The sequence below is a fragment of the Anabrus simplex genome, chromosome 2 (genome assembly GCF_040414725.1).
Source record: "Anabrus simplex isolate iqAnaSimp1 chromosome 2, ASM4041472v1, whole genome shotgun sequence".
NCBI lineage: Eukaryota > Metazoa > Arthropoda > Insecta > Orthoptera > Tettigoniidae > Anabrus > Anabrus simplex.
Genome location: NC_090266.1, coordinates 1,063,760,891 through 1,064,882,990, shown reverse-complemented (window position 1 = coordinate 1,064,882,990; position 1,122,100 = coordinate 1,063,760,891). Strand labels below are relative to the sequence as shown.

General features: G+C 38.8%; 3 protein-coding genes and 2 long non-coding RNA genes across 8 annotated transcripts in view; 2 read left to right on the top strand and 3 right to left on the bottom strand.

Annotated features, from left to right (window-relative positions):
- Positions 1-203,349: 203,349 nt before the first annotated feature.
- LOC136863292 (uncharacterized) lies at positions 203,350-934,759 on the bottom strand. Of its 4 annotated transcripts, none has more exons than XR_011017857.1 (20): positions 934,571-934,759; positions 890,257-890,513; positions 851,405-851,615; positions 799,733-800,049; positions 772,898-773,107; positions 728,721-728,900; positions 683,008-683,122; positions 622,919-623,115; positions 583,418-583,610; positions 563,992-564,097; positions 537,627-537,708; positions 497,993-498,120; positions 487,808-488,026; positions 436,487-436,594; positions 423,326-423,432; positions 364,439-364,518; positions 303,007-303,126; positions 265,183-265,305; positions 241,678-241,826; positions 203,440-203,550 (listed from the first exon to the last, which is right to left on the bottom strand). XR_011017857.1 is itself a non-coding variant. In XM_068226387.1 (19 exons), exons 1-19 carry the CDS (start codon positions 934,622-934,624, stop codon positions 203,472-203,474), a joined length of 2,886 nt encoding a protein of 961 aa, XP_068082488.1. In that variant the 5' UTR covers positions 934,625-934,759; the 3' UTR covers positions 203,350-203,471. The 4 variants fall into 4 exon arrangements, 2 of the variants coding, with proteins under 2 accessions (XP_068082488.1, XP_066995778.2); XR_011017858.1 differs by having other exon boundaries at positions 498,014-498,120; XM_068226387.1 differs by lacking the exon at positions 241,678-241,826 and having other exon boundaries at positions 203,350-203,550.
- An 81,125-nt stretch (positions 934,760-1,015,884) lies between these two features.
- LOC137498416 (uncharacterized) lies at positions 1,015,885-1,018,224 on the top strand. The gene is made up of 2 exons (XR_011017790.1): positions 1,015,885-1,015,983; positions 1,016,280-1,018,224. It is a non-coding gene; the product is annotated as an uncharacterized lncRNA (long non-coding RNA).
- A 46,718-nt stretch (positions 1,018,225-1,064,942) lies between these two features.
- LOC136864697 (malectin-B) overlaps positions 1,064,943-1,122,100 on the bottom strand; it is a 182,104-nt gene continuing 124,946 nt past the window's right edge. Inside the window, exons 2-4 of the mRNA XM_067142016.2 lie at positions 1,122,033-1,122,100; positions 1,065,732-1,065,789; positions 1,064,943-1,065,582 (exon numbers count right to left, since the gene is read on the bottom strand). The exon at positions 1,122,033-1,122,100 is cut by the window's right edge and continues 115 nt beyond it. Coding sequence (XP_066998117.1) covers positions 1,065,374-1,065,582; positions 1,065,732-1,065,789; positions 1,122,033-1,122,100 — 335 coding nt within the window. The 3' untranslated portion in view covers positions 1,064,943-1,065,373. The remainder of the gene's footprint in view (positions 1,065,583-1,065,731; positions 1,065,790-1,122,032) is intronic.
- Positions 1,073,107-1,092,248, top strand: LOC136864699 (uncharacterized). The gene is made up of 3 exons (XR_010859357.2): positions 1,073,107-1,073,167; positions 1,082,844-1,082,928; positions 1,092,067-1,092,248. It is a non-coding gene; the product is annotated as an uncharacterized lncRNA (long non-coding RNA).
- Positions 1,095,557-1,097,814, bottom strand: LOC136864698 (piggyBac transposable element-derived protein 4-like). The gene is made up of 2 exons (XM_068225902.1): positions 1,097,319-1,097,814; positions 1,095,557-1,095,892 (listed from the first exon to the last, which is right to left on the bottom strand). Exons 1-2 carry the CDS (start codon positions 1,097,812-1,097,814, stop codon positions 1,095,669-1,095,671), a joined length of 720 nt encoding a protein of 239 aa, XP_068082003.1. The 3' UTR covers positions 1,095,557-1,095,668.

The following is a 1,122,100-nucleotide window of genomic DNA, read 5'->3' as shown; positions in this document are numbered from 1 at the left end:
GTCTTCCATTCCAGCAAAACTCTCTCCAATTTAATTTCATCTGCCAGCCATTAATCACTGCCCCAGAGGAGTGTGACAGGCTTCGGCAGTCGGCACATTCCATTCCTGACCCGGTAGAATGACTGGAAACAGGCTGAGGATTTTCATTTTCAGTATTATTCAATATTTTTAAGGGAAAGACGAAGACTTAAGAAGAACACTGATCCTTCGATATTTTCATGGAGTGGCACCGGCACCTTGGAAATAAATCCCGAGAGCAAGAAAATTTAGAAGTAGGGAAGCAGCCATAACACCGCGTGCGTTGGTGTACCCAGAATCACAGAGTGACCTAAATTTGACACTGGAGCAACATCAATTCCAGACTGAACACGAAATAATTCATCAATTCCAAATTTAAAATATTTATATCTGTCTTATGATCCGAAACAACGTCCTGAGACTCGTGCGCTCAAGGGAAATTCAATTCAGTAGTACTGAATGTAACCTCTGGTACTGCAGTCATACCAATATCGTGCTTTATGTATACCTCTAACCTAAAATATACCAGGTGGCTCCCGGACGCCGTACTTTCTACTTATAAATGTCCCGCATGCATAAGTGATGTGTGGGGTGTCTACCACCTACTTTTAACAGGGGAACGACTGCCAGCGGGCAGGTTACGTCAGAACATGAAGAGATAAGAAACAGAGTCACACTCGCAGCATGTTACTCAGCGTTCCCGGTCGAATGCACCCCTTGCATTAGTAAACATCGTTTTCGACCGCATACTTCTAGGCTGGTGTATGGTACAGCCGCACTATATTTACTGTCTGCTTATCGACAATGGCTAGTGTGTTCAGCAGCGATGAATACACATACATTACTTTTAACTGGACTGCCAGGTCGGAATGCAACCGAAGCTCCAAACAGACATATGCCGTCTACACAGGTATTTCACCGAACAGTACCGTGTTTGTTTCATACAAGCAACTCTTTTATCGCGTGGAATGTCTACACGTGTATAAATTAACATGTTATTAAATTACCTTTTCTGCATCCTTGGCGAGTTACCGAACAGTTGCGGCGATTAGGGGGTGGGGCGAGAAGGGAACGTCGCCCCCGCCCCTCGCCACTTTGTGGAGTAAACATTACATATTCACTTTAGCCACCTGGAACTAGGAATTATTATTTTTTTGCTAATTGCTTTGCGTCGCACCGACGCAGATAGGACTTATGGCGACGATGGGATAGGAAAGGCCTAGGAGTTGGAAGGAAGCGGCCGTGGCCTAAATTAAGGTACAGCACCAGCATTTGCGTGGTGTGAAAATGGGAAACCACGGAAAACCATCTTTAGGGCTGCCCACAGTGGGATTCGAACCCACGATCTCCCGGATGCAAGCTCACAGCCAATTAGTTTAAAAAGAAACGTTATCTGTACAAGCCTTTGTTTCTTATCTGCTAATTCTTTCCTTTATTTTCTTTAATTTTATTAACATAATATTTGGCGGAAATAAGCACCAAATGCCGTTCGTCGCGGCTAACCGATTTGTATAGCGCTACGGCAAGTAGTGGAGACTTTACATGTGCTGTGGGGAAGGGTAGTAGCGGTATAATGGTTTTGCCAAGGTCGTGGACACTGAGTTATAATTCACCCGTATGACGCTGGCAGTCGTTCCCCTGTTAAAAGTAGGTGGTAGACACCCCACACATCACTTATGCATACGGGACATTTATAAGTAGAAAGTACGGCGTCCGGGAGCCACCTGGTATATATTCCGCATGTTTTCAAAAGGCTACTTGCACTTAAAGAACAAGAAGAAAAAAGGTTGGTACTTTCAGTCCTTCCCTTTCAGTCAACTCCATTCTTTCCGAATAATTTTCCTCCATTTTCCTTCACTTCCGCATTCAAATCCGCAATCGTCATTGCACTTATATAATTTCCTATCTCTTTCAACACATCAGCAGAATATGGTAACTTCATTTTCATGCATTTAAAGTAACAGTTTCGTACCGATTATCATACATTAGAAATACTCCATATAAGTCTCATGTAAAACAATCGAGAAGCGGTAAGCGCATACTGTGTATTACCATTACGCTGCCTAGCGGACAAGTTTTGAGTGATACATTCTTATTTCGGTATCAAAACAAAACAAAAATCACATACTTCGGCTTACACGCCTCGTGAAATAAAAGTGTGAAAATCGAAGTTACTAGAAGAAAATGGCAAAGGGAAAGAGTATGTCGTATTCATAAATGTGAGACATGCATGCCTGTAGCCAAAATCAAATGAATAGGACGTCGTAATGATTGTCAGGTGAACAATGAAATGTTATTTCAATAGTCAAATTCAGTCTTAATACGAAAAATGACAATGGTAATTGAAACATTTTCACTAGTAGTACTAAAAACAACTCCGTCAGATTTATCAATTTACATGAAACATGGATATTCTAAATAATCTCTGTATTTTTCTGGCCAAAAGTTGAGGATATTGCATTATGGAAATTCCAACTCCCCTGTCGATATAGTGGTTATGGGTGGCTTTATGGTAGGGTGACCAAATCATTTTCGGAGACAACTGGGACACAACCAAACGGGCTCAAACGGACAACCCCCACCCCCCACCACAAATGTAACCAGGATTTTTAACTTTTAATTTTCAATATTAATGTTTTGTTAATACATGTTGTTAACCCGATGATAGCTTATTTAATCTGATTTATTTCTACAATATCTGTTTAATTACTGATACTTAATAGGCCTATACATAATAAAAACAAATTTATTATATCTCAGAATACTATAGCTATGGAATGTTTGATAAAGTAAAATAAAGTAAATATTACTGAGCGCTTGTAGATTGGGGTAATTACCCTCGGCGAAAAGGATATTTTTCACTGCATCCAGCCGTTTAGATCATGCCTTTGTTATTTGAGACGTAATGGGGAACATTCTACACAGTAGAGTTTGTAGTTGTACAGGATCTGTAGGATTGCTTCAACAGAGTCCACCTCCATTCTGTTCCATTCATCAGTCCACTGGATATTCTTTCCACTGCCATTAGGGGCTGGTATTGCAAACAAATACCATGTAATTACTACAATCTCAGAGTACTGCTGAAAATGGCCACATATTTAAAAGAAACTCACCCATTTCTCACGACACAGCAATGGTGCTTCGTTCTCATCATTCCACTTGTGAAGATTTTCTTCAACGAAATTTGTCAATATCCCGAATTGATCAACGAGAATGGAGTCATCGATTCCAATTTCTTTCCTCTTCATATAAGCAACTGTCTTTTTAACACTTTCCAATTTTGGTTCTCTTTTCAATAACAACCAATCAAACGCCGAAAGTAATGGTAAATATGAGGTGCTCTACTTGCTCAGATATTGTATATAAGTGTCAAAAAATTGTCAGCTTCTTCCTTATAGTTCTTTTCTGCTAATTGTGTTACTTCTGTTCTTTTAAGGACGCATTTAACATTAAAACAAGTGAACTGCTGTTCTTTTCTTTTAGTATCTGTTTCAAGAGTATTTTTCAGGACATTCTTTTACCTTTATTACACTCTTCGTGCTCCCCTGGCTGTGAATGAACCACGAGTAGGCTTCACTTAAAGTATTGCTGAGAAAATGAACCAATATTTTGGGGCTTAGTCTTCATTAAGAAAAAAAATATTTTGAGGGTTCCTACAGCCTGATGAGTCGTTCAGCTGCTGTAAATAGTGACAACCAGCGGATTTTCGAGTGACACATTACAGTTGTAATGTACTTTACACAATCGCAAAAAGTACCTTAAGCCTCTCTGTTCTAAATGTGTATATAAAAAGTTCACAATAATAGTTTCAACATCACAGTTCAAACTACCAGCAGATGTCTGCATGTAACTGTGTAAATCATGTGTAAGGAACCCTATCCCATCCACGTTTTCATGCAATGCTCTCTTTAATTTGGTAAATGCGTTACATTTGCCTTGTCTTTTTAAACCACCAAAGTTGGTGTTCATATTGCATTCCCGAAATTGCACACATTTATATTTATCAAGATCAAATATTTCAATAGTATTCATGCACAATATTGAAATTTCGTCAGATGTTTCGTTAGATAGGGAACTCAACTTAGAAAGCTTGGAGTGATATCCTTCATTAATATCGAAAACTGAATAACAAACGGAAATATTTCGGGAGCTTTACGATTGCTGGCATCAGTGGATATCCCGTAGGAAGAATACTTTTTGAAGAACTTAAGGCTTTCATTTAAACTCTGGGGATCAATAACGCCTTTTACTATGGCTGATACATTATCTCTTGCCGAACTAAACTTTTTTGCAATGGAAGATTCATCAAACGTAACGCTATTAAGCTAATTAGTACAATCACTAGATCCGAAAGCTTTGGTGATATTTTTCAACGTGGTAAGCTAGTGTAAGCTCAGCTGCTCGAACGTTTGTGTCTTCACTTGACTGAGGTTTTACAAAATAATTTTGTAAAGTTTTACAGATCGGTGCACTAAATCCGTTTCCTTGACTTGATGTGATCAAGCCGTAGCGTTAAGCAATGGAAATACTTAAGTTGTGTGTGAATTTGAATATAATGATGCTGGATTTAGAATGTTAAACTAGTAGTATTTCTTGTAATATTTTCTTTCCGTTGTATTGCTTGTACTCTTGTTGTAGTAGTACTTATTTGTGTTGTTGTTGTTGGCTATATATGTTTTAAATTTACTTTATTATCGCACTACTTTCACTGACCATTACCACTGAGATATTTCCCAATTGCAATGTATTTGTTAATAATAATGGCAATTATGTCACAATACGAATATTATGAGAAACCACCGGCACAATTTGTCTGACATAACATCAACAACTAGGCTATTCTGACAAAGACAGTGGTAAGAGGCGTGACAATCGGACAGCTTTCATAACACTTCTAAAGTTGCAACGCCTGGAATTGTTACAAGAATACAACTACTCTCCAGCCACAGTACCGCTAAAAATAAAATTATTGTTTCAGTGTATCAATATTGATACAGTGATTACTATGGGACTATGGAGGTTAGAGAAATAACCAAGCTAAATTTATTAATTTTTCGTGTCGTATTCCACTTAATCCAGCGAAATATCTAAATTCTAATCGAATTTCATAAACTATATTTTAAAGCTGAATTCCGGGACTTTCGATCGGTCCGAATCAATTTTTCGGGGCACCGTATGTTATAATAATAAACCGGGAAATTCCGGTTTTCCGGGACGTTTGGTTCCCCTACATTAAGAGAAATATATCCATATTACTGCCTTAACGTCAAAAAATCTGCCATTGTCAATAAAAAAAATTCCTAGCAAACATTGGCATAAAAATCTGTTCAATTGTTGTCCACACTGCATCACCAATTGAATCTTTATATTGTAACAATTTTTTGATGATAATAATAATAAATAAATAAAAAAAATATATAAATAAAATCACTCAAAAACTTAATAAAATTAATAAGCATAATTAACCGAAATGTCCGTAGTATGGGCGCCAGAGTTCACCAGAATGGATCCCTCGAATTTAGATAAGAGCATGATAAACTGTATATCCCAGGGCGTGTACATAATGCTGCGTACTGGTACATCTGCTGCAGGCCTTACCTAACCTCCTGAAAACGACTAATTAGGTAGGAACTGCACCTAGGTTCATCAATAACACTGATTCTAAAATAGCTAACTATATTCTTAACAAATTCCGTGCATGAGCACCTCATCAACATACAACATTATACATATAATACACACATAAAATATTGCTGGAAGACTCCATATTTACAACAACAATAATAATGAAAATCGTGGGAAAACGAAAGCGAGAACTAAGCTACCATTTATAGATAGTCCGATGAACAATGTACATGTATGAAGATAAATACCCTTCACTGTCTCTATATCAGTTCGACTTACCGATTCTCATAATCGGCAGTTATCACTCACACAGATACTGTTCCTTGTACTACTGTGTTCACATATTTTAACACTTGTTGTCAAGATATATACACACGTCTGTCGATCCTCAACATAAATTTATGGAAAGTCTGAGATAGCTTTCACCAACATATAATGCTAGGCCGCCACAAGTGCTACAATACATAATGCGGAAGCACTCTCCACAATCAGTCACTTTCCACGAACATAACAAGACTACGCTCCACGAACGTTTGAAGTCCAGTCCATTGCAGCCGTGTCACTCCAGTACCGTGTATCAGCACCACTTCCTTCCCGTCCAGTGCGTCAGTTGTAGTTGTAGTTATCTTCCTTCTCGTTCCTTTACAATCACCTCTACAATCACCCTTACAATGTCTCTGGTTGCCGCCGTATGATCAACCTTTATAGACATCAACATCCCCCTCCTCTCAGATGATACGTCTGGACTGGTGCTTGCCAGCCAATCATGAGTAAACTTCTTCTTTCTCCCAAGTTATAAACAAACACTCGGGAGTTTTACATGAATCATCGAATTTCCCTGGTACAACAACAAGCTCATCTCATCAGGCTGGGATATATATATGACTCATGGAATTACCCGACACAAGTACATCACAACAAACACTGGGGTAGCCATATGACTCATTCAAATTACCAGAGTTATTAAAGCAATGTTTTCCCACTCGTGCAAAATAAATTATTCATACTTACATATGTGGATATCTTCCAGCTTACCAATATAAATGGCAAAATATACAAATGAAATAATAATAATAATAATAATAATAATAATAATAATAATAATAATAATAATAATAATAATAATAATAATAAATCGAATACTGACAATAATATCTATAACTTCTACATATAATTCGGGGGTGTGATATATGTACTATCACAATATATATAAATAGATCTGAAGTTTTAAATACCATACCATACTTTTACGGTTATCGACTTTCATGTTCAGTTTTGACGATTGAATGAAACGAATTCCGAAAATAAGTTCTCAGTGTAAATATTTGTACATTATTTGACCTGAAATATAATATGACGAAGATATAGTCAACCGATCACTCACGCTAATCAGTATTTCTACTAGGCACCTTATTTATTTTCTAGGATTCATAAATGGTCATCCTTTATTACGGTATATCTGTGGTATCAAAAGTGTACAGTATAAGTGTGGCGCCTGTATACTACAGTAGATGCAAAATCATTAGTACATTCCGGGAAAAAAAACGAACACCTTGATGCAAGAGAATAAGGCCTGCTATACTTGCATGAAACAATACGAGAGGCAAGTGCATGCGATAATCAAATGCGCAGCGCTGCGGACACACCAGGAACAACGTTATCAGACATGGGATGTGGCAAGCTGCGCAACATTTGGTCACCGCCAGAGCCAGTGGCAGCCAGTTTGCCGTGGGATACGGAGATCCGTCTGTGTCTGGAACATTGTTAGCATGCCGAGACAACGTGTACGTGAACCATTTGTGCAATTGACGGAGTTTGACCAAAGGCGTATAGTGGGGTTGAGGAAGACCGGGTTGTCGTGCCGCAGAATTGCGCAACACGTGGGGCGTAAGGTCTTCACAGTGCATGGATGTTGTCGCCATTGGTCAGAAGAAGGGCGACATGCCCGTTGGCCTGGGTCTGGATAGCGGCTACGCACAGATGCACGCCAAGACCGTCGCATTTTACGAAGATCCGTATTGGACTGCACCGCGACTTCACAAAAATTTGGGACACTCTTGTTCCGAGCGTATCAGGGAGGACAATTCGCAAACGTCTCCATGAAGCAGGGCTACGATCCTGCGTGCCGTTATGGCGTCTTCCGCATACGCCCTAACATCGTGCAGCCCGCATCCAGTGGTGTCGCGATAGGCGCTTATGGAAGGACGAATGCAGACGTGTCGTCTTCAGTAAAGAGAGTCGCTTATGCCTTGGTGCCAATGATGGTCGTACGTGTGTGAAGCGTCATGCAGGTGGACGCCAATTCTGGATTGTATACGACAGAGGCACACAGGACCAACACCGGGAATCATGGCGCGGGGAGCCATATCATACATACACTGGCCGTACTCCTCTGGTGATCGTCGAGGGAGCACAGAACGGTACATCTAAACTATCATTCAACAGGTCGTGCTTACTTTCATGCTTTTCAAACAGTACAATGCACGTTCACGTGTATCCCGTGCCACCCAACGTGCTCTACAAGGTGCAAGTCAACTACCCTGGCCAGCACAATCCCGTGATCCGTCCCCCATTGAGCATGTTTGGGACCGAATGAAATGTCCTTTGCGTGGTCTGCACGACCGGCAGGAAATGTGGCCCATCTGAGACACCAGGTGGAAATTGCATGGCAGGTTATTCCGTAAGACTTCACTTCTATGATCATCGCCATGGGAGAATTGCAGCCTGCATAGCTGCAAAGGGAAAGTATACACGGTACTAGCGCTGACATTGCGCGGGCTCTGTCGACTGTACTCAGATGTAATATGTATCTGCCGGTGTGATCGTGTCTTGTATATGTCCTCAGGAGTGTGTCAATAAAATTTCCCTCTGCTGTGTCTACGAATTTATGGTGTTCTTTTTATTTTTTCGGAGAGGGTATATGATGCTCGACTGAGAGACTCAGACGGTTAACGCGCTGGCTTTCTGAGTTGGCATGATCCATCCTGACACAGTCCAGTGGTATTAGAAGGTGCTCAGATACGTCAGCATTTTGTCGGTACATTTACTGCACATAAAAACTCATGCCGGACAAAATTTCGGAACCTCAGCGTCTCCGGAAACTTTAATAGGAAGTTGGACGTAAAAACAATATTATTGTCATTGTTATTATTATTTACAGGAGTAGTTCTTGGACCATACCTTGGGGCACCACTACTCTTCTACCATTTCAGTTCAATGTATTTTCTATTTCCTTGAAAATATGTTTTTCCTTTTGCCCACATAAGTAGGATTCAAACAATTTCAAGTTGTTTTCTTCTGTACCAGTATACTCTAAGTTACGTAATGTCTCATGATTCACACAATCAAATGTTTTCGATAAGTAATATTAAGGCTGCTACGGAGTGTCCTTCATCCAGTAGGCTAGAGGATTCGTTTATGTTATTAACTAAAACAGCAAGTGTAGAAAACTAATTTCTAAAGTCATGCAATCATTATTTTATTGTGAAATATCGTATGGCTTTTAGCGCCGGGAGTGTCCGAGGACATGTTCGGCTCGCCGGGTGCAGGCCTTTCGATTTGACTCCCGTAGGCAACCTGCGCGTCGCGATGACGATGAAATGATGATGAAGAAGGCTCGTAAACCCAGCCCCTGTGCCAGAGAAATTAACCAATGGTGGTTAAAATTCCCGACCCTGCCGGGAATCAAACCCGGCACCCCTGTGGAGAAAGGCCATCACGCTAACCATTTAGCCATGGAGCCTAACCTTATTTTGTTGTAATGTCAACAAAAGAAAGAACAAAAAACATAGCAGACGAGAATTCAATATACAACATTTTGGATTAAGATTGAGAAAATCCGTGTTATAGATGTGGGTCGGAAAAAATATTAAATACGGATGGTCCACTCTTTCAAAGAGGATTCACAATCGTATACTCCATTCTCCATGGAAATACTCCTATAGTAATAGCTAGAGGCTCACGAATGTAGTCACTGATGTGTTCTAGTTCAAATCAACAGATTTGTTTCGTTTTAGGAACTAGATAAATTCATTGACTTTCCGCGGAGTTAACGTCAGAGATGAGAAAACAAGGCTTGCGGCTTGGCTCCAAAAACTCATACCTGACTAAACAGGATCCCAAGTTGAGCCAAGCTTTCTTCAGCGGACTAGCGGGATGCTTTGCGGCAGATGTTATTCGTGAGTGATTTCCGACGCAATACGCCTATCGTGACAGTGAAACAAAGAGACAGAGAAAGACTACCTTAAATTACTGAGAATATTTAATTTTATTTAATAAATGTACAACATAAACATTTTTCTTTCCAAATCAAAATGTGAACTTCATGTAAGCTTATCTCACATGTATATATATATCTCTTCTCTTAACCCTACACAACATAGTGCAGCGTTTTTGTACATAATATGCTTCTTGTAGTTCAGAAACATGATAAAAGATGGCAAAACTATGTACATAATATCTTTGACATCTGCACTTCTAGAAATGATGCAACAGGGTATGGGGCAATAATTTTCCCCATCTATGTGCTATTTTATCTTTTAATGAGGTAATTGGACATGTGTCATGGCAGCTGTATGTGTATCATTCAAATATACACTGACTTAGCAAATGTCATGGGATAGTCACCTAATAGCGCGTGGGGCCTCCTCTGGCCCTGTGAACTGCAACGAGACGCCGTGGAAGTGAGTCGACAAGTTCCTGGTAATCCTCTGGACGCAGTCGACCCAAATCGTTTGCAGAGCGGCCGCCAATACTGATCTGTTCGTGGGTGCAGGATCCATGGCACGGAGCCTGCGTTCCAGGACATCCCAGATATGCTCGATAGGTTTCATATCGGGGTTCTTGGGTGGCCATGGCAGTAGTTGGACCTCCACTGCATGTTCCTGGAACCATTCCCGTGCGACGTGGGAGCGATGTGGCGGCGCGTTATCATCTTGAAACACCGCAGATCCGTCTGGGCGCTGGAAGGCAAAAAATGGGTGGAGATGGTTTCCGAGCAGCTCAACATACCGCGTACCGTACAAAGTCTCTTCCAGAACAACTAGGGGGCCCATTCCATACCAGAAAATTACACCCCAGACCATAACAGAGACACCAGCGCCCTGGACCGCATCTTCGAGGCAGGCAGGATCCATCGCTTCATGTAGTCTGCGCCATACACGGTGCCTCCCATCGGCATGGTGCAGTCGAAATCGTGATTCGTCCGACCATATCACGTTACGCCATTGTTCCAGTGTCCATCCCTGGTGACTGGCGACAAATGCGCGTCGTTTTACCTGATGACGTTGGGTTAACAGTGGCACCCGTGTGCGGCGCCGGCTCCCATACCCCATAGAACCCATGTTCCTTCGGATTGTCCATTGGGAGACATGTCTAGCACGGCCTGTGTTGAATTGAGCCGTGATTTGTTGCACGGTTGCCCGTCTGTCACTATTGACAATCCGTCTCAGATATCGCCGGTCACGGTCATCGAATATGGCTGGACGGCCGGTCGTTCGTCTGTTGTGGACCGTGACACCCGCATTCAACCTTTCACGACACACCCTGGACACGGTTGATCGTGTAAAGCCGAATTCCCGCACCACTTCCGAAATAGCACTTCCCATCCGTCGGGCACCGACCACCATACCCAGTTCGAACGGTGTCAGCTCACGACCACGTTCCATGTTACACCTGTCACATGCACAGCCACTGCTCACAAGGTCTCCTATACAACTGCCGCTGGCACAGGGGGCGTGTGGTGAGCAGACAACACACCAGCGCATCAGTGCTCCGCCATCCCATGACATTTGCTTAGTCAGTGTAATTCTAGGTGACTCGCTTATGATTCAAGTTATAACAAAAATACTGCCCTGACCACAATATATTTGTCTTTTAGGATAAATGTCTAATAATATTCAACTTACAATATTTGTTGCAAATGAGTCATGCAATTTGAATGTAGCGTTTTTCCTTCATCATGCAGCGAAGGCATTTCTTTTCAGGCGCATGTTTGTAGGTTATGGGCAGCAATGGCATGAAGTACTTCCTGATAGTGTAATATTTTATGATTATTTCATTAATGCTGCAAGACGCAAATAATAATAATAATAATAATAATAATAATAATAATAATAATAATAATAATAATAATAATAATAATAATAATAATAATAATAATAATCTCTGCAAATAACCTCAGCCTATGTGGGTGAGGTTAACTTCCAGAATTAACCAGGGGAACCCAACCACTACAGAGCGCGTCCCCAGGTGGCGGATAGGGGGCCCCTACAGTCTGTAGGGCTGGTTGAAATACCCAATACAACCCGCGGACCAACGGGTAGCCCAATTCTTGGGGGCTTTAAAATACTGGGACACCCTCTCTCCAGGGGTCATAAATATGAAGGGCCCTTAGCCTGGGTTATAGGTGAAGTCCTCAACGGCATCTGGTCAACGGTCTCGATGGCGGATGAAGAGAAGAATCTCCCAACGGCAGAGAGGGCTGATGAGCTACCTCCAAGAATCGAATCTTGGTTGAAGAATATAAAATTCCCCAGGCGTTTGTTCCCAGATTGGGCGGCCTGAGGTCAGCGTCTGTACCCCAGGTTAGGGGCGGCTAGAAGAAACCTCCAGGGCTCACAACCTTGGTTGTAAACTGGTGACTCAAGTAGTTACCCCAAACTCATGTTTATCGTTCATGGGAAAGTGTAATGTGAAACAAATTACCTCAGGTGCACCGTTGTGCACAAGCAGACATTCGGATTCTGGGGAGTCTGCAGCGTTACACAAAGACGAGAGTCGGAGCGTCTTGAAACCTCAAACAAAATCAAATGCAAATACCCGAATTTCATAGCCACCTTCAATGCTAATTCTCTTCTTAAAACTGGAAAGTTAAAACCCCTTACGGACACTCTCAGAAATCATCGAATTATCATAACGGCACTTCAGGAGACCAGATATATAGATGAAAACAACTTCGACTCTGAAGGGTTCAGGATATACAAGGGAAAAGTTGGTCAAAGAGTCATGAAAAACATGCCACACTTAGGAACTGGCTTCATAATAAACAAGAATGTCCTGGATTACATAGTCCAGTTTGAGTCTCAATCTGAAAGACTATCAACTTTGGTTTTCAAATCTACCAATAGAATATATACTATTGTGAATGCCCATGCCCACATAAATGAGGACAACAGAAAGGACAAGGAGAAAGTGGAACTCTTTTGGGATCAGTTGGACGATGTCATCCAAAGGGTACCTGAAAAACACAACATCATACCAATGGGAGACTTCAACGCCCAGATAGGGAAGGAGAGGAAGTATCGACATGTAGTCGGGAAATACCCAGCGCATAACAGGACCAATCAAAATGGTGTCAGACTTATAGAGTTGTGCCAAGCCCACGGTATGATACTGAAATCCACAGCTTTTAAAAAGCTTCCTAGAAAACAAATAACGTGGATCTCACAAATCCTAACTTGGGTGAATTTCAACTGGACCATGTGGCTATTAGACGAAAGTTCAATAGGGAAATACAAAATGTCAAAGTCTCAGGGGAGCTAATTTAGACTCGGACCATTACATGTCGAAGATAAAGCTCAAAATCATCCCCAGAAGGAGAGACAAGGTCCTTAAACACACAAGCAAACGATATGACCCAGAGAAAATTTTAAATTCAAAAGAATAGCATCTTGCGACAAAGGATATACACAAACAAAATTGGGATCAAATAAAACAGAACTTATTATCAAAAGCCAAAAATTTGCCCCTATAACAAAAGTCAAAAAACATGCTTGGTGGTCGGAAGAATGTGACGATCTATTGAAACAAAGGAAGGAAGCATGGCACAAATGGTAGTCGCAACGAACGGAAAGCAATAGACAAAATTTCTTGAATATCAGGAAGATGGTCAATAAAAAATTCAAAACAATTAAAAAGGCTTACGAAATGCAGATGCTTATTCAAATAGGTGACGACTTTACCAAAAAAAAAGACAAGAAGTTTCTACAAAATCTTTAAACAGAGAACAACGAAGTACAAGCCACCGACTATACAGTTACGGGACAAGAATGGAAATATAGCACATAACAACACTGATAACTGCAGGATACTAACCGACTACTTTTAAAATCTCCTCAACTGTGAAAAGCCAGTAGAAAAAATGACATTTAATGTCCCAACAAATACCAATCCTGACTCACAGCCGCCAACCTTCAAGGAACTAGAAAAGATCATTTCGAGCCTTAAAAACAACAAAGCATCGGGAGAAAACCAGATCACAGCCGAACTTTGGAAGAATGCCAACAAGGAAGCAATAGAATCCCTAAAAAAGGTTTTGAAGAAATCTGGGTCAAAGAAAGAATTCCAGAAGAATGGAAGATGGCCCTCATCCACCCGATCCACAAGAAGGGGGATAAAATGAACCCCAACAACTATAGAGGCATATCACTTTTGGATATTACATATAAGATATTATCAAAGGCCTTACTTAATAGGACAGAACCACAGTTAGATCATCAGTTGGGTGAATCTCAAGCGGGATTCAGAAAGGGGAGATCCTGTTCGGAACAAATCCTGAACCTTAAAAATCTCATGGCATACCAGAAATCTAGGGCAAAAACATACGTCATCACCTTTGTTGACTTCCAAAAGGCGTATGACTCACTAGACCGGGAAAGTCTCCTTTCTGTACTCAAAGAATTCGGTCTAGACAACAAAACAACAAACCTCATTAGGGAAACTCTCACCAATACATTTTCCAAAGTCAAATTTATGGGAGAATTGTCGGCTCCTTTTGAGATCAAAACTGGTGTCCGACAGGGTGACGGACTGTCCCCCATACTGTTCAATTGTGCCTTGGTGAAGGTAGTCAGAGAATGGGATAAGACAACTAGTGGTGGAATTCGATTGGAATCGGTAAACAAGGGTATCAAGATCAAATGTTTAGCTTTCGCAGACGACATGGCCTTACTAGCTGAGACGTGGGAGGAAGCCAAGGAGCAGTCCTTCGAACTGCTGAAGCAAGCAGAGAAGATAGGTTTCAAAATCGCCCTTGGAAAGACCAAAATAATAACCAACATTAAGAATCCACCAAAATATTTGAAAGTGGGGGAACAAAAAATAGAGATCGTCACAGATTTCAAATACCTTGGTGAATGGATCAGTTGGAATGGTCTTGAGAAGAAAGCAATGGAATCTCGGCGAACCAAAATAGAAACAGCCTTCCAGATTACGAAAGACACCTATAACAAAAAATCCCTCTCGTGGAATTCCAAGATCAGACATTATAATACAGTAGTCAAGCCTGAAGCCCTGTATGCTGCAGAAACTCTATCTATAACTATGCATGGTCCAATGGAAAAGTTAGAGATAACGGAAAGGAAAATACTACGAAAAATTCTAGGCCCCAAATTCCATAATAACGAACTTTCACACATCAGCAATGAAACTCTGTATAGGAAATCAGAAAGGATTTCCGACACAATAAGGAAAAGGAGAATTGACTTCTATGGCCACATCCTAAGAATGGATCCGAAAAGGATAACTAAAAGAATCTTCGACTATTTCCGTAATAAGAAAACCAAGCCGAACTGGTTTAAGGAAACTGAGAAGGACCTACGAGAATTCCAAATTACAGAAGAGATGCTTGTAGATGGATCTGCAAAGAAAATAACCATAGATAAAATGAGGTTTCAGGACAGGGTGAAGCCCAAGCGACTATACAGAATTTCTGAAGAAGAGAGGAAGGCAAGATCTGAAAGAATGAAAAAGTACTGGGAGAACAGGAAAACACGACTCACTAACCATTGATAGATCTATCGTACCCAAAAGAGGGTGAAACGGACAATAATAATAATAATAATAATAATAATAATAATAATAATAATAATAATAATAATAATAATAATAATAATAATAATAATAATAATAATAATAATAATAATAGTAATAATATGTATTGTGCTTCCTCAAGATGAATTTGTTTACAATTAGCAAATATATTCATAATTCCTTTTGACATAGGTGTCTTATGGCTGGGGATCATTTGAAAACATGCGTTATGAAAATTAGCTTGACAGAAGCGTAACCCTAGCAACTGTGCAAGCTGTGATATAAGGTATGGATGGATGGCTAGAAAATGTTACCTAGGAACCATGCTGGCTGTGATGTAAGGTATGGATGGATGTTCAGACAATGTTACCTAGTGACCGTGAAGTCTGTGATATAAACTATCGATGGGTGGACAGACAATGTTACCTAGCACCGTGCAGGCAGTGATGTGAAGTATGAATGGATGGCCAAACAATGTAACCTGGACACAGTGCAATCTGTCTTATAGCTGGTGATCATCTGAAATTAGCAGCCGTTGATGGATGGCCATGTCCGAGCAGCACTGTGTTTCAAAAAGATTGCATATTGTTTCAGACGCTATCACATCAGTTGAACTGTGGACACGACCTATCTATTTGAGTAAGCTATATTTTCCAATTCCATTAGTGTCTTGGGTCTCGTTTAATTGTTTAAAAATCAGTTAATTTCTTTTCTATGTTGTTAAGAGTATTTAATATTTAGTATTTATCGAACATAACAGGCGAATTAGCCCCGATACATGTTTTTTTTAAAATCATTTATTTCTCACAAATAACAAGATACAGTGTCAACATACAAAAGAAACACAACAAGCAAAGCACGGAATCTCTTATGACAGTATAAAGTGCACTAGTCACAAGTCCTTCTGTCCTGATTGTTCTAGAGAGTAGTCATTTCAACTGAGAGGAAAGAAAAAAAAGAAAAAAAACCATTGGCACAAAACACATCGCGTGAAAAACACTGCACTATCCACTGCACGACCATTCGACTGTTATAATGAAACACTCTCGAGTTCCTTAACTTGATGTTTCTCTCTCGATGGCACACGTTTCAGTAATGTTCGTTTGGCATCTTTTAGAAGACGAATGAACGTGTTAAGGGAGCACTGTTCGTTTGTCTGGACAAAATAAAGATACCCCATGACAAGCCAGGTTTGCGCAAATTTCAAGTGCTGCGTACCGAAATCGAGCTCTAAGGCTGCTCTGTAAGCTGCATTAGGATTCGTCGATCCTGTCATCTGTCTTAGCACAGAACAAAACCATTTCCAGATAACTTTGACATTTCCACAGGTAGTAAGTTTATGCCTCTGTGTGTCCACCTCCAGACATTTTTTACAGAGTGGGGATTGGGTGATGTTGTGACGGAATTTTTTATCTTCTGTGGGAATAATTTCGTTTATAGCTTTATATGCGGCTACTTTCCAGTCAGTTGGTATAAGAGGATCTTTGAAATTTCTCCAGATTTCATTCCATTTCCGATTTGGGTACTTCTCCGTGATCTGGGGTTGTGTTTCGTTCTTCTGTAATAGATGATTGTATATTACTCGTGTAGGAGGAACGTTGTTTCCTGTCACTCGTACCGTATCTATCGCTTGCAGCGCTCTTCTAAAACATCGAGTCGGCACTAAATACTTCGGGTTTTGCTGATGTGTATTCCAAAAGTAAGTATTATGAGCAGCTCCTACTCCCGTCTTCGCAATCATTATCTCTCGCATTAAAAGCGCTTGGCATTTTTCGCCGACTGCTATGAGACCCAGTCCTCCTTGCGCTACGGATTTTCTCACTTGTGACCTTGCTACACGAAACATATATCCGCGCCACAAATAATAACTAATACAGAGTTCAACTCGCTGGCTTATTTTTACCGGCATGGGTAGAATTTGTGCCACATACCACAATTTAGACAAGGCATACAAGTTTATATGCCACACCTTTTGGATGATGTTCAGGTTTCGACTCAAACTGATTGACAATGTGGCGCGTACCCTTGAAACTATGGTTGACCAGTTTATGTCAATATTTTGGGACATATTAGGGGTAAACACTAATCCCAAAATCTTAATTCTATCTTTAATTGGTATGGACGCAATTGTCATCTCTTGTGACCAGCTACCAAGCGGTAGTATCTCGGATTTTTTATAACTGACTTGGGCATTAGAGGCTTTCTCGTAAGTTGTTATTATACTCTTCAACTGTGGGGTAACGGTGGGTGTCTGCAGTAATATGGTGACGTCGTCAGCATAGGCTGCAACCGTGAACAGGCTCTGGGGGTTGGGAATCGTGCACAGTACAAAGTGGACTGCCCGAATAAAGGGCTCAATACTTAAAGCAAAAAGAGTCATTGAGAGGGGACACCCTTGTCGTACCGATGTCTTAATTGGAATTGGTCTGGAGAAGAGTCCATTAAGAAGGATTCGAGAATGCGCCGAACTATACAGGGTTCGAATAAGATTGCATATTGCGGTTGGGAGACCCAAGCGTTGCAGCACTGCTAACAGGTACCCATGATGCACTCTGTCGAAAGCTTTTCGGAAGTCCAGGTTTAGAATCGCGCCCATTTCAGTTGGTTCTGCTTCAAAGTGTAACATTGCATTCCTTACTGCCTGTAGGATGTGGGTAATTTTCCTTTCGGGTATAGCACATGTTTGCCCTTCTTTGATGATGTTATTAAGGTAGGGACGTATTCTTTTCGCCAGTATTTTCATGAAGATTTTGTAATCAGTGTTGAGGAGTGTTATCGGGCGGAAATCCGATACAGTTCGTGGTGCGGCGACTTTGGGTATAAGGATTATAATGCCTTCATTAACGCCTGTGCAATCTTGTAGATTGGCGAACAATAGTTGCATTAGTGTTAAAAGGGTTGTTTTCAGGATGTTCCAGTACTTTTTGTAGAAAAGGTAAGTCAGACCATCAGGGCCGGGAGCTGATCTCTTACTGGCCGATCGTAGGGCCTCGAATAGTTCACTTTCTTCAATGGGACGGAGGAGCTGTTGCCTATCATCATCATTGAGTTGTTGATCGACGAAAGACAGAATGTTCGTTTGATCTAGCGGGGAATTCTCACAGTCCCGGAACGTTTCGCGGAAGTATTTCTCAGTTTCATTTAGACAGTCTTTAGTAGATAAGAGTCGTCTGTTGTCATCTGTATGAAGAGTAGATATTACTTTGCTCTTCCCGTTCCTTTTTTCATGGGCTACATGATAAAGCTGAGCTTTTTCTTCTGCTAAGGGTGAATTAGAACACGAACGAACTAAGGAACCCTGTAGGATGTTCTCCTGAAAAGCTGTTATTCTTCGTTTAACTGCGGCTATGTGACTGTTTACGTTGTAACCTGCCTGTTGACGCGCCAGAAGGTAGGTTAGTATAGTGTAGTAAGAGTGCAGAGTTTTCCGTCTGTTACGTGCTTTTTCTGCTCCATGTTTCTTAAAGAAGGATTGAATCGCCGGTTTAACCTTATGCAACCACTTGTGTACAGTTAAAGGGCCCTGTTGGGTGAGACGACGGAGCATATTTGACCACATCTGTTGAAAGCTCTCTTTCACTTGCTCGTCATCAAGCAACGCATTATTTAGTTTCCAATATCCCTTCCCGATAACAGGTATTCTCCTATTGGTACGAATCTTCAGTAGGACAGCGTGATGATCACTGAAGGGTAATATTTTAACACTGATGTCATGTATATGCGGTGCTAGGTCTCTGTTAACGTAAAATCTATCAATTCTAGAAGCCGCTGTTCCTCGGAAAAATGTAAATTGTACGAAATTGCCATGTTTACTTTCCCATCCATCACGAAGCTCTAAGGCCTGACATATCCTTTCAAGTGCAGGAGAAGGGTTGAATTCTCCTCTCTGGTCTTTGGCGTGTAAAACACAATTAAAATCCCCACCGAAAATTAAGTCTTTGTAGTTATGTCGTAAATAGAATGGTAAGTGTGTGGTCAGAAATTCCTCTCGCTCGTGACGACGATGTGTTCCAGAGTGCAGGTAGATGTTTATGTACAGTGTGTTATCTTCTGTTAATATCGACGTGATCCTCCCACTAGGGTGTGTTTCACAAAGTTTAATGTGTAATCCAGATCGGTATATAATTGCAGTACCTCTCGAGTCTTCCCCAGGATTGGCAACATACTGGTAATTATTCCCCAGGTAAGGCAAAGTAAAGACGTTAACTTCTTGTAGGAAGAGGATATCGATGTCATAATCTCTAATAAATTCTTGTAAGAGGACCTGTTTGCTGCGACTTCTCAGGCAATTTACATTAAGCGATGCTACGGTATGAAGAAGTAGAATGCTTAAGGAAAAGAACACAGCGCCAATCATAATGATGTGTTTGAAGATGGAGACGAGTGCTTAAGTTATTTATTCGGAACATGTTTGATAATTTTAGTGACTTTCTTTTTACCAGTATCATCTACCGGCCGCTTTAACCTAGGATCCCGTTGGCTAACTGGAGGTAGTTTTGTTTCCGTAATTTCCATTTCTTCCACCGACGGGGGTCCCGCATGTGCGAAGGTCGGTGATATATTATGCTCTTCCCTACTTTGCATATTACTGTCTTTGACGGATGTTGGCGGTGTCAATACATCTCCGCCCTCTGTTTCCATATCCGGAGTTATTGGAGGGGGTAACTGGTTATGATTTGTTTCTTGGGGTAGCTGTGCTGGCCGTACGGCATCTGACTCGAGCGTAGTTAGCCTTTCCGGTTGCGGTATTTGATGACTATTATCAGAATTGTCGTTCTCAGTTATCTGATCCCCCACCTGTTGACCTAATAACTCTGTCTCCCTGTGCGTCACAGAAGTGGCCGGCATAGTGTTCTGGTGATCATGTTGTGTTTCCTGTGTAGCTTCATGTAAGTCACTAGGTGATGAACTGTGTAAGTTGTCTTCAGGAGTCAACTGCGTAGCTTGCAGCGGACTGCGCTGTGTCGGCAGTTTCCCACTGGCCAAGGTCGCCCAGGTGGGACTAGCAGGCTGTTCGCTTAGCTGGACAGGTTGTTTACGTCGTGGGCATTGACCCCGTAAGTGTCCCACTGCATTACAAGACGAGCACGTAGTAGGCTGATTTTCGTAACTGATCAGGGCTTTATGCCCACCAATATCTAAGTAAGACGGTATATGTTGCTTTAACATTAGTCGAATTGCTCGTACACCATTATGAACCTTGTACCGGAAACCAGAGCTCCACGTTTCATCCTGAATCGAAAAAATTGTCCCATATTTACTAATTTGTTCCACAATTATTCTATGAGGTACCTCCATCGGAAGATTAAAGATTCTCACCAACTTTGTACCTAGTCCCGCAGAATCAATAGTCACTTTGCTACGGAACCCATTACTGTGTAAGAAGGAGTGCTCACCTGCATAATCCTGTAGCAGTTTTTCAGTTGTTTCCTGCTTCTGGCATTTTATGTACACTTGCCGCGATATACCATTAAGCTGAATCATTTCGATGTCACTTTCGTCTAGGTGCAAGGTGTCAAAAATCCAGTCATGCACTTCGTATGGGGCTGGTCGGGGCGTGTCTCTGTCGGTGAAGTTGATCACAAGCGTATTCTTCCTTTCCACTATCATGATGATCGTTTAACTATGAACACATAGATATCTCGAACAACCCTATCTGTCACCACTGTCAAGAGTTTATCAGATAGTCACTTATACACAAGTAAAAACAGACTCGTTAGACCGTACACTCAGTTCGAGAGCTCACTAGCTGCCCTGACTTGCACGCACGCTGGTCCAAGCAGAACTGGGTTCACAAGGACAACTAACAACAAAAGGAGAGAAATACAAGATTCCTTGGGCATGCCGTGAGGTCCATTGGATACCCCGGAAACCTGACACTCCCAAGGGAGGGTCACCACAGCAGTCATCCTCAGTCACTACATGCCACGTCCATCGTCTCCACTTAATATTAAGAAACAAAATAAAATGAATAATAAAGAATAATAATATAAAAGCAAGAAATAATATTAATGACAATCTACTGCTACTGTCCGGCCGTGTCATCACCCCGGGTGATAAGAAAGCCGCCCTTGCGATGATGACACGACCGGCCCTATCCGTGGGGCCCTATGGAAGACCCCAACAACCTTACCAGATGACAGTGCGTTTCTCTCACCATTCCATTGCGGCCGGCCACGTGAAGCTGGAGCCGCTCTCCTCCCATATCCCGCCTCTCACATTTCTCCCTTCTTTTACATATTTGGGGTGGGCACGTCCCACCCCGTCCTCTTACGGGTATGTCCTGCTCTCCCTTGCTCATCACTTTTCACCATCTCCTACTATGCGTAAATAGTGAGAAAACAGCACATGCCCAAATGTATACAACTAAGTAACATGCTGCTAGCTTACTACAAATAATAATAAGGTTATAATGCTCGTAAACTACTGAGGCTACGCAACAATCAGTATAAGTGTTAGCGTAAAGTTAGGACAAAAATAATAAAAGAGCCAGATAGTGCAACCATGTAAAACCTACTTCTGCATCCTACCCTGTCAGCATATCTAATGGAATTATTACGACACTCTGACGTTATCCTAACATTTAAAGTGCTGAGTGCCAATCTCCTACTGACCTATTTATGCTGGCTACTCCACTATTTACATTCCAGGTTATTACATCATACACTACCTCGTATTTCTCTCAGACATTGCTTTTTCACTGAGCATACGAACTTATTAAGGCCGCTGTCGTTTCTCCACTGTTTCGCTACCCATACAATAATTTTATTCTCATCTTTTTGTCTACACATTTTTTGTTGCTTAACATTTAGAAATTTTGCCCTTAGTTTCTCTGTTACTATACAATCACAAAGTAGATGTAAATCATCATACTTAGCCTCACATAGTATGCAGTGGGAGCTCTCTTTGCTCCTGATCCATCCTTTATTTCTATGCATCCCATCACCCACCATAGTAACCCACCGTTTACTCTTCCATCCCCAAATCTTATACTTAAGTTGGAGATCTGGTATACCTTATAGAATAAGCTGAGCGAAGGCCTTTCTCTACATTATTCCAAACAATTCTGCATCCGGATGTCCTTAGTTCTCATTGTCAGGGCCCTCTGTATTCTGCTATTATTCCCCTTCCATCCCTTTCGCCAGATATATCCCATACCCAATTCCTCAACATAACTTTTGATTTTTGCTACCCAACACTCATCATACATTCCTTCCAGTTCATATCTATATACTTCCTGCAACAGAATACCGCCGCTACCCCGTCTTAGTCTAGACCAATAATTTAATACCTTTTTAACACAGTCTAGCTCGATAAACTCTCCGCATAAGATTAATGCACATTGGCTGTACATTGCGGTAGCCTAACAATAGCCTTACTGAATTTATATATTATTTGATTCAGGCTGACCCTTTTCTTTTCTAATCCCCACAATTCAACCCATATAAATCTCTGCTCAGGAGCAGAGATTTAGTAATAGCCTGAGTATCTTATAGCTTACTCCTGGGTACTTGGCGACTAGAATTGTTATTGCTGCGAGGGCTGCCATCTCTCACAATTTGCATCTCTTGATGTGGTGGTCCCATCCCTCCTTTTCTATTCAGAATTATTCCTAGATATTCTAATCTATCTACTTCCTCCATTCTTGCCCCCTGTACCCACAATTCCCATACTTTTTTTCCCTCCTTCCCTTACTTACAATCATCACTTTCGATGTATTACAGTTAATTTTCAGCGACCACTTATTTGCGTAATCTACTAATTTATCCAAACTTTTCTTCAATCCACCCCTAGTCAGAGTCATTAGCAGAATATCATCAGCGAAAATCAGGCCTGGGATCTCCATTACAGCCCACCTAGCCCCCCCCCCCCGCTCCGTGTTCGTCCAGTATATCATTTATGAATAGTATAAATATTATGGGCGATAATTTGCATCCTTGTTTGAGTCCCAGCTTACATTCTATCGGTTTGCTTATTACATTGTCCTCTAGATTGACGCTACTATATACTCTCTGATACAGCGCCACTATCGCACGTATCATTTTCCTACAGACTACCAGGCTCCCTAAATTTTTTTCTATTACCGGGCGAGTTGGCCGTGCGCGTAGAGGCGCGCGGCTGTGAGCTTGCATTCGGGGGATAGTAGGTTCGAATCCCACTATCGGCAGCCCTGAAAATGGTTTTCCGTGGTTTCCCCTTTTCACACCAGGCAAATGCTGGGGCTGTACCTTAATTAAGGCCACGTCCGCTTCCTTCCAACTCCTAGGCCTTTCCTATCCCATCGTCGCCATAAGACATATCTGTGTCGGCGCGACGTAAAGCCCCTAGCAAAAAGAAATTTCTATTAACGCCCTTCTGCTCACCGTGTCGAACGCTTTCTCGAAATCGACCGCTGCCAAAAAAGCTGCCCCTTTCCCACACAGTGCATTTCTCCTCTAGTATTTTTACAATCATGATATTATCTATTGTTTGTCTCCCCTCCTGAATCCTCCCTGATATTTAGAGATTATACCGTTATTTTCAGTCCAATCCCTTAGTCTATTAGCTACGACTCCTGTGTAAATTTTGCTTAATGAATCTAAAATAGTTATACCTCGGTAGTTATTAGGTAAATTTCTATTCCCTTTCTTTTTATATATTGGGCATATTCCCATTCGTCAGGTGCCTTCACCCCGTTGGAAATCCTGTTGAACAGATTTACAATTCCTTCTACCATCTGACCGTATTTACTTATTTGTTTCCAGCATACATTACTAATACCATTCCTCTCCCCCCCCCCCCCCCCGCTGATTTCATCTTCAGTTTCCCGATCACGCCCTGCACTACTTCTATCGTGAAATCCCTATCTAGTTCGTTTATACTTACTTCCACGTTAGACCACAAGGCCTGTTTTCTTTCCTTATACTCCCAATCGTCACTTCCTCCTAATAGCCCGCCGAAATATGTCACCCAATTAACATAGTCATTTTCTTCAATCCCCTCCCTACTTTATTGATCATATTTATTCTCTCTCATATTTTTTCCCGTTCGATTCATTCTGCATTCCTTGTTTATTAGCTTTGATTGGTCCTTCAACCATTGCTTCTTCTTCTTCTCCGCAACTTTGCTTCTGTACTCTTTCCTCAGCCTGCAAAATGCTTCACGCTCCTTGCTCCCTCCTTTTGCTCTGTACTCTTTTATTGCTCCTAACGCTGCTTTTCTGCGTGCCTGACATTCCCTGTCATACCATTCCTTTTGCTGTGCTCGACTGCCCGTGTCACTCTCCTTACAGGGTATTCTAATAACTCCAGCCAATTCTAATTAATTGTATCTCTTTATCCATAAATGCATCTAGCGCTTCCTTTGAGTTCTATGTCCATATACATTTAATATAACCACTACCCCATTCTATCGTACTTTTTCTCTCTTCTTCTTTGTTTTCCTCTCTCCTCACCAAACTAACCCATACCGGAGCGTGGTGTGATTTAATCCAGTCCTCCACCACTATGCTTTTAATGTTATCTAGCAGGTCCTGTGAACTCATTACTAAATCAATAACGCCCCCCACTTGTTCAATAATATAGGTCGTTTTACCTTCTCTGTCCCCCTCCCAATAGCCGTTCAGAATGCAGAAATTCCCGACTTCGCATAATTCTAAAAGTTTTCTACCGTAGTTATTGATTACCTAATCATTACTACTTCTTCCTGTTCCTACTATCAACTCTTCGTCCTTACTATACCTCGGACTTCGCTCGCCTATTCTGTTATTTCAGTCTCCAAGTAATAATATTCCGTCCTCCTCATATCTCCCTCTAATCATACTAGTTTCTAATAATAATTCCTCAAAGAACTTATCATTTGCAAATGATTATTCCTTGGGATGACGGTAGGCAAAAGCCAAGCATATATGTTTCTCTCTCCCTGCATCTCTCCCCATGTTAAATCTTATCCATATAATCCCTTCAATGTCACTCTCAATATGCTCTATGCATTCGTTCACCTTTTGTTTGACTAGCACTACTATTCCTCCGGACGCGCGGCCCATTTTTCTCAATCTCTTCCTTGACTTGTGCCTCACCGTGAATCCTCCCCCTGGGCCGATGACCTTCGATGTTAGGCCCCTTAAAACAACAAGCATCATCATCAGCAAGAATCCTCCCCAAATTATCTCCCTGCCTACTTCTAGCTATGTTTCCAAAACCGCTACAATATCAAAGCTTTCTATTAAATTTTTCACTTTCATATTGCCAATTTTACTCAATACACCTTCAATATTAACAAAGCCTATCTTCCAGCCTAGTTACAGCTTTTTTCCCTACCTTCCAAACCACCATCTCTATTCTTACTTCTCGTCACCCTCTCGCTCTCAGCTTCTACCTCCCTTTCATCATTCTTTGACGCTTTATTGTCATCCTTCTTCTCTTTATCTTCTAAACCATTATTTCTTTTCCCCCACAGGTCTTTCAGGCTCCTGCTTCTCCCCTTGGTCATAAGGTCCCTCTCTTTCTTGTCCCCCCAGGTCGGCAATCAATGAATCCTCTTTTTCTTTCGGAACACTATCTGATAACACTTCATGAACCTGCACATTTGATCTCTCACTTACACTATCTTGCACTGCACTGTTTTCTTGTCTCGGCGCTTCATCCATCGTTACCACGTTTCCTCCCTCCTCTTGGGCGTACTCCTGTCTCTCTCTTGGCCGCTTCGATCGTTCTTCTTCCTGTTTCAGCTCTTCCTACATCCCTTTTAGTTTTGTTGCAGTCCAAACACGCCACTAGATACCATTTGTTACCACCAGTCTTTGATCCTTAATAGATGCTTTATGGCTTTGATGTCTAGCTCTGCCTAAATCATTTCGTAAGATTTTCATATTCTCAATCTCTTCCCAAGTCGTTGTTTATCCAGATCCTTTAACCTTGTAAGTTCCTTGCGTTTCTTACCACTATATCCGCCATTATGGTTGACATCAGCTTCACTTTCACTGGTCTCCTACCTTTCACTTTTCCTACTCTTTCGACATCGTCCATATCCACTTCACTGAAGTTAAGTTTCAGCTTATTTTGGACGAGGTCAACCACTTTATATATAAGCTTCACTGTATCTTCGCTCCGCTCTTCCTGTAATCCATAGATATATATACATTTCTTCATCCTTTCTTGGTTGACGAAGCCGAGGTCATTCTTCAGAGACGCCACTTCCTTTTCCAGACATTTTACCTGCTCTTTTATCCCTCCCGTTGCTCTCTCATTCTCTATTCTTTTTTCCGTAGCTCCCCACTGTTCCTTGAACCATGTCGTCATATCTTCAAATCCCATGGCTTGTTCCTTTCTCAATTCCTTCACCAATGCATCTCCAGTATATGTTTTAACAGCGTCTCCTATCAGCTCCCTGATTCTCTCCCAGTCCTCCCAGCTCATGTCAGGGCCTGGATTCATCTCCACTCCCCCTATAATTAATAGCATATTTATCACCGTTGTTGCAAAGATAGCCTCGCCGATCTTCCCCAGTTCTCCCTTGTTCGGGGCATGCCCCGTCGTCTTCATCTGCCTGCCCAGCCAGCCACCGATCGCCGCACGATATTGCTCAATGCCAATCATGCTATACTGCACTCGCCTTACCACACATCCATACTGGTCGGTTGCTCAAGTAGTACTAGTTGTTAGGAGTAATAAACAGTAGTTCTTCTTATATAATGTACTGGGATAACGTTGTACATAAGTAGCCTACAATGCACGCGCTAGCGTTTCTGCACACTCCTGAATTTTTCGCCTTTTCCTCACCAATATGATGAAATACAACTATAGGCTGTTGCCAATATGTTACATATCTAACTTCTGCGTAATAATTTTTTCACGTTAGAGTTGTGGGTGTATATAAATTCATATAGCGTAAGGTTAAATCTTAGTAGGTAATTTTTTATGCAAATTTCAATATATAATTTAAACAACTATCTGGCAGAAAACGTATCTACATTCCTTCTAGTGCGATGATCATCTGATAGAAAATAAATACATAATGAACAAAAAGTCCCATTTTTCTGAAAGAAACTATTCACTTTAAGTATAACTCAATTCATATTATTTGACACATTCCCAAATGCAACGGAATTTCAAACAACTATAACGGAGTTTCGACCTGTCTTATTAAACTGAAATACAAGTTTTTTCAATCTTAATAATTACAAAAGAATATATGACTATGTCTGTGACAATAACTGAATTAACATTGGAACATTAGATATCAACACGGGAACCACACTATTGATTCATAATAACGAGCTAGAAAGAGGACTATAGAGTGGCTATTGCGCCGCCATATTTGAATCCACTTCAAAGCCGCGTCCTCCATATTGTAAGCGATCAAATTAAGTGGGCGTGGTGATAAAGCAAGTACAGAGGCTGCGGGAATAAATGCCGTTTGACAGTTTTCTTAATTAGGAAAGCACAAGAGATGCACAATGTCTGTTTAAAAGGACACTAAAAATACAAGATACAGGCTACATACTGTACTTACATATTGTATAAAGACGCAAAATTAAAGCATTTCCAGTAATTACAAAAGAAATCATAATACATTGCCGTTAAGACAATTTAGACCTACTTACAGAGAATGAAAGTATAGAAGAGAAAACCTTGAACAAAGTAATATAACAACACCGAGAAATAATTCATATAACTTAAATAATAGGCCTAATAATCGAAATAATAATAATAATAATAATAATAATAATAATAATAATAATAATAATAATAATAATAATAATAATAATAATAATAATAATAATAATATAATTCCTGGTATTTTTCCAATTTCCTAGATGTGGCATTTTGTATGGATTCAGCCCAATTTTACAGCCGGATGCCCTTCCTGACACCAACCCTTGGTGAAGTGATGTATTTACGTATACTATTGCGTGTTTCTGTGGTACTGTACTTTGTAGATTGTGCTGTTTTGTGTAGATAAATAAGGTTATCCAGTTCCCGATTCAGAGGAGTTAACTGTCGACTACCCGGTTAAAGTCCTCAACCCGGTCGAATCCGGGGCCCTCTGAACCGAATGCCAGCACGCTAATCATTCAGCCAAGGAGCCGGACACTAAGCAACTTGGCAGGTTCGAACCTGGCTCAGTCCGATTGTATTTGAACGTGCTCAAATCCGTCAGCCTCATGTCTTTAGATTTACTGGCACGTAAAGAACTCTTGCGGGACAACATTCCGGCACCTCAGCGTGTCCGAAAAAGTAGTTAGTAGGACGTAAAAATAATAATAATTTACGAAAAATAAGTATTCTAGAGCAATGGAGTAGAAGGTTTGAAGTGAACAATGGTGTAATAAAATATGCTACATTAATAATAATAAAATTAAAATCAGAACAGGAAGTTGTAGGATAAAAATTTGAAATAATTGTTTAAAACGAGGACATTCCTTCTTGTGTTGATGATCTTAAATCACGTAAGTTAACTTTTCTCAATAATTCACGTTTTTGGACGAAGATTACGGTAATCAGTATTTTTTTATTTGCCTTATGTTGCATCCACTCAGACACGTTTCATCGCTACGATGGGATAGACCAAGGCTGAGACTGCGCAGGAAGTGGCAGTGGCCTTAATTAAGATACAGCAGCCGCCGTATTTGTCTGATGTGAAAGTGGGAACCACGGAAAACCAGCTATCAGAGTTGTCGGCAGTGGGATTAAACTCACTGTAATCCGAACGCAAGTTAAGAGATATATGCCGCGAAATACGTAGCCAACTCGCTCAGTAGTAGTGGTGACGTAGGAATGAAAGTCCTCATATTACTCCGTATCGTTGGAAGAGGGGATGAGGTTACTAAGAAATTCTAAATTTCTAAATATTTTAGGTGTGGTGATGGACAGTAAGCGTCTTGAATCATCGTTGTTCTCTATATATTTATTTTCAAAATGCCAGGGGATTGTGTTCTATATGATACCATTTAATAATAAATAGAGTTATTGCTTTTTCTTCTTACCATCTACTTTGTACGGTTTTCGAAGAAGCTGCCGGGCCGGAGTTTTGTCCCTCCGGATTTCCTTTACGGGCCGGTAAATCTACTGACACAAGGGTGGCGTATTTGAGCACCTTCAAATACCAAATATGCCAACTTGGGCTCAGAAAGTCAGCACTCTACCATCTGAGCCACTCAGCCAGGCAGGATGCCGTTTATCGTGTTTGGCTGTTTGGTCAGTTCCTACAAGAATATAGCAGTAGGCCTTCTGTACACACGCAGTGTAATTCTGCTTATCGCTCAAAACTGTGTACTTTATTTAAAAAAAAACTTATTTGAAAAATGATATATACTTCGCGTTTCCTCTAAAAGTTTATGCAATCACGTGCCGCACACGTAGAGAGCATAGTTTATTCGATCTAATCTGTTGAAAGTAACGCACTATAAGCGGAAGAAATTATATGGACTGCGTTTAATCTATGGTGTCACTGTTTCGCCTTGGCACCACCCAGAGCGCTGTAGCAGCCTTGTTAGCCACTCTATAGTCTTCCTTCTAGCTCGTTGATTCCTAAGGACAGAAAGGCAGCTGTCAAGGAAAACAAAATTATTCACATTATTAGGGTGCAACCTTGAACATCTCTCACTGAGTAAAATTCCTGCTGTACAGGGAGGGCAATACGTAAGTAGTAGAGTAAGTGGGCTTCAAACACAACGGGAGCTGAATCAGGATTTTCCCACCGGTGTTAATTTACAATTGAAGTCAGAGGATGATCCAGGGATAAGGAGGCATCGAAATTAAACCTAACAGCATAGCTTCTTTTCTTTTATTTGCTGAGCTTTGCTTTCTTTCTTCATTAAATGTTCTCCAAATCTGTTATTTAGCTTAGATATTTTGATTTTATAATAGAATAGTATATCTCTTTTTTATATTTATTACCCTGTAATTTACGTGATTAAGTGTAAGAGATGCCTACGAGCACTAACTTCGCCACTGATAAATATATAAGTAAATTCATAAATAAGTCATATAAAATACCGTACGATCACTTCTCCGCGCACCCGTTCATTTCCATTATCTGCAGCAGGCACCACGGCGTCCGGCCGAAACTGTGGCATGGCGGTCGTTAGCTGATTTTTTTTTTTGCTAGGGGCTTTACGTCGCACCGACACAGATAGGTCTTATGGCGACGATGGGATAGGAAAGGCTTAGGAGTTGGAAGGAAGCGGCCGTGGCCTTAATTAAGGTACAGCCCCAGCATTTGCCTGGTGTGAAAATGGGAAACCACGGAAAACCATTTTCAGGGCTGCCGATAGTGGGATTCGAACCTACTATCTCCCGGATGCAAGCTCACAGCCGCGCGCCTCTACGCACACGGCCAACTCGCCCGGTGTTAGCTGATTTAGTTGCTAATGTATTTACTTTGTACTGCGTACGGAAGTTGTTTATTTTTAACTTTTGTGAAACTGTGAATGTCCACGCGACATTACCTTGATTGAAATGAATGATTCAGACCACACAGCATAAAAAGAATGGATGCAATCCGCAGGTCACTGCGTATTGTTTATGCATTTTAAACGGCTGAATACATTACAAATGCCAGCTCACCACTCAAAAGCCTCGAGACGTTGCATTAATACTGGCGAAGAATAAATGTTACCTTTCCAACACTGTGCAGAAAGGCTAGATTTGGCAAGATATCACTCCGTTGACTCAGCACTATGTATCGCGCTTTGGCAACATAATGATTAGGTATTTCGTATAGTTTGCTCTTTCGTCATTAGCCAGCACGGCATTTTAATGCGTTTCTAAATTCTTTGAGTACATTCATATTGCTGTAAAGGAGACATACCTTGTTGTATTGTAACGGGTTTTACGTCGGGTTACAAGGAGCAATAACGAGGCAAGACACTCCCTTATAGGGCCTACCACCCAATGCTACCAAACTTGTGGTGGAGTACTATATAACTTATGAGATGGTTTACTACTATCAAACTTGATATACACTGCTACTAAACTTGATATGGGCCGAGATATAGTATAAATATAGCAAATATTAAAAGGGTCAGCGGCATATAAAAATGTACAGCACGTCAGTAATCAACGCAAGCCGGACGACGAGCAATTAGGCAAATATATAAATTGCGATAACATAGAAACGCAGAGTCCATAAAAAGGAAGTGCGCAGCTAGTAAATAAGAACCACCCATAGGGAGTGAAAAGGGCAAGAGAAAGAAAATAACATATAAACAAGGCAATAAATATATACTGAAACGGGAATGACCTGTCAGCATTCGCCGTCCATGTATTTCTTGTGGAAAATGAGCTAACGCCCGTCTGTGAAGATTTCAAACGAGCACCGAGCGCGCAGGCACCATATGTGACAGCGCAGGCAGGTGATTGCTTGCTGCAGGGTACCAGCCAAGGCCGAGTGACGTCACGATCGAATGTTCCATTACTTTGATGTCATTATATACAGACCGGGATGTCCGATCGTAATCTGAATCACGTCACCTTGTAGGCCTAAATAACAAATATCACTGTATAAAATTTCAAAGAAATCGGCGTAAGGATGGCCGAGTTATGGAAGGTTAAATAATGTCTTATATTCAGCCTGGCCAGCCGACCTGTGGGTATAAAAGGAGCCCACTGGCTCCTCTGCCGAGAAGAGATCCCCGGGAAGAAGACGCCGCCCCCGAACCGGGAGGAAGAAGAAGACGCCGGCCCACCAGGAGAGGGCCGCCCAGCCGCAACACAGGACTGCTCCCAGGACAGCAGCCGATCGAAGAGCCAATCATGAGAGGATCTCAGCGGGTAGTGGCAATCAGGTGAGATCGAAACGTCCCCGCTCAACAGCTCTTGCAGTGTTTTCGCTGTTTGAGGTGGAGCCAGCGGCAGGAGAGGTGTGGTCTCCAAGTGAGGTGCAACCGTTGTGGGGGTGATCACCACTACACGACCTGCGCAACACTTAAGGAGGCGCCGGTGTGCGCCAACTGCGCGAGGGTCCACCCGGCCTCCCATCTCAGTTGCCCTGTTTACCGGGCCATGGCGCGGGCAGAGAGGAAGGAGGTCTGGCGTAATGACCCACTCCCTTCCAGGAGGCTCCCGCCTCGGCGTGCTTGGCCTCATTCTCCGGGATCTTAGACTGGGTACGAGAGACCGCACGGTGGTGGCGTGGTGCGGTGGACCCTAGTGGTACTAGACGCATGGATCCGCAACCGGCAAGGCCCGCGCTAGTCACGGCAGTGCCCAGGCGGACTGATTCCCTGGCAGATGGAATGGCGAGACTATGGTTCATGGCTGGTGCATGATACCTCTTCTCAAACTAACACAACCTCTGGACTTTTCAGCCCACATCCTTGCATGTGTTATAACAAGATGTCAGGTTTTACATGTAGGCTCTTTCTCTTTTCTGCCTATGTGGTTTTTCCCTGACCCTTCAATACCACACATTGACAATACCTTACCAACACAAACTCTTGCCGTGGTAACGAGTCTAACTCGGAAACCGGCATATACTTCTCGTATCACTTCCCACTCTTCCCTGCTATCGCTTTCTTCTTAGAAATTAATAGCATGTCGGAGGCCATGTAGATTGAGTCGATGCTCACGGGGGTGGGGTGGGGGGGGGGAACGGGCTTGGGCCCCCCGAAAAAAACCCGTAGAATTCAGAGTGTGTTTCGTCGTGTCCCAGCTGCTAAGCCGTGCGGGCCAGCTGTGGAATTATAGACTGTTATTCTCTCCGACCGAGGGCCGATGGTAGAAGGTACCCGAGACGGTTCGAGTGTCTAAGTGGCGAACGTATACTCGTGAGAATTTAACTTCGCGTGAAGGAAATAAGTTGCCTCAGAAGACTTGTTCAATAGTAATACAAGTGATAGAATCGGTTTAGCTGATCAATATTTGTTTGACCTGTGAATTTCATCTTACAGAGACTGTACAATTGCTGTCACATGGACCTTTTTGAAAGACTGTGCTTTTATAAAGAGTGTGATGAATAGTGTGCATAAAGACTGCGCCTTAGTGAGAATTAATTTCATTTCATAAAAGGTTATACCTCAAGGTTTAATTTACTTCGTGAATACTGTGCCTACATTTCTTTTCGAGAAACTGTGTTGATTTACTTTGCTTCAGTGGCAAATTAATTTCTTTTGAAAGACTGTATTTAAATTACTTCGTAAAGAATGTGCCTACATTTCTTTTCGAGAGACTGTGTTGATTTACTTTGTAAAGGCTGTGCCTTAGTGGAACTTATTTTTCTTTTCACAAGACTGCGTGTTACAATTCATAAACTGTTCCTCTACGAAAACTTGGTTTCAAGTCACGAGGCTGTACTGTGAGCGATTAAAACTGTCTTCGTAGAAACCTTAATGTATTTCAAATTTTGTGTGTGCTAAAACATTTCATTCGTTTCATCGTATTCATTACGAACATTACGAAAGACTGTGTCCGAGGGACTTGATTTATTTGTTTTCTTTGAACAGTGATTTACTGAAGTTGCACACGGCTGAACCTCGAAGTCACAGAAGGTTCCAGACATTGTGTTACCTATAATTTCAAGTTCGTCAAGGACTATTTCATTTACCAAAAAGTGCTAACTTTCATCATAATCATCACGGGACTGTGATTCTGAATTTTATTTCTTCGAAGTATTTTGCGTCCAACACTATTGACAGTGGAACTCGTGCGTTTAACAAACAGTGTCGTGCCACAGCCTTCAGTGCAGTGCTGAGAGGAGTTCTATGGTGAGGGGAGGAGTCCAGCGACGTGGGACGACGACCGACGCCGAGTGACGGCGCCCTTCTCTACATCTTTCTGGACACTCAAACTCCAACTATTCGTCTGTAAAGGTGATGTGATTAATCTGTTTTTCTTGAATAAACTACAAGTTCCACTTAATAAGAACTTATTGCACTAACCTTCTCTCTCCGACTCTCTGAGCATGGAACGTACACGCCCTGGCGTCAATCCACATTCTCCACTAAGCTAAAGTACTGGCGTGCCTGTTTCAATATATTAACAATCAATAAGTGGAACAATTTAACATCTGTGATAAGATACAAGACACCCAAAGAATATTGCCTAAGAATAGCAAGATAAGCTCGAGAAGCGAGCGAAAATGTGTCACATTTACAATGTTTGAAGAATATATATACTTCAAGAAGAGAATAAGAACCAGAAACATTAAAAGTGAGCCTCCGTGGCTCAGACGGCAGCGCGTCGGCCTCTCACCGCTGGATACCGTAGTTCAAATCCCGGTCACTCCATGCGAGATTTGTACTGGAGAAAGCGGAGGCGGGACAGGTTTTTCTCCGGGTACTCTGGTATTCCCTGTCATCTTTCATTCCAGGAACACTCTCCATTATCATTTCATTGCATCTCTCAGTCATTAATAATCACATTGGGAGTGGCGACCCCATTGTAATACTAGCCTATATGTGTTTCATTCATTACATTCCTGACCCGGTCTAAGACTGGAAAACAGGTTGCAGGTTTTCATTTTCAAACATTAAAAGTAAAATATAGTGAAATCGAAAGAACTCCCGTTTAAGACAAGGATAAAAATAAAAACAGAGGACAGGGAAATGGAAACAAGGATGAACTATGGGAAAGATTCCCTTCGCCGGGGTAGTATGTCGTAAAAGTCTCAGATGCGTGGAATAGTAATTCACTTCAAAAACGCCGTGTGAATATGCAGATAACAGTTCTCATAGTCCTGGGTAAAATTCATATTTAACGGAGAGAAAAGTGGAGTCTGTTAGCATAATGTCAACACTGGTGTAAGCTGGCAAGAATAAAGACAAGTAGAGGCCTGATATCGTAATAAATATGAAGTTGAAGTAATGAGTTCATAGTTCTTCCTTACCAAAGAAACAGCAGGTATTGTGCAGGTGTACGGTGCTCCACCACTCCGATGCGAGAACAGACTCAGTTTGTGAGGGGTGGAGCCCATGAATATAAAGGAGCAAGGAAAAGTCTAGAAGTTTGCAAGAATAAACGCCAGCATATTCGAGAAACGCCACGTCACAATAACGTGTCCACAGAGATGTGTACAGCACGCAATGCAATCGGTGGCGAATGTCGCAACGTCAGAAGGAGATGACGTCACGATCACACTTTGAAGAGAGCCGGAGAGCAGCAGGCGGACGCAGCAGTATAGAGAGACGATGGCGGCGAAGCGGTCGAAGGAAATACGACAGACGAAGGTAGGATAAAGTAGTGGAGATAGTTACACCAAAAATAGAGAGATATTTTTTGAGGTGGATAAATGCTCTTTTCCGGAAGGAGAGAAGTCTCACTGTAAAGTCCTGTGTGTGATGTTTATTTTCATAACAAGTACCGCACATATTTAAGGCTGACAAATTTGTCACTAACGGCAAAGGAACGGAACTCCCAGGACTGAGGTGGATTTCATGAACGGTAGGGATGAGCAGTAGGATAAAATGTAACGACTTGGATGCGTACAGAAAATGAATCCACAATAATATTGCGTATATAATCATCTTATCTGTGCAAGTGTGTGTTGTAGTGTTACTAGAACAGAAGTTCATGCAGTATGTTAATATCACGGAAATTTTCGTCACACTTTCATTGGATTTAATATTTAAATGTAACTTGGACTTTGAGCAACCTGTTAAACCGATTAAAACTCTACGTCAATATTTAGGAGAAAAACGTTTCCTATTTTAAAAGAACTGCTTGCGCTTGTCGACCCGTCACTGCTCGTTGCGGCGACAATAGCATGGACGCAGTATTATTATATAAACTTTTTCAATTTGCTTTACGTGACAACGACATAGAGAAGGTTTGTGGCGAAGATAGGAGAGGAAAGATACAGGAGCAGGGTGGAAACGACCGTCATCTTAATTAAGGTACAGACCCAGCATTTGATTGGCGTGAAAATGGGAAGCCAAAAGCATACCATTTTTAAGGCTGCTGACAGTGTGGTCACTGATTCACTATATCCCGAATGCAAGTTTACAGCAACATGAACCAAACCAAGTAGTTACGCGCTCGATACGCTGTAGGTTCTCTCCGTCCAGAAATGAATTTAACTTCTAGGAATGTGCTTATGTCTGTATATTAAATTGGCAAGGAATTTACCCAGGGTGTTGCATAAGAAAGGCCGCGTATTTGTAATAAATTTGGTTGCAAGCATAACTTCTTTTTCGTAGCATCTTACATTGCAGAGCGCAGTGGCTTAAACAGGTGAAATAAGCAAACTCTCTCTTCTGTACGCTATGCTAACAGCCTTATTTCTGCCTTAAATCCGTACGTCACCAATGTTAGCTAGGGATGAGCACACATCTTTTGAATATTACCTATTTTGTTTATATTTTTAGTGACCTTTGGCCGCATAACCGTTTGGTCATCACAGACAACATAAAAATATACACAGACTAACACAGAAAACTTTACAACACATATCACAGTAGAAACAAAGCTTTACGTACGGTTTATTTCAACTTAAAATAATACGTGACCATATTAAGTCCAAATTGTTCAAATCGAATAGTAACTATTGGACTCATCATAGCAGTGGCCAGTGGACTGACAACAATAGGCAGCATGTCGGCATGTGCAATTTACATGAGTGACCGACCGAGTACAGTGCTTCACAGCAAGTTACGAGGAATTTGCGGTTTGCGGTGCATTAACACCCGCAGTGAATGTGTTCAAAGTGTAGATTTACCTCGCAAGTATTACTGGAATACTAGCTCAATCAATCAATCAATCAATCAATCAATCAATCAATCAATCAATCAATCAATCAATCAATCAATCAATCAATCAATCAATCAATCAATCAATCAATCAATCAATCAATCAATCAATCAATCAATCAATCAATCAATCAATCAATCAATCAATCAATCAATCAATCAATCAATCAATCAATCAATCAATCAATCAATCAATCAATCAATCAATCAATCAATCAATCAATCAATCAATCAATCAATCAATCAATCAATCAATCAATCAATCAATCAATCAATCAATCAATCAATCAATCAATCAATCAATCAATCAATCAATCAATCAATCAATCAATCAATCAATCAATCAATCAATCAATCAATCAATCAATCAATCAATCAATCAATCAATCAATCAATCAATCAATCAATCAATCAATCAATCAATCAATCAATCAATCAATCAATCAATCAATCAATCAATCAATCAATCAATCAATCAATCAATCAATCAATCAATCAATCAATCAATCAATCAATCAATCAATCAATCAATCAATCAATCAATCAATCAATCAATCAATCAATCAATCAATCAATCAATCAATCAATCAATCAATCAATCAATCAATCAATCAATCAATCAATCAATCAATCAATCAATCAATCAATCAATCAATCAATCAATCAATCAATCAATCAATCAATCAATCAATCAATCAATCAATCAATCAATCAATCAATCAATCAATCAATCAATCAATCAATCAATCAATCAATCAATCAATCAATCAATCAATCAATCAATCAATCAATCAATCAATCAATCAATCAATCAATCAATCAATCAATCAATCAATCAATCAATCAATCAATCAATCAATCAATCAATCAATCAATCAATCAATCAATCAATCAATCAATCAATCAATCAATCAATCAATCAATCAATCAATCAATCAATCAATCAATCAATCAATCAATCAATCAATCAATCAATCAATCAATCAATCAATCAATCAATCAATCAATCAATCAATCAATCAATCAATCAATCAATCAATCAATCAATCAATCAATCAATCAATCAATCAATCAATCAATCAATCAATCAATCAATCAATCAATCAATCAATCAATCAATCAATCAATCAATCAATCAATCAATCAATCAATCAATCAATCAATCAATCAATCAATCAATCAATCAATCAATCAATCAATCAATCAATCAATCAATCAATCAATCAATCAATCAATCAATCAATCAATCAATCAACCTTGATCTGTATATAGGGCAGTCGCTCACGTGACAGGTTCCCTATCTGATGTTTTCCTAGCCTTTCCTTAAATGATTGCAAATCATTTAGAAATTTATTGAACATCTCACTTGGTAAATTATTCCAATCCCTAACTAACAATGTCTACTATAGCAACTCTCCATTCATTTGGTATAGCTCCTTCATGCAAACAATAGTGAAATAAGTACTTAAGATATGGTTCTATATTCCAACCCATTGTCTTTAGTATATTCCCAGAAATCTGATCAATTCCAGCCACTTTTCTAGTTTTTAAATTTTGTATCTTATTGCAAATATCATTGCAATCATAGGTAAATTTCAATACTTCGTTAGTATTAGTCACCTCCTCTATCTGGACATTATCTTCATAAATAACAATCTTTATATACTGCTGCCTGAATACTTCTACTTTCTGAAGTTCCTCGCATACTCACGGCCCTTGTTCATTAATGATTACTGGAATGTCCTTCTTGGAACCTGTTTCTGACTCAAAGTATCTATACATACTGTTCCATTTTTCAATAAAATTAGTATGACTGCCAATTATGCTTGCCATCATGTTATGCTTAGTTGAATCCTTTGCTAGATACAATTTCATAGCAAGTTCCTTCAATTTCTCCTTACTTCCACAGCCATTTATTACTCTTTCCTTTCCAATCTGCCTAATCTTAGTATCTTTATACTATTTTATATGCAATGAATAACAAACGTAAATGTTCTAGTGTTTCAATTTTATCATAAAAACAAAAGGCGAAGCTGAAGATAAAACATGTCAAAATTCTGTATTTAAGGCTTCTTCTAGTGGCGTTGACAGAATCAGGGGCGTAAGCAGAAATTATTTCTTTCTTGGGGGGGGGGGGTATTCTTGCTTCCTTATTTATGATCTCACATGGCTTACCCCTAAAATTTTAAACCAAAACTTTAGGAAGCAGTTAACATTTGAGGTCTCTTTTAAAATAATGTTAGATGCATATTGTGAAATCAGAAACACTAAACTAAACCTTTCAAAATAACACATCTATTTAATGAAGTCACATTTTTTATTCATGCTGAATATTACAATAGCAGAAGTCTCCTGTGTTTTTTGGTCAGATCATGGCTTATATTTTCTACTGTCACATGTTCTTCTTTGTGTATATACAAAAGAGCTAACCCATTCAATCCTTCTTGTTCAGTCATATTTCGCTAGTAACTTTTTAAATACTTCAGGGTTGAAAAAGAGCGTTCTGGTGTTGCAGTGGTTAGCGTTAAGACAGCAAACATATTAAAAATGTGATTGTCACAAATATTAAGTGCAGAAATGTAGTACATTGCTTCAGGATAATTGCTTTTTGAAGAAAAATATCTTTTCCACATTTTGAGTTCACTGAAAAATAAAATTTTGCCCCATTGATATCATCTGGCCGTTGAGCAATATTTATTTCATCATCCGATGCCTTGACACTTGATTGAGGGAGAATATTTTCCATGTTTTCAGGATGTATTTGTGTTACAGAAATCGGTCATGTAAATGACAAGAAAAGTAATAAATGAATGGGAAGAAAAATGGTATCCTGTAATACTCCTCTTGATCATTAGTCCCATAGTTAGCTCGATGTATTTGTCGACAAACTTCCCGAGGAACCTGCCAGTTTATCAACTCCAATTTGCTTTGGTATTTCTTCCGAATGCAAGAAAAAAATCGAACTTGGGTTTCATGTCTATCAGTTCTTTTTAAAGTTCTTCACACAAATTGATGCAAGTCTTCATGTGTGTCTGCATTGACTGAAGAGCGGTGGGAAGTCGAAGGGACAAACTGTAAATGTGATTCACAATAAGAATTTATATTATACATTCAGAATGCTGTGTTGTATGTATGTATGTTCAGTCCGTCATCGATTCCGCTGGTAGGATCCTCAACAGCTCTACCATCAGCTGTCATAGATGGCCTAGGCATCACTGAAGAGGCATACTAGGGAAATGAGGAGTGAGGTAGTTTCCCGTTGATTTCCTCACCGAGCCAGAGTTGCTATTACATATCAGTCTGCCAAGCCCACTGAAATGCATACACCAACCGACCCTATGAGCAACATTTTCACACCATTCATGGCAGGGACTGGCTGCATAAGGATTGGCATTACTAGCATCGCTCATACCTCAGTCACTTTCATATTGTCAAAGCCAAGGGTAAGACAGAGACAGATCTATGAAAGTAAGAAAATTGCTCTAACCTATACCAGAAGACATAGTGCACTGTAAACACTAGGTCTTGCCAGCAAAGGCATAATGCTGTGTTAGGTTCACCAATTTAAAAAACGCCCCACTGAAATCATACATTTTTCCTATTTATTCAGAAGTAAATCGGCACTTATACACGTGAGCCATTTTTCATTTTTCAACACAACACACACACACACACACACACACACACACACACACACACACACACACACACACACACACACACACACACACACACACACACACACACACACACACACACACACACACACACACACACACACACACCACTCACTCTAACCCAGACATCTCTCTCTGCTGCCAACCCTGTCATCTCAACACATCATTTATCCACATTACAAGTACATTGTCTCCACATTGTAATTATAATTTATCACCTTCAAGGCATTACAGACGCTATGAAAATTCCTCTCATTGTCACTGTAGACTATTGCTGGCCTTCCACGTCTGCATACAAAGTGTCGTAAAGCTTTGAGGAATGTTGAGGTAGCCAAAGATGTCACAAACTGCAGATGGATCGCACGAAAAACAGCACACGTGGACAAACAGACTCAGACTTTCTCTCCTCCTCTCAAAATCAAGGGTCCTGCAAAGTCTACCACTGATATCCCAAAAACCGAAGCCTCTCTCACACTGTCATCGGGTAGATGAGCCTGCTCCGCTTCAAGATGTTTTCCATGATGCGATTGCACTCTTTACCGTTCTTCTTCCACCGAGTATCCAGTATTTCTGTCGGAGCCCACTGAGTAGAATCTGTGTACCAGCATGACATAATTCTTTGTGTTTTTCCCTAATGAGAGCACGAATTAAAGCATGTTTTGCAGGAAGGATAATAGGACAGCGGAAAGCGTAATCATCCCGACGTGTCGTTGTTTTCAGTATCATCACTCCCTTGTCATCAGTTAAAGCACAGAGTGTGCTAAATCTCTCGTTATTTACATCAACAAAACACTCTTTTTGTATTAACTTCATCACACTTTTCTCCGCTCTTGTCGTCTCCTCAACTGTTAGTTCTGAATATTTTCTAGTCAATTTTTGCTGTCGACAAATGTGCAGAAATCTCAAAAGATCAACGCCAAAAAACTCGAGAAATAGTCGATGTGCCTTTCTTGCGTATACGACTTATTTTCTATTGCGGTCATAGTGTCGACATTTCTTTTTTTTTCTTCGAACACTTATTCATTGTTTCTTGTAACTTCGGAGCAGGGCCATTGCATAAGGGTTTGTTTCAGCCATTTCTGACACTCCCACTCTCTCTGTTCCAGTAAATGCTTTGGATCACGTCCTCTTGATGCCAAGCACTGTTTAATTCTGGATAATCTTCGGATTTTGAACTCCATTTCATACGAAAGTTCCTCAAGTTTCGTCTGATTTTATCCAAGATAACACGGTCGATGGGTCACTCCAATAATGAACAGTAATTTCTTTTGACGTTAATGATGGTAAAACTGATGTGGCAAGTCTAACACCTACAGTAGCTGCTAATAATTCCAGACGTGGTATGGTGATCTTCTTCTTGGGTGCCACTCGTGTTCTTGCTTCTATAGGTCGTAGATCCACGTTATCAATCCTCTATACTCGAAGAATAGAACTGCGGCATATGCGGTTTGACTAGCATCGCAGTATATATGTATAGAGATATCTTCAACCGATGGCAGCCTTCCAATCAGACATCTAGGAATCTTAATCCCAGCCAAGTGAGGTAGTTCTACCAACCATTTCAGAAACCTTTTCTTTGATGATTAATTTACTTCAGCGTCCCAGTCCAGCTCAGAGGCCCAAAGTTCCTGTAGAATTAATTTAGGGTAGAGAGATACAGGACTTGAAAAACCAATAGGATCAAATATTCTATGAGCAGCTCTTAGTATTGTCCTCTTTGTTATTACGTCAGGTATGATATCAATGACATGTGTCAGATTCAACTCAAGAGTATCGCTTTCTTTATTCCAAATGAGTCCTAACACTTGTGACAGGTTTTCAGTTGTTTTGTCGTGAGAATACTCCCACCCTCGCAGATTGAAAGAAGTCTTCTCCATAATTATATTTGCCTCTTTCATGAATGGAGTTCAGTTTCATTGTTAACACTTGTAGTTCAATTATCTACAAAGAAACATTCTCTCAGCCTTTCTATTGTCGGAATCAGGTAGGGATTGTTATCAACTGATTCTCTCTTCATCTCGTTCAAATGGAATTCTTTGTTGCTGACAGCAAGAAAGGAGAACATGAAAGACCGAAAACAACTCTATTATAACGAAACATATTTCATCTTTCCTGTACTTTCCTTATCCCACCAAAGAAATCTTAGAAAGTCACGCTCTCTAGGATGGACGCTTATTTGGTAACATTTCAATAATTCCTTGCCCCATTCAATCTCGTAAGACGCCATCGTATCACTCATAATGTCATTCAGCTTGTAGTTTCTAGGTGACTGTCTCCAATCTGCGCTGAGCTACTTCGCTGTTGTCCGGAAGAGGCGGATGTTGTTCGCTCTGAGGTAGACACACTTCATATCTATTGTCTTCATTCAGCCTCACAGTCTCAAGGAAATTCTTTTTATCTCGTTTATTCTTCTCGATAGTAGATTCCTTTTCTGCAGGATCAGTAATGCAAAGAATTCCTAAGTCCCAGAGATCAGAAATTTTTGTTTGTTTTGAGAACAACGATGTTACCAACAGTGACGCTGTATTCCTTCTAGGTTAATTACTTAGAATTTTCCCCATTAGTGTCCACCCTAGAACAGTCTCAACTAGAACTAGACCACATTTTAGTTGATGTGTCCTCCCGGTAAGCATTTCACCTGTTACATCTTCCCCCAGTAGAATCTGTATGGGTCCTCGGTCTTGTACACATGTTAAACAAATCTTCAGATCCTTTATCTCATCACTCCAAGTACCATTTCTAACATATGGGACATCATAACAAATTATTTATTGGCTCAAACCTTGCAGTTCCTTAGAATAGTTTCCCTCTAATCTCCTTAAACTTATGTTGTAACAATCATGCTTTGCCTCTTGGGAACGTGCTCCACCAAACAAAGAGTGTATTAGAGTTTCCTTTTCGATTGACTGGTACCTCATTTGTTCAGCTAGGCCACGCACAATGTAAGGTTTAGTAGACCCGGTATCGGTGATCGCTCTCACTGTTTTTTGTTTACCATTACCCATAACAGCAACTGCTAGGGTTTGTCTTATCTACATAAGTGGGCATCCTCACTAATCGACTTTCTTTCTCCCTCAAAATTATTTTTGGAAACACTTTCCTTGTCTTTGTTACCAAGTTTATAACACATTAAGACCGCATGTTTCCCACCACAAACAATACATCTTATATTGGATTTACCAGCTTTACTTTAATGACCTCTCTTTAAACACCTACAACAACAGTGCTTCTTACTCAAGGTTTTTCTTTTTTCCTCTACAGTCATTTGTTGAGTTTTAATGCATTCCGAACTCGAATGAGGTTTAAGACAAAAACACACTCCTGTCTCTTAGAAATACCAGTAGACAACAAACCAGAAGCTGTGGGGATATTTGGTTCAGAGGCTTCCCTTGGTTTTTTGCCTCCCTTAATCTTGTGTCCTTGGGATGTATATATATATATATATATATAGATAGATAGATAGATAGATAGATAGATAGATAGATAGATAGATAGGTAGATAGATAAAAGCCTTTATTTTCTGTGGCGAAGTTAGGGCTCTTGGCTTATGTACTAATGTTGAACCCTTTCATTGCTAATGAAATTCTTTCCTCACTAACAACTTAATTTTACAGAAAAGCCATGAGCTGTTTCAAACGATCTTTGGAGACAGAACCACATCTGAAAGAAATTTTCCTTTGCCATACTCTTAGCAAGTATTCTGGCAAGGACGATTCAATTAAAGGGTACAGCATTGCAGTGCACTTTTCTGTAGTAACCCCTAAACTCTCCAGAGACCGGGGATGTTATTCTAATTTATCATATAAGCTACTAAGTGTTGGTTATTCTGTGGAATTCGCTGCATTGGTTAAAACCAGCTTCAGTAGTTCACGAACGTAAACATCTACCTGTAAGTCCTCCCTACCAAATCGAGCTTGAAGACTGTCTATCACTTTACGATAACTGTCGGTAGTCGGGGGAAAATTCTGACTAACTAGTACGCTCTATAACCTTCTATCATAGCTTGAATGAGATACTGTAGTTTATCTTCCTCCCCTATGTCCTCATCTTCGTGTATTTTACGGAACTGACTCCAAAAATATATCCGGTAAATTATTTCCCCCAAAAAATTTTCTTCTTTTCTATTTTTGGAATCCTGTATTATTTTCAGCTATATTTTCATTTATTACACTTTAGGAAGGGGAAACCGCCATAATGGTATTAAAAAATCTTGTTGCTTTAGCACTACAGCTCAAGAATTTACTTCTATATTCATCAGTTGATTCTTCCTCATCTACTATTTGATCCACCTCTCAATTATCATCTATCTTCTGTTGAAATACTAATCCATTTTAATTAGCGATAGTATCATACCTTTCTTGAAGGATTTCTAGTTGTGTCTGAATTTCTTCTGCGTCTGGTTCGTCGTCTTGTAACGATGAGATAACGTCGCTGTATACACGTGTAAATAACCGCCGCTTTACGGTCATTGCTTTCGTGAGGTTTTCCATCTTCTTTCTTCACGACAGTCTTCTCTTATTGATGATGTCCTGTCACGGTCGCCACTAAATGTTAGGTTCACGATTTAAAAACTACAAAACACCCCGCTGGAATTATACAATTTCCCTATTGATTCTGAAGAAAAACAGGCACATAAACACGTCAGTCATTTTTCATTTTTCAACTGAACCCGTACTGAAGTGCTCATTTAATTAATCAGTCATCTATTCGAACGTATAAAGACGATTTTACTTTATTAATTATTAGTAACTAGCAGGAAACATCTACATTCAGCAACAGATGTCGAAATTTCTGCAGGGAGCTTGGAGCTCGAGTTTGCTTGCTCGCCAGCTAAGTTTAGAAGGAGGAATTTCGACATGACGTACACAAAGCAGAACAAGGAAACAATAGAACTCCAACGGCCAGGCCAACGAGCAACATTTCCGAGGCCCGGCGAGAGGCTAGATGAGCTGCAATTATAAGTTTGAAATAAGCGTCGGGTTCGCGATGTGTTGAGCCAATGAAATGATAGAGCCACAGTCAATTTGGCTAGGCGTTGGTCTATGTGAGTGATGGCCCCGATCGAGGATACAACGGCGTCTTAAAGGACGAATTGATAAAAGCGATGTGAGCGTGGGCTAGCTAACCTATTATTAGGCGAGATTCTGTGCAGTAACATCGAGAGAAGTATTATTTACGCGAGTGCGTGTCAAAACTTATGTTTTTTGATCGTGTGGGGACTCATAATTTTGTTAGAAGGCGCTCAGTCTACATTTAATCTATTCACGTTTTTCAAATACTGCGAGAATGGCATTTAGCTTTCGATTTCCAGAGGGAGAGAACAGCTTCTTTTAATTATTTCGAATGTATAGTAGCCTGCCTGTGTAAGTAGTTTCCCGAGGGCATAAAATTTACAATTTCCAGTCTTGTATATACTGTACAAGGGAAATATCTGACCTAGTTACTATGAGATAAGAGGAGTTGTTCCACTAGGCTTAATGAGAACATGTTTGACGATGAGTGGAAATTACCCCGGCCGTAGTGCTATAGTAACCGGCATGTTGCATGTTAATATTGCCCTAGTTTCTACATCGTGAACGAGGGGATGTTTTAGACGACATCCAGAATCAGAAGCAGCGACGGAGACTACGAGATCATAGTTCTACACCAGGATGGAGACCCAAGGACTGATCCAAGTCCTTTTGGAAGGCATCATCTTCGCTATGGCTGGTTAAAACAATGGGGGCCCCGACTGTCCCAAAGGCTGACGGCGATAAGTCAACGAAATAGATGAGTACAGAATTTTCGATGTAATTATGTGTGTGAACGTGTTTTAATGTTGCAAAAGGAGAGAGGTTAGTTTTAATATTTAATTTCAGTAAATTTAGCATTTGTCTGGAAGGACTACGTCTTATTTAAAGTAAAAGTTAGGAAGCTTGTTAATGTAAATATAATTGTGACGTAAATGTAGACGGTTTGCATAAGGTCGCAGCTTGCTTTCTTAGATTTTTTGAATTCAGATGTATTGGCTAAGTGGTTAACACCTTTTACGAGTCAATTTCTTATTTTAGCCTAATTTATTTTTGATTTGTTTTGCTTTGATATAAGAGACGCAGTGTACGTCTTGGGGCTTAAATTTAAATGTAAATAAGGATTTAAATTAAAGACAGGAAGGATTAGATTAAAGTATTGTTAAGGGGAGCTCAAAGCGTACGGAAACATGCCGTCACGTTTTCTGGGATTTATTGCATGATGCGTGAATGAGAGTGTGTGAGACGGTGGAGTTTAGATTCACAAATTTTGATAGCGTTATCTTCACGACTATTTTGAATATCAGATGAGCGTAAATTAGTGTTTGATTCACTAGTTCCTCCAACGCAGTTTCGTATTTCAAGTTCCGAGTAATTAGAATCAATTTTCTGTAAAATTATTATTAATGCGAGTTTCTCGAGTTGTAAGATTGAGATGTTTCGGTAACTTTCCGATGTTGAGACATGATCGATTATCTATGTGGCAATTTCCTAATTTCAAGTTATGATATTTATTATAGTGTTGGCCACTTTTATATTCACGTTTAACTTTACGAGCGTGAGTGCTTTGATTTGTAACCAGAGCGGGCTTGTTTCCTTTCATGCGAGCGAATGTTAGACGACGTCTTTTTAATACTTATTCAGTTTCGGCATATTTGGGAGATGTGATATGGATTAGTGTGATTTTGAGTAAGAGGACGGGTTCCTCATTTGAGGGGCCTGCATTTTTCATGTTTGTGTGACTTGCCTCGGGTAGACTCTTGAGCAGTGTGTGTAAAAGGGTTGGACCCGGTGTTTTTGTTATTTGCTGCTTTATTTTGGGAGACTGATTCTCTGCTTTTGAGTCACTCCGCCGTGCGTTGGCGAGGGTGATATGTGAGTCTACCGAGGAGAGTTTAATTTTAGCGGCCTATACTTCGTGATTTTATTGGTTTCTACCCATGTCACTACGTGCTGCAGTAGACGAGATTTATATAACGCGACGTTTTGTTTGGTTTCTCTTTTGTGATATAACCGCGCTGAGGAACATTTGTGTCATGTGATTTATTTCAGGAACCAATGTTGAATTATGTGCTGAAAGTTAAAGCCTCCTCTGTTCTTTTTTTGTGAATTTTTGTCATGCAATTTATTTCAGGAATTCACTTTGATTTGTGGGTGTCGTTATAAAGTCCACCAGTTGATTGCTTTTGTGTCATGTAATTTATTTCAGGAACCAACGTTGAATAAGATGTGTTGCTTGAAGTGTAAAATTATGTTTCCTTATTTTTTTCATCGAGCATTGAGTGAATTAGAGTTGCGTGAATGCCGCATGCTTTCATCGTCAGCCCTGGAAAATATGACATCATGTTTTTGTTTCTTTGTGTATATTTGCCATTTTTGTGGTTTATTTTTTGTGGTTCCGATCCACATTGTTTGTTGTGCTCATGAGATTGCTCATGATTCAGGGTGTTGTTATGTGTGCGTAGGATGTTTTACCGTTCAGCGTGTTATATTTTGTACAGTTAGATTAGTCTTTGTCCCCTATTCTTGCGCATTAAATCACGTGTTTTCTTAAGGTTAGGGACCGCACTGCAATGTCAAGGGTGCAGGAATGGGGAACGTATTCATCTACAGTTAAAAGTGTTAACAAAAATAAAGCCAGGTGCGTTGTGCGAGCACGCAAGCCAGTACGTTAAAATTAATTAAACTTCAAGATTTGATTTGACATGTTAAGTATGTGTGTCGGCATACATTGTATATTTGTAATATATTTTGCTTCTCAAGATGGACTTTATCAAGCTGAAAGAAATATTCTGAGTCTTGTAAACATTTGGATTATTCGATACTTTTGCTATTTTTTTTCCATATTCTCTTGTTTATCGTAATAAATAGATTTTCCTCCAAAACTGACGTCATGCTTCGCCTTGCTTTATTTATAGCTATTCGTTGACCTCACCATGTCCATGTTTGTTATACGATCCCCATCAAAATCTAGGGTGTATAGAATTTTAGGGAAATTTTTATCATAGTACGAACTGAGCAACACTGGGAGCGGCAGGATATTCTGGGGCAAATTACCTTGATGGTAAAAACGGGGATACGACACACACACACACACACACACACACACACACACACAGACATCTCTTTCTGCTGTCGACCCCGTCATATTAAATTAAATTTCAAATATGTTACAAACCAACATGTTGAATCGCAGCTGCGAATGAAAATGCCTTTCTTGATGCTTTGGAGTCTACGAAGTTCTGAATTTCTTGAAGAGACAATATGAGGCACTGAAAAAGTCGCAATAGCATCCATGAGTTCAACCCAGGGTGTCTCGCAGAATTTGAGTAATATTTTTTGTTTAGCGCTTTCTATGCATTGCCAAGTGTTTTTATTTAAAATAGTTTATCTTTTAGGCGATGCTCTAAAAATGCATTTATACTGTTAATTGTGGCCAAACAATTGCTTATACTAGGTACGCTGCATCCATAAGAAAGTGCTAAATTGAATGAATGGTTTGCACAATGCACATACAGTCCCTTATTTTAGCAACACAGCCATTAAATTGTCCACTCATATTACAGGCTCCATCGAAACCCATACTTCTTAAATTATTCACATTGGACCACGATTATGCTGATTTTCGATAAGAAAATTGGCCAACGAAAAACCATGAGCATCATATACGGGAAGGAATTTAAGGAAATCTTCCCCGAATGACGAAAGACTGTTTCTGCATGTGTACGTAACGAATGCAGAGAGAGAACTTTTCATTATCTGAAACATCTGCAGTTTCATCTGCTAGAACACTAAAATATGAACACTCGTTAATTTTATTGACAATAATGTTGGTAATAAATTATCCACTTATTTCAATAATTTCATTTTGTATCATTGGACTGGTATAAGTTCTGTTAGCATCACAATGTGCAACCTGTTCTTTTAGCTCACTGTCACCGGCGTCAATCCTAAAACGCAACAATGCTCCAACACTGCCGTCATGCAAACCTTGGTTTCCTTCCAAAGAAATGCGACCGTATTTTCTATGGCCACTCAACGCTAAACCTTCCCTCGCAGAAAAAGAGTACAGTTTTGATAATTTGATTTTTCCGGTTTTCCTCTATTTGAGTTTCCCTGCCTCTGTTTATTTGGTCAATTACTCGACCAGATCTGTTCGCTAAAACAGACAGAAAATGTTGAGCAATAATACAGGCCTTTTTATGATGATATTTCTAATTTTCGTGCTTTCTAAACTCTTCTTTGGCATTTTTCCATTTTTAATTGGATTTTTGAGCAGAAAACAAAGCTGAATATTACTGTCTTTCCCTGTTCAAAAGTCAGATGAATATATTAAACAGTACTTAAAAAAGTCTCATGGATTTTTATCTCAAAATGCCAACCATCGAAACTCGCGTAACCAGTTCAATTGGATTTTTAAATTCCAATCTCCTGCTGGGAACTGAAAGTCGTCAGCTAGGAACCAAGTTTCCTTCAAGTATTTATTTTTTATTCGTCAGAAAAACACATAGATTACTAAAAACCTATGTCATAGTGAGAAGTTCAATCAATCTTTAGACGTGTTTCTTCAGGAATAGAAGGCCTATCAGGTATAGAGGCAACACACCACTAGAAGGTCATTCACCTGCATCGCCACTATTTAATTTCTGTTCCTTCAGTAGAAATTAACCGTCTAATTTGCTCATTATGCAGTAAAAACCACGTCAGTATAATCACATACATACACACATCACATCGGCAATAATTATGGTATTTCCCCAGAAACCGATATCCTCAGTTTACTTCACAACGCGTGCTGTCTATTGTCCAACTCTCTCCAGCTGAAGTTATGAACACGTCATATCACAAATATTTTACCTTTTCTTGTCATCCATAGTTCACAAATTCCTGTGCTGTTGGTCATTCAACTTCCCACTTGACTGTATCCTTTATCCTCAGATCCATGCTTACTTTCACTCAACTCTTTAGGGGTAAAGGTATGGGTAAAATCAATTCGCTTAAAATCAAAAGACCGGACACGGGTCTTATAATATACTTTTTATCTTCTGCTAATGACCCTTGGGAATTATCTGTGACATGCTAAGTCTTAAAAGCTGTGGAATGCAACACAGGCTGAATGTTTAATGTCAGGTCAAGTTCAATGTAATATTTATGCATAATACAAGCATCAACACATTATTGGCAAACACGTAGTTCAAATTAAACGAAAACAATGAGTCACATAAAATTTTCATTTCCGTGATTGCCACAATTAATCACAAGTCCGAAATTTCGGGGGGTTGGTGGATTTATCCCCCAGTCCGTCCCTCTGCGTAAGCCCCTGGACATGATTACTACTAAAAAGGAAAAGGATCTGCAGATGATGAAATAAGGAAAAGTCATTCAAGTACTTCTGCGGAAATAGCTAATATATCCACCATATGAAATTATGTTGAAATAATTGTCACATGACAACAGGTAGGCGAAATTAAACAGAAGCTGTGGTTAATTAGCACTAAGATTTAAGTCAGTGATTAGCAGAAATATTCTATAAAATTAACAAAGTTACTCAAGTGTACTGTAAAATTCTGAACGACTCTTATATTAAATTACTCTTATTAATTCAAAATAAATTGCACACATTACCAAAACAGTGGAATAACGTGGTTACTTGCATGAATTTGCATGCTTAGTACATATTCTATGTTGACACTAATCTAGTATATAATAGTACTATAGGACTCATGGGCTTGAAGAATTTTCCTTCATATTATTTATGCACGAAATTTTTAATATTGAATGCTTTATGGAATTTCGATATTCATATAACAATGATAACTCTAAACGCCTTAATGTTCACGAAAATATTTGGAACTATAAAAGTTTGATTTGTTGATGGGGACATGTAGCAACTAAGTATGGTTATCTCATCACAATTTTCTGCAAAATGTAAACTCATGATTTTTGCTTTGTGGAATGATCTGTTTAAAAAGTGAACCACCCATATTTATGGAATTCTGGATCCGCCACGGACCTGCGACGCCATAACCTAAACCAACTACCCTACCCTAACCTAACAGTCCTAACCTAACCTCACAGGCTCCATGGTGGAGCCCATGAAGCCAATCTAACCTAACAGTCCTATAATAACCTCACGGGTTCTATGGGGTTCCCTATGGATCATATTATTATTATTATTATTATTATTATTATTATTATTATTATTATTATTATTATTATTATTATTATTATCTTCTAGTGTTTTGACGTCGCACTAACAAAGCGAAGGCTTTCGACAACCCAAAGATAGGAACTGGAAGGATGCGGACGTGACATTAATTAAGGGTACAGCCTTAGCATTTGCCTGGTGTAAAACTGTTAAACCATAGATGCCGACGGTAGGATTCGAATCCACCATCTCCCGAATGGAGCCTCACAGCTACGCAACTCCAACTGCATGCACAACTCGCTCGTTTAGGTCAGATTAGTGACTGATTTTAGTGGGAGACGGGCTCCACCAAAGACTCTCCCTCGGTCTACCAAAATAAAATTTGGGAAGATGGTCTCCACCTTCGACCATCCCCCGGGCCAGCAACGATTTATTTAGCAGTCCTCATCAGGTTTTATGGCCGTGGGCGGTGGATCGTTGAAGAGACCAGTTGTCGGCGATCCATCTGGAGATGGAATGCGAGGATTTAGTTATTTTTTCGGGGAGGCCCCCGAAGCCCACACTCCTAATGAGGTGGCTAACTCAAGCTACATCGCCTCCGACATGCTCTTATTTCTAAGAAGAGAAAGAGAGCAGGGAAGATTGGACAGAAGTGATAATGTACGAAATATCTGCCTGTCTCCCTTCTCTACACGCTACCAGCCCAGGTGAGATGATGAATTATGATAGTGGTGTAATCGGGTGTAAAGGGGGTAGTAAGGACCAGGAGAAAATCAAAAGGAAGAAATAGAAAGTTGTAAAACGTGACATGTTGTAGATAACACATACAAGTATGTGGGATGGAAAAGTCCAGGAAATATTGTAAGTTAGGAATAGGTATCATGAATAGATCGGTAATCTATTTCAGCCAGTTGAGGTATTCGCGAGATCGACCTTCTAGGCATTGCTGAGTCTAGCACGAACTTTGCCGGTTACCAAGTAATGTCGCGAGAAACCTAAGACCTGCTGTATAGCTAGGTCTCCATGGGGACCTTGGTACCGATTCTTCGAATTTGGAGAATGTGGTCACGCCCACATAGGCTGGGATCTACTGGAGGAGGGAAGCACAAGGCAACGGGGCAAATTCGTCTCTGCCTGAGCTGTTTCTGTATTTACCGGGCAACTGCGATGAGAGTTCATATGGACCCCTGGGCAGTAGGCACATACCGGCTCCTCCTCACGTGCCGGGTAATCGTTATGGTGGTGATAGCCAGAACAGATATTTCAGCGTACCTGGAGCCCGCAGCTAACCAGATGGTGGTCCCACCTCATACAGCGGAAACACTACATATGCAGTGCAGTTGAGGGGACGTTTAGATCTCACCTGTCTACCGTTTCCTTCTGAGGTACTCTCCTTATTCGTTCCTCGTTTGACTGCTTTCCTTGGTGCAGTTGTGCGTTACGGCTGGGAGAATTTCTCCAAGTGGGACAGCGTCATCTTCCACCTGGTTGGTGGAGCGGCGTCGTCTTTCTGATTGCAGTCTCTTCCGGGCACGGGAGGTGGCCTCATCCTTGCAGTGCCCAACGGGGAACCGACTGGCACGGGTCCGTGCCCATCTGCTTTGAATTTACCCCCTGGCAGTCTGCATGTAGGCGGTGGTCGTCATCTTCTCCTTCTGCACAGTCTGGGTGGCTGCTTCTTACCTATTTTTGTCATCTGGGCCCCCTCATACCTGGCAGCCGAACAACCTGAAAATAACGAGAAAGGCGACTCTCATGGAAAAAGATACTGGCTGGTCCCTTGGGGCTGATGTTAATCAACCAGGCTATGACATCCTCAATGACATATGGTGGCTCTCCTGTTCCTAGGCGGCCATTAGCATGATCAGGAATTCGATCATTAGAGCAGGACGTATTGGCGCATGAATACGCAAAACGTTTCGGACGCAGTTTATTTCTAAATTCTTAATTATGTAACTCCAGAGTAAGTAAAAACGCTGGTTGCCACCAAATTTTCTTGTCGGGCTTCACTTGAGCCACCATAAAAAATGGCGGATATCCCACGTCATGTTGGCGCCATTATCTCCTTGATCCCTGGTCCAATCTTTCTGTTCTTTGTTCTTTAAATAAAAGGAAATTAAAAGTACCACGGGAATATTGTTACATTTTTATAATATCTTCTACCCTTTCCAACTTAAAGTGCAAAGTATTATTACATTAAGGGTATACTGAGAAAATAAAACTATTTGCAATTGATTTAACAAATTTTAAATTTATTGCATACATTCCTAGCACTTACATATAATTTTATTCAGTTTAAAGAGTAAATACATTCTTGCAGTCCCCAAAATACACACACATATTAGTATATACTTCATTTGCTTCTTTTTTTACAGCTGCAGCTAAATGTCATGCAGCGAAACATGCAATTGCTCGTGGGTACTATGTAATCACGCACTGGCCTTTTTGTAACATACTTGGATAGAAATACATTGCTATGTTTTTTCGTAATCAAATTCCGTCAAAACTAGTGGCTCGTACAACCGGTTGCAAGCCTTCCTCCATATGTATGTTTGGGATGAAGCAAGCAACGCATGTTGATGTAAAGTATCTGGAGGGCATGGAATTCAGTCTAATGACAAACCAAGTCTCACAGTTCGAGACATGGATATGTAACATGGTTCGTCAGTTGTTAGTCCTGGTTTATTAAATATAGTTGTTGCAAAGCTGTCGAGTGTGAGTGAGTGAGATTTAGTCCATTTACCAGTGGTTGCATGACATTTTGTGCATAGTATTGTATAATTTAATTGTAGGCCTTTTTTTCAAGATATTTTGCTAGTTGTGTCACAACCAGTAAAAGCGTGTAGTGCTGGTAGGGCATTCGTAATACTTTCTCCCAAAGAGTCAGACACAAAGTGGCAACATATGGTTCTTGATTTCTTAGATTTAGCCCCTAACTTTCATTCATAGACAAGATCAGTTATAATGTTTCAGTTTTATCCAGAAATGAAAGGCCGAAACAAAAATGCCAATATCTGAACTATGAATCATTAGTTCCGATCCAGGTTGTACAGCATGAAAAGCATGCAGATACATCCTGCTGTCTGCTTCAGAATTATTAGATCTTAGTTCGAAAGCCTCTGAAGCCACGGCTCCCTAGGGTTTTGAAACATTTAGTTTTGTCATCAAATCCACCAGATATCACCAATTATTGATTTTCATTTACTTTAACGTAGTGATTTGCACTTTTGCATAGGAATCTCACATGTTCTTGTTTATTTGAAGAGCAATATATACAACATTTGAATATTTCGGTATATGAGTGGATGGTCGTAAGATTTTCAGTTTTAAAGGCCTGGAACAATTTTCACGTCGTTTCGTTTCCTTATTTTTCATAGAAACATCATCATATCTATCGAAAACAATTTCAATGCTTAGTACGGTATGTCTGGAATAGAAAGAAGTTATGAACTTGTAGAAATCTTCTGCGATGTCCACAAATGTTGTGTATTCATGCAGTTGAATGATGAACAAAAGAGCCAGCCCCTCAAGTATGTGGATCATACACTGACTTGACGAAAGAACATAGTCTGCATCACAAGCGCAATTAACTTCATTTCCAATAACATTCATAAGAATGTGCTTAAGAGGTTTTTCATGAACCCATGCACATCAGTCAAGGCACGAGGATATTCCGCTAGTTCATACCTAGCATCAGAATTCAGGTCAGATTCACGTTGAATCGATAACATTACAGACTTCTGGACGTCAAAAGTTTATTTTGATTTGTGAAGTTCCTAGTTTAAGCCTTTTTGGCAGTTTCTTCCTTTCTGGCTTAGGTACATGCTTACAAATCCGAAAGCTTGTCCTTTTCATATGGTCGAAGACACTTTTTTTACTTGTTCTAAAGCATATGACAGAGAATACTTCATGAAGAGATTTTTCATGTTCTTCAAGCTTCCATATACCATACGGTCTACATTCTTGTACTAATTTACCACTATACACTGCCAGACAAAGAAGTTAAACACCCAGAAGAAGTGGTTGGAAAGAGAATGAAACTACATGTGATCAAAGGCCATGCGCCTTTATTGAACAGATTACAATATGGGATGAGAGAGATAAGGCCGTTGGCAGTTACAGGTGGAATGTTGGTGCCAGATCAGTTTGGGTTTCGCACTCCCCCCCCCCCCGCCGGCTGAAATGGAAGTGGTTTGAAGTAGTGTCAGACAGTCTTTGGATCCTCTCCTGAGGCAAGCTCGTCTACAGTTGCTGCAGCTGTCCCTCCAAATCCCGCAGGTTGGTACTGGGACGTAGACCCCATCGAATGTCATCCCACACGTGTTTTTTGACGGAGAGGACCGGGGAACTTGTTGCCCACGGGAGGATTTCAACATGCTCTGGGCAGTCCACAGACACACCTGCTGTTTGCGGACGTTCATTAACGTGTTGGAACTCTGTCCCAGTGTGCTGTTTCATAAGGGGTAGGACGTGCGGACTCAGAATGCCTGTGATCTATCGCTATGCCGTGAAAGTCTGCCGAAGCACTATTAGAGGTGACGTGAACGCATATCCTATATCTCCCCACACCATGATGCCATGGATTACGCCTGTGTGTCTTTCCACAATATGGGCAGGATCTGCCCTCTTTCCTCGACGCTGCCAAACCCGCACACTGTGGTCATCGGTGGTTATGGAGAAGTGTGGCCCATCACTGAACATTAGGCGAAGCCAGTCGTCATCTGTCCATGCCTCCCGGGGAAGACACCACTCCAAACACAGGCGTTGATAATCTGGTGTCAATGGCAACCAACGCATGGGGGCGGTAGGAGCCCAGTCCGGCGGATGCGAGTCGTCGAGACACGTGCAGTATCTCACAGTATATTGTAGAATCTCGAGTACGTGTTCGCGAATTGCAGGTGCAAGTTATCGGATCTCGCAATGCTTGGCGCACTATACTTCGATCCTCACTCGGAGTGGTGTTTCTTGGTCGACCCGAACCTGCAGGACGTGACTGGGTGCCTCATGTGCCCATTGAGTCCAACATCGGGCCACTGTGACATCTGAATGACCCACATGGTTGGCAATCGTACGATACGAGTACGACCAACCAGTCTCAAGCTGTCCCACAATGCGGCCTCTGTCAAATCCGGTCAGTTGGTGGATAGGCTGTCTTAAGCATCGGCGAGGCATCATGGGTGCTTCATACTGTGCGTAGTCCTCTCTGCACGTCTTGCTTAACTGTCTGGCTCACAGCAGTTGACTGGTAAGAACTTACCAACAACAGGACGGTGCCATCACAAACGCACTCTGGAGGGCGTTCCACACATTACAGATCCCTGTAAATCTAGTAATTTACTCACACATCAATGGTGTGCTTGTGTGCTTGTATACTGAAACTGGATGATATTGGACCACTTCTTCTGGGTGCCTAAATTTTGTCAGGCAGTATATAAAGTACGTCTGACATGCTCCTAATCAAACTCGTTAAATCAACCTCACCGTTTTATTCTAGAGGGAATTCATTATTTATGCGTAGATGAATTCTCGACTACTGTTTTCCATGTCACAAAAATCCAGAAGTGCATTGTGAATACCGAAATGGGATGATATTGGAACACTTCTTCTGGGTGCTTAACATTTTTTATCAGGCAGTGTACGCAGTAGGTCAGGCATTCTCCTAATACAAAAGTGTCGATTTCCCCAGATGATAAGCTCATTGTTCTAAAACTACACGCTTAGGAATACTGGCACACGTAAGAGAAAAGTATAATTCAAAATACAGATTTAGGACGACGAAGCTTCTTGTCTGTCTGTGATTTCTTGTTGGCAAACAAATTCTTGATGTATAACTCCCACAATGAGGAAGTACAAATTTGTTTAAGGATATTTCGATTGCAGTTTCGTCCTTAACCTATCCTTCACACAGTTGTTTGGAATGTAGAATTACTTTCCTCAGTTTTACTGCCGTATTTTTAATACTCTTCTCTGTATTATGATTTTGTCGGATACGTTCAGCCATTTCTTCCTAAGGAGCCCTACTCATCTTTACCATTGTTTACTTTGACCTATCAGATGATTGTGAAAGCATAAATTTTTCACCAAAGGAATCAATTAAAAGATTCTCAGTAGTTCTGTTTTCAATAGCAATCTTTTCAACACCGCTAATTTAAATGATTCCATTAGTCAAATAAGTTAGTTCAAAAGTTTTATTTTCGAACTCAGTACTTATTTCTATCAACAACTTTTTAAATGCTTCCTGTCGGACTTCTCGAGGTACTGGCTGAGAAGGCCGACTCCTTTTTTCTCGACTTCCTACTAAAGAAGATGTAACCTCTTAGGTACGTCTTGCGATATCTACTTCCAGCGCAAACAAATCGTCAACTGTGTTACACGTGCATATTACAGTAAATACAATATCATTTTTACCTCGAGATATTTGGAAAAAATTCCATTGCCGGACGTTCGCTTAAAAGAAATAGTTATATTTTTCTTGCTTTTTCTTTTTTACAGCAACTAATTCATGTGTATTTGATGTTCATACCTTTAAGATTTCTTCAGCCACACTGTCGAGGATTCATTGATGCAGAAGAGCCACCGTCCTCGTTACGCTGTTCAGAAGTATCAGTCTGCATCCGCTTCTCTGGTGCTTTATCCCTTCTTATAATTTTCTCTACACTAACATAAGTTGCAAGACACATTTTGTTCCACGGAAATGGTTCATTATATTCATATGGACGGAACAAATACAGAAAACGCTTTCGAAACTTCAACTCTACGCCACTCAGCTGTTAAATAGTTTCAACTTTCGGCATAAGTAATAAGTTATTCGGTTCATTGCCAAAAAACACACACACATTTTCCGGGTGTTTCGCTTCACTGGCACCAATACAATATTTATTTGTTTACATAGATAGACAGATATGGTTATTTTTAACAGGCAATATTATGGACACGTGTCCCTGTCTTACAATTAGCCAGTTAATACATAAGTAGCATAAAATAATATTACAATATTGAATAAAAAGAGGTAATCAAATGACTATAAACTACTGTGCTATCTTACTGTACGCAAAATATCTATTATAATATAATAATATAATGAACACCGTTAACCGTCACAACGACATCCGTAGGCACTCACATCTGAATAACACACTGGATGTGAGCAAACTAAGTACACAAATGCCGACAACGACTGGCGCACATCGTGTTGATGTTAAGCGGAGCGCGGAGACCTACATTTATATAGCGCCAGTGCAGTAGCCACCTCAGAAACTTTTCAAGTTAATTAAATCTGTCGCTTAGAAGAAAGTTAGCATTAAGTTCTTAGTAAAGTATTTCAAGCTAATTAAGTAAGTGTTATGAAAATGCACCAGTGTAAAATTATATTACTTTTCATTTTAGTGGAACAGAAAAACGATCGGGGGGTGGGGGGTGGCTAAATATTGTTTGCCCAGGGCGCCAACTATTTGAAATTCATAATTCAACATTCATAACGGAAAATGGTGAAGGGTATCAAGAAAAGTTCAATGCACTTCTTTTAGTATTTTAAATTGCCCTTCATTTTTAAAAATCAAAAGGATTGGACCAGGGATCACGGAGGTAATGACGTCAATATGACGTGTCTAATACGCCATCTTAAATGGTGGTTCAAGAGAAACCTGACAACAAAATTTGGTGGCAACCTGTGCTTCTACATACTCCAAAGTGCCGTAATTAAGAATTAAAAAGGAAACTGCGTTCGAAAGGTTTAGCGTACTCATGTGCAAATACGGCCTCGTGTAACTGTCTCCTTGTGGCTGTGCTGGATCCGACGGTGATACAAAAGAAGCACAGGGAGGGCCTGATCCACGGATCGTTCTTAGTTCGTAGGATTTTAACATACGTCTGCATTGAAGCCTCGTATTCGTAGTCGTCTGGCAAGTTGACGTCTCGCATGTTCCATTGAATAAAAACGTGTAATATTCTTGTGGGTACTAAAAAGTACGCTAATTCCAACAATCCTCTCTTATTTTTACAGCAGGCCTGAGTGGCTCAGACGGTTGACGCTCTGGCCTTATGAACCCAGCTTGGCAGATTGTAGGTGCTCAGATACGCCAACCTCGTGTCGGTAGAAGTACTGACACGTAAAAGAACTCATACAGTACTAAATTCCGGCACCTCGGTGTCACCGGAAACAGTAAACGCAGTTATTGGGACGCAAAGCAAATAACATTGTTTATTATTACTTATTTATAGTTAGAATTACTGCCCCTGTTGTACAATAAGTGCTAGCCCTGGCGAGGAGAGGGACTAAACGGAGGCTCGTACGTCCGTCCGCTAAGCCAGCTTGCTCCTTCGAGGATTACGATTTGTTTTCGGGTGAGGCGAAGCCCCTCTCCCCGCGTGGCAATCGTCACTAACCTACCTTGCCTCCGACATGTTATACATTTTTGAGGAGAAAAGAGATAGCAGGGGGAGTGGGAAGTGATACAAGGAGTGTCTGCCTGTTTCAATGTCCAACATGCTACCAAGGCCAGAGTTTGTGTTAGGTATGTGGTGTTGAGGCGTGGTATTAAAGGTCAGGGAAAGCAACATAGGTGGGAAAAGAAAGAGCCTACATGTAAAACCTGACAAATTTTGATAGCAGATTCAAGGATGTGGTTTCTGGATAGGTCCAGGTGTTTGTATCAGTATAGAAAAGGTATCATGCACCAGCCATGAATCCATATTCTCACCATTCCTGTTACCAAGTGATCAGTCCGTCTGGGCACTGCCGTGACTAGCGCAGGCCTTGCCGTTTGCGGAGATATGCGTCGATAGCCACTAGGGCCCGCCGTACCGCTCTGCCTGCTTGGGGTCCTTCGTACCCAGTCTCCGATCCCTGAGGATGAGGCCAAGCCCACCAAGGATGGGAGTTAGACATGACGCCGGGCCTCCTTTCTCTCTGCCCGCGCAATGGCCCGGTAAACAGGGCAACTGCGATGGGAGGCCGTGTGGTCCCCAGGCAGATGGCGCACACCGGCGCCTCTTCAAGTGGTATGCAGGCCGTATAGTGAGGATCACCCCCACAACGGTTGCACCTTATTAAGAACTCACGCCTAACCTGACGGTGGACCAACTTCAGGCAGCTGTAACACTGCAAGGGCTGCCGATGGGGACGTTTCGGTGTCACGTGAATGCCGCTACCCGCTGAGGTCCTCTACTAATTGGCTCCTGGTCGGCTGCTATCCTGGGAGCACTCCTGGGTTGCGTCTGGGCGGCCCTCTCCTCGTCATTGCGTCTACTTCCTGGCTGGGGTCGTCTCTTCTCGGCTAGGGAATAGGCCTCGTCCTGGTGGCCCTCCTCCTGGCCTGGTGACACTTGGGTAGCGGCTGGCCCCGCTGCAATTTCGGCTTCTCCCTCCTCCTGATTGGTGGCGGCTGCGTCGGTCTTTGCTAACACCTTGCTGCGTTCCCTGTCCTGTGGGGCGCACATCGATGTCTGCATCGTAAACGATGTGCTAGCAGGTCGAGCTTCAGCCTCTGAACGCTCGGGGGCGTCAGTCTCCATGCCGCCTTCCGCCGTCTGGTCTGCGCCTGGGTGGCCCGGCCGGATGGTGGACGTTCCTTGTTGGCGGCCTTGTCGGTCTGTGTGTACGTCGTGAAGTACAGCATATCAACTTGTTCCGCGCCGTCGCGGCTCTCGGTGCGCGTCGTCGGCCCCGGTCCTCGGCTCCGGGGGAGCCAAGAAGCGTAGGTCCGTTCCCAACTTCTTGTCCCTCTGCCTCCTGGCAGTCTGTGTCTAGACGGTGGACGTCCCCTGTGACGTCTCGGTGGCTGCCTCCTGGCTGCCTGCGTCTTCCAACTGCTCTCTGACTCCTGGTAGCCGAACAACCTTGAAATGTTGAGACGCCAGACTCTGGAAGGCGTCGGTGATCCCTCCACCCAGGGATCACCTCGTGGATGAGCTGGGTGATCGTCTCCTCACCGAAGTGCTCAACTACCGCTGTAAGGAGATCGATTATGAAAATCGTCTCCCTGTAGGTGTGCTTCCCCCACCAGTTGTACACCATCGGCCCTGGGAGGCTAAGTTCGGGTGCGGGTTCCGTGGTCAGCCTCACTTGGAGATACTCCATCGCTGCCACGAAGTCGTAGTTGGCCGGTCTCGCTGGGATGGATAGCTGCTCCATCCTTCTCCTCCTGAAAAAAACCTGAAAAGAGCTAGCACTGAGAAGTGCTTCCTGACAATGCTTTAAGTGTGTACTGTAAGTACACATTGTAGACAATGCTCTCTTGGAAGATTTAAAAATAAGTACAATTGCCTGATTAGTACTTGGAAAGTACAGATCGCCTGGCGAGAATAGTGAGTCAACGGCAAGCACGTACGTACTCTCGCTGTGACTGCCAAGCTCGTCCTCACGAGGATCAAGAGGATTTCATGTGCCTTTATGAGCAGTGCGTGATAGGGAGCGGGGGAAATGAAAATTTGGAAGGGAGCAGAGTGCGCCAAAATGGCATAAGATGGTATTACGGGAAGGTGGTGGGGCATAGATGGTGGTGTGTGAAGTCGTAAAATATAGACGGTGCTACAAATCCAAAATTGCCATAGGGAATGCGAGGGGGTGGATAAAGTGACTTTCTGTCATCGGTTCGGCATATCAACAAGGACAGCACTTCGCGCACTTTATCCGTGCATGGCATGAGATAACAATTAAAATTAATAAAATAAGTATTAGGATAATTGGTAATTAGGAATTAAGAAAATATGCTCGTACGTCATCACAAGAGATGGTGGAAATATTCTCCTCCTGCATCCACACATTTCTGCCATCGTCTTACGAAACTCCGATTGGTTGTACGGTTTCAATTTAAACATTTTTGTAGTCCGTTATGCTGAACTCTTCGAAACCCTCGCTTCTTGTCAAATCGTCGTAAGGATTTTATAGGCGGATGTTCTAATCTTTCAGCGATTTCATTTACATTTTGCTAGTTAAATACAAGTTTTTATAACAGTTCGTTTCTCACCGATTAAGGAACCAGTTCCTCTCTCTTTTTTTGGAGTTTCCACATGGTCTTTCTGTGTGGAGTGCGTACACCTGATAATTGTGTTACAAATCGCCTAACGACTGCCAGACTCTGTTTTCATGTAGTTAACGTACATAAACACCCTTTTACAATTGGTTATACGTCACACATACACAGATGGGTCTTACGGCGACCACGGAATAGGGAAGTCCTAGGAGAGGGAAGGAAGTGGCCGTCGCCATAACTAATGTACAGTAGCAGCTTTTGCCTTGTATGAAAATTGGAATCCACGGAAAACCATCTTCAGGACTGCCGACAGTGGGCTTCGAACCCACTAGCTCCCGGATGCAAGCTGAGAGCTGCGCACCCCTAACATCAAGGCCAACTCGCCCGGTAAGTACCCTTTCTTCTACCGTGTACACATGTGGATGCATTATGAGAACTCTATTCCGATGTAACGCCCCACATCTCGAGAACAGTTGGGGTGACAGATCAATACTTAATACACGTTCTTAGCACGGACCTGAACTGAGAAGTTCTATCATTCTCGTGCTGTTGCTGCACAGTGTAACGGGAAGTGATGAGTCTACGGGAGGCAGATAAGCTGGGCGCGCCTGCCGGCCAACCGATGAGAGAGACTCACTGTTGAATAGAATACTACCTATCCCCTAATGCCGGATGGCCTGGAACTGAGCAGAGAATAATCATTTAATGCAATCAAAATTTATCTATAAAATTGTTAAACTTAGTTTATCTACTACTAAATTAAACATTACAAATACGCCTAATCACTATCTACACCCAATTTCTAAATTGTAAGTTTTAACATTTTATATATTTTCGTCCTAGACATTATTAGTGTTATTTAGTCCAGGATAACGTACTCCTAGACATTATTAGTGTTATTTAGTCCAGGATAACATGTACCTTCCACTTATTAAATGAATGCAAATATTTATTTTTGCCACGAGTTTGCACAGATTTAACCTTAGCTTACCATAGTCTTTATGAATTAACTGAATGACTGTATGAATGAATGGATGGATGACTGAATGACTGAATGCCGAATGAGTTGCATGATTGGACTGTACTCATGCATGCATGAATAAATAAACCCTCTACTCTCGCAGTCACGGATAGTCACCAACTGGTAAGAGAACATTCTGTATTGAGTGAGTGATCGAATGAATTGAATGCTCTCGGTCTACATCTATGGAACTCCAGCAGATAAGGTGAGAACACTCCGATGTGGATGAAGGAATGAGTGAATGAATAAATAAATTAGCTGAATTTGAAAAAAAGGTTCTCTCCCAGTCACGGATAACCACCAACTGGGAAGAGGGCCCTTGATATTGAATGAGTGGATGAATCAATGAATAAATGGTCTCATTCTATAGCTACGGAATTCCAGCGGCTGAGGAAGAAACATTTCATTTATTATAACCTAAGCAAATTCACATGCAATTTAACACATAGTTACCTTATGGAAAATAACAATGAAAAAGAAAATACAACCACAATACAAAAAGTTAACTTCGTTGCATGGTCTCTTTCTATTCTTTCAGTTAGAGCTTTTCTTTTTTCATTTCTTTTTGCCACATATTTTTAAACTACAAAAGCAAGTGTTATTCTCCCTAATGTAAATAAGTTTTTAAAAACTGAACACTTGTTTAAACCTCTTTCACTTTTCTATTTTTGATTGAAATTCACCACCCAAATATTTAATACTAAGTGCGTCAGTTCCCCTACATACTCTCGATAGATGAGCCTCGTCCATTTTTCTCCAAAAAATTAACAATTATTTTCGTTCTCTCTCAGACTCTTATGTTTAACATATCCCTATTAGCCACCACACCACATCACTTTGGTCTCAATTTGGAAGTCTTTCTTTCCTCATTGATGTAGTTTGGATAATTCCACAGAATTTCGATAATATTATTTTAGTCTTACAGTCTGCCATAATCATGTGTTTTTGATGTCCTTTATTTTGATCTTTTCATTCTTGCCGATTATCTTCCCTTTATTCTGCATTTCTATCCCAATGGTTTCCCATTCCTATTCTATCTAGCATGAGTTTCACTTTCATCAGCCAATTATTATCATCTAAATGTTTGATCTGGTGTTGGTAAGCTCAATTAACTCTTACTCTCCCATATCCCATCCTTAACCTTAACTAATATTTCACTACTTTCCTAGCTATATCTGCTTGGATGCTGATATATTCACATAGCCTTCTACCTTCACCATTTGCTGTACATTCTAGAAGAAACATTTTTATTTTAGAGAATATATTATTTATTACATCTAGTTCTTTTCTGTCTACTTCGATACCCCATATTTCTGCTCCATAAAGTACTCTTGATATCGCGAGCGCAATTAAAATATTTTGTGTAGCTTGTATATAATATTTTGCATCTTCCTCTCCAGAGACCTTGTGCTTGTTCAAGCGTCCAACTCTTTTATTTTAGCTGTCTTATTTGTTCTTTCCTCATCCCATTCGATGTTATTGTAATTAATATTGTAATTTATTGACAACTTATAGTTCTACGCCTTCTAGTCACTAGCGTCTTTCGATTTTATTTAACTTACTTCCATTTTTACAATCCATATTAAATTTCAAACTCCATTTTCTGCAATGTTTAGCAGTTTCCTTAAGACTGTTTTGCATACCGACTGATGTTACTGAGAGCAGATGGAAGTCGTCTACAAAAACCAACCCAGGAATTCCTTTATTGTTTAAGCATGGGTTTGTCCTATCCTTCTTTCCTTGTCAATCCATTATATCATCGGTAAAAAATTATGAAATATATTGGTGATAATTTACATTCCTGCTGAAGTCCAATATTCGAAGGGACGATTGGGAGTATAAGGAAAGAAAGCAGGCCTTGTGGTCTAACGTGGAAGTAAGTATACACGAACTGGATAGGGATTTCACGATAGAAGAAGTACAGGGGGTGATTGGGAAACTGAAGATGAAATCAGCGGGTGGGAGGAATGGTATTAGTAATGTATGCTGGAAACAAATAAGTAAATACAGTTAGATGGTAGAAGGAATTTAAAGCTATTCACTAGGATTTTCAACGGGGCGTAAGTACCGAAGGAATGGGAATATGGGATAATATGTCCAATATATAAAAAAGGGAATATAAATTTACCTAATAACTACCGAGGTATAAATCTTTTAGATTAATTGAGAAAAATTTACACAGGAGTCTTAGCTAATAGACTAAGGGATTGGGCTGAAAATAACAGTATAATCTCCAGATATCAGGGAAGATTTAGGAAGGGGAGGCAAACAATAAATAATAACATGATTGTGAAATTGCTAGCGGAGATATACATGGTGAGGGAAAGAGGCAGCGTATTTTTGGCAGCGGTCGATTTTGAGAAAGCGTTCCATACGGTAAGTAGAAGAGCGTTAATAGAAAAATTAGGGTGGCTGGGAGTCTCTAGGAAAATGATACGTGCGGTAGAGGCGCTGTATCATAGAGTATAGAGTAGCGTCAAACTAGAGGACAATGTAATAAACAAACCGACAGAATCTAAGCTGGGTCTCAAACAAGGCTGCAAATTATCGCCCATATTATTTGTATCATTTATAAATGATATATTGGATGGGCACGGATGGGCTAGGTGGGCTGTACCGGCGGTGGGTAATATAGAGATCCAAGGCCTGATTTTCGCTGATAATATTCTGTTAATGACGCTGACTAGGGGTGGATTGAAGAAAAGTTTGTATAAATTAGTAGAATACGCGAATAAGTGGTCGCTGGAAATTAACTACAACAAATCGAAGGTGACGATTATAAGTGAGAGACGGAATTCAAAGAGTAAGGGAATGGAGTGTACAGGGAGCAAGAATAGAGGAAGTAGATAGATTAGAATATCTAGGAGTGATACTAAATAGAAAAGGAGGATGGGGTGACCACATCAAGAGATCAAATTGAGAGCGTTTGCAGCCCTCCCAGCAATAAAAATTCTAGTCGCCAAGTACCCAGGGGTAAGCTAAAAAATACTGAGGCTAGTACTGAAAACTCTGGTCCTAAGCAGAGCTTTATATGGGGTTGAATTCTGGGGATTAGAAAAGAAAAGGGCCAGCCTGATTCAAATAATATATAAATGCAGTAAGGCTGTTGTGAGATTTCCGCAATGTACAGCCAATGTGGGGGCATTAATCTTATGCAGAGAGTTTATCGAGTCAGACTGTTTTAAGAGGGTATTAAATTATTGATCTACAATAGGACGGGGTGGCGGCGGTATTCTGCTGCAGGAAATATATAGATATGAATTGGAAGGATTGTATGATGAGTATGGCTAGCAAAAATCAAAAGTTATGTTGAGGATTTGGATATGGCAAATATTAGGCGGGAGGGATGGAAGGGGAATAATAGCAGAATGCAGAGGGCCCTGACAATGAGAATTAAGGGCATCCAGATGCAGAATTGTTTGGAGTAATGTAGAGAAAGACCTTCTCTCAGCCTATTCTATAAGGTCTACCAGATCTCCAACTTAAGTATAAGATACGGGGATGGAGGATTAAAGGGTGGGATACTGTGCTGGTTGATGGGGATGCATAGAAATAAAGGATGGATCAGGAGCAAAGGGAGCTCTCAGTGCATACTATGTGAGGCTAAGTATGATGATCTACATTTACTTTGTGATTGTATAGGGACAGGGAGACTAAGAACAAAGTTTCTAAATGGAAAGCAACAAGAAAGTTGTAGACAAAAAGATGAGCAAAAAGTTACTGTATGCATAGCGAAACAATGGAGAAACGACAGCGGCCTGAATAAGTTCTTATGAACAGTGAAAATGCAATCAGTACGTTTACATGCAAGATTCAGATCGATCTGAGTACACTTCCCGTATTGAAAACGCCATGTAAACGGGGACTCAGTTCGGATTGTGACTCAAGGTCGATACGGTAAAATCTGGGATCGTATCGTACTCGGTTCGAATAGAGTTCCATGTAAACGCGGATCGTACTGAGATCGTATTGAAAACGACTGCGCAGACACTCCATGTTTGTTCTGACGAAATAGTCATCATCAAAGTTCTGTCAAAATAACAAACATAATAAGCCGGTAAATATACAGTATTTACCTGTATAAATGATCAGCAACTGCAATCATGTTATAAGACGGCTAGTTCTTGCGATTAACAAAATCACGATAACCTTCTGTTGGGGGTAAAATTGGAATGTGCGTTCCATCATTTGCACCAATTACATTTGGAATACCACACTACTTTCAAAACTGAAAGTTATCTCCTGGGCTTCTCTGGCATTTAGCGTTTTTAAATTCTAAGAGGTGATATCGATTTTACTACAAATCTGCATCGTTCGTATACGGTACGTCGAAGTTGCCTGGCGGATTCAATACGATACTCAAATAGTCTACTACATGTAAACGGGGATCGTATTCAATACGATAAGTGTATTCAAATCGATCTCAATCCCCATGTAAACGTACTAAATGTCTGAGAGAAGTGCGAGGTAGTATATGATGTAATAACCCGGAACGTAAATAGTGGAGTAGCGAGCATAAATTAGGTCAGTAGGAGATTGGCACTCAGCACTTTAAATGTTAGGATAACGTCAGTGTGTAGTAATAATTCCATTAGACTTGCTGACAGGGTAAGATGCAGAAGTAGGTTTTACATGGTTGCGCCATCTTGCTCTTTCATTATCCTGTGTACTAACTTTACTCTATCACTTATACTGATTGTTACGTAGCCTCAGCAGATTACGGGCATTACAACTTTATTTTTATTTGTAGTAATAAAGCAGCATGGTACCCAGTTGTATATATTTGGACATGTGCTGTTCTCTCACTATTTACGCATAGTAGGAGATGGCAAGGAGTGATGGGCAAGGGAGAGCAGGACATACCCGTAAGAGGACAGGGTAGGACGGCCCTACCCCAAATATGTAAAAGAAGGGAGACATGAAAGAGGCGGGATACGGGAGGAGAGCAGCTTCAGCCTCACGTGGCCGGCCGCAATGGAATGGTGAGAGAACCGCACTCTCATCTGGTAAGGTTGTTGGGGGTCTTCATTTGGGCCCACGGATAGGACCGGTCGTGTCATCATCGGGAGGGCGGCTTTCTTCTCAACAGGGGTGATGACACGGCCGGACAGTAGTAGTAGTAGATTGTTAACTCATCCTTCTTTGATTGTTATCAATATTATTTCTTGCTTTATAATACTATCTTTATTTTTTATTTCTTTTGTTTTTTAAAATTAAGTGGAGATGAAGGACGTGGCATGTAGGAACTGAGGATGACTGCTGTGGTGACGCCCCCAAGGGAGTGTCACGTTTTTGGGGTAACTGACTTACCTCATGGCATGCCCAAGGAGTCTCTTTTTTCTTCTTTTCTTTTGTTGTTAGTTGTCCGTGTATGGAAGGGGCTTTGTGAGCATGTATTGGGGCTAATCTCATGTTATGTTTAATGACTAAATACCAATACTAGTTTCATTTTTCTATCAGTTTTAACATGCAACTTGCGTAGTTTCAGTCTTACCACCTAACGTTCAAGGTCGGGCCGCCAGGAGCGCCAGTGTCAACATGTCCGCAGTTGAGTACGGGAGAATGCGGAAGTGTCCAGTATTGTCTATAGTGTATAGTCATTCGCCGGGCCGCTGATATTCTGCAATTCTGACGCATCAGGTCATTGTTCCATCTCCGTTACTTGTTACCAGTCCATTTTCTTTTCCGCGAATCGCTTACTAGTACAAGTCTCGTAAAACGGATCAATCTTTCAAACCTGAATGACGCAACTGTCATTTATGAAAACGTAATGTTCTCATATATTCCCTTTCTTTTTCATCTAATTATCTTTAACCCACATTTTTGTTCCTTTCAAGTTTTTCGCACTATCCAAACCTTTTCGGGCCTTTAAGCTTGATACCATACATACATTCACTGGTCTTCTTCTTCTATTTCTCTCTATTCGAAGGGCACTATCAATATCGCTATCATTACACCAGGCTATCAGTTTCTCCCTGATAATGAGGCTATTCTTTCTAACATATCATTGAGGTTCTCTATGGCTGATTAACCAGTCCATAGATTATTATGTTCCGCTCCAATTTTCCTTCACTCGCGTCCATTCCTTTTCTTCGAATTTCCTTAGCCTTTCTTCGAAATCCAGGAGTTTATTCCACATTGCATCCAGCTTATTCTTATTCTGTGGCAGGATCTCCTTGATATTATTAACTTATGTTCTGAAGAAGGTCTTCAAATACTTGAATTCCTTGTTTGGTTCATTAACATTTCCTTGGTCTTCTTCACTTGCCATAGATCTTACATGACCTCCTTGAACTTCTCTATACCATCCCAAGACAGTCCAGAACCCTGGTTTAACTCAACCCCACCCCACCAGTAGCAATATCTCCACAACTAATGATAAGTCCAACTGCATAATGTTGAAGCTATTATTGACAGTTTGAATAGTTTTCACTTTCCACCTGCCTACAACACACCTGTGTTGTTCAATGGAACCCCCTATGTTAGAGAACTCGTACACTTACCGCTCGCTCAGCACTCTTCGTCCTTGTACCTCGCTGAATTGCAACTCTACGGGGTATATAGGGTGCACCTTAACCTTACAGCCCTAACATAACCTCACCAACTATATCGCCTCCGACATGCTGGTAATTCTAAGCCGGGGAAAAGACAGTAGGGAGGATTGGGATTAATTGATACTATGGATGTATCGATCGGTCCCATGTCAAACATGCTTCCTGGCAGATTAGGTATTGTGCTGCGTCGTACTGGAGGCTGGTTATATATTTATTCAGCGTATGACTTTACAAATACAATACAATACATACATACATACATACATACATACATACATACATACATACGTATGTACATATATACATACATACCTACATACATACATACACTACCGCTCATTAATTTCAATACACCCAATAATTGACAACTACTTCTCTATAGATAAGGTCTAATACCGTGGGTACGGTTGAGGAAGCAAAGGAATAGTACAACAGTTGTACACAGGTCATGATATAATAGTATCCAACAAACAATGTTGTGTACTGTACCAGTAAAAGAGCCCGACTTTAAGATTTGTTTTTAACGCAAGCATGGAATAGTTCTCAGGGCTAAACTGGATGAATAATAGCTAGGGCTTGTGGCGATCCTTATGATTATTAAGTCGGAAACAAGTAGCTATTCCTACAAAAAAGTAAAGGATGACATACACTAAAGCGTGTTAATAGTGCCACACAACAAGCAGAGCGCAGGAAAGCGTGGTATAAGATATTTGTGGCGTCGAATTATCGAGACCGAACAATCATGAGCAGTAAAGGTAAGATAGCAAGACCTCAACTGAGTAGCGTACAAATAACATTTGGGCCCTATTTTCCTAGAGGATTTCCGTAGTAGGTACATGTAGTATAATGAGAGGGAATGAAAAAATGAGAACTCCCAAAATAACAGGTTTCAATAACAGATATATTGTAACGACAACAAAATGGAAACAAGAAGCATTATACAACAACGAGTAAAAATAGATATCTTTGGCTTACACAGGTACTGAAAATAGTTATATAATGGTTATCCAGTTAAATTTCCGAGAACTAGATTGGGACAGGTTTTTACATAAATTGGAGTCATTCACACTAAAGTACCAAGACTTTGGAAAGGCATACTCAATCTTTCACAAATAGAATGGAACATTCTGGAAATTAATATAAGTGCAAGTAAAAACAATGTCTAATCCCCCAAGGTCAACCAGGCTTGCTTCAAATAAGAAAGTTGACAGAACACTTCAAAGACCAGAGAAAATACACTATTCGATTCGCAGACCACAATTTCACAGTGATTTGTTTTTTAAAAAATCTACATAATAAAAGGTAGCAGGAAAGAAAAGGGGAAAGGACAAGGGAAAACACGAGAAAGAAAAAACATGTTAGGAAGCGAAACAAGGAGGATGAAAATTTAAGTAGGGATCAGGCTACAAGTCCCAGTTGGAAATAATGACGTTGATTACACCACACGCAAAGTTCAAAGTCACTGATAAGGTTGGCAGTCCACCACTCCCTTCTTACACACTCGGAGAAGAAGTCTCAGAATGAAAATTTGTGCACCATAGTTGTATTTGATGTAGAGTCCTGAAGGGACTAGAGTTCAGAATCAAATAGTGGTAAAGCCTCTCAAGGCAAGGAAAAAGCAAGTATTGAAAACATAATGCAAAATACTAGTCTGCTCACCCGGTCTGAAGATGAAGAAGAAGAAGATTAACAGCACACGGTCCAGCCGTGCGGAATGCACGAGCTCCCACTGCCTATTACAAAACACGAAGAACACCTGATCGCTGGTCGAAGGAAAGCGGCGAGTATATATACGCCAGGGAAGGGAAGTCTAGAAAATGCTGGAGAGAGATGACGTCAGGTGATGGCGTGGGGAGAAGCGACAGCGCAAGCAGTAGTGAGGCAGACTAGCAAGCAGGCAGAGCAGTAAAATGTGTAGCAGCACGGAGCGGAGAAGTATGCTTAAGGTAAGAAAAAAATGTAGAGATCGGGAGCTCGTAACAGGCTTGGTACAAGAGGCAGGGTCCTATCTACAAGAAAAGTTTGAATCTGATTTTACAAGAGTTTATTCATGTAATGCATATTAAATTGCACATCACCTCATGGTAGATAGGGGCTGTCTTCCACATTGTCCTTTAAATGGCTCGGGTCTCCAGCTCACGAGGCCGCACCGGCTGGAACACGTTCCAGAAGATGCCCAAGTACTCCGTCAAGATGCGGACGGACCATCCAGGTTGGTTGCATGGAATACGCCTCAAATTCCCGATGCTCGTGATGCTCCGCTGGTTCCTGACGATGTTGCAGGTAATCACATTACCCAAGTACAATGAGGTTGATAGGATCAATGCCCACAAAACTCCGAAAATGTGTTCTTCGTCACTCGCAGAATTTATGAGTCAAAGTTCATGAAAACCTTGAATAATTAGTTTTCACACAATTAGTAAAATCACTAGTCAGTGTTCATAAAGACTTTCAAGAATTCACCTTTTAACACTCATGGAAATGACAAGTCCGTGTTCATGAAGACCTTCAATAATGTTATAGTTCATCAATGGAAAAAATTACATGTCTTTAAGTAATCACTGGCAAAAATCACAAGTCTATGCTCATGGAAACTTCGAATAAATTTAGAGTTCATCACTCGTGAATATTACAAGTCTTTGAATAATCACTGGCGAAAAGTTAGAGTCCATCACTGGTAAATATTACAAGTCTTTGAAAAATCACTTGGAGAAAATTTAGAGTCCATCACTGGTAAATATTACAAGTCCCATTTATAAAGACTTAGAAGAATTCAGAGTTCCTCAACACTCGTAAATATTACAAGTCCCATTTATAAAGACTTAGAAGAATTCGTTCCTCAACACTCGTAAATATTACGTCCCATTTATAAAGAGAAGAATTCAGAGTTCCTCAACACTCGTAAATATTACAAGTCCCATTTATAAAGACTTAGCAGAATTCAGAGTTCCTCACTGAGACTATAACCACACGAAGATAGCTTCCGACGATAATGGCAGCGAGTAGAGCCACGTTGACTACTCGACTGTGACTGACTGACTGAGACTGAGATATCAGGCTATATTGAGCTCTCCTTATATTTGGTTTGGGGACATCTACGTCACATATGCCGTGAAGCTGGTTACCTCCTGATTCCCTCGACGGATTTTCTTGAAATTCAAGCATTGCGACGTTTATGTAATTCCCTTTAAAATGACATGTTGCTCAAGTCGCTACCATAATTATTATGGGAGTTTAAAACTTTTTCTCCGTCGAATGTTCGGGATGGTGTGACGCTTGAATCTAGAACATACGAGTTCAGGCCAGCGGCACGTGGCATGACAGGCGGGTGATCTAACTAGCCCCTGCAGCTACGTCACACATACAGCTGTTCTCAGCTTGCTCGCTCGTCCCGTTGAATGTAAACAAACCAGCCTTGCACGGAGTAATACGCGTGATGATTAAATACAATTAATTCTCAAAAATATGCATGTACAGGTAGTAACTGGTACAGTACATAAACGTTATGTACCTATCGGATATGTTTCTTTACCTATTTGCCGACGGACGGCGCATTTGGTGCACCTGTGTTGTTCCCTGTAGTGATGTGATATCTGCAGCGAACGGAAAGCATTGCCACAATACATAACATGTGGTTCCTGCATGTCATATCCTTCGTGACAGTTGAAGTGTGCATATCGCTAGTATGGCTCCACGAGTGGAGATATCCATAGAAAAACCTGCTGCAATTGTAGCGCTTAGCCAAGCAGGTTTATCTGTTCGCCAAATTGCGAAACAGTGTAGTACATTTTTAGGGGGAGTGCAATACACCCTTCACCGCCAGAAGACAACAGGTAGCAATAAGGATATTCCACGACCAGGACGACCTCGTAAAACAACTAAAAGCGGTGATATATATATCAGAATCACCAGTAAAAGAAATAGATTCAAAACAGTGCCCCAAATTCGTGCACAATTGGTAGAAATGAACACGACAACAATATATGTTGCAACAGTAAAAAGGAGACTGATAGAAGCCGGCTTGAAATGATGTATCACAGCAAGGAAACCCCCTTCTAAGGCCCATGAATAAACAGAAGAGATTTTAATAGGCGAGGTTGGTTGTCCTGCAAACGAATAATGTTCACTATCTGCGGCCTGTTTCCCTTATTGTCCGTTTGAATGGGAGACGCGGTATTACTTCCGGCTTGACCTTGAGTTTCCGTCTCCTGTACTGCACTAGGCGTAGAACAAACAAATCCTGCTCTAAATTGTTGTTCCATGTTTGATTGCCTTTCTATTACGGAAGCAGTTACAACTCGTGTACCATCACTATGCATTCGCAACGTTTGTATTTCCGCTGTCATGTTCGATATTTCGCCTGACATTTCTTTTATTTTATCCTCCATTTGTCCTACTAGTCCACGGGATGCGAGAAGTTCGTGGTCCACCTTGGACACTACTTCTTCGATAGCTTTCTTGTTGTCATTTACAACTGTTTTCAGACCTTCCACTTCGCTGGTAATAGTTTCCTGGCTCATCTGAATTTCCTGCCGGACTCCTTTATCGACCTGAATTATGCTATCGCACATATCTTTAAATCTTTTAGTCCATCTTAGTTGCGCATCGGTCGTGTGTTCTTTGTGTGATTTTACCTGGTTACTAAGTTCGGTAATTTTCGCTTCAACCTCAGTCTTATGTTTAGTCATATTATCTACAATTGATTACTTGAACGTGCCTAGTCTCTCAGTAAACTCTTGCGCTATGCTAGCTACTGAATTTGTAACTGTTCGTTCAATCTCTTGCTTTAGTTTAGCCTGACTGTCTTTAAAATCACGCGACATCACTTTAATTTCCTGGGCTAGTTTAGCTTGATTGTCTTTAAATTCACGTGACACCTGTGCTTGATTCTGTTCAAGTTTTTCGATACTGGCCCTCATAGAGTCAATACTAGCCATAGTTTCAGCCTTTATAGACTCCGCAATAGCCTTGCTTTCCGACCTCATCTGCGATTGACTAATTTCAAGTCTTTCGATACTGGCCTTAGTTTCAGCTTTCACGGAATCAGCACTGGCCCTACATTCAGCTTTCATCGACTCAATGCTGGCTTTAGTTTCCGACCTCATCTCGGATAACATCTTAGCTATAGTGCTCAAATCCATTATAATTCATAAATTGTGCTCGCCAACAAAGATGAACCTGTACATCTTTGCCCCATTCTCTCGGATTTGCATCGGAAATTGCCAAAGAATTTGACAAAACACGCAAAAATATGAAACAATAAGCATGCCTTTCTTACTATAACAAATGCCTATACCAAAGCAATGTCCAACTGCCTTTCTTACTATAACAAATGCCTATACCAAAGCAATGTCCAACTGCATTTTGTCACAACCAACCTTGGTATCTCTATCCATTCAATTGTCACCATTTAACTAAATGCAAATTACCATCTTCTTGCTTTTGCGCCACGATAGTGATCGCCGAAACAATAAGATCGTAAATATTAACGAGAAATGCCCTGGAAATAAGTTACCAAAAAGACCAATGCCTCAGCAATGAAGTTTTTGGTATGGCCCTGAAAGCTGGGCGCCACTGAGGTCGTAATGTCCCCTTCTCCGGGGTCGCTCAGTCGGCGGAGCGAGAGTCCCAAAAGGGTGGACTGTTCGCAGGGCCGATTTGCTATTACGGGACCGACCTACAGAAAATTTCTATTTACAGGGCCATTGGTGACTGGATAGGAGACACAATGTGAAATAAAAATCAGAACAAAATAACCATATCATTTATTAAAATATAAAAACAAAACTCAGTCTGGACAAAGCACCAAAAGAAAATATTTTGTTTTAACATCTCTTCAACATAATCAATTGCTTGATCTTCTCATTTACAAATAACTATAAGTCCTTGACATGCTTTGTCGCTTCATGGGATTCAGTAATATCTCCAATGAACTCCAACAGAAGCAATTATCTGTAACATTGATTGATCATGCAATTAGTGATACCGTCGTACTAATATCAACGAACCAATGTCACATTGAACATGAAAACAACTATTTCTCATTACTGTTTTAATCTTCACAAATTCTCATTAAATAATTTTTACTTTAACACATCTCCGACAAATTTTCTATTTAAATTATATTGGCATACTTCGAGAAAATTCTCTTGAGAAATTACTTTGACATATCTGGAAAATCCTTCCTAACTCATTTTTTTCACACCACTGAGAAATTCTTTACAACTTATTCTCGAGGAATTCTATTCAAATTATTTTTGTGAAATATTTTACAATTTGAGAAATTTTATACAATTTTGAGAGATTCCTTTGAGAAATTCTTTGAAAAATTCTCTGGCGCATTTCTCCCCTTTCGCAGACTTCGCTCGATTGTATTCCTTTACAAATTATGTCAACAGTTTATATCTGACTAGTATTCTATGGATGGATAGAGCATCACGTAACACCACGCGTAATCAACAACAACAACAACAACATCGTTGACCAATAAATCACATAAAAATATGAAAAGAATATGCATTCCTGAAAAGACATGAATAATATTCACGAATAACTCAATCACACCAACTGTTTATAGGCAAATTTATCATACAGCTGAAATTATCATATTTGATTATTATCATCATTTATTATTATATTCTCCTCTCAAATTTTATTGAAGACCCTTATAGCATGAATCGATCATAATAAGAATTCACTAAGACTGTTGTTACAAGACGACATAGGATGACTAAATTGATCTCGAAGAAATAATTATCACCACCATCATCAGAAGGATGCGTCTGTGGGCCCCAGGTTAGGCTAATAATAAGCAAGTCGTACGTTATACAATATCGGTTGTTGAGCGAACGAATGAACTATTATTAGTCCCTAAATATTATCAAATCACTATAAATCACTATCATCACTATAATTCACCATAATCACTATGACTGACATGCACCCTAGTGGTCCCATATTGTCAATTTTATCGTAAAATCTACCATCATAACGCCGTACATTTTTATTCTCAACAACCAGTCAAATACCCGACTTTCATTGTTATTATAATGAATTATTTTTATTCCTCCTATTATGGCTCCTAGAAACGTCTTCTCGATGAGCTGCTTCTAGTACACTTCAATTACCATCCCTTCCGATATCAATTATATCACATAAACTAGTAGTTCATAAAGACTTCGATTTACTGGTATTTACTATTATATTTAATTTCATCCTCCTCGTCGTGATTATTATGACCACATTTTAATCTTATTATTATTATTATTATTATTATTATTATTATTATTATTATTATTATTATTATTAGGTCTTAATCCCCCATAATTCCTTTTGAGGATCTTAATTGTACATGACCTCATGTAACTCATTGACAACTGGGATTACTTATCTTCGAATCAAAAACACGAACATTGTTCTAAGAAAATGCAAAGATAGAAAATGTAGAAACCATAAATTAAAGAATGCATGAGTACTCCACCATCACCATTTAAATACAACATTTCCAAAAGAAACTACACTGCTCTAAGCAAGAATACAATCTACTATTCATCTACTGAAAGAGAAGAAATTTTACAATGGTACTTAAGGTTCCGATGGAAATCCTTAGCGTCGAGATGCAACTCTGGGCGTCGGCGTCCACTTCTTCCTCTACGGAGGCTCATAGATGTACAAGGTCATCGCGCTGGCGTGCACACTTTGGCTTAACCCATGATGACTACGGCTATGAACAGCAGCGTTGTATCACTCCCACAACGTTCCAGAAAATTCCAGGAATTTCCTCTCGTTCGTTGCATGCTGTCGGTTCCTCTTCACAATGATAGCTGAAACTAAAATTTTGTATAAGAAAAGTGGTTCCACACTAGTTGTATTCTATTAAATTATTTACGACACTTAACTGGCACAATGCTGTACGATCAGGTTCAGTTGTACCCCAAGCTTCAAATTCCGAGCACATTCACAAGATTACAGTGAGTGTTGAAGCTGACGGAACATTATTACTAGTATTTCGACGTTCTATAGGCCAGGTTTCCTTTCGAATATTCGCTTTAGATAGCTCAATTCCCTTACAACATCCAAAGTGACACTCCATGAATTTCTACTGCAACACTCGGCTTAAGCGAGCGCACGAACTGTCTGTGGTTTCTCAAGTTCCACCCGGTGAATCGTGCGCCTATAATACTTCGCTCTATACCGAAGTAGGCTGCTGAAAAGTTGAATTAGCACTCAAATTACATAGTGGCTGTGCCATACAAGAAATAGGCAGAAAGTAACCATATCTGCGAACGTTCATCTTCTTGCTAGATGGTTGAAATTGTACGATGTTCTTCCTGAAGACTGTCTTACTTAACTTCTCCTCAGAGACTCTTCCGTTCGATTCTCTCGTAGAAACTATACTGTTCTCTTCAGCTTTCCCTTAGAGACTTCTCCTCGAATTCTTTCTAGAATAATCTCAAGACCTTCCAGCAACCTTCCTCGATGTTCATTGGCTGTTGACCTCCTTGTGACGTAATTCGTCCTTCACACCGGCAAGCAGATTTATCCAGAGTATCCCTCCCCTCTCGGCGGTCGGCTCGCTAAGTGACGTAATGCGTGACGTGGCGACCTTCACGTCCGCCTGCAGTGGCACGGAACGGTAACAGCTGATGTATGCTTGCTTGTAACCCAATGTTCCGTAATAAAAATTACTCCAGCTTCCCCAAATTCAATCAGGCACCATTTAGACGGGTACAGTATATTGTTAAGGATGTGTGGAATCATATAGATTCACGATACCTACAAAAACTGATTGACAGCATGCCTCGAGTTTGTGAGGCAGTCATTAAATCCATTAAAATAACGTTTGATTTGTTGTAAATCTTAAATACCAGGGTGTATTGAAATTAATGAGTGGTAGTATACATACATACATACATACATACATACATACATACATACATACATACATACATACATACATACATACATACATACATACATACATACATACATACATACATACATACATACATACATACATACATACATACATACATACATACATACATACATACATACATACATACATACATACATACATACATACATACATACATACATACATACATACATACATACATACATACATACATACATACATACATACATACATACATACATACATACATACATACATACATACATACATACATACATACATACATACATACATACATACATACATACATACATACATACATACATACATACATACATACATACATACATACATACATACATACATACATACATACATACATACATACATACATACATACATACATACATACATACATACATACATACATACATACATACATACATACATACATACATACATACATACATACATACATACATACATACATACATACATACATACATACATACATACATACATACATACATACATACATACATACATACATACATACATACATACATACATACATACATACATACATACATACATACATACATACATACATACATACATACATACATACATACATACATACATACATACATACATACATACATACATACATACATACATACATACATACATACATACATACATACATACATACATACATACATACATACATACATACATACATACATACATACATACATACATACATACATACATACATACATACATACATACATACATACATACATACATACATACATACATACGTGATTTCGGAAAGCGAACTATATCCTTACGTTCAGGTTGTTTATATAACTAATTGTCCCTGGAAACGCATAAGCAATATCGCTGATGTCTCCACTGTGCTTTCTCTTTGGACAATCGGTGATAATATATTTGAAGGTCTGCTTAGAGGCACCACAGTCGCAGCTAAGTTTAGCAATTCTTTTCCATTTGTAGTGGGAATATGTGCATTTACCGTGGCCCGATCGTATCCTGTTAAGTGTACACCCGGTTTTACGCGGAAGCTCAAATACAGGCGGCAGCGACGAACGAATTTGTGGTAGAGTTGACTCAGGCCTACTATCTTGTCTTCTATGCCATTCTTTAGTTATATTGAAGTTGGCATTCTTCAGTTCTATTGCACTTCTTATTGGCGGATTTCGAGACATTAGACGATTCAAATGGACATCAGCGATATCGCTACGCATTGGTAACTGGGGATTATTCATTACTTTCTTGATCACCCTGAGGAGAGCGTTTTTACGTCCAAGATCTGGTGGGAAGATGTGGCTGAGGATAGGTATACAATACGTGGGTGTAGACCTTCTTGTGCCGGTGATGAACTTGATCGTGTTGTTGAGCTACGTATCCATGATGTTGGTGTGGTTGACACTTAGTATTGATTAAATTTGTTGTATCAATGTAAATTTCAGCTTGCAAAACGCAATCATATTTTTCATGCATTGAATACACATAAATGCTGCTTTGTAAGCAAGTAGGTAGTATGTATTATATTTTTAATGTATATTGAAATTCATGAAACTGAAGCATAAAGCGCCTATTTAGTTTCGACTGTACAGTTGCTTTTGAATTAATATAACCGTACCTTGAATAAAAATTACATGGTTAAACATACATAGATTTGTTACTTACATTATGTGCAGGTTAGATTCACACCTCCGCCTTTTCCCGTTTCCCGTGGAATTTCCGGGTTTTTGAAGTTCTTGAATGATCTCTAGAAGAGTCGTCTCGTGCAATCGACCAACAGTAATCGGCCATCATATTCACATCCCAACGTCCCTGATAGCGTCGTTCTGCATCTTTGAGATGCTGGTGAAACCTTTCACCTTGTTCTTCACTGACAGCTGCGAAATTTAGAGGGAAATAATCCAGATGCGAAGCTAAGAAATGAAGCTTAAGGCTCATATTACAACCGAGTTCCTTAAATTTTACCAACGTTTTCCTTTCAATTTCTTTATATTGAGGGTCCTTAATGTTGCCAAGGAATTTAGTCACTACATCTTTGAATGCGTTCCATGCCTCTTTCTCAAGTTTGGTCATCGTGTCTGTGAAAATTTATTTATTTATTTATATCGTGTCAGAAGCATACATAAATTTAAAATTAAAGATAAGAAAAAACATAAAACATAATATAAATACTCCAATGGCGGAAGAGCCACACTAAACTATGTGAGCCCAAAACCTTGCAAAATCAAGTGCATTTGGCTTCGCTTTAACCAGGTCTTCTGTTGTGCAGCTGAATGGGCATGAACTGCATTGCAGCAAATGGGCTGTGGTCTGCTCTTCTCCACATACACACAAGGTACTGTCCACTTCGAAACCCCATTTTTTCTGGTTTACCCTGCACCGCGTAACACCAGAGCACAGTCTGTTCAGTGCTCTCCAATTCACCCAATCTGATTACGAATCTATGGTCCATCAAATACGCCTTCTTTGATTTTTGCATCTAATAATGAGGGAAATTTAGTGGATAAATATTGGAAGCATAGGCTCCTTTTATCTAATGCCTCGACATACAGTTTCATCAATCGAAATTTGATGTGCAAGGGTGGAAGTAAACTATTTTCACGGTCAATAAGACTTACATTCAAGACATTTTTGGATTCTGGTTGTAGTTGTTTCCTTTCTGTCCAATTCACTGTATCCCAATGTTTATCCCGTGCCCTGCTATCCCATTCGCACAGGAAACAGGGAAATTTTGTATAGCCTTTTTGTTGTCCCAGCAACAATCCAATGATCTTCAAATCACCGCAAATGCTCATGATATTTAATTTTTTCAAGCACCAACTTTAAGGTCTCGTATGTTTCAGGCATTTCTGAGGAGTGTGCAAGTGGACGGATGCCAGAACATTTGTATTATGAAGCAAAACATCCTTTAAACTTCTTTTGGAAAAGTCAATAAAAACACGTCACTTACTAGGATCATACTCTTTCTCTCCCAATCGACGTAGAAGATTTGAAACACCCGTACAAAATACAAGTTCATCTTCTTGAGTATAATACTTTCGGACTGTTATTTTTGTAAGGAAACTGCTTTATCAGTCCATCATAAACGTTGCATAAGGGCTGGGGCTTTTAACACGTCTGATTATTCAAGTGGTCTAAGATGAAAGACAAACTCTCAACTCTCTTATATTCAATCCTACATACCTCGCGGTCTATTGCGTCTCTGGGGGAGTTTGTTATGAATTTACCAGGAAATCCCCAATTACAAAATGAAAATTTAGACAGCAATAAACCTATAATAAAATGCAAACAATAACAAATCAAATCACATAATTGCATTCTAAAAAATGTTGCGCGAGAACATCCCTCAACATTACATCTTACGAATTCATGCAGATACTAAAACACCTAATTGCGTCAAAACTAGACGTGATAGGACAAAATAGCATCATTTTCAGAATCAGGACAGCGATTTCCATAAGAATTACATATTTTCTATTTTACCGCAAAATCATGTTGGCTAGTGTTATTAGCCAACTTGCTGTTTAAAAGGAAACAACATACTTCTGAATTTTTGGCATTAGGTGTAAGTCTCCACAACTTAAAGTACTGTAACAACTCTTTAAGCTCGTCCATTTGGATCATGTCGGATTTCTCGAAAGTTGTATCTCTGGTAGTAATCGCCCAATCATCAGCATAACCACATTTTTCTTGAAAGTGTGGCAGGCATATCTGAGGCATATAAGCTAAATAAGATTGGAGAAAGAGCAGAACAGTAAGGAAGTCCATTATTAAGTGATCTTTTGGTGCTCATAATATTCCCCTTATGTATCTAAAAGCGTCTTTGGCTTAGCATGTTATTCAAGAGCCGGGCAGTCATCTTACATGATATCACATTAGAAACTTGAAGTGTAGGCCATCCTTCCTGATCAAGTAAAGCCACCGATGTCTTAAGTTTTCTCTGATAGCCTGCTTCTATGCAAGTTGTAAGGGACATTATTTGGTCTGAAGTGCTTCTGTGCCGTCTGAATCCTGCCTGCTCCACTGGGATTTTCTTGAGTATCTCGGGGCCAATTCTATTGAGAAATAACCTTCCTAGTAATATTTATGTCACTCTAAGCAGGGCAATAGCGCGATAGCTCTCTGGTTTATCGTTAGCTTCTTCTTTCTTCAACATGACAATGCTATTTGTTTGTTTGAATAACTTTGGTACTTGCCCACTCTGTAGGAGGTTCGTGAAGAACGTGGACAGTCATACTCTAACTCCTTCCTTACAATGAATGATAAATTCTGGGTGAATACCATCCACACCTGGTGCTGCGCCTGGCTTGATATCAGCAATTGTGGTAGTTATCTTATTCGCAATAAAAGGTCTGGAGTATTCCGATATATCTGGGACACGATCTTTCAGAATTTTCAGTTTCTTCTTTATGCATTTCGTGAATACTTTATCCCTGCTACTTTTGGAAGTCATGACTAGATGAGACGCAATTTTGTTTGGGTGAATTTATGACCTCATTCGTGTAATGGGATTACCATCCCCCAGCTTTCTGAGAAAATACCAAGCTTCACGCCTTGATTTTGTCAAATCAAGTGTTTCAACTTTCGATATCCACTTTTGTCTTTGTGCATTATCTAAGCCACATAAAAGCTGACCTACAATTTCCTGATCACACTATCAATGCATTTTTCATAAGGAATATCTGTTTCCTCACCCCATCCAGGGATGTACTCTCTACGGAAGCCCCTAGGGATGTGTTTCTTTGCTGTATAATCACAGCTCACACGAATCTTTATTATCCTGCCCTTGTTGGTGGGGATCCATTGTTGCTTACGTCCGTAGGTTTATACTTTAAGTATCCTGCAGGTGAACTCCGTGTGGTGCTAAGCGAGCAACCACAAACAAGCGACCACGCATATTTCTCTCTTGGTGAACATACAATATTAACGAACCGGAGGCTGGTTGTTAGAGTCGGGCAAATGTTATTATCAGCAAATGCAAAGGCTAAGGTCTGGAAAAGTCCAGGTAATGTTAGTTGGGAACAGATATCATGCACAGTTCATAAGCCAGTTCCATGCCAGTCCTGTTATTCAAGGATCAGACCTTCTAGGCACTGTTGTGACTTGCGCGAGCCTTAGCGGTTACGAAGCCATGCCGTGAGAAATCCTAAGTCCTCCTGCACAGCTTGATCCACTTGAAGTCCCTGGTACCAAGTCTCCGATCCCGGAGAACGAGACCACGCCCACCAATGCTAGATGGTTGTAGTACATAACGCCAGGCCTCCTTCCTCTCCGGCCATGTATAATGGTTAACAGTGATGTGAGGCCGGATGCCCCCCCCCCCCAGGCAGTTCGCAGAAACCGACGCATCCCTAGGTGCCGTAGCAGCGATTGCTGCGTACCTGGAAAGCACAGCTACCCTGTCGGTGGCCCCGCATCATACAGATGAAACACTGCAGGAGCTGTAGTGTGGGATGTTTGGATCTCACCTGAATGCCGCTTCCCATTGAGGTCCTCTCCTGATTAGCTCCTCGTTCGACTGCTTTTCTGGGAGCAGTTCTTTGTCGCGCCGTGGTGGCTCTTCCCCGGTCGGCATTCGCATTCTCCTTCGTGGTGTGGAGGCTTCTGTTGCCTGTCGGTGGACTCTTCTTGCCGGGTAAGGAGACCTCGTCCTGGCGGTGGGTCTCCTCCTAGCCTGGGTACGGTAGGGGGCGGGTGGCCAAGTTGTAGTGCCGGTTTCTACGTCCTGGCAGGCGTTGTCACTACGTGCGGGCTTCTTGGTGTGGTTCCTGACCTGTGAGGCACATTAAGACATCTGCATGGTGAAAGGAGCACTGGAGGCCCGGCCTGCGAGGGAGATTCGGAAAACCATGGGGCGTCCGTCTCCACCTCCGTGCTACCGTCCTTAGTCCTGGGCGTCGCCCTGGATTGTGCCCGAGTGGTGGGCCCATCTTGTGTGACCCGTGAAGGTGGGAGTACGACCTATGTCGCCTCGTCGACCACATCGGTCGTCGCAGGCCTGGGGTCAGCGGGACACAAGAGTCACGGGTCCGTGCTCACCTGCTTGTTTTTCTGCCTCCTGGCAGTCTGGGTGGCTGCTATCCGTCTGTCGGTGTCTGTTGGCTTTCTCTTATGCCTGGTAGCCCAGTATCCTGGAAGAACAGAGAAAGGTTTCTCTCGTAGAAGCAGATGTGTCCTTGGTTCTTGGGGTGAAATATCAGTATCCAGGATAAGACGTCCTAGGTGAGCTCTCGTGGATCCTCTCCTCAAGCTCAGAGTGGATACTTAAGATGCTCAAAGTCCCCTTAATAATTTTGTGGCTCAAACGGTGCTACACCATCAGCGCCGGGAGGACTGGGTTCAAGTGATCTGTCCTGAAGTTCAACACCTGAACGAACCTCGTTACCATGCCTACGTAGTCGAAGTGTTTGATAGTTCGTTACTTATTTCCATAGGTACTCTGTTGATACCTGAAAGATATCAGTTGGAAGAAAGGTAAGTAGTATAAAATGGTGGGGGAGGTAAATGCGGATCAAATTGGGGAGTGACCATTGACTTTTGACCTTGATGATCTTATCTTTCACCTCGACTTTTGACGACCTTGACCTTCGATGAACTTGTTTTCTGGAGCAATTTTTGAAATTTTGCACGGGAAACGGACAGCCATTCAACGAATTTTTTTACTTTATAGGCGTCCTAGTCAAACGCAGGAGAATTTTTGAAATTTTTACGCGGGAAGTGTGTAGCCAATTATACGCAGGTGTGAACGTTTCAATGGCAGAATTTCTTGGTCTTTGCCGTACAATTTGAAATGATTGTCTTCTTTAGGTTTGATCAGAGTAAAAACAGGAAGAATCGACACAGGTAGTTGATATAGGCGTAAAATTTAAAAAGAGGTAAAAACAAAAATATCAGTGTTAAAACATATCGCATTTACAAAAATAGATGCAGTTACAATTAAACCAGATCGGATTGATTAATCCCATAATAATACGTAGATTTAAAGCCTAGTCATATGACATAAAGTTTGTTACCACGTTTTTGTATAACTTTTCCTACGGGGTAATATTCTGGATATTACGTTTATCTCAATTCTTCGATGTAAAATTCTCCTTCTACTGTTTGTCCGTTGAGACTGTTTAGTAATTAGGTAACTAGCTTGGTGTGTTTGAACTTTTTGAATGCGAAATATTTCTGAACTGCAGTTTGGTGTGTAATTGTCGAAAGTAGACCTATGTTTACTGTTGCGTACATAATTGCCTATACAAAAGCGACGACGCTGTGGATGGGGTATTTTAATGGGTAAAAAATTCGATCCAACTATGGATTATTTTTCGTCACCAGCCGTGATTCGTATCAAGAGTTCGAAGTTCGGTGTAATTGTAATGCGCTTTCACGGTTTGCAATAAATCGAGCCAGCGATACGCCCTCTCGCCGCATGTACGAATGTTTTCGTGTTTATTGTAAATCTACTTTCTGACCAACGATTTAGGTGGGTATTTTATGGATCACTGGTTCGTTTTAAGTACTTTAGAGTTTCGTGACAAGGCTACTTACTAAGCAGCAATGAAGCTACTTTTTTCTAGTCTACAGTGTCGCTTTATATACTCCTTCGACTTTATTGCAAAGTGACGTACAAGACAGCGATATAACAACTTTTTCTTTATTTACAGTGTCGTTTTTTGTAATTATTCAAGTTTAATGTGAAGGTACTAACTGAAAAGCGATTTATGTGCTTTTTATGGGTCATAGGTTCATTTTAAGTACTTTAAATTTTATGGCCTAGCTACTTACTGATCAGTATTGAACATGATTTTTTCTGGTCTACACTGTCTTTTTACATATTTTATAAGCTTTATCGCAGAACTTCTTACTGATAAGGGATTTAGACGCTTTTTCCTTAGCTACAGTGTCGTTTTATATACTTGTCAGAATTTATTCCAAAGCTACCTATTGAACAGCGATTTAACCACTGTTTCTGTGTTACAGTTTCGTTTTATCTACTTTTCTTAGAGTTTATTCAAAGCTACTTACTGAACAGCGAATCAACCAGATTTTCTGGGCAATAGACCGGTAGTAAACACATCTTTCCAGTTTTATCGCAAAGCTACCATTTGATTCAGCGATTTAGACAGTTTACCCTTGCCTAGAGCGTCGATTCAAGCACATTTTAGAGTTTAACTGAACAGCGATTTAGCCCAATTTTCAGGGCTACAGATACGTTTTAAAAACTTTTAGAGATTTATCGCAAAGCTACCCATTGATTCGGCGATTTTGATATGTTTTCCGTGCTTATAGCGTCGTTTTAAATACCGGTACATTTTAGAGTTTAACTGAACTGTGATTGAACCACTTTTTATGCTACAGACACATTTTAAGCACTTTTAGATTTTTATCGCAAAGCTGCTTATTGATTCAGTGATTTAGACAATTTTTTCGTCCCTATAGTGTCGTCTCAATCCGTAGTGAGGCGCGCAACGCTAGTGGTCCCATGTCGGTTGTTTCGCCGCCCATGGTACTTGTGTCGAAATTGTTGACTACATCGTATACATGGTTAATAGTGCCCCAATATAACTAGTCAGCAGCCGGAGAACACTGAGACACATCAGAGGTGCTCAGTTCGAAAATAGGACGCACGAATAATATATCCAAGGATGTGGCATGCATAGGGAAATGATCTTAAATTGTGGCATATAATAAAGAAGTACGGAATAAAATTAATATATGGAATGGTTTATTAACAAAAAATAATCTCAGATTGTCATCCTTCAGAACTGTGATAGTGGAAATGATCGCTAATAAAATTAAAAATATAGCTCTTGATGTACAAACGAAATAATCAAATGGGGTGGTACATAGTTTCTCGACCAATCTTGCCCTAACAAATCACAATTACATATTAATTTTAATAATTTTGTTCACCTTTTCAATACAAAAAATGTTATAGTTTATTTATAACATGTATTTGCACTTGGAACTAGTTTCGACGCTGTTTTTGCGTCATCATCAGCCAAAATGTGGGAAATAGGCCAGCATGTAGGCATTTATATTACACAAGGCGTTGTATTAAACAATACACATCTTGCAAGGAGATAAAAACAGGGACGAATATAGAAACAAATGAATCGTTGAGAAAGCAAAAGTTATACATATTAAAAATAACCTTAACCACACATCTTGCAGTGCGAAAGTAATCTTCTTGAATGATTCCTGAATATAAAACACACGCGCACACATTACTGAAGAGCCAGCAGGCAGGACAAAGTAAAGTGAAACCTTAAGAGTTTTTCTGAGAAGAGTTCATAATTTTTTCTATGTTCCGACTAACTAATGAAGTCTCCCTTGAGTTCCTGATAAACATACACAACAGGAAATTGTCTTTCACTCTCAACAATAGCTATAAAGACCAACGGTAAATTTCATTTTAAATATTGTGCGGAGACGTGAAAGCATGAACTTGAACATGATATAACTCCTTCATTTAACCCAATTTTTTACACAAGGTGTTACATTAAATAATGCACATCTTACGAGGAGATAAAAACAGGGACGAATGTAGAAACACATGCATCGTTGAGAAAGCAAAAGTTATACATATTAAAAATAAGCTTAACCACACAACTTGCAGTGCGAAAATATTTGCCTTGAATGATTTCTGAATACAAAACGCACGCGCACAAACTTCTAAAGAGCCAGCAGGCAGGAAAAAGTAAGGTGAAACCTTAAGAGTTCTTCTGAGAAGAGTTCATCATTCTTTCTATGTTCCGACTAACTAATGAAGTCTTCCTTGAGTTCTTATCTTCTTCTTTCAAAGATGGGATGAGCTGGCCAACTGTGTGTTCATCTATGCATATTTCATCCTTAACATCTGTAAAAGGCTCAAATGTGTTCACCTGTGTTTGTCCTGGCTCTGCCAACTCCGATTTGGTTTCTTCTTTCAAATGCATCTCGTCTGATGCAGGTTCATAATTGTTCCTTATCACCGTTATGTTTCTTTATTTCTTTGCGTCTCTTATATGTTTCTTTCATCTGTAAGAGGCCCAAGTCCAGTTCCTAGCAGTTTTCTTTTCACTAGTTTTGACCAAATCCACTGCACTGGGTCTTCATCGTATCCTTAGTGTCAGTTCAATGCTACAGAGCAGAACGCATCCTCTAGTAGTATTAAAATGCTGGAAGTAAAATGATGTACTTGCTGTTTCTTCAAGCCAGACTGGTTCCTCCTTGACCTCTGATTTGTGGTCCATTTCACACAGCAACTGATGTATTTACATGAACTTTAGCAGAATATTGCTTCCAGTTATTTTCTACTGCAGCTCTAACTATCAGGTTTGGATGTAGGACAGTTTACCAAGACGTGCCTGTGCCTCCTCTTCACAGCGCTAGTTGCACGTACAATACGCAGGCAACGAGTAGGCACAGGCACGTCTTGGTAAACTGTCCTACATCCAAACCTGATAGTTAGAGCTGCAGTAGAAAATAACTGGAAGCAATATTCTGCTAAAGTTCATGTAAATACATCAGTTGCTGTGTGAAATGGACCACAAATCAGAGGTCAAGGAGGAACCAGTCTGGCTTGAAGAAACAGCAAGTACATCATTTTACTTCCAGCATTTTAATACTACTAGAGGATGCGTTCTGCTCTGTAGCATTGAACTGACACTAAGGATACGATGAAGACCCAGTGCAGTGGATTTGGTCAAAACTAGTGAAAAGAAAACTGCTAGGAACTGGACTTGGGCCTCTTACAGATGAAAGAAACATATAAGAGACGCAAAGAAATAAAGAAACATAACGGTGATAAGGAACAATTATGAACCTGCATCAGACGAGATGCATTTGAAAGAAGAAACCAAATCGGAGTTGGCAGAGCCAGGACAAACACAGGTGAACACATTTGAGCCTTTTACAGATGTTAAGGATGAAATATGCATAGATGAACACACAGTTGGCCAGCTCATCCCATCTTTGAAAGAAGAAGATAAGAACTCAAGGAAGACTTCATTAGTTAGTCGGAACATAGAAAGAATGATGAACTCTTCTCAGAAGAACTCTTAAGGTTTCACCTTACTTTTTCCTGCCTGCTGGCTCTTTAGAAGTTTGTGCGCGTGCGTTTTGTATTCAGAAATCATTCAAGGCAAATATTTTCGCACTGCAAGTTGTGTGGTTAAGCTTATTTTTAATATGTATAACTTTTGCTTTCTCAACGATGCATGTGTTTCTACATTCGTCCCTGTTTTTATCTCCTCGTAAGATGTGCATTATTTAATGTAACACCTTGTGTAAAAAATTGGGTTAAATGAAGGAGTTATATCATGTTCAAGTTCATGCTTTCACGTCTCCGCACAATATTTAAAATGAAATTTACCGTTGGTCTTTATAGCTATTGTTGAGAGTGAAAGACAATTTCCTGTTGTGTATGTTTATCAGGAACTCAAGGGAGACTTCATTAGTTAGTCGGAACATAGAAAAAATTATGAACTCTTCTCAGAAAAACTCTTAAGGTTTCACTTTACTTTGTCCTGCCTGCTGGCTCTTCAGTAATGTGTGCGCGTGTGTTTTATATTCAGGAATCATTCAAGAAGATTACTTTCGCACTGCAAGATGTGTGGTTAAGGTTATTTTTAATATGTATAACTTTTGCTTTCTCAACGATTCATTTGTTTCTATATTCGTCCCTGTTTTTATCTCCTTGCAAGATGTGTATTGTTTAATACAACGCCTTGTGTAATATAAATGCCTACATGCTGGCCTATTTCCCACATTTTGGCTGATGATGACGCAAAAACAGCGTCGAAACTAGTTCCAAGTGCAAATACATGTTATAAATAAACTATAACATTTTTTGTATTGAAAAGGTGGACCCTTTAAGTTTTCCTACTTCCATTCTCAGTTCAATACGGACAAAAATGAAATTCTTAGGTTTAAATAAAAATAATTTTGTTCATGTTAACAGATTTCTTTTAGTTCACTGCAAGCTCTGGATTCAGATGATCCACTCTGAAATATTAGAAGAAAAAAGTAAAATTAAACTTTGTACTATAATCACATTAAGTTTACAATTATCTACCCAAAGTTTACGTTTTTCATCATTACATAATTTGATGCTATAATTTCTCTTTGAAACTGAATCGACCCAATGAAATAATAATCTCTTCAGTTACCAGTCGCTTATTGGATTAACGAAATTAAATAAATAACTAAAGTCTGGAAATGTCGTAATATACATTTGAAATGGTCTGCCTAACTCAAAATTTAACTTCTGAAATGCCATATCACAAATTCTAGATGCGAATATCGAAAAAATGAACACTGTCCACATCGTATATAACAACATCTGAGACAAAATATAAGAAAGTAAACTAAAAAATACCATAACCATATTATATTACTAAGTCACACTAATATTTACACAATATTTTACACTATCTACACATTTGGCTACTCAAAAGATGATCATAGAAACAGGATGTCATCGAATAATTCTAGGATAGTTGAATGCACCTTAAAGTTTCTAGTATTCAATCAGATGACCTGGAAGAAAGTCCTCGAACATTCGGGAAAAATCTCGAATTCGGGCAAAGTCTTGAATATTGTTCCAGAACCACCGTGAGTTAACATTACTATTATAAATTACAGAAGACTCGAGATAGGCCTAATTAGGCATAACTCATCGAAGACGTATTCAAATTCAAACATACGTAGGGTCATCATCCTAAATCACGCAAATATTCACCATATTACACGACCAAATTATCACGTGCCTCAATAACCATCTCCTATCATCATGGCGTGACTCTATTCTCGAAGAACTAGATCAATTATTCAACACAATTTAATTTCTCTCGGAGACAAATTTTATTACATTAATAATAATGAAACCACTAATAATGACCAATATTATACAACGATACATTTGTGGTCCACCCCGGGATCTCACAAATTCATTCCAGTAACATCACGCAACAAGTCCTACGCGTATATAATTCTCGAAGATTCAATACACCTACCAGTTCTCAAGTCTTGATTTAACTATCTCTGTTCCGCACTTACATCCACGGGTTCTGATTAAAAATGAAGGAATCATTTTTTAAAGACTTAAATTCAAATATCACACAATTATATTCCAACGGATACTATATACGAGTATATATTGCTTCTGTGCGACGACTGTACATCCAGTAAAATCTAATCTGCGCCCACGAATGTTCTAATATCATTCTCCACCAATCATAGCTATAATAAATTTATAAGATGAAGCCATGAGAATTATTACTGCCTGATATATACCTAGCGTAATTCATAAATCATGTACAACATTCAATATCACATTACGCCTACCTAACGGAGATAAATATGTGAGGATCATCTATTGTCACTATCATATGGCAAAGTACTACAACTACACAACTGAAACAGACTGCAAGACCATTTACCAACTACAACTACATAACTATCCACTACTGAACAGATTGTATTATACAGTTGCGTCGACTTAGCTTTACTCTGTCTTCATGATGCTGAACGGCTAGTCGTCCTCAATAATACAATCATAGGTGCCTTTCTCTTAACCCATCGCTGTCAGCTATGGTCACATAGTGTTTGGCCTCCATTTCAGCACCCACACACATAGCGGTATGTGACATCAACATGATGATATTCATAACTATTCTCTTCTTGAATTTACACGCTGAAACTGGTACAATACAGATTAATAAATTTGTTACACAAAACTTCCTGGAAACATTGTTCAAATGCTAAACACTGTAGGCAGCTCAAGTTAACTTGACGTCTGTCGTGTTACGTGTGTTGACAAGCATAATATTCCAAATGATATATTTGTGGGATATCCGACTATGTTAAAACACAGTTCAACTTCCTCAAATCAATCCTCAAGTATAGTCGTCCACTATCGAACCAAGTACTTGTTTAAATGGCGCGTCGAACACGACTCACATACGGCGATTGACACACTGACACAGTAACCTTCTCAGCTGGCAAAATGGAGTCCCTGATGCTCTGCGAACGCACGCTCGGACCGGAAATCTCGTCAAATTAACAACTGTAATAATTTCCCACATTGGTTTTACTCGTGAGATAATGTTCAGAAATATTGTCATTATTATCATTATTATAATCGTTATTATTGGAGTACACATTGCTTTTCTAGCACGCTATTTGATAGTATCACAAGTCGTTCATATAATTGGTTACAACCGGTGTTGGTCTACAGGCTTATCGTTCGCTAGCGAGGCGCGCTCTCTGTCTTTCTTCTTTCTTAGACGGGTTCACTCCTAATCGCTGATACCAGGATAAAGTCTTATAGCTTAAACAATTAATTCGAAGAGTACTGCGTCCACAGGTGCAATCAATGTGAATCCAAAGAGTACTAACTCGAAGATATACCACTCAGTTCATATATTCGAGCCATCCGGCCTGTCGAAACTGTCACATACACCTCTTGCGTCGACAAAATTTTATTCTATGAATAAAATTTTCCCATATAGACGAGATTACACGTGGCAGTTTCCAATCATATCTTCCTATTAGTACAGTTGAGGGAGTTCTCACTTAACCCGATAAACATCATAAGGTCTCTAAATATGATTTGTATGACTTGTTCTTATTCATCTGGCATATGGTATAATTTTAAATTTGCCGAGTTATAGATGAATTCATTCCGTCCGTCCAGACTCTGTATCTTATACGCATTGTTGTTGTAACTTTGCACAACCTTAAATGGACCCACATATAGTTTAGCGAACTTGCCATACATTCGCTCTGCAGGATTAGACATAATTGGTTTGGGGACTAACACGAGTTCAGATACTCTTAGTGGTCGGTGGAATCTTTTCCTTTCTACCCTCTTAAGGCGAATGTTAGCCCGTTTCCTTAAGTGTTCTGCTGTTAGTTCGATACATCTGTTATGTGACGGTCTGGCATCAGGTGGACACGGAAGTATATTACTCCATGGTCGAACTGGGTAGCGATTATGATGAGTAATTGCCGGAATTTGGCCCGTAGATTCATGAATTGTATTATTGCGACATTCCATTAAGATGGGTAAGACATTCATCCAATCCCAATGGCGATCTGCACAATATAGTCTGCAAAACTTGGATATCTCCGCCATAATTCGCTCTGCGGGGTTCCCAGCTGGATAACGAATTGAGTTAAACACATGCTTAAATCAAGTTGTTGCATAGCGTGCCGAAATTCGTCAGATGTGAACTGTGACCCATGATCTGATAAAAGAAATTCAGGTTTGCCCATTTGAGGTATTACATTCCTGGTAATGCGTCTCAAAACAGATTTAGCATTGGGCTTCTGGATAGCGCACAAAGATACAAATTTGGAAAATACATCGACCGTTACTACAACGTGTTTGTTGCTTTTTGCCGACCTGGGCAAAGGTCCGAATAGGTCGATTGAGAATAGTTCGTTAGGCTTACTAGGTAACAATGGTATAGGTTGTTGCTTTAGTAGATGGGTATTTGTTTTTCAACTTTGACGAAGGTCACATGTCTTAAGAGTTGTCCTAACGGATTCTCGCATTTTTGCCCACGTAAATGTTTCCTGTAACGTGGCTACAACCTTGTCAATACCAGCATGTCCTGCAGTTCTATGAGCTAACCAAATAATCCCTTTCCGCAACTTGGCTGGAACTACTATCCTTAATTTACAGTGTTCTATGTCCACAAATTTAAGCAAAATATCGTCTCTGAGCATATAATTATGGGCCAGCTTGTGCACTTCCATATAATCTGGATCGCCAACTGTGATTTTATGGTTGCAATAATTAATCAATTTCTTGGTAAACTCATCTCGTCGCTGAGAGTGACGTAATTATCTAAGCTTACGAAGAACCTCTTTGTCTTCATCAATTAACTCTAATTAACATATTTGAGCCGTATCCTCATTTGGGTTTCGACTTAATACATCTGCAATGATATTGTCTCGACCACAGCAGTACTCAATTTCGATGTCAAACTGTTGGATGAATAATGACCAACGCGTTATCCTCTCACTAGTGAATGAAGTTCTCATCATGAACGTCAAGGCTTGATGGTCTGTTCTCAAAACTATGGGGTGGCCATAGATGATTTTCCGCCAAAGTTGCAGGGCGTTAACTATCGATAACAATTCCAACTCCGTGGTATTATAGTGAGTTTCATGACCTCTCAATTTCCTACTGTACAAAAGCTAAGAAGGTTCTCTTTGTACTGTCATTCGGATCTTCTTGATATAGTACAGCACCTGTCCCCACGATAGAAGCATCAGTCTCAATAATGAATTTCTCCTTAAAGTCTAGGTAGCCTAACTTGACGTAGTTACTGAGCATCTGCTTGGTTTTCTGGAACGCTTCGGAACATTCTTCATTCCAACACCGACGATTATTCTTCTGCAAGAGGTTCTGCAAAGGAGCTACAGTTTGGGTATATCCTGGGCAATGTTCAGAGAAAAACTGACATAAACCAAGAAATTGTCTCACATGTTTGATTCTTCGCGGCCTAAGGAAGTTCTGAAAAGCTTGCAACTTCACAGGGTTCGGTCTAATTGCATTTATATCCACAATATGTCCCAAGAATAAAATTTCCAACTGGCCGAATTTGGATTTCTGAAGATTAATCTTAAATCCAGTATCCCTAACGTTCTTGAGCAGTTTTTCCAGGCAGTCCAAGTTTTCTTCAATAGTTTGACTATGCAGTATAACGTCATCCACATACCTGACAGTCTTACTCTTAAGTTCTTCTGTTACGTTCCTGTCTAACGCCCTGATTAATGCAGAACCTGATGTCTTAATGCCGAAAGGAAGTCTAAAGAAGACAGGTTTGTTGGTCAAATAGGAAACCCGTGAACAGTCTAGATTTTCATCCAATAAGATATGGTGATAGGAAGAAATACCGGAAATACCGATACCGGAGAAATATGACATAACCCTGAACTTCCCAATTAGCTCTTTAACAGGTGCTACCTGGTCATGTTCTGGAATAAGTCTGGCATATAACTGTCTAGCGTCCAAACACAATCGAAGAGACCCATTTGGTTTACGCACGACGGTGATAGAATGTACAAATGATGTAGTTGCTTTTGCGATGATCCCCTGTGCTTCCATGGCTCGTATAATATCTGCGACCTCATGATGGTATTTCTCTGGTATAGCATAAGGTTTAAGACGATACGGGGAGCAATCATTCACCAACAACGTGTATTTAATGTTAGGGATGGTCCCAGGTTTATCATCAAGAACATCTCTGTATTCCATTAATAAAGAAAATAATCTCCTCCGATCCTTATCTACACAGTCGGCCTCTTGAATTTTCTCCCTCACCAGTTTCTCAAACCTTTCTTCTTCGACTTCAGACGGTGTCGTCTCCATAGAAGTAAATATATTTTCTATCTCTTGCAAGTATTCAGCATTGGGATTCCCGTCTTCAAGCGACAATCGTTCCATATCTGACATTGTACGGAAATATATTTCCTTCTCAGGCAGGTTAATGATAATGTTGTGTTCACTAACCATGTCGGCTCCCAGTATAAGATTGTAATTAACTTTAGACATCACCAGAAATGCATGTGAAAATTTAGAATTACCCAGCGTAATATCGAGATAAACCTGCTCTTTACATGTTACGGTCTTGTCCGGGATAACCCCACCCGTCTTTAGATTCGAAACAGGTAAAATAGGAATATCACATCTCCTTTATAATTCTTCAAATAATGGTCTAGAAATAACACTTATAGAAGCTCCTATATCCAAGAAAGAATGCACCTTATATCCACAAACAAGTGTGTCAATTATAGGCAATCTGGTATATTTGTGTGTGGTAGCTGGTTGACAATCCTCAATAAGGTCTTCCGATTTGACGTACCAGGAATTTACTTGAACGATAGTCCATCTCTCGTGTAGCCTAGAATTTTGTCCGGAAATACTCAAACCGTGTTACAAAATCGGCTTTTTTTGCACCTTTATCCTCTCCTGAGGTAGCACTATTGAAACTGTCTGGCGTTTTGCCTTCCATTACAGCTTTCCAATACTTCTGATATTCCAATCCCTCTGCGCCTTCGACTCTATCAGAATTCACATCTTGATTGGTCATTGCTTGCCTCCATTTCTCTTTATCTTCTTTCTCCCTTCGTAGTTCGTCCAAGTATTTCCTACTCCCTTGATGACGGTTTTCCATTTCTACTCTAAAATTCCGCGATCCTTGTCGAAAATATCTGGGTCGATCGTAAAGTCTAGTTCATCGATTTTCCCATCGTTGACTAGGTATTCTGGTATTATTCCTGTGTCTAGTATTTCTACCATCTTCTCTTCCCCTATCTCGAAATCTTCTTCTGCGATCATCTCTCCTATCTTGAAATTGTCTCTGACGATTCCGAACTTCCTGCGGTTGATAATCTCTTTCTTTCCCTGTATCCTGTAAGTCAACGCGTTGTTCACCAGCGGTATACATAACATTAACTTGTGGATTATTAGTTCTAGGTAGTCTGGGTACCTTTTGACTATTATTCGTATTATCCAGCTGCTTAAGAATAGCCTCTGCTTGAACTGCGGTATAAACGTTGGCAGCAATGAAAATACGTTGAACATCTGGGAGAAATTGTTTTGCAAGTGCTTGCTGTAACGCAGTTTCTTCCAACGGTTGATCTAATTCCTACATCCGTCGCAACTGTAAGGAAAATCGTCTGCGTATCTGGTAGGTCCAGAACTTGTATACTTCCTCGAATATAGATCAAGCTATAAGTTCTGTTGAAGTTCAACTCCCTCGTTCCGTTGTAAAAATAAACGTTTTAAGCTATCAAAGTCGTCAAACAGATAACGGAACGCGTAAAACCAGTGAAAAACATCACCCTATAAGAATTTTTCTACCGTTCTTATGTGTCCTTCGGGCGAGATCTTATTATCTTTAATATATTTCTCCAAGTTATGAATAAAAATTTTAGGAGAAATTTCTTGGCGGCCATCGAATTTTCTAGGCTTATCCTCACACATTCGGATAACATTTATAACCTGCTGATTTGCCTGTGCTGACGTATCAGATATGTTTAACGTTTGACCTGTAGTGTTACCTGATTTGGGTTGCTCATGCTGACACTTATTCACAATTACCTCCGAACCGACCATTCCTTCCTGAATAACAACTTCTACATGATTCTGCCTATCCTGAAAGGATTGTACCAAAGCTCGAGTACTGCGATCCTGAAGTTTAATCATGTTAACTTCCTACTCTAGCTTCTTTATAACGTCTGCATTTTCTTTGACCTTCTGATTACTAATTTTAAAGTCTTCACATAAATTAATAATCTGTTCTAAAATATCGGTTTTATCGTTTTCTCCCCTTATTTTAACATCCACAATTAACTAACTTATTTTCTTCCTGCAACTGTGTGGTCAAGTTTTCGACCTTTTCTAGCGTTTTCTAGACACTTTTTATGGACCACAATATTGTTCTAGGTGTTTTAATCGCAATTTTACCGTCAAGAAGGCATAAGGTGAAATGGGTGCGAACCGAATCTCTAGCGGAGATTATGTTATTCCAGGCTAGTGTCCTGTAGGTTTTGTATATTCTGAGAGAGTTGTTCCATGTTTTAACCTCGTCATTTCAATAGCGCCGTTGTCACGACATGTGTAGGGGTATTTGTAATGTGGAAATATTTATTTATGACGACAGTTCAGGAAATCATGTTTCCGTATTTGTGTTAAGTCAGTAGTGATCTACTCTATAAAAACATATTTGCTCTTTTAATATGGTTGAGTAGTATAAGGGGACGGTTCGGGCACCTCCTCTTCCGCAGGCCCTCCGCAGAGTCCTCCTCCTCCCGCGCGAAATTTGAATTTGGCGGGAAATTTGAAATTTGGCGGTAGATGTGAATTATGGCGCGAGATTTTAATTTGTAAATAAATTCACGTGCTTTTTGAAAGCTGTCACCCGCCAATTTAAACATCGACGCATCGCTAACCTCAGTGCTGCCATCTTGACTGGCCTAAACCTCAGTGCTGCAATGTTTACGGCACTAAACTTACTGGAGCGTGATTTGAATTTGTAAACAAATCCAAGTGATTTTTTGACAGCCACGTGCTTTTTGACAGCTGTCAAGCGGCTATCTTCAAACAACAACGCATCGCTAACCTCAGTGCTGCTATCTTGAAGGAGCTAAAGCTCACTGTTGCCACCTTATGCATGTGGTAACGGGCAATTTAAAAAACACGTGCTTTTTGACAGATGTCATCCGTCATCTTGCATCGCTTACCTTCTGTGCTGCTAGCTTTAGCTATTACTTTTGAAATGTGGTGGCGGCGGACAATTTGAAAAATTCTACGTGCTTAACACACCCTAGGTGTTTTTTGAGAAGCTGACAACAGCCATCATTAATCAACATAGCATCGTGATGCCATCTTTAGCTACTACTTTTGAATTGTGGTGGCGGTATTTTGAAAAATTCCTCGTGCTCTTCTTTGGAAACAAACCCACGTGCATTTTTGACAGCTGTCATTCGCCACCTTTAATCAACAGAGCACCGTGCTTCTATCTTTAAGGCAGTGCTGCAATGTTACTTGAACTTCTTTAAGGTCCACTGCCAACTCTTGTTTAACTTCCTGAATTTTCTCGATCATGTCCTTCTTCATAGAATCCATTTCATTCCTCACAGATTCCATAGTAGTTTTAACTATCGCCACATCGCTGTGCAGAGCTGTTACATTGCCTGTAAGTACCTTATTTTCTTCCTACAACTGTGTGGTCAAGTTTCCAACCTTAAGCACGTGGTAGCGGGTAATTTGAAAAATTCCGATTGCTATCATTATTAAACAGTAAAACTTTAGTGCATACGTGAACCTAATCTCTCATCTACCATCTTGAAGGAGACTATCCTTAGTTTACGCCAAGATGCCTTTCCCGACGCTAATTAGCGCTTAGAGGCTAATACACAAGATAGCGGCGGCTGTTATAACCTCCTCCTCCTCCTCATCCTCTGTCAAGACATAGCTTTATGGAGCATGCATCGCCAAGGCATGAGTGTGCAGCGATAACATCATTGTGCATGTTTAGACTTGCGGATTACAAAAGAAATATACCACGACTAGAATCGAACACTGTACTCGATGTCGTTAACTTCAACATGTGATTACAACATCGGTTGATGTATTGAGAACACTAAATAAGTGATCAAGACTTGAATCGAACACGATAAAACATGTGTTTACAACATGCCAAGGGATACCTTTGTTCTAAGAAGATCCGATTACAAAAGAAGTGATTAAGACCAGAATATAACACTGTACTCGTTGTCGTTAACTTCAACCTCTGATTAGAACATTGATTGGTGTGTTCAGATTACTAAATAAGTGATCAAGTCTAGAATGGAACACTGTACACAATACAAAATATGTTTAGAACGTGTCAAGGGATATCTTTGCTCTAAGAAAATCAGATTGAAACTTAACAAGACCAGAATCGAACACAGTACTCGATGTCGTTAACTTTAACATGTGATCAGAACATTGATTGATTGATTGATTGATTGATTGATTGATTGATGTATTGAAACACGATACACGATACAACATGTCAGGGGCTACCTTTGTTCTAAGAAGATCAGATTCCTAATTACGTGATTAAAACATAACAAGACAAGAATCGAACACTGTACTCGATGTCGTTAACTTCAACATGTGATTAGAACTGTGATTGATGTATTCAGATCACTAAATAAGTAATCAAGACTAGAATCGAACACTGTACTCGATACAACATGTGTTTAGAACATGTCAGGGTATATCTTTGTGCTAAGCCCAACCTCATCGGAGGGTCTGCCTTACGAGGGCTTCACCCGGCAAAAAACTGCCACACGAAATTATTATTATTTGTTTAAGAAGATCAGATTACTATAGAATTGATTAAGAATAGTATCGAACACTGTACGCGATACAAAATGTGATCAGAACATTGATTGATGTGTTTAGAACACGATACACGAAACAACATGTCTGGGGTTACCTTTATTCTAAGAATTTCAGATTACTAAATAAGTGATAAAACATAACAAGAAGAGAATCGAACACTGTACTCAATGTCGTTAACTTCAACATGTGTTTAGAACTGTGATTGATGTGTTCAGATCACTAAATAAGTAATCAAGGCTAGAATCGAACACTGTACTCGATACAACATGTGTTTAGAACATGTCAGGGGATTCCTTTGTTTTAAGAATATCAGATTATGAAAGAAGTGATTAAGAATAGAATTGAACACTGTACTCGATACAACATGTGTTTAGAACATGTCAGGGGATACCTTTGTTCTAAGAAGATCAGATTACAAAAGAAGTGATTAAGAATAGAACCGAACACTGTACTCGATACAACATATGCTCAGAACATTGATTGATGTGTTTAGAACACGATACACGATACGACATGTCTTGGGGATACCTTTGTTCTAAGAGAAAAAATAATAAGACTAGAATTCTGAACATCTTACGCAAGATAGCGATTGTTATAACCTCCTTTTCCTCTTCCTGCTCTGTCAAGGCATAGCTTTATCGAACATACAACGCGATCTTATGCATAAGGCAGTACACATCTCACGTAGCCAAGTCGCTTAGTAAACGATATAGCAAAAGTACAAATTCAATGATTTGCCCAGTGCGAAAATTAAAATTATAGAAACACACTGTGCAATACTGCGTAGCTAACTCGCTCAGTAAACGGTATAGCAACACTTCAATATTTCCCTAGTGCGAAAAAAGCTACTAAAATCTTTACCGCGTAACTAACTCGCTCGGTTACACATACCGCACAGCTAACAAGCTCAGTAATTGCAAATGCACGGGTAATCGACTAAAACACTAATACTCGTTATGTAAAAATAAAAAACCATACTGCGTAGCCAACTCGCTCGGTCACACAGCTAACACGCTTAGTAATTGCAAATACATCACAACACGGATAGGACACTGATATACGCATACACGTCACTTTTTTCGAAACACACGGACAAGAATATTGCGAGATACTACACCTATGATACTTATATGTTAAAAAGGGAGGAGGAAAAAATAATAAATTAATTATTTGTGTGCATGTTGTCTCCTCCAAGTTGTAAGACCAATTGGGAGCAGTACTGTGAGTTTCTGCCACGGCTTGTGAAACGTGAACGGAAGTGACATGTTATCTCAGCAAAAAATACACATGAGCTTGTTCCTGCATACACGCAAGTCAGACACTTACAGAAATAAAATGATAGATACCGCGATTGAAATCCTGGTCCTAGCGTCAAGAAGGGCATCCGGCTAGATCCTTATATTTCTTGTAATTACACGTTGTCAGGAAGACTGACGATCGCGCAGGAAAGGGGCTAGGAGCGGTCAGCTATCCCCTAGTATTTGCTATCTTCGGGGCTGCCGAGAGTAGGTATTCGAACCCGCTATATCAATATTAAGGTAGAAGTAACAGACATGATAGAAGTAGCGAGAATAATTACTGGTACAAGATGTTGATGGTGATTTATCTGTCGGATGGGGACGTTAAGCCTTGAACAGGTCCTTTGATGTTATTAGATAGGAGTAGGCTATGTGCCGGCATCGAGTTTTACCCTCTCCGTACAATCATCATAATATTTTATCTCAGGAACTTACACCAGCTGAATGATAAAAAGCAATACTAAGGGAATTACCTACACGGTCAAGAAAATGCCATTGCACTGTTATCGATCGTTGAGTTACAGGTGTGTAAACTGTAACCCGGTGCCGGAACTTATTTAAAACTTAGCGCCAGCACATAGCCTACTCCCAAAGCTTAACGCTCGAACTACACTGTAAATGCTACGAGGCGGCTAGTTGCTTCCTACTCCTAGTCCTAAGAATTTTTTTTACAGCCGGATGGCCTTTTTGACGCAACAACTAAGATTTTAAAAAATCGCAGGAATCTGTTTGACGACTAGTTGCCCTTCCTGACGCAAAACTAGGATTTTAAATACCAAAAATCTGTTTTACAGTCGGATGCCCTTCTTGATGCAACAACTAAGATTTTAAATCGCAAGAATATAATATACGACAGTAGGGAGAGTGTAAAACCCGATGCCGACACATAGCTTAGTCCTATCGAATAACATCAAAGGGCCTGCTCAAGGCTTAACGTCTCCGTCTGACAGATAAATCACCATCAATTTCTTGTACCAGCAATTATTCTCGCTACTTCTATCATGTCTGTTACTTCTAACTTAATATAGAGATAGAGGGTTCGCACCCCTACTCTCGGCAGCCCTGAAGATAGGAAATGCTAGGTGGTAGCTGACCGCTCCTAGCCCTTTACTGCGCGATCTTCAGTCTTCCTGACAACTTGTAATTATAAGAAATATAAGGATCTAGCCGGATGCCCTTCTTGACGCTAGGACCGGGAGGATTTGAATCGCGGTATCTATCATTTTACTTCTGTAAGTGTCTGACTTGCGTGTATGCAGGAACGAACTCATGTGTATTTTTTGCTGAGATAACATGTCACTTCCGTTCACATTTCACAAGCCGTGGCAGAAACTCACAGTACTGCTCCCATTTGGTCTTGCGAATTGTAGGAGACAAGATGCATATAAAAATTTAATTTATTATATTTCCTCCTCCCTTTTTAACATGTAAGTATCATAGGTGTAGTATCTCGCAACAATCTTGTCAGTGTGTTTCGAAAAAGAGTGACGTGTATGCGTATATCAGTGTTCTAGTCGTGTTGTGGTGTATTTGCAATTACTAAGCGTGTTAGCTGTGTGACCGAGCGAGTTGGCTACGCAGTATGGTTTTTATTTTTACATAACGTATATTAGTATTCTAGTCGATTACCCGTGTATTTGCAATTGCTGAGCGCGTTAGCTGCGCGGCATGTGTAACTGAGCGAGATGGCAACGCGGTTAGGTTTTAGTAGTGTTTTGATTTTCGCCCTAGGCAAATCATTGAAGTGTTGTTACATCGTTTACTGAGCGAGTTAGCTAGGCAGTATTGCACAGCGTGTTTCTATAGTTTCTTTCGCACTAGGCACATCACTGAAGTAGTACTTTCGCTATATCTTTTACTGACCGAGTTAGCTACGCGATATGTGCACAGTGTGTTTCTATAGTTTTTTTTAAATTTTCGTACTAGGCAAATCATTGAATTTGTTCTTTTGCTATATCGTTTACTAAGCGACTTGGCTATGTGATATGTGTACTGCCTTATGCATAAGATCGCGTTGTATGTTCGATAAAGCTATGCCTTGACAGAGCAGGAAGAGGAAAAGGAGGTTATAACAATCGCTTCTTCCGCAAGCTGTTCAGAATTCTAGACTTATTACTGTTTCTCTTAGAACAAAGTATCCCCCAGACATGTCGTATCGTGTATCGTGTTCTAAACACATCAATCAATGTTCTGGTCATATGTTGTATCGAGTACAGTGTTCGATTCTATTCTTAATCACTTCTTTTGTAATCTTATCTTCTTAGAACAAAGGTATCCCCTGACATGTTCTAAACACATGTTGTATCGAGTACAGTGTTCGATTCTAATCTTAATCACTTCTTTTGTAATCTGATCTTCTTAGAACAAAGATATCCCCTGACATGCTCTAAACACATGTTGTATCGAGCACAGTGTTCGATTCTAGTCTTGATTACTTATTTAGTGATCTGAACACATCAATCACAGTTCTAATCACATATTGAAGTTAACGACATCGAGTACAGTGTTCGAATCTAGTCTTGTTATGTTTTAATCACTTATTTAGTAATCTGATCTTCTTAGAACAAAGGTACCCGCTGACATGTTGTATCGTGTATCGTGTTTGAATACATCAATCAATCAATCAATCAATCAATCAATCAATCAATCAATCAATCAATCAATGTTCTGATCACATGTTAAAGTTAACGACATCGAGTACTGTGTTCGATTCTAGTCTTGTTATGTTTCAATCTGATCTTCTTAGAGCAAAGGTATCCCTTGACATGTTCTAAACAAATGTTGTATTGAGTACAGTGTTCGATTCTAGTCTTGATCACTTATTTAGTAATCTGAACACATCAATCAATGTTCTAATCCCACGTTGAAGTTAACGACAACGAGTACAGTGTTATATTCTGGTCTTAATCACTTCTTATGTAATCTGATCTTCTTAGAACAAAGGTATCCCTTGACATGTTGTAAACACATGTTGTATCGTGTTCGATTCAAGTCTTGATCACTTATTTAGTGTTTCCAACACAACAAACAACGTTGTAATCACATGTTGAAGTTAACGACATAGAGTACAGTGTTCGATTCTAGTCGTGGTATATTTCTTTTGTAATCCGCAAGTCTAAACATGCACAATGATGTTATCGCTGCACACTCATGCCTTAGTGATGCATGCTCGATAAAGCTATGTCTTGACAGAGGATGAGGAGGAGGCAGAGGAGGAGGAGGAGGAGGTTATAACAGCCGCCGCTATCTTGTGTATTAGCCTCGAAGCGCTAATTAGCGTCGGGAAAGGCATCTTGTCGTAAAGTAAGGATGGTCTCCTTCAAGATGGTAGATGAGAGGTTAGGTTCACGTATGCACTAAAGTTTTACTGTTTAATAATGATAGCTAACGGAATTTTTCAAATTACCCGCTACTACGTGCTTAAGGTAGTAGCCGTAAAGATACCAGCACGGTGCTCTGTTGATTAAAGATGGCGGATGACAGCTGTCAAAAATGCACGTGGGTTTGTTTCCAAAGAAGAGCACGTGGAATTTTTGGAATTACCGCCACCACAGTTCAATGGTAGTAGCTAAAGATGGCAGCACGATGCTCTGTTGATTAAAGATGGCTGCTGTCAGATTGTCAAAAAGCACGTGAGTTTGTTAAGCACGTAGAATTTTTCAAATTGCCCGCCGCCACCACATTTCAAAAGTAGTAGCTAAAGATAGCAGCACAGAAGGTAAGCGATGTAAGATGGCGGATGACAGCTGTTAGAAAAGCACGTGGCTTTGTTTTGCTCTGTTAATGAAAGATGGCGGATAACAGCTGTCACGTGGAAATTGCCACCACCACATTTCAATGGTAGTAGCTAAAAATGGCAGCACGATGTTCTGTTGATTAAAGATGGCTGCTGTAGATTTTCTAAATTACCCACCACCACCACGATAAGGTTTAGTACCATCAAGAGGGCAGCACTGAGGTTTGCGATGCAAGGTGACGAATGACAGCTGTCAAGAAAAGCACGTGGCTGTCAAAAAAGCACGTGGCTTTGTTTAAAATCAACAGCACGTGAATTTTTTCAAATTGCCCGTTACCACATGCATAAGGTGGCAACAGTGAGGTTTAGCCCCGTCAAGAAGGCAGCACTGAGGTTAGCGATGCGTTGTTGTTAAATGATAGCCGCTTGACAGCTGTCAAAAAGCATGTGGCTCTCAAGAAAGCAAGTGGATGTGTTTAAAAATTCAAATCTCGGGCTAGTAAGGTTTAGTGCCGTAAAGATTGCAGCACGGAGGATTAGGCCCGTCAAGATTGCAGCACTGAGGTTAGCGATGCGTTGTTATTTAAAGATGGCGGATGACAGTTGTCAAAAAGCACGTAGCTTTATTTACAAATTCAAAACTAGCGCCAACATTCAAATCTCCCGCCAAAATTCAAATTTCCCGCGGTAGGAGGAGGCCCCTGCGGAGGGCCTGAGGAGGAGGAGGCGCCCGAACCATCCCCTTATACTACTTGGTTAGCGACAGTTAAGAGGCAGACAGTAGAACACGTCCTGCAATGTATTTCATGTTGTTTAGAGAATGAGATTTAGTGACAGTTGTAATTATGTTAGTAATATATTTTTTCTGTTCAGATTTTGGGCGATCGCTTAGCATGTAAAGAAAATGTCCCGTGAAGCGATAGCTCGAGAGCCGGCCACCTGTTCATATTTAGAGAAGGCGAATCTCCGTTCTTTATGCTGGGGAGAGATTTCATTTTCTTAATGTTAGAAACTACTGAAAATCCACAGCCTGTTTCTAGCCATTCGATCGGGTCAGGAATGGAATGAATGAAGCTCGTATCTAGCGGCGAGGATAGGAATTGTTCCGACTGCCGAAGCCTGTTGGACTCCTCTGGGGCAATGATTAATGAATGACAGATGAAATAAAATGATAATGGAGTGTGTTGCTGGAATTAATTATGACAGGGAAAACCTTAGTACCCGGAGAAAAACCTGTTCCGCCTCCGCTTTGTCCAGCACAACTCTCACATGGAGCGACCGGGATTTTAACCACGGAACCCAGCGGTGAGAGGCCGGTGCGCTGCCACCTGAAGCACGGAGGCTATTGTTAGAATCTAGTAATTATATTATGCAAATTTGAACGACATGTTATTCCTTATTAAAGTCTTGTTTTCATATTAGAATCAGTGGCATTAGACCTGTATTGATTTGTGGTTCATAGGACAAGTTTTTCGCTTTTACGATTGTGGTCGTTGCTTTCGCGAGTAGGGAGGTAATGAGTGTGTAGTGATTTCTGAACCAGTCGGAACTTGTGGTGCTCACGCAGGCATATCATCACGGAAGTTGGCTCCTTCGATAATTAAGGTCGTCGGATAATACCTGCAGAAAGGTGACTGGGAGTGTTTCCTCAGGAGATTTGGAAGCCGCTACGGTAGCTGACGGATATTACCGCAAAGTTGTACGGAGTGGGTGATCGATAGAGCTCTGGTTTGTGCACTGTAACCTTGGTTCGATATCTAGTGGGGGTATAATTCGGCGTCAAATTTATCTAGGAATTTATTTATGATTGAAGCGTTAGTATGGTGTCAACATTCTAAATATGAGTAAGGATTTTAGTTAGTATTTTAATAATTCATGGAACAGTTATGATGTTAAGTTAACGTCAGGAGCACATGTATTTATTTCCAGGCACTGCAGATATGTGACGCTAATGTGATACGACATCATTCAAAATAATAAACAGAACACATGCTTTTCATGCTGTGTTTAAATTCTAAGGAAAACATTGTTTTTCTTTTATTTACTTTTGCTTGTCGAGAACATATACGTCATTGAACCTTACTACGCCCTTCCTGCGTCCAGGTGTGTGTCATGTAAATGAAGTCCCGACTAGTCTCTCAGGGTTCATAATATATTTTTACTTGGGATTAAGATAACGCCGATACGCTAACCAACATTTTATCTGTCATTAATCATGATGGATGTCTCCATCCGACGTATCGTTGGGCTGTAAAAGATTGATAATCCAACGCATCGATTCTGATTCACCTTATGTTACTATCGAAATTATAAATAACATCTCATATACATCTTAACTGCTATAATTTATTCAAACAGTATAACAATGTGGATAAAGGAAAATGAAATTATGAAGTTAAAATTCAGAAATCGATTAATTAAAATTTGATCTAGAGGTTTAAATAATCGTTAATGATCACTATTATATTCATCGCATATTATAAAACATCACAATTGAAATTAACTATTATCTAACTTTAATAAAATATTCATAAAAGAAACTGATAAAACAAATGCATATCTGCATGGGAAATTAATGGTTAAATTAAGATATTACAATTATTTATGTACGTCAATTTTTGTCAATATCAATTGTGTTTTAGTTATTCTTTGGACAGGTTCTATACATCTTATTTCGGAATATCACGAGTTAAGCATCTGGAAAACTATAAGTTTCTTTTTCTTTAGCAAACATGTGCTACTATTTATTTGAAATTATACTATTGACCAATATCATGTTATATATTGACTCATTTTTAGCAGAAATCAGTACCGAATATAATCTACAATTTAGATTCTCAAGTGTGTCTAAAAATCAATATGTGACCTCATGTGAATTAATAAAATATGTAGAGAATATCTTTCTCAAATATATTATGTGATATCTATTCATTTATATTATCTATAGAAAGTAGTAATAACTATACATGTAAACCTACCGTATGCCATACTCAATTCTTGAGAGTAAGCGATTTCAGTGATCTCATCCTGTCATAAAGTTTTATAAAAATTGCAATACGTTATCAGTATCCTAGGTTATGGATTCTCGACCAGAAGAAAAAGACAATGTTATTGTATCATAAACATATACGATCCTAGTTTGTGTCAATAATCTCATCCTTCTCTTCAAATATTCCATTACATCCATTATGTCATCGTAACAATATATATTCCTTCAATTCATTTCCACATTACTTTCCTATAACATCATAACATATTCCTTTCCCATTTCATATCATATCTCATATTCTTTCTATTATTCCTCGTATACGACTTGTTTTGACGCATAAATCATTTTATTCTCGACCATTCATGTCATTGGATCAATATCTCCTTAACTAACATTAACATGTTTTCTGTCTACTCTCATCTCCATATCTAACATTATTCTAACTCCTTATGACAACGTATAACCTCCATATATTAACACATCATTCGGCAATTTATAGAAGATATTAAAATACTCCACTCATAACAACTTCACATATGACGTGGCATAACATGTGGGATTCTTTGATTTCACTGAAATATAATTATAATATTATATTGCATTCCCTAACTGGAGTTAGACTTGTTTTCTAGGAAGATTACACATTCCCTCATATCGACACAATAAATAAATCACTCGCGAGAATCTAACACAATTGATGTCATTCTGAAGACAATAACGATATACCACCTAATGTTTAACTACAAATGAGCTGCACTTCTCTCTACCTAGCAACTATAAACGTATATTTATTTTAAGAAAAATATATTTTTCCTTTGCTTCAGGAATGATTTCATCTTTTGTTCAACCCCTGCAGCTCTGGGTGATGGTTATTCTATTCCGCTGGTCATCGAGATGTCATCTGGGGTCTAGGTTCCTCTCTGCCATGTCAGTTCATCTCGGTATCATCCGGATAATCTGCCTCAAGTCTTCTTAGTGACCCATGGCGGTCTTGAATTGATCAATTGAAAAGATAAAGCACATTGATGAAATCAGCTCTAATATACTGACGTTATCAAAGCCTTCTAACATAATTCTACAATGAGATTCAGTTTCACGTTGCTTTGTGTAGACTTAATTGCTATCAGATCTCCAATATATCTGATACTATTTCAGTTTTTACATCGTATAGAATTGTTGTATCAATTATTATGTGTTGATGCTGCGTTATATCAAATTATTTCTCCTCTGGTCAAGACAATGTTCTTGCCGTCTTCAATATTGTTGCTAATCAATCCTTGCTATATTTAAATTATATAACGCGTATATTAAATTAATATTCTTATATTTATGCGTTGTCTTGTTATCTAAACGCTATAAATATTCATTCTTTCGTGAATTTACTTCTTTGTCAATAGCTTTATGAGATATTTATTTAGCTCGGCGATCGTAAGGCATCTGCTTACTTTGAGTGCTCTTTCATTTGTGTGTTTCTAATAGTGTTGGTTTTAACAATTCGAATTCTTATTTTGTCTCTACCACTGTCATTATGATCTTGAATATTTTGACTTCGCGTTATACTGAACTTCCTTGACATTGTATTGAATTTATGCATAGTGTTAAACTTTGTTATCGGTAATCGCTTTCATCCCAACTCGATTGAGTTCTATATCTGGAACAGTGAAATGGTACATTACTGTCAATTGTTAAATTTATTAAACGTAAAGGTGATAGATGTAGATTTAGACCCAAGTGTTGTGTGGCGTAACTTCACGGGAGTTGGCCGCTGCAACATTTAGTGTCATCGGATGATACCCGCAGAAAAGTGACTGGGCGTTTTTCCTCAGGAGGGTTGGAAGTCGCTACGGTAGCTGAGGGATCATCATCACGGGAGTTGGCTCCTGCGATATATTTGTTTTATGAGCTTCACTTAAAAATAATTTAATTTTAATTGTTTTGAGTCTCATTGTCGTCAAGTGCACTTATCACTTATTATTTAATTAATGATTTACTATTTAACCTGTTTATTTTTGCACGACGATTCCGTTAACTTTTTAGGATCTTCAATCCAATATCAGCTGGTTCGACTTATCCTTTGTTTTTCAGCCCTGGTAATTTAAACTTGATGGTTGTGGCAATCAATCCGTAGGGACATCAGAGGTCAATCCGACCCTATTAAGGGCTCAGGTGACTCCCAACGATCCTGTTTGACGTTGAAGTTAGTGAGGAGCCTTAAATATTAAATGAAAGCTTAGAACTCGAATCCAGGAAGCTATACTTTCCAACCACCCACGCTGTCATTAAGATTTGACATATAAGCTTTCAGGTTAATATTTTAGTTGTTTTGAGGAAGTGGGTGTCTCTCACCATGGTTTTCTTATTCTTCGCCCTTTAGGCATTGTTGTAAGGTGATATGGTTGTACGACTTAGAAATACTAACAGAGTAATTAGGATCAATGCGGTCATCAGGACTGGCGACTTGTTTATTTAACTTGTTATTTAACTTCCAATGAGTTATTTTCTTTTAGTTAATTTTTTATCATACCCCTTTTACCAGCTGTTATTTCACAGTAGAATTTGAATCTTAACCGTTCCCGTAGACGCATGTGCAAGTGGCGAAGAACCCTGAAAAGATGAGAGAGCTCAATAACATCTCCGTCTGAGTCTGGCGAATTATGAAAATTTGCAGCTGAGCTTCGCGTTTAAAGGTGTCAATATCTCATTCAAATTAGTCTAATTGTGGTTATAGTCACGATATCACATTTCAAGTAGTCAGCTTGAGGCTATAAGAGTAGTAGGACTATATATGTTTTAAAACAAACAAATAAACGATAGCATTTTGGTGCTGACTCAACACCCGACGTATTTGACCCCTGGCAAGGTCATTGACCCCTTGACGTCACGGCCACGTGCTATTGTTTACAAACAAGACCACGTGCTCTTGTTTCGACAGGAGTTGGGCGCGCAATTTGAATAAGAGAACGGCCCTAACCTTGCAGCTGTCATCTTGACAGGTCCTAACCTCAAACCACGTGCTTTTGAAGGTGTGTGGCGCGGAGTTTGTATAAGAGAACGACCTTAACCCGAAACCTGTCATCTTGGGGGGACTTAAATTCACACCACATCTTTTGACAGCTGTGAACACGACTGCGTACTGAGGCGCGCAAAAATGCAAGGCTAACCTCAAAGGTAGGGGAACCGAGAATTTTTTGCCTTGTTTATTTCGGTGGGAGGGTAGAGGGGTAGTCCTCTCCTCCCAGCCCCTTACCAAAAATAGGGGATGGGGGAGTGAGATATGTGCTTTCTCTCTCACCCTAGAGGTCCACCGCATTGGCGACGAGTCCTCCACCAAAAAATGTTGCTCCGGCCAAGATTTCAGTGCACGTTCACCTCTCTCGAGACGACAGAAGTGTTTCTGCCTTGATCAATCCTATTTATTACATCGTTGAGCGGGTGGGGCGGTACGCAGATCGACGAGCATTAGGGAGGGTAATGCGCGCGCATCGACCGACGATAGTTGCGCTCCCTGGTAGAAGAGAATGTAAACTTATCTCGAAATTTGCAATAGCCGAGCGCGCGCATCGAATGGCGATAGTTGCGCTATCTGGTAGATGAGGATGTAAACTCATCTCGAAATTTACGATACTCGAGCGCGCGCATCGTCTGCCGATAGTTGCACTCTCTGGTAGATGAAATTTTAATCTCATCTCGAAATTTTCGATAGTCGAGCTCGATCATCGACTGCCATGGCGACCGGCGCGTCATGATATCGATTACAACAACGCTGTTACCAGCGCAGTTTGATAAGGGAGTTTGACGTACTTCCCGTTATTTTTTCAGATCAATCTAATGTTTTTCTGTCTACGTGTACATATGTAACATGCTTTTCGGTCTATCAATCCTTTGAGGTGGTTAACTAGTAAGGTGTAGTTTTACGACATTGTGTAGGTGTAAGAAAGAATACTCACACTAACTACTGTACCAGGAAGGCATAGGCTCTGGCACATATAAATTTAAAAATTCATTTTCTAGCATACAATTCAGTTCCAATACGTGAACTGCTGTGTGAGAGACACATAATATCAGCGCGATAAATGCTGCATAAAACGTTTACTGATTGGATATTTTTGCTGTATACGCGTCGCAGAAAAGTTTGGGTGTTTAGCTGTAACCACTTTCGGCGCATACATCATTTATGTTTTCCAAAGTATGTTTTCATCTTTTCATTAAAACGACCGTGTGTTTGTTAATTGAAAAATAGAATAATGTTAGTATTTTCACTTTAGAATGGAAACAATTGACAATCCGGGACGATTCACAGGCACCCCTACAAGAAGGCTAACTGATCTTCCTCTTAATGAACAATTTAGAGTTATTTCTCTTCAGAGAATATCTACAAGATTTGGAGATATAATAATGTGCACCTGTCAAGATTTTAAAATATTTCTACCAAATAGATTTAATACGCTAACCGATTATGATCTTGAAAATATAAATCAACGAACAATTGCCTTGTCATATCACGGATTAGAAAACAACACATGTATTTTTAGTTTTAACATTATTCAATTTGAATATTATATCACGTAAAACAACACCGCACACATTGCATGAACTGTATATGAATTAATTACTTTTTATTTTTATTTTTATTTGTTAATTCCATGGCATCTAATTGGAAAACTATGAATACATGTTTTTCATCACGTATAATAGGTGGTAATATAAAAATTCAATGAATATTTTAGATCCAAATTAGTTTTTAATATCATGCTATAATGTGTTTGAAGATAAAGTACCTTCTTTGCTAACTACACATTCTGAACTTCAGCTAAATGCCTCACTAGCATGTTCATTTATTCTTTTTAAAGATAATGATGAAATTTATGAAACTTTTTATATATAATCCAAAATGACAAAGCTGCTGTGTTCTGATAATATTTCAGAATTGTTTCGTGAACACATTGTAGACGAATTCCTTGCAAAATCTCAAAAGTTTGAAAATGGGGTGAGCAGTAAAGCACTGCAAAGTATTTCTCATCTTCAGCTTAATGTCGGTAACTTTGATCCATTAAATTAAGGAAGACAATATATCCAACTTCCGAAAGCCATTGCTGATAAAAAGCTGTTATCAGTATACAGAATAATGAATACTATTGCTTTTTATGGTGAGTTGCAATGGCCTTAAAACCAGCAACACATAATCATTCAAGATTTTCACAGTATAAAGATGTGCTCATTGAGTTATAACATACGTTCAATTTTAATGATGTTACTTTTCCAGTGGACATAACAAACATTTCGAAATTTGAGTAAAACTATCCTGATTTTTCATTTTCTGTGTACGGTGCAAAGGAAGAGAGAACTGTAGGCCAACTTTATACAGCTTCTTCACCTAAACAACATCATACTCGTCTTTTGTATGTTTGCAGTTAAAACACAAGTCATTTCTTCTTGTAGAAATGTGAATGGGCTGTTTATATCACTCAGTCACAAGTCATTACTGTCCTATACGAGGGAAGATCAGAAAATAAGTTGCACTTCCCACTTATGGCCATTTATTACACCACCTATTCAACAGCAACACAACTATAACGACATACACTGTAACTTCACTTTTCCACATAGTTTCCAAGAGACTCCAAACATTTCTGCGAACGCACAACCAATTTCTCGATGCCGGATGAATAGAAATTTCCTCCAGCGTTCTGCAACCACTCGGAGACAGGGGCCTTCACCTCCTCATCGGTCTGGAAACCTCAACCACCGAGCTCAGTTCTGAGCTTATCAAACAGATGAAAGTCACATGGCGCTAGGTCGGGACTGTAGGGTGGATGTTGCCAGACATCCCACCTGAAACGCTGCAGCAGTTCTCTCGTTTGGCGGGCCTTGTGAGGTGTTGCGTTATCGTGCAACAAAATCACACCGGCGCTCTATTTCCCTCGTCGCTTCTCTTTAATCGCTTTACGCAACTAGTGCAACGTTTGACAATACGATGCCGCGTTGATCGTCGTTCCTTTCGGCATGAATTCCACGTGCAGAAAACCATCCATGTCAAAGAACACTGTCGCCATAACTTTACCGGCTGATGGTTGAACCCTGGCCTTCTTTCGTTGTGGTGATGAGGGGTGCACCCATTCCATTGATGTTCGCTTCGTTTCGGGGGTGAAGTGGTGGACCCACGTTTCGTCCCTGTGACGATTCGCCACAGAAACCCGTTTCCGTCTGCGGCATAGGGTTGCAAATATGCCTGGGATGATTTGAAACGTTGTCCCTTGTGCTCATCGGTGAGAAGAAGTGGGACCCATCTTTGACACAGCTTACGACATCCAACGTCCAAGCGAACAATGGCGAACACACTGCCATACGACATGTTCAGCTGCGTCGCGATTTCTCTCAGTTTAATGCGCCGGTTCTGTCTAATGATCGCATTCACACTGTTGACCTTTGCAGGGTCTTGGACGTTTCGGGCCTGCCTTCGCGATGGTTGTCCGTGATATCCGTGCGTCCGGCTTCGAATTGCTGACACCACTTTACGATACCTTGCCGGGAAATGGCCCGCTCCCCATACACAGCACTAATTTCACGATGAATGTCCGTGCAACTCTTCCTTTTGGCCCATAGGAATCGGATTGTCGCACGCACCTCATATTTGGAGTGATCGTCCAGACGACGCGCCGTTGCATTTGGCCGTTATTCACGCAATACTAGACGAGACACCACAGCAACATGCCTAAGAGATATGTGGGCAGTGTCTGTCCTTTTCTCCGCTGTGCCCACGTTTGCGACACACAGCGCACTGTTGCGGCGCGTTAGTGCAACTAACCTTTTGATCTACCTACGTAACAAACCTTTCACGTTTGTTAAGCTCTCAACTTTCATCGCACACAGAAAAGAAGTTTGTATGTGGCAGGTGGTTGCACTTCTTTTCATCAGAAAGCATGTTAGCTACTCACATAGTTGACTGTACAACACACACAGCTGTAAAGCTCATTGTTCCAAATAGTGAAATTGCATAAAAGAAATTTGAGAATTATTATCAAAAGGAACCTGTTCCGTTTACTGTTTATGCAGATTTGGAATGTTTTACACCATCTTTTCATCGTTGCCAACCAGACATGTGTGTACCATATACTGATTATATACAGAAGCATACACCGTTTTCTGTAGCATACAAAGTTGTTTGTTCATACAGTTCATCATTATCACATTTTAAGATGTATCGCGGAGAAAACTGTACTGAATGGCTATTAAATGATTTACAAGTGTTTGCATATCGTGTTCATTTCCTTATATCACGTCCAATTCCAATTCAAATGACATTTGATGATATGATGTTGCATGATAAAACAGACGAATGCCAGATCTGTAAACAGCCTATTACATTCCCAGAGATTGAGGTTAGAGATCACTGTCACTTTATTGGAAAATATCGTGGACCTGCACATTAATCATGTAACATTTTATACAGTGTTTCTAAATTTATTTCTTGCTTTTTTCATGACTTGTCAGGCTACAACTACCACTTAATCGTTTGTGACTCTAGACGATGAAAATGCACGAAGTTCATTGTAATTGCACAAAATCATGAACGTTTTATCTCATTTACTCGACGTGTAAGCGATATAAGCATTCGATTTTAGACTCATATAAATGTGTTAACTATTCTCTTGATACGCTTGTAAATGGACTTTCAAGCGAGGACTTAAAATACATTCATGAGTGTTTTCCAGATCCTGAGAAACTTAAACTTTGTATAAGGGAAGGTATTCTACCATATGACTATATTCAAAGTTTTCAAACGTTAAAAGAAAAAAACTCACTTCCTCTGTATGCATTTTCAAGTGTATTAAATGAAACAAGTACACCATCACTAAACACATCCTCATATGATAAGCATACAATATCCATTTCATATGAAGACAATTTACATGCATGTAATGTATGGTCAACATTTAATATAAAGTCATTTGGTAAATATGCTGACTTGTATATAAAAGTAGACACAGTTTTACTCTGTGATGTGTTTGAAAAGTGCCGTAAACGAGGAAGTATTTATGGATTAGAACCTTGCTATTCCGACACGTCTCCCGGTTTTTCGTGTGATGCAATGTTTAAGTTTACAGGTGTTAGACTTGATCTTCTTATGGTGTTGAAATGCTTTCGTTTTTGATCGCGGAATTGGCGGTGGACTTGTTTCGTTTGTTAACAGACATGCAATTGCAAATAAACCATAACTCAACAATTATGATGCAGAGATAGATGATTCTTATCTTATGTATTTTGATGTTAATAATCTGTAAGGGTATGCAAAGTCACAGGCTTTACCATATAAAGATTTTGTATTGCTAACAGAAAATGAAATTGAACATTTTGATGTTTATCTGGCTGCTAAAGATCCTAATCGCGGTTTCGTGTTAGAGGTTTCTCTTGCTAACCCTTATAACCTGCACAATTCACATTCTGGCCTTCCTTTTAGTGCTGAAAATAATGATTCCCCTGATAATACATCAAAGCACGTTAAACTGCTAGCTACCCTATTCCCAAAAAAGGGGTATGTTATTCGCATTCAATGTCTTATTTAGTGTGTAGAGTACGGTTTACAATTAGATTGAATACATCGTATTATCGCGTTTAAGCAGGAAGCATGGCTTAAACCTTAGATGGATTTAAATACAGAGCACCGTCAACGTGCTACTTCAACGTTTGAAAGCTCGTTTTTCAAACTCATGAATAACTCAATCTGCTGCACCAAGGATTGGCAGCGATATGGAAGTAAGGAAGGTGCGGGCTTTAAGACCGAAGGCTGAATACCAGTAACGAGCAAGGGAAGCGATAACACAGTCAGCGAAAACCGAGTCGTGTGCAATGTTGAACATTTATTACAGTAGTAAATGCGAACAAGAATAAAGTTCGTATTTATTGGGGGACCTGCCCTCCGACAATTCAAATACTACAATTCTCGATTCTTAGCAATTACAGGGGCCTTAGGCCACATACCGATTCGGGAACAATGTCCTTTAGTGACAACATACTGAATTATTTAAAAACCAAGTTAACACATTAGCCTTTTCAGAAATAAGCCCTCTTACTATTTCCGAGGCCCTTAGCCTCTACTGACAAGAGAACAAATATGTTACATTCTGAATATTAAACAACTCCCTCCCTAAACCTGAAGTTGGTTGACAAGCATTTCTCCTACCTCCACGCTTACGGCTAGGCGACTAAACAGCTTGCTCGCTCCAAGCGAACTGAACCAAGTTCTCTCAGAACTACCCAGCACCGCGCCCTCCCTCTGCAGGGGAGAGGAGGGGCAAGGTGGAGAGACAACTCGACAAGTGCGCAAGGCGGAGGAAGGATTGCCAACATAATATGGAAGGTGCCACCAGAGCGGAAATAATTTTCGCTTTTCCCTGGGGCCATAAGGGGGACGGGACAACATGAGTATTTTATTAAGATACAAGGAGAAAACATACTAACTGCAAATATATGCAGATCAATCTGTATAAATTGAAAATTTAAGAGAATACGGCGAAGGAGAGTTCCTTTCACACAATCTATGGCAGAAGTACGGAAAATGTACGCGAACACTGCGACATTAATTTAATTAATGAATGGGAAGGATAGTATGGTGCACGCAAGTACATCTCCAAACCGAATTTTAAATCTTATCATGTTATTGATCGTGACCTTATTACTGTAGAAATGAAAAACAAAAATAGTTTATGCAAAGCCATTTTATTTTGGAATAGTCGTACTAGATTACTCAAAAAAATGTATGATTTTTATTATGGATTTGCAAAGCAGCAGTTAACAGACCTTTCACTTTTGTATATGGATACAAATAGTTTTTCAAATTCGTGTCATTTGACATCAAGCCACTTATTAAGAAAATCATAGGCCTTATAAAAGATGAATGTAGTATGAATATTATGACTGAGTGTACTAGTTTAACACCAGAAATGTAATCATAGGAGGCAGAAAATAAACAATCTGTGAAAAAGGCAATATGCGTACGTTTAAGATTAGTTAGGCATTTACATGTTCAACACTATCGCAATGTACTAGGTTCTAAAAATGCTGCTTTTTGTAGACAGATAATAATACAATTACGCAGACATCATGTTTTCACTATTTAACTGAATAAATGTTCATTAATTCGATTTGAAAATAAACGACAGTGGAATAGTGATTCTGTTACGAGTTTACCATAGGGGTACAAAAACATATAGCTGTTTGTTATGACACGATGTATTATGTAAATAATATTCATAAAACTTTTATTAATGAAAATACAGTATAATGATTATGTGTAAAAGGGGACAGATTATCTAAAAATATTAAAAATAGAAGCAAATACAAAAATACACTGACTGACAGAGCAAATGCAACACCAAGAAGGAGTGGTCAGAACTTTATGCCAATTGCAGGGTAGACTGACGTCACTGAGGTATGCTCATGATGTGAAATGCGCCGCTGTGCTGCGCACGTAGCGAACGATAAATGGGACACGGCGTTGGCGAATGGCCCACTTCGTACCGTGATTTCTCAGCCGACAGTCATTGTAGAACGTGTTGTCGTGTGCCACAGGACACGTGTATAGCTAAGAATGCCAGGCCGCCGTCAACGGAGGCATTTCCAGCAGACAGACGACTTTACGAGGGGTATGGTGATCGGGCTGAGAAGGGCAGGTTGGTCGCTTCGTCAAATCGCAGCCGATACCCATAGGGATGTGTCCACGGTGCAGCGCCTGTGGCGAAGATGGTTGGCGCAGGGACATGTGGCACGTGCGAGGGGTCCAGGCGCAGCCCGAGTGACGTCAGCACGCGAGGATCGGCGCATCCGCCGCCAAGCGGTGGCAGCCCCGCACGCCACGTCAACCGCAATTCTTCAGCATGTGCAAGACACCCTGGCTGTTCCAATATCGACCAGAACAATTTCCCGTCGATTGGTTGAAGGAGGCCTGCACCCCCGGCGTCCGCTCACAAGACTACCATTGACTCCACAGCATAGACGTGCACGCCTGGCATGGTGCCGGGCTAGAGCGACTTGGATGAGGGAATGGCGGAACGTCGTGTTCTCCGATGAGTCACGCTTCTGTTCTGTCAGTAATAGTCACCGCAGACGAGTGTGGCGTCGGCGTGGAGAAAGGTCAAATCCGGCAGTAACTGTGGAGCGCCCTACCGCTAGACAACGCGGCAACATGGTTTGGGACGCTATTGCGTATGATTCCACGTCACCTCTAGTGCGTATTCAAGGCACGTTAAATGCCCACCGCTACGTGCAGCATGTGCTGCGGCCGGTGGCACTCCCGTACCTTCAGGGGCTGCCCAATGCTCTGTTTCAGCAGGATAATGCCCGCCCACACACTGCTCGCATCTCCCAACAGGCTCTACGAGGTGTACAGATGCTTCCGTGGCCAGCGTACTCTCCGGATCTCTCACCAATCGAACACGTGTGGGATCTCATTGGACGCCGTTTGCAAACTCTGCCCCAGCCTCGTACGGACGACCAACTGTGGCAAATGGTTGACAGAGAATGGAGAACCATCCCTCAGGACACCATCCGCACTCTTATTGACTCTGTACCTCGACGTGTTTCTGCGTGCATCGCCGCTCGCGGTGGTCCTACATCCTACTGAGTCGATGCCGTGCGCGTTGTGTAACCTGCATATCGGTTTGAAATAAACATCAATTATTCGCCCGTGCCGTCTCTGTTTTTCCCCAACTTTCATCCCTTTCGAACCACTCCTTCTTGGTGTTGCATTTGCTCTGTCAGTCAGTGTAAAAAGATTATTACATCAACATTCATTTTTAAGTTATATTTTTATTTTCTATATTTCATGATGTTGTATTATGTAAAATAAACTATTCTCTAGATTTTTTACATTATCTGAATTATTTAAAAATGAAGTTTGATTATGATCATTTCTATATTAATCTCAATATGTTTCCAATATACGAAAATCACCAATAGTGTATTAATTATTTTTAATTTTCTAATTTCATTCACATATTGAATATGTAACATTATGTTTATTTTCTAAATATAATGAGTACGTAAAAACATTTTCAGAAATTTATAACATTTTGATATTTATATAAAATCACAAATAAAAAATATTTGTTTGCAATATTTATAAAAATCAGTTATAACGTTGATGATGATGAACAATACAAAAAAGCTATACTGTTTTATTTTTACTATAACAGATTAACAGCATACATCTACCCCCTTCCTTTTTCCTCCGAATTTTGATTTCTAATGTTATATGGTAAAACCTGTTATTAATGAGCAAAAGAAATAAAAAAGGGTAAAAAATCATATATTCCTTACCGAACCCTGCTCATTCCTCTACTGCTGCGCCCTCTTCTTTTATGTGACGAACAGGGTAAAAAATGTGAGTAAAAATTGTAAAACTTACGCGACACATCTTATCAGGAGGTGAAAACAAGAAGTGGACAACTCTAGACCATGCTTACCAGTTTGATAACATAATAATAGCGTAAGTACCTATATCTGCAGCAAAATGAGTTGATAGGTGTTATTAATGTATAGTTATCATGTAATGTTAATTTATTAAATTACTTTGTCTGATCCTCTCATACGTTATTCTTTGCAAATAGACGGGAATCGATATCAGATAGCTTTTCAGTTGTATTAATAACAAAATTACGTTTTCGTTTGTCAAGTATTTATTTAATTACCCAATAAGAATTGGGGTGTGTCGTACCCTAGCCCAGAGCTCTCCCGAACCTTCCTCTCTGGTTTAAAACCTGGAACATTTTCGACTAGGTCGCATTATTGATCGTTCACGTCGACAGAGTGTGTGGTAACAAAGGAGGCGGTGTGCCTCGCCTATCATCGAATAGTCCATCAGCTCATGGTAATGGCAGTCCTGGTTATATTAAGTAATAGTCTTTGAAAGCTGGCTCCAGGAGAAGGTTTCCGATCTTTAACTATGTAAGTTTACTTTTCTGAAATGTAAATTCCAAGTTCAAAAGTAAATTTCAAACAAGTCGGAAGAACTTAGCTGAAATCAGGGAATAGAGAGTGAGATATACTCTCGCGTCCCCTATCAACTTAATTTTGAGATGACTATGATTTGTGACCGTTTGTAATCTGTGTAACATAAATGTATCCTTCATCTAGTCACCTCAGTAGTATAGGATTATCCTATGTAACTTCGGGCTATAAGCCCAAATAGTGTTTTAAACTTTCATTTCGATGTTCAAGGAGCGCAAGTGTCTGCCGTCTCACCACTATGAGTTTTGGACCAGTAACTTAACCTCTTGTTTTTCACAAAGGCCTGGTAGGATGGGTATTCAATACCCCTGTTTAAACATTTTCATTCCCATAATGTCAAGATGTTAGACTGTTGAGCATCTAAGACAGTAAATAGTGTTTGATTTGCAAAATGAATGTTGCGCCTTTGATAGGCCGGGACATTTTTTGAAAATGGAAATTATATAGAGCAAAGATGCTCTGTTTATTAATGTAAATGTTGAATGGTGCCTTTGGAAGGCTTGGAAGGTTTAGATAGAAGACACCTAGACAAACTTGTAGAGCAAGGAGCTCTTACCTTGATGTAAAAGTAATCGGGAGATCTGTCTCCTTCACTGTTTTTAACGGGAGCAGTTGTACTCATGCAGCATTGGTAATAAGGGAGCTGCAAGCTCACGTTTGTTAATTTGTCATTTGTTGATTGTTCTGATTTTCTAAACGTTGTCACCTAACTTGTAAGCAAATTATGGTACCGAAATTGTAAAGTCTTACTTTGAAATAAAGGAGAAGGAAATATAACTCTAATTTTTTAGTTTCAAATTAATCCTTTGACTGACTAATATCGACCTATTCATTCCCGCACCTACTTTCACCTCTGTTCACCACGATATCTCCGTAACAGATATGATTATAATTTCTGGTAGTTCAGTTTTATAAAATGCTATGATTGTAACCACAAGCAGACCAGTATTATGTGATTAAAATTGCAGACAGAACAGTTTTATGGTTATACTATGATTATAACCTCAAATAAAAGAGTGTTATGATTCAAATTGTAGATAGATCAGTTTTCATTTGATGTCATGGTTATAATCCCAAGTAGATCAGTTTCGTGCAAGATTATGATTTAATTTGAGATAGATCAGCTTCATTTAATGCTATGATATTGTGATTATAACCATGTCATCTTCAACTGCACTTATGTTATATAGGAGAGTTAAAATATACATTCCAAAATACATCGAAATTAACAACCAACTGTCAAGTTTCGTGTGTTTTATAGGGAAGTTAATATATTTTCAGTTCAAAAAAAGCTTAGAAATTAACAACAAATTGTCAAGTTTTGTGTTTTATATAAGATAGTTAATACATCATCAACCGGGCGAGTTGGCCGTGTGCGTGGAGGTGCGCGGCTGTGAGCTTGCATCCGGGAGATAGTGGGTTCGAATCCCACTGTCGGCAGCCCTGAAGATGGTTTTCCGTGGTTTCCCTTTTTCACACCAGGCAAATGCTGGGGCTGTACCTTAATTAAGACCACGGCTGCTTCCTTCCAACTCCTAGGCCTTTCCTATCCCATCGTCGCCATAATACCTATCTGCGTCGGTGCGACGTAAATCCCCTAGCAAAAAAATACATCAGTTAAAAAGTCATATATTTTACACCCAAATATCAAATTTGGCATTTAATTAATCATAATTACAAAGGACTCCTTCCGTCTTATGCAATGTGATGTTATTTAGATCGAAGCTGGGCATAGAGCTAGCTTTTACTTGAAATCATGATTATATCCTCAGGTACTCAAGTTGTACCTAGTATCATGATTATAATGATAAGGAATCCATTCTTATGGGAGACTGTGATCGAAACTGCAGAGAGTTCAGTTTCCATGAAGTATAGTGATTATAATTACAAGCACACCAGCTGTATGTAGAATTGTGATCATAAAAGCATGCAGTCCATTTTTTATTTAACATCGTGATTATGGTTACATGAACACCAGTTTTATGCGATATTGTGAATAAAATTGCAGATAGTTCAGTTTTCATGTAATTTCTTTATTGACAGATTTGCTTTGTGGCAATTCCGTGGTTTAATATGTAAGTTAAACTATTTAAAAAATGCAATTAGGAAGTAGCTTTAGTTTAAGAGACGCAAGAATAAGAAAGAAAAGCGATGAGCAAGGAACTGGAAATTGTCAACAAGTGCGTTTGTATATAGTGTATAAATATTAACTATACGGTATAGTGGAAAGTAGTTAGTAGTTAGCGAATAAGTATTATAAGAGAGATGGATAGAGGCTAGGAAGAGTAAGAAGGGAAGATTGGTGATGCAAGTGGGGAGGGGTATAAGAGACAGACGGGTGGGATGGTACAGTCCCATCCCTAGGTGAAAGAGGAAACATGTCCGCTCACAGAATAACAAGTGAATCAAGATGGTGGCAGTAAGACGACACGATTATAGGCGGAGCAGTAGATAAATGCGTGACGGATCGTATGATGGACCGGAAACCGCCTCTACGATTCGCCACGTAAGATGAGGAGAGAAGTACGAGTTATAGGTGGGGGTAATATCTAACCCGGGAGGAGTGGCTGAAGCGGCCAGGGTGGGATGGCTCTCTCCTCACAGGGAATGCCGCATACAGCCGAGGTTTTTATTTTATTTTTTTATGTATAGTTAGCTGTAGAGAGTAGATAGGGGATGCCCTTACATGCGGAGGAGTTCCTCACATACCAGAGGCATCTCAATAGTTTTAGACAAGTTGGTGCAGTGTTAGGCTGGATTCCGCCAACATTGACACCACTAAATAAGTAGAGTAGATAGTAATTGTATTGTTTGGTTTATATTATTTTGTGCGGTTTTTTTTGGGTTCTTAGTTAATAGTTTTAGTGTAGATAGTTAGAGCTTTATATTATATATAATAGTATGTTAGTTTATATTGTTTTGTTTTGTTTGGTTTATATTGTTTTGTTTGGTTTTTATGGGTTCATGTGTATTTTATGCTCTTTATTGTCTGTAACCGATGGTGCAAACTAGGGTGGCAATAAAGAGTTATCTATCTATCTATCTATGTAATTTCTTTATTATACTCGCAAGTGGACTGGTTTCTATGTGATATCATGATTATAGCCACAAGTAGACTGGTAATACCGTGGTTATAGTTACAAGAAGATCAATTTAATGTGATATCACGATTATTACGGGAGGTACTTCAATTTTTATGTAATATCTATATTATATTCGCAAGTCGACTAGTTTTGTATGGCATCATTATTATAGGCAAAGGTACACTAGTTTCACATAAATATCGTGGTTGTTATAAGAGGTAGTCGAGTTTTAAATGAAATCGTGATTATAGTCGCAATTGGACCGGTTTTTATGTTATGTCATGAGTGTAACCGTAGGTAGTTCAGTTTCGCGTAATTTCACGGTTATTTTCACAAACAGACAGTCATATATGTTATTGCGATTGTAAACAGGATATATAACTGCGTTCACGTGGTATAGGACAAATTTAAAAAATGCTTCCAATTCAAAAGACTTAGCCAACCCACTGTCAAATCTCGCGTGTTTTAAAGCACAGCTAAAAATACCCCTTCAGTTCGAAAGACCGAAAACACTGTCAAAATTCGCCTGTTATATATGACAAACAAACAAATAATACCTTAGTTAAAAAACTTAGAAAAAGTTATCGCTGACCAATTGCCCTCGTTGTACATTATACGCTCCCAAAATTTGTCAATTTAGCCTACCGTAATCTCAACACTTTTTGCCTTATGCCAAATAATTTTAGCGGAAACACTGCGATAAAACTGTAAAAAAAGGGTGAAGCAAACTGATGGCCAGAAGAAAGCGGGCTAAAACGCTGATCAGCAGGTATCTGAGTAAAAACTCGTAAAAGTATTTAAAATGAACCTGTGGCCTATAGAAAGGTAGCTAAAGCTCTGATCATCAGGTAACCTTAGCCTAAAACAGCAAAAATGTCTAAAATGTCGATGTAGACCAGAAAAAGTAAATTCAATAATGATCAGTAAGCACATTTGAAACAAAAGTATACACGATAAACATAATGATCCATACTAAAGTACGTAAATCGCTGTTCTCTACGTAGCTTGACAATAAACTCGGAAAAATATATATAAAACTCACCTGTAGCACATGAAAAGTGACTAAATAGCTGTTCAAACGTAGCTTTCGAATTAGCTCGAAAATATATATAAAACAACGCTATGTATGTTGGGTTGGTTTGATCCTCCACAGCTATGACAACAGCTGTTGTAGATGGCCTAGGCATTACTGGAGAGGAGTACTAGGGAAATGAGGAATGAGATAGTTTCCCGTTTCTTTCATGATCGAGCCAGGAGTTGCTCACATATCAGTCTGCCAAGCCCACTGAAATGCACGCACCAACCTACCCTATGGGTAATATTTCCATGCCATTCATAACAGGGACTGGCTGCATAAGGAATGGTATTATTAGCATCGCTCATACCTCAGTCACTTTCATATTGTCAAAGCCAAGGATGAGACTGAGACAGATCAATGAAAGTAACAAATTTATTCTACCCCATACCAGAAGACATAGTGCACTGTAAACACTATATCTCGCCAGCACATGCATAACAACACTATAAACCATAAAAAGTGGTTGCATCGCTGTTCACTAAGTAGTTTTCCTATGAGCGCGAAAAATTACATTAAACGACACTCTAACACACAAAACGAGCTTAAATCGCTGTTCACTCAGTAGCGTTGAAATAAACTCGAATGGTTCATAACCTAGAAAAGTACATAAAACAATACTGAAACCCACAAAATGTGGTTAAATCGCTGCTCAATAGGTAGCTTTGCAAAAAACTCGAAAATGTACATGAAACGACACTGTAACCCAGAAAAATGGTTATATCGCAGTCCAGTAAGTAACTTTGTTATAAATTCCAAAAAGTGCACATAATGACACTGTAGACCAGAATAAGAGCTGCAATGGTGATCAGTAAGTAGCTCTGCAATAAACTCGAAAAAGTATTGTACCATTACGTTACATTAGCGGCCGTAAATGTCATGGAAACAGTGGACAAATATGGCGCACAATAGCTTCAGGTGCAAGTAAACAGAGTAGAGATCTAGTAAATCGATATCGTCCGGCCGCAAGGAAAAATAATCTCAAGAATTAAATAATGATGGACTAAAAAATTTGAATGAAACCGATTCTTGACTACCTTGAGAAGAAAGAGTTACGAGTTGAAGAAGAGCAGCACGATATAGGAAGGATATAAAAGGATCAACGCAACGTTAAATACTAAAGTATTAATACACAAACAGCAGTGAAGACTACATCTGCAAGAATGTCGGCAGAAAAGGCGTAGATTTGAAGGAAAATATTCGTTACTGTAACACCTAAACTCAGAAACGAAAGGAAACTTGAGCCGAGTTATACATTGCCGAAAGTAGTATTATAACGGCCAATCCTTGCTAAGGAAGGAATAATTTATTGTTTCCAGGAGGGAGACAATATCTGTTTAAGCGAAAGAAATAGCAAGAAGTAGGCCGAATTAGAGAAATTTCCAAATTAAAAAAAATATTTTCGACTAATACGAGATTCTGAAGACAAATATTACATATTGAGTAGCCTACTATTCACCAGTACACTATGAATTCTACTATGTATTTGTTCTTTTATGATTGCATGAGAACTGGTGACAAGATGGACTCAGCTTAAACAGATGGAAATGGTCGCTCAAGACTAAATAGCTCAAGCCAAGATCCCGAGCCGGAGCCGCAGATGACGTAATCTTTGGATCGCAGGGGCTGCCTACTCCAAGATGCCATAGTCCAGGAGAGATCCAGCAGCAAAATCCCGTTACGAGATAAGTATTATGAGTTGCATCGTAATGATTTTGAAATCAATTGATGAAAAATATTTATATGTGTACAGGAGTGCTAGTAGTAAGAGATGTAGTGCCAATGAAAGGATATTAGAATACAAATGCCAATTATTAGCCGATGAAATGTGCCAATTTATGCTATATAACTATGGTGCTAATGTGATAATTTTAAGGTTAATGGAGACTAGATCTGATTGAGCATTTGTGCATGTTTAGTGCCAATCCATACGTGTAGACCGTGAAACGTTTAACCAGATGTGGTTGTAGAAATTGTAGGCGAGATACAAGACGTAACCTAGAACTTCAGGTCAATATGTGTAGCAATCATGGCCAGTACGATAATTGTTTTGTAAGGAAATGTTTGAGATATTACGAAGTTGCAGTGTATGAGAGAATAATCAGGTTATTAAGTATTACTACCGTAACACAGAGGTTATTTAAGTGGAATTGAATGAAGATATTTTAAAATATGGAGGTATATATATAAATATGAAGGAAATGGATTGTTAATGTCGCAAGTTGTAATTAGAGTGAGGAGATATGTTTCTGTTCATTGCTTGAGAGTGGGATAGATAATTGAATTACGAATTCCTGTGTTACATATTATATTTATATTTGGATTAGCACTGCAAGTGAAGGATTTAGGCCATGTTTAGTTGAATGTATGTCTCGAGCCAAGCATAATCTGTCTCGTAGTAACTTTCAGCGGAAGATATTGTCAGGTTACGTGTTTGTTATACATTACGTAATATATATTCAGGAATAGAGTGGAGTCTTGCACATTTTCATATTGGAAGGTCAGCGCGTTAACGCTAATATGAAGTACGGTTTACTTTGACTAAGCGTTGGCACAGCGAAGAGATATTTGAGAATATGTAAATATATTGGCACATGATTAAGAATGCATGGCACGATTTTCGCAGGATAGACTGACGTACTATCATATCTATGGCAATCTGTAGTAAGATTATTTGGTTTATTTTGTACATTTGGTGATGTACTGTTTTAATTTATTCATTTTGGGTTATGATAGGAATATTAATAACTGCATGGGTGTTTTGAACCCAAATTTAAACAAGGTAATGCTTATCTCGTAACGTGGTGAGTCACAAACAAGAATCCAAACAAGAATCCAAACATGTATCCAAGTAAATTCGGTCAAACTGACCGAAAAGAAAGATGAAACCTAAATGATGTCCCAAAGAAAATCCCAAACAATATTAAAAGGTAGATATTCCACTCCTCCTTGGATTAATAAAGTTTTGGTCCCTATTTTTCCCCTTGTATCAATTTAAACATGGAAGATATGGTATATTTTTGAAACTTAACAAAAATGTAAGCAAATAAGATGATAACTTAAAGATTTTTCAAATATGTTTATCTCGGAGGTCAAGCATTTCAGACTGATATTTGTAATTTCACACGAATTTCCTTTCTTTATTGCCGATGGATGCATATTATTCAATGTTATAATTCATTAGCATGCTAATAAAGTAAATATAGTTTTGATTTCGCGTTTCTGTTCCTTAAGTAAATTGTAGTATATAGTAGTATGATAATGTAGGAATCTATTGAATTAATTTATGCTAGATACTAGGTGATGATTAGATAAATTTCCTTCACGTCTGGATACGGAATGACTAGTTGAACGGACGGATACTCTTCAACGGAATCTACGATTTATCTAAAGCATATGGGAATATGATGAAAAGAATTTACCCTGAGAAGCGATTATGCACCGTGTTGTTGTAGTTCATGTTCATAAATTATATCTCAGTTCAGAGTCTAGGTATGATTTACGACCCGATGCTTTGAATTTTGTAGCCGGAGCAATATTTAAACTTGTGTATATTCAGTTAATGCTCCAGCGCGGCGTTATAGTGGAAGTCACCGCGGGAACATTAATAAACGAAAGGTGCAGTATATAAGCTCGAAAAAGTACAGAAAACCACCCTGTAACCCACACAAAGTTGTTAAATCGCTGTTCACTATGTACCTTTGCAATAAACTCAAAACAGTACATAAAACGACACTTTAAACAGGGACAAAGTGTCTAAAATGTTGGTCAGAAAGTATATGTGACATAAAATTGTAAAAACGTCGTAAGCGACGGTGTAAACCAGCAAAAGTTGCTGCAATGCACATCAGTAAGTAGCTTTGCCATGAAAATGTTAAGTGCTTAAAATGGACCTCTGGCCCATAAAATATTATTAATGAATACATGAATACAATATACTTTTACCTAGTCACGGATGAACGTCAACTGGGGAATAAGTATTCATTTGTTGTATTCATGATAATTATAATACATGCACATAGCTTTTTACAATATAGAATATTAAAGAAAACACAAATATGAAAAAGGTTACAAAATTACTTAAATATTCAGTATTTTACATAAATAGTACTTGGACGTAAATTTAATTAACTATTATATAAGATTAGCAATTGAGGTACATCCTTGTCTTTAACTACGTCATAGGATCAAGGATATCTGCACATACAACTAGCTACGTTAATCTTCTTTGTTTTTATCTTCTTCTAATTCTTTTTCCCATGTTCCTCGTATAATATTACATAATGTTGCTGTTCACCCAAGTGCCTTCCCTTCTCTATTTAAGTGTAGAATTCTGGTTTCAGATTTATTTTCGTTTTTACCTATCTCTTCCCCATCTACATATTTTTCTCCGATTGTCCTTGTTTCCTTACAGCTTTATTACCTTTATCATATGAAATACATAGATTTTCGCCTTTCTTATAGCATTATTCTTACATACTCACACCAGCAACCAAATTATCACTCTCATTACTAGTTTTCTTTACACTTCAGTCCTTACTGTCATATTTTATAATAAAAAGTATCTAAATCGCTGTTCAGTAAGTGGATTTGCGATAAAACTATAACGTGTTTAAAACGGACCTGTAGCACATAACATTTCCTAAATCGCTGTTCAGTAGGTAGCTTCACGATAAAGTCGAAAATGTGCTTAATACAGACCTGTGATCCATAACAAAGTACCTTAATCGTTGTCCAGTTCTTGGCTTTGCGATAAAACTGTAAAAAATTCTAAAACAAGAGTGCATACCAGCTTCCTTGCTGAACAGTAAGTAGCTTATCGTTAAAAATATAAAGTGCTTTAAAACGGACCTGTAACCCATAAGAAATGGCTAGAACACTGTTCAGTTACCAGCTCTTCAGTCCACTCTAATAGAATATAAAACGGAACTCTATACCAGACAAAATGGTTTAAATCGCTGGCCAGTAAGTAACTTCGCAATAAACTCGAAAAAGTACATAAAGCGATACTGTAGACCAGACAAAGTAGCTGCAAAGCTGATCAGTAAATAGATTTGCTATGAAACTCTAAAGTGCTTAATACGAAACCGTGGCTCATAACAGTGCACCTAAATAACAGTTCAGTATACAGCGTTGCGATAAAACTATACAGAGTTAAAATTAAACTGTGACACATAAAATAGTATCTAAATCGCTGATCAGTAAGTAGCTTAAAGATAAACTCGAAAAAGTGTCTATAACGTCACTGGAGAACAAAAAAACTCGCTTAATCGCTGGTCAGTAGGTAGCTTTTCAATAAAAGCTTCTAAAACGGCAGTGTAGACCAGAAAAATGTAGCTGGCATGCTGATCAGTAAGTAGCTTTGCCTTAAAATTGTCATATGCTTAAAACGGGTCTGTATCCAAGAAAAAGTGTCTAAAACGAAGATCAGTAGCCATTTTTGTGAAAGTGTCTAAGTCAACAGTTTCAGTGATGATCAACAAGATGCTTTGCGATAAAATAATAAAGTTCTTTGAAACGGCTTGCAGACCATAACAGAGCACCATATCGCTAATCAGTAAGTAGCTCGCGATGAACACTCAAATGTTCATAAAACGGTAAAAGGTGTCTAAATCGCTGTTCAATATGTAGCTTTGTAATACAACTGTACAGTGCTTAAAACGGACCTGTAAAACATAAAAATTTGCCTACATCACCGTTCAGTAAGTAGTTTTGCACAATAAAGTCGATAAAGTATATGAAACGGAAATCTTGCCCAGAAAAAGTGCCTAAAACGCTGTTCAGTAAGTAGTTTTCAAATAAAATCGAGAAGTACATAGAACGGCACTGTAACCCAGAAAATGTGGTCAAATACTGTTGAGTATGTAACTTTGTAATAAAACTCGAGAATGTAGGAGTGTGTTCAACAATGAGACAGTGTACACAATGAGACAAATCCTCTCGACAGTTCCATATTTAAGTTAGCGAGTGTTGCTTTCTTGTGGAAGGTGTACAAACAACTATAACTCTGTTCTGCATAAGTTATAAGGTTGGCTCCACTGGTTATTGAGTATTCTTTGCATGTGTGCGTTTATGGCGCAACCGCTGTGATTTTGTTATGCAGCTGTGGTCTTCGTGTGCAGTAACTTCATTTAATTGTTGTTTTGTTGCTGTTGTGTCTGAAAGTGTATGCTTCTCTCATACTGTGAGTATATTTAGAATATTAGTTTTTCTCAAAATAGTTGTTCTGTAAGAGAAATATTGTAGAGATGTCTGCTGGTACACAATGAGATACAGCTCCATTAATCACATGAGAGGTGTCTCATTGTGTACCATAAACATACGAAAATTTTAGATCATGTATTTTACGCTGTGCGTCGTATAAAATTTATTAAGCTCCATTAATTCTTGAAGAATAATATGATTTGTGTGAGTAGTGTGCGTACCCTTTTTTCAAATAAATACTATATAGATTATGAAATGTTACGGAATGGAACACTTCTATGCGAATTTTCTCCGTTTGCCTTCGTTTGGTTTAGCACTTGTGCTGTTGTCGGTGCACAGATACCCTCCTGCACGCATTTTTGAAAATTTTAGATTCATCATGCCAAGGAAATTTACAAGAAAGGCAAACAGGGGACTATTTAAGGACCAAGACATGCGAGCCGCAGTAAATGCAGTATTAATAGATAATTTAGATTTAATTTTGATAAAACAATCCCAATACCACCGGATTCAAAGCCACCAACAACAGAAGAATAAAGGAAATCTAAAAGAACTTAAAATAGCAAAGCATGTGGAGAAGACAATATCATTGCTGAATTACGGAAATACTCTAGTGACAATATGGTACTGTGTTTAACAGAAATTGAGAAAGAAATTTCGGAAACAAACCATTTACCATCAGAATGGACATCTGCACTAATACATCCACTACATAAGAAAGGGAAGAAAACAGATCCTAACAACTATATGTTAAACTCCCTTCTGCTAGTAACCTACAAGATCCGGTCCAAGGCAATTTTAAAAAGAGCAGAAGAGATACTCGACCTACAACATGGAGTGTATCAATCAGGGTTTAGGAAGGGACGGTCATGTGCCGAACAGATATTAAACTTAAATAACATAATAGAAATGAGGAAAATCGGGAACTTGAAATATGTAGTTACTTTTGTGGATTTTTAGAAAGCCTACGATTCAATTCACAGAAATGCACTAATTGACAATATAAAGGAATTAGAACTCGATGATAAACAACTGAAATGATTAAAGCAACGTTAACAAACACAGCATCGAATGTAAAATTTAGGGGTGAACTCTCGAAACATTTTGAAATATATTCAGGTGTAAGACAGGGAGATTGTTTATCACCTCTGCTTTTCGACTGCGCATTAGAGAAGATAGTTCCAGAATGGACGAAAGCCGTCAATACTAAAGGTGTTCAACTAGGGAGAAATCCAAATAAAATCACCGATTGTCTAGCTTTTACAGATGACATGGTGTCAATTACTGACTCACTGGAAAGTGCTCAAGAACAAATCAGAGAATTACAAAAACAAGCAGCTAAAATAGGACTACAAATGTAATTTGAAGAAACAAAGTTCATGACAAACATCAGTGATGTCCCGCAAAATATGAAAATTCATGACAACACAATATGTAAAAACAGATTGATTTAAATACTTAGGAGAGTAGTTAACGAATGACACAAAAGAAAAAACAGCTATAGAAACTAGAGTGCACAAAATGGGATGGGTATTTCAAATGACAAAATATGTATATAAAAAAAATCCTTATCCTGGAACACAAAATTGAGACTCTACCAAACAATAGTCAGACCTGAACATTTATATGCGGCAAAAACACTTACATTAACAAGAACTGGAGATCTCGAAAAACTAGAGAAGGTTGAAAGAAGAATTTTGAGAAAAATACTGCGAGCTAAACGAAATAATAATGCTGAATACAGGATAAGACCAAACAGAGAGCTATATTTGAAAATGAGGGAAAGAAGGCTACAATTTTTTTGGACACGTTTACAGAATGGTTGACAATAGAGTAACTAAGGGCATCTTCAACCTCCTGAATAGTTACAATTCTAAATCCACTGAAATTGAGAAAGGCATGAAAAATGCTGGAATTAGAACAGATACAATCAAAAACAGAACACTTTTTAGAGAAGCAGTACAAAAGGCAGCGTTTCAGGAGCGGAAGAAACCAACAACTAGAAGAAAGTGGACTCAAGAAGAGAAGGAACGATACTCTCGAAGGATGAAGAAAATTTGGAAGCAAAGGAAATCAAACACAATGAAAAGTAACCAAAGTTGATTCATCGAAACCTCCAAATGCGAAAGAAGGAGTAGAAGATAAACTATCCATGCGTGAAGCTGGCAGACTTCACAAAATTAAGTTTCCAAACATTATATAGATATGTGGCTGCAGAAAGAAAGTATGCAGGTTCATTTGCCCACAGATCTATAACACCGAGTTATGACGTAAGGAAAATTTTCACAACAGAGCAGGAAAAAGTATTAGCTGATTATACTATCATTACCTGTTCAAGGATGTGTTACCGAAAATCTAGTAGAGATTTACTCAGGATAGCATATGAAATGGCACCCACAAACTCAATTACAGTTCCTACAACTTGCACTGAAAGACAGAGAGCTGAAGTGGATTGGTTACGTGGATTCCTAAGAAATCCGAAAGTCAGCATCAGACAGCTCTAGAGTTGCAGTATATCCATAGCCACTGCATTCAATCCGCACAACGTCAACATATTTTTTGACAAATGTGAGGAGGCCCTCAGGCGTTCTACAAATGTTGCTGATGGAAGCAGGATCTACAATTTGGATGAAACGGCCGTTACAACTGTCCATCTGCCGAGAAAGTCATTGCAGAAAATGGATCTAAGCAAGTAGGGAAAATTGTCAGTGGGGAACGTGGAACACTTGTCACTGTATGCTGCACGGTGAATGCAGCAGGAAATTCCATTCTTCCTGTTATTGTGTTTTCCTGGAAGAACTTCAAGCAACATAATGTTAATGGTGGAGGGCCAGGGACCTTAGGTATTGCCACCCCAGCGGGCTGGATGACAGCAGAATTCTTCGCGAGTGTAATGGTGCATTTCGTACAGCATTCCCGTTCTAGTAGGGATTATCCAACCATTCTCATCATGGACAAGCATGAAAGTCACCTTTCTCTCCGAGCCCTTGATATTGAAAAAGATAATGGTGTTACCGTAGTTAAACTCCCGCCTCATTGCAGCCACCGTATGCAGCCGTTAGATGGGTCTGTGTATTATCCTTTCAAAGTACGAATTAATTCAGTGACGGATTCATGGATAATTCACCATCCAGGATGTCCCGCCACCATCTATGAGATAGCCTCCTTTGTCAAATTCGAACACGAAAATACCATTACACCAGCCACCATCCTGTCTGGTTTTCGAAAGACAGGCATATTCCCGTTTAATGTACTTGTTTTCACAGAACAAGATTTTTAAATCAATTCGGCCACGGATCGTCCCTACGCTAACCCTGGAAGTCCTCCTCAAGAGAGAGCTGCATCTTCAACTCCTGAAACTAGTGCTGTGACAGCAGACGGGTCTTTTAATGAAACACCAGCTTCTGAGAAGAAGGGAAATTGATTTTTACTGAGTCCTAGCAATGCCTTAAGTTATCCAAGGGCTAAAGCACGAACAAATCAACGGAAGGGACAAAGAAAATGCAAAAGCATTATTGTGACTGATACCTCGCAGAAATTTGCTCTAGCTGAGAGGTGACAGAGAACAAAGAAAACATGTTGAGGCGTTGAAAGAGAAGAAAACAGAAAACGAAAAGAAAAATTTATTTTGACTCCACAAATGATGAAGATGAGATAAGGCGTTGATACAACTCTTCGTTTATGACACAGATGATGATCTTGATGTTGGCGATCTTCTTTCATTAGATCCTACAGCATTTGAGGAACTTGACCGAGAACCAGCTCTTGGTGATTATGTTCTCGCTGAGTTTCCTAGTAAGAAGACTGTATTTTACATAGGAAAGGTGACTGTACCAAAATATGATGAAGGTGATTATGAGGTGAGCTTCTTGAGGAAATGTCAAAAGGGTGTAGGGACGAAATTTGTGCATCCTCATAACCCTGATGCCGGCCCCGTGGTGTAGGGGTAGCGTGCCTGCCTCTTACCCGGAGGCTCCGAGTTCGATTCCTGGCGAGGTCAGGGACTTTCACCTGGACCTGAGGGCTGGTTCCAGGTCCACTCAGCCTACGTGAGTAGAGTTGAGGAGCTATCTGACGGTGAGATGACGGCCCCGGTCTAGAAAGCCAAGAATAACGGCCGAGAGGATTCGTCGTGCTAACCACACGACACCTCGTAATCTGCAGGTTTTCGGGCTGAGCAGCGGTCACATGGTAGGCCAAGGCCCTTCAAGGACTGTCGTGCCATGGGGTTTGGTTTGGTTCATAACCCTGATGTGGCAGCTGTTTCGTCAAATGACATCAAGATGATTTTGACAAGCCCTTCGTTGCTGGTACTAGAAAGAGGCAGCAAGCATTTATTTCGTTTGAAATACATTTGAGAATCTTGAATATTCAGTGATTAGGCCTATACGTTTTCTTTTTTTTGCATAATTGTAAGAATATAGTGTGGTTCGTTACCACTAAATTATGCTGTTTTCATTATATTTCACAGTTGTAGCGTATTTGTTAAAAAATAAATAAGGAAACACCTATTATTTCAACAATTTATGTCAGGTTTATTTTCCTTATCCTACAACATAAGATATACGCTCTCGTACAACATAACATATTGTAAATATATCACTCTTAGAATTTTATGTAATGAAGATAATACGTAAACATTAAGTACGTGTGAATTATGTTTATATATTTGTCTCATTTTGTACATGCAGGTGTCTTCGCAGTGTACCATACGTGGGGGACAAATGTCATGGTTTAGGAAAAAGGAGGTTGTTCTCATAAGAAAAAGCACAATGTATTTTCAAGGGTTTCTCCTCTAGAATAAACATGGGCTCATGTTTTCCTAGTCTAAAACCATATTTTTTCGCAAAATTTAATTTTTAGAAACTGAAATGTATTTTTTGTCTCATTGTTGACCACCCTCCCCCACGAAACGATACTGTAACCCAGAAAAAGTGGTTTAATCGCTGTTCAGTAAGTAGCCTTTCAGTAAACTCGAAAACAGTCGAACATGCGGCGAGAGGGTCGTCGCGCTGGCTCGAGTTGCTGCAAACTCTACACTTTGCAATCAATTACAGTCACAACAAAAACGAATTCTTTTACTAATAACTCACTGATATAACATAGTATTATGCACATAAATAGCAGAAATATTAAATTACCAGCTGAATAAACTTTGTGTTCTGCTCTTAGGTATCGGAAATGCACTGGGGTTAAATTTTTTACCACAAAAAATGCGGGCGCTTTCCTCTGACGACCGTACTGAAAACTAAGTTTGTGGTTAACATTGGGAACACAAAGCGTTCTATCTGAACACTGATGATGATAAGGTTGAGTTTTGTAGCTAAATACAATATATAGTCAACTTTATCCGGGGTGGATAAATACTTAACCACAACTATAAAGGGTTTTAAGGGTGAGGTGTGTGATAAATAGGAAAATATTTAATGTAAATTGTATAGTACAGTATTTTAGGAAATCATCTTCATTTTTAATATACATTTAGTGTTTGATATTAATGTATTTTTGTCTATCATCTGCCACGGACGTATGCATTTCATTTGAAAATAAAGTGATTTTGATTTGTTTCGTTTTCCTATTTTGAACAGTACACAATCAAATTCTTCATATTCCTACTCACATTCCTGATCAGAATGTCTCCAAGTACAGTAACACGACTGTTCTGCTTAACCTCCCTTGGTTTATTACATTCATTTAGAATCTGCAGTACATTCAATTGCAGTATCTTCTTCGCCTGCTTCCGAATTAGCGACACTTTCAAAATGATTTGCTGTTATAATGGGCGAACTATCCTCTATTCTTATTTCTTCTCTTCTACAATGATTTCTCTTTCCCGAAGAAAACCGATTTCTTTCTGTGCTTTTTCTTATTCTCTTCTTAATGCTTTAATAATTTCCTCCTTACTAGCGAGCTCTGACATGATTTGGTGTACTATAGTAGACACTTCATGGAAGGCCATACGTCCATGGCTGACCTTTCTCCTTTGGCAATAGCTTTTGTCCTTGAATGCAAAGGAATTTTGGTGTAGTGTTGTTCTACGAAGGCTAACAATTTCTATGGTTTCTTGTAGAGAAGTGATTTCTTTAAGAATATTTTCAACAATTTTAATGGATTCATTGATTGGTATGTTGGTGTACATGTTAGTGATGTCAAAGGATATCATACGTGTGCTCTCTGTTATTTTAAGTTTATTTCGTTCTTTATTTCTAGGTTGCTTTGATTGATCTGTCTTCTTTAAGTGAAATTTTCTCGTTTAGAATAAGGTTGATTTGTTTGCTTAAACTGTAACTTGGCGCAGCTTTAAATTTTATTATTGGTCTAATGGGACACGACTGTTTGTGTATTTTGGGGAGGGCTCTTAGTGTGGGAAGTCCATTTTGCTTTTGTTTCTTCGACCGCGTAATAATCCATTATCATCGTTTATCTTGTAACTTCATATATAATATGTCCGACTCGTTGGCTGAACGGTCAGCGTACTGGCCTTCGGTTCAGAGGGTCCCGGGTTCGATTCCCAGCCGGGTCGGGGATTTTAACCTTAATTGGTTAATTCCAATGGCACGGGGGCTGGGTGTATGTGTTGTCTTCATCATCATTTCATCCTCATCACGACGCGCAGGTCGCCTACGGGTGTCAAATAGAAAGACCTGCACCTGGCGAGCCGAACCCGTCCTGGGATATCCCGGCACTAAAAGCCATACGACATTTCATTTCATATATAATATATTTCAAAAAGGAATGAAAGAAGCTATCAAAGAAACTGACTTTATTTTCACAAATAAAAAAGGAAAGCCTCGCCATAAGAAGGGTCGCGTTATAATTCTTGAATACAGTTGTAGTTGATAAATTTCATTGTTTTTTGTATTTGCTCGCCTTTCTTCATTATGACAGTTGTGTTACATTTATCCGATTTCGTAACGATAAGTTTGCCTTTTATAATTTTGTTCTTAACTGTTACTAATGCAGAGTATTAAGTGGCATAATTCGGTTGTTTGGTGGAATTTTCTTGTGCGATTATTTTCGGGGCTTCAATTGGTGGCTACGTTTTTTACTATTTCTCTTTGACAGTTTTATATAGTTTTCGTTATGACGTTCCTGGTAATTGAATTTGAGACATTTTTTGTAGCAGATATATTTCATTCTTTGAAAAGGTAGTGTCTGATCTAAGGTGAAAATTAGCCATTTTGTTGTGGTTATTGTTTTCTACATTTTTCGGTTTAATCATTAGGTTACGTATTTTATTTTCAATGACCTTCTGTTTCCGGATTGATTTTTTTATTGTGATCGTGTAAAAAGTTGGAGTAGGACGTCCATTGTGTGTGGTGCCATAAGTTGCTTAGGTTTAAATGGATACGTAGAATTTTTGTTGATTTTCTGTTTCTTTACGTACGCGAATTTAATTTCGTTTCTGATCCATAATAATTGTGATTGAAATATTGATGTTTTAGCCGAAGTTGTTGTAGGTTTAGCTTTTATGGGTATGTACTTAGGAACGAGCTTTATTTCTACACATTTGTAATTGTAATTGCAGTGTGTTTCATAAATTGAAAGTTTTTATTACATTTAACTAAGCCGACACTGAAAAGTATGGCTTTATTCTCAACAAATATGGCTTCATTCTCAACAAATTATTCGGCCAGTCAGGGAAATTATGAAGCCAAAAACCTCAAATCACTTAAAATCAAAATAATTAACTTGGACAAATCAATTACATTTAATAAGAAATGTCTAAAATTAAAGCTCCTTCCTAAGTACATACCCATAAAGGCTAAACCCACAACAACTTCGGCTAAAATAATGACATCTCAAACACAATTATTAAGGATCAGAAACGAATTAAATTCGCGTACATAAAGAAACAGGAAATCAACAAACAAATTCTTCGCATTCATTTAAACCTAAGCAACTTTTTGCACCACACACAATGGACGTCCCACACCAACTGTCCACACTATTACATTAAAAATGGAATCCGGAAACAGAAGATCATTGAAAATATAATACGAAACCTAATGATTAAACAGAAAAGTCCACATATCAATAACCATAACAAACTCGCTAATTTTCACCCTAGATTAATTAACAGATCAGACACTACCTTTTCAAGGAATGTAATAAATCTCCTACAAAAACGTCTCAAATTCAATTATCAGACCGTCATAACGAAAACAAAATATAACTGCTCAACCCTGACGTAGAAATTGCTTGCGACAAAATGCCCTCCCCACAAAGAGAAATAATAAAAAACGTAGCCACCAACGAAGCCCTAAAAATAATCGCACAAGAAAATACCACCAAACAACCGAATTGTGAAACTCAATACTCGCCATTAAAACAGTGAAGAACAAATTTAAAAACGACAACCTTATCGTCACGAAAACGGATAAAGGTAACACAACAGTCATAATGAAGAAAAACGAGTACATATAAAAAAACAATAGAATTTATCAACAACAACAGTATTCAAGAATTGAAGACCTGAGTGCAAGAACTAGCTAATAACCAAAAGTTAAGTTCTGAGAAAAACATTTAAAACTATGTAAATCCTATAATTCTTTAAACGTTTAAGTTTAATGCGACTGTATATGTGAGTATATGTGAATATACACTACTGTTTCAATTTTTAACCCTCTACTCCATTTAGAAATAAAAAAACGAGGAAATGTGTGATGGAATTATCCATTTCCTGCACTCAGATGTTTTAAGGAATGTAAAAACGGGAATAGAAATTGGAAAAGAATGCCATTGCATGTTTTAATGTTTTAATTATGAAATATTGAGTTTTGAAAGGCCAGTGCATGACATACATAATACGTAGTAAGTAAAATATGGTTGAAAAAACTTTTTAGATCTCGTGGTATGATGCCTCACTTTCAGAGCCATATTCTTCATCCTCGCGTTCACATCTGAGATCGGAATACCATTTCATGTGTACCGGAGGAATATACTTCTGTGCCAGCTTCATCAGATCTCTGTTCTTCTTGTTATTCAAAGGCAATGGAGCTTGGTACAACTTGGCGGGATGTAATATTGAGTACGTTTCGTCTTGAACAGACAAAATTTTGTATGAACAAAAGTGTTTTGACCAACAGAAACAGACATCTCTCTCCCTTCATAAACACATTTATGGTACCTACTTATTCTGAGTGATTCCTTATTATTTTCTTAAAATGTGACACCAAGTGATGCTTAAAATCTAATACCATGTCCTGGTGTACTTTCACCACAGTAAAATTTTGGGAAGTAGCTGAAACAATACCGTACCATTCCTGAGGGACAAACACATAACACGTAACTGATAGAGGGCAGTTATGGCTGCAAATAGAAGTAAAAACTAATTTTCGCTAATTGTGGTCATTATCCAGTTCTTGCACTCATGTCCTCAATTACAACGCAACCCTACAAATATTTCAAAACGAAATAAAACAAGCTATCAAGCAAATAGAGTTTATTTTCACAAAACAAAGAAAAGAAGGCCTCACCATCGAAAATCCCAAACTCCCCATACTAAGAGACCTCCCCAAAATACAAAAACAGACGAGTCCCATTAGACCAATAGTAAAATTTAAAGATGCGTCAAGTTACAATTTAAGCAATCAACTCAACCTTATTCTAAACGAGAAAAATTCACTTGAAAAGACAGGCCAATTAAAACAGTCTAGGAATAAAGAACTAAATAAGCTTAAAATAACAGAGAAACTTCAACTCTTGTTTCTGCGAGTGTCAGGAAGTTTAACTTTTTTAATTATGTAAATAATGTTAGATATAGTGTGGTTATTGATGACAATGTAATCATTCATTGTGGTGCATTGCAAAACTCGATTTCTAAGCTTCAGTGTGGTGAGTGTAGCAGCAAAACGTTGTGTGTGTTTATGGGGGAGAGATTTGGTTTTAGGAGCAATGTGGTGGTTAAATGTGAAAATTGTGGTTTTGTCAATTCAGTGGGGTAGAGTATCCACGTCCTAATGAGAAATCTCATAGGCCTTAGTTTGAAATTAACAAGAGGATGGTTTATGCTTTCATCTGCATTGGGGCTGGCTATGCAGCTATGAATAAATTTTGTTCTGCTGTTGGAATGAAGGGTATGGCTGTAAATGCTGTGGGGAGTTCCATATGGGTTCCTTAAACTGTCAAAAGGTCAAAATGGCAGTTGGTGGCAGACAATTTAGTGAAACCACTTACAAAGTGGGTCATGAACGTGACAGAGACCGGAAGCGGAAAAGTGCCATGAATAGTAAAGAAGACAAAAACTGTTAGGAAGAAGCAGAAGCTGACAAAAGCAGTTGCTCAAGAGAGAAAAAGGGCTAAAGAAGGAGAAAATTATGGTGCTGGAAAGTTCTGATGAAGGTATTATTACTTGACAGTTGTTTATCTATAAAACTAGCTTTTTCTCAGAACTAACAATTTCAGATTTTTAAAACGTTCCTTGCGCAACAGTTCTTGTATGATTACCTGCAAAATTTGTCCACACACTCTGCATTATAAGGTTCATGAAAATTGGTATCCGTTTTAAAACGTAAACGTATTTATAATTTTCAGAGATATTTGGGTGTGAAATCCAAAATGATCATAAGCTTTAACATGGTTATGAGGTGTAGCGAAAAAATGGAAATAGTTGGATAACCAATGGATTGTTTTTGAAATGAATACCAATTAATATTAAAATATGTGTTGTGACGATTGTAAGAAAGTTTCAAGAAAATATTTCAAAACATATTGTGCAAGGGACATTTTGAAAATGATGTACATTTTTCAAAAAATTGTTATAAATTGAAAAACATCCATTCAAATTAATTCAAATTTTATAATTAGCTAAAATTTACTTATCTCAAACTTGGTGAAATTAGGATAAAATTTGTAGAAAAAATAAAACTCAGTAGGTCTCCCCTTAATAAGAAAAGTCTACAATTTTTTGCAAGCTGCTTTACGTCGCATCGACACAGATAGGTCTTATGGCGATGATGGGATAGGAAAGGACTAGGAGTGGGAAGGAAGTGTCCGTGGCCTTAATTAAGGTACAGCACCAGCACTTGCCTGGTGTGAATATGGGAAACCTCGGAAAACCACATTGTGGGCTGGCGACAGTAGGATTCTAACCCACTATCTCCCGAATGCTGGATACTGGCCGCAGTTAAGCGACTGCAGTTATCGAGCTCTGAAAGAAATGTCTAGAAATAAAGCTCGTTCCCAAGTACATACCCACAACAACCTCGGCTAAAATAACAACATCTCAATCACAATTATTATGCACCTGAATCAAAATTAAATTGGCGTACATAAACAAACAGGAAATCTACAACAAATCTATCCATCCATTTAAACCTAAGCAAATTCTTGCACCACACACAATGGACATTCTACTCCAAAGTTTTACATGATTACATTAAAAAGAAGCAATCCGGAAACAGAAGATCATTGGCAATATTATACATAACCTAATGATTAAACCGAAAAGTCCAGAAAGCAGTAACCACGACAAACTTGCTAATTATCACCCTAGATAAATTAACAGATCAGACACTACCTTTTCAAAGAATGAAATAAATTTGCTAGAAAATTTCCCAAATTCAATTGCCAGGAACGTCATAACGAAAACAACATAAAACAGCTCATAACTGATATAGAAATTGCTTGCGACAAAATACCCTATTCACAAAGGGAAATAGTAGCCGCCAACGAAGCCGTAAACAAATCGCACAAGAAAATTCCACCAAACAACCGAATTGTCTCACTCAATACTCGGCATTAAAGCAGTTAAGATCAAAATTAAAAACGACAACCGTATCGTCACGAAAGCGGATAATGGTAATACAACAGCCATAATGAAGAAAGGCGAGTACATAGAAAAACCAATAGAATTTATCATCAACAAGAACGGTATTCAAGAATTATAACGCGAGCCTAGAATTAATTTCAAAACGAAATAAAACAAGCTATCAAGGAAACAGACTTTATTTTCACAAAACCATAAAAATAAAGCCTCAACTTCAACAATTCCAAACTCCCCACATTAGGAGCCCTCCCCATAATATACAAGCAGTTGTCCCAATATTTATTGATATTTATTGAAGAAGAATATTACAGGCTTTCGGCCCAAATACATGTTCCCGTTACAAAGAGGAAAGATATGAACTAAGTCTACCATATGGGCGCAAAATAAAAATAAACTAAGTGTACAATGTGGACGCTCACATGGGCGTAAAACCGGGCTACAAGCTAACGCCACATCAAAACATGAAATAAACTAAATCTACAATATGGAGGCTCACATGGGCGGGAAACCTATCCACATGTGAGTGCCACCCTTATAAATACCTTACTGACCGGCCGTTCCATCGCCACGCTCCTATTGGCCACGAGTCTAACCACCCATACACACAGAAAATAGCAGGACTGAATACAATGATACACAGAGCTATTTCCATACCAATGAGCATAACGGATTTCAATGAAGAGATACAAATAATTAAACAAATCGCGAAAGAAAACAAGCATCCTTCAGGCACAGTAGAAAAAATATTAAGTAAACATAAGAAAATTTCCCGGGAAAACACCACACATGACAAAGAGAAACACGCGGTTCTCAACTACGTTAACAAGAACACATACAAAGTAGCTAATATTTTCAAGGAACAAGCTTTCAAAGTAACCTTAAAACGAACAACACACTACAGAGACACATCAGCAAATGCAACCTAAACAAAAACGACGCTTTCTCAAAGTCAGGAGTATATGAACTGAAGTGCCAAGAACCTAACTGCAATGCCTCATACGAGGTATATAGGACAAACGAAACCTAATTTCCACACAAGATAAAAAGAACACAAAAAAAGATCAGATATAATCGACATTCAGCCTTCGGGGAGCACATATACGACTGTTCATACAATTTCACAGACATCAACACAGATTTAAAATTTTACGCTTGGAAAATAAAAGTAAATCTTTGAATATAAAGGAAGCAATCGAAATTAGATTGCAAAAATGCTAATGTAACTAACCTAAATGACAATACACACTTAAAAAATTCCCCCTCTTCGATCTACTCACATAACATCTGGACAACACTCATTAAATTAGCTTCTTTATAATAATAACACTTTATATTTAGTCTCTATTTCAATTCCTTACTTTATTCACCAAAAATCATTCAACTGCATTTATCCATATTAGGTAAAAGTACATTTTAAAATTAAGTAGGTTTATAACCTTCTCTCCCTTCTCCATTGTTGTTAGAATGTTCCACAGCGCTCCACTCGCACCACCCTACTTCCCGCTCTCCTCTCCACGGTACAGTATATTCGATTTTAACGTCCAATAAGAAAGACCCACAACGCTCCATACGGCCCCTCCCATGCTTCCCCTCCCCCCTCCGCGAGCATTGTGCTTTACCCAAAACTTTCCATGACCACCGTTCTGAAATAGTGTTTGGCGACAACGGCCTTAGCATCGGCCGTCTAGATAAGTAAATACCGGTAAGTTTTTCATTATATTAATACTTGTAAAATTATTATTTTTTTATGATTATTGGCTCATGTTATTACTAAACTCTCTATAGAACGAAACATGTCATTCTTTATATAATAATGTGTATTTTACAGATATTTTTCAAGTGTTATAATTTACATTGTAATTGCAGTGTGTTTGACAGACTGAAAAGTTATTGTTACATTGGATGTTGCTAGGCGGATATTGCAGTTCCGCGGTATTGCAGTTATGTTTTACATTATTAAAAGTACATTTTTCTACTTTTAAAGACAGTTTTTTTGTTTGAACCATGAATTGAAATATTGATGAATGATTATTGGCATAATTCGTTATCCACATTCATGAGACCGTTTGTTGAAGAACATTGTCACACACACAGTTCTCATAAAATGAAACATTTCTATTAGCAACAACACAAAAAATATTGACGGGTTGCTACACATGATAGGTACAATATATTGGCGGTGTGTCGCTGCTTTCAGCATTAGTTTGTGTACAATTGCCACACTCATATTCCAGACTCCCGACGTCCGCGTAGTACAGACGCACGTCACGATCGTTGCATTGTGCTAGCAGCGGTGCCCGACCGAACGTCATCAGTGAACGAATTTTGGTCACATGTTGCACCGGATGTGTTTAAAAAGACCATATTGAACCGTCTGCTTGCAGGAGAATTATGACCACCTGTGCCTCTTGGCAAGGTTACCTCTGACACCACGATACGCCAAGCACGGCTACTCTGGTGTTGTGAAAGAGTCGGCTGGAGAGGGGAATATTCCTCTGTTGTCTTCAGTGACGAGAGTAGTTTCTGATTGTATGCAAGAGATGGACGTACACATGCACAGTATAGAATTAGTGAGTGGCCTATCCCAGAGTGCATTCACCTACGACACCCAGGTCCCACCCCAGGCTTCATGGTGTGGGGAAGCCGCCAATTACACCTCGCGGTCACGGTTGGCATTTCTGCAGGTTAACGTAACCAATGCCTACTACGTTGTACATGTTGTTGTCCCCGTGCTACAGCCATTTCTTCGACAGGAAGGTGATGTGCTTTTCAGCAGGACAATGCACGTACACATACAGCTGCAGCGACACAATGTGCTCAACGTGGTGTACGACAAATACCCTGGCCACGATGATCACCAGATCTCTCGCCAATTGAACACGTATGCGGCACGATGAAGCGGGAACTTAGGCGTTCTCCAGAGCCTGCACGAACCATTGCCGAATTGGATCAAGAGATGAAAGATGCTTGGAACAAACTATCGCATGATGTCATTCGGCACCTTTATAACCGTTTTAATGCTCGAATGCACGCCTGAATTTCTGCCAGATCGGAGTACACTGTGTATTGATGCGACTGTGTGGGCACACTTTACTGTGGCATGTGTGTTTCAATCGGTCTGAATTTGTAATCACATACTCCTGCAACGATCAACTACCTGTCACGTCGCTTGTGAATAAAATGACCTTTCCTTGAAGATATTCCATGTTTTTTCTGGCAGTGTACATTCATAAACGTCCGTCAAAAACCAAATTTTATCACACTCAAAATGTACACAATGATCTGGGATTTATTTTGGCCAGCTTAATTCGATTCTAGTCACGGTGTCTTCAAAAATAACTCCGACACGGTAAACGATCATAAAATCATGATAGTCTTTAGTCAAGACAAATTTTAGCTCCTGCAAGTCACACACAGTAGGTCATAAAAATGAAACATGTTTAATAACTACATCCTTAAAAGTAATACAAAAAGGACATTCATAAAAGTCCATTAGAAACACTTTTTGACACAAAGACTGTCGAATTTATTTTGGCTTCCTTCCTTCGTCTACAGTCACTGTGTCTTTAAGAATTGGTCTCGAAGAGTAATCGATCATAAAAGCCAAATCAGTCTTGAGGCAACATAGACTTGAGTTCGTGCAGTTACTGATATTTTGTTAACGGGAAATTCAGAGGAATGCACACCAACGGCTAGGTTGAATTTCGGCAGGTTGAGAACAGATTCTCTTTGGAAGGGGTTGAACATTCATGGTGTTATACCATTTGCGATCAGTCCCATTTGTGATCACTCTTATACGTGAGATCATAATGACTTATAAACACTCAGGTTACTGTGTGGGACTTCCCAACCGAAGGACTGGTACAGCGAGATGGCCTTCAAATGACCGGCGAAAACTAGGTATTATGCTTCCGATGTCGAAATCCATTAAATTACTTATTTTTACCGTTTGAGTCTGATGCGTTAATATCGGGACAGACAAACACTGAATAAATATGACTAAAATGTACATTTTATTTAGGGTTACCAGATGGTTGAAGGTACAAGGATGGTCAAATGTACACTGACTGACAGAGCAAATGCAACACCAAGAAGGAGTGGTTCGAAAGGGATGAAAGTTGGGGAAAAACAGAGACGGCACGGACGAATAATTGATGTTTATTTCAAACCGATATGCAGGTTACACAATGCGCACGGCATCGACTCAGTAAGATGTAGGACCACCGCGAGCGGCGATGCACGCAGAAACACGTCGAGGTACAGAGTCAATAAGAGTGCGGATGGTGTCCTGAGGGATGGTTCTCCATTCTCTGTCAACCATTTGCCACAGTTGGTCGTCCGTACGAGGCTGGGGCAGAGTTTGCAAACGGCGTCCAATGAGATCCCACACGTGTTCGATTGGTGAGAGATCCGGAGAGTACGCTGGCCACGGAAGCATCTGTACACCTCGTAGAGCCTGTTGGGAGATGCGAGCAGTGTGTGGGCGGGCATTATCCTGCTGAAACAGAGCATTGGGCAGCCCCTGAAGGTACGGGAGTGCCACCGGCCGCAGCACATGCTGCACGTAGCGGTGGGCATTTAACGTGCCTTGAATACGCACTAGAGGTGACGTGGAATCATACGCAATAGCGTCCCAAACCATGTTGCCGCGTTGTCTAGCGGTAGGGCGCTCCACAGTTACTGCCGGATTTGACCTTTCTCCACGCCGACGCCACACTCGTCTGCGGTGACTATCACTGACAGAACAGAAGCGTGACTCATCGGAGAACACGACGTTCCGCCATTCCCTCATCCAAGTCGCTCTAGCCCGGCACCATGCCAGGCGTGCACGTCCATGCTGTGGAGTCAATGGTAGTCTTCTGAGCGGACGCCGGGAGTGCAGGCCTCCTTCAACCAATCGACGGGAAATTGTTCTGGTCGATATTGGAACAGCCAGGGTGTCTTGCACATGCTGAAGAATGGCGGTTGACGTGGCGTGCGGGGCTGCCACCGCTTGGCGGCGGATGCGCCGATCCTCGCGTGCTGACGTCACTCGGGCTGCGCCTGGACCCCTCGCACGTGCCACATGTCCCTGCGCCAACCATCTTCGCAACAGGCACTGCACCGTGGACACATCCCTATGGGTATCGGCTGCGATTTGACGAAGCGACCAACCTGCCCTTCTCAGCCCGATCACCATACCCCTCGTAAAGTCGTCTGTCTGCTGGAAATGCCTCCGTTGACGGCGGCCTGGCATTCTTAGCTATACACGTGTCCTGTGGAACACGACAACACGTTCTACAATGACTGTCGGCTGAGAAATCACGGTACGAAGTGGGCCATTCGCCAACGCCGTGTCCCATTTATCGTTCGCTACGTGTGCAGCACAGCGGCGCATTTCACATCATGAGCATACCTCAGTGACGTCAGTCTACCCTGCAATTGGCATAAAGTTCTGACCACTCCTTCTTGGTGTTGCATTTGCTCTGTCAGTCAGTGTACTTTAAAACGCAGGTCAAAATAGGTCGTATTGAAACTGTTGAATTTTACACTTCTCAAATTCAAAACAATTTTTTTATTGTAGCAGACTGCTTCCTTGACATTGGTACCCTTTTTGAAGCAATTATGGCTCATCTCCAATTTACCAGTAAACTTACACTTTCTTTTCTCTACTGTACAATAGGAGACACTATTAAATTAATGCTAAAATAATGTTAAAATTGTTCAAATATACAAAATTGCACGTTAAGTAAAGAAATGCTCACAATATAATTAGCCTACCTTAATCTATATATAAATTTATACAGCACGTTTCTACGGCCGGATGCCCTTCGTGTTACGAAACTCAGCTGAGGAGCTAATGAATATGAAAATATGTTTGATTCGTGAATGAAGTTGGGTAAGGAGGTGGGACGAATCGGCTGCGGCCAATGGATAGGAACTGTCCCGTCATTTGCCTGAAAGTGAAAACATGAAACCACAGCAAACCAGTCTCTGGACAGCTGACAGTGTGTTCGAACACACAAGTCTCGCGAATACAGAACATGGCTCCATTGCCATAGCGCGTTAAATGGCGCGGCCACTCAGCTTACTTTCGCCTATATAAATAACATGATATTTTTGTGTCTACATTCAGATTAGATGTACAAATTTTCAAAACTTTATCTTAAGAAAATGTTTAGATTAAAATACGTTTACGAAATAATAATTCTATAATGATTGTGTGAAAAGGTCCATTGTTAACGCCAGCCATAGCTCCGTGCCTTCATCGTAAATAGGCACCTCAACCGTTTTGAGGTGAATCTATCTTGTCACCTTGCGCCATCTACAAGCCTGGGGGGTCAAGTGACCCACGGACGCCATGGACCCGCACGAGTAACCGTACTCAATCGCCAATTGAAGACCTTGATGCATTTTTGGCATTAGTCAGGTTTCGGAACGTAAATTATCGTCATAGGAAACTTTCGAACATCAGAAACTTTTTCGTACCTTCCAGTATACGAAGGTACTATACCTTATCATGAACACAGGCAAATGAAATGATGAAGACCTACTAATGCAAATATTCCTATCCACGAGCAAACAGAACAAAACAATATTAGAGCTTGTTTCTTAAATACATTTGTAACTCACCTTATGTACGGAGTATTCCGTAATATTTACAAGTAAACATAAAAATACAATCAGATTCATTAATAAGTACTATAAGGAATGTCTTATGTACGAAGTTATCAAATATAATCACAAGCATAAAACTAGAATTTGATTCATAAATACATTTTCTGAATAAATGTCACTTCCTATATATTGATCTTTTCATGATAAAAATGGTGGAAATCTCTATCGCCAGGTGTATAGCCTGAAGAGCCTTCATTGTGAAATATACTTCTCTGACGAAATGCCCGTTTACTAATCGCATTTCTTGCTATAAAATCACCTGCCATCTTCACCAGATTTAACGCCTTAGCATCCTCCTTGTATAGGCTAATATGCAAAAGGCTCAACGGATTTGATCACTGCTGTCCAGTAGTTGTACGGAAATAAGTGTTATGTCTCTTAAGGCCTGAGAAAATCTTCTAATCAGTTGTGGTTGTCACGGGAATTGTCATCAATATTTTTAAAGCATGAACAGGTCTGATAGCAAATCCTTAAAACGACCTATTTCTTGAAGTGATTTGGTAATGACCTATAAATTTATCAATTATTTTTCCTTCGTTCAACAGCGACTCATCGAACATTCCTCTGTAAAGCAAAGGATGCTCAGGATGTACATCATTTTCATGGAGCTGTAAAATGTTGTCTTTGTGTGATTCACTCTCAAGTACAAAACTTCTCGAATTCAAGTAAGAATTTACAAGATGATCTGTAAAATCGGGGAGCCAAACAATTAACATTGTTATCTATGATTGCAAAGTATAGCCACCTGCAACTTTGTTGAACTGAAGTATACTGTGTCATCGTCGCCATAAGACCTATCTGTGTCGGTGCGACGTAAAGCCCATAGCAAGAAAAAGTATACTGTTCTGCTGAATTTTCTTCGGATTCGTCATACCATTTGGGAAACTATCACCTTCCACTTCAATGGACGTTCACACATCTTGCCACGCACTTTTCTTTTTACACTGTTCGAAATGAATTCTCCCTCGATTGATCATACGACATGGTTCGTGACTGTGGGACACACATAACAGAAAGTTACTGCCATTCATATATACATGGGCTTAAACATACCTTGATCGAATACATCCACTTCTGACGGCATTCTGTTAACTAAAAATTACGAAACGTATATTTTCCTATAGCTCGTAATTTTGCACCTCTTTTGACTGCACATGGATAACATCTTAATTGCTTCTACGGAAACATCAGGGAGTCCAGGTATCTGTCATAGCTGTCAGTCAACTCGAGTCGAACGTCAATTCATCACTCAGCGAACGTTTCAAGGAAAGTACCATTACTCTTTTCCAAAACCTACTAGCGAGAGCTCACCAGACTCTCTGGATATAACCCCATCAGCGAAGCTCAACACATCCCGCAGCAGACCTTAGAGAACCTGACTTAGGACTTTAAAAAAAGAAACTTGTTACACTGCAACTCTGGACTCGGAGATACGAAGACTATCGAACTCCACGCTTTAAGGCGATTTAAAATCTAGGAGGAGAAATTTTGGGGCGAGCAAATTGGCGCTTTGCCCCATATCTTCACCAAGGATCATTTTTGGAAAGGCAGAAATGGTCTTTCCCCCAAATATGTTAACATTGTTCCATCCAGCTTCCATTCAGTATTTGCCTTATCACTCGTACTTAATTCAAATCCTTCCTCAGAATCTTATGGTTAGATTTCTCAGCTTCAGATTTTAAGTACTTGATGAGATCGTTCACTCGGGGGTGGGGTGTTCCAATCCGAATGTTCAGTTTATGATTCAATTATTTACTGAATTGTTCGTCCTATGCTGTCGCTGGTGGAAGTTCCTTCATTAAGATGGAACTTCAGGATTGTGTAGCCATTGATCCAGGAAGTACCGTAATCAAGGAATTCGACGAGATTTTCTTCTTCTGGTGCTTGCCATCCCGTGGGTACGTAGTCATTCTTCTTCAATATTTTTCAGGCTTGAGAAGAGCAAGGCTACCACGCATTCGTACACATTCCGATGTCTTCATTTTCTTTGTATAATGTAGCCATACCAATATGCTGAAACCACCTCCAGAGACATTGCGTAAAGTGAAAAAAGAAAAGAAACAACCCGCGGATATTAACTGAGGGATATAACTCCATTAAACCTGAGATATCCGATGTTCCAAAATCAGGATATACAGTCTCAGGCTGCCAGTCAAGTAATTATCGCAGAAGCAATCGTAGCATTCGTAAATATGTTTATTTATTTCTTTCAGGAAGAAGAGCGAAGGCGACTGGTGCAACATTTGTTTCGTCTGCTGTGCCTCCAAGGTCGAAATGTATGGAATAGATTTGACTAAAGTGACCACTGCAGCTTTTGAATGCTCCATCCAAGAACTATATTTTTCTCAAAATCTCCTTTCCTTTGCCTCTATGGAACTCCATACACCTATCTTTTACACCATCATCAGTCTGGAGAAAATGCTCCCCGTCAGATATATTTAGTATTTCCTCACGAAGAACAATCTCCCGTAACCCTTTGGCTCTTTTTATACTCCTTGAGCATGGCTCTTATTTTCTTACAGTGTCCTCTTTAAATTGTAGAACTGCGGCATCCTTGTAACGAATTCGTAACTCCTGTTTAGTAAGGGCTGAAATTCGTCGTCAAATACCCGAGGAACTGCCGCACTGTTGTACTTGCGTAATCACTTCTTCTCTCAAAACATAACATTCTTTACGTTAGTTCGCATCCTCAGGAACGCACTGATGGTCGATCATTCTCACTACTGTATCATCTTGACTAATAGCCTTCCTTTACACTGGGCCTTTTTCTGATTCAAACATACCCATGACACCAAAAACCTTGAATTTCCCGTAACTTTCAGTAAGGGTACCCATTATACAAAGCACAAGGCTTGCTTCTATTCGTCACAATGAACGACATTTCTTAAGTAAACACGCAGATAACAACAACAGCTAGATCAAGGAGGAATTCTTGAGCTGAAATAAGTATGTTGAAAACTATAGAATAATATTACCTCAAAATAACTCAAGGGAGAGTGGATGTGTAGGGAGAATCCCTGAGCCTAGCCTTGTCACGCGGTTTTCTGGAGTACGCCCTAATTAGCAGCCCCACCTACCTACTGCATATACGTTGGGAAAGATAGGCCTCTGATAATTTTTTAATGATCACGAATGGAACAACAACTAGTCTTATTAGCATTCTTTCTTCCTCTGTAATTGGAGTGATCGCAAATGGGACACCACCGAATTAACCTTGGAACGAAAGTGTGCATTCAATTATACCATTAGGGTTCTATTTAATACTACGTATATCAACCACGATGGGGTAATTATGTAGCCTTGCCGGTCGGATGGATTCGTAGATCTGTATTTCCTTGCTGCTATAATATCTAAAAGTCGTGTGGTCGAGTTCCTTCATTTCGTAGGGAAAAGGCTTCTTGCGGGCTTCTTAAGTCACTGTAGCGTATTGGCTTGGCAGATATATCTGTTTTACAGCTTAGTGTCTATTGCCGAATGGCCGGAATCACAGTGCACCCGCGTATGGTCATTAATCAGGAAATTCTGAATAATTACGACATTATTTGTCATCACTAGCATGAGAAAAGCATTCTTATTCTGAGAGGTAAACCCATCAGAATATAAAATAAATGGACGATGATTATCTCCATTTTATCAATAGTTTGTGTGACGTAATCTTCCACCATCGTCGCAAACACCGAGGCATTAAATTGGCTGCTGTCTCATTGAACGCGTAACAAACTGCACGGAGACTGGCTAAATCATAAGTAGTAAAACTATGCAGTGTGAGTTTTTCTTGCAGTATACAGCACATTCTTTCTGCGAGGGACAAATCTTAACGGCATGAAGATCCATAGCAGCTGTGTACACTCTTCCTTCAATAGATAATTGTTCGTCGTTGTTCCTTTCCTCCCTTGCCCGCGTGATTTTTCCAATTCATATTTCTCCTATTCTTAATTTGAATTATTCCCTACTCTGTAGGAACAGCAGAGGTCACACTCATTCTTTCAATTTTTGTACAAGCCTACATTAATTTCATCGAAAACAGGATCGAATGCCTTGCGAGATAATACCATCCTCCAGTTTCCTCGGCATGATTTCTTTAAATGTTTTACAAATGAAACTTTGAATAACTGGTTCAAAATAACGTTTGGTAGTCGATTTTCGACACTAATTTTATGGAAGCTTTGGTAAAGACTATGTGAAGTCTTTCAAATGCTGTTGTCGGTTAGAGCACATTTTTCTTTTGCAATGTCAAGTTTAATCATGCCATGTTCATCACAATTATCCTTCAAATATCGACTAGTCCATTCTTTTATTCCGAGAAGCATCAAGGGATATCTTGAGACAAACCTTCTTTTTTTCCTTCAGTTTCAAACAGTATGTTTCATTGCAAGCCCTTCTTGACCACTGGTTCGTCTTTTCCGAAAACTGGTGTCCACCATGTCAGTTATTAAATATTTATTCTGTTCCCGCGACATAGTTTTCCAGAATGCTTAAAAATTTTGTACTCCATACTCTTCAGGTATTTCGCTGCACTGCCTCGATTTTGATTGACCACACTACTTAGAATGAATAGTTAGAATTCCTTCTTTTCTAAAACCTAGAATAGACTCACCCTCCTATATGAGCTTTTTATTTCTCTGTCGTTTCCACATGCTCACATCGGCAGTTTCCTTGCACTTCCTATTTTCACAAGGATTGCCGTCAAAATTATTCATACTATGTGAAGCTCTCTGTTCCACATTCTTTACTGATGTTTGCATTATTTCCAGTTGCTGTCGGAAGTGGAGGCGTATTTCCACTGATCTTTTTCCAGATCGCAGTCTGAGAGTACAAGATTCGGTTTTCCAATGAATTCATTACCCATGAAAAGGGCTATGATTTCTTCTTCAGTGTACTGCGATCCCTGAGACTCCCGTAGCTTCGTCGAATATATCTGTATCCATACCTATGATACCAAAAGACTACTTACATTCTACTCAGCAAAATCGGAATTTAAATTCTCTCTGGGTGCAATATGGAGTAATACAAAAAACTCACCCAAACTGCAATCCATACGATGTTTACAATGTACACTGCCATGCAAGCCTACAGTCTTTAGCTGAAGCCAAAAACATAGGTGAACTCTTTCTCACGTATTATTTCACTTTAGGACAGGAAGTTGAGTTATAAGAATGCACTTCACATTTGCGCGGGAAGCGTCATTATTGCTATGCTGCAGGGGTCCAACAGCGCTTTTTTCACATTCAGAAATGTTTACGATCTTGAAATGTATCGCAATCATGGTTATTGAGTCTTTATCGTATTCAGTACGAAACGGACGATGCTATATGCAGAAGCGTACCCTGACCCTGATTATTAGGTGTGCTGCTAATGACATTTAAAAACCCTAGGTTTACAATCAATTTACAATAATTCAATGATTTATTAATTCACCTAATAATTTCACACAGTATATACGATACATTTTTATAAGATTATTCAGTTTAACTAGACAAAAAGCTAAAAGGTGGTATTATTATAAACTGTGTCATACATTACAGCAGTTATTTATATTTACACACCATATTATGGGAGTTAAAGTGTAAATAAAATGTATGTTCAACTTCATTTTGTAAATTAGCTCAAGTCCTCTCTCCTTGAGAACAAAAACTTTTCTATGAACATCTAATAGAAAGAATACTTGTCCTTTAATCCTTGAAGCACGTTTTCTTCAATTGTTATGAGACTTAAATTAAGACAAGGAATCCTTGTAGAGTACGTTGTTTTCCTTGTGATATGGCCCTTCTTGATTCACTCGCACAGAACGTTTAACAAGGAACTTCATCATCCCGGAAAGTGCCCTATAAATTGTATGCGATTGTGTAAGTTGTATGAAAATCTTGAAATGAATCCATTTGCATCTAAAAGCAGTATTTCCATTGTTGACAGGGATTCATAGCATCTTTTTAGCAAAGTATTGTACTGGTAAAAGTCCTGTTCCTGAACGAGCTTGAGAAGGACACGGAGTGTGTGCGTTGCTTGATAGGAGCGGACACAGAGTGGGGCTTCTTCTTCGAGTAGTTAGCATAGAGTAGTTTAAAACTGCTAGCTTTATTCACAATTCGAAAAATAAAATGTCTCCCTTTCCTCGGTCCTGCCAAGTCCAAGGAAACAGCATTTCCCTTAAAGTAACATAAAATAATGTGAACTTTAAGCATTCATTTCTTCAGAAAATATATTTCCTTGATGCAATAAATTCAAAGTATTTTTGTGACATTGAAATTAAATTGTATTGTCTTTCTTGGTGCAAAAATAAATGCAAAATAATACAGTGGCGACTCCTGACTTCTGGTTAAGGGGATGCAACCGAAAATAATTGCGAACATCAAGGCAAACAGACCGTCACTACAAACACATTTTTCTAGAGAAAACAACAAACAAGGCCAACAGAACAGAACATCCACTGATCCGATGGTCTGTTTCATAAATATTTCTGTTGAAATGACGAATACACACTTAAGTTGAGTAGTTACATTCAGAGCTGGACGCTGTTGTTCTTCATTTATAATTCAGCTTTTCTTCTTAATAGAAAGTATACTAAATGCTTCTTTTAATAATCGTTCAATTAAAAATAGTTAGAATTAAATTCGAAATGTGCGGTGGAAACGCCTGGCTCTGGCCTCCTACATCCATGCCTGATGAACTGCTCTCTGATTGGTGTGATGTCATTTCAAAACCGCATCATTCCCGCATCTTCTTTGTTTGATATTTACACTACAAGCACACGAAACTGAATCATTTATATTACAGCAACGCACATTTGTCATACAGTATATCATCATTTATAGCACAAGAAAAGAACTACTCACAAGCAAGAATTCCAGTAGTGATGGGCTGTCTGAGACGAAGTCTCGAGATTTCTCGAGACTAGCGCAGGCACTGTTTCTCGCGAGAAATTTCGAGAGATCTCGAGAGCGTTGACCCTGCATTGTGCGGCGAGCAGCGTGTCGAAGGCCCACAGGTAGTCTGAGCTGAATGTTGTTGGTGCCGAGTATGCGAATAGCCAACCACGGGTCTTCTCAATTTCGTAAATACGTGTCAACAAGCGACTACGGCGTTCATAATGTGACCTTGTGTCTAGTTGTACGCGACAACTCGAAGACGATGTCCGGAACGCAACGTAAGTCGTGGATGTCGGTTATTTTGAGGAGATGTCACAAAGCACAGTCCGCTGTGTTGCTTATTGAAAAGAAGTAAAATACGTCGGCAGAAATATTTCTGGGATGATCCGGCACTTACAAACGCACATCATCAGTGAAGAGGGATAGTCACAGAACACCTCTAGTCCGGTCTGCATCACAAGAAGCTACCCTGTCGACTAGTGATGGGCAGTCTGAGACGAGATCTCGAGATTTCCCGAGACTAGCGCAGACACTATTTCTCGCGAGATAATTCGAAAGATCTCGAGAGCGTTGTCCCTGCATTGTGTGGCGAGCAGCGTGTCGTAGGCCTACAGGTAGCCGGAGCTGAATGTTGTCTTCGCCGAGTATGCGTATAGCAAAACACGCACCTTCTCCATTCTGTGCATACGTGTCAACAAGCGACTAGAGGGTTCATTTCTACCCAGGTCTATTTTGACGCAGTATAACATAATTATAAAGGATACGCATTCGGGCATTGTATGGAGAGGTAAGTACACAAATGAACAGGGTAAGTACAGAAACTTGACTGCTACAGCAGGTACACTTACCTGGATACTACAGGCGTGCATTATTCGAACTAGACACGAAGCAGGATGCACCCTGCTGCATATGCACAACCATTACGCATGAATGGAATGTGTAATCTAAAATGCTTGAGTTTGCTGCAATTCTTTCGACAGGTAGGTGTACACCGTCATCAGACCCCGCATTCAATAACATATTATGACCACTCCTTGTGTTTACCGATATTTTGGTGACGAAGGAAATAAATCCTTACAATGTTATAGAGTATTCGCGTCATAATTAGATACTTCGATATATGACGGTGCAATGTGAAATTGTGTCTAGTTGTACGAGACAATTTGAAGACGATGTCCGAAACGCAACGTAAGTCGTGGATGTCGGTTATTTTGAAGAGATGCCACATAGCACAGCCCGCTTTGTTGCTTATTCAAAGGAAGTAAAATACGTCGGCAGAAATACTTCTGGGATAATCCTACACTTCAAAACACATAATATAAATGAAGAGGAATAGTCACAGAACACCTCCGGCCCAGTCTGAATCACAAGAAGCTATCCTGCCGACAACGATTGTGAGGCATCCAGGTAGGTTTACATCCTAATAACAGTTATTAACAAATTAGACGAGTTATGCAGCTAAGAAGTCCACCTGACATAACCCGTGAACAGTTTAAGATACTGGCATTCTGTCTTCACTTTCGTAATGGTATTAAGGAGCTCATAGTTCAACATGCAGTTCTCTCCTAGGCTTTCGAAAAAAATTATCGTCCTGGTGATAACTATCAAGCTTACACTCTTAGTTACTGGGACGTCGCACAGCTCGCAGCACACGAGAATCGGTCTCGAGAGCGTCGTCCATCACCCCTGCTGAAATAATTGGAGCAAAGTCGGGCATTTTAGATAACACGTTCCACTCATGTATAATGGGGGTTGCATATGTAGCAAATCACATTTTCCCCGTCTCAGGTTCGAATAATGCACGCCTCTAGTATCCAAGTTTGTGTACATCCTATCTACAGTAATTCACAAAATTATGCATGGTTATTCAGCAAGTCGTGAACATTTTAAGATACTGTCATTCTGTTTTCACTTTCGTTAACGGTATTAAGGGGTTCATCGTTAAACACGCAGTACTTTTCCATGCTTTTGTTTTGTTTTTTTGTTTTTTGCTATTGGCTTTACGTCGCACCGACACAGATATGTCTTGTGGCGACGATGGAATAGGAAATGGCTAGGACTGGGAAGGAAGCGGCCGTGGCCTTAATTAAGGTACAGCCCCAGCATTTGCGTGGTGTTAAAATGGGAAAACACGGAAAACCATCTTCAGGGCTGCCGACAGTGGGATTCGAACCTACTATCTCCCGAATACTGGATACTGGCCGCACTTTAGCGAGTGCAGCTATCGAGCTCGGTTTTCCATGCTTTTGACAAAATGTATTGGCTCACACGTTTTCATATGAGAACGTTATTTCACGCAATAACTACCAATGATATATTATCAAATTTTCCGTAGTTATTGGTACGTCGCACAGCTTGCACTACAAGAGGATCGGTCTCGAGATCTGTGACGTCAGTCTTGAGCGAGAGCGTTGTCCATCACTATGCTCGAGTATTTCAAGAAATAGCAAATTAATCCCGGCTACACACGATAACTTATACAGGATTCCACTTTGCACCGCCCTCTTGACGGATGTGGCCGTTCGTTCCGCATTCCAACCCCACGAAAGAGATCAACAAATAACACGGGTCCAATGCTCATGCTGCCATCTATGGAGTGGTTTGGCAATTAAAACAGTCACTAGCCAGCGACGCTCTTTTAATCTATCTCTGAGTATCGATAACTGTGCGTTTGAATTTTATATAAATAACTTCCATTAAAATATGAACAATAAATTTTTATTTGTCGTTCAAAATACAAGGGATATAAAACATCAATCGCAGGTATGGCAAATTCGCCACGGAAAATAAACCATCACCAACTGAAAAGAATATTTTCTGAAAGCAAAGTTACTAATTCGTTATTTCTTCTCTTGAGCAGTTGCACTAGTTTAAGTGTGTTTGTCTCTAGGTCATAAAATTACAGTGACTACTAATCTTCAGTTCCACATGTTCAAAAAAGTTAATTGTGTGGACTTGCGAAAATAATTCACTTCTCTGGCTAGACAGATGACCGGCACTGGCCACTGCGAGTGACAAACTGTGTTGAGCAGCATGGACAATCTCGTTTGTTCAGGCGGGGCCTGAACAGTGTGAAATTATAGCCCTTCTGCCTATTGAGGCCTTGAGAGCTATTTCTTGATATTGTTTTAAGCTAGCGACCGGATCGTTTTATTATTTTGGGTGGTCTATTGTTATAAAGTCAGATCTGGTCAGAGCATGACCTGGTGTGTGTGTTGACTCCCTCTGAACTCTCGTCTTTTATACAAAATGTGGCAATGAGTTCATATCACCTTATTCCAGCCTGGTGCCTCTTTTGAAGACGTTGTCTCTGCCATGTTGACATCACCATAGGCCCCTTGTACCAATATCCATCGCCGACCCTCTGGACCATGGAACCACAGAACCAAGTTCCTGCGATGTTACCACGATCCAGCGACGGAAGTATATTTTCCCCCCACGGCGAAAGTTCGTAAAGGTGTACGCTCACGTTTATAATATGCAAGTGGTTTATTTTAAGAGTGCCAACATTGCCCAGTATTATGTCATGTTTTCACATGATCTGTCAATGGCCGTAGAAATAATTGTGTGAATTTGAGAAAATTCAACATACTTAATGTAACATTCAGTGATCGACACAGTTCATTGTGTGTTGGTAATAAGTTGAAATATTTTAAAATATATGAGAAGTGTAATCTCACTGTCTGTACTAGCATGACGGCGTAAGAAATATCACTGAGTTTCATGAGATGTGAATCGAAGTCCTTTTAAATTGCGACGTAACACTGCTTATGTACTAGCAGAATTAGAACTACACTTGGAAATAATGAAAAAATATTCCTTTGATTAAACACTGTCATCTAATGAAAATAAATACAATACTTTGAATTAAACGACGTAAAGTTTTTCATTGGAAAATAAATTAAGTAGATAACTCACTGTCTACGTACAACGTTATTAACTTTCAGAAATGAACACACGTTCATTCATAAAAGCACAAATCCTAAGAATTATAAATCACCAGTTTATGGGCTCCGCAATGTTGGAGTCAATTCGACACATGGCGTACCGGTACTGTTCATGAAAAAATACGTAAAGTTTGACACACTATGTAATGTAAAGTCTTTCGCCGTGCATACAAAATGTCTAAGTGTTAATATACACTGAAATAAACAAAATTTTTAGCACTTGCTTTTATAAAGTGTTCAAATGCACAGTGTTTGAAAAGATTGGAAATATTTACAGTCCGTTGGAGTTCGAATTCACCATCACATAGAGTACCACACGTCTTTACGACTGACAACTTTCGCAGGCTCGACAGATGACCGGTACTGGCCACTACGAGTGACAAACTGTGTCGAGAAGCAGGGACCGTATCGTTGGTGAGAAATTGTAGCCCATCGACCTATTGAGACCCCGAGTGCTATTTCTTGATAATGATGTAAGCTAGCGACTGGATTGTTTAATTATTTTAGGGGGACTATTGTTATAAAATCAGAGCTGGTCAGAGTATAATGTGGTGTGTGTGTGTGTGTGTGTGTGTGTGTGTGTGTGTGTGTGTGTGTGTTGCCTCCCTCTGAAGTCTGAACTCTTGTCTTTTACACACAATTTGGCCTCGATTGTGCCACATAGTGCTTGAAACTATGTTTTCCCAATACCTCAAAACCATCGTGAATGTACAAGTTATATTCTTGAAATTCCAGAAATTTGGCTATTTTAAATGTGGGCTACAAGATGCCGCACTCCATTTGCCGATATCGCTTTTGGTTGCGGGAAAACACAACAATTCCCAGAATCTTCTACTGTGAGATCTAGCTGTGCGCACGTGATCGGGTTCTGGTGTCACCCCTACAGCCTAGCGAACCTCCGCCTAACATTCTGCTCCCGTGGGGGTTTTCTTACCTGTTCTCCTATTGGGCGCGTCCCAGGTGGCGGATAGGGGGCCATCCGGACTTGTCTGGAGGGTCTGAGGGAAATAAAATACCCTCTGGTGGACCAAAAACAGGTCGGCTAGAAAACGTCTTGAGGCACTGTGATTGTTACTAGCCCAAGTCAAGGCTTGGAAGTGGAGGCCTCACCCACACATGCTAGAGAGGCATCCATGGTTCCTCCCCATGGGTGATACGGTGGTTCGGGTGAAGTGGGGCTGGTGATTGAGGTGAAGTCTCACTGCGGGGTGCTGGAACCAACACATCACTTTGCTATATGTAGCACGGATGAACCGCGGGTTGGGAAAGGGGCGATCCCAACTTAGGGGGAAAGTCATGGCTGTGAACTCAGTCATGGTAATGCCAAGTGGAGACCACGTGAGTAGGCCTAATGAAGGGGAAACAAACCTGACTAGGTTCGGGACAGGGGCGGACCTATGGATGGACGACTGAGGGGCGTGGTCTCTGCTACGGAGAGCCTGAGTTGCGGGATGACAATGTCTGGCTGTATGCCTCAACACGGATGGTGAGAACGACGCTCAGGACCCTAGAAGGGGCAAACCCTACGACTGATTTAAATATGGATGCTTACAACGAACCAATTTCAAAAACATAGACATCAAGGGAAGCCATGGAATCTCCAGTAGAACAGAACCGGGAGCAAGCCCAAGATGAAAAATGGAGACAGAAGTCCCAATTGGACAGGCTGTCGCCGACTCAAGACAAGAAATGGCAACAGAAGCTCCAGTAGAGCAGACTGCTATCACAAGCAAACCAGGAACGTCCGTAGAGATAGAAATGAAAATTTCTGCATGGAAAATCAACAGATTTCATATCGACAGACCACCTCGCAACAGTGCATATTACAAGGAAAGGAAGAGAGCGAGGAAGGAAGCCAAAATAGCTGCTGGAACTTGGACGGAGAAGAAGCCAAAGAACAAGGATCGGCGACAGGCTATCCCTCCGACAATGCTCAAAAGGCAAAGGTCGGGGGTAGTACGCCATCAAGTTTGGCTACAAAACCGCCCGCCAAGAAACAGAAAAAAGAGGTGGTCATGTCCTTTTCGGAAAGACTAACTCTAACTTCAATCAAGGTAGCAATAATACCTAAAACCCTTCCAGACGGGAAACTGAAGGAGGAAGACGTGAAGGAACTTTCATCGACTCTGATAGCGCAAATGAACCGCTGTAGGACGGACGCCTTCTAGGCTTCCTCGAGCCTCCAAGGCTAAAAAGTGGAGCAATGGTACTGATCTGTCCAAATCCAGGAACTTAATGTTGGCTCGAACTGACAGTGGCCAAGTGCAACCCTTGGAAAGGGGAGAATTTGGAAGTGGCAAAAGCCAAGGAGGTGCTGAATACTACAAAGGTCATCACTAAGTTTCCTCCTCCATTTGACAAGATGAAGGTTGATGATGTGCTTGTCAGGATACATCAGCATGACACCAAACTAACGCCAAAGAGTGGAGAGTGCTGAATGCAACAACTACTGATGATACAGGAAAGACAATTGGTTTGGCCCTCAATGAAAGAAATTCTGAAGAGCTCACGAAGAGAGGCTTTAAGACCAAGCTTGAACTTTTTTTGCTGTTTGCTTTACGTCGCACCGACACAGATGTCTTATGGCGACGATGGAACAAAAAGGCCTGGGAATGGGAAGGAAGCAGCTGTTCCCTTAATTAAGGTACAGCCCCAGCATTTGCCTGGTGTGAAAATAGGAAACCACGTAAACCCATCCTCAGGGTTGTCGACAATGTGGTTCGAACCCATTATCTCCCGGATGCGAGCTCATAGCCGCGCGCCTTTAACCCCATGGCCAACTCGTTCGGTCAAGCTTGGATTTGTGCAGATCAAATTTCAAGTAATTAAGGGGGAAAATATAAACCTAGTGTTGGCAAGGATGGTACTGAAACAACTACATGCCAACCTACAACGTAAAAAATCAGCTGTTGTCAATTTCGTCAGGAAGTTCAAGTCCGACTCCGAGGCTAACGATGTGGATCTTATACAAGAACCATGGGTAGTTAAGGGCAGAGGAGCAGGAGACGCGGTATCTGGAGATAAGCTAATGTACGATACTACATCGAATATGCCTAGAACATGTTTACTTGTGATCAGAAAACTAAAATGCCTTCTGTTGCAGGAACATTGTTCAAAGGACTTCGTGGCGGCCAAGATTAAACTTGGAAATTGGGAAGGTCCCAGAGAAATAATTATAGGCTGTGCATACCCCCCGTATGACTCAACTAATCTGCCCCCATCAGAAAAAGTTGAGAACCTAATTTGCAACGCAAAGAGGAAAGGCGAACACCAAATCCATGGAGCAGATGCAAATTCACACAACACGGCATGTGACAGCACGAACTGCAATGCAGGAGGTGAGTCTTTACTAGAGTTTATTATTGGAACTGAGATGACGATACTAAACCTAGGAAACAAGCTTACAATTATAAATAAATATCGTAGGGAGGTAATAGATATTACACTAAGCACTACGCATTTGCAAACTTAATTAAAGACTGGAAGGTGCTGGGGGAACCATCATTGGCAGACAACCAGTGCAGACAATTTCCAATAGACGCGAGACTGTGTTGGATTGTGATCTACAGAGACCCAAAAATAACTAACTGGAATAGATACAGAGAAGTTCTAGGGAAGGCTGTACAAAAAATTCCAACTAACGTGAGAGGACAGAAAGAATTGGATGAGGCAGTGGAATTATAAGAAGAGGCCATTATAGACTCATTCCATGACAACTGTCCTCTCAAAGAAAAGAAAAACACCAAAAAGGTAAGGAGGTGGAACAACAAACTAGCCAAAATGAAAAAGAGTTTAGGATGTTGTATAGAACACCATCTAGAAAAGGTATGTGGGACGTATATCATAGGAAAATCACTGAGTATAACCTAGAGATATGGAAAGCAAAAAGAAAATCTTGGAGACTGTTATGTGAGGAAGTGGAATCACACACTGAAACAGCAAGGTTCCAGAAGGGTTCTGAAAGGAACCCATATAAATCAGGTGGGGACACTGGAGAAACCAGATGGGTCGTTTACTCAGGCGAGGAAGGACACGCTGGAGATGCTACTGGCGTGTCAATTTCCTGAGTGAGGAGATTACAAAAGAAGAAACGGTTAGAACAGAAACCGGAGCTCGAAGAGCAGACTGGAACTGTGCCAACAAAATAATAAAACATAACCATGTAAAATGGGCAATCGAAACGTTTCCCGTCAATGCCCTGACGAACCTCTTTAAAGGTAGTATAGCTTTAGGGTATGTGCCGAGATCATGGTCTGAAGGTAAAGCAGTATTCATACCTAAGCCTGGGAGAGCAAATTATGCCCAAGCCAAAACATACAGCCCATCATATTTAACCTCCTTCATGCTGAAAGCAAAGGAGAAAATTCTCGATAAATATATCAGAAGAACGGTGCAATTGAACTCAATGCTACATGAAAATAAGTTTGCATATAGACCTGGCAGATCCACTGAAGTAGCACTCCGCCAATTGGTTTGTAAACTAGAGGAAAGCCCAGAATATAGAAAAATTGCACTGGTGGCATTTCTAGATATAGGAGGAGCCTTCAGCAATACAACCTATGTCTCTATGATTAAAGCATTGGAAAAGAGTTAGGTGAGTAAAACCGTCGTTAAATGGATTAAATCCATGTTAGATGGAAGGAAGATAAAAGCAACCCTGTTTGAAGAAACGCTGACGGTTAGGGTCACCCGAGGCTGTGCTCAGGGAGGAGTTCTTTATCCTCTACTGTGGAACCTCGTGATGAACAAAATCATCGCTATGCTCAACGAAGAGGGCTTCTATACACAAGGATACGCAGATGACCCAGAGATTGTGGTGCGTGGTAAGGTGATGAGTGTTATACAGGACCTAATGCAAAGATCACTCAACCTTGTAGAGAACTGGTGTCGGGAAGAACAACTATCCGTCAACCCGAACAAGATAACTCTGGTCCCTTTTACAAGGAGGAGAAAATTAGAGGGAAAGAGATCACTGAAGCTCTTTGGGCAACATATTTATACATATATATATATGAAAGAACAGGCACTGCATTTAGGTGCGGTGTTAGGTAAAAATTTAACCTGGAATCCACATATAGAAAGGAATATAACCCGGGCAAAGAACTTGCTATATGCATGTAAAAGAGCCGTCGGGAAGACATGGGGCCTAAGACCATAAGTGGTAATGTGGATATAAACAATGATCATTAGACCGTTGATGGACTATGCTGCAATCATCTGGTGGCAGAAAGTAAGTCATGGAAAAGTCGGCAGTAGATTGGGTAGCCTACAGAGAATGACATCCATAGCCATAACTGGGGCTATGAGAACTACGCCAACAGAAGCCTTGAATACTTCACTAGACCTCCCATCACGATGCAATTTCATAAAAGGACAGGCTAGAATGAGTTCATATAGATTGGCACAATCAGAGTGTTGCAATGCACGAAGAAACCAATCTAGGACACTGTAAAATTAACAGAGTAATAACGGAGTAAGTTCTACACGTGCCTTCTGAGCATATGATACAAAAGTATAACTTTGAAAAACAGTTTGAGACCCAGATAATAAAAAGAAACTGGGATATCAACAAATGGAATACTGAAAAAGAATATATAGTGTGGTGAACTGATGCTCAAAGACTGTGGATGGCACAGGAGGAGGGATTAAGGGGGGAAGACATAAGAGATAAATCCAGATGAGTGTGGTCAGACACACTACAGTCTTTCAAGCTGAAGTGATAGCTATCACAGCATGTCTTGAAGAAAATCTGAAAATTAACTATAGGAAAAGAACATTTTCGTTTTTACGGACAACCAAGCGGCCATTAAGGCACTAGAGGCAGTCCGGATAATATCCAGAATTGTCTGGTATTGCCACTCACTTCTCCTGAAACTCTCAATGTACAACATTGTCAAAATAATATGGGTACCAGGGCATGCAGGTATAGAAGGAAATGAAAAGGCAGATATGCTGACCAGGAAAGGGGCAGAACCGCATTTTGCAGGCCCAGAATCTGTATGTGGGATTTCCCATGGGCAAGCCCGACACTACATAGGAAAATGGGTACAAAGGAAACAAATGAAAACTGGAAAATACTCCAGGCTGCAGGCTTGCACAGGAACTGATAAAAGGACCAAACAAGAAGCATACTAAAGAACTGTTGAAACTCAGCAGAGAAAATATAAGGTGGGTAGTAGGACTGTTGACAGGATACTGCCATCTGAAAAACACCTACATAGAATTGGAGAAATAAGAGACAATATTTGAAGGAAATGCAATGAAGCAGAGGAATCAGCTGAACACATACTTTTCGAATGTGAGGCGCTGGGTAGCGTCAGACTCTCCACTCTCGGACTACCAGGTGAAGAGAGAGAAAAAATCCAAGAAGACCCAATAAGAACAACCTGCGTCATTGTGCAGGGAGCAGGTATATCTCGGTGGGAATGAAGGAAAAACATGGTAGTAAAATATCTTGGAAGTCGACGCTAAATAGGAACTAATATTTAGAGACCCCATGAAGAAATGAAGAAGATGAAGAACAACATTCTGCTCGCATGACGTGGCTTCACGCTCGATTCAAGTATGAACCGGCCGGTGCAGTGTTATGTTGCGCAGCACCTTGCGTTTAATTCAAATATGTACCTCGCCGTATAAGGTTCCCAGTACAGTTTATATACTATCTGTGTTCACTGTGTCCATAGTTACTTAGGTATATCCCTACAGCGTAGTTGTTATATAACTCGAACATTTTATTTCATTTGTATAAAAATGAATTATTATATTAGTGTAAAATGTATAATGCACTGTACAGTATTAAGCCTCTCTCTTAAATGGGAACGGAAATATAGTAATCTGGATTTGTTTTCCATTTTTTCCAGAACAATGGACCTCTAAATCTTGTGGTTTACTTTCTTTAAAACATGCTCCACTGTGGGTGCTCTTCATACCTGTTAAGTTGGGATTATGATTATAGACTTACATGTAAGGGTAGAGTGATGTTCCTTGAATTAATCTGTAATGCGGCACAAATGATAACAGCATTTGAAAAGGCTCAGCTATTTTAGTGAATTTTGGAATTCAATGTAAGAAAGTTTTCCGGTCTGTCACACACACAATTACAATAAAGAATTTAACACCATAACACACCTGTAAAAATACACACTATTATACAAAGAATGGCATGTTTCGTACTACGAGAACATCCTCAGATTCTATCAAATCAGTTAAATTATGAGTGCATAATTTATGTTGCGTAAACTCATCAAAGATATAAGGTTAGGTTACAGTATAATATGAACAAGTTTTAGCAAAAATTATTGTATTAGAATACAATCATCACCGTATTAATTTAATGAAATACATCTGTACTTATCTGGTCTGCCGAAGCGTAGTCCGTTGTCTCCAAACACCGTTTCAGGACATGTGTTGGAATTGTGTTTGATTGACTAGAAAATTTTATGTTACCGGTACATTTAACTAAGTTGACACTGGAAATTTCGGCTTCCTTCGTAACGAACATTGGAATTCAGTCGCTCTCATACCAAGAGATTCATGTATTTAAAGAATGCTTTGCTGGATGTTTTATATATATAAAATAAATGAAGAAAATCCCAAACGTTTTTAAGTATGGTAAGCTGTTACCTGTTAGTTTTAGATTTGAATGAAAGAATCTGTAATTTTTGCACTGTACTCCTTAATATGCTTTTGCTAGTGGCTTTACGTTGCACCGACACAGATAGGTCTTATGGCAACGACGGGATAGGAAAGGCCTAGGAGTTGGAAGGAAGCGGCCATTGCCTAATTAAGGTACAGTCCCAGTATTTGCCTGGTGTGGAAATGGAAAACCACGAAAAACCATCTTCAGGGCTGCCGACAGTGGGATTCAAACCCACTGTCTCCCGGATGCAAGCTCACAGCCACGTGTTCCTGACTGTACGGCCAACTCACCCGATGCCATAATATGAATATTTAATTATTTGATATTAATTAATAATATATGAATATATTTTAGAGTAAAATGATTAGGTCTAGGTCTAGTGCTATACATTTTTTCTTGTTTACTTTGAGGATATTTCTACACAAATGCAGTTTGTGTATAATACATAGAATATAACAACATAATGTACTTATATCTTATTTTATTTTTTCCTTGAATCCTAGAAAATCTCTCTTTATCACATACATAGCTTCCATCTGATCATTTTTCTTACTGTATATGACTTACTTTTTAAATTGTATGTGTATCTGTGTTGATTTCATTAAGTTTCTTGGTGCTTTTATTTTCTGTGCAGGGAAATATCCCGGTACTATCAACTCGGAAGTTGGCTTATAATGTTAAAAGATGACAGTTCCGAGCTGATGTTAATGTGAGGATGAATGTTCACTTCTATTTCTTTCTTCTTTGCTATTGGTTTAACATCACATACACACAGCATCACAAAGAAACAGCTAGGATTGGGAAGGCAGAGATCATAGTAACCCCACCATCTTCCTGATGTGAAAGATTAGGAAAAACGGAAATCTAACCTCAGGGCTGCCAACGGTGGGATTCGAACCCACCATCTCCCGAATGTAAGCTCATAGCTACATGACCCTAACCACATGGACAACTTCCTCGATCACTTCTATTTCCTTATCCTCGTTAATCTGAAGCAGGGGATTGCTGTTCCCACTCGACTTCTGCTCACTGCCTTCCTAGATTCCCTTGCTTCATGGCTTTGATGAATGAGTACCGGTAACTAAGCCTAACTAACTAAAGCACAATCCAACATTCAGACGTATCATTGTTAAGAATGAAGTATTTCAGCAAGAGATAACAGGCAGGAACCGACTAAATGAATCACGTTGTTTATTTATTTATTTATTTATTTATTTATTTATTTATTTATTTATTTATTGGTTATAGAATGTCCCAGTGAGCTAGTGGCTCAAGGAGGGATTGCCCTTACAATCACAGCTTGGCAGCTTTTAGTTTCAGTTAACAGATAAGCCATAGGCCTACATATATAACAAGGAATGTTTTACAAATATTGATTTACATCATAATATCATTATTTTACATGACAAAAAGATATTCAAAATAAACTAAACATAAGTGGAAAGATAGGTACAAAGTGGTTATCGACTTATTCTCCAACATACTGTTCAAGGAAGTACCTGCGTACTGTACAACTTATTGATTTGTTTCAATTTTGGAGGTAGATTGTTAAAGGCTGGGCTTGCTGAATAACAAATGCTCTTAACACCATGTTTGGTAGTGTTTGTGGAATATGCATAAAACTGGTTTGCTGATCGTGTGTTATGGGTATGAATATCTTTGCTGTATCGTAGTCTGTATTAAAATAAATCATATTATTTTTATACCTGAACATAAATAAAGATTGAGAGTATTTAATCTGGCTTTGTACTGGTAATATGTTTGTTTCCCGAAAAACTTCCACAGATGGTTTTAGTAAATCATATCCGTTCATAATTTTTAAAGCTCTCTTTCGGAGTATTTCTAGTTCCTTCACAGCTTCTTGTGTACAATTTACCCATATTATTAGGTGTGAATGTATGAGGGATGTATATATGTTTCTTAAATGTTGGTTGTTTATTCCATAGTCCTTCAATCTTTTTAGTACTCCAATTAGACCAATATTTTTTCTTTACATTTAAGATTTGTTCATTCCAACTTAAGTTACTGTCTAAAGCCAGGCCTAAATATGAAAACTGCTTTACTCTTTCAATGGGCTCATTGCTAATTTTTACTACATTACATGTATTGATAATTTGTGTTGGTTTATGGAATATCATGTATTTTGTTTTTGAGGTGCTTATCACTAGACTATTTTTGTTCAGCCGTGATGTTAGTATGTCTATATCTTTTTGCATATACTTCATAATCTTTTGTTTGCAACTGCTATCGTAAAATATAAATATACCATCTGCAAACAGGAATATCTTACCAGTAAACTCAAGATAACCTATATAATTAATAAATATTAGAAACAGTAATGGTCCTAGCACTGACCATTGTGGGGCAACATGTTTAACATTGTAGATGGGCCCTTTATTTTCATTGATATTATCATATTGCTTCCTATCAGTTAAGCAATTTTTTAAACCACTCAAAGGCTATTCCTCTAATTCCTGCATTTGCTAGTTTATTAAGTAGTAGGATATGGTTAACTTTGTCAAATGCCTTTGTAAGATCTATGAAAATTCCAGCTGCTATTTTATTATTATCCAATGCATTATGTATAAGGGACACACTGTCAAATGTAACTGAAAGTGTACTATGTTAGGGTAGGAAGCCATACTGAAATTTGAAGAAGAAATGTGTTTTTATTAGGAAATTCAAGACTAGTTTTTTTATTAGTACTTCAAGTACTTTTGCTAGTGAAGATACTATGCATGGTGGCCTGTAATTACTGAAGTCAGACTGTGTTTCTTTCTTAAGAACTGGTACCACTCTTGCAATTTTAAATTTATCTGGTATTACTCCTGTTTGCAAAGACAAATTAATCATCTCAGTGAGCAAGGGGACCAGATGATTTACACACCTCTTGAGGAGTATGTTATTTATTCCATCATCTGTGTAGTTATTCTTGTTGGCTAGTGCTTCTATGATTTGTGTAACTTCCTTAACATCTGTTGGCCTAATGTACATAGAGTTGCAGATCGTATGATTAGATATGCTAGCAAAGATGGGTTACATGGACCAAGATCTTTAACCAAGTTTTCAACTACATTAATGAAAAATGTGTTACAAGCTTTGCAAATATCTTGACTAGAAGAGTGTTGAACATATTCATACACAAGTTCTTTAAATTTTGATTTACTATTAGTTCTACCAAGTATCTGGTTTACTGCATTCCACATGTCTTTATTAATATCCCCTTTTGTAATTACACGATTATAATATGACCGTTTTAGCAATCTTTTCATTCTAATTACGTCCTTGAACATCTTGTGTACTCTTCGATTGTTTCAGTTGAAGGGTTTATAGCTTTAGTTTTTTGCATATAGGATATTTTTTCTTTTTACCACTTCAAGGAATTTTTGTGTTACCCATGGCTTATGTGTATCTTTTCGTGGTGATTTTTCCGCAATATTTGAACTAACTACCCTAAGTCCCTCACTAATAAAAGCACACAGCTGGTCATATGCTTCGTTCACGTCAGTAGACAGATTTGTACATGTATTTCTAGTGAAAAAAATCATTTAGCTTAGTGTAATTTTTCATGTTTGTTTGTACATTTATCATTTGTGAGAAGAAAGGAACACAAGTACAGTACAAATATTTCAGGATATATATTTAAAAGTGGAAGGCAGAAAGAATTGGTGAGGGAGCAGTTCCTAGATGCAGTACAATTCAGATCACCCACCTAAGTTTCAGTTGAGACCTGAAACCAATAAGAGGTGCTGACATGCTGCTGCGACAGCATGATGTAATTGCTTGTGCAACCGGTAGTAGTGGGGGCAGCAACCACTGCCTATTGTAATTCAAATTTAACGTTCAGTGCGCCTCTTACGTATACGCTTTGGTTCTATATATATATGTAACTATAATCGGTCAGTTTACAGTCGTTATATCAGATTTTGCAGAGGCTGGATATTCAACCCATTAATGCTGGAATTTATTCATTCTTTAATATTTGGAAATTTAATTTTGTAAGTATTTGCTGTTGCCATATGGCAATACTATGCAATTCGGGTACTTCATCATCATCATTTTAATTTTCCCTTACCCAGCTTCTGCCAGGTCGGGGTGTTGATGGTACTTCTCCACCATTGCCTCTCCTACCACTCCTCTTCGGTAACTGTATTCCAGTCCCGTCTTCTTTTCTTATAATGTTCTTGAAAGTGACTATCCATCTCGCTCTGGGCCTTGCTCTTGTCGTATTTCCCTCTATCTTAGTATCCAACACTTATTTTGGTATCCTTCCCTCCTCCATCCTCATAACATGCCCAAACCATCTCAATTCATTCTTCTGCATCCTATCACTCTGCTTCTTTTACTCCTATTCCTTTTCTGACCAACATGCCTTACTCTGTCTCTCCTTGTCTTCCCTACATTCCTCTTCAGGAACTTCATCTCACTGGCCTGAATTTTACTCCCATCCCCTGCTGTCAATGTCGAAGTCCCTGATGCACACATTCATATAGAGGTACAGTACATCTTGAACTTTCTCTCTTTAAATATCATAGGAACTTACAGCTATTCACACCAAGCTCCTTACAATCTGGTAAAAATTATTTCCCACTTCTGCTCATCTCCTTATCCAACCTTGCATCTTGCATTACTTCGCTTCCAAAATATTTGAAGCCTTCAACCACCATACCATTTTTAAAACGTTCACTTGCTCTTTATATTTTTAACAGTATACTAATCATTTGTACACTACGGTACTCCAGATTTAAATAATGATTTAGGAAAGAAAGACCGGCCATGATCAGTACAAGGTATAATTATTTATTTTCTAGAACAATAAACATGAGTAAGCCTCCGTGGATCAGACAGCAGCGCGTCAACCTCTCACCACTGGATACCGTGGTTCAAATCCCGGTCTCTCCATGTGAGATTTGTGCTTGGACAAAGCAGGGGGGGGGGACAGGTTTTTCTCCGGGTACTCCGGTTTTCCCTGTCATCTTTCATTCCAGCAACACTCTCCATTCTCATTTCATAGCATCTAACAGTCATTAATATATCACTTTGGGAGTGGCGACCCCATCGTACTAATAGCCTATATCTGCTTCATTCATTCCATCCCTGACCCGGTTAATGACTGGAAAACAGGTTGTAGGTTTTCATTTTCAATAAATATGAGTACATAAAATTATTGCACGGCCCATTTGGACATCAAATACAGTACATACTAGTACTACCATGTATGACAAACAAAAAATGAAACTACTACAAAAATGCTTTAGGCTTACTTGTATGAATACGTTACCAAATGTATCACTTTACAAACACTAGCGAGCATGGAATGGAAAGAAACAATCGATAGACAGTCCTACAGTACATTTGGAACACGACGTTCTTACAACTGATTTGCATTCTCTACTAGCACTTCTTCTCTTTTTGTTTACTTCCATGTCTTCCACGAGGTTATCAATCTGATCAAATCTCGGGGATGAAACTGGATTTTTTTCCACTGCCCTAGGAAGGTCTTTGTACCTTTTCAAATATACATTTGCCACTTGTCACTTGAAATCCAAATGATGGATGCTTTGTCTGCTGGTTTTGTTGTACAATATCCTGCTATTCTGCAAGGCTACGTCCAGCATCCAATTAATCAAAAGCCAGTACCACTTCTTCCCTCTGCATTCAGAATCGATAGCAACTCACATTATGATTCATCTTACCAGTACCACCCAGAAGCGAGTTCTACTTCATAACTAATTTAGACCTTGAAATCATGACATGCCACTATTTTTTCTTGGGAATATTTCTTTACTTGACTGGCTTCCTTCGTGCCACATGAAATCATGGTTTCAGCACCATTGTCTACCCGTCTCACATATAGAAGTCGAAGCTATGCAGGTGTAGCGACTGTCGGTGTGAGTGAGCATTAAGGAGTATGAAGGAGGAGTTGGAGAGTTTGAGGGGAATAATTAGGATTCTCACGGAGTGTAACTTGAAAGAGACAGTAGGTGTACAGGATGGATGGGAAGGAAAGGGGAAGTTGTAGAAGACAGGCGGGCTAAGGTTTCAAATGGAAGGAAAGGCCAGAGGGCTCTATCAAGGCCAACTAGATATACAGGCCATAAGGCTCCCCCTCCACTTCGGGCTCTACGTCACACGAGCCGCCAGCCGCTTCACTTCTCGCCAGTGACTTGTAGGCTGATCTGAACCTCGTAGCAGTGAGGCTATCGATGGTGTTGAATGATTTAAACGCGTGTGAACATTGTGAATTAAGGCCACGTCGTATTGTACACCTGGTTGTAGAATCAACTACAGTTCAAAACAGCCTAATATTTCAGTGTTTAAATTTCCTACTGGCTTGTTTCGGAAACAAAAGTGGATCATAGCCATCCGTCGAACAGAATTCATCCCTTCAGCAAGCTCAGTTGTGTGCATAAAACACTTCGACGAAGTTTCGTAATTAGGGACGATTCTATTAAAAGACCTGATGAGTCTCTTTTAACTGTAAAACCTAACCATTTAAAACTCTCAAACGATGCTATTCCCAAGTTTGAAAATGTGCCTGCCTATCTGTTTAAAAATCTTCCAACACCGAGCAAAAATCCTATTCAAAGACAAGAAGAAATTGAAAAACGGGAAGAGGAAGGAAAGAAAGAAAGCTGAGGAAGAATATGACAGGATCAAGGACTTCGATGACGTTCAGGTAATTTCAGTATTAAACGCAAATTAGATTTGGACAAAGTTTCCGTCAACTTTGATGATGATGATGCTTGTTGTTTTAAGGGGCCTATCATCGAAGGTCATCGGCCCCTCCGTCAACTTTAACAGCCAAAGTCTGTATTTTCAAAATGTATATGACTGAGGAAAATATTCCGAAAATTGGCACTTCCTTAACATTAAACGAGGCTCTTGATTTTAAATCCATTAAACATGATATTTTCATGAGTGATAACCCCGATATACGTGCATTAGGTGACGGGGGCAAGATATTAAAATGGTCAAATTAGAAAAGTATTTGTAACTTCCTGTTTAGACCTGCTTGTAACTCAAAAGTGACTGTCCACGACAAAATAGAATCTGTACACAAAATAATCGACGAAATTGAAAGTGAAGTTGATGAGTGTATCATTACTGATAAATTATAATTTTGTAAGGAACAGTTAAATATAGCCTTTGCAAAGAAAGTATTTTACTCCTGTATTCTAATAACATGGTTCACTTCAATATTTTTCGCATTTCCTGGGGCTGGGGCGTAAAAGAAGATAAGACAGTCAACGTTTCTTACAATGCCTCACCCGGTTATTCACGGTATTTTACTGCAAAACTAGGCATGGGAAATTCGGGTATTGATGATTCACATTGGAATTACTTGAAAAAGAAACTAAAATTGTTAAAGGAGCATGAAATATTTTGTAACTTGTTGGATGGAGTCTACATAAAACGTGAGCTGAACTATAAAGGACGAAAGGTTTTATTTTTGTTTTTGCTAGTGGCTTTACGTCGCACCGACACAGATAGGTCTTATGGCGACGATGGGATAGGAGAGGCCTAACAGCTGGAAGGAAGCGGCCGTGGCCTTAATTAAGGTACAGCCCCAGCATTTGCCTGGTGTGAAAATGGGAAACTACGGAAAACCATCTTCAGGGCTGCCGAAGTGGGATTCGAACCCACTATCTCCCGATGCACGTTCACAGCCGCACGCCCCTAACCGCACGGCCAGATCGCCCGTTAGGAGGAAAGGTAGAGGGAGTTGCTTTTAGTAGTAAAAGCGGAGAAAATAACACTACATTAGCTACAACTGCACAAACTTTTATGTTGTCATCCAGTTAAAAAAATAAATAAAGACGTTGTTGATTTGTTTCCATGTAAGAACCTAACGTGACATTTCTTAGAAGAACTAACTTTGCAAGTCTTTAAAGTATTAACAGATAGGCCTATAACTTATAAGGCAGCATGGATAATTTCTAATAATAACAGTGTTAGTAGGAAAATGTTTGAAAAGCTATGCAAAAGCAATTTACAAACCACTTTTCAAAATCCATTTGACGAAACACACACACAAAAAGTTGTTTGATACTGGTCATTTATTTAAAATCTTAATAAATAACTGGCTTAATCAAGCTGACAACTTATCCTGACTTTGACAACTCTGAGTCAGACAAAAAAATGTCTGTCTGAGTCTATTTAGTGCGGCCTTGGTTTGCTCCTGCCCTGGACCAAAAGGTGTTGTACCACACACTTTTAGAGCTACAAAATGTAAACCTGTATACTAATGTTTTTACATGAGGATTCTCAGAGAAAAATTCTGATTTCGCTTGTCAACAATGTTCTGGAAAACGAAAACATGTTTAAACATGCAGTGATTAAATAAATAGTTTTAAACATTTCGTTGACAAATGTATATAGATCTTTTGTAATATATTATTGAATAACAATAGAAAAGTTACCGTAGACAAACTTATGGCTGAGAAGAACAAATCCTCAGGAAAATAAAAATGTATAAACTGAAACCTTAGGAATTGTTAGGTAAGTTTTAAATTGCAGCTTAATTTCTAAGAAAGGTTTCAGACTATTGTTGTGAATTATTATTGCCATCATGCATTTTCCTAGTATGTATTTTCCTAGTATGTATACGTATTATGCGTTCTGATCTTTTACAAGATACCGTGTTGAGTTACAAGTGACAGATGTCAGCATAATTTTACGTAAAGAAATGTACATATACTGCCCTGCCAGTTTTCTCGCCGCATAAAACTCGAGTAGTATACAAGCCTAAGTAAAGCCACAATTGAAGGAGTGTTCAATTTTATCATTAAGGTTGAATAAATGAACAATATCATGGTGAAAGTGAGAGCGGGCCCTACACTGCCATGCTTAACGCCAGCCACTCGCGTGACGTCACGGTCCGAGCCTTGTGGCCTGTCTATCTAGTGCGGCCTTGGCTCTATTCAGGGGCACAATTCAGGACAAGTATTGGTGAGAAATCATTGAGGCACTGCAGGTGAGAACACCAGAGGGAAGATTAGGAACAGCGAACTGCTGCAGAGGAGGGGAGAAGTAGGAGGAAAGGAAATGTTTGGAGTTAGAAAGGAAAATGTAGAGGATAGGTAAAGGGAGATGGAACAGGGTGTCGGAGGGAGGCAGAAGGAAGTAGGTTCTGCAGCCATCAGCAAAAATAGGGGAGACCAGGACGGGAGGGGATGAAATACGTTGGATGAGGTTGAGGTTCTGGTCAAGCAAAACTCCACTGTTAGGCATGTGGGGAAAGTGAATGGAGGAAAGGGAAACATGGCAGATTGTAATCCAGGAATTAGGTTAAGGCAGATTTTGAGAAAAGTAGAAGAGAAGGAAGAGGGTGAGATACCAATGTAAGGCAAGCAGGAATAAGCAGCAACATACATGGGTGTGTGGGATCTGGTTAATGCAGCAAGGCAGAGGTTTAAGGGAACAGAGATACTTTTTCAGTGGAATATTGTGTACGAGGGATTTTGAATGGAAGTTCATCAGGGATTTAAATGAGACTATGGAGTGGGTTTGTGGAAAACTAGGAGTGGAATTTGTAAACCCGCATGATGGATAGGAGATGTCCGACTCGTTGGCTGAATGGTCAGCTTACTGGCCTTCGGTTCATATGGTCCCGGGGTCGATTCCAGGCCGGGTCGGGGATTTTAACCTTAATTGGTTACTTCCAGTGGCTCGGGGGCTGGGTGTGTGTGGCGTATTCAACATTAGAAATCATCCTATGTAGGGCCTCATCTTCACAGACATGCAGGTCGCCTAATAGGCCGTCTACTAGAAAAAGACCTGCACCAGGCCTCTCCGGAAGCCATACGCCATTATTATTATTATTATTATTATTATTATTGTTACGGTGTTTTATGGATGTGCGGAGGTGAAAGAAGGTGCTGGGATGAACAGGTCTCAACTTACGAAATTAAAGTTAATTTAAAATTTAACAAAGGTTATATTTTCTTTTCAAGGTCAAGAAATAACAAGTATAACAGGAACTCATTTGTATATCAACAAGTTAAGAAAGTACAATTACAGTTTATTAATGGATTTTGGGCTTCGAGCCCCAGATTCACAATTCTTGAGCAATTAGCCCAACTTAACTTATACACCAGGTTCAACAAAGGGGCAGAAAACCCTAATCATACCAAGGAGCATTTGCTCCCAATTACCCAGTTAAGCCTACTTGAGGCACACAGAAAATACCATTTAAGAAAGAGCAACCCGCTCTCAAAGTTCAAGCCAATTCAAAGGCCACTCCAAACTCCATTTTCAAGATGCCCTACGGGCACACAAAAACAAGGGTAATGATACCCAGCCTACTGAGGCCTATTCCATAAAGAAACAGGACAATTACATGGTCCCAAAATACCAACATGAGTGGAGGCGTAACTTGCACTCCTAATACACCATTTTAAAAACCTATTTGGCTCTAGGCCGCTTATGCAAGGGCTAATCCCATACTACGGACGTGACACGATTGAAAAATGTTATGACATTACGAGTAGAAGGGAAACTGTTATAAAAACGTAGTCACCTCAAAACAAAATGAATGGGAGCTCGAGAGGGTTAGGCACTCTCTATCCCAATTTGTAGTTAAAGAGACAGAATTTTATACCAAGTGTCGTTTACTTTTTAAAGGAAAGTTACATGATAAAAATTTCGAACCTGCCCCGAGGGTTAAACTGCTGAGCTAGCAAGCAAAGAAGTTATTAAAAGGCCATTACCTGATGGATGAACTGCTGCACGAAGAAAGAGGCGCTTCCCGCCCCCTGCTACATAATCACAATGTGATGTTTGGGACATCACTGAATGTTTTTAATTATTGAACTATGAAATTAATTGATAAGATGTATATATTTAATCACTGATAGGTCATTTTAAAATTAATATGTATACATATATATAGGGTTTTTATCATCCATTTCAATCATTTCATTTCTTTGTATCGCGGCTATAACGTATTCTGAACGGACAAATTATTGGGTAAAGTATTTCAACATCACGCATATTTATAACTTGCAGTAAATTTTCCAATAGCCGTTGTGAGGTGACCAGAGTCAGCAGGCTAATTTCAGCCCAGTTCCAGGAAAAGTACGTCATCGAGGTTACGAGAGATATTACCCTCTCCACCTCATGAAGAGACAGTTGATACATTATTAACACCCACTTTTCAAACTCAGCTTCGGGACGCTTTATTTCAGCGGGAAAGTTCAGCCTATGTGAATGAACGTAATGAAGCAACGTGATGGATGCACAGCTATACATCGGAGAAGGGATGAGACCTCGACTCTTACTGGACCATGTGATATGGATGATGGAAGGAGACTTTTGAACCGATAAATACCACCGACAAGGGCTGGAGAGGACATTCAGATTCGGACTTTCGGACTTTCTCATTTATATTCTTATTCATACTCTTACTACGATTCGACATCTACACATCTGAGAAGATTTTAACTTAGTTCACTTCGCATCTGAGTATATTCTACTCAAAAGTTACTCTCATTGGGACTTGTTATCTCAATGACGAGAGGTAGTCAACGGGAGACCGGCTTTGACTAGTATAGGGCAGGAGAGCTCTTATTATGAATTCAGCTACGCTACTGTTCCGTAATACGGAAGAATACGAATGTATTCTCTCCATGAACATAACCCATGGTGGTTTTGCACTTAAAATTAGGACTCATTACGACTTCATGTAAGGAGTATAGTAGGAAGTGTTAAGGACAGGAAATGTAGAAGTAGGACTGGAATCCAACAACAGAGAAGGCAGCCGGTACGAGATCCACATATCAGCTTCAAGACAACAGAGTCTACATATGGTGAGCTTATGGCATAAGTTACTGCAAGTCTTCGCGCAACAGTTCATTTTAAAAATTAATTTCATTAAATTTTTCTTTTGCTTCCGTAAGTTCAGATGTCGTTAAAACGCCGTTACGTCACGTTTTTCATCTTAATAAATAGCTGTTCTAATTTGTATTTTATGAAATGATTATTAATGATCCTTAAATTCCAAGTTAGTGTACTTAATGATTTGTGTTCCGTTCACCTCACCCATGGGAGTTTTTTGAGTCTCATTACGCATTATTATTATGAATTATCTACTTTTGTTTTCAAGCCATAAGCTTGAAGACTGGCGCCCTTGGGATACTGTTTCTGAAGAAACAATGACATATCATTTATTTATTTTAATATTAAAGTGACCCGCCACGTTATAAATTTGTCATACATCTGTGGGCCAAGAGGGAACTTCACATATTGTCGCCACAACTGAGGGGCTCGTAAATCATTAAGTACTGGTATAGAAGGATAAAATCAGTAGTTTGGGGGTAACTGTTGTGTATCCACAGTATATTTTTCTTGTGTGTTTGATTTTGGGGGTAACATGGCTGAGCAAGAGGAGAAAGACATGACGCTGCGTAGTGGACACGTGCTGAAGGGTAGTACTTTAGGTAATTCTAAGGAAGAGTTAGATAAATGTGTAGAGGAGGAAACTGATATTAGGAGCGAAGATAGCGAAGGGAATAAGAGTAGGAATGACGAAATTACGTTAGATTCAGACGATAGTACGATGGGGGGCGAGGCGGAGGTTAGTCCTAACAGTGAGGGTAATAATAATCAGTTACTTGAAATGATGCAGTTAATGTTAAGTAAGGTAGAGGATAGTTAATCTGAAATAAAATATGAAATGGAACAAAATAAATCTGAAATAAAAAATGAAATGGAACAAAATAAATCTGAAATAAAAATTGAAATGGAACAAAATAAATCTGAAATAAAAAAGGAATTGGAACAAACTAAATCAGAAATTAAAAATGAAGTAGAACAAACCAAACGAGAATTAAGTAAGGCATTGAATGAACACAAGGTCGAAGCTAATAAAAGGATGGACGAACATAGCAAACAGTTCCAAGAATTATTTAAACAAAATGAAAGATTTAACAAGCAGATAGAGGAACAGAAGGAGACAACTAAGCAAAACAAACAAGAGGTAGAAAATAAATTTGTAGAGCAGAGGAGTGAGTTGTTGGGATTAATGGAAAAAGAAAGCAACAACACTAGAAAGGAGTTAGAGACACAGGTGACAAGTATTAATAATAAAGTTGAGATCCAAAAGGAAGACAAAAGAATTTAAAGATCAGGTACAAAACAAGATCGATACCGTTAAGTGTATAATAGAAGACAACACTAGGGAACAAAGAGAAAAGTTTGCGATAGTAGAAGGCAATACAGTGGAAATTAAGACATTGAAAGAAAAACAGAACACTGTAGTGAATGAAATTGAAAGAAGAGATAAAGATGTAGATAACCGGATAGTGATGGCAGAAGCACGCATACGACGAGAAGTAAGAGAAAGGCAAGGTAACACTGAGAGGCAAAGTCATGGAAGGATTTGCAGTAAGGAAATCGAATTACCGAAGTTCAATGGGAAACAAACTAACCCACTAGAATTTCTGAAAATAGTAGAAAAACGGTTTGGGAAACGGATTGAGGAAGGGTTTATGGACTGGGAGGAGGCGATCGACATTATTGATCATGCTTTTGTGGGAGAGACGCGTTCCTGGTTTTCAGTCTATAAAAGTAACATGAAAAGTCTGGAGGAATTTAAGACGAAGTTCACAGACAAATACTGGAACGAAAACGTTCAAAGCCGTGAAAGAGAAAGGGTAGTATTCGGGAAATTCAAACATAATGAATGTGTCTCTATGACTGAGTATTTTTTGTCACATGTTATGATTTGCCAGAATTTAGACGGAATCACGGCTGATTCAGATGTAGTCAGATTACTGTTACGACATTTTCCAGACAGGGTACGCGAAGCAGCGTATGCAAAGTATTAAAACTATTCAGGAAATGGAGCAGTTATTAGGGAGTTTTGACGCACTAGGAAACATTGGGCATAGAACAGGAAACTCACATAATTTTTTTCCTAATAGTGAACCAAGGGACAATAGGAGACAGCCAAACTACGAGAATCGTAATCAGTTTCAGCCAAGGCATAACGGTAGGGGTGGCGCACCTGAAAATAGATCGGGAAATGCCCAACAAGTCAGAGGACAAGTTACTAACGAGCCAAGTGTAGGTACACGATCGCAATCTTTAAACTAAATGCAGGCTGTAATGATGGGTCAGAATTCCAGCCTTACCAGGAAGTAGTTAGGAATTGTGTTATGAAACTATTGCCATATGACCTAGATGTTAAGGAAGACCTTATGTGTGAACCAGATAATAATTATTTAGATTCGGGTGATGAAGTGATTAATCCTGTGGTTCAATTAGAAGTTTGGGGGGCGTATGTTCACGCGTTAATTGATACTGGAAGTCAGAAATCATGTATTAGTTCAGAATTGTATGACTCTTTAGTTAAACAGGGTATTATGATAGAAGAGATGCCTGTTAAGTCTACATTCATTATTACAGCTGTTGGTAAAAAGTCGAAACAAATATGCAAGCAGGTTGCGGTGCCGATTTGTATAGAGGGTTTTATTTCAGTACAGGTATGTTTGGTTATTCCTCACCTTGTATTTGATCTCATCTTGGGATGTGACTGGCTGACTTTAAAATCGGCTCAGCTAGATTACGATGATGCAACGGTAAATCTGAAGTGGGATAATAAGTATGTCAAACTCGAACTGAGAAATGAAATTCAGAGGAAAACGAATGTTTGTTCTATGTGGAGTGTTATTGAGGTTTCTAGATATGAGGAGAAACCCAGTGAGGGGTTTAATTTATGCCAGTTGTGGTTAAAAAAGGATGAGAAGGATGCCTTATTTGAAGCTGCGAGTAACAGTAAATTAGAGGAAGTCCAGAGGGACGAATTGTTGGCAGTGTTATGTGAACACGCTGAGATTTTTCTAAGAAACCCGGTAAAACACATGTTTATGAACATTCCTTTTCAGTGCTGGATGACAGTCCTTTCAGCGGGCCACGGTATGCTATCCCACACAAATATGCCAAGGCAGTTGACGATCAGATACAAGCTATGTTAGCTGATGGGATAATTGAAGTGTCTAATAGCCAGTATGTAAATTCTATAATCGTTGTGCCTAAGAGTGATGGGAGCGTCAGACATTGTATTGATGGGAGGGATATGAATAGACGTATTTGTGCTGACCAGTTAAAATCACAGACTATTGAAGAGTTAATTCAGGGCTTTGAGGGTAAAAAATGGTTTTCATCTGTTGATTTAAGAAGTAGTTTTGGCAGATTCCTTTGAGAGTAGAGGACAGGCCTCTGACAGCATTTAGTCATAAGTACAACTTGTATCAGTTTCAGCGCGTTCCCTACGGGACGAAGACTAGTTCTGCAGACTTAATTAGAGCATTAAATATTGCATTAGGTGATGTGGCAGGGGATTTCGCCACGGTTTTTATTGATGATATGGCTGGAGTTTTATATCAAGGACCTTATCGTATACATAAGAAACTGGGACCTTGTGCTTATCAATTATCTGACGGTGATTGCATTTTATTGGGTTCATTCAACATTCGGAGTTTACGTAAATATATTACGAGTCCGGGGGATTTTCCATAGTGCTGGAATATAGGTCAGTGAGCCAGGCCACGCTTATCTCTTATATAATATACACCTGTCGCAGCGTGGAGTGTCTGCTCTCTGGTAGGTGGAGTTCCCCAAGTTTTGTTTTGCTTGCTACACGATGTGTGTGTATACGATTGACACGAGTTCATTACCAAGATTACGTCTGTTCTCTTTACGTAACGCCATGTATGGGTAATCTAGTATTTGATTTTATATAACGAGGATCATTAATATTGCAGTTTAAAATTTGTAAATTCCCCGTAGACTATAAGAAGTCATCATAAAGACTTGCAATAATTTTACCCTAGGCTAAAACCACGTGAATGTGTTAGCGTGTGTGAAGTGATAGCCATACAGCAAGAACGTATAAACACTTGAAATAGTAATACGATGCATTTTGTTTGTGTAAATTTTGTACAGATCTAAATGGAATTGTCAAGTATTGCATACACTGGATTCATAAAATCAGCAAGAGATGACGAACATTTGAGAAAGTGAGACATCTGAAACTCGCTAAGGTGTAATATTGTGTTTTTATGGAAATTTTGAAGTGTTATATATTATTTGTTATTAAGTTGTAGGTGGAATCATCAAGTTGGAATTTTGTAAAATAGTGTTGTGTTGTATACATTAATGAATGAATGTACAGTGGTTTTGAAAACAAGTGAAACGTAAGTGGCAAAGGTGGGTGTGAGCCCTCAACGAAGTACTACTTGTTTCAGGCTCAGAGGGGCGAATGTGATGTTTGGGACATCACTGAATGTTTTTAATTATTGAACTATGACATTAATTGATAAGATGTATATATTTAATCACTGATAGGTCATTTTAAAATTAATATGTATATATATATATATATATAGGGTTTTTATCATCCATTTCAATCATCATTTCATTTCTTTGTATCGCGGCTATAACGTATTCTGAACGGACAAATTATTGGGTAAAGTATTTCAACAGCAGTAAATTTTCCAATAGCCGTTGTGAGGTGACCAGAGTCAGCAGGCTAATTTCAGCCCAGTTCTAGGAAAAGTACGTCATCGAGGTTACGAGAGATATTACCCTCTCCACCTCATGAAGAGACAGTTGATACATTATTAACACCCACTTTTCAAACTCAGCTTCGGGACGCTTTATTTCAGCGGGAAAGTTCAGCCTATGTGAATGAACGTAATGAAGCAACGTGATGGATGCACAGCTATACATCGGAGAAGGGATGAGACCTCGAATCTTACTGGACCATGTGATATGGATGATGGAAGGAGACTTTTGAACCGATAAATACCACCGACAAGGGCTGGAGAGGACATTCAGATTCGGACTTTCGGACTTTCTCATTTATATTCTTATTCATACTCTTACTACGATTCGACATCTACACATCTGAGAAGATTTTAACTTAGTTCACTTCGCATCTGAGTATATTCTACTCAAAAGTTACTCTCATTGGGACTTGTTATCTCAATGACGAGAGGTAGTCAACGGGAGACCGGCTTTGACTAGTATAGGGCAGGAGAGCTCTTATTATGAATTTAGCTACGCTACTGTTCCGTAATACGGAAGAATACGAATGTATTCTCTCCATGAACATAACCCATGGTGGTTTTGCACTAAAAATTAGGACTCATTACGACTTTATGTAAGGAGTACAGTAGGAAGTGTTAAGGACAGGAAATGTAGAAGTAGGACTGGAATCGAACAACAGAGAAGGCAGCCGGTACGAGATCCACATATCATCAGCTTCAAGACAACAGAGTCTACATATGGTGAGCTTATGGCATAAGTTACTGCAAGTCTTCGCGCAAGTTCATTTTAAAAATTAATTTCATTAAATTTTTCTTTTGCTTCCGTAAGTTCAGATGTCGTTAAAACGCCGTTACGTCACGTTTTTCATCTTAATAAATAGCTGTTCTAATTTGTATTTTATGAAATGATTATTAATGATCCTTAAATTCCAAGTTAGTGTACTTAATGATTTGTGTTCCGTTCACCTCACCCCTGGGAGTTTTTTGAGTCTCATTACGCATTATTATTATTATTAATTATCTACTTTTGTTTTCAAGCCATAAGCTTGAAGACTGGCGCCCTTGGGATACTGTTTCTGAAGAAACAATGACATATCATTTATTTATTTTAATATTAAAGTGACCCGCCACGTTATAAATTTGACATACATCTGTGGGCCAAGAGGGAACGTCACAACAATAGGAAAGATGTTACGGAAGTGGCCCCGAGACAAGAAAATCAGCAGTTTATATATCCTCGCGGAAAATTCGAGACGTTTCAAAAATGAGAAACCACACCCCCTCAACTTTATTGGCTAGGGTCAAGCAACATATCCATATCGGAGAAGACACACATTATTGGTTAAAATTTAATTAAAGAAATTCGGGATTGGCTAAATACAAAACAAGCGGAAAGAGAAGGGTTATACTGCCAACCCAAAAATGACTGAAAGAAATTTAACAAAGAACAAACTTATGAACAAAAAATTTCTCAAAAAACAGTTCCTTCACTTCGCACCAGGGTGCACAATTGTAGTTCAGTAGTGCCATCTAGAAGAGAATGTTCACACTTCTCACTACAGAGAAAACAAAAATATAAATCGAAAAAGACACAGTTCAGAACTCTTCAAAATTTACAATAGCGACATCATCTGAGAAACTTTAGAATTAACATGGTTGTTAAAGTTCAGGCTTCCTCCAGTAGAAGAGTTTTAACTGGCGCAATGTTTGAATTAGCGGAGCGGAGGTGTACCGCCCGGTACAATTATTATGGATAGGAGATAGGGATCTGAGCTCAGAAGGCCTTAATTTATACCGCAGTGGTACCTATTAGTTAGGAGGTATGTTTAGAAGTGTTATAGAGAGGTATATTCAGGGTAACGGGGTGTACTAGGGAGAGGTGATAAGATTACAGGGAGCTGGAAGTCAATTAAGGAAGACATAAAAGTGTTAGTATTAAACTACCAAAATATTATGAAGAAAGGAATACAATTAAGTAATTTAATAGATACATATTTACCAGATGTTATAATAGGAGTTGAATCATTGCTGACAAGTGATATTATGAATGTAGAATTTGTTTCACAGAATTGGGGTGTTTATAGCTGAGACAGGCCAGGGACAGTAGAAGGGCGATTATTCATACTGGTGGAAAAAAGGAATTTGTAAGCTGTGAAATAGTTAAGGATGAGGCAGATGTTATAATAGGAGTTGAATCATGGATGAGAAGTGATATTATGGATGCAGAATTCGTTTCATGGAACTGGGGTATTTATAGCTGAGACAGGACGGGGACAGTAGAAGGACGATTGTTCATACTAGTGGAAGAAAGGAATTTTAGGCTATGAAAGCTATGAAGTTCTAGGTGTAAGGCTCATCTCTTCAAATCAAATCAAATCAAAATCTCTTTATTTGCAAATGAGGTGTCTACCTCGGTGGCAAATGGTACACTAAAATACATTATTGTCAAGCACTAAATTTTAAATTAACAGGAGACGAAGAAAATTTTCCTAGAATACAATATTATACAATTTACGCTAATAATTTTTTCTATTAAACACACACATCATCCTTAATAAATTTATATTGTTTACAAAATTCTACTTATAATATCTTACAAACATAGTCAACTCATATACAGTACGGTATGTGAAATTACTTCTAATAATACTATACAACTGGTATAAGATTAAAATTAACATTCAATTTATTTACATATTTATATTTTACCCATTTTGGAACCTAAGTGTGTGTACAGTGTACAGACCTGGAAACGGTGGCAGTGGCACTGATGTAGAATTATTTTATAAGGTAATCAGCTATGTGGGAAATTAACACTAGCCTGCAAAAAAAGTGTGCGGTAAAAAGGAAAATAGGTGGGTTTTGTGAATTTCTTAACGCAGAATTCAAGAAGAAAATAGTTTAGGCTATCACGCCTAGTTTAGTGGCAATTTTATGAAATGTTATTTTGTTCTTACGCAAAATTGTTGATACTTAGTATTGATTAAATTTGATATATTAATGCAATTTTCAGCTTGCAAAACGTAATCATATTTTGCATGCATTTAATACACATAAATGCTGCTTTGTAAGCAAGTATATGGTTTGTATTATATTTTTAATGTATATTGAAATTCGTGAAACTGAAGCATAGAGCGACTATTTAGTTTCCGCTGTACAGTTGCTTTTAAATTAATATAACCGTCCCTTGAATAAAAATTATATGGTTAAACATACATAGATTTGTTACTTACATTATATGCAGGTTAGATTCACACCTCCGTCTTTTTCGTGGAATTTCCGAGTTTTTGAAGTTCTTGAATGATCTCTAGAAGGGTCGTCTCGTGCAATCAACCAACAGTAATCGGCCATCATTTTCACATCCCAACGTCCCTGATAGCGTCGTTCTGCATCTTCGAGATCCTGATGAAACCTTTCACCTTTTTCTTCACTGACAGTTCCTAAATTTGGAGGGAAATGATCCAGATGCGAAGCTAAGAAATGAAGCTTAAGGCTCATATTACAATCGAGTTCCTTCCTTAAACTTTACCAACATTTTCCTTACAATTTCTTTGTATTGAGGGCCTTAATGATGTCAGGGAATTTAATCACTACATCTTTGAATGCGTTCCATGTCTCTTTCTCAATTTTGGTCATCGTGTCTGTGAAATTTATATCCTTCATCAGTTTACGAATCTGTGGTCCATCAAATACGCCTTATTTGATTTTTGCATCTGATAATGAGGGAAATTTAGTGGATAAATATTGGAAGCATAGGCTACTTTTATCTAATACCCTGACATACTGTTTCATCAATCCTAATTTGATGTGCAAGGGTGGAAGTAGAAATATTTCACGGTCAATAAAACTTACATTCAAGACATTGTTGGATCCTGGTTGTAGTTGTTTCCTTTCTAGCCAATTCACTGTATCCCAAAGTTTATTCCGTGCCCTGCTATCCCATTCGCATAGGAAACAGGGAAATTTTGTATAGCCTTTTTGTTGTCCCAGCACCAATCCAATGATCTTCAAATCACCGCAAATTTGCCACCCATGCTCGTGATATTTAATTTTTTCAAGCACCAATTTTAAGGTCTCGTATGTTTCAGACATTTTTGTGGAGTGTGCAAGTGGTACGGATGCCAGAAAATTTGTATTATAAAGCAAAACAGCCTTTACACTTCTTTTGGAAGAGTCAATAAAAACACGCCAGTTACTAGGATCATACTCTTTCTCTCCCAAGTGACGTAGAAGATTTGAAACATCCGTACAAAATAAAAGTTCATCTTCTTGAGTGTAATACTTTCGTAATTCTTCGTCACGATTTCGGTACCAGGAAAATGTAACACAGTGTGCCAACATGTTCTTTTCGCGCAATCTTGAACGAAGTAATTCACTTTTTTCTTTGGTTAGCTTTAAGTCTCTTATCAGATCATTCAATTCGGATTGCGTGAATTTGTCTGAAGGTGTGTCATATTGATGTGGCTCGAAATATATTTCTTCATCGTCAGATTGCAATGAACTGCTACATTCCTCACTCAGGTGAGTAGGTGGAGTAGGTACAGGTAGATCAGGCCCATGAGGAACTGGTCGAAGAGCTGACTTGAGATTCGGATATTTAATTTTGTTTTTACTTTTCTTATTGTAACTGACAACATGGGTCATACAAAAATAGCAGTCGTCATGATGGTTCTTTTCCTCTCGCCATTACATGGGTATAGCAAACGTCATTGAGTTTTGTTTGCCCTCATACCAGTAACGTAGTCCCTCAACACAGGTATTGCATACAATATGAGGTGCGAAAGATTTGTCTTGATTCCCAACTTTCAATTTGAAGTAAGAAAAATAATGTTTCTTTACAAACGAGTCTACTTAACGCACCTTGGAATCGAACACACAAACTCCACAAATGTAACAAAACTTTTGAGGACTTTGTTTACACTGTCTTTTGTGCACCCCTGAAACACTAGCCATGATGGTGTTAAAACACTGGAACTTCACTTATTAGTGATCAATTTGAAATTAAATTACATTAAATCTCGCGCACACGATAGGCCTACAATTAAATGAATGTGAACTTTAAAAGACGCACTAAACACGTACCGGTACCTCTTGGGGACAGTCTCAAGCAACACTGTTATCTTTGAAAGGAAGTTGCTTTATCAGTCCATTATAAACATTGCACAAGGGCTGGGGCTTTTAACACGTCTGTTTGTTCAAGTGGTCTAAGATGAAAGACAAAAGCTCAACTGTCTTATCTTCAATCCTACATACCTCGCGGTCTATTGCGTATCTGGGGAAGCTTGTTATGAATTTATCAGGAAACCCCCAACTACAAAATGAACATTTAGACAGCAATAAACCTATAATAAAAAGCAAACAATAACAAATCAAATCACAATTGTATTCTAAAAAAATGTTGCTCGAGGACATCTCTCAATATTACATCTTACGAATTCATGCAGATACTAAAACACCGAATTGATGATGATGATTGTTGTTTAAACGGGCCTAACATCGAGGTCATCGGCCCAAAACACCGAATTACGTCAAAACTAGACGTGATATGAAAAAAATTGCACCATTTTCGGAATCAGGGTAGCGATTTCCATAAGAATTACAAATTTTCTATTTTACCGCAAAATCATGTACGCTAGTGTTACATGAAAAGGAAAGTGATTGTAGCAGGACATCTCAATAGACCAAATGTGTATTTGGAAGATAATGAAAATGTCAAGAAGCATGACCAACAAATGACAAATAAGTTAATCTGGGAACGAGGGCTGATTTAGAAAGATGGAACAGTGGCGGTTTCTGGTATAGCGCAAAGGAGCAATGAACCTCCAGCTTATATCAAACTGTACTCAACTACCGGTACTTAATTTTCACAACTCCCTTATCAATCTCCAAGCTCTTGCTAAGCCAATCTATCCGTTATATACTCGCACTGGCTTTCAATTCATGTAAGCTGCGCAAAGTCCGTGGTGCCTGCCATCTGTTGCCCTTACAGGAATTTAACTAGGCAGTAGATAATAGTGCATGTAATTATAGTAGGGCCCACGAGAGTTGAAGTCTGACAGGTGAGCGGCGAAAGCTGTAACTACGAAGTACGCTGCGTTGTCATAGTTACATCCATTTGCGGCCTACCACCCTTTCAGACAGGCTGAGTGTTTAATAAAACATGTAGGCCTAGGCCTAATGCAATTCATTTAGGTTGACCGGTTCCTAAGCTCGTGTTAATAATTCTAGCATTTAAGACAGAACCCGACATTATCGATATATATAAAATATTTCATAATCACTAACAAAATCATCAGTTTCTGACAATAACCTCAACAAATGCACATAGTAATCACAGAATAGAACAACACTACCTACATTAACAGCTTTTTTATTATTTAACTCCGATTGTTAACGGTACCTGTACAATTCAGGAACAAACTACGGTATAATAAACACAATAGGAAGACGATACTTCATCGAGAAAAGAAATCAGTCAGAATATGAATGACAAAAGCGACTGAGAGCAAGCCAACCCACGTGGTGATAGCGTCTTAAAATGTTGCAACTCTGTTATCGTTGCCATAGCAACAGGCCATTTTCGAGCAGCATTAGTCAACTTTTTCTCGCCGGTGGCGCTAAACGTCAGACTTCAACTCTCGTGGGCCCTACTGTAGGGCTAGTGTTGAAAAGCGTCATTACTACCACAAGTAATATTAAACTAGCAAATTCGAATTGATATCTTGTCCCAAATAGATCAATACTTATTAAACATCTATTCTTTTGCCTTCTTTGGAATAATTACGTTTTGGAGAGAAACTTAACTTAAACATTGTTGAGGCAAAAAGTAGCGGGAAGGTAACACCAATGAAAACGCCAATTGCCAAGCCCACACGAGTTCTTAAAATTAAGTTACCAACATTGTGAACAGTGCGAGCATACATCCCTAAATTTTCCTCGTGTTTTTCAAGTGCGATACTAGTGTTTAAAACAGTCTGGAGTAATGATCATAATTCGTAATATTATTGTACGCTGTGCAAGCGTATGAATGTTTTCCTGTACTGTTGTGCCTATGATGATTTAAAAAAAGGCATTATTAAGTCGTTTTTGGGACACAGAGACACAGCATCTCGTGAAAATGCAGTTGTATTCGCGGAAATACAATACATCAGTGAATACATCTAGATACTCAGATTATTGTTTGATGCAATTGAAGAAGATGCAATATCTGGAACCTCCACTACAGGTCCCAGAACTTATTCAAATAATGACGTTTCAATTCCCGTCCCATGTACAGGAAATATTAGTTGCAGCAAACATCCAAACACTTGAACATTTGGATGCTATATTAAGACGACTAGACACGGCTAATACGCGGTCAACTCCAAAGAGTACAAAACTTAAAGGGGTATCCAGTAATTCAGCCGAGGTGAAGACTACGGATCAAGAAACAACACCGAGGGAAAACATTGTAAACAATTCACGTACTCCTCCCAGGTTTAGGAGATAACCGGACCAGCGACAGCCTACGTACAGAACGAAACCACCGTGGAGAAAACCGGAGATAACTGTCGAAGAAGCCAGAAGTGCTCGGAGGGAAGGTGGTAACAAGGGGAACAAGGGGAGTGTGTATGCGAGGATCTTAAAAAGGCAGAAGTATTCAGTCAGCAGTATGTAAAGATTGTTCGTTACAAGGATAATGTCCAGATAGGGGATGTGAATAACACCACGGCCGACTGGATCCCTCGCTACGCTCCTTATACCGGCCTTGACAATAGCTTGTGAAGCCCAGCATAATGCTGTAATTGGAAAGTTTCACCGTAATGCCGCTGGAGCGCTGGCCTACTACCCACTGACAAGAAGCTGTATACCGCAAATTGCCCCATTTCCATGGTTATTTATATGGTTTTGCTGTCGTAAATGTTGGCAATGTGTTCGCAATGAGGTGCTTGTTGGCTTTATATTGAGATCTGATAGTTATGCGCTAGTGAGTTTATTTTTTATTGTGTAGTGTGGTGATTATATTTTTTAAATTGTGTTTACAAATCTTGGAATTTGTGACATTCTTGTGCACCTTTCGTACTTCGAGCAGAAATTTTATGGAAAGAAGAACAAAGTGATTTCTCGCTGTAACTTCGTCCTGAACAAGGATTTTAATTTGTGCGCTAATTCGTTTTTTAATGGTGTGGTGATTTACTTTTCTTTAACTGTGTTAGGAAATATTCGAATATATATTGCTGTGTGCCTTTTTTGTATTCTGAACAGGAAAAAAAGAGCAAAGGGACACTATCATTTCACGAATTCTCTGTAGATCAGGACAAAACTACGGAGTGGCTAAAAGCAGTTAGCACTTTCATCTTAGTTTTCCGTTTCTATTTCGAGCATTTACCATCCCGGCATTTGCTTGGAGAAGTGGGAAACTATGGAAAACCATTTTGAGGATCTCTGAGGTGGGAATCGATACCCCTCCTCTACACAGTTGACCTCTCAAGGCTGCGTGGACTCCGTTCCAGCCTTCGTACCACTTTTGAAATTTCATGGCACGGGCAAAAATCGAACCCGGGCCTCCGGGAGTGGCAGCTAATCACGCCAATCAGGTATTTTTACCCTTGAATTTTCTTTCATAGAACAATCCTTTAGGCGGTGTCGTAAATGCCATATAACAGCAACACAACACATTTTTATCCAAGATAATCTGAACTTTAACATTTAAACATTGACAAGTAAAAATCACTACTGCTATGACGGTAAGGCCAACGTATAAAGTGTTGTTACCTGAGCAATGGGACCGATGACCTAGATGTTTGGCCCCTTTAGACAACAAGCATCATCACCATCGAGCAGATAACAGTTTACAATTTATTTACTCAAAATACTTTTCTCCCACCGAGTTTTTATTTAAATTCTTCTTCTTCACGTTTTTTTGCTATTTGTCTTACGTCGCACCGACACAGATAGGTCTTATGATGACGGTGGAAAGGAAAGGGCTAGCAGAGGGAAGGAACCGGCTGTGGCCTTAATTAAGGTACAGCCTGATATGAAAATGGGAAACCACGGAAAACCATCTCCAGGGCTGCCGACAGTGGTGTTCGAACCCACTATTTCCCGGATGCAAGCTCACAGCTGCACGCCGCGCGGCCAACTTGTTCCACCCTACTGCATTTCAAGTAAAAAATATTGTCTGAATTTGGCACGGCCAACTTGCCCGGTATTTCATATTGTAGTGAAAGGTATGAATGAAATGTAATCTGAAACTATATATATTGACATTAAAATTTAAACATGTTTGAGTCAAAATATTTATGTTATGCATACAACCAATATGGAAAAGGTAAGACTTTTATGTTTTGTCCAGTCCCCTTCCTGAGAGCAGCGCTTGAAGAATTTTAAAACTCTAATTAAACAATGACTCTTAATTTCAATATTAACATCAGAAGACAAAAGTATTGTGGTAAGTTCTGCAATGTATCTAATCGCCATGATAATAAAAACGATTACTATTATTGCTCACAATTAAGGAACGTCAGTTGGACTACTCCATCCTCCGCAGCTTCATTTCACGACGTTATTTTGGCACATATCAATGAAAGTAGTCTTTAGGATTAATCATTTTAACAATATAACATACTATTTTATTCCCTAAATTAAGATACATCGGTAATCAGAGTCAATATCAGAACGTCAGCTGGACTAAGTCATCTCCCCGCAGTTTCATTTCACGATATCATTTTGGCAAATATCAATGAAAGTAACCGTTAAGATTACTCATTTTAACAGTATTAACATATGTAACATTCTCCATAACTCTAAGTTACGATAAATCGGCAATCAAAGTTAATATATTTATATTTATATATTTATATATATTTATACCGCAAATAGGTCGGCCGCCAGCGTCACGTGTCGAGCTGTGAAACTACTCTGATTACAGTATGTGGACCCAATTTTCAAGGCCGGTAAGGAGCTAGCTAGAGCGACGCATCAAGTCGGCCGTGGTAACACTAAAGAAGTATTAAAATGTACTTATGATAACAATGACATATACAGTAAGATACAAAAGTTGAAAACTAGCAAAGCAGCTGGAATTGAGAAAATTTCTGGGGATATAATAAAGGCAATGGGTTGGGATATAGTACCATATCTGAAATAATTATCTGATTATAGTTTGGTTGAAGGAGCTATACCAAATGAATGGAGAGTTGCTATAGTAGCCCCCGTGTATAAAGGAAAGGGTGATAGACATAAAGCTGAAAATTACAGGCCAGTCAGTTTGACATGCATTGTATGTAAGCTATGGGAAAGCATTCTTTCTGATTATATTAGACATGTTTGCAGAATTAATAACTGGTTTGACAGAAGGCAGTTTGGGTTTAGGATATGTTATTCGACTGAAGCTCAGCTTGTAGGATTTCAGCAAGGTATAGCAGATATCCTGGATTCAGGAGGCCAAATGGACTGTATTGCGATTGACCTATCTAAGGCTTTTGATAGGGTAGATCATGGAAGACTATTGGCAAAAATGAGTGCAATTGGACTAGAAAAAAGAGTGACTGAATGGGTAGCTATATTTCTAGAAAATAGAACTCAGAGAATTAGAGTAGGTGAAGCTTTATCTGACCCTGTAATAATTAAGAGGGGAATTCCTCAAGGCAGTATTATTGGACCTTTATGTTTTTTTAATATATAAATGATATGTGTAAAGAAGTGGAATCAGAGATAAGGCTGTTTGCAGATGATGTTATTCTGTACAGAGTAATAAATAAGTTACAAGATTGTGAGCGGCTGCAGGGTGACCTCGATAGTGTTGTGAGATGTACGGTGGACAATGGTATGATGATAAACGGGGTTAAAAGTCAGGTTGTGAATTTCACAAATAGGAAAAGTCCTCTCAGTTTTAATTACTGCGTTGATGGGGTGAAAGTTCCTTTTGGGGATCATTGTAAGTATCTAGGTGTTAATATAAGAAAAGATCTTCATTGGGGTAATCACATAAATATGATTGTTAATAAATTTTTTTTTTTTTTTTTTGCTAGCGGCTTTACGTCGCACCGACACAGATAGGTCTTATGGCGACGATGGGATAGGAAAGGCCTAGGAGTTGGAAGGAAGCGGCCGTGGCCTTAATTAAGGTACAGCCCCAGCATTTGCCTGGTGTGAAAATGGGAAACCACGGAAAACCATCTTCAGGGCTGCCGATAGTGGGATTCGAACCTACTATCTCCCGGATGCAAGCTCACAGCCGCACGCCTCTACGCGCACGGCCAACTCGCCCGGTGATTGTTAATAAAGGGTATAGATCTCTGCACATGGTTATGAGGGTATTTAGGGGTTGTAATAAGGATGTAAAGGAGAGGGCATATAAGTCTCTGGTAAGACCCCAACTAGAGTATGGTTCCAGTGTATGGGACCCTCACCAGGATTACTTGATTCAAGAAGTGAAAAAAATCCAAAGAAAAGCAGCTCGATTTGTTCTGGGTGATTTCCGACAAAGGAGTAGTGTTACAAAAATGTTGCAAAATTTGGGCTGGGAAGACTTGGGAGAAAGGTGACGAGCTGCTCGATTAAATGGTATGTTCCGAGCTGTCAGAGGAGAGATGGCGTGGGAGGACATCAGTAGACGAAAAAGTTTGAGTGGTGTCTTTAAAAGTAGGAAAGATCACAATATGAAGACAAAGTTGGAATTCAAGAGGACAAATTGGGGCAAATATTCGTTTATAGGAAGGGGAGTTAGGGATTGGAATAACTTACCAAGGGAAATGTTCAATAATTTTCTAATTTCTTTGCGATCATTTAAGAAAAAACTAGGAAAACAACAGATAGGGAATCTGCCACCTGGGCGACTGCCCTAAATGCAGATCAGTAGTGATTGATTGATTGATCGATTGATTGATTGATTGATTGATTGAAAGTCATAAGGCTTGTAATATTTCACCAATATTTGAACTTGACAAAATATCTTAATTTTCGTGTGAATAACCGTAACAAACTTGAAGTTAGCACGGCTACTTTAGATTGTAACAGTCTTGGACTGTTCCACCTTTGAATATCATGAGTGTAGGTTGCAACATGCTGACTATTTTGAGTATTATCAGAGCCTAGAACACTTCAATTTATCCCGAAAGACTGTTCGCGTATCGTCATAACAGACTGTATCATTTAAAACAACCCGTGTGAATAGACTGTATAATGAACTTCGTAATTCAGTGATATTGTGAAGTATAGGACTTATACACGAGTACTTAGAGAACTGTGATAGTGAGAAGGAACATTACGAGAGAGAGCTATTTATTTATTTCTTTGCTGTGAAAGTGAGCCTTGATAAACTGTGCTTCGAATGAAAGTTATTTTTGACAATATGAACAGTGTGCAGTAAATGTCAAGATGAACTGTGCAGGGAAGTGTATTTTCTCATTATCGTAATTTACCATAATAGACAGTGCTTCGACGTATTTCTCATCCAGTGAATGGTGATTATTTATGAAACAGTGATAATCAGTTCTAAGAGTGCAAATTCAAATGGTGCACATTTTCAACCTAGTCAGTTTCACTTTCTCGTGTTAAAGCCACTCTTTTAGCAACATGAGAAATCCTGACTCGAGACTACGGAAAACGACGTAGACCGACGGAGATTTGATGCAGATCAACGTGGATTTGGTACTACGAGGGACAGTTCCAGGGACGTGGTACTATGGAACGTTGTGGCGTTTGCTGTTAGCTGAGTTCCAGATTGCTGCTTGCAGAGCAGTATTCAACTGTTCGAGCTCAACAAGAAGGCGTATGTCAGGTGATATCAGTGCTTTCTCCATTCAAAAATATAATTCTGACTTTGAACAGAACTTCTATAAACAGTGTCATATTACTGACAAAGAACATTAAAGGCTCACTTACTTAATATTTTACTTGGAAAATTAACATTTTACAACTCTTAAGTAAAGACAGACTTTTCAAATAACAGTGTGCTCTCGTCATATATTCTCATTTATTGGAACTTTAAAATATCAATTGAGTGCTTCATTCATAGTGGAAGTGTATCATAAACTTTCAGTGTACAATATTTACGTGACGTGTACAATAATTTACAATAAAATAGGACAATACTCAGAACTTCATACCAGAAGATCAGATTTAATTTCAAGTGTTTCATATTTGAGTTTTGTGTGTTTACAAGAAGGAATTACAGATATTACTTTATTTAATTTATGTAGAAAGCATAATCTGAAATCGCAAGTGCCAATAGAAAAGACTTTAGGATTTCTTATTTACTTACAACATGCTTTATTATTAATTTATGCCATGAAAGTTATGATGGACATACCTGATTGAGGAAGGCATTAATCAGTTAAATTTTACTTGATCAACTTGATTTTTCGATATCCTGTTGTTGAAATTGTGATTTATTTTCTAGTAAATATCTTTGATTTGGCAATATAATAGAGTGGCCTCCCAGAGATTGAATAAAGGAAAGGAAGATATTATATCTATTATTTCGCCTTGCGATCCTCCCTCTCTGTACCATTTCGTAAGGACTAGGTACCCCTCAGAAAGACCTCATGCTCTTGAAATCAACTTTTCCTGGTACAATATATATATATTTTTTTTATTTATTTAGATCAACAAAGTAATCAGGATAATAACCTTAATGATATAATTGATAACAGGAACCCTTTATATGAAGGAATATTATCATATTTGGAAGCATTAGGTATAAAAAATAATACAGACTATTAAAGAAATTGTTCAAACCTCCGGACCCACTAAGAAACCATAGTGTTATTTAGTTGTCGCAGTCAATATGGACCGAACAGAGCCAAAAAATAGTAAAATTTCTTAATTTTGATCCTGACATTCTCTATGGGTTGCTACTCACATATTCAGCACTGTTGACATGAAGTTCCTTGTCTCTGGGCATAGCTATTCAGCACTGTTGACATGAAGTTCCTTGCCTCTGGGCATAGCTATCTGCCACGTAACACGGACTTTGGTATTATAAAAGAGAGAAACATGAAGGCAAAGATTCCTTCTGGGGTAGAAAATATCATAGAGTCTGCTTGTGTGAAGAGACCCTTCAAAGTGATACTGATGGAACCTGAGGCCTTCATCAATTTGAAATAAAAAGCCAAGAAATACATTAGTACTTAGGATCTGAACATTAAAACAATTTCATGGTTAAGGGTTACTTCAGCAGATCCTGGCCCAAAGAAATCCTCATAATGAACTGTAAGCATGGGAATACATCAAAGTTGTCAAGAAGAACAAGGAAATGGAAGAACTCCCCTCTACATTTCTAACCAAGCTGGGATGCAGAAATCAGATTATTGATGAAAAGAAGAGAGATTTGTTGGCCACACTAGAGTTCCTGGAGCCAAAATATCAAGACTTTTATAAGTGTTTGTGTGAACAGATCAAAAAACTTGAGTTTTTCAGTAAATGAAGTGCTTAATGTGAAAAGTTATTTTTAAATTTCAAATATTGGATACAGCAATTTTATTTCTTATTTCTTATGTTCTCCTACTATTACTGAAATTTTGTAATTAAATTTCCTACTCAGAACTTCACAATTGTTCAGTGTGAAGAAGAATATATTGATTTCACCACCACAGACATTACTAACCAGGGCACATACATATTTCTGTATTCTTTTTTGTGGGGGACAATGGGGAGTGGCATGGACCCTTTTCAAAGAAACATGTTTTCATTTTTTCATTAATGGTAAAAAAACTGAAGGTAGTTTGTCAACTGTAGGATGCTGGAAGTTATAACATCACTTGTTTTAAAGATTTTAGGAATATATCATGGCTTTTCAGCAGTTCCTTCCAACCAACTTCCCAATCGTAGCACTTTCCCATTCATCAATTGCCGAAAATCTTCTATGTGTTAGTGTGATGTTAAACAAGTAGCCAAAAAAAAAAAAAAAAATATTTTACTCACCTGAAAAATTACCATTTTGGCACATTCACCCTTTTCCATTTTCACACTTCAATGATTACAAGGAATGCAGTTATGGATTCTTATGAAATCCATTTCCAGTAATTTACTAATGTTCTTCTTCTTCCTACCAGCCTTTTTCCCAATTTACCGGGGTCGACGTTTGATATGAATTTGGCCGGGTCTTAAGGCAGGATGCCCTTCCTGACATCAACCCAAAGTGGATGGATGTATTCACTATTGCATGTTTCTGGTAATGTGGTATGTTGTATTAGATGAAGAATAGTGTACACTAGTGTCCAAAAATTAAGCAAACGTTATGAGTAAGCAGGGCAACATGAAATAGACCGCAAATCGCACGAAATATGCACCTACCAACCTCACGTGTTTGCTCTGTATAGGAAAGGAGTGTCCCCTGCTTTGACTAGCGGCATAACCACCACAACGTAAGCATAGCAAGTGCCTGCGCCCCATGTTCCCTCAGTCGTGTTTGCCCTGTTATAGTGTGCGGAGTGTAGCCTCGTGGTGAACGTGACAACATAATGGCACGACACCATTTGGACTCTGCTTTGCAGGGTAGAATACTCGGCCACCTGGAAGCAGGCCAGACACAGATGGAAGTCACCGTATCCTTGAATGTGCCACAAAGTTGTCATTTCCAGGCTTTGGAGACAATTTCGAGACACAGGAGATGTTAGTTGGAGGGCAGTACCAGGTCGACGACGGGTAACCACCCCACAGCAGTACTGATATCTGGCCTTAACCACCCAACGAAATCGGAGTGCACCTGCACGACAATTGTTGGCGGAGCTTGCAGCCATCTCAGGGGTTGCCATTTCCAGGCAAACTGTGTACTGGAGGCTCAGAACAGCAGGGCTGTTTGCCCGACGTCCAGCGGTGTGTGCCCCGCTCACTCCAGCACAGAGACGCGCCCGTTTACTGTGGAGCTGTCAACATCGAAACTGGATCATGAATGAATGGAGGCATGTGCTCTTCACAGATGAATCCCGCTTCAGTTTGCAGAATGATTCCTGTCGTACATTAATCTGGAGAGAACCGGGTAGCCAATACAACCACAGGAACATCGTGGAACGGGACCAGTATGGTGGTGGCGGTGGCGTCATAGTGTGGGGCGGCATCATGTTGAATGGACGTACGGACCTCCACATCTTCATGGGTGGTCCAAGGAACACTTAACGCTTGGAGATACAGAGGTGAGGTACTGAGACCACATGTTCGAGTCTTCAGAGGTGCAGTTGGTCTAGACTTCCTCTGAATGGACGATAATGCCCGACTGCACCGTGCTGCTCTGGTGGATGAATTTCTGACTGGGGAAGACATTCATCACATGGACTGGCCAGCGAGGTCTGCAGATCTGAATCCTATAGAGCATGCCTGGGATGCATACGGGAGGAGAACTGCATCCCGTCAGCCTCCACCAAGACCTCTGCGTTGCCCTAACGGAGGAATGGGATCGACTGCCACAAGAGCTCTTGGGCAATCTGATAGAGAGCATGCCACGTCGCTGCGAAGCATGTGTGGCCATTAGGGGTAACCATACACCCTATTAACAGCATATTTTGTTGTAGAAGACATTGCCAAGTAGTGCTAGTTGTTGTCAAAGGTGTACCTTAGCTATCAGAACCTTTCTGACACTGTTTCTTTGGACAAGTTTTGTGACATATTGTGTGTGATTCAGCTTCCGTTTGTTCAGCAATCCGTCTGACATTCCTGTCAGGCGGTATAGCCTTGTTTAGTGATTATGCTTAACTTTTGGACACTAGTGTATTCAGACAAACATGAACACCCAGTCCCTGAGCCAGAGGAATTAACCACATACAGTTGAACAGGAGGTCAAGTACGCTGACCATTCAGTCAATGAGTCAGGCTCCAATTACGTCTTAATACAGAAATTCTACTTAATTTCTTACTTACAATAGTGTATCTTGATTGCATCTCAGAGTAATAATAATTAATAATGTTATATGCTTTCCGTCCCACTAACTACTTCTACGGTTTTTGGAGACGCCGAGGTGCGGGAATTTAATCCCGCAGGAGTTCTTTTACTTGCCAGTAAATCTACTGACGTGGGACTGACGTATTTAAGTACATTCAAATACCACCGGACTGAGCCAGGATCAAACCTGCCAAGTTGGGGTCAGAAAGTCAGCACCTCAACCGTTTGAGCCACTCAGCCTGGCGCATCTCAGAGTATGCAACTATCTGTCCAACTGCAAATGACAAGCTTTTAAAGACAAACTGCAAATAAAAGGCATTTTATTATCTGGAAGTTTCATAAACACGCACACACATAGGAAACAAAAACAACAACTTAATTACAAAGGAATAAACTATTTTTACAGGGGGCCAAAGCTAAATGGAACATTAAGAAATTAGCCTACTCCTCCACATTGTCCCTCTGAGGCAGTGGTGAAGATTGATGAGCATAAGATGGATTAGCTGAATCTTGGGATGAGCTGAAACAAAAAATAAAGTAAGAAACACCAAAGGAGAAATAACTAATATTCACACACATATAAGTTACACCAGTGTTCACCTTCTGTGTGGTCATAAGACATGAAGTATTTTAAAGCATGCATTATACTTATCTCCAACAAGCATTCAATTGCATAAACCACACTCAAATTTGTGCATGTCACCAGGTCATCAGCAAGCAATATCCATAATTTTCCTCAACTTTACCTTCCTCATAAATTAATAACATGTTAATATCTCCACTTTCAAAAGAGTTTACCATTAGGTCTGGGAGGAACAATTTCACTGACTGAATAAGTTTCTGACTAGGAAATCACAACAGATGCACATTTCCAGAGACGATGTTCATAGTTATATTCAGATCTGTACAACCATATCAAACATTCCACTATAAGTGTTGTAAATCCATGTAAGCTGTAAGTAATTGGTATAATTAAGAGTTTATGGACAAATGGCAATCTATGTTTCTTATAAGAATTATTCTGTTCAAATAAGCCAATCTGAAGGATAAAAGTATGCTAATTATTCTTAAATGAATTTACATTGTGTTAGTGTGTTGCTTGGATATTAGGAAAAGCCTATTTAGTCCTGATCATTCACCTTGTTTTGATTTAATAACAAGATTTTTAAGAATGAGGGTGTGAGTAAGCTACAAAGCATTACTTTGGAGATTGTATTGTATTAAATAATGAAATTATTTAATTTACAACAAATAAAACACATACTGTGCAATTTAGAGTTGCTACCATTTACATCATCTATTATTTCTCATTATTGTTTTGTTCATTTCATTAGGAAAGTGCCTCATATCCACTTCTCTCAGAAACATTACAATAATGCTGCTTGTCGAAGAGATACTCAAATATACCTCAAGGTGGTGAAGAAAATAAGAGGAACTGTCTTCGAGTGTATAATCAGACAAACCATCATCACTGCATTCAAGCTGTGACCATGTTTTCATTCTCCTATAGCCCTGTTAGCAGATATTTTTAAAGTATCAAATATAACATTAGCACTCCTTTACTATATGCAGCCTCAGTACAATTTGATAAGAAGTGTTCAACTGTTGGCATGTTGATCTTAAGATTGTTAGATATAATCTAAAAACATAGTTTTATTGTGGTGTTGAGGGCTGCTATATTATAAAAAATACTCAGTTTTATTTATCCAACTAAGGAACATACTAAAAAATACGTATAAAGTGAGCTCATATGGCAAAAGCATCACATTGTGCATTGTGCGGAAAGTAGTAATAGTCACACCTTCATCTGACAGCTTTAAGTATGCAGGGTGGATCAGAATTAAACACACACAAAAAAAAAAAACAGGGATGCTCTTTGTGTTATGTTCAGAACGCCGGTGCAATTGGATTGACGGAGAAAATGTTTCTTTGTGATAAAATGGGTTACTTTGTTACTTCTGTGTGCGCGATTGAACTTGACAAACTCACTGTATTTGCTATGTCAGAACACAAGCTGCTGCCATGCTTCAGGGAAGAGAAGGGAGGGGGACGTGGGGTGTACAATGCAGACAGAGATAATGCTCTGTGTTTATGCACACGTTTCCTCATTCAGCTCACACAGGATTGTCCTTGTCTCTTAAAGACAATATCCACAGTTCGTTTATTAAGCAGCCGTAACTGCACACACAGTAGAACACACTGTAATTAAGACACACTTGTCAGTCACGGAATGCACCAGATCATTTCTCCTCTTGTCTGTTGGTCGCAGTAACCTCCTTTATTATTTAACATGCTCAACGCTGCTGTCCCAGGACTGTGTATTCCTTCACTCACAACATTGTAAATGGAAAGAAATACTGAACGAAGGAAACAATATGCCAAATGGATTGATTACAGTATATGTTCAATATGCCTCTTCTCTTACTTCAATGCACAGTTCTCAACGGTGTAGTAGTGACCTTTGGACTCTGTTCAGGATGTGTGGTGTGTCATGAATAGAGCCCAGATTTTAAGTGATTACATATTCTGTTCCCATATATGTAGCTACAAGAAAAGCTAAAAGGTGGGCGAATCATGCTAAAAAGACCATTATTCCAGGAGATTCATGTTCCGTGTTTCAAATCCCGGTCACTCCATGTGAGATTTGTGTTGGACAAAGCGGAAGCGGGACAGGTTTTTCTCCGGGTACTCTGTTTTTCCCTGTCATCTTTCATTCCAGCAACACTCTCCAATACCATTTCATTCCATCTGTCATTCATTAATCATTGCCCCAGAGGAGTGCGACAGGCTTCGACAGCTGGCACAATTCCTATCCTCGCTGCTAGATTCATTCATTCCATTCCTGACCTGGTCAAATGACTGGAAACAGGCTGTGGATTTAAAGTTACATATTTTTACATATTTTAATGCATAATAAATATTTTGATAAACATTACATATTTCAAATATATTACGCCTTTGAAAGAAAAGACATTTTTTTTACTAATTTTATATCGATTTAAGATTTTTAAATTAATCACTTGAAAATGAAAAAATAATTTAATAACTTAAAGTGAAATATTCTGTCAAAGAATCACATCCTTTACCTATGTTGATGGTTTGTACATCCCTTAAGAAGTAATGGTACAGTGTGAAGGGTCGATCAATGACATATTACTGCTGCTACGCAGAAAGACACAAAGTGAAGGTTACCCTGTGGCTGGGATGACTGCTAGGCAAAAACAACCCGTGAAATAAAACACTTGCTCGAACTATCTGAGTGACAGTGAATCGCTATGGCACCAGTCGCATCCAAACTAGTGTCAAAGTTAAAAGATTGGATTTCGATTGATGAAGCCTTTACAAGTGATGGTAAAATCGTGCTATGCAGAGTGTGTAACAAATGAATTGGGTGTTCCATGAAGTCACAATTAGAACAGCATTTAAAAACTGACCTTCATATGAGAAATAAAAAACGTGCTTCATCGAAGAAACAAGTTGTTCTTACATAAGGGACGCTGGAACCACCACCCACCACCTCCTCCTTCTTCTTCTACTAGTGAATTTAATAAAGATTTGTGAATGGCAATGGTTACTGCAAACATACCAGGGTATAAACTTGGAGTGCCGAAGTTCCAAGGATTCCTACGCAAATATTGCAACTTCAATATTCTGGATGAATCAATAATCTGGAGAAAACTATTTGAACTCCTGCTACATTGACAAGATGGAAACGATTAGAGCTCAACTTGACAATTCATACATATGGATTGCCATTGACGAGTCGACCGATGCCTTGGGTAGTTTCATTGCAAATCTCCTAGCAAGTAAATTGGGTCCAGGAGGCTCCGTATGAGTCTTATTTAGTTTACTGTAAACCATTTGAACAGACAAATCATGCTACAGTTTCGCGATTCATCAACAACCGACTTAAAAGCTACGGATTAACAAAGAAAACGTGTTGGTGCTCTACGCAGATGCTGCATCTTATATGCTAAAAGCTGCGGTTGCATTTACTGTGTTTTACCCCAATACGGTCCACTTCACATGTTTGGCACATGGATTACATTGAGTAGCTGAGACCATACGAGAAACATTTCCCGAAGTAAATAGTTTAGTATCAGCAACAAGAAAAGTTTTCCGCAAATCTCCCTATCGCATGCAGTGCTACAAGAAATTGTTACCAGATGTGCCTTTACCTCCACAGCCTGTGATCAACAGATGGGGAATGTGGATAAAAGCTGTGAACTTCTTTAATGAACATCTTGAAGCAGTGAAGTCAGTGGTGGAAACATTTCCTCCTGAATGTGCAGCATCTGTGTGTGAGTGTATGAGTGCCTTTCAAGTTTCAAAGGTGGCTCCATCGACTGCATACATCACAAGCCATTATAATTGGATTCCAAACAGCATTACAAAGCTGGAAACTTCTGGACTGCCCCTCCATGAATCTGTCTATAGTGGAAGGTGCAATCAGTAAATTGAGTGTTGTGCGGGAAGCAATCGGTGAGTGTGTTTCAGTAAAATTCAATGATGTATTGAAGGAAAAAAAAAACCCAGGATACATTTTTTCAAATGTATGTCAAATACTTAATGGTGAGTCTGTGTGGCTCCCAGAGAATGAGAACATATCTTCCAGTATCATTCCTCACTTGAAATATGCACCAGTGACTTCATGTGAAGTTGAAAGGTCTTTTTCTATATACAAGAACATTCTAAGAGAAAGAAGGGATTCAACGACCGCAGTAAATTTGGAAAAACATTTAGTTATTAATTGCGCCCCCAAATGAAAATTAGAGGTTGAATAACATCTGCACTTTTAACTTTTTTGATTTTGTTTCCTTTTCTGTGTACAAGAATACATCAAATATAGCTTAAATATTAAGTTACATATTTTTTATTTATTCCAGATTTAACAACATATTTTGTCAATTTCAGCTACATATTTATGTACATACAGTATTTCTCATTTTTATATTACATATAATTCGGGTTCTAGTCATGAACGCTATTTGCTTTACGTCGCACCAACACAGATAGGTCTTATGGCGATGATGGGACAGGAAAGGCCTAGGAATGGGAAGGAAGTGGCCGTGGCCTTATTTAAGGCTATTTTTTTTTTTTGCTAGTGGCTTTACGTCGCACCAACACAGATAGGTCTTATGGCAACGATGGGATAGGAAATGGCTAGGAGTGGGAAGGAAGCGGCTGTGGCCTTAACTAAGGTACAGCCCCAGCATTTGCCTGGTATGAAAATGGGAAACAACGGAAAAACATTTTCAGGGCTGCCGAAGTGGGGTTCGAACCTACTACCTTCCGAATACTGGATACTGGCCGCACTTAAGTGACTGCAGCTATCGAGCTCGGTCCTTAATTAAGGTACAGCCCCAGCATTTGCCTGGTGTGAAAATGGGAAACCATGGAAAACCATTTTCAGGGCTGTCGACAGTGGGGTTCGAACCCACTATCTCATGGATGTGAGCTTACAGCTGCGCGCTCCTAACCCCACGGCTAACTCTCCCGGTAGCCATGAATGACCTGGAAATCTGCCTGTATTCTTGGTACAAGTTCATCTCCTCTTTCTATGGGTTTCGCATAGTAGTCAATTTGTGCAGAACAAACTGTATACTGCCTACTGGGGCTGGGAAGCGACTATGCAAAACCAACAAGAAACTTGTGCATTCACACTGAGTATTAGCTCTGTCTCCCCCTTCACACTTCCCCTCCCTTCCCTTCTCTCCTCTGATGCACAGCAGCAGGCAGCGGCTGGCTCTCTGGCATGGAAACTATGGTGTCAATTTGAATAGCGCGTCCTGAAATAACAAAGTAAACTCATTTTCTCAAAAAGAAAAATTTTCTCTGCCAATCCGATTGTACAATTGTTCTTAACACCAAGAGCATCCCTGAATTTTTTGTTGGTATAATTCCGATACACTGTATATTACGTCTGTGTGAAGTGTTACTTGCTGCCTGGAACATACAAAGTGGAACATAGCCTATGTAGAAAGAATGCCACAGATACCAAAATAAACAAGTCAGAAATTCAGTAGTACTGCAGTGCACTTCATACGGCATACTGAAAAAGTAAACTTAAAAGTTTTCCAGTCTGCCAAACACACTATTTCAATATAAATATTACACTATAAGATACCTTAAAAAAAACATATTATTAAACAATGAATAAAATACACAACATTAAATAAAGAATGACATGTTTTGTTCTTAAAAGAACATCATCAGATTCTATCAAAAAACATTCAATATTTGGAAATATTTACGTTTTCTCTGTCCAAACATCTATGAATTTGAAATTTGGAACATATCTAAATGAAGTCCTGCTTTGTCACCGTTCCAGCATACAATGCGAGGCATTCAAAAAACCATTGCTCTTTAGTTGGCTCGAATCCAAACGGCTGTCAGTCTCCTGTCCATTATGTCACATCCCCCACCCTCGTCAGGTCAAAGACAGGCTGCACTTTCTCTTCAGATGCCTTACCCATAGTATTATCATTGTTGCTGCTATCTTTATTATTAATATTTCTCGTATTTTATTCTTTAAAAACAACATTAGGTTTGTTAACGAGCATTTAATGGTCTGCCTATTATACTGGTAATTTTGTTATTATTACATACATACATTATCATTATAAACTGTTATGACTTTCAGTGTTCAGTCTGCAAGCCTCTGTGAATTTAATAAACGTCGCCATAATCCCCGATTTGCAACTAGTGTTGTGGCCTCATTTAGTTCTATACCTCTTATCTTTAAATTGTTAGAAACTGAGTCTAACCATTGTTGTTTTGGTCTACCTCTACTTCTCTTACCCTCTATAAAAGAGTCCATTATTCTCCTAGGTAACCTATCCTCCTCCATTCGCCTCACATGACCCCACCACCAAAGCCGGTTTATGCATACAGCTTCATCCATCGAGTTCATTACTAAATTAGCCTTTATCTCTTTATTCCGAGTACCCTCCTGCCATTGTTCCCACTTGTTTGTACCAGCAATCATTCTTGTTACTTTCATGTCTGTTACTTCTAACTTATGAATAAGATACCCTGAGTCCACCCAACTTTTGCTCCCATAAAGCAAAGTTGGTCTGAAAACAGACTGATGTAAAGATAGTTTTGTCCGGGAGCTGACTTCCTTCTTACAGAACACTGCTGATTGCAACTGCGAGCTCACTGCATTAGCTTTATGACACCATGATTCAATCTCACTTATTATATCACCATCCTGGGAGAACACACAACCTAAATACTTGAAATTATCAACTTGTTCTAGTTTTGTATCACCAATCTGACATTCAATTCTGTTGAATTTCTTACCTACTGACATCAATTTAGTCTTTGAGAGGCTAATTTTCATACCATACTCCTTGCACCTATTTTCAAGTTGCAAGATGTTAGACAGCAGGCTTTTGGCACAATCTGCCATTAAGACCAAGTCGTCAGCATAGGCCAGGCTGCTTACTACATTTCCACCTAACTAAAACCCTCCCTGCCATTTTACACCTTTCAGCAGATGATCCATGTAAACTCCGAACAGCAAAGGCGAAATATTACAGCCTTGTCTAAGCCCTGTAAGTACCCTGAACCAAGAACTCATTCTACCATCAATTCTCACTGAAGCCCAATTGTCAACATAAATGCCTTTGATTGATTTTAATAATCTACCTTTAATTCCATAGTCCCCCAGTATAGCGAACATCTTTTCCCTCGGTACCCTGTCATATGCTTTCTCTAGATCTACAAAACAAACACAACTGCCTATTCCTCTCGTAGCATTTTTCAATTACCTGGCGCATACTGAAAATCTGATCCTGACAGCCTCTCTGTGGTCTGAAACCACACTGGGTTTCATCCAACTTCCTCTCAACGACTGATCGCACCCTCCCTTCCAAGATGCCATTGAATACTTTGCCTGGTATACTAATCAAAAGATACCTCAATAGTTGTTGCAGTCCTTCCTGTTCCCTTGCTTATAGATAGGTGCAATTACTGCTTTTGTCCAATCTGAAGGTATCTTACCAACACTCCATGCTAATTTTACTACTCTAAGAAGCCACTTCATCCCTGCCTTCCCACTATACTTCACCATTTCAAGTCTAATTTCATCTATTCCTGCTGCTTTATGACAACGGAGTTTATTTACCATCCTTTCCACTTCCTCAAGCATCATTTCACCAACATCATTTTCCTCCTCCCCATGAGCTTGGCTGTTTGCAACACCACCAGGATGATTTCCTTTTATATTGAGAATATGTTCAAAATATTCCCTCCACCTCTCCAGTGATTCCCTGGGATCTATTATGAGTTCACCTGAATTACTCAAAACACTGTTCATTTCCTTTTCCCCTCCCTTCCTAAGATTCTTTATTACTGTCCAGAAAGGCTTCCCCTGTTGCTTGACCTAGCCTTTCCAGGTTATTACCAAAATCTTCCCACGACTTCTTTTTCGATTCAACAACTATTTGTTTCGCTCTGTTTCTTTCATCTACGTACAAACCCCTGTCTGCCTCGGCCCTTGTTTGGAGCCATTTCTGATAAGCCTTCTTTTTACGTTTACAAGCTGCTCTCACTTCATCAGTCCACCAAGATGTTCGCCTTTTCCCATTTTTACACACAGTCGTTCCTAGGCATTCCCTTGCTGTTTCTATTACAGCATCCCTGTATGCCACCCATTCTCTTTCTATATCCTGAGCCTGCTTACTGTCCACTGTTCGAAACTTCTCACTAATCATATCCATGTACTTCTGTCTAATTTCCTCGTCCTGGAGATTTTCTACACTTACTCGTTTGCGGACAGATTTCACTTTCTCTACCCTAGGCCTAGAGATACTTAGTTCACTACAGATCAGATAGTAGTCTGTATCATCGAAAAATCCCCGGAAAACTCGTACATTCCTAACAGATTTCCTGAATTCGAAGTCACTTAAGATATAGTCAATTATGGATCTGGTACCCCTAGCCTCCCATGTGTAGCGGTGAATAGCCTTATGCTTGAAGAATGTATTCGTAACTGCTAAGCCCATACTAGCACAGAAGTCCAGCAAACGCTTCCCATTCCCATTAGCTTCCATATCTTCCCCATATTTACCAATCACCCTTTCGTATCCTTCAGTTCTATTCCCAACTCTCGCATTGAAATCGCCCATTAGCGCTATTCTATCCTTGCTGTTGACCCTGACCACAATGTCACTCAAAGATTCATAAAACTTGTCAACTTCATCCTCATCTGCACCCTCACATGGAGAATACACAGAGACAATTCTGGTCCTAATTCCTCCAACTGACAAATCTACCCACATCATTCACTCATTTACGTGCCTAACAGAAACTATGTTGTGTGCAGTGGTATTCCTGAAAAAGAGCCCTACCCCACACTCTGCCCTTTCCTTTCTAACACCCATCAAGTACACTATATAATCTCCTATCTCTTCCTCGTTATTTCCCCTTACCCATATATCACTTACTCCTAGCGCATCCAGATGCATCCTCTTTGCTGACTCAGCCAGTTCTACTTTCTTTCTTCCATAAGCCCCATTAATATTGATAGCTTCCCCATCGCATTCCATTTCGTTCGCCAAGTTGTTTCCAAGGAGTCCCTCGCCTGTCAAATGGGAGTGGGACTCCGTTACTTCCATAGGTCCGAGGCTTGCTTAAAATGTTCTGAGATTGGTAAATTCATGAAGCAGGATGCTACCCTACTTGCACATAGTCCAAGTGAGGATCTCTCCTCTAATGGGTTATGGACCACCGGTGAATTGCATAGTCCTAGCCACCTGAGCACAAGGTGGGCCACGACTCAGAATATGTCCGAGATGCCCACTCCCATTCTATGGCAACTGGTATCCCGACTCTCAGGACCACTTACTAGGCCACTCAGCCGTTGCCCATGGTTCACGAACTAGGACGTGACTACAGTAACGCACACCACCGGCGAATGATTTAAAATTATCTTATAAAGTTAATTAATCAAAAATTATTATAAGATAACTAATACAAGAAGACGCTGATATGCTGGTTGAAGTCACTGCTGAGACATGTATATCAGCATTTTTTTCCAGCCAATACTTTTTAGCTCCTGTGTTTTTCACAAAAAACCGAATTCAACCACAGCTTTTGCGTATTGTCATACCATTCTTGTCTACTGAAGTCTTGGGTTCGATATCTGACCCCCAAGCGATGCGTATGTTCAAATTTCTTACGAAGAGGATCCATTTCAGTGTCGGACATGTGTTGTTTTTAAAATTAATATGACACAAAATTCTTTCCTTTTTAGACAAACATTTTTAATTGTTTAAGGTGATTTTAGCATGTGTTGTATATGTTATGTCTCAACATCTTTATTTTACAACACCTATTTCACAGTGTCACTTAAGAAATCGCAGTTAATAATAATAATAATAATAATAATAATAATAATAATAATAATAATGTTATTTGTTTTACGTCCCACTAACTACTCTTTTACAGTTTTCAGAGACGCCAAGGTGCCGGAATTTAGTCCCACAAGAGTTCTTTTACGTGCCAGTAAATCTACTGACACGAGGCTGACTTATTTGAGCACCTTCAAATACCACCGGACTGAGCCAGGATCGAACCTGCCAAGTTGGGGTCAGAAGGCCAGCGCCTTAACCGTCTGAGCCACTCAGCCCAGCAATCATAGTTCAATTTTTATAAGTTATAAAGTGATAATGTCCTCTGGCCAATGTTTGTTTTTAAGATTAAATATGATGCCCAATAAAAGAAGGGCAAAACATGTCCCTTTAAATTTAGTAATTTCTATGTTTATTTAACCAAATAATCATAGAATTAATTGTATTGAATAGGTGGGGTAATAACAATACTCCTTTTGTAAACTTACAAGGGGGCATTCCCTACTCGTCACCACCGATTTCGCTCAAATTTATAGAACATGCAGGGCTTGGCCAGAAAGGAAAGTACCTGAAGTGGGAACTCCAGATGGCCAAGCGTATAGAAAAGAAAAAGAAAAATAATAATGTTGACGCGGTTCTCGCACGGTATAAGCCACATACGTCAGCGTACACGCCGAGCAGTAGTTGGTGTAGTGCTAAGAGCTTGGACAAGTAATTCGATGGTCGTGGGTTCAACTCGCCATGTGGAGACTGTTTTTTCTGTCGACTTTTATATTATTCATTTTCCAATTAAGCAAAGCAAAGCAAAGCAAAGCAAAGCAAAGCAAAGCAAAGCAAAGCAAAGCAAAGCAAAGAAAAAGCCAGGAAAAAAATAACCATGAAAAGCTCACTAATTTCCACCCTAAATTAATTAATAAATCAAACACTACCTTCTCAAAGAAAGAAAGAAAGAAAGAAAGAAAGAAAGATATCAGCTAGAGGAGGGACTCAAGTTCAATTGCTGTGACCATCATACTGAAAACAACATAAAATAGCCAATCACTGACGTAGAGATTGCTTGTGATAATGTACCCTTACAATGAAGAGAAATAATAAAAAATGTACAGTAGCCATCAACTAAGCCTTATTAACAGACACACAAGAAAATTCCACCAAACAACCGAATTGTGCAACTCAATACTCAACAATGAAAACAGTTAAGAACAAAATAAAAAATGACAACCTAACTGTCAGAAAAGCAGATGAAAGGAGCACAAGAGTCATAATGAAGAAGGATGAGTACATAGACAAAAAACGATAGAATTCATCAATAGCAACTACAACAACAGAATTCAAAAGTTACAATGCAACCCAACAAATAAATTTCAAAATGAAATACAACAAGCAATCAAGAAAAAAGATTTTATTCTCACTAAACAAGAAAAAGAAAGCCACAAAATCAAAAATCCCAAACTTTCCACACTGAGAGCCCTCCCCCAAATACATGAAAACTCTTGTCCTATTAGACCAATAGTAAATTTCAAAGATGCACCAAGTTACAATTTAAACAAACAACTCAACAAAATTCTAAAATTAAAAAAAAAATTCACTTAAAAAGATATATCAATAAAAAACAGTGTAGAACTAAATAAAGAACTAAATAAACTTAATATAACAGAGAGCACACAAGTGATATCCTTCCACATCACCAACATGTACACCACCGAGTTCGACAGCTGCAATCACTTAAGTACGGCCAGTATCCAGTATTTGGAAGACAGTGGGTTCGAACCCCACTGTCAGCAGCCCTGAAGATGGTTTTCTGTGGTTTCTCATTTTCACACCAGGCAAATGCTGGGGCTGTATCTTAAATAAGGCCATAGCCGCTTTCGTCCCACTTCTAGGCCTTTCCTGTCCCATAGTTGCCACAAGACCCATCTGTGTTGGTGCAAGGTAAAGCAACTTGCAAAAAAAAAAAAAAAAAAACACCACATACACACCAATGTACCAGTAGATGAATCCATTAAATTACAGAAAACCATCTAAAAGAAAACTCTTCGCTACAGGAAACAAAGGAAATAATTAATCTTCGTAGAACAGCATTAAATCAAAATTGCTTTACATTCAACGACAGAATCTATTGTCAAAAAGAAGGGTTGCCATTATTACGTATGATAGCGAACATATTTCTGAATAACTTTGAAAATATTTTCTTAACCAGCCAGCATTCTAAAGGAATCTTACACCGGAGCAGATTTGTAGACGACATATTATGATGTCACAGGTGCGCAACAGTTATTAAATGTACTAAATTCTGTAGACAAGTCAATCAGGTTCACAATCGAGCCAGAAACTAACAAGAAAATAAGCTCTTTAGACATCACAATCAATAGGAATGACAACCTGTCATACAAAATATACAGAAAGCCAGATCAGATGTCACACACTATTGACAATGAATCAAACCACCCTTACACACACAAAATAGCAGGACTGAACACAATGATACACAGAGCTAATTCTATACCAATGAGCACAATGGGTTTCAAGGAAGAGATACAAAAATTAGACAAATTGTGAAAGAACAACCACCCTCCATGTACGGCAGATAAACTATTAAATAAAAAGGAAAACACCCAAAAAACCATACATTAAAGAGAATAATACATTGTTCTCAATTACATTAACAAGAACACATACAAAATAGGTAATATTTTCAAAACATAAGGTCTAAAAATAGCATTTAGAACAAACAACACACTACAAAGACACATCAGCAAATGCAACCTAAACAAAAAAAGACCCCTTCTCCAAGTCAAGAGTCTATGAACTCAAGTGCCAAGAACCTAACTGCAATGCCAAATATATACGTCAAACAAGATGTAATTTCTACACAAGGTACAAAGAATACAAAAACGTGATCAGATACAATTGACATTCAGACTTCGGAGAGCACATATATGACAGCTTATGACAGCTATCACCACTTCACAGACATCAACACAGATCTAAAAATCTTGCACATTGAAATAAATCATTGAATATTAAAAAAGCAATCAAAATTCACATTGCAAAAAACAATATAACGAAACCAACCTGAAAGAACATACATTATTAAAAAATCCCCCTCTCCCTATTTGCCCAACTTAATTAACATCTGGACAGTATTTACACATTTTGAATTAGTGGTTAATGAATCCCACAGGAGGTAATCTCTGACTAAGTTCTGGAATGTGGGTTAGGATATTCTTATATGTAGTAAATTCTCTGAAATGTACGTTCCGTCTTCACCACTCAAGACAAACTTTATATAGATTATCATTTGTCACTAAAATAACATCTAACAAGAATTTTAAAAAATAATACAATTACCAGTATAATAGGCAGGCCATTAAATGCTCATTAAGAACCCTAACATAGATTTTAAAGAATAAAATATGAGAAATAATAATAATAGCAACAATGCAACAACAGCAGCAAGTGCAGCATGCCACTGACCTGACCAGGGTGGGGGACATGATGTAATGGAGGGACAGTGGACTGACAGAAGTCTGGATTCGAGCTAACAAAAGAGCAACAGTTTTTTGAATGCCTGACATTGTATACTGGAAGGGTGACAAAGCAGGGCTTCATTAAGTTTGGTTTCAAATTTCAAATTCCTAGATGTTGGTGGACAGAAATAAACAAATATTTCCAAATACTGATCGTGACTTGATAGGATATGATTTTCTTTTAAAATGAAACATGCCATCCTTTGTTTAATAGTTTACAGTTAAACTGAGTCGATACTGAGAAGTATGGCTTCCTTCTCAACAAAATACTGAAAAAGAGCATCTCACGAATGATGAAACAAATTCTTTCATTGAACAGAACATTTTACTGAAGTCATCATGAATAAAGATTTCATTAGGTCGAAGAGAGGATTTTAATTTTGACATGGCTTTAAATTGATAGACTATGTTTTCAACAAGATGTGAATTTATCTACTGATACATGAAGTAACTTGCAGATATTTATAACTATCATTGTAACTTCTTGTTTTCCTACCTTATGAGTGATTCTATCTTTGCCTTTCCCGTGGGGGTTTTCTTATCTGTTCCCCTATCGGGCGCGTCCCAGGTGGCGGACAAGTCCGGAGGGTCTGAGGGCGATCCCAACCTAGGGGGAAAGTCATGGCTGTAAACTCAGTCATGATAATGCCAAGTAGAGACCACGTGAGCAGGCCTACTGAAGGGGGGAAAAAACCTGGCTAGGTTCGGGAGAGGGGTGGACAGCTGCTTGGACGACTGAGGGGCATGGTCTCTCTTACGGAGAGCCTGAGTAGCAGGAGGACAATGTCTGGCTGTATGTCTCATCACAGATGGTGAGAACGACGCTCATGACCCTAGAAGGGGCAAAAATCCTATGATTGATTGAAATATGGATGCTTGTAAAGAACCAATTTCAAAAACTTCGGCATCAAGGGAAGCCATAGAAGCTCCAATAGAGCAGATCCGGGAGCAAGCCCAAGATGAAAAAATGGAGACAGAAGTCCCAATTGGACAGGCTGTTGCCGACTCAAAACAAGAAATTGCAACAGAAGCTCCAGTAGAGCAGACTGCTATCACAAGCAAACCAGGAACGTCCGTAGAGACAGAACTGAAGATTTCTACATCGAAAATCAACAGATTTCATATCGACAGACCACCTCGCAACAGTGCATATTACAAGGAAAGGAAAAGGGTGAGGAAGGAAGCCAAAATAGCGGCTGGAACTTGGATGGAGAAGAAGCCAAGGAACAGGGACGGGCAAGAGGCTATCCCCCTGACAACGCCCAAAACGCCAAGCTCGGGTGGGGGGTAGTACGCCATCAAGTTCAGCTACAAAACTGCCCACCAAGGAACAGAAAATAGAGACGGTCATGTCCTTTTCAGAAAGACTAACTTCAATCAAGGTAGCAATAATACCCAAAACCTTTCCAGATGGTAAACTGAAGGAGGAAGGCGAGAAGGAACTTTCATCTGCTCTGATAGCACAAATGAAACCACTGTCGGACAGATGCCTTTCAGGCTTCCTCAAGTCTCCAAAGGTAGAAAGTGGAGTAATGGTACTGATCTGTGCAAATCCAGAAACTAAAAGCTGGCTGGAACAGACAGTGGCCAATTGCAATCCTTGGAAAGGGGAGAATTTGGAGGTGGCAGAAGCCAAGAAGGTGCTGAATACTACAAAGGTCATCACCAAGTTTCCTCCTCCAGTTGACAAAATGAAGGTTGATGATGTGCTTGTCAGGATACATCAGCAGGACACCAAACTTCTAACAAAAGAGTGGAGAGTGCTGAATACAACAACTACTGATGACACAGGCCCTTAATGAAAGAGAAATTGAAGAGCTCACGAAGAGATCCCTTAAGGCCAAGCTTGGACTTGGGCAGATCAAATTTCAAGTAATTAAGGGAAAAACAAAACCTAGCGTTGGCAAGGATGGTACTGAAAGTTCTACGGGACAACCTACAACATAAAAAATCAGCTGTGGCCAATTTTGTCAGGATGTTTAAGTCCGAGGCTTACGACATGGCTCTTATACAAGAGCCAAGGGCAGAGTAGCAGGACTGGCAGAATCTGGAGGTAAGTTAATATACGATACAACATCGAATATGCCTAGAACATGTTTACTTGTGAGCAGAAAACTAAAATGCCTTCTGTTGCAGGAACATTGTTCAAAGGATTTTGTGGCGGCCAAGATTAAACTTGGAAATTGGGAAGGTCCAAGAGAAATAACCATAGGCTCTGCATACCTCCCATATGACTCAACTAATCTGCCCCCATCAGAAGAAGTTGAGAACCTAATTTGCAATGCAAAGAGGAAAGGCGAACACCTAGTCCTTGGAGCAGATGCAAATTCACACTACACAGCATGGGGCAGCACGAACTACAATGCAAGAGGAGAGTCTTTACTAGAGTTTATTATTGGAACTGAGTTGATGATACTAAATCTAGGAAACAAGCCTACATTTATAAATAAAAATAGTATGGAGGTAATAGGCATTACACTAAGCACTATGCATATTGCAAACTTTATTAAAGACTGGAAGGTGCTGGAGGAACCATCATTGGCAGACCACCAGAACATCCAATTTCAATAGATGCGAGACTATGTGGGACTGAGATATACAGAGATCCAAAAAGAACTAACTGGGATAGATAGAGAAGTTCTAGGGAAGGCTGTACAAAAAATTCCAACTAAGGTGAGAGGACAGAAAGAATTGGATGAGGCAGTGGAATTATTAGGAGAGGCCATTATAGACTCATTCCATGACAACTGTCCTCTTAAAGAAAAGAAAAACACCAAAAAATTAAGGTGGTAGAACAACAAACTAGCCAAAATGAAAAAAGAGGTTACGATGTTGTATAGAATATCATCTAGAAATGGTATGTGGGATGTATATCTCAGGAAACTCACTGAGTATAACCTAGATACGGAAGGCAAAAAGCAAATCTTGGAGACTGTTCTATGAGAAAGTGGAATCACACACTGAAACAGCAAGGCTCCAGAAGGTTCTTAAAGCAACCCATATAAATCAGATGGGGACACTGGAGAAGCTAATGGTGTGTCACTTTCCTGACGCTGAGGAAATGACAGAAGAAGAAACGGTTGGAACAGAGACCGGAGCTTGAAGAGCAGACTGGAACTGTGCCAACAGAATAATAAAACACAACCATGTAAAATGGGCAATTGACACATTCACACCAGAGGTTGGGCCTTTGAACATATGTGTTCTCTCTCTCTTAGCTCTCCTCAAGGTTAAGCTGTCGGTGCTGTTAACAGAAGAGGGTAACTCTTGCCATTTATGCTGAACTGGCAACAGGCCTACTATTGTCATTTCATTTTGTAATGCCACAACGTGTGAACTGTTGCTAAGTAAATTGTATGTTCATTACAATTCACAGTGATTATTTGCATACTGTATTCTCATATCACACTAGACACTGATACTCTGTTTTATTTTTTTAAATTTCTGTAATTTAACATTTTTTCTATTTTCATCAGATCTTTTAGGATCTGCGCTTGTTCACAGGGAATAGAATCTACTATGGAATAAAGATGTATCCCTGATGGCTAAAGAAATTAAGTACAGTACAAGACATGTTATATAGCTATAACTACATATGTGACTGAGGTCTGACTGGTGACAAGGAAGATAATTGAAGACAGGTAAAAGAAATGATGTTGTTGAAAGGGATTTTACTGAATACAAGCAAGAGGTAGTGAGAAATGAAGACAGGGAAATGTTTGACATTCACTCTAACTGCTACGTGCCAATCTTAATAGCACAGGCAGAGAATACAGATAGGACAGGGGAAGTTTCAAAATATAAAGAAAAACAGATTGAATTTTTGGGGGCATAGCCTATGTAGACAGAATGCCACAGATAGCAATAGTACAAGGCAACAGAACCTGGTCACAGATGCCAAAATAAACAAGTCGGAAGTTCAAGAGTACTGTGGTGAGCTTCATGTGTCATACTGAAAAAGGGCATCTCATGAATGATGAAAGAATCCTTTCCACTGAAAAAGTGGGCCTTTAAGGAAGAAATTCGCTTGGATGAGAAATGTAACTACAACACTCAAAAACAATTTTGCATATTACACTTTCACACAGTATATGTCATGGTACTTCAAACATGTTTACAGTATGCACTGCCAATGTCCAAGACACATGGTGATGCTCAACATGACAATAAACTCGAGTCCTTGTCCTGAGGTGGTGCAACTCTTTTCAGGTACGCCGTCAATGGAGGTGAGGTACATATACAATTTTAACAAAATACCAGCACTCCTGCCATTCTTAAATTTCTGGCAGTACCGGGAATCGAACCCAGGCCCCCTAGGACGGCAGCTAATAGTGCTAACCATTACACTATGGAGGCGGACAAAACCCAGATTATTAATTTCTAGGTTCAATATTTGTCTGATAGGAGCATTTGTCATGTCGGTCAGTTTAACATCAGCTGTAAGGTCTGTGGTGGTGTATACAGAACACGTGTAGGACTGAGGTTTTGCGCTGGGAAGACTTTAGTGTAAGCAGATGAGCTGCTTGACTAAGCGGTATGTACCAAACTGTCAGTGGAGAGATGGCGTGGACTGACATTAGTACATGAATAAGCTTGAGTGGAGCTTTTGAAGATAGGAAAGATCACAATGTTAAGTTGGAATTCAAGAGGACAAATTTGGGCTAATATTAATTTATAGGAGCCTCCATGGCTCAGGCGGCAGCGCATCGGCCTCTCACCGCTGGATGCCATGGTTCAAATCCCATTCACTCCATGCGAGATTTGTGCTGGACAAAGCAGAAGCGGGACAGGTTTGTCTTCGGGTACTCTGGTTTTCCCTGTCATCTTTCATTCCAGCAACACTCTCCATTCCCATTTCATAGCATCTATCAGTCATTAATAAATCACTTTGGGAGTGGTGACCCCACCGTACTAATAGCCTATATATGATTCATTCATTACATCCCTGAACTGGTCAATAACTGGAAAACATGTTGTAGGTTTTCATTTTCATTAATTTATAGGACGAGGAATTGGGGAACAGAATAATTTATCAAGGGAAATGTTTGATAAATTTCCAAGTACTTTGAAATCATCTAAGGAAAGACTAGGTAAACAACTGATACAGAATACTGCATGGGAACAATTTGTTGGATCCATATCGTCATTGAATAATCACTCTTTCAGAGATGCATAACCACCTTTTCAATATCATTTGTATTGAAAACGTGGAATTATACATCTCTGAAAGAGTGATGATACAGAAAATGTCATCTGGGCGAAAGCCCTATATGCACATCAATGACGACTGATTGATGGCAAGCATATCCTTTTCTGCTTCTGACCACATTCAAATTGTGACAATCTTGCAAGAAAGATGGTGCCAAGTAGATGTCATCACTTATGTTGGAGGGAGTCAGAGTGATGTCTCCAGAATTGAGAAACAGTTCAGGGGAGACACAATTTTGCTGATCGACGAGGCACCTACACCAAACAACTCACAGAGAGGATCAGTATTTGTTGCTTTCAGCACACTGTAGGTCCAATATCTACTGCCACCTCGTACTGCCATGATCTTTGGAAGTCCACTGGAGTCAATGTGTTAGATCAGACAGTATAAAATCGGCTGCACAATGGAGAACTGATATCAAGAATGTCTGTGTCAATAGCTCCTCTTCAACCACACAATATGGGAGCTTGTATGAGATGGGCAACAACTCATAGCACATGGCATCATGAACAGTGGAAGCATATGCTCTTTTCTGATGAGGTCACCGTAAACTTGTACTCGTATAACAAGTGTATTAGAGTCCGAATACAATTCAGTGAGAGATAGAATGAGCTCTTCACTTTGGAATGCCATCAGCAGCAAGGGGGTTCCAAGAGATCGTGTTCGGTCAACGTATGCCACTAATTCCCATTGAGAGTAACACGACTGGTATGGTACAACATCCTCCAATCAGAAGTTACAGGATTTTTTACTACTGAGGGTGAGGGCTTTTAACTTGTGGATGATAATGCTTGTGCCCATTGAGTCAGAGCGGTCAGTCAGTTCTTTTAGACACGTGGCATACAGCGAAGGGTATGGCCAGCATAATCTGTGGAAGTGAACTGTGCTGAACATGCATGACATGAACTGAAGAGAACAATTGCCCATTGTCCTAATACTTATGTTAAGATTCAGCAACTGACTGAAGCTGCTACCCAAGAGTGGGATAACATACACCATGCCTCGTCATGTTCAAGCATACCCCAGGGCCCGAATTACATGGTACTGATCTGCCACACACAATGAACGATAATTTTGTGTTCAAAATCCCACATTACATACTTTGTGTTATTGTTGCCTTTCTGTTGCTTTTGCATAAGTGACTGCATGTTGTTTTTCTTTGTATATACAATTTGCAATATGTAATATGCAGACATACAGCAAAATAAAATGGGCATTAAACCAGAATATGCAAAACTTCTTTTGAGCACTGTATATATGTTAGACTGAAAAATAAACACATGATGATGCTGTGTGAGAGAGAGAGAGAGAGAGAGAGAGAGAGAAGGGGGGGGGGTACTTGGAAGTGTTAGACAACGGCACAGATCGGCCAGGTCTGTGCACTCCATCAGGATGTGTACCACGGTAAGATGACCGCCACAAATACACACTGGTGGGAGGGTTCCCTCCAGTAAATAGCAGTGCGTTATTATACCGTGGCCGATTTAAAGACAGCATAATACCACTGCCTGAAGGGAAGTCTTCCGTACCTTCGTAGTTCCTTTTCTTCTTGCTTCCGAATTTGGCCAACTGTGGACCACGTGAAACTTAATGCTTTCTGGCCAGTCTTCTTCTTTTCTCTTCCCAGAACTTCTTCATTCGTTCACTCCTTATTTTTTTCTGCTCCTCAGATATTACAAATTTGGGCCTGTTCTTCCGCTGCTCTTCATAAAATTTGTGGTTATCTACACGAGTTCTGAACTTCTTTCTGTTGAGGATCAATTCAGGTGTTATTTTAATTCCTTCTGCATCCTTCTTAACCTTCTCCACTCATTTCGTTGTTCTCCTCAATCCAATTATATATTTAAATATCCTTTTAGTCAGGTGGTTGTCATTAATTCTGACGAGATGTCCGTAAAATTTCAGTCTTCGTTTTTGCATTGTGTCCGTGATCTTTTCGGAATACTTGTAGAGATCCTCATTTCTCCTTTTCCTCCATGTACCATCCGTTGTTTTCTGAGGTCCAAGAATTTTCCTCAGAATTTTTCTTTCCTTCTCAATTTCTTTAAGTTCCCTTTTTTTATTTAATATAAGGTATCCTGAACCGTACAGCCCCTCTGGTTTTACAATAGCATTGTAGTGTTTAATTTTGGCTTTGTAGGATATTGCCTGTTTATTGTACCTGTTCTGTGTCAGTCTGTAGGCCAGTTCCAATTTTCTAGCTCTTTCCTTGTTTGCCTCCTTGTCTAGTCCATTGGGTTGGATCAGTTCTCCCAAATACTTAAACTTTTTTACTCTTCTAACCTTTCCGCACTTCACTTCCATGCTTTTCTCTCCCTGATGTCGGTACTTCATGTACTTCGTCTTTTCGTAGGAGACTTTGAGACCTGTTTTCTTTGCAATGTCATGAAGAAGCTCCAGCATCCTTTGGGCATCCTCTCTGTTTTGAGCTAAGAGAGCAAGATCATCAGCAAAAGCCAGACATTTAATTTCCAAGTTTTGTCCCTTGCACCCAAGATGAATTCCCTGTATGCCTTCTACTTTCAGAGAGTTTTCCCATGTTCTTATGACTTTCTCCAATACAGTGTTGAACAGGATGGGTGACAATCCATCTCCTTGTCTGACTCCTGTCTTTATTTGGAATGGATCAGAGATTTCTCCAGCAAATTTAATTTTTGAGATGGTGTCTGTCAGGGTTTGTTTTATTATTTCTCTCGTTTTCCTGTCGATTCCAAACTCTTCTAGGACATTAAATAATGTCTGTGTATCAACTGAGTCATATGCTTTTTGGAAATCGACAAAGATTACCACTGCGTTCTGGCCCCTCAATGCTCTAGTCTTTCGAATACCCTTGAGGTTGAATATCTGTTCTGTACATGACCTCCCTTTCCTGAAACCAGTTTGGTATTCTCCAATGAGGGAGTCTATTTGTTCTTCAACCCTGTTCAGTAGCACTTTGGAGAATATTTTGTATGCGACTGAAAGTAAAGAGATACCTCTGTGGTTATTAATATCCATTCGGCTACCTTTCTTGTGGAGTGGGTGGATAAGTGCACATCCTTTTCCAAATCTCTTTTATGAGGTGATGTATTCTTTCTGCAGCCACTTCTTCTCCAATCTTCCACATTTCTGCCATAATGCCATCTTCCCCTGGTGCTTGGTTGTTTTTAAGCTCTCTGATTATACATTTTATCTCATCTAGACTTGGTAGTTTGGAATTTGGATTCTCAATGTATAGTTTCAGGACAGGCAATCTTTCATGCGGTTCTTCACAGTTGAGCAGTGTTTGGAAGTAGTCAGCCAAGAGCTGGCAGTTTTCTTTATCATTTGTTGCTATGCTACCATCTGTTCGTCTGAAGCACAGATTTGGTGGTGTGTATCCCCTTAGGTCTTTGAAGGTTTTGTAGAACTCCCTGGTGTTGTTCCTTTTAAATTCCTCTTCTGTCTTCTCTATCCTATTCCTGTCATATTTTCTCTTCTCTGTTCTTATGATCCTAGCTGTTCTCTTCCTTGTGTCCTTGAAGTCTTCCAAGTTCTCGCTGTTGCTGTTTGAATGCCATCTCTTCCATGCCTTTAGCCTACTTTCTAATGCATCGTCACATTTTTCGTTCCACCATCTACGTTTCCGCTTCCTTGGAGGATTCCCCAAACCTTCAGCAACTTTGTTCATGGAATCTCTGATTTCATCCCAGTTGGTTATCCTTAATTTGGAGAGGTTCTGTTGATATTCCAATTTATTCTGCTCCAGAGACTCTATATTGATCCTCGGCTTCCTTTGCTGTCTCGGTTTAGATCTATTCGGCTGGAATCTTACTTTTATCTCATAGAGAGAGTGATCCGAATCAATGTTCAGGCTTTTCCTTACTTTGACATTTAGGATTTCTTTCTGGTTTCGTGCTGTTATTGCAACATGGTCAATCTGAAATTCACCCAATATTGTATTAGGAGAGACTCAGGTTTTCTTCTTTTTTGGGAGAGCTTTGAAATATGTGGACATGAGTTTCAGGTTGTCTACAGTAGTCAATCAGTCTTTCGCCATTTCTGTTCGTTCTTCTGTGTGCCGGGTAATCTCCCACGACTTTTCTATGTTTCTTTTCTTTGCCTATCTGAGCGTTGAAGTCTCCGACCAAAACCTTTACATGATGTTGTGGAATTTTAGAAGTTATATCTTCAAGAGTTTCCCAAAATTCATCCAGCTTTTCTGGACGTTTCCTGTTATCTTCATTTATAGGGGCATGTGCACTGATGATTGTGTAAACTTTGTTGCCAGATCTAAAGGAGAGAATTGAGAGCCTCTCTGTTGGTGATGTGAAGATTATGACGGACTCAGTAATGCTCCTTTTGACTACAAAAGTCGTTCCTTTTATTGTTCTCAGCTTATTTTGAAGAGGAAATGTACAATAAAACTACTAGTATAATGGGATGAAATTATTCAATAAGGTAACTTCACACCATATCTTAAAAAAAATGGCTAATGTCAAATGGTTTTTGATCACTGTCTGAATGGGATTAAAAAAAAAAATGCTACTGTCAAGGGGTGAAAATGAAAGTCAGCACCTCCCTAACAAGTAGACAATACTGGTAGTTATGATCAACTCCACGGTTACCATTCAATAGACAAATAGCTCAAAGGGTCATGATTAGGTTCTGTTTTACTTTTTAAAGTATATAACCCTTTTGTATGTTTTAATGATGTTTGTGTGTTTTTATATTTTTTTGTAATGTAATTTATGTACTGTACCCAGTGGCGTATCCTGGAATCTCCAATGAGGCATGCAACTAGTAACCATGCAATTAACACAATGTATTAAGTAAATTTCAATTCTACTCACCCTAATTACATGTAGGTGAACTCGAGCCAAACAGTTTTACTGTAAGTTTCTGGATTGAACGTGCGTACACAATTCTTGTTTTCTCTTTTTAAATTTACGAGGGTCCGCCTCTGTGGTGTAGTAGTTAATTAATTAGCTGCCACCCCCGGAGGCCCGGGTTCGCTTCCCGGCTCTGCCACGAAATTTGAAAAGTGGTACGAGGGCTGGAACGGGGTCCATTCAGCCTCCGGAGGTCAACTGAGTAGAGGTGGGTTCGATTCCCACCTCAACCATCCTCGAAGTGGTTTTCCGTGGTTTCCCACTTCTCCTCCAGGCAAATGCCGGGATGGTACCTAACTTCAGACCACGGCCGCTTCCTTCCCTCTTCCTTGTCTATCCCTTCCAATCTTCCCATCCCCCGCAAGGCCCCTGTTCAGCATAGCAGGTGAGGCAGCCTGGGCGAGGTACTGGTCAACCTCCCCAGTTGTATCCCCCGACCCAGAGTCTGAAGCTCCAGGACACTGCCCTTGAGGCGGTAGAGGAGGGATCCCTCGATGAGTCCGAGGGAAAGGCCAACCCTGGAGGGTAAGCAGATTAAGCAGCAGAAGAAGAAGAAATTTACGAGGGAAGGTAGAGGTCTCGCGGCTTTAACTATTTGCATCTTTTCATCAAACGAACAGCCAGTAAATGGCTTTTCAAACTGATTTACTATTATATCCGTTTTAGACTCATCCATCGTTAACACCACATTGCACAAAATATAATAAAACTCCGAAAACGACGAATAGCACAGGAACAGCACACACAGAATGAACTCACTAATCAGCAAAACACACAATGAATTAACTCACTAGTTAGCCACAACTCAAGCACTGGAGATAAGTCACCCCAGTGGCATTGGTCAGTTTCGTCACGTTGGGTTCTCGCTAGGGGGTAATCTGTGTGTCCCGTTCGCTGTAAACATGTCGACTTTCTCTAAGTTGCTAACAGATGGCAGAGGGTAGCACGGGTATGGGGTGACAAATTCTGACCAAGTTTCAACTGCAGCGGCATCGTTCGGAGGGTTTCAGAACTACGTCAGCCACAGAATGCAATTTTAAGATTGAATGCCTTACGTCGTTAACTCCTCCATTTGCTGTCTCTTTCTTCCGAGAGTGGAGTAGACGGCGAGACTACACCAGCACCACACGTAATCAAGCAACGGAACTAGTACAGTTGCGCAGACCTTTTGAACTTCTGAGAGATGAAATCGTTAATATTTGACCTGAAACAACCTAAAATCGTAAATCAGACAGTTCTTTGTGTTATCATAACGCATGCAATGAATGCCTTGCATTCAAGGAGAATACGCCCCTGACTGTACCTGACTGTCTATTGCAACTATATGTTATCTAATGGCAACTATTATTATTATTATTATTATTATTATAGTTATTATTATTATTATATCTGCAGTAATTTGTACTGACTGTAAAGGAGGAACTATGCAACAACAGGAAGGGTACTTTAACACGTTCAGTGCGGATCATGCGCTGGGCGCGTGACGCTACTTTATAAGCACGTGCAGAGCACGTGCCTGGCGCGTTATGGGACGGTTGCTAGGGAATGTGAATCACAGGTTTCCCGCATGGTATGAAAGGCTCTAATTGTCATCCCGCTTATTGTGTAAGTCCAGTCTACAAGCAGATTCATCTGTAGCCATATTTGCGCATGCGTATTCCGTTTCCCGCGTACTTCCTCTCCAGAGTTGTTGTCATACGTAGTCCTTCATTTATGGGATCTTCGGGCAGCAAGACCACTTCAATGCGAGGTAAAACATTGCATTTTCTGTTTATTAATTTTTCAAGAGAATTACAAGCGATTCCGCTTTTGAAATAAATAAATTCCACTACTGCAATATGTTCAGTAAAAGAACTGAACTTGTAATTGTCGTTTATTCTTGCATCATATATGTTAACACAAAAGAACTTCTAATTGTCATTTATTCCCTCACATTTATAAGTAACTTGAAAGAACGTGCAGTAATCATTTTTGACTGCATTGTGATGCTTATGTTATTTTATTTATATTTTTTTCAGATGGCCGACAATGTGGTTCCTTCAACATCACAAGACCCACCCAATTAGCCAAAGTATTTCATTTTTGTTTGTCAAATTCTGTAACAGAGAAGTGTAAATATGAATATATTTATGTCTGTAACATACTTTATGCATTTGTTTGCTATCCGCGGTAAATAATGCACAGTAATCTACCAACACGCGTGGTGCGTGATCCGTCTGGTGACCAGTATTACTTCTCAATTTTAACCACCGTGCGGGTCACGCACCATGCACGTGAGTGGGATAAGTCCATGAGTTTGATAGAACTCGTCCTACCAATGTACAAAACTTTGATAATTACAACTTTTAAAGAGTCCCACACGAATATTTTGCTCAGGTTGGAGGGTATGTCACGCTCTGCTAATACGCAGTGAACGTGTTAAAACTCACTACTATACAATATGTTATACCACCCCAGCAATTAGCATGACAGCCATGACCTTTTAGAACCCACATGGACATAAAGGTATACTGTGAAAGCATTTAAGTCCTTTACTAGACTATTAAAACAAGACTTTCTATCCTTACTTCATAGAAATGCTTTTAGTTATTAAAAGTGTGTCAAAGAATTTGGAAAATCATTTAAGTTTTACTTGTTGTCATCATGAATTTTGATATCTTTCTAGTGACATACATCTAATATTTAAGTCCTTTTGTTTGACCATCCTACAATATGGTGATTACATTTGAAGAAACTGTATCTTAATTAAAGTGTAATAAAGTATAATGTTATTTGTTTTTACGTCCCACTAACTACTTTTTTATGGTTTTTGGAGAGGATGAGGTGCCGGACTTTTGTCCTGCAGAAGCTCTTTTAGGTGCCAGTAAATCTACCAACACAAGGCTGATGTATTTGAGCACCTTCAAATGCTACCAGACTGAGCCAGGATCGAACCTGCCAAGTTGGGGTCAGAGGCCAGCACCTCGACTGTCTGAGCCACTCAGCCCGGCCAACATTAAAGTACTGCCATTCATAAATGTACTCTTATAATTGTAATTATAAATTTCAAGCTAACCATATCCCATGTCGATTAATATTGTAGGTGGAAATTTCTTCAAGTCTTGAAAGCAGCATTTGCAGGAATCCAAAATGGCAAGTATGAGTTTTGAAAGCAACACTAAGTTTCAACCACTAACACTGCCAGAAATAGCAGTAAAAGCATTGAATGTTACTGACAATATGGCTGCAGAAGTAAAGGAAGATGTATGAAAAATTCTATGCGCAGTTCATGAAAAAAAGTTTTTTTCCAGTGTTTCAGTATGTATTGCTTTGAGACTAATCTAGAAAGCCAAGAATAATGGCCGAGAGGATTCGTCATGCTGACCATACGCCACCTCGTAATCTGCAGGTTTTTGGGCTGAGCAACAGTCACTTGATAGGCCAAGGCCCTTCAAGGGCTGTAGTGCCATGGGGCTTGGTTTGGTTTGCTTTGAGACTAAAACCTCTAGGCTATAGCACTGCTCCATGTACACTATCTGTTGAACTAGTTGGGAACACACATAGTCAATATATATATATCACACCTGCCATATATCACAATGGTTCAAAACATTATCCTTTGAACTTCGAAGCTGAATTCTGAAGTGACCAGTGTAAATTTTTCGAAGTATATTCCACTCTGCTAGATCATTTAGTAACTAGCTGATGTACCCATGCTTCGCTATAGGATTCTCAGAAAGATTTTTGCAGTTTTCCTAACTGAAGTCAACATAGGCCATTACAAAAATGTCAGTAGGAATATAGCGATTAAAAGCAATGTTATCAAATAAAATACTCGATCAAATGAACAACCGCACATTTTCTCACTTTGAACAAACAGTACTACGCTGCCGATCTAACAGTCCAAAGTTCCAATGCTGGAATGACCAGGCCACAGACGGCCGTAAACACTCCTCTGCCATTATTCCATTAAATATGCACACTGCTCATTCCAATCAGTGCCTCAGAGTAGGGATTACATAGCTCGAATGCTATGATGAACCAGTTTGTTACGTAGCAGTAGTATCAGAAAATTTATGAACCAGAGGAATGGCATGCTAAAGAAGAAAGTTATCTAACTCCCCAGCTACTTTCTGCCAATATTCAAGCAGGCTGTTATACTCGGTACGACCAGGCGGGTTGGCCATGTGGTTAGAGGCCCGCAGCTGTGAGCTTGCATCAGGGAGGTAGTGGGTTCGAACCCCATTGTCGACAGCCCTCAAGGTGGTTTTGCATGGTTTCCCATTTTCACACCAGGCAAATGCTGGGGCTGTACCTTCATTAAGGACACAGCCGCTTCCTTCCTACTCCTAGCCCTTCCCTGTCCCATCGTCGCCATAAGACCTATCTGTGTCGGTGCGACGTAAAGCAACTAGCAAAAAATGTAATGAGTGCATCAGCTCATACATCGGACAAACACGTAGAAGTTTCATAACTAGGTACACCGAGTATTTCAATGCTCAGAAACACAATAAACACTCAGCAATGAGCAATCACATGAAAGAAACTGGGCACAAATTTACCACAATTGAACAGGACCTTCAAATTTTAAAAAGACTAAAAAAAGGTAGACTCATGACCGAATTCGAAAATTTATACATATTCTTGGATCAAAAATTCAATACTAATAAGAATTTAAATCACCCAATAGACAATAGAAGCCCTTTATATGATCAAATAGTAACATTATTCAGTAAAGTAAACTTTCAGGACAATAATTCTTTTTAATATTTTCAAAACGCTATCAATAAACGCTCCTTCCACGTCAACAAACACATCACACCCCCCTTCTCCTCCCAACTTACGTAATTCCCCTCCACTTACCAATCTTAAGCCATTAACTGCTCCATGCCCCCCCCCACTTCCCCTACTACACACAACTCCCTCCCATTCGCCAATCACAAGCCTACAACCCCGCCCCCTTTAACCCATCCCCCTCCGCCCAGACGACATACATACAACACAAGGAGTTAAAACGTTAGCAATCGCTAGTATCCTGATAACGCTTCACATAACATGTCAAACGGGCCAACAACGCCATAGGTAAGCACCAACATCTTCTCTCCAACAACACTTTGACAAAACATTCCCAAGTTTTTTCTTTTCATTCTCATCAAATTAACTACAGTTTTTTCTTTATTTCAGAACTAACCAATCACAATAATAATTCAACAGCCCCATCAAACTTCCACAATATCTTCAATAATATAAATTTCCACTATCAATGTTTTGAAAACATATATTGTCATCAGATGAAGAAAACAACAGCCATTCAACCATCGCGTCAAAATCATACCAACGTAAAGAATAACAGCTCATCATTATCTCTACAAACTTACTTTGATGTCTTAAAATAAATTTAAGACAACTGCAAACTTCGTGTCAACACAATCCCGCCGATCAAATCTATATACAACCTATGAACTGTTGACCATTAAACCTCATGGGCAAACATATGCTAACATTAAATAATGTTCACCCAGCAAAATTGGAATGATTTTCCTTTTCATTTTATAATCAACAATGTAATTTATTTCATATTTATTCATTATATATTAGCATGTTATTTTACTTATACTTCAAACATTGACTACGGCTTTAAGCCATCAACTGTCACTCATAATTTTATGACACCACCATCATTATGTGTACTACCTAAGTGTCTACTAGTTTTTTAAATATCATTTGAATGTATTGTATATCTTCACTGTAATGTTTTTATACGCTTTCCACTATGTTTTGGATATCTGGTATTGACTAAAGCTTCAAGCCATTTTGTTGCTACTGTACCATCAAATGACGTCCTATTCATCAAGTGAATTACACAGGATTTCATCATTATATTAGATTGTTAGTTATTCATGAACATTTTTACAATAACTGTAAATTTTTTTTTATCTCACCTACAATCATTATCAAACACATTTTATGATAATTTTAACCTGTTGTCTGACAAAAATAAAAGGTTTTGATAGTGACTGAAGATGCCTCACAGTAAGAGGCGAAACATGTCTCACATTTAAAAGAATGTTTTAACTTAAATGCCAACATCTTGTATTGAATAGGTGGAGATAAATATTAAATATTTTCCTATATACATTTTAGCACGCTGTGTGTCGTGATCGTGACCAATGTGGAGCAGGGTACAGTAACTGCTGACACATCCTATAGGAAGGTTGGTGTGGTATCCCGTCGTGTTGTGTGTGCAGAGTGGACTAGGCTTAATGGCGTGTCAACTGGATGTTCACTCCAAATTGGAGGTGCGTGCAACGATCAGATTTCTATGGGCTAAACGGCTCAATTGCACGGACATTCATCGTAGAATCACTGCTGTATATGGTGAGCCTGCAATTTCTTGCTGAGGTATTATAAAGTGGTGTGAGCAATTTGACACTGGAGCATGAATCTTACAAACGAATATCCCGAAGGCAGGCAAGAAATTGCCAGCATGCTGAACATTTCGTATGGCAGTGTGTTCTCCATTGTTCACCAACATCCTGGATTTCGTAAACTGTGTCAAAGATGGGTCCCACGTCTGCCCACCGATGTTCACAAGGGACAGACAACATTTCCAATCGTCACTGGCATTTTTGCATCGGTATTCTGAGGAGGGCAACGAGTTTCTGCAACAAATCAACACCCCCGAAACAAAGAGAACATCGATGGAATGGGTGCACACCACATCACCACCATGAAAGAAGGCTAAGGCCCAACCTTCAGCAGGAAAGGTAATGGCGACAGTGTTCTTTAACGTGGAGGGTGTGATGCACATGGAATTTATGCCGAAAGGCACGACAATCAACTCGGCTTCGTATTGTCAAACGTGAACCGGTTGCGTAAGGCAATTAAAGAGAAGTGGTAGGGAAAATTGAGCGCCGGTGTGATTTTGTTGCGCAATAACGCAACACCTCACATGGCCCGCCAAACTTCCGAACTGCTGCAGTGATTCAAGTGGTAGGTATGGCAACATCCTCAATACGGTCCAAACTTAGCGCCATGCAATTATCATGTGTTCGGTAAGCTGAAAAAGGATCTTGGTGGACGACGATTCCGAAATAATGAGGTGGTGAAAGTAGCTGTCTCCAGGTGGTTACATAGTGCTGGAGGCGATTTCTATGCATCTGGAATTGAAAAGTTGGTTGACCGTTCCGAGAAATATTTACAGTCTCTTGGGGGACTATGTGGAAAAGTGAACTTATATTGTATGTTGTCATAGCCGTGTCGCCTATGTGCAGGTGGTTTCATAAATGGCCATAACTTGGAAGTGTAACTTACTTTTTGATTCGCCCTCGTAAAACAGGGCCTTACCATTTGGTTGCTGTGGACTGCCATACGGGTTTGCGACATCATGCGAAATCGAGTGCTTGCATGCAATTCCATACTAATCCACGCAGTGCTAGCGGACACGATGTGACAGTCAAGCTAAACATTTAAACTCTGATGTAACTGATGCAATTATGCTAACAATAATGAAGATTATAGACACGACTTACGGTTTTTGGGCTTATGCCATGTCCAGAATTTTCTGACAGGCTGTGAAAGCATCAATTGTAACAATAATGAAGATTTATCATTTAAACAGTTTTACAGTGTTTATATTTTCATTTGAAAAAAAAAAAGACTCAAATACTGTATGAATTAATACTAGGTACAGTAACTTGCGCATATCTAGGTTATGTTCGCTGGGCGGTCTGTGAAAATAGCAGGGCGGTGCGCCCATTAAAAAGATCCTGGGGAGAATACTGAATATGTCGTGCCTAGTGACCGGGTGTAGCAAAGTGCAAAATTACTGCTTAAAAGAAGGTTACAGTGATGTGAAGAGTGTATAAAATAGTTAACTGACGGAGTAATGTACTCTATTCTTAATACAAGCACAAATTCACTGTTCCTCTGTAGCGCATGTGGTTAGATGCTAGCCTGGAATCAATGAACCATATCATTGATAGTTCAAATCCTACGTTATTCATTTTTTTGTATCGATATGATGTTTTAATAAGTAGGAACAGGCCAGTGTGTGCCACATGCAAACAGTAGAATGACGCTGTTATTGATAGTGTGTGCTGCACTGCTATACGGCTTGAATGAGACACTTTTGTTATTCGTTACGTTTTCCATGGATGAATACGTGGACATGCTCATTAGCTATGGGGAAGAAAGGAAAAATGCATGCCAGGCAGTATGTCTGTACCAGGAAAGGTATCCAGACAGACGATAACCAACTGCAAAGACTTTCAGCAGTGTTAAAAGATGTGTATGGGCAACAGGCATGATTCAAAGAATACCACCTGTCCGAGAGAAAACTGTAGCATCTCGTGAGGAGGAGGAGGCAGTCCTAGATACAGCTCGCAATAATCCACACACGAGTACACGAACAACTGCACTACAGTTGAACATCAGCCGGTTGTCCGTATGGCGAATACTGCATGCACACGAATATCACCCTTACTATCTACAGCTACACCAAGAGCTCCAAGGATGAGATCTCAAAGCTCGAATGAATTTCTGTCGGTGGTTATTAAGAAATGTGCAACTGACACGGCATTCCTGTCGAAAATCTTGTTCTCCGACGAATCACGATTCCACAATAATGAAATCCTCAACCTCCACAACATGCACTATTGGAGTGCTGACAATCCTTACTGGGTGCGGCAAGCAACCTATCAAGTACGATGGGGAATGAATATATGGTGTGGAATCTTGGGTGATCACTTTATCAGACCGTATTTCTTCAAGGCTCATTTAACAGGCACACGCTACATGCACTTCCTCTGCCATAAACTCTCACTTCTGCTGGAGGACATAAAACGTGGAGATCATTTAACAATGTGGTTTCAGCAGGATTGGAGCTCCACAATATTCGATGTTAGCTGTCCATCGCCATCTAAACGAGACATATCCATGAACATGTCCCGCCAGGTCACCGGATTTAATGCCATTTGACTTCTTCCTGTGGGGGAATTTGAAATAAACAGTTTACAATCAAGCGCCAGGAAATTCTGAGTACTTCCAGCAGCTCATCACCAAAACTTGCAGATCAATAACACCGGCCATGCTTTGGCAAGCTAGAAGATCTATTCAGCAGTGGGCCCAGATGTGCATAAACCAAGCAGGTCATCACTTCCCATTCCATAATCCGGCCCCGATGCCAAATTAGTCACTCATAGGGCCACATACACTGTCATTCAATGAAAATATGCATAAAAGAGGATATTTCACGTTGATTGAGGTAAAAATTACAAAAACAGAAATTCAAAAAACGGTATCCTTGGCCCGGATTCGAACCTCCCACCTCACGCACAAGACCTGTCTGCTCTCCTTGCCCTTAGCAATTATGCTACAGTTAGTGCGACACAATGTGTGCACATTATAGATCGTGTAATCACAATGCCCACTTCATGTTTAGCAGACGTTTCATATAATTTAGAGAGTGCACTTGTGATTGCTATTGTTTAATAATGTTACAGCATAACATCCTCCTTGTCTGGTTAGGTGGTAAATGCAAATATATATTTTTGTTTTTGCTGTGCATACCAGAAAGGCTGATGTTTTCAAGGCATATACAAAACTGCCAGTTAGTTGGTCTGCATAAAACAAAATTAATAATGTAAAACAAAAGCTAAAGGTTTCCACCTATTCAGTACTATTTGTTGTAACCTTAAAGAAGTTACAAATACTTGTTGAAACTAGTTTCGGTCTTAGAGACAATCATCAGTCAAAATCAATAAAAGTTAAGGCAAGACATAAATTATAGATAACATGTATGAAGCAAGCACGTGTTGCTGAAATTCAGAGCAAGACAACTAAAAATTTGAATGTCAAACACTCATCACAATCACATGTCCTGTGAAAGCTTCCAGCCTTCCTCCAATTTGAAGAATGCACCTCACAGAAGACCAGGAGAAACACTTAAACATACCAGCACTTGAGGAATCTTCTAGAACTCAGCTGAAAAAAGTGTGAACAGAATGATGTTGATGGGAAAGTGTTGAGATTTCATTTGTTCCCAATATGAAAAAAAAAAAAAAAAATGCCTAAGGTGGGGCTGAGGGATGTGGAATGGTGGGGGATTGCTAGAGGGAATTTGGAGAATAAAGAAGTGGGTTTAGAGTACTCAATTTCTTTTTATTGAAAATAGGAATTAATAGATAAAATAAAAGGTTTGTTTTTTCAGATATCTCATTAAGGTTGAAATTGGGATTAAAGAATTGATCCAGGTGGATGGAACAATTCTCAAAGATATTGAGCAGAGAGACCTTATTAACCATTTTTAGGATTTTTAGATCTTGATCAATATTCCTGTGCCTGGTCTAGTCACGGATGGGGACTGGTTCTGAACTGGGTAGGAGGGGGGGGGGGGGCCTCAACCCCAATATGGCACGTCCTAATGGCTGATAGGGGAAATTCCTGTAGATATGCACGGCAGGTGCAAATAAGGTTGTACCAAATAAGCAACCATGGATCAACTGAGGCAATCCACTGACTTGTGGATAGGGTTTTGACGCAGAGGCTATGGGAGTAAACCCAGAAATAAAATCAAGCAAGGACAGAGGCTTTAAGGGAGCAGCCCTCTCACTGTCCTAGCTCCATCACAGGGTTAATTTATCCGTATGGAGTGATTCTCAAAACAATTCAGAGGAAGCCAGATAGATCACAAGGTGACGAATTAGCGAGAAACCGAATATGAGAATTGGAACCTGGAATATTACCTCTCTGACAGGTAGAGGAGATGATGAAGTACAAACTCAAAATTCTCGGGATCAGTGAAGTGAAGAAAAAGGGAACAGGGGAGATGGAACTGGAAAACGGATATGTTCTGAGATATTCAGGAGTAGATAAGAGATGTAGAGCTAAAGAAGGAGTCAGAATTATCACAAGTGAACAATTAAATAACAAAGTGGTGATTGGAAGGCAGTAAGCCCAAGGATAATGAGATTAGATCTGGATCTGGAAAATAAACAAAAAGTTGCTATCATAAAAATATATGCTCCTACTGATGACAGTAATGAGATAGAAAAGGAGATATTTTACTCTGCCCTCCAGAGGACATTGGACAAATCTAGAGATACCATAGAATCGGTGATAATAATGGGGGACTGAAATGCTAGAGTTGGGAATAAGATGAGTTCTGGTGAACGAAGCTTGGGAAGGTATGGGGCAGAACAGGAATGGGAAGGAATGGTCAAGTTCTGCATAGATAATGAAATGCGTATAGGGAATTCTTTCTTCCCTCATAAACAGATCCACCGAATTACCTTCGAGGCAATAAACAGAAATGTACGAAGTACAATAGACTACTATATGTACACAAAGAATACCCACTTTGAAGTAATGGATGTGAGGGTATTCCCCAGTGCGGAACTCAACACTGAACATCGTTTATTGGTAATGGAAACCTGGTTCAGATACATACTAGAATCAACAGAAATGAATTATGTCAAAGTGAAAGTATCTGCCTTAGAGGATATCTCCAAGCGATGCGAGTATGAGAATAAGTTGAGCGAAAAACTCATACAGAAGGAGCAAAATCACTGAGGTATGTGGAACGTGGAAGACAAATGGAAGGTGATGTCAGAGACGATTAACCAGCTAGCTACAGAGGTGTGTGGGATTTGCAGAGTGAAAGGAAAGAGGAGACAGACCAGATGGTGGAGCGAAACAGTAAAGGAAGTGGGTGCAGCAAAGAAGAAAGCATGGAAAAGATAATGAAATCCAAAAGTGAGGAAGACAAAGGAACATATACAACTAAGAAATGCAGCAGAGAGAGCAGTCAAAGAAGCTAAAAAGGAATCCTGGGAACAGTTTGGAAGGGAAATAGAAGAAAGTTATAAGGAAAATCAAAGAAAGTTCTGGCATGTGGTGAAAAGCTTGAAGGTTAAAAGGGGAAAGAAAATTATAAACATTAAGGATAAAAATAACAGGCTGAAAATCAACATAAAGGACATCCTGGAAGTGTGGAGCGAATATTATTCAGAAACCTTCAAGGAAAGCAATAGAATGGTGGGGATGACACCAATGGAAGAGGATAACAGTGCAGAGAGCGAAAAGGAAGAAGGTATTAGATTGAAGGAAGTACACGAGGCAATTAAGGCAAACAAGACTGGTAAAGCAGTAGGCTGGAGTAATATTCACCCTGAGTTCATGAAATTCTGAGGAAGAGAACTAGAGAAATGGATCTGGGATCTCTTCAAGTTAGTTTGGGACTCTGAGAAAATACCAGAAGATTGGGAGCAAAACATCATAGTTCCCATTCACAAGAAGGGAAGCTCAACTGACTGTCATATTTACAGTGCGATATGCTTAGCATCAGTTCTCCAGAAATTATATTCAACTATAATAGAGAAGAGACTTAGAGAGCAAGTGGAGGAAGAACTGGAAAAAGAACAGGCTGGATTTAGACCCCATCGGCAAACACAAGATTGGATCTCCTGTTAGAGAAATGCAGTAGAAAAGATCCTAAATAGGGAAGGAGAACTATTTGCAGCATTTATCGATTTGAAGTTGGCATTTGACAGAGTGGCAGAATTCTAGAAATTCTAGAACAGGTTCAGCACTTGGTGAATACTTGTCATTTGACAGAGTACCGAGAGAAGAGCTATGGATGGCTTTATAGAAGGCACATATTACTCCCAAACTGACTAGGGTGATAAAGTATATACCGGAGGGTTATAGATATGGTGAGGATAAATGGTCAAACCTCAAAGGAATTTACAATGGACAGAGGTGTCAACCAAGTTGACGGGCTTAGTCCTCTACTCTTTATAATATTCATGGATCAAGTTATCAAACAATAAAAGAGGTGAACAAGTAAATGTAAAGTTGGAAATTTCAAGATGAGACCAGTGTGGATACAGGCACTAGTATACGCAGATGATGTCACACCTTTGACAATAGATAGAGATTAATTACAGAGGGCAGTGATGTAATGGGGGTGGGCACTCCAAGTCAGGCGGATGGAAGTTAATGTTAGTAAAAGTAAAGTTATGCACCTTACTAGGAGAGAACAAAAAGACCTTATCATCGAGTGGCAGAATGAAATTCTAGAACAGGTTCAGCACTTTGAATACATAGGCAGCATCCTAACAGCAGATGGAAAAGTAGATTCTGAAATAAATCACAGAATCCATAAAGCTAACAATCCATATTATAATATTAATAATACCATCATAGGAAAGGGAAAAGAAATGAGAATATAAAAATAAGTATATTTTCCAGTGCTGACATACAGATCTGAAAGCTGGACACTGTAGAGTAATTTAAAGAGCAGACTCACTGCTACAGAAATGAAATATTTGCATAAAACCAGTTGAAGGACAAGGAGGGATATGGTCAGAAATACTAGGATAAGGGAAGAGTGTCTTAACCAAGAACCAATGATTAGTTTAATTTAAAAGAAGGAACTTGGATTGTTGGGGCACCTGGTGAGGATGGAAGAGGAAAGGAAGCCTAAACAAATATTCCAAGCAAGACCAGAGGGAAAAAAGAGGGAGAGGACAACTGAGACTGGAGTGGGACACCTACGTCTTCAACCTGGCACAAAAGAAAGGAAAGATTCCAGCAGATTGAGAAGATTGGCACTGGACCGGACTTCATATGGGAAGTGGCTGAAGGATCTGATGCCTGTGAGGCCATAAAGGCAAAAGAGAAAGAAGAAGAAGAAGAAGAAGATCAATATTCGTGAATTATTTTTTGAGTCCTTCATATGTTTTCCAATAGCTGAAATTCTAGTTATATGAATTTAAATGTTCTAAGTACCTCGTGTCAAAGTTTCTACTGGTTTGGCCGATATATCATCATCAAAAATCACTACTGATCATCTGCATTTAGGGCAATTGCCCAGGTGGCAGATTCCTTACCTGTTGTTTTCCTAGCCTTTTCTTAAATGATTGCAAAGAAATTGGAAATTTATTGAACATCTCCCTTGGTAAGTTATTCCAATCCCTGACTCCTCTTCCTATAAATGAATATTTGCACCAATTTGTCCTCTAGAATTCCAACTTTATCTTCATATTGTGATCTTTCCTACTTTCAAAGACACCACTCAAACTTATTCACTACTGATGTCATTCCACGCCATCTCTCCACTGACAGATCGGAACATACCACTTATTGCAAGTGACTAATCTCATGTTTTAATTCGTATTGAAATCTGTTATTCACAATAACAAAGTTTTATTACGATCCACCTATTCAATACGTTACAATGTTGTCACATTTAAATTATCTTCATTAATTAAAGTTATATGTGGGACATGTTTCGCTACCTTACAGAGCATCACCAGCCAAATCTGAATCTCGAAGAATGGTTATGTTTGTAAATAATGACTTAAGAAATATTAAACCATTTTTCACAAACTTAAACTTACTGTACTAGAATATCATAAAATACAGAATCTTTGGAGACATGGGCTTAAAGATACATTAAAATTGTGGAAGAATGAGTTGTTCTAAAATATTCAAAACAAGTAGCATGTCTAAAATCTTAGAAAGATGTTAAATTCAATCTTAAGAGCTAAATTTGAAGATCTTCTTTGCAATGAGATCTGGTAAAAAAAAAAAAAAAAAAAATTATCCCTTGAGGATAAGAGTCTATAAAGATTCAAAGATCTCGTCAATTTGGTAATTGAACTTGTGACAAGATGCATGTTGGTCTTCATGAAATTTAAATGCTTGTTGTAATTTTACCTCGGCGAATGCTGTTGAATAAATATGCTCTTGTTGACATCAGTGACTGTACGTTGAAATAATGGATTTAATAAGGCACGATTGAAAGGGACGTAAATCGACGATCGTAGTTAAAAGTTGTAAGTACTGTAGTTGATCTTGTTGTATGTCTGTAACAAGAGAAGGAATCTTGTAAGTAATAGGAAGTTGAGTTGCTAGTTAAGAGAAACTTCACTCACCCCTCCAATTGCTGTTTGTCTGTTTGGTGTTATCGGAGGTTATGTGGTGACTGCCTGTTGTTCCGTGTCTACTCCTTGTGTTGTAAGAATGTGTCGGTGGGAGTTGAGGGGAGGGAGTAGGGGTAGGAGGAGAAATGTTAGTAGGTGTGGTTTTGGAAGGGGAATGTCTAGTAGGGGTGCAGGGAGGGGTTATATTCTTTAATGTTCCATGATTATTAGTTGTTTAGGGAATGAAAACGTTGGCAAAGCTAACTTTTTCTAGATTAAGCGTTTTTTTAAAGTTTAGGTAATTGTTCATGTAAAGGAATTTTTTATTTCAATATCGTGATTTAAATTTTTTTCTTTATTAAAATGCTAGTCTAAATGTATATAGATATTTACTAATTCTGTCGTCAATTTTCGCTTTTCCATCTTCGTGATAATTTTTAGGTCGTTTTCTATAGTTGTAAAATTGTCACCAGACTCTCTCATGTGAACATTCATCACAAAATGTTTGTTGTGTTTTGTAGCATTAAGGTGTTCTAAGTATCTTGTGAGACAGCTGTGGCCAGTTTTGCCAACACATGAACATTTACACTCTACACATGTTAATCTATAGATGCCAGAACTTAGATAAGGGTTATTGTTAGAATTTATACTATCCTTACACACAGTAAATTAAGTAAATGCAAAATAGAAGAATTCGTTAACATATTGAAGTTTGTATTAAACAATAATTATTTCACAGTTAATAAAAAGCTTTACCATTAAACATGCTTGGCAATGGGAGACGCCATGTCGGGTATACTGGCAGACATATATATGGATAATTTGGAGCAAAACAAAATAAATACAAACATAAACGGACTTTGTCTTTGGATCAGGTATGTAGACGACACCTTTGTCATAACAGATAGCCAAAAAAAAAAAAGATAGTGAAAAAATCCTAAATTTCTTAAATAATATTGACCCAAATATAACATTCACGAAAGAAGACGAAACCAACAACTCAATAAACTTCCTGCATATTAATGTAACACAAATTGGAGATTGGTTCGAATTTCAAATATTTATAAAACCATCATACGCCCATCTAACGATACAAAATGATTCACTTCACCCAAAATCACATAAACAAGCTTTATAGATTTATAGAACTTTCAAAATCCCCCTTTCAGATTGTAACTTAAAAAAGGAGCTCAAATTTATAAAAGATCTGGCATCAATTAACGGATACAAAATATGATCAATCGGATCGCTAAGGGCTTTACGTCGCACCGACACAGATAGGTCTTATGCCGACGATGGGATAGGAAAGGCCTAGGAGTTGGAAGGAAGCGGCCGTGGCCTTAATTAAGGTACAGCCCCAGCATTTGCCTGGTGTGAAAATGGGAAACCACGGAAAACCATCTTCAGGGCTGCCGATAGTGGGATTCGAACCTACTATCTCCCGGATGCAAGCTCACAGCCGCGCGCCTCTACGCGCACGGCCAACTCGCCCGGTATCAATCGGATCATCAATAAAGTAATACAAAAGTTAGCAACTAATCTTACTCCTGAAAAAAACTAAGAAGTCCAAATTCGCAACATTTACATTCATTCACCAACCCAGCCAATTTTTCAAATAATTAATCCTATCAAAAAAAAACGAGATGTTAATATAGCATTCAAGACACAAAATACAAACAGAAACATTTTTCAACCACAATAGTATAAATTCTAACAATAACCCTTATCTAAGTTCTGGCATCTATAGATTACTATGTGTAGAGTGTAAATGTTCATATGTTGGCCAATCTGACCGTAGCCTTCTCACAAGATACTTAGAACATGTTAAGGCCACAAAACACAACAAACATTCTGCGATGAGTGTTCTATAAGAGAGTCTGGCCACCATTTTACAACTATAGAGAAAGACCTTAAAATGATCAAGAAAATAGAAAAGGGAAAATTAATGACAGAATTAGAAAATATCTATATCCATATAGACCAGCATTTTAGTAGAGAAAAAAATTTAAATGATGATATGGAAATAAGAAATCCTTTACACGAACAATTACCTAAACTTTTAAAAACACTTAATCTAGAAAAAAGTAGCTTTGCCACAGTTTTCATTCCCAAAACAACTAATAATCACAGAACATTAAAGAACACAACCCCTCCCTGCGCCCCTACTAGACATTCCCCTTCCAAATCCACACCTACTAATATTTCTCCTCCTACCCCTACTCCCTCCCCTCAACTCCCACACAAACACTCTTACAACACAAGGAGTAGACATTACAACAGGCAGTTACTACACAACCTTGGATAACACCAAACAGACAAACAGCAATTGGAGGGGTAAGTGAAGTTTCTAGAAGCACACTCTTAACTAACAACTCAACTTCCAATTACTTACAAGATTCCTTTTCTTGTTACAGACATACAACAAGATAAACTACCTAACAACTTTTAACTACGATCGTCGGTTTACGTCCCTTTCAATCATGCCTTATTAAATCCATTATTTCAACGTACGGTCACTGATGTCAACAAGACGTATTTATTCAACAGCATTCGCAGAGGTCAAATGACAAGCATTTAAATTTCATGAAGACCAACATTCATCCTGTCACAAGTTTAATTACCAAATTGATGAGATCTTCGAATCTTTATATGCCTTTGCTGGCAGGACCTAGTGTTTACAGTGCACTATGTCTTCTGGTATAGGCTAGAGCAATTTTGTTACTTTCATAGATCTGTCTCTGTCTTATCCTTGGCTTTGACAATATGAAAGTGACCGAAGTATGAGCGATGCTAGTAATGCCAATCCTTATGCAGCCAGTCCCTGCTACGAATGGTGTGGAAATGGTGCTCATAGGGTCGGTTGGTTTATGCATTCCAGTGGGCTTGGTAGACTGATGTGTAATAGCAACTCTGGCTCGGTGAGGAAAGCAACAGGAAATTACCTCACTCCTCATTTCCCTAGTACGCCTCTTCAGTGATGCCTAGGCGATCTATGACAGCTGATGGCAGAGCTGTTGAGGATCCCACCAGCGGTTTTGCTGCCGTACTGATCATACATACATACAATGAATCTTTATAGACTCTTATACTCAAGGGATAACATTTTTTTTTTTTTTTTTTACAAGATCTCATTGCAAAGATAATCTTCAAATTTAGCTCTTAAGATTGAATTTCACGTCTTTCTAAGATTTTAGACATACTACTCGTTTTAAATATTCTAGAACAACTCATTCTTCCACAGTTTTAATGTATCACTCCTATTAAGCCCATGTTATTAAGGCATGTCTCCAAAGATTCTGTATTTTATGATATTCTAGTACAGTAAGTTTAAGTTTGTGCAAAATGGTTCAATAGTTCTTAAGTCATTATTTACGAACATAACCAGTCTTTGAGATTCAGATTTGGCTGATGATGCTCTGTAAGGGAGCGAAACATGTCCCACATATAACTTTTCAATTAATGAAGATATTTTAAATGTGACAACATTGTAATGTATTGAATAGGTGGACCGTAATAAAACTTTGTTATTGTGAATAACAGATTTCAATACAGATTAAAAAATGAGATTAGTCACTTGCAATGAAATGGCCAACCAGGCTAATACAAACAAAAAGAATAGATAACTGAATCTCAAACTCAGAAAGATATCCAAAGATATTTGGTTCTTGAAAGAATGTTTAAAATTTAAGTTAGTACCTAGGTTTTTAAAATCTATACTAAGATGATTCAAAAGTAGCTGATATTCAAAACAAAACAAATGAGATCTGGCTGAAAAGTGAAATTAAATCACTCTATAGGAAGAAATCATTTTTGAACTTGCAATTGTACCGAACACACTTGGAAATTTCACAACAGTTATCTCCCTTAGAATGGAGATCTATCCAAATTTATATAACAGAGAAACTTGTTGATGTTTTAGACAAGAAACAAAAACCCTAGATAACAAACTTATACTCTTAAAAGAAAACAAACCAAATCCAAACAAATCTAACAATAGGGCAAATAATCGTCATTCTGACCTAAAAAACATTCCCACCACTATCAATCTATCAAACACAAAATTCACTAATAGCGAAATGAACCTATTTAATAAATGTTCAAAATTTAATTGGCCTAACTCACAAAAAGTAGAAGACGTAATCAATGTAGTAGCAGAAGTCGAATCTAACTTGAATAAATTAACACCAGATATACAAAATTACATCAGGTATGAAGTTAAATGAGGACCCCAACTTTCGTAGGGGAAATAAATGGAAGTTCCAATCCTACTCTCATAAAACAAATAATGACACTAAAAACAAAGTTATACAAAAATAATGTAGTTGTTACCAAAGCAGACGAAGGTGAAACCACAGTCCTTTTAAATAACAATGACTACATTGAAAAAAACAGAAGAATTCTTTTCAGGCAAAACCTACACTGTAGTAAACCAAGATCCCATAAATAAGATTCAACGGAATCTAACAATTATCCTTAAGTATTCTACTTTTTTATTTAATGAACAAGAACACCAAAAAATTCTAAGTATGAATCCAAAGTTACCAACGGCTAGGGCATTACCCAAATTACATAAACCCAATGTACCCATACGTAATACAATTAACAGTAGAAATAGTCCCATGTATAAAACATCCAAATTTATACACTATTTCCTTAAATGACATTACAAGTTTAATAACGAATCGACAATCAAAAATTCAAAAGAATTTTGTAATAAACTAAGTAAATTCAATTTACAACCAACACATAAAATAGTTTCATTCGACGTAACCAACATGTATCCAAATATACCAGTTAAAGAAAATATCAATATCATCAAACACAATCTCCTTACACACAGTAAATTAAGTAAATGCGAAATAGAATTCGTTAACATACTGAAATTTGTATTAAACAATAATTATTTCACAGTTAATAAAAAGATTTACCATCAAACATGCTTGGCAATGGGAGACCCCACGTCGAGCATATTGGCAGACATACATATGGATAATTTGGAGCAAAACAAAATAAATACAAACATAAAAGGACATTGCCTTTGGATCAGGTAAGTAGACGACATCTTCATAATAATAGATAGCCAAAAAAACGATAGTGAAAAAATCCTAAATTTCTTAAATAATATTGACCCAAATGTAACATTCACGAAAGAAGACGAAACCAACAACTCAATAAACTTCCTGGTTATTAATGTAACACGAATGGGAGATAGGTTTGAATTTCAAATATTTAGAAAACCATCATACCCCCCTCTAACCATAAATGATTCACTTCACCCATAATCAGTTTGATTTATACAGCTTTCAAAATCCCCCTTTCAGATAGTAACCTAAAAAAAGGAGCTCAAATTTATAAAAGATCTGGCCTCAATTAATGGATACAAAATAAATATGATCAATCGGATCATCAATAAAGTAAAACATAAGTTAGCAACTAATCTTTCTAAAAAAATAAAAAAACGAAGAAGTCCAATTTGCAATATTTACATTCACCAATCCAGCCACTTTTAAAACTAATCCTGTCAAAAAAACGAGATGTTAATATAGCATTCAAGACACAAAATACAAACAGAAACTTTTTTTCAACTGCAATAGTATAAATTCTAACAATAACCGTTATCTAAGTTCCGGCATCTATAGATTAACATGTGTAGAGTGTAAATGTTCATATGTTGGCCAAAGTGACCGTAGCTTTCTCACAAGATACTTAGAACATGTTAAGGCCACAAAACACAACAAACATTCTGCGATGAGTGTTCTATGAGAGAGTCTGGCCACCTTTTTACAACTATAGAGAAAGACCTAAAAATGATCAAGAATATAGAAAAGGGAAAATTAATGACAGAATTAGAAAATATCTATATCCATTTAGACAAGCATTTTAATAAGGAAAAAAATCGAAATATCGAAATAAGAAATCCTTTACACGAACAATTACCTAAACTTTTAAAAACACTTAATCTAGAAAAATGTAGCTTTGCCAAAGATTTCATTCCCAAAATAACTAACAATCATGGAACAATAAAGAACACAATGCCTCCCTGCGCCTCTACTAGACATTCCCTTCCAAAACCACACCTACAACATTTCTCCTCCTACCCCTACTCCCTCCCCTCAACTCCCACCGACACACTCTTACAACACAAGAGTAGACAAGGAACAACAGGCAGTCACCACACAACCTCCGATAACACGTAACAGATAAACAGCAATTGGAGGGGTAAGTGAAGTTTCTCTTAACTAGCAACTCAACTTCCTATTACTTACAAGATTCCTTTTCTTGTTACAGACATACAACAAGATAAACTACCTAACAACTTTTAACTACGATCGGCAATTTATGTCCCTTTCAATCATGCCTTATTAAATCTATAATTTCAACGTACAGTCACTAAAGTCAACAAGAGCGTATTAATTCAACAGCATTCCGAGGTCAAATGACAACAAAACTTAAATTTCACGATGACAAGCATTAATCCTGTCACAAGTTCACTTACCAAATTGACGAGATCTTTTAATCTTTATAGACTCTTATCCTCAAGGGATAAAAAACTTTTTTTTACCAGATCTCATTGCAAAGGAAATCTTCAAATTTAGCTCTTAAAGAGTGAATTTCACATATTTCTAAGATTTCAGGCATGCTACTATTTTTAAATATTTTAGAACAACTCATTCTTCCACAATTTTAATGTATCTCTCCTATTAAGCCCATGCCATTAAGGCATGTCTCCAAAGATTCTGCATTTTATGATACTCTAGTAGAGTAAGTTTAAGTTTGTAAAAAATGGTTTAATAGTTCTTAAGTCATTATTTACGAACATAACCACTCTTCGAGATGCTGATTTGGCTGATGATGGCTCAAGTTATGAATCTCATTATAAAACAGTTTTGGACTTCAGAATAAGAAGTTATTATATTAATAAAAACCACCTTTCTAATACACAATAGTCCTTTATATTTAGGATTAAACCATTAATAGATATTACATGTAGGACATGTTTCACTCATTCTTTTTTTTTTTTTTTGTTTTGCTATTTGCTTTACGTCACACCGACACAGATATGTCTTATGGCGACGATGGGATAGGAAAGGCCTAGGAAGTGGAAAGAAGCGGCCGTGGCCTTAATTAAGGTACAGCCCCGGCATATGCCTGGTGTGAAAATGGGAAACCATGGAAAACCATCTTCTGGGCTGCCAACAGTGGGGCTCGAACCCACTATCTCCCAATTACTGGATACTGGCCGCACTTAAGCGACTGCAGCTATTGAGTTGGCTCATTCTTAGTGAGCATCATCAGCTACAAATAACTTAATCCATGGTGGGTCAGGGCCCTGATCCCAGTATATATAACGAAGAAACGTCTAATATTACATTGATAAAATACGAATTTTAACAATTTAAAAATAATCAATAAGATTGTATTATGTCTATTAAAACAAATATTGATCATTAAAATTGCTTAAAATTTAAGTGGAATGAATGACATGAAAATGTTAATATAATATGTAGTGATTAATTGTTCGCTTGATGGCATTAGACTGTTTGTGATTAAAAACAGTTATTCACATAAGGGTGAGCTCTTGTAATGAACTATGATGTTCCATAAAATAAACATGTTGAGGAATGCTAAATTCACATATATTGGTTGAAAAACGAACTGCACTGATGGATGAAACGTTGTCTGGATCGGCGTAAATAACCTTATGGGACTTCCTCGTGTTGTGTTTCAAACATTGTGTAGTAGCGTATTAATATTGAGCAACAAATGGAGAACTACTCATCTTGTAGGTGAAAAAACATACATCGGGTGTATCCTGTAAAAAAGAAGAGAAAAGAAGAACAGTATGTGTGTCAGTTGCTGAAATTTAAAGGCTGTTACTGTAACGAAATAATAATAGAAGGTGCCTATCCGTGTGTTAATTGAGGGGAGATTAGTCCCTTGGTTGTTTACGGAGGTTTGATGGTCACTGACTTGCTGCTACGTGTTGTACGAATGCGATCGTAGAGGCAGGGAAGATAGCGGGAAGGGGGAGGAAGGCAGGACATTACGCGAGTAGTCGACCATTGGAGGGGATGCAGTGCTAGGAGGCATTGTAGGTGTAGCTACTGTTGCTGTTGTTACTACAGGAAGATTGAAAGGATGTTTATAATGGAAAATCTTCATGAAATTTTTAGCATTGATTGCAAAGTTAGCAATTAGATTGGGGATTTGCTCAATTATGGGGTTATTAATGTCCGAGATGTCATTTAAATTACTATTTTTATTAAAGTACTGGTCCAAGGAAATGTAAACATTTTCATACCTGGTCATTAGACTGTTTTTATTTACGTATTTGAATATTTGCATATCTTGATCGATAGTGCTGAAATTATGCCCCGTGTCCCTCATATGAATACTCATGGTGGAATGCTTTTTGTGTTTCAAGGCATTATAATGTTCTAAATACCTTATTCTAAAGCTACGGCCAGTTTGCCGTATATAAGAAAAATTGCACTGTGTGCATCTGAGTCTATATATTCCCGAGTTTGAGAATCTGTCGTAAATTGTATTAACGGAGTTGGAGTTGAAAAAAATATCCCAGTTGGTGTTGCGGGTCTGGTATGCAATGTTAATATTGTGCTTTTTTAATGGTTTAGTGATATTGTGAATAGCTGGGTTGGTGAAATTAAAAATAGCGAAATTTGTTTTTTTTGGTTTTTTTTTTTTTGGGAACTAATGTAGTTGTACTCTTTGATCTAATTTTACCTATGATTCTGGTGATCATATCAGGTTTAAAACCATTCATCATGGCTAATTCTTTGATGAAACGTAGTTCTTTTTCTCGATTTGCATTAGAATGAGGAATGTTCATGGCCCTGTGGAACCAAGCTGTAAAATGTAGCCTGCTTATGGGAGTGGGGGTGCGAGGAGTCGCTTTTTATTTTTATAGGAGCGGCAGATGGTTTTCTGTAAATTTGGTAAATGAATTTATCTTTATCTCTAGTCAAAGTTAAGTCTAAAAAGTTTAAGGAGTTGTTGACCTCGTCCTCTTTAGTAAACTGAATATTGTTGTTAAGGAGCCTGAGTACATTTTCGCTATTATTCAGTTGTTTATCTATGATCGTGAACTTGTCATCCACAAATCTTAGCGAGAGTTTTACGCCGTTAATTTTAATAATTATTAATTTGGTTTCCATATCGTCCATAAAGATGTTAGCAAGAATGCCGGAAATTGGGTCGCCCATTGCTAGTCCTTTTCGATGATATATTTTATTATAGAATGTGAAATAGTTATTGTTAAGTATGAATTTCAATAAATTAATAAAATAGTCTATTTTGCATCTGCTTAGATTGTTATGTTTCATAAGGTTGGATTTTACAATGTTAATTGTGTCATTTATGGGTATGTTCGAATACATGTTAGTGATATCATATGATATGATAACATGATTGTCTGTTAGCATGAATGTGGACAATTTGTTGCAGAAGTCGACAGAATTTTTTATGAAGGCTTTATTATTGAATTTATAAATGTTTGTATAGGAAACGATGCAAAAATTTAGAATCGTTATATGTGGGACTATTTTTACAATTTATACTGGGGCGCATTGGTATCCCTTGCTTATTTATTTTTGGTAGAGCTCTGGCTATGGGTAACTTAGGGTTCATTATGGTAAGTTTCTCTTGTTCGTGTTGTTGTAAAAGAAAAGACTTTTTTAACAGGTTCTTAAGGTCTCGTTGGATTTTTAACGTGGGGGTCTTTTTCCACTATATTATAAGTTTCAATGGAAAGAAATCTTCGGTTTTGCTAAAGTATTCTTCTTTATTCATTATTACCGTTGTGGGACCTTTTTCCGCTTTTGTGACTATGATATTGTTATTTTTTATTTTACTCTTTATTCCAGTTATCTGTTTGTTAAAGTTTGATATTGACTTGGATTTCAATTCTTTAACTAAAGAGGGGAGGTTCTTCTTTACTTCATATTTCGTGTCATTTCGATGTTCAATAGGGAGTTCTAAAATACTAGATTCAGCCTCGGCAATACTGGTAATGAGGTCATCAGACTTATTGGGGTTGGGCCAGTTAAATTTCATGCCTTTATTCAAGAGGTCCATTTTGCTGCTAGTGGATTTGGTATCAGATAGATTCACAGTAGTGGGAGTGTTGTTTATTCATTTATTGAAATTTGTACTTAACAATAACTATTTCACATTCTATAATAAAATATATCAAAAAGGACTAGCAATGGGCGACCCAATTTCCGGCATTCTTGCTAACATCTTTATGGACGATATGGAAACCAAATTAATAATTATTAAAATTAACGGCGTAAAACTCTCGCTAAGATTTCAAGGTTGACACGTTCGCGATCATAGATAAACAACTGAATAATAGCGAAAATGTACTCAGGCTCCTTAACAACAATATTCAGTTTACTAAAGAGGACGAGGTCAACAACTCCTTAAAATTTTTAGACTTAACTTTGACTAGAGATAAAGATAAGTTCATTTATCAAATTTACAGAAAACCATCTGCCGCTCCTATAAAAATAAAAAGCGACTCCTCGCACCCCCACTCCCATAAATAGGCTACATTTTACAGCTTGGTTCACAGGGCCATGAACATTCCTCTTTCTAATGCAAATCGAGAAAAAGAACTACGTTTCATCAAAGAGTTAGCCATGATGAATGGTTTTAAAACTGATATGATCACCAGAATCATAGGTAAAATTAGATCAAAGAGTACAACTACATTAGTTCCCGAAAAAAACCAAAAAAACAAATTTCGCTATTTTTAATTTCACCAACCCAGCTATTCACAATATCACTAAACCATTAAAAAAGCACAATATTAACATTGCATACCAGACCCGCAACACCAACTGGGATATTTTTTTCAACTCCAACTCCGTTAATACAATTTACGACAGATTCTCAAACTCGGGAATATATAGACTCAGATGCACACAGTGCAATTTTTCTTATATACGGCAAACTGGCCGTAGCTTTAGAATAAGGTATTTAGAACATTATAATGCCTTGAAACACAAAAAGCATTCCACCATGAGTATTCATATGAGGGACACGGGGCATAATTTCAGCACTATCGATCAAGATATGCAAATATTCAAATACGGAAATAAAAGCAGTCTAATGACCAGGTATGAAAATGTTTACATTTCCTTGGACCAGTACTTTAATAAAAATAGTAATTTAAATGACATCTCGGACATTAATAACCCCATAATTGAGCAAATCCCCAATCTAATTGCTAACTTTGCAATCAATGCTAAAAATTTCATGAAGATTTTCCATTATAAACATGCTTTCACCGAGCTCGATAGCTGCAGTCGCTTAAGTGCGGCCAGTATCCAGTATTTGGGAGATAGTAGGTTCGAACCCCACTGTCGGCAGCCCCGAAAATGTTTTTCCATGGTTTCCCAATTTCACACCAGGCAAATGCTGGGGCTATACCTTAAATAAGGCCACGGCTGCTTCCTTCCCACTCCTCGTCCTTTCCTGTCCCATCGTCGCCGTATGACCTATCTGTGTCGGTGCGAAAAAAAAAAAAGAGAGAGAGAGAAAAAAAAAAAGAAGCTTTCAATCTTCCAGTAGTAACAACAGCAATAGTAGCCACACCTACAACACCTCCTAGTACTGCATCCCCTCCAATGGTCGACAACTCGCGTAACATCCCGCCTTCCTCCCCCTTCCCGCTATCTTCCCCGCCTCTACGATCGCATTCGTACAACACACATAGCAGCAAGTCAGTGACCATCAAACCTCCGTAAACAACCAATGGACTAATCTCCCCTCAATTAACACACGGATAAGTGCCTTCTATTATTATTTCCTTACAGTAGTACAGCCTTTAAATTTCAGCAACTGACACACATACTGTTCTTCTTTTCTCTTCTTTTTTTACAGGATACACCCAATTTCACCTACGAGATGAGTAGTTCTCCATTTGAAGCCCAATATTAATACACTACTACACAAAATAATAATAATGTTTTAAACACAACGCGAGGAAGTCCCATAAGGTTATTTACGCCGATCCAGACAACGTTTCATCCATCAGTGCAGTTCGTTTTTCAACCAATATATGTGATTTTAGCATTCCTCATCATGTTTATTTTATGAAACAACATCACATTAACTTTAAATTATAATTAACTTATTTTTTAAGTAGTTATAATGTTCAGTATATTATGTTTATGCAGGTGCATAATTATATGGTTTGGCATAATAGCAGGCTTCATAGCCTGAGCCCCGCCATGTACAGAAAGACATTAATAAATAAATAAATAAATAAATAAATAAATAAATAAATAAATAAATAAATAAATAAATAAATAAATAAATAAATAAATAAATAAATAAATAAATAAATAAATAAATAAATAAATAGTTCATTACAAGAGCTCACCCTTATGTGAATAACTGTTTTTAATCACAAACAGTCTAATGCCATCAAGCGAACAATTAATCACTACATATTATATTAACATTTTCATGTCATTCATTTCACTTACATTTTAAGCAATTTTAATGATCAATATTTGTTTTAAGAGACATAACATAATCTTACTGATTATTTTTAAATTGTTAAAATTCGTATTTTATCAATGTAATATTAGGACGTTTCTTCGTTATATATACCGGGATCAGGGCCCTGACCCACCATGGATTAAGTTATCTCTAGCTGATGATGCTCACTAAGAACGAGCAAAACATGTCCTACTTGTAATATCTATTAATGGTTTTATCCTATATATAAAAGGACTATTGTGTATTGGAAAAATGGTTTTTATTAATATAATAACTTCTTATTATGATGATGCTCTATAAGGGAGCGAAACATGTCCCACATAACTTTTTAATTAATGAAGATATTTTAAATGTGACAACATTGTAATGTATTGAATAGGTGGATCGTAATAAAACTTTGTTATTGTGGACATACCACTCAGTTGAGAGGCTCATCTCCTTTCTCCCAAGTCTTCCCAGCCCAAACTATGCAACATTTTTGTAACGTTACTGTTTTGTCGGAAATCACCAGAACAAATCGAGCTGCTTTTTCTTTCTTTTTTTTTTTCTTCCAGTTCTTGAATCACATAATCCTGGAGAGGGTCCCATACACTGGAACCATAATCCAGTTGGGGTGTTACTAGAGACTTACATGCCCTCACCTTTACATCCCTACTACAACCCCTAAATAGCCTCATAACCATGTGCAGAGATCTCTACCCTTTATTTACAATCATATTTATGTGACTACCCCAATGATGATCTTTCCTTATTTTAAGACCTAGGTACATACAATGATCCCCAAAAGGAACTTTCGCCCCATCAACGCAGTAATTAAAACTGAGAGGACTTTTCCTATTTGTGAAACTCACAACCTGACTTTTAACCCTATTTATCATCATACCATTGCCTGCTGTTCATCTCACAACATTATCAAGGTCATTTTGCAGTTGCTCACAATCTTGTAACTTATTACTCTGTACAGAATAACATCATCTGCAAAAAGCCTTATATCTGATTCCACTTCTTTACACATATCATTGATATACAAGAAAACATAAAGGCCCAATGATACTGCCTTGAGGTATTTCCCCCTTAATTATTACATGGACAGATAAAGCTTTGCCTACTCTAATTCTCTGAATTCTATTTTTTAGAAACATAGCCACCCATTCAGTCACTCTTTTGTCAAGTCCAATTGCACTTATTTTGCCAGTAGTCTCCCGTGATCTACCCTATGTTTTCCAATAGCTGAAAATCTATTATATTTACATTAATTTACATGTTCTAAGTACCTCGTGTCAAAGTTTCTACTTGTTTGGCCGATATATCATCATCGTCAATAAGAACTGATCTGCATTTAGGGCAATCGCCCTAGATAGGTCAATCGCGATACAGTCCGATTTACTTCCTGAATCCAGGATATCTACTATATCTCGCTGGAATCCTACAAGTTGAGCTTCAGTGGAATAACCTTTCCTAAACCCAAACTGCCTTCTATCAAACCAGTTATTAATTTTTTCAAACATGTCTTAATATAGTCAGAAAGAATGCTTTCCCAAAGCATACATGCAATGCGTGTCAAACTGACTAGCCTGTAATTTTCAGCTTTATGTCTATTACCCTTTCCTTTTTATACAGGGGCTACTATAGCAACTCTCCATTCATTTGATATAGCTCTTTCATACACACTTTAATCAAATAAGTACTTCAGATATGGTACTATATCCCAAACCCATTGTCTTTAGTATATCCCCCGAAACCTTATCAATTTCAGCTGCTTTTCTAGTTTTCAACTTTTGTATCTTACCGTCATTGTTGTTATAGGTAAATTTTCTTACTTCTTTAGTATTAGTCACCTTCTCTATCTGGACATTAGCCTTGTAACCAACAATCCTTGCATACTGCTGACTGAATACTTCTGCCTTTTGTAGATCCTCGCATACACCCTCCCCTTGTTCATTAATTATTCCTGGAATGTCCTTCTTGGAACCTGTTTCTGCCTTAAGGTACCTATATATACCCTACCATTTTTCACTAAAATTGGTATGACTGCCAATTATGCTTGCTATAATGTTAACCTTAGCTGACTTCTTTGCTAGATTCAATTTCTGCTTACTTCCACAGCCATTTCTAACTCTCTTTCTTTCCAACCTACACCTCCTCCTTAGTCTCTCTACTTCTCTGTTATAATATAGTGGATATTTACCATTCCTTACCACCTTTAAAGGTACAAACTTATTTTCACATTCCTCAACAATTGCTTTAAACCCATTCCAGAGTCTGTTTACATTTAAAAAAAGAAGTTTTCCACCGAACATAGTTACTTTTTAGAAACTCCCTCATGCCTGTTTTATCAGCCATATGGTACTGTCGAATAGTCTTAAGTTTTAATATCTTCCTTTCTTTCACATTTATTTTTAACTACCACAAAAACAGCTTCGTGATCACTAATGCCATCTATTACTTCGGTTTCTCTATAGAGCTCATCTGGTTTTACCAGCACCACATGCAGAATGTTCTTCCCTCTAGTTGGTTCCATCAGTTTCTGAATTAGATGCCCTTTCCATATTAACTCATTTGCCATTTGTTGGTCATGCTTCCTGTCGTTCGCATTACCTCCCCAATTGACATTTGCTAAATTGAGATCACCTGCTACAATCACGTTCCTTTCCTTATAGTTTCCCACTTATCAAATAATTCTGAATCAGCATCTGTGCTACCCTTTCCCGGTCTGTACAATCCAAAGACATCAAGCTGCCTATTATCTTTAGAGATGAGCCTTACACCTAGAATTTCACGTTTGTCACCTTTAATTTTTTCGTAGCTTACAAATTCTTCTTTCACCAGAATGAATACTCCCCCTCCTACCATTCCTATCCTATCTCTACGATACACACTCCAGTTCCATGAGAAAGTTTCTGCATCCATTGTATCATTTCTCAGTCATGGTTCAACTCCTATTACAATATCTGGTAAGTATATATCTATTGAATTAATTATATTCCTTTTTTTTTACAATACTTCTACAGTTGAGCACTAACATTTTTATGTCAACCCTACTTGAATTCCTGTTCCTTTATCACTGCTCCCTAGGCCACCCCATTTCCCTGAATGCACCTCCCTATAACCCTTCTAAACAAATTTCCTAACTTATATGTACCACTGTGGTTTAAGTGAAGGCCATCTGAGCGCAGATCCCTATCACCTACCCACCCATTAGGATCTAGAAATGTCACTCCCAGTTTCCCCACATACCCACTCCATAGTCCCATTTAAATTCCCAATCACCTTCCAGTTAGTATCCCTCCTACACAGTATTCCACTGATAACAATCTCTGTTTCCTTAAACTTCACCTGTGCTGCATTTACCAGGTCCCACACATCCACATATAGGTGGATAGACAGCTATGACATTTAAGCATATAAACACCTGATCTATAGAATTTATTATTAGTTGAGTTTATGTTGTGTAATATTGATGCATTATTATTGCCTGTTTTAAAAGACATTTTCATATCATGTTTTTTGAAAATGTTAGAAATCTGATGTATCTGTGGATTATTAAAAGTGAAAGGGGAAAAATAAGGTTTTGTTAGTTTTGTCTTCTTTAGTGAGGGTAGTGGAAACTATGTCTGACTCTATTAATTATTTCCTTCAATTTTATGTTTATTATATCCATTAGCCTTGGCTATGTTTCTGATGATGTTTAATTCATGTATAAGATCTTTTTTTTGGACATTGGGATATTGAATGCACAATGAACCATGCTGTAGTACACAGCACGTTTCCGGACTTGTGGATGTTAAGAGTGGTGTTTATGGTTTGTGTAGGTTTTATATAAATTTTGTAGCTAAGGGAATTGTGATGTCTTGAGATAGTTAAATCTATGATTTTGTGCTCAGTTTCTGATTCTAGAGTGAATTTGATATATGGATAAAGTGTGTTTAAGTTTGAAAGGGTGGTGGTAGCGTCGACTAAGTTCTCATCTATTATAAGTATAGTATCATCAACATATCTGGCCCAAAATTGAATGTTGTTAAAAATATTATTGTAAAAAATCCTGGTATGTTCAAAATTATCAAGATAGATATCAGCTAAGATTCTTGAGGCCAGTGACCCCATCGCTAGGCCATTTTGTTTGTATATAGTGTTGTTAAAACTAAAATAATTGTTATTTAAAACAAATTTTAAAATAGAAGGAAAATCAAGAATTTTAGGTTTATTTAATTTACTGTATTTTCTCAAATTCTGTTGTATAATGAAACAAACTTCAGATATGGTGATGCTAGGATACATTTTAATGATAACGAATGAATGGATGGAGTGGTTAGTTTTAATTTTAAAAAGGTTGATTTTGTCAACGAGTTCTTTACTGTTTCTAATAGATTTGTTGGCTAGAAAATGGTAATTTCTTTTTAAGAATCTCTGAATGAACTGCAATGTTTTATATAAAGGACTGGGTCTGTAATTAATTATCGGTCTAATGGGGATGCTTGCTTTATGGATTTTTGGAAGTGCTCTAGCCATGGGTAGGCCAGGATTCATGTTGATGAGAGAATTACATTGATATTCTGTTAATATATATAAGTTGAATTTTTTAGTATTTATTTGAGTTGACGTTGGAATCTTTCTTGATTGAGGAAAATGAACTATCAGAAAAGAACTGTTCTGTTTTTCTTACATATTCATCTTTCCTGATAATGACAGTAGAATTACCTTTTTCTGCCTTGGTTATGATGAGGTTATGATCAGTAATTTTCTTTCTGAGATTGTGAACTTGCTTATGCGTGAAATTATTATCTTTGTTCATGTAGTTATAATTAAGATTAATGGGAACATCATTATTTAATGGTTTAAGGATTCTAATTTCTTTTTCGCTTCATATCTAACTTAGTCTTTGTTACTGAGTGGTAGTTTATTGATGGCTGATTCAGTCTCTACCGTAGTTATTACGTTGTCAATTATGTTAGGTTTAGGCCAATTTTGTTTTGGACCTCTGCTCAATATAGAAGTTCTTACAAAATTGTACAAAATGATTTTGATATCCTCTTAGTCAATACTATTCATAGATTCATAGTCTGCAATATAGAAGTTTCAATATCGTCAAATACAACATTAGGTAAGTTAGTGATCGGAGGATGGAAATCGGTAAGATTGTTAGTGGTAGATGGATATGCTGTATTAGAGTTAGAAGCGGGTTTGGAGTTTTTTAAAATTGAGTAACTTTTTCCCTAAAACTTGTTGTTTAAGGGATAAAGAAATTTGCAATTTATATTTAATGTGTGATTGAAAAAGATCCCATTGGGATTGAGATAGTAACTTGGTAGATTCAAGGTGAGATTCATAGAGCTTATTATTAAGGAAAGATTTCTTATATAGCAACTTGATTTCTTCTCTGAGTCAAATCTTATTAGTGCAAATTTGGGTTTTTGTTATTTGAAAGGAAGATGTATGTTTCTTAGAATTCACCTTTAAAAAGTTAGGGGTCAAGGTAACTGTTATGCATTGTTTAAGAAAATCAAGGTCTTTGCCTAACTTTGCTATTTTGACTTTCAAGCTTAAGTATAAGTAGGCTGTTTTCTTTGCCTGGTTGGTATTATAATCATACATAATAAATTTCATATTAATCTGTATTGAAGAGAAATATAATGTAAAATAAAAGCTAAAGGTTTCCACCTATTCAATACTACTGTATTTGTTGTAATCATAAAAAACTTACATATATTTGTTGAAACTAGTTTTATAATGTCATAATTCATGTCTTGCTGTACTTTTATTGATTTTGACTGATGATGGTCTCTAGTAAGACCGAAACTAGTTTCAACAAATATACGTAACTTTTTTAAGGTTACAACAAATAGTACTGAATAGGTGAAAACCTTTAGCTTTTGTTTTACATTATATTGCTCTTCAATACTGATTAATGTGAAAGTTATTACCTATAACAAAATTAGTAGTCGCAAGAGAATCACACAGTATGTCCGACTCATTGGCTGAATGGTCACCGTTGAGGCCTTCGGTTCAGAGGATCCCAGGTTCGATTCTTGGCCGGGTCAGGGATTTTAATCGCACTGATTAATTCTTCTGGCCCGGGGACTGGGTGTTTCTTCATATTCAGACAACACACTACACTACCAACCATCACAGAAACACGCAATAGTAATTACATCCTTCCATATATAGTTGGTGTCAGGAAGGGCATCCGGCCGTAAATCATGGCAAAATCCACATGAGCAACACAGTTCGCACTTGCGGTCCCACAGATGTGGGAAAAGCGGAGGAGGAAAAAGGTGAAGAGAATAAGAAGAGAATCACTCAGTATATCATGCCTGCCATCTGCCACAATAGTTGAGAACAGAGCCTCTGTGGCTCAGGCGGCAGCGCACTGGTCTCTCACCGCTGGGTTTCGTTGTTCAAATCCTGGTCACTCCATGTGAGATTTGCCCTGGACAAAACGGAAGTGGGACAGGTTGTTCTCAGGGTACTCCGGTTTTCCCTGTCTTATTTCATTCCAGCAACACACTCCAATACCATTATTTCATTTAAATTGTCATTCATTAACCATTGCCCCAGAGAGTGCGACATGCTTCAGCAGCCGGCACAATTCCCATCCTCGCCGCTAGATGGGGGCTTCATTCATTCCATTCCTGACCTGGTTGAATGACTGGAAAAAGGCTGTGGATTTTCATTTCAATTGCCACAATAGTTGAGAACATTAACCTTAGAACTTCAAAGCTGGATACTGCACTGACCAGTATGGATGGATCTGTAAGTTTTTCAATCTATATTCCACTATGTTGGATCAATTAATTATTCTTTGCTTTACGTCACACCAACACAGATAGGTCTTATGGCCATGATGGGATAGGAAAGGCCTAGGAATTGGAAGGAAGCGACCGTGGCCTTAATTAAGGTACAGCCCCAGCATTTGCCTGGTGTGAAAATGGGAAACCATGGAAAACCATCTTTAGGGCTGCCGACAGTGGGACTCGAACCCACTATCTCCCGGATGCAAGCTCACAGCTGCGCGCTCCTAACCACATGGCCAACTCGCCCGGTGGATCATTTAGTAATTTCTAAAACCATGAAAGGTGTTTCATGATTAGCAATATTTTCATTTCAGTGATGTACAACTTGTATCTGCATTTGGGAGGCAAGTAGATTGAACCCCACCATCAGCTGTCCCATGCATGGTTATCTGTGGTTTCTCATTCTCACTTCCATGCAAATGCCAGGACAGTCCCTATTCATAGGCCTAAGCTGATGCCTCCTCCAATTTACCTCACCACCACACATCTCCTGGCCAAAGAGACTCTGTAGTGGCCCACCTTACCCCTTCAGGGTAAGGAAAAAGTAACAAGATAGGATATATTATAAAAACTCAAAACAGACACAATTAATTATGGTCAAAAATAGTCATATGCATCTTGCCTATAATACACAGTTCAAAAAAATTAGGGGAACATGTTTTTGAATGTATGCCATGGTCCACAAAACAATACCCCACACCCAGGTATATTACCAACTAAACCTTTATTCTTTACCGTTGAAATATACAAAAGAAAGTCAATGGATTCACGTTCATTTTCAGAACACAAACAGAAATGTCCAAATAGGGGCGAAAACAAAGTGACAACAGTCCTCCAGGGTGGATTTTTCTCACAGTTGGAGAGCTTCAGTATGGTGTATGTCCTCCACGAGCATTTATCACAGCTTGGCACCTACCTGGCATGCTCCCTATAAGTCGACGGAGGTCACGTTGCGGTATCAGGTCCCATTCTTCATTGAGAGCCTGTTCAAGGTCTTGGAGAGTATGTGGTGGAACAGGATGCCCATGAACACTTCTGTCAAGGCTATCCCACACCCGCTCAATGGGATTAAGCTTGGGACTCACTGCTGGCCATTCCATCTCTTGAATGTCCAGTTCTCACAAGACAGCTCTGGTGATGCGCGCTACATGAGCCCTGGCATTGTCGTACATGAGTACAAATTCAGGGCCAACATCGCATGCAGCAACCAACACATGCTGTAGCAGTACCTGCTCGATGTACCCCACAGCGGTAAGATTACTATTGACGACGACAAGATCCGTACGGCCATCAATACTGATGCCACCCTACACCATCACAGAACCTTGTCCGAATCGGTCGCCTGCTCACCACAGCGTCTCCATACACAATGACGTCCATCACGCTGTGTCAAGGGAAATCTAGACTCATCTGTGAACAACACAGGTCCCCATTGGCGAAGTTGCCAGTTGACGTGGGTACGGGCACTCTAACAGGACGTCTGGGTCGTAAGGACACTTCTCTTAACCTCTTCCTTACTGTCTGGTCAGACACCGTGACTCCAATGACCCTCCTAAGGTCTTTTTGCAGTTCTCTGGCAGTTACTGAACGATGCCGCAATGCACAGATGGTCAGGTATCAGTCATCCTGTGGGGTTGTCATACGTCCACGATCTTGCCCAATCCTCCTTGTGAACTGGCCTGTCTCAGTGTAGCGATTCCACAAGAGTTGAATAACTGATGGAGAGACATTGAGATCCACAGCAACACAAGGCTGGATCAAAGTGATGGCCCTTACAACTTGAACCTTGTTAAAATCTCTCATGGGATGTGCTGGTTTACGTACAACGTGCTCAAATGACCGCAGTAGTCTGTGTGCCTCACAACGACACACGGAGACACCGCTATTCACTTTGTTTTGAGAGGTCACCTGACAGTTTAATGCATGGGTACACCTACAGATGGAGTATAACTTCGATTTGACATACCTGAGACCTGTCCAGAGTCTCTTTTAAGGAATGTTTACTGCATGATGTGGAATGTTGTTGTAGAATATTTTATTTGTATTCCCTTTACCTACCTAGCCTGTACGGTGTAGAATATTATCGTGGAATATTTTGTTTGTATTCCATTTATCTACTTAAGTAACTATTAGATTGTAAATTATTATTGTTCTGTGATATCCGTAACATTCCGGAAAGGTTGTGACGCAGACTTTTGGAACAGGGTGTGTTGGCCCCTGCCGATTCTAGAAATATGTCCTTACTAATTCTGGAAGATGGAAAGTTCGTGATTTGTGTCTGCCTATGTTCTGGAATATTGTGAAAACATCGCGCCTTGATAAAGAGTTTTGATTGGTGGATCTGGGTGGCGATAGGGAGGCTCCTGTGCTCTGATTGGTCACTCAGTAATCCAGCGGGGCCAGACTTGCCTTTTTAAGTGAGCGAGGCAAGACTTCGTGGTCTTTCATTCTCTCGTCAGTCCAGTGATTAGACGCACATCGGCGAATCCTCGCTCCCGAGATGTCCTAACTTGGGGTAAGCACTGTTGATCTCAGTTCCACTTTAATTTACACTTAATGTTCGCTTGTATTTTCTTCACATAGGAGTTTGCCCTACTTGCCCAGACTTGCCACTCAATTTCTCAGATGTCTTAGAAAGCACGTTAACTTCCATTTAATATTGTATTCTTATCTTGTCTTTCCTCTTACCCTCAAAATTGTATTGTAGAACTTGGATTATGCTAAGGTATATTTAGTTAACCTCTTGACCTAATAGCAAAGCTCTTGGCGAGGTCCATCTAATTTGTATTTTGGAAATGGTGCAACTGGATTGTTTGGATAGATGAATTTTATTCGGAATTTACCTTGTAACGTTTATTTTTGGAAAGTAATATCTTGAATCAAGGGATCACCGTTGATTTTTCTGGAAACCCGCAACTTTCGTATCTCTATGGCCCGAGTAGGATTCCCAGACCTGCTCCAAGTTCCTTTATTATAGTCATCACGTTGCCCAACCTGATATTTATTTGTGTATTGGCGCAGTTCATCTGTTGTTTATTGTGTGTTAAGGTTTTAAGGTGCCGTGTAATTCGATTTATTTTCCTCTTTTCTTAACTCTGTATGGTGTAACTACTGGAAACCGATTGCAATACCCGGAGTAGCTAAGGTCTCAGGGTATGCTGTACGACCATTGGAACCCATCTACCAAATTAACGTTCACATACCAGACATTACAAAACATGCTCCCCTAATATTTTTGAACTGTGTAGTAATTAAGATGCTAGTATGAAAATTATCAAACTAGCTTTTCAATACAGCTGAACATCACAAATTCCAGTTGTGGAAGCAGGCAATATGGCTGAACATGTCATCATGCTGACGACGTGGTACTCCAGTATCTGCAGCCAACTAGCTGGGCAGCAGTCATCTTATCACAGACAAGCTTGTGCAGTTTGTTGAACAGCACTAATTAAAAAGAAGTAATTATGTTACTACATAATTACAAGTCCTGTCAGACTTTATATCTGATGAACTTCTGTCGTATCATTCTTTATTTCTATAACCTTCTTTAAACTGTTTATGAAAGATTAAAAAAAATTGTTTCATGAAGTTTTTTAGTATGTCAAAACTAATACAGGATTTGAATTAAAGTAAACAGATTGTACCTGAAAAAAAATTGTATCTTCTAATTTTATTAATCCTGTATTAGTTTCAACATACTGAAAAAATAGGTATATGAAAGTGTAAACCTGGTTACATTTGCTACAATTCTTCCTTTGTTTTCATATTAATGATGTACAAATGATGTATAGTAAAGGAGTTCTAATGTGTTGTTCTCCTCAAAAAAGTTTCTAATAACTGTGCAATTTTCTACCTTCATATATGCTAATTTTTTAAATATTCCATAAATCAACAACATTTTACTTCACAGGATATTTGAAATTAAAGCAGCAAATGTAGTTTAATAGAGTATATAAATAAACAGGTATTCGCCTTACGCGTTATTCTCATTTGCAGGTACTTCATGAGACCACATAGACTCTTCCTGATTATTTGCACCACCATGTTCTGAATCTTCATCTTCATCATTATCATCATCATTGTCATCATCATCATCATCATCATCTGTGGAGAAAATGTATTTACTGCAGAAATATATTTATTTAACAAAAGCAAGCTTTTGAATATCAAACCACACCTCTAATACACAACTGTTTACAGATTACTATATTTCTATTCAAAGCACTCTTGGCCATATTACACATTGCTTATTGTTGGCTACTACCTAGTTCATTACTTATTTAAAAAGAAATAAGAATGGAAAACACAACAACACTAATGTGTATCAGAAGCAAGGCTATGATTAATTCCCTAAATGGCTCTAAGCTTAATACAAGTGATGGCTTATTTTTTCTAAATGGTTCATTTGAATATATACATTTCTCCCCCCAGGTCTACAGAAGCTGCTTGTTGCATAATATATATTGCAGGGGTAGAGACCAATTAGTAATGAGGATTTTGACCTTTAGGATGCTTGTGAGGAAGTCTATTAAGGAAGAATACATAAATATTTGGCAATACTAAATGTTTGAGTTACTGCTCCTGTCATCTAGATACTTCAGTCACAATGACCAAAGCGAGATATGCAGTGAAGATATAATGAAATTACTGTCAGATGATGTTTCACAAGTTGTGTGTCTAAATAACGTGGATATTTACATAGGTTCTCCTGGCTGGGAAACATGAATGTTGAACTGAGATATGTTGCAATCTTAGTGGGACTAATGCAATATGCTACACCAGATAACTCAAGTAAGGCTTACACTTTCCAGTTCTGTAAACATGTGTGGCAGCTGCAGTAATAACAATGGTATTTTCTTTACATCCCACTAACGACTTTTACAGTTTTCAGAGAAGCTGACATGCTGGAATTTCGTTCCACAGGACCTGTCTTAAATACTGGTAAATCTACTGACACACGGTTGACATATTTGAGCACTTACAAATACCATCCGACTGAGGTGGAATCTATCCGCCACCCTGGGCTCAGAAGGCCAGTGTATCTACTGTCTGAGCCACTTGCAGTAGGTAGCTGGGGTAAAGAAATTTTGTATAATATCTACTACAATCACTCCCTCTCTCTCTCTCTCTAAAAAAAAAAAAAAAGAAGGGAAAAAAAGTAAACTGAGTGGATCAGTTAATGTGGATACCCCACTATTTACTAATCTTCAGTCGAAAAATAAATGTACAGACCTTAAAATTATAACAAGGATATTGAACATATTAAGTATAATAATTCAATGACAATTGTGTCCAGCTAAAATGCGACGTATGAAAAGTCATGTCATAACAATACTTTATACATCACATTTTAGCTGGAAGCAAACGAAAATTCTCGCAGCCCGTCACCTACTGTCGGCTGAGAAACAAGGAGAATTCTCAGAGCTTGTCTCACATGTGGCACATCAGATAATGAATCTGTATATAAATGTTGAAATACTTAGCATCACACAAAGCACGTTGCCATAGTCGCACAAACCGATTGATTCACAACGAATTTCACTATTTCAAGGAGTTACTCCTGAACAATGTACTGAAAGGCCAGGGGTCGCACCATACAGCTGAACATTTCTTGCATTGCCTCAGCTACAATATTCTCTCTGTCCAACTGAAATACTGACTGTTCTCTGGAAATGATCCAAGGTCAAAGGAAGCAAAAACTGCACTTAAATGTAGATCTTTCGCATGTTAGGTCACGCATTATGCAACTAATATGGTGAACACACAGCAGTGAAAGTGTCTTTCATCTTGACATGTGGAGGCGAGTTGATCTGTTACTGCTAAGTCGGCCATTAATCTTCATTGCGAACGATACAGCTCATGGTGAACGTAAAAAAACTGCGACACAAGGCGTCTGTTTGCGAGGCCATACGTCCTTTCGTCCCTCTACAGGGCTGTCCAGGGTAGAATGAAACGCTCTGCCTTTCCCTTTAAATATTGTCAATTGCCGGGCTGAGTGGCTCAGACGGTTGAGACGCTGGCCTTCTGACCCCAACTTGGCAGGTTCGATTCTTGCTCAGTCCAGTGGTATTTGAAGGTGCTCAAATACGTCAGCCTTGTGTCGGTAGATTTACTGGCACATAAAAGAACTCCTGCGGGACAAAATTCCAGCACCTCGGTGTCTCCGAAAATCCCAAAAGGGTAGTTAGTAGGATGTAAAGCAAATAACATTATTATTATTATTATTATTATTATTATTATTATTATTATTGTCAATTGTATCTAGACATGCGTGTAAGATCACTCATGAATATAGGTTGTATTCATGGTTACAATAAACGTAAAAATGGAAAAAAATATCGGTAATAACATCAATGATCTTACTACTCCATGATATGATGGCAAATAGTGCAAAAGCTGAAAACTAAGTCAGTATGCAAAAACATAGGTTTCAAGGGCCCGTACACGGCCGCTCGCCGCAGTAATATGGAGATCTCCAGGGCCGGTCTTCAGTGTGTTAAATAACTCTGACAAAGATGTTGTACATACGACTGTGTTTTGAGTTTTATGATACAGATGAATTTCCACTCATGCAAAATATAAATATATATATATATATATATATATATATATATATATACACACACACTCAAACTTTGAATACTAAAGTGGACTTATTTAAGTTGTGAGTGAAACTGCATATGAAGCTGGATTTATAATGTTAAACTAGTAGTATTTCTTGTAATATTTTCTTTCCAAGGAATTACTTGTTGTTTTTGTTGTTGTTAGGTAATTATGTTTTAACTTTATTATCACACCACTGTAAGTGACCATTGCCACTGGGATATTTCCCAATTGTGATGTATTTGTTAATAATAATAATAATAATAATAATAATAATAATAATAATAATAATAATAATAATAATAATAATAATAATAATAATAAACTTTCATACAAAGGCTTAAATTCATCTACAAGTAGAATACAGTGAAGACTGGGCTTTAGGTAACAAGACAGATAAAGAACGGACACACATTTCTAATCAAGAGGAAAGACATTGTAACAGCACTGTCAGCATTCTTGCACCCTATGTACTGCTTTTGATTTCTGGTGACCTGAGACATTTATAAATTTGAATAACATTTTGAAGTGAGTATGGCAAACCTCACCAAAAAAATTGTGGTTTTAAGGGACTTGTGGGAAAGTTAGCCACCTTATTCAATGCCATGTAGATTTAGCAATGACAGTTTTAGTCCCTGGGAGCAAAAGGATATCTCTATATATAAAAGAACCTGTAGTGACTGACTAGCTATTTTGCTATTTTGCTTTATGTTGCACCGATACAGATAGGTCTTATAGCCACGATGGAACAGGAAAGGCAAGGAATGGGAAGGAAGCGACCTGGTGAAAATGGGAAACCATGGAAAATATTTTTCAGGGCTGCCGACAGTGGGATTCGAATCCACTATCTCCCGGATGCGAGCTAACAGCAGCACGCTCCTAACCGCACGGCAAACTCGCCCAGTGACTGACTGACTGACAGATTCATCATCGCCGAGCCAAAAGTACTGGACATAAAGAAATGAAATTTTGAGGATACATTTATAATACAATGTAGGTGCTCGCTAAGGGAGAATTTTTGAATATTCTGTCACTAAGGAGGTGAAAAGGGGGGTGAATTTTCAAAATTAATGTATCTATATCTCAAAACTTTAAAAGTTTACAGATGTAAGAATTGGTATTTAGAATCTCCTTTAAAAATAAGGAAACACGTATTTTTTTGTTTTCGGAAAATCCCAATAGGAGGGGTGAAAAATGGTGAAAAAGAGGTTGAATGCCTTTAATGAGGATACTTATACGAGGGCTAATTTTTTTTTCAAGGTCCGATTGGTCACAAAATGAAACAGCAGTACAAATTTGACAGTTTTCTATTAGTAACACTTACTGATATATCACAGCTATTTTTCAACATAGTCGCCTCACAGATTGAGACATTTGTCGTAGCGTGGTACCAACTTGTCAATGCCCTCTTGATAGAACGTCGCCGCCTGCGCCTGTAACCATCTTCGTACGCCGGTCTGCAGCGCCTCGTCGGTGTCAAAACGCTGTCCTCTTAGCCAGCGTTTCATGTGAGCAAAGAGGTGAAAATCTGATGGAGCCAGGTCCGGACTGTATGCTGGATGATCGAAAATGTCCCACTGGAAACGCTGCAGGAGGTTCGTAATGGCAGCTGCAGTGTGCGGCCGAGCATTGTCATGGAGGAGGACAATGCCTGATGACAACATCCCTCTCCGCTTATTCTGAATTTCCCGTCGTAGACGTTGAATAGTCGCACAGTATGCGGCTGCAGTGATGGTGGAACCACGTTCCATGAATTCCACCAACAGAACTCCTTTCCGGTCCCAGAACACAGTAGCCATACACTTTCTGTTGGAGAATGTTCGCTTGAATTTCTTTGGCTTACTCGGGGAGTGCGAATGCATCCACTGTTTGGATAGCTCTTTTGTTTCTTCCGTTTCAAAATGAACCCATGTCTCGTCCTCTGTGACAATTTTGTTCAAAAAATCCGGTCCTTCATCATGGTAGCGGTGGAGAAACGCTGAAGCGGTGCCCATTCGCTGTGTTTTGTGATGGTCAGACAGCATCTTCGGAACCCATCTCGCACAAAGTTTGCGGTACTGAAGTGTCTCACTCACAATTGTGTAGAGAGCTGACCTGGAAATTTCAGGAAACGAAGCACTCAACACAGAAATTGTGAACCGACGATTTTCTCGAATTGCCTGATCCACACGTTGAACAAGATCATCGGCTGACACACGCTTCCTTCCCTGGCCGCCTGCATCATGGACGTCTGTACGCCCTGCTGTAAAGTTCCTGCACCATTGTCGTACTTTGCTGTCGCTCATGCACGTTTCACCATACACACGACTTATTTGGTGATGAATTTCGGCTGCATTGCACCCCTCAGCCTGAAGAAATCGAATTACACCGCGCACTTCACACTTGGAGGGCGAAGCGATCGTTGTAGCCATGTTTACAAGCGCGCTGCACGTTCACTACTGACGGGACTGAGGTGAGGCGCATAACGGTCATTTCAGAGACATTGCGCAACACATCTGCACAGCGGTTCATCATATATTCGCGGGCGTTTGACTGTCACGACCGATCGGACCTTGAAAAAAAAAAAAAAAAAAAAAATAGCCCTCGTATTTCAGAAACTGAAGATATTACAGACCTGAAAATTGGTATTTGGGATCTCCTTTAAAAATAAAGAAACACATTTTTGTTTATGTTTTTGGAAAATCCAATTAATGGGGGTTAAACTGGTGTGACAAATTGGGGTGAATTTTAGAAAGACTATATCTACAGTATATCTCAGAAACATACAATGTTACAGATGTAAAAATTGGTATTTGGAATCTCCCGTAAAAGTAAAGAAACATAGGTTATTTGCTTTTGGAAACTCCACTTAAGGGGAACTAAAAAGAGGGTGAAATAAAAATGAGCATTTCTACAGTATATCTCAAAAACTTAACATGTTACAGAAGTGAAAAGTGGTATTTTTATCTGTATTAAAAATATAGAAACATGTATTTTTTGTTTTCGGAAACACCACTTGGGTGGGAGGGGGGTTGAATTTTTTAAATTTGGATACTGATATCTCAAAAACTGAAGATGTTACAGACGTGACATTTGGTATTTGGAATCTCCTTTAAAATAAAGAAATACGTATTTTTTGTTTTAGGAAATCCACTTAAACGGGGGGGGGGGGGGGAGGGGAATTAAAAAAATAGTTGGATTTTTTGTATGAAGATACTATTATCTCAAAAATGGAAGATATATCAGACGTGAAAATTGGTATTTGCAATCTGCTTTAGAAGTAAAGAAATATGTATTCTAGGAAAATCCATTGAGGGGGGGGGGGGGAGGAGTGAAAGAATTGAAAAATTAATTGAATTAATTGTATGAGGATACTTACACCTAATAAAATCTGAAGTTGTTACAGACATGAAAATTGGTATTTGGATCTCTTTTAAAAACAAAGGAAAATGCGTTTATGGGGGGAAATCATCTTGGGGTGCGGGGGTGAAAAGGAGTTGAATTCCTTTTATGAGGACACACATCTCAAAAACTGAAGATGATGGAGTCATGATAATTGGTATTTAGAAGATCCTTTACTATTAAATAAACAAGTATTTTCTGCCGGAAAATTCACTTAAGGGGAGGGGGAGTGTGAAAGGAAGTGAAAAAACTTAATTCTTCTTTTTGGGAATACTTATATCTCAGAACTGAAGGTAACAGACGTGAACATTGGTATTTGGAATTTCCTTTAACATAAAGAAACACCTTTCTTTTCGGGGGGATCAACTTAACGGCGGTGGGATGAAAAAGGAATTGAGACCAATTGATTTTAATGTTCATAATGTACTTGATTCTGATCATAAACTGATCACTTTTAAGCTTTCCTGGGTTCGTTTTCAAGAGCTATCTTTTCCTTTGGAGAACTTAAAGTTAGATTACAGTAGATTCTCCTGGCATATAAATAACAATTTAAAGACATTTGAAATAAACAATAGGAATTATATTGTTCACCTCTATAATAAGGTCAGTAATGCACAGAAGTACATCATTCGATTCGCCAGAAATCCCGCGCACTTGCCTACAGGCGACAATGGTGCTGGTCACATTGTCAGCAATGACAATGGCAGCAGATGTAATTTACCGCCAACTAGCGGTCCTGCATCTTGCTGTGGGGTCCAGAATATCAATAATAATTGTTCCAGGATATCTGTGGAACAGCAGAGGTGAAAGAAGGTGCCGGGATGAATGGGTCTAACTACAGAGTCAAAGTTAATTTAAAATTTAAACCAAGGTTATATTTTCCAGAAAACAATAGAAATTTGATAGCTTTTCACTTTAGGGAAATTACAAAGACATAGCAATCTAAAAACAAAACTTAGAAGGATCCAAGAATTTTAACTCTCTTGGGCTACAAGGCCCTAGTTTTACAATTTCGAGCTCCTAGCTCAACGCACACATTTCTTCAAGGGCAGAAATTCTCTAATAACATGGAGCACTTGCTCCTACCTTACACTGTCAAGCCTCCCAGAGGTCTTCTTACAACACTAGAAAAGAGCTGACACGCTCTCAGTTTTTCAAGCCTATTCAAGGCAATATCAGACTTTACAATAACTTGCCATCAAGGCACAACTTGCACAAATGAAATGGGGGTATCTCGTACCCAACCTACTGGGCCTTAGCAGAAAAAGAACAGGTTAAGTAAATGGCCCAAAACACCAAGTTGAATGGAGGCGCGTACTTGCACTCCTAAAAATGCATTCCTTAAACCTAAAAGGCACTAGGCCGATGAAACAGGGGCTATTCCCAAACTATGGAGGTGACTCGTATAAGAATAATTTAAGACATTACAGAAAGGAAGAAAACCAGTTACAAAACGTAGTCACCTCAAACCAATATGATGGGGAGCTCGAGAGGGTAAATCACTCTCTATCCCCGAATTACAGTTGCAGACCTTATGACGTTTTTACAAAAGCCGGCAGAAAATTACATTTTTAGAAAAGTAGGTTACAAGGTAAAGTTTCGGACCTTTCCCGTGGGTTAAACTGCTGAGCTAGCAAGAAATAAAAATGTTAAACGGCCATTACCTTGCTGAAGAACTGCTGCCTGATGAAAGAGGCACCACCCGCCTCCTGCTTCACATACACACAGTTAGTTAGATGTTGATCAAATGGCTGAGACACATGAAAATCCGCAGTTTATAAACCCTCGGGGAAAGTTCGAGACCTTTCATAAATGATCAAGCCACACCCTCTTACTTTATTGGCGGATACAAGGTTACACACAAAATCGAAGAAGAAACCCGTGATTGGTTAGAAATTAATTACAGAAATTAGGGACTGGCTGAGTTCAAAACTGGCAGAAAGAAGAGATCAATACTGCCAACCCAAAAATGAATGAACATAATTTAGTAAAGAACAAACTTATGAATACAAAATTTCTTCAAAAAAAGTTCCTTCACTTCGCACCAGGGTGCATGATCATAGTTTTTGCAGTGACATCTGTTGCAGAAAGTCCAAACTTCTTGATAAATGGTAAACAAAACGCGTAGAATTTTGTACAGTACCGGACACTTCACAATCACCAAATTAAGGTAGTGGCATCTTGTGAGTAAAAGTTTAAGTAGATCTAATTCCAAGTTCTGTGTTTCTCCTGTAGAGGAGTTCAATAATAATAATAATAATAATAATAATAATCATAATCATAATAATAATAATAATAATAATTTGTTTTACGTTCCACTAACTACTCTTTTACAGTTTTCGGAGACGCCGAGGTGCCGGAATTTAGTCCCACATGAGTTCTTTTACGTGCCAGTAAATCTACCGACACGAGGCTGACGTATCTGAACACCTTCAAATACCACCGGACTGAGCCAGGATCGAACCTGCCAAGTTGGGGTCAGAAGGCCAGCGCCTCAACCGTCTGAGCCACTCAGCCCGGCTAGAGGAGTTCAAATTGACGCAAGATTCAAATGTGTGGCGTAGAGATGTACCGCCCGGTACAATAATAATAATCTGGACTGTCATCAAAATGTGCGGACCGCACTGGAAACGGGTCCTGGCCAGGTAATGACTATGACTGCAGTCCGGCTGCGGTTTCAGTACCGCCAAGGCACCCAAGACGACACCACGCCGGATCTCCTCAGGGATTTGATCCATATTAAAAATGCTTATAGGAAAAGATGGCAAAGATTTAGGGACACAACTAACCAGGTGGAATACCTGGAGCTAGCCCGGGAAGTACGAAATTGATTGCTGGAATGAAAGATTGAAAAATGGGAAGAACTTTGCCGTAATCTCTCAGAAAACGAGTCAGATGGCAAATTTTGGCGGATTCTCTCAGAAAACGAGTCAGATCGTGAATTTCGGCGGATTATATATAAAACGTTAAGCATTCCATTATATATTTCAGTATAATACCGTAGCGAAGCACGGGTATTTTGCTAGTTTTGGTATAAAACAAAAGTAACTTCTAATTCTCATTAGGAAGTGGCAGCTGTGACACTTGGGGATGGCTTTTTGAACAGATTGCTTATTGTTGTAAGGCAAAGAGAATATGTAAGAGTTGACACTGAACGTTATTTTTAACTTCTGTACACAGCGGCTGTCGCAAAGACTGTCGGAAATTGCATGTTAACGCTCGTAGGGAAAACTAAAATTACCGGGCAGGCAATTTAAATCGTTTAGCGCGTCGGGTACCCAGGCTCTCACCCTCCACTCTTAAATATATTCATTTCTTTTCTTTCATATCTTTCTTCTTTCCTTTCTTTCTCTTACCTTTCTTTTGAAATACTTCATTCTGAACAATGATACACGTGAAAGTTGGCCTGTGCATTATTATTATTATTATTATTATTATTATTAATTATTTATTTTTTATTTTTTCCTGCTGGAGAAAAAAAGCTTACCAGCCTGTGCTGCTTATCTTTCTTTTTACTCATTCACAAAGCTATGAAGGAAGGGACTAACTGGACTGGCCTGTGCTGCTTTTTTCTGCTGAGGAAAAAAGAAGCTAACTAGCAAAGGGAGGGAGGGAGGAAGGAAGAAAGGAAGGAAGTGACCAGAAGGTGAGTGGGATTGGCAAACCTTATCTCTGACTATGAACTAGAACAGAAATAGACACTAACATCACCTCGTACCTCGGTCCCCTTTAACACACACTCAGCCAACCTCAATAGTCAATAGTATCAAGATATGCCACTTATGCAGAAAATTAAATATAAATACAATGTAAGAAAGAAAGCCATACACAGGAACCAAAATGATTAAAGGAAACTCATATGCTAAGGAGGGAGTTTGTAGGATTCAAAGGTAAATTGAAATTAAACATAATCTTTTGATTTATGGAGCTATATTCTACCTACTATCCACAGTATTACAGGTATAAAAATTGTGCAGAAATTTCCACAAATTTTTTGTGATCACAGTATATCATAATTTCATTAAGTTACATTCAGTAGTGTTAATCATGAATTAATATTCATCAGCCAGAAAACAATACAATACAACACAAAATCATTAATTTATGAAAGAAAGACTGGAACTGTCAAGTTACAACATAATAAATACTTTTCTCTCTTTTTGCAGTCCAACGTTGCACTGACACGTCAAAAGCTTATGGCAACACCATTTGTATTATCTCAAGAAACTTACTATATGATACATCTTTCAGTCCGTGAAATGAGGCACATAGGGCCACACACTGAGGAATATTGATATTTGCACTTCTTTTGTATCTGCTAGAGGATGGCAAGTCTCTGGCAGAGTAGTGTTTGAAGAAACCAAGGCATGATAGCACGTACTCTGTTCCTACATATTGCATCAAAACACAATATATCATTCAACCAATCATCTGCATTTAGATAATAAGCAATGTCAAGCTACAAAATTGTATGCATTCCATGTATTTACAGTACTTAAAAATGTTCTATTTGATGTGACAGTAAGATATATCTAAATTTCTCCGCTACAAGGAAAAGGATAGTAACACGAATATGTTTATGGGCTTAAAAGACAAGAAAGCGATTACAGATTCTGTGATTGTTCCCCACTTACAACATGCAGGAAGTACAAATAATGCTTCCTTTCAGTCCATCCACAGGGGAGGAGTTCCAATAAATTGAAAAAAAATATGTAGCATCAGGATCTACGTACAATATGGCAGCTGATCCAGCACAGAACAATCCCATGCCACGTCACAAGATAGCTCAACCCATTAAGATCTACATCCAAGGAATTAGTTGCTAATTTATGTACAGTATTATGAACAATATGCTGCTACCTTCCGACATTACCACGTGCAAGGGGCTTTGCTGTGACCTAGATGAAACGCCAGTCAAAGGCAATGGAAACTCACTTCAAATACAGTGCCATTTGTACCTATTGTATATTGAAGGCAGAAATCTGTGTCAGTGGTTGCAGAGTAGGCTAATCCGTGGTCTGACAGCACCGCACTCTGACCGGCCAACCGAATAGAGGAGGGGTGGCCATGGCTCTACACCTCTGCATTTGAGACACAGAAAGAAGCTGTTTCCATACCACTGGCTGTCCTGAGAATGGTTTTCCTTTCGCCTGCAGTAAGGCGAATGATGGGACAGTTCCTAGTATATGTCAAGGCCACCAAACATCTCGCCTTCACCACAAATCTCCTTGCCTGAGATGATGCTTGTTGTTTAAAGGGACCTAACATCTAGGTCATCGGCCCCTAATGGTATGAATTGAGACAAAATATAATAACAATTTAAAAGTCCAAAATTATCTACTGACTAGGGTTCAAAACACAATGACGAAGAATGAATGGATGGATATGAATTTAGAACAATCAGTAGATCTGACCTGTAATGCCCCACATTCCCAGCAACTAGCGTTAAGCAGTAGTATTACTGACCAAGGGACTGCTTCTAAAGCACAATCCTGAATCGATGATGCTTGTAGTCTAAAGGGGTCCAAAAACCAGGTCATCAGCCCCTCATAATGGTACTTATCGCTGGGAAAGTAGAACCACGGCATTTGTCATGTTGCGATACTAATCAAAAGTAGCGTAGACTCGCGGATAGTACTACTCACAGGTAATGTAATGCGCACATGTAACACACACCCATGGCGTTTCTCACATTGCGGTGCCAATTACAGGCAATGCAAACCTATGGTGTTCCTCACCTAGGTGTACTAATCACAGGGACTCGTACTATCCGGGTGTTAAATTTTCGTAATTACTGTCACGAGAAAATGGCTGAACAGAATTAACTGAAAATTGGTATTTTATGTCGGGGAATATGCCACTACAATGTAGGCTATAAATAATTTTATTCACCCTGGATGATTGGCCTATTGAAAAGAACTACATAACAAAAGTTATAAAGAATGCAATTTCCGATCATTTATGTCTTATTCAGTTTTATCGCACCGACTACGATAAGAGTGGTGGTGGTGATTATTATTTCAAGAGGAAGTACAACTAGGCAACAATCCTCTATATATTAGTAATCGGAGAGAAGAAATCGAAGGGAGTCGACACTACAAAAAAATGAAGGTATTGGCCTAAGAAAGACCAGGGCCATGAAGGGCGTGAAAATAAGACTCTCTAGGCTTCCATACATAATACAGTCGGGGTCAGAAAAGAACAGGTGGTGACCGAGGTAGATGGGATTTTGATAGATGAAAGTGAGGAGCCTGGCACAAGTAAGTGGAAGCAATGCCAGGATTCACCTAAGGGCTCCACAGATGCCTACCCAAGCTCGGAGCCCCCATGGGACCCTTTATAGTCGCCTCTTACATCAGGCAGGGGATGCCGTGGGTATTATTCTACTGCCCCCACTCACAGGGGGAGAACTACGGTAAGGAAAGTTTGTACAATTGTTACCATCACATCAAATGAGTTACCAACATCACAAAATTCACAAATACTAATTTAGTTACTTGTACACTGAATACATACCAGTACATATTTCTGTTGAGGAAGATGTGCATACAAATTGCAAATAAAAGAGGAGAGAGATCATAACATATTTCCTGTGTTCTGATGAGAAATTGTTTCCAAAATACAAAATTTTCAGTGAAAATACCTTTGTTAGAAATGGATGCTTAAGCCAAAACTAAGACTTCTTTATAAAATTTGTCCAGACAATATCACATGACACTTCCACTTGAGTATTTGATCATTATCACACAATTCTACAGAAATTATGAGCTCATATAAAGGAACAGACTATGAGGACAGTAAACCACACGTTCGAAACTTTCATTGTTCTGAAAAATAACGCCACAGTTTTTCACTTCCCATTTAGCAGATATGCTTAATGCTCCTTATAATATTAATAATAATATTACTGATAATAGTAATTAAAAATGTCCCATGAAGTTTAAATAAATTGTTCGATTATACTACAACTCTACGACAGGAATTTATAAAAGTCATTATGAATGCAATTCAGACAAATGGAGTCTGAAACATGCAGATGTTTGGCATATTTTGAATTAGAACACAGAACATGAACATGCTTGTTTTCCACCTTTATGAACAATTATAATCATGTTATGGGCTTCATAATGATGTCTCATTTTTTTTGGCTATGAGTTTTATATAACACCGATTCATGGCAACGATGGAATGGGTCTCAGAAGGAAGCAGCTGTGGCCTTAATTAAGGTACGGCCTTAGTATATCTGCCTGCCTATTGCAAAGAAGGGAAACCATCTTCACTGCTGCCGTCAGTGGGACTCGAACACACCACTGCCCAAGTGCAATCTCACAGATATGTGACCACACTGTGTAGCCTACATGCTGGGTGTTTTGAATACAAAATTAAAAACTTTAATTACCCAATCATTACGATTTTGCAAATTGAAATTGTTTAATTTTAAGTCTTCAACAACATTTAACCCATACACAGTGCTCTCCCTAGGACCTTGCACTGACCGCCCGGGTATAATAACCTAGATATCTGCTAGTTATATAATATTTCAGGTTGCTTTACATCGCACTGACACAGATAGATCTTATGGCGATGATGGGATATGAAAGTGCTAGGAGTGGAAAGAAAGCAGCCATGGCCATTAATTATTTTATTTATTTTTTCTTTGCTAGGGGCTTTACGTCGCACCGACACAGATAGGTCTTATGGCGACGATGGGATAGGAAAGGCCTAGGAGTTGGAATGAAGCGGCCGTGGCCTTAATTAAGGTACAGCCCCAGCATTTGCCTGGTGTGAAAATGGGAAACCACGGAAAACCATCTTCAGGGCTGCCGATAGTGGGATTCGAACCTACTATCTTCCGGATGTAAGCTCACAGCCGCGCGCCTCTACGCGCACGGCCAACTCGCCCGGTGGCCATTAATTAAAGGAGAGCCCCAGCATTTACCTGGTGTTAAAATGGGAAAACACGGAAACCATCTTCAGTGCTGCCGACAGTGGTTTTTTTTTTTTTTTGCTAGTTGCTTTACGTCGCACCGTCACAGATAGGTCTTATGGCAACGATGGGATAGGAAAGGCCTAGCAGTTGGAGGGATGCGGCCGTGGCCTTAATCAAGGTACAGCCCCAGCATTTGCCTGGTGTGAAAATGGGAAACCACGGAAAAACATTTTCAGGGCTGCCCACAGTCGGATTCGGGATGCAAGCTTACAGCCACATGCCCCTGACCACATGGCCAACTCGCCCGGTACAGTGGGGTTTGAACCCACTATTTCCCGAAAACAAGCTCACAGCTGCGCGCTCCTAACTCACTTGGTTTAAATAATATTAATACATATTTCAGTCATTGAAAACCTACAAACTACTTTCCAGTCAGTGATCGGGTCAGGTATGGAATGAACCAAACCAAACCCCATGGCACGACAGCCCTGGTGCCGAATTTCTTAAAATCAACTCAAAGGAAAAACATTCCAACACTCAAATCTAAAGACGTCCAAAATAAAGTCAACACCATCTGGCTTAGAAATGAAATTAAACTAATGTATAGAAAAAAATCCCTACTAAACCTGCAGCTTTACCGGGAACATCTGATCACTGCTCAATCATTATCACCTCTCGAATGGAGCTCATACCAAAGACACGTTGCATGTAAATTGCAGAACATATTAGACCAAAAAACCTTAGACCACAAGTTGACATGTCTATTAGAAGAGAAACCTAAATCCATAAACCAAAACTAAAATAGAGAAACTTTCACCCCCTCATGGAAAAACACTCCAACCACCATCAATTTATCTAACACCACATTTTCGGATAATGAAATCAATTTCTTTGACCAAGGCCTAAAATATAATTGGCCTAGTCCAAATAAAGCCGAGGACATAATTACCACAATAGCCGAAGTTGAATCCAACATAAATAAACAAATTCCCTTCGACAGACAAAATGACGCGAGATATGAGATAAAAAAGAAATTACCCACCCTTGTAAAAGAAGTTTCCGACATCAATAATTTCACCGTTCTCAAACAAACCCACGAATTAAGAAAAAAGGTAGACACCAATAATGTTATAGTAACGAAAGCCGACAAAGGCAATGCCGTAGTCCTAATGAATAAACACGACTACATCCAAAAAACGGAGGATTTCTTTTCTGATAATTCTTACTCAATAATTTCAAAAGATCCTATCTTAAAAACTCAGCGTAATTTAAAAACACTCCTAAAAAATTCACCTTTTTTATTTAATGAACACGAACATCAAAAACTCATCAACATGAATCCCAAATTACCCACCGTCAGATCTCTGCCAAAAATACATAAAAATGACGTTCCCATTCGACCCATCATAAATAGCTGAAATAGCCCAACGTACAAAACTTCTCAGTTCCTCCAAAAATTCCTTAAGAAACACTTCACATTTCACAATAAACACCCTATTAAAAACTCAACAGAATTATGCGAAACTTTAAATAAATTTAATTTGCAGCCTAACCACATAATGTGCTCATTTGACATTACCAATATGTTCTCGAACATTCCCGCTAAAAAAACTATCGAAATCATACGAACTAATCTTTCTAAACACAGCACCTTAAGTCAGTTAGAAATAGAAGAATGCTTACAATTACTAACTTTCGTCCTTCATAACAATTATTTTACGTTCAATAATAAGATATACAAACAAGAAGGTCTAGCCATGGGTGATCCCATTTCGGGAATACTCGCCGAAATTTATATGGACAACCTCGAAAATAGTAAAATAACAAACAGCATTAATGGTTTGTGTCTTTGGCTACGCTATGTCGATGACACACTAGCAATAATAGACAAAAGCTGCAACAATACTGAAAGACATACTAACTTACTTAAACAGCCTTGATAATTGCATCAAGTTTACTGAAGAAGATGAGGACAATAATTTCATCAATTTTTTAGACATTACAATCACCAGGACCTTAAACAATTTCGATTTCCAGATTCACAGAAAACCTTCATTCACTCCCACAACCATAAAACAAAATTCTCTTCACCCACAATCGCACAAACAAGCCTCATTTTACAGTTTAGTGTACAGAGCGTTAAAAATTCCCATGTCAACCATCAATTTAAAAAAAGAAATAAGTACCATAAAAGAAATAGCTGTTTTCAATGGATACAATCCCTCAATCATACAGAAAATAATCAATAAAGTGAAATTGAAATTAGCCACAAACCTCTCCCCAATAAAAATTAATAAGCCTAAATATGCATCATTCACCTACATTAACCCCATTATACATCAAATCGCTACCCCTTTAAAAAAACATGATATTAGGGTAGCCTATAAGACCCATAATTCTAATCAAAAGCTATTTTTCAACCACAATAAGATAAACTCGGACAACAATAAATTTTCGGGCTCTGGCATTTATAGACTGAAATGTGCTGAATGTAACAGTTCATATATCGGTCAAACTGGTAGAAGCTTTGCAATTAGATATGCAGAACATTTCAATGCCCAAAAGCACAATAAACACTCAGCCATGAGCATCCATATGAAAGACACCGGACATAACTTTACAACAATCGAACAGGATCTCCAAATTTTAAAAAGACTAGATAAAGGCAGGCTCATGACCGAGTTCGAAAATTTATACATTTTTTTGGACCAAAAATATAATAAGAATAAAAATTTAAATGATCCAATAGACAACCGAAGCCCTCTTTACGAACAATTAATATTTTCGCTCAATAGTTTATGTACCGGGCGGTACACCTCCACGCCGCTAATTCAAACCTTGCGCCAGTTGAAACCCCCCTTCTGGAAGAAGTCTGAACTTTGTCTTATGTATTAATCTTCAAGTTATCCTGAAGATGTCACTACTTGGAAATTTTGAAGTTTCTGAACTGTGTTGTTTTCGACGTATTTTTGTTTTGCTTGTAGTAAGAAGTGTGAACATTCTCTTCTAGAGGACACTACTGAAGAACTACAACGATGCACCCTAGTGCGAAGTGAAAGAACTGTTTTTTTTTTGTGGAGAAAATTTAATTTCAAAAGTTTGTTCTTTGCTAAATTTCTTTCAGTCATTGTTTAAGTTGGCAATATTAACCCTTTCTTTCCCCTTGTTTTGAATTTAGCCAATCCCGAATTTCTTTAATTAATTTTCCACCAATAATGTGTTTCTTCTTCATCTTGTGTAGGGGTTTTCTTTATCCACCAATAAAATGATTGTGGGCGGGTGTTTTCCTTCCTGAAACGCCTCGAACTTTCTGCGAGAGTATATAAACTGCTGATTTTAGTGTCTCTGGGCCACTTCAGTAACATCTTTCAGTGTGTAAAGTACATAGCAGGGGGCGGGAAGCGCCTCTTCCTTCGGGCAGCAGTTCAACAACAAGGTAATGGCCGATTAATAACTTCTTTTCTTGCTAGCTCAGCAGTTTAACTCTCGGGGCGGGTCCGAAGCTTTTCCACCATGTAACTTTCCCTAAAATGTAAAGAATCTTTGTATTTATTCTATCTTTTAAGCTTCATATTGGGATAGAGAGTGCTTAACCCTCTCGAGCTCCCTCTCATATTGCATTGAGGTGAACTTATTTTCACAACCGTTTCTTCCTTAACGTAATGTAAATTGTTTCCTTCTAAAAAGTCACCTCTTTAGTATGGGATTAGCCCTTGCGTTAACGGCCTAGTGCCAAGTAGGTTTTAAACAAAGTGTATTAGGAGCGCAAGTTCGCCTCCTTTCAAATTGGTATTTTAGAGGCCATGTAATTAAATTTTCTCACTTAATAGGCCTCAGTAGGTTGGGCATCTTTACCCCTGTGTTTATGTCCTTAGAGGACAACTTGAAGGTGGAGTTTGGTGTGGTCTTTGATAGACTTAACCTTTGAGAGCAGATCGCTCTTTTGAAGTTTGTTTCTGCGCGCCTCGAGGAGGCTGTATGATGTAATTGGGAGCAAGTGCTCCTGGGCTTGATTGGGGTCTTCTGCCCCGTTGTTGAATTCTGTATATCGTAAAGTTGGGCTAATTGCTCAAGAATTGTGTGTCTGGCTCTCGGAGCCCCAAATCCTGTAATTGTACATTCTCGATTAGTGGTTTTGCTACTCTGTACCTGCCATTATTGTTATTTCTTGTTTTTTGCTAAGAAAATATAACCTTGTTAAATTTTAAATTAACTTTAATTTCGTAGCCTGAGACCCGTTCACCCCCGCACCTTCTTTCACCTCTAACTACCACGGAAAACTCCGTTACAGTTTAAATCTGAAAGACAAAAGACTTGTTAACGTCCTCAAAACAAGCTCTCCAAGCACCCCCCACTAAGCCGCTGAACTCATCACGCCCCTATTCTCCCTCCAATACACACAACTCCTCCCCAAGCGCCAATCACATACCCACAGCCCCGCCTTCCCAAATCCACTCCCCTCCTCTAAGACGTCACACGTACAACACGAGGAGCAGGACATCAGCGACAGCCAGTGCTCCACAAACCTAACAATTAGGTAACAGCTCAACAGCTTTCAAGGTAAGTTTTAACTTTCACATCTTTCATTTCTCAATGATTTCCCCTTTTTTTCTCTTTTTCCGTCATTTTACTCAACTAATTAAGACAAATCCTCCATTTTCAGATTTCCCTCACATGTAGGACAGCTCAAACACCGATTGCACTGCACAACATGTTCGACCGTTGCCCATTCAACCAACAACTGACTTTCCCACACTTCAACAACAAAATATACAAAAACCTTTAGTCAACTAGGAAGAACCTAATGATGTTTTTAACTATCTTCATTTGAAGCCGGTGTTGTTTTAACTCTGTCTTAGCACAGCCTCATTTTATAATCAACAAAAGCTGTTCACTTACACTGTGCACTCCATTCAAATAGAGAGTGACCAACGGAGTTGACTACCTCATGAATCCTAGGGCGAATTATTTTGGTTGGAGCCAAATTACAAATAGACATATTGGAATGTTTTATCTCATCAATTTTAACAATTATAAATAAGTGTACAGTAATTATAAATTGTGTTTTATTTTGCCATCATTTGTATATACTACGTAGAACTACCATCGAACTCAATATCATATAGACTTTGATTACTTTCATTTTTATACTGTGCATATGATGGCCTCATTTTAATATTAAGAAACCACTAGCGTATTTTACTATATGTAACTAGTCTATTGTTACTTCATTTAGGATAGGACTTTGTACGTGTTTTTTAATGTATTCTTTCTTACATATTATGTTCATAATTTCCAACCAGACGTCTGGTTTAATTATGAGGTGCTTTCATATGACTGATGATGCCCCACATGGAGGGCGAAACATGTCTCCATTTTAACGATGTTTAACTAAAAATGTTAACATCCTGTAATGTATTGAATAGGTTGGAGTCCAATAAATTTCTCTTATATTATTATTGAAGCTCTTGAAGGGCCTTGGCCTACCAAGCGACCGCCGCTCAGCCCGAAGGCCTGCAGATTATGAGGTGTCCTGTGGTCAGAATGACGAATCCTCTTGGCCGTTATTCTTGGCTTCCTAGACCGGGGCCGCTATCTCACCGTCAGATAGCTCCTCAATTCTAATCACGCAGGCTGAGTGGACCTCGAACCAGCCCTCAGGTCCAGGTAAAAATACCTGACCTGGCTGGGAATCGAATCTGGGGCCTCCGGATAAGAGGCAGGCACGCTACCCCTACACCACGGGGCTGGCCAGGTATGGAATGAATGAGGCCCAATCTTGCGGCGAGGATAGGAATTGTGCCGGCTGTCAAAGACCGTCGCACTCCTCTGGGGCAATGATTAATGACTGACAGATTAAATTACAGTGGAGAGTGTTGTTGGAATGAAAGATAACAGGGAAAACCAGAGTACCCGGAGAAAAACCTGTCCCGTCTCCGCCTTGTCCAGCACAAATCTAACATGGAGTGGCCAGGATTTGAACCACGGAACCCAGCGGTGAGAGGCCACCACGCTGCCACCTGAGCTACAGAGGCTACACATTTCAGTCATTATGTGTTCCAAATTAAAATATAAACACTGTAAAACTGTTTATTTAAATGAAAAATCATCATCATTGTCAGCATAATTGCACGAGTTACATCGGTAGTGTCGTGCGCGAGCAGTGTCTGGATTAGCGTGGAATAGCTTGCTTTAAGTCACACTGACACAGATAGGGCTTATGGTGACGATGGGGCAGGAGAGGGCTAGGAGTGGGAAGGAAGCGACCCTGGCCTTAATTAAGGTATAGCCCCAGCATTTGCCTGGTGTGAAAATGGGAAACCACGGAAAACCATCTTCAGGGCTGCCGACAGTGGGGTTCGAACATACTATCTCCCGAATACTGGATACTGGCCGCACTTAAGCGACTGCAGCTATCGAGCTCGGTATCGGGATGTAACAAACCTGTCTGGCTCTTCACAGCAACCGAGTGACTATGAAAGAGCAGTAGAACACTAGAACTTCAAACTACTTTGTTACGTCTTCTTCATGATAAAACTAAAATAGTTCATTTTTGCTGTTAATGTTTGCCTGTCTAATAATATTGTTAGTAGCCTGAGGGGAATAAGTTGAAATTTTATCATATTTATTTTTTACATAGTATCCCCTGGCTACCCATTCCTGCTATTTGTGGGACCCTGGCAGCAACACACTTGCCACAATTTCCTAGCCGGTTTTCTGCAAAGCACAAATGACATCCTTTATCAAAACTTTCAAGTTTCTCAGTGGGTACAGTGGCTCTGCATAAAAAGTAAGCAACAGGTTGCTTCCATTTTCTGAGGAGACCTCTAGCCATGAACACCAAGGCATGATCAGCTTTTTGCTAGTTGCTTTACGTTGCACCAACACAGATAGGTCTTATGGCGACGATGGGACAGGAAAGGCCTAGAAATGGGAAGGAAGCGGCCGTGGTCTTAATTAAGGTTCAGCCCCAGCATTTGCCTGGTGTGAAAATGGGAAACAACAGAAAACCATCTTCAGGGCTGCCGACAGTAGGGTTCGAACCCACTATCTCCCAGATGCGAGCTCATAGCTGCGCGCTCCTAACCGCACGGCCAACTCGCCCGGTGGCATGACAGCAAATCTGTTGGTACATCCTAGGTATCCATAGTCTTTGTAACACTGTAATGAAGTCTAGCAGACAAAGAAACTTCATTAAAAAAGAGGGACCAAACTTTTTGATCACTAGCCTACTCACAGTTCTGACTCGAGATTCTAACACTTTGAAGAAAGCCGTGCCAATGCCTGTAGGAAATGAAAAGGAATTAAGCATTTTGGTAAGGGTTCAACAGTATCACTATTGGCTGCAGTAGTAGAAACAGCAATACTACAAGTGATAGTAACAGTGGTAGAAGTAGCAGCAGTACCGGTAACAGAAGGAGTGGAGGCAGTGGGAGCAGCAGCAGCGGAACTCATAGCAGCTGAAGGACCTGACCGACGTCCAGACTTATGTCGAGGCACATCTATATGGGGAAAAAAAAAAAAATTACTAAGATATGAATTTTTTTTCTCCCCTACTACAGTGAATGCAATCATCATTCATTTATAAATATATCTATAGTTATTATTATAGTCTTCCTACAGTTCTTAAGGTAGGAATAACAGGAATAAAATTACATTGAGCATGTTGTCCACCAAAATTCGTTAAGCACTTGACTGTATTGAGGGATATTAAAGGACTGATTTTGCTCTGTTCATGTTTGATTGAAATTAATGAAGAAAACCTTACTGTTATTGCAAATTTGATATTCACTGACTCCAAAAGTAGATCCCTACATGCTGAGAGGAACATAGACAAAAATTTAAAAAGGTACATTCAAATGTTCAGAATTTCAATTTATAAATATATCTATAGTTTAAATTTCAACTTGCTAGGTAAGGCAAGACTACGTACGACGGGCATTACAGTGACTTTCATTATGAGAAGCGAGGTTCAACCTCGTCTGCCACTGTTGAATTTACCATAATTACCTCCAGAGAGCAATTTGAAATGAACAACAGAAAAATTTGATATGTCATAGTACTGTGACCATTAATAATATTAATAATGATAATAATTACTTACTTCTATCTGAGACAGTATCTTCGATAGAGGTCCTGGATAGCTGGAGCAGCGAAAATGTCTCAAACGCATAGTGTGGTTCCTTAGCTGCTTTGAAGAAAGCTGCCGCAACTTTCGGATTCCCACAATGTCCAGCCACTTTTTGCAAATATCACGTCTAGGAATAGGGAAATGTTGAAATAATATAAGATTCCCTCCTGCCGGAACTCTTCGCTATTGGTGTATATCCCACAAATTTGGCACTTTCCATGCATGATCTAAGGAATAAAAAGAAATAGAAGGATATAATTAAGACCACTGTCAACAGTTTATACTTTTACTGCTAAATTCAATACCATCAAAACGACAGTGGCTTATCAGAAATAACATAATAGGCCTACATCAACTGAATTTAATAAATTAAGAATTTATTGCAGCCGAAAGGCCATAACATGACATAAATATGATACACATGTTATTGTTATTAATAACAACCACCACCACGCAAAAATACTTTAAAAAAAGATATTTTTGGGAACAGAAACAGCTATCAACCATCAACTTAATAACTTACATAACCTCCTGTGGCCTAACGTTCTTTTAAGACACTGTTTAAAAATAGAATCAAATATCCCGCAAAAAATATTTTAAACAATAAACTACTTAAATATAACATTGAGTAGACGAAAAAGTTGGTGTTATATTTATTGAAATTTCATTCACATTGGTGTGATATGCATTTCATATTCCGGCCTCAGGAGGATAATAAAACAAAAATAATAAGGAATTCTTACCTCAAATATCTTCTACTTCTTCAAACAAGAAATTCCACTCAGAATTTCACTGAAAAACACCCGCAGAGCATGAAAACGAAAATAAAAAAGATAAACAAAAATGGTCTCACACGTGGTTATCAAAGCAATTTATTTCAGCCCAAAGGCCATAACGTGACATAAATATGTGTTACACATGTTATTGTTATTAATAACATACTCGCATATAGTGCAATTGAAATTAAAAACCGGTTGGCAAGTTCAAAACACATAATTACAAACTACAACAGCGATAAACGGCCCCATCGACCGGGAATTCTCAACTCGAAATCGACCAATAGCAATCGGAAATTTGTTTCTACCAATAGGAGCTCCCGTATTTGTCACGTGAAGTTTGGTGAAGTGACGTGAGGTACAACAGCGGCGCATGGTGGTCGTCGGGAAAAGTTACTCATTCTGAGCTTGGCCCTCGGAAGCGTAGGATCTATGCAACTGTCACCCCCCTGTTGTAAGGGGCCTAACATCGCAGGTCATCGGCCCCTATTTGAACAGATTCTTGAATTATTTAGAAGTAGGAAGTATAGCAGTAATGAACGTTGATCCTTGTCATTTTAGATAGATATCAAACTTAGTGAATAAGAGTAGGTGTTATTGAATGGTTGTAACTAGAATGCACAGAGTTTTCAGTAACTAAAACTAAATGCTCACATCAAAAATTAAAAATTTACATACATGAGCTTGACTAATTCAGAAGTGAAAGAGGACATGAAACTATATGACTGTCCTCTTATTATTGTCAGTACAGCCTCAATAAACTGCTGTGGCCTCAGTTCAATTAGAGAGTTGCAATAAGGAACTAAAACTTGCACATTACATTTTGTATTTTAAGGATAATACCAAGTATACACAAAAGAATATCGGAGTTTTACACAATTGTTACGGCTATGTAACCAACTTTAAGCTGTCTGTTTTCTAGATTGGATGACAGAGCAACTCTGAAAGTTTGTATTATATGCAGCAAATTGTTTTTTTCCACACCCTGTCTCTTGACAGCACCAGATGTAGTGTTCCATTTACAGATGGTGGCTCCCAAGCACAAAGCTTTCTGTGAACTGCAGTTCGTGAAGTGTAATTCGGTAGTTACAGTTCAGCGTGAGTTTTGGTGACAATATGGATACGATCCTTCATTGGACAACACTCGGCAATTCAAAATAATGGGATGCCTGTGAAAAAGTCCAGGATGATCTTGAGCATCAGGTGAGACAGTCAAACATGTTAAGGCAACTTTCGTGTGCAGTCCTAACAAACGTGTATGATGGGCTAGTCATGAACTAGCACTGATGACGGAGTGGAAAGTGTTATGAAAGTGATGAAAAATGTAGCAGTACAGTCTTCAGTCATAAAAGGAACTAAAGCCCGTAGACTGCGAGAAAATGCAGCAGCTAATGGAAGGTGACAATGTGTGATGTTCAACATTTTAGTCAACTGGAACCCTGCAAGTGAAGCGAACGTGAGTGCGGGGGTGGTGTGTGGTAAGTGTAGTGTAGGCGTAATGGGGATAGGCATTGACCTCTACCGAGTGGTTATCAGCTGATGGAATAACTGCGTAACGTATACGTACCAGGTATGTGGGCTAAAACTTGCTACCGTATTAGTAACTTCAAAATGGTGTTAGCAATAGTGATCGCTGTGCTTTTGGTAACTGGAGGAGAGGAGAGCAATCATGGATCCTTGAGTTGGGAAGATACCGAAAAAATTTAAGGAAGTGGTGAAGGAGGTCAGCCAAGCAGACATGACTAGGGAGCTGATCATGGAATAGAACAAGGATATTCAGGACTTGAAAGATAACCTGAGAGGAAATATGGCAGGTATAAGAGAATGCCTAGGTAAATATCAAGAGGAAATGGAAAATTCAAAGGAACATTGCATGGTGTTGGAGCAGCGCACACAAGAGCTGGAAATGCAGGTCCGGAGATCAACACTTGTTCAACGTAGTAGATGCTGGATAATTTATCGAATTAAAGAGAATAGGGGCGAGAGTAAATTGTTATTATTATCTTCTGTGTTGGAGGTGTTCACGGCAGGAGTGAAAGTGAATTGCATGGAATCCAATGATGACGACGTGCAGAGAATAGGAAGGACTCAAGGACCAAGGCCAATTAAGTTGCAAATTTTATCCAGGATGAAAGCCTACCAAATTCTCCGGAGTACCAAGAATTTAAGAGGGATGGAAGTATGGATCAAGAGAGAACTGGGAGATGAAGTGAGAAAGGAGATGGGGAAAAGCCAGAAGAGAGGGTCTTACAGCATTCATAAGGAGCAAGAGACTCATCATCATAGGTAATGGTTGGAGAAAGAATTACTTGTCATCTCAGCTGGAAGTTTTGGCTTGAGAAGAGAGTGCAGTGTCATCGCCACAACGTGGAAGAAGGAATGATGACTTCCAAGAAACAGGAGTGGAGCACGAACCAGTGGGTTTGCTGACAACTACAGAGAATGAGGAAATTATCACCAGTGGCGAACGGCAGCCCATGAGTAAATGCTTAACACCTGATGTTGAATTGGGGCTAGCACCAGTAGAACACCGGTAGCTGTAAAAAGCAGTAGTAAAATAGAGGATCCTATGAAAAAAGAAACAAGGACAGAATCTGAAAAACATTTGGTCTAAGGAGGAGGATCCAATAGAAGTAAAAGGAAATAAATGGGAAGGAAATGTGGTAGGGGGAATTTATAGCTTGCCTCATGGATGCATAGTCCAAATTGATAAGCCAATAAGTACAAGAAGTAAAACAAGAAGTGTGACTAATAACAGAAAAGCAAAATAACTAGAATGGAGGATTGGCTTTGTTATTATAGAAGGCCGGGGAATGCTGAAATGTTAGAACTTGTGGAAAATTTTGAGATTTTTGCCTTTTTAGAAACATGGTTGTCTGAAGGGAGAATCTTATCATGGAAGGGGTATGTTACGAGAAGTGTAATGAAAAGAAAGAGAGTGTTACGAGAAGAAACCCAGGAGGAATATCACTCCTAATAAAGGAGGTTAGTAATCAGATAGAATAATTACCTAACAGTATGGAGGATGTAGTTTGGATGAAAGGTCAAACTGGGTGGTAGAAGACTGAGATATATATGTATAGGCTTCCCATATAATCATCTGTTAGGGTTAACATATACAAACATGAATTTTTTTCTTTTTAGGATTTATTTATTTTAATTTTTTAGCCAACATAGGACTACTTAGGTGTATGGAGGTTTTTTTCTTCTTTTAGTCAGCCCAATTCTGTTTCAACTTTTCTGAACGTAATATTCTTTCTGCTTCTGGAATCATTCTTCCTATTCTCTGGTTTTTGATTTTTGTCTGTAGTCTAGTGTGTTTATCTTTCAATATGTTGAGTGTATTTGTTTTGTATTTTAAATCTTCTATTGTAATATTTAACTCTCTCATGTCTTCTTTAAATTCTGTGATCCATCTAATATTATTCATACTCTTCCATAATTTTTCTATTATTTTTCTACTGATTCTATTTTCTGGTGACCATATACGATGCCCTAAGAATGATATTCGTTTCTTTTTCATTGTGCTAGACACAGGTTCTGTTTCTTTATAAACTGTCTCATAGGAAGCTAGTCTCCAGACTCAGTTTACTTGATAATCTTTATTTAAATAGGTTGTCACTATTCTCCTTTCTAAATTGAGTACTCTATCTATTGCAATTGTGTTTGTTGTTTCACATGCATATGTAATTTGTGGCTGGGTGACTGTTTTGTACTGATTCAATTTGGTTGCTATCGAGAGACACTTTTTATTATGTGTATTCTTGGTAACATGCTGTGCTGTAACCAGTTTATCTATTCTATTTTGCCATGCTAGTTTCTCGTTCAGGTTGTATGTGATTATTTCACCTAAATATTAAAATTTTTCTACATTTTTTATTTCTTGGTCTCCCAGTTTAATTTAGTTTGCAAGCGGAAGTTGAGTTAGCATCATTTGTTTCTTCAAATGAAATTTTCAAACCAATATTTTGAGCTATTTCCTGTAAAGATTTTATTTGTTGTTTTATTTCCTGAATATCAATGGCCAAAAGAGCTACATCATCAGCAAATCCTAGACAGTTCAAATGTATGTTATCCTTCTGGGTCCAAATTTTTATATTTTTTGAGTTGTTCTTGTACCATTCCCTCGTAACGTCCTCTAGTGCACAGTTAAAAAGAAGAGGTGACAATCCGTCACCCTGTCTTAAACCAGTTGTTACCAAGAATGGTTCAGAAAATTCTCCTCAGAACTTAATTTTAGAAACTGTATTAGTTAGAGTAAGTTCAAATGATCAGCTTTGGGTGAAGTCTGAAATGTCTTAAAATTTTTAATAATGATGGTCTGTGGATGGAGTCTTAAGTTTTCTTGAAATCTATAAGCATTATTCTTTTTTAGGATTTAATATAGGATATTAACTTAATGAGAAGTAACTTTGAAGAAGCAGGAATTATTATGTTGCGAGACTGGAATGCTTGAATTGGGGAGTCAATCACAGTCTATAGTAAAGAGGGGATGGAGCCAATGAGAGGAACAGAAGTAGTCAGGATAAGGAACGGAATATATATGTGGATAAACTCCTAGAACTATGTGCTTCAGAAAATCTACATATTCTGAAGGGATGGTGGCAGAGGGATGAAATGGGAAAGCTGACAAATATTACAATACACAGAGGTAGTGTAATTAGATTTGGTTGTGTGTACAGGAGATATTTTAGAAATGGTAAATAGAGATTAGAGAGTGCGCCGAATCACATCATTCCCCTTCATCTATTACGTTACGGGAAGGAGCAGGTTAATGTTGCAAAAACTAAAATTAAAAAAGGATAATAGAACTTTTATTTTTACAAGTTGCTTTACATCGCACCGACACAGAAGGGTCTTATGGCGACGATGGAATAGGAAAGGGCTAGGAGTGGGAAGGAAATGGCCGTGGCCTTAATTAAGGTACAGCCCCAGCATTTGCCTCATATGAAAATGGGAAACCATGGAAAACCATCTTCAGGGTTGCTGACAGTGCGGTTTGAACCCACTATCTCCCGGATGCAAGCTCAGAGCTGTGCGCCCCTAACTGCAGAGCCAACTGGCCCAGTGGATAATAGTTGTTGTTTGAGTCATCAGTCCACAGACTGGTTTGATGCAGCCCTCCATGCCACCCTATCCTGTGCTAACCTTTTCATTTCTACGTAACTATTGCATCCTACATCTGCTCTAATCTGCATGTCATATTCATACCTTGGTCTACCCCTACTGTTCTTACCAACTACACTTCCTTCAAAAACCAACTGAACAAGTCCTGGGTGTCTTAAGATGTGTCCTATCATTCTATCTCTTCTTCTCGTCAAATTTAGCCAAATCGATCTCCTCTCACCAATTCGATTCAGTATCTCTTCATTGGTGATTCGATCTATCCATCTCACCTTCAGCATTCCTCTGTAACACCACATTTCAAAAGCTTCTATTTCTCTTTCTTTCTGAGCTAGTTATCGTCCATGTTTCACTTCCATACAATGCCACGCTCCACACGAAAGTCTTCAAAAACATCTTTCTAATTCCGATATCAATGTTTGAAGTGAGCAAATTTCTTTTCTTAAGGTATGTATTCACGTTCGAAATTGCGATTTAGGTCAAAATAATCAATATTTAGCTTTTGATGACAAATGAAAGCCTGGAATTTCTAGTTTCCAAATATGTAAGTATCATTGGCCTGAGACATATAGAACGGCCGTAAATTGCATTTAAATGGACCACTGCATTCATGATTTATCTGCTCTGGGGGCGTGGTCAGGTGCTAACATTCACTAGCTTTCCATACTCAAGCAGTTTTTTCCACATAATTACATTTCAATACATCGCACTGGTGTTTCCCCATGTAGTACCTTTGTGAACCAAAAGATAGCAGTGGTTGTCACATGATATATCTCTGGAGAAGGAATGTTGAATCTTGCATAAATGCTGTGCAATCCAATTATGAATGCCATGTGCTGTGTTATTTGTGTTTATATCGAGTAACTAACTTCTGCTAAGTGAATAATGGGTAGTAATAGACATAGTGGCTATAAAAGAAAGCGCCGTTGCTATGGAAATAAGTATACAATGAATAAAAAAAATATTACTGAGACAGTAGTCCAAAATGAGAACAATAAAAATCAACTTCCCAATGTCAGTAGTGCTTCCGAGTCAAAAACTTTCTACTTCGCATTATGACAGTAATTGTGGTGATTCTCAAGTATTTTTAACATTACATTTAGTGTGTAATGTGTAGAAAAACTGTTATCTTTGCTGGTATGTCCTGTCTGTATGAAATGTGGATCAATATCGCTGAAAAACTTCTGTAAACAGAGGTTAGGTTGGGCATTTTTTTTTGTTAGTTTGGTGTGTAGTAATAGTGATTTTCAATCTGAACCTCAGTGTACATCAAGGGGAAATTGTCAGATTATGAAATTAATAGAAGACTTGTGTATGGGATGCGCTTCAATGGGTGTGGTGGAAGTGAAGCAAGAAAATTTTCGAATATTTTGAATTTACCTCCACCGCCCGCACCTGCATTATATACTGAACATGTCAAGATTCTGGCTGAAGTTACCACTGAAAGTATCTCAGAGGAAGAAAACGACTCAAAGAGGACAAAATACTACAATAAGAGGGACCTACCTATGCATCAAACCAAACCAAACCCACTGGCACTAGAGCCCTTGAAGGGCCTTGGCCTACCAAGCGACCGCTGCTCAGCCCGATGGCCTGCGGATTTCAAGGTGTCGTGTGGTTAGCATGAGGAATCCTCTCTGGCATTATTCTTGGCTTCCTAGACCGGGACCGCTATCTCACCGTCAGGTAGCTCCTCAATTCTAATCACGTAGGCTGAGTGGACCTCGAACCAGCCCTCAGGTCCAGGTAAAAATCCCTGATCTGGCCGGGAATGGAACCCGGGGCCTCCGGGTAAGAGGTAGACACACTACCCCTACACCACGGGGCCGGCACTTATGTCTCAGGAGGGTTTGAATTAGCCAAAGTAAGCAATTTCAATCCCGAAATAAACTTCCAAGATTCAAGTTCAATTTTCCACACAGTGAATTTCTCCAGATTTTTCATAATTCAAAAAATCATAACGTCTTCAAATTTTAAGTTATAGAATACATTGATATGTCAAATTGAAGCTTATTAAAAGTAGAATGTTCTGAACTAAACATAATAATAAATAAGACTATAATAAAAAGGTACCAAATGAAAAAACAAATCTAAATATTCTAAAATTTTGACTGCCATGAAAAATATATTATAAAAATATGATATCAGTGAATTATTAAATTCTGTTTAGTTCATCACATTATATGCATTATTAGGATGAATTATGCGCAAAAATAATTGGAATTGAACTATTTTCCAGAAAGCTATGATTTTTGGAAATGTATGCAAAATTTCGGAGTTTTTGTCAATTATTTAGGAAACGGTACCTTAAGTGTGAAATTTTTATAGTGTAAATATATTCCGTAAATACGAGTATTTCATTGTAAAAATTTCAAAAACATTGATAAAATAGTATAGATTTTGGTCCGAAACGTGAATACATACCTTAAGAAAGCTCTTCCTTGCTTGTGCTAGTCTGCATTTTATGTCCTCCTTACTTCTGCCATCATTAGTTATTTTACTACTCAAGTAGCAATATTCATCTACTTCCTTTAAGACTTCGTTTCCTAATCTAATATTTCCTACATCGCCTGCCTTCGTTCGACTGCACTCCATTACTTTTGTTTTGGACTTATTCATTTTCATCTTGTACTCCTTACCCAAGACTTCATCTATACCATTCAGCAACTTCTCGAGATCTTCTGCAGTCTCAGATAAAATAACAATATCATAGGCAAATCTCAAGGTTTTGATTTCCTCACCTTGGATTGTGATTCCCTTTCCAAATTTCTCTTTGATTTCCTTTACTGCCTGTTCTATGTAAACATTGAAAAGGAGAGGGGACAAACTGCAGCCTTGCCTCACTCCTTTCTGGATTGCTGCTTCTTTTTCAAAGCCCTCGATTCTTATCACTGCAGACTGATTTTTATACAGATTGTAGATAATTCTTCGTTCTCGGTATCTTATCCCTATCATCTTCAGAATCATAAATAGCTTGGTCCAATCAACATTATCGAATGCCTTTTCTAGATCTACGAATGCCATGTACGTGGGCTTGTCCTTCTTGATTCGATCCTCTAAGATCAGACGTAAAGTCAGGATTGCTTCACGTGTTCCTACATTTCTTCTGAAGCCAAATTGATCTTCTCCCAACTCAGCTTCAACTTGTTTTTCCATTCTTCTGTAAATACGCCCTAATACATGTTAAAATTTTGCAGGCATGAGATACTAAACTAATGGTGCAGTAGTTTTCACACCTGTCAGCATCGGCTCCCTTGGGAATAGGTAAAACATAATTCTTCCGAAAATCGGATGGGACTTCTCCTGTCTCATACATCTTGCACACTAAATGAAATAACCTTGCCATGCTGGTTTCTCTTAAGGCAGTCAGTAATTCAGAGGGAATGTCATCAATTCCAGGTGCCTTGTTCCTATTGAGGTCACTCACAGCTCTGTCAAACTCTGACCTCAAAATTGGGTCTCCCATTTCATCAGCATCAACAGACTCTTCATGTTCCAGAACCAAATTATCTGCATCTTTACCTTGATACAACTGTTGGATATGCTCCTGCCACCTTTCTGCTTTGTCTTCGTTCCCTAGAAGTGGCTTTCCATCTGAGCTCTTAATATTCATGCACCTAGATTTCCTTTCTCCAAAGGTTTCCTTGATTTTCCTGTATGCAGCATCTACCTTTCCCAGGACCATACAGCCTTCAACATCCTTGCACTTCTCCTTCAGCCATTCTTCCTTAGCTACCTTGCACTTTCTATCCACTTCATTCTTTAATCGCCTGTATTCTTTTCTGCCCTCTTCATTTCTAGCATTCTTGTATTTTCGTCGTTCATCAATCAGGTCTAGTATCTCCTGAGTTATCCACTGATTTTTAGTTGATCTTTTCTTCCTTCCTAACATTTCTTCAGCAGCCCTACTGACTTCATTTTTCATGACTCTCCACCCTTCCTCTATAGTGTTTCCTTCAGCCTTTTCGTTTAGTCCTTGTGCAACATGTTCCTTGAAACAATCCCTCACACTCTTTTCTTTCAGCTTGTCTAGATCCCATCTTTTTGCATTCTTTCCTTTCTTCAACTTCTTCAACTTCAGATGGCATTTCATGACCAACAAGTTGTGGTCAGAGTCCACGTCTGCTCCTGGGAAAGTTCTGCAATCCAACACCTGGTTTCTGAATCTCTGCCTAATCATAATGAAGTCTATTTGATACCTTCCAGAGTCTCCAGGTCTCGTCCACGCATACAGCCGTCGTTTGTGGTGTTTGAACCAAGTATTGCCAAGCACTAAATTATGATCAGTGCAGAATTCAACCAGCCGACTTCCTCTTTCGTTCCTTTGTTCCAATCCAAATTCTCCTACTGTACTACCTTCTCTTCCTTGGCCTACCACTGCATTCCAGTCTCCCATCACAATTAGATTCTCGTCACCTTTTACATATTGTATTAAATCTTCGATCTCCTCATATATTCTTTCAATTTCTTCATCATCCGCTGAACTAGTAGGCATATAGAGCTGCACTATTGTGGTGGGCATTGGTTTGGTGTCTATCTTGACGACAATAATTCTTTCACTATGCTGGTCGTAGTAGCTTACCCGCTGCCCTATTTTCTTATTCATTATTAAACCAACTCCTGCATTTCCCCTGTTCGATTTCGTGTTGATAATTCGGTAGTCGCCTGACCAAAAATCCTGTTCTTCCTGCCAACATACTTCACTTATACCAACTACATCTAACTTTAGCCTATCCATCTCCCTTTTCAGATTCTCTAACCTACCACAACGATTCAAACTTCTAACATTCCATGCTCCGACTCGCAGAATGTCAGTATCCATCTTCCTGATGATCACCCCCTCTCGTGTAGTCCCCACGCGGAGATCCGAATGGGGGACTAGTTTACCTCCGGAATATTTTACCCGGGAGGAAGCCATCATCAGTACATCATTCATACAGAGAGAGCTGCATGTCCTCGGGAGTTAGTTACGGCTGTAGTTTCCCATTGCTTTCAGCCGTGTAGCAGTATCAACACAGCTAAGCCATGTTGAGTATTATTACAAGGCCGTATCAGTCAATCATCTAGACTGCCGCCCTTGCAACTACCGAAAGGCTGCTACCCCCCTATCGATGAACCATTCGTTAGTCTGGTCTCTCAACAGATACCCATCCGATATGGTTGCACCTGCGGCTCGGCTATCTGCATCATTGGGACACGCAAGCCTCCCCATCGCGGCAAGGTCACATGGTTCGCAGAGGAGGGTGGATAATAGAATAATGAGTAAATATAAGTGGTGTGGTATCACCTCAAAAAATAGAGACATATTCACGAGAAGAAGAATTTTAAATAACTAAGAGTGGAATAGAGCTAGAGTTATTGAGTAATAATGTGGACCTTGAAAGGGCAGTGAAAGCAATGACTAAAGATAAAGCAAGTGGAAAAGACAAATTCAATGCTGATATGATTAAGGCAGCAGGAAGCATTGGACTACAGTGGCTATACCAAGCCCTCAATGGCATATGGAAGGATGAACGGATACCTGAAGATTGGCAACAAGGAAGCATTGTACCACTGTTCAAAAAAGGAAATTGGAAGAAATGTGAAAATTATAGGGGTATAACCCTATTATCACATGGGCTAAAAATAATGGAGAAAGTCATAGACTAAAGACTGAGGGATATAATAGAAACACAGAGGAAGAACAACATGGCTGTAGACCAAATAGATCAACAATAGACTTGATATTTACAGTGCAAACGATAATGGAAAAACATCTGGAAAGGAACAAGGAAATCATCTTTGTATTTTTGGATTTGGAAAAAGCTTATAATACAGTTAAGAGAAAACATATATGGGAATGCCTATTGAAAAGGAATGTACCAAAATCATTAATTAACAAGATAAAAATGTTGTATCATGAGAGTAAAAGCAGTGTACAAGTGGGGAGTGATGACAAACATTTTATACAAAAAAAAGGTCTCAAGCAAGGAAGTGCACTGTTGCCATTATTGTTTATTATAATGATGGATGAAATCATAAAATGTGTAAAACAGAGTATTAGTAGTGATGTAGTGAATGCTTTGGTATTTGCAGATGACGTGGTGATTTGGGGAAAGGGAGAAAAGGAAGTACAAAGAACACTGGACATTTGGAATAAAAATCTGAAGGAGTTTTGAACGGTAAATAGTAAAAAGGAAACTGTAGTCATGCACTGTGGGAAGGAGAAAAAGAGAAGCCAAGTGAACATAGACAGAGAACAGCTATAGAATGTAGAACAGTTTACATATATGGGTAGCATTATTAATGGAAGTAATGAAATCAATCCTGAAATTAATAACAGACTACGTAAAGGTACAACATTTTATTATCAAGTCAGAGAGCTTTTATGGGACGACAAATTACCCGAGAGAATGAAATTAACTTTATATAAACAGTATTTCATACCAATTGTGACATACGGACTAGAAATGCTGGTGATTAATAAGAGACAAGATAGTAAGATCCAAGCAGTAGAAATGAAATTTTTAAGAACACTGGTTAAAAAGACAAGAAGCGATAGAAATCCAAATATTAAAATCAGAAAGGAGTTAAATATAGAACCGTTAGTACAGAAGATACAGAAAGCAAGACTGAGATGGTTCGGACATGTGAAAAGAATGGGAAAAGAACGGGTAGCAAGAAGGGAATTGGGAAGAGAAGTTAAGGGAAAGAGACCAGTTGGTGGATGTGGCCGAAGTAATGGAGCAGGAAAAGTGGAAGGGCAGAAAGAAGTGGAGGAGGCTTGTTAACCACACCCGGGCGACTGGAGTGGGACACTGATGATGATGATGATGATTACTGGACTCCCTAGGTAAATTATATACAATAATTTTGGCAAACAGACTGATGAAATGGGCGGAAGATTCTCCATCCTCGATATATCACAGTGGTTTCAGGAAAGGTAGAAGAACAGTAGATAACATTATGATTGTAAAAACAATAATAGATTAATATACCAAACGGAAAAGAGTATAACTATATATAACAGCTATCAATTTTGAAAAGGCCTTTGATACGGTCAGCAGGAGTGCACTGGTTGGGAAATTATGCCTGTTAGGGGTGTCTAGAAACATGACAAGTGACTGAGGCCATGTATAGAGGCGTACAATGTAGTATTAAGGTAGGTGATGGGGTAGAATGTGGCCAAATAGAATCTAAATTGGGTTTGAAGCAAGGGTGTAAGCTATCTTCTATGAAGGTTTCTGGTACACCAGTTATCTGTGAGTTACCTACATGCGCTTGTAACTTTAATTGCGCTGTAAACTTTAACAAGTTTCCAGAAACTTAAATCCAGATTTATAAGCCCTGGTAATAAATAGTACAGTTATCGTCATGTTTAGTATCTCTCGTCCTCCAATAGATGTCTCTACACAAATGTTTTTAGGGTTATTTTGGTAATTTCTAGTTACTTTTACTAGCAGAAGTTTTCTATAATGAACTAACAAATATGAACACAGTCATCTCAATCAATCTGATTCAACATGTAATAATCTCTCATAATATAAATATATGTACGATCTAATAATGCAAAGATATATTTCCCCTTCTTTCTTATTCACAGCATGCAGACATTGTCTTAAATTTCACCTTGATTGTTGTTGTCAGTAAAATTATAAAAATACACAGCAATTACCAAACAGATCACTTTTCACTGATCCAGAACACAACAGGCATAAACGAAAATAATCACATGAATGAAAACATGCAGCACACTTTGGAACCTATCATTCCGGCATTGATGATGCGACATCCATTCGTTCTCGCTGCAGCTGTTGCAGATTTTTTTAGTAGATTGCAAACAAACCAAAAACTTCTACTTAAAACACGCATATACTGTTTTTCCTCTTCAAGGATGCTGGACACGTACCGCAAGACTGCTGCTTCTTTAGTTTTTCTTCCGTATCTCGGCGCTGAGTCTTATGCACAAAATGTTGCTTATTCCTGCTCGTATCTCTCAGAAACTCGCTCATTTATCATTCTTCTTTGACATGTAATTTGACCTGATCAGATGCCAAACCCTTTAAAAATTCCAATTCAATTTTTTCCCGGGCTTTCATGGCACAACTTTAACAACACAAAAGCATTACAAAACTGCGATCTCCAACAGCCAAAAGAAAATAGCCAAATCACTACATTTTTCATTAGTAGTTCCCTAATGTACTCTTCGAACTGAGAATTTGTAGTTCTTAATAACTGCAACGGACTAGTAATTTGAGATGTTTTACTTACATCGACCATGCAACATGCATTGACAAAAATACTCTTGTAACTGCTGACGTGAAGACCACTTGAGAATTTCAATCAAATGTAGTGAGCTAACCCTGACTCAGGATGTGAAGTGTGTTGACACAGATAAGAAGGTAACAAACTACAGCTTCCTGCAAGATTTTTAATTAAATAAGTCCAGATGTTTTATGTTTATTGGGAGTCTATGAGACGTCATGTCACCGGTTAAAGGATATAATAACGTTAAAAATCAATTTTATTATTCAGCAGGCTTATATTAAATGCATACTGGTACCTACGATATTTATTATTTAGTACAAATGTAAATATTAATGGTAAATACTCCATAATATCAGATTGGGTTTTCATTAACTGTTGGTAGGACTCATGATTCAAAGCCTGACGAAAGAGATCTTACCATTATATCTACACTGAAAGATCAATTTGAGCCTGATGAAAATTCGTTTCATATGAGTTCTATTTTATTTTACGATTCATTTCCCTTATTGGAAGATACATCCACAGTAGAGGCGTCATGCTCCGAGGAGATTGTAACCTCTAAACAGCTGGGACAGATTACACCATACAAGTGGAATCAATGACTAAAGCCAGTGATAACGTGGAAGTAAACGTATTGACCAAAATATTGTCGACTTCACGTTAAAATTACAATGAATGACTGTAAATATACTATAACCAGTTCATTATCACTTACTAATGTTTACGAAACTAATATAAGACCTTGTACGGAACGGTATGGAGTGGCGCCTCATATCGGTATTTGTTTGAATCAGCTCTAACATAGAGCTAACTACAGCACTAGCTGCAGTTACCAGTCATTGCGGAGATAACTGTGAAGAAGCCGATAACTGTTGTTTCGGAAACTCATTTTTAACGTATCACCATGTTAAGTCACTGATAACTACGCATCTACAGATAACTGTCATCCCAGAAACCGGCCATAATAGTGGCAACACTGCTTTACAGACATCGTGCAACAGAACCTAATAATGTCGCTGATAGCATACGTTATTTACATACCTACCTTAGGGCACAATGGCTCTCCCTTCTCTCATCACGCGTATGCAAACCAGCGAGAGGAACAGAGCCTCATATTAGCTGGCGGTCTTACGTAGTGCTGTCACAATGTTTTTAAGACAGGGACAACGGAGTTGGATAAAGACTGAAAGTGCCAGGGGTTGTACAGCTCGACAGTGTCATCAAGGTCTTTAAGAGGCTTGTGGGGAATCTGCATTGCTTTAGAGAACAGTGGCATGGTAGCATTTCTGCTGTTAGGTCTATTACATCAGACATGCTGAAGAGTGTGGAGAGAGCTTGATTATTGATTTGATGTGTAGCATTTCTGCTGGTAAGTCTATTACATCAGACATGCTGTAGAGTGTGGGGAGAGCTTGATTATTGGTTTGATGCATGTTGCATGGCTGAATGTTCTCACATTGGGCACTTACAGAGCGCGTTATGAAAACTGTACAGCCCATGTTATTGAATTCCAATCCTTATATCTCTGAATTATATTTCTTTGGGTGTGCACCCTGTACTGATTCGATATAAAGAAAACTTCCCAAGTATCACAGATTAGAACTTACCAAGAGGAACAAAAACTGGAGGAGACCATATAAAAGAATTGCTGGAATTTCTACCAGCATTAGGACTTATTAAAGTTGGTTGGTCACTATCTGGGTCGATCCTTGATGCTTCACTTGCATTCCTGTAGAACAGCCAAGAACATAGATCCAGCTTTAGATATTGGAAGATCAGCTTTTAATAATTCTACAAGGTGGGCAAAAGAAAAATATGACCCGGAAAATATTTATAAGACTGACGCAGAATTGACCCTTGTTAATGAACAGGAGAACTGCCTATCACAGGAAATGCTGGAAACCATGATTTTGATGCACCAATTGGTTGCTGTCACACGTCTACGTGTGCACATCTCCCGCATGCTCTGCCCCGAGTATGTTGCCGTGTCATTACATGTGAGTGAGTAACAGAAGTGGACGTGTTTAGTGACCAGCTGAATGCAACACAAAATGGTGCTCATGATAAAACAGCGCATGTTAATTGTCATGTGTTATGTGAAGCACAATTAGTGGAAAACCTGTGCGGAACTGTTTGCACAGGAAGTGTTTTGGCAAAACCTCCAGCAAAGTCTGCAATGCAAAACTTAGTGGCAAAATGACATGAAACTGGCTCTGTAGCAAATAAAAACAGTAACTATCCAAAAAGAGTTCGAACACCAGAAAACATTGCTCGATTGAAGGAAAGCCTGGAACAAAGTACGACAAAATCTCAATGCCGATTATCTATGCAAGTGGGAATTAAGAGATCACCGTGCTGAAACATTGTCAAAAAAGGGCCTGCATCTGTATCCTTACAAATTTACTCCTGTGCATGTGTTAAAGCGCCCAGAAAAACCTTCATGTGTTGAGTTCTGCTGGTGGTTTCTGAGTGAAGTGGAGTCAGGACTTTTGGATCCTCAGTTTTTCATTTCTTCAGATGACGCCATTTCCAGCATCTTCTGTGATGTTCATTAACGAGGGTCAATCCTACATCAGTCCTATTGTTAATATTTCCCCGGCCAGTTTTATTTCGCCCACCCGGTATAATAGAATATGTATTATGCATGTAATTCTCAATGGCATTTATGAGTGTGGCACACTGAAATGTATAAATACAAATTAAACTAAGATAAAGTAACAAGTTTATAGTTTTATGTGACCTTTGATATTGAGATCACAGCCATTGGACCTCCAGTTTTATGTGAAATACAAACTACACAGACATGGCTTTTAATTTCGAAACTCTTGCATGCATTTTTCACAATTCAAACTGTGGCGGCCTTCGTAAGAAGCTTTTATTGATGTCGGCTAACTATCGTGCCCTAAAGAACTTTAAATAATTCTATGTAAAACCCCTATACTTACCATAATACTCCTCTTGAAAACGAATATATTCATAACCTTAGTGCAGAATCCAAACAACATCATTAATAACTGATAGTCTTTACCAAGCTATGAATACCATGTTTGCAGAGTCCTTAGTTCCTGTGTCTAAACTGACTATTTTCAGAATATAATTAAATTGATGAAATATAACTAAACTTTTTACTTACTACTGTATTACAAAACAACAGGAAATATAATGCCATTTAGCACAGTATTACTTATTACTTCAACAACACATTTTTCAAAAGTTCTCTGCCATTTGTCCTACACTCCTCCAGTCGCACAGGTTTCACATTGCTGCTTCGATCATGGTGTTAAGTACAGCCTGTATTGTGATCTTGAGTTTGTTAATGTTCCTAGGTTTGTGAATATACACTTGAGACATAAGGTGGCCCCTGAGAAAGTAGTTGCATACTGACAAGTTTGGGGAATGAGCTGGCCACAGAATGTCTCTTTTTCTAGAAATGAAATCACCTGCAAACTTTTCTTGAAACATCGCTATAGATGGTCAGGCTGTATGGGCTGTTGCTCAATCTCACCAGAACCATATCATATCGAGATCTATTCCACATGCAGTTCTGGAGCAAGGAAGTCCCTTAACTTTGTCAGGTACCGAACAGATGTCACCATGGCAACCTGACCATTCTCTTCTCCATGCCAGACAGTTCCACGACAAGAGTACAGACAATGCATTTGAAGCAGCTGAGAATTTGAATCAGACCAGTAATGAAAATTTTGTTCACTGCACCAAATAAATGGAAATGTGTTTAACCACTTTCTAATAGGACAATGTTATAGTACAACAAGTTAAGGAAGTTCTCATAAAATGCCATATGATATGCTTTGTTAAGCACATTTAGCTGTTGCACTCTGCACTCCTTCCATTTTATATGGATGAACGTACAACTCCTTTACCAGAATTCTTCTACACTGTTAGAGGATTAACATAGTGCAGCAGCATGTTTCCTGGTTGAACGTTCAGGGCTCCTTAGCATTGCCTGATGCACTCTTTCAACATTTGGTGGGGTTCTCATGGTATGCATGGGCACTGGCGTAGCCAAGGCGGAGCCCAGTGGGGCCGGGCCCCCCCCCAAAATATTTCCTGAAACTAGGGCGACGATCAGCCGTTGTTTTACGTATGGTACGAACAACCTAAAAACTTACGCCGAAATGTTAAATTAACGTAGCGACAAAGAATCTACTAGCAAGGCTCAATAGGGCTAATCATAATTCTCCATATTTGTACTGCTTGAATGAAAGGCAAACACTTAGGATTATGATGTGTGGGGATATTTCTTTGTAGAGGCCTCAGTATTGGGAATGTAACCGTGTGTTGACAAATGTCAAGACATGAGGAAAAGGGGGAAAAAAAAATGAAATGAAATGGCGTATGGCTTTTAGTGTCGGAGGGTCCGAGGGCAAGTTCGGCTCTCCAGATGCAGGTCTTTTGATGTGACTCCCGTAGGCAACCTGCGCGTCGTAATGAGGATGAAATGATGGCGAAGACGACACATATACCCAGCTCCCGTGCCAGCGAAATTAACCAATTAAGTTTAAAATTCCCGACCCTGCCGGGAATCGAATCCGGGACCCTTGTGGCCATAGGCCAGCACGCTAAACATTTTGCCATGGAGCCGGACAGGAAAAGGGCAATTACCAAGGTATTACTCAGTTGGGGGCCGGGACGTGACCACCGAGATAACTGGGGCCACAGCCAGAAACAGCTGCAGGCTTACAACATAGCGACAGATTTTGCACATCGGTTCTAGTAAACAACAATATCCTAGGGATCTTCGGGTTGTACCGTGGTTGAGAGATGTGCTGGGTTTAAGTTGCAGCGTTGAGGAGACTGTGACAGGATTTTGAGCTGCACGACAGTTCCCCATTTTGTGCCATATAAGTAAATTTTTTGAAGTGGGCCATTTCGTCACTGAGAAGCGAAAACTATGTACATCCTCGGTGTTATGAAAAAGGTTTTTTAAAAATCCTAACAGTAGAAAGACAATCGCGGGTGAGTGCCAAAGTTCGATATGTAGGCCTATATATTTTGTCAAATGCCCGGAGATTGATTGGAACCTCAAATTGCACCATCAAAATTGCGGGTAAATATTTTGTAATTGGCGGGCGTGATAACTCAGTTCCAATGGTTTTATCTTCTCATCAGGACGGCCCAGGCTTGAATCGCAGTCGATGCACGATACATTTTTTAAATGGGAAGTCACGTTGTATTGATATGGATTCTACTTAAAACACTAGATCCCGTCCCTTACCTTTCTTTCTACTTTTGTGGCATAACCGTGTCATTTATAGTGGTGTATTTTTTTCAGTATCCAACCATTCTTCGGGCTTACCTTGTACCTTAAATGGTGAGTGGATGCAGTGGCGCACCCACGAAATAATTTCAATGGGTGGGGTGTACGTAAGTCGAGACCAGTAGCGTGGACACGACTTTTCCTTGGAAAGGGTTATGAAACGATTTTTTATTTTCAATATTTGCTTTGCCTCGCACCGTAGGTCTTATGGTGACGATGGGAAAGGAAAGGGCTAAGAGTGGGAAGGAAGAGGCCATGGCCTTAAATAAGGTACAGCCCCAGCATTTGCCTGGTGTGAAAATGGGAAACCACGGAAAACTATCTTTAGGGCTGCCGACAGTGGGATTTGAACCCACTATCTCCCGGATGCAAGCACACAGCTGTGCGCCCCTAACAGCACGGCCAACTCGCTCGGTGGATATGAAAAAAGCGGGTCCTACCGTGTGCGGTGACGGATCTTCAGTAGATATTGATGGTTTTGATTGTTACCTTGTACAATCTTAGCTTCTGTACTCTAAACATAAACCGGCTGCTTTAATGAAACTGTTCGTAAAATTGATAATATCGTTCTTCGTTTCTGAGGAAGTAGAATTTTCATTTAATTTGTCTTCTTAAAAAAAAAAAAAAAAAAAAGGAACCAGTTTGGTACTACACACCATGAAGGTGACTACCTTCCAGGTCGTAGATATTTCGATTACGGGAGACTCAAGGCCAACTATACTGCACCCACAAACAAGGTTGTGTCTTCCCCATCCCATGCCTTTCTTAACTGTCAGTGCCGGGAATCGAATGCAGGATGCCTTAAGTCAAATTCTAAAATAAGGAGACCTAAAAGTACCAGCCGGCCCGCGGTGTAGGGGTAGCGTGCCTGCCCCTTACCGGAGACCCCGGGTTCGATTCCCGGGCAGCCAGGGATTTTTACCTGGATCTGAGGGCTGGTTCGAGGTACACTCAGCCCACGTGTTTATAATTGAGGATCTATCTGACGGTGAGATGGCGGCCCCGGTCTAGAAAGCCAAGAATAACGGAGGAGAAGATTCGTCGTGCTGACCACACGACACCTCGTAATCTCCGGGCTGAACAGCGGTCGCTTGGTAGGCGATGGCCCTTCGGGGCTGTCAAACCATGCAGTTTGGTTTGGAAAAGCGAGCAGAGAAGGAAGCGACACACCTGCAAGTCTCTTTAGCTTCCAGCTAGTTCTTCTGTCCTGCCTCGTGCATTTAGAATAGTTGGAAAACGTACGCGGTAATAAATGCTCCTCATAAAACCTCTGTAAAAATACTAACGGCATCTATTTATAACAATAATAACAAATGCCACCTTTTCATGTGGCTCAGTTGGTTGATTCGCTATCCTTCTGAGTCCGAGTTCGCAGGTTCGAATCCCGGCTTGGGTCGGTGGCCGTTAAAACGGTGTTGAAATGGCAACAACTCCGTGTCGTTGGTTATGGCACGTTAATAGAAGTTATACGTACGAATATTAGCGTCACAAAACTGTAACATTTTACTACTATATTCTGTATCCCAGGCTTGCGAGGGAAACTGATTAACAATTCGCTTTACGTCGCACCAACACAGATAGGTCTTATGGCGACGGTGGGATAGGAAAGGCGTAGGAGTTGGAAGGAAGTGGCCGTGGTCTTAATTAAGGTACAGACCCAGCATTTGCTTGGTGTGAAAATGGGAAACCACGGGCAGCCATTTTCAGGGCTGCCAACAGTGGGGTTTGAATCCACTAACTCCCATATGCAAGCTCATAGCTGCGCGGCCCTAAACGCGAGGGAAACTAACAGGACAAGGTAAACCCTACCTAGCATATGTTGTGACGTGAAATTTTTATTTACCAACTAACAAAATATTACCCATACGCTTTACATTCTATATTTATTAATTTATTTATATATTAATGCCTTCTGTACAGTGGCGAAGTTAGGGCTCCAGGCCCTCTCGTATACTTAACCACATACTAATCAGAATATTAAATAAATACCGAGATACTTAAAATAGATAAAACTACATAAATTAATGGAATTGAAAATTAAATAGAATTGAAAATAAATTTGAATACATTACGGACTAAATTAATATTAAAACTAATTAATATTAAAAACTCTTAAAAATGACTAATCCTCAGGCACGCACACATTCATATTCAACCATTAAGTCAGCTGTCCTCAGCAGGTAGTCTCGGCAGGTGACCTTAAATCATGATTTTAAAAAAGCTAGTTTCTCTGACTTGAGCTGGCAGGGAATTCCATACTCTGGCGACAGTCGCCACAAATGATCTATTAACTTTATTTGTGGGGCGGAGTGGAATAGAAAGAATGAATCTAGAACGTGTATTTAAGTTGTGAAATGATGATAAAAAGATGAATTTAGAAGAAATATACAGTGGTTGACTTTCAGTTACCATTCTAAACACCATCATTAAAGTGTGTAGCTGCCGATGTTTATCAGACATCAGCCATAAGACAGCCCGATAGTATGGGGCGATATGAACATCGTACCCAATATTGTAAATAAATCGCAGACAGGAATTCAGTGCTCGTTGAAGTTTGAGTGTTTCTTCTCTCGTCATGTCAACTAAAACGTCATGATAATCAAGAATAGGGAGAATGAGTGTCTGTATAATTTTGGCCTGTAGCTCGAATGGAAATACATCCCTCTGCCCTTTAGAAGGCGAGACACTCCAAAAATCTTTTTACGTATTTCTTTCGTGTAATCAGACCAATCAACTGTTTCATTGATCATTACGCCGAGATTTTTAACCGTTGTACTGTAGGGAATAATGTTACCATTCAGTAGGATAGGCGGGATTGCGACATTGTTTGAGCACCTCAGTAATTTTCTTGATCCAATTATGATTGCCTGAGATTTTGTGCAGTTTAGTATAAGAGAGTTTCGTTGTGCATATATATTGAGTCGTCGGAGGTCATTGTTAATATCTTGTCTTGCAATGTTGATATATTTGAAGATCGTCAGCATAGAGGTGGTGTGTGTTATTTCCTGTCACAGATGGTATGTCAATGATATAAATACAGAAAATTAGATGCCCTGGAATACTGCCCTGTGGGGCAGAACTAAGTTTCATTTTCCATTTAGAGGCCTTGTCGTTTACTGTTACTCGTTGACGGTTACTCAAGAAAGAACTAAAAACCTTAAGCGCAGCCACGTCGATATTTAGCAGTTTCATTTTCTTTATCATAGTCGGAATTACTATAGTGTCAAAGGTGCTACTGAAGTCAAGAAGGATAAGTATAGTGAGCAGTCGTTTGTCCATAGCGTTTCTAATGTCTTCAGTAACCTTCAAAAGTGCTGTCGCGGTACTGTGACCCTTCTTAAATCCAGATTGTAAAGGGTCCAAAAGAGCATTTTGATTTAGGTATTCCAGAACATGCTCGTATACTAAACGTTCAAAGGCTTTAGAAAGCGCAGGGAGTATAGACATAGGATGATAGTCAAAGGGTGATTGTGGGTTTAAACTCTTTGGTACCGGTATAATATTGGCTGTTTTCCAGACAGTAGGGAAATTTTCGTTTAGTAAACAGTAGTTCAGAATGTGCGTCAGTAGTATAGGCAGGACAGCACCCATAATGTTATGTAGACCTATAAAATCATCTACACCTGTAACCTTTGATTTAATGGAATGCAAAGCCTTTTCAACCTGATTCTCTGCGACACTGTGAAATGTGAATGGTGGATTGGCTGGAGGGGAGGGCGGCGAGTCGGTACAGTTAATCGTTCAGTTCGTCAAGTGGAATATCCATGAACCTACTACGCTGGCACAGCATGGGGAGAGAAGATACTCCCACGTGGCGCGTCCCAGGTGGCGGATAGGGGGGTCCTAACCGGCTTGCCAGCGGACTTGAGGGAAATAAAATACCTCTCGCGGACCAAACATACTACCCCTTGCGGGTGGGGGACTCACATGTAGAATACACCCACGGTATCCCCTGCCTGTCGTAAGAGGTGACTAAAAGGGGCGACCACGGGATGCTGGTATTAGAACCATGAAACTACTCGTGATTAGTACCATCACGCAGGGAACACCATGGGTCGCCTTTACTTACGAGTAGTACCACTATATTTGGTACACAATAGGTTTGTGATTAGTAGCAGCAGAGAGTGGTTCCCCTGTGGGTTTCCAGTACCCGTGCTTAGTACCATTGTGAGAAACACCACGGGTCTGGGCGTTGCCTGTGAGTTGTACCACTATATGAGTGACACCGTGGGTCTGCGTTGCCTGTGATTAGTACCCATTATGTGAGGAACCCGTGACTAGTACACCTAGGTGAGGAAACTCATCGGATTGCGTTGGTTCTGAGTGGCGCCATTGTGTGAGAAACACCATAGGTCTGCGTTACCTGTACGAAGTACAATACTTGTGATTAGTACCCCAACATGACAATACCATGGTTCTACTTTACTCGCGACATGTACCATTCTGTGGGGCCTTAGACGTGGATTTTGTACCCCTTTAGACATCAAGCATCCTCGATTCAGGATTCTGCTTTATGAGTGGTCCCTTGGTTAGTAATAAATTATATATGATACCTTTTTTTTTTTTTTGAGAGTTGAGTCCACTAATTTCTTTTGTTTGCTCATTTTTTTGTTATTGTTGTTTTGTTTTTTGCTTCATGTCCATCCATCCATTCCTTCTTCATGACGATTTTTCTTTTGCTTAGTGGATGATTTTGAATTTTTTTTGTCATTTCATTTTGTACCATTAGGGGCCGATGACCTCAATGTTAGGCCCCTTTAAACAACAAGTTTAAGAAAGCGGAGATTGTTATTAGTGGAATACTGTGTAGAAGGGATACTGACTGGAGGGTGATTGGGGATTTAAATGAGACTATGGAGTGGGTATGTGGGAAACTGGGAGTAAAATTTCTAGATCCTAATGGGTGGGTAGGAGATAGGGATCTGCGCTCAGATGGCCTTCATTTAAACCGCAGTGGTACGTATAAGTTAGGAAATTTGTTTGGAAGGGTAATAGGGAGGTACATTCAGGGAAACGGGGTGGCCTAGGGAGCGGTGATAAAGGAACAGGGAACTGGAAATCAAGTAGGGATGACATAAAATTGTTAGTGTTGAACTGTAGAAGTATTGTACGGAAAGGAATAGAATTAAGTAATTTAATAGATATATATTTACCAGATATTGTAATAGGAGTTGAATCATGGCTGAGAAATGATATAATGGATGCAGAAATTTTCTCACGGCACTGGAGTGTGTTATTATTTATAAGTTTCAATATTCCGTATTACACTGGAGTGTGTATCGTAGAGATAGGATAGGAAGGGTGGGAGGGGCAGTGTTCATTCTGGTGAAAGAAGAATTTGTAAGCTACGAAAAAGTTAAAGATGAGACACATGAAATTCTAGGTGTAAGGCTCATTTCTAAAGATAATAGGCAACTTGATATATTTGGAGTGTACAGATCGGGAAAGGGTAGCACTGACGCGGATTCGGAATTATTTCATAGGATAGTCAGCTATGTGGGAAACGACATGGAAAGAAATGTGATTGTAGCGGGAGATCTGAATTTGCCAGATGTCAATTGGGAAGGAAATGCGAACGACAGGAAGCATGACCAACAAATGGCAAATAAGTTAATATGGGAAGGACAGCTGATTCAGAAAGTGATGGAACCAACCAGAGGGAAAAATATCCTGGATGTCGTGCTGATAAAACCAGACGAGCTCTATAGGGAAACTGAAGTAATAGATGGTATTAGTGATCATGAAGCTGTTTTTGTGGTAGTTAAAAATAAATGTGATAGAAAGGAAGGTCTTAAAAGTAGGACTGTTAGGCAGTACCATATGGCTGATAAAGCAGGCATGAGGCAGTTTCTAAAAAGTAATTATGATCGGTGGAAAACGGTAAATAAAAATATAAACAGACTCTGGGATGGGTTTAAAGACATTGTTGAGGAACTAATCTCATTATTAGACCCGTATTGAACTATGCTATGATATACTAACAATTTGTTGGTTATTTTGATCCACCTTTTCAATACAAATTACAGTTTGTGTTGCTAAGTTGTAATGTTACAATTACACAAACTGTAATTTGTATTGAAAAGGTGGATCAAAATAACCAACAAATTGTTAGTATATCATTGTTGAGGAATGCGAAAACAGGTTTGTACCATTAAGGGTGGTAAGGAATGGTAAAGACCCACCTTATTATAATACAGAAATAAAGAGACTAAGAAGGAGGTGCAGACTGGAAAGGAATAGAGTTAGAAATGGCTGTGGAAGTAAGGAGAAATTGAAGGAACTTACTAGAAAATTGAATCTAGCAAAGAAGGCAGCTAAGGATAACATGATGGCAAGCATAATTGGCAGTCATATGAATTTTAGTGAAAAATGGAAGGGTATGTATAGATATTTTAAGTCAGAAACAGGTTCCAAGAAGGACATTCCAGGAATAATTAATGAACAAGGGGAGTGTGTATGTGAGGAACTTCAAAAGGCAGAAGTATTCAGTCAGCAGTATGTAATGATTGTCGGTTACAAGGATAATGTCCAGATAGAGGAGGAGACTAAGGCCAAAGAAGTAATAAAATTTGCATATGATAACAATGACATTTACAATAAGATACAAAAGTTGAAAACTAGAAAAGCGGCTGGAATTGATCAGATTTCTGGGGATATACTAAAGACAATGGGTTGGGATATAGTACCATATCTGAAGTACTTATTTGATTATTGTTTGGTCGGAGGAGCTATACCAGATGAATGGAGAGTTGCTATAGTAGCCCCTGTGTATAAAGGAAAGGGTGATAGACATAAAGCTGAAAATTACAGGCCAGTAAGTTTGACATGCATTGCATGTAAGCTTTGGGAAGGCATTCTTTCTGATTATATTAGATATGTTTGTGAAATTAATAACTGGTTCGATAGAAGGCAATTCGGTTTCAGGAAAGGTTATTCCACTGAAGCTCAACTTGTAGGATTCCAGCAAGATATAGCAGATATCTTGGATTCTGGAGGTCAAATGGACTGTATCGCGATTGACCTGTCTAAAGCATTTGATAGGGTGGATCATGAGATACTGGCAAAAATGAGTGCAATTGGACTAGACAAAACAGTGACTGAATGGGTTGCTATATTTCTAGAAAATAGATCTCAGAGAATTAGAGTAGGTGAAGCTTTATCTGACCCTGTAATAATTAAGAGGGGAATTCCTCAAGGCAGTATTATCGGACCTTTATGTTTTCTTATGCAGTATATATAAATGATATGAGTAAAGGAGTGGAATCGGAGGTAAGGCTTTTTGCAGATGATGTTATTCTCTATAGTGATAAATAAGTTACAAGATTGTGAGCAACTGCAACGTGACCTCGAAAATGTTGTGAGATGGACAGCAGGCAATGGTATGTTGATAAACGGGGTTAAAAGTCAGGTTGCGAGTTTCACAAATAGGAAAAGTCCTCTCAGTTTTAATTACTGCGTTGATGGGGTGAAAGTTCCTTTTGGGGATCATTGTAAGTATCTAGGTGTTAATATAAGGAAAGATCTTCATTGGGGTAATCACATAAATGGGATTGTAAATAAAGGGTACAGATCTCTGCACATGGTTATGAGGGTGTTTAGGGGTTGTGGTAAGGATGTAAAGGAGGGGGCATTATAAGTCTCTGGTAAGACCCCAACTAGAGTATGGTTCCAGTGTATGGGACCCTCACCAGGATTACCTGATTCAAGAACTGGAAAAAATCCAAAGAAAAGCAGCTCGATTTGTTCTGGGTGATTTCCGACAAAAGAGTAGCGTTACAAAAATGTTGCAATGTTTGGGTTGGGAAGAATTGAGAGAAAGAAGAAGAGCTGCTCGACTAAGTGGTATGTTCCGAGCTGTGAGCGGAGAGATGGCGTGGAATGACATTAGTAGACGAATAAGTTTGAATAGAGTTTATAAAAGTAGGAAAGATCACAATATGAAGATAAAGTTGGAATTCAAGAGGACAAACTGGGGCAAATATTCATTTATAGGAAGGGGAGTTAGGGATTGGAATAACTTACCAAGGGAGATGTTCAATAAATTTCCAATTTCTTTGAAATCATTTAGGAAAAGGCTAGGAAAGCAACAGATAGGGAATCTGCCACCTGGGCGACTGCCCTAAATGCAGATCAGTACTGATTGATTGAACAAGCATTATCATCATCAGCAAGTGGAATATCAGAAGTCGTCTGTCTATGTTGATGTTTTCCTATTCCCAGAGCTCTAAGTTGGTCCCATGTGCGATTAGAATTTAAGTTGTTAGCTAAATTCTGGAAATATATACATTTCTTATTTCTGATTAACTTCTTTGTGCGATGTTTTAAGATGCGATAAGATTCGAAGTCTGTGTCATCTAAGATTTGTTTATAATATCGAAATAACGAGTCACGGTGGGCCATCATTCTCTTGGCTTCAACATCTAGCCATGGACAAGAAGGGCGAGAAACCTGCATTCGACGTGTGTGTGTGTGTATTTACTCTAAACCAGAATATTGCATCTTTATTCACACTGTTTATTCTTGCATTCATTTCACTTGTACTCGGAATATATGAAATGCTGCAGTTATGTTGGAATGGGAGTAACAGAGGTAGTCTGTGGGGGGGGGGGGGGGTGTTCGTCGTCCTGGGAGTCCAGACACTCCAGGAGTTTTAACGAATCTACTTTTATTAAGCATTTTTCATATAGGGTTGGCGTCGGGAAGGACATCCGCCGTAAAACAGGACCAAATCCACACATCTGGCACAGTTCGCACCAGCCACCCCACAGATGTGGGAAAAGACGGGGGGGGTGGTGGTGGAAGAAGAAGAAGAAGAATATTACTATTAGCTTCCGGAATACGCACGAATCCACCACTTTTACTTGGATCCAAGGACACTAATTTCCTTTTTAGGTATTCTACACCACCTGAACTCTGGAAGTTTGGACACCTACCAAAATAAAATTCTGGATGAATGCCCCCCCCCCCCAAACTGAAATCCTGGCTACGCTACTGTGCATGGGACCTGGTGGTTTTGTTATCTCTGCAGAAGCAGTTTATCTACAAGTCCTGTACCCACAAATTGATCGTATTCTGGCTAGGAACAGCACCATGATGTGCAATATTGAAATAACAGCTAAATATCCGCTGCATTATCATGGCTGAGACACCATCAGTTTTACATTTTCACAGCTTCATTGTCACAACAAAGACGTCCATTATGCAACTGCACAACGTGTCCACTCCTTGCCTGAATGCCTGCATTGCCAACCTGTTCTACTTTAAAAATTGCCAGGTTGCCGTGGCCCACCCTGCACTACTGCAGTGATTCAGCTGGTGAAAATATGAATAAAACTGGGACTAGGTTGGAAATGACTACAACTTAGAACACCATGGATATGTAGATTAAGATTTGATAAAGGAGATGCATCCAGGAATAATCATTTTTATGTCCCATAACTACTCTTATAGTTGTCAGAGACCTTGAGGTGCCAGAAATTTGTCTTGCAAGGAGTTCCTTTTAGAAGTTAGTAATCTACCGACACAAGACTGGCATATATGAGTACCTTCAAACACCACTGGACTGAACCACGATCAAACTTGCCAACATAAGGTCAGAAGACGAGCACTCTACTGCCCGAGCTCTATTCAGCCCAAGGGCGTAAAATCATGATACTAGTACAGTAAAACTTGCTCTAAGAATCTCAAGGGACCACAATAGTTTTTTCCAAATTAGACAAGTTTCCATATTACACAAAACAATCTTTTCGTCCTAAAACACCAATCATCACCACCGCTACACAAAATGTGATACAGTATACAAAAAAATTTAATATTATTTAGAGCTAACCCATATCTATCTATGCAAGATGCTCGGCTATCCAGATTGATGTATGTAGTAATGTAGTGCACTGATTTGTTACTTATTATTACTGTGCTTTATTATTACATTCAGTGTGATACACAGTACGTATACCATTTTGACAATATCGCAACACTACATTACACTATTTCACAACACTGGATATATGCTTCTTAACACTTATTTCCACTACAATACTATATACAGTACTTCACAACACTAAGGTTTCTTCCACAGATCAAACAAAGAAACTTGTTTCCTATTCTTTCTAATCATGTCTTTCTGAATGCAGTCCTGAGCTGAGTACATTAGTTCAAAAAGAGTGGAAGAGTTAGATGTAATGGCGAATTGCTCTATGGCACAAATAAGCTGTAGAGCTTGTTCATGGATTCAAAACTTGATTTGATCTTCATCTTCTTGCTCGTCTCCTCCTTCCGTCTGTTCCACTTTCACGGCCTTTCTCACTGCTAGAAGGGCTGTAGTTGATTCGAAAATGTGATGTGTCGTAAGTTGTTCATCACTTCAAATAAAGTTCCTTGATTCGCAGGGAAAGTTTCTTGTTTGACAAAGGTTGGATATTGCCGATACGTTTTAAGCGCTTCATTCATTCTATCATCTGTATCACTGTACATGTTTATCTTAGAAGACAGATTACTGGCCTTTACCTCTCGGAAATTTCTGACGTGTCCTAGTGAAGAAATAGAAAGGCAGGTGTTCTGGGGGCAGGGATGGCAGGGGTGACCAAACATGTGCTTCAGTTTGTCCATACAATGACATTGATCATACCACCAGCAGCAATGCATAAATATTGTACGTACAACTACATCAGTTCGTAGTATTTTCCGCATTGTACAAGCAGATTTTTAAAAATGATTTCATTATTTGTTTCCGTTTCTGTGTTAAGGAGATTCCGCATTACACAAAAGTAAAAACGTTATAATGCCAAAAGCTTGACTGGAACCAAGAAAAAGTTCCGTAGTGGACAAGTTTCTGCTTTATTCAGGTTCTGCTTTGAGTAATTTTTACTGTACATGGTAGCTTAGGTTATAGATGATAAGGTAGAACTTCAATAACGGTCCTCGACTAGCACTGGGAAAACGTGTTAAGGCAGGCACGGAGGATGATGCTCTCTTGTTTTCCCCACCTTACTCACTTCCTTAGGTGGGAGAGGACAATGTTCCCAATTGGCGAAAGAAATCCCCATCAAGTGCAGGTGAAGAGGTTCCAAGGGAGGTGAAGATAATTTTCCACAATTGGTTTCTTTACAGCTACTTGGCATAAGGGGTAAGACTTTGTTTAGGTGTGTGTATTAATTTACCACCATTTGTTTATTTTCAGCATGAGGCATAGGGGGATAAACTTTGTGTAGGTGTTTGTATGTATTTTAATTTATCAGTATTGGTATAGGAGATTTTATTGTGTTGTAGTTGGTAATGACATCTAATTAGGTAAGTACCTGTATTGAATTATTGATGTTTTCATATAAAAGTAAAGGTACTGTTTAGGGCAAGTTGGCGGGTCTCCAGCCATGGCACTAAATGCTATTTCTATCACATGAAACACGAGGTAGGATTTATAAGATTCCACTTCTTAAATTGTGTATTTTTTCTACAGGACCGTCAATGAAATTAGACTAATGATGATTATTAATATTAATAGCTGTAATGTGTTCATCTTCATTAGCTCCTCAACTGACGTATGTATCATGGAGGGTATTCATCCATAAAATCATGCCATGTAATTTCATCTCACCTGATCCCCTGACTCCTTATCAGGAAATGGGACTACAGTGTTCTCATTTGATGAGGAAACTTCGTATCATTCTGCCGCTGACTAACTTCCAGCTCTCACAACTGTAGCGTGAAGCCAGGTAACAAAATATCCCAGCAGTTAGTTGCTTCTGAAAAATGTTCTGGAACATGTGTGCAACTGTTGCTCGTATATTATTGTGTATATTGCTTGTGTATTAACTCTTCCAGGAAAGTTTGCAGCAGCCAAAATTATGTTCAGGCCACCCTGCAAGCACAGCTAACAGTAAGGTCTGACAATTCACTAAAAATTGGGAACGAGCTATGCACGCATTCTGGTAGCCACATCGTGTTTCTTCATGTATTAGTTATGAGAGTATTTCAACAGATGGCAGTATTACCTAAGTCAGAGAATTTACAACGAAGAGTGTGCTTTAGTAGATGTCACTCAACGTGCTTCAAAACACGGCTTCTCGTGGCAAACAAGTGCTTGATGAAAGTTATATTTTCAATATTTTTATATAAGTGTAACCCCTCATATCTAGGAAAATAGAAAACTTTACTAATATGTAGATATTCTTATGTATTCACACAAATACGAAATGTGTAGGAACATGCGGTAGGCTGTAAAATGAATTCCAACATAATGAAATGTAATATCTTGTTTGGAATTCATATTCTGATGTCAATAATATTTCCATTTCAGGATAAAATTATAATTACATATCTTCAATATCTTCACTCTGAGAATCTTCGCTAACATTGCCTTCCGAGCCACTATCGTCACATAAATATTTATAAATAAGATTTCATAAGTTCCCACTTTTTGTTATTATTATTATTGATCAATTATTATTTTTATATCATTTTAATTATTATTGTTTTGTAATTGCAATGCACATTTTACATGATCTATCAAGGGTAAATACAATAGTATTTCAGAAAACTGTACTTACTTAATAGACCGTCAGAGTTATTTTTATTAGCAAAACATGGTATAATAAAATCAAGCGCTAGCTGATGTGAAAAAAAAATGTTTCATTACTAGATGCTCAAACAAGCACAAGGTAAAAAGAATCATGCAAATATCTCCTATAGGTACAGAAATATAATTTTTTTAAACCCTTAAAAATGCCCAGTTCAGAATGTTTCTTAGGGATTTTCAGGCCCAGACCAAAATGGGTTAAGTAATTAATTGGAAAATGAAGTATTCGGTTGAGTATTTGGTGGAATATTACATGTAAAAAAAGATAACTGCAGAAAATGCATTCCAAGATTTGCTTATAAAAATCCCGACTAGCATTCCTACAAAATCTTGCATTTCAAAGTTATAAATAAATATTCATGGCGTAGTTAGACGCAAGTCTTAGAATGTCACATAATAGTCTAGCGCAGGAAGTAAACATCTACGAGGTCGGCCCACAAAGAGACCAGAATGCTGAAATTCAGACCATATAAAATGAGATCTGTGCAGGACCTTGACCACACAGATTTCACTGCAAAAATAAGGTTCTGTATGTGGTTTCACGACCTGTAATTGTAGACATTATAATAAGCTTTTGAGCTTTTGCCGTACTAGAAAACATGGTGAAATTCTTTCAGTTTCGCAGAAAACTTTGTTCCGCATCTTCAGAAGAAAATCTCGCCTGTTCACATGCAAGACTTTTCTAATAAGGAAGTTTTGAATTTAAGAATACTTTACCATTGGTTTATAGTAAGTGGTACTTTCATTCGTCACTAGATAGCTCACTGTGCGCTAGCCTTCCGAGCTCAAGCTCCAATTAAGATGTTTCTTGTTCCATCGTATGTGCGTACGAAGTAAACGGCAATGCCATAGGACAATTCAGGGATGAATGTGCTAGAAGAAATCCTAAATAAAACGAAATGAAAAAATAAAATAAAGTTCAATGAAGGACTAACAGGACAGAAGAACAGAATAGACCTAAAGATGGAGTGAGAAGTGTGTGGCAGAAAAACACAAGAAAAATGAGTTTGATAGAGGAGGGACGCAAAAAGGAGGGCATACTACAGCCAGGTTGAAGACACGTGAGTGAAAATAAGAAAGAGGAAAATAATTATAATAATACAGTAACAGGTGTATACAGGGCATAGTGTGAACCACCCATTGATGAGGAGAGTACTAATTTGGAAAACACTGAAACGAAATAACAATAGTGAAAGAAAGGACAGGAAAGACAACAACCTACATAAATCCTTAATGGCTGGCAACTATATATTACATAACTGGTAGCGAGCACCTCTGTAGAAATTATTAGGATTTTTATGCATCGCCACAGCTTCCCGTATAATCCTAGACCTGTAGTGTTTAATGTGGGTAAGAGCTTGAACATTTCAGAACACAACATCATGACCTGTTGATAGGGCATGCTCAGCTATTGCTGACTTGTCTGTCTGGTGGTTGAGATGGATATTTCGATGGTGTTCCTTGATACGATTACCAATGGATCAGCACATTTGGCCAATGTACACCTTGCCACAAGTACAATATAAAAATCGTTTTTGGGACTGTTACAGAAATTGCTCAAAGTGAGGACAAACTGTCCCCAATATTACACCCTGGGGTGTACTAAGTTCCCTGTACTTGGATCCACAGCTAATGTTTATATCACTGGGCGAGTTGGCCTTGCAGTTAGGGGCGCGCGGCTGTGAGCTTGCATCTAGAAGATAGTGGGTTCAAATCCCACTGTCGGCAGCCGTGAAGATGGTTTTCTGTGGTTTCCTATTTTCACACAAGACAAATGCTGGGGCTGTACCTTAATTAAAGCCACAGCTGCTTCCTTCCAACTCCTAGGCCTTTCCTATCCCATCATCACCATAAGACCTATCTGTGTCAGTGCGACGTAAAGCCACTAGCAAAAAACGTTTATAGCTGAGGAGGCATGGTTCTATCTTTTAGATGCCAGACTGAGTGGCTCAGATGGTTGAGGAGCTGGCCTTCTGACCCCAACTTGGCAGGTTCTATCCTGGCTCAGTCCGGTGGTACTTGAAGATACTCAAATACATCAGCCTCATGTCGGTAGATTTACTGGCACGTAAAAGAACTCCTGCGGGACAAAATTCCGACACCTCTGCGTCTCCAAAAACTGTCAAAAAAGTAGTTAGTGGGGCGTAAAAACAATAGCAATAATTATTATCATTTTAGACATGTAAATTCTCAAAATGTGTGATTTTGGAGTGCTGAGAATCCTTATATTATAAAGGAAGCGCTGGGCCTATATTTTTCAATGACCGTGTGAATACAGATGAGTATGCGAGAACAATTTTATTTTGCTCCATTTTTTTAATGAAGTGACATAGGAAGAAAAGGATTACGGATATTTTCAACTGGATGGTGCCACAGCCCATACCACACTTAATTCTCTGAACACTTAACGTCCAATTTTTGATGACCATATAATTAGTACAGTTTTATGGCCCACTAAATCAGCTGACCTAACTTACTGTGGTCATTATCTTTCGGAACCTTAGACGACAAAGTTTACCACAATAATCTTCATAATATAGAAGAACTAAAGGCTGAAATACACATGCTATACAGTCTATTAGTGAAGTGGAATTACAAACATCAGCATATAATTTGTTTAAACAATGCGAGGCATGTCTTACTGCATCAGGAAGTCATTTACAAGAGTATCTGAAATAAATGCTGTGTAATAAACCAGTACACATGAACAGTATTTTTCACAATATTTCATTACGTGTTATGTTATTCTTATTTTATTCTGTAGTTGCTAGTCTTGATTTGCTGGTAGTAATGGAACACACTCCCCACCGTAACTGTGAGCCAGCTTCTGTTGTAATCTAGTTTCCTAATTTTGTCACCTGTCACCTGGCTTCCTACACTACAGTTTAGAGAGCCAGAAGTTGGCAAATGGCAGAATGATCCAAAGTTTCCTTGTAAAATGACAGCATTGTAATTACACAACTCTAATGTGATCCTGCAGCAGACTGCTTCTCCACTTACTATCTATACTTGACTAATGACTGGTTCCTCATCATCATCATCATCATCATCCTAAACCATAGCCAGTTTCCCGGGTGTAGTAACTGGTTCCTACTGTTGTGGAAAAAAGTATAGACACCAGAGTTAATAAGTTAATAAAAACTTCATCCTATGTCCTACATAGAAACAAGCTACACCAAATTTTAACTTATTTTATTCTATGTTTAATTATGTGGAGTAGACATTTTTATCATACCCAGTTAAAATTTTAATGCAGGTTGAACAAAGAAAGTGCCAGTATTTTTTCTATTTCCAACAAAGCCCATATTTTGAAGATTCGTAACTTTAGACAAATTGATCTGATAGTTACCAAACTTTCACACATCCTAAAGTAACTTACTCTTGATCTGTATACCAAGTTTCTATTTCATCTGATATTTGTGAAAAATGTTGTTGTAAATTTTGCAAAACAACATTTTCTCATTACTGGGTGATCATAGCCATAAAAAAATTGGCGTGTTATGAAGCTCATGAGAATGTCATGCTAAAATTAAAACTGCTATTTGCCTGCATGCAATTGTTGATTTTATATTGATTTATATTTAATTGGGTGGTTGTATGAGAAGAAAGCAGCCTGCTGGCTGGTGAGAACAATGCACTTGGCCTTGGAAACCCTAGCAATGATGCCACGTTGAACATCAAATGAGCATTGCCTGCTGTGCAATAAATGGATGTTTATGGTTTTGTCAGTTGTTTAAAACTTTTATTGGACTAGCGCTCGATATATAGATGGAATTACATAGTTACGGCTTATGAGAAGGACCTCTTCGTTTTGTTAGTGATTAATACATCAGTGCACTTTGCATAATTATTTGGAAACTTACTTTCCTTAGAAGTAGAGAAGAAGCCATTGTTTTTTCCAAAATGTCTCATTTCTATGTGAACTTTCGTAAGAGGGTACAGATTATGCTGTCACTGTCAACTCTGTCAGCTGAGCGCATGAAGCACAGTAGCATTACCTCCATAGCGAATTCAAGTAGTGCACGCATAATTCAATATGGTAAAGGTCGAAAACCGTGTTTTCTCTCATTTTTTAAGGAAAAATACCATTTCCCATCACCTTTTCTCATGTCTGTGGACCACCAATGGCAGGTTTAAAAATGGCGTGCCAGCTGAAAATCTGTTGTCATAATTAACAAATGTTATTGTTTTACATCCCACTTTGTACTTTTTGTTGGTTTTTGGAGACGCCTAGATGCCGGAATTTTGTCCCACAGGAGTTCTTTTACGTGCCAGTAAACCTGCCGACATGAGGCTGACGTATTTGATCACCTTTAAATACCACCAGGCAGAGCCAGGATCGAAAAGCTGTTGCCAATGGGCTATAACACAGTATTTACAAGTTTCCAGTGCCTATTTACAGAGTTCAAACTTAAACAATAAATCATGAAATCAAATGTTTGAAAGATTTACAACACTCCTCCTTCAGTCATCAGCATAAACACACTCTGATGAATCAGGTGAACCGTCGTTCAAATTTATTACAACAGGATCAATAGGCATCTTCTGTGAGTATATCTTTCTCCCAATAATGTTTCTCAATTTTATTGGTGTGTCCAATGCATTTTTTTCAACGCTTGGGAGTAACGGACCTCAAGGCTTCTGGGCACAGATCCTACATCACACACATTGACCTTCCTCTCTCCCCCTGGTTAGACATAATCACTTTAGATATTTTATGTTTCACATATGCCCATATCAACTCTACGCGGTTATGCTCACATTGCGATGGGACGATGAACGACCACAAACAATGCCACGCTTGAGTACACTGGATTAACTCTCAACCAGCTGTATTTTAATATTACTACATACAGACATTTCATAGAATTTGGACATAACATGAAAGATTTTCATGTTTGAATTTTTAATGATGTATTGTCATTTTATCCATATTCTGTAAGGACATTAAACATTGTAAATAAGGTCTTTAAATGCATGCAATTTTATCCATAAGCTGAGGAAGAGAATTTAAATTTTCTCGAAACACGCATTTGTGTGTATGTATGTAAATGATAGTTTAGATACATTGAAACGGGAATGCCCTGTCGACATTCGCCGTCAAAGCATTTCTTACGCAACTCACGCTAACACCCGTCTACTAGGGTTTAAAAAGACCGCTGAGCACTCCGGCAGCAGATGTGACAGCGAGGCAGGTGATCGCTCCATGCAGAGAAGGAGCCGAGGCCAAGTGACGTCACGATCGAACATTCCATTGCTTCCATTCCATTATCTCCAGAGGGGAATGTCTGATCAAAATGTTAACCACATCATCATGTAGATCCTTTTAACAGATAATAATGTACCAAAATTTCAAGAAAATCGGCAGAAGAATAGCCGAGTTATTAAAGATTGAAAAATATTGTATTTGGAACCTCGCAGTCCGACCCACACGTATAAAAGGAGCGTGCTAGCTCAGTAATATTCAGAGAGAGTGTTTGTGTGTGTGTGTGTGTGTGTGTGTGTCTGTCTCTCTCTTCGTATTCCAGCTTCCATGTCATACAGGCCAGCTGTGGAAGTTGTACTCGAGATAGTTACTCTGTCCGGCTGAGAGCCGATGACAGGATGCGAGTGATACAGTTATATTTTCTAAGTGTTAGAATTGCAATCTTAGGACTTTAACTTTGTGTGGGATTGAAGGAGGCGAATTATCTCGAGTTATTGATAGCAACGAATTTGTACAAACAGTAATACAAGAGTGATAGAGTCGGTTTCGTAAAGTGTCGAACTGAAAGGGCTTAGATGATTAATATTTCAAATCAAATCAAATCAAATCAAATCAAAATCTCTTTATTTGCAAATGAGGTGTCTACCTCGGTGGCAAATGGTATACTAAAATACATTATTGTCAAGCACTAAATATTAAATTAACAAGAGAAGAAAATTTTTCCTATAATACAATATTATACAATTTACGTTAACAATGTTTTCTATTAAACACACAGCTCATCCTTAATAAATTTATATTGTTTACAAAATTCTAATTATAATATCTCCTGTACTACTTACAAATATAGTCAACTGATATACAGTATGTGGAATTGCTTCAAATGATACTATAAAACTGGTATAACATTAATATTTACATTGCATTTATTTATTTACTTTTTTTTTTTACCCGTTCTGGATCCTAAGTAGCATAACGACCTGCTGCGTCTTAACCAGAGCCCCTTTTGCCACCACTTTTCAGAGTTCCTGAAGGGCCTTCACAGCTACCGTAGCGGTCCCAGGGCCTTTGAAGTCCCCACTGTACTTCACCCCTACAGGCAGTCCCCTACTTTGGCTGTCCAAACTCCTTAGACCAGGGGATGGAATTAATTTATTCACACACATTTTTTTATTTACAATAACCTGCACCGGTCGAATGCCCTCTAACACTTCATTTATTTTCTCTATTGCTGTTTATTCTCTTCTTGAATATCTGTACAGATTTTGGAAAAGGATCAAACACTACCCCTGGTAAACTGTTCCACTCCTTCACACCCTTCCCAATGAATGAAAATTTACCCCAATCGCTTCTGCTAAAATTCCTTCTAATTTTATATTTGTGGTCAGTCCTGCCGATATAATTATTTTCCAACTGAAGCCTCTCACGGATATCTCCCCATGCTTCTTCTCCTGTATAGGCTCTATATAATCCTGTAAGTCTAGTTTTCTCCCTTCTCTTACTTAAAGTTTCCCACCTAAGTTCCTTTAACATTTCTGATACACTACTCTTTCTCCTGAAATCCCCTGTTACAAATCTTGCTGCTTTCCTCTGCACACAATTTCTTTTATTAGGTATTCTTGGTGAGGATCCCAAACACTGTTTGCATATTCCAATAATGGACGAACCATACTCAAGTAACTTTTTTCTTTTAATTCTTTGTTGCATCCTTTAAGTAGCCTCATTATGACATGTAATGATCTGTATGCTTTTCCAACAATGTCATCAATATGACCCTTCCAGTGCAAATTACTTTCAAATCTCACACCTAAGTATTTGCACTTGCTATCTTTTGGGATAACTACCTCATCCAAAGTATATTCAAATTCAGTTTTAAAGCTCCTGTTTGTAAAAGTTGTAACAGTTGATTTGCCTCCATTAACCTTCATATTATTTTCTTCAACCCATTGTTGGATACTTTCAAGGTCCCTTTGTAATTCTGAACAATCCTCAATGTTGTTTATTTCTCTATAAACAATTATGTCATCTGCATACAATCTTATTTTTGATGTTACATTGTTCCCTAAATCATTTGCGTATATTAAGAAAAGTAACGGACCGATTATACTACCCTGTGCAATTCCCTTCCAAACTTTCTCTTCCTGAGATACATTATTTCCTACTTTGACTTTCTGAACCCTTGAATTTAGAAATGCTTTTATCCAACGTGTAACCCTTACGTCCAATCCTATTCCCTCCAATTTCTTTAATAATATTCCATGTTCCACTCTATCAAAGGCTTTGGAAAGATTTATGGCTATGCAATCTAACTGACCTCCTGAATCCAACTGATCTGATATGTCCTGCTGAAATCCCACCAGTTGTGCCTCACAAGAAAATTTCTTTCTAAATCCATACTGGCTCCTCATGAACCAATTTTTATCATCACATATCCCTCTGATGTACTTCGATATTAAACTCTCCAGAATTTTACAAACTATACTGGTCAGGCTGATTGGTCTGTAGTTCTCTGGTTTCCTTTTATCACCCTTTCCTTTATAAATTGGTATTATTATAGATTCCTTCCATTCCTTTGGTATTACACTATTATTTATGACATAGTCAAAGAGAAATTTTAAATAAGGCACTATGTACCACCCCATTGTCTTTAATACCTCCCCAGTAATTTGATCACTTCCTGCAGCTTTTCCTTGCTGAAGCAGTTGGATTTCTCTGAAAATATCTTCGTTTGTGAATGAGAAGCTTCTTGTTTCCCTCTGTCTCTCTCCCTCTCTATCTTCTGTTTCGGTTTCCAACTCTTGACGATCATCTACTGAATCTCTAAATTCCCTACTAAATAGGTTTGCTTTCTCAGTATCTGTTAAATAGTGTTCACCCCCTTCTCCCACCATTGTAGGAATTTGGACTCCTTTTCCTTTTTGATTCCTGATATATGAATACAGCTTTTTCCATTTCCCTTTGTGGCCATTACCCTCTTGAAGTATGCCATTCATATAATTCTCTTTTGCTTCCTTTTTCACTCTATTCAGTTCCCTCATTAGCTGTTTTCTAGTTTCTCTACTCTCCCTACCCTCTTTGATTTTCCTGTTTACTATTCTACATTTTCTTTTTAATATTCTTATTTCCCTTGTGTAATAAACAGGGTCTGAGGTCATTTTACCCTTCTTAACAGGTACAAATCTCTTCTCTCCTTCCCAAATAATTCCTTTAAATTTAGCCCAAAGTGTATCCACGTTACTCCCTTCACTTATCCAACAACTGAATTGTGATTTAAGGTAAGTCCCAAATTCATCAACTTTAGTTTTTCTGTACAATTTCTTGTCTTGTGTAACCCTCTTATTAAGCCTTTTTGGTACGAGTCCTACATCCATTATTACAGCCTTATGGTCTCCTATTCCTTCAATTACCTCAGTTTTATCAACAATTTCCCATGGTTTAACCAAGAATACATCTAGTAAGTTATTGAGACGAGTCGGTTCTTGTACTACTTGTGTAAATCCTCCCTCCCAAATTAACTTATTTGCCAGTTTCTGTTCATGGGCTTCACTTGCAGCTCCTTTCCATTCAACTTCAGGCAAATTTAGATCTCCCCCAATTATTACCATATCATTATCATTGTTTTTATGAGTATAATCTATTACTTTTTCAAAGATTTCCATGTCTCTTTCCTCTCTTCCAGGCCTGTATGTTCCTATAATTCCCACCTCCTTCATATTATCACAAACTAATTTTACCGTATCCCTAATATTTCATCCCTTTCATCGGTAAACCATTCATGTGAACAGTAAGTTTCCTTCACCAGAATAAACACCCCCCCCTCCCTTTTTATCTCCTCGGTCTCTACAATAGACTGTGTACCCTTCTGGAAATACTTCTCTATTACCCACCCCTTCTTTCAACCACGATTCCACTCCTATCACCACATCAGTCTCATAAGATTCCATCAATGTACCGAATTTTAATTGTTTATTTACTACACTTTGACAGTTTACCAAGAGCATTCTCAGACCCCCTTCCTCCCTAAAACTTTACTGTTGCAATTGGTGTAACGGTTCAAATCCCGTTACAAGATGATATCTGTATTTTTATTATTGTATGATTTTATCTGTATATTATTATTATTATTATTATTATTATTATTATTATGTCAGTATTATTATTATGTTATCTGTGATATTGTACTATTATTGTAATTATCCCTTTTATTCAATTTTGCAATTGCCTGTTGCTTGCAAGATTGCACTTAGATGTATACATATATACGTATGTGTAGTATAACACTCAATACCTGTACAGTGAGAATTGTTGTATATATCAGAGATTGGAAGTGACGTTGTTATATTGCGACACCACTGGCGATTCTGCCAAGTCATCGCCACTCCATGGCTACGTCATCGTATTTATTTAGCAATGCGCGCACGAACTCGTCGCCGCGGGGCTATTTCACCACTGTATGTAATATCTGTCGCGTAGGTGGGAGTATGTCATTGTTATTTTTGGAGATTACGTAGCTGTGTCAACCAACGTCTATATAAGGTGGATGCACATTGTAGCGTCAGTCATTACTTATACGGATGCAGTACAGTGAAGTAGTCTACTAGATCAAGAGGCCTTAAGTGGTCAGCCAACCAGTGTGAACGAGAGATGGTGAAGACTCAGTGAGCCATTATTGGTCATTGAGAGAGTGAGACCAAATGGTTGGTCCGTCACTTAGTGGAAGACGCGGACGCAAGGCTTACCAAGGAGTCGGAGAGGGCAACCCTGGACCTACCAAGAGGTCATACCATATTGACTTACAAAGAAGTCAGATGATATGGAGAAGAAGCAGTCTCAAGGATGTATCACCACGTTAGGCGTGACACATCTACAGTAAACACCAGAGCAATGGATTACGTCGTAATTACACTCAAAGTGTTAAAGGTACAGTCAAGTGAATCAGTGAGGGAAATATTTCGTATAAATTGTTAAATGTCCGGTCAAGAAGAATTCAAATTCATGCCTAGTTTCTGTCAGTTGCAATGTCATAATTTCATATTCTCATCTGTTTTATCGCAACAAGACTCACTATTTTTTGATATATTATTTAAAGAATATATATTGTTCTATCAAACGAATTCAGAGTTTCATTTCATTGACAGTAAAATATCTTAACCTCAAAATTAATGGGGAAACCGAACGCCAATCTCCTTTTCCCAGAACTTATATGGTATGTTGTCAAAAGTAAGCTTATTACCCCACACCTTAGAGATAGTCAAGAGTCTCATTCTATTATTGCTGTACTGAGTGACAGCTGGCGCCCTTCAAATAACGTATGTGTAAGTAAGCAGGTAACAAGTAAGTGTGAGTACAAGGTTCAACAAGTGTGTATTTTATTTAATGAATGTTAATTTTCATAATTTCCATTTTAAATGCAGATATTCAGATTTTCAATATAAATTCAGATTTACATATGTTTGTAAAGTTAGTCAACAAGTTGGAAAACTGACATTGGGTAACTTGAAATTCCTTACTATCCTGAGTTTCTTTTTCTAGTTGACTGAGCCAGCTTGAAGTACAGCTGGCTCTTTCTACTAGTTTTCCTGGTCAGTATTATAACTCAAAGGAGTTGCCTGTTTTACAGTACATATCTTAAGATTAATAAAATCTAGAACAATATTTGCTATCTTTCGTTTAGCTGAATTGTTTAGATGGAGGCCATGTTTTGTATAACAGTGTCTCTCAAAACTGCTGCATTCAATAACCTGAGTATTCCGAAAATGTTTACAAATTTTAACAATATCTGTATTGACCTTGTCCACTTCAATGTTCACACACGAGTCTCTACTCAAATCATGCCTGTGGGGCACGTTCACTACAAAAACGTTAGTGTGGGTCAGCTTCCCTAGTGTATGTTTAAGTTGTGACCTTATATTCTTGGCGTCGTCACGAGCTACGTCGTTCGTCCCACCGATGATAAGCACTGCATCGCCGCTCCCGAAGTTCCTAGTTGCTGCTTCTACGTTTTCCACAACACTGCTGATAGAAGCTCCTGGATATATTTCTCCGGTTGCTGCTATATTCTCGTCGTTAATCACTCCCGCAATTCCCCTTCCTTGGCTATCACCAAACACAGCTACCTTCGCTGATTTAGGCCTAACTGGGTCTTGAATCTGAATTCTAGGCCTAAATTTTAAACTCGGCACGGCAACGGATCGCGATGATTTGGTTTCACGCGCGCGATCACTTTCTTCCAGGATTAAATTATTTAGGGCAGAAAACCTATTTCTAATGTTTATTTCCGGAAATTCAGTTGTAAATTTCTTCTTAGCCGGCCATCCACGAACTACTTGACACCACGTGCTCGAGTTTGTTACTTGTACCGGTATATCACTCGAAGAATGGTCAGTCCCAAATTCTAGCGATCGCAGTCTTTCTTGTAATTCTTGATTTTCAGCTTTAAGAGTCTCATTGTCCTTTTTTAGAATGTTTATAATTTCTAATGCACTTTTATATTCCTCATCGACTGTTTTCGGTGCTTCGTCAACGCCGTCCCCAACAACAACATTCCGAACACACTGCTCACAAATCCAGTCAACATTTTCATTAGTTTTTACGTCTCTAGGGCAATTTCCGCACTTATAATGCCACCATCGATCACATGAATCACACAACATTCCGTTTTTCACTAATGTTCGACATTTTCCGCACTTTTCGTCACATTTTACGGTTAATTTACTCGGAGAATAAAACACTACGTCGTCATTACCGGGCGCCATTTTGAAAAAATAATCACAAAGTGACTTGTGAATTTCTTTCAGTTCACAAAGACTGTATTGTAATTTATTTTACGGGACTGTTTCACATGAACTTTTCTCAAAAGACTGTATTTTTCATATGACAGCGCTTAACTCATTTCACGAAGACTGTGCCTCAGTAAACACTTACCTTCTTTTCGAGAGACTGTGCTTGGCTCAATTCATAAAGACTGTGCCTCAGCAAAAAGTTTCTTCTCGAGAGTGTGTGCTCAAATAAGACTGTCTTTGTGAAAGAACGTAATTTTGTTCATAAGATTTTGTGTGCTCTAACTTACATTCCCAGAACTGTACATTCTTTTAATCATGTTCAAGCATTACGTGAGACTGTGTTCTAACGACATAATTTATATCCTTTCGTTGGACTGTGCCCAAGTAATGGTGTTCATTTCATGAGACTGAATCTTAAAGACATAGAAGTTTCCAGATTATTGTGTTATCCCATTAATTTCGAGTTCATCGACGAGTGTATCAGACAATAATTACTTTCATATTCTGAACTGTGCTAATTTTCCTCATCGTCACAAACTGTGATACTGAATTTATTTGAATTTCTTCGAAGTGTTTGCGTCCAACCCTATTAACTGTGGAACTTGTGTATTTTCAAACAGTGTCGTGTCACAATCTTTAGTGCAGTGCCGTAGAGAAGTGTCGTATCAGATTCTATTGACATTCTGTGTGAAGTCCACACATTTCTCTACTCCTTTCATGAGATTTTGCTGGAATAAAAACTAATTAAATATTCCACACTGCACTCAGACATCACCAGACGTCAGACTCCCAGGTTCGAGTCTCATCCGAACTTCGAAGGTCGTCAACCGCCGTGGGATAACGTGGTGCCATGGTGCTGAGAGGAGTTCTATGGTGAGGGAGAAGGAGTTCGACAATGTGGGAAATCACCGACGCTGAGGGACGACGTCTTTCGCTACCTCTACCTGGACATTCAAAATCTCAACTGTTCGTCTGTAAAAGGTGATATAATTTGTTGATTTTTAAATAAACACAAGTTTCAACTTAATAAGAACTTGTGTACGAGAAAGAAATCTTCCTATGACTCTCCAGGATTTGGCTTTAGCTAGATGTGTGAGCAAGACTTAAGGTCTTACGGAACTGTTCGGGTGAAGGATTTCCGGATCTTGCACAGATGTTGATCGACGGTGGAACTACCTACATTAAAGTATCTGCCAAAGATATTATACCTCATCCAACAATCGTATCCCAATACACGGCAGGAAGTACTAAAAGTCTAAGGGATGAAATTATACCAGAAGTACTCTGCTATATGATGAGAGGTGAATACTCAGTGACAATACGTGCACTTGTATCACAAAAATGAACCATTACTTAACATTGGCTGTTTCCAAGTTCTTGACTGGGATCTCAAATCTCGCATCCTGTTCATAAACCAGTTTTCGGATAAACCTCAAATAGGGAAAAATATTAAAACAGAACTGCAGAGATGATGTATATCTCTTAGTGTTCCACAGACCATTTTGAAACAAATGGATGTCGCAACCAACCAAGGTGCTAACAGTACCGTCACTCTGACTATACGAAACTGAATTGTGTCTGTCACATGGTTGATACAATGCTACAAAGTGCATTTAATATTAAATTCGTGTTTCAGATGTTCGTGTTTTTCCAGTAAGAAGCTACATTATCTTCCACTGCACAATTTTGTTTCAAATATCTTTCCAAGTTCTGTTTCATCCTAAACTCAGAGCTCTCTCTTCTAAACCCGGACAATGTCAATTCTCTTCTTTTTTCCCCACAGTAATTCCACCAGAAGTAGTCAATGACAAACGAAGTAAGTAAACTGACTGAAACCCTTCTTCTTTCTCCACAACATGATATATTCTCTTCTTCATTTGTTTTGTTTACTATGAGTAAAGCCTGTTGAAAATGTTTTCTTTGGTGTAAAATTTAGATTGATTGTAGTAGCTACCTAACAAAAGTTCTGTTTGTTTTTGAGATTGTGATTAGTGTGCGGGAAAGATGTTTAGTTTCCACTCCATATCACCACATTTTGGAAAATGTCACTACGAAAATGCAACAGAGAATATAAGGCAAGACAGTGAGATGTCTGCATGAAAGTACTTTCATATGAAGTAAATTTCATAGTATCCATACTGACGATTCCTTAATTCAGCATTTAAATTCCCGGGAGGGGATGTTCTACCTGATCAATACACAATTCAAATTTTGTATTTTACACATTAAAACACTAGTACTCGTTTCAACCCTGGGGTGGGTCATTTCAGCTAGATGCATAAATAATCCTTAAAAACTCTAACAGCACTCTTGAAGGTACCGGTAGTTTGAAAGTATAAAGTACCACAGTTTGTTGCTATCCATAAAATGTCCACAAGGCTCGTAAAATAGAACTTAATCTTGCTATGCATCAGAAAATTATAAAATGTCCTTCACGAAAAAAGAATGTATGCAAGAAATGCAATGTTTATGCAGTGTGTGGAGCTTAGACTTTTAGTTCATCACATTATTGAATGATATAATCTGGACTGTACTGGAATACAATTATTGAAAAGGAGTGGTGGAAGGAGAGGCAACTGTGAAGAAATTCAATCAACACCCCAACATGGCAGGAGCTGGACAAGGGAAATGAAAATGATGATGATTTGATCTGAGGGAAGATCCTTTAGTCGATATGAAGACTGATGGTGAAAATGAGAATTGTTTTAGAATAAGGAATAGTCAATACGCGGTGTATTGAAATGACATTGTTATCAGGGTGTTTAGGGGTTGTAGTATGGATGTAAAAGAGAGAGCATATAAGTCTCTGGTAATACCCCAACTAGAGTTTGGTTCCAGTGTTTGGGACCTTCACCAGGATTACTTGATTCAAGAACTGGAAAAAATCCAAAGGAATACGGCTCGATTTGTTCTGGATGATTTCCGATGAAAGAGTAGCGTTACAAAAATATTGCAAAATTTGGGCTGGGAAAAACTGGGAGAAAGAAGATGAGCTGCTTGACTAAGTGGTATGTTCCAAGCTGTCAGCAGAAAGATGGAGTGGAATGACATTAGTAGACAAATAAGTTTGAGTGGCGTCTTTAAAAGTAGGAAAGATCACAATATGAAGATAAAGTTGGAATTCAAGAGGACAAATTGGGGCAAATATTCGTTTATAGGTAGGGGAGTTATGGATTGGAATAAGTTACCATGGGATTTGTTCAATAAATTTCCAATTTCTTTGAAATCGTTTAAGAAAAAGCTAGGAAGACAACAGATAGGGAATCTGCCACCTAGGCGACTGCTCTAAATGCAGATTAGTATTGATTGATTGAGGGGAAGCAGATAGAGATGTTATTAGCATAATATTGCATTGATTAACAAACTTTTTAGAATAACAATCAGCAATTAACAGGACAGATATAAGTAAAATATATATTTTTTCTACCATCTTGTTCAGATTGTGTTTCGGGTTAGCATTTTGATCCAGATGTATGAAGCATTCCTCGACAACGTTAAGCAAAGTGCCTTTTTGTGTAATCTTTAAGAATTTTGAAATCCTGTTCAATGGAACAGAAATTGTGTTTAAAATTGGCAAATTGTTGTCCCATTGCAGAGAAGCAGTTGTGTTTTAAGGCATTGGTGTGTTCAAGGTAAGGAGTGCTACAACTCCTGCCCGTTTGACCTATGTAACTCGCTGTGAAATTGGAACACTTTAGTCTGTAAATACCTGAATTATTATCTTTATTAGGGTTATTGACCGACTATGAATTATAGAAAATGGAGTTATTAGAAGTTTTGAAGGCTATTTCAAGATTATGTTTTTAAAAAATTAGTGATGTGACGGATACTGTTATTATTGAAAGTAAATGTTGAGAATTTGTTTTAAGATTGAATTTCTTTAGCTAAGTTGGACTTGGGTTTATGTTTGACCTTGAATGTTATTTTATTGTCAAAATATCTTATAACCATTACTCCTAGCTATTGTATGAATAGTGTTTAATTCTTTATTAAGATTTCCATGGGACAGTAGGATATTATTATTTTTTTATACAGTATTTGCTTAACGTCGCACCGACACATGACGAAGATGGGACGGGAAAGGCCTAGGAATGGGAAGGATGCGGCCATGGCCTTAATTAAGGTACAGCCCAAGCATTTCCCTGGTGTGAAAATGGGAAACCACGGAAAACCATCTTCAGGGCTGCCGACAGTGGGGTTCGAACCCACTATCTCCCGGATGCGAGCTCACAGCTGCGCGCCCCTACCGCATGGCCAACTCGCTCGGTAGTAGAATATTAAAAGTTCTATAAATCATGTTATAATATATGCAGCCCTTTTTTGGGAATTATGGTGTGTTGAGCCCAATTTTATGGTATTTATGGTCTGGGTAGGTTTTCTGTAAATGTTACAGGATAAATTATTATCATGTGTAGTTACTGTTAGGTCAAGATAGTTCAATGAATGGTTTTATTCTATTTCCATAGTGAAATTTATATGTGGATCTAACGTGTTCAACTGATTTAATATGGTATTGCTGTTGGTGAAGTTGCTATCTATTATAGCAAAGACATCATCTACATACCTAGTACCCCCTCCAAAAAAAGGTAATTTTGGAATTTTCCAAGTTATCCAAATAAACCTCCGCTACAATCCCATGCCAGCGAACCCATAGGGGACCCATGTTATTGATAAACAATGTAAATAAAACAGAAGTACTTACCGTCAAGAGCAAATTTTCGTATAATTAGAAATTCTATTTCCCTGGTGCTTAACTTACTGCGTTGTAACAAATTTGTTTCTATTAAAGTTATGGTTTCTTGAATACATATTAATGATGTCGTAAAAATTAAAGAATACGTAGGTGCTTTGAAAAGTTCTCTGAATGTACTAGAATTAAGTATTTTACCTCGGTGGAACTGCTTTTATTTTTCAACATAGTCTCCCTGTAGACTAATGCATTTGGTCCAGCGATGTTCCAATGCCTTGATTCCATCTCGAAAATGAGATTCCTCCAGGCCTGAAAAAACCTATCCAATTCGGCTGTCAGTTCTTCCCTTGTAGAAAATCTCCATCTACCGAGGAAAATTTTCAGCTTGGGGAATAGACGAAAGTCTGATGGTGCCAAGTCAGGTGAATAAGGTGGATGTGGCAACAATTCGTATCCCAGTTCATGAAGTTTTGCCATGGCAGTAACACTTGTGTGCAACGGAGTGCTGTCCTGACGAAAGATGACATTTTTCCTTGCCAAACCAGTCCTTGTTTCGCGTATCTTTTCCTGTAGTTGGTCTAGGAGGTTCGCGTAGTATTGCCCCCTAATTGTTTGGCCAGTAGGAAGATAATATATCAGTAGAATGCCTTTTGCATCCCATAAAACTGAGGCCATGACCTTTCCAGCTGAACACACTGCCTTTGCTTTCTTTGGTGGTGGTGAATCAGTATCTTTCCACTGCTCTGACTGCTGTTTTGTCTCTGGGGTATAGTAGTGGACCCAAGTTTCATCTGTAGTCACAAACCGGTGCAAAACATCTTGTTGGTTGCACTGAAAACGGGCCAGACTTTGTTCGGACATTTCCAATCTGGTGCGTTTATTGTCCAATGTCAAGAGCCGTGGCACCCATCTTGCGGATAATTTTTTCATACCCAATTCTTCGGTTAAAATATAATATACCCATTCAGAAGACATCCCTACAGCTTCAGCAATCTCCTGCACTTTCAGTCGACGATCCTCCATGACCATTTTATGCACTTTTGCAATAAATTCTGGGGTCATAACACTTTTTGGCCGTCCACTACGCGGATCATCATCCAAGCTCTCCCGACCGAATTTAAACTCGCTGGTCCACTTGGCAACAGTTGAAAATGAAGGAGCAGAGTCCCCCAGTATGTTCTGAAAGTCGGCATAAATTTCCTTTGCTTTCATACCTTTCTTTACAAAGTATTTAATCACTGCTCGAATCTCAGTTTTTTCCATTGTCACAAATCACTATGCGGGAACAACAACAAAGAGTCATCACTACCACACTCCTGCAGCTAGAGCACTGACGCCCCATGCGTTCACTCACAAAGGATGTGTGATTATTGCGCGGGAACCTCGTTGCTCTAGCACTGACATCTAGCGGCGATTCCGAGAACTTTTCAAATCGTCCTCGTAATGGGGTTGAATTTTTAAGTTTCTAGTGATGTTGCAAAAATCAATGTTTTTTTTTGTGGTTTTGAAAGGAAAAATACATAATGTCTTCTTAAAATTTCTTGAATGAACTGCTTGATTTTATAGATGGGACTGTGTCTGAAATTTATTATAAGTCTCATGGGAACGTCGGCCTTGTGGATATTCAAAAACACCTTGGCCACTGGAAGTCTCTGGTTCATTATAATTAACTTGGATGTTTCCTATTCATTAAGGATGAAGTTAATATTTTTCTGCATTATTTTGAAGTTTCTTTGGATTCTGTTAATAGGATCTTTCTTAATAATAATGTTGAATGTGTCATGTGAAAAAATGCTGAGTTTTATTTATATATATTTATAAATCCATGATAATGGTCATGTTCCCTTTGTCAGCTTTTAAGCTGTTATGAGGCTGTTAGTTTTGATCTTTTTCTTGAGATCTAATAGTTGTTTATTATTGTGGTGGTGCTGTTATGTTTAACATTGACATAATTTTGGAATCTTTTCTTAACCTCATGTCTAATTTAATTTTGGTGTTCAATTGGAAGTTTATTGATGACTATTTTTCAGTTTCAGTGATTGTTGTGGTATGATTATTAAACAAATGTGTCAGTCCACTTATGTTTCGGCCCCTTGCTTAATATGTCAGATTCTGCCTAATTAGAAGTGATGTTGGAAAGGTTCTTAGCTGGAGGGTGAAAATTCATGGTTTTATCAGCAGAAGCAGGATTGGTAGGACTGAGGTTCTTAGAATGGGATTGAGATTGTTTACGATTAGTTAGTTTTCTATTCAATGTATTATTTCCTAGACATTCAAGTTTTTGAAAAGTGTGCCACTGGAAACTATCCCAGTAAGTTTGAGGTAGGTTAGAAGAAGCTTGTAAATTTTGCACAGTTTCATATTCAAAATATTTTTCTCTTTGTATAAAATATTTATTTTGTCTTCAAACCAGATTTTGTTAGTTTTTAATTGTGTAAGACGTGTTTGAACTGAATTCCTATGCCATTTTAATTTTAAAATTTAGATACTGATAGGCTTTACTTTTTGCCTGGTTGGCTTTGATATCATAGGATATGAGTTCTTTATTATCCATATTGATGATTCTTTAACTCAGTATTTTAATTTAAGGGAGAAGATGATGTTCCACCTGATCAATACACAAAGATATCAATCCAAACCTTATATTTTACACCTTAAAAAATTTTGGAAATAGTTTCGACCTTGAGGTGGGTCATCCTCAACTAGACACATAATGCACCCGCTCACCCTCTGAGTTTCAAGCTAGCAATAATCTCAGGGGTCGCCAGTTCGTTAATAAACACCTAATAAAAATCAGTATACCAATATAGGGCACTGGAATCACACAGGGATGAACGCGGCATTCCATGGGCATAATAGACAACCTACAATAAAAATTATAGTAACTGTTTCCTTTTGAAATTACAACAAAGAGCAATTTATTTATCATTTGGCAATGTGAATTATTGACATCCTTTGATACATCACACTTACAAGCCTGAAAAGAAATACACCGTTTCATTCTACGTCACCACACGGATGGTGCGGATGAAATTATTCTGAGGTAGAACAGCCAATCCATGGGCATCGTACCAATATCCGTATGCTTGGATATTAAGACCTGAAATACCATTTGAGAAGACGTGAGCACGATTGTAATCCGAATTACATTTGTCTCCATGTTCCATTTGATGAGTCACCTCCGGGTATCTACAACTCAGATAGCCCAGATACCTATCTTGGAAATGTTATCTTAATTAAACGGGAATAAATTAGATGGACGAAACCTAGCCTACACATCCAGATTCACAAGCCTGCTGGGACTACCTGGTCAAATTAAAGCTTAACTTATTCTTTACCACTGTCAAGGCGACAATAAAAGTATCATTATAAGTTAAAAATATTTTTCCGTATTAACTGAGATTCACAATTGGAATTCAGGAAAAGTTCAACTTATTCAATACAAAGTGTGTTGTATAAGATGTTTACAACATGTTATTTATTAGTTTGAAGTACCGGTTTCGACGCATAGTAGCGTCATCTTCAGCTTAAAGTTACAAGATGAGCAGGATACATTTTTTTGCTATTTGCTTTACGTCGCACCGACACAGATATGTCTTATGGCGACGATGGGACAGGAAAAGCCTAGGAAATGGAAGGAAGCGGCCGTGGCCTTAATTAAGGTACAGCCCCGGCATTTGCCTGGTGTAAAAATGGGCAACCACGGAAAACCATCTTCAGGGCGAGCAGGATACATAACATTTTACTGTATACAATATACATGCAATGCAAAGTACAATGGTTACATTTTACATTTAGGACTAAGTAAACATTGATAAAATGTGATGGAGTGATGTAAAGCATTCCAGGCATTATAGTCTACAGGTAGTATGGTACATTGGTGTTGTATAATAAAAGTTGTTGAGTGAGAGTAAAAATCTTGATGTATATGATGATGAAGTAAAATTAATGTCCACACTTCTATTAATATCAATGAAGATATAAGTCATGGTCCAGTATAACGTATAATTGACAAGGCCATCTGATATTTGTTTTTAGCTGGTACCCCTTAACTTGGGTGGTTGAATGAGGCTGAATTTAAATTAAAGTTGTCTCAGCTCAATATAGACAGTGAAGCCTAAAAAGAAAGAAAAACTTAGTAAAGCGGATTGCTTGAAATAGGGGTGAAGCAAATTCGTGGCTGCATGTGATGGAATATGAGACTTACCTTGTTCAGTGTACTTGTTGTGTGTTGTGAGAAGAAGTATCGACTGAGCGTGGATGGGCGTGAATTGCATGTATATTGTATACAGTAATATGTTATGTATCCTGCCCATCGTGTAACTTTAAGCTGAAGATGATGCTACTATGTGTCGAAACTGGTAATTTAAACTGATAAATAACATGTTGTAAACAACTTATACGACACGCTTTGTATTGAATAGGTTGAACTTTTCCTGAATTCCAATTGTGAATCTCAGTTCAATACAGAAAAATGAAGTTTTTAACTTATAATGAAAAAGCTTACTAGGCAAAATCTAGGGCCCACCAATACATGGGCCTAAAAATAAAGATTGCAAAATTGGGCAAGGACATTCCCTTTTGAAACAATGTTTATCATACAGTTTAACTCCGAATTTCCTTAAAAAAAACTTGGAAAAACAACGTAAATCCCCTTAACACTTGAAAACCCAAATCAAAGTAAACAAAATTTGGCTTAAGAATGAAATAAGATTCCTATACAAGAAATAATCTTTCTTGAACTGTCCCCATATAGCCACCACAATCTGGTGATGCCCCAACTAGCCAGCCACTCAGGCGTGTCCGGTCCTAACCCTCCATTAAAATTCAAACTTTCACCGCTATTACAGATTTTGGGAACATATACTTCAATAAACAGACTGTATGGTGGGGGAAGCTATCTACTGAATAATGGGCAACAGTTGATTTAAAACAGATCCTAATTTATTCAAAATAAGCACACAAATAGTAAGGAAAAATAAATAACAAATTAAACATCCCTGGATTCAATAACTATAAACTCATTGCGTGTATGAACGTCCAAAGTCCTTTATATAATTAACACGAATATTCCCATTTACACTCGTGGATTTAAATTCTTTACTGCCATCCTAACCGGCTGTAAAATCATTACATTCATCTGGTCGCTTGTCTCGCCCCTCTGCTGCAAGGTCGCTCCTACAATAGAGCCGTCCTTGCAAAACCAAACTTGGTTCGACTGCATGTCATTAGTGGCCTCAAACATCCTCATGAAATCTGCCCCCAAGATAATGTCATAACTACATTTTGAGAGTACAATAAAAGTGTGGTCGAATACGTCTTTGCCAATTTTGACTTGTAAATAAGCTTGCTCTTTACAGGCCATAGATTTATCTGGTAAGATACCCTTGAGTTTTAGGTTTGATGTAGGTAAGATAGGGATCCGAACTTCCTTCTTAAGTTGATTAAGTAACGTCTGTGTGACTATGCTCACTGATTCGCCTGTATCAATCAGGCTCGGGACAACTGTCTGATTAATTGCAACCGAGATGACGGGTAATGTACGGCTGATGACCGGTCTCCCGTTCATGCTTTCCTCTATTAAATCTTCTGGAGAAACCACCCATGAGTCAATTTGTGCGATGACCCAGCTGTCATCCCTTGGGTTTATAGGGTGTTCCGAGACTATCTCCTCATTTACGTTGAGTAATTAATTTTTTAGACGGCAGACCATCGTAGCTGGTAGCGACTGGATTTAGATTACTTTACCTTGCTCGCTGTCTTTCCCGCTGACATTCTAAGCTGGTGGCCCCTCTTCCTGATCGCCATTTCGAGGTTCCAAAATTGCCTCTTTCCATTTATCGCTTTCCCTTTGAGCTTTCTCTAGCTCGTTCAAGTAGCGCTCTGATTCGCGGTGTTGCTCCTCTAGGTTATTTCGGAAGTCCTGTTTTTCGTGTCTCCCTCGCCTTCTGTAGTTGGGTCGCTGGTTCTGGTACGGGTGTCCCTGAGCTCCTGGCCCCTTTCCTGGCCTCCATCTCTCTCTATCGTTTCCTCGTCTCGGGTTTCGGTCATTCCAGCGTCTATTCTCTGGTTCCCACGGGCTTCGTTCGTAATATCTGTTCCTGGCTCTTGGTCGCCACGTATTTTCTTCCCTCTCTCGAGTGTCGGTACCTTGATCTCTGGCTCCTGGCGACTATCATTTCCCACAGTCTCAATTGTATTGACGAGGTGTTCAGGTTGCTTATTGCCTCGATGTGGAACGTGGTTTGTCGTTTGGTCGAGATGCCTCAGTTCGACTAGGGTTTTCACGTTCGCCGCTAATATAATTCATTGGACCTCCACAGGTAATTGTTTTTCAATTGCGCTGATGAGCTCCTGTTCTGAAGGGGCATTGTCTAATTCCCTTAGACACTGAAGCTGAATAGTAAAATAATCTGCGTAACGTGTTTGTGAATTAGTCGAGTATTTATGTGAGTAAAGCTCCAATCGTAATAGTTGCTGTGCCTCCACGTTCCAGTACTTATTTAGGAATGCTGATTTAAACTCCTCATAGCTTCCAAATGAATACAAGAATGCTCTAAACCAATTTAAGGCCATTCCGTACAGCGATTTCTCGACCACTTTTAATTGTCTTTCTGATGGGATTCGGTTCTCGCTTATGTAGTCTCAAAGTTCCCTAAGAAAAGCCTTTGGTGTGTAATTTGACTGATCCGTAAATTTCCTAGGCCTGTCATCACTGGTTCTAATAATGTTAATTATCGGAGTAGAAACCTGGGCGTTTCGAGGCTGGTTCATTCCCTCTCCATTACTGTGGATGCTACTTTGGTCTGGGATGGTTTCATCGGCCATGAATCCTGTCTTTGTTGTTTCATTTCTCAGGTCTGGCGCTAAGAAATACGCGTGTTGATTCGCGTTCTTCTGGTATAGTAACGACCGATCTTCTCCTACGCTTAGCTGTGAAAGTTCTCTCTGCAGATTCAAAATCATTCCCACGCGAGTTCCCAAGTCCTTCTTCATTTCCTGAACTTGACTATTAGTGGTTTCTACTCTCATCTCCATCTTCTTATGGCGCTCTTCCCAATTCACAACTTCTGCTAATTCAATTCCATTTTCATGAATGACTTCCTGTCCAGACTCAATCTTTTCTATGATACCCTTTTGTATAGATTCTAGCTCACTCTGGATTTCTGCCTTTCCTATCTTCACTTCTTCCTCTATTTTCCGATGAATTTCATCACGTTCATTCTTTCTTCATCTCGTATCTGGAATTCTTCTCTCGTCTTCTTGGTGCTTTCGTCATTCATAATTTTTACAGCTTCGATCTCCTCCGATAATTCAACCTTAAACGTACTGAAGCGTTCTCCGACATCTTCTGACATTTTTACGAGTGACTCCTGCATTTCTCTCCGAAGGTTATCTACCTTGTTTCGAGTTGAATTAATCTCTTCCCGCACCGTACTTAATTTCCTGCTTATTCACTTTACCTCAGGCCACGTCTCATTTCTTTCGCTTTTCATTTCGTTGCGCACTTGGTCTACCTGCTCCTTGACTTGCGCGACGTGTGTGCTAACGATCAGAGTTATTTGCTCGCTTGTGTCGTGACTGTTTTGCACGATTTGTTCACTCGTGACTTTACTGTGCTGCGCGATTTGTTCACTCGTGACTATTATCCTGCGCGATCTGTTCACTCACGTCCTTCCTACTCTTACTACATTCTCTAATTGAAGACGCATCTCTTCTCGAAACTGTCCCATCAGCTCACGTATCTCCTCTACTGTTGCCATGTTCAACCAACTCGAATAACATTGGGATGTGTCCAACCCTCAGCTCAGCATAACCATTTATATTCGAGCGATAAAACACAAGACTTCCTTCCTTCATTAATTTGTTCTCCGATGTCCAGCTTATTTAAATTTGAAAATTCGTGTGATCGCAACTCACAGCATTTACTTTCAATAAAACCTCTACAAACAGGTTATGCACGAGCTGGCATTTTCAATTTAACACTTAACCAAACCTCCTGTTGCCCTTACTATGAGTAACAACAACAATAATAATAATAATAATAATAATAATAATAATAATAATAATAATAATAATCCTACTCCTTACGTCTGTCTGTTACTTTGGGCGCCAAACCAACTGTTCGTCGTGCCCCAATAGCTAAGCCCAACAATGCTGCTATCGGAATGGACCTCACCTGTCCTTACCTAGAACTAAGGCACTTTCTGATTTCTGACCACCCGATTAGGTGTAATAAGTATATGCATGACATTTGGTCATCCTACTTTTCCCTGACTATCCACGACCATTAACTCTTTCATCTGGCCTAACTGACAACTAAATGTTCGCTCACCCTTCGGTTCACTTCACGTGTATCTCCGATGGGTTACGGGACTCTACCCTTTCTATCACACACAATTAATTACTCCTAGTCTACACAACATAGGTAGGTCATCTTCCGCATGGCGTGGATAATTTCCTATAATTTAACATGCAACAACAACTGAATCGTTTGTTGCAGAAACAGCACTTCTCCACTTTTTGACACTATATGAGTTATTAATACTGCCATGATTAATGCATGAAGGGCTACCATTTTGTGCAGAAAAAACACTTCTACCATACATCTCTGCCTGTCAGTCGCGAATGAAAGTTTCCGTTTTGTGCAGAAAGAACACTTATCCTGGAGAGGTGTTGTTTTTACTTCAAACCAGCCCGCATCACAAAGTACTTGTGTCAGTTCTTTCAGTTGATTCACTAGGAAGAGGTGTGAAAAGAGATGCAAAAGTCGAGTTTCATATAAATCAATTTATGGAGTTTCAGTATGAGGCAAATCATGTCTTAGGAAAAAACTGTATTGATGGACTGTGGGTTCATACTTTCAAGTTGCTTATTTCTGCAACCCGTCTCCCTGTGTTAGCAACTAGACTTGCTTATCCACAAGACTGTGTTCCACTAAATGAAAAGAAATTAGCAGACAAAGATTTTTTTTTGCTAGTTGTTTTACGTCACACTGACACAGATAGGTCTTACGGCGTCGATGGGACAAGAAAGGGCTAGGAGTGGGAAGGAAGCGGCCGTGGAATTAATTAAGGTGCCTGGTGTGAAAATGGGAAACCACGGAAAACCATTATCAGGGCTGCCGACAGTGGGGTTTGAACCTACTACCTCCCGAATACTGGATACTGGCCGCACTTAAGCGACTGCAGCTATCGAGCTCGGTCAGACATAAAGAAACTAGAATCTTACATACCAGAAGAACACCATGAGTTTTATAATGAACTGTTTGCATGGACAACATCAGCGCAATAGAAGTGAGAAGCATTGTTCAAAGATAAGAGACTTACACGTTACCTGTATTATATTGTGTTGTTTTGTTTAATATATATTTTGAACTTTGGAAAGAGACATAAAAGGAGTATTCTTCTGTTTATTTTTCTATACAATGTGGTCTAATCATAACATGTGCAAATAGGTAAGTCTTACAAATAACTATTAAATAATGGGTTTAAACACTGTATTTCCTCAGTACAAATAAAGTTCCTTTTTGAAACTGAAATGACGTTAAAATCAATGTTACACTTCCGTATATTCTCATTAATGGTGTTTGTTGCAGAAACAGCACGTCTCCACCATTTTCAACAAAGTCTGTAAAGGAACGTATTGGACTAATTCATACAAACAACCTATCTGTATTTCAACAGTAGAATAGGCATAATAAATATCGTAAGGATGGAAATGACATTACACACTACAGACAGTTTTTCCTGTTTTCAGAACAATTTGGTACGTTGGAGAAGTGTCGTTTCTGAAACAAACGATTCAATTGTTCCAAAATTCTGTAACTGATTAATCTCCGCGCGTGCACTACTTTTTTTTTAGCTCGTTAGCACCTATATAACTAGACGCCAAACAGTGAACACAATCTCGTCTTATGGTCACCGTGCGCCTTACATTCTCCTGGTTTATCTAATATTGCGGCAATAACTACTAATGACGTGGCTCACTAACACTGTCGAAGTGTATTATACGATCAAACAAAGCGGTAATCCGTCAAAATAAAGCCCCACATTCGGCGCCAATTATATGTCCCCATATAGCCACCACAATCTGGTGATGCCCCAACTAGCCAGCCACTCAGGCGTGTCCGGTCCTAACTCTCCCTTAAAATTCAAACTTTCACCGCTATTACAGATTTTGGGAACATATACTTCAATAAACAGACATTGTATGGTGGGGGAAGCTATCTACTGAATAATGGGCAATAGTTGATTTAAAACAGATCCTAATTTATTCAAAATAAGCACACAAATAGTAAGGAAAAATAAATAACAACAAATTAAACATCCCTGGATTCAATAACTATAAACTCATTGCATGTATGAACGTCCAAAGTCCTTTATATAATTAACACGAATATTCCCATTTACACTCGTGGATTTAAATTCTTTAATGTTGAAGTGAAACCAAAACTGTGCTTGTATTTTATTTCTCAGTGAATGGCGTGAGTAGCTAAATTTCATGCCCACAAAACATTGTGGTGAAATCCTATCCGACCTCTACGTAAATATTTAAGGGATAACTTAACTCGAAGATTCCTATGCCTTCTCGTACCTTCATCCTTACAATCTGATTCCACATGACTATCATGTCATTACAATGAAGACTCTATCCACGTTTAGTTAGACCATTCTATTAATACGATGACCTGTAACTATGACCTCTTCCTACGTCAACAGGAATTATTCCTTAAATTTACATCCGTGTGAGGTCAGCAGAGTTCACTACGAAACAAGGAGACAAGGAGTCTGGCAGGGCTGCAGTCTTAGCCGTCTTCTTTTCATCGTATACCTCGACCATATTATGAAGCTGTGTCATGAGAGAATCAAGAAATTGACGGTCGGAAATTATCTCATGCGACCAGTACGATTTTCTGACCTGGCATTTGCTGATGACCTCATTGTTGTTGCCTCCAGTGAACAAAACCTGCAGCACAACATCAATGTATGGGTGGAAGAGCTTAAGGAAAAAGGTATGGAGGTGAATGTGGACAAGACAAAGACTATGGTTATCAGCAGGAATGAGGAGAGACACTGTATCATGGTCGATAGTAAACCATTAGAGCAAGTCACCAAGTTCAAGTATCTTGGCTCAATCATCAGCTCAGATGGGAAGATGGAGGAGGAAATAACAGAAAGAATAGGAACAGCAGGGTGCTTGTTTAATGCCATCCGAACAAACTTCCTCAACAAGAAGGAGATCTCAAAGGGCACAAAATTAGCAGTTTACAAATCCATCTTTATACCCACATTGACCTATGGCTGCGAATCCTGGGTGCTAACAGAAAGAACCAAGAGCAGAATCCAGGCGGCAGAGATGAGGTACCTCCGGAAAGTAGAGGACAAAACCAGGAGAGACAGGATCAGAAATACAGCCATCCGGAAAGTATTGAATATGAAGCCACTGGAGAAAACCATCCAAGAATATCAATTGAGATGGTTTGGCCATGTCCACCGAATGTCGGCAGACCGCTTCCCGAGGTTAATGAGGGAGGTGAGAGTGGAAGGAAGGAAGGCTCGAGGAAGACCACGGAAGACATGGGAGGAGGGGATTAGAGAAGCACTGCAGGAGAGGGGACTCTCGGTACGAGAGGCCGTTGCCATTACCGGAGATAGGAGTAGATGGAGATCTCTCGTATCCTCGACACCTCATGGTACAAGAGGACCGGATTAAGTAAGTAAGCAAGTAAATTTACATCCGACTACTTGGTTCATTCCTAGATGCTGAATGTTAACACTTCTCAACACACATTTGACGGCCGAACATCTCACCAATTTAATTTAACACTTTGAATTCTCTCGGTGATTCTACTCCTGATAAGGATTGAAGAACTGACAACATACATGTAACAATCACTTTCATTCTCTAGCATACGTAGAAAATCACACATATCTGTGCATGTCCTCATTCATTTCAAAGCGTGCATACTACTGGATTACACTAGGCTTGACATTGTATTTTGAGGATTGTCTGCGCGTTTATTAAGAAAGGAAAAACTATCGCTGAATGAAATGTAATTATCCACATTGATTTGACCCTTATTTATATTTTATTTCCAAATGACATGCATTCTAAGTTCCCACACAAAACAAGATGAAATGAGATGTAATGGGTCGATTCATTTACCAATTCTAGCTTTTACTCTTACGTTACTGGCAATTGCCTCTTAGAAATACAAAATTCCACAAATTAAAACTACGATTTACAAATCCCTCTAAATATCTACGTAAAGTACTACATAATTAAAATGGTATGTTTGCTACTCAGCCTTCAGGTCACTCCTTGCTTTGGATCGGGCGGCCCCATCCCGTTTAAGCCATCACTGTAGTGGGCGTAGGATGTCCAGATATCAGTTCCGTCTTCCCTTTGGTCCAGCTGCTGTTCTCCATTGTCGCGCCCTCGTCCTGGATAGGTTGCTCCTGAGGCTGCATCTCTGGAATATCTCGTGCAATGATGTCTCTTGGATGTTGTCTTTTGGAAATGAGAGACATAGCTCTCATAGTGCATTGGCACTGCTGGTGGCTTCAAGTAGCCTATGCAGTGGCCTCCATGGTATGCACTAGCCTTGCGTCTTGGGTGGTGTGCTAAGTCCCAACTGACGAGCCTAACTTAGCACACGAGGGCGAAACGCGGGCAACCAAGAATGAGTTAGCTGAAAAATTTATAATGTCCAATAACGGACCATTATATTGGTATTATAAATTTACTCATTCAGGACAAATATTTTAGGTTCCCTATGGGAATCAACATCTACATCATTTGATGGCCAGGCAGGCATCAATTTTTGGAAATGACACATAGCTCTCATAGTGCATTGGCACTGCTGGTGGCTTCAAGTAGCCTATGCAGTGGCCTCCACGGTATGCACTAGCCTTGCGTCTTGGGTGGTGTGCTAAGTCCCAACTGACGAGCCTAACTTAGCACACGAGGGCGAAACGCGGGCAACCAAGAATGAGTTAGCTGAAAAATTTATAATGTCCAATAACGGACCATTATATTGGTATTATAAATTTACTCATTCAGGACAAATATTTTAGGTTCCCTATGGAAATCAACATCTACATCAATGATGTCTCGTAGGTAGCCTAGTGACACTATAAAATTATGGTCACCTTATGATTTATATGTAACTGAGCTCCTGAGTTTGTGTGGCTACTACAGCATCCTAGAATTGGTACTGGTACTAAATTTAGGTGCTAACATTGTCTATCTCTCCCTCTGCTCACAGTTCATGGGTCTACCCGTTCGTTCGCGCCGCGGTCGCCCGACAGAACATTTCCCGCACTGCCGATTAACACTGTTCTGTATTTCTGGGACAAGATTTTGACCTCGACGTCGGTCAAGCACACGTTTGTCACTTTATGCTGTGAACAATAGCCTTCCACTGTCGCACATGTTCCGATCGACTCGCCTGTGAAATGATAACTCTGATTAAGAACGACTGTTACTCGGATTATTATTTTATTACAAGTTCAGATGACTGCGTTTCCCGCACGTGAGATTCAGAGTGCCTAAACAACTCTCTGACACGAGGTAAAGAGATATCTAAATATTAACACAATATACCGGCGTCTCAATGAATCTCTCTGTAAATACGAACGTCACCAGTCAATAAGTAGAGTGTACCAGTGAGACGTCCAAAGTGACACGAACTCGCTTGCCGATTCACAAGTACAAGAGTCTGACAATCTGAGAACGAGAAATAAACTGTTCGACGAATGATGCTAAGACCGATAGTACTAAGAATTCTGATGTCGATAAGACTACGAATGCGATTATGATACCACTAAGGATTAAAGAGTGTCTTTCCATGTCCTGCGCAGCTAAATTTATTAACTCTGTTCTCTCCCTCCAGTATATTCTTCATTTTGGTTTCTCTTGGCCTCAACCGTTCCTACAAGGATAATTTACATGAGGCTTTTCCTCATTGGCTGCTCAGTTGTGATTCCTTGCACTTAACTCTATTCTTCCCGTTCCTGTGGGCTCGGGTTAGACTTTCTACTATTGTTCGAGGTTGGCCATATTTTCTGGGCCTCCACTCTGTGTTTTTGACGTTAGTTCAGATCTGTTGTGAATGTATCACGTGGCTCAATTGCGTTCATTTTCAATTGTTTTTATGACACTTCCATCACACTACTTTTAACCGTGAAGCTGGATAGAGTGCATTGTTTCCTCCTGGTCAATTGTTTTTCCTAGTCCCCAACTAGCATGTTGTTCTTCCCGGTCAGTCCTCACGACAATTTATGGCTGGGTTGACATTTTAACTCTTCGTCGAAAACACTTGCACGTCAAACCCGGGCTCTCTCTCCGTTCGCTGTATAAGATTTATTTCCTTGTCCCTCGTTTACAAAATAAATCTAATCGATGCCAAGATACGCTTTCAATGGGCTCGTATTGAAACGGGTGCAGAACAACAAACTACAGTATATGAGACACACCTTTAGATAGTGTACCTACTTTTCAAAGCTCAATGGGACATATTTCACACAAAAGTCGCGGACAAACTATTTAACATACTAGCTCAAAAACAATCAACACACGAGAAGCAGCTCAATAATCTCAAGAACAATGCAAGGTTTAACAGACCAACCACAAAAACTTCTAATAAACTCAGTAACCAAGATTCTTTAACAGAACGATTTCACCCTCCAAGTTAACTTGACAAAAATAAAACCATAAGACAAGGAGATTGAGATCCCTGAAAAAGGTCCAAAACACAATTGGCCAAACTTAAACAATGTTAACATTGTTACCACACAGTCATAGAATCAGAAACAGCCATAAACAAAATGCCTTCAGACTTACAGGACGAGGTCAGATTGGATGTCAAAAGGAAACTAAACAAAATTCAGAATCTAAAAACAAAACAACACCTACTAATAGCAACGTATACAAAGAAATTTTCGCTGAACGAGAACATATCACCAAGTTCAAGAAGAAAGTTAAAGATCATGACCTTATTATTACAAAAGCCGACAAGGGCAATACGACCGTCGTCATGGATAAAACCGATTATATTGAAAGAAAAAAGAAAAAAGTTTCTTCAATAATGGCTCCTTCTGCATAGTTAAAAAAGATCCGACCCAGCAAATTCAATGCCTCTTAAAACAAACTCTAAAAAACACATCATTCCTTTTTACAGAACAAGAAAAAACACGATTACTTAATATGAATCCCGGTGTACCGACCGCCAAAGCTTTCCGCAAAATCCATAAGACAGACGTCCCCAAACGCCCCTTCATTAATTTAAGGGTACACGGGAAAAAGGGGGAATATCAATCTAAAACAAAAAATGAATTAACACTATCCATACATACTTATGGTCATGAGAATAGTTTAAGACAATATCCAACCAAGTAAAGGGAACAGTCACGGAAATATAACAAGTTTCAGAATACATGTACAATTGATGAAAGGGGAATGTCATCACAGAACAAGAAACAAAAGGGGAATGTCAGCTTGGTATGCGGCAGCACTGTTTTACATGACGCCGAGTTGAGTTATGGAGAAGAATCCCAATAGTCCTGTGTCATATGAAACGTACTGGAAAGTATTCTGTAAGAAATGTAATATAAGTTTTGGATATCCTCACAGTACATGCGACACTTATGCAGCTAAGGTTAAAATTAGAATGTCAAAAATAGAATCACTTAACAAAGATTGTGCAGAGCGTACGGAAATTGGAGCTCAATTATATGATTTAGGCGTTCAAAACAAATTGCATCTTAAAAAAGCTGAACAGTTTTATACACATAAACTACTTGCGAGGCTCACTTCCAAGAAAGATTGTGATAGGAAAGCAGTAGCAATGGATTTCCAAAAGAATTTATGCATACCTAATTTATCCACTAACGACGCATATTACCGTAGACAGCTCTCACAGTTCTCCTTCAATATACATGTTTTGTCAAGTGGACACTTGGTATTCTATCCACACCCGGAGACTGTTGCACATAAAGAATCAGATGAAGTGTGTTCTATGTTACATCATTTTGTATTTTGTGAACTTGGTGACGAGATAAAAACAATTCACGATCTTCTGTGATTCTGCATGTGAACAGAACAAGAACTGGAGTGTTTTCAGATTTCTCCACTTTGTAGTACATCATGCCAAACACCTCGATTCTGTGAAAATAGTATTTCCAATTCATGGGCACTCGTACTTAGAGTGCGATAGAAACATTAATCAGAAATTTGCAGCTGAAACGCCAGAAGACTGGATGGATCATTTTAGGAGTGCCAGAAATAAGCCCTTCCTTTTCCATGTAATCAAAGTTGATCAACCAATGATTCGTCAATGGACCACGTTTTTGACTCCCTTGTACAGAAAAGTTTGCCCTTTTAAAACTAGACCTATAAGGGAACATGTCATCTCCATTGAGCCTCCATGATTCGTGGAATACAGAGACAGTTACAATGGCCATTGGGAAAGACCTGTTGTAAATGCACCAAGATCAACTCCACACTTCGTTCTTCCAGAGTCATCTTATGAATGTAAGTACAAGAGTTGGTGTACAAGAAGTTATCTCTACATTTGCAAACATGCTGGGAATATTGAGATTTTAAATTTGTAATTTATTTCTATTTCAGGTTTACATCCCATCTCTGCAGCAAAAGTTTCTGATCTGCACGTCCTTAGATCATTTTGTGGTCCAGAAGGAAGATCCTTCTTTGATACACTTCCTCACTATTAATTGACAGGGTAATTATGTTATTTGTTAGGTTTTGTTAAAAGAGACATTCCTCCTTATTTCCGTGATAATGTGTTCATAAGACTGACATTCCCCTTTATTTTCGTGACAAATGTGTATTTACTTCATTTTCCACTTTTTTAAATTATAAAACTTAATTCTACATTTTCATTATTACCTATGTACAATACCAATACATTAGGCTAACCTTACATAATATAATACTCTATGTACATGTATTATTGTAGACAGTATTAAAGGTTGAAACTTTCAAATTGAATTATCTCAGTTTGTAGAAATTATGACATTCCTCCCTTTTCGCGTGTACCCTTCAATTATAGACCTACCCCATTATATAAATTGGCCCAATTCATTCAGAAATTCCATAGTAAAAATTATAAATTCCAGTCAAATAAATCCGTAAAAAACACTATTGAATTAATAAAAAATTGGACAAATTCAAAATACAACCTTTTCACACCATTCATTCATTTGATATCAACAATATGTATCCCAGCATTAACACTAAAGAACTCTTTCCCTTTATCCATAATAACCTAAATGCACATAGTGGGCTAAGTAAACCTGAGATCCAAGATTTCATGCAGGTCCTAAAATTAGTGGTTAACAACAAGTACCTATTTCACATTTGATAAATGCATATATCAACAAGATGGACCGGCTATGGGGTTGCCGGCCTCGGGGATTGTGGCGGAGATATACATAGATTCCCTAGAGTACACGGCAATTAATAACAATAACATCTTCTCAAAGATATTATTTTGGTCCAGATATGTGACGACACCCTGGTTATTCTGGATGATAGAACAGTAAATGCAGCTACTACCCTTAACAACCTAAACAGCATAGATTCTCAAATAAAATTCACATTGGAGTCTGAATCCAACAACTCAATTTTTTAGACCTCACAATTAAGAGACTATCTTCCTGACTGAAATATAATATCTATAGAAAACCAACACAAACAGCGACAACTATCAGAAGAGAAAAAAAAACACACACAAAAAGTGCGCCACTTACTACAGTATGGTAGACCGAGCACTAAAAATACTGTTATCCGAGGAAAATCTAAAGAAAGAATTGAACACCATAGGTTCCATCGCTAAATATAACGGATATAATTTCTCTTTCATAGAACGTATCATCAACAAATGCAAACACAGACCAAAGTCAACATTATCTGAAGAAAGACCGAACCCCGTCCTATATGCCACCTTCACCTTCAGTGAAAATATACACAGTGTAACCAACATCTTTAAGAAAAATAATATCAAAATTACATACAGAACTAACAATAGAAATATGGAAATAGTGCACAATTCCAGGTCAATAAACAAATCCGACATTTTTACAAAGTCAGGTGTCTATCGTTTCAGATGCAACAATTGTTTCTCCTCATACATCGGACAGACCGGGAGAAGTTTTAAAGTTAGATACCTTGAATGCGTCAATGCCATCAAGTATAATAGCTTTTCGGCAATAGGCCAGCACATCCATGACTCAAAACACAATTTTAGTACCATAGAACAACATCGAGAAATGCTTACGAACATAAACAAAGGCCCCTTGCTCGCCGTTACAGGAAACCGTTTTATTCATTTAGAGCAATTTTTCAATCCCAATCTAAACCTCAACAAAATATCAGAAAAACCTAACATTCTTTTTGACTTCTTAATCAAAGTCTTTAGAGGCATTAAAACCATCATCATCATCTTCCTTCCAAGTATTGGGCCATGTGACCCGTTACGGTCTTGCATTTTACTTTTTGCAAGACTTAAAAGCAATCAAATGTCCTTCCGATCTTTTACGCTTTGCACAACACTCTCCTGCGCTGCACACTGCCGCCGCTCCATCCCCCTGACCCGCTTTAAACCTCACCTTCCCACCACTTCTCCTCCCTTTCTCCCTTCCACCCACCCTTCCCTCTCTCTGCCCCGCCCACCTACCCTCTACCACACACCCAACTCACTCACGCCCATCCACGCTCAGTCCACACTTCTTCTCACAACACACAAGTACGCTGAACAAGGCGAGTCCCATATTCTGTCACATGCAGCCACGAATTTGCTTCACCCCTATTTCAAGCAATCTGCTTTACTAACTTAGTTTTTCTTTCTTTTTAGGCTTCACTATCTATATTGAGCTGAGACAACTTTAATTTAAATTCAACCTCATTCAACCACCCAACTTAAGGGGTACTGGCTAAAAACAAATATCAGATGGCCTTGTCAATTATACATTATGCTGGACCTTGACTTATATCTTCATTGATATTAATAGAAGTGTGGCCAGGCTGAGTGGCTCAGATGGTTAAGGCGCTGACCTTCTGACCCCAACTTGGCAGGTTTGATCCTGGCTCAGTCCGGTGGTATTTGAAGGTGCTCAAATACGTCAGCCTTGCGATGGCACGTAAAAGAACTCCTGCGGGACTAAATTCTGGTACCTTGGCGTCTCCAAAAACCGTAAAAGAGTAGTTAGTGGGACGTAAAGCAAACATTGTTATTATTATTATTATTATTATTATTATTATTATTATTAGAAGTGTGGACATTAATTTTACTTCATCATCATATACATCAAGATTTTTACTCTCAATCACCAACTTTTATTATACAACACCAATGTACCATACTAGACTATAACACCTGGAATGCGTTACATCACTCCATCATATTTCATCAATGTTTATTTAGTCCTAAATGTAAAATTGTAACCATTGTACTTTGCATTGCATGTATATTGTATACAGTAATATGTTATGTATCCTGCCCATCTTGTAACTTTAAGCTGAAGATGACACTACTATGCGTCGAAACTGGTACTCTAAACTAATAAATAATGTGTTGTACACAGCTTATACGACACACATTTTATTGATTAGGTTGAACTTTTCCTGAATTCCAATTGTGAATGAAAGTATCGGAAGGTTTACCACTAATCTCACATAATTATTTATCGCCTGTGGTCCCATTTGCACTTTTATGAATGTAAGCCTCAAAGAGAAATCTAATCTGTGGGTCAGAAACAAGCCGACTCACGGCGACCACATTCATTATTATTATTATTATTATTATTATTATTATTATTATTAGGGTTATGATTTGTTCACGTCCGTAGACGTTTCAATATACTGGTCGTGTTTACTGGTAATCAATTATTATTATTATTATTATTATTATTATTATTATTTTGGTTACTATCATTTGTCAACACAATAACATTACGATTATTATTACCAGTGTTAAATATTTAGCTACTTTTCTCATTAATATGTTCAACATCGTCCCTTCATTAATACGGTCAAATTTATGGGTCTATAATAATAATAATAATAATAATAATAATAATAATAATAATAATAATAATAATAATAATAATTATATAATAATAATTAGAGCCCGGAAGTTAGGCATTTGTTTTTGGTTAAAGGCACTCGAAATACTGAAAATAGGCAGTACTGTAATTAAAATAGGCATTTATTAGGAGTGAAAGCAAAGAGGAATCACACTCATTATTAATGAAAATATGTATTTTAAATACTCATTCATTTCTTCATTATCAATTTACCACATAATTAGCAAACTTACTCTTACATTCTTTGGTTAGAATCAACAACAAGGTGCTTTTTCAAATTATCATCTCTCAAAGACAGATGCTTGTCAGAAAGAATGTTTTTCATCATGGAAAAGGAACTTTCTACTTTCACCGAAGTGATTGGCGCAAATTTGAAACAAGCTATTTTGGAAGGACACATGCCAGTTAAAACAGAATTTCCACCTTTCACAACATCATGAATGTTCTTCATTTTTTTCAATGTCCACATTAGCACTCAGAACACATTTACACTTCTCACTAACACTGCTTCCTTTTTCTCCTGGTCCTTGCAGCAGTTGATTTACTGCATCTTCGAAGATCGCCATAGATTATACCAGTGAATCATTTCCTTTCTCCAACTTCAAGATTGCTTCTGGTATCACACTATAATGTGCTGTTATAAATGCCAGATCATTAATGAGCTCTTCATGGTCCAACAACTTTCTTACCTCGTGAACTGAAGCAACTTCGTCTGCTGATACGGCATGAAGTACCTCACGTATCTTGTCCAAATTGTTGCTGTAATATATGACTGCTGAGATCCAGATTCTCCATCTGGTGAGAACTGTCTGTGGAGGTAAAGGGAACTCTGGTGCCACGTCCTCGTAAACCTGGATTCGGAAGGGTGATTTTAGGAAGATTTTCTTGGTATTTGAAACTAACTTATCCACATGAGGATACAAACTTCTTATCTCTTCATCAATTCTGGCAGTCCATGGGCTAGACATATGAGGTGAGCATTTTAGGAAAGAGAACTTTCAAGGCTGTAGCTGCTTCTTTCATGTAAGGTTCCGCATCTGTGACAAAAAGTAGGACATCATCATGCCGTATTCCATCCGGACAGAGTAACATTAATGAATTTGTGAACAACTGTGCCACTGTGGAACCATTTGCTCCCTCCATCTCTTCTGTCACCAAAAGAAATACTGATGATAGGTCAGTTTGCTTTGCTTCCATAGTTCCAACGATGACGTTGGCCATGTAACGTCCCATTGCATCAGTAGTTTCATCAATGGAGATCCAGATCATCTTTTCTGCAACTCTGCTTTGAATCCTCTGCAGAGTCTCTTCAAAGGAGATATTCAAGTATGTTTTTTCTTAATGTGGATTCTGACAGAACTTCTTCTTTAGTGTACTTCTGCAGAAACTTCCTGAGGGATTGATTTTTCAAGTTTCCAGAACGGAATTCTGGAGTCCAAGAAAGCTTTACATAGATCCAGGGAAAACTGAGATTGCCTGCTGGATGTTGTAACGGCTGCTGATATTAAATTGATCTTAGGGTCAACAATATTTAACCTAGACTTATGTTTTGTTGTTGCAAAATGTTGAATTATAAAGTACTTTTCTTATGATTAATAGATTTTTTTCACAGATTTTGCAAAAGAATATAGCTCTATCAGTAGAAAGTGTATCCGAACCGAATTCGCGAACATAGCCATGTAATTTACCACGCAACGATGAAAATTTCGGCATGATAAATAAGTAAACGCGAACACCCGAGTTGCCTTTAACAAGTTCAACAGTAGTACACCTTTCCAACCATCAACTCTCCTGTCATCGGTACCTATCTACTCATATAACTCTCGTTGGGTGATCATAATATCATGCCTCGGCTGCAAATGACCCAAAACTAAGATATCTACCGGGCGAGTTGGCCGTGCGCGTAGAGGCGCGCGGCTGTGAGCTTGCATTCGGGAGATAGTAGGTTCGAATCCCACTATCAGCAGCCCTGAAGATGGTTTTCCGTGGTTTCCCATTTTCACACCAGGCAAATGATGGGGCTGTACCTTAATTAAGGCCACGGCCGCTTCCTTCCAACTCCTAGGCCTTTCCTATCCCATCGTCGCCATAAGACCTAACTGTGTCGGTGCGACGTAAAGCCCCTAGCAAAAAAAAACAAAAAAAAAATCTAAGATATCTATCATGTAAACGGGGGTCTCTCGCATGAATAAGTACGATGGTCGGAGGTATACATTCGGTTCTCAGGGTAAAACATCTCATTAAACTCTCAAATTATACAAAACAGTTGTAGGTTCCGTTGAAGAGTAGTCATGATTCTAATCAATCATTCAATTCCCCCGCAAGTAGGTAAAAACCCAATATGATGTTCATTATACAGCATATCTAACCTTCAATAGCTCTAATACAATCCTATTATTACGTATTACAAGTTACTTCGAGAAAAGAAACACATATATAAGCCTAGATCTAATTTATTAGCATGCTAATATTTTATAATTGAAATAGGAATTAAATTATCAGCAATAGTGAAAAGAAATTGGATTCATATTATAATATCATTCTTGAACTCGTAATCATCATGGTAAACATAATTGAATTCATCATATTATATTCATTAAACTGAATATCATCCGGTCATATAACCATATTCATTATTTTAATATGTTTCATGGGGTAAGAGAGGGATAATTCTTTATTCATCATGGAGGGAGTGGTATATCTTCCTGTTAGTATTATTTGGGCTAGCTTTGGGACATCCTCTGGATTCTCATTTGAAATTTTGGTTTGGATTTTCATTATAACTTCTTCACGACATGAGATAAGTAATATGTTTCTAAATTATGGTTTCAAAAAAAAATATATATATATATACAGTATATATATCAATGCAACTATAAATGTACCTATCGATACTGATATCAAGCTTATTATAATAATATACTTTCATATGTGCAAGATTAACTCAAGTATTCTTACTATTGAGTGCCACCATTAAGATAATCAATCAGTTGTAGTCACGAAAGTCATGCCAAATGTTTTCATAAATATGTGCCATTGCATATAAAACCAACTCTCAAGTTATTCACCGCTGTGCCAAAATTAGGTTAAAAACCTACTTTACCGATCTACATTCACATATTAAGACGTATATTTAGTTATGCGATGTTCCTTCAATCTGTACGTATATTCAGATTATAATGCATGTAATACTCAAATAACCTAGCGATATGTCTGGCATCAATGCTATTTGTCGACCATACAACGCTTGGACTGTAACATACATTCACATAAACATGACCTAATTACATCTCTTGCATTGTTAACCTCTATATTAAAAACCGTAACCGACACAGAAACTCGCAATAACCTCATCTAGGCTTTGCTTACGCAGAGAACAATACACATTTCCTCAGACTAACAACATTATACAATTCTCATATTTCAATTCTTCCCGATACCTTCATACATAAAAAATACACATTCAACTTCATTTCAATAACCTCTGTGTTACGGCCAAAACAGTCCAATAGCCTGAGTTTCCATTCATAAACTGCAACTCCCTAATATTTAATAAATTCCTTTCAATATATAATCGTACTGGCCATGTCTGCTGATCAAGTGCTCATAAAAACTAGGTTACGTTACGTACATCGCATACATTCCTCTTAACCACAAATAGTTCGATATAAATTGGTCTTCTCAAGTAGATTGGCATTTAAAACATGGATATGCTCATTTTGATCTTGTTTATAACAACCTACAAATATCTCACGAGTACTGCATTTGTATTACTTAAAATAACACATGTCACCGGTTAATTATTTAAATCCAGACCATAGTATTCACTTATTGGCAATTAATATATATATCTGTAGGCACTTCTGCACTCAAATAAATACATCCTAGCAATTAGTTAGAATTTTATAATGCAAAGTTCGAAACCATATTACTTATCTCATGTTGACTTTCCCGTTGCTGGCTCCTTCCTCGACTAGGACATCTCGGAGTAGTCAATCATGTCCCAGGATCACGTCACGGCTGGATTCGGCTGGGCATCTTGGCTTGAGCTGAGTTCATCTTGCGCAATCTTTCTCTATCTATTTAGGCGAGCTTCATTACGTCACCAGGGATCATGCAACGAAAAGACAGCAAATATTTTGTAGAATACATATTTCTCTGATTAATTGCAGGTTTTCCAATACGTGTACTTGAGTTTCTATATTTTATAACTGATAGAAATATTTCTCTTAAATTATATATTTCTTCAATTTTGGTCTGCTTTTCGTCAACTATGTCGCCTAAACAGGTACTGCTTATAACTTGAGATAGTTATTTCTGCGTTTCTTAGTACAGATTGGCCACTTATTTTGCTATTTCGGCCCCTTTTTTACGTCGATATCTGACTCGGCTGCAGTCGCACTTTACTTCAATATCTTGGCGTTTTCCTTTGATTCCTTAAGTATCCTGCAAATATTGGAGGTTTATTCCTTCGATTTATTATATATAAAGTACTTTAGTATTTATAATTTGTTGATTTTCTTTCGCTATCTCGTAAGACGTACAGTTCTTCCTTCACGCAGATTTTCTTCTCAAGGTATTTGAGAATCGAATCAATTCAATTATTTCATGGTCCATAGTTGTTCAATCTTGGAAACTCTTTTCTCTTTTGCTGGTCAATATCGACCTCCGCCTACTGATCAAGATCGACTCGCTGTAAGATTATATTCCGTTCGCATTTACGCCGCCTGAAGCTGCTCCGCGCCATATTTGTCCGCTGTATTTCCATAATAGTTACCGCCTCAAATGTAACGTAATGGTACAGTAGACTAACAGCTTATTTTATGTTTGACAGAAGTGATTTCCTCCCTTCCTCTGCATTATCATCATTTAAAAACCGGGAATACCAGGTAATTACACACTGTCACAGCAAAAGGGTTGTGAGGAAGGAGAAGAGACGTACTTCTGTCATCCTCTCTCTTTCCTGGTATTCATTATGCTTGTGCACTCCTTTCACTAAAGAAGGTTCTGCTATTTAGAGGTTAAATGAATGGGTTGAGAAAATAAGCTTTCGAATGCCTGAAAACAAATAAATGATTTACAGGGAACAATATTCTAAATAGATATTTGTGACGGCAATATGTAATTTAATTTGTGCAACCTATTTTGTCTTCGATGAAGAGATATTCATTATGTGTTTTTTTAAATGTGTAAATCACAGAAAAAAAATTGCATAATGATAAAAAATGGCAAAACATGGCTTTAAATCTTAAAATAGGCAACGGAAGCAAAAATAGGCAAAAAAGGCAAAATAAAAATTGTCTCTACACTTCCTAAATGCATGAAAACATATGTATCTCTATCTGATTCTTCAATATATCCATTCAGATAAAAAAGGCATTTTGCCTAACTTCCGGGCTCTAATAATATCATCATCATCATCATTATTATGGGTTTCATTTATATTTGTATCATCTGTCATGATTTACCATTCCAGCATACGTTAATTTGTGTGGACATCAACCTTTATGATGCTTCAATAACTTAACATGCAGCTGTTATCAATCTCATATGTATTTCAACGGGGTGCGATCTCGGACCCTCCGCAATTCTTCTCTCTCTGCCTGCATCCCACGGGCTGATATTTTCCATTACCCGGATGCTAATTAATTAAATAATTGTATAATTATATTGTGCTAAAATAGTAATCAAATTTTATTTAACACATTATTTGGGACCCAATTAGAAATTAACATTTCATTAATGACTCAATTATCTTATTAATTCATTCATTTAAGGCTTGAATTTTAACACCGTTTTACATTTAAATATTGTATTGCAAGTCCGATAATGTAATCCATAAAAAAAGCAACCGGCAAATTCTCTGCATTTTATTATTATTAAATCACTTAACCTTCCGTACGTAAACAACACATCTAAATACACTGGCACTTTCATGTCTCTGGATTTCTTGTCACAACATGCTTAATTCCTAATAATAAAGTATAATAATCACCGAGGTGATAAAAAAAATTCACTCAAATCAAACTGGGTTAATATCACACACACTAAACAAATTAAACGAATTCAAATCAAATTGTATGTACAACAAGCAAGCAATCAATTAAATGATCTAACCCATATTTACGTTAACCTAAGTTATGTCCATCCCTCTATATTAAATAAGTCATGAATCTGAGAAGCGGTCCATGCGTTACGTTAAGTAACCATCATTAATTTAATTCCCCATCTTAGCGCGATAACATTCCCACATTAAAAAAAATCAAAATTTGGTACTCATCACCGGTAGAATTCCTATGACTTTGGCGAATGAGAGGCCGCAAGGCCCATCTCCGCCTTTAGCCGGTCATCCCGTTGGCCGTCAAGAAATGGGTGCTCACACACAACACATATCTTAACTAATATTTTACTAAGAATTATACATTATTAGATTCAACGGTGCCTAAGACCTCTTACACTTTCACTAATTTTCTTCGTTCCAAGGAACCCGGATACTCACGACGAAGTATCGTCTCATGCGACCCGGTATGACATGTGATTGTCAAATCCGGCACTCCTGAATGTTATTTACACCGACTAGTGTTCGCAGCACTTACTTGGTGTTCGGCACACGAAGAAGTCTCCCGTCTCACCTTCCAATTTGCAATAGCAGGCCAGGCACAATGCCTTATAAAATTGCTATCGGCAACTGCCGATAATTGAAATTATTTACACTGAATTCTCATGATATAAGAATCATTGTCATGTTAACTTGTACTTAAACACTGTTATTATTACGAATGTAACTGTTCGTCTTTGAATTTATAATCACTACTTTAACTGCGGCGCTGACAATATTACACGGAGCAACAAAACTTCGACTTACAGCTCGGTCAACCCGTCGTCTGATCTGGTATGGTTCGATTGGTCTCTCGTCGTTCCAGTCCATCGTATTTATAGATGCTGGGCTCTCCGTTCGGTACATCAGAGTTCAACTTCAAGGGGGTGGGGGTTCGTTTCATGAAATCGGTATTTATAAGCCAACTTGAATGTCCCAAATTATGCCACTGAACGGTCTGATAATAAAAACTCACACATCGTAATATCATCCAAATTTGATCGTAGATTAGGAAGATATTAATGGATTTCTGTCCTCCATTTTTTGCGCGCTGATCGGCGTCCCTGTTGGCATGGTGTAATCCTGACCAATAACAATCCCGCCGGGATCAGTAATTCATCTAACTTCTTATCAATCAATGTGGTGATTACCTCCTAAAATTCCTACATTTGAAATTCCATGGTTTGAATATTTTAATGATAATTAATTTAGAAGATAGGCGGAGTTCAATTTTGCTTCGTCACGCTGGTGTACCTGTGGCTGACCAAGAATTTTGTAATTGGCCAAAATTGAAGCAGTTCTTTTAAATATTTCCAATCACCAACTTGACAACAAATATGCCTGTAGGCTTTGGAAATTTTGTTGCAACATTTCTGAGAACCTGTGTCATATTGTGAATGGCCTTGTTCAGAAATAACAGCCTCTACTTCCTGGTATCAATTAGCTCCTTTGTGGCGATTTTCCCCCTTTCTATTTTCATAACTCGTGGAGTGGATACTTCGTATACATTGTCCCAATAAACCTCTCGACTTGCCAAACCTTGCGACATCGAAATAAACCAGCCATTGTTCCTACATAAGCTCGCTGGCTCCAAGTCGTCCCAAGTATAATGCCAGGTGTCTCGATATTTCCGCCAGACCTAGCTTCTAATATGTATTCCCATATATATCACTATTCTAATCATTTACATATTTTGTATCAAATTATGAGGAGATGGCCCATCCCACATGGGTACAATAAATAATACTTAAAAACTATAATAAATTTTATAATTTTCTGGTGCATAGCAAGATTAAGTCCTATTTTACCAGCCTTGTGAACATTTTATGGATAGTAACAAACTGTGATATTTTATACTTTTAAGCTACCCTGAAGAGTGCTATTATAGTTTTTAAGGATTAGTTATGCATCTAGCCAAGGATGACCCACCTCAGGGTCAAAACTACTACTAGTGTTTTAATGTGTAAAATATAAGACTTGAATTTATATCTTCATGTATTGATCATATGGAACATCCCCTCTCTTGAATTTAAATACTGAATTCGAAGTATTTTGGTGGGCTGAGAAGCGACTACAGTAGGAGAGTAAAGGCAGTGGACAGGCTGGGCTGCTGAAGCGAGTGGGCTGGGAGTGTTGCGTTGTGGGCGACTCTGCACGACTCTGTAGCAGGCAAAGTTCTCTTACAAATGCTTTTGAATGTGCTGTGCTATTAAACTAAAATGGTACAGTTTGTGCTACTCATACCGTTAAAATGCATGAACATACATTATCCTATTGATACTGAATTTTTTGTCACAAATGCTAACCTTAAAGCAACAGCCAATATACTTGTATCATCATTTAACAGGCTGAGTCGGCTGAGGTGATTCTCCACAGCTTGCAAGTCCTGTAAAATAAAAATTAAAAAAAAAAAAATCATAATTTTCAGCACAGTGGTCTCTAAAAATCAGAAAGAAAGAAAATGGTATATGAGAATTCTATGCAAATGCATGTCTTTACTGAGCTGGTATATCTCAGACTAAATGCAGAGGTTTGACAAAACTCGTGGAATTAATAGTGCAGGACAAAAGTTTTTAGTATATTTTTTTAGCATGTTTGGACATTAGTGCATATTTGTGCATATTCTGATAAATTTCCATTCTTCTCATTCTAGATGCACATAAAGCAAGCCAACTCTGGCCAACTCCAAAGGAAAGAAAGGCCAGAGGATATGTGGAGTTCCTAGAAGTCATATTGACAAGCTGAGATTAAGACATACCATAGTTTGTTCCCTGTTAAGTGTCTCCATTCTCCCATTTTCATCCTCTAACAAAGGGAAATGCTCAGTTAAGTATGCATGTATCATTGTCGTTCAGGCTACCTCCTTGTGATACCTGCGAACTCACCACATCAGTCAAGAATTGAACAAAGATGAGAGAAAATGCTCATATCACAGTAGATTTCAGAATGTGTGTGTGTGTGTGTGTGTGTGTGTGTGTGCACGCACGCGCACAAGGAAACTGACCACTTCTTGGTCAACAGTTCACAAAACAACCATGAAAAACCACTGAATGGAGTAAAATGGCGAATTTTCATTTTTGATACCTATGTATTGCTTAGACCGTCATCTACTCACTGCGTGAATTTAAAAGCCCTCCAACAATAATCACTGCTGAAACATGAGGTTTATTTAATACTAAGAAAAGGGACCACTGTTTGCATCATAAGCGAGGGTCCACACACTTACTTGCTCGCGCTCATAGCTGCGCGAGCATAAGATAAGATGACTCTGATATCTTATGATAAATAAACCCTAGCTGGGCACTTTTAATAAGGGTAATAGGTTTCATAAACATCCTCTCTATTCCAAACATTTCCGATACCAATGCAGTCTTCTTAATGAGATACCTCATGTGGAGAGTTATGACAGGAAAGAACAGCAGTTGTAAAATTTAATTTTTGCCAGTAGGACACACGAAATTTCAACCCGATTTGTATTTTGGTTGTTTCAAGAGAGCATTCCGGATAAATGAAAGTGAAGTTATTGAAGATGCAATTAATGTCGCCCGTAAAAGTTGTCAGGTTTCTAGCTCTATCATTCCTGTTGCTGTTGGCACAGAATCTGGAAATGTAACAATTCTTACTTATAACTGGCAAAACAAGTTCTGTGCTGGAATGAAAAACATTCCACAAATAGCCCAGATACATCACTTTGTGTATACGAAAGAGCACCCTGGTGTAGTGTTGACAAAGAAATCCATATCGCTGTCTTATGCTGGCTGTGATTAACAATCATTAAGGTGTGTGATAATTTTTGTTAAGTGCAGTAGTGTTGCAAGTTGTCTTCAGCGACCTTCTGCAAGTCATAAAACCTAAGAGAGTATTGATAGATCTCCATGAAAAAATTAGACCGTAAATAATATATGTTGGTAATTTTTGTTAGAAAAATTCTATGTCAGAATACCGGTGAACATGAAAATGTAAACACCAGCGTAACTCCCAAATATTTTAGTAGTTATTTGTGTCACAAGTAACCAAATTTTTAAACAGCTCTACTGAAAAGTTACAAAATCTTATGTTGTAACATTACGTGCTAATTTAAGGTCTTAATTTCTTTCGGAGGCATTCAATTCAATTATATGATATTAGTTACATATTATGGAACACGACAGTCCCTTTATCTCAATACCTGACGTGGTCCCTTTTCATATGCACGCACACATATATCTGCCTTATAAATAATAGAAGTGTTGTTTTTTGCCAGGTACCTAAATATCAGGTATGTATGCCTACTTACTTCTTTATTAATATTTTGATATTCCTCCACAGTCTTTCATCCATATCGGTTGGTTGGTTGTAAATAAAAGTACTGTTTTTAAACCTAAATCATATCAGCAAAAATTTGGGAGAAAGCAAACATTCTTGGATTAAAAGAATGAACAAGAGCTTACCATTAAATTTTATTTTTTTTAAATTTTTTTTTTTGCTACTTTGCTTTACGTCCAACCGACACAGATAGGTCTTATGGCGACGATGGGACAGGGAAGGGCTAGGAATGGGAAGGAAGCGGCCGTGGCCTTAATTAAGGTACAGCCCCAGCATTTGCCTGGTGTAAAAATTGGAAACCACGGAAAACTATTTTCAGGGCTGCCGACAGTGGGGTTCGAACCTACTATCTCCCAAATACTGGATACTGGCTGCACTTAAGCGACTGCAGCTATCGAGCTCGGTTTACCATTAACGATCTTAATCTCAAGCCTGTAGAATGAACAAGAGCTTACCATTTATGATCTGTTCAGTGATGCAGCACCCTACATGATCAAGACAGGACATATTCTTTCAGTACTTTATCCTAACATGCTTCATGTAACCTGTGTTGCTCATGGGCTAAGTAGAGTGGCAGAATTTATTTGAATATGCTTTTCACAAATAGATGACATTAGTTCTTTAGTAAAGAAGGTATTTCTTAAAACACCTTTGAGCGGAGATATACAAAGAACTTCCTGACATGTCAAGGCCACTCGAGCCAGTAATTACGCGATGGGGAATATGGCCTGATGCTGCGATGTTCTATATAGAGCATTTCCCTGAAATCAAGGAAGTATGTTAAAGTTCCAGTTTATGAACATAAAATCCCTGATACCTCCCCTATCTTCAAACAGGTATATTAAGTCTGAATTCATGAATTTTAGATCCCTCATTTTAGTGCTATATTTTCCTTTTCTTTTTCTTAAGGGACATTTACAATATAACTTAATTATTAAAATTAATGCTGTAATGGTCCACCTTTCAGTACTGTAATATGCAATATTACACATTACATTAATTAGGGACTAGTTTCGGCCGGGGTTGGACATCTTCAGCCTTAATGTAAAACATCTAATAACCAGACAAATGTACACGCACGTAATTGACATAAATCAAATGAAACAAATATATACAAATTGACATTAAAAACTGGGATGAAATTATGAGTAAATTTGAAAATAACTAGGTTCTAAATTCTTGCATCTTGAGTATGCTAATCATCGAGACTCTTCCATGTATTAATATTCACAGAACTGTCAGTTCTAACACTGCTAATCATTACTAATTCAACTGTAAACGGGAACTGGTAAATGTTGATCCAGTAGTCCATCAAGAAATCTATTTGAGTGGTGTTAGCCATATGCGAGTCATTGGACACCACTGTAAATAACCACCAGCTGACGGAGAACTGTTAGATGGCATTTCAACATCAATCAAAGTAATAAAATGAGATGCTCTCGTGGTGTCTGTTAATTATGCTGATATGTTGTTGGACATTGTCAGGACTGCACATGAAGATGCGGTTAAAACAGATACATTGTGTCTGGTATAAAATTTGCAATTCATTACAGTGCCCATGAAGTTAACCAGAATAAATTAGATAAAATCAAATTAATTAATTGAATGAGAGAGTGTGTTAGTTAGAGGCATAGGTTATATGAGACTTACCTCTCAATACGGCATGTGGTGTGTGGCCTATTGTGGTGTGTGTTTCAGAGAGATTCAAATGAAAAGGAGGGGGGGGGAGGCAAGATATAGAAATTCTCAAAATCATCAACAAAGGGCCCCTCCTTAATATTACCGAAAACTGCTTTATACATTTAGATCAATATTTCAACCCAAATCATGATCTTAATGAAATTTCAGAAAAGCCTAATATCCTTTTTGACCTTCTAATTCCCATTTTCAGAAACATCAAACCAACAAGTCATAATTCTTTTTTTCATAATATTCACAGCACCTTTCCTCAGCAGCCATCCTTTTCCCCCACATCCTTCAGCCCCGCCTTAAGTACCCCTCCCTTTTCCCTCCCCCTCCCCACTCCCCTTGCCGCCCCCTCCTTCTTTTCTATTGGAGTCTCACAACAGTTTGTCTGAAGCACACACAACAATAGGCCACACACCACATGCCATATTGAGAGGTAAGTCACATATAACCTATGCCATCTAACTAACACTCTCATTCAATTAATTAATTTAATTTTATCTAATTTATTCTGGTTAACTTCATGGGCACTGCAATGAATTGCAAATTTTATACCAGACACAGTGTATCTGTTTTAATCGCATCTTCATGTGCAGTCCTGACAATGTCCAACAACATATCAGCATAATTAACAGACACCACGAGAGCATCTCATTTTACTACTTTGATTGATGTTGAAACGCCATCTAACAGTTCTCCGTCAGCTGGTGGTTATTTACAGCGGTATCCAATGACTCGCATACGGCTAACATCACTCAAATAGATTTCTTGATGGACTACGGGATTAACATTTACCAGTTCCCGTTTACAATTGAATTAGTAATGATTAGCAGTGTTAGAACTGACAGTTCTGTGAATATTAATACATGAAAGAGTCTCGATGATGAGCATACCCAAGATGCAAGAATTTAGAACCTAGTTATTTTCAAATTTACTCATAATTTCATTCCAGTTTTTAATGTCAATTCGTATATATTTGTTTCATTTGATTTATGTCAATTGTGTGCATGTACATTTGTTTAGTTATTAAATGTTTTACATTAAGGCTGAAGATGGCCAGCCCCGGCCGAAACTAGTCCCTAATTAATGTAATTTAGAACATTGCATATTACAGTACTGAAAGGTGGACCATTACGACATTAATTTAATAATTATATTGTAATTACAATTCAATACGGATCAGAACCATGAAGGGACATTTAACCTAAATTTCAGTTTTAAAATACTTCTTAATAAGGTCCTTCAAGATTTTTAAGAGTATATTTGCATTCATATCTGAAGTGTTTAGTGCATTGCAATTATTGTACCACAATAAGATTGTACATGTCCGAGAATGTGGCACATGTAACATATGGACATGCCAATGAATGGTTTCTACTGTGATTACCACAAAGAGGATGATGGGAATTCCAGAAGTGAGTTAACCGTCGTACAGAAGGGTTCTAACCCACTACAAAAAGTGCTCATACATCAAAATAGCCTTGTTCCAGATGAAATATGCCAGAAAATGCCAATGAGACGCAGTGAAAGCAGTGGGAAATGACACCTTTTTGTTATGGACTATCAAGAGGTGAGCAGCAGCATTATTTCAGCAAGGACATGAAGCAACCAGTGACTTGCAACAGCTATGACAAGTTGTGTGTCCCAACTGATGTGTTGCATGCAGTAATTGACCACTTCATGGAAACTGCCAGAAGATGGGTGCTGCTTGCGTTACAGGGAAAAACCGGCATTGAGGAACACATTTTAAAATTTTATTTGATAGAATTTGCTTTACGTTGCTCCGACACAGATAGGATTTTTTTTTGCTTTATGTCGCACCGACACAGATAGGTCTTATGGCGATGATGGTATGGGAAAAGCCTAGGAGTGGGAAGGAAGTGGCCATGGCCTTAGAGGTACAGCCCCAACATTTGCTTGGTGTGAAAATGGGAAACCACGGAAAACGATCTTCAGCACTGCCAACAGTGGGGTTCGAACCCACTTTCTCCCGAATGCAAGCTCACTGCTGCGCGCCCCTAACCGCACGGCCAACTCACCCTGTTGAGGAACATATCATCCATATAATTTTATGGGAGAATGGGAAAATAAAGTTGCATCAAGGTGGGTGTTATGTCCAATCACTGCAGTTCAAAATCGGACGAAGTGTACAACCTGCTGTGACCACTTGACATGCCAAAAGCAGATGGGAAAAATCCCTAGAGGCAAGAGTCATAACCATCAATCGTGTAAATCATACCAAAGTGTGGAGAAATGCCAAAAGCAATTTCTTGCCTAGAAATCGTTGGTTTAGAATTACAGGAGAGTTTGGAAGTAATGAAATATTAGATTGAAAGAGAGAATGAGCAAGAGGCAATGCAGTAGTTTCTGTAAAGAATAAGCCTTACAAAGTGCTATGTGGAAATGGCAAATACAGCACAGAGTGCAATTTTACAAATGGAGCTTCTTTAGATGAAGACAAGTTACAATGACATGATTGCAATTAAATATGCACCCAACAAATCATCAGGCATTAAAAGGAGCTTCCTCCAGTACAAGGAAGCATAAAGCGACAATCAGAGAGATTTCCTCGTTCAGAATTTGAAGATGTTCATGGTCATACTGTAGAAAACTGATAAAGAAATGGAGATTAAGTAGAAATACTATATTTTAGTTACCGGTATAGTTAAATATTTTCTGACCTACAGTGTCATTCAGATAATGTTAAAATCCATACCTAATATGCTGTTTTTAACAAGTAGAAGAAATATTAGATTGAAAGAGAGAATGAGCAAGAGGCAATGCAGTAGTTTCTGTAAAGAATAAGCCTTACAAAGTGCTATGTGGAAATGGCAAATACAGCACAGAGTGCAATTTTACAAATGGAGCTTCTTTAGATGAAGACAAGTTACAATGACATGATTGCAACTGTGCCACAGTTTTGTGTAGTGCATAAATAGAAAAAAAAAAAAAAAAATATATATATATATATATATATATATTACTCCTTATGAAAGTCTTACAACATTCCATGTCAAATATTTTAAGAAACAAGTGTTTACATTTATTCTTAGTAAAATCAACTATTTAGGTTACATTTTGTCTATCTTCTATTCTTTTTTGGAAAGGGGTGAGTCATATTCATCTAATTTTTAGGGCTTATTTGCTGGGACTGAGACGAAGGACAGATATTAGTCACGCTGAATAGAAATTGAATAATTTTAAGAGTGCATTTGCAAGGTGTGCAGAGAAAACATGTGCCAGAACATTAGGAAATGTAAGAGAAAGGGACTGCATGGTGGAATGACAGAGTTTAAGATATAATAATAATAATGTTATTGATTTTAGGTCCCACAGACTACATTTCTGATGGGTTTTGGAGATGCCAAAGTGCTGGAATTTTGTCCTACAGGAGTTCTCTTACGTACCAGTAAACCTACTGACACAAGGCTGATGTATTTGAGCAATTTGCCAAGTTGGGGTCAGAAAACCAGCACCTCAACTGTCTGAGCCACTCAGCGCAGCAAAAGGTGAAGTAAAGGAAAAAAGGAGAAAACTTTGAAGGACTGGAAACACAACAGAATGAAGAGATTACAGAGAGATGCATAAAAGCAAAAGTTTGCAAACAAGTAGTAGCCAAAGAAAAGAAGAAAGGTTGGGAAACATTCACCCAAGAAGTAAAGGAAGATTTGGACCGTGGGGAAAAAATATTATTTGGAATTATACGAAACTGTAGGAATAAAATGGTGAACACAGGGTTTGTGAAGAATAAAGGAGTAATACTGACAAAACCAGAAGTGATAATGAACAGATGGAAAGAATATTTCAGGGAAATGCTGAATGGCAGAAACCAGATGTGTAGAGAAGGTGTCCAGGCAGCAGAAATAGAAGTAAGACGGAAGGAATCGGACATTACAATGACAAGAGGTGGAATGGGCAGTTAAAAAGATGAAGATGAGAAAAGCTGTGGAAACGGATGAAGTAGCCATAGAAATGATCAAGGCTGAAGGACCAGCATGACTCCAGTGGACTAATATAATACTAAAGTGTGTACAGAGGGAAAAATAAAAGTACTCCAAAGATTGGGAAAAGGGGTTTATAATACCAATATTCAAGAAAGGAGATAAGAAGATGTGTGGTAACTACCGAGGGATCACCATCTCCCACATTGCCAAGATTATGGAAAGGATATTGAAAAGAAGTATTAGAGAAAAGGTGGAAAGTCAGTTACAAGAGGAACAATTTGGATTCAGAAGTGGAAGTGGTCTACAGTAGAACCCATTTTCACTGTGAAACAGATTATGGAAAAGATGGGAAGGATATAGTAATTAATTTTATAGACTTAGGAAAGGATACGACAGCATCCCCAGAACAAAAGTTTCGGAAAACCTGACACAGGGGCATTAGAAAAGAGCTAATAACAATGATAACAGCAATATATGATAACTGTTGCATCTGTGTAAAGACAACAGTGGGTAGATCAGTATGGTTTGGAACTGACAATTGACTAGAACAAGGGAGAGTGCTGTCACCTTTACTCTTCATAATGGTGATGGATGACATCGTAAAGCAGCATGGGAAGATAAGGAGGAGGTAAGCAAACAGCTGAAAGTTTTGCAAAATAGGGATTAAGGATCAACATGGTGAAAAGCAAAACAATGGTGATGAATAGAGGAAGTTAAAAAAAAATAAAAAGGAAAAGTAGCTATCAAAATTGGAGACTAGGAATAGGAAATAGTACGAACACGTCAAATACTTGGGAAGGGAACTGACAGATAATGGAAGACTGGATATGGAAATTAAAAGAACGATACAATTACCATCAGGTACAGAGATTAATATGGAATAAAGATGTACCAATGAAGGCTGAAGAAGTAATTTACAAGGGATGTTACTTACCTACAATGACATAATGCAGCAGAAACCTGGAAAATGACTCAGATGAGAGTCGAGTACATGCAGCTGAAATTACATTCCCGAGTAGTATGGTACAGAAGGCAAGGAGAAAAGTGAAAAATGAAAACATATAAAAAGAGCTAAATGTGCAAAAACTAAATGATAAACTGAGACAGAACTCACTGAGATGGTTCGGACATGTCAAATGGATGAAAGAAGAGAGACTGCCAAGGTAAGCACTAGAAAGACAGATGACAGGAGGAGAGGATGAGGATGACCAAGATTACGATGGATGAGCTCTGTGAGGAACAGCACAGGACAATGGAACCTGCACTGGTACACAGTGTGGTATGAGGAATGGGGGAGAGACAGGATGAAGTGGAGAGGAACCATATTTTCCTTTAGCCAGTGTCAGCAGGAAAAGGGAATATTATGATGATGATGATGATGATGATGATGGTGATGATGATGATGATGATGATGATGATAATAATAATAATAATAATAATAATAATAATAATGGTGCGTGGCCTCCAAAGAGGCCTGGTGCAGGCCTTTCAAGTTGACACCATATAGGCAACCTGCACGTCTATGAGAATGGGGCCCTAACTATGATGAATTCTAATGAAATGGCGTATGGCTTTTAGTGCCGGGAGTGTCCGAGGACAAGTTCGGCTCGCCAGATGCAGGTCTTTTGATTTGACACCCGTAGGTGACCTGCGCGTCGTGATGAGGATGAAATGATGATGAAGACGACACATACACCCAGTCCCCGTGCCAGGGAAATTAACCAATTAAGGTTAAAATTCCCGACCCTGCCGGGAATTGAACCCGGGACCCCTGTGGCCAAAGGCCAGCACGCTAACCATTTAACCATGGAGCCGGACATGAATTCTAATGACAGCGCGCGCACACACACGCACACACACACACACACACACACCCACCCCCGAGCCATCGGAATTAACCAATTAAGTTTAAAATCCCCAACCCGGCCGGGAATCGAACCTGGGACCCTCTGGACCAAAGGCCAGCATGCTAACCATTTAGCCATAGAGCTGGACGATGGATTATGATTACTTGTTGGGATATTTGTAGGTCACAAATAATCCTGAGAATAATATGCAGTAAAAGCACTTCAGATATGCATGTATTATGTGCGCAAAAACTTTAAGCACTTAAGCAGTAAAAACTGAAACTTCCCAGCCATGTTTTTGTCAAACATTACTTGACCAGCATGGTCCTATGGGGCCACATTCGATTTACACCACTTTTCTAGAAATTCCTCAATATGTTGATTTTTAGTTTTGTAGCATGGAATTCCTGCAGTTACGAGAGCTCTGCACAGGTCAAATGAAAATATTGTATTTCTCTCAATGGGTATTGCACTACTCAGGAATAATGTCTTACATGGATAAATTTTAATTTCTCTTATGGAATGCTGTTTCCATGTATTGTATTGCTTGGAACTTTTTTTTCTTCATATTTCACCTGAAATTATTAATGGTAAGCACTAAATCATTCTTTTAAACCAAGGCATTTAATTTCTCTCAAATTTTTTAAAGATATAGTTAAGATCTGATAACATAAACCGACCAAAACAGCATGAACAAAGGACTATGCAGAAACATTCAAATATTAATGAAGAAATAAGTAGGAGTGCATACCAGTTCATTATATACTTGGCAAAAAACAACACTTCCATAATTTGTAAGGCAGGTGTACCCCTAAATCTGTGATATGAGCGTTACCTTAGCACCTTCATCTTTCAGCAACTTCACATCACTTCTTGACTGATGCAGTGAGTTTGCATGTATCGCAAGGAGGTAACCAGAATGACAATGATGCATACTTAGCTGAGGATTTCCCTTATTTTTGTTGGATAATGGAAGGGGAGAATGGGGGGGGGGGGGGGGGCTTAACGAGGAATGTCTTAAGCTCAGCTCGTCAGTATGATTTCTAGGAATTCCACGAATACTTCCAACCTTCCTTTCCTTTGCGAATTTCTAGGGTTGGGCAAAGTTTGCCTGCTTTATGTGCCTCAGGAACACAAAGAATGCAAACAAGACAAAATATGCACAAATATGCACTTAAGTCCTAAACATGCACTAACATCCAAATATGCTGAAATATGCACTATACACATCTCTTCTGTGCCTTTAATTCCACAAGATTCATCAAACCTCAATATACAGTATGGTTGAGACATACCGGCTTCATAACAACATGCATTTGCATACAATTCTCAGGTCTACTCATAAACATCTGAAACCTAGTAATGACTAATTAATACCTTGATAGCATACTCACTGACAACTTGTGTTAGCCAAATTCTTAAGAATACACTAAAATATACATTTGCATCACCATGTGCATCTCTGTTATGTCTTCAGGCCAGAGGCTGGTTGGATCATCAAACAGCATCACCAAAGGTTATGTGGTTATATGTAAACCTCAAAAAGCGACAGCAGTGCAATAATCGAGGTGTACAAGATATGATGAGTGACGTACTTTGTCATTCCTTTCCTCACTGGGCCAGGAAGTGCTAATGCAGCATGATTTACCCTTTAAGTATACCTCACCCAGCATCCAGATGCACTAGCTGTGTTCTGAATGTCATTACCCAGCATCACCTATATTGTCACAGCCATAAATAAGACAGAGACTTTACTTGATATATTTTGCTCTGGCCTGTACCAAGAAACAGACGCAAAAATACTGCATCCATCAAAACCCATCATCACAACCTCACTGAATTTTTACCCCCCACTAACTATATTTATTCTTTTCTGAGATGTAAGAAAAGTTGTCTTGCAGGAGTTCTTTACTGTGCTGTAAACCTCCTAACCCAGAAAATCGGGGCTTTACCGTTTGAATCCCTCAGCCCAATGTCTGGATCACCTTTTTATTCTGTAATAATTGATTATGAATATCACAAATTATTGAGGGTGAAAGAAATTCTATCAACAGCTGCAAATACAAATCTATGAAGGAAAGGAAAATCACATGACAGGCATTGTCTTAACAGTGTTTGAAAATAAAAGATGAGCAAGTACAAAATATGAATGAAGTTAGTTTTTTAAAATAGTGGAGTCATTTCTTTTCAGTTTTGACTCACTTAATTTCATTCTAATTGTTTCTTTTCCAGGTGTAATCTATTATTACATCTTTTCTTTTTCAGGCATTTTCTAAATTTTATTTATTCTTAAATTAGTTGTGATGTATATATTAAATTAAGTCAGTCTAGTAATCAGTGTGGTTTGTAATTACAGATAGGATTTGAGAGAAAGCAGGCATAGCCTACGTTCAGTACAGTATTATCTCTGCATCTGTCTAGAGCTGAAGTGGGAAACCAATTTCTAGGATAGTTTAGGGTTGTATTTTAACTTAATTCTATTCTCAGTTGTATTGCCCAGTATTCCCCCTTTCTAGACCTTCAAGCCAGTTGTAAATTGGTGGTAGAGTCAAGAATCACACCCAGGCAAATCACATGGGAAGTTATGTTATCTGCTATACTATGGCAGAGTAGTGCAATTGGTTATATGCTTGCCTCCTGTGTTCTAGTTTGGGAATTAAATTTTGACACGGTCAGCCGGCATTTTAGAGTTCCTAAATGCAAGAGATCTCTGTTGATTTACCAGCACATTAAAAAACTCCTACTCAGGGCAAAATTATGGCCCTCTGGCATCCCTTAGAGATTAGAGTAGTTACATGAATGTTAAAAATAGAGTACTTATATTAACAAACAATGAATTACATGAATAAAAGTTGACATTTCAAACACCTTGCTTACTATTCTCTCACGTATTTATCCTTAGAAGATGCACATTAAAGCCTTCAGCAAGGATAATCAGGTTATTCAGGATGAGACTTTTGAAGAAAGAATATTCTTGTAAAATGCTACGTATGGTCATTTTGGTCTACTGCTCAGAGTAAATCTAGCTTTGTTTCCCACCTTGAATATTACCTTTTAGTACTGATTCTGGGATCAGAAAACTTCCTTTTAGATCTAAGAACATCCAGCATATAAAAAATGCTTTTATGCTCTCAATGAAATTAATTCTTTATAGGGATGTACTGAAATACTACTGATAGATGTTTCATGAGTAGTAGACGGGAAGTAAGATTCTATTAGAAGTACCTAAAGTAAGGACTTTTTTTCTTTTTTTTTTTAAACAAAAAAACAGGAAGATTCTTCCCGGCCGGGAATCGAACCTGGGACCCTCTGAACCGAAGGCCAGTACGCTGACCATTCAGCCAATTGGTTCCAAATGTTTAACTCGGACAAGACCTGGGTCTTGACCTTAAGATTGACAATAGGCTGAAGATGCCCAAAAACAGGGCAAAACATGTACCTATGTAGTGTAATAAGTCACTTAGAATTTAATCACCACAAATGGTGAATTGTATTGAATAGGTGGCACAATAAATTTTATTCTAATAGAATCTTACTTATTATCTTCAATACGGAACAAACATGAGATTAGTGACTTGTAATAGACGGTATGCACTTGTCGAATGTCATTTGTTCCTCTATGTTTTTAATGGAAGTTGCCTAGTTAAATGATCAAGTTAAAGTTTTAATATATTGTAACAACAACAAAGAAAACAAGAAAACTGTAATGGCTGACTACTGCAGTGTTCCAATGTGCCCTAATCAAGGTCAAACATATTCATACCATCAACTTCCTAAACAGGAGCCCTTCTTTAAAAACTGGTTGCATGTACTTTATAGACAGGACCTAAGAAATAAATGTGCGACTCGTAATACAAAGGTCTGCTCAAAGGATTTTGCAGTTGACAATTTTGTCATTATTGAAACACTTAAGTAATCTAATTATCTCTAATTAAGAAATAATTTTATAAGAAGTTAATGATAATCTGAGTAGTTAATATGATCTATTTCAATAATAATTTCATGTAGCTATTTCTAGCCGAGTGCAGCCCTTGTAAGACAGACCCTCTGATGAGGGTGGGTGGCATCTGCCATGTGTAGGTAACTGCGTGTTATTGTGGTGGAAGATAGTGTTCTGTGTGGTGTGCGAGTTGCAGGGAAGGGCAGTACGCTGACCATTCAGCCAATGAGTCGGACATCTATTTCAATAATTTTAGGTGAAAGGCAAAGACTTAAGGAGAATGCTGTAACTTCGATATTTTCTTGGAGTAGCGCCAGTACCTTGGAAATAACTCAGCGAGCAAAAAATTTAAAAGTAGGGAAGCAGCCATTACACTGTGTGTGGTGATGGAGGCAGGTCCACATGAGGTAGCAGCATTTGAAAAATTTAAAGAGGTGCCCAACACAGAAGAATTATCTTAAACAAGACAGTGTGGTATCGTGCATATTGAAAATAAGACAAATCCAGATGCTGTATTACTACCTACTGGATTTCTGGACCAAAACCATTTTAATTTAGTTTTCTCTATTCTTGGAGATAACCGTTTTTATTTACAGGTCTTTCTACTTGCTCCAGAATACTAATTCCTTATTACAATAATAAAACTGAGAATCAACAAGTCCGACCTTGAACTGGAACTGTCATTTGGTATCTGAAAAACTGTGGTAGGCCAGATTTTCAATGTTTGGATTAATTTCATGGATTGCCATTTAGTGAGCTAAATATTTGGCTAGATAGGGATAATGTATCTGCTAATGGCCCACATTCATTTAAGGAGAAATTTCCCACAACACAGGTAATTATAAATGCAACTGAGGTCACCATAATGAAGATGAAAATTCCAACAGCTCAGCAAGGAATCTTTTCAAACAACAGTAGCAACCATAAGTATTTTGACAAACACATTTTAAACCCTAGAGCGCGCGTTGAGCATGCAACTCGTTGACCTTGTAGCCCCGTTCACACTCTTCAGTCAGATGCAGACACGTGAACAATCGGATGGGAGCTAAGCACAACTGTGGTGAGTACAGAAGGAAACTTTTTTTTTTTTTTTTTTTTTTTTTTTTTTTGGCCATTTGCTTTACGTCGCACCGACACAGATAGGTCTTATGGCAACGATGGGACAGGAAAGGCCTAGGAATAGGAAGGAAGCGGCCGTGGCCTTAATTAAGGTACAGCCCTAGCATTTGCCTGGTGTGAAAATCTGAAACCATGGAAAACCATTTTCAGGGCTGCCGACAGTGGGGTTCGAACCCACTATCTCCCAGATGCGAGCTCACAGCACAGGAAACTCGCCCGGTAGGAAAAATCTTACTTTGGTCTGTCATAAAGTATTTTGACACTGCTTGTCGACCCATACAGTTGGTTTACATTGGGTTTTGTTTATTCAGACAACATGCCAAAAGAAAAGGAATAGTCAGCAGGCCTAAAGAATGCCGTGATAAATGCCCTATACCTGGGCAAATCACAGGCACAAGTGGCAAAAGATTTGGGTCTGTCCAGACAAATAGTAAACATTTGGTGGAAAAAGAAACAAGTCAACAGGGACTACGGACAACGAACAGACAGCGGGAAGATCCAGGAAATTCAGGCTCAGTCAAAAATCTCACTCACAATTATAGATTGAGATTTATCACTTAATCAATACTTAATATCTTCAAATGTATGTATTCATATTAAAAATACCATAATGAAATTAGTAACCCTTGCCTTTGCCACATCACATAAAGACTGGAACAGTCAACAGTTGACTCGTGCTTTGGAGCGACGAGAGTAAATTTAATTTTTCTTCCGATGGAATTCGATATGTGCTCAGACCTGTAAACGAAAGGAACAACATCCGGTACCAAGTACCCACTGTAACGCATGATAGTGGCCACGTGATGGTGTGGGGATGTATTTCCCATTCACCTGTTGGTCCGTTAATACCAATTGAAGATACTATTGGTGCCTTCCATTACTGTGACATCCGTAAAGAAAGCATGTTGCCTCATGCTAGAAAGACAATGGGTCAAAATTGAACAATTCAATACGACAATGACCCTAAAATGAGTCTCGGAAAGAAAAACAAATACCAGACTGATAAACCTTCTCAAACATTTGTAATGTATGATGACCGAAAGGCTGATGATCTTTTACAATGTTATGCGAAGAAATCCCAAATCAAGAAAATCAAACGCAGGATTGGAACAAACATCCTTACATTGAAAAGTAAATGTGAAGAACTGGTGGATTTGATAGGAGGAAACTTTCCATCCTTGGCATAGGCGAGACAAAATGGAAAGGCACTGGATGGGTAACAAAACCAAAGCTAGGAATGGTGTCGGATTTGTATTGAGAGAAGATATAGATGCTGTAAGTGAAGTGATATATACGAATGACAGAATCATCAAACTGGATGTCTCTCTCAATAAGGAGGTGTTAACAGTCATACAGGTATATGTCCCCACAGTCTGGATGTGATGAAGAAGAAAAGGAGCAATTTCCATCTGACCTGAAGGAAGGAACTGAAGGAGTGGAAAATGTATTAGCGACGGGTGATCTGAATGCACAAGTGGGAACAGACAAACTTGGGTATGAAAAGGTGTTGGGCCTGCATGGTTTTGGTACCAGGAACCAGGAAGGTGAACAACTTCTAGATTTTTGTGTGAGAAATGGCTTTAAAATAACACCTGGTTTCAAAAACATTTATCTTACAAAATAACAAGGAATAGCTGGGATGGACAATCCAAATCCTAATACATTACATAATACCTGACAGAAAAGCTGATGTTCAGGTTGTACCAAGTGAGAGCTTAGATAGTGACCCCACACTGCTTCTTGCAATCATCAAAAATGTAAAAATCCACACACGATGGAAAACCAAAAAATAAACCTGGGAACTGAAAAAAGTAGAAAACAAAATGATGTATACAAAAAAGGTGGCCTCCAAAATACTTGCAGACAAAACAAAAGGAGGAAATACAGAGTGCAACAGATTCAAAGAATGTCTTGTTGGAAATGCTGTAGAAATATGTGGCAAAACTAGTAGTAAAAAAAGGAAAGAAAAACAGCCTGGTGGAATGATGAAGTAAAGAGTGCAGTTCAGAAGAAAAATGAAGCAAGAAAGGCTCAAGATAATGAAATTCAGAAAGGAGATGAAAAAAGATGAATTAAAAATGAGTGAATTACAGCAGACATACAGAGATTGTAGACTGCGAGTAAAAAAATATTAGCAGAAGAAAAACAGAAATCTTGGATTGATTTTACAAATTAATTAGAAGAAGATAGTAAAGCCAGTTCCAAATTGCTGTACAGTGTTATTAGAAATACCAGGAGTAATTATGAGCAAATAACAGTTTACAGAAACCAGATGGGAGCATCACTAGGGAAGACACAGAAATAAGAGAAATTATCAAATTATACTTTGAGAATTTATACAATGGTATAAAAAAGGACTCCTGTCCTAATACACAGATTCAGTCAAGCTGCAGTGATAATATATCTGAAGAAACGCCACCAACTTGGAGTGAAGTAGAATCAGCCCTTAAAAGTATGTGCAATGAACAAGCTACTGGCTTTGATGAACTAAGTAGGGATGGGACAAACAGTTACTTTCCAGTATCATGTTCCTGTGTATCCGTTACACTATAGTATTAGGTTGGACTATTAGGATATAAAAGTAATAATAAATAATGTTATTTGTTTTACGTCCCACTAACTACTCTTTTACGGTTTTCGGAGACGCCGAGGTGCCGGAATTTAGTCCCGCAGGAGTTCTTTTACGTGCCAGTAAATCTACCCACACGAGGCTGACGTATTTGAGCACCTTCAAATACCACCGGACTGAGCCAGGATCGAACCTGCCAAGTTGGGGTCAGAAGGCCAGCGCCTTAACCGTCTGAGCCACTCAGCCCGGCAATATAAAAGTAACATAATACAAGTTGCAGGTCAACTTTTGAAAGGAATGTCCCTTATACCTGTTGTCTCTTGTAGTCCCTAATCGCACCTTATAAATAGCAATACTATATCTTCATCTTGCTTCCTTCTCTCCCACTGTCCCTTTCGTCAACTCGTCACTCACATTCTTAACTATTCCTAGAAAAATGTTTGGAAGGACCCATTTACATTCCGAGAAGCAACACTTCGAAACCTTGATTTATGAAAAGCGCCGTGGCTGCTAGGTAGCTATGTGCATTCACAGATGTCCAAGGATCTGTAGTTAAACAGACACTAGGACCAGAGTATAAAATATGCTGATGAACGAGTATCATATACACTTCAGATGCCGCCAGAATGGTTCTTGAGGAAATAGCCCTATCAGGAAAGACGTAAGCAGAGTTTAACCCATTACTTTTTTGTTGTTTTTTTACGTTGCACCGACACAGACTGATCTTACGATGACGATGGAATAGAATAAGACAGGACTAGGACGGAAACAACTGCGGCCTTAACTGAGGAACAGTCCCAGCATTTTCTTGATGTGAAAATGGGAAACCACCGAAAAACATCTTGAGGACTGCCGACAGTGGGGTTCGAATCCACCATCTCCCGAATACAAGCTAACAGCTACGGAACACAAACCATGTAGCCAACTCTCTCTAAAGCCAGTATAAATGGCTCCAAAATTGCCTTTCATCATATACAGAAGGTTGTGGATATGTGGTAAACAACAGTGTAAATGGTTTGTCTAGCATCTTTTTTTTCCTCTGTATATCACTCCTCTTTTGTGAGCTTTTGCTGCACTGTCTCACAGGTTGCAGTCGATGACGAAATTTCAGGATGCACAGATTCACGTGATGGGACTTGCGATAGCTTTTCAGGACCTGATATTAGAGTACCATGTACATTATCAGAACTACTGTATATGAACCAGTAGAATTTTTCAATTATTATTATTATTATTATTATTATTATTATTATTCCTCCATGGCTCAGGCGGCAGCGTGACGGCCTTTCACTGCTGGGTTCCGTGGTTCAAATCCCGGTCACTCCACGTGAGATTTGTGCTGGACAAAGCGGAGGTGGGACAGGTTTTTCTCCGGGTACTCCAGTTTTCCCTGTCATATTTCATTCCAGCAACAGTCTCCAATATGATTTTATTTTATCTGTCATTCATTAATCATTGCCCCAGGCTTCGGCAGCCGGCACAATTCCTATCCTCCCCGCTATATGGGGACTTCATACATTCAATTCCTGACCCGGTCGAATGACTGAAAACAGGCTGTTGATTTATCATCGTCATTATTATTATTAATATTGGGTACCTTACTTCAATGCGTTTCTAGAAACAGTTTTCCTGTAATTTGTCCACATAAATCGTATCCACTCATTGTCCAGAACATGGAGTAAAACTCGAGATCCAAGGTGGGAAGACCATGTGTAACTGTTCCGAGGAACTACGCTATTGTATGTACTACCACCAGTAAGCCTAATACAAAGCAATTCGAATAACTAAAGAATATCTGTAACCAAGAAGCAAGTAACACGATAGGAATACCAGTACTGTCACTAAACTGTTACAAAAGTATCGCTCGTGCCTGCGCAAGAGTGCGCACTTAAAGCAAGCTGCTATGCTTCCTAATATCCATCAGCCAATCAGAAACTCCCTACCCTTCCCTTGGTTTTGCTGAGACAGTTACTTTTGTATTAGGGTCTCTGGAGGAACATACGTAGGTGGCTTGAAAAGTTCTGGGAATGTACTAGAATTAAATATCTTACCTCAGTGGAACTGCTTTTATTTTTCAACATAGTCTCCCTGTAGACTAATGCATTTGGTCCAGCGATGTTCCAATGCCTTGATCCCATCTCAAAAATGAGATTCCTCCAGGCCTGCAAAATACCTCTCCAATTCGGCTGTCAGTTCTTCCCTTGTAGAAAATCTCCGTCCACCGAGGAAAATTTTCAGCTTGGAGAATAGATGAAAGTCTGAAGGTGCCAAATCAGGTGAATAAGGTGGATGTGGCAACAATTCGTACCCCAGTTCATGAAGTTTTGCCATGGCAATAACACTTGTGTGCGGCGGAGTATTGTCCTGATGAAAGGTGACCTTTTTTCCTTGCCAAAACAGGCATTGTTTCACGTATCTTTTCCTGTAGTTGGTCTAGCAGGTTTGCATAGTATTGCCCCGTAATTGTTTGGCCAGTAGGAAGATAATCTATCAGCAGAATGCCTTTTGCATCCCAGAAAACTTAGGTCTTGACCTTTCCGGCCGAACGCACTGCCTTTGCTTTCTTTGGTGGTGGTGAATCAGCATGTTTCCACTGCTTTGACTGCTGTTTTGTCTCTGGGGTATAGTAGTGGACCCAAGTTTCACCTGTAGTCACAAACCAGCACAAAAAATCTTGTTGGTTGCACTGTAAATGGGCCAGACTTTGTTCGGACATTTCCAATCTGGTGCGTTTGTTGTCCAATGTCAAGAGCCGCGGCACCCATCTTGCAGATAATTTTTTCATACCCAATTCTTCAGTTAAAATATAATATACCCATTCAGAAGATATCCCTACAGCTTCAGCAATCTCCTGTACTTTCAGTCGACGATCCTCCATGACTATTTTATGCACTTTTGCGATAAATTCTGGGGTCGTAACACTTTTTGGCCGTCCACTATGCGGATCATCATCCAAGCTCTCCCGACCAAATTTAAACTCGCTGGTCCACTTGGCAACAGTTGAAAATGAAGGAGCAGAGTCCCCCAGTGTGTTCTTAAAGTTGGCATGAATTTCCTTTGCTTGCATACCTTTCTTTACAAAGTATTTAGTCACTGCTCGAATCTCAGTTTTTTCCATTGTCACAAATCACTACGCGGGAACAACAACAAAGAGTCGTCACTACCACACCCCTGCAGCTAGAGCACTGATGCACTACGTGTTCACTCACAAAGGATGTGCGATTATTGCGCGGGAACCTCGTTGCTCTAGCACTGACATCTAGTGGTGATTCCGAGAACTTTTCAAACCGTCCTCGTAATATTTCTGGAACAGCTTACTGTTATGGATTAGGATACTGTATCATGTTATGATATGTAACTCCCATCTCTAGAACTAAGTGCAGACATGATTAAAGCTGCTGGCCCACAAGTAATTCAATGGCTATAGAGGGTGATAAGGGTGATATGGAAGGATAAAATAATACCAGATGACTGGAAAAAAGGAGTTATAGCTCCCCTGTTCAAGAAAGGAAGTCGAAAAAAGTGCAGCAACTATAGAGAGATTACCTTACTGTCCCATGGTTTAAACACATTTGAGAAGATTCTTGAGAAAAGACTAAGGAAAATGATTGAACCCCAACTGCAAGAAGAACAATATGGATTTAGGAAACATAGATCAACTATAGACTCCATTTTCACACTGAAAATTATATTCGAAAAACATTGGGAGAAAGATCGTAACTTGCCATTTGTGTTTCTACACATCGAAAAAGCATTTGATAGTGTCCCTAGAACAACTATATGGGAGTGTCTTAAAAAGAAGAATGTATCTATGGAACTCATTCAGAGAATAAAAACGCTTTATGATGACTGCTACAGCTGTACTCAAGTACGAAATGGATATTCAGATTGGTTCCAGACATCTAGAGGAGTGCAACAAGGCAGAGCCCTTTCACTATTGCTATTTATCACCATCATGGACGAAATCATAAAAGAAGTGAAGCAGAACACCAACATGGATCTTAAAGCATTTGCTTTTGCAGATGATATAGTTATCTGGGGAAATAGCGAGATGGAAGTCCAGGAAAGGCTGAACGTCTGTAATGATCATCTGAAAAAATATGGACTGAAAGTAAGTGTTATAAAAGCTGCTGCTATGTCTGTTAATAGACAGAGAAGTAAAGATAATATAATGCTAGAAGGTCTACAACTGGAAACAGTAAGCCAGTATCAGTACCTTGGATGGATAATATCAAGTGACAACAGAATACAGCTTGAATTAAATAACCGTATTCAGAAATCCAGTCAATTCTATCAGCAAGTTCAATATCTGCTCTAGAATAAACAAGTGCCACAAAGATCAAAACAAACTCTGTTTCAAACATACTTTGTCCCTGTATTGACTTATGGGTTGGAAACATGCACAACTACCAAAAAAGATGACTTCAGACTTCAGAAATGAAGTTTCTAAGAAGCATGCTTCAAAAGACTAGGAAAGACAAAGTAAGAAATGAGAAGATTAGAGAACAAGCTGGAATAAATCAGTCCCTGAAGGAGACCATAACTAGGGCATGTTTGCGATGGTTTGGTCACATCAAACGTATGACAGAAAGAAGAATTGCAAAACAATGGTTGGATACTGAAATTACTGGAAAGAGACCTGTTGGAAGACCTAGGAGGAGATGGCTGGACCAAGTGATCGGAGATGCTCTTTGTGTTATGTAAAGAATGATGGTGCAATGGGATTGGCATAGAAAATTTTTGTTTTGAGAAAATGAAGTTATTTTGTTACTTCCAGGTGTGCGATTCAAACTGATGAACTTGCTTTATTTTCTGTGTCAAGCACAAGCTGCTGCCTGCTGCTATGCTTTTTTTTTCCTATTTGCTTTACGTCGCACTGACACATGTCTTATAGCGACGATGGGATAGGAAAGGCCTAGGAATGGGAAGGAAGTGGCCATGGCCTTAATTAAGGTACAGCCCCAGCATTTGCCTGGTGTGAAAATGGGAAACCACAGAAAACCATCTTCAGGGCTGCCGAGTGGGGTTCGAACCCACTATCTCCTGATTACTGGATACTGGCCACACTTAAGCGACTGCAGCTATCGAGCTTGGTACTGCTATGCTTCAGAGGACGGAAGGGGAGTGGGGTGTATGATAGATGGAGAGAGAGATAATGCTCGGTGCAAATGCACAAGTTTCTTGTTCCTTTCGCACAGTCCTTTCCCAGCCCCAGAAGGTAGCATTCTTTCCTTTTTTTTTTTTCCTGCAGACAATGGCTACAAAGTTTGTGGCAGAAATTGATGAGAATGGCTGAGTTTCAGTACACAAACAATTAAATGGCTGATATGCACCTACCCTATGGCGCAGCAAATGGCAACAGGAGAGAAGCCGCACGGATTTATGGCGTCCAGCACCCTAATCACCTCCAACCTAATCGTTCAACCTTTGTGTCCACTGACAGGCAACTGCGTGCCTCTGATCCTTGACACTGGCAGAGCGCCATCCGTTCAGAGCCCAGAGTTTGAAGAGGCTGCTTTAGAAGAAATAATTGATAATCTATCAACCAGTATGACGTCTACCGCGAGGAATGTTGGCGCTTCTCATATGACTGTGTGTAGGGTATGGAAGGACCGAAAATTGTTGCACCCTTACTGATATCAACCTGTACAAGAACTAACATGGCTGCATTACCCACAATGCCTAACCTTTGCAAGGTGGGTCTTAAGCATCTGCAGAAATATTCCACAGTTCTTTTCAAGGATGAATATACATTTATGAGAGGATGCATGGCAAACTCTAGAAATCAGCATTTTCATGTGGAAGAAAATCCTCATGTGACAGTAGTGAGCACATTTCAGCAGAAGATGGGTTTCCATGGTTTCCCATTTTCACACCAGGCAAATGCTGGGAGCTGTACCTTAATTAAGGCCACGGCCGCTACCTTCCCACCATTGTATAGCCGAAAACCTTTGATATGTTAGTGCTATGTTAAATACTAGAGAGAAAAAAAGAGGAACATCTCATGATTGTTTCAGTGCTTCAGCCAGCATTGTGGGAGACTATTTACTTGGGTCGGATGTTCTTTCTCCTCGGCTGAACTGTGAGGAATACTACTGTTTCTTAGTAAAATCACTCTTGGATTATTAGAAAATGTTCCTCTAGGTCAGGGATTCCCAACTTGGGAGGCGTGGGGCTTTATCAGGGGGGGGGGGGCATGAAGCGATTTCCGAATTAATTTTTTAACTCGAATATTACAATTTTATATAATAAGCATTTGTCGAATCTCTCCAAGTGATTGTCGCGCCAAGTCAATCGTTCAAAAGCACTGGTAGTTGCCAACTATCGGCACAAACCTCTGCGGAGCCGCGAGGTTGGATGTGAAATAAGGAATTTGCTGTGTTGTGAGGAGAAAAATGAAGCATGAGAGCAGGTGCGGGAACAAGACCACTCAACGCACGTTTAATTGCATACTTTGTGGACCTACTTGCGTGAAAGTAAACTATGACCATATGCGACAAGTTTCAACTCATCAACGATGTAGTAGTTGCTTTCATTTTCCAGTATTATTGTTACATACTGTACAAGGTTTTTCTCATAAAACATATTACATGAAGGAGATACTCGTATTAGTGTCGGTATTATATCAAATTGAACTAGTAGCAAGAACAACAGGAGATAAGGCAATAATAGTAGGCTAAATTATAATAAATTTATTTAATACAACATGTTAGGCTTTCAAGGCTAGCGTGAAATTCTATGTAGGCCTACTGGTATTTTGGGCTACAACTAATTAATGTTTAACCACAGCAATTAATGAAACAGTGACATTTTCTCACCAAAGATCTTAACTGGCAATAAGTTACTACAGCCAGGAGTCGACATTAACTCTGAAGAACAAAGAATATCGGAGTTTCAGAAGCAACATATAAAGTGGAAGTTCCTCCTTCCCTCTCACTCTGCAGCATACAGACTCGTTCTGTGGGTAGCTCGTCCTTGAATGCTCTGTTCCCACCTCTACACATTCTTATTCTTCCCTTGCAATCAAATTGGCGGGAGCAACATAGCACAACTGTCCTATCAGAGATAGCGCAGTAATGGCCATGACAAGACATTGCCGATAGATCATAAGTGGCCAGGCCCTTCGACTGCTAATTCTGTGCCTCGTATACTTTCGCAGTGGACGTGTCTGTCAAGTTGTTTATTGTGAGTGTTATGTATGCTTCGCTGTAACAGTGCAACTGTGTGAATTGTGTTATTTAATATTGTGACTTTAAAAAATTGATAACGATGTCCAAGAAGAGACTGTACAATGTTGACTACATTAAATATGGCTTCACAGTCGTTGAACAGAACGGAGTACAACAACCTCAATGCATAATCTGCCACTGTATTCTGAGTAACAATGCGATGAGGCCTGTGCATTTGGAGAGACATTTAAACATGAATCATTCAGGCTTGAAAGACAAACCCATAGAATTTTTCGCAACTAAACTCAACTCACTAAACCGTATGAAATTAGATTCATCGGCTACTTTTAACCAAGAAAATGAGAAAGCAGCGGAAGCATCACATGAACTAGCTCTTCTGATTGCCATAGACAAAAAAGCACACACAATTGGGGAAACATTAGTAAAGCCATGTATGTTATTAGCAGTAAATATAGCTTTGGGTGAAGGGAGTCGGCAGAAATTGTCTAAAATTTCTCTTTCTGATAACACAGTGAAGTACAGACTCCAAGAACTGTCAGAAGACATTAAAATGCAAATTTTGGAAAAGGTGAAAGCATCTCCAGTGTCTTCAATTCAGTGTGATGAAACAACCAATGTGGCCCATTGTTGTCAACTGATTGTATATTGTAGATTTGTCGACAGTGGAATTTTAAGAGAAGAAATGTTATTCTCCCAATGTTTGAAAACAACTTCGAAAGCTTGCGATGTGTTTTCTGCCATCGATAGTTTTTTCTAAGAACATGGACTTTCCTGGGAAAATGTAGTTGGTGTATGTACGGATGATTGGGTCACTTTCTGGGTTTCTGAAATTGGCCGAAGATAAAAATTCCAAACATCATGGGAACCCATTGTATAATTCACAGGCAGGCTTTGGCGGCCAAAACCTTGCCCCAAGATTTTAATAACACTCTACAAGTCGCTATAAGAATTGTGAACTCTGTTAAGACAAGTTCTTTACAGACAAGATTGTTTGAAGCGCTTTGTGTTGACCTTCAAGCCGATCACAAAATTCTCCTTTTCCACACAGATGTTCGCTGGCTATCAAAAGGGAACATGTTCTCTCAGTGTTTGAATTAAAGTCTGAAGTTGAGTTGAATTTTTTCTTCTTGGTGAAGGTATGAACGATCTGTATGAAGTGTTTATTGATGCGAATTTTATTGTCTTATTGGCATATCTTTGTGATTTTTTTTGAAGCTTTGAACAGTTTGAACTTAAAGCTCCAAGACAAAAACTCCAATATTTTGCTTGCTTATGATGCCATCAGAGCTTTCCTAGAAAAGATACAGTTAGGGAAACGCCGGCTTCAGTTGAACAACTTCTCATCCTTTCACCAGCTTAATGAAATTTTGCCGGAAAATGAACGTGATCTAATAAACTTAAGGTGCAATTTCAGTCACATTTGGATTCCCTGGCCCAAGAATTCATTTTCTACTTTCTGATATCTCGTCAGATGAATGGTCTTGGATGTTAACAAGAAATCTGTTTGCCATTGACATTGAAGCACTGCCAGCACAACTTCAAGATTTATTGTACAAGTGTGTTCTTTGTATTGTGCTAAAATGAAGTTAGTACATCATAGATATAAAGTGTGGACTTCATGTTATTTTTTCATAAATAATTGAATAATGGAATATTTCATAATGTAGTGTCTTTAGGTTAGGTCCATATCCTCCACATCAGTTCATCGGAGAGGTTATAGAAGAGACGGGGTAGGTGGGCGCGATGACCACCCGTATCTGAAAAGGGGGGCGTAAGATGGTAAAAGTTGGGAACCACTGCTCTAGGTATTCGGCAGTGAATGTGGCTGTGTCATGATGGCGCTCCAACGCATCTTCCTCGCTGTGTCACGCAGAGCTTACATGATTATACAGGGAGATGAGTAGGCTGTCGTGGGCAAGTTAAATGGCCTCCATGGTCTGCCAACTAAACTCCCATGGATTTTTTCTTGTGGGGTTACGTGAAGACTTTAGGGTACTCGAACCCCGCAGAAAGAAAAGATAAACTTGTACTAAGATCCAAGCAGCTTCTCGGGTCATTCCTGACACACCACACATCCTGAAAGAGTCCAAACGTCACTACTACGCTGTTGTGATGTGTGCATCGAAGTTGAAAGGGGGCATATTGAACATTTATTGCAATCAAACCACTGGGCATATTGTATCCTTCGCTCAATATTTAATTTACAATGTGAGTAAAGGAATGCACTATTGTCGGGCAGCAGCATTGCACCTTCATGCATATTAAATAATAAAGGAAGTTATTCAGACTAACAGATGAGAGGAGAAATGATCGGGTGCATTCCTTGACTGACAAATGTGTCTTAATTACTGTGCGTTCTGGTACTGTGTGTGTGTGTATTATGGCTGCTAAATAAACAAACTGCGGATATTGTCTGTAAGGTACAAGGACAATCCTGCAAGAGTCGAACGAGGAAACTTGTGTATTCGTGTGGAGCATTATTTCTGTCTCCATTTAACATACCCTCCCCTCTCTTCCCTTGCAATCACTGAAGCACAGTGCCGGGCAGCAGCTTACGCTCTGGCACACCAAATACAGCTAGTTCATCAGTTTGAATCAAGCACCCGGAAGTCACGAAGTAACCTAATTTACTTGAAATGAAAAATTTTCTCTGCCTATCCGAACGTGCCATCATTCTTTACATAGGTAACACTAAAGATCATCCCCGATTTTTTCTGTATAATTTAGATACACCCTATATGTATGTATGTATGTATGTATGTATGTATGCAAATTTTCAAAAGGACTGGGGCTGTACCTTAATTAAGGCCACGGCCACTTCCTTCCCACTCCTAGTCCTTCCCTATCCCATCGTCACCATAAGACCTATCTGCGTCGGTGTGACGTAAAGCCAATTGTCATCATCATCATCATCATCATCATCATCTTGAACCAGCTCCAGTTCCCTGGGTGTAGGTAAAGAGCATTCTCCATTTACTTCAGTCCATGTAGATGTCGTCTTCCATTATCTGCTGCAAATTCGGACCTTGTTCAGCTCAATCATTTCTAATCTGATCGATCCATCTCTTACTTGGCTGACCTCTTGATCTACAGCCTTCGAGTTCCATATAGAATGCAAGTATTATAGATTATAGTTCCATATAGAATATCAAATCAAATCAAATCAAATCAAATCAAAATCTCTTTATTTGTAAATGAGGTGTCTACCTCAGTGGCAAATGGTACACTAAAATACATTATTGTCAAGCACTAAATATTAAATTAACATGAAGAAAATTTTCCTATAATACAATATTATACAATTTACGCTAACAATCTTTTTTAATAAACACACAGTTCATCCTTAACAATTTTATATTGTTTACAAAATTCTACTTGTAATATTTCCTGTACTACTTACAAATATAGTCAACTGATATACAGTATGTGGAATTACTTCAAATGATACTATACAACTGGTATAAGATTAAATTTTTTTTTTTTTTTTGCTAGTTGCTTTACGTCGCACCGACATAGATAGGTCTTATGGCGATGATGGGACGGGAAAGGCCTAGGAGTGGGAAGGAAGCGGCCGTGGCCTTAATTAAGGTACAGCTCCAGCATTTCCTGGTGTGAAAATGGGAAACCACGGAAAACCATTTTCAGGGCTGCCGACAGTGGGGTTCGAACCTACTATCTCCCGAATACTGGCGGCACTTAAGCGACTGCAGCTATCGAGCTCGGTGAAGATTAAAATTTACATTGCATTTATTTACTTATTATTATTATTAATATTAATATTATTATTATTATTATTTTTTTTTTTCCCCATTCTGGAACCTAAGTAGGACCTGCTGCGTCTTAACCAGAGCCCCTTTTGCCACCACTTTTCAGAGTTCCTGAAGGGCCTTCACAGCTACCGTAGCAGTCCCAGGGCCCTTGAAGTCCCCACTGTACTTCACCCCTACAGGCGGTCCCCTACTTTGGCTGCCCAAACTCCTTAGACCAGGGGATGGAATTAATTTATTTACACACATTTTTTTATTTACAATAACTGCACTGGTCGAATGCCCTCTAACATTTCATTTATTTTTTCTGTTCCTGTTTATTCTCTTCTTGAATATCTGTACAGATTTTGGAAAAGGATCAAACACTACCCCTGGTAAACTGATCCACTCCTTCACTCCCTTCCTAATGAATGAAAATTTACCCCAATCGCTTCTGCTGAAATTCCTTCTAATTTTATATTTGTGGTATGTCCTGCCGATATAATTATTTTCCAACTGAAGCCTCTCACGGATATCTCCTCGTGCTTCTTCTCCTGTATAGGCTCTATATAATCCTGTAAGTCTAGTTTTCTCCCTTCTCTTACTTAAAGTTTCCCACCCAAGTTCCTTTAATATTTTTGATACACTACTCTTTCTCCTGAAATCCCCTATTACAAATCTTGCTGCTTTCCTCTGCACACAATTTCTTTTATTAGGTATTCTTGGTGAGGATCCCAAACACTGTTTGCATATTCCAATAATGGACGAACCATACTTAAGTAACTTTTCTCTTTTAATTCTTTGTTGCATCCTTTAAGTAGCCTCATTATGACATGTAATGATTTGTATGCTTTCCCAACAATGTCATCAACATGACCCTTCCAGTGCAAATTACTTTCAAATCTCACACCTAAGTATTTGCACTTGCCATCTTTTGGGATAACTACCCCATTCAAAGTATATTCAAATTCAGTTTTAAAGCTCCTGTTTGTAAATGTTGTAACAGTTGATTTGCCTCCATTAACCTTCATATTATTTCCTTCAACCCATTGTTGGGTACTCTCAAGGTCCCTTTGTAATTCTGAACAATCCTCAATGTTATTTATTTCCCTATAAACAATTATGTCATCTGCATACAATCTTATTTTTGATGTTATATTGTTCCCAAAATCATCTGTGCATATTAAGAAAAGTAATGGACCGATTATACTACCCTGTGCAATTCCCTTCCAAACTTTCTCTTCCTGTGATATATTATTTCCTACTTTGGTTTAGAAATGTTTTTATCCAACGTATAACCCTTACGTCCAATCCTATTCCCTCCAATTTCTTTAATAATATTCCATGTTCCACTCTACCAAAGGCTTTGGAAAGATCTATGGCTATGCAAACTAACTGGCCTCCCGTATCCAACTGATCTGATATGTCCTGCTGAAATCCCACCAGTTGTGCCTCACAAGAAAATTTCTTTCTAAATCCATACTGGCTCCTCATGAACCAATTTTTATCATCACATATTCCTCTGATGTACTTCGATATTAAACTCTCCAGTATTTTACAAACTATACTCGTCAGGCTGATTGGTCTGTAGTTCTGTGGTTTCCTTTTATCACTCTTTCCTTTATAAATTGGTATTATTATAGATTCCTTCCATTCCTTTGGTATTACACTATTATTTATGACATAGTCAAAGAGAAATTTTAAATAAGGCACTATGTACCACCCCATTGTCTTTAACACCTCCCCAGTAATGTGATCACTTCCTGCTGCTTTTCCTTGCTGAAGCAGTTGGATTTCTCTGAAAATATCTTCATTTGTGAATGAGAAGCTTCTTGTTTCCCTCTGTGTCTCTCCCTCTCTATCTGCTGTTTTGGTTTCCAACTCCTGACAATCATCTACTGAATCACTGAATTCCCTACTAAATAAGTTTGCTTTTTCAGTATCTGTTAAATAGTGTTCACTCCCTTCTCTCACCATTGTAGGAATTTGGGTTCCTTTTCCTTTTTGATTCCTGATATATGAATACAGCTTTTTCCATTTCCCTTTGTGGTCATTACCCTCTTGAAGTACACCATTCATATAATTCTCTTTTGCTTCCTTTTTCACTCTATTCAATTCCCTCATTAGCTTTTTTCTAGTTTCTCTACTCTCCCTACCCTCTTTGAATTTCCTGTTTACTATTCATTTTCTTTTTCATTTTCTTATTTCCCTTGTATAATAAACAGGGTCTGAGGTCATTTTACCCTTCTTAACGGGTACAAATCTCTTCTCTCCTTCCCAAATGATTCCTTTAAATTTAGTCCAAAGTGTATCCACATTACTCCCTCCACTTATCCAACAACTGAATTGTGATTTAAGGAAAGTCCCAAATTCATCAACGTTAGTTTTTCTGTACAATGTCTTGTCTTGTGTGACCCTCTTATTAAGCCTTTTTTGGTACCAGTCCTACATCCATTATTACAGCCTTATGGTCACCTATTCCTTCAATTACCTCAGTTTTATCAACAATTTCCCGTGGTTTAACCAAGAATACATCTAGTAAATTATTGAGACGAGTCGGTTCTTGTACTACCTGTGTAAATCCTCCCTCCCAAATTAACTTATTTGCCAGTTTCTGTTCATGGGCTTCACTTCCAGCTCCATTACATTCAACTTCAGGCAAGTTTAGATCTCCCCCAATTATTACCATATCATTATTATTGTTTTTATGAGTATAATCTATTATTTTCTCAAATATTTCCATGTCTCTTTCCTCTCTTCCAGGCCTGTAAGTTCCTAAATTCCCACCTCCTTCATATTATGACAAACTAATTTTATCCCTAATATTTCATTCCTTTCATCGGTAAACCATTCATGTGAATTAAAAGTTTCGTTCACCACAATAAACACCCCTCCTCCCTTTTTATTTCCTCGCTCTCTACAACAGACTGTGTACCCTTCTGGAAATACTTCTCTATTACCACCCCTTCTTTCAACCACGATTCCACTCCTATCACCACATCAGTCTCATAAGATTCCATCAATGTACCGAATTTTAATTGTTTATTTACTACACTCTGACAGTTTACCAAGAGCAATCTCAGACCCCCTTCCTCCCTAAAACTTGACTGTTGCAATTGGGTAACTTGAAATTTCTTACTTTTCTGAGTTTCATTTTCTAGTTGACTGAGCCAGCTTGAAGTACCGCTGGCTCTTTCTACTAGTTTTCCTGGTCAGTATTATAATTCCAGGGAGTTGCATTTTTTACAGTACATATCTTAAGATTAATAAAATCTAGAACAATATTTGCTATCTTTTGTTTACCTGAATTGTTTAGATGAAGGCCATGCTTTGTGTAACAGTGTCTCTCGAAACTGCTGCTATCAATTACCTGTGTATTACAAAAATGTTTACAAATTTTAACCATATCTGTATTAACTTTGTCCACTTCAATGTTCACACACGAGTCTCTAATCAAATCATGCCTGTGGGGCACGTTCACTACAAAGATGTTAGTGCGAGTCAGCTTACCTAGTGTACATTTAAGTTGAGAAATTACATTCTTAGCGTCGTTGTGAGCTACGTCGTTCGTCCCGCCAATGATCACTACTTCATCACGACTTCCGAGATTTCTTGCTGCCTGTTCGGTGTTTTGCAATACCTTCTTGATTGGGGCTCCAAGATAGATGATGGCTGATGCTGCAATATTTTCATTGTTCATTTTCTCCGCAATTCCCCTTGCCTTGCTATCACCAAATATAAGAATGTTCGACACTTTCGCTGGTGCACTGTGTGGGATTTTAGGCCTAACTTTGCTGCTTCTCGTAAGGGATTTTGCGCTATACATTTGACTGCTTCCCGTACGGATAAGTCCTTGCATATCGCTTACTTCCCTCAGGGCTGAAAATCTATTTTTGGTGTCAATTACAAAGTTGTCCTTATTTAACTGTACACTTTTCCTCCTAGAATCTGAAGCAACTTGACACCACGTGCTAGAATTCACGGAGCCACCTGTTTACTGGTACCGGTACTTTCGATTTCAGTAAACGTACCTTCTCCTTTAAAATCTCATTCTCCGCTTTTAATGCTTGTAAATCCTGTTGCAATAAAGAAAGAATTACAAGTACATTATCATTACCTCCATCCTCCACAAGGGGTTGTTGTTAAGTTCACCCTGTCAATATTTAATATCCTTCAGTAACTCAATATTCAATTTACATGTATGTTTCAAGAACTAACATTTTCTTCTTCAGTGAATAAACATCACAAGTAAAATTTCTCAAATTCTAGGAAACAAACCAAAAAACAAACCCCATGGAGCAATAGCTCCGAAGGGCCATGGCCTACCAAGTGACCGCTGCTCAGCCTGAAGGCCTGCAAATTGTGAGGAGTCGTGTGATCAGCATTATGGATCCCTTGGCTTTCTATACCGAGGCCGCCATCCCACCATCAGATAGCTCCTCAATTGTAATTACGTAGGATGAGAGGACCCTGAACCAGCCCTCAGGTGCAGGTAAAAATTCCTGACCTGGCTGGGAATCGAATCTGTGACCTCTGGGTAAGAGGCAGGCACGCTACCCCTACACCACGGGGCCGGCATTCTAGGAAACACTTAAACTTAATTACATTAAAACATGAAATCATTACACGACATTAAAAAGTTCTCTTGTCGAGTAAAAGTTGCATTGAAATTGATGTATTGGTTTATATAGCTTATTTATACAATTTGCTTTACATTGCACAGACACAGATAGGTCTTATGGCAACGATGGAATAGGCCTAGGAGTGGGAAGGAAGCGGCCATGGCCATAATTAAGGTACAGCCCCAGCATTTGCTTGGTGTGAAAATGGAAAACCATCTTCAGACTGCCAACAGTGGGGCTCGAACCCACTATCTCCCGGATGCAAGCTCACAGCTGCGTGCCCGTAACAGCATGGCCAACTTGCCCACTGGTTTATATAGCTATACACTGGAAGTTCATATTAAAGCAGCTTCATTATCATAAAACAAAACGTTGACAGATGAAACCTCCAAAATCTTGCCATTATTCAGAATTAAAATGTAGTCCTGCTAGGGTTATCATTTCCTTCATCGCTTACAATTAACCGAGTCTCATGACCCACTGGATTATGCAGCCCATTAATATACCATACTAAGTAGAACCCAAACCAATCAACACTGGCGGAAGTCCAATTAAAAACAGCACGGATTAATAACTCCCACTGCGTCCTGCATATTCTTATTCTAAAAATGAGAAGAAAAACTAATAAAAGATAATGTATATTAATGGAATAAAAACCTAACTCTAGATAATGAATCAAATTTATGCTATGCAGTAAATCAGCACAATAGCTGTAACTCCAGGTTATTCACAGATGAGAAAGGGGCATAAACACAAGTAAAGACTTAATCGTGACCATCCTTTAAGAGAGGGGATGGAGAAAGAGGGGAGGAGGGTCACTGTTCAATGTTATCTTATTTTCCTTTACCTTTTCAAATACTGCCTTGCTAATATAAATAATGGATTTTCTTCCCCCAAATTTTCATTTAAGTTATTGTCAATATCGTGTTTTTGTGCCAAATAGACTTAACTTTTCAAGGACATCTGTATATTTCCTTTTACTTGCAGCATGTATCAGTTTAATGTCTTGTTGGATGTTAGTAAATTAATGATTACTGTTCTACACGGATTAGCACGTGGCTGAGTGTCTCGTGTGCTTTATGGTGTTGACTAACTGCAGATCGATGACCTTAGATGTTAGGGCCCCTTTATACAACAATCATCATCATCATCATCATCATCAACTGTTACACTTATCTCTGATTGTCCTGTATATTGTTTCTTACAGCCCTGACATATTAAGTTCTGCAATGATCTTGTTCTTTATTCTGTCGATATAGTTTCTTGAACACCCATTGCTCTTATAGCTCTGTCATAAATTATGTCCATTTCTTTTCCAAAATCATTTTCCAATAGTGGAGTATTACTTGCTCTGTTAATTAAGCTATAGAAAGCGGCTTACTTATGCTGCCGGGACAGTTTGAATCCTTTCTTACTAATTTTTTTTTTTTTTTTTTATAAATATCAGATATTCGAAATTATTATCCTTTCTTGAAATTGTAACGTCGAGACAATTCAGAGTTTTATTGTTTTCCGATTCCATCATGAATTTAATGTGTTTATACATATTATTTAGGTAATTAAGTAATTCAACCGCTTTTAGTACTAGTTAATTGATGACGACAAAAACACCATCTACATATCTGCCACAAATCCAACCCATGAACTTTATCTAGAACCTTATTAAATTCCAAGCAATCCAAATAAATATTTGCTATAATGCCTGAAGCTGGCAAACCCATTGTTACTTTCTTCTCTTGTTTATAAATTTTATTGTCAAAATAAAAATAATTATTCCCTAAAGTAAATGTTAAGACTCTGATAAATTCTTCCATCTCCACATTGTTTAGACCACTGTATTGAAGTAAAATATCTCTTATAATCGCATTTAAATACTGCTCTACGGCCGTTGTCACCACACTATTATTTAGAAAATCATACAAAATCAACCAGTAAATATTCCTTTCTGAAAATTTGCATGCATGATAAGGAAGTAATAAACTTACCAATGCCGCTATTTTAGTACGTCTGCTGGGTGTGGTACACCTCAAAACATTCTTCTAAGTGAAGAGCTATACCACATTTTTGCACTGCCAGCAACTTTTGCTTCTTTTATAAGGTAATAAAACTAATGAACTAAGGGTTAAAGAAGAAAAGAGGTTAACAATATAATATTATTCATGAGACTAATCCCCATTCGTAGCATAAACAACCAGATGTAATCAGTGTTGCAACATAAATCACAACGGTTTAAGTGAGAGCAAGTTCATACGGAAGGGAGACAAGGTAGGGAGAGGGAGAGGGGAAGTACATGTTTATGCCTAAGGTGGAGCTGGCAGGTGTAACGAGTGGGAGATTTCAGGGAAGGTAAATGGGAATTATGTTGAGGAGGACTACGATTTCTATTTGTTCTGAATTCATCGTATATAGGGATAATAATATCGAGTAATATATTAGATCTCTTGGAGATTTTGTTTAAGTTAGAATTAAAATATTGCTCCAAGTGTATGAAGCAGTTTTATTGATATTTATAAGAGTCCGATTGTCGACTACCTTGATAATCTGCATGTCCTGTTCGGCACATGTAAATTTATGACCAGTTTCCTATATCTGTTGACCTATAGCAGAGAATCTATTACACTTACTGTATTTACTCGTGTATTACATTTCCTTGCATATTAGATATCCCATGGCTTTTCGAGACGAAGAAAATGAAAAAAATCTCTCACATACAAGACCCCCCAATGTAATTCATCAGAGAAGAACCACGATTCCACTTTGAAGCGGGCACAAGCCTTACTGCAGCTCTGAGGACATTGCACAAATTTGTGAATAGTTTCGTCTGTACGACCCATGTAATGAAAACACTTGTCGAAGTCATGTGGTACATCTGTGTTTCATATTTAAGAAATGTCCGCCTCTGTAGCATAGGCCTACTACAGCTCTGCTGGCGTTGCACAGAAAGGTGAATAGTTTTGTGTTCCACCCTCGCATTGCAAGCACGCATCATTAATGTATGTGTGTCTGTGTTTTGTAGTTAAGAATGTCCGCCAGCGTAATGGTTAGCACAATTAGCTGCCGTTCTTGGGAGCCTGAGTTTGATTTCTGGTACTGTATTGCCAGAGATTCTTTTACCCCGGCTGTAGCACACAACACACCTTCTTGTGACTTGATTTCTTCTCAGTAGGGGGAATACGCATGGGAAAGTGGGCCCATGATTTAGCTTGTAATCTGGTTGGGGTGGTGCTCGCTGAAGGTCGATCTCGAACCGAGTACTCCGGCAACTTAACAGTCTCTAGTAGCTGCTGTGCAATGCTAGTTCGGAAGTCCGTGTAGCTTGTCTTTCTGTTAGCAGCGATCTTGTGATACACAGTGAAGGAATTGAAAATACACATATCTAGGAGGTAAAAGAATATTTTCCTGTACCCTTTCACTGTGTGTCGCATGACAGGGAACAGAGTTGTAACCTGATCCTGAAGGTCAACACCACCCATCCCCTTCTGATATTCAAGGCTACACTTGGGCTTTATCACTTCTTCCCTCGGGGTTTGTCCTCTCTTTTGTCTGAGTTTGCCTGTCCCTGTCATGTCAGCTGATTTGTGTTTAGTGGTGAGAAAGCAAACATCCTTGTTATCTTTCCACTTCACACACAACATACTGTTGGCAGCCCACATCTCATACTCTCCACGTTTTAGTTTCGTCTTACTGATATCGCGAGGCATGTCTTTTTGGTTCTGTCTAACAGTTCCAATTACATTCATCTGCTTGTCGTGTAGCCTTTTGAATAAATCTGGGGAAGAATACCAGTTATCTAAAAACAATGTATGTCCTCGGCCTAACAAGGGTTCACACATGTTGAGCACAACGTTTGTTCTTGCTGGCAAACTTGGATCCGTTACATCATCACCTACATAAATTTTGAAAGACAGACAGTAGCCAGAACTTGATTCACAAATTTTGTAAATTTTTATTCCAAACCTAGAACGTTTAGACCTATTATACTAGACATATGAAAGGCGGCCTCTGAATTTCATTAGACTTTCATCTAGAGCAATGTCTTGTGAAGGTAGATATAATTCTGAAAATTTGGAGCAGAAATGTTGTATTACAGGCCTAATCTTTCTTAGTTTGTCACTACTATTGACTTGTTCGTCAACAAAATGTAAAAATCGTGAAATTATAATAAATCTTCCCCTGCTCATGGTTTCTCGAAAAATAGGAGTGTTTATACACCTGTTTTTACTCCAGTATAACTGTATTCTTGAATTTCGCACTTGTGACATTAGTATAACTAACGCAAAATATGCCCTAATTTCGTCGGGTGTAGTCTCAAACCATTTGTCATTGTCTTTCAACTTTTTTCTGTCAGGATTGCTCAACTGTTTTGCTGCATATGAATTTGTCTCGACAGATATTTTGTCAAACAAAGGGTTCATGTATTCACAAAAAACTGAGAGTTCAGATAGTGGCTGCGTTTCAAACTTTTTCAATAAGTTTTCACTAACCCCATTGTATTCACTAAACTTATGTATAACAGGTTTATTGTCACTTTTTGTCCAGTTCCAGTCAGTCAAGTTAGTCTCTGCCGAGGTACGAGCTCGTTTCGAAAGACTCGGCACACCGTCGTTATTTGCATCACTTTCCATGTCATCAGAACTATTATACGCATCGCTAGTACTCGAACTAAGTACTGCAGGGTCTATTTCGTCGTCACAAACATCACTGCCTTCAATATAACTCACTAAAACACTATTAGCTTCCGTATTCCTTCCTCGTCAACACCAGCACATCTGCTTGACGCCATGATGGCACCTGACAAGAGCGAAATTATATGAAAAAGGATTCTCTTATCTCTTGTTCCGGAAGTGTGCGAGAACCTGGTGATAGGGAAAAAAAACCGAAGCCACATGTGTAAACTTCAGCTCAGAATGCATACAAGTGGCCTCTGTGGGTTAGTAACTGAACTACATGGATTGATGTACAGATGTGCATCGCCGCGAGCAGAGCTCGTCATATGATTCATATGCCACGAATAACTATGACGAGCTAGGGTCGTCAAATGATGCGATTGGGTTAAAGAAATCTCTGAGTAAGATGAGATAGTACGTACGACAGACTTGGTCTTAAACTGTATAAATTCATCTCCATAAGACGTATCTGTGTCAGTGCGACATGAAGCAGAAAACTGTACAAACTGTCTCAATTTATTCCGAGATTTCTTTAAAAAATTACCATTATTTAGCCAAAAATCAATAAAAAAAATACCACAGGATTAACAAGTTAGGAGTTCTTAATGGTTGGGTAATTCCACCTTTACAATATCATACAATTCTTAAGCCTTTTTTCTATTTTTGACTTTACCAACTAATCTGTGGTGTTTTTTGACAGTTTTATTAGCTAAAATACGGTAATAAATTTTAAGAAATCTCTAAATAAATTGAGACAATTTGTACGAGTCAGGCAGACAGAAAAAAGGAATAAAAATTGTACGTCATTGTAAAGGTGGAATTACCCAACCATTAAGAACTCCTAACTTGTTAACTTGACAATGCAGACTAATTATGAAATTCATTTCTTGTTCCACAGAATTAATTGATTAAGTCAAAAATATCAAAATTCATAATAACCATTCAGTACATTCATATGATACAATCAACATGTGTCCTAGTATCGCAATACATGAAATGTGTGACATCAGTAGTGATGACTAAGGGGGGGGCAGTCGCCCCCCCCCCCACTTTGTAGAGAAAACGTAACATTTTAATTTCATTTTAGCTGGCTAAAACTAGAAATTATAAGAATTATTTAAAAAGAATTTCTGCAAATTTTTAATTATTAACAAAATTATTATCGAAAATACGCACAAAATGTCGTTAGTAGTAGCTAACCGATTTGTATAGCGCCACAGCAAGTAGTGGAGACTTCGCAAATGCTATGAGGAAGGGTAACAGGGGTATTTTTTTTTTTTCCAAGGTCGTGGACACTGAGGTATGATTTACCTACTTGCCGCATGCATTCGTCAGTCTGGCAGGCTCTTTAATATTGTTTGTTAGTTTCTTACAGTGTAGTCAAATACTAAATGATTTTTTAAATTTTATAATCACGCTGTACTTCTGTTTAATTGTAATACATGTGTAATATTGTTTCTTTGGTGAATGTTTTATTGTAGAGTATTGAATCAAAATCTCAAAAAAACTATTATTGCCGCACTTAAGTTAGTAAACTCTGTCGAAATTTGGTCAAAGAGCATCAAAAACTCACCATTTTGTTGCTTTTTTGTTCAGTTTTGAAGTGTATAACCCTCTCGCCGCCCGCTTTATCCCACAACCCTGCTACTTTCTGTTTGTATATTTTTTTGGCTCCCCCACTTCTAATTCCTAATCGCTGCTACTGTGTGACATCACTACTAATAATTTAAATGAGCATAGCAAGATTAGTCAACAAGGTTAAAACTAGCCTTAGACAACAAAACTATTTCTGTTTTGATAAAATAATATATCAACAAAAGGACTGGCCATGGATTTTTCAGCCTAAAGAATGGCTGAAATCTACCAAGTATTTAGATTATTTGGAACACAGAGAAATTACCAAAAACAAATTAGTAACAAATTTAGTAATATTTGCTTTTGGGTGAGATCTGTACATGATGTTTTCATCATATTGGTTGAAAGCATTAAAAATGTTAATGCTACCCTCGTAAGTTTAAATGCACTCAACCCGCATATCAAATTTACAGTGGCGTCTGCATCCCTGTGATTTCTTAATTATTTGGATCTTATGATTAAGACACACAGAATCTCTTAGCTTTAATATTTACAGAAAACCCAGCCAAACAACCAACACCATACATAACAATTCTAAACACACTCAACCAAAAAACGAGCAGCATATTATAGTGTGGTTTATTGGACTTTTAAAGTTCCTTTGACAGAGATCATGAAAAAGAACTTAATACTATCCGCAACATTGCCAAGAACAATGATTATAACAGACAACTTAGAGAGAAAATAATTCATAAAATCAAATACTGCATCTCAACGACTTGATCTAGATAAAAAATATCCAATGCCTCAAACCTCTGATTTCACCTTCAATAATGAAAATACATATCAGGTCTAAAACAGTTTCAAAAAGTATGGCCAAACAATTGCTTACAGAACTAATAATAATGCTTATAATTTCTACAATACTCATTCTGTAAATCAGAATAAGTTTTCTAAATCCGGTGTATACAAATGAAAATGCAATAATTGCGAATTCACATATGCAGGACAAACAGGCAGGAGTTTTTCAACGAGATATCTTGAGCACGTTAACGCAAATAGGTATAACAGATTCTCAGCTATGTGCCAACACATGTTGGAAACCGGTCATAAATTTACATGTGCCGAACAGGACATGAAGATTATCAAGGTAATCGAAAAAGGGGCTCTCAGAAATATCACTGAAAACTGCTTCATACATTTGGAGCAATATTTGAATTTTAACCAAAACAAAATCTCAGAGATCTAATATATTATTCAATATTATCCCTATGTACGATTAATACAGAACAAATGGAGGTTTTTTTTTTTTTACAATTTCTTTTATGTCGCACCGACACAAACAGGTCTTATGGCGACAATGGGACAGGAAAGGGCTAGGAGTGGAAAGGAAGTGGCCGTGGCCTTAATTAAGGTACAGCCCCAGCATTTGCCTTGTGTGAAAATGGGAAACCATGGAAAACCATCTTCAGGGCTGCCGACAGTCGGGTTCGAACCCACTATCTCCCGGATGCAAGCTCACAGCTGCGCGCCCCTGAACGCATGGCCAACTCACCCAGTGAACAAATAGAAATCATAGCCCTCATCAACATAATTCCCATTTACCCTCCCTGAAACCTCCTGCTCCGTAACACCTGCCAGCACCACCTTACGCATGAACATGTATCTCATGTCTCCCTTCCGTTTGCACTCACTCTCACTTAGACCATTGTGATTTATGTTACAACACCGGTTACAGCTGGTTGTTTGTGCTTCGAATGGGGGTGAGTCTCATGAATACTATTATATTCTTAACCTGTTTTCTTCTGTAAACCATTAACTTGTTAGTTTTATTACCGTATTTTCCTTTAAATTTCTTTCAGACACCTCAGTTGTCCAACCAGATCCATGTTCTCAACAAATTGTCTTTATAATGAACTACAATATGTGAAAATATTTGAACTTGTGAGTTCAAGAATGTCCCAACTCCACTTTTTAACGAAATTCACTTTATGGTATGTATGGATAGCTGAACTTCAGACACATGTTTGTACATGGAGAAAACATCCCAGTTCAAAGTGAAAACTGCTTGTATAGCATCACAAATTTTTTGTATATCTCAAGAACGTCCCAATGTATGGAGTTAGGACAATTTTGAAATATCTGAACAGTTTCCAGTCATATATCTCTGGTGTTATGTTGTTAACATACATGACAAAATGGAGTCCACTGGTGGTCCTGAAATGAATGGTAATGATGATTCTTCTAAAATTCAAGGCAAAAAATGAAAGTAATTGGGATAAGCATATAAAAAAGAAAGCGCGAGCGTCAGGCCAAGCATATGTAAATACTGTGGGGAAACATATTTCTGCCGAGTATACATAGTCTCTGTGACCATTGTGCTGCAGATGTGTCACCCCGTGATGGTCAGGTTACTCACAACACACACCTTCGATAGAAGGCAGAAGAAATCACCCAGAAGATTGACAGACATATTAGACTATTTCTTCACAATTTCTCACTACAAACGAAACCATACTAAACGCAGGTTTTTGTCAAGTGACCTGAATGTCTTAAAAATGTATACCCTTTTCACCAAAGAACATTATCCAGATGCCACTCTTTAACTGAAATCTGGGGGTGACCTACACAAACTTAAGTGTGAGGTTACTTATGCATTTTATCTTGATTACTTTCATACTCACTTTAATTACGGTTTTGGAGTAACAAAAACAGATGTTTGTGGCACATGTGCCTTTCTGAAATGTAAAACTGACCACGAGAAAAATTCTACCATGAGGAGAAGCTGGCTACAGATTTAAGAGTCCATAAATTTAGGGCAAATACTTTTTACAAACAACTTGAGAAAGCTGAGCAAGAATCACAGGCTCAATCCAAAATATAATTTTGACTTTCAACAGAATATTCCTTTTCCCCATTTGGAAGTAGGTGAAGTATTCTAATCTCAGCAGTTGTGGTTACATAATTTTTGCATATACAGTTGCAAAACAAAAAATGTTGTGATGTATATGTCGCCTAAAACAGAGGCATGCTGGGGTGTTAATGACGTTTTGTCATGCTTGTTTCACTATTTCCAAAATTACTTGAACAAAGTTGTAAAAATACTTAAGCTTTTTTTCTTTCTTCAGACGGCTGCAGAATTACACAGATTTTTGTTCACATTGGTACTCACAGGTAAAAATTCACCAATTTTGTATACAATGTACCAATAAGGGGTCACAGCTTCCTTCCATGTGACCAGAAATTTGCCATTATTGAAAAAATGACACAAGAGGTAGAAAGGATGGAGATGTATGAGGGTTGGATGCAACTTGTTGAAACAAAATTTGAGGTTGTCAGAATGAAAGGGGACATGATACTAAATTTCACAGATCACTTAACAGTTGCACTAGTATGAAATAAGTGTCAGTAAAGGCTTGTCTTCTGTTGCACCAACATACATGTTTCCTTTGCTCAAAAACAATATTAAACCAGAAATCCCCTCTCAATCTGTTAAATGTTATGATTAGCTACTACCTATTAAGTCAGAAAAACTAAATGGCTTATAGAAACTCTGTGTTTACTTAGCACCAGATACAGTTACCTTTATCCACAACTTAAAAGAAAATACAGACACATCAATTAATAGTGATTAGGACTGACATAACTTCAATTTTTGTAAACAATAATTTGAAATAAATATGAACAATTTGGTTTATTTTCATATTTTAATATTTTTACCCTATATATTTCAAGAACGACCCAAATCCACTCAATATTTATAATATTTTCAGCAAAGCAATAAGTGAACAGTACCATCTTCTATAATGGATATGTTGAGAAGCCCCTACTTCATCATTTGAATACATATTTTATGTTATTCCTGTAACCATGTTCAAGTATTTAAGTTTTTCTCTCTCCTGAAAAAAGTGTTTTCCTGGAGTTGGGACGTTCTTGAACTCACAAGTTCATTTGGCAATTTTAGATTATGTCGCTGAAGATGACCTACGTTTCAGGTCGAAACTAGTCCCTCAAAGCATGATGTTTACATAGTTACATCAATAAAGTGTACTGATCAGGTGGACTTTGTTTTTCATTCGAATTGTAATTGTTCATCAATAAGGATCAACATGAAGATTATTTCACATGATGCATATCTTTTATGACAAAACCATGGACCATATTATCGTTAATGTAACCTCCTTCATTTTACTGCAGAAATCTATATTCAAAAAATTAGTTTTATTATTAAAACTGACATGTTGCCTTGAAGTTTTTGTATAAATTGTGCTGTTTTGTGTATTGGACTACTCTTGAAATTTACAACTGGTCTAATTGGAATATTTTCTTTGTAGATTTTGGAAGTGTTCTTAAGGTGGGTAACCCTGGGTTCATTGTGGTCAAATGACAGACATCCTTGGCCTCCAATATGAAATTAGTTTCATGTAAAATTATCTTATGTTTCTTTTGTATAATATTAGTAGGATCTTTCTTAATTACTTTAGAAATATAATTACAACTTATAAATGTCATTGTTTAGATTCTGCATTAACGTTAACTGAACTAAGGTTGAAAGAATAATCTCACCTTCTTACTAAGGTGTTGAATGCTAACATCACTACGTTTATTACTGACATTTATATGTTCTATTATTTTGGAAAGTTTTTTGCTTCAAATCCTGCCGCTTTCTGGTCTCCTATCAGAACACTAATCTTTTTGCCTAGTTGGGACATTCATTATTAATACATTTAACCATATTGATTCACAAATTTGTCCGTGTTGACAATCTCATAGAATAACACAAGGGGTGGTTGTTAGGTCCACTCTGTCAATATTTAATACCCTCCAATAATTCAATATTCAATTTTTGTACATGTTTCATGTAATTACTTTAAGTGTTTCCTAGAATATGAGAAATTTTACTTGTGATGTTTATTCGCTGAAGAAGAGAATGGTAGTTCTCAAAACATCTATAAAAATTGAATATTTAATTACTGAAGGATATTAAATAATGAAAAGCTGGACCTAACAACATCCCTCGTGTTGTTATACGAGATTGTCAATACGGACAAATTTGAGAATCAATGTGGTTAAATTCCTTTGAGATGACCATACCATTTCAGCCTGGCTTAGACACAGATCTCACTACATGATTTTTTTTTTTTTTTTTTTTTTCCACTAGGACAAGATTGCATATATCGTCGTTTCATATTTTCTCTCTCATTTTCTAAATCATAGTTCTTAAGAACTTCATTTCCACTGCTTGTAGTTTGCTGATATTTCTGTTGGTTCAGATGCAGGTTTCTAGACTGTATGTGGTAACTGGTACAAAAACCCTCCTGTAGAGTATTAATTTGATCTTTATGGAACTTGCTTATCCCAAAGAATTTTTCTCACAAGATGATAAATCTGCACTCCATTTTGCACTCTACTAGTGATTTCTGCAAATGGTTGGCTATCTGCTGTTACTACACTGCCATGATAATGGAACTGATGTACTTGTTCACCTCCGCTTCCACCTCTTCATCAGTTGCAAACCATTTGCCTCCAAGGTGCAACTAGAGTTGTGGAAAGAAATGGAAATCACATGGGCCAAGATCTGGAAAATTAGGTGGATGGGAGAAAAGGTCCCATTATAAGTTCTACAGCAAATCCTGGGTCCTTTGAGCTGAATGGAGGTGCGTGTTGTCATGAAAGAGCAACACTTTCCGAGACAGAAGATCAGGATAAGAATTAAGTAAAAAAATTTTCCACCTGATCGATACTTTTATTATTTAACCTTAGGCTAAATTTTATGTCATTAAAAATTGCAACACATGTTTCAATTGCTTGGCAATCATCATCAGCTGCTTATCTTAAAGTTAGACAAAAAAGCATAAAACATTTCATAATTAAAATTTGTTGGTAAAGGACACAATGGAGAGGGAGGGGGGCGGGAGGGGGGCGGGGGATGTTAAAATTAGATATACGAATTAAAAAGCTATTTCTAAACCAAAACTTCCTAAAATTCCTTCTATGGCACTACACTAGTTCTTTATTAGGTTCAACTGTGTTTCACTCAATGCTCAGTTCACCTGTCTTGATTATATGTTGTCCTTCATTTTTCTAGATCATTCTTATTGTCCGCTAGAAGAATTTATGTTGACTATGGTCGAATTTGTTCAGTTTTCATTTAGACAGATAGTTTGAAGTACGACCTGTAACCGGCAGGAAAGATATAATTATTAATTTAAAAAAATTTTGTTTGAGATTCTGTTGTCCAAAGAAATTGTACGTATTTGAAAAGAATTGTAAAGGCCGAAACTTACCCCTATTCAATTGTTTGTTGTGTAAATTTATTCTAAATCTTTAGAAGATTGGCACATTTGGTGACCTGAAACCGGCAGAAGAACGTGTTGTTTAATTAAGAGAATCTGGAGACATGTTTCTTGCACTGAGTTATTATATATAATTTGATTAAACACATTGTGTACAAGGTATTAATTAATTAACTTAAATTAGCATCATTTGCATAGTGTGACAAAGTCAATGTCCTGTCTTTGCACTCAATGATATGATACGTGTTGCATGGTCCTCCACATATGGTGCACCGACATCTGTCGGTGGGGCTGTGGTATCCCTTGGTTGAAAATATTCGGTGGGCTGCCACTCTTGTGTATAAATGGCGCAGTTGGTAGTTGGCCTTTCTCCATTCGTTGCTTGTCATCGCTGGGGTGGTGAGGAGTCCGGGATTGATGTCCCTTGCTTTCTGTCGCCTGTCTTCTAGAAATCTGGTGCTTTGTGGTGTTGATATCAGATTATGAGCTTTCATCAGGTCTTCTATAAAGAAGGTTGTGTCTGCCAGGATATACGTTATTCTATTTTGCGTGTATTTTGAGACACAGAGCATTCTTTTCAGGTAGGCTGTTTTAATTCCCTCTAATCGCTTCAGATTTGAGTATGTGAGGTGGTTCCATATAAGCTGTATGCGGCAATGGGAGCAATCTTTATGTCGAATAGTCTCAGGGCTGTTGTGACGGATAGTAGATTCAGTTTCTTTATCTCGAAAGTCGCCTTTATTGCTCTTACAGCTCTGTCTTCAATGTGCTTGGAAAAGGCATGTCCTGTCACTTGCAGTGTGAGTCCTAGGTACTTGTAGCTTTTGACTATTTCTAGTACTTCTTCCCGGCAAGTGAATCTATCAGTGTTTGCCAAATTTCCTCCTTTTCTGAATTTCATTATTTTTGTCTTTTCTCTATTTATGACCAAGTCATTTTCTTGGGACCACTCTTCCAATTTGTTTATGGCTTCTTGTAGGGGCTCTCTTCTTTCTGAGAGCAGGATCATGTCATCAGCGTACAACCACATCCTCACTTCTTCTGTTTGTATCCTTTGTATCACATCATGGGTAAGTACGTTAAACATAATGGGGCTTATAGGATCTCCCTGGAGTACTCTGCACCGAGTTATTATGCCTTAAAGAAACTATTTTAAACTTACCCCTGTCCAATTTGTTCTGGTTACGAAGTTTATTTGTTTGTTTCTGTCTCTGCCGTCTTCGACCTAGTGTAATAGCTGTGTGACGAGTGCGTTTTACTGGCTTGGCTTGGAGGGGGAAGGGGAAGTGAGAGTGTGTTGTTATTTGTTGTCGAGTTAAGGGGATTGGTTTCTATTTGTGACGTAGCTGCTTTGTGATAGGTTCCTACTTTACTGGGCGTATTCAATTGCTTTCTAATACTTCCATGTATCTTAAAATGTGTTCAAATAGGGGGTTTCTTTGTTCGTTTGTTTCATTTAAATTTTTATCCTTATTAAACATTTTGTCCAGAAATATACATATTTTTATCCTTATTAAACATTCTGTCCAGACATATGCATATTTACATATACATATATACACATTTCTGGACAAAATGTTTAATAAGGATAAAAATTTAAATGAAACAAACGAACAAAGAAACCCCTTATTTGAACACATTTTAAGATACATGGAAGTATTAGAAAGCAATCGAATACGCCCAGTAAAGTAGGAACCTATCACAAAGCAGCTACGTCACAAATAGAAACCAATCCCCTTAACTCGACAACAAATAACAACACACTCTCACTTCCCCTTCCCCCTCCAAGCCAAGCCAGTAAAACGCACTCGTCACACAGCTATTACACTAGGTCGAAGACGGCAGAGACAGAAACAAACAAGTAAACTTCGTAACCAGAAAAAATTGGACAGGGGTAAGTTTAAAATAGTTTCTATACGGTATAATAACTGCGTGCAAGAAACATGTCTCCTGATTCTCTTAATTAACCAACACGTTCTTCTGCCGGTTTCAGGTCACACCAAATGTGCCAATCTTCTAAAGATTTAGAATAAATTTACACAATGAACAATTGAATAGGGGTAAGTTTCGGCCTTTACAATTCTTTTCAGATACGTACAATTTCTTTGGATAACAGAATCTCAAACAAAAATCTTTTTAATTAATAATTATATCTTTCCTGCCGGTTACAGGTCGTACTTCAAACTATCAGTCTAAATGAAAACTGAATAAATTCGACCATAGTCAGCATAAATTCTTCTAGCGGACAATAATAAAGATCTAGAAAAATGAAGGACAACATATAATCAAGACAAGTGAACTGAGCATTGAGTGAAACACAGTTGAACCTAATGAAGAACTAGTGTAGTGCCACAGAAGGATTTTAGGAAGTTTTAGTTTAGAAATAGCTTTTTAATTTGTATATCTAATTTTAACATCTCCCTCCCCCCCCCCCCCCTCCCTCACCATTAAGTGTCCTTTATCAACAAATTTTAATTATGAAATGTTTTATGCTATTTTGCCTAAGCTTTAAGATAAGCAGCTGATGATGATTGCCAAGCAATTGAAACATGTACTGCAATTTTTAATGACATAAAATTTAGCCTAAGGTTATATAATAAAAGTATCGATCAGGTGGAAAAAAAAAAAAAAAACTTAATTCTTATCTTGATTGCAATATCGATACGGAATGAAGTGGATAGTATGTAATACAGAAGACCAGGACGTTTCCGTTTGACTGCAGCTCCGAGCTTCGTAAAGACCACACAGTACCTCTCAGCTGTGACTGTAGTGCATCAGGGCAGGTAGTCTATCTACAGTGATGTTAATACGGATGTTCTGTCGACTACGAGGCAACACTGCCATTTTGGATTTGTTTATCTGGAGACCTAATTGCTTAAATTTAACATTCCAGTCATTCAGCTTTTGTTGTACTTCAGACTCACTACCACCCCATATTACATCATCTGCAAAGGCAAGAGCTTTAAACTCAGAGTTGTTGTTGTTGTTGAGTCTCTAAACACTTTTCATTATTTCATCCATTACAACGATGAATGAAAGTGGTGATAGTGCAGTGCCTTGTTGTACACCCTGTCTAGTTTCAAATCACTCCAAATATCCATTCCTATTTGGACAACTCTGGCAATGTTCATACAGTATTTTGGACTTTATTACGAGGGCCATCAAATAAATAATTTTCCCTATTTTACAAAATATACAAGCGGGTTATTTACACTTGTAAAATATTGTATTTTCATTATACAACTCTTGCATCCATTTGCCACCAAGATGCAACTAGAGTTGTGGAAAGAAATGGAAATCACATGGGCAAGATCCGGAAAATAAAATGGATGGCGGAAAAGGTCCAATTTCAAGTTCTGCGGTGAATCCTGAGTCCTTTGAGCTGAATGGGGGTGTGCGTTGTCATGAAAGAGAAACACTTTCTGAGACAGAAGACCAGGACATTTTCGTTTGATTGTAGCTCTGAACTTTGTAAGAACCATACAGTACCTCTCAGCTGTGACTGTAGTGTGTCGGGGCAGGTAGTCAACCAGCAGAACACCATTACAGTCCCAAAAGACAGCAGCCATAACTTTGCCCGCATAGGCCGAGGTCTTGGCCTTGTTTGGTGCATGTTTGCCAGGTTTCTTCCATAACACGCTTTGTCGTTTTGTATCTGGAGTTGAATGATGCACTCAGCTTTCATCTCCAGTGACAATGTGGGAAAACAGTCGATCTCCCTCTCTTTGAAGCATTTGCAGGAAAGCTTGGGCTGCCTCGATCCGTTGATGCTTGTGAGTATCAGTAAGCAAACATGGGACCCATCTTGCACAGACTTTTCAATACTGCAAGATATCTCACATGATTGTCGCAATAGAGGAGCGTCCAATTTCCACACCAGGAGGTAGTCGATTCATTATCTCATCAAAATGATACGTTGATTTTCATCCACCACATTCCAAACTGTAACAGTGGTTGCATTGTCTGTAGCAGTATCAGGCCTGCCGCTGCGCTTGTCATAATGCACATTTTGCGGTCCTTCCAGGAACCATGAACGCCAGCGGCAAACCATTTGGATGCTTGTATATCCTTCAGCATAAACACACTGTAAATGGTGATGAAGCTGTTTCATTTTTCGCCATGAAAAAGCAAATAAGAGAACGGAGTTCACAAGTGGACACACTTTCAAGTGGTAGCTCCATGGCAGCTGACGCCATACTAGCGAATGTGGAGCAAGCACATTCTGTTGAAAATCAAGCACAGCCACCATACCACAAAGGAAGTTCCTGCAGTACCAGCTTTTAAAACATGTTTCTTGCAGAGAAAAAATAGGGAAACTTATTTATTGGATGGCCTTCGTAATTAAAGCACATGGTTTAGACCTATTCTCAATGCATTCCCAGATTTTTATCTCTGTACACTCTTGTAAGCTTTCTTAATATCCAGGGAAATAAAGATGACATCTTTTCCTTTTTCCCAGTGCTTCTCCATGATCATCCGTACAGAAAATTCCAGAGCTGTTGTTTGCCTATTCCTTCTAAAATCATACTGCTTCTCTTCAAGCTGTGGGTCAATGATGGTTCTTAATCTCTGTTCTATGATTCGTTCCATTATTTTGAGTCCATGAGACAGAAGAGTGATGCCCCTGTAGATGCTAGGTTTCCTTCAGTCCCCTTTCTTAAACAGAGGGACGATGATTTCTTTAGTCCAGTTTTCAGGTAGTTTTCCTTTTTTCCAAATGGTGTTTAGAACTCTGAACAACTACTGCAATTCTTGCACTCCAGCAGCCTTTGATCATATCAGTACTTACCTCGATTATAAAATTAAAAAAGTTCTCAAAAGGCTATTTGCACTTAACAAAAATGCTGAAAGAAAAGGTTGCTACATTTCGTCCTTACTTTTTCAATTGACTCTCGTTTCTTTCTGAATATTTTCTGCCCATTTCCTTCAATTTTGCTTTCAAATCTGCAATCATCATTGCACCTATATTTTTTCCTATCTCTTTCAAAACATCACCAGATACTTTAAATGCATGAAAATGGAGTTACACTAACAGTTTCATTTTGATCATAAATTTAGAAATACTCCATATACTCTAAGTAAGTCTCATGTAAACTTATCTAGAAGCAGAAAGCGTATACCACCTATTACCACTATGCTGCCTAAAGGACAAGTTTTGCGTGATATATCCCTATTCAAGAGTTGCTTCTTTCTTTGGATCATCAGCTAAAAAGGTAAAGTTATTACATTACTCTTCTCTCGCATATTGATCCTTAGAAGATGCATTAGCTTAAAGGGTAACGATCATCATATTTAAAATTTAATAAGGGCAGTTCACATTAATGGTAGGATTACACTAATAAAGGAGTTTCTATCTGTGACCCTCTCCAGGAAACCATACCTTAAGTTGCATGGCAACATTTTGTGGTAAGAAGGCAAAATTTATTATTTTCATTATTTACGTGTTGATTCCCAGTTCCAATAGCTTTAACTTTGTTTTGGACACTTCCACCTAATCAACACTTACAAATTGTGGAATAAAACTTTATTCAATCACATTTACAGTAGAACTAGTTTCAGTTGTTTGCTTAGACCATCTTCAGCTACAATGATAAACTTAAGAACTATACATTACAAACTATAAACAATGATAAAAATTCTTTATTATAAAGTTTACATTCCTTTTCTTGGTGATGTCTTCAAGAATTACTAAACACAATTTAAATGTCCATTCTGTAACATTACAAAATCTGTGTTGTTGTCCTGCAAATTTGTGAACACATTTTCCCACTGGTTTTCCAAAAAAATGAACTTTTTGAAAGGAACTCTTCCTTTCTTGTGTTGACCATCTTGCCGGTGTGTTACAAGATGACTGATGAAATGTGGCCTATTTTTCCATTTTCAGCTGGTGCATTTGGTTCATGGAACAACAAGAAATTTCTCGTGGACTTCTACCTTGGACAAAATTCAGCTGTTACCATTTGGAAATTATGTATCCAAATCAAAGTAAGGAAATAGGAGAGATTGTTGCCTCTTACGTATTTCAGATAATTATTTTTACACATTCACACTTATCAATCGGCAACATTATAGTGTAAATCAAGAGGCTACTTTCATTTGAAGATACAATTGAGTAGCACAAAACTTTAATAGTAATTAATAAAATTGGTGTAAAACATCGAGTGAAGATTAAGGTTTTAAATTGTATTTTAATGTGTCCACAAATTTTCAGGACAGCAACAGAGATTTTATAATGTTACAAAATGGACATTTAAATTGTATTTTTTAATTCTTGAAGACATCACCAAGAAAAGGAATGCAAACTTCACAATATAGAATTTTTATTATTGTTTATAGTTTGTAATGTATGGTTCTTAAGTTTATCATTGTAGCTGAAGATTGTCTAAACAACAGACCAAAACTAGTTCTACTGTAAATGAGATAGAATAAAGTTGTATATCACAATTTGTATGTGTTGCTTAAGTGGAAGTGTCCAAAACAAAGCTAAAGCTACTAAAGAAGGAAAAAGGCAGGAAGAGTGAGAAATATTGATTTTTAGATTTTAGCACCATCTGTCAGCCTGATTCTTGAATTATGTGATGAAAGGAATGACAGTGATGTGACCATACAGAAAAGTCTTCAAAATAACCTTGGAAACAAGTTATGTAGTCTTGTAAAACCACACCTTAAGTTGCAATTGGTAACTTAAGGTATGGTTTCTTAAAAGAAGATCCCTCATTCTCTTTCTGAAACAAAATATGAAATAACCAGCTTGTGCATGAAGATAATTTATAGTTACAATATTATAGACATTTACTTGGCTGCATATTGTATAGATTTACATTAGTACTGGTTTTGGCCTTCCATGGCCAACATCAGCTAGTACGTAATTATATTACAGCCATTACACAATATCACAAAAATGTTATTATGTTGGATCATATGGATGTCTAATGGGGATGAAAATATAATCTGCCATAAACAATAACTACTTCAGATTTCATGATACCATATACCAGCAACAAGGCCTACCTATGGGGTCTTCTGCCTCCGGAATATTAGCAGAGATATATATATAGACTACCTAGAACACACGTCAATCAATAAAATAGATAATATATATTTTTGATGCAGATTTGTTGACATCTTTGTAATCATATATAATAGATCCACTGACACAGATACTATACTAGACAAACTTAACACTTTAGACCCCCAAATTAAATTCACTAAAGAAATCGAAAATAACCATACCTTAAATTACTTAGACTTGACAATAACCAGACACGACAACCACTTATCTTACAAGATCTACAGGAAACCCACACACACATTAAATACCATAAAAAATGATTCCATTCATCCTAACACACACAAAAGAGCAGCCTATTATAGCATCATATATAGAGCTTTTAATATCCCAATGACAATAGAAGATCTAAATAATGAATAAAAATAAATCCACGACATAGCCAAACATAACGGATATAAAAAGGAAATGGTCAACAAAATCATTCACAAAATAAAATCCCAACCTAAAACCAAATTAATTAAAACAGCCAAACCCAAGAAAGATTATGCCTTATTCACCTTCAACAACGCCCATATATATACTATAACTAATATTTTCAAGAAGCACAACCTGAAAATAGCATTCAAAACCATACACAATAGTACCAACACCATACACATAACCAAAACAGTCAACAATAACTATAAATATAACCAATCAGGTGTCTACCGTATCAAATGCAAGAACTGTGACGCAAGTTATATTGGAGGCAAAGGCAGAAACTTCGCCATCCGCTACAATGAAGATATAAATGCAGTAAAACACAACCATTTCTCATCAATAGGCCAACATATAGAAGAATCTAAGCATAGTTTCACAGACATCAATAATGATATGACGATATTAAACATAAACTCTAAGGCCCCCCCCCCCCTGCTCAACATAACCAAAGATTTCTATATTTCTCTGGACCAATACGCTAATCTCAATCATAACATTAATGACATTACAGAGAAAACTAGCATCATCTTTGATAAAGCCATTCCTGCATTAAAAAATGACTATCTCAAAATAGTAAACACACGCCCTAATAAACCGACGAATCACAAGCCTAACCCCACCCCTACCTCCACAACAGCCACTCCTCCTACCCCTCCACCTAATCCCTCTCCACAGCTAACATAAGCCCCAGACGCACTCGTAGTAGAACACAGCAAGCTTCCAAACATATCACTACACGACCTCCACAACAACAATAGTAAGTACTCTTTTCATTTTCATACACACACTGGGCATTCCTTCATACGCAATCTATACTTATATTAGTTTATCTTTACAGATAATAACTACAACACGAATACAGACGAGAGAGGTGTCGCCACCAACAGCTTCTAATCAAAATTTAAACTCGAGTCTTGCAGTCTGTCATAAAACTTACTGAAGTACATCAACAGTTGGATTACATAGTACTCAAAAAAATGTTCACGACAAGGGTTTTCACCACAAATCAATATGACATATATCAGCCATAGAATAATCTCGAAGATCACTTCATGCAACTAAATTAACATGATAAAGAAGCACAAGAACCATAAAGAAGATTGAAGAAGGAAATCCACGCAACACGAACTCAAATTTTAACAAGTGTTTTAAATATATACCTTTTTTAATTTATTTTCAAAATCTTCCTCCACTTGGAGGCTGCCAAAGACAAAGAATACACAAACAATTCATTCAAAAATAAAATAAAATGAGTAACTTATGTCTCAACCTGGAGAGTCTCAGTCTGGCGAGTATAGGTGGTTTAACCTATTAAGTGTTTTATACTGTGGCTTATGTATTTTAATATGTTTAATGTACTCATGTCCAATGTATACTCAATATGTTTTATTTTACTGTAGCCTTCATCACCACTTTGATCACAGATATTTTAACCTCACATAGACAAACACTACTACAATATATTTTATTTTCATCCCCATTAGACATCCGGATGATCTAACATAATAACATCTTTGTGATATTGTCTAATGGCTGTAATATAATTATGTACTAGCTGATGATAGCCATGGAAGTCTGAAACCGGTACTAATGTAAATCCATTTACAATAAGTAAGTATTGATAGGTGAACACATTTCTTGTCTGTACAGTGAATCCAATCAATATGGAAAATGAAACTTATAAATAATAATGCATATTTTATAAGTGGTAATTTTAACTAAGGTGGATTGCCTGCATAGGAGCCCGGTCATAATGCTGTGATTTGTTTCTTCATGCTGTTAAGTGCATCACACAAAATAAAAAAAACATTACCACGTGGAGAGTTATGTCAGGTTTACATGAAGAAATAATGATTTCTTTTCTGTCAGTGGGTCATACAAATGATTTTTTTGTGACTGGACTTTTGGTCTCGTGGAAAGCAAGTACCGCATGACAGGTATTGTCTCGGTCATTTAAGAGAGCACCACCGATTCAAAACGTAACAAGGCTGTCAACATCGGAAAATAACCTGGCAAGCTGTTAATAACTATGTATGACTGGCAACATGGTTGGAGAAGAGTTCCATAGGTCACATCCTTCGGTCATTTTACTGTGAAAAGGAATATGCCCGGGGTCATTGCATGTCAACAAAAATGGGACTGTCCAACTGTAATTGTAAAGATTTGCAAGGCAGATAATCTTCCTCAGAACATACCTAAGAATTTGGAAGTAAATGGCATGACTGCAGAGAGGAGAAATATCTGTTCGACAACATTTGAGAGTACTGCACAGCAAAAATGGGGGATTCGTTGTGCCAATGGCCAGGCGACATTAAGGCCAAGTTATGAGACGGATTGTGTTCACAAAAGTACATTCCAAAAAAAAAAAAAAAAGAGCAATAATTCAGTTTTGTTATTGCAGGGTATAAGATAGATTAGTAATATCAATCATTAATCATTAACTGGATATTGACTGTGTGTAGTTCCAGAACGACCCATAAAATATCCATATTATTATTATTATTATTATTATTATTATTATTATTATTAACAATACAACCATCACTATACACGTCACGGAGGCAATAGAAGCATAATTGCTAATAAATGCGTGGAACACACCATGAGACTCCTTCAGCAAGCATATGACGCATCAATGACCAGAATCAAACAACAGAGAGGCAAGCGTCCAGCATATTGGTGGAATGAAGAAATTGCTGAGTTGAGGAAACAATGCCTGCGACTCAGACGAAGGACACAAAGAGCATGACATAACGATGAAGCTCTCTCAGTAGAGTATAAGACTATGAAGAAAAGACTGCGAAATACAATTAAAAAGAATAAAGCCGACAAGTGGTGGGAAATGTCTAAGGAAGTGGATGAAAATCCATGGGGATTAGGGTATAAAATCGTTATGAAGAAATTTGGGATACTGTCAAGCCCTATCATGGATCCACGCACAATGGAAGAAATAGTACACACACTATTCCCTGATCATGCAGAGAGGATTGATGATGAGGCCGAGAAAGAACTAGTTAATGTACCACCTTTTACAACTGAAGAACTGATAACAACAATTAATTCCCTTAAAAATAAGAAAGCCGCTGGACCAGATGGATTCCAGCAGAAGTACTAAAGGTGGCAGTCGAATTATGTCCTCAACTGCAGTTGAGAATGTATAACCATTGTCTGAAAGCGGGAATTTTTAGCTTTCGTTGGAAGATAGCTAGACTGGTTCTGAACAGTAAAGGGAAAACTGGGGGTTACAGACCTCTATGTATGCTGGACACTGCTGGGAAAGGTTTAGAGAAGCTATTACAACCGAGAATACTAGCAGCAGTCCGATTAGCTGGCGACCTATCTGACCAACAACATGGATTTCACAGAGGTCACTCAACCCCAGATGCCGTGAAAGAAGTGGTGAAGACAGCAGAACGAGCTCAAATGGGTAATCATTACTCTAGAAAGCTGACGCTTCTTGTGACTCTAGATGTTAAAAATGCTTTCAACTCGGCAAGAGAGTGATATTTTGGAAGCTCTAAAAGAAACTTTCAAGCTACCAGAATATCTCAGTATATACTGCGAGACTATTTGAAAGACCGTACATTGTTATACGACACGGAAGATGGTCAGAGAAGAAAACGGCTCACAGCTGGTGCAGCACAAGACTCAATTCTCAGACCACACCTTTGGAATATCATGTATGATGGTTTGTTACGGCTGGAGATGCCAGAAGATGTAAAACTTGTGGGCTATGCTGATGATGTGGCTGCTGTGATAGTAACTCGTAACCTAGAGCTGGCTCAATTTAAATTGAATCAGGTGATGCGACGTGTCAAAGAATGGATGATAAATCACAAGTTAGAACTCGCAGATCATAAAACGGAAATTATCCTCCTGACGAGCAAAAGGATTAATACTGTTGTACCAATGCTGATCGGGCAAATAGCCATCGAAACAACTAGAAGCACAAAATATCTTGGTGTAACGCTTGATACTAAGCTTACATATTGGGACCACATCCAACGGGTAACAGATAAGGCAGCAAAAACCTTGACTGCACTTAGTAGACTCATGGGAAATATCAAGGGGCTGAAATCTAGTAAAAGGCGGCTTCTCATGTCGACTGTTCAATTGATACTGCTATACAGTTCGGAAATTTGGGCTGAATCGTTAAAAATTGCGAAATATCGGAAAAGAATTGCTGCTGTACAACGGAGAGCAGCTTTACGAATTGCTTGTGCATTACATAAAATCAGCTTCATGGTCCGTATCGCACTTCAATAGATTCACAATTAAGTATTTATTTTCCACCTAGTCGATACAATGATTGCTTAAGGCAATTTTTAATGGTCAAAAGTGGTACATGTTTCGTATATTATCAACATCTTCAGCCACATAACACTGTTTAGATGAAAAATGTATAAAATTGACAAAGTAATGCTTTAGAGGAAGTGTCTTATGTTAATTTTAAGGACACTTCCTTTAAGCATTACTTTGTCAATTTTATACATTTTTCATCTAAACAGTGTTATGTGGCTGAAGATGTTGATAATATACGAAACATGTACCACTTTTGACCATTAAAAATTGCCTTAAGCAATCATTGTATCGACTAGGTGGAAAATAAATACTTAATTGTGAATTTGCTTGTGCATATCGTACAGTATCAGAACCTGCGATTCTAGTAGTAGCAGCAGTAGCTCCTATTGACTTGTTGGCCTTTGAAAGACAAGAAATTTGGCTCACACAAGAAGAGCTAGGAAGAAAAAGGGCAAAGGCTTTGGCTCTTAGTCGTAGAATGCAACGATGGCAAACAAGATGGGAAGATGATTCTAGAGGGAAATGGACTAAAAGACTGATACCTTCTTTGGGCGTATGGGTTGGCCGAAATCATGGTGAGGTGAACTACTATCTCACACAGTTCTTGACAGGTCATGGATACTTCCGAAAATTCCTTCATAGACTAGGGCTAGCAACTAATCCGGCGTGCATATACTGCGGTGATATCGATGACGTATTACATACTTTCTTTGTGTGTGTTCATTGGCTGCCACAAAGAAGATGCTTAGAAGTTATGCAGGGAGAAATGACGCCAGAAGGGATCGTGTCAGTAATGCTACGAAGTCAAGAATCTTGGGACCAGGTGGCAGTTTATGTAGAAAATATTCTGCGTCAGAAGAAGAAGGACCTGGATGATTACAACAGACAGTAAAGCAGAAGAAGGAAGATGAAGCACAAGATGCATTAAGCATGACATCCGTCCTGAAGCGGTTTCCGGGGCGGAGATAGACGTCGTGGGAAAAGGGAGTGTGGTTTTTAGTGGGTAAGAATCTCCACACACTTGTTGAGTGCGGACCCTCACAAGCGTCTTATGAAAGATTTTCCACACTCCCTCGCAAAAAAAAAAAAAATTAAAAAATAAATAAATTATTGTATCCTTATCTTATTTGTACATCTTAAGACAGAACTACTGAGTATATGAGTGCCGCAAGACTAAAACTTTCTTTTTCAATTTTTTCAAATTTTGAACATGTTTACATCATTTCTGGAGAATAAAACTCCTAAATATTAACAAAAATTATTTTAATGTGCAAAGCTGATATTCCGTTATCCAGAAAAACAGCCCGATTTTCTTAAATCCTTAATATATTATCAGAGAACTCTACCCCATTGTCCAATTGATTTTCTCGAAATTCAATAAATTCTGTCTTACAACTTCAAATTTACATAAAGTAATCAGGTTTTTTTAGCTAGAGACTTCAGGTTTTCATGAAAATGAGTGCAAATGTATCAACTATCAAAGTATAAAAAACAAATAATGTAATTTTCCAACTTAAGGTATGGTTTCCTGGAGAACGTCTCATTTACTGATTTCAATGTTTAAGGGACCTGATTGGAATGAAATAAGTGGATGACTTGAGAGCAAATGTACTGTTCCACTAAAAATCATTTTAAAAAATCATGTTGAAAACTAAAGGTAAACACTATTGTCTGTTGTTAACTTGAGCACTAAGAACACATTTTTACAAGATTTGCAGGAAACAAGCTAGCTAAGCTTGGAACTACATTTAAAACTAGCATATTACGAAAGAAAAGGATAACTACAAACACTTGAATGAACAGAAATATAACAAAACAAGTGCAAGTACGATGGATTTTATTTTATATCTTACCAACCAATTATGTAAACTTCTGTACATTAATTAATCTTACTTCAGTAAGGTTGCGTGGTGGATGTAATGATCCATTCCATTCTGTAGAAGGTTCTGATGGACTTTGTCGTGGTGTTGAACCTCGAGATGGCATACCACACCAGGGTACTGAGATGGAGAAAAAAAAAAAATCCAAAATGAGTGTGTTATACATAATTTGCTATAGGAAGTCCAAGATCAAATCTTATACTGTAATTAAAAGAGTAAGTAGATGATCACAAAAGTGAAAATACCTTTCTATGCACTTTACCAAATTATTTACTCTATTTCTAGTAATTTAGATTTTAAATAAATGCATCAAAACAAATGTATTTTTGTACAATTTACTTTACATAGCACTGACACAGACGGGTCTCATGGTGATGATGGGATAAGTGTACAGGCAGTTGGAAGTCAAGTAAGGATGATATTAAGATATTATAATTTAACAGCAGAAGTATTGTAAAGAAAGGAATAGAATTAAGTAATTTAATAAGCATTAATAGGTAATTTAATAGATATTGTAACAGGAGTTGAATTATTTCTGAAAATTGATATTAAGGATGCAGAAATGTTCTCATGAAACTGGAGTGTTTAACACAGAGACAGGATAGGAATAATATGAGGGAGAGAGTATTTGTACAATTGAAAGAAGAATTTGTAAACTATGAAAAAGTGAAGGATGAAAAACATGTAATTCTACATGTAAGGCTCATCTCTTAAGATAACAGGATAGAAGGGTCATAAAAGTAGGACTATTATGCACTACCATATGGTTGATAAGGCAGGCATATGGCAGTTTTTAAAAAGTAATTATGATCTGTGGAAAATAGTGAATGTAAATGTAAACAGCCCATGGGATAAGTTTAAAGCAATTAAGGAATGTGAAACCAGGTATGTACCTTTAAAGGTGGTAAGGAATGGTAAATACCTGCAATATTATAACCCAGAAATAGAGACTAAAAAGGAGGTGCATACTGGAAAGAAATAGATTTAGAAATGGTTGTAGAAGTAATGAGAAGTTAAAGGAACTTACCAGGAATTTAAATGTAGTGAAGAAGACAGTTAAGGATAACATGATGGCAAGCATAATTGGCAGAGATACAAATTTTAGTGAAAAATGGAAGGGTATGACTAGGTACATTAAGGCAGAAACAGGTTCCAAAATGGACATTCCAGGAATCGTTACTGAACAGGGAGAGTGTATACATAAGGATTTAGAGAAGGCAGAAGTATTCAGTCAGCACTATGTACAGGCTGTTGGTTACAAGGATATGTTGAGGTAGAGGTGGAGACTAATACTAAGGGAGTATAGAAATTTACCTATGATAACTAAGACAATTACAATATGATACAAAAGTTGAAAACTAGGAAAGCAGCTAGAATTGCTAAGACTTTTGGGATATATTAAGGGCAATGCATTGGAATATAGTACCATATCTGATGTACTCATTTGATTACTGTTTGCATGAAGAAGCCATGCCAAATGAATAGAGTTGCTGGAGTAGCCCCTGTGTACAAAAGGTAAGGGTAATAAACATATAGCTGATAATTACAGGCCAGCCAGCTTGACATACTTTGCATTGTAAAGTTTGGGAAAGCATTCTTTCTGATTATATTAGACATGCTTGCAAAATTACTAACTGGTTTGATAGAAGGCAGTTCTAGTTAAGGAAATGTTCTTCCACCGAAGATCAACTTGTAGGGATCCAACAAGATATGTTATTGTTTCTGTGTCCCACTAACTACTTTTTGACAGTTTTTGGAGATACCAAGGTGCTGGAATTTTGTCCCCCACAAGTTCTTTTATGTGTCAGTAAATCTACCAGCACATGGCTGACGTATTTGAGCATCTTCAAATGCCACAGGACTAAGCTGGGATCGAATCTGTCTTATATTTTATTTATATATTTTGTTTATACCAGGCGGCCAGTGAACGTCGTTAAAAACAATTAAAACTCGGTACATTGATGGAATCTTATGAGACTGATGTGGTGATAGGAGTGGAATCATGGTTGAGAGAAGGGATGGATAATAGTTTGCTGTCAGGTCAGGATCACCCTGCTACCGTATGTGACAGTAGACGGTACTACCTGCGACTGTCTGGCCAAGGGTCAGGCAGCCAGTACCAAACCAGGCAAACTAAGGGAGAACCAACGGCTACGGGCGGATGAGCTCTCCCTTAGTAGGTTTGATGAAGCCTTTGTGTAGGAAATGACACATAAATTCATCAAGTTGCCCTTGGGGTGGAAAACTTCCCCTAAAGGCGGATGAACCATAATTTGGTCAACGGCATAGAAAGTCCACAACGGCGGACCAGGCATAAGGACAGCAAGTCCCTCCTCGGCTGGAATGGCGGACGAAGGCTGCAGTGACTAGGAACCCTTCAATCGTCTTACATTGGCTTGCCATTGAAAACAGTTCTTAAGTCATCAAGTACAGTGCGTTTGTTGAAGTGCAGCAACACTTTCACTCTAAAAGAATCTCACGCACAGCAGTCTTCCAACAACAGATTGACTCTTCCAAAAGTCCTGCGGCGATCAGCAAGTTGTGACGGGGGCAGGATTGTGATGTCTGGAGGCCTCTAGTGATAACTTGGCACGTAGGCGGTAGATGTGTGATCGGTCGTCTTGCTTAGGATTGTGGCTGTAGAGCAATTCGGTTGCTGCATCTACGACTGAGCAGTCCTATTCAGGGTGCACTCTGCTCACCTCACATGGGGAAGGGGCTAGAAAAGGTGCCCTAAACATAGTCAGCCACTTCTAGTACCGATTGGATAGCCGCGTCCAATGCGGTCGAACAAGAAAAGAATTATATTTTGCTACATGGAACGTACAAATACTTAATGATAACCCTTCAAATGAGAGACCCAAAAGGAGAACAGCCCTTGTGGGTAGAGAGTTATGAAGATACAATATCGACATAGCAGCACCCCAGAAGGAGGTCAGTTGAATGAAAACGGAGCAGGATACACTTTCTTCTGGAAGGGTAAACCTACCAGCGAACACCGAACACATGGAGTAGGCTTTGCTATCACGAATAAGCTTCTCAGAGACCTGCTGGAGCTTCCAACTGGATGTAATGAATGCATCATGACATTAAGACTTCAATTAAATGGCGACCAGCATGCCACAGTCATTTGTGCATATGCTCCCCCACATTAGACTCTGATGATGACATCAAAGAAACATTCTATTCAGATCTGGATGACATCCTATCAAACATCAATCGCCTAGATAAAATCATCTTGCTTGGTGATTTTAATGCCAGACTGGGAAAGGACCATAAAGGACCATGGTGTCATTGGCAAGGAGGGAGTTCGCAGTGAAAACTCCAATGGTATTAGATTCCTCTCAAAATGTGCTGAGCATGGGTTGATAAATCACTGGGACGGCAGGGACGGGCTAGGAAAAGCGGCGGCCCGAAGGGGCTGGATAAAGGTCGTATTAAGCAAAAGATACCAACTTCAATTAACGAGATCTCGCCAAGCTTCTTTAATTTCAAGTTCGAAAACTTTAACTCCTTTAAGAACATCAAATAACAACAATTTACAATTAAGAAGATAATACCCGTATATACATTCAAAATTATTACAAAATACTAACGAGGGAGCCAGCCCTCTCTATCAGGCACAAGTTCACATGCATACGTGAAGGGTTTTGCATTGCAACTTCCCGAACATAAGCCGGGGAACAATAAGGAATATGAAAGACCTTCAAATTTTATGATAAGATTGAGGATAAATTAAACATGGCCTTCCAGTATTTTAACCAACGCAACGCCCGAAGGCACATAGAAAATCTGTAGTGGATTACAATAACATAGAAAAACAACACCTACTTAACCCCACTATGGAATGTTTCGGCCATGAAAGTACTTTCTTTAAATCGAATAAAATACATCAACTAGAAATCTTAAATGAAGATTAAATGCAAAGCACAAAGTTCCTACCATTACACAGTGACAAATCTCGTGTTTACCTCAGGCACCTTCCCAAATTTCGACATTTTAAGGGGACAGTACAATAGCAAGATCCCTCTCTCTCTCTCTCTTACCTCCGCGCTAGCGTGCTGGGTTCGACGGGCTTCTAGGCAAGCCCGGGAGATAACAGACTGCACTCAGTGCGAACAGGAGAATCACCCGGCCGGCCGAGGAGAACGACCGCGAGCCGCGCAGCGGTCACGTGGACCGAAACTCCCCTCTAGAAGAAGGGGAGTTGCAGAGGGGCGCGAAGCAAGAGAGATAGAGAGAGCTCGGAAGGGAGGGAGGACTCTTCAGGGAGAGAATACTTCTACATTTCCCTGAAGACATGCGGAACGGGCAGAAAGACATTTATTCCATAAGAGGGGCAAGGATAGGAAATAAAATAAATGTAAATACATCAAATTACACAATACATAATACAGCTTGCAAGCACACACAATGTAAAAACGCTGAAGAAAGATAGTCCGGAGGGGGGGGGGGGGGAATCACAGTTTACACGGTTCAATCACCAACACAATCTTTCGCCAGAGAGATCGCTTCAAAACATCATGGCAGCATCCTAGATTGAAACACTGGCACCTCATTGACTATGTAATCGTCCGCAAGCAAGATCTACGCGATGTTCTCATCACCAAAGCAATGACGGGAGCTGATGACTGTTGGACAGATCACCGACTTATTAGATCAGTGATGCATTTGTTACTGTCCACCCAGAGGAGGAAACAACAGAAGAGCTTCAGACATACTTTTTTGACATCGAGAAGTTTGGCAATGCAGAAATTACTTCAAAACACAGAGAGCTCCTTCATCGGACTTTGCCGAAGGAATATTAACCTGATGTAACACAACACTGGGAGAGTCTGAAGACCACTATTCAAGATGCTTGCAAAGAAACACTAGGATATAAGACCAGAAAACATCAGGACTGGTTTGATGAAAATGATGAAGAAATTGAAACATTGATCTCAGAGAAGAGAAAAGCCTTGCAAGCATGGCGAAGGGACATGAATTCCCACTCTAAGAAACAAGCCGTAAGTATTAGCAAAGCAAATGTCCAAAGAAAAACCCATGAGCTCAAGAATGCATGGTGGACAGCAAAGGCAAAAGAGTTGGAATATCTAGCAGATAAGATTCACGACAGTTCTTCCAAGCGACAAAAGCAGTTTATGGTCCCACCACCTTTGGGAGGAATTCTCTTTGGTCCAGCGATAAGAGTACACTTTTAAAAGATCAGTACTCCATCATGAATAGGTGGAAACAGCATTTTGAAGACCTCTTGAACCAGGATTTGATTATTGATGAACAGGTGTATGATATATTAAAACAAGCTTCCATGAATGAAGAACTTGGCTCCCCACCAACACTAGAAGAAGTTAAGCATGCTGTCAATCAAGCAAAGCGTCACAAAGCCTCTGGTCCTGATGGTATACCAGTGGAAGCTCTCAAAGAAGGAGGTGAGGAATTAATAAGAGACATACATGAACTGATTGTCAAAATTTGGAGCACAGAAGAAATGCCTTCTGATTTCAGAGACAGTCTGGTAGTTCCCATATTTAAGAAAGGGGATCGAACAAACTGCAATAACTATCCGGGAATATCCTTACTGTCGTGCCTGGGAAAGCTTACTGCTCGAATCTTGGCAAATCGTATTGTACCCCTGGAGGAGAAAATACTTCCAGAGAGTCAATGTGGCTTCAGGCCTTCTAGAGGAACCACAGATATGATATTCACAGCTCATCAACTCCAGGAAAAATGTAGAGAACGAAACAGACCTTTTTATATTGCCTTTATTGATATTTGACTCTGAACCGAGAAGCTTTGTGGAAAATTTTAGCTCTAAATGGCTTTCCGCAGAAATTTATTGCCATCTTGAAATTGCTCTACACTGATATGATGGCAGCTGTCATTGGCAACGGCTCTATTGGAGAGCCATTCCATATCAATACCGGTTTTAAGCAAGGCTGTGTGATAGCCCCCACTTTGTTTTCCTTGTATGTTGCCGCTGTCATGGAACTTGTCAGAGATGATCTCCCTCCAGGAATTCATGTAACTTACAGGATGGCTGGTAAACTTTTTAATTTGAGCCGTTTAAAGGCAGGAACTCGGACATCATCTGCAGCATTAGTTGAGTTACAGTACGCTGATGATAATGCGGTCGTACTCAGACACAAGATAATCCTGAATGCTCTTTCTGTTTCGTACAACAAGATCAGACTCAAACTGAATACCAGCAAAACACAGATCCTATACCAACCAGCCCCTGGGGAAGGTCAAAGAAATATCAATGTCACAAGTGATGGAGTGAGCCTTCAAGTTGTAAACACCTTCCCATACCTTGGCAGCACCCTCTCATCAAGCGCAAATATAGATTCAGAAATCCAACACAGAATTAACCGTGCAGGAGCATCCTATGCTAAGTTAAGATCTTGAGTTTTTGACAATCATTATGTCAGTATCACAACAAAGATTCTTGTGTACAATTCTTTTGTAGTTCCAACTTTACTCTATGGATCTGAATCCTGGACAGGCTACAGTCGACACCTTAAGAAGCTGGAACAGTATCATTAACGTAGCTTGAGGAGAATACTGCAAATAACTTGGCAAGACAGGCTCACAAATATCAGCGTTCTTGAAGAGGCACACACCACCAATATAGAATTGATGGTTTTAAGATGCCAGCTACGATGGACAGGGTACGTAGTTTGAATGTGTTTTACTCTGAGCTATCAGTAAGTAAACACTGTGTAGGCGGTCAGAGGAAGCGATTTAAACATGTAATCAGGGCTAACTTGAAGAGATGTAACATTGATGTTGATAACTGGGAGAACTTAGCCCTTGACCGTTCATCCTGGATATCACTAGTCCATTACAGCACACTGTCTTTTGAAGAAAACCACCGACGTACAGCGAACGACAAGAGGCAAAGTAGGAAAGAAAAAGATGTGCTGAGGAGACATAGAAATAACATGACTGCTCCACCTGGGACTACCTGTCATCACTGTGGCAAATTGTGTAACTCCCGCATTGAACTGTATAGTCACCTCCGAACGCATAGATGAAGAGGCATCCTGCCTGGAAGACAAACCTACTTGATTATGAGTGTTTGCTATCATCATCATCATCATCATTAATAGAGAAGTATTTCCAGAAGGGTATACAGTCTATCGTAGAGACCGAGGAGATAAAATGGGAGGGGAGGTGTTTATTCTGGTGAAGGAAAGTTATTGTTCACATGAATGGTTTACTGATGAAAGGGACGAAATATTAGGGATAAAATTAGTTTGGGATAATATGAAGGAGGTGAGAATTAAAGGAACATATAGACCTGGAAGAGAGGAAGGAGACATGGAAATATTTGAGAAAATAATAGATTATACCCATAAAAACAATAATAATGATATGGTAATAATTGCCTGAAGTTGAATGGAATGGAGCTGCAAGCGAAGCCCATAAAGAGAAACTGGCAAATAAGTTAATTTGGGAGGGAGGATTTACACAAGTAATACAAGAACCGACTCATCTCAATAACTTGCTAGATGTATTCTTGGTTAAACCATGGGAAATTGTTGATAAAACTGAGGTAATTGAAGGAATAGGTGACCATACGGCTGTAATAATGGATGTAAAACTCATAACAAAAATGCTTAATAAGAGGGTCACACAAGACAAGAAATTATACAGAAAAACTGAAGATGATGAATTTGGTACTTACTTAAATCACAATTCAGTTGCTGGATAGGTGAAGGGAGTAATGTGGATACACTTTGGGCTAAATTTAAAGGAATCATTTGGGAAGGAGAGAAGAGATTTGTACCTGTTAAGAAGGGTAAAAGGACCTCAGACCCTGTTTATTATACAAGGGAAATAAAGAAATTAAAAAGAAAATGTAGAATAGTAAACAGGAAAATCAAAGAGGGTAGGGAGAATAGAGAAACTAGAAAAGAGCTAATGAGGGAACTGAATGGAGTGAAAAAGGAAGCAAAAGCGAATTATATGAATGGCATACTTCAAGAGGGTAATGACCACGAAGGGAAATGGAAAAAGCTGTATTCATAAATTAGGAATCAAAAAGGAAAAGGAATCCAAATTCCTACAATGGTGGGAGAAGGGGGGTAAACACTATTTAACAGACACTGAGAAAGCAAACTTATTTAGTATGGAATTCAGAGATTCAATAGAAGATTGTCAGGAGTTGGAAAGTGTAACAGAAGATAGAGAGGGAGAGACACATACGGAAACAAGAAGCTTCTCATTCACAAAAGAAGATATTTTCAGAGAAATCCAATTGCTTCAGCAAGGAAAAGCAGCAGGAAGTGATCACATTACTGGGGAGGTATTAAAAGACAATGGGGTGGTACATAGTGCCTTATTTAAAATTTCTCTTTGACTATGCCATAAATAATAGTGCAATACCAAAGGAATGGAAGGAATCTATAATAATACCAATTTCTAAAGGAAAGGGTGATAAAAGGAAACCAGAGAACTACAGAGCAATCAGCCTGACTAGTATAGTTTGTAAAATACTGGAGAGTTTAATAGCAAAGTACAACAGAGGGATATGTGATGATAAAAATCGGTTCATGAGGAGCCAGAATGGATTTGGAAAGAAATTTTCTTGTGAGGCACAACTGGTGGGATTTCAGCAGGACATATCAGATCAGTTGGATTCAGGAGGCCAGTTAGATTGCATAGCCACAGATCTTTCCAAAGCCTTTGATAGAGTGGAACATGGAATATTACTAAAGAAACTGGAGGGATTGGACGTAAGGGTTATATGTTGGATAAAAACATTTCTAAATCACAGTAGGAAATAATATATCACAGGAAGAGAAAGTTTGGAAGGAAATCGCACAGGGTAGTATAATCGGTCCATTACTTTTCTTAATATGCACAAATGATTTAGGGAACAATATAACATCAAAAATAAGATTGTATGCATATGACATAACTGTTTATAGGGAAATAAATAACATTGAGGATTGTTCAGAATTACAAAGGGACCTTGAGAGTACCCAACAATGGGTTGAAGGAAATAATATGAAGGTTAATGGAGGCAAATCAACTGTTACAACATTTACAAACAGGAGCTTTAAAACTGAATTTGAATATACTTTGAATGGGGTAGTTATCCCAAAAGATGGCAAGTGCAAATACTTAGGTGTGAGATTTGAAAGTAATTTGCACTGGAAGGGTCATGTGGATGACACTGTTGGGAAAGCATACAGATTGTTACATGTCATAATGAGGCTACTTAAAGGATGCAACAAAGAATTAAAAGAAAAAAGTTACGTAAGTATGGTTCGTCCATTATTGGAATATGCAAACAGTGTTTGGGATCCTTACCAAGAATACCTAATAAAAGAAAGAGATAGTGTGCAGAGGAAAGCAACAAGATTTGTAACAGGGGATTTCAGGAGAAAAAGTAGTGTATCAAAAATGTTATAGGAACTTGGGTGGGAAACTTTAAGTAAGAGAAGGGAGAAAACTAGACTTAAAGGATTATATAGAGCCTATACAGGAGAAGCAGCATGGGGAGAAATCCATGAGAAGCTTCAGTTGGAAAATAATTATATCGGCAGAACTGACCACAAGTATAAAATTAGAAGGAATTTTAGCAGAAGCGATTGGGGTAAATTTTCATTTATTGGGAAGGGCGTGAAGGAGTGGAACAGTTTACCAGGGGTAGTGTTTGATCCTCTTCCAAAATCTGTACAGATATTCAAGAAGAGAATAAACAGGAACAGAGAAAATAAATGAAATGTTAGAGGGCATTCGACCAGTGCAAGTTATTGTAAATAAAAAATGTATGTGAATAAATTAATTCCATCCCCTGGTCTATGGAGTTTGGAGAGCCGAAGTAGGGGACTGCCTGTAGGGGTGAAGTACAGTGGGGACTTCGAGGGCCCTGGGACCACTACGGTAGCTGTGAAGGCCCTTCGGGACCTCTGAAAAGTGGTGGCAAAAGGGGCTCTGATTAAGACGCAGCAGGTCGTTATGCTACTTAGGTTCCAAAATGGGTAAAAAATAAATAAGTAAATAAATGCAATGTAAATTTTAATCTTATACCAGTTGTATAGTATTATTTGAAGTAATTCCACATACTGTATATGAGTTGACTATGTTTGTAAGTACAGGAGATATTATAAGTAGAATTTCGTAAACAATATAAATTTATTAAGGATGAGCTGTGTGTTTAATAGAAAAAATTGTTAGTGTAAATTGTATAATATTGTATTCCAGGAAAATTTTCTTCTTCTCTTGTTAATTTAAAATTTAGTGTTTGACAATAATGTATTTTAGTGTACCATTTGCCACCGAGGTAGACACCTCATTTGCAAATAAAGAGATTTTGATTTGATTTGATGTACCTGTGCTTTGCTATGGGATCCTCAGAAATACTTTTTTTTTTTTTTTTTTTTGCTAGTTGCTTTACGTCGCACCGACACAGATAAGTCTTATGGCGACGATGGGAGAGGGAAGGGCTAGGAGTGGGAAGGAAGCAGCCGTGGCCTTAATTAAGGTACAGCCCCAGCATTTGCCTGGTGTGAAAATGGGGAAACCACGGAAAACCATTTTCAGGGCTGCCGACAGTGGGGTTCGAACCTACTATCTCCCGAATACTGGATACTGGCCACACTTAAGCGACTGTAGCTATCGAGCTCGGTCCTCAGAAAGACTGCCTTTGTGGTTTTCCTAACTGAGGTCAACATAGATCATTACAAAAATGTCAGTAGGAATGTATCAATTTAAAGCAATGCTATTATATGAAATACTTGATCAAATAAAAAACCGCACATTTTCTCGCTTTTAACGAACACTACTATGGTGCCGTTCTAACAGTCCAAAGTTCCAGAGCTGGAGTGACCAGGCTGCAGAGAGCCATGAACACTCCTCTGCCATCATTCCGTTAAACATGCACACTGCTCATTCCAATCAGTGCCTCAGACTAGGGACTGAATAACTTGAATGCTATGATGAACCAGTGTGTATGTACCAATAGTATCAGAAAATTTATGAACGAGAGGAATGAAATGCTAAAGAAGAAATTTATCTAACTCCCCATCTACTTCCTGCCAATAATCAGGCAGGCTGTTACACTCGGTACGACCGGGCAATTTGGCTGTGTAGTTAGGGGCACGTAGCTGTGAGCTTGCACCTGGGAGATAGTGGATTTGAACCCCACTGTCGGCAACCCTGAAGATGGTATTCCATGGTTTCCTATTTTCTCACCAGGCTGTACATTAATTAAGGCCAAGGCCGCTTCCTCCACACTCCTAGCTCTTTCCTATCCCATTATCGCCATAAGACCTATCTGTATTGGTGCGCCGTAAGGCAAATAAAAAATTAAAAACTCGGTACGCAGCAGTAATCCTCTATATCATATATGAGTGGCAACAGAAGACACAAAGCCATCACAACAAACAATGGTCAATGTAATGTTATTGTTGATCAATTTTATGAGCTTTCTATATTGTAGGCCTTCACATTCAGTTTTCTTTCGACCCTGTGATATTAGGGTGTCTTATAAAATTATTTATAGCGTAGACTGTAGTTCCTTATTCTCCGACTTTACATACCAGTTTTCATTAAATTCTGTTTACACATTTTCTCGTGACTTGGCGCTGATATGGACTTAATAACAAAAATCCAAATTCATGAATATCTCTGCGATAAGTGCCGGTACAGTAAAAATGTATAAGACATAAATGATCGGAAATTTAATTCTATATAACTTTAGTTATGTAGTATTTATCGATATGAGTACTAATAATATAACTATGAGAGAATTAAATTTTAAGCCTTCCCTAAACTACCATTTCACTCCGTGTGAATAAAATTATGTATGACCTAGATTGTAGAGACTTATTCCCCGACTTAGTGTACTGGATTGCATTAAGATAGGACCACTAATAAGACAAATATTTGAGAAGTAAATTCTAGGTCTTCTCCTAAACTACCATTTCTCTCAGCGTGAATACAATAATTTATGGCCTAGATTGTAGCGACTCATTTCCCGACTTTGAATATAGATTTTAATTAAATTCTCTTCAGCCATGTTCTTGTGATGCGTGTACATACATACATACATACATACATACATACAGAAATTATGGAAAATTAAAAAGTGCATTTCCTTGTTACTGTGGACACGACTGATACAGAAATACCACCCGTTTTAAATTCTGAGCAATGAACAGACAAAACTCATATATATAGACTGTTCCTATGTTTCCACGTTTGGCTTTTGCTTTCCTACTTTCTACTGTTGCTGTAAGGAACCTTTAGAATGGTAATAAAATATGGAAATATAAATTTCAAATTAGATTGTTGTATCAATTCGAACTGCAGTATTGAAGAATGAACGTTACTTTCTCAGAATCACAATTAAGCATCGGCAGTTACCAACCTACTTAAGTTTGGAAAGAATTTATCAGATAGCAGTGTAGCATTCTGCAATTGTAACCTCTAAAACAGGATATTACTCTTGTTAATAATGCTAACAATTACTCTGAATATTTCATTTCTTGTATCTTGTAAACTTGTAAAGCAGCAGCAGCAGTTATAAAGAACATAATGGACTGGCTCATCTGATTCCACGGTTTCACTTTTTCCTCTCAATCATGTGGTAATCGAATGAACAAATCAAATGAATTAGTCAAATGAATGAATAATTTTGGTGAATCATTTCAAGTGAATTGGTTCTTCTAACTGAATCGGATTCCTCATCTCTACTATGCAGGGATGTATTCACCAAAGCATGTTTCTCTGGTGGTTTGGAATGTGGTGGGTTATGTGTATATGAAGAGGAGTGTACTGGGCCAAACACAAGCATCTAGTCCCTGAGCTAGAGGAATAAACCATACGTAATTAAAATCCAGGGTCTGGGGCAGGGATAGAACCCTAGGCCCTCTGAATCAAAAGACCAGTACACTGATCATTTAGCCAAGACGTCAGACGATTTTAAGTCTTATAACAGAATGGAAATTAACAAGAAAGACCACAAGATTTGGTAAAAAAAGTCACCTTCTTGAAAGACTATTTTTGTGTCATGGTCTCTTGAAATGACTAGTAACAGTTGCAACTGTCAGCACCAAGATGTAACTCATGGTATTAAAGTAACTAGCTAGACAGTTTAGTACCATAACATCCTATAATCTGAGAGATAATAAACAGCATATAGATTACTGTAGTAACTCACCAGGTACATCTGGTTGACGCGTGTGGGTTGTAGTAATATAAACTGCATCACTGACAGAAGGTGATATTGAAGAGGATACTGAAGAGGTATCATCAAGTTCTGCAGCAACTACAACAAAAGAAGCAGCAAATTAATCCCATATGAGATTTTCAGACAAAGGAGGAGCATCACAAAAATGTTGCAAGCTTTGGGCTGGGAAGACTTAGGAGTAAGGAGACAAGATGCTTGACTAAGTGGTATGTACTTAAAATAAATTGGGAAAGATCTTCCACCTAATCATTACCTATATATCTATATGTACAGGGTGAAGTGAAATTTGCGCACTCGGGCATCGCAGTGCAACTCCTCACATGCCAGCAATAAAAAAATTTCTCTCACAAAAGTTCGTCCTTCGAGTATATGCAGTACGAAAAGGACGTTGAAGAGTGGAAATCTAGCAACACTGTAACCATATGTAGGGTAACTACCTCTGTTAGCACATATTATTCGTGCTGTACAGTTGGAGCAGTGGATAGAATTTTGGGTTAGCAAACAGGAGGTCGAGGGGTCGATCCTGGGTTGAAGCGTATGTTTTTTATTTCGTAAATGTAGTCCAGGTGGTATGGTATCCGACATCTTAATCGTCAACAGTGATTGCAGTGGGTCTTCTAGAAACCATTTGCACTTACATACTACGATCCTAGAAATGGTCGAACAATCATTTTCATTGGTCAGCTTTGAAAGACGCCCTTTCCATGTCGTGGGCGTGAATTTATTCGCACCGCTTCATATTACACCCTACCACCCAACATAATCTCACTAAACTGCTTCAAGAATGGGGGTTAATTGCATAAATCACATATGGTGGTGGTAGGCATATGTTCCCGCCAGCTTCTCAGGGTAAAAATATCAACTTCGTCCACAAAAAACTGTTAATATAATCGCAGGTTCCGTTGAAAAGTAAAATATTCGCATATCAATCATTCAACCCCCATATACAAGCAAGTAACCATGTTATTGATCATATCATCTCGTAGATTTTAACTATAATCATCTATACTGAGAGATATTTCACCTTGGATGTTCTTAGAAGCAACAGTCTCGTCATCACGTGACTTGCTATTGTCTTCCTTGTCCATCTTTGGTTCACTATTAATAGTTTGCGATCTCAAATTAATTTCCCTCTTCAAATCCCTTGACATATCCCCGAAATACAAATATATACTGTTATGGGGCTACCCGTGGATCAGCAGAGGTGAAAGAAGGTGCCGGGATGAATGGGTCTAACTACAAAGTCAAAGTTAATTTAAAATTTTAACAAAGGTTATATTTTCTTGAAATAACAAAATTTAAACAACTTAGTGAAATAACAATGACATAGCAATTTAGAAACGAGACTTAGAAAGATCGAAGACTTCAGAATTTTAACACACTTGGGCTATAAGCCCCTAGTTTTACAATTTTGAGCTCCTAACTTAATTTTATAAAAGATTACAATTTTACACAAATACATGGAGCACTTGCTCCCAATTTTCAATATCAAGCCTCCCAGAGGCATTCTTACAATACACGAAAAGAGCTGACGCGCTCTCAGTTCTCAAGCCTATTCCAGGCAACACAGTATGAAAATTCAATAATCACTGGCCTTACAAGACACTTACAAGCAAACTTATTACACAGAGGTACCTAGTACCCAACCTACGGGGCCTTAGTGAAAAAAGAACAGGTTCAATAAACGGCCCGAGCAAACTGGAATGGAGTCAAAGATTTAGCTCCACCAAAAAACTTCAAAAACCTATAGGGCACTTGGCCAATGAAACAGGGGCTAATCCCAAACTACTGAGGTTGCTCGGATGGAGATAACTTTAATACATGGTAGAAACAAATGCGGTACCTCAAACCAAGATGAAGGGGAGCTCGAGAGGGTAATTCACTCTCTATCCCTGATTACAGTTAAAGATTTATAAAATTTTACATGAGCTGAAACGAGATTTACATTTTAGAAGGTTTGTTAGATAGCTAAGGTTTTGAACCTTTCCTCGGGTTAAACTGCACAGCTAGCAAGAAATAAAGATGTTAAACGGCCATTACCTTGCTGAAGAACTGCTGGGTGAAGAAAGAGGCACCTCCCGCCCCCCTGCGTGACACACACACTTTGTTAGATGTTGATTAAATGGCCAAGAGCCGTGAAAACCCGCAGTTTATAAACCCTCGGGGAAGGTTCGAGACCTTTCATGAATAATTAAAACACACCCACAGAATTTTATTGGTTAAATTTAAGTTACACACCAAATCGAAGAAGCAGCCTGTGATAGGCTGAAAATTAATTACAGAAATTAGGGATTGGCTGAATTCAAAACTAGCAGAAAGAAAGATCAATATTGCCAACCCAAAAATGAATGAACAAAATTTAGTTAAGATAAAACTTATGAATACAAGGTTTCTTCAAAAGGTTCCTTCACTTCGCACCAGGGTGCATGATCATAGTTTTTTAGCGGTGACATCTATGAGAGAATGTTCAAACTTCTTGATGAATGGAAAACAAAAACAAGTAGAAATTCACACAGTTCACAATAACAAATTTTAGTGGTGCCATCTTCAGAGAAAAGGTTTAAATAGGTCTAGTTTCAAGTTCAGTGTTTCTCCTGTAGAGGAGTTCTTTTAGGCGCAAGATTTAAAGGTGCGGCGTAGAAGTGTACCTCCCGGTACACATACCACAAAATTACACTCCTGACATTTACCGGTAATAATTCCGTTGGCTTAAATGTGCATACTCTTCCCAAAATGAACCTATAATATGCTGTCATTCAGAACAAGTTCTGAATTTATTCGTGCACCACGTTGCGACGACACATTGAGAGATTGACTGACTGACTTAATTTAACAGTATAAAACTGCATTTATATTGAAAAATTTGAAAATTAATATTCATTAAATAAAACACACAATTGTCGGACCTTGTACTCACACTTACTTCTTACCTGCTTACTTACACATACGTTATTTGATGGGCGCCAGCTACCACTCAGTGCAGCAATAATAGAATGAGAATCTTGACTATCTCTAGGGTGTGGGGTAATAAGCTTACTTTTGACAACATACCATATAAGTTCTGGGAAAAAAGAGATTGGCGTTCGGTTTCTCCATTAAATTTGAGGTTATGTTATTATATTCTGGAAATGAAACACTAAATTAATTTGATCGAACAAAATATATTTCAATAAAATAGTGAGAACTGTTGCATTAAAACAGATGAGAATATGAAATTATGACATTGCAATTGAAAGAAACTAAGCATGAATTTGATTTCTTCTTGACCGGACATTTAACAATTTATACAAAATATATCCCTCACTGGGTCACTTGACTGTACCTTCAACACTTTGAGTGTAATTACGACGTATTCCTTTGATCTGGTGTTTACTGTAGATGTGTCAAGCCTAATTTGGTGATGTATCCATGTGACTGCTTCTTCTGCATCCTGATGACTACTTGGTAAGTCTATCCTTCTATGACTTTGTGGTAAGCCTTCCCGTCCATATCTTCAACTAAGAGACCGACCAACTGTAGCCTCATTCTCACAATGACCAATGAGTAATGAATCACTGAGTCCTCTCCTTCCCGTAGACTCCCGTTGACTTAATGATCGACTGAGGCCTCTCCATCTCGTTCACACTCCGACCAACTGTCGCCACTCCTTCCAATTGAATAATGACTTACGCTACCAGATACAGCCACCTTTTATAGATGTTGGTTGACGCACCTAAGCAACCTCCAGAAATAACTATTATCTACTCCCACCTCGTGACAAATATTACACCCTATGGTGAAACTGCCCACAGCACCCTGGGTATCTCAGAGAAAGTGAGCTCATCGCTAATTAAGCACGATGATGTAGCGATGACATGACAGTATCACCAGCAGTATTGTACAATGTAGCAATGTCACATCCAACATCTAATATATAGCAATTCTTACTGTACATGTTTTTAGTGTTAATCTACACACACGTATATACGTATACATTTAACTACAATCACGCGAGCGACAAGCATTGCAGAATTGAACTGAATAATAATTATAATACAATAATAGTAATCTCACAGATAAAATAATAATAGTACGGACATAATAATAATAATAATAATAATAATAATAATGATGATGATGATGATACAATAATAATAATAATAATAATAATAATAATAATAATAATAATAATAATAATAATAATACTAATAATAATAATAAATACAGATATCACCTTGTAACGGGATGTGAACAATTGCAATACTACCTAATGGCTACATATCATTACCTATTTTCAGAAAGAAAACGCAGAAATAATCCTAACACTAGTTTATTAGCATGGTAATATGGCATTAAATAAGATTAAATTGAATTGTAGGCCGTAGAGAAAAGAAAATGAAAATATGTTACACATTCAACTTAAATGCATAAATTATTTCAATCGACATAGTTGAAATTGGGTTTACTACAACCTTTCATTCATAACTTGTCATTAATACTTCATTGAATTATTTCAGTTCATCATTTTGCATCAATCAATCAATCAATACTGATCTGCATTTAGGGCAGTCGCCCAGGTGGCAGATTCCCTATCTGTTGTTTTCCTAGCCATTTCCTAAATGATTTCAAAGAAATTGGAAATTTATTGAACATCTCCCTTGGTAAGTTATTCCAGTCCCTAACTCCCCTTCCTATAAATGAATATTTGCCCCAGTTTGTTCTCTTGAATTCCAACTTTATCTTCATATTGTGATCTTTCCTACTTTTATAAACGCCATTCAAACTTATTCGTCTACTAATATCATTCCACGCCATCTCTCCGCTGACAGCTCTGAACATACCACTTAGTCGAGCAGCTCTTCTTTTTTCTCTCAATTCTTCCTAACCCAAACATTGCAACATTTTTGTAACGCTACTCTTTTGTCGGAAATCACTCAGAACAAATCGAGCTGCTTTTCTTTGGATTTTTTCCAGTTCTTGAATCAGGTAATCCTGGTGAGGGTCCCATACACTGGAACCATACTCTAGTTGGGGTCTTACCAGAGACTTATATGCACTCTCCTTTACATCCTTACTACAACCCCTAAACACCCTCATAACCATGTGCAGAGATCGGTACCCTTTATTTACAATCCCATTTATGCGATTACCCCAATGAAGATCTTTCCTTATATTAACACCTAGATACTTACAATGAACCCCAAAAGGAACTTTCAGCCCATCAACACAGTAATTAAAACTGAGAGGACTTTTCCTATTTGTGAAACTCACAACGTGACTTTTAACCCCGTTTATCAACATACCATTGCCTGCTGTCCATCTCACAACATTTTCGAGGTCACGTTGCAGTTGCTCACAATCTTGTAACTTATTTATCACTCTATAGAGAATAACATCATCCGCAAAAAGCATTCCACTCCTTGACTCATATCATTTATATATATAAGAAAACATAAAGGTCCAATAACACTGCCCTGAGGAACTCCCCTCTCAACGATTACAGGGTCAGACAAAGCTTCACCTACTCTAACTCTCTTAGATCTTTTTTCTAGAAATATAGCAACACATTCAGTCACTCTCTTGTCTAGTCCAATTGCACTCATTTTTGCCAGTAGTCTCCCATGATCCACCCTATCAAATGCTTTAGACAGGTCAATCGCGATACAGTCCATTTGACCTCCAGAATCCAAGATATCTGCTATATCTCGCTGGAATCCTACAAGTTGAGCTTCAGTGGAATAACCTTTCCTAAAACCGAATTGCCTTCTATCGAACCAGTTATTAATTTCACAAACATGTCTAATATAATCAGAAAGAATGCCTTCCCAAAGCTTACATACAATGCATGTCAAGCTTACTGGCCTGTAATTTTCAGCTTTATGTCTATCACCCTTTCCTTTATACACAGGGGCTACTATAGCAACTCTCCATTCATCTGGTATAGCTCCTCCGACCAAACAATAATCAAATAAGTACTTCAGATATGGTACTATAACCCAACCCATTGTCTTTAGTATATCCCCAGAAATCTGATCAATTCCAGCCGCTTTTCTAGTTTTCAACTTTTGTATCTTACTGTAAATGTCATTGTTATCATATGTAAATTTTATTACTTCTTTGGCCTTAGTCTCCTCCTCTATCTCGACATTATCCTTGTAACCAACAATCTTTACATACTGCTGACTGAATACTTCTGCCTTTTGAAGATCCTCACATACACACTCCCCTTGTTCATTAATTATTCCTGGAATGTCCTTCTTGGAACCTGTTTCTGCCTTAAAATACGTATACATACCCTTCCATTTTTCACTAAAAGTTGTATGACTGCCAATTATGCTTGCCATCATGCTATCCTTAGCTGCCTTCTTTGCATGATTCAATTTTCTACTAAGTTCCTTCAATTTCTCCTTACTTCCACAGCCATTTCTAACTATTTCTTTCCAGTCTGCACCTCCTTCTTAGTCTCTTTATTTCTCTATTATAATAAGGTGGGTCTTTACCATTCCTTACCACCCTTAAAGGTACAAACCTGTTTTCGCATTCCTCAACAATTTCTTTAAACCCATCCCAGAGTCTGTTTACATTTTTATTTACAGTTTTCCACCGATCATAGTTACTTTTTAGAAACTGCCTCATGCCTGCTTTATCAGCCATATGGTACTGCCTAACAGTCCTACTTTTAAGACCTTCCTTTCTATCACATTTATTTTTAACTACCACAAAAACAGCTTCATGATCACTAATACCATCTATTACTTCAGTTTCCCTATAGAGCTCATCTGGTTTTATCAGCACGACATCCAGGATATTTTTCCCTCTGGTTGGTTCCATCACTTTCTGAATCAGCTGTCCTTCCCGTATTAACTTATTTGCCATTTGTTGGTCATGCTTCCTGTCGTTCGCATTTCCTTCCCAATTTACATCTGGCAAATTCAGATCTCCCGCTACAATCACATTTCTTTCCACGTCGTTTCCCACATAGGTGACTATCCTATCAAATAATTCCGAATCCGCGTCAGTGCTACCCTTTCCCGATCTGTACACTCCAAATATATCAAGTTGCCTATTATCTTTAGAAATGAGCCTTACACCTAGAATTTCATGTGTCTCATCTTTAACTTTTTCGTAGCTTACAAATTCTTCTTTCACCAGAATGAACACTCCCCCTCCCACCATTCCTATCCTATCTCTACAATACACACTCCAGTGCGGTGAGAAAATTTCTGCATCCATTATATCATTTCTCAGCCATGATTCAACTCCTATTACAATATCTGGTAAATATATATCTATTAAATTACTTAATTCTATTCCTTTCTTTACAATACTTCTACAGTTCAACACTAACAATTTTATGTCATCCCTACTTGATTTCCAGTTCCCTGTTCCCTTATCACCGCTCCCTAGGCCATCCCGTTTCCCTGAATGTACCTCCCTATTACCCTTCCAAACAAATTTCCTAACTTATATGTACCACTGCGGTTTAAATGAATGCCATCCGAGCGCAAATCCCAATCTCCTACCCACCCATTAGGATCTAGAAATTTCACTCCCAGTTTCCCACATACCCACTCCATAGTCTCATTTAAATCCCCAATCACCCTCCAGTCAGTATCCCTCCTACACAGTATTCCACTAATAACAATCTCCGCTTTCTTAAACTTCACCCGTGCTGCATTTACCAGATCCCACACATCTCCAACTATGTTGGTACTTATATCAGCTTGCCTTACGTTGTTGGTACCAACGTGAAACACTACCACCTTCTCCTTCCCCTCCTCCCTCTCTTCTACTTTCCTCAACATCTGCCTCAACCTAATTCCTGGATAACATTCTACCCTGGTTCCCTTTCCTCCACACACTTTCCCCACGTGTCTAACGATGGAATCCCCCATGACCAGAGCCTCAACCCTACCCACATCATTTGATCCCCTCCCCTCCTGGTCAGCCCTGTCCTTCCTGATAGCTGCAGAAGCTACTTCCTCCTCCCTTTTCTCCTTCCCATGACCCTGTTCCACCTGTCTTTTCCTATCCGCTACTCTACATTTCCCTTTCCTACCTTTTCCCTTCCTCCTACTTCCACGCATCTCAGCAACAGTTCCCTGTCCCTCATCTTCCCTCTGTTGTTCTACCTGGAGTGACTCGTACCGATTACGCACAGACACCTGTCCTGAATTCTGATCCTGAATAGAGCCCTTAGCCTGCAATCTCCTTCCCCTTAGAACATTAGACCACCTGTCTTCTATAACTCCTCCCTTTCCTTCCCCTCCCTCTTGTACACCTACTGTAACCTGTACATTGTTTGACGGAGTCCTATCTTCCTTCCTGTCTTCTGTGAGAATCCTAATTATCTCCCTCAAACTTTCCAACTCCTCCCTCATACCCCTCAATGCCTTACCACACCCACAATACGTACACTCGCGCTCCTTAGCCATTCTTTACGGGGAAATTTTTTTAAATAAAATAACTTATTTGCAAAAAATAAATGAACGGAGGGATATATTGTCTGGGATAGTACACGACAATAAAGTAATTAATATACAACTACACTACAATACTACTTAGTCGTGCTCTATTTCATTTTATCCTACAACCCCTAACAGGATAAAACTGCTGTTAATTACTGAATATCGAAAGTAATACACAAGAACTACACAATTCCAAACTGCAATTAAGCCTATCCTAATTACAACAACAGTATTTTAGTAAGAGTTTCTACAGGTACCTCTACTACACCAGTACTACACAAATATTTTACAATAATAAAATAAGCACACTAAATTCTAATAGGATATTACTCGTACACTACTGTACTGCACACTACAGTAATTTTTAAACTACTTTCAGACGTATCCTAATTACGATACCGGTACCGTACCATATGTCACTACTAAGCACAACAGAAATGAAATTTGCAAGAACTACTGTACTCAAAGATTACCAACGAAGCTAAATGCTTAGACAAATTATTATTAGTATTACGGTCTAATAGATACACACGAAAGATAACACACGAATATAGCAGGCAAGATACGGCACTATCTAAATATACTGAATCTATACTACAATGTATCTACACTACACTACACTGCGTTTGGTTAAATGCTTAAGTTGATACAGATGTTAATTCCCATAGGGAATCTGAAATATTTGTCCTGAATGAGCAAATTTATAATACCAATATAAATGGTCCGTTATTGGACATTATAAATTTTCCAGCTAGCTCATTCTTGGTTGCCAGCGTTTCGCCCTCGTGTGCTAGGGTGGGCTCATCAGTTGGTACCTGGTACCTGGTAGGTGTGCTAGGTACCAACTGATGAGCCCACCCTAGCCCACGAGGGCGAAACGCTGGCAACCAAGAATGAGCTAGCTGGAAAATTTATAATGTCCAATAACGGACCATTTATATTGGTATTATAAATTTGCTCATTCAGGACAAATATTTCAGATTCCCTATGGGAATTAACATCTGTATCATCTGATGGCCAAGCAGGCATCAATTTGTAGTGATGAGACAAAGTCTCTTAGTGCATTGGCACTGCCGGTGGCTCCAGTTAGCCTACGCAGTGGCCTCCACGGTATGCACTAGCCAGCGTATTGGTAGGTGTGCTAGGTACCAACTGATGAGCCCACCCTAGCACACGAGGGCGAAACGCTGGCAACCAAGAATGAGCTAGCTGGAAAATTTATAATGTCCAATAACGGACCATTTATATTGGTATTATAAATGCTTAAGTATCGAAAGGTTTGCCGTACACGAAGAAAAACAAATATAATTGGCAAGATACTATCTAATATATTATACCTTATCTTCACTACAATTCTACTGATATGTGGTTATGTGATTATTACAGCTGGTGGATTACTATTATTTTCCCTACTCCACGGGACGGAGAATAAGTGTGCTTAATTAGGCCTACTGAAACATACGAGGTTGTCTACAATAATTTCTCAAATATTTCTATCAAAACTACTACTACTACTACTCCTCCTCCTCCTCCTCCTCCTCCTCCTCCTCCTCCAGGGACTTGAACTGCAATTACCGGGATATATGAACTTTATTATTATTAGCTAACCGCTCATAAATACTGAAAGATCGAGGGAGCGAAATATAAATTACGGATACTAACTACCTACTCAGAAGTACAAATGAATGGAATACAAGGTCAGCTGATTTTTATTTATATTTACTTGACTACACTACACTCTTTGTTCACGACTGTAGCCAACAATGCAATATTTGAATATGTGCAGCGACAATAATCAATAACAATACAACGACTGTTAACTATTACCATGCAATCTATTTAACTTCTTTTTAAATGGAAGTTTACAGGCGTATCGTGTTTTTTCGATGTAGTAAATGATTACCTTCACGATAGTTTGAACGGATATCTATACGAAATACCGGAGAAGTTGCTGCAGAAGTTACGGTACTATTCCTTATGATAATCTGCCTCTGTAAGTACAACCAACGAACCTACAGATATTTACAAATATTTTTACAGTTCATATTATTACCTAAAGTATTTCCTAAACCTAAATTCGAAACAAGGTACACCTAGCTAGCCTACTTAACCTAGAAAACGTAATTTACTGAAGACCAACTGAATTTACTTGTTACAAAATTTAAATAAATATCACTACTCCCAATTTCTACGAACAAGCACTAAACACCACTATATAAACAGCACTAAATGAATCAGATATACACAAAATTAAGCTATATCAATAGTACATGGGGTTAATTCTTATGAGGTCTGATTATTTCTGGTGGATGTGGGGATTCTTCATATTTAGTTTGGATTTTTGTATTCACTTTTCGAGATACGAGATAATAAGTTTCCTGAATGTGGCATCAAACTGTTACCACACTTTGATATACTATATCAATAGTAATACTAATTAAATATTGGCATATTCATTCGTACATGACAGTGGAAATCAAATATATTATCAATAAGTGCCACTCATAGAATAGCCTATTGGTACAAACTATGAAAATTGTGCCATACGATTATATATATGTGCTACTGTAATTGAAGTAAACTCTTATATCATTACCGCTGTGCCAATATTACGTTATAATTCAATTCACCAATCTACATTCTCATTGGGAAACATTCATGTACTGTAAGGCAATATTCCTTAATATCCCTACATCTACTCCATTAGGTATGTGAGATTCAATTAACCTTGCATAATCTCTCATGTTATACTACCAATCGACATTTAATCACCTGGACTGTATCTCTATATTCATATCAGCATGACCCAACCTCGCAGCCTGTGTCTTATTTATCATAAAATATCCATAACTAACACACAAATCTGTAACATCTTCCTTCATTTACTCACACAACGAAACACACAATATACTCCAATACTCTCAATACTTCATATTTCTCATATATCTCTTCTTATAAATTCATCTGAATACATATATTCTCAATTAATTTCTTACATCTCTGTTACAGTTTTCTAATCATCGACAACATATTCTTCTTATTAACTGTGAATTCCCAATATTTAATCCATTTGTTCTTATAATACAGTCATAATAGCCACGTCTGCCGATTTGATCTCTTCAGTATCCAAGTTACACTCTGCAATTCATAGATTCTCTTCTTGATCTCGCCTAGTTCACAGCTAAATAATCTTTCCGAGTAGATTGGTACATTAAGATCGATATACACACTTCATTGGCACTCGCTCGCGGTTGACTTCTTAAAATCTAGCACTGACATTCACTAATTGGCACATATAATTTATTTGTAGGCAATTCTTCAATCCTACTATTTTATTTCAACAACTACAAATATCTTTGAACAAGTAATTTGGAAACTTATTACTTATCTCGCCTTGATTGGGTCAGCTGCTGGCTCCTGCTTGTATATTATGCCATCTCTGAGTATTCAGCTTCCATCTCCGTATACGTCACAGCTGGGAAACAGTCTCGGCAGCCTTGGTTTGAGTCATAGCATTTCGGGCAGTCCTTCTCCATCAGTTTAAGTGTGTTTCATCATATTGCCGGTGTCCATGCAAGAAGAAAACATTATTTGTGCAGAATATACAGCTAGTTCTTCCATTATAAGCTTTCTAGCAAATATAAATGGTTACTAGTTTTTCCTAACACTTTGAAATCGTGTTCTATATATATATTATTGCTTATTCTCATTAAATATATCATCTCCACAATGTTGACTAATGCTTCTAATTAATATTTCTGCTGTTCTTGACAGTATTCAGCCACTTATTATACTGTAATTCGCCCTTTTCTCCTCAATCTTACGCTGGTCCGTAGCTTCAACTCCAATATTTTAAAACAGAAATGTATGCGTATTTCTCTCGTCTCGGCTTATTTTGCAGCTGTAAACAACTAAATTCTCCGCTAGAATGAATATTATTATTTCTTGGCTTTCTTCTTGTACGTTAATAACACTCTTCTTGGTTCGCAGTAAATTGCACTCTTCTTGGTTCGCAGTAAATTACTATTTTTCAAATGCGATCTTCTTTCAAGGTAGTTAAGAATTAATTGAATTCAATTATTTCTTTTGAAGACCATAGTTGTTCTATCTAAGAAACTCCTTTTTCGCCGGTCTTTATAAGTCTCTGCCTTCTAACTACGATCATCTTGCATCTTGGAAACACTTCATATATGTTTGCGTTGTCTGAAGTTGCTCCGCGCCATTTTATCCGCTATATCTCCATGTTAATGATCGCCTCAACTGTAACATAATAGTACAATATACTAGATGCGAAACCTGTACCCTCCTCCAATGGTCTCATAGATTAGTACCAACTATTATTCTTGCCTCGTTCAGGTCCATTACATTTCGTTAGGGCCTTACGTTACCAGTGGGTCTAGCAAAGTACTTTTGTGTTCAGCGTTACAAAATGTTGTAAATATAGGATACATGTGACCTAAGGTACGGTGTCTTACTGTATTACAGTATGTAATGTCCGATGGAAATTAGCAAATAAAAAAATGCGCCTACACCCAGGATCGAACCCTCGACTTCCTGCATGCCAACCCAAAACTATATCCAATGCACCAACTGTACAGCACGGATAATATTTGCTGACAGAGGTTCTTACTGTACATGTGGTTACAGTGTTGCCAGATTGCCACTCTTCAATGTCCTTTTTCTGCCTGATATACTCGCAGGATGAACTTTTGAGAGAGACAATTTTTTTATTGCTCGCATGTGAGAAGTCGCACTGTGACGCCCGAGTGTGCGAATTTCGCTTCACCCTGTATATATATATATATATATATTAGACTAATTTTGGTTGGTACATATTGTGCCATCCTCAGTAAAAGATATGAGAAATTTAATAAAAACATAAATTAGTACTTAAGAGAAAATTTAAAAATATAAACATCATAAATACACATAAAACACTTATTTTTAAAATTCAATGTATCTATGTTGTGGATGAAACTTTGCCTTGAAATTACAATTAAAATGAATACATGAGACATATTAGAAGTTCAATACGTCCTTGTATTGAATGAAAACGTGAAACTTTGTAGAGACTCAAAAGAATGTAGTTTACATTAATTGACTGTATTACTTTTTTTTTTAACCTTATAGTCTACGAATAGAGAGGAGACCTTCCATACTTTATACGGAATGAAGGAGACATCTTTGTATTTGCATGGGTTGTGTGGCCGTTGTTGAACAGCAATGAACAGAAATCAGTGAAGCAACAGAAGTCCTTGTGATATAAATGTTGGCTTGTTATTTAATTTTGTCTTGTCATCATGTTGGGTAAACAAAAACATTTAAAGAACTGAAGTGTTTATGCAAAGCAAATTATTGTATGTAGTTTTCTTATTTAAAAAATTGTTAAATATTTAGGCCTATGAAGAAATGGACTATGAAGAAGATTTATGTTCTTTTACATTTCCTGATTTAAATTGTATTATTTTGTAAAGTATAGAAAGGGATGTGGAATTGTTATACATGACTTGTGAGGCAGGGTGTGCCACGTGTAAGTGGCCCTTTCCTGTCATTTTGTAATATCCGCTAAGATGTGAATTCAGCAGAAAGGATTATTCTAGATCATTGTCATTAGCCAAAGTACAAGTGTTTTTATTGGCCAGTATATTAGGATTTTTAATTGGTGAATGTGGCAAACTGGAGTGTTGCTATTGGTTATTTTGTAATGACTTGATTTCCTGATTGTGGTTCCTCGCGTGTGCGAGTTAATTTGTTCGCGTCTTTGAATTTGGATCACTACAGTGGGCGGACGCGTTTTGCATCCGTCCCGCAATGGGACTTCAACCGGCAAAGGTAAGCGCTATGTTATTGCCTTACGTTATTTAAATGCATTCTTGTGTTTCGGACCTTTCCCACTTAATGTAACGACAATAATTATGTAGAATTTCATCTTGTGTGCCGAGTTTCCTCTATTTTTCCACTTTTTCCAAAATAGAGCATTTATATGACTTAGTGATTATGCTAGTCTGCAATGTGTTGGTTTCAGAGGCAGACCTTCTTTTCTAAATCTAGTTGTAATTGTAAGTAACTAACACTTTCTTGAATAGTGTAATTAATTTTGTTTCATTTGAGGTTGCCTCCTTTCATTCCGTAAATTTAACTTTAATGTGAACCTCTATGTCAAAGTTGTTCATTCCGTAAATTTAACTTTCATGTGAACCTCTATGTTAAAGTTTTCATTCCGTAAATTTAACTTTACTGTGAATCTCTATGGCAAAGTTTGTTCGTGACTGAAGAGCTTAATTGTCTCCCTTACACATCTTTTGTTTTGTGTCTCAAGTATCAATTAATCTGCAGTTCATTTATTTGTTCATTTATAATTGTATGTTCATTTTCTCAATAATTATTTGTCTGTTGGGTGTATTATTGTAAATCTTTTCTCCCCCATAATGTCATACGTTCCCATGGACCTCATAGTGTTCCAGCACCTTCCACTCTCCTCTCTTAGTTGTCATTTTTAGGCCTGTAAGTGTTCACTTGTATTTGATTTAATTTTGAGTACCGGTATTTATAGTTATCCATCACGTTTCCATGCTCTAATGTGAATTCACCACCACTGCGTCATTGTACTATTTCTTGATTCACATTTTATTATTACTATTTATTATTATTATTTTTGCAATATTATTATTACTATTATTATTTATATGTGTACGTGCTTGAATTCTATGGTTACAGGTTGTTTCACAATGCAATGAAAACTAGGGTAACTGTTGCCTCGTAACACTGAGCAGAAGAACCAAAAACAATAATTCAAAAATTCACTTAAGTCACAACTGCGTGTTGCGACTTGCCCCTTTCATGTCTTAGTGCTGAGCAAACGGACTCGAGAGAGTCTCGAATCCACGACCTCTGAACCTGGAGATAGGGAGTATCAATTTAGAGTTTATATGATCATGTAACAGTGACAAGAAGTTATAGTGCTTCAAATGGTTGAGTGTTAATTTTATTAAGTGAAAAATTCAAAGTATTAAAGGCATAAGGTTTCATATATGTTTTACATGAAGCAAGCTGGTGCAACGCAAAGTTAGTGGATGTGTAATACTGTGAAGTACCTGACAACACGGTGTCAGTGTAAAATAGAAAACGCAGTAGAAAGTTATGAAAGTGTTTCTAGAAGCTGGCAGAAGGAAGTACTGCGTAGATTTTTTGGTGCAGTAAGAAGCAACTTGTTCAAGTAGATTCTATGAAACTCCCCATCAGTTAGTGGAAGGAACACATGAGCCAATCAGACTTAAAAACAGCAGATTTCTGGAGGAATAGAGGGGAAAAGCTTTGAGAATCCTCGAACTGGAAATATAGGGGGAAGTTCTTAGACAGAGGACGGAGAATCTAGCCAGCGTCCGTGCAAGCAGTGTGTGTGTGTGTGTGTGTGTGTGTGTGTGTGTGTGTGTGTGTGTGCGCGCGCGTGTGTGTGGCCTTGAGCCATAGCAGTGCAGAACTTGTGGGTTACGCGTGTGGCAGTAAGCCGCGTCGCAAGTCATATGTGGCTGGCAGCCACAGAGAGAAACAGTTCAGATACTGGAAAGGGTTAGGTGAGGCAGTGAAGGATTCAATGTGTACAGCATAGATAGCAGGTTGCTATGGAAAGACTTAGAGCCACAACGACTAGTCACTTGTCGAAGCTGTGAGCCTAAAGACTGGAACAAACATCGATCTGTTTGATAGGAAGGCCGAGTTATATTAGTGTGCCTTTCCTATGGGAATCTTAACTTTATAACCAGAACTGTCAGGAGACAGGCGAGCCTGATTGACTATGGTGTTTGAGGGTGTCGAGTTCAAGTCCTCGAGTTTGTGACGTATATTTTGATGTGTTTTAAGGTATTTGGGCAATTGACAAATTACCACATTGGATCAAAACTGATTATCATGAATTGTTTTGCTCTGTTGAGCTCGTCGGAATTTTACTGGAATTATTATGTTATCCTGCAAGCTCGTAATAGTACAGATCAGGCACATAAGCGCTAGCATCCAGTGAACCATGCTGTTCGGATGGTACTGCCATCTAGCAGGCAGCGTGTACCTCAAATCTGTTTCGTCTTCTCCAGGCGTGTCGACAAAAGGCGACGAGGTGTTGTTTTCTTTTTTCCTCTGGTTTGGTGTGGGATACAGGACAGAGCTACCTTTGCTATTGCTGTCGGATTTTGACTTACATTTCAATCAGAAGAAGGAGGCGAGATGGTTCTATTTGATCCGGGTGATCACGTCGCCGTGTGGCAATGACCTTAATGCCTTTGTTTCATTTTCTACTTAGTCTTGTGTAAGTAAGCAATTCAGTTCTTGTTCAACCCGGAGATACAAAGAAGCGACAAGCAAATTCGATAACTGAAGGTTACCGAGTGGATTACATATATTTGTCCGGCTTAATTGAACTGGTAAAATCTATATCATCCTACTACCCAAATTATGTAAGTGCACAAGAAATTCTGTTTACAAAAGAGACTGTAATTCAGGTCACTTGTAGTTGTGAATTAACTACCAATATTTTGTGGGGCTTTAATGTAACAATTTATAGAATAATTCTGGTATGAGAATCACTTTGAAAATATTTTATTTAAATGAAATTAAGCTACTGAAAGGTGTAGTAATGATGAATATGTTGCTCTAACCATTGTACCTAAGAAGGTGTGTGTTGATCTTATACGTTTGGGATAACTGAATGTGTTAAACCTTTATTATCTAAATTACCCCATCAGGGAAGTGATGGTATGAGTCAGAAATTGTTTTTTATAGCTAATTCTGCTTTGTATATTACCTTTCTGGGCGAGTAGCCATTTTGCTTTGGTTCGTCACGTGATCTGGTCGCCATGGTTGCACTCCTTACATGTGGGTGGGCATGGTCTCTATTATGTTGTCATTCGACTTCGATGCCTCTGTTATGATGTGATATCTGACGTTCGGTGATTAAGATTGATGGGATTTTGTTTTTGGTGACAGATGTGATTCAGTAAAAGCATTTCCTTATCTCCGTTTTTGATCGGCATTTGAAAACTATTGATGTTTTAATCTGAATTATATTTGCCCTGGTGATTCACTGTGTCTGTTGGTCACATTAATATTTAATTTAATTATCCCATTCCTGATGTTCGTTCTTGTGGAACTTAGGTTCTGTGGATTTTCATACTACTGACCCTGAACTACAGTTGAAGTGGTCATTAAGGAACATTTTTCCACTCTCCAACGGTGTTGTTTGAGTCATCAGTCCATAGACTGGTTTGATGCAGCTTTCCATGCCACCCTATACTGTGCTAACCTTTTCATTTCTACGTAACTATTGCATCCTACATCTACTCTAATCTGCTTGTTATATTCATACCTCGGTCTACCCCTACCGTTCTTACCACCTACACTTCCTTCAAAAACCAACTGAACAAGTCCTGGGTGTCTTAAGATGTGTCCTATCATTCTATCTCTTCTTCTCGTCAAATTTAGCCAAATCTATCTCCTCTCACCAATTTGATTCAGTATCTCTTCATTCGTGATTCGATCCATCCATCCCACCTTCAGCATTCTTCTGTAACACCACATTTCAAAAGCTTCTATTCTCTTTCTTTCTGAGCAAGTTATCGTCCATGTTTCTCTTCCATACAATGCCACGCTCCACACGTAGTCTTCAAAAACATCGTTCTAATTCCGATATCAATGTTTGAAGTGAGCAAATTTCTTTTCTTAAGAAAGCTCTTCCTTGCTTGTGCTAGTCTGCATTTTATGTCCTCCTTACTTCTGCCATCGTTAGTTATTTTACTACCCAAGTAACAATATTCATCTACTTCCTTTAAGACTTCATTTCCTAATCTAATATTTCCTGCATCACCTGCCGTCGTTCGACTGCACTCCATTACTTTTGTTTTGGACTTATTTATTTTTGTCTTGTACTCCTTACCCAAGACTTCGTCCATACCATTCAGCAACTTCGAGATCTTCTGCAGTCTCAGATAAAATAACTATCATCGGCAGTCTCAAGGTTTTGATTTCCTCTCCTTGGACTGTGATTCCCTTTCCAAATTTCTCTTTGATTTCCTTTACTGCCTGTTCTATGTAAACACTGAAAAAGAGGGGGGACAAACTGCAGCCTTGCCTTACACCTTTCTGGATTGCTGCTTCTTTTTCAAAGCCCTCAGTAGATGAATATGTTTGAGTGATGTCTTTAAAAGTAGGAAAGATCACAATATGAAGATCAAGCTGGAATTCAAGAGGACAAATTGGGACACATATTCATTTATAGGCGAGAGAGTTAGGGATTGGAATAACTTACCAAGGAAGATGTTCAATAAATTTCCAATTTCTTTGTGATCATTTAAGAAAAGGCTAGGAAAACAACAGACAGGGAATCTGCCACCTGGGCGACTGCCCTAAATGCAGAGCTGTAGTGATTGAGGTGGACTTAAAATTTCTGATGTGCAGAGTAGGGTTATATGCATAATTAATTTGTGACAAAATAGAAAAGATCATTGGTGTCAGATTGTGAGAGTGTGTATTTGGATTTAGCAACATTTTTGTTACTTATTTGTGATCGCCGGAAGTCTATTACGTGAGGTTCCGCTCTTTTAAGCTGATTGATAATTATTTTTGGGGTTATGTTACAAAGTAAAAAACTGTAAATCGAGAATATCTTCCAGGCTTGGGAAAGGAAAGAGAATACCAGCGTCATTCAGTGGCATTGTACAGTCAGAACAGCAAATAGTGGAGTCGGACACAGTTCCAGAGTCCGGTGGTCAACAGCAGGGTGAGTTGAACAGTTCGTTATGGATGGGTCTACTAGATCAAATAGTCCAGCTCCCAGTAATTTTGAAGCGCATGCTGAGGTAGTGCATGAAGGTCTTTATTTATCTGTAACAGAGGCTCTTAAATTGAAAGGCACAGAATTTGATGGAACGCAACCAGATAGATTATGCGAGTTTTGTGAGAATGTAGAAACTGCTTTAGAGCTGGTTAGGCAAAATAAATATGATTATTCTACAAATTGATTTTAACTAAAATCACTAAGGAAGCCTGTAGTAAATTAGGGTAGGGGTGAAGTGCAGTGGGGACTTCGAGGGCCCTGGGACCGCTACGGTAGCTGTGAAGGCCCTTCAGGAACTCTGAAAAGTGGTGGCAAAAGGGGGCTCTGGTTAAGACGCAGCAGGTCGTTATGCTACTTAGGTTCCAAAATAGGTAAAAAAAAAAAAAGTAAATACATGCAATGTAAATTTTAATCTTATACCAGTTGCATAGTATTATTTGAAGTAATTCCACATACTGTATATGAGTTGACTATGTTTGTAAGTATAGGAGATATTACAAGTAGAATTTTGTAAACAACACAAATTTATTAAGGATGATCTGTTTGTTTAACAGAAAAAAACTGTTAGCATAAATTGTATATTATTGTATTCTAGAAAAAAAAAATTTCTTCTCTTGTTAATTTAAAATTTAGTGCTCGACAATAATGTATTTTAGTGTACCATTTGCCACCGAGGTAGACACCTCATTTGCAAATAAAGAGATTTTGATTTGATTTGATTATGATTGATTGATTATTGTTGTTTAAAGGGGCCTAACATCTAGGTCATCGGCCCCCAATGATACGAAATGAGACGAAATGAAACGACAAATTAAAAACCCAAAATCCTCCACTGACCACAATACAAAACGTGAGGACAAAGAATGAATGGATGGATATGAATTTAAAACGATCAGTGGAACCGACCCACAGTGCCTCACATGCACAGAAGCTGGCGTAGAACAATAGTATTACTGACCAAGGGACTGCCTCTATAGCACGAATCTGAAACGATGATGATTATATTCAAAAGGAGTCCAAAATCCAAGTCATAGGCCCCTCGTAATGGTACTTATCGCTGAAAAAATAGAACCGTGGTATTTGTCATGTTGTGGTACTAGTCAAGAGTAGCGTAGACTCGCGGGTGTTCCTCACATTATGGTACTACTCACAGGTAATGAAATTCACACATGTATTACAGACCTAATGTGTTTCGCACATTGCGGCGCCCTTGACAGGTAACGGAAACCTATGGTGCTCATCACCTAAGTGTACTAACCACAGGGACTCGTACTATCCCGTGGTGTTCCTTGTATAGCGGGTACTAATCATAAGCAAGCCAGCACCATGGGTTCCTTCATCCCATGGTGTCGCTCATATAGTGCAACTAAGCACAGGTACTGTAAAAGCCGTCAAGCCCTCGTTTGCTACTAATCACAAACCTATTTGGTACCCAACATAGTGATACTACGGGCAAGTAAAAGTGACCCACGGTGTTCCCTGCGTGGTGGTACTAATCACAAGTAGTTTCATGGTTCTAATTTGATCATCCCTTGGTTGCCCCTTTTAGTCGCCTCTTACGACAAGCAGAGGATACCGCGAGTGAATTCTTTGACTGCGTCCCCCACCCAAAGGAGGAGTAAATTATTAGTGCGACCTGACGTACATACTTGGGAGGAGATAAAAGACACCTTAGAGGAGTATTATAGTGAGAAAAGGACCGTAGATTTTATGCTTATCAATTGCTTGCCGCTAGGCAAGATGTAGGCAAAATCATAGCCCACTGGGCGCATAGAATAGACCAGCTGGGAACAGTTTTACGAAATACAGTGGTACACGGAAAAACGCCAGTAGCAAAAGAACATCAAGCACGTTTAATCCGAAAGCTCGTGAAAGTCAGTTTCGTATAGGGTTTGCGCGATGAGCGAATTCAAAACTTAATCAAAATGCACAGACCCTTGAGCAGGCTATACATACCGCACGTGAAGAAGAAACAGCTATATTGTCCAGTAAGGCTAAGCAGCAAATAATAGGCCAAACAAGAAGACCGATAAAATTCCGGCCGAAGCCGACCCCAGGTGCCGCAAACAGCGCACAGGCCTAGTAACCAGGAATTTCTTGGAAAGGCTAAATGCGAGTAGTCTGTTATAATTGTGACAGGGAAGGACACAAAGCACGGGACTGTAAGGCTTCGAATAATTTTCACTTGTGCAGAAACTGCAATAGGGCAGACCATATGCAGAAAGTGTGTAGAAAAAAGCACTGAGAAAAGGGAAAAGACGGGTTACATGAAGTTCAAGTTTGTGCTATAATTCGTTGTTATAAGTGCAACAAAATGGGTCACAAACAGTGTCTGAATGCTGGGGACGGCAAAGGTCGACAGGTGAAAGGAAGGTTTTTTATCTGCGGCCATAAGGGCACCCTGCAACGTAGTTGTTGGTTTAAAAAGACAGAAAGTACCTCTCGAAATAGATAGGGTAACTACTCGAAAGATAAAGAGATGTTTTTCCAAACCTCTAAAAGAACGGAAGAGCAGAAAGAGAGAAAAGTTAGTGACGGTGTTAAACGAAAGAGGGACCACCAGGTTAGGCAGAAGAACGAGTCCCAAGAAGTACGAGGCCTGTGGAGGGGTGCAGCTAATGAAGTAAAGAGAAGGTTACATACCCTACCACTGAGTCAGGGCAATGCCTATGAAAGGAAAAATAGTAGTGAAAGTAAGAGTTGTCCCTAGACCACTTGGTAAGTGAGTGATTTGGGGCAATCCCGAAGAGAACATGACCGGACTGGTTCCATCGAGGTCTGTATTGAAGGACAAAAAAGGCCCTATAGTTTTCTTGTGGATACAGGGGCTGATGTGAGCCTCATATGAGAGAGGGCTGTGCGAAAGGAGAAAATAACTACCGTAAACCAACAAGAGAATTGCATGGAGTAAAAGGACGAATCTCTCGTACTAAGGGAAGTGTTACATTGAGAATAGGAGACTCCTCTCCCGAATTGTATGTTGTAGGAGATGAGTTTCGATTGTCTGTCGACGGTCTAATAGGGAAAGACCTATTAGAGGAAAGTGTTATAAATTATCGTGATGGTTATGTGGAGATTTTTGGAAGAAGATTTTCGTTGGGTTGGAGTGTTTGAGAAGTGTGTAGGATAATTGTACTTCATAGTAAAATCCTGAATACTGTAGAAGGCAGAATAGAAATTGGTGTGCTGGGTCAGAAGAATCTACTTCAATTTGTGTTGGATACTGGAAGCGAAGTATCTCTCATAAAACGGCAGTTTGTACAGCCTGAGTCAAAGGTTGTCAGGGAGACTGATCCAGAGTTAACGAGTGTAGATTCAGAAGAGATCAGAATCAGAGGGAGAGCAAGACTTCCAGTGGGAGAGTCGAATGCTGATTTTTACATAGTTGGAGAGGATGTACACCTTAACAGTGATGGGATTATTGGGAGGAATATACTAAAAGATAGTATAATAAACTTTAAGGAAAGCTATGCCATTGTAAAGGGAATCCAATATTACATGACAGAAAATAGAGCTAGCGTGCATATAATCTGTCTCAAACCCAGGACAATCGTTGAAGTAAGAAAAGACAAAGAAGAGGCAGCTGTAATTGATAAGCAAGAAATTCTGCCTGGGGTGTACATATCAAGCTGTGTAACAAAGGCTTGTAATCATAAGGCTTTAGTTAGTATGTTAAATACGAGAGAAACTGAAGTTAATTTTGAGAGCCCATTGTTTATTTAGTATTCAAGAATTCAAACCCGTCGAAACCTCTGTATGGATACAGTTGAAAGAAATAAATCAAGTAATTCAGGTGCAAAATGATAGTGAAAAACCCAGAGAACAGAGCATAATAGAACAATTAACGGTAGAAAATTTAGCACCCAGGGAAAAGGAACAATTGTATGCTATATGTGCGGCATACGATATATTTAATTTAGAGGGCGATAAGTTAATGCACATGGATTTACTGCAGCAGGAAATTTGGATTAGCGAAAATCAATCTCCGATTAACGTAAGACCTTATAGGTTACCTGAAGCTCAGAAGGAGGAAGTTCAAAGGCAAATAGACAAAATGCTGAAAGACAAGATAATTACCCTTAGTACCTCTCCTTGGAGCGAATGGACGCCTCAGGGAAGCAGAAATACCGCGTATGTATGGATTAAAAAGCGCTGAACTCTGTTTCTATAGGTTCTCCTTATCCAATCCTGTCAATTTCAGAGTCGTTAGATGCGTAAAGGAAGGCCCGTTACTTTTCACTGATGGATTTAGCGTCAGGCTACCAACAAGTCATGTTGAGACCCGAAGACCGTGAGAAGACGGCATTCGCTGCCTTAGGTAAGCATTACGAATACCTACGAATGCCGATGGGTTTGAAGGATGCCTCTAATACGTTCGTGAGGTTAATGAATGTAGTAATGTCAGGGTTGATCATTGTAAAATGTGTGATTTATCTTGATATTTTAATTTTTGCTAATTCTATTGAGGAACACAATCGGAGACTTAGAGATGTGTTCCAGAAATTGAGAGAACACCGGCTGAAATTACAGCCAGATAAATGTGAATTTCTTAGAACGGATGTGGCATTTCTAGGTCATATTAATACTGCTAACGGGGTACAGCCAGACGATCGAAAGGTTGAGGCAGTGAGAAACTTTCCCAGACCTACAACTACTAAACAGCTGAAAGGTTTTTTTACGTTTGAGTGGGTATTACCGAAGGTTCATCCCTGGGTATAAGAAGATAGCAAAACCTCTGTATGGACTTCTAAAGAATAATGTCCCTTATGTGTGGACGGATAAACAGGAGACAGCCTTCTGTATCCTGAAAAAGAAGCTAACAGAGAGACCCATTTTACAGTACGCAGGTTGAGAGAGACCATTCATCTTGAAAACAGATAAAAGTGGTAAAGCTCTAGGAGTGGTTCTCTCACAGGGCGAATTAGGCAAGGACTTGCCAATAGCATACGCTAGTAGAACTTTAAATAAAGCAGAAAGAAATTATTCGGTTACTGAAAAGGAATTACTTGCTAATGTCTGGAGCATGAAGTATTTTAGGCCACACCTATTTTGGTCAGCACTTCACGGTGGTCATGGACCACTAACCTTTAAAATGGGTATTCATTGTACAAGACCCACCTTCCAGGTTAATGAAATTTCGAATGAAATTAGCTGAGTATGACTTTACCATAGTATAGAAGACAGGGAAAATGAATGAGTATGCAGATGCGTTAAGTAGAATCCCCACTACGTCTGAGAAGGCAGTGAGGGTGATAGGTTCTGAAGGGCAGCATTTTCACCAAGAGTTAGGTGAGCAAGGAAAGGTTGGTAGACTGAATGATCTCAAGGACATGACAACACAGAGGTCAGGGAATGAGGATTTAGCTCAGGACTCTAACTCCAAAGATGCAGAAGCAGAGGAAGCCGAGTCGGATGAGGAAAAGAGGTTGCCTAATGTTGTAACGAAGGAGCTAACTAAAGAAGAGAAGGTAGCTATCTTACAAGATGTGCATAATTTTCTTGTTAGTGGTCATCAGGGTATTACCAGAACTCTAGTGCGAATCACAGATGTTTACCAGTGGCCGAACACAAAGAAGGACTTAGAAACTTTTGTGCGCTCATGTCCTTCATGTTAAAAGAATAAAATTGTAGGTCCAGAAATGAAGGCGCCAATGGTTATTACTGATACACCTAGTGCAGTATTCGACAAGGTGGCTTTGTTTATAATAATATAAGAAATTTATTTTAACTCAACCTATTCAATACAGTACAAGATGTTAACATATTAGTTAAACATCGTTAAAAATCGTTGAGACATGTTTTACCCCTTCTGTGAGGCATCATCAGTCATATCAAATACCTCAAAGTTCTATCAGATGTCTGGTTGGAAATTATACAAATATGTTGCACTAGTGAATACATTAAAAAACATTTGCAAGATCTTATCATTAATAAAATATCAAATTAATTAAAACATGTTACACTAGTGAACACGCTGGTGAATTTTCACTCAAAACAAGGCCGTTTATAATAATATAAGAAATTTATTTTAACTCAACCTATTCAATACAGTACAAGATGTTAACATATTAGTTAAACATCGTTAAAAATCGTTGAGACATGTTTTACCCCTTCTGTGGGGCATCATCAGTCATATCAAATACCTCAAAGTTCTATCAGACGTTTGGTTGGAAATTATACAAATATGTTGCACTAGTGAATACATTAAAAAACATTTGCAAGATCTTATCATTAATAAAATATCAAATTAATTAAAACATGTTACACTAGTGAACACGCTGGTGAATTTTCACTCAAAAGAAGGCCGTCATATGTGCAGTATTGACAATAATGGTAGTTAAAGTCTTATTTGATGCTAAGTTCGAAGACAGTTTAAAATTTATATACAAATGTTGAGAATGAATGCAGAATACATATAATTACAATTTACTGTATGCGTAATTTTACTTTGTGAAATAATGTGGAAATCCATTCCAAATTTGTATTCATTTCCATGAAAAGAAAGGAAAAATTTTTTTTGGACCTCAATATTACGGTCGAGGTGCAGTCTAATCAGAGATGGCTTCAAGATGTAAAATTTTGTATGTGATTTAGGACCAGCTCATGTAAAAATGTTGCATTACGTCGTAATTCAACTTGGATGTTTATGCTGACTAATTATATTTTAGACGCAAAACAAAATATTTCGTCGAAGTATCCATGGGCTAATCACCTCCATTGGACACTCTCTATGAAGACGGAGTGCCTAGTGCATGTGGACAACAATTTTATATTTGATTCAAAACGAACCATGTTGAAAAAAGTTAAAATGATGGCTTGAATGAGGGCGGTTGAAATGTCTTTAAATCTTCCCAATCGACTACTGTTTTTAAGTTTTCCCATGTGTTTATGTTGTTGAAACATGGGATTTCATGTTTATTGGTTGAATGGGTGACAGTCGAAACACTGTGCGATGTAATTAATGTTGAACTGTCTTACGTACCGGCATGTAAAAATCTGAAAGGAAGGATAAGTCCTTAATTAGTTGAGTGAAATGACGGGAAAAGAGAAAGAATGAATGCATTGGAGAACTGAGACTGTGAAGTTAAAACTTACCTTAAGTGCTGTTGGGCTGTTACCTTATTGCTAAGAGGTTTTTAAACACTGGCTGTTACTAACGCCTGGCTCCTCGTATTGTATGTGTAACGTCTTGGTGGAGGGAAATGGGGCTGAGAAGGCGGGGCTGTGGGCCTGTGATTGGCGCATGGGAAGGAGTTGTGTGTATTGGAGGGAGAACAGGGGCGTGGTAAGTTGAATGGCTTAGGGGGGGTGCTTGAAGAGGTTGTTTTGAGGACATCAACTAATCTTTTGTCTTTCAGATTTAACTTGTTGAACAAAATTATTAATTGTTCATAAAAAGGGCTTCAGTTGTCTATTGGATCATTTAAGTTTTTATTACAGTTGTACTTTTGGTCCAAGAAAATGTACAAATTTTCGAACTCGGTCATGAGTCTGCCTTTATCTAGTCTTTTTAAAATTTGGAGATCTTGTTCGATTGTGGTGAAACTGTGTCTTGTGTCCTTCATATGGATGCTCATTGCTGAGTGTTTATTGTGTTTCTGAGCATTAAAATGTTCAGCATATCTAGTTGTGAAGCTTCTTCCGGTTTGACCGATGTACAAACTATTGCACTCAGCGCGTTTCAGTCTGTAAATGCCAGAACGCGAAAATTTATTGTTATCCGAGTTTATATTGTTGTGGTTGAAGAATAACTTTTGATTTGAATTTTGGGTCTTAAAGGCTATCTTAATATCATGTTTCCTTAAAGGGGTAGCGATTTGATGTATGATGGGATTGGTATAGGTAAAGGTTGCGTGCTTTGATTTGTTTTTTTCCATTGGGGAGAGGTTCGTGGTCAATTTCAATTTCACTTTATTGATTATTTTATGTATGATTGAGGGATTGTATGCATTGAAACTAGCCATTTCTTTTCTGGTATTTCTTTCTTTTTTCAAGTTGGCGGTTGACATGGGAATTTTTAGCACTCTGTACACTAAGCTGTACAATGAGGCTTGTTTATGCGACTGTGGGTGAAGAGAATTTTGTTTTATGGTTGTAGGAGTGAACGAAGGTTTTCTGTAAATTTGGAAATCGAAACTGTTTAAGGTCCTGGTAATTGTAATGTCGAGAAAATTGATTAAATTATTGTCCTCGTCCTCCCTGGCGAACTTGATGCAGTTGTCTAGGCTATTTAAGTAGGTTAGTATCTCTTCAATATTGTTGCAGTTTTTATCTATTATTGCTAATATGTCATCGACATAGCGTAGCCATTACATGATAAGGCCAACCAGGCTAATAAAACCAAAAACAGATATCAAAACCTCAAAGTCAAAATCAGTAAAATTTCAAAATATATTCTAATCTTAAAGGAATGTTTAAGACTAGGTCTGGTACCAAAGGTTTTAAAATCAACCCAAAGGAAAAACATTCCAAAACACAAATCTAAAGACATCCAAAACAAAGTCAACACCATCTGGCTCAGAAATGAAATAAAACTAGTATATAGAAAGAAATCCCTATTAAACCTGCAACTTTACCGGGAACATTTGACCACTGCTCAATCATTGTCACCTCTTGAATGGAATTCATACCAAAGATACATCGCACACAAGTTACAGAACATATTGGACAAAAAGCAAAAAACCTTAAACTACAACCTAACATGCCTAATGGAAGAGAAAGCTGAATCATTAAACCAAAACAGAAACAGAGAAACTCCCATCTCCGCATGGAACAAGACTCCAACCACGATCAACTTATCTAATACCACATTTTTGGACAATGAAATACATTTGTTTGACCAAGGCCTGAAATATAATTGGCCTAGTCCACATAAAGCTGAGGACATAATTACCACAATAGCAGAAGCCGAATCAAACAAACAAACAAACAAACAAACAAATTCCCTTTGACAAACAGAACGACGTGAGACACGAGATAAAATAGAAATTACCCACTATTGTAAAAGAAGTTTCTAATGTCAATAATTTCACCTCACTAAAGCAAACCCATGAATTAAGAAAAGAGGTGGACACCAATAATGTTATAGAAACTGTACCGGGAGGTACACCTCTACGCCGCACATTTAAATCTTGCACCTAAAAGAACTCCTCTTCTGGAGAAATAGTGAACTTGAAACTACACCTACTTCAACCATTACTCAGAAGATGTCACTACAGTAATTGGCTGTAATTTTCTTATTTTGAAGTTTGATGTACTGTATGAAATTCTACGTGTTATGTTTACCAGTCATCAAGAAGTTTGGACTTTCTTCAACAGATGTCTCTGCTAAAAAACTATGATCACGCACTCTGGTGCGAAGTGAAAGAACTTTTTTGAAGAAGTTTTGTATTCATAAGGTTTTTCTTTACTAAATTTCGTTCATTCATTTTAGGGTTGGCAATATTTATCCTTTCTTTCCGCCAGTTTTGAATTTAGCCAATCACGAATTTCTGTAATTAATTTTTTGCCTATCACAGACTTCTTCTTCGATTATGTGTGTAACTTTAAGGTAATCAATAAAGTGAGAGGCTGTGGCTTGATTATTCATGAAAGGTCTCTAACTTTCCCCGAGGGTTTATAAACTTCTGATTTTCACGTCTCTTGGCTAATTGATCGTCATCTAACTTAGCGTGTGTGTCAAGCAGGAGGCGGGAGGTGCCTCTTTCATCAGGCAGTAGTACTCCGACAAGGTATGGCCACTTAACATCTTTATTTCTTGCTATCTCTGCAGTTTAACCCGAGGCAGAGGTCCAAAACCTTAACTATGTAACCTAACTTTCTGAAAATGCAACTTCTGCTGGCTTATGTAACAACTTCATAAATCTTTGACTGTAAATCAGGGATAGAGAGTGAGGTACCCTCTCGAGCTCCCCTTCATATTGGTTTGAGGTGACTACGTTTTGTAACTGGTTTTCTTCCTTTCCGTAATGTCTTAAATTATTTCTTATACGAGTCACCTCCAGAGTTTGGGAATAGCCCCTGTTTCATCGGCCTAGAGCCCATTAGGTTTCAGAATTCATATCTAGGAGTGCAAGTATTCGCCTCCTTTCATTTTGTGTTCGGGCCATTTATTTAACTGTTATTTCTTTTACACGAAGGCCCTATAGGTTGGGTATGAGATATCCCTGTTTTAGTTTGTAAGCTGGGCCATGGTAGGCCAAAAAGGTGTAAGATATTATTTGGTGTTGCCTTGAATTGGGTTGAAAACTGAGAGCCTGCTAGCTCTTTTTGAAAGTAAGATTACTGAATGCCTTTTGAAGGCTTGATATTGTGAGTTGGGAGCCAGCGCTCCATGTATTAGGGGATTTCTGATCTTGTGTAAAATTGTACTCTTTTGTAAAGTTGAGCTGAGAGCTCAGGAAATGTAAAGCGAGGGGCTGAAAGCCCTGATTATCAAACAGTCATTAAAGTTTGGGTTTTCTTGCTTTGTCTAAACTTTGTCATGGTACCTGATATATCATTTGTATCTCACTAAGTGAGAATTTTGTTAACTTGTTGCTTTTTGAAAATATAACCTTCCATTTCAGTTTAAATTCTTTCTTGACATAGTAGTTAGACCCAATCACCCCGGCACCTTCTTTCACCTCTGCTGGTCCACGGATATCCCCGTAACAGTAACAAAAGCCGACAAAGGCAATACGGTAGTCCTAATAAATAAACATGACTACATTAACAAAATGGAGGACTTCTTTCCGACAATTCTTACTCAATAATCTCTAAAGATCCTACCTTAAAAACTCAACGTAGTCTAAAAACACTCCTAAAAACTCACCTTTCTTATTTAACGAACACGAATTTCAAAAACTCATCAACATGAATCCCAAATTACCCACCACCAGATCATTGCCAAAAATACATAAAAAGGACGTTCCCATTCGACCCATCATAAATAGCCGAAATAATCCGACGTACAAAACTTCACAATTCCTCCAGAAATTTCTCAAGAAACATTTTACATTCCACAACAAACACCCTATAAAAATCTCAACAGAACTATGCAAAACCTTAAATAAATTTAATTTACAACCTAACCACATAATGTATTCTATCGACATTACCAACATGTATTCGAACATTCCTGCTAAGGAAACTATAGAAATCATATGAAATAATCTTTTCAAACACAGCACCTTAAGTTTTATAGAAATAGAAGAAAGCTTAAAATTGCTAAATTTTGTTCTTCATAATAATTATTTCACTTTCAACAACAAGATATACAAACAAGAAGGTCTAGCCACGGGGGATCCCATCTCGGGAATACTCGCCAAAATTTACATGGATAATCTCAAAAATAGTAAAATAACAAATAGCATTAATGGATTGTGTCTTTGGCTACGCTATTAGCAATAATAGATAAATGTTGCAACAATAGTGAAGACATACTAACCTACTTAAATAGCCTAGACAACTGCATCAAGTTCGCCAAAGAGGACGAGGACAATAATTTAATCAATTTTCTTGACATTACAATTACCAGGACCTTAAACAAATTCGATTTCCAAATTTACAGAAAAACCTTCGTTCACTCCTACAACCATAAAACAAAATTCTCTTCACCCACAGTCACACAAACAAGCCTCTTTTTACAGCTTAGTGTACAGAGCGCTAAAAATTCACATGTCAACCACCAACTTGAAAAAAGAAATACCATAAAAGAAATAGCTAGTTTGAACGGATACAATCCCTCAATCATACATAAAATAATCAATAAAGTGAAATTGAAATTAACCACGAACCTCTCCCCAATGGAAGAAAACAAATCAAAGCACGCAACCTTTACCTATACTAATCTCATCATACATCAAATCGCTACCCCTTTAAGGAAACATGATATTAAGAAAGCCTTTAAGACCCAAAATTCAAATCAAAAGTTATTCTTCAACCACAACAAGATAAACTCGGACAACAATAAATTTTTGCGTTCTGGCATTTACAGACTGAAATGCGCTGAGTGCAATAGTTCGTACATCGGTCAAACTGGAGGAAGCTTCACAACTAGATATGCTGAACATTTTAATGTCCAGAAACACAAACGCTCAGCAATGAGCATCCATATGAAGGACACAAGACACAGTTTCACCACAATCGAACAAGATCTCCAAATTTTAAAAAGACTAGATAAAGGCAGACTCATGACCGAGTTCGAAAATTTGTACATTTTCTTGGACCAAAAGTACAACTGTAATAAAAACTTAAATGATCCAATAGACAACCAAAGCCCTCTTTATGAACAATTAATAATTTTGTTCATCAAGTTAAATCTAAAAGACAAAAGATTAGTTGACATCCTCAAAACAACCTCTTCAAGCACCCTCACTAAGCTGTCCAACTTATTACGCACCTGTTCTCCCTCCAATACACACAACTCCTTCCCATGCGCCAATCACAGGCCCACAGCCCCGCCTTCTCAGGCCCACTCCCCTCCACCAAGATGTTACACTTACAATACGAGGAGCAAGACGTTAGTAAAAGCCAGTGTTTTAAAAACCTCATAGCAATAAGGTAACAGCCCAACAGCACTTAAGGTAAGTTTTAACTTCACAGTCTCAATTCTCCAACGCATTCATTCTTTCTCTTTTCCCATCATTTCACTTACCTAATTAAGGACTTATCCTTCCTTTCAGATTTTTACATGCTGGTACGTAAGACAGTTCAACATTAATTACATCGCACAATGTTTCGACTGTCACCCATTCAACCAATAAAAATGAAATCCCATATTTCAACAACATAAACACATGGACAAACTTAAAAACAGTAGTCAATTGGGAAGATTTAAAGACATTTCAACCACCCTCATTCAAGCCATCATTTAACTTTTTTTCAACATGGTTCGTTTTGAATCAAATATAAAATTGTTGTCCACATGCACTAGGCACTCCGTCTTCATAGAGAGTGTCCAATGGAGGTGATTAGCCCACGGATACTTCAATTAACTATTTTGTTTTGCGTCTAAAATATAATTAGTCAGCATAAACATCCAAGTTGAATTACGACGTAATGCAACATTTTTACATGAGCTGGTCCTAAATCACATACAAAATTTCACATCTTGAAGCCATCTCTGATTAGACTGCACCTGGACCGTAATACTGAGGTAAAAAAAAAAAAAATTCTTTCTTTTCATGGAAATTAATACAAATTCGGAATGCTTTACCACATTATTTCACAATGTAAAATTACGCGTACAGTAAATTGTAATTATATGTATTCTGCATTCATTCTCAACTTTTGTATATAAATTTTAAACTGTCTTCGAACTTAGCATCAAATAAGACTTTAACTACCATTATTGTCAATACTGCACATATGACGGCCTTGTATTGAGTGAAAATTCAGCATCATGTTCACTAGTGTAACATTTTTTAATTAATTTGATATTTTAGTAATGATAAGATCTTGCAAATGTTTTTTAATGTATTCACTCATGCAACATATTTTTATGATTTCCAACCAGACGTCTGGTAGAATTTTGAGGTATTTGATATGACTGATGATGCCCCAAAGATGGGGCGAAACATGTCTCAACGATTTTTAACGATGTTTAACTAATATGTTAACATCTTGTACTGTATTGAATAGGTTGAGTTAAAATAAATTTCTTATATTATTATAAATTAAGATTCTTTCAATACAGAGAAAATGATTTTCATTACTTGTAATAAGGTGGCTTTGGACGTGATGGGTCCTCTCCTCATGACCGAAAGAAAGCACAGATATATACTTACCTGTCAAGATCAGCAGTCTACATATGAGGCGTATAGTTTCAAACATGGCCAAGTCCGTTGAGGAGTTTTTTTCAGGAGAAGCAAAAAACTCGTTTAGGTTATTAATTCATATATATTAAGACACTTTAATCTTTATCTTGCTTAGCAGAGGCTTCTGATTCATTACCATACAATTATTACAGTCTACATATATTACATGAAGTGAAAAATATATTTAAAATTTGGACTTGACCATGTTTGAAACTAACTGTGGGACTTGGCCGATATTGAAACTTATGTAAGAGGACTTGGCCATCTTTGAAACTTAGATTAGGAAATTTGGCCTAATACCTAAAGAAAAAAGAAATCTAGATTAGGCCTATTTTCCAACTGTGTTCATCTTGACTTTATTTAGAACAAATATGATTAAAAATGATGTAAGATTTAGTGAAACATCTTTAAGGATTATTATTTTAAACATTATGTTTGTGTAAAATTACCCAACATTGTAACCAATGTAGAGGCTAATTAACATTTAAATAGTGTACATTTTGCAAATATATGGATTCATGTAGCTACTTCAATGTATATTCTTCATATTATACCTATTCAATACCATCGCGCCTTCGAAACATATCACCAAGCCTTGATTAAATCACCACTAACAACACGCTGTTGATTGTACTCATCTCAGCTGTTTTTCCCTCATGCGCTTCAAGGTGGAAAGATTACGTTGCCGCTTTCTGGTATGGCGTTTATTAATTTCCTCCATTTTATTGCACAGCAAATATGAATACTATTAAAAACGACCAATTAATTATGTATGTATTTATTATTTATAAAATATTTATTAAAATACACGCAAACAAAACCACCACATGTGACTCGAACAAACATCAGGCCGCCATATTACCGGAAGAAAACACGTGACTGGATAGCGCAGGATTATTGGCCCATGCGGGTAAACAGGGACTTGGCCGACTTTGATATGAAACCTCATTCTTTGCTGCAATTTTAAATGTGATCTGGCCGGATTTGAAACCCACTTTCGTTCCCGTTGTATTTATCTTGTAAAGAGGAATCCATGGAAGTCAAAACATCAGAATGTGAAAAAGATGGACTTGGTCGTGTTTGAAACTATACGCCTCATATGTAATAGCTAGTCCAATTGTTAATCAAGAAGCAGATACCATAGCAAGGACTCTAGTGATGAATGTGATTAATATTTTTGGAATTCCAAGTGTTATTCTGACTGATATGTGTAGTAATTTTATAAGTCAAACTTTTAAAAGACTGTAAAATTTTGAGGATAGAATAAGTTCATACGACAGCTTTTAGGCCACAACCTAATGGAAGCATAGAACACTCGCTGAATACTTGAGACATTGTATATGTAAAGATCAGAATGATTGGGACTAATATTTACCCACAGCCACTTTTGTGTATAATACATCACATCACACTAACACAGGATTTACTCCGTATGAATTAGTATTCGGACGGAAGGCGAACGTACCGGGTATATTGCAGAAAAGACCCGTTTAACCTACGAGTACCAAAATGTGGTAGAAGACTTAACCTGTAGGTTACAAGAGAATCATGAGGTCACACGCAAAACCTCAATCAAAATAAAGAGAAAGAGAAGCAGCGGTATGACAAAACAGAGCATGAAGTGACCTTTCCAGTAAGCGATGAGGTACTGCTTAGAGATGAGACGTTAAGGCGAGGAAGAAGTTCCAAATTTTCCCAACCGTATAGAGGTCTTTAATTTGTAGAGAAAGTTGAAGGGGTGAACTGTCTTTTGAGAATTAATTAAAGGCGGAACGCAATTAAAGTAAATAAAAATAGATTGAAGCTATACATATAAATTGGGCCCAGAAGTTGGGAACAGGTTGACTCCTATTTCGATCGCAGTGGATTCCACACCCCCATCCACTCTTACGATTATTTGGAACTATCGATGGTTGCTGATAGGGTTAGTTAAAATACCCAGTCAAACCACGTAACCAAATTTAAGGGAGAATAGAGATTTTAACCTAGCAAAAGCAGGATATTTAGTACGCAGTGCACATTGCGTGTAGCTATATGTACTCGTCGTCAGAGTGGCTGTGTGATGCGAGGCGACAGTCCAGATGCAGAGATGCCAACTTTCAAGAAGGGCAATTCGTAATGCAGCCGTTAGGTCACGGGGGGGGTGTGTGTTGATTCCCCCCCCCCGAGATTTTGCAAACTTACATATCATTGAAAATCAATTAACATACAATTCAACCAGATGTAACATATTCAAAGACTGGCATATGAAGAGTGTATGATTCTTACATGCTAAAGTAACAGGTGATCTGCAGTACATGTCTGAGTGGAGGTTGGAGGATCATTTCTGTTGTTGAGAGCTGTAGTTGGTTGCTCCCTTAGCAGCTTGTAGTTCCTGTTTGGTAAACGTACACAGGTGACATGCTTTTTCTTTTGATATCATGTGCATCCTCTGCACTAACAGAGCACTTAACAGTTCGGAGTTCATATTAGCACGGAATTCAGTCTTGTTCTTCCTTATCATGCGCATCTGAAAAATCGTAGCTACATACACTACAAAACACGTGTGAAGGAGATTTTGAGGAATACAGTAAAAAGGGCCTATTGAACTATTTTTGGTTTAGTACTAGTGTCACTAGTCAAGGTAACAAAATCGCACGTATCTTCATGCACAAAAAATCGCTTCATTATTTCAGACCTTTCGCATTTCCTAACACACGATTAGCATATATCCTAGAAGAGCAATATATGTAAATCTGGCAACCAAAATCACAATAAATACTTCAACAGTCATGCACACAGTATTCACAATTAAACAGAGTTTGTCACCACTTTGCTGCCAAAACAAAGACAAAAACTTGCATACTTGCATGGAAGTCTGATCATGTGACGAACAAAGACAACTCCGCAAGATACACCATTTCACAGATGCCTATCAGCAAATACAGTAGAGGCAATACACGACACTTTCGGATTTAGCCTTGTTAAAATGGGAGACAATTCGCAAGTGGCGCTCCTAGTGGCGGGACCTGAAAATTCGCGCTAAATTCAGATATCAATGGAAATGTATATACGGAAATGGATAAATAAATTACGTCTAGAAAGAAAGTGTTGCTAAAATAATATCTTCAAAGTTGGTAAAGCCATTCTGGATGCATGAATGAAGAATTATTTAACAGGTTATTATTTAAAGACTGAAATTAGACATATAATCAAGATGTGAAATGGACTGCTGTGAAAGGGCTTGATCTTTCATTAATGCATTACGTTTTTAGCTTTAGCATACCTGCCTGAACTCTCATGGCGAGATGCGTCTTTTTTTCTCATTTAAAAGCATTGTACATCACATTAGAACACTTGTCAATAAAAATATTGGCACATTCCTTACACACGATTCAATGAATTTACATTTAAGAGCTGGACTATTTTCCTTTTAACTTGAAGACTACTAACAAAAAGAAAATCTATAAATTTAGCCACAAAAACATTCAAAATTTCCCTATAAGCAGTACTTGCCATTACATTAGCGTTAAGCAAATTTGCATCATCACGTTTCTTAAATCACCCACATTTTCTTCATTGCATGAGATCGCATTACGGCATTCCCAATGGGATAACTTGGAACACAACCAGCCACACACATATGCATATGCATTTTCCTGAATTAAATCAAAACCCACAGATCACACCTACAACACCACATCGGTATTGAAGGTTAACTACTGCACTAATACAATAAAATAAGGTTATTATATTTTAAGCCAGTTAAAATATGGGTCGTGCAGGTCAGAAGTTTAGGAAGTAGGCCTTCTATAAAAATATCTTTGTAACTGGAAGAATATATATGCAAACACAGCATTTACTTACATTTTCTTGATACGAGGGAAACTGAAGAAAGACCGCGAATCCTTCTGAACTTCATAGTTACTGCAGCCAAACGCAGCACATATCTTTCCACACATACTGACAGGAAATATAAAGGAATGACACACGATACTATTTACTTACGTCAACTTAATGGAAACGCATAAATAACCCCAAAAACTTCACAAACAAATACACGTGCTCTTATGACAGAATCAGTAACTCTCAGGTCACTCCGCTAGACAGAGCTCTAATCGCTGTCCCTCGATATCTCGCAGAGTGCCGCGTATTGTCTCTACTGTATTTGCTATATATTTTCGGTACTGGAAGCACACACTGCATTCGGCACATGAAAACTCAAAATATTCTTAAACGAGGGATAGGAAAGGGGTATAAATGATTACTGAGAAATCCGAAAATAATATTCTGAGAATTCAAGCAGTAAAGCCATTCCTTGTGTATCCTTTTGAACACTTCATACACTTAGATTTAAAAATCAGCAAAAAATCGTAATTTGTGGTGTGTGATTCGTAAGGGCATAAATATGATGGGTAATTCGTAATTATTACAATTGAATCGTAATAGTTGCCATCTCTGCAGATGTAACCTCGCAATGCTGGGAGATCACAGTTCGATCCCCATTTTTCCTGTTTTATATATATATATATATATATATATATATATATATATAGGTATAGGAAATCCACTAGAAGTTAGAGTTATTTCTATAGTTGAAAGCTAGAACTCAAATGTGAAACGTGTCACTAAAGTACATCACTTGCAGATCTTCAAATTATCCAAAGAGGCCATGCCTGTAAATGAAAGAACACATGTTATGAACAAGCAATAGTGAAAGCCTACAGCTGTTTGGTTGGCAGAGAAGTAGGCTAGAGAAAGTGAGAGTGAAAAACGTTCACCCTAGCGAGTTCAGTCCAAACTATGGAACACACCCATTTTAGACGAGGAGTGATTTTAACTGCCCGTGTGGCATCGGGCAGGCACAAACAATACAAAGATACTTGGAGATGTAGAGCGAAAGACAAATACACACGCAGAATAGTGTCACGGCTAGTTCTGTCTCTCGTAGCAGGCAAGAAAAGAATTCTTTCTTTTCCATCTTGTTCTTATGCTGTCTACCTAGGCAGGTACAAGATATCTTCTTCTCACTCTTTTTCATTTCCAGAAGAGCATGGGTAGCTCAACTGATTAGCTGAAGGGAGATACATACCGTTGGTTGCAGTAACCACAATCAACAGCAAACCCTATCTACCGTAAGTCCAAATGAGTGTGTGCTTCACTACCATCCTCTGGTGGGGACCTCACTTCCTAGAGTAGAAGCAGTGACAAAATAGATGACTTGAGGCATATTGTAAGAGAAAGGTCATCTGTAAGTGAACATGACAAACTCTCAGGTGTATTAATTGAATGCACGGATTGATTACCAAGTCCAATCATCTCATATATGGAGAACTTGCATCACTATTGTAGTATTCGTATTTTAGGGTGATATGACTATCATCATAGAGTCTACTGAATGATAAATTAATACACTATTGCAGAAGTCGTAGTTGTTGTACTGATAAGCGATGGGAACGTGAACTCACGGAGTATAGCAGAAATTTCTTTCAATTGCAGGTCATTTCCTTGGAGGTGCGAGATGGAGACTTCGGAAAGTAGTTTGGGTCATAACAGTCATTCAGCTAATGACGTATGGAATTACCATGGGAGAACCATTATATTTTCAAGTGTTATCATATGAGAAAACCCCAGGGATACACTTTAAGGATCAAGGAAATGTGGCTATATCCACGACAGATTGGAAATTAGTTACCTATGTAAATGTAAGTAAATTAGATGATGCATTTTGAGTTGTTAGACGAAACATGCAGAAAACACAAACACTGTGTTATCAATTACCACAAGAATTAAACCACACATGTCAACATGACATATAGTAAGAAAGTAATCATTTACAGAAAAAACAAAAATTAAAAGATGTAATTAAGCAGTTTACTCAGATATACAGAAACGTAAGAAACGTGGGATATTTAACTTCATTGGCAGTGTATCAAAATCAATATTCAGTATTTTAGATCAGGGTGACATTGATTTTTATCAAGGGAAGATATCTGAATTAGAAAAAGAACAGATATCCATGTTAACGATACCTAAGGAACAGATGATAGTGGATAACCTGCATTACAGTCAATGAATAGTACTTTTTATGATGTAACAGCCAATGAACTAGAATCAGAATTTAGAATACATTCAAAATTTTCTCCAGAACGACACAGGGTAGTTAACACAGTCATTCACACTGTTAGATATTGAGATAGCTGTCAATAGGCACTTGATTGAGATAGAGAATCTTATATCACAACTGTATGAACAGTATCAAGTGGTTGCTACTGGTATTATGTATGCTCAAGTAGGAGTAATACATTTGCAAATTTTGAGCCCTGTTGAGATAATAAAAGCATATAGAAAGTCACAAGAACAGTTTCCATTTGGAATGACCCTACCATTTGAGCTGGGTACAACTGAAGCACATTTCAATTATAAGATTGTAGATGCATTTATTGACAAAAATATGCTAGTGTATGTTGTGCTAATGCTGCTCAGTGATAAACACTTTAAGTTGTATGAAATTCTACCTTTCCCTACTACAGTCAGAGATCAAAATGATCAATTTGTAAATGTACGGATGGAAAAAGACTTTGTACTCGTAGATTCTGAACAGCAATTGTATACTTATTTAAGCAGGGACCAAATGAACAATTGTAAACTTGTAACTAAAATGTCTCTGAGTATGTAAATCAGAGCTTACACTGACAAAGGTTCAAGGAGCTAAACAATGTATAATTATGTTGCTAAAAGGTGTTATGCTATTTACATAGTTTACAATATGTACAGTATGTACAATATGTGCATTAACTTTGCCAGAATTTATGAACAATGAATTAACTTATTTTATAATGACTAGACTTCCAATTGTGGATTGGATTAATCACAGCGTGAATTGGGGTTTCTCAAATTGCATTGACTAGAATTTATCACTGCTGAGTAGGGGTTTCTTCAGCTGTTATGGTCGCCTGAGTCGTAAGAATTTTTACAAAACCGGAATCGTGGTTAAAGTCATTAATATTCAATTTATAGTCCACACGTAGCATTCATCGGAGACAACATTTGGACCAAAAATAAATGAACCTTATATAATTGTAAATTTAAGAGGGCTTTCTTTTTGTACGTTTCTTTAATTTAATTTCTTATCCAAATCTCGTTGTTCCGAATTCTATTCGTATTGGTTATACCCTTCCTCTGCATGGGTTTTAGAAATTTTGGTACCAATTTTTGTTCTACCAGAAGTCTAGTCATTATAAAATTATGCAATTTTCTCAGTTTCACATTTTCAGATGTGTAAAATCTACTACACATTACAAATCTGATGCTATTATCTTGTAAATTCTCATACTTGTTTCTTAGTACTTTGTCCACAAATGTGTGCATTACTTTTAGGATTGCAGCTCAGGTTTGCCTGTAAAAAAATTTTAAACCTTAAAATTTCAAGAATTTTACAAAAAATAAAGGTCGACGTGGGAAAAAATTTATATCTTGATAGTGAATAATACAATATCAAAAACGATGCACAGTTTCATTTGTATAATAATAAGGCTGTAGATAATTATTAAAAGAATTGTGGAATCTGGCTCAGTTTGTTATGCTTGACATTTAGAACATTTCAATAATTTGCATATACATATTAGAAAATAATATCTATGAAACTAGTAAAGCTATATTGATCAAATTTGGTACAGATATTTATACTATCACATACTTTGAGCACAAAAAATATTAAGATGCTAACTTCATATTTACAGGAATTAGAAATTTCAGTCCCAGTGTCCCTTAATACTACTTATAGGAAAGACATAATTCCAAATGTGTCTCCTGAATATGATTGCTGAGAATATTTTAATTCTAAAATTAGATTACAAGATTTAAATGTAAAAGAAGATACACTACATAGTCTCTTAACTCATCTATATGATTTTAAATATGCTGATAAAAAGGTAGATGAATTGGAGACCTTAATTAGGGATAAGGAGAAAGTGTTGAAAGCTGATGATGTTTATTAAAGTCTCAATGTATATAAGGTAATTATTTGGACAATAGTAGCTATAGTGGCAATTTTAATCATGTTTACCTGTTTCAAATATTGCCCATGTTTAGCTGGGATAAATCATAAAAAATACTGGGATCATACTACTGGATGTTGCATAAAAATCTGTTTTGAACAGAAGATAGTTAACTAAAGTTATTTTAAGGCAAAATCATCAGAAGATGATTTTGTAGTATATTTTGAGAAACCTCAACCAGTTGAGAATCGAGCCAAGTATTCATGAAATGGAAATATCAGACAATTCCTCAGAGATAGTCACTGGTGGTACAGTGCACACAACCCGTAGTACGAGATCCCATGAGAAAATGAGACTGTAAATCAAAAAGTACTCCACATGGTATATAAGTGTTGCCATAAAATGTATGTAATAACATATTAATGTAAAAACTATTTCTACATCTAGAAGAAGAATGGACAGAAATGTTTGCATCAAATGGACTCAATGATTTTTTCCCTGGCGAGGGAGGTGTCATGACCGCGTGTCGCGACGCACCCCTTTCATGTCTTAGTGCCGAGCGAACGGACTCGAGCGAGTCTCGAATCTGCGACCTCCGAGACTAGAGATAGGAAGTATCAATTTTGAGTTTATATGATCATGTAAGAGTGGCAAGAAGTTACAGTGCTTCGAATTGTTGAGTGATAATTTTATTAAGTGAAAAATTCAAAGTTTTCAAGGCATAAGATTTCACATAAATTTTACATGAAGCAAGCTGGTGCAACGCAAAATTAGTGGATGTGTAATACTGTGAAGTACCCGACAACACGGCGTCAGTGTAAAATAGAAAACGCAGTAGAAAGTTATGAAAGTGTTTCTAGAAGCTGGTAGAAGGAAGTATTGCATAGTCTTTTTGGCACAGTAAGAAGCCACTTGTTCAAGTAGATTCTATGACACTCCCATCAGTTAGCGGGAGGAACACGTGAGCCAAACAGACTTAAAAACAACAGATTTCTGGAGGAGTAGAGGGGAAAAGCTTCGAGAAGCCTCGAACTGGAAATATAGGGGGAAGTTCTTAGACAGAGGACGGAGAATCTAGCCAGTTTCCATGCAAGCGCAGTGTGTGTGTGTGTGTGTGTGTATGTGTGTGTGTGTGTGTGTGTGTGACCTTGAGCTATGGCAGTGCAGAATTTGTGGGTTGTGTGTGTGGGAGTAAGCCACGTAGCAAGTTGTATGTGATATAGATGTTGATTCACATAGGGAACCTGAAATATTTGTCCCGAATGAGTAAATTTATAATACCATTATACAGTGGAACCTCGATTCTCCGTTTTCGCAGGGACTATGGAAAAAAACTAACACGGGAAAACTGAAAATCCGGGAACGAATGAACTATCAACAATTTGGCTAAACATCACAAAAATGAAGTATGTATACTTGTGATCTTACAAACACCCTAAACCGAACCAAACTACAGCCCCAACGGGCCTTCTGCCTACCAAGCGACTGCTGCTCGGTCCGAAGGCCTGCAGATTATGAGCTGACGCACGGTCAATGTGTCGAATTATCTCGGCCATTATTCCTGGCTCTCTAGACCGGGGTTGCCATCTCACCATCAGATAGCTTCTCAATTAAAGGTAATCGTAAAATGGGTGAACCTGGAACCAGCCCTCATATCCAGGTAAAAATGTCTGACCTGGCCGGGAATCGAACTCGGGCCCTCCGGGTGAGAGGCAAGCAAGTTAAACCGCAAGGCTGGCTTTAAACATTAATTACCGGTACACGATTTCAAAATCTCGAAACTTTACATCCTGTTTTACTGGGGAAACTTAGTCAGTTTCCTCTGAAAACTTCTTTCAGTTCAGCAACTTTGATCAGCCAAACTCTTCGAAAAATCTAATACCCGTAACGCCAAGCCAAACAATAATTGATAACAAGTTGTTTTTAATTCTCTAATCTAATGAAATAAAGCAAATGAAATCATTTTTTAAAAATCTTCCATTGTAATTTGGTCACCGGTATAGTGTTCATAGTCAGTTTGTGGAAATCTTGTACCACGTAAATTAGGCCTACATCGACTTTTAAAGGTTATGTTGAACTCGAGAATATGGTTTTGAATGTAAGTATCGATTCTCACATTCTTGAATGCATTATATTCAATTCTGCCCGTCACTAATCACAATCAAATTGGAAAGAGAAAAAATATCATTAACGCTTCCGAAATTACAGTTATTTGCAACCTTGAGCTCAACTGGAAAGCGCGCTCACTGTACAAGTCGGTATGAGTGTGAAATTATACAAAGTTTTTAAATGTAACGTGCGCAATCAAAATGACTGCGGTTTTTATAACATTTTAACACAAAAACGTGAAATTCCGAGTCTTATATTAGGACCAAAACAGCAATAGGCAATCCCAAAACCTCCCATGACTTTATGTACTTAAGGTGCAACATCTGTTCAGGTCTCTATAACAATCGTATATGATAATACTGAAATACTAAATTTGTGTTGCTTAAGAAGTAGCAGTTTCTATTCCTGCCTGAAAGCCCAGTGACCATAGAGTGCCCTGAGGGAAGTGCCGAAAAGCGATACATTAAAAAAAAAGTAAAAAAATAAACATCTAACCCTGGACATAATTTAAACGTATTGCAAGGACGAATATTTGAAGAAACTCGTTCCGTCTTCAAGTAAAGCTGTCTAAATGTGCTCTGTCTTCTTCCAATTGTTGTGGACACTCTCTGCTTTACGATTTCTGAGGATTCTCTAAACAATACCATCCGAATGCGATGCTAAGGTGGTCCCTTATGCAAGTTCATCACCGATCGCTTTTCCAGTACAGTACTTCCTCAAATTACCGCACTGAAGAGACGTTAATACCATGATCTGTAAGTATACCGTAGCTGTCCTTTCGTGAGATACAGTTTCTTGAAAAACACATGATCGAGGATTTAGCGTTGATGGGACTGAAATTTCTGGACGGTTGATCCGGGAAATCGTTCCTTGGAGGAATGGATAATGCGGGATCTTTACAACGTGATTTAATTAGGATGCTCGCAAGACCACATAATATGAACGAATAATACGGGAAAACGTAGTTTCTGGGAATGTATAACTGAGGTTCTATTGTAGTTGGTCCGTTATTGGACATTATAAATTTTCCAGCTAACTCGCTCCTGGTTGCCAGTGTTTTGCCCCAGTGTGCTAAGTTGGGCCCTTCAGTTGGTAAATAGCACAAACTCCAAACTTGGAGTTTGTAGCTGTGAGCCTAAAGACTGGAATGAACATCGATCTGTTTGATAGGAAGGCCGAGTTACGTTAACCCATTCCAGTTTGGGCCTTAATATCCCTAAGAAACGTTCTGGACTGGGCATTTTTAAGGATTTTTAAAACATTATACCTCTGTACCTACAGGAGATATTTGCATGATTCTTTTTTCTTTGTGCTTGTTTGAGCATCTAGTTTTGAAAAACGCTGTTTGTATTATGTCAACTATCATGTGAGATTTTAAAATTGTTTATATATTATACCATGTTTTGCGAATGGAAAAAAATGTCTGCCGAATAACTAAGCAAGTACAGTTTTCTGAAATAGTGTTACATTTACCCTATTTTGATAATATAAAATGTGCACTGCAATTACAAAACAACAACAACAATAATGGGTACGATATAAAAATAATTTTTCAATAATAATACAGTAGAGTCTCTATTATCCGACCTAAACGGGACCTGGAGTACGTCGGATCACCGAAAATGTCGGATAATACAGAATAACTTTGAGAATGAAATGAAACAAACAGGAAGGCTATAATCTAGTACTAAAACAATGACATGTTTTACGGTACTCTATTTATAAAATTATCAATTCAATTGTACAGTACATGCAGTATTGAACGAAAACATTCCAAATGTCTTACGAAAAGAAACTTGTCAACAATGTCTGCTTGCCTGCTGATCCACGTTTACTTGCTGCGAGATCCCACCATCGACGAAAAATCTACACCTCCGTTGCGCTTGCTTCCGTCTGTTGTTCGGCGTAGGTTAAGGCCATTTCCAATGCACTTAATCATTCACTCTGAATCATCGTTTTCTCATTTTGCTCTGCAATGCCTCGTTCTTCTTCTTCATCATCCTCGTTTTCATTAGCTTTCACAAAATCAATAATATCAGAGTCAGTTAGTTCAAACAGCTGATCTTATGCACACCACTTACTCATATCTTCAGTCGTAGCATCCTCATAGCCAAGAATGCAATTCAGTAACGGCACAATATTTTCCATGTCTTCTTGTACCACCTCCTTTCGATGTTCAACCTCACTCAACAATTTGTTCTAAGACTTTGCTAATGTCGTTTCATCTTCTTCCCAATACTGCGCTATCCAGTCGATTCGTTTCAACTTTTGTATCATGTTGCCATTTTCCATTTCATGTATCAGGGATGAAAGGAGTTACCGGCAATATTTCCTCTTCAATGTTCCCAGCACACCTTGGTCCATTGGCTGGCATAAAGACGTCAAGTTAGGAGGGAGGAACATGACTTTGATGTCTCCACTTCTAAGTTGCTCTTCATTTGGGTGTGATGGAGTGTTGTCTAGTAGAAGAAGAGCTTTTCTGGGGAGATTGTTCGAAGCTAGATATTTTTCTACATCTCGGAAAAACTGTGTAAAAATCCACTCTTTAAAGATATCAGCAGTCATCCAGGCAGCCTTCTGATTCGTGTAATCAACTGGAAGAACATTAACAGAAATGTTTTTATAGGCCTTATGCTTCTTTGCTTTACCGATCATAAGCAATTATGCGTTTACATTCCCAGTAACATTACTACAGGAAAGAACAGTAACTATTTCCTTACTGCGCTTGTAGCCAGGTGCAGACGTCTCGGCTTCGGCTGCGAGAGTTTTTGATGGCAGCACCTTGAAATTTAGCCCAGTCTCATGACAATTAAAAATCTGATCACTGGTTAATCCTACAGCAAGAATTATTTCCTGAAATTCCTTTTTAAATTTCACAACCTCATCAGATTTAGCTGACAGTTTTCTCCACAGATATTAAGCTGCCTAATGCCGTACCGTTTTTTCCACCGATCATGCCACCCAGCACTAGCAGTAAAATTGGCATCCCATTCATTAAACTCCTTCTGGAAATACACAGCCTTTTCATGCAGAATGGAGCCAGATATTGGCAGGCACTTTTCCAGTGTTGAGTGAAACAAAGAAATAGTGTTCACCTACTTTTTCGCACTCACATTTTTTCATTGCTTTCTCTGCTCTGGTAGAGCACCACTTTTCAATTTCTTTCCTCTTTTTTTCCAGTCTCCCACTGTAACAAGTCCAGCACCATAATCTGAAGCCACTTTTTAAAGAGTTTACCCTATGTTCAGTCTCTTTAAAGCATTAAAATTGTCTTCCATAGAAACAATCACTTTCTTCCATTTTCTCGCCATACTCACAGAGGATATGAAAACTATAACATCTGCATCCAACCAATACTACAATGAACAATGACTGAAACCTCACTGCACCTGTCCTTGAGGAAAAAAACGGTCCTACCACCAGCGGTCAGGCCAGTGCTTGTCCCACGGCCGCACCTTCCACACCGGGTCTCACTGAATTTAGTCTCCACCAAAAGTTCAAATTAAGTCTACCAGTGTCGGATAACACGGAATGTTGGATAAGCGAAGGTCGGATGAGCGAGACTCTACTATAGTAATAATTACAATAATGAAAATGGGAGCTCTTATGAAATTTTATTTTAATTGATAAATTTTGTCAAATGTTACTCATATGTAAAATTATTGTTCCATTTACCACAAAAGACTTCTGAGCAAGAGAAAATACAGTCTTCTAAACATAATTTGCCTTTGTGTGGTAAATTTTGAAACAATCTGGCATGCAAAGTCCTACATCACACAGTGGGCAATAATACGTTGTCTCCTTCCTGGCCCATTTACCATTTGCTTTCTTCCTTCTGTCCCCACACACTTTGCAGTTTCTACATGGTCTAGCCTTGTCCTCAGTTGGTGGAATTTTTCTCCCAAAATGCCTTGTGGCGAGTTGGTCTATTGTTCCAACGTCCACGGCAACAAATTCTTCCCTTGCTAGCAAAGGCAGTGTCTCACCAACGACACACATGAATTCCTCAAGGGAAGTGTATGGTCGGTTTCTTCCAATTTTCTTGGATAGTATGTAGCTATTCACTACGCCTCGAATGAAGAGATAAAAAAACAGCTTCTTCCACCACTTTGTTTTCCTCTTGAATGGATAGTAGGCTACAAGCTGGTCATTACGGTCCACTCCAGGTTTATTTGCATTAAAGTCCAATATAGCATCTGGCTTCACCATAACCTTTCCTTTACAGCCCTTTGCCCTCACTGTCACTTCAGAAGCTGTACATCCATATTTTGAAGATAGAACAGTGACATCTCATGTGTCTTTCCATTTGCAGACCATTATGTTGCATCTATGACGGAAAGCCAACTCTCCCCTCTTCAACTTAGCAGCAGCTAAACGTTTAGGCATCTCTTTCCTGTTGAGCATTACAGTCCCTATACCTAAGATATTTCAATCCCACAAATATTCCACAACAGTTGGACTAGTGTAAAATCTGTCCATATACACACTATGGCCTTTGCAAAAATAATCAGACAACAACCTTTTGAACAGAGAAACAATCAAATAGTCATTTCCACAACCAGAGTACACTTCAATATTCAAAGCATAACCTGAATTACATTCACACACAAACAACTTTATTCCATACTTCTCTGATTTATTCTTCATGCACATACAAAAGTGTATTCTACCGCGAAAGGCACAAATTCCCTCATCGACGGTCAGATTTTCGGATGGGACAATTCCACCACTAAACTGTTTCACCAGAGAATCGAAATATGGCCTAACTTTGTGGAGAGGATGATGACCTGGTTGATCACAAGGTATGTATCGTTGTTCAAATGCAGCAGAGACATGATCATTTTGAATCTGTCATGTGACAGTAGCTTGCCAGAAAATGTTGTCTGCAAAATAGGGAATGATGACCAATAATCTTTCAGATTACTTTTTACAACTAAGCATATATGCAGGATTATGGCATAAAATTTGTATGGTTCAGATAATGTAACTGGAACCCATCACTGCAACATACTATGTTCTTTCAATTTATTTGCCCGCCTGAGTTTTGTGATTATGTTTGCGGCATACCTGTTGGTTTCTTGCTTTATATTCTTGATCATATCCTTAGTGAAATTATACTGGATGCAGTCGTACTCGCTGGAAAAATTATCCAGTTCAACAGCAACTCTCAGAATCTCTGCATAAATCTTGTTTCTTCTTGGAGGTGAGTCAACTCTTACATCATCCCATCCCAAATCGGTGTCTGTCATTGGTGCTTTACGATGCCTTCTTTTCTTAGATTGTTCCAGTTCTGGTGGTATTTCATAGGGAAGTGCATTTTCTGAAGCATAAAAAGGAGTTATAATAGTGAAGGTTGTCACATTTCATAACATAAACAAAATGAATGGCAAAAATATTGCTGTCACCCGACATATTTAGGTTATGCTTACCTCCATCACTGGCACTGCTGTCATTATTCACAGCGTTGTATTCAAAGTCACTTCCAACATTGTAATCCCTCATATATACAGAAAAAAAACAACTTTACTAATATGTAGACAATCTTACGTATTCACGCAAATATGAAATACGCGGAAACATGCAGTAGGCCGTAAAACGAATTCCAATCATAATGAAATGTAAGAAGTTGTTTCAAAACCATATGTCAATAATATGATCATTTGCACATAAACTTATAATTACATACCTTCATTATCATCTTCACTCTGAGTATTTTCGCTAACATCACCCTCCGTGCCACTATCATCACATAAAATATTGAAAATATCACTTTCGTCACGGACATGTTTGCCGCAAGAAGCCATGTCTTCGAGCTCACTGAGAGACAATATCTACTGATGCATGCTGCTTGAAAATATTGTTAATTCTCTGAGGTAGACATATAATACTGCCAAGTGCTTAAATACTCTCGTAACTAATACATGAAGAAAAACCATGTAACCAGCAGAATGCGTGCATAGCTCGTTCTTGATTTTTAGTGAATTGTCAAACCTTACTACGGGCTATGCCCGCAGCGCGGCCCGAGCGTAATTTCGTCCGCTGAGACCGGAAAGAGTTAATGTGCCTTTCCTATGGGAATCTTAACCTTATAACCAGAACTGTCAGGAGATAGGCGAACCTGATTGACGACAGAGTTTGAGGGTGTCTAGTTCAAGTCCTGGAGTTGCACAACTGCCTTAACTAAACATCGCATCGCACTAGGTGACTACGGCGTTTCGGGCGCAGAGCAGATGTCAAGAAGGAAGGCAGTTACTGATGGAAGGAGAAGCCTTCGGACACAAGCTACGTAAATCCAAAGTTTCGCAGAGTCTAACATTATTGTATTGAAGAGTCTAAGAAAACTGGATAGTCAAGGACTTTTGGACAAATGATCTCTAATCAAGAGTTATAAATGAATTTGTAAAAAAGATTTCAAGATTCTTAATTGTGTATTTGTAATTGTACAGTGTGTGCTTATTTAAGATAATAAAGGTGAAGGGACTTGTGTGTGTTTGGAAAGTTGATCTTGTTATTTCTAAGATTAAGCTCCCCAGTCCCTAGCCTGTCCAATCCTTAGGATCATGACAGCACAAATCCCAGATTAAAGAGACAATTAGTTCATGAGAAGGAAGGCACGTACTTTTGTATGTTTCATCATCCATTACTTTGTCTTGCACACTATCCACTCTATTTCCATATGTTATGCATCAATTCTCACTTTGCTCAGTTCAATCGGGTGTAGTGCTGTCATTGTATGATTTATTCAAACCATCACATTCATTCAAAACTACACCGTGTCATGCTTCCTTGCCATGCAATATTCTATCTCAAAGTGAGAGGGTGCCGAGTAATTATGAGCCATAACAGTTTCAAGCAGCTGATTGCCATGCAATATTGTATCTCAAAGTGAGAGGGAGCCAAGTAATTACAAGCCACAAGAGTTTCAAGCAAATGAAAGAATTACAGGAATTCTAACCAGATCACGTCAACATGCATTTCAGTGGAAAGTGATTTATACTATCAATCTCCATAAGGAAATGCTGTGTAGTGATACATACATCTGCTAGAGTGCAACAGAAATGTAAGTCTATAAGCTCTCAAGCAGAAAGAGATCAGACTACTTCAAACTCTACAGAAAGGGAAAAAAACCCACTGATTTGGGCTAATCTTCAGCTTCAAAGACATACCATTTCCATCTCAACAACTTTAAAACTTTACAAGCTAGATCAGCATCAAGGGGTTAAATATATGATTTAAATTAGGGTGTTACAGTGATAAAAATAAAGCTTCTAAAAAAGACAGTTTGATGATGTTACATCATTATTGAACTTACCTTTGTTTTTCTCTTTCTTAAAGCTTTCACAATGCCTTTCCATGTTGTATATTCTCATCCACTATGCATTACACACTTCACGTCTTTCTATTCATGTACATTTGTTTTGCCTATGGACTTCATTTAAATGATTTACTGCATTACATCAGATAATGAACCAACACAAGCACTGTCCTGACTGATGCTTCATCCTTTTTTCTGTGGAGAACGAAGTTCTGCTGGCTGTAAACCAACCTGAAGTTCAAATGTATGACACAGGATGGCACCACAACAGAGAGGTGTGATGATTTTTACTGAAATTTCACTTTTTATATATTTGTTTGTTACATACTTATCCACAGAGGTCTACATTTAAGCCTGTGCTTTCTTATGACTTTGTACATTTGAACATTCTGGTTTGTAGCTATTCTGCTTTATCCTGTGACATTCCATTCAATGATCTCCCCAGAAGATTTCAACTATGGACTCCTTTATAAGAATTTAGTGATCATATCACTGAACTCTCACAGTCGCTACAGCATATATGGTCATGATTGTTGTATATGGTAAAATGGTAAACGAAACTCACAATTTTTCAGTACCATAAGATGTTTAAAAGTACATCCGTACTCTAATATTACAGGAATACCCATCAAGCTAGATTTGTATTTTAAAATGCAGAGCTTGTATTTAAACTTATACTCTGTGAGTGAACAAAGACAGGGGAAAATTTATGCTTTACTTGTTTTATAAAAACTTATGTGCAACACTTCATCCCCTACTTGTGATGCATTTTTACTTGCTTATTTTTGTAGTGGAAAAACACACACTAACACAGTCATACCTCTTTGGGATATTCCTTGAGGGTTTCTGTTACGTGTAGTAGGCTGGAATCGACTAACCATACCAATAGTTCCAAGAACAGGCGATGTGCCATGATTTACTGCTGATCTTCCTACCATTAACTGCGCCATATCAAGCTGAAGAGTATCGAGAACACTACTAGCTGTTACTAGAGGCTGACGACCAACTCTACTACCACGAATACCCCTGGACCCAGATCCTGAAACATAGCCACAATGACAGCATAAGCTAATAATATAGTATTTGTTATGGTAGGGGGAGGATATAATAGAAAACAAAACAATAACCTCATGAAGTTGGACGGAATATTTTATATGCCTAGTAGTGTAAAAAATAAGGAGCCCCCATGGCTCAGGCGGCAGCACGTCGGCCTCTCACCGCTGGGTTCCGTGGTTCAAATCCCGGTCACTCCATGTGAGATATGTGCTGGACAAAACCGAGGCGGGACAGGTTTTCCTCCGGGTACTATGGTTTTCCCTGTCATCTTTCATTCCAGCAACACTCTCCACTATTATTTCATTTCATCTGTCAGTCATTAATCATTGCTCCAGAGGAGTGCGACAGACCTCGGCAGCCGGCACAATTCCCATCCTCGCTGCGAGGTTGGGGCTTCATTCATTCCCTCCCTGACCCGGTCACTGACTGGAAAACAGGTTGTAGGTTTCCATTTTCAGTAGTAAAAAGAAAGAAAAAAAACTGGTAAAATATATTTAAATTAACTATAGTAATAGAGAGAACTTAGAGAACTTTGATCCACACCAATTAATTAGAAATTATAAATATAGAGAAGTCACACAAAACACAAAACTGACAGATAACTTGGAAGAACTGGTTCCAGTTCTCAGGCAACAAGCTTAAAATTTAGCCCCATTGAACCCATGTAAAAACATGCCTGTTGGACCTCAGAATGTGACAAAATTCATGAAGAAAGACGTCAGGCATGGGTAAAATTTCAAACACACAAAATAGAAGAAAGTGCAACCAACCTCAAAATTATCAGCAAAAAGTTCACACGAATTATCAGGGAAACCAAGAGACCATCACAGAACTAATCGACTCAATAGAAGAAAATTACAAAATGTTTGGAAGACAACTACAAAAATTTGCCCCTCCCACATTAATACTGAAAAGTGAGAATGGAAAAACAACACATAATGATGAGGGAAATGCCAAAATCATGGCAAAAGCATTTATTAAACTTTTGTATTGTGAAGAACCCCAGGAACTTTTAGCAATAATTAATATAAACACGCCAATCAAGACCCCGACTGAACTCGTAACCCCCCCAAACAATCCACGAGCTGGAAACAGCACTCAGAGAGAGTTGAGGAATTACAAGACATGTGGAGAAAACCACGTTTTTGCAGAAATGTGGAAATATGCCAGTGATACAGTTCGAATATCCTTACACATGTCCCTAATCAAAATCTGGATAACAGAAAAGTTCCCTGAACATTGGACCATAGCCATAATACACCCACTTCACAAAAAAAGGAAAATAAAAGCAATTCAGATAATTACAGAGGTAATACAAGATTTTCTCCAGAATCCTATACAGGAAGATCAAAGAGCAACTTGAGGAAGATTTTCTTTTACAATTTGTTTTATGTCGCACCGACACAGATACGTCTTATGGCGAAAATAGTATGGGAGAGGCCTAGGAGTGGGAAGGAAGCGGCCGTGGCCTTACTTAAGGTACAGCCCCAGCATTTGCATGGAGTGAAAATGGGAAACCAAGGAAAACCATCTTCACGGCTGCCGACAGTGGGGCTCGAACCCACTATCTCCCGGATGCAAGCTCACAGCTGCGCGCCCCTAACCGCTCGGCCAATTCACCCGGTAGAGGAAGAATTAGGTGAATACCAAGGAGGGAGAATCTGTGCAGAACAAATCATCACTTTAAACTTAACCATAGCATAAAAAACACACACAAACACACACAAACACACACACACACACACGACCGTATCCACAGGCCTTCAATGTTAAAAATCTTAAGAGATTTCAGGCTCTATCCAAAATTAATCAAATTAATAGAACTCAACCAACACCAAATCAAAAGTCACATTCAGAGGGAAATTCTCTGAGCCATTCGTCATAAAAACAGGTTTAAGACAAGAAGATTACTTATTACCACTGCTGTTCAGCTGCACCCTGGAATATATAATGTGGGAATGGTACAACGTTAAACCAAAGAACATCCGAATTGGAAGACCCAATGACAGCGTACATTTAAATTGCCTAGGATTTGCCGATGACCTTGCTCTCTTGTCCAACAATATTCAGGAAACCAGACAAGTTATAACACTACAGGAAATAGCACAGAAAATTGGTCTTGGAATATCTTTTGAAAAGACAGTAAACATGTTAACTGACCCACCACTCATAAACAAAATTGTCATAGGAAACCAAGAAATCAAAATTGTGGATAAATTTAAATATCTGGGAGAAATCATAACATATAACCTCAACGGAAAGCCAACATGGCAAAACAGAATAAATAAATTGACCAGGGCACAATGTGTCACGAAGAATACCTACAACAAAAAGGGCCTGTAAATAGCAACAAAATTAAAACACTACAAAACAGTCACTCAACCAAAAATAACATATGCAAGTGAAACCATCCTCAAAACAAACAACACTGCACAAATAGACAAAATACTCAAGATAGAAGAATCATTAGAACGCGCATCAATAAATCATACCAAATTATGGACACTGGAGAGTAGCTTCTAATGAAACAGTCTAAAAGGAAATAGGACCAGTAACGAGCACAATCAGGAAGAAACGCATTTTATTGTTTGACTTCTAATGAGGACACCAGAACAGGATCATCAGGAGAATAATAGAAAAATTATGGAATAGTAAGTGCAATATTAAGTGGATTACAGAAATCAAGGAAGATATGGATGAACTACAAATTACAGTGGAAGACTTCAGAAACAAAACCGTCAAAATCAGGAAACTCGCAAACAAATCAGACTGCAAACGAGAATAAACAGACAGACAATAGGAAGGGTGATTGATTGATGAAGTGTAGCTCCACGATAAAGTCAGTTTACGTGCATCTTTAGAAAAGAATGATATATAAAAATGATTTGTATAACTATTTCACTAACAGTGAGCAAGTTTATAGTGAATGAATTTTTGAACTGTTTGGTGCATTAGGTAATCTATATAAGGTATAATCAGTAATCATTTGGTGAGTGAACACAATGCCTTTTTGTTTGGTGCTAGCAAAGAGTTTATTTACATAATACACAAAAAGAGGAAATAAAAGAATCAGTTTCCATGACTGGCAACGGCAAAAACAACGCCCCATGTGGCACATGCGGCAAACAGGTAAAAGATAGTGATGCCAGTGTTTGCTGTATCGATAGTTGTAATAAATGCTTTCAAAAAGATTGTGCCGGTATCAGCGCTGGAGACTATACTACTCTCCAGAAACCTAGCTGCACATTGTTATGGCTTTGTAAACCTTGAAAAGGGAGCTAGAATATCTCAAAAGAATCAGAAGTGAACTCAAAGATATCAGAAAAGAAATAAAAACATTACAGGAAACAATCCTAGCCAGAGTCAGAGAAGAAATGAGGAAATTTGTCGAAAACCACACCTGCAAAGACAATGCAATCAACAAAGAACAGACATCAAAGACATCTCCAAATATAGAAACAAACCAGACTCCACAAACCCCCCCCCCCCAAAAGAACAGAAAACGGACTCCTCTCAAGATCAAACAGCTTCAGATATACCAATCCAAAATAAGAACTCAATGGCTAGACCCGGAAAAAACTCAAAAAAGAACCCACCTAAGGACATCTTGAATGGGCCAGAAGAAAATTCCAAGGAAAAGTGCGTGGACGGAATAACACAAATCCGGAACTATAGATCTTCAGCTTGCTCATACGCTGACTTCGAAGACAAGGAAAAAACGAGTGGTCTAAATGAATCCAGTTTACCAACAGTGACGGAAGACGCCAGATCCGAAGAATAAACACCCTGGAACACAGTGGTGAAAAAACCCAAACAACATCGTAAGACCATCATCGGAACGAAACAAAGCAATGAAGAAATACAGCCGGCAGTCAAAACCACATGGCTATATGTGGGAAAGATAAAAGAAGGAACCATAGAAGATAACATTAAAAACTATTTATTAAGAAATGACATTCTACAGATAAAAGCATGTGAAATGCTTAATAAGGCTGGCCCCATGAAAGCCTGCAAATTGGGAATTCCTTTTGAATTTCTACAAACAACAGGAAAACCAGACTTTTGGCCAACAGGGATTCTAGTTAGATGATTTTCTTTTCAAGGCTAAAGACACAACATTGGAGTGTCCCTCGAATAATAAAAATAATCAAGATTCTTCTCTGGAACATCGAAGGACTAAAAAATGCCTTACTATTCATACCTCCAAAGACAATGGAACAGTTTAATATCATCATAGCTATGGAAACTTTTCTTTTAGAACCAACAGACCTACCAAAATTCTATAGATACCACACATTTGCAACACCAACAGGAGGTAGACTGGCTGGAGGAGTTTCATGCTTCCTCAAACCAACTGTAGGAAGAGTAAATGAAATCCAGAGAAGTGAAAACACAATCATAGTTAAGACCACTGACATAACATTAACAGGAATATATATCGCTCCAGATAATCCAATAGAAGATGTAGTAGATTCAGTACTTAATGCAATAGGGAAAGTAAATAATGAGGAAGAAGTGATAATCGCGGGAGACGTCAACTGCAGGATAGACGAGCCGAACGCTAAATCAGAGATAGTTATCCAAATCCTGAGGGGCGGTTTCACAATGATAAACAAAAAAGTTCTTAAAACGTACTTTGCTCCAAATGGCTCCAGTGCAATCGATCTTGTATTCTACAGAGGAGAAAGATTTATAATAAAGAAGCAGGAAGGTCTATGGTCCTCAGGGTCAACACCAATCAGAAAACATATACCCATCAGCACAGAAATTGAACGCAAAAAGAAATGGAAATCGCTAATCCCCGATGATAACGGCATCACACTTTCAAGAAATATTGATAAAACGAAACTGCAGGACCACCCATACATACAAAAAGCAAGAGCCCTTGTAGCTCTAGGACACCTAGATGAAGCAGTAGAAACCACTACAAATCTGATAAAGGAAGCCGCTTTGCCTGCGAAAGAAAGGAGCGCACAAAAATGATTTGACAGACAGTGCGATACAGCATGAAAAAACACTTTACGTACGTTATATGCAGTCAGAAAAATGGAGACTGCTGATTACTTGGAAGCATACGCCATCGACAGAAGGAATTACAGAAAACTTATAAAAGAAAAGCAAGCTGAATATCTGGAAGCAGAAGCCAAGAAGCTTGTAGTCGAAACAGAAATAGACCCATTCGCTGCTCTCAAGAAAAAGCAAGCGTGCAGAACGAAGGAAATACCAATGGAAACATGGGAAAAACACTTTTCAGTGCTTCTAAACAGACACAGAAGGGAAACATGTGACACCGCAAACCACTCTGTCAATGCAGAACACAAAATTAGATTAATAATAATAATGTTATTTGCTTTACTCTTTCAGGTCTTTGGAGACGCCGAGGTGCCGGAATTTAGTCCCGCAGGAGTTCTTTTACGTGCCAGTAAATCTACCGACACGAGGCTGTCGTATTTGAGCACCTTCAAATACCACCGGACTGAGCCAGGATTGAACCTGCCAAGTTGGGGTTAGAAGGCCAGTGCCTTAACCGTCTGAGCCACTCAGCCCGGCTAAAATTAGATTAACCACGGAGGAAGTACAGATGGCAATTATTAAAGGAAAAAAGGGGAAGACAGCAGGACCAGACAACATATATGGAGAACACTTAAAAAGTACTCAAGACTATTTACTACAGCACTGGACAGAACTATTCAACTAACGTCTAAATTTAGGCAAAATACCAGAAGTTTGGAGAACGGCAAAGTTGAAGATACTCTACAAAAGGAAAGGAGAAACTGACAACCCCGACTCATATAGAGGTATAGTTCTAGAAAGCAATCTATACAAAGCATTTGAGACTAGTGTAGCGAATCACCTGAATAACGAAATAGACCCATTCATACCAGAATGCCAACTAGGCTTCCACAAAGGAAAAAGCACGTTACAAGCCGCAGCATACCTAAAAGAAAAAGTAGAAGAGGCACAGAGGCACCCAAAAGGGAAGTACAATGTCGTCTTTGTTGACTATAAGAAGGCTTTTGATCTTATCAACAGAGATATCCTGATAGGAAAATTAAAACAAATGACTGGTGACACGCTCGTCGCTCGTGAGAATCGTTGAGACCATACTAGACTACAACCTAATCAAAATTGAAGATGGAGCATCCTCATCCGGGAAAGTAATTCAAACAAATGGGGTACCCCAAGGAGACCCTCTAAGTCCGCTACTATTCAACGTAGCAACGGTAGATATTACACAAATAATGACGGACTCTCCTGAGACTACTCTAATAATGTATGCTGATGACATAGCACTGGGATCAAGCTCAAAGGCAGAACTACAGGTGGCAATGATGAAGTTAGAAGCTTGGGCTTCAGACAATTTTGAAATTAACCAGGAAAAGACCGTACAGATGGTGTTCAGGAAAGGTGGCAAGACGGCCAAGGATGACGCTATATCATTAAAACATAAAACACCAGATATACTCAAGAAATTCAAATACGTGGGCATCACATTCCAAACGAGCATGACATCCATCAATAACCGCGTCATAGACAGAATGACAGCAGCAATCGGAGCCGTTCACAATATCAAGAATATATCTATGCTATCTCTTAACACAGCGATTTGCCGGGCTGAGTGGCTCAGATGGTTAAGGCGCTGGCCTTCTAACCCCAACTTGGCAGGTTCGATCCTGGCTCAGTCTGGTGGTATTTGAAGGTGCTCAAATACAACAGCCTCGTGTCGGTAGATTGACTGGCACGTAAAAGAACTCCTGCGGGACTAAATTCCGGCACCTCGGCATCTCCGAAGACCGTAGAAGTAGTTAGTGGGACGTAAAGCAAATAACATTATTATTTATTATTAACACAGCGATTACTTTATTCAAGACTGCAATAACCCCAATTGTCACATACGGAATCGAAATAATATAGGACAAACTGACAATCGGTGACTTGGAGAGGACAGAAAGAGTCAAAGCAAGATTCCTCAAGAACGCCCTAGGAGTAAGAAAAACTTTTTTTTTTTGCTTCATTACATGTGATAAATATCATGTTTGATCCGTATTGATGATATTTGATTGGAATAATAACAATAAGTTAATTTATTAAATTTGACCACCTAATCAATATAATAAGTCTTGTCTTTGTTGATTGACACTGACATGTTAATTAAAATGGTACATGTTTCGCCTTGTATATAGGCATCATCAGCCATTGTCTTAACCTTGAAATAAAATCAGGCACCTGATTTACATATAAATAAAAAATAACTAATTTTTAAAAAGCCTTGGAGAGACTTGAACTAAAATTAACATATAGTAAAAGACTTGTACAATGTTGGTTTTAAAGATATTGCAATGAGTGAGGAGTTTACAATTGGTGAAAGTATTTGCAATATTGACATTAGAAGGCTACTATTATAATTAAAATGAACAAAGCAACAGTCTGTTATAAACAAGAGGTAAAATTGCTATAAAATTATGTTGACCGACCAGCGGTTACAATTAGACAATGACGAAAATGACGATCAAAATTGTATTTATTAAAAAAATAATGTTGAATAAAATAATGTCCAAGGATGGTCAAGTGACCTGTAATTATTAATTTACATGAGATAAAAGTCGAAAGTCAATGGCATATGGTGAAGTTGTGGTTCACTCTGATGAAAAAATAAGAAGTTATAGTTGAAGATTGATGAACGATGTTTAAATTGGACCTCTGTGGACCATCTCATTTTGATGCGATGCTAAAACGTTAAGAATACGGGTTTATTGACATTCTAGTCAAAAGGCAATGTGACAGTTGAATCTGTAAAAGGAAACCAGAAGCGTGGTGTTAATTGTGTGAAAAAATCGTAATAAAATGTTTAAGTGGAAATCGTGTACACTTACCATTTGACTTGTTACGTTTGAGCTAAAAGTTATTGATGACTGTCGACTTCTTACTACGAGTGTTATAGCTGTAGGTTTGTGTTAGAGGGGGATCTGTTTGTGAAGGCGTGACTATGGGCTTGTTTGTAGTACTTGGAGGGGAGCTGCTATTGGTGAGAGAGAAAGAGGAAAGTGTATTGAGGCGCGTATTGTAAGAGCGAGATGCCGTTGGAGGGAGTGATATTAGAGTGGGTGTGGCTATGAGTCTATTGGTTGCAATTGAATTAGAGGTACTGACGGGGAGAGGAAGGGAGGGGAGTGTATTAGTTGTAGAGGAGGTGGGAGTGCTTATTGATTTGAGGTTGAACATTTTAAAGTATATATTGGTGAGAGGAATTGATTCCTGTAATAGAAATAAAATCTGTTCGTACAAGGGGCTTTTTTTTATCAATAATGTCGTTGAAATTCTTATCTTTGTTAAAATGCTGGTCGAGGAAAATGAATAAATTTTTGTATTCTGTCATGAGTTTACTTTTTTCGACTCTTTTGAGGATATGAAGGTCTTGTTCTATTGTAGTGAATTTATGTCCTGTGTCCCTCATGTGGTTGATCATTGCGGAGAATTTATTGTGTCTTTGTGCATTGTAATGCTGGCCGCAGCTTCTCCACCAGATACGCCGAGGCAGGGGATACCGTGGGTGTATTTTTCGTCTGCGTCCCCCACCCACAGGGGGTAAAGAGAGAGGAAAAAAAGAAGGAAGAAGGGATCCGTCACTTCGAAAAATGAACTAACGAACGATGAAAGGCAAGGGCCACGGAGAGCGTGAAAATGAAAGACTCCCTAGGCCTCGAATGCTCTAATAACGTCGGGGTCGGAAAAGGCAAAAGAGTTGACCAAGGGAGGTCGGATAGGATAGACGAAAGTGAGGAGCCTGTCACAAGTAAGTGGAAGCAATGCCAAGACTCAGCTAAGGGCCCCGTGGTCGCCAATCCACACTCCCAAGTTGAGAGCCCGTTGGGCCCCTGTTAGTCGCCTCTTATGACAGGGAGGGGACACTGCGGGTGTATTCTACATATGCGTCCCCCACCCACTGGGGGTTCACTCAGAACTAGACAGTGCTTTATGTTCATAGGAGAAATTGTTCATTTATGTGCAGTTGCTTGAACAGAGAATGCCATTCCTTTCTGCTCTCAATGGAGTCATGGTGGTGGTAAGACAATTAGTGGTACAATGGAACTCACTGGTAGTATATTCAATGTCTGATGATTTTCACAAACCACATTCTTAATACTTGATGATCGCTTTCTGTCATCAAACGTAGCCTACTTGGCTGTAATTTATTGCTAATGTGCCTTGAAATTTCTACTTTACTGTCACAGATCCAAATATGATCTTGGTCAGAATGTAGATTTGTTCCAGGCCCCAAAGACCCACTGTCTGGGACAAGACAATACTATGACAATGCTGGTAATATAGCTGGAAAGTATTCAGGGATCCAGCGAAGGATAAAATATGTTAATAAATCAGCCCATTTTGTTCCTTGTTTTGTGTATTCCTTGAATATTGTCGGCCCTTTTGATGCTGAAAGCCACTGTACCCTGTTTCATTTTTTGGATTCACTGAGCCAGATTACAATTTCTTTTTGGTACCAACCAACCAACCAACCAACCAACCAACCGACCGACCAACCAACCGATGAAAAATGCTCACAGATTCATTTCAGTGTGTTATTTCTAAATAATTGTTGGGTACAAGATTTTCAGCAGGAAGAGATGTGACTAGGGTGCTGAAAGAAACCTATGAAAATATTCCCTCCGTTTTGAAATTTATCACTGCAACAGCAATGAGACTCCAACAGACATGCATGATGATTCAGATAAAACAACATGAGTTAGCAATTTCGATAGAAAGCAAAATATGAAGGAGCAGGAGCTGGAGGAGGCAGTGGCTTATGTCAAGAAGAGGATTTTTCTTGATCTTCAATTGTTCTAAGATAGCTTTGAAAATTTATTTGTTTCCATCAACATTCCTCCCTCACCATTCTGTTCATAAAAGTTAAGAAATGCACAAATGACTGAGCAATTTAAACACTTACCAGGAGACCATGGATACGCACCAGGATAATCATTGTGTTGCATTCCAAGTATATCATACACTGATCCAGATTCATATGCTGTTTGTCTCTGTTCTGTTCTTCTTAAATCAGCTCGATTACGTAAAGACCTAAAAACATAATTTCCTTGAGAAATTATATATACAGCCGAGAGGTTTCAAATACTGTATTTCACTGCATAATCGTTGCACTTTTCATACAAAAATTTTCAAAAAATTGTAGGCTGCAACCATTAGGTGAAGAATTGTTCATAACAATATTTGTATCAGTCACACACAAAAAAAAAACTGATACCTAAATTTAACTAAATTTTATATGATATAAGTGTTACAGCGCACACAATACCCATGTATATACATCAAAATAATGAAAATAGCCCAAAATAAATAAATAAATAAATAAATAAATAAATAAATAAATAAATAAATAAATAAATAAATAAATAAATAAATAAATAAATAAATAAATAAATAAAATTAAAAAAATACATTATACGTACAACCCATGAGTATGGTTCCAGTGTATGGGACCCTCACCAGGATTACTTGATTCGAGAACTGGAAAGAAGTCCAAAGAAAACAGCACCATTTGTTGTTTGATAACGTGGTCGTGGGACAATGTACAATTTATTTACCAGTGATATGAGTTCATTTGAAACATGTAAGGAAATACCAGCATCGCACACACTTGTCTACTAGTACGGCTTTCAAAGCCTTGCAATCAGGGGTACACGGGTATCAGAACGCGTATGCAAACTGTGGCAAAATGAGTCACTGAGAATCTAATTCACGCAGAAAAGTTAATATTTGTTCTTGTCACTAATAACATTGAAATTGATGTGTCCTTTTTTTTTCATTAACACTGTTACATAATCAGGTGCCATGGGCCACATTCTTGTAGTCTGCTATAACAGGCCCTACATAATCCAACTTTCCGGTACTGTATGGGGAAATTTAAGAGTAGGTACACCCCTGCTTGCAACTTTTGTATGATTGCCACACGTTTCGTGTTTATTATGTAGTATCAACTGATCTGTAATGTACTGCATGCGTTTGTTTTTGAGTGACGTGATTACTGTACTGTAGACGTGTGTGTGAGAATTTAAGTTTTATTTTGTTTTTAGGCATGTTCGTAGAAATATTGTGTTTTTTAATACAATAATACTGTACAGTTACCACCAGTAATTTACATAGCAACACATTAATGTGTGAAGCATTTATTTATGAACATGGGTAATTACAGAAACTATTCTGCAGTCTTCAAGCTAACTGTAATTGTCTTCGCTGAACAGTACGGAAACACAACTGAGGGAAGAACATTTTCTGTGAGTGAAAAGGTGGTGCGTAACTGGTGGAAATGAAAAAACAAGCTAAAAGTCACAAACTATTCTACACGCGCTTCTACCAGCTGGAGCGGCAGCTTTGTCTGACAAAGTCACGTTATCACAGCTGATCAATATGGCAGGATCCCAGTCCTCTGAAGTAGTCTCCGCATTGTGAATGGCAATGAATTCTGCGAAAGTTGTACAGACATCTCACAAACATGACTGTGTTGCTAAACTCCCCATATGCCAGGTATTTTAAACTGCGCTTTCATATGCAATTTACATTGCAGTTCCATTTACCTTTTAAGCGATTTGAGGAACAAAATTTGAACATGCGGCAATTATGCAATGAATTTTAACATCCGATTTTTGTATTGAAAATAAAGGATGTGACGATTACATGGTGGCATCGATTATGTCGTGAACCACAGTATTATTTACTACATTAATGCTGCTACCTCTAAATTTCCAAAAATACCTTATAGGCCTACATTAAGAGGATTAGAATATATCATTGAATATACATCACATCTGCAGCTAATACAGATGTTTGAACTACATTTAATTTCTAAGGAAATACCTACTTCTAATAAATATTAAACACAAAACAGAATGTAGGAAATTCACAAAGGTGGATATGATTGAAAGCAAGACAAACTTAATTAGGCAAGTTTAAAAAGTACACAGACATAGAACAGCAAAAAATATTTAACCCTTCAGCGTGGGACGACTTTCACTACCTGGCTACCCTGTGCTGCGGAAGGAGTATAGCACCAAGCATGCAATGAGAGCAGGCTTTTAGTTAATCGGGTGTAAATGACAAGCAGTTCAATGAACTTTACCAAAATGTTTGGTTTGGTTTGTTATTAGTGCATAAACACACAAACAACATACTGTACTTTACTAGAATTACCTAAGGTCAATGAAGTGAAGGAATCTTCTGATGCTTTCAAATAAAACAAGAGATATATGGCTGAACCAAATATAGGAGTAGCTAGTACCTGCCTTTTTTTGAGAAATAAGCTCTTAATACAGGTTTCTATACTATGCTCATTAACATACACAATGGAAAAACCACATATGTTTCCTCCACAATAACCTGTACACATTCATTTACCATCGATCGGAACAGAAATAACGTACCGTGTGACCGCATGTGACGTTGAGCATAAATATCCGCCTATTCTATTATCACCTTTACGAACTCGACAGTAGGAAACAACTGAAATTTTTTCACACAGGATATAAGCAGTTCTATACAGCATTCTGAGACTCATGATCTGCCATAAACCATTTCTCTTTGTCCTCTGTAATTATCTATGTCTTCTCGGACAAACCCACCATCAATAACATTACGGCCGATATTTCCCCATGTATCAAAAGCAACATCAATGTCATGATCACTACTTTCACTCTCAAATTCTATATCCTAGTCCTTGTTTAACTAAACTAAACTTTCCGTATCATCACTTGGTAAAACATCGCTAATTTTTGAATTCACAATCACAAGAAAATGTTTAGCTGCCATGATAACAACAGAACTTGTGGTTTTTCAGATGCGATATATCATATATAATCTATCAAAACTTGATAGATATATGCATCAAATGAAAGAACGATGCTTTGTCTATAGATATATCTTACTACATATTTAATAGTTCAAGAACTATTCACTAGATAGAAGCACAAAGCAGAAATTGTTACGCGCGTGCAATGTATGTCACTCCACGACGACAGCATTGGGGAGTCTGCGTGCAGTGTTCAGCACCCCATGTTGAGTGGTTAATAAATTGTTACAAAATGTTCACGAATTACACAAAAAGTACTAGTCTTGAGTGAGATAATTCTTGTCGTTATGAGTTATTGCCTCAGTGATAGGACTTCCCCATTTGACTTGGTCTTCAGCAGCAGAGTTCACATCTTTATAGCTTTGGAATCCGGTGTTCGTAAGGAATGTCTTCACAAAGGTATTGCATGGTCTTCCTGTGGGGAGGGGGCTTGTCTGGTATTTTGCCTTCAATAGCTAGTTCATCAAACTGCCATGATTAAGCCTATGACATATCAACATAAACTGTCACTGCCTAATCTGACTCAGCAGCTGCTTCCTCTCTTGTTCAGCACTGATCATCTTCCATGTCCAACTTACTTCCTGTACTTAATGTTTCACATCAACACCACATCTCGGAAGCTCTAGCCTCTCAACGTCTTTCTTACCGAGTGTCCAGGTTTCAGCAGAGTACAACGCAATAGACCAAATATATGCCTTCATTATTCATTTATGTAGGCTGAGGAACATTGTACTTTAGCGCAACGAGAATTGATTGTCTCGCTGTAGAGTGGAAAATGGTCTCGAAGGGGGTGGGTATGGCATTGAAAACCGATGCAGTTTTGACCTTTGTTAATAAATGGAAGAGTTGCAAGAAGAGAGTGAGAGAGAGAGGGGGGGTGGGGGGGGGAGGGGGGTTAAGGTTGATGGTACTGGTCGAGTTGGCCATGCAGTTAGGTGCACGCAGCTGTGAGCTTGCACCCGGGATATAGCAGGTTCGAGACCCAATGTCTGCAGCCCTGAAGAGGATTTTCCACGGTTTCCCATTTTCACACCATGCAAATGCTGGGGCTGTACCTTAATTAAGGTCACGGCCGCTTCCTTCCCATTCCTAGGCCTTTCCTATCCCATCGTCGATGTAAGACCTATCTGTGTCTGTGCAACATGAAGCCAATTCTAAAAATTAAAAAAAAAATTAAACGGTTGTGGTGGATCAAAATGTCTGTATATCATCAGTGGTTTCTCTACAAAGAGGTCAAAGTTTGAATTCAATCCAATGAAAGTGGGACTTCAGAATTAAGTCACGATTCTGTGGTTCGGCTTCAAATAAAACAGGAGGTCTAATGGCTATGATGACAATATCAAGAGTCATGAAAAACTACAAACTTGCTTGCAAAATGTGCTTGAGGTTGGAGGGTATGAAGAGATTCTTTTTTTTTTTTTTTTTTTTGCTAGGGGCTTTACGTCGCACCGACACAGATAGGTCTTATGGCGACGATGAGATAGGAGAGGCCTAGGAGTTGGAAGGAAGCGACCGTGGCCTTAATTAAGGTACAGCCCCAGCATTTGCCTGGTGTGAAAATGGGAAACCACGGAAAACCATTTTCAGGGCTGCCGATAGTGGGATTCGAACCTACTATCTCCCGGATGCAAGCTCACAGCCGCGCGCCTCTACGCGCACGGCCAACTCGCCCGGTGAAGAGATTCCTGGACATAGGGAAGATAGAATATAGAACTCCTTATAAAATGGCTGATCTTGTGCAATCTGGGGTGGAATCCAAATGACAAAGGTACATGGGTAGTGGTAGTTGTAGAGTGTGTGTAGTTGACATAGGACAGATGCTGGAGATTTAATATGGACCAAGATTTCAACATTGGGAAGGGAGAGGTCATCATCCAGAAAGATGATACTGATGCTGAACATGCCCACGTGGAGGACACTACTGAAAACAAGTTGGAGCAATCAACGAAGCAAAGAAGATATGCTATATTAGGATATCACACAAGAAAGTACATTGAAAAATCATTTTAATGAACACCCATTTTAAAAATATTTCAATTCAATGGTAAAAATTGTATTCCCCTTCCTTCATCCGTAAGGTTTTACATTCAATTATTTCAACTGTACAAACGAAAAAAATAAATTTCCCTTCATCTAAATACGGCCAATTAAATTCATTACGCGAACTGCAGCCTACTTACTATAATCCATTAAGTTGTTCTTGTTTTCCAGTTTACTGAATGGTGTGCTCACCCCTGACTGCCTAACAGTGTTTACCTGCAATTATTTGCTTGTCTCGTTTTTCACATTAAAAGGTTTCTCTTTTCAAGTGGAACTCCCTCATAGTTGCAGTAAATAAGTACAAATGATCTAGTAAATTATCCAGAAGAATCAACTGTAAAACATTCAGTTCAGAAAAAAATTACACTTCATTTCTCAAAGTGAAAGATGCTACTTAATTTATTACAGCATTTCAGAAAAGGTATGTGTTGTAAACAAGATAAGGTTTACAAGAACACAACTTATTTATTTGCTTCACACAGAATTCTACAGTATGTACAGGAATAAAACATAAAATTGTCTTGAAGCAAAGTAGATGATTAATCTTGAGAGAGTTTCTGTTTCTATACACTATGTACACTCTGAATGTATTTACACTCACTGCTATCTTGAAAAGATAGTTCTTGGGAAAGATATAGTTCGTGACAGTTGAAAACTATCATTTGCACTAGCATAGATTAGCTAAGAGAGTTCCTTCTAACTTGAAGTGTCTGAGTTCATAAGCTTGTACTAAATGAAAGCTATGTTCACAATTAGAGAATCTAATGTGTGTGTCGGAGCTTGAGTGAGCTTGGGGATGTGTGGCATACAACATCGGGGCTCGACATGGATGAAGGAACAGGAAAGTGGAGTAGTGACCTGAGGTGAAACCTCATACTACCAGAATTCCGTCCACCTGGTCGAGACACATTTTTAAGAGGAGTAGCCTCCGTGTTCGACGTTCAGTGTATTCTGGAGCAGGACACTGGGGAGAATCCTCATGAGTGACAGACACGGAGCTCCTTATATACTGCACACGACGTAACAGACACGCGCACTGAAGACTGCGCGTCGAGTCTCGAATGATCCACGCTTGCGTGCGTGCGACTGGCTGGCGCTGAGCGAAGAGAGCAGAGGACATACAACAGTATGTATAGTACCTGGTCTACAAACAGAGTAACAAGGTGACAGTATCTTCTTTTTTTTTTTTTTTTTTTTTTTTTTTTTTACGTTGCACCGACACAGATAGGTCTTATCACGATGATGGGATAGTAAAGGCCTAGGAGTGGGAAGGAAGCGGCCATGGTCTTATTTAAGTTACAGCCCCAGTGTTTGCCTGATGTGAAAATGGGAAACAAAGGAAAACCATCTTCAATGCTAGTGAAAGTGGGGGTTCAAACCCACTGACTCCCAGATGCAATGCGACATTACTATGTAATTGTGTGTGGCTCCAAATATTCTCCAGAAAATGACAATATGCCTTAATCCTTAAATGGGTTACAACATTTTTGTCACTGGATAAGAACATTACCAGGAATACACCACTTTGTTTCCGATGAAAATAGAATATTTCTTGAAGTGATATGGCATTTTTTTTATTGAAGGTGTTAACATAAACCTCGAGACAGAAAATGGTAAAATATCAATTTCGCTTAAATTGAGGGTTACAAAATATTGCTGTTTCATGGACAATATGCTTTTAAAAATTTAAAATAATTAATTACTCTGTTTTAACATATCATTTAGAAATTAATTCTGGTTTTATATGTCCGTTGCCTAAATATAATATTCTTTTTATTAAGTAGATAAGAATGAGCCATTTTCACTCTCTCAAGGTAAAATTATTAAATGACCAATTTCAGTTCAATGAAAATAATTATACCCAGAAAGTCATTAAATAATACTTGACTATGAAGGAACGAGTCAGGAAATCTTTTCCACTTTTTGTTCACAGTACTGAAATCAGAAGTTGGAGAGTTGTATATTATCTGTGATTCCTGTTGTGGTCAGAATAAAAAATTACAGTCTTCAGGTTGTTGCAATACATTGTCTCTGTTACCAGATGTTTAGATTTTGTCAGAATAACCTTCCAAATGCGTGGACACTCATACATGGAACGTAACAAGAGATATGGGTACCATTAACCAGAAGAAAAGAGCAGAATTGCCTCAAGATTGGTATGATGAGATACGGTCAGCTAGGATGAAGCCCTCACCCTTCATGGTCATCGAGGTCAACCAAGAGATGATCAGAAGATGGACCAAATATCTGACACCAATGTTTCGGAAAAAATGTCCGTTTCCTACAAGGCCAGTCAAGGAGTGGGAGGTTACTATCCACCACCCACGCTTCAAGAAGAACGGGGACACATACAATGGGCATTTTAGCTGTAGCTGCTCTACCATGATTCAGGAACGAAGGAAAAGGCAGTCAATGAAGATATCGGAGTACTTCCTACCAGGTAAATTGTAAACAGGTATAACAAGAGCTAAAAAATACAAGCCTTTTAAAAACTGTACAGTAAAACAATGCTATTGACTAATACTAAAACTAATAATAAACACATTAATTCTCTCTTTATTTCAGGCCCATTTTCAATATCACATCAAAAATATAAGGATCTCCATGCATTGAAAGAATTCTGCGGGGATATTGCAAGGAACTTTTTCTCCACACTTCCTCATTCAAGAGAGGAAGATAAAATGACTGATTCACAGAATGCTTGACTACACCCATTCCATACAAGTTGGATTATACCCATTCTTCCATACATATATATGACACCAGAGTCTTTTTAATACATGCATACATCATCATTATAGACTGTTATGCCTTTCAGCATTCAGTCTGCAAGCCTCTGTGAATTTATTAAACGTCCCCACAATCCTCGATTTGCAACTAGTGTTGTGGCCTCATTTAGTTCTATACCTCTTATCCTTAAATCGTTAGAAACTGAGTCTAACCATCGTCGCCTTTGTCTACCTCTACTTCTCTTACCCTCCATAGCAGAGTCCATTATTCTCCCAGGTAACCTATCCTCCTCCATTCGCCTCACATGACCCCACCACCGAAGCCGGTTTATGCGTACAGCTTCATCCATCAATTTCATTCCTAAATTAGCCTTTATCGCCTCATTCCAAGTACCCTCCTGGCATTCTTCCCACCTGTTTGTACCAGCAACCATACTTGCTACTTTCATGTCTGTTACTTCTAACTTATGAATAAGATATCCTGAGTCCACCCAGCTTTCGCTCCCGTAAAGCACAGTTGGTCTAAAAACAGACCGATGTAAAGATAGTTTCATCTGGGAGCTGACTTCCTTCTTACAGAAAACTGTTGATCGCAACTGCGAGCTCACTGCATTAGCTTTACGACACCTTGATTCAGTCTCACTTACTATATTACCATCCTGGGAGAACACACAACCTAAATACTTGAAATTATCGACCTGTTCTAGCTTTGTATCACCAATCTGACATTCAGTTCTGTTGAATTTCTTACCTACTGACATCAATTTAGTCTTCGAGAGGCTAATTTTCATACCATACTCATTGCACCTATTTCCAAGTTCCAAGATATTAGACTGCAGGCTTTCGGCACAGTCTGCCATTAAGACCAAGTCGTCAGCATAGGCCAAACTCCTTACTACATTTCCACCTAAATGAATCCCTCCCTGCCATTTTATACCTTTCAGCAGATGATCCATGTAAACTACGAACAGCAAAGGTGAAAGATTACAGCCTTGTCTAACCCCTGTAAGTACCCTGAACCAAGAACTCATTCTACCATCAATTCTCACTGAAGCCCAATTGTCAACATAAATGCCTTTGATTGATTTTAATAATCTACCTTTAATTCCATAGTCCCCCTGTGTAGCGAACATCTTTTCCCTCGGTACCCTGTCATATGCTTTCTCTAGATCTACGAAGCATAAACACAACTGCCTACTCCTCTCGTAGTATTTTTCAATTATCTGGCGCATACTGAAAATCTGATCCTGACAGCCTCTCTGTGGTCTGAAACCACACTGGTTTTCATCCAACTTCCTCTCAACGACTGATCGCACCCTCCCTTCCAAGATGCCAATGAATACTTTGCCTGGTACACTAATCAATGAGATACCTCGATAGTTGTTGCAATCCTTCCTGTTCCCTTGCTTATAGATAGGTGCAATTACTGCTTTTGTCCAATCTGAAGGTACCTTACCAACACTCTATGCTAATCTTACTACTCTGTGAAGCCATTTCGTCCCTGCCTTCCCACTATACTTCACCATTTCAGGTCTAATTTCATCTATTCCTGCTGCTTTATGAAAATGGAGTTTATTTACCATGCTTTCCACTTCCTCAAGCGTAATTTCACCAACTCATTTTCCTCCTCCTCCTCCTCACGAGTTTGGCTGTTCGCAACACCACCAGGATGATTTCCTTTTACATTGAGAAGATGTTCAAAATATTCCCTCCACCTCTCCAGCGATTCCCTGGGATCTATTATGTATAAATTAATTTCTCTATGTGTTTTATACAGTATTCCTATTTTTTAGTTCAATTATGTGTGTGTAATGTGAAAAAAAATGATAGCATGAATAAAAGTAAGATAGTTTTGCAGGACTCTTGCTCTAAACCTTTAAAATGCACCAGCGAAAAATTAGCTCAAATGGACATTCCTGGTTTTTTCCCTGCAGTCTTCATATGCTAACCATTTGTTCTTGATAGATAGATACTACATCAACCATTTACATATGTTTACGTTGTATTAAGGAAAACAACTCACGGAAAGAAGTTTCACTAGAGCAATGACTACTACATGGAGTACTAATAAATACGACTTTAGCTAAGATTTGTGCAATGCACCACATGGCATATATTAGACTTGATTGTTACATAGTCGTTCACATAGCAAAACAGATCTGATGAATTTATGCAATCTGGGCACCATAACGTCCACTGTCCTTGACAATAAACAGGAAGCAAATTAAAATGTTTGGCGTTGTATGAAAAGTAATGAAAAACAACGAAAACAATTCTCGATGAACGCTGTTCCATGAAAATTGACACTCTGTCAAGATCTTCAAAACTTGAAGTGACAAAGCAAAACTGTTTCAAATTTGCAATCGGCATGAAAAACTGCACTAGAAACAGTGAACACTATGTCACATATCTACCCCTTGTAATTTATTTTCTATGAAGTTATTAAGAAGCAAGTAACATTCAGTTAATGGTTTGTAGGCAGGTACTTTCAAGCATATGTTTCTTAATGTAATATGCTACGTATAATAATCTACCTAAAATTAATCCCCATCAGCTAAGCCTCTGTAGTAAAGCCTAATCAGAGAGATGTAGTTAGCTCTGAGAGTGACTATGAATCAGAGAAGAAGACATGCAATAATTTCAAGGAATCACACACTGTTCTGGGGTAGCAAGAATATTTGGAAGTGTTCTGAAAGATGACAATTATAATGAATTTCGTTGGTTTTGAACTTTCAGTAACGTTATTACGCTGAAATCTGTATGGTATATGTGTGACCACAAGTCACTTCACCCTTGAATATACGTTAATTCCATCTTGGGTCACATGTGGTAATTGTAATCTGTCGATCTGAAAGTAAACATTCAAATTACTGGACCTACATTACCGAAGGAACAGGGCAATGTTATCTAGCTCCATGCACTGGAACTATGCACTAACTTGTGAGAGCACGCTGGTAGTGCCTAGGTGTCTTTGTGAAGCTGTTGTCAGCTAACGCAGCATTTTCACTGCCTGAACCTTGGACTGTATGGATGTGTTTTTGGAGCGCCTGACTATGGATTCAAGATGAAGTGTGGAACACTCATGCTTCACCTGTGTGGAATACGATGAAGTAAAACATTGCATTTACTATATCTCAAAATCTAGGATTGATTTTAGTTTGGGAATGTGTACCATCAACCATGGGTAAGGTCTGGAAATATCTTAAGGGCATGACATTAGTGTATTACTTACGTAGTCCATAAGCTCAAGTTCATGCAGGAAGATTTTTATGTTAATGGCATTTTGATACATATGAATTATTCTTCATCACTTTGAGTGCATTATTCGATGTAAAACAGTATATGAAGACAGTTACAAGAAGAGCAATATGACTTCTGAAATGGAAAATCGACATTAGACTCCATTTTCAGTATGAGGCAGTTAATGGAAAGATATTGGGAATATGGAAGAGATATGGTGATGACAATCCTTGATTAAGAAAAGGCTTATGATAGTGCACCAGAACACAAAAGTATGTAAAGTAATGCAATGGAAAGGATTTGGGAAACAAATTATAGAATAAGTGCAAGTAATAAACAAAAATTGTTGCAATAGTGTCCAGACACACATGGAGAGGACAGAGTTGTTTTGGAATGAAACTGTACTACAGCAAGGAAGTGTGCTGTCACCAATGTTATTTGTAACGGTTACGGATAAAATTATGAAGAGACAAGAGTAAAATATCAGGACAGGGAGTTGCCAGTTGCAGATAATAGTGTGGCGTAGGGAACAAACAGACAGGAAGTACAAGGGAAACTCGACACGAGTGAAATTATTGAAAATTATGGAATGGAAATCTGTGTGGAAAAGAGTAAGGCAATGGCATTGACTAGAAGAGGAAGGGAAGGGAAAGTAATTTTAAAAATAAAGAGACAAAACTTTGAAATTGTGGAGACCTTCAAGTAATTGGGAAGTGAACTGACGCAGGATGCAGGGCTGAACATGGAGATCAGTAAAACGATTCTACCGAAGTGGGAGAAATCTGGTTTGGAGGAAGGAAGTACCAATGAAGTGTAAAGAGGTGGTGTATAAGATGTACTACTGCCCAATACTGAAATATGCAGGAAAGACCTGGACAACGAAAAAAATGTCAGAAGAATAAAATCCAAGCCAGTGAAACGAAATTTTTAAGAAGTACGATAGGAATGACAAGAAGGGACAGAGTAAGATATGAGGACATCAGGAAGGAAATCTGAGTGGAAACGATGATGATGATGATGATGATGATATTTAACCCTTTCCACTCGAGTGTCAACCTGAGGTCGACAGTCGTCAGAGTTATAGCTCGTGTGTCGACCCTAAGTCGACACGATGTTTCGACACTCATTGCTAGGTTACCTGGCATGCCAGGGCTTTTGTACTTCGTTTGGTAAGTGCTGGTCCCTTCCAGAAACTGAAATAACCAAATAGGAGTGTTTTAATGTTTCTCTGCTCAGCAAAATTGCTCTGTCTCCTTGACAAAGGAAAGCAGTCGCGGTGAAGCAACAAGGAGGCGCACAATCTGACCGAAGCTGAGATTCTTGCATCTTTTTTGGCTGATTTTGATGACAGTAACCATGAAAGTGTTGAAAATTTTGAATCTGGCAATGAAAGTGTTATATCCATGAGTGATTCAAGTGACGATATTGGTATCTGCGTCGCAAGAAATCATGGAGGAGGGGATAATATTATGACTCGTCCCAGTCCCAGTCATACAGTGCTGACTTCAAACATACCTTGGAGATCGTGGAGAACGGGTGATGCAGGATTACTCAAATTTCCTTACAGGTTAGTCAGTAACCTCTATTGTCCACGAGACAAACAAGTTTGCTGAAATGAATATACAGCAAAATACTCCACTTCAGAAGCAATCAATCTGGTTTTGCTTTGAAAACTGTGACTTTAGAAGAGCTGAAAGCATTTATTGGTGTAATTATCAACATGCGGATGAACAGTAAGGCGAAATTCAGATTATTTCAGTGAAGACTGGTTGGATAACAACAGGTGTTCTTCAAAGATGTGTTCCTACAGACAGATTTCTACAGATATTCTGGAATCTCCATCTTTCTTCCCGTGATGCTGATAAGGCAGATCCACAATCTAGAGATTCGAAGGTCAGAAATATAGTGTTGTACCTGGACATGAAATTCAGGGAACACTTCATTCCAGGAAAGAATCTGAATGTTGATGAAAGCACTGTAGGCTTGAAGGGTCATGTCGCGTTCCAGTGTTATAATAAACAGAAATGGATTGTGGGGACTCCGTATTTATGTACAATCAGACTCGAGTACTGGATACGTATGTGCAATTGAATCATAATATCTGTTGAGATAGGTCTTCCCCTTTTCCTGTTCTGTGTATTCCGAACATTTCCTACAAGTTGTTTTACCAAGTTTTTCCTGAACTTCAGATGGGTCATTCCATATTGCAGGCACTGTAATGGTAAATAGGAGAGGTCTGCCATTACAAGCGAGAAAGGCCACAACAAAGAGAATGAAACATGACATTATTGCACTCTGAACAGATAACACTTCATGCTTGGTTTGGAAGGACAACCGGATTGTTGTTATGCTGTCCACTTTTTATGACAATTCCACTCAGCCTCTGCAAAGAATAAGACATCAAGGTGCCGAGGAAATTGTAGAGAAATCTACTGCCATATGTGCTTATAATCAATATAAATGTGGGGGGGGGGGGGGAGAGGCATTGATCTTTCTGACCACTATGCTAGCTCACACCCATTCACATGTAAGTCAGTGAAGTGGTGGAGAAAAATGTTCTTCTGGCTTCTGAAGATCATAGTAGTAAATGCCTTCTTACTCTTCAAAGAAGGTAACAATGGAATGACCCATCTGAAGTTCAGGAAAAACTTGGTAAAACAACTTGTAGGAAATGTTCGGAATACACAGAACAGGAAAAGGGGAAGACCTATCTCAACAGATGAAGAAGTGAGGCTGAATGGCAAGCTGCACCTGCTGTACCCCCATCCCGAAGGATAAACTTAGGATTGCAAGGTTTGCAGTGACAGGAAAGTTGTTGGAGGGAGGTGAGAGACTGTCTACTTCTGTAAAACTTGTGAGAAGTAACCAGGGTTCCATCCAGGCATTTGCTTTAAATGCTTCCAAACACTCAAGATATACCAGTAAGAAAGTGAAAAACAGTATTTTGTGTCATATAAATACCATACATTCATTAATTTTGTAGTTCCTTCCTATATATTGTTACAACCAGGTTTTAAAACATGAAGAACGGTGACAGAAATAAATACGAGTTGGTTGAAATCACGACTTACAAATAATTTTAGTGAAAAGGGTTAAAGGGCTAACAGCTAAGTCATTGGCCCCCAATGATATGAGGTGAACAAAATGAAAATTAAAACTTCAAAATGTATTCAGTGATTAGAGTCCAAAACGAATGACAATGAAAAATGTATCGTGAAACAAAAATAATCACTGGATCCTATTCACAATGCCCGAAGTACTGGGAGGATAATTATCTAAAGGGGTCCAAAATCCAGGTCACTGGCCCCTCATAATGGTACCAATCACTGGTAAAGCAGAACCATGGTAATGTAGGCCCATGGTATGTCATACACAATGGCACCACTGACAGGTAATACAAACCTATGGTGTTTCACACATAAGGATAATATTCACAAGCAACGCAAATCCATGGTGTTCCTCACATAGTGGGACTAATCATGGGCACCGGTATTCCCGTGGAGTTCCTCACTTAGTGGAACTAATCACAGGTCAGGTATACTCATGGTGTTGCTTACACAGCAGGACTAATCATAGGCAATGTAGACCCATGGTGCATCCCACATTATGGTAATGCCCACAGGCAACACAAATCCATGGTGTTCCTCACATGATGGTATTATACTCTCAGGCAAGGCAGACCCATGGTTTTCATCACAGCAGTACTTATCACGGGCGCCAGTCAAACCTGTGGTTTTTCTCACAAAGTAGTGACAACCACAGGCAATGTAGACCCATGGTTTCCTTATAAAGTGGTACTAACTCATAGGTATCGCAGACCCATTCTGAACACAGTGGAGCCGACCGGTGGAATGCACATGATGGCACTTATCACACACAAGGCCCAGACCCGTAGTGTTTCTCACATAATGGTACTGCTTCTATGTAACGTAGACCCATGGTTTTCCTCACAAGGTGGTACTAGTCGCAAATAACATTGACCCATGGTGTTCCACACGTAATGGTTCTAATCACAAGTAATCACATGGTTCTAATATCATCTTCTCTTGGTCGCCCCTTTTAGTCGTCTCTTACGATCAGCAGGGGATACTGCGGGTGTATTCTTTGTCTGTGTTCCCCACCCTACAGGGGGTGGAGTGGAAAAGCTTTGTGACAGAATGGAGAGGGAAAACTCTGGATGGTCTGAACATGTTAAGAGGATGAAAGAAGGAAATATGCCAAAGCTAGCAATGGAGACCCAATCAGAAGGAGGGAGGGAAAGAGGGAGAGCCAGACTAAGGTGGTTGAAAATGATCAAGAATAGTATAATCAGATGAAACCTGGATTGGAATACTGTTCAGGAAGAACAGTGGCAGTTGGATAGAGGAAGATGGAAAGGTACCACAAACATCCAAACCTGGCAGGAGGTGAACGATGATGATGAAGAATTTGAAAATAACATCAGAATACATCAATATACACTAATGTCCAAAATTAAAGCAACAAAAAGAAATTATTTCCCCATGTTCCCATTTGACTACATAATATGATCAGGTGATAGAAATCCATCAACAAATGATACTACACCTATATTATGCTCAGCAGATGGCATGCTTGTCTTTGTACAACCACAGAAGCGATGATGTCGGTGCCCCTCTCAACCGATGTACATTGTATATCTGCCGTATTCATCCAACTTCCATGTTCACTATATAAACGTTCAGCTATGGCATAGGGAAGATGCCTGGATGACTCCCTGCTGCCTGCTGTGGGGGGAATTGGACAAATGGAACCTGGAGAGTCAGAAGCTGAAGTGGTCCGATGGTTTAATGCGCATCTGTCTGTTGTTTCTTGGATGTCGCACCAGTTTTTATAATACGAAAGTGTCTCCTGAAGAGCCAGAAGGGCAAAAAAGTGTCTCGTGCAAAAGAGAGAACCATTATTTGGCCAAATGGGCAAGATGGTATAAGTGTAAGACTGCACAGCAGCTGGCATCTGACTTCAGAGCAGCCATTGCAACAGTTGTACTGAGGCAAACGGTGCACAAATGGCTTATGCAGGGTAGTTTTAATGGTTGGCAATAAGCTGTATGGGTACCCCTGACACGTGTGCACAAGAGACGATTCTAGAGTGGAGTCAACACATGTAACCTGGACAGTTGAAATGTTAGGCAAATGTTCTATTTAGGGATGTGTCCTGATTAACTCATCAGAATTATTCACAATAGATTCACATCTGGCGAAAATCTGGAACGTGGTTTTGACCCTAAAACACTGTGGAAAGGAACCAATATCGAGGTGGATCAATAATGGTGTGGGAAATCATTATGATATCCATTTGAACACCTCTCTAGGAAGATGTACTGGTAAACTGCCAAGGTTTGACAGAAGTAGGTATCGTGACAAGATCTTGGCACCTCATGTTTGTTTGTTTCGAGATGTTGTGGGCCCAGATCTCTTACCTATAGATGATAATGGACGCCCACATGGAGCGCAGCTGGTTATATATATATATATATTTATTTTTTTTTGCTATTTTCCTTTTCGTCACATCGACACAGATAGGTCTTAAGGCGACTATAAACGCAGCTGGTTAATGTCTTCCTGAAACTTAAGATATTGATTGCATGGATTGGCTTCCTCTACCCGATAAAGCATATGTGGGATGCACTCTGGAGACGAATTGCTTCACGTCCAACTCCACCAAGCACTCTCAATGATTTAGAGAACTGCTGTACAGGAAGAATGTGTGTAAATACCACAAAATGAGATTGATGACATTATTCACAGTGTGACAAGTCATTGTCGGATCTGTATTACTGCCAGAAGTAATAATGTGTTTCAATGAGAAGAAGTAACTTTTGTACTGGCATTTGTGACAATGGGTAAATTACGCAGCAAAGCAGATAATGATGGTTTGTGAATATTATTTCATCATCAACAAATAATGTTACAGTGTTTACTTTGTTCACACTTCATATTTGACCATACCTGACATTATTTTGGAGAAATATTCACAGGAGGAAAGGATTTCTGTCTGTTGTTCTAATTTTGGACACTAATGTAGTATAACCAGTGCATCATCGCAATCTATACACGAAAAATACATTGCACTGAGGTATATCGATGTAAAAAAAAAATGAAATGGCGTATGGCTTTTAATGCCGGGAGTGTCCGAGGACAAGTTCAGCTCGCCAGGTGCAGGTCTCTTGATTTGACGCCGGTAGGCTACCGGCTCGTCGAGATGAGGATGAAATGATGATGAAGATGATACATACACCTAGCCCCCGTGCCAGCGAAATTAACCAACGATGGTTAAAATTCCCGACCCTGCCGGGAATCGAACCCAGGACCCCTGTGACCAAAGGCCAGCACGCTAACCATTTAGCCATGGATACATTGATGTAATTAGCTCCAATCACGTGAGTAAAGGCAGTTGTTATGAAATGCCTGACAGATGTTTCATTTCGGCAACATGCTGTCATTGAATTCCAAGTTAAATTCCTGCAGCCGAAATTCACAACAGACTTCAGCGTGTATACCGAGATGTGGCGTGGGCACTAGCAGTGTTAGAAGACGGGTAAAACATTTCGAAGACTGGAACACAAGTATCCAAGATCAGCCTTGCCTTCACACTACCTCCACCGAACACAACAGGAAAGAGTTGACATCATCATTCAAGAAGACAGGCGTGTCACAGCGGATAGAACCAGAGTTGGGAAATAACTGAGTAAAAGTAATTTAATTATTTTTTTAGTAATTCTTATTTGTAATCTATACATTTCAAAAATGTAATTTTTACTTGAAATTTACTCCTAAAAATAAAATTGTAATCATTATATTTTAGTAATCATTGCATTCTAATAATCGACAGACATCGCATTGAGAGCATGGCTACTTTAGAGTGTCGCACCAAGGGTACAAACACCAAGGATTACAAGAAATAAATTTCATTATGAAGCCTGAATTGCTGACCTTAACAGTATTATGGTATTTTTGGGAAAAATTCCACCTTTACAATATATTCTCTTTTATTCCTTTTCAGAATAACATTACCTTAATAGAATGGTATAGGTTCGTCCTCATAGGAACATCTTCAGGCATTGTTAAAAGACAAAAATGGAAACAAGTATACATTAATACACAAAGGACATTCGGTAATCCTAATGACTTATTCTGTCTATATCCGGCTTAAAAAAGCATTAAACATTGTCACACTTACTATGCGTGTAATTTTAAGTTAAAATATGTAGAATTGGTCACAAAATAGCATTTCACATACACTAGTGTCCAAAAGTTAAGCATAATCAATAAACGAGGCCGTACCGCCTGATAGGAATGTCAGACGGATTGCTGAACAAACTGAAGCTGAATCACACACCATGTGTCACACAACTTGTCGAAAAAAAAAAAAGAAAAAAAAACCAGTGTCAGAAAGGTTCTGATAGCTAAGGTACACCATTGACAACAATTACCAAAAATTGGCAATATCTTCCACAACAAAATATGCTGTTAATAGGGTATATGGTTACCCCTAATGGCCACACATGCTTCGCAGTGATGTGGCATGCTCTCTATCAAATGGTCCAAGAGCTCTTGTGGCAGTCGATCCCATTCCTCCGAAAGGGCAATGCAAAAGTCTTGAAGGGTCCTTGGTGGAGGCTGACGGGATGCAATTCGCCTGCACAATGCATCCCAGGCATGTTCTATAGGATTCAGGTCTGCAGACCTCACTGGCCAGTCCATCGATGAATGTCTTCCCCAGCCAGAAATTTATTCACCAGAACAGTGCGGTACGGTCGGACATTATCGTCCATTAAGAGGAAGTCTGGACCAACCGCACCTCTGAAAAGTCGAACAAGTGATCTCAATACCTCATTCCTGCATCTCCGAGCATTAACAGTGTTCCTCGGACCGCCCATGAAGATGTGCAGGTCCGTACAGCCATTCAACATGATGCCGCTCCACACCATGACACCACCACATGCTGGTCCCGTTCCACAATGTTCCTGTGGTTGTATCGGCTACCCGGTTCTCTCCAGATTAATGTGCGATGGGAATCGTTCTGCAAACTGAAGCGGGATTCATCTGTGAAGAGCACATGCCTCCATTCATTCATGGTCCAGTTTTGATGTTGATGGCTCCACAGTAAACGAGCCCGTCTTTGTGCTGGAGTGAGCGGGACGCACACCGCTGGATGTTGGGCATTCAGCCCTGCTGTTATGAGCCTCCGGTACACAGCTTGCTGGGAAACGGAAACCCTTGAGACGGCTGCAAGCTCCGCCGACAATTGCCTTGCAGGTGCACTCCGATTTCGTCGGGCGGTTAAGGCCAGATATCGGTCCTGCTGTGGGGTGGTTACCCTTGGTCGACCTGGTACTGGCCCACGACTAACATCTCCTGTGCCTCGAAATCGTCTCCAAAGCCTAGAACTGACACTTTGTGGCACATTCAAGGATACGGTGACTTCAGTCTGTGTCTGGCCTGCTTCCAGGCGGCCGAGTATTCTACCCTGCAAAACGGGGTCCAAATGACATCGTCGTGCCATTATGTCGTCACATTCACCAGGAGGCTACACTCCGCACACTGTAACAGGGCAAACACGACTGAGGGATTGAGGTAAATGAATGATTACATTTGGACACATGACTGCTCATGGCTTAGAACTTATTATATCTCTAGGTACTAATATGCTCATTATGCTGGATATGGAAGCGACGAACAGTTTGGCCTAATAACTGGCCTGGCATTGAGTGCATATCAACTTGTACACTCCGGATATTGAGAATTTATTACGAGGGTTGGGGCAAAAGTCATTGCACCTTTTTTTTTTTTTTTTTTTTTTTTTAAGATACCAGTCCGGTTGGAAAATGTAACATATACAGGCGAAAGGACAAGATGCTAACTACACCTGTAGACAATTAATAGCACTGAAATATCGTAACACACTAATTTATTAATGGTAGTATACAGGGCAATATGGCATTCCCGGTGCAAAAGAACGACAACACAGTACACATACAGTTGACATGACAAACCTGGGCCTAAAGACCCTCAAAGTAGTCCCCTGCTACTGACACCACATGCTGAGAACAATGTGGGAGGTGCTGAATACCATCAGCCTCAGCATTTGTCTCACCATGTGTGAATCGGGTCACCTGTTGGTGCACAGCATTAGGAATGTCCTCTCGTGTTGCAATCCGGGAGAGTACGGTGGGTGCTCCAATTCTTCCCATCCCCGACGTCGCAGTAGCTGCCCTATACACTCTACCTTATGTGGTTTTGCATTGTCATGCAGGATTATTGCACTATCCACAAGATCTGGACGTTTCTCCCGAACGCCATGTCATACCTGTCGCAACAGGAAGTCCCTGTAGTACTGTGCGGTCACTGTACTGCCATGTGGAACGAAGTGGCAAACAATGACACCCCTGACGTCATACGCGACAATCACCATCAATCTGACTGGGGAAGGATTCTGACGGACCTTCTGCCTCCTTGGTGATCCAGCATGTCGCCACTCCGCAGACTGACGTTTCAGTTCTGGTTTGTATGCCTGGCCCTGGCGATTATTCGTGACAAGAATTGATCGCCGTCCTGTTGCCAGCGTGCAAGGTGGTCGGAGCACATTGCATAGCGCACCCACCTTTGAACTTCCGTCAGTGCGTGCGGTACCCCTGCGATGCGATTTTGCGCCGTTGCAGTTCATTACGCAATATCCTCTGGACAGTGTGTTTCTCAATGCCACTTGCCTTCTCTAACTCCAGTAGTGTCCATCGTCTGTCTTCATCCAGGAGCTGCTCGATGACAGCATGCGCCACGTCGGTCCGCACAATGACAGGTCGTCCCGAACATTGCTCTTCACTGGTTGACACGCGTCCTTGCTGAAACTTCCTACCCACCGTGCCACTGTACGGTATGGTAGGGCATCATTCCCAAGGGCTTCCACTAAGTCAACGTGACGTTCCATCGCATTTCTCTCTCGGAGAACGGCTCTTTTGATGCAAGTGCCCTACTCAACAAGGGTTACTTCAATCTCGCACGACACTCACCAACTGACTGATTTCACAGCCCTCGCTGCACTACTACCAGCTATCACAGAGCAACTGTTGTTCTGCATACACACTACGCCTGCAGAATTTCCACACGACACATACACGTTTGTGATCTGTTCACATAGCTACAGAAAAGAAAATAGTTGCCATGACTTTTACCCCAATCCTCGTATTACTACAGTTCATGCTGTGGTGGTCATAAAACAGTTTGATGTTATTGTTAATTGTTTTGAATGTTACGAGCGCAAATCAAAAAGTAAGTTACACTTCCAAGTTATGGCCATTTATGAAATCACATACACATAGTCAACACAGATATGACAACATACAATGTAAGTTCACTTTTCCACATTGTCCCCTAGAGACAGTAAACATTTCTCAGAACGGTCAAACAACTTTTCTTGGATGCTTAGAAATCACCTCCAGTGCTGTGTAACCACCTGGAGACAGCTGCTTTCACCTCCTCAGAGTTTTGGAATCATCGTCCACCAAGATCCTGTTTTTCAGCTTAATGAACACAAGATAATCGCATGGTGCTAAGTCTGGGCAGTATGGAGCATGTTGCCATACCTCCCACTTGAATCGCTGCAGCAATTTCTATGTTCGGTGGGCCGTGTGAGGTGTTGCATTATTGTGCAACAAAATCACACTGGTGTTCAATTTTCCCTGCTGCTTTTCTTTAACTGCCTTATGGAACCGGTTCAACATTTGACAATATGAAGCCGAGTTGATCGTCCTGCCTTTCAGCATAAATTCCACGTGCACCATACCCTCCATGTCAAAGAACACTGTCACCATTACCTTTCCTGTTGAAGGTTGGACCCTGACCTTTCGTGGTGGTGATGTGGTAAGCACCCATTCCATCGATGTTCTCTTTGTTTCGGGGGTGAAGTGGTGGACCCACGTTTCATTCCCTGCGATGATTCACTGCAGAAACGCGTTGCCCTCCACAGAATACCGTTGCAAAAATGCCAGTGACAATTGGAAATTTGTCCCTTGTGAACATCGATGAGCAAACATGGGACCCATCTTTGACACAGTTTATGAAATCCAAGGTGCTGGTGAACAATGGACAACACACTGCCATACGAAACGTTCAGCATGCTGTCAATTTCCTGCAGTGTTATGCACCGATTTTCTCTAATGATCCTATCCACAGGGTTAACATTTGCAACGGTACTCGATGTCGCAGGCCAGCCTTCGCAATATTTGTCCGTCAGATTGCGTGTCCGGCGTCAAGTTGCTTACACCACTATACTGTCCCCATCAAATATGGTCATAATTAGAATATTTGCTACAGGCCTGCATTGGAAAATTTTATTGTTTTGTCAAAAGCTAGATTTTGTCATTCAGTGAGCCATGTTAGTGTGTCAGGCTGGTTTTCACCGCTTCAGAAGGAGCAAGTATTGATCTGTCTTCGATCGAGTGAGGGGAAGATCACGTGATGGACAGGTTCCTCGAGGCTAGAGTGGATGTGCCAACCAGCAATCAAGGCAATCTACTCATTTCTGGAATAGTCGTAGCCAATTAAAAGAGACACTGGTGGACCAATGGTCATCTTGGAAAATGACACATTAAGTGCACATTAAGTTTTTCTCTTACACTTACTGACTTATTCTATTCTGCGCTGTTGATGTTACGTACTTGCTACTTGCCGGACCACGTGAAACTTAATGAAATCCTACGGACGACAATTTTCTACGCTACTTGTGACTGTAGTAATTTAAGTAAAACTTCACTGAGTGGTACTGAAAATTTAGAGGATTCAAGTCTATTTCTCCACGCGATTAGTGAACATTTCGACTGGTGTGTGCATATTTTAATGCCTGTTGTGTCAGTTACAGCTTAATTCAACGTGCATGTGGCAAAGACCCAGCTCAACGGATCATCAACACCTCAAGATGAATCTTCATTCTTCAAGAATCACCACAATTTCATCGTGGGACGTCAACTGCTGTGTCTCCATGAGCGGCTAAATATGTAAGGCGATTCTGGCATGGGGAAGGTGAACGAGAGGGAAATGCCGAAATGAATTGGACTTCAGCCAGGAGTCTAATACGAGCTATCATTTGAGTACCCATTTATTGTATAATATCTTTCTCATCTATGTAATAACTAGGTGATCTTTCTTCCCTAGATAGTAGTTTATTAGTATTTGCTGTAGTTTCATTTATTTCCATTTTTAAAGGTGGCGAGGTATTCGAGTTAGTTGTGTGACAAATTTTTTTACTCTATTAGAGTAGTTTCTGTAGTTGATCTTTGATTGGTTTCTCAAGCGCAGGATTTTTATGAGTAAAAATCATTGACCTCACGTTAAACTTTACCTGATTTACATATGATATTTGTGGCCGTTGTTGAACAGCAGTGAACAGAAATCAGTGAAGCAACAGAAGTCCATGTTATGTAATGTTATTTAAATCATAATGTTGGGTAAACAAAAACATTTAAAGAACTGAAGTGTTTATGCAAAACAAATTATTGTATGTAGCTTTCTTATTTAAAAACTATTACATATTTAGGCCTATGAAGAAATGGACTATGAAGAAGATTTATGTTCAAAGAGATCTGGGTATTTACATTTCCTGTTTTAAACTGAATTATTCTGTAAATTATATAAAGAGATGTAGATGTTTATACATGACTTGTGAGGGAGGGTGTGCCACGTGTAAGTGGCCCTTTCCTGTAGTTTTGTAATATCCGCTAATATGCGAATTCAGCAGAAAGGATTATTCTTGAAGATCATTGTCATTGGCCAAAATACAAGTGTTTTTACTGGCCAGTATATTATGATTTTTAATTGATGAATGTGGCAAACTGGAGTGTTGCTATTGGTTATTTGTAATCACTTGATTTCCTGTTTGTGGCTCCTCGCGTGTGCGAGTTAATTTGTCCGCGTCTTTGAATTTGGCTCACTACAGCGGGCGGAAGCGTTTTGCGTCCGTCCCGCAATGGGTCTTCAGCCGGCCAAGGTAAGTGCTATGTTATTGCCTTATGTTATTTAACACTAGAACCGCCGGAACATATTGTATACCTAGAACCGCCGATGCGGTCATTTTGACCGCTGTATTGGAATTATAATTTTAATTCTGAATACGTATAGTAACTCATTGTCATACTTTCAAATATGTGTTACTAAGTTTATAAAACATTAATTATGGGATCTAAAGCAGAAAAGAAACAAATTATTTCATTGTATTGTAAATGTAATATTTTCGTAATTTATTACAAACACAGATATGTTTCTCTAAAACACACTTATCTAATAAACAAACATTGCTTTTACTTCAAATTCTTTTAGTCTAAACTGTAAAATAGTTATTACACATTAACAGAAAAGAAAATTACTGTAACATTTTATTTAGTGTAATTTATGACCTGAAACATGTTTGCCAAATCCACGTACCACACCATATTTTTGAAACACTGTCTTTCTTTTCCTTTAGTGTATTTGCACACGCTGATGCAATTCTGCGTCTTTAGAAGCAGGAACTACATACCACGACCTTAGTTATATCCTTTGAGCAAGAACCACACACTCGCCGTTTGCACTTTCTGCAGGTAAAGTTTGTCTTATTCCTGCATTTCTTCATTTGGCATTGCCTCCTCTGTACATTTCCTTCCACAGGCTCCCTAAATTCGGGTTCTCTTTCCACATACTTAGATTTCGATTCCATGTACCCCATACGAAGCTCCTCTGCTAGCTTCAGGATGTAATTTCGGCGACTGATCTTCTTCCCGGTCACTTTTTTGAAAATGATCCAGGAATTGATTGCTGCCAAGTCAAGAATATTATGAAATACATGAACAGGCCATCTTCGGGTAGCGGATCGAACAGTATATTTTCTTCCCATTTGATCCACCACGTCCACACCATATTTTGTATTGTTGTAGAAGTCTACTGTTTCGGGAATCCTTTTGGGATTAGCTTGAATTTCAACTTCTGAGTGCAAAGTACTGTATAGAAGGACGTTCTTGTTTCGTTTACCTTGATAAACAGTAAGTGTGTCATTGGAATGTTTCAGGAGAGTTGAGTCGTAAAGACTAGCTTTCATAGCCTTCACAGCTTTAGGTATTTCTCTCCTTGATCGTCTAATGGTTCCAACAATACTCGTACCACTACTTTTCAACTTCTTACCAAGTTTCACTGTTGTAAAAAAGTTGTCTGTAGTCACGTTTCGCCCCTTCTTTTGAAATGGTTCCATCAACTTCATTACTACACTTTCGGGAAGAGTCTCGTCACGTCCTCTGAGATCGTCTTTTCCTAGACAAGGAAACCCATTGCACAGAAACTTTGAGTCAACGTCCACAAGAAGCCAAAACTTAATTCCAAATTTATCTGGTTTGTTCGGCATGTACTGTAAGAATGGACACCTTGTTTTGCTTGGGAAAAGCTGCTCATCAGCCGTCAGATTTTCACCTGGAATATAAGTCAATTGACAATTTTCAATGAATTTGTTCCATACTTTTGATACTAACGCAAATTTATCAGTCTTCAAACGTTCTGATCTTGTAGTTCTGAGGTCGAAACGCAAAAATCTTTGAATTTCTCGAAAACAATTCCTCCCCATTGTTTCACTGAAGAATGGTGGCCCCCACTTTTTAGACCAGAGTTCATCAAGTTCAGTGTTACTGGCTCCAAGAACACCACGAGCATACACTAAGGCAATGAATGCCTCCAGTTTTTCTAAACTTACACTCCACAATTCATCACCTAGAACACGTTTTGCTTCCGTTTCCGTACAGTGTTTGATGTGTTTCAATATAGACTCATCAATAACAAGACGCCATGCACTCGCTACACTGTCGTCAGAAACATACCGCTTTGAATATGGAGTAGGTCCTGGATTTTCTTTCAAGATGTTGTGACAAGCCATCCTGCCAGGTGTAGTCTTCCCAAACTCTCCTACAGTCCACTCCGTGATGCCGTCTGTACCTAGTAACGTATTACTTGTTCCTGGGAGGCTTGTGTTGATTCGTCCCCTCTTATTTCCAGATTTTCGTACTACATTTTCTGCTGCTGTAATAGAACAAATGATAACTTTCAGTTCTCGGCCTATACCAGGCATAATAATTATGCCTGCAATTATTGCAGTCTAAATGTTGAATTTCAGTACCAAAGTTGAAATGTTGACATCAAGATAACGTATATCATTATTGTAACTTACCTGGTTCAACAATTTGGTATTCAGCATCATCTGAATCACTGCTTTCAGAATGGACACTTGGTTGGTAGTAATCTTCGTCCGCAGCTTCTTCTCGTAGGTCCTCTACATCTGGGTCACATTCAACTTCAGACATATCATCTGGAATGTCATGCAGTAGAGTGAGTAATTCTTCATCGGTAAGGGTCGGTGGTCTACGAGCCATGGTCTGTGACAAGCTGACGAAGCTGTGGCTCCAGACTGACGAGAGAGATTAGTGGACAGTTGTCCCAAGGTTGTGATTGCCTCACGGAGAGAGGAGGGGTGAGGGAGGCCTTGAAGGGGATTGTGAGAGCAGAAGAATGTTCGCTACTCTCAGAGGAGAGTGACTAATTAGCCCTCGTAGCCGCCTTTCAATAAATGAATAAAGAGGAAATTGAACAATGGCCGTGCATAGACTATCAGAGTTTCATTGTTGTGCTTACATTATTGCAGGAAGAATAATTATAAACAAATTTTATCTCAACCAGAGGAATAAGCACATGTTCTAACGCATTTTATTATGATAATCAATACAGCGGTCAAAATGACCGCTCCGGCGGTTCTAGGTATACTCGTTACCTACGTCCTATCCAATGACGCAAAATTAATTAAATTTAATACGGATGATTCTGACCGGTAATCAGGAAAAGTCACTGAAGCTCTTTACAATAGGACAAAAAAATGTGGTCAAAATAAGGCTTTGAAAATGTGTAGCGGTCATTTTGACCGCTCCGGCGGTTCTAGTGTTAAATGCATTCTTGTGTTTCGGACTATTCCCACTTAATGTAACTTCAATACCGGTAATTAAGTAGAATTTCATTTTGTGTGTCGGAGTTTCCTCTAGTTTTCCACATTTTCCAAAATAGAGCATTTGTACGACTTAGCTATTATGCTAGTCCGCAACGTGTTGTTTTCGGAGGCAGACCTTCTTTGCCAACTCTAGTTGTAATTGTAAGTAACTGTAACACTCTTTCTTGAATAGCGTAATTAAATTTTTGATTCTTTCGAGGTTGCCCCCATTCATTCCGTAAATTTAACTTTAATGTGAATCTCTATGTCAAAGTTTGTTCATGATCGAAGGGCTTAAATGTTTCCCTTACACATCTTTTGTTTTGTGTCTCAAGTATCAGTTAATCCGCAGTTCATTTATTTGTTCATTTATAATTGTATGTTCATTTTCTCAATAATTATTTATCTGTTGGGTGTATTATTGTAAGTCTTTTCTCCCCCATAACATCATACGTTCCCATGGACCTCATAGGTCCCCCGCATGTTCCACAATCCTATCTTAGTTGTCATTTTTAGGCCTGTAAGTGTTCCCTTGTATATGATTTAATTTTGAGTATTGAAAGTTATCAGTCACGTTTCCATATTCTGATGTGTATTCACCGCCACTGCGTCTGTTTACCATGTTCTTTATTCACATTTTATGTCAATATTATTTTTTGGGTTCAGTATTATTTTTATTAATATTTATTATATTTAGTATTATTATTTTCGCATTATTATTATTATTATTATTTATTTGTGTACACACGTTATCTCAAAACAACGGTTACAATATTTGAAATATCGTGATATGGAATCGTACATAAATTTTGAGAAGTAGTGTTGAATTCAGCGTCATCTATGCTTTACTTGAAATGCTTTAGGATCATGTCATCCATTTTCATGACAATTCAGGACTGATAGACTTAATAATCATCATTGATGATAATAATAATAATAATAATAATAATAATAATAATAATAATAATAATAATAATAATTAAATTTCACGTATGAGACCGTGTTAAATAATTTGATGGTCGTAAGCCATAAACTGAATTAGATATTCTCGAATATGATATTTGATGTGCTCTGTTAATTGCGCCTGGAATATTGGTGATCCTGAGGGATATAATTTGAGTAAGTTGCTGCTTGTGTCGTTGGAACACAGTGAATTGTAATAAACGTTGAGCACATGTTGAATGCATTTCATGTGTGTAGAGATGAATAATAAATTGATTGAGGCTCATAAACTCTGCATTTGCGACTAATAACCCATATAATTAAATAGATTATTTAATTCTATTGGAATCTTCGAAAAATTTTTTTGAATTTAGATGGATCGTCGTCGTTCCTAAATGATTGTTTCTATTGAAGTGATAACTCCAATTCGATCACTGGTCACTTATTAAGTTGATTACGCTAATGGACATTAGTCATCTACCTAATCTTACTGACCTGACCATGTTTAAAAATAATGGAATAACTAATTAAGTCAGGATTCGTATGTAAATAATGTACATAAAATTCGTGTTACCCTTGTGTGAATGAGATGAGTGAATGAAATAGTTATACATATTTTCAAGTGTTCATTTTTATCTTGTGCTCTAATCTGGTCATGCGTTCACCGCGATAACTCAGATTATTCCAGCGTTAGTTTGCCACAGTGTTGAGTTGATTGAAGTGTATATTAAGGAAAAATTTGTTGAGATTAAGTTCAAGTAAGACTAGATTTGAATTTATTTTCTTTTAAAGCTGATTTAGCTGAAAGATCATTTAGTTAAGGATCGGCAAAGGCACATGATTTATAAGTGATTTATTAACAAATTTTCAATTGATTTACACATGCTTGATAAGTAATTTCCAATCTATTTCTAATTTATTTTTAAAGAGTTTAAATGCTGTACAGATAGAAATTAAATGTCTACAGATGACATAGTTAACTTGTAAGCCAGGGAGGTAACAGATGATAATAATAATAATAATAATAATAATAATAATAATAATAATAATAATAATAATAATAATAATAATAATAATAATAATAATAATAATAACATTATTTAATAATAATTAAATAATTAATTTATTTAGCAAGTGAGTCACGATTAAATTGAGAATTTATCAAATGGAATACATCGATTCTGTGAACACGATAGTGTGATTATCAAAGATAAATGTTATCAGAAAATTCAATGTCAATTAATGATAATTAATCACCTGTGATTTTGAAATTGACTCATATTCAATAGTAGGATTTCTACTGATTTCATGAGCGAGTGTTACCTACCTTGAAAGTGATGTAACTGATCATTAGTTAACAATGACCATGTGTTATATCTTTAATGGATAAGTGGAATTTTCAAGTTTAATTTTGATTCTATAATAATACATGAGATAACTGCCAGCTGATTTTGTAAATACTAATGTGAGGTATAAGAGGCTCAATCCATATTTGAATTTGAATTTTTTAAGGGCAGTAAAGGCCTAATCTGAGTATGTTATTTTTCTTTCAAAGCCTAACTGTTGTCTACGTCAATGAAGATAATTCTGATTTATGTAAATTCACTACTAGAAGACAGGATACAATGAAATTATTGTAAAATTTTAAAATCAGCAAGAATATTTTTGTTTCAAAAAGTGTTTATGTGAATAAATGCCAGAAATGTTGTCTTAAAGTTATTATTTAAGCTTGGTCGTCCATCCTTTTCCCTTAAATGCCTCTAGAAAATTGGAAAGCCATGAATGAAAATTCCCCCTTGGGATCTGTTGCTCAGTGGCCGAGTTTAGCCAGGAAATAAAGGGGCAATACAATACCTCAGCAAGAAATTGCACGCTCACCATATACATCAGTGATTTCATGATGAATGTCCATGCAATTGGGCCGCTTAGCCCATAGAAATTTGATAGTTGGACGCACCTTCGATTTGAAGTGAACATCCAGTTGATGTGCCATTGAACCTAGCCCACTCTGTAGACACAACAAGATGGGATACAACACAAATCTTCCTATCGGATGTGTCAACAATTACTGTAGCTTGCTCCGCATTGGCCACGGTTACGACACACAGCGCGCTCTTGCGGCAAGCTAGTGTAACTTACTTTTTTATTCACTCTCATATGCTGATGTTATGCTTTTTAAATATGTTTGTAATTTTGTAGATGTTTTCATTTTTCAAGGGGAATAATGCACAGGTGATTTTTTTTTCGGTTCTCTAAGAACAGTAGATGTTGACTGATTTTTTTATTTTATTAATAATTTTGTCAAGAAAACTTCTTTTAAATCCATTCTTACTCACTATAGAATGAATAGTTTTTAACATGTATTAATGTATCCTTGTTTATATTTTTGTCTTTTACATGTCGCTGAAAATGTCCCTATGAGGATGAAACGTGTACCATTCCATTAAGGTAATGTTAATCTGAAAAGGAATAAAAGAGAAATGTATTGTAAAGGTGGAGTTTTGCCCAAAAAAAGTACCATAATGCTGTTAAGGTCAACAATACGGGCTTAATAATGAAATTTATGTCTTGTAATGATTATGCCAACAAGGCAAAGAAAAGCTAACATCTTTTTGAATTTAAAGAAAAAAAATCTTCAAAATCAGCAAGCATATATTTTTTCTCAAGAATTGTGTTGTTTCAAATTTTCTGAAATTTGCCCAGAAGAAAGGAAAACTATTCCTCTGGCATTATAAAACCCAACTGAGAACTCTGGATTAAAAGTAAATTCAATTTGTTTGTAGGAAGTAGTAATGTTGAACATGCAATTGCATGAGGCTCATGTGAGTGCTGGTCACATTAGAATGGGACTCCTTTCAAAAGTTTGCCAATGAAAAGATTATTAGTACACTTAAAAAAAAAAAAAAAAAAAAAAAAAGAGACTACATTAGACAAAAACCCAATACACAGATTCATAACAAAAATCTTGATGAAGAGTCCTCTTTGAGAGTTAAGCATAATTCTGAAACTCAATCAGAACAAATAAATTTCCATTCACCAGTAACAAATTTGACAAACGTACAACTAAATAACACAGAGCGCAGTATTTTAGAAAAAGGCCTTGTTCATCTAAACTAAAAGACGTAATCACTGTCACATTAGATGCAGAATGTGCTATGTAAATATTACCCTTAGAAAAACAGGATGAGATTAGGTTCGAGGTTCAAAAAAAAAAAAAAAATCTTTCCAATTTTACAGACTAATGAAAAATGAAAATTCCACAGATTCCCAAAAAATACTTTTAACACTTTGAAACAAAAAATTAAAGACAATGATCTGATTGTGACCAAAGCCGACAAAGGCAACATGACAATCATCATGAACAAAAGTTGACATTCAGAATGCTGAAACTTTCTTTTTGGATATTTCGTTCACGAAAGTATAAAAAGATCTGAGCAACAGAATTCAGAGAAATATTAAATACTTGGCTATTTGTTTTACATAGCACCGACACAAATACGTCTTACATATTAAATACTTAAGAATACATCTTTCATTCTTAGTGAGCAGGAAGTGCATAAGCTTATTAATATGAATTGTAGTATCCCCAAAACGAGAGCATTACCAAATGTTCACAAGGAAGGAATACCCTTAAGACCCATTGTTAATTTTAAGATCTACAAATCCTCAAAATTCATTCATAACTTTTAAAAAAGATCATTTTACCAAAGTAGTGCACAGTAAAACCTCTATTATCCGTCCTTCGATTAACCGTTCTGCAGATTACCCATCACCTAAAAAATAATCTTAATTTTTTAATAGCAATATAGAGTCACTCCAAAAATGAATGTGTATACTCTTGATGTTAATACTAATAATAATAATAATAATAATAATAATAATAATAATAATAATAATAATGGTTTTACGTCCTACAAACTACTTTGACTGTTTTTGGGCGTGCCAAGGTGCCAAAATTTTGTCTTGCCAGAGTTCATTTAAGTGCCAATAAATCTACAGACATAGGCTAGCGTATCTGAGCACCTCCAAATAACACTGGACTGAGCAGGATCGAACCTGCTGAAGAGAAATCAGCCCCTGGTCACAAATATAGTAAAGAGCATGTTACCATCTTGTGCTGTGTGAACGCTAGTAGCGAATATAAAATAAAATTAGCTGCTGTTGGTAAAGCAAAAAATCCATGTTCTTTCAAGGGAACAGTGATGAAATATTTTAAAGTAGAACTGCATGAACGGCACACGATATTTTCAGGACTTTGTTTCATAACAAGTCCTTTCCGCGGATTTGCTTTCTTGGCGTCCAAAGGCTTGCCATCAAAAGCTGCCCTTTTTTTTGGTAATGCACCCTCTCATCCTGTTGATAAAGAGTTAAAAACAGAGAGAAACATTTTTGTTTCCTATTTGCCACCTTATGTAACACTAGCAAGATACACGTGCTTCGCGACGGTATTATACTGAAATTTATAATTGAATGCTTATCGTTTGATATATAACCCACCGATATTCGCGATCTCACTCGTTTTCTGAGAGATTCCGCCAAAATTCGCAATCTGACTTGTTTTCTGAGAGATTACGGCAACGTTCCTCCAATTTTTCAATCTTTTATCCAGCAATCGATTTCGTACTTCCCGGGATAGGTCCAGGTATTCCACCCGGTCAGTTGGGTCCCTAAATCTTTGCCATCTTTTCCTATAAGAATTTTTAATGTGGATCAAATCCTTGAGGAGATCTGGCGTGGTGTCTTCTTGGGTGTCATGGCGGTACTGAACCTCTACTTGGCGGTAAATTACATCTGCTGCCGTTATCATTGATGATAGTATGACCAGCACCATTGTCGCCCGTAGGCAAGTGCGCAGGACATTAGGCGATACGAATGACATACTTCCGTGCATTATTGACCTTATTACAAAGGTGAACAATTGCATGGTCAATCATATATCTATCGTTTATTTCAAATATGTTTAAATTTTTGTTTATATGCCAGAAGAATCTACTGTAATCTAAGAAGGTTCTCCAAAGGAAAAGATGGCTCTTGAAAACGAACCCAGGAGAGATTAAAAATGATCGGTTTACGATCAGAATAAGTACATTGAAAATCCACAGCCTGTTTCCAGTCATTCAAACGGGTCAAGAATGGAATGGATAAGCCCTGCCGAAGCATGCCGCACTCCACTGGGGCAATGATTAAATGAATGACAAATGAAATGAAATGATATTGGAGAGTGTTGCTGGAATGAATGATGACGGGGAAAACCGGAGTACCCGGAGAAAAACCTGTCATGCCTCCGCTTTGTCCAGCACAAATCTCACATGGAGTGACCGGAATTTGAACTACGAAACCCAGCGGTTAGAAGCCAGCGCGCAGCCGCCTGAGCCATGGAGGCTCCTTATAAGTACATTAGGAACAGTAAAATCAATTGGTCTCACCTCCGTTTTCAACCCACCGCGGTTAAGTTGATTTACCTCCCCCCACCCCAAAAAAAGAAAACGTGTTCCTTTATGTTTAAAGGAGATTCCAAATACCAATGGTCACGTGTGTTACCTTCAGTTTTGAGATATAAGTATTCCCATAAAATAATTCACTTTTTTCACTTACTTTCAAACTCCCCGCCCCCCTTAAGTGAATTTTCCGGCAAAAAATATTGTTTCTTTAATAGTAAAGGATCTTCTAAATACCGATTATCTTCAGTTTTTGAGATATGTGTCCTCATGAAACAAATTCAACTCCTTTTCACACTCGCCCCCAAAAATGATTCTCCGCCCCCCCCAAAACGCGTCGTTTTATGTTTAAAAAGATCTAAATACCATTTTTCACATCTGTAACAACTTTAGTTTTTATTAGATGTAAGTATCCTCATACAATTAATTCAATAAATTTTTCAAAATTTCACTCTCCCCCTAACCTTCATTGTATTTTTCGAGAATACCTGTTTCTTTACTTTAACAGGAGATTCCAAATACCAATATTTACGTCTGCAACATTTTACGTTTCTGAGATATACTTTAGATATAGTCTTTCTAAAAATTCACCCCAATTTGTGACTCCTGTTTAACCCCCATTAATTAGATTTTCCAAAAACAAAAAACTAAATGTTTCGGTATTCTTAAAGGAGATTCCATATACTAATTGTCTGGTCTGCAATATCTTCAGTTTCTGAGATATAAGTATCCTCATTAAAGACATTCAACCCCTTATTCACACTTTTCACCCCTCCTATTGGGATTTTCCGGAAACAAAAAATACGTGTTCATTTATTTTTAAAGGAGATTCTAAATATCAATTTTTACATCTGCAAACTTTTGAAGTTTTGAGATATAGTTACACTCATTTTTAAAATACACCCCCCTTTCACTCCCCCCCCCCCCCACTATTTGGATTTTCTATAAACAAAAAATACATGTTTCTTCATTTATAAAGGAGATCCCAAATACCGATTTTCAGGTCTGTAACATCTTCAGTTCCTGAGAAATAAGGATCCTTATTAAAAGCATTAAACTATTTTTCACCCCTTTTCACCCCCTCCTATTGGGATTTTCCGAAAACAAAAAAATATGTGTTTCTTTATTTTGAAAGTAGATTCTAAGTACCAAATTTTACATCTGTAAACTTTGAAAGTTTTGAGATATAGATACACTCATTTTAAAAATTCACCCCCCCCTCCTTTCAACCCTTCACTATTTGGATTTTCCAAAAACAAAAAGTACATGTTTCTTTATTTTTAAAGGAGATCCCAAATACCTTTTATCAGGTCTGTAATATCTTCAGTTTCTGAGATATAAGTATCCTCATTAAAGGCATTCAACTCCTTTTCACCCCTCCTATTAGGATTTTCCGAAAACAAAAAATACATGTTTATTTATTTTTAAAGGAGATTCTAAATACCAATTTTTACATCTGTAAACTTTCAAAGTTTTAAGATGTAGACACACTCATTTTAAAAATTAACCCCCCTTTTCACCCCCCATTATTTGGATTTTCAAAAAACGAAGAAATACCTGTTTCTTTATTTTTAAAGGTCCCGAACACCAATTTTCAGGTCTGTAGTATTTTCTTTTTCTGAGATATAAGTATCGTCATTAAAGGTATTTAACCCATTTTTCACCCCTTTTTACCCCTCCTATTGGGATTTTCCAAAAACAAAAAAATACGTGTTTCTTTAATTATAATTAAAATTCTAAATACCAATTTTTACATGTGTAAACTTTCAAAGTTTTGAGATATTGATGCACTCATTTTAATAATTCACCCCCCTTTTTCCCCTCCCATTAATTAGATTTTCCAAAAACAAAGAAATACGTGTTTCTTTATTTTTAAAAGAGATCATGTGTACCAATTTTCAGGTCTGTAATATCTTCAGTTTCTGAGATATAAGTATCGGTATCCTGATTAAAGGCATTCAACCCCTTTTTCACCGTTTTTCACCCCTCCTATTGGAATTTTCTGAAAACAAAAAAATACGTGTTTCCTTATATTTAAAGAACATCCTAAATACCAGTTTTTACATCTGTAAACTTATAAAGTTTAGAGATATAGATACACTCATTTTAAAATTTCAACCCCCTTTGCACCCCCTTTGCGACGGAATATCCAAAAATCCTCTCTTAGCGAGCACCTACATCTTAATATGAATGTATCCACAAAATTTCATTTCTTTATGTACAGTAGTTTTGGCTCGGCGATGATGAATCAGTCAGTCAGTCAGTCAGTCAGTCAGTCAGTCAGTCAGTCAGTCAGTCAGTCAGTCAGTCAGTCCAAGTTATTTTGTATATATAGATTAACTCGGCCGATGGACTAAGTATCATCGCCAACTTTCAGGCACATTATAAACACGAAATTCTAGGCCTCTTACTTTCTGAAGAAATGTCGATGGTTAAGTTCTGGAAAAAACAAAATCTTAAAGAAGCGCTTTATCTTGCCCAGAAACCATGGGATCTAGTAACCACTCAAAACATCACTCGATCGTGGAGAAAATAGTATGTTGATGTCGAAGAGCTCGCCGATGATTTTCATGGGTTCACTAATGAAGATGAAAATGAAGGACAGAAGATAAAAGATATCCTGATGATGATGATGATGATGATGATGCTTGTTTAAAGGGGCCTAACATCAAAGATCATCAGCCCTAGATAACCTGAAGACTACTGAAAATAACATTCATTTTGGAGAAGTGGATGAAAGTAACATTAAGGAGTGGCTTCATACTGTTGGCCGGCCCCGTGGTATAGGGGTAGCGTGCCTGCCTCATACCCGGAGGCCCCGGGTTCGATTCCCGGCCAGGTTGGGGATTTTTACCTGGACTTGAGGGCTGGTTCAAGGTCCACTCAGCCTACGTGATTAGAATTAAGGAGCTATCCGACGGTGAGATGGCGGCCCCGGTCTAGAAAGCCAAGATTGACGGCCGAGAGGACTCCTCGTGCTGACCACACGACACCTCGTAATCTGCAGGCCTTCGGGCTGAGCAGCGGTCGCTTGGTAGGCCAAGGCCCTTCAAGGGCTGTAGTGCCATGGGGTTTTGGGTTTGGTTTCATACTGATGATGTATTGCCTGAGCACATTTTAACTGATGAACGGGAACAGGAACTCTGTAGTCAGCAGCGAAGTGATGAGTTAAAGTGACTGGGATGGGGAAGAAGAGTGCGTTACAATCGTGTACTGTTTCAGACCACACTGAATACAGCTGAAACATTAATGGAATTTTTGGAGCAAGAGGATGATTGGATTTTTCACACATTCTTGTAATTAGAAACCTCAGAACTCAGGACTTAAGAGGAGAAAATAAGTTGCACGAGAGTGCAAAAAAAACCAACAGATTATTATAAAGCAGTTTAAATGACACCAGGTAAATTAATTTATTCATGTTCTGGTGGTAATTTACGCTAATATTTAGTATGTATTGTTGTTGCATTGACTACATTTTGGTTTTAAAAAAGGTTTCATGCACTGCATTTTTAGGTTATATGGAATGTATTTTACGTACTTTGAAGTCCAATAAAATTAGTAATACAGATTATACTTTTTTTTTTTATTAAATGTCCACCCCTTGCTAGATATTGGAATGGATAATTGAGTTTTTACTGTATTTTCCTTGCTAACTTTGGTACCATTCCATTCCCCTCTGAAAAAAAATTCAGTTATTCCCTAAACACTCGTGTTCTGTGAAATAATTGTAATTTTACTGATTACTTGTTGAAGAAAGAGCCTCCGTGGCTCAGACGGCAGCACATCGGCCTCTCACCGCTGGATACCGTGGTTCAAATCCCGGTGACTCCATGTGAGATTTGTGCTGGACAAAGCGGAGGTGGGACAGGTTTTTTTTCCGGGTACTCCAGTTTTCCCTGTCATCTTTCATTCCAGCAACACTCTCCATTATCATTTCATAGCATTTATCACTCATTAATAAATCACCTTGGGAGTGGCGACCCGATTGTAATAACAGCCTATATATGTTCCATTCATTTCATCCCTGACCCGGTCAATGACTGGAAAACAGGTTGTAGGTTTTCATTTTCACTTGTTGAAGAAGTAATTAGTAATTGCAATTGGGTAAAATTTTTCTCAGGTAACTGTAATTGAGCCCAATTACCTTTATTTTGTACTTTTCCCATCACTGGATACAACTGCAGGAAAACTTGCAGTAGGATAGTGTACAATATAGGACATGATTGCAAGATTAGAGTATTGACAAGTCTGCAACCTTAGGGTCCATGGTTCTTAACAGAAAACAACAAAAATTCAGAGAAAAATCATTGCTTAAGAGCTTCTTTAGAGATATTGAAAAGAATGAGATGATAATTTTTTTAATTTCTTTTGCTGAGTATTGTGACAGGTGTTGGCAATCATCAAGAGCATCTGGCAGTAAAACGGGGACAAGACCAATTGTGTGACACAAGTCAGTCTGCGACCCCATCATGGTGTGGGAAAAGAAGAAGAATAAGAATAAGAAGAAGAAGAAGAACCTTGTGACAGGTGATTACATACTGGGAATATGAAGGTCAATCAAATATAAACAGGATTTTTGTTCCTGAACATCAACAGTTGGTAGGACTGGGCCCGCGCTTCTGCTATGCTTAAGCAGGACCGTTAGGAGTGGAGAGAACCTGCTGTTAGATATTTCCCGCCATTTTGTCAGTAACGCTCAAGACGTTGGAGCAAAAGGTGCACCCCTCCACTGTGCAATGCATAATTATAAAATTTCTTGCTTGTGATGGAGTTACAGCAGTGGAAATTTGCCAGAGATTGACTGCACAGTTCAGTGATCAAACATTGTCAAGGACCTGTGTGTGTAAGGAGTGGTGGAGGAAACAGGAGGCAGCACCAGTGAAACCCAAGACTCGACTGTCAGCTGGCAAGGTTCTTGCAACCGGTCTTTTTTCGACCAGCGAAGAATTTTGCTGATTGATTTTTTGCATGAGCGATGCACAATCAATGCTGCTTACTATTGCGAGCTGCTGAACAAGGCAAGGGTTGCATATTGCCGCAAAAGGAGAGACCATCCGATTCGACAATGTGCGGCCCCATACTGCAGCTCTGTCTTCAAGCTACAGGAAATGCACTGGACTACACTTGATCATCCTCGTTACAGACCGGACTTATCGCCCTGCGACTACGATTTGTTCAGACTGCTGAAGGAAGCTCTAGGAGAGCAACGAATTGAAGATGACGAAAGTGTGGAAGACTTCGTGCGCAACTGGCCGGTGACACGACCCTGTTCTTTTTACGATGAGGGCATCAAAAAGCTGCCAATACGCTGGGACAAATGCATTTCCAAAGCAGGAAACAATGTGGAAAAGTAATTTTTTTGCCTTGTGTTTTTCAATAAATGAATTTAAATAAAAAATAAAATCCCGTTTATATTTGATCCCTCCACTCGCTAGATGCCAGAGTGTGGGATGGCACCATCAGAATCTAGTGACAAAAAAAGGAAACAAAGACGGTGTCGTCTGCCAAGAAAGTTATGGAACAACATCTTGTGTGATGCAGAGGAATGCATTCAGGTTGAATTTCTTGAACCTGGAGAAACCATGAATGCTCTTTCTTATGTCCCAACAGTTAACAGCTCTGTCATAAATTGTTCGATTAATGTCCGGGAAAGAAAATCATCCTTCAATACGATAATGCGTGTTCTCATTCTGCTCAGTTTGCCAAGGAGGAAATTGGGAAAATGGGGTGGGAAGTTCTCCTGTACACTGTCTACAGTCATGTCATGGCAACCTTTGATTATCATCTTTCTGGGCTTGTGAAGGGACAGATGCGAGGCCAACACTATGAAACAGCAGAGGACATACAGAAAGTAGTACATTACTGTCTACGGACTGCTGGAATGGAGTTATACCACTAGGGAATCTTTCAAAATTACAGAACAGTGGGAAAAAATGGGTGCACAGAAGGTTATGTTGAAAAGTGTAGAAAAGTTTGTGGATTAAGTGGAGAAGCGATTATTCACCAATAACAAGTTCTCCTTCAAGAAAAATTTAAGCCCGTGCATTAATACAGGTTTATAATTGGGAAATACATTTTGTGAGTAGGAACTCTGTATTATTTCAGGATTTGCTTCAAATAAATGTAGAAAAGTCCTGGAAAAACCACATTCAGAAAGACATAAGGCAGTACTAGCATCTTAAATGGAACCTCTATCATGTCGTCCACTTTGTCTGAGCAACGGCATTATGTGTAACATATCTTATACAAAGTAATGAATAATTCTACAAAAGCCATGACTCTCTCTCTGTAGGACTTATTGGTGGAATGTATATAAAATACTAGACCAACCTCATACCCTGCTTCCTGACAGCATAAGGACGCTGGCCTTGGACAGATCCTTGCGTGCTGCTGGAACGTGCATCACTGCCTCCTATTAAAACAAAGAAACGTACTATCTTTCAATAAACATAGTCAGTAGAGGTGTTGGTTTTGATAAATGCAGTATACCACATGTTGTGCAGAAAGTAGTCCAGAATTGCAAAGATACAAATAAACAAGAACAGAAAGCAGCTATATATATCTATAAAATTTTTTTTGTTGCTAGTGGCTTTACGTCACACCAACACAGATAGGTCTTATGGCAACGATGGGATAGGAAAGGGCTAGTTGGAAGGAAGCGGCCGTGGCCTTATGTAAAGGTACAGCCCCAGCATTTGCCTGGTGTGAAAATGGGAAAACATGGAAAACCATCTTCAGGGCTGCCAACAGTGGGATTCGAACCCTATATCTCCTGGATGCAAGCTCACAGCTGCATGCTCCTAACAACACGGGCAACTCATCCGGTATACATAAAACAACATGTCCTGATTGACTGATTCATCATTGCTGAGCCAAAACTACTAGACATAAAGAAATGAAATTTTGGGGATACATTTATATTACAATGTAGGTGCTCACTACGGAAGTACTTCTGGATATTCTGTTGCTACGGTGGTGAAAGGGGAGGGGGGATTTTTAAAATGAGTATCCATACCTCAAAAACTTAACAGTTTAAAGATGTGAAAATCTGTATTTGGAATCTTCTTTAAAAATAAGGAAACACATATTTTTTGATTTTGGAAAATCTACACGAGGAGAGGTGAAGAGGAGTGACAAAGGGGGTGAATTTTTAAAATGAGTATATCTACAGTTTATCTCATAAACTTAACATACTACAGACATGAAAACTAGTATTTTTAATCTCTTTTAAAAATAAAGTAACATATATTTTCTGGTTTCTGGAAAAAACACTTAAGAGGGGGAGGGTGAAAAGAAATGAAAAAAGTGTTGAATTGTATTTATGAGGATACATATATCAAATAGTGAAAATGTTACAGATGGGAAAACTGGTATTTGGAATGTCCTGTAAAAGTGAAGGAACACGCATAATTTGTTTTCTGAAAATCCACTTAAGGAGAAGTGTTAAAGGGGGTGAATTTTAAAATGAGCATATCTACAATATATCTCGAAAACATAATATATAGCAGACGTATAAATTGATATTTTTAATCTCTTTCAAAAATACAGTAAGACTTATATTGTTTTCAAAAAAACACTTAAGGGGTGTTGTAAAAAGGGCCAAAAAAGGGATTGAATTCTTTTTATGAGGATACTTGTATCATAAAAATTGAAAATTTGTACTTTGAATCTCCTTTAAAAATAAAGAAACACATTTTTGTGTGTGGGGGGAGGGTATCAACTTGGGGGGGGGGGGGGGGGTAAAAGGAGTTTAATTTCTTTTATCCCTTTCCACCCTGAGATATTTTCTTTGAAATTTGAATTTTTTTCTTACTTCAATGTACGTAATTTTGAGCCTAGATATCAGGAAAAAAAGTTTTTAAAATATTTTCTTCGCCGTTCACGTGGAAAACCACCTGCACGATCATGCTAGTTAGCGTTTATTTGAGTACATTTCTTTGCTGAATGACACATGTTGAGAATATGAAATTCTGTAAGTGGATGATTTTATTTACATTGAATCAAGTATATGAAGTAAAATAGGTTATAAAACATCAATATAGGACTTATATAAACAGAATATTCTTTGAAAAGTAGTCTTCGGTTCGATGCCAGTTGGGGACTCGGTGATTGACGTGTAGGTAAATGATTAGAGAATGATTATCAGTAGAATCATTATCTCCTGTGTGTTCTTCCTCTTCATCAATATTGCCACCGTGATGAGAATCATCAGAATCATTGCCTACGTGTGAAGATATAGGTTCAGGTACCCACTCATCATCATCACCATCTTCACCGAGCAAGTCCTCGCAATCAGATGCATAGGTTAACCTCACTATTTCTTCATCTGATATCCCTAAAATTCATATAAATACATGTATTTTGTATTCACATAAGTATACTAATGCTTAATTAGAGAAATCTTCCAGAATACTAATGATCACTTTTGAGGTTAGAAATACACCATTACCTCAAATTAAACCCTAACCCGCAACATCGTGCTAGTTACAGATTGACAGTTTATTACAACCGCTAGGTTCAAAAAGTAGCATTGTTAAGGATATGTATACCTTCTATGATGATTCTAGGATGTTTTAAAAAGATTCACAACGAAATCAATATGTAAAAGATAATAAAAAGGGACAATTTAACTTGAGGCCGAATGGTATGTTTTGTTTACAAAAGTTTAAACATATATGCTGCCTCCTTGTGCCCAACTATCAAAATAAATACAACTGCAATTTCGAAGCGCGGAACCCGCACGATCATTGCAGCCCGGTGTGACGCAGGGAAACAGGCTAGTTTTCTTTTAGCAAAATAAAAACCTAACCCAAACGATCGTCTGGCTCAGGGTGGAAAGGGCTATGAGGATACAAATGAGAAGCGGACTTAAAACGATACACCCCTAAGGGGTTTTGACTGGAGGTGAGAATAACAGAATGTTTGAAACAAATTTAACCCCTCACAGAGTTAAATGTGGGTTAAGATCCAAAAACATATTCATTTTTCCTCCAAAACAGTTTAACGTACGAAGACAAAATTCCAAACAGAGGTATATGTTTTAAATCCTAGGTAAGAGAGAGGAAGTATTTTTAAATGTTCCAGGGTGAAGTGTTAAACGAGATTAGCTCCATGAAAGAAATTATACATCCCTCCAAAATTGTTTGACAAAGTTGTAATTTTATGAGAAGGGTCTTCTTTTAAGTCCTAGGTGTGATATTGTATACTGTACTTCAAAATATTTCTCCCTGAAGGGGTTTAGATGTTGGTTGACACTCAAAAACGTAATATCCATTCTTCCGAAACCGTTTCTGGCAATAACTTATTTTTTAATGAAGAGTGGTCCTCTATATATAAGATGTTAATAAATACTTAAAAACATCCACCCCTTAAAGAAAGAATTCATTCCTCCATTACTCTTCAATGTACAAAAACAAAATTTCACAGGGTAGTTGCTTTTACATCCTAGATGTTAAGTAAGATAGGGTTTAAAACATTCAAATTCTTCCGTATGGGGTTCAAATTAATGTTAGATTAGAAAATAATCATTCCCCCAAACCATTTGACATACGAACTAAGGACATATTTTACAGGCTCAGCTGACATGGGATTCTCCAAAACGTAAAACTTTGAATAATAACTTTCAGTTTAAAACCATAGTGAAGCATGGGTATCTTGCTAGTAACATATAAATGAACTCTTACTCACAAAAGAATCAACTCAAGAAAACCAAATTCAAGGTAATGCAAAATAAGACACCTAAGAAAAGAGAGTTGTGGTTTTCTTGATCAAATTTATTGGTAGCATCACTAGCAAGAGAGCTACATTTCATCCATGCAAATTTTGAGAACTTATTACCCATATATTTAACAGAATGTATCAACAACAAATACAAAAGTTTCTAATTGTGACAGCCTTGTTTAGAGACACTCAAGATTCATTTAATACTGCTCACTAAGATTACCTTCTTACCATTCTTATTTAAATTAAGTGCAGTTGAAACTGGTTAAGAAATCCCCCTCTAGCGCGTTTTCTTGGTTATTACACCATTATTCCGAAGTCCCAGGACGTGTCCTATTAAATACATGCTAAAGAAACCTGGATAGGACATTTATGTCACTCTTTAGTACGTTCGTAACTCCCACCACAACCAATTTAAATTATTGTTCCCGGCTGCGTTGCACGCACGGCACGCCAGCAACAACTGGCCCGGATAATGATCTGATTTTTTTTTTTTAAATTTCACGGCCGCGGAGCGTAATTGCGTGTCTGCCTACAGCTGCAGGGGCATCAGACCCAACCCAGTCTTATTCTCTTTGTGTCTGATGTGTTGGTACTTAATTTTACGTTCGTGAGGCCTCTTTCAGACGGTGCGGGTTCGCCCACAGTTACTTGTTAATGGACATTAATTTTTATGCATGTCGTCATACACAACGGATTGAACATGCTCGCGACATCAGTACAGAACCTGATAGTGTACACATAGGAAAGTAGAAATGGATATAGATGACATACGGTATTTCTCATTTTCAATTTAAAAGTTATACATACATAATCATTATAGACTGTTATGCCTTTCAGCATTCAGTCTGCAAGCCTCTGTGAATTTACTAAATGTCGCCACAATCCTCAATTTGCAACTAGTATTGTGGCCTCATTTAGTTCTATACCTCTTATCTTTAAATCGTTAGAAACCGAGTCTAACCATCGTCGTCTCGGTCTCCCTCTACTTCTCTTACCCTCCATAACGAAGTCCATTATTCTCCTAGGAAACCTGTCCTCCTCCATTCGCCTCACATGTCCCCACCACCTAAGCTGGTTTATGTGTACAGCTTCATCCATCAAGTTCATTCCTAAATTAGCCTTTATCTCCTCATTCCGAGCACCCTCCTGTCATTGTTCCCATCTGTTTGTACCAGCAATCATTCTTGCTACTTTCATGTCTGTTACTAACTTATGAATAAGATATCCCGAGTCCACCCAGCTTTCGCTCTCGTAAAGCAAAGCTGGTCTGAAAACCGACCGATGTAAAGATAGTTTCGCCTGGGAGCTGACTTCCTTCTTACAGAATACTCCTGATCGCAACTGCGAGCTCACTGCATTAGCTTTATGACACCTTGATTCAATCTCACTTACTATATTACCATCCTGGGAGAACACACAACCTAAATACTTGACATTATCGACCTGTTCTAGCTTTGCATCACCAATCTGACATTCAATTCTGTTGAATTTCTTACCTACCAACATCAATTTAGTCTTCGAGAGGCTAATTTTCATACCATACTCATTGCACCTATTTTCAAGTTCCAAGATATTAGACTGCAGGCTTTCGGCACAGTCTGCCATTAAGACCAAGTCGTCAGCATAGGCCAAACTCCTTACTACATTTCCACCTAAATGAATCCCTCCCTGCCATTTTATACCTTTCAGCAGATGATCCATGTAAACTACGAACAGCAAAGGTGAAAGATTACAGCCGTGTCTAACCCCTGTAAGTACCCTGAACCAAGAACTCATTCAACCATCAATTCTCACTGAAGCCCAATTGTCAACATAAATGCCTTTGATTGATTTTAATAATCTACCTTTAATTCCATAGTCCCCCAGTATAGTGAACATCTTTTCTCTCGGTACCCTGTCATATGATTTCTCTAGATCTACGAAACATAAACACAACTGCCTATTCCTCTCATAGCATTTTTCAATTACCTGGCGCATACTGAAAATCTGATCCTGACAGCCTCTCTGTGATCTGAAACCACACTGGTTTTCATCCAACTTCCTCTCAACGACTGATCGCACCCTCGCTTCCAAGATGCCAGTGAATACTTTGCCTGGTATACTAATCAATGTGATACCTCGATAGTTGTTGCAATCCTTCCTGTTCCCTTGCTTATAAATAGGTGCAATAACTGCTTCTGTCCAATCTGAAGGTACCTTACCAACACTCCACGCTAATTTTACTACTCTATGAAGCCATTTCATCCCTGCCTTCCCACTATACTTCACCAATTCAGGTCTAATTTAATCTATTCCTGCTGCCTAATGACAATGGAGTTTATTAACCATTCTTTCCACTTCCTCAAGCTTAATTTCACCAACATCATTTTCCTCCTCCCCATGAGCTTGTCTGTTTGCACCACCACCAAAATGATTTCCTTTTACACTGAGCAGATGTTCAAAATATTCCCTCCACCACTCCAGTGATTCCCTGGGATCTATTATGAGTTCACCTGAATTACTCAAAACACTGTTCATTTCCTTTTTCCCTCCCTTCCTAAGATTCTTTATTACTGTCCAGAAAGGTTTCCCTGCTGCTTGACCTAGTCTTTCCAGGTTATTACCAAAATCTTCCCATGACTTCTTTTTGGATTCAACAACTATTTGCTTCGCTCTGTTTCTTTCATCTACGTATAAATCCCTGTCTGCCTCAGCCCTTGTTTGGAGGCATTTCTGATAAGCCTTCTTTTTACGTTTACAGGCTGCTCTCACTTCATCATTACACCAAGATGTTTGCCTTTTCCCATCTTTACACACAGATGTTCCTAGGCATTCCCTTGCTGTTTCTACTACACCATCCCTGTATGCCACCCATTTACTTTCTATATCCTGAACCTGCTTACTGTCTACTGTTCGAAACTTCTCACTAATTATATCCATGTATTTCTGTCTAATTTCCTCATCCTGGAGATTTTCCACCCTTATTCGTTTGCAGACAGATTTCACTTTCTCTACCCTAGGCCTAGAGATACTTAGTTCACTACAGATCAAATGGTGGTCTGTATCATCGAAAAATCCACGAAAAACTCTTACATTCCTAACAGATTTCCTGAATTCAAAGTCTGTTCAGATATAGTTTATTATGGATCTGGTACCCCTTGCCTCCCATGTGTAGTGGTGAATAGCCTTATGCTTGAAGAATGTACCGTAACAGCTAAACCCATACTAGCACAGAAGTCCAGCAAACGCTTTCCATTCCCATAAGCTTCCATATCTTCCCCACATTTACCAATCACCCTTTCGTATCCTTCAGTTCTATTCCCAACTATCGCATTGAAATCGCCCATTAGCACTATTCTATCCTTGCTGTTGACCCTGACCACGATGTCACTCAATGCTTCATAAAACTTGTCAACTTCATCCTCATCTGCACCCTCACATGGTGAATACACGGACACAATTCTTGTCCTAATTCCTCCAACTGACAAATCTACCCACATCATTCGCTCATTTACGTGCCTAACAGAAACCATGTTGCGTGCAATGGTATTCCTGATAAAGAGCCCTACCCCAGACTCTGCCCTTCCCTTTCTAACACCTGTCAAGTTCACTTTATAATCTCCTATCTCTTCCTCGTTATCTCCCCTAACCTGAATATCACTTACTCCTGGCACATCCAGATGCATTCTCTTTGCTGACTCAGCCAGTTCTACCTTCTTTCTTCCATAAGCCCCATTAATATTGATAGCTCCCCATTGAATTCCATTTCGTTCACCAAGTTGTTTCCAAGGAGTCCCTCGCCTGCCAAATGGGAGTGTTATTCGTATGCCATTTTCTTTTCCTGTGTGATGTACAGCGGTCATTATGGAACCCAAAATAGACATTGAAAACTTAAGAACTTTAATGTGTTAAATACCAGTGGTCTTGTGTTTGGGATAGCGTGATATCATTTAGACCCGTTATTGAGATAGTAACTTCAAAATTGTACTCTTCTTCTCTAATGAAATGTGAAGGACACAACATGCGTGAACTATTTTTGTATTTTCTTAAGTGTAAATGAGGACTATGATGGTCAATATTTATTACCACACTGAAAAGTGTGTTGAAAATAATCCATTTGAAAGTGCAGGAAGTTTTGCATTACTCGACCCGTTGTGTATATAAGAGTCAGTGGAAGCGGGTGCACCCACGCATACACACGGGTGCATTTTACTCCCACACCGTCTGAAAGAGGCCTGAGTGACTTATGTACGTAAATTAGGCCTACTGTACAGCTGACATGTTGGTGCGTACTTTTACGTTCGTAAGTGAATTCTGTAGCAATGTACATAAATTTATTAGGACTACTGTACTTATGCATAGTGGTTTGCAGGATATCAAGTTATGGAGAAGAAGAAAGCTAGACAGTTTATAGATGATGAAAAATTAAAGTTTATTCAGAAAGTGGATGCTAAACCACACATGAAACGTGTACAAATCATCCAATGTTGGACTTTCCAGTGACAACTTTAAAACATAATTGTAAGCAACATGTATAGTTCACGTTCCTAAGAACGTATTTCCTTGAAGTTTTACTATGTTGGTGTTCTTAAAATGTATTATTTCTTTATGTGTTTCATTAATTATAATTGTAAACACTTGTTTCTTTGTTTTTATCAATTATTTTTACGTTCAACCTAATGTTAAACTTAACAGCGAAATTGTTTTTCATTTTTTTTTAGCACGTTCCCTCTTTATAACTTTTTTTGTTCCCCACAAAAACGTTCTAACCAGTTTTGACTGTACATGAACTGAAAATACGAGGCTTATTTTTTAAGTAACGGCCGTTTGAAAATAACTATACAACGAAAGATGATTTTCAAATACATTTATTTGCAGATCCTGCATACTTTACTCTATTTTTGAACATAGCCACCAAGTTTGTTTGAACACTTATCATACCTTACAACTAAGTTTTGAATACCCCTTTCATAGAAACTTGCCGCCTGCTCCGATAACCAAGAGTTGATCTTGCGCTGAGACAGAGTCTGTTTGGCCTTCAACTTTACAGGCAAATGTGTGCCTCTCCATTCCATGCTCTGTTTGTTCGATTAGGGTGTGATATGCGAAGCCCATGTTTCGTCTCCCGTTACGATCTGACTCAACATGTCATCACTTTCTTCGGCATAGTGAGTCAAAAACGTCATCGAACACTCAAATCTTTTTTTTTTTTTTCTGGTCCTCTGTTACGAGTTTAGGGACCCAACGGGAGCACAGTTTCCTAAAGTTTACATTTTCAGGAACAATTCTGTAAAGCAGTGACCTAGACACATCAGGAAAGGCATTTGAGAGAGCTGTTATTTTGAAGCGCCTGTCCTTTATTTAAACCATTTATGTATCACAAATATTTTCTCCAAGACAACTGATTAGCAATTGATCACGATCTGACAAGGTACTTCTTGAATCTTGTGGTGCTGAGTAGAGAGCTGCAAGACAGGGATGCATAAAGATATTGAAGATCGTTTTTTTCTGAACTCCCTTCGTGTGTAATCACTCATGTTCGGATATAGCTTTTACTCATTCAGCATCACCTGGCCAATCGCTCCCCAGAGCAACGAAGCTCTTGCTTTCAGCGTCTATGACAAGTGTAAGCTGTACCACAAATAGTCTTGTTCTGAAATAGTGGTGTGCCATTTATGTACGTGCAGTACAAGCTAACAGAAACAGCTGAGCATAAAATGTATCATTGTATTTATCTCTATTTTCAATTGGTGCTATTATGGGTTATAAAATCAATATGGAAGTTATAATATCGGTATTGCTTGCGAAGTGTCAGAGCGCTTCCCAGCAGTTTTCTTTCATTCAACTGCTGGCACTTTCCTTGTATTTTTATTAATGCCATTTCACAGGTACAGCATAAAATATACTTCTATTAGAAAATTATTTGTGTAATGAACTGTTAGAGTCGAAAATTGTTTTTATGATAATTTTCTGCCTGCAAGTCAGTAGTTACAGCAGCAAGAACTCCTTTTTCTGCCAATTTTAATATTCTGGCATTATTTCCTCCCTAATCACAACAGCTCGGGCCTTACACGCGCAAGATGTTGTATGGTCACATAAAAGTCAATACCATCAACATTTCGTGAATTGTGGTCTATTGAAGGTGTTAAATGGTCTTATATCCACAGCACTCACTTCAATGCAAATATCTTGACAAATTTCTTTCATCTCAGGCGCATAATGAACTTTGTTCATACTAGAACTTGATTGAGACCACAAGTGTCTTGTGAAAATGGAGGGCCAAGTTGTCTTCTTAACAATTCAAATTGTTTTACCAAATCTCTTGTATTTTTAAGTATTATCCCTTACTTCTCCAAATTTAGTGCAAGTGGAGCTTCTCCTTTCTCTCCCCTGATGATTTATTTTTGACATTGTGTCTTGCATTCTCTTACCATCAGCAGAATCAGTGTCTGAGCTCCTACGTGAGACAGACAGTATTGTAGAATAAAATAGAATACTCCCATCCCCTAGTTCTGAATCATCTGAAACTGGAGAGAAAGCCTTTGTTTATTGCAATGAATTGAAATGGCGTATGGCTTTTAGTGCCGGGAGTGTCAGAGGACATGTTTGGCTCGCCAGGTGCAGGTCTTTTGATTTGAATCCTTTAGGCGACCTGCGTGTCATGAGGAGGATGAAATGAGGATGAAATGATGAAGACGATGCATACACCCAGTCCCCGTGCCAGGGAAATTAACCCCAATTGCAAGTAAAATTCCCAGCCCTGCCAGGAATCGAACCCGGGACCCCGGGACCTCCATTTAGCCATGGAGCCGGACACTGCAATTAATTTAATTCAATACATGCATTACACACTCCTCCTTACATTTATTTTACTATTACTACACTGAATATTATTTATTTTGTCCTAGACGTTGACAAGGTTATACAGTGTAGGACGTGTATCTTCCCTTTCCTAAGCTTATTTAGTGCTTACTTATATGACATAAGTCTTACAGAGTTATCCTACAACATACAGTACGACTGAATTCAATGAGTGAATGGATGATTTCATGACTGAATTGTGGCCGTGCGTGATGAATGAATAACACACTTCTCACCTGGTCACAGATAACAACTAACTGGGGAGATAGCATTCATTGATAACTGAGTGATTGATTGAGTCACTGAATGACTTGATGGACTGAACTAAACATTCTATTATAGATGAATGAAATACTGACTGGCTAATCGAATGAATGAATGAATGAATGAATGGATGACCGAGTGCATGAATGAATAGACTTGATTCCAAGTCCTCTCTCCCAGTCACGGATAGCCAACAACTGGGGAGAGTGTTTCATGAATTATGAATTGACGAATAAATGATTCCATGATTGAATAGTGTTCACGCATGAATGAATGAATAAACACTCTTCTCTCCCAGTCATGGATAGCCACCAACTGGGGAGAGGGCATTCATTAATGAATGAGTGCTTCATTGCATGAATGATGAATTGATGAAATGACTTGAACATTGCATTATAGATGAATGAAATACTGATTGCCTAGATGTATGGATGGCTGAGTGCATGAATTAATGGACTTGATTCAAAGTGCTCTCTCCCAGTCACAGATAACCATCAACTGGGGAGAGAGTATAATGAATGAATGAATGAATGAATGAATGAATGAATGAATGAATGAATGAATGAATGAATGAATGAATGAATGAATGTTTTCATTCAAATCACCTGCACTTTAATAATTAAATCAAGGAAAAATGATGAAACAATAATACAACTTATAAATTAGTATATTTAATATCATCTTTAACCTACTAGTAATTATATTAATTTCCCCTGTTATCACCCCTCTATTTTCAACTTGTTCTGGATGTAATACGGTGTTACATATTCTAGGACAAGCATGTCTCCCATATTTATCCTTCATTATTTTTGTTGTCCAGCTCCATGGCTAAATGGTTAGCATGCTGGCCTTTGGTCACAAGTGTCCCGGGTTTGATTCCCGACAGGGTCGGCAACTTTAACCATCACTGGTTTATTTTGCTGGCACAGGGGCTGGGTGTATGTGCCGTCTTCATCATCATTTCATCCTCAACACGACGCGCAGGTCACCCACGGATGTCAAATCAAACGACCTGCACCTAGTGAGCCAAGCCTGTCCCCAGACACTCCTGGCACTAACAGCCATACACAATTTCATTTTCATTATTTTCACTGATGCTCCTTTTTCTCACTTTGGTCACATACTTTTTAAAATACAGTGTTTTACCAACATTAAAATTCATCTTAATGCTTAATTACTAAAGGCCTACTTATTAGAGCTACAGTTTACCTACTACTATGAAAGGAGCATTCAACCAACACCGATCACTCTCCTGTGACCCAAGTGCTCATTACTTATGTTACTTTGTTATTCATCAGAAACACTCAGTAACTCTTGCAATAATCACAATCCATCTTATCAGTATGTTCACAGAGAGAGAACAATATGTTACACTCACTCTGTTGCAGCTCACTGATGTTCAGACTGATCAAGTCTTAAGCAAAGTCAAGTGAGATATATCACATGAAGCAGAAACCTACTCGCATCTAATCCTACAAAAAGCAAGACAATTTAATGCATTTTCATTTATAGACAGAAACCAAATACTGTAATAAGGCAATTTGCCTAAATGCCTAACAATTATTATTATTATTATTATTATTATTATTATTATTATTATTATTATTATACAATCTGCTTTATGTCGCACCGACACAGGTAGGTCGTATGGCAACGATGGGACGGGAAAGGCCTAGGAATGGAAAGGAAGCCGCCGTGGCCTCAATTAAGGTACAGCCCCAGCATTTGCCTGGTGTGAAAATGGGAAACCACAGAAAACCATCTTCAGGGCTGCTGACAGTGGGGTTTGAACCCACTATTTCCCGGATGCAAGCTCACAGCTGCACGCCCCTTACAGATTTTTACATCATAAATCAATATTCCCCATATCTTAAGATCTAACATTATTCAGCTATACACAAGACATCGTCAATATATAACATTAATTTCAACACACACACATAATGAACATTTCTTGATAATGTTTGTTGTAATGAAACACTAAGACATAATGGAACAGTTTATATAGTATATTAAATGAACCTAGTAAATGCGGATCAACCAAGGGACCGAAAATTGTCAAATTTGCCGACAGTGGTGTTTTAGCTTATGTTCGTAAAGTGGCGCCAGATGTTTTTTGGTATACTGCTTTATTCACAGGGAAATATTGGCTACGAAGGCCGTGCCAAGTGATATCAAAAACAGTTTTCAACCAGTAGTCAGAGAGCGAAACTTACTGTAAGCTCGCCCATTAAATTCAAAATATTTTTTACTGCTTTGTGACAAAATTGGTAGTGAACAAAAGCACTGCTTACTTCACACACGTGTGTGCTGACTTTCAAGGGGTAAAGTCCTTGTATGTTTTTTTTTTTTGCTAGTGGCTTCACGTCGCACCGACACAGACAGGTCTTATGGCGAGACAATGGGATAGGAAAGGGCTAGGAGTGGGAAAGAAGCGGCCATGGCCTTAATTAAGGTACAGCCCCAGCATTTGCCTGGTGTGAAAATGGGAAACCACAGGAAACCATCTCCAGGACTGTCGACAATGGGATTCGAACCCACTATCTCCTGGATGTAAGTTCACAGCTGCGCGTCCCTAACCGCAAAGCCAACTTGCCCGTTCCAAACTAAATGAACTCTATTTGTCACTTTAAGTTTCAACCATCACTGTGTTTCAAGCTTATGATGAAATCAACGCATTCTAGGGAACAAAAAAAATCAATCTGCGGCCAGAGTATGTCAAAAGTAATCTTTGTTTTGCCTTCCAGAACTCAGAATATTTTCTAAGCGAGAAAGACCTTTCCTTACCTTCTGCTTTTGGTGATTCTGTAGTGTCCCATCTCTTTGCTCTTAACAATAGGATTGAAAGTTACTTTTGAGAAAATTACAATGAGTTCAACTGGATTTGAGATTTATTACTATATTTTTTTTAAGTTCATACAGGTTGTCAGTAAAACTAATAGAACAATTCTACGAAATAAGCTGTAATTCTGGCATTAAAACTACATTTTTACACTCAGATATAACAATTCTTTAGATATCATTAACCCGGGAAGAGGTGTGATGTGGTCTTTTTAACCGTAGCAGCACTTGTTTGTTCATCAGTTGTTAAGCGATTGTTGTACAGCTCCCTCACACCAATCATATCCTACTAGGAGGTATTGGGTAGCACATACAGCACTGTCGATCTCTCAGTCGTGATTGTGTTAATGCGGTGATTGAAAGTGTATATTAACAGTGCTTTTGACCATGCGTGCCCTGTGTACTGAGTTTCTGACATCTATTTTACTGCTTATTCCTGTATTTTCATTGTTTTGTTCGGTTAACTGACTGTTTCTTTGACTTCACAATGGATCAGAAAGAACTTTTTGACAGCGTTGATAAGGAGGAAACATGGAACGAAGCACTAACAAGAGAACAGGGTGCATTTCGCCAGAGGCTTTTTGAAGATTTTATCAGACAAAATTCCGTGGATGTTTCAGAAGAGAAAGCAGATGGTGTTTTTGAGGCCAGCGATCATAAGGAAACTGAAGTATCAGTTGAATCTGAGGGTGACAATGAAGTGTTGCGACTAGTCAACCCCATTGTAGGCCCTCAATACACTGGAAGAGATGGTCAGGCTAAGTGGGATGTACATAGCACTTCCTCACGTGGTCATACAAGGAAAGACAACATTGTAACTCACTTGCGAGGACCAAAAATTCAAGGACAATGCGTTTCTTTACATTTAGAGTCGTGGCAGCTAGTTTTTCTGGAAAGTACCATACAAAAAGTTGTTCCATACACAAATTTATGGATTCTAGAAAAAAGAGAAAACTACTCTAGATCTCGTGACATTATGGACATGAACAGTGCAGAGATAAAAGCAATGACTGGGCTATGCTACTTAGCAGGTGTGCTGAAAGCATTGCATGTGAATCTAGAAGATCTAGGGTCCACTGATGGAACTTTGATATATTTTTTTTTTTTTTTAGTCACCATGAACCTAAAGAGGTTAAAGTTTCTTCTTCATGCTGTATGATTCCACAATATCCATATAAGGGCAATAAGGAAAGAACTCAATAGACTTGCTCTGATTAGGGAGATTTTTGAATATTTTGTTCAGTGCTGGAAAGATAACTTTTCACAAGGTAAATATGTGAATATTGATGATTTGTTGGAAGCATTTTGCAGGCAGTGTGCATTTAGACAGTACATTGCCAATAAGCTTGGCCAAGTATGGCTTGAAGATACATGCACTAAATATAGAGATATACGCTGGAATCAACCTGAAGGGCCTTTCTGATTAGAGAACAGTGGAAAAAGTGTTGTGGAAAGGCTAGTTCAACCTACATCAGGAACTGGGCAAAATGTTACAGTCGACTACTGATACACTAGTGTTCCTCTGGCTTCCAGGCTTCTTGCAAATCACAGACTTATACTGGTGGGTACCATTAGAAAACACGAAAAAGGAAATCGCAGCATTCTTTGTCGAAACAAAAGAAAGATAAAAATCATTGTTATCCGCATTGAAGATACTGAATGTAGGATGCTAAAAGGTTTGTTTTGTCACCTATTCAATACATATAAATTTTACAATTCAGGAATTTATTATTGATTCCAGTTGAGACATGTTCGCCCTTCATTGAGGGCATCATCAGTCAATTTATCTCCTCAAGGCAAAAATCAGGTACCTGGTTAGTAGTTGACATGCACAAATTAATACATATTATTAATACACATTACAAAAATTACGTATGAGAAACAGTTGTACAATAGTGATGGTTGAACATATAGGTTTATAGAATAAGAAGTCAGCACCAATGCGTAAAATTAAAATAGTAGAGTTCGGCAGTGGAGCTCTGGAGAACAGTTGACGCAATCATAGGAAAATATAAAGTTTTAAAAATATTTACATTATAACAATCAAGGGAGAAAGGGTGTAGTGCTCGGCGTCAATGTTTGTAACCAAAAATTAATGTCAATGGTTGGTAACTATACAGATTTACATTGTCCAAGTGAACAGTTGAGAATTTTACAATTTATATACATATTTACACAAAAGCAGCTTGGTGAGCAAGGATAAAAAAAAAAAAAAAAATCAAGTACCAAGTGCATCCTGTTGTTTTAAAGGTTGGAAGAAGAATGTAGCAATGACATTTCAGAATATGCAGAGTGGTTTATCTTAGTTAAAATCACCGGGGGTAGGGAAATGTTCATAGCCAAATGAGGTTTTATAGGACTCAAGCTGAAAGTTGTCTGGTTGCAGCACAGAGATCGGTACAGAGACTGGTCAGTGTGGATGGAGACTCATGGGTATTCAGTGCGTTTGAATGGCATTCTGGTATTCTAGCGAACATCTACATGGACAACTTAGAACACAATAAAATAATAAATTCCATCAATGGTATTCATCTTTGGCTCCGCTATGTCGACAACACACTAGTTATCATCGATAAACAGTGCAATAGCAGCGACAACATCCTCACATTCCTAAACACTTTAGACAACAACATAAAATTCACAAAAGAAGATGAGGACAACGGCTCTATCAACTTTTTAGACATCAACATCACACGAATGGACAACGCATTTGAGTTTCGAATACACAGAAACCCTCCTTCACCCCATTAACAATAAACAATAATTCTTTACACCCAAACTCTCATAAACAAGCCCCTTACTACAGTTTAATATACAGAGCTTTAAAAATTCCCCTTTCACCTACCAATCTAAAAAAAGAACTTGATTACATAAAAGATATTGCCAAGTTCAACGGCTTCAACACCAACATGATCAACAAGATCATCAGCAAAGTAAAACTAAAATTAACAACAAAACTTTCCCCAATAAAACCCAATAAACACAAATACGCAACTTTCACATACACTAATCCAGTCATCCAACAAATAGCCAACCCCCTAAAAAAGCACGAAGTCAACATTGCTTTCAAAACGCAGAACACGAACCAGAACATATTTTTCAACCAGAACTATGTCAACCCAAGAAGAAATCACTACGTGGGCTCAGGTATTTACAGACTCACCTGTTCACAATGCAACTCCTCGTACATCGGACAAACTGGCCGAAGCTTCCAAACCCGTTATTTAGAACACTACAATGCCCAAAAACATAATAAATTTTCCGCAATGAGCACCCACATGAGGGACACTGGCCACCACTTCACCACAACAGAACAAGACTTAAAAATCCTAAAAAAGTTGAGAAAGGCAAACTAATGACTGAGTTTGAGAACCTATACATCTTTCTAGACCAACACTTCAATAAAGACAAAAACCTCAACGAGATAATAGATATAAAAAAATCCCTTTATGAACAAATTCCCACCTTACTACAAAAAAATGAATTTTCAAGGCAACAACTTGTCTAAAATCTTCAATACCACATTAACTAATTCAGCCAGCACATCGACAATTACCCCCCTACCCCCCACCTCCCCCTTTCCCACCAATTCCCCCACACACAACGACAGCAAGCCCATACATCCTCCCACCCAAGCACCTCCCCCTCCACCACGACCCCACCGATACAATACGAGAAATAAAAACCACTCGACCTTCAAAAACACAAAAACACCCAACACAAGCAAATAACATTCATCGCATTAACAAAAAGACATCAATACTATCCGTGTAACTTTCGAGTCCATATATCCCCCCCTCCCTCTTTTTATAAACCAACACTATATCAACCAGCACTCCCAATACACAACAAGCTCGCCCCTCTACTCTACCTTCCTCCATTCTGACAGCTCACCTCTGCGCATGACTCCACCCATGCCCCTCCCCCCCAAAGCCCTCCACCCCTCCCGCCGCCATTGCCAACCGCATGTGCATATTACCGACTGAGCCTCCTTCATAGTGCACCAATATTCATCAACAATTACCTCTCAGTGACACATCAGGTATGTAACATAACATTTACTCTTCATTATCTACCACAAACCTTTCTTACACACCAACTAATACTATTAACATCTCAATTACAGATAACTTCCACTTCATACAATAAAACTTTCAACAACACGCCAGAACCCAGCGCACATCGGCACGAAAATGGCGTGCCACTACGGCTCCTCTTCGCAGTCAGAATGAGAAGATGCCTCATCCCAGCTACAACGCTCTGACTCTGCAGTTACCGTATACATTCTAATCTCTCCACCGCAGTTAACAACACAAGCAACTCTATTCTATTTCACCAGACCAGCAAAAAAAACAAACAATAACTTCATCCCGAGGTCCGTCATACTTTTCCACGGAATAATATCAATTTAGTCTCACCGGCATCTCACACCGATGTCTTCACATAACATTCGAAGCTACAGAAGTCAACTAAAAGAATAAGCGAAAGATTCAACCCGCAACATATTCCTAATAGCAATTACCTACAAATAACTGTCATCGTGTTGCCATTCAAACGCACTGAATACCCATGAGTCTCCATCCACACTGACCAGTCTCTGTACCGATCTCTGTGCTGCAACCAGACAACTTTCAGCTTGAGTCCTATAAAACCTCATTTGGCTATGAACATTTCCCTACCCCCGGTGATTTTAACTAAGATAAACCACTCTGCATATTCTGAAATGTCAATGCTACATTCTTCTTCCAACCTTTAAAACAATAGGACGCACTTGGTACTTGATTTTTTTTTATATCCTTGCTCACCAAGCTGCTTTTGTGTAAATATGTATATAAATTGTAAAATTCTCAAGTGTTCACTTGGACAATGCAAATCTGTATAGTTACCAACCATTGACATTAATTTTTGGTTACAAACATGGACGCCGAGCACTACACCCTTTCTCCCCTGATTGTTATATTGTAAATATTTTTAAAAACCTTATTCTCAACTGTTCAATTGGACAATGTAAATACTGTATAGTTACCAACCATTGACATTAATTTTTGGTTATAAACATTGACGCCGAACACTACACCCTTTCTCCCTTGATTGTTATAATGTAAATATTTTTAAAACTTTCTATTTTCCTATGATTGCGTCAACTGTTCTCCAGAGCACCACTGCCGAACTCTACTATTTTAATTTTACGCATTGGTGCTGACTTCTTATTCTATAAACCTATATGTTCAACCATCACTATTGTACAACTGTTTCTCATACGTAATTTTTGTAATGTGTATTAATAATATGTATTAATTTGTGCATGTCAACTACTAACCAGGTACCTGATTTTTGCCTTGAGGAGATAATTTGACTGATGATGCCCTCAATGAAGGGTGAAACATGTCTCAAGTGGAATCAATAATAAATTCCTAAATTGTAAAATTTATATGTATTGAATAGGTGACAAAACAAACCTTTTAGCATCCTACAAAAGAAAGACCCGTAAAAAGCAGTGTATTTGGCTTTACGAGAACTCTCACGCTACTGTTGTAAGTTCCAAGAAAGAACAAGATTGTGCTACTACTGTCTACGCCTCACAATGTTGACAGTATTGATGAAAACTCTGGTGATTCAGTGAAGCTAGAAATGGTGACATTTTATAATTTAACCAAAGGGGGTGTAGATGTAGTGGATGAAATATAGGGTACTTGTTTTGTTTCAAGAGTTAGAAACAAATGGTCACTCATCCCATTCTACACACTACTGAATATTGTTGGCGTGAACAGTTACATCATTCTTCAAAGCAAATCAGACTCACCTAAGACCCAAGGAAGTATTCTGAAGGATTTGGGCAGAGAATTGTGCCAGGAGTATATGCATTACTGTGTGACACTCAAAAACATTCCTCAAATGTTGAAGAAACATCTGGAAGAGTATCTTGGAAACCAGCCAGCAATGCTGCCATCAGTACAATATGAAGCCCGAGGAAGGTGTGAGTTCTGTGACAGAACGAGAAACAGGAAGACCAAGACAACATGCGTGAAGTCCTCTCACTTCATCTGCACGCAACACACTGTTTTCCTGTGTTATTTGTGCCACAGGAAATGAGGAAAATAAATGTGAAGAGGAGGAATTACAAAACCATTACAATATATAGTTATGCATCATGAAGAAAATAATATTTTATGAATGATGGTGAATTAAATTGGGTAAGGAGGTAGAAGGAATTGACTGTGGCCTATGAATAGGAAATGTACCAACATTTGCCTGGAAGTGTGAATAGGAGAAACAGGAAGCCATTCTCAGGACAGCTGATGGTGGGGTTCAAACCCATTTGTCTACCAAATGCAGTGCTTGACTGGCTCCATAGCCACAGAGCATTAACATGCGCTGCCATTCTGCTCGGTATTGTAATACTGATTCGATTGTAATTGGTACTGTAACATTAGTAGATGGTAGAAAGGTTTAAAAGGTTGTAACCCTCAAAATAACAAGTTTACAGTATTTGAAAAAAATGCATAACAAAGTTTCACTTAAAATTAGAAAAAAATTAGACAAGTTACTTTTCCAATAGTACAGAAAGTAGTTATTTACTATTAATTATGTGTTATAGCGGCTGAAATATTTTTAAGGCACTGTTTTTGTTCAAATTTATGGCTTACAACACTTGACCAGTCTACTTTCAGATATCATTGAGGGATACAACAATAAAAGCTGTAGGCTTACTTTCCTTAGTTTCTTTTATTTAGATTTGAGATGATGATGAACTAAATGTAAATCATAAAATAAGGTAAAGTTATGGAAATAAGCAAGTCTGAGAATTCAACGATAAGATACACTAATAAAAACAATTCAAAAAACAGTAAAACAGATTTTATCTTCAAGACATTCTTCATCCTCTAGTCGGTCTTCAAATAGCATTATCTGAAGGTAAATTAAGGAATTTGCTGTGGTATAGGGAAGGTATCGTCGTCTTCTTACACAATGCAACCAGGTCTTTCTTTTTGGCTTCACTGACTGCTAACTGTGATGTGTACACCACTTTTACTGAGGAAGTTGTAGTACTAGGTGACATTCTTTTAATATCTTTCACACAAATTTTTTGTGGCGATAAAGAATCGTCGTAAGTATAGAAGAGTGCTATTTTTGTTTCGTTCTTCTGAATAATTGCCTGGCGTACACTTCGCATTTGACGTGCACTGTTTAATGAAATTTCTTGTATTCCTTTCCAGTCTTGGAAGTCCTTGTAAGTTTGAACGTTCACTTCATAAGGTCTTTGATTGATTCTACTGTATTGTTAGTTATAATTGTTAGCCATTCACTTGGTGCCCATATAATTTTCTTCCTGTAGTTTGACTCTATAACTGAATGCGTCGAATCTGCTGGTATGTATGTATGTATGTATGTATGTATGTATGTATGTATGTATGTATGTATGTATGTATGTATGTATGTATGTATGTATGTCCTGGTAACAAACAGGTTAAACTGATTTCTTGTACAGATTTTGATCTTTGTACAAAATGATGCAGCATGAAAAGCATTTTTCTGTTCTTATTTTGTCCAGGGCAACTGTCACAAAATAGTGAAACCACTAGTGAAACCACTTTAACTTCAAGTATTCTAATTTTTAGTTCAGTCAAGTATGCAAACACACTTGAACAAATTTCATTTGCACCCCGTTTTCCATCTGACTCACCCCACAAGTAACAATACCCATTACATGTTCCACTTTCATAGAGAGTAAATTGTACATAGAGTACTTTCGGGTGTAGTAAAGTAACATGTTATCACCGTAGGGAGTGTTTAAAACTTTTTGAAGATCAAAGGAAACGCACAGAAATGCTGGATCTCGTTTGGACCTCGCCTAGTGTACCTTAAACAGTGATTTTTATCATGAATGTGTGCTGCATAACTCTCAGATTCATTCACACATTCTTTAATTCCTTCACAAATAACGCCCTTGTCCTTTTTGGTATATGAATCCCAATATTGTATTGGTTCCGAAAAATGATTCTAAACACCTTCTCTGAGACTGGCGCAATACCTTCCTGTGAGCAAAAAGCAGTCTTATAAATCCTGTACACATGTGCTTTATTTGTGAACTCCTGTGCCACATACAACTTATTTGAATCACTCCTGCAATAATGGGAAGGAACTGCTGGTAATGATTCAATAAATTTCTCCACCTGCTATTCAACCATTCCTGGGTTTTGTTTGGGGAGTCTTTTTGCCTCTCTGGTCTGGTTTAGCAATAAGTAAATCATTTCTGCGATCAAAGGTATATGACAGAATCTTGTGCAACAAATATAAAGTTTTTAAAATGAATTGCTGACAAACTCTTTTTCATCTTGGAATGGCAAACAGTACTGGAAAGTTCTACTACCAATATAAATGGTCCATTATTGGACATTACAAATTTTCCAGCTAACTTATTCCTGGTTGCCAGCGTTTCGCCCCAGTGTGCTAAGTTGGGCTCATCAGTTGGTAAATAGCACACCCACCAAGACGCAAGGTTAGTGCACACCGTGGAGGCCGTTCTACTACGTCGACTTTTTCCTGTAACATACGACCTCATTTTGGGAGTTTCTGTCATGCACGATAAGAGAATGCTTCATTTTCCAGGATTATCAAGCTCCCAATACTGGGTAAAAATACTCTGTCTTCTTTCTTCATTAAATTTTAACCCACAACCGTTCTGGCATTTGTTTTTGCATGGGTTTGGCTGCAATGTATTCTGAGCCATTGCTTTATTGGTCTTACTAACATAAGCTGCCCCTTTTTGTTTCTTTAATTTTCGTAGAACTGCTTTATTCTCCCTAGTCCTTTTCTTCCCTCTCTTGAAGATGTCAACTGGGTCTAATTCAGAATTAGATTCCAAGAAGTTGTTATCCTTAATAGGTTCAACATCTGGATCATCCAGCAACTTCTGATTATGATTATTATCATCCTGAACGATCATAGGCTCATAATTCAGGTTATCCACAATCTCCGGTTTATCCATATCCAGCTCCTTCTCGTTAAAACTATTACCTTCCTGAATAATATCGCAGCAAGTCTCACCCTCCCTGTCCATACATACTACTTCTGCATTAGCAATATCAATGATGTCATGTTCATCTTCAGGAAAATGAAGTATATTGATGCCTGTAACAAAATAAGTCTGTAGATAGTATTTTTTATGATGTGTGAAAAAGCATGCCAACAACAACAGTATAAGTATCTACACAACGGATCTATTATTTTGACACCAATGGGCCTCAAACCATTTCTAAAATGTTCATTCTAACTGATAATTTCGGAAGAGGTGGGGTAGGATTGGAGTTTACTTTTTACTTTGTGAACATTGCAGGTTTTATTTACCTACTGCAAAAATATACTAGTAGGCAATACATAAATAATCAAGTTCCATCCTAAGCATTAATTTATTATATTATGTTATGCGCTCTAAATATTGAAGGAACTGATATATTCATATAAAGGAAGTTTTAGTTAAGGTTAGGTTAGGTAACCGGAGGAACTGTTTATTATAAAATTATAAAAAGATAATAAACCAAAGTAATTACTTCGCTCTACGATTACAGTTAAATTCTCTTCTTGAGCTTGTTGGTAAAATCACATGTATCAAAGAACTTATTTATAATGAACTATGTGTCGACAGATTGCGGACAAGGTAACAATACAACATTATTAAAAGTTCAAACATGAAAATCTTTTATGCTACATCCCAATATTATGAAATGTCTGGTATCAAAGACCTTATTTAAAATGAACTATGTGCCAACAGATTGCAGACAAGATGACAATACAACAATATTAAAAATTCAAACATTAAAATATTTTATGTTATGTCCCAAATCTAGGAAATGTCTGTATGTGATGTATTAAAATACAACTGGTAGACTGTTTGATCCATTTTATTTAAATGTGGCATCATTATTGGTCTTTCATACTCCCACAGTTTGGAGTTGAGACCATCTGCTTATCATTACAATATCTTAACGGAAAGTAAATCTGTTAACACATAGATCAAGCCTGCCAGGTTAAAATGGACTTTTTTTTTGTCTGCAAGAAAAAATATAAGAACTAAAATGTAATGGCATTAAAGGCAAACATGACGGGCTGAGAATCCAACGCTGAAATAGAAAGTAACATGCATAAGATGCAGAGGTTTTGCGGGTGTGTGGGCACTATGAGCTCAATCAGCAGACTGACTAACTGGTGAGTTGGAATGACTGGAGGGGTGGAGGGGTGGAGGGGTGGAGTGGGAGGGTTCTGCAGCATAGGAGGGGAGTTGTTGCCCTTTCCCTTTCTTTCTCTATAAAAGATTTTCATGTTTGAATTTTTTATATTGTTGTATTATTGTATTGTCATCTTGTCCACAATCTGTCGACACATAGTTCATTATAAATAAGGTCTTTGATACATGAGATTTTACCAACAAGCTGAAGAAGAGAATTTAGTTTTCTCAAAACATGTACTTGAGTGTGTATATAAATGTGTTTATAAGTAAATGATAGTTTAAATAATAATACATTCTGAATTGTATTGACAAGGCAGAATCTGGACCAATTAACTGTAATAAGTCAATACGGACCATTTGTAGCCATCACGGTCAAGTTAATAGATATCGCCCTATGATGTCAATACTCTCACGAGTTGGAAGTGATAGTTGTGCATCTGCATTATTGTTCTCTAAATTGCCAATCTCTGGGACAGAACGTGCAATAGAGCTTGCGTTAGACGTCACTGAACATTTTGAAACTGGTCCTACAACGAAATCAATTAGTGAATGCATTGCGTTGTAATTATTATGTTTATAACATTTACAGTTGCAATACTTGCTCAATGCCTAATTACTGAAAGATTTATCTTAGATGATTAAAATAAGTAAATGCTCCATAATTAACCTGGATCTAACGCCAATTTATTCTTGGCGACGTCAGTGGAGGTAGCTGCTGAAGCCGCTTTTAGCATTCTTGCAACTCTTGAACTCGACTATTTCAGGTTTTAATGATGTTATGAATTATACCGAAATGATGATGATGATGCTTGTTATTTAAAGGGGCCTAACATCGAGGTCATCGGCCCCTAATGGTACGAAATGAAATAACAAAAAATTCAAATTCATCCACTAAAATAAAATAAAAAATGTCATGAAGAATGAATGGATGGACATGAACCCTACAAAACAAACAAACAAACAAACAAACAAACAAACAAACAAACAAACAAACAAACAAACAAACAAACACAGTGGATCAGACTCAAAAAGAAGGTAGTTAATTAGAGTATTACTGACCAAAGGACCATTTATAAAGCACAATGATGCTTGATGTCTGAAGGGGTGCTAAATTCACGTCTAAGGCCCCACAGAATGGTACATGTCGCGAGTAAAGTAGAACCATGGTATTTGTCATTTTGGGGTACTGATCAAAAGTAGCGAAGACTCATGGTGGTCCACACAAGATGGTACTACTCACAAGTATTGCTTCTCACACAATGGCGCAAACCGGTAAGGTTCCTCACCTAGGTGTACTAGTCACGGGCGCCGGTATTCCCGTGGTGTTCCTCACATAGTGGGTACCAATCACAGGCAACGCTGACCCACGGTGCCGCTCATATAGCGGTACAACTCACAGGCTACGTCCAGATCCGCGGTGTTGCTCACATGGGTACAATGCACGGGTACTGGAATCCACCAGGCCAGGCTTTTTACTGCAACTAATCACAAACCTATTTTGTACCAATTTAGTGACACTACTCGCAAGTACATGCAACCCATGGTGTTCCCCGCATGATGGTACGAATCAAGAGTAGTTTCATGGTTCTAATTCAATCATCCCTTGGTCGCCCCTTGTAGTCGCCTCTTACGACAGGCAGGGGATACCGCGGGTGTATTCTACATGTGAGTCCCCCACCCGCAGTGGGTAGTGTGTTTGGTCCGCGAGAGGTATTTTATTTCCCTCAAGTCCGCCGGCAAGCTGGTTAGGACCCCCTATCCGCCACCTGGGACGCGCCACATGGGAGTATCACCTCTCCCCCTGCTACGCCTGCGTAGCAGGTTCGTGGATTATACCGAAATAAAAGTAGGCATAAGGCCTAGTGAACTGCATTATACACAGTGTAAACACAGCTTTAGAACACTCTTGTAAGCACTATATGTCCTACCAACTATTGCCAGTAAAAGGTTGTAACTAACTTGCTATGTTTTACCATTCCTATGCAACAGCCAGCGGGGTTACAACAATATAAAAATCAAACAAATATAAGTTCGCCGCCTTATTGAGATTACAACCTTATACCAGTCAAACCAGAAGTCACGTAACATAACATTTATGTTGTAACCCTATTTTTGGAGGAAATGAGGGTTACAACCTTTTACCTTTCCACCGTCAACATAATGACCAGACAGGACTAAATGTAATTCTTGGGGACCAAATGTAAGAAAACTACATCACACTACCACCTCAAAGCTGGACTATCACACAATTTGTTTTTTTTTGCTATTTGCTTTATGTCGCACCGACACAGATAGGTCTTATGGCGACAATGGGACAGGAAAGGCCTAGGAATGGGAAGGAAGCGGCCGTGGCCTTAATTAAGGTACAGCCCCAGCATTTGCTTGGTGAGAAAATGGGAAACCACGGAAAACCATCTTCAGGGCTGCCGACAGTGGGGTTCGAACCCACAATCTCCTGAATAATACTGGATACTGGCTGCACTTAAGCGACTGCAGCTATCGAGCTCGGTATCACACATATTATTTAAAAAGGTGAATTAATACTTTGTCACTTACATCAAACTTTCCCCATCACCTTTACTGCATGAGAGGTTTGGACTGCTGATAGCAGGTTTTAAAAGCTTTGCTACACCCTCAATCCAAAACTGGACTATGTCACATTTTTATAAATTGAGACAAAAAAAGGCAAATTTTTTAAAACATTTTATTAGTCCGCAAGTCTTACATGACTAGGTGTGGTTACAATGGACACAGGAATCTACATTAATACTGTACATAGCCACAAGCATAGTAACTTACCAGGTGTAGTGTTTCCTCCTGCACCAACTTGATCTTGTGTACTCTCATCAGAAGTGGTCAGATTGATTGCGAAATGGCTGTCGCCATCAACTTCACTCTCCTCATGCTACATAATGAAATAAGGGAGGTGTAACATCATTAATAATAATAATAATAATAATAACAATAACAACAAAGTTAATGGTGTTCTGGGACATTAAGGTGCCAAAATTTTGTCCAGCAGGAATTCTTTTATGTTTCAGGAAATCTACCACTACAGGGCTGGTGAATTTGAGCACCTTCACATATCTTCAGCTCTGAAGGTCAGCGCTCTACCATCTGGCATCTTTAACATTAACTATGCCAAGTTTTCATCAAGGTAGGATGTAGGTGAAGCACATCGTAGTTTATACCTAGCGTAGCCTGCTTCCTTCATGCACTGCCAGTGACCAATGGCTCTACTGTCAGATTCAAAATTATGTCGACTGGAATTTAAACCTCTGTATATATTGAAAGAGCGGGCTGATCTCAACTTGGAATACACCAAAATTTATCTCCTTTCATACTATGTTTAGAAGCGGCAGGTAATGATTTTTCATGAGTTTGATGACGATGATGCTTGTTGTTTAAAGGGGCCTAACATCAAAGGTCATCGGCCCCTAATGGAACGAGATGGACGAAATGACATATGACAGTTAAAATTTTAAAACGTAGCCACTGATTAGAGTTTAAAAAAATGGCGATGAAAAATGAGTATGAGATTAAAACAATCAGTGGATCTAATTCGCAATGCCTTAGTTTGGAATAAAATAAGAAAAATTACATGAGACAATGGAATAAGGCATTGCCTGCTAGTACAAATATATATACATACTTTACATTAGACGTTAAAAGAACACATTAAAATACGCAACACAAACTAAAATGAAGTCAATAGGATAACAGCGTAATTGACACAAAGATACAAGCACAAAGGACATCATTACATACGATAAAACAGACCACTATCCCTCATAAAGCGGATGACGAGGTCTGCTGACTGCACGTCATCACGCAGGATAAGGGAGATGGTATTCGGGAGGTTAAGACTACGGCGAAGATCAACCAGGTCCGTACACTCCGTAAGGATGTGTACCACAGTAAGATGGTCACCGGAGGTACACACCGGAGGAGGTTCTCCTTTCAAAAGATGCGAGTGAGTCACGATACCATGGCCGACCCGAAGACGACATAATACCACGGCTTCCCGCCGCGAAGCCCGAAGGGAAGTCTTCCATACCTTCGTTGTTCCTTTTATCGCTCTCAACTTATTGGGAGGTGGAATGGCCTTCCAATCCATCTCCCAATGGGACATAACCAGATGTCTTAGCTGAGAGCGAATATCACTTGCTGGAACCTTGAAAGGCAACGGGGGCAGTGTAACTGCCTCCTTGGCAGCCTGATCTGCTAACTCGTTTCCCTCTACGCCCATGTGGCTTGGGAGCCACAGAAACGTGATTCTGGTGCCGGCATCCCAACACCCGGCCAGCAGGTCCTGGATCCGCTGCACCAGAGGGTGTTGAGGGAAACAGGTATCAATAGACTGAAGCGAACTCAAGGAGTCAGTACACACAAGAAAGTGTCGGCGCTCATTGTATAGTGCGTACCGCAGAGCTCTGCAGATAGCATAGAGCTCTGCCGTGTACACACTACAGGTTTCCGGGAGAGCAAAAAGAAACCGATCATTGTCGACAACGAACGCACAGCCCACCTTCGTATCTGTCCTTGAACCATCCGTGTAGACAACGACTGAACCTGGATAGCGGCCAACAACGGACAGGAAGAGCCTCCGATAAATCGAAGGGTCCGCGTTTTCCTTCGGGCCAGTGTGTAGGTCCAGGATTATTTCAGGATGTCGAACTACCCACGGAGGTGCCCCACTCAGTTGTCTGACAAGGCATGGAACCGAAGGTACGTTAAACAACCTGTAACTGCTCTCCAAGCGTATTCCAACCGGCCGCGTTGCTCGAGGACTAGCAGTGTACAGAAAATGGTTGCCATTGTTGAATACGCAAGAATAGCTGGGATGAAGTGGCATCTGTCGCAAATGAGCAGCATACGAAAGAAGCATTTGCTGGCGTCTCAGGTGTAAAGGCGGCACACCAGACTCAGCGAGCAGGCTAGCGATGGGGCTTGTACGAATAGCTCCCGTCGCCAACCTAACCCCGGCGTGGTGGATGCTGTTCAGCTTCACAAGAACGCTTGGTCTTGCGGAGCCATATGCTGCACTGCCGTAGTCTAACCTAGATAAAACGTGTGCCCTGTAGAATCGTAGGAGCACCGCACGGTCAGCTCCCCAATTAGTGCTGCTAAGAAATTTCAGGAGATTTAGCCTCTTGGTGCATTGCACTTTTAGCTCCCGCACGTGTGGCTCCCACGATAATTTACTGTCGAAAAGGAGCCCAAGAAATCGGTAAGTGTCAACCACAGGAAGAGCGACATTTCCTAGAGAAAGTTCAGGATCTGGATGTAGAGTACGTTGACGGCAAAAGTGGACAACGGAGGTCTTTGCAGTAGAAAACCGAAAACCATGTTCAAAGGTCCACTGCTCCACCTTCCGGATAGCTTGCTGTAATTGTCGCTCTGCGACTGCCATACTGTGCGAGCTACAGTGCAGAGCAAAATCGTCCACATATAGCGACGGTATTACTGCTGGACCAGCAGCAGTAACAATACCGTTTATGGCAATCGCGAACAGAGTGACACTAAGAACCGATCCCTGTGGGACTCCATTTTCTTGAACATGGTATTGCGAATATGTCCTCCCTACTCGGATACGGAATAGACGGAGGGACAAAAAATTCGCAATGAAAACCGGCAAGTAACCTCGGAATTTCCATGGATGCAGGACTGAAAGGATATCATATCGCCATGTGGTGTCGTAGGCCTTTTCTAAGTCAAAGAAAACAGCTACCAAATGCTGTTTGCGGAGAAACGCATCCTGGATAGAGCTCTCCAGGCGTACCAAGTGGTCAGTGGTGGATCGAGCGGCTCGGAAACCACACTGGTACTCGGACAAGAGTCCTTGTTTCTCCAGACACCACACAAGGCGGCGATTTACCATCCTCTCAAACAGCTTACACAGGCAGCTGGTAAGACAAATAGGTCTATAACTTCCTGCATATTTAGGATCTTTGGCAGGCTTGAGGACAGGAATGACGATGCCCTCTCACCACTGAGACGGATAGTCACCCTCCATCCAGATTCAGTTGAACACACAAAGGAGATAGAGAAGACTGTCCTCACTAAGGTGTTTCAACATCTGGTTATGGATAATGTCTGGTCCAGGAGACGTGTCCTTGCAAAGCGCTAATGCGCTATGGAGTTTCCACTCCGTAAAGGGCACGCTATAGTCCTCTGAAGCCTGAGTGGCAAAACTGAGATGACGACGTTCTGCCTCCCGCTTCAGAGGTAGGAAGTCACGATGGTAATTCCCGGAGCCAGACACGTCCGCGAAATGGCGAGCAAGATGGTTAGCAATCGAGAGTGGTTCAGTGACGATATTGCCTGCAATGGAAATTACCGGTACCGAAGATGATCCATGGATACCCGAAATACGCCGAAGTTTAGTCCACACTTGAGATGATGGAGTGTGTGACGTCATAGACGACACATATCTCTCCCATGAAGCCTTCTTACGTTGGCGAATAAGAACCCGCGCCTTAGCGCGAAATTTCTTAAATGTTAACAAGTTGGCCGCAGTAGGCTGTCTACGGTAACGTTTATGAGCACGACGGCGTTCTTTGATAGCTGCTGCTATTTCTTCGTTCCACCAAGGAACGAGTTTTCGGCGAGGAGTCCCCGAGAAGAACGGAATAGACTCCTCAGCAGCAGCAAGAATAACTTGGGTGACATAAGTTATTTCCTCGCCGACGGTCCGCCTGATATCATCGTTAAAGACAGCTAGTGATGTGTACTTTGGCCAATCAGCATGTTTAAGAATCCATCGAGGGGGAGCCTCGACGGATATTTGGTTCATCAAAGTAAGAATGATGGGAAAATGGTCACTGTCACAAAGATCGTCGTGTGTGTTCCACCGAAACAGCGGAACCAACGTTCGGCTGCATAGACTTATGTCTATGCGAGAATATGTGCCGTAACGTACACTGAAGTGTGTTGGTTCCCCTGTGTTCAAAATACATAAATCCAGGTCTGTTACCAATGTTTCCAGCTCTCTTCCCCGGGGGCAAGGCGTCTCAGAGCCCCAGATGGGGTGATGGGCGTTAAAATCTCCCAACAAGAGGAAGGGAGGTGGAAGCTGATCTAGAAGATCAGTGACATCATTAATGTTAAGAGGTAGCCCAGGCGGAAAATAGACATTACACACTGTTGTTATGACAGGCAACGGAACGCGAACAGCTACAGCCTCCAGCGGGGTTCTTAGTGGAACCTCCTCGCTGTAGGTATCAGAACGGACAAGAATGCCAACGCCACCGGAAGCCCGGTGAGCATAATGTCGTTCTGTCGAGTATAGTCGAAAATTTCGCAATACCGTATTTGATCTGGTCGGAAATTTGTTTCCTGAATACAGACTATACTCGCCGAATACTCGCTAATGAGCTGGCGCAACTTAGCAAGATGCCTATCATAACCGTTACAATTCCATTGTAACAGTGCCATATTGTAAGTGTGGACTGCTGAGGATTAGGATAGGAGCAACGGAATACTACCTAACCTAACCTACACTCACATCCCCATCCGAAGATGGAGATTCGTGCTCCATGTGCAGCTCCTCGTCATCAGGCGATGTGATGCAGGCCTTCAACTTCTTCAACGTAGTCCCGGTGCGGGGTTTCTGCCCACGAGGGGAGCGCGCAGGTTTCCCCGAAGGAAGACCTGCTGACGCAGAATCAGGCCCTCCAGGTGGAGGGCGTGACACCCCATTTGTAGGAGATTTGGAAGAGCGCCTATTAAGGGTGCTCTTCTTCCCCGCTGTCGATTCTTGTTTAGACGGGCTGGGAGGGGAGTTCCCAGCCCTGTTTTCATGTGTTTTAACAGGATTGGAAAAGGAACCTTTAAAAAAAAATTTTACCATCTGCAGGCGCACCACTATTTTAAAAGCATGTACAATAAAACCTTGCCATGCAATCATAACTGCATGAAGTGCACCAATTAGTTTTTTATAAAGAACAATTACAAAAAACTTGTATCGATGCACTGATTTTACACAAAATTTTATTCGATAGAGAGAGGGAATACTTGCTGGTCAGTTACACAGCAGTGATCAAAAAGGTTTGTGCTGCCATGTTTGGTTGTGACCAAGGGCTATATTCTGTACTGCTGTCGGCAAAATCACACACATTCTTTAAAAATTTAATTAATACTTTGCCAGTTATACCAAAATTTTCCCATCACCATTTATTCATGAGAGCTTTGGACCTCCGACAGCAGGTTAGCTCTCTTATTGTAAGAGACTGTCATCGATTGTTATTTTGCTTATTTGCACGATATTTGTACATCAGATTTCCCCTTTGTCATTTATATTTTATTTACATTTTTCAAGCAAATCTCCTGTTCACAAAAGAGCTTATGCTGACATAGGTGAGTCTATATCCTTGGATGCATCAGAACTACCCATACTTATTATAAGCAGCTCCACAGAAAGAATTTAAGTTTATACCTGTCCCCATAATGATCAACTTTCTGAACGTGCTGAATACATTTCTTCCACAGCTCAGGAGTTATGGGTCATAAGGTTTGGCAACACAATCTTTCATTGCTTCTGTACCCGGCTCCAGGGATTGAATGGTCAGTGTTGAGGACTTTAGTGCAGCGGGTCCCAGGTTCAATTCCAGGCCAGGTCGAGGGATTAATATTTAACTCCTTTGGCCCAGGGATTGGGTATTTGTACTGTCCCCAGCATTCTTTAAACTGATACACCATAATATCCCTCCTCATTAATATGCAGTTTTCTATACAGAGCAGATGCTGCCCACCCTCCTTGGAGGAGTTGCTTTACACAGTGTGAACCAGGCTAGCAATTGCCACACGGAACCAAAATTATTATTGCTTCCATACTTCTTCCTTTCTCTGCAGCACTAGCCATATTGATTTTTGTAACTCTTCCCTAGATATAAGCCCAGATTAGCTCAATCACATTAATCGTTTTCAGTTCTCAATGAGCAACTGGCAGCCAAACAACAATGATATAAGGTCGAAGTTGTTTTCTCATTATTTCATGTTTCCTTTCTGGTGGTCCAAAATATAGTGTAGCATGATCAGTTAACATGGATTTCGTGAGTTGGTTGTATTGTTCAATATAAGATGGAGGTGAAATACTCCTTGCCATAAGCCAATATGTAACAGCTGATTTTCTCGATTTCCTCAGATTTTCCATGTACTGTTCCATCTTTGTATGGTATGGGCCCAGGTCAATAATGACAAGTGACTTATCCAGTAACAGATACAATATTTTAATAAACTACTCTTCAAAATAAGATGAGTTCATTTTATTATGGTAGTCACTACTTCCCTTCTTCCAAAGAACAACCACAGTTCCACCCCAGGTACTGTAAAAAGCCAACTTTGCTTCCATAATAATATTATGTTGCATTTTCTGGCTCTGGATCATGTTTTGAGGTCGCCTCACCACCCACAGACTTGTAGGTTATGCATCCTATATTAGTCACAGTTGTTGAAGACATTTCTGAGGGCATCTATAATATTTTCCCGCAATTCATAAAACACCGTATAGTTCTGAACACACCAAGTTTCAGTGGCATAAAGGATTGTATCTCCTTGAGAACGAAAGATTCTCAGACTTCTTAGAAAAGCATGTTGAGTGGCGGCAACTTAAAAGATTCCATAATTACAGGCTTCTTGTTGAACTTCTTAAATCTGAATTTTTTTAACTGTTCTTTCAGCATAGATATGGACATTTTTGGGAAATCTCCCATACTTCCTAATAGCCATTATTTAAGAATTTGAATAATAAGGAAAATCATATTTAAATAAACAACATGTATATTTCTTCTAACGACTCGAAGAGTAAACTCGTCTAAGACTATTGTAGGGCACCCCCTCCTTACACAAAGTCTCTTTCCAGGTACAAGCACCTGATTTTCTTCATTTTCCTTAGCTGATGCACTGATCTTCACAGGCCAATATGAGATTCCCAGATATTCCAAAACCTTCTGGTGAACAGGATATCCCTTATGGTTTCCTTTCAGAGCTTCACATTTAAAGAAATAAGAAACTGTGCTCAAAATAATCACTTCTGATAATGGTGGTCTTGTTGGTGTTTTGACTAAGTGCAAACATTTGTGAACACTACATACCAGACCTCCACTCTCAGTGACTTACGAAAAATTCCAGTCATGGGAAAATGCCAGTAGTACATGGCATAGTCCTCTCTCACAACTGAACATGGCAACACAGCCTGTCTGATCATCATTGGGTAAACACTGAGCAACAAGCACTCTCTTTCTACATCAAATAACATTTGATACATACTCAAAACATCGACTGAAGTTTTCTGAAATTTTTCTTTAATTAGAACATCTGTACAAACACTTAGCATGACTTCATCCGAGTTCCTGATACTGTGACAATCTTTCTTCACTAAATTAACAACAATATGTTTTATTAACGATAACAGAATATAATTTCAGAAACATGTTAAGAAAATTCGAGGCTATGTTATGTTAAAATTTGGTTACAATCGAGTGGAACACTTTTATTGTAAATGTTTTTGAAATGGTGGTTTGTTTGCAGACGATCAAATAATATGTTCTTTTTCCAATTCTGTGAAAATATCTGAAGCATTAAAACTACAAAAAAAAATTCTATACCATGTCTAAACATAGAAAGAAAGGAGATAAATGTTGGTGTATTTTAAGTTTAGATCGGACCACTCGTTCAATATTTATAGATGTTTAAACTTGAATGTACATAATTTTGAATCTGACAGGGCAGCTTGGAATGGTATTGATATGGAAATCAGTACCATGCTGCAATGAATCGTTTTGAAAGCTCTCTGTGTTTGACACACCACAATCAGATTGTCAAGTGACAGGATTAAAAAATAATCCTACTGTAAATCAGACTGAAGAGAATTTTTTTCCAAAACACAGAATTATGAATCAATGTTATTAAAACAATAATGTTGTGTTCATTTTTTTTTAACAACTGGCTTCATGTCACACTGATACAGATAGGTCTTATGGCAAAAATGGGATAGAAAAGAGCTAGTGGTGGGAAGGAAGCAGCCATGGCCTAAAGTGAAAGTGGCCTGGTGTGAAAATGGCAAAACATGGGAAACCTATTCAGGGCTGCCGACTGTGGGGTTCAAACCCACGATCTCCCGAATGCAAGTTCACAGCTGCGCGCCACTAACTGTACCGTCAACTCGCTCGGTATGTCTATGTTCCTGCCAGCCTTTAGAATGAAACATCAGTAATCACAGTAACACGATTAAAAAAAAACAATAAAACATCAACAGTAACATTTAAAACATAAACACAAATAGTTATCTTTTCAGACAGTCCACTCTCTCTGTATTTGTTAAGGAATGAAAACATATTTCCTTGTAAAACTGAAGAATTCCCTTGTTAAAAAATTATGGAATGGCACTGACAAAATAGCAAAGCTAATCTTACCAAAAGTGCTGAACTTCATTTTACCAATTACCTTCTTCAGTATTCCAGGCAACATCAGTCGTAGCAGTCTTTGTTATGTTATGAGAGATCACACTGATAAAATATAAATTTTGATTCAAATTTATCTATAAAATTTTGGAATCCAAGGATTAATGGACAAATCTGAAACATAATAATGTTACGAATAAAACACCATATGTTTTATCGCTCTAATTTATTTTAGGATGACCCAATAAATACACCCACATGCAAACACGCACAATATCAATCAATTCTATTCAACCAGGAATGGTCACACTCAATCACTGGCTATTTACAAGTCTCTGTTCTTTTCACCTAGCAGGGAGTCCAGCTCATGGTATTACATGGCAGATGGTAATCCTGACTGACAGGTCTTTCAATCTTGCTTCTCCTCTGGGTCCAATCATCCGACATAGCAACTGCATGCACACAAGGTTTGAACACAGGACTACTGGACACCACAACACACTATGACTGTTCCTTGGTTCAACTCCAGAAAAAGTCTAGTAATTCACACAGTCAAACACAATGAACAACTAAACATCAAACAGTTCAACAGTGTTAAACAGTAGAACAATACTCCCCACAACAAAGACCATTAACACTGTTCTAATTACACTCACGATAGCTGCTCCAATCGCTGACTCTATGATGGTCCTTGCAAGTGAAGTCAAGGGTAAGATTTTTGACACAAACGTTGTACTATAAGAGGACAAACTGTGGAAAATCAGCTTCCAGATGTAACAACAAGTCTCCAAAATCATGTGGCGAATCTCTCATATAGATCAATGGCCAGGCGAGCCATGTTTGTTCGACCTTGCCCCTTGATACTAGCTCTTTTCCGTGCTATCTGAGTCACAGTAGAAATGTTCACCTCCCTCCATCCTTGATTAGCCATACTCTGTTAAGTTTGCCTTGTGTTCCTTTATCTCTCGAAACATTACGCTTTTGCATCAATGGTGGATTCATGACTGGGCACGAAACTGTCAAGAATTAAATTCATATTTTTATAATATGTTTCTACACTGTACTGGGAGAAATTATTAACGGATTTCACATGCTGCTACATGTATTCCTTCTGGCTAGCTTACTTTACTGCTCTATATACAGAAACTAAACACACATTATTAATGCATAAGGCATATATTTCACTACTACCCATACCAAAGACATTGTGTATAAACTGTGCAAATTAATGCCACGGTAACATACAAAATTAAATATAAACCTTAAACTTACCTGGCGAATTCGCCGTGTGGTTAGGGGCGTGCAGCTGTGAGCTTGCACCCGGGAGATAGTGGGTTCGAATCCCACTGTCGGCAGCCCTGAAGATGGTTTTCCGTGGTTTTCCATTTTCATACCAGGCAAATGCTTGGGCTGTACCTTAATTAACATGCGAAAGGTCACATCCGCGGCAATTTGCCGCACTTTTTAAATATTTGTTAATTTTGTTGCTAGCCGCTATAGGGCTTAGGGAGCTCGTTTCATCCTTCCCCTCCCTCTCTCCTGCCTGACTATTATCATCAGTGTATTGCCTGCTGTGTTCCAGAGTAGTTTAAGTTTTCTTTCACTCTCGCATTTGCCGCGGCAAATTGCCTTAGAGTGACCCCTCGCGTAGTATATTCTTACATGCCTGCATCTCCAAGAAAGTTTCTTAAGTACAGTTCATGAGGTTTATGGTAGCTTTCAGTGAAGTGTGGTGCTGTAGTTTTATCTTGAATTGTGACCAAATCATTCGCTGAAATGTACAAATGCAAACGTTAAGGCAATTTGCTCACGCGCGACTTCTCACGTTCTTTAAAAACTCACGTAATTTTACCAGATTTTCCAAAAACATTTTATTAATTTTTTACAATGAGGAAATATTGTTACTGGGTAATTATGTTAGTACTAGTTGAAAGGCAGTTAAACAGGGTACATTTTTATATTTTTATCACAGCATCACTGCAAAAGGAAAATAGCAGCTCATTAGAATACTAAGCTTGAGCAATTTGACTTCGCGCGACCTCTTGCGTTCTAAAACGGGTGCGACCTCTCGCGTGTTAAGGCCATGGCCGCTTCCTTCCCCCTCCTAGCCCTTTCCTATCTCGTCATCGCCATAAGACCTGTCTGTGTTGGTGCGATGGAAAGCCACTAGAAAGAATAAAAACCTCAAAATTAATGGAAAAAGTTCTCTTTGCTCAAGGTTTTATATCCAAGGCTATATGGCTTGTGCAGAAACTAGAGCTCAAAATTGGGAATGAATTGCAAACTAATTATATTGTTATGATTATTATGAATTAATAACAATGTGGGAGGTGGACTTAGCGGTACAAAAGATGAAGATGGGAAAAGCAACAGGAATGGATGAAATCAGTGTGGAAATGATAAAGGCTGCTGGACCTGTTGGTATGCAACAGTTGTACCAACTACTAAAGTGTATGTGGAAACACAAATGTGTACCAGAAGACTGGAAAACAGATGCTGGAGGGAAAGTGCGAGGGAAAAAGAGCAAGAGGAAGACCAAGAACAAGGTGGATTGAATCAGTGAAGAGCACCATAAGAAGAGGAAATTTAGATTGGGATAAGATCGTGGAAGAGGAATGGTGGAAGGAAAGAGGAAGATGGAGAAGTGCCATAAAAATCCCAACCAGGCAGGAGATGGATAAGGGGAAATGATGATGATGATGACAACTTGGTCTGGGTCTAGCTGACACCTACGACTCGTAAAAAGCATTCCAGCTTCACTAAAGTTTCTTTCGCTGCTTGCTGGAATGCACAACGTATGTCTAGCAATTACCGACAGAGTGGGCAAAATAATATCATGCTCCTTCCACCAGTGGAGTAAGTAGTCATCTTCACCAACATTCATATCGCAGTACATCCCTATTTCATTACCAGCAGCTCAGTTGTCACTTATTCACTCATGGATTTGTTCTTTTTCTTTGGAGGCTCTTGTAGACTGGTCTATGCATGCACAGTACGACATGAAGGATTTACAGGGAGAACAAACACCTTGTTTAGTTACTTTATTTCTCATTTTAACCAAACCAGGTGTTTGGTGGATGTTGGGATTCAATTGCTTATGTAACTACACACAGCAGATTATATTTTAATATTCTTTCTATCTTAATCCACTTACGCTTCAGGATTGGTTTTTCCTTTGAACTCAGCGAGGGATCTCACCTCTACCACCGCAAGGGCAGTGTTCTGGAGCATGAGACTTTATGGGCCGATGGGATACAACTTGACAGAAGGACCAGTACCTCGCCCAGGCAGCCTCACCTGACTATGCCGAACAGGGGCCTTGTGAGGCGGAAGGGAAGTTTGGAAGGGATAGACAATGAAGAGAGAAGGAAATTGTTGTGGTCTTAAGTTAGGTACCATCCGGGCATTTGCCTGGAGGGGAAGTGAGAAACCACGAAAAACCACTTCGAAGATGGCTGAGATGGGAGTCGAACCCCTGCTGCTCAGTTGACCTCCTGAGGCTGAGTAGACTTCGTTCAATCTCTCGTGCCACTTTCCAAATTTGGTGGCAGAGCCAGGAAGCGAACTCTGGCCTCCGAGGTGGAAGCTAAACACACTAACCACTACACCAATGAGGCTGACGCAAATTATATTATGAACCTGACATACAGATCTGTTATACAGATACATCTGACTTTGTCCATTATGGATTTCCTTTCATCTTCTTCTAACATTATCTGGTGATGGAATGGAGGCCACAGTAATGTGGCTATTTTCTGTACAGTTGAGACTTTTACCTTTTCACTTAAGAGCTTGAGAACTCTGATCTTACAGATTTCCTGAAAGTAAAATCAAGGATCAAGATAATATTATTGTAATGATTATACACATATTTCTTCAGTGACATAAACTGCAGAAGTCAACCATTAACTAATACCTCACAGTCTGATCCACTGACTGAGCATTGCTGCCACAGTTTATGGAACCACAAGAGCATTGAGTGAATTGCTGGTGTTGTTTTATGTTTTCAGTCATTTGTGAATGGTTTAAAGAAAGCTACCATCTGTTTTGCAACCTCATAACTGAAGCCATCTAACTTTTGGAAGGCATTATGATTTTGCAACAATGCAAGAATTTGATCATACTGCTTAAAAACAGTCTGTAACATCATATAGAGACTATTCCACCTCGAAATTACTTCTTGCTGTATCGTTTTTTGACACTGGGCGGCAAGACTGCCGTTTTGTTCAGATACCTCACCATAGCCTTTGTGGCGTTTTTTTCAGATACTGGAGCATCTTCCACAAGAAATCTCATCTCGTCAAATAAATGTGCATGTGCTTTATTTATGCAGTGAACAGCACAAAGCAGACGTCTATGATTTTCAAAAGCTTTATGTTTGAACCCTAATCTGATACGAAAAAACTTCCTCCACTATACTTTCATTTGTTTTCTTTGTATCTGGAAATTTTGTAGTAAAAAGCAAAATACTGAACAGCTTGTTCTATACACTGCGTAGTTAGTGTCAGATAATGGATCTGGTCACATCAAAAGTAGCCGAGCCAACTTTGCCAAAATTAGCACTGATACTAAGTAGTTCTTGCCATAATTCTTTAAAGCCTTCTCCGGCTACAGTGTTAAATGGTCAGAAATCTTTGACACATATGAAGATACTCGCACTAGTTATGGTTTGCTTTGGATTGCCGGGCAATACTTGGTGAGAAGAGCCGGCATTAAATTTGCAAACTTGTTTCTTTAATGAGTTGTACCGAATTCATATGTTAACAGTGCACTGCGTGATTCACAGGAGACATACTCTGTCTGCTGATTGTCTGCAGTGACCACAAGTAGGAATTTCTTCCAAACAACAGATATGAGCCCGTATCTCGTAATTAGTTTATATTCACTGCTTTGAATTTGAGCCATAATGCTGTCTGTCGATTCACGTGGCATGGTGAACTTCAGCTCAAAACTAATGGTCAACTCAACCATTCCGTCATCCTTTTATACCTCTGAATTCCCGGCCTTTACTATATGTAAACAAGGGCTTACTCATATCTGGATGAATGACATTGCTTGCAATGTCAGTAAAGCAAGCAAGGTCATCCTCGCTAGTCAGCAAACTTCGTTTTGAACATGACCTGTTGAACGAATTGCAGGAAACTCTGGAATTTTAGGTTACATGCTCCACTCATGCGTGGTGGCGGTTGCAAATGCGGCAAGGCACATGTTGCTCTGTCTTTGTTACCCCTCTCAAGTTCAAACAATGCACACCACTAGTCCTTAAAGATACATAAAGGTTTTCACAGTTCTCAACAATTGCTTTAAACCCATCCCATAGGCTTTTTACATGTTTATTTACCATTTTCCACTGATCATAATAGCTTTTTTAAAATTTCCTCGTGACTCTCTCATCAACCATATGGTATTGCCTAATAGTCCTACTTTTACAACATTCCTTTCTATCACATATATTTTTAACTACGACAAAAACACGTTCATGTACACTTACACCATCTATCACTTCACTTTCTCTATAGAGCTAATCTGGTTTTATCAGCGCAACATCTAGAATATTTTCCCCTCTAGTTGTTTCCAACACTTTCTGATTCAGCTGTCCCTCCCATATTAACTTATTCACCATTTGTTGGTCATGCTTTGTCATTCGCATTGATTTATTTATTCACTTATTTATTTTATTGTTTCATAGATCCCATGAGCTAATGCTCATATTGGGACAGTACATTGAAGAGCTGGCACAGTTACAATATCAAAGACAAATTGAATTATTGGTATACAGAGCTGATAAAAGTTTATAATAATTTAAATTTAAAATACCACATTTTTCAAGGATACACTTGTGTGTTTAAAGGTTTATATAAACAGAGCCATATAGCTCGAAATGAAACCTGCTAGTAAGTTCGTCTAAATAGACTAAATCCAAGAGCATTTACGTTTTGTCCATAAATGTTTAATATTTCTTTTGAATATATTGAGTTTCTGGATAGCTTTTAATGAATCTGGAATGGAATTAAATCCTATCATAGCCCTATATAAAACACCATTAGTTCCATACTTCCCTATATTCATTCTAGGGACATGTAAGTTTCCAGATTGCCATGTTGCACGATCATTAACATTTGGCAAGTTCAGATCAATCGCTACAATAAAGTTCCTTTCTGTGTCGTTCCCCACATAGCTAATTATCTTATCAAATAATTTCGCACTAGCTTCAGTGCCAGCCTCACCAGGGCTGTACACCCCACAAGCATCAAGTTGCCTATTATCTTTACAGATAAGTCTCACACCTAGAATTTCATGTTCCTCATCCGTAACTATTTTGTATCTTACACATTCTTCTTTCACCAGTATGATTACTCCCCTTGATATCATTTGTCTCTACAACAAACACTCCAGTTCCATGAAAAAATTTCCACATCCATAATATCACTTCTCAGTCATGATTCAATACCTATTACAATATCTGGTAAATATATATCTTATTACATGTTATAAACCTCATGATTAGTCCATATTGAAAGTTGTTATGACTTAAAAACCAATGGAGGTATTTATTAATCCACCTATTCAATACTTCATGTCCACTTATATGTGGTTACAAATACACTCTGCCCCTTCGGCAGCCTCGACACAGATAGCTCCACCCATCCCCTCCTCCCTTCCACACTCCTCAACCCCCCCCCCCCCCCACTGCGTTCACTACCGCCGCTGCAGCACATATGCAATATGAGAAACAGAGCCAATAGAAGAGTGTTTACTGATACAACAGAAGGTAGTGTGTAACTGTTTATAACAATCACGAAAGTCCTCACTCTAATATAGTCAAAGAGAAGAACTCTCTCTCTTTTTGTTTACGACTTTTTTAAGACTTTCTTTCCTTCCCCTTACAGAGAACGATTAATCCAGTAAAATATTGGAAGATCTTGGCAAAGGTCCCCACCAAAATTATGCCTGCATGATGTTCCACATTTTTCAAAATTGTATACCGAGGCTTCAGTTTCCACAGCATTTATAACTACCCTTCGAGTGTTTTACTACCTTCACGTTAATGACAAAAGCAGCGACCTTGACCACGTCTTCTGCAAGACATATTTTTCTGTGTTTGTGATATCGCCTTTATTTTGTTAGAAAAAAGTACTATTGCATTAGAAGAAATAACAGCAAATTTAATTGAACCATTTTATTAAAACTTCAAAATTTATATAAGAAGAAGTTTTAGTCTTGGACCAAATGATTTTCGAATGACCACAGACAGTGCACCATTGACATTTTATCATGATTTTATCAAATGTATTCCATTTTCACATTAAGTGTACCAATAATTTAAGTAATAAGTCTACAAGGCTAATTTTCTAGCTTCTTTTTTAAGATTATGTGTAATATTTTTTAAAGATTGTATTAAGGCTGAAGATGCCCTATAAAAGAGGGTGAAACATGTCCCAAAAGTGTTAAGTGTTAGTATGCATTTGTAACCACATATAAGTGGACAAAGTATTGAATAGGTAGATTAATAAATACCTTCATTGGTTTTTAAGTCATAAATACATATCTATCAAATTACTTAATTCTATTCCTTTCTTTACAATATTTCTATAGTTTAACACTAAAATTTTTATGTTCGACTTCATGCTTTCTATACTGTCATCACTGCTTTCTAGTCCACCCCATTTTCCTGAATGTACCTCTTTAAAACTATTCTAAACAAACCCCCTAAATTGAAGTTCAAGTGAGGCCATCTGAGCATAGATTCCTCTCTCCTACCCACCCATTAGGATCTACAAACCTCACTCCCAATTTCCCACATACCCATTCCACAGTCTCATTTAAATCTCCAATAACCCTCCAGTCAGCATCACTCCTACTCAGTATCCCAATGATGACAATCTTTGCTCCCTTAAACCTCTTCTGTCTTTCTGTAACCAGATTCCGCACATCCCCAACTTCTTCCGTGCTGCTGTAACCAGATCCTGCACATCCCCAACTATGCTAGTATCTGTTCCTGCTTCCCTTACATTACTGGTACCAACGTGGAAATATCCGTTAGCACACAGGTAGAAAAAGTATAATAACTTGACTAAGTACAGAGAATTTAGTTTTTAGGAGGAACTCGAAGGCAAAAAGAAATCAAGATGTCGGCCACAAAGAGATGGATCAATAGGACTAGAAATGATCTAGCTGGGCGAGACCTGCATTTACTGCAGGTTATGGAAGACTATACCTACGTGGACAGAAATAAGTGGAGAGCCCTCATTCACCATTCCCCGGAAACTGCAGCTGGTTCAAGATGATGATGATCATCATCATCGTCATGATGTCTGCCACCACAGCGTAACGGTCGGTGTTATTAGCTGCTGTCCTCGGAGATCTGGGTTTGATTCCCGGAACTGCCAGAAATTTAATAATTGCAGGAAGGCTGGTATGCGGTTGAAATGGTACAAGTAGCTCACCTACAATGGGGGTGTGCCAGAAAAAAGAAAGAGCTGCACCACCTTGGGATGAGGACACGAGTTTACTATCATCATCATCATCATGTCCGACTCGCTGGCTGAATGGTGAGCGTACTAGCCTTCGGTTCAGTGGGTCCCGGGTTCGATTCCAGGCCGGGTCGGGGATTTTAACCTTAATTGGTTAATTCCAATGGCTCGGGGGCTGGATGTGTGTGGCGTCTTCAACATTAGAAATCATCCTAGGTAGGGCCCTCATCTTCACAGACATGCAGGTCGCCTAATAGGCCGTCTACTAGAAAAAGACTTACACCAGGCCTCTCCGGAGGCCATATGCTATTATCATCATCATCATCATCATATGACTGCTGTAATGAACCAAGCGAGTTGGTCGTGCAGTTATTGGCACCTGTGCACTTGCATCTGGGAGATAGTGGGTTCGAACCCCACTGTCGACAGCCCTGAAGATGGTTTTCTGTGGTTTAACACTTTCACACCGAGCGATGCTGGGGTTGTACCTTAATGAAGGCCACAGCCGCTTCCTTCCTACTCCGAGCCCTTTCCTATCTCATAGTCGTAATAAGACCTATCTGTGTCGGTGCGACGTAAAGCAAATAAAAAATAAAAAATAAAAAAACACCCTGCCAAAAGGGAAGTTAATAAGCACAATGACATGCACCAACAACGTGACATGAAAAACATTCACCACTTTAGCAGGAATAATGTCAAAAAAATCCAAACAAACTAAACGTGAATACAAAATAAAGCAGAATGCAGAACATAGATTTAAATTTTTTTCAATTACTATTTAAAACAGAAATTTACTTCTGTGATTGTTGCTATGCATTCACCTGCAAGAAAAGTGAACAATTCTATGTATTACAGAAGACAACATTTCCAGTTTTGAACAATTAATAATGAATGTTAGACAGGTTTTTCTATTACTATATTATAAATAAGTGAATTAAAATTAACATTTGAATCACAAGTACAAAGAAACTTAATAATACAAGGTTATCATTAGCTGCAATGCACTTAGCACAGATTGTACTTTACAGATGTGTGACAGTTTTTATACTGTAGCATCTACACAAGAGTAAAACTTTCCCAGTAACCACCTAGTATCCAACAAAAGAACCTTTGTCCAACTACAGGTGACTTTACAGTTGTGTCCAAGTACTGTTGACACATATTCTATTCTGCTATGGACCTTTGGAAGTAGTGAGCAGTGTATGTAATCAGTAACAGTGATCCACATTATACTATTTGTTAAGTGTAATCGATAGGAGGGTAAACACTTTTTACAGATTAGCACCTCTACTCCCAAGGCCTGAGTAGTAGTACAGATTGCTATGGTGGAGAACACACTCAGATCTTGGTCCTCTGGAATTCTTCCAAATGCTGCCCAGACTGATGCTCAAATAGACTGCTAAAGATACTACTAACACCACTACTACTGCATTCTTTCTTGCCCTTTTCCCCAATTTATTGGGGTTGTCACTTTATCTGAATTAGGCCAAGTTTTATGGCCTGCTGCCCTTCCTGATGCCAACCCTTTGCAGAGGGGGGGGGGGGGTGTGTGCATGTGTGGGTAGGTGTGTGTGTGTTTGTTTCATATGTAGATGAAGGAAAGTGTATTAAGATGAACACAAACACCAGTCCCCAAGCTAGAAGAATTAACCATACACATATAAAATCCTTAGCATGGCCAGTAACTGAACCCAGGACCCTCTGAAACGAAAGTCTCTGCGCTGAACATTCACCCAAGAAGCAAGATACAATTATAATAATCATTATCTTCCAGATGCTTAACCCAGCGCTCAATACTTTCTGCTGAGAATTGTCTGTCTCTTGCACATCCTATACTCATCTGTTGAGTTACTTTCTTGCTACATCTACGAGCAATAGATTAATAGCATGATTATGCTTAAGAAGTGAATAAAAGAGGACAAAGAGAGAACTTGCACATCAGCAGAAAATAATGCTTAAATTAAAAAAAATATAAAGATCTTTGCCTATCTTAAACCGAGATATAGCAGTGAGTAGATCTTTACGTCCAACAATGCATCCGTTTCCCATGATCTCATTAACAAGATAAATACAAAATATATAGGCTCTGATTAATGCTAGAGATACTCCAAACATATTTTGGTATGTGTGAGGAAACAAAATTTAACTTCTTGGAGGAAATTAGCAGCAAAAGAGAGTAAATTCAAGATTAAATGACTAATAAAACACACATCAATTTCAATTAAATTGTACAATATTGGTATATCAAAGGGTTGGTATGGGATAATTTGAGAGGTCTTCAGAATTTTACAAAAAATACAGGAAGAGGGGAGCTCTACAAAGTAAGAAAAGATCAAAGTTGAGACTTACATCACTCTCACTTGAGCTGGGACTTGTAAGCAGTCCCAATGCATTTCCCACAGCAGAGACATTGCGGGGTGTTGATGTTAATACAGGGCAACAGTTTCTCTCCCTGTTATTCCTGATAGGAGTGATTGGAGACCATGTAAATACTTGATAAGGATGCACAGCCAGAATGTCAAAAGGAGTAGGACGGGGGAACCTGGGAAAAAACAATATAAATCAGAACTATTAACTAGGTAGTATTTCATACCGAGGCATTTGTTAGGGCAGTAAACAAAGAAGTCAAATCTCTGCTAGCAGAACAATTTATCAACAACCATAATCCCCATTGGCAGGCTGAAAAAATAAGCATCATAGGTAATTTGTCACCAAAATTCTATTAGTACATGCTGTACATTAACCATAATTTCATTATACATCCAATGTATCCCTTTCAACGGTTACCGTCCTGAGTGGGCGCGTATCTTGTCTAGCTTAGATTAAAAATTTCATCTTGGGTCCGTATTGAACTGAGAATAACAAAGTTTTGAAGGAACTTATTGGTCCACCTCTTTTTAAAACAAAAGATTTTGTTGCTTAGATTAAATTACAACAATTATTTATTCCATACTAGTTTCGACGCTGTTTGGCGTCACCTTCAGTTAAAACAGCGTCGAAACTAGTATCGAATAAATAATTGTTGTAATTTAATCTAAACAACAAATTGTTTTATATTGAAAAAAGGTGGACCAATAAGTTCCTTCAAAACTTTTGTTATCTTGTCTAGGAAACCAGCGGGTCACTGAAGACTTTTTCTATGCTCTCAATGTACACCTCAGAAAAATGAGTGGATTGAAAAACTGAAAACATGTTCCAACAGACTAAATACGACAACAAGCCATTAACTATTATGATCTGGCAAGAATGAAGATGATCATTTTACTTCATACCGACTTGATAAAGGGCTGCCATATACATATCAGCGGCAGCCAATATTCGTATCAAAGTTTTCGTTTCTCACCTGCAGTTCCGTAATCCTTAGTCCACACGATGAAGGTGGCGTTGATGGCTTATAAGAACAATTCTTGCATAAAACATGCAGCCACACATGTTGCTATGTAGCTTCTTTCTCTGGCGAGTTTCCTCTTCCTGTCTTTGATGTTCCTGCTCAAACTGTGCAACTGCAGCCGAGATGGTAGCACGCCAGCGAGAGCACTCCAATGCAAGAGTACTGTATGCCAAGTATTTGGGTTTATATCTACTCTTTTCATGGTCTGCTTAAGTTGGTCTTTATATCGCTTCAGAGGAGCACCACGAGTCCTCGTGCCAGTGCTGAGTTCACCAGGATTTGCCGAGGGAGTCTGTTGTCAATCATATGATAATATGGCCTGCCCATTTAAGCCGATGACAAACAATGGTGGCCATGATACCGTTTAGCTTTGCTTTCTCGAGAACTGCTATATTAGTTATACAGTCATCCCATTTGATATTCATGATGGATCTAAGTTTTGTTGATGAAAGCATTCTAGTTTCTTGATGTCCCAGCTGTATAGGGTCCAGGTTTCACACTCGTAGAGTAACACAGAAATAACAACAGCTTGGTACACCATAATTTTCACATGCGGATACTTAGATCTTTATTCTGGAATACACAACGTGAAAGACATACAAAGGCCACATGGGCAGGCTGCATTCTGTTTTCCACGTCTACACTACGTTGAGAGAATACTCCCAAGGTACGAGAAGTGCTCCACCCTTTCCAGAGCTGTGCCAGATGTGGTGATATCAAAAATCTGGGGGGGGTGTTCCAGGAGCAGGCTGAGTAAGCACTTTCATCATCTGAATGTTGACAGTCAGGCCAAAACGTTCATAAGATCTATTAAAGCAGATGACAGATTGTTGCAGCTCTTCTGGTGTGTGGGTTGGAGAAGCATTGTCATCTGCATATTGCAATTCAGTGATCCGGCTGGAATAGGTTAATCTTTTGGAGCATAGCCTGGCCTGGTTGAAAAGCCCCCCATCATACCAACATTTAATTTCCACACCTGCGTTGTTTGCAGGCGTTTTCTCATAAAGCACAGCTGCCAGGTACAGGGCAAAGAGTGTAGCTGCAAGTACATATCCTTGCACAAGTCCATTTGTGATTGGAAATTCTTCTGAGAAGTCACAAAACACTAAGAACAGGGGTGTCATTTGTTTTCTGCACTTCTCCTGGAGTTGTCTTGTGCAGAAGATCATATCAATTGTACCACAAGAGGTACGAAACCCACACTGAGATTCAGGTAGTAACCTCTCAGAAATAACGTGAAGTTAATTCAGTAAGATTCTAGCAACTATTTTCCAGCTATGGAGAGCAGGGATATACCATGGTAGTTTCCATAGATACTGCGATCACCTTTCTGGAAGATTGTAACTATTCTGGAGTATTTCATGGCAGCAGGAACATATATAGTTTCCCAGATTAGAAGAATCAGATAGAAAAGCCTGGTTTTTAGAGTTGAGCCTCCACTTTGAATGAGTTCAAGAGGAATGTTGTCTGATCCTGGAGCCTTCCCTGTTTTCATTCTGCTGAGAGCTTTGATAAACTCTAGGAAGGTCGGAGGAGTGTCCATCTGGGGTTGGGAAGTTTGTTGAGGAACATATTGAAGAAAATCTTCAGCAGCAGCAGAACAACAGTTCAGGAGTGAGCTGAGGAGCTCCTTCCATTGTTTCAAGATGTCTTGGCTGTCTGTATGAATGGTGGTATCATCAAGAGCTTTCAGAGTTCCTGATGACGAGCGGACAGGACCATACAGCTCTTTCAGTCCTGTGTAAAAGTTGCGTAAGTCCCTGATATCTGAGAATTTCTGAAATTCCTTGGCCTATAGCTGCCACCAGTTGTTCTTTATTTCCCTGATTTCAGACTGACCCTTCTATTTTAGTTCACGAAAATGCATTTTCTTCTCTCTGGAGGATGGATCTTGAGAAACGGATAGATAGGCATCCCGTTTAGCCTTGATGAGGTTCAAGATTTCTTCATCATTATTATCAAACCAGTCTTGTCTCTTCCTTTCCTCATAACCAATGACTTCCAGTGCAGACTCTGTAATGATATTCCGAAGCTTGTTGATTGGAATGCGAGTTAGTTATTCTAGAACAGAGTTTTGGTATTCTGTGGCAACACTATCAAGTTGAAGCTTAGAGGTGTTGAACTTCTTCCTTGTTGGAATCGTGAAGTGGGTTCGTGGCTTTTTATGGATGGTATTTGTGAATCGACTAATAAGTTCATGATCTGTCCAGCAGTCATCAATATTCTGGGCTGTTTTCATGATTAGGACATCATTCTTGTCGCACTGTCTGGTGATAACAATCTATCATGTGCCAATGTTTAGAGCATGGGTGCATCCACGTGGTTTTGGGGAAAAGTCTAGGATAAACATGGAATTGGAAACTGCAATGCTAATGGTCTGTTACTTCTTGGCCTGTGTGTTGAGCATGAACTCTTTATCACCAATACCCAATTCCAACTGCCAAATCGCTTTGAGAACTGTGGATTGGTGAAATGGTTGAAATGCAATATATTACCCATTTCAAAACCTTAGAAAAATGTGTTCAGGTTGCAAGGAATATTTGTATAGCACTGCATGGTTAGAAATATACTGTGGCTACTATGTACACAGTATGATAATTTGTAAACATTTTAAGCCATTCACTAACTTCAGTTAATAGGGACCAGGGAAGGAAAAAATCCTGAATAAATAAGGTTTTACTGATTTAAACTTGTTTTCTTGTTTAATCAAATATTTAGTTTTGTGGTGACAATCAAGGAATGTAAGAACAAGTAACATCATGTCTGCGTGATGAGGAACAAACAGGTGAAAGGGAAAAATACCCAAAAATAAACACAGGCAAGGACAAACAGAACAGTAAATAATGATTCAAATCCTGGAAAAACAAAATATATAACACCAACATAACCTAGATACTTACCTTGATTACCAGCCAAAGTATATTAATATTAATGTGGAAGTGAAAATTAGGCCAAGAAAAGAAAAATATATTAAGAGGGAGAGTTACATGGTTTTCTACGCTTTAACAAAACTCCTAGATAAGAAGAAAACATTTCAAACAAAATAAAAAACATATAAAAATAATTTAATAAAATAAAATAAAAATATGTTAACACTAGCAGTTACCCGCGGCTTTGCCCACGTCGATTTCGTAATTTGATAAAAGTAATCATTCCTCGGCGCTGTACGAAGACATTTATCTCAAAGTCCCTAAAGTATAAAAACTCACTGAAAAATACATTTCATTTACCCCAGGAACTCTTTGTAAATCACGTTTGAGGTATTTCTTTTTGGGGCTAAGACGACCATGTGACATAAGAAATGTACATGTGAGAAACAGTCTCAAGTCAAAGAAAAACACGTTTTTTATTATTAAAGGAGATTCAAAATACCAATTTCCATGTCTGTAACATTTTCATTTTTTGAGATATGAGTATCCTCATAAAAAATTATTCAACTCACTTTTGAACTTCCTTTCACTCCCGTTAAGTGCCTTTTCCGAAAACAAGAACGTACCTGTTCCTGTATTTTTAAAGGACCTTTCCAACTACCAAGATTCTTGTCTCTAACATGTTAATAACAACATATAATAATTTTAAAAATTCACCCACTTTTTCAATTCATTTCAGCCCCTTAAATGGATTTTCCGAAAGCAAAAACATACGTGTCTCATTATTTTTAAAGGAGATTCCAAATACTAGTTTTCATGTCTGTACGTCTGTAACACACTCAGTTTTTGAAATGTAAGTATTCTCATAAAAGGAATTCACATTCTTCTTCACTTCATTCCACCCCTCTCCCCCTTAAGTGGACCTTCCGAAAACAAAAAGTATGTTTTTCTTTATTTTCAATGGAAATCCAAAATATCAACTATCACGTCTGTTCCAGTTCAGTTTTTAAGATATAAGTATCCTCATGCACGGAATTCAACTCCTCCTCTACTTATTTTCAAACCCTCTTAAGTTGATTTTCCAAAAACAAAAACAAAAAACTGTTTATTTTTAAGGAGATACCAAATACCAATTTTTACGTCTGTAACATCATTAGTTTTGAGATATAAGCATCCTCATACAAAGAAATCAACTAATGTTTCCAATTAATTCACGCCCTCCCCCCCGTAAGTGGTTTTTCCGAAGACAAAGGAATAGGTATTTCAGTACTTTGAAAGAAGATTCCAAATACAAATTTTTATGTCTGTAACATCTTCCCTTTTTGAGATAAAAGTATCCTCACCCTCGTCCGTAAATTTGATCACCATCCCCCACCCCCCACTCAAAAATGCGTGTTTTCTTTATTTTTAAAGGAGATTCCAAATTCTAATTTTCACATTTGTAACATCTTTAGTTTTTGAGATCTAGGTTCCCTCATAATAAGAGTACGATTCATTTTTCACCCCCTCCCCCAAATACGTGTATTTTTAAAGGAGATTCCAAATATAAATTTTCACGTCTGTGACCTTCAGTTTTTGAGATATCACTGTCCTAATAAAAAATTCAATGCCCTTTTCAGCCCTTTTTACCCCGCCCCCCCTATGCGGTTTCTTCCAAAAAACAAAAAGTACAGGTTTCTTTATGTTTAGAAGATCACAAATACCAATTTTCACATCTTTAAGATGTTAAGTTTTTGAGATGTTCTGTAGATATGCCCACTTTAAAAATTAACCCCCCTTTTCAGTTTCCCTTAAGTGGATTTTCCGAAAACAAATCATCTATGTTTCTTTACTTTTACAGGAGATTCTAAGTACCAGTTTTCAACTCTGTAACATGTTAAGTGTCTGAGATATAATGTAGGCCTAGATATAGTTTTTAAAAATTCCACCTCGTTTGTCACTCCCGTTCACGCCCTATTCATTGGATTTTTTTTTTTTTTAATGTGTTTCTTTTTTAAAAGGAGATTCCAAATACATGTCTGCAACATCTTCAGTTTTTGAGATACGAGTATCATCATAAATGGTATTCAACCAACTTTTCCCCTTTTTTCACCCCCCTTAATGGAATTTTGCAAAAAAACAAAAACACACGTATGTTTATTTTTAAAGGAGATTCCAAATACCAATTTTTACATGTATAAACTTTCATGTCTTTGAGATATATATATCCTCATTTAAAAATTTCACCCCCCTTTCCACCCCCTTAGCGAGACGGAATACCCGAAAATCCTTCCTTAGTGTGCACCTACACCCTTGTATAAATGTATCCTCAAAATTTCATTTCTTTATGTCCAGTAGTTTTGGTTCGGCGATGGTGGGTGGGTGGTCAGTCAGTCAGTCAGGACATATTTTATATATATAGATAAACACATCAGCCAATCAAAGATTTTAAAAGAATTAAAATATATGAATAAGGATTAAATAAGAATAGACTATAAATTGAACTCGCTTATTAGAAATCTGGGTTTCAACAAAAATAGAGAAAGTAATAGAGATAATACATTTCAAGAAATTGAAGAAAATAATCGAAGTTGGGCAGAGAAATATATCACAATTAAATACACTTGGAGTCGATAAAACTTAAGACGACGACTCTGTGTGACACAAATCACCATGCCAACATTCATTAAACAGCGAAGAAAGAAGGAAAGAATATGATTTTTATACCACTTCACAATGCATGCAACAAAAATTTCAGCGAGAATAAGTCAAGCTGAAAATGAAGCTTGCAGTAGCAAGAGCCCAAAATAAATTGTTTAAATGAGGCAAGTTTCAATAACATCAAAGCACGAAGTCACAAGGCGAGAATACACGCCCACCAAAACACAACACTGCAGAAAGAACAAAATATTTTTTCCATTACTTGAAGTAATAACTAGGGAAAGGATTTTAAGGTGGAAAGTATGGTCAGAAAAGGTACATAAAAGTACATACAAAAAAGGTACTGATGAAATAACTTCATTAAGATTTAAACCAGTTACATGAACATTCTTTATTCCATTTACTGGGTTCTAATAATTCATAAATTTGTTATATTGGATTATACAAAAGGTGCAAAAGGTTCCAACTCTAGGTCATTGTTGTTGAGTAATTGTTGGACCTGCTGGATGGCTGCTGCATCTGTTCAGTCTAGGTCACATATGAGGCATCTGATTTTATCTAAGTTTTTGCACAAGAAAACTGTGCATCTTATCCAAGTACCCCACCTGCAAATGGCTCCAAAGAGTGTTGTAGGTGTCCACCTACTCGTCATACCTCGTTTCTCTTTAGTCCATATGCAATACATGCCACATGGCTGAGGTTTGAGCACATGGCCTTCAGCTGTAGGAAACGTGAAAGTATGTAGCTTGCTTGATCAGTCGCTGTAAGTCTGACTCTTTCATACTGTACGCAGCCTGGCCACAGGTTCATACATGAGTCATTGAATGATTTCATTATTGTGCAGGTATTTGTCTTCTGAAGTTGAAAATGTTCTGAGCTCAGTAAATCCATGAAGCAGGATGCTACCCTACTTGCAGATAGTCCAAGTGAGTATCTCCCCTCTAACAGGTTAAACGGGTTAGGGACCACCGGTGGATTGTATAGTCCAAGCCCTCTGAGCACAAAGAGAGCCATGACTCAGAATATGTCCGAGATGCCCACTCCCATTCCATAGCAACTGTTGTCCCGACTCTCAGGACCGCTTACTAGGCCACTCAGCCATTGCCCATGGTTCACGAACTAGGACGTGCCTACAGTAACCCACACCATGAACAAGTACGATTTTGTGAGATTGTGTACAGACTGCACTGAATGTGGAAGAGACACATAAGCTTCCAGATTATATATTTCAAGGTTAACATTCAAGAAATGTACCTTCAAACAAGTTAGGTAACATGTTTCCTTTCTTATTATTTGGGTCGACCTAATTTATTTCACACCTAACTGATTAAATACTTGCTGATCATACCTAGTATTAGAGATTATTTACATTATTTATGTGCCTTTTTACTTAGATTAAAAACCAAACCAAACCCCATGGCACTACAGCCCTTGAAGGGCCTCGGCCTACCAAGCGACCGCTGCTCAGCCCGAAGGCCTGCAGATTATGAGGTGTCGTGTGGGCAGCATGACGAATCCTCTTGGCCGTTATTCTTGGCTTTCTAGACCGGGGCCGCTACCTCACCGTCAGATAGCTCCTCAATTCTAATCACGTAGGCTGAGTGGACCTCAAAACAGCCCTCAGGTCGAGGTAAAAATCCCCGACCTGGCCGGGAATCAAACCCAGGGCCTCCGGGTAAGAGGCAGGTAAGCTACTCCTACACCACGGGGCCGGCACTTAGATTATAGGTGTGTTAATTATTCTGTCATATTTTAAGGTACAGTAGAATTCTATTAGTCCGGCATCCAACAGTCCGGAATGCACGATGGTCTGGCACCATTCCAGGAGCTTTTAAATGTTATTATCTCTTATTAATGATCTCTCGTGAACAATTTGATGCATTATTTCTCGAAACCAATCGAAGTGTATTTTTTATTATTTCAAAGTAAATAGTGCAAATGTATCTGATACAATCAATTTGTTATGCATCGACTTACTTAAATACCTCTACAGTATCTCTGGAAATATTCAGCCTAGAAGGCTGTGTGTTACACTGAGTACTGGAAAGCCAACCATATGATAAAAACACTGATTTCAAAAATTGAATGTATGGGCCACGTTCAAAAATGGATGGGAACATGCTTTCAAAAATTGAAGCGGACAGAAGGAAAAGAGAAGTTGTAAATGGAATGACTCTAAATGTTAGGGGAAGACTTCCAGATAAAAACATCTATGAACTCCGGCATCATTATGGAATGGCAATAAGAAACAACACGTTTGAAAAGAGGAGAGTGTTATTAAACTAATGATTCTGCTGATCAACATTTTACGGCAAAACGCCATGTTACAGCTGTTTTCGCTGTGCGCCTTAACCTATATTGTAATAAGATGTACCGCCCGATAGTCCGGCATTTTCGGTAATCCGGCACCGGGCCGGTCCCGAACGTGCCGGACTATCAGACTTCTACTGTAATGATTTTATCCCAGTTTTGTTTATGGAATATTATTTTGTGATTTCATATTATTAGTTTATTGTCCTGAAGTTCTTCATTAATTTAATTTATTTCATTAAATTTAGTGCAATACTAAGTGGTGTTTAATTTCAAGTAGTTTGTGGTGCCTTGCTTCCTGTGTTTGATATGTTATTTTCCCGCACCACTTATCTGCCTGTTGGCAGTGGGTGGAGCCGTCGCACGTTCCACAAATGCATCTGTCGTTATCCTTGCTATTATAGGGGTTTGAAGGATAATTGGAGATCATCCAAAAAAAGGAAGAACAGACACTATCAAAATACAACTTCAATTTCCACAGTCATTTCAATTTATCAATGAACATTTTACCCAGGATAAGCTAAAAATAAATCATAGAAATTAAATTTAAAGTAACATTTATTAAACTGATTAACAGGATGCATTCCTCGGATGTGACACCCATCAGGATCATGAAAGAGAAATGAAATTAATCAGAACAGCATTGAAAAGGAGGTAATGGACAAAGAAACTGGAAAAAATATATTACACAAGAGCAACCAGAGAATAAACCAAGGTTGTGGAGGAGAACCTGACATGACTGGCGAGGAGCACAAGTCCATTATGGCTATTCTGATCAAAATTATATGCAGAACACAAGGAAAATGATACAAGATCATTTATGCAGCAGTGCAACAAGTTTCCCCCACAAATCGACCAGAATCACACCTGCAAGGCAGAAATACCAGAAGAAAAAAGAAAAGAAAAGAAAGAAAGAAAGAAAAAAAGAATAAACAGAAATCAATAACTCCCATGAACCCATATAAAAACACAAGCAGTGAACACCCCCATAACATCATCATCAAGATCAACACCTGGGAACTCGGCCATTAGAAGTGCATGCAGTTTATCTGAACCATTTTGCTGGAAAAAACATTTAGTAAAAACTCAAAATATGGTATTTTACATTTGTTTTGATATAACAATAAACACCAAAGACAACTGAATACATGTAGTTCTTAGAATGATTAAAACTGAAGATTAAATTTCTAACTGTTAATGATATGAGATTCCAATTTCAATGCATTTGTAATTATAAGGTGTTGTCACATGATTTAGCTTCAGGCTGAGTACGAGGAATAGTATGAACACCGTCTAAATTTGAATACTTAACACACCGTTTTCCTTTTCTTTCTTCTTCTTTTTATTTTTTTATTTTTTACAGTTGGCTTTATGTCTCACCGACACAGATAGGTCATATGGCGACGATGGGACAGGAAAGGGCTAAGAGTGGGAAGAAAGCAGTCGTGGCCTTAATTAAGGTACAGCCCCAGCATTTGCCTGGTGTGAAAATGTGGAACCACAGAAAACCATCTTCAGGGCTGCTGACAGTGGGGTTCGAACCCACTATCTCCCAGATGCAAGCTCACAGCTGCGCGCCCCTAACCGCACAGCCAACTCACCCTTTTCTTTTTCCCAAGTCATAGGAAGTTTGTTGAAGTTTGTTGCCAAAATGTTTCTGGGCGATTTAACTGGAGGTCACATGCCATTGAAGAATACATTGTAATCTGCACTATTCCCTGGAATGTTTTAAAACTTGACGACTGAAGAAGTTTTTTTTTTTTTTTTTTTTTGCTTTACGTCGCACCGACACAGATATGTCTTATGGCGACGATGGGATAGGAGAGGCCTGGGAAGTGGAAGGAAGCGGCCGTGGCCTTAATTAAGGTACAGCCCCGGCATTTGCCTGGTGTGAAAATGGGAAACCACGGAAAACCATCTTCAGGGCTGCGACTGAAGAAGTAGAGGATCAATTAATTTGTTTACTTACAGTTGGAGTCTATTACTGCCAGTAGTATAACATACACATGCTCATTAAGACTGCAGATTCCCAGAAGTGTTAATATTTAATTACGTTGTAGCACAATAAAGAAATAATTTCCGCTGGCTGATACTCTTATCCATGGCTGTTTAGATCCTTTAGCCGGTATCCAGGACAATGTTTCCTATGATGAACAAACACAATTTGAATTGCTCACGCATTTTTACTCTGCTCGCTTCGGTTACCCACATCAGACAGGCAAGTGATCGCTAATCTTAACAGGCGATCTTGCCTCGGCATATGTGCAAATAACAGCTAGTCATGAGAGATTATTGCGCTACTTCCAAACAATGCTATGTTCCAACAATGCATATACAGAGTTATTCACCTAACATGTTACACGAAAATAACTTCTAAACCGTTATAGATATCGGCATTCTGTTTTCATATTCATAAATGGTAATCAGGGTCTTGTAAAATAATGTGCTACTTAGTCTCATGGGGTGTTTAATAACCGAGATATTGATACTAACTCCATATTTTTAAATGGAAAGTCACAAATGTATACAGCTGGCCTAAAAGTTCAACTGAGTACAAGTTCAAATAAGTAAGTATTTTCAAAATCGGACAAGTACTTTTTGAGATATAAATAAGAACAGCATGCGCGGTTTCACATGCCGCATTAGACGGCGTGCAGTCGGGCAAGGACATACTGACGCGCAAGCAGTTTCCTGGGAGTGAGTTCAGCCTCAGAACGGATACCAGGCATGTATTGTAAACATATTGTGATGTACCGAAGCTAGGAAAACAACAGATGGGGAATCTGCCACCTCGGCGACTGCCCTAAATGCATATTAGTATTGATTGATTGATTGATTGATTGATTGATACCGTAACATACTCTGGGTGTGCAAAGTTATTGTATGACTGGCAAACACACAACGGGGAAGGGAGATTAATTTTTCTTTGTTGTTTCATTTTGTTTGGTTTCGACATCCATGTGTAATAGGCTGCGCTCAGTTTAGTGTCTTTCCCAATGGACGGGAATGGGAAGGATTTGGAAAGGACGTCAGTCGTGGCCTATCCCACAGGTACCTATCCGGTATTTGCCTGGTGTTGAACATGGAACTCCATGCAAATCACTTTCATGTTGGGCGAGGCAGGACTCGAACCTGCTCTCTCCCGAATGCAGAGCAGTATGTCAAGTTTTTTAATCACGTGTAGAGGCTAGCATTCGTAGCTGTCGCCGGGGTGGTCCGGGTTAAATTCCTGGCTCTGATAAGCCATTTAATTCTGGTTGGAGGGCTAGAATGGGGTACACTCAGCTCCGTGAGGCAAAACGGCGAAGAGGTGGGTTCGGTACCCATCTCACCTATCCTGGTAGTGTTTCTGTGGTTTCCCACCGCTACTCCAGGCAAATATCGGGATGGTTCCTTACTTACAATGGCCGCCTCCGTCCCAATCTCTCTCTCACACGCACGTGCGCGATGTCCAAGCCCCGGAAATGAAATAACAACAACTATTCTCTGTACCCCTTCAAGTGTCTTGATCACATACGTCTGGAGAGGAACACAAACAATAAGATGCATTACTAAAAGTGTGACCGTATAAGCATTACTGTTCTGGAGTAGACTTAGTGTTTGAAAATGTGGATTTTGTCATGCAATCACAGTGTGAATGACACACGTCCTGCAAACAAATGGAAATAGTAAGATAAGGTAGTGTAGCTGCTATTAGAGGGCGTAGGAGGGGTAGGTCTTGTCCGCCCTGTTCTCCTGGAAAACGTACCCCTTAACATACGACAAGATATGTGGTTCCAGTACGACAGTTCTTCTGTCCACTATTCGATTGTGGCCTAACAAGTCTTAAACGAGATATTCCCCGGTCGATGGATCGGACATGGAGGCCCTATCACGTGGCAAGCACGGTCACCTGATTTGACACCGCTGGACTTTTTCCTCAGGGGTACGTGCATGGACATAGTCTACGCGTAAGCTCCAGCAACACCACAGGATCTCAAGCGCCATATCATCGCAACATGTGCTGCAATGTCGAGGGAAACTCTTCGGTCTGTGACATCATCCCTCGCGACACGACTGCAAATGTGCATTGCCGTTGATGGTCAATATTTCGACCACATAATTAAATAGACACAATGTGTATGCGGATCACTGAGATGCAGTCCAGCTCCATGACTAAATGGTTAGCGTGCTGGCCTTTGGTCACAGGGGTCCCGGGATCGATTCCCGGAAGGGTCAGGAATTTTAAGCATAATTGGTTAATTTTGCTGGCACGGGGTCTGGGTTTATAGTCATCTTCATCATCATTTCATCCTCATCACCACATGCAGGTCACCTAGGGAGTCAAAACAAATCAAAAGACCTGCACCTGGCGAGCCAAACTTGTCCTCGGATACTCCCGGCACCAAAAGCCGTACGCCATTTCATTTTTTACTGAGACGTACGTATTCAAACATCACCCACCTCGTATCTTTATTGTTGTGATAATTCAGCCTCCAGCCAATCAACAATTGGCCACGAATAGGTTTGCCATATAAAGTACTGAACTTGTTGCCAACACGGTCTCTACATACAAAATGCCAAAATGCCCGCCTCATAACAAGTACACTGACGAGACGTTATCTTCCCATTCCTACGCCCTTAAGATCATTTCCAATGAAGTCTACCTCGGACATTATACATTTGCTTTTCTGGAAGGAGCTCTTCCGGTGTTTTGTGTTATGCTTATTTCTTAACTGATACAGTAGTATGTACTGTACACTAAAACCAGTAATAATTATAGCTTTCGTTATGTTCCTTTCATGGCAAAGTACTTATATTATTTCTTTTAAACACATCAACCCTCCATGTCCTGTCATGACTTCACTTGTCATACACGCTTTACAAATCCATCACATGTGTACGAGGTGCTTACATGCCTGGTATCCATTCTGTGGTTGAACGCACTCCCAGGAAACTGCTTGCGCGTCAATATGTGCTTGCACGACTTCATGCCGTCTGATGCGGCATGCAAAACCGTGCATGCTGTTCTTATTTATATCTCAAAAAGTACTTGTCCGATTTTGAAAATACTTACATATTTGAACTTGCACGCAGGTGAACGCTTAGTCCAGCTGTATGAATTTGCGCCGTTCCATTTAAAAATATGGAGTTAGTATCAATATCTCGGTTATTAATCACCCCATGACACTAAGTGACACGTTGTTTTACAACTCCGTGGGTAACATTTACGAGTATGAAAACAGAATGTCTATACCTTTAATCATTTAGAAGTTATTTGGTTGTAACATGTTACGTGAATAACCCTGTATAGTTCAACTGATAACATCGGAACACAAAATCTATATGTTAGTTAAGGGTAGGCCATGAAATACGAAATAAAATTTTTAAAAATGACACAAATTTCCATATTCTTCAAGAGTAGAGTCCTCAACAGGGAAATATCTCTGTAATTCACGTCTCAGTTCAAATGAATTTAAACCAGATGAGGCTTCTTCAACTATATGGCATGCTCATTCGTAACTCAAAGGGAACTGTTATACTCTTGGTCAAAATTAAGTTTTCTTACTGGAAAATTAAATGCTGAATTACAAATTATGGTATTGTAGTTTGAGAACTCCATTCACTAAAGTACGGAGTTCATATGGAAATGTTGTTTCATTATTACATTGTTAGTAAACTACACAATATTTAATCCAAACCTCTAACTTTCTTCAGCTTATCCCAGTCATTTTGCTGGAGCTACCCAGGCTCGTTTTTGGTTTTGGCCAGGATATTAAGGCGACACTCTGGAGATAAAAATATATTTTTACCTAATGCATGGATTTTCGTGAAACATTGTGAGAATGTCACCTACATAAAAGTAGAGATATCAAAAACATTTCTTTCATATACAATTAATAGTTTTCCAAAATAATTTTTTTTTTTACATTTTTAATTCCATTTTTCATGAAATTTAATTAACATCTTAATGTAAGTTCGTAATTAGCTAGATAATACCTCTTTTAAAAGCACTACGTATAGATTTTTCTGTACAAACATATATATAAGGAGATACATCGTACTAAAGTTTGTGTAATTTTTACATTCTAAAATTTTGGACTTAGAAATCCCTAATATTAGAAACAATTCTGCAATCAAAAATTCCATATGCAGGTTTCTTAATATAGCTGTGATACATATACCATATAAATTTTGTTACATTTGGCAAAATATTATGCGAGAGAAATAGGATTTAAATGTAAAATTACAATTGGCAGACAGACAGACAGACAGACAGACAGAAGACTCTACATCACTGTGCCCTGCAATATGCGATCTCAATACAGTGTCGCAAATTAGACAGGCATATGGCCTCTCATCACTGTGCGTTACAATATGTGTCTGAGGCAGAGCTCAGCCTAAATGTCCTCTCACAGATGGAACACATGAACAGATGAACACCACTGTACGGACCTGCTTATAAGATGAACGCTAGAATAGTCGTCTCCCAGTATGATCAGCAAACGTACTTAGGCCATCTATCTCTCTCGCCCCTTAAAAGCCACCCCACACGTGAGACATTGGAACAGCCTTCTATCATAACGACTATCAATGTGTCCCTAAGAAAAACGACCGCTTAAATGCACTCCAACAAATAGAACAACCAATGGGCCTACCCCCGCTATGTGTAACGCTACGTGACCCAAGAGAGGATTTAACCTAAAGGAGTTCCAAAGGAATTTTATACGAGGTCCCACAAGCGGAATGGAAGTCGATCCCCACTATGACTGTTAACGAGTACCTGACAATGACTATCTGACTGTGTACATTGTTACCTATGGAATTTAATTACCTATGTAACCTAATCACTGTGTATTATTGTGTGTATGGCCATTGACTGCAATAAATTATTATATATACAATTGGCAAACAAAGCATTATTACAGTAATAAATGGTTTGAATTCAGCAGAATAACTTCATGACGAGAAAAAAGAAACTCAATCCTTTCAATTTCAGTCAAGGAAAATTTCACCAAAATTACCAAAATATAAATTCTTACCACCAGAATATCGCCTTAAGGTCAGATGCCCTTCCTGGTGCCACATCATTTTTGGGAAGAAAATCTCAATAGATGATCAACCAGGATTTTAACATCCAGTTAAGCCACTGAGCTGATCACGCCCCTCAATAAAACTAAACTTCTGAGACCTAGCAAGTTGGGCGCGCAGTTGTGAAGTTGCATTCAGAAGATGGTGGGCTCCAACTGTACTGTTGGCAGCCATGAAGATGGTTTTCAGTGGTTTCCCACTTTCACACCAGGCAACTTTTCTTTCCACTCCTACCCCTCTCCTATCCCATCATCACCATAACACCTGTGTGTGTTGGTGTGACATAAAGCAGACTGTAAAGAGACAAGGAAAAAACCCTCTAAAAGGTTCTAAAGGCATTACAGGGTTATGAATTATGATTTACGACTTAAACATAAAAAATGTAAATAAATACGTGTATGTACTGTACACAGAAGAGCCCCTAGATGGCTAACGGCATAGCATGGGGAAGGGAACAGTAAACCACACCATTAAAGACCTCAATGGGTATCCCAAGCATCGGCTGGTTGTGAACCTTGGGGGGTGAACCCATGTCGAGTAAGTGTACCTGCTAAAACTCACGAAATATTTGGCTGCTATACATTATAACCAGCAAATTCTATTCTAATAAGAGGAGGGCGAGTAGCTGGTGCCTTAAAACTGGGATGACTCGGCTAAGGTATGGCAACCCTGACATAAAAGTCTCTGGCCCTCCAGGTTGGAGGCCGCATGTAGTGTTAACGGCTCTAATGCGTAAAAAAAGATTGTTACGAATATCTCACATTTGCCTCGGATGAATAAGAATGGATATCAAAATATGACGACCCTGCAATGGAAATTGGCTTTACGAACATGAACTTCGAATGTAAGAACCCTGTATAGACCTGGATCCTTCAAAATCCTCAGTCAACAGTTGGAGAAGTATAGAGTGGGAATTGCTGCAATCAAGAGACTAGATTATTAGGTAATGGTACACAGGACATGGAGAAGTATACACTTTTTAAGAGTGGTAAGGAAACTGGACCCTATGAATTTGGTACTGCATTCTGTGTCCAAAATTCACTAGTATCGTCAGTGGTGTCCTTTGAACATGTGAATGAAAGACTATGCTATTTGAGGGTACATTCTAAATGGTTTAACATATCACTGGTAAAATGCCATGCCCCCACAAACGACAAGGATGATCACGTTAAAGATTTCTTTTGTGAGGATTTGTTAGAAATGTGGAATAAATTACTGAAACATGATGTCAAAATGATTTTGGGTGATTTCAATGCAAAATCTGGAAAGGAAGAAATGTTTGTGCCAACAATAGGAAGGGAAAGTCTGCATGACGAAAGCAATGATAATGCCATTAGACTAATCAATTTCGCTACAACCACAAACATGGTAGTCGTGTGACGGTTAGATTGCCACTCAGATAGATCATGTACTAATTGATAACAGGCATAGAAGCTCCATAACTGATATCAGAGCTTCCAGAGGAGCTGAGATAGGATCTGATCACAATATGATAATTGCTTCTTTTAAATTTAAATTGAGAATCTTTTGTAAGTCACAGAGTGAGGAAAGATGCAAAGTTGACACCGAGAAACTGAAGCAGCAGGATCAAAGATTAAAGTATAATGTGGAAATTACAAACAGATTTGAATATTCTAAGAGAAGATCCTATAGACGAAACTGATGAAACAAATGACGAAGTTTGTGTACAAATGTGGAATAACGTGAAACATATGACAACAGTAGCAATGAAAGCCATAACAAAAGGTGTTAGTAGGAAAAAGAAATGGTTCGATGAGGAATGTCAAAATGCAGTTAATGAAGTGGCAATATGGCATAATAAGTGGCTGCAGTCTAGTAAGAATGTAGATATTGAGGAACTATACAGAGAAAATCAGAAAGAATGTAGTAAATTAATTCGTAGAAAGAAAAAAGTCTACCTGAGACAATAAATAGAATCAATCCAAGATGACTACAGAAACAGGAACATCCGCAAGATGTATGGAACTGTCAAAACTATTAGGATTTCAACCAAGATCGAGTATAATGAGAGATAAGTCTGGAAATTTAATTGCTGATCTGGACAAATTATTAAATTACTGTAAGCAATACTTCGATTCCTTGCTGAATTGTGCTGATCCAGAAACCTGTATTGGTAAGCCATCTAGTACCCCATCAGAAGAACAAATACCAGAGCCATCATATCAAGAGGTATTACAAAATATTATACGTTTAAAAAAAACAATAAAGCTTCAGGTAGTGACAACATTTCTGCTGAGCTCATTAAATATGTGGAGAAAGATTACATAAATACATACATAAGATCATTCTAAGGATATGGCACGATGAAGTTATTCCAAAAGAATGGCAGGAATCACTTATTGTCCCAATTTGTAAAGGAGGGGATAAGGAAGAAGTTCAAAATTGTGGTATATCTCTTGTAAACACGGCCTACAAAATTCTGTCTTTTATTCTTTTACAGCGTTTAAAACCATTTGCTGAAAATGTTATTGGGGACTATCATAATGGTTTTCATCGTAACAGATCCACTACAGACAACATATTTGCAATTAAGGGCCGGTTCTACCATCTGCTGGTAAAGTGGCTGGCAGCTGCCCGGGAGGTAAACTACCTGGTGGTGTAAATCGGCTGGTACTTTGGCTTGCGTCCAACCACCTCCGCGCAAGCGCTAGGTAGCTACCAGGAGCTAGACACCAATATACGAAGTTGGCTAGACTGATTTTCAGCGACTTCTCGCTTTCGAGTGTGGTGCTATCTATCGTCAGATGCATGAAACTCATTTCGATTGCCTTATTTCCCTGTGCTTGCGTTTGCTTATTGTCACCAAAAAGCCTAATAAGGGGAGTTTTAAGAGGTATGGACAACGATTTATGTCAAGCTTTCGTGATTTTAATCTATGATCTTCAATATCAATACCTAATCGGGATTAAAATCTTGATATTACATTTTCTTATGCCCGTTATAACCTGTCATGTAAGGCAGCGTTTTGAAAAGTATTCTCGTAGTAGATTGGTCAAGTCGCTCGCTCCATAATAGAAGGTACGCAGGTTTTCATCGTATTTCTAATTTACATTTTTAAATGTATTTTCAATCCCTGCCGTTGTTCTTAACACTCTTTTACGCGCTTCCATATACGTATATACACACACCTTTCTTTCGGACTTATTGCCTTTGAGCATTCTATCTGCAGGCTTCTGTGAATTGATTAAGTATCCCCACGATGCTCTATTTGCAAATAGTTCTGTGACCTCGTTTAGTTCAACCTGCTTCCATTTATTGATAAAGTATTTCATTCTAATGTTTAACTTTATGAAGATAAAGTTGGAAGGTACTGTAAATGTAAAGAACTAATCGGGATAAATATCCATTCATAGGAAGAGGAATTCGGGAATGGAATAGTTTCCAATTTCTTCGAAATAATCTACAAGAAGACTATGTAAACAACTAATAGGGAATCTGCTACCTGGGCGACAGTCCTATGTGCTATTAATCATAACATCACTTTCTATAAGTAGCATGCATATAAAGCAATTTCCTAGTAGACATAATATTGCGATTAAATATTTCAATGAAATATATTATTAACAAAAGAACGTATGAACAGAGGCATACAGATTAACACAACGCTAATAATGGAAATAAAAAGATTCGTCATAATAAAGACTCGAACCTGCATACCTCGTATTACGAAGTGAGCGCGTTGGCCATTACGCTACAAGAACACTCGAATAGTTAGGGTACGGTACATACTATATATTAAGTTATACCTCGTGTCTGAAAACTGAAAAAGTAGAAAACTAAAGCCCATTTGAAATGATTTACAAATAGATTTTGATTTTATATCCTTTTAAAGTTTCTTTACGAAAGTTTGACTTATATAATGTGTTCCCTAAGCTACCGATGCGAGAGGCTGGTGTGACCGTTGCAACACAAGGGAAGCATTAATGTTCAAGATCCTGCAATACAATATCGGCCACTGTTACAGCATCATGCTTTTTTCAGTATACTAAGCTAATTTAAGTTGTATGTCACCAGAAATACAGCTAATAATGTTCAACTCTCAAAACTTGCCCAGCAGGTAAAGTCTTATCGGGCCCTCGAAGTGGCCGATAAATTACGCGCCCGGTAACTACGATTTATGCTGCCGATAGCGCTACCTGGGGGTGGTCGAACGGAAACATCCTTTTACGCGGAGGGCAAATTACGCGCTACTTTACCAGTAGGTGGTAGAATCGGCCCTAAGACTATTAATGAGAAGGTGTGGAAACACAAGGAGTTGGTTCATTATCTCTTTATAGAATTCTTCAGGGCATATGATTCAATCCATAGAGAAGGGATGTGGAACATCATGATGGAGTTTGGCTTTCCCATAAAATTAATTAACATGTACAAACTGTATATGGATGGTAATGTTAGCTGTGTTTTGCTCAAGGGCAGAAATAAAGTTCCTTCCAGAATAAAACTGGTCTGAGACAAGGGGATATACTATCTCCTCTTCTATTCAACTATCGTTCTACGATGCGATTTTATTTGACGTAAATAAATATCACACGAGAACACGTTCACTTCCTTGCATAAATTACTTTACTAACACTGTACGTCACAACACACAATTATACACAGTAGCAAATGACACTATATACAACACTCAATAGCGGAGTACCCTGAAGTCGATTCTGACAAGTACAGATATCAACAACACTGTCACTGGATAATAAAACCTTACAGTAAGTTTTCACAACCCTTCATATATACCAAATTATAGTACAATCAGTCTAACTTACGAACATCATGGAATTTTCTACCGCTTTCGACTATCTAGATTTTGAGGTTAAACAATACGTATTTCAGGTTATACAATTTTATACTGCATATTTACAGAGAAACCATGTACTAGTAATGTTTAACCTTTAATAAAAGAAAATTTAGCATTAAATAAACTATAATTAAAATATATTAAACATACTAATTGAAGGTTTTACACCAATTACGATGTCGTACCTAAGACACAACATTACACTGGACATGATTATCAGGAAATTAGCTCTTGTACGAGGGGGTATCAAATATAAACAGGACTTTATCTTTTTATTTAAATTTGTTTACTGAAAAATGCAAGGCAAATACAATTTAACATTCCACATAGTTCTCTGCTTTGGAAATGCAATTTTTTTTTTTTTTTTTTTTACGTCGCACCGACACAGCTTTTAGATGTCATCATATAAAGAACAGGGTCACATCACCAGCCAGTTGCGCACAAAGTTTTCCACGCTCTCGTCATCTTCAAGTCGTTGCCCTCCTTAGCTTCTGTAAGTTTTCTGAATAAATGGAAATCACAGGGTGATTAAGTACAGGCTATAAGGAGGATGATCAAGTGTAGACCAGTGCATTTCCTGTAGCTTGGGGACAGAACTGCAGTATGGGACCGTGCACTGTCGAATCGGTTAGTCTCGTCTTTTGCAGCAATATGCAACCCTCACCTTGATGAATAGCTCGCAGTAGTAAGCAGCATTGATTGTGCGTCGCTCATGGAGAAAAATGATCGAAAAAAATGGTTGCAAGAACCTTTTTTTTTTTTTTTTTTTTTTTTTGCTAGGGGCTTTACGTCGCACCGACACAGTTAGGTCTTATGGCGACGATGGGATAGGAAAGGCCTAGGAGTTGGAAGGAAGCGGCCATGGCCTTAATTAAGGTACAGCCTGGTGTGAAAATGGGAAACCACGGAAAACCATTTTCAGGGCTGCCGATAGTGGGATTCGAACCTACTATCTCCCGGATGCAAGAACCTTGCCGGCTGACAGTTGAGTCTTGGCTTTCACTGGTGCTGCCTCCCCTCACACACACGCACGCACGCACGCACGCACGCACGCACGCACGCACGCACGCACGCTTGCACGCACACACACACACACGTACGTGTTTGATCACTGAACTGTGCAGTCAAACTCTGGCAAATTTCCACTGCTGAAACTCCTTCACTAGAAAGATATTATATAATTATGCGTTGCGTAGTGGAGGGGTGCAACTGTTGCTCTGATATAGTGCACGTTACTGACGAAACAGCGAGAAATATCTAATAGCACGCACTCCCCACTACTAACTGTCCTGCCTAAGCATAGCAGAAGCACAGAGCCAGTCCTACCAACTGCTGATGTTCAGGAACAAAAATCCCGTTTATATTTGATTGACTTTCGTAACTGCTGGCATCATATTGGGGAGACAACAAAGTCCTTGCATATGCAGATGATATTGTTCTTATTGGCTGCAACAAATTAGAAATTAGGCAGTTATTTGTGGAACTAGCGGAAATGGCAGCAAAAATTGGCTTACGGGTAAATGATAAAGAGACACATTACATGGTTGTACAGAGACCAAATCATGAGGAGGTCGACAGAATGCCTCTGAAAATTGGGAAATATATATTTAAAAGAGTAGAGGAGTTTAAATTCCTTGGTGCATTAATCGATGAGCAAAACCGAAGGCAACAGGAGCACCAAGCTAGAATTAAGAATGCAAATGAGGCATTTTATTCTATGAGCTCTATATGAGGCTCCAAGTTTTTAACAAGGAATGCAAAAATGATTATCTACAATACAATCATTCAACCAGTACTTCTGTATGGTTCCGAGATATGGAGTGTAACCAAGAAAGAGCAGCATCAGTTGCAAGTCTTTGAGAATGAAGTTTATAGAAAAATATTTGGCCCATGGTTTGATCCTATCTCTCAAAGCTGGCAGAAAAGATCTAATTATGAGATTTACACCCTCTCTCAACAACACACTATAATGGGTGTGATAGAATCCAACAGACTGCACTGGGCTGGACATATACTGAGGATGCAGGATAACAGAGCACCAGTAGATCTATACAAGGGATCTCTTAATGGGAAAAGACCTTCAGAAAGACCCCGAAGCACCTGGAAGAAGTAGATCAACAAGGTATACCGGACCCTCAAAATTGATAATTGGGAAGAGTAGGCTCAAGATTGAAAAGGATGGAAGAGGACTGTGAGATCGGCACGGGAACTTCACGTCCCTCAGAAGCCTACGGGGTGAGTGAGTGAGCGAGTGAGTATGTACTGAACAATCTTTCACTTTTCTGTTCAGCGTTTACATTTTTACATTGCTATTAAATACTTGAAACAGAAACCCAAGATACAGGATTTCTTTGCGCCTAATTGATTACATACATCTGAATGCACTAATCCAAAATATGAAAGATTCTTTGAACAACTGCTGAAGAAGCCTTTGCAGTAACTGTTGTAAATAAATTTATCAATGACACTCTGCATGGCACTGGCGTGCATTTCTGCCGCGGAGAACTGCTATTTTAATATACGATCGTTGCTCCTGCTTGTTGACTTTCATTTTGTGACGCTCTCACTCACACAGTGAACTTGGGGGCATGCTTAGACCCACACTGTTGTTTACATACACCATCTAGTGGCATCATAAGCAAGTACACACCGTACATTTCCAAATTCATATCTTAGATTTTCCGTGTTATCTTTTGTTCACGAGAAGAAAAAAAAGTCGCTATGACTTATGACTCGATCTACGTAGTTATTTATATTTACGTCCTTGGTTGTATCAGCAACTTGTTTTCTTTGGGAATGTAATCTTAAAAAACTATATGAATACACATTCACAATTAAATGAGATAAATAGGTTAATGTAACACATTAAAATCTTCTTCCAGTAATGAATTGCAACTTACATGGATACGGTAACATTTTCATCATGGTGTTGACGTATGCTGTATAACCTGCGAGTGGTGGTTGTGTGTTTATAATTATGTTAAGTAGCTAGATATAACACTATCAATGTAGTTACAATGTTCAACTAAGGGACATTCACAATTTGAATGTCGAGTAGGTGGACTTCCGATCGAGTTGGATTGATCAAACAATTCAGTATAGAGTGAATGTCTGGAACAAGAAAGAAAGAAAAATAGAAAAAATTATCCAGTAAACTAAGAAAGATTGGTGTATGGGAAAGTAAAATATAAGATTGTATAAGGCTCGCCCCCTGGTGCTACAGTGTGTGATGTAGACACATGAAGAACAACACTGAAACTGTCACCGGTTGGTGGGACGGAGAACTGAAACTACTGTGTGTTTGGAAATGTAAATTTTAATTTTTTTATTTGTCTGAAGGATTTAATTTTTTTTGCAACTCTGGACTCTACTGGAATTTTGTGTAACTGAAATATGTTTGTAAATTTTTTTTTAATTATGGAAACATCAAGAAACATTGAACTGTATGAACATTTCAACATGCAAAAGTGTTTTGAAGTGATTTTTTAAAATGTACTTTTTATGTAATCTGTTGTAAAATTTGTAAGGTGATTTATTTTGGAGCATCCTGTACCTGTACCACACGTGCGGTTTCCTATGATGAAATTTTGGTGTTGTAATCGTAATGTTCCAGAACTTGTGTAATTGCTAACGATGTTAAAATTACCATATATGGTAACGAGATTTCCTATTGGCAAAAGGTCCAAGAATCTAGGGTAAGTTTGATCTTATTGGTTGATTGTAATCGGGCCATTTCCGGTCTTCTTGCCGGGTTGGGAAAAATGATGCGTGAGCTCGGCGTCTTTTCCATCCGACCGCCCTAGCGAGCGTTCGCGCTCGAGGGCTACCCTCGGGAGCTCCTGCCTTTCCGAGGTATGTGTTATTTCAGTGTTTTTGCAATGTTTTCTGGTTTCGTTTCATTTAGTTTAATTCCTTTTGTGTTTCATTATTTCTTCGCTTAATGTCATTTTAAAGTTTAATTTGATGTGTCCGAGTTTACCCTAGGTTCCAATTGCCGTAGTTTCAAATCTTTTATCCATTAAATACTTTCGTTTTAAACTATACCTTTAATGTAGCATCACCTTCATTGTTAAAACAAGTTTTATGTTAAGTTACTTAGGTATGTCTTGTTTCCGTGTCGTGGAACTGTATTTTGTAAAACTTTCTTGTCATTTTTAATATAGTTGAGCTAGAGGGTGTTTCTTGTAAATTTTTTCTCCCCCATAACGTCATACGTTCCATGTACCTCGATAAGGGCTTCCCGCAGCTTCCACATCCTGTCTTAGTTGTCAGTTTTAGGCCTGTAAGTGTTCCCTGTATTTGGTTTATATGAATTCTCCGCCACTGCGTCATATTTCTACCTCATTATTCATATTATTATGTATTATATTATTTCTATATTATTGTTATTTACTATTTCTATGATTATTTTTATTTATGTACGCGCTCTAAGTTGCGCGGTTACATTTGGTAGCAGAGCGTGGTTATGGAAAGGAGCGAAGGCTTACAATGATCATCCTCGGCTAACTTTTCTAAAATTAATTTTAAATTTTTTAAGTTTGAATATAGGTTGTAAGTTTTCCGTGTGTGTTCTTAATTCCCGCTTTTGTTTTCGTGATTCTTGCGCGAGTTCATCTCACCACGTGTTTTCGTTCCGCGATGTGCAGTCTTGTGTTACGGTACTGTGTTTCTCTTGTAATTAACGGTTGGAGGAAATAGTGCGTCACTATTTGTAACAAGTTTTTGGTTTCGTTAGTTTCAATAAATTTTTCTGTGTGGCAAGATTTCACTTGACCACGTTTTTTTTAGTAAAGTGATATCTTCACATGTCGTGTGCTGTGTTCGCCTTCCGAAAGTCTTCTTTGATAAATTTCAATATTTTTGATTATGTCAAGTTTTTTTTTTCGATTCGTGTGTTTTCATCGTAACACCCGTGGGATTACTTGTGGCTTTAGGCTATGTCATTAAATTATGCTAAGTGCTGTACTTAAGTTATCTCCCAAACAGCTGAGTTGCGTATTGTGTTGAAAACAGATGATTGCTTGACTAACTTCCGAGATTATGAGCGCTCAATTCAATCTTATAAAAGTTTCTCGTGTCGTAATCATCTTCTTTTTCTTCTTCCAGATACGTAAATTGTGGTGTGAATTGTCAGAGTGATCATTGTGTTCTGATTGAATTTTAGCACGGAGTTTCCTTAGTTTTTCTGTAATTTCTCTTTTGGTAAATTTTCGGCAACAATTTTAAGGTTATGTTGTGAATTTTCGTCTATTTCTTCGAGTGTTTTCCTGTTTGTAAATCTCGTGTTTCGGCAAATTATTTTCAAAATTTTGTTTCTTGTCGCCTGGTATGTTATATTTGGCAGTATTCCACGTGTGTGATCTTTTAAAGGTAATTTTTACGTCATGTTGTAGCTCTGTATGTACTTAAATTTCCGGTCATGTTGTGTTGTTTTTGGTCTTTTGCTGGATCTGGGTTCGTTTCCAAGTAGGTATGGGACTATTTTGGTGACTGTTTCCCAATTAGCTGCTAAATTACGAAAGTTTCCTAGTTTGTCTTGTGCTTTTCCATCGTGTAAGTGTCGGTTTCCTTGTCACGTATATTTATTTACCCGTGTATTCCTATATTTGCTAGGGAGGGTTCTATGAGGACTTGGATAGGCTCATAGGGTGACACGTGTTCACCATATTTTTAGACCAGGTAATGCTGAGGCTCATTTTGGACAAATTTGACGGGTTACGGATCTGCACTTGTGCTCGTGACATGTTGGAAATCTAGTGTATCTGGTATGAGATTCCTTGTAATCTTTTTTTTGGTATTAGGTGCCTAGATGGAAAATGATGTCCCTTGTTATTGTAGAATGAATACTAGGAAGATTTTCTGCAAATGTTCATTTTGGTGTCCTTACGCTGAGCTATAAATTAGTTAATTCTTAGTAGGTCTGCAGGTTGTCGAGATTTTATTTCTGTTATTTTAAATTTGTCACTAGCAAAATTTTGAAGGTATCGTGATTTAGCTAAGCCTTTTAGTTAATTTTCCTGATTGTTTTGTCTTGTTCGATTTTATCAATGTTAAAATTTCTTGCATTACGGGTTCGTGTCTTCCAAATTTATGTACTCAATTTGTAGAAGTATGGGATTCTGTAGACTGAGTACGGTTCTAAATTTGTAGCTGTGCTGTATCTGTCCTACGATTTTTGAATATAATTGTGCCTTTGGTAGGCATAGGTGTGTGTGTACTGAGACTTAGGGTTAAGGTGCTGAGAGGCCGTTCCTCTTCTAGGAGTACAATATTGGCCCTAAGAGTCTCATTGTCATGTGATAAGTTCAAGGGTACTTGAGGTCATGTTCTGATGTTCTGTCCTTTTATTTTGTGGGTACTTCTTGATGTGTCATCGCACGGGTGTGTGTGTGTGTGTGTGTGTATGTATGTATGTGTACTGTGTTTGTATGTCATGTGATGAGAGTCAGTATTGAGGTCGTCCGTGCCTTTTACCATTCGTTGGTTATGCTGATTCAGTGATCGTCGCACTTGTTTTGGTGGTTTGATGTTGTCTGTGTGTGTATGTCGAAGAACAGATAAGCTTGGTAGTCTTGTGTGTCGTGCGGTTATCTGGTAATCTCTGGTATGAAGGTTGTACTTGTACCTTTTTATTTCTTATATCAGTGAGTTGGATGTCTGCATGTGCACTCTTGCATCGCTTTTGTTTTTCATTTTTGAGTTCCTGTTGATAAAGTAATATGATTTTCATTTGGTATTCCTGGCTTGATTGCGCCTTAAGTTGACTGGTGTGACACGTAATACGTAATGTGAGTCTATCTATGTAAAAATTTCATGAGTACATGACAGGGTAAATAAATAGTGACTTACTATCCTCAATTCATTGAAAGTGGTTGCAAGCTAACGTAATTAATTATTTCTCGGTTTTGAGTTCCCTTGTAACATTCTAAATTCTTCCTTTCATTTGTTTCGTTCTGTTCCTTCATGTTGGGTGATTAAGAACGCACACGGTAACTTAATTTGGTAGTTATAAGGAATTAGTTGTAAGCAAATTTTAATTAATTGGCGCGCACTATTTTTCGGGTTTTGTAGTTAATATAGTTAAGTTACTTTAGTTGTAATGGGAAGGGTTATGTATAATCATATTAGATATAATTTAATGTAATGTCTGTTGGGGTAAGTTTAGAAGTTTATTGATGATTAGTTAGGGATTTTATAATGTTTTGGCACTGGGGTAAACTCTGGCAAATTTTCTTTTAGTTTTTTAATTTTCCTAAATTTTGAAATTCTGAAATAGCACTTGCCAGGAGGGCTGGGGTTTCCCAGAAACATGAGAGGGAATCTCCCTAAGGAGGCTTGTAATTGTTAATGAAAAAACACAAAAAACCCACCCTCGAAACTCAAGGCTCCTCTTAAAGTCATCAATAGTTCAGGCCAGTGGCCTAAGTTCTTCAGTTCCAAATTTCTGCTGCGTATGTTTATGTTCCAGTTACTGCGATGCCACTGACATTTCAACCTGGGATATCTATTTGGAGTCTGCAACACACCTATTGGCCACTAATGTCTGATGGTGGAATGGAAAGGTGTTTAATGGTGACAGTAGTCTGTGCTGTGCCACCTGCCTTCGCCAGTTATGGACCTGTTCACTAAGTTGGGTAGGCTGTGCTGAGGCTGTATGTGAGCAATGGTTGGACTGCAATTAGGATGGAGACGTTGGCAACGGCCGCGGTCAACGACTTCGTTTGACAGCGATACCAACGCTCTACTGGTTTTTGCCTGTATGGACGTTCCTGAAGAGAACGATGATAAGAAATTGTGGTGTGGTGCAATTTGTGGCGTTGTGAAAATATTCTGATCTCCATTAAGCCTCCCATTTTAAGTTCATTTAGATTTTGTTATTTTTGGTAAATTTTTTTTGTCGAGCAGAGCTTGACTTTGGGAGGAGGAGAATGTCACCGGTTGGTGGGACGGAGAACTGAAACTACTGTGTGTTTGGAAATGTAAATTTTAATTTTTTTATTTGTCTGAAGGATTTAATTTTTTTTGCAACTCTGGACTCTACTGGAATTTTGTGTAACTGAAATATGTTTGTAAATTTTTTTTAAATTATGGAAACATCAAGAAACATTGAACTGTATGAACATTTCAACATGCAAAAGTGTTTTGAAGTGATTTTTTTAAATGTACTTTTTATGTAATCTGTTGTAAAATTTGTAAGGTGATTTATTTTGGAGCATCCTGTACCTGTACCACACGTGCGGTTTCCTACGATGAAATTTTGGTGTTGTAATCGTAATGTTCCAGAACTTGTGTAATTGCTAACGATGTTAAAATTACCATATATGGTAACGAGATTTCCTATTGGCAAAAGGTCCAGGAATCTAGGGTAAGTTTGATCTTATTGGTTGATTGTAATCGGGCCATTTCCGGTCTTCTTGCCGGCTTGGGAAAAATGATGCGTGAGCTCATTTTAAAGTTTAATTTGATGTGTCCGAGTTTACCCTAGGTTCCAATTGCCGTAGTTTCAAATCTTTTATCCATTAAATACTTTCGTTTTAAACTATACCTTTAATGTAGCATCACCTTCATTGTTAAAACAAGTTTTATGTTAAGTTACTTAGGTATGTCTTGTTTCCGTGTCGTGGAACCGTATTTTGTAAAACTTTCTTGTCATTTTTAATATAGTTGAGCTAGAGGGTGTTTCTTGTAAATTTTTTCTCCCCCATAACGTCATACGTTCCATGTACCTCGATAAGGGCTTCCCGCAGCTTCCACATCCTGTCTTAGTTGTCAGTTTTAGGCCTGTAAGTGTTCCCTGTATTTGGTTTATATGAATTCTCCGCCACTGCGTCATATTTCTACCTCATTATTCATATTATTATGTATTATATTATTTCTATATTATTGTTATTTACTATTTCTATGATTATTTTTATTTATGTACGCGCTCTAAGTCGCGCGGTTACAGAAACTGATAGTACAAGAAGACCAGTGATATGGACTAAGATGGTGGGGAGTAGGGGAGGGGAAAATGAGGAGGGGCATGTATGGGTTGGAGGGACGGAGGAGTGGAAGTTGAAAGGTTTGGTTTACTACTTTTAAGTTTACATTTTTTGTAAACAGGGATAATTAAATCAAAGAGAATACTGGATTTATCATCAATGTTAAAACTGAGATTCAAGTATTGGTCAAAATGAATATAGTGGTTTCCTAAGATGATGTGCACTGAGCCTTTTTTCTCAACTTTTATGATACTTAGGTCTTTGTTGACAGATGTAAAGCTATGTTTTGATTCGTGTATCTGCTGTGCTATTGCCAAGAATCTATCATATTTCACAGCATTTATATGTTCCATGTACCTTTTTAGGAAGCTATGGCCCAGCCCTGTCCAACGCGGTGCCCGAGGTGCCCTTTTATGGCGCCCTTCGCAATTAATTTCCAAATTAAATTTTACTTAATATTTGAAAACAATACTTTTGCATTTCAATAAATATTCTTACTTTTTTCTTAAAAATACCATCCTCAAAGTCAGGAAATTTGTTATATCCGTACCTCCAAATACACAAAGAGCTTTGTGTAAGCCATAAATGTGATCTAGGCCTGACTGACTTGTGTCCGCAATTAGTGAAGAGATAGAAGAAAGGTTCAGAAAGAGAGCTATTCGACATGTAAGTAGTTGTGACAAAGGGAAATCCTCCTCAAACCTCTCACTGTGGAGGGGACTAGCGCCAAGTATAAGGCCCTCTCTACTCACTGAGCCAAATATAGCCACATATTTATTCTGCCAAACAGAACCACTTCCTTATGATTCACTTGACTGCAATGCCATAAACTACCTACCACGACAGAGTTTCACCAGGACGACAATGGGACACCCAATTTGCCCAAAAAGTAACTAATCCCAACAAAGCTGTGCCGTAAGCAATGAACAAACGATTTATGAAAGTCTTGAAATTGGAATGTTCCCAGTTCCTAGTTTTCAGGCGAACATTCAGTATTACTTGTGAGCTTATACAGGGCTTATGGAATATGTTTTGAGTGCCTTGTGTTGTGATAAGCTGTACATTCAACATGTTTTATGTGCTTTTTTTCATTACTATGTAAACTTTAAATTATTCAGTTTATAATCAGTTATATTTCATTAAACATAACTCTTCTTAACATGGCTAAAAGGCAAAAATATTATAACTTTAACAGTGAATGGGAGGACCAGTATTGCTTTATTGAAAACAAAGGAAAGTCTGTGTGTTTATTGTGTAATGCTAGTGTGTCTGTTCCTAAAAGAAGTAATGTACAGCGACATTTTTTTGACTAATCACAAAAAATTTGACAGTGAATTTCCTGTTAATTCTGAACTAATAAAACACAAAGTGAAAGACCTAAAATCTAAATTAGCATTGCAACAATGTGTGTTTAAGAAGCCGGTTCAGCAAACACGTAACGTGACAATAGCTTCTTACAAAGTTTGTTACGTCCTAGCTAAAAGGAAAAAAGCTTTCAGTGATGTGGAAGGAGTGAAAGAAGCTATGCTAAATGCTGCTGAATCTCTGTTCGAATCTCACAAAGATAAATCTGAATTGATATCTTCAATCAAAGGACTTAAGTTGTCTCACCAAGCTGTTGCTAGGCAGGTTGAACAGATTTCTAATAATATGGAATCTCAATTACATCAGGATTTGAAATCGTGTGAACATTTTTCACTCCAGTTTGATGAAAGTGCTGATATGTCTGACACTGCTGAGTTGTGTGTATTTGCTAGAATGGTTTTTAATGATTTTACAGTAAAGGAAGAATTTGTCAAGCTATTGCCACTTCATGGACGTACTAGGGAAGAAGACATATTTAATGCTTTTGTTGAATTCACCGAAGGGAGTAACTTGCCACTGTCAAAGCTTGTCGCTATAACAACAGATGAGGCACCGTCTATGACTGGTAGAAATAATGGATTTCTTTCTCTTTGCGCTAAGGATGAATCATTTCCAAAATTTCTTTCTTATCACTGTATTATTCACCAAAAAGCTTTATGCGCAAAGGTTTTAAAGTTCGATCATGTCATGAAAATTGTAACTCATGTCGTGAATTATAAAAGATCGTCATCTACTCATCATCGATTGTACAGAAATATTTTAAGTATGTCAGATTCGGAGTATGGTGACGTCATCCTTCATGCTGACGTAAGGTGGCTTAGTAGGGGGAAAACACTAACGGTTTTGCTGCCTGTTGGATGAGATACGAGAATTTATGAAATCATCTCCAGGGAAATATTATCACGAACTTGACGATATATCTTGGCTAATCGAATTAGCATTCTTGGCAAACATCACCTCAAAATTAAATGAGTTAAATCTCGAATTGCAAGGAAAAGATCATAATATTTCAGGTATGATGATTATTGTCAATGCATTTGAAAAGAAACTTAAGGTATGGATTGTCCATTTAAATAGAAATTCCCTTTCACATTTTCCAAATTTGAAATCTATGGCAGATACAGTAAATGGCGGCAAGCGTGATTTTTCATATCTTGCTAAACATCTTGAAACTCTTGGGTCCAAATTTGGTAGCAGATTAGCCAGTTTTCAATGCTTGAACCAGTGATCATGTTTGTCAATAATCCCTTTGCTTCTGTTGACGTTTGTGAGCTTGGAGGGAGGGTGTGTGAAATATTCGAAAATTATAATCCTGAAGAATTAGAAATGGAAATTTTAAGCCTTCAGTCAGACCTTTCTTTAAAATCCTCCTACGCAACATGTGGCAATTTCTGAACTCTGGTGGATGGTAAAAAATATCCCATTACCTGCAGTGTTGCTCTGAAGATGCAATCTTCTTTTGGTTCAACCTATCTTTGTGAAGTTGTGTTTTCGTCTATGAACATAATAAAAAACAAATACCGATCCTGCCTGACAGACTCACACCTGGATGACGCGTTAAGAGCTGATGATGATGATGATGATGTTTGTTGTTTAAAGAGGCCTAACATAGAGGTCATTGGCCCCTAATGGTACAAAATGAAATAACAAAAAGTTCAAATCCATCCACTGACCAAAATAAAATAAAAAATGTCATGAAGAATGAATGGACGGACATGAACTCAAAAAAAAAAACAGTGGATCAGACTCAAAAAAGATCGTAAATAATATTATTACTGACTAAGAACTTATAAAGCACAATGATGCTTGATGTCTAAAGGGGTGCAAAATCCACATCTAAGGCCTGACAGAATGGTACATGTCGTGAGTAAAGTAGAACCATGGCATTTGTCATGTTGGGGTACTAATCAAAAGTAGCGAAGACTCACGGTGTTCCACAGAAGATGGTACTACTCACAAGGATTGCACATCGTACAGGGAACGCAGGCCTATGATGTTTCTCACACAATGGTGCCACTCAGAGCCAACGCAAACCGATAAGGTTCCCCACCTAGGTGTACTAATCCTGGGCGCCGATATTCCCGTGGTGTTCCTCACATAGTGGGTACCAATCACAGGCAAGATGTACAACTCACAGGCTACGCCCAGACCAGCGGTGTTGCTCACATGGATACGACGCACGGGTACTGGAAAACCCCAGGCCAGCCTCTTTACTGCTACTAATCACAAACCTATTTCGTACCAATTTCGTGGTACTACTCGCAAGTACAGGCAACCCATGGTGTTCCCCGCATGATGGTACAAATCAAGAGTAGTTTCATGGTTCTAATTCTTTTTTTTTTTTTTTTTGCTAGGGGCTTTACGTCGCACCGACACAGATAGGTCTTATGGTGACGATGGGATAGGAAAGGCCTAGGAATTGGAAGGAAGCGGCCGAGGCCTTAATTAAGGTACAGCCCCAGCATTTGCCTGGTGTGAAAATGGGAAACCACGGAAAACCATTTTCAGGGCTGCCGATAGTGGGATTCGAACCTACTATCTCCCGGATGCAAGCTCACAGCCGCGCGCCTCTACACGCACGGCCATCTCGCCCGGTGGTTCTAATTCTATCATGCCTTGGTCGCCCCTTGTAGTCGCCTCTTACGACAGGCAGGGGATACCGCGAGTGTATTCTACATGTGCGTCCCCCACCCGCGGGGGGTACGCGTTAAGAGCAGCCTGTTCCAGTTACACACCAGACTTTCCTCAACTTGCAGCGAGCATGCAGTGCCAGATTTCACATTAATTATGTGAGTAAATATATTTTCATATAATTTTTAATTCTAAATTTATTATTATTATTATTATTATTATTATTATTATTATTATTATTATTATTATATAGTCGTAGTACCAATAACAGTAGTCGAATTAGTGAAATTGTACCTGGCGCCCGCATACCCTTAGTTATCATGTGAATGTGCTCGCGTAGAAATGAACGTTGGACAGCCCTGCTATGGCCTGTTTGACCTACGTAAGTAATATTGTAGTTTTGGCATTTTAATTTGTAGATGCCTGACAGAAAATTTTATTGATTTATAGTCCGTATATTATGAAAAATGGAATAACTATTATTATTCATTTTAAAGGCTATTCTCTGATTATACTTTTTTTAAACATTGGTGATTTTATGTGTGTTGGGGTTGTTGAATGTAAATAAAGAATAAGTTTTATTCATCAGTAAAATAATTAGCACAACTAAAAGACGCCTAATTTCAACCTTAGCCAAGGATAGACGTTGCAATTCATTACTGGAAGAAGATTTTAATGTGTTACATTAACTTATTTATCTCTTTTAAATGTGAATGTGTATTCATATAGTTTTACCTTATGATTACATTTCCTTACTCATACAACCAAGGACATAAGTATAAATAACTATATTTTAACCACTGCATTTCCAAAGAAGACAAGTTACTCATATGACCAAAGACATAAGTATAAACAACTATATTTTAACTGTGACACATAAGAGCTAATGAACACCATTTGTTAATAGGATTCATATACATTTGTCAGTGGAATATTGGTGATTGTGTTTTATAAGATTTTATATGTTTCTCTAACTAGTAATTAAGGCTGAAGATAACTCTGTTTACAGGGTCGAAACTAGTCCCTTATAACTAATACAGATATTTGGTATTTAATCAAATGGTATTGAATAGGTGGACCTCCCTTCCCCTGTTTGTCACTGTTCATTGTCAATACGGAACAAAATGAAGTTTATTACATATGAAGAATAAGAAGGTAAGAGAAGTAGAGGGAGACCAAGACAATGATTGTTAGACTCAGTTTCTGATGATTTAAATGTAAGAAGTATAGAATTAATGAGCCCACAGAGCTAGTTACAAATAGAGGATTGTGGCAGAGTTTTGTAAAATTACATAGGCTTGCAGACTGAACACTGATAGGCATAAAAGTCTATAATGACATATTTATCTATGTATGTAATATAGCAGGTCTTTACCATTCCTTACCACACTTAGTGGTACATACTAGTGATGGGCTGCGAATGGACTCGCGAAGACTCGAGTGTGGGATCGTAAAACTCGAGGTACTCGAGTCCGGACTCGAGGCCGAGGACGCTGGCAGCGTTATCTGCGAGCCGTGTATGGAAACTACACGATGCTTAATATTTTAGGTAGGCCAAGGACAAGTATTGGGTCCGTTTCCAAATAATGCACAGTGATATAACGTACAAATTGATGTACATTATGCCATATTTACGTGAATGTATAGGCCTACACAACAAAACCATATTGTAACGTAAACTAAGGAATGTGTGGACACAGGTGCTTATGAGTTACAGTCCGGCTCTATGGGTAAATGGTTAGCGTGCTGGACTTCGGTCACAGGGGTGGCGGGTTCGATACGCGGCAGGGTGACGAATTTTAACCATCATTGGTTAATTTTGCGGACACGGGAGCTGGGTGTGTGTGTTGTCTTCATCATCATTTCATCCTCATTATGACGACCAGGGCGCCTACCGGTGTCAAATCGAAAGACCTGAATCTGGCGAGCCGAACATGTCATCGGACACTCCCGGCACTAAAAGCCATACGCCATTTCATTTTACCGGCGCACAGTGTGAAATTGTAGAGATCAGGCAGGACAAACGTACATTTTCGACTACTCTATTTATATTATAAAGGGCATTATTGTACGGTCGTGACTATACAAAGAATACCTGACCGCAAAGCTTTTAAAGCTGTGTGTGGTATATCTGATCTCTACAATTGTGTGAACATTGCACCCCTTACCGAACCTTGCATCTCGCACTGTCAATTGTCTGCAGTGTGTTCAGATGAATCTACGTAACTAGTGACTGTGTTATGTTATTTTTAATGTGAAATAGGGATGGTCCGCCTCTGTGGTGTAGTTGTTAGCATGATTAGCTGCCACCCCCGGAGGTCCGAGTTCGATACCCGGCTCTTTTTTTTTTTGCTAGGGGCTTTGCGTCGCACCGACACAGACAGGTATTATGGCGACGATGGGATAGGAAAGGCCTAGGAGTTGGAAGGAAGCGGCCGTGGCCTTAATTAAGGTACAGCCCCAGCATTTGCCTGGTGTGAAAATGGGAAACCACAGAAAACCATCTTCAGGGCTGCCGATAGTGGGATTCGAACCTACTATCTCCCAGATGCAAGCTCACAGCCGAGCGCCTCTACGCGCATGGCCAACTCGCCCGGTGATACCCGGCTCTGCCACGAAATTTGAAAAGTGGTACGAGGGCTGGAACGGGGTCCACTCAGCCTCGGGAGGTCAACTGAGTAGAGGTGGGTTCGATTCCCACCTCAGCCATCCTGGAAGTGGTTTTCCATGGTTTCCCCACTTCTCCTCCAGGGAAATGCCTGGATGGTACCTAACTTAAGGCCACGGCCGATTCCTTCCCTCTTCCTTGCCTATCCCTTCCAATCTTCCCATCCCCCGCCAAGGCCCCTGTTCAGCATAGCAGGTGAGCCGCCTGGGCGAGGTACTAGTCATCCTCCCCAGTTGTATCCCCAGACCCAGAGTCTGAAGCTCCAGGACACTGCCCTTGAGGCGGTAGAGGTGGGATCCCTCGCTGAGTCTGAGGGAAAAACTGAACCTGGAGGTTAAGCAGATTAAGAAGAAGAATAAATAGGGATACAGCTAGATTGCTTTTTTAATCTGCTTACCCTCCAGGGTTGGTTTTTCCCTCGGATTCAGCCAGGGATCCCACCTTTACCGCCTCAAGGGTAGTGTCCTGGAGCGTGAGACAATGGGTCGGGGGATACAACTGGGGAGAATGACCAGTACCTTGCCAAGGCGGCCTCACCTGCTATGCTGAACATGGGCCTTGGTGGGGGATGGGAAGATTGGGAGGGATAGACAAGGAAGAGGGAAGGAAGCCTACAATGAATAGTTAAATCATGTTCCTAATCTTTACTCCGTATCTCAAGTTACCAAAGGCTAACCTACTGGGCGATATAATGCAAATATGCAAACTCACATCCTCATCCCGAGGTGGTGCAGCTCCTTTCGGGAAAACCCCCATTGCAGGTGAGCTGCATGTACCATTTCAATCACATACCAGCCTTCCGGACATTCTAAAATTTCTGGCGGTACCGGGTATCGAACCAAGGCTTCCAAGGATGGGAGTTAGTAACACTACCCGTTACGCTACAGAGGTGCTGTAATGAACGCGCCCAACTAAATATAGACGAAAGAGAAAAGGAAGAACATTGTGTGACAAACTAAACGAATGGCATTTCGAAACGAATAAGTTACGGTCTTACACTCGCGTTTCACGTTATGGTCATCAATTACATAGCTGTTGTAACAGTATATAATGATTGGGGCATTTCTTCCGACTGCTCGGCAACAGGTCGCAGTTATGGATCGTGACGTCACAGTGGAGACTCGAGTACTTCGCACGGGTTACTCGGCGAGGCTTGGACTCGCCAGACTCGATTCTCGCAAGTCCAACCGTCACTCGCGCACATCACTAGTACATACCTGTTTTCACAGTACTCAACAATTTCTTTAAACCTGTATCATAGGCAGTTTACATTCTTATTTACCATTTTCTATTGATCATCATCATCATCATATTTTGGTGCCTTCTTAATTAATGAAGGTTGGCCACAATCTTGGTCAACTCAGCTCGATCCTCTGCCTCCATCAGAAGGGTGTGGGAATTCAGTCAGTCAATCCAATCACACCTCTCTGATCTGCATTTATGTTTGTCCCTCGGGTATACATATACATATACTGTATACATAGCTTTTTCTTAAATGATTTCAAAAACTTGGAAATTTAACATACATTTCCCTCGATAAATTATTTGAATCCATTACTTATCTTCCTATAAATGAATATTTGCCCCTGTCCTCTTGAATTCTAACTTCTGTGTTTTTTGTTTTAATATTATGATCATTCCTACCTTTAAAAGCTCCACTCAAGCTTATTCATCTACTGATTTCATTCCATGTCATCTGTCTATTGACAGCTCAGAACATACTTCTTAGTCTAGCAGCTCATCTTACACCCAAGTCTACCTAATCCAATGTTTTCAACATATTCATGACACTTCTCCTTTGGCAGTAAGTACCCAGAACAAATAGTGGTGCTTTCCTTTGGACCTTTTCAGTTCTCATACCAAGTAATTCTGGTGAGGGCCCCATGCACTGGAACTATACTCAAGTTGAGGTCTTGCCATAGACTTGTATGACCTCTCCTTCACATCCCCACTACAACCCCTAAATACCTTTATAACTATGTGAAGGGTCCGGCTCCATGGCTAAATGGTTACTGTGCTGGCCTTTGGTCGCGGGTTTGATTCCCAGGAGGGTCAGAAATTTTAACCGTCATTGGTTAATTTCGCTGGCACGGAACATCATTTCATCCTAATGATGCGCAGGTTGCCTACGGGAGTCAAATCAAAAGACCTGCACCTGGCGACCCAAACATGTCCCTGGATACTTCTGGTACTAAAAGTCATACGACGTTTCATTTAACATGTGAAGAAATCTGTAACCTTTAACTCATTAATGTTATTACTCCAATTAAGATCTTTCCTTACATGACATGAATTAAAACTTAAGTACTTCCAGTGATCTGAGTGAGGTACTTTCACTCCATCAACACAGTAATTAAAACAGAGTGGAATCTTCCTGTTGGTGAAACTTACAGCCTGACTTTTCATCCCATTTACCATCATACCATTTTCTGCTGTCCATCCCTCTTTTTTTTTTTTTTTTGCGACTATAGCATAGGAAAGAGCTAGGAGCAGGAAAGAAGTGGCTGCAACTGTAATTAAGGTACAGCCCCACCTGACCATCTCACAATACTGTCAAGGTCTTTTTGCAGTCGCTTAAAATCCTCTAACTTATTCACTACTCTGTACAGTATAACATCATCTGCAGGAAGTCTTACCTGTGATTCCATTTCTTTACTTATGCAAGAAAACAAAGATACAATAACACTACCATGCATCACCTCCCCTCCCCCCCCCCTCTCTCTCTCTCTCTTAGTCATTACACTATCAGAAAATGCTACACCTACTCTAATTCCCTCAATTCTATTTTCTAGAAATGTAGCCACCCATTCAACCACTCTTCTGTCTAGTCTAACAAACCTCATTTTCATCAGCTGTCTCCCATCATCTACCCTATCAAAAGCCTTGGATAGGTCAGCTGACCTCCTGAATCTAAAATATCTGCTATATCTTGCTGGAATCCTGTAAGTTGAGCCTGACTGGAATAGCCCTTCTGAAACCTAATCTGTAAGGACACTTAGTGATACTCTGCTAAAAGCAAATTTTTTTCATATTGTCTTTTATACTAACAAAATATACTACACACTGGTCATGAACTGCTGAATCAATAAAGATACGAGGGATCTCACCTCCTTAGCACATCACTGTATGTTGGTGAGTCAACACCTCTGGGGGATGATGGCGGTCTTGAAGTTGATGCCCCTCTAGGAGGACTGGGAAAAGGATCTACTGCACGTGGTTCAGAGGAGTTTGTGAGCTGAGGCTCATTTAAACCAGCCAATCCAGCGGGGTCACTGTTTGCAGTTGGCTGTTCTATACCAAGTCTCTAGAATGAAATATGAAAGACAATACATATAATGAATTTGCAAAACAGGTACTTATATCTGAACACCATAAACACTGAACATCTGAATACTTCTGACCAAACACAGTTTCATTAAAGGTTAGTAGAATAACAGGTTACCTCAGTGGGCATCCCCTACATCAAAAGAGGGATATGTGAATAATTGATGATGCTAATTATTGTTCTTTTTGATGATGATGATGATTATTATTATGATGATGATGATGATAATCATGTTTGTTTACAGGGGCCTAAGAGCCTCTAATGGTACAAAATGAGACGAAATGTAATGACAATTTAAAAATCCAAAATTCATCCACTGACCTCAAAAAGTGATGATGAAGAATGAATAGATGAATATGAATTTAAAATAATCAGCAGATTCAACCCTCAATACCGACAGTTAAAAAAATAAATCAAAATCAATCCACTGTCTAGAACACAAAAAAAATGACTATGAACAATGATTATGAACTTAAAACAGTCAGTGGATCTGACCCACAATGTATGTTGTTTCCCACACAATGGTGCCAATCACAGACAACGCAAACCCATGTTGCTCCCCACATAGGTATACTTATCATGGGCATTGGTATTCCTGTGGTGTTCCTCACATAGTGGGTACTGATCACAGGCAACATATACCTATGGTGTCGCTCATATAGTGGTACTAATCACAGGCAAAGCCCAGACCCATGGTGTTTCTCACATAATGGTACTAATCACAGGCAACGTAACCCTGTGGTGTTCTGCATATAGAGGTACTAATCACAGGTACTGTAAAACCACAGTAAACCATTCTTTGCTGCTACCAATCACAAACCTATTGTTTACCTAACACAGTGGTACCACTCGCAAGTAAAGGCGGCCCATGGTGTTCCCCGCGTGATGGTACTAATCACAAGTAGTTTCATGGTTATAATTCAATCTCTTGGTCGCCCTTTTTAATTGCTTCTTACAACAGGCAGGAGATACCGTGGGTGTATTCTTCGTCTGCATCCCCCACCCACATGGGGATTGTTCTTTTTAATACATCAATACCACGTTTTAAATCACTCTCTCCATGAATCGACTTGAATGGAGGCATTATCTTCTTAAAATCACCCAGCGAGGTTAGTGAACAATAAGTACACTTTTAATGTCCACCTATTCAATATAATACAATAATAATGTTGTTATATAGATGTAATTACAACATACTAATTATACACAGTACTAGTTTTGACACATTTTTGCGTCATCTTCAGCTGTACAAAGAAACGGAAAATAGGCAAATTATATAAAACTCATGACAGACCTTAAATTGTGCGTAATATAAAAAAACCCTATGAAATCTACAATAAAAAGAATGAGACCAGATAAAAACTTACTGAACAAGTAGAAGACTTGCGAGTCAAACATATACTGAACAGTTCTCAAGTTGATTGATGTCCCCGTGGACGTACAGTAGTAAGTTCATTAAATTTGGTGAGCGGTTTACAATAATAAAACATTTTGTGTCCATTCAATTATGGTTCATAAACTGCACAGTCATCTTAAAAATCGTGAATATTACTGGATAAAATTTAGGTATGATGGAATTCTTCTATATCTATATCTAAGGCCTATGAGGTGGAAACATATGAATAGCTCCTTAAGGTGTATGTAAGATCTATGTTTCTCAGTTCAAATGTGGAACCTGTCAAAAATAAATAAAAAACCACTATTAACGATTCGAAGCGGAAAGTGTTGAGGCTCTACTCAATAATATAAATGTATGCAAGACTTACCCCATACAGCCGTAGACAGATCGTAATGCAAGTAACATGCATTAAACAATGAACAGCTCGAGTCAGGTATGCATATCTGGACGGGACAAGGGAGGGGCGATAGGGGTAGGCCAAAGCAGGGCGTGTGAGGCGGGCGTGTGGAGGGGATCTGGTGAGCGTGGACTACGTAACAAATGTTGGGAAAACTTGTTGCGTATAATACGTAAAATTAAATTCTTGTTTGGAATTTGAACATTTTTGAAAAATGCTATAAGGAAATCAAAGAGAACTTTCGGTATCTCAGATATATCATTTAGATTGAGATTTGCATTGAAATACTGATCTAGATGGAAATAACATAATTCAGTAGCATCCAGCAATGGTCCTTTACTTAAAGTCTGTAGTATTTGAATGTCTTGCTCCAAGCTTGTGAAATTATGTTTTAATTCATGGACATGTTGGCCTACTGCAGAGAATCTGTTGTATCTCATAGCATTAAAATGTTCAGCATATCTTATCTTGAAGTTGCCCCCAGTTTGCCCAAGACAGGCGCTATCACAGTCATTGCACTGAAATCTATATAATCCTGATCTGAGATAAGGATTGGATTTATTTATAGTGGCTGCATTATGTAAGACCTCAGTACTCTTGTTAACAGTACAGAAAGATATCTTTACTTTATTCTTTTCAAATATATTAGTGACTTTATAAATGCTGTCATTAAGTGTGAAGTTTGAATAGGAATTGTGACTGGGTTTATCTCTGCTAAGCGTGGTTTGCAGACAATGTCTAATCTTAAGACTATAAAGATTCTTTCATTGAACCTATATTCAGTAAAATTAGACATCATGAGAATGGAATTTATTTACCAAATGTTCCACTTCCTCAAGCGTAATTTCACAGGCATCATTTTCCTCCTCCCCATGAGCTCTGTTGTTCGCAACACTACCAGGAAGATTTTCTTTTACATGAGATTTTCAAAATATTCTCTCCACCTGTCCAGTGATTTCCTGGGATCTATGATGAGTTCACCTGAATTACCCAAAACACTCTTCATTTCCCTTTTCACTCCCTTTCTAAGATTCTTTATTACTGTCCAGAAAGGTTTCCCTGCTGCCTGACCTAGCCTTTCCAGGTTATTACCAAAAGCTTCCCAAGACATCCTTTTGGAATCAACAACTATTTGTTTCGCTCTTTTTCTTTCATCTATGTACTATTCTCTGTCTGCCTCAGCCCTTGTTTGGTGCCATTTCTGATAAGCCTTCATTTATGTTTACAAGCAGCACTCACTTCTTCATTCCACCAAAATGTTAGATTTTTCCCATCTCTACACACAGTCGTTCCTAGGCATTCCCTTGCTGTTTCTACTACACCATCCCAGTATGTCGCCCATTCTCTTTCTATATCATGAACCTGTTTACTGTCTACTGTTCGGAATTTCTCACTCATCACATCCATGTACTTCTGTCTATTTCCTCGTCCTGGAGATTTTCTACCCTTATTCATTTGCAGACAGATTTTGCTTTCTCTCTCCCAGGCCTAGAGATACTTAGTTCACTACAGATCAAATAGTGGTCTGTAACATCGAAAAATCCCTGGAAAACCCATACATTCCTAACAGATTTCCTGAATTCAAATTCGGTTAAGATATAGTTTATTACGGATCTGGTTCCCCTACCCTCCCATGTGTAGTGGTGAATAGCTTTATGCTTGAAGAATGTATTCGTAACTGCTAAACCCATACTAGCACAGAAGTCCAGCAAACGCTTCCCATTCCTATTACCTTCCATATCTTCCTCACATTTACCAAACACCCTTTCGTATCCTTAAGTTCTATTTCCAACTCTTGCAAATGAATCGCCCAATAGTACTATCCTACCCTTGTTGACTGACTACGATGTCACTCAGTGCTTCATAAAACTTGTCAACTTCATCTGCACCCTCGCATGGTAAATACACTGAGAAAATATTCGTCCTAATTCCTCCAACTGCCAAATCTACCCACATCATTAGCTCATTTACATGCCTAACAGAAACTATGTTGCAAGCAATAGTATTCCTGATGAAGAGCCCTACCCCACACTCTGCCCTTCCCTTTTTAACACCCATCAAGTACACTTCATAATCTCTTCCTTGTTATCTCCCCTTATCCAAATATCACTTACCCCTAGCACATCCCGATGCATCCTCTTTGCTGACTTAGCCAGTTCTACTTTCTTTCTTCCATAAGCCCCATTAATATTGATAGATCTCTATCGAATTCCATTTTGTTTGCCAAGTTGTTTCCAAGGAGTCCCTCGCCTGTCAAATGACAGTGGGATTCTATTACTCCCATAGGTCTGAGGCTTGCTTAAAATGTTCTGAGCTTGGTAAATTCATGAAGCAGGATGCTACCCTACTCACACATAGTCCAAGTGAGGATCTCTCCTCTAACAGGTTAGGGACCATGGTGGAATGTATAGTCTTAGCCGCCTGAGCACAAGGAGGGCCATGGCTCAGGATATGTTCGAGATGCTCACTGCCATTGCATATCAACTCGCTTACTTGGGCACTCAGCCATTGCCCATGGTTCATGAACAAGGACGTAACTACAGTAGCCCACACCATGAACCGTGTAGTAGTAAAATAATAATAATAATAATAATAATAATAATAATAATAATAATAATAATGTGGCATGACAGTGTTATGAATGTAGTCTCCGATATAGTAATATTTGCCCTTAAAGTTCTGGGCATATAGCCAAATAACAGTTGCATTTTCTGCAAATGCATTTACTGTACAGAAGGGCATTTCATATATATTTCTGGTTTGCATAGGAATTTTTGTTTCAATAGAATAACAGTTTGTGCTTGAAACAACACGTTGGGCTTAATTAAGTTCTTTACCTACAATGTACTTATCAGAATCAATTGTGCATCTTAACTTGCTTTTTGGCAAATCTAAGGGCTTTTGCCCAAAATTATCATTTTCACTCTATAAGAAACTCATGGGGATCTGCACAAGAAACATGTTCAGGGTTATCAACAGTCAGACATTAACTTACTATCTCCTGAATACAAACCTACAAGTAGATGACCCACACCACATGGCTACTTGCTAGACATAATTGAGAATAGACCTACTAAAGAGAAAGGAAATAAACAATGAACTTGACAAAAATGTGCACAGTATTTAAAATATAATAAATGTAATTTTTGGGACAATACATGTAACAGCTCTTTGAGCAATAAACAGTTCAATAATCTTCTAATATATTTAAATATACATACACATCACTATTCCACTTGTAAGTTTCAATTACTAGGCCTCTTTGGTTTTACTTTAAGCAGCTGAGCCCTATGGTCTATTTCGAAATCTTCAGTTTTAAAGTGAAAGCAGGGCACACTACATGTACAGTACCTGGGTTCTGTGTGTTCTTCCTTTTTAATAGATAACCTATTTTTCTTCTTCTTTTTCTTGTTTCAGTATAACAAAAAACATTATTTTGCTCGACTTTTTTTCATAGAAAATTGCTACTTTTTGCTATTTGCTTTAAATCACACCGACACAGACAGGTCTTATGACGACGATGGGACAGGAAGGGCCTAGGAATGGGAAGGAAGCGGCCGTGGTCTTAATTAAGGTACAGCTCCAGCCCCAGCATTTGCCTGGTGTGAAAATGGAAAACCACGGGAAACCATCTTCAGGGCTGCCGACAGTGGAGTTCGAACCCACTATCTTCCGGATGCAAGCTCACAGTTGCGCGCTCCTAACCGCACGGCCAACTCGCCCATAGAAAATTGAAAAAGTAGCTAATATGGATCTTTTACCAATCCTTCACTGACAGTCACTGACAGGAAATCACAAAACTGAGATGAAAGTGCAGCTACACTTTTAAACTAGCAGTATTACTTTGGCAAATATTTTAAAGTATGGCGCTCTGGGGCAAATGCCTGGCACATATGGAAACCGCTAAAGTCATCATCCAAACCACTGAATCCTTGCCTAAGAACCTGTTATTGAGGCTACTAACTTTAGTTTCATTATGCCACACAACACAAAACCAAACCAGTTGGATATATTTTCTGATATATAGTGGACCTACTCCATACTAATTCAATGATAGAAATACAAAACATCACAATTACATTTATTTATTAGATTTGAAACAACGTGGAATTAAAATAACCTAATTAAGAATATTATAAAGTGATTTGGAAAAATCTTACAATAGTGTACCCAGAGCAAAAGATATGGAAAGTAATGCACCGCAAAGGATTTGAAAAACAAATGATAGAATATGTGCAAGTAATGTAAAAAAACCTGTTGCAGCTATGTTCAGACGTGTGGGGAGAGCAGAGTGATTTTGGAACGACACTGGACTATGACAAGGAAGTGTGCTGTTACCACTGTTATTCATCATGGTTATGGACGAAACTGTGAAGAAGACAAAGGTAAAATACGGGGACAGGGAGCTGAAGGTAAAGCTGCTTGCAGATGATATTGTGGTGTGGAGAGCGTACAAAGGAAGTACATGGGCAACTCGACATACTGAATGAGAATTATTGAAAATTATGAAATGAAAATCAGTGTGGAAGAGAGTAAGGCAATGGTGTTGACTAGAGGAGAAAGAGGAAGGCATTTTAGAGTACAAAACCCTGAAATTGTGGAGAGCTTCAAGTACTTGGGAAGCGAACTGATGATGATGATGATTGTTGTTTAAATGGGCCTAATATCTAGGTCATCGGCCCCTTATGGTACGAAATTAGACTAAATGAAATGACAAATTAAAAGTCCAAAATCCACCAGTGACCAGAATTTAAAACATGAGGACGAAGAATGAATGGATGGATGAATATGAATTTAAAACAATCAGTGGAACCGACCCACAGTGCCTCACATGCACAGAAGTTGGCGTAAAACAATAGTGTTACTGACCAAGGGACTGCTTGTATAGCACAATACTGAATCGATGATGCTTGTAGTCAAAAGGGGTCCAAAATTCAAGTCATCGGCCCCTCATAATGGTACTTATCTCTAGGAAAGTAGAACCAGGGTATTTGTCATGTTGGGGTACTAATCAAAAGTAGCATAGACTCCCGGTATTCCGCACATTATTGTACTACTCACATGTAATGAAATTCGCACATGGAATACAGACCTATGGTGTTTCGCAAATTGCAGTGCCATTTACAGACAACACGAATCTATGGTGTTCATCGCATAAGTGTACTAACCACAGGGACTAGCGCTATCCCATGGTGTTCCTCATATACTGAGTACTAATCATAGGCAAGCCAGAACCATGGTGTCGCTCATCCCATGGTGTCGCTCATATAGTGCTACTAATCACAGGTACTGTAAAAGCCGGCAACGCACTCTTTTGCTACTAATCACAAACCTATTTGGTACCTAACATAATGGTACAACACGCAAGTAAAAGCGACCCATGGTGTTCCCCGCATGGTGATACTAATCACAAGGAGTTTCGTGATTCTAATACAATCATCCCTTGGTTGCCCCTTTTAGTCACCTCTTACAACAGGCAGGGGATACCGTGGGTATATTCTTCGTCTGTGTCCCCCACCCACAGGGGGTTACGGAAGCGAACTGATGCAGGATTGGACATGGAAGTCAGTAAAAGGATTCAACAGGGAAATACATTTTACCAGAGTGTGAGAAACCTGATGGAAGAAGGCATACCAATGAAATGTAAAGAGTTGATACATAAGATGTACCACTGCCCAATACTGACATATGCAGTGGAGACCTGGACACTAACAAGATAGGAGAATAAAATCCAGGCCAGTGAAGTGAAATTTTTAAGAAGTATGATAGGAAAGACAAGAAAGGACAGAGTAAGAAATGAGGATGTCAGGAGGAAAATCAGAGATAAAGCTTTTTGACAAGTTAAAGTGGATGGAAGAGGATGCTGAAGCAGACAATGAAAACTCTGATAGAAGGGGGGATGAGAGGAGGGAGACCCAGACTATGGTGGCTGAAAATGATCAAGAATGGTATAATTAAAAGAAACCTGGATAGGAACACAGTTAACGCTGTGAAACATAGTCATTTTTCCGCAATAGGCCAGCACATCGACGAATATAAACACAGTTTTATGAACATCGCAAATGCCATGAAAGTATTAAATATGAATCCCAGGGACCCCTTGTTCAATATAACAGAAGAGTTTTATATATCTTTAGATCAGTATGCCAATCCCAATTACAATATAAATTAAATCACAGAAAAAACTAATATTATTTTCAATAAAGCCATCCCCGCCCTAAAAAATTACCACCTCAAAAAAAAAATCAATAAACAGAACATAGCATGTGCCATTGAACCAACGAACGACATGCCCACACAACAGCAACTCTCTCTACCCCTCCGTTCACTCCCCTCGCAGCAACAGAAACGAGCCCAAGACGTACGCGAAGCAGTACACGACAAGTTCTCAGATCCTATGCAACCCAGCCATGACAACAACAGTAAGTACACACTCACATCAGCACGTACTTACAGGCATTCCTTCAGCTTATAACTCTCTACTTACACTTTATCTTTCACAGACAACTATAACACCAGCACACAGATACAGACAAGGAAGGAGCCACCACGATAGCTTAACATCAAGAAAAATACACGAATGACAAAGTCCATATCATCTGCTTCCAAACTCAAGGAATAAGACTCCACTCACAGCTGCACATACTTACCTCTGTCTATATAATCAAATTTTGTTAACAACAAAAGCAGTTTATCATATATACACGGGAAGACATCATTTAAGTAAACAATAAGACTTCTTAACTCTTTCCAGTCGAACTGCGAGCATAGCTCGCAGCGGCCAAAATTACGCTCAGGCCGCGCTGCTGGCACAGCCCATAGTAAGGTTTGACTATTCACTAAAAGTCGAGAACGAGTTATGCACGCATTCTGGTGGTTACATCGAGTTTGTTTATGTATTAGTTACGAGAGTATTTAAGCAGATGGCAGTATTATATGTCTAAGTCAGAGAATTTACGATATTTTCGATCAACATGCATCAGTAGATGTTGTCACTCAGTGAGCTCTAAGACATGGCTTCTCATGGCAAACATGTGCTTGACGAAAGTGATATTTTTGATATTTTCTGATATATTATATGTTTATGCACAAATGAACATATTATTGACATATGAATTCGAAACAACTTCTTACATTTCATTATGATTGGAGTTAGTTTTACAGCCTAGCGCATGTTCCCGCGTATTCCAAACTTGCGTGAATACGTTAAGATTGTCTACATATTAGTAAAGTTGTCTGTTTAGAAAACTGTATTTTCTCTTTCTCAGAAGTCTTTTGTGGTAAATGGAACAATATTTTTACATTTGAGTAAATTTGACAAAATTTATCAATTAAAATAAAAGTTCATAAGAGCTCCCATTTCCATTATTGTAATTATTTCTGTTATTATTGAAAAATTATTTTTATATCGTACTCATTATTGTTCTTGTTTTGCAATTGCAAAGCACATTTTATATTAGCAAAATAGGGTAAATATAACAGTATTTCTGAAAACTGTACTTGCTTAGTTATCCGTCAGACCTTTTTTCCATTCGCAAAACATGGTATAATATATAAACAATTTTAAAATCTCAAGAGATAGCTGACATGATACAAACAGCATTTTCCAAAACTAGATGCGCAAACAAGCACTAAGAAAAAAGAATTGTGCAAATATTTCCTACACGTACAGACATATAATGTTTTAAATATCCTTAAAAATGCCCAGTGCAGAACGTTTGTTAAGGACATTAAGGTCCAGATTGGAATGGGTTAAGAGACCCACAACATTACCGATTACATTACCAATGATCGCAAGCACCAGATTATGTACCGCACAACTATGGACGACTCTAAAGACGGGAATGAAGATATACTCTAGACACGCACTATCAAGTCCATGAAATGTTTTATACTCATTATTTTAATGTATTTTAATATGTTCTGTGTATTTTAATGTGTTTATTGTATTTGTGTAGGATAGATTTTACAGTCAAATTTCTAGTCCTGAAGAAGATAGCTTTATACCCATGTACCTGGAAGTCGAATCATAACGCACAACTAACTCACACTCAACATGCCCAATTTGGACACAATCAGATACGGTGTTTCCTTACGGCATCCTCCTTTAGACAGGGTAATATCAATTATTGTTTGATACATATGTAAAGGTATTTATGTTCAGCTGATGATGACCAATCAGGGTTGAAACCGGTACTGTAAGCTAATTCTTACAATAAACAATACTGATAGGGTGGAAATCCTTTCTTATCTCTACATGTGTAATCTGTCAATACAGAAATGAAACTCCTCAATCAAGATGAGCTGCAACTGCGCAAAATCGCATCGCGGTGGGTACCGTATGCACTGACGGAAGTTCAAAGGTGGGTGTGCTATGCAATATGCTCCGACCACCTTGCACGCTGGCAACAGGACAGCGATCAATTCTTGTCACGAATAACTGCCATCGATGAATTTTGGGCCAGGGCATACGAACCAGAACTGAAACGTCAGTCTGCGGAGTGGCGACATGCTGGATCACCAAGGAGGCAAAAGGTCAGTCAGAATCCGTCCCCAGTCAAACTGATGGTGATCGTCGCGTATGACATCAGGGTGTCATTGTTTGCCACTTTGTTCCACATGGCAGAACAGTGACCACACTGTACTACAGGGACTTCCTGGTGCAACAGGTACGACTTGGCATTCGGGAGAAACGTCCGGATCTTTTGGACAGTGCAATAATCCTGCACGACAATGCAAAACACATTAAGCAGAGTGTGTAGGGCAACTACTGCGACGTTGGGGATGGGAAGAATTGGAGCACCCACCGTACTCTCCCAACATTTCGCCCCGTGACTGATCTCATTCGAAAGATTAAGGAACCACTACGGGGTAGGCGGTTTGCAACACGAGAGGACATTGCTAATGCTGTGTGCCAACAGGTGACCCGATTCACACATGGTGCGGCAAATGCTGAGGCAGATGGTATTCAGCACCTCCCTCATCGTTGGCAGCGTGTGGTGTCAGTAGCAGTGGACTACTTTGAGGGTCTTTAGGACCAGATTTGTCATGTCAACTTTATGTGTACTGTGTTGTCATTCTTTTGCACTGGGAAGGCCATATTGCCCTGTATACTACCGTAATAAATTAGTGTGTTACGATATTTCAGTGCTATTCATTGTCTACACATGTAGTTAACACCTTGTCCTTTCGTCTGTATATGTCACATTTTCCAACCGGACTGGTATCTTCAAGAAAAAATAGTTGCCATGACTTGTGCCCCAACCCTTGTATTCTGAATATTTCAAAACCTTCAAGTATTGTGTTTTCATTGGCTGAAAACATTTTGAATCCGGAGTATCTTATTGGCATTGACAATTATTATAGCAGTCCAGAACACTTTGATCTTCTGAACGAATTCAATACAGATGCCATTGATACTGTGCATAGGAATAAAAAGGAACTCTTGAAAGAAGTTATGAAATTTATTATGAAAGTTATGAAGTTTAAGTTTCGTACAGGAAAAAGATGATGCCTCTTAAGCAGAGGTATAAGATGGAAGTCTGTATGCTGAGTAGAATCCACGACAGCAAAATGAAGACATTCTCAGATAGTAAAGTGGGGATGATACAGATGCATTGATTACAATGATGATATGGATGGTGTCAATCTGTACGTTCCATATATTGTTACATATGCCACTACAAGGAAGAGGCTGAAGAAATATTACCAGAAAATATTTAGACATTTACTGGATCTCACTGTGTTCAACTCCTTTATAATACACAAGCAGAATGGAGGAAAGTACTGTACACTAATCTGCAGTTCAGAATTCACCTTCTCAAAGAGATTCTGGAGAATTATACAGGATCAACTCATCAGGTTTCCGTGCGAATCATGCACACACATCCTTCAGATCCAGCTGCGAGATTCACGGATAGACATTTCCCTGAAATGAATCCCCCTTCTAAGTCACGGAAAAAAGCAGCACGAAAGCAAGAGGTGTGTGGTGTGCGCTTCCCAAAAGGAAAGTTGAGACACAAAATTTATGTGCTTCCATGTGAATCATACTAAATAGCTGTAAAAGACATAACTCTGTGAAGACTGTAAATATGATGTGTAGTGCAGTGCAGTGTAATATAGTCCATGCATGTCAGTTATAAACTGTAGGTATATAAACTGAATCCCTCAAAAGCGCTAACCAACATACCAGAAAAATTCCCGAGTATTATAATTTTTTCCATTCTCAATCTTTTAAGTGCATGTAAACTTTGTAAACCTACAATATACTTGTACAAAAAGTTTCTTTCCAGGCAGACATTACTAGTAAACTACTTAAAATATTTAGGTAACTTATAAGTTACTGTATAAACAAAAACCAGACTTTTGCTATTAGGAAACAAGCTCAGTATGACTGTGTGAAAGCACAGTGAAAAATTAAAATAACAGGATATTTCACAATGAAATGCACTAAATTCAAATAAATACTTCTGTTAAGAGTCCTCCTTTTTTATTTTAGCCTAAGATTGTTCTTTTGCAAGTAATTAAATATTTTCTTCAATTGCAGAAATTACTCCCCACCTGGGAGCGAGTTGGAATGTACAGAGCCCCCCCCCCCGCTTAAGAGGTTAACTCTATTCTTTGAAATGAAAAACAACCTTGTTGCCTGCTGTGATGGAAATGGTCTGATAGCATCTTAGAGAATGGAGCATAATCCACAAAACTGGAGACTTTTCATAAGACTCCTCAAAGTTAAGATTCAAAGCGGTTTTGCTTCACAATGGAAATGCACTGCCATCTGTTCCTCTAGGTCATGCAGTACGTATGCAGGAAAGCTACAAACATTTTAAATAGCTTCTTGAAAAAATATGAATTATGAAGTCCACCAATGGCAGATATGTGGCAATCTGAAGGTTATTGCCATCATACTAGGAATGCAGTTAGGATATACCAAGTACTACTGCTTTTTCTATGAGTGGGACAGTTGTGAAGAAACATCACACTACATAAAAAAGATCTGGCCTGGAAGTAAAATAATAATAATAATAATAATAATAATAATAATAATAATAATAATAATAATAATAATAATAATAATAATAATGATGTTATTTGCTTTACGTCCCACTAACTACTTTTATGGTTTTTAGAGACGCCAAGGTGCCGGAAGTTAGTCCCACAGAAGTTCTTTTACATGCCAGTAAATCTACCGACATGAGGCTGACGTACTTGAGCACCTTCAGATACCACTGGACTGAGCCATGATCGAACCTGCCAAGTTGGGTCAGAAGGCCAGCGCCTCAACTGTCTGAGCCACTCAGCCCGGCAAAGAGAAAATGATGGAGCCTGCAGGTGTGAAGGCAATAAATGTTGGTGGCATTATTCTGAGAGAAGAGCTAGTATAATATGTGAAAATGTTTTAACCAATCAGCAACAGAATAATTAAAAACAAACTCGGATACAGGTGTATGCACTGCTGATGGGTGGTGTAGAAGAGATTTAGGAAGAACTCAGAGGCACATAGAAGAAAAGGAAGTGGTAATAATAATAATAATAATAATAATAATAATAATAATAATCTATGGCCTCAACTACCGTGTGCAGACATTTCAATTTGACGCCATCTGGCTGTCTGCTAGTCAATTTCGACGTTCCGTTTTACTCTACGTTCACTAGATGGTAGACCAAGTAAACCGAAACTCTCTTGGGCGTCTATGGCTGAGATTTAATGAATTTTGTCGGGTAAACACCAAATGGGTCACCAGAGATCTTTTACATGCCGACATCGTACGACATGGAGTGTCGAATGGACTTTTTTACGCCCTTCAAAAATCCGACTACCTCTGCCGGGTTTGAACCCGCAATCTTGGGATCCGAGGCCGACACTCTACCGCTGATCCACAGAGGCATCTAAGGAAGTGGTTATAACAGGGGACATGAATGCCTATGTAGGAACAGAGAGATGAGGTAAAGTGAAGTTAATTGGTCCCTTTGAACAAGGAAAGAGTGATGCAGAAGGTTTTCTAAATGACTTTTGTAAGAAGTCCTGACTGTGGGGGAATATATGGATCAGAAAATCAAACAGCCAAAAAATAACTAGATATGGATGCGAAGAAATGCAGGCAGCTGGAGGATGTTACACTGTGCCAAGAGAAGATTTCAAAGGAAATCATAAAGTTGTAGTAACTAAACTAAGACTTTGTAAAAGAGTAAAATTAAGAGTGAAAATTAAAGGTAAGGAAATTAAAGGGAAAGGAAAGAAGAGAAAAATTTCAAGATTTTCTGAGAAAAAATTAATTCACGAAGAAGATTTTATTTTTATAATTTGCTTTACGTCACACTGAGAGAAGATAGGTCTTATGGTGATAATGGGGTAGGAAATAGCTAAGAGTGGGAAAGAAGAGGGCATGGCCTTAAGTACAGCCCTGGCATTTGCCTGGTGTTGAAATGGGAAACCACAGAAAACCATCTTCAGGGCTGCCAACAGTGGAGTTCGAACCTACTATCTCCCAAATGCAAGCTCACAGCTGCGAGCCCCAAACCGCACGGCCAACAAGCTTGGTCAAAGGAGATTTAAGCTGTGTTGAAGAGAAATAGACAAATTCCAAACAAGGATTTGTAAAATAAGCAGAAGATTCCTGCAGTAGAATAGTGGATAAAATGAAAGAAAGAAAAATGGAGACATCCTGGTGGAGTAACAGGGTGAGGGAAGCAGTAAAAGGGAAGCAAATGGCTTGGAAAAAGTGGAAAGGAAGTAGAAATGCAGAGAATAGGTAAAGATATCACAAAAGCCAAGAAAGTGTGCCAAAAGATTGAACAGGAAGAGAAAAGATGCTGGGAAAGTTTCACAGACACCTCGCAAGAGGACATTACAATAAAAACGTGTTGTATCATTTGGTAAAGGATAGAGTAAAAATAAAAGAGAATAAGAAATTTGTGAAGTCACAAACAGGACTGACTCAAAAAAGGATATACTCCACAGATGGGAGGAGCATTTTCCAAAATTACTGAGAATTAGATTCACAGAACTGTCTGTTGAAAGACAGCATGAAGAAACAATGGTGTAAGAAGAACACCTGTAAGGAAGATGAGGTGTGGGAGTTGGAGAAAAATGTGTTGGTATTTATACACATCAAGAAAGCCCTTGACAGTGTATGAAGGCAGTTGATTTGGATGCTCTTCAGGAAAAAAACAAGCAGAAATAGCATAAGTGCAAATGATTAAAGCTTTGTACAAAAAAAAGTGTTGGTAGTATAAAAACCAAAATAGGAGGAACGAAAGAGTTTGATATACAGTATCCTATGACCCAAAAATGAAGTGTGTTTGAGTTTACACAGCAGTTTTGAGTTAGAATACAATCCTTAACACAAATAATCACCACCATCACAAGGTATGTTTTAGATAGGAACCAACCACCTCGAAACAGCTTTCATACCTGTGCTGCAAGGTGGCAAACATTCCTACTATTGAGTCTCGGGAAATAGAATGGATTACATGTCTAATGTTGGTCTCCAGCTGTTCAATATCACAAGGCACTGGATCTCTGTACAATTATTCTTTTAAAATATCCCACAAATATTCATCTAATGGTGTAAGGTCAGGAGAATAAAATGGGAATGGATAATGTGCTCATCAGATAATAATGTTATTTGTTTTACATCCCACTAACTACTCTTTTACGGTTTTCGGAGACCCCGAGGTGCCGGAATTTAGTCCCGCAGGAGTTCTTTTACGTGCCAGTAAATCTACCGACACGAGGCTGACGTATTTGAGCACCTTCAAATACCACCGGACTGAGCCAGGATCGAACCTGCCAAGTTGGGGTCAGAAGGCCAGCGCCTTAACCGTCTGAGCCACTCAGCCCGGCATGTGTTCATCAGAAGGAGATGCAGTTTTGAATACATGAATCTGTATTTCCTAACATAAGAACCTTTTTACTGGCACAGAATGGATCTAGTAACTCTATATTTTTGCACCAGGCATTAGACAGTTCGCTTCATGGGAGGGGGTTTATTGAATTCCTTATTTGTTGTATTGTACTGTGTTAAGATAAGCCGTAAATTACTACAAAAGGTTATCAATAGTCAGACTCAAGTGGTTATTAATAATGTGATGGAATTCATGAAAAAAGTGAGTGAAGCACGCGAGTTTGTGACAGACATGAGAAAGGTGGGAGTAAAGGGTGTCCGCTGTAGTTGGACACACTAAAATGACTTTAACAAGGACAAGTCGTGAGGCCAAGAAGGAAAGAAGTATAGGTGAACCACTGTTCTAAACTCCTTGTAAGAAACGGAAAAGGAAAAGGCTGGCAATGGGCCTGGATGGTTTTGATAAATGCAAGTGATCAATTTTTATCTCACTGAAAAATGTCTGCCAACAATACCAAAAAACACATGCAAGGCTTGTGAAGGATTTAGGGTTTCAAGGAAGCAAAACAAGCCTGAGAACAATTCTCAAAGAGTTACGGTACAAGTCGAAGGAAACTAGGAACAGGCACATTGCCTTTCAATGAAAACTACAAAATTCCAATCAGAAAGGCGGCCTGTGGTGTACATGGATGAAACTTATTATTATTATTTTATTTTTTTTTGCTAGGGGCTTTACGTCCTTATATTCATTATACACAAATTACTTCAAAATAGGTGGTCAGATGAGTCAAGTGAAGGCATGATCACACCCATTTCTAAATGAGGAAGGCATATCGTAACACATGCTGGAGGGGAGATGGGCTTTATTGATAACTCTCTGACAATGTGGTAATCATCACAATCAACAGGGGATTGCCATGAGGAGATAAATTATAACAATTACAGCAAGTGGCTCAGAGATAATTTAATCCCTAATCTTCCTAAAAACAGCATACTTGTGATAGACGACACCCCATATCACTATGTACAATCAAAATGATGTCCCACAAACAGCTCCAGAAAATATCTCCTACAGGAGAGGGGAAGGTCTTGTAAAATCCCATTTGCTGACAGCACACTGAAAGTTGAGTAACTTGAGATAGTAAGGCTAAACACACCACTATATAAAGAATATGTGATAGAGTCTCTGATACAACAACAAAGTTACACGGTTCAGCACCTGCTGCTGTATCACCCGGAACTCAACCCCATTAGTTATTTGAACCGAAGTTAAAAAACCTCCAAACCCCACCAAATTAAAAATAGAGGATGTCGAGCAATGACATCACATAAGATTGATGAAATCTCACAACAGTCTTGGATGAAGAAATGTGAGAAAGCCTAAGCATTAGAAGCCAAATGCCTGAAAGAGCAGCCTCATATAAAGGAGGTACTGGAAAGCTCCATTATTAAATTAGGTGGCGACAGTAGAGAAGAAGAAGAAGAAGAAGTTGGAATTTCAGATGGAGATTTATTGGGAGTGAGGGAAATGCCATTGAACAGACTGTAAAAAAAAAAAAGTTCTGTTGTTTCTTCACCTTATAGTGTTGTGGTAATAATAAGAAATTTTACTACAGGTTTTTTTGCAATTTGTCTCCTATGAAAGGTACAAACATGACTAATATAATAACAATATCATGGAAATGAAAAAGTATTTATGTACATGTGTTTCAAATTAAATAGTGATATTTCCAGTAAATATTTAATTCCCTAAGTGTAATGCGCTTTAACCGTGTCAAGATATTCCATACATAACCTACATCAAATGTGTTCATTAATTCTTATAAAACACCTTTTTTTTTCTCCTTATAGTGCTGTGGTAATAATAAATTATAACGCAAGTGTTTTCGTGATTTGTTTTCTATGAAAGGTACAAATGTAACTAAGAACGTAATAACAATGTAATGGAAATTAATAATTATTTGATCGTTGCCATAAAATTTATCAGTGTCTGTGTAACATAAAGCAAGTTTAAAAAATTATTATTTGTGAACATGTGGTTTAAATTAAATAGTGATACTTCCACTAAATACTTCATTCCCTAATTACAATGCCACTAACAGTGTGTCAAGATATTCTACGTACAGCCTACATAAAATGTGCCCATTAATACTGATGCAATGTGCAAACAAATAATAGTTTACTGCCTGTTACACCTTGTGTGCACATATCTTGTTTTCTACCCTGAGAGAAAAGAACTTTGCGGATGTGAAATAAATGTCATGTCCTCCATGGAGCGAGCAAGGTGGGAGTCACGATGTTGGAAGGTCAACTTGTCAAATAATGTGAACGTAAAGACATAGGCGAGCTGAGTGGAGCAGGCATGGAGCCCCTCCATTGTCTGTGCTCTATCCCCTCTTCTAGCAACTTTCTGATGATGATGATGATGATGATGATGCTTGTTGTTTAAAGGGGCCTAACATCGAGGTCATCAGCCCCTAATGGTACAAAATGAAATAACAAAAAAGTTCAAAATCATCCACTGACCAAAATTTTTAAAAATGTCATGAAGAATGAATGGATGGACATGAACCCCCAAAAAACAAAAACAAGAAACAAGCAAACAAAAAACAGTGGATTCAACTAAAAACGAAGATCATAAATAATAGTATTACTGACTAAGGGACCACTTATAAAGCACAACCCTGAATCGAGGATGCTTGATGTCTAAAGGGGTCCAAAATCCTGGTCTAGGGCCCCCCAGAATGGTACATGTCACAAGTAAAGTAGAACCATGGTATTTGTCATGTTGGGGTACTAATCAAAAGTAGCAAAGACTCACGGTGTTCCACACAAGATGGTACTACTCACAAGTATTGTACTTCGTACAGGTAACGCAGACCTATGGTGTTTCTCACACAATGGCGCCACTCACAGCCAACGCAAACCGACGAGGTTCCTCACCTAGGTGTACTAACCACAGGGACTCGTACTATCTTGTGGTGTTCCTCACATAGTGGGTACTAATCACAGGCAACGCAGACCCACGGTGTCACTCATATGGTGGTACAACTTACAGGCAACGCCCAGACCCGCTTTGTTACTCACATGGGTACGACTCGTGGGTACTGGAAAACCCATACTGATTCACCCCCCTGTTGCTACTAGACACAAACCTATTTCATACGTAATATAATGGTACAACTCGCAATTAAAGGCGACTCATGGTGTTCCCCGCGTGATGGTAAGAATCAAAAGTAGTTTCATGGTTCTAAGAAAATCATCGCTTGGTCGCCTCTTTTAGTCGCCTCTCGCAACAGGCAGGGGATACCGTGGGTATTTTTGGTCTGCGTCCCCCACCCACAGGGGTTATAAAGAGAGAAAAAAGAAGAAGAAAGAAGGGATCCGTCACTTCGAAAAATGAAGTAATGGACGAAGAAAGGCAAGGGCCATGAAGGGCGTGAAAGTGAAAGACTCCCTAGGGCTCGAATGCTCTAATACCGTCGGGGTCGGAAAAGAACAAGAGTTGACCAAGGGAGGTCAGACAGGATAGACGAAAGCGAGGAGCTTGGCACAAGTAAGTCGGAGCAATGCCAAGACTCAGCTAAGGGCCCCATGGTCGCCAATCCACACTCCCAAGTTGATAGCCCCTTGGGCCCCGTTTAGTCGCCTCTTACGACAGGCAGAGGATACCGCGGGTGTACTCTACATGTGCGTCCCCCATCCGCAGGGGGTAGTGTGTTTGGTCTGCGAGAGGTATTTTATTTCCCTCAAGATAGCCGGCAAGCCGGTTAGGACCCCCCTATCCGCCACCTGGGACGCACTACGTGAGAGTATCACCTCTCCACCTGCTACGCCGTTCGTGGTATAGCTACTTTCTAATTTGATCAACCTGTACAGCAAGAGTAACTAACGAAGAAGTCTTGAAATGTATGAACAGAGATCAAGAAGCCTAGTACAGTTAAAAGGAGAAAGACACAACACCTGAAACTTATTTTGGAGAATTCCATGTTGTGCCTCCTATAGTTGATTAGAGAAAGGAAGGTTGAATCCAAAAAGAAGACTGTAAAGAAAAATACTGTGGCTGCGCAACATAAAGCAATGGACAGGGCTATTTACTGTCGACAGTCATTCACACAGCTACCAACTGTACAGAAACTCAAGATGTGGTCACTACAGTAAAATCCACTAATGGATGTATATAAGAAGGAAAAAAATAGAAAATACCATATTAGAAGCCTATACTTTTTCACAATAGGGTACACTTTTTTTTTACAATACATCCGCTTCTTCATGAACCTGTCGTGAGACAGGTTTTGCCACAACGAGTAGTGATGAATAATCAGATTGTTTTCCCCCGAGCAGTAGAGAGAAATTGTTCAATGGGCTTGGGTGATTTGCTACGTGTGAAGAGACGAAGTCCTCTGTTTCCCAAAACCTTCCTTTAATGATGATTATGTATAATTATATACAGTATTTACAATCTCCTTCCCAACTTCAAATATCGCTAACATAGAAGACTTGGCGTGGTTGAAGTACTGAAGTGAATACTCTAAGTTCAAACTCGGACCTTATCATCATCATCATCATCATCATCATCATCGGAGACCTGACTGACAAAGCTTCCGCCCGCACTCCTAGTAGACTTGTTCCAAAAAGCCTCGACCAGGGTGTGTATCCCTGTTTTATACCTTCACTAACTTTCGCCTCCCTTCGAGAAGGCCATCGAAGTTCTCATCCTATGGAGACTGTCCAGACACACAAAAACTGAATTGTGAATTGCCTCTTTCCGTTCACTTTCCACACACCTTTTCTAAAGACATACTACGCACCTTCAGCAGGGTGCAGCATGTGATTCACCCTACTTCGACCAAGCCTTACTTCCAATTGCACAACCTGTTGCTTACAGCTTTTGTGTGCCTTCAAACTCTTAAATCTTATATGATTCTTAATTTACTTATATTCTTCTCCTAACATTATAATTATGATACCTTGGCCTTACTGCCATTACATAGTCATTAATATTAGCTCTTAATTTCCCCATAACATTAATGTATGTCTCAGCGACACCATTCCTCCTACGTTCCTGGTCATGGGTTCGATTCTCGGAAGAGTGAGTCATGAGCTCGAACTGGGGCGGACACGACACCTCCCCCCTTGGGGAAAAATGAATGCAATACCTCTGCATTCATTTTTACTCTTACTCTTACATCCTGTCGGAGTCTCTATGCTCTTGCTTGTGGGTGCGCTGTGCCACGTTATCTCTGATAATTGCTTTGCCCGTAGTAGGGCGCTCATGTAACTCTAATCCCGGTAGCGATCCCGAGTGGCTAGAGGCCCTTCCAGCCAGTCGAGGATGCTGAAAGTGGACAGTAATGTCCTCATCAGAGACCTTAGCTCTGTGGTCATTAGCGATCACATTTTGGAAAATACATAAGTTGGGACAGCGCTCCCTATTGTCTTCTATGCATCTACTGAAGGATCTACACCTTCTACAGCAACCACAACAGTAACAACAACAGCAACAGACTATTATAAGTACTGCAAACAAAATAATACCAGTTACAATTTGATATACACTTGTATACTGTTGGGTCATTTGCATTTTTAATTCATTTTCTTTCTGTATTACCAGTGCTTCTACATCTTCCGTGTTATGGCTGGCTAACCTTAGGTCACTTATATGGTTCAGTAAGCTTCCTACTGTGACCCTATTTAATTCTGGTACATCCTCTAATTTGATCTCACTGTCTAATTGTTCACAACAATCATATATCAACATTACTTCTGGCACTAAGTCCTTCTTCGTGGTAGTATTTACTGAACCTGTACTCTGAATTTTACTAGTGGGACTGAAACTGTACACAAGTCTGTGAATTGTATTATTCCCACACCATTTAAATTATATCACTGGTAATATCCTGACAAACACTGGTGACCTTTGTTTCATGAGGCAATACAAAAATATACATATTATCATCAATAGGTATCCATATGAGTTCATAAACTGACATCACACTTTTCTTGCAGTCTTCCGGAATAAATCTAACACCAGTTAACAACTTGACAATACAACTACCCTTTGACATTACATTATTAATAGGAAAATTTGCTTTGCATAATCTCTGTCCATTTTCAGTCCGCTTGCACTGTTTCACTTGTTCATCATTTAATTCTACATATGTCTGTCTTTCTTGATCAATTAATACATACTGTTTCTCATTAGATATATACACAAAGTGGTTTAGATTACTCTTCATGGGAGAGGGGAAAGGTACACAATGGTACAAATTGTACTTTATTTTGTTAGTGAGAGGGGTGCGTAAAATATACACCAAAGTATCTTGAGTTATATATACACTCACTGATGATATTTTCAAAATCAAGTACCCATAAGTGACTTGCAAATCATATGGCAGATCATAACTCTTAGGAAAATCTCTTTGGGCTCTCTTATATGCCCTTACTAGATCATCGGGGCTTAACACTTGGACACTCACCATGCCTGTCTGAGAACTTACAATACTATCTAATAAGATCTGATAATGCTCATGCAATTGCATCAGAAACCCTTGCAATTCAATTAAGTGTTTATTTAATGATATTTGCATTTCTGACTGTCTAAAAGCCTCATTTATGCCCGTTGTTTCATTCTAAATGAAACTCCTAAGTTGGGCAAAGATATCAAGGATAATTTAATAAAAAACCACCTATTCAATACTTTCCACGTTTAATGTGGTTATTATCTACATGATTTTATGTAGACTTATTTGGTCAGGTACATGTTTCACCCATTATTTTGGGCATCTTCAGCCTGTAAACAACCTTTAGGTCAAGGTTTGGGACCTTATTTAACCAATATAAACATACCAATATATACATTATATACAATATATACAAACATTAATGAACTCTTAAGATGGGTAACATAAGTTAATACAGTTAAGTTTTTTGGTCCTAATCTATCTAATATGAAAAATGTCAAAAACTAAAATGGATCTTCTTTTCGGTAAAGAGGATTACATATCGGGGTTTATGTGACCCCTATATCATATTAAGTTCTTGACATACCGTGTCTGGTGACAGGATGTGTCGTCAACAATAAGTGGAGATTTGAACTGATTGTTGCTTGTAGGTTGGTCAAGATTGAAAATATAAATTTAAATTAAATGTGTTTTAACTTGGCAGTTCTATTCTGGTTAATTTAAAATGTTCAAAAATAAAAATAAAATGAAACGGATCTTCTTTTTTATCATAAGTCTTGAGAAAGGGTGATATTACAACTGGGGCTTATTTGACCCACGATTTTCATTTTCATGTTCTTGACGTAACTAATATTTAAATGTGTTGTCATGCACAAGTGGAGATTTAAAAAGCCGATTGTTGTAAGAATGGTGATAAGACAGGCGCTGCCGGAACAGACAGGTCCATCTAGTATTAATTGAACAAATATTCTTAAGATCCCTCCCAAAGACCAAGCAACACATCAACGGGAACAATTTCTCACACAAGACTGTATCAAGTATCTAGGATGTTCCTTCTCAATTAAGCAGCAGCCTAAAACTATGAAACAGCTTAATACTGTACTCTTGTCAATTCCTTGACGTTACATGAGACCCAAAGTCAAGACGCTAACAGTTTCATTCACAAAGTTCTTGACCACTCTACCTACAACAATCGGCTTTTTAAATCTCCACTTGTGCATGACAACACATTTAAATATTAGTTACGTCAAGAACATGAAAATGAAAATCGTGGGTCAAATAAGCCCCAGTTTTAATATCACCCTTTCTCAAGACTTATGATAAAAAAGAAGATCCGTTTCATTTTATTTTTATTTTTGAACATTTTAAATTAACCAGAATAGAACTGCCAAGTTAAAACACATTTAATTTAAATTTATATTTTCAATCTTGAAAAAACCTACAAGCAACAATCAGTTCAAATCTCCACTTATTGTTGACGACACATCCTGTCACCAGACACGGTATGTCAAGAACTTAATATGATATAGGGGTCACATAAACCCCGATATGTAATCCTCTTTACCGAAAAGAAGATCCATTTTAGTTTTTGACATTTTTCATATTAGATAGATTAGGACCAAAAAACTTAACTGTATTAACTTATGTTACCCATCTTAAGAGTTCATTAATGTTTGTATATATTGTATATAATGTATATATTGTATATATTGGTATGTTTATATTGGTTAAATAAGGTCCCAAACCTTGACTTAAAGGTTGTTTACATGCTGAAGATGCCCAAAATAATGGGTGAAACATGTACCTGACCAAATAAGTCTACATAAAATCATGTAGATAATAACCACATTAAACGTGGAAAGTATTGAATGGGTGGTTTTTTATTAAATTATCCTTGATATCTTTGCCTAACGTCATCTTCAATATGGAACAATAATGAGAGTTGTTGTTACTTGTAACTCTTAAGTTGCTCAAAATTTTCACTTAGTTTGAGTTCATTTGCCGTGAGTCATACAAAGGACTATTGACAGATTGTAAAGTTGACTTTACAACTAACATTTGACTTTTTGCTACTTGTATCATGGACAATTGTTCCTGCTCTAGTTCCTTAATCTTGCCCTCGTAGTAAATTGCGTCGCTTTCATCCATGGTTCCAAATAATGTCTTCGCAATGGTACCTATTGCATTAATTAACCCGCGCTTGCTTCGTTTCCCATTGCCTTCCGGTGTACCGACCCTAGTAATTTTTCTAATTAAGTCCTTAATCCCTTGAATCCTTTGAAATTGTTGTTCTACCAACATTATCTCATGTTCGCACTTAATATGCATTTCCTTTTCTATCTGGATACACAGGGTTTTAGTCTTCTGTAAATTTCTGCGGGCTACATTAAATAGATCTGCCAAACGTGTAAGGTTAACATAAGTGATCAGTTTCCATTCTACAATGTACAGTTGTACTTCTCCTTGATAATCAAAATAGACTCCAGCTGTATTCTCATACTGGTTCATCTTGAAATCCAATTGACTGGTGGGTATGGACAGCCCTAGCAACATAACTGTGACGACCAGCACTCCCCATGTCGTGTGGCCTGTCATCCCTTCCATCCGCCTGGTTCGTTCACCTCCCTGTAAGGTAAACAGCGACCTTCACTTTCTCTTTCACTCTACCTTACACATTATACTGTTAGGTGTTGTGGAACCTACCCTCAACTGTTTGTCTGTACCTGAATACATATTCAATGTGACTCACTGTTTTACTGTAACGTTTGTCTTCTCGTAATTATGCTCTGTACTAGTCTACTAGTATACTCATGAGTAATTTTACTAAAATCTACGAATTCCTTTTCGTAACTGATATCTCTGTGAAACTTCACCTCTGGGCAGCTCTAACAAAATTTTAGAGCTATCATTAGTCTATTAAAAAATTCTCTCTCCCTGTTTGACGTACCTGCGTCACTCCTCCTTATCTTTACGGATAGACGAAAGACATCATTTAAAAAAAATTTTTTTTTTTTTTGCTAGTTGTTTGACGTCGCACCGACACAGATAGGTCTTACGGCGACGATGAGACAGGAAAGGGCTAGGAGTGGGTACGAAGCGGCCGTGGCCTTAATTAAGGTACAGCCCCAGCATTTGCCTGGTGTGAAAAATGGGAAACCACGGAAAACCATTTTCAGGGCTGCCGACAGTGGGGTTCGAACCTACTATCTCCCGAATACTGGATACTGGCCGCACTTAAGCGACTGCAGCTATCGAGCTCGGTGAAAGACATCATTAGTGGTCAGTTCTTTACTTGCCAATCGAAAATACGGCATCTATGCAAATGCTAATATTGAGCCTAGTGAAGTAACCTCATCGCGTTGACCTAATCTTGGAGTTACTTCTAGTGGGATGGTTCTCAACGTGGTGAGAACATTCCCTTCAGTGGATTCTGTTCCCACGAGAATCACACTGTCGTGGAAAATCACCGGCCTAATGGTGATAATTCCCAGGCAGAACCCACCTAACTGAGTTCATGCCTCACTCAGGGCGCAAAAAAGGACTAAATACAAGGCCATTCCCTAAGTGGAACCTTTAGTCGCCTCCTACGACAGACAGGTTCGAATCGTGGTGTTATTCTGGCTGTGTAACTGTATGGGAAGAAAAGTACCGAAGTGTAGAGTGTTGTTTGCGTAAATCCCTGACACCACATGTGGTTATCCTCATGATAACGACCCTTGCCCAGATATCATCTGGATTACGTAAAACGTCTACCTGTGGAATTTCTCTGTACAATGATTGAATTTCATTTCAGTTGAACTAGGCTTGGCATCAAGCCCTTTCTAATTAATTATAATAATTACAAGCAGATCTCATTTACCTTTACATACAATGCTACCTAAATTGGATGCCGTTATGCATCACTAGACCAAGCGCCAAAAGTTGGTTGCGAGATAATCGCGTTTAAATTTGGTTCTATGTGTAAATTCGAGCGAACATAATTTTGCTAAATACGGTATTACTGGTGTTGTAGGATAATAGATTGTACCTTCTCACCAAATTTCAACATTTTTATACTCGCACTACATAGATTTTCTTGAAGAAATGGCGCTTAGTCTACTGATGCAATTTAAGGTTTTTCTCAAGTGCGAATAATGTATCACGATGCTACACCAATAACCCCCAACTGTTGAGTATCTACTGAGTAAAACTTTTAAAAATATAACGTGGCGGCAGCCATGAGGCTGATTAAAAACTGAATCTCCTACTGTCTGAAAAGGCCCGCTAAGTGCTTGATCCACCACGAGCCGCGCCACAACTCCGGTACATTATTCATATTTTAGTTGGAGAAATTCTAGAAGGGAAGCTATTCTCTAAAGTCGTTGCTATAACGACTTACTGATTTGAAGAATTTCAACTTATCTGAGTCAAATACATTGGTAAGACATGAGCCATTGTAGTCTGTACAAATTTTCAATGGACTTTCCTTCACGATAGGCCTATTATATTCCGAGAGTACAGTATTGACGTGATATTTTTAAGCCTTGTTTTGTTCTACTTGAGACAGAAAATGTGATTAAAGGTATTTTCTCCCATAAATTCACATAAATCACTGGACAGGTAATAAGATTGTTGCTCTGAGTTCATTCAATCTCGAAATCAGGATCTCCATTAAACCTATCTATGTCATCCACGATGTCAGAATCTGCTTGAAGATTCTGGTAAAATTGTTTGGCATCTGCAGGTATTAGGTGCATCAGCGAATCAAAGTCTCTTAGTTTGGCTTCAGAGATAATAGGTTTTCCTTTTGGCCAAAAATGTATTAATGCCTGGTGAAAGGGAACTCTACTTTCCCGGGGTCGTCCCTGTCTTGACTTATTTAGATTTACTTCCTGAGATTCACCATCAAATTCTAGAGAATGATTCTCAAACGCAACCTTCTTAGCAAGCTGCATTAGTAGCATTGTCCTTCTCCTTACTTTTGGAAGTATTTGATACTTCGCTGAACTTCGTCACTTGATAAACCGCTCAATGTATCACCACGTAAAAATGTCAGCACTATCGAAAACGCCGGCACCCTCGCTGTCATCCGCGCGCAATGTGAGGAATGTGGCGCTTGATCCAATGATGCAAACTGGAACGTCGCATAGTCTACTGATGCAATACACATTTTTACTGATTCCCGCCTTCTCGCTTAGGTTTTCTCTTTACTAACAACTAACAGCCTCTTTTAATGCAGTGGGGAATTTTTTATAAATAGTTCAAGCCTTCCTCTACAAGATGGCGCTAAAATCTCAATTTTTGTCAAATGACGCTTAGTCTACTGATGCATAACGGCATCCAATTATTCATCTAATTTCTAGTGACAGTAAGTGAAGGCTTCTTCAGAACGTGCACATAGCAAGTGTAGATAATTTTAATCCTCATTATGAACTCTAATTCTCTCTATACTCAGTTCCGAGCACTACGGTTCCCTTTTGACGAGTTGACGTCTGGACATACAGTCTCGTCACCTGTAGTCCCTCTGATGGGTACTTAGGATGTACTCACAATGGTACTCCCATACCAAAATTCCTAGGTTCCTCTCTTACTTAGGTTAAAATTTCTAGTACTTTCCTTATTTCGACGCGACATGAGAGAGTATTTCAACTAACGCTATCAGCGGTACACGATAATCCACAATGCCGTTGGAGTGAGGGAAGTGTAACTCACTGCGACCTAAATAGGAACCATGACTTTACATTTCTTCTCTAATTCATGTACATCTTTAGTCTGTTCTGGTGGACCACGTTTGTTTACCTGTAACGTGCAATTCACTCCCGATACCTTAGTAATTTTACAAGGACCTTGATACGGTGGAGAAAGTTTCCTTGAACGTCCTCTTCATAGGGCATCGTTGCGTAACAACACAAGATCTCCTACTTTGAATGAAGCTTCATTCTTAGCCTTATCATAGTATTCCTTATCTCGTTCTTTGGTTTTGTTTAATGTCTTCCTAGCTATCTCATGGCTCTCTTGCAGTTGTCTGGTTAACTGCTCCAAGATATTCTGGCATTCATTATAATTTGGTTCTGGTTTCCTTTGGAGAACACCAGGAATATTTGCCTTTCGCCCGAATATTAACTCAAATGGCGTATAACCTGTACTAGTGTGCTTGGTCGTGTTATACACAAACATTGCCATAGGAAGATAACTATCCCAGTCATCTTGTGAACTACATACATAATGTCTTAAATATTCTGCTAGCACTCTATGAGAACGCTCCAAACTACCGTTAGATTGCGGTCGAAATGCCGCTGTATGGACCTTCTTGATTCGCAATATTCTGCATAATTTCTTAAAAACAATCTGACATGAAATTTGCACCCTGATCTGTCAGTATGATATTTGGTATACCGAATACACTAATTACTCTATTAATCAGAGTTCGTGCTATAGATTCTGCACTTTGGTCTGGCATAGCACTCACAATTAAATACTTAGACAGCTGATCTTGACAGGTGAGTATGTACCTGTTCCCTGCTTCCGTTACATTTAGAGGGTCCTACCACATCTAGTGCTATTTTTTCAAAGACTGCTTTCAGAGTATCTGTGATTTCCATTTGTGCCCTTACTTCAGGCCCGGTAATCTTATTCTTTTGACACAATGGGCATGAATGTATATACCTTTCTACATCCTTTTGCATCCCTTCCCATTGACAGTGGTCTTTTATCCGGGCATACGTTCTTGATATGCCCTGATGGCCTGATACTAATGACTCGTGACATTCCTTAATAATCTCTAATTTCTCTTGTTCTGTTAACTCCAGGCTAGCGTTCCTAGCCTCTTCGGTTACATCCTCACTATCACTACCTTCTTCGCTTCCACTCTCAGGCTCTGTCACCTCTGCCGTGGCGTCCTCGGATTCAGAGCTGAGTCTCCGTGGTTGCACAATATTATCTGAGCTAACAGGTGCTCCTAAGGGGTTATTAGCTTCATGCTCCTCATTACTAGTCTCTTGGTTAGTATCACCAGATTTAACTACTCGCACTTTTTGATCAGGCTCTTCGGTCCTAACTGGAATTCTACTTAAGGCATCTGCGTTGCAGTTACGTTTGCCTTCCTTGTACACTATCTCAAAGTCGTACTCTGCTAATTTCAATTGGAATTTAATTAATCTAGAGGATGGGTCTTAGACATTAAATACCCATTTCAAAGGCTTATGGTCTGTTACTACCGTAAAATGCCTGCCGAACAGGTACAGCCTAAAATACACTGACTGACAGAGCAAATGCAACACCAAGAAGGAGTGGTTCAAAAGGGATGAAAGTTGGGGAAAAAACAGAGACGGCACAGACGAATAATTGATGTTTATTTCAAACCGATATGCAGGTTACACAATGCGCACGGCATCGACTCAGTAGGATGTAGGACCACCGCGAGCGGCGATGCACGCAGGAACACGTCGAGGTACAGAGTCAATAAGAGTGCGGATGGTGTCCTGAGGGATGGTTCTCTATTCTCTGTCAACCATTTGCCACAGTTGGTCGTCCGTACGAGGCTGGGGCAGAGTTTGCAAACGGCGTCCAATGAGATCCCACACGTGTTCGATTGGTGAGAGATCCGGAGAGTACGCTGGCCACGGAAGCATCTGTACACCTCGTAGAGCCTGTTGGGAGATGCGAGCAGTGTGTGGGCGGGCATTATCCTGCTGAAACAGAGCATTGGGCAGTCCCTGAAGGTACGGGAGTGCCACCGGCCGCAGCACATGCTGCACGTAGCGGTGGGCATTTAACGTGCCTTGAATACGCACTAGAGGTGACGTGGAATCATACGCAATAGCGCCCCAAACTATGATGCCGCGTTGTCTAGCAGTAGGGCGCTCCACAGTTACTGCCGGATTTGACCTTTCTCCACGCCGACGTCACACTCGTCTGCGGTGACTATCACTGACAGAACAGAAGCGTGACTCATCGGAGAACACGACGTTCCGCCATTCCCTCATCCAAGTCGCTCTAGCCCGGCACCATGCCAGGCGTGCACGTCTATGCTGTGGAGTCAATGGTAGTCTTCTGAGCGGACGCCGGGAGTGCAGGCCTCCTTCAACCAATCGACGGGAAATTGTTCTGGTCGATATTGGAACAGCCAGGGTGTCTTGCACATGCTGAAGAATGGCGGTTGACGTGACGTGCGGGGCTGCCACCGCTTGGCGGCGGATGCGCCGATCCTCGCGTGCTGACGTCACTCGGGCTGCGCCTAGACCCCTCGCACGTGCCACATGTCCCTGCGCCAACCATCTTCGCCACAGGCGCTGCACCGTGGACACATCCCTACGGGTATCGGCTGCGATTTGATGAAGCGACCAACCTGCCCTTCTCAGCCCGATCACCATACCCCTCGTAAAGTCGTCTGTCTGCTGGAAATGCCTCCGTTGACGGCGGCCTGGCATTCTTAGCTATACACGTGTCCTGTGGCACACAACAACACGTTCTACAATGACTGTCGGCTGAGAAATCATGGTACGAAGTGGGCCATTCGCCAACGCCGTGTCCCATTTATCGTTCGCTACGTGTGCAGCACAGCGGCGCATTTCACAACATGAGCATACCTCAGTGACGTCAGTCTACCCTGCAATTGGCATAAACTTCTGACCACTCCTTCTTGGTGTTGCATTTGCTCTGTCAGTCAGTGTACTTCACACTCCAAACAATTGCTAGTAATTCTTTCTCCGTCACAGAATAATTCTTCTCGGCCTTATTTAAAGTTCTACTAGCGTAAGCTATCAGCAAATACCTATCTGTCCTTGTGACAGCACTGCTCCTAAGGCCTCATTACTAGCGTCTGTAGTCAATATGAAAGGTTTCTCAAAGTCTGGGTACTGCAATATTGGTTTCTCTGTTAACTTTTTCTTTAAGATCTGGAATGCCTGCTCTTGCCTATCCATCCACTCGTACGGTACTTCCTTCTTAAGCAGCTCGTACAGTGGTTTCGCTATCTTACTGTAGTTCGGAATGAACCTGCGATAATAACCTGACAAGCCTAGAAATCCTTTCAGCTGTTTCGTAGTGGTGGGCTGCGGATATTCTCTTACTGCTTGAACCTTCCGATCATCAGGTTGAACACCGTCCTTGGTAATCATGTGTCCTAAGAAAGCTACCTCTGTTCATAGAAATTCGCACTTATCTGGACCTAATTTAAGATTCACCTCTCTCAATCTCTGAAAAACATCACAATCTCTGATTGTGGTCCTCTACAGAGCTAGCATACACAATCAGATCATCCATATAAGCCAGACATTTAATGCCTTCTAACCCTGTTAGTGCCGTTTTCATCAAGCGCGTGAAAGTTGCTGGCGTGTCTCGAAGCCCCATGGCTAATCTCTTGTATTCATAATGCTTTCCTAAGGCAGAAAATGCTGTCTTTTCTCTGTCCTCAGGCTTCAGTAGTACCTGGTGGTATCCACTGGCCAGATCCGTAGTGGAAAAATACTTTGCTTTTCCTAAGGCATCTAATATCTCAGAAATTAACGGAATAGGGTACGTAGTTCCTATGGTAATATTGTTGAGAAGTCTGAAATCCACAACGACCCTCCATTTTTGCTTACCAGAAGCGTCCATTTTCTTTGGAACCAAAAGAATGGGACTAGACCATGGAGAGGTCGAAGGAGTAATAATATCATCCCGTAACATCTGATTTAACTGGCGACCTATCTCTTCCTTCTGAGCCTCAGGTAACCTGTATGGCCTCACATGAATTGGAAGTTGATCTACATGTGTAGGGATAGCATGTTGAAGTATATTCGTATGCGTCAATTTATCCCCTTCTAGATGAAAGATATCCTGATAAGCCGTACAGATAGCATAAATTTTCTCCCTGTCTTGGGGAGCTAAATGATCTACTCTAAGCAGCTCCCGTATTCGCTGCGTTCGAGATTTACCTTCCTGATTATGATTATTATTATTATTATCATCCCTCTGCGCGATCTGGCTCTTGGCCTGACTATCGCCTTTTACAGCTATGGCTTCTTCAACCTTGTGTACCTCTGCTGTAATTTCGCCTTCTATATCCAATAACTTAACAACTGGGCTTCTCAATCGCCACTCCTTGTCAGTAGTATTCAACATACTAACAAGTGCGACATAAACTTTGGCTTTCATTAAACACTCAGCTAGGTATACACATGGCTTTACTTCCTGCCGTTCTATCAAGCCTTTGGCTGACTGTTTGTCTACCTCTATAGCTATGATTTTCTCCACTCTTGGTTCGAGCACTACCCACATATCCTCTTTCGCCCCTAGTGGGCATCTTTTACCTCTTATCACAGCATAACCTTCCTTATAATTTAAGACGCTGTCTCTTAATATGTCCTTTCCAATTATACCGCCTTGTTTCAAATTAAAGTCATTATCCACTACATGAAAGTCCGGGCATCTACCACCAACGGGGATTCGAACCTTTCCTTTGGTTTGCTACGAACTGTTCGTTATTCCTCTTAATTTCAAAATTTCCTTGCGGTTAACCTAAGCACCGTAAGGAACACTACCTTCCTTAATAAGAGAGACATCACTTCCTGTATCGATTAAAAATCTTAAGGCATCCTTACGCCCGGTTACCGTTATTAGTACAGTACCTTCTTCATGCTGTCCGACCTTACTGGGACTGATGGTCTTCGGGGAGGTCTCTAGCGTCCCTGACTTGTCTCCCTTATCTAGTTTAAAGCCTCTCTCTCAGTTTTAAACCAGCACTCTTTAGCTGAATGCGACCATGTCTTACAAATTCTACACCGCGCCTTTTCGCGTGATTTGTCACAGGATTTATTATTACCGTTACCACTCTGAATATTCCTAGTTCGACTTCTAGGCAAGAACTCTGCTCTGCTTTTGGGCCCACTATCGCATCTGGTGCGACACTGCCACTGTAGGTGTCCAACCTTGCTGCAAGCGTAACAACGCCTGGACTCCGACTTCGAATCTCTACGTGGGCATTCTGCTTTCTTGTGCCCTCTTTCATAGCACTTAAAGCACTTTAATCCCATATTATTCGCACGCTGTTGGTAGCCAGAGGTGCGCACTACTTTATGTTCACCTCGTTACCTGCATCCTTATTCCGGTTCTGATTAGCTAATTTCTTTTTGCACTGCCGTGCTCAATGGCCTGGCTTTCCGCAATAATTACATCTCATCTCTCCCGCGGAGTTTCTTCGAGGGGTAAGGGATTCCTTTGCCCTTGAGCCCTGATTTTTCTGCTTACAATCCTTAGCCATGTGTCCCTCCTTGTTACAATTAAAGCATATTAACAGCACTTTGTTATAATGGGGAGATTTACTTGCCTTGCCACCGACCTCTCGTGTGGTTTACCGGCTGGGTGTGCGCGCCTTCTCTTCTAGAAGCCGTACTATTGCTGAGGAGTGCCCCTCTCTCCTTCTGGGAATTAATCAAGGCTTCTTCCTGTCTAGCAATGGCTACAGCTGCCTCAAACGTCTGAGGACTACGATCCTGTAGCCTACCCTGTATTCGCGCTGTATGGATCCCCTGAATGAAAGCCGCTATCGCGATTTTCACAAGCATTCTGTGCTGTCCTGTTCGATATTCTACCGGTTCATTCTCTAGGATAGCGTTTCGAAACATTAACGCTATTTCTTCAACCCTATGTGCCCATTCGGCCACTGTCTCCTTCGGTCCTTGGCTTTTTTGGAACAATTGACACAAATACAAGTCAAAAGGCCCTGTTTTCCATAATATTCCCAAAGAGCGTCCTTAGCCCTTTCCCAATTGACTATATCACCTCTTGATAACTTATCGCGAGCAGAACCCGTAATCTTTGTCAAAATATATTTAAAGAACAACGGTTGGTCCCTATCCTTAATCATACTCTGTGCGGCATCCACATTAGCAATAAACTCACGTAATTGCTCTGGTTTAGCACCACTAAATTCATGACCTATTAACCGGTATCCCTCAGTAACTGACACGTATGAATGTCCATCTTGCGCGTCCCCCGCACTATCATAATCAGAAACATTATCTGGCACATCATTGGGTACATTGGAATCTGCCATATTTACAACACTTGTGGGTACTTACCACTGCCCGAATATCTGCTGTCTTCTCGCGGCGTCTAGGCGTTGAGCTCCTCCAGGTGCCTCCTGTTGCCCTCCTGTCCTGATGTCCGCTTCCTCCTGCGTCGGCTGGAACGGTAGGCCTCTCGTCTGCTACTCTGGACCGGATCTGCGAATCTTCTTGCTTGAGCTAGCCTCTTCTGTGGGGCTCTTAAAAAATCTGTCTCTTCACTGAGGCGGAAACAAACCCAGTACCCCACAGCTGCACACCAGTTTAGTTTTTCCTGTCGTGACACAGGTTTCGTCACAACGAGTAGTGATGAATAATCAGATTGTTTTCCCCCGAACTGTAGAGAGAAATTGTTCAATGGGCCTGGGTGATTTGCTACGTGTGAAGAGACGAAGTCCTCTGTTTCCCAAAACCTTCCTTTAATAGTAGACTGATGAGTATGTATAATTGTATACAGTATTTACAATCTCCTTCCCAACTTCAAATATCGCTAACATAGAAGACTTGGCGTGGTTGAAGTATTGAAGTGAATACTCTAAGTCCAAACTCGGACCTTATTATTATTATTATTATTATTATTATTATTATTATTATTATTATTATTATTATTATTATTATTATTATTATTATTATTAATATCATCATCATTATCATCATCATCATCGGAGACCTGACTGACAAAGCTTACGCCCGCACTCCTAGTAGACTTGTTCCAAAAAGCCTCGACCAGGGTGTGTATCCGTTTTATACCTTCACTAACTTTCGCCTCCCTTCGAGAAGGCCATCGAAGTTCTCGTCCTATGGAGACTGTCCACAGACACACAAAAACGGAATTGCCTCTTTCCGTTCACTTTCCACCCACCTTTTCTAAAGGCATACTACGCACCTTCAGCAGGGTGCAGCATGTGATTCACCCTAATTTGACCAAGCCTTATTTCCAATTGCACTACCTGTTGCTTACAGCTTTTGTGTGCCTTCAAACTCTTAAATCTTATATGATTCTTAATTTACTTATATTCTTCTCCTAACATTATAATTATGATACCTTGGCCTTACTGCCATTACATAGTCATTAATATTAGCTCTTAATTTCCCCATAACATTAATGTATGTCTCAGCGACACAATTCTTCCTACGTTCCCGGTCATGGGTTTGATTCTCGGAAGAGTGAGTCGTGAGCTCGAACTGGGGCGGACACGACAAACCAACTACGATATTTACCAAGTGACTGCTTTCATTATCAAGCTACAAAACTGCCTTTTTTAATTATTCTAATGTCGGTTAATATAGAGGAAACAATTATTATATTAGGTTTACAAAATGTACTCAGGTAAAAAGATGAATGATGCCTCCTTGAAGAATGCAATTTTCCAGCAACTGTCACAAAAAGTTAGACATTATCTAAACATCAATAAAAAGCTGCCCACATATTTTCACACTCAAACCATCGACAAAACTGTTATTTTTTTTAAACATTTGTTTTATGTTGCACTGACACCAGGCAGATCTTAAGGCGATGATGGGATAGGAAACGGCAACCATAGCCTTACCTAAGGTACTCAAACAGTCCATTAATCTCCAGTTCATGACGCACAGAACTTGTTGATTGATATTTCCCTGTGTGGAAATGGGAAACCATATAATACCATCTTCATGGCTGTCAACAATGTGGTTTGAACCCATTATCTCCCAAATATAGGCTCACAGTTCCTGATCATGACCCAAACCGTGTCGCTAACTCGCGCGGTCTTTTGGTCCATTTCAGCATCATAGTTAACAATTGAAGTGGTTACTCAAAAAAGGGCCCAAGTCACGATATTTTCAAAATTCACTTTGTTCCATCTTTCTTACACTTCTTCAGGAGACACATCTGGTGAGTAGAACAAGAGTCCAGCCATGCTTGTACTGGCTGGAGAAATCACACATTAAAGTACATGGTTGTTAGGAGAGGGGCCCAAGAAAGTATATTTGGGCCCTTATTCTGCCAGCTGGGATGTTTTATACTAATAATACTCTACTACAATAATGCACTCTTTTGAATATTTATATTGTTCGTGTTTGTATTTACTTCCATAGAACCTAGATTGGTTAGACAGTTGGTAATCCATGGCAGGATTGAAAAGCGGGAAACGTTTTACTAGTAATCTTATAAAACCTCTTTCTGTGAATGAGTGCTTTTGGATTGTCGGGCTGTTATTGACTTAATAATGTCTGATTGCGACACTGAATCAAAACCCGGCGTAGTGATCCGTCTACATGAAGTGATAACAAAAGAAACTGAGATCAGAAGGAAAGGAATATGCAAAATAGAAGAAGAAATAATTTAATATTCCTGCCAGGTGCACAGGAACCAAATGCAAGTAAGCATTATTTTGTTCTTCTAATAATATTGAATAGGTGACCTTAAAAAGGAAAAGATTCCACTTTTTAGTCAAATTAAACTGAGATAGCCATTATGTAGCTTATACACAGTCACATCAAAAAGTGGAAAGAATCAACAAATTTGTATGGTGCTATTGGAGGTTGAAGTTCAGAATGAGTTTTGAAAGGAAAACATTGCAGGAATTTTTTCCTTCTTAAACTCAGCTTGTAACTAATTTGCTTTTGTAAAGCTAGGAGGCAAAAACCGATAGCCCCTTTATTGTGTCACACAGTACTAAATGAAGGAATAAAGGAGTAAAAAAAGTGGCCAGATCATTTTAAGTGCAAACATCTGACTTTCAAATTAGAAAAACCACAGTATATTGCAGTGGAATCTTTTCCTTTTTAATCTCACCAATTCAATAATAATTTAGATATCTATCGTTGACTCGCTTGTCTTGATGATGGTGGTGATAACAGCTCTTTTTAAACTATTAATCTGTAGAGAAAGAGATATGATCCTTCGAAGAGTGAGTAGACCTATCGTAAATTCCTAAATTAGATTAATTTTTTGTAGACTCTTCGCATTTCCAAACCCAGTGAGATAAAGAAGGAAAAGATTCCACTGACTTTAAATTGAGTCAGGAGCCAGAATATTAATACCACTTGTAATATATATTACAGTATGGTGACTAATATACATACATACAACTATGTAATAGTATGTTTTTCAATCTTGAGTAATAGTTTTGTAGTAAAACAATTCTTTAAGTGAGGAGTCACACAGCCAACAATAGTTGACTCCTTCTACTAGTCCAGGGGACTTCAACACGCTTCAAGCTGCTTCCATATCACACCTAAGGCCTATCTGAACTCCCCATTCTGCCTTCGTAGAAGATATAAAAGTTTACATAATATAATTACTGCTGAATTTATTATCTTCTTGTGTCTTCGAGATTGCATAACTATTTTCAGCTACTACTGTTGGTCAAGTGTCATTTGACTAGTACAACGTGGATGTGTTATGGTACAGCGTATCATTTCTCTGACACTCGATTTATTATTCCACGAGTGAGAATTTTAACAATTGTAAGTTTAATTAATCCACGCTTCATACGCTTATGTATTTTATAATGTTATAACCATTGTAAAACATTGGTGCTATTTATGACTGGTTTCTCAACCACAAGCCAACGGCCGTAGCCGTGTTGAAACACTGGATCACGTGAGATCTTTGAAGTTCAGCAACAATGGGCGTGGTCAAGATTTGGATGGGTTGCCACGTGCAGTTGGTGGGGGGTAAGGGAATGGAGGAACGGAAAGGAAATGGCCACCCTACCGTCCGTAAACTCCGGCTCAGGCACACCTCTGCAGAGGTTCGGACCTGCCTTCTGGCAGAATGTACCCTTACCGTACCTCTAAACCACAGAATCACTTCTTTGTAATTTTATGATGCTGCAAGCTAAAAAAAAGAATTTTTTTAACCTGCTACACATATTGTAATATTCTTAAAATACCTTTGTGTTTTATTTTACAACTTACTGTAACTACTGATCAATCTTTTATTGTAATATGGTCAACTTTAGATATGAAGAGACTGTCTTAGGTTCAATTCTGGCTCAAGGCCCTGACCGAATATTTTAGTATTAATGGCTGAGGATGCTCGCTATGTCGAGCGAAACATTTCCCATAATTAATATGGTGTAATGATTATACCCTAAATGTTACGAGTATATTGTACTGAATAGGTGGTTACTAATAAAATTGTATACAACTTTTATTATACTAACATCAATACAGTCACATTATGAGATTAATCACATGTGAAGTAATTTACTGATTTATAAATTTATTTAGTGAATATTATTGTATCCTTGTATATTTGTGCTCCACAATGTCCACAATGTCTTATTGGGTTCATGGTTTTTTCCAGATGTAAGCAACATTACCAAGTAAGTTTCAATGACAACATAAAACGCAGAATACTTGACAACTTCAACAGTTTGGGAGATTAGAATGCTCAAGACACATTCTTACAGAACCCAACAAAGGTGATAAACACACACACACACACACACACACACACACACACACACACACACACGCACGCACGCACGCACGCACGCACGCACGCACGCACGCACGCACGCACGCACACACACACACACAAAAAAAAAAAAGCAGCATATGTGCCTCAAAGTGAAAAATTAGCTACACATACGTGGTGATCAGTTTTTTTATAGTGAGATTTGAATACTGTTTTACTTTTCTCATTTTGTGATATATTTATGATCTTAACAAGAGAATTATTCTTTTCAGATCTATACTGGTGAAGTTGTCAACGAAATCTGCAGGGAGGGGTTTGCTAGTCTCCATGTTATTGGTGTAATGTGGGTCAGGAGATTTTCTGATCTCAAGTATGCAGGAAAGTTCCCAAAAGACTAGCGAAGAAAACACAACACAAGGCTAAGAATAGACGTAGTGCAGAAAATTAGGGCTCACACTGAACACGTTCCATTAAAGCATGTCATTATGGCAAATGCGGTAGGAAAGCTAGATATGTTTCACCTGCTATAGATCCAGTATAACTATGACACCTTCCTAGAAAAGCTTTTCCCAGAAGTCTACAGTGAATTAAGGGCAAAGAAGCAAAATCTCAAAACTGCATCATGCGAAATACCTTTTTCAAATTTCTTAAAGTATTATAGGGACAATTACAACCACCCATTCAGCCAGTCTAGAAGTGATGTCTGCTCAATGTGTGAAGATCTGAAAGCAAAAATCCAGCTAGAGGTTAGTGTAATGGTTAAGACATCACTTGAAGAGGATCGTAAGAGCCACAAACATAAAGCTCATGTATTTTATTTTGATATAAAAGAAGCAGAAGCCATTGCTGAGGCAGATGAGGCAGTTGATGTGCTTTGTTTTGATTTTAAATAAAATATCCCACATCCACACCTAGTGACAAGTGATGTGTTCTACAGTCTCCAGTTACAGCTTCATGTAATGTGTGTATTCTGAAAAAACCAAAAGGGAGTGTAGTGTATTGCTGTCCAGAATCAGAGGCAGTGAAAGGGGCTAATGAATTTCTTTCAGTACTAGATCACTACTTTCAGGCATTTTTGAAAGTGATATTAAAAATCTTCTGGTATTCAAAGATGGTTGCCATGGACAGAATATGAAAATTAGACTGATACGATTTTGAAGCAGTCTGGTCATCAATGGCAGATATGAAGAAATTGCATACATCTTTCCAGAACGCAAACACAGTTATCTGCCATGGGACTAGCACTTTGCTGTCAGAGCATATGTAGATAAAACTTGAAAGTATTGAAAGCCCTGACGAGTGAATAAGTGATGTAATATCAACAAAAATCATGACAGTGGCAGTTTTAAGTATTCATGAACAACCTTCTTCAGATATAACATTGTAGCAAAAAATGCTAAAGGCATCAAGTTCATGATCACAAAATACAAACATTTTATTTTCAATCAATACCAGAAGGCACTTAAGGCCAGTGTTTCTATCAATGATTTAAGATTCAGTTTGAAACCTTGCTGAAACTCTCAAAATGTCACAAATAAGCAAGCTTTGAACTTCTACCAGAAGCTGACATCTTGTGATGGCAATGGTGTGCAGAGCGAGGATGATGAAAAGTAAAACTTCCAATAATTTGCCATTCCAGTATAGAAGAAATTAATGTGTTCAATACGTTTAAAACTCATTGTCATTGATGACCACAGGCCTTAAAAGATTATTTTGAAGATTATTGCACGAAAAAAGATTTGATGTCACATTATTAAATTAGAACCATAATTTGTTTTGTATTCCAGTTTTCTTAACATGATGTTCCACAAGTATCATTTTATTAATTTCCTATGTTAGGATTCAATTTGCATAGATTTTTCACTAAGGACTTGACTTACTTGAAACAATGGATTGTAGAAAAAGGGCCCAATTTTGATTTTTCAAAATGTGATAAATTCACTTTTTAAAATGTTAGAAATATCAAAATAGCCTTACATCATCAGGCAAGAGCTATATTTCTTTTCTAACTACAGTTAATTACCTTTTTTATCAGTGTTTGGTAATGCTATACTTTGCTTTTTGTCTCCTGTAAAATGATAAAATATAAACTTGGACACTTCTGCGGGTGACCGCTTCAATTATCTCAGTGTATAAAGAAGTGACTTCTTCAGTGCAGGAGGAACTGTTACACACTGTAACACTGTTAGACAATCATCATGGACATCACATGCAGCGCTCTGAATAAATGAGGAAGTTTGCTTTCTTTACTAATGAACGCTACAGAATATTTGAGACATCTGATGGACAGAAAATCAAACAGTCCATTAATCTCCAGAAAAGAACTCTGAGCTCGATATTGGTCAGAAACACAATGTAGTTGTAAGTTTTTGTAATATTTCTTCACTTCCATACAAATCGAAGTGATTCCTCCTTGCTCTGATATTTTAGTAACTAAAAACTACAGTGATAAAGTGATAATGTCAATGTTTAAATTTGTGATTTTTGTGAATAACACAAAGTATTCAATGATTAGTGAGGAATATTAAAACAAACTTATTTATTTAACATCTTTATTAGTCAAAGCTTAGTAAGAACAAATAAGGATGGATAACTCAACAGTTATACAGTTATGAATCAAATACACATTTTGGGGGAGTATATATACGAAGACTGCAGGGGAAAAGCGGGGTATGTCCATTTTCGCTAAGAGCATTTTAAAGGTTTAGATCAAGAGACCTGCAAAACTATCTTGCTTTCATTCATGATAACTTTTTTTTCACATTACACACACATAATTAAACTTAAAAATAGGAATACTGTATAAAACACACAGAGAAAATATTTTGTACATAATTAAAAACACACTGGTGTTTGATATATATATGGAAGAATGGGTACAGTCCAACTTGTATGTAACGATGGGTGTAGTCCAAGCATTCTATGAATCTGTCATTTCATCTTGCTTTCTTTAGTGAGGAAGTGTGGAGTAAAAGTTCCTTGCAATATCCCTGCAGAATATTTTCAGGCAATGGGCCTAAAATAATGAGAGAATTAATGTGTTTATTATTAGTTTTAGTATTAGTCAATAGCATTGTTTTACTGTACAGTTTTTAAAAGGCTTGTATTTTTTAGCTCTTGTTATACCTGTGTACAATTTATCTGGTAAGGAGAACTCCCACCTCTTCAAGGACAGCCATTTTCTTTGCTCCTGAATCATGGATGGTAGAGCAGCTACCATAGGCTATTCCCAGTGCCCACTGTATGTGTCCCTGTTCTTCATGAAGCATAGGTGGTGGACAGTAACCTCCCACTCCTTGACTGGCCTTGTAGGAAAAAAGCACTTTTTCCCGAAACATTGGTGTCGGGTATTTAGTCCAGCTTCCGAGATCATCTCTTGGTTGACCTCGACGACCAAGAGGGGTGAAGGCTTCAACCTAGCTGACTGTATCTCTTCATACCAATCTTGTGGCAATTCTGCTCTTTCCTCTGGTTAATGATGGCCATATCTCTGTCACATTCCATGTATGACTGTCCAAGCATTGGGAAAGTTATTCTGACAAAATTTGAACATCTGGTAACATAGACAATTTATTGCAAGAACCTGAAGACCGTATAGTTTTTATACTGGCTGCAATAGGAATCATAGAAAATATACAATTCTCTAACTTCTGATTTCAGTACCGTGAACAAAAAGTGAGAAAGCATTGAGCAAAAAACCACCTAGCCAGCTGACAACACTTGGATATTGAATGAGAAGACACTCAGTTGCCTCTTGCAATACACATCATTGGTTGATACATTAGGTACATGCAAATTCCTCTGAAAATCCAATGCAACATCTACATGGGAATTTGTCTGGCATTCTTTCCTTACGTTTCTTTTCCGTGAATAAAATACCTGAGCCTTTGTTTTGTGAACAGTATTAGCAATCTGTAGTTGATGCATGTCTTGTTGTAGTTTCAGTTTCTCCTCTTCCTCAATTGTTGGAATGTGCATCTTGCTATCAGTAATCTTTAATTCAGCTAAATATTGGCCATCAAGTATCTGATCTGGGATATCCGAAAGAAAAATTAAAATGCGTTAAATCCTTACATTCAACTGTTGTACCTCCTCCTTACCACTTTTAAAAGGTACATATCTGTCTTTACACTCCTCAACAATTGCTTTAAACCCATCCCATAGACTTTACATTTTTACCTGCCATTTTCCATTGATCGTAATTGCTTTTTTTAAATGTCCATTCCCCTCTTGTCAGCCATATGGTATTGCCTAACAGTCCTACTTTTACAACACTTCTTTCTAATACATTTTTATTTTTAACTCTGACAAAAACAGCTTCACGATCACTTATACCATTAATCACTTCAGTTTCTCTATAGAGCTCATCTGATTTTATCAGCACCACGTATAGAATATTTTTTCCTCTAGTTGGTTCCATCCCTTCCTGATTAAGATGTCCTTCTCATAATAACTTATCAATCAATCAATCAATCAATCAATCAATCAATCAATCAATCAATCAATCAATCAATCAATCAATCAATCAATCAATCAATCAACATTGAACTGCATTTAAGGCTGTTGCCTAAGTGGCAATTCCCTATCAATTGTTTACCTAGGTTTTTCTTAAATGATTTCCAAGAAATTGAAAATTTATCAAACATACCCTCGATAAATTATTCTAATCCCTAATTCCCATTCCTATAAACAAATATTTACCTCAATTTGTGCTCTTGAATTACAACTTTATCCTCATATTAAGATCCTTCCTACCTTTAAAACCTCCAATCAGGCTTATTAATACTCTACTAATGTCATTTCACACCATAACTCCACTGACAGATCGGAACATGCCGCTTAGTCAAGCAGCTTGTTTCCTTACTCCCAAGTCTTTCTAGTCGTAAGCTTGCAATATTTTTGTAACACTACTCTTTTGTCAGAAATCACCCAAAACAAATCGTGTTGCTTTCCATTGGATCTTTTACAGTTCTCGTGTCAAGTAGGCTTATCTTGGTGTGGGTCCCATATACTGGAACCATATTCTAATTGAGGTCTTACCAGAAAGTTATATGCTCTCTCTTTTACATCTTTACTACAATGCATAAATACCTTCACAATCATATGGAGAAATCTCTAACCCTGATTTACAACCTCATTAATAAGATTACGGTACTGGTACTAGGGCTCGGACTTTCTGGTACTTAGACGTATATATTGAAAACTATTTTTGATGTGCTTAAAATGTCAAAAATTTGTTCCATAGAACCAAAAATATTTTCTTTAATTCACCATTTGTTGGTCGTTCTTTCTGTCATTCGCATTCCCTTTCCAGTTAACATTTGGCAAGTTCAGATCACCCGCTGTAATAACGTTCAGCACTGTATCGTTCCCCACATAGCTGATTATCTTATCAAATAATTCCATATCAGTTTCAGTGCCAGCCTTGCCTGGTCTTTACACGCCAAAATCATCAAGTTGCTTATTGTCTTTAGAGAAGAGTCTTACACCTAGAATTTCATGTTCCTTATCCGTAACTTTTTCGTAGCTTACAAATTCTTCTTTCACCAGTATAAATACACCCCCCTCCTATCGTTCCTAACCTGTCTCTACGATAAACACTCCAGTTCCGTGAGAAAATTTCCGCATCCATAATATCACTTCTCAGACATGATTCAATTCCTATAACAATACCTGGTAAATATGTACATCTATAAATTATTTAATTATATTCCTTTCTTTACAATACTTCTACAGTTTAACTATAACAATTTCATGTCATCCTTACTTGATTTCATGCTTCCTATACTGTCATCATCGCTCCTTGGTCCACCCCGTTTCACTGAATGTACCTCCCTCTAACTCTTCCAAACAAACCTCCTAATTTATATGAACCACTGCAGTTCAAATGAAGGCCATCTGAACGTAGATCCCTATCTCCTACCCACCCATTAAGATCTACAAATCACACTCCCAATTTCCCACATACCCATTCCATAGTCTCATTTAAATCCCCAATTACCCTCCATTCAGTATCCCTACTACACAGTATCCCACCGATAATCTCTGCTTAAACTACTTCCATGTTGCTGTAACCAGATTCCAAACATCTCCAACTATATTAGTACCAATTCCTGCTTATCTTACACTGTTTGGACCAACATGGAAAATTACCACATTCTCCTTACCCTTCTCCTTCCTATTTTCCTCAACACGTGCCTTAACCTGATTCCTGGATAACACCCTACCCTGGTTCTCTTTCCTCCACATACTTTCCCCACATGCCTGACAATTGAGTCACCCATGACGAGAGCCTCAACCCCACCCTCATTAGATCCCCTCCACTCCTGGTCAACCTTTATTTCCCTGACGCCTACAGAACTCTCTCCCTCCGCCCTTTTCTCCCTCTCACTACCCTGTTCCATCTTCCTCTTCCTATCCCGTGCTCTACGTTTCCCTTTCCTATTGGTCTCTTTCCTCTGGCCCCACTCCACCTCTGTAACACTTCCCTGATCTCCATCTTCCCTCTGCTGATCTATCTGCAGTGACTCAAACCGATTCCTCACTGATACCTCTTCTGGGCCTATTTCCTGAGGAAATCCCTTCACCCTTGTTGTCCTTGACCTTAAGACATTAGCCCACCTGTCTTCAACATCATCTTCCCTTCCATCCCTTCCCTTTCCCCTACCTACTCTATTCTGTATATTGATTGAGAGAGACCTATCTTCCTTCCTGTCCTCCATTACAAGTACAATTATCTCCCTCAGTTCGTTATCTTTTCCCCTCATTCTCCTTAGTTCCCACAGTCCCTACACATAACTCTATCAGCCATTATCTCTTCAAAGAAATGTGAAAAAATATGGAATTATCAACAGAAGGAAAATAGCATATTTTATGAATAGAAGTAGGTATATATGTCAGACGAAGGAAATAATGTATACTACACGATGACAATACACTCAGGAAACAAACTGTTAGAATAACTACACTACAATTATACTAGTTATTCGTATCCTGATTATAAAATACTAGGAATAAGAAGTTAACTATAGAAATGTACACAAACTAAATACATATAATTATGGGCAAATTATTATTATTATTATTATTATTATTATTATTACTACTTGCAAACAGAAGAGGCAAGCAAGATACTGTCTAATAAGAATAGTTATGCTACAATTCTAAAATGTAGTGAAGCTTATCCTAATTTCAACAATTGGAATTTCAGTAAGAGCCAAATATCTAAGAGATACATTTCCCCTACTACATACACAAATTTTACGTACTATACAAGTATTTAACTATAATAAAATAAGCATGCTAATTTCTACTACTACAATACACTACAATAATTCTAAACTAAGTTCAAACGCATCCTAATTACAAAAGGTCATTAGGCCTACTGCACGGAAACAGAAATGAAAATTTCCATTAAATGTTGAAATTTGGAAGAACTGCTCAAGGATCACACAACAAAGCTAAATACACACACAATTATAATTACTATTTTATCCTACTATGCTCTAATAAAAATGTAAACTGTCTATAGTTAAATGCTGAAAATCAAAAGGGGTTACCGTACACGAGAATACCATACTAATATAACAGGCAAAATACTGTCTAATAAAAACTATCGGTACCAGTACACTACAAATCTCAATTGCACTTAGGCTTGTCCTAATTGAAACAAGTTAAATGAAACAATATAGCTGGAATTAAAACTCCTGATAGGCCCTACTTATTTGGCTTATTGGTTTAGTAACTACATTCTAACAGAAGAGAGATTTGACCCGACTAGCCAAATATTATGCAATGATACAGAAAGTACGATAAGCACATGTGGTATCATAATTATAACAGTTTAACTGAAACAATACGACTGGGGTTAAAGCTAAATAATTGGTATGGGATACCAATTCTAAACTGCATTTAGATTTATCCTAATTATAGTACAAATTGGATAATTGAGACAACAGAAATGTAGACCAAAGTAAATCCTTTTGTTTTATTTCTACTAGCTAACTGCTTTTAAATACTGAAAGATCAAGGGTGCAAATTATGAATTTCAGAGACTTGAACTACCTACTCAGAACTACAAATGCTTGTAATACAGGAACAGCTGATTTTTATATATACAGTATATTTTCTTGAATACACTATACCCTTTGGTTCACAGCTGTAGCCAACAATGCAATATTTGAATATGAAGAGCGACAATCAATGAGAATACAACGACCGTTAAATATTTTGCCAGTGAAATACTGTATATTTCTATTGAAATTCTTTCTTTAAACAAAATTTACAACAGTATTGCATTATTTAAAGAAATTATTACCTTTGTGATAAGTGGAACAGTTGAACTGTTATTTGAAATACCCTGTCTATTGCCTGCACTAATATAGCTGCTGCAGAAGTTACAAGTACAAATAGAGAGGGAAGCCAGGGATGAAATGGCTTCATAGAGTAATAGATTAGCAGAGAATGTTAAGTATCCTCTGCTTGAATGAAAGCAGCAATAAACTGCCTACATCTATAAGCAAGGGATCAGCTAGGATTGCATCAGCTACTGAGGTATTTCTTTGATCAGAGTTAACAGGCGAGGTTTTCACAGGCATTTTGGAATGAAGGGTAAAAACAATAGTTGACAGAAAATTGGATGAAAACTACAAAAACAAGAGTGGTTTCAAACGGAGGGGCTATCAGGAGTATATTTTCAGTCAAGTAATTGACAAATGCTACAAGAAGAACAAGGAGTTACATTTATCTTATTAAAAAATGTGGAGAAAGCACATGACCGAGTTCCTAGTGAAATTTTCTTTTTGCTAGTTGCTTTACATCACACCGACACAGATAGGTCTTATGGCGACAATGGGACAGGAAAGGGCTAGGAGTGGGAAGGAAGCGGCTGTGGCCTTAATTAAGGTACAGCCGCAGCATTTGCCTGGTGTTAAAATGGGGAACCACGGAAAACCATTTTCAGGGCTGCCGACAGTGGGGTTCGAACCTACTATCTCCCGAACACTGGATACTGGCCGCACTTAAGCGACTGTAGCTATTGAGCTTGGTACTTAGGGAAATAATTCATTGGCCAAGATGAGGGATTATGGGATTTGGAAAGGCTATTGACACTTGACAATTGGGCCACAGTGAGATTTGATGGTAGAATGAGTTTTTGGTGCAAAGTAGTTACAGGAGAAAGTGGCAGCATCCCTAGAACAAAAATTTGAGAAAACCTGAGAGAGAGAGAGAGAGAGAGAGAGAGAGAGAGAGAGAGGCAATGGCAAGGAACTAATAAGAATGATAAAAGCAATATAAGATAACTGTTGCAGCTGTGTGAAGACCACAGTGGGTCGATCAGAATGGTTTGGAATTGACAATGGGCTAAAATACGGGAGTGTGCTGTCACTTACTGTTCATAATGGTGATGGATGACATTATAAAGTCAGCAAAGGAAGATTATAGAGGGGAAAGAATGTAATTATGTTTATGGATGGTTACATGATCTGGGGACAAGATGAGGAGGTACAACAACAGCTGTATGTAAGGATTGAACAATGGGGCTGAGGATCAATGTGAAGAGGAGCAAGACAATGATCCTAAAGGTTCGGTGCCTGGTTGTCTTTCATTTCATTTTAATTACTTCCCTGAGTCGATTTGGCATGCTCTCCACTAATTTCCGGGTGTAATCGGGAGATTTCTTCTGCCATTCTTCTTGAAGTTGGTTTTTCAGCTGTTCTCAAGATGTGATTGTTGTTTTTCTTATTTCTTTATCAAGTTTGTCCCAAAGGTTCTCAATCACATTTAAGTCTAGTGATTAAGGGGGAGTATGAAGCACCTTTGGGCAATTAAACAATAACCACATCCTTACATTCCAGGCCATATGCTTTGGGTCGTTATCTTGATAAAACTTTAAATGCTCACCAAACCCCATATTTTTGGCACTCTTTCATATTGTCCCTCAGTATTCTAAGGTATTGAAAGTGGTCAATTTTACCTTCAATAAAAACCAATTCACCAACTCCATTCGTCAACATGCACCTCCACACTATTACATGCCCACCGCCATCCTTCATACTTGCTCTCAGATTTTTCTCTTGAAGCTCAGTATTAGGACACTGCCAAACTGTTATCCTCTCATCACACTGAAATATGTTAAATGTACTCTCATCAGCAAATATAACATCATTCCACCACTCATTATCCTCTCTAACAAGCTCTTTGGCAAACAGCATTCTCTTTCTGCGATTTATTTGATTTATGATGGGCTTCCTTCTTGCAATGCGGCCGTGAAAGTTACCTCTTCTGAGCACTCTCAGTATTGTTTAGGGATGCACTTTTGTTCCAGTGTCTGCGGTAATGTCCGTAGCGAGTTTTGGAGCACTAAACTTGGGTTCCTTTTTTGTCTTTCTGGTGATATAATTATCTTCTCTCACAGAAAACGTTCTTGGACGTCCCGTATGCGGTAGATGTTCAATTTTATCTTCCTCCCATAATCTTGTGATAATATCAGAGACTGTACTTTTCTTCATTTGTAACATTTCAGCAATTTGTTGACAACTTTTACCTTTGGCGTGGTGGAAAATTTACTAGCTGCCGCTGTTCGATTGTATTCTCTCTTCTTCTGCGGGCCATTTTCTCTTAAGTTGTGCACAGTACTCTAACTCACTGAATATTTACGTTCATACTGTCCGTGGCTCTTCTACACACGACCTCTGCATGGCAACTGACTTGTGTCCGAATAATTTTGTTGAAGCACGTTAACTGAGTTCTGAGATTCCAGGGTCACTGGTTCTCTCCAGTTTACTGAAAGTACAAATTTCAACACCATGTTGAATCTGTCAAACTGGGTTCTGTCAGAAACTAGCTTGCATCTACAATATTTTCTCTTAACCATAAGGCCAGTGTGTAGCAAAGGCTATAATTAACGTATCCGAATAATTATATGAGTCACTGTATGTAACAGAAACCTGGACAATGACTCAGAGAGGTGAGAGTAGAGTACAGGCAGCTGAAATCAAATTCGTGAGGAGTATGGTACAGAAGGCAAGGAGGAACAAAGTGAGAAATGAAAACATACGAAAAGAGCTAAAAGTGCAAAAACTACATGACAAATTGGAGCTGAACAGATTGAGATTGTTTGGACACGTCAAATGGATGAAAGAAGGAAGATTGCAAAGACAAGCACTGGAAAGACAGATGACAGGGAAGAGAGGATGAGGAACTCTGAAAAACAGCATTGAACAACAGAACCCAGACCACAGTATTGAATGAGGAATGGTGGAGAGATAGAACAAAGTGGAGAGGAACCATATTTGCCCTCACTCGGCGTCAGATGGAAAAGGGGTGGTGATGATGATGGTTAGTGCCACCCAAGTTCGTTGTTCCATTAAACTGTGTATCTTGAAGTATGTAATCAGGACTTCTGAGTTTGTTTTTCAGTAAGGCTATAACTTGTATCTCTCTTCGGATCACATAAGGAATAACCTCAGGAAAGAGATTAATACCTATATATTTGGTAATAACGGAGGAAGTCTTCAGCATAAGAATGAGTGCTTGCAAAAAAACCACAGGATAACCATCATTAAATTTGTGTGGCTGGGCAGGGCGGTGAAAATACAGTATGGTTCGTGTAAAAAGTTGTCTCCACAAAAAGCACATGAACAATTTTAACAGATCCAAAGGGCAGGCACGTGAAAAGTACTTACAGGTAAACACAATCACAATGAGAATGAAAGTGTGCAAATCTAACTTCGCAGCTGACAGTGGCCTGTCATCAGACCTCATTTTTCCTGTAAAAAAAGAACTGACGAAGTGAGAACAATTCAAGAAGACCAGAAGGATAGGGAGACTGACATAGAAAACTCCCTTGAACTGTCATAAAAAACTAGATGATACTAATGCTGCTTATTGCTACACAACAAAACGAACTGAGCCAGTGTTTTCAGCAGATTGAAAATCTGGCTGAAGAAAACTTTGTGAGAGAAAGCAAAAATGCCTGGAAGGTTGCGTGAGGGGCTCAAAACAGTACAGGGGGAGGAATTATGCAGAAGCACATGGTATTCCCGATATTTAGAACAAGTGTGTCTTGGATACAGCATAGGAAGTTGAGCAGGCTCTGAACATTCAAGTAACGGAAGAAATAATTCATGCTTGCTGAAAACTTCCGAAGTTACCAAATCAAAACCAGAGGAGAACCATCTTGAAATTTGTGTGGCGAAAGAATGTTTCATTAAATGACAGCACTTGAAAAATCTCCCAACAAAACACATGGGTGTTTCAGTCAACCACAGAAGGTCTATGCAGGGGAAAAAGCTGCTTACCTAGGCAAGACATGCGAAGAGAGAAGAATTACATTTATATATGGGTAAGAAATGGAGTTATTGAAATACATAAAGACCCAGGGTTCAGTAGTAACTGTCCTTAATAGCCGGAATGATTAACATAATTAGTAAGTGTAATGAAATGTACTGGGTTCTCCATTTACTATCAGAAGTTACGTGAACTGGAAAGTAAACTGGATTAAATAAATCAGAACATTTCTAATAGTGATTTTGAAGTTTATATACTTAATGAACCATGGCTGGACTCAAGTGCACATGACAGCATGGTCTACAGTTAATTTAATGACGTGTTGTCTCCAAAGAGGCCTGGTGCAGGTCTTTTGAGTTGATGGCATATAGGCGACCTGTGCGTCTATGACTATGGGCCCTACCTGTGATGAATTCTAATGATTAAGATGGCACACACACCCAGCCCCCGAGCCATCAGAATTAACCAATGAAGGTTAACATCCCCACTCGGCCAGGAATAGAATCTGGGACCCCCTGGACTAAACGCCAGCATGCTAACCATTTAGGCATGGAGCCAGACACAGTCTACAGTGAGTAGTAGAGAGTGCATAGTGCGAATAGGACAGGATGGAACGGGGAGGGGAGGGGAGGGGAGGGGAGGGGAGGGGCGGTGGTGAGCGTTCAAAAGTGGATTATATGCCCCGAAAACTGAGCAAGTAACGAAAGGTTTATTTCGAAAATTTACATCTAAAATTAATTTTTCAAGGAAAGGTTTAGGATGTATGCAGTTTTCACATACTGCATTCTTCAAAAGTAGAGATCTATTTAGAGGTATTTGAACAACTGGAATTTCATGAAATCTGCAACAGTAATATAATTGCAGGATTTTTTTTTTTTTGCTTTGTATTGCACCGACACAGATAGGTCTTATGGTGACTATGGGATAGGAAAGGCCTAGGACCGAGAAGGAAGCGGTCGTGGCCTTAGCCCTAGCATTCACCTGGTGTGAAAATGGGAAACCACGGAAAACCATCTTCGGGGCTGCCGACTGTGGGGTTCAAACCAACTATCTCCCAGATGCAAGCTCACAGCTGCATGCCCCTAACTATGTGGCCAACTTGCCCAGTCGCAGGAATTTTAACATACCATCAATATGCAATAATGAAACAGACCAAGATTTAAACAAAGGAATAACTTAGAAATTTCATGGATTTACACAATTTGGCTTCATATAATTCTGTTTCAAATTCTAATGGGAAAATTTTGGTCCTAATATTACTTAGTTGGTAACAAACATTATGTGTACAAAGAGAGCTGATCCTATACTTCCTAAAGACACTCACAACCTCGCCCTGGAAATAGAACTCCAGGCAAGTTTAGATCGCAGGAAAGTTTGTCGAGTCACCCAAACTAGTTATAATTTGAGGAGAGCTAATTTTGACCATGTGTACACTGAGCTAAGAAATATGAACTGGGAAGCATCATACAAATGCATTGATGTTGATAATGCAGTAGACTGATTTTACACTAACCTCTACTCTACAATAAACAAATCTATCCCTAGAACATGCAAGATAATAAATAAAACAAAATTCTTTTGGTTTATGTAAAAAAGAAGTAATTGTAAGGCATTCAAATACAGCAATGAAGTATTAGATAACGATCAGAATACTGCAGAAGGCCAGTGCCATCAAATATGTTCCTTTAATTTAGTATCTGCTCCAGATACAGCGCAATATGTTCGTCCGAACAATCCTTGTATTAATAAAACCCATTTGCTACCAGCACAATAATGATATAGGAGGGTGAAATGACCATTAAAAAACTTATGCAAGTCTTTAATAGGTACAGGTCACATACCACTGTACGTAATAAAAGGTTGCAAGACCTTTTTTAAGCACCTTCGTATGTACTTCACAAGAGCCTTAATTTTTGAATTGTTCAAATTTCCATCCTCGTGGAAAATATTGAGCATGTGTCCAATATTTAAATCAGGAGACCCAATGCTAATTAACAGTTATCGGCCAGTACCCATACTCTCAGCGGTGACAAAGATATTTGAATTTACCCTGTATCTTAGAATATTGAATAACAAACATTATTGTTTGCTTTCAAAATTATCTACTGTTACAAATTTGGTTAATTTCATACAGACTATATCCACAGAACTAGACAGAGGTGAACAGATTGATCTCATATTCACAAATTTTGAGAAAGCCTCTGACAAAATGAAGCACGGTGTGCCATCAAATAAATTAAATGAGCTGCTTCTTTTTTTTTTTTTCTTCATTGGGCCTCTAAATATTAGTTCCTAATTAGTGACAACCACTAAGATCTTTTGCTACAATTAAATGAGCTAGGGTTCTGTCATTCATTGACAAATCATACAGAGAGGGAGGTACAAGAAAAAGAACACACAACAGGACAAACATAATGGAAGGTCAGTGTGGGAAGAGGGAGCAACAGAAGGAGGAGACAAGGGATGTAGAAGAACGGGGATTAAAGAAGAGAGAACCTCTATTTCAAGACAGCAGTTTATAGAGATGTGGCGAGACTTGTTGTCCTTTTGTGCTTTCACGTTTGCCCTTGTGTTCTCTTTCTATTGTTCCCTCTTCCTGCAGTGACCTGTCAATGTGTTAGTCCCAACATATGTTCCTTTTCTAGTTCCTATCTTTCTACGGTCCAGCTCCTTGGCTGAATGGTCAGCATTGTGGCTTTTGTAGGTAGAAAATTTCATATTAATTCGCACTGAAGAGCATTACAGTGGAACCTTGCACTGCGAGCATAATTCGTTCCGGCAACATGCTTGTAATCCAAAGCGCTCGTATATTAAAGCAAGTTTTCCCATAAGAAACAATTAAATAGCAAATGATTCATCCACAACACAAAAACATTTATTCGCATACCATTTCTAAAACAAAATATACATACATACATTACATTATCATTATAGACTGTTATGCCTTTCAGCGTTCAGTCTGCAAGCCTCTGAGAATTTACTAAACGTCGCCACACTCCTCGAGTTGCGACTAGTGTTGTGACCTCATTTAGTTCTATACCTCTTATCTTTAAATCGTTAGAAACCGAGTCTAACCATCGTCGTCTTGGTCTACCTCTACTTCTCTTACCCTCCATAACAGAGTCCATTATTCTCCTAGGTAACCTATCCTCCTCCATTCGCCTCACATGACCCCACCACCGAAGCCGGTTTATGCGTACAGCTTCATTCATCGAGTTCATTCCTAAATTAGCCTTTATCTCTTCATTCTGAGTTACTCCTGCCATTGTTCCCACCTGTTTGTACCAGCAATCATTCTTGCTACTTTCATGTCTGTTACTTCTAACTTATGAATAAGATATCCTGAGTCCACCCAGCTTTCGCTCCCGTAAAGCAAAGTTGGTCTGAAAACAGACCGATGCAAAGATAGTTTCGTCTGGGAGCTGACTTCCTTCTTACAGAATACTGCTGATCGCAACTGCGAGCTCACTGCATTAGCTTTACTACACCTTGATTCAATCTCACTTACTATATTACCATCCTGGGAAAACACACAACCTAAATACTTGAAATTATCGACCTGTTCCAGCTTTGTATCACCAATCTGACATTCAATTCTGTTGAATTTCTTACCTACTGACATCAATTTAGTCTTCGAGAGGCTAATTTTCATACCATACTCATTGCACGTATTTTCAAGTTACAAGATATTACACTGCAGGCTTTCGGGACAGTGTGCCATTAAGACCAAGTCGTCAGCATAGGCCAAACTGCTTACTACATTTCCACCTAACTGAATCCCTCCCAGCCATAAATGCACTTTTCCGTACAATTAAATCGTTGTTGGTGTGAGGGAGACGAGACAATATGAGAAGAGTTACTGTGTAGCACGAATTTTACAAACGGAATCACTGCTATCTGTTGAGTCACTGGAATTGTTTGACTGTTGCTTTTGACTCATTTGAGGATTTCACGAAAATGTGACATTGCATTGTCACTGAACTGATTCATCACTCACACTGCTACAGCCTTATTTGGGTTGTGTTTTTCTACAAAATTTTGCAGTTTCCCACATTTTGCACTTCTCCCGAATCTCAGTTGAAGTGAGAGATTCCACTGACTTTTCTTCCTCCTCTTCCCCGGACGAGATCTCCATAACCTCCTGTTTGGTTTTTTTTTTTGTTTTTTTTGTTTTTTTTTGCTAGGGGCTTTACGTCGCGCCGACACAGATAGGTCTTATGGCGACGATGGGATAGGAAAGACCTAGGAGTTGGAAGGAAGCGGCCGTGGCCTTAATTAAGGTACAGCCCCAGCATTTGCCTGGTGTGAAAATGGGAAACCACGGAAAACCATTTTCAGGGCTGCCGATAGTGGGATTCGAACCTACTATCTCCCGGATGCAAGCTCACAGCCGCGCGCCTCTACGCGCATGGCCAACTCGCCCGGTTAACCTCCTGTTAGTGATGCAGGTCCATCAGTTCGTTGATGGTCAGTTCCTGGCTATGTTCTTCCACCAGCTCTTGAAAGTCCAAGTCATTCACCTCCAGCCTCATAGTTATCCCTAAGGACACAATTTCATCGACAATCGGCAGCTCATTGTCACTAACAATCCCCTCAAAGTCACGTCGAAGAACACAGTCAGGCCACAGCTTTCCCCAAGCGGAAGTGAGAGTTCTCTCGGTGACTCCATCCCAGGCTTTATCGATGATCTTCAGGCAGTTCATGATGGGGAAATGATTTCTCCCAAACTCTCAGAAGGTTAGGTTTGTTTCTTCGGTCACTTTGAAGCATCGCTGAAATAGTGGTTTGGTGTATAGCTTCTTGAAGATCGAAATGACTTGCTGATCCATAAGGCTGGAGTAGCGGAGTAGTGTTGGGAGGAAGGAACTTAACGAACTTGAATTCCTCCTGTAAGTCAGCCTCAAGGCCTGGAGGACGAGCAAGAGCATTGTCCATAACCAGCAAGACTTTGAGCAGCAGATTATTTTCTGAAAGGTATTTCTTCACTACAGGACCAAAGACCTCGTTCATCCATTCAACAAACAGGGGAGGGGAAAGCGTAGGCACACGTGACGCTCGTATTGTGGAACCTCACTCTCTTATCAAGTTACAAATTATTTTAAATGTTTGCTCATCTTGCAAAACACTCGTACACCAAGTTACTCGCATTCCGAGGTTTCACTGTATAGTGTAAAACAAAACCTAAAGGTTTCCACCAATTCAATAGTGCTTGTTGTAACCTTAAAATAGTTACATATATTTGTTGAAACTAGTTTCGGCTTTACCAGAGACTATCATCAGTCAAAATCGAAGTTAAGGCAAGACGTGAATATAGATAAAATGTATGAAGGAAGCATGGAATTCAATGTAAGACAAGTAAAGATTTGAAAAACACTCATCACAATCACAATCAACCAATTAGTCGATGCTACCATCACCCCTTCAAACTTAAACACATATATCAAATTCACTCCAGAATCAGAAACTGAACATAAAGGCATAAGACTCTTTACATCCACAAGTCCACAAATGTACTGCATACTACATTATGGTTCATCGTGCATTCAATGTCCCGATGTCAAAAAAAAGATCTTATACATGAATTAAACACCATCAGAAACATAGCTAAGACCAACAGATATAATATACATTTCATTGGAGGAATAATAAATAAAGTCAGACATTGACTTTCCACTACTCTCGCTAAAGAAGAAGAAACTAACAAAACCTTATTTTCCACTTTCACTTTTAATAATCCACAGATACACCAGGTTTCCGACATTTTCAAAAAACATGATATAAAAATATCTTATAAAACAGACCATAATAATGCATTAATTCTACACAACACAGACACAATTAATAATAATAATAATAATAATAAATTGTAAAGATCAACTTTATATGCTGAAATGTAGTAGCTGCCCGTCCACCTATATTGACCAAACAGGTAGAAACTTTGACATGAGGTACAAAGAACATGTAAATTCATGTAAATATAGTAGACTTTCAACTATGAGAACACACATGATGGACTCAAAACGATAAATTCACGAATATTGATCAAGATCTAAAAATCTTAAAAATGGTTAATAAGGGCTCCCTGATCAGTATTTTTGAGAATTGTTTCATCCACCTGGATCAGTTCTTTAATCCCAATTTCAACCTTAATGAAATATCAAACACAAACCCTTTATTTAATTTATTAATTCCTATTTTTAATAAAAAGAAATTAAGTACTACTCTAAACCCCATTCTTTCCCTCCAGCAATCACCCACCATTCCACATCCCTCAGCCCCACCTTAGGCAGGCATTTTTTTTTTTTTTTTTCCATGTTTCATGTTTGAAACAAATGAACATCTCAACACTTTCCCATTAACATCATTCTGTTCATACCTGTTTGAGCTGAGTTCTAGAAGATTCCTCAAGTGCTGGTATTTTAGTGCTTCATCTGGTCTTCAGTCTTCAAATCTGAAGAAAGGTGAGAGCTTGCACAGGACATGTGATTGTGATGAGTGTTTTTCAAATCTTTACTTCTCTTACATCGAAATTCATGCTTGCTTCATAAATTTCATGTATATTCATGTCTTGCCTTAACTTTGATTTTGACTGACTGATGATGGTCTCTGGCAAAACCAACACTAGTTTCAACAAATATATGTAACTATTTCAAGGTTACAACTAACAGTATTGAATAGGTGGAAACCTTTAGTTTTTGTTTTACACTATAGTGGCTTTCAGTTCAGAGAGCCCTGAGGTTCAATTCCCAGCCGCGCTGGAAATTTTGTCGCATAGATAACGCAGACCTATGGTGTTTCTCACATAATGGTGCCATTCGTAGGCAACACAAACCCATGATGCACCTAATGTAGATGTACTAATCACAGGGACTTGTACTATCCAGTGGTGTTCCTCACATAGTGGGTACAAATCACAGGCAACGCAAACCAACGGTGTCGTTCATATAGTAGTACTAATCACAGGCAACGCCCAGACCCGTGGCGTTTCTCACATAATGGTAGAAATCACAGGCAACGTAAGCCCGTGATGTTCCGCATATAGTAGTACTAATCACATGTACTGGAAACCTAAAGTGAACCACTCTCTGCTGCTACTAAATACAAACCTATTGTGTACCTAACATAGTGGTACTACTCACAAGTGATGACAACCCATGGTGTTCCCCGTGTGATGGTACTAATCACAAGTAGTTTCATGGTTCTAATGCAATAGTAATCCTTTGGTCGCCCCTTTTAGTCACCTCTTATGACAGGCAGGGAATACCGTGGGTGTATTCTTCGTAGGCGCCCCCCACCCACGGGGGTGGGGGGGTAAACATTCAGCATGCATCTAATTTAATGAAGATTCCATTAAGGGACATCCAATTGCAGATGTCAGGGAAGAGAACCCAGTAACAGCAAGGAAAGAGAAACTAAGTGATCTTATTGATTAAGCAGTTCAGGTCTGGTTCAAAAAGAAAAGAAACCTATGAGACTATAAACTAGATTGTCTGAAAGAGGTAAGCAAATATTAATGTTATTACTTTATTTTATCATTTTAAAAACAGGTCTCGCTAGTAATTCTAGACCGAGCTCGATAGCTGCAGTCGCTTAAGTGCGGCTAGTATCCAGTAATCGGGAGATAGTGGGTTTGAGCCCCACTGTCGGCAGCCCTGAAGATGGTTTTCCGTGGTTCCCCATTTTCACATCAGGCAAATGCCGGGGCTGTACCTTAATTAAGGCCACGGCCCCTTCCTTCCACTTCCTAGACCTTTCCTATCCCATCGTCACCATAAGACATATCTGTGTCAGTGCGACGTAAAGCAAATGGAAAAAAAAAAAGTAATTCTGGCCACTAGAAATTCTGGACAGAGATTTTAATCGATATTTAAGCCATTAAGGTCAGTTTTAAAATGTAGCCTAAAATTACACATCTCATACAATTTACACCCCTTCAGTTATATTTTCCACGCAAAATCTTTTTGCTATTTGCTTTACGTCGCACCGACACAGATAGGTCTTATGGCGACGATGGGATGGGAAATACCTAGGAAGTGGAAGGATGCGGCCGTGGCCTTAATTAAGGTACAGCCCCGGCATTTGCCTGGTGTGAAAATGGGAAACCACGGAAAACCATCTTCAGCACTGCCGACAGTGGGGCTCGAACCCACGATCTCCCGATTACTGGATACTGGTCGCACTTAAGCGACTGCAGCTATCGAGCTCGGTCCACACAAAATCAATGATGGTTAAAATACTTTATATTAACCACACAGAGATCTACTACTATTTTTTATTTTTTTATTTTGCTATTTTGCTTTAAGTTGCACCGACACAAATAGGTCTTATGGCGACGATGGGACAAGAAAGGCCTAGGAATGGGAAGGAAGTGGCCGTGGCCTTCATTAAGTTACAGCCTGGCATTTGCCTGGAGATCCACTTCTAGTGTAAGATACTTATGATATTTGATATTTATGATTTATTGCAAGACCAAATATTAATATGAACTACATAAATTCAGAAATTATTTTTATAGCATACTCAATAATGAATCTAATAAACAAATGCTTTCAAATGGTTATAATCCACGAATCAATTGTTATATTAAAGAGCAGCTTTGAATCTTCCTTTAGTTGGTCTTTGCCCCATCCCACTGTGAAAGAGGAAATCAACTCAGAATTCCTGGGAGGCAGTCAAGAAGAATGAAACCATGATTCATTGCTGAGAAAAATTCATGAATATGTTTATATCAACATAAATAAATAACATTTACAAATACTAAATAATACATCACTTGCATACTGAAAAATATTTCAGAACACCTATATTCCAGGCTATATTCCAGTCAATGACCATACCTTCTCAATATTAAAAAATATAAAAAAAATAAAAAAATAAAATTAAAAAAAAATTAAAAAAAGGAATTATGCTTAGAGTTAAATCTTCTCATTAGCCAAACACCATACACTACACATAAGCACTGGCTGGTCCCAAAATTTAGAATCATTTTTCATTATAATTATCAAGAAGTAGGGGTAAAATATCTGAGAACATACGTACTTCTCTCAATTCATTTATCTGTGCAAGATGTTGAGACTGTGCTGATGTAAGCTGGCTGATATACCACTGTTGGTCACGGCATCGTTGGTAAAATGTAGGAGGACGAACTTGAAATCTGGCCAGAAAAAAGAACGGTATGAATACCTGGCTGCTTATTCTCACCCACGATACATTTATTAAATTTAACGGTACATTTATTAAATTAACAATGTACAATAATTCCTATTACACACAAATATAATGTAACAATAGCTGTAATAACAAAGTCATCTACCATGAACAGTGATCGATTAACTGCAAACTATCCTTGGCAACAACAACAAAAAAACCAAACATTTAATATACAATGATAACCAACACCTAATAGGGATAGATGAAGGCAAGTATCCAATATCCTAAAACTGGACTGCCTCTGCTAAGGTAGGTTAACATGACAGAGGAATCCTTGGTCTAGTTTTGATGATTATCTTTTCTAAAGGGGCCTAACATCTACATCATTGGCCCCTAATGGTACAAGATGAAACAAAATTAAATTAAAAATGCAAAATGAATAGATTTAAAAAATAATAAAAATAATTATGAATTTAAAATAATCAGCAAATTCAATTTGCAATGGCTTATTTTCCTATAAAATTATTTTAAAATACATTAAAATGTAACAAAATTAAATAAGGCATTGCCTTTAAAGTGAAATTGTATATTTCATTCAAAATAAATGTTAAAAGAAGGATAATATTAAAAATACACATGGATAGTTAAAATCATAGTCAATATAATTGAAAGTTAACAAAATATAAACAAATAGAAACTTCAATTTTAAACACAATAAAACAGGCCACTGTCCTTCATAAAGAGGATGACAAGGTCTAATGACTGCTTATCATCTCATAGAACGAGGGAGATGGTACTCAGAAGTTTTAGACGCTGGTGCAGTTTGGCCAGTTCCACGAACTTCGAAAGGATGTGTATTATAGTCAGATGACCACCAAAAGTACACACCAGGAGGAGGGAGCATTCTCCCGTCAGTAAGTAGGAATGCGTTGCTATACCATGGCCGATCTGAGGACAACATAATACCACTGCTTCTTTCCAAGAAACTCGAAGGAAGATCTTCCATACCTTCGCAGTTCGGTTAATCATTCCCAGCTTAATTGAAGGAGGGTTGGCCTGCCACTCAAGCTCCCAATGTTTCAATACCAATTGTTTCAACTGAGAACTAATATCACTGGCTGAAACCTTGTAAAGCAATGGGGGCAATGTAACCACAGCCCTATCAGCTAGTGATGAGCAGTCCGAGACGAGGTCTCGAGATTTTTCGAGACTAGCACAGGCACTATTTCTCGCGAGAAATTTCGAGAGATCGCGAGAGCACAGTTCCCGCATTGTGTGGCAAACAGCGTGTCATAGGCCTACAGGCAGACTAAGCTGAATGTTGTTTGTGCCGAGTATGCAAATACCCAAACACGGGCCTTCTCCATTCCATAAATGTGTGTCAACAAGCGACTAGGGTATTCATTTCTACTGAGGTCCATATTGATACAGTAAAACATAATTATAAAGGATATGCATTCTGGCATTGTATGAAGCAGTAAGTACACGAATGAGTACACTAAGTACAGAAACTAACTGTTACTGTAGGTACACCTACATGGATATTAGAGGCGTGCATTATTCAAACTTGAGACAGAGCAAGCTGCGCGTTTTTGCATATGCAACCATCATCACACATGAATGGAACGTGTAATCTAAACCAGACATCACGTAGTTGCTCTAGGGAGCAGATGTTACTTGCTCTGCTCTGGACGGCTGTCTGTCACGTGACAAGGGAGCAGCAGTCAGGCGGGTTGCATACCGTGGCCGTACTGTACTTCCTGCTCGGAAATGTTAGCATATGAACAACTGCTATAATAATAATAATAATAATAATAATAATAATAATTTGACAAGGGAATGTACACCAATGTGCAATATATCCTGAATAAATACATTTTCACGATTAACTGAAGCTTTGGGACACGTACATTTACCGAAAGAAAATACAATTTGTGCGATTTGTACACATTCTTTGCACTCTAATTAATATACATTTTGATATTTGTATGGCATTTGTGACTATGACAACAAATTAAACACACGAACTAAAACAACACTGGTGTACTCCTTCATGGGACCTTTGGGCTCATTTAGATAGTACTGTATCAATGTATGGCACTATCGTTTGCGTACTGACAAGTCGCAAAGCACATTTCAAGTTTCCATCGGTGAGCCGACTTCTGTGTCTAGATTTAAAAATCTGCATTAATGAAAATATCTTTTGACATAAATAAGTTGATGTGAATGTACTTAAAATATGTGCATTAAATTTGTTCAATCTACGAAAACTCTCCCGCAGAAAACGAACATAAAATTCAGTCAAACTGTTTGTGTTTGCAAACTTATCTTTCATTTGAGTATCACACTGTAAGTCAATCAGCTCTAGCTGCAGTTCTGGTCTAACAGTTTGCATGTCCACTGAGAAGGGCATAGCGAACACCTGCAGATCATTTTCTAATGCCTGAATATCGTGAAACCTACTCTCAAATTCATCACATAGTGACATTAAAACCTCTTTATATTCTTCTAATGTTTTACCAGAATAGTTTGGAGCTAGACACAACTCTGCAGTCAAAGTGGGAAAATGAGTTGTGTTTCTTCACGAACTGACCTTCCCACAGTAGTACTTTTCGCTTAAAAGCTTTAAAACATTCAAAGAGGTGAATAATGATAAGATCGCTATCTTGTAGGGAGGAATTAAGATCATTAAGTTGGCTGGTGAGATCTACGGTACTAGAAATGCCACATCTATCTATTTTCCGTTGTTCAGTTCTCCTAGTGGTTCACTGTGCATTTCCATGAAGAGAGCTATTTCTTTCCTCAGAGCATAGAAGCGATGTAAAACTTTTCCTCTACTTAACCACTGCACGTTCATATAATACGGAATGTCACCTCACATGTGTTCACGCGTATCGTGTCACAATCTAACCAGTCAAGAAAGATGTGCTATACCTTTGCGCCACTGGCCTTCAATACGCATTACGTCATGAACTACCCCTACTTGCTTGCTAAGCTGCTCTTGTTCCTCGAAAGCGGGGAGCAAACTGGCTCGGAAAGAATTTTGCGCTCGATTGACGATGCCTGATCTAAACTGCCAGAGTTTGCTCACATTCTTTCAACAGGTAGGTGTACATCGTTATCAGACCCCACATTCAATATCATATGACCACTGTTTATGTTTACCGATGTTGTAGTGACAAAGGAAATAATACCTTACAATGTTATAGAATATTCGCGTCATAATTAGGAACTCAGGTATATGACTGTGCAATGTGTAATTGTGTCCGATTGTACCACGACAACTTTAAGACTATGTCCGAAATGTAACTAATTCGTGGATGTCTTATTTTGAAGAGATGCCACACAACAAAGACCACTGTGTTGTTTGTTCAACAGAAGTAAAATACGTCAGAAAAAATACTTCTGGGATGATCAGGCACTTAAATAATAATAATAATAATAATAATGTTATTTGTTTTACGTCCCACTAACTACTTTTTGAGGTCTTCGGAGACGCCGAGGTGCCAGAATTTAGTCCCGCAGGAGTTCTTTTACGTGCCAGTAAATCTACCGACACGGGGCTGTCGTATTTGAGCACCTTCAAATACCACCGGACTGAGCCAGGATCGAACCTGCCAAGTTGGGGTTAGAAGGCCAGCGCCTTAACCGTCTGAGCCACTCAGCCCGGCAGGCACTTAAAAAACGCATAGTATCAATGAAGGGGAATCATCACAGAACACCTCCGGCCCAGTCTGGATCACAAGAAGCTACCCTATTGACAACAATTACGAGGTGTATCCACGTAGATGTACATTATATCTACAGTTATTGACAAATTATAATGGTTATTTAGCTGTGTTCACCTGAAATAACTCGCAAACTGTTTAAGATACTGACATTCTGTTCTCACTTTCGTTAATGGTATTAAGGAAGTCATAGTTCAGCGTGCAGTGCTATCCTAGGCTTTTGACAAAATGTATTGGCACACACGTTTCCATATGAGAACTGCTGACGATATACTATCAAGCTTACACTCGTAGTTACTGGTATGTCGCACAGCTCGCAGCACAGGAGAATTGGTCTCGAGAGCGTTGCCTATCACCCCTGCCGAAAGAACTGGAGCAAACTCTGCCATTTTAGATTACACATTCCACTCATATGTAATGGTGGTTGCATATGCAACAGAGCAAATCTTTCCCCGTCTCTAGTTCGAGTAATGCCTGCCTCTAGTATCCAAGCAGTATCCTATCTATAGTTATTCACAAATTATACAGGGTTATTCAGCTACGATGTCCAGCTTAAATAAGTCGTGAACAGTTTAAGATACTGACCTTTTGTTTTCATTTTCGTAAATAGTATTAAGGGGCTCATAATTGAACATTTAGTACTTTTCCAGGCTTTTGACTAAATGTATTGGCTCACATGTTTCCATATAAAAATGTTATTTCAGGCAAGAACTGCTTATGGTATACTATCAAGTTTACACTCATAGTTACTGAAATGACACACAGATCACAATACAGGAGAAACGGTCTCGAGAGTCTCGTGAGAGTCTTGAAATCCATAACATCAGTCTCGAGAGTCTCGAGCGAGACCGTTGCCCATCACTACTATCAGCTAACTCGTTTCATGCTACACCCAGGTGGCTTGGGAGTGACAGAAACACGATTCTAGTTCTAACCCTCCAACACCCGGCCAGAAGGTCCTGGATCCGCTGCATCCTTGCCGCAGGAAACATGTCTCAATAGACTAATGAACCCAAGGAGTCAGCACACAGCAGAAAGTGCCGATGTTCACTGGACAGCGCAAACTGCAGAGCTTCAAAGATAACACAGCTTTGCTGTGTACATGCTACATGCTTCTGGTAGAAGAATAAGAAACCTCTTACTATCAACAATGAACACACAGCCTACTTTTGCTTCTGCCCTTGAACCATCCACGTTAATAACTACTGAATCCCGGATACCAGCTAACAACGGACAGAAAAAGGCTCCAATGAATGGAAGGCTCCATCTTCACTTTTGGGCCGGTGTGCAGATCCAGGATGATTTCAGGTCATTGTATTAACCATGGAGGTACCGTACTTAGTCATCTAACAAGACAAGGGACTGAAGGTACTTCAAACAATATGTAACTGCTATCCAAAAATATACCAATCGGCTGCATTGCTCATGGATAAGCAGCATAGAGCCGATGGTTTCCATAGTGGAATACACAGCGATAGCATGCGCAAAGTGGCATCTGTCGCAAATTAATAGCATAGGATAACAGCATTTGCTGGTGCTTCAGGTGTAAAGGCAGCAAGCCAGATTCAGTAAGCAGGCTCCCTTTGCCAACTTAATTCTGCTGTGGTGGATGCTATTCAGTTTCACAAGAATGCTTTGCATTGCCGATCCATGTACTGCACTGCTGTAGTCTAACCTAGATAAATTACGTGCCCTATAAAAGCGTAGGAGCAACATGCAATCAGCTCCCACGTAGTACCACTAAGAACCTTCAAAGTATTCAGTTTCTTAGTGCGTTTGACTTTTAACCGATGCACGTGCGGCTCCCATGATAATTTACTATAGAAAAGGTACCCATGAAATCGGTATGTGTCAACTACAGGAAGAGAGACTCCCTGAAAGGATGGGAATGAAGGATGGGCTTCCGACAGAAGTGAACAACAGAGGTCTCTGCAGCTAAGAATCAAAAGCCATATTGTAAGATCCACTGTTCCACTCTCCTAATAGCTTGAAGTAATTGTCACTCTGCGACTGCCACATTTTGTGGGCTATATTGTAGAGCAAAATTGTCCATATATAGTGACAGTACTATTGCTGAACCAGCAACAGAGACAACACTATTTATGGCAATCACCGTCAGACTGACACTGAGAACCGACACCTATGGGACTCAATTTTCCTGAACATGTTGTGGATGTGCTCCCTGCCCCCACTCAGATACGGAATAGACACAGGGACAAAAAATTTGCAATAAAAACCAGCAAGTTACCTCACAAGTTCCACTGATCCAGGGTTGAAAGGATGCCGTATCGCCATGTGGTATTCATTTATTTATTTATTTATTGTATGGCTTTGGGTGCCGCGAGTGTCTGAGGACATGTTTGATTTGCCTGGTGCAAGTTTTTCAATTTGACGACCATAAGCGACCTGCGCATCTGGATGTGGGATGATTATGAAAATGAGGTAGGGAGAGGGTGAAACCCAATATCAGCATGTAGCCTACTCCTGTCGAATAACACCAAGGGGTTTACCCAAAGCCTTACGTCCCCATCCAATGGACAAATCACCATCAAGATTGTCATATGACCTCACTCCATATGAGCACTGTGGAGAGGTTTTGGAATTTAATCCATTCTTTTGGCACACAATCTATTGATTAGAAATTGTATACAATCAACTCCCCTACCCTGATGGCTAATATTCAGATGGTGAAAAATCTTTTTGACCAATGGGACTCAAACCAGCTTACCATGGTATCAGACCATATAGACTAACGCCTTAATGATCATGGCCACCAGGCAGGCTATCGCCATGTGGTGTCATAGACCTTTCCCAAATCGGAGAAAACACCCACCAATGCTGTTTTCGGAAAAAGGCAACCTGAATAGAACTCTCCAGGCATGCTACGTGGTCAGTGGTAGAGCGAGAAACTCGAAAGTCCTCTTTTCTCTGAACACCACACAAGTCTTCAATTTGCCTTCCACTCAAATTGTTTACAAAGACAGCTGGTGAGACAAATAGGTCTGTAACTTCCTGCATATTTAGGATCTTTATCAGGCTCACCACTGTGACAAACACCGTCCAGATTCGGTTAAATACCCCCAAGAAGATATAATAGGCTATCCTCGCTAAGATGTTTCAAAATATGGTTACGGACATTATCTGGTCCAGGAGCCATGTACTTGCAAAGCACCCAGGCTCTGTGGAGTTCTCACTCTGTAAAGGGAACATTATAATCCACTGAAGCATGAGTGACGAAGCATTGATAATGGCATTCTGCCTCCTGCTTCAGAGCAAGAAAATCAGGATGGTAATTCCCAGAACTAGACAACTGCAAAATGACTTGTTAGATGATTAGCAACTGTGGGTGGATCAGTGACAATACTGCCTCCAACGGAAATTCCCAGTACTAAAAAAAGTCCTTGTACACCTGAAACGTGTCGAAGTTTAGTCCACACCTGAGATGATTGTGTATGTGATGTCATAGACGACATGTTTCCCATGAAGCTTTCTTACTACTGCATAAGAACTAGTGCCTTAGCGCAGTCTTTTAAATGTTACCAAGTTGACCACAATAGGCTGCCTATGATAGCATTTATGAGCACGACAACATTCTTAAATAGCTGCTGCAATTTCATTGGTCCACCAAGGAATGAGTTTTTGTTGAGCAGTCCCAGAAAAAGAATGAAAGTCACCCAATAAAAGGAAAGGAGCTGCGAGCTGATTTATAATTTCAAATACATCATTAATATTAAGAGGCTGGCCTGATGGTAAATAAACATTACAAACTGCATTACAACAGGCAACAATACACATACTACTACTGCCCCCCCGCTGGATTCTAGGTGGAACCTCTTCGCTGTAGGTGCCAGAATGAGTGAAAATACCAACGCCACTGGAAGCCCAGTTAGCATATTCCTGATAATCTGGCCGGAAATTAGTTTCTTGAATACAGAATATACTCACCCCAAACTGACTGATTAGCTGACGCAGCTCAGTAAGATGCCTATCAAAATCATTACAATTCCACTGTAACTGTGTTATTGTGTGGATTTTATGAAGATTTTAAATTATAAGCAGTGAGATGCTTAATAACCTAAACACTAAAATCTCCATCCTCAGATGGAGATGAACTCTCTGCCTCCATCACTTTGTCACCAGAAGAGGTTACGGGAACGAGTGCCTCTTCGACGCTTTTTAGCTGTGGGGAATAATCCTATGGAGGGAGCACGCAAAGTTTCCAGCAGGTGGATCTGCTGGCACTGATATTTACCATCTGAATGGAGGGCATGCTTTCCCCCTTCAGAGGAGGAGTGGGGGAGCACCTGGTAAGGCCTCCCTTCGTACCCACCTTTTTTCTTGTTTAGACGAGCTGGAAGGAAGATTCACAGCCCCGGTCAACGATGTTGTTTCCGCCAGATTGGGTGTGGCTCTCGCCACCTCTTGGGGGAGGGAGAAGCCTCCCTCCCTAGCTGTGCCAGATTAGGTTTCCTGGCACAGGCTTGTCTGTAGTCGATGGGTGGGTAGTCTACACCTTCGAGTTTTTACTCGGATGCAGCGATTTTCAAAGGTGTTGCTGAAATAAATAACAAACCTGGTAGACACGGTGCCATTACACTTAAGTCTAGTAGCTTGGCAGCTGCATTCAAGGAATTAAACTTATGGCTTGCTTCCTGGTATGATAAACCATCCAGTGTCTTGACCTCCAGGATCTTCTTCTCATTGAGATAGACAGGACAGTTTCTATTTCTAGGAGAATTAAAAGCAGGGCAGTTAGTGCACCTGTTCATAGGTGTGCACTGTTCTGTGCCACGACCTTCTCTTTCACGTGTACCACACACTGACCGATTCAAACAACAAGATACCATATGTCCAAACCTTTGACATTGATAGCACCACATCGGAGGCTGGACATACGGCCTTGCATCTCAACAATAGAGTGTTACTTTGACTTTTTCTGGTAAGACTTGAAGGAGACAAAAAGGCACTGCCAGAGGCAATGTCTTCACCGCTGACTTTGCATGTAATATGCCGGACATATGTCATGCCACGGTTCTTCACATCTTCCATCAACTCATCATCAGTGTTCAAGATTAGGTCACGCTGGAAGGTGACTCTGCGAACCAGGGTCAAGGATTTGTGCTCTTCCACATTGATGGGGCTATCGACATAGTAATCGCACTTGAGCAACTGATCAGCCTGAACTGCAGTGCGCATCTACAACAAACTACCGTTCCACATTTTCTTTAATTCTTCAAGTTCACCGTGGACACCTTCAACATGTCTACTGCACAAAATATAAACTTCACCAGCTTGAAATCTTATCCATCAGTTTTGGTAGCAACCAGGAACTTACGGAAGCTGAATCACATGCTTACATGCTGCGTTTGTTACCAGCGGTGGCAGACCACCCTTGACTGGCTTTTGAAGTTTAATGGCAATGTCCAGAAATATCCACCTCGAATACAATCCACTCTGATTAGGGGCCTCTGTAGCCGAATCAAGCAGCCAAGGCAATATCTACCTGGTCATAGCAGGTAGTGATGGGCAACGTTCTCGCTCGAGACTCTCGAGACTGAGGTCACAGATCTTGAGACTCTCGCGAGAATCCCGAGACCGATCCTCCTGCAGCGCAAGCTGTGCGACGTACCAGTAAGTACGACTGTAAACTTGACAGTATATCATTGGCAGTTATTGCGTGAAATAACGTTCTCTATTTTTTTTTTTGCTATGGGCTTTACGTCGCACCGACACAGATAGGTCTTATGGCGACTATGGGATAGGAAAGGCCTAGGAGTTGGAAGGAAGCGTCCGTGGCCTTAATTAAGGTACAGCCCCAGCATTTACCTGGTGTGAAAATGGGAAACCACGGAAAACCATTTTCAGGGCTGCCGATAGTGGGATTCGAACCTACTATCTCCTGGATGCAAGCTCACAGCCGCGCCCCTCTACACGCACGGCCAACTCGCCCGGTAATAACGTTCTCTTATGAAAACGTGTGAGCCAATACATTTTGTCAAACGCCTGGAAAAGTACTGCATGTTCAACTATGAACCCCTTAATACCATTAACTAAAGTGGAAACAGAATGTCAGTATCTTAAACTGTTCACGACTTATTTGGGGTGGATATCTTAGGTGAATAACAATGCATACTTTGTGAATAACTGTAGATAGGATGTACACCTACTTGGATACTAGAGGCGTGCATTATTAGAACCTGAGACGGGGAAGATGTGGTTTGCTACATATGCAACCCCCATTACACATGAGTGGAACGTGTAACAGGGATGATGGGCAACGCTCTCGAAACAGATTCTTGTGTGCTGCAAGCTGTGCGACGTCCCAGTAACTACGAGCGTAAGCTTGATAGTTATCATCAGCAGTTCTCACGTGGAAACGTCTGTGACGACAAATTTTGTCAAAATCCTATGAAAGCACAGCATGTTGAACTATGAACTCCTTACCATTAACGAAAGTGAATACAGAATGCCAGTATCTTAAACTGTTCACGAGTTATGTCAGGTGGACGTCTTAGCTGAATAACCCCTATAATTTGTTAATAATTGTTATCAGGATGTAATCCTACCTGGATGCCTCACAATCGTTGTCGGCAGGGTAGTTTCTTGTGATTCAGACCAGGCCGGAGGTGTTCTGTGACGAATCCTCTTCATTGATTTCTTTTTTTTGCTAGGGGCTTTACGTCGCACTAACACAGATAGGTTTTATGGCGACGATGGGATAGGAAAGGCCTACGAGTTAGAAGGAAGCGGCCGTGGCCTTAATTAAGGTACAGCCCCAGCATTTGCCTGTTGTGAAAATGGGAAACCACGAAAAACCACCTTCAGGGCTGCCGATAGTGGGATTCGAACCTACTATCTTCCCTGATGCAAGCTCACAGCTGCGCGCCTCTACGCGCACGGCCAACTCGCCCGGTCTTCATTGATATTATGCGTTTGTAAGTGCCGGATCATCCCAGAAGTATTTCTGCCGATGTATTTTACTTCTTTTGAATAAGCAACACAGTGGGCTTGCTATGTGACATCTCTTAAAAATAACCGACATCCACGACTTACGTTGCGTTTCGGACATCGTCTTCAAGTTGTCGCGTACAATTAGACACAGTTCACATTGCACCGTCATATATCGAAGTACCTACCTAATTATGACGCGAATACTCTATAGCAATTTAGATTGCACATTCCACTCATGCATAATGGTGGTTGCATATGCAGCAAGGCGCGCCTTGCCTCGTCTCGAGTTCGAATAATGCACGCCTCTAGTATCCAGTTACGTGTACCTACAGTAGCCATCAGGTTCTGTACTTAAACCACTCATTCGTGTACGTACCAGTGCATACAATGCCCGAATGCGTATCCTTTATAATTATGTTATACTTCGTCAAAATAGACCGCGGTATAAACGAACGCCCTAGTCGCTTGTTGACACGTATTTACGAAAATGAGAAGGCCCGTGGTTGGCTATTCGCATATTCGGAACAAACAACATTCAGCTCCGACTACCTGCAGGCCTACTACACACTGCTTGCCGCACATTGTGGGGACAACGCTCAAGATTTCTCGAAAATTCTCGCAAGAAATAATGCCTGCGATAATCTCGAGAAATCCCGAGAAATCTCGAGACCTCGTCTCAGACTGCTCATCACTAATAGCAGGTATTGCATGGGGTCCAATGTTGAACGATGCCCAATAAGCAGTCAGTAAGCACCAGAGCTCCCTTCCTCAAATCATCCATAATGACATGTATCCCACAGAATATACAGAGAGTGATAACTAAGCAGCGGATTTTGATGTGCTAAAAATGTGAAAAATATTTATTTTTTATGTGCTGAAAAACTTTAAAATATGTGATAAAAAATTGAAATTATTTTCCTTTAAATATCACATAACTAGTCGCGCTCAAGAAGTAAATAAGTATAATGTTTTGTATTAGAATATGGTGCTACCAAACGTGCACCTTAAGGCAAAATGATGTCCGTGTATGGAAACGTGCTGTATGGTATATTAATTTTTGATATGCCAGAGTAGATATTATGAATGGTTATTTTTTTAAAGGTAAGGTTTTGTTTAAATATGGCAAAAGCAACCTATCATCTTTGAAAAAATAGTACCAGTTCGTACTCACCCATCACACGCTGGAATATTAGTTGCTAGAAGTAGTCTCAGAATTGCAGTAAACAACAAAGGTCATCTCCAAATTGTCCATCACAAATGCATGCCGATTATCTCTAAAGAACGCCTTATACTGCGAAAATGATCGCTCCACATCACAGGAAGTCAGACGAGCATTGTTAAAGAGAGGAATGTCACCAACAATAACGCCATCAATTTTGCCAACATGAGCACCCTCTAATACATTAGAAATTTGGCACATTGTTTGAAATCCTCTGTTTTTCCTGAACAAATTTTGATATTTGACCTTTAACAGCCCCTGTACCTGCGAAGCCGGGAGTGAATCTAATTTATTTTCAACAGCGCGCACTTCCTTCACTGTTTCGGACAACAGGTTAGTGGATTTTTCAAGTATGTCTATAGTTTTACACAAGAAGCTTAGATTGGCAAATATAAACGCCAAATCATTTTTCAAAGAGCTGTCTTTTAGTATCTCTTGAAGAATCTCAATTGACGACGCGTCGTTTTTATCTAGCACGTTCACAACGGATGCAAAACTTTCGAAATTGTCTGCGTAGTATACCACAGCGCTAAGCCAGGTACCCCACCGCGTAACAATAGGCAGAGGAGGAAGCGCAAGATCCGGGTTCTTCTCTTTAAAGAGATCGATTCTTGAGGGTGCTTTTACGAAGGCTTTTTTGCCATTAGACACTAATTTATCCACTTGAGGATACTGAGCCCGCACAGTTTCACATAATCTGTGTAGAGCATGAACAACGCAAGTTACGTGTATCATTTTCGGAAAGCTCACAGAAAGGCCTTCGGCTGCCTTTTTCATGTAAGCAAGTAAGGAAAAGCAATACATGGTCGTATTTTATACCTTTTGGCCAAAGTAAGTGCATGCCTTCATTGAATAACCTAGCTACAGTGACATGGTTTGCAGCAAGCAATTCTTTACACGCTAGCAAGTAAGAATGTTCGCAAGCAGTTTTGTCATTCTTCAACACACCAACTACAACATTTCCTACTTTTCTGCCACTTGAATCAGTGGTTTCGTCAATGCTCACCCACAGTTTTTCGCTATCACATACTACCCGAATCCTCTGTAAAGTTTCTTCGTAACGGGAGATAGTTTTTCCTTAATGTGGATTCGTCTGGAGGCTCAAAATTAATGTACTTTGTTAGGAAATTTTTCAATCCCGGATTATTTATTTTACCAAGAGGAATGTCGGCGCAAACAAATGCTCTGCACACATCTAAATAATACTGCGAATATTTAGATGGGCCTGCATTTGAAGTAGCTGGTTCAGCTATTAGTAATTGTCGCGAACGCACACGCGAAGCAGCCACAGTATGCTTATTTGCAGATAAATGCTGGATTACTTGAGAACGTTGATCTTCACGTACTGTTTTACCACACGGTTGGCAAAATAAATACTTTTCCATGCGGCAGTGAAAATGCTTTTAAATTCCACTACATATTGTTGAAGACGCGACCTTGTACTCTACTTCTCTTTTGGCATTATTTTGCAGGTTACGACACACGCATTTACAGTGAATCACTGTTTCAATAAAAAGAATAGCAGCGGACACTGAAGGAAATATTTCTTATAAATTCATACAAAATCACACGACCACGGGAATGATATATGGACCCGAACAGCTAACCTTACTCTTAGGAGTGATGAAATTCCACTACCTAATGGTGGGGCAATATTCTTCCGAGTCTCCCATGTCGTAACGGAATTACATCACCTTATCTCTCCGTGATTGCCTTTCACTGATATTCTATAAACAAAACCCGAGAGGGCTGACTCATAAAGAGTTGGAATGACATCATGCAAAGAAACATCTTGTGCAGCAAATCAAATCGCTGTCTAAATGTAACGACGTAGCCAGTGACCAGCAAGTTTTAGAACCTATGGAGGGAAGTCCATAAATAGCCGAAACATTCAGATACATTATGTTAATAATACACTGTTAAAAACAATACCGTAATCGTAAAATGAAAATATGAGCATTTTAAATTTTATTGATCAACAAATATTGCCGATTTATGTGCTTATTATGGATTTTCTTAAAATATGTATTTACATTTAAAGAAAGTGAAAATATGTGTTTTTATGTGAAATAAGATTCAGTTTTTACACTTGGGGATGCACAATAAGAATAATGAACTTCGTAACTTGCATTAAAACTTATGCAAAAAAATATGTAATTACATAAAAATCCGCTCCCTAGTGATAACAATTAAGAATTTTTTTTACAATTGGCTATACGTCGCACCGACACAGATAGGGAAGGCCTAGGAGTCAATATCAACTGATCTGCATTTAGGGCAGTTGCCCAGGTGGCAGATTCCCTATCTGTTGTTTTCCTTAGCCTTTTCTTAAATGATTAAAAGAAATTGGAAATTTATTGAACATCTCCCTTGGTAAGTTATTCCAATCCCAAACTCCCCTTCCTATAAATGAATATTTGCCCCAATTTGTCCTCTTAAATTCCAACTTTATATGCATATTGTGATCTTTCCTACTTTTAAAGACACCACTCAAACTTATTCATCTACTAATGTCATTCCACGCCATCTCTCCGCTGACAGCTCGGAACATACCACTTAGTCAAGCAGCTCCTCTTCTTTCTCCCAATTCTTCCCAGCCCAAACTTTGCAACATTTTTGTAACGCTACTCTTTTGTCGGAAATCGCCCAGAACAAATCAAGCTGCTTTTCTTTGGATTTTTTCCGGTTCTTGAATCAGGTAATCCTGGTGAGGGTCCCATACACTGGAACAATACTCTAGTTGGGGTCTTACCAGAGACTTCTATGCCCTTTCCTTTACATCCTTACTACAACCCTTAAACACCCTCATAACCATGTGCAGACATCTGTACCCTTTATTTACAATCCCATTTATGTGATTATCCCAATCAAGATGTTTCCTTATATTAACACCTAGATACTTACAATGATCCCCAAAAGGAACTTTCACCCCATCAGTGCAGTAATTAAAACTGAGAGGACTTTTCCTATTTGTGAAACTCACAACCTGACTTTTAACCCCATTTATCAACATACCGTTGCGTGCTGTCCATCTCACAACATTATCAAGGTCACGTTGCAGTTGCTCACAATCTTGTACTTATTTATTACTCTATACAGAATAATATCATCTGCAAAAAGCCTTAGGCCCCATTCACAATGGAAACGTAACTATAAACTTAACGACATAACGTAACTGTAAAATTAACGTAAAATTTGAGGTATTCAAAATGGAGGAACGTAAAAGAGTACACAGCAGCCAATCAAAAAACTGCCATGTTATTTAGCACAGAAGTTTTGGGCTATCTCGCAGTTTTATATTTTAATACCTCGATGGAATCAAACAACATGGTAGTGGAATTCATGTTACTTCAAACACATCTTGCTTTGCTTCTGGGAGCTGTGTACATGAAAAGGCGAACTAAGCAACGGTGCAGAAAATGGGTTCATCCATTGAATCAAAGAAGGTTATCTCAGGGCGATTTCCGTAATCTACTGTAAGAAATGACCCTCATCAGTTCATTTTGTACATGTGAATGAAACCTGAACTGTTTGACACTATCTTACGATTTGATTCCCCTTTTCTAATAAAAAGAAGTGTAAGGTCTCCTGTGCCCCTAGCTATCACATCCCGACGAGATGTTTGTATCTATTTGTTTGGATGATATCATTTTCGTAAACTAGTAGTCCATCATAATGTTAAGAAATATACAGGGACACTGTTTTATCTATGAGAGGGAACGTCTCTCATCCGTACGCCAGCTCTGCGAGCATGGATCCCACCATTTACCATCATATTTCATTGCTATAGGATATTTAGTTCTATGTATTATTTTTCGGTACAGCGTCTTTGTAATTCTTTTTCCTTTTAACATACACACAAAGATTATTTTGAAAGAGAATTACAGGTATTTCATCGAAAGAAATCACTATATCGTGCACAAAATACAATGTTTACATCTGCTCTGATTGGCTGGTTCTTAAAGCTAACTTAAAATTAACCGCAAGAGCTTGGATTTTGCAATCCCTTAATTTTACGGACTCGCTGTTAAGTTTATGTCGGCGCATTGTGAATGGTTCCATTAGATAACATGGCCGCTAACTTCTAAGTTAACGTTAATTTTAAGTTTACATTACATTACGTTTGCATTGTGAATGGGGCTTTACCTCTGATTCCACTTCTTTACTCATATCATTTATATATATAAGAAAACATAAAGGTCCAATAATACTGCCCTGAGGAATTCCCCTTTTAATTATTACAGGGTCAGATAAAGTGGGAAGGAAGCAACCGTGGCCTTAATTAAGATACAGCCCCAGCATTTGACTGGTGTGAAAATGGTAAACCACGGAAAACTTTCTTCAGGGCTGCCGACAGTGGGATTCGAACCCACTATCTCCTGGATGCAAGCTCACAGCTGCGTGTCCCTTACCACATGGCCAACTCGCCCAGTGGCATTCGGCTGTGCAGGGACCTGTGTTGTCAGGTGGATACTACTGCCAAGTACATGGCGCCTCCACCCGACAGGTTGTGGATACCATCTGGACTTTCGAGCATAGCCACACAAAAGCAGCATGCACAAAAATTTTGATCGGTCTACAACTAACCCGAGAGGGAACCGACAGCCAATTGAGCACTTGCTTTCTATGACAGGCAGGGATTATATGTGGATGTATTCAAACCCTCCCATCGACAGGGAACTGATGGTTCCAAAGCCAAAATCCATTTCTGCACCTAGGTCTGCCCCTCTTAGTCACCTCTTATGATAGGCAGGGGATACCGTGGGTGTATTCTTCATCTGCGTCCACCATCCACACGGGAAAGTCTAGGTTAGGGGATTGAGCGACAGGCCAGTAAACAGTCCAGAAAAAATCTTTTCACTGAACAAACTAAAGGAAAGAGCTGGATGGTTCCAGTTGGAGACCCTGACCATGAGCAAAGGAATGTGACATCAGAAAATATGACAATTACTACATGGAACATCAGTGGCATCAAGTATATGCTTTTAGAGATCACTGACGAAATTCAACTGAGAAAAATAGATATGTTGGTTAGATTAGAAACAAAGAAGAAAGACAAGGGCTCACAAGAGATTGGTGCAACATACTTCTTTGTTTTGAAATCAAGAAACAAATCAGCTTTGAGTGTAGACATTATACAGTAAAATACCAGTATAACAAATTTTTGGGGACCTCAAAAATTAATTTGTTACAGTGAAATTTTGTTATACTGAAATAAGTCAATTCTTAAGAACTCGCCTATTGCTAAACGTGCTGAATAATATTTCAACATGAATTTACACATAAGAAACCTCAATACTGTATTTATCAAATAGAGGTCCGACTCCGTGGCTATATGGTTAACGTGCTGGCCTTCAGCCACAGGTGTCCCAGGTTCGGTTCCTGGCAGGGTTGAGAATTTTAACCATAATTGGTTGATTTTGCTGGCACAGGGGCTGGGTGTATGTGCCGTCTTCATCATTATTTCATCCTCATCACAACGTGCGGGTCGCCTACGGGCGTCAATTCGAAAGACCTGCCCCTGGCGAGCCGAACATGTCCTCGGACACTCCTGGCACTAAAAGCCATACGCCATTTCATTAAATAGAGGAAAATTAGGATACCTATATTTACATGAAATAATGATATGAAGTACAGGTACCTGCAAGAAGTTTTCAGCATGTACCAATACATTAGCTCCTAGACTTTATTTTTTGAAAAAGTCTAATTTTCTTCTGAACACTCCCAGACACAAATGAATATTCAAGGTAGTCAGCAACCACTGAACTTGAATTTAACACAGAGTCTGGCACATCACTTCATGACAGAAGGAAATCCTGAAGACAACGTGCCATGTTTATTGTCTGCACAAGAGTCAAACTCTGCTGAACACTTTGAGGCACATCTTCCTGTTCCACCTCATCATCACACGGATTCCTATCACTTATAATATCTGCCACAATCTCTTCTTCAGTTATTTCCTTTTCCACAAACACATCACAGTCCACGTTGACATAATCAGTTAAGATTTACATTTTTTGGCACATTCAACTTTTCTCACAATTGCTTCCGGTGCATCCAACTCTTCACTTTCTGCGATGTTGTCTTCTCCATAATCCACTCCAGCTTTTCTAAAGCAGTTCCTGATTACCTTTTCTTTCAGTGATCTCCATGCAGCACTGAACATCTGCATTGCTTCCAATAAGTTGACATTAATGTCTCTCTCCCTGAAGCATACGCTGGACCACACGAGCTCAATACTGCCATTTCACCACATGAATTATCCCCTGATCTGGTGGCTGCAGAACTTAGCAAATAATCACTTGGACACCACCCATCCATTACACCAACACAAGAATGTCAGCAAATGATGCAGGTTTCGACACTACAATAACAATAATAACAATATAAAAAAATAACGACTTATACTTTTTAAACAGATCACAATTTTAGGACATACCCTTAAATATAGGGCTGTTTTATTTCACAATCAAACATCAACAAGTAACAAGAAAACTTTGTTTTACGAATATTTCAAGACAATAGTATTTAATTATGATAGCAAACACAATTATGAAATTTTAACCAGATTCTTAACTTAGTAAATGATCATACTATGTAACTTATTTTGTTATTTCATATGCAAGTGTTCAAATGTGAATTAAATCTTAATTAGTGGACAACAAGACCAAGTATAAGAACCTGATAATACAGTCAAACAATTTTAATTTAAGAACATTTTAATGTGTTTCCAATAATTGTTTACACTAGTGTTTCAGCACTTATCTTATGTGTTTTTATAATCAAATAAGCAATCTTTAATTATTCAAATAAGAACACTAAATGAAATTGTACCCTTTAATCAACATCTATGATATCTTAGGAATAATGCAGGTCATTAAAACATAATCAAGATCCTGATTATTTATGATTTTGAGGTGTGAGTTATTGGCTGATGATGCCTAATATATAGGACAAAACATGTCCCAATTAGGATGGTAAGAGTAATGAGTAAATCCTAATTATAAGAAATATATTGTATTGATAAGGTGGAACATTTTTTTAAACAACAAAACATTGATATTTTAATATTAAGTGGTATGTTCCGAGCTGCCAGTGGAGAGATGGGGTGGAATGACATTAGCAGACGAATAAGTTTGAGTGGTGTCAAAGTAAGAAGGATCACAAGATAAAGTTAGAATTCAAGAGGACCAATTGGGGCAAATATTCATTTATAGGAAGGGGAGTTATGGATTGGAACAACTTACGAAAGGAAATGTTCAATAAATATTGAATTTCTTTGAAATCATTTAAGAAAAGGCTAAGAAAACAACAGATAGGGAATCTGCCACCTTGCCACCTTAAATGCAAATCAGTATTGATTGATTTATCTTCTGCAAGTTTCTTACACATCCACAATTCAATATAAAACACTTTTGCATTTGCTTTCTTCAACTTTAAAAATCCAACTGAAGCCCATCCATAACACACTAATTCTGAAATTTTATATTTAGTTCTTCAATTTTCCTGCACATATCAAGAAATGCATAACTGATTTGGTCACAAAAATAAGTCAAATATGCTTCATAATTTACAATACTCTGCACTTTGTCAAGAGGAACTTTCCCAGTTACCAATGCAACACAGTTGTCTGAATCACGCTCTTTAAGATATAACTCATACATGGTTGTAACTGATAAGAATACTTGATATGTATCTACAATTTTTAGAACTCTCATGTATAGGAGTTTATAGGGCTGTGAATATAGTAATTTTCCAAGTAGAGTTACACTAATCTTTTTATGTTATTGGATTACATCGCACTAACTACTTTTTACAGTTTTTGGAGATGCTGAGGTGCTGGAATTTTGTCCCACAACAAGTTCCTTTATGTGCCAGTAAATCTACAAACCCGAGGCTGACGTATTTGAGAGTCTTCAAATACTACCGAATTCAGCCAGGATTGAACCTGCCAAATTGGGATCAAAAGGCCAGTGCTCTCACTGTCTGAGCTACTCAGCCCGGCCAGTAGAGTTTAGTAAGAGTTTAAACTTTAATAACAATAATTATGTTATTGATTTTACGTCCCACTAATTACTCTATGGTGTTCAGAGACTTTAAAATTCAAGTCACAGCCGAGTAGAGTTAGAACAACGGGATATAAAACATACCTAGTAGTGAAAAATCTCTGACGCGTTGGTGACTATGAGACCGCCAGCAAGTCGCCAACTCTTAACTTCTGGATGGTGAGACCTACCGGTGGATGTGATGATGCATCGTATTTAATGGAGCCGCACCGCACATCATTCATAGCTTATGCTTTCATACTTTTTGGTTCATCTCTACAGAAGGCAAACTAAACGTGGGACATGTAAGGAGCACATAGACAGGAAAATTAAGAAATTATTCGCTGTGCATATTCCATATCTTAAAGCCTTTCATATGAAAAAAATACGTACAAATGTAGCAATAAGAGCTGTATAATAAATGCTTTGACTAGTAGATATTTTAGGGTACCTAACTAGCCCCATAAAAATAATGGAATCGTCGCCGTAAGACCAATCTGTGTCGGTCTGATGTAAAGCCCCTAGAAAAAAAAAAAAAAATCAATAAAAAAAAAATAAATAAATAAATAAATAAATAAATAAATAAATAATGGGTGCGAAAAAGTTCCACAACTCGGGCTCAGTCACGCCTGTCCATTTATTTTCTTTTGCGTTTCTTCCATTGCAGTTCGTTTCCACCAATATCGAATTAATGATTTCATTACTGAAAAGACTTTCAAGTATTTTCACAACACTACCTTCGATTGAAACAAACAATATTGCATACAGACTGCCAATTTAGTGAGGTCGCTGCCAGTTCATAGGGTGCATGCCGAACCTGTGCATTATTTGTGGACGATGAGACCCACCGGGCAGTCTCGGCACACAATGTACATTTAACGCCTCAGGGTGGTATTTATGATGTATAATAGTATCTAATATATCCAGTAGAGTTCAGGTATCCCTAAATTTTTTACTTTGTTCCTGATGAAAAAAACGCTGAAAACAATGCGCCATCATCAACGTGTTAATACTATTGACATCTTACGAATAAACTTAAGCTGAATGCGACAGTTTTCTTAAGCACTGTTCTACTGAAAGTATTTATAACTGTTAAAAACATTAGCTTAAAAGTTAAGAAAATGCATACGGGGAAACAAAATATCTGAATATTTAAGTAGGCCTAATGCAATGTCCAGATAGGGGAGGAGACTAATGCTAAAGAAGTATTAAAATTTACATATAACAATGACATTTACAATAAGATAGAAAAGTTGAAAACTAGAAAAGCGGCTGGAATTGATAAGATTTCTGGGGATATACTAAAGACAATGGGTTGGGATATAGTATCATATCTGAAGTACTTATTTGATTATTGTTTGATTGAAGGAGCTATACCAAATGAATGGAAAGTTACTACAGTAGGCCCTGTGTATAAAGGAAAGGGTGATAGACATAAAGCTGAAAATTACAGGCCAGTAAGTTTGACATGCATTGCATGTAAGCTTTGGGAAGGCATTCTTTCTGATTATATTAGACATGTTAGCAAAATTAATAACTGTTTTAGGAAAGGTTATTCCACTAAAGCTCAACTTGTAGGATTCCAACAAGATATAGCAGATATCTTGGATTCAGGAAGTCAAATGGACTGTATCGCGATTAACCTGTCTGAAGCATTTGATAGGGTGGATCGTGGGAGACTATTGGCAAAAATGAGTGCAATTGGACTAGACAAAAGAGTGACTGAATGGGCTGCTATATTTCTGGAAAATAGATCAAAGAATTAGAGTAGGCGAAGCTTTATCTGACCCTGTAATAATTAAGAGAGGAATTCCTCAACGCAGTATTATTGGACCTTCATGTTTTCTTATGCATATTGTACCAGGAAAAGTTCTTGGGTAAAGGGCATGAGTAGGACCTCAGGGAGTGGAACTTGGTTTTTGGAGCCGATACAGAGTAGGATAGACTCGCAGAGCAAATAATAGATGGTTATAAAAAAATTTTAAAAAACAATTTATTGCTTCTTCACCCTGCAATATGATTATTGGACTCAAATCTGGCATTGAAATTAAAAGTTTAAACGTAATCTTCTTGATTTCTGTTCATGAAAATTAAATGAATATCACTGATTCCAAAGTCTTTCAGATGTGAGAATATGAGGTATTAGATTTCCACCTAAAGTCTTTCTAAATATGAGCACACACTTGTAATTGCAAATTGACATAGGAATTTAAATTTCTGTTGAAAGTTTTTCAGTTTTTCAGTTTGTAAACCTTGATGTATAGCACACTTGAATAGCCTAAAGTTCTTCTATGAGATATGAAAATTAAATCTGAAAATTAAATTAATCACAAAAGATGAACTTCTGAGAAATTATGAGAACTCTGAAATATTTGTTCACACGCGGCACTGAAGTTCCCACTGTTCAAAATTAATGAAAAATTTTTAGTCAGTTTGTTACTACTCACTTAATGAAAGAAATGTTGCTACAAATGTTGAAGGACGGATGTCTGGAATGTTCCGTGGAGAATCAGGATCGGCAATGTTCCATTAACACACCATGTTGACGTCCCTCGATGAGGTGATGATTGCTGGAACTGGATCGTGTAGAATTGCAGCTTGTTAAGGTGATTTTTTGCACACGGAAAATTCACTTAGTGCGAGTAGTTATCACTGACACTGTCATTTACTGTCGAACACAGTTTATGGCGTAATTGAACTTTAAGACGTTAAATGAATAATCACAGTCCTTTCTGTATGAAATACTATTTAAAGTCGTTACTAAGAACGTCCATAATTACACAGTTCACACTTGAAAAAGGCAAATCACAGTTTTTGAACACGGTCATTAAGTCACTAAGGATTATTTTCTAATTATCTGGTTATTATAACGTCATATTACCTCAGAAAAAGTTCTTAGTATTCACCCAGTTTACTACTGTAAGTCGTATACTAATATGGCACGACTGTGAACGTTAAATATTTGGTATTTGCACTTCAGTAAGTTCACTCGTATTATATTCTCAAATGTCTTTAGAATTAGACCGTAGTTGTGACGCGATATACTAAATACAGTGCGACGTTTTTTCATAATTTTGTCAGTGATATAACTTCGTATTCCGGAAACGCGACAGCAAGTACTTTCACCGTGACTGCGCGGACATACTGTACGAGGGTCAGTCTCCCCTCTGTCTCACTCACACACACATCTGTGTACTCGTCCTTGTACTGCTCTGCTCTGCTCTGCTTGTTAGCCTTGACATATATACCGGCGCTGGAAGGGGTGGTTCTCTTGGTCATGTGAACGTGAGTACATAATCTTCTTAGACTTTAAATTATTATAACTCAACAACCATGGGATAGATTAATTCGAAATTCACAGGGATTAACTTTTATGACGTCCTCTACAATTCAGCGTTTGTCCCGTTGAAATTGGTTAAGGCGTTGAAAAGCTTGCGAAAAGAAAAATTCTTTTCGAGAAATATCTCTAGGGGAGGTGAGCTTCGAGCGACAGGTGACATCACTTGACTTCGCCTAGTGCACTCGTGGAGTCTGGCACATGCTGGAACATTCCTTTGCTCAGTTCGTACGTTGGACAGATATTTTATGCTGGAATAACGTTTCTTTCGATTGATATGGGCCAGGACCTTGGCTTTCATGGTACAATATAAATGATATGAGTAAAGAAGTGGAATCAGGCATTTTGCGGATGATATTCGGTATAGAGTAATAAATCAGTTACAAGATTGTGAGCAAATGCAATGTGAACTCTATAACATTGCGAGATGGACAGCAGGCAATGGTATGTTGATAAACGGGGTTAAAAGTCAGGTTGTGAGTTTCACAAATAGGAAAAGTCCTCTCAATTTTAATTGCTGCATTGATGGGGTGAAAGTTCCTTTTAATAATAATAATAATAATAATAATAATAATAATAATAATAATAATAATAATAATAATAATAATCATATATTTGCTTTACGTCCCACTAACTACTATTTTAAGACGCCGAGGTGCTGGAATTTAGTCCCGCAGGAGTTCTTTTACGTGCCAGTAAATCTACCGACACGGGGCTGTCGTATTTGAGCACCTTCAAATACCACCGGACTGAGCCAGGATCGAACCTGCCAAGTTGGAGTTAGAAGGCCAGCGCCTTAACCGTCTGAGCAGCTCAGCCCGGCTAAAGTTCCCTTCTTTTTTTTTTCTTTTTGCTTGATAGTACCTAGGTGTTAATATAAGGAAAGATCTTGATTGGGGTAATCACATAAATGGAATTGTAAATAAAGGGTACAGATGTCTGCACATGGTTATGAGGGTGCTTAGGGGGTTGTAGTAAGGATGTAAAGGAGAGGACATATAAGTCTCTGGTAAGACCCCAACTAGAGTATTGTTCCAGTGTATGGGACCCTCACCAGGATTACCTGATTCAAGAACTGGAAAAAATCCAAAGAAAAGCAGCTCGATTTTTTCTGGGTGATTTCCGACAAAAGACTAGCATTAAAAGTTACAAAGTTTGGGCTGGGAAGAATTGGGAGAAAGAAGACGAGCTGCTCGACTAAGTGGTATTTAAAAAAACTGTAACTCTCATCTTTGTTCCATATTGAAAACAGCTATTTCGCTAAGAAATCAAATGGAGTATTTTTATTACCCCACCTATTCAATAAATTTAATTCCACGATTATGTGGTTAAATAAACATAGAAATTACTACATTTAATGGGACATGTTTTGCCCTTCTTTTATTGGGCATCATCAGCCTTATTTAATCTTAAAACAAGCCTTGGTCAGAGGACATCATCACTTATAACTTACAAAAATTGAACTGTGATTTCTTAAAAGTAATAACACTGTGGAATAGTTGTTATAAAATAAAGATGTTGAGACATAACATATACTGTACAACACATGCTAAAATCACTTAAACAATTTAAAATGTTTGTCAAAAAAGAAAAGAATTTTGTGTCATATTAATTCTGAAAAAAACACACATCCAACACTGAAGTGGATCCACTTCATAAGAAATTTGAGCATACGTATCGCTTGGGGGTCAGATATCGAACCCAAGACTTCAATAGGTGAGAATAGTATGATAAAAAAAAAAAAAGCTGAGGTTAAATTATGTTTTCTTATGAAACACACAGGAGCTAAGAAATATTGGCCGGAAAAAGGCGAATGATTTAATATTATCTTAGTTAGATGATTAACCAAAAATTATCGTAAGATAACTAATGCAAGAAGACATTGATATGTTGGTTGAAGTCACTGCTGAGACGAGTATATCAGAGTATTGACAGGTTTGTTAGGCAGTCTCATGAAAGTGTAGTACTTCTAGAAGATGTAGAATACCATGGAAAAGAATTTGGTTATACTGTAATGAAACAAAGAACGTGCTTGACGGTATGTGTTTAAATCATACGTGAATCCCTAAGAATTGTCCACTCTGACGAGTCTAGTGTCAGACCTAAGACAAAACGCTGGTTAATAGAGCAAACGCCTGAAAAGCCAACATCTAATTTTTGATCAGATTACTTACTCATTTGCCATAAACTATGTCCATCTTAATGTACTAGCAGCGTTAGTCTGTCTGGAGTTCCTACTCCGTGTGTTGTATCGATGCGGTAGAGGTGGAGGGGAATGCTGAGGGGAAGCGGAGGTAGGCAGAGTTGTGCATTCCGTTGTTAATGAGGGAGGGGAGTTGTTTGGAGGGGTAAATGTAGGCTTAGTGTTTGATCAGATAAGGGGAGTTTTTAATTCAAAGGATTTAAATATTCGTGGAACTTTATTCTGGCTTGGGTTGACCGTTTTTAATAACTTAGGCGTTAAAGTATATAGGGGACTTCTGACTTCCGTATCATCGTTAAGGTTTCGATCTTTATTATATATTTTGTCCAGAAAAATACATATACTCTCCGATTCATTTAAAAATTTACCTTTGCTTGTATTCCTGATTATTGTGAGATCCTTTTCAATTGAAGTAAAACAGTGTTCCACGTACCTTATATAGAAGCTTCGTCCATTCTGTCCAACGTACGAACTTCCACACTGAGAACATGTTCATCTGCAGACTCCTGAACCTGAATATTTATTGTTATTGTTGTTGATTTTATTATATTTGAAGAATATATTTTGGGTTGTGTTGGTTGTTCTAAAGGCTATATTCATATTACATTTATTGAATGTGTTAGCAATTTGATGGACAACTGGACTACTATATGTGAAAGTGGCATATTCAGTTCTTTTAGGTTTGCCGGGTATAAGATTTGTGGATAACTTGTTCATAATCTTATGAATTAAGCGGTTTACCATTTCGACCTTAAAACCATTAATTTCGGCAAGGTTCCATATGTAATTTAATTCGGTTTTTAAGCTAGTAGGGGATAGTGGGATTCTTAACGCTCTATATATTAAACCTGTTTCTGAGAACCGGGGTGTAATGAGGAATTATTTATGGTTACAGACGAATGTATAGGCTTTCTGTCTGTTGGGTCATCAGCCCAGAGGCTGGTTGGATCCTCAAATAGCACCACCAAAAGTTATGCTGTTATAAGGAAACCGCAAAAACCAATGGCAGCACCAAAATGAGGCGTACTCCGGCAAGACGACGAGTGAGGTAGTTTGCTGGGTCAGAAAGTGCTATTGCAGCACGACCGACCCTATGAGCAACACCTTTCATAACGCTCAGATGCACTAGTCGTGCTCTGAATGTCATTACTCAGCACCATCCATACCCCAGCAGCTTCCATATTGTCACAGCAATGGACGAGACTGGGACTTCGGTGAAAGCTACACTTTACTCTGGCCTGTGCCAAGAGATGGATACAAAAGTATTGTATCCATCAAGAAATGGCAGCAGGCAAATAGGCTTTCTATGAATCTGGAAATCAAAGGTGTTAGTGGTTCGGGTAACCTTTATGTCTACAAAATTTCAGGAGCCTTTGTCTTCATCTTCCTTAGTGAAATTTAAGTTAGGGTTGACATTATTTAAGCTTTCTAAGACTTCACTACTATTGGTGACATTCTTATTGATTATTACAAACGTGTCATCCACATATCTCAACCACAAACAAATCCCTTTGATATTAGTTCTTATTTTTGTGTGTTCAATCAAGTCCATGTAAATATCAGCCTAGGATGCCTGATATTGGGTCACCCATCGCTAAACGGTTCCGTTTATAAATTTTTTTATTAGAAGTGAAATAGTTATTGTCTAAAACAAAATTTAATAGTCTCATGAACTCGTCTATCTCCATTCTACTGAGGCCACTATGTTTACTTATGTTATAGATGATGTTGCCTGTGTCTCTGGTCGGAATATTTGGGTACATATTAATGACATCAAAAGAGCATATTGTGTGATTGGGTAGTAGATTGTACTTAGGATCTCACAAAACTCGATAGAATTCTTGTTGTTGTTAAATACGTAATGTTTCTTAAGGAAGCCATGAATATACTTAGAAGCTTTATATTTCGTTATGGCAGTTAATAACGGGACGTATTGCGGTATCATTCTTATATACTTTAGGAAGGGTTCTTGCTACAGGGATGTTAGGATTCATGTTTTTGAGTCATTGTTGATCTTGTTCATTAAAAAGAAATGTAGATTTCTTTAATATTGTCTTTAAATTATACTGTATTTTTACTATTGGGTCCTTATTAACCACTGCGTAACTGTTACTATTAAAAATAGTCTGTTTTTATGGATATATATTTCTTTGTCTAGTAGAACTATTGAACGACCTTTGTTGTCTTTAGTTACTACGATGTTGCCGTTTTCTATACTGGTTTTCAAGTTTTGTATTCACGTGTGTTGACTAGGATCAAATTTAGTATTCACATCTCCTGCTAACCTTGGAAGTTTTTTCTTTAATTCTGTTTTTATGTAGTTTTGCATTTCGTATGGTAGTTTGGAAACGTTTGTTTCTATCTCAGCCACTGTGTTTATGATGTCTACTTTATTCTTGCTAGGCCAATTATACTTAGGACCCTTACTCAAGAGCTCTATCTCTATCTGAAAACTGTGTATCTGTCAGATTTACTACTGTACTAGTGTTGGTACCTAAAGGGTTTACCTTCTATTTTCTGATTAAAAGGTTGTGTTTGTGATGCTCTTAATTGCGTTAGTTTTCTATTAAGTGTCGCCCATTTCTTATCCATTAAGTGCATCAACTTGTTGTCTACGTGTTGTTGGAACGATTTCCATTCTAACGGGACTTGTTTGAAGATTAAGTAAGACTGATGATCCCCAATAAAAGAAGGGCAAAACATGTCCCTTTAAATTTAGTAATTTCCATGTTTATTTAACCACATAATCGTGGAATTAAATGTATTGAATAGGTGGGGTAATAAAAATACTCCATTTGTAATCTTGGTGAAATAAGTGATATGTTCTGAGCTGCCAGCGGAGAGATGGCGTGGAATGACATTAGTGAAAGAATAAAGTTTGAGTGGCGTCTTTAAAAAAAGGAAAGATCACAATATAAAGATAAAGTTGGAACTCAAGAGGACAAATTGGGGGCAAATATTCATTTATAGGAAGGGGAGTTAGGGACTGGAATAACTTACCAAGGGAGATATTCAATAAATTTCCAATTTCCTTAAAATCATTTCAGAAAAGGCTAAGAAAACAACAGATAGGGAATCTGCCACCTGAGTGACTGCTCTAAATGCTGATCAGTACTGACTGACTGATTTAACCATTGTCACCTGAATTGTATATACATTTTATACATTTTTATACATTTCATGAATGCCTTTAAAATGTGGTTTCATGGCTCATGGTGTGGGTTACTGGAGTCACGTCCTTGTATATCAGCTGAGGGTCCACAGCTGAGTGGTCTAGTAAGTGGTCCCGAGAGTCAGGACACCAGTTGCTATGGAATGGGAGTGGGCATCTCGGACATATTCCGAGTCATGGCCCTCCTTGTGCTCAAGCAGCTAGGACTATACAATCCACCGGTGGTCCATAACCTGTTAGGGGAGAGATCCTCACTTGGACTATGTGTAAGTAGGGTAGCCTCCTGCATCATGAATTTACCGAGCTCAGAACATTTTAAGCAAGCCTCGGACCTATGGGAGTAACGAGTCCCACTCCCATTTGACAGACGAGGGACTCCCTGGAAACAACTTGGCGAACGAAACGGAATTTGATGGGGAGCTAGCAATATTAATGGGGCTTATGGAAGAAAGAAAGTAGAACTGGCTAAGTCAGCAAAGAGGATGCATCTGGATGTGCCAGGAGTAAGTGATATTCGGGTTAGGGGAGATAACGAGGAAGAGATAGGAGATTATAAAGTATACTTGACGGGTGGTAGAAAGGGAAGGGCAGAGTATAGGGTAAGGCTGTTTATCAGGAATACCACTGCATGCAACATAGTTTCTCTTAGGCACGTAAATGAGTGAATGATGTGGGTAGATTTGGCAATTGGAGGAATTAGGACGAGAATTGTCTCAGTGTATTCACCATGTGAGGGTGCAGATGAGGATGAAGTTGACAAGTTTTATGAAGCTTTGAGTGACATCGTGGTCAGGGTCAACAGCAAGGATAGAATAGTGCTAATGGGCGATTTCAATGCGAGAGTTGGAAATAGAACTGAAGGATATGAAAGGGTGATTGGTAAATGTGGGGAAGATATGGAAGCTATTGGAAATGGGAAACGTTTGTTGGACTTCTGTGCTAGTATGGGTCTAGCAGTTACAAATACATTCTTCAAGCATAAGGCTATTCACCACTACACATGGGAGGCTAGGGGTACCAGATCCATAACAGACTATATCTGAACTGACTTCGAATTCAGAAAATCTGTTAGGAATGTACAAGTTTTCCGGGGATTTTTCGATGATACAGACCACTATCTGATCTGTAGTGAACTAAGTATCTCTAGGCCAAGGGTAGAGAAGTGAAATCTGTCTGCAAACGAATAAGGGCAGAAAATCTCCAGGACGAGAAAATTAGACGGAAGTACATGGATATGATTAGTGAGAAGTTTCCAACAGTAGACAGTAAGCAGGTTCAGGATATAGAAAGAGAATGGGTGGCATACAGGGATGCTGTAGTAGAAACAGCAAGGGAATGCCTAGGAAGAACTGTTTGTAAAGATTTGAAAAGGCGAACGTCTTGGTGGAATGATAAAGTGAGAGCAGCATGTAAACGTAAAAGAAGGCTTATCAGAAATGGCTCCAAAGAAGGGCCGAGGCAGACAGGGATTTGTACGTAGATTAAAGAAACAGAGTGAAACAAATTGTTGTCGAATCCAAAAAGAAATCGTGGGAAGATTTTGGTAACAACCCGGAAAGGCTAGGTCAAGCAACAGGGAGACCTTTCTGGACAAGTAAAAAAATCTTAGGAAGGGAGGGAAAAAGGAAATGAACAGTGTTTTGAGTAATTCAGATGAACTCATAATGGATCCCAGGGAATCACTGGAGAGGTGGAGGGAATATTTTGAACATCATCTCAACGTAAAAGGAAATCTTCCTGGTGGTGTTGCGAACAGCCAAGCTCATGGGGAGGAGGAAAATTATGTTGGTGAAATTACGCTTGAGGAAGTGGAAAGGATGGTAAATAAACTCCATTGTCATAAAGCAGCAGGAATAGATGAAATTAGACCTGAAATGGTGAAGTATAGTTAGAAGGCAGGGATGAAATGGCTTCATAGATTAGTAAGATTAGCATGGAGTATTGGTAAGCTACCCTCGGATTGGACAAAAGCAGTAAATCAACCTATCTATAAGCAAGGGAACAGGAAGGACTGCAACAACTATTGAGGTATCTCATTGATTAGTATACCAGGCAAAGTATTCACTGGCATCTTGAAAGGGAGGGTGCGATCAGTAGCCGAGAGAAGTTGGATGAAACCAGTGTGGTTTCAGACCACAGAGGAGCTGTCAGGATCAGATTTTCAGTATGCGCCAGGTAATTGAAAAATGCTACGTGAGGAATATGCAGATGTGTTTATGTTTCGTAGATCTAGAGAAAGCATATGACAGGGTACCGAGGGAATAGATGTTCGCCATACTGGAGGACTATGGAAATAAAGGTAGATTATTAAAATCAATCAAAGGCATTTATGTTGACAAGTGGGCTTCAGTGAGAATTGATGGTAGAATGAGTTCTTGGTTCAGGGTACATACAGGGGTTAGACAAGGCTGTAATCTTTCACCTTTGCTGTTCATAGTTTAAATGGATCATCTGCTGAAAGGTGTAAAATGGCAGGGAGGGATTCAGTTAGGTGGAAATTTAGTAAGCAGTCTGGCCTATGCTGACAACTTGGTCTTAATGGCAGATTGTGCCGTAAACCTGCAGAAGTAGAGGGAGACCAAGACGACGGTGGTAAGACTCGGTTTCTAACGATTTAAAGATACGAGGTATAGAACTAAATGAGGCCACAGCACTAGTTGCAAATAGAGGATTGTGGCGACGTTTAGTAAATTCACAGAAGCTTGCAGAATGAATGCTGAAAGGCATAACAGTCTATAATGATAATGTATGTATGTATGTTTAAAATGTTGTTGGTTAGTGAATTTCATATTATCACTGACTAGGAATATGCCCTGTTACTGACAGCTTACCGAAAACACCAACTCGTCGACATGACCTTCTGTTAAACAGCGACAACGTTTTGACACCACATTTCCAGCACTAGAAAATACACGTTCACTTGAAACTTCCAAACATCATAGGACTATCAGCAAGAGTAAGCAGAACTTCTGCTGACTGCTCCTACAAAATTAACAAGGATAGTTTTTCAGATCGACCGTTTCCTCATCCAAATAAGAATACGCTCATTTGTGGCTGGCCGAATCAGAAGGCTATATTTTGAGCGAGAGAGAGCGAGAGAGAGAGAGAGAAAGTGTGTGTGCGTGCATGCATGCATGCATGCATGCATGTGCGTGCGTGCGTGTGTGTAAAGGTTGTAGAAATACCAACTAATATCTTGTAAACGTAAGAAGGAGGCACATCAGAAATGGCTCCAAGCAAGGACTGATGCAGACAGGAAACTGTCCATAGACAAGAGAAATAGAGTGAACGAAATATTTGTTCCAAGAAGTTGTGGGAAGATTTTGGTAATATCCTGGAAAGGCTAGGTAAGCTGCAGGGAAATCTTTCTGGACAGTAATGAAGAATCTTAAAAAGAGAGCAAAAACTGAAATGAATAGTGCTCTGGGTAAAACAGGTGAACTCATAACAGATCCCAGGGAATCACTAGACCGGTGGAAGGAATATTTTCATAATCTCATTGTAAAAGGAAATCCTGCTGACATCACGAACAACCAAGCTTATGGGGAGAAGGAAAAATGATGTTAGTGAAATTTTGCTTGAAGAAGGGGAAAGGATGCTAAAACTCCACTGTCATAAAACAGCAGGAATAGATGAAAATTAGACCTGAAATTGTGAGATATAGTGGGAAGGCAGGGTTGAAATGGCTTCATATAGTAATAAGATTAGCATGGAGTGTTAGTAAGGTACCTTCTGATTGTACAAAAGAAGTAATTGCATTTATCTATAAGCAAGGCAACAGGAAGAATTGCAATAACTGTCGAGGTGGAACAGGAGGGTACTTGGACTGAGGAGATAAAGGCTAAGTTAGGAACAAACTCTATTGATGAAGATGTACGCATAGACTGGGTTCGGTGGTGGGCTCATGTGAGGCGAGTGAAGGAGGGTAGGTTACCGAGGATAATAATGGACTCTGTCATGTAGGGTAAGAGAAGAAGAGGGAGGCTATGATGACTATGGTGAGACTCTGTCTTTAATGATTTAAAGATAAGTGGTATAGAACTGAATGAGGCCATAGAGCTAGTTACAAATAGAGAGCAAATTCACACGTTTGCATACTGAATGTTGAAAGGCATAACAGTCTATGATGAATATGTATGTATGTTCAATATATTAACAAAATACAGTTATGCAACAATGCTGAAAGGTGAAATACTGACCCGCAGCACATGTAGCACTTAGAACGGAAGTCTGTTGATATTGTTCATGCAATACTGAACCATGGATGACAGAACCTTTCTGATTAGAGTTCTAAGCTGAAATATTATCACAGAGTAGTTTCCCTAGGTGCAGCTCTCCACCCCACCATCTATTGCAGCAACCTTTTCAATTCTACGCAACCGGTACATCTTACATCCACACTAATCTGTTTGTCAAAATCATACCTTGTTCTACCCCTGCTGTTTTTACTGCCTACACTTCTCTAAAAAACTACCTGAACAAGTATTGGGGCCCTTAAGATGTGCCGTATCATTATTCTTCTTCTTCTTCTATTAGTCATTCTACCATCCAAATAAGAATATTCATCTACTTTCTTTAAGATTTAATTTCCTAATCTAATATTTCCTCCATCACCTGACTTTGTTTAACTGCACTCCATTACTTTTGTTTTGGATTTGTTTATTTTTCGACTTTTTCTCCTTTTCCAAGACTGTGTCCATACCCCTCACCAATTTCTCCAGATCTTCTGTAGATTCAGATAAAATAACTATCATCGGCAAATCTCGGAGTTTTGATTTCCTCTACTTGGATTATGATTTAGTTTTCAAAATTCTCTTTGATTTCCTTTACTGCCTGTTCTATACAAACACTGAGAAGGACAGGAGCACAAAGTGCAACACTGCCTCACTCCTTTCTGGATTGTTGCTTCTATTTCATAGCCTTTGATTCTTATCACTGCTGACTGATTTTTGTACAGAGTGTAGATAATAGTTCTTTCTCATTATGCAACAAATATCTCACCACAGAAGAGAGCATTTACCTTCCAGTTTAAAAGATATGAAAATTCAAGACACAAGGTGTTTTTTCTGTGCAGCATGAGTGCGTTTATCTCTTCAGCCTGAACTTATAAATAGTGATTGAAAATATATATTATTGTTGTAAATCATTCATCTGCGCATTGTTGTTTTAAAGCCCTTAATATCATTGCAAAAGAAAATATTATATGCCATTATATTCTAGTTCAAGATCATTTTGTATCTCTCTCATAAGAGAATTGGTGTAGTTATTTATTTATTTTATTTTATTTATTGACTTGTGGCGTGGCTCAGGCTATGAAGCCTGCTGTTATGCCAAACCATCTCATATGTACTACATTGTACAAACTACAGAGTATTAGGATTTCTAGTTAAATATAATGAATTATAAAATTAAACTTAAATAATAGTTATAAACAAAAGGAAAATTTCTGAGAGTCACTTTTAAAAAAAAACATTAAATACTAATTGCTTAAGTCTATGTACCATTTATAACATGTTTTTTAAAATACATTTCTACTATGTATGTCTCTAATTACAGCCGGAAGGGAATTCCAAGAGCGTATGGTTGCAGGTATGAATGAGTTGCCGTACCCGGTCGTGCGGTAAATTGGGAAGCTCAGCAGGGAAGAGGTTTCTGACCTTGTAGGTATACTGTTTGGAGATGACAAGTATTTAAGATCCATTCTCAGATAACTTGGTGTGTGTGTACGGAGAATGTTGTGAACAAGCGAAACAGAGTGAAGGTTTCTTCTCTCCGCCAAATATAACCACGACAGCTGTTCAAGACAAGGTGATATATGGCAATACCTGGGCATATTTAATACAAAACGGATGCATGTATTATAAGCCCGCTGAAGTTTAGCGTTAAGGGTGGTGTTGAGGTTGTTGTATATTACGTCACCATAATCGAAGATGGGTAGAATTAAGCTTTGAACAAGTAACTTTCTCGTATTTAGAGGAAGGAGATCCCGTAAACGTTTAAGAGAGTGCAAAGAAAAGAATACTCGTTGGCATATTTTCGTCGTGTGCTCCGTCCAGTTTAAGTACTTATCAAAAATGAGGCCAAGGTTTTTTACTGTTTCGTTTATTTGTATTGGTGTTGCGTGGAATAGGATTGGGGGAATTTTAACACTTTTCAGTTTGGTATGATTACTTTTGGATCCAATTATGATTGCTTGCGATTTGAATGGATTGACTTTAAGAGAATTATTTTTAGTCCAGTCTTTTATATTTTCCAGGTCATCGTTTACTTTGTCAATGTCTAGTTGGATGTCTTTCGGGTTTGTTTGTATATAAAGTTGAATATCGTCTGCGAAGAAATGGTATCTACACGTTTTTATATGTTCTGGTAGGTCATATAAGTACAGTGAAAATAGCAGTGGCGCTAGAACACTGCCCTGAACTACGCCAACTTCAGTTTGTTGCCAGTGTGACACTTTCGTACCTGCTGAAACGCACTGCTGCCGCCCAATTAAATAAGAGTGCAGCCACGTCAGTGCGCTTGAAGAAAATTTTTGTGCTTGTAGCTTAGCTAATAATATTTCTCGGGTATGATGCGCAAAGGTATCACCCAAATATCACTATAAAATTTGTCACAAATGGAACATAATAATTGCTTTTACACATATGAAGTGAAAAATCCCTGGCAAATTAAGAAATACCGTCGTTATTTGAGAAATATGAAAACATACTTAAGGCTTGTAGACAGGACTGGTTTATGTCGTACTACGCTGCTGGTGCCGTCTTTTGTTACTTTCTTTAGGTCCAGGGCTAGCACCGTGGAATGGGAGGGCTATGTCTGTGGATTCTCATTATCTTTGGCCAGTACAAACAGCAAAATGGAGGTCAAAAGAAAAATAGCATGATCCCTGGACCAATAAATATTTTTATTTCTGTTCGAACGAAAGTAGCTCGATCCCTGGACCAATAAATCACTAGTCCACTGAATTTTTCTGATGTACATTGGCCATATCATTTTGTCGCCTATTAAATATTGCATATCGCGATACAATTCATGAAATGATGTCATTGACAAGTGAAGAATGAAACGAAAGCAAGGAACTTCAGCGAACACAGATATCACACACGAAATTGTTCAAAGTGTAAGACAAAAGACATACGTGTGTCACTGTGAGCGCAACACCAAATGTACTTGCAAAGTAGTAAAGTACGTATTAATATTCTCCAAAAAACATATATTTCTTAATTTGCCAGGGATTTTTCACTTGATATGTGTAAAAGTAATTATTATGTTCCATTTGTGACAAATTTTATAGTGATATTTAGGTGATACCAATGCGCACTATACCCATATTTCTCTGTCCACACAGTCAAATGCTTTACTTAGGTCTAAAAGTAGTGATGGGCGAATGATACGGAAGTTCGAGCAGGCTCGAGTCGGCCCGATACACTACGTAGGCTCGATGCCGTATCGAACCTGTTCGAACTGTCAGGCGACACCACACATCGACTAAGCGGAGCGCGGACGGAAAATTCGTCCTATTAGATTACTACTAGGTACACTCAGTATATTTATGTGTGGGGGGTGGTGAACACAACGTTCTCTGTGAACGGAAAGAGCATTTGTTTAAGTCTTTCTGGCAGTACGAAGAACAGATTGGTAATATTTATTTCGTTAATATGTACCTTTGCATTTTACATTTTGTCCGCTCTTCAAAAATACGTTTCTCTATAACTTTGTCGTGTTTTGCAGGCTTAATGTTGTTAATCATTATTTTCAACTACCGATAGTTAACATGTTTTTCGTATACTACGAGCTATTATTTTCTCATTAATAATTAGTAATACATTCTTATTTTATTTGCTATTGGCTTTACGTCGCACCGACACAGATAGGTCTTATGGCGACGATGGGACAGGAAAGGGCTAGGACTGGGAAGGAAGCGGCTGTAGCATTAATTAAGGTACAGCCCCAGCATTTGCCTGGTGTGAAAATGGGAAACCACGGAAAACCATCTTCAGGGCTGCCGATGGTGGGGCTCGAACCCACTATCTCCCAATAATACATTATTATGTCCGCCTCTGTGGTGTAGTGGTTAGTGTGATTAGCTGCCACCCCCGGAGGCCCGGGTTCGATTCCCGGCTCTGCCACGAAATTTGAAAAGTGGCACGAGGGCTGGAACAGGGTCCACTCAGTCTCGGGAGGTCAACTGAGTAGAGGTGGGTTCCATTCCCACCTCAGCCATCCTGGAAGTGGTTTTCCGTGGTTTCCCACTTCTTCTCCAGGCAATTGCCGGGATGGTACCTAACTTAAGGCTACGCAGGTGAGGCCGCCTGGGCGAGGTACTGCTCATCCTCCCCAGTTGTATCCCCCGACCCAGAGTCTGAAGCTCCCGGACACTGCCCTTGAGGCGGTAGAGGTGGGATCCCTAGCTGAGTTCGAGGGAAAAACGGACCCTGGAGGGTATGCAGATGAAGAAAGAAAGAAAATACATTATTATAATAGACGAATTTGTTATTACTTCAGACAGAGCAGACAATGGCCGGTAGAAAAAGGTCATGGACTTGGGACTACTTTGAAGAGCTTCCAGACAAACGAGTAAAATGCACTCGATGTGATAAAATATTAAAACGATAGTAAAAATACATCGACGATGATAAGATACTTAAAAATTCATAATATTCGTCCTTCGTCGAATGACACCATTCCAAATGAGGGGGAGACACCTCCACGTAAACGACGTCGACATATGCAGGTAAAATATTCTTAATAGGTTCCGTTTAGTTTTTCATGAATAGCACAGTGGACGGCCGCTCGCATTTGACTGGCGAAAGGCTCAGAATGTCCGCCTGGACAGGGTCTACATAGTTTACTGTTGAGGTATACAGTTTATACCGATTTTACGTGCGTAAGCATTAGGTTATGAAACCATCAATTTATTAATTGATTGGCAAATAGTCCGCCTCTGTTGTGGAGTGGTTAGTGTGATTAGCTGCCACCCCCGGAGGTCCGGGTTCGATTCCCGGCTCTGCCATGAAATTTGAAAAGTGGTGCGAGGGCTGGAACGGGATCCACGCAGCTTCTGGATGTCAACTGAGTAGAGGTGGGTTGGATTCCCACCTCAGTCATCCTCGAAGTGGTTTTCCGTGGTTGCCCACTTCTCCTCCAGGCTATTGCCTTGATGGTACCTAACTTACGGACACGGCCGCTTCCTTCCCTCTTCCTTGTCTATCCCTTCCAATCTTCCCATCCTCCCGCAAGGCCCCTGTTCAGCATAACAGGAAAGGCCGCGTGGGCAACGTACTGGTCATCCTCCCCAGTTGTATCCCCGACCCAGAGCCTGAAGCTCCAGGATACTGCCCTTGAGGCGGTGGAGGTAGGATCCCTCGCTGAGCCCGAGGGAAAATCCGACCCTGGAGGGTAAGCAGATTAAGACGAAGAAGAAGATGGGCAATTAAAGAAAACGATGCCGAAAACCGAAAAAGTAGCCAGTGGGTCGTAAAGCCAATAACGAACAATGGGGTTCTTTACTTCTATGGTTATGGCCCCAAACAGAAAATAAACACCCCTTACATCCTCGTTTTAGAGCGCTGGGGAAATCAGGCTAGAAAAATATAAGGGCCAAGAAAGAATAATAATTTTATTGGCTTAACGTCCCTCTAACAACTTTTACCGCCTTCGGACACACCAAGGTGCCGGAAGTTAGTTCCGCAGGAGTTCTTTGCGTGCCATTAAATCTACCAACAAGAGGTTGACGTATTTGAGCTCGAACCTCGGCGCGTATCGGGTCGGCTCGATCCCGCTCGAACACGGGTATCGTTTGCCCATCACTAGCTGTAGTCTGAGTTAGACTCCGCTTTCGGTCACGTGACTGCTCGAACTTGCTTCGAACAGGCTTGAACCTCGCCGCGTATCGGGTCGGCTCGATCCTGCTCGAACACGGGTATCGTTCGCCAATCACTAGCTGTAGCCCGAGTCAACTGCGCCTTCGGTCATGTGACTGCTCGAACCTCGGCGCGTATCGGGTCGGCTCGATCCTGCTCAAACACGGGTATCGTTCGCCCATCACTAGCTGTAGCCCGAGTCAACTGCGCCTTCGGTCACGTGATGACTGCTCGAGCTTACTTCGAACAGACTCGAACCTCGTACCGTTTCGAGTCGGCTCGATCCCCCTAGAACACAGTTATCGTTTGCCTATCACTAGCTGTAGCCCGAGTCAGACTCACCCTTCGGTCATGTGACAACTCGAGCTTGCTTCGAACAGGCTCGAACCTCGGCTCGTATCGGGTCGGCTCGATCCCGCTACAACACTGGTATCGTTTGCCTATCACTAGCTGTAGCCCGAGTCAGACTCACCCTTCGGTCATGTGACAGCTCGAGCTTGCTTCGAACAGGCAAGAACCTCGGCTCGTATCGGGTCGGCTCGATCCCGCTACAACACGGGTATCGTTTGCCTATCACTAGCTGTAGCCCGAGTCAGAACCCGCCTTCGGTCATGTGACAGCTCGAGCTTGCTTCGAACAGGCTCGAACCTGGGCGCGTATCGGGTAGGCTAGATCCCGCTAGAACACAGGTTTTGTTTGCTTATCACTAGCTGTAGCCCGAGTCAGAACCCGCCTTCGGTCATGTGACAGCTCGAGCTTGCTTCAAACAGGCTCGAACCTCGGCTCGTATCGGGTCGGCTCGATCCCGCTAGAACACAGGTATCGTTTGTCCATCACTAGCTGTAGCCCGAGTCAGAATCCGCCTTCGGTCTTGTGACAGCTCGAGCTTGCTTCGAACAGGCTCGAACCTCGGCGCGTATCGGGTCGGCTAGTTCCCGCTAGAACACAGGTATCGTTTGTCCATCACTAGCTGTAGCCCGAGTCAGAATCCGCCTTCGATCACGTGACTGCTCGAACTTGCTTCGAACCTTGGCCCGTAACGGGTCGGCTCGATCCCGCTTGAACACGGGTATCGTTTGCTTATCACTAGCTGTAGCCCGAGTCAGTATCCGCCTTCGATCACGTGACTGCTCGAACTTGCTTCGAACCTCGGCCCGTAACGGGTCGGCTCGATCCCGCTTGAACACGGGTATCGTTTGCCCATCACACGCGTAGAGAGCGGGATCGAGCCGACCCGATACGCGCCGAGGTTCGAAGCAAGCTCGAGCAGTCACGTGATCAAAGGCGGAGTCTGTCTCGGGCTACAGATAGAACGTGCAGCTTAGCAAACAGCATATGAAGTGAAGCACCGTTCACACAGGTGTGTGTATAATATTTATAACGAAGGTGCGTGCTTTCACATATTACTGCATTCAGTCATTGACGTATATCTTATGAGGAATAAAGGTTGGCCATAAAATTAGAAGGCTTAGATTATGATAATATGCAATGAAAATGGCGAAACATGTACCCGTAATATTCCCCGCGTATTAACAGAAGTATTTCCTCCCAAGGCAGTACTTGTGTGCCGTGTAACAACTGCACGTTGGACGCAACATTATGAATAAAAAACCAAACCAGACCCCATGGCGCAACAGCCCCGACGGGCCATGGCCTACCAAGCGACCGCTGCTCAGCCCGAAGGTCTGCAGATTACGAGGTGTCGTGTGGTCAGCACGACAGATCCTCTCGTCTGTTAATCTTGGCTTTTTAGACCGTGCAAAATTATGAATACGGTAATATTATTCTTACAATGCGATGCTTTGGGCGGCTAAGACAGCTGGCAGCGCCTCAGGCGAGGTTCTCCTTCTGTCCTCAATGTTGGGGGGTTTGAATCCACTCCTTGGGAGAGTATTACCCTTGTTGCTCGTATAGAAGACTTTGAGTAAGAAAGGATTGACATCTCATCAATCGTATACACAAAAACATGTATAAATATTATGATGCAGCAATGTTACTGTCTGATTGCGTGAAATATAGGCTATATGAAACTCAAACGTGACTCGCGATTTCAAGCTGTATCATTTACAATAATTCTGGTCAATCGGTTCAGTAGTTTTCGAGCCCATCTGGAACAAATAAAACAAGACATCATCTTATGGTTTTAAAAATCCTGATCCTACCGGGTATCGAACCCGGGACCCCTGCAACCAAAGGCCAACACGCTTACCATTGAGCCATGCACCCGAGCGAGAAACGTGTCAACAACAACTGCAGGTAAGATATACATTTTTAGTCTTGTAATCATTTAAATATGTAACTATTACGACACGTGAATGGTTTCCTTTTTCTGTCTTTATACGGCCCGAACAACACATTTTAGTAGAGAATTAGTTTATTCGGATGGAGGCATGTGTAACGAATCATCGCACAAACATTTTGACTGTCTCCAATATATAGGTATGGGTCGAAATTATATTATGTACAAAATACACGGAAGTAACAGTAGAGAGGACGAACCGGTACTGTCCAGCATAAATACTCTTACTTATCCTTCTCAAGTTTGCTGGGTGTTAGTAACAGCAAGGTGCTAGGTTGCGGCGCGCGCAAAAGCTCGAGCAAAGTTCGAACAAGCTCGAGCTCTGACGTCATCTGTTCGAGCAGCCCGAGCCGGGCTCAAGCACATCACTATCTAAAAGTACAAGGATAGTCATTTGTCCGTTGTCCATGCCTGCTTGAATGTCATTTGTAACTTTTAGTAGTGCTGTGGTTGTGCTGTGGTTAGGTCTAAATCCTGACTGGTATTTGTCGAGTAAATTGTGTTTGTTAATGTAATTTGTTATCTGCTTGTGAACGACCTTTTCTAATATTTTACTAAGACAAGGAAGTATGCAAATTGGTCGAAAGTCTTCGGGTTTTGTTGGATTATCGATTTTTCTTATCAGTCGTATTATGGCACTTTTCCATATATTGGGAAAGATTCCTGTCATGAGTGAGGTATTTATTATGTGTGTAATTGTTGGGAGAACAATTTCAGTGAGTCTTTTAATTAATGTCAAATTTATTCCGTCATATCCTGTAGCCTCTGACTTTATTTCATGAATAGCGTCTCTGGCGTCATTAAGAGTTACATGTGAAAAATAAAATTCTTCTCCATCGTGTTTTGTTTTCGTATGTAGTCTGTCGATTGTTTCCCTTTTAGTTCGTTCGTCTGTATGTGAATTTTGTGAGCAGAAAAATTGATTTAATTCGTCTAATGGCAAGTCAGTGTTGTTTTCGTCGGTTTTATTTTTTGTCAAACCAATGTTCCGAAAAATTTTCCAAACATTGCCAGAACTGTTGTTTTTTTAAGATTTCATGTGTGTGGCGTATCTTAGCATTCCTGATGGTCTGAGTTGTGTTACGCAATTTTTTGTACTTTTCGAAATTTTCTGCGGTTGGATTTTTTCTATAATGTTTGTAAGCTGCATTTCTTTCCTCCATTTTTAACCTTATGTCTTGCGTCAGCCAAGGTGATGGTTTTCGTTTCACTCGTGCAGTCCGTATGGGGGCGTGTTTGTCATACAGTCCTAAAAGTAGTTTGTTATCGTTAATGTCTTGTACGAGTTGTATGTTGTGCCACGGTGTTTTGAGTGCGTCCTCAATGAACGCCTCTTCGTTTAGGCTTTTGAAGTCTCGATAGGAAATTAATTTAGGCTCATATTTGGGACATTTCAGTGAGTAAGTTGCGTAAATAAAGTCATGTTGGGAAAGTCCGGGAGCTGGCTGTTGTCCGTAAGTCTGCATTCTATCAGTATTGTTTGTAATAATTAAATCCAGTAGTGTATGGGAAGTAGCTGTGTGGTGTGTAGGATTTAGGGGAAGGATCGTCATATTGAGTGAGGTAAGCATGCTTTTGAGTTGTCTAGATTCAGCAGAGTCACATTTTATCATGTCAGAATTAAAGTCGCCCATTAAAATAGCATGCTCATACCTGGGTAATAGGTCCTGTAGTGCTTCCTCCAGGTCTTCGATATATCTTGTCTTTGGTACACGATACACAACACCCAGTAAACACTTAACACTGCGAATTTGTAATTCAATAAATAGGAACTCTGGCCCGTTGTGAAATTCACTTGGTGTTTTGAGTAATTCTTTGAATTTCATATCATTGCACAGATATATCCCTACGCCTCCCCCACCTTTTCCTACTCTATCGTTTCTTATCAGCGCGTAACCCTCCATATGTACTAGTGAAGACGGGATACTTGGTTTCAACCACGACTCTGATATTAATATGGCATGGAAGTTGTTGTTAGAGAATATGTCGGAGAATTCAGTGAAATGGGAAAAAAGGCTCTGTGTGTTCACATGGCCCACCTGCAGAGAGCTTGGAGGTACAGGAGGAATGTCGCTGGGGCAGCCAGCAGTGGTTTGGGAAGGGGTGGTTGTAGTTTGACCGGTCTGCGTTTGGGGAGGGGAGGTTTGCAGGCTGTAATTAGAGACATTTGTTTCCTTTAACCTAAGAAAAGCCAACTTGACAGTTTCTAAATGCTAAATGAACTAGTTTCCTGGAATTTAGTTAAGCCTAATCTAAGTTATCAATTAAATTTAACATATATTTACAAATCTAGGTATTTTCCTATTCAATTACAGTTATCGCCTAGTTTTAGCTTAGGCTCATGATTAACTAATGTTGTTTAGTTCTTGACGATTTGTGACCCGAATTTTCCTGTCACCTCGTTTCACTATCACTGTCCCTGTTATCACAGGGAGTTGAATTAAATTTCGGTGTGCAAGGTCCAAGCCCATTGGCAACACTGTGAGGGCTATCTCTGTACCTCTAGCTTTATGTATGACAGCCCCTTGCATTAGTCATTCCCACGCTGAATATCACTTGCTGTAAGAGTATAAAAGACCTATAGCAGTGGGCAAAATGAAATTAGAGACCTTTTAAGAAGGGATACTTGCATTCAAAATTATGTTTTCGAGTACAACAATCTTTCACACTTGAGTAGGCCCAAGAGTAATTAATGTGGTACAACACTTTAAGGAAACTAAATAAAATGGTAAACAATTAACGAGATAAGATAAAACACTACAAGAGATTTCACCATCGAGTTGAGTGGTTTTGTGTCAGATGTGCTTAATTTTATTATATTAGCAGACTTGAGAAGTAACTGAATAAAAGTAATCAAATTTCATGTAATCATACCTTTTTTTTGTAATTTTTACATGTACCGGTAATCATTACTTTTCACAAAATGTAATTTTTACTCGTAATTTATTTCATGAAATAAAATTGTAATTGTTACATTCTAGTAATCGATATACATCGCATTGAGTATTTGTCAATTCTGGAGCTCCACCAAGCGCAAGTGTATAAAGCCAAGGACAAAACACACACTCATTCATTTACACGGAGCTTCTTGTGGTTACTGGTTGAGATTTAGATGACCGTGAACAGGAACAGAATAAACATATGATGAATGCTTCAGAGCAACCACTTTGAAAGTTTGTTTAAAAACTTTAAGTGATGATAGCCACCTAATGCCTCTAGTCTAAAACACACAAAATGCAATGTCTTTTACCTTGCAAACTTTAGTGTAATTCCATCCCCATGTAGAAAAAAAAGTCAGCAATTTTGTAATTTTACTGATTACTTGTCAAAAAGGTAATTAGTAGCTGTAACTGAGTAAAATATTTCTCAGTTAACTGTAATTCAGCCCAATTACTTTTATTCCATACCTTTCCCATCACTATATATTAGTAAAATAAAAAAACACTAATTTACATCATGGTTTGTTAGTCTATTTAAAGTATAGAAATAAAGGCTTTACCTATTAAAAAACTCATAGTTCGGGTGTGGAGCTATTAGCTTGCATTCAGGAGATGGTGAGACTGAACCCCACTGTCGACACTAGATAAATTCAATGTTCATACTCAATCTGCAAACTCTCAAATCTCTCCCTAAATAGAGTAGCACAAGATGATGTGTATTATCTCCTGGGAACTCCTCCTCCTTGTTGATTCTCGTCTTGAGAACTTTTCCAAGACAATTTCCCTGAGAACTAAATAGTGAATACTTCTAATGAAAGAAATTGAATATTTCTTTCACTACTCACATTGTATCGAGAACTCTGAAAAATCAAATTCTTTACTTTTCTAACTTCAAATACTCCCATCATTACTTGTGATTTATGGTTGCTTGGCTTGGCGTCATTGTGTTAATGAACTAAGTTTTGGTCACTATTCCAGTCATGGTGGATTGTGTGAAAAGGAAAAGTGTCATCTTCACTTCATTTGAATAAAGGAGAAACGAGAAGTTATGATATAAACTTCAAATTTGCTGGTTTTATGCAAGACAAAAAGATACTAATATTGTACAGCCTATGAAAAAATTTGTGTGCCCTAGACACTCATTCATTTTCACACCATTTTGGCACCTTCTTTTCTCTTTTCTGACTACCTCATTCTTTGCCGAGTCTGACTTCTTCAGTGTTTCTTTGGTGTTTCTGAGTGTAATGTATGACGTAGGTGGAAAGACAAACGCAATTTAAAAATGCCAAGCACATCAAGAAAAAGCATTTTCAGGACCAAAAACAGGAAAATTTATCAAAACTGATAGGTTTGTTACCGAATTTGTGCAGCAGAATCAAAACTAGGAATCCAATAGTCACAAAGTTATTAGAATGAAAGCATTCGGTGTGGCACGCTACTTAAAAGTTATAGTAACTAAATTATTAAGGCAAACCTGGGGTGGTGTAAACAAATGATGCCGTGTTCAGCACTGTTCACAATGCAACACTCCTACTGCACAATGCACACTAGCAAATTAGACCGTTATATTGGTCACTTATCAGTATTATTTAATGAAACTGAGGAAAACCCACAATATTTTACATAAAAATAGAACATTTGTACTTAGATATACTTACAGCTTTTTAAATTATCTTACTTTTAAAAGAGGTTGGTGTGAGAAAAGGAAACCATCTTCAAAGCTGCTGACAGTAGGATTCAACCCACCATTTTCATAATGCATGTTAGAAGCAACAAGACCCAAACTGCCCAGTAAACTCACTGTGAAGAGTAAAATAGGAGGATGGAGATCCATAATATACTATACCTCAGTATCAAACAATCTGTATCTGTATTTAGGTATCCTTCACTGGCCAGAAGATCAAGACGAAAAAATCTATTGTAGCCCCAGCATTCTCCAATATCAAAATCAGATGCAAATTCTCTAACAATATTTTTGGTAGCATCACGTGATCCTTGATGAATCATCTCAACCCTGTACTCATATCTGTAAAAAAAAAAAATTTAAAATAAAAAATTAGAATACAATGACAGAAAAGGGTGCAATAAGGGAAAAATATATACTACATTTAATCACTAGTTTCTCTGATTAACATTGCATTCTTTAGCTTCCAATTCTTTTACACCGGGTGAGTTTGTTGCGTCTGAATTTTTCGGTTGTTAAGGCATACCAACGAACTCCGTTACTGTAATAGTCAATTCTCCTTTCCTGTACACCAAGCTATAGCCCCCTTTAAAACACTTACTGCATCATCACAGCAAGACATTTGCAAAAACATGTATGTGATAGGTATTTACACAATGCACCGAAGTGTCATACGGTTATGTAAAAAGTACTTGCCAATCATAAGCTATCAATCACATATGAAATTAATGCAAAAAGCGACGGCATACTGATAGAAAGCATGCGAGTTTGTAAAATGGAAAGTAGTTTTACACCAAGTATGCTTTCTGATAAGATCAAGGCAGCAGTCACCGTGGTGACATGGACTAAATACAGGCGAACTGACCCATATGCCGTTTGTAAATGTGTTTGAATCCCACAAGGGCTAAATATTTTTATTCACATTTTAAGCTTTGAGGATCAAATACAAGGCCATTCATGCCACATCCGACCAATAGCATGCAGCATGCATGTTCAGTATGCACTGGCCTGACACTTGGTGTAGCCTAGCAGTGCTGGTCATTTCTTCACTATGTAAAAGATTTCCGACAATAAACAAACAAAAAGCACGTATCTTCATTATAGACCATTATGCTCTTCAGCATTCAGTCCGCAAGTCTCTATGAATTCACTAAACAATACTGCCACAATCCTCTATTTGTAACTAATTCTATAGCCTTGTTTACTTCTATACCTCTTAAATCATTACAAACCAAGTCTAACCATCGTCTTTGTCTCCATCTACCTCTCCTACCCACCACGGCAGAGTCCATTATTCTCCTAGGTAACTTATCCTCCTCCATTCATCTCACATGCCCCACAACTGAAACCAGTTTATGCATACAGCTTCATCCATAGAGTTCATTCCTAACTTAGCCATTATCTCCTCATTCCAAGTACCTACTGACATTGTTTCCACCTGTTTGTACAAGCAAACATTCTCGCTACTTTCATGTCTGTTACTTCTAGCTTATGAATAACATATCCTAAGTCCATCCAGCTTTCACTCCCATAAAGTAAAGTTGGTCTGAAAACAGACCTATCAGACCTATGTAAAGGTAGTTTAGTCTGGGAGCCGACTTCCTTCTTACAGAATACTGTTGATCGCAACTGCGAGTTCACTGAGTTAGCTTTACTGCACCTTGATTCAATCTCACTCACTATAATACCATCCTGGGAGAACACACATTCTAAATTCCAGTTTCGTATCCCCAATCTGACATTCAGTTCTCATGGATTTCTTATCTACTGACATTAATTTAGTCTTTTCATACCATATTCATTGCACAGATTTTCAAGTTCGAAGATATTAGACTGCAGGTTTTCGGCACAATCAGCAGTTAATATGAAGTCGTAAGCATAGGCCAAACTGCTTACTACATCACCACCTAACTGAATCCCTCCCTGAAACTTTATACCTTTTATCAAGACGATCCATGTAAATTATGAACAACAAAGGTGAAAGATTACAGTCTTCCCTAACCCCTGTAAGTACCTTGAACCAAGAACTCAAACTACCATCAATTCTCACTGCAGCCCAATTGTCAACATAAATGCCTTTGATTGATTTTAATAATCTACTCTTAATCCCATAGTCCCCCAGTACAGCAAACATATTTTCGGTACCCTCTCATATGCTTTCTCTAGATCTACAAAACAAACATAACTATCTATTCCTCTTGTAGCAATTTTCAATTACCTGGTGCATACTGAAAATCTGATCCTGACAGCCCTTCTGTGGTCTGAAACCACACTGGTTTTCATCCAACTTCCTCTCAACCACAGAAAGCACCCTCCTTTCCAAGATGCCAGTGAACACTTCGCCTGGTATACTGATCAATGAGATACCTCGACAGCTGCTGCAATCCTCCCTGTTCCCTTGCTTATAGACAGGTGCAATTACTGCTTTTGTCCAATCAGAAGCTAATTTTATCACTCAAAGTCATTTCACCCCTGCCTTCCCAATGTATTTCACCATTTCAGGTCTAATTTCATCTATTCCTGCTGCTATATGACAATGGAGTTTATTTACCATCCTTTCCACTTCAAGTGTAATTTCACCTACATCGTTGTCCTCTTCTCCACGAGCTTGGTTGGTCATAATGTCACCAGGAATATTTCCCTTTATGTTGAGTAGATTTTCAAAATATTCCTTCCACCTGTCCAGTGATTCTCTAGTATCTATTGTGAGTTCTTCTGAATGATCCAAGACACTATTCATTTCATATTTCCCTCCCTTTACAAGACTCTCTATTATTGTCCAGAAATGTTTCTCTGCCACTTGACCTCTTTCCCATGACTTCCTTTTGGATTCAACAATTTTTTTGCTGTGTTTCTTTCATCTACGTACAATTCCCTGTCTGCATCAGTCCTTCCTTGGAGCCATTTCTGATTCACCTTATTTTTTCATTTACAAGCTGCTCTCACTTCATCATTCCACCATGATGTTCGATTTTCCCATCCTTACACACAGTTGTTCGTGGGCATTCCCTTGCTGTTTCCACTACAGCACCCCTGTATGCCACCCATTCTCCTTCTATATCTTGAACCAGGTTGCTCCTCACTAATCATATCAATGAACTTTTGTCTAATTTTGCCATCCTGGAGATTTTCTACTCTTATTTGTCTGCAGACAGATTTCATTTTCTCTATCCTAGGCCTAGAGATACTTAGTTCAGTACAGATCAGATAGTGGTCAGTAAAATCGAAAAATCCCCAGAAAACCCGCACATTCCTGATGATGATGATTATTTTTGTTTAAAGGGGCCTAACATCTAGGTCATTGGCCCATAATGGTACAAAATGAGACAAAATGCAATGACAATTTAAAAGTACAAAATTCATCCACGGACCAGAATCTAAAACATGATGATGAAGAATGAATGAATGAATGAATGAATGAATGAATATGAATTTATAACTATCAGTGGATTTGACCTGCAATGCCTCACCTTCCCAGAAACTAGTATTACTGACCCAGGGTCTGCTTCCAAAGCACAATCCTGAATTGATGATGCTTGTTGTCTAAAGGAGTTCAAAAATCAGGTCAACGGTCCCTCATAATGGTACTTATCGCTAGTAATGTGGAACCATGGTATTTCTCAAGGTGCGATACTAATCAAAAGTAGCGTAAATTCACAGTGTTCCAAACATTATGCCACTACTCACAAGTTTTGTATGTCGCACAGGTAACGCAGACCTATGGTGTTTCTCACATAATGCCACCATTCGTACGCAATGCAAACCCATAGTGCACCTCACACAGAACACGGACTCTTACTATCCCGTAATGTTCCTCACATAGTGGGTACAAATCACAGGCAACACAGACCAAGGGTGTCGCTCATATAGTGGTAATAACCACAGTCAAGCCCAGACCCGTGGTGTTTCACATAATGGTACAAATCAAAGGCAATGTAAGCGCATGATGTTCCACATATAGTGGTACTAATCACAAGTACTGGAAACTCACTGTGAATCGCTCTCTCTGCTGCTACTAATCACAAAACTATTGTGTACCTAACAGTGGTACTACTCACAAGTATAAGCGTCCCATAGTGTTCCTCGCATGATGGTACAAATCACAAGTAGTTTCATGTTACTAATTCAATCTTCCCTTGGTTGCCCCTTTAGTCACCTCTTACGACAGGCAGGGGCTACTGCAGGTGTATTCTTCGTCTGTGTCCCCCACCCACAGGGTTGGTTAAGATATAGGGAATTATGGATCTTGTGCCCCTACCCTCCCATGTACAGCAGTGAATAGCCTTATGCTTTAAGAATTTATTCATAACCGCTAAACCCATACCAAAGCAGACGTCCAGCAAACGCTTCCCATTCCTATTAGCTTCCATATCTTCCCCACATTTTACCAACCATCCCCTCGTATCCTTCAGTTCTATTTCCAACTCTCGCATTGAAATCGCCCATTAGCACTATCCTATCCTTGCAGTTGACCCTGACTAGGATGTCACTCAATGATTCATAAAACTTGTCAACTTCATCCTCACCTGCACCCTCACATAGTGAATACACCTGCACAATTCTTGTCCTAATTCCTCCAACTGCCAATTTTCCCACATTCACTCATTTACATACCTTGATGCAAGTGTAATGGACTAGTATAACTTAACAATTCTCTAAACCCATGGGCAAATAGTAGAAATATCTGGCTCACTAAGTAGGTATTATTATTACCATTTTTATGACTTGTGAGGTGTGGCTATAAAGTTGTTCACGTTTATTATTATTATTATTATTATTATTATTATTATTATTATTATTATTATTATTATTATTATTATTATTATTAGTTACGTAGTTATGTACAGATTTTATTTGGCATAAATCGTGGTCGTATTATTTTGGTGCTCTATGACCTGTCTTGTGTAACAAAACATGTGAGGTTATGTCACGATATATCTGCTGTATATATATATTAAGAGTCTATTTAATGTAAGAACATGTAATTAACAGTATATAATTTATTATTACCTGTCAATATGATGTTAAATCCAATGTAATGTCGTGCAACACATGGTAACAGTCCAGAACAACGCATCTTTGTCACTAGAGGTTTATAGAGCTCGTGCGCATCATGTGATTTTAGTTGCTGGCGCTCGTAGCGGTGACTTGTGTAATCTTTCAGGGGGACGGTAGTAGCTTGTGCAACTACAAGCGCAGGGAAGAATTGAATGTTTAGATGTCGACTCTAGATATTTGTGTAGAATTTCGTTAAATTCAGTGGGATGCATCGTATTTCAGAGCTCCTTTAAAGAAGGGTGAAAAAACAACAACAACTGAGACAGTCATCGCATACTACAAACAAGGGAAGCGTTTGGAGAAGAAATAACCTGCTTGTGTTTGAGGGAAACAAACATTCATCAGCCGCCTTATGCTGTTAAAATTAAAGTAAGCATCTGTTTTCTGTTTCTATATAATAACGTAGCACAGTATTTGCATCTATTGCAGTTTTAATTGTTTTTACAGTTAATTTACACAAGATTAATCTTTCTACAGATTGATTGCGGCAGAAAGGTTAAATCAGATGAGTGCGATTGCAAAGCCGGACTTTCACAATGCTGTAAACATATTTCTGCATTGTGTATTTATATCAATACTGAGAGGGATTCTTCCCAGACTTCCTCTCTGCAACAATGGGAGGAACCTTAAAACATTATTGCAGAGTATTTTAAAGAGAAAATGCAGAAGAAATACTAAACGGACCATCAGATAAGCGGCCAATTTATTACGCGTCGGAAAGTGAAAATGTTGAATCCTTAAGTAAAAGTTAAGGTCATAGACTGTGCTTTCTCGAAAATCTTGAAAGCAGAGTGTGAAGGTGAATCTTTCTGTACCTCTACTTGCATAGTTCAAAACATCGTTGGAAGCGTCGTAGAGCTAATGGACTTCTTATTTCAGTGTCTTAACCAGTTGGGCAAACAAACAGTTAATAAACTATTAAGATGCTATCTTGTGAATAATTTGCCTGGAGGTAACCTTCCACAGATGAGTACATGTTGCCAAATAATATATTTAAATTTTGTTGTGAAAATGTTAAAGTAACAAATTGACAGAAGCCTCAAATTGCAGTTGAGACAGGGGAACAATCTTTATGTCCTTCCTGGTTCCAGCAAAGGAAGTTAAGCATTTCGGCCAGCCAGAATGTACACCAGATCAAAACTCTACAGAATGGAGATTACGAAAGGCTGACATTAGCGTTTCTTTAATCTAAGAATTTAAATATTCCTGCAGTGAGATATGGCAGAGCTAACGAACGGAAGGCACTTGAGAAGTACTGCTTATAAAAGAAATGTAACCTGATGGAGTAACGACAACAAGAAATTTGACTGTAAATTATTTCTTATAATGAGAAAACATTAAAATTCTTTGATGAGCACTGTTAGGTCTTTCACATGGCACTTCACTGCAATCTATAATGCACGTGCAATTTTCAAGTGTTTTTCAAGAGCATTAGGCATTGTGCTTTTGATAGTGGATCACTGTGGCCAGAAAATCCACTCCTTTGTTTTCTCAAAAATACGATGGAGAGCGAATTTAAAAATAGCAGATGCTGAAGTCGTATGACAGTTAAAAATTGCGCCTAGAGTGGCGAAACTAATACCGAGTTTACATTTTATTAGCAGTAGAAGCAGCACGTTTTCTTCGGTAAATGTGCAGTTCTGATGAACAGAGGGTAACAAGGATAAGAGAATAAAAAAGCGCTGCAAACTTAACAACCTGCTATATCAAGATGATGTTGTTCCTTGTCTTTCACTGGCCTGTATCCATGAAATATATATTTGGTGTCCACTAAGTCCACGTGAACACCACAATCTCTCTTAAAATAAGTGTCAGTCGTCGTCTGTATATTCACTCGAGGCATTGGAAAATTTGTTTGAACTTCCGCTTCACAATTATTTTTCAGAGCAGAAAATAACACGTTCACACTGGTTTTGTTACCATTGGTGCGCATCACTTCAGTCTGCGTGCTTGAATCACTGTATGATTTTGAAAATCTTCCGTGGTACTAGTTTCAGCATTCTTACATCTCCGTTTTCGCCTCTTGTATCTAGTCGTCACTCGGTGCTCCTCTTCTTGCTGACGTTCAATCGAAACAAACGGTTTTACAAACAATCTCGGTACATAACCAGGACTGTCAGGATCTCTCGAAGGCATTCCATTCACAAAATGCCGACTACAAACACGCGAGTTATTCGTGGGTTCCTATGGTTTACCATCACTAGTCCCTCGTTTCTGTGCCGCAATCCAGGCATTTCTTCTCATTTCATGCTGCTTTTTATTTGGAAACACAAAAAACTTACTGCCAGGAGGACAGTTAATATACGTAAAGTTGCAATCCACCACAGAAATTTTTTTCTACTGTTTCGAGAACAGTACAAACAGTATAAACAAGACCAACACAGGCACAGGCACTCGACTGCGACTCCCCCTGATTGTTTAAGTGACTTGCCGCCAGAGCGTAGCACCCATCAAGCGCACGAGGTCTATAGAATGTTCGATCCATTTGTACATAGGTTACTGGAGACTCAAGAAGATTCGAGAAAAACATGCTGGGTCATACTTTTCTAGAAGCCAGGCCAGGCAATGTATATAAAGAGGCAGTCTTGAGAGACAGTGTAGAGTTGTAAGCAAGGCGTGTTAGTGTAAGTCGTTAGTCGAGTGTGTGAACTCATGTTGTGATTTTGTTGTGTTGGTAATCGGTTGACATGCTAATGTAGCAGTCAAATGTTTGTCAGGATGGTGGTTCATTAATGTGTGTGTGTAACGCGTATATAATTTGTAAATAAAATAGTGTACGCAATTGATAGCATCTTGTGCGTGCATCTTTGTAGTTACAAGAGTGGCGACCGTGTGACAGGACTTGAGAATAATTTTTAGTGAATAAGAGTGCAAGTGGAAATCAAAATAAAATACAAGTGATACTGGAAAATAAGTCTGTAAAATAACTTCGAGGCGAACTCACAAAACGAAATCTTCCGATGAGCGGCGGTAAGAGAATATTGAAGACACAGCTAGAAGAAGACCTCATTCAAAACTGTGAAGATCCTGAAAGGTTTTCCGTCGAGGTGGACGAACATCCGGACTCGTCATCGGAAGAGGAGGTAAATATGCTGACAATGTGTTCCAACTTAATGAGCATAATACATACACTCAATAGTAAGATCTCCAAAGGTAATTCCACCTTAACAGAACAAATTTCAAAAGTTAATTCCTCCTTAACAGCAGATTTCAGACAACACTTTAAAACTAAATGACAAAATTTAAGATGTCAATTCCGCCTTAACAGAACAGCTTTCCAAACAAATTTCGAAGGTAGATGACATGATTTCTCAAGCTAATACAGTTTTAACTAGATAAATATCTCAAGTGTACACGCAGGTTTACAAAGTAGAACAGTGCCTAGAATCAAAAATTTCAACAGTTGATAAAATTTCACCCTAAATTAGCGACGTCACCAACCAATTAACACAGCAGATATCGCACATCAGGTCAAAACTGGGACAGGTTGAGCAGATGGATAGTAGGGTAAGCCAGCTGGAAGGGGACATCTCAAACCTCAAGGTGGAGGTGAAAACCCAGCTTTGCGACATCAAACAACAGGTTGAAGGGAAATTTCTGCCGTCAAGGGAAATTTTGGAAACCATATCTCTCCCGTTGAGGGAAATTTTGGGAGCCGTATTTCTGCCATTGAAGGAAGGTTAGACAACCGGATCTCGACCATCAAGGGCTTAAACTGGACTAATTTCAAGAGGGAATTCCTTGCCAGGTTTAATTCCGAAGGGGTGAAGAGCTCTGTGAAAAGGAAGCTACTGACTGATGCACAACCCACCGGCATGAGAGCTAGCACGTTCAACCTCCAGAAGTACCAGATCTTCAACCGGCTGCATCCTGAAGGAAGCGAGAACGAGATCTTACCAGACAATGTAGAGCTACTCCACGATACGATTAGACCCCTAGTGAAAGTATCGCAACCGAGATCCTTTGATGATCTGCGTAGAATCATCGCCCAGTTGGAAGAAGAACACAAGAGTAAAGCCACGGAAGAGACCAGCTCGGTTAGGAAATGCTACCAGTATGGAAGAACAGGACACCTGAATACAAATGCCCAACTTTGGCATCGAAAAAACTAGCTCCGGCCCATTCTGGATTTAGGGGGGATGGGACCGGGATGAGGAATGCACCTCAAGACCCGACAGACAAGCAGCCCTGGACAAGTAGGAAAGGGATTGGTCAGACTGTGAGCAGATCAGGCCAACCTATCCCAGCTATCATCTTGAGGATAGGCAACGAGAATTTTTCAGCCATACTTGACAGCCAAGCAAGTCACTCATTCGTGAATGGGACTGTTGCTAGATTACTACCGCCTATGAAGTCTCGCCATTTCGGTAAGGTTGTGGGAGCAGCGGACGGGGTAACCTATTCCAGCCAAGGACAGACTAACCTAACCGCTAAGTGCATGGACCTGCCTATTGTAGTTATTGTTGCAGTGATTCAGAACCTAATACCTGACATTATATTAGGTCATGACTTTTTGGTAGAATACAAGGCGATCGTAGACTATGCAGCTCATGAAGTCTTTTGGGGAAAAGACAGTTGTCTGAGGGTCGTCTGGTACAATGAAAAACCTCCAGACTCGCAAGGATGTGGAAGTCGACGTAGAACTGGGAGATATCCAGTTAATGCATCTTCAAGGCAAGTCATCTTCTAGGCACCTGGCGATGAAACCTGAAGCTAGGAGCACCATTGTCGAGAGGGAGTTTCCACAAAAACACCAGAGCAAACCCAATGAACCTGTTCTTCGGACCATCAAGAAGGAACTTGATCTGGGAGTAATCAAGCAATGGCAAGACAAGCCCTGTAGGACCATGACGCAGTGGATTATGAGACAGAACACAGATAGTCGACTCGTCCCGAGGGAATTCAATATGTGCTACAAGAACTTCCTGGTTGACTGAGGACTCAATGTACCGATCTCACCTCTCCGACACTCCTGCAGTAGTGGTGATCCCTAGACAGCAAACGACAGACATCCTCGAGAAGTTCCATGACAGCAGCGAAGCCGGACATCCAGGAGGTGAAGACACGTATCAGTCTATTTGATAAAGATTCCTCTGGATCAACATGCGGAAAGACATCCTCGACTATGTGAAAGGGTGTTACATCTGCGCCTGCACCAAGGCGAGCAACAGGAAGGCAGATTCCAGCCAGTGAGAAAGACGGCCGCAATGCCCTTGGGAGGTCATAGCCCTGGACTTAATATCATACCAAAGAACACCAAGGGGTAAAACAGGACTCCTGGTAATCACTGACCTCTTCACAAGATGGATTGAAGCTTTTCCGATACCAGAAGCCACAACGGGACACGTCACCAGTCTTCTACAGGATGAGTTATTCAGCCGCTACGGTTATCCACGGTGAATTCTGTCAGATAAAGGTTGTCAATTCACGTAGAGGAAGGGGCAGTAAATGACTGAATGGAGTGTGGAACACTGGATCACCCCTATCTACAACCCAAGGGCCAATCCAACGGAACCAGGAGCTAAAAAGGATGCTATGAGTCCACCTAATAGACAAGGAACATCGACTGTGGGTCCGTCAGATACCGCAGTCACTCTTCACCCTGTGACAACGCATCAATCGTGTCGCTAGCTATTCCCCAGCGGAGCTGTTCCTTGGTTGACAGCTATACGGCACCGGGGATTGGGAGATTTGTCCACCACCCACTTCTAATCAAGATGATGCAGCTGTTTACCTAACAGAGAGGCAGCATAAACAGCAGCAGGATATCAAGGAAAAGCAAGCTTTGGCCAAGAAGAGATCCCTTACCCAGGCCAAGGCTCAAGATGTCGAAGAGACCCAGATCTTCCTACCAGGCCAACAAGTACTGCGGCGTAACCACCCAGTCAGTAATAAGACTGAAGGGTTTCACGCTGGTCACGCAACCAAGTGGGTTGGTCCCGTCGAGGTCGAAAAGCAGCTGGGCCATGGAGTCAAGGCCCATGCATCGGAATTGCGGCAAGTCACCCAACCACTCCACATAAAGAGTAAGCCTGGTACTGCCACGGGTCCATCTGGAGGAGAGGCTACTAATGACACGGCACAATCTTCTCATGAGGAGGAGAACGCATCGACTACTACCGAGGAGGAGGCTGTCAGTGAGGCGACACTGACCCCTGACACAGAACGATCTGGTCAAGAGGAGGAGAGAACATCGAGCGACATCTAGGAACAGAGAAGATAAAATCTATGACCAAGGCAAAGTCGACGAGTGTGATAGACTGTTGAAATTGTTTCAAGTAGTAGGGGGGATATTGATGCAAGTGTAATGGACTAGTATAACTTGGAAACAATTCTCTAAACCCATGGGTAAATAGTAGAAATATCAAGCTCGAATAGTAGGTATTATTATTATTATTATTATTATTATTATTATTATTATTATTATTATTATTATTATTATTATTATTATTATTATTATTATCATCATGTTATTGTACCGGGTGGTACACCTCAACTCCACACATTTAAAAGAAGCGCCTTAAGGAACACTATCTCTCCTATTAAACGTGAAACAGCTACTGCATGAAGTTGGGACATTGACCAGAAGATGTCTCCGTTGAATTATTGAGTAATGTGTTATTTTGAAGTTGCCTAAACTGACGGGATTTATTTGTTTTGCGTTTGTTTACTTCAAGAAGTTTAAACTTTTCTCCACAGATGTCATTAAAAAAACTGAAGTAATGCACTCTGGTGCAAGGTAAAAGAATTAGTGATTTAAAGAAGTTTTATGTTCTTATGTTTTCTCAACTAAATTAATGTTCATTTATTTTGTTATTTCAAGGTTTGCAACACCTCTTTCTCATTCCGCCAGTTTTTGAATCTGGCCAATCATGAATTTTCTGTAATTATTTTTCAGCCAATAATAGGTTTCTTGTACCTTTTGAATTCAGCCAATAAAAATGAGAGGGTGTGTCTGGATTTAGTCCAGAACCCCCTTGAACCGTCCCCTCGGGTATATAAGCTGCGGCTTTTTCAGGCTACCTTGTCTTTTGATCACCGAATTTCTGAGAATGTGTGTGTTAATACAGGAGGCTGTCAGTGGGACGACACTGACCCCCGACACAGAACGATCTGGTCAAGAGGAGAGAACATTCGCCTGGCAGTTCAACAGCCAAGGTAATGGCCACCAGTCTTATTTTTCTGTAGCTACCTGCGCAGACTTACACAAGGGGAGTGTTATAATTTCTAACTATGTAACCTCCTGTTTTCTAAAATGTCAACCTTCTTTCGGCTAATGTAAAATTTCGTAATGACTTAAATTTTAAATCGGGGATAGAGAGTGTGTTACCCTCTCGAGCTCCCCTTCAATTTATCTTGAGGTGACTACGATTTTGTAACTGTTTCTCTTTTCTGTAAAGCATTAAATTACCTTCATTCTAGTCACCTCAGTAGCTTGGGATTAGCCTCTGCATCATCGGGCTGCGAGCCCAATTAGGGTTTTATACTTAATTTTCTAGGAGCGCAAGTGTACGCCTCCATTCATTTTGTGTTCGGGCCAGTAATTTAACCTGTTCTTCTTTCCATTAAGGCCCAGTAGTTTGGGTAATAGATACTCCTGTGTAAATATTGTAACTTGTAGGTTGGGCCTAGAGAGGCCGGAAATTGTAAGATTTTTGCGTAAGAAATTGGGAGCCAGTCTCCTTTGTTGGATTCAGAGAGTTTGTAAAATCTTTCTGGTTTTGTGGGATACTATTAGTGCCTGTTGGAAGTCCGTAAGATTGTGACGGTTGGAGCAAAGTGCTCTGGAAATTGGTGTTTAATTAAACGCTACATAGGCGTTATTGTAAACTTGTGAATTTGGGGCTTAAAGCCTGAAAGTGTTAAATTCCCTATTCTTGGGTTTTCCAATTCTTGTATCAAGTTTGTCATTGTACCTGACCTTTCTTTTCTTCACCTAGTGAAGAAGCTTGTTAAGTTTGAAATATGAAAAGAAATATAATCTTATTTTTAAGTTTTAAGTTAATCTTTGATATAGTAGATAGACCCATTCCCACCAGCAACTTCTTTCATCTCTCTGCGATCCACAAAAACACAGTAACTATTATTATTATTATTATTATTATTATTATTATTATTATTATTATTATTATTATTATTATTATTATTATTATTATTATAACATAGTTATGTACGTACTTTATTTGGTATAAATCATAGTTGTATTATTTGTGTGTTGTATGATCTGTCTTCTATAACAAAACATGCGAGGTTATGTCACGATATATCTGCTGTATATATATTAAGAGTTTATTTAATGTAAGAACATGTAATTAATAGTATATAATTTATTATTACCTGTCAATATTATGTTTAAATCCAATGTAGTGTTGTGCAACACAGGTTAATAATCCAGAACAACGCATCTTTGTCACTAGAGGTTTACAGACTGTTCGATCCATTTGTACATAGGTTATTGGAGACTCTAGAAGATTCACGAAAAACATGTTGGGTCATACTTTTCTATAAGCCCGGCTAGGCAATGTATATAAAGAGGCAGTCTTGGGAGATGGTGTAAAGTTGTAAGTGAGGCTTGTTACTGAATGTCGTTAGTTGAGTGTGTAAACTCATGTTGTGACTTTGTTGTGCTGGTAATCGGTTGACATGCTAATGTAGCAGTCAAATGTTTGTCAAGGTGGTGGTTCATTAACATGTGTGTATAATGTGTATATAATCTGTAAATAAAATAGTGTACACAACTGACAGCATCTCGTGTGTGCGTCTTTGTAGTTACAACAGCCTAACAGAAACTATGTTGCGTGCAATAGTATTCCTGATGAACAGCCCTACCCCACACTCTGCCCTTCTCTTTTTAACATCCATCAACTACACTTTATAATCTCCTATCTCTTCCTCGTTATTTCCCCTTACCTGAATATTATTTACTGGTAGCACATCCAGATGCATCCTCTTTGCTGACTGTGCCAGTTCTATTTTCCTTCTTCCATATGCCCCATTAATACCGATAACTCCCCATCAAATTCCATTTTGTTTGCCAAGTGTTTTCCAAGGAGTCCCTTGCCTGTCAAATGGAAGTGGGACTCTGTTAGTCTCATAGGTCCAAGCTTATTTAAAATGTTTTGAGCATGCTCGGTGAAAATTCTGTGAAGCATGATACTACCCTTACTTAAGGGGCCCATAGACGTGCAATATTATTGCGCAAATTGGATTGTACAATATATTGTTAGTTGCCCACAGACATACAATATTATTGCACAACAATTGGGTTTGTGCAATAAATAGAATCGTGTGGAGATAATATTGCTGGTTGTGCAATATACTGTGCAAAAACGGTCATAGACGTACAATATGCGTGGCAATATATAGTGAGTCCATGCCAGTATTTTGTTTGGTGAACACTCTTTTCTGTATCACGATGCCGTTTCACTTCCTTCCGGAAGTTTGTACGCAGAGAACTGATTTAAAAAAAAAATAACTTCTTGCTTGTCGGCGTTCGGGTATTTATTGCGATATTTCTTAACAAACATCTCGTTCTGTTCACTTTTTTTAACGCGATTATGTAATCTTTGCTCTTAATGTCCCATTGAGCCGGAGGGCTTCGATAAACTCCAAAATAAACTTTTTCCCTACCTGTTTGTCTGTCATCATGATACGTACTCCCCCACTTGATACCAACTGGCGGGAGGACGCGATATTGCACAATATTGCCAACACACGACACAGTATTTTGCGATTTGCGCAATATATTTCAAACTCCTTCGATTTCGTACAATATATTGCACAACCCTTCAATATTAAATACACACTATCAATTGTATTGCGCAATAATATTGCACGTCTATGGGCCCCTTTACACAGTCCAAGTGAGTATCCCTCTTCTAACAGGTTACACACCACCACTGGATTGTATAGTCCTAGCCACCTCAGCACAAAGAGAGCCACGACTCAGAATACCTCTGAAATGCCCACTCCCATTCCATAGCAACTGGTATCCGGACTCTCAGGACCACTTACTAGGCCGCTCTCACGAACTAGGACGTGACTACAGTAACCCACACAATAAACAAAGAAACAAATAATCCACAACATGAGCGTATTTGGATACACTGGCTTTGTGATCGATTCTAAAAGTACAAAGTGCGAATAAAAATATCTGGCTCAAGTGGGATTCGAACTCGCCCACCAACCACAGTTGTACTTGTAGCACCCCCACTTAACCCATTCCACTACAATGATCGGTACAACTGTCAAAAGCAGCATTCATTAACAAGCAATTATGGGTACAACTGTCAACCGTGTACTCAATTCGGAAATACATCTGTCTGACCATCGGTTTCTTTCGACTGTGATGATGTACTTTAGAATTACGTTCCTAGATAGTGCTAGCATATTTATATGCCAATGTTGTTATCCGGAGGCCATTTCATCAGTGTATATTTTGCTTCTAAATTTGGTCATCTTGTTCTTGAAGTGAATGCTACTGAACAAGATGTTGTGTTAAAAACTGCGAGGAGGAAGAGGAAAGACTTCTACAATTTCTTCTTGATAGTGGTGATGGGAGACTTCAATGCACAGGTTGGAAATGGTAAAGAAGAAATGATCAGTCCTTTTGGATACGGACAAAGAAACAGTTAGGGGGGATAAATTGATTGATTTCTGTGAGAGAAAAGGAATGATTGTGAGTAACAGTTTAGAAAGTTGAATAGCAGACAAATCGCTAGATATGGCTAGGGTGAAAATAAATCGTAAACAGTTAATGGATGTAACAACACTACCAGGTGAGGCCTGTGATGGAGACCAGACAGTAGTGGTGGCAAAATTGAAAATAGGTAAAATTGTGAGAGTAAAAGAAACGACAGAAGAAAACAAAAGTATGGAAATTAAAAGATAAAAGAACTCGGGAGAAATTTCAGGAGGAATTAGAACAGCACATCACTGTATCAGTTACAGATGTGTAGAAGAAGAATGAACCAAATTTAAAAACATGTTTGTAAGCTGTGCAGAGAAAATTTGTGCCAAAACTTTGGCGAGAGTGAAGGAAAAGGAGACAACTTGGGGGAAGGTAAAGGTGAAGGAGGTTGTTAAACAAAAGAAGAAAGCATGGCAAGAATGGAATAGAGACAAGAACGAAGGAAGATTAAGTATCAGGAACTTAAAAGTGTAAAAATGGGGTAAATGATGGAAATGTAATAACAGACCCAGAGGAGATAAAGAATAGGTGGACAGATTATTTTGATAAGCTCCTGAATGTGAGAAATGATGCAGAAGAGAGTGCAGTGGTAAATGACAATGATCCAGAAATGGAGAGTGATATTGCAATGGCCGAGGTGGAAATGGCTGTTAAATGAAAACAGTAAAAGCAGCAGGGATGGATGAAATATGTGTGGAAATGACAAAGGCAGAAGGACCTATTGGTCTACGTTAGTTATATAGGTTGCTAAGGTGTATATAGAGGAAAAAGCAAGTACCTGATGATTGGTGTAAAGGTATAATAATACCAGTATTTAACCCTTTCTCTACCAATTTTATTTTTTCATAAATTAGGTTATTTCTTTGCATTTACTGGTCAACGAACTTCTAATTAGTACATAATTTCAATATCTAATTAATATCTGATACGTTGTGCCTCTGAAAGGGGTGGGACATATGTGTCCCACTGGTATTTCTGTGTGGGACATATATGTCCCAGTGGTATATTTTGAAAGATGCCAACCCTTATTTATAATACCATTATTTATAAGAATATGAAATACAAAATATGGTACACAGAATACTAAATAGCCAAACTTAAAACGATTATATATAAGATAAAATTATTAGGTTTAGAACACTTCACATGTAGGTTAGATTAGGTGCAACAGATCAAGTGTGGTAAGGTGCAAAGTAGTCCTTGCGCAAAGGGACCTTACACATTGTACAGAGAGTTTTGGTTCTTGTTTCATTCTTCAGCTTTGAGCACCTCCAACATTCAACATCAATTTTGATGCCGAGGTAGGTCGCCCAGATATCCTCTTCCTTTTTACATTTGCTTTGCCAACAGCCATCATTTGTTCTGCAAGGGGAATAATGTACTCCAGCAACGGAATCTTTTATGCTTGGTTTCTTGATACAAAATCCAAGAAGTGACAATGGCCATCATGAGGACCTTGAAGAAAACCTTTCTCCACCACTTTTGAGATTTTCTATCAAAATCGTATGTTCCAACTTTCCGATCTGAGAGATCTACACCTCCCATAACTTCATTGTAGAATGATGTTAATTCTAGGCAGGGAACTACTTCTCTACTTCCATCTTTCTTCTTTCTTAGCACTTCGACTTCGTTTGCCACCCGGCAGTTGCTAAGTACCACCAATTCTTTCGAATCCTGTCATCTTGCAGCAAGCGTTCCAGAAGCATTAGCCAAATACTGACATTGGCTCCTGTCTAACTTTCCCTGCAATTGTCGTTTTTGTCTGCTTCTGAGACAGTACCACCATCCAAACCTACCGAATCATTGTCACTAGGCACGTAATTTACATCCGCAACATTATCAGAGCCGAAGTCCAAATCTGACGCTGAATCTTCTTCATTTGTCCCTAAAAACTCTGCCAGTTGGTTGTCATTCGAAAAGATATCCTCCCAATGCCGTCTTTTTGAAGTCATCTTAGCTACAATAAACAAAATCTATTTCGTAAACCAGGTTATAAAATACCACTGGGACTATATGTCCCAACGAAAACTACCATTGGGTTATATGTGTCCCATTGTAAAGAAATTAGATATAACATTGCACTAACCTGATATAACATTATGTAAGATGCAAGAAAGTGGAATTTATTATCGCTATAAGCACCTGCGTGTGTTACACAATGAACGCAATAATGTAACCTCTGAGAATTGGCGCGAAAACAGTGACCTGTATCGATAATCTCCCGTTCTGTGAATAAAAATTAGAACAAGTGCCATCTGGTGGAAATTTATGGCAATGCTAAAGCTAACAAATCTATAGATAACCATTGGGACATAGTCCTGTGCTATTATAATTGAATTAAATCCCAATAGTATTTCTTGATGCCTTTGCGGGACATATAAGTCCCAGTGGGAGTGAAAGGGTTAAGAAAGGTGACAGGAAGGTATGTGACAGTTATCAAGAAATGACTCTTGTCACAAGAAGCCAAAATGTTGGAGAGAATAATAGAAAGGATGATTAGAGGAAGGGTGGAAATAAATGTATAGGAAGGGGGGGGGCTTTACGTCGCACAAATGTATAGGAAGAGCAGTATGGATTTTGACAGGGCAGGTTAACAATAGACCCTAATTTACCATGAGATTACTGATGGAAAAACATAGGGAATATGGAAAAAATGTCTGATGATGGTATTGGTTGATGTAGATAAGGCATACGATCGTGTTAATGGAGAAAAGATGTGGGAAACCCTGGAAAGAAAAGAATGTGGAAGGCAATCAAGGGAACTAGTGAAAGGAATGTATAAGAATTGTTCCAGTTCTGTCCAGACTCCAGTGGGGAGAACAGATTGGTTTAGAAGCCAAACTGGACTAAGACAGGGAGGTGTATTGTCTCCACTGATATCTATAGTGGTTATGGATGACATTCTAAAAGAAACAAAGGCAAATATGGAGGGGATATTAAAATACTGTTATTTGCAGATGATATAGTGATCCGAGGAATCAGCAATACAGAAGTGCAAATCCAAATAGAGGCTTTAAATGACAATATTGAGGAATGATATGAAAACCAGTGTGGAGAAGAGCAAAACAGTGGTGATGACAAGAGGAGAAAGAGAAGGATAAAGAATCATTAGTATCAGGGGACAAAAAAAAACCTTGAGGTTGTTGAATACTTCAAGTATCTGGGAGGTGAAATGTTTCTTTTCTTTTCTTTTTTTCTTTTACAAGTTGCTTTACGTCACACCGACACAGATAGCTCACATCACATCGATGGGAAAGGAAAGGGCTAGGTGTGGGAAGGAAGCGGCCATGTCCTTAATGTACAGCCCCAGCATTTGCTTGGTGTGAATATGGGAAACCACTGAAAAACCATGTTCAGGGCTGTCGCTAGTGGGGCTCGAACCCTCTATCTCCCGAATACTGACCACACTTAAGTGACTGCAGCTACCAAGCTCAGTGGAAGTGAAATAATGCAAGGTTGGATAAGGAGATCAGAAGAAGGGTACAAGTGGGAAGTACGTTCTACCAGAATGTAAGGAAGCTGGTTTGGAACAGAGAAGTTCCTGTGAAATGTAGAGAGGTAAAGTACAAGATGTACTATACAACTACATTACTGTATGCATCAGAGACTTGGACTTTCACAGCAAGAAATGAAAGTAAAATTCATGCTAATGAGATGGAGTTCCATAGGGATATGTAGCAAAGACAAGGAGAGAGAGAGAGTAAGAAATGTTGAGGTCAGAAAAGAGATAGGGATAGAAAAACTGAGTGATAGGATGGAGAAGAATAAATTGAAATGGTTTGGACATGTTATGAAGATAGAGGAGGAAAGGATACCAAAACAAGTGTTGGAGGCTTAGATAAAAGGAAAGAGGGCAAGAGGATGGCCCACAGCAAGATGGATGGACTCTGTCAAGAACAGTATAAGAAAAAGAAGACTGGACTGGAATACAATCACTGAAGAGGAGTGGTGGAAGGAGAGGCAACAGTGAAGTACCATCAACATCCCAACCTGGCAGGAGATGGACAAAGCAAAATGAAAATGATGAAAATGATGAGCCTGATGTAAATGTGGGCAATATTCATTCACTCAAAGAAAACTGACACGTTATTTTTGCATTACAATCTACGAAGGTACAGGGTTTAAGCGTAGAAGCTATGATTTACAATTGCTTGGATGGGAATGAAAGTTTTTCCAGTCAAAAAAAGTAAAAATCCTGTTATTCATTAAGCAGAAAGTAATATAATTACGTGATCCAACAAATTTACTGCTTGATTTTGCACAGTGTTTTAGTGTTCTGTGACTTTCCCCTCTCAATGAATTTCTGAAAATAGTACTTAAAACTTAACAGCCATCCGATGATAAATGGCGAAGGAGTTCCATCATGAGTGAGGACATTTTTTACTATCCATGATTGGGCACCTCTTAAAATGTAATAGTGAAAATTGTAATTAATTTTGTACATTATAAAAATATTTGGGGTTTTAGGCCTAACTCTTTATTGTATCTGGTCAAAATGAACATGAATAACTTAAATAACGTAAACTGAAAATGACTAATTTCTGCCCTCTTTCTTTCGTATTGCCGCAGTGATCAAGAGTGACTGGGGAAACTTTGCCCTAGCTTCATGGCCTGTGACGTAACCACAACGTCACTGTGGTTGAACAACATACACTTATCGTCTCCCTGCCCGCCCACTTCCAGTGCTGGGCGCCCGCGGGATGGAATGCCAGCATGAGTACCCGTGATCTAGATCAAGGGTGTAAAACCTTGTCTGCCATAAACACAGTGTCCATGCTCTAAATACCTGTGCTTGCAGGTATGCCTCTTCCCCTCTGTTGCCTTGTACTACCCCACATTATTCGGGGCTGTGCATTCTTACTGACAGGCTACAGTTACCTGTTTTAGTCTACTAGTGCTGTTGAAACAAACAGCTACACTGGCTGTGGCATAAGGACTGAAGCAGTAATTTGTTGGTGTATGTTCATGAACTTCTGTATCAACATAGTTGCTGGAAGGGATGCTACTTTTATCGTTGCCTATTTTATTTCAAGTTTATAAAAACACATTTAGCAACAAAAAAAGCAACATAGTTTTTTTTACAAGTTGCTTTAGGTCGCACCATCACAGATAGGTCTTATGGCGACTGTGGGATAGGAAAGGGCTAGCAGTGGGAAGGAAACGGCTGTGGTCTTTATTAAGGTACTGCCCCCAGCATTTGCCTGGTGTGAAAATGGGAAACAACTGAAAACCATCTTGAGGGCCGCTGACAGTGAGGTTCGAACCCACTACCTCCCTATTTTTTAAATATTTTAAAAAAATTTATTTTACATCGCACCAACACAGATAGGTCTTACGGTGACGATGGGATAGGAAAGGCCTAGGAGCGGGAAGGAAGCGGCCATGGCTTTAATTAAGGTACAGCCTCACCATTTGCCTGGTGTGAAAATGGGAAAACCATCTTCGAGGCTACCGACAGTGGTGCTCGAACCTATTATCTCCCGGATGCAAGCTCACAGCCGCACACCCCTAACCGTACGGCCAACTCGCCCGGTATATCTCCCGAATACTGGATAACTGGCCGCATTTAAGAGACTACAGCTATTGAGCTCAGCAAGCAACGTTAGTGGCATAGTATTCTGCATTATTCTGCTCCTATAATGTTCACAGGAGACTTGAGCATGTTAAGCTCCTAAAAAGTGAATGCCTTTTATCTGTACTTCATTGCTTATGCCAACCTTTGAAGTAATTATGTACTCTCAAAGTACAAGCTGATGACAATATACTTTGTTTTGCACATTTTAAGTGAAAGCCGTGTTGAAAACTTTTTTTTTTTTGCTAGTAGCTTTACGTCGCACTGATACAGATAGTTCTTATGGCGACGATGGGAGAGGAAACGGCTAGGAGTTGGAAGCGACCGTGGCTTTAATTAAGGTTTTGCCTGGTGTGAAAACAGGAAACCACGGAAAACTGTCTTCAGGGATGCTGACAATAGGATTCGAACCCACTGTCTCCTGGATGCAAGCTCACAGCTGCGCAGCCCTAACCGCACGGCCAACTCGCCCAGTAAAACAACATTTAATTTTCGTTGTCCTTATATGAAAGAATATGTATGTATTGTACAGTACCGTAGTTATTAACGTGTAATGTACACCCCTCCAGGTTTGAGTTTTCAACTGCCGCTTCTCATGCACGCAGAACTGTCGGTCAGCTTGTGACCTTGACATACCCAATCTAGGTCATTTATACTGATATCTCTTCAATCTAAGCTTAATAACAAGCTACACAAGCCAAAGTAATGAATATATACAGATGCTAGAATGTTATAGCAGGCATATCAGGCAAGTTATTTCAGGACTACATTAGAAATTAGTCAATCTCTTTGCCTGAAGTTGAATTTCTTTAAGAACATCTGCTTTTTAAGTTACTCATAGACAAACTGCATGTTTCTGCAGATCAACAACAAAATAATCATGTTGAATAGAACACATCTGTAATCAAGTAACATATTTTTTGCTAGTGACTTTACGTCGCACCGACACAGATAGGTCTTATGGCGATGATGGGATAGGAAAGGCCTAGGAGTTGGAAGGAAGCAGCCATGGCCTTAATTGAGGTACAGCCCCAGCATTTACCTGGTGTGAAAATGGGAAACCACAGAAAACCATCTTCAGGGCTGCTGACAGTGGGGTTCGAATCCACTATCTCCCGGATGCAAGCTCACAGCCGTGTGCCCCTAACTGCATGGCCAACTCGCCCGATAAAGTAAAATTTAATATTATGTCAACGCAAATTAAACATATTATAGCCATTGTGAATAAAGTAGCGAAATATTTAAGGATATGTACAAAAACATTTTATTAACCAGTCTGCCTATTCAATACATGTTAAAAACAATCTGGTACATATTTCATCCCCTATGGAACATCATCACTATCATCAGAGTAATGTTCTCTTACCTTCCGGCACCAATATTCCATGGCACACGTTTCTAACCTTACATTCTTCCCCGGATCTCTACACTTCTACTTACACTACACGCGTCTTCAACTTCTTCTATATTCTGGAACTTCTCAGTCTTTTTCACCTTTCGCCCCCTACCATAACGTCTGTTGACGTCAAACTCTGCTGACTTTAAATTCTCGGCTGTCATTTCACTCTTTGTCAGTCTGCATCGGATCAGTTTGGGACTGGAACCTATTTTGACTCAGTCTGCATGACAGCTCCTTATTACATTCCACCTGAAGATTCATATATGACCCAGGTATGGGGAGAGACCTTTCAACTTTCCGGGTAAGCTGGTTCTTCCCAGTTCAGTTTTTCTTCTTATGATGTTTTAATCTACAATGTGGGCTTTTCCGAAGTACTAGATGATCCTGGGACCTAATCCATGGACTACTAAAATTTTCTGCTCTCCTTTGACATTATACCCCACCCCATTTAATCTGATTCGAGGCTTTGACCAAAAAAAGCATTGTATAGAACTCTGTACTTGGCCTGTCAAGCCGATGCACGGAACCTAGTGAGCTCCATTCTTCTTTTATTTTTTGAACTGATGAAGATCTGTATTTCGTGTGGTCAAGTTGGCTGGACTGTTGTGTCATGGCTGCTCTTATAAGTCAGTGCAACATTTCTCTCTTTTGAATATGTTCAGATACAGTAATTTTTCCTAATTGTTCATTGTCTATATATTATATTTATACTGTCAATTTTTTTTATATTTGAAGAAGGAAAGCTTACTCCTCTACTTATCGATCTTTCGTATTTTCAGGTACTTAGCCTTGTTATTCTTTTCTTGTTAAAGTTTTAAATTGTATTTTTTTTTTTTTAAAGATGTGCTAGCTTTTTGATCATTACTTGTTATAAGCCATTGTTTGAATACATTTATCCTCCCGGTGAGGTTAATTCCTCCATCATTTATGTATCAGCGTTCTAACTGTTCTTAATGTTATCTTTTTTTTTTTCTTTTTTTTTTTCCGTGTTCCATGTCAAACACACACTAATCATTTTCATTAATTAAATTTAATATTCGTTGAAACATTTGCTTTCATTCTGTACATCCATGGACCCCCCTCTGGTAAAGGTCTAAAATAGTTATATGCTTCAACCCCTCTTTTATGAATCTTCCTGAATTTTAGTATTCCATGGATTAGGTCCCCAGGATCTAGCAGTTCGGAAAAGCCCACAATGTAGATTAAAACATTATTTTAAAAAGCTGAACTGGGAAGAACCAGCTTACCCAGAAAGTTGAAAGGTCTCTCCCCCTACCTAGGTCATACGTGAATCTTCAGGTGGAATGAAGTAAGTAGCAGTCATGCAGACGGAGTCAAAATAGGTTCCAGTCGCGAGCTGATCTGATGCAGACTGAAGACAAGTGAAATGACAGCCGAGAATTTATAGTCGGTAGAGTGTGACGTAAACAGACATAATGGTAGGGGCGAGAGGGGGACGAGAGGGGAATGTTCCAGAATATAGAAGAAGTTGAAGACGTGAGTAGCATAAGTGGAAGTGTAGAGGTCCGGGGAAGAAAGTAAGGTTAGAAACGTGTGCCATGGAATATTGGTGGCGGAAGGTAAGAGAACATTACACTGATGTCCCGTAGGGGATGAAACATGTACCAGATTAATGTATTTAACATGCATTGAATAGGCAGAACAGTAAATAAAATATTTTAGTACATATCCTAAAATATTTCGCTACTTTATTCACAATGACGATATATATTATGTTTAATGTACGTTGACTTAATATTAAATGTTACTTTATTGCAGGTGTGTTCTATTCAACATCATTATTTTGTTGTTGATCTGCAGAAACATGCAGTTTGACTATGAGTAACTTAAAAAGCAGATGATGTGCTAATAAATATACATGATAAATAAAAATCACAATTTAAAATGGTGAGAGACAAGCTAAAAGTCATTAAAATAAGAGATATTTAGGATAGATTACAAAATTTGAACAGTAAAAAATGTTCTAAGTCTGCTTGAGGTCGAATCACGTTGAAATCCATTAAAATTAATCGAAGAGGAAAGTCCATGAGACTCTTGACTACGTCTAAGTTTGTGGAAAAATGTTTAGGTACTAAGTTTGAAGATACTGATAACTGTAGATGGAGGGAGACACTATTGTTAAAATTTTCCTTAAGGTAGACATGTGGAAAACACACATAAATGACTATAAATCTTTTTAGAAACCACTCCATGATGGTTCAATTCAAAAGGCGAGTACACTAGATTCAAAGTCAAAATGGGTTGTAAGGATGGTAAAGCTGGTCGTGTACATTTGATAGATTCTGTAAGACAATTTAAAAAATGAAGTATGAGTCTAGAGAGGTTTTGATTATTAACAAGTGTAAGTTAAGTATGTTAAAGTACTTCCTTTGTGTAGGGTCCGATGCAAAAATGAGGACTCACCAATGCTGAGGTATGGATCTGATTGAGCTTGAACATGTTGTTGGTATGTTGAGAGGAGGGTAGGGAGGGAAGGTGTGAGGGCATGTCACAGGTGGAGGAATGACCCGAGAGTCTCAGAGCGTGTACAGTGCTAAGACTTGGTGTTTCTTATTTAATTTGAGTTTAATTAACTCCTCATATAAGACGTTAATCTTATACGATAAATAATTTATGCTCCCTGCGGGATTATTCCTCTGGTCTAGATATATGAAAATTACTTCATATATATTCAACACACGACTTCCATTTTAAAGTTTTCACGATGTTGAGGTCAGTGTTTATATTTGTGAATGCATGACCACAACCTGTCATGTGGTCACTCATGGCCAAATATCTATTATATTGCCATTGATATTATATTTCTTTTCTCTGGCATGTTCTTGATACCTTGTGGTGAAATTTATTCCAGTCTGACCCATGTAAGTGGTGCTTCAGTCTGTGCATTGCAATTTATATACACCCAAATAATAGAATTTATTATTATTAATATTAATATTTGAGCCCTTACTGGCAAGATGTAGTGTTTACAGTGCGCTATATCTTCTGGTATGGGCTAGAGCAATTTGTTACTTTCATTGACCTGTCTCAATCCTCAGCTTTGACAACTGAAAGTGACCGAGGTATGAGCGATGCTAGTAATACCATTCCTTATGCAGCTAGTCCCTGTTATGATTAGTGTAAAAATATCGCCCATAGGGTCAGTTGGTGCATGCATTTCAGTGGGCTTGGCGGACTGATGTGCAATAGCAACTTCTGGCTCGGTGAGGAAAGCAACGGGAAATTACCTCACTCCTCATTTCCCCAGTATGCCTCTTCAGTGACGCCTAGCCTATCTATGATAACCTTTGGTGGAGCTGTGGAGGATCAGATCAGCCTTCGGGCTGAATACCCAACATACATACATACATACATACATACATACATACAATATTAATATGGGTGTTGTGAAATAATTTAGTGTTTGGGTCATTGGTCCTAAAAGCAATTCTTAAATTACGTCTTTTTAAAAAGCTGGAAATTTTGTACATTTCACTGCTATTGAATGTGAATGTAATGAAATTCTTTTTCTCTTCCTCATTTTGTTCTCTCACTAAAGTGGTAACAAGTTTATTTTATTAATGATCTTGTCTACAAACTCTTAATTACAAACATTATTAAATGTTATGTAGAAAATAATATTGATTTCTTTTTTTTTTAATATTCGAAGCTGAAAGGGGAACATTAATTGCTATAGAGACCATGCTGAAAAAGCAGCTCTTTTGTGAGCTTCAGGGTGGTGGAGTCGTTTTTAATCATGTTAATAGTTTGAGTCTTTTCTGAATATATTAAATGATAGATCCCTATTATTTCTATTAATTTTTAGGTTTCAATAATTTAAACTGTTATCGACTTCTGATTCGAGTATGTATTTGACAAACGGATCAAGGGAATTGAGAAGGTTTAAAAAGTTGGGCCATTAGTCATTCTTGCACCTAGTATTGCGAAAATAGTGTTCACATATCTAGATGATGATGTTGCTTGTTGTTTAAAGGGGCCTTACATCTAGGTCATCAGCACCTAAAGGTACAAAATGAGACTAAATGCAATGACAATTTAAAAGTCCAAAATTAATTCAATGACCAAAATTCAAAGTGTGATGATGAAGAATGAATGGATGAATAGAAATTTAAAGCAATCAGTAGATCTGACCCGGAATACCTCACCCTCCCAGAAATTATATTACTGACCAAGGGACTGCTTCCAAAATACAATCCTGAATCGACGATGCTTGTTATCTAAAGGGGTTCAAAATCCAGGTCAACGGCCTCTCATAATGGTACTTATACGTAGTAAAGTTTAACCATGGTATTTCTCAAGGTGCGGTATTAATCAAAAGTAACGTTCCAAACATTTCGATACTACTCACAAGTATTGCACATCGCACAGACCTAGGGTGTTTCTTACATAATGGTGCCACTGGTAGGCAACGCAAACCTATGGTGCACCTCACATAGGTGTATTAATCACAGGGACTCTTACTATCCCGTGGTGTTCCACACATAGTGGGTACAAATCACAGGCAACACAGACCAACAGTGTTGCTCATATATTGGTACTAATCACAGGCAACGCCCAGACCCGTGGTGTTTCTCATATAATGGTACAAATCACAGGCAACATAAGCCTGTGATGTTCCACATATAGTGGTACTATCACAGCTAACAGAAACCCACAGTGAGCCGCTCTGCTGCTAACCACAAACCAATTGTGTACCTAACATACTGGTACTACTCGCAAGTAAAGCCGACCCATGGTGTTCCCCGCGTGATGGTACTAATCACAAGTAGTTTCATGGTTCTAATTCAATCATTCCTTGGTCGCCCCTTTTAGTCGCCTCTTACGACAGGCAGGGGATACCATGCGTGTACTCCTTGATACATCCCCCACCCACAGGGGGTCATCTACATATCTGATTGATTGATTGATTGATTGATGTCTGTTGTTTAAAGGGGCCTAACATCGAGGTCATCGGCCCCTAATGGTTACAAAATGAGACAAAATGAAATGAAAACTTAAAAGTCCAAAATCCTCCACTGAACATAGAATTCAAAGCGTGAGGACGAAGAATGAATGGATGGACGGATATGAATTTAAAACGATCAGTGGAAATGACCCACAGTGCTTCACGTGCACAGAAGCTGCCACAAAACAATAGTATTACTGACCAAGGGACTGCTTCTATAGCACGATGCTGAATCGATTATGCTTATAGTCGAAACGGGTCCAAAATCCAAGTCATCGGCCCCTCATAATGGTATTTATCGCTAGGAAAGTAGAACCATGCTATGCGGTACTAATCAAAAGTAGCCGAGACTCGCGGTATGCCACACATTATGGTACTATTCACAGGTAGTGTAATGCGCACATGTAATACAGACCTTTGGTGTTTGGCACATTGTGGTGCTATTTACAGGCAATGCAAACCTATGGTGCTCCTCACATAAGTGGACTAACCACAGAGACTCGTACTATCCCGTGGAATTCCTCACACATTGGGAACTGAGCATAGGTCAGGCAGAACCATGGTATCGCTAATCCCATGGTGTCGCTCATATAGGGGTATGAATCACAGGTAGTATAGGACCCACCTCCTGATTCACACAATGTCACTACTAATCACAAACCTATTGCGTGCCTAACATAGTGGTACTACGCACAAGTAAATGCGACCCATGGTGTTCCTTGCGTGATGGTACTAATTACAAGTAGTCTCATGGTTCTAATTGGATCATCCCTTGGTCGCCCCTTTTAGTCGCCTCTTACAACAGGCAGGGGATACCGTGGGTGTATTCTTCCTCTGCGCCCCCCACCCACAAGGGAGTTTTATGTTTGGTCCGCGAGAGGTATTTTATTTCCCTCAAGTCCACCGGCAAGCCGGTTAGGACTCCCCTATCCACCACCTGGGAGTATCACCTCTCCCCGTGCTACGCCAGCATAGTAGGTTCATGGCATCCAGATATCTAGTCCAGTGGTACAATCCATCAAGTCTATCAATAACTGTAGTCTGTTTGAATAGGGTTTATATAAATTTCCACTAAAATGCAGCGCTGGGGCTCCCATTGGAAGAAGTTTTTGTTGATAAATATTATTAAACATGAAATAGTTGTCATTCAGGACAAAGTCTAGAAGAATTACGAATTATTCTATTTCTTGGCGACTCAAATTGCTAAACTATACCAAATGATCTTTCACAATATTAAAGGTCTCTTTTATAGAGATAGATACATATTTTTAATGTCGAAGGAGTGTATTGTATGACGAGAATTTAGTTCTCGATTTTTGGCAGCAATGCAGAAATCGACAGAATTCTTTATAGATTTGTTAATGTCAAATTTGAAATGTGTTTTGAGAAATTTGTGAACGAACGGTGTCACTTTATAAGTCGGACATTAATTTATTATAGGTCTGATGGGTCCAGGATTATGTATTTTTGGCATACTCTGACGGTGGAAGTCTTGGATGCATATTAAAATACATTTTTGTTTCCTGTTCATTTAATATAAATATTTTGTTTTTCAAAATTCGTTTTTGAAGTCCATTTGTAGGATCTTTCTTAACTATTGAAACATTACTTTCTGAAAAAATTGTTGGGTTTTCTCAATATACTGAGTTTTATCCATGACGACTGTGACGTTGCCTTTATCAGTTTTTAAAGCTCATTAATTGCAATATCGTCAATGTGGCTCGAATACCGTTATGTGAGAATGTTATCATTAGAACGTCATTTTGTCCATACTGATGTTCCCTTAATTCAATATATAATCCAAAGGAGGGGATGTTCCACCTGATCAATACAAAGATATAAAATTCAAATCTTATATTTTACATATTATAACTCCAGTATTATTTTTGACCCTTCAGTACGTATAAAAGGACAGTCGGCAATACGTAAATAATTCTTGAAGGCTAAAATAGCACTCTTTAAGATCATACATTAAAGTATTGTATCACAGTTGTTGCTGTCTGTAAAATGCCCACTTGGTAGTTAAAACAGGATATGAACTTGTGCATCAGATAATGTGAATGATCATTTATAGTCTGTTTCCAGTCATTCGACCAAGTCAGGAATGGAATGTAGTAACAATGATAGGAATTGTGCTGGCTGCTGAAGCCTGTCACCCTCCACCAGATAATGTATCTTCACAAAGTATATGAGCATACTGGTTTATGTGACAATATTGTTGGAGAAATAGTGACCCGCAGCGCATGTACCACTTCGAATAAAAATTTGTTGACATACCGGTAATTCATGAAATACTGAACTTAACATTATCGTATTCACAAAGACGCACACACGAGATGCTATCAATTGTGTATATTATTTTGTTTACAAATTATATACACATTATACACACATATTAGTGAACCACCATCTCGAACTTAATCGACTGCACATTAGCATATCAACCAACTACGGAATACTTGTACCACCACAACACAAGCACTTCAACGACAAAACCACAACACGAGTTCACGTGCTTAGCTCGAATAAGGACTGTTGCTAACAACTTAACTACCCAAGACCGTATTTTACATACCTTATCTCGACAGGTTTCCAGAAAAGTATGACACAACATGCTATCTCATATCTTCTCGAGTCTCCAATAACCTATGTACAAATGAATAGAACATTCTGTAAAACTCGAGTGACAAAGGTGTGTCGTTCTAGAATCTTTCCCTGTGTTGCACAACATTACATCGGATTTATACATCATATTTACAGGTAATAATAAATTATATACCATTAATTGCGTGTTCTTACATTAAATAAAGTTATATTAATAAATATATAGCAGAAGTATCGTGACAAAACCTCACATGTTCTGTTATACAAGACGGGTCATACAACACACAATAATAAATGATACGACCACGATTTATACCAAACAAAGTCTGTACTGACAATGTGTCATACGTAACTACGTAGATAATAATAATAATAATAATAATAATAATAATAATAATAATAATTCTTATTTATTAATTTTTTAATTTTTTTAGGCAACATATGACTACTTAGTCAGGTTTAAGGAAGTTTTTCTTCTATATATTTTCACAACTTCGAAGAGTACCTTAGTTGACCATGATATTTTAATAATAATAATAATAATAATAATAATAATAATAATAATAATAATAATAATAATAATTATTATTATTATTATTATACCGGGAGGTACACCTCGACTCCACTCATTCAAAATAAGTGCCTTTATAAACTCCCCTATCGATCAAAAGGTGAAACTGATAATACCTGAACTTTGAACTTTATTCGGAAGATGTCACCACTGAAATATTAAGTAATTTTGTTCTTGTAAAGTTTCCTAAACCGACTGAATTTCTCCTTGTTTTGTTCTGCTATACATCAAGAAGTTTGGACATTTTTCCACAGATGACACTACCAAAAAACTATAATCATGCACTCTGGTGCAAGGTGAAAGAACTTTTAAATTAAAGTTTTGTATTTCTAGGTTGTCCATAACTGACAATGTTCATTTATTTTTGGGTTGGCAACACTTTTTTTCTTTCCGTCAGGTTTGAATCTAGCCAATCATAAATTTTTGTAATTAATTTTCAACCAATCATGCATTTCTTGTTCACTTTGAAATCTTCAATAAAATTTGAGAGGGCGGGTCTGGATTAGTCTTGAATTCTCTCGAACCTTCCCTGAGGGTATATAAATTGGGGGTTTTCGAGTTTCCTTGCCAATTGATCGTCGTCTTTCTGAGTGTGTGTGTGTGAAGGAAGGAGGCGGGGGGGCCTCTTTCTTCGGCCAGCAGAACATCTACAAGGTAATGGCCACATAAATTCTATCTTTCTTGCTGTATCCGCTAATCAATCCGAGGGGAAGGTCTGAACTTTAATTATGTAACAATACTTTTCTAAAATGTAAATCATCTTTCGGCTAATGTAAAGATTTCATAAAGTTTTAACTGTAAATTGGGGATAGAGAGCGAGTTACCCTCTCGAGCTCCCCTTCATCTTGGTTTGAGGTGGCTTCGTTTTCGCTATCTTTTGTTTCTGTAATATATTAAAGTTATTTCCATCCGAGCCACCTCAGTAGTGTGGGAATAGCCCGAGTTTCATCGGCCAAGAGCCCTGTAGGATTTTATATTTCATTATCTGGCGTGCAGGGTACGCCTCCATTCAGTTTGTGTTCGGGACGTTTATTTAACCTGTTCTTTTTTCGCAAAGGCCCTGTAGGTTGGGTACTAGATACCCCTGTATAAAATGATTTCAAATGGTATATTGTGCCTTGAGAGACCAGAGATAGTAAGATTTTTATGTAATGTTGCCTTGGGAAGGCTGGAGGAAACAGAGCCTGTTAGCTCTTTTCAAGGATTTGTAATGATGAAGTGTGCCTCTGGAAGGCTAGTCATTGTACCTGATGTTTCATTGTTATGTTCATTCAGTGAAAAATTGTTAAGTATGAATTTCTAAAAGAAATATAACCTTTTATAATTTTAATTCAATTCTTGACATTATAGTTAGACCCATTCAAGCCCACACCTTCTTTCACCATCTCTGCGTTCCACACATACCCCGGAACAACAACAACAACAACAACAACAACAACAATAATAATAATAATAATAATCACACCACCACCTACTAATCAAGCTCTATATTTTCACTATTTACCCCATGGGTTTAGAGAATTGTTTCCAAGTTATACTAGTTCATTACACACTAGCATCAACATGACAGAGCCTTTCTGGTCAGAGTTCAAAAGATGAAATATATTGAAACCGGAATACCCTGTCAGCATTCGCCTTTCATGTATTTCTTCAAGAGAACGCACTAACACCCGACTGTGTGGATTTAAAACGAGCGCCGAGCGCGCAGGCATCATGGGTGACAGCATGCAAGTGATCGATCGCTGCAGAGAACCAGCCAAGGCCAAGTGACGTCACGACCGAATGTTCCATTCGGTTTGATGCAGTATATCGCAAACGGAATGTCAGATCGTGATTTGAAGAATGTCACCTTGTAGGCCTGGATAACAAATACTACTGCCCAAAATTTCTTGAAAATTGGCGGAAGGATGGCCGAGTTATAAATTTTCAAAGCAGCTCATATTTCCAGTCTGGCTGTCCGATCTTGAGCACTATAAGGAGCTTGCCAGCCCCGTAGTAGACACTGTGTGATTTCGTCGTGTACCAGCTGCCACGCCGTGCGGGCCAGCTGAGATAGTACAGTCCGTTTCTCTGTCCGGTTAAGGACCGGTGATAGAAAATGTGCGATACAAGTGTCGAACATATTCTCATCGGACTAACTTCGCGGGCAAGCAGAAAACATATTCACTTATAATATCGATCTGTCGAGCTGATTAACATTATTTTCGTCTTGTGAATTTTGTATTGCAGAGACTATACTGTAATGGCTAGATATTTCTGAAACTGTGCTTAAAGGACTTGAGGTGTAAAGACTGTGCTTTAGTGAAACATTGTTTCCTCTTCAAGAGACTGTGGTAAGTTATTTCGTGAAACTGTGCCCTAGTAAAAGTACATTTCTTTTCAAAGGACAGTGTTAATTTGTGTCATAAAGGACAGTGCCAACCGTTCTTTTCAAAGACTGTGTCAATTCACTTCGGGAAAAACTATGTCGACATTTCTTTTCATAAGACTGTGCCAACGTTTATTTTCAAAGACTGTGTTAATTCACTTTGTGGAACTGTGCTAACATTTTCTTTCATGAGACTGTGCCGACATTTCTTTTCAAAGACTGTTGATTCGCTTCAGAAATACTGTGCCTTTATTTCATTTCAAGGGACTATGTTAATTCCCCTCGTGAAAGACTGTGTCTACATTTATTGCCGAGAAGTTGTGTTAAGCTACTTGTAAAACTGTGCCTCAGTGGAGAATTTATTTCTGAGAAACTATGTGATTTTTTAAATTAAGACAGTGTCTTAATGGAACTTGGTTCTTTTTCACGAGACTACATGTTAAGAGTCATAAACTGTTTCTTTACTGTCTTCATAGAAACTTTAATATATTTACGCGTGCGTGCGTGTGTGCGCGCGCTAGATCACTGCATTTGCTTCTCTGTACTCATTACAAACAGTACGTAAGACTGTGTCCATAGGACTCAAATTTTTCTTCTTCACACTGAGATTAAGTGAAGTTGTATACAGTTGAATCTCAGAAAGTTCCAGATTGTTTTTAATTGCCTATCACTTCGAGTTCGCCAGTGACTATTTCATGAACAGTGTTAATTTCTATTATTTTCACAGAACTGTGATTTTGAATCCATTTTTTTTTTCCAAAAGTAATGTGCGTCCAACACCATTTACAGTGGAACTTGTTCAGTTAATAAATTGTCTCTCGCCACAACTTGCAGTGCAGTAGAGAAGTGTCGGATCAGATTCTATTGACATTCTGTGCGAACCTCTTACATTTCTCTACTCCCTTCATGGGACTTCAGTGGAATACAAAGCTAATAAACTATTCCACGCCGCTGCACTGTCACCAGACGACCGCCCCACGTTCGAGCCTCCTTTAACATTGAGGGTTAACAACCGTCCTGGGATGACATGGTACGTTGGTGGGAAGTGAGGAGTTCGATGACGTGGGACGACGCTGACGCCGAGGGACGACGCCGACGCCTTCTCCACATCTTTGAGGACATTCAAACCGTTCATCTGTAAAGGTGATATAATTTCTATGTTTTCTTGAATAAACTGCAAGTTCCACTTTAAAAATGAACTCATTGCACTACCCTTCTCTCTTATACTCTCTGGGCATGAACCGTACACGCCCTAGCGTCAATCCATGCTCTCCACTAAGCTAAAGTACGGGCGTTTCTGTTTCAATATCACATACTGGTTTTTCTAGCTGCAACGATGATATACCAACACAGTCAGAATAAAGGAAAAGAAAATGAAATGGCAGCTGCGAGTAATGAACTTCTTTCAGGATATTAGGCTACATTAGCACAGTAAATGGTCTGTTCCTATTTCTTGTGGGATCATATTTTACAGTATTTTTCTCGCTTGGCACAGGCCAGAGCAAAATGTAGCTTCGACAATAGCCTCAATCTCATTACGGCTGGGACAGTATGGAAGCTGTTCAGGTATGTGTGGTACTGAGTAATGTCATTCAGAGCACAATGAGTGCATCTGGATGTTAAGAAAGGTACTACTTATACGGCCAGTAGCGCTGTAATGGTTTCTGGCCCAGTGAGGAAAGAAACTGCACACCACCTCACTCCTTATCGTGCCTTGCCCAGCACATCATGGCACCACAACCAGTAACCCTGTAATCTTTGGTGTTGCTTGTTGAGCCTCAAGGGAGAAGGCTTAGCTGACAGGCACAGTAAAAAGCAATCTAACGGCAGCAGTGACAGACTGCAAACTCCATGGTTTCTTCCACAACATTGATTAAAACTACAGTGACAATACAAACCAATAACACTTGTTCAAAATGTGTGTCAGTGTGTACAGGGGAATCTTATGCTCTGTAGTGTTTTGTGATGAAGGAAGATACAACCTTCATGGAAGTGATTGTCTATGCGAGTAACACAGAACTGAGGAGCAACATGTTGTGTAGTTTGTCAACAACACACAGGCCCAATTCTTTGATTCATGGTATTGGGTGTCGTATGTCTCAATGCTCACTCACGTTTGGTATTTGTAAAAGCAGCACTAAAAAATACCACATACAGTAGATCTTTCTATTCCTCTGCACAACATTCCTCTTAACCCCTTCAGTGGCAAGTTCTGGCAGGAAAGAGAGTTTTTTTCGAAGGAAATTATTTATTTTCAGGAATCAATGAATAAGTAACAATTATTAAGGGAACACATTCATATATTACTCAAGGTTAATAAAAACTTACTTTACACTCTATTTACACGTTTTTTTACAGTAGGCCTGTGATATGGTTCCATAAAATATTGGTGTCTTGAGAATACTGTCCTGTGAGCAATACACTATTATTTCAGGCTTTTGTATTATTCCCAAGAACACTAACGCAACTGGCAAATTTCGTAAGAGTTTGTTTCTTTCCAAAACTGTGCCCTTGCATGCAGAGATTTATTTATTTACTTTTAGCATAGGGCCTACAAATTTTTTTCGTTCACTATCAAATTTACAATTTCATCCGTATAGAAATAGTTGAGAACAGTCAATCGCACTCACCTCTGGTATTAATCCAAACCCTCACACGAGAATTTTCCGTAAATAGAATTATACTAGATAGCACATTATCCGCAGGCTTACACTTTTTCCACACGTATGTATATTCAACATCTCCTACCATCACCTTAGCTTCTGACGTAATATCTTCTTCACTTTCACTATAAATAATAAGAAAGTAATTATCCGAAGAATCATTATCACTACTATCAGAAATACTAATGTCACTTAGAGATTCATCTTTGATGTAATTCCTTATTTGGTCTTCAGACAAACATCTTTTTCGTTTCGCGCTCGCCATTTCTGTTTACCTCGTCAGCTGGCCAGAGATTGTATATGCAAAGTAGAGATGATAAGGCATATTTTAGACCAGAGACATCATGAATACAGCTGGAAACCCTCCCGCCATCTGTTGAGAATGCTGGAAAACATTTTCCAAAGAGATTACAGTACCCGAGAAATTACTGGGCGATCGCGAAATGAACGAAAATTTCTCGAGTGGTGACGTTATGAGCAAGCGTGTGCAACCCGAGAATTTCTCAGGCGTGCCACTGAAGAGGTTAAAATATCACAGTCAACCAATACTGCTCGCAGAAGTTGTGAAACTATATAGAAGCATTGATCTCACTGAACATACACTACAAAAAAGTTGAATTGGCTAGGCCTATTATATACACTAGTATACAGTAGGTGGTTCTTCCTCAAACTCTCTCAAACCGGGCGAGTTGGCTGTGCAGTCAGGGGCATGCGGCTGTGAGCTTGCATCCGGGAGATAGTGGGTTCGAATCCCACTGTCGGCAGCCCTAAAGATTGTTTTCCATGGTTTCCCATTTTCACACCAGGCAAATACTGGGGCTGTACCTTAATTAAGGCCATGGCCGCTTCCTTCCAACTCATAGGCCTTTCTTATCCCATCATCGCCTAAGACCTATATGTATCGGTGCGACGTAAAACAACAAGCAAAAAAAAGAACTCTCTCAAGTTTCTCATCCACTTAATTTGGAGAGTATGGAGAGTAATGCAACAGAAAGGATTTGGAAAACATAATAGAATATGGGCAAGCAAAATAAAAAAATTGTTGCAGCAGTGTCGAGACACATGTGGGAAGGAGAGAGTTGTTTCTGAATGAAACTGGATTACGACAACTGTTATTGGTTTCAGACAAAATTGTGGAAGAGAGAAAGGTAAAATACAGGGACAGAGAACTGAAGGTAATGCAGTCTGCAGATGATACTGTGGTGTTGGAGGGCAAACAAAAGAAAGTACAAGGGCAACGCAACATGTTGAGCAATATTATTATTGAAAATTATGGAATGAAAATCAGCATGGAAAAGAGTAAGACCATGGTGTTGACTTGAGGAAAAAGAGAAGGGAATGGCAACTTTTTTTAAATAAAGGGACAAAACCTTGAAATTGTGGACAGCTTCCAAGTACTTGGGAAGTGAACTAATGCAGTATGCAGGGCTGGACATGGAGATCAGTAGGAGGATTCCACAGAGAAATGCATTCTACCAATGTGTGAGAAATGTGGTGTGGAGGAAGGAAGTACCAATATTGTGTAAAGAGATTATGTGTAAGATGTACCCTCAAGAACTTTAGTATCTCTTGGCCAGAAATATTCATTTCAGTCACACGTAACACATGCACACATCTGAAGAGTGAAGGGGAAGTGGAGAGAGTGAAGTACGAGATATCTAGCATGAACGAAACACGCGGAGGGGAAGGTAATTGCTCCTCGCCTGCCCGTACATCCCCCTTGCTTGACAATGATGAGAGAGGTGAATGAGGGAGGTCCTTGAAGGCAACAGATGTACTGTGTATATCAACTCATTGAGGGTCAAATTCTCCAGTCAAATCCTCAGGGTTGGTCATTCTTGTGTGCGAAGGCTGGGTGAAATGATAGCGGTCTGGACCATGACTTCATTATCATCGCGTTCAACACCACTGTAAGAAAGATTGACCCATATTTTCGTCAATATTGACCTTATTAAAATAACTACTTTAATACTCACCCAGGCACCGTCAAAAGAAGAATTAATATACTTTGCACTAAAATATACACGGATATCAAATTTGAACACAAGAAATTAAGATGAAAGAAGTTTACAGTTTCATATAAAGATTTAGGGCCTACCCTTTTACTGAAATATTATACCATTCGTTTTTCTCAATATAATTATTGGAAATGGGATAGAAATTAAACAGGATAAAATAACTTATACAAATACAAAACAGAAACAGTGCTTAGATTTAAAAGATGTGTAAATGAAGATTATTATTCACAATACAAAAAGTAATAATGGTAGGTAATAACTAAAATAAGATATTCTCATAAAATTGCAGTAAAATATCTTAAAAGAAACAAAGAAGTGCATTTTGTAAGAAAAATGTAAATAAATAAAATGAACACTTCCTGCACACAAAAATAATTGTATTTGTATAATCTTAAACAGTGCACTAGTTTTCCATAAAAATAATTTTCTAGGAATTCAAATGATTGGAAAAAACTAATTAGGGGAAAAACAGAAAGAATGGTTCTTCATTACCTTGTTAACAGCAAGGGTGTTTGGAAAACCATTCGTATGGAGTTATTGTCAGCACTGATAAAAAAATTACCGTATTTCCCGGCATAGTCGTCGCCACCGCGTAATCGTCGCATCCTTTATTTTCAATACAAAAAGTGGACTTTAAACATTTAATCACATAATCGTCGCACGTCCAAATTTTGTTCACGAATCTGGTTAAAAGGTAAATGGAACTGCAATGTAAGTTGCACATGAATGCACAATTTAAATACGTATATGGTTTATGGGCAATTTGGCAACACAGTCACATTTGCGAGATGTTGCACAACGTATAAATAAATAATACCGGTACATGTACGACGCATGGCTTACCGGTAGGCTATCGGCAGTTTCACAACGTGGTCGCGAGACAGTGTACAATTTATTCACCACCTACATATTATGAGTTCTCATTTGAAATACATAAGGCTGTAAGTTATCGCTTATCGGCAACGTCGCCAGGAAATACTGGTACCAACACACACTTGTCTTCTGGTAGACAAGAGGTCTGATAGAATTCTGCGTTATTACAACCACCCGCCCCCCGGCGCAACAGTCGCGAAGGACCTTGGCCTAGCAAGCGACCGGTGCTCAGCCTGAAGGCCTGCAGATTACGAGGTCAGCACGACGAATCCTCACGTTCGTTATTCTTAGCTCTCTAGACTGGGGCCGCCATCTCACAGTCAGATAGCTCCTCAATTGTAACCACGTAGGTTGAGTGGACCTCGAACCAGCCCTCAGATGTAGGTAAAATTCCCTGACCTGGCCGTAAATTGAACCCTGGGCCTCCGTGTGAGAGGCAGACACGCTACCCCTACACCATGGGGCCAGTTCCTGCGTTATTGCGCATGAAGTGAAATCCAAGACGATAACGCAGATTTCCACAGAATTATTCAGCTCACAGTCAGCCGAATTATTTACGATGTCTGAGTTGTCATCGCTAGATTCTTATCTTACTACTACGTCATACGTGTCTGGGCATGGGATGAAAACTTTTACCCAAGCAGTCAAGATAATTATTACCTAATGGTATTAAAGTTTTATTTCATAAACTTGTCAGTAATGTAATGTAAAATCATCAATAACTGGGAAGAAATATTAACCTAATTACCATATGTTCCAAAGAAATTGAAAAAATGAATGTTTGTTACTGATGTCTTGGAACACGGTCAACTACAGTAGATCTACACCGCGCTAGCTAGAGCGATGTATGAAGATGTCCGTGCTCTGGTTTGCGAGCTTTGCGCAAGCGCACTAGTGTGTCGCAACCAACGAGCTCAACTGATAACAAATTGCTGCATGCTTCCTTGCTGCCTAACAGTATTGGCTGCTCTGGAGTGGACAGATCACAGATGCATTTATTTGTTTGTGACTGACGTGATTACTGTAGACATGTGTGCGTGAGAATTTAAGTTTTTAATTTGTGTTTGGGGTGTTTGTAGAAATAATTTGTTTTAATAGTGAACAATTACGGAAAGTCATTTATATTGCAAAACAATGTGTGAAGCATTTATAAGCGATTATGGGTAAATAAGAAACTATTCTGCGGGCTTCAAGCTAAGCGTAATTGCCTTCGCTGAACAGCACGGGAACAGAGCTGCAGAAAGAAAATTTTCAGCGAGTGAAAAGTTGGTGCGTGGCAGGCGGAAATTAAAAAAAAAACAAGCTAAAAGCGCAAACCCTTCTAGATGCACGTTTAGAGGTCCTAAAACAAGGAAGTTTCCTATAATTGATGAAAAAGTGTTTATGTACGTCAATGAAATACGTAGCAATGGCTGCAGTGTATCATATGAAATGTTACAAATTAAGGGACGGGAGGTAGCGTGCAAACACAACATAACTCAGTTTAAGGCGAGCCTTCCAATGGCACACACATGGGATGCTATGGATTAAGGGGTTCATGCGATGATCTGTCAGTGCGAAGGAGAACAACACTAAGCCAAAAGTTGCCTGCTGATTACACGGACAAGATTGTAAATTTTCACCGATTTGTCATACGTTTGCGCAAGGATACTTCGTACTTGCTTCCTCAAATCGGTAATGGCTATCAGACTCCAATCCTTTTTGATTTGCCTCGCAACAGCACTATTGCGCTAAAAGCATTACGGAGTGTATTAATGAAAACCATCGGCAGTGAGAAGTTGTGATGCACGGCAATGCTAGCCATTACAGCTGACGGAAGAAAGTTGCCGCCTTACATCATTTTCAGGAGGAAAACGATGACTAAGAACATACAGTTTCCCCGTGGAATTCATGTACGAGTGCAACCAAAGGGTTGGATGGACGTAGAACTCGTGCTGGACTGGGTTAAAACTGTGTGGGATAGAAGACCCGGTGCACTACTAAAAAAACCAGCTCTGCTTGTTTTAGATAGTTTCCAAGGTCACCTCGTGAACGAAGTGAAGCAACTTCTCAGTAAAAATAAGACACGACAGATAGTCATTCCTGGTGGCCTAACATCTGCTTTGCAGCCACTAGATGCATGTATTAATAAACCCTTTAAAGACCACTTACGTCGATTTTACAACGAGTGGATGATGAGCGGCGATCAGCAATTGGCGCCTGCTGGAAATATCAGGCGTTCACCCTTGGACGTGTTATGCTCGTGGGTGATGATCTTATACCACCTGAACTAGTCTCCAAGAGCTTCAAAAAGACTGGGATTTCGAATGCACTAGACGGATCCGAAGATGACGCAGTGTGGCAGAGAGACGAAGAATCTGATACTGGTATTAACAGCGGCAAGGACGGCACATCAGATAGCGACACAGAAGATTTGGAATAAATTGTGTACCGGTAAGTCCGTATTTCCCAACAAAGTGATAATTTTTTTGCAAGTGTAATATTTTAACTTTAATACTCAAATTCATGACAATTTACTTAATACGTTCATTTTTATTTTCAGGTTGGAAAAATGTTTGCCAAATTGTTGCAAATAATTATGAATTTTGTTTTAGACTATTTTAATTATTTTGATGTATACACGTGAGTATTACATGCATCTTAAATTTGTATCAAATACAATTTCGTTGTAAATAAATTTTTTGAGTAATACAAATACTGGTATAAAAAATTCTTCGTATAATGGTCGCACCTTACTATTTTTTCAAAAATTTTGGTATAAAAAGTGTGATGATTATGCCGGGAAATACGGTAAATGCTACACGTATTGGAGTGGGAATACATCATGCACATTTTTTTTTCACAAGTAAATTACGGTTAATTGTTTTCCTTGATTAGGAGAAGCCAGTATTGCCAGAATATTTATCCACAGAATCATCATAATCAGTTCCCAAGAAAATGGTGTTGGGAGTGACCTCTGAGTGCGTAATGGGACAAGCCACACCTCCTGGATGACAAACACATGTGGCGTTGCCTTGGTTACTTCTCCTTCATCCTCAGTAGGCCAAAATCACCACCCAAACGTTACCCGTTTCCTTTTCCACCAGGAATTCTTGTAATCGCGATTGTACTACTACCTGATACTGACATATGCAGCAGAGACCTGGACAATGACAAAAAGGCATAAGAATAAAATCTAGGTCAGTAAAATTAAATTTTTAAGAAGTATGGTAGGAGAGATGAGAAGGCCAGAGTAAGAAATGAGGAACAAAATCAGAGGGGAAAGGCTTTACGACAGAATGGAGAGGGATAAACTTACATGGTTTGGACATGTTAAGAGGATGGAAGAGGGAAAGATGCTGAAGCAGATGATGGAGACCTAGATAGGAGGAGGGAGGGCAAGAGGGAGACCAACATGAAGCTGGTTGAAAATGATGAATGGTATAATTAGAAGAAACCTAGATTGGAACACAATTAAGGAAGAACAATGGTGGTTGGAAAGACGAATATAGAAAGGTGCCATAAACATTCCAATCCAACGGGAGCTGGGTGACGAAAATGGATGATGATATGCTTGCTGTCATTGCTGCAATAGGAAGCTGATGTACTGCTTCAGAAGAATAACATCCACTCATATGCTCCCTGTACTACTGCTGCAGTATGCTCTGAAACAAGTTTGCTAACTTTCCTCAATTCTCTCTCTCTCTCTCTCTCTCTCTCTCATCCCCCCCCCCAACTCCTTCCAATGGCACACACATGGGATGCTATGGACTGATAGATGACAAGTTCCGCCAGAACACCCAGAAATCTGTCAAAATGAAGTGAACAGGTGCAAGAACCATGAGCCAATGTATGCTGTACACCACTTCTATGATTGTCTGCAGCATGCAAGAGTACAGACAAGTGTTGGTTCCCAAGAAGGATACACAGTATATTGATATGATGTGGGAATACTTTTAGTTTACCATGTATATTGGAACGTTGGTTATTCAAACTAACTGGGACCAGATACAGTTTGGATATTCGACTATTCTGATAACTGAGCCTAGAAGCCAACAAATGCATAAAATTTAAAGGTTTGAAAAATTGCAATTTTTTTCAATTTCACTGAATTTCACTAAATACAATTAAATGAACTATGGATTATCTTAACTCATGACCTTGCACCTGAATGTTTTTTTTATAGTCACTAAGCACTGTTATCACACTAGTACTGTGTGCTTCCACCCCTGGTGAAGACAGAATCCATGCGCTGCAGCATGCTACCCAGAAGGGTCTAAATAATTTCCTGTGTGATGCACATCCACTCCTTCAATAGTGCTGGTTCATTTCATTAACGGTGCCAATTTTTGTGTCTGACATTTTATCCAAGCATATTCTACAAGTGTACAATGGGACTGATGAATGCTATGCGCTGTCCAGGTCAGGATTTGTATCACAACATTGCAGAGAGATTCTGACACACAAGTGATATGGGGGCAAATATCGTCATGCATCAGCATGAAGTTTTTGACAACGAATGGAACAAAGAAGATTACATGCTCTGTTATCACCTCCTCAATGTATCTGTGTGCTTCCAGAGCTTCTCCATCACTGATAAGCTCAGTTTATGCCTCAAACTGGTATCACCCCAAACCATGATGGAACCAACTACAAACGGCATCCTCTCAGAGATATTATAGGGAGAATATCACTCCCCAGTCCATCTCCATATTCTCTCTACCACCAGGAGACCAGTGACATTGTGATTAATCTGTGAAGAGCATCACTGACCAGTGGTCCACACTCGTTTCAGTACAGTATTGATGAGCAAATTAAGCAAGGGAGTAAGCAGCACACCAGTAGCAGATCATCTTTGCCTCAAACTGGCTTCTGGAAGTTTTTGTCCTACACTCCCCCCACCTGCCCACTTATAGTGATGTTTCTTACTGCCTTGAGGCAATTTCCAGCCAGGAATGTGGCAATCTCACAAGACGTGGAAGGACCAGGAACCTGTCATACCTGGCAGTTGTAGACTTCTCATGGCCTGGTTCACGTTTCTGATTGGTATCAAGTTCAAGGAATCATCTCAGTATGCTTGAAACTTCCAAATGATGCATCAATCACATTAGTGGTGAAACAAATGCTTCGTCCAATCTCAATTTAATACAATACCTCTTACTGTGACTTCTCAACTAGGAAGCATCTTACCTCAAAAAATGAGAAGGAAAAACTGAAAAGATTTTGTTCCTTGTGACAAAAATGATACTACATATAGAAAAACCGATAAAAGCTTCTGCTCTTATATTGCAAAAGCTTTTAAAACTTAAAAGTTTTCTTGCCCACAGGTGCAATAAAAATAGCATCTACCACTTAAAGCCAAAAAGCAGCTTGTAGAATGGCATTTATAATTTCTTATCTATAAAATTACAGTTGAATAAAGTTTCTTAACTCACAAAACCTCCCTAAATGGAAGCTGCCTCAATATATTGGTATTTGTTCCAGATTAAGCTTTTAAAGAGATCTTTTTGTCAACCAGTGTAAATAAAAGATAAAGTAAGCAATGCTTGAAATGGTATATCTAAAAAAATTAGCTTACTTAGAAGTTTCTGGAAGACCAGCGCTAAGTTCCAAAAATACAGACAAGTAATTGCCTCTAACTACACCATTTCCATCTGGATACACTTTCAGTCTCCAGCAAAGCCCATTTACATGAAGGGGAGCTGAGTAAACTGGTTCAACTTTGTGCTGAAGTTGAGTAAAATTGAGCATCACAAATGTACTGCTGTCATATCCAGGAACAATTTCACTAAAACAAAAAAAAGACAAACATACAATGAGAAATACACTAACATCATATATTCATTCTGACATGCCGAGAAATATATCTACAACTAAAACAATCAGCAAACAATCTCCCATTAGATATTTTGCCAATCATAATTGAAAACAACCACATGAATTCTACACAGCAGTAGGAATTGACTGGTAGTGAGTAAACTCGTCTGGACAAGAAAATCTTCAAGTTAACAGCAATTAACACAGTAAATTACATCACCTCAGCAAATTGGGATATTTGAAGTTTTTTGAGTTTAAACATCCTGAAAACACACACACACACACACACACCCTACCCCCTCCTTTTATAACAAACAGAGCTGAAAGATTTACTGTTTTTCTGAACAAATCTACAACCTTCTATGGACGAAAACTCTAGTACTCTGTCTTTGAGCAACAACTTATATTTTATGCCTGCACTAGTACTCCTGAAGGCATTACAATAGTGCTGACAACTTTAAGTTCGTAGATACAAGTTTTGTTATTCTTGTATGTTTCACCTCTGGTGTTGTGTTTCATCTTTGGTGTTGTGAGCTCTGGTAAAAATAGCGCGAGTGTTTAGTTTTGTAAAGTACATGCAAATATTCTCTTTCTGTAGTCTTGTATCAAGATACTATTATTATTGAAAGAAAGTGTGCTGTAATAATTGATAGCTTGTATCCGAGGGAATAAATATGGATAAACCTAAATCAACCTTATCTAAGAGACTGAAGGCTAAACTCATGATAAAGAGATTATGATTTATTTACTTAAGTCAGAATGCTGTAAGGCAATGTTACAACATTATAAACTGAAAATTGAAAAATAAAATGTCTCAGATTAGATGATCTTCACCCTGAAATGGGCCATTTTCATAGCACTATCTTGCACAATGCAAGAGAATGGACGCAGTTCACAGGTATGCAAGTTGTAACATTGTCTGTCTCTCCTCACACTCACAGAGATCTTAAATTGTAGGTATCCTTCATTTACGTAAATTCACTCTGCATCTCCCCACACCACTCCGAAGTCAGTTGAGTGATCATCAGATTTCCCAGTTGGTGTCCTGACCTGCAGGAAGGCTTTCGTTGGATTCCATCCACTCTGGTGGTATAGTGAATTGCAATAGCTGCATCCTGGCTACCTCAGGCTTTGCAGTGAACACTGTGGTTGTCTGCAGGAAGCTTTTCCTGGCTCAGATACTCTGCACAACCACATTAGCTCTGTGTTATTCCACTGCTTAGTATGCTAGCCCTGTACGGTATCATTCAGCTCATGCAAAACATGTGGTTATTGCTCTCAATGATTCGTGCAGAATAATTTGCGGCTGCCTGAAATGTACACCTGTCTATAAACTATAGTCCCTGGTAGGCATAGCCCCTCCTGTGGTATGATGTGATGTCGTAGCACAATCTGAACCAACGAAGGCAGTAGAAGATCAACAAAGAGATGGGCATCAGCTATTACCGTACAAGATTCTCTACTGAAGAAATCAGGGACCTAAGTTCACAAAATGTTATTGAAAGCCGATTGTTCTAATCAGGAAAGTGTCGCACAAAGTTCTTCACTTACAACCAACAATCCTCATCACATGACAGAAACTACACCCATGAAACATCGACTCGGGGAAAAGTTGCATTGTGAAAAAGACACAAGTGAATAATTTTCAATGAATTGCAAGTACAGTATATACTGATAAATGAGCAATCATTGAAAAATCTCCTTGTGATGTGTTATGCTCTGAATGTAACAGCAAGTGTGTAGAAATATAAACTAAAGATCACTACAGATTTTTAACTAGAGTTATCATGAAAAGTGTCTTTTGTGGATTTGTTGTGTTTCAGATGCTTTCCGGTTCTAGAGACCAAACTTTAGGCAAATATCATATACATCATTCCACGTAATCAAAAAGATTGTATCAACTTTTGGAAAATTCAGTAGAACATGCAGCCTTGGAGAATTTCAGTCTTGGAATGGGAATTTATGTTATAAGTAAAGCAACATACTATGCTCAACTGGATAGCATTGCATCTGATAAGGAGTCTATTACATAAGTGATTTTAGGGAATGCAAGACATCATGTGAAGCAGGCACACATTGATTAAAATAAAGACCTACCCTTGGAACAACGCGTTGATATTTCTGTAACGTATGACAGCACGTGTCACAAATTAAGATTTATGAGTAACTTCGGTGTTGCATGTGTAACTTAGACAGTATTCTCACTGGTTTAGTTGTAGGTTATGAAGTACTATCTAAGTATTGCCAAAAATGTGCTTCAGCAAGAAAATATTTAGGCACTCAGAGTCCATGTTCAAGTTTTGGTTTGAAGGCCATGCATGCTAGCAAGTGAAGAACTGTGAAGGGTCTTCCCCTGCGATGATGGTACAAGACTCAGACACTCTGGAGGAGGTCTGAACATACTGGGTTCCGATACATGACTGTACTTTCAGACAGACTATAAAACATACCGGCACCATCAGAAGCTGAATGTTTATGGTGATGCTAAACCTATCCTCAAGGAAGAGTGCACAATCACTTGGCTAACAGATTGGGCTCAGGTCTGTGAAATCTGGTAAAAGAGTGGAAAGGCAAGAATGTGACCCCTGGTTAAGGACAATAGGCAGCCTGAAGGACACTATTGTGAAACTGACACAATACTACCAAGCAGTACACCAAGCGAGTTGGCTGTGCAGTTAGGATCGTGTAGCTATGAGCATTCCTGAAGATGGTTTCCCATGGTTTCTCCATTTTCACACCAGTCAAGTGCTGGGGCTGTACTTTAAATAAGCCCTTTCCCATCCTTGCATCGCCAAAAATACACAAGATGTAAACAAAATTAAATCTGCCATGTTTGCTACACTTTACCATTGTACTAGCACCGATAATAACCCACAACATAAGAAGTGTCCACCTGGGGTGTCGTCATGGTGCTTTTATAACAGAGTAACTGCCAAAGAAAAGCTACCTGAAATGCACAAGTCAGCAATTCAAAATCAACTGAATATGGATGTGTTATTGAAACTTGTGCCTGTGTTCAGGAGACTGGCATCAGAATCCTTTTTAGCAAGATTCAGTGCTGCAAAGACAAAATGTTAACAAAAATCTTCAAAGTGTTATATGGTCTATATGCCCAAAAGAAATGTTTGTTTCTAAGAAGAAACATGAAATGGCTGTGTCAAAAGCAATTTCACTGGTCAATCAAGGACAATATAGTACAGAAGTTGCCAAAACTCCACATGAGAGCTCGATGAGCAAAGTGAAGAGACCCCTGAGTAAACAGAGGTATCATTGTCAAGTGCAACAAATTATCCGCTGGTCTTTGGAGAAGGAGAGGAGGCATGCCTCCAGCATTGCCAATATTCGTGCAGAAGATGCTAAGAAAAAAAGGATGGGAAAACATATGGTTCTGGTGACTGAGGTAATGGATCAGGAGGAAAATGTGACCTGTGCGTCATCAAGAGAGGACAGCGGAATTTTATTTTGGGTTCTATGTATCTTTCTTTTGCATTCCGGAAAGCTAATCAATTGTGTGTAATACTTAAAACTGGACTCTGAAGGAGAATATATTGAAAGTTACTGTTTTTAATTATTTTAACTGACAGGTATGAAGAATATTTATATTCAAAGAGATCTGGGTATTTAAATTTCCTGTTTCATATTGTATATTGTTCTGCAAATTTTATTAAGAGATGTTCATTTTGATACATAACTTGTGAGGCAGGGTGTGCCATGTGTAAGTGGCCCTTTCCTGTTGTTTTGTAATATCCGCTAATATGCGGGTTCAGCAGAAAAGATTGTTCTAGAAGCTCCTCGTAATTGGCCAAAATGTCAGTGTTTCTTACTGGCCAAAACATTAGCATTTTTCATTAATGAATGTGGTAATCTAGAGTATTGTTAATGGCTATTTGTAATCACACGATTTCCAGTTTTGGGCTCCTCGTTTGAGCGATACATTTTGTCCGGGTCTTTTCCATCTGACCGACCTAGCGAGCGCATGCGCTCGGGGTCTGTCCTCCTCTGGGGACTCCAGCCTCTTATGGTAAGCGCTATGTTATTGCCTTTTAACGAATTTAAATTCGTTCTTGTGTTTCGGCCTTTTCTCATTTAATGTCACTTTCCGTGGTAATGTAAAATTTTATTTTGTGTATCAGAGTTTTCCTCTAGATTCCCACATTCAGCAAATTTAAATTTTTGAATGACTGTACCTCGACGGACAGCCATATCAGCATCTTAGTTTTCAGAGGCAATTCTCTTTTCAGACTTAGCATTCTGTAATGTAAGGTAAATGTAACTTTTTCTCTTGAATAGCAATATTGTATGTCGTATTAAAATTTTGACTTCATCTGAGATTGCCTCCCGTCATTCAGTGCCAATTCTATGTTGGAGTTAATTTCCTATTGTCTGAAGAGCTTGATTAAATTACGGGTTTTGTTTTGTGTGTTAACTGTCAGCTACTCTGCCATTTATTTGTTTTAAATTGTATCTTTTTATTTGGTTAATAATTAATAGTTTGAGGGTGATTATCGAGAACCTTTTCTTCCCCATAATGTCATACTTTCCCATGGACCTTAATAGGGCTCCTTTCACCTTCCATTTCCTTTCCGTAGTTGTCGTTTGTTAAACCTGTAAGTTATGTTTACCTCATGTATGGTTTGATTTTGCGTATTTGGTAAGTTAACCGTTTCATATCCTAGCCTAGATGTGAAGTCGTTGATTGATACTTTTCTAATTCATTTTATTATTATTATTATTATTATTATTATTATTATTATTATCATCATTATTATTATGTGTAGACGCGCTCTCGAACAAGGTGCTACAGAAAACATCAGAATTCTTTTTTCAATTTTGCCAAAAATTGGAATTTTAAATATTAAATTCTATTTTTTTTCCTCATAATATTCTGCCAAATGCAACAAACATTCTATGGTATATGTATCACAGTTATAAGCTCACCAAACAAAAAATTAGTCACCCTACAGTGCACACACAGATGGATCATTAAGCCTGTACAGGTGGTGCAGCGAACGAGTCCCGTGGTCAACCTCACATGCACTGCCTCTACGTAAGCATAAGGCAGTAGCGATCAGTGAGACAACGATGCTTCAAGCGGACAGTGTACGTCAACCGGGGTAGATGCACGGATGTGACAGAGTGGCAAAAAGGGGCAATTTTTCACGGTGCAGGAAGTTGCTGGATTTGTTGGCGCTTTGCAGCCAACTGTTCAACGTGTCTACAAGCAGTGGTGTACTACACGTGGCGATGAGACACGACAGAATTGTGGACGGAAAAGATCCTGACCGAGAGGGACCAGAGATACGTTTCGCAGCTTGTGAATCAAATCACTTCCAAACATGACAGGAATTGCTGCAGTCAGTGAATGAAGGTCCATCCCAACCTGTTAGCGAGGGAACATTGCGACTGGAACTGAATGCAATGAACACTTGGAGTCTGTCACATCGCAAGAGGCCATTACTAATACAGGCACATAAAGCTACGCGTCTTCAATGGGCTAGTAGCTGACATGAGCTGACTGGCGGAACGTAATGTGGTCTGACGAATCACATTTTTGCCTGTTTTCCAATAACACACAGCGAGTGCACCAAAGGCCAAATGAAGCATTTAGTCTTGAATGTATGCAAGGTCAAGTTCCAGTCGGAGGTGGGTCTGTGATATTTTGGGGGTGTTTTTCATATCATGGATTGGGCCCGCTCACTGATGTGACCACTAACATGAACCAGCACGTTTATTTAAACATTCTGGATGATCAGGTCAAATCTGCATGATGAGTATGCTACTGATACCCCGATTTTTAAAGTTAATCAGGCTGGATGCATATGTGACTGGTTTTATGAACACTCCCTCACCCTATTACATCTCAATTCACCCGCAAAATCACCTGCTTAAAACACCAACATCAGTATCCCCACAATTTGCTGGAACTGCGCAATCAGATCCTCAGCAATTGACTTAACCTGGATGCGACGTACCTGCACAACCTTGTGGACTCGCTTCTTAACAATCCAGGCAGTCATCAAGTCCAGAGGCGGAGTTACACTGTATTAAATGATGCTTGTAATGATATCTCCAGGGGTGACTAATTTTTTGTCCAGTGAGCTTATTAGGGAAGCTGTGTATGGAATTTTTGATTGCAGGGTTTTTCCAGGTAGAAGGGTAAATTCCAAATTTTAGTACAAGAAAATTACACAAATGTTAGTAAAATGTAAATTATGTACACAAAAATTAATACACAGCATTTTTTGAGGAAGTATTATCTCTAATTCCGAATTCTCATTAACATTTCAATTAAACTTACAGAATAGAATTGAATTTTTAATGCCTTTTTTAAACTGTTAATAATATAGCTAATCAATTTTTGGGATTCCTTCTTTTATTTGGGTGGAATTTTCACAATTTTTTGTGAAAATCCATGCATTAGGTAAAAAAGATCTGTTTTTCTCCAGACTGTCGCCTCTATTTCCTGAGATATTTGGAAGTTTGTGAAAAATGTGATCATCGTGAATATGTTGTTGTTGTTGTTGTTGCTGTCACTCATCAGGTAAAAGTATACATAAAACATGAAAGATCGGGAATTATATTTTGTACAATTACCATGATTTATAATTTTTCAATTTATGTATGTATGTATGTATGTATGTATGTTCAGTCCTCAGCCTGAAAGCTGGTTGGATCTTCAACAGCTCGACCATTAGCTGTCATACATGGCCTAAGCATCACTGAAGAAGCGTACTAGGGAAATAAGGAGTGAGGTAGTATCCCCGTTGCTTTCCTCACTGAGCTAGAAGTTGCTATTACATAACCAGCCTGTCAGGCCCACTGAAATGCACGCACCAACTGACCCTATGGGCAAAATTTTCACACCATTCATATCAGGGACTGGCTGTATAAGGAATGGCATTACTAGCTCATACCTCAGTCACTTTCATTTTGTCAAAGCCAAGGATAGGACTGAGACAAACCAATGAAAGTAAAAAAAATTCCTCTAGACCATGCCAGAAGACACAGTGCACTGTAAACTCTAGGTCTCATCACGAAAAGCACAGTTTTTCGATACCGCTGGTATTATCAGAGGAATTAAACATTTCTTGGTTTGATACCCTCAATATTGTTCTGCCACTGTATACTAATAAAATAATTATAATAAAAAGCCTACAGCATTATCCCAATATCCCTGAATTCAAATACTGCATATCAAGAAATTATCTCGACCAGTTTTCCTGTGATGATGCAAAAGTCCAGACAGACAGTCAGGAAGGCAGGCAGGCAGACAAAACTGAAAAACCTATTTTCGACCACTGTATACCTAATCTGAGAATATGAAGTACGAGATCAAAATCTGAAGTGTACAGACGAAATTATAAATTTTTTTACATAAATAAGTAAGTATATACCTACCGAGAACCAAAGTTTAATTCACTCTCTCCCATATCCTTTTCCAGATTTTGCCATTTCTACCTAAGCAATTCTTACATACTTGAGAGTATAAGTCGTGGTGATTGTTATCTCAATGTAAAAGGTAAATTGTTAGTCATTTACCTATTCAAATTATTCAATACTTTTTATCAAATACATGTATTCTGTAAGGTAATTCCTTCAAGTACTTTTTTCACAACTAAATGTAAAAAAAAATTTTTAATTTTTTTTTTTCAAATTGGCTTTATGTCGCACCAATACAGATAGGTCTTACGGCGACGATGTGACAGGGAGGGGTTAGGAGTGGGAAAGAAGCGACCGTGGCCTTAACTAAGGTAAAGCCCCAGCATTTGCCTGGTGAGAAAATGGGAAACCACGGAAAACCATCTTCAGGGCTGCCGACAGTGGGGTTCAAACCCACTATCTCCCGAATACTGGATAATGACCGCACTTAAGCAACTGCAGCTATCGAGCTCGGTAATAAAAGTAAAACAAAAGGTAATATTACATCATTTCTGGCACTGTCACGCTTAAAGATCTACCATTTGACAGTGGTTCAAGGATGCGAGATGTTCCCCTTGATCAAAGGACACAATTCTCCTCATGTTCAACATTAGTTTAAATTATAGAAGAACTGAAAGAAGCAAACGAAATAAATATACGAAGAATAATACGGAGGAAAGCTACCACCTCAGGATTGTTTAAACATCCATTCCTATAGAGATATTGCCGAGATGTAGTATGAATTACAACATATTCATCATCCACACCAATATAGCAGAGTTCAAATGTAGATTATCACACCCTTGGACATTCATTTCATCTCTAACCAAGCAAACTCCATTATTATCCAGTCCCAAGATCAGAATTCTAAAGAAGGAAGGTTGGCTAATTTGGCTATCAGCGCTTAAAAAATACTACAGAATATTGGCAATAAAACTTTATACCAAAAGGTAACAAGAAAATACCAAGCCCAAACAAGGAACATCAGGTTGATCAGCAATGCCTGAGCAGTAAGTTGGCAGCCCCATCACGGCAATAAGAAGCAGCAGACTAATTACCCACTCTTCTTAGATGAACTGATTAAAGAAACTGACAGGGCAAGCCACAGAAAAAAGTTTTTAGAAAATAATTTACTATTTGTAATACTTACTAAATGCCTGATAGAAGGTTAAGAAAATATATACCGGGTGGTCTACCAGCCCCTTGCGATCCAGTTTTATGCATCCCTTCACTTTTACTACAATTCTGAAAGACATCGATCCCTCTCCCTAAACCGGGGGTAATATAATGAGATGTCTCTTTACAGGCTAGAAGACAGCAGGAATAGTGAACGCCACTATTAATTCATTATGGCTACCTTGAATGAACCCGTAAAACGAGTATAGATACGCAGAACACATACTTTAAAACAGGAGGTGGACGTACAGACCAGGAGCACGATACTGTATATGCAACAATACATACGGTCTTTTACAGGATCAGATAAACATATCAGTCCTTGGAAGCTAGCAAGTATGCAATCTTATCACATCCCAGGCAACTGGCTGTTAAAAAAAAAAAAATTCTTACGTGGGATTCGAACCTCCGACCTCGAGCACTGTCCACTGCCACATATTTCCCCGCCTGCTTGCCATGTGAGCTACCGCGACACTTGAGCTACGGCGCCCACTTCCCACCCTATACAGTACTGTGCTCCCGGTCTGTGCATCCACCTCCTGTTTTGAAGTATGTCATCTGCGTATCTGTACTCGTTTTACGGGTTCATTTGAGGTACCCATAATGAATTAATAGTGGCATTCATGATTCCTGCTGTTTTCTAGGACGTAAACACACATCTCGTTATATTACCCCGGTTTAGGGAGAGGAACCGATGTCTTTCTGAATTGTAATAAATGTGAAGGGATGCATAAAACTGTATCGCAAGGGGCTGGGGGTGGACCACCCGGTACATTATGTTTATGCTTGGTAAAAATTCTGTGAAGCAAGATATTACCCTAATTACACACAGTCCCATTAAGAATCTCCCCTTCAACAGGCTGGGGACCACCAGTGTATTGCATAATCTTAGCAGCCTGAGCACACAGAGGGCCACAACTCAGAATATCCCCGAGATGACAACTCCTATTCCACATCAATTAGTATACAGACCCACGGGACCACTCAATAGGCCACTAAGCCGTTGCCCATGGTTCACGAACTAGGACACAACTGCAGTAAACCACACAATGAGCATGCTCAGAACATTTTAAGTATGCCTTGGACCAACAGGAGTAACTGAGTCCCACTTCCATTTGACAGATGAGGGACTCCTTGGAAACAACTTAGCAAACAAAGTGGAATTTGAAGGGGAGCAATCAATATTAATCGAGCTTATGAAAGAAAGAAAATAGAACTGGCTGAGTCAGCCAAGAGGAGGAGTCTGGATGTGTTACGAGCCAATGAGAGAGAGAGAGAGAGAGAGAGAGAGAGAGATTATAAAGTGTTCTTAACAGGTGTTAGAAAGGGACGGGTATGACTGTTCATCAGTTGGAAGAATTAGGACATGAACTGTCTCAGTCTATTCGCCATAAGAGTGTGCTAGATCCAATTTCCTAGTAAGTTCCTTCAATTTCTCCTTACTTCCACAGCCATTTCTAACTCTATTTCTTTCCAACCTGCACCTCCTTCTCAGTCTCTTTGCTTCTCTGTTATAATATAGTGAATCTTTATCATTCCTTACCACCTTTAAAGGTACAAACCTATTTTCACATTCCGCAACACTTGCTTTAAACCCATCCCAGAGTCTGTTTACATTTTTACTTACCGTTTTCCACCAAGCATAGTTACTTATTAAAAACTCCCTCATGCCTGTTTTATCAGCCATATGGTAATGCCTAATAGTCCTAATTTTAAAATCTTCCTTCCTTTCACATTTATTTTTAATTACCACAAAAACAGCTTCGTGATCAATAATACCATCTATTATTTCGGTTTCTCTAGAGCTCATCTGGTTTTACCAGCACCACATCCAGAATATTCTTCCCTCTAGTTGGTTCCATCACTTTCTGAATAAGATGCCCTCACCATATTAACTTATTTGCCATTTGTTGGTCATGCTTCCTGTTGTTCGCATTACCTTCCCAATTGACATTTGGTAAATTGAGATCACCCGCTACAATCACGTTCCTTTCCTTATTGTTTCCCGCATAGCTGATTATCTTATCAAATAATTCTGAATCAGCATCTGCGCTACCTTTTCCTGGTCTGTACACTCCAAAGACATCAAGTTGCCTATCATCTTTAGAGATTAGCCTTACCCCTAGAATTTCGTGTTTGTCACCTTTAACTTTTTCGTAGCTTGCAAATTCTTCTTTCACCAGAATTAATACTCCCCCTCCTACCATTCCTATCCTATCTCTACGATACACCCTCCAGTTACATGTAATAAATATCATTTTTGGTCCGTATTGATGATATTAGATTGAAATAATAACATTAAGTTATTTATTAGACCACCTAATCAATACAAAATCGTCTTGGATGATTTACATAAATTTGTTAGCTAATAGTGGGACATGTTTCGCCTTCTCTGAAGGCATCATCAGCCATAGTCTTAACCTTAAATTAAAAATAAGCGTCTAAATATCATGTGAATTTTAAAAATCTTGAAGAGATTTGAAGTAAAATAACATTAAAAATAACAATGATGGTTTGAAAATACAATGTGATGAGATACAATAGTGGAAGTATTATCAAAATTAACATTAGAAGGCTGCTAAAATAAGTACAATGGATAAAACAACAGATTGTTATACAACAAGTAGTAAGATTACATAAAAGTAAAGTTGATAGTCATGGCGGTTATAATTAGACGATGGCGAAAAATCTTATATAATCAAAGTAAAGAGGAGAGAATAAAAGTCAAAGTTAGTTGAGAGATCCAAAGTTCATCATGATCTTGAAGATAAAAGACGAAAGTCAGATACATATGGTGAAGTTGTAGAATACGTTGAGGATATGAAGTTGGTGAATAGAAGTTGAAGAACAGTTTCAAATAGGATCACTATGGACCATCTCAAAATTTGAAGTGATGTTCAAATGTTGTAAATTGTGAGTTTGTAGATATTCTAGTTGAAAAAGCATATAAAAGTGGAATCTGTAAATGGAAGCAAGAAACGTAGAGATAATTGTGTGAAAAGATATTTGAAAAATATTGAAGTAGAATAGTATGCACTTACCATTTGACGGTGACAAAGATAGCTTGTAATATTATGAGTTAGAAGAATTTGCAACCGTAGACTTCTTGCTACGTGTGTTATAACTGAAGTTTTGTGCTGGAGGGGGATCTGTTTGCGTTGACGTAACTATTGGAGGGGGGCTGCTATTGGTGGGAGGGAAGGAAGAGAGTGTATTACTGCGCATGTTGTAACGGTGTAAGGCTATTGGAGGGAGCGATGTTCCGGTGGGTGTGGCTATGGGTTTATTGGTTGTATTTGAATTAGAGGTTCTAGCGGCGGGGGGAAGGGAGGGGGGTATATTAGCTGTAGGGGAGGTGGGAACTCTAATTGATGTGAGGTTGAAGATTTTTAAGAATTTGTTGGTGAGGGAAGTTGATTCTCGTAATAAAATAAGAATCTGTTCATACAAGGGGCTTTTTTTATCAATAGTGTCATTTAGATTTTTATCTTTATTAAAATGTTGGTCGAGGAAAATAAATAAGTTTTCATATTCTGTCATGAGTTTGCTTTTATTGACTCTTTTTAGGATATGGAGGTCTTGTTCTATTGTGGTGAATTTATGCCCGGTGTCGCTCATATGGTTGGCCATTGCGGAGAATTTGTTGTGTCTTTGGGCATTGTAATGCTCGGCATATCTGGTAGAGAAGCTGCGGCCAGTTTGGCCAACATAAGAAAAATTACATGTAGAGCATTTCAATCTGTATATTCCTGATCCAGAGTAACTATTGTCTGTGATGTTGATAGAGTTGTGATTGAAGAATAAATTACGATTAGTGTTTTTTGTTGTGTAGGCTATTTTTATTTCGTGCTTCATTAATGAATTGGTTATCGGGTAAATGCTATGGTTAGTGAACGTGAATTTAGCGTATTTTGGTTTGACGGGTTTTAATGGGGTTAAATTGGTAGCTAGTTTCAGTTTGGTTTTATTGATGATTTTATCAATCATACTCGTGTTAAATCCATTGAATTTAGCTATTTCCTTGATGAATAGTAATTCTTTCTTTAAATTAGTAGAGGACATAGGGATCTTTAATGCTCTATATATTAAACTGTGATAAGTGGCTTTTTTATGTGAGTTGGGATGTAAAGAATCATTTTTTATGGTTGTTGGAGAAAAGGTGGGTTTTCTGTATATTTGGAAGTCGAATTTGTTCAATGCTCGTGTGATTTTGATATCTAAGAAGTTCAAAGAGTTATTGAACTCATCTTCTTTAGTGAATTTAATATTATTATCTAAGTTGTTGAGGAATGATAGTATGTTATTGCTGTTGTTGATTTGTTTATCAATGATAGCTATGGTATCATCAACATAGCGATGCCAAAGACAGAGTCCGTTGATGTTATTAATAATCTTACTATGTTCGAGATTATCTAAGTATATATCGGCTAGTATTCCAGACAACGGGTCTCCCATCGCTAGACCTTCTTGTTTGTAAATTTTCTTATTGAAGGTAAAATAGTTGTTGTCTAAAACGAAATTAAGTAATTTTAACCATTCATCAATTTCGATTTTACTCAATGTGCTATGTTTCAACAGATTGTTTTTTATGATGTTAATAGTATTGTTGATAGGGATATTAGTATACATGTTGGTGATGTCAAAAGAACATAAAACGTGGTTTGGTTGTAGACTGAAATTATTTAGGGAATTACAAAGTTCGATCGAGTTCTTTATGGGGTTGGAGTTGTGAAATTTAAAGTGTTTTTTTAGGAATTTGTGTAGGAATTGAGAGGTTTTATAGGTAGGACTATTGATACTATTAATTATAGGCCGAATAGGGACATCATTTTTATGAATTTTGGGCAGTGATCTGACTGTAGGTAATTTTGGGTTCATTACAGTTAATTTCTGATAATCTTGATCATTTAAAATGAAGTTAGAATTTTTAAGAAGGTTCTTTAAGTTACGCTGTATTTTGTTTGTTGGATCTTTGTTAATTAAGGTATAGGTATTGTCTGAAAAAAAGGTTTCAGTTTTATTGATGTAATCTTGTTTGTTCATTATTACTATGGTGTTGCCCTTATCTGCTTTTGTAATTACTACGTTGTTGTTATGGATTTTGGATTTCAGGTTTAGAATTTGTTTCGAGACATTGTAGTTATTATTAGATGTTATCTCATTAATCAAAGTTGGGAGTTTCTTTTTTACTTCATATCGTACGTCATTCTGTTTATCAATTTGGATTTGTTTATCGATATTAGTTTCGGTTTCAGCGATGGTAGTGATGATGTCTTCTGCCTTTTTGTGATTAGGCCAATTATGTTTGATGCCTTTATCTAATAGATTTAATTCTTGGTTAGAGAAGGTTGCATCAGATAGGTTGATTGTAGTGGGAATGTTAGTCAAATGGGAAGGGGACACTTTGTTGTTTGTATTTTGGTCAGGAGTTTTACATTTGTTTTCTTGAAGACAAAATAATTTATGGTTTAGGGTTTTCTGTTTCTTGTCTAATACGTAAGATAGTTTGATGTCAGTGTACCTTAAAAATGAGCTCCATTCAAGTGGGGGTAATTTCTGAGAGATGGTCAAATGAGTCCTATATAATTGTAAATTTAGTAAAGATTTCTTCTTGTATAATAGTTTAATTTCATTTTTCAACCATATGTTGTTTACTTTCTTTTGAGTGGCATTAGATTTTGAATAGGGATGACTTTTTCTTTGTAAAGATTTGAGAAATTTAGGTACCAACTCCAATTTCAAGCAATCTTTAAGAAACTTGATATCTCTAGAAATCTTGCCTATTTTAATTTTTAGGTTCAAGTACTTGTTAGGTTTTACTATTGCCTGGTTGGCATTGACATTACATGTAATATTTATTATGTATATGTATTTATTACTACCATCGCTGAAACCGAAACTAATATCGATAAACAAATCCAAATTGATAAACAGAATGACGTACGATATGAAGTAAAAAAGAAACTCCCAACTTTGATTAATGAGATAACATCTAATAATAACTACAATGTCTCGAAACAAATTCTAAACCTGAAATCCAAAATCCATAACAACAACGTAGTAATTACAAAAGCAGATAAGGGCAACACCATAGTAATAATGAACAAACAAGATTACATCAATAAAACTGAAACCTTTTTTTTCAGACAATACCTATACCTTAATTAACAAAGATCCAACAAACAAAATACAGCGTAACTTAAAGAACCTTCTTAAAAATTCTAACTTCATTTTAAATGATCAAGATTATCAGAAATTAACTGTAATGAACCCAAAATTACCTACAGTCAGATCACTGCCCAAAATTCATAAAAATGATGTCCCTATTCGGCCTATAATTAATAGTATCAATAGTCCTACCTATAAAACCTCTCAATTCCTACACAAATTCCTAAAAAAACACTTTAAATTTCACAACTCCAACCCCATAAAGAACTCGATCGAACTTTGTAATTCCCTAAATAATTTCAGTCTACAACCAAACCACGTTTTATGTTCTTTTGACATCACCAACATGTATACTAATATCCCTATCAACAATACTATTAACATCATAAAAAGCAATCTGTTGAAACATAGCACATTGAGTAAAATCGAAATTGATGAATGGTTAAAATTACTTAATTTCGTTTTAGACAACAACTATTTTACCTTCAATAAGAAAATTTACAAACAAGAAGGTCTAGCGATGGGAGACCCGTTGTCTGGAATACTAGCCGATATATACTTAGATAATCTCGAACATAGTAAGATTATTAATAACATCAACGGACTCTGTCTTTGGCATCGCTATGTTGATGATACCATAGCTATCATTGATAAACAAATCAACAACAGCAATAACATACTATCATTCCTCAACAACTTAGATAATAATATTAAATTCACTAAAGAAGATGAGTTCAATAACTCTTTGAACTTCTTAGATATCAAAATCACACGAGCATTGAACAAATTCGACTTCCAAATATACAGAAAACCCACCTTTTCTCCAACAACCATAAAAAATGATTCTTTACATCCCAACTCACATAAAAAAGCCACTTATCACAGTTTAATATATAGAGCATTAAAGATCCCTATGTCCTCTACTAATTTAAAGAAAGAATTACTATTCATCAAGGAAATAGCTAAATTCAATGGATTTAACACGAGTATGATTGATAAAATCATCAATAAAACCAAACTGAAACTAGCTACCAATTTAACCCCATTAAAACCCGTCAAACCAAAATACGCTAAATTCACGTTCACTAACCATAGCATTTACCCGGTAACCAATTCATTAATGAAGCACGAAATAAAAATAGCCTACACAACAAAAAACACTAATCGTAATTTATTCTTCAATCACAACTCTATCAACATCACAGACAATAGTTACTCTGGATCAGGAATATACAGATTGAAATGCTCTACATGTAATTTTTCTTATGTTGGCCAAACTGGCCGCAGCTTCTCTACCAGATATGCCGAGCATTACAATGCCCAAAGACACAACAAATTCTCCGCAATGGCCAACCATATGAGGGACACCGGGCATAAATTCACCACAATAGAACAAGACCTCCATATCCTAAAAAGAGTCAATAAAAGCAAACTCATGACAGAATATGAAAACTTATTTATTTTCCTCGACCAACATTTTAATAAAGATAAAAATCTAAATGACACTATTGATAAAAAAAGCCCCTTGTATGAACAGATTCTTATTTTATTACGAGAATCAACTTCCCTCACCAACAAATTCTTAAAAATCTTCAACCTCACATCAATTAGAGTTCCCACCTCCCCTACAGCTAATATACCCCCCTCCCTTCCCCCCGCCGCTAGTACCTCTAATTCAAATACAACCAATAAACCCATAGCCACACCCACCGGAACATCGCTCCCTCCAATAGCCTTACACCGTTACAACACGCGCAGTAATACACTCTCTTCCTTCCCTCCCACCAATAGCAGCCCCCCTCCAATAGTTACGTCAACGCAAACAGATCCCCCTCCAGCACAAAACTTCAGTTATAACACACGTAGCAAGAAGTCTACGGTTGCAAATTCTTCTAACTCATAATATTACAAGCTATCTTTGTCACCGTCAAATGGTAAGTGCATACTATTCTACTTCAATATTTTTCAAATATCTTTTCACACAATTATCTCTACGTTTCTTGCTTCCATTTACAGATTCCACTTTTATATGCTTTTTCAACTAGAATATCTACAAACTCACAATTTACAACATTTGAACATCACTTCAAATTTTGAGATGGTCCATAGTGATCCTATTTGAAACTGTTCTTCAACTTCTATTCACCAACTTCATATCCTCAACGTATTCTACAACTTCACCATATGTATCTGACTTTCGTCTTTTATCTTCAAGATCATGATGAACTTTGGATCTCTCAACTAACTTTGACTTTTATTCTCTCCTCTTTACTTTGATTATATAAGATTTTTCGCCATCGTCTAATTATAACCGCCATGACTATCAACTTTACTTTTATGTAATCTTACTACTTGTTGTATAACAATCTGTTGTTTTATCCATTGTACTTATTTTAGCAGCCTTCTAATGTTAATTTTGATAATACTTCCACTATTGTATCTCATCACATTGTATTTTCAAACCATCATTGTTATTTTTAATGTTATTTTACTTCAAATCTCTTCAAGATTTTTAAAATTCACATGATATTTAGACGCTTATTTTTAATTTAAGGTTAAGACTATGGCTGATGATGCCTTCAGAGAAGGCGAAACATGTCCCACTATTAGCTAACAAATTTATGTAAATCATCCAAGACGATTTTGTATTGATTAGGTGGTCTAATAAATAACTTAATGTTATTATTTCAACACCCTCCAGTTCCGTGAGAAAATTTCTGCATCCATTACATCATTTCTCAGCCATGATTCAACTCCTATTACAATATCTGGTAAGTATATATCTATTAAATTACTTAATTATTCCTTTCTTTACAATACTTCTACAGTTGAGCACTAACATTTTTATGTCATCCCTACTTGATTTCCAGTTCCCTGTTCCCTTAACACCGCTACCTCTTTTTCTTTTTTCTTTTTTTTGCTACTTGCTTTACGTCGCACCGACACAGATATGTCTTATAGCGACGATGGGATAGGAAAGGCCTACGAAGTGGAAGGAAGCGGCCGTGGCCTTAATTAAGGTACAGCCCCGGCATTTGCCTGGTGTGAAAATGGGAAACCACGGAAAACCATCCTCAGGGCTGCCGACAGTGGGGCTCGAACCCACTATCTCCCGATTACTGGATACTGGCCGCACTTAAGCGACTGCAGCTATCGAGCTCGGTAACACCGCTACCTAGGCCACCCTGTTTCCCTGAATGTATCTCCCTATAACCCTTCTAAACAAATTTCCTAACTTATGTGTACCACTGCGGTTTAAGTGAAGGCCATCTGAGCGCAGATCCCTATCTCCTACCCACCCATTAGGATCTAGAAATCTCACTCCCAGTTTCCCACATACCCACTCCATAGTCTCATTTAAATCCCCAATTACCTTTCAGTCAGTATCCCTCCTACACAGTATTCCACTGATAATCTCTGCTTCCTTAAACTTCAGCCGTGCTGCATTTACCAGATCCCACACATCCCCAACTATGTTGGTACTTATACCTGCTTGTCTTACATTGTTAGTACCAACGTGAAACACTACCACCTTCTCCTTTCCCTCCTCCTTCTCTTCTATCTTCCTCAACATCTGCCTCAACCTAATTCCTGGATAACACTACCCTGGTACCCTTTCCTCCACACACTTTCCCGACATGTCTAACAATGGAATCCCCCATGACCAGAGCCTCAACCCTACAAACCTCATTTGATCCCCTCCCTTCCTGATCAGTCATATCTTTCCTGACAGCTGCAGAAGTTACTTCCTCCTCCCTTTTCTGCATCCCACGACCCTGTTCCACCTGTCTTTTCCTATCCACTACTCCACATTTCCCTTTCCTACCTCTTCCCTTTCTCCCACTTCCATACTTCTCAGCAACAGTTTCCTGTTCCTGATCTTCCCTCGGTTCTACCACCTGCAGTGATTCGTACCGATTTCTCAATGACACCTGTCTTGAATTCTGATCCTGAATGGAGCCCTTAGCCTGCAATCTCCTTCCCCTTAAAACATTAGACCACCTGACCTGTCTTCTAGAATTCCCCCCTTTCCTTCCCATCCCTCTATTACACCTACTGTATCCTGTACATTGTTTGAGGGAGGCCTACTTTCCTTCCTGTCCTCTGAGAGAATCCTAATTATCTCCCTCAAGCTCTCCAACTCCTCCCTCATACTCCTTAAGGCCACACCCACAGTTCCTACACTCGCACTCCTTAGCCATTCTTTACTAAATAATGAAAAGAAAAATAAGACAACTTATTCTGCGCAAAATAAAAGTGAAAGGAAAGAAATATTGTCTAGGTTAGTTCACAAAGATCACACGACAATAAAATAATTAACATAGGCTACTACTACACTACAATACTACTTAATTATACGATTTTTTATTCCTATAACACGCTAACAGGACGAAAATTGCTGTTAATTACTGGAAACAGAGAATAATACACAAGAATTACACAATTCTTAACTCCAGATGAGGGTGAATTTGACAAGTTTTATGAAGCACTGAATGATTATATATAGTTAAGATCAACAGCAAGGACAGGATAGTGCTAATGGGCAATTTCAACATGAAAGCTGGAAATAGAACTGAAGGATATTAAAAAATGGTGTGTGGCTTGCAAAGACACGATACGGGTCTACAGGAGACCTGCGTGTCTGTGAGGAAGTGGCCCTACCTATGATGAATTCTAATGATGAAGACTGCACACACACCCAGCCTCCAAGCCATCAGAATTAACCAATGAAGGTTAAAATCCCTCATCCAGCAGGGAATAAACTCGGGACCCCCTGGACCAAAGGCCAACATGCTAACCATTTAGGCCATGGAGTTTGACACTGAAGGATATGAGAAGATGATAGGTAAATTTGGAAATCTGGAAAAGATATGGAAGCTTATAGAATTAGGAAGTGTTTACTGGACTTCTGTACTAGTATAGGATTAGCAGTTTCAAATACATTCTCCAAGCATAAGGCTATGACCGATACTGAAGGGAGGGTAGGGGCACCAGATCCGTAATAAACCTATAACTGACGAGACAGAGGTGCATTCATTCCCTTTTCTATTCAACATTTACAGTGAGTAGATCATGAGAGAGGTATCTGAAGACTGGAATGGCGGCATTATAGTTGGAAGCAAACAAGTAAGCCATCTTCAATGTGCAGACGACACCTTGATAATGACAGAAAATCAGCACGAGCTAGAGACTATCATGCAGAAGACAGAAGAACGTAGTAGAGTGTATGGACTTAAAACCAACACCATGAAGAATCAAGGTGATGATTATACATTGCCGTAACAATAATTTACTTGACATCATTTTTTGCTAGTGGCTTTACGTCACACCGACACAGATAGGTCTTATGGCGACGATGGGATAGAAAAGGCCTAGGACTTGGAAGGAAGCAGCCGTGGTCTTAAGGTACAGCCCCAGCATTTGCCTGGTGTGAAAATGGGAAACCACGGAAACAATCTTCAGGGCTGCCGACAGTGGGATTCGAACCCACTATCTCCCGGATGTAAACTCACAGCCACGTGTCCCTAACCGCACAGCCAAATTGCCCGGTACCTGACATCATAAGGGTTGCTAACTATGAAGTGGTTAGCTACGCTGACTACCTTGGATCTGTTGCCTCTAACACTAGGTACTGTGAACCTGAGGTCCACAGGCATGTTACTATGGCAAGGAGTTAAACAGCAAAGCTTACACGCATATGAAAAACACCTCATTACTGTGACGATGAAACTTATGCTTTTGGGGACACTCATTTTCCCCCCCATTGCCACCTGTGCAGCAGAAATCTGGATCTTAAAGATGACAGACTGCCGCAAAACTGACTCTTTGGAAATGCTAGAAATTTCATTTTTGTTCCATATTGAAGTGTAATTATAAGAAATAAATTGGCAAAAGGGTCCACCGTTTCAATACAATACGTCAAGTAAATAATATTACATCAGTCTGGGGACTAGTTTCAGCCACTTAGTGGCCATCTTCAGCTAAATAAAAATTAAACAGATCATGTGATAACTAAAACATATGTTTACAAGACAAATACAATATTGTAAGAATAATTATAACATTAAAATACATATACGGTAATACCAAAAATTATGGTTGTGATCTTTTTGTCATAATATGTCTAATGTATACATTGCCTGCTTCCTACAAGTCAGTGCTTGTTCCCTATCCACTCCTTTGTTTACATGGCCTGCCTGCTTCCTCCAGCATGTCAGTGTTTGTTCTACATCAGACATTAGATGATTTATTTCTTATAATTCTCTTTGGAAATGGGTGCTACAGAAGAATATTGAGAACACACCTTGGACGGCACACCAAACAAACAACTCAACACTGAGACAGCTCAGCATCAAAATAACATATCAACATTTATCAAACAACAACAGGTCATGTAATTCGGTCACATTGTCAGGTCCAGTGTACTGGAGAAGATGATCACTGAAGGGCAAGTTGTTGGACAAATGCTCAGAACATGTGCTTCATTGTGATAGGTAGAACTCAAGAGCCTAACAGGAGAGAACCCGGTACAAGCAAATAACCATGCCTAAAACAGAGACTCGTGGGGACAGGTCATCAAGAGGCTTGCTGTACGATGCCACTACACTCTTACAGAGGGTGAGACTAAGATGCACACATGGATACGATTACTGTAAAGTTCCAAACAAAAGATAGAAATCTGGTTCAGGATATAGAAAGAAAATGGATGGCATATACGGATGCTGTAGTAGAAACAGCAAGGGAATACCTAGGAATAAAATTATACGTAGATGAAAGAAATAGAGCAAAACAAATAACTGTTGAATCCAGGAAGTCATGGGAACATTTCAGTAATAACCTGGAAAGGCTAGGTCAAGTGGCAGGGAAACCTTTCTGAACAGTAATAAGGAATCTTAGAAAGGGAGGGAAAAATGAAACAGTGTTTTGTGGCAAATAAGGTGAACTCGTAGTAGATCCCAGGGAATCACTGGACAGGTGGAAGGAATTATTTTGAAAATCTCCACATCGTGAAAGGAAATCTTCCAGTGGACAATACAAACAACTGAGGTCATAGGGAAGCTGACATTTATGTTGGTGACATTACACTTGAGGAAGTGGAAAGAATAGTAAATAAACTCCACCATCATAAAGCAACAGGAACAGATGAAATTACACCTGATATGGTGAAATATAGTGGGAAGGCAGGGATGAAATTGCTTCAAAGAGTAATACTGTAATGTGCCAGCCCCATGGTAGCCCATTTCGGTACTTTCAGGAAGGGGCGAGTGACTCGCACGACCTGGGATCTCCCAGCCAGGTTGTAGGGTGGGGCCAGCCTTTCTGTGCATTGTTCTCGTTTGCCGGCTTACCTGTGAGTTTCTTGGAGATTCAACAGGAATGTTCTGTCTCTAGTCACCTCGCGAAATTACTGGCTCAAATCAGCTGAGCTATAAAAAGGGAAGCTAGCCGCGAACAGTCAGTCAGTGCTGGACTTAGAGCGACAGTTGGGCTCCAAGGTGGAGTCGGTGTGAGACTCTCTGTGTTGGGGTTTGGTGGCTGGGCTGAGGGCAACAGAGGTGTTGACTGTCGCTAGTGTCCCACTGAGATCTGAATCAGGAGCTGCTGTTGTGGTGTCGGAGAGACCAGTGACTAGGTGGAGACGAAAGAACGGAAGACTGTACTGTGTGTTCGTGTATTTCTGTAAACTGAGGCTCAGCGAGGGAAGCCGCTATCGCGAGTGTGAAGGTAAATGGACCTGTGTTAATGTTAGCTGTTGTGAATACCATCTTGCTGCTGAATACTGTTGAGCTGTTTAGTTGTTCACTGCATGTGACTCTGAATTACTGGACTATCTGTGGAGTCGAACCAACGAACAGTCATGTGGTGTGTAGCCAGTGGCACCGTGTTCAAATCCAGTGATCTACACCCAGCTGCTGTACGAGTTGACTGGATTTGGGGAAGTGAAAGTAAGGATTAGCGTCCGCAGGTAGACAAACAGGCTGGGCCTCCTACTGTGCTGTAAGGAAGAGGGACGTGTGAATAGACTTAATTGAGGACCATTTTTGCAAAACTCGCTTGATGCAAATTTCCTGATTTTTTTGTTTTAATATAAAAATACATTCTGATGGTTGCTGTCTACAAGCCTATGCGCAATCGGCTTGAGCAAAACTTGCTATATGCCACAGATATAACAGAGAAAAGAGGCTGTTTTTGCAAAACTCGCCTTATGAACGGACACCAGTTTTTTTTAAAACTCACTTAGTGCTATTCTGTTTTAAAATTCCATATTACTAGTGTGCTCTTATAGTTGTGCTACCTGAAAGTAGTGTTCTATAAGAATTTTAATCTCAGATTTGGTAATCTGCACAGCTACACCTGTTCAAAGTGCAAGGAACTCAAACTAAGAATAAAGATTGCAGAATCTGGAAAACTTCAAGAAGTGTGTAGAACAGAGCTGCGAGTTAATAAAACCATGCAAAGAAGTTCCACACTATTATGAACACTTACTCCGAAAACTGCATAAAAGTTGTTTTTGACATGCAGCCCTCTGTTGGCGAAGTGTTTTACGCACAGCAGGTATGGTTCTATAACCTGACGGTGATGGTACATGAAACAAAACAAACCAATGATAAAATCTTTCACTATACATGGTGCAACACCAAAGCTGGGAGAGATGCAAATGAAATTGCTTCTCCACTGCAACACTTTCTGCTACAATTGGAAGTAAGCACTAGAAACCGTAGTGATAAGGGATTGAAACTTGAGCTGTATTCGGACTCATACACCAGCCAGAACAAAAATTCTATAACGCTGTGCATGCTGGCACATTTCATGGAGCATACCAAAGTATTTGTAGAACTTACTATTTCCCCATTCGTGGACATAGTTTTATGCAACCAGATCGTATCTTTGTCAGGATTGAGAAAGAATACCGGAAGAAAGAGAACATCATATCGCCTTGCAAATATAGGAGTATTATAGAAAAGTTTGGAAAGGTATTAGTGTGGGGAAAAGACTGGTTTTCAATTACTTCAAAAGTATATCTAAGGAACTCATCAAGGCTACCTTACCTTCAAAAATGATGGATGCTTGGGTGATCTCATACAGCCAAAGCAACGGTAAGGTGCAATGCACCATTGAAACCACATACTTTACTGGATCAGAAGTATGTTTTGATGTTTTGAAGAAGAATGTTTCCTCATTCAGAACATTGAAACGGGCTGACATTATTTCCAAGGCAAAGCACGTAAGTGCAGAAAATGAGGATGTTATAAAACTAATTAGTTTCTTTACCATTTCTCTCAAAGCCTCAAGCTTCTACAAGGACACACAACCTGTTCATGGTGCAGGGTATGAAGACCGTTGACAGGTCATGAAGGATTTATGAGGAGACACCAACACTCAAGTTAAAAATAAAATGAAATTGCTGTTTCTGCATCTATTTAATGTGTAAATTTAAATAACTTACTGTTTGCCAAGTTTCAGTGGCAAGAACAAACTGAGGTTTGTAAAATAATGCACATTTCTCTACCTTACTATCGACGACTATCATCAATATTGGAGTTATATGGAAGGACTGTCTTAAAACATGCATAAACATTGTTGTTTGTAAGGAAAAAGTGTTTCAATTTGTGTGTAAACTTACAATAATATTATTTCTGCGATTATTTTTCTTTGACAGAGAGAGTTTTGCAAAAGAAAGCCATTTTTCTGTACCTTGTCAGTAAACTACCATCAATTTGATGTATATTGAAGAAATGTCATTAAGCATGTTTAAACCTACATAAACATTGCTGCTTGTAAAGGAAAAAGTTTTCATTTGTTTGTAAAATAAAAAAGTTACTTCTGAAAAAAATGTTTTTTTTACATAAAGAGAGTTTTTGCAAAAATGGTCCTCAATTAGTAAGTGTGGCCATTCTTAACTGGTTAGATTTGTGTGTATTTAAATATTTGTGTGTGCATTTATTAGGTGATACTCTTAAAATAAATTACAGTAATGAAACAGATGGAGTTTTATTCATAAAAATACGATTAGGATGGAATGTTAGCAAAGAACCTACTGACTGGATGAAGTCAATAATTGTACCTATCTATAAGCAAGGGAACAGGAAGGATTCCAACAATTGACGAGGTATTTCATTGATCAATATATCAGGCAAGGTGTTCACTGACACTTTGGAAAGGAGGGTAATAACAGTGGTTGAGAGTAAGTTGGATGAAAACAGTGTGATTTCAGAATATGAAGGGGCTGTCAGGGATGGATGTTCAGTAAGTGCCAGTAATTGAAAACATGTTACAACAGGATTGGACAGTTAAGTTTCGTAGATCTAGAGAAGGGAAAAGATGTTAGCCATACTAGGGGATTATGGGATTAAGGGCAGATTATTAAAATGAAGCAAAGGCATTTATGTTGATAATTGGGTTGCAGTGAGAATTGATGGTGGAATCAATTTTTGGTTTATGGTACTTACAGGGTTTAGACAAGGCTGCAATCTTTCACCTTTGTTGTTTATATTTTACACAGATCATCTACTGAAAGGTATAAAGTGGTAGAGAGGGATTCACTTCGGTGGAAATGTAGCAAGCAGTTTGGCCTATGCTAATGACTGTCTTAATGGCAGACTGTGCTGAAAGCCTACCATCTAGTACGTTGGAACTTGAAGACAGGAGCAATGAATATTGTATGAAAATGAGCCTTTCCAAGAGTGAAGTGATGTCAGCATGGAAGAAATCTAAGAAAATTGAACATCAGATGGGGAGTAAAAAACTGGAACAAGTAGATAATTCCAGTATTTAGGCTGTTTTTTCTCCCACAATCGTAGTTAGTAACCAAGAGTGAATCAAGGTGCAAAAGCTAATGCAGTGAGCTCTCTATTCTGATCAACAGTATTCTGTAAGAAGGAAGTCAACTCACAGATGGAACTATCTTCACACTGCTCTATTTTCAGACTGACTTTTCTGCACAGGAGTGAAAGCTGGGTTGACATGGGGTATCTTATTCATAAGTTAGAAGTAACAGGCATGAAGGTAGGGAGAATGATCACTGGTACAAGCAGTGGGAAAAATGACAGAAGGGTACCTGGAATGAGGAGATAAAGGCTACGTTAGGAATGAACTCGACTGATGTAGCCGGGCGCATGAACAGACTTCGGTGGCGGGTCATGCGAGGCAAATGGAGGAGGATAGGTTACCCTGGAGAACAATGGACTCTGTCATGGTAGGTAAGAGAAGCTTCTTTTTTTTTAAATTTTTTTTTTTACTAGTGTCTTTACGTCACACCAAGAGAAACCAAGGAGAACCATCTTCAAGGCTGCCAACAATGGTGTTCGAACCCACTATCTCCTGAATACTGGATACTGGCCGCACTTCAGCGACTGCAGCTATCGAGCTCAGTGGTAAGAGTAGAGGGAGACTATGGCAACAATGGTTAGACTCAGTTTCAAATGATGTGAAGATAACAGGTATGGAACTAAATGAGGGGACAGAGCTAGTTACAAATAGAGGGTTGTGGAGGTGTTTAGTAAGTTTGCACAGACTTACTGAATGCTGAAAGGCATAACAGTCCATAATGAAGATGGATGTATGACGTATGTATTATGTTTATGGGTATTCTAGCTATGTGTCAAGAAAGGGATAAATATAGAATTTGAGTGGTCAGCATGTGATCAGTTTTTCCAAGAGTTGACAATTACATCTCATGGAAATCTTTAAATAAACAAGAATATTAAAAAAAATAAAACCATAAGAAATTAATTGACTGGCCTTGAGCTTCACCTTGTTCTATAGTATAGTTCAATAATTATCTGAGAAAGCAGTATTGTGATGGGAAAATATTTATCAAAACTGCATTCACCTCATGAAATCAGCAGGCACAGGAGCAGGAACAAAAGCAGTTACTGGTTTCTTACGTAACTGATGTATCATACGAGTTATTTCAGAACTCTTAGAAATTAGTTCTGAACGACTATAGGTGTTTACCAAATGTTCAATTTCTTGAAGAACATTTTCAAGATGTTCGGTTTCTTGAGTCAGAGAGCTCTCTTGCCCCATGAGAGTGATCAGTTTAGTCTTTAGGTGTGAATCAAGACGTGATATCATCAATTCAACAGCGTTGCGAATTTCTCTAACTCTTTCATCCTTAGCTGCTCGAACAGATTCCATGTTACGCTCCTAGGGAAAAGATGGAAAATAAGTTCTAATTATTAAACATGTTTATGTAGAAAAACACAAGCATAATAATAAATACTAACCAGGTGTAATAATTCACACGACATAAATATACAGCACTGTCGCAACTTAAGATAGGCAGAATACAATGATAAATAATTCTTCAGTTTGGATGAAGAAGTTTAAACCTTTACTGCCACTTAGTTTATATCCATTTTTTTTTTCTTAGCACATTTCTATCTCCATTATAACAATGACAATTTTAAAAAAGAAGGGAAAGGATGCATAAAACGCAAAATTCTCAAAGATGAGTTTTTTCTTTTTTTGCTATTTGCTTTACGTCGCACCAACACATACAGGTCTTATGGCAACGATGGGACAGGAAAGGCCTAGGAGATGGAAGGAAGCGGCGGTGGTCTTAAGGTACCTGGTGCCTGGTGTGAAAATGGGAAACCACGGAAAACCATCTTCAGGGCTGCCGACAGTGGGGTTCGAACCCACTATCTCCCGGATGCAAGCTCACAGCTGCGCGACCCTAACCGCATGGCCAACTCGCCCAGAAAAGAGAAGAAAAAAAGAAGAAGAGTAATTATACAACTACATAGCACTAACTTGGCAAGAACAATATTGGTAACACAGTGACAAAATGAAAAAACCATGACAATAATTCAAATTGGTCTAACCATCATGCAGTCATATTGAAAAACACCGTATTTAAAGCCTCCGTGGCTCAGACGGCAGCCCGCCTCTCACCGCTGGGTTCCGTGGTTCAAATCCCGGTCACTCCATGTGAGATTTGTGCTGGACGAAGCGGAAGCAGGACAGGTTTTTCTCCGGATACTCCGATTTTCCCTGTCATATTTCATTCCAGCAACACTCTCCAATATCATTTCATTTCATCTGTCATTCATTAATCATTGCCCCAGAGAAGTGCGACAGGCTTCGGCAGGCGGCACAATTCCTATCCTTGCCGCTAGATGGGGGCTTCATTCACTCCATTCCCGACCCAGTCGAATGACTAGGAACAGGCGTGGATTTTCATCAATAAATTGATTTTATTTTTTAAATAACTGTTAGCTTCTTCATTTTTTCAAAACTAATTTTGATTAATAAATTTAAAAACTATCTGAAAATGAGAACATATGGAAACAGTATTATACACGAAAAAGAAACAATTAAAATAAAATGACAGGTTTCATTCTTAAAAGAACATAGGCCTACCATAATCAGATTCTAACTAATCACACTCAAATATCTAAAAATGTATAAATACTTAAATATTTAGGAACTTGATATCTGGAACTTATCGTAATGAAGTCCTGCTTTGTCTGCACTCCAGTATGTAGTAAGAGGTGTTTGAAAAACAGTGGCTCTGTCATTGGCACGAGTCCAACTGACTGCCAGTTTGTTGAACTTCCGCCATGTCACACCCCTCACTCTGGCTAGGTCAATGCCATGCTGTATTTTACTTTTAGGTGTTGAATTTTTAGTGCTCTCCTTAGTATTATCATTGTTGTTGTTGTTGTTGTTGTTGTTCTTCTGATAATCATTATTTTCTCGTACTACGATTCGTTTGTAAACTACGTTAGGGTTCTTAACAAGCATCTAATAGCCTGCCTATTATATCGGCAATTTTCGTTATTTCATTTTTGCTTACTTCAAATCATTAGGAGCAGTACTTGCAGTTTTTTTTATTTATTTTTTTAAAATACTCGGCATGGAAATTAAGTTTTGCTTGGCCTAATATATGTGGCATTGCAATGTTCACTCAAATTAAGCTACTACTTTCAATGTTATTACTATTGTCTGGTCCCAAATCCAGAATGGGAAAGGAGGAGGGTTAGCTGGCTTGGCAACCAGATGTAAAAACTGCTAACGGCGAGTGTTGAGAGGCGGTAAATAACTCGACCCCCCATAGGGGCCAGTGGCTATCATGTGTGTTTCTGGCCCAACGGAAAAACGGACGGAGGAATCTTCTTTTTGTGGTTCTCAACAGTCATGGAGATGGATGAGGTAATGCCAGACGGACTGGCTGTGAAGGCGCAACTCAATGGTAATTTGAGTCTGCAGCAGTCCGTTACAGTCATGGAACTAGAACATGCATGACGCATTTCATTTGTGCCGCAGGGTATAGTTCCGAGATCATAGCGTGTGGGTCACTTCCTTGCAAGCTGCGATCCACCTTAAACAAATTCCCGCTTTTGGCACATTTTCCCTGCTGTCATGCCCTTCAATTAAAGTCCAACAGTGATGGGATAAGGATGGTAAAGCAGGTTTTCGGGTGAAACTGGAAGCCTCTAGTTTGGACCTGCATGTTGGCAGCAGATGTGTGATGGTCGTCTTTCTGAGACCCCACGACTACTCAGGTATTCGGTCCTGCATCTGTGTTTGGGCATTCCTATTTAGGATCACCGCTGACCACCCTGAATGGGGAAGGCCCTAAAAAATGTGAGCTAAACATCAGTAGTTACACTCAGCTGGCTGGGAGGCCACACCTAGTGGGTCACCACTTATGCTGTTGAAAAACGAAGATTACCAATACTTTGATTATAGGAACCTGGAATGTTCGAACCCTACTTGATTTGAAAGACAATAACAGACCTGAGAGAAGAACAGCGCTTGTCACCCATGAGCTTGGACGAATGAACATTGATATTGCTCTAGTTACACAGTCTTCTGGAAGGGAAAAGATGAGGGAGAACACCACATTCATGGTGTTGGATTCGCTGTGAAGACCACATTAGTGAATGATAACCAGCTAACTCCAACTGCTGTCAGCGAAAGAATTATGACTCTCTGAATCCCACTCTCTGGAGCTAAATCTATGACACTCATCTCCGAACATGCTCCCATCTCGGATGCTGATGTAGAAGCTAAAGACCAATTCTACAACCTGCTGAGCACTACCATCACTAAAGTACCACCAAAAGACAAGCTCTTACCACTTGGTGATTTCAACACCAGAGTTGGTAAAGATCACCAGTTATGGGGCAATGTGATGGGAAAACATGGACTTGGCAACTGTAATGCCGATGGTCTACTGCTCCTTGGTGTAGTGTATGTGCTGAACATGAACTCTTTATTGCCAATACTCAGTTCCGCCTGCCTAACCGCTACAAGACCACTTGGATGCAACCTCACTCAATGCACTGGCACATCCTTGACTATATCACCAGGCAACGTGATAATAAAGATGTCCTTTACAAGGACCGCAAGAAATGTCGATGACTGCTGGACAGATCATAAGTTTTTTTCCTGGTTGAGAATCTCAATCTCTCTCAAACCAAAAAGTTCCATCCACAACCTGCCCAAAAAGAAATTTGATACTTCTAAACTTCAAATTGAATCCATTGCTATGGATTACAGAAATGCAATCTCAAAGTGGCTAGTCATCCAGCCAGCAGTGATAGTACATTTTTACTTTTTTTATTACATTTGTTTCACGTCGCGCCAACACAGATAGGTCTTATGGCAACGATGGGACAGAAAAGGGCTAGGAGTGGGAAGGAAGTGGCCGTGGCCTTAATTAAGGCACAGCCCCAGCATTTGCCTGGTGTGAAAATGGGAAACCACGGAAAACCATCTTCAGGGCTGCCGACAGTGGAATTCGAACCCACTCTCTCCCGGATGCAAGCTTACAGCTGCGCGCTCCTAACCGCATGGCCAACTCGCCCGGTCAGAGATAGCACAAATCAGGAGTGGGGCATGCTTCAGAAGGTCATCACTAAATCAGCTGAGGAAACAATTGGTTTTGTGAGGAAAAAGAGACAAGACTGGTTTGGTGAAAATAATGAAGAAATTAAGTGTCCGATCAATGCCAAACGGGAAGCCCATCTATCCTATCTTCAAGATCAGTCTTCTTGGAACTTAAAGGAAAATGTCAGGCATAAATTAGGGAAATAAAGACTAACTGGTGGCAACAAAAGGCTGAAGAACTGCAGAGACTATCTGATGCCTGTGACCTGCAAAACTTCTATGCTGGCATAAAGGAGATATATGGTCCAATTCGATTTTCACAGTGGTCATTGAAGACTGCTGAAAACTCCATCATTTTAACCGATAGTGAAGAAATTTTAGAGCACTGGAAGGAACATTTCTCTGCACTTCTAAATCGTGACTTTCTTCGTATCTCCCCCAGTAGCCCCAGAAACCATGGATGGCAGTTCCACCCACATACAGAGACTTCACCAAAGCACTCAATCAACTAAAACAAAAGGCTCCTGGTCCTGATAACATCCCTCTGGAACTGATACAAAATGGAGGTATACCCTTGACGACTAGACTTTTCATACTCATCCTCTTAATTTGGGAAACTCGAGAAGTACCCGACGACTTGAAGAATGACACCATCATCACTACCTTCAAGAAAGGCGATCGTAGTGTATGTGGGAACTACCGTGGTATATCGCTTTTGTCAATTACAGGTAAAATTCTCGCAAGAATTCTATTAAACCGACTCCAATTTATCTCAGAGAGGATTTTGTCTGAGTCTCAATATGGTTTCTGAACTTCCAAAGGCATAAAAGATACGATCTCCTGTGCTAGACAACTCCAAGAAAAATGCAGAGAGCAACAGCAGCCTCTGTGTTTAGTTTTCTATGATCTGGAAAAAAGCCTTTGATTCAGTACCAAGATCTGCTATGTGGAAAGTACTGAGACATTTTGGATGTTGTGAACGTTATGTGGAATTAGTTCAAGCTCTTCATGATAGCATGTCTCGACAGGTTCTTCATGGTAACTCAGTATCAGATTCGTTCCCAACCACTCATGAATTGAAACAAGGCTGTGTGCTTGCTCCTACACTCTTTGCACTGTACATGCTTAGCATGCTGCATGAATAGTCTGCAAACAACTTGGACATGGAGATTAAATTTCTTTCTGATGGAGGCCTTTTATTTTTTTTATTTTTTTTTACTATTGGCTTTACGTCGCACCGACACAGATATGTCTTATGGCGACGATGGGACAGGAAAGGGCTAGGAGTGGGTAGGAAGCGGCCGTGGCCTTAATTAAGGCATAGCCCCAGCATTTGCCTGGTGTGAAAATGGGAAACCACGGAAAACCACCTTCAGGGCTGCCGACAGTGGGATTCGAACATACTATCTCCCGAATACTGGATACTAGCCGCACTTAAGCGACTGCAGCTATCGAGCTCGGTGGAGGCCTTTTCAACCTGGCAAGACTTCGCTCACAAAGACGTAATCTGGTTACCCGGATGACACCGCATCTCCTGCTCTAACACCTGCAGAACTACAACAGTCAGTCAACTACTTTAAAACTGCATGCTTAATGTGAAGAAAAATAAAGGTACTTGCACAAACTGCCACAGGATTAACTCTTCCTGAGTTCAGTATTTCCATCTTAAAGCACAACATTGTAGCAGGTTGATCACTTTTCATATCTTGGAAGCATCTTGTCTAAACTGTGTACCAGCGAACAAGATGCTGATAAAAGAATTGGGACTGCTCGTGCAGCATTCGGATGGTTAATGTACAGAGACTTCATGAATAATGACCTAAAACTGCTTACCAAACTCATGGTGTACAAAGCTGTTGTCATTTCCACGTTACCGCATGGCTGTGAAACTTGGACACTATCACAGTGTTATCAAAAATCTTGAGCGCTTCCACCAAACAAAAATGAGATACTTCTTGAATATCAAGTGGGAGGGCTATATGACCAACACTACAGTTCTCAACAAAGAGCAGCTAAATAGCACTGAGGCAACAATCATTGCTCATCAACTGAGACGGTTAGGCCATGTTCATCGCATGAGTGATACCAGGCTTCCCAGCCAAATTCTTTATGGTGAACTTTGCTCCAGCAGTAGAGCTCATGGAGCCCCTCTTAAGAGTTTTAAGAACCATCTGAAACACATCATGAAGACAACTGCAGACATGCCAACTTTCAAAAGTAAAAAAATCAAGAGAAATTGGGCAGCGAATCGCAACTTATTACAGCACATCACTGATGGCAGAACATGTAGTAATTCACTATAATTCAATACATTAACAACTCCATTTAGCCTACATATATATATTTTTCATTATTTATATATGAATACTAAATACTGGACATAGGCCTACCTGAACTTCAGGAACAAGCGACTTATCATTCAACATGCTGATCACATTACGACTTGTTCAACACACCCGCAGCCGACTTAGCCCTCTTCAGAAACTCTGAACTAAATTTTTGCATTTGCCGTGCTGAACTGATTTTAAGGTTAAAAGTTGCTCCAAAGTTTGTTCAGAACTGAACTGTATTTTTGTCTTTGTGACTTTGCAAAACACCCTTTCACATTCTGCATTGATATGTGGAACTGATAAAATAGGAAGCATCACCTAATTGAGTCTGTCATATTTAAGTACACCATCAGCTGATTTCATTTGACCTACCAATGCCCATTGAACAATTCTTCTTTTTGCCAGGCTTGTTTCTTTGAGCTGAAAGTTAAAGAACTGGGAGTGCAGAATGTGTTTCTTTATCTAAATGTTCAGTTTCACTAGTCAGAATGTTCGGAAACTTGTTCATGAAAAATCTAAGGCTAGAAAATCATGCCTTACTTAAAGCAGAAATATTTGCAACTTCAGCATTAATTCAAACTTCATCTTTGAACAGAAATTTGTGTACCATGTAGTCACATGATGAAGAGAAACATTTTCTAACAGACTTAAAGAATATACACTTTTCCTCAGACTTCAAAGTGTTCACCAAAACAAACGCCGAGTTCCCTATCATCAGATCACAATCATCCTTTTGATTTGCTGGAGTATGATAATCTACATCAAGGAGAGAGGAGGAGCTTTTAATAACGTGTGGTTTCACAAACCTTGCCATCACATTCTTTAATAGTTCCTCCAAAACATACCTCAGTAAGTGGATGTGCAGCATACTTGACTGAGGAGCTACATTTGGATTCTCAAAAGATATCCATGAAACTTGTGAGAAAAAGGCACGGAGATGCATGTATAAATTTGATAAAAGGAGCATGAGCAGTCGTTCTTCACGTGACAAGACATGGCTCTTAGTGTCATCAGTAGTTTAATTTTTTTGAGTGAAACTGATGAGTGGGTTTTCCTTTTAACTGAAAAGTGTGGTGAAATGTTATGACAATGCTTCACCTTTTCAGACAAACAAGACACATCTGCACTTAGACTGTGTTTAGGAGTTATGTAAGTCTTCAAAGGTCCTATCTGAGAATCCTTACTGAACAATTTCACTCCTGAATAAAGTAACAAAAGGGTCCCACCGCAGGAAAATTCTATCTAACCACCTTCTTAGCGATAACCATAGAATAGGCACATGCTTCAGAATTTTCCTGATCTCTGTGTTGTGTGAAGTCTGAAATACTCTGTACTTTTCTTTCCTCTTTGCACTCCTTTCCAGATAATAAAATATATCAATTATATTTGCATTTGTGCTGGACAAAGTGGAGGTGGGACAGGTTTTTCTCTGGGTACTCCACTTTTTATTAAAAGTTAAACAGTTAATTTATTGAAACCACCTATTCAATACTAGTAAAGTCTTTAGGACTATATTACTGTTGTTACATTAAATTTAAGTATGGTACATGTTTCGCCTGTCATTGCAGGCATCATCAGCCATGAATTCCAACTCCAAGTCAGAGCTCTGAGTGGATGCTATACTAGGATTATTCATAAATCATTTTTTATATAACAATTTGCACTGAAGTATAAGAACTTTAAGGTCACCGCTTATCCACTCCAAATATGACCTTAAAGTTCTTATACTTCAGTGCAAATTGTTATATAAAAATAATATTTATGAATAATCCTAGCATAACATCCACTCAATTTCAATAAATATGAAAATAATCACTTGTACTCCAGTTTTCCGTCATCTTTCATTCCGGCAACACTCTCCAATGTCATTTCATCTATCAGTCATTAATCATTGCCCCAGGAGTGCGACAGGCTTCGGCAGCCGGCACAATTCCAATCCTCGCTGCTAGATGGGGGCTTCATTCATTCCATTCCTGACCTGGTCAATCAACTGGAAACAGGCTGTGGATTTTCAATACTGTTATTGATTTTGTTGTTGTTACTGTATCTGAAATTAAGTAGTGCAAATAGAGGTGAATTTACTAAACGTGAATGGTCATTTAAGTTGGTTTGGTTAGCATTTCTTGCGATGTAATTTCGATACCTTCTTTAACATTCAATGATTTGCTTTTATTATCCATGTATAAAATTTTTAGATCTGTTGATATTTGTAAAGTGGTGCGAGTTGTCATATGCGTTTGCTGAATGCAGAGTGTCTGTTGAATCTAACTGCAGGTTTGCATTCTTTGTACCTGGTGTGGAAATTACGTTTCATCTGCCCAATTTAAATGGCACTGCAATTAGGCTCTTGATGTTTGAGTTCATAAATTTCTGATTTTAAAAAGATGTTCTCTTTTTTCAAATTACATTTACCAATTTGTTTCTGTAAAGTTGTTTGTTTTGAGTGCTATTTTAAATCCTTCCCTTCTGAACATGTTAGCTGTTTTGTATACATTTGTATTCACAGAATTAAGAACCACATATTTATATACGAGGCGTTTTCTAAGTAAAGGCCGTTTGAAAATAACTACACAACAAAAGACAATTTTCACACATCATATTTATTTGCAGATTCTACATTACTTTACTATATTTTTCAATATAGATACCAAGTTTGTTTAAACACTTATCATACCTTACAACTAAGTTTTGAATACCCTCTTCATAGAAACTTGCTGCCTGCTCCGATAACGAAGAGTTGATATTGTGCTGAGATAGAGTCTGTTTGGCCTTCATCTTTACAGGCAAATGTGTGTGTCTCCATTCTATGCTCTGCTGCTTTGATTCGGATGTGATATGTGAAACCCATGTTTCATCTTCTGTTACAATCCGACCCAACATGTCGTGACCTCCTTCGGCATAAGTCAAAAACACCACCGAACACTCACACTTTGTTTTTGTGGTCCTCTGTTAAGAGTTTAGGGACCGAACGGAAGCACAGTTTCCTAAAGTTTAGGTTTTTAGAAACAGTTATTTAAAGCACTGACCTAGACACATCAGGAAAGGGGTTTGAGAGAGCTGTTATTGTGAAGCATCTGTCCTCACTAATCTTCGCTTCAAGCGAAGCCACCAAGTCGTTTGTGATCAGAGATGGACGATCGGAGCAGCCTCAACATGGACGTTGTCACGGCCATCTTTGAAGTCTCGTACCACTTTATGCACTTTGCCTTCACTCATAGCATTAGCACCGTACACTTTGCAACTCTGTCTGTGAATGTCTGCAGCAGACAGGTTCCTTTCCGGCAAAAAACGCATCACTGAGTGAAACTTGCACGAGGCGGGCGAGTCTATAATCTTGAACATTTGAGCAAGCACAGAACAGAACCGTACAAGTTAGCAACAGAACTGCAACTGAGCACCGTTGTTCCCGAGGCATGCCAGCACACGACGCACATGCTCGTTGTGACGTGCACGCGAACTACTAGTGTCTACAACAAAAAGGCCCTTACTTAAAAAACACGCCTCTTCTTTTTAATTTAATTAAGCTCTTTCTTTTTTAAGTATAGTACTGTTACCATGTTTTCCTTTTCAAATAGTTTATAAATGTATTAATCAAAATTAGTTTTGTCAGACTGAAGAACACAACAGTTGTAAATTAACTGAGTCAGAATTGAAAAGAGATGGCTTTAGATATTACAACAACAAAATTCACCACCATCAGCTTCCCAGGTACTATTGATAAGCCTCCTCCACTCTCCTCTACTCATAAATGTATTTTTCTTCTAGACGTATAATGTCCTTCCCCAAGCTGCAATGTTAGTCTTGACCTCATCCATACAGAAGATTTTAGGTCAACCAAACAGGCATTTTTCCTTCTACATGAATAATAATAATGCTATTGGTTTTTATGCCCCACAGACTACTTCTACGGTTTTCGGAGACTCCTTTTCCTTCTACCTCTCTTTCCAAGTGCAGTCTGGCTTTTCTCATAGGTTTCGTTCTCATCACATGTCCACACAGCTGTAGTTTGAATGTGGCAGCTCTGTCTATTAGAGATGTCTTAATCCCAGCTTCTTGCCTCACCTTATTTCTTAACTTGTCCATCCTGGTCTTCTGGCGAGCATGTCTCAGAAACCTCGTCTATGATGCCTGCAGTCTTGAAGAGTCCCTTCATGAGAGTGCATGTTTCACCACCAAGATCAGTATGAAGAAGCTGCTGCATGATGCTAGATTTCCTGACTTTGGAACCTAAACATCCCAGGAAAAGTTCCTCATTTGTTGTAGAAAAGGAAACACTCTTGCACCCTGTTGGTGATCCCTCATCTGGCTAAGTTGTCTCTGGAGACTATACTGCCATGGTAGGTAAAACTGTCCAAACACTCCAACTAATGGTCTGCTAGATTGATGCTTGCTGGTCAGCCACCTCTGTTCACTACCATCACCACAGTCATAGTCTCACTGATCTTGGGGTTGAACTACTCAAACTTGGCCTTCTGCATATTGAGAATTGCCCATCATCTGCATTTCTCCAAATCATGGCAATCAGCAAAGGCAAATGCATTGAGCTTCATTACAGTATCCATAACAGTGATAAACAGCAGTGGGGACACTGCCCTGCTGGACTCCACTCTTGGTGAGTACCTACCTCAAACTCACACGCAGCTAGTACAGTCCTAGTTAAACATCTGGACTTTCCTAGCAAGTCCTTCAGGCACCTTCCTCTTTCACAAGCACTGCCAGATCTCCTCTCATGCAACAATGGTATATGGCTTTTCAACATCCAGGAATACCATGAATAACTTTCTCCCAATGCTTTGCTATCAGTGTTCTGGCACTGCAGATACAATATAAAAATCTGACCTGTTACAGAAGTCATACTGCTCCACCTCCAACTGTGGTTCTATAATGTTTTGTAATCTCTGCTCTACTCTGATCTTGAGAATTTTCAGCCTGTATGACTGGAGGGTTATCCCCCTATAGTTGGTGGATTCACACCTATTCCCTTTTCTGAACAGAGAAATAACAACACCCTTGTTCCAGTCTGTTGGTACCTTGTTGTCCTTCACTGCATTAACCACTCTGTGTGGCTATTGCAGAACCTGTACCCCTGCTGCTTCAATTATGTCTGCATTCACTTAAACTACTACTGCTGATTTTCCTTCAGGCATAATTCTTACTGCTGCTTGTTTCTCTCCAGTGTACAGAGGGCTCCTCAAAGCAGGCTTCTACATCTGGCTCAATGTTAATGTTAATCTCCCAAATCTTCATCTTCTCTTCTTGAACTATCCTTTTGATCTTTAGCTCTTCATCTCGGTACATATGTTCAATGTCTTTGGGTTTTACCCTATTCCTAATGAGTTCTGGTTTTATTTTGTCTTGGTCCCTTCCTTTTTGTGACGCATTCTTTTCTCATATGGTTGCGGTCAGTCTTTCATTCCACCATGATGTTTCCTTCTCCCTAACCTTCACACTTGTCTCCTCACAAACTTCAATTGCTCCCCATACCAATTTCTCAGTCTGGTCCATTCATCATCTCTGGTCTTCACTTCATCTATTGGCAACCTCACTTGTCCATACTCTGAAGTTCCCAAACCTTGATATTTGGAATCTTAGGGTCTGTATTTTTGGTACGTGAAAGTCTTTCAAATTAACTACTAATAACTGGTGGAAAGGCTCTCACTACGTATTACTTTGACATCAGTCATTTCTTCATCTATGATGACAATCTATTACAGTCTTATGTTGTCAATCCCAACCATATCTCACAACGCTGTTACTGAATCTTTTCTTGAACCGGCTATTTTTCATCAAGCCATTCCTCATGTGGAAGTCAAGGAGATATTCCCCTCCTGTGTTCCTTACACCAAACCCATGTGGTCCATCACCACCTCATACCAAGTCCTATCGGTCCTGATTTGTGCTTTCAGGTCTCGTATGATGATGGCTCTATCTTCATGCAAGGCCTTTCCTAGACCTTCTGGGAATCAGGTCTTATCAATCTGGTTGCACTCAGTTTGCAGTGTATACACCTGTAACAATGTTAACTTCTCCTGCCCTAAATGCAGTCATGTTTATTATACTTTCATTGACATTCTGGATGTTGTCAATCCCTTCCAGGTCATTTGCCATGATAAATCGAAATCCACTCCCCATCTCTCCATTTCCCTGCTAGCATAAGGTATACTGTTTCCTGAACTACTTCATCCCTTTACCTTTCTACTCAGTCTCACTCACCCCCAAGATTGCTACTGTATATTTCTTCTTTCCAAGAGGTCCACTAGTTCACATTTTTTTTGTAAGGCTGAATATATTGATGATGCACAGCCCTGCCTATTATCAGGTCCTAAGCATCATACCTGGCACAGATCTGCTCATTCTGGTATCTGAGCTGAATAACTTACTTCCAAGGCTCTTATCTCAATTGAAAGTAAATTTACATTAAGTTTGTACCGACTTGCTAGACCTAATATAATCAAGGTTTATTCTGTTGGGGTTAATTCTCTTAGACTTTACAAGTACTTTTACTACACCTAACATGCAGCAGCTTTCTGATAAATTTATGTTGCATTTCCTCCACAAAGGCTTCAACAACCTCCTAAGGGAGAAGTCTTCTACTCTCTGGTTCTCCCTTAGTTTGTCGGTTTTGTACTGGCTGCCCAATCCTCAGCAGACAGTGTCATGTATTATCGTCATCTGTCACATAATGGTAGCAGGATATTCCTATGTACAATTCTACTTCAGAATACATCTAAAATTCATCATACATGTTTCATATCCTGTCATGTTTTCTATAGTAAAAATTAATATTTTGATCAATAAACCAATTATTTTACACAAAACATAAATTCAAACATTTTTTAACATCCAATTAAAACAGAATTAACGACTACTTTATCAAGAACACTGATTAAGGAACGTATGAAATAGTACCTCCCCTGTGAATTATGTAACCCTGCTGTGGTCAGGTGGCTTGTGCATCCCAGTGAAGTACATAGCCGAGCCATAGGTGCAATCATACCGGCTAGGTATCTGTCGAGAGACCACACTAAAGAATGGTTCATGAAAACGGGGGTCGCAGCCTTTCAAAAGGGCGGCAGTCTGGACGATTGACTAATATGGCCTTGTAATAATATTTAACGTGGCTTAGCTATGTTGAAACTGTTACAACGGGAAACTACAGCCATAAATAACTCCCCAAGGACATGCAGCTCTCTCTGTATGGATGATGGCTTCGAGGGGGGGTAAAATATTCCGGAGGTAAAACAGTCCCTCATTCGGAACACCGGTTGGGGACTACACAAGAAGGGACAAGCATCAGGAAGATGGATACTGATATTCTGCGAGTTAGACCATGGAATGTTAGAAGTTTGAATCATTGTGGGAGGTTAGAGAATCTGAAAAAAGGAAATGGATAGAATAAAGTTGGATACAGGTGTATAAGTAAAGTACGTTATCAGAAAGAGCAGGATTTTTGGTCAGGCGACTACAAAATTACCACAAAATCAAAACAGGGGAAATGCACGAGTTGGTTGAATAATGAGCAAGAAAATAAGGCAGCGGGTAAGCTACTACGACCAGTACAGTAAAAGGATCACTGTCAAGAAAGACACCAAGCCAATGCCCACCACAATAGTGCACATCTATATGCCTATGAGTCACTGGATGATGTAGAACAAAAAGGTATATATATATATATGAAGACATAGAAGATTTAATATAATATGTAAAAGGTGGCAAGAATCTAATTATGACTGGAGACTGGAATGCAGTGGTACTCCAAGGAAGAGAAAGTAATGCAGTAGGAGAATTTGTACTGGGACAAAGGAATGAAAGAGGAAGTCGGCTGGTTGAATTCTGCAACGATAATAATTTAGACCTAATACTTGGTTCAAATACCACAAACGACAGCTGTATATGTGGACAGGACCTAGAGACATTGGAAAGTATCAAATCGACTTCATTATGATCAGGTAGAGATTCAGAAGCCAGGTGATGTTTTGCAAGACTTTCCCAGGAGCAGATGTGGACTCTGGTCACAGCTTGTTGGTCATGAAATGCCATCTGAAGTTGAAGAAACTGAAGTAAGGAATGCAAGAAAATGGGATCTAGATAACTTTTAAGAAAAGATTGTGACAGATTGTTTCAAGGAACATATTGCACAAAGACTAAATGAAAAGGCTGAAGGAAACACAATAGATGAAGACTGGACAGTCATCAAGAACAAGATCAGTAGGGCTGCTGAATAAAGGTTAGGAAGGAAATAAACATCAACTAAGAATCAATGGATAACTCAGGAGACTGACGAATGGCAAAAGTGCAAGAATTTAGAAAGAAAAAAAAAAGGATGGCAGAAAAGATTACAGGCGATTAATGAATGAAGTGGATAGAAAGTGCAGGACAGCTAAGGAAGAATGGCTGAAAGAGAAGTGCGAGGATGTTGAAGGTTGTATTGTTGTAGGAAGGATAGATGCTGCATACAGGAAAATTAAGGAAACCTTTCGACATGAAGAATGTAAGGCCAAGTGTGAGGACTCTGCTATTATAGCATGGTAGTTTGTGGGCCCGCTCCTGCAAACGATTATATCCAACATATAGGCCTGGAAGAGAGTAAAGAGACATGGAAATATTTGAGAAAATAATAGATTATACTCATAAAAACAATAATAATGATATAGTAATAATTGGGGGAGATCTAAACTTGCCTGAAGTTGAATGGAATGGAGCTGCAAGTGAAGCCCATGAATAGAAACTGGCAAAGAAGTTAATTTGGGAGGGAGGATTTACACAAGTAGTACAAGAAACGACTCGTCTCAATAACTTGCTAGATGTATTCTTGGTTAAACCATGGGAAATTGTTGATAAAACTGAGGTAAATGAAGGAATAGGTGACCATAAGGCTGTAATAATGGATGTAGGACTTACCAAAAATGCTTAATAAGAGGGTCACACAAGACAAGAAATTATACAGAAAAACTAAAGTTGATGAATTTGGGACTTACCTTAAATCACAATTCAGTTGTTGGAAAGTGAAGGGAGTAATATGGATACACTTTGGGCTAAATTTAGAGGAATCATTCGGGAAGGAGAGAAGAGATTTGTACCTGTTAAGAACGGTAAAATGACCTCGGACCCTGTTTATTATACGAGGGAAATAAGAAAATTAAGAAGAAAATGTAGAATAGTAAACAGGAAAATCAAAGAGGGTAGGGAGAATAAAGAAACTAGAAGACAGCTAATGAGGGAACTGAATAGAGTGAAAAAGGAAGCAAAACAGAAATATATGAATGGCATACTTCAAGAGGGTAATGACCACAAAGGGAAATGGAAAATGCTGTATTCATATATTAGGAATCAAAAAGGAAAAGGAATCCAAATTCCTACAATGGTGGGAGAAGGGGGTGAACACTATTTAACAGATACTGAGAAAGCAAATCTATTTAGTAGGGAATTCAGAGATTCAGTAGAAGATTGTCAGGAGTTGGAAACAATAACAGATGATAGAGAGGGAGAGACACATAGGGAAACAAGAAGCTTCTCATTCACAAATGAAGATATTTTCAGAGAAATCAAACTGCTTCAGCAAGGAAAAGCAGCAGGAAGTGATCAAATTACTGTGGAGGTATTAAAGACAATGGGGTGGTATATAGTGCCTTATTTAAAATTACTCTTTGACTATGTCATCAATAACATTGTAATACCAAAAGAATTGGAAGGAATCTATAATAATACCAATTTATAAAGGAAAGGGTGATAAAAGGAAACCAGAGAACTACAGATCAATCAGCCTGACCAGTATAGTTTGCAAAATACTGGAGAGTTTAATAGCAACGTACATCAGAGGGATATGTGATGATAAAAATTGGTTCATGAGGAGCCAGTATGGATTTAGAAAGAAATTTTCTTGTGAGGCACAACTGGTGGGATTTCAGCAGGACATACCAAATCAGTTGGATTCAGGAGGCCAGTTAGATTGCACAGCCAGAGATCTTTCCAAAGCCTTTGATAGAGTGGAACATGGAATATTATTAAAGAAATTGGAGGGAATAGGATTGGATGTAAGGGTTATACGTTGGATAAGAACATTTCTAAATTCAAGGGTTCAGAAAGTCAAAGTAGGAAATAATATATAACAGGAAGAGAAAGTTTGGAAGGGAATTGCACAGGGTAGTATAATTGGTCCATTACTTTTCTTAATATACACAAATGATTTAGGGAACAATATAACATCAAAAATAAGATTGTATGCAGATGATATAATTGTTTCTTTTTCTTCTTTTATGACCACATAGGATCACTTTAGTCAGTCCGTCGTTCAGGTCTCTTTGAATGGATTGTTTGGGCTTTGCGGTCTTCCCAGTACTACTTCAGACGCTCTGATCTTCGTGCCCTTTCCTGAGTTGAAAATATGCGTGTTGTTGGTTTGTTTTGTGTAAGGGTAAAGCGGAGGTTTGTGTTCTTGAGTTTTGTATTCAATTTTATCTTATTTGTGGTGTCTTCTGTTGTACGGCCTATTTCCTTCAGATCCTCTCTTACTTCCCTGATCCATTCACATCCTGTTGTGGTATTTTTTGAGACAAGATTATGTTGTACTAGTTGTTTCAGAAGTCTTGAATCCTGCATCCTCATGATATGTCCAAAGAATCCCAGTCTCCTCTTACGCATAGTATCTGTAATGGGTTCTAGCTCTTTGTACACGACTTTGTTAGGTATTAACCGCCACTGTCCATCCTTCTGGTATTTTTTCTTGATGCAGGTTCTTCCAATCCTCCTTTCAATTTTCTGAAGTCTGTCAGTCTTTGATTGTTTATTCAGGTGAAAAAGTGTTTCTGCTGCATATGTAGCTTCAGGTTTTATAACTGTGTTGTAGTGTTTTATTTTTGCATTTATTGATAGACATTTCTTTTTGTAGATATCCCATGTTAATTTTTGTGCTTTAGCTAATCTATCTGTTCTTGTTTGGATTGAGATATTTTCATTTAGGTTATGTGTTATTTCTCCAAGATATTTAAATTGAGTTACTATTTTGATTTTACTACCATTTATGGTAACTTCTTTTAGTTGTGTTGGTTTTTGGGGCATAATTTCTGTTTTTTCAAATGATACTTTGAGGCCAATTTTATTTGGCATGTTTTGAAGTTATATCTGGGTTTTTGCTTCTTTTATATCCATTGCTAGTAATGCTAAATCGTCAGCAAAACCCAGGCAATTTGTTTTAATTTTTTGGCCAATCTTTATTTTGGGGGGACATTTCCTAAACCATTCCCTCATTACCATTTCTAGAGCACAATTAAATAATAGTGGTGAGAGCCCATCTCCCTGCCGTAGTCCAGTTTTAATTTCAAATGTCTCTGATGTTTCACCCCTAAACTTCACTTTTGATCTGGTGTTAGTGAGAGTCAATTTTATCATGTAGTCCAAGGTGTCTTAAAATTTTGAACAAAGATTCTCTACAGATGCAATCATAAGCTTTCTTGAAATCTACAAATGTTATCAGCATATCTCTATTTCTTCTCCTGTTATAGTCCATTATCAACTTAAGACTCATGATCTGATCACGACAGCTCCTCCAGAGTCTGAAACCTCCTTGATATTCTCCTAGTTCTTTCTCAAGTTGTAAACTTATCCTATTAAAGATGATTATTGAAAATATTTTGTATGTTATGTCTAGGAGCGAGATTCTCCTGTAGTTATTAGGGTCGGATTTGTCTCCTTTTTTGTGCAGTGGGTGAATGAGGGCTGTTGTCCAGTGTTCTGGTAGGTCTTCTTTAATCCAGATAGAGACAAGTTGTTGATGGAGGGCAACTTTTGCTGATGTTCCTGCATATTTCCAGATTTCCGCAAAGGTCTGATCTTCTCCTGGCGCTTTGTAGTTTTTTAATTTATTCAGAGCTTGGTAGACTTCCTTTGTGGGGGGACTGATGTTCTCTGGTGGTGTTTTTATCGCGGTGTTGGTGTCCAAATGAAGGAGTTCTGTAGGTTACTCACAATTTAAAAGCTTGTTGAAATATTTAGCCAGAATTTCTGCATTGTCTTTATTGTTATGAGCCAGCTTACCATTTTCATCCTTCATCAGTAGGGTCGGGGGTTCATATTTTTGGAGCTGCTTTCTGAAGGTTTTGTAGTAGTCCCTTGATTGAGTTTTATTGAATTGTTCTTCAATTAACTGCAGTGTGTCCTTATGATGATGTCTTTTTATTCTTCTTAAGACTTGGGTAGTTTCTTTTCTCTGTTTTACTAGATTTTGATAGGATATTTCTGTTTTTTTTTGGACTGATGTAATAGCCATGCCTGATGTCTTTTCTCCACTGTTTCATCACATTCACTGTTCCACCATTGGTGTTTTTTACGTAGTTTAATTGGAGCCAGGTCTTCTGCAATTTGTTTAAGCTTGTGTACTAAGTCCTCAAGTTTATCTGTGATTTTTACTTTTTTGGTTGCTTTCTGGAAATTTTTGTTGTTGATTAGCTGGGTAGGATCTATTTTTCTTTTAGTTTTAAGGGCTTGCTTTTGCTGTCACCTCTGGGGAGTGAGTTTAATTTTAATTTTAACTACGTAGTGATCTGAACCTGTGTCTATTCCTCGGAGGACTTTGATGTTATAGATCTCTTTGTGGTGGTATTTGTCCATGCAGATATGATCCAGTTGCCATTCTCCTTTAGTGTAGTCAGGGTGTTTCCCTGTTTTGAGTTTTTGAGGTTTCCTCTTAAAACATGTAGATTGAGATTAAGTTATGGTTTCTACACAGGTCAACTAGTCTCTCTCCATTTTTATTTGTTTTATTGTGTGCTGGCCATTTTCCGATGATTGTCACGGCATTTTCTTTCTCTGCCTAGTTGAGCGTTGAAGTTGCCTATTAATGATTTTATATGGTGTTTGGGGATGTTATCTATGGTCTGGTCCAATAGGTCCCAAAATTCTTCTGTTTTCTCATGGTCTTTTAAGGTGGTGTTTTTATCATTAGTGGGAGCATGGGCATTTATTATAGTATAGATTTTATTAGATGCCTTTAAGGTGAGCATTGAGAGTCGTGGAGAGTGTGATTTGAATTCTTGAACTGAGTTTATTATTTTAAGGCTGACCAAAAATCCTGTTCCAAATTGTGGGACATTCTTCATCACTCTCTTCCCAGGTATACCTTTGTAAAGTCTGTACCCTTGAGATTCCAAGGCATCCTGGTCAGTGTTTCTAATTTCCTGTAATCCCATGATAAGAATTTTGGGTTGGTCCATTATGTTGGTGATCACTTTCAGTTTACCGGTTTGCATGAGTGAGTTTATATTAATGTGTAGAGAAATATGTTATCTGCTTTGGTTTGATTCTTGATTTTGTCTCGTTCGTGTACGAAGTACTGGGTTATTTCCGTGCCTCCGACTTCACGGGATCTTTTAGGTGGCAGCCCACCGTATCCAAATGCTGACTTCTCTGAACTCTTGGTTCAGCCGGTGGAGTATTCCTTAAAAGACCTTCCATGGTTGACTGTCAAGGTGTCACCTGTGTGGGACTAGGTCCCGAATTACAACTCTGGATGTGATCCAGTGAGGTGATAACGAGGCCGCTCCTCTGGAGTACAGACGCCTTGTGCAGCTGCCCCTAACCTGGAGAACAGACGCTGCATAATGGATTCCAGTGGCATTTCCTCCACTGTGGGGACCATCACCCCACCTAAAGGGGCTCATTCGCCTGAAGCCTTTGGCCCCCTTAGGGAGTCAGGTTACTTCCCACCACCTAACACTCGGCGTTGGCAGTTTTACAGCTGGGTGCCAGACCAGCAAACCCTGATATAATTGTTTATAGGGAAATAAATAACATTGAGGATTGTTCAGAAATACAAAGGGACCTTGAGAGTTCAACAATGGGTTGAAGAAACTATGAAGGTTAATAGAGGCAAATCAACTGTTACAACATTTACAAACAGGAGCTTTAAAACTGAATTTGATACTTTGGATGAGGTAGTTATCCCAAAAGATGGCAAGTGCAAATACTTAGGTGTGAGATTTGAAAGTAATTTGCACTGGAAGAGTCATGTTGATGACACTGTTCGGAAAGCATACAGATCGTTACATGTCATAATGAGGCTACTTATACTCCGCACGGCCTTACTTCTAAATTGAAGTTTCGCAAAACAAATGAGCTTCGCCTTCCCTCCGTTGCCAGCGCGCTACGCCTGCGAGAACAGCTGATGCAATATGACCGCGGTAAACAGCCCTTTTAAATTGTAGTACACACTCAGAAAAACGAATGAATATGGATTGAAAACAAATTCACAAGAACTACACTTTCTAACAATATCTGACACTAAAAGAAAATATATTATTAACAATAAAAGATGAGGAAATGATACATCACTAACGGCTAATGGCTGGCACAGAAAGGAGGTTATGGCCTACAAAGGGAACACTCTACTGATCTCAGAGTCACTGGAACCCTCCAACAATATGAAAAACACACTAAATATTGAAGGAAAATGCAAAAGATCGCGAACCGTACCGAATACCACACACGCTGAGCGAGATAGGTTAACCACGTGGCAAATGTAAATATTAGAGTTGGCAACTGGGTTTCGAGATCGTGCTCTGCCGATATAAATCGATATGAATGGCAGCTTGGGATTGGTTGGATGTCTATGCTTCAGCGCATAACCACCAGACAGAGCCAAAATCTGCCAAAACGTCAATTTAGAAGTAGAGCCGTACGGAGTATAAAGGATGCAACAAAGAATTAAAAGAAAAAAGTTACTTAAGTATTGTTCGTCCATTATTGGAATATGCAAACAGTGTTTGGGATCCTCAGCAAGAATACCTAATAAAATAAATAGATAGTGTGCAGAGGAAAGCACCAAGATTTGTAACAGGGCATTTCAGAAGAAATAGTAGTGTACCAGGAATGTTAGAGGAACTTGGGTGGGAAACTTCAAGTAAGAGAAGGGAGAAAACTAGATTTATAGGATTATATAGAGCCTATACAGGAGAAGCGGCATGGGGAGAAATCCGTGAGAGGCTTCAGTTGGAAAATAATTATATCGGCAGAACTGACCACAAGTATAAAATTAGAAGGAATTTTAGCAGAAGCGATTGGGGTAAATTTTCATTCGTTTGGGAAGGGCGTGAAGGAGTGGAACAGTTTACCAGGGGTAGTGTTTGATCCTTTTCCAAAATCTGTACAGATATTCAAGAAGAGAATAAACAGCAACAGGGAAAATAAATGAAATGTTAGAGGGGATTCGACCAGTGCAGGCTATTGTAAATAAAAAAATGTGTGTGAAAAAATTAATTCCATCCCCTGGTCCACGGAGTTTGGACAGCCAAAGTAGGGGACTGCCTGTAGGGGTGAAGTACAGTGGGGACCTCGAGGGCCCTGGGACATCTACGGTAGCTGTGAAGGCCCTTAAGGAACTCTGAACAGTGGTGGCAAAAGGGGCTCTGGTCAAGACGCAGCAAATCGTTATGCTACTTAGGTTCCAAAAGGGGTTAAAAAAAAAAAAAAAAAAAAGTAAATAAATGCAATGTAAATTTTTATCTTATACCAGTTGCATAGTATTATTTGAAGTAATCCCACATACTGTATATGAGTTGACTATGTTTATAAGTATAGGAGATATTGTAAGTAGAATTTTGTAAACAATATAAATTTATTAAGGATGATCTGTTTGTTTAATAGAAAAAATTGTTAGCGTAAATTGTATATTATTGTATTCTAGAAAAATTTTCTTCTTCTTTTGTTAATTTAAAATTTAGTGTTTGACAATAATGTATTTTAGCGTACCATTTGCCACCGAGGTAGACACCTCATTGGCAAATAATGAGATTTTGATTTGATTTGATCTGATTTGATTTGCTCCAGTAGTTCCGGCAAGCCGGTTATAGAAAAGTGCGGGAGACATTAATGTGCGAGACATTTCAGTGAATGAGTTGAATTTTCTTTGCTTTCAGTTCTTAAACTAAGTTCATTATGTGTTGTGTACTACAAGCATGTATTGTATGTGGCTTGATTAATTTAACAGTTCAGCTTGCCGCACTGTTTTGTGCCTGGCTGTAAGTCAGGCTGTGGTAGATGCAATCTTTTCATCATCGAAGGATAGAAATCAATTTGAAAAGTAGGCCAGAGCTATTCCACAGAAGGATACCGAGTTAAAGCATAATAGCAGAATTTGTCACGTTCATTTCTCTGATGATTTGATTGTAACATCAGATAATTTTATAGTGAATGGTGAATTTACAATCTCGAACATCCGTCAAATCTTCACGCAAGTTTTCAAAAGCCCAGCAAACGACAAAATGAGTTAGTAAATAGAGTATTACCTTTAAATAGTTCATGAGTGTTTGTTTTAATATGTTTTAATATAACACAGTTATGTGTTATTTACCTGTATATGTACACTCCCTGCCTTTGCTGGCAGGACCTAGTGTTTACAGTGCACTATGTCTTCTGGTATGGGCTAGAACAACTTTGTTACTTTCATTGATCTGTCTGTCTTATCCTTGGCTTTGACAATATGAAAGTGACTGAGGTATGAGCGATGCTAGTAATGCCATTCCTTCTGCTGCCAGTCCCTCCTATGAATGATATGAAAATGTTGCTCGTAGGGTTGGTTGGTGCACGCATTTCAGTGGGCTTGGCATACTGATATGTAATAGCAACTTCTGGCTCGGTGAGGAAAGCAACAAGAAGCTACCTCGCTCCTCATTTCCCTAGTACGCCTCTTGAGTAATGCCTAGACCTTCTATGACAGCTGATGGCGGAGCTGTTGAGGATCCAACCAGCCTTAGGGCTGAAGAATGAACAAACATACATACATGTACACTCCAGTAACCTGTACTTTCCGCAACATGTGAAGAAGGCCGTATCTCTTATTTCAATGTATGATTGTTTCCACTGTACCCTGCCATCGTATTTTAATTATAATATGTCAATGTTTTTAAAAGACAGAGTATATACTTATCAGTTACGGAGTAATACATTTCCTCTGGCACCAGTCCTACGACCAGCTGATGGATGCTGTGGAGCTTGTCCACTCTAGCGCTGCCTGGCGGGGCCCTCTTGAACTCTAAGAGTCCTCACACTTGTTCTTATACTCGTTATGCTTTCGAGAAAGGAAAACTAGGTATATGAATATTAAGATGTCAGATGGAAAACCACTTCTAGAGAAAGAAGACAATGCAGAAGGATGGCAAGAACACATCCAACAGTTGTATCAAGTGAAAGAAGTAGATAAGGTTCTGGAAAAAGGAGAGGCTGTTGATGCTGATAAAATGGGAGACCCAATTCTGAGGTAAGAATTCGACAGAGATTTAGGAGACCTGAATAGGAACAAGAAACCTGCAATTGATGACACAACCGCAGAATTACTGCCTGCCTTATGAGAAATGCCAACCGATTTTAGAAAGAATGATTTTATACCTATTTCCAAGAAAGCCAGTGCCGACAAGTGTGAAAGCTACCACAGCATTATATAAGTATCTCATGCCTGCAAAATGTTAACACATATTATTTACAGAAGAATGGAAAGACCAGTTGAAGTTGAGTTGGGAGGAGAACCATTTGGCTTCAGAAGTAGTGTAAGAATTCATGAAGCAATCCTGAATTTATGTCTGATCCTTGAGGACCGAATTAAGAAGGATAGCCCACATACATGGCATTCGTACGTCTAGAAAAGGAATTCGATAATATTGACCCTACCATGCTATTTGAGATCCTGAAAGTGATCAGGATCAGATACCAAGAAAAATATTATATACAATCTGTACAAAAATCTGTCTGCAGTGAAAGATAAGAACTGAGCACTTGAAAAAGAAGCAACAATCCAGAAAGGAGTGAGGCAAGGCTGAAATATGTCCCCTCTCCCTTTCAATGTTTATATAGTACATACAAGCTGCAAAGGAAATCAAAGAGGAATTTGGAAGGGGAATCACAGTCCAAAGAAAGCAAATCAGAACTCTGAGATTTGCCGATGATGTTGCCTTACCTGTGCCTAGAGAGGGTCTGGAGAAATTGTTGAATGGTATGGACTGAGTCTGGGAGGAGTAGTACAAGATGAAAATAAACAAGTCCAAAACAAATGTAAAGCAGTGCAGTCAAAGTCAGGTGATACAGGAAATATTTGATTAGGAAATTTAAAAGAAGTAGATGAATATTGTTACTTGGGTAGTCAATTAGCTAAGGATAGCAGAAGTAAGGACGACATAAATTGCAGACTAGCACATGCAAGGAAGCCCTTTTAAAGAAATTTGCTCACTTCGAACATTGACAAGGGAATTAGCAAGATGTTTTTGAAGATTTTGCCTGAAGCGTGGCATTGTATGGAAGTGAAACATGGACAGTACCTAGCTCAGAAAGAGAGAGAATAGAAGCATTTGAAATGTAGTGTTACAGAAGAATGCTTAAGGTGTGATGGGTAGATCAAATCACAAATGAAGAGATACTGAATCAAATTGGTGAGAGGAGATCGATTTGACTAAATTTGACCAGAAGAAGGGATAGAATGATAGGACGTATCTTAAGACACCCAGGACTTTTTCAGTTGGTTTTTGGGAGAAGTGTAGGTAGTAAGAACTGTAGGGTTAGGCCAAGGTATGAATATAACAAGCAGATTAAAGTAGACGTAGGGTGTAGTAATTACGTGGAAACGAAAATGTTCACACAGGATAAGGTGGCTCGGAGATCTGCAGTAAACCAGTGTATGGATTGATGACCAAAACAATAACATGAAATCTTAGGGAAACCTTGTTCGAGTTCAAAAAAATATTAGATCATATAGTGAGCAAGAAATGCCTGGACAGAGAAGATGACACTAAAATACATCCATTAGAAATCTGTTTATGGATATTTATGGATGAAATCATAAAACGTGTAAAACAGCATCTGTAGTGATGAAGTGAATGCTCTGGTGTTTGCAGATGATTTGGTGAATTGGGGAAAGGGAGAAAAGGAAGTACAAAGAACACTGGATGTTTGGAATGAAAATCTGAAGGAGTTTGGAATGGTAATTAGTAAAAAGAAAACTAGTCATTCACTGTGGAAAAGAGAAAAAGAGAAGCCAAGTGAACATAGACTGAGAACGGTTACAGAATGTAGAAGAGTTTACATATCTCGGTAGCATTATTAATGGAAGTAATAAAATGAACCCTGAAATTAATAACAGACTAAGTAGAGGTACAACATTTTATCATCAAGTCAGAGAGCTTTTATGAGATAACAAAGTAACCAAGAGAATGACATTAACATTATATAAACAATATTTCATACCAATTGCAACATATGGACTAGAAACGCTGGCAACTAATAAGAGACAAGATAGTAAGATCCAAGCAGTAGAAATGAAATTTTTAAGAACATCGGTTAAAAAGACAAGAAGAGATAGAATTCAAAATATTAAAATCAGAGAAGAGCTAAATATAGAACCGTTAGTACAGAACATACAGAAAGCAAGACTGAGACGGTTCAGACATGTAAAAAGAATGGGAAAGGAACGGGTTGCAAGAAGGGAATTGGAAAGAGAAGGGAAAGAGACCAGTTGGAAGACCGAGAAGAAGGTGGATGGATAAGATCTGGAAGGGCATTAGAAGCTGGATTGGACGTGGCGGAAGTAATGGAGCAGGAAAAGTGGAAGGACAGAAAGGAGTGGAGGAGGCTTGTTAACCACACCCGGGCAACTGGAATGGGACGACGAGGATGATGATGATGATTAATCTGTTCTCCAGGTTAAGGTTGGCTACAAAGAGCACCTGTCTCCATGAGAGGCCTATGAAATGAAAGGAAATGTCGTATGGCTTTTGCTTGCTTGTTGTTTTAAGGGGCCTAACATCGAAGGTCATCGGCCCCGTATGGCTTTTAGTGCCGGGATATCCCAGGAAGGGTTCGGCTCACCAGGTGCAGGTCTTTCTATTTGACTCCCGTAGGCGACCTGCGCGTCGTGATGAGGATGAACTTATGATGAAGACAACACATACACCCAGCCCACGTGCCATTGGAATTAACCAATTAAGGTTAAAATCCCCGACCCGGCCGGGAATCGAACCCGGGACCCTCTGAACCGAAGGCCAGTACGCTTACCGTTCAGCCAACGAGTCGGACAGAGGCCTATTTGAAACCTGGATATAGGTAAAAAAACATCTTTGCAGATTGTGACTCAATTATAATAACCTAAAATGAGGACTTTAAATATGGTGTCTTCGAGAATGCTAGGTTATCTCCAGTAGGCAATGCACAGTTGTATGCACAATGAGGAAGTTGTGTAATGTGGACAACTAGTATCAAACCTCTCAGATATATAATATTAACATAACTGTCACCATATTTACAATAAAAAGAACTAGTTTAATTCATGAAGTTGAAGGACATACCCATCCATGGCCTAGGTAAGACTAAGTGGACAAGAGGAGAAAGGACACTGAAGCTGTTTTATAAACAAAACTGGAAGCTAGATAGAGAGTAAATATGATCTTTTGGAAGGATATTCAAGAATACCCGAGAGAGGTAAAATATGTAAATAATACGATCATAACATAGTAGAGCCCCAGTTGTTAGAGGTTCGCCAGGCTGAGTAGCTCAGGCGGTAGAGCGTTGGCCTTCTGAGCCTAATTTGGCAGGTTCAATTCTGGCTTAGTCCAGTCACATTTGAAGGTGTTCAAATACGTCACCCTTGTGTCAGTATATTTACTGGCACGTAGAAGAATTCCTTCAAGACAAAATTCTGGCTCCTCAGAGTCCTCAAAAATTATAAAAAAATGTTAGTGGGACATACACTGATGAGCCATTACATTATGACCACCTAACTAATATGGTGTAAAACTATGTTTAGCCTGCAGAACTGCACCCACTTGGCAAGGCATCAATTCAGTGAGGTGGCAAATGGCATTCTGATGTATCTGATACCATAAGCACAACAGCAACAATTAGCGTACACTGCTGGGCGATGGTGATGTAGTAAGAACCCACTTCTCCAAGTCGAACCATCAATGTTCACCTGGGTTCATATCCGGGCTATTTGGGACCACAGTATTAAAGCAAATTTAATGACTTGCTCCTCGAACCAGTTGTCCAGTGTGGCATGGCACATTGTCCTGTTGGAACTGGCCATCACCAGCAAGATACATTGTTGATATGAACAGAAGAACGTGGTTTCCAATAACGTCCAGACAGCAGACAACTGTCAGGAATTTGAGGAACAATAATGAGCTTCAGTGTGTCCCATGGAAAAATATCGCCCAGACCAACAAGACCTGATCCAAGAGCCTGTCTCCGAGCCACCAATGCAACCAGATGCCATAGCCTGGTAATAATCATACACACGCTCAGCCATCGATGTGATTAAACAGAAATCTGGATTCAACCGACCAGGCAAACCATCTCATGTGCTGCTGTCAGTGGAGTGCAGCCATCATTTTGGTGCGACTAGGTCTTTCAACTCCGCAGCTTGATGCGCAGCAGTGTTCGCTGAATCGTAAATAATGAAATACTGACCTAATTACCACTGTTGTACCTCTAATGGACTTCGATTAGGGTTGCCTCGAACAATGCGTGGCAGCCTCCACCGGCCTTTGGCATCAATGAGTGGCGTACAAAACACAACCGGACTACGTGTATTGCTTACCCATTGTTGCACCACTTTTGTTATGTGCTCACAACAGCAACACTAGAGCAGTCAACAAGATGCTGGCACCCAGACACATTACCATCACAATTTGATATCTATCAAACTCTGAGAGATTGACGAATTCTCCCATTCGGATACTGGAGACATGATTAACAGCGAGTCTCTAGACCTACGCTACACATACCATTTGACACCATGTCACATACCACTCCACAGTCCAAACACAATAAATGTTCCCAGGTCTGGGTGGTCATAATGTGTGTATGTTGGGTATTCAGCCCCAAGTCTGATTTGATCCTCTACAGCTCCACCAACAGCTGTCATATATAGCCTAGGCGTCACTGAAGAGGCATACTAGGGAAATGAAGAGTGAAGAAGTTTCCCGTTGCTTTCCTCACTGAGCCAGAAGTTGCTATTACATATCAGTCTGCCAAGCCCACTGAAATGCATGCACCAACCGACCCTATAAGTGATATTTTCACACCATTCATAACAGGGACTGGCTGCATAAGGAACGTTATTACTAGAATCGCTCATACCTCAGTCACTTTCATATTGTCAAAGCCAAGGAAGAGACTGAGACAGGTCAATGAAAGTAACAAATTTATTCTAGCCCATACCAGAAGACATAGTGCACAGTAAAAACTACATCGTGCCAGCAAAGGCATGTCATAATGTAATGGCTCATTGGTATAAAACCACTAACATTATTATCAGTTCCATGTTCTGTGTAATTTGAGCTGTTCTTAAGAAAATTTAACTTTTACAAAATATAGTAATGTATTGTTTCAAAAAGGACATTACAACTTTGACAACTCATAGTCATTACTTTCACTTACAGGCATGATTTTGAGGTCATCTTGACTGACAATAGATTAAGTTTTGACTAGCGTGGTATGCTAGTATAGAATCACGCCACTGCAAGCGCTAGTGGCAGTTGCAGCAAGGATGGCTGCCTTTACCGTTCCCGAGCGCACTCGCTGTGTGTTTTGGTCTGAAGAGTCAAAGTCGACGACAAATGTGCAAAGTAATTTTCGTACAAAGTATGGTAAAGATCCTCCCAGTAGGTCTACTATTTATGAGTGGCATAAGTGTTTTAATGAAACTGGATGTTTGGTAAACCATAAGAAATCCTCAGGTCATCTGATAAAATGATAAAATTAGTATATAAAAGTGTAAGATATTTAATAAATGTAAATTTACGTCTGATGATGATGTAGAGCAAGTGAGACAACGCTTTGAGCACAGTCCTCAAAAATGGACACGGCATGCTTCTCGAGAGCTGGGTGTCCCACATACGACTATCTGGCATGTGTTGAGAAAACGGTTGCATCTCAAACCATACAAGTTCACAACAATGCAGCAACTAAAAGACACAGATAAGATAATAATAATAATAATAATAATAATAATAATAATAATAATAATAATAATAATAATAATAATAATAATAATAAAAAATAATGAAGAAAACCCATTCACACAACAAACACACAATGATTCACACAACTCAGTTTTATGTTCCCAGGAAAAACTTTTGGCAGGCAGATTTGAATTTATGAAAGGAAGTAAGGTGCCAAATGTCCATTGGGAGTGTATTCCAGAGTCTAGATGCAGTAACTAAAAAGGAATGATTGTAGGAATTCGTTCAACTTAGTGGAATTTCAAGTAGGGAACCAGAACGGGTACTAATTTCATGGAATGAAGAAAGGAAACTAAAATTAGAAGACAGGTAAGTAGGAGTGTTCGTCAAGAGCACTTGGTAAACAAGTGTCATTTGGTGAAAATTCCTTCGTTCATTTATACGTAGCCATCCCAATGTTCTGAAATATGGTGTAACATGAGCGTCATGTCGCAGTTGGAAGGCATATCGTATGCATGAGTTTTGTGCTCACTGAAGTTTCAAAAGCTTGTTCAGCATTTAGATTGACTAATACCGTATCACAGTAGTCTAAAATTGGGAATAGTAGTGCTTGGATTAATTTTAATTTAAGTTTTTGAGAAAAGAATTCTTGTGACGTTTCAGGGGATATAAAGCTGCATGAACCTTTCTACATACATTTGTTAGGTGTTCATTCCAAGTCAGATTCTCATTGATGGAGATTCCAAGATTAGTTACGTTTTTAAGGTACGGTACAGCAATGTCATTGATTATGATTGGAGGAGGATTGATAATGCTTATTACATGTAATAATTTAGAGTTTCCTATGATAATGCTTTGTGTTTTACGAGGATTTAGGATTAAGTGGTTGTTTTTAGCATAGGCGGAGGTCTTTCAATATCCGAATGAATATGCTGAACTGTTTCATATAAACTGTTTGTAGTGGTGTGTTTGTATATCTGCAGATCATCAGCATATAAGTGGTAGTTGCAATACTGAAGTGTGGAAGATATGTCAATATGCAAGACGAACAGTAAGGGTCCTAGAACAGACCCTTGAGGGACACCAGATGATTTTACAGCCCATTGGGATCTTTGATTGTTTACCACTATGCACTGGCGACGATTTGTAAGGTATGACTTTAAAAAATTTAGGGCTATCGGGCCGATATGCAGAGAGCGTAGCTTGGATAATAGTATGTCTATATTTACCGTGTCGAACGCACTACTAAAGTCAAGGAGTGTCAGTATCGTCACCTGCCGTTTGTCCATTGCTAGTCTTATGTCATCTGTTACCCAAAGGAGTGCAGTCGTAGTACTCTGTCCCTTTCTGAAGCCAGATTGCAATGGGTCAAAAAGAGAATGGTTAAGAATTCTACTAGCTGCTCGTGTACAACTCATTCAAGAACTTTCGAGAGAGGGGGAAGAATCGAAATACGCCAGTAATCAGATGGCGCATTTGCAGCGGTACCGGTATGCTTTAATACTGGGGTTACTAGAGCATCCTTCCATGCAGTTGGAAACGTCCCTGTGGTGAGACAGTGGTTTACAATGTGGGTAATAATTGGTAGGACCACGCCAATAACGTTTTTTTTATAAAGCCTACTGGGATGTATCTGCTCCTTTAGCTTGTGACTTAACTGAATTCAAAATACGCTTTACATCATCTACACTGACAGGGTGAAAAGAGAAATTATGTTCATTTTCTGTAGGATCACTCATTCTTTTATTTAGATTGATATGATTTTGAGGTTGAGATTCCTTTATTGGGTTAGTTACGAAGTGAGAGTCAAGTGTATCGAGAGATATAGTTGGCACATGTGGCTCTTTGCATTTTCCAACTCCCATAGCTCAAAGTTTGTTCCAGGTTTCACGTGCATTTAAGTTCCTTGTTACATTTTTAATGTGATTAAATTTGCTATTACGAATTAATTGCTTTGTTCTGTTACATAAAAGACGATACTGTTCAAAATCTAGTTCATTATTTGTTTCTTTGTATCGGCGAAACATTGCGTCACGGCGAGCTATTGTTGCTTTTATATCGCTTGTTAACCAAGGTGCAGGCGAGCGAGTGACTCTAGCTTGCCTAACTGGAGCATGCTTGTCATATAGTCCTATGAGTAAGGAGTTAAATCTTCTCACTTTCATGTCTGTGTCATGCAATTGCTTTGTATCTTCCCAAGGTAAAATGTATGCATCGTTCTGGAGTTGTTGTAGATCGATATTTTTCAGATCCCTGTAACTAATGTATTTAGCTTTGTATTTTGGTACACGTAGAGAGTAGCACAGGTAAATTAAGTCATGAGTTGAGATGCCAGGTACAGGAAATTGACCATATTTAAGAACTTCATGCGGGTTATTTGTAATAAGGAGGTCAATTCCAGTATGGTTTGTATGTCTAAGTGTATGAACACGATTAGTTGCATCTAGTGGTAAGATCGTCATGTCGATGGAGGTAAGTAGGTTGCTGATTCATTCTGATTTGCCAGTCGGGGCTAAGATATTTGAGTTAGTCACCAAGAAGTAGTATATGCTCGTAGGTTGGTACTAGTCTGGGAAGGTCAGATTCAAGGTCAGAGATGTTAGTAACATTCGGTGGCTTATAGACAACTCCTATCAATACTTTTTGACGGTTAATTATGGCCTCAGCAAACATATATTCCGTATGTGGAGTGATTCCAGATGATGATTTAATAATTATTCTACATTTAATATCTCTACAATATACTGCTACACCACCACCGCGCCTGGCAGTGCGATCATGCCGATAGGGAGTATATCCTTCTAGATTTACAAGGGTAGAGCTAATTTTATTGGATAACCAGGTTTCAGTAACACACATAATATGCATGTTACAGGTTGATATTATTGAACGAACTTCATCTGTGACTGAGGAGTGAGAGAGAACTGACATGGCAACACAGTAGACTTCGTGAGAACTGAGACAGAGATTGTTTCAATAGCAGTTCAGTAGGCTGAGGGTTGGGCGTGGCTTGTGAAGGTACACGAGGGTTATTTTCGTCTTGGAATACACTCGGATCAATGACATTCAGGAATGCCTCATCTACCGCAACAGTTGTTTCAAGGACACCAGCTGCTGACATGTTTAAAGGGTAGGTGACACATTCCTGGAACAAACACTGACAGCACACACACACACTGACAGACATACGCAGATAATTAAATACACATAGCACATATTTGAACATTTCAATAGACAAATAAGTAATAATAATAATAATAATAATAATAATAATAATAATAATAATAATAATAATAATAATAATAATAATAATAAAAAAATAAGGATACTAATAAAATTACACTAATATACAGTTGAAGAGTTAGTCTAGAGTAGGGTTTTGCTAAGGTGCTGTACTCCCAGGCTTTAAGTGCACCTGCCAGCGAGCATTTCAGAAATAAGTAGAAGAGAAGGAGTTTGTAAGTGTGGGTGGAACTTGTGAATGCTATACGACTATTTTACGAATTTGTTACAAATGAAGAAATCACACTGGAAGAAACAGTTGAGGAACTAGAAAGCTATTTCACAGTAGAATATACAGACACAGGGTGAGATACTACACTATGGTATTGTTCATTTATTTCAGAGAGTTCAGTTCATCTATTGTTTTGTTGTGTCTGGTTTCCCCTCTTTTTACAACAATGCGTCTCTGTATGGTCCAGACATTTCTCCCTCCAAATTTATCTACAGCCGCATTTAATATTAGAGTGCGAGCTGCAGTCCGGTCCTCCCTCGATAGTGATTCCAGTGCCTGCTAACTTGCGCTTGTTACGAAAGACTTCCTCCCTTTTCCCATAGCTTACAAATTTCACTATTAGAGGCCGTTTCACTCCCAACCCTGGCCTGCCAACACGGTGAAACCTATCAATATCCTGCACGGCGATTTCAAGGCCAAGTTTGTCTTTAAACAACCTGACTGAAAGTTCGTCTGTATTCTCATTCGGTGATTCGGGAATTCCGAACACACGCACACTTCCTCTACGTTGATATTGCTCAAGAGCATCAGAGTACTCCTCTTGAGTTCATCCTGCACTGCTTTCAGTTCAATTTCTCTATTTTTAATATCAATTTTAAGTTCATTGATAATCTCAGTCACTTTTAGCAGGGGACGCCCTAACCTTTTCCGAGGCACCATATCTGCTTTGTCCATATAGGCTATTGTTACGATGGGCTCGCCACACCCAAAGGCATTTTATACCTACTGCCAGGTTCAAAATTAGGCCGCCCCTAACATGGAGACAGATGATTTTCGTAGCCGCTCCTCTGGAGTACAGACGCTACGGGTTTGCCCCTTTCACCATCTCCGCCGTACCGAAGTCCACCTTCTCCGCTGTAGATGCCGTTGAGGTCTTCACTCGTAACCCTGAGCTGGGACCCATACCAGATGTTACACACCGGGTCAGTGTGCTCTGGGACTCACATAGGCAGGGGCGCCACTCCCTGCGTAGGGCTTCCTCCGAAAAGGGTCCCTACCTGCTACCTGTGCAAACACAAGTTGGCAGGACAAGTTGGTTCAAAATCACTAGCGGGCTGAGACAGGGAAGTGTTCTATCACCAATCCTGTTTACAGTAGTAATGGATGACATCATGAGAACAGCAAAAGCAGCATATGGAGGAAGAGAAATGAACATGTTATTTGCAGATGATATTGTGATTTGGGGAGAAGACGACAGGAAGGTTCAAGAACAGTTGAATGTGGTGAATGGGAAGATTGAAGAATGTGGATTGAAAATAAGTGTAGAAAAGAGTAAAACTCTTGTTATGACTAGAAGGGAGAAAGAAGGGAAAGGTCAGATTAGACTTGCAAACAAGCCCTTGGAAGTAGTGGAAACGTTTAAATACCTGGGGAGTGAATTAATGGAGAATGCTCGACTGGATGCTGAGATTAGTAAAAGGATTCAAGCTGGAAGTTGTTTCTATCATAGTGTAAGAAATATGTTATGGGACAAAGATGTGCCAATGGAAGCAAAGGATACTATGTACAAGATGTATCACGTACCCATAACAACTTACGGAGCAGAAACTTGGACAATGACAAAGAAGGATGAGAGTCGAATACAGGCAGCCGAAATGAAGTTCTTGAGGAGTATGATACAGAAGAGTAGAAGAGACAAAATAAGGAATGAGAAAATCCGGGAAGAAATTGGAGTGGAAAAAATGAATGATAGAATAGAGAAGAGCCGACTAAGATGGTTTGGGCACATAAAGCGAATGAGCGACGAAAGAATGCCAAAAAAGGTGATGGAAATGCAAATCCAAGGAAGGAGAGGCCGTGGACGACCACGATTGAGATGGAAGGATACCATCCAACGCAGCATTATAGAAAGAAACCTGGACTGGGACACAGTGTTGGAGGAGGAGTGGTGGAAAGACCGAAGAAAGTGGAGAGGAACCATATTTGCCCCTACCCGGCTACAGCTGGTAAAGGGAAATGATGATGATGATGATGATGATGATGATAATCTCAGTGTTGAAGTCCAGGGTGGCCTTGAGTTGTTCAGCCACGGCCTTTGTGACACTTTCAGTTATTGCCTCAACGATAGCCGAGAGAATGTCTTTTGACTGTAGAGCTTCCCTTACCTGCTGAACGATGCTGTCCGCTAGGGTAGCTTCACTACCGCTGCTGGCTGCAGGCCCCGCCTCGGTCCTGGTTCCCTGGCTGGCCGCATTTTTCTTGTCTCTTCCCATAATTAAATTTTGTTTATATTTACAAAAATCCACTGCACAGAACTGAGCGATGTCGTGAAGTAAACAACACACACTTTTAAAGCTGAAATTCACTATTTTCGTAACAAATTACGCCTTTACTACACCTGCTAATGATCTAAAACTGGGAGCACACACACACACACAGCGCTAACAGCGTTCCGCCATCTTGAGTTTTTGAAACACCCCGTACATTTCTCACAAGTACACATTTTGCACTTATATATTACATTTTGAATTAACTTTTGATTTTAAATGTAAAATTGTCCCACTAACGTTTTTCATTTACAATGTACTCCAACAGCAAAAAAATTTGGCAGCTAGCTAAAAATCGAGGAATCCACCACATTACAGACCCACCAATCGGCATAAACCTGTACAGTACTGTCCTTGAAATGGAAACATACATAGTATCTGGCTTGTAGACATCACTGATATCCCATAGCTAGATTGACACACAACACATATAAAACAAACCGTGCAAGAAATTGTTTTTAGTGGGATGTAGCAGCTTGGTAGAGAGTTGGTAGAAGCACTGTATATGGATAGTATGGTATAAATTGCTGCGATTCAAATCCACCGAGTGCTCACTACCTCTTCTTTTTTTATTCTTTTTATTGCTAACTAGAACAACTTTTAAGCACAGTCACTTTTTAAAATAGACCAACAATATTAACAGGGAATGGTTATCGTAATTCCCTTATATCATTTCTCAGTATAGTAGTACATATGATATTTGGTCCATTAATAGCATATGTAAAATGGTAAGAATAGAGAGAAGGCATATTATTTCTTTTTATTTACTAGCATTTAGACATAATATTAATTGTTTAGAGCAAAATAAGAAAAATGTTAGTTCAATGTTACATTAACCCATTAAAGCCTGATTTTTGTTCATTCTTATCCGTTTTTTTTTTTTTTACATTCGTATGACTCCACGTAACTAGAGATGTGTATGAGCCGGTCTTTCAAGGTCTAGTGTACACTGGAGCACTCTCATTGTGGTCTTTAGAGTGACTGGAGTATAGGCAGCAGGTAGCTTCAAAAGCTCGCTTCTACCTGGCCATTAGGCTAGCGAGCTCTGCATAGTAAGCTCATGGTCTAATGTTCTCCAAGTGTGATAGGATAGAGAAGTGACATTGGGAAATATTACACAGCTGTTTAGTCTTTAGCATACTTTGTCATTCATTAGAGATGGAGACCCTAAATAAGGTAATGAAAAAAGTAGATAACAAGCAGTACGGTGTAGAGAAAAAAGGCAAAAAGCAAAGTGTGGGAACAATTTTATATCATCATTAATGACTAGGGTAATAGACTAGCTTTGTGAAGAGCAAACTTGGAGGATGTATTTTAAATAAATCCAGTACTAATACTTTAGATAGACAACTGCTCCCGATCAACAAATCAAAGAAGGGTTCGAATATGGAGAAGGCATTTGAAATTCAAAAGGGCTTTTCTCAAATCCCTTGTGCAGCACACTGTTTGAATAAAGTATTGTGGCATACTTTCAATGAAGAATTCCTACACACCAAAGGACAACAACTACCAGTCGTGCTTAATATAACTCAGAAAATTGTGGAATACTTTAAATTAACTGGTATGGTGACATAACTTTAAAAAAAAAAAAAAAAAAAAAAAAAAAAAAAAAAAAAAAACTATATCAAGACTTGGACACGCGATGGAATTCAAAGAATTCAGGAAATTTTGTGTAGTGCTAATCCCGGAAATATAACTCATTACAGTTACTCAGGTTCATGGATAGGACTGTGCTGGGACAAAGATAAACATTCGATTGCTGAGGTTGATTTAACCCTTTTTTTGTTTAGAAACTGCTTAACGTCGCACCGACACAGATAGATCTTACGTCGACAATGGGATAGGAAAGGCCTAGGAGTGGGAACGAAGCAGCCATGGCCTTAATTAAGGTACATTTTTGTCTGGTGTGAAAAATGGGAAACCACTGAAAACCATCTTCAGGGCTGCTAACAGTGGGGTTCGAACCCACTATCCCCCGAATGTAAGCTCAGAGCTGCGCGCCCCTAACCGCATGGCGAACTCGCTCAGTTTGACTCTTATTAAGAAAGCTGTGTTGCTAAAGTGGACTGCCCATTTTCCCCCAGCCATAGAACTGGCCTGAGTCATCTAAATGAGGCAGATCTGAAATCCTGGTATGCTGCCACAAATGAACAGATATACACCTTGATGTGTTGGATGTAAACTTTTTTGACAAGAATGAACTTTCCTTAGCAAACAATGGGCTGAAAGAGTGACTGAATGGGTGGATACATTTCTAGAAAATAGAACTCACAGAATTAAGAGTAGGCAAAGCTTTATCTGACGCTGTAATAAATAAGAGGGGAACTCCTCAAGACAGTATTACTGGACCTTTATGTTTTATATATATATATATATATATATATATATAGTGTAACAAATAAGTTACACGATTGTGAGCAACTGCAAAATGATCTTGATAATGTAATGAAATGGACATTAGGCAATGGTATGATGAAAGGGGTTAAAAGTCAGGTTGTGAGTTTCAGAAATAGGAAAAGGCCTCTCAGTTTTAATTACTGTGTTGATGGGGTGAAAGTTCCTTATGGGAATCATTGCAAGTACCTAGGTTTTAATATAAGAAAAGAACTTCATTGGGGTAATGATATAAATAAAGGGTACAAATCTCAACACATGGTTATGAGGGTATTTAGGGGATGTAGTGAGGATGTAAAGGAGAGGGCATATAAGTCTCTGGTAAGACCCCAACTAGAGTATAATTCCAGTGTATGAGACCCTCACCAGTATTACTTTATTCAAGAACTGGAAAAATCCAAAGAAAAACAGCTCACTTTGCTCTGGGTGATTTCTGACAAAAAAGTAGCATTACAAAAATGTTGCAAAGTAGGAAGACATCGGAGAAAGGAGACGAGCTGCTCAGCTAAGTGGTATATTGTATTGAATAGGTGGTTACAAATAAAATTGTATGTAACTTTTATTTACTAACTTCAATAGTCACATCATGAGATTAATCACATGTAATTAAGTGGTATGTTCCGAGGAGTCAGAGGAGAGATGGCGTGGAATGACATTAGTGGACGAATAAGTTTGAGTGGTGTCTTTAAAAGTAGGAAAGATCATAATATGAAGATAAAGTTGAAATTCAAGAGGACAAATTGGGACAAATATTGGTTAACTAATTGGCCCTTCTTAGGGCCACAAACACATTCATTCACACACAATTTGCATGAATGCGGGTATTGAACTTACATTGTGTGCGCTACATATTAAACAAATATTTCAAAATTTTGTAATCTTCGCCCCGGACTCGAATCTCCTACCTGACATGCAAGGCCGCTCCACCACGCCTTTACCAACTACACTATGGTTCCGTACGGCATACTGGGTAGCTTATGGCAAGTACACAGTTCAAAAAAAATGGGCGGAACATGTTTTTGAACATACGCTATGCTCCACAAAACCATACCTCACACCCAGGTATATTACCAATTAAACCTTTATTCTTTATCGTTGAAGTATACAAAAGACCATCGATGGATTCACATTCATTTTCAGAACACAAATGGAAATGTCCAAATAGGGGCAAAAACAAAGTGATTACAGTCCTCCAGAGTGGATTTTTATAACAGTTGGAGAGCTTCAGTATGCAGAGATGACAACTTTCAAGAAAGACAATTCGTAATGTAGCCGCTAAAGCACGGGGGGGGGGGGGGCGGTCGTAAATTTTTTCTTTTTTAGAGATCTTACAACAGTTTGGAGTTCATATTAGCACGGGATTCAGTCTTGTTCTTCCTCATCATGCGCATCTGAAAAACTGCTGCTACACACACTACAAAACACGTGTGAATTAGATTTTGAGGAACACAGTAAACAGGGCCATTCTTTCAAGTATTCCTCCCTAAATTTTTGAACTATTTTTGGTTTATTATTAGCGTCACTAGTCACGGTAACGCAATCACACGTATTTTCCTGCACAAGAAATCACTTCATTATCTTTCGTAACACACGATTACCATATATCCCAGAAGAGCAATATATGTAAATTTGGCAACTTAAATAGCAATAAATACTTCAACAGTCACGCACACAGTATTCACAATTAAACAGAGTTTGTCACCACTTTGCCACCAAAACAAAGACAAAAGAACTCGCATACTGGCATGGAAGTCTGATCATGTGAGGAACAAAAACAACCACTCCGCAAAACATACCAGTTCACAGGTGCCTATATTTCAGGTACTGGAAGCACACACTGCGTTCGGTGCGTGAAAACTTGAAATATTCTTAATCGAGGGACAGGAAAGGGGTATAAATGATTTCTGATAAATCCAGAAATAATATTCTGAGAATTCAAGCTGTAATGGCATTCCTTGTGTATCCTTTTCAACACTTCATACACTTAGATTTAAAAATTTGAAAAAAATCTTAATTTATGGTGTGTGATTCGTAAAGGCGTAATTACGATGGGTAATTCGTAATTATTATGATTGAATCGTAATAGCTGGCATCTCTGAGTATGGTGTACGTCCTCCATGAGCATTTATCACAGCTTGGCACCTACGTGGCATTCTCCATATAAGTCAACGGAGGTCATGTTACGGTATCAGGTCCCATTCTTCAATGAGAGCCTGTTCGAGGTATTGGAGAGTCTGTGGTGGAACAGGACACCCACGAACACTTCTGTCAAGCCTATCCCACAGATGCTCGATGGGATTAAGGTCGGAACTCACTGCTGGCCATTCCATCTCTTGAATGTCCAGTTCTCGCAAGACAGCTCTGGTGATGCTTTGTCGTGCACGAGTACAAATTCAGGGCCAACACCGTATGCAGCAACCAACACATGCTGTAGCAGTATCTGCTCGATGTACTACGCAGCGGTAAGATTACCACGGATGACGACAAGATCTGTACGGCCATCAATACTGATGCCACTCCACACCATCAGAGAACCTTGTCCGAATCGGGTGCCTTCCTGGATGAAATTTGGCATGTACTGTTCACCAAGGCGTCTCCATACATGTTCAAGTCTATCGCGCTGTGTCAAGGGAAATCTGGACTCGTCTGTGAACAACACAGGTCTCCATTGGCGAAGTTGCCAGTTGATGTGGGTACGGGTAAACAGAAGGCGAGCTGCAACATGTTGCTGCGTTAGAAGGGCACTCGAACAGGATGTGTGGGTCGTAAGGACACTTCTCTTAACCTGTTCCTTACTGTCTGGTCAGACACCGTGACTCCAGTGACCTCCTGAGGTCTTGTTAAAGTTCTCTGGCAGTTAATGAACAACGCCGCAACACACATATTGTCAGATATCGGTCATCCTGTGGGGTTGTCATGCGCCCATGACCTTGTACAACACTCCTTGTGAACTGGCCTGTCTCACTGTACTGATTCCACAGGCGGTGAATAACTGATTGAGAGATATTGAGATCCACAGCAATACAACGAAAAGTCCATCCTTCCTAGATCAAAGTGACAGCCCTTGCGACTTGAACCTCGTTAATATGTCTCATGGGATGTGCTGGTTGACGTACATCATACTCAAACGACGTAAGTTGTCTGTGTACTTCACAACAACACACGGATGCACCGCTATTCACTTTGTTTTGAGGGGTCACCTGACATTCTAATGCATGGTTACACCTACAGATGGAGTATAACATTGATTTGACATACCCTGAGTAGCTAAGGTCTCAAGTATGCTATATGACAATTGGAACCCTATCTACCAAATTAACGTTCACATACCAGATGTTACAAAACATGTTCCCCTAATATTTTTGAACTGTGTATTAGGTTTACTGCAGTCACAATATCAATTTAGTGTTTCGCCGGCGTGTCAGGTTCAGATGATTAGAAGGCACACACGTCTTCCAGTGTTTAATACGAGTATAACATTACGGCATCCTATCATGGCGAGGCAGTAAATACCAAGATCTCCAGTTGTGTTGTCTGAGAATACCGGCAGGGTAGATGTTTTCAGGATGGAATGAATATTGTGGGTTGCATAACACTGCATTGGAAGGGGTGGCTGAATCATGCTGTATAGTTCTCAACTTTGTGAACAAAACTCTTACAAAATAGCTAACATATTCAAAGAACAAGGTTTTAAAACAGCATTCACAACAAACATCACATCACAAAAACAAATTAGTAAATGAGGGGTGTCTGTTCAAAAAGGGCTATTTCCACTTCAAAATAAAAATTTGTGTTTCTCCCATATGCATCGCAGTAGCTGAATACTATCGAATGTCATGAGCCACCCAGAACAAAAAAAGATGTAATTTCTTAAAATTTGTACCATACCTAATCATGGCACGTTCCATGTGCTCCTTATTCTATGTTTTATGCAGTTTTTACCACAACTTTCCACTGTTAAGGTCATGATCACTGTGTTTGGGACTGTGATGGTGTCATATTCATTGATGTGATGCCAAGAGGCACCACCAGTAATTCTGAGTTATGTGAACACATTAACCAAACTCAAGAAGCACTTCCAGTGACTTGGACAGCAAACAACCCAGGTGACTGTTTGCTTCAACATGATAACACATGCCGTCGCAAAAGTTTGTGGACGTCCGAACACATCACGAAACAGGGTTGGACAATGTTACCCCATCCAAACTATAGCACTGACCTAGCTCCCTCAGACTTTCACCTGTTTGGGCCATTGAAGAATGCCATTCGTGGGAGACATTTTGAGGATGACGAAGAGGTGATTTGCAGTGAAGAAATGGCTTTGTGAACAGAACAAAGAGTGGTACTGTCAGGGAGTACACGTTCTTGTGTCTTGCTGGAGGAAGGCCATAGAACGGGAAGAAGGTTACGTGGAAAAATAGGGAGTGTAGAAGAAACATAATTCTTTCTTGTGTGTAAGTTTCACTGTGTTCAATAAATAATTGTTGCAGGAAAAAATGTGGTGCATTAGTTTCTGGGCTACCCTCATACACGTCTGCTAACAATGTCTCCACATTTGCACTTGCTTCCAATAGTTTAGTAGCCTTTTGGGCTGCAAAGTGAAGTAGGCAACAGATATAGCCTCTTACAACCATTGAAGGATTCTGTTGTCTCAACAATTTTGACAATCCCTGAAATTTACCTACCATTGTATTTGCATTGTCGCAGCCAAATGATAAATAGTTCTCCCATTTCAGCATCTTGATCTTAATTTCTCTATCCAACACCTGAAATATTCCTTCCCCTGTGTTATCACATTCCACCAAATCAAGCAGTAGAGTCGGTAGCATAGCCAGGATCGGCCAATGGGGGAGGGGTCTTTCAGTTACAAAACGATGGTAGAACAGAATGAAAGTGCACGAATGTCTTGTCGTAAGGATATCGAAATACGTGAACCTTTTGAACACTCCTCAAATGCAATGTAAATTTTTAAAAACATTTTTCAAAATTAGGAACACATGAACTCAAATGGCAAGAACCAAATTATAACGCCACATGTATCAGCCAAACAAAATATAATTTCTACACTAGGTACAAAGAACACAAAAACACAATTAGACAACTTCTGTGAACACATGACAACACCCATCACTTCAAGGACATCAGCAGAGAGTTTAAAATATTACACATCAAAAATAATAGAAAATCATTAAATATAAACAAGACAATAAAAGCATGCATCACGAAAAAAAACTGAACCAGAATAACCTCAACAATCGCACACATACTAAGATTCCCCCCTCTTTAATCTGCAAAATGAAATCACATCAGTAGAGCACGACAATTTAAACTCCATTAAACTGATTTATTAATTTGCTAATGCTCATTAAACATCCCCTAAATCATTCCATAACAATTTAAAATACAATAATAATAATAATAATAATAATAATAATAACAATAATAATAATAATAATAATAATAATAATAATAATAATAATAATAATAATAATAATAATAATAATTACAACATCAACAGACTACAAGTACAGTTCCCCGAAAGCTGATGTCACCGAAGATTACGAAACAGAATGACCATCACCTGATGAATTACCACCAAATACAATCAACTTGTTACGAACTGGAGATATAGGCGCTCGATACACCGGAGCACAGCCTCTTCTACGTCTGTAGTATGGCATGATCTCTTCAGAAATGAGCAAGCAGCAACAAGTGAATTACAGGTCTGTTGGTTCTACAATTATGTCTCTGAATGTTTATTTAGTTTATTGTCAGTTTCTGTATATTTTGTGTTTGTAAAAATTCCATGCAGGTGGGGGGTGGGGTGCGGGAAGGGAGTAGAGTAACAATCTCGTCTTTCTCACAAAAATAAGGGAACACTAATCGATACAATCTGCACTCCTTATAATTACAACCAACAGTAGACAATGGGTAAGGTGCATTCTGAAGACCGTTAACTATTTCAGATATTGTTGACTCAGACATGTTTCTCACTATTAGAGTTGTCTTGGTTCTGTTACTTCCATACCTTTTAGATATTTGTGAGTCTGAAAACATGGCCTTGAATAATGGTCTAGCATGCTCTGATGCAAATAAGGGAAGGATATCTTCAACCAAAAAAGCGTGAAGTAGCATTCAGTCCATATAAAACTATTATAGCAACTTTATGTAGGGGAAAAAAGGGACTGCAGCATCTTGCATCACCTTTTGATGCACCCGTACTCATGTTTACTAGATTTCGCATGGCGTCGGCAGTCATTGCATCCTCCATGTTTAACTGAAAAATCACATTTGCATGTTTCACAAAACACATGGTTCGGTGAAAGTTTAAGTGGTCCTAGGCATGGAATCTCTTCCATATACTGCTTTCGGTAATGCTGATTTGCCACAAATCGTTTTTGTTCATCACTCGGCTCTTCATTGCTTTTATGCTTAAGCATCTTTTTTTATGTTTCTACTATGCGACATCAGCATCACTTTGTAACACTGTTTTGTAACAAAAGCAGACAACTCATTACCAAGCCAGAGGTAATAGAACAAGAACTGAACATATATGCAGGGAATGCGTTCGGTAAAGATGTTGCACTCAAGTTCAAAGATTGTAAACAAATGTCGCCATCTCGTAATTTTTTCATGAACTTTTTAATAGCGAGTGTAATATACGACACACCGTACAAAACTAAAGTTTTTCATTTTGATGGATAAAATGGAAAATTTAAAAACAACATATCGAATTACAGTCCTCACCCCCGATAGAGCTACCTACGCGGCACGTCAATGTGACTGAATTTTGTTTTAAAAGTATATTTCCTATTAAGACAAGAGCGCATAATTTCTTTGAGGCAGGCAGTGAACTATATCGCCTACTGCATTAAGGTATTTATATTCAAAACTGCTGGTATTGGATTACCAATGCTTATTTCACTGTTTTAATTGTTCAGGACTGTTTATTGGCACAGAGTTGGTATGCAGCTAGCCATATTGCATTCCTGGAATGGCTGTTCTTCAAAATTTCAGCCAATGGTGTTGAGTCTTTATGTTCATGAAGATGGAAAATGTTGTGCAATTCTTATAAATATATAAACTGGTTTGGACTGGAGGGTCACTGGCTTTATGAGATGGCAACATTTGTTTACAACCTTTGACCGTGAGTGTAACATCTTTGCCAAACGCATTCCCTGCATATGGCTCTTACAAGTTACAGTACATAACTTCACATTTGGATATGAAAACGGGATAGGCCTACGTGAAGTTTTAACCCACTGAATTCATAAAATCCATAATAATCAGTACCGCTTCCGTACTGCCGTATTATATGTGAGATATCCATAGAATCTACAGAAAATCTGTAGTAGTTGGCATCTCTGCAATACAGTTACCAATACAGATGATCTTGCTGAACTCTGTATGATCCACAAACTGAACATCAAGCAAGTACATTAAAATCAAATTCATTACCTAGGAAAGATTTTTCTTTTTCAGTCTGGTTTTAAGCCACACCAACATAGATAGGTCTTATGGCAATGACGGGATAGGAAAGGGCTAGGAGTGGGAAGGTAACAGCCCTAGCCTTAAGGTACAGCCTCAGCATATGCCTGGTGTGAAAATAGGAAACCATGGAAAGCCATCTTCAGGGCTGCCGACAGTGGGGTTCAAACCCACTATCTCACAGATGCAAGCTCACAGCGGTGTGTCCCTTATCGCACGGCCAACTCGCCCGGTGAAAGAATAAATACTATCTGGACAAATGTAAAGGCAAAGTTACACTGAAAAATATCTTCGAAGTTCAGAATCTCATCAATCTCAAACTTTTTTTTTTCTTTCGAAAGGGCATACAGTGACCAAGGATATGTATACTGTGATCATCTTTTCGCTTTAGAGATCCAGTGTGAGGAAAAAGTCAGGAAGAATGGGTACAAAACAGTTACTTCTGTACAATTCTGCATCTGGACATCAGAGGCCTGGGGTAAAAAAAAAAACCTTTTCAAATAAAATATGACCGCTTGGGAGCATCCATCATACCTATTTCTGCCTGAAGTTTTCCTATTTTTGTGGCTAAAAAGTGTTCTAAATGGTCAGTGATTTGAGAGTGCTGATGAATTCGTAGTAAACATGGCAAGAACACAGAAAGATGTATCTCTAAATGATTGCCAGGAATACTTCCTTTCACTTAAATATTGGTGAATATGTGCCCAAGACAAAGGAAACTAAAAGAAAAGTGGAATTGGATATAAGGTTATTTATTTCTGTACAATAAATCAATTTAAGAATTTTTCCATCCTACCTCGTAGAATATGACATGCAAGAAGAGAAAGAGTGTATAGTAGGTTTGACACCTGTCCCGTATTGTATGGGACATCCTGTATTTATGGTGAAAATTTTGCATCCCGTATTACGAGTGTTGTCCCGTAAAAATGAGCGTTCGTCTTTTTCTGTCTCAAGATATTTTAAAATCCGTATTTGATTTGAGCGCCACTGAAGTTCGAAGTAGCTCCATTACTTTCTTCTCTCTGGAGCCTCAGAAGAAGGAAATCTCGTGATGTCTCGCCATTTGCTAGTAATGCTGAGCATGCTGGGTTATTTACCTCGTCTTCCACCTCATACTTCCGTAGGTCTTCCATTCCAATTTCCATGCTGTTTGAGATTAAATTTACGAAAAGTGTGAAGTTATCACAGCTCACTGAAGACATCAGTGTTAAGATGTCAGATTTGGATGAAAATTCAGTGAATACAACTCCCATTAAGAAAGTTAAACGAGCAACGTCATATCAAAATAGCTGGAAATCTTCATACACATTGATGAAACCTGTTATTGGACAATGCCACAAGGCCTGATGTACCTATCTATGCACGCAAATTCTCTATATCTCATGGCGGTGAGTCAGATCTTAAACAACATGCTAGAACTGAAACCCATAAAGCAAATACAAGATCGCAAAATAAAACGAATAACCTCAATTTGTATTTTTCTAATCAAGTGACCTCTCAAACACAGCAAGATAAAGTGACTGCAGCAGAATTAACTCGTGTTTCACACTGTAAAACATAACCTTCGTTATGCCAGCATGGATTGTTCAAATAAACCGATATGTCATATTTATGGGGATTCCAGTGTTTCATGTGGAACAACAATGGGAGGAAGTTGGGTGCAAGATATATTGGCTACAAAGTCTCGAAAGATGTTGTGAGAGAACTTGTTTCCAAAAAACTGTTGCTTTTCATTTGCAACAGATGCCAGCAATAAAGGTAAGTGTAAAATGTTTCCTCTCTGTGTAAGATAATTCACAGCTACATGTGATGTACAAAACAAGTTGCTGGACTTTTATGAAACTGAATGAAATGCAAGTTCAATCCATGAGTTTGACATTAAGGTAGTTAATGAAAATGGCCTGCCTTTAGACAAGATTATTGCCTATACTGCAGACAACACTAATGTCAACTACAGTAAGCACAACTCTCTTTATAAGTTGCTTCATGGTGCACATGGCCGAATTTCGAAGTCAAACTGCTCAGCTCATACTGTCCACAACACGAGGCATGCAACTGATTGCCTGGATATAGACACAGAAAATATGTTATTCTGAAAATACATAGTCATTTTTCCGTGTCTGTGAAGCGCCGCAAAGACCAGAAGAAATACTGGTTGAATAGATGGAGATATAGAGAGACACGTAACAACTCACTGGTTTTCTTTAGAACGTGCAGTAGAAAGATTAATCCACAACTGGCCTCCCAACAAAAGCTACTTCAAATCAATGGGAGAGGACTGTTCCAAAGTCCTGAAGAAATATTTTGATCCAGAAGATGAACTTAAGGATATAGTGTTAGAAATATATTTACTATTCTTCAGCAATGTAGCTAAGATCAAGATCTTAGAAAGGGACACAATTTATATGTTTGAAGTTTATGACGCTATGCAAGTACTGAACAGAAAACTGGAACAAAAGAAATAAGATCGGCTCTTTGGAATTGCAATTAAGAATGCCCTGGAAGCTCTATCTTCTTCAGAAAGAACCAAACTGAAGAGAAGTTTTTAGCAGTTCTATCAAGAAGCCTTAAACTATCTTCAAAAATCTTGACATTTCTCGGAGGAGAATGTTGCAGCAAAGGTAGTTTTTAGTTTAAACAGAAGCATACATTTTTCTTCCCTGGAAGCTGCAGTGAAATCCCTCCAATTAACTGAAGTAATTGATATGGAGGAATTGTATGAAGAGTTTTGTCTTGTTGAGAACATTCCTGTCAGTATTTTGGAGAGTACAGAACATGCCTCAAGCAAGTGGCTGTCAGTGTTTACTAGTCATAAAGGACAACAGAAACTAATAGAATTAGAAAAAGTTGTATCTTTTCTAATGAGTATTCCTGGGTCAAATGCATTTGTTGAACATATTTTCGCCTTAATGTCTAATAAGTGGTCAGACAGTAGAAAGCCAGGCTGAGTGGCTCGAATGGTAAAACGCTGGCCTTCTGACCCCAACTTGGCAGGTTCGATCCAGGCTCAGTCCAGTGGTATTTGAAGGTTCTCAAGTACATCAGCCTTGTGTCGGTAGATTTACTGGCACGTAAGAGAACTCATGCGGGACAAAATTCAGGCACTTTGGCATCTCTGAAAAAGTCAAAAAAGTAGTTTTTGGGACGTAAAGCCAATAACATTATTTATCATAGCCAGTAGAAACAGGTGTTCAGTAGACCTGATTAAAAGTGATCTACTGATTACGGTAAACATGAACATGTCTTGCAGATAGTTCCATGGGATGATACAGTTAGAGAGTGCAATTTTAAAGTCAGCTAAGTCAAATGTGAAATACAGATGGAGAAAATAAGGTAGTTCTAATAATGTTTTTTCTGCATGTTTTGTCATACCTAATGCATTGTACTGTATGTATTGTTAAGAGGATGTAAGTTGATCTCTTTTATGAATTTGAATAATTATCTTACTCTGTTAATGAAACTAATTATAATCTAATATAAATTGGTACCTAGAGTTTGATTTTCACATATTTATGAATTGTCCCTTATTTTGTGAATAATCCCATATTTTTTGGTGAATTTCCCTTATTCCTTATTTCAAAAAGTGGCAACCCTAGATTATAGCTATATTTCATGCACTAAGCAGCAGCAGTAATTCCATGTTTCAACTGGTAAAAATGTTTGGATGTTGGAATTTGGTCTCACAGGAGTTCTCAAGTAAGCCAGAAGCCAACAACATGCAGCAGTTGTTTGTTGTAGTTTGAACATCCCTCGGAACTACTGACCTTAGCCAGAATTGAAAACCTTATTTTAGGAACAGAAGACCAACGATGCCACCGAGGTTGACTCGTGCAGAAAATTAATGAAGGAGATGAATCAAAAACAATCCCTAATTTAATGCAGGAATATGTTAGCATAAGGAAAATGATTCATGGTAGAAGTTAACATAACACATTAAAATATGCAAACATGAACTAAAATAGAATCAATGGGTTCAAAGCGCAGTTAACACAAACACACTAAGACAAAGGACATTATTACACGCGATAAAAAAGACTACTATCCCTCATAAAACAGATGACGAGGTCTGCTGACTGCTCGTCATCTCGCAGGATGAGGGAGATGGTACTCGGGAGTTTAAGCCCACGGCACAGATTGACCAGGTCTAGGCACTAAGGATGTGTACCACGGTAAGATGATCGCCGCACACACTGGAGGGGGTTCCCTTTTCAGTGAACAGGAGCACGTTACTATACCGTGGCCGATCTGAAGATGACAATACCACTGCTTCCCTCCGATAAGTCCCCCATACCTTCGTTTTACCTTTTATCGCTCTCAGTTTATTTGGAAGTGGAGTGGCTTGCTGGAACCTTGTAAGGCAACGGGGGGCAGTGTAACTGCCTCCTTGGCAGCCTTATCTGCCAACTCGTTTTCCTCTACACCCATGTGACTTGGGAGCCACATAAACGTGATTCTGGTGCCAGCATCCAAACACCTGGCCAGCAGGTCCTGGATCCGGTGCACCAGAGGGTGCCACAGTAAACAGGTATCAATAGACTGTAGCAAGGTAAAGGTGTCAGTACACAGAAGAAAGTGTCGGCGCTCATCGGAGAGTGCGTACTGCAGAGCTTCACAGATAGCATAGAGCTCTGCTGTATACACACTACAGGTTTCCAGGAGGGCAAAGAGAAACCTATCATTGTCGACAACGAACGCACAGCCCACTTTCGTTTCTGTCCTCGAACCAACCGTGTAAACGACGACTGGATACCAGCCAACAACAGACAGGAAGATCCTCCGATAAACTGAAGGGTCCGTGTTCTTCAGACCAATGTGCAGATCTAGGATTATTTCAGGTTGTCGTATTATCCAAGGAGGTACCCCACTTGGTTGTCTGACAAGGCAGGGAACTGAAGGTACATCAAACAATCTGACCACTATCCAAGCAAATTCCAGCCGGCAGCATTGCTCGAGGATAAGCAGCATACAGCCGACGGTTTTCATTGTAGAATATGCAAGGATAGCTTGGGTGAAGTGGCATCTGTTGCAAATTTGCAGCATAGGACAGAAGCATTTGCTGGCGCCTCAGGTGTAAAGGCGGCACACCAGATTCAGCGAGCAGTATAGCAATGGGGCTTGTATGAAAAGCTCCCGTCGCTAACCTAACCCCGCTGCGGTGGATGCTATTCAGTTTTACAAGGATGCTTTGCCTTGCTGATCCATATGCTGCACTGCTGTAGTCTAACCTGGATAAAATATGTGCCCTATAAAATCGTAGGAGCACCATGCGGTCAGCCCCCCAATTAGTGCTGCAAAGAAACTTCAAGATATTTAACTTCTTGGTGCATTGCACTTTTAACTGCAGCACATGTAGCTCCCATGATAATTTGCTATCGAAAAGGAGCCCAAGAAATCTGTGTCAACAACGGGAAGAGCGACATTTCCTAAATAAAGCTCAGGATGCAAGTGAAGAGTGCACTACCAGCAAAAGAGGACAACAGAGGTCTTTGTGGTTGAAAACCGAAGACCATGTTCTAAAGACCATTGTTCCACTCTCCTAATAGCTTGCTGTAATTGTCGCTCTGCAACTGCCATATTATGCGAGCTATAATGCAGAGCGAAATCATCCACATACAGCGACGGTATTACTGCCGAACCAGCAACAGCGACAATACCGTTTATGGCAACTGCGAACAGAGTGACACTAAGAACCGATCCCTGTGGGACTCCATTTTCTTTAACATGGTATTGCGAATATGCCCTTCCTACTCGGACACTGAACAGACAGAGGGACAAAAAATTCACAATAAATACCGGTAAGTTACCTCGGAATCTCCTTGATGCAGGACTGAAAGGATACCATATCGCCATGGGGTGTCATAGGCCTTTTCTAAGTCAAAGAAAACAGCCAACAAATGCTGTTTGCGGAGAAATGCGACCTGGATAGAACTCTCCAGGCATGCCAAGTGGTCAGCGGTCGAGCGAGCAGCTCGAAAACCACATTGGTCCTCAGACAAAAGTCATCCTTTCTCCAGACACCACACAAGTCGGCGATTTACCATCCTCTCAAAGCTTACATACAAACAGCAAGACAAATAGGTCTGCAACTTCCTACATACTTAGGATTTTCATCATGCTTGAGGTCAGAAATTACTACGCCCTCTCGCCACTGAAACAGAAACTCACCTTCTATCCAGATTCGGTTGAACACACGAAGGAGATATAATAGACTATCCTCACTAAGGTGTTTCAACATCTGGTTATGGACATTATCTGGCCCACGAGACATGTCCTTGCAAAGCGCCAAGGCGCTGCAGAGTTCCCACTCCATAAAGGGCACCCTAATGAAAGTAAATGATTTATAATGGTCAAGAAAGCGAAATGAAGTGTTGTTAATCAGTGAATATTGTAGAGAAATTAAAAATAGCAAATTCAATTCATTCAGTCATTACAAACAGTGTCAATTAAGAAGTTTGAGATGAATCTCCAACCATGAATGTCCAAAACTTGGAATATTCTAGTTCTGGTGTGACAAGAGATACTGAGAAAACAAAGTTCCGAATCCCATCATGCCAGGAAAAACTCGGCAGAAAATCTAATTCAGGACAATCACAGTCACTGTGGCCAAGGCTTGAGCCACACAATTTACTAGATCTTTCATGAAATACGCTTTAACATTTTAATGAGTAAACATAACAAGAATGTGCCATTTTATACAAATAACATTAAATACTTTAAAGAAATGTAATGACTTACCACTTCCTGTATTAAGCTGAATAGCTCCATCAAGCGTCTACGAAGTTGAGCTGCTTCATCCCTTATCAAGTTTAAGTGTGTCTCATAGACATCTTCCAGTGGCTTAAATGTGTGGCCTGAATGAGTACCACCCCACAGAGCACACTGATGACAAATGCAACAACGGCAAGTCCAACAGTATACGCACAGCTTTTCCTGATGAAATTCGCATCTAGGAATAATAATAATAATAATAATAATAATAATAATAATAATAATAATAATAATAATAATAATAATAATAATAATAAAACAACATACGTGCATACATACATTACATACATGTTTATTACAAACTGTTATGCTTTCAGAATTCAGTCTGCAAGTCTGATTAAATGAAATAGGCACCTCCATTATCCTCTTTTTGCAACAAGTACTGAAGCCTCATTTGCTTCTACAGTTCTTGTCTAGCCTAACCAACATTTCCTTGGTCCCCCTCAGCTTATCTATCGCTCCATGGCCAAGTTCATTTTTCCATCACATTACATATGGATGAACAACAGCATCTTCACGAGCTAGTTCTATTCCAAGACTGTTCCTGCTAGGTATATTTATATTGAAGACTTTACCTATGAAGACTACTCTATTAGAATACACATGTTGTCATTCTTGTCAAGATAATACTTTTTGGAGAGGTCACCTTTTGTGAAGTATTTCATATTATGACTCTGACATACTGGATGGGTCAAGTGTGATTGAAGTTATAAAGTAACATTATGGATTGAAACTCATGAAACAACTTGTGCCACAGAGGGTCACACGGATTTTGTGCAAGTTCTATTATGTTTCCATACTATACTAACTAATGCATCAGAGAGAAAAACATATGATATAGGCCTGTGAAATTAATTTCCTAAGGGGTAGGACTGGAATGATATGATTGAACAGATGGGGAAATGAAAGGGTGGAAATGCAGTGAAAGAGAAACCCATAACAGCTAGAATAAAAAGATTATGATATCAGTGGTACAGGCATATGAGGAGAATGAAAGAGGAAAGATTGCCAAGAAGGATGTTTGATATGAGAATGGAAGGTGGCAGACCTAGAGGAAGGCCAAGGGACTGATGGCTGCAAAGAGTTAAGGAGGGTGTAGAAGTCAATGGACTCGAATGGAGAAAGAAGAAAACAGAATGTGGGCAGACAGAATATGGTGGAGAAGCTAATGTTTCCAAAAGGCCCAGCCAAAGGCTGGACAAGAAGATGAAGATGATGATATTGATTAAATAACTTGTATAAGAATGTTCAAGCAACCTCGGTTTTCTGAATCCTTGAATGTACTCAAGGCAATTCACAACATTTTGAGGACTTGGAACAGCATGAAAAGGATAACCAAAAAAAACTTGTTTGTGGAAATGTATCGTGACCTTTTTGACTAAGTGTGGCCTTTTGAACTTCGATTATCTTCAGGATCATAATGTTTACAGCAGTGTCATTATTACAGCTAGGAATTTCAGCTGTAAAATTTTGGTAAAAAAGATGAAAGAAATTAGTATTAATTTTGTTTTTTTAAGGTAAAAAGGTACACATTTCGAAATTTGATTGATCCACCTTTTTTTCATACACAATATGTTGTGGATCAATCAAATTTCCCTCTATTGTATGTTATCTCCTTTCAATATGGACCAGAGATGAAGTTTTTAGTGTTGAATGCAAATTTCAATGTAATTGTATGTTACAAACAGTACTGACACAAGGAAAGTAAGCCAGGTGTACGGCTCACGGCATTTGAGAACTGAAGTAATAAGCCCCATAAAGGAAAGGGAGTAATCCTGCTTAAGCAACATACACCAGCTAAAAAAAAAATGATTAGGGACCACATGGGCTTGACATGCAGTGAATGGAAAGATTAGGATTGACAATGTAAAAACATGCTGAGGTAAAAAATCCCCTTGTCTGAAACTCGTTTGACATAAAACTTCCTAATTCTTTTTAAAAAGTGAAACAATGTGTTGCGCAGCATAGTGAGACCATCAATAAAGGGAATAATAAGTGTGTATCATCTGTAATGGGAAAGAAAGAAAATGAATGGATGAAACCAAAATCAAAAATATCACATGAAAAGAAAAGTCTCAATCAACTTACTCGTTAAAAGCTGTCGTCTCAAAGGTACCACCTTGTCAGTCTCATGTCACATTGACACTAAGCTTGTGTGTAGCTTACAGCGTGTCAGAGCTGATGTCGTTGGGTGGGGAAGAGGAAGGGGGAAGGGTAAGGTATGGGAGGGGGATATTGAGGGAAGGGAGAGTCTAGTTCTGGAACGTCTGTAGTGAAAACTTTTTTTTCTATTTGATTTACGTCGCACCAACACAGATAGGTCTTATGGCGACGATGGGACAGGAAAGGCCTAGGAATGGGGAGGAAGCAGCAGTGGCCTTAAGGAATAGGCCCAGCTTTTGCCTGGTGTGAAAATGGGAAACCACGGAAAACCATCTTCAGGGCTGCCAACAGCGGGATTCGAACCCACTATCTCCCGGATGCGAGCTCACAGCTGCGCGGCCCTAACCGCATGGCCAACTCGCCCGGTGAAACTCTTTTTTATTAATAAATTGTTGACAGATGAGTGGGACAAAGGTTTCCAATAAAACATTTTTCTTTTGTTGATTTCATTTAGGTTGTGTGAGGAATTGTTGTATTGGTCAATATCAATATAAATATTCTCCAGTATATTGAGTAAGGTACCTATCTGTTCTGTTTTTTTCCAAGCTCATGTCACCAATAGATTCAATAAGGTTTTACTGAAAAAACAAAGCACTCTTGACAAGAAGTAGAATAATCTGATAATAGCTACTCCCCACAATACCTCAAATATGTCGAATAACGTAGAATCGTATGTTTTTCACCCACCGGTAGTGAATCTTAGTCGAGTTGACCTTGAACCTAATGATCTCGATACCGAAGAAGGGACCAAAACAAAACTGGGGCGCTTCCAATTACGACAATTTAATCATTATGTTGGCTGAGCCAGAATTAGCTGTTAATAGATTGCCTACAGACATTCAAGATGAGGTTAGATATGAAGTAAAACAGAAGTTACTTTCTTCTTTCAATCTGAAACATACTAGTAAACCCACTAAGGAACAGGTCACCAATATATGCAATCTCAAGAGGAAAATTAAAGATAATTTAATATTAACCAGGGCAGATAAGGCAACGCCACTGTAGTTATGGAAAAAGTGATAACTTGAACAAAACACACTCCTTTTTACAAACAATTTTAATGTAGTCAAAAAACATCCCATAAACCAAATTCAAAGAGAACTGAAATCTTTAATTAAGAACCTTTTATTTTTGTTTAATGACATTGAGAAACCCAAATAGTTTGTCATGAACCCCAAGTTACTTATGGCGAAAGCGTTACCAAAGATTCACAAGCCTGAAGTCCCCATAAGGACCGTTATTAATTTCAGAAATAGTCCAACGTACAAAATATCTCAGTACATTCATGGTTTTCTCAAAACACATTATTTTTTTCCAGGCTAATACGTCAGTTAAAAATTCCCTAGAACTTTCTAATAGAATTACAGATATTACTTCACCAAAACATTACACCCTTCACTCCGTTGGCATTGTTAATATGTAGGGTCAGTCAAGGTAATTATGAGGCAAAAAAAAAAAAAGAAGAAAAAAATTAGACACTAAATTTTTTCTGCTCTGATTAATAATCTCAACACTTTGCATGAATAATATTATATATTAGTCTTTTATCCATTATGGTAAAATACATTGTAAAGTGTCCAAACTATATATCTAGCAGTACACAAGTTTTTCCTGAGTGGTGTTTTTTCTAACCAAAAAACTTTCATGCATTGCACTTTGTATTTTGTTACTCTGGCTCAACCCATATATCTAGGAAAGTGTTTCTGGTTTTATTTGGTAGTGCAAGGGAAAATCTTTTTCAGCTTGAAAACACAATTTTAAGTTTTTGATTTGAGAAGAAAATTCATTTTTTTTAAAAGGGGGTAAATATGAGACATCATTAGGGTAAAAGTGAGACACTTTTAGGGGGAAAATGAGACAGTTGGTACACTTGTTTCTGTACCTAAATACTTACGTTTGTCATTCCTACAGAATCCTTTCCTGATATACTTCCTGAAAATTCTTTCTAGAATATCCTACTTTCAAAAATCAAACACACTGACAAAACCATGATGAAGCCAAGAAGAGTGGACCCAACAGCAAAGGTGATAACATCTGAAGAGTATTCCCAGCTTGTGAGGGAAAAGCAGAAACCACTTCATAAGGATAGAAAGGGTACAGGTATTCAAAAGGCAACAGTTCCAGTAGTAAAACCTCCATCTAAGACAAGAGCAGAAGTTCATTCACTGAGCTTGATAGCTGCAGTCGCTTAAGTGTGGCCAGTATCCAGTATTTGGGAGATAGTAGGTTCGAACCCCACTGTTGGCAGCCCTGAAAATGGTTTTCCGTGGTTTCCCATTTTCACACCAGGCAAATACTGGGGCTGTACCTTCATTAAGGCCACGGCCGCTTCCTTCCCACTCCTAGCCCTTTCCTGTCCCATCATCGCCATAAGACCAATCTGTGTCGGTGCGACGTAAAGCAACTAGCAAAAAAAAAAAAGTAGTTCATTCTTCTGACTTGGCTACAAGCGAAGATGAAGATTGGCAAGGTAGCGGTGACAGTCTTAAGTTGATCTGCTTGACACAGATGCTGTGGAAATGACCATGGCAGATGAAGTAAATCCAGGTGACTTTGTACTTGTACTTTTTGAAAGTTCTGGAAAGAGGCATTGTTTTCAATATAAATATGTTGCCACTGTTCAGAAAGTTCTGGAAGGTGGAGACATGCAAATCATGTGTCTCAATCGTATGGACAATAACAAAACTGTGTTAAGGCTTAATGAAAATGATGTATCTGTTGTGGAAAAGTCAAACTTACTAGGGAAATTGCCTGTTCCAATAATAACAGGGAAAGGTAGAGGCATTACATTTGCATTCCCAGGAACAGTTGATGTTTTTGAAAAAAAAAAAAAAAAAAACTAGAACTCCTACAATTTCTGTTAAGCCAGTTTAAACCAAGTGATGTCTCATTTTTTCACCATTCTGATTACAATGGGCACTATGTATTTATTTAGTATAATTAAAATGTAACATAAATTCAGGCATAAAGCTCAGGTACCATTTAATTAGATGGTATAATGTCAACAGTCTATACTAAGTCATTTTTGTCAGGAATGAGTATAAAAATGCATCTCAAGCCTAAATTTTGTGGTATCAAAACATGGCCATTTTGTTCCTATAATAAAACTGAGGAAAGTGTTGCAAACTATTACACCCAGATTTTTTCCTGTCTTCCTTTGACCCTAAGCTGTCTCACAATTACCCTATTAACTCTCCAACATGGTTTTACAGTCTGCTACAATACTATCTCACTTTTCCCCTGGGTTGTCTCATAATTCCCCCTTTTGCAGGTTAAAAATGAGACGCACATTTATATTTATTTTTCAAAAGTTAATGAATATATAGTAATCTGTTGTTTCCAGTGTTTTTTGTAACACCAGTCACAACTTATGATTTTTTTGTATAACTGTCACTGTTGTAGTTTGTAATTTATGAACAAAGTTGTAAAAAATGTCTCATTTACTCTGACTGACCCTACGTGAATGTGCCTATTAACAAAACCATTAAATTAGTAAAAACTAAATTTTCCAAATTCATTAAATTGACTGTAAGTGAGATAGACGAGTTTGTTCAGATCCTCAAATTTACATTAAATAATAATTTCTTCACTTTTAATAATACTGTAACCAACAGAAGGGTCTTCCTATGGGGTCACTGGCCTCGGGAATCCTTGCTGACATTTACGTTGATTTTCTTGAACACACTCTTAACATAGGCAAAATTAACGGTATCGAACACTGGACATGCTAAGTTGATGACACTTTTATTATTCTATATTCTCATACTATAGATAGCAATATGATGGTACTTGAATTACTTAATAGCTTTGACCCTCATATGAAGTTCATGACAGAATCCGAAAACAACAACTCTCTTAATTATCTCGATCTAACCATTACTCGCAATCATAATAAAACCCTTTCCTTTGATATTTACAGGAAGCCCACTCACACAATTAACACAATTCACCAGACTTCTCTACACCCAGGGATGCAAAAGAAGGCAGCTTTTAATAGCACGATTTTCAGAGCACTTACTGTTCCTTTATCTCGTAAGAATTTTAGGAAAGAAATCAACACCGTTTATACAACAGCTGAATGGAATGGTTTCAATAAAGCCTTTGTGAACAAAATTCTTAATAAATTTAGAAATAAACCCAAGACCACCTTGGAAAAAGAACCTCCACCTAAAAAGAAGTTTACCACATTTACCTTCAATAATAACATATATCCAATTTCTAATATTTTAAAAAAAAGCATAAGTTAAAAATAGCTTTCAAGACCACTCACACCACTGTTAAAATAGATTTTTATTTCCCATACCATCAATGGCAACAGCAAATTTACGAACTCTGGAGTATACAAATTAAAGTACAAATCTTGTTTTTCAACATACGTAGGACAAACGCTGTACTTTCAATATAAGATTCACCGAACATCTTAATGCCTTGAAGTATAACCTCTACTCGGACATGAGCAAACATTGTAAGGAACAAAATCATAAATACTCAACAATTGACCAGGATTTAAAGATTTTACATTATGAACAGAAAGGTACCTTACTCAATATACTGGAGAATGTTTATATTGATATTGACATTGACTAATACAACAATTCCTCACACAACATAAATGAAATCAACAAAATGAAAAATGTTTTACTGGAAACCTTTACCCCACTCATCTATCAAAAATGTATTAATAAATACTAGTTTCACTACCGACGTTCCAGAACTAGACCAGCCCTTCCCTCAATATCCCCTCCCGTACCTTACCCCTCCTCCTTCCCGATCCAACCACATCAGCTCTGACATGCTGTAAGCTACACACAAGCTTAGTGTCAATGTGACACGAGACCGACAAGGTTGTACCATTTGAGATGACAGCCTTTTTAACGAGCAAGTTGATTGAGCATTTTCTTTTCATGCAATATTTTTAGTTTTGGGTTCATCCATTCATTCTCTTTCTGTCCCATTACAGATGATTAACACTTATTATTCCCTTTATTGATGGTCTCACTATGCTGTGCAACACAGTGTTTCACATTTTAAAAAGAATTAGCAAGTTTTATGTCAATCACACTAGTTTTCAGAGGAGAGGATTTTTTACCTCAACATGTTTTTACTTTGTCTATCATGATCATTGTATTTTAATTCCACACACTTCATTAGTGTTTTGTATTTGTTTGTATAAATGTAATACTGAGCTTCTACTAAGGATGGCCTTTAGATTAGGCTGAAACATGTGTAGATATCATCCCATCTAATATAGATGGTTGTTTTGTATTGAAAGGAGGATCATATAAATACTTTCTATTTGTAAAGTAACATCTAGGTCATTGGCCCCTAATGGTATGAAATAAGACGAAATGTAATGACAATTTAAAAATCCAAAACTCATCCACTGACCAGAATTCAAAACATGATGAAGAATGAATGGGTGAATATGAATTTAAAATAATTATCAGATCCAGCTCACAATATTGAAAGTTAAAAATAATACCAAAATCAATCCACTGACTAGAATTCAAGAAGAGAGGCAATGAACAATGATTATGAACTTAAAACAATCAGTGGATTCGACCCGCAATGCCCTACTTTCCCAGAAACTATCTTAAAACAATAGTATACAGAGTGGCCCACTTGAAATTTTCACCTGAAATATATCTGGAACAACAAGAGATATTGAAAAGTGACTTTCACGGGTATGGAGGCAGGGAAGGGGCTAATTAAAGTAAATACTATGAGCCAGTCAAAAACTTAAGTTAATGTTGAAAATCATATTTTTTTAAGTTTTTTAATGGACACCCTGCATTATTTCTTGCAAAATTGTTAACATGACAAATCTCCATAAGGAATGGCATTTGTTTCTTCGCAATAGGTCAAATAAATCCCAAGGTATTGCAAGGTGAAGTTGGCGCTTGAGATAAACAAAACGCGCAGCAGTTGTACATCCTGAGATTCAAGCATGAAACTCACGTTCCTCTTAATCGTGATGTGATTGACGTTCTAAGATGGGACAAGTGATGTGCTTAATGTTATTTGCACCGTTATCAAGAGGGCTGAAAATATGAATAGGGTTTGCTGCCACAGCAAAGAGATATGTAAATAACGGTTTCTCTCTTGCGTGTTTTATTTACCTACACAGTACAGTACTCTATATTGTACTACTTCAGAATGTACAGAATTCGTACAGCAAAGTTACTGTAATGAAATTTAACGTCACCAGTCAGTGTACATCAACCCATTACACTACCCATTACAACCCTCGCCTCTGATGTCTGTACTCACACAAAGAGTGAGAGAGATTTTCAGAGTTGAAGTTCAGGAACTGTTGTATACAATGATAGATCAAGAAAGAATCTAATAAAATATATGTCCTTGAGAAATTTTCTACTTTTTAAATTAAATATGTTTTCCTTCTACTTATCTATCAATATTTATTGGAACCCTCAGTGAGTTATGTGTATTAGCACCTGATGGGAAAGTAACCTTAACTCCAATTTATCTATCAATATTTATTGGAACCCTCAGTAAGTTATGTGTATTAGCACCTGACGGAAAAGTAACCTTAACTCCAATTTTTATTAATTATTAGGTAATAGCATTATTACAACATCTTAATTTGTACAGTATATTTTATGTGGTAGAACACGTATGGTTTACAAAAGAGTATTTTGAAGTACTGGTAGTAGGTCCTTTCTGTGTGTATGTAGTAAGCAGTTGTACAGCACAGGTGGTCTGAAACCAGACCAGTGTATTTATAGCTCTGTACAAGAGCTGACTTCCTTCTTACAGAATACTGTTGATTGCATATGCAAGCTCATTGCACTAGGTTTGCTGCACCTATATTCAATGTTGCTTACTATACTGCCATACTGGGAGAATACACATCCTAAACAGCTACTTTAAATTCTCTACCTGTTCCAGTTTTGTATTCCCAACCTGACATTCTGTTCTCTTAGGAGTCTTCCCTACAGCCATCACTTTAGTCTTGAAAAGATTAATTTTCATGTCATACTCATTGCATCTTTTTTCAAGTTGGAAGATATTAGATTGCATGGTTTCAGTAGACCAAGGAGCCTCCGTGGCTCAGACGGCAGCGCGTCGGCCTCTCACCGCTGGATACCGTGGTTCAAATCTTGGTCACTGCATGTGAGATTTGTGCTGGACAAAGCGGAGGCGGGACAGGTTTTTCTCCGGGTACTCCGGTTTTCCCTGTCATCTTTCATTCCAGCAACACTCTCCATTCTCATTTCATAGCATCTATCAGTCATTACTAAATCCCTTTCGGAGTGGCAACCCCATCGTACTAATAGCCTATATCCGTTTCATTCATTCCATTCCTGATCCGGTCAATGACTGGAAAGCAGGTTGTATGTTTTCATTTTTTCAGTAGACCAAGTCGTCCGCATAGGACAAACTGCTTACTACAGTTCTAACTGAATCCCTCCCTGCCACTTTATACTTTTGTAACTTAGCCTTTATCTCCTCATTCCAAGTACTCTACTGCCATTGATCATATCTGCTTGCATCAGCAATCATTCTCACTACTTTCATGTCTGTTACTTATAACTAGAGCCCGGATTTCCATGCAAATGCATGTTTTTAAATAAGCTAGCTACACTTCTCAAATTTTGCAAATATTCGTTTTACGGCTTAACAATTCCAAATAACCATTCTTTTTCCGTGCAGGTTTGCATGTTTTGGCATTTTTCGGAGAAAATTCATGCATAATGCATATTTGGAAGATTTTGGACTTAATAGCGCATATTTGGACGTTTAATATTGCATAATATGACTTTTATTCTGACTTTGACGCATATATATATTGTTAACTTGCATCATAGTGCATTTTCTGAATGTTAGGTTGCAGAATTTGGGACAATTTTCACGTTGTAGGCTACAGTATGTCTGTTACTGAGAGATGGAGAGAATGTATTCCTGGCATCCTATGTGACAACCATAGTTAGTAGCCTACATACGGTACAGGTCCTACAGTATAATGCAATTAACCAAACACTTTCTTATCTGTTGCTTGAGCAAACAATGACGTAAGTAGGAAGGCCCCACGTCGAAATCTAATTCTTAGGAATAAGGTGTCCTAATTTTACAGTTGTACATTGCAATAAATTGTGCATTAATCACTGACGGCTCATTTTTCGTCTGTTAGACGAACAAAAAAAACCTTGTATCGCACTTCTGTGGCGCCGCGTTACTGGGATAGCAGCTTACAAATTCTGGTTTTTCATTGAACCATTGAACCGTTGTTATCCTGGAATGTCCTACCCGGAACTCTCAATCGTCACACTTCTGTGTTATCGCAGCAAGCAATCGTTACCACTTATTGAGGACATTCAAATGTGTCTGCAATCATCGCATGGAGAAGCAGCTGCCGCAGATAGAGATAAGTTGAACAAACTAATTCGTCCAAATCCTGATTTTGAATTCGTCAAGCTTATAAAAGACGTATTGTGGTGAAAATGCAAAAGACGTACAATTTGACCTCACTTTGTCCAAATGTCTTCATTGAATTATGCATCTATCACTTCTCGTGACGTAAAAAGACTTTTTGTGCTTAAGTATGTGCTGAATGATAAACGGATGAGCTTAAATCAAGACAATTTGGAGAAATTAGGGTAGTTTTTGTTCATGTTTCAAAAGGAACTGAATTTTGATAGTGCATATTTTCCAGTTTATTGTGCATGTTTTGCCATATGATAGTGCATGAATGCATGCATATTTTGAGATTTGATAGTGCATGGAAATCCGGGCTCTACTTATAACTTATTAATAACATATAGGTCTACTGAGGGCATCAAGGTAGACCCATTCTTTTATTTCTTGTGCTGTAGATCCATATAAACAATGAAAAAAAAAAAGGCGAAAAATTCATTTGTAACTATCTGGCAGGTGTTTCTACAAAAGTTTTGAGATTTTAATCTACAAAAAACACCTGCATTTTATGTGATGTGATATAAGGGGATATGATGGCAGAAAATGTATTTATTAAAAATATATTCATATAACAGTTATATGCTTGTAATAAAAGGTTGAGTAGATTAATTACCCTACAAGTTAATCCAAGAACTTGCAAGAGCCATCCACCCTACTCTGTCAAACATTATTTTATATAATCAGTACCTACAAACAATTTTGACAGGCAATGTAAGATACAGCAAAATGAAATCATTTACCACCTGAGCAACAGCCCTAAATAACATTCTACTGTAGACAGACATAGTATTTAGTTGTTAGAAAGGCATACTCTTCACTTCTAAAAATAGAAGGCAAGGTGCTTGCTATTAGCACCTATTACTGTTTTGCAGTGCTTGGTACTCATTTTTGGTGAAATTGAAGGCAAAGTTTTCCTTTCATTTTCCTTCAGCTGATTCATACGGAAAGTATTTCAGGACAAATAGTAGGCTCGGTAGTGTTCACATCAGTAAAGAAGATAACATATGAACAATATACAGAAAGGCAAAATCAACACTGAAGTAATAGAGTGCTTTGTGGAAAAATTTGTCACTCTGTACCAAGGAGTTTACCAGTAACTTTGGATGTGTGGGATTTAGATTAATAGGTTTATTATTGCCAAGTGAGCAATTAGATCAGCTTGCCAGTGCAAAGTTTGGGGAGACAGTATTTTATGCATAGTGATGAGGGTAATAAGACCTTTTGTGTAATTTACATGCAGTTGTGACAAGTATCGGTCTTATTTACTCATTAGAACAATATTCCAGAAGCTTTTCCTTTAGTTATTAAGCCAGTGTACAGAACACTAGCCTCACCTGAACTCCTCAAGAAATGTACACATATGTGAATATACAGAACCCTAATGAAAATTTAAATTTTCTACTTTGGAAGAGATGTCCATTGACAACATTTCTTCACAGCCATTTGGTAAAATAAGCTGCTTTTGAAGCTGCTGTAGTCTTCAATGATGTAAATTAAGACAGGACTGTCGTTCTTGCAAAATTTGGATTTGGACCTGGATTCTTTGCACAGAAGACAGTACAGAAATTCAGCAACATGCTTGTCATGAGAGCAATATGCTACCATTCTGAACATGGCACAATGATGAAGAGGAGAGGCAACAAGAGATTTGCAGAGGATCATGAGCGAGAGAAAGAATACAGTTATGGGGAATATTAAACAGTGAAAGGAACTCCATTGCTTTTCCTTGTTTTCCTCATTTTCACAATATTCAGAACATATGTGCATTTTTCTTTCTTTCAAAATTGTTTACAGGGTTGTAATAAAACTTGACACCCTATTTCTACATTAGGTAATATAAATTTTGACTGGAAGCATTTCTTGATATGTCTATTATTTTGGTAGGTAGGGTCTCACCAAGTGGTATGGAAGAAAAATAAATCTGTTAACCTCCATCTAATAAACACCTCAATATATCATTTGAAAGGATGGTAATTACATCCCAAGAACCACCATCATTTTAAAAAATATGCATAAATGGTAATAAAGTCTAACAATTGAAGTACAATAAGCCACTGTTGTGAGGCTTTTATTGCAATTTTCACCCAGTCAAGAATTCTGGCTGTAATGCTCTATGAATAGCATCACATATAATAGAAACAAATCCACTGATTGTATTGTGAGCAATCCTAAATCTGTAAGATGCAGACATGTATGAGTCACCGATGTCCAGAAACCTGTAGGCCTAAATAAATATACGAGGGTCAAGTCATAAGTCATGGCAACTATTTTTTTTCTTGCAAACAGGAGATAACATGGAAAATCTAAGATATGCATTTGGAAATATAGGGCATGTACTTATGCATTGTGCCTGAAGACAAATTCTGACTTCAGGAGATTCTCGTAGGAAAGTGACAGAACACAGGCCATTGGTAAACATTGTTTTATTATGGTATAGACAGCAAATACACAAGACTACGTATGAAGGACAGGTCTCCACTGGTTACAGACCTCCAAATAATCACCCAAGGTTTCCACTGTGCGTTGCCAGCCGTGGGGAAGGCGCTGAATACCATTAGCTGCATGTGTATCGCTAACGTGTGACACCTCTCTCCGAAATGCTGTTACGATGACCTCTTGATTAGCAAACCGTTGTCCACGTAATGGCTTCTTGATTTTGGGGATTATATCATAGTCACATGGGCTCAGATCAGGCGAATGAAGCGGGTGTGAAAGAAACTCCCATCCCCATGGACACTGGATGGCCTAGGCGAGGCAAATCGGCAGTTTATACTCTACCCCGTTTGAACGTCTCCACCCATCTTGCCACTTTTCTATAGGGCATGGCATGCATTTCTGCCACGGCGAACTGCTATTTTAATATAAGATTGTTGCTCCTGCTTGTTGACTTCCATTTTGTGATGCTCTCACTCACACACTGAACTTGGGGGCATGTTTAGACCCACACTACTGTTTGCATACACCATCTAGTGGCATCATACGCAAGTACATACCATACGTTTCCAAATGCATATCTTAGATTTTCCGTGTTGTCTCCTGTTCGCGAGAAAAAAAATGGTTGCCATGACTTATGATTCAACCTCCGTATTTTCACTGTTAATTGTAGTACCTTCAAATTATGAATTCAAACAGATGTACATAAATGCATCCATTGTTTCAGTCCTTTTTTTTTGTTAATACTTTATTAGCAAGCTGTAGAAATGCAAAGAAATGTACCTGCCACTAATCTTTTATCTGATATATTTTGCCATGGACATAGTTGTTCCAGAGGTGAACATCACTTTTTTTTTTTTTTTTTTTTTTTTTTTTTTTTTTTTTTTTTTTTTTGCTATGGGCTTTACGTCGCACCGACACAGATAGGTCTTATGGCAACGATGGGATAGGAAAGGCCTAGGAGTTGGAAGGAAGCGGCCGTGGCCTTAATTAAGGTACAGCCCCAGCATTTGCCTGGTGTGAAAATGGGAAACCACGGAAAACCATTTTCAGGGCTGCCGATAGTGGGATTCGAACCTACTATCTCCCGGATGCAAACTTCACAGCCGCGCGCCTCTACCCGCACGGCCAACTTGCCCGGTAAACATCACTTCTAATTTTAAACTTTAAAAAATCATTGTGAATAATGAATTTAATGATACTGTCAGCCTTTCCTCAAAACTTATACTTTTCATGTAATTTGTTTGCTTGATGTCTATTAGTGACTTTATTTTTTCCACTAATTCCTTATAAATATTGATGGACATTCAGTACTAGTTCCTGAATTTTTCTTCGTCATTCCACAACGAAGACATGTTGGTGTAATTCTCCAAGGCTCTCATGTTTAAGGAAAATTTGCCTTGTCCACTGCAATCGTCTGGTTCTTTCCTTTCTTCTAATATATTCATACATTAAAATAATATCTTCACCCAAATTATTGCTTTCACAACTCATTCTTTTCCGCTCCTGAATATGAATACGTCTGTAGCCTGTACAGTAGTGGGTGGGAGTATCAGCTGTTTCCGTGCAGTCGATCCCTCTCGATCGATGACCAGTGTGACAGGGTAAATGAATTTCGTCTGGATCGATGCTCTGTGTGACAGTGGGGTAACGCATGAAGCAGCAGAAGTAGCTGTTCTGGCAGCCATTGAAATAAATCCTCATGCCAGTTCTCGTGAGATGGAAAGAGAAATTGGAATCCCTTAAACAAGTGTGCTGCTCATTCTTCACAGGCATAAATACCACCCATACCACTTGTCACTACATCAAGAGCTTCACGGCAATGACTTTCACATTTGTCTGGAATACTGCCAGTGGGTTCTGCCTGCAGCAAGGCCATGACATGCGCAGGGTGCTGTTTACTGATGAAATGCATTTGCAAACCATGGGAGCGTCAACTTAAACAATATGCATTACTGGGCAACAGAAAACCCACACTGGCTTAGTCAGATAGAACACCGACGTCAGTGGAGCATTAATGTATGGTGTGGTATTGTACGACAACACATCATTGGCCCGTATTTCATTGATTGCACTCTTACCGGGCGAAAGTACAGGCAGTTCTTGAGACGTACCTTACCTGTACTGATGGAAGACCTACCTCTGCGTTTGCGTCAAATAACGTGGTATCAACATGGATGCCGTAAGCGTAATGGCATCGTGGCAAGAAATGCACTATACCAACAATTCCCAAATTGATGGATAGGACGAGGTAGTCCTGTTCAGAGATTTCCAGTGCGATTGCCAGGCCTCACCCCATTACATTTTTTTCTCTGCGGACATGTGAAAAATGTGGTGTATCAGCAGGTTCCAACAACAATGGACAACATGAAAAACCTTATTACTGCTGCATGTACTACAATAACATCAGAAACACTGACAGCAGTGTGTTGATCAGTGTTGGGGGTGTACAGTGGTGTTGCCATGTAAATGGCGATCTCTTCAAACATGCTTTGTAGAGTTTCTGCTGTGAGAAATCTGGCTGCATACCGGCGTCCATATCTGTGTATTTCTGAGAAGTTATTTTGTTTTGTATGTACTACTGTACAAACATACGTTTATGTCATCACTTCACCATGTGCAAAATTTCAATTGTAATGTAGTAATAAAAATGTTCAGTAACATGTCCTGTACATGTCATGTAACATTATGTAATTGACTTACAACTGCGTACAGTAAACCAGCATTTTCCCCCCCTCTGCTAGATCCTTCGTCAGCCACCGATTATGTAGAACTCCGACCAGCGATATTCAATTTCGTTACCATAATGTCCATTCTAGTATTGTACAGTAGTAGAGATCAACAGAACACGAACGAGTAAACCCTTTCTTTATTTTCCATTGTGTGTGACTGGAAATCTGTACTGTTTCAAGCCCTCTTCATAACAGTGCAAATAACATTAAGCAAAGCGCTTGTCACAACGTAGTACGTCTATCACATTGCGATTAAGAGGAACACGAGTTTCGTGCTTGAATCTCGGGATGTGCAACTGCTGCGCATTTCGTTTATCTCAAGCGTCAACTTCACCTTGCAATACCTCGGAATATAACTGACCTATTGCAATGAAACAAACGCCATTCCTTATGTGATTTTTCGTTAACTATTGTGCAAGAAATAATACAGGGTGTCTATTACAAAAGTAAGTTTATGTTGAAAATCATATTTTCTTACTTTTGGACTGGATCATAGTATTTATTTCAATTAGCCCCTTACCTGCCTTCATACTCGTGAAAGTCATCTTTCAGTATCTCTTGTTGTTTCAGATATATTTTCAGTGGAAATTTGAAGTGGGCCACTATGTATACTGACCAAGGGGCTGCTTCCGAAGCACAAACCTGAATCGATGATGCTCGTTTTCTAAAGGGGTCCAAAATGCAGGTCAATGGCCCCTCATAATGGTACTTATCGCTAGGAAAGAAAGAAGCATGGTAGTTCTCATGTAGCAGTACTAATCATGAGTAACGTTGACTTACGGTGTTCCACACACTGCAGTACTACACACAGGTAATGTAATATGCACACGTAATGCAGACCTATGTTTCTCACATTACAGCGCCACTCATAGGCAATGCAAACCCATGGTGTTCCTCACATACATGTACTAATCGCAGGGACTCATACTACCCCATGGTGTTCCTCAAATAGTGGGTACTAATCACAGTTTCTCACAATGGTACTAATCACAGGCAATGTAAGCCCGTGATGTTCCGCATATAGTGGTACTAATCATGGGTACTGTAAAACCCATACTGATTCACCCTTTGTTGCTACTAATCACAAACCTATTGTACATCTAACATAGTGGTAATACTCGTAAGTAAAGGCGTCCCATTGTGTTCCTCACATGATGGTACTAATTATCAGTAGTCTCATGGTTCTAATTCAATAATCCCTTGGTCGGCCCTTTTAGTCTCCTTTTACGACAGGCAGGGGATACTGTGGGTGTATTCTTGATCTGCATCCCCCACTCACAGGGGGTGTGTGCGAGATGTAAGTAACCCATATTGAACAGCGCGCATACATCAAAATAGCCGTTCTCCAGGAGAGAAATGCAAGAAAATGTCACAGTGAAATGGTCGAAACCCTTGGGAATAATGCCCTGCGATACCATACAGTAGCATGGTGGGAGAGAAATTTCAGCAAGGACATGTGGCAACCGGTCATCAGCAATGCATGGGACGACTTGTCAGTGTGCAGAACGACATGGCACATGCTGTCATCAATCAGCTTCTGGAGGAAGACAGACAATGGATGCTACTGGAGTCAGAGAGGGAGAGTGGCATCAAGAAACGCACCATCCACAGAATATAGCGGACAGAGCTGCAATTATGCAAATTCACATTGCAGTGGGTACCGCATGTACCAATGGAAGTTCAATAGTGGATGCGATATGCAACATTCTCTGACCACCTAGCACGCTGGCAACAGGATGGCAACCACTTCCTGTCACAAATAATCACCATCAATGAATTTTGGGCCAGGGTATACAGACCGGAACTTAAACATCAGTCTGCGGAGTGGCAACATGCCCGAAAACCAAGGCGGCAGAAGTTCCATCAGAATCCTTCCCCCGTGAAATTGATGGTGATCGTCGCGTATGACATCAGGGGTGTCATTGTATGCAACTTCGTTCCACATGGCAGAATAGCGAGCGCAGAGTACTACAGGGACTTCCTGGTACTACAGGTACAACGTGGCATTCGGGACAAACATCCAGATCTTGTGCACAGTGCAATCATACTGCACAACAACGCAAAACCACATAAAGCAGAGTGTGTACGGTGGCAACTGGAGAAATTGAGAGATGTAATTGTCCACCTTTTTCAATACAATACAATACAATCAGTGAATATTAGATTGCTAAAACATTAAGCACATTAAAAAGAGTAGTATATGTTTCATCGCATAATTTGGGATATCTTCAGCTACATACAACGTGGGACTAATTGATGATGATGATAATAATAATAATAATAATAATAATAATAATAATAATAATAATAATAATAATAATGTTATTTGCTTTACGTCCCACTAACTACTTTTACGGTTTTCGGAGACGGCGAGGTGCCGGAATTTCGTCCCGCAGGAGTTCTTTCATGTGCCAGTAAATCTACCGACATGAGGCTGACGTATTTGAGCACCTTCAAATACTACCGGACTGAGCCAGGATCGAACATGCCAAGTTGGGGTCAGAAGGCCAGCGCCTCAACCCTCTGAGCCACTCAGCCCGGCAAGGACTAATTGATAAATGATTAAAATTCACCTTAATCTATTAAATGAAGATGGGAATTTTAGTCTCTCAATGTTTTTGACATACAGGTAACAACATGTGTTAATGTTGCTGTTATAAAGTGATATTAATGCACTGTATATTTTGGTGATTTAAAATAGACTGGAAAACATTTTATAAACTACAACTTAAGTACATAATTATAATCAATTCATATTAAAAAGTCTTATAGACTGTGTGATTTAGTGATACTTTGGAGAACTAAAATATTATACAATGCACTGTTATTCTATGTTATGAAAACTTAGTCAAAGTTTCGATTAAATTGCTAGTCCAATGTTCAGTTAATATCAGCTTAAGGAAATCTGTTGATGAACAAGCTTTAGCAAATAAAGATTATTGCAATGTGGGGCCTTGATGACAGGGAACATCTCTTGTAAAATGACAGTGGATGGCTAACAGAAATCTTGAAACTTTTGAATTGTAAAGCCCAGTAACAGTTGGTGTTATTGTTCAAGCCTGAGTGAGAGGTCAAAACAAGAGGAAACTAAATGTTAGAAAATTTTTAAGCCTCAAATGTTAAAATAAGTATATGGCAACGCAAAATTAACTACTTACTCTCCAATGGCCCCATTAGATGGGCTGCGGCTTGATGTGCCTGTGTTTGACTACGCGACAGAACGCAACATAACACTGAAGGCTGGGATGGTAGCCTTGTTGAGGCAGGGCAGAGGGGGTATTGAAGGAGGGACTGGAGTGGGCAGGGCAAGATTGGACTTAGAAGGATGTGTGAAGATTTTTCTTGCATTATGAGAGGCATCTTGTTTCTGTTACATCTGTTTCTTAATGAATTTAAATATTTCGTCAAAAAGGATATTATGTTTTTTTCTCAGATTTCATTTAGGTTTCCTGTTGGATTAAACCTTTATCTATGTGGATAAAAATATTTTCAAAAACGTTTAAGAGGATGCCTTTGTTTTCAATGCGTAGTATGTTACGATCTTGTCATAAAGTAGAAAAACAATTATTAAAATCTGTTATGTGCGCAATCATGGCCAAGAATCTACTTAATTTTTTTAGCATTAAGGTGTTCCTGGTATCTGGTGGTAAAACATATACCAGTCTGGACTACTCAACTGGCTTCGCACAATGAACATTTCAATTTATGCGTTCAGGAATTCTGAAGTTTTTAAGTAATGTTAACTCTATATATATTGTAAACTAATGCAAAATTAGTATTATTAATCCTGAAAGAGCCATTGGTTGTGGCATCATACACAACCATTAACCCAGCTCAAGGGAGATAGGGTCATCTTCCCTACCCTTCACTTGAGTAATTCTTGTCTGGCGCATCCACGTTGCGAGGGTGGATATCCTCCACATCAGCAGGCCGGTGTGAATGAGAGAAAAGTTCAGGCAGGAACCCAGTCTCACAGGGTATAACGTGGAACCCATAACCAGGGTTATGGGTGAAGACCTTAACAGCATCTTAGGCAGAGAAGGAGACCTTCAGAATGGCGACAATGGTGGATGAGGCAACCCATCTTCTCTGGGGAAAATTAGAAGAGGAAACCACTGCCTTGTGGAGAAGAGGGATCTTCAAAGGCTAAGGAAGTAAACACCGAAAGAAAATCCTCAGATGCGTTAGGCTCAGCAGGTTAGCAGATGAGTAAATTTGTACTTGCTTTCAACTACAATACAAGCCTCTGATGGAAGTTTAAAAATGGAAATGGAATTGACAAGTCTCTGACTACAGTCGCACAGTATGATGGTAATCCTGATGTTCATGCAAGTGTTAGATCAGAGAACAAAACCAGATTTGGAACAATAAATATTTTAACAATGAATGGAAAGGAAAATGAATTGATTGACCTAATGGAGAGCCAAAAACTAGACATCCTGGGATTAAGTGAAGTAAAATGGAAAGGGAAAGGAATGAAGAAACTAAGAAAGGGGTACACCTTGTACTGGATGGGTAACAGTAAAGAGAAAAGAAATGGAGTGGGATTTGTGGTGAATCAGAATGTCGAACCAATGAAGAATTATAATAATGCACGTACATGTAAACAAGGAGCTACTTAAGATAATACAGGTGTATGTTCCACAGACAGGATGTAGCATGGAAAAAAAATAAGAGTTCCTCAATGAACTGGAAACACATATTGTTGGAGATGGGATCATGATAATACGAGATCTGAATGCTCATGTGGGAACTGATAGAATGTTGTGGGCCCACATAGGTATGGTGATAGAAATTAAGACGGAGAGAAACTGTAGGACTTTTGTATCACAATTAACCTGATAATAAAGAACACATGGTTTATAAAGAGGAATAGCCATAAGATCAGCCAATATAGTTGGGATGGACAGTATGAAACACTCATCGATTTTATAATGGGCAAGATACGTCATGAATACGAAGATAATCCCCAGTGGAAGTATGGAAGGTGATCACACATTATTGATTGTGAAATGAAAACAAGTAAAAATCCCTAAAATTGTATTGAAGAAGAAATCAAAGATCAGGATTTGGGAATTGCAGGAGGAGGATAAAAGAATGGCATTCCAAGATTGTATAAAACGGAAGATGCCTAACACGGAAATACGAAGTGGAGAAGAAGAGTGGGACAATTTATGACAGACATTTATGGAAGCAGCAATTGAGGTATGCGGGAAAACAAAAGCAAAGGATAAGGGAAAGGAGACACGGTGGTGGACAGACAAAATAAAAACAGAAATAAAAGAAAGGAACAAGGTGAAGAAAGAAATGGATAAGGAAAAGCAAAAAACCTATCAGAGGGATGAGAATAAGATAGAATGGTTACATGTGGAATACAGAAGATTGAAACAAGTAAAGAGGAGTATCAAGGAAGAAAAGGAGAAATGTTGGGGAGAGTTTATCAACACAATTGAGCAAGATAGTTGAGGAAATCAGAAACTATTACACAGAGTAACAAAACTGAAAAGAATAAATTTTTTAAACAATCAGGGCATTAGAGAGGGAAGATGGATCCATAGTACATGATGTAAAGGGTCTTCAGAAGGTGATGGCAAAGTATTTTGAAAAACTTTATAATGAGGATGACTGCTTGGAGGAAAGAGGTAAGAAAATGGAAATAATGGACGGAGAAAAAGATGAAAACCCGATAACATGGTTTGAACTTGAAAGACAGTGAAAGCAATGACCAAAGGTAAAGCAAGTGGAAAAGACAAATTCAATGCTGATATGATTAAGGCAGCAGGAAGCATCGGACTACAGTGGCTATACCAAGTCTTCGATGTCATATGGAAGGATGAAAGGATACCTGAAGATTGGCAACAAGGAAGCATGTGTACCACTGTTCAAAAAAGGAAATAGGAAGAAATGTGAAAATTATAGGAGTATAACCCTATTATCACATGGGCTAAAAATAATGGAGAAAGTCAGACAAAAGACTGAGGGATATAACAGAAACACAGAGGAAGAATAATATGGCTTTAGACCAAAAAGATCAACAATAGACTTTATATTTACAGTGCGAACAATAATGGAAAAACATCTGGAAAGTAACAAGGAAATCATATTCGTATTTTTGGATTTGGAAAAAGCATATAATACAGTTAAGAGAAAACATGCATGGGAATGGCTACTGAAAAGGAATGTACCAAAATCATTAATTAACAAAATAAAAATGTTGTATCATGAGAGTAAAAGCAGTGTACAAGTGGGGAGTGGTGACTCAAACATTTTATACAAAAAAAGTCTCAAGCAAGGCAGCGCGCTGTCGCCATTATTGTTTATTATATTGATGGCTGAAATCATAAAACGTGTAAGACAGAGTATCAGTAGTGATGACGTGAAAGCTTTGGTATTTGCAGATGGTGTGGTGATTTGGGGAAAGGGAGAAAAGTACAAAGGAGGTTGGACATTCGGAATGAAAATCTGAAGGAGTTTGGAATGGTAATCAGTAAAAAGAAAATTGTAGTCATGCACTGTGGAAAAGAGAAAAAGAGAAGCCAAGTGAACATAGACTGAGAACGGTTAGAGAACGTAGAACAGTTTACAAATCTGGGTAGCATTATTAATGGAAGTAATGAAATCAACCCTGAAATTAATAACAGACTAAGTAAAGGTACAACATTTTATCATCAAGTCAGAGAGCTTTTTTTTTTTTTTTTTTTTTTTTTTTTTTTTTTTTGCTATGGGCTTTACGTCGCACCGACACAGATAGGTCTTATGGCGACGATGGGATAGGAAAGGCCTAGGAGTTGGAAGGAAGCGGCTGCCGATAGTGGGATTCGAACCTACTATCTCCCGGATGCAAGCTCACAGCCGCGCGCCTCTACGTGCATGGCTAACTCGCCCGGTAAGAGAGCTTTTATGGGATGACGAGGTACCCAAGAGAATGAAATTAACATTATATAAACAATGTTTCTTACCAATTGTAGCATACGGACTAGAAACGCTGGTAATTAATAAGAGACGAGATAGTAAGATCCAAGCAGTAGAAATGAAATTTTTAAGAACATCGGTTAAAAAGACAAGAAGAGATAGACTTCAAAATATTAAAATCAGAGAAGAGGTAAATATAGAACCGTTAGTACAGAACATACAGAAAGCAAGACTGAGATGGTTCGGCCATGTAAAAAGAATGGGAAAGGAAGAGGTAGCAAGAAGGGAATTGGAAAGAAGAGAAGTTAAGATGAAAGAGACCAGTTCGAAGACCGAGAAGAAGGTGGATGGATCAGATTTGGAAGGACATTAGAGAAGCTGGATTCGATGTGGCGAAAGTAATGGAGCAGGAAAAGCGGAAGAACAGAAAGGAATGGAGGAGGCTTGTTAACCACACCCGGCGACTGGAGTGGGACATTGATGATGATGAGTCCTGAAAGATATACTGATATTTTTCTTTTGTTGAAAAATTAGCAATTTTATAAATTTTATCATTGTTGTATGTGTAGTTATTAAATATTTTCTTTTCATTCTTAGAGTCCCTAATAAGTGTGCAGGAATGTTTTTCTTTTTTAATTTCATGATGATTCTATCCACAAAACATGTTTTGAAATTGTTATTGTCTGCTATTGAATAAACAGTGTTCATTTCTTTTAAAGTTTTTTGGGGGAAAGTGGCACACTGAATGCTCTTTGACTATATGAAACAGTGGAAGTTTTTAATCTAAGTGAACTTGCACCAGTATTGATCGGTTTGGGTTCTATTTAGCATGGTGTAAGGGGCTGCATAATCCAATGAATCTCAGCTGACGGTAAGCAACAAAGGAAACAATAACTGTAGCAGGACTACATTTTAATCTGAATGAGTGGCAAGATTTTGGAAGTTTCATCTGTTGACGTTTTGTTTTATGATAATTAAGATGTTTAAATATGAACTTTCAGTGTATAGCTATATAAACCGACATAACAAAGTGCAAACTTTTGCTTTACAAGAGAACTTTTTAATGTCATATGTGTAATGATTTCATGTTTTAATATCAAAATTCATGTAATTAATTTTAAGAGTTTCCTAGAACATGAGAAATATTACTTGTAATGTTTATTCGCTGACGAAGAGAATGGCAGTTCTCAAAACATGTATGAAAATTAAATATTGAATTAATGAAAGACATTAAGTATTGACAGGGCAGACCTAACAAACAAGGGGAACAACGGGAGTGTGTATGTGAGGATCTTCAAAAGGCAGAAGTATTCAGTCAGCAGTATGTAAAGATTGTTGGTTACAAGGATAATGTCAAGATAGAGGAGGAGACTAAGGCCATAGAAGTAATAAAATTTACATATGATAACAATGACATTTACAATAAGATACAAAAGTTGAAAAATGAAAAATGGCTGGAATTGATCAGATTTCTGGGGATATACTAAAGACAATGAGTTGGGATATAGTACCATATCTGAAGTACTTATTTGATTATTGTTTGGTTGGACGAGCTATACCAGATGAATGGAGAGTTGCTATAGTAGCCCCTGTGTATAAAGGAAAGGGTGATAGACATAAAGCTGAAAATTACAGGCCAGTAAGTTTGACATGCATTGTATGTAAGCTTCGGGAAGGCATTCTTTCTGATTATATTAGACATGTTTGTGAAATTAATAACTGGTTCGATAGAAGGCAATTCGGTTTTAGGAAAGGTTATTCCACTGAAGCTCAACTTGTAGGATTCCAGCAAGATATAGCAGATATCTTGGATTCAGGAGGCCAAATGGACTGTATCGCGATTGACCTGTCTAAAGCATTTGATAGGGTGGATCATGGGAGACTACTGGCAAAAATGAGTGCAATTGGACTAGACAAAAGAGTGACTGAATGGGTTGCTATATTTCTAGAAAATAGATCTCAGGGAATTAGAGTAGGCAAAGCTTTCATCTGACCCTGTAATAATTAAGAGGGGAATTCCTCAAGGCAGTATTATTGGACTTTTACGTTTTCTTATATATATAAATGATATGAGTAAAGGAGTGGAATCGGAGGTAAGGCTTTTTGCGGATGATGTTATTCTCTAGAGAGTGATAAATAAGTTACAAGATTGTGAGCAACTGCAACGTGACCTCGAAAATGTTGTGAGATGGACAGCAGGCAATGGTATGTTGATAAACGGGGTTAAAAGTCAGGTTGTGAGTTTCACAAATAGGAAAAGTCCTCTCAGTTTTAATTACTGCATTGATGGGGTGAAAGTTCCTTTTGGGGATCATTATAAGTATCTAGGTGTTAATATAAGGAAAGATCTTCATTGGGGTAATCACATAAATGGGATTGTAAATAAAGGGTACAAATCTCTGCACATGGTTATGAGGGTGTTTAGGGGTTGTAGTAAGGATGTAAAGGAGAGGGCATATAAGTCTCTGGTAAGACCCCAACCTGAGTATGGTTCCAGTGTATGGGACCCTCACCAGGATTACCTGATTCAAGAACTGGAAAAAATCCAAAGAAAAGCAGCTCGATTTGTTCTGGGTGATTTCCGACAAAGGAGTAGCGTTACAAAAATGTTGCAGTGTTTGGGTTGGGAAGAATTGAGAGAAAGAAGAAGAGCTGCTCGACTAAGTCGTATGTTATACTAACAATTTGTTGGTTATTTTGATCCACCTTTTCAATACAAATTACAGTTTGTGTTGCTAAGTTGTAATGTTACAACACTAATTTACCGGGACATGTTTCGCTTTTATTCACAAGCATCATCAGCCTATACAATTGCCTCAAGGTTTGTCATATTTGGATTGTTGTTACAAATTTCATTACATTGAATGTAAATCTAATTTCAGTGATAACAGTATTTAAAACACAAGAATAATATACACATTAAAAATTATGACAATATGATTTGCAATGTTGAAATGGAGTAACTCTTAATTCTAAAACACATTGACGTCCAAAACACGGTTTTTACAATTTGAAAATTTGGCTAAAAATTGTTTGCATTCTAGATTATCATCATGACTAATCACGCATAATGCAAAATTACAGTCTTTTTAAATAACATTATTTAGAGAGCACAATTCTTAACTAAAATTCTCAATACTGAAATGTTACTGTATTCTAGAAACCAACGCACTTCAGAAACTATGGCTCCTATATATTAACATCCAATATTTATATTTATGACTCAAATTTTAATGCCAAATTATAGTTGAATCAATTTTATTTTCATTGCAAACAATTTTTAGCCAAATTTTCAAATTGTAAAAACTGTGTTTTGGACGTCAATGTGTTTTAGAATTAAGAGTTACTCCATTTTAACATTGCAAATCATATTGTCATAATTTTTAATGTGTATATTATTCTTGTGTTTTAAATACTGTTATCACTGAAATTAGATTTACATTCAATGTAATGAAATTTGTAACAACAATCCAAATATGACAAACCTTGAGGCAATTGTATAGGCTGATGATGCTTGTGAATAAAAGCGAAACATGTCCCGGTGAATTAGTGTTGTAACATTACAACTTAGCAACACAAACTGTAATTTGTATTGAAAAGGTGGATCAAAATAACCAACAAATTGTTAGTATATCATAGCATAGTTCAATACGGGTCTAATAATGAGATTAGTTACATAATAAGTGGTATGTTCCGAGCTGTCAGCGGAGAGATGGCGTGGAATGACATTAGTAGACGAATAAGTTTGAATGGCGTTTATAAAAGTAGGAAAGATCACAATATGAAGATAAAGTTGGAATTCAAGAGGACAAACTGGGGCAAATATTCATTTATAGGAAGGGGAGTTAGGGATTGGAATAACTTACCAAGGGAGATGTTCAATAAATTTCCAATTTCTTTGAAATCATTTAGGAAAAGGCTAGGAAAGCAACAGATAGGGAATCTGCCACCTGGGCAACTGCCCTAAATGCAGATCAGTATTGATTGATTGAACAACCCTTTGACTTATTCTATGAGCTTGTCAATACAGACCAATTGCGAACCAATATAGTTAAATTTGTTGAAATTTGTTGGAAATTTGTAAAAAAAAAAAAAAGTAATAATCACACATATTTTTGTTGTTAGCCTTCCTTCACTAAAAACAAATGAAACATAAAAGATCAGTAATTATATTTTGCACAAACATTATTATGCTGATATTTCCATGGTCAGCCCTCTTAGTATTACTATCCCGCTGTATACTAATCAAGTAATATATAGCCTAACGCACAACCTGGCTATTCCTGAATATAAACACAGAGTTTTGAGAAATTCTGTTAATCACTAAGTTTTACAATATTTAAAATTCTTCCACCGTTTTGATACTTTTTTTGCCTTTTGGCAAATTTTTTATTTGTCAACAGTACATGTTTCGTTCCTTATTCAGGAACATCCTCAGCTGTTATTGTAGCTTAGGTGAAATGCTAAGATTTTAAACACGTTAATTTGCAGGTACATTGATTCACTTAAAAACTATGTCTATTCATTTGAATAGTTGTTAAAAATTTCATTTTGTTACATTAAAATGTCTGTTTGCGGTTAAAAGTTTTAAAAAAATGTTTGACTTCGTAACACTGTTCAAATTATTGAATGTTTTATCTTCTGTTCCTTCCAGGTAAGTTGTTATATATTATGAGTTTGCTTATGGTGCCTTTGATTGAGTCTAATGTGGAACTTTGAAGCTGATTGCTGATCAATTTTTGTGAAGGGAGCTTCGTTTCAATTTCTGAAATGAAATAAAATAAGGAAATGGGAATTTGTTTAAAAAACAAAAACAAACATGTGTCTTTACGTAATAACTAAATGTATAAAAAAGTTCTTTACCTTGTTATTGTTAGACTCCAATTCTACTGTGACCCTGGAGGGATGTTTGTTGCTGCTTTGCGTCTTTTATAGTAATGGTGTGTGCGTTCCGTTGTATGCTCCTCCTTACGGGGAGGCAAGGTTGCGGAGAACGGAGGGGGCATGTCAGTTACTGTCACGGCATCAACTTTAGAAGGGCTAGGGAGAGGGGATGTACAAAATGGCAGAGTTTCGGTCTTATTTATCCTCTTACTATTTGTATTGCGTCTTTTGCCTAAAATTTCAAGACTTGATAGTGTCCCTTCAAATATAGGGTTTCTAATATCAATAGTTTCATTTAGGTTATTGTCCTGATTGCTTTTTTGTTCTAAATAAATGTATAGATTTTCTAATGTATTAAGGAGAGCTCCTTTGTTTATTTCATACAATATAGTTAAATCCTGCTCTATGGTTGTGAACTGATGTCCGGTTGAATTCGTGTTGGCCCATCGCGGAAAATTTTTTATGTCTTTCAGCGTTGACATGCTCCTGGTATCTTACAGTAAAACTGCGCCCTGTTTGTCCGACATAACTTTTTTTACATTGGTGACACTTCAATTTATAAACTCCTGATTCAGAATGTTTGTTTTTTCCTAGGGAATTAACAATATTGTAATTAAATAATTTATGCTTTGTGTTATTGCTGGTTGAATATGCGATCTTATAATTAAATTTTCTAAACAAATTGGTTACTGTGTATAAGTTAGGGTTATTGAACATGAACTTGGCGTATTTGTCTTTCTTTTTTGTTTCGGGTTTTAGGTTAGTTTGTAATTTCTGTGTGAATTTACCGATTATTTTGTTTATTATTTTTGGTTCAAAACCGTTGTATTGGGCTTGTTTGCGAATAAAGAGCAGTTCTTTTTCTCTTTCTGTGTGTGTAATGGGTATATTAAACACTCTATATGTATATGTAACGGTAATAAGCTGACTTTTTTGCGATTCTGGGTACAATGAGTAGTTCTTTATTGTAATGGGAGTAAAAGTGGGTTTTCTGTGTATCTTGAAGACAAACTCTTCCTTTTTCCGTGTTACATTTATGTCTAAAAAGTTAATGGAGCTTTCTTTTTCTTTCTCTAATGTAAACTTTATTCTGGAATCAAGTGTATTTAATTTATTGAGGATATCGTCACTGTTATTCTCTCTTCGATCTATTACGGCAAAAGTGTCGTCCACAAAGCGTATCCATAAATTGAGACCTATTTGTCCTATTATTTTGGTACGTTCGAGGTAATCAAGATAAATATTGGCTAAAATGCCCGAAGCAGGAGCACCCATTGGGAGGTCTTCTTGTCTATATATTTTATTATTGAAAGTGAAGTCATTGTGTTTAGTAACGAATTTAAGTATATTAATGAAATCTTCTACTTCTGGTATGCCGAGTTGTTTATGTTCTATAAAGAAAGTTTCTGTTTTTTTTATGTATTCCTCCTTATCTAAAACTACTGTTTTCCCTCCCTTGTCCGCTTTGGTAATTACTATTTCCTCTTGTTTTATTTTATGTGATAAACATGAAGTAGGTTTATTTCTGTTATGGGAAACTATTAAGCCTTTTACTAGGTTCGGAATTTTCTTTTTTACCTCGTGTCTGACGTCATTCTGAACTTCGTTAGGGAGTTTTTGTATAGCTGTTTCTACTTCTGCAATGGTAGTTATTAGCTCTTTTTCTTTGTTTCTACCTATCCAATTGAAATTAGGGCCTTGACTTAGGGTTTTCATTTCCTCCTCAGCGAGATTAACCTTAGAAATATTCTTAACGGGCAAAGGGTATTCTTCCAATTCATTTTCTGAATTTGAAGAGTAAGCTTTGCCATTTTCATTTTTTATCTTGGCATTTTTTAACGATGTTAATTTGTTATTGAAACGAATCCCACTCTAAGGGTAACAGTAGTGTTGGACTTTGGAGATGTGCCAAATACATTTTACCATTGAGAAATGCTTTCTTTCTATAAAGGTAGTTTATTTCATTTTTTAGCCATATTTGATTGACTCTCTTTTGTGTTTCAAAATGGTGCCTGGAGGGTACATGTTTCTTTTGGGTTTTACTTAGAAATTTAGGAACTAGGTTGTCTTTAAGACATTTCTTTAAGAAATCTATGTCCTTAGTTAACCTAGCTACCTTCACCTTTAGATTAAAATAGATGTTGCCTTGTTTATTTGCCTGGTTGGCCTTAGAATTGCAAGTAATCAACTTCATTTTCCTTATCAAAATTTAATCACTAAGTTTTACAATATTTAAAATTCTTCCACCGTTTTGATACAACATACAACAATACAACTATTCAAATGAATAGACATAGTTTTTAAGCTGACCAACTATGTAATCATCCGTTCTCATATCATGAACACACTAACCCCTACATTGTTTTTAATATCATTTAATTTAATTGGTATTTTTAGCAGTTTTTAAGTGAATCAATGTACCTGCAAATTAACGTGTTTAAAATCTTAGCATTTCACCTAAGCTACAATAACAGCTGAGGATGTTCCTAAATAAAGAATGAAACATGTACTGTTGACAAATAAAAAATTTGCCAAAAGGCAAAAAAAGTATCAAAACGGTGGAAGAATTTTAAATACTGTAAAACTTAGTGATTAAATTTTGATACGGAAAATGAAGTTGATTACTTGCAAATTCTGTTAAACCATTTTTTCTCCGTAATGTCAATACAGAGATACAAAAATTGAAATGAACCTACTTCCTAATTTTGTCAGACTCTGGCGTGATGTGACACTTGTTTGTTCCTTTTCTGTAATTATACTTCCGAATTTTGTATACTTAATCATCAATAAAAGTGAAGTAAGAGTCCAACTCATTGGCTGAATGGTCAGCGTACTGGCCTTCGGTTCAGAGGGTCCCCTGTTCGATTCCCGGTCGGGTTGAGGTTTTTAATCGCTTCTGATTAATTCTTCTGGCTCTGGGACTGGGTGTTTGTGTCCATCCCAACACTCTCTTCTTCATATTCACACAACACACTACACTACCAACCACCACAGAAATACGCAATAGTGATTACATCCCTCCATATAGGGTTGGTGGCAGGAAGGGCATCCTGCCGTGAAACAGGGCCAAATCCACGTGTGACGCAGTTCGCATCCGCAAACCCACACATGTGGGAAAAGCGGTAGGAAAAGAAGAAAAGTGAAGTATGAGGCAAAATCTGGAAATGCACAGAGTTAATGATTTTATTGATAGAGACTAATGTGTGACATCAAATCTTATCTTGCTTGCTCACTCATCCAATTCTACTTACCTGAATATAAACAGAGGCCTGACTCATACAAAATAGTTCAATCACATGTCAGTTCAAGTGATTACAGATGTCCAAAACATATGAAGATGACAATTGTTGTTTTAAGGGGCCTAATAACTCTTAACAACAACAACAACAAGGCATTAAAGGCCTGTAAAACAGAAATGAGACTTCACCACTCCTATAGGTTTTTACTGGAATCATACATTGTTTGACAGCAATTTGAATGAAAATTAATTAGCTAATTTGCTGGTCTCTCACTTTACACCAGCAAGTACTACTTCTTATGGCACAGGCATTAGCCACAAAGTTTAGCAGTCCTAATCAGAGAATGTCAAAAACAGCTGATACACTTACCAGTACCCCATAACTCTGGCAACAGGCGGGGGTCACACACCGGAATGTTGGTCGTGAGTGAGCCACCCACCCAAAAAGGGATGCATTAGAGAAGAGTTTGCTTCAGGCGACAAGAATTTTAAGACTATAAACAATAAATTGTGTATTATTCTTTCCATCTATGTACCGAAGCATATAAAACGAACTTGTGAATTTGTAAACCGAAGAAAATGGAAACAAAGATATTTCAGCACTGTAAATTATTGCTAAAGAGAGGAGAATTAATTGTATTCATTCTGATGTTGATGCTTGTTGTTTTAAGGGGCCTAACATCTAGGTCATCGGCCCCTGATGGTACAAAATGAAATGACAAATTAAAAGTTTTAAATCATCCACTGACCAAAATAAAAAATGGCATGAAGAATGAATGGATGGATATGAATTTAAAACAATCAGTGGATCCTACCCAAAAACTACCATAAAATTAGTATTACTGACCAAGAGACCACTTCTAAAGCACAATCCTGAATCGAGGATGCTTGTTGTCTAAAGGGGTCCAAAATACAGGTCAACGGCCCCGCATAATGGTACTGATCGCTAGTAAAGGAGAACCATGGTATTTGTCTCGTTGGGTACTAATCAAAAGTAGCATAGACTCACGGTGTTCCACACATGATGGTACTACTCAGAAGTATTGGACGTCGTACAGGTAACGCAGACCTATGGTGTTTCTCACATAATGGCGCCACACATAGGCAACGCAAACCGATAGTGTTCCTCACCTAGGAGTACTAATCACAGGCGCCGGTATTCCCATGGTGTTCCTCACATAGTGGGTACTAAGCACAAGCAACGCAGACCCACGGTGCTGCTCATATAGTGGTACTAATCACAGGCAACGCCCAGACTCGTGGTGTTGCTAACAAGGGTACGACCCACGGGTACTGGAAACCCACAGTGACCCACTCTCTGCTGCTACTAATCACAAACCTATTTCGTACCTAATATAGTGGTACTACTCACAAGTACAGGCAACCAATGGTGTTCCCCGCATGATGGTACTAATCAAAAGTAGTTTCATGGTTCTAATACAATCATCCCTTGGTCGCCCCTTTTAGTCGCCTCTCACGAGAGGCACGGGATAGCGTGGGTGTATTCTTCGTCTGCATCCCCCTCCCACATGGGGTAGACATAGAAAAAGGAAGAAATAAGAAGGGATCCGTCACTTTGAAAAATTAAGTAACGGACGAAGAAAGGCAAGGGCCACGAAGGGGGTGAAAATTAAAGGCTCCCTAGGCCTCGAATGCTCTAATACCGTCGGCGTCGGAAAAGAACCTGAGTTGACCAAGGGAGGTCGGACAGGATAGATGAAAGTGAGGAGCCTGGCACAAGTAAGTGGAAGCAATGCCAGATCTCAGCTAAGGGCCCCGAGGTCACCAACCCATGCTCCCAAGTTGAGAGCCCCTTGGGCCCCTTTTAGTCGCCTCTTATGACATGCAGGGGATACCGCGGGTGTATTATTCATCTGCCCCCCCACCCCCCACCCACAGGGGGTTATTCATTCTGAGGAATATACACTAAGCTCAATACGTTACAACTATTGTAAGCAATAATATTATGCAGAGAGATGATGTCACAGTTGAACAATATAGTGGAAGTGGAAAGTGTTTTTGAAGACTTTATTTGTAAAGTATGATATAAGGTTTTATTTGTAATGACCTAACCTGTACTGTGTAATATTTTTAACATATGTATTTGTAAATAGTACATTTCTATTCTGTACTTACTGGAAGTATCTAGAAAATTGTTGAACAGGGTGTGTGCCTTTTGTGGGTTATGTTTTCTAGAAGGAATTTTCCAACTATTCTGGAAATGGAAGATTCGCGAACGTGTGTATTCAAGAATGTTAGTTAAAGTTCGCGACGGAAGTAGGAATTGTGATTGGTGAACCTAGAAGGGAATGGGCGGACTCATGCATTCTGATTGGCTACTCCAAGGCCAGAGTTTTCCTATATATAGTGAGCGAGGCTGCGTTCGCAATAATTCGGTCTTGTCTTGGCCTGATCTGCCTTTAGTCTGTGTTGGTCTGTGTCGTGTGCTACGCCTCGCTTCTGGGATGGGGCACCCTCGGGTAAGCACTCTTACTTTCCGTTCCGGTTAAAATTTCTGTAATGAACGGTTGCTATTTCGTATAGGAGTCTGCCCTAGCCTAACCTAGATTCGCCAAATTAATTATTTACGACGCCTTAGCTTTTCTGCTGGAGTTCCCTGTTTGTTTTTGAGGCATTCCCATTTATTATTTGACTAAATATGTAGATTGAGATTAATACATTTACCTTGGGGTTTGCCTCTTTTAGTTCAGTGTCCCTTGATATACGCTAGAGTTTAGGAGACTACATTCACTTCACTATCAATTGTAATTGTTTTTACGTTGCTTTTAACCTACTAACTTGCATTGTACTACTGGATTTGTAACTAGTTGTATAGTTGCTTTGAAGTTTGAAACTCATAGTGAAGCCCATTATCAAAGAACCTTTAAGATATGTGTATCACGGAGCTTATAGTTCGTAAGTTGTAAGTTGGTGGATTTTGTTCGGAATGTATTTGTAAAATTTCACTTGTAAATAGTATTTGTCAAATTTAAGGATCACGGTGATTTATTTCGGAATCTGCAATCTAAGCCATGTCCATGCCCTCGGTAGGTCCTGCCTGTTTTCACTTTCCTGGTTTATTATCCACTAGTTGGCCCTACTGATATTTCGTTTTATGTTTTGGTTGACTGAGATCCGCGTAGGCCAGCTGATGTTTCTGAGTGTATAGTGTTTTCTGATAGTGTGTAGTTGCTCTTACTTCCCTCCTTTATTGTGTTCATTACTTGTTTGTGTAACCACCATAGTAAAGGTTACAGATATAAAAAAGAAACAAAATGAAATGAAGGTATTAATTATAAATCCTTCTTCAAAGTGAATTTGATGATGATAATGATGCTTGTTGTTTAACACGTTGAGTGCCGAGCCGATTGTAGCACACTATTCCACTGGTGCCAGGCATGTTTTTGAATTGCATTCCGCTGGTGCCAAAGCAATTGTACGCGTTGTAGTCTGTTTATATAATCTTGGGATATATTTATATGATGTACTAAGTAAATTTTATCTCACCATACCATGGTCATGTGTGACGCCATATGGTGTCACATCAATTTTTAGGAAAGATAAAATATAGCGTGACGCCATATGGTGTCACAGAATTTTTTGACATGGAATGTGGAATACGAATTTCAAACACGGGATATTTATTTGCTAATTCAAATTAACGCAATATTTATGAAAACCTAGTAAAATGCAAAACAAGTACTTATATTACATTACATATTGTTGTGAACAGTTTTCTGATAACTCTAAACAATGAAAATATGCGTCTCGGCACGCCCGAGTTCTAGTTACTCGTAATTTTTCAAACCTTATTGGCATCGTTGTTCAAACATCGTCCTTTGTACACTTGTTTCATGTGCTGTTTTCATATTTACGTTTTGCACATCTGATCGGGAAGTTAAGGGGAACGCGCTAACTATGCCTGGTTGGTTCACGTCCGCTGCTCCGCTCCTCCCTACCTCTCGGCCACACCCCGATACTCTAATACACTTCTAATTTTATGACTATTTATTTGTTCAATTTTGGCGTTTAAACTTGCGCTGGGTACATGCAGTTTTTACCTTAGCATTCTACTGCCTCCCACGAATATTCCTACCAAATTTCAACCGAATCCGAGTGTAACACATGTATGTGTTCCCTCGTAAGATTATTACCAATATCTTCCATTTTTTATATTTTTGCACAACTATATAAACTGAGTGATAATACGTACGTAAACGAGGAATAAACAATGCCTGGCGCGCTTTCACCTGTTACAATGACCACTGGCCAGTCAGTGGCTTCGGAAGAATACTGTGGCGCCACATGGTGGCATACAGTAAAAATACATAGCTGGAATAGACCCTGAAGTTTGCCCTTCACGTAGTACCAATTTTACGCGCATAGATGTCACAGCTGATTATCAACGGGGCATCGCCTGAAACTCAACTGTGCCGCCATATGGCGTCATGCCAACTCTGATTTCAAGAACGGTGTGCCGCCATATGGCGTCACGCCATCTCAAATTTGAAGACCACCGTGACGCCATATGGCGGCACGTGGCACCCAACGTGTTAAAGGGGCCTAACATTTACATCATCGGCCCTAATGGTACAAAATGAGATGAAATGGTATGACAATTTAAAAATCCATAATCCTCCACTGACCAGAATTCAAAAACGTGAGGACGAAGAATGAATGGATGGATATGAAGTTAAAACTATCAGTGGATCCGACCCGCAATGCCCCACATTCCCAGAAACTTAGCGTTAAACTACAGTATTACTGAATAAGGCACAGCTTCTAAAGCACAATATTGACTCGATGATGCTTGTAGTCGAAACAGGTCCAAAATCCAGGTCATCGGCCCCTCATAATGGTACTTATTGCTAGGAAAATAGAACCATGCTATGTGTCATGTTGTGGTACTAATCAAAAGTAGCGTAGACTCGCGGTATTCCACACAGTATGGTACTATGCACAGTTAATGAAATTCGCACATGTAACACAGACCTATGGTGTTTCACACACTGCGGCGCTACTTACAGGCAATATAAACCTGTACAGGCAACGCAAACCTATGGCGTTCCTCACATAAGTGGACTAAACACAGAGACCTGCACTATCCCGTGGTGTTCCTCACAGAGTGGGTACTAAGCACAGGCAAGGCAGAACCATGGTATCGCTAATCCCATGGTGTTGCTCATATAGGAGTATGAATCACAGGTTCTGTAGAAGCTGCCAACGTACTATATTGCTACTAATCACAAAACCTATTGTGCACCCAACATAGTGGTACTACGCGCAAGTACTGTATAAACGACCCATGTGTTCCCCGCATGGTGGTACTACTGTAATTACAAGTAGTATCATGGTTCTAATTTTATCATCCCTTGGTCGCCCCTTTTAGTCGCCTCATACGACCGGCAGGGGATACCATGGGTGTATTCTTCGTCAGCGTCCCCTACCCATAGGGGGTTGTGTGTTTGGTCTGCGAGAGGTATTTTATTTCCCTCAAGTCCGCCGGCAAGACGGTTAGGAACCCCCTATCCGCCACCTGGGATGCGCCACATGGGAGTATCACCTCTCCCCCTGCTACGCCAGCGTAGTAGGTTCATGGTGAATTAATTTGGGATAAAAAAAAAAGGAAATTGAATATTATTCTTTGCAGCTTTGCATATAAACATATACCTAGGTAGAAAGACCTAATAAATACATAAACCTGAGGAAAAACATAAAAATAATATTAGCACTAACAGAATTAAAATATATTGCCTACGAGATATAAAATCTGCTTCTGCATTTAGTGCAACTATCATAAGCAATAATACTGAGCTCATAGTTATCAAAACACAAAAAGAAATAGATAGAAACACATTGATTCTAAACTTAAATATTTGCATTATTGTGCACAATAGGTATGGCATCCAATGTTTCTGGAAATAATCTGTCTTGCAAAACAATTTCTGGATTTGGCACAAGTATGTCTAGGTTAAAACAATAAAAGTAAACTTCCACCTGTTTGATACTATATATTTGCTTTAAGCAAATTATTTGTAGAACATGTTTCATTCCTTAGGAACATATTCAGCTACATAATATTGCTTAGGTGAAATTACAGAGAATTTTCTTCTCAAAAACCATCTGAAAACAGTACCGTTGTTATGCTAACTAAACTAATTTAACTAATTTAAAACAGATAAAAATAATTAAAATATGCTCTAACCTAATTTAAAATTATTTCCTATTCTCTTCAATAGATGTTAAAAATTTGTATACAGCACTTTTGTTCGCATGTGTATGTTTTTTCTAGTTATTCCTTTTTAAAATGTTTTTGAAAAGGTCTTTTTCATGTCGATGTTCAGTCTTAATTAAAAAAGTGTTCTCTTCAGCTGCTCTTCTTTCCCAAGGTGAGTATTGTCGTTTGATTTAATTTGGTGAAAATGGGTCTCTTGAATTTATTAAGGGATCCTCTGAAGCTGATTAATTGCCGTCTTACTGACGTTACAAAAAAGCTTCCCCAAAGTCTTGTTTGTCGGCAACCTACTGTGTCCTGGGAGGGGTCTAGCAGAAAGTTGTTTTATGCATAACAAAGGTACTATTTTAAGATAGTTTTTGATACAGAAAAAAATTCTCTGTAATTTCACCTAAGCAATGTTATGTAGTTGAAGATGTTCCCAAGGACTGAAACATTTTCTTTCTTTTTTTTGTTTTTTTTTTTTTTTGTTTTACGTCGCGCCGACACAGATAGGTCTTATGGCGGCAATGGAACAGGAAAGGGCTAGGAGTGGGAAGGAAGCGGCCGTGGCTTTAATTAAGGTACAGCCCCAGCATTTGCCTGCTGTGAAAATGGGAAACCATGGAAAACCATTTTCAGGGCTGCCGACAGTGGGGTTTGAACCTACTATCTGCCGAATACTGGATACTGGCCACACTTAAGCGACTGCAGCTATCGAGCTCAGTGAAACATATTCTACAAATAATTAATTTACTTAAAGCAAATATATAGTATGAAACACGTGGAAGTTTACTTTTATTGATTTAATCTAAATAAGATTTGATATGGGAAACAAAGCTGATTTCTTGCAAACAAATATATCTTCCGAGAGATGAGTGGAACTACGTTTGTATGTTAATATAGCACAATATTGCAGGCATGAACATAATCGATGCACTTGTTTGTCAGAGAATCCACAATCTGAGGAAAATCTGCCCAAAATGAATTCAACTATTGGAAACATTTCGTAAAATATAATTTTATTTAGGTTTGCTTTCACATGTTTGTTGTTTTCCAGTGTCATTTTGATGATCTTGTTGAATTATCTTTGCACAGCTCACTTTTAGAATGAACTATTATCTTATCTCCACTGACAACAGCACAAAGACTGACCTATTGGGAGAGGTACTTCCGAACTCTAGGGGTCCGAGTTCAAAAATACTGGCATATCAGTGTTGCATAACCATTTTGGCACATTCCACAGTGAACCATGAAGCTCTCTCATACACAGGATGAGTTTCTGCTGTGGGTAAAGTCTCCCCAACTGTTGCCAATCTCTACCTCTTAACCATCTGACTTCCAGGACAACAATGAATAAGAATTGTCAATTTGCCCATTCATTTTTCACAGCAACTAGTATTTCAACCTAGGACCACTTATCAGGCAATTTACTTACTTAAGGATATGATAATAAGAACTTGCATCACAAACCATGTTTCTAACCAAATTAAAAATAAATGTTTGTCTGAACAGAAATAAATGTGCTGTCAATACAAGGAGTTACCAAACTACTATTCACGAAAAGGTTAGAAGTCTCAAAAACCATTTATTCTACTAAGCATTCTAGCACCTCGCTACCAATTTACCCGCCAGTGCAGAAGTTTTGATCAGAATACGCAAATTTTCTGTCCTGGCATACAATGGAAATGTGTGAAAGACAGTTGAAAATCACCTTCGACAATCATGGACTGGGAAGGCCGAGAAAATGAAATGTTACTAAAATTACTGACAAAAGCAAAATGAAGTAAAATAGTACTAAATTCACCTGTCAACATCTTCAGCACGGTTACCAAGACGAGCTGCTTGTAAAGTTTCCAACTGCTGTGTAACGTCAGATACCCATCTGCAGTTGACCAGCTCATGAAGATGCAGCGTGGCTCGGCAATGTGGACAGCTTGGCTGGGTCTCAGTCAACCAACGCCTGATGCAGATGTAACAGCACAACTTGGAACAATGTGGGCATAGATGTGCATCTTGTAATTTCTCCATACATATAAAGCAGCGAAATACTTCAGCCAGTGTCTGAAAAAAAAAAAAAAAAAAAATTAAAAGTATACAGTACAAACATATCAACATTTTCTTGATGGAACTATTTTCAATAAATATCACATTTGATGAATAAAATCAAGAGGGATCAACAATACAGCCCACTTAAAGGATAACAGATGAAGAGAGGCATTCCATACTAAAACATCACAGTTATCAACTCGGTCATTGCAGATTTTTTCTCATATTTAATAGGATGAAAGATTGCATAGCCTAAAATAACTTACATGTACATAAAATTTTACGCCTAAGTGATACACTATACTCATGCAATTAGGCTGGCAAATATGATTCACCAAAAATGTGTAATAATTAGCTATTGTACCTGTCTTCGAAAGGTCACCCATGAAGGTGGGGTGCAGGTAAAAGGAGAAAAGCAATCTGATTTGTGGCTGGAGTGAAAGTATGAATATGGCATCTGTCTATAAAAGGACAGACTCCTTTGTGAATGAACTATTGACACTGTGATGAGCCAGTGTGTCAAATACTAGTAGTTATCAGAATATGTATGATCCAGGGGAATAGTAAGATAAAAATTGAAATTATCTAACTCCCCAGCTGCTCCCTGTCAATATTCAGAAAGTGGCTGTTTCACTCAGCAAGATAGCTCTCCTAGACCACACATCATGCAGATGTTCACCTACAGCTTGTTTAGGGACAGACAATACGTGTAAGTATCACGATCAGTGACCTCACTACTACAAGTGTGTGATGCACAGATTATGATGATGATTATGATTGTTTAAAGGAGCCTAACAGCTAGGTCATCAGCACCTAATGGTATGAGGTACAACAAAATGCAAATTAAAACTTCAAAATGTATCCACTGACTAGAATCTAAAACGAATGGTGATGAGAAAATGATCGTGAAACAAAAACAATCAGTGGAACCAATTCACAATGTCTTAATCACAGGTATGATGCTTATTATCTAAGGGGATCCAAACTCCAGGTCAACGGCTCCTCACAATGGTACTAATCACTAGTAAAGAGGAACTATGGTGGTCCTCCTACACTGGTACTAATCACAGGTAACGTAGACTCATGGTGTTTCTCACATGGTGGTACTAATCACAGGAAATATAGACCCATGGTATGTCACACACAGTGGCACCACTCAGAGTTAACACAAACCCATGGCGTTTCGCACATAGGGGCACAACTCACAAGCAACGCAGACCCATGGCGCTCCTCACATAGTGGGACTAATCACAGGCACCGGTATTCCCGTGGTGTTCCCCACTTGGTGGAGCTAATCACAGGCCACGTATACTCACGGCGGCACTAACACAGTGGTACTAATCAGAGACAATGCAGATCCATGGTGTATCACACATAATGGTAACACCCACAGGCAACACAAGCCCATGATGTTCCTCACATAATGGTACTACTCTTAGGCAATGCAGACCAATGGTTTTCCTCATATAGTGGTATTAATCACAGGGGTCAGCCAAACCCGTGGTGTTTCTAACATAGTAGTACAAATCACAGACAACATAAACCCATGGTGTTTCTCATAAAGTGGTACTACACATAGGTAACACAGACCCATTCTGAACACAATGGAACCGACCAGTGGAATACACATGATGACCTCTATCATAAGCAACATTCAGACCCATAGGTTCCTTACATAATGGTACTGCTCCTATACAACGAAGACTCGTAGCTTTCTTCGCATGGTGGTACTTACTAGTCGCAAGTAATGTCGACCCATGGTGTTCCGCACGTAATGGTACTAATCACAATTATTCTCATGATTCTAATTTCACCATCCCTTGGAGCCCCTTTTAAGTCACCTCTTACAACAGGCAGGGAATATCGTGGGTGTACCCCATAGGGGGTAGAGAGAGAGAGAGAGAGAAAGAAGTAATCCGACACTTCAAAAAATGAAGTACAGGACAAAGAAAGACAAGGGCCATGAAGAACGTGAAAAATGAAAGACTCTTAGGCCCCGAATGCTCTAATACCGTTGAGGTCAGAAAAAAATAAGAGTTGACCAAGGGAGGTTGGACAGGATAGATAAAAGTGAGGAGCCTGGCACAAGTGGAAGCAATGCTAGGACTCAGCTAAGGGCACCATGGTCGCCAACTCATGCTCACAAGTTGAGAGACCCTGGGGTCCCTTTCAGTGGCCTCTTACGACAGGCATGGGATACCGTGGGTTTATTCTACATCTGCATCCCCCACCCACAGGGGGTGTGATGCACAGAGGATCAGAATTTACTATTCCTCCTCTCTTCTTTAAAAAGTATTCTTCAGTAATATTAACAACCATGGACACAGGAAAGAAATATAAGTTCACAAATATTTTAATTATTATTCATTGTAGGATCAATTAGTACTATGCAAAAGATTGGAAATTTTATTTTCTAAGGCTGTGGTTATGAAGCATTTATCAAGCAGAGCAGTATTAATGGAGATATTTGAGAATTAATTCTTAGACTGGCTATGTAGCATTTATCAATGGCACCAGTATTAATGGAGATATTTGAAAATTGACTTTTTTTAGACATACCCCTAAACTATTTTACCCAGTATGAATAAAATGATTTATAGCCCAGATTGCAGTGCCTTCTCCCCAACATCAAATAGGCCTACTGATTATCATCTAATTCTGTTCAGCTGTTTTCTCGTGATGCACATACATTTCCTTCTTATTATGGACATGAGGACATAACTAATGCAAAAATGTTAATTTTTAAACATTCTGACCTTATTTAATTTAAATAGATTTGTAACCTTTCATACAATATTTCAGTTTGTAGATTTTCTCTCTCAAGCTATTTGCATCAAGCCAAGTCCAAAAAATTTAGCCTCTATGTATACTAAACCTAGGAAATGGGTAACCAACAGTTCTTATTGTATTTGTTGTGGTATTTGTATTATTGAAGTGAATTTTGTATGTCTTGCTCAGCTGCTCTGTTGGACGCCCTTAACGGTGGGCTGGAGAGACTGTTGAACTTGTCTTGGCAACAATGGTCGATTGTAGATTGAATTTGAGCTACTATGTTTCGCTTATCACGCAGTTAGCAATGATCGCCGCACGCTATTGTGTGTCTGAACTTAAGTATTTGATGTCAATATGGACAATAAATGAGTATTGTCTTTCATATTATGTTTTACAAAATGAGCTACCACAGAGATGATGTTTTACCAACAAACATTTTTTGGTCCTCCGGGCCGGATCTTGTGAATAGTCTACAGCCGTATGTTACGTATACTATTGTGAACTTTCGTGCACGGGTCTTTCCAGTTTGTATGTTAGGCTAATTTACGTACCGTAGCCAGTTCCGTGTTGTGTGCTGTTCGCCGGTCGTTTAAAGCTTAACTGCATGTTATGTCTTGCGGATCTCTGAATGGACTCTTGTTTCATCGCAGCCGTGCTTATCTGCGACGAAGCTCAAAGTGTCAGACTATCGTGCGGGCTCCCGTCCAAATACACCCCGACGTGCTGTTGAAGAATACCACTGGAGAGCTGAGTAACCTACTGAACCTGGCGGCGCGCCCTAGTTCGTCTCCAGGCCAAAGCACATCTACAGGCAGACGTAAGTACCTAGACTGGCAACAACCAACACTACTCGTGCAGTAGCAAAAGCCAGCCTCATGCGTCTCGCAAAATTCGTACAAGAATTTCAAACAGATTCAAGTATTCAGGCCATCGTAGTTCGTTTGAAGGAACTGTCTATTATTCATGACAAATTTGAAACTGCTCAATCTTCAGCTAGAAATATTTCGGGATTTCCAACAGCATGCCGAAGACAAAGATCACTTTGCAACCATGTATTTCGACACAGAAGCAAAAATGAATAGCTTAATCGCATTGACTACTGAAGCTGCTGGCCCCAGTAGCTCTCATTCTAGTGACAGTCGGTCTTGTTTAAGTGAAACTAAGAAGGCAATTAAGCTCCCTACCATAAAACTGCCAACCTTCAATGGTGATGTATCTGGATTTAGAAACTTTTATGATACGTTCAGGAGTCTTATAGTTAACAATAAATCGCTGGACAACATTCAAAGATTTCATTACTTACCGAGTTCTCTAACTGGTGAAGCGCACGTACTAACAGCAAACCTCTCAGTCACTAGCTCCAGCTTTAACGTGGCTTTCGATACGATTTGCAATCGCTACAATAATCCGAGGTTAATTGCATCCACACATCTTAAGAATCTATTGAACTTACCTACAATGAATAAGCCATCAGTGAATGGAACTCTGTGCTCTATTCAATCAAGCTTTGAGTAATTTTAACACTCTCAAGGCCTTAGAGCTAACTGTACCTTTAGATGATCCGATTGTTTCACAGCTAATTCTTGAAAAAAACAGAAGCGTCAATTCGTAGGGAGTACGAAACTACTCTGAGTTCCAAGACATTCCCTACTCTTACAGATACATGCGACTTCTTGGAAACTAAATGAAAGTCCATTGAGATCGTGAGTTCTGGTTTGCCTGTAAAACCAACCCTTTCGAACACCAGAATGTATGATTCATCCAGTCATAAGCAGCTTCAAACCCAGAAGTCATATGCGATGACCACTCCGCAGTGCACATACCGTGACGAAGCTCACACACAAAGTGTCATTACTTTGCACATATTTCTGTCAATGAGCGCAGAGACTTTGTAAGAAACAACAATCTGTGCTTCAACTGTTTACGGGGTGATCACAAGGTACAGGCTTGTAAATCTGGTACCTGCCACACTTGTGGTAAATGGCATCATACTCTAGTACGTGCATACACTACATCTCAGCACTTTACTCAACAACAGGGTCTGTCATGCAACACTGAGAAATCGAGTACTTCAGCACAATCAGAGTCATGTATTAATGGCTATTGTTCACTGAAAGTGGAACCAAGTAATCACATCCTTTTATCCACTGCACGCATCAGAATTAAGGATAGAAATGGAAAGTGGCAGACATGTAGAGCTCTACTAGACTCAGGCTCCTAATCCTGTTTTATGTCAGAGTCCTCTCTGCCCAGCGATTAAAATTGCATAGAGAACCTAACAGAACACCTGTCCAGGGAATAGGTGCTACCATTTCAGAAACCAAGTACAGTGTTTCAGTAGATCTTGGTTCATGCATTAATGACTTTACAATTTCAGCAAATTGTTTTGTGCTTCCTAAGATAACAGATGACTTACCTGGTCACATGATTGATTCTGCAACATGGAACATTCCCCAGCACATTGTTTTACAAGCCCTCTAAGATCGACATCATCTAGGAACGGAGGTCCGTCCATACATTCAGCGCCGGGCAGGCTCACTAAAGATGCTAATCAACCCGTTCTTCAAGAAACCAAACTGGGATAGGTTTTAGCCGGAAGATACACAATTAGCGGAGGTCCTTCAGGCGTCTCACGGCGGCCGGTTCTGTCATGCTTTGCTAAGACAGATCTTGAAGTCCAACAGCAGATTCAAAGATTTTGGGAGATTGAAGAGTTGCATCAGACTCCGCATACGAAAGAAGAGCAATGTGAAGCACACTTCGTGCAACATACCAAGAAGGATCCTATGGGAAGATTTGCTGTTTGTTTATCATTAAGAGAAGATCCACAAAAAATGGGTGACCCATTTCAAATGGCAGCCAGGCGATTCTATCATCTAAAGAGAAGAGTGTGCATACAACCCAATAGGAAGCAAGAATACGTAAAATTCATGAATAAATATGAAGAGTTAGGGCACATGGAATTGACACTCCTTTCTGCGACTCCTGCACACTATTGTACCTCATCACACGATTTTCAAGGAACCCAGTTCTATCACTAAGCTACTCCTAACGCTATCTGCAGAAAGGTGCAAGGTGAGGAGCAATATCGCAATAAAACCTGAAGATAATATTATCAACTGCTTTTCCAAGCTTACCAAACTGCAGCATGTTGTAGCATACCGCAATATTTGCAAGAAATTCAGGGCAACTCATGGGTGCAGGGCAACAGGTCCACTATCCCTTCTAGAGCTCAACAGCGCAATTCTCCACTGCATCCGAATAGCTCAGTTGACATAGTACTCTAAGGAAATACATCAGTTGCAGTCCAAGAAACCTATTCGGAGCAAGAGCAAATTGAAAACTTTAAATCCAGTGTTAGACAGTACCAATATACTGAGAGTGGGAGGAAGACTCGAACAAGCCAACGTACCGTATGAACAAATGCATCAAGCGATACTGCCTGCAAATCACCACCTTGCGAAGTTGATTCTTGAACAAAAGCACAGACGTATGCAGCATGAAAGCGGACAACTTCTACTATTATCGATTAGACAGCGGTATTGGATTGTTAATGGCAAAAATGTCATCTGACGAATTTCGCACCATTGTTTTCTACAAAATTGAAGACAAACACTGCTCAACAGCTGATGGATCAGCTGCCACCCCCATGTTTAGAAGCAGTTAGACCATTTTACAACTGTGGGATAGACTATGCTGGGCCGTTCTATGTGAAGACTGGTTTCAAGCGATCATAATTAAAGCAGAATTGTTATATTGCCTTATGTGTATAACTAGCCACTAAGGCAACTCACCTCGAGGTTGTAACCAACATGTCTACTCAAACCTTCTTAGCGGCATTGCAGAGATTTGTCTCACGTCGTGGCCGATGTCAGTCCATCCACAGCGACGAGACAAACTTCGTTGGAGCAGACTGAACTTTTTGCAGATGACTAGGTCCTGTCAACAGCAAACTGAAGTCAGAAACTTCGTAGAACAAGAAGGAATAACCTGGATCTTCATCCCTCTTGGAGCACCACACTTTGGCGGAATATGGGAGGCTGGCGTGAAGTCCTTCAAGTACCACCTTCGCCGCACCATGGGAACTGTGTGTTTCACTTATTAAGAGATGACCACCCTCACTTGACAAATTCTTTTTGCTATTTACTTTACGTCGCACTGACACAGATAGGTCTTATGGCGACGATGGGACAGGAAAGGCCTAGGTATGGGAAGGAAGCGGCCGTGTCCTTAATTAATATACAGCCTCAGCATTTGCCTGGTGTGAAAATGGGAAACCACGGAAAGCAATCCTCAGGGCTGCCGACAGTGGGGTTCGAACCCACTATCTCCTGGATGCAAGCTCACAGCTGCGCACTCCTAACTGCACGGCCAACTCTCCCGGTCACTTGACAAACAGAAGCCTGCCTGAATTCTGGGCCCCTTATTTCCTTGTCTGACAACCCTGATGACCCTGAAGTCCTCACTCCAGGTCACTACCTGACTGGCACAGCTCTCACTACCATTCCCCAGCCAGATCTAGGTAATACTAAGCTTAGCCTACTGACTAAATGAGAAATACTACAGCTACAAATGCAGAAGTTCTGGCACCGCTGGTCGACCGACTACTCGCATTATCTTCAGCAGCGATCCAAATGGACACACTCCAGTCCAAATGTGCAACCTGGTGCATTGGTGGTGTTAGAGGAGGGTAATCTGCCACCACTAATGTGGAAACTGGCATTGATCACGGACGTTCACCCAGGAGCGGATGAACTAGTGTGTGTGTGGTTACTCTCCGCACCTCTCGTAGGATACTGAAGAGGCCTATGAATAAACTGTGCCCTCTTCCAAATGACAAAGAGTGATTTATGTGTGTTGTAGATATCGAGTGTTGTATTGTGAACTTGTCTCGTGTAATTTGATCTGAATTATTTGTTTTGATTTCAACTTTATTATGTGTACCTTTGCAGTTGTGTATTTTAAGAAATTGACATTCCTTGGCGGCCGGAATGTTGGGACAGTGATTTTCTTATATGTTTATTTGTACAAAGAAGCGATGCACTGAAAAGGGATCTAAACAACATTTTTTCTGAACATGAGGTTTCATCGGAATAAGGCTCTATATGGACGTTCCTGCATAGTGGCATAGCCATGTGGAAGAATTTGGAACTTGTTGCTATGCTAGTGGGTGGAGAACTTCTGTCTCGCGTGGAAAAGGGATCTAACTCCAGTCCAAGATGGCATTTCTTGCAATTAACTCATAATAGAGATTTTGGTGGTTAGAGACCTATTCGGCGCATCGCTTCAATTGTTCTTGTTTGTTGTAGTATTTGTATTATTGAAGTGATTTTTGTGTGTCTCTCTCAGCTGCTCTGTTGGATGCCCTTAACAGTGGACTAGAGAGACTGTTGGACTTGTCTTGGCAACAATGGTCGATTGTAGATTGAACTTGAGCTACTATGTTTCACTTATCGCGCAGTTAGCAATGATCAACTCATGCTAATGTGTGTCAGAACTTCTTAAGTATTTGATGTAAATATGGATAGTAAATTAGTATCAACTGTCTTCCGTATATGTTTTACAAAATGAGCTACCAGAGAGATGATGTTTTACCAGCAAACAAACAGTCAGTATAAAAATTCCAGTAATCCATTTAGACCATCAAAGAAAGAAAGATCAACTATTAGCATGCTCAGTAAAGTGGCAGAAAAAACTTATGAAAATATCAAAACACTTACATTTTAGTATTACATAAAAGACTGAAAATCACTGTGAAAAAAACATGTGAAACCTATAATCTAGGCAATTCTGGAATTTTCACTGAATCGCAAATGACCTGGTATATTTTACGGTTTCCCAGAATTTTGTATCTGAGGCCCCTTCACCATATCGCATGCATATCTAAGGACTCCTTAGCTGCAGAACATGTACTATAAGAAAAAAAGACCAGACTTTTGTAATGTCACCATGGTTTAATTTAATCATATAATATACAACCTCTGTCTGAAAAGTTCTGTGAATGGTCTCATGAAATAAATACAATGCAAGTTACACACAAAACACCTTTACTGGCCTTCAAAGTAATCTCCATTAGCTACAACACACTTTTGACATAAACTGTAAGGCTGCTGGAAGCTGGCAGCAAACGCTTCTTTTGGAATCTCCCAGAGAACCCTTGTCACGCATTGTTGGATACCTGCTACACTACAAGTGATAAGCTTTAACAGCTTCATTTCAAGTAATAATAATCCCATATTGACTATAATCAATCAATGAATATTCAAGATAAACTTAAATATTATAATTAAGTGGTCCGCCTATTCAATATATTATTTATTATACCTAGTACATGTTTCGTCCCCTAAGGGACATCATCAGCTAATAATAAATTAACATTAATATATCAGAAATAAATATTATTAAAATTGGAAAGACAAATTAAAATGTTTTGACATTTAAAGTAAGATCTTCGAAATTGTTAAAATTGCAAGTCATAAGACAGATAAAACAGTTAAATTGTCCATATTTCTCTAGTTGATGTTCTTGGGAAATACCAGTTTTGCTTATAAAATCTTAAAATATCATTTGTTGTAAATAGCACACTTGTGTATCTCTTGGTTGACGATTTGTTGAAACATAATAAGCATTCCTTTATTTCAAATAAAAATGATATCCATTACCATACAGAACTTTACCATCACTGTCCCGATCTGACTTTAAATTATGAAGCTTTTAAATTTTATTATACCGTCTAAGGAATGCTCATTAAGTTTCAACAAATCTACTAAGAGATACACATCAAGTGTGCTATTTACAACAAATGATATTTTAAGATTTTATAAGCAAAACTGGTATTTCCCAAGAACATCAACAAGAGAAATATGGACAATTTAACTATTTTATCTGTCTTATGACTTGCAATTTTAACGAAATTTCGAAGATCTTATTTTAAATGTCAAAACATTTTAATTTGTCTTCCCAATTTTAATAATATTTATTTCTGATATATTAATGTTAATTTATTATTAGCTGATGATGTCCCTTAGGGGACGAAACACGTACTTGATATAATAAATTATATATTGTATTGAATAGGCGGACCACTTAATTATAATATTTAAGTTTATCTTGAATATTCATTCATTTACCTGCTACACTGTCGAACCGGTGGCCTTTCAGGGCTAATTGAAGATGGGGGAACCAAAAAAATCTGCCGGCGCCAAATCCGGAGAATAGGAGGGTGTGGAAGAACAGTCACCTGACGTTCAGCGAGAAACTGGGTCACACGGATCGCGTTGTGCGGATGGGCATTGTCATGGAGGAGCTTGCACTGTCCACTCCGGTACAGTTCAGGCCGAACACGTCTGATGCATTGCAGTAGTCGTTTCAAAACTCCCTCATAGAATTCCGTGTTGACAGGTGTACCCTGGGGTACAAATTCATGATGAATGACACCATTGCTGTCGAAAAAGGCAATCAGCATTGTCTTAATCTTGGACTTTGTGGGCCAACTTTTCTTGGGACGCAGAGAAGACGCTGAACACCACGCAATTGACTGTCTCATGGTCTCCGGATTATACTGGTAGCACCACGACTCATCTCCTGTAATGATGGTTTTCAACACCTCCGGATTTTGGCCACAAATGTCAATGAAATCTCCCGACGTTTCCATCCGAGTTTGCTTCTGCTCGTCTGTCAGGTTGTGCGGTACAAACCGGGCACAAATCTTCTGCTTTTTTCAAATGTTCGTGAACAATGGTCCTTACACTGTCCTTGTCTACACCCACTTCATCTGCTATCATTCATAAGGACAGTCGCCAACCATTCGCAAGCATCTGTTGCACTCGTTTGATGTTGTCTGGAGATGTGCTTGTGGTTGGTCAACCCGAATGCGCGTCGTCCTCAACACCTTCCTTTCTATCTCGAAAGCATTTAAACCAGTCTAAAACATACTTTTTACTCACTGCTTGAGCGTGGTAAACTTGCACCAACATTGCATGTGTTTCCGTTGCAGTTTTGCTTAGGTGGAAGCAAAATTTCATGTTAACGCATTGCTCCGTTTTGTACTCCATTGTGCAATGACATGAGTCCTCACACTGACTCCGTGCAATGTGTTGCAGCGTTCAACTCCATTTAACTGTGTTGATTTGACCAATAGGGGGCACTTGGTGTCATGTCTCGCAATGCGTATGCGCAAGCGCATCGTCCGAACTAGCACAGTGTACAAACTAGGCGACCATTCACCAAACTTTTCAGACATAGGTTGTACGCCTAATATTTATTTTCCTTTAAACTTTAATTTAACTTCATTTACAGTACATAAACATACTTAATAATAATAATAATAATAATAATAATAATAATAATAATGTGATTTGCTTTTCGTCCCACTAACTACTTTTTCTTACGGTTTTGGAGACGCCGAGGTGCCGGAATTTAATACTGCAGGAGTTCTTTTACGTGCCAGTAAGTCTACCGACATGAGGTTGATGTATTTGAGCACCTTCAAATACCACCGGACTGAGCCAGGATCGAACCTGCCAAGTTGGGGTCAGAAGGCCAGCGTCTCAACTGTCTGAGCCACTCAGCCCATAAAACACACTTCCTATTTACATGAATGGCTAATAATGACAATAATCTGAATCTGGAAACTTATTTCAGAACATTCACTTGATACAGTTGTTGGATAAATAGGATGGATAGTGCTGCTTTGCTAAGGCCAAATGTCTTAGGTTTGATTCAAATGTAGTTACCGAGCCGAACAGCAGCCTTTATATTAGCTCTGTTTCTGTATTTCATTTTTATTTGTGTGAGAGCAGAAAGGGTACACTCACACAAGTATTGTGTCATTGTGAAAGCCATTAAAGCAGTAGTGTCTTCCTAGAAATGGGACACCTGTATGCAGAAATCAATTATAGACTTGCAGTTGTGGTACAGGATCTTTAAATAAGTCTTAAATATTTCATTTAGTTGATCTTCCTCAAGGGAGGGCAGTTCATGTTCATTTTCCAAGAATGGATTTCTGATCCATGAGATTTTCCTCGGAGGCAGAAAATATTGTCAGAGTGTGGATCCATCAATTCTTCCGGGTGTTTTACCATTACATCACTTACACAGTTTGGAAGTATTTCTTCATTTACAGACAGGAAAGCATGAACTGCTGGAAGATAATCAAATTTGGTTTTGTGATTTGGCATGCCCATACATTCACTTTCTTTATGTTCTATCTATTTTGTCTTGGACTATGAAGAGTGTGACTTACATTCCTTGTAGTCTTGGATTCAATTCATTCAAGTGACTGCAAGCATCTCCTAAATAAGCAAGTCTCACAAACCACAGGAAATCCCAAGAAGTCTTTGAAATTGCATACATAAATAGGGTAACTTCATCTGTCAGTTCAAACAAGTGAGTAAACATTTTCCCTCTCAACAACCAGTAGCAAATATTCATGGTCACTCCCCATCTCCTTGCATAGCTCCAAAAGTAATCCAGAATTTAGAGGCCTGGCTTTGATTAAATAAATTTCACAGCTTCTTTCATCACTTCATCCAGTTGAGAAGGCATATTGCGAGTTGTTAGTGCTTCACAATTGTTTTGAGTATTTTTCACCAAGTACAGTATTTACCATCAGTTTTGCTGCAAGTATAATAGTAAGTACTATCTTCTCTCCAATGGTATTTGGTTGGCCATGTTTTACAATTAATAGGAATACTTAATATGGTGCTAAAACTACGTTTTTGCATTCGGGAGATAGTGGGTTCGAATCCCACTGTCGGCAGCCCTGAAGGTGCTTTTCCGTGGTTTCCCATGTTTACACCAGGCAAATCTGTGTCGGTGCGACGTAACTCCAATTGTAAAAAAAAAAAATTTAAACTATGTTTCCATTGTCTTCTGTATACTTTCTTCGATACATGAAGTTCAGTGAGTTTATTGAGAAAGTAGTAGTCAGCTTTACTTCCTTTCATGGTTAGATGTTTTAATTCTGCTGGTTTGATACACCCGTTAGATAAAACATCACCATACAAAACACACTGATACGGTCTCTTTGCACTCATTCAACACTTTTCCAGTTGGCAGTTGAGATTTCTGTAACACACACACAGTTGCATCACTGTTTGAATGAGACTCACACTCCAATGAACCTGCCTTCAACCAGCGATCCATATTGTCTGCGAGTACTATTATACTTGCACTTTGTTACTGTTCACTTCTGGATTCTTGAAGTTTGAGTACGCAGAAGAGCAAAGATAGAGTCTCTATATCAATATAAGATGATGGAATTGTTAGCATCAGGCGACATACTTCACTGCGCTGGCACAACTGGCTGTGTACCAAACCACCAATGAAGACATCCCATGTCATCTATCATACATTTTAAGAGTTGCTAATAGTTCGCTGCTAACTTGTACCGTCTATCGCCGAAGTTAGGAGTTACATATATTATACGTAAGTTGCATAGTACAATAGTGAAGACATAGTTCCTAATTTAAAATAATGAAATATGGAGGGAGGGAGTGAGAGAGAGAGAGAGAGAGAGAGAGAGAGTATGTGTGCAATCAAAGTTTGCTCTTTAAGTACTTACAACTTACATTATTATTGCAGACCCCTTGGATTACTGATGCCCCCCCCAGGGGTCCGCAGACCACAGTTTGGGAATGGCTGGTCTATATGACTGTGAGAAAGATTTTGTTACTAGTTCAGGACCACATAAAAGTTTTTAGGAAAGCAATAATGGATCCTACAGCAGCAGAAATTATTGCTAATATTATGAACAGAATATACGATGAGCAACTGAATTAGAGATTTGGAGAAATGGCACTGTACTCAACCTGGTGAATGTAATAGTACAGTGTGGCACACGACTATGATGTCAGACCTTGTATTGGCTATGCGAGTAATATTTATGCACAGGATGAGTAAGTCATAAGATCTCAGCGTATTTGATGGTAGCCAGACTATTGGTTCCAGATGAATGGGTCATTCCATCTCTGAAGTTGTGCACTGGCCACAGTGTCAAGAGAGCACCGTAAATACACGGATTCGGGAAAAACCACCGCTGCCAGGTGTACACGGTGTTGATTTCATGGGTCACCATCGGCTAGCTTGGATAAGAGGAGATAGACGGGTCACAGTGCAGATCACATACAAATTCAATGCTAAATAACAGCAAGGTGTGAGCAGCCATACCATCCAGAACGGTTTCCTCCAATGGGGTACAGAAATCATTGTCCTACTAGGTGACCTCTAGTCACCACACGTCATAAGCCACTAAGACTGACACAGGAAAACGAACACCAGCACTGAACTCCCAAAGCATGGTAAAAGATCACCTGGACAGACGAGTCAAGGTAACAGTTGTAATAGTTGGTACACACTGATGGCAAGGTGAAAGTGTGTCACCAAGCACTTGAGGCAATGGATCTCTCTTGCCAGCAAGGTGCAGTTCTGGCTGGTGATGGTGATATCCTCATGTGGAGACTGTTCACAATATGAAACATGGCCCCTGGTACCATCTGCCAACATCTTTCACTGGTAAGGGATACAAGAAACCTGCTGTCAGATCACATCCACGCATTTGCTCACCTTTAACACCCTGCAGGAGACCTACACCTACAGCAATATATTGCACTCACTTCTTGCATCTGAAATGTGGCCGACTGCTTCGATTAACACTCCATGGACATGAGTATGCAAGCCTTGCCCACAAGGTCATCAGACCTCTATCCTATTATTGAGCATATTTGAGATGCTGTTGCTTTGCACATCCTGGACACTGTTCTAACAAATCTGTGCAAAATGGGAGCATTATGTGCAGTGGTCGTGGATCAGGGTGGCTTCCCAACGCATCCAGTGTTTTGTTAAACCCATACTGCCCTGTATCATTGACGTCATCCTACATAGTACCAGCCATATACCTCTAATAAAATTGCAGATGAGTGTACATAACGGAAGGGAACGAACTAGTGACACATCAAGCCATGTAAAGAAAATCACAAATATAAATAGATATGCATAATCGGACAAACACAATGACAGGTAAGTGTGGGAAGGGGCGAAACAAATAGGAGACTAAGACAAACATGAAAACACAAGAGAGCCTGCTCAATCCCTGATCTATATCCATTTTATCTCACCTCCGGCAAGGTTATTTCTGCTTTCCACCTTTATCTTGAGGGGCCATTTTGGCAGTTCTTCAGTCTTGATGTGGGATGTGTAGGATAACAAGAAAACTGGATGAATAAGGAAAGGAAATAGACAAAGATAAATAAATATGGTAAAAGTTCAGGAAAACAGGAGAAAAGCAGCCCAACAGGTCAATATAAGTAGGTATCTGAAAGGTATGATGTAAAATAGATAAAAATCATATGAACAGAATGCTAGACTTAGGATTTGTACCAGATATACTAAGACAATGGAAAGACCATCCTGATTCAGAAAGGGAAGATGAAAGATACTTAAATAAGTGGATAAAATATATTATTTCTAAAGCCTTCAATTCAGTCATCAGGGGCATTATTGATTTGAATGCCAATCATAGAGGTTTAGCCATGACACCAGGAGAGTTTGCATATGTAGATATTTTTTATAGTATTCTGTGCACAGCTACTGTTAGAAAGAATTTAGCTTGTCTTTATTTTTAGAAATCAGCATGGCTTTGATGGTGTACATCCTACATTACCTGCCTGCCACTCTTGAACTTCCTCATCTATCATTTAAACTTAAATGCTTATTAACCAACTGCCTAAGAAATAAAACGAGGGGGGATCAAATATAAACGGGATATTATTTTTTATTTAAATTCATTTATTGAAAAAAACAGGCAATTACAATTTATTTTTCCACACAGTTTACTGCTTTGGAAATGACTGCTTTGGAAATGCATTTGCCCCAGTGTATGGGCAGCTTTTCAATGGCCTCATCGTCAAAAGAACAGGGTCGTGTCACCAGCCAGGTGCGCACCAAGTCTTCCACACTCCTGTCATCTTCAAATCGTTGCCCTCCTAGAGCTCCTTTAAGCAGTCCGATCAAATGGAAACCACATGGCAATAAGTCCGGGTTGTAAGGAGGATGCTGTAAGCCTCTGACAGACCTCCAAACATCTCAACTTCAGATTTTCGGTCAAAAGGAGAGGGACCCATCTGGAAGATTTACAGAACTATAGATTGTTGTTGATGATTTCTTGACAGCTCCCATAACTGATTCCGACTTGTTCTGCAATAATGTCTTTAACCGCACTAATGTTTTCGTCTGTAATGCTGGTCCAAGGACGGCGATCGTGTTTCTGATTTTCCACATGTTCTCGTCCTATCTTGAACTTTTTATACCAGGCAAACACACGAGTCTTTGACAATGCTTGTTCACTGAACTGTGGAGTCAATCTTTGGCAAATTTCCGTCGCTGTAACTCTTTCACGAGCAAGGAATGTTATAATTATGCGTTGCGCAGTGGAGAGGTGCACCTGTTGCCGCGACATTGTGAATGTTACTGACGAAACGGCGGGAAATATCTAACAGTACACTCTCCCCACTCCAAACAGTCCCACCTAAGCATAACAGAACTGTTTATATTTGATAGACTTTTGTATAATGAAAATTCAAATACGAAATCAACTGACCAAAAACTTTGTAATCAAACACAGCATGACCTAATGATAGCAGGAAAAGATCCAAAAAGGTAAATGGTGTAGAACTATTTTAGCAACTTCAATCTGATTTTGTCAAATGTCAATAAGGGAAGCACGTTGCTAAAACAACAACCTATCTACATTTATATACCGTATTCTATCAAATTTTATGGTCAATTCAGTCTTAACATAAACTATAAGCTTTGTGTATATATCGACAAAATCCCGCACTAAACACCGGACAACTACCCGATTTCAACATAAGTGTTCATATTACCTCAAGAAACTCATACTATTATTCCATGAGTAGACGAACACGGCTGATCATATATCATAGCATAGTCGCATATACAACACGCCGCAAAAATTAACCTGTACTTCAAAATGTTTTATTCATCTAGTCATAAGTTTTAATGTGGAACAGTGGACACTTCACAATCCAAGAATATTGTACATTCAACATATATCACCTGCGCACATAATATTATTGCAAAGTTTTAACTCTCATACTTATTAACGTAGACGAAGATAAGACTGAAAACATTTGCAAATTGATAACGTTTTTATCCATACTATGTGACACTTGTTTAATTTAAGAAAAATGTATTTTAACATACATCATTCATGTATATATAGTAATGTTAAGTTTTAATTATTATATCAGTTAATGTAGACAATTATTTAAATTAGAACATTTGTAATGACAATGTTTTTACCAATATCATGTGACATTCTTATTGTGATGTTTTAATTGTATGTTATGATTGTCAGCTGAAGATGACCTTCACAGGGTTGAAACCGGTCCTGTAGAACAATATATAAATATATGTATTGATCAGGTGGAAGCTTCAATACTTCATATTTGTGAATATAATCAATACGGAAATGAAACTTATAGATTATGATATGTTATTGGTTAGCATACTGGTCAAGATGTCCCATGTTCAATTCCCAGCTGGGTTGGGGATTTTAACCTTTACTGGTTATGTCCCCTGGCTCAAGGACTGGGTGTTCGTGCAGTCTTCAAAATTAGATCTCATCCTAGGTAGTGCCCTATCCTCACAGACATGCAGATTGCTCATGGATGTCAACTCGAAAAATCTGCACCAGGCCTCTCTGGAGACCATGTGCCATTATTATTATTATTATTATTATTATTATTATTATTATTATTATTATTATTATTATTATTATTACAGTGCATTGCTAAAAAATCTCTGATACCCTTTTGCGGTTCACATTAAAATTATAGTAAATATGAAAGTTTTATTTTTAAACTTGAATTTCACGGTCGTCCTGAAGCACATCCACAGACAACCAAGAGGTCCATGGACCCCGAGTTAAGAACCCTCAGTCTAAAATTAGATTCAAAATTAAATATTTATTTATAATGTGTGTATTGGACCAGGTCTTGCTACCAGACATGGCAGAAGGCACTACCTGCCACTGTCTGGCTGTGTGTCAGGCAGCTAGTACTACACCTGGCAGACTAAGGTAGGTGGAGCTCTCCCTGAGATGTGCTGAAGTCTTTGTGAAGGAAATAACACAAATTCATCACCCAACAGAAGATGGTCAATAGATTGGAAAGTCTACCTTTCGTCTCAATGACTGATAAAAAAGAACTTTCCTCACTTAGTCTCTGTGCTTCATTGAAATAGCGGCAAGGTCATCTTTATTTCAAAGGGGCAGCCTCAACGAAGTGGTAACCATGAAGACCTCAACAGTGGACAATAAACTCTAATCAGCAGCTGGGAAGGCAGAAGACAGCAGCAGCAGCATTGAAACTGTTTGGTCATCATGTTCTAGCACGCCAACTGGCAAAGTTTCTATTCTGTCGAGGAACATGAATTTGCTGCTGTGTGCCAGTATATTCACACTAAAAGATATTGTGCACAGGCATCTTCCTAACATCAAACTTGAAGCCTTGGAGTGAACGGGAATTTGCAATGGTGACAGGACAAGAAGTGATGAACCAGCATGTAAGCGGTAGGCGTGACGTATCGTTTCTTTCGAGGATTCACCATGGGTGAGCAGTCCCATTTAGGGTCCGCTCTGCTCACTCCGAACAGGGAGGAGCCTAAAAAGAGTACACTAAATGAAGCCAGCCTCATACACTGTTGATTGGAGAACCGTGTGCAGTGGCTTCACCTTTTGCTGTGACAAATCTCTGAATAAATTACCCGAAAGACATTCCGCTGCAGAGCGAGTTGGCTATGCGGTTAGGGGCGGGCAGCTGTGATCTTGCATTCTTGAGATGGTGGGTCCGAACCTCACTGTTGGCAGCCCTGAAGATGGTTTTCCATGATTTCCCATTTTCACACCAGGCAAATGCAGGGGCTAGGTAGAGGTTAATTAACAGTCAGAGGGAATGTTGGTCTGTGTGCTATTGTATGATTAGGAAAATAAAATAAATGCTGGGGCTGTACCTCAATTAAGGCCATGGCTGTTTCCTTCCTACTCCTAGCCTTCTCTTATCCCAGCGTCGCCATAAGACCTACCTGTGTTGGTGCGAAAATCCTGGGAACCATGCTCTACTTGGGGCCTTACTTAAATGTCCTCTTCCTTTACATCCTTCCTACAACCCTTAAATACACGCACAACCATATGAAAAAATCTGTAACATTTATTTACAATCCTGTTAATGTGAGTATCTTAATGAAGATCTTACATTATATTAACTCCTATTTAACTACAGTGATCCCCATGACAACTTTAATTCCCTCTATTAAAACTGACAAAGGGGAGGCTGTGGCACATGGTAGACGTGTACGGCATGACAAGGAGTATAACAGGTGCAAGTAGTAAGGCGCAATTCTCAGCCGTTTCCAAGAAATGAATTGATGTAAAATCGCAGTGCCCTTATGTACAAGCTATGTTTGCAAAAAAGACGAGCTTATGGTGCAGCAGCAAGAGCTCCTCTTCGTAAGCACGGGATTGCTGGATCAAATCCCACCGATGGAAGATACAGTAGAAGTCCGTTATAGCGAGAATTCATAACAGCGAAAAATTTACTAACTATAACAGATTGTCGTTATATCCGATTTTTGTATAAAAGTCGGAAAACCCTTCATGCACATTAAAATCGGTATGAAACCGCAATCAGTTTGTTCAAAACTTGCGTTTCCGTAGATGATATCCACACTACGGCTTACTTGTTTGTTATTTTCCGTAATCTGATACTATGTGAAAGTGTATGTTTAATTTCATTCTGAAAAAAATATAGTACCGTATATCTCCGAATCCAAGATGAACCCCACTTTTGCATTCAAAAAATTTAAATCAGGCTCAGAAAGAAGTTTGTAAAATCATATCAATGCCTTGTCTTACAGTAGGCCTACGCATTTTTAGACTATTTTTAGAGGCCGAACATTGACTTTCGTCACGCCGTATTTCTTTATTTTTGGCGGCTGCACAGTTATTTATTTCCGCGGGTTTAAGGACCATTAATTCAACATTGGCATCATAATACCGAAGAGAACCCGTTGAAAATTTTCCGGCAATACCTATTCCATGCGTCTCTACAATACAGCGATCCATCAGGAAATTATTCTTGCTGTCTATAAAACTGTAACTTTTACGCAGCGTCAGATATAACCGGCTGCCGCTACACGCACGTCTCGCTTGTCGGGTTCGGCCAAATTCAGCGGCTAGCGATGTATTGGCCTAATCGTGAACGTTGAAAGTCAACGAACGAGTTTATTGCGCCACGGTATGGCCATTCCGCCCTTGAGTTTTTCGTGCACATACCTTACAATTTCATCTTCGACTTCTTTAAAGCGTCCTTGTTGCGGACCACTGAATGCATTTTTTTGTACAGTACGCATTTTTTAGCTCTGTCTTCACGCTAACGCCAAATATTGGCTTTAGTTAGGCCCATGCCGTATTTACTTGCGGCTGCACAATTATTCTATATTATCGTGTGTTTAATAAACATTAACTTATAATTGGCATCATAATATCGACTAGAATCTGTTGAAAATTTCCCGGCAATACCTTTTCCAAGTATCTTTCCAGTACAACTATCCATCACGAAAATATTCCTGCTGTCTATAAAGCTTAATTTTACTAAGCGTCCAGTACAACAGACGCGTTATGACTTTGCCACTGAGTAGCCATGGCTTTTCTAAGAATTCGAAGGGCCGTACGCTTTGATGCCATTCTGCAGATTTGAGAAACACACAGGCTCTGTACAACCGGTTGTCGCGGCTAGCGATGTGTAGTAAAGAGGCGGTCGTTTATTGTCAACGAGTTCTGTGAGCGTGTGAAAAGCAGCAGCGTGGTTACCGCAGTAGTTGCCAGTGGTATCCATTAACTTAGGCCCCATTCACAATGCAAACGTAACCGTAAACTTAACGACGTAACGTAACCGTAAAATTAACGTAAAATTTGTGGTATTCACAATGGAGGAACGCAACATTAACGTAAACAGTACACAGCAGCCAATCAAAACACTGCCATGTTATTTAGTACGGAAGTCAGGTTTTGGGCTATCTCGCAGTTTTATATTTCAATAACTCGATGGAATCAAACAACGTGGTAGCGGAATCCATATTACTTCAAACATCTATTGCTTTGCTCCTGGGAGCTGTGTAGGCCTACGGTACCTGAAAAGGCGATCTAAACAACGGTGCAGAAAATGGGTTCATCCCTTGAATCAAAGAAGGTTATCTCAGGGCGATTTCGGTAAACTACAGTTCGTTTTGGACATGCGGATGAAACCTGAACTGTTTGCCTTTCTTACGATTTGCTTCCCCTTTTGTAATAAAAAGAAATGTAAAAGGTCTCCTTTACCGACATCTATGACCCCATCTATCACACCCCGATGAGATATTTGGATCTATTTGTTTGGATGATATCGTTTTCGTAAACTAGTAGTCCGTCATAATGTTAAGAAATATACAGGGACACTGTTTTATTTATGACAGGGATATTCTCCCGTCCGTTTGCCAGCGCTGCGAGCTTGTCTCCCGCCATTTATTGTCAGATTTCATTACTACAGGATATTAATTTCCACCTATTATTTTTCGGTACAGCGTATTTGTAATTCTTTTTCCTTCTATCATACATAGCCTATACACAAAGATTATTTTGAAAGAGAATTACAACTGTTTCGTCGAAAGAAGTCATTATATCGTGCACAACACACAATGTTTACCTCTGCTCTGATTGGCTGGTTCTTAAAGTTAACGTAAAATTAACCGCAAGAGCTTGGAGTTTGCAATCCCTTAATTTTACGGACTCGCAGTTAAGTTTACGTCGGCGCATTGTGAATGGATCCATTAGATAAGATGGCCGCTAACTTCTAAGTTAACGTTAATTTTAAGTTTACGTTACGTTACGTTTGCATTGTGAATGGGGCTTTACTGTTAGGCCGCGAATGCAACAACCCTTGAGTTTTCGCATGAGATTCTGAGGAAAAAAAAAAAAAAAAAAAATCTTGGATTCGGAGAAATACGGTATCACTCCAGAGACTTCTGTGGCAAACACCTCAGCTTTCTTCTTCAAACAGCGTCACCTAACCTAACCGTATATGTAGTCTATCATGAAAACATTTGAAACGCACGTAGAGAAATAACCTCCTCGCGAAAAATTTACATGTAAATAGCCGTAACTAGACGCGAGAAGATATGAAATATCCTCTAAAATCAGTGATGTACTCTGCCATATCTTGAGGTGTATCACATTCTTACTTAATTTCCGTATATAACATTAAAATTAAGATATCGTTTACTTCAGTCTTTATTTTTAACGAGTTAACAACTGCTATCGGCCACGTTATTTACGCGTTTATTACGAAAACGTGTTTTTCTCTTTCATTTCGAATTTTCTGTAGAGAAGCAGTCAATGGGCATTACTAATAAACTCCAACATCGCCTTTGAGAGAGCTCGCAAATGCACAAAGTGAGAAAACTATACCGTACCGATGATCGATAGCATTTTGTTGCAAACGTTTCGGTTTTCTTATTCAAACAGCGTCACGTATCCTAACTTAACCGCACTATACGTATGATGAAAACACACTTCAAGCGCCAGTAGGGAAATTATACCTTTCTCGCTGTAACTTTTCATAATAGCCTTTCCGTAATTTAACCAGACGCGACAAAATATAAACTAACCTCTGAAATCAATTAAGCATTTTGCCATATCTTAAGGTGTACCCCATTCTTAATTGCAGAATTTAGCCTCAAAATTAAGCGGCGGTTTAGTCAGGCTTATATTTAACGAGTTAACAACCGTTATCGGACATGTTATTTACGCATTTATTACGAAAATATGTTCTCTTTCATTTCGAATTTTCTTTACGGAACAACTGCCGACGGATATTACTAATCGACTCCGACATCGCCTTCCAATGTCGACGAGAGAAATCGCTAGTGCACATAGCGAAGAAACGATGCCGAAGGTAATCGATCGCATGCAATATCATCGCTGGAGTGCATAAATATCGGTAACGGAAAAAATCGCGCGCGCTTAATCGCTCGTAATAACGGATGCGCCAGTGATAGGGTTCTCGCTGTAACCGAAGGACGATACACAGTTTAATATAGGAATTTTGAAGGGACAGAGAAATGTCGTCGCTATAACGGAGTTCTCGTTATATGCCGTACTTGCTATATCAGACTTCTACTGTATATTTCCTTCAAATATTTCACACCTCTCACAAATTAAGGTGTCTTCAATAATGTTCATTTTCAAATCAATTCCAATAAATTGTTTTTTTAGCAGGAAAAGCGTTCTGAAAAAAATTGTACAGGAGTAAATGTTTTCTTTCGATCACATAGATTCTACCTTATCTGCATTGCAAATAAATTATGCAAGTTTGTGCGTATTATATGTATACTTTTATACTTAAAAGGCACTGTTTGTTCCTTTCATCACTTCTCTGAAATATCGGACTTCCTCGTATCCCGCAAGCAGTGACTTATTCTACGGGTATCCGTTTCCATTCGGAATTGCTAGGCGGGCAATAATTCCATTGTGGAGATTTATCTCCCGTATGCAGTTATCAGACTGTGCCTCATATATAGGCTTCTGATAAGCTCACCTGCATATACCCAGCGTCAGTGGGTAGGGTCTGACACATCCCACTCTGACGAGTCTAGTGTCAGACCTAAGACAAAACGCTGGTTAATAGAGCAAATGCCTGAAAAGCCTTACATCTGATATGTTTTTGACATGGTCTATTGGTGAAAAATATCTAATTCCCTCCATGGGAATTTAGAATTTTCCACATTTTGACCTGGCGAGGACAGCTGCACGAGAACAAAAGATTTTGGTTACCAGGCAGGTAAGCGGTGTCCAGGCAACCGTTAGAAGCCGCATTCATTCATTCGTTGGCTCTTGAGGTAGTAGCATCATGATATTTTACATTGCGAGATACCTGATTTTATACGTGACAGTGATGTGCCTGGGCCTTCGAAGGCTGAAGAAAGTGAGCCTGATTCAAACTTGCATCTTAGTGAAGAGTCGAAAACACAATTAAAAACTGCGCTAGTGTATTGTGTGCAGCTCCTTCCGAAAAATAACATGACGGAAACTTCCGCTGTGATTAAAGAAGAACACATGAAAACCGAAGCAAAATTGTACAGCAAAATAATGGAAGCTATAGCAGAAAATATAATTGTTAGAGAATACTATCTCATTAGGTTTGAAGAACCCAACAAAGAAGGCCTTCACAGAGACTTACAATAATTGTAAATTTTCTACCTTTTTAATTTTTTATTTGCTTTTTAGCAAATTATTAATTATAAACAGTACATGTTTTGTTCTCACTTGAGCACATCTTCAACTGTTATTAAGCTTAGGTGAATCGCTAAGTTTCTGAATATATTATTTTCAGGTACATTGTTCCTCTTAAAGACTATCTGAATATAAATTAAATTAAAATGATGTTAAAACAATGTGAGGGTTAATGGGTTGATGAAATGAGACAGGATGAATACACAGTTAGCCTGCATAAAAACTATATCTATTCATTGGAATAGTTGTTAAAAGGTTCAACTCTGTTACACTAAAAATACCTATTTGTCTTACAGTTAAAAGGATTTTTAAAAAACGACTGGCTTCTTGACACTGTTCTAATTATTGCTGAATGTTCATTACTTTCACTCCTTCCAGGTAGGCTGTTATTTATTTTGAGCTTGCTTAATGTGCCCTAAATTGAATCTAATGCAGAATTTTGAAGCTGATTGCAGGTCACTTTTTGAGAAGGGATCTTCGTCTCAATTTCTGAAATGAAATAAGGAAAATAGGAATTTGTTTTGTAATGAAAACGTGTGTCTTTACATAATAACTTAATGTATAAAATGGTTCCCTACCTTACTGTTGTTAGACTCCAGTTCTACCGTGACCCTGGAGGGGGAACGTTTGAAACTGCTTTACGTCTAGTATAATAATGGTGTGTGTGTGTGTTCCGTTGTTTGCTCCTCCTTTCGGGGAGGCAAGGTTGCGGAGAGGGGAGGAGGCGTGTCGCTTACCGTCACGGCTTCGGCTTTAGAAGGAGTGGGGAGAGTGGATGTACAAAATGGCGGAGGCTCGTTCTTATTTATCATTTTATTGTCTGTGTTGTTTCTTTGCCTAAAGTTTCAAGACTTGAAAATATCCCTTTGAGTATAGGGTTTCTATTGTCAATTGTATCATTCAGGTTATTGTCCTGATTACTTTTTTGTTCTAAATAAATATATAGATTTTCCAATGTATTTAGAAGAGCTCCTTTGTTTATTTTTTATAATATAGTTAAATCCTGCTCTGTAGTTGTGAACTGATGTCCGGTTGTACTCGTGTGTTGGCCCATCGCGGAAATTTGTTTATGTCTTTCAGCATTGACATGCTCTAGGTATCTTACGGTAAAACTGCGCCGTTTGCCCAACATAAGTTTTTTCACATTGATGACACTTCAATTTGTAAACTCCTGATTCTATGTGTTTGTTTTTTCCTACGGAATTGACACTATTGTAATAAAAGAATTTTTGCTTTGTATTATTGCTGGTTGAATACGCGATCTTATAGTTATATTTTCTAAACAAATTCGTTACTGTATATAAGTTAGGGTTATTGAACGTGAACTTGGCATATTTATCTTTCTTTTTTATTTCGGGTGTTAGATTAGTTTGTAACTTCTGTTTGAATTTTCCGATTATTTTGTTTACCATTTTTAGTTCAAATCCATTGTAAAATTGTTTTAACATCATTTTAATTTAATTTATATTCAAATAGTCTTTAAGAGGAACAATGTACCTGAAAATAATGTATTCAGAAACTTAGCGATTCACCTAAGCTTAACAACAGCTGAAGATGTTCTCAAGTGAGAACGAAACGTGTACTATTTATAATTAATAATTTGCTAAAAAGCAAATAAAAAGTATCAAAAAGGTGGAAGATTTTCAATTATTGTAAGTCTCTGATTAGAATTTGATACGGAAAATGAAGCTGATTACTTGCAAAAGAAGGCCTTTTCGCAGAAGTTGAAGATACACAATCGGACGACGAGTACCAACCAGATGAAGACAGGTCAAAAATCGATAAGGATAAAATTCTGCTCGATTACAAAAATAAAGGTGGTCAATTTGGCTAAAGAGCACCCAAAATAGACCCTGAAAACTCTGCAAATACAGGGATATCCCTGTCTGAAGAGAATGAATCAGTTAAAGATATGGGAGGAACAAATAAGTGGAACTCGATCCACAACAGATAAACACAATACAATGGATATATGGACTCATGATCGGTTTGTAGAAGCTTGCCAATCCAACCAACAAGTCACGACGAGGAACTTGCACCAACAGGCTCTGGCTGCTGTCAGCCAATTTCCGCAATTGGAATTTAAAGCTTCTGAGGCGTGGGTCAAGGTCTTTAAACAGACACAAAAGAAACAAAATTTGTGTCGGAGAGAGAAACCGTGACAATGGAGGAGACTCTTGCTCCAGCAGAAAAGCTTTGAATGCAAACACGAGCCCTCATCCCACACTACAAGGATTTTGTCATCAACAAACAGGTATCTGGAAAATAAATATTTTTGTTTCATATCAAAGTAAAATATCCTGTAGACAATAAAGTACCGTACTTACATTCGACTCTTTTTTTCAGGGTGCCAAAACCTGTCGACATACAACAGAACCCTTGAACAAGGATTGAAGGTTATGTCTGTTAAGCAGGATATGAATAAGGTCACACATTCATAAATGCGCAATATGCCATGACCCTATCCAGAAAACTACTTCCAACGGTTTTCATCTGTCTGCAAGAGAAGACTGGCAAATTTGGACCAAGGGTGCAAAAATCAGTAAGCGTTTATGCAAAAAATTTATACAAACATCCTCAAAATCTGGGAAGCTGACAACAGCATTGTACAAAGACTTTCAGATCAAGGTGCTGAAGCCATACATAAAGGAAGAAAAATTTATTTTCCTATCCTGACTTATCTTTTATCTGTACATTTCTTTTCCTAAGCAATTCTTGGGGAGGGCAAACAAACCTGGTTTTGTATATTTTCACAGATGAAGATGATATACTAACATGCACCATAAATATGCTATTTATGCAGCTGTGCAACATTTATTTTTATTAGCAAGTTAACTCTATCGTCTGGTTCCATGGCTAAATGGTTAGCATGTTGGCCTTTGGTCACAGGGGTCCCGGGTTCGATTCCCGGCGGGGTCGGGAATTTTAACCATAACTGGTAAATTTCTCTGGCACGGGGGCTGGGGGTATGTGTCGTCTTCATCATCATTTCATCCTCATCATGATGTGCAGGTCGCCTACGGGAGTCAAATCAAAAATACCTGCATCTGGCGAGTCGAACTTGTCCTCGAACACTCCCGGCACTAAAAGCCATATGCCATTTCATTTTTAAGAACTTTATCAAAAGACTCCAGAACTGTGCTTACATTATCGAACACAACAGAGAAATAATTTCCACAACCAGAGAAGATGGTATAAAAATTCAATCTCTGGTACACTATCAGCTGTCGGCACCAATTTTCTGCAGCATATTAAAATATGTGTGGTTTGTGGCCAAACTGTGAGATGACAGGACATCTTTCATGAATGTCAATGAAGTTTGATTTGCGATAGATGTATTGTAAAAACCCTGCAAATGCCAAAATACGGCATTTATCACTTGCACAAGATGCTACAATAATTAATGTTTCCGCTGCTCCTATGACCAATAACATCCTAGTTCGTGCAGTAATTCATCGCACGAACAGCATGATAGTGAATTTAAAAAATAGGGTAGAATAAGTTGGGAACAAAAGTATTAATTTTTTAAACAGCTCCTGTACGATTTTTTCACAAGCATTCTTTCTTTCTTTCTTAATCTGTTTACGCTCCAGGGTTGGTTTTTCCCTCAGCCTCAGTGAGGGATCCCACCTCTACCGCCTCCAGGGCAGTGACCTGGAGTGTGAGACTTTGGGTTGTGGGGATACAACTTGGGAGGAGGACCAGTACCCCACCCAGGTGGCCTCACCTGTGATGCTGAACAGGGGCCTTGTAGGGGATGGTAAGATTGGAAGGGATAGACAAGGAAGAGGGAAAGAAGCGGCTGTGGCCTTAAGTTATGTACCGGTACCATCCCGGCATTTGCTTGGAGGAGAAGTGGTAAACCACGGAAAATCACTTCCAGGATGGATGAGGTGGGAATTGATCTGACCTCTACTCAGTTAACCTCCCAAGGTTGAGTGGATCCAGTTCCAGATCTCGTACCACTTTTCAAATTTCGTGGCAGAGCCAGGAATCAAACCCGGGCCTCTGGCGAGGTGGCAGCTAATCAAACTAATCACTACACAACAGAGGCAGATATTCAGAACCCTTTTCTTGCTAAAAAAATAAATTTATTGGAATGGATTCAAAAATGAACATTATTGAAGACACCTTAATTTGTGAGAGATGCACGATATTTGGAAAAAAAAAATCGTCCATCAGTGGGATTTGATCCAGCGATCCCACGTTTACAAAGCGGGGCTCTTGCTGCTGTGCCACAAACTCGTATTTTTTGCAAACATAGCTTGCACATAAGTGCACTGGAATTTTTCATTAATGAATTTCTCTGAAACAGCTGAGAATCGCGCCTTACTACTTAAACCTGTTATACTCCTGCTCATGCCCTACATGTGTACCAAAGGTGGATCGAACTGGTCACCCGTGCACCATAGCCTCCCTTGTGAGAGGACTTTTCCTCTTGATGAAATTTATAACCAGACTTTTCACATGGATTACCATCTGCTGCCCATCACACATCACTGTGATTATTTGCAGTCGCTCACAATCCTACAACTTATTTATTACTCTATACAGCATAAGAGCATACAGCAGCATATGGCATAAAGCAGATGGAATTTATAAGATTTCAGGGGATATACTAAGTATACTAAGGACAATGGGCTGGGATATAGTACCATATCTGAAGTACTTATTTGATTATTGTTTACATGAAGGAGCTATACCAAATGAATGAAGATTTGCTATAGTAGTCCCTGTGTATAAAGGAAAGGGTGATAGACAAAGCTGCAAATTACAGGCCAGTCAGTTTGACAAGCTTTGGGAAAGCATTCTTTCTGATTATATTAGACATGTTTGCAAAATTAATGTCTGGTTCAATAGAAGGCTGTTGAGGTTTAGAAAAGGTTATTTCACTGAAGCTCAACTTGTAGGATTCCAGCAAGATATAGCAGATATCTTGGATTCAGGAGGTCAAATGGACTGTATCACAACTGACCTATCTAAGGCATTTGACAACATAGATCATAGGTGGGAGTCAAGGCGCAAGCATAGCTTACAGCACTGTAGCTAGCCGAGTATATTATGTTTACGCAATAAAATAGCATAGTATGGTACAGTGTGTTGTGTGATTAAAATACTTATTACTCATTTTGTAGACAGCATCACTACTTTCAAGCAAATGTTGGAGGTTTTGCAGCATCAGATGTTGAAAAGTGAGTTAGCCCATTTTCCCAAATTGTCAATGTGGAAATCTAGTTTAACACAAGATCAACTGCAGACATGTTCAGGTACTCTTCCGAGTCTTTTGAAAGAATTTTCCATCCGATTTAGAGATCTGGACGATTTACCAATTGACCTGATTGATGACATTCCGTGTGATCTACAGTGTGAGTTGCTCACAACTGGATGTGATAGTGAACTGAAGGCTAAATATGAATCACAAACAAGCCTATCACATTTTTATGAACATTTCTCGCAAACAGATTTTCCAAATATGTACAAAATGGCTGCCAAACTTCTATCTATGTTTGGCTCAACGTATCTAGTGAGAAACTGTTCTCTCTAATGAAGATCGAAGACCCACTCTGATGCACATCTCATTAACGTTCTTCGAATTGCAAGTGCAAGATCGAGTGCACCAAATATAACTTGTCTTCTCCAGCATAAAGATACGCACTCCTCCTCATTATCTGCTGAATGAAATTTCAGATATAGGCCTATGTTGTATTTATGGTAAATGATATTTTTTCATGCATTTATTTCTGTACTTAACCTAGAGCTAGTTTTTCGTTCATTGTTCATGCTGTGTTCTAAACAAGTTTTTATACTGGCTTATTGTATTTTCAGGACTATTGAGTAGTCAAAGGAGTATTTAGTTATCAAATGTCAAAGTAATTAATTCTGTTTCCTAACGAAAGGAATATAATTAAACGTATTTACTTAGCTATGGTGCCTCGGAAAAGGTTAGGGCATCCCCTGCTAAAAGCGACGCGCAGCTCTTCAGGTGCTGGGGGAACTGTGAAAAATGGGCAACCAGCAGCAAACTACATCAAAATTGCAACAGTAAGTGTACTGACACTGACAGGAAGGACAGAAGAACTCGTTGACTTCATGATAGAAAAAGATATAGCCATACTTGGACTGTGCGAGACCAAGAAGAAGGGTACAGGGGAGATCCCTCTGAGAGAAGGATACAGGCTGTATTACAGCGGAGGACCTGAAGCAAAAAATGGAGTGGCCATCATACTTAGAAGAGAAATCCAAGAATATGTGGAATATACAAAGTACGTCAGCGATAGGATGATGATGATGATGATGATGAGACTCCAGTTTGAAAATGGCGTGAAAGATCTATTTCAGTTGTATGCCCCACAAACTGGTTGCATAGATGAACATCTAGAGGACTTCTTAGAGGAAGTGGAGAGACAGATAGAAGATAAGTACTACTGATGGGAGATCTAAATGCACAAGTTGGAATGGAAAGACAAGGAAAGGAAGATGTTGTAGGGCCCTTTGGATATGGAAATGTAAATCCAGAAGGCGAGTTGTTGGTGGATTTTTGCATGAGGAATCAAATGATTGTTGGAAACACCTGGTTTAGGAAGAACAGTCAGAAGATTACAAGGTATGGTTGGGGAGACAGACGAACAAAGACCATGATTGATTATATAATCATAGCGAAAGAACACCGGAAGAACCTTGTAGATGTAACAGCCATGCCTGAAGAAGCCTTTGGTGGAGATCATAGAGTTGTGATAGGAAAATTGAAAGTTGGAAAGATTGAAAAACCCCCATTAAGAAGAGAGAAAAGAATTAAAATATGGAAGTTGAAGGAGAAAAGCATACAAGAAGAATTTCAAAGGGAAATAATACCCTTGGTACCCAGGACAGATGTGGGGAATGTTGAAGAGGAATGGAAAAGATTTAAGGAAGCACTGGTTGGATGTGCAGAAAAGGTGTGTGGTAGAACATCAGGAAATGTGAAAGACAAAGAAACACACTGGTGGAATGATAGGGTAAAGATTAAAGTGAAGGAAAAGAAAATGGCATGGAAAGCATGGAAAACATCTAAGACTGAAGAAAGTAGAAGAAAATATGTGGAAGCAAAGAATTTGGCCAAGAAAGTAGTGGAGGAAGAAAAGAGGAAAAGCTGGGCCTTATTCACACAGAAATTGAGAGATACGCAGGGCAGCAAGAAATTACTGTATGGTATCTTAAGAAACAAAAAGAGAGATCAAGTAAACACCAGATTTGTGAATGATGAAGGTGGCATAATTTTAACAAAGCCAGAAGAAATAAGAAATAGATGGAGAGAGTATTTTCAGAAGCTGCTGAACATAAGAACGGATGACAGTCATTCAATGGATGACCAGGAAAGGTAATTAGTTGATGAAGAAATGGATAAAGAAATTACAATGAATGAAATTGAAATGGCAGTAAGAAAGATGAATGGAAAAACTGCTGGAATAGATGAAATTTCAGTGGAGATGATAAAGGCAGCTGGAGCTGTAGGCCTGCAGTACACATATCTGGTTCTCAGGAATGTCTGCGAGAATAAGGAGGTCCCTGAGGATTGGCAAAAAGGAATAATCATCCCAATTTTCAAGAAAGGAGATAAGAAAGTATTGAAGAACTACAGGGGAATTACTCTAATATCCCATGTTGCTAAGATAATGAAAAGGATACTGAAAAGTAGAATAAGGTTGAGGGTTGAGAATCAGATACAGGAAAATCAGTTTGGTTTCAGAAGTGGAAGGTCAACAATAGAGCCCATTTAACTAATGGAAAAGCATTGGGAGTACGGGAATGATATGGTGATGACATTCATTGACATTGAAAAGGCATATGACAGTGTCCCCAGGACGAAAGTTTGGGACAGTCTGGTGCAAAAAGGAATTGGACAGGGATTAATAAAAATGATTATGGCATTGTATAAGGAATGTTGTTGTTGCGTGCAAACAAAACCAGTGGGCTGAGACAGGGAAATGTTCTATCACCAATCCTGTTTACAATAGTAATGGATGACATCATGAGAACAGCAAAAGCAGCATATGGAGGAAGAGAAATGAACATGATGTTATTTGCAGATGATATTGTGATTTGGGGAGAAGACGACAGGAAGGTTCAAGAACAGTTGAATGTGGTGAATGGGAAGATTGAAGAATGTGGATTGAAAATAAGTGTAGAAAAGAGTAAAACTCTTGTTATGACTAGAGGGGAGAAAGAAGGGAAAGGTCAAATTAGACTTGCAGACAAGCCCCTGGAAGTAGTGGAAACGTTTAAATACCTGGGGAGTGAATTAATGGGGAATGCTCGACTGGATGCTGAGATTAGTAAAAGGATTCAAGCTGGAAGTTGTTTCTATCATAGTGGAAGAAACATGTTATGGGACAAAGATGTGCCAACGGAAGCAAAGGATACTATGTACAAGATATATTACGTACCCATAACAACTTACGGAGCAGAAACTTGGACAATGACAAAGAAGGATGAGAGTCGAATACAGGCAGCCGAAATGAAGTTCTTGAGGAGTATGATACAGAAGAGTAGAAGAGACAAAATAAGGAATGAGAAAATCCAGGAAGAAATTGGAGTGGAAAAAATGAATGATAAAATAGAGAAGAGCCGACTAAGATGGTTTGGGCACATAAAGCGAATGAGCGACGAAAGAATGCCAAAATCCAAGGAAGGAGAGGCCGTGGACAACCACGATTGAGATGGAAGGATACCAACCAACGCAGCATTATAGCAAGAAACCTGGACTGGGACACAGTGTTGGAGGAGGAGTGGTGGAAAGACCGAAGAAAGTGGAGAGGAACCATATTTGCCCCTACCCGGCTACAGCTGGATAAAGGGAAATGATGATGATGATGATGATGATGATGATGATGATTTACTTAGCACCATAATCTAATGCACTGAACAGAACGAGGCATTAAACACAATAAAAGTATCAAAAGTTTAAATCTGTTTTGATACACGGCTTGTCCCCAGTAGTAACAGCAAGCTGTGCAAGCAGCTACAAGGCTAACTTCCCAGAGCGCATACTCTGCTCTTTTTCCTGCCTCAGCTGGAGCGCAGCTCATTGAGCCGAATTGTGCCCACTTCTGGGGTAGATCATGGGAGATTACTGGCAAACGTGAATGCAATTGGACTAGGCAAAATAGTAACTGAATGGGTGGCTATATTTAGAGAAAATAGATCTCAGAGAATTAGAGTAGGCAAAGCTCTATCTGACCCTGTAGTAATTAAGAGGGGAATTCCTCAAGGCAGTATTACTGGACATTTATGCTTTCTTATATACACAGGCCTAAATGATATGAGTAAAGAAGAGAAATCAGAGATAAGGCTTTTTGCGGATGATGTTAATCTGTATAGAGTAATAAATAAGTTACAAGATTGTGAGAAACTGCAAAATGACCTCTATAATGTTGTGAGATGGATAGTAGGCAATGGAATGATAAACAGGGTTAAAAGTCAGGTTGTAGGTTTCACAAATAGGAAAAGTCCTCTCAGTTTTAATTACTGCATTCAAGGGGTGAAAGTTCCTTTGGGGGATCATTGTAAGTACCTAGGTGTTAACATGAGGAAAGATCTTCATTGGGGTAATCACATAAATGGGATTGTAAATAAAGGGTACAGATCTCTGCACATGATCATGAGGATATTTAGGGATTGTAATAAGGATGTAAAGGAGAGGGCATATAAGTCTCTGGCAAGACTCCAACTAGAATATGTTTCTAGTGTATGGGACCCTCACCAGGATTACTCGATTCAAAAACTGGAAAAAATCCAAAGGAAAGCAGCTCGATTTGTTCCGGGTGATTTCCGACAAAAGAGTAGTTTCAAAAATGTTGCTAAGTTTGGGCTGGGAAGACCTCAGAGAAAAGAGACGAGCTGCTTGACTAAGTGGTATGTTACATGTAACTAATCTCATGTTGAGACCCGTATTGAAATTTGCTATTATTTGTATACAAATTTGTATTTTTTATTTTTCTGATCCACCTTTTCAATACAATTGCTTTTGAGTTGTTAGAAATTCATACTGCTACAACACAACACAAAAGCGAGCGAAACATGTCCTTTTCAATGTAGTGTTGCAGCAATATGAATTTCTAACAACACAAAATCAATTTTATTGAAAAGGTGGAACAGTAAAATTTTAAAAAATGAAAATTTGTATGAAAATTATACGTGGTATGTTCCGAGCTGTCAGTAAAGAGATGGCGTGGACTGACATTAGTAGACGAATAAGTTTGAGTGGTGTCTTTAAGAGTAGGAAAGATCACACAGACTATGAAGATAAAGTTGGAATTCAAGAGGACAAATTGGGGCAAATATTCATTTGTAGGAAGGGAAGTTAGGGACTGGAATAACTTACCAAAGGAGATGTTCAGTAAATTTCCAATTTCTTTGCAATCATTTAAGAAAAGACTAGGAAAACAACAGATAGGGAATCTGCTACCTGGGCGACTGCCGTAAGTGCAGATCAGCAATGACTGATTGATAACATCATTTGCTAAAAAGCCTCATCTGCAATTCCAGTAATTTGCTCATATTTACCACTGCAAGCAGCACATCTTTTCTTTGTATAAATCATGTTTACAATTTATCTCTTTTCATTAAAGTAAAGTTTTTTATCAGTTCTCCATTCATAACAATATTATCAAGCGGCAGTTTTAACATATAACTGCACATTTCCATACTCAATTTTATGTTATCAGATTTCTGTACACACCCTGTGGGTGCAGGATGCAGACAAAGAATACACCCACAGTATCCCTGCATGTCATAAGAGGCGAATAAAAGGGGTGACCAAGGGATGCTGAATTTTGAACCATGAGATTACCTGCGATTAGTACCATCACACACAGAACACCATGCGTCGACTTTTCTTGCAGTACCACTATGTGAGGAAGACCATGGGTCTGTGGGTGGATCACTATTGGTTTACAGTACCCGGGTATAGTATCTGACTCTGACTGACTGAGGCTCCCCTCTGTCCTGGTTCGGTGGGAACACCCAAGGAAAAAAAAGGCTATCCTCACTGGGGTGTTTCAGCATCTGGTTGTTGACATCATGGGTCTGCGGCGTTTCGAGGAACACCACAGATCTGGGTGTTGCCTGTGATTAGTACCGCTATATGAGCAATGCCATGAGTCTGCGTTACCTGTGATTAGTACCCACTATGTGAGGAACACCATGGGTTTGCATTACCTATGAGAGGTGCCATTATGTGAGAAACACCACAGGTCTGCGTTATCTGTGAGTAGTACCACAGTGTGTGGAACACCGTGAGTCTACGTTACTTGTGATTAGTACCGCTACATGAGAAATAGCATGGTTCTACTTTACTAGCAATAAGTACCATTATGAGGGGCCGCTGACCTGGATTTTGGTCCCTTTTAGACCAGAAGCATCATCGATTCACGATTTTGCTTTGGAATCAGCCCCTTGGTCGTATATACCATTGCTTTAAGTTAGCTTCTGGGAAGGTGGGGCATTGCAGATCGGATCCACTGATTGTTTTAAGTTCATAACCATTGTTCGTCTTTTCGAATTCTAGTCATTGGACCGATTTTGGGATTAGTTTTAACTTTCAATATTGAGAGTTGGATATGCTGATTATTTTAAATTCGTATTCATCCATTCATTCTTCATCATCAAGTTTTGAATTCTGGTCAGTAGATGAAGTTTGGAATTTTAAATTGTCATTACACATTGTCTCATTTCATACCAGTATGGACCGATGGCCTACATGTTAGGCCCCTTTAAAAAATAAACATCATCATCAGATTTCTGTACATTATGCAGATCAATAGTATAAAGAGTAGAAAAACAATGGGCCCAGGTTTGATCCACAAGATAGTACAGATTACACATCAATTTGAAAAGATTTAACTTAGTTATAAGTTAAATACTGCTTGTGGTGTGATAAACACAATTCAATCATCTGTATAAATTGAGAATGGACTCTGAAATTTGTCATGTTTGTCAGTAAAGAAGAATGTGTGTGTGTGTGTGGGGGGGGGGGTAAAATGTCAGAAGTACTTTATGATCAAGTTTGTCAAAAGCTTGAGCAAAACTCTTACATACAACATCAATAAGATGTCCATTAATTGTATCTCTGCAGAGAATTGATCGAATTGGCCGTTATTGATCTTTCTGAATATAACCCATGCTGGTATCCTGAGATTATGGTTTAAAATGGTTGAAAATATGTATGTAAATTTGATTTTCCAATATTTTACTTGTGGCACTTAATAGAGGCCTTGTAATTTTTATTTTTTGTACAGTTGCCTGATTTCAAGATGGGCATACTCTACTTAATTTTTGTAGGTTAGGTAATACTGAACTGAATATAAACCACAAAGGTTTCTTCAACACTTCACTTTGAAACTTTTGGTGATATTCCATCTGGTCCAGTATATTTACTTGGTTTCAAATTCACCATAGCTTTTTTGCACTCTTCACTATTTAATATCAGAAATAAATTTCAGGCTTTTGATATTACAATAACCTTCCACTACAAAATTATTTTCTTTTCTAGTCTATGTTGTACCTTTCAAAATTTCACTTTAGTTCCTTCGTGTGACCAAAATCCCAGGTTACCAGTTGTCTAACAAGGGGGCATTCCCTACTCGTCACCACCGATTTTGCTCAAATTTATAGAACATGCAGGGCTTGGCTAGAAATGAAAGTACTCAAAGTGGGCACTCCAGATGGCCAAGCGTATAGAAAATAAAAATAAAAATGTTGACATGGCTCTCGCACCGTATAAGCCACTTACATTAGTGCGCACGCCGAGAAGTTGTTGGCGTAGCGGTAAGAGCTCGGACTGGTAATTGGATGGTCATGGGTTCAGCTCCCCGCCTGGAGACTGGTTTCATTCTGTCAACTTTTATATTATTCATTTTCCAATCAAGCAAAGAGGTGAATAATTCATTTTATTTATTTTATTTATATGTAAAAGGCATAGAAAAGGTAAAAAATTTGGGATTTAATTGTCAGACTTTTTTTCTACCTGCGCCAAGAATCTATTGTTTGTGCACAGCCGCCAGGAGCAACCTTCACTTGTCAGGTAAAAACGAATCTTACAGCGAAACGACTATTCACGTTTATGGCACATTCCCCAAGGAGGGGAGATAGCCAATAAAGGAGATAAAAAGAAGAATTTCTGTTTGAAGACGTCGGGAAACTTTGCAACTCCGAATTTTCTACAATTGTGCGCTCATTAAAATAATGATGTCCTATATACCTTTTGCATAAAAATTAATGAATATAAAAATTTTTAAAAATATTCTCCACAAGGGGAGACGAACCCACGACCATTGAATTACCAGCCCGAGCACTTACCGCTACACCACTACGGCTCGGCGTGCGCACTAACGTGACTTATACGGTGCGAGAGCCGCGTCAACATTATTATTTTTATTTTCATTTTCTATACGCTTGGCCATCTGGAGTTCCCACTTTAGGTACTATCATTTCTAGCCAAGCCCTGCATGTTCCATAAATTTGAGCGAAATCGGTGGTGACGAGTAGGGAATGCCCCCTTGTAAGACAACATTCTCATCCCTAGCTCTTTCCAATGAGTATAATATCTGTGATACTAAGGCGTAACCTGATATGTCAAAAAAATAGATTTTTTGGTTCTAATGCCAGTATGGTAGATTTTGTGACGATCATGATAGCAGAGAACGGTATGATTCTGGTTCCCCTAGAATATGCTGTTCCCAAAATAAAGATAATGCATTTAGTAGGTACTTGGAAACTAATCAGTGGCAGAACCCTATTATTTGTACATACTGGGCTCTGGCACCCTTTTGCAGCAGCCAAGACATTTCAGGTTCATGAAATGGGTTAAGATGACTTCAGATCATTTTCAAAACTTGTTGAAGAACAACTGATATGAAGGGTCACAGACATGGATGCCAGGATAGTGAGCTGTCCAGAAAATAAATGGATCAGATATAAGAAATCTTCTGGGATAATACTATTAAAAAATTTGCATGGTGATGAGAAATTCCAGCTATTGGACTTGCAGCAATCCTGGCTGGGCAAACTACCGATGCCCATGCTGGAAAAATTTAATGATGGTTCACTGTCCATAAGTCCTCTTAAGAAGGATCTACTAAATAGTCTCCCACTAATTCACACGAAGGCCACTATTTTTACATAAGTCTGGAAATTAGCAGCATAGTACTAGAGAATTCTGGCAATGATACTGAGGTAAAAGAGTTATTTGTTCCCTGAACTTGTTAAATAAGCAAGAATAAAACTTGTTCCTTCTTTCTATTACATTCACAAAATGTATGCCACTTCAAGTCAGAGGTCACTGACATACAATTTGAACTTCAGCGATCTTGTGAACTATTAAATGCACGTCTTGAATATAAGTTCTCTGACATGAGGTTCTGCCTTAGTACAGTAGATATGGTGGAACCCCACTTAACTGACCTTTGCTTATCCAACATTCTGTTTCTTTCCACACATTCATAAAGAAGGAAAAAAATACTGCCAATTTATATACAAGAATTGGCTCAAAATGTACATTCCTTCCCCATGCCACTCATATCTAGCCCAGGCTGTACTCTAGCTTGCCAAATAAAATCTGTTCGTATGAGTCATTGTGCTGTCAATAGGGAACATGCAAGTGACTACTACACCTCAGGGAGAGCTCCACCTACCCTAGTCTGCCAGGTTTAGTACTGGCTGCCTGACCCATAGCCAGACAGTCGCAGGTAGCACCGTAAAGCAACTCTTGTAAAATGAGACATCTGAGAACTGAAAGATGCAGCATTGGTATTGTGTTATTGTAAACTTGGTAAGCAGATGAAGAGCAGCTGAAGGAGCATGGAGGTGGTTACACCTTTTATTCTGGAAAGGTAGCATAGAAATTGAGAAAAGATTATGCAGAGTAGGCTTTGTCATAAAGAACAAGCCAATAGGAAATCGCACACTCCACTAAGTCATTGACACGGTCACAGGTATCACGTTCTATGAGGAACGTGCAAGTCACGAGATTCAGAGCGCTCTAGAAGACTTCCTGGAGTTACCGTGCACGCTAGCGCTGCAAGTTGCTAATGTAAATAGTGAGCAGGGAGCAATCGAAGGATATTTTCAATTATGATGAATTTAATGCCGTGAATTTTATATCCAAAAGTGAATCAAATAATACCACAGAAGAGCACGCTATTTCAAATTATAACATAGGTGTTAACCAACAGAAGGTTTAACTTTTTTTTTTTTTTTTTTTAAGTTGCATTACGTCGCACCATCACAGACAGCCTAGATCTTATGGTGACGATGGGATAAGAAAGAGCTAGGATCATGAAAGAAGTGACCGTGGCCTTAATTAACGTAATTGACTGGTGCAAAAATGGGAAACCATGGAAAACCACCATTTGTATTGCCAACAGTGGGGTTCAAGCCCACTATCTCCGGAATACAAGCTCATAGCTGCGCACGGCCAACCTGCTCGGTCTCAGAAAAATTACGTTATTGAAGTGGCAAAGGAAAGCAGCATGATTTGTTCTGGGTGATTATTCATAAAACACATACAAATACACATACATCTTCATTATAGAATGTTATGCCTTTCAACATTCAGTCTGCAAGCCTCTGTGAATGTACTAACCACAGACATAATCCTCTACATGTAGACAGTTCTGTGGGCTTGTTTAGCTTTTATACATATCTTTAAATTGTTAGAAACTAAGTATAACCATTGCCGTTTTGGTCTCCCTCTACTTCGCTTACCCTCCACAACAGAGTCCATTACACTTCTACGTAACCTACCCTCCTCTATTTGCCTCACATGAACCAACCACCGAAGCTGGTTACTGTGTACAGCTTCATCCATCGAGTTCATTCCTAACTTAGCCTTTATCTCCTAATTATGGGCACCCTCCTGCCATTGTTCCCACCTGTTTGTACCAGCAATTGTTCTAGCTACTTTCATGTCTGTTACTTCTAACTTACAAATAAGATATCCTGAGTCCACCCAGTTTTCTCTCCATTAAAGCAAAGTTGGTCTGATAACAGATCGATATAAAGATAATTTTATCCGGGAACTGACTTCCTTCTTAGAGAATACAGTTGATCGCAACTGCAAGCTTACTGCGTTAGCTTTACTGTATCTTGATTCAATCTCGCTAGTTTTTTACATCGCACCGACACAGATAGGTCTTATGGCGACGATGGGACAGGGAAGGGCTAGGAGTGGGAAGGAAGCGGCCGTGGCCTTAGTTAAGGTACAGCCCCAGCATTTGCCTGGTGTGAAAATGGGAAACCACGGAAAACCATTTTCAGGGCTGCCGACAGTGGGGTTCGAACCTACTATCTCCCGAATACTGGACACTGGCCGCACTTAAACGACTGCAGCTATCTCACTATACTATACAACCATCCTGGGAGAACACACATCCTAATACTTGAAATTATTTACCTGTTCCAGCTTTGTACCTCCTATCTGACATTCAACTCTTTGATTTCTTATCTACTGACATCAATTTAGTCTTGGAAAGGCTAATTTTCATGCCATAGACACTGCACTTACTATCAAGTTCCAAGATATCAGACTGTAGGCTTGTAGCACAATCTGCCATTAAGACCAAGTCGTCAGCATAGGCCAAACTGCTTATTACATTTTCATCTAACTGAATCCCTCCCTACCACTTAAAACCTTTCAGTAGATGATTCATGTAAACTATGAACAACAAAGGTGAAAGATTACAGCCTTGTCTAACCCCTGTAAGTACCTTGAACCAAAAACTCGTTCTACCAACAATATTCTCGTTGCAGCCCAACTGTCAACATAAATGCCTTTAATTGATTTTAATAATCTACCATTAATCCCACAGTGTCCGACTCATTGGCTGAATGGTCAGCATACTGGCCTTCGGTTCAGAGGGTCCCGGGTTCGATTCCCGTCCGGGTCAGGGATTTTAACCTTAATTGGTTAATTCCAGTGGCCCGGGGGTTGGGTGTTTGTACTGTCCCCAACATACCTGCAACTCACACACCACACACAACATTATCCTCCACCACAATAACACACAGTTACCTACACATGGCAGATGCTGCCCACTCTCATTGGAGGGTCTGCCTTACAAGGGCTGCACTTGGCTAGAAATAGCCACACGAAATTATTATTAATCCCACAGTCCCCCAGTATGGCAAACGTCTTTTCCCTCGGTACGCTGTCATATGCTTTATCTAGATCTATGAAACAAACATAATTGTCAATTCCTCTTACAGCATTTTTCAATTAACTGGCGCATACTGAAAATCTGAACCTGACAGCCCCTCTGTGGACTGAAACCACACTAGTTTTCATCAAACTTCCTCTGAACCACTAATCACACCCTCCCAAGATGCCAGTGAATACTCTGCCTGGTATACTAATCGAGATACCTATCATAGGTGTTGCAATCCTTCCTGTTCCCTTGATAACAGATAGGTGCAATTACTGCTTTTGTCCAATCTGAAGGTACCTTACCAACACTCCATGCTAATCTTATTACTCTATGAAGCAATTTCATCCCTGCCTTCCCACAATACTTCACTTTTTCAGGTCTAATTTCATCTATTCCTGCTGCTTTATGACAATGGAGTTTATTTACCATCCTTTCCTCTTCCACAAATGTAATTTCACTGATATTATTGTCCCCTCCCCACGAGCACTGTTGTTTGCTATATCACCCGAAAGATTACCTTTTATGTTGAGAAGATTTTCAAAATATTCCTTCCACCTCTCCAGCAATTCCCTGGAATCGCTTATGAATTCACCTGATTTACTCAAAACACTATTCATTTCATTTTTCCCTCACTTTCTAAGATTCTTTATTAGTGTCCAGAAAGGTTACCCTGCTGCTTGACCAAGCCTTTCCATGTTTTTACAAAAAATCATCCCACAACGCCTTGGATTCAATAACTGTTTTGCATTGTTGCATTCATCTATGTAGAATTTCCTATCTGTGTCGGTCCTTGTTAGGAGCAATTTCTGATAGGCCTTCCTTTTTACAAGCTGCTGGCACTTTTCCATTCCACCAAGATTTTAGTTTATTCCCTTCTTTACACACAGTTCCTACGCATTCCCTTGCTCTTTCTACTACATTGTCCCTGTATGCCATGCATTCTCTTTTTACATATCCTGAACCTGCTTACTGTCCATTGTTTTAACTTTTCACTAAAGATATCCATGCATTTCAGTCTAATTTCGTCCTGGAGATTTTTCTACCCTTATTCATCTGTAGACAGATTTCACTTTCTCTATCCTAGGCCTAGAGATACTTAGTTCACTACAGATCAGGTACTGGTCCGTATCATTGAAAAATCCCTGGAATACCCGCATATTCCTAACAGATTTCTTGAATTCAAAGTTAGTTAAGATATTGTCTATTAACGACCTAGTGCCCCTACCCTCCCATGTGTAGTGGTGAATAGCATTATGCTTGAAAAATGTATTCGTAACTGCTAATCCCATACTAGCGCAGAATTCCAGAAAACTCTTCCCATTCCAATTAGCTTCAATATCTTCCCCATATTTACCAAAAACCCATTCATATCCTTCAGTTCTACATCCAACCCTCGCATTGAGATCGCCCATTAGCACTAGCCTATCATTGATCTTGACCCTGACTATGATATCACTCAATGCTTCATAAAATTTATCAACTTCACCCTCATCTGCACTCTCACATGGTGAATACACAGACAATTCTCATCCCAATTCCTCCAACTGCCAAATCTTTCCACATAATTTTCTCATTTACGTGGCTAACGGAAATTGTGTTGTGTGCAACAGTATTCTTGATGTTAAGTGGGAGCGGAACTCTGTTACTCCCATAGGTCCGGGGCTTCCTTAAAAAGAAAATTCTGTGAAGCAGGATGCTACCCTTACTTACACGTAGTCCCAGTGGGATCTCTCCTCTAATGGATTAGGGACCACCGGTGGATTGTATAGTCCTAGCCGCCTGAGCACATGGAGGGGCACTACTCAGAATATGTCCAAAGTGCCCACTCCCATTTCATAGCAACTTGTATTCACTCTCAGGACCATTTACTGGGCCACTTAGCCACTGCCCACGGTTCACAAACTCGGATGCGACTACAGTAACCCACACCAATGACCACATGATAAAACAGTAGTTATAAATATGTTGCAAAAATTGGGCTGAGAAGAATTAGTCGAGTAAGGAGACTAGTTACTCAATTAACCATTATGTTGAAAGGTCAGCAGAGAGACCGCGTGGAATGACATCAGAGGAATAAGCCTGAATGGAGTTTTAAAAGCAGGAAAGATCATAACATGAAGATAAATTAGTTATTCAACAGGATAAATTGGGACAAATATTTGTTTATATGAAGAAGAAACGGTAACTGGAATCATTTGCCAAGGGAGGCCTTTGATAAATTTCCACGTTTTTGGAAATCTAAGAAATTACTATGTAAACAAGATAGGAAATCTGACACCTGTGTTACAGTGCTAAATCCAGATCAGTGGTGATTAAAAAGCAGAAAAAATTCTGATAATCAATGAAAAGCTAAATATATTGGTTCAATTCCCTTCATTTATAAAGGGTATACGTAAAATAATATTTTAAAAGCTTCGTGATCACCATCTATTACTTCGGTTTCTCTGTAGAGCTCATCTGGTTTTACTAGCACCACGTCCAGAATATTCTTCCCCCTAGTTGGTTCCATCACTTTCTGAATCAGCTGTTCTTCCCATATTAACTCATTCGACATTCGTTGGTCATACTTCTGTCGTTCACATTACCTTCCCAAGTAAAATTTGGTAAATTGAGATCTCTCGCTACAATCAAATTCCTTTCCACTTCGTTTCCCACATAGCTGATTATCTTAACAAATAATACTGAATCAGTGTTCTCAAGTAAGTAATTCTTTTAATACACAATGCATACTCCAGGTCAAAATGATCTAATACATAACCTACAACTTGACTAACCTCCACACTCTGGTCATCAAACCCTTTGTCTGGTCCATCAATTCTTTTCGCCATGGTATTACGACAATCTATACGATCTTTATGAGGAATCAAACAACTGCCTTACAAGATAGTTTCGACAGACACCTTAACTATCATATTACAGGACTACATGACTGAAATGACAGCAAATGGTCCAAATCCAAACAATGCATCACGGAAAACCTATCAAAAAGAAGCAGATACTAAAGATATCCCAGCAAAGACCAAAGAGAATGAGTCACCAGAGTCAGAGACGACTCTCAGCGTTATTTTTCATATATGTAGCCTACACAACGGCTGTGCAATGATCGCCAGGAATTGCACGCTAGCGCCTCAGGCTTCAACAGGTCTGAACTAATATTACCGGGCGGGCGATTTAAATCGTTTAGCGCGGAGGGTCCCCAGGTTCTCGTCCTCCCTCCAATCTTAAATATTATATTAAATATATTTTTTCGATTTTTATTTATTTGTATTCCTTTTATATTTTTCTTTCATTTCCTTCTTTCTGTTACCTTTTTCTGAAATACTGCATTCTGAACAATGATACACCTGGAAGTTGGGCTGTGCTATATTATTATTATTATTATTATTATTATTATTATTATTATTATTATTATTATTATTATTATTATTATTATTATTATTATTATTATTATTATTATTATTATTATTATTATTATTAATTTTTTGCTGGAGAAAGAAGCTTACCAGCATGTACTGCTTATTATAATGTTTTGATTTATGGAGCTAAATTGTATTGTTACTAATTCACGAAGCCATGAAGGATCAGGGGCGGCCGTACCTTATGTGAGGAAGTGCTGCAGCACATTGTTTATTTGAAAAAAATACTTTAATACTATTATCTACAATCAAATACAGTGCAATGAGAAAGACGCCAGCCAAAAAATAACAAATCATTCAGCTCTCCTCACAACCACGTAACTAGTCGTGCGCTTCACGCCGGGTGCTGGCTGTGCAGATCACAGCTCAGCGAGGCTCAGCGAGAATTCCTAAAGCCTTTTGCCACAAAGCGGAAACTCCGCCTTTTGCGCATACGTGCCTAACTTCTTCGATAGGCTGTGGAAAGAACACCCAAGACATCACTTCACAGCGAGTCTTCGTTCGACCACATAGAGGCAGTACTGATCACACCAGCATTTCGACGGAAATGAGAACGTGGCAGGTGACTCAACGGTAGTATTTAAGAGTGGATCGCTCAAAGCAAACGGAAAACAGAATACCGTAGACAAAGCCATCAGCTGCAGGTCTTTTAATGCTCCCAACTTGCCTACTCCATAGCCATATTTGTAAATCGATGAACTATAAAAAATAAGGACATTGTTGTATGTCCTCCGCTCTCTTCGCTCAGCGCCAGCCAGCCGCACGCACGCAAGTGTGGATCATTCGAGACTCGACGCGCAGTCTTCAGTGCGCGTGTCTCTTACGTCGTGTGCAGTATATAAGGAGCTCCCTGTCCATAGAGTTAGTAAATTATACACTAGATGTAGCTTTGGCGCCACCGTCTACGAGAGAATCGCTGTAGCGAGCGGAGCATATTGAAATCGCAGCTGTTTGGCAAAAAGCTCACTCCGCTATACTCACCAATGTAAATAAGGGACTTTTAAAACTGTGTGGATATAGATATGGTTTAAATTTCTTACATGTAAACATTCTCAGATATTACAGTATACTTGTGATGCTTCTCTCCAGTAAAAAAGAAAGCCCTAAAAGCATAAATACAAGAGAAATGCGTGATAAAAGAGGACGGTGTTCAGGTGCAGTTAAGTACCACAAAATCAATATACTGTTCATATTAAGTCTTCTAACAACATAGGTTTAGAAGGAGGGCACGTATATTTCGCTATCTTTCGTGTAAATGACCAGTACGTTGGTACAGTTCTGCCCAACGACCGAAAATGTCCTCTCTCGTACGAAGCGGATGAGCGAGTTTTTAGGACTAAAAGCGTTGGGGAGATTTTGGGATAAAGTAGACAAAATATTTGTTATCGCTGGTTTAGATGCTGGCTTTCTAAGCCCAAGTTGGCATGTTCGAGCCTGGCTCAGCCCGATGATACTTGAAGATGCTCAAATGTGTCAGCCTCTTGAAGATAGATTTACCGGCACATGAAAGAACTCCCGTGGGAAAAAAATCTGACACCTTAGGGTCTCCGAAAACCGTGTAAGTAAGTAGTGGGACGTAAAGCCATTATTTTATAATTATTATTATTATTATTATTATTATTATTATTATTATTATTATTATTATTATTATTATTATTATTATTATTATCATCGATGTTTTCTAAACGTGATTACAAGTGGAAATATGACACTCAGTTGTGGTTTCAGCCTAGTATGAAGATTCTATTTAGCTTTTCCTGAAATGTATAAATTGCTTTAAGATTTTAACTTATAACATGATTTCCGTTAATGAAAGGGAGAGTGGTAAATTATATGATTGAAGAGAACTGAAGAGGTACTTATAATAACTTTTACAATTTGTTTTACATCGCACCGAAAGAGATAGGCGTTATGGCGACGATGGGATAGGAAAAGACTAGGAGTGGGAAGGAGGCGCCCGTGCGCTTAATTAAGGTACATCCCCGGCATTTACCTGGTGTGAAAATGGGAAACCACGGAAATCCATCTTCGGGGCTGGTGGGGTTTAAACCCACTATTTCCCGAAAGCAAGCTTACAGTTGTGTGGCCCTAACCGCACGGAAATCTCGCTTGGTCAATAATTTATTATGCTTATATCTCTGTATGACATTTCAGGGAATAATATTGACGAAACTAAAGGACTCAGATATTCACACGGTGCAGGACATCTAGTCTCTAAATTTTAAAATCGGGTAAGGTATAAATGGGGATTGCTACACGTATTGTGCGAAGGGAAAGCAACAAACTGTACCGGTATATAGAGAAAATATATTCAATAGATTTTAATGCTATAAATACACACAGAAAGTGAAAAACGAAGCACAATTCCAAGCATCCATGCACATCTTTTCTTATTTGTACCAATTTGCTTTATGTCGCACCGACACACATAGATCTTACGGCGACTATGGGACAGGAAAGGGCTAGGTGTAGGAAGGAAACGACTGTGGCCGTAATTAGGTTCCAGCCCCAGCATTTTCCTCGTGTAAAAATTGGAAACCATCTTCAGGGCTCCCGACAGTGGGGTTCAAACCCACTATCTCCTGAATGCAAGCTGACAGCTAGGTGACCTGAAGCCTACAGCCACTCGCTCGGTATCATGCAAATGATTTTTCTGGATATTCGCTTTCAGTGAAAGGAAAATGTCATCTCTTATATTTCCTAATACATTAATTTCAGTCTTCAAGGAAAGATCCAAAGAATCTCATTCACGCCGACAGGGGAATCACTCGCGAAGTCAGCCCAAGTAGGCCAATTCATGACAATAAGTGTCACGCAAAGTATTATTTTATACGCACGGAAATGAATTTCAAGGAAACGTACCTGTGAAATGATACGCCACTGCCCTTTATGAACACCTCTATGCAGCCATAAGCTGCACAGGAGACTAGCATTTTCCTTCAGAGGAGTATATACTTGAATTTAGCGGGAAGCTCCAGTATTGTCCGTGCCAAACAATCCACCTTTTGCCAAACAGCGCGCTCGTTCAACTTCGCACGCGACTGCAGCGCCAATGCTACCTCTAGTGTATTATTTAATAACTCTATGTCCCTGTCTGTCACTTATTAGGATTCTCCCCAGTGTCCTGCTCCAGAATACACTGAACGTCGAACACGGAGGCTACTCCTCTTAAAAATGTGTCTCGACCAGGTGGACGGAATTCTGGTAGTATGAGGTTTCACCTCAGGTCACTGCTCCACTTTCCAGTTCCTTCATCCATGTCGAGCCCCGATGTTGTATGCCACACATCCCAAGCTCACTCAAGCTCCGACACACACATTAGATTCTCTAATTGTGAACATAGCTTTCATTTAGTACAAGCTTATGAACTCAGACACTTCAAGTTAGAAGGAACTCTCTTAGCTAATGCAAATCATAGTTTTCAACTATCACGAACTATATCTTTCCCAAGAACTATCTTTTCAAGATAGCAGTGAGTGTAAATACATTCAGAGTGTACATAGTGTATAGAAACAGAAACTCTCTCAAGATTAATCATCTACTTTGCTTCAAGACAATTTTATGTTTTATTCTTGTACATACTGTAGAATTCTGTGTGAAGCAAATAAATAAGTTGTGTTCTTGTAAACCTTATCTTGTTTACAACACAACTCATTGGCGACGAGGTAAAAAAACTACGTGCCATCTGCCACCCATACATTGGCGACGAAGTCAAACAGTGGTCAGTGTGTCGCCCACTCATTCGAAACGAGGTACAAAACTGATTAAATTCTGTCGTCCACTCATTCGCGACAGGGCAACAAACTCTTACAGGATATCGTCCACTCATTGGCACAGTGACACTATACTCCGTAACTATCACCACTCCACATTGGAACCTGTACGGCCTCTACCAGCAGTTAGCCTTTTCTACAGTGCAACTATTAGCCTCCTTCGAACTACGGACAGTCAGCCGGCATTCCAAGGCTCTCTCTCGCTCGCAGCACCTGTTCGGCACGCTTCAGCTTGCTTGCTCTCTCACACACTCCCAGCTGTTCCGGTGAAGGTCTCGCCTACAGCCAGCTTAGTACACGCTGCTAGACAAGTTCTTTTCTCTCACGCATCTCAATATGGCTACAGCCGAGTAGCTAGCTGCCGTATTGCAAGCTCTACAGCAGCAACAACAGCAATTCATGCAGCAACAACAAGCGGCATTGCTCACAGGTATGCAAACTCCTTCTGTTTCTACACAGCCCTCAGCAATTCCTCCGTTCTCTGCTTTTGATCCGGCTAAGGAAAATGGTCAGTCTATTTCGCCCGCCTACAGCAACATTTCATATGCCATTCCGTCACGGAAGACAAGCGCCAACGTGCACTATTTCTCAGTTCGGTTGGCAATGCTACGTGCGAATTACTACAAAAATTAAGTCCAGAGGAGCAACTCTCTGAAGTGCCATTCGCACAGCTCTTGGCCCGTATCACGGAACACTATGCTAAAGCCCCGCACATAGCGGCCGCTCGCTACAATTTTTTTAGAGCAGGAAGCAACTGCATCAGACTCATGCTGAATGGATAACGGAATTGCGAGGTCTAGCTAAACCCTGCCAGTTTATATGTTCCAAGGACGGTTGTGGTACGCCCTATACCGATTCCCTCATTCGGGATATGGTCATTCTGCATACTCCTGAGGACAAAGTTCGTTTTGACGCTGTCAAGAAGAGTAACCCTTCTTTAGAAGACGTCCAGCGTATTGCTACGGTATACGAACTTACTACCAAGACTGCGGCAGAAATAGCTTCTAAACACGAAGTCACTCAAGTCTCTACTCCAGCCCGCCAGTCCTCTACTACCAAGAACCGCGCAGCCAAGTCGCTCTCTGCCAAGCATTCTCGCCCGGTTCCCTCTCGTTCTTCTCCAAGGAAGCCCACTTCTAAGAGCAAGTCGCAACCCGTGCCTTCCTGCAGAGGATGTTTCAAACATCATGAACGTCGTGCCTGTCGTTTTTTCAAAGCCACTTGTGCACGATGTAATAAAGTAGGACACATCAAGACTGTATGTCAGAGTTCGCTCCGCCCTGCTAAGACACCTGCAGCGCGCCCGAAGCATATACAGCCCCGACAGGACATGGAAGTCGATCAGATAAATCTTATTCTTCCCACCAAGTATTCTCACAAGATCATCGTTCCTCTATCCTTCTCTGATCGCTCTGTCGATTTTCAGTTAGACACTGGATCACCTGTCTCTATCATTAACCTGGCTACATATCACGACTTAGGTTCACCTTCATGCTCTCCAGCTGACATCCAGCTTGTTACATTTAACAAACTTCATAAACACCATTAGGATTTTCTGCACACCAATAGTGGGAGAGTTATGATTGTTCACATAACCATTAAGATGAAGCCAGAACTTTTGGCAGAAGCCTAGTGTAGGCACTCCACTCACTCCGCATGCTGTACAGGAAAGCTCGGCGGCCGGTGATGCTCTTTTATTTTTACTTCACGGGATTGCCGATAGGAGTGTCCTTTACGATCTGCGAGCGATCTGCGAACTGTTGCCAACTAAGGAAAAATCCACCAAAAGCCAAGCCCGCGAAATTAGCCCGCGAAATTTGTTGTAGTATTGCTATGGCTTTGTGCGGAGGTTGCGAGGTGAAAATTAGTTCATTTACATTATTTTGTATATATATGTTAGGTTACAACCACTAAATTACTTTTTTCTTGCCGTGCGGGCAGTATGCGCCGCGGCCATAGTTAAGAGCCTCTCGAAGGGAGTGTGGCTCCCGAAGGGAGCCACTGTTCTCATGACAGAGCTTGGCCTGGATTTAAAATGATAGGTTACAGCGACTAAATTACATTTTTTCTTGCCGTGCGGGCAGTATGCGCCGCGGCCACAGTTAAGAGCCTCTCGAAGGGAGTGTGGCTCCCGAAGGGAGCCACTGTTCTCATGACAGAGCTTGGCCTGGATTTAAAATGATAGGTTAGAGCGACTAAATTACATTTTTTCTTGCCGTGCGGGCAGTATGCGCCGCGGCCATAGTTAAGAGCCTCTCGAAGGGAGTGTGGCTCCCTAAGGGAGCCACTGTTCTCATGACAGAGCTTGGCCTGGATTTAAAATGATAGGTTACAGCTACTAAATTACATTTTTTCTTGCCGTGCGGGCAGTATGCGCCGCGGCCACAGTTAAGAGCCTCTCGAAGGGAGTGTGGCTCCCGAAGGGAGCCACTGTTCTCATGACAGAGCTTGGCCTGGATTTAAAATGATAGGTTAGAGCGACTAAATTACATTTTTTCTTGCCGTGCGGGCAGTATGCGCCGCGGCCATAGTTAAGAGCCTCTCGAAGGGAGTGTGGCTCCCTAAGGGAGCCACTGTTCTCATGACAGAGCTTGGCCTGGATTTAAAATGATAGGTTACAGCTACTAAATTACATTTTTTCTGGCCGTGCGGGCAGTATGCGCCGCGGCCACAGTTAAGAGCCTCTCGAAGGGAGTGTGGCTCCCGAAGGGAGCCACTGTTCTCATGACAGAGCTTGGCCTGGATTTAAAATGATAGGTTAGAGCGACTAAATTACATTTTTTCTTGCCGTGCGGGCAGTATGCGCCGCGGCCATAGTTAAGAGCCTCTCGAAGGGAGTGTGGCTCCCGAAGGGAGCCACTGTTCTCATGACAGAGCTTGGCCTGGATTTAAAATGATAGGTTACAGCTACTAAATTACATTTTTTCTGGCCGTGCGGGCAGTATGCGCCGCGGCCATAGTTAAGAGCCTCTCGAAGGGAGTGTGGCTCCCGAAGGGAGCCACTGTTCTCATGACAGAGCTTGTCCTGGATTTAAAATGATAGGTTACAGCTACTTAATTACATTAGTTCCATTCCTGTGTTTTCATTCTGCGCGGGTTGGCAACGGAATCAGAGAGTTAGGAATTATGGGAATGACGTCATGTCGGCCAATGGCCGTGCTCGTAGCTGGCCGGCTAATGGTGGATGACGCGTGAGAACTTTCCTTCTGTTATAAAAGTAAACATACCTTTTTGGGCGGGCTGGGTGGGTCCCTGCCTATTGAAATGAACACATCTCTCTTCCGAAAGGATTTTAAGGTACGATTCTTATATATTTCTTCGCGAAGTTGTGTGTTATATACCGGAGTGCCTAGGGTAGGTTTTTACCACTTACGCTTGCCAGGTCGAACACGTGCAGGCTGCTTGCTAGGTCAAGGACTATGCACGCTCCTCCCATACTGCAGCTGCTGTAGCGCAGAGTACAAACGCCATGAATTTGGCGTGGATTTATATGAGAGACCCTGTACATGGACAAAGCATGAGATTGCAGTGCATTGGACATTACCACGCAGAGTGATGGGGCTGCAGTAGAGTCAGGCTCTGTGCAGAATGGATGTAACGAGGCAAGAACAATGTGCAAACACCAAGCTAGCCATTCATCAGGTCCACAATGCCAAAGAATGCAAGAGCGCTTGTGTAAGCTGTGGGGAATTTTGCCCTTCCATAACAAACCATTGCAAGATGGGCAGCGACATTTCAGCATGGACATGAAACAAGTAGCAACGTACAATTGTCCAGAAGACCTGTAAGTGTCTGGATTGATGTGTTACATGCAGTAATTACCCAGTGCATGGATGTGGAAAGAAAATGGATACTACTTCAATTACAAGCCAAACCAGCCATTGAAAGATGAACCATCTATAAGAATTTAATGGGAGATATTCATCAACATAAAACTGCAACACAGTGGGTGCCACGTGCACTCACCGACATGCAAAAGTGAACATGGTATTCCATATACTGTGAACAATTTGTAAGCTACCAGCAGGAAGGTGAGCAAATGATGGAGGGAATGGTGATCGTGGATGCATCTGAGCTTAAATGCCAGTCTGCAGAATGGCGACATGTAGGATCACCACGAAAACAGATGTTCTGGCAAAATCTTTCCCCTGTGAAGCAGGTGGTTAATTGTGGCACACAATGTCAGAAGTGTGATTGTGTGTCACTTTGTTCCACCTGCCACATCGGTGACAGCAACGTACTACTGAACCCTCCTTCAGAGATGGTCAAGTCGTGCCATTAGGAACAAATGCCTGGATCTTCTCAACATTGCATACTCGGCATTAATCACACATTCCATTTGTGTGGAAGATCCTGCATTAATGCAGAAAAAAAGTAGTTGTCATGACTTATGAGCCAACATTGTATAATGAACACAGTTGACATCTTCAGAAAACACTCTACACTTTACAACATATCAGATACTGTTTATATTTTTGTTCACAGTCTACTTTATTCCTAAAGATACCTGTTTCCTATTTAATAGGTGAAATGTTAAACATTAAAAAAAGATGTCTCGATCAAATACATTTCAATAAGAAAAGCATTTCACAAACAAATTAAATAGCAGCTACTACTGTACACTATTGGAATATTGGTCAATTACATTGTCACTGATATTCCAACATTCTTTTAAAACAGAAATGTCTATATTTATATCATAAGTTTATCATTACAGCAAACTGTAATTTTCATGACTAGTTGTATGAGCAAGAATTATAGATTGTTATAAATTGTTCACTTTGCATTGATTAAGGCTTCGATGACAGGACAATGCTAATTCAAAATCATCATCATTCTGGGTGAAGTATACAACACCAAAAATGACTGATTTGAGACGCTGCTATACACTTGATAGGGCATTTAATTTGGCATATAAAACTATTTTGGTGAAGAAATTCATTCATGTGCCATAAATTGAATTTATTACTAGGGCAGAACTTGTTAATAGTGATTTTTGCCTAGTTACAAAGTATAGATTGTTGTCACAAACATTGTCAGAAAATTATAAGCAAAGTATATAAAATCTAAGATTTGGGATTAGCAACATGGTTAGCCAAAATGATAATCAGAGCTCTCTCTTACACTTTCTTCCACAATTTGAATATCGCTCTTTTTGTTTATCAGGATATGAAACACATAATATGAATCTAAGAAGAAAGTATGGGCTAGGTCATTACTTTGATTTCTGACAGCCAATACAGGCAGGCTATTGTGTCAAGCGTTCAGGGCATGAAAAGACAACTGAAGTAAAATTTTACTTCACTGAAGAAAGCTTGTGATCAAACCCAACTCGTTCAACTAGGACTGGGAAATGGACAGAACGTTAAAACATAGGCCTACATGCCGTTTGTCAACAGCATAATTTGCCTCGTCATTTTATCATTTACATACATTATTTCAAGGATACATTGCAATTAAATATTATATAATCAGCAGGGCTCTTTACATATAGTGGTACTTCAGAAACTAAAATGTGTCAGATATGACAGCTGAGTGGCAAAGTCATTCGTTTCATTCCAAAGTAGCAGCCGCAGTTCGACTTGCGGCCAATGCAAATGGAATTTTTGAAATGAAAAGTCACGATTAGGAGAAAGATAGATTTAAAATACTTCATTCATTTCATCACAACTTGCAATAATTTATACCTCTCAACTACAAGAGTATGCCAGGGTGGTATCTGTCATACTACTTCTGGCCTATTCCCAATCCTAGCCCCAGTTACACAAAAACACATGAACATGGGTACAAACTTACAAAAAATATGGGCTGCTGATGATGTCTCAATACACTAAAAACAACAATAAAATACAGTTTAACTTCTCACTGATAGTTAGGCAAGCAATTGTGTACTTTACTTAATGTCTTCCATAGTGTCTAGTAATAAGGCTTTGCTGGATCCTTTGAGCTACAGCACGCCTTTGATTTGCGTTTTCTTCTTCACCAAGCAGAGGCTCTTCATTTACTCTATGAATACGACCCTGTTCTTCCACAGCATCAACAGCATTGTCCAAACGATGAGCAATTCTCATGTTATGGAGTACAGCACAGGCATTAGCTATCATCCCAGACATGACAGGGTCATACATTAGCTGTCGTTGCTGAGAAAGGCACCGGAACTCTCCCTTCAATACCCCAAAGAGCCGTTCAACAACAGATCTTGCAGCACACAATTCTTCGTTGTACTGGAATCGTGGTGTTCCACGTATTTCATTTTTTAAAGGGGTCATAAGCCATGGCTCCAGGGCATAACCATCATCACCTGCAATATAATAATACATTTTATTACTTGTGATTTGTAAGAGTCAAAAGGGAAAGATTATCAGCCCCATACATTATTATTTGCATTGCATGTTGTCCTTTAAGCTCTCCTGTACCTATTGAACACAGAAGTGCACAGTTACCTATAAGCCACGTGTTGCGTTCACCATAGGTGAAGTTCCTTTCCTTCGCTCTTCTTGCAGCCGAATTAGACCAAACGTAAGCATCATGCCAAGCCCCAGGATATCTGGCATTAATATTCAAAATTTTCAAATCTGGATCATATATCTAGAAGCAAACCAACAATTACATTACCTACTATATATGAATAACAGATTGATAATGATAATAGTATGAAATGGAATTACAATCGTACTTACGGCTTGCACATTCAGTGTATGGTCACCCCAATGATTTACATAAGCTTCCTCATGCTCTTTAGGTGCTATGATTTTCAAATATGTGCAGTCTATAGCACCAAGAGTGCCTGGAAAGGGCTGCCGAGCATCTCGGAACTTCTGAAGCGCAGAATAGCGTTCTTCTGCACTCATTGGAAAATATACCCATTGTCTCAGAAGCAATTCATTTATGCTTGTTGTAACAGCACGGACACATCGGCTCACAGATGGCTGACTAACTCCAAGCTCCCATTCTTCACCAACAGCACCCTGATATGAGCCTGTGGCATAAAACCTCAAGGCAGTAAGGACCTATAAAGATAATCAATCATTCATCACTGAGCTCCAAAAGTCTCTGAATGAAAGGGCAGTACTGGTAAGCTAAAGAAAATTATTTTCATTCATTCATAAAGGTAACAACAAATTAAATAAATAAGAAGACAGGAAAAGATATACTAGACCCACCTGGGTTTCAGCAGACATTCCATATGGTCGTTGGCGTTCCAGAGATAATGTAAGTGAATCTACAAGATCTCTGGCAGCATCTGGACTTAATCTAAAAAGATCAATGAATTCATCGTCGTGCAATGAAAATGGGTCACGGCTATTTCGCCACTCTCTTCTTTCTACTTTCCGTTGAAGTCTTTGTACTCGATGCTCGAGATGCATGAGATCCAAAGCAAGGTAAGCATTGGCCATATGCTTGACTTAGAGGACAATATTTATTTACAAGGCCCCCAGTAATTAACCTAACTTCAGAATATACCTACATTTACAAGTTCTAACCCAAAGTATAATTTCCTAACCTACAAGTTCTAACGTTCGTACAATTACCTAACTTAATTCGTTTAACCCAACTACAAAATGTAAAATACCACTACACAATCCTTAATCTTAGCATAAAACACAACTCGTTATTAAACGAAGAAATATCTTTGTAAACAATAATTTTTTCATCTACCACTCACAAACGCTAATACGGCAAATTGAATGACAAGACAAACCACATAGTAAGGTCATTTGTTTAAAATTCATTATGTGTAAAATAATAAAATACAATGACCACATTCTTCCAATGCATTTTTTACAAGATCTTGCTGAAATGCAGAGCACAGCGACTTTGTGTGATGTGACATTAGGCGTAATTATGTATACACAGCCGTCGTTAACACACAAACGATGGGTCAACAAGCCGACGGTCACCAATCGAAGATATTCGGTCCAAGCAACAGCTTTCACCTACTATTATCGGTAAAGAAATAGTACAGAATAGCGCTCGCCGAACATAGTCGGAAAGTCGAGTAACCGATATCGAACAATGTCGGTTGGCATGTACGGAATAGCACCCCAGAAAAGAGTACATGCTGAGAGGAAGTTGGACAATAATTAAAAATGATACATTCAAATGTTAGATTCCCCTCCCCCCCCCATGGGCCGGGTTCAGCTCTCCTTAGCCAACCTTTCACTTCAAGCTCCTCCAGGGTCACCTGTACAGACACCACGTCAACGTTTTCTAAAATGTAACTTTTCTTTCAGCTAATGTAAAAACTTCATAAAATCTTTAATTGTAAATCGGGGATAGAGGGTGAGTTACCCTCTCGAGCTCCCCTTCATCTTGATTTGATGTGTCAGCGATTTAGCAACCTTTTTTTCTGTAATATATTACAGTCATTTCCTCAAGTAGCTTGGGATTAGCCCCAGTTTCATCGGCCGAGAGCCCTGTAGATTTTAATTTATCATTATCTGGGAGCGCAGTGAACGCCTCCATTCAGTTTGTGTTAGGACCGTTTATTTAACCCGTTTTTTCTGCAAAGGTCCAATAGTTTGTGTACTGGATACCCCTGTGTAAGATTATTCCCATTTATAATTTGTGCCTTGTGAGGCTAGATTCTGATGTAATTTTGCCTTGAGCGGGCTGTATGAAACTGAGAACCTCTGCTCTTTTCAAGGTTTTGTAATGGTAAAGAGTGCCTCTGGAAGGTTTGATATTGTATTTAGGGAGCAAATGCTCCTGAATTAAGGGATTTCTGCCCTTGACTAAATTAGTTCTCATTTTGAATTGTAAATTTGAGCTGGGAGCTCAGGAATTGTAAAACTAGGGGCTTGAAGCCCAAAATGGTTAAAATTCTGAATCTTTGACTTTTCCAAGTCTTGTTTCAAGATCGCTAATTGTACCTGTCATGTGGTTATTTGTTAATTTTTGAAATTCTAAAGAAATATGACCATAGTTAAAGTTTTAATTCAGTTTTGATGTGGTAATTAGATCCATTCAACACCCACACCTTCTCTAACCTCTTTCTGCTCCACGGGTAACCCCGTAACACACATAATATAATCTTTAATATTGCATTGCTGTTTTTGTTATTCGTTTAATAATCGTATCCCGTATCCTGATTTCATGTCATTGTTATATATTATTTGGCTAACAGGCCTTATAAAAGTCTGGACATTATTTACAGGATTTCCTTGTTTATCAGTGTCAATTTCCGTTCATAACTGCCGTGGATAATTCCGTTTACATAATGTGGGAATGAGAGTTTTGCCGTACAGAATGGCACCATGCCTGGCTTCACTCGTGCGCGTTGAAACTTTGGGGAGTCATGCATCTAGCGGTATATATAATATATCATTGCATGAGAGGTTGAGGGAAACATTATGCATGTTTATTTCGAGTCAACTAAAGAAAACGTCACAAGTCGAACGTCATGAAATGCAACTCACTAAGAAAAATATGAATAATTACACTCCATTCTATTGTAAGTATTGTCTTAATTGTAATTTCAGTGGGAAAATAACGAAGGGAGAGTTATTTTATCAACGCTGGTTGAAGCAGACACAAACTACAAACATTTTTCACGTACGACACGCCGGCCAGAAAATAAGATAAATAGATGACAATAAATAACATTATTAACCTTACACGAAATACTATGCAACATCACCATTAACCACAGACCATTATGAAAACATGCAAACGAATTTCTCGAACAAAATATCAACTCTCCAAAATTCACCTGAATTGTTGAGTTGGTACAGTGATATTTGTATGATACACTTGACCATCTAAAGCACTAGTCACCTTAAAACTCACCAGAATTGATGGCTCACAACCTTCTTATAATTTATAAAAAAGAACGCAATCCTCATTTTCACTCACGAGAAACGTGGGTGTCCGTCTCTGTGGTCTAGTGTTTAGCGTGATTAGCTGCCACCCGCGGAGGCCCGCGTTAGATTCCAGGCTTTATCACGAAATTTGAAAAGTGGTACGAGGGATGAAACGGGATCAACTCAGCCTCGGAAAGTCAATTGAGAAGAGGATGGTTCGATTCCCACCTCATCTATCCTTGAAGTGGTTTTGCGTGGTTACCACTTCTCCTCCAGACAAATGCCGGGCTGGTACCTAAATTCAGGCCACGGCCGTTTCCTTTTCGCTGTTCAGCATAGCAGGTAAGGCCGCCTGAGCGAGGTACTGGTACTCCTCTCCAGTTGTATCCCCCGACCCAAAGTATCTCGCTCCAGGACAACGCGCTTGAGGCGGTAGAGGTGGGATCCATCGCTGATTCGAAGGGAAGTACCATTCCTGGAGGTGTAACCAGATTAAGAAAGAAAGAAAGAAAGAAAGAAAGAAAGAAAGAAGAGAAATGTGGTTAGGTTTAGTTAACACACCTCCGTTGTAATACGCTGAAAATTATTAATTACATCATTCTTGCACCACCGTTTAAAATTATTTTCTTCTCAATCTTAACACTTGGTCACGATGTTCCGTTTATTTCCGGGACTGATTTACTTTTCTTTGTAGTAAGGTACGTTGGATGATAGGGGAAAATGCTAGGATAGGCATCATTAGGTAACTTCACAAGTTTGCGTGGCACCTTTTATGGGTATATTTTCCCTAACAATAAATTTGGTACCGGTATCAGAATGATTCATGCACACACACTATTAGGCCTAATATTTGTTCGAAGTTTTCCCTATGAATTCTTAAACCATTTCTCCCTTACTACTGGCTTTTATGGTATCTGAACACTGAAGCTTGTGCACTACCCCTATAATTGAAATAACCCAAGTACACAGCACATTAAGCTATACACATAATGTACATTTAACTGAAAATATAAAGAAAATACTTTCAGATAAGAACACGAAACGAACAGTAACCTAATTACCACGGACATCGTTCGAATAAATGAGCTTTTTAAGAACATACAGCTTCTTACGACACTGGAAGAGTCTCTGTAGCCTTTTAAGAAGATAAATAAATATAATTTTCGATTCATAATATTCAAATTTCCTTAAATATTTGGTAAAAACTTGGTTTATACAAATCAAAAAAACACATGCTAGCATTCCAGTTGACGCCATTAAGGACAGTTATCGACAGGTTCGTTAGGGTCTTAAGGCCGGTCTCCACTGTTTAACATTTAACACTAACATGTTAAATTTAACATGTTACAGTTGACATGTATATTGTGATTGTGCCTTCCAATTGACTTTGCATGTTAACTCAGAATGTTGAGTTAACACTTTTAACATGTTGGCGTGTTTTCCGCTCCAAGTGGAAAACATGTCAAGTCAATTCGTTGTTCGTGCGATGTCGGCACAGCTTCGGCAACTTCCATGATGTTTCCATGCCAACACATAACCTAAACGACGCAAACGACGTGCTCCTCATGAAGTAGGATTATAATTACAACACTCCGCAACACTCCTTCTCTTTGTTATAAGCTACAAATACAGTACACACACGTGTGTCGTTCTGTCTGCACTATACTAAAATGTATAGTCAGAAATGGAGTAGAGTAAGGAGATTACTCTGGACTTAATTAATGATATAATAGAAAGGCCTTATTTGTGGGATGTCTCATCAGAGGAATACAGATATAAAGGGAAGAAAGCCGACAGTTTCCAGAAACTCGAAAATATCTCTAATTGGTCCCGCGAGTAAATCGAAAAGAAAACTAGCGTCCCTCTGCTCCCAGTACAGTCGAGTATTGCAGAAAGTTCAGAAAATTCGATAGTCGGGAGCGGACGAAGTTTATACTTCAAAGTGGTTTGCTTTTGAAGCAATGAGCAGAGTGAGGGGAGGAAATGTGCCTAATAAAACTGCATTTCTAAATCATAACAAGACGCAACAGTGGCAATAACAAAGGCCAATTCCTCTTCACCTGAGTCCATAGTCCTTATTTAAAAATACTAGATACCATCTAAATGCATTACCATAAATTGATATGATGAACTACCTGTATATAAACAAAGAATGTCAAGTTTAATATGTTTATTAAGTGTGGACACATTGTTAAATGAAACAGTTTTTGACATTTAACATCTAACATGTTGATGGTGTCACCAGTTAACATTTAACACTTTTAACATTTAACATTTAATATTTAACATTTAACAATTACATGTTAAATGTTGAAAGTGTTAAATGTTAACTGGTGACACCATCAACATGTTGAATGTTTAATGTTGAATACTGTTTCATTTAACATTGTGTCAACACTTAATAAACACATTAAACTTGACTTCATTTTTCTATATACAGGTAGTTCATTATATCAATTTGTGGTAATACATTTAGGTGGTGTCTAGTATTTTCAAACAAGGATAATGGACTCAGATGACGAGGATTACCGGGCGAGTTGGCCGTGCGGTTAGGGACACGGGGCTGTGAGCTTGCATCTAGGAGATAGTGGGTTCGAATCCCACTGTTGGCAGCCCTGAAGGTTTTCCATGGATTCCCATTTACACACCACGAAAATGCTGGGGCTGTACCTTAATTAAGGCCACGGTCACTTCCTTCCAAATCCTAGGCCTTTCCTATGCCATCGTCACCATAAGACCTATCTTTGTCGATGCGACGTAAAGCCACTATCAAAAAGAAAAAAGGTGAAGAAGGATTAATTTAAAACGTCAACTGCACGAAGTAATGCTATTTCGCTAGAAGTAAGGATTCTGGTTGCTTTAAGATATCATGCAGCAGGCATTTTTCTCATTAAAACGGGGCAACAGACCTTAAATTGTGGTGTCCTTATAGTATTATATAAAATACTATTGGTGGCATGAATACTGTAATGTGAAACAAAAATATTCGCACGTAAGTGGCGTAATACGTCAGTTCTCCGTGTGGTGTGTGATGGCTGTAGTCGTTAAAGCGTAAGGACAGCATCGTCCGAAACCGCAATTAGACGGTTCGAACGTAGGTGATCGAAAATACTTATACCATCAGAATGTTGGCCGGCACGTAGGAGAGATGGTGGTATGCAATTTCTAATGGCTAGATTGCGTGCCAAATCCTGGATTCAATACCGAACCTCTCTGCCATGTTTATATGGAGTGGGGGCATTGACGCTGTTGATGGTGATTCGTCCGTCGTATGGCAACGCTAAGCCCTGAGTAGAGCCCTTTGAGCTATTCGGATAGCAGTAAGCTATGTCGACACCGGAGTTTACCCTCCCCATTCCTAAACATAATACTGTTTCTACGTCCCACTAACTACTTTTGACCGTTTTCGGAGACGCAGAGGTGCCGGGATTTTGTCCCGCATGAGTTCTTTTACGTGCCAGTAAATATACTGACACGAGGCTGAAGTATTTGAGCACCTTCAAATACCACAGGACTCAGCCAGGATCGAACCTGCCAAGTTGGGTTCAGAAGGTCAACGCCACTCAGTACGGTGCCCCCTTCATACTATCATATATACTGTACTTCAATAAATATTTATGGGATCAGAAAAGTAATAAAGTGTTTCATGCTTGCTAGTAAACTAGTAATAAAAATAAATTATAATTAGGAATGTTTCATCCTAACTATTGCCAGCATACCAGCAATAGAAATATTAAAGCTATAGGGGGAAGAGTATTATGCATACAGTACTGCATACCGCGAACTATGTTATGTTATAAACGAGTATAGTATCAAGTAATAGATTTCCAAATAATACATCCTCACTGGTCTGATTGCTGGATCCGAGGTTTGCGAGATTGATCCCGACAGAGGGCGATGGATTTTAATAGGAGAAAAATCCCGAGCATGCTTGGAATTTGTTTACTTGAAATTCACATAAATGTTGATTTTCTGAGGAAAGGAATATTGCTAAAAGACCAGGATTTTAATATTTAAACGTTCCCGTGTGTTCCGTAAGACAATACAGACATCAAAGAACACATATTAGGCCCACGGCATTTTTTAAGGTAAAGCATGTTAGAGAATAATAAACAAAAGTGCTCTCCAAGAAATTGTAGACAACCATGGGTAAAATTACACGACACAGCACTACGTACAAATGTAAACTATGTATTTATCAGTAGAGCTAATATCCCGCTGAATTTCTACTTTATTCGCTTCGTACGAAAGCATTAATTCGCCACAAACAGCTTATATTAATACAAAAATGTCGGTCATTGAATTACTTGGCTCTGATTGGCCAATTCCAATCGACTATGCCTTTGACTACACTTTCAGTGCAGCCAACGCTAGCGCAGACTATCTATCTATCTATCTATCTATCTATCTATCTATCTATCTATCTATCTATCTATCTATCTATCTATCTATCTATCTATCTATAAATGATTTCATTCCCGACCTTGAAGGGGTGGGGCGGGCCACCTAGAGGGTGACGCCCTCCCTCTGGCCAAGGGATGCAGGGCGGGTTGGGAAGATGTTAGGGAAGAGGGAGGTGGGTAAAGGATGTGAAGAAGGAGATAGGAGAGGAATTTTGCCTCTGCCTAAGTATTTATCCTTTTCTGACAGCAAAGAGATATAACAACGATGCAAAGATAAAAGTGCCCTCCAAGCAAAGCAAAGTCACCTCCGTACAGGCCATGAAGTCTCTTGGATGAGTGGAAGGTAAAGGTTTCCACAATTGTTAACCTCGGCACGTGATGGGGTAGAGTGATTGGCTCAACGCCCGGCCACCTTTGCCCCCAGGAATTAACCTGGTACTCATTTTTGGTGTAGGCTGAGTGAACCTCAGGGCCATATGCACCTCCAGAAGTGTAAATCTCGTTTCTTAAATTTTGCGACTTCCTGACGGGGATTCGAGCCCACGTCCTTCCGGGCGAACCGAGCACGCCTTTACCGCCTCAGCCAGGCAGCCTCTTATACAAGGTGAGAGGGAAATTAATAAAGGGCAAGGGATAATAAAAGGAGGAAAAGCTAACAAGGAAAGTGAGAAGAACGCGAAGGATGTCAAAAGAAGAAGGTGGGGAAAAGTAAAAAGGTGGGGGTTGGGAGGAGGTAAGGATGAAAAGACGGATGCGGTGGTTGGTGAGGTGGGGACGGCCGGGGACTACTTCGAGGTGTGGGGGGACGAGATGAAGGTTGTGGAGGTGAACGGGATGGTTCTATGCGATGATAGTGGCCGTGGAGGTGGATCCCGGTGGCGATGAGGCGTTCAGCCTCTTCAGCAGTTGGTAGATAAAGTCGGACGAGATAGGTGGATCCAGCAGAGTTATAGATCCCAAAAGGCTCGGCGCAATGGTATCCCGGTCTGGCGGAGTTCCTGGACGATATATGCTGATGGAAGACTGGGCTCCACACCGCAGGCGACTCAGCTACACTAAATGTGGTAGTGATGGAAGAAGTCGGTGGGACCAATGGTGGATGTGCCAATTTGCCAGGAGGTTCTTGAAGGGAATATCCCTCGGCAGATGACTGAAGTGTTGAGCGCTGTGGGTGTGTGGGGTCAGTGGAGGGAGGGAAGTTGAGAGGAAACGTCATAAGAGGGAAAGGATGAGATGTAATAGTAGTAGTGACAGGGAGGGAAGAGGAGGTGTGAACTGAGGTGGCAATGGTGGTGGGAGTAGTGGTTAGAGCAGTGACAGATGTAACAGGAGGGCGCGGCGGTGAGAAGTAGGGAGGTGGTGTGGTCGCAGCGGGCAGATCGATGGCTCCAGGCGGAAGGTCGTCGGTGTCCAGTAGCTCGGCCAAAAGACACTCTGGAGTAGGTTCAACTACATAGAGATGGTTGTGGATGCGTGCACCATTCTTGATGATGGTAGAGACGTCAGCTGGAGTGTAGAAATAGAGAAGTACATCTGATAATGGTTGAGCCCCGTCGTCGACCAGCCGGCAGGCAACATAGGCGCCGGCCGGACGAATGGCAGTGAGGACACCGTGGTCTGAGAAGACAAGAGGAACGTTGCGAGCAAGACAGGTGTAAAGCATTGTGGGAAGGCCGACTTCCTACTCGGTGCCAGCCTATATACTTTGTTGTCTCGGTGGGGTGATAAGTGAAGGTGAGCAGTCACCCGGCCGAAGAAAAAATATGCGTTGCGTTGAAGCAGAGGAGAGCAACAGCAGAGATGGAGAAAAAGTCCGTAATGTGTTCTGTGTTGTTCCTCAATGAATGTGTCGCGCAGACTTTACATCATTAGTTTAAACGGACGAGTTCTCGTTGAAACTAAACGAGTGTCAATAATTGGTGGAGAAAATTGAGGCAGGTTTAAACTAGGTACTAAATTTAAATGGGCTTAATTTATACCACGTTTAACTCGATTTGGAGAAAATGGCCCTTACTGCGGAAGGCCAGTGGAAAGACGGCGACAAGTTTTGTTTATGGGCGTTTGTGAGTGTTTTCATCCCCTGATTGATCAAGTTTTCTCTTGTGATTGGTGTTTGGGTTGGTTTGCAGCTCTGTTGATGGATTTAGGAATCGGCGAACGAGAGGAAAAACAGTATCCTTTTTATAAACTTTTGAGTGCCTTTAAGGACAAGTTCTGTGCTTTTCTCTTTGTTAGATTTTATTTTATTCCAAGCTGTGCTAGCGTTTGAATACTTTGTAGTCCTTAATAATGGCTAGCAACCTCCCACCGGGTTGTAGAGATATTTCATCTTGCGGCTCCACAGCTAGTCCGTTAATGAGTGGAAAGACCCTCACAACTGTTATGTGGCCATAACTTTCTCAGGCGAATCTTTCATAAATGTGCTCCCGGAATTACCTCCGGAACTAATGAATCAAATCACGAAATCAGGAAGGAAACCGGCTAACATTGCTACCGCCTTTCCACAACGGCATCCGCGGTAAAAGGGAAATACAATGTCGTAAGCAAAATAGTTAGGAAATTTGTTTGGAAGGGTAATAGGGAGGTACATTCAGGGAAACGGTATGGCCTAGGGAGCGGTGATAAGGGAACAGGGAACTGGAAATCAAGTAGGGATGACATAAAATTGTTAGTGTTGAACTGTAGAAGTATTGTAAAGAAAGGAATAGAATTAAGTAATTTAATAGATATATATTTACCAGATATTGTAGTAGGAGTTGAATCATGGCTGAGAAATGATATAATGGATGCAGAAATTTTCTCACCGCACTGGAGTGTGTATCGTAGAGATGGGATAGGAATGGTGGGAGGGGGAGTGTTCATTCTGGTGAAAGAAGAATTTGTAAGCTACGAAAAAGTTAAAGATGAGACATATGAAATTCTAGGTGTATGGCTCATTTCTAAAGATAATAGGCAACTTGATATATTTGGAGTGTACAGATCGGGAAAGGGTAGCACTGACGCGGATTCGGAATTATTTGATAGGATAGTCACCTATGTGGGAAACGACGTGGAAAGAAATGTGATTGTAGCGAGAGATCTGAATTTGCCAGATGTAAATTGGGAAGGAAATGCGAACGACAGGAAGCATGACCAACAAATGGCAAATAAGTTAATATGGGAAGGACAGCTGATTCAGAAAGTGATGGAACCAACCAGAGGGAAAAATATCCTGGATGTCGTGCTGATAAAACCAGATGAGCTCTATAGGGAAACTGAAGTAATAGATGGTATTAGTGATCATGAAGCTGTTTTTGTGGTAGTTAAAAATAAATGTGATAGAAAGGAAGGTCTTAAAAGTAGGACTGTTAGGCAGTACCATATGGCTGATAAAGCAGGCATGAGGCAGTTTCTAAAAAGTAACTATGATCGGTGGAAAACGGTAAATAAAAATGTAAACAGACTCTGGGATGGGTTTAAAGAAATTGTTGAGGAATGCGAAAACAGGTTTGTACCTTTAAGGGTGGTAAGGAATGGTAAAGACCCACCTTATTATAATAGAGAAATAAAGTGACTAAGAAGGAGGTGCAGACTGGAAAGAAATAGAGTTAGAAATGGCTGTGGAAGTAAGGAGAAATTGAAGGAACTTACTAGAAAATTGAATCATGCAAAGAAGGCAGCTAAGGATAACATGATGGCAAGCATAATTGGCAGTCATACAACTTTAGTGAAAAATGGGAGGGTATGTATACGTATTTTAAGGCAGAAACAGGTTCCAAGAAGGACATTCCAGGAATAATTAATGAACAAGGGGAGTGTGTATGTGAGGATCTTCAAAAGGCAGAAGTATTCAGTCAGCAGTATGTAAAGATTGTTGGTTACAAGGATAATGTACAGGTAGAGGAGGAGACTAAGGCCAAAGAAGCAATAAAATTTACATATGATAACAATGACATTTACAATAAGATACAAAAGTTGAAAACTAGAAAAGCGGCTGGAATTGATCAGATTTCTGGGGATATACTAAAGACAATGGGTTGGGATATAGTACCATATCTGAAGTACTTATTTGATTATTGTTTGGCCGGAGGAGCTATACCAGATGAATGGAGAGTTGCTATAGTAGCCCCTGTGTATAAAGGAAAGGGTGATAGACATAAAGCTGAAAATTACAGGCCAGTAAGTTTGACATGCATTGTATGTAAGCTTTGGGAAGGCATTCTTTCTGATTGTATTAGACATGTTTGTGAAATTAATAACTGGTTCGATAGAAGGCAATTCGGTTTTAGGAAAGGTTATTCCACTAAAGCTCAACTTGTAGGATTCCAGCAAGATATAGGAGATATCTTGGATTCTGGAGGTCAAATGGACTGTATCCCGATTGACCTGTCTAAAGCATTTGATAGGGTGGATCATGGGAGACTACTGGCAAAAATTAGTGCAATTGGACTAGACAAAAGAGTGACTGAATGGGTTGCTATATTTCTAGAAAATAGATCTCAGAGAATTAGAGTAGGCAAAGCTTTCATCTGACCCTGTAATAATTAAGAGGGGAATTCCTCAAGGCAGTATTATTGGACTTTTACGTTTTCTTATATATATAAATGATATGAGTAAAGGAGTGGAATCGGAGGTAAGGCTTTTTGCGGATGATGTTATTCTCTATAGAGTGATAAACAAGTTACAAGATTGTGAGCAACTGCTACGTGACCTCGAAAATGTTGTGAGATGGACAGCAGGCAATGGTATGTTGATAAACGGGGTTAAAAGTCAGGTTGTGAGTTTCACAAATAGGAAAAGTCCTCTCAGTTTTAATTACTGCGTTGATGGGGTGAAAGTTCCTTTTGGGGATCATTGTAAGTATCTAGGTGTTAATATAAGGAACGATCTTCATTGGGGTAATCACTTAAATGGGATTGTAAATAAAGGGTACAGATCTCTGCACATGGTTATGAGGGTGTTTAGGGGTTGTAGTAAGGATGTAAAGGAGAGTGCATATAAGTCTCTGGTAAGACCCCAACTGGAGTATGGTTCCAGTGTATGGGACCCTCACCAGGATTACCTGATTCAAGAAGTGGAAAAAATCCAAAGAAACGCAGCTCGATTTGTTCTGAGTGATTTCCGACAAAAGAGTAGCGTTACAAAAATGTTGCAATGTTTGGGTTGGGAAGAATTGAGAGAAAGAAGAAGAGCTGCTCGACTAAGTTGTATGTTCCGAGCTGTCAGCGGAGAGATGGCGTGGAATGATATTAGTAGACGAATAAGTTTGAATGGCGTTTATAAAAGTAGGAAAGATCACAATATGAAGATAAAGTTGGAATTCAAGAGGACAAACTGGGGCAAATATTCATTTATAGGAAGGGGAGTTAGGGATTGGAATAACTTACCAAGGGAGATGTTCAATAAATTTAAAATTTCTTTGAAATCATTTAGGAAAAGGCTAGGAAAACAACAGATAGGGAATCTGCCACCTGGGCGACTGCCCTAAATGCAGATCAGTATTGATTGATTGATTGATTGATTGATTGATTGATTGATTGATTGATTGATAGTTGTAAAACAGAGGCGGAAAAAAATTCGGAAAAGCCTGTAGCTGTTTAGAACCCCTTTAAAGTGCTGGCTTAGCTCCCTACTGCTAGGAATCTAACGGCAAATATTTCACCCCGCAGAATCGACCTGAGCCCAGGTATATAACCGAGTCTCAACATTCCACAAGCTCTGCCCCATCTCAGCCATCTAGGCCGACCAATGAGGTATCTCAGGGTGGATGAGTGGGTGAGGAAATGAAAATCACTCCCTTTAGGAAAATCTCTGTGGCCCCACAGTGGTTGCTGATAAGCCGGGGTATCATTGCCATTACAAGTACCTGACATCAAAACGCACTGGTGAAATCTGCGTCAACAATACCAAGTTCCACGCCTCCAATATGCAAGACTACAATCTCGCATGACACAGTATTTTGTGGATAACGGTCAGGGCTACTGTATCGTACCCGCCAACTGCCGAGTAGGCGGCACCTAAAAGTAATAATCAGAAACATTGTCCCCACCGCAGGCGTAGACTGGGTCAGCGAGGAGCTCACGTCGCTTCGGTATGAGCACAAGAATGTATATCAGTTCACCAGACGTGATACCACAACCAAGAACCTTTAAGCCCCATGAGTGTCACGCTCAAAAAAGCGAGGTCTTTGTGACCTTACATGCCATGCGGTACCTATGTGGGACTCGGGCATCCATAGAGGCATTCAGGAGTCGTGAGAAGCCCACTCAATATTTCAAATGCCAATTACTGCAAGATGCCTCTACTCTATGTAAAACGCGGAGAGAAACATTCAGCAACAGCCTACCCACTCACCCCAGAGGCACCAACTAAATATGTGAACTGCGAGGGCAACAACTCGACCTTCTGGAAAGGCTGCAACCTCTTCCGCAACATTATGGAGCAGGAGATGGTACTAGAGTAACTGAAAGTTCAGCAAAACAGCACTCTCCTCCTGCAAGAGTAGACCACAACTTCTCTTTTCTGGCTGCAACAGGTGGTGCCCAGGCCCTTAACTACTCATTGAACTCTGCGTCGTCCCCCGAAACGTCACCCATATCGGACCTGTCGGGCATGAGCGACTTTTTCAAACTCTACAGGAAAATCAATTTCTTCAGGCTTGTTTCTATATTTGATAGACGCTGCAACAAAGCTTAGGTCATAACAGACAACAATTAAGAAGAAAGGAGTACTTATTAGTGCTGGGATCCAGACCTTCTCAGAACCCTAAGCGATGAGTCGTGTCTGACTTATGAACATAATGATCTGTGCGAGAAATTGTGAGAGTGTTACTAATCAGAAATACGAAACTGAGTCGTTTATTTCCGAGCAGAATATCGTTACACTGCTATTATTTGAAACATGGCTAAAACCTCATATTTTTAAGATAAGATAACTCTTTATTGACACCATAGTTTGCACCATCGGCTACAGGCAATGAAGAACATAAAATACACATAAACCCAAAAAACCAAACAAAACAATATAAACCAAACAAAACAATATAAACTAACATACTATTATATATAATGTAAAGCTCTAACTATTTACACTAAAACTATTAACTATGAACCCAAAAAACCACACAAAATAATATAAACCAAACAAAACAATTTACTATCTACTCTACTTATTTAGTGGTGTCCATGCCGGCGGAATCCAGCCTAGCACTGCACCAACTTGCCTAAAACTAATGAGATGCCTCTGGTATGCGAGGAACACCTCCGCATGTTAGGGCATCCCCTACCTTAATTCTAATGTATTAACCCATATCTACTCTCTACAGCTAACTAAACATAAAGAAAAAGAAACTTGGCTGCACGCGGCATTCCCTGTGAGGAGAGACCCATCCCACCCAGCACCGCTATCAGCCACACCTCCCGGGTTAGATATTACCCCCACCTATAACTCGTACTCCTCTCCTCATTTTACGTGGCGAATCGTAGAGCCGGATGCCGGTCCATCATACGATCCGTCACGCATTTATCTACTGCTCCGCCTATAATCGTGTCTTCTTACTTCATTCCTGCCACCATCTTGATTCACTTGTTATTCTTTGAGCGGACATGTTTCATCTTTCACCTAGGGATGGGACTGTACCATCCCACCCGTCTGTCTCTTATACCCCTCCCCCCCTTCCATCCCCAATCTTTCCCTCTTACTTCTTCCTTGCCTCTGTCCATCTCTCTTATAATACTTATTCGCTAACTTTTACAGATAATCATCCAGTATACCGTATAGTTAATCTTTAAACACTATATACAAACGTACTTGTTGACAATTTCCAGTTCCTTGTTCATCACTTTTCTTTCTTATTCTTGCGTCTCTTAGACTAAAGCTACTTCCTAATTGCATTTTTTCTCTAGTTGAACTTACATATTAGACCACCGAATTGCCACAAATCAGATCTGTCTTTTCCTTGTTCCTCACATCACTTATCAAACCTTTCCATCTCTAAACAGTCCAACAGTTCCTCTTCCTCACGGCCACTCATTACTTATTAAAATTTTAAATCAGTGTTTAGAATTATCCACTATTATGTTATCCAAACACCTTTTCTTGTCCACTAACCCTATTGTTAATATTCAAACATTGTTTACAAATGTATTTGTTGACAATTCTCTAGGTCCTTATTCCTTACATTTCTTTCCTTTTCTTCGACTCTTAGACTAAAACTAAAAACTACTCTCTATTTTTTTTAACATTAGCTACCACCTCCGTTCTCTCACATATGCAATCCTCTCCAAATATATACAAATCTTCTTTTCATCATACAACTCCTCTTATTGTCATAAATTTTTATATAACCTAGGAGTTTCGTCTACCTCCTTCCTCTCCTTCCTCTGTAACCCTCTTTTACCCCTTATTCTCTTAATTTCTTTCTAAATCTCATTCTAACCATATTTAAATATTTGGAAATATTTGTTCCTCTTCCCCATTCTCTGGCCAGCCATACCGTCATCCTTTCAATTTTTTCTACTTTTCTATCTCTTTTTTACTCAACGCTTTCTTTTTCAACTCTTCTAACTCCCTACATTCGATGAATATATGTAGGTCCGACCATCTTTCTCCACACAGAATACATCTACCCGCATTTTCTGTACCTATCCACCCTCTGTTTCTAGGAATTCCAAGAATCCACCAGTATAGACCTCTTTTGCCCTTCCGGTCCTCGACTTCGATTTTCGGGTTCATGGTTTCTAACAATTTGTTTAATACTGATAGTGAGGCTCTTTCTCTACATTCCATTATTAAACTCTGTCTCTCTATATCGGCAACTCTCCTTATAACCCTTCTCCATACTCATTCTTTCTTCTCTCTCCACCTCTCATATCCTATATCTCCTAAACCCAGTTTTCGTAATTTATTTTTGCACTTATTTAGCCAATACCTCTCGTTCTCCATATTTCTCTGGAACCTACATGTGTCTTGTACTAAATCCCCTCCCTTCCCTTCTTCCAATCTCATCCAATACTTCATCACCCTCTTGGCTATAGTAGTGTCTATCGATTCTTTACATACTAATCTAGCCCCCACATTTGCAGTACAGTTTGGGACTCCCATAATAATCTTACTAAATTTCGCCACCACCTGGTTTAGTTCTTTTCTATTTTCCTCTAATCCCTATATTTCTACCCCATATAACATTTTTCCTTTGACCATTGATTGGAACACCAATCTCTGTATTTTGTACTTTATATCCGGAAATTTATTTTCTAATATCCCCACTACTGACAGTGCTCCCCTCCCTTTATATCTGGCTCTTCTGATCTGATTTTCCCACGTGCCGTTACTACTAATTATAACTCCTAAGTACTCCATTTTTTCTGGTCTGATTTCTTGCTGCTCGACTGTCCAGAATTTCTTTTCTTTTTTGGCTTTCCTCTTCCTACATACCATTATCTGCGTCTTCCGTACATTTATCTTGAGTGCCCATCTTCTAGTATATTCCACTACCTCATTTAGCCCTTCTTGCAACCCCTTTGCTGTTAATGCCAAGATCAATAAATCGTCTGCAAATAGCAGCCCCGGTATCTCCCTCTTCCCAATCCAAGGGCATTGCCATCTCTCGCCTCCATGTCTATCCAATATATTATTTATAAACAGTAGAAATAATATCGGTGATAGCTTACAACCCTTCCTCACACCCCTTTTCGATTCGATACCATACACTTACTCAACCCACCCCCTTTTAATTTAATCATCACCACTACTTTCTCATATATTCCTTCTATTGCCAGCCTCATTTTTTTCGATAACCCAACCTCTCTTAATCTAGTAAATGACGCCTCCCTATTCACTGCATCGAAGGCTTTCTCTAAATCTATTGCTGCTCTAAAACCTCATATGTTCTTCGGTAGTATGAGCAATGCATATTCTGAAACATTCGGTGCTGAGTGAGCATTTTCCCACGAGGTCGTTGACCCCTACTTGAGTAGTAAGGCTATGTCGATTCTGGAATAAGGTCAATGATCATTAGTTGAGTAGTAACGCTATGTAGGTTCTAGACCATTGAACGCGGAATAACGTCATAACTGCAACGCCCAAGTGCATAGACAACAATCAATACAATGAAATGACAAAATCAACATTAAAGCACAAAATTACTTACCTTTGGGCAGTAACATACAAACATAAAATGTGGAAGAGCCCAGAAATATTAAGGAATAAAGAGAAGAGGATCTTAAATTAACACTTGAAGGGTTGCCTGATCAACGTGTCTAAGAAAATTAAATAATGAGACCAAATTAGAATTGGGGTGAAATATTTACTTAATGAATAAAGATTTTAATTCCATTAGTATATACCATTGAATTAACATTTTAAGTTAATAAAATTAATGATAATTACAAAAAGTTAGATAACTAATATCTTAAAATAAGTTATTAAATCATATAAAATATAACCAATTCTTTAAACCAGATACTGAAAGATTGACACTGGTGTAGATTGTTACTATGAAACTGATAACCTTTTAAAAAATTAAAATTTAATTTTTAAGGTATACCTTTCAAAAATTTGAATACTGGCCAGTAACTAACTATTAATCTGGTTAAACTGAAATTTCTTTCAATTCATTCTTACGTGAATGTTTAAGCAATTACGGAAACTCACACAAACTCAAAATAGGACAGGATCAGTAGTTAAAATTACACCAATAGGTAATTAAATTGAAATGACAATTAATAAATAGTAGAAAATATTCCCCAAACCAGTTACATATTTACAAAGGGATGAACAATATTCACGTTCCGCAGTAAACAGAACGACACACGAACAGAAGCTTGCAACTACCCAAGCCAAGCTATAATTAAATGTTAATAACAGCCAAGGCCTGCCGAAATCAAAGCGTACCCACGAGATAAGATAAAGGATGGCGCAACAAATGATAGAAAGCAGGGGAAAACAAAATACAGATGTGAATAAGACATGTGAGCGTTAACAAAGGAGATTTAAGAACCGGAGAAACAAATTTCAATTTTCTACAACCGCGGTATTACAGAAGATACATAATCATTTCCATTACATTAATCATAGGCTATAACTTATTGAATATGCAATATAATTTAACAGAGTATTTGACAGATAACCAGAAAATGCATTTTTAAATTTAAAGGGAGGAGGCTTTGGACACGGCATAATTGCGTATGAGATATAATTGAACACGACCCCAGGAAAGCAAAAAAAAAAAGAGATCCCATTACATTAAATCGCCAACACATGGCAACACACGAAATTTACAGACAAATAGGAGGTTACATTACAAGCACAAGAAAGAACAGAATGAAATCCGCCAGGCAAAAAAATTAATAATAATAATAATAATAATAATAATAATAATAATAATAATAATAATAATAATAATAATAATAATATCCAATCCGAAAATTTAACACGATCGATAATCTCAAAAATATTAAACAAATAGAACAACTCTAACTCTCATAGGCTACTTATATCGTGTTTCCAAATTACCCCATGATCGAATTACAGTTACATGTGAACATCTTAACAATACTGATTTAAAATTTCTGATTTGTTACAAAAAATTTAAATACCGGAGAGAAAGTAGTTTTGATTATATCTTGACGACGTTGACAAAAATTCCATGGCGACGGTTGTAGAAAATGCCTTTTCCAAATAATCCACGGCAGTAGATTAGCTTCCAAATGGAGGATTTTAAAGAGTATTTACTTACATATTGGTGGTTCCATATCCAATTTGGAGTAATCCAATGGCACAAAACTTATGATACAGTTAGAAGTTTGTCACGCAGGCAGCTGGTAACACTCACATCGTTAAATGTTACTAAAACAAGAAATTAGTGTTAACTTGAAACACACAATAATAAAAAATATTAAGGCATAGCCTTACTCTTCAAGCACTTTCAACCTGGGTTATTTAGTTCCAACCCGCAGGCTATCCAATATGTCTTCCAACGAACAGGTATTGACCCAACCATCTTGGAGCCCGGCTGCAAGACAAGTCAGCGGCTAGCCTGAAGCTCACAGTTCAGAAACGAACTACGCACATGCGCGCAGTATTGATCCAGTTATCGAGGGAATAGAATGATCGCAGCTCAGCGCAACAATGGCAGCTTGCAGATTTAAATATATAGACATTGTCGATCATACCATTCAACAGCATTTCCAAATAATGTACAGTTGGGGGGAACAAAATCCCAGTACACGAGAAAATATGCCCAAATAAATACTTCTTGTCATATTCATGTCACAATAACCTTGCGTACGAGAGCAAGCCTAACTTCACAGACTCTACTGGAGGGGCCTGATTGGTCAGGGAATGATCTGGGGTGCTTTTGACCCCTAGATGAGTTTATGACTTCATACGCATACGTACGAGGGAAATGCTAACCTCGCTGGCCATCCTGGAGTGTTTTTGACCACTAGGTGAGGTTATGACGTCATACCCTTACGCACGAGGGCAATGCTAAACTCACGGGCAACGTTCGAGGAGTCGAATCGGACGGGCCCCTCTTGGGGGAGCCGAATCGGAAAGGCCAGGGCGCCCTTTGGAAAAGCCGAATGGATCGGGCGACCATGGAGGAGCCACAAATCTGTTAGTGACCTAAAGGTGAGGTTAAGACGTCATTATGACGTGTTAAACTAACCTTGTCCACGAACGGTAACCTAACCTCGCACACGCTCTTTGTCGTCACCCCCTTGCAGAAGTGACGGAGCTGTGACGTAATAAGCGTGGGTGATTTAAAATGTGGACTGCTGGTTAAGTATGAATGACGTTATAACCTACCGTGTGTCCATTCCTTGTCCCGTTTCTGTAAGGTGTCGTGTTTGTAGTGAGATGAAACTGTCAAGATGGATTTTATAAACGGATGCCCTTCCTGACGTCCACCTAATCAGGGAAGATAATAAGATGAAATTAATCACATGATATATGATAGTAGGAAGTGAGAGTCTAAAGCCAGTAGTGGCACATAGCTTTCTCCTCTCGAATAGCATCGAGAGTACTGCTCAGGGCTTCAGGTCTCCATCCAACGGACAAATAACCATCAACAGCGTTATATAACCTCACTCCATATGAGCACTGCGGAGAGGATTGGAATTTGGACAAGTATTAATCTAGTAATTAGAAATTATATACCACCACCTACCTTTCCCTGCCAGGTTGAATGGCTCAGACGGATGAGACGCTGGTCTTTCGTCGCATACTTTTCAGGTTCACCTCATACATGAACCCGTAGAAAAACGGGACAAGATCGATTTTTATAACCGGATGCCCTCCCTGACGTCAACCTGATCAGGGAAGAAAATAATATGAAATAAATGATATGATATACGTTAATAGGAAGGGAGAGGGTAAAACCCAGTAGTGGCACATAGCCTTCGCCTGTCGAATAGCATCGAGAGGTCTGCTTAAGGGTTTACTTCTCCATCCGACGGGTAAATAACAATCAACACCCCTCCTCCTCGTCTTCGTCCACCTCCTCCTCCTAAAACACATCTCTACTTAGTTGAGCACCTGTGCCAAAGTTGATTCCGTTTCAGGCCTTGTACCACTTTTCAAATTTCGTAACAGAGCTGCGAATCAAACACATTGTACATACCTTATGTGTAGTTCTATAATAGCGGGACTGAGCATGTGCCATACTCAGGTCACACTGTTTCAACATGCAGCGAAACACTTCAACATGGTTATGCATGTTTAGACTTGTTCGTTATCAAAGTCACTCTAGTAAACTCAAGCCTTTATATATGCTAAAAGTGAGAATTTTTTTAATCTCTAAGATACTGTGGTATTAATAGTTGACGTACAAGGTTTTAAAGTGAACGGCAACAAATTTGTGTTCAAAGAGGTGGATGTGTTGGATTGCACTGTGTTGTGGGCGCCAAGATTTGTCAGTTTAGTATTTAGCCCACCTTTCTCTTACTGTTTGCAAACAGATGAAGACAAAAAGCAGACACAATGGATAGGAACAATTTAGGTCTGCAGTGGGAAGAAAAAGGAATAACTTATCGTTTTCTAGCTATGATCATGAACGCTCACGTCCGACTCGTTGGCTGAATGGTCAGCGTACTGGCCTTCGTTTCAGAGAGTCCCGGGTTCGATTCCCGGACGGGTCGGGGATTTTAACCTTAATTGGTTAATTCCAATGGCCCGGGGGCTGGGCCTTTGTGCTGTTCCCAACACACCACACATAACACTATCCTCCACCACAATAACACGCAGTTACCGACATATGGCAGATGCCACCCAACCTCATCGGATGGTCTGCCTTACAAGGGCAGCATTCGGCTAAAATAGCCATACGAAATTATTTATTATATTAACGCTCATTTTCAAGAACAGACCTTGTTCTTTAAAGGGTTGTGAAAAGAAGGAATGTTTGCGTGATTATCTACCATCAACATGTGAAATTATCGACATGCATGAATTAGGATGTCCATAATTAAAAACTCTTCTCAAGGAGCATAGTGGAGAAACAATTAAGCAGTCCTCACGCCATGTATGCATGCTCTTTGATTGGTCGTGTCGCAGTGCATGCCGGGAAGTGAACAACATATGTACATTGCAGTGTCAAAATGACAACAGTCTGTAAGAATCATTTGTAGAGTAAGGATATAATGTCATTTCTACCTGATACTAAGTGTAACGCTGTTGAAAAGGCAATTGTAATATTTTATGCTTGTAAAAAGTACTAAACACTTTTACTGAAGAAGAGTTGAATTCATTACTGGTTCATGCTTTCATGAACGTACGATTCGTTGGTAATTTTCGCTATTTTCGGCACCTCTCCTATTTGTCTGAATTTATGTTATATGTTGTTCTTACCTTAATTGATTCGGTCTGTTAGTTTTCGTTAATTCATTATAAGTTCCCTTCGACGTGCAATCATGTCACAGGTCATGCGAACACTGCTTGTCTATTTTCTTTCTCTTCTTCGCTGCGTTACGTCATTCTTTCTCGGTTGTTGATTGGCTGCATCACCTTGACATGACTGGTTGCGTCACCGGCAACTTCCTTTCTAATTGGTACCGAGAACGTAGTCTTCCGCGCTTTTCTATTTTTTCATTGGTCATTTCTGTTATTTGCCTTTAGTCTTTGTTAATTAATTAATTAATTGGAAAACTTTAAAAAATATTCTTTCTGGACTCCCTTTCCCTCACTATTTCGTATTTTTGTTAAGATTTTCATGTACATGTTTGTAATTATTTCCGTTAGTTTTACAGCACTATATTGCGTCCTATCTGGAACTTTCCACAGCGCTATTTAAGGATCAAGTCTACAGGAACGCTGCGCCTTCACACTCTGGGTCTTGCCGGAATCGCCGCCAGTACCCTACGGCAGGTCCTATGCTGCACTTTCATTTTGGCAACATACTTATCCGCACGCATTTGCAATAGCGGCATCTCGTCAACATGTACTTCACTACATTCTGCTCGAGGTCAATCACCTCGCCTTTCGCTCATGTGTTGAGCGCTACAGTATGACTCGTCAATCAACGTAGCTGCACTAGATGAGGGCTTGGCCGGCCTTTGTATTTTTCACTTCAGACATGAAATGAACGCCAGCCTCGGTTTTGGTTTTCTTCGTAGCGGGATATGCGCTAATCTTCTGAGATTCTATTGACTATTTTAACCAGACGTGTCTAATACTTGGCATGGACACATTTTATCTATATGTCGGCTGGATCGTCTATGAAAGTTATTAATTGCAGCTTACTGCTGGATAATGAAGCTGCTAGATTAAGGTCCTTTACAATTTTCTTTGAACTTTTTACTCCCTGGCGTAGAATTGAGTGCTGTAAGATCCAACTTAAGAATTTCGGATCCAAATTGTAACTTTACTGTGTAAACTTTTGTTATCGAAATTTCGTACATTGAACTTTGTTACTTTTTATAACTTTAATATTTATCTAATTATTCATGTTATTTAACTTCAATTATCGGTCTGGTTTGACCAGCCTTCAGATTAATGTGATCACTCAGATATTCTGAATTTCTCAGGTGTCGTAAGACAACAGTCTTACTTATATTAACATTTTATACGCACAGCCGGTGGCTACCTTTTGCTCAAGGCCACGCGCTTAATATAATATTCAATCATTAATTATTGTCAAAGTCCCTCTAGTCTTTATTTTTATCCTTATATTATTAATATAATAAATGTTGTAACTGCTGATCCCTTTTCTTATTTCCCGAGAAACTTGGTAACACCCTACGGCCTTTCCTTGTTTTCTCAAATTACCAAAGGCATTTTTGGTCAGTGTAGCTACGAATGCAGTAAAGAAGATCTGGGATAAGAAGCATTGTGAGTGGACATAAGATACTGTTTTGTCTGAGCTTCAAACGTGTAGTTTACATCATGACAAGTGAGTTTAGCTAAGAGACCTTCAGTGAGACAGTGCCGTACATTTCAACTCATTAAACTGTATCACGGACCTGAAACTAACGAGTTGTCTTCACTCATAAACACTTATCATGGCTGAGAAAATAGTAAGCAAGCTGTGGCAGATAAAGGTGAAAAAAGTGCTGGGAGAAAGGTGTGGAAGCATGCTGGGCATTGACTCATCAATAAGGTGACTGATCTTCCTTATGAGCTTCATCTTCCTAGTGACCAGTACAGTGGCGCTGGAACTCGACTTGACGTTGTTATATGCGGCCTGCAAAAAGCATGTCAGTGCTTATCATCAAAACAAACCTAATCTAACACGTGTAGCTGATGAAAATCTACTTCGTAAAGGTATGCAGCGTGCTTCGTCACCTAATGCTACAGTGGAGAAGATAGCAGCACTTGTCGTTCCCGAAGGAATGAAAGGAAGACTGTTACTGGTTGGTGGCATTAAACAGCGAAGACAGTAGAAATAATCTATGTATGAAAGGACAGAACAGATTTACTTGAAGAAAGACAAATGTATATATATATACTGAAATAAATACGATTTGTGAAACATAATGCAGGTGTTGTTTGATTTTTTAATATTAATCCTACCCTACACCATGTCCTAAATTAACTAGTAGCAATAACGCTGTCTTGCAAGTTTAAACTTCTCTTATCCAGTAGAAGAAAGCAGAGGTAGAAATTCCAGAATCAAGTTTTAAAGTACATCCTCGTTATTAATCCATGAATTGAAGTTCTTATTATTAACCAAGCCATTTGACATATAGTGTATTTCCACAAAGACGAATAACACACTCTCTTATATATATTGATCAGGATATTTGGTTTTCTGCAGTTCTCCTTCAATAGGCTGTCCTGAAAGGTCGCGAAGTAAATACCAAACCGGATTAGTAAGCTTAACGCTCCTGATTTGAAAATGTCTGTGTTCCAGGCAGGAGTGTATCGTTTTGCAAATATAGGCTTGTGTTTGCCGATGCGAATGAAAGAACACTTTTTAAGCGATGGCGGCGCAAATCAGCCGTTTTTATTACAAGTTTAATAGCATATAAGCGTGGTGTATTCTTAGTAACAAGACATGGCTTTGTGCCGATAGTGTGATGAGGTGAACCGTTGTAGGTAGACACGAGTCCAGGTAGCAGTTCAGTCCAATGGTAAGAACCTTGAGCTGTAAATTCTCGCCACATAATTGTCTTCAGTGTACGATGAAGACGTTCTACAACCCTTGCTTTGAGATTGCTGTACGTAGAGTAGTGATGAATGCCAAGTAACTTGAGGTAAGAAGAAAAATCCTTGTTCTAAAACACTTTACCTTGATCGGTTTGAATAAGCCTTGGGCAGCGTTTTGATTGTTCAAAAATTTGTTTAAATGCGTCTTTGACTTGAGGTGCTGTCTTAGAACGCATAGGTTTTTCAAAAGCAAACTTAGAGTACACATCGATGACAGTAAGTAGATACGTATACCCCTTATTGCTAGAGGCATATGGAATTATTTCTCCTAAGTCTGCTTGCCAGTGATCATATTTTCCGCGTGTAATAACGCGTCTGCGATAGTAGGAACGACGAGCTAGTTTATGTAAATCTTGTGCGACACTTATCTTTATGGTTGAGGTCTTATTTTGACGAGCCATTACTTAATAATACCCGCATGGCGTAATTCTCTCTCTGTTTCTAGAATTTCTTATTCGTGGCCTGTTTGACCAGCATGTTGCAAAGCTCTACAAGTTCTAATCGTTATACGAGTAAGTTAGGGTCCTTCCAGTATCTTACGTCTGCATACGGCAACAAAGGCTCGTAGATAGCATTAAGACCACGCACATTTATGTTTAAAATCATAGTTCTTTAGAAAATCACACGTAGCGAAGGAAATGCAGACTTAATAACCAACTTTCAGCTTGTAGAATGTTGCAGGAACACGTTAGTATGCCTTATAAGCATGTCCTACTTACAACCGAAGCAGTTAGTAGAAGGCACTCAAAACTTTCGAAGATACTCCACAACGAGGATATACAGTAGACAGTTAGAAGAGAAAACATTTCCTGAGGTTGAAAAAAACACCCTCAAAATCTTTATAATATTATCCAGGATCCATGTCGCTAACTAAAGCTAGGCCGCAGTGCGGACTTCAAGCGCTTGTTGTCTCCATCGCTGCTCACCACACAATCATGGCTGATTTTATTTCACAACACGGCCAAACTCCTCCAAGGTACATGCCGTGCGCTCATTGGCCGATGAGAGAGAGAGTGGGGCGAGAAGTTCAGACCGCCATCAGAAGAGGGCAGCACGAAGCAAAGGCCACAGGTAAATGACATGTTTTTATCAATGAAAAATATATGAAGCTTTCAAAGGAGTACGAGTTCAGCGCACAGACGTAGAGAAAATTAACATTGTGTATGCAATTCAAATCACATATGAAGTAACAGTAAGAAATTCATTGGCTAAAAGCCTAAATGATACGAATTCCCAAGGTGAGACTGCCAGTCCGAAAATGTTGACTCACTAATATAACCCTACAACCCATGCACTTGAAAATGAAAAAAATTAACCCACGTATTTTCAGGTACAGTGATAAAATTACACTAGTAAGTAGATAAACGTGCGTGTCCTTTGAGTTTAGCCATAAAGTATGTGAACTTTAACTTGAAAAAAAGATGTTGCATACAACTGAGCTGTGACTTCGTTTGGTATGTTCCCTATTATGACTGAGATCAAACCACTACAAGTATTCTCTCCGAAATACATCTTAGTAAGTTTGCATACATGAACATCTTTCGTAGGAACATACAGATTTTGATTGATATTTATTTCAATAATTAATTCCAACGAGCCAAAGGCTCATACAGAGGAATTTTACAATGAATAATATATTCGATGGCGGATCTACAAACTCGGAATACTTACAATGATAAAATCAGGTGAATTAAACAGTAAAAGTAGAGACATCAATACAGAAAGTGTAAAAAATAAAAATAAAAATACTATTCTATAGTTCCTTCATTATACTATGATACTTAAACTACTTAGTACTACAAGTGAGTAACAATGCTACAGGACTGACAACGCAGGGCGAGTGTTTTTTTAAACATGACATATTTATATTTCACCTATGAAGTATCTATTCCACAGATTTTCCTTTGCCTTTCGTTTTAAAGTTATTAAAGTAGGGGAAATTTTTACGTCAGCAGGAAATTTGTTGTATGCTTGAATTGCTGAGAATTTACAACTGTTCTTCCCATATTTTCAAGACCGGATGTGATACAAGGGCAAGTCATCTGCATGTCTAGTTTGATACCTGTGATTGTCTGAATTGGTTATTAAAGTAGTGTTGTGAAATATTATGTTTCCTTTCATTTTATACATTAGTAAGACAGAATTAAGCTCTGTAATTATGCTGAGAGGTGAAATTTTGGTCTGGGTGTATAGGTCTTTTACTGGGGTGTATAACGGAACGTTAAATATGTTCCTTATTGCCCTGTTCTGTATCACCATTAGTTCATTCAAGGAAGACTTTATACAATGTGACCAAATTACACATATGTACTGCAAGTGGCTATGTACTAGTGAATAATAAATTAATAAATTTGTAGGAGGAGGTGTTTAGGGATTAAATATCTAAGTCTTTTTAGTAACCCAGCAACTGGGGCGATTTTCTTATTTCTGTGTTCAGCATGGCCATTCCAGGTCAGATTCACATAAATAATTAATCCACTATATTTAATTTTATTTACTTTTTCTATTTCCGTATCATTTATGAGTAATTAATCACTATTTGAGTGAAGGAGTTTTTGTTTGAAATAAGTATGTATTTAGTTTTCTGCAGATTCACTGTCAATTTGTTACAGTGGTACCAGTGTAAGAGAGTGAGTATGTCCTGCTGCATGTTTTCTAAAACTGTGTCCTTAATTTTGCCCTATAGAAGATATTGGTGTCATCAGCGTATAATATGATATAGCCATTTAGATGATATGAAGAAATATCATTTGTATAAATGAGAAATAAAATAGGACCTAGTATGGAACCTTGTGGGACACCAAGGGTTTACATACTTGGCAGAGCTCGAGTAATTATTCACGGTAACAAGTTGCTTTCGTCCTGTTAAGTAATTTCGAAACCAATTCAGCGCAAGGCCACGAATTCCAGCCTTTTCTAATTTTCTTAAAACAATACTATGATCAACAGTATCAAAAGCTTTGGTAAGATCACTGAATAAGCCTGCTGCAATGTTGTTGTTGTCTACGGTGGATTGTAAGATTGTAATGAGATCAACAGTAGCTACTTCGGTACTAAACCTCTCCCTGAACCCATATTGCCCCTCATAGAAGATATTTTTTTGTTTATAAAAGCCAAAAGTCTTTTCTTCACAGCAGTTTCCGTAATTTTGGAAACAATTGATAAAATCGAGATTGGCCTATAATCACTTGGAGTTAGTCTATTCCCTCCCTTAACCCTTAGCTGACCAAGGGTGTTTTCCTCCTACTTTTACACAATTTTCCATTGAAAATCTAATAAAAAGGGGTTACTTGAATACAATAAAATATTTATTTTTTTAATTTTTTCTAATTTTATGTTTTTCGTGTGTGGTACTTGTGAGTACCGTCGGTCCCTATGAAGGCTGGTTCAACATAAGTACTTAGATATATTTCATGCTCAAAACCATTCTCCAAGATACAAAAATAAACTACATTTATAATTTTGTAGTTAATTTTTCACATTGATAATACCAAGGTTGTATGAAAATTAATCCAGAGACAATTAAAGTGTACAATTAGTGAAAATTAATTAATTGATTTTCAAAATTAGAGGAATATTTAAAAATTTCAGTTCAGTTTTATTCATATTGATTAGCCACATCATGATAGACATTGAAACATTTCCTTTTTTCATTACAACACAAATGCAGATTGCGGTGACTACATTTACTGTAGAGACGAGATTGTATCTGGTGCAAACTACAGAATTCACACCTAGCCCGTACATGTGTGAAAATATGCCAATGAACGCCCTTGTTTCCTAGTCTGACATTTTTGGCGACGGAGGAGATTTCCCTCTTCTTTTGTTATTTCTTGGTTGTTTTTCAGCACTAAATGTTCTTTTCGAAGTTTTCCAGGGGTCACTGAAGGTCAATAATCGAAGATCAACATCCCTCCAAGTGGAATTTTTTTATGTATTTCACCTCACAAAAAACAAAAAACAAAAACAAAAAACACATATCCATCAATGAATGCTATTTCAAGTAGTCCACAAAAGAGCCTGTGCCACCATTTCTTGCATCTTCGGTCATGTCCATACACCGTCCTAAGTTTGTCTGCCAAATCAACCCCTCCCGTATGAGAGTTATAATCTGCAACAACTGTTGGGCAGATCACTTCTTTCCTTGTGCCATCCTTTTCTTCTCTGGAAACAGTGATAAGTTGTCTAACATGTTAGATGCAAGAGTTAGAGATTTGGTATCTTTCCACTTGAAATATCCTCTGCCAGTATTTGACATTCTGCAGTTACTTTCACCACGAGACATTTTCTTGACGTCTGCCATATTTTGGGGAATACCTTTTCTGTTTTACAATAGCTGGCAAATTATATTCAGGAGTAATTATGTCCTCTTCTTTCTTCCATTTTATACTTGAAGAAGAAGAAAACCTATAACCTCTGTTGCAGTCATTGACCGGGTCAGGGATGGAATGAATGAAGCCCCAATCTTGCGGCGAGGATAGGAACTGTGCCGGCTGCCGAATCCCGTCGCACTCCTCTGGGGCAATGATTAATGACTGACAGATGAAATTATATTGGAGAGTGTTGCTGGAATGAAAGATGACAGGGAAACCCGGAGTACCCAGAGAAAAACATGTCCCGCCTCCGCTTTGTCCAGCAGAAATCTCACATGGAGTGACCGGGATTTGAACCACGGAACCCAGCGGTAAGAGGCCGACGCGCTTCCGCCCGAGCCACGGTGGCTTCTCATTTTCTATTCATTCCCCCAACATTGTCTTTCCCACTCCCACCAGTATCATTAGCAGGAAAATCGGCACTAACCTATTTGCAGGTGCTCGCATCATCCACTGTTCCATTTACAACCACTGTTACGCCACTTCCATTTTCAACAGGCCTAGATAATCTGCTAACAGAATTGCCTCCAGAACCGTTGATTGCTGTTACTTATCTGACTTTAGAAATTTAAGAACTAAACAGATAATCAAAGACATTGTGAACGCATATATCGGCAAGCGGACACGAATCACTCTCATCTTCTTGCTCAATATCAATGTCACAGTTATTATTCAGTTCAATATCTTCCTCTAAAATTTCTACCAGTTCATTATCACTTAAAAACATAGCCATATTTACAAACAATGCACTAAAAATTCTAAGTCACTCAACAGTTTATCGCAAAGTCGACAGTGATTATCTGAGGTTATGTTCATATACACATTCCGCCTTCTCACAGACCGTCGGTACTCTGGAGTACACTAACATAAAAGCCACTATTTACACGCAAAACTGTTAAAAATTCGTTGAAAATTATTTAGAACACGAAAAGAATGTTCGATATTCACAATAAACATGTTTTCAGAAAGTCTTGTCATGTGAAATATCGTTCAGACATCATGAAAGACATTACATTTTCAACAAGGGCCATAACCATGATAACAACCGTTCCTTTTACCAAGCAGATCAAATACAAGCTACCCAACATTAAGTTTTCACGTTTGCCTTATAGAGTGAAAATACATGGATGCTCTAACAACTTCCAGACCTGATATCTACCGAACATTATGAGTAAAGAGGCAAATTAATAGCTGGTACTTACAAGTACCGTCGGTCAGCTAAGGGATAAACACAGGGATCATTTTAGCTATCTTTAGTTTATTGGGTATTATACCGGTAGTCAGGGACTCGTTAATGATCTCTACGAGTAATCCTATTATAGGGTCCTTTGCTTTAATAGTGAGGTAGTAATGTCATCTATTCCGCAGCTATTCATATTTTTAAGGTTAGATATGATTGACTTTATTTCTGCTACATCCGTTGGGTACAGGTAAAGGGATTCAAGACTAGTAAATTCACTGAAAGCCACAGTATTATGTTCAGGAATACTTAGAGGTAGGTTTTTGGCAATGTCTATAAAAAAGGAGTTGAATGAGTCACACACAACCTGTTTATCATTTATTACTTTGCCTTCAATTTCAAGCGTGGTACACGAGACATTCGTTACTTTTTATTATGAATGATTTCGTTCATTAATTTCCATGTCTGTTTTGGATTGTTATTATGAGATTTGAATAGGTTTGGGTAGTAGTCATGTCTGAGTCTTCTTTTTAAGTTAGTTACTGTATTTCTACACCTGAAGTATTCTTGTCTCAGAAGCATGTTATTCTTGTGAATAGGATGTTTGAGTTTTGCATGCAAGCAGTCTCGTCTCTTTATAAGTGTAGGAAGATCATTAGTAACCCAAGGTATTTTCCTAGGTTTCCTAGATTACCTCTATTCTGGAAAGAAATGAATGCATAAGAATTTTGCAATGGTAATGTTTAATGTTATTTATTTTATGTCCCACTAACTACTCTCACGGTTTTGGGAGACGCCGAGCTGCCGGAATTTTGTCCAGCAGGAGTTTTGCGTGTCAGTAAATGTACCGACATGAGGCTGACATATCTGAATACCGGTACCTTTAAATACCACGGGACTGAGCCAGGTTCAAACCTGCCAAGAAGGGGTCAGAAGCCAGTGCCTCAACCGTCTGAACCACTCAGTCCGGTTAAGGATTTCCTTTTTGTGCAACAGGTTCCTTATAAGTATCACATTGTAGAGAATTGGCTAACATCTTTACCGCAAATCCTGAGATATATTCAATTACATTCTGTGATAATAAACCTAACCCCCTATTTCGATTGATACAAGCTTACCGATCCTTCCACTCTAATTTTAACAGTTATTTTTACAACCTTATAATGTATCTTTGAAGATTAAAAGAGACCGAGACCGCTGTTATTCAATTACTAACACCACCAAAACATAAACTTAACTTGTAACCAAATGTTGTAGTAACATTACCTATATTAATAGGACCTATGCTACATTCCATCATAAGGGAGATAATGCCAACAAATATACGCTGGAAGGACGTGAATGAGGCATCTTTAATCATAAATTTAATTGCATTAATACGTAGGCAACAAGTATACATGAACAAAAGTACGTCACCTACCGGTGTATTGAAATTCCTATTCCTTCCTTATTCTTTCTTCGTGAATAGGGAGAACCACACCCAAACACTACACGGGTTTTCATCATTCTGCCACACAGAAGTTTTCGAAAAAATAATGTGAAACGTAAGTAAAAACAACATAAAACAACACTGCCCGTAACATAGTAAGATGCATGTTTACAGTGAATCTGTAGTGACGTAAGATTGCGGCGGCAGCAAGTTTCCGGCTTCACCAGCACCAATACTGTGAGATACGGTGCTGCCTGTCTATTTACTATATGCCTGTGCTTAGAATACAGTAGCGTCGCTAAGAAGCTCGGGGCCCCACGCAATACTTAAAAAAGGGCCCCTCATTTCCTGATAAGGAAAGTTACAAGTATATACAAGGTTGTATGTTATTGCAATGAACAGCAATAATAATAATAATAATAATAATAATAATAATAATAATAATAATAATAATAATAATAATAATAATAATAATAATAATAATAATAATAATAATAATGTTACACAATTTAGTTTTCAAATTCGAAGGAATTAAAGTAATGCACCTACATCGTCGCTGACGGGTCAAAACCTCCTATGTGAAATATTTTAACTTAGAATTTTGGCCGGTAAGATTCTGTCATCTAAGGTGCAATTTTCTGTGAGTATTGTCAAGGTATTTTCACTCTTCATAATGTATGTGATGCGGGTCAGTATATCTCCAAAAAATTTACCACATAGAAGGTTTTGTCCCGGCAACGATGATATGGTACGAACACACACACACATGCACACAACAAATACATATTCCAATTAAAGTGTGCAAAACACGCCGACCATCACAGTATTAAGAAATAATCTCGTGCGGAGGACCAAATAATTTACTACTATTTACAACTCAACCGTCCATCTTAGGCCTACTTAGGTACATTGACTGCTGAGAGTTATAAACAGGCTCGAAACTTCAGTATTTAGAGTTTAGATAAGAAGGATGTCCTTGTTATCGCATCTTCGCTGACTACTGGGTTCTCAGAACTGGCTAATTATTTCAAAAGCCTTGTTAGTTGTGTGAATGGCAGCAAGGGATTATTATTACTGGAACAGGTTGGGAAACCCATATTCTTTCAGAAATAACTACCGTACTCCTCTTTACGAAAGAAGCTCTGCACTACGACGGACTAACAATGGAATAACCTTGTGCAATACAAATGATACTCTGTTGTGTGGTATACCTTTATCAATATGCAAAATCGCTCTTCAGCTACTGAATTAAGAAACCGTCATTGGTCCCAGCAAGCCTTGGGACCTCCACCCCTCTGGATCTGCGCGGTCTTTATCGCCGCCACTGTTAGATTACCAGTCTTCTGCTACAAAAGATAATATACAGAAACCATAAAGACGAAGCAAGGAATGTAAGTAACCTATTTCTACAGTACTTCCTTGATCACCCTATGTAAACCAGCCATCTAGGGGTACCGGTACTTACGAGAATAAAAGGATTAAGAATGGTACATTTAACCTGTGTACTTACGTTCCGATTTTCTTCCTTATTTTCATTCATATATCTAGTTATTTTAGAAGGGAGCTCTTGTTCATATAAGATATGTAGGTATTTATAGTACTACTATTTCGGTACACAAATACTGTCCACATCGCATGCAGTTAGTATTAACGTTTTCACTTTTTGCCTCCTTCTTATAACACGATCTTAAATTGGTTATACGATTCACTGCTGCGTGTTTGTCCGCGTTAACATCCACCTCTCTTAATTTTTCCACGAGAACTTCATAGGCCTCTTGCTTCCTTTGTTTATTCGAGCAGTCCTTACGTAAAATTATCCGTACGCATTGAAACAACTTGCACAGCCCTATGAACCGACAATAATCTCATGTGAGCAACTCCCCGTATCAGCGGAATACGTTGATTTAGCCAAACAAATCACAAAATTTTAGTAATAATTTTATTGCACACAATGTGCATAGAGGAAGCCTGTCATTAAACCTCAGTACAAACATTTACAAGTAATTCCATACGGAGCCTGTAACGTGACAGATAAGTTATAGCAACGTGACGACAAATGCGCTCTGCGTAAGTGTTACGCCTTGATAAACTCACTACCTTTCACATACTTGGTCACATAGCCTACACACAGTGTTTATGGTTGGTTCATGAAATATTTTATCCTTACACGTAGTGGAAAGAAAGCCGTGAACAGCCAGTCTCGTAACTATATGCCTCAATTTGTATCCCGCTTAAATCCATTTCCGACCCGTCATGGCATCCGTTGAGTAGGAGTCGTCTTAAATGTCCTTCCTTTTTTAGCGTATGCATTAGTTTATCGTACGCTGCACCTCCAGCTAAAGTAAGATTGTATCTCAGGTCCTCAATCAGGACAGTTTATCTCGAAAGCTCGTACACAGGTCGAGATCTCGCCGTCCTTGATACACTCAGGACACGCTTTAGTTATCTGGATTTTATCTTTTCCAGAACTTCTAATTGCTTCACACTCAGAAATTCTCCCATTATCTCAAGCCCGTAGGTTAACACCCGTAGCACTTTTACTCGAAAGAGCATCATGGCTTCTCTAATGAAATTTTTGTGATGTTATCAATGTCATTCATAACTGCAACTATTCTTGTTCTTATATGAATCCTCAAACTGATGCATGTGGTCTGCAAGGTTACAACTAGGTACCTGAAACTGCTAACTCTGCGAAGGTGAACGTTATTACAAGATATGTGTTCTGTTTCCTATAGTTTACCTCCTTTCCTAAATAAAGCAAGTTCTGTTTTCTCCTCATTTATTTCAATTTCATTCCTGTTAGCTCAGTCATCTAGTAAGTCCATCGAGCGTTGCAGTTCTGATATGTCTTTAGCCGCAATTCCCACGTCATCAGCATACAAGTACACTTCTGTATCGGTCATTTCCTTTATCTCGTACACTACATTCGAGGTGAAAGCGTTATATAATATATCGTTGTATAATATAGGGCTGAGTGGATCGCCTTGAAGTACTCGTATAGTCTGCCGCATCAAGTCTGACGTTCTCACCCCATCGTCCACCTGTATATAATTTTCTGCCAGCAGATTTGATATTAGTCTTGTGGCTATAGATTCGCCGATTAACTTCTCCTGCTTATCTGTGAGAAGCCTTCATTTACCCAATCAAATGCCTTGGAATAGTCAATGAATGCCAAAAATAATTTGACTCTTGGTAATTCTAGAGCAAGATGAACGTGATTCAGTAAATTCTCCAGTTCCATCTTTGTAGATCTTTCCCGTCTGAACCCAAATTTTTCCTCTGGTAACAGTGGACCTAATTTATTCATCACTCCATTAGTTAGGAACCTTGTTGGGAGTTTCAGTCCTATTTGTTCCATCGCGACCGCTCTGTATGCATTAGGGTCACCTGCACCCCCTTTCCTCTTATATAGCATTCGGATTGCTGCCTTCCTCCAGTCTGATGGGACCCTTTCACTCTCAAGACATTTCCTTTAGTAGGGCACACCACACCGGTAACATTTCCTTCATGTTCTCTTTTAAGTGCTAATTTCTGACTACATCTCGTCCTAGAGCTATATTGCTTCTTCCTTTTTGATTACCTGTACGATTTCACCGTCCATTATGACTTCTGATGGTTCTCTTTGTTCTGAGTACTTAATGTCGGTCTAGTGTCTCTCGAAACAATTGTTTTGCTGTTATGTGTTTTCCATATACCCATGTTGATATTTGACTGTATTCTGCTAGTTTTCGGTCGTAGAGCATTGTATGCGTCCATTTTTGCTTCTTTTATGAACCTTTTCTGTTGTTCGTCCATGTACTGCACCTTTTTCAACTCTAACTGCTCTTTGTACTGTGTTCTGTTGCTGACACTCTTCCAGGTTTTCTATGTCCTTCTTTCTCATGCTCTGTTCACTTTTTCAGCGGTATTTCTCCTTACAGCTTTACATTGTCGATAAAAGGTTTTGAATTTCTTGTCCCCAGGCTTAAAGGAGCAGCTTCTTCATAGCATTTAGCTATCAACCATGCTGGGGTATCCATTTCACCGTCTTCTATCATTTTGTTCCTCACCTGGTCGATCTGGCTCGTCTTCGCTTTCACTTTGTTTACTTATGTCTATATTCTTTCTGATTATGACTCCCTCTATTGGTTCAGCTGTTTCTTCTTTCTTCATGATGATGTCTGTGTTCACTAGTAGGTGTTTTCTTGCAATAGCGCCTTCTTTAAAGATCAACTTTGTGGTTCCCGATGTTTTGAGTCCTCTTGAGAACATTAGATCTATTGTGCCGCTACCAATTGGTCCTACATACGTCCGTTCCCGTTCCTTGTTTAACAGCATATATACGCTTAGTGTCAGATAGTCCATAACTTCTTCAGCTTTCCAGCTGTTTTTATACTTAACAGTTCATGTCACCAGCAATTGACACCATTTCATATTCATCTTTTACATACAAGGCATTTCCAAGCGTGTCAGATATGTCCACTACATTGCATTCAGGGCTGAAGAATACTGCCCTGATTATTAAAATTTTGGTTCGTACAATCAATAAATTTTCATCTCGAAAAGTTCCTTACAAGGGTTTAGGTGAGGTTTCCCGAGTAGTAATACCCCTCATGATAGTGGTCCCCTTTCCTTGAACTGATTGGCACACACATGATAGCTGTAAAACCCTGATATATTTATTACCGAGTCCTCCCTGATGAATGTTTCTGTTAATACACATATGTCAAATTCCTCTACTGTGTTATTTGGTGTTAGATTAAATGTACCTCTCAGTCCCTTTAAGTTCCATGTCATGGCTCTAACTCTGTCACGAAGTATTACAAAAGCACTAACTGAACAGCACGCGTGACCTCAATGATACGTCAACAACTGGATACGACGTTTAATCGCAGTTTCACCTTCGGATATTTAATCTTTTCCACTTTATGCCGCCAGCCATAAAGTGCGCTTCCGTTCCGAAGTCTCCGTCTGAATTCAAGCGCTTCTCGATGAACGGAGACTTGCCTGCGGACTTTTATCTCGGTGTCTGTATATTTAACGGCCATAAACGCAGAGATTTATCTGAAAAGCCTGGTTTGCGCAGACTTATCTCCACCTACGTCTGCGCGTGTATGGGGCCCGTTTCACTCAATGTAAGTCATTGTTAATTAATTGTTAATTAATCTGCCTACCAATACAGTCATCAATGTATACCTATAAATACTGTTGTATACAATAATAAGTGCTAGGCTGTCGGACCACCATACATATTTACAGTAACAGTCCATCTTAGATCTTGACATAACCTTAAGCAGGTCAAAGAAAACTGGAAATAATACATATATGATGTGAACCATATGGACTGCAATGCACTTTTTAATTTCAGTTCTCCGTCATGTTCGTCTACCTGTATGTATGTATGTATGTATGTATGTATGTATGTATGTATGTATGTATGTATGTATGTATGTATGTATGTATGTATGTATGTATGTATGTATGTATTGAAACACGAACGCCCGTACTTCAGTTTATCGGAGAGCATGAGAAACGACAAGGCGTGTACGGCCCATGCTAAGAGAGTGAGAGAGAGAAGTGTAGTGAATTTTTTTTAAATGATTAAATGGATCCTTCAGTTTATTCAATAGATATGCAAAGAATTATGTCACCTTTTACAGCTGAATCGTGGAGTTGTCCTTGAAGGCGTGGAGGGGGCGTTGTCCTGCGGCGGCTGCGTCGTCTTGCGGTCGGCGTCGGCGTTGTCTTCCGTCGTTGATGTTTTCTCTGTATTAGTGTTGATGGCGACTCGAACCTGAGGCAGGAACGGGGAAATGTGGAGCTTCCACATGGGACGTCATGGGACTCTGGTGTGACATCTCTCTAAGGCGAAGCACACCGAAATAGTTCCCACAGTCAATGATGTTGAACGCACTTTAGCAGCAAGGATAAAGTCAGAGTCACAGTTCCACGAGAATAAGATGGAAGGAATTATCGTATTTGGAATAATAAACAAACGAAAACAATCTAGGACCTTCCGAGGTGCAGTGATTAAGCACTTCACAAAGAAAATTAAATTCACCGGGTACAGTCTCTGCACTGTACACCATGAGCACAATATTCACACACTTGTTGAAATAAACGACAGTCCAAGTTCTGTTACGTCGTAATTTTCAGAAGATTATCACTGGCACTTAAGATCATACGTGATTCTGAACAGGTTATGATGGGAATTGGCATGGTCCCTCGGAAAGAAATCACGATACCGTATTCCACAAGTTAATACTGTCTTTAAGAGGGAATGTTGGCACAGTTTATTACGAACACAGTTCAACGGATAGACACAGTCTTTAAATGAAATGAAGGTCGGCACAGTTATTACGAACACAGTTCAATGGATAGACACAGTCTTTAAATGAAATGCAGGCTGGCACAGTCTATGCTAGAAACACTATCGCTGTTTTCACACAGTCTTTAATTGAAATCAAGGTTGGCACAGTTTATGCTAGAAACACTATCGCTGTTTTCACACAGTCTTTAAATGAAATCAAGGTTGGCACAGTTTATGTCAGAAACACTATCGCTGTTTTCACACAGTCTTTAAATGAATTCAAGGTTGGCACAGTTTATGCTAGAAACACAGTTCAATGGATAGACACAGTCTTTTACAGACTGATAAAAACGAAATTAAGTTTTTGTTCATGCACAAAGTTCAAGCCCACGGAGAAAGCTTCTAACACTAACGTTTCTGAACTCAAGTATACAGCCGGACCGAGTGACGAATTATATCGCGACGTGCTTACTTGCACACACACACTGAACTCACGGCTTACTGCCGACTCCCCTCACTTTCTCTGCCTACGGCACACTTCAGCTGCACACTGCCCACACTGCACACCCTCTGCTTTACCCCAGGCTGGCGATTCGCTTATATTGCCGAAGGTCGGTAGGCGTGGCTACACATGTGGGCCCCAAGAAAATTTTATATCTTGGCCATCTTTACACCGATTGACATGAAATTTCGGCTAGCAGCGTTCATTATTCCTGCCTGCAAGGTGACGTTATTGAAATATTGATATCACATTTCGTTCATGCTGCAATGCTATGGAACACGAAAGAACCTTCTGCGTGACGTCGCTTGACCTTGGCCGGTGTTCTGGAACAGCGTGAGCTTGCTTGCAGTTCCCACAATGCCTGTGCGCTCGGCGCAAGTTTTAAATGCTTACGGCCGGGTGTTAGCGAGTTCCTCTTAATAAATGAATGAAACGTGAATGCTCGTAGGGCGTTCCCGTTTCAGTATGTATGTATGTATGTATGTATGTATGTATGTATGTATGTATGTATGTATGTATGTATGTATGTATGTATGTATGTATGTATGTATGTATGTATGTAAGTACACGCATCAAGAGAAAATGGCGGGACAGATTTTAATGAAAATCGGTATGTAAAGTCGAGAAATGGCCACATACAATCTTGACTATAAATTTTGTTCATGCTGTGTGAAATGATAGTTTAGGGGAAGGCTTAATATGTAATTTTCAAATATCTGTTATTAATGATCCTATTGAGAAACACTGCTTAACATAAGTTATAGAGATTATAATTTCCGATCATTTATTTCTTATACAGTTCTACATTACCAGCTATGATAACAGAGATATTCATGAATTTAGACTTTTGCTTAGTCCGTATCAACACCGAACATCGCTAACATGGAAGAAATATTCAATCGCGTTAACTGGCAATGGTCAGGGTTTTGTAGTGATTGTCTTAAGGTGAAAACCACGCGGCCATCGGCCCATACAGACATAGGAAATTGTGAAGATGACTATCAAAATGAAAAAGAAATTGTGAAGGCACGAACGATTAAAATTAAGACAAGAGGGATCCATGATAGGTGGAAAAAGGACTCCCATTACATTAGATGCCTTAATTTCACCGAGTCGGAGGAAAACAATGTTTTAATTTTATTTTTAAAATCCGACGAGACACTGCGTGGCAATGAGCGCTCACATGTACCTTGCAGTTTCATCTTCGCTACACTATCTTGTCCCATTCTACCCGGTTTGCGGCCAAATGCGTCTCAATGTGCGCCCAACCTATCGGGTGTGTATCTGACCAGAGACCAGACTAACGAATTGTTAATCGAAATGTGGGTAGCAGCATATCGGGCGTTACAAGTGCGGCAGTTCGGATGATTGGCTGATATGCCCTTGTAATAATATTTAACGTGGTTTAGCTCTATTAATACGGCTACACGGCTGAAGGCAATGGGAAATTAGAGCCGTAACGAACTCCCGAGGACATGCAGCTCTCTCTGTATGATATACTGATGAGGTCTACCTAGTGGTTAAACTACTCCGGAGGTAAACTATCCCCCTATTCGGATCTCCGAGCGGGAACTACGTAAGAGAGGGCAATCTTCAGGAAAATCGATACCGAAAACTGCGAGTTGGGGCGTGAAAGATGGAATCGTTGTGGTAGGTTAGATATTCTGCAAAGGGAATTTTATAGTTGGTATAAGTGAATTACGTTAGAAGGAAAAGTAAGATTTTTGTTCAGGCGACTATAGAATTACTAACACAACATCAAACAGGGGAAATGCAGGAGTTTTTTTTTGCTAGGGGCTTTACGTTGCACCGACACAGATAGGTCTTATGGCGACGATGGGATAGGAAAGGCCTAGGAGTTGGAAGGAAGAGGCCGTGGCCTTAATTAAGGTACAGCCCCAGCATTTGCCTGGTGTGAAAATGGGAAACCACGGAAAACCATTTTCAGGGCTGCCGATAGTGGGATTCGAACCTACTATCTCCCGGATGCAAGCTCACAGCCGCACGCCTCTACGCGCACGGCCAACTCGCCCGGTAGGAGTTGGTTTAATAATGAATAAGTAAATAGGGCAGTGGATAAGCTACTAAAAACCACCATAGTGGACGAATTACAGTTGTCAAGATAGACACCAAGCCACTGCCCACGACAACAGTGCAGGTCTATATGCCTAATAATTCAGAAGCTGATGAAGAAATCGAAAGAATATATAACGAACTAGAAGATTTAGTACAAACTGTAAAAAGAGAGAGAGAATCTGATTGTGAAGGGAGACTATAATGCATTTGCAGACCAAGGAAGAAAAGGCAATGCAGTAGGAGAATTTGGAATGGGATAAAGAAATGAAAGATGAAGTCGGCTGGTTGAATTTTGCACTTATAATAATGTAATCATTGCTAATGCTTGCATCAAACATCAAATAACAGACGGCTGCATACATGGAGGACGAGACCTTGTCTAGGCAGAGATTCAGAAACCGGGTGCTGGATTGCGAGACCTTCGCAGGAGCGGACGTGGACTCTGACCATTTCTAGAGAGTCATGAATTGTCGTTTGATTTTTTTGCTAGTGGCTTTACGTCGCACCGACACAGATAGGTCTTATGGCGACGATGGTATAGGAAAGGCCCAGGAGTTGGAAGGAAGCGGCCGTGGCCTTAATTAAGGTACAGCCCCAGCATTTTCCTGGTGTGAAAATTGGAAACCACTGAAAACCATATTCAGGGCTGCCAACAGGGGATTCCAGCCCGCTATCTCCCGGATGCAAGTTCACAGCCGCGCGCTCCTAACCGCACGGCTAACTCGCCCGGTAATTGTCGTTTGAAGTTGAAGAATTTGGAAAAGGTAGGAGTACAAAAAGATAGGATCTAGGTAAGTTGAAAGGAAATAGTATGAGGGATTGTTTCAAGGAACACAAGGACTAAATGGAAAGGCTGAAGGAAACATAAAAGGCAAAGAAAGGACAGTCTTTAAGAATGGGATCAATATGACTCCAGAAGACAGGCAGGATCAAGTAAAGATCATGGATAACTCGAGAGAAATTAGGAAAGATTGACGAACGGCGAAAATACAAGAATGAATAAAATATGGACAGAAAAGAATACAAGCAGTTAAAAAACGAAGTAGATACAAAGTGCAGGACTGCTAAGGAATAATGGCTAAAAGAGAAGTGCAAGAATATTGAAGGTTGTTTGTTTGTAGGAAAGGTAGATGCTGCATACAGAAAATTCGTGGAAACCTTTGGAGATATGAAACGTAGGTTTATGAATATTAAGAGGTCAGATATAAGACAACTTCTAAGACAGGAAGGCAAGGCAGAACGTAAGCAGGAATATATTCAACAATTGTATCAAGGGAAACAAGTAGATGATAAGATTCTCGAACTAGAAGAGGCTGTTGTTGATACTGATGAGACTGGAGACCCAATTCTGAGGTCAACATTTGACACCTGGAATTGATGTCATACCCTCAGAATTACTGAGTGCCTTAGGACAAACCAACATGGAAAGGTTATTCCATTCAGTGTGTAAGATGTATCACACAGGAGTAGTGCCATACGATTTTAGACAGAATGTTTGGGAAGTAAACTCGCGAGGGATCTAGAGGTTTTGGGAATATGGAGAAGAGGGGAAATAGGACAGATTCCCACAGAGATCGAATCAAAATGTTCAACTCTCAGTATATACATTTGCAGATCTGGAAAGAAGATACATTCAACCGAGTAAACAGCACTAGCATTTACAATTATTACCATTTTATCACAACAATCAAACAAACAGCGTGAAGTGTACCTACTGCTACCATAACGGGACAATGCTATACAGAGGATTAGCTAAGCTGCAGGAAAAGAGTGTTATACTCCACTCTAGAAAATACCATGATTAAAACAGTGCATAAATAACAAATCTAAATAGGTAAGACAAAAACACTAACAGACAGCAATGAGATGAACATGAGACCCAGAAGTAGTTCTGAAATTTGAGCAAAGAAGTTCAAGGAACACTCAGGAACTGGCATTTTAAGTTTATAAGTCCCAGAAAAATGGAGGGGTAAGTCACCCGTTAATTTTGGGAATATTCGCGTAAATATTGAAACATCTTTAGAAAGGCCGGGCTGAGTGGCGCAGACGGTTGAGGCGCTAGGCTTCTCACCCCAACTTGTCAGATTCGAACCTGCCTCAGTCCTGTTGTATTTGAAGGTGCTCAAATACGCCAGCCTCGTGTCGGTAGATTTGCTGGCACGTAAAAGAATTCCTGCGGAACTACGTTCCGGCACCTCGGCGTCTCCTAAAGCCGTAAAAGTAGTTAATGGGGCGTATAAGCCATTATTATTATTATTATTAATATTATTATTATTATTATTATTATTATTATTATTATTATTATTATTATTATTATTATTATTATTATTATTATTATTATATTTAGCTTGTTTAGAACCATAAAGGGTCACAAAGCAAATTATGAATTGTTGTTATTTTTCTTATTCTTTCAGAATTATTTCATCATGTCGCTCTGTTTAATTCGACGTACGTCAGTCCATTTTCACCTAGATTTGTTGGTCTTTTCTTCTGAAGTAAATTCCCAAATGTAGATCTTATGTCTGAACGTTTTGTGGTTTTCGATATCTGTAGGTGTGATGTTGGCGTTATTAAGAACAGTTCGGTCATGTTTGATCCAAGCCGTTGTCGCCTTTAATGCTTGTGAGTACATCAATATTTTCTTTCTTAGTCGGTTGTCATCTAGCCTCATAACGTGTCCATGAAATTTCAATCGTCGTTTACGGAAATCTGTTTCAATATTTGAGTATTTTTCTGTGATCTTGTTCGATTGCCAAGGATTTTTCGGATGATTTTCCTTTCAGCTTTCTTGATATTTTCGAGTTCCTCTTTATAATTGTGGTTTAAGATCTCACTGGCATAGAGTGTTTCCGGTTTGACGACCGTGGTGTAATATAGAATTTTTGTGTTAATGCTCATGCATTTTTTGTTGTAGATGTTCGCGGTTTTCCCATATGCTTTCCGCATTTTGGGTTCAGGTATTATTTGTGCTATTCTTTCTGTACCTGTAGGTCCAATGATTTCACCTAAATATTTGAAATTATTAACCTTGCTTATTGTGCCGTATTTTGTTACCAACTTTTGTGGTTCAATGTGTTTTGTAGCCATGAATGCTGTTTTTGTGTAGGAGATTTGTAAACCAACTTTCCCAGCACAATCTTTGAGGACTTCAGTCTGGGTAATTGCCGTCTGCTCATCTCCGTAGAGGATTGCCAAACCATCAGCAAAGGCTAAGCAAGTACGGTAACGTTGATATTATTCTGTTTTCTTCCTAAAATGACAGGTTTCCAGATATTGCGACTTTCCAATTATTTTCCGCGTTCTTTGATGATCTTATCAAGAACGATATAGAACAGCCAGGGAGAAAGTCCGTCACCCTGCCGGACACCGCTTTTAATGCGAAAATGTTGAGAGATCTCTCCAATGAACTTGACCTTGGAAATTGTACCGATTAGAGTTTGTTCGATGAGACGTATTATTATTATTATTATTATTATTATTATTATTATTATTATTATTATTATTATTATTATTATTATGTGGAGCCACTCTCTTCAAATGGGGATGGAAGACATCACCGCAATGTGACTGCGGACAAGGGGAACAGACAGTGGAACACCTTGCATTTGAGTGTCCTTTGCGTAGTTACAGAGGCTCTATTGAGGACTTAAACTGTGTCTCAAACGAAGCTCTTCTCTGGCTATTAAATTTTGACATTATTATTATAATTATAATTATAATTATTATTATTATTATTATTATTATTATTATTATTATTATTATTATTATTATTATTATTATTATTATTATTATTATTATTATTATTATTATCTTTAGAAAGTTAATACTGGTATGCCAGTATTCAGTCTTGGATAACTATGAGAGTGAAACTCAAAGTTAGAAAATTGTACTCAGAACGCTTGTCCACATTGCACTAGCATCCCGAAGAGTCACAACATTCGAATTAGTTTAGAAAATGTGTACAGTACATAATTTTGAAATGACCTGTTATGCAAATAGAAAGTGCAGGATTCATTATAAAGTTTCTTCATTGCATGAGGCCCACACAAGCAAAATTTGCCTAAACATATATGCTGTTTTTAATTTTTTTTCAATTTTACTTTACGTCGCACCGCCGTATTATGGCGACAATGGGAAAGGAAAGGCTAGGAGTGAGAAGGAAGCAACCGTGGCCTTAATTAAGATACAGCCCCAGTATTAGCCCAGTGAGCAAATTGGAAACCTTGGAAAACCATCTTCAGAGCTGCCGGCAATGTGGTTGAAAACCACTACCTCCCAAACTGAAGCTGGCAGTTACGTGACCCAAAACTTTCCGGTTATTTTGTCCATGTTGACGAGAGGGGCTGAAAACGTTTAAGCCCTGTCCATCATGGAGTTGACCTACCGTATTATTTCGGAAATTGAAGATGGACGGCAGAGTCTCTTTCATATGTTGGCTCCAAGGCAGTGTACGCATTTGAACACAAACATCTCTTGTTATACACTGTTAAATAGGAGGGCGGAAAGTAATTGCGTCGCGCCCTATCAGATAGCACTCATTATGCCAGAAGGACACTAGTTTCAAAGATGTTTGTGACGTCAAAGTCACCTGATTATTTCACTGGCATGCCAGGTGAAAATATATCAAGGAAGGTTGTTTGGTGGCAATAACATACCATGTAGGAGTTCTAGCTTGTTTCTGTAACGTGCATTGATTTTCCTCATTCATGTTCAAGTTTAACCTATATTTTAACTGTGCATGTTTGATCATAAACACGGTTATGAGTCACAGGCAGGCGAGGATTTCCATGCAATGCTAGGAGGCCAAAGTCCATTCCCAGGCGGGAGAAGTTGGACAGGAAAAAAGGTACGGTAGGGGATCGTTTCAAAATGTATCTGACGACCAGAGAGATCCTTGCTTCTCACCCTGCCTGGAAATTGTTCTCTCGGTACTGGATGTATGGGAAACCGACAAAAAATAAAGTCTTCAGTCTTCTTGGGGATTTACAATTTGGGATGCATGAATTTCCTATATTCCTTAACTTCTGTTAAATATATATATATATGTCGCTTCCTACTTCAGTAAGGTTAACTCCACCAAAGTATCTAAGTTAACTGGTATCAAACGGTGGCATTGTGAATTCAATGAGTCTGGATTTTACAGTCGGAACGTCAGCTACTTTCCTGGCTTTGTATGTCTGGTAGACAAAGCTTCAATAGAGGAATCCCGTGCATTCAGTCGTAGGCACCAAGTACACCGGAAAGTGAAACCGTGGAGGGAAAACAATCGTTTCCTTCGAAACCTCAGTTTCACTCACCGGTTTCCTTCAAAGTGAGCGAAACTTTTAGTGATACTTCGTTTTACGGGATGAAGAGTAAGGTGGGAGCTACGCCGGTTCCGGTAATACTGCCAACTGAATGGAAATGAAATATGAATTGAATCGATAGTATGATCGATCGATATGAATTGTCTAAACCGTCGTTTCCGTGTAGGAGTTCTAGCTTGTTTCTGTAACGTGCATTGATTTTCCTCATTCATGTTCAAGTTTAACCTATATTTTAACTGTGCTGTGTAAATAACAACAGTATTTATAGTGTTGAATTATACCGCCAGATGTCTCACAGCGATGCATAAAGGTTTCATACATTTTGTGTCAGAGGTTGCCAATACAAATCCCGAAGATAACCGAGGTCTATCGATTCAGCACTAGGGAGTCGAAGTATCACTAAAACTTTCGCTGCTGTACATGTAGTAGAGTTGCGACTTTGTCATTTGGACGTTACGTACATTCTGTACAAAGTTTTAGAATGCAATTGCGATGAAATGGTGTAGGGCCTATTAGTAAATCATAACAAATGATTTTACAACTCTCGATCGTGCAACAGCACACGTTTGATGTCCCGAGTAGGCATTGACTTTGAAAAACGAACTATTTTCTTCATTAATCAGTTCAGAGGCAGACGCTATTAATATAATTTATTGACAGAAGGCATATACAGTAGGTAACACACTTTTACAGTAATAATAATAATAATAATAATAATAATAATAATAATAATAATAATAATAATAATAATAATAGTAATAATAATAATAATTTCCCTGCCGGGCGAGTTGCCTGTGCGGTTAGGTGCATGCAGCTGTGAACTTGCATCCGGGAGAGAGTGGTTACGAACCCCACTGTCGGGAATCCTGAAGATGGTTTTCTGTTATTTTCCGTGTTTACACCGGGCAAATGCTGTGGCTGTACCTTAAGTAAGACCACTGCCGATTCCTTCTCACTCCTAGGCCTTTCCTATCCCATCGTCGCCATAAGACCTATCTGTGTCCGTGCGACGTAAATCAATTTGTTAAAAAGTTCCCTCAGGGGTTTAACCGAATATTATACGTAATTTACAGGGTATTAAAATGAAAGTATCCAGTATTTTAGGTGGTGATAGTATGCATCGAAACAGAAAAGAAAATGTCTAATAAACAGGGGTTCTACAACACAAGTTCTGAGATCTGAACACGTGTTAATAGGGGGTTCCTAACGTAATGCCATTCATGGTAATGCATCTCAGCCCTGCATTAACACCAGACTACCAGATAATCATAGTTGACACCCCTGACATGGACTGAAATCAACAATCTTGTTTCTCACCAATGCGGACGTTGTTCGAATAACGGCCAAAGTATGTGGATTTTGTTATGTATTTGGTTTAATAATATAAACAAGTAATACGGAATACTGTATTGGATTATAGCCTATTACCTAGCTCCAAGCTTCTACAAAACGGACATCGCGAGTGTAACATATCGAATGGTGCTACATTAAAATCGATGGTAAAATCCACAGAGATATGGCATCCCTTCTCTTCTGGCGTTAAGAGGGAGAGAGAACGAAGTGTCTTACAAATTCAATCTCTCCACTGCCTTCCTACTCCTGGTATAACGCCGCAGGACTTGCTCTCCTTCAGGTGTCACAGTTGGTTGCAAACCGACATTGCTAGGTCCAGTGCCGGACATCAGCGGCACAGGCTGCAGGGCAGAGTCCGGATTGGCTGAAGTGGGTGTTACGATCGGGTTGCCAGTTTCGCTGGTAGAGCTATTGTCATTATGGTTTGCCTTCTTTTCCGGATGGTGTAGTGGGTGTCTCTTGAACTGAAGCCTTTAAAAGACAAGACGTTCCCACAGAACTACCGCCCGATATCCCGTCTTAGTATCATTTCCAATCTTCTTGTGACCCTCTTCCTTACCCGACTTAATGAAATTATAGACGACCGCAACTTAATGAACGATGAACAGTTCGGTTTGAGACGAGGACATTCCACCAACCACCGATTGATCCGCCCCACTGAGGCAATTACTAAGAAGTATAATGACCGTAGACACACAGGAGTCTGTTCTCTCTACATTGTGTGTGCATTCGAAAGGCTTGGCACCAGGGACTATTTTTTTAAATTACGGACTTTAGCCCCCCCCCCCCAGTTACATAAGAGCTACTGAGCCGTATCCCGACGGCCCATAAGAGACACTCAGATTATTATTTGACATAATATATAATTTTATTGAAATAAATTTCACTCATATATGGTAAAAGTAGTGAAACGCAGGATAGCCGAGACCGGAAGTCTATGGAGACATCAATTCGCTGGATATTGCGCGATACTTCCTCGGGACCGTGAGAAAGGCTTAGCGTCACCAGAAGTTAGCACATCTCGGCACGTGTAGGAGATATTGCCCAAGAGATATATTCAGGCAATGAGAACGCGTGGGGGTGGCAAATATGGAGTCTGGATCGCGCGAAGTCATAATCCCAGGTTAACCAACATGGACAACTGCTTGAAATCAGTTCTGTTAGTTGACGGATTTCCACAGGTCGACAAGTGAAATATAATCAGGAGTACGCTATAGAAATAATATGAAGAAATTTGATGTTATTTGGAATGTATTTTATGGTATGTTAGAATTAATATTAAGTCATTATGAATGGCAAACACGCTGATTGGTGGTTTTTCTAAACATGCGGGAATCCCATAGCTACAACGGCGTTAGCCACGCTTCCTTAGCGTCTCAAGCTCTGGAGAGCGTCACTCTGATCGTGGAAGCCAACGTGATGTGAACGTTGTTCGGTATTGCTCCGAGACTTATACGTGAATGTTGCCACGTGAATATATAAATAACAGTGTATGGGTTTAAGACCTATAAACAGTGTTTTCAGTCGTGCTGTTGCCTAAATTAATTGGTGTGGTGTTAAATTGCCGATTATATTATGGCGCAACGTTTACTACATATAAATAGACGGTAATAATAGCCGCAGACTGAAAAGTGTAGAAGAGACGCTCAGTTGTTTCACATTTTCGTGTCGGTTGCGTTTCGCGAAGAACTTACGATCCGTACGGCGAGCTGCTCTAAATCACTGTATATACAAACCCTAATTGTTAAATTTCAAGTGTGTTTGTTTGACAGTGTGTTGGCTTAGCTCACAGCTAACAAGGGTTGGTTCGGCACGTGCATAATTGAGCGGTAAAGATACATTCATCTAAAGCCTTCTGTGTTGCAGTGTTCAGGAACTTTCAGCAAGAAGATGCACCGCCCATGGAAGAAGGAAGATTGTTTCTATGTGTTAAAGCAGTGATCAACATGGAGTAACCACATACCACGGCAAGGAAATGAGAGGTTGCCAGTGTCCTGAGAGTCGTCCAAGATAAGACGCATTTTTAATTATGGCATGTTATATGGGTTATGTTAAAATACTAGTGCAGTTTAGTGTAGGGATTTTTCTTTAACGTAAATTATGCCAGACGGCATGTGTTTATTTCACATTTGTAATGTTGTAAATACGGATAAGAGAGGAATGCATTATCTCTATATTTTTATTTTTATTTCCGATTAGTTAGATGGGATGATGAGGGAGTTGTTAGGATTATTTTGTTGTTATATTATGCATGATAATTAGCTTAGTATTATTCCGATTTCTTCTTGTATATTAGTGATAGGAAGATTAGATTGACAAGATCATCCAATTTCCGAGTTAAACACTTGCTACGTTGAGAGTAATTTCAATTTAATTTTGGTCATTTAGAAAGTTAGTTAGTAACACTTAGATTGCATGACGCATGGTATTTCAGAAGCTGACACGTGTGGAGCTGCATAGCAACGTTGAATAAATAGGATCTCCCAATGTAGGTTGAAAAATGTTTCGCACAATGAGTTGTACGGGAATCGAACCTGGATTCATAATGGAAAAGGCTGATGAGAATTGTAAGAATTATAAGAGGTTTTAATGCATGCTAATTTATGAAGTTTACCGAGCTCGATAGCTGCAGTCGCTTAAGTGCGGCCAGTATCCAGTAATCGGAAGATAGTGGGTTCGAGCCCCACTGTCGGCAGCCCTGAAGGTGGTTTTCCGTGGTTTCCCATTTTCACACCAGGCAAATGCCGGGGCTGTACCTTAATTAAGGCCACGGCCGCTTCTTTCCACTTCCTAGGCCTTTCCTATCCCATCGTCGCCATAAGACCTATCTGTGTCGGTGCGACGTAAAGCCCCTAGCAAAAAAATGATAAAAAGATCTTTGTAGAGGCAGATAATGCATAATAAATTCACAATTTCAAAAGTCTATTAAGCAGTAACACATTATTACCCAAAAATACGCCCAACCATCATTTCTTTTATCGTTATTCATTGTCATTCCGTGAGACAGCTGGAAATGAGCTTATATTAATATCAACATTTCTTCAGCTTGCTTGTGTAATGAACGCCAAAAAAGAAATGGAGAAGCTTAAGAAAAGATCAAAAGATCCTATCTGGGATAGTACGGAAAACGTAAGCAATTGTAATTGAATCGGCGAGTTGAAAAATGTACACATTCCAAACTCCTTACTTTTCAGGAGAAAGGAAAAACTGTTTTGTAGCTTAAAAGAAAGGTTTGATCAAAAAAGTTTCTATTAGGCATTTATACATCATATTTCAGCGTATTCAGGTACAAAGTATGGAAATCATATTACGTACGGTTTTCAAGTTATACCATTTTTTATGTCGAGGAATATGTCCCATTTTAGTGTACTCGAATTTGATAAAGATCTTTGTAGAGGCAGATAATGTATAATAAATTCACAATTTCAAAAGTCTATTAAGCAGTAACACATTATTACCCAAAAATACGCCCAATCATCATTACTTTTATCGTTATTCATTGTCATTCCGTGATACAGCTGGAAATGAGCTTATATTAATATCAACATTTCTTCAGCTTGCTTGTGTAATGAACGCCAAAAAAACAGAAATGGAAAAGCTTAAGAAAAGATCAAAAGATCCTATCTGGGATAGTACGGAAAATGTAAGCAATTGTAATTGAATCGGCGAGTTGATAAATGTACACATTCCAAACTCCTTACTTTTCAGGAGAAAGGAAAAACTGTTTTGTAGCTTAAAAGAAAGGTTTGATCAAAAACGTTTCTATTAGGCATTTATACATCATATTTCTGTGTATTCAGGTACAAAGTATGGAAATCATATTACGTACGGTTTTCAAGTTATACCATTTTTTATGTCGAGAAATATGTCCCTTCTTAGGGTACTCAAATTTGATAAAGATCATTGTAGAGGCAGATAATGTATAATAAATTCACAATTTCAAAAGTCTATTAAGCAGTAACACATTATTACACAAAAATACGCCCAACCATCATTTCTTTTATAGTCATTCATAGTCATTCCGTCTCTTTAAAGTGCTTTACTTTACGAAGATGTCTAGCCTCCATAACCTCTGTATGCCTTCTATGTTTAAAATACCGTGAAGATTATCAACGTTATCATCCATTCTTTCAATGTGTGTTCATGTTAAATGGATTAGTCGAATATTTCACCGCGATTATATTACTGTAGACAATAAATACCGTACCACGAAAATAAACTGCTCACTCGTTTCATTTTCCGCTACTCGCTTCTATACAGCGCTTATACAAGATCCTGGTCTGTATAAGCAATTCAATGAATAACTATAACAGATGTATACACAAGAGGCTTATACGCGGTTTATTAGTAACGAATTTCACATGAACAGTGTATAAACCTTGTATAAACGTTATACACCGTTTATTAGTAAGACGGCTAATGCTTAATTTTGCGACGACTCGATAAAATTAAAAACCCGTATCAATGTGATACTTTAAATCGTGTTGCTCCATGCGAATCGAATACGTATTAATGTATGCGTACGTATACTATTATATAAAATGAACACTGGACAATCACATGGAGAATATTTTTAAAAGTTCACAAGAATTTAATGTGGTGCTTTAAATTTCATTTCACATTTAATTATTTTGATTAATATTTTTTATGTCCAGTTCTTTTCAATTCTTGAGATTATGACATTATCGTCTTTATTATTTCATTTACTTGGTTTTCTGTTAGTATGATTCGGGGTTATTTTGTGAATAAACTCATCCAACCCCATATTATTGCTTCTCATTCGAGTTATACCTCCATTTTCCTGTCATTTACTTATAATTGAGTGAGAAACTTCGACTTTTAGCCTGGCCCATCGACAATCAAACCACTTCTCTGCCCAACCCTGAGTTAGTCGGATGTTCACACAGGAATGGAAGCATCGTCCTAGAGGGTAACTACCCCTGGGTACGGTACACTACCTAGCTGAAAGAAAATTTCAGGTGCAGGTTGGCAAGGCTCTGTCGGACCCGCGCTATATTGAGGCGTGTGTCCTTGTGCCCACAGGGCAGTATGGCAAAACCTTACACGCGGATGGCACGGCGATATCCTTCGTCTCGTGGCAGGCACCTAAGTTGAAAGATAACCTTCAGGACGCTCTCTCCACTCTCAAGCACCGGCTAGAAAAGTGGAGATAAAAATTAATGCTGACAAAATTATTGCCACGCTATTAACTAAAGCCCCCACCACACAGCCAACCCATCAGGTGGACAAAGACAACTTAGTATCTAGGTGTCACCCTAGACAGAGGATTGACGTTCGCAGGCAAATGTGCGCCTATTAGGTTATTTCTGATTATTACAGCCGACAATGGGCTAACCACAGAAAATCGATTCCTGACCTACAAATTGATTATTAGACCTATACTAGAGTACGCCAGCCCTATTTGGGGCACTGCAGCTTACTCGCACCTGGTGAAGGTACAGCGCGTACTAAACCGTGCACTGCGCCGCTTAACAGGTTCCTACTGGTTTGAACGTAATGATGATCTACATGAACGGTGCCAAATCCCCACCGTTCATAGTGAAGTTCTACAACGCACTAACAGCGCGGTTATACTTCACAATTTTCTTGCTAGTTGCTTTACGTCGCACCGGCACAGACAGGTCTTATGGCGACGATGGGACAGGGAAAGACTAGGAGTGGGAAGGAAGCGGCCGTGGCCTTAATTAAGGTACAGCCCCAGCATTGGCCTGATGTCAAAATGGGAAACCACGGAAAACCATCTTCAGGGCTGCCGACAGCGGGTTCGAACCTACTATCTCCCGAAGACTGGTTACTGGCCACACTTACGCGACTGCAGCTATCGAGCTCGGTACTTCACAGTTCCACAAACGTCGTCGTTCGTTATCCGTTTACCCTCCAGGGCTTTTCCCTCGGACTCAGCGAGGGATCCCACCTCTATCGCCTCAAGGGCAGTATCCTGGAGCTTCAAACTCTGGGTCGGGGGATACAGCTAGGGAGTATGACCAGTACCTCACCCAGGCGGCCTCACCTACTGGGATGGGAAGATTGGAAGGGACAGACAAGGAAGAGGGAAGGACGTGGCCGCGGCCTTAAGTTAGGTGCGATCCCGGCATTTGCCTGGAGGAGAAGTGGGAAACTACGGAAAACTACTTCTAGGATTTCTGAGGTGAGAATCGAACCCACCTCTTCTCAATTGACCTCCTGAGGTTGAGTGGACCCCGTTCAACTCGTACCACTTTTCAATTTCGTGGCAGAGCCGGGCATCGAACGCGGGCCTCCGGGGGTGGCAGCTAATTACACTAACCACTACACCACAGAGGCGGACATTTCCACAAACTTCAAAACAGAAATTCAATATTAAATAGGAATATTAAGAAAAAGCACTCGAGGCACAAATTGGGTCGGACTAAAATTCCTTACTGGTACCGGGACTACCAGTTCAGTTTGTGCTCAGTTTGAGAGTGACACGGTTTATTCCTATGAGTGATAGCACTGTGGAGCACTTAGCGCTGTTGTGAGTGATGCTGACGGCGGATGCCAACAGTGTTGGCTACTGACTGCGTGATTCGAGGCAGTCTATCGATTCATTCATGTGTCCGAGTGAATCGATTCGCAGGAACGGCGAGCTCACGGCACACGATTCAGCTTACTCCCAGCGGACAGTGCTGAATTGCGCACTCACGGCTCACTAGTGGGACAATGGACGTTGGTGGTAAGCCGAGCTTCCGCTGCAGCGACACAGTGGGACGTATGCATAAAGTCTAGCAAATGCTTTTGCTACCTCCTTTGTAAGCATATGCTGGAATATGTATGAATAAAATAATCTAGCAGTTGCTTTACTTACTGGTATTTACTTGCTAGCAAGCATTTGCTTAATTTTCCAGCAAATGCTGAATTCTACGTGAATAAAACCCAGCATGTGCTAGTACAATGCAAACATTTGTTTAAGATTTACCAAGCCAATCTCAGTTACCTTGAAGTTTGTTCTTTGACAACTTAGTGTTGCCTTCCGATTGATTTAATGGCGCAAATTGTGAACAACCGACGCAGGAAACTGTATAATCCCAGACGGCGTAGTGATGAACGTGCATATAAACATTTGTATAGATTTAACGAAGAAAATGTTGAATTAATTTCGAGCTCTTTCTTGGGAGAAAGTGACGAGACGCGTGGTGGTGCGTTAACATCGAAGGAACGAATGCAGATATTTCTTCGTTTTGTTGGCGAACAGGTTTTCCATGTTGGGATAGGAGAATATACGGGAGTGCATCAAAGTACTGTTAGTAGGACCATTTATTTCGTCGGCGAGAACATTTTTCAAAAAGCACATCACTGGATAAAATTTCCGTCACATTCACAAGAAATCAATATAGCTAGAGACGAATGGCAGCAACGCTTTAACTTTCCTTGTGTGATCGGTGCTCTTGACAGTACACATGTACCAATTTTAAAGCCATGACTACGCGGCGATGAATATATCAACCGCAAAAATTTCGCTTCTCTCAATGTACAAGCAACATGCAATTCAAGCGAACTTTTTACAAGTTTTGATGCTGGCTGGCCTGCTTCTGTTCATGACGGTCGCAAATTTAAGAATTCACGTGTGTATGAAGGATTGCGAGACCACGTGGGAGCTGCAATACTGTTGGATGATTCAAGTTATGGGCTTGTACCTTGGCTGCTAACTCCTTACCGAAACCCTCAAAATCCACAAGAAGAAAATTACAATCGCGTGCATGCTCGAAACAGAGTAATTATTGAAAGATATTTTGGCCAGCTGAAGAGACGTTTCCCTCCTCCAGCAAACAAAGCAGAAACTCTGTACAGAATATTTCACGCATTATCATCTGTTGCTTTGTGCTGCATAACGTCCCTAAGCATTTAAGAGATGAGGACAATTTTGATACTGTTTATACTGAAGAAAACAATGATGATGTGCTGCTGATGGGGGTGAACAAGAATATGGTTATGATGACACGAGAAGAAATGAAATCGCAAAGATTTTTTTCTACAAGTTGCTGTAAATTAACTACGAAAGTAGTGAAGCACTGTGATCCGGAAATGACAAAAATATTTAACAGTTGTGTGGCTCGTATTTTTCATTTAACTTATACTCTTACATCGTTATAAATTTATTTGTGATTCACTTCATCTTGTACGCTACTGTACCATTTCGCCTCAGCTAATTTCAGTTCTTCTACTTCCTGTTGTTGAAGACGAGCTAACTTAAGCTGTTCCAATAACACCAGTCTCTGAAGTTCCGTGATCGAAAGTCTTTCCGTCTCCTCAGTCTCTGCAGCTAACTTTATTTTCTTATATTTTCTTGGTGGAGATGTCGTACTCTGTAGCGGTATGCTGTCATCATTGATATCAGCTGCGTGTTCCTTACTTCCTCCTACAGCTAGTGAAAATTTAGATTTTATAATTCCACCTTTACAATACTGTAATTGTCTTTATTACGAAGACTACATTAAATTACAGTCGTGAAATATGTTTCGTCCTCTTATAGGACATCTTCAATCACAAATACAAATACATAATATTAAAAATAAGGCAAGGACACATTAAAATAAGTAAATGCAAAGTCTTTTTATATTGTGACGCGGCGCGATAGCGTCTTGTCAATCTTCAATGTAAAATGGTGCGATGTGAACATGATATGAAGCATGAAGTCCAATTAAAATCATATGTTAAAACTGTTGTTCAAAACAACGAATTGTCAACTATAAAACTCCGTAAGTGGCTATGCAAATAAAATGATGTGCATATTGTGCATAAAACAGTGTTCTGGTGATGCCACATTGTGATAGATTTCTTGATTAGGAAGTGGAGTTATACTGATGCAAGTTGAACCTGATTGTGTGTTGACAATAGGGGCCTCCTTGCCCGTCCTACATCGACTACTCTACCTCAAGTACTAAGGCTAACTTTGTAAGATCTGATTGTAAATTAAGAATAGCTTCCCGATTTCTAGAAGGAAGAGCGCTAACATGGTACTCCGCATTCAAATTTAATATTAAAACTTACGATGACTTTAAAGAGGCACTATTGAAAAGATTTTGTAATTCAGAAATTCAACATTTAATTAAATTGCAACTATATTCGAGAAAGTACAACACAGCAATTAATTCCTCACGCTATTCCGACTTTTTACTGTCACAGTTAAAAAAGATGCAATTTTTTGATCCACCTCTACCCGAACATGAATTAATTCAGGTAGTGATACTTCATTTTCCTACACATGTTCAAGAGATTCTTGTAGCAGCTAATGTCCAAGATTTAGAGCAGCTTGACGATGTTCTTAGGAGGTTGGACACCGCTCACACACAGAATCCCATTAAGACTAACAAACAGAAAGAAGTCAGGAATAATCACGTGGAAATAAGTTCACAACAGAGACCGAATCCCGAACCGCACGTGGAAACGAAACAGAGGAGAAATACACCCTCTCGTTTCCGTGGATTTCGAAGACGCTCATATAGAGATAAAATACATTACGGGCGTAATCAAAATTGGAAGAAGTCAACTGAATCAGCTCTCCAAGATAGAGATACACATAGGGCCGAACTCGAGAAAAGATTGAGGGACACACGTGAATACATCCAACGTAGGAACCAGGACGAAGAATTACCAGACGCCGCTTCATTGGAGTATCAAGAGAATGTTGGTAGACGGAATGAGACGTCCGAGCCAAATCTTGAATCGAAGGGGGCGATTAAAAAACTTCATTTTCCCAGCAATAAGATTGCCTGAAAACCAGCATGAAGAAGTAATTTCCTGCACCACAAACATTAACTATTGGCACCTAGATGATAGTAAATTATTGCACGAAGATCCTACTATTGCCAACCCCAGGATAAACGTAGTCTCCCAGTCATTAGCATTAAGCTAGGCCATCTCATTACATCTGCTTTGGTCGACTCCGGAGCTCACGCCTCGCTAGTTTCCGACAGATTAATTGATGAGTTAACAAGGAGAGAGGAGATACCCGTAATGCCAGTCGCCCAACTTAAAGTTAAAGGAATTGTACCTGACAAATTCATCAAATGTAAGACACAGGCATTCTTGACTATTGAAATCGAACGTGTCTACTTTGAACACGTATTCCTGGTAATTACAACAATGAAGTTTAATATTATTATAGGGTCTGATTTTCTAATTAAGTATAGTGGTGTTATTGACTATTCTGCCAATACCTTAAAATTTTCAAATGCTAACTCTGCAGAGTTACAGCTGTTAAAAAGTGAAGATATGAAGTGCCAGGTTCTGAATGCCCCTATCGTTAATTCCCAAGGCAATAAGAGCGATGCTCCGACTATCGAGGAAGAGGGTAGACCCCATGAAGTGGGACCAGTCGAAGGTCAAGAAATGCCCATAATTGAGGATGATATCGACTTGGGTAGTAATGACTTCATATTTTTCAACAGTGTGACTGAAAGCCCAGAGTTCAGTTCTCAGGTGGCAGAGGTGACCAAAAAATTGTTCGAGGAGTACGCAGACGTCTTCAATGATAAGCCTGGTGTAATCGAGAAGTTTCAATACAGTCTGAATGTCAGGGATACTTCACCATATAAGAAGCGACCGTATCCTGTTCCCAAAAAATATCGAGAGGAAGCTAGGACTTTGATCCGGAAGATAGAGAATGATGGCATTATCTCTAAGTGTATCACTCTTTATTTGAACCCTTTGGCGATCGTAAAGAAACCAAATGGCAGTTTACGCCTGTGTCTCGACGCGCGTGCATTAAACGAGAGCCTAGTATTAGAATACGACCGTCCACCGTTACTCCGAGACGTCCTTAGGAAGTTCAGAGGAATGAAGATATTCTCTGCAATGGATATGACCTCATCATACTTTCAAATTTTGTTGGTAGAAAACTGTCGAAAATTCACAAGATTTATTTTCGAAAACATCACGTATGCCTTCAAACGACTTCCGTTTGGAATTAAGAACTCGGGAGCCGTGCTTATAAGAGCGTTGGAAAGTCAACTATCTGACAAAGTCAAAGATATTGCTACCATTTATGTTGATGATATTCTCATAGCGTCAGAATCATTTGAGAAGCATATTGAGGATGTTAGTACTGTCTTAAGTGAACTTCGAGCAAGGAACTTCAAAATCAACGTGAGTAAGAGTCAATTCTTTAAGACTGAGGTGTTATTCTTGGGCCATCTCCTCAGTGGAGATGGGATTAAGCCTAATCCAGCCAAGATCAACAGCATTATAAATTTTCTTAACCGACCAGAGTCAAGCACGTGCGACAATTCCTAGGATTGTGTCAATTCTTTTCGCAACATTGCTCTAACTACACAGAAACTGTAGCACCATTGCAATCACTGTTACAGAAAAATAATCGATGGAAATGGTCGGAAGCATGTGACGAAGCATTTCATAAAACCAAGGTAATTCTCCGGGATAGTGTACAACTTGCCTTTCCGAATTTTGAATGGCCATTCTGCATTGAATGCGACGCTAGCTCCGTGGGAGTAGGTGCCGTCCTCTATCAGATAAACCCAGAAAAGCCTGATGTCAGAATATTTTTGTCATTTATGAGTCGAAAGTTGAGAGCACACGAAAGAGCCTACACAGTAACGGAACGTGAAGCACTTGCTGTAGTTCAGTCCCTGCTGTATTGGAGGAAAATAATCTTCCGCTACCCTGTGATCATTTACACCGATCATAAAGCACTTACTTTCATTATGTCTTCTGACATTACCAATGATCGAGTAACCCGTTGGGCACTCTTCATCCAACAATTTAATATTACTGTAGTTCATCGACCTGGGAAGAAAAATATCCTTGCCGACGCCCTAAGTCGCAACCCAGTCAGCACTATTACTGCTCATCCAATTGAAATCTTGGACAGGGAAGATGAAGAACTTTTTCGAAGACTCCAATATTTACCGCAAGCTCAAGCACGAGATGTCAAAATCCGAGAACTCCTTAGATTCTTCAAGGGTTCGATTCCCATTGATGATGACGATTATGACCGTATCTCCCGCCTCGCGCGATCTTTTTGCTATCAAGGTGGACTGATTTATAAATACTTGGATCCAGCGAAGAGTAAGGGTAGGATTTACGCTCCTCCTAGACTTAGACCAGACATCGTGCGGCATTGTCATTCTCTATCTGGACATGCCGGCACTGATAAGGTGGTTGCCCTCATTGGAGAAAAATTTGTATGGGAATACATGAGGCGAGATGTTAGAGACATTATTCGCACCTGTGACGTTTGCCAACTAATCAAACCTAATAACAGGTTGATGAGGGAATTTCCTAGGCTATTGACACCAGAGAGACCTAAGGAAATACTGGCTTTGGACCTGTTCGGGCCTTTGCCCAAGGCAATCCGTGCCAACCGACACATTGTCGTAGTGGTAGATGTATTCTCCAAGTACACCATGCTACTTCCTATACAAAAAGCGAATGTTAAGAATATTCTCCGCAGAATCAAACGGAATATTATTCCGGAAATGGGCAAACCGGAATATTTACTTACAGATCATGGTACTCAATTCACCTCTGTCGAGTTTCAAATGGCATTAGAAGGCATGGACATCAAACATATCATGAACTCAATACGTCATCCTGAGGCTAAGCCAGCCGAAAGGATCATGAGGGAAATCGCCAGATTTTGCAGATTCTACTGCGGGACTCAACACTGGAAGTGGGTCGAGGTTCTACCCATAATGCAGCAGGTGATAAACTCAACAGTTCATGAATCTATTCGTGATAATCCCGTGAAGGTCCATAAGGATATCACACCTGATAGGCCATGGGATCAACTATTACCGCCTCTTTAAGACATGGTAATCACTCACCATGCTCGCGTGGAAGCTACGAAGGAACAACTTCGACATGCAGCCCAAATCCGAGAGAGGAGGATGAGAAACAGAGCGTATCGACCACCACTTCGAGTAAATGACATGGTCTTAATTAGGAAACCCGCTGTCTCACGACCAGAACTTCGCGTGTACGCTAAATTTTGTCCCCTCTACTTAGGACCTTACAGGATTACTGCAGTCTTTGATAATGGGGCTTATGAAGTGAGTAAACTAAATGGAAACCTAGAAGGAATTTACAACTCCGCCAATTTGAAGAAATATTATCATCGGGAACACTAGAGAAGAAAAGAAAACCCTGATCGGATTTTCTTTTTTTCATGGAGAGAGGGGGATATATACCCGTAACACGGTTCACAATCAAAGTCCCGATGTATGCAGAGTTATGCTACCCGCCGAACACGCCCCCCTGCGACCACGTCAGCTGCAAGCAGCGGGGAAGTGAAACGTCACGACCGAGTAACGTGACCAAGGTGGTGTTACGTCAGGTGGAATGTTCCATTTTCTTCCATCATTAATTTCTTTCAGGCGGATTAATGATATAAAAAACGAACAACATCACTGCATAGCCTGATTTTTTATTGTCATAATCCCTAAATTTCATGGAGATTCGTTAAAATGTACGAAAGATATTAGCAATTACGTTTCCCAGGGAATACTGAAGAAATAGGCAAGCATTTCGCTTGCCAGAGCAGTCTGCCTTGTGCCACAGGCGAGGCCGGTCGGTCGGCTGTTGGTGATGTTAGCCGCCAGTTCATCTACAGTACAGTTACAGTCTAAACCTCGACGACGTTGCTTCGCTGCATCGTATTTTCAAGACGGGACTCTGTCCGAGTGAAGCGTGAACTTTAGACATAGAATACTTACGATGTTATGGAACGTATACATTTGCAGTGAGTAGAACTTTATTACAGGAACTTGTAATGATTCGAGTTCAACTCCAGGACTTGTAAATCATAGTAGAACCAATACTTACGCTTGTCACATATGTCAGAACAGTTTCAGAGTGAATTTAATTGAAACTTTTACGACTTGAGTGATAGAATATCCAGGTACTTTGTAATGGACTGTACGTATTGCAAGTGTTCTAGTAGTTCACTTCAGACATTGTGAAGAATGCAGTATTTATAAGTGACATGTTTTAGTGAATTGAACTCTGCTGACAAGATATATTATTATTATTATTATTATTATTATTATTATTATTATTATTATTATTATTATTATTATTATTATTATTATTATTATTATTATTATTATTATTATTATTATTATTAATTATTATTAATATTATTATTATTATTATTATTATTATTATTATTATTATTAATTATTATTATTAATAATAATAATAATAATAATAATAATAATAATAATAATAATAATAATAATAATAATAAGTACTTCTTGTGAATTATAATTTACGAATAGACATTCCATGACACGAATGCAGTCTTAAATCGCTTTAGACATTCGTATAGAATACAGTAATTACGAGTGATATTTCCATTTTGAACTGTGATGTGCTAATTGATACATCTCACAAGTGCTTTTGGTCGGTCGCTGCAGACATTTAATTTCATTCTAGAATATTCAGGAATTATCTCCAAATGAAGTAATTCCATCAGACGCTATATTTTCTGATGTGATTAAGAATAAACTGTGTATTTATTAGTGTAAAGAAACAGTGTTAATTTATAGTTTCGTGGGTAAACACCACGCCAGTGTAGGGATTCAAATTTGATTTTTCCTTTGTGTGTGAACAAACAACCACAATCGTTTCACACAAGTACAAGTTATTTTTCTAAACTAACATTTTTGTTCTAAGTCAGAGCATAACCAATTATTAAGTGTTACGTCACGATTACGAAGTGCTGTGATTTACGCGAAACCATTCCATTACTCGGACTGTCAAATATGGACACTCGTGTAACATAATCGGTGAGTGGTTACCTCGAACCAAGACCTTCTAGAATCAACGACGACCAGCTTACAACGGATCGTGTTCCATGGTTCGGTTGCTGAACACGAAGGATCGTGTTTCCATGGTTTGATTGCTGCCTTTGAGGGATCATGTTCCCATGGTTGGGTCTCCGTTCCACAAGGAGTATCTATGGAGACAACTAGAAGTACTCATAACTAATACACTGAAGTGATGTGGGAATCTGACTGTATTTTCATGAATAATTTTTTTTATAAACAATCAGTGTCCCGTTATACTTATCTGACTTCCCTCTCCTCTGTAACCATTCAGATAGTGACCGGTCACCACCTGGGCCGAGTCTTATGTTCAAGCTAGCTACCAAAATAAACTTTTACGGTTACAGTATATATACTGTAAATACTCTGTAATCAATTTCTGTACGTCTGCAACTTTTATGTTATGTAATTGTACATAATCTGAAATCTATTCTTGTACTTCAGCAACTCTTATGTTATGTAAATGAAAATACTCCGTAATCCATTCTTGTACCTTTGCAACTTTCATGTTATGTAAATGCAAATACAGTCAGAAATAATTCTCTGTAATCCTCATATTGATGATGTACATTGTTAGGTTCACCAATTAAAAATCAGAAAACACCCCGCCGAAGTCATATATTTTACTTTTTATTCAGAAGAAAAAACAAGCACTTCTCTATGTCAGCCATTCACATTTTTTTTCAACACCCACACACACTCTCTAACCCAGACATCTCTCTCTACTGCCAACCCCATCATATTACATTTAATTTCAAATATGTTACAAACTCAACATCCTCCCACCTTGAGTTGTGGGAACAACTCAACACATCATTTATCCACATAACAATACAAAACTGAATTTACTATACGCAATACAAAACAGCAAGATCACCTCTCCCCTTTTCTTGTCTCTTTTGGAACTCAAAATAAATAAAAGCACTTGAGATAAATATCACATAGAATAAATGAACACTTGTGAAAAAATATCACTCAATCCTCAAATCTTTTGGGTTTAATCACCAGTCTCCCACTACTAGTTTTCAGTTTGGAGCTATCGGTCGATGATTTAATTGTCCTTCGGTCACTTTCTTTCTTTTCACACAGCTTAAATTGTCTGAAGACATGGTCTTCTGCAGATGTCACTTCGAGTGGGTATACCTTCTGCACCGGTCTCACGAGTACCCCTCTTTCAGTCTTCAGACGAACAAGTCTCACAACACCACCTTTGCCAGGGATAACTTCCATCACTCTTGCCAACGGCCAATTCAGTCTCTTGGGGTTGTCATTGTCTACTAGTACTACTTCATCCACGAAGGGTTTGTACTGACTTTTTGTATGGTGGTTCTTCTGAATTAGTTGTCCAAGATACTCATTCCTAAACCTCAACCTTAAAGTTTCTTTTATTTTCTGTCTATATCTGTATCTTTTGTCGAATCTTACATTTTCTATCATGTCGATATCGGGCATTCCAACCTCCTTGACCTCTTGCAGAAACATTGCAGGGGTTATTGCCATCAGGTCACTTCCATCATTGGACAGGTAGGTAAGCGGCCGAGAATTCATCACAGCTTCGATGTCACACAAGACTGTCATCATTTCTTGGTACGACAAGCACGAATTTCCCAGAACTTTCCTGAGCATTTGTTTGAGAACACCAATCAATCTCTCCCACCAACCTCCCCACCATGGTGCAGCGGGAGGATTAAATTTCCATTCAATTTCATTTGCAGAACTATATTCAATAATTTTATCCCACTGAATCGTCTCCAAGGCATTACAGACGCCATGAAAATTCGTCCCATTATCACTGTAGACTATCGCTGGCCTTCCACGTCTGGATACAAAGCGTCGAAAGGCTTCTAGGAATGTTGAGGTAGCCAAAGATGTCACAAGCTCCAGATGGACCGCACGAAAAACAGCACACGTGAACAAACAGACCCAGGCTTTCTCTCCTCCTCTCAAAATCAAAGGTCCTGCAAAGTCTACCCCTGACATCTCAAAAACCGAAGCCTCTCTCACTCTGTCAACGGGTAGATGAGCCTGTTCCGCTTCAAGATGTTTTCCATGGTATCTTCGGCAGACAACACATGATGCAATTGCACTCTTCACAGTTCTTCTTCCACCGAGGATCCAGTATTTCTGTCGGAGCCCGCTGAGCAGAATCTGTGTACCAGCATGACATAACTCTTTGTGTTTTTCCCTAATGAGAGCACGAACTAAAGCATGTTTTGCAGGAAGGATAATAGGACAGCGGAAAGCGTAATCATCCCGACGTGCTATTATCTTTGTTTTCAGTCTCATCACTCCCTCGTCATCAGTGAAAACACAGAGTGTGCTAAATCTCTCGTCCTTTACATCTACAAAACACTCCTTTTGTATGAACTTCATCACAATTTTCTCCGCTCTGGTCGTCTCCTCAACTGATAGTTCTGCGTATATCCTAGTTAATTTTTGTTGTCGACAATTGTGCAGAAATCTCAAGATCCACCCCATCATGCGAACTGTTTTCCGAAAACTCGAGAAATAGTCGAGGTGCCACTCTTGCGTATTTGACTTATTTTCTATTGCGGTCATAGTGTTGACTTTTCTTCTTTTTTCTTCGAACACTTCTTCATCGTTTCTTGTAACTTCGGAGCAGGGCCATTGAGTAGGGGATTGTTTCAGCCATTTCGGACCCTCCCACCATCTCTGTTCCAGTAAATGCTTTGGATCACATCCTCTTGATGCCAGGTCAGCTGGATTCATGGTTCCAGGAACATGTCGCCACTGTTCAGTTCTGGATAATCTTCGGATTTCTTGAACTCTATTCCATACGAATGTTCCCCAAGGTTCGTCTAATTTTATCCAGGATAACACTGTCGATGAGTCACTCCAATAATGAACAATAATTTCCTTTGACCTTAATGATGGTAACACTGATGTGGCAAGTCTAACACCTATGGTAGCTGCTAATAATTCCAGACGTGGTATGGTGATCTTCTTCTTGGGTGCCACTCGTGCCTTTGCTTGTACAAGCCGTAGATCCACGTTATCAATCCTCTGTACTCGCAAGAATATAACTGCTGCATATGCGGTTTGACTAGCATCGCAGAATATATGTATAGAGATATCTTCATCCGATTGCAGCCTTCCAATCAGACATCTGTGAATCTTAATCTCAGCCAGGAGAGGTAGTTCTGCCAACCATTTCAGAAACCTTTTCTTTGTCGATTCATTTACCTCAGTGTCCCAGTCCAGCTCAGAAGCCCAAAGTTCCTGCAGAATTAATTTAGGGCAGAGAGATACAGGACATGAAAAACCAATAGGATCAAATAATCTATGAGCAGCTCTTAGTATTGTCCTCTTTGTTATTACATCAGGTATGATATCAATGACATGTGCCAGATTCAACTCCATAGTATCGTTTTCTTTATTCCAAACGAGTCCCAACACTTGTGATAGGTTTTCAGTTGTTTTGTCGTGAGAATACTCCCACCCTCGCAGGTTGAAAGATGCCTTCTCCATAATTATTTTTGCCTCTTTCATGAATGAATTGAGCTCAGCTTCATTGTTAACACTTGTAGTACAATTATCTACGTAGAAACATTCTTTCAGTCTTTCTATTGTCGGAACCAAGTAGGGATTGTTATCAACTGCTTCTCTCTTCATCTTGTTCAAATGGAATTCTATTGTTGCCGACAGCAAGAAAGGAGAACATGCAAGACCGAAAACAACTCTATTATGACGAAACACTTTCATCTTTTCTGTACTTTCCTTATCCCACCAAAAAAATCTTAGAAAGTCACGGTCTCTAGGATGGACGCTTATTTGGAGAAATGCCTTTTCTATGTCTGCGATGACTCCAATATCATTTTCTCTGAACTTGAGTAATGAACTAGGAATCAACTCTATAAGGTTAGGTCCTTTTTCAATACAATCATTTAGAGAAGGAGCGTTCCTCTGTTTCGCAGAGGCGTCAAATACAGGTCTTATCTTGGTGGTGCTGTTCTCTTTCAAGACAGGTCGATGTGGTAAATAGTGTCCGCCATTCGCCAGCTCTTCTTCGGATACCATTGCAATAATTCCTTTCCCCATCCAATCTCGTAAGACGCCATCGTATCCTCCATAATGTTGCTCAGCTTGTAGTTTCATTGTGACTGTCTCCAATCTGCGCTGAGCTATTTCGCAATTGTCCGGAAGAGGTGGATGTTGCTCGCTCCAAGGTAGACACACTTCATATCTGTTGTCTTCATTCAGCCTCACAGTCTCAAGGAAATTCTTCCTAACTCGTTCATTCTTCTCGATGGTAGATTCCTTTTCTGCAGGATCAGTAATTCCAAGAATTTCTAAGTCCCATAGATCACAAATTTTTGTTTGTTTTGAAAACAATGATGTCACCAACAGTGACGCTGCATCCCTTCTAGGTTTATTACTTATAATTTTTCCCATTAGTGTCCACCCCAGAACAGTCTCTACTAGAACTAGACCACACTTTAGTTGATGTGTCTTTCCAGTAAGCAATTCACCTGCGACATCTGCCCCCAGTAGAATCTGTATGGGTCCTCGGTCTTGTACGTCTGTTAAACAAATCTTCAGATCCTTTATCTCATTACTCCAAGTACCATTCCTAACATATGGGACATCTTCACAAATTATTTCTTGGCTCAAAACTTGCAGTTCCTTGGAATAGTTTCCCTCTAATCTTCTTAAACTTATGTTGTAACAATCATGCTTTACCTCTTGGGAACGTACTCCCCCAAACAAAGAGTGTATTAGAGTTTCCTTTCCGACTGACTGGTACCCCATTTGTTCAGCTAAGCCACGCACAATGTAAGATTTAGTAGACCCGGTATCAATGATCGCTCGCACTGTTTTTTGTTTACTCTTACCCATAACAACAACCGCCAGAGTTTGTAAATATACCTCAGGAGAACAAGAGACGTTAGCCATAGACTTATCTACATGAGTGGCATCCTCACTAATCGACTTTCTTTCTCCCTCAAAATTATTTTTTGAAACACTTTCTTTGTCTTTGTTACCAAGTTTATAACACATTAGTACCACATGCTTCCCACCACAAACAATACATCTAATAATGGATTTACAAGCTTTACTTTGATGACCTCTCTTTAAACAATTAAAACAACAGTGCTTGTTACTCAAGATTTTCCTTCTTTCCTCCACAGTCATTTGTTGAGCTTTAATGCATTCTGAACTTGAATGAAGTTTAAGACAAAATACACACTCCTGTCTTTTAGAAATATCAGTAGATAACAAGGCAGAAGCAGTGGGGATATTTGGTTCAGCAGCTTCCCTTGGTTTTTTGCCTCCCTTAATCTTGAGCCCTTGGGATGTATTAATGTTGAACCCTTTCATTGCTAATGAAATTCTTTCCTCACTAACAACTTCACTTTGGAGAAAAGCCATGAGCTGTTTCAAACGATCTTTGGAGACAGAATCACATCTGAAAGAAGTATTCCTTTGCCAGGCCCTTAGTAAGTCTTCTGGCAAGGATGATTCAATTAAGGGGTATAGCATTGCAGTACACTTTTCTGTAGTAACTCCTAAACTTTCCAGAGACCTGAGATGTGATTCTAATTTATCATATAAGCTACTAAGTGTTGGTTTTTCTGTAGAATTTACTGCATTGGTTAAAACTAGCTTCAGTAGTTCACGAACGTAAACTTCTACCTGTAAGTCCTCCCTACCAAATCGAGCTTGAAGACTGTCTATCGCTTTATGATAATTGTCGGCAGTCGGAGGGAAACTTGTGACTAACTCGTACGCTCTAGAACCTTCTATCATAGCTTGAATGAGATACTGGAATTTATCTTCCTCCCCCATGTCCTCATCTTCGTGTATTTTACGGAACTGACTCCAAAAATATAACCAGTCAATTATTTCCCCAGAAAACTTCTTCAATTCTATTTTTGGAAGTCTGTATTTCTTTCTTTCAGCTATATTTTCATTTACTACACTTTGGGTAGAGGAAGCCGGCACAGTGGTATTCAAAAATCTTGTTGCTTTAGCCCTACAGCTCAAGAATTTACGTCTATATTCATCAGCTGATTCTTCCTCATCTGCTATTTGATCAACCTCACAATTATCATCTATCATCTGTTGAAATACCAATCCATCTAAATTAGCGATAGTATCATACCTTTCTTGAAGGATTTCTAGTTGTACCTGAATTTCTTCTGTGTCTGGTTCACCGTCTTGTAACGACGACATAACCTCGTTGTATACTCGTGTAAATAACCGCCGCTTTACGGTCCTTGCTTTCGTGAGGTTTTCCATCTTTTTTATTTTCACGGGGGTCTTCCTTTATTAATGATGTCCTGTCACGGTCGCCAATAAATGTTAGGTTCACCAATTAAAAATCAGAAAACACCCCGCCGAAGTCATATATTTTACTTTTTATTCAGAAGAAAAAACAAGCACTTCTCTATGTCAGCCATTCACATTTTTTTTCAACACCCACACACACTCTCTAACCCAGACATCTCTCTCTACTGCCAACCCCATCATATTACATTTAATTTCAAATATGTTACAAACTCAACATACATATTTTATATATTGTATGTGTTTATATGTTCAACCGTTTACTAATTATCTTATATACACAAACTATATTTTGATGTGTAAGTGCCCGCCAGTAAGTAATGTCCTGTACAATTCCTATGTATGAGCCTGCAGGCTCGTTGGAATTAATTGAAATAAATGGATGAATGAATGAATTGGTTGTAGGTTTGATATGGCTATACTTCTTTTTTCTTGCCGTGCGGACAGCATGCGCCACGGCGATAGGAAAGAGCCTCCCGAAGGGAGTGTGGCCCCGAAGGGGCCACTGTTCTCATGACAGAGATTGGCTTGGATGTGCAAAGATAGATTGCAACTACTAAATTACCTTTTGTTCTTGCCGTGCGGACATTATGCAACGCGGCGATAAAAAAGAGCCTCTCGAAGGGAGTGTGGTCACTGTTCTCATGACAGAGATTGGCCTGGATGTGCAAAAATAAGTTAATGGCCTTTATTTCTCTCCGTAAGCCTCGAGATTAAAGGAGGATTTCAGGAAAAGTGAGGTTATCGTCCGCACCGTGATCCTTTTAAACTTCGCTGGCCACTTCATAATTTTTTTCTTCTGCAAAGGTTGGTGACAAAATCTCGGCCTGACTCTAGGTGGCAATGACGTCAGTCTCTTCCGTATATACGTGGACCAAAGAGGATGCAATGGACTATGGCGTCTAAAACAGCATTTATGGTTATAAAAGTAAAGGAACTTCTAAGGGTGGGTCGGTTGGTCTCTGGCAACCGTGTTGAACATATCTGCCTTCCACAATCATTTTTAGGTGAGAATAGGTGCATTTAAATGAACATGTCATGTAATGATCCCTGCGTCCCCACTTCGTAAATTTCTACCCAATAAAAGTTCACCGCAAGATGTCCTGTCGATCGCAGCCGTCCTGTCCACACCGCTTCGTGACGTACCTTGGTGCTTTCGAAATTACCTTTTCCCATCGTTTTCATTTTACTTAAGGAGTTGCAGTGTTTCGCATGATTTGTCATTTAATTTGGAAAAAAACATAATTGGATCTTAAAATTATCATCGCGAAGCTCTGCCAGCAATTTCCCTTAAGTTTACTATTTGAAAGATTTGGTGTAGGGTGGAGGGGTAGGGTTGAGACAGTGGGAGGTTTGGGACTTTCTTTCTTTCTTTCTTTCTTTCTTTCTTTTTATTTAATTCTTTTTTTTTTTTGAAAATTGGTGGACAAAATGGAGTCAAGACAGCACTATCATATTTGAGTTTCAGTTGTTTAAGGCTGCCATGCTGAAATTGCTTCAGTGTGATTCAATTTACAAGCTAAAGGTAAGTACCCACACATGATTTTCACTATCTAAAGTAAAAAAATAAGCTCTTTATTGAACTAATTAGAGTACAATATTCCATTTTGGAACTGTGAAAAAAGTATTGTGGATTCATTATTACTTTGTGTTATTATGTGTTAAAAGTTTAGTTTAGTTACATAACTAAAACCAGTATTTAGCTACAAATTAGAAATATGATACGGGTAACCAAGGGAGGGTTGGGACATTGATGTCCCAATGCTCCCCCATGTTTTTCTTTTCCTGACATAATTTTTAGCCTTTTTACATTCTTTTCAGATCTCATTAGCAGTATGGCACTCGTGTTCAAGAAGAGGACAGATAGGCAGCCACCATCTACGGAGGTAATTGAAGCTGTTGTACGTGATATGAAGAATGGCAAAGTGTTGCGAGAGATAGCAACAATGTATGGGATACCTAAAACAACTTTGTCTAGGTATGCAGTGGACCATGCTTCTAAATTATCTCACATGTTGGAAAATTCAGTTCCTTATATAATCACTCCCAAGTGTTCACAAAACAAGGTCCTTGTTAGCACAACATTTAATCATGATTTCTAAATTAAATTATGGACTCACTAGAGTGGGGGCAAGAAAACTTGCATTTGAGTTCGGTCTTATGAATGAAAAAGACTTACCTGCAAGTTGGTTGACTAACAACATAGCAGGGGAAGATTGGATGAAAGGTTTTATGAAACACAAATGTAGTCTATCATTGAGAAAACCTGAAGCAACTGCCTCTCACAGGGAACAAGTTTCAATAAAACAAAAGTAGGAAAATTTTTTTGGAAATTTGAAATCTGTTTTAGAATGGTACCATTTCGAACCACACTCTGTATATAATTGTGATTAGACAGTTTTAACTATGGTGCAGACCCCACAAAATGTAATTGCTGAAAGAGGAGCTAAGCAAGTGAGCCAGGCAACATCAGCAGCGGGGTGTGTTGGTGACTCTTTGTGGAATAATATCTGCTAGTGGTACATTCATCCCACCTTACTATGTTTACCCCAGAGTGCATTTCAAAGAACACATTCTTCAGGATGGATGACTGCCAATCAATTTTTTAGATTATCTGCATCATTTTAAGAAATTTGCTTCTCCTACACAGGATAATCCAGAATCATACAGTTCTTCTTACACTACCTCCTCACTGCAGCCATAAACTCCAGCCGTTAGATATTGCTGTGTTTGGAACTCTGAAGAAGTATTACAACACTACTTGTGACTCTTGGATGTTGTCTAATCCAGGCAAGACTATTTCCATTTATGACATAGCTGCAATCACACAGGCTTTTTTACCAAGAAGTATTCTGTCAGGATTTAGGAAAAGTGGCATCAGTCCTTTTGACTCTGAAATATTTTCTGAGTCAGATTTTCTTGGTTCAAGCATAACGGATTGCCTTCTTCCCAATGAAAAATCTTGTACTACTGCCTCTACTGCAGTAAACTCTCCAACTACCAGTGAACTGCAAGCAGAATCAACAGTAACAGACACTCAAATAACATCAGCTGAATAGATACGACCATATCCAAAGGCCCCACTGAGAAAGAATGTGGGAAGAGGTCGGAAAGGAGCCAAAAGTCGCATACTGACAGATACCCCGGAAAAAAATATAATAGAAAACAACTCGAGAAGAGAAAACCAAAGGGCAGTGGTAGGAAGAGTGCTAAAAGAAGAAAGCTGATATATTCAAGCAGTAGTGAAGAGGATGTGAATAAATTGCGTGACGATTCCGATGATAGTCCTTTTGATATACCGGTAACATCATCCTCAGTTTCAGAGCCAGAAGAGGAAATATGCTCTGGAAAGTATGTCCTTGTCAGATTTTCTACAGAGTCAAGCATCATACATTATGTTGGGCATGTAATGAGTATTCATAGTGATGGTGATTGTGAAATTAAATTTCTGAGAAGGAAACATACTGGTTGTGAATTTGTCTTCCCAGAAGTGCAAGATATTTCCAGTGTCAGTAAGGATGATATTGCTTATGTTTTTCATAGCTCAGTGAAAAGGGGAGGGACTGAAAGAAGAGAAACGCAGGTAATCTCAGAAAAAATCCTGAACAAATTTAAAATGTTCGATAACCTGTTTCCCAAGGAAAAATTGCCTCAGATTGTTTCAGTGTTGTTCATTTTGTAACTTTTTAAATAATTATTCTCTATATTGATGTAATCAATTTGTATACCACTCAAAACATCATGAATGGTTTTTTTTTTTTTTTTTTTTTTTAATATAAAATAATATATTTTAGATGTCCCAACCCTTCCTTCTCAATCTCAAACCTCCCATTCTCGGGGAGGGTTGGGGCAGAATGCAGGCTATAATAAATCTGCTTGTGCAGGTTTTAAATACTATATTGTGTAAAAGGAAAAGAAGAGGTCAATTGAGGAATGGCCTGAAAAGAGTATTTCATAAAAAAAGTTTTTAAAATGTTTGAAAAATCAGTATAAAAATATTTTAAGATTAAATGTGTCCAACCCTCCCCCTTCTCCCCTACCTTTTCTCGGAAACTACCTGCATGAGCTTTCTGAAACTTTTACGGCCTTGAAAGTATGTTTCTGTGAGTATTCTAAAACAGGGATATTGTATTTTACCTCATAGTGTGTGAATTATTGACTGTACAGCATCTGCAAAAGTGCAAAACATATTGGAGTATTAAAAAATTATTTCTGCCAAACAAAACGGCACTTTTGGAAATCCCTGTGTTTAAGTATTAGAAAACTATCATAGGTTCAGACATGTACCTTAATTAGTTGTTGAGAAATGTTGCAATGAAGTTTGTAAAAAATGTGTGGGAAAGATACACTCTACCGCAGCCCCTTCACCAGTACTGTTAATAAACAAGTAAAGTGAAATCTAAACCTAATTCCTACCCTACTACATTGAACTAATTGGCCTCTACATAAAATATATAAAATAAAAAGACATACTGGTTCCTAAATACAATGTCGATGATGTAGAAATTAACAGAAATAATAGTAATTATAATAATAACAACATTGATAACTGTACTGTGCTATTACTTGTCATTTAATGTTAAAAACTTGAGATAAGGATTATTTAATTAGGGAACCACAGCTGAGTGCTACTTCTATGATTTAATTTAAAAAATAAAAATAATATGTAGAAGAAGAAGCTGTCGTTTTGTGAGTTCATCCCATGGAGATACTTTGAGCACCCTCTCCCGAGGTTTGATATCCCTCTGACCTCTTGCAGGATGTTCCATTCATATCTGGATGCAGCAGTGAAGGAACTGTTATGGGTTGAGGATTTGTGTTTAGGAATAGCAAGCAGTGTCATGTTCAGCGATTTTGGTACAGTGTTGTCAAGGTATGTAGTATACGTCTGCCTTCAAGGTGTACCCCAGCAAATTTTAAATGATTTAATGGAACTCAAAAAAGCTCATCTAAATGTGGATATTGTGTGGTTTGACCAAGAGAGATGCTGGTCAATGGTTATTCCCAGACTTTTTACACACTGGCATAAAAGCAAATATTTGTTTTGCAGTTCTAACTCAGGGAAGAATATGTGCTTGTTGTTAGAAATGAGTCTTGGGTGGGCAATTCCTACAGTCTGGAATTTGTCTACGCTGGGAAGACCAGTTGCTTCCTGCTTCAAGATTCATGTTTATTTGTTTGATTGCTGTTGAAATGTCTGCTGGTTTTTCACGGAAGTACAATTGTACGTCGTCACTGTAAATGTGTTTATAGTGTGTCGGTTGTTTAGCTAGGCCATTGAGAAAGACTGAAACAGGAATCACTATTTTGATTGTCTAGTTTCGTTGTTCATGATGGGTTTTGTAATGCCTTTTAATATTAGATCTTTACTAATTATGCATTTCTCACCTTGCAAACATTGGGCATATACATCAGTCTCTTGTGTTAAAAAGCAGCACTCTCCATTCTGTATTGAACTTGTTACAATCTGTCTTGTTCTTGCCCATAGCAGTGAACAACCGTGCTTTGTGCAACGGACTCATGCGCTCATATTGCTTCTCTTTTTTTCTTCCTGTGGTCTCTATCCTCGGGCACGTTGCATGCCAATTCTAGTGCCTGCGCCTGTGAGCTTGATTTGACATCACTTGATTCCCTCTGTTCTGTAAGGGAGAAAATCTGCAATTGACTATTAACACATTGTCGTAGTTTTACAGATGATGTATCTGCTGTTCTAATTATACTTTTATCGTTTGTGCTGTGTTTTTAAAACCATTCATAACAAAATGTAAAATACATTTTTTAATAGATTCTGAGTTTATAGCTGGGAAATACTGTCACCTTATAATGAAACTTCAAAGTGATTTCTAGTAGAAACTGGATTCTGAGTTTCCCAATAGGAAAGCAATAAAAGTACTGAAAGTTGCTCCTTGAGCCCAGCACAATACATTTTCTGCAGCATCTTAGGATGAACTGTGCACATGTTCAGGATATCTATATGTTATTAGGTCATTCAATCAAATGCACGAAGTCTGAAATTTATTGGTCATACTTCAGTAAAGATCCATTTTATCTTATAGTACAATGGTGGGTCCTAATGACGATAATAAGCAAGACTTCCATGACAAAATGACTAGCATGCACCAGCGGTAGTATACATATGGAAACCTATGACAAGTAATGGACGATATTGTTAGAACTGAAACTATTAATGAATATTCTAGAGCAGGGCCTCTCAGGGTGCATTGCACTGTGCAAAAGACAACTTCACTTGGCTGACCAGAGTGCAAACCCCCACTCCTCGATTTGGAACAATAGCGCTGTCTCTCTCTTTCCCCACACCTGCCTCCTTCTTCCTCACTTGGTCCAAAGCCGAGCCGAGTAACCCAGAGACGAAGCGTTGGTCTGAGCAAAGTGGGACTGATGCACTGCACCTCAGTTTGCACGCGTGAGATTTTGGGCGTTTGAGAAGCCCTGTTCTAGAGTGCTCACAATTGGAGCACTTACTGTTGTATAGCATACCTTGAAAAAAAATAGTTTATACCTGAACCACTTGCAACCAGTAGAACGATTGACAATCCATTGGGACGGCCCTGTGTCAAGTTATTGTGCATAATTAAAAGGGATGACATTTTCTCAACATGTACACTTTATGGCTGAGATATGTTTCATGCTGGATGTACCACTCGAATGGAGGAAGGGTATGTAAAATGTTTTCTGTTAACAGATTATCAGAAGAATTTTGAAATAATCCCTAATTATAAACAGGATACCTGTACTGTCACAGGACACATACTGGTTTAATGAAACAACATCACTTTTGTTTTATTCAACAATATTCTTTTATTTTCCAAATTTACAATTCATACATCATACCAAATGTTTCTATTTGTAATGTACAGAGAAATATATAAATAATACTCCAAAATGAGTAAAAACCCACTCCCAAATAGGATAACAATGACAAAAACAAACAAAAACAAAACAATAAATTACAAGTCCTAAGTAACATAACAGTTTTTATATTTGCCAATCACATCTTTTCTAATATAAACCATTTTGAAGAGAAGTAGCAATGCTGAACCTATCTGGACAGTTATCTTGGGCTAACTAACTCCTTGTCAATAAAATGTATTCACAAAATAAGAACCTCATATATTATATGCCTATTGGTAACTGCTGCACAGACTATGATTTTTCCAGTTACCAATGAAATGATCAGTATTGCAAATAGCAAGCAAGCTAACTGAGTAATAAACAGAGACTTTCACATAAATATCAGATTTGTCTGGTGTGAAAACATTTCAGTACTGTTAACATATTTCAGAATGGATTTAAGGTAAAATAATGCTGAACTGCAGTCAACAACACAACAGTAATTTTAAATTTTAACACTGGAAATACTCATTGTGAAAGTAAGAGCATCTTCACACATTTTGGATATTACAGGGCAACACAAGTTATCAAAGGCAAGTTGTTCTTTGACAAGTTTGAGCAAATTTCAATACAAGAGCACAAGATTAAAAAGGGAAGTGTTATGGTACTCATCACTTCCTACCTCTACATCAATCACAACTATCTTAATATTTCCTAGACAGCATTTTTCTCTCAGGAATACAACAAATCCATGGCTTGGAACTTAAACTGTTAAATTTACTTCTAGTTCAGAAGATATACTTTGGGCGCTTCCTGCCGCTACACTGGATTGAACGCAAGGCACGGCATAGCAGAGGGGAGCGCCCAAAATTATACCTTCTGAACCATCTATAAATGGATTTTGCATGTCTTACACTGGCACACAAGGATACCAATACCACTGTAATTTATATGTGGCAAGTCAGTCTTTCTTTTTTTTATCACAAACAGGATGATCCAACCTCTGCATGAATGAACAGCATTTAAAAAAACTAAGGGTAAGCATGCAACTCTGTGAAAAACAATGTTTATTAATTTGCTGAATAAACAAAATTGATTTTCATTAATGTTCTTTTGTAAATTTTGCTTTCTTTGTTCATTGCAGGTTTTCCAAATTATAGCTCAGTAATCTATAATTTTATAATAGAGTAGAGTATTTATTTTATTATCCTGTAATTTACATGGTTAACTGCACGAAAGGGCCATGGGCCTTAACTTTGCCACTACTAAAGAAAAATAAATAAATAAATAAATAAATAAATAAATAAATAAATAAATAAATAAATAAATAAATAAATAAATAAATAAATAAGCTTTGAATGTATGATGGATCAATGAGATCCTGATGGAAGCAAGATCTGGATGTTGTAACAGTTTACCATCCTTCTTTTCTGGGGTTTTACGATGAAGACAAGCTATCTCAAGTCACTCGAATGAACTTTCCAATAAACTGCTTTCTTATACAAATATATATATATATATATACACGTGTATATATATTATATCTATATTTGTACATTTTGGGAAAAAATATCACATCCTCAAAACAACCTTGCAAAATACCACTTTCAGTACTAATCAAATCACGGTGATTCAAGTGTGGCTGTACTGTACAATTTCATGACCCATTTTTTCTATCTTTCTTGTAGCTTTGAAAATGAATAGTGATAAGTTATGTATTAACAGAATATTCTAAAAGTCAGTCCTTTCATTTAGATAATAATAGGCATGAAATGATCACATAGCAAATCATCAACAATAGATGGCTGAAAGATCACAAGAAATGGGCTCTGCAAGAATAAAAAAGAAGAAAAAAACATAAAGGCAATGATATAACAGTAGTTACAGAAACAAGAAGAGTGAAATCCAACCCCAAAAGACCAAGAACAGAATTGGATACCACATTACAGGTAGAATGCATCAAAGCAATAGTAAATGCATTTCACAGCATAGCAAAGTCTATGAAACAGTGACAAACAGTTAATTGTCCAACAAATATCTAGCTAATCAGATAGCTTCAATTGTGTTCACAATACACTCTCTACTACAGGGTCTTTTTTGTGGCCTGCTCCGTGTGTCAGGAGAACTTGCACGGAAGGCGATAGCGCGGCCGGGTGACTCATTTGCCGAGAGATATATTGCTTCATGACCGGCTAAGATGATCTAATGCAGTACGGTAGTGATAACCATTGCTTCGCACACAGCAATAGTTCAGTTCATCTGTGGCATTGGTAGCGTGTTCAATGTGTTCGCTTTAAAATAGCGTAGTTTCTGTAGGAATACTAATCGTGTGTTTAACGAGTGATGTATACAGTACAACAGTTTGTATTTATTGGGTTGTGCTATGCGAAGCATTCTTCTTCTACATAATGCCGCTTTCAATTCATTCACAAATTTCCTGGAATCCTCCCTCCCCATAGGAGTACGGTATTTAGATTAGTAAAGAAGTTCCGCACCACCGGGTCCATTCTTAACAAGAAATCACGCAGGAGACGAACCGTTTTAACAGAGGAAAAGCTTGACGAAATAGGAGCTCTCTTGGAAAGAACTCCAACAAAATCCCTGTATCGCCGTACAAGCTAAGGTGTCATCTTTTGCACACAAAGCAACAAAACTGTTAAAAGCAAAACCGTACAAACCCACCCCTGCCCAATATATATTTTTTTTTTTTGCTAGGGGTTTTACGTCGCACTGACACAGATAGGTCTTATGGCGACGGTGGGAGAGGAATGGCCTAGGAGTTGGAAGGAAGCGGCCGTGGCCTTAATTAAGGTACAGCCCCAGCATTTGCCTGGTGTGAAAATGGGAAACCACGGAAAACCATCTTCAGGGCTGCCGATAGTGGGATTCGAACCTACTATCTCCCGGATGCAAGCTCACAGCTGCGCGCCTCTACGCGCACGGCCAACTCGCCCGGTGCCCAATATTTAAGAGGACCTACAGTTTCGTTAGGTTTCGGTATTGTAACTGGTTGCTTCAGTCAGTTCACGATGGGTATGTTGACCCAGAACTTTTATAGTGATGAAGCATGGCTACACTTAAATGGCTATGTAAATAGTCAAAACAATCGCTACTGGTGTGCAAAAAAATCCCCACCAGCTGCATGCCCATCCACTTCATGAACCTACTATCTCCCGGATGCAAGCTCACAGCCGCGTGCCTCTACGCGCAAGGCCAACTCGCCCGGTGCTCACAGAATTATAGGGCCTATATTTTTCCGCGAAACAATAAATGCTGATCGATATATAGACCTCATTCTCAGACAATCTTTCAAGAGCTGACGGAAGAAGAAAGAAGTAATGGTTACTTTATGCAAGATAATGCGACGGCACACACTGCTAATCAGTCTACGGAGGTAATACGGGAAGTTTCTCGAAGATTGTGAGGTTAATTATCCCCCTAGATCTCCTGATTTAAATCCCTGTGATTATTACCTGTGGGGGATGCTGAAGAGAAAAGTGTATGTGAACAATCCTCACATAAGGGAACATTACACAAGTTATTTCGAACATCAAATGTTAATGCCAGGTAGGTTTTAGACTAATAGTTTCACTAGAAATGGATTTCTATATGTGTGAATTGCCGCGAATAGTGGGGAGGAAAAGCGCGCATTATACCGGCTAGCGACCGAGTGTCATTGTGCCAGCCGTGCCGTGCTCTGAGTGGTGCTGCCGAGCATGCTAAAGAAAAGACCCTGTATATCAGAAGTCGAATACCTTTAATGGCAATCTGAATACGAAGTTAGAGGGAAAGGATTTCACAATTACACACTTAGGAAAGTTCAATACAATAACTGCTAAGGATGCCTTACCTACTGTCAGATTAAAGCTATAAAACGTTTGATGATGATAAGCAAAATTTATACAATACAAATAGCCCCAAATTTAACCTTCACTGTGTGCTTCAATCTCAGAACTCCCATAGCTCATATCCCCCACTCTCAATGACCTTATAATTTATCATGTGGCTTTTTGTGCTGGGAGTGTCTGAGGAAATGTTCAGCACGCCTGGTGCAGGTCTATTTGACGCCCACAGGCAACCTGCACATCTGGATGTGGGATGATGATAATAAATTAAGGAGAGGGTGAAACCCTGTGTCGGCACGTATACTACTCCTGTCGAATAACACCAAGGGGTCAGCTCAAAGGTTTACATCTCCATCTGACAGATGAATCACCATCAGCAGCATTATATGCCTTCACTCCATATGAGCACTGCGGAGAGGTTTGGAATTTAATCCAGGCTTTTGGGACACAATCTAGTGATCAGAAATTTTATACCACCACCTCCCCTACTGACCAACGGGACTCGAACTGGCCAACCACGGTGGCAGACAATACAGACTTCACGCCTTAACGATCATGGCCACCAGACAGGGCGGGCTAATACCCTCCTTGATGTGGTCAAAGGGAAATCAGCTCGTGAAGTGTTCCAATAATAGAAACATTGGCAGACACATCACGAATTACTGTTGGTTGGCAAGCCCATAAAATATATTTCCCCCTCAACATGTAATGTGCACTTATCTTCAAAGATGGCTCTTATGAACAGACCCTAACTGACATACCATAGTATATATGGGAGAATAACTTCTCAGGATAATAAAATCAGGAGTAGAAAGGTACAATGCATACAAAAGGGTTATAATAATTATAATAATTTTGTGTGGCTATTTCTAGCCAAGTGCAGCCCTTGTAAGACAGACCCTCCGATGAGGGTGGGCGGCATCTGCCATGTGTAGGTAACTGCATGTTATTGTGGTGGAGGATAGTGTTATGGGTGGTGTATGAGTTGCAAGGATGTTGGGGACAGCACAAACACCCAGCCCCCGAGCCACTGGAATTAACCAATGAAAGTTAAAATCCCGCACCCAGCCGGGAATCGAACCCGGGACCCTCTGAACCGAAGACCAGTACGCTGACCACAGAGCCAACGAGTCGGACATACAAAAGGGTTTATACTACACTACGGGAGACAGAAAGGCAGTTCACACTACCACAGGCTTGACAGGTAGTATTCCATTGTATTTTTGGTATCTTCAAAGAAGATTTTTAATATTCCTGGCAAGTATGTGAACCAAGGCACTTGGAACACCAGGGAGGAAATAGGCCAAGTGTGACCAAAACTGAACTAGTCAAATTGAGTAGGACATCCAAACTTTCATCATCAAATCTGACAGGTCTCTCAGCAGGCATATGCATTGAAGTGTTTGCTCTCCCTGTTTATTTAGTAAGTTACTGGACTTGAAAAATGGATGAAATGTTCTTTAAACAAATGAGGAAAAGAGAGGGTATGACAGAATGTGTGAAAACATTAAGTCAATTAATGATGTTGTATAGGCTTTTGGGCTTATGCCGTGTCAAGAAAATAAGGTGAAATTGTTTAAGAAGCCTTTCTTGTGGGCAGTCGAGATTTCTTCTGATGATGCAGAGCACAGTTCACTGCAAAACGTGAAGAATTTCACCTTATTTTCTTGACACGGCATAAGCCCAAAAGCCTATACAGCATCATGTCTATAAGTACGAGCCGTGAAAGCATCAATTGCAACATTAAGTCAAGTCCTTAACTCTGCAAAAAAATTCAAACAAGCTTTGATAGAAAAGCTCAAGACAAACAACACAGTCACAGATATGGGGACAGTAAGCTGGTATGATACAAAAAGGTTAACATTAGAAGGATATGAGGACCACACAGCTTTTATACATAGCGTGTGGCAAAACTATCTCTGCAGTGAACTAAGAGGCAAGCAATGAGACAATGGAGCATTGACCTTATACCTCGAGCTCCTTGAACTGAACAACATAAATAGCATAGTGTGAAAGTTGTGCTTTTAACATGTGGTTGTGCTTGCTTTTGAAGTCAATATGTCAACGATTGAAATGGGAGTGCCTTTAGTGGAGTACGTCTTCTGTGAAGGAGATAAGTTTTCGGAAAATGTAAAACTGAAATTCTGTGAATGTTTTTCAAATTTGATATTTTCTAATCGTGATACAGTGAGAAGTTTTATGAAGTCGGATCTGTACATGATGCTCCGAGAAGTGGTATGCCTAAAATTTTAACTGCGGCAAAACTGGACAAAATATCTGATGTAATGTTGAAGAGCCTCACTAAATCAATGCAGAAATGAGTACGCGAGACAAATGTTTCTGGGTGGTCAGCATACAGAGCCATACAAAATTTTAAATTTACAGTTGTCCATGAATGAAAAGAAGCAGATCATGAGAAAAAGAGTGGTAAGTAATTACGCTCAATTTAAATTAATTAATTTTTAATGCATCTTCACTTCCAGTAATGTACATGCCGCCAAGTTTAGTGGGATCTGTTGTCAAAGCAACTGAGGGTTCTAGTGTAGCCACCTCACTGAGTATACAGTTTTGCCATGCACTATATTACAACATGTATGTATTATGACACAAATACAAGATATTTTCTTGGTTCTAACATGATATGTTTGGGTTCTCATACAAACCCAACTCTTTTATACTATCAATATTTAATTTTCTACCGAGCTCGATAGCTGCAGTCGCTTAAGTGCGGCCAGTATCAAGTATTCGGGAGATAGTAGGTTCGAACCCCACTGTCGGCAGCCCTGAAAATGGTTTTCCGTGGTTTCCCATTTTCACACCAGGCAAATGCTGGGGCTGTACCTTAATTAAGGCCACGGCCGCTTCCTTCCCACTCCTAGCCCTTCCCTGTCCCATCGTTGCCATAAGACCTATCTGCGTCAGGTGCGACGTAAAGCAACTAGCAAAACAAAAAAAAAAGTAATTTTCTCTCTTACATAAATTTGGGAAATAATGACTGACTGACATAAGCAAATTACATTCATTCTGAGCGACACAATCAAATGGCATTATCATCAAAATGCTGGCAATATATCTTTCTTTTTGTTTTACTAAAGGGAAGATTAGCATGATAGCAGAGGATGTTGGCTTTTACCACTGAAATACGTTCTTTCTCAAAACAAAATATAAAGGGAATGAATTATTACATACCTAACTCTTAACTACTGACATGAAGCCCCTAGGACCGTTTGGCCTGTAATTTTCTGCCTTTCACTTGCATCAGTGGTCTTAAAAATCTCTTTCTCTGTCTAGCTTTCTAATTTCTAGTCTTCTCTGTGTTCCCATTGCAAACAACGCTGCCAGTATTTTCTGGAAGTAACTCTTGTAACAGCTTGGTCCTTGGGACCTCGCATCTGTAGTTATGTAACCAAGAGCGATTCTTTATATTCCTCATTTGTGAAATGTCCACTTCCATAGTGGAATAGTTATCACTATTATCTGCCATCCTTAGAGGCCTCAGTTTAATATCCAGTACTGCCACAGATTTAAAAATGGCAGGACTGCTGGCATATGGTCAAAATGGTTCATGCAGCTCACATGAATGTCCCAGAAAGGAGCTGCACCACCTCGGGACGAGGACATGAGTTTACTTTTACTTGTAAAGTACAGACATTTGCATTGAATTGACATATGGATGATAATCCTGTACCATCAAAAATTGACTGATGGACCCATGTTTTCTAAACATAGAGCCTTTTATTTTTACAGGATATCTCAGGAGGGGAGTTTCATATAAGGTGAAAGGAAGTGTCGCACAGTTTTTTTTCTGTTGCATGTGATAATTATTCTAAGCAACTTTTAATATGCTTCGTTGTGTGAACACTATGTTTAGGATGCAGTTATGTAAATGTGTGTTACAGACTGCGAATACTCAGACATTTCCAAAGCCTCTTGTTTTGTACCACAGAAACTGCAACCTTACACGTAATATTACTTTAGGTGCTTTAATATTGCTATTAACTGCTTATGTTTTATGTATTTTAATTCAGTACTGTGTGATTTATTCGAATACACAGTTAAGACAACAAAATGAATACTTTGGCATTTTCTAGCCCGTATTTTCCAGTAGTGGTCCATGAGACCTCACATCAGTAACTACGCACAAAATGTTAACGTCCGTAGTTAAGGGCTAATGAGGAGAATGAACATGTTGGATGAAACTATGCATATGCATTAATATAAATGGTGTGTGATTCAACTGGATAAGGAGAGATTATACTCAGGAACTAAAAAACTCTTATGAAAAGAGTAAAGCAAACAGAAAGTGATAAAGGAATTGATAGAGTTTTTAGTTAATGATTTCAAGGTAAGTAGCATGAAGCAGGAGGGGCTGCAATGTTAGTAATAAAGGGCTTTTGTAGAAGCACTTTGTTCACTCACAGAGGCTAGCAGACTGTATACACCATTGTAGTATATCATGCTAAAAATGTATTAATAATTTCACATCCTGTACATTCATACAATTAATATTATACTGAAGGAGATGTTAAGCAGAGTAGGAAATGACTATAAAGTCTTCAGCCAACAAGGATACAACAGAAAAGTCTTATTCTAATAATTGACTTATTTAACGCTTATGTCACTTCCTTCCTTCCTTCCTTCCGTTAGCAATAGTGGTTGTGGTAAAAATGAGGTCCTGTGCATTGAAACAATACTAATGGACCAAATTATCAACTTCTGATATTAATATTTTGCCACTTAACAAAGAAAGAGTTTTCAGATATTCAAGATTTAATTTATTAACAAAGAAATCACTACTGCATAAAAATCTATGCTAGAATAAGGAATATATCAAAACAGGTTATTTTTCATTTTAGGTCGTCAGCATGTTTAAAAATCCTCCAACCAGGCACATATATATATGCAGTCAGGGATACAAAATTTCCAATTATACTAGTAGTTGGATCATCCTTGTGTGTGTGTGTGTGTGTGAGAGAGAGAGAGAAAACACACACTCACATCAATTATGAGTAACGGCATACATCAGCAGAACTATATACATGTCGAGGCAAGATACTGCTGTATCAATATCAGTCTAACAGAAGTTTGAATAATTCAAACTCTTAACAGATATACTATACAGCTGTGTTTATTTCAAGCACAAATGAAAGAAGGAATATATTCCACATATTTAACAGCTCCAAGAGCCCTGTTATTGCCCAGGTATATTGGTTTACATTTCAATTATCACTCAAGTTCATAAAAATCTTCATGTAAGTAATCATTTCCTGAGACAAGACCTTAACGTTCAACATTATTAAGAAGATCTCAAGATGAAACATTCTAAATAAGTCCTGTAAAATGTGTGGGTGAGATATGAGCATATGGGATCAATACCTCAAAAGACCACTGGTAAAGGTAAAGGCAAAGGCAAATATAATTGCTCACAAAATATGATGGATATATATATTGAAAAAAAGAACAAAGAGAGAGTGTTGAACTTACGAGCATTCATCTCAGTGACAAGATGGACAGCAGTCACAAACATTATTTTATCATGAACTTCATACATTATGATCACTGCTTACATATTCATACTCAATTCCAGTGAAAATGTGCTCTAGGCCTTCCGGATAGTTTAATGGGTGGACATTATTATAATTAATACTCAAAATAATACAAGAATTTTAGAGTTCGTACCATACCAATTTCTTTGCATTCAGGACTCAGAACCTGACTACTGGTTCTTCTACGAATTACCAAGTCCTGAGCTCAATCCAATCTGTCATCACAGTTCAGAAGCAAATTGCCAGCCACCAAATTTTATACTTCTTTCCAATGTTCAATCCCAAGTTCTGCTTCGAAAACAATATTATCAACCATCCCTATCCAGAGCTAAGTCAAGGGTAGAGTGCAACTTAAAAAAAAAAAAAAAAAAAGGTTGATCCTTGAATGATCAAAGGCTATTCCAAAGAAGTAAAGGTTCAATTTATAAAATCCTAGCAATTTAGAGAATAAATGGTATTTTAAGGGCAGTCTAGTTTGAGGCAATGAAGATGTAAATGTACTCTGTTCACTCTAAAGGACATGGGTTTCTTTCCATATCAGAAAGCTGAAAACTTAGAAACTAAACTTCCATGTTTGGAAGGTTCACTCAGCCAACAATAGAAATGATTGCCAGGTAAAGGCTGTTAAGTGCAGGACTAACCTTTGTGTCCCATTAAGTGATGAGGTTACGAATGATAGAAATTACTTCCACTCAACCATAGATCTTCACGGCCTATATGGAGTTAGGTTTTCAACACTTTTGTAGTTATTTTGGTTTGAAATTTGTTCAATCTTCTTGCAAACTTTTTAATAAGTACTATACTACATAAAACAATCTAATCCCAGGAAGTTTTTATTACCCAGGCTGACATTTCTGTCTCATTTCTCTCATTTCTCTCATTAAATTCTTTATACAATATAGTTCCTAACCAGAAAATAAAATATCTTCAATAATCTCAATCATATAATAAAACAATTTAAAAATTATGTTTCAATGTTGAACATTTTATTTCAAAACAAATAGTTGTGATGAATTAACACAACGTACGGATACGGGATGCTTTTAGAAAAAAAAAAAAAGTGACAGGACTCTGAAAATAGAAGTGTTCATAAGAAATCACCCATAATAGTATAAAAATGCAAATTAATATTATGAATGGCAGAAAAAACAAAACAAACTGCCTGGGTTTCGCTGACGATTTAGCATTAATAGCAGTGGACATAAAAGAAGCAAAAACCCAGATATCAGAACTTCAAAACATTGCAAATAAAATTGGCCTCAAAATATCATTTGAAAAAACAGAAGTTATGCCCCAAAAACCAACACAACTAAAAGAAGTTACCATAAATGGTAATAAAATCAAAATAGTAACTCAATTTAAATATCTTGGAGAAATAATAACACATAACCTAAGTGAAAAAATCTCAATCCAAACAAGAACAAATAGATTAGCTAAAGCACAAAAATTAACTTCAGATATCTACAAAAAGAAATGTCTATCAATAAATGCAAAAATAAAACACTACAACACAGTTATAAAACTGGAAGCTACATATGCAGCAGAAACACTTTTTCACCTGAATAAACAATCAAAGACTGACAGACTTCAGAAAATTGAAAGGAGGATTGGAAGAACCTGCATCAACAAAAAATACCAGAAAGATGGACAGTGGCGGTTAATACCTAACAAAGTCATGTACAAAGAGCTAGAACCCATTACAAATACTATGCGTAAGAGGAGACTGGGATTCTTTGGACACATCATGAGGATGCAGGATTCGAGACTTCTGAAACAACTAGTACAACACAATCTTGTCTCAAAAAATACCACAACAGGATGTAAATAGATCCGGTCTAGGAAGCCAAGAATAACGGCCGAAAGGATTCGTCGTGCTGACCACACGACACCTCGTAATCTGCAGGCCTTCGGGCTGAGCAGCCAAGGCCCTCCAAGGGCTGTAGTGCCATGGGGTTTGGTTTTTTAAATGTAAATGGATCAGAGAAGTAAGAGAGGATCTGAAGGAAATAGGCCTTACAACAGAAGACACCACAAATAAGATAAAAATGAATACAAAACTCAAGAATACAAACCTCCGCTTTACCCTTACACAAAACAAACCAACAACACGCATATTTTCAACTGAGGAAAGGGCACGAAGATCAGAGCATCTGAAGAAGTACTGGGAGGACCGCAAAGCCCGAACAATCCCTTCAAAGAGACCTGAACGACGGACTGACTAAAGTGATCCTATGTGTTCATAAAAGAAGAAGAATACCACCTACTTACTCCCAAATTATTCAGTTGCTTTTTTGTTGGACTTGAAATTTATAAACATGCTTTTTTGTGATTGCATAATTTAGTCCTGGTAAAATGGATCTCTAACATGAAACTGATAGTGAATTTTTTTTTTACAATTTACTTTACATTGCACTGACACAAATAGGTCTTACAGTGGTAGGGGATGGGATAGGAAAAGGCTAGAAGTGGGAAACCATGGAATACCATCTTCAGGACTGCCGCCAGTGGGGTTCGAACTCACTATCTCCCGATTGCAAGCTCACAGTTGCATGACCTTCTAACTGCATGGCCAACGCAGTCGTTTTTTGCTCTATAAAATGTGGATAAAATAAAATACCAAAGCATGGAACTTGACACAATGACTTCAATATTGAAAAGTTATTGAGCTTAAAATGACTCATCTACTATGGAATCAAATCTGAGACCTAATTATCCATGAGCACTCTCTTTCGGACAAGCCTCCGTGGCTCAGGCAGCAACATGCCGGCCTCTCACCGCTGGATACCATAGTTCAAATCCCGGTCACTCCCATGTGAGATTTGTGCTGGACAAAGCGGAGGTGGGACAGATCTTCTTCCAGGTACCCCGGTTTTCCTTGTCATATTTCATTCCAGCAACACTCCAAAATCATTTCATCTGTCATGCATTAATCATTGCCCCAGAGGAGTGCGACAGGTTTCGGCAGCCGGCACAATTCCTATCCTCGCCACTGGATGGGGGCTTCATTCATTCCATCACTGATCTGGTCGAATGTCTGGAAATAGGCTGTGGATTTTCATTCACTCTCTTTCGGCACACATGGAAGAAATGACTAAGCATATATTGTTTCAACTTGAGAATTAGTGAACTAATGTAAATACAACAGAGACTGGTTATGATCAAACGAACTACAAAGTCCTATTCTATTAACATTGATCAGAAACAACTGATTTACTGTCTAAGATCTGTAAAGAGATTTCTGAGATGACACCAAATCAATTTTAGATTTCAAGACATTTTCAGTTCAATTAACTTGGGAAGGGTATTAGAACAGTTACATAGCCAGAATACTGTATTCAATGCAAGCTGGAGAGCGGTTAGGGTAAAGAAAAGAACAAAATGGGAGTAAGAATTAATGAGTTCTTGTCTCTAGCAGATATCAGAACCAACTACAAGAAATAGAGCTCTCATTCAACTGTTCAGTAACATTCAACTTCCTCATATGAGGAGTAAGAATGGTTACTCACTTGCTTTGGTAAGATCCTATAATGCCAGATTTCAATTTCTTCCTTCAATTCTCCTTCAAATACTCAGCAATACTCCATCAATGATGTCCTTCTACAGAATGAATTATTTAATTATACTCAATTCAGAGTGTTGAGAAAAGAGTATGAATATGGAAAGTGGTTGTGAAATTCTTTTCCTTCCCTAAAATTCATCACAAAGGACTCAATATTTGTAAGAAAATGACTTAAGTAAACAACAGTCATTTTTTGCAAGAAGTCCAAGTTACTTAAATGAGGCATATCTATTGACAATGTAGTACTTTTGAGGCCCGGAATGCCAAACATGATAAGCCTCTTTGGGTATTATGCTGTGAGAGTCAAGTACATAATTGCTTTATCGTTCTTCAATGCGGACATCCATTGATGTGGTTCAATTTCACAGAAAAATGTTCTATGGAAGTGTGACTGCTGTTAACAATATCACAGAGTATCTGCAGTGAATGACTGTTTTATCTCATTCTAAGCAATGACACTATACACTAAAGAATACAATTTAGACAAAGTTAAAAACAAAGATAGGGACTGTAAAGAAAATTGCCTCTCAGTATTTTTAATGGCAAATATTCTTTCACATCTTTGTGATTCTGGTTGGATTGATTTTCATGAGGATAGGAATTTTAACATCCCCAAACATTATACACTGCAGCAACAGCAAACTTGTTCTGAAGAGTCAAGTTGGACGTTCCACTGAATGTAAGGAACATAAACAGTTTTAACTTTGAATATCTTCTCCATAATGATTGCACCGTCTTTCATCTGATCGTCAGAGCTTACAAATGACCAATTTACTTTTAACTATAGCTGTTATAAACTTTCAATAAATAAATAAAAGCAGTTTTAATACACTTCTGATTTATTTATACACTCTTATTTTGCATGACTGATGTCTTAAATACTTTCAGCTTAAGAAAAGTCTCACATGTTTCCTTTGGAGGGAATGGTTCAAGGAAATAGAAATACACCATTTGGCATTTCTTTCAGTACCCTAAAGTTACTGAAAATACAGGTAGTACATCACTCATACATTATGTTTTAATATGGGAATGAAGAGTAATGAATGATTCACCCAGATTTTACCAGAGATATTAATAAAAAAGAACATATTGGCACTAGATATTTTGCTTTTGCTTTGCACGTAAAGGATTCTGTCATTACATTTCCAGCTGGGAAAGTTATTAATTTCTGTGTGTTAAATTAAATGTATTCCTCAGCATTCAGTAAGAACACAATTAATATTCTTTGCCTTCATGAACTGAAAGAACCAAAAATGTTCTACAGCTAAAAAAGTAGTTCTGTTACATTCAAAAAGTTACAGCATCAATACAGGTTATTTCAATAACCCAAAGAAACAGAACAAAACCAAATGAATGAAAATTAAAATAATAATCACAATCTAATCACAATGTATATCTGCTTTTCTATAAATGAAAACAGTCAAATGAATGAAAATAATAGAACACATCTGGTTTATAAAGAACGACAGAAGAATAAATTGCAGGCTCTCTCTGTGCTATACATTATCTATGCCATTCTCTTCAAAAGGAATTTAAAAGAATCAATATGTACAATGGAAGAAATGTTTATCAACTATTTGTTTACAGACTATGGTAACTCAAAGCAGTGAAGGAAACCATGAAGTACAACTCCTCAGTACATACTATTCAAAATGGAAATTGCAACACAATTTAAGTTATGTCCAACAGAACTGCTTGTCATACACATCTCATGTGATTGGAAGCAGATAAACTATTCCTAGTATTCAAAGCATAGAAAGGTTAGGATGATGGAAGAAATCTGTTAAACAGACCCACAGGTTGAAAAAGTGGCACAAGCATTCCATCAGTGAAGTAATCCCAAATCTTTCTTGTTGATATGATTTCCATTTTGACTAGTGTGAATACAATCATATTCTGATGATATACCTACAGTAACAAAATGGGCCAAACAACAGTTAACTCAGTGAAACAAACTAAAAGGTAAGAATGTCCATGAACATAAAATAAAACACTCAGATAAATATTACATATCAAGCAAGGACTAAGCCTTGTTCCAACTTATGAAACAAGATAGTTATAGTTTGCTCCTCGATTTTGTATAAATGGAAGCAAGAGACATGTTAAAGAACAGTGTGGTCAAACAGATGGCTCACAGACACTTAACTGAGCCTCAAAGAAATTTATAAAGTTACCAACATATTCAAATAACCTACTTGTGCTCCAAATGCCTAGTGTTATTCGCTTTATGTCCCACTAACTACTTTTTAAGGTTTTTGGAGGCATGCCTGGTGTTAACTGAAGGTCAGTATAATTCAACATTAGTTTCACTGACTATTAAAAATATAGATTCAGTTCCTTATTCAGTTTATTTTCCGGGTTGAACCGTGTTGTTGTTTTCTGTACATTACGTACAGTTTGCCGACGTTCCGAATACATTGCAGTATTCTTTGTCAAGGCGACTGAAATACCCTTCCTCGATCCGAGGTAATCAGTCTCCCCAGGCAGCAATCACACAACAAGAGTAGTTCCTGACCTTGGTCTTATATATCCTAGTCTTTCTGGCCGATGTAAGCCCCTTGGCTGTCTCGTGAGAATCCTGGAAAGTATGTGTCACAGCCAGGTAGTGGTGCTTGCCCGCGGCATTGTGTAATTAGAGGTTCGTCCTGCGTGTTTATGTTGTGGTCTGTATGTCTTAATCTATGAAAGAGTCACGTTCGTTGATGGTCGATTCTCTAGCTGGGAATCAGTAAACTGTGGCGTACCACAAGGATCAGCCCTCGTGGAAAGTTTATAATGTCCAATAGCAGACCAACTATATTGGTATAACTACTGTCTTTCTGAAGATTTGTGAATTTGAAGAGGTACCTACACTTTTAATAGTACGTATGTTGCCACAAATCATCCACAACCTGAACTAAATAAAATCAGGCCTATCCTGAATTACATGTCTACTAAATTTAGAACTGTGCGTACCCCAGAAAGGGATGTGACAATTGATGAAAGCTTGCTGTTATATCAAGTGCAATTGAGCTGGGTCGCTTCTCAAGAGAGCTGGACTTGGTATCAAAACTTTCATGCTATGTGAGTCAGCTACAGGTTATGTTTGGTCTCTAATCATATACACAGGCAAGGGCTCTAAATTTAATGATGACTACTAACATCTACCCATGTCATCATAAGTCATTATAACACTGATGAAAGTCCCTGCTGAATAAGGGGTACTGTCTAACTGTGGACTACTTTTAACAGTTATCCCCAACTGGCTGACATTCTGATTACCAATCGGACAGATATGTTTGGCACTGTGCATCTCAATAGAGCACATATGACTCCAACTTTTTGGAACAAGAACAAGAAGATGGAAGTATGCCAGAGAAGATTTTTTTGCTAGCGGCTTTACCTCGCACCGACACAGATAGGTCTTATGGCGATGATGGGATAGGAAAGGCCTAGGAGTTGGAAGGAAGCAGCCGTGACCTTAATTAAGGTACAGCCCCACTACGGAAAACCATCTTTAGGGCTGCCGACAGAGGGATTCAAACCCACTATCTCCCGGATGCAGCCAGCGAAGTAAACTGACTGCAATAAAATGGACAGACAAAAGACATCTGGATCCTACGTACTATCCATAATGTAGAAATGGAAAGACGCGGAGGATGGAAAAAAGAAGCTGTGAAACCAAAATCTGTGTTCGCATACAACAAAACAATGGAAGGTGTTGATAAAGTAGATCAAAACAATGCACTAACCCAGTGCCTTGGAGGAGAGGAAAAAAAAAAGTCTTATCAGGAGATATTTTTTCATGTCATAGAACTAGCAGTATGGAATGATTTTGTCGTCTTCAAAAGAAGAATTTTCTCCAAAAGTAGCAGGCCAAAAGTAGCAGGTCATCCATCAGAAAAAGCAACCCCAATGCGACTTAGTGGCCATCGTTTTCCTTTGGTGATTCATCCAGCTGATAAGAAGCAAAACCCAACAAGGATATGTAGCAATGTGCATGATGCTAGAGGGAAGAAGGGAATCAGCTACATGTGTAAGGACTGGGATGTAGCAATGTGCATTGATCCTTGTTTCAGGGCATTTTGGACAGCCACAAACATATAAACAATACCTTTCTTGTTCAGTATTGAGTGTCATGATGTATTACTTGTCAACTGTTTAGTGCTGAAATGTTTTGTCTCTATTTACTTTACATGCAAGTTAATTTAATAATATCTTCTTTTTACAGACTTCACCTTACGGAACACTGGCTCTCAATGCTTTTAGAAGATTAGCCACTACATAACTACTGTATGATCCACATGTGACATTAGCATTAAGAACAGTAGCCACACAAAGAACATCAATTTCCACTACCAGATTTCGATAATATTCATCGCAATAATCTAAGCAACACCACGTTCAAGATTTATGACTTAATCAATGAACGATTATAAATTTATTCAATGTATTTTAGCATGAGAAAAGCAAGAACTTTTACAACGGAAGTTTATAGTGATAAACTATAATTCTCTAAGGAGATTTTTCTTAACTAAGTTATTTAAAATTTTTAAAATTTTATTGCCTAATTAGGTAAGTACTGATGATGACCAAAAGGGTTGAAACATGTACACTATTGGATAAAATTTTGTATCAATCCTAAAGATGGAAATCTTCTGAATCCAAGTAGGTGGCATTAGTGGTTTAACACGCTGAATTGTGTTTATTTAAAGGCTGATTCATGTACTGTACTTTGTGGCATATTGAGGTGTATAGTGCCCCAGTTGAAGTTATCTATCATACCTGTGCTCCCATTATAGAAAATTTTCACTAAATAAGTGAGCTGAATTTTTGCCAAGATGACAGCCATTTTGATTTATATTGTTCAGCGTTGATTTATATGTCCAGTAGCTTTAGGTTTATACAGAGAAGCTAAAGATAAACCAACGCCATCTAGGCGGTAATTCCAACAAATTACTAAGGTAGCCGCTTGTACTGATATAAGTATTCTGTGTCCATCAATCATTCAACGTCTGAATTAGGCTATGTTCTCAATATTTTTGTTTCTCTCTTCTTGCCATCTTTTAACTTTCTTTAAATATCCTACTATGATACCTTCAATTCATTGTTTGCATTTACAAGACGAAATATTTTACACATCCCTACTTTCTGATATATTCTACAGTTTCATAGTAATAGTGTCTATAGGCCTAATAAATTATCATCATTGACAAATATAATCAGTAACTATATTATCGAGGTTATACATCCTGTACTATGACTACAAATGACACCAATAAAAGTACCAATGATAACAAAACACAATGTCAATTTTGCGGGCAAATGTATAAAGGCCACCCAGAGCAATACAGAGCCTGCTTATTGAATCCATCTATGACCACACCTAGCCAGTCTACGATTCCACCTTCAGATCCTATTCCTATTTCTAGTAAAAATGGTCAGTCTACGAAGCTGGAAATAACCTCTGATCAAAGAGAGCAAAAAAAAAAAAACCTTACCACGACAAACTGAGTAAATGGCTAGGTATTTTTCAGCATGAATTGAATTATGCTGAATTCAATGAACAGGACACTAATTTTGTAAACTTCCTTGCCACAGCTACAGACCTACTGCCAGGTCCAAAGAGTCCAGTTACTAGATATATTGAAGCTTGTAAACGTGGCACTTACAAAAATAACAACCGACAATATAAAACCTCCAGCAACCCACAGAGATCCTCTAAGAAGGATCGTGAATGTCGGAAGGCTAAATTCGAGTATGAACTGACTCAATATGAATATTTTTACCAAAGGAGGAAAGCAATTAGAAAAATTTTAAGTGGCAAAAGAACTAATAATTTGAAACTCCTAATGATTGCATGAGAGACTCCTATATTGATTATACGAATGATACCTTAGATGATACAATTTCAATATCTCAAGAGTTAGTTTTATCAACTATCAAGAGGATAGCAATTAACACTAGCCCAGCTCCGGATAAGGTTTTATTGAAATCTGTTTATGATCCACTTGCTGCTAATATTTTAGCCCATATCATCAGAAGAAAATTTGAAATTGGGTGATGGTAGTGGTGATGATGAAAGTACCTACTTCTGATAGTCCACTTATTTATATTCACCGAAGTTAAAAAAAAGAAAAAACGAGAATATAGATAAAACAAAGTTAACGCAACAAGTTCTCATTTGTGATTTACCCTGTGTTGTAAGAAACTTAGTTAATTATGCTGTCTGTCAAGTCATCATCCTGAAGGCTGGTTGGATCCTCAAATAGCACCACCACCCAAGGTTATATAGTTATAAGGAAACCACAAACACTGATGGTGGTGCCAAAATGAAGCATATGATGCAGATGAGGAGTAAGGTAGTTTTACTGTTGTTTTCCTCACTAGGACAGAAAGTTCTATTGCAGTATGACCATCTCTGTGGGTAACACTTTTCATAACATCAAAATACACTAATTGTGCACTGAATGTCATTACTCAGTACCACCCACACACCTATACCATAGCTTCCATAATGTCACAGCCATTCATGACACTTCAGTGGAAGCTACATTTTGCTCTGACCTGTGCCAAGCAACAGATATAAAAATACTGTAACCAACAAGAAACATCATTTGGCAGTTAACTAGACCAGCTCTAAATTTAGAATTCAAACTGATTCTTTTGCATATGATTTAACGTTGAGTAAATTCTGGTTATTTGAAGAACAAGAGACTCTAGTAATAAACTTCGAAACACTGTCATTTATAGCCATTTATGCAGAGCCACTAATGCCATTAGAAGAACTAATAGCAGCAATAAAGTCTTTTATAAGATACATAATGTGAGGACACATCGTCCTAGCCAGAAACCTAAATGGCAGGCTAGACATTGCTAGTCACAGAACAAACGATCTAATAGACATGACGACAGAAGAAGGCTTTACCCTTGTCAACAGAGCAGATGACTCGATGAAACACCACTAAAGAAACACTGCCCCGATGTGGCTGACTTTCATATTCAACACCTGGAGAAGACAGGATAATCTACAGCTGCCAAAGCATCATGTCAGCTAGACAATTACATATTAAGTCAGAGGACAATGGAATGGAGAGAATTTGAGAAACTCATAAAGGAAAATGACAATGAATCGGCTGCCATAACCCTGGAAAGAACAATCAAATTGCGCTAGTATACAAACCCAAATGGAAGGCGCAAAACTGGTTTGACAAAGACTGTTATGCAAAAAGAAAGACTGCTCAAGGCCCTACACATGGCAATCTAGTAAAAACCAAGAAGATGTAAAATTTTACAAAGTAATCAGGAAGGACTACAAAAACCTACTAAAGAAGAAATGAAAGGCATATATGAAAAAGGAAGCAACCAGATTGGTGAAAGAAGCCAGAAGAGATCCATACATAGTCCCATGTCTGAGGAAAGTCCAAGACAGTGGGAAATTAGATATATCACTACAGGAGGAACAAATTTACAACAATACTGAATAAAAGATACAACCATGGCCGCATAAGAGCCAATCTCTGTGGAGGTTTGCCAGGCAGACATCAACCTACTCGTACAGGAAGAAGTACACGAGGCAATACAAACACTGAAAAACAAAAAGGCACTGGGACCCGATGGAATCTGCAATGAACACATTAAAGGTTCGATCAGTAGGCTGTTTCAGCCAATTACACAACTATTAAATCTTATGTCTGCGAGAAGGCACCATACCAGAAATTTATAGGACCTCGACAATTATGATGCTGTTCAAGGGTAAAGAAAACCAATCACGTCCTAATTCCTACAGAGGGATAGCCCTGGAAAAATATATGTTGAAGTTACTCACAAGAATTATTACAAACCGAATCTCTGAAGAAGTTGAGCACAAGATCCCAGACAAGCAATTTCGATTCCAAAAAGGAAGGAAGACCCTACAAGCCATCAACACACCCACCGATGATAGAGAAAGCACATTAAGTCTCTAAGTTTCATGCAGGGCTTGTAGATTATACAAAGGCTTTCGACAAACTTGACAGATTTATACTACTAGCAAAACTGAAATCTATAATGGAAGAAGATAGCAAATTTACAATGCTATTGAGCTCGATAGCTGCAGTCGCTTAAGTGCGTCCAGTATTTGGGAGATAGTGGGTTCAAACCCCACTGTTGGCAGTCCCGACGATGGTTTTCCATGGTTTCCCATTTTTACACCAGGGCTGTATCTTGATTAAGGCCACAGCCACTTCCTTCCCACTCCTAGCCCTTTCCTGTCCCATTGTTGCCATAAGACCCATCTGTGTTGGTGCGATGTAAAAGTAACTTTTAATTTACAATGCCCATTCAAAACATGCTGACAGTCAACTACATTCAAATCGTAGACAGAGTCACCACTTTCAAGACAACAACACAAACCAATGGCATCTAAAGAGAGACCCATTAAGCCTACTGTTCTTTAACATTGCCACACACAATGTCGAACATGCAATTAAGCAAGAGGCAGAGAATGTGAAAATATACATTTATGCTGATGATATGGTCATTGGATCTCACTCCAACACAAACTCCAACAAGCGGTCAATCAATTGGTCAAAAGATAACCAAGTGGGGACTGACATTACAAATCACAGCTAGATCATTACTCAGAATGCATATCAAATCTGGAGCAACAGGTGCCACAAAAGCCATATTTGACATTAAGGCAATAGCCAAACTATCATTAGATACCGCGATGGTAATATTCAAAGCAAAAATAGTTCCCAACACTATATATGAAATAGAAATTTTATGGGAAAAGCCCTGTGCCAAGGATCTAAGGACAATGGAAGCAGTCAAATCATGCTATTCGAAAGCTGCCCTAGGTACCTCAAAACATACAAGATCAAGACTACCCCATGAACTCGCCAAAGAGCCTTTCTTTATAGAAGACCTGCAAATGAAGTTAACCCTTTCCTACACAGACAATTGGCAGAGATTACTGCATGAAAGAGAGAGGAGCCATGGTCTGACACTAATCAGGAGCTTCAATATCTTGTGATCTCGTTGGCAGAACATGGTTACCATCATAAAATCTGCAAAAACAAGTGGTTTCATGACCATGACCACAAATCCATATATGAATTGTGTGAACAACTCTGTGATCATTACCATGTTACTACATGCAAAAATTGAGTAAAATCCCTAGCAGATTTTTGTCTTGTAAACTGAAGTGATTGGAATGTGAAAGTGTACATGGTGTGGTAACACCAGACATTATGCATAACTTGTGCCCATTTCAATATATTAATTTCATTAAAAACTTGGGCATAAAATCACCAAAACTTGGAGAATAACTGCTGGTACAAAGAGAGAGAAATTGTAATAGGAGGGTTCATGCAATGAAGTACATCTACAGTTCAACCAGTCAAGTAAGATAGAGGAATCATATGACACGGACTGATTTTGAGTGACTGCCTAGGTGGCCAAAGGACTTGCCTGTAGAGGGTAAGAGACAAGGGACAGACCTAGAAAATAATTGTTAACGTAGGTATATAGTATTTCCAATGTATGAAATACTGATGTTCATGAGTATCTACAAAGCTCTCTGTGGGTAAGGGTCATTAACTGAAATTTACAATCCAAATGCTGAGAGGTAAAACAGACTCCAATGAAAATACATGTACATAAAATTCTAGTATCTACAGAAGGATGAGAGTATGCCTTTGGTCAACAAAACTGATTAAAAGACCCATGAACTTTTGATACAAAAGCAATTCAGTGAAACTGTGTTAAAATGTAAACTTATAAGCATATCCTTGACCAATAATTTAACATAATTTGGAACTCACAACTTTCAATTAAGTACACAAATATTTAGGGTAAAACCCACTTCAAAACCACTGACTAGACTAATGAAATTAAGTTCATTTGAATAAAAGGTTTACCAATGGACACACCCACTGTTTGGGTCAAAGAGAGATATACTGTAACTGAGCATAATCTCCAATAGCAAATCTTTACAGTGCAAGTCATCATGCTTTACAGACTATCATTTTCAAGCCAATGTTATCATATTTTCCACTGTTTAACAGCAAAGCAATTTCAATGTTATCCACTAAAGCAGTAACAAATACTCAGGAAAAATAAAATCTACTGTAAAAATCTATAATACATGAACTAACAATTTCAGAATCTAGCATTCCTTTAAGTACACAATGATGTATATAAAGTGATATCAATCATACTGACTAGGTTTACAAGACAATATCTTCATGAAATATTTTCCTTTCCAGGGATGTATTATGTCAAACAAAACTGAATATACTGAGTTAACTTATGTATACTAATATATATTTATTGCTTCAGCAATACTATCATCTTACATTTTCCCTGAACAATCTTATTCTGCAACATCAATTGTTTTGAAGACAGTAAGGCACTATTGGGTCTACACAATAATATGCACACTGATAATTATAGAATGATTACTGCAGCAGATGTCACACAAAAATTATATAATTTAATTTTCAAGCAAAGCAAGCTAGCAGTTTTTATGCAATTGTTGATATGATCACAGCCATAGGACCTCTAGTTATACGTGAAATCAAACAAAAAGGACAAACTTCTCATTTCAGAAATTTATTCATAGTTCATATCCTTAGCCTTCAGTGCTAAATATAGCTATTCTGATAACTTCTGAGTACTAACAGTATAGATTTTAAAAGAAAAGTAGAGAAAGTTAAAATGTATTGGTTGTGTTTGCTAGATTTTTAGGAATGGTATGAAAAGCTTTCAATGTCATGAGCTTGGAAATTTAATATACTCACTACTATGTAAAACACTGCTACTAGAGAAAAGCAAGGGAAGGGAAGGGAAGGGAAGGGAAGGGAAGGGAAGGGAAGGGAAGGGAAGGGAAGGGAAGGGAAGGGAAGGGAAGGGAAGGGAAGGGAAGGGAAATGATATGTGACACAAGAGAGCACAAGGGAATTCTTTGAAGAGGAGGCTACAAGTGATTCGGAAAGGAATTTTCCTTTCATTCCATTCCAGAAGTGCACTGCCAAAGCTCTTAAGAGTTAGCAAAGTACTGTGACAAGGGTTATGATGGAGAAATACAACTCAGAAGAGGGTCAATCTAAACTGCTCACACCTGGAAAGAAGAGGCCTAGAACTTCCAGAATTACACAGTTGGATCTGTTTAAAGAGGATGCTATTCACTATTCGACAGGCTATAAATACCACCCCTGCTAAAGAATAATAATGTTATTGATTTTATGTCCTGTCAACTATTTTTACAGTTTTTGTAGACAACAAGGTGCCAAAACTTAGTCCCGTAGATGTTTCTCTATGTTGCCAGTAAATCTATTAAGATGAGGCTGACATATCTGAGCACCTTCAAAATACCATCGGACTGAGCTAGGATTGAACCTGTTAAGTTGGGCTCAGAAGGCCAGCGCTCTACTGTCTGAGCTTATCAGCCCGGCCCCTGTTAAAGATAACCGAACATGAGACCAAGTCAGTCACAGTCTGGCCAGGTAGTCTACAAAAGAACACAGCAGTCTGAATGAACATACAAGTGAGCTGGAAGCAAGGGGAAGGAGAATAAAATGAAGGAATGTGGCAACACCGTGCAATGGCACGTTCAATGTGCCTCCTTTCAGCCCTAGCTGTCAGAATGCTTTCTTTAAATATTACAGGTAGAGTCATATCCCTAACCCTAACATATATTAAAATTACAAGGTAACAAGCATAAAATTATTTTAAATTCATCTTAATTTTTATGAACATTTAAAATTTTTTTTTTTTTCAGTATTCCAGAAATACCCACCTTCTCCATCAAGTGGAATACATACTAGCCCGAGTGAAATTTATTCAACTTCGCTTTCAATTTCTGTTTTGTATCTTTATGTTGTAGCACTGCTGGATTGTCAAAGTAAAATGTTAAGAACGTCTTCATTATAATAATTCCATAAAATAATTTCTCCATAGCAGTAAAACAACACTAATCACAGATGGGCTATCTAACTTTCACTTTGGTATTTGCATTGTTGCCATATTTTCCACCCACAATAAAATCTAGTGAACAACCCTGGAATAAATAAATAAATAAATATTCACTTTGGTATTTGCATTGTTGCCATATTCTCCACCCACAATAAAATCTAGTGAACAACCCTGGAAGAAGATTTAGCAATTACCCACCTAATTCCACTTGAGCTATTACCCAATTAGCCCTCTCTCCTATTGAAAGAGTATTCTTATACACTCCATTTTTCTAACAGTTGTACACCACTAAGCAATGATCTATACAATTATGGAGTAATTATGTAACTTCCAGTTATTAGTAAAATTTGGAATCAAGAAGAAAACAGACCAAAAATAACAAGGTAATAAAATAAACATATATAGTATAAATGACATAGAGGAACTTTTATATTTTAGTACCACAGAGGAAATGGTTATAAACACCAGGAGTAACCCTTCTAGTCAGAAGACAGGTATTGCCTCTTCGTTAATGCAGAAATAATGGCATAAAATATGACACAGGGTCTTGTAGCATTTCAGGATACAAACATTCTAAATTAAGAGCACAGTTTCCAGATCATTATCAAAGGTTCCTTTCCTGTCATACCATTGACTTTTAAGATGGGGTAAGCATTTTAACATTAAAGCATGCAATATCTTCCTGCTCACTGCCTTGACAGTGCACGGTGGCGTTTCAAGTTTTTGGTGCCCTGATATGCTTTCTTCGAGTCTGGCAGTTTGCCACTATAAAGGTAGTCTCATGGAATGATTTCCCACCAGGGGCTTCAGCTGGTCCACCCATCTGATTGGGTGTCATCATAGGGGTCTCTTGCTATTCATCTTTCCCTCCATCACAAGTTTTTTCAAACTGCCTGTTCTGACAATGTGACTGAAGTACTGCAGGTAATGAATGATCACAAGTATTGCTTGGTTTTCATAATAGGGTCTGCTGCTTCTCATATCAGACCGTGCTTCAGTTGGTGTTGTGAGGCAGAGTAAACACCATTCCAGCCCTCAGGCCAAGAATAAAATCCTTGGACATGGTGGAAATCGGACATGAAGCTAATAGATTATGGTACTGCAGGTAAGCCCGGCTGATGTGCTCGAGAAATCTACTTTGGATGCCTAGTTCTTCCAGCACAGACATACTGGTATAGTGTTCAGTCCAAGAAATGCGGGCATCTCCAAATGCTCTCTATTTTTCTCTTATCTGCCTGTATGATTGTCCTGGTCTTAGTTGCATAGGCAGCAATATGAGTGAGTGAATCAAATGCAGTCTTGTGTTCTCTGTAATTTTTTTTTTGCTAGTGGTTTTACGTCGCACTGACACAGATAGGTCTTATGGCGACGATGGGATAGGAAAGGCCTAGGAGTTGGAAGCGGCCGTGGCCTTAATTAAGATACAGCCCCAGCATTTGCCTGGTGTGAAAATGGGAAACCACAGAAAACCATCTTCAGGGCTGCCGACAGTGGGATCCGAACCCACTATCTCCCAGATGCAAACTCACAGCCGCGCGCCTCTAACCGCATGGCCAACTCGCCCGGTCTTTGTGACTCTCAAGGACTTCTATGTACTGCTTAGCTTTGTGGTGCCTGCCCTGGTCATGGCCATGTTATATTCCTGGTATGTAAATTCATCTAAAAATAAAATCCCACCCTGAGACACATGCATGCAATCCATTGAGGGCCATGACCTACAGACATTGGAAAGTCATATGTTCAATGTGACGACATCCTCAGCCATATTGCTTGGTTTTCATAACAGGGTCTGGTGCTTCTCATATTAGACCGTTCCTCAGTTGGTCTTATGAGTAAACACCATTCCAGCCCTCAGGCCAAGAATAAAATCTTTGACAGGGTGGGAATCGAACCTAGGCCCTCTTACAATTTGTTTTATGTCGCACTGACACAGATAGCTCTTATGGTAACGATGGGACAGGAAAGGACTAGGAGTGCGAAGGAAGCAGTATTTGCCTGGTGTGAAAATGGGAAACTACGAAAAACCATCTTCAGGGCTGCCGACAGTTGGGTTCGAACCCACTACCTCCCGAATACAAGCTCACAGCTCTAGGCCCTCTGGGTAAGAGGCAAATATACCCTACACTATCCTTACACCACAGGACTGGTAATTGAGAAGACAGCATGATCAAAATATTTAAATGCTACCACAAAAATGGTATGGGTTATGCATAGTTATATTAATAATTAATGATATAGTAGTCTTGAATTCATTTGCATTATAAATCTCATTCCCTATTGACAGTTATCACTTTACAAATAAAAAAGTCTTATATAATCCTCCTTTTCAATACAAAAAAACCATCTATATTAGATGGTCATATCAGACCATTCCTCAGTTGGTCTTATGAGGCTGAGTAAACACCATTCCAGCCCTCAGGTCAAGAATAAAGTCCTTGGGCATCTATTTCTGATCTATATTTATTTGTAAAGTTCAATTATTTTCTCAAAAATTGTTAAATATTTGGTTCAAGGACTTTTGGCTTTCCCATGCAGACAGATTCCATGTAACAGTCTTCTCACTTGTTCAAGGTAGAAGATTTTAATGCAAAGTAACTACAAGCAAAAGAAGAAAGTAAAATATATATACTCTACATTGTAGATAATAAAAATTAAGTCACAATCTTCTAATATAAAATAATTCGAGAAATTGAATTATATTTGCCATATTAAAAAGGCACTGAAATAAAACCTTTACATTAACAAGCAAACCTGATCATTACAAAACCAGCTAGTAGCAATGAGGAATAGGATTGGAACAAAGAGTCCCATGTGGGTATTCTATAAAATTAAGATGATAAAGTTGTGTATTAAATGCATCTTCCACTACTTTCAGTCCTAAGAGACACCAGTATATCTGAATCTTGCCTTGAGAAGATTCCCTTAATATATTATTAAATTTTTGTTTATATTTATTATAATTTGCTTTGTGTCGCACCGACACAGATATGAATTATGGCGACGATTAAACAAGAGAGGGTTAGAAGTGGGAAGGAATCGACCATGGCCTTGATTAAGATAAATCCCCAGCATCTGCCTGGTGTGAAATTGGGAAACCACAGAAAACCATTTTCAGGGATGAACATACTCATAAATCTGACACAGGTATCTTATCTTGACCTTTAAGAGTGTTCTTAAAGGTCAAATGATTGTGCTGGGATTCAAGACTGCATCCTTCAGCATAGGAAGTGAATGCCTAACCAACTATGTAGTATGGCTGATCAGTTATGTAAAACTAGCAATAAAGTAGAAAGAGAAAAAAATCAGGATGGCTAGCATGTGAATAATTTGGACCTATGATCTTACACCACCCAGACAGGTTCTATCGGACAGTTCTGGTTACTAGTCCATGCTAGAGGATTCTGACATAAAAGAATAACATGGCATTAACCAGGTACCCACCTGTGTAACTTGAAGAGTTTTGAAACCTACACTTAGAGCACATCAGTGAAATTATTCGACTGGATTTCTTGCACATAAAAACAAAGTAGATGAAGCATACTACACCAGAAATATAACAAAAAAATAATGTATCAAAACATATTATCTTGTAAAAATATAATGAATTATGTTCTAAACCTCATGTCAAGGTATTGGAAATGAAGAATAACAATTATATTATTGAAATATTTTAGATCAGGTATTACCAAATGAAAATTAAGTGATAAAGTTTTTGCTTTATGTCGCACCGACATAGATAGGTCTCAAGGCGCTGATGGGATAGGAAAGGGCTAGGAGTGGAAAGGAAGCCGCCTTGGCCTTAATTAAAGTACAGCTATGGAAAAACATCTTCAGTAAGAGATAACTGAATTAGAAATTATTTACTTTAAAAGTCTACAAGCTTGATGAATTTCAATAATATAGTCATCACTGTAAATTTCTCAAACAATTTTTTTCAGTTGTAGAAGCATAAACATCTAAAACATTGGACAATCATCAAGTTAGCTTCTGCACAATTAGAGTCTTTGTATGTGATTCCTAAAGGCTATCATTTATCTTGTTTCATATCGACTGCTAAAAAGCAATAATCAATCTTTGACGATTTATTTTGTTTTCTTATATAAACACAAGTGTTCTTCAGGTGGTGAGTACCTTGTATGTATTCACGAGCAGAATTACCTTGGAAGTCAACAGTTGCAATAACTCATATGTGGTGTGTTAATGCGAATACATAGTCAGTTTTGGATGTGTGCTCTGTGGGTTTATATATAAGAATGAGAATAAGAATATAAGAATTATGATGAGGAAATGAACCAACTTCTACATTCTCCTAAAACCAGTAGCCTCAATATTAAAAGAGACTGGGGATTGGGATGTGGCGTTTCTAAGCGGAGGTACTTGCAAGTGAAAGAGAAATGATGGGTGTGATATCATTAGGGGGAGATCAACTTTTTTTTCTTCTTTTTTTTTTGCTAGTGATAGGTCTTATGGTGACAATGGGATAGGTAAGGCTCAGGAGTTGGAAGGAAGCGGCCGTGGCCTTAATTAAGGTACAGCCCAGCATTTGCCTGGTGTGAAAATGGGAAACCACGGAAAACCATCTTCAGGGCTGCCGACAGTGGGATTCGAACCCACTATCTACCGGATGCAGGCTAACAGTCGTGCGCCCCTAACCGCACGGCCAACTCGCCCGGTGGGGAGGAAGGGGGGGGGGGGGCGGCAGATCTACAAGACCAGTTACATTTTCTTAATGGTGAACAAAATCTACCTCTACTTAATGGTAAATAAGACTTAGTAATTAACTGACATTGTTGGGTTAGGGAATGATGTATCGAATGTAGATTCCAATTTCAACTTGATAGAATTTATTACTAGTCAAGAATGCTATGAGTGTGACGTAGGTGATGTCAACATCAACCAAGACAGTGATACTAATGAACAATTTAATCCAAATGCCAACACTCATTCAGATATTGAAAATACCCTCGCTGCTACTGAAGGATATAATACAGGTGACTCTCCCATCAGCAATGACATTCAGTGAGACCAAATATCACCTCTTATTTCACCTATCACAAGTGATATAAGGGAAGCAAACAAAGTTAGTGAATGGCTAGAGAAGTAAGGAAATGGAGGAAGAAAGCTGATGTTGCAGGTAATAAGAGGGAAATGAGTAACAGGAGAACAGCATGTTGGCTACCAAAAAAAATTTAGTATGTGCTACAAATCAATTCAAGACGTGGCAAGACCTGCCAAAAAAAATTGGTCCAAGATGCACCAAACTATCCTGTGAAAAGTCAAAATGGAGATACTGTAATGTCATTCCTGTAGGTGCCAGGAGAGAGTTGCATTCCAATTTCTGGAAAGAATTGAGCCTGAGTGAAAACAAAAGAGGGATGGTGCTGGTGACAGAAGACGAGGTACTTTGAAATATTTCATTAAATTGGGGAAGAACCACATTGTGTGTGTAAGGAAATTTTTCTATAAATGTTCTCTCTGAAGGAATGGTGTGTTCATAATTTGTCATTGACTTCTAAGGATGCAATCCACATTAAAACACACTACCAAATATACTAGGAAGAATCTAATAAGGGGTATGCAGTTAGTTTCCTGAAAGATCTCCCAAAACTTCCTGCTCACTATTGCAGGAAGAACACCACAAAGTTGTATCTTGAAACAGTTATTAATACCAAGCAACTGCTATTTGAAATTTACAAAGAGAAATGCGTAACTGATAGAAGGAAACCATTAAGTCGTCATACGTTTTACATCCTAGCAGATCAAGAGAATATTGCTCTCCACCAACTGAAAAATGATCAGTGTAACGAATGCTGTTCTTACCAAGCAAGCAATTTAGGGGAATAAGAAAGGGGAAAAAAAAAAAAAAAAAATTCAAAAAGGAAGCAAGAGAAGAGAAGAGAAGAGAAGAGAAGAGAAGAGAAGAGAAGAGATAAGGAATTGTGTCAAAAGGAAGATGAAACTACAAAAGTGCTTACAGTGGACCTACAGTTAGACAAACTGTGTCCTAACCCAAAAGCTAGTGCATTGTATTATAAGACAAAGCTGTGTGTGCACAATTACAAACTTTATGTTACCGGTGGGCTGAATATGAAGGTAAAATTCTTGCATCAAATTTTGCTTCTTGCTTGACTATTTGAATACAAATTGTATGAATGCCAAAAAAGTGATAAACACTGTGCTTCCAAATGCCTTATTTGAGTTTGCAGTGAAACATCACATTGAGATAGAGCACAAGTATTATGTGAAAGGACACACTCAAATGGAAGTAGACTTTACCCATGGTATCACCAAACTCGAGCCAAGGAATAGAGACAATCACCTTCCATCAGATTATACAGTTATGATAAAAGAAGTCCAAAGAAAACTTCCCCTCTTAAAGAAAAATTTCTTTTGTATAATTTCTTTTTGAACTATGCTGATCCAGCTTCAATGATAATCTTCCATTCGACATGGACTTCGTGTATCAGATCCCACTGTCAGAGACTTGAACGTTCTAAATTTCAGTCCTTCTGGAATTGTACGCTATAAACTTAATTTTTCTGATCAAATCTGTGATCTCCCATGATGGTCAAAGAAAATCAGCTGAGATGTATTACAAACAAATTTAGGAAAGCAGATTGAAAATTCCAACTTTGAAATATCACCACCTTCAACAAGTTTGGTAGTTTTTCCAAAAGATGTACATTCCTTCTATGAACATTTACTACATTAAATTGGAGGAAGACTTGTCAGAACATCAAGTTAATTAGTGATTTATTTTGAAGAACGAACTGAATGGACATTTATATTAAGGTAATTTTTAACTAATTTGAACTTCTCATATTCTGTATTGATTTTCCATATTCGTAACTAAATATTATTTCAATCAATTACTGCGTTTTTGGAGAAAATTACATTTCTACATAGCATTTAATAACCTCTAACTCTAAAACATCTTACATGTCTGACAATATTATTTGTGATGATACCTCATAAGTCACGCTTTTCCTTTCAAAAGTTATTTCCTAATAAAATATATTATGGTATAGTTAATGTTTATTTTAAAAAAAGTTGCCGTAACCCAATTAAATTTACCTTGGGCCAAAATTCATGACTTAAAATGGTTTTTAGGCTCTTCAGAAAAAAGTAATTTTTCTTAGCAGCTGATATGGACCAATTAAACATCTATCTACTGTAATAACTATTCTAGCATGGAGATCCATACAGAATAATCATAATTATATGAACAGGCAAACAATTGTTACATATGAAACCCGCACTTATCACTTCAGCAAACAGCCTTTTGTTCAGAGGAGATAAATATATACAGTAATTCCAGAAACTTAGTTTGTAACTTGCGTTAATACATTTATATGATTCTACAGCCTTGACGTTCTTATTAAACACGCTCTTAAATACTGTACCCAAACAAAATATCCCATTCTCATTTACCATAAAATGTAACTTGGAGGGACCAAAACCTTTTCACAACTTGCAAATAAATAAATAAAAATTTAACTTCTATATTCTTGAAAAGGATATCAGTTCATCCACAAATTCAGACTTTAATCCCCAACCCCTCCTATTCTTTTAAAATTGAACTTGTAAAGTATTAAATTTGTACATAGGCCTGCAGTTTAAGTACTCACAAAAGAGCTACATAAATGATACAGTATCACTCAGTCTCTATCAAAGAGTAAGAAATACAGTTTTAAAATACTCCTTCAATGAAAGACTGATATTTCTGTTTCATAATATAGTTCCTTCTTGTATGTCATCATTTCTTTCCTTCACCTGCAATTAGTATTATGTTCCTCATGCAGCAAGGAATACAAGACAGCACACCAACAACTGACAGCAGTTTCCTTCATACTAAATCACTTCAAGCCAAACTGTATTTCATTGATATATTTTCCTTTCTAACCTTTGTGTAATTTGGTCTATTAATTATAGTAAAGTAAAATGAAACCGCTCATCCTGTCTTCAGTAAATGCTTTAACATTTTGAAAAATTATATTTACTACTTAGTAAATCTCCATAAAGTATACTACAACAGCACAAAGAACCTGAAATGTACGCAAGTTGGAAATGGTAGCTATTATAAAAAATTTTGTCAGATGTTTCAATAATGCATACAAAATCATGTCTAGTAATATTAACAGGCTAAAAATGTTAATATTTCCTAAAATATTGTTCTCAAATAGAGCTTTCTATTCTATACTAGAAACAATCCACACTCCGTGGTTCTATTAATAGCAAGTCAAATGAACAAAAAATATGTTACTTTAATGGTGGCATTATCTAAAATGCTTATATTTCAGAAATATATAATAAATATGTATCATCCAGCAATTTAAAGATGGAACCTATCTACTATACTAATACACTACTCTTAAAAATACTGCAGTAGTTAATAGTGGAATCTGAAGAGCTCCATAAAACAAACACATCTTAAAACTTATGAACATTTCTTAATACAAATGAATATCATGATGATGATGCTGCTTGTTGTTTAAACGGGCCTAACATCAACGGTCATCAGCCCAAATGAATATCAAACAATATTAGAGAACATATCTTAAACTCAACAAATTCCAAAGTTATTATTTGAGTTCTAGACTTTCTGACCTGACAGAGCCTTTGCCAGATCCAGAAGGGCAAACATGATAATGAATACTCACAGGAATGCTCTGTAGTTTTAATAAGTTCATTCCCGTATCCAACCTAAGTCGGACAGTGAATGTTGGTTGTGAGAGACCATATCCGACGTAAGTTGGATAAGTATTTGCAGGGACTAATGAAATGTAAACTGAACTCCAATTGTGTTTTTTGTCACAGTTACGCTTCTTATCTATACAAGGCAGATAAATGAAGTATACCTCAAATGGATATACATTTCACCTTGCTTATGTGAAGACCATGTCTCCTATTTGAACAAAGGTTGAGGTGTAGTATTCGGGATGTCTCATTGTGTTTCTAAGTGCGTGTTGTAAGTGTTGACAAGTGTGTTGTGAGACAAGAAGCTACGGCCTTCAAGGGAAGTGTGGAAATGGATGAAATACTGGACGGGTTGTTCAATAATGACTCGAGGGATGATTTCACTGTATTCCTGTTGAAGGGGAACGTGACAGTGTTATTGAATTTGAAGAACTACCTACAGAATGCATTCTGGAAGAAATTTTAGTACTTGTTACAGATCCGCTATATAGGCCAACTACACCACTATTCACAGCTAATTGAGGACTAAATGTCCTGTTGGATAATGAAACTGTTGATATGTCTTTTGTCAATTTATTTCTTTCCAAGGATTTTTTGAATGTCTGCAAACAAACAATCATATATGCCAGCCAAATGATAAGCGTTTCACCTCGCCACATCACCTAATACTGCCAGGACTGTACAAAATTTCAGATTTTTAACTTCATTAGCTTACGGGCAGTGATCAAGAATAACCAATGATGTACAGCAGGACCTTAATGGCAGTAATAAAGATTATCCAGAGATGTACAGGAGGAGTCTGAAACAACACAGTTGGGCTGTTCATTAAATTGTCCATACAGTACGTGGTAGCAAATATGTTAAACGACTCTCCTTGTATTTGCAGAGACAATGTGACCGATGAAGGACACAGGAACTAGGACACAATGGATGAAGAAAGCTGATTTAATTTAGAATCTGGAGTAATAATCTCCTTAATCGAAATTTGGAAACTTTCCACGATGAATTAGTAAGTTATAATTAATCTTTCCTATATCCTGATCATCCTAATAATATTTTTCACATCAAAATCTTTGTTAACATTTACAACATACTTAAGAGATTAATGGGTTCCAGAGAACTTCACAGTGAAAGTCCAATGTCAAATGATTAATTTGTATCAGGCTTCTAGTAAACTACTACCAACTATTTGTGGGCTTAGCGGGACCAATAAATGCTATTAAATTCATAAATGTGAGATACATTTCTCAACTTCAAACCATAATTCATGCAGTTATCCATGGTCAAGAGGTTTAGTTTTCATTTGAACACCGGTAGGTGTAACTCTATAATTAGCAGATATCTCAACTGATCAAACAATTCTTTAAACAATCCTTTACTTTCCAGGAACTTTCCTATATATATTTCTTCAATTAAAAAAACCCACAGAAATTTATAGTCCCACAATACCAATGCCTTGTGCAACACAAGAACTTCAAGGATTGGGGAACTGACAAATTTGTGGTTTTGACTCTTTAACATATCCAACTGACAAAACATGTGCTATACATTAATAAAACTACGTAATTAATTAGAATAGGAAACCATACAAATGTTGTACTCTTACTATTCTGTTGCATGTAATGAAATAATGAATATTATTTAATTTTATTACTTGTGCAGTAAACAAACAAACACAGAGTGTTTTTTATGTGCTATTGTGGGAAAACTTCTAGATCTGGCATTGTCAGTAAGAACAACAATGCCAACAAACTTCAGTAATGAAAGCAGAAGATGCTTAACAGTAACAAATATTTCTGAAATACCTGTGATTCCACCAGAAATCCAGGCATGATTATAGGTATCAACTGATGTAATCAGTACTGGCAGAAATATTTTAAAATGTTACCTGATATGTGGTTTAAAAGTGACATAATACTGATTACTTCAGTTCACATAATATATAGCTTTGTACATTTTCCTTGTACAATTATTATCAATAAAGACAACTGTACATAATTTCAGAATATCTGCAATACAATAACACATACACTGGGTAAAAACCTTGCATTTAAGAAACAGTCATATGAAGGTTCAAGAAAAAAACCCAGGTAAGTCAACTTTCTGTCGCAATAGAATTAGCAGTGATATGCTGGGCATTGGGCCAGGCTTAATTCAGTTTAAAATTTTGAAATGTTTATAACTTATTTGTTTATCTAGTAACATTCTGAAATTAAAATTTTGTGTTCTCGAATTCTGAAGGAAGTTGACTTACCTAATTTTTTTCTCCTGACTCTTTATATTAAGTCAGTTTAATAAGAAGTGTACCACAGCTTCTGCTATTTAAAAAACAGGATCATAATAAACAGATAAGAAGACACGATGCACTTATGAAAATTTAACACAAGCGTTAGGATGGAAAGTTTTAAAATATTAAATTGATTTAAAATTACAATAATCAAAATATTAGAGTAATAAACTCTTAGAAATATCAGTGACAATGAAGTTGCATATGAAAAGTAACTGATCATGGCTGTAAAGATAATTTATCATTTCTTTTACTTTTGAATGAACACATTAGATCTGGGAAACTTGGCAGATGAAAATTATTTATATTATTAGTAAATTACTAAACATTAAGGGGTGAAAAGAAAAGAGAAAAATAGTTAGAAATCTATATATATAAAATAAGAGTTTTGTCTGTACATTGCTCAGAATTTGAAAATAATGATATTTCTGTATCGGTCATGTCCACAGTAACAAGGAAATGCGCTTTTTACTTTTCCGTAATTTCTGTCTGTCTGTCTGTCTGTACATGCATCACTTGAAAACGGCTGAAGATAATTTAATGAAAATCGGTATGTAAAGCCGGGGGATGAACCACTACAATCTAGGCTATAAATAATTTTGTTCACGCTGAGTGAAATGGTAGTTTAGGGGAAGGCCTGAAATTTAATTTTCAAATGTTTATATTATTAGTAGTTCTATCGATAAATACTACATGACTAAAGTTATATAGAATTAAATTTCCGATCATTTATGTCTCATAAATGTTTACCGTACCACCTATCATAAGAGATATTCATGAATTTGTATTTTTGTTGCTAAGTCCATATCAATGCCGAGCCAAGAGAAAATGGGTTAACAGAATTGAATGAAAATCGGTACAGAGAGCCGGGAAATAACAAACTACAGTCTAAGCTATAAACAATTTTATTCATCCTGGATGAAATTGTAGTTTAGGGGAAGGCACCTACAATTTAAGTTTTAAATACCTACATTATGTTATTGGTCCTATCGAAAAGTACTGCATAACAAAAGTTAGAGAGAATACAATTTCCGATCATTTGCGTTTTACTGTACCAACTATGATAAGAGTGGTAATTCAGTGACGGAAGAAAACTAAATGCAAAAGCCTACAATATCGAAGCGCATAACATTCATCAACAATAGCATTATATTGACCATTGTTTGTTGTGATGTTATTTGTCTTATGCTGCCACTCAATTCTGATAGATGGGATTACTGCTGCATACCGAGTATAACAGCCTAATTGAATATTGGTGGGAAATAGCTGGGGAGTTAGAAAACTTTCTTCTTTACCATTCCATTCCTCTGGTTCATGCATTTCCTGATACTGATGGTACGTAACACAATGGTTCATCATAGTATTCCACCTATTCGATCCCTACTCTGACGGGCTGTTTTGAATGAGCAGTGTGCACATTTAAGGCAGAGGCTCAGTTAGTAGTAGTAGTAGTAGTAGTAGTAGTAGTAGTAGTAGTAGTAGGAGTATGACCTGGTCTAGAATTATAATTTAGGCCAATTCCAAATTATAGCACCACAATTCACTAAATAATTCAAAATTCAACCCTGAAAAGAGCCGCTTCTTAAGAAAAGCTTCTTCCGCTTCACTTTTATTAAATCCACATTTATTGTATTACAAATTAGCAATGAAGAGGGGCTTTCTTCTTTGGCTTGGAGGAAGAATTTGCCTCCAAGTCAGATAGGTCTTCCCGCCGCCAGTGTAGGGAATTGAGATTTTCCGATTCATCGGGTATTCCTAGGAAACAGATTAGTAAAAGGGCATAGTTTTTGCCCTGGGACTCTCCACTATTCGACCTCCCCCCTTACCGAAAAAAAAAAAAGATGAAATGTGTTCACGGATGTCTGCGGCCTGGTCATTCCAGCTCTGGAACTTTGGACTGTTAGATCGACAGCGTAGTACTGTACGTTAAAAGTGAGCAAAATGTGTGGTTTTTCATTTGATCGAGTATTTCATATGAAAACATTTCTTTTAATTGTGTCATTCCTACTGACGTCATTGTAATGACCTATGTTCATTTCAGTTGGGAAAATTACTAAGACAGTCTTTCTGAGGATGTAAAAAGGCAGGTGGAGATTGAGTGTCTGCCATTATAATGCTCCCAAACTTGATTGTGACTGATGGTAGGCAAGTGGGCCTACCGTTACAATGAATATTCCCTAACCCAGTCTTCATATGAGAAGAGATGTTTAGTGACTTCTCAGTCGTGTTTCTAGGGTAACGTTAAGAGCTATGCAATTTAATACAATCTTGCTCACAACGTGTACACTACCTAACCTCAAATTCTGTATATAATGAAGAATTCCGTAGCGAAGCACGGGTACATCAGCTAGTTAATATAATAAAACTGTACTGTATAAAGCCTTTACTGGCAACAATTAAAACTAGCATTCCCAATACATGTTTTCAACAGAACTTGGTTTCAGGTTCTGGAACTTCATGCTACACCATGGATGTTTCTGAACCTAGGCACTGAATATTTGCAGGCATGCATTATTCTTTACACATCATGCACTGAAAGAGGTAGTCATGAATATCAAAAATGTCGGATAGCTAGTGTTTATAGCATTCATTAAACTTTTTCTAAAACATTTCTAACACAGCCCAACCAATATTTAAAAGGAGTTTTCTATTTTAAAAATCAACTTCTAGCCTGCTGAAGTTTACTGAATTATGTTTCACTTCATTCAAAATCCATAACAAGTACTCTCATAAATTACTTTGTAAAAGCTACATCAGTACTTAGTACATTTTTCTATTGCGATTAAGCTCCATGCCTCAGCAAACACAGGTTATTTCATTAATCACACAGCAGAATTTATTTTCATTTGCCACTCTGATATCCATCATACCTTGTTTCATTTGATGTATTTTGAAATATTTTTAAAATTCATTTCACTTTAAAGGTTTGCTTATGACTACTGTCAAAGAAAAATTGTATAGAAACAAAGGATTTGATAAAAGGGAACCACCAAAATCTGAACCACTGGTTTAATTTGATTTAAAATAGGAAATGTCACAAGGCCCAGAAGAATATGACAAATTGAGAATTCAGTTATAAATTTTAGGCTTTGTGGTGAATATGTGCAAGCATGCATTACTTTAGGCTATTTCACCCAATGAACAAGGTGTAGTTATGGATATCAAAGCTCAAGCTAACTTTCAACCATCTTAAGATAATGACACTGTTAGTTACAAAATGTATGGTTTACCTCTGGAGATTTTTTCCTGGCACCTTCTGACAAATTACCACTCATCCACTCACACCCCTTAGTCATGCATTATTAGTAACAGCTTTCCTTACAATGTTGTTCAAACCATGAAGATTTGAAACAAATGCTTAAAAAAAAAACTTTTAATAAGACTTTCTACAAAAAATATACCTCTTATTCCCCATTCATCTCGCTATGCTGCTGGATATTAAAATGCTTTGTGAGCACTTACTTTAACTTCGCACACTTCACAGAAGAGGATTTTTCCTTCCGTAGAGAAGCATTCCTCCCTGAACTCTTTAATGCAATTTCTTATTTTAACACTTTCCTTAGATATCCGTATGTCAGCATTATCACTGTTAATGAAGCCTTGAAAATTGTCTCTGTTGAAATTTTTAAGAAAGGTGAGGAGAGAAGGGTAATTCAGGCACTACCTGAAGTAGTCACAAGCCACAAGTGCTAAGGGTAACGTGCCAGTGGACATAAATACCTGCACGGCGAGTCTTAGTCAAAAGGGAAATATTCTAAAACTAGACATGTAAACTTGGACGACATACAAGAAAAGTAAATTATTCAGCTTTGAGCCCTGAGCTTCTTCATCAGAATGCCACAAACACATTTCCACAAGCAAAATCCGACATCACATTCGAAGTACAGTACATTTTTCTGTGCAAAATAAAACCAAAATATGACTATAAAGCAGCTAAAATGACCAAAATATGATGAAAACAATAAATGGTAAGGGGTAACATGCTTGCCTCTTACCCGGAGGCTCCAGGTTCGAATCCCAGCCAGGTCAGGGATTCTTCCCTGGTTCTGAGGGCTGGTTCAAGGTCCTCTCAGCCTATGTGATTACAGATGAGCAGCTATCTGAGGGTAAGATAGCAGCCCTGGTCTAGGAAGCCAAGAATAACAGCTGAAAGGATTTGTAGTACCCAGAAACCTCAAATTCATGCACAATTCCAACAAACAGCCAAAATGGAAGACGGTAAAAAGTTAAATTTCCTGAACATCTGAGCCCTAGCTATCACAATATCTTGTCTTTTCTTCAGGTGCGTTGTGATGACTACTTCATGCAGTAATATTCCATTAAGTGATAACTTAAAAGAAAAAAGGATTTCCTCCCATGCATCCAGTTGTTCTTGTATTTCTCTCTCTCACTGTTATATCATCATATATAGCATCTCTAGTAGTCTGTCCATAACCATGAAAAAGGGTAGCAGTGAGAGGGCACTTCCTTCTCTGAGACCATTTTCTAGTCTAAACTATGCCATCTCATCTCTTCACACAGGTTTCATTTATACTGTACAGGCTTCTAACAGTTTTCGACCCTTCGATGTAAGGGGTAGCATGCCTGCCTTACCCGGAGGCCCCGGGTTCGAATCCCAGCCAGGTCAGGGATTTTTCTATGAATCTGAGGGCTGGTTCAAGGTCCTCTCAGCCTATGTGATTACAAATGAGCAGCTACCTGAGGGTAAGATAGCAGGCCTGGTTTAGAAAGCCAAGAATAACGGCTGAGAGGATTTGTAGTGCTGACCACATGACACCTCATAATCTGCAGGCCTTCGGGCTGAGCAGTGGTTGCTTGGTAGGCCATGGCCCTATGGGGCTGTTGAGCCATGGGGTTTGGTTTTTGTGTTTATGCTTCTAACCTTTACAGTTATTTCCTCATTCACTCTCCTCTAAGTGTTAAGTAACATGAAATGGAAGATGAAATGAATATAATGTAATAAAATTGTATTACTTACTCCTTATCTTATTTTTAATGGGTCTTTCCAATTTTAAGAATATCTATTTTGTATTTCTGATATATTAATGTTAATTTATTATTAGCTGAGGATGTCCCTTAGGGGACGAAACATGTAATAAATATAATACATTATATATTGTATTGAATAGGTGGACCACTTAGTTATAATATTTAAGTTTATCTTGAATATTCACTAATTAAATAGAAACCATTACTCATCAAAAAAGTCAAAAATGTAGAAATGTGACTTTTGTATCTGGAAGAGGCACAGGGCCATGGGTGAATTCCTAAGGGCAAAAGCAGGTGGGCATAGAGCTAACCCCTCCATCCCACTTTGTGCCAAAGTTACAAATACTGGAAGAATTTTATGTGCAACTCCTCTGGGGACCTCCATCTCCTGTCTGCAGATGGCTTTGCCTTGTATCTCTCAATGACCTGGAAAAAACCCCAGCTACATTATCAAGAATGCTGATCTGAAGATGTTCCAAAATATCAAACACTAGCAGCTGATAGTACATATTACACATTTCTTTACCATTAGTTAGATAACTTTACTAAGTAAAACAGAATTTTAGATTAAATTCAGAGACTTGAACCTCAGGAATTCTTATTTACCAGCTACAGGGTTAAATTAAATCTATTATATGAACATAAAACAAGAGAATTCTGCATTTCACAGAGAATGAAATGAAATCATTGTTACCCATGATCCCTTTTCTAATGTGTTCATCTTTAAGGAGGGGGTCAAACACAATTCATATTCAAGGTCATACACACACAATAAAAGTCATAACATACCTATGTGTAAAATCCACATCAATGAAACTATCCCCATGAAATGTTCTCGTGCTAAGATAACTACACATAAATTTTACATCATCATCTGATTATATACATCTGGTAGAAGTTGGGTAAAATTTTGTTTCCTTAAATTTAACAGAGGAGGGCAAAAGAAAATAAAGTACATGGAAAATGATATTTCTTTATAATTTAAGACCCACAGGGTAGCAATTACAAATATGTACTAACATTTCATCAGGAAGTTCAACAATGACACATTGTTGTAAGGTGAATATCTAACTCTGTAAAATGTTCAGTCTGAAACAATTGTGATGACTGTAGGACACATCTTGGGTAAGATTATTCCTGTGATAAGCATAATTACCCATAAAAATAAATTTTGAACTTTGATTTCAATTCGAATTCCACATTTTTAATTTCTACCAAATGTTTCAAACGTTGATTTAAATTTGAAATTCTTAACTTCAATAAACCATATTAGCTGATCTGTACAGGAAACTAATTATCCTATATTACATAAGAAGAGAGTAATGAATTCTCTACACCCTGAAATCAGTCACTTATTAATTTCAAACAATTTCTTGCCTAGGCACTGAGTGACAAAATTATAATACTGCGGAGCCTAAGTCTGCACATGTGCATTTAAAAATCAATTAGTTGTCATTTAAAGACAACATTAAGACAAACATGTGGAAATACAGCACCTCTCTGTGTCACTGTGTTACTAATATTAATCAGATGCTTAATGTTTGTAACACTTAGTAAAATGCAAAATACTGAAAATATAAAACACATGGGGCCGATTGCAGAAACAATGACTAGTTTTAAGCCTTAGACAACGTCTACCTAAACAAAGTCTAAGTTGTGCACAGTCTTCCATTGCATAAACAATGTTCAGCTGGTGTTTGACTAGATGTTGTTTAGTTTCAATATTGGTTCGAAAATGGAGACAGAAGTATCTTTCACGTTACTCTTTGCTTGTCGCAACCAATGAATTTATTGGTGCACACACCAAACGCTAGTCAGCTGTTGCTTTCCTACATATTATTCAAATATGGCTAAGCATGAGCACGACTTGCCTGCAGATAAGAATATCGCTTTCGGTGAAAATGAAATCTCATAATATTATTGACACTAAAGCGACACGCCACCGCGCGAGGAAATGTAGCTTTGATTATAGTGTTGTTACGGTGAGTGTAATATACTCGTAAATAGCTTCGGCGAAGGGAAGATGAAACAATAGTACTGTGTAACCAAATAAGTTGTATGGCCCATATAGATCTAGCTTGCATTCTGGAGATCATAGGTTCGAAACACATCATCGGCAGCCCTGAAGATTGTTTTCCATAGTTTCCCTATTTTTACACCAGGCAAATACTAGGGCTGTTATTATGGCCACAGCTCTTCTTCCGCAGTCCTCCTCTTTAAACAATAATCACCACCACCACCACTTGCCTTTTCCTATCCCATAGTTGCTGAAAACTTACCTGAATAAGCGCGACAAATATTAAAAAAAACCCACATACAACCTACTTTTTAGTTGTCACTACTATGTGTGCTTACTTGGCAGCAAATATAAGCGAATCCCTCCTGGTTGATGTATGTGACAGCTCTCTGACCATCGAGACAAGTAATTCTGTCATGTATGTAGTCGAAGTGACCTATAATTATCCCATGTATAATAAAATATATCGGCTGACAAGAATTGTAATCAAGTTGACAGTTACTGGACTGCCCCTTTGTCAGTCTCAAGAAACAAGTCTCTTGAATAGAAAAATATTATTTTAAGCTGTACCTCCTCGTACATTTCAAATGAATTGCTGCGACTTCACAGCGGAAGACCCACAGAGAGGCCGTAGGACTAACCTTTCTTCCCAGAATCATCTCAACATGATAATACAAATTACACGTTTCATAGTACATAACCTTTGAATGTGATTCACTCCTCACATTTGAGGTTAAACAGTGTTCTTGGCAGTGTTTAAACATGGCTGGTTGAACATCGGTTTTAGACAGCGTCTAAGTGATAAATAACGTCTCTGCAATGTGGCAGCCATACTTAGACATTGTTTAACCATAGACATTGTCTAAACACCGTTTCTGCAATCGGCCCATGAGCTCTAAATTCAAATACAACAGATGTTATTCAAGAAAAACTTATAAGTTTCCTACATAATTTTTGTCAGACGCAGCATTCAGAAATATTGCCATCCCATCCAAAATCTTTAGTACTAAGATCCTGGGATTGATAACAAATGTGGACACCATGGCAATAAAACTGAAAAAAAAAAATATAGAGTACATTTCTGTATAAAATATTAAAAATTCTGACGCACTGGTATCACGATACTGCATTTATTAATTCCTCAAAGTACGATTCTGACAGCACTAAAATGGCACTATGTAAGAGATCAGAGTTTACATAAACAGAACAGTAGTGGAATGAAGGCGCCAATAGCAACAAAGACAGGCAACATAATGGACGTATCATCAACAGAATAGGGGTCTGGAGTTCGAGGCCCACTAGGACGGCGATTCTTGGCAGATTTTTTATCGTCTACCTCTTCACGGTAATCATCAGTTTCTGGTTCAGCTGGTAATGGTGGCAACTTAGGAACATCTGTACAGAAAAGAAATTACAATGAAAGAGTATCAGGAAGAATTTACAGGAGATCAAAGTATACCTTAAATTTAATTTACATGTTGTAAATTCCTGTTATTAATATAAATGAAATTATTTTCCACATGAATTACTTTAAAGTACAATACCTTCTAAACTTCCTTTCATAACACAAATGGCATTAATCTTTGGATTATCTCTGTACCCCTGAAACAAAGGGAATGAGCTATAGCCAGAACACTCAATTACACCTGAAAACACAGTAACAAAAAAGCAGAGCACATTTCAATCAATCAATCAATCAATCAATCAATCAATCAATCAATCAATCAATCAATCAATCAATCAATCAATCAATCAATCAATCATATGATGTATGTACAGTACATACAGAGTGGATTTGAATTCTACCAACAATCTTCCGGAGGTTGTTGGGGGATGTTTGCTGAGAATACTGTCCGGCTCCATGGCTAAATGGTTAGTGTACTGGCCTTTGGTCACAGGGGTTTGATTCCCAGCAGGGTCAGGAATTTTAACCATAATTGGTTAATTTTGCTGGCGCAGGGGCTGGGTGTATGTGTTGTCTTCATCATAATTTCACCCTCATCACGACGTGCAGGTCGCCTACGGGAGTCAAATCAAAAGACCTCGACCTGACGAGCCGAACTTGTCCTCGGACACTCACGGTACTAAAAGCCATACGATATTTCATTTTTGCTGAGAATACTGAGAAAAGTAACCCGTGGTCTACAGTGGCTCATTACCGAATAATGTGATGGTGATATGTTAGACATGGGCCATGTACATAGATGCTAACAGATTACTAAGGAATAAATCAACTACTCAATTTTTTTTTTTTAGAATTTGATTTTCTTTCTATCATATTTATTTTTAACTATGATAAAAGGAGCTTCATGATCACTTATACCATCTATCACTTCTCTATACAGCTCATTTGGTTTTATTAGCACCACATCTAGAATACTTTTCCCTCTAGTTGGTTACATCACTTTCTGATTCAGCTGTCCTTCCCATATTAACTTATTCATCATTTCTTGGTCATGCTTTCTGTCATTCGCATTCCCTTTCCAGTTGGCATTTGGTAAATTGAGGTCACCTTCTACAATAATGTTCTTTTCTGTGTCGTTCCCCATATAGCTGATTATCTTTTCAAATTACTCCACATCAGCTACAGCACCAGCCTTGCCAGGTCTGTACACCTCAAAAACATCAAGTTGCCCATTATCTTTAGAGATAAGTCTTACACCTACAATTTTATGTTTCTCATCCTTAACTTTTTCACTGCTTACAAATTCTTTTTTCACCAGCATGAATACTCCACCTCGTACCATTGCTAACCTGTCTCTACGATAAAAACTCCAATTCCGAGAGAAAATTTCTGCATCTATAATATCACTCCTCAGCTGTGATTCAATTCCTATTACAATATTCGGTAAATATATATCTATTAAATTACTTAATTCTATTCCTTTCTTTACAATACTTTTACCGTTTAATACTAACATTTTATGTCATCTTTACTTGACTACCTACTTCCTAATCTGTTATCACCCCGTTTCCCTGTGGATACCTCCCTGTAGCTCTTCTAAATAAACCCCTAACTTATATCTACCTTTGTGGTTCATGTACAGGCCATCTAAATGTAGAGCCTTATCTCCTACCCACCTATTAGGATCTACAAATCTCACACCCAATTTCCTACATATCCATTCCATAGTATCATTTAAATCCCCAATCACTCTCCCACCGATAACAATCTCTGCTTCCTTAAACTTCTTCCGTGCTGCCATAACCGGATCCCACAAATCCCCAACTATGTTAGTTCCTATTCCTGCTTGCCTTACATTGTTGGTACCAACGTGTAAAATTATAACCTATACCTTACCTCCTCTTCCCCTTCTACTTTCCTCCACATCTGCATTAACCTAATTCCTGGATAACACTCTACCTTGGTTCCCTTTCCTCTACACACTTTCCCCCAAATGCTTAACAACTGAGTCATCCCCTCCTCTCCTGGTCTCCTTTAACTTTCCTGACACCTGGAGAACCTACTAACTAGCCGTTCCCTTTCCTCTTGCCTCCTCCTGCTCTGTTGCACTTCCCTGATCGCCATCTTCCTTCTGCTGATCTACCCTTCAGTGACTCATACCGATTCCCCACTAATAACTCTCCTGGGCCTACTACCTGAGGAAACCCTTAGCCCTCATTTTCCTCCCACTTAAAACATTCATCCACCTTCTTCCCTTTCCCTCCCTCTCGCCTACTTACCGTATCCTGTACATTGATTGAGGGAGACCTATCCTAATTCCTGTCGTCTGTTACAAGCTTAATTATTTCTCTCAAACTGGCTATCTCTTCCCTCATCTTCCTTAATTCAAACTCACAACCACAGTCCTTACACCTGCCTCCCTCAGCCATTCCTTTGTCTCTACAAAGAAATGTGAAATAATATGCAAATATCAACACAAAAATAAAAGCGTATTCTATGAACAACAGTGTACATGTCAAATGTAGGAAATAATGTATACTACACAAAGATTTCACAATAATAATGCAAGCACCGAGCTCGATAGCTGCAGTCGCTTAAGTGTGGCCAGTATCCAGTAATCGGGTGATCGTGGGTTCGAACCCCACTGTCGGCAGCCCTGAAGATGGTTTTCCGTGGTTTCCCATTTTCACACCAGGCAAATGCTGGGGCTGTACCTTAATTAAGGCCACGGCCGCTTCCTTCCCATTCCCAGGTCTTTCCTATCCCATCATTCCCATAAGATATACTTGTGTCGGTGCGACGCAAAAAAACTAAATAAAAAAACTAAGTGATAAAAAACTCCACTACATTTATTCTACTTACATTAGGGTGTCCCTTAAACGGGCAAAACAATTTTTTTTTCACTTATTGAAACGCATATCCCGTTATTGCGTTTATTAGTCTATTAGTTACCCAAGTACAAAATTTCAACTTCCTACATTAATTTTAACCCGTGCCGACGGGGCCTAAAAGTTTTAGAAAATAGCTGCTTAAAGGGTCTGTTAAATGTAGTTGTAGATGATCACTCAAAACAATTATTTTAGAGAAATATAAATGAAAACAGAAATTTATGTAATGCTCTTCTTGTAAGTAACAAAAAAGATACAATTTTTATAGTTATTCATTTAGATATTTCCTCTTCAAAGTCTCTTTTTTTACAGTATGGGTAAATTTTTCTATGTTCTTGCACACAATGTAATAAGAACTACTTCTGTTCTTCATCTGTGATAATCAAACCATGAAAGTCTATCATCAATTCAACAGTTCTTTCAGCTGTGTCACTAACTGCTTTTATGATAGAAACCTTTTTAGCTTCCACAAATGCCACGTTGTCTTTCCATGAAGATACAATTTCTTGAAGGAAACCACTGTCAAGTTTCAGTCGTGAAAATAAATCTTTACTCTTGACAGATACAAAATCACTCAAAGATTTCCCTGAAACAAGATAAAAATTACTTGTGCCTATAAATAAAACAAATATGTTCTAAATTAAGTACTAGATTAAACACTACTAGTCTACTATGTACCATATAGAGAGCCAGACATCTCTTCTTTCGATGGAACATATCTCTTTCCGGAATCACCAAAGCTTTCTTTTTCTAAATTTTCTACAATGTTTCCTTTAGTCTGCTCATCAACTTCATTATCAAAAATTGAAAAGATGGCTATTTCCTCTGACAAGTACCACAAGTGTTGACTGAACTTGTTTAAAGCCGCATTGGAAATCAACTTGTCAACTTTCTCGTAATCTTTTAAGGTCTTTAAAAAACAAAAATCTTGATTCGGCGCTTTTATTGCCAAACTACATCCAAGCCAGGGCTTCACGTAAACTGCCACAATGAATAAACAAACATCTTGTAAAGCTTGTTTGTCCTTAGTGCTCATTTTAAACTGGGGCTTCAGTAAACACTTGCCAGTAAGCTCTTGCCATCCATCGTGCTTGATACATTGCACCAGGAGGTCTGATCTTTATTTTATTTTTAATGTCTCCACCCAGAAAAACAATAGCAAGCTCAATGAGCTCGCAATAACCATTTGTACAGTCGATTTTGCCAGCTCATTTTAAAAAAACGTCACCAATTCAATAATATTTACTTCACAGAGATGTTGTTGGATAAAATCAGTGCACGGTTCGATGGCACTAGGATTAATATTCTTCCAGTTGTCTCTAAACTTTTTGAACAGCGGAATATCAGGACTGCTAGTGATTTGTTGGATCTTTGATTCAAACACACTTTTGAGCACCAGTTCGTAAATATGATGGCGGCAAGGAAAGAGTAACAACTCTCTTTCTAGTATTTGCTCTAAAAGCACACAAGCTCCATTCAAGCGTCCTGTATTAGATGCTGTTGTATCACAGCACATTATTTGTACCTTATCATCCAGGTTCCAGTCATGAAGGGCATTTGACACTGCTTTCGCTTGCTCTTTGCCGGAAGAGTTGTCTAACTTCGGCACAGCAAGAAGTTGTTCTTCCTCGTCACGTGAAATAATAATTGGTAGGCGTTCTTCGTTAGAACTTCTTACGTCCACAGCAGGTAACAATTTTCCATCCCAATGAACAGTAACTACTTCGGGCACGTTATTCTGAAAATCGGATTTAATGGATCTCGCTCTATCTTTTCTCATTTGTGTTCGAACGCATTGAATAGAAGATTTGTTGATCGGGTAATTGTCAGAACTAAGACCAAGTGCTTCTACTACAGACTGAATTCTATAAACAGAATCTCTGATGCTTAGTTGACATCTGTCTAAAGTTGCAACTAATTTAGATGTGATAAAATCTTTTCTTCCTCTTCTTGTCGACGTAGCTTAAGAACTTACAGATTGAGATGTGGATGGCAGAGATTCTTCCAGGCTTTCTTCAAAGCTTGTGGATTGTTCTTCTACGTCTTCATGTGTATCAAAAGTCTGTAAAGCTGCAGATTCCAATGAGCTCGCGGAAGACGTTTGCTTTAGTCTCTTTTTATCTTCTGCGAGTTTTCTCAGCCTGGCCCTTTCTTCAATATCAGCCAACTTTTTGTCAACACCTGCTTCGATTTTTATTCTTTCAAGAGCATCAGCATGTGCGATATCAAATAAATTATCTAATTCAATTTGAAAGTTCTCTTCGCGGTGCCTATGTAAATCCTGAATCTAGTTGCTATTTTTTTGCAGTTTTCGCCAGACCTGATAAAGATCCACTAACTTCTTAACACAATTAGGCACAGCTCTGGTAGGTATTCTAGCCTTTTCCCAGAATTTATTGCACTCCCGAATGACAAGATTTGCGCTTTCACTAACAGTCAACCTCACATATGTTGAAAAATAGAACTGCAAGAACTTGACGATTAGATGGTAATTTTGCGCCTGTTATTTGGTGATTTACTTCACCAACCAAGAAAATGGTTTTTTTTTTATTGCTCCTTAGTTCCACTGACATCTTCGAAATATAAAACAATCCGTGATAGCTACGCGATAAGTGAAAACTAAGTGACAATAACAATGAGAGCGCGCCACTCTTGTGACGCAACTTGTATGGACATGTTTGCGCGCAAGTCGGCACGGGTTGCACTGTTCCAAATAAGGAAAAAATTGTTTTCGGGTGTTTTAGGCCCAAATGAATAAAACAATAACCTATGCATTGCAAAATTAAAGCTTTGAAAAATAAGGGATACCCTAACTTACATGTATCCTAATTATAAAATACTAGGAATAACAGGCTAACTATGGAAATGTGTAGTTACACTAAATACATATATGCATAGACAGATTATTATTATGTAAAAAATACACATGGGCACGTGCGAATAAGCCTATTAGGACTACAGAAAGTATTTATTTGCCTTCCTCTGTGCCCATATTTCTTTCATTCTTTTACTGTGGTGTAGCGTTATTACAATGACAATATATGTATAATTCAGGATCTGACTCTATTCGAGAAGCCGTATAATTAAATTACGTGTCTGTATGGCACGGCTAATCTTAAATGCTAAGGCGCATGGAACATTTGTCTATGTTTCCTCCTGCTCATTTCATATGAGACTATTGTGGCATATCATCATAGAGTTATTCTGAAACATTTCTCCGTGTTGCCCGTATGTGATGCGTATGAGACGGCAAAGCGTACTCTGATGGCACCTATCTGTGAACGGTATAACTAGTCTTGTGTACAGACTCTTATCTCCAGAGTGCACAACGATAGCCAGACACTACCGCTCTCATGCAGGTTACTTGGGAAAGAGACTGTCTGCTGTTGAAACGGGTCGTGTGTGGACGTTTTGAGACCATGACTCTGTCTTCATCTTCTAATATGAAGGACCATCCGACTGGGGTCGGATAAAGTGTAGTATTATTTCCCGTTTAGGGATCAGTTTATTTGTTGTCTTGAATGTTAATATATAACCTTATATGTAGGGTTTTTTGATTTGATTAAACCTTCCTTTTGGGTGTTACCAGTGCATAGGTCGATAACGGTAAGTTACTTTGGATATCTCGCTACTGATTTAAGCAACTCATTTTAAGATATTTCTTCTGGTCATGTTATATTACCTTATTTGTCATTTAATTTATTTTGTGTGCTCCTTGTGGTAAGATTTCTGGCTTGGTATTCTCTTTTCTGTACGCCGTTTGAACGACATGTTGGTGTCATGTAAATGTTATGCCTATTGTTGACCGGTAAATGTGAAATTCTTTCGGCTTTTCTAAATTTTATTTTACCTCTCTGATTAATATTTATTTTGCTCATTTGGTGTGTTTCCTGGTATTATTTCCTTGGTGCATGAGTTAGTGCTATTTAAAATTGATTGTGGCTTATCGCTATGGTAATCCTTGACCTGTTTGGTGCTAGTTTTCACTTAGTCATTCCATTCTCGATTAACTGATATTTCATTATGATTGTTTTTACTCCGTTAGTACCGTGTATTGACCTACGCGCTGCGTAATCACCAGCTGTCACCTTTTTTCTTTTCTTACTTAATATATTATTATTATTATTATTATTATTATTATCATCATCATCAGTATGTTAGTTTTCATAGATGTTAAATTCGTTTTGGTAATGTATCTCCAAGTTAACTAAGGTTTATATGGTTTGATTATCACTATTATTCATTAGTTCACGTTTGATAAGTTCTTATTTATCCTTATTATTTTAAAACCTTAATTTCCTTAAAATTTCATGTCAACTACAAATATTACTTTTCCTACATGTAAATAAGTTTTAAATTGTATCTCTATGTTTTATTCATTTATTTACACTACACATTAAGTTGGTTTATTTCTAGATTATATTTTATAATGTAATATTCTAAAGTAGAAGTTCATTTAAACTATATTATTTCATGGGGTTTGGACCGTCCTTAGTGGAGAGTTTCTAACGTTCACTATCCTTATTTTTTCTTCACATTGCTGTTTTATCTTATCTCTACCTTGCCCAATTATGTAACTGTGTCATTGTTGGTCTTATCTTGGGATTTCTTCTTGTTCTTGCGTGGCGTCGCTAATGTTATGATTAATTGTGTTGGTCATGACAGGAGATTGTGTTTGTCTCTTGGTGTATGTTGACGCCTTGGGTTACCGGACTTGGCTTGTTTTCTATTTCACTGACTATGTATTTTAATTTTGTTGATTTACTACCTGTTTGATTTTATTTGGGATTTATGTTTTAATTATTGGTGTCTGATTTTTTTTTAAAATCTTGGGCTGGTTGTGTGTTAATTATTTTGGGGACGTCATTTTTGTGTGCTGATTTATATGGAAACATGCTTCCGACCATATTTCGGGTGTATGATTCCTCCACTGAGGATTGTCAAAAGCCACTTACAGTTATTCATCCTATGTTTCATTCCTCATAAAATTCTATTAAATAAATGAATTTTCAAACCTTGTTAAGTCAAAGTTAGGTAATGGTGCACCATTTTTGTTAATAGAGTAGATGTATTTTTTAATTACTATATTTATTTTAATTTCATTCATTTATTTATTAATTTCAAAAGGATTTTATTTATATTACTAGCGAATGTACCCGTGCTTCGCTACGGTATTCTACATTGTATTCGAATATCGAAGTAAATAGTGTACATGCAGTAAATAAGATTGTTTTAAAATTGCATGTCTGTTAGCGTTATCCGAGAAAGAGCATGGGGAGGACCCCGTACGTTATTTCCAATGTAAAGTGTTTGTTACGGATTTGTGATATAACGGCAGGCTCACTTGCCTACTGCCATTCACAATCGAGTTGGGAAGTTTACATTATAATTGCAGGCCCCATTGCCTACTACGCGGACAGAATCGATTTGGGGAGTTTCCGTTAAAATGGCAGCCCCCCTTTCCTACTTCCAGACAGATTACAGTTGAGGAGTTTCTATTATAATGGCAGGCAATTACCCTACTATCACTCGAAATTGAGTTGTGCAGTTATCATTATAATGCCAGGCCCATTTTCCTACTGCCAGCCAGCTTACTGCCAGTCACACCAAGTTGGTGAGTTTCCATCAAAATAGCAGGCCACTATGCTTAATGCCAGTCACATTTTAGATGAGGACATTTCTTTATAATGGCGGGCACCCTTGTCTACTGCCAAACACAATCGGGTAAAGGAGTTTTAAACAAAACTGCATGCTCACTTGCCTTCTGCAAGTCACATCGAGAAGGGAACTATTCATTACAATTGTAGGCCTTCCTTACACAGGAGTTGGAGAAGGAACCCTTTCCTACTGCCAGTCAAAGTCGGTGTGGGGAGTACTGATTACAATATCAGACCCACCCTTTCTCGATAGCTAAAAATCAACATCAGTGAATATATATAGATCGACATACGAAAGTATATGCGTGTTTACAATATTGAAGACCTTCATTTACAGATTAACTGCTACTAAACGTACGTCATATCGACAAAGGATTATACCATAAGACACGCCGGATTTAGTGGCCTAAATGGCTGGTCCTATGATATGTCATCTATTCTTGGGTCAGATTGAGTTAGAAACATGGAACAGGGTAAAGGTTTTGTAAGATTATCTCACATTACATTACCTTTCGGATAATTATGTGACAGCTACATACATAGCATTTGGCTCACATATGCCTACTGGGTGGGCCAATTTTCGTGAAGAGTATGATGATTCTGTATTTCATATATGTAACTGAAAGTATGAATTATGCATGTGAAAATTCCAAATTGACTTAACATCGATTAATAGAGAAAAATCAAACGTAAATGGGATACAGATACGGCAAAAGTCAAAAGACCAAGGTTGTAGATCATTCCAAATTGAACGGAGATTGTGCAATCCGTTATGGGATAGGAATTTCCGAAGGTCTGCACCATCATTAAAATTGCCTGCATATTTCGATATTCTACGGGGATAAAAAGTGAAAAATGTAATGATCTGGGATGTATTCCGTTCGTTACAGGCGAAAACGTATAATTTTGTCAAATTTCAATTATCTTCTTTTTCTTCTGGCAGATTATGCCGCAATCTGGATTTTGGGCGAGGCGGATAAAAATTAGGGCTTTCAGGAAACTAAACAAAAAATTATGATCATTATTACCCCTTATAACGGAATGCTGTACGAAAATTTCGCCAAAATAGTCAGTGTAGAGGCACACAGTCGTTACGATTTGATTTATATAGATAAGGAATCTGCTCCATGTAAAACACCTTTTGGGCTATGTCCGCTGGACTTAACCTGCAAAAGTGACCATTTATGAAAAATGCACATGAAGAAAAAGGTTTAGAGGTGGAATTCCATCACGTTTGGTCGATTTCCAGTTAGGTTGGTCTTGTTCTGTGTATATTGTGGAAGAGTAAAATCACCATTTCGGTTCCCTATAAACCGCCAGTCCATTCCGGAACATGAAATGTTATTTACGTTTAAAACCTACCTTTGGTCAGGTGGATGCTAAATATAAATTTTGGTTCGAATGTCTTCAGTAGTTTTCAAGTTGTAAGGAATACGCTTTACACGCACCCGCTCGTGAGTTAAGTCCGATGGGACTTGTACAGAAAAACGGTCCGTTAATGATATCTCCCTTATTAATCCTCGTATCGAAATGATGCACATGAGAAAAAAAGTTTATAAATTAATTTCTACCAAGACAGGTAGATTTAAATTAACGTTGGTTGTGTATATTTTGTGGAAGTGCAAAATTACTGTTTCGGTTTCGTATAAACCCCCAGTCAGTTCAGGGATTTTGAAACAATATTTTCCCTAAAACCTATCAAGGACAGGTGTATTCTAAATATGAGTCTTGGTGGAAATACATCCAGTAGTTTGTAGCACTCGCGTACATACGGCGTAATTAAGGAAGAAAATAATACAGTTAAGAAAGTTGAAAGTAATAGAAAATGGATTGTAACTGAGGACAGCCGGATAACGACAAATATGTAAATGCCAAGTTAACGTATTGGAAAATCAAATCCCCTCAATAAATTATGCTAGTGTGTGTTATGGATATAATAAAGCGGTAACAGAGGAGAAATTTAGATCCAGTGATTCCTAGGTAAACAAATAATAAGAAGATGACTAATGGTGTTATTACCTAATCTATTCGAGGGCGGTTATAACATCCAACGATATTCCGCCAATATCCCGCAGATAGGCCGATTGACGCCTCTCTTGCCTTCTACCCAAGGAACAACCACGAATTTAAAAGCATGATGAGGAAAATGGCAATACGTTACTTCCCTGCTGGCATGCAGTCAGAGACGTTGCCATGGTAACCTGTAGGTTCGTTGTCGATCTGTCGGTCACTCAATGCAGAGCATGATACCAGCGGAAAATTGTAAATTTCTCCGTCATGTGAAGAGTAAGGTAAATTATGAACATAACGAAAGTTGTTTATAATGAAGAGACGTTTCACGTACGGTAAACTAAGTTTACAGAAAATCAATAGTATAAGAGAAAATGGAGGAAAACCATTCTGTTTTTCCTGTAAACCCCCCGTCTATTCAAATATTTTAAAATAATATGCATACAGAAACCTTCCCCGGGAGGAGTATACTCTAAATATGAAGTTTAGTTGAGCTCTATCCAGCCGTTTTGAAGTGATGGTGGAAAAACCATTCAGGTTTTCCTATAAACCCCCCGTCTATTCAAATATTTTAAAACGATATGCATATCGAATCCTTCCGCGGGATGAGTGTACTCTAAATATGAAGTTTGGTTGTGATCTATCCAGCCGTTTCGACGTGATGGTGGAGAAACCATTCTGGTTTTCCTATAAACCCCCCGTGTATTCAAAGATTTTAAAATGATATGCATATCGAAACCTTCCCCGGGACGAGTATACTCTAAATATGTAGTTTGGTTGAGATCTATCCAGCCGTTTCGACGTGATGATGGAAAAACCATTTTGGTTTTCCTATAAACCCCCCGTGTATTCAAAGATTTTAAAACAATATGCATATCGAAACCTTCCCCGGGATGAGTATACTCTAAATATGAAGTTTGGTTGAGATCTATCCAGCCGTTTCGACGTAATGGTGGAACAGACAAACAGACAAACAAACAGACACGAAACGTAAAAACCACCGATTCGGTCTTGAGTTGACCTAAAACGGATAAATATCTGAAAAATTGGCAAAACAAAAGAAATTACAGACAGCGGACCCCCTACAATTTTATTTATATAGATTACTTATCTGTTTACTCATATTTTAAAACTTTCCTTATTTTACAAAACGAGTTAAAGGTTTTCAAATTTTATTTATCTGTTATGTTATCCACTCCTTGATATTAAGTACAGTTGTTTTTTTCAAGAAAACTGGTGTTATTTTTGATGCCTGGCCCAGTAGTTCCTAAAGATCTCTGACCTTTTTTTTTATGATGATGATGATGATGCTTGTTGTTTAAAGGGGCCTAACATCTAGGTCATCGGCCCCTAATGGTACGAAATGACAAATTAAAAGTTCAAAATCATCCACTGACCAAAATAAAAAATGTCATGAAGAATGAATGGATGAATATGAATTCAAAACAATCAGTGGACCCGACCCAAAAACTATCATAAAATAGGATTACTGACCAAAGGACACTTCTAAAGCACAATCCTGAATCGAGGATGCTTGTTATCAAAAGGGGTCCAAAATCCAGGACAACGGTCCCTCATAATGGTACTTGTTGCTAGTAAAGTAGAACCATGGTATTTGTCATGTTGGGGTACTAATCAAAAGTAGCATTGACTCACGGTGTTCCACACATGATGGTACTACTCACAAGTATTGTATGTCGTACAGGTAACGCAGACCTATGGTGTTTCTCACATAATAGCGCCACTCATACGCAACGCAAACTGATGGTGTTCCCCACCTACGTGTACTAATCACGGGCGCCGGTATTCCCGCAGTGTTCCTCATATAGTGGGTACTAATCACAGGCAACACAGACCCACGGTGTTGCTCATATAGTGGTACTAATCACAGGCAACGCCCAGACCCGTGGTGTTTCTCACAATGGTACTAATCACGGGTACTGGAAACCCACAGTGAACCCCTCTCTGCTGCTGCAAATCACAAACCTATTGTGTACTGAATATAGTGGTACTACTCGCAAGTACAGGCGACCCATGGTGTTCCCCGCGTGATGGTACTAATCAAAAGTAGTTTCATGGTTCTAATACAAGCATCCCTTGGTCGCCCCTTTTAGTCGCCTCTCACGACAGGCAGGGGATACCGTGGGTGTATTCTTCGTCTGCATTCCCCAGCCACAGGGGGTAAACAGAGAGAAAAAGGAGAAAAAAAGAAGGGATCCGTCACTTCGAAAAATGAAGTAACGGACAAAGAAAGGCAAGGGCCACGAAGGGCGTGAAAATGAAAGACTCCCTAGGCCTCGAATGCTCTAATACCGTCGGGGTCAGAAAAGAACAAGAGTTGACCAAGGGAGGTCGGACAGGATAGATCAATGTAAGGAGCCTGGCACAAGTAAGTGGAAGCAATGCCAGGACTCAGCTAAGGGCCCTGTGGTTGGCACCCCATGCTACCAAGTTGAGAGCCCCTTGCACCCCTTTTAGTCGCCTCTTTCGACAGGTAGGGGATACTGTGGGTGTATTCTTCATCAGCGTCCCCCACCCACAGTGGGTTGACCTTTTTTCTATGGGATGGGTTTTCAGCACAGATTCTTGCTTCCACTTATGTCATGGTAAGTTATATATCTGAGTTGCTGTATTGTATTATTGTTTGTCCTTCTATCATTGTCGTGCACATTACCCTATGGCACTGTTTAGCGTAACGTCATTCTTTGTCATCTCGGGGTGGCATTGCAGTGGACTTCCTTTCTGTCTTCAGACCACGTTCCAGTCTTCTTCTTTGGTCTTTCTTCTTGGTCAACTTGCCATGTGTGAGGTTTGATTCTGAAGATTACCTGGTTTTGGACATCTGCTGGTGTAATTCCTGCCTGTTTCAGATCAGTTTTGATTTCACCAATATATTTCATTGTGTCTGTTTTGGTTTTACTCCTGTTTTCATAGAATTCGACTATTTGTTATGTAAGTCTGTCTGGGTGCATTCTATTAATATAATAGAATCTTAACCTGCGTTTTCTAATGTCACTGTGAATATTTGCATATTGTTTCTTTTTCTGTCTGGCTCTGAGTCGGTAGCCTTTTGGGCCAGAAATTTTAAAAAATGATTTCGTGTTCCATTTGCTCAGTATTTTCAATGTCTGCTTTCCTGTTCAAAATTAGCATTTCTGATCCATGAATACATTCTGGTTTAATGACAGTACTGTAATGTCTTAGTTTGTGAGATACATTTTTTTTTTGGTAGTTATTCTGGGTTAGTCGGTATGCAATTTCCAACTTTTGGCATCTAATTTCACTGGATTTTGTTTTGAGTCCATTTTCCTGAATTGTGTCACCAAGATACTTAAATTGTGATACTCGCTGAATTTTGGTGCTTGTTTGTTGCAGATCATGTATTCTGTCTTTTGAAAAGATATATGAAGGCTAAATTTTTCCACAATTTCTTTCAGGAGTTCAATCTGATTTTAGGCTGTTGAAATGTCTCAGGTTAAGTCTGCTACCTCGTCTGCAAATGCTAGGCAATCTATCGTTAATTTTCCTCTGCCCAAAGTAATTGGTTGGTGAATATTGAGGACTTATTTCTGTTTGAACCATTCTTGTATGACTTCTTCAAGGGTGCAGTTGAAGAGTAAAGGTGAGAGTCAATCCACTTGTCTTACTCCCGTTTTGATTTCAAAAGGATCTGAGATTTCCCCCATGAATTTAAACTTGGACTTCATGTCTTGTTAGTGTGTTTTATGACTGCAAGTGTTTTCAAGTATTTGTTCTTTCAATATTTGGAAGAGTGACTTGCGATCAACTGAATCATAGGCTTTTTGAAATCAACAAATGTGCAGACTAAATTTTTGCTACAAATTCTCTGATGTCTTAGGAGTAGCTTTAGGTTCACGACCTTAACACAGTCGGCTTGGTCTGAATCCTGCCTGATATTCTTCGATTTTTGCTCCTAGTTGTTGTTGGTGTGCTCTATAAAGAAGACACTAGGATAGAATTTTGAATGCAACTGATACTAGTGAGATTCCTCTGTAGATGGTCACATCTCTTCTGTCTCCCTTCTTATATAGCAGGTGAACTGGAACATTTTTCCAGTCTTCTGGGATTTGTTCTGTTTGCCGTATGTCTTGCATGATTTTGCTGATTTCTTTTATGGTATTTGGGTCTGCTAATTTGAGGACTTCAGCTATGATTCCATATTCACCTGATGCTTTATTGTTTTTACGTCTTTTGATCTGTCTTAGAATTTCTTCTTCATCTTGTGGTAATGAATTTGGATTAGTGATTTCAGGTTCTTGTGGTAAAACCTTTGTGTTGGTTCTGGGCAGTTCAGAAGTTCTTTAAAATATCTGATTAGTTCCTTTTAAATTTCCTGGTTATTTAGTGCCAATTGCCCATTTTCTTTTCTGAAGCAGAGACTATGTTGAATTACCTATTATAATTTTGTGTGTTGTTTCTTTCAAAGCCTTTCTCGATTTCAAGTAGTTGATCCTTTTTGAATTTCCTTTTGGCCTGTCTGATATATTGAGCCGTCTCTTTCCTCACTGCTAGAAATGTTTTGTAGATAGCCAATTGTTGTATGCATTCTGTCTAGATTGCATTGCTTGTTCACATTCCTCGTTCTACCAAGGGTGTCTTTTCCTTTTCTGAAGAGGAATTAGTATTTGTGCTGTTTAATCAGTTTGCCTTTGAGTTGTTGCCAATTTTTTGCCTCTTTCTCCTCTAATTTTTCTGTGAGAGGGGGTTGGATCCTAGTGGTGTCAAATTTTGGGATTGGTGGCTACCTTTCTGTGAATCACTGAGGTTTTAACTGTAGTTTGATTCTTGTCAGATCATGGTCTGAGTCTATGTTTGCACCCCCTTCTGACTTGAACATTCATAATTTCTCTGTGCTTTGGATAAGAGATTGCTAAATAGTGAAGTTAGAATTTGTCAATGAGTGTGTTCGATGATCTCCATGTCATTTGTTTTGATGATTTCTTTTTGAAGTGTGTTGACATGATTTTAAGGTTGAATATCCTTCAGAGTTTGACTAATCTTGGTCCATTTTGGTTGGTCCATTTATGTAATGGGAATTTTCGAATTGTTTTTCTGTTTTTTCTTTCTCTGCCTAATTGTGCACTGAAGATGCCTAGTAAGATTTTAATGTGGTTTGGAGGAATTTTGGATACTATTTCCTCTAGTGTTTCCCAGGATTTGTCTACCTTTTTAGGGTCTGTTTTATTATTCTCATTGATAAGAGGATGTGTGCATCATTTAGTGTGCATATTTTATTTGCACACTTTATGGTGATTATCATTAGTCTATCATTTTCAGACTTCAAGGGTATGTTTTTCTTGACTGTAAAAGAGACTCCTAAAAGTGGTGTGTTTTTGAGAATTTGTTTGTCTGTTTTACTTTTGAAGAGTCTGTAGTTGGTGAAATCCACCATGTTTTCGTCAGGCAGTATTGTTTCTTGGAGTGCCAGTATCTGTATTTATTGTTGTTTTTTTTTTTTTAGGGTTTGCTCTAGTGCATACAACTTTCCTGCTCGTATGAGATTATTTATGTTTATTGTTCCGAAAAAGGTTTTGCTGTTTGGGCGAAGTTGGCTAGAGGTCTTCGACTCCTCCTGTTTGCATGTCGGTCCAGACGTCCTAGAATCCTACAGTCTGGTTAAACTGTTCTTGACAACAGTGGATTGGTTACCATCTGGGGTAAAAGTCTGATTTCTGCCATGCCTCATGGTACTTAATTATCACAAGTTTGAAACAAGGACCAGTTCTTAGGATTGGAGTGGGTAGTTCCAGAACATGAATTCCCAGCTGCACCTCTTGTGATCAGATGCTGACGATGTTGCTACTTGCAGCAAGCAAAGTGTATAAGAGTTGGTTTTTCTGTCCCCTCTGCCATTGGGATATGACCTCTTCTGCCTTCGAGGCCGTTGACCATTCTTTGCTTTACCTCAGCTGATCCCCAGGGGCTCATTGGCTATGCCTTATTTACACCTGTCTTGCATATCCGCAGAAACTTACCCTATCAGTCGTTATGATGCGCCATGTCAGGGTTGAGGGCCCCCACCTCAGTGTCTCATGCAGTATTATGCCTCGCCCTTACTCAATTCAGAGCTAAACCCCCACGCAAGCTGACCAGGTATGGACAGATTACTACTACTACTACTACTACTATAACAGGTTAACTGAAACAATAGAATTCTAGTAAGAGTTAATTTCCTAGAGACATTTCCCCTATTACAGAATAATAAGCAAGCACAATAACTTCTAATAAAATAACTAAACTACAATAATCCTAAAATGCATTTAGACATATCCTAATTACAACAGGTTAACTAAAACAACAGAAATGTAGTTAAAACTAAGTCCTTATTAGAAATGTTTTTCTTTTTATTCCTACAAGTTAACAGAAATTAAAACTGCCCTTAAATGCTGAAATATTGAGGGTGCACAGGATAAAGTATACCAGAGACTTGAACTTCCTACTCAGAACTACAAATAAGTCACCGGAATACAGGAATAAGCTATTTCTTTCTAGAATACACTACCCTTTTTTCTAAATTGTAGCCAACAATACAATATCTGAATATTAAGAGCAGCAATAATCAATAACAATACAAGTGTTAACTATTTTGCCTGTAAAATACAGTAACGTCTGTTGAATTTATTTCTTTAAAAAAATTACAAGGGTATATTAAAGAAATCATTACTTTTGTGATAGGTGGAACTGGCAAACTGCTACTGTCTATTTCCTGTATGAATGTAAAAGCTGCAGAAGTTACAACTCCTTATAATATCCTGTCTTTGTAAGTATTTCATCAACAAATCTACCAATGTTTAAATAAAAAGTGAATATTATTGTTTACCCCCCCCCCCCCCCCAACCCAAAATAAAAACAGAGCAAAACCTAACCTACAACCAGTAATCTAGTGCATGGCACCACAACTACTCAATGTAAAATTTAAATAGATATCACTAAAGGTAATTACTACAAATAAACACTAAACACCAATATTTATAGAGCAAAATGAAAAAAACACACACACACTCTCACTCTCCCCCTTTCTCAACTAAATTTCAATAAGAATTAACTACTTTACCACTGTGATAATACACAGCTGCTGGAAAAGCCGACCACTCGTTAGTGTGTCCAACAATGAACCTTCCATTTCTGATTTTCTTTTGTGCTAGTAAAAAAAAAAGAAATGATGATGGCTGGGATGATTAAATCCGGTGGTAGGGCACTGGCCTCCTGAGCTTGAGTTGGCATGTTTAATCCTGGCTCAGTCCCTTGGTTTCTGGATGGGCTCAAGTAGCCTCGAGTTGGTATATTTACCAACATGTAAAAGAACACCTGCGGGACAAAATTCTGGCACTTCAGAGTTCCAAATCCATAAAAGTAGTTAGTGGGGTATTAAGCCAACAACATAATAATAATAATGATAATAATGGTAATAGTAGTCATAATATTATTGGATGCCTTCTTTCAATGCGTTTCTTCAAATTATAAACCGTTTCCCCCCAACTGAGTTTTTGTTTACATAAATCGCATTAGGCAAATTTAGTTGCATGATCTGTGACTCTGAACAAGACCAATGAGGACACTCTTGCTTGTCTTTTTTGCTCATAGTTCACAATGAAACATGAAACATAAAGTAACCACGTGGAAATGTGTCTTTCTGGCCCTTTGACCCCAACTTGGCAGGTTCGATCGTGGCTCAGTCCAGTGGTATTTGAAGGTGCTCAAATACGTCAGCCTCATGACTATAGATTTACTGGCACGTAAAACAACTCCTGCGGGACTAAATTCCGGCACCTCGGCGTCTCCGAAAACCGTAAAAGTTGTTAGTAGGATGTAAAGCAAACAACATTATTTATTATTAAATGTGTCAAGAAACCAGTAAGTATAAAACAATGCACTTCAAATAACTGAAAAATATCTGTAACCGGCCAACAAATAACATAATAGGAATGTAATATTGCCTCTAAGCTGTTACAAAATTATCACTTGTGTCTGCACAGGAGTGCACGCTTAGGCAAGCTGCTGTGTTGGAGCCTAATATCCGTTAGCCAATCAGAAACTCCCAATCATTTCCTTGGTTTCGCTGAGACAGTTACTTATGTATTCGGGTCTCCTGTGCTTATTTCAGATTAGCGTGGTTGTTTATTAGTATTGCTCTCTTGGAAGAAAAAATAAAATAAAATAAAGCGTGTCATGGACATAGCAAAGGAGAGACGCATGACATGGAGTAAGTAGGTCAATGGACTGCAAGCTTTTGGACCTATGTCAATGACAGAGCAACAGTTTTCCAAAAACCTCGCAGTAAATGCTGGAGTCCAGACAAAGAAAGAGATTATTGTGATAAGTGCCAGATTTCAAGTTCCTAAGTATTAAACAGAAATAAATATAAATAGGTATTCTAAATATTTGAATGTGACTTGATAGAATCTGGTGATGTTCTTTTAAGAACGAAACATGTCATTCTTTGTAATAGTGTTTCTTATTCCTTCTTCAATAATGTGTTTTATTAAAGGTATGTTACAGTGTAATAGCTATATTTAACTTGTGTTCGACAGACTGAAAAGCTCGTAAGTTACACTTAACTGAGTCAACACTGGAAAGTATGGCTTCCTTCTTAACACAGTATATATTATCATGTTACAATGTTAAACTCCCATCTCTAATAACACAACTTATAATGTTTTGTTGTTATATTGTTTTGAGTCATGTTCTGAAACTACTCCTGAACATTATTCATGCTTATATCTAACCTGGGACCCTCTGAACCGAAGGCCAGACTGAATTATGTATTATGTATTAAAACCTGCACCGGGCGAGTTGGCCGTGCGCGTAGAGGCGCGCGGCTGTGAGCTTGCATCCGGGAGATAGTAGGTTCGAATCCCACTATCGGCAGCCCTGAAGATGGTTTTCCGTGGTTTCCCATTTTCACACCAGGCAAATGCTGGGGCTGTACCTTAATTAAGGCCACGGCCGCTTCCTTCCAACTCCTAGGCCTTTCCCATCCCATCGTCGCCATAAGACCTATCTGTGTCGGTACGACGTAAAGCCGCTAGCAAAAAAAAAAAAAAATTAAAACCTGCAGATGCCATGGATATCTTATAAGTTTTCAGTGCACGTTCTTAAAAGAAGTCCGTGCTAGAATTGAACAAGCTCGGAACACCTTAAACAAATTTAAGAAGTTATTGACCAATAAACACCTCAGCATGCCGGCCCCACGGTGAGGGGGCAATGCGTTCACCTGTCACCCGGCGGCCTCGGGTTCGATTCCCGGCCGGGTCAGGGTTTTTTAATTGTAATGATTAATATCCCAGGCCTGGGGACTTTGTGTTTGTGACGTCCCTAAACTTCCTTTCCTCACACACAACATTCCACACTACCGCCATTCCAATTACACGCAGGTTCATACAATATGGTGCCAGTAGGGGCGAAAGATCCACATGGGTCGATGCCCCAAACAAATAGCATTTAAAAAAAAAACCTCAGCATTGCACTCAGGCTTTGCATGTTGCGACATTATGTGTTTTCAACACTTTTCATTGGTATGGAATGATGGACATTCACTTCCAACTTGTTCAAACCATTAGAGGCATTTGGAATGGGGACCTATTGACAAATACTTCATATCTCATGGATGGAAAGGATTACAAATACTGAAGTTTTGAAGCGTGTGAGTACAGAATTTATGCTGACAATTAAGAAGCAGAAGTTGGAGTGGAGTACTTGGGACACATCATGCGTGGAAAGAAGTATTGACTTTTTCAATTAGTTCTGCAAGGAAAAACTGATGGCACATGCAAATGTAGCAAAAGAAGGATGGCTTGTTTTAACAAGCAAAACCGGTACCAACAAGATACATACTCTCTATTTCATACGGTACAAGATAAATCTATAATCACCAGGATGATGCCAACCTTTATTGAATGATGAAGAAGAAGAAGAAGAAGAAGAAATGATGATGTGTTAGTCGTTTAGTTGATTCCAACTCTCCATGACCCCATACACCAAAGTGTGCCATTTTCTTCTGTCCTGTACTATTTCCTGAAGAGCTTTTAGATTGAAATCCATGACTTCCTAGATACTAGCAATCCATCTAATATGCCCTTTTCTTCTTTTACCATTAGTCTTCCCCAGGATTTAGGTCTTTCCCAGTGAATCATGTCTTCTCATAATATGCCCAAAGTACTTCAGTTTTTGCTTCAGTATTCAACCTTCAAATGTGCATCCTGGGTTGATTTTCCTGTAATATTACACCTCTTTGCAGTCCATTAAAACTCTAAGGAGTTTTCTCCAACACCATAGTTTGAATGTGTCTTTCTTTAACGTTCTGCCTTTCTTATTGTCCGATCTCACTTCGGTACATCACGACTGTGAAGACCATAGCTTTTACTACTTAGATTTTTGTTCTTAAAGTTAGGTATACCTCTACTCTTGAAAACGTAGTCGCGACTGGCCATTGTCTTTCTCCCAAGAAGCCAGCATCTTTTAATTTCATGGCTGCAGTCACCATAAGCAGTGATCTTTGAGTCTAGGTAGATGAAACTAGGAATTACCTCCATTGTTTCTCCCTATATGACAGGAAGTGATAGGTTCAGTTGCCAGGATTTTTGTTTTCCTGACGAACATTAGTCCAGCCTCTGCACTTTCTTCTTTTATCTTGAATAGGAGATACTTAACTTCTTCTTCACTTTCTGCCATCAGGGTGGTGTTATCCGCATATCTAAGGTTATTTATAGGCTCGGTGCCCTAATGGGAGATATGCACCACTGCGCTGCGAGTGGTAAACACTGTAAATTATTGTGTTTCACTGCGCACATACCCACTGTCATCTCACTGCGTGCTGCCATGGCTAACTAAATAATAACAGCAGGATTTCAGAGTGTTTTATGCAATAATATTTGGCCAAATTATTCCAAAGTTGCAGAAAGTGGACATGTATTAAATTTACAAGAAAAAACAGTTTGCAGGAAATAGTAACAGAGCATTAACTGCAAATGTGATAAGAAAGAAACAGTGGTTCACTAGATACCCTACCATTTCACAACAGAGGCAACATAGTAATTTATGTAGGCCTATTAATAGTGGTGATAACGAGTTTAATATTCATATACTCATGTAACAATGCTGTATTCAGAAAAATATCCATGGTCTACAGCAGGGCCTCTCAGGGTGCATGCGCGTGGTGCATGCACTGTGCACGGTGCAAAAGACGACTTCGCTTGGTTGACCAGAGTGCAGACCCCCCACTCCTCTCTCCCTGGGGCCTGCAATTATAATGTAAACTTCCCAACTCGATTGTGAATGGCAGTAGGCAAGTGAGCCTGCCGTTATATCACAAATCCGTAACAAACACTTTACATTGGAAATAACGTACGGGGTCCTCCCCATGCTCTTTCTCGGATAACGCTAACAGACATGCAATTTTAAAACAATCTTATTTACTGCATGTACACTATTTACTTCGATATTCGAATACAATGTAGAATACCGTAGCGAAGCACGGGTACATTCGCTAGTAATATAAATAAAATCCTTTTGAAATTAATAAATAAATGAATGAAATTAAAATAAATATAGTAATTAAAAAATACATCTACTCTATTAACAAAAATGGTGCACCATTACCTAACTTTGACTTAACAAGGTTTGAAAATTCATTTATTTAATAGAATTTTATGAGGAATGAAACATAGGATGAATAACTGTAAGTGGCTTTTGACAATCCTCAGTGGAGGAATCATACACCCGAAATATGGTCGGAAGCATGTTTCCATATAAATCAGCACACAAAAATGACGTCCCCAAAATAATTAACACACAACCAGCCCAAGATTTTAAAAAAAAATCAGACACCAATAATTAAAACATAAATCCCAAATAAAATCAAACAGGTAGTAAATCAACAAAATTAAAATACATAGTCAGTGTAATAGAAATCAAGCCAAGTCCGGTAACCCAAGGCGTCAACATACACCAAGAGACAAACACAATCTCCTGTCATGACCAACACAATTAATCATAACATTAGCGACGCCACGCAAGAACAAGAAGAAATCCCAAGATAAGACCAACAATGACACAGTTACATAATTGGGCAAGGTAGAGATAAGATAAAACAGCAATGTGAAGAAAAAATAAGGATAGTGAACGTTAGAAACTCTCCACTAAGGACGGTCCAAACCCCATGAAATAATATAGTTTAAATGAACTTCTACTTTAGAATATTACATTATAAAATATAATCTAGAAATAAACCAACTTAATGTGTAGTGTAAATAAATGAATAAAACATAGAGATACAATTTAAAACTTATTTACATGTAGGAAAAGTAATATTTGTAGTTGACATGAAATTTTAAGGAAATTAAGGTTTTAAAATAATAAGGATAAATAAGAACTTATCAAACGTGAACTAATGAATAATAGTGATAATCAAACCATATAAACCTTAGTTAACTTGGAGATACATTACCAAAACGAATTTAACATCTATGAAAACTAACATACTGATGATGATGATAATAATAATAATAATAATAATAATAATAATATATTAAGTAAGAAAAGAAAAAAGGTGACAGCTGGTGATTACGCAGCGCGTAGGTCAATACACGGTACTAACGGAGTAAAAACAATCATAATGAAATATCAGTTAATCGAGAATGGAATGACTAAGTGAAAACTAGCACCAAACAGGTCAAGGATTACCATAGCGATAAGCCACAATCAATTTTAAATAGCACTAACTCATGCACCAAGGAAATAATACCAGGAAACACACCAAATGAGCAAAATAAATATTAATCAGAGAGGTAAAATAAAATTTAGAAAAGCCGAAAGAATTTCACATTTACCGGTCAACAATAGGCATAACATTTACATGACACCAACATGTCGTTCAAACGGCGTACAGAAAAGAGAATACCAAGCCAGAAATCTTACCACAAGGAGCACACAAAATAAATTAAATGACAAATAAGGTAATATAACATGACCAGAAGAAATATCTTAAAATGAGTTGCTTAAATCAGTAGCGAGATATCCAAAGTAACTTACCGTTATCGACCTATGCACTGGTAACACCCAAAAGGAAGGTTTAATCAAATCAAAAAACCCTACATATAAGGTTATATATTAACATTCAAGACAACAAATAAACTGATCCCTAAACGGGAAATAATACTACACTTTATCCGACCCCAGTCGGATGGTCCTTCATATTAGAAGATGAAGACAGAGTCATGGTCTCAAAACGTCCACACACGACCCGTTTCAACAGCAGACAGTCTCTTTCCCAAGTAACCTGCATGAGAGCGGTAGTGTCTGGCTATCGTTGTGCACTCTGGAGATAAGAGTCTGTACACAAGACTAGTTATACCGTTCACAGATAGGTGCCATCAGAGTACGCTTTGCCGTCTCATACGCATCACATACGGGCAACACGGAGAAATGTTTCAGAATAACTCTATGATGATATGCCACAATAGTCTCATATGAAATGAGCAGGAGGAAACATAGACAAATGTTCCATGCGCCTTAGCATTTAAGATTAGCCGTGCCATACAGACACGTAATTTAATTATACGGCTTCTCGAATAGAGTCAGATCCTGAATTATACATATATTGTCATTGTAATAACGCTACACCACAGTAAAAGAATGAAAGAAATATGGGCACAGAGGAAGGCAAATAAATACTTTCTGTAGTCCTAATAGGCTTATTCGCACGTGCCCATGTGTATTTTTTACATAATAATAATCTGTCTATGCATATATGTATTTAGTGTAACTACACATTTCCATAGTTAGCCTGTTATTCCTAGTATTTTATAATTAGGATACATGTAAGTTAGGGTATCCCTTATTTTTCAAAGCTTTAATTTTGCAATGCATAGGTTATTGTTTTATTCATTTGGGCCTAAAACACCCGAAAACAATTTTTTCCTTATTTGGAACAGTGCAACCCGTGCCGACTTGCGCGCAAACATGTCCATACAAGTTGCGTCACAAGAGTGGCGCGCTCTCATTGTTATTGTCACTTAGTTTTCACTTATCGCGTAGCTATCACGGATTGTTTTATATTTCGAAGATGTCAGTGGAACTAAGGAGCAATAAAAAAAAAACCATTTTCTTGGTTGGTGAAGTAAATCACCAAATAACAGGCGCAAAATTACCATCTAATCGTCAAGTTCTTGCAGTTCTATTTTTCAACATATGTGAGGTTGACTGTTAGTGAAAGCGCAAATCTTGTCATTCGGGAGTGCAATAAATTCTGGGAAAAGGCTAGAATACCTACCAGAGCTGTGCCTAATTGTGTTAAGAAGTTAGTGGATCTTTATCAGGTCTGGCGAAAACTGCAAAAAAATAGCAACTAGATTCAGGATTTACATAGGCACCGCGAAGAGAACTTTCAAATTGAATTAGATAATTTATTTGATATCGCACATGCTGATGCTCTTGAAAGAATAAAAATCGAAGCAGGTGTTGACAAAAAGTTGGCTGATATTGAAGAAAGGGCCAGGCTGAGAAAACTCGCAGAAGATAAAAAGAGACTAAAGCAAATGTCTTCCGCGAGCTCATTGGAATCTGCAGCTTTACAGACTTTTGATACACATGAAGACGTAGAAGAACAATCCACAAGCTTTGAAGAAAGCCTGGAAGAATCTCTGCCATCCACATCTCAATCTGTAAGTTCTTAAGCTACGTCGACAAGAAGAGGAAGAAAAGATTTTATCACATCTAAATTAGTTGCAACTTTAGACAGATGTCAACTAAGCATCAGAGATTCTGTTTATAGAATTCAGTCTGTAGTAGAAGCACTTGGTCTTAGTTCTGACAATTACCCGATCAACAAATCTTCTATTCAATGCGTTCGAACACAAATGAGAAAAGATAGAGCGAGATCCATTAAATCCGATTTTCAGAATAACGTGCCCGAAGTAGTTACTGTTCATTGGGATGGAAAATTGTTACCTGCTGTGGACGTAAGAAGTTCTAACGAAGAACGCCTACCAATTATTATTTCACGTGACGAGGAAGAACAACTTCTTGCTGTGCCGAAGTTAGACAACTCTTCCGGCAAAGAGCAAGCGAAAGCAGTGTCAAATGCCCTTCATGACTGGAACCTGGATGATACGGTACAAATAATGTGCTGTGATACAACATAATCTAATACAGGACGCTTGAATGGAGCTTGTGTGCTTTTAGAGCAAAAAATAGAAAGAGAGTTGTTACTCTTTCCTTGCCGCCATCGTATTTACGAACTGGTGCTCAAAAGTGTGTTTGAATCAAAGATCCAACAAATCACTAGCAGTCCTGATATTCCGCTGTTCAAAAAGTTTAGAGACAACTGGAAGAATATTAATCCTAGTGCCATCGAACCGTGCACTGATTTTGTCCAACAACATCTCTGTGAGGTAAATATTATTGAATTGGTGACGTTTTATTTAAAATGAGCTGGCAAAATCGACTGTACAAATGGTTATTGCGAGCTCATTGAGCTTGCTATTGTTTTTCTGGGTGGAGGCATTAAAAATAAAATAAAAATCAGACCTCCTGGTGCAATGCATCAAGCACGTTGGATGGCAAGTGTTTACTGAAGTCCCAGTATAAAATGAGCGCTAAGGACAAACAAGCTTTACAAGATGTTTGTTTATTCATTGTGGCAGTTTACGTGAAGCCCTGGCTTGGATGTAGTTTGGCAATAAAAGCGACGAATCAAGATTTTTGTTTTTTAAAGATCTTAAAAGATTACGAGAAAGTTGACAAGTTGATTTCTAATGCGGCTTTAAACAAGTTCAGTCAACACTTGCGGTACTTGTCAGAGGAAATAGCCATCCTTTCAATTTTTGATAATGAAGTTGATGATTTAGAACTTACTTGTTTTATTTATAGGCACTACAAGTATTTTTTTATCTTGTTTCAGGGAAATCTTTGAGTGATTTTGTTTCTGTCAAGAGTAAAGATTTATTTTCACGACTGAAACTTGACAGTGGTTTCCTTCAAGAAATTGTATCTTCATGGAAAGACAACGTGGCATTTGTGGAAGCTAAAAAGGTTTCTATCATAAAAGCAGTTAATGACACAGCTGAAAGAACTGTTGAATTGATGATAGACTTTCATGGTTTGATTATCGCAGATGAAGAACAGAAGCAGTTCTTATTACATTGTGTGCAAGAACATAGAAAAATTTACCCATACTGTAAAAAAAGAGACTTTGAAGAGGAAATATCCAAATGAATAACTATAAAAATTGTATCTTTTTTGTTACTTACAAGAAGAGCATTACATAAATTTCTGTTTTCATTTATATTTCTCTAAAATAATTGTTTTGAGTGATCATCTACAACTACATTTAACAGACCCTTTAAGCAGCTATTTTCTAAAACTTTTAGGCCCCGTCGGCACGGGTTAAAATTAATGTAGGAAGTTGAAATTCTGTACTTGGGTAACTAATAGACTAATAAACACAATAACGGGGTATGCGTTTCAATAATTGAAAAAAAAAAAAAAAGCTGCCCTTACAAGGGGCACACACGCATCTTCCTTATGGACTTATTGCCTTTGAGCATTCTATCTGCAGGCTTCTGTGAATTCTGTGAAGTATCTCCACGATTCTCTATTTGCAAGTAGCTCTGTGACCTCGTTTAGTTCCACATGCTTCCATTTATTGATAATGCATTTCATTCTAATGTTTAACTTTATGAAGATATATTTGGAAGATACTGTAAATGTAAAGAACTAATCAGGGTAAATATCCATTCATAGGAAGAGGAATTCGGGAATGGAATAGTTTCCAATTTCTTTGCAATCATTTACAAGAAGGCCAATTAAACAACTGATAGGGAATATGCTTGTTGTTGATAGGTGCTTTACGTCGCACCGACACAGATAGGTCTTATAGCGACGATGGGACAAGGAAGGGCTAGGAGTGGGAAGGAAGCGGCCGTGGCCTTAATTAAGGTACAGCCCCAGCATTTGCCTGGTGTGAAAATGGGAAACCACGGAAAACCATTTTCAGGGCTGCCGACAGTGGGGTTCGAACCTACTATCTCCCGAATACTGGATACTGGCCGCACTTAAACGACTGCAGCTATCGAGCTCGGTAGGGAATATGCTACCTGAGCGACAGTCCTATATGCTTTACTACTATAATGATGATTGGAATTGATCATAATATGACTTTCTATAAGTAGCACACAAATAAAGCATTTTCTTAGTAGACATAATGTTGTGATTAAACATTTCAATGAAATACATTATTAACAAAATAATTTATGAAAAGAGGCATACAGACGAATACAACACTAATAATGAAAATAAAAAATATTCGGCATAATGAAGACTCGAACCTGCATACCTCATATTATGAAGCGAGCGTGTTAGCCATTACGCTACAAAAACACTTGGGGTAATTGGGATACATGTACTGACTTATAGCCAGTGTCTGAAAACTGAAAAATTAAAATTAGAAAATGAAAGCTCATTCTAGGTAGAACTAATAATGTTCAGCTCTCAAAACTTGCCCAGCAGGTGAAGTCTTATCGGGCCCTCGAAGTGGCCAAAATTACGTGCCGGATAACTACAATTTATGCTGCCGATACTGCTACCTGGGATACATTTTGATTTTATATCCTTGTAGAGTTTCTTTGCAAAAGCCTGACGTATAAAATGTGTCCCCGACACTGTCAACGCGAGAGGCTGGTGTGACCGTTGCAACTCAAGGGAAGCATTAATGTTCAAAATCCTTCAATACAATATCGATCACTGTTATGGTATCATGCTTTTATCAATATACTAAGCTAATTTAAGCTGTATGTCACCAGAAATAGAACTAATAATGTTCAGCTCTCAAAACTTGCCCAGCAGGTGAAGTCTTATCGGGCCCTCGAAGTGGCCAAAATTACGTGCCGGATAACTACAATTTATGCTGCCGATACTGCTACCTGGGAGGGGTCAAACGGAAATATCCTTTTACGCGGAGGGCAAGTTACGCGCTACTTTACCCGTAGGTGGTAGAACCAACCCTTAAAGAGCTTTATCCACTAGCCTTCAAGCACAATATGAATGGGACTTAAAAATAAGATTTTAACTCCTCGACTAGAAGATGACATATATGTTAGTTAATATTTTAGTTAAGAATATGTTTTAATTATACTTCAATAACATCTTAAGTAGTTAGTGGGTGAAAAGTTAATCAGTGTTTTTTAAATACGCTTCTGAATACAAGCTAAAAAAGACACTTAAGGATGTTTTTATCTTCATATTGGAAGAAGAGAATTTAACAATATTTTAGTTATTAATAACTTTTTAAGCCAAACTTGACCTTGAACACTCCCAGCACTAAAAGCCATATGCCACTTCATTTCATATGTGGCGGTCATTTGATCAAGAACATCAACTCCCCCTTTAGTGCAATTATTATAGTAGTGGATACCTTCTGCAAGGCTTGAGTCTTTCATCATGCACTGACCATGGTGCATATTTGAAAGCAGAACATTCCGATTTCTTTTTGGCACATAAGAAAGTAATGCAAGTTCCTTGGGGAAAACAAACATAGTTGATCCTGGTTTACACTGCTTGGTCTGAAGAATCTCCTGTGGAATCTGTGGCTAATATTTCCTCAATGTCCGCATCATTGTCAGCATGTCGTTGAACAAGGGAACTGTCGAAAAGCTGTTGTCAACTGTGATATTCTGATTACTGCTATGAATGGTTTCAGAAAATTTCTCTACATGAAAGTTGCTTGAGGCTTACCTCCATTACCCATTTTTCCTCTAGTACACGGTATAGCATTGACGTACTGCACATCATAACAATCTTCAGTCCATATTTAGCAAGTCTGTTAGGAATATACATCCCAGACGAACACTTTCCTCAGAATGTCAAGAGTTGTTCATCAATAGTGTAATAGGCTCCTGGTGTGTAATATGCCTTACAATTCTTGATAAATTTTATCCATAAATCACTAACTGGAGCAAGAGGGTCAATTTCCTTTCTAGCAGCCTGTGGTTTGTCATCAAAACATAATGGCTTTACCAAAAATTCAAAGCGCCCCAGAGGCATATCGCTTCTCATCATACAAAGTGGTGGTGCTTGAAAGCATAGTTCTCAGCAATATTGGAGCCAAGTGGGTTGACATGTTCAAGACGAACCTCCTTGATGTTTATACTCTTCCTTGTAGATAGTATGTTATTTATGTTCCACTTTCTTTGGGTGATGTCTTGTTGTGGGCAGAGAAACCAAACCTTCGATATCGTGAGTGTACCTCCTCTCTGGACTATTCTTCTTGAGAAGGTACCAGTGGCATAATATTTGTCCACGTAGTCTTATTCTTATTACAAGCATCAAAAGAATTTTGATCAATTTTATTGAGGTGAGTATTTATAATTCTGAAATATGAAGACTTTCTTTCTTCATTTGTACCATAAACCACCCAGTGTGGTGGATTTAAATGCCCAGTTGTCTCTGTGCTGCCGGAGGTGTTCTGAGCGCGGTGTTTAAACTTTCTCAGATTCGTGCAAGGCTTTATTCAAAACAACACAACTTTGGTTCTCTCCAAATTTTCTGTTTGTAGCACACGGCACATCGTTTGGTTGGCCTACTCGTTCCCTCAGTTGGTGGGATTCTCTCAGGGAAATGCCTTTCAGTGAGACGGGGCACATTTTTGTCTGAAGAATGACGTCCAGGCACTTTTCTTTCAAATGTACCTGAATGTTCCACAAGCAGTGCCTGGACAACATTGTAACATGCTCCCGAAATATGTTTTCTTACCTTGTGCATATTCATCGCTTCCGGGTAGTGACACTGGACTGCTGCATTTACCATCCGTCTGTTGTCTTCGCTGTCTCATGACTGTGTGTGTGCTTGCCTTCCTCTCCTCGCCACCCCCTGACGTCATCATTGTTCCTGTATGTTCCCCGGCTGGCTCCCGGCCTATATAAACTTGCCGTTTCGCCTCAATCTTTGATCAGGTGTGTGTATTACGCTAATGTGAGCAGTGGGAGTTTTACATTGTCCACGGCTGGTTCGTGCTGACTTATTCAACCTGTGGAAACTGTCTACATCTCGCCGGGTGAGCAGACTCATGTTTTATTTTACCTGTTCATGTTGGTATTCTTGTAGCTCCACAAGACTTTGTTACGTATATTGAGCTTCTAATAATTTCGGCCCCTTTTGGACACCACTTGCATTATGGAGCTCATCTTTCATTTCTGTGAACATTAATAACTGTGATTGGGGAGTTATCCTTGGCGGACCAATAAGCGAGCTAAAACTTTACATCGTGTGTTGTAATGAACTTAACCTTCAGCGGGGTTTTGCAGCCTGATCCTTGCCTGTACTCTTAATGTCCTTACCTGTGGTTTGTTTTCTTTCTTCTCTTCATCCATTTTCCCTACCTCTCCTCCTACCGATATATGCCCTCGTTACTTCGTATTCTTCTTCTTCTATGAGAAATTTAAAATACACTAGAAAAGATTTGTAATGGTCTGCGAATTTTCATAGGTGTTCTTATTATTTAAAGGTCTCAAAATTGTTGCCAACTTGTTCTTCTACTGTGATGAAATTCGTTACCGGGGGATAAATATTGTCAAGTACTAATGTGGTGGTTTCTACGCATTGCTATCCCAATCTTTATTGTATATATCATTCTACTAGTAGTGTTTCTTTTTGAAGTATATTCGAGGTGCCACCCTGTTACGATGTTGGTACTATTGTAACTATTCAACTCAAGTTATCTGTCTGTAATTCTCTCAAAGCACTAGCTCATATGTCTTATTATCGTAACTCATTCATCTAAGACGCCCATGGTGTCCAGTACCCGACCAATACCAAAGATTTGTAAAATATAATTGTTATGTATCATGTTTATGAGCCTTCTTAGATGTGTTACAATATATGTCATGATTCTTTAAACCTGATACCTTTGAGTTATTTATTTTGTTTGTGTCCCTCTTTCATTCCTATGTTCCTACTACGGAATACCTCTCGGGAAGGGCCTTGCTTTGTGTTCTGCGCGACTAACTGCGCACTGCCTCGTGCACGCTTTCAGTTTACTCTGCTTGGCCTGACACGTAAACTTTGTGCTCTGTCATATGATTGAGGGAGACTCTCCTCTCCTATCTTTGAGAAATCGTGTTTTAGAACTGATCTATGCTAAAAACATAAAACCATAACATAAAATCGTAACAACATCCATCCTAAATTTCAAATGATCTATTCTAGTTTCGGGTGAATTTCTCCGGCAAATGATCATTGCATTTAGAATTGCAACTTTTATTAACCTTCTGAATAACTTGATGTACCACTTCGTCAACTTTTTCCTCTCTAAAAGACAGCCATGAAGTAGCTGATCTTTCAGATCGACTCCACCCATGTGATCATTGTAGTTGGCAACAGAAACAGGCTTTTCTTTTTCCTGACCATGCTTTATTTTCTTTGTGACAGTTTCTGCTCCATGGAATGTAGAAATCAGTGTGACATCTTTCTTATCACACCACTTTAGGACGGAAATCTGGTCGGAATGGCGAGCTATAATTTCCCCCTTCTTTAGTTTTGTGTTGATCACATCTTTTGGAACGTACTTTCTGTTGAGGCACAAAGTTCCCACACAGTCATTTTTTAATGATTTTAACTTTTGAGCCAAAGTAGGTGAATTATAAAAATTATCCATCCACAATGTGTATCCTTTGTTGAGAAGTGGCTCCACAAGCGATAAAACAATAGCATAAGTTTTTGTTGTGTCTGTTGATGTGTGTATTGTTTGAAATACCAGTAGGGTATCTTTGCCTGTGTATATTATAAATGACCAAAGAGAGCCTGAATTTGACTCAAATAATTTTATGCCAAATTTTGCAGATTTTAGAGGTATATATTGCCTAAAAGACAACCTACCCTGCTATAGGATTAATGACTCATCAACTGCGATGTCTGTTCTGGTAAGTACAAAGTCTGGAACTTATTTTTTAGGTAGGACATAATCGGATAAATTCTGAAAAGTTAGGATTTTACCTGATATGAATCAACTGCCTCACTGTTGCTGAAATGCATAAAATTACTAATTGACTCAAATCTATCCACTGAAATAACAGACCCAAAAACTGGCATAGACAGAATAGAGTTTTTAGAAAAATAGCTTCGTATCGTAGGCTTTTGTATTATACCCATTAGCATGAGCAATCACAACGTACATCTCGACCTTCGTGACTAGTTTCCAATCCCGCATTCTGGAACAAAGGGGTAATGAGCCCCTTTGCTCAGCATACAAATTTGTTTCACAAACTATTATTTCCACTAACTCGTCCGTAATGAACATCTTTAAAAACCTTTACACCATCACATTCCCCAACTGCTTCATTCTGAGGTCCTGGGTTTCCTATAAACTGTTCTATTTGACCCACGTAATTAGACATGTTTTCCCATCAAAATGTATTAGCCGTGACTTGCACATTGCCATTCTGTGCACTGTCCCTCGTATCTGATTCTGAACCAAAGACTTTGCATACTGTGATGTCATCCATATCACTCAAATCACCATCTGAATCTAACAAACTTTCGTAAGAACCACTCAAATGTTCTCAAACATTTTCTATTTCCACACTCAATAACCCACACTTGCTTGTAGAAGCCATCTCCACTCACGACCAATGGAATGCAAGTCAGTGTGTGATAAGGAAAAAAGTAGTCGTCAGATAGCAGACAAAAACAGTGCTTGCCCTTGGTTGCAGAGATAAACATTCCTTGAAATATCTCTCGAATTCCAGTGACAAAACACTATCAAAATAGGGATCAATATCGTTCAAAAGCTCAAACCTTTTGCTTCAAGGAGAAATGACTTAAAACACAAACAGCTTCGATTGTAACCTGCTAGATCGCAGTAGAGTACACATGCATACCGTGCGAGCGGTGCTCGTCACTCTACTGCGCGCTATGTTCACTGCATTACAAACTATCCACTTCATTCCCGTATTAATAATGTAATCCAATCAATACATGAAAAAAGGTTCCACCTAATCGATACTTTCTCTTTTTTATTTAGCCTTGGGGTATTTCTAAAGACATTAATAATCACAGAACATGTTTCGATTGCTTAGCAATCATCATCAGCTGAATCTCTAGTAGAATCTAGTAGAAAGAGTTAGGCTTCAGAAGGTAACAGCCATGGCTTTCATTTACTTGGTGTGAAAAATAGAAACCACAGAAAACCATCTTCAGGGTTGCTGATAGTAGGGCTTGATCCTATCATCACCTCAATGCATGCTTACAGCTATGCGATTTGTTCTAAATACTATAGCTAACTATTTCGTGATAGAATATGTAATATTGAATCCACAGACTCTTTCCTTTTCTTCTAGAATCTCTAGTAGAATCTGTTTTGTCATTCTTTTGAATATTTGGATATTATGAACCTGGTTTTCTAATTCTCCTCAGAATATTTTAAAATAGTAATCATTGTATAACCTGTTCTTTCAGTAAATACTCAAAATGGAAATAAAACTGGTGAATTGTCTAACTGGGTTGGTTGCTTTATTTATCAAATCTCAAAAATGATGTTAATGATATGACTAGGGCAACTGGTGTGGGACATTGATGACGATGATGATGATGATGATGATCTGAAATTCTCTTAAAGTTGATTTGTATTGCCTCAAATTACTTTCTGATATTTTAGTTCCTGTAGATAATATTAATATCTAATGGCATAATATTGTCTTTAGCTTCCTGGGAAGTATTCAATATAAGGCTATTTATATAACAAGAATGTAGATAAATCTGTTATCAAAACTCTTTTTCTAAGAATGAAATGAAGACAGTCTACTCATTTCATAAGAGAGACATCAGTGTACAATAATTTTTTTCAGACATGGTTCTTTTAACTTCTACTGATACGAGTCCCTCACATACATGCACTCATATATATTGGCTGACTGCCAGGATTCATTCCCATAACTTTGGGCACAGGAAGAGTGTGCTTTAACAGCTGTATGGTCAACCAGTTTCAGTACATGTAGATTTACAATGTTACTTTAGAGGCAGTTATTGGAATACAACCATGATTTCCCCTGTCTGAGTAAAAGATGACTATATGGACAGAAAGCTGTTTAATCTGTCCCGTTTTGTTACAACTTGAGTAACTTTTTTTTCCATTTTCATTTTTTGGGAAAAATAAAATATAAGCATGCAGGTACATACACACGGAAATATCAAGGACAGTAATTTCAGTTGAGTTTGGAGACTCCGAATATGTATAGGAGTCAAGTTGATGTGACAAAAGGGACTCCATCTGACGTGTTGTTTTAGTGGCATTTCCCCCACTGTTAGGGCCAATACCAACCTAAAAGGACTCCTCAAAGAGCCTCAGAGAGTCAGGTTATTTACAGACATCCAGCAATTAGTGTTGCTATTTTTACAGCTGGTTGCTAGCATACCTAACCCTCCTGGGTTTAGTTCTGGACTAGGGACCAGGCAACAGCAAAGAGGCAAGCAGTTAATACCTGGCACCAAACAAGGCTAAACAGTGATCTTGACCGATAACAACGATCTTGAGTAAGTTGTGAAATGCACGGCTGATGCCATAAAGAATTACCACTACCAAGAGCTGTGTGATGTGTTGGACATGCCAGAAGGTGCGAAAAGGGATTTCTGCCTAGCCGGTCCTGCCCTTGAGGGGCTGAGGATACTGACCACATTCTGTAGATCAGGGATGCCAGTCACGATCCTCTTCAAAATCTGATGTTATCCTACACTAAAGGAGAGACTGGTTTAAGCGGATATGCAATGAGGAATTTCTACTCCTGCAAATACTGAGTGATCTATTCATTGCACTTGTTCTTCTCATTACCACCCAGGAACTATTCGGGCCATTGAAGAATATGAAAAATGTCAGAAAGTTCGAACTACTGTTCAATATGTGTACTCTGCCACACAATTATATTTTTCATTGTATTTGTGACTTCTGCATATGTCTAAATTTATATAAACCAATGCTAGTTTGTCAGGGGGCTCAGTACAACTTAGTGATCCACTCACGTTTCCTGCTTGTGGAAAAACCCAGAGAAAAAGGAGAGATCTGGGATTTCTGAAGTAGGAGAAGTCATGTGATACTGTGCCACATGAACTCCTCTCGAAAACACTTTGATTTCATAGCATTCTGGAAGCTTATGTTTGCTGGATAAACTCCTCTAGAAACAACATCCACTACTCTGTGGAAACTTTGCCTCCTTTCCCAATGAATATTCAGTGTCCATCAAGATTTATTGCTCTCATACCCTCTTATTCATTCTGGCCATCTCACCAAAGTCGGCATTTTGAATGTTTTGGTTTCCACCTCACCTTGGGTGGTGACACAGTTCTGGATACCTGTGGATGAGTTAATGCTGTGTCTACAGTGGCATTTCGTCTGGAGTACTGTACTGGTATGATAAGAGAATACCTATCCAGCTGCAAGGGAAAATTTACAAATCCAGGGTTTGACCAGTAATGTCCTATGGCTCAGAATGCTAGTCTGCTTCAATGAAATTTGAGCAAGCCCTTCATGGAAAGGAGACGAAAATGCTGTGTTCATCATTAAGCTTTACAATACTTGATCATGTCAGGGGTAAGAACATAAAGAGGCAAGTGGGGGTGACACTTACTATAGAGACCGGGCGAGTTGGCCGTGCGCGTAGAGGCGCGCGGCTGTGAGCTTGCATCCGGGAGATAGTAGGTTCGAATCCCACTATCGGCAGCCCTGAAGATGGTTTTCCGTGGTTTCCCATTTTCACACCAGGCAAATGCTGGGGCTGTACCTTAATTAAGGCCACGGCCGCTTCCTTCCAACTCCTAGGCCTTTCCTATCCCATCGTCGCCATAAGACCTATCTGTGTCGGTGCGACGTAAAGCCCCTAGCAAAAAAAAAAAAAAAAAAACTTACTATAGAGAAGCTGTGAAGAAAAAAAAGCACAGCTCAGGTGGCATTGTCAACTTGTGAAAAGTGATGAGAATTTGATGGTAAAGACAGCCTTCTAATATAACCCACTTTGGTTATAACTTCAGACATGTTGAAGTCGCTGGCCCCAATTCTACTCTTCTCCATCTCAGCTGAAAAGAAGTGATTGCCTAGGAGTTTAACCTTGGAAACCATATGCTGGGTCACTGAGTGTCCCAGGAAATTTAATTTCCATAATAGTTCGGTGTTGGCAAACCTCATGGGCTCCCACTGCAGTGAATTTTCATTGACCTTGATAAGTTTCCAATTAGTGCGTTTCCCTTCAGTGAGCAACGTCTGCTTGTATCATTATAATTTATTATTTTCATTTTCCATGTTGATTTTCCAGTTTCAGTAACCAGAATTTTATTAGATTTCCCACCTAATCAACACTGTACAAATATAATTGAATTTTTATTCTACCTCATTAAAAGTAGGACTAGTTTTGGTCCACTATTGGACCATCCTCAGCTACAATAAATAAATTTGAACTATACACACAACACATAAACTATGATATAAAATTATTGTTGAAATTACATTCCTTCTTTGGTAATGTCCTCATCAGTTATGAAGTTCAACAAAAAACATCAACAATGTATTACTGTAAAAGCTCCTTTAAGATTTGACCTGCAAATTTTGGTGAAACACTTTAAAATACCATACTTAAAAAAGGTCTTTAGCATAACATTTTAAAATAAAGATTTGAAAAAGTCATGATTGTCACTGAAAATTTACACCATCATAATATTAACTGAGGGAAATTTGTGTTGCATGTTTATGACTTAATGTAGAAACCAAATGTGACCTTGCCACGGTGGGGAGGCTTGCATGTTCCAATGAATCAGACAGCCGAGCCGCAGGTGCAACCATATCGGATGGATATCTGTAGAGAGACCAGACTAAGGAATGGTTCATTGAAAGGGGGGTAGCAGCCTTTCGGAAGTTGCAAGGGCGGCAGTCCAGATAATTGACTGATATGGTCTTGTAATAATACTCAACATGGCTTAGCTGTGTTGATACTGCTACATGGCTGAAAGCAACGGGAAACTACAGCAGTAACTAACTCCCGAGGACATGCAGCTGTATCTGTATGAATGATGGACTGATGATGGCTTCCTCCCGGGTAAAATATTCTGGAGGTTAACTAGTCCCCCATTCGGATCTCCGGGTGGGGACTACACGAGAGGGGGCGATAATCAGGGAGATGGATACTGACATTCTGCAAGTCGGAGCGTGGAATGTTAGAAGTTTGAATCGTTGTGGTAGGTTAGAGAATCTGAAAAGGGAGATGGATTGACTACAGTTAGATGTAGTTGGTATAAGTGAAGTACGTTGGCAGGAGGAACAGGACTTTTGGTCAGGCGACTACCGAATTATCAACACAAAATCAAACAGAGGAAATGCAGGAGTTGGTTTAATAATGAATAAGAAAATAGGGCAGCAGGTAAGCTACTACGACCAGCATAGTGAAAGAATTATTGTCGTCAAGATAGACACCAAACCAATGCCCACCACAATAGTGCAGGTCTATATGGCTATAGTTCAGCGGATGATGAGGAAATCGAAAGAATATATGAAGAGATAGAAGATTTAACACTATATGTAAAAGGTGAAGAGAATCTAATTGTGATGGGAGAGTGGAATGCAGTGGTAGGTCAAAGAAGAGAAGGTAATATAGTACGAGAATTCGCATTGGGACAATGGAATGAAAGAGGAAGTCGGCTGGTTGAATTCTGCACCGATCATAATTTAGTCCTTGCCAATACTTGGTTCAAACACCACAAACGACGGCTGTATACGTGGACAAGACCTGGAGACACTGGAAGGTATTAAATAGACTTCATTATGATTAGGCAGAGATTCAGAAACCAGGTGTTGGACTGTAAAACTTTCCCAGGAGCAGATGTGGACTCTGACCACAACTTGTTGGTCATGAAATGAAGTTGAAGAAATTAAAGAAAGGAAAGAATGCAAGAAGATGGGATCTAGAAAAGTTGAAAGAAAAGAGTGTGAGGGATTGTTACAAGAAACATGTTGCACAGGGACTAAATGAAAAGGCTGAAGGAAACACAATAGAGGAAGAGTGGATAGTCATGAAAAATGAAGTCAGTAGGGCTGCTGAAGAAATGTTAGGAAGGAAGAAAAGATCAACTAAGAATCAGTGGATAACTCAGGAGATACTAGACCTGATTGATGAACGACGAAAATACAAGAATGCTAGAAATGAAGAGGGCAGAAAAGAATACAGGCGATTAAAGAATGAAGTGGATAGAAAGTGCAAGGTAGCTAAGGAGGAATGGCTGAAGGAGAAATGCAAGGATGTCGAAGGTTGTATGGTCCTAGGAAAGGTAGATGCTGCATACAGGAAAATTAAGGAAACCTTTGAAGAAAGGAAATCTAGGTGTATGAATATTAAGAGGTGAGATGGAAAGCCACTTCTAGAAAAAGAAGACAAAGCAGAAAGATGGCAGGAACATATCCAACAGTTGTATCAAGTTAAAGATGTAGATAATTTGGTTCTGGAACAAGAAGAGGCTGTTGATGCTGATGAAATGGGAGACCCAATTTTGAGTTCAGAGTTTGACAGAGCTGTGAGTGACCTGAATAGGAACAAGGCACCTGGAATTGATGACATTCCCTCTGAATTATTGACTGCCTTAGGAGAAACCAGCATGGCAAAGTTATTCCATTTAGTGTGTAAGATGTATGAGACAGGAGAAGTCCCATCTGATTTTCGGCAGAATGTTGTTATACCTATTCCCAAGAAAGCCGGTGCTGACAGGTGTGAAAACTACCGCACCATTAGTTTAGTATCTCATGCCTGCAAAATTTTAACACGTATTATTTACAGAAGAATGGAAAAACAAGTTGAAGCTGAGTTGGGAGAAGATTATAATAATAATAATAATAATAATAATAATAATGTTATTTGCTTTACGTCCCACTAACTACTCTTTAAGGTCTTCGGAGACGCCGAGGTGCCGGAATTTAGTCCCGCAGGAGTTCTTTAACGTGCCAGTAAATCTACCGACACGGGGCTGTCGTATTTGAGCACCTGCAAATACCACCGGACTGAGCCAGGATCGAACCTGCCAAGTTGAGGTTAGAAGGCCAGCGCCTTAACCGTCTGAGCCACTCAGTCAGGCTGGGAGAAGATTAACTTGGCTTCAGAAGAAATGTAGGAACACGTGAAGCAATCCTAGTTTTACGTCTGATATTAGAGTATCGAATCAAGAAGGACACGCCCATAGATCTAGAAAAGGCATTCGATAATGTCGATTGGACCAAGCTATTTAAGATTCTGAAGATGATTGGGATCAGATGCCGAGAACGAAGAATTATCTACAAACTGTATAAAAATCAGTCTGCAGTGATAACAATCGAGGGCTTTGAAAAAGAAGCAGCAATCCAGAAAGGAGTGAGGCAAAGCTGCAGTTTGTCCCCTCTCCTTTTCAATGTTTACATAGAACAGGCAGTAAAGGAAATCAAAGAGGAATTCGGAAAGGGAATCACAATCCAAGGAGAGGAAGTCAAAACCTTGAGATTTGCCGTTGATATTGTTATTTCATCTGAGACTGCAGAAGATCTCGAGAAGCTGCTGAATGGTATGGACGAAGTCTTGGGTAAGGAGTACAAGATGAAAGTAAATAAGTCCAAAGCAAAAGTAACGGAGTGCAGTCGAACAAAGGCAGGTGATGCAGGAAATATTAGATTAGGAAATGAAGTATTAAAGGAAGTAGATGAATATTGTTACTTAGGTAGTAAAATAACTAATGATAGCAGAAGTAAGGAGGACATAAAATGTAGACTAGCACAAGCAAGGAAGAGCTTTCTTAAGAAAAGAAATCTGCTCACTTCAAACATTGATATAGGAATTAGAAAGATGTTTTTGAAGACTTTCGTATGGAGCGTGGCATTGTATGGAAGTGAAATATGGACTATAACTAGCTCAGAAAGAAAGAGAATAGAAGCTTTTGAAATGTGGTGTTACAGAAGAATGCTGAAGGTGAGATGGATAGATCGAATCACGAATGAAGAGGTACTGAACCAAATTGGTGAGAGGAGATTGATTTGGCAAAATTTGACGAGAAGAAGAGATAGAATGATAGGACACATCTTAAGACACCCAGGACTTGTTCAGTTGATTTTTGAAGGAAGTGTAGGTGGTAAGAACGGTAGGGGTAGACCAAGGTATGAATATGACAAGCAGATTAGAGCAGATGTAGGACGCAATAGTTACGTAGAAATGAAGAGGTTAGCACAGGATAAGGTGGCATGGAGAGCTGCATCAAACCAGTCTATGGACTGATGACTCAAACAATAACATAGAAACCAACACCTTATTTACACACAATACAATATTGCCAGTGAGTAACTGGATTTATAATGTAGGCTATCTTAACATGCATTATGTGAAAAGCAGTTATCTCTAATTGTTCCCTGATTTTTGAAGTTAATGTATTCAGCATAAAAAAAAGAGGGCTGAACGTTGTTGGAGGGAGATATCCTAAAATGTCACTATTTTTTTTTGCAGAAGTCAAATGAACTAGCTTGAAATTGGAAATCAATCCACTTTCAATCCAATTGGTTATGCAAGTACTGGTTTGAAGAATGCACAAGCCTGCAAAGAGAGTGAAAGGACAGCTAGTATGTGATGATAAAGAATAATAAACGAAAAGAATCTAGACGCAATGTGTGTGTTAAGGTTTGTACTTACTCCCTCTCGCCCGTGCATTGCATACAGGCTGACTATTTCTCACTGTGTGAGGCTTGCTTTGAAGTTCATTTGAATGGGCGGGGCCAAGAGGCGGAGTCGTACTAGGATGTGATGACGGGAGTGGGGTAGTGTGTATGTTTACTGACATGATTTGCCATTTTATTGCGATAATCTTTAGGAATCAAAGGCTTAACTAACTCAAAAAATATATTTCTCTGTATGTATGTTTAACTTAAAATCAGGGTTGAGTTGGCTATCTAAGGAAATAAAAAAATTATTCTTTGATACTGAGTAAGGAGCCTGTTCAGATAATAACAGAGGAAGTTCTACACTTGCCTTCTGATCATATGATACCAAAGTACAACTTTGCAAAAACTGTTCGAGACCCAGATAATAAAAAAAGACTGGGATATCAACAAATGGAATACTGAAAAAGAAGATATAGTGTGGTGGACTGATGGCTCGAAGACTGTGGATGGCACAGGAGGAGCGATCAACGGGGGAAGACCTGAGAGATCAATCCAGATGAGCCTGGGCAGACACACTACAGTCTTTCAAGCTGAAATGATAGCTATCACAACAGGTCTTGAAGAAAATCTGAAAATGAACTATAGAAATAAGAACATTTTCATTTTTACGGACAGCCAATCGGCCATTAAGGCACTAGAGGCAGTCCGGATAATATCTAGAATTGTCTGGTATTGCCACTCACTTCTCCTGAAGCTCTCAAAGTAAAACATTGCCAAAATAATAAGGGTACGAGGGCATGCAGGTATAGAAAGAAATGAAAAGGCAGATAAACTGGCCAGGAAAGGGGCAGAAACACATTTTGTAAGCCCAGAACCTGTATGCAGGATTTCCTAAGGACAAGCCCAGTACTACATAGGAAAATGGGTATAAAAGAAACAAATGTAAAACTAGAAAAATACTCCAGGATGCAGGCTTGCAAAGGACCAAAAAAGAAGCATACTAAAGAACTGTTGAAACTCAGCAGAGAAAATATAAGATGGGTAGTAGGACTGTTGACAGGACACTACCATCTGAAAAAACACCTACATAGAACTGGAGTAATAAGAGACAACATATGTAGGAAATGCAATGAAGCAGAGGAATCAGCTGAACACATACTTTTCGAATGTGAGGCACTGGGTAGAATCAGACTCTCTACTCTAGGACTACCAGGTGAAGAGAGAGAAAAACAATCCAAGAAGACCCAATAAGAACAATCTGCAGCTTTGTGAAGGGAGCAGGTATATCCAGGTAGAATGAAGGAAAAACATGGCAGCAAAAGATCTTAGAGGTCGACGCTAATTAGGAACTAATATTTAGAGGCCCCATGAAGAAAAGAAGAAGAAGAAGCAGCCTGTTTGTAAGACCTTGATAATATGAAGATCTTGTTCAAAGACTGAAAATTGATGTTTATTATCAGCCAAGTGTTGCCACATGGCAGAAAATCTATTGTGTTTCACTGCATTCACATGTTCTAGGTAATGGACGTTAAAGTTCCTGCCTGTCTAACCAACATAGCCTGCTTGATAGTTTCCACAATTCAACCTATATATCCCTGCATTATTAAATTTATTGCTGTTGTTGACAGTGCTAGAATTATGGAAATTAGAAAAATTACTATTATTTGTCTTGAAAGCTATACTGAGATTGTATTTCTTGAAAAGATTAGTTACTTGATGAATACTACGACTGCTAAAAATAAAGGTCGTGAAATCTCTCCTTGCATTTCGTTTCCCTTGTTAAACTGAAGTACGTTTATGTCTGACCTTATAAATTATTCTATTGATAAAACTATTAGTGAAACCATTTACTTTGGCTACTGACCAAATGACATTTAACTGTTTTCTTAAATCTGTTCTATCGTCTCCATAAGACCTATCTGTGTCGGTGCGACGTAAAGCCCCTAGCAAAAAATAAAATTTTTTTAAAAAAAATCTGTTCATGATAGTGGAATAGTGAATGCCCTAAAACTTGTTAGATGATAATTTTTTCTGGTTACTGTCATATCCAGATGATTCAAACAGTTATTACATTCTTTTTCCACCATGAATTTTATGTAGGGATCCAGTTTATTAACCAAATCAAACCCCATGGCACTACAGCCCTTGAAGGGCCTTGGCTTACCAAGCGACCGCTGCTCAGCCCGAAGACCCTCAGATTACGAGGTGTCGTGTGATCAGCACGACGAATCCTCTCGGCTGCTATTCTTGGCTTTCTAGACCGGGGCCGCTATCTCACCGCCAGATAGCTCCTCAATTCTAATAACGTAGGCTGAGTGGACCTCGTACCAGCCCTCATGTCCAGGTAAAAATTCCTGACCTGGCCGGGAATCGAACCCGAGGCCTCTGGGTAAGAGGCAGACACGCTACCCCTACACCACAGGGCCGGCACTACCCAGCTTATTAAGTTCATCTAATAATACTTTACTGTTAGTGTGTGTCTCATCTATAACGGCAAAGACATCGTCTATAGATCTAGTCCAAAAAAAGACATTGGGACATATGCATAAAAATGTAGAACATTCTACAATCACAAGCAATACGTAAAAGCAAATGCATTCAGCAAATACTGGCAAGTAAAAGCATTTGCTTAAATTGATATGAATAACTTTTTGCTTGTGCTGACTAGAAAGTGCTGCAAGTTTCTCCAGCATATGCTGACTTCTTGGAATATTCTAACTAGCATTTGCTAGTCGCGCAAAGCATACTGGTTGCCGATAAGAGGTTACGTTAGTATAGAAACGTGCTGACCGCCGTAACCATACGAGTTTTGCAATCGGTGCTACTGGTGTTTCAAGCTCGTTTCCATTTCCTGCAGTGCACATTAAGTGTTCTACGATGTCGGAGATATCAGAAACAGATGTAGATATTGACGTAAATTTTCACTTCATTTCAATGATCAAACAGTTACCAGTATTGTTAAGTAAATCGCAAACTCCTTCGATGAAAACAGCCAAATTACAAGCTGTTGAACAGTTAAGTGAGAGTTGTGAGAAGAATCTCAGATGTCAATTCACAGCAGATCAGGTGAAAAAAAGGATCCATAACATGAAGACCGAAGTGAAAAATAAGAGTGACCGTAACACTACAGGAAACAGGAAGACACGGTTGAAGAAATGGGAGGAGGAACTTCTAAATTTAATGGAAGGACAACAAAATCCATCATTCACTAGTGTACCAGGTATGCCTATTAATTAATTTTTTTAAACGATTTGCTTTTTATGTCGCACCGACACAGGTAGGTCTTATGGCGACGATGGGATAGGAAAGGCCTAGGAGTGGGAATGAAGAGGCCGTAGCCTTAATTAAGGTACAGCCCCGGCATTTGCTGGTGTGAAATGGGAAACCACGGAAAACCATATTCAGGGCTGCCGATAGGGGGGTTCGAACCCACTATCTCCTGGATGCAAACTCACAGCTGCGCAGCCCTAACCGCACTGCCAACTCGCCCGGTATTAAACTTTACTAGACTCATTGATGAAATACCGTATCATTCCACAAGCTGTGTAGAAATCAGAAAAAGAATCATTAGGCCTAACGTATTTCTTTCTTTTATGAATCATTCATGTTGAGTTCATTTTATTTATCTGTAGATCAAGGTCAGTAATTCTATTTCATCAACATTTGAGGAGGATGTGCTGTAGGAGAAAGTAAGGAACACGCAGCTGATATCAATGATGACAGCATACAGCTACAGAGTACATCACTACCAAGACAATACAAGAAAATAAAGTTAGCTGCAGAGACTGAGGAGACGGAAAGACTTTCGATCATGGAACTTCAGAGACCGGTGTTATTAGAACAGCTTAAGTTAGCTCACATGCAACAACAGGAAGTAGAAGAACGGAAATTAGCTCAAACTTAAACTTAAGTGAACAAACCTACATACAGTGTGAATGATGTGTGGAACATAAAATCAGAGAGATAAGTGTTTGTATTTGTATTCAACTGAGGCAAAATGATACAGAAGCGTACAAGATGAAGTGAATCACAAATAAATTTATAACGATGTAAGAGTATAAGTTAAATGAAAAATATGAGCCACACTGCTGTGAAATTTTATTGTCATTTCCAGATCACAGTGCTTCACTACTTTCATAGCTAATTTACAGCAACTTGTTGAAACAAAATATTAGCAATTTCATTTCTTCTCAGCGCACCTCAAGTGCGCCTGATGGAGAGGCACTTTCTTGGGGAGCAGCAGGACAAGAGTCACAAACCTAATTGTGTTGTTCGTTCCACGTTACCAGCAAAATGTTCAAATGAGTTTCTATTTTAAAATTGCCTAATTCCTTTCTCGATCCCTTTACATCATATTCATACAGTTTTCAATTTCTTTTAGGTGCGTTTTGAATCAAGATCCTTCTAGAATTACATTTGACCACCTGACAACACCGTTTCTCATGAACTGGCACCCGTCAACCTATGGCCTCAGTCATTCACATGTTTGAATATACTACTGAAATATAGATTTAAAAACCATTTTACACCCTGACAGTCAAGCTATTTCAGTAAGATTTAAGCAAGATACAAGCTATGAAAGCCTTTTACTTGATTCTAAAAAAATTCGACCAGTCTATGATGGCTTTCCGATTATAATCCATAGAGGAATTATCCTTTACAAGCATCGGACAATAAATGCTCTTCTCTCTTATACTATAGTAATACTCTGAAAAAATTTAGCTAATATTGTATATATGCTGAAATCTCTCATGGTAGAACGTTCAAAAAGTTTTTTTATATATTACAAAAGGTCAGTACTCTAAGTTTAATCAGCTGTGTAAATAGTCTAGACAGAAGATTTTACAAAAACTTATTGGCTACTGTAACTCTATACAGAAACGTAGCGTTTAACATCACCAGGTGATAGAAATGCACAGAGCTGTACATATATCAATTTTACCTTTTGTTCTGAACTTTATTATGATGTACATATGAGAGTTTATACAGTCAAATGCTTTATGTTGTGATGCAATTTTGAATTGCTAGACTTTCAGAAGGTTTATTTGTGTGTGTGTGTATATATATATATATATATATATATATATGTAATTTACTCAATGTCCTTGTTTGCTTAACCTTAGGCTGATGATGGCATAAAAAATGCCGAAACCGGTACCTAAAAATTAATAATAAAGTGTGACATTTTAATTTATATCACATTTGAAGTTGTATTGAACAGGTGGAAAATCCTTGACGTTAAATAACAACCACTTGTCAGCTACTTTTGTGTTGTTTTTTTTTTTTACACAATTCAAAGTACCGGTACTCGCACACATAGTAAGCTCATCAAATAGTTTATTGTCTTTCAAGTCATCTGGAAGTGCTTTATATTTAGAAAAAGACTTCACTCCGCTCTACTCCACAGAGACTACTTCTTAAGCGTCATCCATTTAATGAATTTGAATTCTTTGTCTTACTTTGTCCACCCCTTCAATGATCAATGAGAAAAAGCATCAGTGGGACGTGAAAAGTGAAATAAGGTAATTACACCCTGCTTTTTCAATTCACTAAGCAAGTCTATGACAGCAATAGTATAAAATTGACTCTTTCTACAGTTCTCCAATATTGTTATTAGTGTCTCAACTTCAGAAGCTTCCATAATGGAAATGTTTTTTAACTATTGATATAATTCCAGTTGACTAATAAGAATTTCAACCACAGAAAAGAAGTAAGATACTCAAAGACCTCTTTTAGAACATGTGGGCATTGATGTATTGACAAGAAATATGCTTTCAGACCATCATATATCTATAATACGCTTGACAGCAGACAATTATGTCATCCATCTCGATTTAGCATGACTTAGAAGGCTTTTATATTTCATTTGTCCATATAAACAGATTTCTCTGAGTGATTCTGTCCTGAGAGTGAATACACTAAATTAGTGGAATATACTTTTTATACAATGGCTTCAAAATCTACTGGAAGTGAATCTGTTGCTTTCTCAATGCTGTTGTTTTAAAGTCAATTATTCTTATTTGAATTCCCAAGTTAGGAACAAAATGCTTTACAAGGACAGGAACATTTTTCAGATGTTTATGTTTGGAAGAATCAATCATTAGATAAGTGACCTAGCTGCCTCTAGCTCCTTCACATTTGCTTTAATCACAAAATGGGCCAGTACATTCAATGAAATCATCTTACATTTAGTGTGACCACAAGTACAGCTTCATCTATTAAAGACTTTTGTAAAAATGGAAACATAACAACTGGTTACATTTGATGGTGTGATATGGTACAATAATGTTTCTTGTTCTGCTGCAGATTTTAATTCTTTCTTACCTGCTACTACTGGCTTGAAAGGCGTTTTATTGGACAATAATGGTTAAGTTACTTAGTTTTGTTCTTAACAATCATTTCTTTACTTTTAACCACAAAATTTACTGTCAAAAAGGGCTTCCAATGAGAGCTCCAGCTTTGGGTATTTTGGCTAATATATATCTAGACCACCTTGAGCATTCTAAAATTGTGAAGTAAATATGGGGCCTGGACTTATGGATTCAGTAAGTGGACGATACCTTTGTGGCTACACCTTCACAGGAAGATCTACATGGGCTAAGCAGGGACAGAACGGGACATAGGTAATTATTTAGTGACAGGAGTACTAAAAATAGAAGAAGGAAGGCTCAATCATTGCTACAAAGCACTAGTGTAGATGAAATTTCTTTTGCTGCAGAATCTATCTTATGAGCTACAGGGAAGATAGATGCTGAAATTTTTAATGAGCATCCTACAGCGTCTGCACGGAGAACTACAAAAATGAAGAAACTGAGGGAATCGAGCAAGCTCTTTATCAAACACTGTCCAATATAGCGATGAAGAGGCACTTTCATTTTTCCTCAGTTCCAGACAGAATGTACATAGACACAAATTCATTCAGTCTTAGGCCAGACCTAAAAACTGCAATATTTATCCACCTTACTACATAATTCAAAACACAAAATAGTTGTGCTCTCTGTTGACAGAAACAACTGGAGTGACATAAACATATGCAGAAATTAAGGTATAACATTCTAGATAGCACCATTCAACGTATTATACCTGTTAAGTACGAAGTTTTAGACACTCTTTCAGAGGGATGTAAGATCAATCTAATTTATAAACTGGGATGTGATGGCAGTTCAGCCCATAATAGATACAAAGAGAAATTTATGCAGGTTGGAGATCAAGAGTAAGACTCAAATATGTTCACTGTTTCAAAGGTACCTATACAAGTTCCCAAAAATGAAGATAAAAAATCCATATGGCAAAATCCCAGAACCTGGTTTACAAGTTATTGTACATCTGTCAAAATACTCTTTGCAAATGAATCAGTTCGGTTAATAAGAGAAGAGACAGCCAATATGAATCAGCAAATAAACAAACTGAATCCTACAGTTGTATACATGGGAGAGAAACAAATGGAAGTGTATGCACACCTACTGATGACCATGGTAGACAGAAATGTACGTAATGCACTGACAGAAAATAAAAAAATCACAAAAATGTTATATTTATGGAATGCTACCCAAAGACAAGAAAAGGACCCAGTGACTGGATATTATTGCTGCACATCCTAGCACGTCCTCTTTTGCTATCTCCACATTAGAAGTGTGGATTGATACTTTTGAATGTCTAGGACACAGGCAACCAGTTAGCTATGACTTAGTGTTCCAAGCTTCATTGGCGATGAGTGTGTGAATCCTCAGTTGTATTATAAGCACTGGTTAGATCGATTAACATAAAGGAAGGTGAGCATTTTCCTGTGGTTTGAAGTTAAGGAATGTGTGTTGTTCATGGAATGAGGCTAAAAGCATTAATACACAGCACATCTTAGGAAATTCATAAAATTTAGTGCTTCTTCATGAAGAGAACATCCTATTTAAAACACTGGATGTGAAGGGCATATTAATTTTTTTTGAAACAACAAAGACCTTGGTTTGATTAAATCCTTCAAACAGAAGTGAAAATTTCTAAATTGAGAAGTTGAAAAATGTAGGTAGATATTAACTATGATGTGGTCAACATGTTGTTGACTTCTCAAAACAGATTCTTGATTAAGACAATATATGTTCTTGGAACAAGCTGGATACTTTTTCATCTTCTGATGTTCTGTCAATATGGCCCAAATTGTTCAAACTGATGAGTTTGGAAAGCAGAGGAATGTCCGAAAGATGCAAAAGATCTGAGAGCAACAATAAATACAGATGCTAGAGAAATTTACTTTAAAATGTAACTGAATACTCACTCAGAAGTTGGCCCCGCTGGACTAGGAGTCACCCACAGCTTGTGAATGTGTGACAGATTGAGTGTTACTGTTGTCAGGTTTTGAAATGCCATTACTGGAATGGGAGGGGTTAAGGGAAGGATGATGATTGATTGATGTTTGTTGTTTAAAGGGGCCTAACATCGAGGTCATCGGCCCCTAATTGTACAAAATGAGATGACAAATTAAAAGTCCAAAATCCTCAACTGACCAGAATTCAAAGCGTGAGGACGAAGAATGAATGGATGGATATGAATTTAAAACGATCAGTGGATCCGACCCACAGTGCTGCACATGCACAGAAGCTCACACAAAACAATAGTATTACGGACTAAGGGACTGCTTCTATAGCACGATGCTGAATCGATTATGCTTGTTGTCGAAAAGGGTTCAAAACCCAGGTCATCGGCCCCTCATAATGGTATTTATCTGTAGAAAAGTAGAACCATGGTATTTGTCATGTTGCGGTACTAATCAAGCGTAGCGTGGACTTGCGGTATTCCACACATTATGGTACTACTCACAGGTAATGAAATTCACACATGTATTACAGACCTACTGTGTTTCGCACATTGCAGCGCCATTGATAGACAACGCAAACCTATGGTGTTCATCACCTAAGTGTACTAACCACAGGGACTCGCCATGGTGTTCTTCATATAGTGGGTACTAATCGTAGGCAAGCCAGAACCATGGGTTCCGTCATCCCATGGTGTCGCTCATATAGTGCTACTAATCATAGGTGCTCTAAAAGCCGTCGCGCTCTCATTTGCTACTAATCACAAACCTATTTGGTACCTAACATAGTGGTATTATGTGCAAGGAAAAGCAACCAATGGTGTTCCCCGCGTGGTGGTACTAATCATGAGTAGTTTCATGGTTCTAATTTGATCATCCCTTGGTCGCCCCTTTTAGTCACCTCTTACGACAGGCAGGGGATACCGTGGGTGTATTCTTCGGCTGCGTCCCCCACCCACAGGGGGTGTTAAGGGAAGGTGTCGAGTGGGTTGCATCATGAATGGGGCAGCCTGTGAAGTATCAAATCTTACTCTTCCTGAAATACTTATCAGAAATTAATGGGATATTATTGTTTAGTATGTTATTAGCAGTGTCACTGATGTCCTTCAAATTGTGAGATAGGTTGCAATATTGATCCACGTGAACTTATATGTTCTCCAATATGTTGAGGAAGGTGCCCTTTTGTGAAATGTGTAAAACTTTCAGGTCCTGCTCTCTTCTAAACAATTCATAAATAAGATCTATCGTATGTTAGCCCATCGTCAACATATACATTCTCATGGATCAATATTGCAACCCATCTCACAATTTAAATGAAATCAGTAATAGAGCTATGCTGCTTTTTTGGTTTCTTAAGCTGGATACCTCCAGTTCCCTGAAATTTATTATAAAGGTTATGGACTGTTTTACAACATGGACCATCTAAACCTGGGAATCTTTCTTGAAACAACATACATACATACATCTTCATTATAGACTGGTATGCCTATCAGCATTCAATCTGCAAGCCTCTGTGAATGAACTAATTGCCGCCACAATCCTCTATTTGTAACTAGTTCTGTGGCCTTGTGTAGTTCTATATCTCTTATCTTTAAATAATTGGAAACTGAGTCCAACCATCATTGTCTTGGTCTCCCTCTACCCCTCTTACCCTCCAAAACATATTTTCCTAGGTAACATATCCTCCTCCATTCGCCTCCCTTACATGACCCCGCCACCGAAGCTGGTTTATATGTATAGCTTTATCTATCGAGTTCATTCCTAACTTAGTCTATATTTCCTCATTTTTAAGTACCCTCCTGCCAATGTTTCTATCTGTTTTTACCAGCAAACATTCTCGCTACTTTCATGTCTGTTACTTCTAGCTTACGAATAAGATGTCCTGAGTCCACACAACTTTCACTCCCATAAAGCAAAGGTGGTCTGAAAACATACCGATGTAAAGATAGATTAGTCCGAGAGCTGATTTCCTTCTTACAGAAGACTGTTGATCACAACTGCGAGCTCACTGCATTAGCTTTACTGCACCTTTAATCAATCTCACTATACTACCATCCTGGCAGAACACAAATCCTAAATACTTGAAACTATCTACCAGTTCCAGTTTTGTATTCCCAATCTGACATTCAATTCTCTTGGATTTCTTACCTGCTGACATCAATTTAATCTTAGAAAGACTAATTTTCGTACCATACTCACTGCACCTAATTTCAAGTTCCAAGATATTAGATTGCAGGCTTTTGACATAATCTGCCATTAAGACCAGGTCGTCAGCATAGGCAAGACTGCTTACTATATTTTCACCTAACTGAATCCCTCCATGCCATTTTATACCTTTCAGTAGATGATCCATGTAAACTATGAACCATAAAGGTGAAAGATTACAGCCTTGTCTAAACCCTGTAAGTATCTTGCACCAAGAACTCATTCTACTGTCAATTCTCACTGTAACCCAATTGTCAATATAAATGCCTTCGATTGACTTTAATAATCTACTCTTAATTCCATAATCTCCCAGTATTGTGAACATCTTTTCCCTCAGTACTCTGTCATATGCCTTGTCCAGATCTACGAAACATAACTGTCCATTCCTCTCACAGCATTTTTCAATTACCTGGTGCATACTGAAAATCTGATCCTGACAGCCCTCTGTGGTCTGAAACCACACAGGTTTTCATTCAACTTCCTCTCAACCACTGATCGCACCCTCCCTTCCAAGATGCCAGTGAACATTTTGCCTGGTATACTGATTAATGAGATACCTCGATAGTTGTTGCAATCCTTTCTGTTCTCTTGCTTATAAACAGGTGCAATTACTGCTATTGTCCAATCTGAAGGCACCTCACTAATACTCCATGTTAATCTTATTACTCTATGAAGCCATTTAATCCCTGCATTCCCATTATACTTTACCATTTCAGGTCCAATTTCATCTATTCCTTCTACTTTATGACAATGGAGTTTATTTAACATCCTTTCCACTTCATCTAGTGCAATTTCACCAATATCATTGTCCTCCTACCTATGAGCTTGGTTGCTTGTGACATCACAAGGAAGATCGTTTTTTACATTGAGAAGATTTTCAAAATATTCCTTCCACCTCTCCAGTGATTCCCTGGGATCTATTATGAATTCACCTGATTTACCCAAAACACTACCCATTTCCTTTTTCCCTCCCTTCCTAAGCTTTTTTATTAATGTCCAGAAAGGTTTCCCAGCTGCTTGACCAAGCCTTTCCAAGTTATTACAAAAATTTTCCCATGACTTCTTGGATTCAACAACTATTTGTTTTTCTCTGTTTCTTTCATCTACATACAATTCCCTGTCTGCATTAGTCCTGGTTTGGAGCCATTTCTGTTACGCCTTCTTTTTATGTTTACAGCTCATCTCATTTTATCATTCCACCAAGAGGTTTGCCTTTTCCCATCCTTACACATAAGTTGTTCCTAGACATTCCTTTGCTGTTTCTACTACAGCATCCCTGTATGCCACCCATTCTCTTTCTATATCCTGAACCTGCTTACTACCCACTGTTTGGAACTGTTCACTAATCATACCCATGTACTTCTGTCTAATTTTCCCGTACTGGAGATTTTCTAGGGGCTGACTGGCCGAGGCGGTAAAGGCGTGCTCGGTTCACCCGGAAGGACGTGAGTTCGAATCCCCGTCAGGAAGTCATAAAATTTAAGAAACAATATTTCCACTTCCGGAGGTTCACATGGCCCTGAGGTTCACTCAGCCTACACCAAAAATGAGTACCAGGTTAATTCCTGGGGGCAAAGGCGGCCGGGCGTAGAGCTAACCACTCTACCCTATCAAGTGCCGAGGTTACAGATAGTGGAAGCCTTTACCTTCCACCTCTCCAAGGGCCTTCATGGCCTGTACAGAGATGACTGCTTTTTTTTGCCTTGCTTTGGAGATTTTCTACCCTTATCCGTCTATAGAGAGATTTCACTTTCTCTATCCTAGGCCTAGAGATAGGCCTACTTAGTTCACTACACATCAGATAGTGGTCTGTATCATTAAAAAATTACCAGAATACCCTCACATTCCTGACAGATTTCCTGAATTCAAAGTCAGTTATGATATAGCCCATTATGGATCTGGTTCCCCTCCCCAATGTGTAGTGGTGAATAGCCTTATGTCTGAAGAATGTATTTGTAACTGCTAATCCCATATTAGCACAGAAGTCCAGCAAATGCTTGCCACTGCTATTAGCTTTCTTGAAAATGTCTTTGAATTTCATGAGCTGACTGAGTTGATGTATATGAATTGTAGATCAAGACACACTGTGCCATTGAAAACGCATGAGCCATAACACCTTTTATGACTAATTACAGAATTAAGAAACAAACAAAATAAGCACACTTAGAAACAGCTAAACTACAACTGCGAGATCAGAAAACTGTACAATGTCAGCTAGCAGGGCTGGCACACACACAAACCAATGGCAGGCATCAGGGAACAAAGCATGTGATGGCATACCATGCATCCCCTTCCTGCATGCAGCAAACGAGTAGGGAGCTTGCCCATAGGAAAAAATTCAATAACATCCAGTTGGACATTTGCTCTAGTTGGAAAGATCCTTTTCGGAATGTTCACTTATCAAAAATGTTCAATCACAAAAGTCTTCTGTCTCTTACTTCTTAAATGTTGTCCATATTCCTGGTCTTGTGTTGTTAATGTTGCTTCATTCAATAAGGAAAAAACTAGATGATACCAGCATTCGAAGAATGAAAAGCATGCAACGCAAGAAGAATGACTAACTCTAACTTGGAAAATATATGGATTATTCAAGTATAAAATCCTGGTGTAAGTGGCCAAGTACAAGCAGTGAATGGATTGAAAGACATTACATGGTCTTACCATGGGGCACATGATACCACCAGTGTATGAAGTCACGAACAAGAGCTATGTGGAAATATACAGATGTCTGTACAGTAAGGTATGGGAATTTGTGCGAGAAAGGAATATGACCATAGTCTCTTCGGTGGGTGTTATGGACTCTGGAATATACAACATTAATGCAGTTCGAGATATGTTTCCAAATGCTTGTGTACGTGGTTGTCAGTTCCACTTTTCACATTCCTCGTGGAGGAAATTAGCTGTTTTAGATCTTGCAATGTAGAATGTAAGACTGGATAGTGGAACTTGCAACAGTGCATCAATGTTATTTGATTTGCCATTTGTGCTGGTCGACAATGTTCCTCAGATGTTTGATTATATCGTGCAACTATGCAAAGAGAATTTGGATCACCTGATCGAGTACATTGACCAGACATACATTAGAGGCAGATGTGGACAAGGTAGGAAAAGACTAGAAATCACTATCAATGTGGAATGTCTATTGTGCGGTTATACATAATGGTGGACACAGGGCCAACAATGTGGTGGAGGCATGGCACAATAAATTCCGGAAGTTGATAAGAGCTCATCACCCTTCTATCTGGAAGTTTGTAGAAGTTCTTAGAGATGAACAGGAAATCTATGACCCAGTCATCACCCAACTTCTAGGTGTTCACACTCAAGTTCATCCTCCTACTTCCAGTAAATATACACTGACTGGCAAAATTAATGGATCACTTCAATTTTCAAAGGAAAAAGCATGTTAAAATGCGAAACATTTGCTTTATTATTTACAATTATTATTTTCATTAAAACATTATGTAAATATGTAAGGGTAGCAATAACAGACAGATAATATTACTTATAACCGGGCGAGTTGGCCATGCGGTTAGGGGCGTGTACCTGTGAACTTGCATCCGGGTGATAGTGGATTCGAACCCCACTATCGGCAGCCCTGAAGATGGCTTTCCATGGTTTCTCATTTTCACTCCAGGAAAATGCTGGGGATGTACCTTAATTAAGGCCACAGCTGCGTCCTTCCCTCTCCTAGGCCATTCCTATCTCACTGTCGCCATAAGACATACGTGTTGGTGCGACGTAAAGCAAGTTGTAATTAAAAAATTACTTAGATAATTTTTTCATGAAAATAGTCAGTGTAAATAATCAAACAAATATTGCACAATTTAACAAGCTTTTTTCTTTGAAAATTCACGTGATCCATTAATTTTGCTGGTAGAGTTAAATTGCAAGTATGAGGAGTACAAGAACGGTAATAACACACACAAATACCACAGAGTGATAGATAGGGTATAGAATCAAATCTAATCCTCCCAAAATTGAGAAAGATAAAGACTTGCAATAAATTGGTAAAATGTGAAAATAAAAAATTAAAAACGCACACACACTGTGAAAGTATCTTTTGACAATAAGTTTACGGTATTATCATATTTTTATCATTCCTTAATGCATACTCTAAGAAGACTGGACTTAATGACCCAGAACAAATATCCAGGATGTTTTCGATGAAACTAAATGTCTGACCAAAGAGTATGGACAGGACCAAATATTCAGGATCTTATTGACAGGACCAAATGTCCAACAAGATATTATGGACAGGATTAAACATCCCTCAGCCCTCCTTTCAAATACCAACAAGGGCCAAACTAACTGCAATATACTCCTTCCATTTTGTTACAGAAAATATAGCACTACGAGTATGAATGAAATGTAATTAACTACAGCCCAATTAAAGGAGTAGGTGCTGCAGCTCATTCCAAGGCATACTGAAGTAGAACAAGAATAATATATATACAATTAATTCAAACAATGGTTCATGACATAATTCTAAATTATTCTGAAATAGTCACTGCAGAAAGGCTTAATAAGCATACAGCAATCAGAATGAACAGTTAAAAAAAAAAAAAAAAAAAAAAAAAAGATAGGTATACAGATCATTAAAGACTGCATCAGCTACTTAGTAATCAGATATATAACAAAGGCTGATGAAGACAGCAATGATTTATCAAGATTGGGATACCAAAAAGGAATATATATATGGTTGAAATTTTAAACGATTAAGACTTACCTTGATAAATTCAACACGTATTTTACCACCTCGGATATCAGACTCTTCCTCATTATAATAGAGTTTTC

What these genes read in the sequence shown, in the direction of transcription:
- LOC136863292 (XM_068226387.1), bottom strand. Translation starts at nt 934,624, where the DNA reads ATGGCGAAAAGAATTGATGGACCAGACAAAGGGTTTGATGACCAGAGT. An exon ending in GTGCCTGCTGATTTCATGAG is followed by an intron (nt 773,108 to 799,732) that starts GTGAATGCAGTT and finishes TTTTTGTTTTAG; the next exon opens with TGAAATTGTTCCTGGATATG. An exon ending in CCTGCAAATGAGAATAACGC is followed by an intron (nt 203,551 to 265,182) that starts GTAAGGCGAATA and finishes TTTTTGTTTCAG; the next exon opens with CTCATCCCAAGATTCAGCTA.
- LOC136864698 (XM_068225902.1), bottom strand. Translation starts at nt 1,097,814, where the DNA reads ATGGATAATTTTTATAATTCACCTACTTTGGCTCAAAAGTTAAAATCA. An exon ending in GGATGTTGTTACGATTTTAT is followed by an intron (nt 1,095,893 to 1,097,318) that starts GTTATGGTTTTA and finishes ATATTTCGGGAG; the next exon opens with CATGTTACAATGTTGTCCAG.